This window comes from Chlorocebus sabaeus, chromosome 20 (genome assembly GCF_047675955.1).
Source record: "Chlorocebus sabaeus isolate Y175 chromosome 20, mChlSab1.0.hap1, whole genome shotgun sequence".
Lineage (NCBI taxonomy): Eukaryota > Metazoa > Chordata > Mammalia > Primates > Cercopithecidae > Chlorocebus > Chlorocebus sabaeus.
Window position 1 is genome coordinate 75143368 of NC_132923.1, and position 1046091 is coordinate 76189458.

Sequence of the window (1046091 nt, forward strand, 5' to 3'; positions counted from 1 at the left end):
CTTTATCCATATCTGCAGTTACTGGATGTAATATGGGCCAAAAATGTCTTTTTTTTAAAATCAAGAATTAGTCTTATTGGCCGCTTCACTCCTTTAAGATTCTATGTAAGAAAAAGCGGAAATGTTACAGATTTTGTTTTTGTTGCTTTTTCATCTAAAGTTCACTGGAGATATTTAATAAGTTTTAAAATGTTGCTGTGAGGCAGCTGATCAGCCTACTTTTCAGCCTAAATTATGGTTAATTGCAAGCAATCACTATGCATACAACAGAGTGTTGCTTTTAACCTGTCAATGTTATCAGAATATGCCAAGCATGTGGAGATTACAACTTGAAAAATGATCAAGGTTAGAGCTATTTGGGCTGCATATGCCAAAGAAAAACGTTTTACCAGAATACTCTAGACTAAAGTGTGGTGTTTGGAACTTTTTATCATGTGAAGTAATTTTGTATTTAAGATGCTATGATTATGAAGGCTCAAGATCCTATCTTTAATTTTTAGAAAAACCTCAAAATTCGACTGATTCTGAATAGATTATGTAATTCACCTATTATTGCGCTATGAGAAACATTAAGGAGAATGGCGTGACTTCTCTGTGTGATTTGTCACTGAGGCAAACTATTGGAGTGAAATGGTTCAAGACATAACAAAAATTGTTTTTAATAAGTGTTTTGAAGGCTGGGCGTGGTGGCTCTTGGCTCTAATCCCAGCGCTTTGGGAAGCCGAGGCGGGCGGATCACGAGGTCAGGAGATCGAGACCATCTTGACTAACACAGTGAAACTCTGTCTACTAAAAATACCAAAAATTAGCTGGGCATGGTGGCGGGCGCCTGTAGTCCCAGCTACTGGGGAGGCTGAGGCAGGAGAATGGCGTAAACCCGGGAGGCGGAGGTTGCAGTGAGCCGAGAACGTGCCACTGCACTCCAGCCTGGGCAACAGAGCGAGACTCCGTCTCACACACACACACACACACACACACACACACACACACACACACACACAAGTGTTTTGAACCTTTTAAAAGGTATTCAAAAGAAGTAAATTTGGCCGGGCGCGGTGGCTCAAGCCTGTAATCCCAGCACTTTGGGAGGCCGAGACGGGCGGATCACGAGGTCAGGAGATGGAGACCATCCTGGCTAACACGGTGAAACCCCGTCTCTACTTAAAAATACAAAAACCAAAACAAAACAAAAAACAAACTAGCCAGGCGAGGTGGCGGGCGCCTGTAGTCCCAGCTACTCGGGAGGCTGAGGCAGGAGAATGGCGTAAACCCGGGAGGCGGAGCTTGCAGTGAGCTGAGATCCGGCCACTGCACTCCAGTCTGGGTGACAGAGCAAGACTCCGTCTCAAAAAAAAAAAAAAAAAAAAAAGAAGCAAATTTATTGTTTATTCATTCTCAGCTATTTATTGACCTACTATGCACCTCTTCTGCTCTTGTCCTCCTACACTATATTCTCCACACAGCAGCCGAAATGATAAAAAATAAATGAGAACATGCCACTGTTCTGCTTATTCTCCAGTGGCTTCTGTCATGCTTCAAATGTGCCATATCGATTCCTTTTTGTTGTTGTTGTTGTTGTTTTCCATAGAGACAGGGCTTCACTATGTTGGTCAGGTTGGTCTTGCACTCTCGGCCTCAAGCATGCCTCCTGCCTCAGCCACCCAAAGTGCTGGGATTACAGGCCACCAGCCTGAGCCCCCAGCCCAATTTCTACATCAATTTTTTTTTTTTTTTTTTTAGAGCCTTGCTCTGTTGCCCAGGCTGGAGTGCAGTGGCACGTGATCTTGGCTCACTGCAACCTCCACCTCCTGGTTTCAAGCAATTCTCCAGCCTCAGCCTCCTGAGTAGCTGGGATTACAGGGACATGCCACCACGCTCGACTAATTTTTGTATTTTTAGTAGCGATGGGGTTTCACCATATTGGCCAGGCTGGTCTTGAACTCCTGACGTCAAGTGATCCACCTGCTTCGGCCTCCCAAAGTGCTAGGATCACAGGCGTGAGCCGCCCCGCAAGGTCTACCTCAAGATTTTTTACTTGCTCTTTCCTTTGCCTGGAGGACTCTTTCCCATGTTACATGACGTGCTTCCTTAGTCAGGGCTCTGCTCAAATATTTTATAAACATTAAAATTCTCTCTTTGAATGGGTGGTTTCTAGAGGTGGTTCCTGATAAAAGATCAGGGAGTAGATTATTAGAAATAATTAAAGGAAGCTACTAAATTGCCTATTATTTGCTATGTACTCTCCTGACCTGATTATCTCACTTAATCCCTATAAATCACCTCATGAGACAGGACAATTAGTTTCCCTTCCAGTGATAAAGGTCTTTTATGCTATAGATATCATTGGCTAGCCCTTAACATGTTAACGGAAGCTTTAGTTAAATATTGTGCCCCTCTGCGGAACTCAGGCTAGTTTCTGATTCAGTTTTTTAATATCCACCCACCTATCCATCCAAGTATACCATAAAGGGTAATGCTTAAATTCATGGACTTTAGGATCGGACACACCTGCCACTTCTTAAGACCAAACTCTTTGGATCTTAGTTTCTTCATTCTTTTTTTTTTTTTTTTTTTTTTTTTTGAGGCGGAGTCTCGCTCTGTCGCCCAGGCTGGCCGTGCAGTGGCCGGATCTCAGCTCACTGCAAGCTCCGCCTCCCGGGTTCACGCCATTCTCCTGCCTCAGCCTCCCGAGTAGCTGGGACTACAGGCGCCCGCCACCTCGCCCAGCTAGATTTTTGTATTTTTTAGTAGAGACGGGGTTTCACCGTGTTAGCCAGGATGGTCTTGATCTCCTGACCTTGTGATCCACCCGTCTCGGCCTCCCAAAGTGCTGGGATTACAGGCTTGAGCCACCGCGCCCGGCCGGTTTCTTCATTCTTAAAATGGACATGTTAGTGTCCTTCCCATGCAGTTGTCATAGGGTTAAGTAATATATTCCACAGTGTGTGGCACACAGTATGTAATAACTGATTGTTTTTAAGATTTTTGTATTTTTTATCTTATGTACTTCCAATGCTCCTACAAGGTCAGTACAGCCATTTATATATCCATATTATATACATAATTAAACTGAAGGTTGGAGAGATCAAATATCTTGAGTAAGATTACACAGCCAGCAAATGACACTTAAAACCAGGTTTGTGACTCCTAAGCCCATCCTAATCACTGTACTGTATCACCTCCCTTTTATGCCCTCTCTGGGTGGACAACTGGCCATATATCTGTCTCATGTTTTAATAATTTCCCCACTGGAGTTTGTCATCAAAAAGGAAAGACAATCTTAGAAAAGCCTAATGGCTTCATTTTAAAAAGAATATTCTGGGCGCAGTGCTTCATGCCTGTAATCCCAGCACTTTGGGAGGCTGAGGCAGGTGGATCACCTGACGTCAGGAGTTCTAGACCAGCCTGACCAACATGGTGAAACCCCTGTCTCTGCTATAAATAAAGAATTAGCCAGACGTGGTGGCACATGCCTGTAATCTCAGATACTTGGGAGATTGAGGCAGGATAATTGCTTGAACCCAGGAGGCGGAGGTTGCAGTGAGTGGAGATTGCGTCAGTGTACTCCAGACTGGGCAACAAGAGCGAAACTCCATCTCTAAATAAATAAATAAATAAATAAAATATTCTATTGAGGTATGTATACAATGCCCAAATCTTAAGTATAAAGCTTGATAAATTTCTGCCTGTGTACACACCCATTTAACCCCCATCCAGTTCAAGATAACATTTCTAGCACTCCAGAAAATTCTTTTGTATTCCTTCCTAGTCAGCAACCACCCCTCATGGATATCACTCTTTTATGAGTCTATCACCATAGATTAGTTTTGCCTGTTTTAGAACTTCATGTGTTTGGCTTCTTTCACTCATTATTATGGTAGAGTATTCCATTGTATGAATGTACCAAAAATATTTATCCAGTCTACTGTTGCCAGAGCTGTGAGATAATAAATATGTTACTTTAAGCCACTAAGTTTACGGTAATTTGTTATAACAGCAATAGGAAACTAATACAGTTGTTATGTTCAGTGTGAGTTTCTTATAGGCAGTTATATTGTTGGATCATTTTTCCCCTATTCTGCTAATCTCTGTCTTTTAATTAGTGTATTTAGGCCACTTGCATTTAAATTAATTATTGATATATTGAGGCTTAAGTTTGCCATTTTATTACTTCTTTACTGTTTCCTCCCTCTGTTTTTCATTCTTCTGTTTTTCCTTTTTGCCTTCTGGGCATTACTTGAACTTAAAAAAATTAATTTTCCTCTATTTATAATGCTTTTGAGCATATTGCCCTACATAATTTTTTTTAGTGATCTCTCTAACCATTGCAATATAGATATGTAATTTATCACCCTCTACTGGTGTCAACACTTTACCCCTTTAAGTATCGAAAGCTTACTTCCATTTAGGTCCCTTTGTGCTTCCCATTTCTAAAATGTCTACATATATTTCTAAAATGTCTACAGTTGTCTCAAGTATTTCCTCTACATATATTGAGCACCACCATATCAGATAGTGTTACAAATTTTGCCTCACTTAGTAGCACCTGTAGGCTATTTAAAAAATTTTTTTCTCTGGGTTTCTGTGGCTCACACCTGTAATCCCAGCTACTCCAGGGGCTAAGAGAATCACTTGAATCCAGGAGGCGGAGGTTGCAGTGAGCCGAGATCACGCTACATTGTATTCCAGCCTGGGAGACAGAGTGAGTAAGACTCAACCTCAAATAAAAATATTTTGCTTCACCTACCAAATATGATGTAAGAAACTTATGAAGGGAAGTTAGTCTGCTATATTTACCCAATATTTATCCATTCTGTTCTTGTTCTTTTAATTTCCAAAGTTCCCAGCCTTATTCTGTTATTTTCTTTCTGTTTGGAGAGTTTACTTTAGCTATTCTTGAAGGGTGAGTTTAATGGCAACTAATTTTCTTAGTTTTCCTTCATGTGTGAATAACTTTATTCCCCTTCCATTTCTGAAGGATAATGTCACCAGATATAAGATGCATAACTGAAAGTTCTTTTCTTTCAGCACTTGAAAACTGTTGTGTCATTTCTTCCTGGCCTTTATGGTTTCAGATGAAAAATCCATCCTCTTACTAATTGGTGTTCTTCTATAGGCAGTGCGTCATTTCTCTCTGGCTTTTAAATTTTTTTTTTTCTTTGGTTTTCAGAAGTTTAATTAAGATGTACCTTGGTCAGAGGAAGAAATGTAACAGTAGACACAGAGGTCACAGTGATGTGATTACTGCTTTGAAGGTGGGAGGAGGCCATGAGCAAAGGAATGCAGCTGGCCTCTAAAAGGAAGCTCAAAGGCAAGGAAACAGATTCTCCCATAGAGCCTCAAGAAGGCTTATAAAACTTTCTCCTGAGCTCAGTGAGACTCATTTTGAAATTCTGTACCTCCAGAACTATAAGATAATAAATTTGTGTTGTTTTAAGGCACCAAATATCTGGTAGTCTGGAGCAGCAACAATGGGAAACAAATATAGGCCTCAAAACCTCCTTTCACATATGGTCACTTATGTGGACAACGGAGTCAAACTTTCTTAGATCAGATTCTACCCTCTGCCTGTTAGTGTGCTGTGTGACTTTGGACAAGATACTTCATCTCTCTGAGGCTGTTATCTGTCAATCGGGAATGACGTAATAATACCAAACTACCCATTAACATGTCTGTTTCTATTTCCTCAGGACCTATATGTAACATTTTCAAAATTGTTCTCATCTGTTTTTTTTTTTCCCCCTTAAATAATAGACTTTATTATTTAGAGCAGTTTTAGGTTCACAGCAAAATTTAGTAGAAAGTACATAGATTTTCCACTATCTCCACGCATGCATACCCCCCTCCCACCACTATCAAGATCCCTACTACAGTGCTATATTTATTACAATTGATAAGCGTACGTCGACACATCATTGTCACCCAGAGTCCACAGTTTACATTAGGGTTCACTCTTGGTGTATATTCTGTGGTTTTGGACAAATGTATAATGACATGGAGCAACTATTATAGAGTCATATAGAAATAGTTTCACTGCCCTTAACATCATCTGTGCTCTGCTTATTCATCCCTCCCCACCCCAACTCCTGGCAACCACTGATTTTTTTACTATCTTCATAGTTTTGCCTTTTCAAGAATGTCGTATGTAGGAATCACATAGTATGTAGGCTTTTCAGACTGGCTCCTTTCACTTAGTAATATGCATTTAAGTTTCTTTTGTGTCTTTTCATGGCTTGACAACTCAGTTCTTTTTATCACTGAATCATATTCCATTGACTGCATGTAGCACAGTTTATTTTCCATTCACCTACTGAAGGACATCTTGGTTGCTTCCAAGTTTTGCCAATTATGAATAAAGCTGCTATAGACGTCTATGTGCAGGTTTTTGTGTGGACATAAATTTTCAGTTCCTTTGAGTAAATACCAAGGAGCGTGATTGCTGAATCACATGATGAGAACAAGTTTAGTTTTATAAGAGACTGCCAATCTGTCTTTCAGAATATCTGTTAACATTTTGCATTCCCATGAGCAATGAATGAGAGTTCCTGTTGCTACACATCCTCTCCAGAATTTGGTGTTGTCAATGTGCTGGATTTTGGCTATTCTAATAGGCATGTAATGGTATCTCATGGTCGTTTTAATTTGCATTTCGCTGATGACATATGATGTAGAGCGTCTTTTCGTATGCCTGTATGTCATCTGTATACTTCTTTGGTAAGGTGTCTATTATTTTTAATAGACTTTGGCCCATTTTTTATTCATGTTTTCTGATTTTTATATTTTTTAAAGGTAGGGTTTCACTCTATTGTCCAGGCTGGAGTATAGTGGCATGATCAGAGTTCACTGTAAACTCCAACACCTGGGCTCAAGCAATCCAAGCAGTCCTCCCACTTCAGACTCCCAAATAGCTAGGACTACAGGCATGAGCCACTGTGCCTAGCTGACTTTTTCTCTCTTTTTTTTTTCTTCTTTTTTTTTTTTTTTTTTTGAGTCAGAGTCTCGTTCTGTCACCCAGGCTGGAGTGCAGTGGTACAATCTCAGCTCACTGCAACCTCTGCCTCCCAAGTTCAAGCAATTCTCGGCCTCAGCCTCCTGAATAGCTATGATTGCAGGTACCTGCCACCATGCCCAGCTAATTTTTGTATTTTTAGTAGAGATGGGGTTTCACCATCTTGGCCAGGCTGGTCTTGAACTCCTGACCTCGTAATCTACCCACCTCGGCCTCCCAAAGTGCTGGGATTACAGGTGTGAGCCGCAGCGCCTGGCCCCTATTTTCTTATTGTTGAGTTTTAAAGGTTTTTTTGTATGTTTTGTATAATAGTTCTTTACCAAATATGTCTTTTGCAAGTATTTCCCCCCAGTCTGTGGTTTGTCTTTTCATTCTCTTGGCAGTAACCTTTGCAGAGCAGAAATTTTGAATTTTAATGATGTCCAGCTTATGAATTATCTCTTTCATGAATGGTGCCTTTGGTGTTGTATCTAAAAAGTCATCACCAAACCCAAGAACATCTAGATTTTCTTCTATGTTTTCTTCTAGGAGTTTTATAGCTTTGTGTCTCACATTTAGGTCTGTGATTCATTTTGAGTTAATTTTTGTGAAAGGTCTACATGTAAATTCACTTTTTCTATGTGGATATCCAGTTGTCCCAGCAACATCTGTTGAAAACTCATCCTCATTTGTAAACTTATTTTCCCCTTAATAATTATGACAGGGGATTTTTTTCTGTGTGGATATCCAGTTGTCCCAGCAACATTTGTTGAAAACTCATCCTCATTTGTAAACTTATTTCCCCCTTAATAATTATGACAGGGGAAATGGCAGCACGTCCACCAAGAAAGAAGCCCAGAAGTTATCTTTGGTGCCATTTTCTCCCTACCTTGGATGGATCACCAAACTTAATTCCACCTCATAAATACTCTGAAATCATTACTTCATCCTCATTGCAACCCTGTATTTCAGGCTCCTGAATATCTCTCATCTAGGATCCTCTGATAAACTCCTGCCTTGGTTACCTGGCCAGAGCTCCACCTTCCTCTCTGTCACCCTTCCTACTCCTACCATACCAGACTGATGGTTCAGAAAAGAAAGTGATCATCTCTATCTCCTGCTTAAAACCTTCAAGAAGCTACCTATGGCATTTAAGATAAAATCCAGATTCCTTTTTCTGGCTTAAAAGGTTTGTCCTGATTGAGTCCCAGCCACCCTGCCCTGTCCCCTCACAGTGAGTACTTGGTCTGCTGACCCTCGAGATGACTGGAATGTGCCCTAGTCTCTTTTAGCCTAAGAATTTTGCTTACTGCTGCTGCTTGTTCTGAAACTGCTCTGCTCACTTCCTTGTAAGGATTTCCTTCAGGTTCTTGAAGATGTGATCAGAGGTTAGAAGTCCAAATCTGGTCTCAGTGGGCTAAAACAAAAGTAACAGCAGGGCTCTGTCCTTCTGGAGGCTGTAGGGGAGAAGCTGTTTCCTTGCTTTTTCTAGTTCCTTTTTAAAAAAAACTGTATAATTTCAACTTTTATTTTTGATTCAGGGGTACATGTGTAGGTTTGTTACATGAGTATATGGCGTGATACTGAGGTTTGGTTGCAACTGATCCATCATCCAGGAAGTGAGCATAGTACTCAATAGGTGGTTTTTCTACCTTTGCCCTCCTCTCCCTCTCCACTCTAGCAGTTCCCAGTGTCCATTCTTGCCGTCTTTATGTCCATGAGTACCTAAAGTTTAGCTCCCACTCATAAGTGAGAACATGTGGTATTTGATTTTCTGTTCCTGTGTTAATGCACTTAGGATAATGGCCTCCAGCTGCTTCCATGTTGCACAAAGGACATGATTTCATTCCTTTTTATGGCTATGTCCAATTCCTCTTTAAGTTGGGTTAGCTGCCCCTCCAGTCCTTTGTTAGTATCCTGTGCTTCCCTCTAGCATGGCACTGGTTAGATATTATGATAATCTCTTTTAAAAGCAATAACAACACTTATTTATTTATTTATTTATTTTGAGATGGTGTCTTGCTCTGTCGCCCAGGCTGGAGTTCAGTGGTGCAATCTCAGCTCACTGCAGCCTCTGCCTCCCTGGTTCAAGTGATTTTCCCGCCTCAACCTCCCGAGTAGCTAGGACTACAGGTGCACACCACCACGCCCAGTTAGCTAATTTTTGTATTTTTAGTAGAGATGGGGTTTCGCCATGTTGGCCAAGCTGGCCTCAAACTCCTGCCCTCAGGTGATCCACCTGCCTCAGCCTCCCAAAGTGCTGGGATTACAGGCGTGAGCCACTGCACCCGACCCCAAAAGCAAAGCTGAAATGAAGAGGCATATTGTAACAGACACCTGTCTACTCAGCACTGAGATTAAATATATGTTAGTAATTTGCCATATTTGTTTCAGATTTCTTATTTCTCTGAAGAAATACAAGCTTATAGACATAAGTAAAGCTTCACTCCTCCCAATCCTTTCTCCACCTTCCCTCCCTAGCAGTAAACACTATTCTGAAGCTGGTGTGGAGGTCTTTTTACTCATCTGTCTCCCTCACTAAACAGTTGGTGCCTTGAGGTATCCTTTTGCTGTGATTTTTCTATTCCAGGTGCTTTGCACAGGGATCGTCAGTAAATGCTCGTTGAACAGCTAGCTGGTTGAAAGCCTCGGCTTGACTGCTTTTAACTTGCCACCTTCTGAAGCAACTCTTTCTAATTTTTTTTCCTTTCAGACAGCTCTGCCTGTCATTCTTACTTTAATGGAAACATGCTCCTTCTCAGAGAAGGGCTGAAATTATTATGAGGGCAAAAAGAAACAAAGGACAGAACATGAATTTTAGAATCAAACTGACTGGTTATGTGCCTGGCAGCAATTACTTAATCTCTCTGGATGTTTAATTTCCTCTTTTGTAAAAATGAAGCTTAATAATACTCATTTAGTTGGGGTTTGTGAGCATTAAATTAAATAACAAATGTGAATATGCCCTTTAGGTGGAATAGGTGCTCCATAAATGTTGCCATTCCCATAAAAATAATTAAATATTTTATCTTCTTGTTTTCTCCTTCCCTCCCTCCCTTCCTTCCTTCCTTCCTTCCTTCCTTCCTTCCTTCCTTCCTTCCTTCCTTCCTTCCTTCCTTCCTTCCTTCCTTCCTTCCTTCCTTTTTCTTTCTCTTTCTCTCTCTCTCTCTCTCTCTCTCCCCCCGCCTCCCTTCCTTCCTTCTTTCTTTCTTTCTCTTTTTCTTTTTCTTTTTTTCTTTTTCGAGATGGAGTCTCCCTCTGTCCCCCAGGCTGGAGTGCAGTGGCGCAGTCTCGGCTCACTATAACCTCCGCTTCCCAGGTTCAAGTGATTCTCCAACCTCAGCCTCCTAAGTAGCTAGGATTACAAGTGCACGCCACCATGCCTGGCTTATTTTTTGTATTTTTAGTAGAGACGAGGTCTTGCCATGTTGGCCAGGCTGGTCTCTAACTCCTGAACTCAAGTGATCCACCCACCTCAGCTTCCCAAAGTGCAGGGATTACAGGTGTCAGCCACCCTAAAGTGCTGGGATTATAGGCGTGAGCCACTGCACCCGGCCTTCTTGTTTTTCTTTATCAGACTTTTTCCCTGGTAGGCTTTGTGGATTATTTTCTTTCTCCATTTTCATGTTTATTTGTGCCAAATATTCCTTCACTCATTCCTTTCCCCAGTCTATAAGGGACCTCCACTGTACCTGTCCATACCCAAGCACCCTTTCAAGTCCAGCTCCAGCCAGTCCTGAGGATTCTAGTTTCTTCTCCCATTTTCCTGATTAAATGTAGGTCATAGATCATTTAGGATCTGTGTTATACTCTCTATAATCTGACGTTTATGTTAGGGTGGTCTTTTCCATTCTATTTTTTCCTTGAGGGCCAGGACTGACTTATAGTTCAAGACCATTTTTCACACCTCTCAGCACTAACATGGGAGATAGTATGACATGGAGTTAGATTGCCTGAGTTCAGATCCTTGTTTTGCCACTTGCTAACTGTGATCTTGATTGAGTAACTTAGCTTTACTAAACCATGGTTTCCTTAGCTGTAAATTAAGAGTAATAATAAACTTTTTTTTTTTTCTTTTTCTTCTGAGACAGAGTCTGGCTCTGTCACCCAGACTGGAGTGCAGTGGTATGATGTCAGCTCACTGTAACCACCACCTCCTGGTCTCAAGTCATCCTCCCACCTCAGTCTCCCAAGTAGCTGGGACTACAGGCATGGGCCACCACACCCAGCTAATTTTTGTATTTTTAGTAGAGCTGGAGTTTTGCCTTATTGCTTAGGCTGGTCTCAAACTCCTGAGCTCAAGCAATCCACCTGCCTTAGCCTCCCAAAGTGCTGGGATTGCAGGTGTGAGCCACCACACCTGGCCAATACCTGTCTTATGGTCTCGTTTAGAGAATTAGAATAAGGCATGTCTGTAAAGCATCTTGTACTGCACTTCTCCCTAAGTGCTCAATAAATGCTGGCTCTCATTTTGGTTATTGTCCATTACAAATGACTTATTATGTGGCCTCTTAATGTTAGTGCTAATTGTACTCATTTCCTATTGCTGTCCACAAATTTCCCTGGCTTCAAACAATACAAATTTATTATCTTACAGGTCTGGAGGTCAGAAGTCTAGATTGGGTGTCACTGAGCATGAAAGCGGCTGCAGGGCTGTGCCCTACTGGAAGCACTAGGGGAGAATCGGTTTCCTGGTCTTTTCCAGCTTCTATGAGCCACTCGCATTCCTTGGTTCATGGCCACATATCACTCTGACCTCTGCTTCCATTGTCACATCTCTTTCACTGATTCTGAGACTCCTACCTCTCTCTTTCATTTATAAGAATCCTTGTGATTACCTTGGGCCCACCCAGATAATCCAGGGTAATTTCCTCATCTCAAAATCCTTAATCACATCTGCAAAGTCTCTTTTGACATGTAAGATAAGATACTTAAAAAAAAAAGATATTCAGATGCTCTGAGCACTAGGATGTGGACACCCCTGGAGAGGGCCTTTATTCTGCTTGCCATACTAAAAGAGTAAAACTCATTCATTTATTCAACAAACATTTACTCATCACCTATTCTGTGTGTACTCATCACCTTGCTCTGGTCCCTGGGGTTGCAAACACAAAAATAATATCTGGCCCTAACGCTGCTTTCATTCGAATGGAGAAACTGTCGGCGGTGGATCTGTCTTACGATAGTGTTTCCAAAAATGTGGAGGGGAAATAAAAATATCTCATGTTTAACAGTTAACCAGGCCTTAGTGCTCTTTTCACTGATGGAAAAGCAGAAAATGAATGTAGCATAGTTCTTTCTTTTTGAGACAGAGTCTCACACTGTCTTTCAGGATAGAGTGCAGTGGCATGATCACAGCTCACTGCAGCCTTGATCTCCCGAGCTCAAGCGAGTACTTGGAACCAGTAGGCATGTGCCACCACATCTGGCTAATTTTTAAATTTTTTGTAGAGACAGGGTCTCACTGTGTTCCCCAGGCTAGTCTCAAACTCCTGGGCTCAAGCAATGCTCCCACCTCAGCCTCTCAAAGTGCTGGGATTACAGGTGTGAACCACCACACCCCACCCTAGCATAGCTCTTGTTAGCTTGTGCATACCCCAGACTTCGGCGTGTAAATACACAGCAATTGAATTGAGGTATTCTTAAAATTTCTCTCCCAATGAGAAACCAACAGAAACCAGACACACAATTTTCAAGTGAGAATGAGAACAGGAAAGAACAGTATTGCTTTTATATTTCTTTTTAGCGGTTGTATGTGAGTAATTTTAAGGATTGCAAGGGAGAATGGTTTACTTTGGACATCATCTACCCAACAGAGTAACCTTTTAAATTTACTTTCTACCCATTGGAATAAACACACAGATTTTTTTCTTTACTTTTCTGCCATCCATGCTTTCAATGGTCAATTTCCAGGATTATCAGAGGCATAATCTGATTTTGTTCACAGGAATAGGAAATAAGAGAATGAACACAGGAATGGGAAGGACCTGACAGAATTCTTAGAGATATGGGCCTTGGTTGATGGGGCAAAATTAAGGAAAAGAGAGAAAACCAAAAATAGTATTTCCAAGTGTCAAATCAATCGTGTTTATTTGGGTTCCCTTTTCACAAATGAACAAAAAATATCCTTCTCTAGACCCTGTATTTTCTACCGAATTCTACCTGATTCCTTTGAACCCAAACTTTCCCTCCAAACGTTTTTTCTTCTCCACAGTCTTCCTTCTATATCACTGCCAAGAAGTGGGCTAATAACACCAGAAGAACAAAAGCTAGAAAGGTTTTCACTCTTTCCAAGTACCTGACAACATGTCACATTTTGGTTGTTATTGTTAATTGGGGCCTGGATGTGTTTGTACTTTGCCTTTAGCTCAGAAAGGACTGTTATGGCTGGAATGGGCTTCTTAAAATGCAAGAGGCTCACTCTAACTGGCCTTTTGCTTATTCATTATTTTAAAAGGTGGGACTGGAGCTGGGTGCAGTGGCTCATGCCTGTAATCCCAGCACTTTGGGATGCTGAGGCTGGCGAGTGACCTGAGGTCAAGAGTTTGAGGCTAGTCTGGCCAACATGGTGAAACCCTGTCTCTACTAAAAATACAAAAATTAGCCAGGCATGGTGGCTAGCGCCTGCAGTCCTAGCTACTTGGGAGGCTGAGGCAGTAGACTCGCTTGAACCTGGGAGGCAGAGGTTGCAGTGAGCCAAGATCAGGCCACTGCACTCTAGCTTGGGCGACAGAGCAAGACAAAAAAATAAAAGAAAGGTGGGAACTTCGTTGAGTCACTTTGGTTTGTAGAGATCACACAGCTCATTTGTGAAGGTTGTACTAACATTCTCTCATTCAACAAATACTTACTGGGGATCTACTATGTGAAAAATAGGGGCAGTAGGGTAGGAAGTAGGGAAGGGAAGTAGCAGCTGAGCTTTAATCTGCACATGCACAATGACCTTTGATGCTATTTGCCTAAAAAGTATAATTCATACTCAGACTTATGGAAACTATATGGAAAACTGGTTTCCTCATCCATGCCAGTTCCAACTGCCTATCTATAGCACTGCGTTAAAAAGGATTATAAGGCTTAGCTCAAGCATCATGGGAATAAGAGGTGGGATGAATACATAATGTTTGCTATAAGTGTGAGAGGGGAGAATGGTGACACATAGGCTGTGTAAATTTTCATTTATTCATTATACTGTTCCTAAATACCAACCATACACTTAGAACCATGAAGGCCTATGTCAATATAAATGCAGTACAAGCTAATACATGACTAATGCCAGTGGGGGGCCACAAACACATTGTACCAAAGAAGCATAGAGAAATTGCTCTAGAATAGTCAGAGAAGGCATCAAGCAAGAGCAGTACATGAACTGAGCCTTGTATATCAGGTAAACAGAACCACTATGAGTGTTATGAATGAGGAATTGATTATAGCAATTAGATATGATATAATTGTGGGAGCATCTGGGGAAACAAAGTCCAGAAAGGAAAGCTGGAAGATCAGATATAAAATTGCTACTTAACCCCCCTGAAACAGTGCCATGGGTGAATGAGTGGGAGCTTGCAAGGGAAATCTGGGAAGCTACAGGTGTCTAGCTCTGGGGTGGGACTACCATAGAGAACTGATGGAGAAGCCCATAGAATGTTGTTGACTCTGCATCTGGTGATGGGCGGGGGAGTTGGTGGTGATCATCAGGGCCAGCAGGGAAGGAGAGCTGCTCTCAGAAGCTGAGATGCGAGGACCAGTTTGAACTTGAGAGCCCCTTTGTTTATGTCTCTCACCACATCTAATCAGGATGTTCTTTCCAGAACTCTTGCAAATTTCTCTTTTGGTCAACTTAAACCTGGAATCATACAGGAAAAGAGATCCTGGAAAATGCGGTTGCAGCTTAACCAAGTTGACATAGTTCAAAACCATCACACCTTGAAAAGTGGGACAGGCCGGGCATGGTGGCTCATGCCTGTAATCCCAGCACTTCAGGAGGCTGAGACAGGCAGATCACTTGAGCTCAGGAGTTCGAGACCAGCCTGGCCAACATGATGAAACCCTGTCTCTACTAAAAATACAAAAATTAGCCAGGTGTGATGGCTTGTGCCTGTAGTCCCAGCTACTCAGGAAGCTGAGTCAGGAGGATTGCTTCAGACCAGGAGGTGGAGGTTGTGGTGAGCTGAGAGTATACCACTGTACTCCAGCCTGGGTGGTGGGAGAGAAACAGTGTCTTGAAAAAAAAAAAAGAAAGAAAGAAAAGGACAAATTTGCATAAAGGAAGAAGGAGTGAACACAGCACGTGGGAAAGTCTTGTGAGCAAAGGCTTGCAGGTAGGAATGAATAAGTTAGTATTTAGGAAACCATGAGTAGAGGTCTCATGCTGGGACATAGTAGAAGATAAGATTGGAAGCAAAGATTGGAGTCATTACTTAATTCACTTATTCAACAATTATTCACTGAACACATCTAGAGGGCACTGTAGTGGGTTCTAGGGGCATCATGATGCATAAAAGAGCCAGATTTGGAAGATTTTGAATGTTAGACTAAAGTTCTTGTTCAGTTTTGATCCACCTGTTGAGAAATAATAGACTCTTCCATTTGGAACAACTGGTCAGTTCAATTTTTGTCCTTAGTTCAAGTCAACCAGCACTTAATTAAACTCAATCAACATTTAAGCTCCTTCTCTGTGCAAGCTCTTTGCAGGCACACGATGATTTTCCTTTCAATAGTGAAATACGGCTGCACCTGATAATATTGAGTAGAGCAGAAATACTGAGTCACTTCTTTTCCTGCCAATTCTCTAGAATGATTTGTGCCCACATGTTGTTTTATACCATGATGCCCTCCTTCCAAATAAAAGCCCTTTATTAGGCACTTAAGTGAGCCAAAACAACATGCAGATTAAATGGCTTAAAATCACAAATTTTGGCTGGACGAAGTGACTCATGCCTGTAATCCCGGCACTTTAGGAGGCCAAGGTGGGTGGATCGCTTGAGCTCAGGGGTTCGAGACCAGCCAGGGCAACATAGCCAGACCTCATCACTACTAAAAATTAAAAAAAAAAAAAAAAATCAGCCAGGCATATTGGTGCATGCCTGTCATCCTAGCTACTTGGGAGGCTGAGGTGAGAGGATTGCTTGAGCCCTGGAGATTGAGGCTGCAGTAAGCCATGATTGTGCCATTGCACTCCAGCCTAGGTAACAGAGCAAGACTTTGTCTCAAAAAAACAAAAAAAAAACAAAAAAACAAAACAAAACAAAAAAGACCGGGCAAAGTGGCTAATGCCTGTAATCCGAGCACTTTGGGAGGCCAAGGTGGGCGGATCACCTGATGTCGGGAGTTTGAGATCAGCCTGACCAACATGGAGAAACCCCGTCACTACTAAAAATACAAAAGTAGTGGGGCATAGTGGTACATGCCTGTAATCTCAGCTACTTGGGAGACTGAAGCAGAAGAATTGTTTCAACCCAGGAGGTGGAGGTTGCAGTGAGCCGAGATCATGCCATTGCACTCCAGCCTGGGCAATGAGAGCAAAGTTCCGCCTCAAAAAAAAGAAAAAAAACCCCAAAACCCCCCAAAAAACAAATTTTTCTTGAAACAAACATTATCTTAGTATTCTGTAAAAATGTTGATGCATAATTCATATTAGTCCATCTTGGATAATACATGAGTTCTGTGCTAGCAAATTGTAACACAGCTTAGCATTGTGCCTCATGTTCTGCATATGAGATCTCACTGAAATCTCGCAAAAGTCCTAGAAGGCAGATAGTATTATTGACCCCATTTTGTGGGAAAAGGAAAGCCAGACGTAATGACATTAAGTAACTTTCCTGGATTATATAATTAGTTAGAGGCTGAACTAGGAATCATCTCTTCTTTACCATTCCACAGCCAATAAATGAGCACTCAACTACTCTATAGTTTGGTAACTAGTGACTTAGATACTCCTCCAGGTGATTCAGGAAGAATATTATATATGCAGGAAAGGTGTCTAAAAAAAATCACTCTTAGTGTTAATAGATACAAGTTGAGAATAAAGCACCTGTAGAGGAAATCTGCAAAGAGCAGTGGGAAACTGAAGTCTTTTGGCTGCACTCCAATGGCGCAAATTGGCATTTGAGCATTTCCTCCATATTCCAAGATACAGGCACCTGCATGTCAAACTCCTCCTTGGGATATTGGGATAGTTTTGAGCATTGTATGGTGGGTACTTTTTTTCTTCAAAACTAGCTCCTAAGCTTATTGCTGGATAATGTGGATGTGCTGCCTTTTCTGCTAAACAAGCAACATAATGAGGATCCCACTGCAGGACACGTGTGCATGTGTGTAAGAGAAAGAGCAGTGAATCTTTACAGAGTGAGAACCGAAACAAAACCAAGGACAATGTCTAACCTTTGAAGAGTTTGCCACAGGGTCAGTACCATTTCTTTCATTTCTTTTCTATTTTACCACTTTCTGCGGCCCAGATCTTTTCTGAAGAGTTTCTATCAGCTTGGTGGACTCTTTATATTCCTTGATACAATGCACATTATCCTCTCTGCTGCATCTAATAGTAGATTTCTACTTTAATTTGTAGGTTACCAAGCTGTGTTGCCTTTAACCCTCATAACAGCTTAATGTGGTAGACAAAACCAAGGCCTAGAGAGATGAAAGAACTTGCTGATATGATCTGGCTCTGTCCCCACCCAAATCTCATCTTGAATTGCGGCTCCCATAACACCCATGTGTTGTGGGAGGGACCCTGTGGGAGGTGGGATTTCCCATGCTGTTCTTGTGATAGTGAATAAGTCTCATGAGATCTGATGGTTTTATAAAGGGCAGTTCCCCCTGCACACGCTCTCTTGCCTGCTGCCATGTAAGTCATGACTTTCTTCTCCCTTTGCCTTCCACCATGATTGGGAGGCCTCCCAGCCATGTAGAACTGTGAGTCAATTAAACCTCTTTCTTTTATCAGTTAATCCCGTCTCGGGTATGTCTTTACTAGCAGCGTGAGAACAGACTAATACACTTGCTCAGCTAGTTCATGGTAGAACCAACTAGCTGCTGCTTTTTCTGGTCTGCCTTATCAGTAATGTCAGTCCTGGGAAGGAGAGCACCGTGGTTAGGAGTCAGAGTTTTTACTTTTTAATCACACTTTCGTATTATGACATCCTGTTTTCTTTTGGAGTCATTTAATTAGTTCTGGGATGGGAACTACATGCAGTGGTGGTGGTGTGGGGGAGAGGGTATACAGGAATCCAGGGCACAAGGTCTATGCCCAATGGTTTGCCTTCTTCACAGCACAGACCATCCAGACTAAAAGTGACAAATGGGCAGAATCTCATAAGTATTCCGGCTCTTCACTTCCCTAGTTTGATTCCATTGTCCTGGATGGCATTTGGAACTCAGTTCAGGGTGCATATAGTTGAATTATGCAATTTGCTGATATGCAATTAACTGGAGTAGCAACACATTCAATCTAATGGGGGCCAGACAGAGACTGCATAATTCTTAGGAGCACAAGCTGATTATGCAGTTAAGTGATATGCACTTAAGAGAAGTGCACCACATCTGTCTGATCCCATTTCTTCCAATAGATTCCCCATGGCACTTTACCCCAGCCTTTCTGCTTTTATGGTCAAACATATCGTAATCTGTATCTACTTGAAATGAGAACCTTACAGTTCGTATGTAGATTTGGGATTCATTTCTTTTTTTTTAAAAATCAATCTTTTAAAATCTTAATTCTTGGATACACAAATGGGTAGGCAAATGAGAAAAGAAAGGGGCAAATCTGGGGTTCAACATGTCTTGGTCTCAGGGACAGGAAACAACACTGGAATTGTACAATTTAGGATGCTTCATTTTTAGTTTCTTTCTTTCTTTTCTTTTTTTTTTTTTTTGTAGGTTAGGAGGTTGTTTCAAATGCAAACGTGAGGTGCATGAAAATATTTCTTTTTAAAAGCAAAGGACTTTGCACTCAGTATTTTTTAACTTGAAAATGGATTTTATAGAAAGGCAGTCCTTTTATGAGAAACTTCAATTAAATGACAGTTCATTTAGGAGGGCCAGTTTTAAGTTACTCTCATAATGATGGATTGTTAATTTAATTTGGCAGGTTTTACTGTTTCACTGTATGCTTGTTGCATGCCCTGGATTGACCTAAATTCTTTGGGGGACCCCAAGAAATATAAAATACGGCTGCTTATCTTCAGCCTTCTTGGGAGGTCATGACCCATGCATACAAAGTAATTGAAGAACAATGAAACATAGCATATGATTAGGTGTCAAAATGGTTGTTAACGAGACTAAGAGGTAAAAGAAATCAGAGAAGGGGACAATGAACTGGGCTAGAGTTTTTCATCACTAGAGGGAGACAGGGAGAAGCAAGAGTTAGTGCTTCACTTATATTAGATAGATCAAAACAACTCTGTAAGGGTATTACTATCCCCCATCTACAGATGAAAAAACTAAGGCCCAAGGATGTTAAGGAACTTGTACATGATCCACAGGTAGTAGGAAATGGAGTCAGAATTTAGAATTAGGTTTGCCTGTCTCCGCAATTCCTTTTTGGAGGTTTTAAGCAAGAGGTCATGGCAGATAGGCTGTGGAGGATTCAGACATCTGCCAGGAGAATTAACTGTGTGAGCATCATGGTCCCACTCAGCCTTGGGGCCCTGTGATCTGGAAAGATTTCAAGAAGCAGGTGGGAGTTGTGCTCTCAGTTTTGGGGGAACTCTTTCTTATCTAGGAGAAGAGATGCCAGCCTTGTAGATGCAGATTTTCCTGAGTTGAATAGATTTTTACAAGTTTAGCAAAATCAAATATGGTGATTGAGAAAAGAACAGAGTAACCCAGCATTTGTGACTGGTTTGGTGGGTCAACAAGAGAGAATGACAAAGATTATTGTCATCAAATAGCCTTCAGTAGCCACATAGTCATCAAATTCCCTTTCCCTAAAGGGAAATCTGCTCATGGCCTACCAGGAATGGGGAGCCAGATATAACTGGGGCCAGCTGGGACTGAATTGGTCCCTGTCTTTTAGATTTGCATCAAAAGCACTTGATACCCCTGCTCAGGATTTCACAAAACTGCAGTCAGATAGCCAGGGCTGTATTCTCATCTGGAAGCTTCACTGGGAAAGATGACTTTTAAGATTATTCAGATGATTGACAAAATTCAGTTCCTTGCAGCCATAAGACTCATGGTGGCCTACTTCTTCAGTGTCAGTATACTTTTGGAGAGCATTTTATAATTTACAAATGCTTTTTCATTCTAATGTGAAGCACAAATATGCTCCTCCTACTCTCATTTAAGGAGTCCACCATTCAAACCGTTGCCCAAACTGAAATTCTGAAAGTGACCCTTGATTCCTCTCAATTCCTCGCTTCATTAGCAAGTCGTATGGGCTACACCTCCAGAATAAATCCTGACTCCAGTAACTAGTTTCTACTTCATAGTCACTACCATTGACCAAGCCACCACCATCTTATCTAGCCTAATGCAACTACTTTCTTGCTTTGTTGTTGTTGTTTGTTCTTGTTTTTTCTTTAGAGACAGTGTCTTTCTCTGTCACCCAGGTTGGAGTGCAGTGGCACAATCACAGCTCACTGCAGCCCCAACTTCCCAGGCTCAAGCAATCTTCCCACCTTTGCCTCCCTTTGTAGCTGGGACTACAGATGCACACCACCACGCCCGACTACTTTTTTTAGTTTCTGAAGAGATAGGGTCTCACTACATTGCCCAGACTGGCCTTGACCTCCTGGGCTCAAGTAATCCAACAATCTCAGCCTCCCCAAGTGCTTAGATTATAGGAATAAGTTGCTGCGCCCAGCCTGCAACCACCTCCTTACTGCTCTCCCCACTTTCCCTCTAGTCCCGGCAAATCCATTCTCCATACAGCAGCCAGGGAAGTGTATAAAATATGAAAATAAGATAATCACTTTGGCTGCGTGTGGTGGCCCGTGCCTGTAATTCCAGCACTTTGGGAGGCCGAGGCAGGTGGAGCACCTGATGTCAGGAGTTCGAGACCAGCCTGGCCAACATAGTGAAACCCCATCTCTACTAAAAAAAAAAAAAAAAAAAAAAAAAAAAAAAAAAAAAAATACAAAAAATTAGCTGGGCATGATGGCAGGTGCCTGTAATCCCAGCTACTCAAGAGGCTGAGACAGGACAATAGATTGAACTCAGGAGGCAGAGGTTGCAGTGAGCCAAGATCATGCCTCTGTGCTCCAGCCCGTGCAACAGAGCAAAACTCTGTCTCAAAAAAAAAAAAAAAAAAATTATCACTTTCAAATTCAAAAACTTCCTCACAACTTACTGGGATTACAAAAAAATCAAATTTCAGTTCCTTCGTGATCTGGTCCCTGCTTACTTCTGTGATTTTATCTTCTTCCACTCTCTCCCTTGGTCATCATGTTTTGGTCATGCTGGGTGCCTTCTGTTCCACAAATATAAGATGACCTGTCTGACTCACAATCTTTGCACTTACTCTTCTGTCCAACTGGAATTCACTGTCCCTAGACCTGCACATGGCTGGTTACTTTTCACTGTTCAGTTATCAGTTTGATGTCATCACTTTACAGAGAACATCTCTGGCTGCTTTTATGCAAAGTAACAACCAGCTCTCAACTTAAAATCACCCTTCATCCCATCATTCAATTTCCTTTTTCTCGTAGCACTTGTTACTGTCCAAAAATAACTTCTTCCTTCATTCCCTTTCCCCTTTCCTCCTTCTCTTTCTGCTCCTGCTCTTTCTCTCCCCATTTGCTTACATATCTATTTTCTTTTTCTTTCTTTCTTTCTCTTTTTTTTTTTTTTTGAGACGAAGTCTCCCTCTTGTCGCCCAGGCTGGAGTGCAATGGCATGATCTCAGCTCACTGCAACCTCCACCTCTCGGGTTCAAGTGATTCTCCTGCCTCAGCCTCCCGAGTAGCTGGGATTACAGGCTCCTGCCACCACGCCTGGCTAATTTATTTTTTAATTTTTTTATTTTTAGTAGAGACAGGGTTTCTCCATGTTGGCCAGGCTGGTCTCGAACTCCTGACCTCAGGCTATCTGCCTGCCTTGGCCTCCCAAAGTGCTGGAATTACAGGCGTGAGCCACTGTGCCCTGCTGTTTTTTTTTTGTTTGTTTGTTTTTGTTTTTTTTTTTTTTTTTTGAGACAGCATTTTGCTCTTGTCCAGGTTGGAGTGCAATGGCGTGATCTCAGCTCACTGCAACCTCTGCCTCCCGGGTTCAAGCCATTCTCCTTCTCAGCCTCCCAAGTAGCTGGGATTGCAGGCATGCACCACCACACCCGGCTAATTTTTTGTATTTTTGTATTTTGTATTTTGTATTTTTGTATTTTGTATTTTTAGTAGAGATGGGGTTTCATCACGTTGGTCAGGCTGGTCTGGAACTCCTGATCTCAGGTGATCCACTCACCTCAGCCTCCCAAAGTTCTGGGATTACAGGCATGAGCCACCATGCCCGGTGGCTATTTTTTACATGAATATTGCCTTGTCTTCTTTCTAGAATATATGCTCCATGAGGAACTTTCAGTACTGTGCCTGACACATAAGAGATATTCAGTAAGAACTTATGGGATAAATAAATGAGCCTTGTAAGGAGGACATTAAAGGGGTTATTAATTTCCATTTTATTTAGAAATATTAGGCCACTTTCCCAAAGTCACAATATTGTCTGGTGTTTCCCCATGAGTCCTCCAAAGACTGGGACCATGTTTTCTACATTTTTGTTGCTCCAGCAGTCACTGGTATGTAGTGCCAAGGAAGAGGATAGAGCAGTAGTTAGTGAACTGGAATCTGACTGCTCTACTGTGTGTACCTTGGGCAGGTTATTAAACTTTTCCGTGTCACAATTTCTTCATACGTAAAAAGGGGATAAAAATAGTACTTGCCTTATAGGGTTATGAAAATCAATTCAATTCATACAGGTAAAGCTTGTAGTTCAGTGGTTGACACACATGAAGGGCAGTAGATGTTCTTCATTCACTTTTGCCTCCCTTTTCTTTTTCTAGGCATTTAATTAATATTTGCGTTAAATTATTGACCTTTCTATAGTTTTCAAACTGTTTTAATGAGTCATCGTATTTCTTTTCAGTTTCTCTAATCCCAAGCAGGGCTTCCTTCTTGACTTCAGTCACTCACTCCATGAAAGGTAGCAAGGTTGCCTTAACTGAAAAGGTTAGGCAACACTCTCTCTTCTTCTTTTTTTTTTTTTTTTTTTAATTTTATTTGTATCTGCCTTGGCCATGTACACAGACACCCAAGGGCCCCTTCTCCCAGCCTGGGGGAGGGGTGGTGAATTCTGGAGGAAGGAGACATCAGAGTGAGGACACAAACTTCAACAGAAGGTGCTGCTCCCTTCAGCGAGGGACATCTGTGTGGGCGGGGATTTGTACCTTCTGCTCTTCCTCCGCCAGGCCATCTGCGAATCTGCATGTGTCCTCCTATTTGACTCAGGTCACTCTTCCCTCTCCCCACGGACTAGCTATGAGCAGGAGACACAACCTCCTCTCTTGTGTGTTTCAGCTTCTTTTCCTGCTCTTCCCATCCCTTAAATTCTATTCCTGGGGATAGAGACAGGGACACCCATAACCTCTCTCCTAAGCCTCCTCATAATCCAGGGTGCCAAGTCCAGACTCCCGACAACTGGTAAGGCCAGCGACCTGGAAGCTCATCACAGCAGGCGATGTGTGAGGGTGGGACAGTAGACATGAGTGTTTATCTGTGCAAGGCAGGACTGCCACCATGGGAGGGTGTGGGGAGCCACGGGGCTCTGGGGTGTGTCTGAAAGTGGGAGCAGAAAGGTTCAGGAAGCCAAACACATGGGTTTATTTATCGTAGAAATCCACGTGGTCTCCAGACTTGAACACCTGCTTTTGCAGCAAGCTCAGCCGTTTTTGGGCTGACACCCTGCAATCCACCAGCTCTCCCTTTGCCTTCAGCTCCTGCAGCCTTTTCGCATGTCTGGGTCCATGGAGGTCTACCGGGCTAACCGCTGGGGCACGTCTGTGTCGGGAGCACCTGGGGCCTAGTTCGGAACCCTCACTTTAGGTTCATCCGACGCCAGGACCTGGAACAGTATGTTAGCAGCAGCCTTTCCCGCACAGTACAGCGCCCAGTCTTTGAAGGACTGCAGGGCACAGAGGGTTGACATGTTAACCACAGTTCTGTTGAGGCCAGGACTGGTTGGGAAGGCCTTCAGGACGCTGTAAGTACGGCAGAGAGAGCATGGAGGTCAAGTTCAGCGCCCAGTCTTTGTTCACTTGAGTGGAGTCACCCAGGTCCACGAAGCCTTTGGACACATCCCCAGGAGAGCCCAAGCTGTTGATGAACAGCAGTCGCTGCAGTCCCTCGGGCCTGGGGAGCTGACGCAGGGCACCAAGCAGCGGACTGCAAGCCAGCCTCGGTGCCCAGGTCTGCGCGCACCCGCACCACGTGCAAGCCAGACCGCCTGGCGCCCAGCTCGGCCTCCAGCTGCCACAGCTCAACGTCGTAGCGGGTGTTTAGGACCAGTACGGAGCTTGGCGACAGCAGCGAGGCCAGGAGGCCAGGGTCAGCACAAACACAGCACGTCCTAGGCCGCCCTCCATGCCGCAGTCCTCCCGGCTGGACTCGGACCCTCCCTTCTAGTACTCTGTGAGCCTCCTGATCATGAACTAAGTCCCTGATAAAGGGGGAAGGAGCCGCCAAGGCTGGATAAGGTTTTGTCTTCAACTATGAGCAGAAATATTTAATATTTCGGGCCTTAGTCATTTTCGGAGACTCCAGCTCCTTGCTCAATTTTTAGAATCCTTTTGTTTTTCTTTTGTTTTCTTTTTTTTTTTTTTGAGACAGAGTCTCCATCTTGTAGCCCAGCCTGGAGTGCAATGGCGCGGATCTCGGCTCACTGCAACCTCCGCCTCCTGGGTTCAAGCAATTCTCCTGCCTCAGCCTCCCGAATAGCTGGGATTACAGGCGCGCGCCACCACACCTGGCTAATTTTTGTATTTTTACTAGAAACGGGGTTTCACCATGTTGATCAGACTGGTCTCGAACTTCTGACCTCAGGTGATCCGCCCGCCTTGGCCTCCGAAGGTACTAGGATTACAGGCGTGAGCCACTGTGCCCGGCCAGGGCAATCCTTATTGTGCTTTCTTTAGAGATGGAAAGAATGCTCCCCTCTTTCCTTGTATTTTATCTTAGCTCTTAGTAGGTGCCTTAAAAATGCTAGTTTTATCTCCCATCTCCATGCCCCACCAAAAGGGCTAGGTTTGAATTTCACTTCAAAAGTAAGAGTCAAACGAATGCTGATAGCAGCTTTACTCATAATAGTCAAAGATTAGAAGCAACCAAAGTTTTACTTTGGTGAATGGATAAACTGTGCTCGTGGCCTAGCCACACAATAGACTACTCAACAAGAAAAAGGAATGAACTATCAAAGCACACAGCAACATGTGTGAATCTCGACGACATTATGCTGAGTGAAAGAAGTCACACACGGAAGAGTTCATACCATATGATTCTACTTATATGAAATGTTAAGAAAAATTTAATCTAGAGTGACAGACAACCGACCAGTGGTTGCCAGGGGCTATGGTTGTGAGTGGGGATAGACAAGCACAAAAGAATGGTTTTGTTTTTGTTTTGTTTTGTGATGGTGTCTCGCTCTGTCACCCAGGCTGGAGTGCAGTGGTGCAATCTTGTCTCACTGCAACCCCTGCCTCCTGGGTTCAAGCTATTCTTGTGCCTCAGCCTCCCAAGTAGCTGGGATTACAGATGTGCACCACCACACCCAGCTGATTTTTGTATTCTTAGTAGAGACAAGGGTTCTCCATGTTGGCCAGGCTGATCTCGAACTCCTGACCTCAAGTGATCCACCTGCCTGGGCCTCCCAAAGTGCTGATATTACAGGCGTAGCCACCATACCTGGCCGTTTTTGTTTAATTTTAATTTTTTTTTCAATTTCACTCTGAGCCAAGCATGTTGACACAAAGGAATCTTTTTTGATAATGGAAAGGTTTTATATCTTGATTATGGTGGTGGTTACATGGGTGTATTTCTTTGTCAAAAACCCATGGACGTGTACAATTAAAATGAGTTCGTGTTATTGTATGTAAACTACACCTCAATGAAATTTGTTAGAAGAAAGAAGAATCAAGATAAAATGACAATACAGTTAAACCATACTTGACAGTTTCTGGTAATGGTGTTTTTTCTTTTTTATCCATCCTCTAAGGAAACAATAATGACAACAAAAAACTTTGTTGTACAGATATTCCAGTAAGGAGCATTGGCCACTCCTTGGAGTGAGGAGGAGTTGTAGAGTGTTCTGCTTTCATGGTTTGGGAAGGAGAACATCTGCTGGGTCCCATCAGCTTTGTTCCTTTGTTCCAAAGGGTGTGGGGTGTGTTCTGTTACTTTATAAAGCTTGCTCAAGTTCTGCCTATCTTCTTTCACTACCTCACTTCCCCCTTTCGTTTTCTTCCTTTCTTTGTAATTCTTTGCCTGCCAAGTTCTATGAAGTTCTGAATCACAGAAAAGCAGATCACCTCACATTCATCTGAAAATCCAGCTTTAAACAGGAAAAGTAAGCAGGAAATTTTCAGGCAATCGTCTTGACCAAGTTGAAGTTCTGCTTTTTACTCTTTTCTCACCATCTGGATTTCTTTGAATAATTAAGGTTAATTTTTTTATTACTCTCCTTGTCTGGCCCAGTGAAGAAACATGGTGAGTTTCTGAGTTTGTAGATCAAGTTTGGAGCTTGTAGATCAGAAAAATAATGTTTACAAAATATGTAAATACTTTGGAATCAGTTGTATTAAACAAATTTTTAAAAGAAATTATAATTTTTTTCTTTCTTTTTGAATCTCGCTCTGTCACCGGGCTGGAGTGCAGTGGCGCCATCTCAGTTCACTGCAACCTCCGACTCCCTGGTTCAAGTGATTCTCCTACCTCAGTCTCCCGAGTAGCTGGGACTACAGGCACGTGCCACCACGCCCAGCTAATTTTTGTATTTTTAGTAGAGACAGGGTTTCACCATGTGAGCCAGGATGGTCTCGATCTCCTGACCTCGTGATCCGTCCGCCTTGGCATCCCAAAGTGCTGGAATTACAGACGTGAGCCACCGCGCCCAGCCAAGGAATTTTAAGAAATTTTCGTCAGCAAAAGATTGAAACAATGCAGAACTTTATAAAGTATGAAAACTGCCATGCTCAGAAATAACCATCTTAAGTTTTTGATGAGTACCTTTCTTATTTATTCTCTATATGTTTGTCTTATGTCTTAAACATAAATATGCCATACTACAGGTACTGTTCTGCAACTTGCTTTTTTCAAATACCAATATTCTTTTTTTTTTTTTTTTTTTTTTTTTTGAGATGGAGTCTTGCTCTGTCGCCCAGGCTGGAGTGCAGTGGCACGATTTCGGCTCACTGTAAGCGCCGTATCCCAGGTTCACGCCATTTTCCTGCCTCAGCCTCCCAAGTACTACAGGTGCCCGCCACCACGCCCGGCAAATTTTTTTATTTTTTTTTGTATTTTTAGTAGAGATGGGATTTCACCATGTTAGCCAGGACAGTCTCCATCTCCTGACCTCGTGATCTGCCTGCCTCGGCCTCCCAAAGTGTTGGGATTACAGGCGTCAGCCACAACTACCAATATTCTTAGAAGTCTTTTCACATCTGTACATATATTACGTTAAAGCATATGAAATTGTTATTTATGTCAATAGCAGTAAAACATTGGCAGTTTCATATGATTAACCTAATACATCTACTCCAATATTTTAATGGCTATATTGTATTGTAAGGTATGGCTGTAGTCTAATTTTTAACAATTCCCCTGCTGATGGGCATTTAAGTTGTTTCTTCTTTATTTTGCTAAAATAAACAGAACTGCAATAAAGCAGAAATATATGAATATATATGTATTTAGGTGTGTATATATCTTTATATAATACCTTTGCATATATATGTATGTATCTTTATATATTGTTCTTTCTATCTATTTTTGCATATATGTATCAGCATTTGTATAGAATAGATTGAGTAGACTCCTAGAAACCTAACTGTGGGTCAAGGGGTTTACACATTTTACATTTTGATAATTATGACCAGTGTTCTCTAAAATGTCCCTAACAATTCATATCCCCAGAGTGTCCTTTCCACCAACACCCTCAATAATCTCATGGGTAAACTGGTTTTTGAAGCGTTTCAAAATGAGTTATTTTATTCAGCAAAAGATGTAAGAAAGACCTGCTTATGTCCAGCTCTGTGCTTGGCCTGGGAAGTAAACATGTGTGTAATTAATGTGGTCACTGCCTTCACAGTGTGTTTATTCTGATTGGTGAGACAAGACTAATGCACACACAACACAGTTGCAATGATTTCAGTGTCATACTTACCAATCATCTCTAGCAAGATTAATTAAAAATATAACAACCGCTTACACTGAGGGTCCATGGAAAGCAGACAGAACTGAGTGGCACTGCGAGTTCCTTCATTTACTATGTGTATGACCCTGAGTTTCTTTATTTGTAAAATGGGGATAATAATAGTATTAGCTTGGTGCAAAAGTAAGCATGGTTTTTGCCATTAATTTCAATGGCAAAACTGCGATTACTTTTGCACCAACCTAATAGTTTCTTCCTTTTTTTTTTTTTTTTTTTTTTGAGACGGAGTCTCGCTCTCTCACCCAGGCTGGAGTGCAGTGGCGTGATCTCGGCTCACTGCAACTTCCACCTCCCAGGTTCAAGCGATTCTCCTCTCCCAGCCTCCCAAGTAGCTGGGATTACAGGCACACACCACCACACCCAGCTAATTTTTTGTATCTTTAGTAGAGATGGCATTTCACCATGTTACTGAGGCTGGTCTCAAACTCCTGACCTCATGATCTGCCTACCTCAGCCTCCCAAAGTGCTGGGATTACAGGCATGAGCCACCGTGCTTAGCCCCTAATAGTTTCTTATTGAGTGATTGTGAAGATTAAATGTATAGTGCTTGGCACTTAGCAAGAGCTCTATGGAATGTTTGCTATTGCCATTTGCCTTCACTTTGAGAGCACCTACCAGCCTCATGGGCCTATCGTTATCCCTCGTAGGATGTGGCATCAAGTACTGGATACAAATATTTCTTATGTGGTGTACCTCCCTGAGGGGATTGGGACCATTGTTCTCCTTTTGAACATTACACTCCTACTAGTACAATCTGGTTGCTAAGGTTTCCCCTCTAAAGTTATTTTGTATTCTAAAAACTTTAAGCAGTCCCTGTGCTTTCAAACAGGGGGAATGCACATTGCTCTTTCACAATGCCTTGATTCTTGGTTGAAAAAGGGCCATTTCTATTAAAATATAAAATTATATTTTAGAAAGAAGACAATAAGGGGAGACACTGTAGATACTTTTAACCAAGAATAGAATGGTGCAAAGTTAAGCCATGGAGATACCATAGCTTATCCTAACAGACAAATTCACTACATTTATTAGTAATGTTTCAGAAACTGTTTTCTTCAGGTATGTACATTTTGTATTCACTGTGGTAGCATAAGCAGCTGGGTGGAAAAGTGCCTGGTCCATTATGCATGACCATGAAAGGACTGTAGTCCATAAACATACAGCTTCCTTCTCCAGTACATTTAGTAAATCTGTTCCAATTAATTGCCCATTCGATGCTCAGGTGGTTGTAGCAACTGCTGCTCAATGGAAATTGTGAGAAAAGATCAGATAAATGTAAACAATGAACATTCTAACAAGAGGGCATTGTCCCTACTGGAAAATCATTAGGAGGAAGGACTTTGGTGCATGTAAATTGCTTTTGGAAAGAGGCATCTCCATCAGCTGCTAAGGATACCCTGACAACGTGGATAGGTCTGGATTGACAGGCAGCAGCAAGGAAATACTAAAAATGCCACTTAAAGGCAAGGCTGAAACCACTGCTGCTCACTCAGACCCAAGGTTTTCTGTGTTGGGAGTCCATTGGCATAATTATTTGTCATGAGTGAAGTGATTCACAGGCTATCTGAAGTAGGTTACCTGTTCTCCCCGAGAGAGTCTTGACCTACTCAGCTTATTGGATTCCTCTGACTATTTCATGAAAGTTCTAGTCTTTTTCCCCAGTAAAATAGCCTTGCTCATACATACCTAGGATTTTGCTTATAATCTCTGGGGTTTCATAGATGCCCCAGAAGTACCATGGACCCTGGGTTAAGAAATCCTGCTTTGTGTTCATTTCCTGTTTTCTTCACCCTTTACTTCCAGTGGTGTTACTGGTAGTTTTTCATTTTCAGGATGAATGTCTACTGACCTTCATCCCACAGAGTTGATCCTTCCTTCAAATCTGGTTCATGTTTCACCCTTTTGGAGCTCTTTGTGCTCTGAGCTCCGTGGGCGCTTGGAGTTGGTAACTCTTAATTTAGTACCCAATTGTTTCAAGGACTACAAGATTGTATCTACCACTAGCACAACATTTATAAATTCATTCATTCAACGTATGTTGAATGAATGCCTACTATGTGCCAGACACTGTTCCCAGACACGTATTGTACTCTATGATAATCAGTATACAGTATTTTTATTTTCATTTATTCAAACATATTTAATGAGTGCCAGGCACTGTTCCCAGACACTTATTGTACTGCACTGTAAGTATTATACAACATTTATACCTTCATTTATTCAACAGATATTTAATAAGTGCCTACGATGTGCTAGGCATTGTTCTCAGACACTTATTGTACTGCACTATAATTAGTATTATACAGTCAGCTTGCCAACTTCCCTGCTAGACTATGTCCATGGAGGCAAAGACCAGGTCTCCCACCTTGCCACGTCGTCTTCTCCTTCTTTATTCTCACTCGTCTGTCAAGGCTCAGCTCCAATACCATCCATTCTGGGATGGGTTAGGCAATCTCTTCAGTGCTCCTCTGGTGCCTGGTGCTGACCACTGTTAGAGCTCCTGCCACATTATTTTGAAGTCATCTGTTCCCATATCTCTGTCCCCTGGTGTAGTCTCCCCTGTGCCAGGGTCTTCCACCCAGTACAGAGCCCGGCAATGGGAAAACTCAGTAAATATTTGTTGAATATCTAAATTTTCTCTCACCTCCATGCCTTCAGACATGCTGTTCCCTCTCTCTGAAATACTCTTCCTTCCTTTACTATTTGTAAATTCTTGTCAATCTAAACATCACTTCCTCAGGAAAGTTTTTTTGATCTGTAGATGAAGTTAGGTGCCCTCACACGATGCTCCCAACATAACCTTGGACTTCCTCTAACATTGTATTTTATTGAAACATCCTCCCTCGGTATCCTCAGGGAATTGGTTCCAGGACCCCCTCGGATAAAAAAGTCTTCTGATACTCAAGCCCCTTACATAAAATGGCATAGTATTTGCCTATCACCTATCACATCCTCCTGCATACTTTATTTTTATTTTATTAAAAAATTTTTTACTCTCGTATCTAATTTTACATTTTTACCTTTAAAAAATATATTTTTTTTGCCAGAATGTCATTAACAGAGGGCACCTGTACACTTTAAATCATTTCTACATTACTCATAATACCTAATGTAATGGAAGTAATATGTAAATAAGTTGTTATATTTTTAATTTATATTATTCTTTATTGTTGCAGTGTTATTTTTTGTTGTTGTTGTTGTTTTCTGGCTGTTTTCAATTTGTGACTGGTTAAATACATGAATGTGGAAACTGCGGAAATACAGCGCTGACTCTACTTCCTTGTTTGATATTTACATTCCTTGTTAGCATATCAGCTTCAGTAGGGCAGGGGTCATGGCTATTTTATTTGCCTCTGTATAGCCAGGGACTAGGATATTGTACAGTCCTTTACTACTCAAAGTGTGGTTCACAGGCCAGCAGCATCTGCACACCCTATGAGTTTGCTAGCAATGCAGGCTCCCATGCTCTATCCCAGACCTACTGAATCAGAACCCACAGGTGATTCACATATGCGTTAAGGTTTGAAAAGCAGTGGTCTAGTACAAAAGCATTCAATCAATAAATGCCAAATGAATAATGAGTTGAATTGAACAAAATGGAATCAATTTACTTTTGGCACCCCTATTGTCCAGCACAGGGCCTAGCTCAAAGTAGGCACTCAGTAGTGTTTGAGGAAGGAATATTGTCTTCCACTGTTCCGCATGCACTGTGTTTTCTTCAACTAGCTTATAAGCCAAATGTTAGGGCCTTTCTTCTTAATCTCTATAACTTGAAACTCCTCACTGACTGCATAGTAGACATTCAATAGGGATTCAAAGCCAACCTGTTACTGCAATGTTGGGTAATATATTATCTACCAGGTTGGATTCAAGCAAGAGGGTTTGAGGTGTGGGGTGTGTGAATTGACCAGGAATGTTTCCAGTTGTCTGAAGACCCTCATGTCTTGATAGCAGTGCTTTTAGTCTCAAGCTTCATTTCCATAAAGAATAGCTCATGAAGGGTAACAGAATGGAGAAATGGCCATATCAATGAGAACCTGGACTTCTGGTTTTCACTCTTTCTCAGGACACTGTTTGGTTTGAAGAGGCCTAATTATGCCACTTATACCAACAAAACCAGTGGAACAGATCCTCTGAGTAGTGTGTTTTAGTGTGATTCCCTTTTCCAGATTTTCTCAAGGGAAAAACATTTTGCTTATTGGCATTTGGTCTTAGTATTAGGACAACTTACAGACTGTGGACAAAGGCTGTGTGAAAATAGGCATATTGATGCATAAGGTTATTTTTTATTACTAGGTGAAAGTAAAAGTTGGATTAAAATTATAATAATTCATGTAGTGAATATTCTTGATGGTTTGGGCAAACGTTGCACCCTGTTAAACCTGGCAGAAACTTCTTGAGAGCCTCCTGAGCCCAGTGCTGCAGATTTAATCATTGACCTTGAGGAAATCAAGGCTAGAGAGGGAGTCTGTATCCTGATTTATTTTTTAAAGTACATTTATTAGAATGTCAAAATCTAAGAGGTGTGGCAAGAACTTATGTTTCTTAAATTTGTGGGATTTTAGAAAGAATAATTGGAATCTTGAAATTCTGCAGTGCTTGATCTTTAAATTATAGATCACAAACTTTCTAAAATAGTTTCAAGATTATCCTGCATTGGAAGAAGTCAGGTAGAACAGCGGAGATGGCCATCAAACAGTGTCTCTCTGGCTCTGCCCTGCCTGCTCTGTGAGTATGTCCACCATCTTCTTCTAGCTGACAGTTCTGGAAGAATTCAAGGAGGTTCTCACATGTAATTCATCTACTGGTCGTTGGGTGCTCAGTGGTGGCCACTGTTTTGGTCCTTTCCTTCTCTTGTTCCTTGTAATGAATCTTCTTCCACAACAAAAGCTGGAGTCCTGGGTCACCAAACACACCCTAGTTGCAGGCCCATTAGAGGACTGTCACTGCCACTTGGTGCCGGCAGGCATGGATGGCCATGCCTTTGTCGGCACGCCCTCCAATTCCAGTGCTGCCGCCCACTCTGACTACAGCTACATTTGATGCCTTTCCTCTCCTTCCTCACCTGTGGCCAACGGTCTCTGAAACAAAACTGGAGCTCACACCTGAACCTAGTTAGCAATCTGATCAGGAGCCAAGTCAACAAGGAATTTCAGAGTCACAGCCCTTCTATTCCCCACTTTGTATCCCCTGCTTGCAACCTCATCAAGGCAGGAGAGGCCTGACATGAGAAACCTGATTTTTTATTCAGATGTCCCAGATTGTGCCCATTTTCATTGTTACTTTCCATCTCCTTGGGAGGAACAGAATTAAAATAGACTTAAAGAAGCTATTATGTAGGTGTATTTGTAATAGGACATATGCCTATGCTCCCCACACCCCCCAAAGCCCAGAGAAACACTCCTTTTATCCCTACCGTTAGCACCAGCCTCCGAGGAGGGGCCGATTTCCTGAGGCTTTGTGTCCTAGACTGTCCCATTCCCAGTAGGGGTCTGAGCTGTTTGGTTTTATTGCCCGCGTTGTAAATGAGAACAGTCTGGTCTGATCAAGAGGTTAAGAATCCAGACCATATGCCCAGCACACAAAGCAGTAAGGAGCAAAGGCTTTGGTAGTTAGAGCTGGACTCCAAACTGACTCTGCCACTTTCTTATCCAGTCTAAGACCCTGTTCCCTTATCTATATAATGGGGAAATCCTTATGAAAGTGAGTAACATTAAGTAAGATTATATATATATTGTGTTTAGCTTAGGTCCTAAATCACAATAATCTCTCAATTATTGTTTGGTACCAATAATAACAAAAATAGCTAAGGGGTTTATTTTAAAATAGCAAAATCTGTAGCAATAGTGTTATAACATGTCTTCTTGTCTCCAGCTCCTTACTCTCTGCAATCCATTTTTTATTCAGCTGCTAGATTCATCTCCCTAGAACATTGTGATCATATTACACCCCATGTGAAAATGTTAGATGGCTTCTTATTACTTACACCTAAAGTCCGAAGTTCTCTGTGCATTCAGACCCATTGGTCTGGCCCTAACAAAACATTACGCCCGTTTCTCCACTACTCCTCTTCACACCTCCTCCACTCCAATTAAAATAAACCAACATTCTTCATGTACACCCACACCCTGCACACTGTTTGTTCTTTTTTATCCAGAATCCAGATCTTATCTCTCCTTTAATGCCTGGCTTAAGTGCCACTTCCTCCACTAAGACTTCTCCAGCCTATAATAAACCTCATAGCTCTTGATGGACCCCTTGTCATCACACAGATATCTAGGTCAAATTTGTGCTTAAAATTTATACGTCTCTCTCTTACATCAGATGACTGATTATAGCTATCTAATTCATCCTTATATTCCTAAACCAGAATTTTTCTCAACCTCAGAGCTATTGACATTTTGGGCCAAATCATTCTTTTGAGGGGTGAGTTACTGTGTGCATTGCAGAACATTCAGCAGCATTCCTGGCGTCTACTCACTAGATGCTAGTAGCACTCCACAGCCCCAGTGGTGATAACCACAAACGTCTCCAGACATTATCAAATGTCCTCTGGAGTGCAAAATCACCCTCGTTGAGAACCACTGCCCTAGATTACAAACCATGGAGGTTTGAACATGAATGGTTCTCAGTAAATGCTTATGAAAGGAAGGAAAGAGTTTGGCTTAGGCCCTTTTAAGTTTGAGACAATAGTGGAATCTATAATGAACGATATTCTTTGAGCATTTGGGAATAGAAGCACGGAGTTCCTTTGAAAGCTCAGAACTAGAGATTGATATTCGAATGCCACTGGCATAGAATCAGCTAATAGGCATTTATTGTGTGACATAATGTTTTGAAGTCCCGAGTCACATAGGAGTTGGGCTCCCACCACTGCCCTTACCATTGTAAACTGTCACCGTAGGTGAGCATTTTAACCCTTCTGAGCTTCTGTTCTCTTGTTCTGTAAAATGGGGATAATAATTGTCACCTGTATGGGGTTGCTCTGAGAATAAGTTAGACAATGCATGTAAAGTGGTCATTTGAGAGCCTGGAATGTAGTAAGCACTTAGTAATAGTTCAGTGTTATTATTAATATTGTGATTAATAATAATGCTTAATTTTTAATCCATTCAGAGGTCAAGACAATATTAGTTCCATTTTATAGATAGGCTGTGGTAAGAATCTGGATCTGCTAGGCCAGGCGCAGTGGCTCACACCTCTAATCCCAGCACTTCGGGAGGCCGAGGTGCGTGGATCACCTGAGGTTGGGAGTTTGAGACCAGCCTGATCAACATGGAGAAACCCCGTCTCTACTAAAAATACAAAATTAGCCGGGCATGGTGGCAGGTGCCTGTAATCCCAGCTACTGTGGAGGCTGAGGCAGGAGAATCGCTTGAATCCAGGAGGCGGTGGTTGTGGTGAGCTGAGAACATGCCACTGCACTCCAGCCTGGGCAACAAGAGTGAAATTCCGTCTCAAAAAAAAAAAAAAAAAAAAAAAAGATTCTGGATCTGCTAATCCCCATCTTTCCCTGGATCATATTCATCTCACATAATGCACACAGCATCTCACTTCCCAGAAGGATCTTCACCTTTTCATCTGGAAACTGAGTGCTAACTGCCTATGGCAAAAATTCCTTTTCAATTGGTAAATAACATCTTCTTCTATAACTATCATTGGGAAACTCAGTAACTGCTTATTAAGTGCTTTGGGTAAATAGATGGAGGAGATATTGTATATAAGACACTTGTGTTGCCAAAACAAAGCACCTGCCTGTTTGTAGCTTACTAACCCACATGCTCAAATATTCTGTCCCTTAGGCTTTAGGAAATGAATTCATAAGTTTAGCAACCATTGGCATTAGCTCCAGGCAGCATTTGATTTTTGGAGTACAGCAGCATGAGCAGAGGCCGTGGCCCAGAGCAGAAGCCAGCGCAGAAGCCCAGGGACAGGCCAACAGGTGGGTCGGGGAAGCTAACTTCCTCCTGTGAGAGCCAGTTGGCTGAGGGCATCCAGCAGGCCAATGCAAAGTGAGTCTCCTGCCTTTAGAAAACAAACACCAGACAGGTCAGGAAAATGTAGCTCCAAACCAGTTCCGTCACCAACAAACTGGTTGACCTGGGAAAAGGCATTTAACCTCTTCAAACTTCTGTTTGTTCGCTGGCAAATGAGGGCATGGGATGAAATCGGTGGTTCTCAGTCACCGCTCTGGCACATCGGAGGTGGAACACGACTAGTCTACGTGGTGCAGGATTTTTGTAGCAATTATCAGCCATCAAAAATGCGTGGCAACTCATACATATACCTGAAAAACGGTGTTGGGGTGTGTGGGGGGGTTGTTTCTTTTTATCATATTAGGTTTCTGTTGTTTGATAGATTGGATTATTCAGTTCCTTCATTCATTCAAATGTTATTGCCTGAGCATGCTATGTGCTGGGCCTGTCCTGGGACCAGGTGCTGCCTTTGCATTCAAATGTGGTTTACGTGGAACCAGTTAAAATTCCTAGGTCATAGGAGGTGACATGATATCTTTTCTTCTCCAAATAAGAATCGCTGAATCTGATATGACTGTGGGTGATCTGGTCATGGAAATCCCTGCTTCCCAATCCTTACCACTTCCACCGACCCCCATTCCTATTGGCTAGGATATGCTCTAGGCAATTATCCAAGTTCCCCCCAGCCCCCACCGGGTTCCTGCAGACGCCGAGGCGTCTACTAGGTTTGCCTTCTGATTCCTGTAGGTGGAGCCAGATCCTCTGGCTGAGAGGGCCCGGGCCTGCTCTCTGCGGCGGCCGCTGAGCGGTAGCTTTGCTCTCCAGCTCTCTTCCTCCTTTTCCTTCTCTCTTGTGCGGTCTCCCTCAACATCCAAACCAACCGAGTGCGTCTGAGGTGAAATCGTGCCAGACTTGGAGACGGCTGCCAGGTTTCTCTCAAGTCTTGGCTTAACAAAAGAAAGCAAATTACAAAAATGGAAATTTTCAAACTAGCGTTCAGTGGTATTCAAATCGACGTTTGGGTAGCGCACAGGCACAGACCGCATTCGTGCTATTTTGTGATTAAAATGATACCAAAAATACCTCCTTGCTTTGGTTTTCATCTTCGAAAACGACTTCTTTCCTTCTTCTAATTTCCCCCTTACTTTTGGGAGCGGCAAACCCCTGACCACTCTAGAATTGCTAACATTTGGACCGGCGTCTGTTGAAATCTTGCCTCTGCTGACTTTTTTTTTTCTTTTTTCTTTTTTTTTAAGAGTTGAACTTTAAAAATGTGTGCACTTTGCAGCCTGGGGAAATACAGATAAAGAAGTTTCTAGGCACCTTCCCAGGAAGTTCTGTGTTTTGTGTGAGGAACTACAAGTTCTATGACAGTGCATAAATCGTCTTTACGTCTCATCTTGATACAGGGAGCAAACCTGAATGCGCGTCTTGCCAGAATGCATGCTACCTCGTTCTCCCTTGAGCGTGAATCGTGTGCTCTGTCTCACGCTTTCAAAACATGGGTTTAAGGTGGCCATTGAGTTGGATCTTGAATGATTTTACTGAACATGAAGTTTTATAACGAGCTTGACCACGTCCTGCTCGATTATTTTTGCGGTTGCTAGACAAGGCCCTGTTCCACGTGGGTTTGTGAGAAAAGTTCTGTCATCATCACCCCACCCCCAAGACTGCACTATTTCTTTCCTTGGAAGCGTTGACTGTCTCCTTCTTACACAGCTGTGTTTGCAGTGCCTGGAGACAGGTGGGGGAGCAGTCTTGGAGGCCGAAGCTGCCAATTCCTTCTCTAAGGACTGTCTGAATAGCTATTACATTTTAAAGATCACACGCACGCACACACTTGTTTTGTTTGTTTGTTTTTGGTGGTGGTCACTCACTATGCCTTCTCGTTTGTTGTACAAGGGCAGCGGCACCAGTTTGCCAGAATGAGATTAAATGTCACAGACATTCTATTGTGTGCATTCGCCAGCCCACATCAGCATCACCTTGGGCCACTGCCATGTCTTTCTAGGCGCCTCAGAAAGCTGGGTCCCGTAGCCTTGGCGGAGTTGTGGGACTGCTTATGAATTTCGGGAAAGAGTTTCTCCCATCTGGATAGGTAAACTCAACGCTCCCACGGACACTGCAATATTCAGGCAGCAGTCACATCAAGAGGTTCTTGTTGGTTTGGGCCTACACGAATTAGGATTCTCTACCTGGCACAAGTGACTGCGGATAAATCAAGCTGCTAGTATTTTTCAGATTTCAGAATAGAGGGATGACATTTTAATCTGGAATCAGACACCCTGCTCTTTTACCCTTTAGCCCCAAATACCCAATGCTCTTCAGGACCCTGGTGCCCTTGCTTGTGCTGTTTCTTCCTTGGGGATTTCTCCCCCATCCTCTTCTCTGCTTAGTAAACTCTTGTTGGTCTTTCAAGGCTTGTCTCAAATACAGCCTCTTTGAAATCTTTCATAGCCATGCCCATGCACCGATTTCCACCCCCTCCCCATCATCTGTTCAATGTCGCTCTCTTGCTAGATCTACGTGGCATGCTACATACTGCATAACTGTGTTATGCACATCTTGGTATGCCTCTTTCTCCTGTAATAGAATATACTCTTTGCCCAGGCAGGGAACACATCTAATTTACCTCATACTTCTCAGGCTAAAGACGCTCAGTAAAATCTGTTGAATGTATAAAGAAACATGCTTGGTTTTTACATCAATTTGCAAGGGACAATTTGTTTACTTTCAAGCTCTCCTAGTTCAATTGCCAGACACCTATAACCATGTCCACAGAGCTGAGAGTAAGATTTTAAAGTTTATATTAAAGTCTGATGTTCGTAGTTCAGAGACATTCTTCTGGCTTATGGTAAAGGAAAGTTGGATGAGCATGTTGGTGGAAAATTTCTGTATTCCCAGCACCTGATTAATGCCTCTGTTCCTACAGAATCCAAAGAGAGCAGAGCAGCCCTGCAGACACGGGAGCTTGTGAGAGTTGTGTGGCTCTCCTGCTGCTTTGGTGTAGTCTTGCGGGTTATACTAACCAGTTGTTATTCATTAGACTTTATTCATTAAGTCTTTCAAACTAGAAACCTGAAAATGTCCTTGGAACCTCCCTCTCCCTCACTTCCCACATCCAGTCATCACCAAATCATGTCAGTTCTTCTCCAAAATCTCTCCCAGATCTGCCCACTGTTCTCCATCCTTGCTATTGCTGTGTTCCAAGCCATTATCACTTCCCAGCTGGACGATTGCCAAAGCCTTCTAGTTAGTCTTTCTGCTTCTAGTCTTGCCTGCATCCCATCATGTCATTCCCTGGCTTACCAGCTTTCAGTGATTGCACTTTGCATAATCCTTTGCATGGCCTTGTGTGGTCTGGCCCCCACTATCTTTTTAGCGGCTCTCTCACTGAATATACTAGACTTCAGGTCCTTGAACTTGCCAAACTCTTGCCTACTTCAAGGCCTATCCATATGCTTACTTGCCTACTTCTTTTGGGAATACTTTCTCTCAGTGTTCACTCCCTTGGATCACTTCTCATCTTTCAGAATTCAACATACATGGCACTTCCTTGGAAATGCAGTCCATGCTACTCCTCTCCACTTCATCCCTTCTGGATAAATCACATGCCCATTGTTGTTACTCCTGATGCCCTATTTTTCCTTCACGTTACTTATTAGCGGTTGCAATTATAAAAAATTATTGATGTTTTTATGTATTTTATGTCCTTCTCTCCATCCACAGTAGATCAAATGAAGGCAGGGATCATGTCTCCTTGTTCAAAAGAGTTTACCAAGAGACCCAGTGCCTAACATATAGTAGGTTGTCAAGAAATACTTTTTGGATAGTGCTGGAAGGAGAATGCTAGCAGGTCGTGTGTAAGAGGCCTGTGACGTGAAAAGAGTTTCATGCAAAAGAAAATGCTGATCTGAAATGAGACTTAAGGATGTTTATGCACATGGAACAAGCAAGGGGAAGACTTGAGTTTTGATATGATATCCCATGGCCTTTCCCCACTGCTATTTGAAAAATAAGAAGAGAACAAGAACAAAAATATTTGTTTTACAACTCTACCAAGATTCAGCCCTCCCCTTTCTCTCCCCCTTGCATCAAGTACATCCTGTACTTTTGGCAACATGTTGACTGGATATTTAAAAGCTGTGAACTGTTCTGAAAATTTCACATACTGGGTTATGGGCCATGTGTGTTTGATCAAAATTCAATTACTACACTGTACCATACTTGGAAACCTATCATCCCAAGTTATGAAGTATGACGAAACAGGCGAACCTAATTGGTTCAGTATGGGAACAGTATCAACCAAGCTTGTTATGATAAATAGCTTCCTGTGTTAAAGGTTCTCTAGAGCTTATAAGTATCTTGGCTCACCTCCTTCAGTGGAATAGGAATACTGCTCCCAGGGACCCCCTAGATCATTGTCCCTTCAGTGCAACTGCAGTTCAGCGTTTTCTTCAATTTACTACCCCTGAAAAAGAAAAATGCAGTGCAATTTTCCCTATTCCTTCTCATTTCTTCATTTAGAATTTGAGCACCTGGTAACTTCTTTAGCTTTTCTTGGCCTTAGAAAAACAAATTTTAAAGTTATGAAGCATTCCAATACAGAAAACCAGAAAATGACAGATATCTCTGTACCCACCACTCAGGATTAACAAATAATATTTTTTTTCCCGATTTCCATCAGATCCTTTTGTTTTCTTTCATGTATCCTTTCTTATTTTTTGAGGCCAAACTTGAACTACAGTATTTATTTATGAGATTTGTAAGTTAACTCCTGAGATACTTTAAAACACTTTAACCAAGAGGATGTATATCACATTACAGAGAAGAACCTGTACTTCACATGTCTTTTCAGGTGTTGAAATGGACTCAGTGAGAATTTCTGGATGATTCTGTAGATACGATTACAAGGAACCCTAGAAGAGGGTTGTTGGGGATGTAGGGCATGGTAGTGCATGCTTGTTATCCCAGCACTTTGGGAGGCCAAGATGGGAGGATTGCTTGAGCCCAGGAGTAGACTAGCCTGGGCAACATAGTGAGACCCAATATCGATCTTAAAAATTTAAAAAACAAAAAAGAAATTGTCTTAACAGCTTGAAAAGATAAAGAAGTAAAATAAAACAAAATATTACCATGCTTTTTGGTTACTGTGGGAATATGTACATAATTTTTCTTTAGAAGTGACATTTTGGTAAGAAGTATTTCCTTCTAGTGATCGTAGTAAAGGGCAAAACAATTGGGTGACTGCCATTTTAAATTCCAAAAAATAATCAGTAGCGCTGGCATTTTCCTCAGAAGACAGCGTTAGGGCTGGGACAATTTGCATATATTTACCCTTAATTCAATCTTACCTTTGCGGTTGTTTTCCCAAGTTTGCTCTCGTTTTATTCACCATTTGTAGTAGGCCATCCTGTTAAACCTGTTAACGAAAATGCATAATGCTGAATCTGCATTTCTCCTGTGGAAAAGTTTTGTGTTTTATAAAAAGTCGTTTTGGTAAAAAGCAAGAGCCTTAGTTTGTCCTTGACAGTAATTCATCAATCATGAGTGCTGCAATGTATAACCACGAAACAGAGAAATATCCTTGGTGAAGGTAAATATGCAAGCCCACACAAAGGAAAAGTAAATACATTGCATGGTTTAGCAGTTTGAAATCACAATGCTGCCAGGATTACATTAGAGTTGTTCTTGTTTTCTGCAGTACCATTAGGTTTACTTTCAAAATTGCAATTAGCTTAAAAGTTGTGATTTCTAAAATGGCCCACTTGCCTTCCTTGTTTTCCTCTATCAGGTGGACGCTAGTATCATAATCCTTCCATAATTTTTAAATAGGACTTCCAACAAGAAGTGCTCCCTGAAAGCCGTAAACTTCAAAAAATAGAATGTGACTGTAGGCAGTTGTGCTAATCTCCCTTTTGGCAAATCAGCTTTTTTTTTTTTTTTTTTTGTATTGGATCTTACCTGATTGAATAACACGGGAACTGCCAGAATAAATGCTATTATCTCTGTACAGTAATTAAGGAAATAGTCTTTGTCACTCTAATACGGACCAAGCTCTGCTTGCCTGCAATAAAGTTAAACAATAAAGAATCTGGAATGTAGAGAAAAATAAAGGGAAGTCAGTTACTAGCACGTGTTTCGTCCAGATGAATAGTAGAGAGATGGAATGATGCATTTTGCAGAGACTGCTGAAGAAGTTAAATAACTAAAACATATCAACTTGTAACATTTAATGAAATAATTATTTCAGGAAAAGAAACTCTTCAATTTCTATCTTTGGGAAGAGTTGATGGTTCTTTGGTGAATCTCAATGTATTATTTTAAAACATAGCTTTGCCAAATACAGGTCAAACCCTACTACAGTAAATATCAGTTTTGAGACAATTCTGTCAGTAATCACAATAAACATCTCACTATAATAAAGATAGTTTTAATTACATAGTTTTGAATTGATACTGACAGAAGAAAAATTTCCTTTATGGATTCAGTGCACCCAAGTGTGGTGTTCCATCTTTTCCTCTGATGTTCTCAGTCATTCTCCTTCCATCTCTCTGTGTGTATTTATCTATCTTGGCTACTGTGTATCTAAATATTTCAAACACGGCCAAGAGGAGCCTATGGGTACTGGCAAGTTTCAGAATAAACCTCACCTCAGAGCCATGAAATATAAGAAAACCAGTTTGTTTTCTTTAGTAGAAATTGGGGTGAAGGAGTGATATTGGGCAAAAGAAGGAGACAGCACTATATTAACCATCTTCTTAAAGACTGTTGTGTTTTCTACTTTGGAAGATCTGGCTCAGGGGTCAGCAAACTTTTTCTGTGAAGGACCAGATAGTAAATATTTTCAGCTTTGCAGGCCATATGATCTCTGTCATAACGACTCAATTCTGCTGTTGTAGTGCAAAATCACCCTAGATAACGTGTAAACAAATAAGCGTGGCTGTCTTCCAATAAAACTTTATTTATGGACACTAAAATTTGAATTTCAGATAACTTTTACGCATTGTGAAATATTATTCTTCTTTTGATTTTTTCCAACCTTTTAAAAATGTAAAAACTGTTCGTAGCTCATGGGCAGTATAAAAACAGGTGGCGGGTCCACAGGCTGTAGTTTTCTGACTCCTGACATAGTTGATTATAATCTTTTTTTTTTTTTTCTCTTAACAAGTGTCTGTTGAGCACCTGTATAGACCCAAATATTTTAAAAGCATTATGATAAATATTAAAATATATAAGAAATTCAGCATTTATCATATATCTGTTGAACTTTCCTATGTCCCAGGCACAGTGCTAAGTAGTAGCAAATAAATATTAAAATGTATGAGATTCAGAAAACAGTTAGTACATATCTATTGAGCTCTCCTACATCCCTGGAACAGTGCTAAGAACTAGCGAATAAAATGGCAAGCAACAGAGACACTGCACCTGTTCTCATGAGTTTCCATCATCATGAAGTATGAGAAGTTCGACAGCAGAGAGGTTACAGGGATCGTGGTAGCACCTGGCAGATATAACCCGACTTTAAGTAGCTTTTGGGTTTTTTTTTAAAATGGTACTTTGTACTTGATCTTCCTATCCTTATTGATTTATTTATTTTTGAGGTAGAATCTCTTGCTCTGTCACCCAGTCTGGAGTGCAGTGGCATGATAATGGCTCACTGTAGCCCTGACCTCCCAGGCTCAAGCAATCCTCCTGCCTCAGCTTCCGGAGTAGCCAGGATGACAGGGTGCGCCACCACACCTGGTTAATTTTTACATTTTTTTGTAGAGATGGGGGTTGGGGGGGGGTCTCGCTACATTGCCTAGGCTGGTCTTGAACTCCTCATCTTCAGCATTCCTCTCACCTCTGCCTCCCAAAGTGCTGGGATTACAGGCATGAGCTGTCAGGCCTGGTCGATCTTCCTATCCTTCATCCCCCCCTTAAACATCACTATCCAATTCTTCTTAAGGTAGAGTTTGGTGATAATACCTTTACTCTAAGTAAATCCATACCTAGAACAGATTTATTTATTTATTTTTGAGACAGAGTTTCACTCTGTCACCCAGGCTGGAGTGCAGTGGTGCGATCTTGGCTCACTGCAACCTCTACCTCCTGGGCTCAAGTGACCCTCCTATCTCAGCCTCCAGAGTAGCTGGGACCACAGATGTGTGCCACCATGCCCAGCTAATTTTTGTATTTTTGGTAGACATGGGGTTTCACCATGTTGCTAAGTCTGGTCTCAAACTCCTGAGCTCAAGCGATCCACCCCCGCCTTGGCCTCCCAAAGTGCTGGGATTACAGGCATGAGCCACTGCGCATGGCCCTCTAGAACAAATTTCTATTTTACTGAGGAAACCAGGTGGCTCGATGGTCTCCCTAGGGTATGGTATCACAGAGAGGGCTAAATTGAGTCTCTGACTTGGAAGACTAGGCACTCAGCATCAGTGGTATCCAGACCCAACAGGATGAGGGGAGAAATCTTTCTATGTTATTGAACCCACGACTAGTAGCCATCTCTACTGCTATGGACACTTTATTTGTGAACACAATGAACAAGCTCTGGCATGAGTAGGAAAGATGCTGACTGATACAGATCAGATCATCCTTTTCCTACTGTTGTTGAGACCTCCTCTGCAGTGGGTGCCCTTTGATGAACATCCATGCAGGATAAAAATATTCCTACACTCTGGGGCCATTCTATGAGGTCCATTATTAAAACGTTCTTCCATTCATTCTTGTTACCACCCTCCAACCTTGTTTGTCCCAAGTCTAACCATCTAGCTAAGCCATTCAGCACTAGCCACAAATTGCTGTAGATCTGTACCTTACCTGTTTCCTTCCAGGCAAAGGGGACAGACATATATACCACTCGAAGTTCTGCTACTAAAAGAATTATATCTTTTCCTTTTCTTTTCTTTTTTTCCTTTTTTTTTTTTTTTGAGACAGAGTCTAGCTCTGTCGCCCAGGCTGGAGTGCAGTGGCGCGATCTCCGCTCACCGCAAGCTCCGCCTCCGGGGTTCACGCCATTCTCCTGCCTCAGCCTCCCGAGCAGGTGGGACTACAGGTGCCCGCCACCACGCCCGGCTAATTATTTTGTATTTTTAGTAGAGATGGGGTTTCACCGTGTTCGCCAGGATAGTCTCGATCTCCTGACCTCACGATCCGCCCGCCTCGGCCTCCCAAAGTGCTGGGATTACAGGCATGAGCCACCGCGCCCGGCCTATAATACCTTTTTCTACTGTCCTTCAGAGTCTCCCTTAAGTAGGGCATCATGCTCCTGTGGTCCACTTTTAGCTGGTGTATAGTCCTGCAGATCGTTTTTTTGTTCCTCAAGTTACTCTTTGTAAGTGATTGCCCACAAAGCTTTCAGAGTGAGCTGAAGAAGAGGCCGCAGTCCCACTGGAATAGGTGCACTGGGAGCGTGAGTGACCCGCAGCTCACTCCCTTAGTACACTCTCACATCCCACACTTCCACCTAATTTTGGAGTATTGCTATGCATGCCTAATTTGATGGCTTGATATGTTAGATAATACACAGTGAATAACAGGCAGCTCAGATCGCATGGTCCCTTGGTGTCCCATGGCCAAACAGTTAGTCTCTATTAGTGAAAACATAGATGTTTCTTAAAAAGAGACTATGTGTTTGTGGAAGAGTGGCTGAGTTCCTGATCTAGTTGATCATAAATTTTTTTGGCTTTGCTCTAACCCCCAGGTGCCTGTATTCTGATTATTCTCTTAGAGCTATCTGTCCAGTGTCCTCATCCATCGTGCACACTTTGAGTGCCATGATTCTGCTAGATACACTGTATCCCGGAGCAGCCGGAGAGTTGTCATGTACTTGGGTACCTAATCAAAGCTGGCAGCCTTAGGTGTTATTTTATAAATGGATCCAGCAGCTTATCCAACTGTGGTGTGAGTTGCTCCAAAATCCTAAGATGCCGTCTTAGCATCTCTGTGCTTAGGTGGCAGAGCTTTGGATTTTTGTGAGGTTTCCTTCAGACCCTTTCATGTTGATGCATTTTATCAAGGCATCTAGGATTACAGCTGCTTCTTATTGACAGCGTTTTAGGGATACGATACTATTAATGTACTAAACTGCCATGATGTCCCATAGGATTGGGAGGCGATCAATGGCCTGTTGGCTAAATTTTTACAGAGCCAGAGTTGCTGTGGTCCTCTGGTAAAACAGTGCAGGTGAACTGCTTTCCTGCCAGATGAAAGTGAACTCTTCTGGTATTTTCTGCTCATTGGGATAGAGAACAAAGTATTTATCAGATCAATAATTGCATTCCAGGTGCCAAGGCTGTGTTGATTTACTCTAGTAAAGAGAACATATTTGGAAAAGTAATTGCAATTGACACGCGCCACATAACTAAACTTAAGAGAATCCGTTGTCATTCTCGAAAACTCAAGCCAGGCACAGTGGCTCACACCTGTAGTCCCAGTTACTTGGAAGGTTGTAGTACGAGGATTGCTTGGACCCAGGGTTGTAGTACGAGGATTGCTTGGAGTTTTGAGGCTGCAGTGAGTTATGATCACACCATTGCACTCCAGTGTGGGCGACAAAGTTATACCCTGTCTCTAAAAACCAAAACAAAGCAAAACAAACCCGTACATTTTTAGCAGTGGCCATAGTGGTGACTTAAATGGGGCTATGACAAAAATCATGATTTCAGCATCTTTCATCTTTCAAATCTTATTTATTCATTTATTTTTGAGAGGGAGTCTCGCTCTGTCGCCAGACTGAAGTGCAGTGGTGCAATCTTGGCTCACTGCAACCTCTGCCTCCCAGGTTCAAGCGATTCTCCTGCCTCAGCCTCCTGAGTAGCTGGGACTACAGGCACATGCCAACACGCCCAGCTCATTTTTGTATTGTTAGTAGAGACGAGGTTTCACCTTGTTGGCCAGGGTTGTCTCGATCTCCTGATCTCGTGATCCGCCTTCCTCAGCCTCCCAAAGTGCTGGAATTACAGGCGTGAGCCACCACGCCTGACTCAAATCTTATTTTTAATAGCTTATTGAATTACTTTAAGGTGAACATCCTTGTAAGCAACAAGTCAAGAAATTCAAGTTTACCAGCCACCCCAGAAGCCTCTAAGTGCCACATGCCAATCACAGCTCTCTCTTTCCCTTCAAAAGTAATAGTGATCTTAAATTCTATGAAGTGATCACTTCCTTGCATTTTTAAAGCTTTTATCATCTAAGTGTGCATCATTAAATATTATAGTTTAATCATGCCCATTTTAAAGTTTATATGTTTCAGTCACTTTTAACCTAAGGCTCCTTCTCTGTGCCTACTTTTTTTTTTTTTCTTACAATTTATACCAACCCATTTGTACTGTAGAGTTTCCCAAAGTCTTAAATCTTTCCCAACGTCTTACAGTTCTAAATTGCATATGCATGGAGCAATTCAATGTGTTTCTCTACCCTCTGATTTTCTGTGAATTGGCAGCTGGATCCAGAGGCTTGATTGGACTCAAATTTCAATTCCCCTGGCAATATGATAGGTGATGTTCTTTCATCAGAAGGCATATAATATCTATCTGATTTTTGCTTTTTTTATGATTTTAGCAGCAAGTGATGCTCAAGGCCTAGACTCATTTATTTATTAGAGGTTTTAAAATTGTGACTTTCTATAACTTTGTTTTCATATGAGCTGAAATAATTTTATAAAGAGATTCTTCTCTTTATGTACCATGTGGTTAGCCAGTTCATATGGAATAGGCAAGGCAAAGACTTCCTCCTTTTAATTCTGAAGGAAGTGAATTGGATTCTTTTTTATCCTCACAAGGTGAACAATTCATTGCTTTTTGCCTTAATATTATTATAAACTCATGGATTTAAACATATTTGATGAATTTTAATCTACTGCAGTTTTTACTGATGCTGACATTGTCCCATCTTTGGTCAATAGGAGCCTGTTCAGGTTGCCTCCTGAATCTTTGTGACATGATCCCGGGGTTTTTGATAGCTTCCTTGACATCTGGCATGTCAACAGGTGCAAGGCACATCTTGTAAGCCATTTTCTCCAAAAATCCATGGTTTCCTTAAATGGTAAATGGTATTTCAAAACCACAGTCTGGGCCCAAGGGAAACTCATTATTACTAGGGTGATCATGGTTTCTAGTTTGTACTGATACTTCCAATTTAGATGCAGACAATAGGGTTTGCTTTACCTAATCTCTTCTATACTACACCTGTATCTCCTTTCTTCCACACCAGCAATCCTGCTACTCAAGGATAAGATGGAAGTAGAATATCCTATAATTATCTATTTTGCTTTGTCCCACATAACACATATAATAGTCTCAGAATAGCAATACTAGTACCATCATCATGAATGAAGATTACTGAAAGCATAACTTAAAAATATTTTTTATTTTGCCTATGCTATTTCCATCTCCTTCATTTTAATGGTTTTTATTTATCTAGCTTGACAGACTATGTAGACATATAATGTAATGCCTCCCTTTTAACCCTTATTTAGTTTTAGTTATGCAATTAAATATGCATCTAATACACATCGTTAGTTCTTGTGTCAATGACTCTCCAATCATTTTGGTGGTCTGAAGCTTGTTAGCTAGTATGGTGCTGTCCCATAGAATTTTCTGAGATGAAGGAATTGCTCCATATCTATACTGTCCAGTGTGGTAGCCACTAGCCACATGTAGCTCTTAAGCACCTGGAATATAGCTAGTTTGACTAAAGAATCGACTTTTTTTTTTTTTTTTTTTTTGAGACAGAGTCTCGCTCTGTCACCAGGCTGGAGTGCAGTGGCCGGATCTCAGCTTACTGCAACCTCTGCCTTCCAGGTTCAAGCTATTCTCCTGCCTCAGCCTCCTGAGGAGCTGGGACTACAGGCGCCTGCCACCACACCCAGCTAATTTTTTGTATTTTTAGTAGAGACAGGGTTTCACCATATTAGCCAGATGGTCTTGATCTCCTGACCTTGTGATCTGCCCGCCTCGGCCTCCCAAAGTGCTGGGATTACAGGCGTGAGCCACTGCACCTGGCAAGAACTGAATTTTTAATTTTACTTCATTTGGTTCATTCAAATTAAAATACAAATAGCCACATGTGGCTAGCAGCTACCATATTGGTCAGCTCAGAGGTAGTAGGTTTCTTAGGAAGGGCTCATGGGAACAATATTCCTTGAGTTCTTGCATGTTGATAACAGTTTGCCTGCTCCTTTTATATTTATAGGTCTGTTTTGCTGTATATAAAATCCTTGGCTCACATTTTCTTTCTTTTAGGATCTTAAGTACGTTACTCCATTTTCTTCTGGCATAAAAAGTTGTTGTTGAAAAATCTGATGATAAGATCATTTTTTTCCCTTAGAGTCATGTGCACTATTTGCCTAGATGCCTGAAAGATTTTTTTTCTTTTTTCTTAAAGCTCAGTCATTTTACTAAAATATGACTTAATGCTTCAGTAGACACTTCGTCACATCAACCAGAGATGATAATTTTATTAATTGTGAATGCCACTGCATGCCATGGATTACCTAGAATCCCACTTTTCATTGACAAAGAGTTGAGCATTTTTTCCAGTCCACAGACATTACCAAAAATCAATCTCCAAATCCAGTCTTTGAGATCTTAGGGTCTATGTCCTAGGACCACTCCTGGTACCATTTTCTGTATCAGTCAGTGTCCAGTCAGGAGACAGAAACCACATCAATAATTAAAACAGAGAAAATTTATTGATTGATTTTTTTGAGACAGAGTCTTGCTCTGTCACCCAGACTGGAGTGCAGTGGCGTAATCTTGGCCACTGGGTTCAAGTGATTCCCCTGCCTCAGCCTCCCGAGTAGCTGGGATTACAGGCACCCGCCACCACGACTGGCTAATTTTTGTATTTTTAGTAGAGATGGGGTTCACCACCTTGGCCAGGCTGGTCTCAAAAACCCTCAATGATCTGCCCACTTTGGCCTCCCAAAGTGCTGGGATTACACGCATGAGCCACCACACCCAGCTGAGAATTTATTATAAAAGAGAGACAGTAATGATATAAATGGCACAACCATTTTAAATCTTTTACTAAGCACACAGTGCGCTCTTTCAGTAAGTAATTCAAATATTGTTATTTTTTATTTCAGGAAAGACTTTAGTATCTGATCTGTTCCCCTGCTTTGGGTTTCTTCAGGCACTCCTGTGATCCATGGGCTGGATTTTATCTGCCCATCATCAACATTAGTCACTTTCTCTTGACTTTATTCTTTATTTTTCCTCATCAATTTTTATTGTAAAATTTTCCTTCCTTCTACCCTCCAATTTCAAGGCATTACTTGTCATGTTTATTTGCTTTTATTTTTCCCCTATGATAATCTTCACTTTATAAAAAAGTTTTTTCCTTTTATTGGTAATTTTTCCTTGAGGTCTCTTATGCCATTTCTGAGTTTTTTCTATATCTGATTTGTAATTTTATTTATATCGTATTATTTTCTGAATATTTTTCAGCTCATTTAAAAATAGTATGTAACAGTTTTGCTTTTTTTTTTTTTTTTTTTTTTTAAGACGATGTCTTGCTCTGTCACCCAGGCTGGAGTGCAGTGGCACAATCTCAGCTCACTGCAACCTTCACCTCCCGGGTTCAAGCAATTCTCCTGCCTCAGCCTCCCAAGTTGATCTGTTTTTGAGCATGACTTTCAGATACGCTTTCATTGTCTATAGGGATATTATTCTGATCTGTCTTTTCCTCTCCTTCTCTTCTCCTTCCTTTTTCTTTTTCTTCACCTTTTAATAGAAACCTCGTATGGTATTTGATCTTGATACTTTGTTACCCATTTTAGTGTAAGTTTGGTTTTAGTTTTATTGAACTTTTAAAAGGAAGCTTGTTTGAGATTAATTTTTTGTCCACTTTATAGAGCCTCTCTTTTCTTCCTTCCTTCTTTCTTTCTTTCTTTCTTTCTTTCTTTCTTTCTTTCTTTCTTTCTTTCTTTCTTTCTTTCTTTCTTTCTTTCCTTTTCTTTCTTTTATTTTTTTTTCATTTTTTTTTCCTGAGATTTCCTAGCTCTGTTCCCCTCCTGCACTTTGATCTGGACCTTCTTTTTCATTTAACTCTGTTGCTCCTACCCTGCCCCTCTCCTATTCCACTCCCAGAAGTTTATCCTGTGTGGTTCTGTTCTGAAAGGAAGTCCTGTTGGGCCTGTTTCAAGGGTTCAGAGGGATTTGACTGCTCCAGCCCCTTGAAGGCCTTACTCCTGACCCCTTACACTCACCCACTATTGGAATTTCTACTGCTATTCTCAAATCAGGCCGCTGCACTTGACGTCAGTATCTGTTGCCTTATTGGGGAATTCTCAGTCCATCAGTTGCATCATTGTGGCTTTCCTCTGATTTCTCCAACACAGATGCTGATAACATGTAAATCTTGTTGTTACTGTTGGTGTTTTTTTTTGCCCACCCATTTGTATTTTGAGGTTTGTGGGGATACCTCATCACTTAGCTTTGTTGTAAATATTGGTTGTGTTTGGTTTTATACCAATTTGTTCTGTATATTTTTATGGGAAGATTCGGCAAGATCTAAAACTATGCTGTCACTGCTGCCCCTATCTTCACCTTTCAAGTTTTTGACAGTGGTATTTATACATAATCCCTCAGGGATGTGATATTGTTTTTGATTCCCTGTTTGGTTCACTTCACTTGTCCCTTCCTTCCATGATAAGGAAATCAACGTGGAGATTCTGCCACTTGCCAAAATGGTATTCCAAATTTGTGTTCTGGAATGGGAAAATAACCACAGAATGGGTTCACGAACTCTCTTGGCCAAGATGGAGTCTGGCCAAAGCTGCATGTATCACTTGACCCTCTTAAGTCCTTACTCTTACTAATGGATCACAGTTGCCTTTTGTGTCCCTAAGGGTAACACTCTCTAAGAACCAGTGTCTAGTAATACTCCCAAAGTCTAGATATTTCCTTTTCCCCAGTGCACAATTACCCTGGCAAATGTCTTCGATTTTCTTAAGGAGACAAGAAGTTTATAATTCATACTTGGGACAATGCCATAGGATCCTTCCTCATGGATATCTGGCTTCTTTATTCAATAGGATCAAACAGTAAATTGGATCAGTTTCTGGAAATCGGGTAAGGAAATCTGACTTTTCATTAAGAGAACTCAAATCAGTCCACCATTTTTAGAACTTTTTTTTTCTTGACATTTTTTCTGTCCATCTCTTTCAATCCTAGGAAGACCGTAATACATAACCTCATTCTTGATGATTACCACTATATTCCTGCCACTTACATGGGAGACAGTTACTGCTGCCATTTGTCCTCTGCCACTCCAGAATTCTGTCATCACAACGGAACTCAGAGAGCCTGTTTCTATAGCAGTATCTCCTACATAAGACAGCCCTACCAGCTGGGTGCAGTAGCTCACGCTGGTAACCCCAACACTTTGGGAGGCCGAGGTGGGAGGATTGCTTGAGCCCAGTAGTTCAAGACCAGCCTGGACAACATGGTGAGACCCCCATCTTTACAAAAGATAAAAAAAAAAATTAGCTGGGTGTGGTGGTGCCTATATTCCCAGCTACTTGTGAGGCTGAGGTGGAAGGATTTCTTGAGCCTGGGAGGTTGAGGCTGCAATGAAACATGATCACACCACTGCACTCCAGCCTGGGTGACACAGCAAGACCTCATCTCAAAAAAAATTAAAAAAAAGAGACAATCACTATAGTGTTTTAAAGGATATTAGTGCTTGAATCACAGATGTACTTCTCTATGTCTTAGTGAAGGGAGCATTCTTTGGTCTCTTTTGGCCAATGCAGATGGTGAATGGACAGGTCATGCATGGTATTTTAACATTATTAACTCCCCAAGTCTTTGGATTTTTTTTTTTGCTTCTACATTATGTCAAGGAATTTTTGATAACATTTAGGGTAGGCCTCTTTTGAAATCGGATTTCAGTGGATCCTCTTGAATTAGATCACTGAATTCAAAATCTAGCAAATGAATCCATGATGATAATAAACCCTTCTGTTTGATCTAGGTTTTCCCCTATATGGATCCATTATCACACATATTGCCTGGACTTCTAGAGCTATAAATAAGCAGGGAATTGCAAATATTTAAGTAGCTAAACTTTCATGTCTCCCTGAGGCGTGATGGGATTTGGCTTTTTTAAATAGGTCAAAAGACAATGATAATTGTTATGATGGAACATGAGGATATTTGGCATCTTCTTGAAGGTAAATATCTCGGGGAGGTCACTGCTGGGTCTCCACACAAACAGAGCTGGCATGATTGGGTGGGGAAGAAGTATCGCTTCTGCTGGTGAGCAAGGCACAGTGGATATTGGGGGCTCCAAGGACTCATATTCATCTGAATTTGGGCAAATGTTCTCATTTCAGTTCTCAAAGTTCCACTCTTTCTTAATCAAAGTCTAACTTGCACATAGAAGACCCGGTGAGGCTGTGAATTCAATTTAATTTGTGATTTAAAACTCGCATGATCAGCCTTGGCATCTTACTTTTGGACATCATCCCATTCACTTTAAGAGATTAGAGATTGTTTGATGGCAGTTACAGAAACTCTCCAATCTTCTAATTTTGCCTTGAGCTTAGAATTTAAAGAAATGTAAAGGCCTGAGCCTTTCTTTAAGCTCTTCGGGGACTCAGAAGTGTTCAGCCTGCCCCGTAGTCCTTGGGTGCCCCATTCTTGCCATACTGATCCACCAAAAGGCATGCTTCAAGAGGTACTTAATGTAAGCCCACCAGCAGTGTGACAGTTTAAATAATTCTTTGCAACTGTGCCACAGGCTGCCAGTGTTCAATTTTTCAGTGGCAAATGAATCAGCCTTACCTTCAAACCCAACCATATCAGATAACCATTCCCAAATCCTTGTTGGTGAGTCTGCTGTCTATAGCTACTTCCAGTCTCACAAACTGTATCAGTCAGGGCTCAGTAGAGGAGATAGAGGCATTTGAAGTATAGGAGATAGGCATTTGAAGCATTAGAGGATTTTATATAATTAGAGGATTTTATATAAGAAATGAGGGCCTGGCGCGGTGGCTCAAGCCTGTAATCCCTGGACTGTGGGAGGCCAAGGCAGGCAGATCACGAAGTCAGGAGTTCGAGACCAGTCTGGCCAACATGGTGAAACCTCGTCTCTACTGAAAATACAAAAATTGGCCGGGCATGGTGGTGCATGCCTGTAATTCCAGCTATTCAGGAGACTGAGGCAGGAGAACTGCTTGAACCCGGGAGGTGGAGGTTGCAGTGAACCGAGATCATGCCACTGCACTCCAGCCTGGGCAACAGAGCAAGACTCCATCTTGAAAAAAAAAAAAAAAAGGAAGAAAGAAATGAGGTGCCTTAAAAATGGTTGGAAATACTAGAGTAGCATGAATCCAGAGACCACTACTGTAACTATTCAGCTCAGTGTGCATCATCATAGCTGCTATTTAGAGATCAGGTATTTGGGGTTAGGAAGCCACTTCCTTTGTCACCATTGAAATGTTTAACATCCATGAAGGTGTTAACCAGGTACTGAGTCTGGTCATCACTGCCCCATAGCTGCTTTTGATGCTCGTGTATTCGTGGGACTGCTTGTTAGCAGAAATAGCAATAGGATAATAGCCTGTGAAGGGTTAATGGATATGAGGCTATAAAAACAGTAAAAAAAGCATAAAGAAGTTTATATATGAAGAAGAGACATGAGATGGTAACTCGTGGGAGAATACAGAGGAAAGGGACAGTTTCTACTTGGATGTAAGAGATTTAAGCATTGTTATGGGCTGAGGCGGAGGACAAAGAAGGAGAGGGTGGTTGAGGATGTAGGATAGGACACTAGGGGCAATTGATGAAACAAGCTCTGGAGGAAGTAGGAGGGCAGGAATCAGGGTTACAGTCATCAGGGTTGACCCCAAGCAGAAAAGCAAAAGGAGCAGCCTTACTCTGAGGAAAGCCAGGCATCTGCCAGGACCTTGAACATGCAAAGATTTGACCATGCAAGGACCCTGCTGGATGTGAGAAATCAAGGAGCATAATCATAGGTGAACGCATGTCTGCTTCAGTCATCCAAAAGCGGTTTGTGTGAAAGAGATGACTGGATGTGGATACAGTTTCTATTTTTTCAAATGAAGAACTTATTTGGGGGAATCTCATCTTTCAAATTACTTTAAACAGGTTGGTGTCAGAGTTTACTTAGGACAAATGTAATCTAACATGTATTATGTAAAATATGAACGCAGTTCCACAACTACTCTGAGATCAGAGTTCTGCGCTCTTTTAAATATGTGAAACTGATCAACCCTGGATCAGTGGGTTATCAGGACTCAACATGGTGCTGCTTCAACCTCATTCATACACAGGGTCCTCCATTTCTGCTAGCCATCAGATCTCCATAACTTAACTCTAGCCATTGTTGACATGGCTCTTTGTATTACCCTGAAAAGTTCTTTGGTTGGGGAAAATAATACAATAAGGTTGTATCCACTATAAAAATGTCTACTCTTAGAAGTGAATATGATAAGAACAAAAATTTTGGGCTAGGTTATACAAAAAGACCAAAAGCAGGTAACTAGATCAGAATGCAACCTGCCTTTATCGCCCAGACTGGAGTGCAGTGGTGCGATTTCAGCTCACTGCAACCTCCACCTCCCAGGTTCAAGCAATTCTTGTGCCTCAACCACCCAAGTAAGTGGGATTATAGGTATGTACAACCACACCTGCGTAATTTTTAATATTTTTAGTAGAGATGGGTTTCACCATGTTGGCCAAGCTGGTCTTGAACTCCTGGCCTCAAGTTGTCTGCCCGCCTCAGCCTCCCAAAGTGCTTGGATTACAGGTGTGAGTCACTGCGCCTGGCTTCAACCTGCCTTTACATCTGTCCTTTGCTAGGGCTGCTAAGCTTATAGCATCTGGGCAGGGTCTTTTGTGTGTCAGGGAAGGTGGAAAGCACAGTAGATCCATTCTCTTACTTTTGTTGATGTGGTCAGTGTGGGGAGCTACGTGGTGAGCAGAGGGGTGAAGTCTGAGCTAACTGCTTGAGCTAAGTAGAGATATGGAAGTTGCTTTCTAAGGAAAAGGAAGAGAATTTTCAATTCCTTTCTTCTTCTTTGGTCAGTCTCGGTGTCAAGGGAGTCACTTGGTTGGGCCCTAAACTGTCCCATATAATCTCTTCCTCACTCCCCCTACATATCCATCATCCTAGATAAACTTACAATCCAAGTAAAAGTTGTTTGTGCAGATGTAATGCAAATATACCCTCAAGGAGCATCCCTGAGCGAGTCTTTTCAACCAGACAGCTGGCCCAAGCCGTTACTATATAGATAGCTTGAAGTTGTTGCAGTCTTTGATCATATTACATGTTCTAATGCTTCATTTTGAAAGCAAGGCTGAAAAACACTCTCCTATAATGTGTTAAAATTTGTCTGTGATTCTCCTTCCTCCCTGTTACATCCTCCAGGGGCTCAATGCCTTTCACTGCCTCTATTTGCCAAGATCTCCAGTTCTCTCACCCACCCAAAATCTAGAGCTCCTCCCCCATCTTTTGAGATGAATCTTACCTGTGTCCCTTTTTCTCAGGGCTCTGCAAGGTGACTGGCTAGCTAATTTAATTAACTAATGCACAATAAAGTCCCATTGGTTTCATGCATCACCCTTTGAGGATAACATTTACATTTTAAATGAAGCTTCTTAGACTGTCAAGCTGGACAAGTAGGTTATAGATCATCAGGACAAATGCACTAATTTTGTAGAAGAGGCTATTAAGGCTCTGAGGCCTCACAGGACTCGCTGGGGGTTTTGGGACTGGTAAGGGGCAGAGTCAGAACTGGAATCAGTGTGGAGTTTAGTGTACCTTGCTCCATTACATATAAGCTCTCATAACAGGATTAGTTAATAGAAGAATCTGCAGGTATTAAAGAGAAAAAAGTGTTTTGAATTCTGTATTTATTTGATATTTAGCATACGTTTACATTCAAAGTTGTCATCACTCCTTACCTACAATTCCTTTCTTTTTTTTGTTTTGTTTTTTGAGACAGAGTCTCACTCTGTTGCCCAGGCTGGAGTGCAGTTGTGTGATCTTGGCTCACTGCAACCTCTGCCTCCCAGATTCAAGTGATTCTCCTGCCTCAGCCTCCCGAGCTGCTGGGATTACAGACATGCGCCACCATGCCCAGCTAATTTTTGTATTTTTAATAGAGACGGGGTTTCGCCATGTTGGCCAGGCTGGTCTTGAACTCCTGACCTCAAGTGATCCACCCGCCTCAGCCTCCCAAAGTGCTGGGATTACAAGTGTGAGATGCCGTGCCTCACTAAAATTCCTATTCTCACCAGTATCTCTGTGATATGCTTAGCACAGTGTATTGCAACTGTTTTTACTTGTGTGCCTCCCCACCTGGACAATGAGCTCCCAAGGGCAGTGACGGGGCTGTGTTTGTCATTGCATCCAGCACCAAGGTGAAGATAGGGCAGAGTGGGTATTCAATATTTATTGCTGAAAGAATGGATGTAAGCATAAATGATTACCAGGCACCGCTGTGCTGTGGTTCTGAACAAAGTTGTTCTAGTGGTGAGGCATCTTTCCTAACATTCTTCAAACCACATCAGATACTTACTGTCTTTCTCTACTTCCTCCTAAGGCTGGTTTCTAATTTTATATTTTTGTGTCATTGACAGCATACGTTGGCATTGCCTCGCTAGTGTCTTCTACTTCGTAATACTTCTTTGTCTTATATGGTTATCATTTCCCTGTTGCAAGATTAGGAAGTGACATACTTTAAGAATACCACATTAATCTGTTCCGATTTTTTTTTATTCACAGCTGGGATAAAAAAAGAGCCTTTTGAAGAGTCTTCAAATCAACAGTAATTTCAGATTTTCACAACACAAAGGGGCAGAGCGCAAAGTGAATTTGACACTTTGAAAAATGCCGTAAGCCTCCCAGTAGACGGATGAACATGTTTCCACTTCATGAAAGCTTGTTTCATAAGTATTCCATAAATATCAATGTCAGGGTTGTTAAGTAATTAATATTAACCTATTGAGAAAGCGTTTCTTTTCTACGTGGTTGATTTCCAGTGGGGAGACTAATTAAATATTAACGACCATGTGAAATGTTTTCTATAATTACAGTTTCTAGCTGTATTTACAAATGATGTACCTACATGCATAGTGAAATAATCATATGACTTTAATACATTTTTATTCCTATATAGCATATATAGATTTCTTTCAATCTAGATTTCCTCTGCTCAAGCCTGTCTATCGTTATTTATTACCCTTCACAATTGCCCTTATAAACTTTTCTCTCTTTCCACTATGATTTGAAAGGTTACCATTCCACATTCCACACCAGCCTCTCTGCGGTTTTTTTTTTTTTTTTTTTTTTTTTGCCTCTTGTGTGTGTTTTAATCACAAACAACCTCCTTATGTATGGTAAATTAAAGTTTGTTAAGACAATGGGAGATGTAGCAACATAGCTTAAAATAAAACTTGAGACTAGATCCTAAGTGTCCTCATCACAAATCAGTGATAAGCCTGTGAGGGAAGGCACATGCTAATCAGCTTGATGTAGCCATTCCACAGTGCATCTACATTTCTAAACGTCATGATGTATGCCATAAGTATATACAGCTTTTAGCTGTCATTCTATTTATTTATTATTTATTTATTTATTTATATTTATTTTTTTGAGACAGGCTCAACAGGCTCACTCTGTTGCCCAGGCTGCAGTGCAGTGGCACAATGATGGCTTACTGCAGCCTTGGCCTCCTGAACTCAAGTGATCCTCCCATCTCAGCCTCCCAAGTAGCTGGGACTACGGGTGTGTGCCACCACACCTGGCTAACTAAAGAAAATGTTTTTTGTAGAGACAGGGTCTCATTATGTTGCCCAGGCTGGTCTCAAACTCCTGGGCTCAAGTGATCCTCCTGCCTTGGCCTCCCAAAGTGCTGGGATTACAGGTGTGGGCCACCATGCCTGGCCTGTTAGCTATCAGTTTAAATAAATGAATGCATCTAACTAATAGGCTTATTCTTTTTTTCTTTTTTATAGACAATGTCTTGCCCTGTCTCCTAGTCTGGAATGCAGTAGCACAATCAGGGCTCACTGCAGCCTCGATCTCCTGGGCTCAGGTGATCCTCCTGTTCCAGCCTCCCAAATAGCTGGGACCACAGGCATGTACTACCATGCTCGGATAATTTTTTAATTTTGTTGTAGAGACAAGGTCTCACTATGTTGCCCAGGCTGGTTGCAAACTCCTAGGTTCAAGCGATCCTCCTGCCTCAGCCTTTGAAATAGTTGGGATTACAGGAGTGAACCACTGTCGCCCAGCCAGTAGGCTTGTTCTTACAAGTTCTTTGTCTGCCCCGTTCCCCCAGCTGCCTGCCTATGGTTTCCTTTCTCTCCTTCCTTCTCCCTCATCTGCTCAGTCTCTCATCTACCCCCTTCCCAGGAACAAAAACGCTTTTTCAGATTCTTCCCAGTGTCTACACAAAGCAATCGAACCCTCTCTACTTTATTCCAAATCCCTGCAATCCTTGACTTTTCTTTGTAAATGTGGGAACTCTGTGAAAACTTCAAAATCACTGTAAGAGCCACTACTTTCTTTGAAAATCCTCCTTCTCGTTCTCTGCTGGGAACGGGTCATGCCTGGTTTTGGCTCGTCCATGACCCTTAATTTTCAAACAGAAATCATCATATACTTTTAGATTTTACTAACCCCTCAAAAGCATAGGAACAAGCCAGTTCTAATTTTTGCTTTCATTTTTCTTCACATAGTTATTTTTTGCTGTAAAAATACATCACATTTTTGGCAATTTTAGATTATTGACCTTAAGGAATAATTGAAAGAAAAAATTTCAGAAGCATCCTGCTGACCTTGCTAAATATTTGAATAAGTTAAGTGGATTCAAGCAGAATTGTTTCTGATGTAGAGAACCTTGGCTTGTTTTTAGAACATAAAATGCTATGACTTTCACATGTGTGTTAAAAGAAGGTTTGATTTGCTGTGTTTAAAAAGAGAGAAATAACTTTGAATAGAATGTTTACCTTATATGGAGAAAAACATTTTAAAATCGAACAAAATTTGCTCATTAAAAAAAGGGCCGGGCGCGGTGGCTCACGCCTGTAATCCCAGCACTTTGGGAGACTGAGGTGGGCGGATCACAAGGTCAGGAGATCGAGACTATCCTGGCTAACACGGTGAAACCCCATCTCTACTAAAAATACAAAAAAAAATTAGCTGGGTGTGGTGGTGGGTGCCTGTAGTCCCAGCTACTCGGGAGGCTGAGGCAGGAGAATGGCGTGAACCTGGGAGGTGGAGCTTGCAGTGAGCCAAGATTGTGCCACTGCATTCCAGCCTGGGCAACACAGCAAGACTCCGTCTCAAAAAAAAAAAAAAAAAAAAAAGGCCCACCTTTTATTCTCCATAAAACAAGGAAAGAGATTAACTTTCCAATGGTTTGGAAGCCCTGCCTTCTTCCATTTGAGGCAGAGTCCTCAGTAGCTATACACTTGAGAATTTACCCCATTGGTACCTGCAAGAAGGAAAATCATCACCCACACACTTTCACCCACAGTCACAGGCTCAAGCACACTTAAGTCAAGGCTCCTTTTCCAAAGACTAATATCAGATGGAGAGCTCTTAAATCTTTTGCTCAGTGGATTGGATCAGGCATGAGGCTTTTCTGATAAGAGCTTCCCTAACTTTTGGTTCATTTTAGCACTTTAAACTAGGAAAATAATAATACAAATTGGATTCTTTCCAAGTGTTTACAGATTATAGACATTTCGGCCACTTGCTAACTACATAAGTATTGTTTAAGTAGTAACCACATGTAGACACAGGTGGTATGGCCTGTCTACATCAAAGTGCAAGAAGTGGGTGCTTGTTGATGAACAGCAGACAGTAGGCAGTTTAGGGGCAGCAGAAATTCACTTTACACAGAGGTTATTCCCAGACCTTCTGCTAAGCTGTTCATTCATCCATGTAGCAGATTTTTACTGAGTCCTATGTACCAGTCACTATAATTCAGAGGAGATACAAATTCCAAAGATGTATTTGTCAGGATTCTTGGTTGCAAGTGTCAGAATGTAACTCAAATGCTTTAAGCACAAAGGAGAATTTCTTGGCTTATAAACTGGGAAATGCAGAACATGTTTGCTTCTCATATGCTAGATCTAGGGGCAAAATAAAATTATTTAGGCTCTACTTCCATATTCTTACTGTACCTTCTCTAGGGTTAACTTAAATCCATGGACATGCTCTTTTCATGAGAGGAGAAAGATGGCTACTAATGGTCCAGGGCTACTATCATTTTTCAATTCCAAAGTAAAAGAAGAATCTTCTCTTTCCTGGTTCCATATATTAATGTCATGGAAAGACTGTCTCTATCTTTGTGTGCTTAGATCAGACATTGTGCTTAGATCAGACATTGCCTGTGCTTAGATCAGACATTGTTGTTAAGAAGATATGGTACCATGATTGGCCAGGCCTGGGTCACGTGCCCAAGCCTGTTGCAAGTAGGTAGACGGGGAAGTGTGATTAATAGTCTCAGCTGAACCACATGGAATAAAGGAGTAGCACTTTCTCAGTGGAAAAGAATGGTCCTGGGCAAACCAGTATAACTGGTGCTCACAATAAAAGACTTAGTCTCTTCCCCAGGACTCTCAGTATGGTGAGTGAGACAGACGTTTAAACAGCCCCAGCAGCTAAATGAATGCTAATACAGGAGAGTACTATATGAGCACGGAGTGGGGACTTAGAACTCAGATTTGGGGGATCAGTGGTGGTATCCTGGATGATGCACCCCTTGGTTGAATCTTGATGGGCAAACAAACAGTGATTATTGAGCAAATGGGGGAGTGTAGTGGAAACAGCACAACCAAAAGCAGGGCGATGTCAGAGGGTAAGGATTATTTGAGGAACTCAAAATAGTTTGAAATGGCTGGAATGCAGCATGTTCCCGGGAAATGTCAGGGAAAGAGGCTGAAGAAGCACCCAGGACCAGACTATGAAGGGTCTAAGTGATTCATAAGGGATCTGAAATATTTAAAGCAGGCAAGTTATTTGTTCAAGCGTGCACGTGTGTGTGTGTGTGTGTGTGTGTGTGTTTGAGACACAGTCTCACTCTGTGGCCCAGACTGAAGCATAGTGACACAATCTTGGCTCACTGCAACCTCTGCCTCCCAGGTTCAAGTGATTCTCCTGTCTCAGCCTCCTGAGTAGCTGGGATTACAGACACCTGCCACCACACCCAGCTAATTTTTGTATTTTCGTAGAGATGGGGTTTCGCCATGTTGGCCAGGTTCATCTTGAACTCCTGACCTCAAGTGATCCACCCACCTTGGCCTCCCAAAGTGCTGGGATTACAGGCATGAGTCACTGTGCCCGGCCCAAGCGTGTGTTGATGGCAGTATAGATTAGGAGGGAAATGGGAGGGAGATACACGTCATAGTAATCTGAGTGAAAAATTATGAAGATCTAAATTTATTTTATTATAAAAAAAAATTTTTTTTTTTTGAGACAGAGTCTCACTCTGTCACCCAGGCTAGAGTGCAATGGCACAATCTCGGCTCACTGCAACCTCCATCTCTTGGGTTCAAGCAATTCTCCTGCCGTAGCCTCCCGAGAAGCTGAGATTATAGGCACATGCCACCACGCTGGCTAATTTTTGTATTTTTAGTAGAGATGGGGTTTCACGATGTTGGCCAGGCTGGTCTTGAACTCCTGACCTCAAGTGATCCACCTGCCTTGGCCTCCCACAGTGTTGGGATTACAGGTGTGAGCCACTGCACCCAGTCCGAAGACTTAAATTTAAATAATGCAACTCAGGAGATAATATTGACAGGACTTGGTGAGTGATTGGGTGCTGCTGGTGAGAGAAAGAGAAGAGTCTAACATGATTATCAATTTTCAGTAGATGGTGCCATAATTCACCGACATAAACCATCAGAAATTTTTGGCAAAAAGTCGTGAATTTTGGTTTGGAGAGCATCTTTATGATGCAAATCTGATGTGCTCCCAGAAGCTGGATGGTCTCACTAGAGATATTGTACAAGATGTTCCTGTCTGCAATAGAGAGAGGATCAAACAAGTCAACAAACAAGATGACTTCTCATGATCCCTTTATGCCTCACCCTCATAAAAAGTACATCTCTGTGTGTGTGTGTGTGTGTGTTTGTTTGTTTTTTTGAGACAAGCTCTGACTCTATCACCTAGGCTGGACTGCAGTGGTGCAATCTTGGCACACTGCAACCTCCACCTCCCAGGCTCATGCCATTCTCCCACCTCAGCCTCTCGAGTAGCTGAGACTACAGGCTCTCACTACCATGCCCCACTAATTTTTGTACTTTTTTGTAGAGATGAGGTTTTGCCACGTTGCCCAGGCTGGTCTTGAACTCGTGAGCTCAAGTGATCTGCCTGCCTCAGCCTCCCAAAGTGCTGGGATTACAGGTGAGAGCCACCACACCCAGCTAAAAGTCCATATCTTTTAACCACATTTCCCTTCCTGCTGTCTGAAGCGCCTGTGATTTTGTTATGTCTGATACAGCTTTGGTACAGATTGCTTCTATCTCTATGGGCCTTGTACAGAAAGGAGGGAATTTCAATGCTTACATTTTATTGGCTTAGTCTTCAAAAGTTAGAGATAGCTGCCCAGTGATACAAAAGATAGAGTGGTGCTTAACCATTCCCTCCACAGAGTAGGAAGAAGGATGGAATCAAAGTCTATCTTTGTTTTTTTTTTTTAAATAGGCAATTGCTACATTCCTAGTTTTTCTTTATCATAATCACCTTTTACACTTTAAAGCTTGCAAGGTAGAGTCCAACCTCCCTTGTCTGACCGAAAATGCCATGAACCACCTGGTTCAATCCTTCTTTCCAGCCCATTTTTTCCTACATCCTAATGTAGACCCTCAACTCTGATCCAAGTGGTCTGACCTTCAAATGGCAGACTGCAACACAGTGCCTGGCACATATCAGCACTTACAGTTGTTGAATTTTTGAAAGAAAATTTAGAAGAAACCAAGTGCCCCTCCTTTCCTCTTTTTGAAAGGATAGGTTTTTTTCCCCCCTTCTGGTTAAATAAGGTTTTCATGGTAAAAATTAAAACACACCCCAAAATATAAAGAATAAAATATGGCCGGGTGCAGTGGCTCACGCCTGTAATCCCAACACTTTGGGAGGCCGAGGCGGGTGGATCACGAGGTCAGGAGTTCTAGACCACCCTAGCCAAGACGGTGAAACCCCGTCTCTACTAAAAATACAAAAATTAGCCGGGTGTGGTGGTAGGTGCTTGTAATCTCAGCTGCTGGGGAGGCTGAGGCAGAGAAGAGCTTGAACCCGGGAGGCGGAGGTTGCAGTGAGCCGAGATCGCGCCACCGCACTCCAGCCTGGGCGACAGAGCAAGACTGTCTTAAAAAAAAAAAAAAAAAAAAGAATAAAATAAAAATTACTTGGCCGGGCGCGGTGGCTCAAGCCTGTAATCCCAGCACTTTGGGAGGCCAAGACGGGCGGATCACGAGATCAGGAGATCGAGACCATCCTGGCTAACACGGTGAAACCCCGTCTCTACTAAAAAGTACAAAAAACTAGCCGGGCGAGGTGGCGGGCGCCTGTAGTCCCAGCTACTCCGGAGGCTGAGGCAGGAGAATGGCGTAAACCCGGGAGGCGGAGCTTGTAGTGAGCCGAGTTCCGGCCACTGCACTCCAGCTTGGGCGACAGAGCCAGACACCGTCTCAAAAAAAAAAAAAAAAAAAAAAAAAAATTACTGAGATTTTCATTAACTAGGGTTAACCATTGATAACATTTAGGTGTTTGTGATCTGAGTTTGTTAAACATTTATCCTGAACTTTTCCCTATATCTTTTTTTTTTTTTTCTTTTGAGACAGTCTCACTCTGTCACCCAGGCTGGAGTGCAGTGGCATGATCTCAGCTCACTGCAACCTCCGCACACCGGGCTCAAATGATTCTTCCACTTCAGCCTCCCGAGTAGCTGGGACCACAGGCGTGTGTCACCATGCCCAGCTAATTTTTGTATTTTTTGTAGAGACAAAGTTTTGCCCTGTTGCTCAGGCTGGTCTTGAACTCCTGAGCTCAAGCAATCTGCCCATATCAGCCTCCCAAAGTGCTGGGATTATAGGCGTAAGCCATTGTGCCTGCCCCATATATTTGAGCACTCAAGATAATATGACTTTTAATTGTCTGTATAAATATCTTACTTAAGATTCTCTTTATTTTAATTTTAATTTTGATTTTTTAAAAAGTAGGATCTTGTTCTGTTCCCAGACTGGTCTCAGACTTCTGACCATGAACCATCCAGACTTGATTTAAAAGAATCCTTGATTCATATAGCCAACCTGTTTTTTAGAATAATTTTGTCATTTATTTTCTTATAAAATTGTATAAAATGATTATTTTTCTGGATATTTGGACATATATTAGGCAAAAAGCTGCTGTGGGGTTTTGCTTTGTAACATTATTAAACATCTAAATCAGTTGGGGGATAATTTATATTTAATGATATTTAACCTTCCAGTAGACTACATCTCTCCTCTTATTCCAGTGCTATTTTCGGTCCTTTAAATTTTCAAAGTTTTTTTCAACTATAAGTAGATTCTACATGTTCCTTGTTAAGTTTATTCCTAGATATTTATAATTTCTATTGATATTAAGAATGGGATACTTTTCTATTATATTTTCTAATTAGCTACCTTTGCTATATAAGAAAGCTATTGAGTTTTAAACATTCACTTATGTTTAAAATGTCCTTCCCATGTTGTAAAGGAAGGAAAAAAGGAGATGTTTCAACTCTCTTCCAAACATGGCTTGCAATTTATTCTCCTCTAAATTTAGTTCACATGGTCTGGCTGCTCTAGGAAGCCCTTCGAATGCTTTTCTACCTAGGAAAATCGTAAAAACGAGGAAGAGACTGTGGAGAGCCTTCCTGAACCCCAGGTTCTGAAATCACAAAGAGCACTGGCCAGATGTGCTCAGGACCATTGCCAATGCTGTACTCTCTCTGCTGTCAGGCTCTGTGGCTTCTCTGCAGATGGCAATACCAGCCACCAAAGAGGAAATGAAATGCCTGGTCATAGCTCACACCTGCTGGGCTCCCTGGTGGGCAAAAGCACCCAGACTTGTTGGCCCTGGGGTCACAGAGCACCAGCCTCTTCGTTTATGTCCGTCCAGTCATCTCTATACTCTGATATAGTTGTGGTTTTTATTTATGGGCTTAGTTCATTTGGGCTGCTATAACAAAATGCCATGAACTGGGTGACTTATGAACAACAGAAATTTATTTCTCACAGTTTTGGTGGCTGGGAAATTCAAGATTAAGGAGCCGGCAGATTTGGTGTCTGGTGAGGGCCTGTTTTCTTGTTCATAGATTGCGTTTTCTCACTGTCCTCACATGGCAGAAGAGGTGAGGGATCTCTCCGGAGTTTCTTTTATAAGAGCCCTAATCCTATTCATGAGGGCTCTGTGCCACCTATGAACCAGAGAACAGGCCCTCACGAGACACCAAATTAGACCCCATGATCTAATCACCTCCCAAAGGCCTTACCTTCTACCACCATCACCTTGGGGGTTAGGATTTCAAAATATAGATCTTGGAGAGACACAGGCATTCAGACCATAGCATTCACCTCTTGTCTTTCAGCTCCCAAACCACTGTTCTATGCTCCGTTCTGTGATGGTGGGGGTGGGGTCTGCAAAATACATTTTCCAGAAACGCTTGCTGGTTGGCTCTCTATTAGCCAATGGGAGATTGGCTAATAGGAAGAGGGAGATTAGACTATGAAAAGAGGAGGGTCTTTTTCTGCTTCTAGCATTGGTGTCGCTACGGCAAAAACAGCAGCAAAGGGCAGCTGGCGTCAGCCCCAGCTTCAGTTGGCACTCCCCAAACCAGTTGCACTATTCCCTCTTTGCAGAACCTGCACCAGCCAGTCACACCCTTTCCTGAGGTCTGAGCACTAGCCTGTAGGTGGGGGCCCTCCTCTGACCTAGGGTTTAGACCTGTTCTCCTTTTTTTCCCTAACCTTTGACTAATAGCTATTTCCTGTAATTACGAATATTTGGGCTATCCATGCTTGCCTTTTTGCCTTCTTAGACTTCCACCATCTTTGCAACCAGTTCTCCGTCTTAATTGCCTTCTATTTGTTTTTGTTTGTTTGTTTGAGACGGAGTCTCGCTCTGTCGCCCAGGCTGGAGTGCAGTGGCGCGATCTCGGCTCACTGCAAGCTCTGCCTCCCCGGTTCACGCCATTCTCCTGCCTCAGCCTCCTAAGTAGCTGGGACTACAGGCGCCCGCCACCACGCCCGGCTAATTATTTTTTGTATTTTTAGTAGAGACGGGGTTTCACTGTGTTAGCCAGGGTGGTCTTAATCTCCTGACTCGTGATCCGCCCGCCTTGGCCTCCCAAAGTGCTGGGATTACAAGCTTGAGCCACCGTGCCTGGCCAATTGCCCTCTATTTGTAACACCTAGCTTGGTTTTCTTGGTTTCTGTTTTCCTGAATGGATCCCAGCTGATACAACAGCCATCCCTATTAGGCTGAGGAAGAGTCTGTGGTCATTTTGTTTGAACACAACCAACCTGTACCTGGCTTCCCAGATACCATGAGACCATCTCCTATGATGAAAATGGTTCTGCTCCTATTTCATCAAGAAATTGAGGAAATCATACATAAGTCCTATAGACTTTTCCCTTACCCACCAATTAATGTAACTGGAAGAGGAAAACACCCTCTTCCCTGCATCAACTGCTGAGCTTTGGACATCCTATCCCACTGCCTGGAGCTCTTCTCTTCCCTCTCCTCTCCTCTCCTCTCCTCCCCATTGACACACGCAGTACATATTTGTTAAATGAATGAGTAAATGACTTGGCTAGAATTGCCATTTCTAAGGCCATTAGTGATACACTGCTCACCAAATTCAATGGATGCCTTCAGACCTTACTCTGTTTCTCTGCTGGTGTTAGTGCTTTAATCCCTTGCTTTCCATGGCTTCACTCTCTCCTGGTTCTTTTCCCACCTCTCTTGCGATTGCTTCTCAGTCAGCTTGGTAGCCCCTCATGGAGGTCTCGTGATATCTCCATTTATTTTGCCACTCTAGCCCCTGAATACAACAAATGGATACTGGATGATAATAGATTATTCAACGAATTTTTGCCATTTCTCTAAGATGCAATATTGTTTCTGATTTACTCTTTTGACTGAGGAGAGAGTAGTGCATTTTCAGAGACCTCTGCTTGGCCTTATCCACTATGGTAGCCTTTACTTTATGGGTCAAGGAACCAGTATGGAACTTGCACCAACTTCCAAGTATATCAAACCCACTTATACATTCAACGACAGGGGAAAGGACAACTGTGTGAGTTCATGGATCCAGTGAACACACTGTAAACTGGACCTTGACTAGGATTTGATCCTTTGGCTAGCCGTGTAGTCCTGCACTCTGAGATAGAGGGCGTGGTGATGGTTCTGATTGCTGAGTATTCATGTCAACTCTGTCCAACAGCCTTTGAAATATTTGAATATTTCTTTTTCTTCAGTGTGTAGTTATCTAAGTCCATGACCATAGGTGCCTCAGGGAAGGATTGGGGAAATGATGACCATGTATACTTGCTGTGGTGTTACAGAGTCCCTCCTCCTGGAGAACTGGCCTCCACTTCAGTAGTGAGTCTGAGTCTGAAAACAGATTCAAGTCCAGAAATTGGACAAGAGATTGTGACATTGTTTAGAGTATCTGCCCTCAGCCTCCTGTCATCTGTTCTTGATTTATTTGGAGGTAAATGCTGGTGATGACCCTTGTTGCCTGCCCATCTCTTTTGCCTCGATGGGCGCTATATTCTGTTAGGTATTTCAGTACATCTCCACAGCTCAGGCCCTCTTGGCTGCCACTGAGGCACGCTTTCATTGTGATAATTGTGTTTACTTAACTTCTGGCAGTCAAGCTCCACCAGCAGACTTTCACCACTGTGGGGGCCCCATCGTACCAATTGCTTTGTAAGTCAATTTCTGAGATAATCTCTCTTACTAGTACCTCCTCCTTCTGAGGAGGGCTCTGGAACATTTTGATGATGCTCAGAAGAATGGAAAGAGTTTTAAGCAGGGGTCAAACTTGTGATTCACAGAGGTTACTTTGGCAGCTTTCTGCCATTCTCACCAGCACATTCCTTTTGGTCTTGGTAAATGGTCTTGGCCTTCTCATGAAGCACAATCATTTGGTGAATCTTCTGGTCTTATTTACTATGTCCACTCCAGCATGCCTACTTCTCTGTGCCTTTTAATCACTTTTGCAACCATCTGGCACAGCAATTATGGCATTTTGACTTCATTTGATGTGGTCCATTGCTTGTTCCTTACTTTTAGGAGCTATCCTAGAAGGCGTTTACATCATCTCCTGGGGCCCTTGCCAGAAAGTTAAATCTTGTATTTTGTCAGAGTGCTCTGAAATCGATAAGCTCACCCCATTCAATCTTATGTTCCAGCCTCCTTGATCAAGCACCCTCAGAATTCAGCCTGGTACTGAGTGCCCAGCTTCTGCTGGTACATATTGACTATGTTTTGCAGTACCTTTGGGGAATAGTCCCTTTCCTCCCTTATCAAGCCTTGGATGGTCTAACACTGGTGGGATTATATTGTGACCTGATCCTAGTTATAGGCCTACTGGTAAGGGGGAGATTGGGAAAAGGTCATGAGGGGGCATATGTTGTCTTTCAGAGCAGAGGCCTCTTCATTGTCTTCAAGCAAGGAGAAGTTCTTGCTCTTATTAGGGAGGAGTGGGCATTTCTCAGGCTGAGAGAATTCAGAGAAGTCTAGGAGTTCAAAATTTGAAGGGGCATTCAACCACATGATTCCAAGTGTTCAGTCCTGTTTTTTTCCCAGCCAGGGCCCTGACCCTGCATGACAGATATGCTTTGGTTGGTCATTTAACCTTTTCTGGCTCTTGGCCACTTTGACCTTAACTTTCTTTGCCCTCTCACTGCAGTAGATGAGAACCTCATTATGAGCTGCTAGGGAGCTGATTTCTTATTATATCCTCACATGGAAGAAGAGGCGGGGAAAGCTCTCTGGAGTCTCTGCTGCCCTCTCCTGACTCCACCATCAAAGAGGCCGGCTATCCCATGGCCCAGCTTCTAGATTTCCCAGGTAGGAGTCAGAATACAAGCCACGGTGGTATCTGCCAACATGTTACTCTCTCCATGTGGTGCAATGGAAACCCCTTGCACATAGCTTGAAATGAATGTGGTAGATCCCTGCGTTGTTAACTCCTCATCTTTTGCCAACTCACATATAAACCCCTTTATAGAAAAGTGTAGGAACTCAAAGTGCTGTTCAAAAAGTCCTAGATTATAAATGCCACTTAGAAAAAGAGAAGCCTGTCAATTTTATAGTCACTAAGGATGCTTTCTGCTTAGTTGTTGCAAGGTCAGAAAGACCCACTCATCCAATTAATGGGGACATGAGACAGTGATGGCTCTGTCCTAAAATAGATGGAAAGGATGATGCTGGGAAAATAATTCTGACTCTAATTTAAGAAAGATGCTATTAAAATAATGAGTCAGTGTTTCAAATGACGTATCTAAGGAGATGTTCTAGCCAGTCTTTTAGATTTTGTCCTTAAGAGCGAGATCTCTTTAACACAGACCACCAGGAAGAGTGAATGAAATGCAAGGATGGAGAGCTCACTTGCTCACAACAACATCAATCTTAGGACTTTTATACTCACCAGGGAAATTTCTTTGCTGAAAGAGTGTTAGATGGAAGAATAGTAGAGGTTACTCAGGCAGTAGTTATTACTGTTGTTTTCAATCAGCTTTCTTAGGTTGAAAGTATGAATGAATTTTTTTCTGTATCAATAAAGAACATTTATTTACTCAGCAAATGGTTTTTTTGAGGAGTCTCATGTGTCAGGCACCGAAGAGAGAATAGTAAAGAAGATATTAAAAGGGGACTTATAGTCTAGTAGTAGAAAAGAACATTAAGAACATACTTAAAGAAATCTGTATTATCACCTGTAGTATTTTTCCAATAAATTTGCCTTGAAGAACAGTGATTTTGTATTTTACCTCTTAATATACAGGCTACAAGACAATCTCAATTCAAAAGACAGTGAAAAATTGTAATAATAGTGCCATAAATTATAATGGTAATAATAATTTTATTTTGTAAGTGATATTTATTGAGCACTCACTATATACCAGACTCTATGCCAAGCACATTTGTAGATTAGTTTATTTAATTTTTATAACAACACTTTTAGGTAAGTATATTATTTTTCTCTTTTTATAGACATGAAATTTAAGGCACAGTCATGGGTGGCAGAGTCAGATTTGAAGATGACAATCTGATTCTTAACCATGGCTTCGTGCAATCTGGGAGTGAAAGCAGTGCACAGATTCCCTCAGCTGTAGCCGGAATCAGTTGTAAATGGGATCTGTCCTCAGGGGATTAGAGCAGCTAGCCCAAGTTTTCTTGGTTACAAGGGAAAGGCTTCTGGCACTCACCTCAATTTTATGATTTGTCATGTGTGTAATGAAAGAATCTACTAGATTTTCTCCTAGAGCACATTTGTTCCATTAGTGTTATCACCTTCGCCTGCTTTGTGTTTGAAAATCAGCGACATCCTGTTGTAAGCTTTCATCTTGCTTGCCTCATATGAAATCGTACGCAGAGCAGCGAGGCATTTGGAAGCGATGAGCTTCAGGGAATTGTCTAGGCATCTGGGAATATCAAAGCCTTCGTGAAATATTCTCATTACCCGTGGGATAAGTGAGCCCCAAATGCATCACACCCTTTACAAGGGAGCCTCTTCCTTCCCTGGCAGAACTGAGATCCACTCCAAGAACACTTCCTTGACTCTAGCTGGTACCCACTGGAGCTCTGTTGGTGGTTCCAAAACCTCCTCTTTCAGAGGCAGAAAGAAGCTTGTGGTTCCAAGGTGGGGTGCCAAGTACTTGACCCCACTGCTACGCACTTGACCACATGGAGATGAATTTCAGGAGTATCTGCTAGGAAAGAAAGACAGGACCTCATGCTGAGAGAAAAAGTCCCCCAAGTTGAGTTGGCGCTGTGGAAAACAACTGGATATGTTATTAGTCTTTATTACAGTTTCCACAGACTAAAAAAATTGTTTATAAAACAAAAGCAGCATACAATTTGGTAGGGTAACATTTTTTAGAATTTTGTTTTTGCACAGCGGAAAACAGGGCCGATGTGGTCATGGTGGAAATGAAGCCAGTTCTGTTACCCCAGAGCACCTCTCTTAAAACACTAATCTGAGTAAGCCAGGCCCAACGTTGCCAGGAACAGCCGGCAAGGCTCTTTGGAGAGACTTCCGGGACAAAATGCTCCAAACAACCACAGCAAAGCCCCACACCATGCAACAACTTGTACATGGCACACCCAGGCTCTGATGGCTCACATTTTTAGAAGTAGAAGAAAATCTACCAGTTCCCCTCCTTTCTTCCAATCCAGTGGGAGTTAATCACAGTTGTTATTTCCTGGACAATATCTTGGTATACATGATTCTCGCCTTCCCTCTACCATGAAGACATCCTAGGAAAATGGAGACATCTCTCTTGTTTGCAGTTCTTTGGTTCTCAGTCAGTGAAAGATGCCAAGTGAAACATCCAAGTTTCCTTCTCGATGCTTTGGGCCAGATCATGTGGAAACTAAAGAAAATCCATGTTTCCTGGCTTGGAGAACAGGAGTAACCAACTACTTTTTAATAGCAAAGGAAGTGTTACAGAAAGGTTAGACTCATGGTGAGAAAGCAAAACTGTTTAGGAAATCTATTAAAATTTGGGGGTTGGGAGACCTCCTTTTGGTTGTTTCTTCATTTTCCATGTGACTAGAATAATTTATTTTCCCTTTCCTATCATTCTGAAATTAAATTCAGTGCCTGCCGCAAGCAAGACATTTTAGGGAATGTTCTTATATTTTAGAAGCTACTGTACTTGGAAACTATCTGGATAGTTCTTACACCTATATTTTCTTAGGAAAATAAAAATAGATTCTTCATTTGTCTGATTCATTCAATGGCATGGTGACTCAGGGCTGAACAAGGACAGACAAGTCTCCTGCCCTCAGCAGTTTGCATGTTATAAGTGGGGGAGATATGTAATCAACTTGTAAATTCAAAAATCTATCATTTAATTTCCAATAGCAATAACAGTTTAAGGAAAAATAAAGCACTATATTAAGACAAGGCTATAGAAAATGAATAGGTAAGGTGATTAGAGAAGAATTCTTAGAGGAGAAGATGTCTCAGCAGAAAGACTGCAAGGAGTGAGCCATACATAGTTCTAAAGGAAGGGCATTCCCTAGACAGGCAAAGCCAGTGGCTCAAGCCAGTGTGGAAGGGGAAGTGGTAGTGGTTGAGATTAGAAAGGTAAGCAGAGACCAAAGTCTGTAGGCTCCCGTTTAGCATGATAAGGCATTTATAGTTTATTCCAAGTGTCATGGGAAGCTTTTGGGAGCCTTTTTTTTTGAGATGGAGTCTTGCTCTATCGCCCAGGCTGGAGTGCAGTGGCGCGATCTTGGCTCACTGCAAGCTCCGCCTGCTGGGTTCATGCCATTCTCCTGCCTCAGCCTCCTGAGTAGCTGGGACTACAGGTGCCCACCACCATGCCCGGCAACTTTTTTTGTATTTTTAGTAGAGATGGGTTTCACCGTGTTAGACAGGATGGTCTCGATCTCCTGACCTCGTGATCCACCTGCCTCGGCCTCCCAAAGTGCTGGGATTATAGGCGTGAGCCACCGCACCCGGCGAGGGAGACTTTGTTTATTGTTAACTTGTTCTCTACTTAGTTCCAAAAAGAGGTAGAAAGAATTTTATTTATTTATTCAGCAATTATTGAGTATTAACCATATATCACCTGGGTTCAGTGCTAAAAGACTTGTGACCTCTGTGATCAAATGACAGAATAAGAAAATAACATGAATGACTAGAAAAAAGTAGAATGTGGAAAGTTGCAGAAGAGAGGGAAAAATACTACTACTACTACTAATAATAATAATATAGCAAGAACATGAACTACGAATATCAATGGAGTCCTTTCTGTGTATTTGGTACTCTGTATGTATTATCTCATAATGACTCAGTGTCTTATGTACTATTATTATTATTCTCTGAAGTCAGAAATTGATACTATAGCAAAGTAATACTATAGGTTAGAAAGTGAACAAGTCAAGAAGTCGGGATTTGAATCCAGGGTTTTCTGATTCCAAAGCAAAAGGTTGACCAACTTAGAGGAAGGAGCTAACGAGATAAGCAATTGTGTTCTCCAATATTTCTTGAAAATAACAACGATCCTAAGTTTGGGCAACTCAATATGTATAGCTGCTGCTTATAGGAATAAAATATTTTATCTACTGCATGTGGATCAGATTGATTTCAGGTATATATTCCGAAATTAAACAAGCATGGCATTATAAAGTTGGGTATTAATTTCTTTAAAAAATGATTACGAAACACTGCAAGGAAAACCGCCCACAAACTGTTATTTTTCCTTCATAAAACATGTTACAGTCTGTAATAACTGTGTCCCTTTTGTTCTTTCCTCATTTTTTTCTTTCCTTCTCTACTGTATTGTAGTCACCATAAGGGTAAAAACTGGGTATTTCTTCCCCATAGTATCTCCAGAGCCTAATACAGTGCCTCAAATACAGTAGGGGCTCAATTACTATTTGTTGGATGAATGAATGAATGAAACTTCATTTCATTTCTTTGCAAGGCCTGCTTTTACTGCCATGTACCACTCCAGATAGCATGCAGAGATGGCAGAGAGCCTAACAAACACCTGAGGTATTTTGCAATTCATGGCTGACCAGTGCTGACCCTTTATTTAATTAAATCTTTCACTTGTGAGTGAATCATTTCTTCCATTAATTAAAACAGGATACACATATGTCTCTGTAAAGTGTGCGTCAAAAGAAAGCATTCCACCTAAAATATACAGGAGGCGCTGACCACCACGGCGAGTCATCCATCATAATCTTCTAAAAAGATGGGCTCTGAAATTAGAACTAACACAATCATCTTTTATGCTCTCAAACATCTTAGTTGCAGCTTCTCAACCAATCTGTCAGCTCCTGCGTTAATATAAGGAGGAATGCATAGGGTGAAGTTGTAAGAGAACCGTTCATTTTGGAGGGCAGAGCATGCTGCCCTAGCACTCCAGGAATGCCATCATCTCTAATAAGTGCTTGGAGCCCTCGCTCTCTGGAGACGTGCATCTTGACAATTAGAGCTGGAAGACAGCAGGGACTGCACTGTTGCAAGACAACACGTGTTTCTTCAAACCCTCCGGAAGTCAAAAAGATGCTAGCAAGAATGAATGGTGCTGTTGAAGTGGCAAAAGCAAGTTTATGTTCCATTCACCTTATGGTCGCTCTTCCCCTGCAAGAAATCAGATGCAAACATCTATTTGCAATCTTTAGTTCTAGGAAACAGCGTGTGTATCCAGTCATCTTTCGAAATATTTTGTCTCAGAGTAAACTACTCGCTGGCCAAACTCCAAAGGTCTCGATTAAGTACCTTAGCATGTATAAAAATCACCACTGGGGATTCTCTAGGCAAGATGAAATGGAAGGAGGAATAAGGCATTGAACAACTCCGCCCGCTTCAGAGTACCTCAGGTTCTCTAAAAGCATTTTAAACATCCTGCAAGATTTCAATGCAGGCATTTTTGAAAAAGTAAGAAATGATAAAGCTCATTCGCTCAGTGAAGTGTCAGGCTCCTCGGGCGCAGGAATGATAAACACTTCCCTTGCATATTTAGGAGGTTGTTTCGGAGGAGACCAAGTGATTACTAAACCAGTCATGGCAATTGAATGTGTTTTATTACTATACTTTATGTTGAGTACTAACCACTCTTTTATTTTTTCTCGAAATGAATCGTGTAAGGCAGACACAAGAACACTGAAGGTGTGATAAGGACCTTTGTGATCATCGATGCTATTTCCAATGGTGAAAGGGAGGCTCCGAAATGTCAAGTAGCTAGTCCCAGGCCACGTGGCGGGCTAATGGCAGAGCCAGGGCTGCCAGCCATGTCTCCTGTCTCAGAGTCCCAGGATCTTTCTCCTGGGAAGATGTACAATGTATTTCCTCAGCACAATGCTAGGTACACTGCCAGTGGGATCGATGCATTGATTGTAGTAGAGGAAGAGAATCAAAATTACTTGATGAATCAGCACTCAGGAAAAAATTAATAGCTTTTGTTAAACTGCAAGTCCAACTCATTTGGGTTACTACAGAGGATGGGCTCAGTCACTGTTATTTTCATGTTTCTTGGTAATTTTCTCCTGCTTTCAACACTTCTCTAATACTCATTGGGTTATCTTCTGGGTCATACACATCTATCTTTTCATACATGTAAGTGAAAAGAAGTGGTATGTATGTAGGCGATTCAACATATATTACAGGTGGATAATAACATTGGCAAATTAATCGTTCATGTGGTATGGAATAGTAATTAATCTTGAGTTGCTCTGGGTCCAAATGCCATCTCGGACACTTAGAAGATGTGTGGTTTCACATCGCTTATCTTGGGCTTTTTAAATCACTGAGCCACAGTTTTCTTCTCTGTAAAATGGGAGTAACTACCCACTTTATAGGATTGTCATGAGGCTAAATTTTTAAAATCTGAGGTTACTCTTGGAACTCCCATTTATATATGTAATTTATGTATACACATATGCAAACAATATTAGAACATGAGCAATGAAAAAATTAGACTAATGAATTTTCTTTATATTGATCAAAACTCTTATGATAGGTCATTTTCAAGAGCATCCTTGTGCTGTGAGGTGGTGCTATTCCTTCTCTCTGTGCCCCAGCCCATGCCACCCGCATTTGGGCGCTTACTGACCCTTGTCTTCAGAATTGCAGTAACCTCCTCTCTGTCCCCACCCACCCCCACCTCTTTCTCTTGTCTCTACTGCCAATCTAGTTCTTCTTGGGTAACTTTTTTAAAGCACATATTTGGCTATGCAGTCTCTTAATTAAAAGCCTTCAATGAGTCTTGTGGCTTATAGGATAAGGCAGTAGAATATGGTCTCAATTTACTATGATACAGCCTCATTTCTACTAGCATCATCTCCATACCCTGTGCTCTCACCAAACAGGACTACTCGCCGTTCTCTCCACACCCCACGTGCTTACACACCTCTGCCTTTGCTCGTGATGTATTCTTGCACTAGAATCTTCTTTCCCCACTTCATCACCTACTGGATTCTTAATCATCCATCCAGGCCCAGCTACAATTTAGCCTCTTCAATGAGGCCTTTCCTTACTCTATTTCCCTCGTGGCAAAATTAACTCCTTTCTCTGCGCTTTGATGTGACTTTGTTCTTATCTCATGAATAGCATTTACCACATTAAATTATATTTTGTTTTATATGTGTCTGTCCCCCGCTAAACCTGGTTGAACAAACATTCAAAGCCATTCCTTCTTTCCACATCTATGGCTCTTTTCCCCACTGAATTCAAATACTGCCTAGAATTGTTTTTAACCACTGCTCTGGGCAACCCTCTAAATCCATCAGAGCTGACACCAGAGTGAAACATATTTGCCATTCTATAGCTACACTGTGTATGCCATGAGTGCGCGGGACCGTGTTTTATTTATCTCGCAACTTCCAGTACCTAACGCAATGCCTAGTGCTTAATAAGTATTTGTTAAATACATGAATGGCAAAGCGTGACAGTACTGAACTATTACATGTGAACTCTGAGGAACAATTTCTGGTGCTGAGAGTATGGAGTCAGACCCAGGCTGTTGATACTTGACACCATACTTCATCCTCCAGACTGTGGGATATGGGAATGTAAACTCTGGTGGTAAAAGGAGCTCAGATTTGGGCAATTGTGGCAAAGTACTTAGTCTTGCAATACCACATGGGGCAGGGTGCATGGTTAGGATTTCAACCAGGATTTTATATGAACTTGGGAGAAACATGACATTCATATGATAGCAGTGCTTAAGCGTTTTACACACACACGCATGCACACGCGAGCGCACACACACACACAGACTTCCTTGGTAGAAAATAAACTTCCCATGTACAAGTAACTTTTCATATTATATGGAATTTATTAGACCTGTGATAGGATATTTATCTTCTTTGCCAAATATTTTTAAATAAGTTTTTATATTTAGGAATTTTTCCTTTTTTTTTATTATGGCAGGATACACAGATCATAAATTTACCATCTTAACCATTTTAAATTATACAGTTTAGCAGTATAAAGTAGATCCATAACACCGTGCAACAGTCACCGCCATTCATCTCCATAACGCTTTTACTTTTGTAAAACAGAAACTCTATACCCATTAAACAATAGCTCCCCCATTTCCCGCTCCCTCTCAGTTCCTGCCAATCATCGTTCTACTTTATGTCTCTATGATTTTGACTACTCTATGTACCTCATATAAAGGGAATATGTGTTAGGTTACTGCAAAAGTAATTGTGTTTTTGTGATTTTTTTTTTTTAAAAAGCAAAAACCACAATTACTTTTGCACCAACCTATAGTATTTGTTTTTATGTGACTGGTTTATTTCACTTAGTATAACATCTTCAAGTTTCATCCATGTTGTAGCATATATCAGAATTTACTACTTTTTCAAGGCTGAATAATATTCCATTGTATGTATATACTGTATTTTGCTTATCCATTCATTCACTGATGGACATGGGCTGTTTCCATGTTTTAGCTATTGTGAATGATGAGAATATGGATGGAAAACACATCTTCTAGACCCTGCTTTCAATTCTTTTAGGTATATACCCTGAAGTGGAATTGCTAATTCTATTTTAATTTTTTGAGGAACTGCTGAACTGTTTACCTTAGCAGCTGTTCCATTTCACATTTCCACCAACGGTGCACAAGGATTCCAATCTGGACGTCCTCACCACATTTATTATTTCCTGTTTTTTTAAAAAATACTAAATATCTTTTAATTGGTGTGGGATGGTACCTCATTACAGTATTTGGGTTTTCTATTTTTTCATAATTTAGTCCTGGTAGGTTTTGTGCTCCTAGAAATTTGTTCATTTCATCTAGGTTATCCATTTTGTTGATGTACATAGTATTCCCTTACGATCTCTTTTATTTCTGTAGAATCGGTAGTCATGTCCCACTTTCATTTCTAATTTTGGTAATTTGAGTCTTCTCTTTTTTTCCAGCCCATCTATCTAAAAGTTTATCAATTTTGTTGATATTTTTAAAGAACCAACTTTTGTTTTCATTGATTTTCAATATTATTGTTCTACATTTGTTTATCTCTGCTTTAATCTTTATTATTTCTTTTCTTCTGCTAGCTTTGGGTTTTGTTTATTTTTCTAGCTCCTTAAGTTAGTTGTAAGGTTAGGTTGTTCATTGGAAATCTTTCTTGTTCATAAATATAAGCATTTAGAGTTATAGATTTCCCCCTTAGTACTGCTTTCACAGGTCCCATAAGTTTTAATATGTTGTGTTTTCATTTTCATTCATTTCTGAGTATTTTCTAATTTCCCTTGGGATTTCTTCTTCAACCCATTGGTTGTTTATGGATGTATTGTTTAATTTCCACAAATTTGTGAACTTTCATTTTCCTCTTTTTTGACTGATTTCTAACTTTATCTTGTGATTAGAGAAGATACTTCTATGATACCTGTCTTTTAAAATCTATTGAGATTTAATCTGTGACTTAGCATATTGTCTATCCTGAAATGTTCTGCATATGTCTAGTACACATATGCAATTTTGTAGTTTATTGTGTTAAGTTCCCTGCTTCCTTACTTTTCTCTGTCCTATTCATTATTCAGAGTGAAATATTGAAGTTTCCAACTAGTATTGTAGAACTGTCTGTTTCTGTCTTCAGTTCTGTCAGTTTTTGCTTCATGTAATTTGATGGTATGTCATTAGGTGTATAAATATCTATAACTGTCATATATTCTTATTGTATTGAACTTTTAATTAATATGTAATGTCCTTCTTCGTTTCTTCTAAACTTTTTTGATTTAAAGTCTGTTTTTGGTGATATTGGCATAGTTACCTCTGCTCTCTTTTTGTTACTGCTTGCATGGATTATCTTTTTCCATCCTTTCACTTTCAATGTATTAGTGTCTTTGGATCTAATGTGAATCTCTTGTAGACAGGAGATGGATGGATAATAATTTTAATGCATTCTGTTGATTTCTATCTTTTGATTGGAGAGTTTAATTCTTTTGTATTTAAAGTAATTACTCATAAGGAGGAATTTGCTTTTGTTAGTTTGTGATTGGTTTTCTATGCCTTATAGGTTTTTGTTATTTCCTGCATTACTGTCCAATTTTGTGTTTAGCTGATATATTATAGTGAAACATTTAAATTCCTTTCTCATTTCCTTTTGTTTATAATCTACTGCTATTTTCTCTGTGGTTACCATGGGGATTACATTTAATATCCTACAGTTGTAACACTCTAATTTGAATTAATACCAGGGTAACATTGGTAACATATAGAAACTCTGCTCTTTCACAGCTCCATCCCCACCCCTTTTGGCTGTTAATGTCACAAAATTATATCTTTATAAATTGTATTCCCCAAAACATAAACTAATGATTCTCTTAAATGCATTTGTATCTTAAATTATGTAGAGAACAAAATGTGGAGTTACATTCCAAAGTTACAATAATACTAGCTTTTAGACTAATACTTTAAAAATATGTTAGCGTCTTACATCATATAGAAAAGAAGTGGAGACAAAAATGGATGTTATAGGCCGGGTGCAGTGGCTTATGCCTGTAATCCCAGCACTTTGGGAGGCCGAGGCAGGCAGATCACCTGAGGTCAGCAGTTCGAGAACACCCTGACCAACATTGAGAAACGCCATCCCTACTAAAAATATAAAATTAGCCAGGCGTGGTGGCGTATGCCTGTAATCCCAGCTACTCGGGAGGCTGAGGCAGGAGAATCACTTGAACCCAGGAGGCGGAGGCTGAAGTGAGCCAAGATTGAGCCATTGCACTCCCACCTGGGCAATAAGAGCGAAATGCGGTCTCAAAAAAGAAAAAAAAAAAAAAAAAGGTTGTTATAATACTTCTAGCTTTTATAACTTTCCATTTATCTACCTTTATTGAGATCTTTATTTCTTCATATGGTTTCAGATTATTGTCCAGTATCTTTTCATTTCACCCTTTAGTATTCTGTTGAGCATTTCTTGTAGGGCATGTTTAATAGTAACAACCTGTCTTAGCGTTTGTCTATTTGGGAATGTTTAATTTCTCCCTCACTTTTGAAGGACAGTTTTGCTGGATATAGAGTTCTTAGCTGACAGATTTTTTTTTTTCTTTTAGTACTTTGAACATATTAGCCCATAGCCTTTAGGACTTTAAAGTTTTTGATAAGAAATCTGATTATAATATTATTGAATTTTCATGTACAGTCATTTGCTGCTTAGTGATAGGGATATATTCTGAGGACTGCACTGTGAGGCAATTTTGTCATTCTGTGAGCATCATAGAGTGTACTTACCCAGATAGTATAGCCTGCTATACACCTAGGATATATGGTATAGCCTATTGCTCCTAGGCTACAAACCTATACAACATGTTACTATACTGAATACTTACTGTAGGCAACTGCAACACAATGGTGATCTCGGCTCACCGCAACCTCCACCTCCAGGGTTCAAGCGATTCTCCTGCTTCAGCCTCCTGAGTAGCTGGAACTACAGGCATGCACCACAATACCCAGCTAATTTGCAGTAATTTCCAGTGTCCTATCTTCAAGTTTGCTGATTCTTTCTTCTGCCTGCTCAAATCTGCCTTTGAATACCTCTAGTCAATTTTTTTTGGTTCGGTTATTGCACTTTTTAGCTCCAGAATTTAATTTTGGCTTCTTTTAGGGTTTTCTATATCTTTATTGATATTTAAATTTTGTTCATACGTTGTTTTTCTGATTTTCTCCACATCTTTAGTTCTTTGAGCGTTTCTACAACAGTTGTTTTAAAGTCTCTGTCTAGTAGATCGACTATCAGGTATTTTTCAGAAACAGTTTGTAATTTTTTTTTTTTTTGAGGCGGAGTCTCGCTCTGTCGCCCAGGCTGGAGTGCAGTGGCGCGATCTCGGCTCACTGCAAGCTCCGCCTCCTGGGTTCACGCTGTTCTCCTGCCTCAGCCTCCCGAGTAGATGGGACTACAGGCGCCCGCCACCTCGCCTGGCTAATTTTTTATACTTTTAGTAGAGACGGGGTTTCACCGTGTTAGCCAGGATTGTCTCGATCTCCTGACCTTGTGATCTGCCCGCCTCGGCCTCCCAAAGTGCTGGGATTATAGGCGTGAGCCACCGCGCCCGGCCGGGTTTTTTTCTTTAAATGGGCCGCATTTTTCAATTTCTTTGTGTGAGTTCTGACTTTTTTGTTAAAAATTGGACATTTGAATTTAATAATGTAACTCAGGAAATCATTTTATCTTTCTCCTCCAGAGCTTACTGATGTTTACAGTTGTTTTTATTTATTGTTTTTGTTTTTGTCTGATATTGTAGGCTATCTCTGTGCCAAGGTTCAATCTAAGGTATCCATTTAAGTTCTTCTTAGGTCTTTTCCGAGCCTTGCCTTTCCCTGAGCATGCATAGTCAATTTCTAATTTTCCCCATATATGTGTTGTTTTGAATGCCCTATTCTTTAATGTCTGGCTTCCAAAAAGGGAAAAAGAGAAGAATGAAAGGGGAGAGAGGGTGCTAGCCCCTTAAATCCTACAGAAGCCACCTCAGTTAGAGGACAAGGGGCTTGCAACAATGTGGGGAGGTGCAACAACAGTGACTTCCTGCCTCTTTGTAGCTCTGTGGTTGGAAGCAGCAACTAGTTATCAGAGGACAGATTTATGATATTTGGAAGACAGGTGATTTTTCCCCACCACAGTTCCTGTAAGCTGTGTGTAAGGGAGGTGGAGGGTGATAAGTAGCTACTACTGTGATAAGAGCTGAAACTGATTGAAATTAACTACAATTACCCTCCAAGCCTTCCTCTGAAAGTCACAAACCTTCAATAGATTCCAGAGTTCCAAAATAGTTGCATCAGACAGATTCAGCCAGTATAATTGTTGTCTAAGCGGAGAGACAGATTGTTGGTGCCCCCTACTCTGCCCTCTTCCCAGAATTCTCCTATATCCAGTTTCACAAGAAAAAATACATACAGGTTTATAATGTAAGTTAACAGGAAAGTAAAATTCCCTTTATAGAAATGACAATTATTATTACTGTTAATACAAACATTGATTGGATCCTCTCTGTATATCAAGAACTGTCTTAGCTCTATGATAGGCATGGTCTCATTTGGTTCACAAAACAGTGCTATGAGATTGGTACCAAAATAACCTCCATTGTACCAGAAGTGAGATTCAAAACAAGATATGGAGGAGCCTCTCTGAATCTATTCTGGTTCAGGGGCTACCTGATTCAAAACAAAAAAATAAAAGATATGCTACACTTCAAAAACCACATTCTTTTTCTTTTTCTTTTTTTTTGAGACTTTGAGACGGAGTCTTGCTTTGTCGCCCAGGCTGGAGTGCAGTGGCACGATCTCGGCTCACTGCAAGCTCTGCCTCCCGGGTTCACGCCATTCTCCTGCCTCAGCCTCCAAGTAGCTGGGACTACAGGCGCGCACCACTACGCCCAGCTAATTTTTTGTATTTTTAGTAGAGACGGGGTTTCACCGTGTTAGCCAGGATGGTCTCGATCTCCTGACCTCGTGATCCGCCCGCCTCGGCCTCCCAAAGTGCTGGGATTACAGGCGTGAGCCACTGCGCCCGGCAACCACACTCTTTTTCTTCTCTCTTTTTAAAAGTTTTACCCTACTTTCAAGCTAGCAAGTTAAAAAACCACACACTGGGTCAGGCGCAGTGGCTCATGCCTGTAATCCTAGCACTTTAGGAGGCCAAGGCGGGTGGATCACCTCAGGTCAGGAGTTCAAGACCAGCATGGCCAACATGGTGAAAACCCATCTCTACTAAAAATACAAAAAGTAGCTGGGCATGGCAGCAGGTGTCTATAATTCCAGCTACTTGGGAGGCTGAGGTAGGAGAATTGCTTGAACCTTGGGGGTGGAGGTTGCAGTGAGCTGAGATCTTGCCACTTCACTCCAGCCTGGGCAAAAGAGCGAAACTCCATCTCAAAAAAACAAAACAAAACAAAACACTACACCCACACACACTTTTAACCATGATGTTACAGTAGCTCACAAGAATCCATATTGCATTCTGTATTAGTCAGCTTTTCCCACAATAATGCTGTGTAATAACTACCTTAAAACTCAGTGGCTTAAAAGCAGCAAGCATTTATTCTGTTTTCAAAAGTTTGCAGATCAACCAGGATTTGGCTGAGTTTGGCTGAGCTCATCTGGGAAGGTCTGTGTTTGTATTTGCTCCATATTTGCTTTTTTTGGTGTCTAGGCTAAAGAAACGGTAGCTACCCGGGGCATGTGCATGTCAAGGCAGGCTACCAGTGCACAAGATTGAAGCTAAGCCGAGCATGCGCATTTGAGGCACATGTCATGTCCATGAACACTTTATCAGTCAAAGTAAATTGCATGGCTAAATCCAACATCAGTGGGGGAGAGAGGTACCCATGAGGGCAAGAGGAGGGAAGTAGATATTTACTAAGTAACAGTACAAAGTATTGTGCAGTCTTTTTATTTATTTGTTTTTCATAACATTTGAGTCAACTTAATCCTTTTCATTTGGACAGGTATTATCTCAGTTTTACTACTGTGCAAAGATGCAAAATTCCAAAGCTGCTACTGAAGATTTCAGCCCTTCCAGCCCTTAGGTAGTTCTATGCTGAGTCCTACAATGCTGGCTATTGAACTCTTCAGAATGGTGCCATTGTTGGCAGATCTCAAATCCACACTATTCTTCACCTGATTCCCTGCCAAGTCCATAAAGGTGTTTATATTGTTTAAAAACCCTGCAATAAAAATTTGATTTCCTCAAGAGCAATGTATTTTCAGAAACCCAGAAGCTTTTTGTGAACAGCTCTTATAAAGAATCAGAATAAGGTCATCGTGTTTTAGAGCAGCCTTAAGAGGGCACTTAGTTCAACCTTCTCATTTTACAGATGAGGAAACAAATAGTTTCAGTTTTCAAGCTTTCAATTGTCATATACAGTGGGATAAATTATTTTTCATGTAAAGAAAGCAATGAGGAAAAATTCTTGGGTGACCTTTTCATGTCTTACTGCAACTATAATTCTGCAACAGAGATCTCTGTTTAGTTGATTTTATGAGAATCCTCATATGACCTGCCAACTTTATCACTACAACCAACTTCCCTGATTGCCTATGAAAAACAAAAATTAAGTCTTTATAATCATGGGGATCTTCTGCTTTTAGAGCCAGCAGAATAGCGTAGAGACATCTAGTCACCTCCTCCAGTGTCCTGAGGCCATCCAGGACTGTTTTCTCCTTGGAGAGGCACAAAGCCCTATTTTCCAGAAAGAGAATTACAAGCATTGTTTCAGGCCAGAAACTTCCAGTATTGAGCTAATGTTTTCCCCTGTTATAACTGTAAAGTTAGAATGAAGCGTGTGCTGGGAGTGAGACTAAGAGCAAAGATTAGAAAAAGCTAACGTAAAAAGTATAATTCATTAGATAAATATATTGAACACCTCCCATGTTGTCAGGTCTGGTGCTAAGGCACTAAGGTTATGCTGTGAACAAGACAGAAAAATCCACTGTGCTCACACAAAGCTCACAATGCTTCCAGTCTAGCCCGAACATGTAGCTCAAGTGTTATGGAAACGAAAGTACAGGGTGTTATGGCAGCATGCAGTGTGGGGTTTAACCTGGTGTATGTGGGGGCCTGAGGAGAGACAGTTTTCTAGGCAGAGAACAGACACCATGCAAGGACTTAACAGAACTGAGAAACGGCCAAGAAGCCAAAGCTTAGCAAGGAAGGGGTGATTAATAAGAGGCTGGACAGGTAGTCAGGGCCCAGGCTGTGGGAGGGGACTTAGAGGACAAGGGTAGAGCTTTGGACTTTATTCTAAGGATGAAGAGGAGACATTCTCTGAAGGCTCTGAAGTTGGGGAAGGATACATAGTAATTGGATTTACTTTATAAAAGGAACACCCTGGCTGTAGTGTCAAGAATAAATTGGAGATGGGGGAAAAGAGGGAACTGGGGGAATCTTACAGAATTCCATCTAGAACAAAATAAGAATCTGGCTGGTGAATCCAAGTATTCCACCCAGGTTGGCTGTAGATTTTGTAGAGAAAATAGGCAGCGTGAGTGTGTTTGTGTGTGCGAATGTGCATCCATATGTTCATATACTAAATAAAGCATATTGAAGGCCCTCTCTTATGGTGTATGTATATATATTTTTTCTTTTTTTTTCAAGAGAGAGTCTCGCTCTATCACCCAGGCTGGAGTGAAGTGATGCAATCTTGGCTTACTGCAACCTCCGCCTCCCAAGTTCAAGCGATTCTCATGCCTCAGCCTCCCAAGTAGCTGGGATTACAGGCGCACACCACCGCGCCCAACTAATTTTTGTATTTTTAGTAGAGATGGGGTTTCACCATGTTGGCCAGGCTGTCTCGAACTCCTGACCTCAGGTGATACACATGCCTCGGCCTCCCAAAGTGCTTAAATTACAGGCGTGAGCCACCATTCCCAGCCTGTTATGGTATATATTTAAGGTGTAAAACATGGTGTTTTGATATACATATACATAGTGAAATGATTACTAGCAAATTAACATATCCATCTCCTCACAGTTACCTTTTTGGGGGGAATGGGAATAGTGAGAACATCTGAAATCTACTCTCTTAGCAAATTTCCAGTATGCAATACAGTATTATTATTATTAATTTTTTTGAAATGGGGTCTCACTCTGTCACCTAGGCTGGAGTACAGTGGCACTATCATGGCTTACTGCAACCTTGACTTCAGTTCAAGCCATCTTCCCACCTCAGCCTCCTGAGTAGCTGTGACTACAGGTGCGTGCCAGGATGCCTGGCTAATTTTTGTTTGTTTTTTGTTTTGTTTCATTGGCAGAGGTGGAGTTTTGCCATGTTAGTCAGGCTGGTCTCGAACTCCTGGGCTCAAGCGATCCTTCCATGTCGGCCACAATACAGTATTATTAACTAAAGTTCTCATGCTGTGCATTAGCGCTCTAGACTAATCCTACATAGCTACAACTTTGTACCCTTTGACCTATGTCTCCCTATTTCCTCCTCCTCCCCACCCCAGTAACCACCATTCCATTCTCTGTTTCTGTGTATTTGACATTTTTAGATTCCAAGTGTAAGTAAGATCATGCCACAGTTTTCTTTCTGTGTCTGGCTTATTTCACTACAGTCCTTCAGGTTCAGTCATGTTGTTGCAAATGGTAGGATCTTTGAAGGGCCTCTCTTATCCTAAACTCACCCAAAACTTCCAGATAACCCAGGGATAGGATGACTCCTTTGGGGTTTGAGAATGTCTCTGGAACATGCTGCTTAAAACACAAGAATGGCCTTAAAGGCAAAGCTGGAAAATTGGACACATATATTTAGCTCTCTTTCTTCCTGAAACCCACTAACACAAACACAAAGAAAGTGGAAACAAAGAAAGCAGCGAAATGTAAAATGCTGTGGAAAACTGGTGACTGACCTGCCAGACCCCATCAAACTGCACACGGAGCCTGCAGTGGGAAATGCCAAAAGCAACTCGGTTCACATTCAGAGCAGTGAAACAGCGCAGGGCTGGGGGCACCTGGTACCTCTGGAGGTGAGAGTGAAGATGGCATTGAAGAAGGAGGGTTGGTGGAAAGAGTTTTAGAAGCAGTTAGACCACTCACCGTGCCCTATCCCCTCATGTCACGCAGCCACATGGCTCCTTTTCCACTGTAGTAATTGGTAGGAGAGATATATTTTCTGGAGACTGTAACCAGGGGGTTTCTGAACTAGAGAAGCCAGAGAGTGCGGAGGTCTGGCAGGATGCTGTACTGAAAACAGAGGGATTAAAGACTATAGAGGAGCAGACTGAATATTTGGGTTCCAGCCTTCTTCTCACACTTGGCTCCCGGAACACAGCAGCCAGGCACACACATTCTTCAAGTAGGGGACTGAAGAGTCTTCTGTGGGCATCTGATGAGCCCAAGAGGAGAAGCCTAAAGTGAGGGTTCCCTAGAAAACAGTCAAGTCATGTCACTCCCAGCGCCAGGAAGAAAGCTATGTGAACACGAAGGCAGAGATCGGGGCGATGTGTCTACGAGTCAAGGAACAGCAAAGATTGCCAGCGAACCACAGGAGCCGGGAGCGGCGTGGAACAGAGCCGCCCTCACAGCTCGCAGAAAGAATCAACCCTGCCTCTGGAACTGGGAGACAACACGTTGCTCCTGCCTAAGCCACCCAGTCTGTGGTACTTTCTTTTTTTCTTTTTTTTTACTCGTCATAGTTTTGTTTTTGTTTTTTGTTTTTTTTTGACTTTTATTTTATGTTTGGGGACACACGTGCAGATTTATTATATAGGTAAATGCCGGTCACATGGGTTTGTTGTACATATTATTTTAATCACCCAGGTATTAAACCCAGTATCCAATAGTTATCCTTTTTGCTCTTCCCCTTCTCTCACCCTCCCTGCTCAAGTAGACCCCAGTGTCTTTGTTTCCTTCTTTGTGTTTAAAAATTCTTATCTTTTAACACCCACTTACAAGTAAGAGCATATAGTATTTGGTTTTCTGTTCCTGCATTAGTTTGCTAAGGATAATAGCCTCTAGCTTCATCCATGTTCCTGCAAAAGACATGATCTCATTCCTTTTTATGGCTGTATAGTATTCCATGGTGTATATGTACCATGTTTTCTTCATCCAATCTCACTGATAGGCATTTAGATTGATTCTATGCCTTTGCTATTGTGAATAGTGCTGCAATGATCATTCGTGTGCATGTGTCATTGTGGTAGAATGATTTATAGTCCTGTGGGTACCTACCCAGTAGTGGGATTGCTGAGTCAAATGGTAGTTCTGTTTTTAGCTCTTTGAGGAATCGCCACACTGTTTCCCACAATGACTGAACTAATTTACACTCCCACAAGCAGTGTATAAGCGTTCCCTTTTCTCCACAACCTTGCCAGCACCTGTTATTTTTTGACTTTTTCATAATAGCCATTCTGGCTGGTGTGAGATGGTATTGCATTATGGTTTTGACTTGCATTTCTCTAATGATCAGTGATATTGAGCTTTTCTTCATATGCTTGTTGGCCACATGTATGTCTTGTTTTGAGAAGTGTCTGTTCATGTCCTTTGCCCACTCTTTAATGGGGTTGTTTGTTTTCTTTTTGTAAATTTGTTTAAGTTCCTTATAGATGCTGGATATTAGACCTTTGTGTGGTACCTTCTTATAGCAGTCCTGGTAAACAAATACACATGGTATGTGGGAGCTGATTTCCACATGCTCCATGAAGGAAAGACCTGTGTCTCTGAATCTTCCTCTGAAGGAAGGAGGAAAGGAAAGCAGAGAAGAAAAGAGGGAGGGAAGGAAGAAAAGGGGTGGGCCACAATGCACCTGCACCTGCCTTGACCCCAGCTGGAAAACCTGCCTTTGAGCAAGAGGGTTTATACTTCTGTATTGAATCCTTATATAACCAGAACATGTTCATGTGTAATATTGGTAGTTGAAAAATAAATACAAACATATATACGTATCAAAGAAAAGCAGAAAAGAAAATTCTTCTTTCTCCAAGTCTCCAAATGGGAGAGTAACTGTTTGGTAATGTTGAGGTTAATAAAAAGAATACCGAAGTCAATAAAGGATGAAAAATGTTTCATTTTAATTTGTTTACTGTAACTTTTTTCCTCTGATCAAATGAGATAACTGCTTTGGGGCAGGCTGGCTCTTGCCTCACTTCCTAGGAACTCACAGAGCCAGGGAGACACTGACGGAGGATGTCCTTTCTGGATTTGCTTGGGAACATTCAGAAAAGTTTCCAAAGATTGGCCCTAGATGGATGGCGGCAGTAAGGGAATAGCTACCATTTCCACTCAGTTGTCCAGGCTCCGGTACATGATACATAAACCACACGCAGCCTCACTGCGGTTCAGAGGTTAAAAGTTATTAACTGAAATCAATTGAAATAAAAAGAGCCACATCTGCCTTGGTACACAATTAACTTCTCCAGACGGCTTTGGCCTGCACTGCAGGGGACACACACACACACACACACGCACGCACACATTCTCACTCAGTAACCCTGGGGGAGAGCAGAGGCAGCTGCGGGAGCCAAAAACCTCCCCAGTCCTAATTAAACCCTCAAAGTTTCCAGGCAACACAGCCAAGGAAAAAATCATTTCCAAGCCGAAGACCCCCAGCCCCCAGCCCCGGCAAAGGAAACGGGTCGTTTGGTTTAATCAGCCCATGTGCACATTCTCTCTCCCCAGGTTGCCAAGACGGGCCTGTACCTAGCTGAGGTATTTGTGTAATCAAAGCTTCTGGAACTTTCCCTGCCAAGGCTACCAATGTGAATAGGCTCCTGAGGTAAAAATGTTCTCCCCGCTGGGGACGGTGCCCTTGAAGTCTACATCAAAATCAAGCCAGGGTCACAGCTGTTGCGGCACCCCACAGTGGAAAACTTGCAAGAAATCCCAGCCTGAACTACTGCTTTGCCTCAGGTCTACAGGAAACAGGCCCCAGAGGAGGGGAGAGAGAGAAAGAGGAGAGGAGAGATGAGAGAGGAGAGAGAGAGAGGAGAGAGGAGAGAGAGAGAGGAGAGAGAGAGAGAGAGAGAGAGAGAAAGAGAGAGAGAGAAACTAACTTTGGGGGTGGGAAGACAAAGGCACCTGAGAACCTTTCCTCTTCACGGAGACAGCCCACACCCACCCCAGTCACCCTCATCCCTCTTATGTGAGCTGGGGTTCCCGCAGGTTGGCCAAGAACCACTAGGTGGCAGCAGATTAACTCTTCAGATGCCAGGATGAACTGGGGGCAGTTAGGAGCTGAGTATGAAAACTTTGTATCTGGTCACTTCCCTCAAAGGAAAGAAAATAAAATACCCGACTTTTTCTGTACCCCAAAGATCCTTGGCTTGCAGATTAGATATTGGAGAAAAATCTATGAGGGGTTAACATTGCTTCTTGGGTCACCCGTTCTTATGATGGCTTGAGTTAGGGTTAAATGCAATTGTATATACTCCATGTTGTATAACTTTGATGACACTTGGCTCACACTTGGTTCAAGGGACTGAAAGATCCTTTAAGAAATTTATGCCCCCATTCAAATTCTCTTCAACAAATGCTAAATATAAGAATAAATGAGTGTGTTCCATTTTCCAGGGACAGTGCTAATGGTCACCTAGATGGCCAAGACCCCTGCCCTCTGGGAATTAATGGGGAAGACAGGCATTAAAAAAAAAATAGCATTCTTGCACTTAACCACTTTGGATGAGTCAAGGAATCCAGACTTAAATCTGCTATGGATAAAGGAGAAAAAATAAGTTAAAGGAGAATAGGCTTATGAAAGTCATTTACATTAAGCTTCGGTTACATTGGGAAGGTAACAGGTTTTTGGGGCTTAGATTTTTAGGGTGGCCAGTAGCCTAAGATATGGGAGCCACCAGAAAGAAACTTTACCAGCATGGTCTATATATACTTGCTGTTCAAATGACAAAGAAAACAAATCTTTCTCCTGAGTGTTCCAGCCTCTGCAAAGCATCCCCTCGTTCTACTTATTAAACCTCTGCCACAAATATAAAAATAATGTGGTGTTGATTGGAGTAGGGGGCCAGAAATGTGAAATTGATTTACTTTAGAAAGGAGAGAGAGCTACCGGCCACCAGAGGAATAAATCCAGAAAGCAAGGAAGGGGGCTGGGGTGGAACAACAAGTATTCTTGTAGTTGAGCTTAAGAGAGTTTGGGAGGAATATGGAAAGAGGGAGGAAAAAAATTAGGAGGAGAGGGCCATAAATGTGAGATATATATGACTTGAGAGAGATAGGGAAAGACAATTTTAAGATGTTTTGCTGTGCATTTGGGATTCCCTTTGATAGGCTTCAAGAGAGTTCAGTAAAGATGAAAATTGCCTTACAATTATTTGTATTTCTTGGACTGCAAAGCCGCCTAAGACAGAAGCACACATTGTTGGGGGGATCAACCCCCTTCCCTTTCCCATTTGTCTAGGTGGTAAGGCAGGACTCAGATCATTTCTTTCAGGAAAAGCCATGTCAGTGTGTCCGGTAGGTTACACAAAACATAATTAGTATACTAACCCTCATATGCAACTTCTCATTCTTAATGGGCAGCCTCAGACTTTTTGAATTTTTTTCTTTAAGTTCACCAGAAAGACAGAGAGCATCACAGTAAGACAGCTCTCTGATCCACAGCGACTTAGGACAGTGATATCACACTGTTTTCTTGTATCATCCCCTGTACTTATGCTGGGTACATGGCAGGGCTAGGAGGTGTTTGATGGTATTGGGGCTCATGGTGTCCTACTCTCCTAGTGTCTTACTTGAGACAAGAACTGTTATGTCTTGGAGAAACTTATATGAGTTTGATCCTGGAGTCATGACGATCCCACAGGCCAGCCAGTTCATACTTTCGTGCTTGTATGCATACTTTTCCTTCTCCTGGACTCCCCTTACCCTGACCCATCTCTTTGCCAGCCAACCAGACTTCTGGTCACCTTGGCAAATTCCTACTCTAAAGTGAAGACTGTTGACATGTCCTGGCCTCTGTGAAACTTGTCCTCGCCACTCACCCACACCCTCTTGTACATAACTCACCCCTAGTATAGCTATGTTGTATTCCTATCTACCTTGCTTTTTTTTTTCTTATTTCTTCTTCTTCTTATTTTTTTTTTTTTTGAGACTGAGTTTCACTCTTGTCACGCAGACTGGAGTGCAATGGTATGATCTTGGCTCATTGCAACATCTGCCTCCTGGATTCAAGTGATTCTTTTGCCTCAGCTTCCTGAGTAGCTGGGATTACGGGCATGCACCACCATGCCCAGCTAATTTTTGTATTTTTAGTAGAGGCAGGATTTCATCACATTGGCCAGACTGGTCTTGAACTCTTGTCCTCAGGTGATCCGCCCACCTCGGCCTCCCAAAGTACTGGGATTACAGGTGCGAACCACCGTGCTTGGCCCCTATCTACCTTACTACAGTGAAGACACAAATTATCTTTCCATCTTTGGTGCCCAGCACAGTGCCTGATACACAGGTGATGCTCCGTATATGACTGGACAAAGAGCTGTAACGTGACTTGTCATTCCATGTTAGGGAAGCCTAGCTCTCGAAAAGCCATCACTTTCCAAGATCTCTACCTAGAATTCAAACTAAAGGAGGTGCCAGGGAATTCAATCAGTAACTCATGCTACTGGTTACAATATGTATTTCCCAGTCTTCAACTGCAGTCTTAGAAGGAAACTCACTCACATTCACAGAAAATGGAGGAAAACATCCCAATGAAATGACTTTCTGTTCATTACAGCTGCAGGAGTGTGGTTCTCAAAGCCTTCAGTAATGGAAGTTTCTGTCCTTATACTTCTGTTTCTGCCATGAATTATCCTTTGACTTAAAACATATCTATACTAAAACATATATATATATATAAAATATATAAATATCAAATAGTACTCCATGCTCATTAAAGAAAATTCACAAAATAGAGAAAAGCAGAAAATAACAAAATAGTTTTCAATCAGTCTCACTATTTACATAGTGTAACATTTGGGAGTATGAATTACTCTCTTACTTATGGAATTTAACAAAAACCAGATGACAACTCATGCTGTCTGCTAAAATCAGGGCCAGATTCACTAGAAAATGCATAGGTGGATTTCATAGTTGGTTCCTGCAGCCACACGCAGGGAGTGCCTGTGGGCACACCCTGGCAAGCAGTACTGGGCGGGGGAGCTGAGTTCCCGGAAAGGGTGAATTAGCACGGTTGGGTGCCTTTGCGTGATCCTTATGGGGCTTTGTACGGTGCCAACCCCTGAAGTCATGACAAGCCTCAGACCACAGTTCCTTCCAGATCCCATTCATACAACTACTAGTCAATCCTCCAGGCTTCAGTGATGGACATGAGGCCCTTCGTAAAAATCAGACCTCCCTAACAGCCTCTTGAGCTTTGTTACCTGTTTCTTAGACTGAACTTGCCTTGTGCTGCTGTAATCCATGAACACTGGCATCCAGCACAACACTTTTCCTTCGGACTCTTAGTGGCAACTCCAGCACTATCACTTGTTAATGTAATGGGACACACAGGGCACCAGAATGAAAAAGAAAACATGGCAGAAAGATGAAACCTTGTTGAAGTAAACAAATCAAAGCAGCTTTCAGACTGAGAGAGTGGCCCACCAGGATGCTTTGCCAGAGAGCTGGCACTCCTTCATGTGCATGCGATGACCAGCCCTGAGAAAGCACACGCTGACTTCACACTACAGTGGATTTATGCGTGTGCATATATACTTGTTTTATTTAACCTAAGAAGTATTTCTGAGCCCAGAGTAATGAATCAGCACTGTATGTAGACAGAGTTAACCTGCACTCTCTGCCAGTAGTTGGGGATGAAAAGATGCGCATATGCCTATGACAGTCCAGCGAGGGAGGCAACCGTGCGCTTGTGTGGAGGGAAAGGAATCGCATATTCATCGAATGCTTACTCTGTGCCAGGCATTGTGCTAGGTGTTTTATAAAATTAGCACATTTAGTCTTCTCAACAAGAAACTGACGCTCAAAGAGCTATTTACTTTCCCAGCTCATACTGATGGAATTTTTGTTTTCTTTTGTTTTTTTTCAGACAGGGTCTCGGTTTGTTGCCCAGGCTGGTCTCAAACTCCTAGTCTCAAGCGATCCCCCTGCCTCAGCCTTCCAAGTAACTGAAATTACAAGAGCATGCCACTGCACCCATACTGAATTTTTAGCAAAAACTCAAAACCCAAGACCAAGTCCATTTGATAGAGTGGCAGTGGGAAGCATTTTAGTGCAGATGGGCAGGGTTTGAGGTACAGCCTCATTGCTGTCTGCTTTGCCTTGCTTTCTAAATCATCTATGGCTCGGGAGTGACACTGGCCTCAAAGAGCTGTTCAAGTCAACTGCAGCAGGCTGCCTCCCAGCCAGATAGGACTATTTCTCTGCTTTGTAGGCTTCTAGTTTTGAAGGAAGCGTTTAAATTCTATCTGTCCTTCCAGCTAAGCTTCAGTCTTCACTTTCCTCCTTCCCTGACAATGCAAAGGAGTGAGTGGTGGGATGGATTTGATCTGCAGACTCCGATGGCTTGTGCTATCAGTTGTGAGCTGCAGGTACATATCCTGATGTTTTTGAGTTCTTATTCCTCATCCATACAATGGGCACAAAAGCTACCTCATACGGTTATGATTTTGTTTCTTGAAATGTAAAAAGTGGTGGCTCACCCAGCACATGAGCCTTTCAACGTCAATAAACGTTAGCTCTTGTCCCTTCACTGCTTCCTGAGCTCCACCAGCACAGACCTTCAGGTGCTGCCCATTCCGTGTCTTAAAAACTCTATTTTTTTCTGTGCATCTTAATCTTTAACCCTCCACTGCCACCACCACCACTGCTCCTCCCCGTTAGCCTTACGTTCTTTGAGGAAAAAGACCTTGTCACCTATGAGGACTTTTCAGAATGTGGGACCCATGGCAAACATAAAACAATAACAAACAAATTACATATACGATGGACTGATCAATTTTGTCTTGACACTGTATGCTGACTGCTAAGTGAGGAGCTGGAAATGGTGTGCAGGAGTCACCTCATACTGGCTTGTGAGAACTGTGTTACATTTTCAGGAAATACTTCACAGTTATTAAACCGTGGGTAGCTTAAGGTTTTGCCATGGTAGGAGTAATTACACCACAGTAATTGGCAAACATTACAAATTGGAGCTTTGCTCCCTCGCCTCCCCACTCCCAAATACATACACAGAGCCAGTTGTGTGCTACGTTTCTTGATAGTCTAATTTCTGGTGCATCATCATTTGCTAGCAAGCTTCCAGATGATGTTTAGCTTAATTTGACCAAAGTAGAAGCCTTCAGGGTTATCTTTAGTCTCCCAATACTGATGATAGGATTTCTAGCCTTAGAGTTGAAAATGTAAAGATTTCGCTTAATTAACCTTCCCGCCACTGGAGAAGTGTCTTCTGTAAACTTCCTGATGAATGCCCATCTGGTCTCTACAGAACACTCTTAAGGAAAGGGACCTCACTTATTATCTTCCAAGGCATGCTTTCTCATGAAGAGCTCCAGGATTATTCAACAAATTTTCATAATGATGTGTTTCTGCTTTCCCTGTAACTCCCCCCAGTTGTTCTTGGATCCACCGATTTTTCTGGAGCAAAGCAGAACATGTGTACCCTCCAAGTGATAGCACTGAGTAAAGCTATCAGGTTGTTCCCAGAGCTCCTCTTTGTTGGGCTGCATGGCTTTCATTTTCTAATTGTTAACACCCCCTCACCATTGTGGCTATCCAAGAACTGAATAAAATACTCTAGATTTAGCCAGCTTAGTACAGTAAACTGAGACTACTGCTTCCCATATTTCTTCACAAGCATACTACACATTTAGTTTGTGTTGTACTTTAGAAAAACATTAATTCTTTTTATGCACATTATTTTCAAAGTGGGCCAACTTAATGCTGTACCTACACAATTCATTTTAGGAACTCAACACTTTACTTTGATGGTGGTTACATACCATATTCTCATTACTGATGCATTTTTTTGAGTACCGATTTTGATATTGATCATATTTATTTAGTTAACTTTAGTTTTGTGATCTCTCCTATAGACCATCCTATAAGTAGATTTTCAAGGTTATCTATAATATTTACAAATACTCAACCAGTTGGGGTTTTGCCAACTCACTATTACGTGATACAAGTTTCTGGAATTTGGCCACAAAGATACCATAAGAAGGTTTGTCCAATAGTTTGCTGAAATCAGGTATGTTTCTATAATTCCTTAGATTTGTCAGTCTAGTCACTTAATCAAAAACGGTAATGAATTTAATGTGGTATGCCTTGTTTTTAGAGAACTCAGTTGGTTTCTGGTAATCATCTACTTATTTCCTAATTTGTTCATAAATGTATTTAGTAATTGATTTTAGAATTTTTCCCTGAAGAAAAACCTGACCCAGGATTTCTGATAGCTGTCTTTTCTTGTTTGTCGAGATTCAGGATAACATTTTCTTTTCTTTTTATTTTTGTATATGTTTTTAAATTTTGTGGTTTTTTTCTCCCTCTGATGTCAGGATGACATTTTCTTAATAACATTTTTGATATTTCTGCTGTTTACTTTACTGTCACATGGATTCTGAGGCACAGAATCTTGCAAGTCCCAATCATATCCTGTGAAATAATTTTTCTTGTCTTCTGGTATACCGCTGTCCAATGAAAATATGACGCAAGCCACAAATGTGGGCCATGTATGTAATTTTACATTTTCTAACAGCCACATTGGAAAGTAAAAAGAAATGGGTAAAATTAATCTTAACATATATCATTTAACCTACTATCTCCAAAGTATTATCAACATACAATTAATATAAAAGTCATTAATGAGATATTTTTACATTTTATGCTGTCTTTAAAACCTCGTGTATGTATGTTTTATACTTACAGTAAATCTTAATATGAATTAGCCACATTTCAAATGCTCAAAAGCCACATGAGGTTAGTAGTTATTATATTGAATAGCATAGGTATAGACTTAGACTTATTTCAAGTGTCCAGACTTTTTATGATGATGATGTTTTACTTTATCTTATACTTCAATCTCGTGTTCATGGTACTCATTATTCCCACTTCGGCATGAAGTTCTCACTCACAGTCAAGCCCTTGCTAAATATGAGTGGAGTGGCCTTGCTTTCTCTTTGTCTATTAATATTAACGAGGGTACCTTTTACAGTTAAACGCCATAAAGAAAGCTCGTTAAGGGCAACAACATCCCCTAGCACACAAGTCTCCCTAGAACCACAAAATGGGTATGGTACAGAGGCCTGGGAGCTAATTCTCTCCAGATGTTTGCAAAGCAAGCAAGACCAAAAGGTGGAAACTGAAATTACTAAACACTTAATAAGGAGCTGATGGAACCAAGGCCCCAGGGTTGGCTCAGCAATAAGTGAAACAGAGACCCTGTTTGTTCAGAGGAACTTCAAAGCCCCCTATAAACTCCCAAGAAAGGTGAGAGGCAAAAGCACTACAGAGAATCCAGCATTCCTGCAAAGTCAACTTGAGATGCTTCCCTTGGTGCTTAAGAAGAAGACTTAGGGGCAGGTCTGGTGAGCAGATGTTTGACTTTTGTTTACGCCCATGATTACATACTGTAATGTGCATGTCAGCTATAGGCATTTCTCTAGCTAGGCCAAAGGGGACAAACTAATTAAACATGTGTTTTGTTTTGTTTTTAAAGAACGAAAAAACGCTTTTTCTGTACTAAGTATCACTCTACACCAAAACTATAAAATTGCTAATGAGACATAGCAGATCCAAATAAAATAAAATTAGTTATATTTATCTTCATTTTTTCTTCCTTCTTTCCCTTTAACAGTAGGATGAACAGCATGGAGTTTTGGCTAAAATCATAATTAAAAAGGAAGAAAGACCAATTAATTAAAGAGGGGAAAGGCCAATTAATCAAGTGTGGTATCAGTTGAAAGTCTGACAAGCTTATCTCTTTGGTCACTGTTATCTGGCAGGAGAAAGGCTTCCAGGATCCAACTCTATAGCTGGTGTTTTTTGTGGGGTTTTAAATTATTATTCTTCTTTTTCTTTTTTTCCATTGCTAATCACTGTGACCTGGCAGGTATGTTCTGTTGGTCTCTTACATCTTTCTTTGGGATTCGGAGAAAGAATGAAACAATGGTAGCCAAAAAGGAAGACAAGAAAAGCGATCAAAAGTAACCCATCTTCTAAGCAAAATAGCTGCCTTAGGTAAGAGTGGAGAAGGTGACTCTCATTAAATAGTTAGTGAAAGTCAGAGAAAAGGACAGCCCTTGCATCATTGCAAACTGAGGCAAAACCCCATCTCTTTGGACTTAGATATACCTAGGTTGGATGCCCAGCTCAGTCACTTACTAGGTGTGTAACTTTTTAGGTTGCTTAACCTCTCTTGGGTTTCCGTTTCATCATCTCTAAAGAGGGCATGAAAACAGGACCTCCTTCCTAGGACTGTTGCAAGGATTAAACAAGGCAATAGATGCAAAATGCCTAGCACAAGGTAAGGGATAACTAAAGATACCCAGGTGATAGCCTATTTATTACTCACCACCCCAGGTTTCTGTTAGCTCTCTTCCTGCAGGAAGATGCTCTTTTGGTATACATAGCTGAGCTTTTGGTAGATTCCATGATTTGCGGATAGGTTCACTTCCTTCTTAACCGCCAAAGAGTGGATTCATCCAGGTTGCTCCTTGGGCTAATTGTCTTCATACAGAAAAGGGACAGTCTCAACTGAGTCACACACTTGGTGTCTTTAACTCTGGGCACTTGCTGGAAGCATGGCTCTCAGAAATGGTTTCCTGAGTTGGATCATTGGCTATGGAGTCATGTGTCACCCTGTACCCACACTTCCCTCAGTTCTCTTTCTTAGCACTGTTGTGCAACTGATCAATCACCATAATAAAGCATTTTACAAAGTAATGATCTGACAAGAAAAAGATAAATGTAAACACTACCCAGACAACACACTGTGAGGAGAAACATCTGGATGTCTACAGCTTGTTTCCTGTTGAGAGAGTTTGGGAACTTGGGGATTTTAACAGTTGGACAGGGCTAATTTTGGAAAATATTTCACATTTGTACAAAAATGCAAAGCTCACATTATTACACTTCACTCATCAGATGAGAGAGACTGGCGGTCAACTTCCCAGGCTTCTCTGAGAACAAAAGGGACTGAATTAGGAATGGAGTGGAGGGTTTTTCTTTTCTTCCCACTCACTCAGGTTTAGGGCACCCCTTCTTCTCCCTCATCAGGACTTGGGTTTCCTTGATTTCCTTTCATTGATCTTCGTTTCCTTCTTACATTCAGTTCCCTTTTAGGTGCTGGAAATCTTGACTTGGAATTCTGACTTGGCCACCAACTGGATTGCTGCTCTTTGGTAAATTCTATAATCTCTCTAAGCCTCTGTTTCCTCCTTTGAAAATAAAATCAATAATAATAATAAGTACTTGGCCTTGCCTTTCATGTGGTTGTATATATCAGGTCTCTGTGACACCCTCCCAAGTTCTTTGTGTATTTAATGTTCTTTCTTGCTTAGGTATCTTTCAATATGAGGGCTTCATTTTTCCTTCCCTGGAAAACTGTGACTCACCCTTTTAGACTCAGCTGAAATGTTATTGATGCTGTGAGGACTTTCGGTCTTCCTCTCACCACTTTAAAAAATAACATTTCAAAGCCTAATTTGTAGCATGGGAAATATTATAACACATTCTTAAGTTTAAGAAGTGACTTATAAAATAATATGGTCAAAGATGGCTGAATAGTAATAGCTCTGGTCTGCAGCTCCCAGTGTGACTGATGCAGAAGACAGTGATTTCTGCATTTCCAACTGAAGTACCTGGTTCACCTCACTGGGGCTAGTTGGACAGTGGGTGCAGCCCATGGAGGGCAAGCTGAAGCAGGGCAGAGCATTGCCTCACCTGGGAAGTGCAAGGGGTCAGGGGATTTCCTTTTCCTAGCCAAGGGAAGCTGTGACAGACAATACCTGGAAAATCGGGACACTCCCACCCAAATACTGTGCTTTTCCAATGATCTTAGCAAATGGCACACTAGGAGATTATATCCCACACCTGGCTCAGTGGGTCCTATGCCCATGGAGTCTTGCTCACTGATAGTGCAGCAGTCTGAGATCAACCTGGGAGGCAGCTGCCTGGCAGGGGGAGGGATATCTGCCATTACTAAGGCTTGAGTAGGTAAACAAAGTAGCCAGGGAAGCTCGAACTCCAAATAGGGGTCAACTGACATGTCATACAGGTGGGTGCCCCTCTGGGATGGAGCTTCCAGAGGAAGGATCAGGGAGCAATATTTTCTGTTCTGCAATATTTGCTCTTCTGCAGCCTCCACTGATGATACCCAGGCAAATAGAGTCTGAAGTGGACCTCCAGCAAACTCCAACAGACTTGTAGCTGAGGGACTTGACTCTCAGAAGGAAACTAACAAACAGAAAGGAATAGCATCAACATCAACAAAAAGGACATCCACACTAAAACCCCATCTGTAGGTCACCAATATCAAAGACCAAAGGTAGATAAAACCACAAAGATGGAAAGAAAACAGAGCAGAAAACCTGAAAATTCTAAAAAACAGAGCTCCTCTTCTCCTCCAAAGGATCGCAGCTCCTCGTCAGCAATGGAACAAAGCTGGATGGAGAATGACTTTGATGAGCTAACAGAAGTAAGCTTCAGAAGGTCGGTAATAACAAACTTCTCTGAGCTAAAGGAGGATGTTCGAACCCATCTCAAGGAAGCTAAAAATCTTGAAAAAAGATTAGACTAATGGCTAACTAGAATAAAGAGTGAGAGAAGACCTTAAATGACCTGATGTAGCTGAAAACCATGGCACAAGAACTACATGATGCATGCACAAGCATCAATAGCCAGTGCAATTAAGTGGAAGAAAGGGTATCAGTGATTGAAGATCAAATTAATGAAATAAAGTGAGAGGAGAAGGTTAGAGAAAAAAGAGTAAAAAGAAATGAACAAAGCCTCCAAGAAATATGGGACTATGTGAAAAGACCAAACCTACATTTGATTGGTGTACCTGAAAGTGATGGGGAGAATAGAACCAAGTTGGAAAACACTCTTCAGGATATTATTCAGGAGAACTTCCCCAACCTAGCAAGGCAGGCCAACATGCAAATTCAGGAAATACAGAGAACACCACAAAGATACTTCTTGAGAAGAGCAACCCCAAGACACATAACTGTCAGATTCACCATGGTAGAAATGAAGGAAAAAGTGTTAAGGCCAGCCAGAGAGAAAGGTTGGGTTACCCACAAAGGGAAGCCCATCAGACTAACAGCGGATCTCTCAGCAGAAACTCTACAAGCCAGAAGAGAGTGAGGGCCAATATTCAACATTCTTAAAGAACAGAATTTTCAACCCAGAATTTCATATCCAGCCAAACTAAGGTTCATAAGTGAAGGAGAAATAAAATCCTTTACAGACAAGCAAATGCTGAGAGACTTTGTCACTGCCAGGCCTGCCTTACAGGAGCTCCTGAAGGAAGCACTAAACCTGGAAAGGAACAATCAGTACCAGCCACTGCAAAAACATACCAAATTGTAAAGACCATCAATGCTAGGAAGAAACCACATCAACTAACGGGCAAAATAACCAACTAACATCATAATGACAGAATCAAATTCATACATAACAATATTAACCTTAAATGTAAATGGGCTAAGTGCCCCAGTTGGAAGACACAGACTGGCAAATTGGATAAAGAGTCAAGACCCATCAGTGTGCTGTATTCAGGAGATCCATCTCATGTGCAGAGACACACATAGACTCAAAATAAAGGGATGGAGGAAGATCTACCAAGCCAATGGAAAGAAAAAAAAAAAGCAGGGGTTGCAATCCTAGTCTCAGATAAAACAGAATTTAAACCAACAAAGATCAAAAGAGATAAAAAAGTCATTACATAATGCTAAAGGGATTAATTCATCAAGAAGAGCTAACTCTCCTAAATATATGTGCATCCAACACAGAAGCACCCAGATTCATACAGCAAGTCCTTAGAGACCTGTAAAGAGACTTAGACTCTCACACAATAATAATGGGAGACTTTAACACCCCACTGTCAGTATTAGACAGATCAATGAGACAGAAGGTTAACAAGGATATCTAGGACTTGAACTCAGCTCTGCACCAAGCAGACCTAATAGACATCTACAGAACTCTCCACCCCAAGTCAACAGAATATACATTCTTCTCAGCACCACATCACATTTATTCCAAAATTGACCACATAGTTGGAAGTAAAGCAACCCTCAGCAAATGTAAAAGAACAGAAATCACAACAAACTCTCTCTCAGACCACAGTGCAATCAAATTAGAACTCAGAATTAAGAAACTCACTCAAAACTGCACAACTACATGGAAACTGAACCACCTGCTTCTGAATGACTACTGGGTAAATAACAAAATGAAGGCAGAAATAAATATGTTCTTTGAAACCAATGAGAACAAAGACACAATGTACCAGAATCTCTGGGACATATTTAAAGCAGTGTGTAGAGGGAAATTTATAGCACTAAATGCTCACAGGAGAAAGCAGGAAAGATCTAAAATCATTCCTAACATCACAATTAAAAGAACTAGAGAAGCAAGAGGAAACAAATCCAAAAGCTAGCAGAAGGCAAGAAATAACAAAGATCAGAGCAGAACTGAAGGAGATAGAGACACAAAAATCCCTTCAAAAAAAAAATCAATGAATCCAGAAGCTGGTTTTTTTGAAAAGATCAACAAAATTGATAGACTGCTAGCAAGACTAATAAAGAAGAAAAGAGAGAAGAATCAAATAGATGCAATAAAAAATGATAAAGGGGATATCACCAGCTATCCCACAGAAATACAAACTACCGTCAGAGAATACTATAAACACCTCTATGCAAATAAACTAGAAAATCTAGAAGAAATGGATAAATTTCTGGACACATACACCCGCCCAAGACTAAACCAGGAAGAAGATGAATCTCTGAATAGACTAATAACAGGCTCTGAAATTGAGGCAATAATTAATAGCCTACCAATCAAAAAAAGTTCAAGACCAGACGGATTCAAAGCTGAATTCTACCAGAGATACAAAGAAGAGCTGGTACCGTTCCTTCTGAAACTATTCCAATTAATAGAAAAAGAAGGAATCCTCCCTAACTCATTCTATGAGGCCAGCATCATCCTGATACCAAAGCCTGGCAGATACACAACAAAAAAAGAGAATTTTAGACCAATATCCCTGATGAACATTGATGCAAAAAATCCTCAATAAAATACTGGCAAACCGAATCCAGCATCTATCAAAAAGCTTATATACCACAATCACATCAGCATCATCCCTGGGATGCAAGACTGGTTCAACATATGCAAATCAATAAATGTAATCCATCACATAAACAGAACCAATGACAAAAAACACATGATTATCTCAATAGATGCCGAAAAGGCTTTCAACCAATTTCAACAGCCCTTCATGCTAAAAACTCTCAACAAACGAAGTATTGATGGAATGTATCTCAAAATAATAAGAGCTATTTATGGCAAACCCGCAGCCAATATGAATGGCCAAAAACTGGAAGCATTCCCTTTGAAAACCAGCAGAACCACTCCTATACAACAGTGTTGGAAGTTCTGGCCAGGGCAATGAGGCAAGAGAAAGAAATAAAGGGTATTCAATTAGGAAAAGAGGAAATCAAATTGTCCCTGTTTGCAGATGACATGATTGTATATTTAGAAAACCCCATCGTCTCAGCCCAAAATCTCCTCAAACTGATAAGCAACTTCAGGAAAGTCTCAGGATACAAAATCAATACGCAAAACTCACAAGCATTCCTATACACCAATAACAGATAAACAGAGAGCCAAAGCATGAATGAACTCCCATTCACAATGGCTACAAAGAGAATAAAATACCTAGGAATCCAACTTACAAGAGATGTGAAGGACCTCTTCAAAGAGAACTACAAACCACTGCTCAACAAAATAAAAGAGGACACAAACAAATGGAAGAATATTCCATGCTCATGGACAGGAAGAATCAGTATCATGAAAATGGCCATACTGCCCAAGGTAATTTATAGATTCAATGCCATCCTCATCAAGCTACCAATGACCTTCTTCACAGAATTGGAAAAAACTACTTTAAAGTTCATATGGAACCAAAAAAAGCTCGCATTGCCAAGACTATCCTAAGCCAAAAGAGCAAAGTTTGAGGCATCATGCTACCTGACTTCAAACTATACAACAAGGCTACAGTAACCAAAACAGCACGGTACTGGTACCAAAACAGAGATACAGACCAATAGAACAGAACAGAGGCCTCAGAAATAATACCACACATCTACAACCATCTGATCTTGGACAAACCTGATAAAAACAAGAAACGGGGAAAGGATTCCCTATTTAATAAATGGTGCTGGGAAAACTGGCTAGCCATATGTAGAAAGCTGAAACTGGATCACTTCCTTACACTTTAAACAAAAATTAATTCAAGATGGATTAAAGACTTAAACATAAGATCTAAAACCATAAAAACCCTAGAAGAAAACCTAGACAATAGCATTCAGGACATAAGCGTGGGCAAGGACTTCATGACTAAAACACCAAATGCAATGGCAACAAAAACCAAAATAGACAAATGGGGTCTAATTAAACTAAAGTGCTTCTACACAGCAAAAGAAACTACTATCAGAGTGAACAGGCAACCTACAGAATGGGAGAAAATTTTTGCAATCTACCCATCTGACAAAGGTCTAATATCCAGAATCTACAAAGAACTTAAACAAATTTACAAGAAAAAAACAAACAACCCCATCAAAAAGTGGGCAAAGGATATGAACAGACACTTTTCAAAAGAAGGCATTTATGTAGCCAACAGACACATGAAAAAATGCTCATCATCACTGATCATCAAAGAAATGCAAATCAAAACCACACTGAGATACCATCTCACACCAGTTAGAATGGCGATCATTAAAAAGTCAGGAAACAACAGATGCTGGAGAGGATGTGGAGAAATAGAAATGCTTTTACACTGTTGGTGGGAGTGTAAACTAGTTCAACCATTGTGGAAGACAGTGTGGTGATTCCTCAAGGATCTAGAACTAGAAATACCATTTGACCCAGTGATCCCTTTACAGGGTATATGCCCAAAGGATTGTAAATCATGCTACTATAAAGACACATGCACACGTGTATTTATTGTGGCACTGTTCACAATAGCAAAGACTTGGAACCAACCCAAATGTCCATCAATGGTAGACTGGATTAAGAAAATGTGGCACATATACACCATGGAATACTATGCAGCCATAAAAAAGGATGAGTTCATGTCCTTTGCAGGGACATGGATGAAGCTGGAAACCATTATTCTGAGCAAACTATCACAAGAACAGAAAACCAAACACTGCATATTCTCACTAATAGATGGGAATTGAACAATGAGAACACTTGGACACAGGGTGGGGAACATCACAGATGGGGGCCTGTCGTGGGGTGGGGGGCAGGAGGAGGGATAACATTAGGAGAAATACCTAATGTAAATGACGAGTTAATGGGTGCAGCACACCAACATGGCACATGTATACCTATGTAACAAACCTGCATGTTGTGCACATTTACCCTAGAACTTAAAGTATAATAATAATAAAAATAACAATATGGTCAAAGTTTGGTAAGATAGATGTGTGTGTGTGTGTGTGTGTGTGTGTGTGTGTATTTATTTATACATCTGTATGTATATCCTTGTTTTGAATAAATTTACCTCTTCTTGTCTTGGACTCTAGGCTACAGGTGTAAAGTTAAAAACAATTGCTGTAAGGGTAATTACATTCTAAAGAGGAGATGCTAGGCCTATACCTGCAGAGACTAGTAAAAGGTGGACCAGATATTCTTATGATGCCCCATCAGTCCATCAGCCTATGTGAAAAAAGACAAAAAACTCTAACTGAATTTACTAAAGTAGGAACTTCATAGTAATGAGTTGTTGGTTAAATGGAGACTGTGGTGTCATTGCTCCTGCCTTTTCCTATAGTTCCTCACCTCACAGCCTAACGACAGTAGCTCTAAGAGAACCATTCCAAGAAGCTGGTGCTGCCTACAAGAAAGAGAGTCTGGCCTCTCACTCTTGGCCAGACGCTGGCTGAGCTATAGACACTCCCAGGCCCATGCAGGTGCTGCTTTTCAGGCAGAAGAGAGCAAGAAGGTTCTTGGGGGCTTGAAACATGGTCCTTTCCCTGGAGGTGGGGCACAGGAGAACACAGAATTGTGCCTACTTCCTGTCTTAAGCAGCTTGAGGGTGGGAGGCTGGATGAGCAGCTTGCAGCAGCAGGGTAAAGAGAAAGAGCAAGAGAGGAACAGTCTGGCTCTACCATTCAGCATGGAAGGGATGCATGAGTTTTCCAAGTGCCAAGAGGATATTTCAGAAAGTCATTGGGTTTTAAGCTCCTTGAAGGTGGCTCCAGCAGAAAATGGCAATAGGGAACCTGCAACAGCTGGAGGTGGAGGACTGGAAGCTATGAGCTGGAGTGTGTGTTGCTAACACCAATGTCAGGGAAATGCTCAGTGTGTAGGTTCTCAGGGTGCCTCAGTGTAATGCACACATCCAAACATCCCGAAGACCCAGGGTATAGAAGCCTCCAATGGGAGACAGGCATTGTTAGCCAAAGGAGACTTAAAACAGCAGCCACAGCTTAAAATCAATGTTTACGCTCTTCCTCTTTCTCTCTCCTCCACTTCCAATCTGCAGAGCCAGTAGAGGGAGGAGAACAAACCCAGCAACACACACCCCACTCCCCACCGAAAATTCCTGACCATGACTCAGGCCTGTGTTGAGGGTTGCATACTGGGGGATAATGGGCAGAGCAGAAGTTTTAAATTGGAAGTGAGATTGAAACTTTAATTTAGACTCAATGGAACTTGTCATTATAACTGAAAGCGACATTATCCTCAGATCCATTTTGATCTCAAGATCCCATTTCTTACAACGGAGGGGAAAAGTTCAGACTTGTCAGTGAAAGGTAGTGCAGTCTCTTTAAGTTTAAAATGGTTTCAGGTAATATTCAGTGGATTCCATGAATAGGGCTATCAGGACTGCCTCTTCTATCTGAAGGTGTTTTCCCCTCTTCCTTCTTATTTCAGATATGATGTCTGAGTTTAGGCAGAAGCTTATATATCCTCTTCACAGTGGGAGAAGTCGCTAATCTACACACCATTGCCTTCGTCTTACAGATGAGAAAACAGAGGTTAAATAGCCTGCCAGGGCTCTGAGCTAGTGAGTGGCAGTGCTACCTTTGTGTGGGTGAGCAAGTGTTGGTATACACGAATGAAAGATCAGCAGGTGAATGGAGTAGGTAATTGAAGTACTATATTAGAAAAATGAGGAGCATGCTGGCTGCTCATTGTTGGGTGGTTGAGGTGCCAGATCTTGACACACTTGTCAGGACACTCCTAGACTCACATAAAACTCACCAGTCTAACACAACTGAATCTCATTTATATTTCTGGATGATGGATATGATGAAGGACCTAGGACTTCACACGATTCAAAGTAAGATTGATACTATTTGTTCCATTCACTTATTCATTATTCATTTATTACATATCTTAATTTTCTAGGCACTAGGGATAAAGAACATAGACAAGACACAGTCCCTACACTTATGGAGCTTTCATTCTACAAAGAAAGGTGATGATATTAAAAACTAATAACACAACTCATGCCTTAGCTACAATTTTTGACACATGCTATGATGGAAAAGGTTAGGGTCCCATGAAACTATAAAACAAGAACATGATCTATTTTGGTGGGTCAGAGAAGCTTTCCTTAGAAAATGGCATTTGAGTCTGGGCGCAGTGGCTCACGCCTGTAATCCCGGCACTTTAGGAGGCCAGGGTGGACAGATCATGAGGTCAGGAGTTCAAGGCCAGCCTGGCCAACATAGTGAAACCCTGTCTCTACTAAAAATACAAAAATTAGCTGGGCCTGTTGGCACATGCCTGTAATCCCAGCTACTCGGGAGGCTGAAGTAGGAGAATCACTTGAACCCAGGAGGCGGAGATTGCAGTGAGCCAAAATCGCACCACTGCACTCCAGTTTGGGCAACAGAGTAAGATTTCGTCTCAAAAAAAAAAGAAAGAAAATGGCATTTGGGCTAAGCTGTAAAGAATAAAAAAAGAATAGAAGTTATCCAAGGGGAAGGGAAAAGTTATATGATTGTTCCAGACTACATGTGTGATATTCCTGTTGAGACAGATCATGGCTTGGCCATAGATCTGAGAAAGAGCTGCATGTCTGGATAGCAGAGATATCAGTTGTACCAGAGTTTTAGATTAAGTAGGTATTGGATTCAGTCCTTGATCCACTATGGATCAATCAGTATGTGGGGGAATACTCACAATCTTACTGGGAGCTTACTGGGAAAATCCAGGAATTGGAGGAAGTAGCCAAAATGTAGCTGCATTATTTTGGCGTGCTTACATTAGCATAATATTAGCAACATTATGGAACAGAAAACTCAACTACCACCACTGAAAACTCAGATTAGCAACATCTTTCTTTAAAGGGCCAGATAGTAAATGTTTTAGATTTTGTAGGCTGTATTATCCCTGCTGCCACCATTCAACTCTGCCAGTGTAGTGTGAAAGAAGCCGTAGACATCTGTAAACAATGGGCATGACTGTGCTCCATATAACTTTTTGATTGACTCATGGGCTGTAGTTGGTCAATACTTGGCATGAAATGTAAGGATATTTAAGGTTTTCTTAGCATGAAGCCTAGTAGTGGATAGTTTTGAGGTTGGTTCAGCAACATCATAAAGTGAGGGAGCTGGAAAATTACCTCTGTGGTTCTCTTATAGTCACGTGAGCAAATAAAACAGATGCCAGGGTTTTGTTTTGTTTTGTTTTTAGAAAAAATGTGAATCTCTTAAATTAATAATCAAAGGAACACAGTATCTGTGAAAAAATTCACTGAAAAGTTTCTTAAGGGGGAAGAGACGGGTTGTTAAGTGCTAAGTAAGAAGGGAGTGGTTCATGGTGGTTAGGTTAACTAAGGCTTAACAACTAGTGCTCTGGAGCTGGGCACAGGGGCTCACACCTGTAATCCCAGAGTTTTGGGAGGCCAAGGCAGGAGGACTTTTTGGGCCTAGCAGTTTGAGGCTACAGTGAGCTATGATTGTGCCACTGTACTTTTGGTTCTAGAAACCAGGAAATTTAAACAACAACAAACCAAACTAGTACTGAGATAGAGCGGAACAAGTCTATCCGCCTGCCCGCAATTTGTTAAAACCAGTCTTACTGCGCATCAATCCTCACAGAGTCTTCAGTTAGGTCTGGTAAGGATCTGGTTCCCGGAATTCCTCAAAACTCAAGGTCCTTCATCAGGTACTGCTGCTTAGAACCAGTTGAATAAAATACAACAGTAAGGTTTAGTATCAACAAGGCAAGTGCTGATGTCAGTGAAAATTCTATCTTTTGCGATTCCAAGGTGGCTACTGAACTCCAAGCATGCCTTGTTCAAAGGACAGCATACCCGGAGGAGGGAGGGCATGGCCAGAGGGACTTCTCACAACACTCCCTCTTATATCTGGGAGGAAATGTTTTCCAGAAGCCTCTTATCCAAGCCTGCAGTCTTATCCTTATGTTTTATTGGCTCAGACTAGGTCACATGTCCACCTCTACACATCACTGGCAAAGAAGAATGGGATAATCACAGCTCTTCCCTGGGCTGCTTGTCTCAACAAAACTGGGAATCTGTTAGCAAGGAGGAAGGGCTTTAATGGCAACTGAGAAGACCACCAACTGTGTCCCCCGCAGCCATTACCGACTTTCCTCCTTGTTAACAGAAAATGCAAAAACAATGAGAGACAGGCACCACCGAAGAAGCTGTAGATAGAGAAGCTAAAACAGCTCTGCAAGCATTAGGTGGATCTTAAGAGTGCAGCTGCTTAGTGGGCTGTGTGCCCTGATTGGAGCTTCAGTAGTGCTGGCTGCTAATGAGAATAATCAGATCTTATCTGTTTGGGGATTTAGGTTTTGGTTTTCATTAGAATGCATAAAAAGGGACACCTCTCCATGCAATCTCTCTTCCCTGGGGACACACAGAACCAATCTAAGGAAAAACCTTGAGGACAGCAATCTTCAGTTTATCTATAAAACACACATACTTATAGTTTAAATAATCAGCCATAGGTTATTGGATTTCTTCTATTTATACTCTACTTTTGTGAGAAACTGGCAAAGTATATACACACATGCCAACGTTAGGGATTTAGTAGGAAAAGCCATTTCCAGGGTATGTAATAATTAAAGTGATACTAATTCAGCCCAATCCTTAAACACCTACTCCAGCACAGTCTGTACTGTAGGGTAATAATATAATTATAACCCTAAGGCATAGCAGGACACAGGAGAGAGAACAAACTCTTCTTTTCAAGTTTTATGCTAATTGTATGTTACTGTTGTTTAATTATTTGTCAGGGGAAGGCAATGAAGAATGATGAGGAAAGCATGGGTTTTCACAGTTGGCAGGCTTGGAATCACATTCCAGCTCTACCACTTAGTAACTGTCTCAGTTTCTTCATATATGTTGAGAGTTTTTTTGGTATTCTGAAAGTAATTTTAGTACACAGAAAGATTAATCCGTGTCTTACTTTGCTTTTTAAAGTGAATTTCCTTTCTTTAAAGTAACAAATTTAAAACTTGGGTTTGTCCTTAAGCTTTGTTCTTTTCTGTGTTTTGTTTTGTTTTGTTTTGTTTTATGGGGACAGGGTCTCTCTCTGTTGCCCAGGCTAAAGTGCAGTGGCGTAAACACAGCTCACTGCAGCTTTAACTTCCTGGTCTCAAGTGATAATATCCTGCCCCCAGGCTCCTGAGTAGCCGGGACCACAGGCATGTGCCACCATGCCTGGCTAATTTTTAAAAAAAATTTATGGAGATGGGGTCTCACTTTATTACCCAGGCTGGTCTCAAACTCTTGGACTCAAGCAATCCTCCTTCCTCGGCCTCCCAAAGTGCTAGGATTACAGGTGTGAGCCACCATGCCTGACTGTGTGTCCTTAAGCTTTTAAATGTAGCTTAAATCTTATTGATCCATTTATCAGTTTAGCAAATTTTAACAATCATTTTTAAGGGAGCCTATGAGTGAGGTTTGGTCTCATTTACAAGCTTGGTTAATTAAATATCTTCAAATATTTGGAAGTGCACTTATACATTTAATATATTTGATTTCCTTCTTAAGAGTTTTAGTTGTCTAACTTAAAACTTATCTTAGTATTAAAATATTATGTCTAATAAATTAAACTTGTAAATATAGAAAACTGCAGTTCTCTTAAATGTTCTAATATAGTATGTAAATTTAGTAAAACTTCAAATTAAAACCACAAATATAATAAAAATTTTGAGTACATAATTTAAGTTGAAGTTATAAGACCATCACCCTATTGACCAAATTCACGCAAATGTTAGAAATATATAAAACTTGCATAAATTCCTTAGTGTGTAAAATATTAATATTAAACAATTCATCTATACAAATAATCATTGAAAGTCACTGAGGCTCCTTTCAACTAAGAGACCTGGAGCTACAGATACCCGGTGTAACACTCCTCTTGTGCTTCAACTTAGAAACCTGTTGTATCTTCCCATGTAATACATGGGCTTGCTTTTTGAGTTTGCTTGTATGTTTCAGTCAGGATACTGGCCGGATTCTTGTTTTTCACTCTGCTTGGTTGGATGTGATGAGCTTTATTTATGGCCGCAAATCAATTTCAAGAGAGGGCTGTTTGGGTAGCCCTTGTCCCTGGAGTCAATTTATATTAATCTCAATGTATATACTCTAAGAAACCTGTAACTCCTGTCCTGGTTAGTATGGACTGGACTTTGCATTTCCTTGGTGCTTAAGATCTTTAAGTATACCTCCAGCTTCTTCTGATTTTCTAGAGCCACATGACACTTGTTATGGATATTGAATATTGATATAGTTTGGATACTTGTCCCCTCCAAATCTTATATTAAAATGTGATCCACAGTGTTGAAGCTGGGGCCAGATGGGAGGTGTTTGGGTCATAGGGGCATATCCCTCATGAATGGCTTGGTGCCCTTTACATAGTTATGAGTTCTGGTTGTTAAAAAGAGTCTAGGACCTCCCTCCCCTCTCTCTTGCTCCCTCTCTTGTCATGTGACATGCTGGTTTCCCTTACCTTCTGCCATGACTAAAAGCTTCCTGAGGCCTTACCAGAAGCAGATGCTGGCACCATGCTTCTCATACAGTCTACAAAAACCATGAACCAAAATATATCTTTTTTCTTTACATATTACCCAGTCTCACACATTTCTTTATAGCAGTGCAAAATGGACTAACACAGAAAATTGGTACCGGGGGGGGGGTGTTACTATAAAGATATTTGAAAATGTGGAAACAGTTTTGGAACTGGGCAACAGACAGAGGTTGGAGGAGTTTGAAGACCTCAGAAGAAGACAGGAAGACAATGGGGAAAAGGCCTCAAAGGCATTTCAGAAACATTCCAAGCCATGCCTACAATCACAGGCCCAGAGACCTAAGAGGAAACAATGGTTTTAGGGGCCAAGCCCAGTGTGCCACTGTCCTGTCCCACCTCAGGATGCTGCTCTCCAAATCCCAGCAGCTCTGGTTCTAGCCTTGGCTCAAAGGGCCCCACATACTGCTTGGGCTGCTGCTTCCTAGGACACAGGCCATAACCCTTGATGGCTTCCTTGTGTTGTTAAGCCTGCAGGCATGCAGAATGCAAGAGTGAAAGAAGCTTGGCAACTTCCACTTAGATTTCAGAGGATGTATTGGAAAGCCTGAGTGCCCAAGCACAAACCAGCCACAAAAGTGGAGCACCTGTAGAGAGACTCTACTAGGGCAGTACTAAGGGGAAATGTGAGGTTGGAGCCCTCACAGAGTCCTCACTGGAGCACTGCCTAGTGGAGCTGTGGGAATGGGATCACCACCCTCTAGATCCCAGAATGGTAGAGCCACCAACAGCATGCACTTTCAACCTGGAAAAGCTGCAGGCATTTGACTCTAACCTGTGAGAGCAGCCACATGGGCTGCAGCCCACAAAACCACGGGGATGAGGCTGCCCAAGGCCTTGGGAGCCCAACCCTTGCACTGGTGTGCCCAGGATGTGGGACATGGAATCAAGGAAGATTATTTTGGAGCTTTAAGGCTTAATGTCTGCTCTTCTGGGTCTCTGTTGAGGCCTGTTACCCCCTTATTTTGGCCAATTTCTCCCTTTTGGAATGGGGATATGTACCTAAGGCCTGTACCACCATTGTATCTAGGAAGGAAATAACTTGTTTTTTATTTTATAGGCTCACAGTTGGAAGGAACTTTCTCAGATTAGACTTTGGACTTTGGAATTTTGAGTTGATGCTTGGAGCCAGTTAAGACTTTTGGGGATGATTGGGAATGAATGATTGTATTTTGCAACATGAGAGAGACATGAGACTTAGGGGGCCAGGAATGGAATGACATAGTTTGAATATTTGTCCTCTCCAAATCTCATATGGAAATGTGATCCACAATGTTTGTGGTAAGGGCCTGGTGGGAAGTGTTTGGTTTATGGGGCCAATCTGTCATGAATGGCTTGGTGCCCTCTCCATGGTAATAAGTTTATATGAGATCTGGTTGTTAAAAGAGTCTGGGACCTCCCTCCTCTCTCTCTTATTCCCTTGCTTGCATGTGACATGCTGGTTCCGCTTTCCTTCCACCATGACCAAAAGCTTCCTGAGTTCTTACCGGAAGCACATGCCAGTGTCACATTTTTTTGTACAATCTGCAGAACGATGAGCCAAAATAAACCTCTTTTTCTTATAAATCACTCAGTCTCAGTTTTTTTTTATAGCAATGTAAAACAGGCTGACACAAATATGTTCACTGAATACTGGATATTGAAATGATAACTGATTGAATGCCATGACTTTCCTTGTGATCGTAACATATTAGGTCAGTCTATTAGCAATATACAAATTTGGAATTATAATCCAGCCTTGCAAGATTGTTGTGAGAACTAGCATGAGTTAATGTAAGGCACCTACTTCAGTGATAGTATCTTGTAGGCACTTAATCAGCTATAGCCACCCCTACTGTTTTCACAATTCATTGATCTGAACACATTTTGTCAGTAATGTGCCCTATTCATTTCCTTACTTACCCCTTGGTCAGCTTGAATTCCATAGTTAAGTATGATATTATTGCACCCTTGCCTAAACCCTCAGTTGTATTGCCCCTTTCTTTCTTCATCATACTACTGTGGCAAAACCCCTACCTGTGTAATCCCATCTCTCTACCTACTTCCAGCTTGCGCCCACACAACTAAATATGACTCACATTACCATACTCATTGGTCTTCCATTAAATTCTGGTTCACTTTATTACTATTATTATATTTATTATTTTTTTAAGACAGAGTCTCACTCTGTTGCCCAAGCTGGAGTGCAGTGGCATGATCTTGGCTTACTGCAAACTCTGCCTTCTGGGTTCAAGCAATTCTCATGCCTCAGCCTCCCAAGTAGTTGGGATTACAGGCATGGGCCACCACACCTGGCTAATTTTTTTATTTTCAGTAGAGACAGGGTTTCACCATGTTGGCTAGGCTGGTCTCAAACTCCTGACTTCAAGTGATCCACCTGCCTTGGCCTCCCAAAGTGCTGAGATTACAGGCATGAGCCACCCCACCTGGCTGGTTTACTTACTTTAATGCTGACTGGCAATCAGTACACTTTTGTAATCTGTTTACTTCCCCACTGTTCTCAAAAGCTATTTTATACTGTCTCATTTCTCCTTAAATTGCCATTCCTACTTTGAACTGATGAACTTTCTTCCAACGTCTCTGAGAAAATAGAATTATTCAGAGAATAGCTTCCACATACTCCCCCTCCATACGCAACCACCTCCCTGCATCTATTCTCATTTCTCCAGGATGAACCCCTGGCAAAGACAAACTCTTCTATTTCTGTGCTAGATCTCACCCCCTCTTGTCTATTTGAAGACACTGCTCCAACAATCTCTTCTCTCTCATCATCAAATTTTTCCTAATAGATCTTTCCCATTAGCCAACAAAATCACTATTAATTCTCTTTTAAAATCCTTCTTTGACTTTATTTCCTGCCGACTAAACCTTCATTTTAAACTTGCTTTTATGACAAAACTCCTTGAATGAGTTGTCTCCATTTCTTTTCTCTCATCTCTTGAGCATATTCCACCCAGGCTGTCAGCATACCATTTGTCAAGGTCACAGAAGACTTCCATTTTCGAAATCTCTTTGTCCATTCTCAGACTTCATCTTACTTCACCTATATGCAGAATTTAACACTTTGAAACTCTTCCTTCCACCACTCTTCTTTTTTTTTTTTTTTTTTTTTTTTGAGACGGAGTCTGGCTCTGTCGTCCAGGCTGGAGTGCAGTGGCCGGGTCTCAGCTCACTGCAAGCTCTGCCTCCCGGGTTTATGCCATTCTCCTGCCTCAGCCTCCGGAGTAGCTGGGACTACAGGCTCCCGCCACCTCGCCCAGCTAGTTTTTTGTATTTTTTAGCAGAGACGGGGTTTCACCGTGTTAGCCAGTATGGTCTCGATCTCCTGACCTCGTGATCCGCCTGTCTCAGCCTCCCAAAGTGCTAGGACTACAGGCTTGAGCCACCACGCCTGGCCCACTCTTCTTTTTTTTTTCTGTTGTTGTTGTTGTCTTTCTGCTACTCCATTGGCAGTTCCTTCTCAGCCTACTTTGCTATTTCTCCTCTTTTCCCTGATTCTTAAGATTCAGTTAAGAAACTCAGTCCTCAGGCCTCTACACCTTTCTGTCTACACTTTTCCCTTTGGTGCTATCATTGAGTCTAATAATTTCAAATATTGCCTCTACATCAATGACTCCAAAATTTATGTCTCCTTGTCTATTCAACATCTCTGCATAGAAGTCTAGTGGTCACTCTAAACTTAACACTGCCTAAAACTAAGGCCTGAGCTTGCCCTAACAAATGTGCTCCTCCTTCAGTCTTCTCCATTTCAGTAAGTAGCAGCTGTATCCTTCCATTTATGTAAGATAAGAATATTGGCACCAACCTTGACTTTAGTCTTCTTCTTCCAACATGCTATGGGTTAAGTTTGTGTCCCTCCAAAATTCACGTTGAAACTTAATCCCCAATGCAACAGTATTAAGAGGTGGGATATTTAGGAGGCTTTAATCTCATGGATGGTATTAGTGCCTTATAAAAGGGCTGGAGGGAACTAGCTAGAACCTTTTGCCCTTCCATCCCTTCTGTACTGAGAATACAGTATTTGTCTCATCTGAAGGATGCAGCAAAAGGTATCATCTTGGAAGCTCAGAACAGCCCTTGTCAGACATTGAACCTGTTGGTGCCTTGATCTTGGACTTTCCAGCCTCCAGAACTGTGAAAAATAAATTTCTATTATTTATAAATTACCCAGTCTTGGGTATTTTGTTATAGCAGCAGGAATGTACTAAGACATAACTCATATCTGATACATCAGCAAATCCCCTTCACTTTATATAAAAAATATATCCAGAAGCCAATCATTTCTAATACCTCCACTGCAACTAGCCTGATTCAAGCAACTCTCCTCTTTACTTTGGATTTCTAGAAATAGTCTCCTTACTGTTCTCTCTGCTTCTGTCTTGCCCCCATCTCAGTTTATGCTCAAACCAAAAACCACCTTGAGTATTTTTAAAAATTTAAGTCAGATCATGTTAACTCCTCTATGAATGACTTCACATCCCTGAGAAGAAAAGTACTTAGAATGGTACTATGTGACCTGGAAGTTCATCACCTCATCTTTTTCCATGTTTTTTTTTCATTCATTGGACTCTAAAATGCCAAACAGACTCCCACGCTGAGGCCTTTGCACTGCTGGGAATGCTCCTTCCTAGATATCTGCACTTTTTACTCCCCTGCTTCCTTCAGGTCTTCAATCAATTGTCACTATAGTTCATTTAGACAGGTTAGGCTAGGTTATGCTGCAGTAATAACCTCAAACTGAGTAGTTTAGAACAAGTCAGAATACACGTCCATTTTGGTTCTGCTCCATGTTGTTATCATTCCAGGTTCCAAGCAGACAGAACAGCCACTATTGGAACATAGCTGTGGTAGACAGAAAGAGCATGATGAATCATATACCACCTCTTAAATATTCCATGACAAAGCAGCATACATCACTTCTACTCACATTTCATCAGCCAAAGCAAGTCACTCGGCATCTCTAATTCCAATGTAGCAAGGAAAAACAATCTTTTCATGTGCTTAGAAGAACCAGAAATATTGATGAAGAATACTATAATATTAACGGTTACCATGGTCACCATGTAATGGAGGCCTTCCCCAACCATGCTATCAAATATTGCAAGCCTTCTTGACCACTTTCCAGTCCCCTTATTCCCTTTACCTACTTCATCTCTTTAGCATCTATCACAAAGTACCTGTACTATATATATTACTTAGGTATCTTGTTTATTTTATATCTTCTCCCATTAAAATATAAACTCCAAGGGAACAAAGACTTTTGCCTGTTTTATTCAATGCTGTGTTCCCAGTGCTTAGAACAGTAACTACTATAAAAAAGTATAGATAAAAATTTGTTGAATAAGTGAATGAATAATAATAAGAATATAATTTATGATTCATGTAAAATATACAATGATTTTCAGTTGATAAGTCTTAGGATGTGGCTGAAATCAGGGTTGGTATTATTTATCCATTCAATAAGTTTGAGTTTATATCTCTAACAACTTCTGCAAGGGTCTACACATCAAGGAGAATATCCTCACCCACAAATGTATCAAGTACATGGGAACTTATTTTATATTACTTCCCCCAATGGAGGAGCAGGACCTGCTTGACTTTCATGGAAACAAAAGTCATAATGCTCCCTTTTCAGCTAAGATCTGGCTGAAATCAGGATTTCTTGTTCAGAAGTGCTAGAAAGTCTCATGTGTGATAAACATACTTCCTAATTTCTCCTTCCTGACCCAGTTGCATTTCATTACATGTATAGCATCCCCCCACCCCATAAGCAAAGTTTATGCCAATAATAAAACTCTCAGCATCTTAATTTGAGAAGTTTTCAACAGGTTGAGGTTGGCCTCTTTGCATCATGGTCTTCTTTAATGAATCAAATAATGCATTTCTCATGTGTAATTAAATAATATCTTAAACCCTCTGGCTTCTTCAAAAGACTCATGTGGAATTCATTTTCACATAAGGATAATGACACTCAGCACTGAGGGTAGACACTTTGTTATGAGGGCTGTGGATATTCACCTGCTCCTTGAAGACAAATCATAAAGGAAATTAGTACAAAACAAGTTCTTAGCCAGTAGGAAACGAAGTTATGACATCAATATCTAATCCAAGGCTAGTTGACTAACCAACTTGGAGATATTGCTGAGTCAATTGTTTGTACCAAGATTTTTGTTTTTCAAACACCACATCCAGGCATGCAAAACATTTGAGGGAGCAATAAGTACATTTGCATATTATGTACATATAGTTTGCATAAGATTACACATCATCTTCAGGAAAATTCTTGGTTGAAATGAAATGAGTGATATTTTTCTTATATCCTTATCAGGTTCTCCTTAGCTCCTGTGCCTCAATCTTCATGGTTCCTCACTGCCTACAGGAAAAAATGTAGTGTCTTCTGCCTAGTGTTTCACTGATCTCCATTCATCTGTCCTGCTATCATCTCTCTTCTTGTTCCCTATATTATCTTACGCACCGGTCATACGGAACCTATTCACTGCTGTCAAACATGCCAGGAGATGTCACTATTGTTTGACTGCCCATGATTTTTCTTCCTCCAGTCATTTGTATGTCATGCTTCAGGGGCCTCCACAAAGCCTAGGATGCAGGTTTTGATTAGTGAATAGCCAGCTTGGTAGATGTATCCCTTTTGTTAGTGATTGGTTTAGGCATGGTTATGTGACATAATCCTGGCCAATGAGAAGCAAAGGGAAACCTGCTAGGGGGCTTCTTGGAAAATGTCCTGAGTCCTAAACGGAAACACATACACAAAAGGCAAGACTGACCTCTTTTCTGCCTCTGGACAGGGCTATGGTAATACCTGGAGCAGCTTCAATATCACATAACCACTGACGGCTGATGGCACACTTTGAGATGGCAGGGCAGAAAGATGGAAGGATCTGGGAGTTGAAAAGGTCATCGTGCCCCTGGCTTAGGCAATCATAATAACAACTATAATGTTAATTAAGTGTCAGGCACTGTCATGGCATCTTAGATATGTTAACGTATGTAATCCTCACAACTATCTCATGAGGTGAACATTATTATCATCCTCATTTTACAATTGAGCAAACTGAAGCAGAGAGAGTTTAATGGCTGGGATCACCCTCCTTATCTATTTGTTTCCTCAGCTTTTTATTATGAAATTTAAACTCTAGTATACTAGAGAATAGTGCAACAAATCCCTGTGTACCCATCAATCAATCAGTTGAAACAATTAGCAACTCTTGGCCAGTCTTGGCTCATTTGTGCCCCTGTTCACTTTTCCTCTACCCCACATGATTTTGAAGCAAATCCCAGACCTTCTATTATTTCATTCTGGAATATTTCATGCGTAACAAGAACTAGAAGCTACTTTTATGTGGATCTTCTGTTATAATCAAAACTAGTTGCTAAATATTCATAACATTTTCCTCATAAAAAATTGAAAATGTAGAAAATCTAAAGGCAAAATATAAAAATCAGAGTATGATTTTAGGATCATGAATTCTGGAATATGATCTCCTAGAAATAATAACTTTTATAGACTGAATGTTTGTGGCCCCCTCCAAAATTTACATCTTGAAACTTAATCCCCAGTGTGATAGTATTTGTTGGTAGAGCTTTAGGGAAGGGATTAGGTCATGAGGATGGAGCCCTCATGAATAGGATTAGCATCGTTATAAAAGAGGCACCAGAGTTCCCTTGTCCCTTCCACTATGTGAGGTTACAATGAGAAGATGATGTCTATAAACCAGGCAGTGGTCCCCCATCTGATAGAGAATCTGTTGGCACATTAATCTCGAACTTCCCTGCCTCAAAACTGGGAGATATAAATTTTTATTGTTTTATTGTTTATAAGCCACCCAAGTTTTTTTTTCTTTTTGAGACAGAGTCTTGCTCTGTCACTCAGACTGGAGTGCAATGGTGCTATCTCGGCTCATTGCAACCTCTGTCTTCTGGGTTCCAGTGATTCTCCCACCACAGCCTTCCGAGTAGCTGAGATTACAGGCACCCACCACCATGCCTGTCTAATTTTTGTACTTTTGTAGAGATGGGATTTCACCACGTTGGCCAGGCTGTTCTTGAACTCCTGACCTCAGGTGATGTGCCGACTCTGCTTCCCAGAGTGTTGGGATTACAGTTGTGAGCCAATGCACCTGGCCAGTAAGCCACCCAATCTATGGTATGCTGTTATGGCAGCCCAAAGACAATAACAACAGCAACAACTAATAATAGTCATGGATTTCCTTTTAGTATTTTGTATAAGATTCTTTTGAATATGGGATTGTGTTTTTCTGCTCATTATGACCTGAGCATTTTCCATCCTTATTCTAGCCACCATGATCTTTGGGGGCTGGGCTCCCTCCATCCTTTCTTCTTCTAGCAACATGAATGCTTCCTTGGACGCCTGCTTCCAGTATCATTGCTCTGCCTCCTCTGGGCTCCTTTTGCACTTTGTACAACACCTCCATGATGATACTTTAATAGCATGAGGCAATTATCTGTTTATCTGTATCCTTGACTAGGCCAATGCCCACTTTTTGAATTGTTTGTTGTTGTTGTTTTTTAACCTCTGGTGCCTATATTGTAATAAAAAACAATGTGACAGAAGTCATTATTGTAAGGATGATGTTGAACGTGGGGGTGCCTGCATTATAAAGTGTTCTCTTTAGAAGGGTCCAGTGAAAAAATCTTCCACTGATCCCAGAGTCAGGTAAAACCATCTTGGTCCTGAAAAACCAGTGTGCTTTCTTTAGCAGATTTATTTTTGTCAGTTGTTGCCTTGATGAGTTCAGGCTGTATAACAGAATACCATGGATTGGGTGGCTTGTAACCCATGAACAGTTGTTGGGTTATTGATTTGGTCACTAGAAAGCTCAGAGCTGAAGTCATGTACCTCATCTTGAAAAGCATTTTCAAAGCATTAATTTTCTCATTCATTTTTAATTTTATTTTTCTTTCACCATAAATTCTTTATATTTGAAAAAAAATCATGGTATTGAAACAGGACCATTTCTGACATGTTAATTTTTGAATTTTCTTCACATTTTTCTATGAATGCAGCTTGCAGATTCTGTGCTTTCTTGCTTCAGAGCTGGTAAAATTATGGTTGATTTCTCCTTCTGAATTTATTTAGAAATGTTTAAAGCCTTTAAGGAGATTGAGCTAAGTGTCCTCGGTGGACAAAAAAGGGTTCTAAGGGAAACGTGGAAAGGGGAAATTCTCACACATTGACAAGAGATTCCCAGAGTGTCTTTGGATCTGCAGGTTTACAGAGAGCAAAGGGAGGCAGAACTCTAGAAAAGTAGAAAGACCCCGGGTAAGAAACATGGCCATTCCATACGCTGGCCTAGGACTCTGAGCAGCAGGCATGACTTGGTATCAGCAGAGCCACTGGAGCTATGGGAACTGGTACAGTGACTATCTCCTCATTACCAGGGCACTAAGAATTAAGGGGACCACCTCAATGCCTTAGAGTTATGTAGGACTCTGGAGCTTTTGTACTAATGTGAAGGAGGGAACCCCCAAAATGGCCGAGGCTGAATTTCCCACCTACCCAGCAGGAGTGGGCTCAGATTAGAAATTAAGTTTGATTTACAGAAAATGAAAGAAATAATATTTCTCGCACATCTGAATTTTTGGGCTGAGATTCATATTCACTACAATATTTGCTGAATTTGTGAAATTCAACCCCTATCCTTTTTGGAATGAGACAGTGTACAAACGGAGAATAAAATTGTTATTATCATGGAAAGAATGTGTGAGCTTTGTTGGCAGTTCTATCACTATTTTACTTTTGGACCTTAATTTTTTTTCCCTTAGGTTTCTCCAATTGCCTCCCAACTGTCCTAGGAGGGCCTGGTCTTGTTTGCTTCAATGCAGCCTTCACCAGCTGTCAGAATTTTCTTTTGCAAATGCGATTGGTTTGGGTCACACTTCCTTGCTTAAAGTTCTCCATTAAATCCCGTTTGGCCTCAAGATAAAGTCAAAGTATACAAAGGCCTACGTCATTTGCTTCTTGTTTACCCCTGAAGCCTTATATTCTAAAAATATCCCACACTTCTACCCACACTTGACTCTCCAGCAATATTTGCTGTCCCGCAAATGCATCATGTCTCTCTTCTCTTCTAGTTCTTGTTGCTTATGGCAGCTGTCCATGAACTACCCTTACTCTTTCAGAACTCTTATCAGGCATCACTGTCATACAGGCAGCCTTTCCCAACTCTTCCCTCTCTACGTGGATTAGGTGTGGTGTCCTTACGATGTATTCCCCAGGCATCCTAAGGTTACACATGCATCACTTACCACAGTGATTTGAATGGCATGTGTGGCAATAAGAAAGAACAGGGAAACTTGTTTCCAGTTGGGGTTCAGGTATCTACAGACATGTTTGGTGGATGGGAAAATGGAAGCAGGAAGACATCACAGAGAGGGTCACTGGTGGCCTAGAGGAAATGGGGTGGAAGTCTTTCACTGTGGTCCACACTTAGTAACAGGGCCTGAAAGCAGAGTGGTTTGGAGTACAGTGAGAAGATGATCTCAAATATAACAGAGGCAGAGACGACTCGATTCTGCCTGGATATCCATTCTCCATTTTTGCATTTTAGCAATTAAAAAGACCTCCAGGGTTTCAGAGAATTATATAGCCAGCCCACAAAAGATTACATTTTCCTAGCCTCTCTTGCAGCTAGGTATGATCATTTGACTAAGTTCAAGCCAACAGGATGTTAGTGGAAGTGACCTATGGAAACTTACAAATCACTGCTTTAAAGACAAAGCTGCTGACTCTGCCTTCCTCTTTCCCCTTTCCACAGGCTCAAATGCAGATATAAATGAGGAATCCTGGATTCTTGAATGATCCTGTGGAGCACAGCAGACCTCAGGGTGAAGAGTTCACTTAACTCAACACTGTTAAGTGAGAATTAAGTAAACTTCTGCTGTGTTTGGCTAAGGTGACTGTGTGAATCTTATTGAGAATGGGAACTCAGTGTGGGGTGCAGTATTAAAAGAAATGATGCCAGAGTGCATCTTTCATAGCAGGTCCTGTGCTGTGTAAGAATCTTAGAGGATCGTCAGGCACAGTGGCTCATGTCTGTAATCCCAGCACTTTGGGAGGCCAAGGTGGGCAGATCACTTGAGGTCAGGAGTTCAAGACCAGCCTGACCAACATGGTGAAATCCCATCTTTACTAAATATACAAAAATCAGCCAGGTATGGTGGTGGGCACCTGTAATTACAGCTACTTGGGAGGCTGAGGCAGGAGAATTGCTTGAATCCAGGAGCCGGAGGCTGCAGTGAGCCAAGATCATGCCACTGCACTCCAGCCTGGGTGACAGAGTGAGACTCCATCTCAAAAAAAAAAAAAAAAGAATTTTACAGGATCCCATTAACAACTCACTCTGAGTCCATGAGAAGCTCAGCATTTAGACTTCTGCCATAAATAGCCATTGACCTCTAAGGAACGAAGGACCAAAGAGACCCACTTAAGTAGAAGAAATTTATTCCCTCTTCCCCACCTGTTTTTGAGGCCCAAAAATAGTGGAGAAGAAAAGGAAAACCAAGAGAGGAAGGAGGAAAAATGAAAGAGAAAAGCACACTCCTTTAGTTAGGAGGAAGAGAATTAAGTTGGATATGAGTTTGAAGTTTTAAACTGGATCAATTGTATTATACTGAATATTTTTATACCTGAAAATAACCATAAAGTTTTACCTAAAACATCATTTAGGGAAGGGAAGGTGAGCTCACCAGAACTTTTTTAGGAGTAGTTATTGGAAGAAATAATTTTTTTTATGTTTGAACTCTACTGAGTTTAGACCATTCAATAAACTGATTACAAAACAAAACAAAAACCAACAACAACAAAATATTCCATCTAGAATTATAACTCTAGCCATCCTCCTACTTTAATTTTACTGTGGCCCTCTGCTTTATGAAAAGGTGAAGGAGAGAGATGAATTGGTTAGAGAGAGAGGTAAATATCAGAGATCTACAGTCAGGAAACCCCAGTGGCACTAGAGGCCAAGGATGGATGAGCAATACCATGTTGGGGCCTTTCAGAAAAACACTGTGTGGTATTGGAGGGTAAATACTTCTCTACCACTCTTGATGTTCCAAATTTTGTGGGCTGAACTTGATAAGAGTGACACTCTTGGCCTCCCTCTCTCCTTTATTCACTCCCATCCAGGAGAGCTGGAAAAACTTAACTGATCTGTAAATTTGGGCAGAATAAACTAGGTATAGTCAGTTCAATTTCTTCCTTATTCCTTCTGAGAGTAAGCTCCCCAAGAGTCACACACTGTATTCTACCTCTCCATGACAAATGGCCTAGGAAACGGATCCTCCACAGGGAAATCTGCAGAGGGGCTTCAGTTCTTCATGGGACTGGGTGGCCAAGTCGGTCTGATTCAAACAGTAGAAGGTACACTAGGCCCACAGGTAAAAGCTAGGTCCTTCAACCTAGTTTTGTCAGTAATGAAGATGTTATCTTGGCCTCTTTCCATGTTAGTCCTTTGTCTTATTTCTCAACAGGTTCAGACCTTGTGTGGAAGAGAGGAATAACATTACTGAGCCCTCTCAGTCCAATCCAGAGGGCATCCATATGGTTGAGCAGAACAACAGCACACTTTAGACAACAGAAACAACAGCCAGAGGACTGAGAGGGGAAAGACGATTGGGAAACAGCTCAAATAATATTCAAGACATTCAACCCTACCTTGGAACTCCCAGAGAGATGCAAAAAAGAAGGTGATGTGGATATGCCATATGGCAGGTGAGGAATAATACTAGAACAGATTTAAAGCTAATTCTTAAAGTGTCTTCACCCCACCTTCATCAGCTAAGGGAAGATTCAGGCTGCAATAATCAACAAATATTTGAATACTTCTTGACAGGTAAATTATACTCTCCTGGGTGTTTTATAGGACTTTGGGGAGAGGTAGTCTAACACCCAATAAGTTTATTGTCTAATACAATTTAATGAAATGTCAACTTTTCTTCCGCCAAGGAAACCACATTTTTCCTCAGAGGTTTCCATACAAATTCTTTCCAGTTTTACCCCTCCTTGCTTTATTGGTTCTGTAGCCTAGTGGAAAAGGTATGATATTTTATTAATTTAAAGGAATAAACCAGTGAGATCTGGCTGAACCATTCAAATGACACTGAAGGACTGAAGATTCTCAAGGATACAGGGTTTTGAAGATATTCACAAATCAATATAAATAAATAGAGAGGAGAAGGCGGAACAAGATGGCTGAATAGAAGCCTCCAGTGATTGTCCCTCCCACAGAAACACCAAATGGAACATCCATCCACAGAAAAAAAGCATGTTTATAACAACCAAAAATCAGGTGAGTGACCACAGTCCCTGGTTTTAACATAATATTAAGAAAAGAGGCACTGAAGAGGGTAGGAAAGACAGTCTTGAGTCAGCTATACCATCCTTCTCCATCCCCTAGCAGTGGCCTCATGGAATGGAGAGAGAATAGGGGAGTGAGAGAATGTTGAGGGAGTGAGAGCGCAGTGGGGAGTGAGAGCACACTGATTATGGGACTTTGCATTGGAACTCAGTGCTGCCCTGTCACAGCAGAAAGCAACACAAGCTAAAACTCAGCCAGCACCCAAAGAGGGAGCATTTAGACCAACCCTAGCCAGGGGCAAATTGTCCATCTTGGTGATGAGAAACTAAGTTCCAGCAAATTCTGCAACCATGGGCTAAAGCACCCTGGGATCCTAAATAAACTTGAATGGCAATTTAGGCCACAAGAACTGCAATTCCTTGGCAAGTCCTGGTGCTGTGCTGGACTCAGAGCCAGTGGACTTGGGGTGTACACGACCTAATGAGACACTAGCTGGGGTGGCCAAAGGAGTGCTTGCACCATCCCTTCCCCAGCTACAGGCAGTGCAGCTCAGGGAGAGACTCCTTCTCTCTGCTTGAGGAGAGGAGAGGGGAGAGTAAAGAAGACTTTGTCTTGCCACTTGGGTATCAGTTCAACCACAGTAGAATCAGAAACCAGGAAGAGTCCTGAGGCCCCCGTTCCAGGCTCTATATCCTGGAAGTCGTTTCTAGCATACCCTGGGCCAGAAGGGAAATTGTTGCCTTTGAGGGGAAGGAGCCAGGCCTGGCAGAATTCATCACCTGATGACTAAAGAGCCTATGGGCCCTGAATAATTAGCAGCAGTAGCCAGGCTGTGCTTGCTGTAAGCCTTGGGTTAAACTCAGAGACATGTTGGCTTCAGACGTGACCCAGCACATCTCCAGCTGTGGTGGCTATGGAGAGAGTTCCCCTCCCTGCTTGAGAAAGGGAGAGGGAAGAGTAAAGGAGACTTTGTCTTGCAGCTTGGGTACCAGCTTTGCCAAAGTTGGAGTAGAGCAACAAATGGGCTTCTGGGGTCTCTAATTCCAGGACTTGGCTTCTGGATGGCATTTCTATATCTGCCCTGGGCCAGAGGGAAGCCCATTGCCCTGAATGGAGAGGCTCAAGACTGGCACCACAGGTTGATTGAAGAGTCCTTGGGCCTTGAGTGAACATCGGCTGTATCCAGGAAGTACTTTGCCATGGGCCTGGGGTGGTGGCGGCCACGGGGAGAGACTCCTCTGCTTCAGGGAAGGGGAGGGAAGAGCAGGAAGGACTTTGTCTTGTGGCTTGGGTGCCAGCTCAGCTGCAGCAGAATAGAGCACAGGGTAGATTCCTGATTCCTGACTCCAGGCCCTGGCTCCCAGACAGCATCTCTCAACCCACCTGGGGCCAGGGGGATCTCACCATTCTTAAGGACACAATCCTGGCTGGATTTGCCACCACGTGATTGTAGAGGCCTTGGGCCTTGAGTGATTATAGATGGTAGCCAGGCAGTGGTTGCTGTAGGCCTTGGGCAAGACCCAGTGCTGTGCTGGCTTCGGGTCTGATCCAGCACAGTCCCAGGGTGATGGCCATCATGGTGCTTGTGTCACCCCTCCCCCAGCTCCAGACAGCTCAGCACAGAGAAAGATTCTATTTATTTGGGGGAAAGTAAGGGAGGAGAACAAGAGTCTCTGCCTAGTAATCCAGAGAATTCTTCTGGGTCTTACTCAAGACCACCAAGGCGGTACCTCTACAAGTTTGCAAGAGCCACAGTGTTACTAGACTTGGGGTACCCTCAATGCAGATACAGCTGCAGTGATCAAAGACAGATAACAACATCCAAGTCCCTTCAATTACCTATAAAACCTTCCCAAGAAGGATGGGTACAAGTAAGTCCAGACTATGAAGATTACAATAAATACCTATCTCTTCAATGTCCACACACTGATGAACGCCCACAAGCATCAAGGCCATCCAGGGAAACATGATGTCACCAATGAACTAAATAAGGCACCACGGACCAGTCCCAGGGAGACACAGATATGTTACCTTTTAGACTGGGAGTTCAAAATAGCTGTTTTGAGGAAGCTCAACAAAATCCAAGATGACACAGAGAAGGAATTCAGAATCCAATTAGAGAAATTTAACAAAGATATTGAAATAAAAAGAATCAGCAGAAATGCTGGAGCTGAAAAATGTGATTGACATACTGAAGAATGTATCAGTCTCTTAACAGCAGAATTAATCAAGCAGAAGAAAGAATTAGTGAGCTTGAAGACAGGTTATTTGAAAATACAGTCAGAGGAGACAAAATAAAAAAGAATATAACAGAATGAAGCACGCCAACAAGATCTAGAAAATAGCTTCAAAAGAGCAAATCTAAGAGTTATTGGCCTTAAAGAGGAGATAGAGAGGGAGATCAGGGTAGAAAGTTTATTCAAAGGGATAATAATAGAGAACTCCCCAAATCTAGAGAAACATATCAACATTCAAGTACAAGAAGGTTATAGAGCACCAATTTAACTCAAATAAGACTACCTCAAGGCATTCAATAATCAACTCCCACAGGTGAAGGATATAAAAATGATCCCAAAAGCAGCAAAAGAAGCAAATAACATACCAAGGAGCTCCAATTCATCTGTCAGGAAACTTCTCAGTGGAAATCTTACAGGCCAGGAGAGGGTAGCAAGATAAACTTAAAGTGCTGAAGGAAAAATATTTTATCCTACAATAGTATATCTAGTGAAAATATTCTACAAACATGAAGGAGAAATAAAGTCTTTCCCAGACTAAAAAAAAAAAAAAAAATCTGAGAGATTTTATCAACACCAGACCTGTTCTACAAGAAATGCTAAGGGGAGTTCTTCAATCTGAAAGAAAAGGTTGCTAATCAGCAATAAGAAATCACCTGAAGGTACAAAACTCACTGGTAATAGTAAGTACACAGAAATACACAGAATATTATAACACTAATTGTGGTGTGCAAACTATTCATATATTGAGTAGAAAGACTAAAAGATGAACCTCTCAAAGAATCATAACTACAACTTTTCCAGACATAGAGAGTATAAGAAGATATAAATAGAAACAAGACACAAGTAAAAATTAAAAAGCAGAGGGATAAATTTAAAGTGTAGAGTTTGTATTAGTTTTCTCTTTGCTTGTTTATTAGTTTGTTTACGCAATTAGTGTTGTCATCAGTTTAAAATAATTGATTATAAGATATCATTTGCAAGCTTCATAGTAACCTCAAATCAAAAAACATACGACAGATACACAAAAAGTCACCTTCCACCTGAGAAAATCACCTTCACTAAAAGGACAACAGGAAGGAAGGAAAGAAGGAAGAGAAGACCATAAAACCAGAAAACAAATAACAAAATGGCAGAAATAAGTCCTCACTTATCAATAATAACATTGAATGTAGATGAACTAAACTCTCCAATCAAAAGACAGAGTGAGCCAGGCACAGTGGCTCATATGTGTAATCCCAGCACTTTGGGAGGCTGAGGTAGGGAAATCTCTTGAGTCCAGGAGTTTAAGACCAGCCAAGGCAATACAGGAAGACCAAATCTTTCCAAAAAGAGATTAGCTAAGCATAGTGGCATGCACCTGTGGTCCCAGCTACACAGGAGGTGAGGTGGGAGAATCACTTGAGCCAGGGAGGTTGAGGCTGCAGTGAGCCATGATTGCACCACTGCACTGCAGCCTGGGCAACAGAGCGAGATCTTGTTTCAAAAAATAAAAAAAGACATAGACTGGCTACATATGCCAATAAGTTGGGAAACCTGGAAGAAATGAATAAATTCTTAGACACATATAATTTATCAAGATTGAACCATGAAGAAATCCAAAACCTGAACAGACAACATGTAAGAAGATTAAGGTCATAATAAAAAGTCTTTCAGCAAAGAAAAACTCAGCACCCAATGGCTTCACTGTTGAATTTTATTAAACATTTAAAAAAAGAACTAATACCAATCCTACTCAACCTATTCTGAAAATTAGAGGAGGAAAGAATACTTCTGAACTCATTCTATGAGGGCAGTATTACCTTGATACAAAAACCAGACAAAGACACATAGAAAGAAAGAAAGAGAGAGAGAGAGAGAGAAAGAAAGAAAGAAAGAAAGAAAGAAAGAAAGAAAGAAAGAAAGAAAGAAAGAAAGAGAGAAAAGAGAGAAAGAAAGAAAGAAAAGTACAGGCTAATGTCACCCTGATGAACACTGATGCAAAAATCCTCAACAAAATATTAGCAAACTTAATTCTACAACAAATTTAAAAGATCATTCATCATGATCAAGTGTCATTTATCCTAAGGATGCAAGGATGATTCAACATATGCAAATCAATTTATGTGATACATAACATCAATCGAATGAAGGACAAAAGCCATATGATCACTTCAGTTGATGCTGAAAAAGCACTTGACAAAATTCAACATCTCTTCATGATAAAAATCAAAACCTTAAAAAACTGGTTTCTTAAAGGAGTTTGACACCAGCCTGGGCAACAGGGTGAAACCCTGTCTCTACAATTAAAAAAAGAAAAAAAATTAGCCAGTGATGGGGGCATGTGCATGTGCCTGTAGTTCCAGCTACTCAGGAGGCTGAGGTGGGAGGATCCCTTGAGCCTGGGAAGTGGAAGTTGCAGTGAGCCAAGATTGCACCACAGCACTCCAGTGTGGGTGACAGAGTGAGACCCTGCCTCAAAGACAAACAAACAAAAATACAAAAAACACTGGGTATAGAAGAAACATACTTCAATACAATAAAAGCCATCTACAGCAGACACACCTCTAGTATCATACTGAATTGAGAAAAACTGAAAACCTTTCCTCTAAGATTTGGAACGTGAAAAGGATGACTACTTTCACCGCTATTATTCAACATAGTACTGGATGTCCTTGCTAGAACAATCAAACAAGAGAAAGAAATAAAAGTAATCCAAATTAGAAAGAAAGAAGTCAAATTATCTTTGTTTGTAGATAATATGCTTTTGTATTTGGAAAAACCTAAAGACTCCACCAAAAAACTATTAGAACTGATAAACAAATTCAGTAAAATTGCAGGATACAAAATCAACATACAAAAATCAGTAGCATTTCTATATGTCAACAGTGAACAATCTGAAAAATAAATAAAAAAGTGATCCCGTTTACAATAGCCGCAAATAAAATTAAAAGCCTAGGAATTAACCAAAGAAGTGAAAGATCTCTACAATGAAGACTATAAAAATTTATGCAAGAAATTTAAGAGAACACACAAAAAATGGAAAGATATTCCATGTACATGGATTCGAAGAATCAATCTTGTTAAAATGTCCATATTACCCAAGACAATTTACAGATTCAATGCAATCCCTATCAAAATGCCAATGACATGCTTTGCATAATAGAAAATATAATCCTAAAATTTATATGGAATCACAAAAGACTCAGAATAGCCAAAGATATTCTAAGCAAAAAGAACAAAACTGGAAGACTCACATTACCTGACTTCAAATTATATTTTATAGAGCTATCATAAAGCCCATCTTGCCCTCCACCTGGAAACAGACTTGGGGCTGTTGGCAGGGGGCATAGTGGGAAACTAGCCCTTCAGTTTGCATGGGAGCTAGGTGAGGCCTGTCACTGCCAGTTTTCCCCCACTTCCCTGACAACATGCATGACTCCGCAGAGGCACCATAATCCTCCTAGGTACACAACTCCAGTGACCTGGGAAACTCATCCCCATCCCCTACAGCAGCCACAGAAAGACCCACTCAAGGAGAGTCTGAGCTCAGACACACCTAGCCTCACACCTGTCTGATGGCCCTTACCTACCCACTCTGGTAGTGGAAGACAAAGGGCATACGATCTTGGGAGTTCTAAAGCCCTGCCCAACTCTGGTCCCTCTCCACACTACTACAGCTGATGCTTTCTGGAAAGCACCACCTTCTAGCAGGAGGCCAACCAGCCCAAAAATAGAACACTAAACCACCAAAGCTAGGGACCCTCATGGAATCCATTGCACCCTCCGCCACCTCCACCAGAATAGGCGCTGGTATCCACGACTGAGAGACCCATAGATGGTTCGCATCACAGGACTTTGTGCAAACAACCCCCAGTACCAGCCCAGAGCTGGGTAGACTCACTGGGCAGCTAGGCCCAGAAGAGAGACAACAACCACTGCAGTTCAGCTCATAGGAAACCATATCCATAGGAAAAGGGGGAGAGTACTACATCAAGGGAACACCCCGTGGGACAAAAGAATCTGAACCACAGCCTTCAGTCCCAAATCTTCCCTCTGATGGATCATAAACAAATGAGAAGGAACCAGAAAACCAATGCTGGTAATATGACAAAACAAGGCTCTTCAACACTGCCCCCCAAAAATAACCCTAGTTCACCAGCAATGGATCCAAACCAAGAAATCCCTAATTTACCTGAAAAAGTATTCAGGAGTTTAGTTATTAAGCTAATCAGGGAGCGACCAGAGAAAGGCAAAGGCCAATACAAGGAAATCAAAACAGTTATACAAGAAGTGAAGGGAGAAATATTCCTGAAAATAGATAGCTTAAAGAAAAAACAATAAAAAATCCAGGAAACTTTGGACACACTTTTAGAAATGCAAAATGCTCTGAAAAGTCTCAGCAATAGAATTGAACAAGTAGAAGAAAGAAATTCAGAGCTCAAAGACAAAGTCTTTGAATTAACCCCATCCAACAAAGACAAAGAAAAAAACATAAGAAAATATGAACAAAGCCTTCAAGAAGTCTGGGATTACATTAAATGATCAAACTTAAGAATAATCAGTATACCTGAGGAAGAAGAGAATTCTAAAAGCCTGGAAAACATATCTGGGGGAATAATTGAGGAAAACTTCTCTGGCCTTGTGAGAGACCTAGACAGCCAAATACAGGAAGCACAAAGAATACCTGGGAAATTCATCGCAAAAAGATCTTCACCTAGGCACATTGTCATCAGATTATCCAAAGTTAAGATGAAGGAAAGAATCTTAAGAGCTGTGATACAGAAGTACCAGGTAACCTATAAAGGAAAACCTAACAGATTAACAGCAGATTTCTCATCTGAAACCCTACAAGCTAGAAGGGGTTGGGGACCTATCTTCAGCCTCCTCAAACGAAACAATTATCAGCGAAGAATTTTGTATCCAGAGAAACTAAGCATCGTATATGAAGGAAAGATAAGTTGTTTTCGGGCAAACAAAAACCACCATTACAAGAATTGCTAAAAGGAGGTCTAAATCTTAAAACAAATCCTGGAAACACATCAAAACAGAACCTCTTTATAGCATAAATCACACAGGCAGGACATATAAAACAAAATACAAATTGAAAAGTAAAAACAAAACAAAAAACCAAAGTACACAGGCAACAAAGAGTATGACGAAAACAATGGTACCTCACATTTCAATACTAACATTGAATGTAAATGGCCTAAATGCTCCACTTAAAAGACACAGAACCGCAGAATGGATAAGAACTCACACACCAACTATCTGCTACCTTCAGGAGACTCACCTAACACATAAGGACTCACATAAATTTAAAGTAAAGGGGTGGAAAAAGGCATTTCATGCAAATGGACACCAAAAGCAGTAGGGGTAGTTATTTCTATATCAGACAAAACAAACTTTAAAGCAACAGTGGTTAAAAGAGACAAGGAGGGACAGTATATAATGGTAAAAGGCCTTATCTAACAGGAAAATATCACAACCCTAAACATATATGCAACTAACACTGGAGTTCCCAAATTTATAAAACAATGACTAATAGACCTAAGAAATGAGATAGACAGCAACTCAATAATAATGGGGAATTTCCATACTCCACTGACAGCACTAGACAGGTCATCAAGACAGAAAGTCCATAAAGAAACAATGGATTTCAACCATACCTTGTAACAAATGGACTTAACAGATATAGCTAGAACATTTCATCCAACAACCACAGAATACACATTCTATTCAACAGCTCATGGAACTTTCTCTAAGATAGACTACATGATAGGCCATAAAACGAGCCTCAATCAATTTAAGAAAACTGAAATTATGTCAAGCACTTTCTCAGACCACAGTGGAATAAAACTGGAAATCAACTCCAAAAGGAACCTTCAAAACTATGCAAATACATGGAAATTAAATAACCTGCTCCTAAATGAGCATTGGGTCAAAAACAAAATCAAGATGGAAATTAAAAAATTCTTTAAACTGAAAAACAATAATGACACAACCTATCAAATGACACAACTATCCTCTGGGATACAGCAAAGGTGGTGCTAACAGGAAAGTTCATAGCCCTAAATGCCTATATCAAAAAGTCTGAAAGAGTACAGACAGACAATCTAAGGTCACACTTCAAGGAACTAGAGAAACAAGAACAAACCAAACCCAAATGCAGCAGAAGAAAGGAAATAACCAAGATCAGAGCAGAACGAAATGAAATTGAAACAAACAAACAAAAAAACCCACAAAAGATAAATGAAACAAAAAGCAGGTTCTTTAAAAAGATAAATAGAATTGATAGATCATTAGCAAGATTAATGAAGAAAAGAAGAGAGGAAATCCAAATAATCTCGCTAGAAATGAAACAGGAGATATTACAACTGACACCACAGAAATACAAAAGATTTTTCAAGGCTACTATGAACATCTTTACACACATAAACTAGAAAACCTAGAAGAGATGGATAAATTCCTGGGAAAATATAACCCTCCTAGCTTAAATCAGGAAGAATTAGATACCCTGAACAGACCAATAACAAGCAGCAAGATTGAAATGGTAATTTAAAAATTACCAACAAAAAAAAAAGGTCCAGTACCAGACCGATTCACAGCAGAATTCTACCAGACAATCAAAGAATTGGTACAAATCCTCTTGACACTATTCCACAAGATAGAGAAAGAAGGAACCCTCCCTAATTCATTCTAAGAAGCCAGCATCACCCTAATACCAAAACCAGGAAAGGACATAATAAAAAGGAAAACTATCAAATGATGTCCTTGATGAACATAGATGCTAAAATCCTTAACAAAATACTAGCTAACTGAATGCAACAGCATATCAAAAAGATAACCCACCATGATCAAGTGGGTTTCATACCAGGGATGCAGAGACGGTTTAACATACGCAAGTCAATAAATGTGATACACCGCATAAACAGAATTAAAAACAAAATTCACATGATAATCTCAATAGATGCAAAAAAGCATTTGATAAAATCCAGCATCCCTTTATGATTAAAACTCTCAGCAAAATCAGCATACAAAGGACGTACTTTAATGTAATAAAAGCCATCTATGACAAACCCACAGCCAACATAATACTGAATGGGGAAAAGTTGAAAACATTCCCTCTGAGAACTGGAACAAGGCAAAGATACCCACTCTCACCACTCATCTTCAATATAGTACTGGAAATCTTAGCCAGAGCTAAGGGAAAGCTCTAAAAGGCATCACAAGGGAAAGAAATAAAAGGCATCCAAATTGCTAAAGAGGAAGTCAAACTGTCACTTTTTGCTGATAATATGATCATTTACCTTGAAAACCCTAAAGACTTCTCCAGAAAGCTCCTAGAACTGATAGAGAATTCAGCAAAGTTTCTGGATACAAGATTAATGTACAAGAATAAGTAGCTCTTCTATACACCAACAGCAACCAAGCAGAGAATTAAAGCAAGAACACAACTCTTTTTATAATAGCTGCAAAATAAATAAATAAATAAATAAATAAATAAATAAATAAATAAATAAAATACTTAGGAATATACCTGACAAAGGAGCCGAAAGACCTCTATAAGGAAAACTACAAAACACTGATGAAAGAAATCATAGACAACATGAACAAATGGAAACACATTCCATACTCATGGATGGGTAGAATCAATGTTGTGAAAATGACCATACTGCCAACAGCAATCTGCAAATTCAACACAATCCCTATCAGAATACCACCATAATTCTTCAGAGAATTAAAAAAAAAATTCTAAAATTCACGTGGAACCAAAAAAGAGCCCACATAGCCAAAGCAGTACTAAGCAAAAAGAACAAATCTGGAGGGATCACACTACATGATTTCAAACTATAAGGCCACAGTCACCAAAATAGCATGGTACTGGTATAAAAGTAGGCACATAGACCAATGGAACAGAATAGAGAACCCAGAAATAAAACCAAATACTTACAGCCAACTGATCTTCAACAAAGCAAACAAAAACACAAAGTGGGGAAAGGATACCCTTTTCAACAAATGGTGCTGGGATACTTGGCTAGCCACCTGTAGGAGAACGATAGTGGATCTTCATCTCTCACCTTATACAAAAATCAACTCAAGATGGATTAAGGAATTAAGGACCTAAATCTAAGACCTGAAACTATAAAAATTCTAGAAGACAACACTGGAAAAACCCTTCTAGACATTGGCTTAGGCAAGGATTTCATGACCAAGAACCCAAAAGCAAATGCAATAAAAGCAAAGATAAATGGCTGGGACCTAATTAAACTAAAGAACTTTTGCATGGCAAAAGGAACAGTCAGCAGAGTAAACAGGTAACCCACAGAGTGGGTGAAAATCTTCACAGTCTATACATCTGACAAAGGACTAATATCCCAGATCTACAACAAACTCAAACAAATCAGTAAGATAAAAAACAAACAATCCCATCAAAAAATTGGCTAAGGACATGAATAGACAATCATCAAAAGAATATATACAAATGGCCAACAAACATATGAAAAAATGCTCAACATCACTAATGATCAGGGAAATGCACATCAAAACCAAAATGTGATACCACCTTACTCCTGCAAGAATGGCCATAATCAAAAATAAAAAAACAGTAGATGTTGGTGTGGATGCGGTGAACAGGGAATATTTCTACACTGCTGGTGGGAATATAAACTAGTATAGCCACTAAAAATAGAACTACTATTTGATTCAGCAATCCCACTACTGGGTATCTACCCAGAAGAAAAGAAGTCATTATTTGAAAAAGATACTTGCACACACACCGTTACAGCAGCACAGTTCACAATTGCAAAATTGTGGAGCCAACCCAAATACCCATCAATCAATGAATGGATAAAGAAATATATATATATATATAATATATATGTTAGAATATATATATATGATGGAATACTACACAGCCATAAAAAGGAATGAATTAACAGCATCTGCAGTGACCTGGATGAGATTGGAGACTATTATTCTAAGTGAAGTGACTCAGGAATGGAAAACCAGACATCGTATGTTCTCACTGGTATGTGGGCACTAAGCTATGAGGATGCAAAGGCATAAGAATGCTACAGTGGACTTTGGGGACTTGGGGAGAAGAGTGGGAGGAGGGTAAGAGATAAAAGACTACAAATATGGTGCAATGTATACATGGGTGATGGGTGCACCAAAATCTCACAGATCACCACTAAAGAATTTACTCACGTAACCAAATACCACCAGTACCCCAACAACTATGGACAAATAAAAATAAAAAAATAGCTGAAAGGGCTTAACTGAATTGTTTGTAACACAAAGAATAAATGCTTGAGGTGATGGCTATCCCATTTACCCTGATGTGATTATTATGCATTGTGTATCTGTATCAAAATATCAAATATCTCATGTACCCCACAAATATACACCTATCACGTACCCACATTTTTTTCAAACTTATATTCTTCATTTTATTTATAAGAACATAAGACCATATCTATAAAAGGATATATTAATTGTAAGTAGAATAGCCACATAAGAATACTTGGCAATCCCTAGACACAAAGAGGCAAAAAAAAAAAAAAAAAGAAAAAAGAAAAAAAAACCCTAGTGAATAAGATAATATTAATGGTGACTATGTTCATTAAAATGTTCTACTTTCCATAACCCATCCCTTTGAATCTATTCTTCCACCTTCCAGTCTCCCTTCCTTTATCCTACAGGGTCCAGTGTCCAATCAGGACCTGGAACAAAAACACAGTAAATCTTCCTCATATGTTAAAGTATGCATGTATCATTGTATTACTGCAGGCATGAAACACTGTGAAGATGATTTTAGAAACTGCTAATTGTTGTTTTTTTTTTTGAGACGGAATCTTGCACTGTGGCCCAGCTGGAGTGTAGTGGCGCGATCTTGCCTCACTGCAATCTCTGTCTCCCGGTTCAAGCGATTCTCCTGCCTCAGCCTCCCAAGTAGCTGGGATTACAGGAGCGTCTACCAGGCCCAACTAATTTTTGTACTTTTAGTAGAGATGGGGGTTTCACCATGTTGGTCAGGCTGGTCTTGAACTCCTGACCTCAAGTGATCTGCCTGCTTCAGCCTCCCAAAGTGCTGTGATTACAGGCGTGAGCCACCGCACCTGGCCAGAAACTGCTAATTTATAAACAAAAATGATTGCCGTGAATTTTCAGTTAATAGGAAAAATAGATTCACATAATATGAATATTAAAAGAAGATATTCAGAGTGAGCATTAGCTACTTCAGGAAAAGCATTGTAGATCTTTCTCCAACAAACGTTTATAAAAATTTAAGTGAAACAGAGGAAAATAAAGATTAGATTAGCATTTATAACATTAAACAAAAACAACTTTACTGTATTTAATTTTTAATTATTTAATTTCATTTAGGCTGTGAGTCATTAAAAAAAAAAAAAAGACCTATTTGGGATTTTTTTTCACTTCCCAAGCATTCTTGAACTTACCCACTTCTCATCCCCAAGTCAGCCACACCCATCTCAGCACCATCAAGGGTAACTCTAACTACGAAATCAATTTTCCAGAAGTTACTCACAAAAATTTTAAAAACAAAAGAAATAGGTAGATAGGCATCACCATTCCTAATTGATTTTTCCTGGAGGGTCAGAGAAGCCTGGATTCAGTACAATTCCTGTCCTAAATACATGTTTCATAATGATATGAGTACACGTTCTCATTACAACACAGCTAACGAGGGCCAGATTGGTTGTGGTCGAGTTATTAATATATTTGCCATTTTGTGAGGTACATCTTTGTAAATAAGCCAGATCGTGGACTTAATTGGGGTCATTTGGGGAGCTTGGCATGGTGCAACGAGGTCACTTCGTTCACTCCTGTGGTTCTTTATTAGTCATTTTGTGTCCCAAAGTGCTGCAAGCACGAAGAGGCCAGATCACATATTAGCTTTGGGAAACCGGCAGGCTTCCAAGGCATGCGATGATGTATGATTCAGGGTGTTGGAGATGGTTTTCCTCAAACTTGCTATAGTTCTCTTCTCTTACAAGTAGAAAGTCAGGGTAGGTTCGCATGGAAGAAAAAGAACCAGCTTTGGAGTCAGGCAGTTCTCTGTTCAGAGTGCATCTCTGCCACTTATTTGCTATAACTTGAGACAAGCTCTTTTAACCTTTCTGAGTCTCAGGTTTCTCATCTGCACAACGGGATTAGAACTTCCCCATGGGGTTAACGCTAGCACTAGCGAGACTGCATGTGTAAAGACCTACTGCTGGCAGGGTGCAGCAGCTCATCCCAGCACTTCGGGAGGCTGAGGCAGGTGGTGATCCAGATGAGGTCAGGAGTTCGAGATCCGTGGTGAAACCCCGTCTATACTAAAAATAGAAAAATTAGCTGGGCATGGTTGTAGGCATCTGTAATTCCAGCTACTCCAGAGGCTGAGGCTGGAGAATCCCTTGAACCCGGGAGGCGGAGGTTGCAGTGAGTTGGTACTGTGCCATTGCACTCCAGCCTGGGTGACTCCAGAGGCTGAGGCAGGAGAATCGCTTGAACCCAGAAGGCAGAGGTTGCAGTGAGCTGAGATTGCATCATTGCACTCCAGCCTGGGCGACAAGAGTGAAACTCTGTCTCAAAACAAAAACAAAAAAACTCAAAAAACCTGATGCCTATTACACACTCAAAAAATGGTAGCAAAATATCTACCATTATTTTGGTAGGGACAAATAATAGACAATCAACAGTGATTTGCTAAACAAAGAAGAAATGAACACTTCAGAAAAATACATAGTTTTGGAAATGTGATGTTAATCAAGTAGGGAAATCAGGAAGGGATTAGTGAAAAAAAAGAATAAACTACATCCCACCTTGTGCTGAGTGCTGTGGACATTTACAGAACCCAAACACGCATGGCCTGTTGGATGTAGTGTGCTTGATCCTGTTGGATACGAATGTTAAACACACATCAATCTGAAATAGTCAGTTTACAACACAGGTTGACGAGCAACAAATCATTGCCTGCCACATAATTCATAGTCTATAAATATTTGTCAAGTGGATGAATAAAGCCTATCCTAATCAAACAATGGGTTCTGTGGATTTAAGACTCGCAGAATGAAGGTGTAAGAATCTGGATGGACCTTCTCCCCAGAAAAACAATTTAACTAGTGAAAATTACAAATGATAATCATTTAAGTCTCTGAAAATGGTCCCGAAGGCATGCAGCAAATGGAGAAAGATTCATTCAAGAAAAATCTATTAAATCTTGGTAAAGACAGTGAGAGTCTGTGGCATTTGAACCAGAATGCATCCCTTTACTCCTTCCCAGAGCTTCACGCTACAGTATCTCTACTCCAGGCATGTGAATCCAAGAAGGCTATGGCTGCCTTTCCACCCAGTCCTTAGCCTGGAGCTGCAGTTTCACCCAGAGAGGGTCAGGCTGCCATTTCTTATCTTCCCCAGTTCCATGCTGCAGAAGCTCTGTTTTAAGAAGGCATGGCCAGAAGGATTGGGGTTCCCACCCCCACCCAGCTCTGACTCACAGGATGGAAGCTTTACTCCAGGTGCAAAGGCTGAGATCAATGGAGCCCTTTTGCTCCCACCCCAACTTGCTGATAAGGTGGAGGTTCCATGGTAACATGGGCAAGAAATGATCAGGAGCTGCCACCTTGACCACTCTTAGAGTGGGATGCCATTTTGGTTAACACCGGTCCCTGTGCTCAGCTGTTTCAGTGGCACAGGGGTTCTGCCCAGGGCAAAGACAGATCCTAAGTACTGAAGAGCCCTGCAGCTCTGCCTAAGGGAACTGACTTCATTTAGAACAGTGTGGAGAACTCCGCATCTAAAGCCACTATTGCAAACAATGGAGATCTTGGTGGAGCGCAGTTAAAAGGAGGCTGGATTTCCATTATTTGTACAAGAAAAACGGCAGTGCAGAGGCTTAGTGGAGAGAACTAGAGAAAGAGAAAACCAAGAAGAGCTCTCCTGGGACCACAGTCAATTCTGGGGTCAAGAGGGATATGCCCATGGGTCGGGCTGTGCCAAGTCAAGAGTCATCAGAGCAGGATGCAGGACTGATTTGAAAGGATCTCCTGAGCTGCACACAGAGCCATTAACACAGGGCAGACAGTTTACTAGAACAAAGGGCTTAAACATCACCTTTGACCACTGACTGACAAGAAGCTACTGTGACCAAAGGGAAACTCCTAAAAAACCAGGTTTAAAAGTAAACTCACACTCAGCCCTGGCCATGTAAAACACTGTGTGACTGCCTGGGGCTGCACCCTCTCAGGAGTGATTATAGAAGGAACCTCCAAGTTACCCGTCCCTTGTTGAATGTGGGGCAAAAAAAGTAACCTCCTTGAATTGTAATGGAAATCTCCAGGCCACACACACATTCATTGGTAAAGGGGGAAAAAACCTAACTAGTGAAAGAGGTTAAACACAACTTCTGACCAATAAATGGTTTACGCCAACCCAGGGGTGACCTTTAGGTAGTCAGACTAAAAGATGAAAACAAAGAGAAAAAGCTCTGGGCAGAGGCACCAGAGGCTGCACGTTGTGGCAGAAACAGAATGTGGAATTATTTCAGCCAAATCACCAAACAAACAAATAAACAAACAATTTCTGGAGGGGATTAGTATTCAGAGTTGTTATATTATCTAAGATGGCCAGTGTTTAACAAAAAACTGCAAGACATGCAAAAACCAGGAGAAAAAAACAGGCAATAGAAATAGCCATTGAAGGGGTCTATGTAGTGGACTTAGCAGACAAAGACTTCAAAACAGCTATTAGAAAAACTCCTAGAAGAAAACGTAGAAGTAAATCTTTACAACTTTGGGTCAGTAAATAGTTTCTTAAATAAATTACCAAAAGCACAAACAACAAAAGAATAGATAAATTGAACTCCATTAAAATAAAAACTTCTGTGCTGTGAACAACATCATCATAAAAGTGAAAAGACAATACAGAATGGGATCCAGTATTTGCAAATCATATATTTGGTAAAGGACCTATATCCAGAATGTATAAAGAACTCTTTAACTCAATACTAAAAAGACAAATAACCCAATTTTTCAAATGGGCAAAGGATTTGAGTAGACATTTCTCCAAAGAAGAGATACAAATGGCCAACAAGCACATGAAAAGATCCTCAACATCCTTAGTCATTAGAGAAATGCAAATCAAAACCACTATGAGATACCACATCACACCCACTAAGATGGCTATCATTAAAACATTAAACAACAAGGACTGGATAGGATATGGAGAAAATGGAAGCCTCATGCTTTGCTAGTGGGAATGTAAAATGGTGCCGCTGCTTTGGAAAACATTTCAGCAGTTTGTTGAAATGTTAAATATAGAATTACCATATGACCCAGAAATCTCATTCCAAGGTATATACCCAAGAGAAATAAAAACATATGTCCACATAAAAACTTGTTCATGAATGTTCAAGGCAACGTTATTTAGAATAACCAAGCAGTGGGGAAAATCTAAATACCCATCAGCTAATGAATGGATAAATAAAACGTGGTATATCCTTACAATGGAATATTACTCAGTTATAACAACAAATAAAACACTGATACATGTTACAACATGATAAACCTTGAAAGCACTATGCTAAATGAAAGGCTCCAGTCACAAAAGACTGCATAGTTTATGATTCCATTTATATGAAATGTCTAGAATAGGCAAATCTGTAGAGACAGAAAGTAGATTGGTGGTTGCCTAAAGCTGGAACGGTGAGGGGAAACGGGCATGTGGTTTCTTTTTAGGGTGATGAAAATGTTCTAACATTGATTGTGGTGATGGTTAAACAGCCCTGTGAACATACTACAAAACTTTGAACTGTACATTTTAAATGGTAAATCATATGATGTGTTAATTGTATCTCAATAAAACTGTTAAAAAATAATACATTGTGTATTACTGATATAAATTCCTTCAGTGCCTAGGGAAAAAAAGAATAGAGGCCAAGAGTTGTGGACAATATTTCCGAGAAAAAAATCAGGGTTGAGTTAGGACAGAGATGCATATGTTTGCCTATGTTGAGGATTCAGTCTAGATAAAGATGAATTTTTATGTAGGGCAGTTTTCCATTCTATAATTAAGAGTGATTTTCGTCTGATAAGCAATGGGCAGTTATAGAATATTTGTAAATGATGGAGTGAGTTGGTTGAAATTGTTTTTAGGAGTATTCCAGCAGAAAGAATTGGAGAGAGAGAAGATGGAGGTCAGACATCAGGTGGGAGGCAACTAAAGATAATGAAGGCCTGACTTAGGCTGGTTGATGGGGGAATGGAGAGAAAAGGATAGATATGAGACAAGGTGCTGCTACTTCATGAACTATAGAGCAGGCTACACAAAAACACAGGATTATTTACCATCTTGATTTTTTTCTTGAACATAAGACTGTCATGGGCCTTTGCTCTGTCTTCGGTTTTCTGACCTCAAAAAAAAAAAAAAAAAAAGAGATTTCTATTTTCAGTCACATGGCAGGCAAGGTATCTGGCCCTATCTTCTTGATGAAAACAACTAAAAATGCAAGCTAAAAGTTTTTTAAATCTTCTGGAAAGCACCTAATAGCTGGGAGAGTTAGGAAGAATTATCTAGTCACATTCTGAGAGGAACTCAGAAAAGAAAGGAAAGCTCAGAAAAAGCATTTGTTCTGAGAATATTTACTGAATTTTGTGCTCTTAAATTTGACTTTTCACTGCCTGTGGATTACAGAGACTAAAGTCCAGTGTCTCCCTAGGTGGCGATTCTAATGTGAGACCCTTTCTCATAAAACTGCCTCTACCCAGAGTGTCACACCCTCAGTATAAGGGTGACCTAGAACTAAACTTTCCTATTCCCTTACTCCTGGTGACCACATGGAGTGTGGCCTGGGTAGTAGCAGAATAGTGTGGTATTGTGGCCACAGCCAGCTCATGCTTGGATTTACATTTATATTACATTGCATGAGAATTCCAAAAACTTCAGGCTTTAAAGTTATTAACTTTAAAGTTGTTCCAGGCTGGTGGTACTCCCAGGTCCCTGGCAGAAGTGATGACAAATTTTCTCTGAGGAATGGACCTTTGTCCTAGGTTTCAAAGAATTCCCACAAACAACTTTCAAAGGGAAATTAGTAGTTCAAAGTAAAAAAAAATCAGTAAGTACACATTGAAGGCACCAACAGCAAGAACTAGCAGAAACAACTGACAGCAGAGACAGACCCTCAAAGATCTCAGGTATTATCCTATCAAACACAGAACCATGCTTTTTATGCTTGAAGAAATAAAAGATAAGCTTACCTTACACATGTTTGTAAAAAAGAGGCAACTGTAAAAGTAACCTATTAGATTTGGAAAATAATCAAATAGAACTCCTAGAAATGAAAATTGTAAAAATTACAATAAAAAACTCATGGATTTTTGGCAACAGATTAGACATAGCTGAAAAGAAAATTAGTAATTCAGAAAATATAATTCACAGAGTGAAACACAGCGTCACAGAGAAGGAATGTCAGACTGGATTTACTACATAAGACCTGAGAATCTCCTTCCTGTCTTTGCTCCTTAAGAGGCCTTAAAGGCCACTCCCTTCCCTAGGATTAGAAGACACACACTGGTGAAGAGGGCTCTGTATCTTTGAGAAATTCTGTAGCCCAGGGTTGATGCAAGTGGATAGGTGTGAATCTACCATGGAAGTGGGATTTCAAGTCTCAATGGAAATGATGGAATTTAGGAAGGGACAAGGCCAATTGGTGGCACTTAATAATCAGAGGCAAGGTGTAGTTGATTAGTGTACCAGGCAGCAAGGCCAAAGTAACAACCAGGGTTCCTAAACCCACAGAGATCTATGGTGATGGTAGATAGATCATGCTGTTCCTAGAGGAAAGACAAATGGACACATGATTTGTCCATCAATAAATAAATGATACTTATTGTTTTATAAAATTAATTTTAATTTTTAATTGTAATTTTAAAAAATAGAGATGAGGTCTTACTGTGTTGACCAGGCTGGACTTGAACTCCTGGCCTTAAGCCATCCTCCCACTTCAGCCTCCCAAAGTGTCAGGATTACAGGTGTCAGGATTACAGGTGTGAACCACCACACTTAGTCATGTTTTGCAAAATTTAAACTAGCTAAGTAACTAAATGAATAAATACAGTCATGCACTCCATAATGATGTTTCAGTCAATGACAGACTGCATACACAATGGAGGTCCCATAAGATTATAATACTATATGTTTACTGTATCTTGCTTATGTTGAGATATGCTTAGATACACAAATACTTACCATTGTGGTACAATTGCCTACAGTGTTCAGTACAGTACCATGCTGCACAGGTTTGTAGCCTAGGAGCAATAGACCATACTAGGTGTGTAGTAGGCTATTTTATCTAGGTTTGTGTAAGTATACTCTATGATGTTTACACAACAATGAAATTGCCTAACAATGCATTTCTCAGGACATATCCCCATAGTTAAGGAACGTATGACCATAAATAACTTGAGAGCTGATAAGTAGAATATGGATGTTAGTTTTCACGATGGAAAATTAGGTTTCTTCATCCAGTTTTCAACCTCAATTTATAGGTCCAGAGCCCTTTGATTAGAGGCGAGGTTGGGTGCCCTTGAGAAGGAACTGCAACGCCCTTGTCAGAATAAATATTCCCCAATCCTTCTACAAAATTACATGCATCATTTGACAGGAACTGTGCACCGATTAGGGGTTAGGGGTAAGGGTGGCAGAATAGACAGACTTTTTGAGGAGTATAAGATATGAGACTGAACTGACACTGACACCAAGTGTCTTGGTCTGTTTTGTGCTACTACAACAGAATACCACAGTTTGGGTAATTTATAATAAACAGAAATTTATTGGTTAATGGTTCTGGAGGCTGAGAAGTCCAAGATTGAGGAGGTGGTGTCTTGCTAGGGACTTCTTCCTGCATCATCCCATGACAGAAAAGCAAAGGGTGGGTGACAAGGAGAGGCAAAAGGAGGCTTAATTCATTCTTTTATAAGAAACCTGCTCCCTTGATAATGAACCTACTCCCCAAATAATAGCATTAACCTATGAGTGAGGGCAGAGCCCTCATGGCCTAATCACCTCTTAATACTGTTACAATGGCAATTAAATTTAAATATAAGTTTGGGGGGAGACAAACATATAATCCATAGGACCATGGTACCCCAAATACCATCATGGCTCTCTGTTTAGGGTGGGACTTATGGAAGCTAGGAGATAAACGGGGTACTGCCCAAGACTGTCTCATTTTGGGTCCAATGCACTTGCAGACTCACTGTATGGTTATATATCTAATTCTTGCATGTATAATTGGGATAGGTGTACTTAGCAGCTGCCAGAACTCTTGCATTGGGTCCCTGACGTATGGAGTAAGGTCACTGTGGCAGGAAGGACCAAGTAGGGTCCTTTATAACTTGTCTCTTTGTCTTCTGGTATTGAAGAAATTAGTTCTATCTTCAAAAGACTTAAAGGTTGCAAGGTGGTGGTCTCTATCACATACCTATTTAAGTTAGCTGTCTGGTCTCTGAAAAAAGAAAGACAGAGCATGGCAAGTGATAATGAATTACTGTAAGTTCAACCGGGTGTTAGCCCCAGTTGCAGCCTCTCTGATTAATTTATATCTTCACTGGAGTAGATCATCACCGTTTCTGGCCCTTGGTGTGTGGTTATTGATCTGGCAAATGCATTCTTCTCTATCCCCATCAGTAGAAAGATTCAAAACCAATTGACTTTAGCATGGCAGCACACTGGCACACAACCAGATTGCCCCAGGGCTATGTTAATGTTCTCATAATATTTTCTGCAGGGACTTTGTTCTAAGTAGACCTGGTGAGTGGGTGTCCTAGGTGCCCTAGTGAGGCAAAAACAGCCAGAGCACAGGCACGTGGTCTTCAATCACTCACTCTGTCTAGAGGTGTGTATCATTCTCCTCCACCTTTGCAGGTTGGCATTCTCTTCATCTATAGGCACACACAGCCAGCTATGGCTGCTGCACAGCATTCAGGTTACATGTCTTCAGTTCAGGTAACCAGCATAGACTAATTAGAATCTCTAAGACACAATTACAAATTGTTGGGAGAGAAAATCTGATTGGCTAAGCTGTTTGACCGCATGCTGCTGGCCATAGCTGATTGGGCCAAGAATTAGCAGGGTTTCTTTTCTAGAAATCTGGAACTCAGACTTGATCTCTGCTGAACATTTGGAACAAGGATGTGTAAGTCATGACTGTGGGAGGGTAAGGCCATTTGGTAGAGGCCGGTCTTTCAGCACCCATTTAGAGAACAGAGAATGAATTAATGTCACAGCCAGAGTAGAGGCCCTAGGCAGTGTCCATCTACTTAAAAATACATTATGTTGACTGTGAGGATTCTGTGAATTTACATATATAATGTAATGCAAGAACACTCTAACACTTAATTCCTTTAAATCTCCTTATTTTAATGAGATATCCACAGACTTTGGAGTCAGGTAAAATCTGGTTCAAATCCATAGGAGCGTTGTTTTGAAGTGTACATAATAAAACATGTTTGAAAACCCGACTGCATTGTCTAACGCATAGTAGGCAGTCAATTGAGTAGCAGATATGAATCTTAATCCACAGACTAAGGAAGTGAGGAATATCACATCTTGTTATTTTGGTGAATCAACTTAAATCAAATTGTGAGTTCCCATACCTTTCATGTCATGAAGAATTGTCTCAGTCTTGGACCCTTCCAGTTTGTGGACAAGTTCCTAAATGCTTTTGCAGAGCCACAGACCCCTCTGGTCACTACTGAGATGTCCACTGTCCCAGGGGTCTCATTGGGTCCAGGTGCTCTGGCTGGGATCCTGGGGGAATGGGAATCCCTACTCCTTCTATCTTGTATCTCCAGGAGCTCCCACACAGCAGCTCATCTCCTCTGAGCTCTCACTCTCTTTCTGGACCACTGTCCGACAGCCTGGGATTTGTTGACCTGCAACATCTTTTCCCATCTCTGTTCACCTCCTTCCCTCTGTCCTCGAAGTCTCTTCCTTTTTCTTGCTAAAAAGAAGAAATGTAACTTTTTCTTTTTGCCCTGCAAAACTTCACATATCCATAGCAACACAAAAACAAACATATCAAGGAAGTATTGTCTCAGGAATGTTACTTCCCTCCTGCTTCCTAAATCTAGGAAGTAGTGATTTGAGAACTCCTAGTTTACAAAAATTTTTGACTAATTAGTGCCCCATGATGCTGTGATGTACCAGGTAGCACAGCTTTCACCATATAATCATATATTGGAATTTGCTATACACAGCATAATAGGGCCTTAGTAGCATAAAAACAGTGGCACTCAGGAGAGCAACAAGAGTTCCAGGCACTGCCTGTAGGAACATCCCACAGAGGCATAGGATGCTGGACCTGGAGGGTTGTCACCTAGTGTGTCTGAGGAAGGGGCTGTCGAGGGCCCAAGGTCACATGTGCATGAGCTAAATGTCCGGTCTGAGAGATGAAGCAGGTGATGCTGCTAATAATTAGGGCAGATGTTAAGAGGACAATGTGATTTACGATTTGTGCAGAAGTCTGCAAGAAGTGAGCACGTGGCTGAAGCCTGGCTTTATGCTGGGAAGAGTTCAGTGTAGTGGTTCTCAGTACATAGCCTGGAGCCTGTTGGCTTGGGCTCAACACCCGTCTCCACCATTTCCTGGCTGTGTAGCCTCGGGTAAATTATTACACTTCTCTGTTCCTTTGCTCATTTATAAAAATGGGGGCAAAGGATAGTGCTTATTTCATAGAGTTGAGATGCTTCAATGAGAAAATGCATGCAAAATGTTTGGCACTGTTCCTGGTTCATATGCTCAGTACAGGTTGAGCATCCCTGATCTGAACATCTGAAATCCAAATGCTCCAAACTCTGAAATTTTTGAGCACTGACATGATGCCACAGGTGGAAAATTTCACATCTGATCTCACGTGATGGGTCACAATCAAAATGCAGTCAAAACTGTTTCATGTACAAAATTATTTAAAATATTATATGAAATTGCCATCAGGTTATGTGTATATGGTGTATATGAAACATCAGTGAATTTTGTGTTTAGAGTTGGGTCCTATTCCCAAGATATCTCATTACATATATGCAAATATTCCAAAATGTGAAAGAATCCAAAATTCACAACACTTCTGGTCCCAAGCATTTCAGATAAGGGTTATTCAACTTGTGTAATAACAGTAGCTAACACGTATGGGCATGTACGATATTCCAGGAGCTACCCTAATTGCATTCTACACAACAAACTCATGAAGTAGATACTATTATTAATTTCTCCATTTTACAGGAGAGGAAAATGAGGATCAGGGAAGAGGCCAAGCCAGGAATCAAACTCAGGCTGTTTGACTGCAGGACCAGCACTCTTGACCACTGTATTTTTGGTCATTGTTCTTGGTGTTATTTGGTACTGACTTCCTGTGCAGGTAGGCCAGAGGGCTGATACGACCTGTAGAAGGCCACAAACAGTCTGGGCACAGTGGCTCACCCTGTAATCTCAGCACTTTGGGAGGTCAAGGCAGGCAGATCATGAGCTCAGGAGTTTGAGACCAGCCTGGGTGACATAGCAAAACCCCGTTTCTACAAATAAAAAAAATTAGCCAGGTGTGGTGGTGTGTACCGGTAGTTCCAGCTACTCAGGAGGCGGAGGGAGAAGGATCACTTGAGCCTGGGAGGTAGAGGCTACAGTGAGTTGAGATTGTGCCACTGCACTCCAGCCTGGGCAACAGCGTGAAATCCTGCCAAAAAAAAAAAAAAAGAAGAAGACGGCTGCAAACAAATGGGGCATCAGATTTATCCTCCATCCAAACTGTGAGTGACAGAAGAGGCAGCGTGATTAAGCCCAGAATTTGCTGGGAGGCACTCAGTGCTGGACACTGGGCTGGTGCTAATTGTGAGTAATTTATCTTTGGCCTAAGGACCATTCTTACTGCTGGACTTCCAGTTGCCCTTAACACTGTAGGTAAAGCTGCAGACACTTTGCCAAGAGGCTCATACTTTCCACTTCAGCACCTCAGAACTTGGAGGTCCAGGAGGAGAATGGTCAAGGGCACAGGCACTGGCATGAGGCAGACTTGGCTTTGAACTTGGTTCTGCCACATGTTGTAAGGATTATTTGAGACAACATGGGTAAAACCCTTAAGACACACTCGAAAATGAGGGCTGTTACTATTATGAATGATTCTAGTTTTAGTTTGTGTCCACCAGTCAAAGTTGGTTATTCTGTTGTCTAGGCTTTCTATTCCAGTGCTTTGTACCCTGCTGCCTGCCACTCTCTTGCCAATCCCTTTGGATTGAGGTTTTATTGGGATTTTGCCCTTGGCCTCTGTCCTGGGGTCCTCTGGGCTTCACACTCTGTAAGCAATGGGCCATTTCCATTCTCCCCATGATCTCAGGGAGTGAGGATGAGCCCCAGGTCTTTTTAGTGAGGGTGCCCGGCCTGGAATGGGGCCTGCATGGCTGGAAATGCCTTCTCCCCACAAGTCGTGCTTTTCTGTGATGAGGGAGAGGGAGCTAATCTTGAGGTCCCTTAGGCTGAGATGGCATCAATCATCTCAGTTTGAAGCCTGCAATCACCAGGAATGGGTGATGGGAATGGAAGCAAATCAGGAGAAAGGCCAAAGAAAAATAGGACCATCCAAATGCCCAGACCTCCTTTAGAATGTCTCTGAGGGCTAATTGCTGTCTATGTCAAGTAACCAGGAAGAGAACGCAGAGGAAAACCGATGTAGCAGTTGTCTCTCAAGTTGCAAGACTCTATCAATTCAAACGTGGTAATAAGCTCAGTGAGAAACACCTGGGTTCTCTATGGTGTGAGGTTGTACCCAAGGAGAGAATGGGCAGGCACGGGGGATGCATTACTTAGGCTGAAAGACAATTCTAATACGTATGGCTATTTTCATTTTTTAGCTAGCAGCAGACTGGAAGTGAAAGAAGGAAGAAAGAGAGGGAGAGAGAAGGAGAGGTGGAGGACAGTTAGAGGAAGATACACTGAAAGCCATGCAAAATGACATTTTTTTTTTTTTTTTTTTTTTTTTTTTGAGACGGAGTCTTGCTCTGTGGCCCAGGCTGGAGTGCAGTGGCTCAATCTCGGCTCACTGCAAGCTCCGCCTCCCGGGTTCACACCATTCTCCTGCCTCAGCATCCCGAGTAGCTGGAACTACAGGCGCCCGCCACCACACCGGACTAATCTTTTGTATTTTTAGTAGAGACGGGAGGTTTCACCGTGTTAGCCAGGATGGTCTCAATCTCCTGACCTCATGATCCACCCGCCTCGGCCTCCCAAAGTGCTGGGATTACAGGTGTGAGCCACCGTGCCTGACTGCAAAATGACATTTTATGTCTAGACAGTGAGGAAGTTAGCAGAAAAGTAGGATTAATTCAGCTGACAATTTTTAAAAATATCTACTGTATACCAGCCTCTATTCTAGGTGCCTGGGACATAGTGAACAAATCAGATCTCTGCCTTCATAAAGCTCACATTCTAGCAAGTTTCTAGTTGTTACAGAAAATCCATGGGTGCATTTTGAATATGGCATCTGGCCTACAGACTTCTGTAGTTACTTCAGGCTTCATTACATCATAGTTCATTCACCACGGTAATAATGATGATACTAGTGAATAGCTATTCTGTGCATACCATATGCTAGGTACTGTTCAGCGGCTTTCTGTGCATTCACTTCTTTAACCAGCACGTGAACTCTAGGGTTACTTTTTGCCTTGAACCAGCTGCAGCCAAGTAGCATGGTGTGCTCTGCCTGGTCAGGCCTGCTGTCTATGACTGCCCGCCCTTCCCTTTCCCTCTTCCTCAGTCCTCTCACTCGCTTTGGAAGGAAGCTGGTATCAACACCCCATCAGAGTCACATGGATTGAGCAAGACAACTGAAAGGGGGTGAGGGTTGGCTCTCCAAAGGGCAGACAAGCATATGTCTACCAACATACATAGTAGACCATTCTAGAAAGGCAATGGCTTCCTCATTCAACATCCAAAATGCAGGATGGTGTGGCTGGACAAAGCAGGAATTATTACCCTCAAAGCACTGTTATTATCCTCATTTTATAAATGAGGCACAGAAAAGGTATGTAACATGCACAGGTTCACACACCCAGTAAATGATAGAGACGGGATTTTGATCTCTCCAGAACCTGTGACTTAGTACTGCACTATTCTGATAAAGTCATAAAGACAATTTTAGTTGTCATATTTCAGGGATTCTAAGAGCATGTCCTTCCCATTTTAACATCTCTGTAATTGGGATGTGTCATATAATAGATGTGGTAAGAATATGTAGTATAAGTTTAATTGGCAGCATTTCTTCTTCCTTAGTGGTATATAAAATAATAGTGCACCTCGCAAAAAAGTCATGTTACAGTTGATGAAGTGCTGCGTTCTTCCCACAAATATTTCTAATGCTCCTCCTCTATGCCAGGCAGCTGTGCTAGGCTCACTGTGCAGCAGGGTAAGAGACACACATACAGATCATTAGTCATTACCATGATGATCAATGGGAAGGGTACAGTGCAAGAGTCATGCACAGGAAGGTACAGGGAATAGAATAGAGGGGCACTGGTCAGAGGGGGCAGGCAGGAAACCCTCCCAGAGGGGTGGAGTCCCAGACGGTAGGGGAAGGAGAGGAGCATGTGGAGGACAAAAGTAGCTGCATATTGAAGGGGGATAAAATGTGAGTCAGGGAGTGGTTCGAGATGAGGCTGGAGGTGTTCAGCATCATTCGATGTAAGGAGGTTTGATGCATTTGGACCTCGAATTCCATGCTGTGTACATTGTAGGCAGTGAGGATTCACTTAAGGGGTTGAAGTGAGTAGGCCATGGCCAGATTCCACTTTGAAAAGTTCCTTCTGGGATCTGGGCACATGATGAGCTAAATCGGAGGCTGGTTCAGGAGCTATGGCAGTCAGTTTGAACTCCATGACTCAGTGGCAGGATGGAGAAGAGGTAGACTTGATGTCACTTTTAGAGATAAAATGGGAAATGCTTGGTGATGAGATTTGGAGATGAGAGTGAGAAGAATCAGGGATGATTTCCAGGTTTTGGGTTTGGACCACTGGCTGAGTGGTGATGCTACCAATTAAGGCAGAAAACAAAGGAAAAAGACAGATAAAACACTAAACAAAGGCATACAGAACAAACCCTGAAGCTGGACTATCTAGTTTTAAATCCTAGCTCTACCCCTTCCTGGCTCTGGAAACTTAGGCAAGTTACTTAACTTCTCTGTGCCTCAAATTCCTAATCTCAGAAAACACCAGTCCTAATAGTGCATACCTTACTGTCACTGTACGAACTGAATGAGAGTTAACACTTGTAAATATCTTAGTACAGTGACTAGCATATAACAAGCACTGTAACCACACACAAATACATTCATATATAGACACATGACATACATTCACATGTACATTCACACATATACACACACAGAGATTACTAAATTATTATACTTGCCTGATGGCAAATGTTTATTGAACATTGATAGGTGTAAAAAGAAAAACAGAGTCCCTAATCTCAGGGTGCTCACAATTTCAACTGCCAGTGCCACTGACTTCTAAATCTGAACACTCCACTTAGTCACAGATGCCACCTCCTTCTCTTACAGAACTCTCACACTAAGCATGTGCTAGATCATAGACATTCTCTTTCTTTCCTCTTCTCCTCTTTCTCTCTTATAGTGGTAGTGAGGTATATACTATTATGACACGCATTTTTAAGATTCGGAATTGGAAGCACAGGCAAGTTAAGTAACTTGCCTACATTTCCAGAACCAGGAAGTGGTAGAACTAGGATTTAAAGTTAGGTAGTCTGGATACAGGGTTTGCTCTCTATGTCTTTACTATAATTATTTTTGTTTTTATTTTAAATAAAATTTTCCTTCTTTTAACAATTGGTAAATAGACAAAGTTCAGCACAGAAAAGGTCAAATTTCAGTTGTTTGGAAATTTTATCTTTTTAGTTGACAAATGCACATTCATATGACAAGATTCCATGTAAACAGCACCATCTTTGTGAAGCTTTCCCTGGCCCGGCCTCTTTTCATTCAGCATTAAACCTTGCCTTCCTCTGGGCTCCCCGTAGTATCCTTAGGATGCTGCTATTAAAATATCACGTTGTGTTGAATATTTTGTGGTATAACTTGTGACTCCTTCTGAAGGGTGGAGACTATGTATTATGATTTTTGTATTCTCAAATAGCTAACATCATGCATAGCATATAGTGAGTACATAATGAATGCCTGTTCACTGAATGAAAGAATGGGAAAATAATTGATCCTTTCTTTTACTAACATGTGGCAAACAAGGAGTTACGCTGGACAACATGCTTTCTGCTCTCTCTCAGCCTCCATTCTGGCTGCATAGACACTCACGGAAGGTCCATCTTCCTTTTGAGTGCGGAGCCTTGCACTAAGACATGCTGGCCGTAGGTCATTCAGTCATAGCCCCCTCTCTGTGGCAACAGCCAAGCCTACTGTCACATTACTTCTGCATCGCCCCAATTTTGAGGGAGAAATGCATAGGGGAGCTCTCCCACCATGCCTGTAGAGGAGTGTTCCACACGCTTACCCCAAAGCTGGAACACAACACGGAGGTCATGTCCTGGCATCCTGAGTCCATGCCAAGAATGGAAATGCCCCGAGAATTCCTTTAATACTCGCTATCTCAATTTCTCTCTCTCTCTCTTTTTAATGTAATGGGATCTAGAACTACTCAGAACATCCCCCCAAATCCCTCTTTTCTAAAGACCTATTTATATTAGTCCTTGCTATGCATTTGTTTAGGAATAAAGTCAACATTTTGAACCACTGCAGCATGTGGTTACTGTTTGCCATAGGGGTGGGGTATCCATTCCTCCATCATGTGGCAAAAGTACAGCAGCTGTAATATCTCATTACAGGGATTCACTTTATTTAATAAAAAAAATAGTATTGCTCTACTTAACAAAATTATCCTCATCCCCCACTCCCCAGAAAAACCTGATCTGTGGTTTCAATGCCTCTTGCCATAATAGCTTTAGATGGTTTGCATGTGATATTAGTTAGCTCCAGAATCTGCTTTCAATTCAGTTGCTTCAGATTGTATTTTCACTGTGAGCCATTAGTCACCAAATGTTGACAAGCATTTGTAAGGATGCCATCTTCCCCTTTGTTTATATGCAAGTGCAGCAACTAAAATGATTTATTTATGCTTTAATTAAAATTTGTGGATAGACCAGTGATTTTTAGCGGCGACTTTTCTAATTTGTGGGCTCTAGAAAGAAAAAAAAAATCAATAACCTGATACCATTTATGTTTTTATAGTTACCCCAGGCATTTGTAATGCAGACCTGCCACTCACCTGCAGTCTCACTCTAAAGGAGAGTGATCCTCGCCACATAAATCTTCCCCAGAGGCCGAGAGGGTCTATATTTCAGAGTCACTTCCCTTCTGTGTCAGCTGTAAGTGAGATGTTACATGCTTTCCATTCTCATGGTTTTCATGGCAAGGTACAAAGCTAAAATTAATATTGAAAGTAAATTGATGAACTGTAAGTCTTATAATACTTGACCCAATCCGTAATGACTGCCTAGAATTTTAATAATTTAAGCCCATTGATTTTGGTTCCTGCATATCATTCTCCACATTGAAAATGTACCCCATAGGGTCTTTGGAAAAAACATACCCAAAATGCCAAGCTTTTATGGAAACTTAATATATTCGACATTGCAGGTGCATAAATCTCCATGAAATTGCACCGAGTTAATGCATTTACTGGTGCACACAATTCAGTAACTACTTTGTAAAAGTCCAAATAAAGATAGATAAGACAGGTAGATATGGAGAGATAATGAGTAAATGTTCCAGTGTATATTAACAAGATGAGCTTATTGCCTTCGCAAGGCTATTAGCTTAACTGGAAAAGAATTAATTAATGTTCAAGGTGTTTGAGATGGTTTTAATTGCTGTTTTTCAAAGTCTTAGGAAAATGAACTGTTTTTGCATTTTCTGCCAAATTCGAATTATCCTTTCGCAATAGTCAGGGCTAGGGGGTGGAGTGTGAGGACACAGAGGGTGGGAAGAGAAATACTCAGTTTTGCTTACCATTTTGGCCCCTAAAATAAAGGCGCAAGTGATATGAAGCTTGTTTTATTGCCAAAAGTCCTCTTAAGAAGGCTTCCATTTGAGCTTTTGCAGGGACCTTGCATTTTCAGAAAATGTCTTTTCCAAGGTCCCTGCAAATGCTCGTGCTGACGTTTGACTTTTCCTTCCTTCCTTCCTTCCTTCCTTCCTTCCTTCCTTCCTTCCTTCCTTCCTTCCTTCCTTCCTTCCTTCCTTCCTTCCTTCCTTCCTTCCTCTCTCTCTCTCTCTCTCTCTCTCTCTCTCTTTCTTTCTTTCTTTCTTTCTTTCTTTCTTTCTTTCTTTCTTTCTTTCTTTCTTTCTTTCTTTCTTTCTTTCTTTCTTTCTTTCTTTCTTTCTTTCTTTCTTTCCTCTTACCTTCCCTTCTGTAGTTTTTGCAGTTCAGCTGTGGGGACGTTCAAGCAAATTTTCACTGCAGCATGTTGAAAACATCTGGCCACATGCTACCAAGAAGACCCCCACCCTTGCTTACCTTTGGAGGACAGAGTTTGGGTGCTTTCTTAAGAGCAGATTTTTGAGTTTATGGAGAGAATAGTTCACTTCTTGGGAACTATCTAACTCAAACATATATATACATATATATACACACATATACATATTTATATATAATATATAATCAGATAGGTAGATAGATAGCAGCAGAAACCTTTCTTCAGATGAAATCTTATACAGAAATTCATTTTCTGAATCAGGTAAGTATGAAAATGTTCTGGTTGAAGTGGTGGTTTTAAAATAGGTAATGAAGGAGAGGGTCTTGTTCTGCCCCCACCTTCCATCCTAACTTAGTCCCTGGACGTCTCTACAGAACGCCTGGGCTATGAAGAGCAGGAGTGGAAAATTGCTATACTAATACTAATTCAGTATTGGTCACAATCTCAATATCTGTTAGTGTAAGTGAGAAAGAAATGAAAAAGTCACCCAAATAGATCTTAATGGGGCCTTCTGTCCTCTTTAGGCAGGCCTCTTCTTACTCTTTGGGCCACGTATTGCAGATACACTGAATCATTTTCAATTCCTGGAATACAAATAGCTCTCTCTTACCTTTAATTTGAACATGTTCTTCACCCTGCTTGGAATGTGCTATCTCCCCTACCCATGTCATCATCAACTGGCTTACTCTTACTAACCCTTTAACTTAGAGAGTACTCTTCTTATGTGATGCCTTCTCTCATTTTCAGACACTAGGTTCAGTATCCCTAGGATATGTCCTCCTATGGTATCAAGTCCATTTATAGTCATTAGCACATAGCACTCTGGATTTAACATCTTATTTAGTATCTCTTGCCCATGAACACAGATGCAAAATTTCCATATGAAATATAGCAAGACCAAGCTGGGTTTATTCCAGTAAAAATGTTTTAAAAATTCTATACCCATTTATGATAACAAATGAACAAAAATACTTAGCAAATTAAGAATAAGAACATCCTTAATAAGATAAAAGGCCTCTAAAAAGCAAAACAAAACATCTTAAAAGAGATATCATACTCATTGGTGAAATGTTAAAAGCTTCCTCCCGAAAATGGGAATAAAATGCATGCTGTCAAGAATTTATTCAACAATATACCAGAAGTTCTAGCAACTGCAGTGAAACAAGGACAAAGATTGTTAAAGAAGGATAAAGATTGTAAAAGAAGAAAATTGTCATTCACAGGGAACCTGATTGTAAATATAGAAAGTCCAAAAGAATCTAAGATAAACACAATTAAGAAATTAATTTAGCTGTTCTTTAGATACAAGGTCAATATGCAAATATCAGAAGTCTTTTTATATACCAGCAACAGCAAATTGGAAAATAATATTTGTAAACATTATCATTTATAATAGCAATAAATATAAAGAAACAAGTGCAACACCACTATACCACAAAACATTATTTAGAAGAATCAAAGAAGATCTAAATAAATGAGGGGATATATCATGCTCCTGGGTTGAAAGAATCCTCTCAACCCAGGAACATGATAAAAATGTCAGTTCTCTCCAGTATAAACCAGAGATTCAATGCAACCCCATTTAGAATCCCAGGTAGTTTTTTGGAAATTGACAAGGTGATTCTAATATTTATACAAAAATACAAATGATGAAATTAGCTTAAGAATTTTTGAAGAAGAACCAAGTTTGAGGACTTACATTACTGTATATCAAAACTCACTTCAAAATTTCCAAACACAATTGAAAAATACATGTATTCTGTCATTGTTGATTTTCATGTTCCATACGTATTTATTAGATTAGTTTTTTCAATCATATAACATTTTTTATGTATTTTCTGATTTTATTTTTGGTCTGTCTATTCCATCAGGTACTGAGAAGGTGTGTTAAAATCTCTCACTATGGAATAAACTTAACAAAATAACTATAGGACTTGTATACTGAAAACTAGAAAACATAATTGAAATAAATTAAAGAAGACCTAAATAAGTGAAAAGACATCCCATGGTCATGTATTGCAAAACTTAATATTGTTAAAATAGCAATACTTCCCAAAATAACCTACAAAGTCAACATAATTCCTATGAAAATCTCAGATGGCTTTTCCCCACAGAAATTAACATGCTGATTCTAAAATTCACATGGAAATGAAACGACTTCAAATAGACAAAACAGTCTTGAAAAAGAAGTATGAAGTTGGAGGACTCACAGTTTTCAATTTCAAAACTTACTACAAAACTATAGTAAATAAGACAGTGTGATATTGGCAAAGGGAAAAGAATATAGATCAATGGAATAGAATTAAAAGTCCAGACATAAAAATTCTTATGTTCATGATTCATTGATTTTCAGCAAGAGAGTCAAGACAATTCACTGGGGAAAGGTAGTCTTTTCAACAAATGTTTGTACAACTGGATATCCACAGCAAAAGAATGAAGTTAAACTCCCCTACCTCACACCACATACAAAAATTAACTCAACATGCTTTATAGCCTAAATGTAGGAACTAAAACTAAAACACTGTTAGAAGGAAACAGAAGTAAAGTTCTATGACCTTAGATTAGGCAACAGTTTCTTAGATGTGGCAACAAAAGTTCAGGTGATAACAGTAAAAATAGCTAAATCAAAATTAAATTCATTTTAAATAGATTAATCAAAATAAAAGACTTTTGTGCTTCAAAGGACATTATCACAAAAGTGAAATTGAAAATCATGTATCCAATAAGGAACTTGTACTCAAAATGTATAAAGAACTCTTACAACTCAATAATAGAAAGACAAATAATCCAGTTTTTAAAATGGGCAAAGTATTTGACTAGACATTTCTCCTAAGAAGATACAGAAGTGGCCAACAGCACATGAAAAGATTCTCAACATCATTAGTTATTAGGAAATACAAATGAAAACTACAATGAGATATGACTTTATACCTACTAGCATGGCTAGTATTAAAAACAACAACAACAACAACCCAAAATACCAAGTGTTGTCAAGCATATGGGGAAATTAGAAACCTTGTACATTGATGGTAGGAATATAAAATGGTGAAGCTGCTGTGGAAAAGTCTGGCGGTTCTTCAAAAAGCTAAACACAGAATTATCATATGATCCAGCAATTTCACTCCTGGGTATACAAGCAAAGGAATTGAAAGTAGGAACTGTAACAGATACTTGTATGCCAATGTTCATTGCAGCATTATTCAAAATAGCCAAGAGGTGGAAACAATCCAAGTGTCCATTAACAGATAAATGAGTAAACAAAATGTGGTATGCACATACAATGAAATATTCAGTTTCAAAAGGAAATGAAGTTCTGATACATGCTAAAACATGAATGAACCTTAAAAACTTTATGCCAAGTGAAGTAAGCCAGACACAGAAGAACAAATATTGTATAATTCACATACATCAAATATCTAGAACAGGCAAATTCATAGACACGGAAAGAAGATTAGAGGTTACCAGGGGCTAGAGAGGAGGGGAAGGGGGATTTAAAGTTATTGTTTAGTGGTTACAGAGTTTTTGTATGGGGTGATCAAAGTTTTGGAAATAGTGGTGATGGTTGCACAAGTGTGTAAATGTAATTAATACCACTGAATTGTACACTTAAAGTTGGTTAAAATGGCAGATCTTATGATTTTACCACAATTAAAAAAATTAATATTCAAATACAGCAAAGACTATTGAATTTTATACTTTAAATGGATAAATTATATGTTATATAAATTGTATCTCAATAAAGCTGTTAAAAATGGGCAAAGGATTTGAATAGAAATTTTTCTAAAGAAGATATACAAGTGGCCAAGATGCACATGAAAAGATGCTCGACATTATTAGTCATTAGGGAAATGAAAACAAAACCACAATGAGATATCACTTCCACACTGACTAGGATGACTATAATTACAAAAATAAAAACAGAAAAACTAGACAACAGTATGTTTTGGCAAGAGTGCAGAGAAACTGGAAGCCTTATGCCTTACTGGTAGGAATGCAAAATAATATGCACCGAATTTACAAAACAATTTACCAATTCCTCAAAAGTTAAACAGAGTTACCATTTGACCCAGGAATTTCACTCCTAGTGATATACCCAAGATAACTGAAAACATTTATCTACACAAAAACCTGTACACAAATGCTCAAAGCAGCATTATTCATAAATCCCCAAATAGAAATTAACCCAAATGTTTATCAACTGATGAATGAATACATTAAATGTGGTATATCCTTACAATGGAGTACGATTTACCCATATAAAGGAATGAAGTACCGATAGATGCTTCCATGCTACACCATGGATGAACATTGAAAACATTAAGTGAAAGAAAGCCAGACACAAAAGGCCATATATTGTATGACTGTATTTATATGAAATGCCCAGAAGTGGTAAATCTGTAGAGCAGAAGGTAGAGGACTGTATACTGAAAGCATTTTATTAGAAACAAAAATTTGAGTTGTTATATATTCCTGGCAGAATGATCCTTTTATCATTGTGAAATATCACTCTTCATCCCCAGCAATGCTTCTTGCCTTGAAATATATTTTGTCCGAAAACAATATAGCTGCCCTGTTGGTTTTGGTTAGGCTTGTATTGTATTTCTTTTAACATACTTTTATTTTCAACCCTTTTCAACCCTTCTATATTTTTACATTTACATTGTATTGCTTGTAAGCACCATGCAGTGTTTTGTGTGTTTTACATTCTTTGTCTTTTAATTGGAATTTTGTTTGATTTATTTAGTCTTTGTATTTTAACTGGAATCTTTATTTCATTGAAATGTAATGTAAATACTGATTTATGTGGGTTGAAATCTACCATTGTGCTATTTCAAAAATATGTTCTGCCTTTTCTTTCTCTTTCTTTATTTTTTATTTTTATTTTAGAGGTGAGGTCTCACACGGGTTATTCATAGATGCTGATCAGAGCACCAACAGCTCCAAACTCCTGGGCTCAAGAGATCCTCCAGCCTCAGCCTCCCCAGTAGCTGGGACTACAGGCATGTGCCACCACGCCCAGCTCTGTTTCACCTTTTCTATGTTGTTTTTTTCTATCCTTCTTTTCTTCTTTGAGTTAATTTTTAAATTATTTTATTCTTTTCCTATTCCTTTAGTGTTTATCCTGGAGATTACATTGTGCATACTTGATTTTAAAATCTAATATGGGCCGGGCGCGGTGGCTCAAGCCTGTAATCCCAGCACTTTGGGAGGCCGAGATGGGCGGATCACGAGGTCAGGAGATCGAGACCATCCTGGCTAACCCGGTGAAATCCCGTCTCTACTAAAAAAAATACAAAAAAAACTAGCCGGGCGAGGTGGCGGGCGCCTGTAGTCCCAGCCACTCGGGAGGCTGAGGCAGGGGAATGGCGTAAACCCTGGAGGCGGAGCTTGCAGTGAGCTGAGATCTGGCCACTGCACTCCAGCCTGGGCGACAAAGCGAGACTCTGTCTCAAAAAAAAAAAATAAATAAATAAAATAAAATAAAATAAAATCTAATATGACAACTGTAATAATGTAATATAATGATAAATATCATTATGTATGTACTCAATCCAAGAAATATAAGAACCTTAGAACATCTTTTATTTTTTTATTATACTTTATATTCTAGGGTGCATGTGCACAATGTGCAGGTTTGTTACATGTGTATACATGTGCCATGTTGGTGTGCTGCACCCATTAACTCATCATTTACATTAGGTATATCACCTAATGCTATCCCTCCCCCCACCCCCTCCCCACAATAGGCCCCGGTGTGTGACGTTCCCCTTCCTGTGTCCAAGTGTTCTCATTGTTCAATTCCCACTTGTGAGTGAGAACATGTGGTGTTTGGTTTTCTGTTCTTGCAATAGTTTGCTGAGAATGGTGGTTTCCAGCTGCATCCATGTCCCTACAAAGAACATGAACTCATCCTTTTTTATGGCTGCATAGTATTCCATGGTGTATATGTGCCACATTTTCTTAATCCAGTCTGTCATTGATGGACATTTGGGTTGGTTCCAAGTCTTTGTTATTGTGAATAGTGCCGTAATAAACATACGTGTGCATGTGTCTTTATAGCAGCATGATTTATAATCCTTTGGGTATATCCCCAGTAATGGGATGGCTGGGTCAAATGGTATTTCTAGTTCTAGATCCTTGAGGAATTGCCACACTGTCTTCCACAATGGTTGAACTAGTTTACAATCCCACCAACAGTGTAAAAGTGTTCCTATTTCTCCACATCCTCTCCAGCACCTGTTGTTTCCTGATGTTTTAATGATCGCCATTCTAACTAGTGTGAGGTGGTATCTCATTGTGGTTTTGATTTGCATTTCTCTGATGGCCAGTGATGATGAGCATTTTTTCATGTGTCTGTTGGCTGCATAAATGCCTTCTTTTGAGAAGTGTCTGTTCATATCCTTTGCTCAATTTTTGATGCGGTTGTTTTTTTCTTGTAAATTTGTTTGAGTTCTTTGTAGGTTCTGCATATTAGCCCTTTGTCAGATGGGTAGATTGCAAAAATTTTCTCCCATTCTGTAGGTTGCCTGTTCACGCTGATGGTAGTTTCTTTTGCTGTGCAGAAGCTCTTTAGTTTAATGAGATCCCATTTGTCAGTTTTGGCTTTTGTTGCCATTGCTTTTGGTGTTTTGGACATGAAGTCCTTGCCCATGCCTATGTCCTGAATGATATTGCCTAGGTTTTCTTCTCAGGTTTTTATGGTTTTTGGTCTAACATTTAAGTCTCTAATCCATCTTGAATTAATTTTTGTATAAAGTATAAGGAAGGGATCCAGTTTCAGCTTTCTACTTATGGCTAGCCAGTTTTCCCAGCACCATTTATTAAACAGGGAATCCTTTCCCCATTTCTTGTTTTTGTCAGGTTTGTCAAAGATCAGACAGTTGTAGATGTGTGATATTATTTCTGCGGGCTCTGTTCTGTTCCACTGGTCTATATCTCTGTTTTGGTACCAGTACCATGCTGTTTTGAAGAACCTTAGAACATCTTGACTCCATTTATTACCCTCCCAACTTTTGTGCTTTGTTGTCATGTATTTTAATTCTCGATATGTTTTATACAACACAACACATTACTGTTGTGTTTTATGCAGCCAATAATAATTTAAGTTTCTCTAAGGCTTATCTTTTCTGTTGCTCCTTCCCTTCTGTATCTCCAGGCTTCTGTGCGGTATAATTTTCCTTCTGCCTGAATATCTTTAGTATTTTCTTCAGTGTGCATCTGCTCTCTAAAAATGTCTTGAGTTTGCCTTCATTTTTGAAATATTTGGTTCTAGGCTGCCAGCGATGGGGTTTAGGATACACTACCCCAAAACATGCCACCTCAGCATGTTAAGAAACAGCAGAAGCAGAGAGATCCTTCTGACCTTCCACCCTTCTTGCCCTTCTTCCCTGAAGCCAGGAATGATTTTCTGACCTTCCCCCAACACAGGTCACAAGACCCGCTTGTGACAAGTACCCTCCCTATACCACCGGAGGAAAGAGATCCTGATTCCTGAATACGAAGGGTCACAGAGAAGAATCTGAGCAATCGGGCCTTGCTAAGTTTCCCTCAGTTTATTACCATTAGGTCATACCCTCTTTGTCCTGTATGTTTCTCCACAACTGTCCATTCCTCATCAAATCTGGCAAAAAAAAAAAAAAAAAAACAAAACAAAACAAAAAAAAACTCAGATTAAACTCTTTGGGTCTTTGTATTCTTAGGAAGACTCTCGTGTCTTGTAAAGCTTAAATAACGTGTATGCTCTTCTTTTGTTAATCTGTCTTTTGGTTGTAGGTGCTTCAGTCCTCAACCTAAGATGAGTGAGGAAAAGATGTTTTTCTCCTCTAAACCAGTTAAGAGTTTGTCTACTCTATTTTACTTTTAAAAGTTGGATGTGACTCATCACGTTTATTTCATAAACCTCCGAGGGTTGCAACTGGTAGGTTGAAAAACATTGCTGTAGACTGAGCTTCTGGTCATCCAGCTATTTCAAGCCATCCCGAGAAATCAGGTGGTTCCCATAGTGAAGAATCTCTATCAAGCTTGCCAAACACTAACCACTCTGACAGAGAAGGCCTTTGGAATCCACTCTTAGTCCTCAGTTTCCCAGTCTCCACAGACTGAGTCTGAGCCAAACTTCAGAATTACAAGAAGGTTTCTACCTTATAAAGGAACCAGAAATCAGACTATTCCTGTTGCCACTCTAATCACAGGACTGAAAAAATGTACAGAGGGTGCTTCTTATCACAGGTTCTGCATTGTGGATCAAAAATAGTCAGAAAAAAACCCCAATATAATGATAAAAATAATACAAATAAAAAACTAATACAGTATAACAACTATTTACATACTGTAGATCAGCAGTCCCCAGTGTTTTTGGCACCAGGGACCGGTTTCATGGAAGACCTCAGTCAGATCATCAGGCATTAGTTAGATTCTCATAAGGAGTGGGCCACGTAGATCCCACATGCGCAGTTCACAAGTGTTCGCACTCCTGTGAGAATCTAATGCCCATGCTGATCTGACAGGAGGTGGAGCTCAGGTGGCAATGCTTGCTCACCTGCCACTCACCTCCTGCTGTGCAGCCCAGTTCCTAACAGGCCAAAGACTGGTACTGGTCTGCAGCCTAGGGGTTGGGGACCCTGCTCTTTATTACTTATAAGTCATCTAGATATGACTTAAAGTACACAGGAGGATAAGTGTAGGTTAGATGCAAATACTACACCATTTTATGTCAGAGACTTGAATATCTGCAGATTTTGATAATTGTGGGAGTCCTGGAACCAATCCCTCATGGACACCGAGGGAAAACTGTATATTAAATCCCTTCCAACTTACGAAGTCACTGACCCACCTAAGCTCTCAAAACCTGAGTAGAACCAGGTGGAGGTAGGCTGAGGTAACCATAAAATTCTGAGATTCGCTCATAATTTTAAGCATTTATTGAGTGTCTCCTTCATGCAACTCATCTCCATAATGTATGGCACTCCCCTCAAAGGAGGTTGACTTGTGTGACCCTAACAGGCCTTTCTCTTTACTGTGGATTGTTGAATGAATGCCACCAACACATGTTTACTGTTTTATCTCCACATGTCTACTGTTCTTCCTTTCTTCACTAATTACCCAAGCCACTTCTATGTGACCCCATGCATTCTAGCTACTCTAATACTCTCAGTCAGGTCATTGTCAAAGATGTTCGGGAGTTTGGAAGCCATTTTTCTCTTCGGCGAATATTAATTGTGTGTTTATTACATGTTAGGTACTGTTCTAGGTTCTAGAAATACAGACCCTACCATTGTAGAACCCTGTAAAGTAAGGAAGACAGATAACGAATAAATATCTAATCCTGTCAGGTCATGGTAAGGGTATGAATAAGGATAACAGGAAAGAGAAAAACAGAACATGATGGTGGTGTCTTAGAAAATGTGGTCAGCAAAGCTATCTCTGAGGAGGTAAAAGCTGTGCAAAGATCTCAATGATGTAAGAAAGTGAACCATGAAAAAACTCGTTGCAAATGCACTTTCAGGTAGAGAATAGCTAACACAAAACTCCTGCAATTGAAGCAGACTTGGACCATTCAGAGAAGAGCAGAGGCCTGTATGGCTGAATCACAGTGAGCAGGAGAGGGGCTATTAGGAAATTAGGTCAGACAGGTGCTTAGGAGCTAGAGTATGGGGCTGGGTGTCATTTCTATGTCTTTAATGTGACTTCAGTAAGTGGATTGTTATTTTAATGTTTATCTTTCTTGTATGTAACTAACATGTAGTTTTATTTCTCCAGGGTTTCTTAATCATTAGTTTAAAAATCTGGACATAAACAAATTTAATCCAAACTACAGCCCTAGAAATAACATGGGTCTTAGGATCAAATTGGCTTAACTTTTGGACCCATCTGTAAAATGAGGATAAGTTGTTCTGTCCCATCTGGTTGCTATGAGGATTAAATGACATAATATATAAAGTGAAAGCATTCAGCACAGTGCCTAACACTCAGATGACACTCAGATTTTAGTTTTGTGTTACCAGAGCACAAGATAGTGGAGGGTAGGGATGAGGGTCCCTGGGGGAGACCAGGATTAGCTCACATCAGGCACTGTCTCACATGTTAAATTGATGATGAGATTTTATCCTGATGGTGAGGCCCCTTTGAAGAGTTTTGAGAAGGAGAGTGAGAATGAGATTATTTAGTGAAAGATGGATTTGTGAAGATGGTGGCAGTGGTGGGAAAGTTTAGGGAAGGGTCAGGAGACAGCAGTACCAACAAGAAGGCCACTGCAGTATTCTTAGTGAGAAATGAGGAGAGCCTGCACGGTGTGCAAATATTTTCTCCCATTCTGTAGTTTGTCTCTTCACTCTATTGATTGTTCCTTGTCTGTGGAGAAGCTTTTTAGTTTGCTGTAATATCATTTGTCTATTTTTGTATTTGTTGTCTGTGATTTTTTGTTTATATCCAAAAATCATTGTTCGGACTAAGGTCATGCATGAAGCTTTTCCCTTATGTTTTCTTCTAGTAGTTTTACAGTTTTGGGACTTACATTTAAATCTTTAATCCATGTAGAGTCGATCTTTGTATAAGATGTGAGATAAAGGTCTAATTTCATTTTTCTGCATGTGGATATTCAGTCATCCCAACACCATTTATTGAAGAGACTGCTCTTTCTCCATTGTGTGTTTTTGGCATCTTTGACAAAAATCAAGTAACTGTAAATGTGCAGATTTATTTCTGGGCTCTCTATTCTGTTGCATCGGCCTATGTGTCTATTTTTATGCCAGTACCATGCTAATAAGGAGCTAAAATTAAAAATATATAAGGAACTCAAACAACTCGATAGTAAGAAAACAAATAACCTGATTTAAAAATGGACAAAGGATCTGAATAGACATTTCTCAAAAGAAGACATACAAATGGCCAACAGGTATAAGAAAAAATGCTAAAAATTTCTAATCATTAGAGAACTACAAATTAAAACCACAATGAGACATTACCTTACACCTGTTAGTATGGCTATTATCAAAAAGGCAAAAGATAACAGGTGTTGGCGAGGACCTGGGGAGAAGGGAACTTCTGTACAGTGTTGGTGGAAATGTAAATTCGTACAGCCATTATGGGAAACAGCATGGAGGTTTCTCAAAAACTTAAAATTAGAACTGTCACAGATCCAGCAATCCCACTACTGCATACATATCCAAAGGATATGAGCTCAGTATGTTGAAGAGGTATCTGCACTTCTGTGTTTATACAGCACTATTCACAATAGCCAAGATATGGAATCAAACTAAGTGTCCATCATCAGCTAAATGAATAAAGAAATTGTGGTCTATGTATACAATGGAATATTCTCCAGCTTCAAAAAAGAAGGAAATCCTGTCATTTGCAACAACATAGATGAACATCAAGGATATTACACTAAGTGAAATAAGCCAGGCAGAGAGACAAACACTGCATGATCTCACTCATATGAGGAATCCAAAAAAGTGCAATTCCTTTAAGTAGACAGTAGAATGGTGGCTACAGGGACTGGGGGAGAGGAATTGAGGAGATGCAAAAACAACAACAATGATGAGAACTTTTGCTCCTGGGGAGTGAGGGATGGGAAATGGATTTAAGAGACGCTTGTAGTTCCCAAAGCTGTTCATGTGTTGGTGCCATCAAGAGAGCTTTGGCCTCTGTCTACGTGGCCTCTCTCCTTCTGCACTTGCCTGTTTCCTCCTCGCCCTCATCTTCAGCTCAGGGAAGCCCTGACTTGCCCTCAAGCTGGCTTCAGATGCCTTTCCTATTGTTCCTTCCTTTGCTCCTTCCTCTCCTGGAAAGATGCTTTCCTGTATCTCCCCCTCATCTCCCTTCTTGGCAGGACAGCAAGGACTGCAGTCCCTTCTCTTTTTTGAGGAGTGCTCAGTCAATGTTAGTTGCTCACATTCACCCTGGCATTGTGATTTCCAAACAGAAGTTGGTTAAGCCTTGGGAATGCTCCTGTGTTCACTAAGAACCATTCATCCCTTGTAATTACAAGGTCCCAGGTTTTAAGACCAATCTGCATTCTTTTAATGTCAGAACAGCATGTGCCCCATAACAAGAATATGTCCCACTGCCCAGACTTATTGTTTCGGGATTATGGTTTCTAAGAGGAAGCTGGCTTTCATACCCAGTAACTAGTTTGCTGTTGTTTGGCCTCCATCCTTGAAAACTTGTAATTTATTGATTTTGATATTCACGTTGTGTCCCATCACAAGATGTGCAGTTAACAGAGGCAGGCCTGAGATTACGAATGGCCTGGGGGAATGATTCGAATAATTAAACCCGCTCCTTGGGTAGCATAGCAGGCACATTCACCCTGGGAGTCTATTGTGTTTAAAATATACTTTAACAAATTACATCCCCAACAGGCTAGGATGCCCCAAACAGGAGCACCTTTCAGGTTGCTCCAAGAAGACAATTACTTACAGCAAACCAGTGAGTGGGGGAAGGACCATATTTCAAACCTGAAACAAAGAAAAATGGGAAGGCAAGCAAAGAGGGGCCTTGTCAGCAGAACTGTTCCTTTCATTAGAGATACATGGTTCTCTACTCAAGATCTGGCATTCTGGGAGCAAGATGGGCTGGGGGAATAGCAGAAAGAGGATTTACACATGAGGAATATTGCAGACACAGCACACATAAGCTCTAGAATCAGAATGCTCAATATTAATACCATCACTACTAATACTTACATCAGCAACAACAATAATAATAGCAAACACTTATGTAGAACTTATGTTTGGCAGACACTGTTCTAAACACCTTATGTGTATTAATTCATTTCATCCTCATAGCAACCCTATGAGATAGGTGCTATTATTATTATCCCCATTTTACAGAGGAGAAAACCAAGGCATATATAAGGTAAGTAAGTTGTCCAAGGTGACATAAGTAGTGAGTGGTGGTGGTAGTCTCCAAAGTTAATTTTTTTAGCTACTTGGCTTATCAGCTACTCACCTTGGGCAATTCATTTAAGGTCCTTGATTTAAGTTATCTCACCTATCAAATGAGGCTAATGGTACCAACATGGAAGGGTTATTCTGAGTGGTCAAATAGTACATATTCAACAAATAGTGGGAAGGAATTAAAAAACGACGTAGCGAAAAGAAGCCTGGAAGAACATAGCTTTTTAACAGTTTTTGGTTGTAAGCCACAGAAACTGTCTGACTCACCCAGGCAAGAGATAAATTTATGGAAGGGATATGGGGTATCTTAAGTTGAGCCCTCAGGAAACAGTTTCTCAGATGGAGATTTTTCTGCAGGATATCTACTGGAGGATGTTCTTGGCAACAAAACCCATGAGGGAGTGAGGGAAGCAGAACTGAGCAGAAGGAAAAGTTGAACTGTGACTCAGGTACAACAAAAGCCTCACCTGATCCACCAGGGATGGCTCTTCAGAGTTGTCCCAAGGGAGGCCGCCCCCAGGGTAAGGTAGCTCTCTTGAGAGAAGGGTAATTCTTGGGGTGAGACGTGTCTATGGCTTTCAGCAATCAACCCTTCCAGGAGCTGTGGGAATAATTGCCTCCGTCCTGAGTGGGATCTGGGTGGCACACACAGCATCTGCCGCAGCAGGCAGTGCACAGAACTGAAGCACAGCCAAACAGTCAGACCTCACAAGGAAAGTGGCTGGGCCGCACTGAGGAGCAAAGGCAGCAGGGAAAGACGGAGCATCTGTCTGAAGTCATGCTGCCACTCTGCTGGGTCAGTGTTCAAATTCTATGCAAAGAGCATCTGGATGGGTCTAACCATCAACAGGTGGACATGCAACCGGATGGGTGGAGATTTTCTTTAAAAGTTCTTCCAAAACTGGATTTAAAGTAAATTCTAAGTGTAATTCTCCAAAGAAGAGGAGACGGATGCTAGGTGGGCAAAACAATAGATCTCCATTATACCTCAAAATCAAGAGTCTTGGGGAGAATTCCTGGATATACTTTGGGATAGAGAGTTTGCAAAAAAGCTTCAATGATTTCTGTCTTTGTGTGCTGCCCTTTCGCACTTGTCTTTAAAGCTCCTCAAATCAAGAGATGGAGACTATTTCCCTATCCCCTGAATCTGTGCTGGCCTTGTCACTGGCTTTGAACAGTAGAAAGCCGTGGAAGCAATGTTGTGCCACTTTTGAAGCTAGGACTAAGAGGTCTTAAGAGCACTTGTCTTCTCCTGGGATCCTGCCAAGGTGCCATGTGAATAGGCTTGGGCTAATCTGCTGGGAGATGAAAGATCTCGTGAAGTAGAGGTGAACCATTCTAACTGAGACCACCACAGGCTAGCACCTAGCTGACTGCACGTGCATGAGTGAGTTCAGTCAAGACCAGGTGAGCACAGCCCAAAATCCTGGTCCATAGAACAATGAGCTAAGTATACGTCTGTTGCTTTAAGCCACTAAGTTTTGGGGCAGCTTATTACGTAGCAAAAGCTAACTGATACATGCTACTAACATACTGTGTGACTTTAAATAAGGAGCACATCTTCTCTGGTTTTCCTACCTGAGGAATGAAGGGATTGTACAAATGAGGATCCTCCTGATCAGATAGTTCAAACATCTGGGAAGGGCCAGAAGGCCAGCCAGGCTTCCAGAAAGCAAAGCTTAAAGCTGTCACCCAGACTGCCACCTACTTAGTGTACAGCTATTTCCAGCATCTCTGATAAGGTGTGAAACACCAGGTGAGGACAGAAAAGCAGTAATGATGTTAATGCAGCTTTTTTTGATGCTCAGCGAGCCATAGGCTAAACATGACAACTGCAGTTCACAGAAGGTGAGGAAACACAACTCCTTTCTTTCCCCGGGTTGTGGTGACCTCCTCCACCTCTCCATTCTGGCAGCTCTGTGGGCAGGGCTTATGGATGCTTCCCCCACCCACAGCTTTCTTGAGGTATGACTTGGCAAACAGAATTGTATAAATTTAAGGTGTGCACTGTGATTATCTGATATACAAATAGAGTGAAATGATTACCACAATCAACTTAGTTAATACACCCATCACCTCATATAGTTACATTTTGTGTATGTTTGTGTAATGAGAACATTTAATATTTACTCTTTTAGCAAATTTCAAGTATACAATACAGTGTTAATTACAGTCACCAGGCTATACAGGAGATCCCCAGAACTCATCCATTTTATAACTGGAAGTTTGTACCTTTGACCATCTCTTCACTTTCCCCAACCCCTAGGGGGGAAACCACCATTTGGTTCTCCCCAACCACTGTTCAGTGAGTTCAACTTTTTAAAAAAAATTTTAAGTTCCAAGGTATATGTGCAGGATGTACAGATTTGTTACACAGATAAATGTGTGCCATGGTGGTTTACTGCACAGATCAAACCATCCATCCCTTTGGTATTAAGCCCAGCATCCATTAGCTAGCTATTCTTCCTGATGCTTTCCCTTCCCCAGCACCGACAGGCCCCAGTGTGTGTTGTTCCCCTTCACGTGTCCACATGTTCGCGTCATTCAGCTCCTAGTTATAAGTGAGAATATGTGGTGTTTGGTTTTCTGTTCCTGTGTTAGTTTGCTGAGGATAAACGGCTTCCAGTTTCATCCATGTCCCTGCAAAGGATATGTTCTCATTCCTTTATATGGCTGCATAGTATTCCATGGTGTATATGTACCACATTTTCTTTATCCAGTCTATCATTGATGGGCATGTGGATTGATTCCATGTCTTTGCTACTGTGAATAGTGCTGCAAAGAACATACATGTGCATGTATCTTTCCAATAGACTGATTTATATTCCTTTGGATATATACTCAGTAATGGGATTGCTCAGTCAAATGGTATTTCTGTCTTTAGATCTTTGAGGAATCGCCACACTATCTTCTTAAGTGAAATCATACGGTATTTGTCTTTCTCTGTCTGTCTTATTTCACTTAGCATAATGCCCTCAAGTTTCATTCATATTGTCCCAAATGGCAGGATTTTCTTCTTTTCTTATGGCTAGACTATATATATATATAATTACATATAATATGTAATAAACACTATCATATATATTATGTGTGCATGTGTATGTATAGATCCATAGACAGATATCCATTCAGCCACTGACAGATACTTAGGTACTTACGTTGTTTTGGCTATTATGAATAATGCTGCAATTAACATCAGAGTACAGATATCTCTTTGAGATACTGATCTTGTTTCCTACGGAAACAAACCCAGCAGTGAGATTGCTGAATCATATGGCTGTTCTATTTCTATTTTTTTGAGGAACCTCTCTACTGTTTTATAATGGCTTCACCAATTTACATTCCCACCAGCAGTGTACAAGGGTTTCTTTTTCTCCACATCCTCATCAACGCTTATCTCTCTCTCTCTTTTTTGTTTTGTTTTGTTTTGTTTTTGAGACAGAGTTTCACTCTTGTCGCCCAGGCTGGAGTGCAGTGTGATCTTAGTTCACTGCAACCTCTGCCTCCCAGGTTCAAGCGATTTCCTGCTTCAGCCTTCAGAGTAGCTTGGATTACAGGCATGTGCCACCACACCCAGATAATTTTTGTATTATTAGTAGAGACGGGGTTTTATCATGTTGGCCAGGCTGGTCTCGAAGTCCTGACCTCAGGTGATCCACCCACCTTGACCTCCCAAAGTGCTGGGATTACAGGTGTGAACCACCACACCCGGCCTTATCTTTTTTATAATAGCCATCCTAACATGTGGGAGGTGATATTTCACTGTGGTTTTGATTTGCATTTTCCTGATGACTAATGATGGTGAGAGCCTTTTTGTGTACCTGTTGGCCATTTGTATGTCTTTTTAAAAATAAAAATTTAATTATCCCCTCCTGGCACATAGATTCAAGTTGCCCTTAACATACACTCCCTGTAGTCTTCATTGGAAAGATATCTATTCAGGTTTCTTGCCAGTTTAAAATTGGATTATTTGTTTGTTTATTTGTTTGCTATCGAGTTGTATGAGTTCCTTATATATTTTAGCTATTAACTCCTTATCAGATATATGCTTTGCAAATATTGTCTCCCATTCCATAGATTGCCTTTTCATTTTGTCGATTGTTTCCTTGGATGTACAGAAGCTTTTTAGTTTGATGTAGTCCTTCTTGTCTATTTTTGCTTTTGTTGTTTGTGTGCTTTTGGTGTCATATCCAAAAAATCATTGCTAAGACCAATGTCAAGAAATTTTTCCCTATGTTTACTTCTAGGAGTTTTGTAGTTTCGGGTCTTACATTTACATCTTTAATCCATTTCGATTAATTTTTGTGAGTGGTGTATGATAGGGATCCAATTTCATTCTTTTGTCTGTGAATATCCAGTTTTCCCAACACCATTTATGGAAGAGACTGTCCATTCCCCATGTGTATTCTTAGTGCCTTCATCAAATATTAGTTGACTATATAAGCATGGGTTTATTTCTGGGCTCTTGATTCTGTTCCATTGGTCTGTGTGTCTGTTTTATGTGATGTATGCATTCTTTCAGCCCAGTTTTGTCATTCAAATTGGTACCTCCTTTCCTGTCTACACATCTGCTTTTCCTTAACTGAAGCCAAAGATGCAGAGTGGGGAGGCAGTTAATCTCAGATTCTTCGCCACATACAAATCCAAACCAACTGTCTACTTCTCAGATGAAGCCTGTGGCCCAGAATGAGCTGGTATGTATGTATGCATGTGGGTTTTTAGTTAGCTAATTAGTTAGTTGGCTTTTCCAGTTTTTAGTAATGATTTTTTCAGTTCTTGCAACGTTTATTGAAAGCATGTTATGTACAATGCATTATATCAGCTGCTTTCATGTATGTTATGATTATCATCATTTTCCAAATAAGAAAAAAGAGGTTCCGAGCAGGTATATAACCTTCCTAAGGTCACACAACTAGTAAGTAGCAGAGCTGAAACAAGCACCAAGGCTTTTGAAGCTTAATTTAAGTATTCTTTGTCCTACTATGGGCAACCAAGCAAGCCAGGAGCCTCTGCCTGAGCTGTGTGACCACTCAAAAAAAACAAAAAACAAAAAAACAAAATAAATATGATTTTTGAGTCCATCAAGTTGAGGCACCAGATACATAAATTAGAAGAGAGCTTGTCTTTAACAACAATTTGAGAGATACTAACACTGTTATATATATAGCTTTTGGGGACATAACATATATAATTACATATATATACACACACATAGCTTTTGGGGACGTAACATATATAATTATATATACACACACATGGCTTTTGGGGACATAACATATATAATTATATATATATACACACACACACACACAGCTTTTGGGGACATAACATATATAATTAGAACGACATAATCTATGATGGAGCATAGATGTTTTAAAGCCTGCTCCTGAATTCAGGGCTAATGTTGAGCTGGCAGGTACCAGAATCACTATCTCAGTTGTCAAAGAATGAAATCATTCTATAGTTGGCAGACTGCTCTTGTCCCGAATCCTCAGAATACTGTGACTCAGCTCTCTTGTACTCTATTCTGAGAGTCCTCACTCTCCCTCCCCATGATCCAGCAACTAAAGGGTTTACAGCTGGCCCAGTAGGGCCTCCGGTACTTAGTCCTAGCACTACTGTGGGCCACTCTCTTTTAGGTCTCACCCCCTACCTTAGTACATTCATGCTGTTGTAACAAAATACTAGAGCCTAGGTAATTTATAAATAATAGAAAGTTATTTCTTAGAGTTCCAGAGCCTGAGAAGTCTAAGATCAACGTACTGGAAGTTTGGTGTCTGGTGAGGGCCTGGACTCTGCTTTCAATATGGCACATTGAAGGGCAAAAAAGGGTTTAGGGTGTTCCCTCCTACCTCTTTTATAAGATGTTAATTCCATCCATAATGGCTTTGCCCTCATGACTTAATCACCTGCTAAGGACTCCACGTCTTCATACTATCACATTGGCAGTTAAGTTTCAACATACGAATTTTGCAAGACACATTCAGACTATAGCACCCTCCAAGTACTAATATTTTTTCCCTACCATTACCTTTCTTCGCTCAGTAAACTTGACCTTAGGAAGATCTCTGATAGGGCTAGACTCAAAGATATACTAGAAGTGGCAATGACTGGTGCAATGGGACTTCTGCATTCTGGACTTTATCCTTTATCATGACCCACAAGATCTGCCTGTCCTATGTCCTACCCACTTAGGGCTCATGCTCTGCTTTCCGTGGGAAAAGTACCTGTCCTCTACAGAACGCCCATCTCATGAAACGTTCTCCAAATAAGAGGGTTCTGTGGTCATCTGAATTGGTGAATGCTGCATGCTATATCCTCCTTTTTGGAGTGTCACATATTTACATAGTAAAAGCTCTGAAAAGACCTGTAATAAAGAAACCTACTTAATTTTGTCTAATCCAGCATTTCCCAATGATAGAAGCCCTTCCCCCATTATGCCTGTTAAATTTCTACTTTCCCACATGAGAGACTAGGAATGTATAAAAGTCTTAGGAGGGAGGCTGAGGGAAAGATGGAAAAGGATGCTTACTATCTATTTGTTGACCTGTGTATCATGACAGGAGGTGAGATGGAGAGGGTGGGAGTAGGAAAGAGAAATGCAAGGGGAGCATGTGGCTGGCTCTGCTGCCCCACAGCCATCACCCCACTCTGAGACCAGGGTAAGCATGGAGAAGAGGGCCAGTCAGCAGCTGGGGCTGTCCCCAGGAAATCCGGAAGAACCTCCAGGCAGATACCAAGTCGCTGGTTGAGAACTGGGTTCATGTTCCAGTTCTGTAAATTTTTCTGCTCAGTAGCTTCGAGCACGTCATTTAAATTCCCTGGGACTCCCTTTCTCCAGCTCTATAGATTAAATTAGATCCTTTATGTAAGGTGATCTCGGACTTGAATGAGTCACCCAGAGGACTTGTTAAAACACAGATTGCTGGGCCACACCCCCAGGGTTTGATTCATTAGGCCTGGAATAGGCTGATAATTTGGTTCTCACTAGTTTCCCATCAGTGCTGCTGCTGCTAGAAGGGACCACACTTTGAGTAACATTGATATAAGTTAAGGTGCAAATTTATAATTTGTAAAGTATGCATCTTGATTAATTTAAATGATTTAACCCATTCTGTATTAAAATAACAACATATTCAGGAAATAAGTTTTATCTCTTACCACCTGCATATGTTTGGGATGAAACGGTTTTGTTTCTATGCCAGAGGACTGATTTCCACAGTGGATATTTCAGGAAAGTATCTGGGGACCAGGCAGTCTCTATCACATTGCATGGACAGGCACCTGCTCTGGCTGGGTGTGTCAGTACCCCAGACAGTCCCACTTGGGGACACAGGTCATCTGCCATCTCCAGAGAGGCAGAAGAGATTGTATCTCTTGGGTATGTTCTATTTCCTCTCTGAGTTTCACAATAGCCGTTGACAGACAAAGGCTCTGAGAAGTTCTGCTGAAATATGTTTGTTCAATTTTCCTGTGGCGTAGGGGTTAGAGGTACAGGGTCTAGACCTGCTCTGTCCAGTACAGTTGCCACTGGCCACATGTGGGTATTCAAAATTAAATTAATTAAATTTGTATAAAATGAAAAATTCAGTTCCTCAATCCCAATTCAGATACTCAGTGGCCACATGTGGCTAATGCCTACAATTTAGATAGCACATATAGCATATTTCCTTAATTGAAGAAAGTTTTATTGATGTAGGGCTTCGAAACCCAATTCTACCACTTACCAGCTGTGTGAACTCAGACAGTTTCCTTAAACTTTTAGGTGCCTTAATTTTCTGAGCTACGAAATAGGGCTAGTAAGTGGTACATACCTCAAAGGGTTGTTGTGAGAATTAAGCAAGTTAATATAGTAGTCACTAGAATTGTGTCTGGCACATACCAAGCTGTCAATAAATGGTACCTGATACACACACACACATATATACATACACCTATATACACATAAGCATTAAAGCACACACACACACATATATATACACACACATAAAGATTATACATATACACACATATAGGGATACATACATATGTATATATATAAAAATACATGTTTTTAAATGTAGGTTTTATTATTATGCAGGTGTGATGAGACCACAGGATCAGGAGGCCAGGCGCAGTGGCTCACGCCTGTAATCCCAGCACTTTGGGAGGCTGAGGCGACCAGATCACTTAAGGCCAGAAGTTTGAGACCAGCCTGGCCAACACGGTGAAACTTCATTTCTACTAAAGATACAAAAATTAGCTGGGTGTGGTGGTGCGGGTCTGTAATCCCAGCTACTTGGGAGGCTGAGGCAGGAGAATCACTTGAACCCGGGAGGCAGAGGTTGCAGTGAGCCAAGATCGTACCACTGCACTCCAGCATGGGCGACAGAGTGAGACTCTGTCTCAAAAAAAAAAAAAAAAGATAGTTTGTTCCTCATGGTTCACAACAGGAAAGGGTATTCCAAGCCACACAGGGAAGCACCTGGGCTGTTTAGGAGGCAGAAGAAGTAAGAATGAGTGGGAGCAAGAATCTTTGTTTAAATTTCTAATGAAACAGAATCATGAGACTTTATTTTTTAGATAAAGAAATTGAAATTCAGAGGTATGAAGAAAATTGTTCAGGTTCACAGGATAAGGAAGTGAGGGAGGTGGAACTGAAATCCAGATCTGTCTGCCTCTAAAAATCTTGCTCTTTCAACTACATTATAGCCAGAGACACAATCAGACCCACTGAAACCTCAGACAGTGGCAGCAATAATTCAGAGATGGCATGTTACTTTTTCTTCTCCTTTCAGAAGCTCTTGTTGCACAAATCCTCTCTGAAAGGAAGAAGAGACACTGATTCCGAGTGCCTGCAATGAACGCTGTAGAACTTACCGTGTGAGCTATAATTGATAGAGATGCCAACTGCCAACTAACCAGAAAAACTCCGGCATCGTAAATCTGTCCCCTGGCTTCTCATGAGAACTGATGGATGAGGAATTCAGCTTAAATATTTAACAATCAATAATTCAAATACCTATCCAACCATTTGCAAGTTGACATGTTTATAAATATAAGGGCTGCACTTTCTTGCATTTCACATGAAACTTAGAGTTTAAATGGAGGGAGTAGAAATACCACATATTCTATGGGGAAGAATCTAGAGGAGTAAGTGGAAATACCCTACCAGTCTTGGCTCAACTGGAGTCTATTAAACTTCTAGCTTTGATCATGTACCATTGTTCATGCCCTCATGTTGCTGGTGAGCAAATCAGCAACAAATAATGTGTTGGAAAGCCCGGTTGTGCAGCTGGGGTAAGATGCCAGAGCTTGATCTCCTTTGCATCAGCAGCTCCAGGGATGAAACCTAACACACAGCCAAACAGCACAATGAATTATTCACTTGGAGCTTCCACAATCTCTCTGCCACTAGAATGGGTCCTCTCTCAGGCTGTAATTCAACCTCCTTCCTTTGTCTTCACTTCCCAACAGACGGCCAGGAATGAGGCCCAACTCTGGGGAGACATTCTAGCCTGGTGGCTGGGGGCCATGAGCTGTGCGTGTCCAGATGCTGGGTAGGCATATTGCTGTTTGAATTTAACCATTTTGAATGAATAAAGTCTAAAGTCAGCATTGACAGCAGTGATTTATCTGCACTTCACAATTATTGAATTTAGATGCTCCATCCACTCGCTGATTTATTAAACTGCTCTCTCCTCTGAGAGAGAATCAAAGCACCTCCTTTGGCCCTAATGGATAGACACTTTGGAAGCACTTAGGGAAGCCATTGTTGGTAAGACTCACTACCTAAAAGAGAACCCTGTCTCATATTGTCTTTGCACGGAAATAACGTTCATTACTTGTGTTTCCTTCACAGTCAATAACTCACCCTTTCCAGAGAAGGTGGGGTTGTTGGCAAACACCTCTGATGCTGTAGGGGCTGAAGTGTCAGGCCTGGGCAATGAACTGCTTGCCACATTTGCCTCCCTTGGCCCACACCTTACAGCTGTGTCTCCTTCAGCTGCAGAGTCTGAGGGTTCCCAGATTAAAAGGAGACCAACAGCTTGGGCCACCAGCTGGCTACACTTCCTGTTCACAGGTTCTACCTGCATAGAAACAACACTAGCCAGGACCTTGACCATTCTCCTCTTCATGAAACAATGCAGATTCTGAAACCCCCCAGTGGAGACGGAGAGGAGAAAAGGGCCATGCGGCTGAAACGAATCCAGGCCTGGTATGCCCACCACCCTCATTGTTGGAAAAGGGCTGTGAATTCTCTGTGCCAACAGTAATTGATGATTCCAGTTGGCGGATGGCCTGTTAATGAAAAGATTACCAGGCAGCAGCATATCTGGTGTAGAATTTTGGCTCCACTCTGAGAAAACATAACTGGCTGGTGGGGAAAGGAAGGACGGAGCTCAGTCTACTTGCAGGGCCACCAGCTAGAGGTCTGTCTTGAATTTAGGTTTCCAGGTCTGTGGAGGAATAGATGAGGTGTAGGTTAGTTACAAAGGAAAAATAATATTGGTTGAAGCTGATGATAAATGAATGTCAGAAGGTGTGATATGTAGAATTTCTGGAAACGTGTATGAAACACAGTAACTAATGTGCACAGTTCGTGAGCATTTCAAAGCATATTCACAATGATTTTCATTGAATGGGTCAGTACTGATCAGAAGCAGAAGTTGGAGGGGAACTCTTGTGGGAGAAGGGAAAGACACAATAGTTATTAGAAACAAAGTAAGTTATTAATACATTTAGGAGAAAGCAGACTAGTCATTAAGAACTTACGGAGAGCATCTGGAGGACCAAGGCCCTTTGATTTCTCTCACTGTCAGGAAGAAGTCAGATAACAAACCTTGCAACTGCAGATCCAGGTTTACCGTTTTACCTATCGATGTTGCTGCCTAAAGAAGATTCAGGTGGAAACTCTTTCTCACCTGTGTGCCTTAGCTTAGGCTAAGAGAAATTGTCATGGCTGCCCTCTTCTTGCCCAGCAGGAAACCTGGGTCTGATTGGCGCAGAGCAATTAAGTAAAACATGGAGCCAAAATTTTTGTTTGAGGCTTATAATCACTCTTGGAAGCAGATACCATTGGTATCTTTAAAATAAGCAAACATTGGCCGGGTGCAGTGGCACATGCCTGTAATCCTAGCACTTTGGGAGTCTGAGGTGGGAAAATCACTGAGGTCAGGAGTTCAAGACCAGCCTGGCCAACATGGTGAAACCCTGTCTCTACTAAAAATACAAAAACTAGCTGGGCGTGGTGGCGGGTGCCTGTAATCTCAGCTACTCAGGAGGCTGAAACAGGAGAATCACTTGAACCTGGGATGCGGAGGTTGCATTGAGCTGAGATTGTGCCACTGCACTCCAGTCTGGGTGACAGAGCAAGACTCCATCTCCAAAAAAGAAAAAAAAAAGATAAAATAATTTTTTAAAAATATAGACTTTGTTTTTCAACATGAGCTCCATCTGATAGCAGTGATTTAGTCCATCCCTTGAGAACCGGGCAACAAGAGTGAGACTGTCTCAAAAAAACAAAATAAAATAAAATAAGCAGAGGCACAGAGGGGTTGAATGCCCTGCTCAAAGTGACACATTCATACCGTTTCTTGCAGAACTGAGATTTTAGACCATGTGCTTCAATATTTTCTCCCAGCTCCTTCCCTTTTTTCTACAAAGAAGGGAAATGGAAGTCGTGGAGAAGAAAAGGCCAAGTAGCTGGAACCTGGGGTTCCTGCCCCTGTTGACTTGAGATCAATCTTCTCTTTCACACATAATGGTTCCAAGTACAATCTTAGAGAGAAGATCTCATGCTACTAAAAAGTGTTCGAAGACCACTATAACAGACAAGCCAATTTTCTCTTCATGACAACCAGATACAAAGATGAAATGAAAAATCTGAATGTTATCTGAAGACCTGGTTTCTGTATATGAAGGCACTCTGAACATAAATAACACTTTCACTAACCCGATCCCAACGTAAACCGGAAACTCAGTCTCAGACTACTGAATCTTGTAGATGGAAAGTCTTCAGAAATATTGATTAAATTAAATTGCAAGTCTCAACTGCACCAGCAACTGCAGTTCATGGGTACAGGCCTGACCGACTCCCCCTGGGTCAGAAAAGGCCAGATGCTTATTTGAAATTCAGAATGAGGCCAGAAGAGGCCAGATTTAGATTGTTACTTCTTGAAAGACAGAAACCTTTCAGCATTTTGGCAATTACTATTGAAAAACCACCCAGGGAGAAGGTAGTTTTAAACACAATTAGGATTCTATTTTAAGGAGAAATCATAAACCGCCCATTTAATGTGCTAATGTTTGATCTACTGTGAAGCAGAGAAGGGAGAAGCTATTACAAATTTGCTAATACCATCAAAACTTATAAAGTGATAAAATGAGGCTACATGAAGAAAAGGCAGTCATCCCAAGCATGAGCCATGCTAATAGCTGTGAATATATATGAGAGCAGAGAACTGTTCTGAGAATCAGTGAGATAGATTGGGCTGTTTTATCTGCAGTGTGCCCGGTGACCCTTGGTCATTCCTGATTCTCAGCCCACCTGAACGCTCTCCAAAGCAGCGACACACACTCTAAAAAACTAACATCATGATGAGAATGTCTATGGCATTTATTTTTATTTTCTCCATTTGGAATGATGATTTTTCTGATTTTTTAATGCCCATAATATTTTAGTACAGGAGTACACAAATATAATTTTAAATAAATAGCTATCCTTCCCAAACTCAAGAACTGAACTAATTCAGATATATTTTAGGATGAATTCTTGGCGATCCAAATTCTGACTGCTTGATGTCAGAACCAAATAGATTTGGCTAAAGTGATACTCTTCACTATCCAAATGTACCATCCCAACTCAGGAACTGATATTTTTAGATAGCGAAGGATAGCTGTGTATAATTATGGAGATGCCAGTTTGTTGTTGTTTTTACTGATAAAATGCACTATTAAAGGAACTGAGGAGACCACAGCTGCAGATGACTGATCGACCTGACTCTGAGTCACGGGCAGACAGGGCCTGCAGAAGCCGGGACAGAGCGAAACGCTCCATCTGTGCTTCCGTGTCAAGTACACTTGTGTATTGCTTGGAGATTAGTTTCTGACCTTGGTGAATAAAGTGAAAAGTTCGTATATCCAAATTTTCCCTTGAAAATCCTTTGGGAAGATATATTTTGGAGGGTAAGTTTTTTCTTTAGTTTGGGAAAAGATCACTATTTCTTCATGGAACTCTAAGAAGATACTGAGTTGCCCGTTGGAGGTGTATCAGAAACTTATATCTTTATTTTTATTTATTTATCTATTTATTTATTTATTTATTTATTGAGACAGAGTCTTGCTCTGTCACCTAGGCTGGAGTGTAGTGGCACGATCTCGGCTCACTGCAACCTTCGCCTCCTGGGTTCAAGCAATTCTCCTGCTTCAACCTCCTAGTAGCTAGGATTACAGGCGTGCACCATCCCCAACCCTGCCTAATTTTTGTATTTTTAGTAGAGATGGGATTTTACCATGTTGGCCAGGCTGATCTCGAACTCCTGACCTCAAGTGATCCACCCGCCTCCATCTCCCAAAGTGCTGGGATTACAGGCATGAGCCACTGCACGCAGCCAAATTTATATCTTTAAATATTAGAATGAAACTCAGTGCACTGACATACTTTATAAGAGGACATGAAGGAGAGAGATGCCCTGAGGAAGACCCAGTTCCAGTGTCCCCTTCTCATCCTCCCACTGGTCTACAGTTGAGCCTGGTGCTGGTTGCACAACTCTGTGAATACACTGGAAATCATTGGATTGTACACTTTAACTGGGTGAATTGTGTGGTATGCTAATTATATATCAATAAAACGTTTTTTAAAAAAAATATAGCCCTAGGCACTCATTTCTAAAGGACAAGTTTCAAGAGATGAAATCAGTACCACTCTTAATTAAATCCAGGCAATTGAGGTTCCTGTCCTGGGTCCTCTACTTTAGAGGGCCGTTTCTTTGACTCTCCTATTGCTGTATTCTCCCCACAGGCTGAGGTGTCCCTGCAGCCAAGGGGATGTCACTACCCAGGTCTCTGCTTCTCCTTTATAGGCCATGCTATTGGGGCCAAGCACCCTGAAATTCCTGGTCAAATGGCCCCAACTTGCTTTCATGCCCTGTAGAGCTCTTCTCCTGTTCATCTTCCAGTGGCAATGGCAGACTTTGCCACATATGTATATGCTTCCAATTGCAAAGGGTAGTCTTTGTCTTTGGAGGGGAAGAGTTTATAGGTAGAGCTCGGACATACAGGTTAGGATGTCCAAGCATGTGCACAAGGCCCTTCATGGTGCAGGACTGAGTTAATGTTTGGAAAAGAAGGGGGTTGGCTATGAGCCAGAGATCCCTATCTGTGCTCTGACCCAGGTCCCTCCTATGTTGGGACATGCATGTTATGATAGGAAAAGTCTAAAGCCAGAATATGCATCAACCTAACCTAGTACTTTTCCAATATACATTCCCTCTTTTCTCAGAGATCCAAATACAGTAATGGCTAACATGTATTACACGTGTTAGGCTCTCTTTTGTGCATTTAATATACATTATCTCATTTATTTCTTACAATGATGTGGGTACCGTTATCACCCCAACTTTCCTATGACAATACTAAAGCTTAGGGAAGTTAAGTAAATAGTTGAGTCTGAATTTGGTCATAGAACAAGCTGACAAAATCCAACTGAGCCACACTACTCCCTAGGAATGCTTGGCTCATAGATAAGATTGTGTTAGCAAGAAACAGGCCTCTTTTTATCTTCTAGCAATTCTGAAAGTGATACAATAAGAAAAAAAGCAAAAAGCTTACCTTCCAACAGAATCGTTGACGAAGTTCCTTTCATTTGAACAAGGCCGGATAGCCCAAAACGTGCATGAGTATTGTAATATGAATCACATTTGTAGAGGACATTTTCATTTTCTCTGTAGCCTGAGGCAATGGGTTGTCAGTTATTCCTTCTAAGATTAATCTTTCTGCATCAGAGATATGGAGATTAAGGGTTCAGGGCATGATGACTTATGCACAGATGAATTTGATTTTCTATATGTTACAAAAAAATTTGGTTCACAAAGCATTCCTTCCATCTAAGATCTCAGTGGCATGGTTACTCAGAACTTATTGATGTGCTTAGGGGTGGTTTTCTGAAGTTGCAGACAAGACCTCCAAATTTACCAGCTCAAACTGGTTTTATAAAAGCAGACTCAATTCTAGCATGGATTAAGCTAAAAGCAATTTATAATAAGTACATATATGTAAGCATGTTCCATTGTTAGCTGACATCTCCATTTTACAGATGGGGAAACCAAAGCTTGGAGTTCTGTAAATTGTTCAAAGTGATAAGGCCAAAAATCAAACTAGTCTTCTGATGCCACGTTGCATGTCAGTGTCCAGCATTTTACAGGTATAGGTCATTGTCATTTTTACAATCTTCTGTGATTTTTGTATTAGCCTAGTGAGCTGTATAGGAATATGGGTCCCCTGGTGAATGCCTCCCCAGCCTCCATTTCTCCATCTCCTTCTCCCATAAATAGCATCTAGATCTTCATTTGTAGGGGAGTCCATTCTTAGGATGGGACAGCCTCTACCTTATCTCCAGAGAAAGCTCTAGTTGGCTTCCATTTGTTCAGTTCAAGAATTTGTCAGGATGACCATGAGACTTGGTTTGGCTGATGAGCTGTAAGGGGACAGTTGCTGGAACTTCCAGGAAAGAGGTGTCCTCTTTGATCTATGGTAACTACTGGAAGAGATCAGTCTTCTTCCTTTGAAGTGTGGAATATGTGGAGGAGAGGCCTGAAAATTGCTGTGGTTTTTACCACAGAAGGAGGCAGCCAGGGGAGGGGGAAGAAGTGGGGAAGTGTGGAGTTGACTCCCAGGGAAGGATGGAGTACAGAGAATGGCAGAGAAATGGAGATAAGGCCATGACACCGTGACCTCAGGATCAGTTCACACCTGGACTTATCATTTTTACTTAATTTTGATTGTGTTGATACAATAGGAACTATCTTCTCATTGCATGTTAAAAAACCTGAAGCTCAGAGACAGAGTAACTTCTCAGGTTACCATAACTACTAAGAACCGTGTCTGGGGCTGACATACATGTTCCTTGACTTCAAGTCCAAGGTGGCTTTCGTGTTTTTAAAGATGATTTCTCTAAACTTGGGTAAAAGCAATGCTTCTTTCTCTTCTTCTGAGAAAAATAAGGAAACATTCACTCCATAGAAGATTCATGGGGCAAAGGCCACAAGAAATAGAAAAGAACAATCAAGGCATTGTCACAGAAAGAGTTGTTACAAAACCAATAGAACCAATGGAATCAGAAATGGCCAATCGTAGGCATTTAGAACAAGTCCTATTAAAAATGCTGACTGATTTGTTAGAAACCAGGGAGGCCATTTTAAATTTTTATAATTACTAGGGACCTCAGAATATTCCCATTATGATGCCAAAAGCTGTGGAACAAAGAAATAATGTAATCAAAGAATAAAGCATAAAACATTAGGTTTAGAACAGACCTTAAACATCATCTCATTGGTGGGAGCACCAATGGAGAAGTTCCTCTTACTGCACCCTTAAGAGATGGCCGTCCTGCTCTGTTTGAACACCTCCATTTACGGAGCTCTCACTACCTCATAAAGTAACTAACTTTGTTTTTTTAAATGATACTTCACTTGATTTAATTAATGATAAAATTTAAGTACACATAAAAACAGTAATGTTGCAGGATAATATTGTTTATATTTATATCAACTTTTTTTTTTTTTTACTTCTTGGTATTTCCTGTTATCCTATAATAAATCTTCCTCTGATTTGATGAAGAGCATGCGTGTTCTGTTTCTGCCTTAGAAGAGGGCTGGCCAAGCAGAATGCAGAAAACAAAGGGTCAATTTTATGGCTTCTGGGCTTCAAAAGCCTAAGTCAGGGCATAAGCAATAGATTTAGAAATACAGATGTAAAGCCAGACTCCCTTGCCTTCAGAACAAAACAACAGCAGTAACTACAAAAAGATTCTGCAGACTGGGGAAGGTGAAAGAGGAGAGAAGCAAAGAGGGCTCAGACACAGTGAAGTGCCTAGAAAAGTACCTGCCTCCTGCCCCACCTTAGGTGAACCCCAGGATAAGAGGGAACAGAAGGCCCTGTGGTGGTTCATGCCCCTAATCCCAGCACTTTGGGAGGCCGAGGTGGAAGGATTGCTTGAGCCCAGGAGTTCAAGTCTAGCCTGGACAACAAAGTGTGATCCCTGTTTCAATAAAAATCAAAATATTAGTCAGGTGCGTTGGTGCATGCCTACAGTCTCAGCTATACGGGAGGCTGAGCTTGAGCCCAGGAGGTCGAGACTGCAGTGAGCTGTGTTGGCACCACTGCAGCCTGGGCAACACAGCAAGACTCTGTCTCGAACAAACAAATAAAAAAATAGAGGGAACAGCAGAAATTCCAGACAGGTTTGTGGATGTCAGGAGCCCTCTCCTTTTTTCTGAAGAGAGTCTGTGAAAAGAGGAAATAGGCCAGAGGTCCAGCCTAGGCAACATGGTCAAACCCCATCTCTACCAAAAATAGAAAAAAATTAGCCAGGCATGGCGGTGTGCACCTGTAGTCCCAGCTGTAATTCCAGGCTGAGGCAGGAGAGTCGCTTGAGCCCGGGAGGCACAGGTTGCAGTGAGCCAAGATCGCGGCACTGCACTGCAGCCTGGGCAGTGCAGCGAGACCCTGTCCAAAAAAAAAAAAAAAAAAAAAAGCCATCGTAGAAAGGGTCATGTGGCCCATCTAGGAAAACAGTGCTGCAGCGGCCCTCGGGCCTTCCAGTAGCCCAGAGTTGGCGGGGTGCCGTATGGGAAAAGAGGCAGGATGTGGCTCCTTGCTCCTGTGGGCAGGAGGAGGCAGATTCCATGGTGACCCGCACAGGCTCATCACATGGAAGTGGCAACATCTCAGTGAGACAGTGGAGATGAATAATGACCAAGGTCAGTTTCTGACCTCTGTACCAACATCATGGTTCTGTGTCACACCCCCAAACAGAACGCAGTCTCACATTACTTTTTGCCTTCCCCAAATCCAACCTCTCTCTGGGATTCCTTAGGGGAACACTTTCTGTCTCTCCACTGCCTTCTCCTCTGCTAGAGTGAGGACATGTAACCGATTGTCACTCACTGAATGCTTCTACCCAGAAGTTTGACTTTGGAGTGAGTGAAGGGATGATGAGACCAGCCTGGTAGCAACTGGGGCGGTGGTCTGCCGTGATGGCTATGCTTGTGACTAGCTATGGTTACATCCTGGCCTGTTTTTTCTGCTGCCTGGCTTTGCTTGGTTCTTAATTTTGCAAACCTGTGAGCTACCCAATACCTTCCAATGAATTCCTCTTTTGTATTAATATATGTGATTATATAAATATATGTTTCTGTTCCTTGCAGCTTATTGATGCAGAAATTTGTGCCAGAGCATATGCTCTGAGCTCTTCAAGTCAGAAGGCCTTTATGATAGAAATCTGGAGTTGATCAGGTTGCCTCAGTGGGGAGTTAGGACATGATCATTCTTCTAGGATTCAGAGACAGGAATATGGAAGCTCATGTCCACGGCAACAGAACATCTGAAGTATCACCTGTGGAGGTGACACTTTTGGAGGAAGTGCTCCACATTTGGAGGAAGTGCTCATGAAAATCAAGGGAGCTTTAAGACAGTGTGTAAGTATGGCCCTGGGTCAGCCTGAAAGACAGGAGTTAAGGACTGTGGAAGAATGGCTGCTTCAGATGGCCCTGGATAGCTTATAAGAAGAGAATGACAAATTTAAATCCCCAGATTCTCAATTTAAGGCAGACATCCACACCCAGGAACTTTCTATGGCAGTGCTAAATGAATTTCCAACCTCCAAAAGCCACATTGCTGAGAGAGTAGAAAACAAATTCAAAGTTGGACTGTGAGATTGGTAGAATTACATCAGCTGAATGCACAGCTTTGTCATGCCTCTTTGGAGAAAGTTAAGGTACTGATAGAGTAAGGTGTGGGAGGCCAGGCATGGTGGCACACACCTGTAACCCCAGCACTTAGGAGGCCGAGAAGGGCAGATCACCTGAGGTCGGGAGTTTGAGACTAGCCTGACCAAAATGGAGAAACCCTGTATCTACTAAAAATACAAAATTACCCAGGCGTGGTGGTGCATGCCTGTAATCCCAGCCACTCTGGAGGCTGAGGCAGGAGAATTGCTTGAACCCGGACGGCGGAGGTTGTGGTGAGCCGAGATGGCGCCATTGCACTCCAGCCTGGGCAACAAGAGTGAAACTCTGTCCCCCCCCCCCGAAAATAAATTAATAATAATTTAAAAAAGATATGGAATGAGGGTATGTGAGAAGACCCAGAGAAATCGCCAATCTTTCTGTGCCAGCCAAAGCAACTCTCCTCCTTGGACTGTTGACTGTCTTTACATTTTGCTCAAAAGACACTATAACTCTTTTACCCACAAGAGTTACATGGAAAGGAGTCTGTCCTTTCTCTGCACTGCAGCATCTCTCCCTTGTCTCCACGATCTGACCTAGAATACCTGTGGGAGAGACAGGGAGTAAAAGGTCAAACTGGGAGCAGAAGGCATATATAACAAATGATTTGCAAGACCTTGCTAATTTACACCTTCAAAACCCCAGGAATATGTGTAGGAATGAATTCTGTATGCTCTTGACTAAGGGGAGAGGAACATAATTTCAGACCAAGTTGAAGTGCCTGGTAAGGATGCACTTAGTAGAGACTCCAGATTCTGTTGCTAGCTCGGAGCAGCTGGGAGTAGACACCGTTGTTTGTTCAGTTGGTTGACAGAAATCTGGACTCAGTGGTGGCCAATATTAAACAGAGTTGAGATGTCATAAATTCCTTGATACCGAGTAAAGGAAAGAATCCAAAGACTCTGAGAGATAGGAATGTTGGAGTGAATTTATCATGTGCAACTAACCCTATCATTCCCTGACTATGTCTCCCAGGAGAGCTTAGAGGACATACCCTTTGCCAAAGTGTTGAGAAATACCTTGATGAGGGTAACACCAGCAAGTGCTATCTGGAGGCTAGGGATACTGATGGGCGGTGGGTTGACATGGGCTCCCGGAACTCAGTGGGGAGGAGGTCCCAGGGCCACGCCACAGCTCTTCAATGGCAACCGTGGAAACTGAAAGGGGAATCCTCCCTGTTTAACACTTGGGGACATGTGGCTTTAATTCAGCCACTGAGATCTTCCAATCCAGAATTCTGAATCCTAAGCAAGTAAAGCAAAGATGACAGATGGTGAGATTGTCTCAGAGGCCCTTAGGGTAAAGACCCAAATACTCTACCCTCCTTAATTTGACTTTTGATATCTTACAAAGTTGAACATGCTCAACCCCTTACTTATTTGTCCACTTTCATCTTGCTCCACTCTCCCACTCATCCACTGGGATCCAACCATGTTGGCCTTGTTTCAGTTCCTTAAACTTGCCCAGATATCTCCTTTCTCATGGCTTTGATAGACACCATTTACTCTACTTAGAATATTCTCCCAGCTCTGGCCTGGCTAACTCTGCTCATGCTTCAGGTTTCAGGAAAAATAGCTCTGTCTTATGAGGTCTTTCCTATTGCACTGTATTTATTTTCCTCTATAGCTCTTATCAGAGCATTAATTGCCTTTTAATTTGTATATATTTCCTGATATATATATATGTCTGTTCATGACCCTCCAGTTTTCTGCTGTGTTCCTGGCTGTGTTTGCTGTCGGTGACTTCTAAGCGAGGACCTGACAGAGACGGTGCTCAGAATGATTTGCTACATGGATGCTGTGTATTTGCTGCTTTGATTGATTGTTTTCCCTCACTGTATAATGAGGACACCTTTTTCCGTCAATAAATATAAATCTATAAAGACATTTTTAATGATATCACAGTATTCTACAATAGGGATGATGATAATAACAATAACAGTCTTTATTTAAACATTACTTTCTGCCAGGCCCTTTTGTAAGGGCTGTACGTGGATAACTTATTTAATCTTCCCAAACCTTACAGGGTAAAAATGTGTGTATTCGTATTTTACACAGGTGGGAACTGAGGCATAAGAAAAATCGGGTAACCTTCCTCAGAGTCTCATAGCCGGTGTCATGTGCAGCCAAGATTTGCACCAAGGCATTTTTTGCTTTGTTTTGTTTTTAGTTGAGAAATAGCACCTAGGCACTTTGCCTTCAGATCTTGTGCTTTAATCTCAATGTTACATGGCACATAAAATTCTATTTCTTTTAACCAGTCTCTGAAGGATATATATTTAGGTGTTTTCTAACTTTGGGCCATCGTAAATACTGGAATTAACTCCCTTATCTCCGAGCAATTATCTGATCATATTGGAAAGTATTTTGCCAAATTTCTTACCAGATTGAGCATTTTCCATCAGCAGAATGAGACTGCTCTTGTCCACACCCTTTATGCTTTTCAATATTTAGGGCTGACAGATTTAACAAATAAAAATACAGGATGCCCAGTTCAATTTGCATTTCAGATAGGTAACAATCTTTTGGTGTATGTCCCATGCAACATTTGAGACACATTTCTGCTTAGTACAAGTATGTTCCATGCACTGTTTGGTACATACTTATACTGAAAAAAGTATTCTTTGTTTATTTGAAATTCAAATTTCAATTTAAACTCCAGTGTAACTGGGTGTCCTGTGTTTATCTGGTAGCCCTAAGGAGAAAAGAGTACTTCATTTAAATTTGTCTATCTTTCCTTAACTGGTCATTGCAAAACGATTTGTGAAGCAGTGGCTAAATGCTGGCAACTGTGACTGTAAAAAGGAATACGTAGTTCCTGACATCAACTAGGTGCACTGTCTAGTGAGGAAAATGGACACATCATTAAATCTAGTGCAAGGTGGCAAGGACAGTGGTTGAGATGTGCACAGGGGTTTCAGGGAAGAGCATCTAACACCAGATGCAGGAGGCAGAGAAGGATTCCTAAAAGGCTCCTAAAGAATAAACAGAATTTAGCAGATGGGAGTGGTGGCTCACGCCTGCAATCCCAGCACTTTGGGAGGCTGAGACAGGCAAATTACTTGAATTCAGGAGTTCTAAACCACCCTGACCAACATGATGAAACCCCATCTCTACTAAAAAAAGTACAAATAATTAGCTGGGCATGGTGATACACATTTGTAATCCCAGCTACTCAGGAGGCGGAGGCAGGAGAGTCGCTTAAACTCGGGAGACAGAGGTTGCAGTGAGCTGAGACTGCGCCGCTGCACGCTAGTCTGGATGACAGAGCGAGATTCTGTCTTAAAAAATAAAATAAAATAAAATAAATATGGCATTTAGCCCAAGGGATGGTGGAGTATTTCAGGCAGACGAGAGTCATATAATCAAAAATTCACCATCAACATGGACGCGGAGGCAACCACCAGCAGCTGAAGTTGCTATAGCCCAAAGTGTGGGGCAAAGTGAAAAGAAATGAGACTGGGGGTCGATGGGAGCCAAACCATGAATATGGTTCATCTTTTGGGCCGTGGTACTGAATAGAACAAGATTGTAAGCAGGACCATGTCAGGGACATCCTCTCTTGTCCTGGTCAGCTACCACTGTCTTCTGTGTCTCACTTCCAGTGTTCTCTCCTCCAGGAATCTTTCCTCACCACCCCTTGGTGACTTAGGTGCCTCTCCCCAGGGCTGCTCTGAGACCCTGAGCTTGTTTTGTCAACATGTGACCACCTTGGGTCAGAAATCCCTGTTCACTGTCTTCCCCACAGCCTTCCTGAGGACAGGACTAACGTCCTCATCACTTCTGTAGCCTCAGCTTCCAATTCCCTTTTGGTTTTCCTGAATCCTGGCTGTCTGCACTGGTGGGTGCTACATTAATGATGCCCAGGCAGACCATGTTCTCTATACTACTGAGTCATATTCTCTCTCTGCAAAACCCCAGAGGGCTTCCAGTGCCCAAACCCTACTGTCAGTAGCTTCCCTGAAGCTGAGAGCCTTCAGTTAATTCCAAGGTCCAGAAATGAAACTTCTCATGGTCCCCCACCAGTCCTTGCCCCCTGGGAAACTGTTTGGGGTGTCCATTGTCCAGCAACTTTTACTGTGTTATCCCCCTATCTTTCTCCCAGAGGTCCCTCTTCTCCCAGACCATTAACATTCTGACATATATTAATCAGTTAGACCCTTGGGCTTGCTCAGATTTAAGCTGATAGCCAGGGATAGCGATGCAAGCTTATAGTCCCACTTACTGGAGAGGCTGAGGCAGGAGGATTGCCGGAGCCTGGGGTGGTAAAGGTTGCAGTGAGCCATGATTGTGCCACTGCACTCCAGCCTGGGTGACAGAGTGAGGCCCAGTCCCCCCACCAAAAAAAAAAAAAAAAAAAAAAGGTGAGCTTCTGCTATATATAGTTGAGATCTCAGATCTCAGAGGCTCAGAGGTCAGTCTTACTTCCCACATTCTCCTTTTTATGATTTTCATATAGGAAGTATAGCATTAGCTGATCTTCAAGTCTGCCTGGCTGCTGACCTTGCTGCAGCCTTTCCTCAGCACGGATAACTCTGCTCTGTTCGTGCTCCCCTGCGCGTCCAAGCCCTACACTGCACCCCAGCGGGTCCCGCTAGGTCCTCCGCAGCTCTGGATTTGGCGTTCTGTCTCGGCCTCTGTGTCTCCCCAGAGTCATGAGTTTTTAATGGGTTAGTTACAAGAACTCTGGAGTCTGAAAAACGTGGCCTGGAATCCCAGCTCATTTTTATTTAAGACTTTCATTTTATTATTTAGTCTAACCCACCCGTGTATCTGGTGATGACTATGTTAATCTATCACCTCTTGTTGACAAATGAAAAAAACTACGGGCAGAGAAAGGCTAACTGTTTTTCAAAACTGCCCAGCTAATGAGTAGCATAGCTGGGACTCAAACGCTGGTTTCTGTGATTTCAAAACTCACCTTCTCCCTCCAATGTGGTGTCCATGCAGACACCGTACATGGGCCTAGGGCAAGCCACTTCCATTTTATGAGTGTCAGCTTCCTGCTCTCTGAAATGGAGTTAATAGTTGGTTAATAAGAGCTACCTTTCAAGATTGTTGTGGAGATTAAATGAAATTATGTAAGTTAGGCACCTAGCCCAGGGCCTGACAACAACTGTGCAAGAAATATTTCCTTCCCTCTTTGCTGCACTCACCTGGGTGGACTTTTCCATTGCATTAGCAAAAGAGCAGTTCTGAGGAAATAGCAGCTGTGTCAGCTGGCCTGGGAGGAGCTGCTTTTCTGATGAGCAGGTGAATGCGGGCCCTTTCCCCAGCCATCAGAAGGAAATGGGCTTAGTCTCCACAGACCCAGCAGGATGGCCTGGGGCCTGCCCCTGGGCCTGGGAGACCAGGTCTTCACCAACCTATGGCATCCCAGAAAAAGGTGACAGCTAATGGGCTCAGCAACTTTTTTGGGAGAAAAGATGTTTTGGATAAGTCTTTTGGATAAGTGCTACATTAATGATGTCTAGGCAGACTATGTTCTCTCTACTACTAAATTGTATTCTGTCTCTGAAGAACCCCAGATGGTTTCCAGTGCCCACACTTGGTATTCCTTATCTCTCCAGCCCATCTAAATATGCCCGTGGCCTGGCTCTGAGTCACGAGGACATAAATCTCCATCACAGATTTATTGCCATAATGGATCAGCTCCTGTTGCTCAATGGCCAAGTAGTTAATTTTTAAATGAAGTGGGGCTGTTTTCATTAACACCCTTGCGCTAACTATCTATCAAAACACTCAAAGACAATAATACCATGTTGCTGTAGTACTGAACCAATAAATATCTCCAGTCTTCTCTCTGGCAGATGAAAGACATTAGACTCATCCTCTGATATAATAATATTATCCCATTGTCTTCCTCTTCATAGCATCAGAAACATCTACATTTTAGGACTGGATTCCATGGCTGTACCAGCCCACACCACGACTTTAAGAGGCTGTTGCCTCATGACATCTAGGTAATGTCTTCAGGATATCGTGGTAATGACAATAGGCCTGAAAAGTGGATGGAACGTTTCTGAAGATGATACATGATCAATACCAAAGCCTTTTGGTTTCAAAGGCTTTCTGGAAAGCAAATGCCTTGCATCTAACTGGTGCCAGAGTTTAGGTTTATCAGTAGTTTGAGCAGTGAACAGAGGTTGAAATTCACATTCGTTATAGGTGCAAACCTGTATAGAAAGAACATTCTAGATTTGGACAACTCTCGAGCCACATAAGGGATTCATAGCCCATGATAATTTGTTATTTACTAATGCATGATTTTATACCTCATATAGAGGTTGCTGTGAGCCAGTGATTTTTTTTCACTTACAGGGATGTTCAGTTACCCTCCTTGCCAACAGTATCTCACTCAATCATTTCTTCCTCAACTATTTATTGGGGGCCTACTGTGTGCTAACTGCTGCCCTAGGCCCCAGAGAGAGGAGCATGGCACCTCTCTGCCATCTCAATCTGCAGGGAGCATATTCATATCTCCTTTATTATTTTCCACGTGCCAGCGTCATTTATACAACAACTCTTAGGAGGTCATAAAAAATTGGTTTCTTTACGGAAAATAGCCCTAAAAAGAAATCCAGGTGGTGCATTTAAAAAGTTGTTTTTATTGCTTTTTTCCCATCTTGCTTAAATAATATGTTCACCATGGCAAAAATTAGAAACTATATAGGTAAGCAAAAAGAAGATAATTAGCTCCCTTAATTTCACCACCCAGAGATCACCACAGTTAACCTTTGCCTCCCACACACGGGCTGTCTTTCTTATTTTACATATATCCGCTGTCTATTTTTTTAAGTCACGATTATTCTTTGTATAATTGTGTAATTGTCTGCTCCTCATTTCCTTATATGAAGCTATCCTGAACCACCATTCCATCTTCATAAACGTACATAAACACAATTGATGGCTGTATACACTCTTGGTGTCCCACTGACTTGTGCATGTGACATTCTAAAACATGTAATAGTTTGCTTAATTAGGTATATCAGTCCTTCTTGTGTTGCTATACAGGAATACCCGATGCTGGATAATTTATATAGAAAAGAGGTTTATTTGGTTCACGATTCTACAAACTGTACCTGAACCATAGTGCCAGCATCTGCTTCTGGTGAGGGCCTCAGGGAACTTCCAATTATGATAGAAGGCAAAGGAAGAGCCAGCATGTCATATGATGAGAGAGGGTGCGAGAGAGGAGGAGTCAGCTTCCTTTAAACAACCAGCTCTCATATGAACTGACAGACAGAGAACTCTCTTGTTACATGGGGAGGGCACCAAGCTCATTCATGAAGGATCTGCCCTCCACGACCCAAGCACCTCCCACCACGTCACATCTCCAGTATTGGGGATCACACTTCAAAATGGGATTTGGAGGGAACAAACATCCAAACCATATCTCCAGGCCTCCATTTTTTGGATATTGAGGTTGTTTTCTATCCTTTTGTATGATAAACAAAACTATAGTTTTATTTGTGTAGCCGTCTTTATTGCCAGATTCCCATGTAGACCCCTAATTATTTCCTTGGGATAAATTAACTGTATGCACATTTTAAAGATTTTGACACATGAGGTCAAATTGCCCTCAAAATGTTTCCAGTTAATACTCTCAGGCATCCTTTGCCTGTCACATGAAGAATCAGTAGCTTCCCACCTTCAGGTTACAGAAAAATCAACTGCTTGCACCCCAGCATCGCAGAGAAACTGACTGTGCCTGCACCCCTAGCATTGCAGAGAAACCAACTGCACCTGCACCCCCAGGACTGCAGAGAAACCAACTGCACCTGCACCCCAAGCACTGCAGAGAAACCAATTGCCCCTGCACCCCCAGCACTGTAGAGAAACCAACTGCACCTGCACTCCCAGCACTGCAGAGAAACCGACTGTGCCTGCACCCCCAGCACTGTAGAGAAACCGACTGCACCTGCACTCCCAGCACTGCAGAGAAACCAATTGCCCCTGCACCCCCAGGACTGCAGAGAAACCAACTGTGCCTGCACCCCAAGCACTGCAGAGAAACCAATTGCCCCTGCACCCCCAGCACTGTAGAGAAACCGACTGCACCTGCACTCCCAGCACTGCAGAGAAACCAACTGTGCCTGCACCCCCAGCACTGCAGAGAAACCAACTGCACCTGCACCCCCAGGACTGCAGAGAAACTGACTGTGCCTGCACCCCCAGCACTGCAGAGAAACCGACTGTGCCTGCACCCCCAGCACTGTAGAGAAACCGACTGCACCTGCACTCCCAGCACTGCAGAGAAACTTGACTGTGCCTGCACCCCCAGCACTGCAGAGAAACCGACTGCAATCTACACCTGGAGCACTACAGAGAAACCAACTGCAATCTACACCCCCAGCACTGCAGAGAAACCGACTGCAATCTACACCCCCAGCACTGCAGAGAAACCGACTGCAATCTACACCCCCAGCATTGCAGAGAAACTGACTGCACCTGCAACCCCAGCACTGCAGAGAAACCAACTGCGCCTGCAACCCCAGCACTGCAGAGAAACCGACTGCACCTGCACCCCCAGCACTGCAGAGAAACCAACTGTGTCTGCATGCCCAACATTGCAGAGAAACCAACAGCACTGCACACCAGCATTGCAGATAAACCGACTGTGTCTGCACCCTCAATATTGCAGAGAAAGCGACTGGCCTGCACCCTTGGTTACTGCAGCAGATGCCTCCCTCCTTCTGCCCAGGGCTCCCTTTCCCCTGGGCTCTCCTTCCAACCCCTGCCCCAGCCTCAGGACTTTTCCTCTATTAAGTGACCTCTCTTTCTCTAAGCTCTCTTCCCACTACATGTAAAAATGCTTGGCACTTGCATGTGAAAAGAAAAGTTCTTGACCTACAGGTTGAATTGCATCCCTTCCTTCCTCCCAAATTTCATGTACTAAATCCCTAACCCCTAGTACCTCAGAATGTGACTGAATTTGAAGATAGGGTCTTTTAAACAAGGTGACTAAGTTAAAATAAGGCTATTAGGGTGGACCCAGCTTCAATATAGATGATGTCTGTATAAGAGGAAGAATTTGGGCACACAGAAAGAAAGCAAGGATGTGGATGCACAGAGGAAAGCCTGATGAAGACGCAGCGAGAAGGTGGCCATCTGCAAGCTATGGAGAGAGATTGCAGAGAAAACCAAACCTGCCAACACCTTGATCTTGGAATTCCAGCCTCCAGAGCTGTGAGAAAATACATTTCTGTTGTTTAAGCCACCTAGTGTGTGGTATTTTCCTATGGCAGCCCTAGCAAACTAATACAACATCCTGACAGCCACTTCCATGACTGCCCCCATACAACCAAACTTCTTGAACACATTTGCTCTCAAGTGCTTCATTCCCTAGCCCCTTCTCATTCAACAGCCCACCGCAGTCAGGCTTCTACCACCTCTTTGGGAGATAGCTCCCACCCAGGTCACCAGCAGCCTCCACAGTAGTTACTCAATGAACATCATGCCCAACATAGGTAGATACTGAATTCGTGAAGAAGTAGTTGCTGTTGTTGTTATAGCTGTTTAAGAGGTGCCAGCTCAGTCTGCCAAATTATGGTACAAGATAAGAAAGTAACCCAGGAGGTGATGGGGAAGTAGGGATGGTTAATAGGTACCAAAAAAAAAAAAAAAAAAAAAAAAAAGAATGAATGAGACCTAGTATTTGATAGCACAATATGGGGGAGGGTAAAGTCAATAATAATTTAACTGAACATTTAAAAGTAACTAAAACAGGATACTTGGATTATTTGTAACACAAAGGATAAGGGCTTGAGGAGATGGATACCCCATTCTCCATGATGTGATTATTACACATTGCATACCTGTATCAAAACATTTCATGTACCCCAGGAATATGTACACCTACTATGTACCCATGAAAATGAACATTTAAAAAAACTGTATTATTCTTTATAAAAAGTGTATTGGTATTTTTCAGTGTATACATAGCATAGGCATACACATTTTAGACTTATTTAGAAAATAGGATAGGTATACACATTATACAGATTATTTGTAAAATACAACGTGATATTGAAGCAGTCCTCACAGGATTAACAAGCATTTTGGACAGAAATAGAATTATAATGAAGTATGAATCAGGCTGTGCTTTGGCTCAGTTCCTTGTAATAGAAAGTCGTGTAGCACCAGACACCGACCATTTGCATCCTCATTGTTCTTACAGATAGGCTCTCCAGTGTTAGAACCATAAAGCTTTTAAGAATTGCTTAAGTTGTTTTTCAGATCCTGAATTCCAGCGGAACAGCTGAGGACAACCAGTCTGAAAACCCCCACGGTGGAATCGAATCAGCATGAGAATGCAATTTAGTCATCTCCCTGTCCCATGACTTCACCCTGCACTCTTTGACTAGTTGGTGATCTCCACACTTCAGCCCACTCCAAAACCCTTAAAATCCCTAGCCCCAAACTCCTTGGAATGATAGATGTGAGGTTTCCTCCCGTCTCCTTGTTCAGCAGCCCCAGGATGAAACCTCTTTCTCTGCTGCAACCAGTGTCTCAGCATATTGACTTGCTGCACATGGGACAATGAACCTATTACACTTATAATATCTTGGCCAATTTCCTCCAGGTCTTTTTTTCCCCTATGCTGAGGTTGTCTTCATGCTATAGTCTGCAGCATATTCTCTGTACAATTATTTTGCACCCACCTTTCTTTCATTTTAAGAAACATTATAACCATGCCTCCTCCAGCTATATTCAGGCTATTTAAAAGCAGCATGTAGCTCACTGATCTTCCAGATTCTCCTTTCAGGTTAGGAGCTCAGTTTCTGGTAGAACCTTGACCTCTATGAGGATCAAGACCAGTCGGTCAAGAAGCACTCCCTGGACTATAAACCTTGTGCCCACCACACCCTTCCTGCTCCCACCTTCTACTCCCTGACCTTCCACTGCCCCACCTGCAGATGCATATTATGGTGAATTACTTTGATTTTTGATTTGCCAGGTGTGGCAATTGAGGGATTCCAAGGAATTGGCAAAGACGTGAAATGCCATTCAGAAAGCAAGGTGAGTCAGGAACAGCTCTTGCAGCAAGCACCTGGCATGCCCATGAGCTTGGAATGTAGTGATGTTCCTTTCATCTGCTGGGTGGTTTCCCCCCTCTCAAAGGAGGGACTCTGAATGACCTTTCACAGACCCAGGGAGAGGTGGCTGGAGCAATTTGAAAGCAGATTTATGGAATCAAGACACAGAGACTCCCTGACTTGCTTGAGCAAAGTAGATGCAGCTTTGATGACAAAAGAAGAAGGAATTTGGATCCTATTTTAGGGTGTGGGTTGTTCCTGTCATAGCCCCACGGGCACACGGGGCCAGGGTGGAGGTGGTAGGACGTGGAGGGACTTTCCTAACCAATCCTTCAACCACACTGTGCTTCCTGAGAACCACATGTCACACCCTGGAAGGAAGAGAACAGTCTTGGATCCAAGTAGCACCAACCTGCTCTTCTCTGGAGGTTCTCTGCTGTCAGTGTCCACTCCTGCCTCTGTGGCTTCCAGGTGGCTCCTTGGAAGCCCATTTCTCCCTTTTCCAGTACGTTCTGCCCTCCTCTCCAGGCTCACTTGCTTTTCCAGTATGTCTGTTATCTGACTAAATTCGTGCTTGACTTTCTGCTGCTTGACAAAATCACCACTGGCTTAATAATCATGTTGATGGAGTTTTAAAAATTTTATTTGTTTTTCTTGGCCTCCAAAACAAGGATACAGAAACAGTCCCTGCTTTAAGTCTAGAAAGACAGGTATACAGAAAGAAAATTCACAGGGAGAGTGTCGACACAGAGGAAAGCAGAGTGCCACAGCAGTTCAAGCTCTCCTGAAGACAGTTTTTAAACCCAACCAATGCACCAGATTCCCAAGCTTACATATTTTTTTTTCCTGCACTTCAGATGTTTAACAACAAACTCACTGCTTGACTTCAACGTCTCACATGCATCTGTGGCTTAAAATGTCTAAAGTTCAGCTCTTAATCTCCCACACACGCTATCCCACACACAGGCATTAACACTCAAGCCCTTGTCACTTGTCCTGGCTCTGCAACTCCCAACCCCCGGTGTGGCTGCTCCAATATCCACATCAGGTGCTTCTGCTATGTTCTCAGTTTCTACTGTCTTTCTAGAACCTCACGATTTCTCTTTCTTGCAAGCTTAACCAAACAATTTAGTTTTACAAATTGTATTAAAAGTAATGGCAAAAACCGCAATTACTTTTGCACCAACCTAATACATTGTTCAGAATGTCTAATTATAAAAGGTATGTAAATTTCAGGGTAGCCTAGTCTGCCTTAAATGAGTTTATTATATTAATGTTTTAAAAGGGTGAAATATAACACATATATAGATAGGTACACAAAATAAAAGTCTAAAGCCAATGATTTATCACATGCAAACATTCTCCTTTATCCTGTCTATACGGTGAATTATTTCAATTTTTGAATGCTAAATTACATTTGTATTATGGGAATAAAACCATCCTAGTTGTGTTGTATGCCCATTTACTATAAAGCTGGATATCTATCTTTTCCTTTTTTTTTTTTTTTTTTTTTTTTTTGAGACAGAGTCTTGCTCTGTCTTGCCCAGGCTGGAGTGCAATGGTGTGCACTGCAACCTCTGCCTCCCAGGCTCAAGGATTCTCTTGCCTCAGCCTCCCAAGGAGCTGGGACTACAGGTGCCCACTACCATGCCCAGGTAATTTTTTTGTATTTTAGTAGAAATGAGGTTTCACCATCTTGCCCAGGGTGTTCACAAACTCCTGAGCTCAGGCAGTCCGCCAGCCTCAGCCTCCCAAAGTGCTAGGATTACAGGTGTGAGCCACTGCGCCTGACCAAGCTGGATTTCATGTTAACATTTTGCTTAGGACTTTTGCATCTATGTTCGTGCATGAGATTAGCCTATAATTTTTCTTTCCTGTAATGTCCTTTTCAGGTTTTGGCATCCAGGTAAAATAGAGAAGTCTTTCTTTCTTATTCTTTATAAGAGTTATGAACTATTAGCATCGTTTCTTTCTTTAGTGTTTGGTCATTGTCACTATTGAAGATATTAGGACCTAGAGTTTTCTGGATGGAAAAATTTTTGATTTTTTTTTCATGGTGATAGGATGGTTCAGATTTTTAATTTAGTCTAGTGTCAGGCTTTTAAAAAAATTGCCCATTTGATCAATATTTTTGTTTACTGGGGTAAGACTAGTTCATAAGCTTTTTTTTTTACTGTTATTTGTAATGCTACCACATCTATAGCACATCCCTCTTTTCATTTCTGACATTGCTTATTTGTGCATTTAAATTCCTCTTTGATGAATCATTCTCCTTAGGGAATATTCCATTATATTGTGTGTTTTAAAGCACCAACTTATGACTGGGCGTGGTGGTTCAGTCTAGAATCCAAGCACTTTGGGAGGCCGAGGGGGTGTGAATCGCTTGAGCCCAGGAGTTTGAAACCAGCTTGGGCAACATGGTGAAACCCCATCTCTACAAATAATACCAAAAAAAAAAAAAAATATTAGCTGGGAGTGGCGGTGTGCACCTAGAGTCCTGGGCAACATAGTGAAACCCCGTCTCTACAAATAATACCAAAAAAAAAAAAAAAAAATTAGCTGGGCGTGGTGGTGTGCACCTAGCGTCCCAGCTACTTGGGAGGCTGAGGCCACAGGATTACCTGAGTCCAGAAGGTCAAGTTGCAGTGAGCTGAGATTGCACCACTGCACTCCAGCCAGGGTGACAGAGGAAGACTCTGTCCCAAAAAAAAAAAAAAAAAAAGTACCAATTCTGGCTTTCTTAATCTATATTGTGTATTTATGTTTTCTTTCATTATTTTTTCTCTTTTTCTTTTCTCTCTACTTTTCTTGGGCATAATTTAGTGGTTTTAAAAATTTTTTTGAGCTGGGTTCTTAATGCAATGATTTCATCCTTTCTTATTTGGTAATACCTGCATTCTTAACTATAACATGTTATTCAAGTTATGGTTTAACTAAATCTCTTAAATTTTTAAATTAAAATTTTACAAACAGTAAAAATTATTCTAATTCTTTGATAAAGTGTCTATTCAAATCTTTTGCTTATTTTTAATTGGGTTGTTTGTTTTTATTATTGTTCAGATTTGAGAGTTCTTTAAGTATTCTAGATACAAGTTCCTCATTGTATACTTGTTTTGAAAAAATTTTTTTCAGCCTGTGACTTGTCTTTTCCATCTCTTAACAGTGTCTTTTGACAAGAAAAATACTTTAGTTTTAATAAAGCCAATGTATCATCCTTGATGCTTTTGCTGTTATATCTGAGAAGCATAACCCATAGTCACAAAGACTTTGTAGGATATTTTATTCTAGAAGTTTTATAATCTTAGGTTTTATATTTAGCTCTATGATCCATTTTGAAATAAATTTTGTACAAAGCATAAAGTAGAATAGAGGCTGTTCTCCTCTTTCTTCTTTTTGCATGTGATGTCCAATTTTCCAGCACCATTTGTTGAAGAGACAATTCTCCATTGAATTGCCTTTGCACCTCTTTCAGAAATCAGTTGACTACACTTGTGTGGATCTATTTCTAGACTCTGCTCTATTCCATTGATCTATATATGTATTCTTTTGCCAATACTGCACCGTCTTGATAATTGTAGCTTTATAGCAAGACTTGAAATCAGGTAGTGTGAGTGCTCCAACTTTGTTCCTTTCTTTCAAAAATCTTTTGGTTATTCTAGTGCATTTTTAAAAATATAAATCTTGAAATCAGATTGTTGATATCTATAAAAAATGTCCTGAGATATTTATTAAGAACACCTTGACTCTACAGATCAATTTCTAGAGAATTGACATCTTAACAATATTGTCTTCCAATCCAAGAATATGGTGTATTTCTCCACATTTTTAGGTCTTAGTTAATTTCTTTCATCATTGTTTTGGGTTTTCAGAATATACATACTAACCATATTTTATTAGATATGTACCTAAGTGTTTTGTACTTGTAAATGATACTATAAAAATTAGATTAGAATTGTTCATTACCATCACATAGAAATATAATTGATTTTTATATGTAAACCATGTTACTGTTATAGGTGGAGTGTTTGCACCTTCCCAAATTCATATACTGATGTCCTAACCCCCAGGGCAATGGTATTTGGCGATGGGGCCTTTTAGAGGTAATTAGGGTTAGATGAAGTCTTGAGGATGAGGCCCTCATGATGGCATTAGTGATCTTACAAGAAGAGACACCTGAGTTAGCAATGTCCTCCCTTGTCTACAGGTTTTACTTTTCCGAGTTTTAGTTACTCATGGTCAACCACAGAATGAAAGCATCAAATGAAAAATTCCAGAAGTAAACAATTTGTAAGTTTAACATTGTGTCTTGTTCTGAGTGGCATGATATAATCTCAAGCCATCCGGCACCACCCTGCTCAGGCTGTGAATTATCCCTTTGTCCAGTGGATCCACACAGTGGATGCTACCTGCCCATTACTGTACAGGAAAAAACATACTGTACAGGAAAAAACATAGTGTCTATAGGGGTCGGTACTCTCCCTGGTCTCAGGCATCCATGGTGGGATGGGGGTGTCTTGGAATCCATTCCCCATGGATAAGGGGGGACTACTGTGTTACCTCTGGGATAGTTCACGTTGTTTGTCAGCTTGACTGGCTCACAGGACGATCAGGTACCTGGTTAAACAGGATTTCTGGCTGTGTCTGTGGAGGTGTTTCCAGAAGAGATTAACGTTTGAACTGCAAATTTAGTAAAGCAGATGGCCCTCCCTAATGTGGGTGGATATCATCTGATCCATTGAGGGTCTATTGAGGCTAGTATAATAGCACAAGAGGGCTGAGGAAGGGTGAATTAGCTATCTGCCTGATGGCTTGAGCTGGGACATCCATTTTCTCTCACCCCTGGCACTCCTGGTTCTCAGACCCTCAGACTTGAACTGGAATCTCCACCATCAGCCTCTGGCTCTCAGGCTGTTGAACTACACCACCAGCTTTCCTGGGCCTCTGCTTGCAGAGGATAGATGGTAGGACATCTTAGCCTCCATAATTGTGTGAGCCCACACCTTATCTCTTTCCAGATACAGATATAAATATAGATATTTATTCTATTGATTCTGTTTCTCTGGAGAATCCTGACTAATACAACCTTTCAGCTCCAAACTCCACTGTTAAGTCCAGATCTTGTGTATTTTCCCTCCCAGGAGATGATGAGGCTCAAGTCACTCAAGGGGACAATGGGCCAAGAGTAGGAATCTCTGACTTCCTTTTGCTGTGCTGAGGGCAAATCCCTGGCTCTCTGTGCAATCACTGACGATTTGCCCTGACTGAATATGTAGGGGGCTCCTGAAGGATCAGGACTCCCCCCACACAGTGTAGCAGGCATGGGTGTGTGTCCTCAGGGGTCATGTTCTCCCCTCACCCACTGATAGCCCCCCACACTCTGAAAATGGTGCTCAGGTAACCAACAATTCAGTTGATGGTTCATGTACTGGCCACCCACTCCCAAAGGACAAAAATTTCTTTAAAAGTTTAGCTTATTCTAGTAGTGTTAACATTATTCAGAGCTTTTCTCAATTATTCTGAAAGCACTGAAGGATTGTGAGGTATCTACAAGTCCTAATTGTGAGCATTTTGGGGTGCAAGTATGTAATAGTATTAGTTGATAGCAACTCTTTGTCTAAATAAATTTTACTCAGCTTTTGGGGCTCAGAGGTGAGCCCTCGGGATTCATGCTTTCCAGTTGGGTGACTTTAATTTTTCTGTGTCTTATAGTTTCTTCGTTTATTGAATGAGACTCCTAGTTTCTACACTGCTAGGTTACTGGAAGGATTAAATGATTAAATGAGATAACCCCGTGACACAAGTTAAGCACCCTCTATAGTGTTGACTGTTGGGTTTCAAGGCTGGACATCTAAATGATGTAGGAATGAGAAGGGGCTGATACATCAGCCATGTATGCTTTTGTAGGAATAGGCTGAAATCCCATGTGATTGAGTTTACCAATCTAGGAATGAGAATAAAACAAAGTGTATGAGATTAGAGAACACTTTAATAATCCAGGTAAATGCTTTAAAACAAACAACTGGGATTGTGTGTGTGTGTGCACACACACATGTGCACACACACACGTGCATGCATGTGAATGTATATGTGTACATCAAGATTTAGGGGAGACATTTTTGAATTTTAGTATAATTTGTTTTAAAGCAGTGGTCTGTGGGCTATGAGGTTTATCAGATTCTAGGTTTTACTGCTGTTCCTGGTTCATGGCTGGCTCAGTTCAAGTCCATTGGGAGCCAGTTAGGGAGAGATTGCTGAAGAGAAGAAGCAGAGTATAATGGGTTGAATCAGGTCATATTTGAATTCCCAGTGCCTCCAAAGATATTTGGAGATAAGTCATATAAAGAGGTGATTAAATTAAAATGAGGCTGTTGTGGGCCAGGGGCTAATTCCACTGGTGTCCTATAAGAAGACATTTGGACACAAAGAAAGATACCAAAGACGCCAGGGATTTGCAGGCAGAGAAAAAGGTCATGTGAGAACTCAGAGAGAAGGCCGCCGTCTGCAAGCCAAGGAGAGAGGCCCGAGAAGAAAGCAAACCTACCAACACCTTGACCTTGGACTTCCAGCCTGTGGCCTTCCAGACCTGTGAATAAATACACTTCTATGTTGAAGCCACTCAGTCTGTAGCAGTTTGTTATGAAAGCCCGAGCAGACAAATACAGAAAGGTCTGAAGGCAGAGCTGAGGGGAACTGCCTGCAGATTTCTGTTCACGGAGTGGCAGCCTTTGTCAGGGCTGGTCAATAGCAGCAAACCAGCACCCTCCAGAATTCAGGGTTTGGATAACAGAAAGAGGATAAATGGCCAATAAGATAAAAGTAAATTGAAAAAGAATTCACCATCACTTCTGTCAGAAACCCATTCCAGCCATTTTTTTTTTTTCCTTCAGAGATTTTGCCTCCCTCTTTCCCTTCTGCTTCGGATAAACCTTTCAAACCTATTCGGGTAAATGTTAGTTACAGTGTAGGGTTCCTCTAGAATGTCCAGGTTGACTGCTTGAGACTAACATGTGCCGATTGTCTGCCTTCATTGATCTGCACTTCAGAGCCGGAGAAGGGCAAGGATGATTTAATGCCTATTTTCAAAGAATGAAGGATCTTATTTCAGCTCTTGCCAAGGAACAGACAAAGGAAATGGGCTTCACCTGTAACACGAGGGGTTCCTGTTAGACAGGAGGGAGATTTATCAGGCAAGGAGGCCGAAAACACGTGAGTGAGTTATGGTATCTCCTTACCTGGAGATCTTCAGAGTAAGATGTACTTCCCTCTGACAGGAGCAGTCAGGGTGGGGGTGGGGGCGGGATTCCTAGCTGGAGGCAGAGAAATGGACTTCAGTGACCTTTGAAGGTTGAGTCCAGCCTTCTGAGTCTAGGATAAACTAAGATGGGAAAATTTATGGTTTTGACATCTATCATGTGAATAAATCTGAGCCTCTGCTGGAGTTTCAGGAGAAAGAAGATTCTGGAAGCCTGCTCTGGCTTGATCTCTCTATCAGTCAGGGAACAGATGGCACATACATCTCAAGATGGTTCAAGAGGGGCTTAATACAGAGACTTTTTACAAAAGTGTGGACAAGATGTAAGGGAGAATACAAAGGAAAGAGCAGTACCCCCAGAGCTTTTACTACCCCATGCCTGAAGGAATGAGGGAGGGAGCAGTTATTAGAAAGTAGAAGGAGAAATTTGGGTCCAGAGACCCATCTTGAGAGGAGCTGTGGCCTTCCGTTGAGGAATGCCACCAGCCAGAGGAGAACCAGAGGGAGCCAGGGAAATACGTTAAGTCTTCAAAAAGTTCATGGAAAATGTGTATTAGGAAAAAACTATGCATGATTTTCAAAATGTTTACACCAAAATCAACTCATACTAACTGGTTATAACATGGCTGAATAGGATCTAGTTTGAGGCACTAAGAAGGATAAGACATTAGTTTTAAAAGAGCCCTATCAGAGCAGCACGAATTCTGCTGAAATGAAAGCAAGAAGTAACAAATATATGGTGAAGCTTGGATGGAAGAATGGTGAGATCACTGATGCAACCCAAAAAGTTTATGGGAACAATACCCCCCAATAATAAGCAGTCTAGGCCAAGTGTGGTGGCTCATACCTGCAATCCCAGCACTTGGGAGGCTGAGGTGGGCGGATCACTTGGAGCCAGGAGTTCAGGACCAGACTGGCCAACATGGCAAAACCCCATCTCTACTAAAAATACAAAAATTAGCTGGGCGTGGTGGTGCACACCTGTAATCTCAGCTACTCAGGTGGCTGAGACATGAGAATTGTCTAAACCTGGGAGGCAGAGGTTGCAGTGAGCTGGGATTGGGCCACTGCACTCCAGCCAGGGTGACAGAGCAAGACCCTGTCTCTAAGAAAAAGAAATCAGCAGGCTGCAAATGGATGACTCATTTTAAGAAGGAAAGAAATAATGTTGAAGATAAGCCTACAGTGGCTGACTGTACACATCAATTTGTGAGGAAAAAAATGAACCCAGTTCATGCTCTAAATGAGGAGGACCAATGGTTAACAGCACAAAAATAGCCAACCTCATAGACATCTCAACTGGTTCAGCTTACACAATTCTCAGAGTGAAAAATTACAGTTGAGTCACCTGTTCCACTCAATGGGTGCCAAAACAGATCAGCTGCAGACAAGAGCAGAGCTTTCAATGGAAATTTTAAGCAAGTGGGATGAAGGCTCTGAAGCACATCTTCGAAGAACTGTAACAGGAGATGAGACACGGCTTTACCAGTATGATCCTGAAGACAAAGCACAAGCAAAGCAATGGCTACCAGCAGGTGGAAGTGTGCCAGGCACACCTGTAAGGTGTGTGAATCATACCTGTAATCTCAGCACTTTGGGAGGCTGAGGTGGGAGGATCAGTTAGGCCCAGAAGTTTGAGACCAGCCTAGGCGATATAGCAAGACTCCATCTCTACAAAAATAGAAAAAATTAGCCAGGCATGGTGGTGTGCTCTTGTAGTCCCAGGTACTCAGAAGCCTGAAGTAGGAGGATTGCTTAAGCCGAGGGAGCAGAAGTTTCAGTGACCTGTGATCATGCCACTGCACTCTGGCTTACGGAACAGAATGAGACCTTGTCTCTCAAAAAAAAAAAAAAAAAGTAAAGAAGTAGAAGTGTGTAGTCAAAGCAAAACTGTTCTGGTCAAGAGCAAAGGTCATGGCAAAAGTTTTTGGGGGATGCTCAAGGCATTTTCCTTGTTGACGTTCTGGAGAGACAAAGAACAATAACATCTGCTTACTCTGAGAGTGTTTGGAGAAAGCCAAAGTGTTCACAGAAAAATGCTCAGGAAAGCTTCACCAGAGAGGCATTTTCCAGCACGACAGTGCTCGTGCTCATTCCTCTCCTCAAACAAGGGCAAACTTTCTAAGAGTTTCAATGGGATATCATTAGGCATCCACATCACAGTCCTGCTATGACTCTTTCTGACTTCCTTTCCTCTCCTAATCTTAAAAAAATATTTAAAGGGTACCCATTTTTGTCCAGTTAATAATGTAAGAAAGACTGCACTGACATGATTAAATTTCTGGGACCCTCAGTTCTCAAGGGATGGACTGAATGACTGCGATCATCCCTCACAAAGATGTCTTGAAATTGATGGAGCTCATGTTGAGAAATAAAGTTTGTAGTTTTAAAAATTATTTTATCTTTTTTTGCAGCCTCTACCTCCTGGGTTCAAGCTATTCTTCTGCCTCAGCCTCCCGAGTAGTTGGGATTACAGGTGCCCACCACTACACCTAGCTAATTTTTGTGTTTTTAGTAGAGACAGGGTTTCACCATGTTGGTCAGGCTGGTCTCGAACTCCTGACCTCAAGTGATCTGCCCGCCTCGGCCTCCCAAAGTGCTGAGATTACAGGCATGAGCCACCATACCCAGCCAAAAATTATTTTATCTTTTTAAAATGACCCCCAGAAAGGCATTATTTTTGTCTTTTAACTCCACTTCTCCAGGAAATTTCTGTAGTCCCCTTATAAATACCTGACATCACTCTCCTCCAATCCACCAATCTGTCAGTGCTTCCAATCTGCTGATCTCAATTGAAAGCTGTAGTTCAGGGAAGCGCATCGATGTGGTCCACACAGGTCAGCCTTCTGAGCACAGAGGATTTTAGAGAAAATTGGAGAGTGCATCTGGAGGGGCACACAGGAAAATAGGATACTCATCCCCTCACACTATAGAGTGCCTTTTATATGCCAAGCTCTGTTCTGGGCATTGGGAAGAGCGCTGTCAACCAGACTTCCTTTTGGAACAAATTGTGATTTACACATGTCAGGCACTACACCCCTTAAGCCTCTGAGTGTTTGCACTTTAAAGTCATACACAGGTAGCTATTAAGTAGGGAAGAAATGCTACTGAAACTGTGCCTCAGTATCCTCATCTGTACAACAGGGATAACAATGGTGTCTCTGTCACTGGGTTGAATTATATGTGCGAGTGCATGGAAAGCACTTAGAATAACACATAGTGTGAAGTTAAGGGTTCACTCAATGCATGTGGTTGTTGTTACTATTAGCGTCATTAATATCTTCCAGTCAATCTCTTGAACTCTTCCTCATCCTTGAAGTCCTGGACTGTGCATCTCCTCCCTGTAACCTCCAGGGGCTCCCTGTAGAGCCCCTGCTCCTCCCTCTTCTCTCTTCCTTAGGCATGGTTGGTTCCCAGATTACTTGGCCCATGATGTCTTCCTGGTTCTTGCAAGGCTGTGGCACAATTATTTGGTTTGCATGTCTGCTTCCTCTGCTAGACTCCACCCTTCTGGGATGATCTCAAATTCATCTCCTTCACTAGCCCCAAGTTCTGGCACATGGGAGCTACTCAATGATGTTTGTTGTGTTTGTTTTGAATGACTTTACATAATGAGCTTTTGTAGTTTCATAGAAAAGAGTTGGCCCAGGTCAGTGTTAAGAGCCATGGTGGTGGAAGTAGAAGCAGCAAGTGAGCTAGAGATGAAGTGATCGTAGGGCCTTCAAGAATCTAGCCCCACTGCTTCCACAGAGCCTGACCAGGGAATTCTTTCTTCCCTGGCTAGCAAGTGACTTCCGGTCCCCAAGAGCACACATTGTCAAAGGAAACAGGATGCCTATTGAACAAGGAGGCATGAAAAGACATATTTTATTATTTTTATTTTATTCTATTTATTAATTTTTTTTTGAGATGGAGTTTCGCTCTTGTTGCCTAGGCTGGAGTGCAATGGCATGATCTTGGCTCACTGTAACCTCTGCCTCTCGGGTTCAAGCGATTCTCCTGCCTCAGCCTCCTGAGTAGCTGGGATGATAGGCATGCACCACTATGCCCAGCTAATTTTGTATTTTTAGTACAGATGGGGTTTCTCCATGTTGGTTAGGCTGGTCTCGAACTCCTAACCTCAGGTGATCTGCCTGCCTCGGCCTCCCAGAGTGCTGGGACTACAGGTGCGAGCCACTGCACCTGGCCCATTTTTATTTTTTGAGACAGAGTTTCCCTCTTGTTGCCCAGGTTGGAGTGCAATGGCATGATCTCCACTCACTGCAACCTCCACCTCCTGGATTCAAGCGATTCTCCAGCCTCTGCCTCCCGATTAGCTGGGATTACAGGCGCCCGCCACCACACCTGGCTAATTTTTTAAAATTATTTTTGGTAGGTATGGGGTTTCACCATGTTGGCCAGGCTGGTCTTCAACTCCTGACCTCAGGTCATCTGCCCGACTTGGCCTCTCAAAGTGCTGGGATTACAGGCGTGAGCCAGTGTGCCCAGTTCAGACAGACTTTAATCTTGAGTTTTCAGCCAGAATTATTTATCTTCTCCATTAAGGTAGAAACTGTTTTTTTTGTCTGTATTTGTTTTTAATTATCAGTAGAAGGTGGCAAAGGAGGACAGGGTCCTTTGTCATTCAGTAGGCCCTCCCTTAGCCTTCACTCTCCCTGTTAGAGGAAACAATACAAAACAAAACAAAAATCAGCAGCGGAGAACTGCCCTGAAGCACCTTACCCTTTGGGCCAGTTATTTGCCCACAGTTTCCAGAGAGTCAGGACACAAATCCAAGGGCAAGTCCCTTAGTCCTTCCCATGATTAATCTGTGAAACAGTCTTGGGATTTCATCCCATAGGATCAGCTTCCAAGGCTGGGAATATGCTTCCAATTTGATGGTAGAACATGCTGAACTCTGTATGCCACATTGATGTAATCCACCAAATCCTGTGAAAAACTCTTCAGGACAAATGAAGAGTTTCTCGAGTAAATTGTTACAAGAAAAATACCGGAGAGGGAAGGAGCCCCTATAGTTATAAAGACTTAAGGCATATACAAACCATGTAGTGAATTGATCTTATCTGGACAAACTATTTTAAAAAAATTATAAGATAGGAGTGTTTGCCGCATGTTCTCACTCATAGGCGGGAACTGAACAATGAGATCACTTGGACTCGGGAAGGGGAACATCACACACCGGGGCCTATCATGGGGAGGGGGAGGGGGGAGGGATTGCATTGGGAGTTATACCTGATGTAAATGACGAGTTGATGGGTGCAGCACACCAACATGGCACAAGTATACATATGTAGCAAACCTGCACGTTGTGCACATGTACCCTACAACTTGAAGTTTAATAATAATAAATAAATTTAAAAAAAAAAAAAGATAGGAGTGTTTGAACAGATTGGTTATTCGGTGATATTAGGAAATTATTGTTACTATTTTGAGGTATAAAATGGTATTTTGAGTACATCTTATAAAAGAATTCTTGTCTTTTAGAGATATATTCTTTTTTTTTTTTTTTTTTTTTTTTTTGAGATGGAGTCTTGCTCTGTAGCCCGGGCTGGACTGCAGTGGCCGGATCTCAGCTCACTGCAAGCTCCGCCTCCCGGGTTTACGCCATTCTCCTGCCTCAGCCTCCCAAGTAGCTGGGACTACAGGCGCCCGCCACCTCGCCCGGCTAGTTTTTTGTATTTTTAGTAGAGACGGGGTTTCACCGTGTTCGCCAGGATGGTCTCGATATCCTGACCTCGTGATCCGCCCGTCTCGGCCTCCCAAAGTGCTGGGATATATTCTAAAAATTTATGGATAAAATGAAATTTATGGATATCTGGTATTTGTTTTAAAATATCCTGGGGGTGGTCAGTCAGGAAGTGGCTGGGGTGTAAAGTGGGGAGCCATTGATTACAAGTAATGGACGATAGGTACCTATTAATTTGTTCATCAATTCTCTTTAATTTGTACGTGCATATTTTTCCATAATAAAAAATTTAATGTGATAGTAGAGATAAATGTGCTTTTTATTTGTTTTACCAGGTTTCCTATAAAAGGACTTAAAATCCATACTGAGTGTGCCAGATGGAAAGCAAATTTACAATGGCCTAATGTGTTTCAGAGATGAACCAGAAGGTATTTCATTCCTCATAAGTCAGGGGAAGCCCTGCTTCTCCACCAGTGGGTCTTTACTATTTAGCCATGTTCTTTTTTTTTTTTTTCTCTTTTTTTTGAGACGGAGTCTTGCTCTGTCGCCCAGGCTGGAGTGCAGTGGCCGGATCTCAGCTCACTGCAAGCTCCGCCTCCCGGGTCTACGCCATTCTCCTGCCTCAGCCTCCCAAGTAGCTGGGACTACAGGCGCCTGCCACCTCGCCCGGCTAGTTTTTTGTATTTTTTTGGTAGAGACGGGGTTTCACCATGTTAGCCAGGCTGGTCTCGATCTCCTGACCTCGTGATCCGCCCGTCTCAGCCTCCCAAAGTGCTGGGATTACAGGCTTGAGCCACTGCGCCTGGTCTATTTAGCCATGTTCTTATACCAAAGAGGCAGAGCGTGAAGGGTTAAAATGATGACTGGTGCCAGTCTCTTGGCCTCCTTTCCTTGCCTGTTAAGAGTGGATTTCCCTGGCAGTCAGAATACCGTTGAGGAAAATAGGAACCAGAGCCAGGTGAGGCCATCTCTCTGGTTTCCATCCAATCTAGTCTGGTGCCTGATGCTTGCAACTGTGCTTCCCAGCACATTCTCATCTGCGTTCACTGAGCCATTCGGACTTCTCCTTCGAGGGAGGCAGAGATGTTGCATTCATTTTACCGGTGAGGAAACTGAGACTCCGAGGTATAGTAACTTGCTTAGTGTTATATGGCCAGTAAATGGTGGAAGTGGGACTCACAATCCAGTCCTCTAGTTTCAAGCCAGGCTCCTTTCCACTATACAATACTGCCCTCCAGGGTGCCAGGGTTCTCCTTGGAGAGGCACCAAAGAGTAATTGTTGTTGTTATGTGGCCGATACTGTGCTGGGTGTTTTACATGAATTAATTTTATTTAACCCTTTTAATGACCTTATAAGGTAGTTACTATCCTTATTCCCATTTTACAAACAGGGAAATCGAGGCCCCTAATATTGCAGAACTAATAAAATGACAAACCGAGGCTTAAACCGAGTGTGTTGGGTTTCAGATCCTGGATTCATTTTTTTTCCTTTCATATTTCTATTAACTCTTAAAAATATTTTGATTTAGCTAGCATGGTGGCTCATGCCTGTATTTCCAGCACTTTGGGAGGCTGAGGCGAGTGGATTGCCCGAGATCAGGAGTTCAAGACAAGTCTGGACAACATAGTGAAACCCCGTGTCTACTAAAAATACAAAAAATCAGCTGGGCGTGGTGGTGGGCACCTATAATCCCAGCTACAAGGGAGGCTGAAGCTGGAGAATCACTTGAACCTGGGAGGCGGAGGTTGTAGCGAGCTGAGATCGTGCCATTGTACTCTAGCTTGGGCCAACAAGAGCGAAACTCCATATAAATATATATATATAAAGTTTTGGCTGGGTGCATGGTTCACACCTATAATCCTGGTGGGCACTTTGGGAGGCTGAAGTGGGCAGATCACTTGGTGCCAGGAGTTCAAGACCAGCCTGGGCAACATGGCAAAACACCATCTCTAATAAAAACACAAAAAATAGCTGGGCATGGTGGCACACACCTGTTAGCTACTCAGGAGGCTGATGTGCGAGGATCAAGAATTGCTTGAACCCAGGAGGCAGAGGCTGCAGTGAGCCAAGACTGTGCCACTGTACTTCAGCCTGGGCAACAGAGTGAGATTCCATCTCAAAAAAAATTTTTAAGTTTTAAATTGATACATAATAATCATATATATTTATGGGGGTACATGTGTTCTTTCAATGAATGTATACAATGTGTAATGATAAAATCAGGATAATTGAAATATTGATCACCTCCAACACTGATCATTTCTTTGTGTTGGGAACATTCAAAACCCTCTCTTCTAGCTATTTTGAAATGTACAATATATTATTGTTAGCCACATATATCCTACTATGCTATAAGAACACTATAACTTATTTCTCCTAATTGTAATTTCGTACCCGTTAGCCAATTTGTTATCCTGCACACTCCGCTTTTCCCGCCTCTGGTCACCACTGTTCTACTCTCTACTTCTACAAGATCAACTTTTGCTTTCACATAGGAGTGAGAACATGCAGTATTTGTCTTTTTGTGCCTGGTTTATGTCACTTAACAATAATGCCCTTGGGCTCGTCCACGCTGCTGCAAATGGCAGGATTTCATTCTTTTATGGCTGAATAATATTCCGTTGTGGATATATACCAGATTTTCTTTATTCCTGGACTCATTATGTATGCTACTTCCTCTTACTTAGTTGAGGCAGGTGTTAGATGAAGGGTTTCAGAATTCACGCAAATAGAGGCCTGAAAATGATCAGGAAGAGGAAGAAGGCTTATGCCAACGGCGCGCTGAAAGAATGCTTTATGTCTACATTTTGGAATCATTTGTTGAGTTAGTTACAGCGTTCACATGGCATTTACAATATGCCAAGCCATTGTTAACCACTTTACAAAATGTAACTCATCAAATATCTACATCAGCGCTGTGAAGTAGTTTGGTGCTGTTATAATTATTCTCATCTTACCAATGGGGAAACTGAGGCACTTGCCAACACCATAGAGCTAATAAAATGCAGAGCCAGGATTCAACCCCGGCTGTCTGGGCCTGAGTCCATGGTTTTGATCACTGCATTGCCTTCCCTTTGAGCCCAGTATTAAGCACCACTTTGTCACAGAGTATGTCAATAAAGGGGTGGTGTTGGCTGACCTTCATTCCAATTTCTTAACCCCAAATACTCAAGACTGAAATAAGATAGTGACTGATTTGGTCTAACTTAAACTCTAAGGCATGTACATGTGAAATTGCTCTATTCACTTGAGTCAGCAATGTGTTTTGAGGACTGACTACACCTTTCTGAGAGCTACAATAATAAGAAAAAACATACTCAATTTAATGGGATAAATCACCTATAGCACTTGGCACATGAAAGACCTCAATATGCAGTGGCTATTAATATCCGTATTCATCTCTCAAATCTATCCACTTCTCTTTCATTCTATCATGGGCACCACAGCCTGGGAATCTGTCATCTCTTCCATTGCTGCAGTAGTTTTCTTTTTGGCAGCCCTCTCCACTCAGGTCATACTTCTCTCTCCTCTCTTAACTAGTTTGCAATCATGTTCTCTAAGCCTTCCGTGGGGAAGGACTATCCTTCTAGGTCCTGTCAAACCCAGGCATGGCCCAGCGACTTGCTCTGGCCAGTGCAATGTGAGCGGAGTGCTGTGTGTCAATTCCAGTTGGAATATTAAAAGTCAGCTATGTGCCTTGCTAACACATCCAGCAGTGGTCCAGATGGTAGCTACTTTTCACCCTGGGTCGCGGAATGAGATCCTGTGCAGAGGCCCCAGGCAACCTTTGATAGACATGTAAAATCAGTGGTAAACCTTTATTGTTGTGAGCCACTGAGATTTTGGACTTATTTGTATGACAGCATAGACCTAGTCTAATCTAATACATGTTTTATAAAGCTCTTCGAGGGCAGGACAAACCTGCCTGCAAGGTCCCACAATGTCTTGACCTAAATATCAAGCTTCATTTTGTACCGCATTTCCTCTCCGTTTCTCCTCTTCATCCAAACCAACCTTCTTCTAGTCCCTCACAGGTGCTGAGCTCCATTTGACTCAGGTTCTTTGTTTTTCTGCACAGAATATTCTTTCTTCCCTCTTTTGCCTGGTTAATTTCTACCTATCATACTAGTCTCATTAGGCTTTCATGGCAATGTATACACCTCTTTTTAAACAAATTTACTTTGAGACAGGGTCTTGCTCTGTCACTCATATCTCACTGCAGCCTCAACCTTCCAAGTTCAAGCCCTCCTCCCACCTCAGCCTCCCAAGTAGCTGGGACCACAGGTGCACGACACCATGCTCAGCCAATTTTTAAATTTTTAAATTTTTGGTAGAGATGGGGTCTCCCTGTGTTGCCCAGGCTGGTCTTGAACTCTTGAGCTCATGGCATCCTCCTGCATCAATGTATATCATTTATGGCACGTATCACAACCACGTGCTTACCTTTGCTGCTGTTCAAACATTATTTGAATGTTTCTTTTGTCCACTAGAATGCATACTTTATCAGCATAGATGCCCAATCTTTACTTACTATTTCTAGCCCCTGGCATGGTCTCTGGTACACAGCAGGCACTCAATAAGTATTTATCGAATAAATTAAGAGTCAATCTATTGCAGTGATTATAGGATGGAGGTTGGGGCCGGATTTCTTGGATTCAAATCCCACTGTGTCAATTACACACTATATGGCCTTGGATAAATTATTTAATCTCCCTCTGCCTTGGTTTCCTCATCTATAAGAGGATAAAAGCAGTACCTATCTCCCCGGGAGTGAGGTTTGAATGGACTGAGATATGTCTGCTGTTATTTATGTATCGTCTTGTCTCCAAGCTGTCTCATCTATATTCTGCTTCATGGGGTTGGGGCTGTTATTTTTCTCGTTACCTTTTCCAGACTCCCTTGCCTGATGGCTACCATTAGGTCCAGCCCATGGGAGACACAGGCAGGAGCCTAGAAGGAGGAGGAGGAAGAGGGCGAAGGGACTTCTTTCTGGTTTCAGTTTCTGTCCACAATGCCACCGCAGCAGAGGACAGCTGCACCTGCAGCCTCCAGCTCCTTTGGCACTCTGGCACCAGCCACACCTCACCTTCTCAGAAGTACTAATCTCCCCTTCATTCCCCGCAGTGATTCTAGCACCAGCACCCCATGTCTTCTCAGAGGTCTGACCACTGGCCATGTGTTGCCCCACCCTCGTGGTGACCACCCCCCTCAGAAAAGACCCAATTATCAGCTGTGTAGTGTCCCTCCTTGAGTGCCTAGGTTCTGGTAAGCCCGCCTTTCCCTTCAGTTTCCCCAGCTCCAGGGGTGGTGGCTGTATCCCGCAGTTACTAACACCTAGGCAACTTTACAGCCCCTGTTGGAAAACCCACTGAATCCTATTCCTGATTCCCGATTGGGTCCCAACTGATACAATCTACATGACACTCAGAACAATATCAAGCACACAGTAAACACTACGTGAGTGTCAAGTCCTGTATTTGTCTAGGTAGGTGAAAAAATAACACTGCCCATCAGAACACAGCCAAGGATGCTATGTGCCTGACAAATCCCACGGTGCATAAAGACCATCTTCTGTGGGAGCCTCCAGTCCACACCCGTGACCGTCACTCAATCACCCAGGCATGCTGTAAAGCAAATGATGACACAGCTTCCATAGCATTAGCAATTTTTTATTTTTCCTTTTTTGTTGCATAGGAAATGCAGTACTTGCTTCCAGTAATTGTATTGTAATGTGAGAAGGTGGTAGCACTAATGGTTGAATACAAGAGTTAAAACTAATCCACACCAGCTCAAAAAACCTGTGGAGATTTAGTTGAATAAGAATGGACGCCCACAGTGATTCTCAACCAATTACAAATTTTCACAGAACACAGTCAAACTAAAAGGGTAACTATGAGAGTCAATACAAGTATACTAGAGGCACAGGGGGCCCGGCTCATAAAAACAGATTTCAGACCAAGTTATTAACACGGGGGGTGTTTCGTTTCATAACAGATTTCTTACCATCACTGGAAGTGTTCCATCCCCTCCCCCTACAATTTGAAATGGAAAACGGAGGTATTCCGAGTGGACAGATTTCCATGTGTGGTGGGAAAAGTCCCCAGTGAATTTTGCTCTGGTGAGAGGGCAGGGCTAAGGGTGGGATGGGAGATCAGGGATTTGCCTTTGAGAGTCTTCCTAAAGGACCTCCTAGAACCTGATAAAGCTCCTAGTCTAGGTCTAGTTAGTATCTCAGTGGCGAGGCTACCAAATGCCTTCGCAGTGCAGAGACGACGGTCTGAGACCAGGGAGAAGGCACCGAGCTGGCAGCTCTCTCAAGCCTCCGTCCCAGCGGAGCGAGCGGCCTTATGACCTTCGGTTGCAATGTCAAAAAAAAAAAAAACCAAAAAAAAAAAAAAAAAAACCCAAAAAGGCTAATTTACAGACTATTACCAAAAAAATAAAAATTTAAAAAATAAGAACAACACAAATAAAGTCAAAGGAAAAATAAAAGCTTTTTTCATTTTGAGAAGTTGAGTATAAAAACAGCAGGAAAAATGGCCCATATGTTGGACACTACACGTCCTTGAAACCACTACAGAGATACAAAAGTTCACATTGTACGACCTGGTGGGTATTTCCCACCATGAAGGTGCTCTGGTTAGATTAGAGGTAGCACTTCCACTGTATACTCTTGTGGTTCAGACACATTTTGGGAAAGTCTGTTTTTCTGAATCAAATAGGCTAATGCATCTACATGTAAAAACTCAGGATGCTAGGCACGCAGATGAGGTCCCACCCCCACACACTGCCTCCCTGTTCTCACGCCCAGCTGTGGGTGGTCCCCCTTATCTTTCTAAGCATTTCCACTATCTGCTCCCCACATGCCATCCCCCTAATCTGGGTAAGGTAACTCTTTGGGGAATAAAAGGCAGATGGGTGCTGGTTTAGGGAAAAAAAATGAGATGAAATTTATTTAATTTGGAAAGCAAGTCATTTCAAATTTAGACCAAAAAAAGTATATTTAAAAAAATCCCGTGTTAATAGCAAACTTCTTTTTCTTATGAATCGGGCCCAAAGTTTGTACAGAGTTTTATTTTTGAAGAAGATATTGCAACTGTGCATGAAACTAAATAGCCATGTGATTTCTTAATTTTTTTTTCTTATTTTTCCTTTTAATATGAGGAGGTCTGGTGTGAAGACGGATCAAGCATGGGTACCTGGCTGAACATTGTCCATTAAGAAAATGTATCAGTCTCAGCACAGCGTCAGTTGAGGGTCAAGGAAAATGCCCCTGACTTGAAATGTTCTCAGAGTGTCTTCGCCGCACAGTTCTTGAAATTCAAATAGTCGTTTTGAGACAAAAACCTCGCCAGGTACTGATTTCTGAAATCAAACACCCATGCTTGTCTCCTAGGAAAAACAAAAAACAAAAACAAAAACAAAACACAAGTAATACTGAATTTAAGTAAATGTATACCTCCAAAATACTGAAAACAGCCGAAATCAAGAAAAGACAGAATTTGCGTTCTCAGTGAAATACCTTTAAATCTAGCTGACGAGAACCAAGTCAGAAAAAAAGACTAACATAACTTTGAGTAATATTCATACAGTTCACTAAGCATTATGGAATAGCATGCATTAATATTGTACGGTTATTTTACATCACCTATACCAGAAGGTCCTGACTGACAGACAGCGAAGGCTACCGGTGTAGAAAAATCTTACTTCAGAAGAGCAATATAATACAGATTTCACAGGCACTACATTTTAATATATCAGGTATTATGCTGGTTTTCTTATAATTCTTTCTGTCCTAAAGCTGGCATTATAACAATGACCAAAAAGGCAAGGATTGGAGTAAACGGAAAGTAGATACCAAAGTTGATATAGTTTTTTTCTTCAGATAGATTAGTGCATAGTTCTCATGCAGATAAACACTGCTATGCATTTACACTGTTGGAAAGCAGAGTGAATTGAGCCCAAGTTGTCACATTTGTGTAAATCATTTTGTCAGCCTATAATAGCACCATGTAATGGATTTGCATTAAACATTAAATTGATTTCAAAATTGGTGACACAGTATTCACTACAGTTAAGTGCTATGGAATAGCTTCAATGTTACCTGCTATATATCAAAGCAATTTTCATCCCACTGCTTTTTTATTGGAAAAAATAAAAGGAAAACATACACGACGCTAATTAGACGAATGCACAGCCTTGGACGTGGAGAAGGCAGAGCGGGTTTACTGTCAAACAGTAAATACATGCATTGACTTCAAGACAGAATTGGCCTTGGAAGCCTATTTGAATGAAAGCCGAGCCGGTGGGCAGTGCAGCTTTCTGAGACTGTCTTTGGACAGATCTCGGAGGTGGGTTGTGAGGTGCCACTGAAGCTCTCCTTACATTACTATGGTGGTTGTGTTTTAGATTTGTTCTATGGAGGCCTGCTACCAAAAACAAAAAGAAAAGAAAGAATGAAGACAAGAAAGAGAACAGAAGCAAAGAAAGAAAGAGAGAGAGAGAGGGAGAGAGAGAGAGAGAGAGAGACCACCACCACTATGGACAAAGATATTTCCAGAGACATGAGGCAAAGTACATTAAATGACATTCTTAGAATCCCTTTCCCCTTAAAAAAAAAAAAAACACGCACAAAAAAGTTTTCCTTAATCCAGGTTTTGTCAATCCTTTATGCCACTGTAACTACAAGATTCAAAGCTTATGGGGCTAAGGGTTTGGAAAAAAATGAAAGACAACCTTTTGGAGATGGGTCCTGCATATTCCTGTGGGCTGACTGAACACCGTGGCTCGGGGAAGTCTGGGTTCCTTCACACTTTGACTGTGAGAAAATGAAGATCACAAGCTTTGGGAGGTGCAACCTTGTCGGCCTGCCTAGAGCCCACACCTGGCGGCAGGGACGGGCCTGGGGAGCAGGCTGACCATACCTGTCATGCCAGGGTGTGAAGCAGCAGAACATCGGTTCAAACCTTAGAGGAAAGAGAAGGCTCTCTAGGATGGAGAGTGGCATTACTGGGAGGGCCTCTGCCCGCGAATGATCAGAAAAGGCGTGTTTTGCCGGCAGGGACAAGGGCCACAAGAAAAGGTCTACAGAAAAATGCTAAGATTTACTGCTCGTGCCTCTGACTTCAGTTCCCAAAGGAAAAAAAAAAAAACCAAAAAAACACACACACAGAAATTTGAGGGACTCATCTTTGCCCAATGTTGTTAATGCCATCTGATGGGAGAGAAAAAATTCAAATGTGTCTCAGAGTCAAGGGCTGGGCCTTCAAATGCTGATAGTTCTCAGTCTGTCTGTCTACACACCCCAGGTAGCAAAGTCTTCCTCAAGCATCTTCACTATGCTTTTCAGCTAAAAAGCAAAAACACTGGAAACTGTTGGTGTTTCTTTTTTCCTGCTTGATCGCAACTGAACTAGTTTCCTGCTGCTTTCTGGACAATGAAACATGAACAAAAATGTAACTTAGTGTATTTAATACTTAACCCCTGTTCGTTATCACCCTAGACTGCCTCCCTAATGTTTTAAAGCCTTTAAAACATTTTTTTCCTGCAAATCTGTTCAGAGTTCCCTAATTTTAGCTTCATCAAACTTAATACAACGAAATACCTTCAAAAATACAGCATACCTGTAACGTCCATTTACAATGGTTTTTCAGTAGACCTATACTTCTCAAGCATAGGAATATGCTATACCATTGAGAGAAAAAAATAACTGTATTTAAATACTTACAAAAAAAAAAAAAAAAAAAGGAAACAGGAAAGTTTTAAACTTAAATCCAGTTCCCAAAGGGGGGGTAAAAAGAAAGAAAAGCAATTCTATGAACGCTGCCTTTATAATGAACAATCAGAAATTTCACTAGGCTAATTTGACAGAAATTTTTCCTCATTTAAACAACATTACAAAAGTCCTGCATTATAAAATAGGGTAGAATAAATCAGTGTAATCAATAAAACTATACAACAATACAAATTACATATCTTCTGAGTGGGCAGTTTATTCTCTCTCTTTGCAGTCATGACTACAACATGCTCACTAAAAACAACTAAAACTGCCCAAACTATTGCTTAGTTTGTTTTGTTTAAAAAAGGGTGCAATTTTATTGTATATACAACCAATTTACTGGTAATACCTTGGCTTATTGCAAGGTTCTGACAAAATGTTTGTCTAGGCTTTTTTCCCTTCACTGTGAAGCACTGAAAGCTGCTATTTTTTCTTTTTTTTTTTTCTTTTTTTCTTTTTTTTTTTTTTTAGTGCACATATGTCATAATAAAGTAATGCCCAGCTAAGTGCTATAGGGGAAGGCAAAGTATGCTGGCTGGCTATAGGAAGTGACACCATACACTGACAATCACACCATACAACAGCGCCAAACGACTATTCAACCACTTATCAGACACATATGAAAATCCAAAATGTTTTATTTTATTTTTTTTTCCTTAAATAGAGATAACCAGTAAACAATTTTCAGAACTTGGAAGTTTAAAAACGTGCATATAAAAATGGGCATTATATACTTTTTATTGAATGTGGATTGACTGCAGTCTGCTAAGAAAAATGGGGTGTGGGAGCTGAAGAAAAAGGAAGTTGTCTTTTTTTTTTTTTAAGGCTTGCTTGTGAAAGGAACAGTTGTAAAAACAAAATTGCTTGAAGCAGGGTCAGCTTAGTGCTTCACAGTTTGACTGCTTCTCTAAGAGGAGCCCTTCCTGCGCACGTGCATTCAAAAATCACAAAAAAGTACAAAGACAAACACCTAAAACACACTGCGCCAAGTGCAGCACCGACTTTGGTCAAATAAAAAAAAATAAAAGAAAAATTAATAATTGCTAAGCTTTTCTACATGATATAAGCAGGTATTGCATATTTTCATATATCTGGGGCAAAATAAAGGAAGACTCCAAATAAATTGTAAAATGCAGCAACATCCAAAATACTGATATTCTAAGCATCTACAGATCTCAGAATAGCACTGCCACCGACCGTACAGGACAATAAAGACTACTCCTATCTGCGGAACAACTAGCTTTCTATTTAGTTCTAGATGTTGAAACTGACGATGGCTGACATAAAAGTCACATTTACAAAAAGTGTCTCCAAATGCTTGACTAGGGAAAAACCCCTTTCAATAGAGGAGCATGTGCAACAATTCCACAAATAATCGCTATCCAGGGCAAGGCACATTGATATGGAATTTTTGTTTTCGTGCAAATTAAGGAAAAAAAACAAAACAAAACAACATTGTTTCGGGGGGAAAGATGAGGAGCAAAGTGTCTTCCCAAGAATTTCAGTTACTTGATTGTATAGGACAGTAGTAGAACCCTTCTGAAGGGCTGAAAAACATAGTTTAAAGGCAAGTGCCTAGAGTAGGGATTACAATATTGTGTCTTAATGCACTCTACTTTATCCTACATTAACTATATAAAAATTAGTTACTAACACTAGAACATGCAGAGACTTTCTCTGATCAGCAGGGCTTGCCAACCAGAACGTATATATATGTATAGTATAGGAAACCTTCTTGAAGTCGCATGGGAAGCAAAGGGGTGCTTCGCTGTCTGGTAGAAAAATCACTTGCACTTTTTTTTATGTTTCTGTGGTTTTTTTGTTTTTTTTTTGTTTTTGTTTTTGTTTTTTTTTTTCATAAGATACAGGACATTTGGGGGTGCAAACTCTTTTTTTCCCTAACAAGTACCCCTTGATCTGAATGGGCACCAGCATTTGTGTCAGTATTGATTTCATCATTATTATTATTATTATTATTACTATTATTATTTCCCATAGCCCAGTTCAGGGACGCAAAGGTCTTTAAAACTTCTGGACAATCTCTGGTACAATGAGGTGTCTGATAACTGATAAATCCTATGATGCCAGATACGTGTAAAATTTTTTAGAATTGGCATAATCCATTATAGTGACTTCTAGCTTATAAAATTAACAGATACCATGATTTCATTTTAGTCATGTGCTTTGATAACAGAAAATAATTAATTAGCATTTAATGTAGTTAACATATTGTGGTAAAAGCACCATTAGATTTGTTTTTTTGTTTTTTTTTTTTAATTTCCTTCAGTTTTTAAAGGGATACAAGTTTAACAATAAAAAACATAAAAAGCAAAAATAGCTCCCCTTTTTCTTGCAAGGCTGTTTTTTACCCCAATAATTTAGAGTCCTGGGGTGAAAGGACTTGAAAAACAAAAATAGAATTTTCAACAATCTCTATCTTACAAAGATATTTAGCTATCCAATGAAATTGCACTTTACTCAATTCAAAATTCGATTGTTTTGATTGATTCCTGTCAGTTTCTGTCAAAACAGACCATCTTCCCCATTTCCATGTGAATTTTTGTGTCATTGTTGAAATTGTTGAAAAAATGTTGTTGTTGTTGTTTTTTTAATGTAAGTGCAGCATTTCAAAACTTTTAAAAAACTGAACAGTAGTAGTAGTAGTTTGCCATTTTCGGAATTGTTCTGCAATGTGAGTGGATTCATTGTCCTTGCGGGCCATGTTATATACTTAACTGCTGACTGCTGAACCAAAACAAACTAAAAGAACAAATAAAAAAGGAATACAACTGCATTTTCTTTTTCCAATATGTTACAGAAAAACATTGCCCTTTGACTGTCCTGTAAGTTATATATTGCAGATCTCAGCTACTACAAAAGATTTAGTTCTCCATGTGCCTCCTCAATGCTCAAGGAGGATCACACCTGTGTGGGTAAATTCATGAAATACTGTGAAACAGCCGGGCTCCGTAAGGAAAGTGTGTTACAACAGGAAGTCAGTGAGCAAGGGTAGTCCTCTGCTAGCCACATCACCTAATGCTCACGCTACCATGGAAACACTTCAAATGTTACAAAGCCCAACCATTTCCAGCACCATATGAGAAATTACAACAGTCCCTAAAGTATTTTTTTAAAAAAAAAAATCCCAAAAGGTTATGGCCTTTGCTGTTTGACCATAATGCTTGCTGTTTCCATGTACAAGTTGATTTGAATCGGTTTTTCTCCCCTTCCACTGACAGTGAAGTTGTAACTGCGCTGGGTTGAGGTTGCGTCCATGTTACAGAGTTGAGAAGGGGTCAGGTGGTCTGTCTGGTGGATGGTGGGACGCTGCAACTTTTATCCCAGGTACCAGGACTGGAAGACAAAAGGAAAAACATAATTAAAAGCACAATTTGCAAAAAAGTGTGTTTTAGAAGTTGCCTTTTCAACCATGCAACCAGGATCTATGTTAGGGATGTGGGAGGGATTCGCTGGGAAAAGTAAAGTCATGACAGACAATAATAAATCCTGTGACACTGAAACTGATCTTCCTCTTCTGAAATTATAATTCATTGTCTTCGTTGGGGTTTTCTAACATTCTGAGTGTGTCTTACAAAATGAGGTATTTCTGTTCACTTGAAATACAAATAAGGGTTTCGTTATCTGATGGGGGCAGTTATAGGAGGGCAGGAAACTTGACCATCTTGTTTATCATTCAATCCTCAGTGCCTAGCCCAGTGCCTGGAATACAGAACGTTCTTAATGAAGAAGAGTTGAATGAATGGAGAATGGGTGAAGGGAGGGGCTTCATGTGGCAATGAATGGTTACTCTGACGATTTTCAACATCTCCTTTCAAATGAGGTGCAGGCACTAAATACATGATTGTGACACTCTCCTAACAGGCCCAGATGGTCAATAGCGATACAAGAGTAAGTGGAGGTAAGGTGGAAAAAGTGCTGGACCCACTCTTCCTGGGTGATTTTGAGCAAGTCAAAGTATTTTTCTTTCCTTATATATGTCAGATTTTATGAGGGAAGATGCTCCTTTCAGCCCAATATATCTAAAATAGTATTTTCAAACATGAAACATAATAACTAAGTAGGATCAAGATTTTACTCTATTAAGTACCACACTGACCAAATGAAAAATGAGGCCACTGCATACACTTCATTCATGCTTGCATTCATGCAGCATTTATTTAGAGCCTTCTGTGTACCTGCTGGGCCCAGTTACTGGTTACCTTTTCCTTTCGTAAATTCTTAGGTCATTAGCTTTGAGCAATTGTCTGGTCATCTATCACTTTATCTGCTGGCATTTCTTTTTCTGTTAGCTAGACAGAAGGAGCAATTATGGACTAACATCAGAGTTAATTTCTCCAGTGAAATAAAAAAGTATGTGGCTTTTGCCGACTTTTCTCTAGAGATACCTGACAAATTCACTACATTTATCATTATTTACAGAAAAATTACCAAAGCCTAACAAAAGTCAAGGCTTCTGAATTCTTTAAGTTGACGGTATCAGAAAGGGTTCTAATTGGGTAGCTTCAGGCAGGTGAAGGATCATCCCTGTGGAAGAGATTCAATTAGGTAAAGTAAGGACTCGTTTGGTCCCCAGGGATGAATGGCTAAGTGATAGCTACATGGAGTTTGATATAAGATTTCCTAGTCACACAAGCCACCTTTGATTTCCAGAGAAGTTTAAAAAACCGAAGCCCAAACCGAAAAACTACTCATCCTGTAGACTTTTAGATGTTATTCTTTGACCACATGCTTTGAGGAACACAATAAAGCTTCTTGTGTCCTGAAAGGAAATCAGCCTGGCAAATACACACGGCCTAAATCTAACTGGATAAAAGAAAGAAGAGGGGCAGAGAAAGGAGAGAGAAGGCGAGCCCCAAAGTGTGTTTCTAGTAGGCCTCTACCTAACAGCTGACTCTGATCCACGTTAGAGCCGCTTCCTCTCTTCTACAAAACGGGCTCAAACTTTGGGTGCGCGGAATAATGCTTACTATTTCTGTTTTCACACTTTCTAAGTCGGGTTGTGAAATTCCAGACTTCTTTAATCTGACACTAAGGTAGTTCTCGAAGCAAAGGCCTGGCACCCAGTGAGTCAGCAGGGGGAGCAGTTTTCCACACCACAGTTTCTGGAAGAGACCTCAGGGCACTACAGAAATCTGCAGTGCCTCTGCACTTCTCTTAAAAAGCAAAGCAGCAAAAAAAAAAAAAAAAAAAAAAAAGTTTCTTCACACATCTTACTATTCAGTATGTGCCTTGCCGACAAGGTTACCCCAGAGCAGCTCTGTAATCCTTCACTGAAATAGGCTTTATTGATTGCTCTGGTCTATTGTTCTCTTTTCAAGTCCCCCAAGTTCAAGTTCATCCTGGTGTTACATCATGTCTGGTTGCTAAGAGCAACCAGACAGACCCAGACGTGACTATCATTAGCAAGAAACCCTCTGCTCTCCTCCCACCAACCTTCCAGTGGTTCTGACGTAGCAGGCCCACTGCAAACACATTGAAGTATTTATTCTGCCTAATTTATGACCTACACAGCAAGCAAGACCCCCACTCCAAAAACCAACACTGTTGTATATTTAATTAATCTGTCTTTCTCTGGCACTTGGGAAAGTTAGACAAAGGACTAATTATTGTGTTTCACTCTCCACACTTTTCTTTTGGGGGGTGGATATTTGCATGGGAAAGAAAACTACAAGGCCCAGCATCAGCCTCCCTCCTCTTTTTCTTTTTGCCCTATTGACATTTCATGAAATACTTTAGCTGCTTAAGGGAATTAGAAAAAAAAAATGCGATGTGAATGTTACTCCTTCTGAGTTGGTATTCAGTAACACAAATCAACTCATGACATGTTTAAATTTAAATGCTAACCACACACTCTCAGAGTTACTTTAAAGGTTAGTTTTTAATCAATAGAAGTTGCTGACTCCGGGTTTTTGAGCTGCGCGCTGCAACTCTTGGGCTTTTGTCTAACGTTAAAGCTTTCAAACTTTTTTTTTCCTTGAGATGATTTTAGCAATGATTTGCAGACACAGAAGGCTATTGTGCTCTGACCAGCAACATGTCAATAGAGGGGCTGAGCTGCCCTGTGGTGGGGTGTCAATATGACTCCTGAAGGCAGAGGTTGGGGGTCTTTAATAACCCGTGAAAAAACCTTAATTAACCCTTTCAGGCCCAAACCAAAACCTATTCTTAAACTTGTTCACTCCTATAATTTGACCATTAGTACTTATTTCAACATCACACTAATCTTCATGACAATTAACCCAGCTACTTGACCAAGGTTTTCCAGAATAGGAAGTTGGTTAGGGGAACCACACACGGAATTTTTTTTTTTTTTTTTTTGAAGTCTCTGATTAAATCACTTATTTGCAGAGATGGCAGATAGAGAGTTCTAATAATAATAATAATAATCACAATTCATACATCTCCCTGAATTTTCTCCTAATCAGTTTGTAGTTAAAGACACTCATAATCCCATTGGGATGAGTGTGACAGTCACACATGTGTAAGCCAATCAATTTCTAGAAACTTCTATGAGCTGCTAGTAACACCAGATGGACAATATAATGTTTGTAAAAGCCTACTTTTCTCTTGTGATATTTTCTTATAATTTCTATTATGCAAGCAGTACAAGTTTTAGAACATTAATTGAGGAATGGTTCTGCATATTTTCTTCCTGGGTCATATAGGAAAAACATAAAAGAAATCTGAGATTATTCGATTGTTGGGGTTGAGTAGCTAATCACTGGGAAAATGTTGACACATTAAACAAAGACCATCCTCAGACATTTAGTGACATAAGCTTAGGTTTCATATGGTTTCTGCCTTCATACTTTATAGCCCCTTAATCTACTCTACTGTATCCAAATGGACTACAAAGGAATCTCCCTCCCTTATGTGCAGTGAGTGGCATTATTACAATACGATATAGGATGATGTTATCTTGATACATTTACATTAAGGAAGTAAACACAGAGCTTTGATCTAGTTTTTCCTCAGGAACTTTCAGCTATAGTTGTTGTGGAGGTCCATAAATGCACACTCCCACCAAGGCTCCAGTTACGTAAAATTAGTTGGTAACATTCACAATGTCTACAGTTTGGGATGTGCTGAGCGGGAGTGGGGAGGGAAGGGGGGGTGACTGTCCTCTTTCAGTATTCAAGGTGAAACATCAAAAGAAATCTGCAGTCCAGGACAAGAGCTCAGCTTTCCTTTTCTCCAGTCAAATGAAGAAGTAATCTCATCAGGTTGGAAAAGTGCTGACTAAGGATTTAATAAAGTGCCTGCAGATGTGGCGTCTCTAAGGTATTCAACTCATGTAATGCAAAACAGCTCCACACTGAATGTGCTTATAAAATTTCATTTAACCATTGCAGCGCGACTTTTTCCCCCTCACAGTTCTCTGAGGAGTTTTATCACACTTGCCGCCCGTTAATTTACAGCTCCATGAAAGTTCGAATCCCATTCCGCTGGGATTCTGGAATACTCACAGTAGTCGGGTTTTATGAACCATAAGCAATATCTATCCGACTGCATCCTAAACAGGAAGCCTCAAATGGCAGAAGGTACCTCTGACGGTGCCAATCTCTTCCATTTCTTACGCCTCACAGAGAGCAATCAGAACACGCGGGCCATCTTCCAAAATGTGGTCATGGGGCTGCCGAAGACACAGCTGATGAGGGCCATGGCTTCAACCCGAGTTAACAACAAATGCTCTAACGTGTGCAACAACATTTTAAAAGGCTTTTTACATCCTCTTTTTACTAACAGGGCAGGATGCACATTCTAGAGGAAAAAGAAAAATATCTGAGAAACATGTTTTCTATTTTATATTTTACTTTACCCCCCTAAAGGAGCAGAGAGTGCTAGGGTGGCAGGGGCAGAGAGGACTGTGATGCAGCAGAATCTGTTTTTCAGATTAAAAGCTTAAACAAAAGGCCTCAAGGGCAAAGTTTAACACTGCGGAAGGAGGTTGTTAATGTGGAATCCAGAACTGGGTGTGACACTTGGCTTTCTTCTGCAGGCAAGGTGGGTTATTTGAGGACATTCACACACAGAAAACGGAAACGTGCAAACACAGGCTGGCCTCCCTGCACCCTGCAGGCCCAGCTCCTCATCAGCCCCCAAAGAGGCTCAGCCAACCAATAAGCCAAGACTCCAGGAGCTGCTGTCACTGTTGTGCATTCTCTCCTGGGGAGGCGCTAGCTTTGCTGGGTCACACTGCTCCAGTGGGTCATTTTTGGCTTCCCGCACTTGTGTGGATGGACTCAAGTCTACTGTGGAGCCCAAATGAGTTGTCGCTGGCAAATCAGCCAAAAGCCCGGTAGTCTCTTCTCCCCATCTCAATATGATGGAAGTGGACGGGGCCTCTGAGCGGACTTCAAGTTTCTCACATTGGCATAAACCATTTGGGAGCATTTATTCACTCATTCAATAAGCACTAAGGGCCTTCTATGTGCTAGGTGCTATGTACGCTGGCTCTGCGGAGATAATGAGTAAAATATAGTCCTTGTCCTGAAGGACTTTCTTGTCTATCAGGAAGCAGGGGCTAGATTCTAGACCCTAAATGATACCAGAGAGCCTGCTTTTCTCCCAATAGGATTTTGTAAAATTTTGGCAATGAACGATGCCCAGTATCCAGTGTCCAAAGGACTCGGGATTGGTGTCGCCTTTTTCACTGACCAGCAGTGTGACTTCAAGCAAGCCAGTCCCTGTCCTGGGAACCTCAGAGTCTTGTGAGGACCATTCTGTATTCGTAAGAGGCAGCAGTGATTTACACTGGTTTCTTCTGAAAAGGGGGTCATGCTGTACACAGGTGTTAGTTACTGGTACTGCCAGCCTTACGCTTTGATCTCTGTAATCATTTTTCTTGCCTGATTTTATTTTCTTAATTAAAGAAAGTCTGTTTTCAGTAACTCCGAACCAAGACTTGTTTATTGTACAGAAAACTATTAAAACAGTAATGGGCCGGGATTGGCCCCAGGCACCTTTGTGGCCTTATCTTTTCACCACTTGTCCTCAACACTTGTGTTGCCTTAAACTTTTCCAGATCCCTCAAAGCCAAATGCTTCCTCCCTGCCAGGCCAGGGCACAGGCTTTCCCTCTCCTTGGCTTTGCTAATGCTTGCTAGTCCCTGGGTTCTAAGATTAGATGTTCCTTCTTCAGAGGGGTCTTCTTGGGGCCTTTACCCTCAGGATTCTCCTCTGTCACAGTTGCTAAACTTTAATTACCTGTTTTCATCCCAGGCAAGCTGGCTATCTAAGGGATGCCAGGGTAGGCATGTAATAAATACTGTTAAATAAATAAAGGAGGGAAGGAAGAACAAGCTGTATCCAAGGTTCTCAAAGCCTGGTGTCAGGCACCCCAACAAGTGCAAAGCAAGGCATCTGGATGGATGACTTCTAGCATGCTCGTGCCACATGACCATATCTCCCCAAATGACAGACACTCTCCCTCGAGGGACACAAGTCTCCACAAGCCACTCCAGGCAGTTTCGATGGGAGAGTTGTTGCAACGGGGCCAATTGCGGCCAACTGCGTCAGCAGCATGTGCAATAGTTTTGTAACATGGACTACTGCCTACTTACTACAAGCTCAGAGGAGTTGTCCAAACCACTGATCCCTGGAGAATGACTGTGCTGCTCCCAGCCAAGACCTCCGTTTTGGTTCAAACCTCAAGACGGGAAAACACTAATCTTTTTACCCAATAAGCCATCCAGTACCTCCAAACCTTGAGAGTGCATACAGAATCCAATTATTTTGACTGTTCATCCAGAGTCTGAATCTTTCACGAGATTCCAGCTTGCCCTAGTGTCTCTCTTACCACCAAGTACATTTTTCTTTTGGTCTCCCTTCCTTTCCATTTTTCATCAAGTAACCTTTTACCTCATGAAATCAAAGACTGCTGGATGAAACATTGCACTCTGGCCCACCTGCATTTGCTTCAAAATCTTACTAGAGAGCTGCGTGCACAGCTGTAAGAGCCAGGACTCTGGGGTCCGAATGACAAAAATCCTGGCACCATTATGAACTAGTTAGATACTACCTTAGGCAAGTTAGCATCACTAGGTCTCAGTTTTAGACTCCAGGAAATGGAGGTAACAACTTTATCAGTTTTTGTGAGGATTAAAAGCCTGGCTAGGGGTTACTACAGAAAACCAGGAAGCCAGGGTAGCTGGGTTCTCTCACTGTAAAAGGTTTCTGGGGCCTTAGGGTCCATGTGAAACCTAAAGTCCCCGGGAAAGCAAATCGCTCTACAAGGTGGCTTTCTCTTATTTCATGACATAATTTCTTAGTTAAAAGTAGCAGCTGTGTCAATTCCATTTCCCCAGTTGCAAGAGAAAGTTCTTGAGAAAATAAAAATCTGTCTTTAATTGCGATATTAAAATCAGAGCGGCGAAACCAACAACACAAAAGGAATTGGCTCAAGTTTATGAAAGGCATTTGGGCCCTTGCGTTGCAAGGCTAAACTGCACGCCTTGGAGGTTGGGGGTGAGGAGAAAAGGGGAGGAAGGGAGGGAGTAGTCAGGCAACCAAGTGGGACAGAAACAATCCTATTTTGGTTTTTGTTAGCGAATGGCATACTACATAGATCAGAGACTTCTTATAAAATACAAACCCCCACTGTACACAAAGCACAGGAAAATGTGAGGAAAAAAGGGAAAAACTAAAAGCAGCTTAGGGTGTGTTAACGCTGCTATTCTGTCAGCTTAAAGAGTATTTTATGCTTGATCAACAGCTCTTTTTTATTGTGCTTTTCTTTCATTCATTCAAGACATCAAAGCCAGGCACCACCAGCGTACCTGCCCTTCTGGAGCCGCTTATGACGGGGTTCTAATGAAGCACGACTCTGGGAGCCGGAGACCCCCGTGGACACGGCAGTTCAAAGGGAATATTTCAACAATGATTACATTTTGTAAATCTTTTTATGAAAGAGACAGCTTATTTCCTGCTTTTTCATGAAAAATAGATTCTATCCATTAAATTGAGCCCGCGCCACGGAAGCTGCTTGAGATCTGAGGTGCAGCGTGGAGATTAAGGGGACAATGACCCAATGAAATTGTCCAGAGTTCCTATCTATTTGGTCATGATGGCACTGCCGGATTTTCTGGGTGGAGCCCAGACAGTGCAGTAGATGGCTCTGCTGCGGAAAACGCAGTGGTGAGGGGGTTTCGCGGCTTTATTTTTCCACTCGGGCCTCATGTTTATTATCTGTTTCTTTGTATTTATTGATTCCACAAAGTCCAACAAATATCAGAAGACAGGCCACACTTTCTATCGCATAAGAGCAAGATAAAAGTTTTCAGTTGCAAATTCATTAAACGCTGTATTTTAATGCCCTGAAATGGGACAAACCCTTTTCCATATGGGAAGTTAGCCATAAAAAAGCTGGCTCCTGGTCTGAAGACACAACACAGGCTTTCTGATTGGCTAATGTCTCCCCCAAAGGCAAAAAATAAAGAAGCAGCCTAGCCCTTTGTAATTTTTGATTTTCACATTAAAATAATCTTTTCCTTCGCAATTTTTTTTTTTTTAAATTTTTTGGCAGGGGGAGAGTCGAGGAGAGTGGGGAAGGAAGGGAATATGACTTCCTGGGGAGCTATGAAATGAAAAAATGTATGTTTTCTACACATCGGATTCCAATTTTAATTAAATGCCTGTTGTCTAACAAGTGCAGACAGTCACACTTGGGGTTGGCCCAATGGTGGCCCAGGGAGGTAACCTTTCTTGTTTAAAAAGAGAGGCGTGGGAGTGGAGGCCGGAGCTCAGCGGAGCGTGGCCACATTGTAATAATCATTCCACGGCGTGCCTCCTTGCTCCTGCTCTTCCCAAACATGACTCAGGTTGAGAGCCTATCGATCGCGGAGACCTTAGTGTGGATTGTGCAGGAAGATAAAGTCCAGTTGGAGTGAAAATAACATTGAAGTAAAAAGTCCAGTTATTTCAAAAATTCTCCCAGATACATCCTGCAATAGTATGCCAGAAGATCTGGCCTCTTGCCAGAAATGAATTCCCAAACTAACCTTTCCAGTCAAGAAGCCCTTCAGACACTGGATAGCATCTGCCACCTTTAGACTTCTCCACCCCAGCAGGCACTTCCATGCTCAAGCCCTGGCACGAGTCTGCTCCTTACCTCTTTAATTCTCCCCTGTCCACCATTCCTGGTCTTTCTAGTTCCATTCTCTCTCCCCTCCCACCCCTCAAGTTAGTGTCTCCCTCTCTCTCCACCTGTGTTTAATCCCTGTGCAGGAATCACGACAGACCCCTACTCTCTCCCAGGCCATGCAGACCAACAGTCCCTAAGGATTAAGAGGAAGTAAAGAAGGCCTTGAGCTGCAAACCACAACCCCTGGAAGGCTTCTGTTGTGAGCCAAGGAAACAAGACACACAGGCAGCATTTGGAGAGAATGCAAAGGAAATTGTGGCGTCTTTGTTTTCATTTTCATGAGAAAAGATAGTGAGAGTACAGTGAGATGTCACTGAGTACTGGACTGTGGGTCTGGTGGCCTCGTTCAAGTCCCAGTTCAGTCACTGGCTTGCTGAGGGGCCTGAACTTCACCAGACCTCTCTAAGGATACCACAAGATCCTGTTGCTATGCCTTTCTTTACCTTCTAGGAACACCTGCTTTTAGATATCACTGGCGCCAGAAATCATTGTTATTGTTGTGTTTGTGTGTGTGTGTGTGTCTTTTTTTTTAATCGTTTACAGGGTAGATGGGATATTGGCAGAGGTAAAACTGTTCCTATCTTTCACTGAGGTCAGAATGAACTTGCCTATGGAAAAAGTCAGATCATGGAGTCAGAGATCTAAATCCTAGTCTGTAGCGAGTCAGGGATCCAACTTTAACTTTTTTGCAAAACAGGCCTCAGGATACTAGTTATCACAGCATTTGAGGGAAAAAATGAAAACACGAAACGACTTTCAGATACTCACCTAAAATGTAAGGAGCATAATTATGTGAGGCACTGATATGATCTAGATGGGATGTGTGTGTGTGTCAGGGTTTCATCTGAACCAACAACCCTGCATAAAAACCGAACAATTTCCCTCTGCGCAGTCATAGCTCTGTGTATTATCCTAAAAGCCCAAACCCGGAACCAGTGAGCAATACTTTTCTCCTGCTTCTGAGGATGTGGTAGGATTTAGGGTTTTATGGCAACAAAACTTGTCTTTGTTAAGACGTGACTTGCAAAACAAACCCACATGGGAGAGTTTGCAGTTTCAAATGACAGTAATTTTTTTTTTTTTAATGCTGAAACAGCAAATGCTTTTTATGTTCAGATTTATTTCCTTCTAAATTTGTAGATTAAATTTACAACTAAGCAATATTCATTGCTACAAACAATTAGATTCCTCCCAAATATTTCCAGGGGATATGAGGGGGAGGCTTTCTGATGGGGTTGTGGTTGGGATTTGTGCAAGTTGAAGATCCTATAGCATTGACAGTCTCCGTGAAGGGCCTTCCTAACAACCTGGACTGTACATAGCATGTGTGATTGGCACAGCTACTTGGCTTCCCTGTCAGGGATTTATGCTTCTTGGAGGCAGGTAATATCATTCTAATACAGACAATTTAATTTATTTTTTACCTTTTTAGTAGTGACTTCTGAAATGGAGATCTCACAAGCAAAGATTATTGAAGACTGATTCATGAATGTGTGTTTTTTTTTTTTTTGAGACAGAGTCTCGCTCTGTCGCCCAGGCTGGAGCGCAGTGGCGTGATCTCAGCTCACTGCAAGCTCCGCCTCCCAGGTTCACGCCATTCTCCTGCCTCAGCCTCCCGAGTAGCTGGGACTACAGGCACCCGCCACCACCACCGCGCCCAGCTAATTGTTTTGTATTTTTAGTAGAGATGGGGTTTCACCGTGTTAGCCAGGATGGTCTCAATCTTCTGACCTCGTGATCCGCCCGCCTCGGCCTCCCAAAGTGCTGGGATTACAGGCCTGAGCCACTGTGCCCAGCCCACGAATGTGTTTTATAAAATTGAGCATGCATACAAACTCATTCTCACTTTGTTTTCCGATAAATTCCACTTGGTAGTGCTCTACCAGTAACTGAGATTTGGGAACAAACTCCGAATACACACACACACAGTGCTAGTTTGAAACAGTCCCACACCTCTATTGTCACTTTATTATCAATTAATAAAATCAATTACAGATGGCATGACTATTATATGTCGACAGGCTCTTTAAATATCCTCTTGTTAAATCACCATATGGATAGGAAATTCTATTGTTTATTTTGCAAGAATGGTGGTAAGTTCAAATGATATATATACATATACACTTCCATTCTGACTGCGATACCAAAAATCTTGCAGACATGCCAATTTGTGCTATTCTAGAAGACAGTTCAATTAAGGAATACTTTAAGATATTTTGCTTCTTTTAAATTAGGAGCAAAACGTCTGAGCTAAAATATGACTTCCTGTTCTACTGTATCAACCTTTCTGTATTGTTCTCAAGGAACATGTTTACAAGTTCAAGTTCAGGTTTAAACTACTCAGGAGTTTATAACGGAGCCTCATTTACATGTGTTCCCTCTGAACTCTGCCGGCCTCTGTATGCTAGTTTCCAAGGCTTGGTGAAGGAATGTTTTACAGTTGAATCTGGACTGCTTTCTCAGGCATTTCAGACTCAGAGGCTACGCGGCACCAAGTTCTCGTTAGTATTAAAAGTTTCCTCAGGTCTACTCCAGAGACAAAGAAAGACAGAAAGGCAGGGCAGGGGCCAAGAGAACTGTAGCTTCTTAATTTTCCCTAAAAGGCATTCTAGTTAACATTATAGTTGAAAAGTGAGCAATGGTTTCTAGATGTAGATTCTAGAATCTCGTGGCCATGATTTAAAATTTCTGTGCAATGATTTTCAGCTTTCTGTGGAAATGGTCAATGCACGTTGATTCTCTTCAAATATTAAAACTAGGGTTTGCTTAAATTGTTTTTCTGCCTTGAAGATTAAGTTATGAAGAGAAATGTACCCAGTCCAAAAGAGATCCTAAACCTAAGAGGTTTTTGAGGTCAAAAAGATCTCAGGGATTTTCCAGCCAATAAAGGTGCATCAGAGAGGAAGAAATGGCTATTTTTCATTTAGAAGCAGGAAGCACTGAAGGGGGTTCTCAGATGCCCACAGGGAACCAATCTGGAGAGAGATGATTTCCTGGCTTATTGAAATTAAGACTCAATCTTGTTGCTAAGCAAGGGTCCAAGAGTTCAGAGAAAGCAGCCATCATCTTCATGGGCAGAAATGGAAAGGGCATAGGAGAAAGAGGACCAAGGCCTCTGCTTCTCAACTTCTCTCTGAATCGGAGTTTATCTATAATAGCAAGAAAGTAGGTTCAGCAGTAATAAATCAATGATGCTAATAGTAACTGTAACCTCAGGGCAATGCTCAAGAGCTACTTTATAGCATCTTTTCATACTGGAGCAGTCCTTTCCTGATAGGTGAGCATACCTGGCAAAACTGTAGGTTGTGGCATCCCCAGTACCCAGATTCAGCAGCTGCATCCCTGCAGAGTGACGTGTGATGAGTCAGACAAATAGTTCAAGAGTAAGCACTACGGTAGGGGGGTTCAGAGAAGCAACTGCATGGCTGGGTGTGGATGGACTAGGAGTGTGTGGTGAATCTGGATCTCAGTTTGCACCTCTGCTGAGAAGGGAGGAAGACCACCTTGCTAGCATGGTGTTTGTAAGGATGAAATGAACTAATACATGTGTTTTGTCTCCTAATAGGACTGTAACGCAGAGCTGATGTTTTTTTATTTTTGGAGTTGTTGGGGTGGGGAAAGGGGATTCCTCTCTGTCTTGGGGGAAGACAGAAACCTCATCTTCATGTGCTAGATCATGGCCTTTTCTTAACCTAGTTCAATATTGAGCCGTCACTTTTCTTGCATAAAGTTCAATAATAGCATGAGCATGCTAGCTACACGCAAAGCTTTTAGTCTTTTTTCTCAATCCCCTGAACTCAACCTAGCTCAACGCTAAAAAACATTAAGCGTTTTCTAAAACCAAATAAATGTGAATATGCTTCTAAATAAAACCCTCTGCTGCAAAAATCAGAAGGTTCCTCTTACTGGGTAAGGACATGAAGGAAAGAAGAATCCATTTAGAGGATGTTCTGCAGAAATGGATGATAAAAATGGTTTCTTTGGGAACAGCAGTTTAGTTACAGTGATTGGGTGGAATTGGGGCTTGCAACTCTTAAGAGTTTCTCAGCCTTTAGCCAGGACTGATTGGCTGATTTCCAGAAAGAAGATAATTTGCCTAAGAGATAATTTCTCATTGGTCAGTCAACTCCAAATGACTGAAAATCATGTGTTCTTTCTTTTGTGTATTTTTTCTTCTTTCTTTTTCAGAAATATCTATCAAACTTTGGTTCATTTTCCACTATCCTTTGGACCCCTGCCAATAATGGCTGCTATAGGAAGCCTATTAAACATAACTGCTAACGTTACTTTTTTTTTTTTTAAGCAACTCTGACAAAATGGTGAACAGGAGAAATTTGAAACTTAAAATGGTTTGCAGATTTTCCTAAGGATTTAATTTATCCATGTGGATCCTAATGGTTTTGAAGACAAAATAATTTTTTAGTTGATTTAATAGTTGATAGTTCAAAGTGTTTCACACTTGTTCATGTGTGGGTAGGCACATTCAGAGCTAATCTCATTTCATTTATGCTGATTCTTCTGGTAAAACGGTAGTTTCATTCACCTGTAATCTTCTTTAAGAAACAGAGGGCACCAACTTTGGAAGTGTGCTTGCTTGATCAAGCTATGTGGAAGGTGTGTGATGAAGAGGGGAAACTATTTCCTGGAAGTGAATCCGGCACCAGGAGGAGCAACGCTTCTGTCCTGTACCCCCTTACAGTTACCTACTCAGCGTCTGGCATCCCTCGTCGGGGCTTCATTCTGTGCCTGCTTCTGACTCAAAGCAAGCAGCCAGGAAGGGGTGCAAGGGGACAGTCCAGATTTGACAGTATTGACCCCAGGGCTGAGGAGCATTAGCGAATTCCATAAGGAGTTTCATCCAGCAGTTGTTGGCTTACAAAGGTCACTGTGATGCAAAGCCCAAGGGATGAGCCAAGCAAACCGCCTTCCTGGAAGACGGTGGGGGTGGGGGAAAGGGAACAATGATGTTAATATAGGGGTGGTGTGAAGGGAGTTTGGTACATCTTTAGACTTCAAGACAGGAAAAAAATATTTGGGAAGAGGCCAACTAAGAGATACAGCGTGGCCCTAGCTAAATAGTAATGATGTAAAAAAGAGCAATATTCAGCACTATCCAGATATCAGAGAGAACAACTGGTAGATACTAAAGTCATTATAAGATGTGAAATTCTACCTCTCACTGCTTCATTATCACTATATTTCATAATATTTGTCTAGAAAGGCACACAAAGCCTATCAGGTTAAATTAATCCTAATGATCAATTTTAGTTTTATTCTAATTAAATAATTTCAATTTAATTAATGCTAGCACAGAAATTAGTCAAAATTACAAATGTAAATGCTGAACTTTAAATCAAAGGTCCTCCCTACGACCTGCCTCATGTAGAAGCACTTTAAAGTGTTTGCCTGTGAAGGTAGATGGGAATTTTGACCTTTGTCTGCACTGTGAAGATCAGAAGATAGAAAAATATGCAACAAAAAGCTGTCCAGGAGCATAGACAGAAGCACAGGTTACACACACACACACACACACACACACACACACACACAGACAGACACACCTGCATGGCAGTCTATGAAAGTAAATCCTGCAAAGTGAACTTCTGAATTACATGCATTTGTTTCTTGGAATTCCAATGCATTTGAGTCAGTCTAATGGATATTGGGCTTTTATAAAACACCTTTGTAAAATGGAAACCATGTTCCCATTTTCTAAGCCACATATTAAACCACTAGTCCCTTCCTTCACTCATGGCAGGTCCCTGCATTTCAGTCCTGCTCTGTCTCTGATTAGCTTTGGGGCCTTGCAAGTTGTTTCAGTTCCCCAGGCTTTGGCCCTCTTATTTGGAGGTGCTACTTTATTAAAATGATATGAACTTTATTCCAAAATACTCTTAAAGCTGTATCTGAAAAATGACGGGAGTCTGGAGTAGATAATCTTTAAGGAAATTACCAGCTTCAGTGTACTGTATTCTAAAACTCTGAAAAATACTGGCATCTTAAAATGGATTTGAAAATGGTACAGGGCTCATGTGTCTGAGTCATCATATAAAGACATTTAAATATCCTTTCTTCCCTCTTCATAAAAATCCAAAGTAGACAGTATTCAGAGCTCAAAAAATTTGTGGAAAAAGGAATCTGGCAAAATAGACGTTCTTTTTTCCCAAAGAAAAGAAAAGAAAAAAAAAAGGTGGGGAGGATGATACAAAAATCTGAAAGAGAAAACACACACACACACACACACACACACACAAAATAAAGAGAAATACATGATCTTTTTTTGTATTTAAAAAAACATGTACTGATGAATTATACTTAATAACAGGTCTGTAGTGCCACTCACTCTTCTTCTTAAAAGAACATTCTACACTATCACTGTTATCCATAAAATAGTCACAACTTCTTTCCTCAAAAGGAGGCCTTCATCCATGATCCTCCATCTCAACTTGTTCTCAACTGTATATGAGAATTATTTGGTAGCAATCAATTCACTATTACTGTTTGGGGACATTACAGAACAGCAGAGTAATTTAATAATATAGTTGATTAGTATAATAATCATCATTAAATTTAGTAATGATAGTGGGATTCCCCTTAACTTGGTTAATGATCATGGACAATTCATTTCTTGACTGCCAGTGGTAGAAATGGTTTTTGAAATATTAACTTCTGCCCCATGGGAATGACACTTAGCCCATCACATTTAATTTTTGACCTTCACTGAGCAGCACGATCCTAATCCCTTTGATTTTATAATCTTAACTAGGAAACATTAAAATATGGATTGACTCCAGTTGGCAGGAATCTTTATGTTCTTTTCACTAAAAAAGCTATAAATTCAATGGTTGACCTTTTATTTCCAGGTCACAAATGACACCCACTCAGTTTTGTCCGTTCACACAGGATTTATGTTAGGGTCTACAGGTATAAGCCATGAAAGTTGAACTTTAATGAAATGTCTTTCAAAGATGTGCACTTAACCAAAAATTCCTCACAAAAAAATTAGCAGGTGGCCTTTTAAAAACAGCCATTATGTCCTCAGGTTCATTGCTGGCCTCCACTAAGTCTATTTTTCACTTGTAATAAGTTTCTCCTAATATCATTTTTCAGGGGGTACAAATTACGCTTGTGTTTGGGATGACAATAATACCTTAGTTCCCAATTCAGGCTTCTAACCTGAAAGATTTCTGAGATGCTCTCTTTCCCATAACCACAATTCATCTCTCTTCAGTTGAAAAATGTTCCTTGTCCTTTTCACAAAATCAATCGTATTGATGGGAGGTATTCTGTGTTGTCAATCAGGGAAATGTGATTTGATGGGACCCCAAAGCAGCGAGACAGGGAGAGGAATACCAAACCTGCTCAGGTCCACACCATCGGAGTGAGATCGATGTTTCCCATAATACTCATCCTGTCATGTGGCACCCTGTCACAATTAATAATGTAGAAGGAGCTGATTAACTTAAGTAAAGTGCTCTCTGCTGTGTAAACACATAAAGATCTATGAGGCAAAAAAGCGGGGGAGGGGGCAGGAGAGAACAAAACGTCATTTTTATTTTTCACGTGTACACGTTCTCACTTTCTATTCTTCTCTTGTAACAATTACTGTACCAGCCACTCTAGCAGAGTCAATAAATTGATCTGGGTCTTGACGCAGCAGCAAGGCAGACTAATCTGATACACCATTATTTGCACTGGAGAGTGTGGGGGTTTGGGGGTGCACTCAGGTAACACAGGGCAAAGAGAAGGAAGAAAAGGCCAGCCAGCCTTACTCTAGATAGGTAATTAATGTTCAGTGTGGAGCTTCTAGACTAGATGGATGCATATGTAGCAGGGGTGTGTGTGTGTGTGTGTGTGTGTGTGTGTGTGTGTGTGCGTGCATGTTAGGAAAATGAAGCCTTCACCTTGGCTAAAGGATGCAGCCTAAGTAATACCGTATGCATCACTTATTTAAGTCCCTGCGGTATTTCAGTCACTCATACCAATCTGCAATTCAATGAGGATCACCACCCCATTAGAACTAATCATGTCAGCTGTGTATCTGACAAAATAAACATTCAGAAACTGTGCTCCTAGGTTCAGAACTTGTTTCTGCACTGGGATTTTTTTTTGCTTCCCTCCCTGATCCAGTATAAAATTTAATCTTTTTTTATATGAAATTATAAGACACACAGAAGCTCTCCGTATGGATTCCTCAGTGTATCCTGACAACGAGAAAGTGGCGATATTAGTTGAACTTTAACTTGCTCCTTGGGAGTACACTAAGTATGATCTCAATAATAAATATCATTCCACTGGGTAATGAGAGAATTAATGGCACAACTTATGGAAAATGGACACGGGAGGATGGGGTGAGAAGAGACTCAGCTCAGGGACAACGTTACCAGATTACATCTGGGGTTACCATTTCTGTTTCTTCTTCATGGTCACAGGCCCCTTGTCCTAAAGATAAATGAGCAGCACCCTGCCTCCAGTGCTCACAGAGCTTCCCTCCTGAGGGCTGCAAAGGCAGCACTACACATTGGCTGGGCAGGGTGCTGGGGGCTTTACATCCTAACCAGACTGAGTCTTTACATAACTCTAAGTAGAATGCAGGCATTCACTTATAATTTTATAGATGGGACATCTGAGGGTCAGAAAGGCTAAAAATTATTCCAGCGTCACATACTGAGATCAAACTCAGCTCTGTCTCCCTCCAAAGCTTCTATTTTTTCCACTGCCCAGAAGAGGAAGGTACCTCATGACCACAGGTCTCAGCGCTACTACTGCCTGTAAAATCCTATATCTCATGAGGATTGAACATAGCAAGGCAGAGGTTTCTTCACATATAGAGATCCCACTGTGCCCGTCACCTGCTTCCTATTTCCCACAGAATAAAGTCCAAGTGGACTTTATACCCCTGGATAAAGGTATGTATTTATTCATGACTAGACCCTGATCTAATGTTTCTACCGTCTACTGTAAACTGACAGACACGCCAAACAGAATAGGGTTCTTTAGACACACACTGCTATTCCTTTGCATGCACTGTTCCTCCTGCCTGGTCTGGAATGTTCTCCTCACCAAGTATATCTGTCTCCTTCAAAACCACTCATGTGTCTTCTCTTCTGGCATATCTTCCATGAGCTCCGTGCTTCTCCCCAGAGTTAGTTACTGACTCTTCTGCATGGATTATACCTATTTCAGTTTCTTCACCGATCACATCTTAGTTTCTTTACTTTTCTTTCTGTGAGCTATGTATGGCGGGGATGGAATAATGTACATCTTTAGCCTCCCTTCCAGCTTAGTATGATGCCAGGAATATAGTAGGTGTTCAATACATTCTGGCTTCTTTCTCCTCCTTAAGATCAATCATGTAGCTGGCGGGTGGGAGAGATGAGCTAGGAATCCAGGTATTTTGATTCCTAGTCCAGGATTTCTCTGTGTACCAAGATGCACAAGTCCCTCCTATGGTCAGTTCCCTTACTAGACCTACTGTGTTGTTCTTCGATCCCCCCAGTACCACTCCTTCCCCATATATGCACAGACACACTGCCAGAGACCAGTGGAAGGAAGACTGTGCTTGAGAGGGACAGAAGCTGTGTGTCGTAAGGGCTGGCCTTATGTTTCCCTTCACTAGTCAAGGCAACAGGAGATATGCAGCACGGTCCAGTCCTGGAGGGCAGCAAAGGGTGCTTCCCACATTATTAAGACAGCACTGTGAGGGTCCGAGGTTGCCCTGTGCTGAGAACAACTGTGCCCGGTGGCGTCCCCATTAGCCCAACACATTCAGGCTCTGAGGAAGGAGGGTGTTGAGGGTGAGAAACACAGGGCCAGGACAGCCTGTCCTAACAACCCAGTGTCCCTGATCCAAGACAAGGGATCCGGCTTATCACAAGCTCATGTGACTCATTAGTTAAATGTGTATAGTGTTTGGGAAGTGAAAAGCCAATCAGAAGTGCTAGGTTATATCATCTCTGCTGTAAAGGGAGCAATGTGAGACCTTAAGAAAAATTCTCATGCAAATATTTTGGGGGAGGCGTGTGCTGTGGAATGTAATTCAATGAATAGACTCAATAGAAAGGCAAAAAGACAGGCCACTGACAAAGAATGTGCCTAAGTCCTCAATAAACAAACAAGAAGGTAAGCAGGTGGGTGTGAGAAAAGTGGACAGGAAGAATCACTGAGACCTCGCGTGAGATCTTCGATGGATCTCACATTAGACAGCAAGCTCTGGGCTTGAAACTGTGTGTGTCAGTGGAACTTTCAAGGCCTTAGACTCATTAGAAGCCCTGAGAAAGCCTATGTCCAAAAGGATTCCTAATGCTGAATCCTTTCCTTATGTGAACAGTCATTATTTAGAGTGTAGAAATATTCGGTAAGGCCAATTCCTTGGGCATGAGATTTCCACAAGCAAGGACTTTGTGGACAGTGAGAACATCACCTGTATTGCATTCTCTCCTCAAAGTTCATGCAGCAAGGCCAGTCAACTCATTTTCCTGTTCTCTGAACTCCTGTTGACTCAAGCTCTGCAAAACCAGGCTCTTTTCTTTTGCAAAGGAAGCATCTGGTTCCAAGTCATAAAAGAGAAACCCAGAACCTATTGCTGCCTGTTTGGTAAGCACTCTGGAGGGCACCCGGGGGCACTGTTTCACAGAGCTCCCCTGCAACCACAAAGGCACATATACTCCAACTCAGCCTTTTCAGAGTCCATGTTTAACCAGTGCACGGTGACCCAGCCCCATGGGAGCTGGTCTGCACAAAACACCAGGACTTCTGCCCAAATCCGGGACCTCAAACAGAGGCTGAAAAGAAATGACCTCTGCACAGTCACACGCACAGCATATATGTCTCCTAAACACATAGGGAGTGTGTGGAGGAAAGGCAGAGTAATAAGCCAAGCATTCAGAGACAAGAGGGTCAAGTGCAACTACTGGAGTTGAAAAGTGCATGAAACCTATCAGGGAACAGGAAAAAAGAACACAGCAGATCCTATTAACAGTCTATCCACTATCTACTGCCCCTTCTTCCTTGGGACAATTTTGCTGAGAGAGGCAAATGTGACTGGTCCTAGGTGATGGGTCATGATTTGAGCCAATCAAGATAATCTTCTGCTGGTTTTCTCAGCATCCTTTGCAGCTAGAGATTAAAATGTGACCCAGATTTAGCCAATGAGACCTACAAAGAAATTTGCTAGCAGGGTGCAGAGGAGGAATAGCAGGGCCTTTTCCCCGATATTAGAGGAAAAATAAGGTATGATATGACTATGCTATTTGGAGCTGCAGCAGCCGTGTTGCAGTCAGAGGCTCTAAGCATGAGGCTGAAAAGGCAGCATACTGAGGAAGGTAGAGCAGAATGTTAGGAAGGGCATGGGTTCCTGCTGGCCTCGTGTGGCACTGAAACAATGCTAACACCCACTCACTCACAGATTTCTTGTTACGTGAGAAAAATAATCCTGACTGCCTTACACCACACTTAATTGGGGTTTCTTCTATGAGGTAGATACTATTATTGCCTCCATTTCACAGATGAGGAAGCTGAATTTTAAAGGGTAAGATACACAAGACCACTGAGATAAATGGCACAGCCACGATGTCAGAACAGGTCTGTCCTACTCCTCAAATCCTGACTTTTCCTCCTGTTCCCCCAGAGAAACCTGCTGAGTACCCAGTACCTTTCCCTTAGTACCCTGGAATGTCACTGATCAGAAGCATTGTTACGGAGACCCATCTAACAGCTAGAAATGTTGATGGCATTTCTGCACTTGGCACTATGGTTTTCTAAGTTCCATGCACGGCTATCATCAACTTCTGATCTACTTCCTGTCAGTTCTCTCCACCAACTCATAGCTCCTTTCTCCAACCCTTTTCCTGACATCATTTTCTGTCCCCCTTTCCCCACAGTTCCAAGGGCTAATTGAATGGATAGCAGATTTTTGGTCTTTTTCCTTCTTCTCCCATACAATGTAACATTTCCTGTGAAATCTCTTTTTTACCTTCCCCTTCTCTACTGCCACTGTTCTAATTTTAATACTAAAAAAAAGGAAGCAAGAAGGGAAGCAATATGTACTAAGCACCTATTGTGTGCCAGATACTATCGTAGAGACCTTAATTATTACAATAATCATCAATCTGTTTCAACTAAGAAGATCCCCCAAGTCTTCGTGGAGCAAAGGTGACAGGAAGAACAGGAATGGAGAGAAAAGGTGAACAGTATCTAGAAGTAATGGCTCGAACTTTGTCCAGAAGTGAAGTTTGTGGCATGTCTACAACATGCTGCCAAATTAAAACCTGAAAGACAAAGACTCTGTTTATTGAAAAATTTATTTTAAGAGTGTCTCATAGCCTGTCAGTGAGTCAGCCGCCAAGTGTATGTGAAAAGAATGTGTCAAGAACTTACAGGTTGGTGTGGGAGCTGGGGAAGCTGGGACGATTCACTCCTGCCCACAGTAGTACGGAGGGAGGCGAAGCAGATTGCATGAGTAACTCAACTCTGCGAGGTGTTGCTTACTATTCAACACCTGCTACTGGAGCTGAGAACATACGAGAAAAAATGACCAGGCACCACCTCGATTTAGGCACCTCCTTTCCCTTTAGATTCTGGGTGGATGCATTCACTTCCTGCCGGTCCTTACCACTCTCAGAGACATCGTCTCCCCTTGGGAAGGCCCTTCTCAGGCACAATTTAGCATAAGGGGAGAAACAGTGCACTTATGCTGCTGCCTGTACAAGGGAAGAATAGCCGTGCCCAATTTAAATAGGCTTTTGGGCACCTTTAAGGCTGATGCTCAATGGAGCAACCTACAGGGTTAGGATCTTGCAGGGGGTAGGGGGAGGCTTCCTAATTTGTTAGATGGTTGCTTTTGGTAAGTAGGTTGTGACCATAGAACAGCAGCTGCTGAATGGCTGATATACAAGTCCTTCCTTCATAGGATATGTGGAATCAGAAGTGGATTTGTGTCCTGGCTCTACCGACCTCTTGATACGTGGTTCTGGGAAAGTCACTTCCCTTCTTTAAACTTCAGTTTTTTTAACCTATACAGTGGGGATAACAATAATAATAGCTCTGCCTACTTCAAAGGGTAACTCTTACAATCAAATGAGAAAATACTTTGTAATCCAGAAAGTAAGAGTTTAGTTATTAACCAAACAATGAAAGCTATCATTTGTTAGGTGTTCATTAGGTGTTAAAAACTTTTTTTACACTAACAGAATTTAAGACTCAAAACCATAGGGTTGTGTGTGTGTATATATATACACACACATATTTATATCTCACTATTTTCACTATTTTACAGTTAAAAAAAACTAGACTAGATAAATTGAATTACTGTGAAAAAAAAAACCCAACAACAACAAAAATAAAACACAGAGAATGCTTCTAAGTGATGGAATAAAGCTTCAACTAAAATCTGAAAATAAAGGAGTTATCTTAGCTGCTCTGCTATCTGGTCTCTGGACAAAGGCTAGCTGTTCTCACAGATGCAGACTAATATCATTAGTAAAGGTCTTCTTCCCAGGCAGGATGAGAGAATGAATTCAGTCTTGGTTTTACAGAGATATGAGCAGGAGACTGGGGCAGATCTTCAGAAGAACCAAGTTCAGCACAGTCCCACTGGAGGCAGGCAGCACTGGGACTAATCTCAAGGCTTCTGATTCCTTGATATAAGAGTGTGAGTCAATCTTAGACTCTTTTAAAGAGAAAATGGTCAGTAACCTTTCACTACAAACAATTGGGGATGCAGATAAGTATTTGGGAAAAACATAAGTTTTGGAGACTGGTTCAAATCTCAGCTACCTCAATTACCAAGGGACAAATGTACTCTTCTGAGACTTCAGTTTCCTCATCTGTAAAATGGAGATGTAGCACCAACCTTAGAGGGCTCTTCAGTATTGTAGCGAGTGTAGACACAGAACCTAGCATGCATGGGTGCTGTAGAATACTCATTTGGCCAATAAGACATTGAACTTGGCTCAAAGTCAGGAGAAAATGGAATTTTATCTGCCATTCCTCTCTAATCTTGGGAGTTTTCAGCTGTGTGGGCTTGAAACTGAAATGCTCAAATCCACTTCTAATTTAGAAGATGAAGTAGGGTTGCAGGGTGGGAGAGAGAGAGAGAGATATATATATATAAATTTATTTATTATATATAATAATGAATAAATATTATTTATTCTTTAATAATTATAATTATTATCATAATAAATAATATACATTTGTTACAATAATAAATAAATTTTAAAATATATTTTATATAATAAATATATATATAAATTATATATATATAATTTTTTTTTTTTTCTCTAAGGAAATCTGAGTTTCCTGCCTTTGTAACTCTCCAGTTACTCCTTGAACTTCTGTGTGCTAACTAACATTCTACACCCAGGCAGCTCCTGTCAGGGTGGGCAGGAGCCCGGGAATGGCTTCAGCTAACTCAAATGCAATCTCAAGTGAGCTTGGGTGGGCAAGTAAGGATGTACCACTAGGAGGGGGCGTTTCTTGGAAATGAGGGGTGAAGGGGTTACTGGTTGAGCCTTGTGCAGCAGTAAAGGAGTCTAATTTTATCTGGTCCAGAGAAGATAGAACTGAACCTGTCTCTTTTATTGGGATGGGCTAAAACATGATCTACCATCTGATGGTAAAAGTTAAAAGCGGGAAAAAGTGTACAAGAACTATATCATTAGGCCCAAGCTAGACAAGGACAAGGACAGAAAAACTATCCAGCCTCTTCTGCTGCTTCCACTCTTTGGAAAGTTCTTATACCCAACTCTGCTGTCTTAAAGCCTCTTAGACAAATCCTCATAGTACTGGTATTACACTGCATTACTGATGTTGATGTTGTCATTACTATTATTTCTTCACATATGTTTCCTCTGCTAGACTTTGAACAACTCGAGGAGAGTTTTTATTCCCTGTACTTTGTAGGTGTTGAGGCTATATTAAGTAATTAAGTAAACACTAAACGCTTGAAGGAGGGAACTTATGAAGAGTTCCACAGATGGCCTAAGCTTTGGTTTCTCAAGTAGAGCTTCAGGAATGTGACACACAGAATGGCAACAGCTCAAAATGCTCTCCGTGATCTCTACCTCTCCCATTCTGGGTGCACTCCCACCAGAGGCAGACAATGGGTGTCATGACCATACTTTAGCTATGCAGGGACCTCACCAGATCAGCCGGCTTCCAACACAGTGAAGTGTGTGGCTTGTGCATACATTTGTAAATTTCATGAGGCAAGGGCAATCACACTGCTTGCAAGTCAGGCAGCTAAATGATTTATTAAGCAAAGGTTATAGCACCTGTGCCTTTTTGTCAACAAATCGGGCCCATGCCATGCCAAGTGATTCTTCTAATAGTCTGAATGGTAATTTGGTTTTAAACAGCATTTTGGATACCACGATTCTGTTGATGCAAAACAGTGATAGATTTGGGTGGTAAGGAAGAAAGGCCTGTTTTTAATATTGTTTGCACTCATTTTTCATTTCAAAGAATTAGTCCTCATTGGAGTTCTGCAGGTTAAGCATTTTATTTAAACCTTTTGATTAAACTAGAACCTGAATCAAAATGAGTTCTTTGCTCAGTCCTCCTGCATGGAAATTGGTATTTCTATTTATTACCTGATGATGAAATATTAACTTTTTTTTTCTTTAAATAAATGCCTCCTCTTAATGGTTCTCATTTTCAGGGATCAGATTAAGTTATGGGATGCAACTGAAATGGTCATTGGCTTTCTGCTATTTGAAACAATGGCAGGTTCCCTATCATTACATTATATCATTCAGTGGGCGTGCAGGGCACACTAACAGTGTCTAAAGTGAAGTAAATACTGTATACCCCAGAGACCTTTCTATATGTTAATATCAGCTGTCATGGGACAATGTTGAAAAATAAGAGATTCAAGGTGGGACAAGTGGCCACAGTTTCTCAGTGTTGATGGTTGTTCTAAAGGCTGTAGGGAGGTGGCCACCTCTCATCTCAATGATCAGTTATGATATGGAGAAGGAGGAAGAAAAATGAGAGGCAAATGATGGTAGCAGAGGCAGCAGACAAGAGAGGCAAAAGAATGGGACAGATAAGCCAGGAATGTTCGAACAAAGCCGAAAGCCAGGGCGAGATATGCAATGCAACTGGAAGGCAGTTTGAAAGAAAACTAGCTCAAGGCAAGGCTAAAGAGAAGGCAATTCTGCTTCAGTCAAGGGAGGAATTCTCTGGAGAAAAAAACAGACTACAAGCGAAAGAGGAGGAAAAATGGCTTTCAATTATCCATGTTATCTTTCCCTACCAATCATTACAGATGATGAATAGATGCAATAAAAGCCAATATTCAATTTTTCCAATTTACATGGTAAGAAGGCCATAATATACTGTTAAGGGGAAGAAACAACAGGCTACCAAACAGTGTATATAATATGATCTCACTTTTTGCAATATATTTGTATGCACAGAAACACTCTGGATGGATTTATATAGAAATGTTAATAGTAGGACTACAAGTGATTTTTATCCTTTTTCTCATCTGTATTTTCCACAATTAACATGTATTATGAATATAATAAGAAAAAGTCATATTTTGTTAAGTTCCTTCTGAACCATTTAGACTCAGCCAATGTATGCAGAGTACCCACAATGTGCTGGGCATGATCATTAGTGCTTTTCTGAGCAGTCAGCACATGATTACTCTGATCAACAGTCCACTTGCCCTGACTGTTTCACAGAAATTTTAACTCCTAAGAGGTGAAAAGGACTTTAGAGCTTATTTAATGATTCTGTTTTAAAAATTGTGGTGAAATACACACAATGTAACATTTACCATCTTAACCATTTTTTTTTTTTTTTTTGGATTGCAAAAATTTATTAAAATTGGAGACACTGTTTTAATCTTCTTGTGCCATGAGACTCCATCAGGCTGTCTACAAAGACCATTGGGAGGCTGAGGATCACTTGAGCCCAGAAGTCTGAGGCAGGCTGTAGTAAGCCTCAAAGGGCCACTGCACTCCAGCTTGGGTGAGGCAAGACCCTTTCAAGCGGTAAGCTACATGCTTGCTTGCTGTGGTCATTAAAAACTCTAGTTTAGGATAACAGGTCTGCCTGCATTTCTTCAAGCATGAATTCTGAGTCCTTTGCTTCTTTAAAACTTGCTCCACACCGTGTAGTCAAGTCGACTCTCCATACCTTTAAAAGGTCTCCAAACATCGGCACCAGAAACATAAAGCTGGTCCAGACAAGTTGGACTCCACCATTTCAACTTCTAGTTTTCTGTCTAATGCCTGTATGCCAATGGCTTGAGTTAGGCTTGCTCTTTAGGACTTCAGTAGCTATTGTTATCCCTCCTTTGGGACACAACTGTCCATAAGGTGCTATCGAGAGCCACATTGCATCTGCACCCAGTACCATACCTCACAACAGTCGGCTCCCACCTCGAAAAAAAGCCATCTTAACCATTTTTGAGTGTACAGTTCAGTGGGATTCGGTACGTTCACGTTGTTGAGCAAACATCACCAACATCCATCTCCAGAACTCTTTTCATCTTGCAAAGCTGAAACTCCGCACCCCTTTAACACTGACTCCCCATTCTGCCCTCCCCCTAACCCCTGGCAGCCACTACTCGACTTTCCATTTCTATGAATTTGACTACTCTAGGTACCTCACATCCGTAGAATCATATAGTATTTATTTTGTTGTGATTGGCTTATTTTACTGAGCATAATGTCTTCAAGATTCATCCACGTTGTGGCGTGTGTAGAATTTCCTTCCTTTTAAAGGCTGAGTAATATTCCATTCTACGTACACACCATGTTTTGTTTATCCATTCGTCTGTCAATGGACACCTGGGTTGCTTCTACCTTTTGGCTATCGTGGAGAATGCTGCTACAACCATAAGCAAATACCTCTTTGAAACTTTGCTTTCCATTTTTGGGGCTATACATTCAAGATTAGATTTTAATGCAGTCTCAGGGATAAAAGCAGGGACTCCACCAGTAGTATTCCTGAGAAGTGAGCATCAGTGTCTGTTGGAAAATCCCCAGGGAAAAGAGCTCACCAGCTCATGAGGCAGTAACATAGTACAGTGGTTAGAGGGCATAGGCCTTGGTGTCAGACAGAACTGGATACAAATTCTTGCTCCACTCCTGACTATAGTATGGCCTTGGGAAAATCAACAGTCTCCTTAGTCTCAGCTTCCACATCTATAAAGTAGAGATCTAGCCTATTAGGTGACTATAAAGATTAGGTGCATCACATGCTTGATGGACTTAGTACATAGAAAATGCCCCATAGAAGCTATATACAATCAAATAACTCTTTTTCTTAAAAAAGATCTTATGATAGTCTGAAAGCTGCCTACTTATAATGCCTACATTGGTTCAATTTCTACCCACTTGAAAAAAGAGAGACCCCATCAATTCCATCTTCTACAGGATGATGCTTCAGGCATTTTAAGATATTTCCACTGGAAACTGGTCTTTGGGAGCAGAAAGGCCATTTTATTTTGCATTTGTTTATAGATTTATGTACAAGATACTGCTTCTACATTTAGAAAGCTTAAGTATCTGCTTGGGTGACGCTTCAATTCTTATTCCTCCATAGGTAGAAAGCAAAATTTTGTTTTCCCAGATAACTTTTCCTGTAATTCAATTAATATAAATGTCATGCTTTATAACAAGGGTATCAATATAGAAAAACACAAGTTTGCCTAGGAAATATGCAGACCATGTTCTAATTATATTTTAAAAAATTCTTGTCAAAAATTCCTCTTCCGAACTAATGTCCTCTTGAAAGGGAACTTTTTTTTTCAGGTATATTATTATTTTTATTATCTATATTTACATATATCTAACACTTTAAGTGGTTCCAGAAAATAGTTCCTCATTTAAGAAAAGAGTTAATATATATGCCTTAAAATTAAAATATTTAGAATACATAATTTTTACCTCAAGATATCTTTTTTTGGGGGGAAAACGACAACTCCATTAGCATAGCTTCTCATTAGACAATTGGGAATGACTTTCTTCAAGCCAAATGTGGCAGGTGTCACTGTGGTAAGAAAAATTTAAGCTGTTGTCCCCATGATGCCAAATACTTAACAGAAACCAAAAAAAAAAAAAAAAAAAAAAATTCAGTTCCAGATGCCAATATTGGGCCTACATGACATCATTCATCCAGATGCGTGGAAAATCTGGATTTTTAAGAATTGAATTTTTGTGGTCAGCATTACGAAAACTCAGATTCTGGGTTAAGTGAGGCATTTGTGAAGGAAAGCCACAGTGGAATATAATACATTTCGATTACAGAGAAAGAAATTGAATGGAACACAGCGTACAATTTCAGGGCTGTGAATCATAGCTTATATAAAAAATACTATGTAAAATACAGACAGGACATTTCAAAGCTGCATTTTAAAGGCTCTTAATGAAGCAACTTGAGGACATTCGTGCTTTGGGAAAATGAATCATCCAATATAGAGCCACTATCTCCAGTTCTCCCCCTCTCATTGAACTTGGACACTTACGCCAAATGTACAGAATTAAATTATGTTCTTCTGTTTTAATGCTTTACAGGTAATTATGCAACTTCAAATTCACCAGAAAAGTGTTTGAATATTTGAAGGTATGTTTAAAATAAGCAAATAACTGAAAGAATTTTATGGGAGGTACTGAATAGGAGATTTTAATCTCAGATGCCATGTGCAGGCCAGTTTAAGAAGAAACAACAGAGGTGGGAAATTCAAGAGTTAACCTTCTCTCTCCCCTTTTGGCTCTCCCTCTCCTCCCAGCTGCCTTCTCTGCTAATGCTGTACTTTCTGTGACCCTGCTTCAGTGTGAGGAAGGCTTCAGATACAATGCAGTTTAACCTGTGCTGTCGACATAGCAATAAACCAAAGCCCTTTACAGAGGGAGCAAAGGGACCCAGGAAGGCAAATCTATTCCATTCATATGCACCTGGCCATAGTTTTATAAACGGAGGCGAATAGTTATGAATTAGGCATCTGGAGATTCCACACACAGGCATGTGCACAAAATTGCTCCAAGAATGTTTTTAAACACCGTGCTAAGAACCTTACGGAGAAAATACTTTCCTTAGGTTAATTATGATAAAATATGGTCATGTTCTAATTAGGAAATCAGAGAGTAGTTTATTTCAAAACGTGAATGTAATTCTATTTCATAAACCTCTAAATGCCTCTACCTATACTAACTTTGAACTTAAAAAGTCTTTTACTGTTTCTCAATATACAGCAGCCATTCCAAAACTTTTCAAAAAGATTTCTTCTCCTTGACATGGACTAGCACAAAACACAACTGTCTATGGGCAGACAAGCTCTGGATGTCTGGGCAGTCATCTTCTCTCAATCACCTGCTTCAGATATGACTCATACACACCCCTCACCACCCACCGCACCTTGCTCCCCCGTGGCCAGCAGTAACCACTAACAAACACGTCTTATTCCTGGACCAACACCAGCAACTTAATAGGGCTCATGCACCCTTTTCCCCTCTCTTTCAGAAAGCTTGCCAGGTTCCTGGGGACCCTCTAATGAATACAGAGGAGTGGCTGGGTCCCTCCATGCCCAGTATGTACTCTGATGTCACTGGTTTTACTTTCAGGTTCTGTAGGGGCCTGCTTCTGTCTGCTTGCATTTACAGGGCCATGAATTCCTAAGAGGGAACACACACTAGCTAACCCTGGGAAACCTTTTTTGCCATAGCTAAAACAGCTCTTCTTCTACCCACTCAATACAAGAAGCAAAAACTGCAGGCAAAGTTTTCTGTGATTTCTGAGAACACATGGAAATGTGGCTGGGATCAGGAGGAAAGGGAAGACTGGACAGGGTCTGGAAAATGCGGCCTTTCGTGCCAAAAGACAAGTTAAAATGCACCTGATGAATAATACAAGCTGCACCACATACAGAAAAGATGAGAGCGGCCCACCTGTGTCTGTTGAGGGATATTTACAAAGCTTGGATCCCGTGGTCCAACACTGACGAATCGGTTTGCGGGGGAGGTGCTGGGTGTCGAGTAGGCTGTGAAGGGAAGGGACACATGCGTTCAGGAAGCGGCACGAGATTGCACACACAAACAACACCAAAACACACAGTCTCTGAGCCGACGCAGCTGATTAACAAGGAAATGTGCAAACACTGTAGCTAGCAAAGGGGTCTGGCTAGCAAGGGCATTTTAGACAGTCAAAAAAGGGGGAAGGCGGATTGGCTTCCAAAGACCGTTGGGATATAATGATGTCAAACTGATGCTCAGATGAGCTATTTTCTCCTTCTACCATACAAATTAGAACATGCAGGACATTTGCAAAGTATACTTTCTGAGTTAAACATGAGCTCTGGGGTCAGAAAGAGATATCCTAGTCTTTAGAGCAGAGGGAGAAAGAAATTAGCTAGGAAGGGGAGGAAAGCAGTTCATTTTACAAGCTTGCTTTTCACACCGTTACACTCCTAAAAAAATCATGAAATGGTCCTGTGCCTCTACAGCTAGAGATGGAAGAGGAATCTTTACAGAAGGAACTAATGGGTTCTCCAGGAAGCAGGTAGAAAACCATTTCAGAACAAGCTGTCTTTATAGGCCCAGTTGTGTCTAGAACCTTTATGATGCACAAAATATGCTTTTCATATTAACATTTATAGTCTTCCCATCCTAGAACCTCTCTGTTCAGGCATAAACTATCAAGACCCTTTGTGAACTAAGATATCACACCGGAACCTCAGGTAACACACTTCAGTTTACTATCCTTTCTTGGTTCATGGAAGTTTTGTTGTTGGTTTTCGCATTTGTACTTAAGAGCTTCTTTCTACTTTAGTGGTAAAAAATTCAGTGGCTTTGGTGTTTCACTGGCTCATAAATCCAAAGGTACATTTTGTTTTTTGGTGTCCTGCAATTCACTTCTTTATCACCAACTCCAAGGATTTGTTCACATTCTTCCTCTGAGCTAGAATCTTTAGACAGTTACTTAAAAATTTCAAATGTCTTAACAATAATTAAAAAGGCCTAAGGTTTTTAAACTAACTCTAGACACATACCATCTAAGAAACAATCTAGGTTTTTAAGTTAACTCTAGACAAACACCATGTAAGAAACAATCAGGATATGCAACTTTTTAAAACACAGATAATTGAGGGCATGATATCAAATTCCTGCCAGATTTTTTTTTCCTTATTGACATCATCTGCTCCTCTTACTCTGGCTTTCTGTTTTACAGAAAATTGCTCATACTTCTTGTTTCTCTCATTAAACAACTCTAGGGATAAAATTTCCACCATCTGGCCCAGGCCCTGTTGGTTGTCTTTGGTAAGAGCTAAGCCACCCAAACAGATCTGCAATGGTCATGTGGATGTGGATGTGGCTGTGTTAAAATGGCACTGAACAGAGGTTGAGCATGAGGGTCCTTGATGTCTCATTTAAATAAGAAACTTTTTGTGATAATAGTATTTGTTTGAGGAGGATCTATTCAGTAATGACTTTATTTAAAATGATCTAAATGTATATGTCATACTGTCTAGCAATGTGGATCTACTGATTTTGTCTCTAGCCCACACTATGCCAGATTAATTTGAATAGATTTGAGAAATACCTCCGCCTTTAGCCATTCTGCATGTACCTCTCACTTACTGGCATGGGGGTAATTTAATTTTTTTAAAAGCTCAGTAAAATAATCTATATTAAGTGTTCCATTCACCCCATGGCTTTATTGATATGCTTTGAGAAACAGCAACATAAAGTTTATAAATTGAAAATGATAGAGTATAATTGTCTGATAGTGTGTTCCCCTGCTCTTAGAGCACAAAGAGGATGTGGGAGGGATAAAGAGGAAGATAGGAGGTGAAATAACCTGTTGAACCTGTTAGTGGTTAGGGAAAAAAGTGTTCTTTTACACAGGAATAGTTAGGTAGGTTGAGAAGGAACAAAAAGGAATGAAGGGTATATTAAGGTATGAAGGCTGAGTGATTGATGACAGACGCTGAAACGTGAGTCCATGTTTGATGGCCCTAATAGAACAGTGTGCACCCGCCTGCTGCTCATCATAGACGCATAGCAGGATTTCCTATGACATTCTTACCATACTGGGGACATCCAAAACAAGCATGCTAACTGATCCCAACACAGAAGCCATTCTGGGGGTTGGGGGGTGTCATTTTTTGTGAAGACAGTTTCACTATAGCAAGCTTACTAAATCGGGAAAGGTATCTATATTATATCCCATCATCTATTTTTGCTTAACCTCAATTTCTCCATCTGAAAGAAGATTTAGCATACAAATACTTTAGCTATGCAAAATTTCTATGAGGCCAACAATCAGATACTTTCCCTTCTTCAGTCATGGGACAAAACTTGCAGTCTTAGTTTTACAACATCCCAGAAGCCCTTTCATACTCTCAAGGACTACCAGAGCTTCTCCAAATTTTATTCTAGTTCTTTAAAAAAGAGAACAATGGTAAGAGAGGTGCTAGTGGGTTTGCATTTATATATATATATATATATATATATATATATATATATATATAAAAACTACAAAAGTCTACTAGTCTTTGAGTACCCAAGTGAAACAATGGGACAAATGGTGCCCAGGCAAATTTATTCCATAGAAAGCTAGCTTCTGGGAAAAGCACACAGGGAAAATAAAGGAAGGAAGAACGAAATTCTGACTCATCTTCTATTACTCCAGCAGGGTGGTCACCTATAACAGGATGTAGTCCCAAAAAAGATACAACATAAGTTGAATTTGATTTTCCTAAAGAAACAATTGAATAAGGGAATTACACTGTTGAATAAAACCTTAATTGAAACTTTTTGTTAAAACAATCACATTTACCATAGTGAATCAATTATACTTGCACAGTTAAGAGCTTACAACATGAATATCAAGTAAAGGGGCAATAAGGTAATTCATTACATACAACTGTGTATACTATGATATATCATATTCATATCCTTCTTAATTATAATTCTTGATTTATTTACAACAGCAATAATCAAAGCTGTAGGTAGAGCTATGAAAAATCATAAAATCCAGAAAATAGTTTTCTGGGGAGATTACTGTAGGACATTTTTGAGAATTCTGGAGGGGAGATTCAGAAGTGCTTGATGACTTATTGATAAAGTCAACAGGGAAATCAACTTGGCTACATAATCTTATTATAAGAATCCTCATGGCAAACATGACTATTAAAAATCAAATAATTGATTATTTGGCTGCTTCTGAAACAGAAAGTGTTTGCTTTTTGTTTTAGCAGCCATTTTACCTATATTAGCGATAGTGCTATGAACCATTTTCCTAACATTGAAGAATGTTCCTATAAGAAGCTTCTGGCAAGCTCTCATTTACACTAATCTGACCATATTTTGTCTCTCTCTCTCTCTAATGTATTTCTTCACATTATCCAAGCGTCTTAGTTTGGCCAGCACTACAGCAGTAAGTTTCAAAATTCCAAACCAGAATTTGATCCCATATCCAGAAAATTTGCGTTCTTTCTGTGTTACCCTCTTAGGGTAGGCATTGCTAATTCTCTAATCCTTCACTTAGACAATACCGGTCCTGCCTTCCTAAGATCAGTTGGGGAATGGCTCAAGAACAGCTCTCTCTTTATGAACAATAGTTTGACAGGGCCTCTGAGGATGCTAGGAATGATCTCTAGGGGCATTGTGGGGTACATGGACACGAGGGAGTGGGGTGGAGAGGGTTAGTAGGGGGAATCACCCACCAGTGCTGCTTTTTTTTTTTAATAGTGATGGGGGTCTCCCCATGCTGCTCAGGCTTGTCTCAAACTCTTGAGCTCAGGCAATCCTCCCGCCTTGGCCTCCCAAGGTGCTGGGACCAAGCACTGCTCTTTATCATGGCGGATGTCCCTGAGAGGACCGAACCGCCTCTACATCATCAGAAATGAATGTGGCTCACTGACTGCTAGCCAAACAAATCCCAGTTTTTGTTGCTCCTGTGGTAGGTTTCCTTTTTTCTTTTCCCAAATGGGAAGGTATAAGGGATATATCTGCAAAAAGGAACCATGGCATTTCCAGATGAATTAGTCTGGAGTCTGTAATAGCCTTCACTCAACAATTACACCTGAACATGGTGTTGAGAACGTGGTCAAACTGATTTGAGTGGAGATGCTTTTGTCTTGTCTTTGGAAAAAATATGACTGAAGAAGAAGATATTAAGATACTAAAATATTTATGCCAATGTCAGTTGATATTTCTTTCTTTATTTTTTTTTGAGATGGAGTCTTGTTCTGTCGCCCAGGCTAGAGTGCAGTGGCATGAACATGGCTTACTGAAGCCTTGACCTCCTGAGCTCAAATGATTCTTGTACTTCAACTTCCTGAGTAGCTGGGACTACAGGTATGTGCCCTTATGCCCTTTTAATTTTTAAAATTATTTGTGGAGATGAGGTCTCCTTATGTTGCCCAGGCTGGTCTCAAACTCCTGGGCTCAAGTGATCCTCCCACCTTGGCCTCCCAAAGTGCTGGGATTACAGGCATGAGCCACTACACTCAGCCAGTTGATGTTTCTTTAAGATAAAAATAATATTAATAAAATTCCCCAAAACTGACAAACTAGAAAATGTGAGTTCATATTGGTTGGTTTTGAAAGCAGGTAGTTAGTTTCAAGGTTTAGTTCAAATTTAGCAATCACTAAAATACATGTAATCACAGAAAGGCAGAAAAGGGAGAAAATTTAGCCAGATTTCTTCCGTGTAAAGGGTAAACCTGAAAGGAGAGCTGCTCTTTGAACAAACAGCCCTCCATATACCCACAGGGTGCCCAGAAGGAGGCTAAGTGGCTGGTTTCACCTGGGGCTGACCTACTTGAGTGACAGCCAGCTCCTCTGGCCGCGGCTAGGAGGAAAATGTGAGGCACCTTGGCAGAAAATATACGGCAGGGTGAGCTTTGAGGTTCTGAATTTACTTCCAGATGCAGGAAGCGATGAGGTACCCTAAACCCTGGCAGCCTGGTCTATAAACCGACATGAAGTTTGAAGAAAAATTGGTCTGTTTTATCAAAGACTCCAAATACACGGAAGTAGCAAACATTCACCCCCTCTTCATTCCCTTAAACTCGATCCACCAAGCCTAGCTTCCGCAGTGCATCATAGAGACATTTTAATAGATTCATTTTTTTCCTCTCTCTCCAAGAGATATTTCAACACTTGCTACGTGCCAGGCTCTGTACTGAGCACTATGGAGGCTGCAAAGGCGAGTGAGACACACTGTTATCCCTAACATGTTAGAGCCTAATGGGGAGAGATAAGTACAGAAGATGGAAACACGAGTGCCTAAAAGTAATATAAATAAAACTCTGCAGGGTGTAAAGGACAGAAAAGTGACACTGGCAGGAGGAACAGGACAAGCTTTACAGGGGAGATGGAGAGGGCTTCTGGGATGGGCTGTGAAAGATGTGTTGGTTGACAGGTTCCAGTGGACTGAGGCCACCAAGGGCACAGCACAATTGGAGGAACAGAGGCAGGGAATGGAGCTAGCAATTGCAGAGGGAAAGGAGAAAACAGGGAACTTGCAAATTACATTTTGCCATACAGCAAGGAAAGGTAACATTTCAATGATCAGGGACCTGAATGTTTGAAAATGACGGGGAAGAAGCCTGTTGAATTTATTTTTAGAGGAGGAAATAATTTACAAAATAAACAGATACCAAATTTCAATTCTAAACACTGTTAAGGCAACTAGACATTCCTCCACTCTAAACCTTTCTCTGCTCATCTCAAATATCAAGATGCACCTTCATGTGTTCCCTCATTTTCAGAAACTCAGACATATTCACGTGTGGGAGCCTCCCTCTAAAGCTAGTCGAAAATTCAATTTCATTCAAAATAGTCTTACTATATGATTCTACTACCTGCTCAAAATTTGCCAGTTATTAGACAAAAGTAATCAGAACAAGTTCAGGAATATAGACTTAAACAGAATCCTGTGTATTCAAATTGCAGTTTTATTAAATGTTTATCAGTGACTCCTGGCAGTAAAGGAAATGTGCCTAAGAAGCATTCAGTTGCAAACTGAAACAGGGAGATGGCTAAATACCTCATTGTAATAATTTCCCAAATCTTTTAACTGCACTGTCACGCTATTAAAAAAAAAAAGGCCCTGTGAGAAAACTTTCGTGTCTAAAAAAAAAATGCAGAAACTGTTAGAAAATAGATTGGCTAATTTCTAAATGAAACCATTACAACTGAACTCACTTAAAAATCTGAACAGCACTATTTCTTACAAGGTCACAAAAGAAATGCTGGAAAATATCGGAATGTTTCTCCTTCAAAGAAATCAATTGGTATTGACAAGTTTACAAGGCCTGGGCTAGTATTATTAATATCATTATATAGCTAGAGAAACAGCCTTTTAAAAATCTACAGGCCTTACTTACACATGATCCAATATTCAGAGGTTTCAAAATCCCCACAAGATGGAATGGATGTTGTTTTTATCCAGATGTTTAGCATCTAGAGGACAACTACACCGGATTTCTATTATTTTGATCACATCTGTACAGCTACCTCATCCTATTATTTCTGCAAATCTTTTGTCTTTACAAACAAGTTACCAACAGCAACAACAAAAACTCACAACCCTCAGGGCACAGAATGAAAGCCTCCTTATCGCTAGTAAACTATTACAGAACAACATGCCCACAAGCTTCCTTCCTGAAAAGCTAATGAATTCTAACTTTAATATATTACCATTGCTTAACGTGTATGATAACTATTTGCATGGCATGTCTAAGGTGCCAAGAACTCACAAAAATCATGAAAAGAAATAGTCTGGCCAGATGGCTTTGCTCTGTGGGTATTTCTGTTTGTATTAAGGATCCTAAGGGCAGTAGGAGGTCAAGCTATATCAGAATTTGGGGTAAAAAGTATAGAAAAGGAAGTGCAAGACAATTCATGCTATAATGTGCACAGAGAGAGAAGACCAGAGTAACCTTTCAACTGGAGATGATTTGACCTTACGTTACCAAAATCTGTGCAAGAAGAAGGCACTTTACAATGAGAGCAATGAGTGTTTCCTGTAGCCGATTTTTTTTTTTTTTTTTTTTTTTTAGAGACAGGGTCTTATTCTGTCACCCAGGCTGGAGTGCAGTGCAGTGGTGTCATTATAGCTCACTGCAGCCTCAAATTCCTGGGGGCTCCAGTGATCTTCCCACCTCAGCTTTTCCAGTAGTTAGGACTACAAGCACGTGCCACGGTGCCCAGCTAATTTTTTTACTTTTATTTTTTGCAGAGGTAGCGGTCTCGCTATGTTGCTCAGGCTGGTTTGGAACTCCTGGTTTCAAGCAATCTTCCTGTGATGGCCTTCCAAAGTGCTGGGATTACAGGGACAAGCAACTGCACCTGGCCCACAGTCAGTCTGTTTGAACTGCCTGTAACATTCTTTCTCATAATAGTTTTTAAAGGTTAAGAATACAACTTTGTTTCAGTTCATTTAAATTTATTTCTGACGGTGAATCCAAATTCTATGACTGTCATTTATTTTTATGTGTATGCTGTGTGTTGCTCAATTGAAAGAAAATATTTATTGATCAGAAGCAACCATGTATATGAGTAGGGACAGGGGAAAGTTATATTAAATAGCCACAGGGAATAAACCCTGGATTCGGCTGGGGTTTGCTAAAAAAAGAAACTTTGATCAATATATTGGATTGCTCCCTCTTGAAAGACTTCTGCAGCCTCTCAAAAGGCAGTGAAACTCTGGAAATCTACTTCGGGAATTTATCCTCCACAAGTACTAATAATACAGATAAAGGTTTATGCTACAAGATGTTCATTACATCATTACTTATAAGAGCAACAAATTGGAACCCACTTGTAAGTTAATGCTTCATCCATACATTGGAATATTTTGCAGCCATTAATAGTATCTTAAAATAATAGCTAATGACATTGTAATGTATTTATAAGATGAAATAAGAATCATTTACAAAACTGTATAATACACACATACACACATACATCATGATCAGTTATGATTAAAATATGCATAGAAAATGACTGGAAAATATGCACAGTTATTATCTTTGAAGACTGGGATTATGGATGATATTTTTTTCTTTTTTGAAATGGGTCTTGCTCTGTTGCCCAGGCTAGAGTGCAGTGGCTTTAACACGGCTCACTGCAGCCTTGACCTGCTGGGCTCAAGTGATCCTCCTCCTGCCTCAGCCTCCTGAGTAGCTGGGACCACAGGTGTGTGCCACACGCCTGGAAAATTTTATTTTTTGTAGAGACACTGTCTCATTATATTGCCCAGGCTGGTCTTGAACTCCTGGGCTCAAGTGATCTTCCTGTCTCGGCCTCCTAATGTGCTGAGATTACAGATATGTGCCATCATACTCAGCCGGATTATGGATGATTTTTAAATAACTTCTAGTAATTTTTCATCTTAAACACAAATGGAACCTAAAAATCTCAAATAATACTTTTTTTGGAGACAGTGCAACACAGTCAATAGAAAATAAATTTTAAAAACCAGCAAATCCTGGACTGAATTCATTAGATCTCTTACTAGAAATGTGATCTTGGCAAGTCAGTTAACCTCTCTGAATTTCTCTATATAGAGTCCAGTATAATGGACATTATTTACTCCAATCTCCCAGTCCTTTAACTAAGGCTTGACCCCACTGTGATGTCCAACAGGTCACTCTCTTCACAGGAACAGTCCAAAGGGTGATCCCTATGGAGAGGCTTTGCAAATAGGATGGGAAATCCCTAGAATTCCAATTTTAATATAATTAATACAAGTAAAGAAAAACACTAAAATCATTTCATCAGGGACTACTGACTCTAATATCTGATAAGGGACATTATATCCCCAACACATCTGCCTTCCAACAATTAAAAATGATAACACCCAAACTTCTCAAGGGTTAATGTTATGATCATACTCGTATGCAATTTGAAAACACATAAATTGGCACAACCTTTCTGAAAGCAATTCAGTAATGTGTATCAAGAGGAATGTTCAAACTGTTTGTATTAGCAATTCCAATTCTACAACTATATCCTAAAAAAATTATTAGAGTTGGGGACAAAAATATGTCTAAGGATATGCTGTAACATACTCCATAGGTTGGAAGAAAAGTTAATGTTCTATAGTGGGAATACAGGTAAAAATTATTTAAAATCCCATTTCTTAACTTTTTTTTGAGTAAGAAAGGCATAAAATTTGAATTAATGGCATACAAAATATTATATTCAGTATGGTCGCAATCATTTTATATGTGTATAAACACACACACACACACACACACACACACACACACACACAAAGATGAGGAAACAAGACCAAAATGTTAGTAGTTGATAATGGAAGAATATAATTTTCTTTTTTATGCTTTTCTATATTTTGCAAATTTCTTAAAATGCCATATATTATCTTCATAAAGAGAGACTTAAACTCATCTGTCATCTGAAACAATAAAAAACTAAGGTGAACACAAGAGTTGACTGGGTTATGACCACCCAAATGAATGGAATCGTCCAAAGTTCTGTTCTTTTTCCTATTCTTTTTTTGCAACGCTTATCTCTTAATCTTTTTCCTGCTTTGGTTTCCGTTTTTTCATCTATCTCAACATACCCAGGATGGTGTTATTCTTGATGCAATGTAAAACATTTTTAATGGGGTGTTTTAAGATTTTCAAGGGAAAGCTGCATGATATGACATCTCTAAACATAACACGTGTCCTGGTAGAGTAGAAAACACTGGGCTTTGGAGTCCAACAGACTGGGATTTGAACTTTTGCTCAGTTTCATCTTCTTTAAAAGAGCTAACAATTCCAGTGGTGCAGATTTATAATAACAAATGCAACTAAGGTAATGCATATGAAAATACCTATCAAAATGCTTGATTTTTAATAATTCTCTTTCTTTTCATTTAAAAAATTTAAACACTAAAATATTAGACTACACAAAATTAAAATGCTCTAAAAAGTATTTATAACAAATTATGTTATAAGATAGTACAAGTACATTTATATTTAATGGGTTCGTAAGGCAGAACCTGTAACCAACTAATAGCTACTGTGAATGAAAATGCTCACCTTACACTGAACTCTATGCTCTCTGTGAGGGGGAAAAGAGTATTATTCATTACTAGAAAAATCACACATTTTTGGAATCACTCCAAAAGTTCAGGTTAGTACAGCTAAAAGCTAGATGTATAAAAATTGCCAAGGATTTTATGAACTCCCCCACGTGTGAGTATGTGGTTTTGATCACTGTCATCATTTTAGTATAAACAAGATTATTATTAGATCACTAGACAAATATTTTTAAGAATAAAGAAATCATAATATTTGATATCAAAGGAGGATTGAAAACTTAGCAATATCTTTCTCACTGGATAAGGCACCAAAAAGTTGTCTGCCAACAACCTTGTCCCTTTCCCTGGAGTAAACCACTGTTAGTTTCTATCCTTCCACATACAATCCAATTTGTACATGCATCCCCTCTCCGATGCAGCATTCCATACACATTTCTTAGCACTCTCCTTTGCTGAATTAATATAACAATATAACTCAACGATTAGTCCATGAATTCACGGAGATAGACCTATCTTTTTATTTGTAAAGGGTTCCTAAGGTACAGTACTCACTTGGTGAGTGTTTCAGTTATTACCAGACTCTTATTGTAACCAATGTTGCAATCAATACTTTATGTACAGTTTTGTTCATATGTCCAAACCAAGTAGGCACAGCTTACAAGTAAAATTTATATATGTACTAATATAGGGACAAAATTTAAACATTAATGTTTTTGTGTTATAAAGTTTATTACACACATTTAAATTTTATATCTATATAAAACTAAAATGTCCTCTGAAGAGGTTGAACCAATTTACAGTCCTTTAACAGCATAAGAGAATGTCGGTTTTCCACATACTTACCAATATTGTGTTAAGACACCTTTTGATCTGTTAATAGATGAAAATATCATTCAAGTTTTAATCAGCATTGCTCTCATGCTACATGAAAGAGATGTCTTTTAAATGTTTTCCTTTTCTCTCTGTTTATATCCTTTTCTCGTCTTTCTATTGGATTGTTAGTCTTTCTCTTACTCACTTTTAAAAATAATTTATATGTTAGATAATTTAGCCCCGTCACGTATGTTTACACTTTTTCTTCTATCTTTTGTCTTCTGACTTTATTCATGGTGTTTTTTCCATGTATAAATTTTGGATACTTTCCTTTCATGGCTGCTGGTTTTTTGGCATTATTTAGAAAGCCCTTCTTTACTCCAACATTATAAAAATTTATCCTGTATTTTCTTGTGCTATTTTATGGCTTAACATCATATTTTTGGTTCCAGCTGAAATTTATCTTGATGCAAGAAATATTTTTTCCAGACTCTCCCAATATACTTGACTGACTAACCCTTTTTGCTCCTCTAATATAAAATGCCACTGTTACCATAGATTAAAATACTGTATGTATTTGAGTCTCTTTCATAATCTCTCAATTTTTGAAACATAATGGGATAGCAGCAGCACTGATAGGGGAATTAAAATCAATGTGGAAATCGAGCAAAGTAAAATAAGCTCCCTGGCACTAAGTGACATCAGACATTAAACTAAGAGTAGGTGAGAACAATGAGAGAGTTTGGGTATTGTTCTGTATCCTGTCTGTGGTGTTGGTTACAAGAATGTTATTAACATTCACAGAGCTGTACATGAAAGAGTGAATTTCATTGAATGTAAAATTTTAAAATTAAGAAAAAGAACAGTAACATAGTCCAGGCATCACTAATGAAAAAAAAAAGTTCCATGAATGGAAGCCACTAACTCCTTTTTTTCATTCTTTCTTAAAATCTACTGCTTCTTCTCTGACAAAGGAAACAGAGTCCTCATGTCTCCCCTCAAACTTTCTGCTCTCTTCCTTTACCTGCTAATAAGACGCACTCTCTGGAACAGAAACCAATTCATACTGAAGTACAAACAACTACTAATGTCTTCCTCTATATTTCTGCCATTGGGTTTTCACTGGGGGGAAAAAAAAAAAAAAAGGAGCTTTGGGCTAAAGCAAAGATCCTCATGTTACAGTCAAGCCTATGAGCTCTAGGTTGAAGGTGAATTGGATGGAAATCATGACTCTGGCACCCTGGTTAAGTGACCTTGAGAAAGTTACCTTATCTCTCCATGCTTTGTCTTTCTCAATCTGGGTAACAAGAGAATTTATTTCATAGGATTATTCTGAGGACGAAGTGAGATAATACATATATAAAAACATTTTGTAAAGTAGGCCGGGCACAGTGGCTAACACCTGTAATCCCAGCACTTTGGGAGGCTGAGGAAGGTGGACTGCTTGAAGCCAGGAGTTTGAGACTAGCCTGGCCAACATGACGAAACCCTGTCTTTACTAAAAATACAAAAATTAGCTGGGTGTGGTGGTGGGCACCTGTCATCCCAGATACGCAGGAGGCTGAGGCATGAGAATCACTTGAACCAGAAAGATGGAGGTTGCAGTGAGCTGAGATTGCACCACTGCACTCCAGCCTGGGTGACAGAGACTCTGTTGCAGAAAAACAAACAAACAAATAAACAAACAATTTGTAAAGTGCCTGACACATCCGTAAAAGGAAAATACTTGGGCCGGGCGCAGTAGCTCATTCCTGTAATCCCAGCACTTTGGGAGGCCGAGGTGGGATGATCATAAGGTCAGGAGTTTGAGACCAGTCTGGCCAATATGGTGAAACTCTGTCTCTACTAAAAAATATAAAAATTAGATAGGTATGGTGGCGGGCACCTGTAGTCCCATCTACTTGGGAGGCTGAGGCAGGAGAAGCACTTGAATCCGCGAGGTGGAGGTTACAGTGAGTTGAGACAGTGCCACTGCACTCCAAACTGGGTGACAGAGTGAGACTCCATCTCAAAAAAAAAAAAAAGGCAAAATACTTTGTTGTTAATTTCAGACAGTAGCAGACAGCTGTGGTTCCCCCCAAAACCAGAAATCTAGTCACATTGTTTGTAATTTGTTCAGTGACAGTATGAGGTAGTAGAAAGAGCATGGAAAGGCCTGGAAAGGCCTGTGTTTGAGTCCCTACTAAACTAACCTGGGAATGTAACCTCCATCTTCCAATCTCAGTTTCTTTGCCTATGAAATCCTGACCTCACAGGAGGGTTGAGAAGATGGGATGAGATAATATATATGTAAAAAGAGCTTTGCTAACCAAAAAGCATTCAATACATGTTAATTCTTATATGAGAAATTTTAAATCCCAGTCACAGATTATTGTTATGTTCTTGGCTAATGAATTCATATTCATTTGTATAATGAATATATACAAGATTCATCAAAGATATAAAAATAAATAATAAAGGTAACTTATTATATGCTTCTATTTTAATAGAATTCTAGTTGAAAAAAATCCAAAGTTCATAGTGAAGAAGGCATGGAGAAACATGTTGATAGGTCTTTTATGCATTTTTAAATTGAGTTTTTGTGTTCCTAATTAATTAAAAAAAGAAAATACGCATGTTTTATCTTCCATCATAATTCAAAAGTGTTTTTTCTCTTTCCATTATATTTCTAGATTATGATGCCAATCTTCATTTTTTTCTGGAAAAGTCCATTTTTATAGTATGTTGATTCCAATCTACAATATAAAAATTGGAACTTAAAAGTACAATTAACAGAAAGAATTGTATATTTTGAATTACCACAGCACAAACAGATCCAGACATAATGAAAGATTTCCTCCATGCCTGAGCTGTTCTCAGGACTCTTAGTCTATTCATTAATTGTATTACATGTTCAAAAAGGAGTCCCTTCTCAATTTAATGAGATGATGCACACAGAAAAACCCAGTCACCTGCAAACAGCTGCAATAGGCAGCAGGTTATTATGACTAGTCCAGCAATAAGATGTCTAATAGGCATCTCAAACATAATTTGGTCAAACCGAACTTCTGATCTCCATCCCTCACCCAGAGATGCCCCTCCTGTGGTCTTCCCATCTCAGCTGCTGGCAACTCTATCCCAGTTGCTCAGGTCATAAACCTAGGCATCATCACCAATTCTTCTCAACCCATATCTAATGTGTCAGCAAGTCTTGTCAGCTCTATCTTTCAAATATACCCGGAACCCACTTACTTCTCATCACTCCTATTGCTCCCACGTTGGTGCGGGTCATTAGCAACTCTTGCCTGGATGATTGCAATAGTGCCCCTCCCCATCAACCCTGCCTGTTTTAGTTTTCTCCATTGTACTTACTGGTCCTTAACTCACTAATTTACTTATATTTTAATTATTGTTTATCCCCTTCCACTAAAATGTAAGCTCCACCAGGGCAGGGGATTTTTGCCTGTTTTGTTCACTTTTATATCCCTTGTACCTAGAATACTGGCTGGCATGTAGAAGATGCTCATTTTATTTATTGGAAAAACCCAGTTTTTTAACTCCCTGTTTTAATTCTTTAATTCTTGTTCCTGGCAATCTATTTTCAACAAAACCTTCGGCATGTATCTATTAAAATCTAGGTGGTATTACCTCACTGCCCCATCTCACTCAGGGTAAATGCTGAAGTCCTTACAAGAGCCTGTAAGAACCGGTGTGATTTACATCCCCGAGGCCCCAAATGCATCCTCACTCCACTCTGACCTCACCCCCTGCTTTCATTGCCTGATCTCACCACATTGGTCTGCCTTTCTCCTGGCTGGTCCTTCTGCTTGGAAACCTCTCCTCCTACAGCATCCTGGCTCATGCTCTCATCTTTGTCCAGGCTTTGTTCAAATTTGCCCTTCTCAAATAGCCCTCTGATCACCCTGCTTAGAGCTGCATCCCTCCTCTCTCGGCTTGATTTCCCTGTGTAGCACTTACATCCCACCTATCTCTCATACTCACTGTTTCGTTCACTGTCTTTCTTCCCTCTCTAGAATCAAAGTTCCATAAGGCCAGGGATTCCCTGCTGAACCTTACCACCTAGAAGAGTGCTTGGCACATAGCTGATGCTCAATAAACATTTATTGAATAAATAAAAGAAGTGGTCTTTTTTCAGTAGGTATCAAAACCCACATAGGTCGTTAATCTGTGGGAATGGAGCACATTGGTTGTGAAATGCTCTTACAAAGGTCATGTTTCCATTTGTCATAGTATCCTAAAGAGACCTGGCATAGTCTATCAATCTTTCTCCAAACAAATCAACAGTATAAAAATTCTTCTTGCCCCACTCCCATTTCCCTGTTTCTTAGGGCACTGGTAAGGATTATTCCCATTAAAATGTATTTATTTCATAGGAATTATTTTCCCCCAGATCTGCCTTCCCCCTGTTTTTCTGGCCACAGCTGCAAAGTTTAGTATTAGTGCCAGAGGCAACTGATTAGTGAAAAAATACATACTCTGCTCCAGGCTGGCATCCATTTGTATTTCATTATAAGAGGATATTAAAAATGATGCCTTGGACTTTTAACTGTCTACAGCACAGCACATCTGTTACCCCATTTGTTCTGATAATCTGACTACGAGAGTGAGTAGAGCAGTTAGTGTTATTTCCATTAACACATAAGGGAGTTGAGACCTAGAAAAGTGATAATACAGAAGGCATTTGGCATGTTTTCCTACTTTTATTTTTATTATATATATATTTTTTGAAACAGGGTCTCACTCTGTCACCCAGGCTTGAGTGCAGTGGCGTGATTTTGGTTCACTGCAGCCTCGACCTCCCGGGCTCAAGCAATTTTCCTGCCTCAGCCTCCCAAGTAGCTGAAACTATAGGTGTATGCCACCACGCCCAACTAATTTTTGTATTTTTTGTAGAGATGGGGTTTCACCATGTTGTCCAGGCTGGTCTCGAACGCCTGAGCTCCAGCAATCTGCCCCTCCTAGGCTTCCCAAAGTGTTGGGTCTGCAGGCATGAGCCACCAAGCCCGGTCCCTATATTTACTTTTAGAATTGTATTGTATGGCAAGTCATCTCAAACTCCTAAATAGAAAAGGCTGTCTTATGTCATACAGTTTACATTTTTGAGAACAGCCTCCATTTCAGACATCAAACTGTTGGGATGCTGAGCACATGTACTGAATACCCTGTCATGATGTTCCTTCTTGCTAAAGTTGAGCTCTGATAAACTGACAAGATAAACAGAATCTGCTCAACCTGTGTTTTTAATTTCTAAGAAAGTACCTGATTTCTGAAACTATAGTTTTGCCCTACATTTTAATCTAGTGGTAATCCAATTTTAGGCCACCAAGCTGGTTTCAGAAGAAAAGTTCTATATTCTCTTAAGACACCAGGATGTTATATCTACTAAACAGCTTAGAAGTCAACTCCTCTAAAATATGTTTACCTGGAGGCCCACACTAGACCAAACTCCCTCCCATGTCTTCTTGTGGCACCTATACACAACTTTATGCCAGTGTCATCCCGTATAAACTGCCTGTTTACGTGTCCCTCAACAGACGCCCATTTCTTGAGAGTAGGGATCCATCATCTCTGAATCCCATGCGCTAATACAGCCGTGCTGCATCATAGGTGCCTGATAGGTGCAGGCTGAATAAATGAATGAAAAAAGGCAGTCGTCAAAGATGAATGCTAAGGGAGGGGGAAGCTACTTCACTCCTGATACTTATTCCCTTCCATCTACTCTTGTCTTCTCTCCACCCTCTCACCTATTACTCTCTAGGTTGTAAAGCTTCGAAGGAAAAACTGGACATGACTAGTCCCCACCACCCCACCCCATCTCTTCCTCTTCGGGGACAGGTGCTGGTGGGAAGCACACTGCCACCCACACCTTCATGCCATCAGCTTTATAGGCTAGGGCGGATCACATGTAAGAAGGGCTGCTGTGGTCTAGCCCTGCCAGTGACCAGGTAGCTATGATGGTGTAATTGGGGGTTCAGTGTTAGGAAGTGCCCTGGCCACAGTTCTAAACTAAATTCTCTCACAATAAAGGTGATATTTTGTCTTCTGATTTTTAAAAAGTATTTTATTTATCAATTGGTTTAGAAATCAGGGCATGGGAGAGGACTCTTTAAATTGAGGGCCCTTAAATTCCCTCCAAATAAGGATGAGTGAGATTCAAGATTTTTAATTTGAAAGGCTTCTCCTACACTATAAATTACAGCTCTCCCAGCCTAACACCATCTTGTTAAGAAAGCAGAAAATGGTAAGCAATAGTATGCTGTGAAACTACATATTACAATGAATTCATCATACCCTAGAAAAGCCTTTAGCTGAACAAAGGCTAAAATGAATGATGATAAAAACCCTTCTGTGTCATCAGTAGAACATTTTGTTTTGCCTATATTTCTAGAATCCTATGATTCAAAAAGTATCAAATCTGTATCAAGCTCTGGGACTCTTTCTGCTGATATTCTCTCACCCCCACCCTACCCCAAATCTTAAGTGCTGCTCTAACATGCAACTGTATGAGTTGGATCTGCCAAGACTCCCTCTGCCCTTCTTCCCTTAGTGCTGACAAGATGCCTGAGGCTGGGCACAAGAGAATGATAGGTATTATCTTATACACAGTGCTTGGTTCAATCCATGGAGTGGAGTCCAGAACTAGGGACCCAAAGGCATCAACTCAATTTAGGGGTTGAGTAGCTTCTCCAAGTCCTACAGATATATTTTACCATTACCCAAGCCTGGAGCCTTCCACTATGTAAGAGTTTAGGCAGATAATAAAATACTTCAATGATCAGAATTGATCTCACACAAATATCTACCGCCAGGTAGATATTATTATCTACATTTTACAGAAGAGGAAATTGATTCAAAGAGAAACTCAGTTAGTAATTTGAAAGGCGGGCATTTGAGCCCCCATCCTTCAGACTTGAACAGCCACACACCGCTATTTCCACTCTTCTGCCGTGCCTCAGCAGAGCCTCATTCCCATTACTGAAAAACTCATGACACATGAGCCATTGAGAGTGGAGGTGAGGATCTGTTTCCATGGAATTGATGGCATATTACTATGCAGCTTTTAAAAGACTGGCAACGTCCTGCACAGACAGGGAGAAGACGAGCAGCAAATGGTATGCGGAGGCATGGACAGGGCACAATAGGCATAATCTGTAAGCCAACATCCTCATGGAAGAGATGTAAGTAGAGTCTGGGGCAGTTATTTCTCTGAGTTGTTTAAAGATGTTACATAAATACACAACAAGCAGGGCACTTACTGTGTATTTATGTGACATCTTTGAAGAAGCCTCAATCCTCTGAGAAGCAGAGGCTTTCTTTCTAAGCTGAGCTTCTAAGATCCATGGGCCAAGCCCAGCTTGCTTCTCTGACATTGGACGCTCAGGGTTTTCTCCTTTGTTGACAAGTGTCATCTTACCAAGAGAAGTAGGTCTCCCCTAGATTGCCCGTGGACCTTCAATCTTTTTGGCTATTGATACAGAATCCATGCACAGTGCTGCTCATTTCTGCGTATATTATCAAAATGCATAAATACTGGATAATCCAAAGCTCACTCTCTGATGTGTCCATGAGGGCCTCTAGCCATTTGGGTTCCGTGCCTCCAGAATCAAATTCTATGAACATGGCATAAACAGGGGCTCAGTTTTCCTCTTTCTCTCTTTCTTCCTGTATTCAATATCATTATTATTCCAATACTGAAGGTAAGGAAGCTGAGAGGCCCAGAATCTTCATTCACTGTATTCACCCAGAGGACGGCCCAATCCCAACGCTTATGTCTACAAAACACTTCCCACCATGTCCTGTTCCATTCTACATCTATCACTGTGGTTCAAGTTCTTGGCCTTAACACTCATTTCCTACACTGCTTTTACATCCTTTCCTCTATAGATTCCTTGCCTCAGTCTCACCTCTTTCGACAACCCCCTTGAAAGCTTCCCTTAGGGTCACACTGTCACAGTTCCTATCCTTCTCTTATACTTTGCTGCCTCTTTACAGCTTTAGGGAAGGTACTCATCACACCATCTATCAAGACTAGGGCATCCATCCCCTAGGAACTCCAGTCATCAGTCTTTTTGTCATTATTCCAGGCATTAATAAAAGCCACATTTGTGCATTCAAACTATTTCCATCCCCTTGCCACCTCTAAAACATCCGGGAATATCTGGAGAATTATTCTCTCTCTAGTTCAAGTAATCATTCCCATCGCCTAAAAGGGTTGTGAAATCTTATATTCTTTGATTAAATGTTCTCAGACTGTTCAGAGAAGAGCCAAGAGTTCTCTCCTCCTTCCATCCTACTCTCCCCTCTATCTCCATCCCCCATCCCCCACCCCAACCTCTGCCAAACCTCACCATGCAACTGCCAGGGCTACTAGCACTGATCTTCTGCCAGGCTCTTACTCTTAGCGAATGGTCAGTGTACACACCTTTGAGTTGATGCTTTGATCTAGACATTTTCTCCTATTGATGTATGAGGTATATAACTTTCAAGTGCATTTCTCTTAGACTGCAAGTTCCTGGAAGGCAGGGCTGTCCGTAAGAATGAGGAACTTTTTCTAAGCAGAATCCATGCAAGTAGCTGCTGCTTGATGATGGGAATAGCATTTGAAGTCCCTCAAATAATATACAAAATGTAATAGCTCGTAACTTGATTTCAGTCCTAGGTATGTAGCTACACCATCTCATCCACCCAACACCCAGTGTTTTCCTCATCTGGTAGAGTACCCAAGAGTCATGTTCACTTTGATTCTTACTCTGGTAAACTCATGCTACAACATCACTGGGGATCTGTGCCTCTTTCTAGAGCCTATACAGTGAGGGACAAAGCCTAAGTGTGGATTCCAGTGCATACAGCTTTATAAGTGACCGGCGCCTTGTCACAGCCATACTTACTTGGTGACGTGGGGGAGGCTGCACCTCCTTCTGTTGACGTGGTTGGAGGCTTCGTGTCTGGCACCGGCAGAGGCACAGGCCTGGCCATCGGTGGTGGTGGTGGCGGTGGCAACATTGGGGTGGGAAGGAATGGGTTGTGCACCTTGCCTTGGCTGCTCCCATTGGGCTGTGAGGGTGGAGGCAGAAAACACACATACAAGAAAAAGAAGAAAGAGACAGCAACCATTAGCTGCTTCTGAAAACAAAATATTCATCCGGCACCTTTAATGTAAATTACTAAGTATCTAGCTGCTTGAATTCTTCCATAAGTCCGTATAGAAATGTCCATTGTTGGGTTCTGTTCTTCAGGCATTTCACAAAAGTACTCTTAGCCGCATGCGCTCCATGCATCCTAAACTTATTTCTTTAACTACATTGTCCTTCTTTGCATCTGATTTCATAAAACCACCTGCCAGTCATCACTCTGCATTTGTCACCTGAGTAACCAACTTTTGCTTGGAATGTTTTATATTTTTCTGTTATTAACTGCTACCTTCATTATCTTCCTCATGATTATTAAATATTTAATATCTAAGTGTTTTATGGACTGTGCTATTATTCCACTATGTTTCTTTACATAGATATAGCAAAGTTTCCTAAATATGCACTTGAGAAAAAAAATATTTTATTTTCACTCTTTAAAGCTGATATTATATAACATTTAATAAACGTGTTAAGTGAACATAGAAAATTTTGTTCACATATTGTGTAACATCAGGCACACAAACTTTAGAATTCAGCTGTCAGAAGTCTGCTAGGGAAAAATATCACTTCTAATTTTGATTTAAATTATATAAGCATATGCCGTAAGAGTCATATTTATTTTGCTGCCTGATGTTAAAACAACCAAATAACAGCTCTTTAACAAAAAAATTCCCCTCTAAAGAGAGCAATAAAACTCATTTTATTTTCACTTTTTTCAAAATAGTTTCATGAAGAGACCTGCCTTAAGTCCTATAAAATTTGATCAAAATGCTAAACTGGGCATTTGACAGTTATATAGGGTGTCAGGACTATTAAAAAAATGGTTAAAAATTTAGAAGTCAGATGCTTGATGCTGGTGATCAGTTCAGTTTTTTCACTGTTTCCCAAGAGGCCTCTATTCAACCAACAACAACAGTTCACATTTAGTCCCCAATCAAAATTCGGTTGAAGGAGATTCTGCTGTCCCAGGCTTTTACATTTAAGCTTAATAATTCTACAGAGGCAGTCTCACTCCCCCATCAACATTTACTTATACATTTAGTATTGCTCCTCAAAGACTACCTCGTCTGATGATCAGAACGCTGTGCTTTCTTGCCAGCAACCTTGCCTTTGCGTTATTTCTGAGTGTGCTGAGAGTCCATAAGTGAATGCTTTAGAATAAGCCAAGCAAATGAATATACAAGCAAAAAGAAAAGAGGCACCATATTGATTTGTTGTCTAGACAGAAATGTATCTGCTAACACATCACCAGACATTAGTCAAAGCTGCCTGTTCTGGCTCAGATATGCAGAATCAGGTATTTCTGCAAGTGAAAAAATCAGTGACAGGATGGTGTGACATACTATCCTAAATTAGCCAGTAATAATTATGGCTAATCTGTGACTTCATGCACAGTTATTAGTAGAAAAGGAAAATCAAATTTGGCTTTATGCTGGTCACTGTTTATTATTATTGGCCTTGGGATACAGCGATATACTGTAAACATCTAATCCTATATTTGAAATAAAATTTCTGATTTTTAAAAATCACTTTTATATTTGGAATGCCATTTCAAATTGTGATTATTTGGTTTATTTGAAGAAAAATAAAAACATTCACATGAAGCTATTGAACACTGTTTAGCTTTATACCAAGATAAGTGGGAAAGATAATGACTTGCAGAAATAACAAACCATAATAAACTGTACTTTTAGCATCTTGAGTTCAAGTACTGGTCAACTTGATCTAAAGTGTTAGAAGACTGTATTTTTCAAAAATATCAACTTAGTTGATCTGAAACATCTGTCCCCTTCATCTCCCTACCTCTCTCTACCGCCCCAAATCATTATTTAAAACTATTTGGTCTTTCTATTTTGTTAACTGTATGAGCCCTGGGGTTAGAATGCACGAGGTGGAATGATCAGCCCACAGAACTTAGAAGGTTATATAGTTCACCCTTGAGCTGATTTATATCCATAAACTTGACAGTTGCAAACTTAACACAAACACTGTTTTTAAACCCTGACTAATCACTCTTAGACCAAATTAACTTTCCCACAATCTAGAATAAATATGACATTTGTCTGCAGTCAGTCAGCACAACATTAGAGCACAATGTCACATGATCATAAGGTCTCCCCTTGTTATTTTTATATTCGGCTAACATTTCTAAAGAAATGGAAAAAAAAAAGAGGTTTCCTTACATTGAGGAACCCCACCTGTCCAGCCTGCTGACCAGCATCAGGGCAGACAAGTTGGACAAATTCTTTCAGCGTCTCCTGAGGGTGATAGCGGATGGCTGGGTGTGAGAAGTAAGGCCCAGGCTGCTGGATAATGGGTGATGTCGGGAAATGAAGAGTCGATGGTGTTGCATGCGGACTTGCTGCAGGAAAAGAAAACATCAGGGTTATGAAAAGAAAGACCTGCTTTGTCATAGCTGAACCCGATTCAACTTCCTCCTTTATTTCTCTTCCTGGCCTGAGTCACAATATTGCTCATGTGACTGAATTTAACACTGGATAGGTCTGACAGATTTTCTTCCTTATGGCTCTAAGACAAACATGGAGGTTAGATTAGGGTAGAGTTTCAAGCTGTCTTTCTATTTTCAGTGGACATGAGTTATAAAGGCATTAATAATCCTTGGTGAGGCTGAAGATTATTCATTACCTTAAGAGCTTTTTTAATGAAGCAAGCAATAAAAAATGTATTTGGTAGATTAGACCTGACTTAACTGACATTACATATGACAAATTCTAGTTTGCACATATGGATCCCCTTTCACGCTGAGCTATCCATAGACAATAATTCACTGTTAAAGCTCTTATACCCCTTTCAAGGAAATTTCTAGGGACTAATTCAGGATGAAAATTTTTTGAAGTATGTAGTAAATGATCACTTAATGAACCCATGCAATTTGGGTGCCTCACTTTACACGGATGGTTTATGTCGCCTTCAGATGATATTTCAAAGCCAAACTCAGAAATGCATATATGTTAGAGCAGGTGAACCCACAGGGTAAGCAGGCAGTGGCCCCTGCTAAAATGTTGGCCCTGTGCCCACAAAAACTGATAAAAGACTCAGACAACTACTACTCCCTTACATTTGAACCCTGGTAAATTTCATGAGAACAAGAAGATTACATTAGATTAAAAAAAACTTATGTGAGGTGCCTAATAACTTCTCTAAGAGAACTTTTGCCCTTGAATTAGAAGGATGATTGATAAAACTGGCTGGAGGATAAGAGCAGTGCATGGGAAGGTTGAAGATATTCAAACTAAGTCAAGCCAAGATAGCAGCTCTTACTTCTCAAGGAGAGCCAGAGAAACCTCTCCCAAATTAGAGGAGATGAGAGTATTTATCTTTACTTTACTTTCTTCAGTTTAAATCTTTAAACTAAAAATCACAGGAATGTCCACATTTTGGAAAATAAGACCTTTCTAATACCAAGAATGACTCATAATACTGAAGAGAAACCCAGTAACACAGGCCACCACTTCTACCACTATCCCACTTGCATGGGTAAGGGCTGTAAAAATGAATGCATCTGTATTAGTTGCTGGACATGGGTTCGTTGTTCCCTACCGGGATTTCCTTATGATTGGGGCACTTTCTGACTCATGACTGAAATGGCTCATACTATGGGGTTCAGAGTGACATCTGTAGTTTTCAAAGACTGGAAATAGGCGACTGGAGTGAAAGCAACTTTCCAATCCACGTCTTGCAGGTGGTCTGATGAAACCCTTTAATTCATGCAATCTTTAATTTGCCCAATAAATATTCATAGGCTCCTACTATGGCCTTAAGAAACAAATCTGAGCTGAAACAGATGAGATTTTGCCCTCGGTCATACAATTGAGGATTTCTCAAAAATAGCCTATTTGAATCAGAATTTTCATTACCTTCTCCTCTCAAGCTTACGCTTCTCCCAGTCTTCTCCATCTTTGTAAATAGCTTTTGCACCCACTGCAATATCCCCAGAACTGAGTCTGGCACTCAATAAATATTTGTTGAATATGCAGTGAATGACTGAAAGTTTAAACAGAGGTTAATAAGATAATCATACCATTAAACAGAATAAAATTTGCCAAAACCAAAACTCGGTTTTTCCACCTGGCCAAGAACCAGGGAGCTTTTAGAAAAATGAATAAAACTGGCCGGGTATGGTGGCTCATGCATTGAATCCCAGCACTTTGGGAGGCCGAGGCAGGTGGATCATGAGGTCAGGAGATCGAGACCATCCTGGTTAACACGGTGAAACCCCATCTCTATTAAAAATACAAAAAATTAGCTGGGCGTGGTGGCGGGTGCCTGTAGTCCCAGCTACTCGGGAGCCTGAGGCAGGAGAATGGTGTGAACCTGGGGGGTGGATCTTGCAGTGAGTCAAGATCGCACCACTGCCCTGTAGCCTGGGTGACAGAGCAAGACCCTGTCTCAAAAAAAAAAAAAAAAAAAAAAAGAAAAATGAGCAAAACTTAGGACTTCCTACAATGAATGATAAATCTTGGAATCTATTGTTGTTGCTGAGTTAAAACCCACAAGCTAAAAAGTTAAATGGTTCTGGTCATCTCTTACTCTGCAAATTATGCTACTGGCTTTAAAAAATCAAAGGAATTTTTTCATCTAACATGGTACAGTCCTCCTTGCTGGTGGCAAGAAACTTTCACTCGGTACCCTGCATCTGATGGAACAGTCACTAGTTAAGGACAGAATGTGGTATTTCCCAAACTAGGCTGAGGATATACTGAGCCTAACTAAACAAAACACTCAACTTTTGCAGGGTGTCAAACACAAAGGTGTCGATCTGCTGCCAAGAGCCCCTGGTAGGCTGACTTTGAAGATAAAGTGCTGCTGCCTCAGGTGCTCAATGGAAAGTGATGGGAAATTGTTAGATTACGAAATCATGGTGGCCAACAGAGAACGCTGCTCAAAAAAGAAATTCACTTGAGCAAAGATCAAGCAGAACTGATCTTTAAAGAAATGAGACAAAAGAAATAACTCAAAAGCACCCTGTCATCTCCCCATTAACTGTTAATAAACATCCTTTCTCTCATTTTGTTGTCGTTAAATACCTAAAAGACAATCATTAGCAACTTAAATTTAGACCTTCCTTTCTTTATTTTACTAAAAACAATTTATTCACTATTTCCTTGTGGAATAGAGTTTAACACAAACACAAGAACATATGGTACTATATGGAATTAATTCTACAATGACTGATTTATAAGAATCAATTCTTAATTAATACCAGGAAATCATTTAGCCTGTAGTTTCAAATTAGGCAATTGCTGAGTCTGCAGTTTAAAGTGTCATCTTTTGCAACCCTTACTTTCTCATGCTTTGGACTTCCTGGTTCAGTTGTCAGTTCACTGTGCAACTGGAAGAAATCATTCCAGATCCTGAGCCTTCATTTCTTCAAACAGAAAATAGTTACGTTACTGACATCACAAAGCTCTAGTAATTATTATTAAATAGATGCTGTTTCTCTGGATAACCTGCTATACTCCTCGTCTACCAGACAATGAAACCCACTGAAACTCAGAATTAAGATTTCATCAATGCCTGCCTAACTTTGTTTTTCTTCTCTCCTATTTCTTGTTTTCTCTCTTCTTCTTGGATATTTTTACTGTACCTAAGTTTTTATTTGTCTCAAATCATTTTAGAAAGAGCCATTGGGGTTAAATCAATTTAAGAGTAAAATTCATCGAACATATTTTGAGATGGCCAGATCAGGTTTTATAGAAAAAAAACTACCATTATGAATTTGGCATGATGCTAATGGAATGCACAAAGAACGGTATGAGTCCAGATTTTTGACGAAGAAAAACATGTCTTATGGATGTGTGCATGTGAGTAGTTGACACGATAAAAAATTATAGCACATTATGTAAATGCATATTTAGATCCTTTAAAATGTGCATTATTTACTTGAGAGTCAATAAAGGCTTTTCTCAAGTGGTTACAGTTTATTGCAGTGCATCCATCTGTATCCATGTTGATGTTAATACAATTTTGTGTATTAAAAGACACTACAAAATTGGCTGCTTCTGGCATCTCATACTTTTAGTACCCTAGGCCAGGAGCAGCAGAAAGCGTCAGAAACACTTCACTCCTGATGGATCTCACTACTAGTTCAAACTTTTAACGAGTGGCCAGACTTGTTTAAAACAACTGCTTGGGCTTTTCACAAAGAATACAAATAAGATGGGAAGGAAGGAAATATGATCAGGTTTCTCTGGCTGCAATGGCACTGCCTACACATCCTGAACAAAGTAGCCACAATGAAAGAAACAGAGAGCCAGAATTTCCCAAAGGTGTAATACTCAGCTGTTTCTTACCGAATGATCGTATCACTGCATACTTTAAAAAAAAGAAAGCAGGTCAGTCAGGTTGGTTTACTTGTTCACTCCCCTCCCTACCAGTCCAGCAGCCCACCGGTTCTTGAAAATCCTCTCTTGGTTTTAGTTTGAAGGAAAAAAAGTTAAAAATTCAAACAATTGAAAAAATACATATACATATTTAACTCAAAAATGCTTCTTCTGTTAAAAGCAGAATTTATGAAGACTGAGAAAGGAGATCAAGATCATTATGGTATTATTGGATATGTTGCGAGGCTTCTATAATACCACCAGTGATTCTTGGTCTGAGAGTCCACGATGAGGATGAGGTCTTGTAGACACACACAGTGCTCTTAAGAGGAGTCAGAACTAGTTAGAACATCTAAGTGTGGGCCATATGAAATAAGATGGTATCAGGGAGCTGTGTCCAGACAAGCTTGGAATCTTGCATTTTTCTGCTTTTATAAGTCTCAGGGAAGAAAAAGAGATGGGAGAAAGTAATCTCTCAGTATTTCCAGTAGTTTTTCTCAAGCTCAACCTCCAAGAACTCTAATAACCCTCACACATTTTCCCTCAAACCAAAATTTTACGGGTTGAAATATGTTCTTCTGTATTATAACCCTGACATTGCCTTAATTGCTTTATTCCTTGTCCATGAACCGTTGCAGATTCTCACACTGGACAGAGACTTGGATTCTTTTCACATTAGCTTTTGCTTTCTGGCATCAGCCTTTAAATCCCAGTCTCTCTTCTATGGGAGGCTCCAAAGAAAAGCTGTCAAGAGAGCAACACAAACAATAAAATCTAATCCTCCTTCAGGTGCAGTGTAGTCTTAAGGCAGTGTTATATACAGGCTTCTTCCCTCACAAGAGCAAAGAATCACTCCTGAGCCCTGGCATCTGCAACACTTCACAGTCTCAGTGTTAATCAATACAAAGGCAGTGGCAACAGGTGAGATTCCAAACACTTTTTCTCTATTAGCGCCATTGTAAGAAAAACCTTCTCTGTCTTCAGAAGTAACATGTTCTTTAGATGAAAGTCACTATTTCCATAGAGTAAGGGTGGTATTAAGAACTCTTGACTACTCATAATTAGAAGTAAAAATTTGTAATGAGGCAAAGCCTCAAAAGGAAAAGAAAATCGAAGAAAAATATTCCACTTAAAAAACAAAAGAAGCTTTCCATAAGGGTAAATAGAACTTAAAAATGGCTTGGGTTGTCAACTACTATGTACCTTGCTTCTTCAGAAATTGAAAACCACACTACATGACACCATTATACCCTACCTAAAGCTGAGAAATCTATCTTAATGGTCCATAGCCCTAATTTATAAATCATGCATGAATCAGGCCTGCCATTTATGAAAGCTGAGAAGTTTGGAGTCATGGGATTTATTTTAACAGAGACACAAGGAAAGAAGAATTGGCAATGGTTTTCAAACCTTTAAGAGGTGATGCCTTTTCTAAATAACAAAGCTTTTGACTCAAGGTGAGCCAAGGTTTTTGAAAACATTTGGTACATATCTTTTAACATCACGAACATGCACGTGAAAGGACCCGGATATGTCAATTGAGAGAAATATATGACATTGCTTGATAGCTTGCAAAACACCAGTATTTTTGTATTACTGCTACCAGACAAAGTAACTTTATGCTACGGTTAGTTTCCAAGACGGTTGATAGAGTCTATTCCATTTGAATTGAGAGGATCTTCTAAGAGATCAAATTCTAATGTCTTTTGGAAAAACAGAAAGAAAAAGAAAGGCCCACACAAGAAAATGAAAGGCCAAAGTCTTTTAAAATTTTTATGTAGATCAATTTTAGCTACTTCAAGACCTTTGTTGCTCAAGGCCCTGGCTAGGCCAGGAGTTGGCAAACATTTTCTGTAAAGACCAGATACTAAATAGTTTAGACTTTGCAGGCTATATGGTCTCTGTTGTAACTGCTCAACTCTGCTGCTACAGTGCAGAAGCAGTCATAGACATTACATAAACAAATGAGTGTGGCTGTGTTCCAATAAAACTTTATTTTCAAATACAGGCAAAGGGTTATTGGAGCTGCGGGCCCAGGCATAGTTTTCCAGATCCACAACATTTTTGTTCACTCTCCAAGCACCTGCCGTGCTCTGTGAGTCAGACACCTGACAATCACTACTACTTCCACCTCAGCTTTCTAAAGCTTTCCAAAGCAATCTGGTCGCTTCTGATATCTCATTAGCTCTCCATGGTAGCCTTTTGATTGTCTGTCTTCACCATTACTTAACATGCCTTGGTCTGTGCTGGCTGACCACATCCGTGTGTGTGTGTGTGTGTGTGTGTGTATAATTCTAAGTTAAATATGACTCAGAAAAGCAGTGCAGTATAATATAAGGACCAGGGCTTTGGAGTCAGATAGACATGAGTTTAAATTCTAAGCTCTATCACTTATGAGCTATGCTTCAGTTGCTGAGCTTCTCTATAACTCAGTTTTGGCATCTGTATAATGGGGCTAATAATACCTCACAGAGCTGTTGTGAAGATTAAATGAGACAATGTATATAAGGCACATGGCACAGTTTCTCACCAAACAATTAAGTGATCATTATCTTCTTTTATTAGTATGATAGTACTATCATAGACAAGAATGGGATAGACAATAAACTGAATAAACTGAAATTTGCTCCTGTGTGCTAGGACCTGTTCTGATTGTAGAATACATGAAAGAAAGGAGTGGTGGAACAAGAGGTACTTGTTGCTTGCCTGTCTCTTGGACAAAAAAGTACATAAATATTGATAAAATAGTATATACTATCAGTATGGATATGACATGAGGGTCTTGAAAATAATTCCACAAACAAAAAAATGAAAAGTAAAAGCAACAATAGCAGTAGCAACAATCTTGACCTAATAATCATAGATACCATAGATATCTAAGTAAAGATAAAAGCTCTTTAAAGACCTAGACCGATAAAGAGTCTTTGCTGACCAAATATACTGTGAATCCCTGCCTTTACTGAACATTTCAGACTGTGAGACTTAACCCAGAAGCTTAGAACTATGGGGCCGTCTCCCTCTAGATGCTATTTTTTACTTAGACCTACAATCTTTGAGTGTCCACACTGACCTCCCTCTTCACCATGTAGGCCCCTGCCAACCAGGCATTATTATTATTATTATTATTATTATTATTATTGGAGACAGAGTTTCACTCTGTGACCTAGGATGGAGCGCAGTGGCACAATCTCAGCTCACTGCAACCTCTGCCTTCCGGGTTCAAGTAATTCTCTTGCCTCAGCCTCCCGAGTAGCTGGGACTACAGGTGCCTGCCACCACGCCCAACTAATTTTTGTATTTTTTTTAGTAGAGACAGGGTTTCACCATGTTGCCCAGCGTTGTCTTGAACTCCTGAGCTCAGGCAATATACCCGCTTCAGCCTCCCCAAGTGCTAGGATTACAGGCATGAGCCACTGTGCCTGGCCCCAGGCACATTTCCCACCACACCACATTCTGAGCATGGCCTCCCAAAACATGGAAATAGTGGAAATCTCTATCATTTCTCTAGAAAGTCCCACCTTTTTAGTTATTGGGAGTTTGCTTATCAGAAATCTAATACATATTGACTACTGGAAACACTTTTTGGCTGGGTGTGATGGCTCACACCTGTAACCCCAGCTACTCAGAAGGCTGAGGCAGGAGAATCACTGGAGCCCAGGAGTTTGAGACCACCCTGGGCAATACAGTGAGATCTCATCTCTACACAAAATTCAAAAATGTAGCTAGGTGTGGTGGGAGGTGCCTGTAAACCCAGCTACTTGGAGGCTGAGGTGGGAGGATTGCTTAAGCCCAGGAGTTTGAGGCTGCAGTGAGCCATGATCATACCACTGCACTCTAGCCTGGGTGACAGAGCAACACCCTGTATCTAAAACAAAACAAAAACAAAAAACAAACAAAAAACAGTAACAAAAACAAATGCTTTTCAGAAGATCTAGGACATTTTTTTAGGAATATTTTCAGATTAGATAAAGGGACTTGGGTTTTAACTTAGTTTCTGCTGCTACCTGGCATATTATAAATGTGGGTGGCTTCTCTCTCCCTCGGTCTCTCTTCTCACAATAAGCAGTTTGAACTAAATACTCTCTGAAGCTCATCTAGTTTAAGCCCTACTGGATGTATAGAATTCAGTCTCTGAGATTACATTTACAAATAGTACAACTGATCCATAAAAATAAAATTAAAATCTAAAAATCTGAAATAAGGAAGCCTTTTAAAAGAAATTATTTTAAAAATGTTTATGAGATATTAAGTTATACGGTATATCTAGACTCAGTCTTTAAGATACTTTGCCTTTGGGGAGACTGTAATAGTTAGAGTTTAAAAAACCCTGAGTGTGCTACTTTAAGCTCTGTGAAATAGAGCCCCAGCCTTTGTCCTGACAGGGCCTCTTTGAATCGAAATTGACCATATTCTCACACTAATTGCCTAAGCTTCCATGATGGCTGATGTGAAATGTGTTCAAACGCCACGCAACAGCTGTGATTATTGGAAATATTTAGAGTGATGGTTTAATAGGCAAAGTTGACAAGAATCCAGTTCCATGAAGGGAGCTTGAACTTTTACGTAACATGTAAGCGATACTACTGTGAGACTAAATGAAGAATGAAAAACAAATCAAAACAATTACTTGAGAAGAAAACTAACCACCATAGATTGAATGATTCCAGAGATTAACATAAAAAGGGAGGGAATCATCCAATGACCTGTTGGAAGTGAAATGGAATTACAAACTGCAGTCCTGTGAAAGAGGACTTCAAAAAACAAGATCCAGGCAGATGCTTCTTGGATAACGACCAAGTGCTGGATCTGGGCTGTTGCAAGTCTTTCCCTGCATTAAAAACAAAACAAAACAACAACAAAAAAACTAAACACACACACACAACAGGAAATAAGCAGACAAAAAAAGCAAATCTCATAACGAACATAAAGCCATAGGTTATTTTGCAGCATTTCTCTCCACTAAATTGTCAGATTTATACTGAAATAGAAGCCTCTATTTCCATGCAACATGATTACTAAAGCATAGACTACTTCTCTCTCTCTCTCTCTCTCTCTCTCTCTCCTTCTCTCTCTCTCCTTCTCTCTCTCTGAGACAGGGTTTTGCTCTCACCCAGGTTGGAGGGCAGCAATGCAATCTAGGTTCACTGCAACCTCTGCTTCCTGGGCTCAAGCAATCCTCCCACCTCAGCCCCCAAGTGGCTGAGACTACAAGAATGTGCCACCATGCCCGGCTAACTTTTATATTTTTAGTAGAGATGGGGTTTCATTGTCGCCCAGGCAGGTTGCAAACACCTGAACTGAAACGATCCACCTGCCTTGGTCTCCCAACATGTTGGGATTACAGGTGTGAGCCACTGCTACCAGCCAAACACTACTTTCAAGGCATCCTCCTGAACTCGAAGTATCTTTCTGAATTCATCCCATAGGATTTGAGGATTAATCCTACTGTGGGTAGATTTCACAGAAGGAATGGAATAAGCAACAGAAAAATCAGTCTAGTGATTAAAGTCAGGGGACCAAGTTTTCATTCCAGCTTGGGTATCGACTAGCAAGATGCCAGCCTCCTATATTCCTTAGTTTCCTCTACTACAAAATGACCTTGACTCTTCTGGCTTTAAAATCATTCACTCCCTGTGTTAACCTGGGCAAAGTTATTTAACATTTCCAAACCTACATTTTCTTGTCTTTAAATAGTAGCAGCAATTGGTCAGGCATGGTGGCTCATGCCTGTAATTCCAGCACTTTGGGAGGCTGAGGTGGGCAGATCACAAGGTCAGGAGTTTGAGACCAGCCTGGTCAACGTGGTGAAACCCCATCTCTACTAAAAACACAAAAAATTAGCTGGGCATGGTGGCATGTACCTATAGTACCAAATACTCAAGAGGCTGAGGTAGGAGAATCACTTGAACCTGGAAGCCAGAGGTTGCAGTGGGCCAAGATCGTGCCACTGCACTCCAGCCTGGGCAACAGAGCAAGACTGTGTCTTGGGAAAAAAAAAAAAAAAGAAAGAATAACAGCAATTTAAAAGGCTTTTCTGAGGATTAGAATTAATGTACACAGGTGCCTCATTCAATAAATGTGTTGAGAATCTACTACGTGCCAAACAGTATGCTAGACTCTGGGTTATTTAATATTCTTAGGATTGTTTTTAGAATAAATTGAGATACATGAAAAGTAATCTGGATTATACAGTGCAATGAGGCAACACCAGAGAACTGAGAATCAAGAGCCGAAGTATTTTCAAGTTACCCTGGGGGTCTACTGCACGAACAAACAGGCCTGGGTTTTTCTTGTGCTCTGCAAATGCTAACTGCAGGAACAAGCTACAGCTAGTGAGTAAGCTGAGCCCATTGGCCAGCGCTCTGTTATCTCCTGCAGTGGGTAGCTATTATTTTTGCCTGCCCAGCAGTTCTTCACCCCTTCTTCTGGAAACAGAGCTCTAATGTTTCTTTGGGGAACTCTCTGTCCCTCAGCCTCAGCCTATGTGGTTAGGGTGGACTTGACTTAACCCGCTGACTCCATGGGTGGACAGGGAAGCCGGGTCACACCAATGAGGCACTCCGTTGTCTTTTAAACATAAGGGTTGTTTTAAAAGTGAGCAAATGATCCAAACCCGGATAATCAGAATCATAAGCATCCAGGAGTAGGCCCTTCCCTAGATCTATTGTTGAAAAGCTGCTCTTTTTTCTCTTGGGATTATTAAATTGGTGGAAATTAAGCCTGGAGCTGCTCACACTATCTGGGCCACAGCCTGAGGATATTTAGCCTAAGAATAAAGCTCATACAGAGAATAGCAGACCTGGGTGGGGGGGGTAGGGGAGGGGAGAGGGGGAAAAAGGGGGAGAGAGAGGGAGAGAAACAGAGAGAGAGAGAGAGAGCAAGAGCAAGAGAGCGAGAGCAAGAGCTTTCTGAAGGTAGCATCTGAACACCTGACTCCATCTCTACCTGAAGCCATATACCCCTGGACTTTTCAGTTACATAAACTAATCCATTATTTGCTTTTGGGGGAGTAGAGGAATGGTAAAGCAATTTGGTTGGGTTTCTTTCATTTGTAAGAATCTTTCACTAGAACGAATATGTGTTAACATATCTACCGTTCATTACCTGGTATGTGACAATTCACCAACTTTTATTATGCTACTCAGGAATCTGGAGATTCAGAAAGATCTAGACATATCCCTCAGGGACACCAAAGTTTTAAAAATTCATATTTCATACCAACAAAGAGGACCCTTACATCCTGACATAAGTGCATCCAAATCTCCACAGATATTTCAAACAGCTTGCTATAGTATTCCTCCATCTTCTTCAATTCCCTGCATATTCATCTCATCACAGGTGTAATCATTTGTCTAATATCTGTCTGTTCTGCTAGATTGGAAGAGCAGGACCGGCTGGTCTAGCTCGTTCATTAGGGCCCAGCACAGTGCTTGGCAGATAATAAGCGCCCAATAATTATTTGCCAAATTGACTCTTACAACAGATTCTTGGAAACAACAAAGGTGCATATCGCCTTAGGAAGAACCATGCCTGAATGAAGGCAGATCAGAGCAAAGCCTAGATCATGGCTAACGGGCTACCCCTTATGCAAGAGGGGCTGCTTGCTCCACTGGAAAGGTTCTCCCGTGGCTCCAAGTGTACAAGAGCAAGGGGATGGGGTAACTGGGCTTGCTCACGTCCCCGAGACCACATCTCCTCTAGGCAAATGTGGCTTCTCCCCGAGAGGGGGAACACATTCTTCCTTCTGGACCAACATGAGCAGGTAGAAAGAGAGAACTGGGGATGGGGAGTGAGGAATGAAAGAATCATCGCAAGAGAACCACATACAAAAACAAATAGCAATACGGGGATGGGGGAATCTGAGAGATCATGAACACGTATGTATTGGATGCCTACTGTATACCAAGCTCTTTCCATGTGTCATCTCACTTCCCCTCCCAGAAAGCCTTTCCAATTTGGTACAGGTGGGAAGACACAGACCAGCAGAGAATAAGTGACTTGGAGAAGCTGACGCAGACCCCAAGTGGCCGTCTAGGATCTGAATTCTATTCTGGCTGACTCCAAAGCCTACGCTCTTTTCATTGCCCTCTGCTGCTCCCATTTATTTTTCAGAGGTCAAATGATTTATTTGCTTTCAGATTTTTTTTTTTTTTTTTTTGCTCATAGACCCCTTATTATTGTAAGAGCTGGCAATTCTGATGATCCTCAGATGTGTTTTGTGCATCAGAAAAAGGAATTTTTTCAGGGGGAAAAAGCAGCTACCATTCGAGATGAAGAAATGGCAAATGTAAATTTACTGCCAAAATATGAAGTTTAAAAGACATTCCATACGTGCGGGTGATTCAATATGCTAGTTTCAATAACACAAAGGATGCAGCCTGGAATGGGTGACTCTTAGTGATGCTGCAAGCACATTAATAGGGCCATACATTCCCATTTCGAGTATCAGCACTCACCCCTCCTTTCTTACATGGATGATAAGCTGATACTCCATAAACATTGTTAAAGCTACAGTCCCATGCTATAGTACTTCACTTAACCTTAACATGATTTATGATTCTGTCAATAGGGGAGGTTAAAAACCCTGCACTGAAGCTTAAATGTGAGTTTCATATTTAAAACAGTAATTGTGTATGTGTGTGCGTGTGTGTGTGTATGTGTGAGAGAGAGAGAGAGAGAGAGGCAGAAGAAACCATTCCACATAAAGAGGAGATACAAGTTCAATCTTGAATTTTTTATTCTATGCTGAAAAAAGGAAAATAAATAATGAGTCTAAACATGGAATCAACTTTAGATTAAGCTAAACCAGAAAGAACGGGGCTTATCTGATTATGCGAGGTACAGTCGAAGCCCACGATACCAGGAAATCTTAAAATGAGGGGGTTTCTAAGAAACACTGCTCAGAACCACTGCCTTCACTATGTATGGACACGTGGGTCTATGCCTGTGTGTGCCTGTGCGCACGCGTGCACCAGTGAGGCACATAGGCCTGCGTGTGATTGAGAGGGACAGAGAGAAAGGGGCAAAGGAATTCCAAAGGGAAAGCAGCTTCCTTTGTGAAGATGAGTTTAAATCCAGGTCCCCTGGGCTAATCACCCTATTCTCTTCAGCACTCACCCTGGAGGCCCTTTGCCTCTTTAAGAGATTAAGGAGCCAAGTGGTCTCACTGCTCTAACCTGTCCTCCCAGGGACAACATATTAACATGATTCCACTACGGAAGAGCTCTCTTTAGAAGTTTGCTGCAGGGATGACAAATTAACCCAGCAGGGTGTCCCACACATCTATCACAGTACAAATTATTAGTGTAATAGAGCTTTTAGTTGTGCATTTATCTAGTAATTATTGAACGTTACACAAACCCAAGCTGAGCAGCCATGGCCCTTTATGAGGGTGGCTCAGTGGGTGGCCTTACAGTTAATTTAGGATAGTTCTCCACTAGGCAGTTCACTTGCAGACAAATTAGCTAAAGAGCCTTCTCCTTTAAATATTTTCCATGTCACAGTGAAACTCTTTACAATACAATAAAGGTACAGTTTTAATTACACGCTTCCTGACTTTTGTTTAGTTGTAGTTTTAAAACATTTGTTGGCACTCTTTTTTCCTTTGGCTGGGCAGTAATAGCTGCTTCTAAGTATCTGGCTAATGAATTTAATAATTTCCTGAACTGGGACTTAAAGGACCTTTGCAAAAAAAAGAAAAAAGCTGCTTTTCTTCTTTAGTGTCCTGCGACTTCAAATCCCATCCACAACACTGCCCATTAGGCTAGGCACTGGCACTTGAACTAACCCCGAACGAGGCTCACAAGCCCTCTTGCTTCTCTGTTCCATGCTCCTCAAAGGTGGTACTTGTTAGGTCTATGAGGCCTGCGTTTGAAAATCATTCTGGCAATTCTTCTTGGAGAAAGGCAACGTAATGTTTTCTCAAGTGACATACTCCAATAATAAATAAACACCGTGCGTCTGTTGGCAGATTATTTCAGCGCCTTGTTAGCAACAGGTACCTAATTGCTTCTCATTTTCCCGAGATGATTCAATTGCACTAAACCAGGAGAGACAAATTAGATTCAGTGGATCACCAGCATGTTCTACAACTAAGTGAAAAGCGTTCCTAAGAGGCAAAGAAGTTTGTGGATATGACAGGAGAAAGATGAACAAACCTAGCACTTGGGGGCCTAGGCCAGGGGAGGGGGTGCCACAATTACAGTAGTGGTGAAATGTCAGGGGACATTCCTTCTGGAGGGACCTCAGTTCGGAGAGAAAAACTTATAATGCCACAGCAAAAATTCTACAAATAGAGGACCAAATAATTTTGAGCTCATTTCTCTTAAGGTCTATCCAGGTAGATCTGAATTAAAACTAAACTTGTATTAGGCTGGGCATGGTGGCACACGTCTGCCAGAATCAAGGCAATTTCACTTCTAAACTGCCTTCGCATGTGTGTGTGTGTGTGTGTGTGTGTGTTTGATTCATAAAGAAGTGGGGTTTAACCTTGTGCTCGCATTTTGTATGTCTTAAATCCTCAGTACTTAGTTATCTAAGGGCATGACTTATTTGCTGTTGTAATCCCAGCACTTTGGAAGGTTGAGGCAGGAGGATTGCTTGAGCCCAGGAGTTCGAGACCCGCCTAGGTAACATAGTGAGACCCTGTCTCCACAAAAAAAAAATTTAAAAATTAGCTAGGCATAGTGGCATGCGCCTGTAGTCCCAGCTACTTGGAATGCTGAGGCAGGAGGATCCCTGGAGCCTAGGAGGTCGAGGCTGCAGTGAGCTGTGATCAAGTCACTGCACTCTAGCTTGGGTGTCAGAGAGAGACCCTGTCTCAAAACAAACAAACAAACAAATCAAATATATACTGAGCGCTTAAACATGCTATGCCTCTTTCTATGTGCTGCTGAGTACATGCATTTGAATATTGTATTACTACACAGTGGAGAAGGAAAGAACTTCCTATTATTCTCAAAGTTTCTCTGTTTCGTCAATCAAATCCATGCATTCATTCATTTATTTGACAATTATTTATTGAGTGCTTTCCTTATGCCGGGCACAAGGCAGAGGGATTCAGAGATAAATGATAAAGATGTGGTCCTTGCCCCAATAGGCCCTGCCATCTACTGATGACTGTCGCCCTGCTATTTTACCTCTCCTTCCCTGATCCTCTATTATTGTCTCTGCATATTATGAATCCACACTCCTCTAACCTTTCTTGGTGACCCCAACTTCCTGAAAGGTAATCTTAATTCTCATAATTCTCTGCGGTATATTTTTCTTGGCCAAACTGGGAGATATTGTTAACTTCAGACCCTCAGATGTTTCATCACTGAGAGCAAGATCCCTGTTTGGGTCAGGAGGATCATGGACTTAGAGAGGTTTATAGTGCATATAAACTTCTGACTACCTCTCCAAACAGAAACTGGAATGATTCTTTGAAAGCTGCACAATAAATCTTTGGTTTATATGGCGATTGCTTTAGTGTATCTTAGGCGTATTTTCGGAATAAAGGCAATTTTACTTCTAAACTCTCATTGTGTATTTTTTTTTTGACTCATAAAGAGGTGGGGGTTTAACGTCATGTTTGCCTTTTGTATGTCTGAGTTCTTTGGTACTTAGCTATCTAAGAGCATGATTTATTTGCTGTTGATCTGTTTTGCACGCCTGTAATGTGAAGGCAAACTGTTTGACAATAGGGGTTAGGTCTTCTGCTTGTCTGGACTTGTGTAGTGCCAGATGCCCCTGTGGTTGTCCACAAGGATGTCTTTCCCCTCATTTTCTATTGCACCCTGTGCTTCTAGCACAGTAATGCAACTGCTGGTTTCCTTGTCCTCTTGTCCTCCAGGAAGCAAGCATTCTAAGGACAGAATCCATGCTTCTCTTGTTCACTCTACTACTAGAGCACCTTGTACACTGTAAGAGCTTGATAAACATTTGTGGAAAAAAATTAATGGGTCCCCAGATAGTAATGGGTATCTGCAAGCTAATACAATATTGAAAAAAGCCAAACTGACCTCAAAAAGTGTCTCTGAAGTGGCGTGCACCTAAGAGAAACCCTGAATTTACCAGTAGCAAGGACTTATGGACTAATAAAAAAGGCTAAGTGATTTGTTTATGGCTGCTATTAAAAAAAAAACTCAGTGTGATGGCACAGGTTATGTTATGATTATCAAAAGATCTAAATGGATATGTTATGACTTTGACTCATAAAAAATGTGAAAACAAAGTAATTGTTTAAATAAATGTAGTTAATTTCTCCCAGTCGGGGAGAAAAAGATAGAAACTACTGATACGGCGAAAAAGGCACTGAACTGGAGACTTGATTTCTGGTCTTGGTTCTGGGTACCTCAGATTTCTCATCTGTAAAAATAATGGGGAATATGTTGCTAACTGTCAACCAGCATATTTATCCCCTATTTACCCACTGATAAAACCTTAATTTGATAGAGAGCAGCCATATGCTCAGATAAAAATTTAGAGTTTCCAGCCTCCCTTGCAGCTACAGGTGATCATCGGACATAGTCTGATTGTGCTGTAGAAGATCCTATGAAAAAGTGGCAGGATAAGCTGACAGGTCCTTTTTGCCCTCACCTTTTCCCTTCTTTCTGCTTGGCATGCAGACATAAGGCAGGAGGGCAGTGCCCATGCTGTGACCTTATAAAAACAACCCACTGAAACATGGCTAGGAGAAGAAATCTCAATCCCTGATGGCACTGCAAGTGCCACCCTAACAGCCTTGAATCACCTACTTGCTTTTTCTGTTTTTGTTTTTTTTGGGACAGGGTCTTTCTCTGTTGCCCAGGCTGGAGTGCCATCATAGCTAACTGCAGCCTCAAATTCCTGGGCTCAAGCAATCCTCGCACCTCAGCCTCCTGAGTATCTAGGACCACAGGACTTACCACTATGCTCTCCTAATTTAGAAAAATTTTTGTAGAGATAGGGTCTTGCTGTGTTGCCCAGGCGGGTCTCAAACTCCTGGCCTCAAGTGCTTCCTGCCTCAGCCTCTCGAAGTGCTGGGATTTCAAGTGTGAGTCACCATACCTAGCCACATACTTGTTTTTGTATGAGAAAAATGTGACTCCTTATTTTTTTAAGCCATTGTTCAGTCAGATATTCTGTTACTTTCAGCCAACAACAATCTTTGCTGATACTGGGAACACATTATACCAAAAGATTCCCAGACCATAACTCTTTCAATTATTTTCAATTGTGCTGCCCAATGTGGATCGTGTAGGCTGCTCCCTGTTCCTAAATCTCTAAGGCACAGAATTGCTTTACTTAGTGCAGAGTATTTAAAGAAACTATCATTCATTATCTTCTTAATCTTCAAAATAGCAAAGATTTTAAGCAAAAAGATAAGTTTTAAGAAGATCTAAACTTTCAAGAAACTTTAAGATGTAACTGATGATTACTCCAAATAATTCTCTAAGAAGTTAGCCCCTTCAGATCATCAACCAGGCAAACTTACAATTCTTGAAAAGGCAAAGAGACGAAGAAAGATTTCTTTTTTCAATTATCATGAATAAGACAAATAGTCATGAGTAAATATTATGGTTACAATTTTAAGTCATGGTAAAAGAAAGTCTTTGAAAGCCCGATCTTTCAGCTTAAAGTGCAGAGTAATTATGCTAATGTATAACGATGTACAAATGCCTCTACTGAAATGTAATATCTTCCCCCTACCGACAGGATATTCCCAAATAACCTCTTTACCTAATTCTAACCACACAGAGAAACAGGTGGCAAAGTATTATCCCCATGGTACAGATGGCCAAACTGAGGCCACAAGGTTAAGTGATTTATCAAAGCCACAAAGAAAGCCAGTATCAGAGAGGGGATTCATTTTAAGAAACCACATGCCTCTACCTTTACACTGTAAATAGGGAAGTGGTCAGAACAACATAAAGAAAGCCCATAGCTCTTAATAGCAAAGCTTTACTTAGAGAATTTTGCATAGGTTTTCTTTGGATGCAACGCCATGGTTCTTCCACATCCTGGACATTTCTTACAAGGAAGTACTGCATGAACTATCACACATTTATCGCCCTTGGCTCTTCTGAAGAAATGAAAATTCATCAGGGTCAGAGAGGGGATAAATGTCTCCTGTATGCATTTATATGCATTTTAATTACTTTTATTCATTCAAACAATATTTGAGCATAAAACCCACTGTGTGACGCACAACAAAGATAGTGAAATGTCTAAGTGAGAGATCCTTCCCTTTGGAGGTTCTCCTCTAGGGGACATGTATATTAACTAACAAGGCCAGATGAGGTTGGTGGAGTCAATGTGCAGACACAAAAGGCAGCAGGAGCTTAAGCAGTGTGAGATGATGGCAAGCTGGGTGGAGGAGAGGAGGTTTCACTTTGAAAGTAGTGCTTGAGCTGATCTGGGGGGATGGGCAGAATATTGCTGGGTGAAGGCAATAGGGACAGCATGATATTTTCAAAGCCTGGGTGAAAAAGGATTATTTAATTGTATGACCTGTGTGCATACTGTACTTCCAGGCACTGTGAAAATGACTACAAATACACAATTTCCTTTGCTCCTAACATAATACAATTTTTTTCAGTTAGCGATGATGATCTCCAACTTCTAGAGATGAGAAACCTTTGGTTCAGAGAGAAAAGCAATGTGCCAAGTAGTGGACAGAGATTCAGACAGCAGCCTATCTGACCCCCTGAAATTTTGTGTTAACCACTGCCATAGGCTGAATGTTTGTGGCCCTCTAGGATCCAAATCTTGAAATCCTCACCCCCAATGTGATGGTAATAGGTAGCAGGGCTTTTGGGAGGCGATCAGGTCACAGGGTAGGGCCCTCATGAATAGGATTAGTGCCTTTATGAAAGAGACCCTAGAGAGCACCCCCGCCCCTTCTGCCATGTGAGGACACAGCAAGAAGATGCCATCTATGAACCAGGAAGTGGGCCCTCATCAGACACAGAAGCTGCCAGAGCCTTGATCTTGGACTTCCGCTCTCCAGAACTGTGAGTGATAAATTTCTGTTGTTTATAGGCCACCCAGTCCATGGTTTTCTGTTCTGGCAGTCAAAACAGATAAAGACAACTGCTGTGCTATGCTACCTCCCTTTAACACCCTGTGTTTCTCCCTTTGCTTTGCAATCTTGAGAGAGGTTTTCTTTGTAAAAGGTGGCCACGAAATTTCCAAATGTAGCTTATGTTTGCAGCCAAAAGTAAGGCCCTTGGGTTTTTAGCGCGGTGAGCCTGATTTGCTGTAGCTCTGTAAAACCTCACCTCCATTCTGAGCGTGGATGTGTGTTGGACAGTTATTGCTTACTAACTGGTGCTAGTCTAGTTGAGGCATTCCTGTGAGAAGTGCTAGGGAAGGCAGCAGAAGCCTTGCAACCTAGTGCTAACCACAGAGCAGTCAATGGCCTCCCTGATCCCTGCCCCATGCCCTGGGGACCTGATAAAGGACATTCTTTTCTTTTCTTCAAGACCCTTTAAAGTTTGATTCTCTGGATTCTCTAATAATTTACTATTTTGTGTTGTGGCAACTTTGCACAATAAAAGGAGTGTCAGAGTTTGAAACCTCTTTTATGTGCACAGGTGACATCGATTCCACACTGACTCTTGGCAGCTATACTCTTCCTCCTCAATTTTGGTCTCATCTTCCTAAAACACCAAGTCTTACTCCCAAATGTGATATCATTCCAAGCATTAGCTTTCCAACTAGTTCAGAGAAAAATGAAGGAAATTACAGTACCCATAGCAAATACGCCTTAAATAATGAGGCTAACTTCCAACCTTTTAAAAATATCTTAGCCAGAAAAATGTCTTATGTTAGCCTATCTCAATTCTTATGATTCTTACCACAAAGAGGCAACTGAAGTTTCATCTCAACTATTCCAATTCCCTTCACCAGACCACTAAGCGGGGTGGGGCACGGTAAGAACGGGTACCTGAGTAGACTTTCCAGAAAGGAGAGCCGAGGATGCTGGGAGCCATCTTGAATTCTGGTGAAAACAAAGAATCTTTGGTATTCCATACTTCTTACACTAGGCATCTTTCTCTTTCCTCAAACACAATTTTATGAATGAATATGATTAGACTGGAACTTGTTATGCTGCGAGCTAAGGAGGTTCACCCTGGTTCAACCCAGTGTGGGTCATTTTAGAAAACGTGCTTAGTCATCTAGCATGAAGAAGCTCTCAACCTGTACCCATGGGGAAGTGCTCATGACAATAATTTCTAGAACTACAGTTTTAAGGCAAGACACACATTAGACACTCTTAACATTTACTGACTAATGATAATATATACAGATTGCCTTATGCTCTTCATGGAATCTCCACAAATACTGTTTTATTGTTGTTTCTGTATAAGAATACAAGATTGGGAGGAAAGGGTCATTCATTATTAGTACTGTACCCATTGTATTGATGAGGACATTGAAAAACACAGAAGGTAAGTGGGAAGGAAAAGAAGGAGGTTACCTGGCTCTCCTGATTGCTGGCATACTGTTCTTCTCAGTTCTTACTAACTTACTACACCACGAATCTTTCCTTTCCTTAGGATGGTCCTCCATTTATCTAAGCATCTTTTAAGATTTGACTTCAATGTTATTTATACTTTGAAGTCTCTTTTTTTTTTTTTGAGATGGAGTCTCACTCTGTTGCCCAGGCTGGAGTGTAGTGGCACCATCTTGGCTCACTGCAGCCTCCACCTCCTGGGTTCAAGCAATTCTCCTGCCTCAGCCTCACAGGTAGCTGGGATTTACAGGCGTGTGCCACCACACCCGGCTAATTTTTTTGTATTTTCAGTAGAGATGAGGTTTCATCGTGTTGGCCAGGCTGGTCTCAAACTCCTGACCTCAAGTGATCTGCCTGCCTCGGCCTCCCAAAGTGCTGGGATTAGAGGTGTGGGACACCGCACCCCGCCTGAAGTCACTTTATTTGATACAAAGTGATAAGTAATAGTACATTCCACATCAGGTTTTTCTGTTTTGTTTTGTTTTGTTTTTGAGACAGGGTCTGCTATGTTGCGCAAGCTGGAGTGCAGTGGCGCGATCTTGGCTCGTGGAACCTCTGCCTTCTGGGCGCGAGCAATCCTCTCATCGCAGCCTCTTGAGTAGCTGGGACTAAGACACTCGCTACCATGTCCAGCTAATTTTTGTATTTTTTTCTAGACAGTGTTTTGCCATGTTGCCCAGGCTGACCTTGAATTCCTGAGTTCAAGTGATCTGCCCGCCTTGGTCTCAGAAAGTGCTAGGATTACAGGTGCGAGCCACCGTGCCCGGCCCATCATCTTTTACTTGCTTATTTCCTTGTGTGCCTCTCTTCTGTGGTAGATAACATGCTCTGTGAGGACAGGAACCATTGGTCCCAGTGTCTATAGAGTCACTCAGTAAATCCTTGTTTAAAGAGTGAATGAACCTCCATGGTCACCCCAACACTGAGCTCCTGCAGGAACTATTACCATTCAGTTAGCATTTAGAATGTGTGAACTTGACCCCAAACAGATGAAAAGCGACACATGCCTCATCTCCTTCCAGCCATAAACATTCTGACTAAAAGGGTTTCATATCTCTGATCCCCCACTACAGTTTATATGCTCAATGAGTGTTAACTATGAGGATAATATTTTAATACTATTTAATAAGCCTCATTCTGGGACCTTATAATTCAATTCTGATGCAGGTTTTCAAATTATATATCAATAGTAAGCCTCTCTGATTATACCACACATATACACAAATGAAAGAAGGGATCTTGAGAAAGTTCTACCAATGATCACAAGACGTTTAAAGATGAAGCAAGTAAGTTTCATAATTATGGATAAAGAAGTTGCTTCCCACAGTAGTCAAAATGCTTACTTTCTTCAATATGACTTCCATGTGTGCACCGGACTGTCCTCTTACCCGCCACATTTCCCTGATCTGCACACAGAGCATATTCATAAAGGGATTCAGATTTGTGGGACTAACATTGAGATTAATGCAAGAAACATCAGTTTCCCCAGGTATATGTCAAAGCAGACAAGAGATCATAACTTTCTAAGACGTTTTATGATAGCAGCTGGTAGATCACAGATCTACCTAAAAGAAAATCTGATAAAGGAAAGCAAAATGTGGTTACAATTATTCATACTCCTACTGTGGGAGTTTCATAAATAAAATAATAAATATTTTTATATTGCAATAAGATCAAGTTAAGTGATTTGCTGACATTCTCTTGAGGCTTAAGGCTTGTCTTTAATGCGAAATACAAATCATATTTCTTGTGGACACATTTTAATAATAAACTTAAAAGCATATGAGACAAAAATAATGAAAACATTGCAATGAAAACCAGACAAACTATCTACCACTTCAAAAGGAATGAATGAAGACTGCTCGTCAACGCCCTGATGCAAACAACCTCAACACAAAATGCCACATATTGAACTCAGCTTTTATGGAAAGAGAGTCAGCAGGGATGAGGAAAAGTTGCTACTTGAAAACAGGTAATTCACCATACGGAAATATACTCACCTAATGCATGCCTGTGTGCGTGTGTGTGTCCGCACACACACACTCTCTCTCTCTCACACATACACAAACACACACACAACTTGTAGAACAGATTTGATTTTGGTTCAATTCAAGTTACTTCCCATCTCTCTGCAAAAATCTCACTGGCAAACAAAAAACAGATTTGGTCCCTTTTTGCTTTAGGAAAGGACAAAAAATTTGATGCCAAATCTGTCTGGTCTCTAAAATTCCAAGGCTGCCCCCAAGGGTAAGAAATTGGAACACTCACTGCCTCAGGAGCATTCAGGGGGAGTCCTCATTGTCTCTCATTTTGCTACTTGGGTCCAAAGGCCATGATATAAGCACAACCAAGGGTCCCTGTGGAGCAGCTCACCTCTGGGTCCTGTAATGACAGGTCGGTGATGCTGTGTGAACGCCGTTCCCAGGGAGGAGGTCTGCGAAGGGGAGGGGCTGCTGAAACCAGACTTCTCCGACTTCTTCAGTGTGGTTGGAGATGGCATTCCTGGCAAGAAGGATCAACTGGTAAGTACACTTTAATTCATGGAACAATGATTTGTGCAACCTAAAAGATAACATCTAAAGAATTAAAAACAAACAAAAAGAGGAATCCACCTGTGAAAGAAAAAGATGTTTTGAATTGCTTTGCATTTGTCACAGGAACAAAGAGGTAACAGAATAGCCCCCTGCTAAGTCGGTCTGTATTTGATTTCAATTTGTTCTACTTAATCACAGTCCATTTTTGGGTTATTGATCTTCTCTAATAATACAGGGTTCAACTTTTGCAGTGTGTCCTAAAAGTTGTTGTTTGTGTCTGTGACCTCTGGGACCCCCAAAAGGAGACCATCTATGCTTATGAAGACTTCACATGCAATCATTTCATCTTGTTGGTTATCTTGCTTTGAGACCAAATCACTTTCTCCATATTTTAAATAAGTTGGCTGTTTTAACATAAGAATACCCTCAACAGTGGCTACTTAGTTGTTCATTCAATGAATTCTTTAGGATAGAAAAAAAGAAAAGTAAAAAAATCTTAAATGTCCTAGAACTGGGGACTGGTTAAATAAGTATGGTATAACCAATGTAAACAATATGGTAAAAGAGTAATGACGTGGCAAAACATTTATAATATAATGTTAATTGAAAAAGGCAATTACAAAATAGGATGTTATACTATGCCATCATCGAAAAGGCTCTTTTTTTTTTTTTTTTTTTTTTCTCATTAATATTTTATTAGATCATTTGAAACTTATGATTACTGGGCAGAAATAGGATTATGATCTTTCTCTTATGGAAGAAGCTGAAACTCAGAGAAACTAAGTGACTTGCTCAAGGTCACAAAATATGGTACGTATCAGATTTGATGCCCAATTTAATGCTTTTTCTTTTTTTTTTCTTTTTTTTTTTTTTTTAATTTATTTATTATTATTAAACTTCAAGTTGTAGGGTACATGTGCACAACGTGCAGGTTTGCTACATATGTATACTTGTGCCATGTTGGTGTGCTGCACCCATCAACTCGTCATTTACATCAGGTATAACTCCCAATGCAATCCCTCCCCCCTCCCCCCTCCCCATGATAGGCCCCGGTGTGTGATGTTCCCCTTCCCGAGTCCAAGTGATCTCATTGTTCAGTTCCCACCTACGAGTGAGAACATGCGGTGTTTGGTTTTCTGTTCTTGTGATAGTTTGCTAAGAATGATGGTTTCCAGCTGCATCCATGTCCCTACAAAGGACACAAACTCATCCTTTTTTATGGCTGCATAGTATTCCATGGTGTATATGTGCCACATTTTCCTAATCCAATCTGTCACTGATGGACATTTGGGTTGATTCCAAGTCTTTGCTATTGTGAATAGTGCTGCAATAAACATACGTGTGCATGTGTCCTTATAGCAGCATAATTTATAATCCTTTGGGTATATACCCAGTAATGGGATGGCTGGGTCATATGGTACATCTAGTTCTAGATCCTTGAGGAATCGCCATACTGTTTTCCATAATGGTTGAACTAGTTTACAATCCCACCAACAGTGTAAAAGTGTTCCTATTTCTCCACATCCTCTCCAGCACCTGTTGTTTCCTGACTTTTGAATGATCGCCATTCTAACTGGTGTGAGATGGTATCTCATTGTGGTTTTGATTTGCATTTCTCTGATGGCCAGTGATGATGAGCATTTTTTCATGTGTCTGTTGGCTGTATGAATGTCTTCTTTTGAGAAATGTCTGTTCATATCCTTTGCCCACTTTTGGATGGGGTTGTTTGTTTTTTTCTTGTAAATTTGTTTGAGTTCTTTGTAGGTTCTGGATATTAGCCCTTTGTCAGATGAGTAGATTGCAAAAATTTTCTCCCATTCTGTAGGTTGCCTGCTCACTCTGATGGTAGTTTCTTTTGCTGTGCAGAAGCTCTTTAGTTTGATGAGATCCCATTTGTCAATTTTGGCTTTTGCTGCCGTTGCTTTTGGTGTTTTAGACATGAAGTCTTTGCCCATGCCTATGTCCTGAATGGTACTACCTAGGTTTTCCTCTAGGATTTTTATGGTATTAGGTCTAACATTTAAGTCTCTAATCCATCTTGAATTAATTTTCATATAAGGAGTAAGGAAAGGATCCAGTTTCAGCTTTCTACTTATGGCTAGCCAGTTTTCCCAGCACCATTTATTAAATAGGGAATCCCGAAAAGGCTCTTTCTATGCACAGAGAAAGAACTGGAAGGCAATAAGCACAAACTATAATGGTAGTTCTCTCTCTGTGTTGAATTTGGGTGATTTTCATTGCCTTCGTTTTGCTTACCTGTCTTTTCTATGATGAACATATATTGCTTTCATGTTAATACAATAAAAGCTTGTTTTTTTTTTAAAAAAAATAGTTTTACTATTGTGCCTAAGGTTTTCACAGCATTTGCAGCATAGAAAATACTTTGGGAAGAAAATAATGGAGAAACAGTTCCTTGTAATTACTGGATTTGTAATGTTCTCGGCAACCACGCTGACATACCCAACTGGAGGCATCTATCAGTTTGGTAGGGTGCCAATTAAAACAATGACAATTTGGATATAAAAATAAGAGAAATGACTCCTAGTCTCCACATCAGGGGACAAATTTGGGCTCTCTTAAGGTTGTAGCACAAAACTGGTCTGCACTGATGTTAAAAGAACCAAAGTCCATTCTACTTATACGTGTTTACGTGTGCTGTGCTCTGCCCATGACCAGATAATTATTTGGGTGAACTGGAAAAGTAATAAAAATCATAATGATATTAACATGTAACTGTGACTGAGTACCATGTACTGTGCCAAGCACTTTATAGGTATAGATCTGCCCAGAAATTTAGTTAGTTTGGCCTGTATCTAAATATGTCCCTGTTATTTCTGATCACAGATTTCCTTAATGCAATTCTATAACATGACCTTTGAGTGTGACTCAGACTCTGTAAGGACAGAGTACTTGTCTGCTTTGTTCTCCTCTATGTCCAAGACATCCAAGGGTCTGAAACACCCAAACGATCTGAAAAGATATTTAAACTACTTGTGCAGGTCTCAGCTTTATCTGCAGCTTAATGAATACATGCTTAAACATAGCAAAGCTTAGAGTTTTAGCCCCATGAAAGAAAAATTGCAAACTGGTAAACACTTTTGCATAGTCAGACATAAGTACAATATAGAGTGGTATGTGATTTCATACTAATTTGACAAATTTGCATCAGATCCTTTCTAGATCAATATCCATGTGATTTGAATTAAAAATGAAGTCACTAAGTCAAGTGACTTTAGTTATACTTGTTGCTTGCTGAAGCAGTAACCAGTCACACCATGCCAAAGTTCTAATAATGTAGGATGCACTGAGATTTTGGGTGAACATTCACTGCAAGTAACCTAACCTAAGGTATCATCATGTAATTACACTAAGGAGGAGATTTCAAATAAAAAAAAAATTAAAGATATAAAAAGCTACCAAAATGTAAACACATCTCCCAACTCATTTAAACCTTTTTGTGTAGACCAATTTTAGGCTGCCAACCATTCCACTGATTTAAATTTAGTCAAATGCCTGAACTATATGTCATAAAACAGAAGCAGAACGGATAACAACAACAACAAAATCAAAACTTTAAAGATGGCAGATTTTTTTTTTTTTTTTCCAGATAATGGAATCACTGATGAAATCCAGTATCCTAACTAATCTTATTGGCGATAGCAAATGGCTGGACTCAAGAAAAAGTTATGACTTCTTTGAAAAATTCATGTTTTCTAATTCATGCCATTCTAAATCTGCAGAAATGCTGACATGATTGAAATTCACTATTTATGCTTCTAAAAGGAATTATAAGCAAAATTCGGGTAATAACAAGTATCGAGAATGACCAAGCTGGTAAACAAGTTCAAAAATAGCAAAATTTACGTCTTCTTTGCAAGGGTTAAAGAGGAAAGAAATACTGTCGGCATGCAGGAAGAGCCGGCCAAACTATGTATAATCTTCTAAATTTATCACAGTCAAGTAATATGAACCCTAAGGCTGTCATGAATCTCAAAATTACTTTGTGTTTTCAATTTTTAAAGACTCGTATTGAGCACATTTCCTTATTATATACTTTAATATTTTCCCTACATGCATAATGTATGTTTTGGTTAATTTGCTTTGTATATTTAATTGACCAGATGAAATTCCAAAATGCTAGTAAACTGCTCTCTGTTAAAAGCTAGAGAACATTAATCTTGGCTTTTATTTTTGAAATCAAACTTGGTTCTGTACATTACTTTAAAAATAAACTCCTTTTTAAAATCTTTTGCCAAATATTTATGCACAACTGTTACAAAATTACTGTATGGATTAATGACTGATTGGCTTTCTTTTAATGAATTAAAACTTTAATTTCAATATATTTTCTAGAAGTACCAGATTTTTAAAAAGAGATTACGGATGAAGTAATCCTACCCCTTTTCTGGAGGAAATGAAATGTTACGTCAAAATTCAAAGCAGAAAAATAAAGAATTTTGTAGAACGAGAAGCAGAAATCTAACATAATGTTCTCTTTCGGCCGGGCGCGGTGGCTCAAGCCTGTAATCCCAGCACTTTGGGAGGCCGAGACGGGCGGATCACGAGGTCAGAAGATCGAGACCATCCTGGCTAACACGGTGAAACCCCGTCTCTACTAAAACTACAAAAAAACTAGCCGGGCGAGGTGGCGGGCGCCTGTAGTCCCAGCTACTCGGGAGGCTGAGGCAGGAGAATGGCGTGAACCCGGGAGGCGGAGCTTGCAGTGAGCTGAGATCCGGCCACTGCACTCCAGCCTGGGTGACAGAGCGAGACGCTGTCTCAAAAAAAAAAAAAAAAAAAAAAAAAAAAAAAAAAGTTCTCTTTCAGTGGGGCATTTCATCCTTTTGATGGGTATTAAAAAAACCCAATGATAGGAAACAGAATTGGAGGTACATTTCAAGAAGGCCTTTGGCTTGTCACTGGTTTTCTAAACATCCAGAATTTTTGAATTTTGAATTTCCCTCTAGTCTGCCAGTTTTCTAAGCTACATGAGTCATTCCAAATTGTGTTCAGTAGACAAGGACAAACATATATAGGACTCTAGTCATGTCGTGGCTTTCACCTCTGGAGGCACTTATAAGTGTAAAGTTAAACAAGAAAACCTTGAAAATACAGGTCAAATGCACTATTCACAAAGATTCCTTCAAATTCATCACTGGTATTTGTGGTAGTTAGGCTGGGCTGGTGGCTCATGCCTATAATCCCAGTACTGTGGGAGGCTGAGATAGGAGGATTGCTTCAGGTCAGGAGTTTGAGAGCAGCCTGGGCAATATAGTGAGACCTTGTCTCTACAAAAAATGGATTTTTAAAAGTTAGCTGAGACCAGGCACGGTGGCTCATGCCTGTAATCCCAGCACTTTGGGAGGCCAAGGTAGGCAGATCACATGGTCAAGAGATCGAGACCAGCCTGGCCAACATGGTGAAACCCGGTCTCTACTAAAAATACAAAAATTAGCTGGGCGTGGTGGCATGTGCCTGTAGTCCCAGCTACTCAGGAGGTAGAGGCAGGAGAATTGCTTGAACCTGGGAGGTGGAGGTTGCAGTCAGCCCGGATCACGCCACTGCACTCCAGTCTGGTGACAGAGCAAGACTCTGTCTCAAAAAAAAAAAAAAAAAAAAAAAGTTAGCTGAGTATGGTGTATGCCCATAGTCCCAGCTACTCAGAAGGCTGAGGCAGGAGGATCACATGAACCCAGGTGTTTATGAGCTATAACCATACCACTGTACTCCAGCCTGGGCAACAGAGAGAGACCTTATCTCGAAAAAAAAATTGTGGTACTCAGAATTCTAAGATGGTTTCCTAGTTCCCAGCCTTGTATAATGATGCCTTACATAATCCTCTCCTCTTGCATGTGTGAGACACTTGTGAATATGAAAAATGTCATTCTTGTGAATAGGTTCTATTATAGCGCAAAGGTGATTATGTTGTTTAGGTTATGTTATATTGCAAAAGACTTCTGCAGATATAATTAAGGTCCCCAATGAGGTGAGTTTGAGTGAAGGAAAAATATATTATCCCTGGCGGGCCTGACCTAATCAGGGGATCCCTGTATAAAAGGAACTAGAAGTCAGAGAGATTCTTCTTCAGGCTTTGAAGAAGTCAGCTGCCATATTGTGAAAGGGCCTGTGACAGCCACATGGCAAGGAACTGCAGGGGCCTCTAGGAGCTGAGTAGGGCCCCTTGCTGACAGTTAGCTTTCAGAAAGCAGGGACCTTAGTCCCAAATCCACAAGCAACTGAATTCTGCCAACAATCACGAGAGTTTGCAACAGGCCCTCGAGCTCCAGAAAGAAATGGAGTCTGAATAAAATTCTCATTGCAGCCTTGTATGACCCGAGCAGAGGATCCAGTTCAGCTGTGGCCAGGCTCCGGACTCATGGAAACTGTGAGATAATATTAAGGACTGTGTGTTCTTTCACGTTGCTAACTCTGTGAAAATTTGTTCTGCAGCAACGGAAAACAAACATGATATTCAAATACAAGACTATTGCAATGCTAGACATGTGTGTATTAAAGATCTTTACTCTACAATAATTACTCTCTATAATTCTGAAAGTTTCCCTTAGTTTTACTTAATCCACCCTAGGTTGTACAGTCTTCCACTAGCCTACACTCACCCACAGAAAACGGTAAGATGTATTCTTAGAAAATGAGCTAGAAAGTGGGGACATAATACTTTTGAAAATTTATCCTTCTCCTGATTCTTTTGAGAAACATCAATAACAAAATTAGATTGAGTGATGTGAAAAAAAACTCAAAAAAATTCTCACTGTCTCCCCTAAGAAATTAAGAATTGTTTTAGGTAATTTTTCACTGCAATTTGATATTATACAAGATAAAAAGAAAAAGGAAAAACCAATAATAATTAATGTTACCTCTCCGCTACTCCCAAGTTATGATATTTTTCAAACATTTTGACCAAGAACTCTACAGTGACAACCGTAAAGGAAACACTACAGGAATCATTAGGAAGTACAATGCCTTTTTTTTTTTTTTTTCCTTAGGTATCTTCTTAAAGGGGATATTTTTAGGAGTCAAAGGAGCTACAACATTAACGGGAATGGAAGAGAAGGGAAGGATCACCATAACCTATAATTATTCCAGTGACAACCGAACAACACACTGGATTTTTCAAAAGGAAATGGTAACTTCTCAGTGTTAGTGCTTACTTTGTTAGAGCACCTATCCAAAAATTCATTCTCCTGTGAAAAGTATCCCTGGTAAGTGCTGCTTGGGACAGCAGGACCTTCTCTTGTCTGTCGCAGGAGTTTGGGAGATGTAATTCAAGTTGTCAGAGGAGATTTAACGGGTGTATGTTCCTTTCTTCAAAGTGACAAAGTCAAGAATAGAAAGTTTAGTTTCAATAATGTTCATTTATAGTCACAAACTGAAAGTCTGAAAGCAAGCAACCTCAGCACTTTAGTTTTTAAATCCAACACAATAAGCAGGTTAGAGAGGACCCCAAAATGTTGCAAGTTTAATTGTTCATGACTTGGATAGTGTCCTGTTCATTGTCATCATTTAATTCCCAACAACCTATTTTTATAACTGTTATTACCAGAACAACTATTACACCAAACTTAAAGGCTGAAAGGCCTTCATCCATCAAGTGGCTTCAAGAGAGGCAGGAGGCAGCTACAGAGATTAAATCTCTGCATATCGATCACTTCCAAAAACCAAGCTGAAAATAATAAAAGCTACAAATTACGGAGTACCCATTACGTGCCACGCACTTATAAATAACTCAAATCCTTACATTTTCTTTTCTTTTTTTTTGAGATGTAGTCTTGGTCTGTCGCCCAGGCTGGAGTGCAGTGGCAAGATCTCGGCTCACTGCAACCTCCACCTCCTTGGTTCAAGCAATTCTCCTGCCTCAGCCTCCTGAGTAGCTGGGACTACAGGCACACACCACCGTACCTGGCTAATATTTTTATTTTTATTTTTTAAAAATTTTTATTTGTAGTAGACATGGGGTTTCACCATGTTGGCCAAGCTGGTCTCGAACTCCTGACCTCAGGTGATCCACCCGCCTTGGCCTCCCAAAGTGCTGGGATTACAGGCATGAGCCACTGTGTCCATCCCCAGATCCTTACATTTTCATCTCAGATAGGTAGGTATTATTATCCTATCTACCAATAACTTAATATTCCAGAAATTAGGTATCAAGTGCCGTTAAGCAATTTGTCTAGGATCATACAGCTATTAGATGGTACTGCAGATCCAGGTATCTCTGGTTCTCAAGCACATACATTTTGTAAAACCCTCATGTAGTTTCCCTAGTATACTATAAAAACAGTGTCCTATTTAAGTCCATAAAGTATAGTTATAGTTGAAGTTTTAAATTTGGTTATCCAGAGGGGGGTAAAAAAAGGAAGGGTATATCAGATTCGAAAGTGTATACAAAAAAAAAAATCCCACTCTGAAGTATACTAGGAATCATTTGTCTTATATATAAAAGTTTTTTCTTGGCCTTAGTAGGGATCAGTTAAGATTTTATCAAACACACACTGAATGAATTATCAGCGATTCTAACACAGAACCTGCACAAAATAAATATCACATAGATTTAGAAGATAATGATCCCAGATGTTGAGTTGCAAAAGAGCATATACATGTTTTATATTTACAGTAGGCCTCTTGCCTATTCAACAAGTTACTTCTTCTATAAAGCCTCCTGCAAACCATGTTATGTCTCTATAACAAGAAATGACAAAACTTTTCCTCTTAAGACTTGTTGATAGTGTCCAAGCCTAGACTATATATTACAATGCAGTAATAAATAGCTCACTTAACCAGAGGCTATAACACACACGATTATTTAGAATTCAGTAATTTGTAAAATCAAGGAAGGCCCCTGAGTGTCTAAAGTCAGCATCAAAACAGGCAACTAAGTTGAGGCATTTAACTCACAGGGGAGTATATCTTTACAGAAACTAAGAAGTATTTCAAGGAGAAGGCTACAATCAACTAAGTTGAATGTCACTGAGAGATCACGTATAATGAGAACAGAAAAGGATCCACTGGATTTGGCAACATGAATGTTTCTGACAGTCTTGAAAAGTGAGCTCCAGGAGAGTGAGGCCCATAGAAGACAGGATAGAATGGTTTATAAAATCAATGGGAAGTGAAGAAACAGGGAAAATGGTGTAGTCAACTTCCATGAAATGAAGGAGGAATCTGCAGAGGAGAGCAGAAAAATAGGGCAGTGGTTACAGGAAGAGGGAGGGAGGCAAGGGATAGCTTTCTGAAGGTGGGACAGAGTCCAGCATGCTTGTCTACTGATGGGAATGGTCCAGCAGACAGGCAGACAGCCATGACTCAGAGGAGAGGGTGCCTGAGGCAGAGCAGTCCTTAAGAAGGCGAGAGGCTACACAATTAGTGAGTGGAGGAGCCAGGATTTGAACCCAGGAAACCAAAGCTCTTACTCCTTTCAGTGTACCATGCTACCAAATGCCTATTTCTGGGGGAGGGCGTGGGGGAGTGCTGCTTATGTATCTTATTGATACAAACCTATCATGAGCTGATTTAAATGTGAACTATTAATGACACTTGAACATTTTTCTTCTTGCAAACATTCCAACTCTTAATGATGCTAACTGCTTTGTGACTCTTTTTTTTTACACTCAGGCATTCAGATTCCCCTACTCCACTAGATCTAAGTGTGGGGAACAGACAACCCAGTCATGTCCATCAGACTAATGGTGTTAGCATAAATTTCAGTGACATTTCTCAAGCCCAGGATGAATGCTGAGTACCAGTATCATCTTTTGCAAGTCATCCACCATCAGATTTACACTCAGACACATCTCTTCCAGACGTAGAGCTATAAATGCACTCTAGTAATTCCCCCACAGGCAGGAACAGGACCTTTCTAGAACCATTTAAAGTATACCTTGTAATTACATTATCTCTAACCATGATGCCAAATAAGTCTGTGATTGAACAGAAGAATCCCACAGTTAAGGGACCATTCTGTTCTCGTGAGCGTAAACACAGGCGGCGTGATACAAGGAGGTCATGGAAGACACTGCGTGTTTGTTAGATGTGTGTCCTAATGATAAAATCCATTAGAGTTCATTCTAATATAATTTTTTATGATTAGCACACTCAACAATAAAAAGGTAAAGCAGACTATTTTGACTTTTAGCCTTTTTCAGTGCATAAAAATGTTTTAAAATCATTTTTATGATAGAGAGCATAAAGAAAAGTTAATATAGCTTCTGAGGTTTACCTTTCTTACTCTATATGCAGCCATTGAAAATGAACTAAAAGGACCCCCAAAGAATTATCACATCATAAAGAAGTTCAGGTAATTTAAATGGCTTGGGGACACCAGTGATTTCTTCAATTTTTAAAAAATGGGAGTACGGAGTAAAAATTACATGGATTATTCAGGGGGAAAGAAACGATGAGTTCTGTAATATATTCCAAATGTTCATTTGTGAGTGAAAATTTACAACCAGAGAGAGTAAAGAATAGACACAAGGAAAATGTCATATAAAAATCTGGTTTCTGGGCCAAAAATAAAATCTCTTGACTAGCTGGGGGATTTCCTCTCCTTTCAAGGTAAACACAGACACCCCAGTGACAGGACTGAAATAAAAAAAATTGTGCTACATGCTCCATATACTTACAAGGGGTTGGAGATTCCCTACCCATTCCATCTGCCCCCTAGCCATCCCATCCCCCCATGTGTTCAGGAAAGGACTGATTTTGGCTCAACATAGCAATTATACGCATTCACAGAAGGACTGAGGATAAAGAAGACATTTCTGAGAAAACCAAATTATTTCTTTGCATAAACAATACATATAGTATAAAATAGCATAATGTTTTATTCATTCTCCTTAGATATCCAGCTGAATAGTAAAAAACTCAATCATACATATGTTTGGTTTATATCTGCCCTGCCCAATATGGTAGCAACTAGACACATGTGGCTACTTAAATCTAAATTAATTAAAATTAAATGAATTTAAAAATTCAGTTGCTCAGCATAGCCACATTGCAAGGGCTTAGTAGACATATGTGGCTCATGGTTAGAATATTGGATACTACAGACTCAGGACATCTCTATCACTGCAGAAAGTCCTATTGGACAGCTCTGGTCTATATGATATGATATCAAATGACTTTTTACTCTTTTGGTCATGCTGTACAACAGTAGATAAACCTACTTTGTATTGCTCAGCATGGTTAGTCTTTCTTTTTTAAGTTCCAAAAGCAAAACATATTCACCGTACAAATATAGACTGTATAACGGGGAAAAAATGGAAGCCTCTTCCTCTCCATCTCCAACAAGCTGGAAGTAACCCAGTGTTCGAGCTTGGTAAACACCCTTGTAAATACTGTCGTTGGCACATAACATTAGCCTTGATGATGTGAACTTTAGAATTTACTTAAATATACTCTCTTCTGTCGGTTAAAACATGATAGAGAGCTAGAGTTTAAGGGTCCCATGGATAAAATTTAATTTGAAAGAAACGCGTAGTGCGCAAGGGTCCACGTTTGGGATACGCCTGTGCTGGAGCTCTATTAGTTCCAGTGTTCCCTGGATACAAGCAGAGCACCCAGCTAAAGTAAAAATTTGAAACTGATTGAAACATTTCATAGGGGAAAAAGAAAGAGAAATTTAACCCTCTTCACATTGCTTGAACTGTGAAATCAAGTAATGAAAACGAGAAAAGGTTCTGTCAGCTAGAATCTAAGGCTTCGTGTCGTCAGCATTTTCTTGCTAAATCTTATTATGGCAAAGCATTTGCTTTTTCATCTCTGCACTCTGTTCATCCCACAAATAAACTGCTTTGACCTCCACCTGTTACTTAGTGAAATCTGCCTGCCATCCTTCAATAACCCTATTCTTTGCCTTCGAAGGCCTTTGAGTCAAGGAGAAAGTGGGAAGCTAGCATTGTGCAATGAATTGAGCTGCTATCGCTTTATAAGTATTCAGTAGTTCACAGTTCAAGCTAGAAGCTACATAGCAAAAGAAAATGAATTTTTTTAAAGGTAGTGCTTACGAATACTGGAAGAGGGCAATACATTCCATCATTTTAACCTCAAATTTTTTATAGAAAGGTTTTCTCTTGAGCTCTTATTTAAGGCAGAAAACTTCTAGCCCATTCCTTATAAGAAAACCTTTCTCTGAAAGAGCTTTGCCTTCGGTTTAGGTAGATGAGCCAAAATATCACTTCAAGGCTTAGAAATACTTCAAATTCAAGTATGTTCATTATACTCATATTTTACAAAACAAAACGAATGAACCACTAACCTCAAACGCAGCTTCATGGCTGTAGAAGGACCACACTACTATTAAACACTATTAAAACAAACAAAAAGCAATAAAAAGGGAAATAACTGTATTCATGTAAATCACACAACTACATGAGTCATTTTCTGAAGCACTGTATCTGACAAAATAGTTTGCTTTTTTTTTTAACAACAATGACATATCAGAAACAAGTATGCTGTGTAAAATTGCACTTCTAATGATTAATGCTACATTCAACAGAAGAGATGGTGTCTAATTATGTTAAATACTTATCTAAGAGAGATTAGCAGGCTGTTTCTGCTCACTGTCATTCTTTGTGACAACGTAATGATCCATTTACTTATGAGTGCAATTATTAAAAAGCATGCTATTTTCTTAACTGTCTTCATATCTTAGAAATATTTTATTAAAAATTACTTATTTGACACTCAGGGTAAATGCTTGGCAGAGTTTCGCATATCAATTAAGTAAATGAGTTAGTTCCATCAGTCACAGTCTTTGTTGGGTGTCTTATTCAAGTTGGGTGAAACTTGATCACCATAATCCTTTCATATTGGAGTTAATGATTCACCCTTTTTTTTTCTCCTCGTCTTATTTGTCCAAATCCTAAAGTTTGGTTTTCACTTAAACTAAAAACTGCTCATGGCCGACATTTTCTCTGGAGTCATGATTTAACACTTCTTCTTCACATTCACACCTTTTTTTGGAACCGAACACAAGGATCCAATTTTATACAGGCAACTCTTCATAGACCAATCAGAACAGGTTGCTAGCTATATACCATCTTTTGCGGCGGCTTCTACTCATGCAATGAACTTTATCCAGCACTTGTGAGGAAAAGGTCTTTAGACAAGATAAAAACAAGAAAGCAAACCACACTGGGCACTACAACTAGGCTGGCTACCCCCAAACCAAAGGACGATTTCTATATGTGTCTAAACAGACAAAATTAGGTTCCTCTCTGTCTTTGTCCTTCCACTTACTAACTCTCAAATGACAATTGCCACCAACCTGGCCCTTGGGTGTGAAAGACAACCAAATAAGGGTACTGGGTGAAATTTACTGAATTGCTCCTTCAAGGAAGAGTTTATCTATGTCTATAGCTTTTGTCAACTTAAGACAACTATCAAGTAGGCCAAGTGGCAGATAATGACATTTCTGATGAATTATATCTCTGCAAAAGTCTTTGAATGTGTGGCCAGGGCAAAAAGTTATGTGACCCAATATAATAAATGTGTGTCACAAATTTTTTTTTTTTTAAATTTTAAACTAAAGGTATGTTAAGGTTTCAACGCTGATAGACAAACTCATCAAAACATCAAGCACATCAAAAAAAGAGAAATTGCTAGTTAAGTCTTTTGAGGATAAGATTTCTGAAGGAAAAAAAATCCACTGGAAGAAAGAACTCTTAAAATTAGAAGCAGGTGTCAGCACCATGAAGTGATAAATATCAAAGAATAACTGGCCCTGAAAAGCATTCTTAAGCATCCCATACTACTTTTAAGCCTTACACGTGGATTTTGACATTCGAACATGAAGTGTTGCTTATATAAGTCCCTAAAGAGTGTTAAGACATGAGGGGTGTTGGGCCGGGCGCGGTGGCTCACGCCTGTAATCCCAGCACTTTGGGAGGCCGAGGCGGGCGAATCACGAGGTCAGGAGATCGAGACCATCCTGGCTAACACGATGAAACCCCGTCTCTACTAAAAGTACAAAAAATTAGCCGGGGGCGGTGGCGGGCGCCTGTAGTCCCAGCTACTCGGGAGGCTGAGGCCGGAGAATTACGTGAACCCGGGAGGCGGAGCTTGCAGTGAGCCGAAATCGCGCCACTGCACTCCAGCCTGGGCGACAGAGCGAGACTCCGTCTCAAAAAAAAAAAAAAAAAAAAAAAAAAAAAAAAAGACATAAGGGGTGTTGCACAGCCATTTTGATAAATGCTGTCTTCCGCTGCGTTCATGAAACGGCTGAAAGGCAGATGGCAAATTCTGACTGGCATTAAGTCATAAGTAATCATGATATCCTAGAATTCATTAATCTTGGAAGCTAATCATAGTTAAGTGATTTCTGGGTGGGGCTAGCTAACATGGCAGAATAATCTGGTGCTACAGAAGACCCTTCAGATTAGAAATGGATATTGAGTTGCCATTCCTTGAATTTCTAATGACGTGAGTGCACTTCCAGCTACGCAAATGAAAACTTTAAACTACCTCTCATTACATACAACGTAGACGATCCCTAGAGACTGGAATGTTTCTTCAAAATGAAGAACAAGATGCTTGGACCACAGTAAATCATCAAAGTGTGGGAGTATTGTCTGAATAAATACTGAACATTCACAGCTGTCTGGAAAGCCAGTTCCCCACAGTGGGCTGAGCATGCTGGACCACAGAAGAGTTTTTCGCTTGAAAAAGGTCAGAGAATCAAGAACCAAAGTAACGCTGTATTTAAAAAACCCAAAGGTTTCAGGGGGGTTTTAATGGTTAAGAAAGGGAGGTCAGTGATACTTTACTCTGAAGAAGGAAGCCAATTAATTGTATTAATATTTAATGGGTTTTGCCATTCTACCTCAGGTTAATTTTTCAAGTTTAACAGATGCTTCGAAATAAAGTGACGTTTTATTCCAGAAGTTTTCCTCCACTTGAGATATACTTTGTGTATCAGTGCTGGAGACAGCCCTCTTCATTTCACTACTTGGTGTGCCGTTCAGGAATCCATCAGGAAATAGTTCCTGATTCACTCTGTCGACGTGAGCATTTCTCGTAATCTTCTAGGATGTAATTCACCCAGCATTTCAAAATGGGTGCCATGTCTCTGATTAATTGATGAGTTTATGATGTATCTAAAATCCTTGGATAGACAGAGCTGGATAAATAGGCATTATTGTAATCCTCTGCTGAGCAGAAAGCAATTGGGATGTGCACAGCCTCATGAGAAACTGCTGCACAGCAGCGTGCTGCACACACTATTGATTGACTCCTGGGATCTGCACAGACCAAGGACTTCTTTCTTCCCTCTCTCCCCAATTCCCCATGTAAAAGCCTCTTATTCCGGGGTGTTAAAAAAACTACTTTATTAGAAACATTGATGGCCAAAATCCACAGAACTTTATTTCCATATAAACTGATGGTGCTGTATTTGGTTATTTCACATTTAAAGAGAATCATCAGTATGTAGGAAAAATATAAGACCCTATGAGAGAGGGAAATAAGTCTGCAAATATTAATATTAGTGGTATCACTTTTTTTGCAAATTAAATGAATGTATATGTACACACACATATATATTTATATGTGTATGTATGCATAGAGCTTAGAACAATGGCCCATAGTAAGTGCTCAATAAACATCAGTTATTGCTATTACTTATAAAACACTTATATATTTAAAATTTCAGCAGCAGTGACAAAATACAAGCCAATTTATATTTATTGTTAATCAACTTGTCTTGAGTCTATAAAATAGCTACATTGTGTTCATACAATAGAGCTGAGGAAGTAAGATCACTAAAGTATTTTCATCTTTATATCTGTGGTTAAAACTACCTTCAATTTAAGTTCTACAAATATTTAAATAATACTAGATATAGGAAAACACAGTATACTCTTAGGTAAGTCTGATCTATTATCTATCTATCGATGATCGATCTGTCTGTCTTTATTCTCTTTCTTTTCTCCTCTTCCAACTATACCTTCTGGTTATTTTACCCTCTGGTGAATTTAATCTCCATTCAGATTAATTTTGTTCCCTGTAAGTAAATTATTTGCTTGTATTCTACCCAATCTATTATCTACAAACCCCTGCTTCAGGCAGGGGAGATTTGGGTCCATGAGTATAGAATGATAAACTGTATTTTTGTGCATGCACTTCTTGAGGACTTCCTAGTATGTCAGCTCTCTAGGTGCTTCTTAGAGATGCAGTAAGATTAGACTCTTGATATTATGAAAGTAAGGAAACGGGCCAGTATTCACTGCTGCTCCTTTAATGATGAAATGGCTGATGCACCGGCTATTTCAAGCAGGCACAGCAGAGGACTGTGGTCTAAGTCACTGACTAAACTCCTCACCCATATGAAGCTTGCTGTACTCTACTTCTTATATATTACAGCCATTGGGTACTTATTCAACCAGTTACCCTTCCTTCCTTCACTGGGCTGTAAGCTCTTTCAAGGCAAGTTCTGTTTTGCTTATTTTCATATTTCTTCTATCATTTTTGTGCAGTGCTTTGCATATAATAGATGCAGAGGTATAAAATATGTTATCAAATAAATTTCACAGTACCTTAAATTCATAAAGTTTAGGGTTTTCAAAGTACCCCCTAAAAAGGATATATAGTATTTCTTTACAGCATTTTGATTTATTAAATATACTTTGCATATATTAAAAATATGTATAGTACCCTGCACAATACTTTTATACACAGCTGATGCTTAATAAATGGTAGCTCTTGTTCTTAACATCTCATTTGATCTTTCCAAAGCTATGAGTTAGGAAGGCAAGGCTGTTTTATTGTCCTCAATGTTTACCTAGGAGGAAATGAAAATTCAGAGAAGTAGTTTGCTAAAATTCTCAGGCTCGCTCATGGCAGAATGCGAGAATGACTAATTTTTAAAATTCTTAATTTGTACTTTTTCCTCTTTATAATACATTCGATTTCTCATTTATCATCTCCCTCGCCAGCAAGCCTATGAAGACTGCTGTGGCTGGAATGAAATATGATTTAATGTTCCTCCTTACAGTATGCGCCACCCAAGCCATACCATGAGTTGGCCACCTGAGCCACGGGGGCTGTACTGAGAATGGTGACAGGCACAGGGAGGAGGATTTCGCATATAAACCTAATGTATACACTGCATCTCCTTCTTCCTCCCCTTCTAGAATATTTACACAGCTTCATTTTCAAACATGAAATTAAAAATTTGGAGATTTGGGTAATTTATTTATTCAGACAAGACCAGCTGAAATGCAGCATCTGTTTTCCTGAGAGCTTCTGCATTCACAAAATTGTACATCTGGGTTCTCTGATGCAAGTGGAGCAACGCTCATTCGTTCGACAAACGCATACATCACTCTGCTTCTGAGCGCTTGATCCTACTCGAAGGACAAAGTGAGACGTGTGTGATCTCCATCTTATTACTTATTTATTAAACAAATATTGATTGATGGCTACTAAGTCACCAGGTACTAGAGGCTTCAGGAATCCAAACAATTTTTTGGATTATGCTTTATCATATATGTGTATAACACATACACAGAGTATATGTGTGTAACACATACACAGAGTATATGTGTGTATCTGTGTGTGTGAGAAGAATATTTCTTTTCCTCTAATAGGTAACCTTTTGGACTCCAATTACAAGGAACTGTTTTAGGCCCTTTTCTGACATTAAGAAAAAAATTGCCTTGATAAAGATGGCAAGGGATTTTTGAAGGGTGCGTACAGTGCTCATTTTGTAATACAGCTTTCCTGTCATAACCCTTATTTGGGTGAAATTTCTCTGATAAAGAAGGGTTCATAAAGAAGAGGCCCGTTGTTACTGTACCAATGTCCCCTGGTATACCAGACTCTAATGAGCAGGTGCCAATATGAGAAGAGATCACAGAAGAAGATGTGGTCCCAGATGATGCTTTCCTACTGCTCCATAAATGCAGAAGAAAAGCCAAGACATCGATCCCATGGCAATGTTCTGTAGCAGTGACTATTCCTCCTCCAGCAGGAGATGATGGGAGATTTAATCATTTTCTCTAATATATGCTAGTGCAGTGGAGTGTCCATGATCAATGCACTATTGTTACCAGTTGCTGCCTTTTTACTGGCACTGATAATGGGTTTCCTCTGTGGCTCAGCTAGAAGTCTAAGTTGGTAGACTTCCTCCACTCTTACAATTGATAAATGACTGTTGGCAGTCAAATTAGGATCAGCAGAGTTGGGAATCCAAGTGAACCTAATATGTGATATTTAAAATTACAATGACTAACATAAGTCTGCAAAATTCAACTATGCTGCCAGTAGTTGTGACACTGGCCCCTAGTTCTGAATGTCCTGGGTTGCTGACTGACCAGATGTTGACTGAAATACTCTTTGACAGATGCCTTTAAACAATTTTTTAAAACTGTGTTTCTTAATAATTGTGGTAGGAACAGAGAACATGTTATTAAAGTACTTAATTTTTTTTTTTTTTTTTTTTGAGATGAGAGTTTTGTTCTTGTTGCCCAGACTGGAGTGCAATGGCACAATCCTGATTCACTGCAACCTCTGCCTCCTGGGTTCAAGCGATTCTCCTGCCTCAGCCTCCCTAGTAGCTGGGATTACATGAGGGCGCCACCATGGCCAGCTAATTTTTGTGTTTTTAGCAGAGATGGGGTTTCACCATGTTGGCCAGGCAGGTCTCAAACTCCTGACCTCAAGTGATCCGCCCACCTCGGCCTCCCAAAGTGCTGGGATTACAGGCGTGAGCCACCGTGCCTGGCTAAAAGTACTTAATTTTGACCTTCAAAAACGAGAACAACTTCCTCTTTGCGGAGAAATGTATCTCTAAAAGTATTTATAAAAATACAACTAAGTTTACTACTTAACAAATTTGACTTCAAAACTTTAACTGAACTGTTTTGAAACTTCCAACATTTTGGTGGATGTAACTGTGTCTGTTAATTGTTTTCCAATCCCAGTATAATTGAAGGCATTTGGAATTTTGCATGTATTTCTACAGGAGAAAATGTAAGTAGCCCCTTAGGCATATATTTAAAACACAGTACTGAACTTCAGTGAAAAGTATTATAATTTCATGTTTTTTCACAATAAAAAAATTTGCTTTACTTTTCAGGTCTGCCAAAACTTGTCGGTACTTAATGCAGATGTGGTCTCCAATCTGCATGTGGTGCAATGCAGTCATCCGTGCAGCCCACTGGACCCCTGGTATAAATCGTTAACTCTGGGGACAAATATAACCTGAGAAAGGTTCACAGAACAGCCACCGAGCTGCCTTTCAACTTAGGAAGAAGACTTAAATTTATATATACTAACAATCAAAAGACTGAGAGACAAGTCTCACTTTCAAGTGAGACATGAACATTTCTCAGTCTGATTCCATCTAAATCCAGTTTAACTGCCACCTTTTAAGAAAACTGTCCCTTATTCTCTAGGTAGATTTAACAGCTCTCTTCTTTTACTCCTGTGACACTTAACCCTGTCTGCTTTCAACTACCCTCAGCTGGGTAAGCCTGGCTGCCTCAATAATCCCAATGATGGTATTTCACATGATTAGAGAATATTAACTTTCACAAAGGACTTTGGACTTCATTACCTCATCTGTCATAACTTTGTGACAGAGACGGAGCAGAAGGAAAAGTTCCCACCTTACAGGTAGTGACTGACACGAGGAAATTCAGAGGTTTGCCCTTGGAGACAGGGACTTGCTGGAGTCCTCTCTGTATCTACTCTAGTATACTGCATACAGTCAGCACTTAATAAGGATTCAACAACTTGGCTTGACTTTAATGATAATGATTAGATGACCAGTCATTCCTTTTCATGCAGCAGGCCCTAAACTGGAGGAATATGAGACAGAGAAAGAGACAAGAGAATTGTTTTTCTTATAGTGAGGTATCTAGAGTCACCCAGAATCCAATCTTCTCTAATCTGTTTGAAAATAGGCTAGATTTCTACCTATCTAAACTTGTTTCAAAGAAAACCTACTGTAACAGAGACAGAAAGTTGGGGAGCATGACATTTAAAGTTAAGGTGGCTTCCAGACAAGTACTGAGTGGGAGAACCCACCTAAAGGAACAAAAAAGCAGCCTAAATCAGTGCTTTGCAAACCGTCACACACATAAGCATCACCATGAGATCTTGTTAAAATTCTGTTCGTCTAGGCAGGGCCTGAGATTCTGTTTTCCTGTTTGTTTCTCTTTTCTTTTGGGACAGGGTCTCACTCTATTGCTCAGGCTGGAGTGCAATGGCACAATCATAGCTCACTGTAACCTTGAGTTCCTGGGCTCAAGCAAGGCTCCTGCCTCAGCCTCCCAAGTAGCTAGGACTACAGGCACATGCCACTATGCATTGCTAATTTTAAAAATGTTGTTGTAGAGACAGGGTCCTGCTGTGTTACTTAGGCTGATCTCAAGGTCCTGGCCTCAAGCAATCCTCCCACCTTGGGCCTTCAAAGTGCTGGGATTATGGTGTAAGCCACCACGCCCGGATTATGGTGTAAGCCACCACGCCTGGCCAGGGTTCTCTATTTTGAGTAAACTCCCAGGTGATGCCATGTTGCAGGTCCTCAGACCACACTTTAATAGCAAGGGTCTGAAGTGTCTCATATGGGTTCTCCTTACACTTGGATAAGAGCAAATTTGGTATGGAAATCTGAATTTTTCACAGGTAAGGCAGGGAGGCTGTCTATACTACATAAAATGTTCTACGAAGAATTCACTATTGAGATTCTTAATATAGAGCTAATACTAAACAACGAACTTAAAAATAATACAGAATTATTTTTTATTTTATTTTTTTAAAAGGTTTGATTCACTTAAAGGAACACACTTTCAGGTGAGGGATACTTGTAATAAAGTCAATGCACTGCTGCTCATCAATGGGGTCCTTGGCTGAGCCTAAGCAATTCTTCTGCTTACGAATTGCTAGTAATTGGATTTGACTGAAAGCCTGCAAATTGAAAAATGTAGTAAACACCAATTCTGAGAGTATTCCTGGTAGCACATTCTGCTTTCAAGTTTATTGAAAGCATCCCAGATTCTCTGCTTTATCGCTTCATTCATTCAATCAATATTTATTGAATACCTATTATGTGCTAGACACTGTTATGGATGTTAGAGATACAGCAATGGAAAAGACAGACTAAGTCCCACTGTTCATGGAGTATATATCCTAGAGAGAGAAAACAGACAATAATAGCAGAGAGATGCCCTGGTGTGGTGGGCTCACACCAGTAATCCCAGCACTCTGGGAGGCTGAGGCAGGAGGATCTCTTGAGGCCAGGAGTTTGAGATTAGCCTGGCCAATATGATGAAACCCTGTCTCTACTAAAAATACAAAAATTAGCCAGGCATGGTGGTGTGCACTTGTAGTCCCACCTGCTCAGGAGGCTGAGGCAAGAGAATCACCTGAACCCGGGAGGTGGAGTTTGCAATGAGCTGAGATCGCGCCGCTGCACTCCAGCCTGGGCGACAGGGTGAGACTCTGTCTCAGGAAAAAAAAAAAAAAAAAAAAAAAAATAGTAGATGCAGAGGTAAAGAAAGCAAAATAGGGTTATGAGTTATAGGATGATGGAGGGAGGGTCAGCAGCTATTTTAGATCACTGAGGGCCTGTCTGATAAGCTACTATTTGAACAAAGACCTAACTGCTGAGGGTTATTTGATTTTATTAATGAAAATGATAGTTTACTTTGTTAAAAGTTAATACTCTTTGCTTATATGTTGTGTCGTATGTATATTTAATAACCTATATTTCTTCTCTTGATTAAGTTGTATGACAAGGCTTTGGGATAAGGAAAATCGAATATTTTTCAGGTCTCTCTGATGAGTTATTTATTGTTTCTTATTTTATATATATATATATATATTTTTTTTTTTTTTGATGGAGTTTCACTCTTGTTACCCAGGCTGGAGTGCAATGGCACAATCTCAGCTCACCGCAACCTCCACCTCAGCCTCCCGAGTAGCTGAGATTACAGGCATGCAGCACCACACCCGGCTAATTTTGTATTTTTGGTAGAGATGGGGTTTCTCCATGTTGATCAGGCTGGTCTCAAACTCCCAACCTCAGGTGAACCGTCCACCTTGGCTTCCCAAAGTGCTGGGATTACAGGCATGAGCCATCATGCCCGGTCTTATAACGTTTTAACCGAAGTATCAGTCCAAGACATGAGACCCTAAAATGCTGCTCTAATTGTTTATGGTAAAAGAGGTTATTGAGTATAGAAGATAGACTATGAAGTCAGATTTGGTTTCACATATGGATTTTGGATCCACAGATTTACTATCTGTGTGGGCTTGGGCAAGTCATGTGACCTTTTATGAGTCTCGGTTTTTATCTCTATAGGGGTAGGATCATTATATCTTGCATATTTTAAAGGAGGTTAATTTTTTAAAAACCTGGTACACAGTAGGTACTCAATCATCCCTAGAATTTTTCCACACATTTGAAAGCAACATGCAGAGTCTGACTCAATGTGGGCGCTGTCTATTGGTTTCCTTCCTGTTTATCTGCATTATCAATTTCTCGGTAATTCTTCATTTGTACAGATAAACAAGAGTTGATGGTATGCGCATTTGTGCTTGATAGAATTTCATAGGACTCGTTTCATCAATTCATGATTTGCTTCAAAGTTTCGTATCTAACCCAGGTTTGAGATAACTGGGAAGTGAAACTAAGTACGAGGGACAAATGCAGCATTGTTAGAGAAGCAAAAGTCATTCTGAAGTTGTCTGATGTTTTTAAACTAACATCATCTTTAATCTCCTATGCCCTTCTTCCCAGATAATAAGAGCTGTGCACTAAAAGTGCTGAGATAAACTAACGGGGAACAGGATACTACAAAAGACATTTGAAAGAGCCCATGTAATTTACTGCATGTCTGGTTTGTTTTACTTTCCATAATCTTCCTGTTGCTCTAGGAAATTTGTCTCTTCTGGCAACCTTTGGCCCTCTTTTGGCCAGGGAGTCCTGAAAAGGCATTTGAAGGCAGGTAAATGGATACCAAAGCGTTCTGAGTGAGGAGCAGGTACAGGCCTTGCTTCCTGTGTCACATCTGAGGCATATACACAGTATCCTTGGTACTTAGTACTTTGAGAGAATTATCCCAAAAGTAGGAAACCAAGAAACTGCCCGTACATTCAGATATACATAACTCTCAACATATTTCTGAAGGTAATTTACATGTGAACCACTAAAAGCTTCCTACTCAATTAACTGTACCCCTGGGGAAAAGCTATGCAGGCCTGCATAAGTGTGGGAACAACATAAAGGTGTCCTCTGTGCCAAAAAGGGGATTGGGCTTTATGGAAAATCCCCAAAAAGGACCATCTGGCAGCATAAATTATCCATTTTAAATGGCTGGTGTGAGTTAATGACACCAAAGTCACCATGAACATGTGCAACATCCTTCAGTTGAGTTTTAATGTCCCCTCAGGCCTTGTTGCAATTATGACTTTCTGCGCTGAGTATGGCCAAATGTACATTTATCCACTGTCCTCTATCACTCCCTCTAAACATATACCATGAAACTGCATTTTTCTGTAATGAAATGGGGATAGAGAACGGAGAGTCAGTCCAGGAATATAATTGTGAGGGATTCTCTAAGAATATATATATGTACACACACACACACACACACACACACACACACACACCCCTCTTACCAAAAAGGATTCAGCCATTAAACTTTAGTTGTTTAATGACTACAAAGGATTCAGGTATTCAAATGTTAAAATTTATGAGCGTTTGAATCATAATGTACAGATAGGAATAGGAATTGCTCTGAATAAGAGTCGCTAGGTCAAAATACTCTATAATAATCAATCAACCTCTACAGCCCCCAATGTACACAGAGGAAGTAAACGTAAGGACCTAGAGCTCAGCCTTATGATGGGGGAGCTCTGAGTACCTCAACCTAATAAAGCAGCTTCAATATGCACAAAAATGCATCTACACAATAATCAAGCACAAATGTACCAAACCTGTATGTTTAATTCTGATTTTCACTGAAGCAGGTAAATTGGCTAGGGCTCTAATTAGCCTTTGAAAAAGGGTTCAAAGAAGTTTTACATCTTTTAATTTTTTAATAGCACATACACTTTTCATTGGCACTATACAGAGGTCACGCTGACGATGCAGGTAGTGGCAGTGAGAGTCAGCATTTTCCTGCTCATTTAGGACTGGGACTATTTCTTAGGCACTTCAGGCGAACTGATGTGAACACAAATGCGGAGAAAAAAAAAAGATGTGTGACCTTCATAGAAGAACCACCACACCTTGAGTGCTGTGGTTGGTACTAATTAGAAACAGAAGGCACAGAAGACTAACACCACCATCTCTGTGCTTCCCGTATCACCGTATAATGATCTGCTTATGTGTTCGTTTCCCACCTCTGATTGTGAATTCCTTGAGAGCAGGGGCCATAACCTTCCCATCTATCCTTGAGTTCCCAGAACCTGGAATAGTGCTTCATACAGAGAAAGTCCCCAGTGAAGACTATCCAATGAGTGAATGAATGAGAGACTACGCAGAAGCAAAGCAATGAGACGTTTTTGCATTTTAATAGCAGCGGCAAGATAAAAGACACAGCCAATGGGCCTGAGGTGTTTTTGTTTTGTGTTTAATTATGATACAGTAAAATTAACTTGAGCAGGAAGGTATGTACTTCTGGGAATGTTAATGCTTGTCTAGATTACTGTCACCACCACAATCAGGATGCAGAATGGTTCTATCGCCCCAATGTTTTCCCTGTGCTACACCTTCAGAGTCACATCCCCTGAGCATTGTCTTTTGAAAAAAAAAATTAGGGAGGAGACAAGGGAGCTAAGATTTGTAGATGAAGAGGTTGGTTCAGAAATTTTCTTGGTGTTCGTCTGTACTTGCAGGGAATTACTCTGAAGCAAAGGCTGGGAAGGATGGCCAGAGAACAATTTTTTCATGCTTACTCTATGATAGGCAGTAGCTATGCTAGGAAATAGCTATTAGTACTGTCAGATTATAAAAAGGGAGACACAGGCTCAGAGAGGCTAGGTAACTTGCCCACAATCACACAGTCAGCAGGAGTTGAAGCCAGGTTGACACTCCAGCTGTCTGATTTCAAGGCACATACTCTATCCTTTATACCCGTATTCAGGAAGTCATTGGAGAAGATTCCCTCTAACCCACATGTTAGACATCGGTAAGGGTTTCAAAAAGTTTTTGCGATCAGATTTATTCATATTACTCCCAAGACTTCAGAGCCAAGATAAGACTACCCCAGGAGATTAGACCAGCAGTCATCATTTGTTTAGTTTAGTACAGATCAGAATAAAGAGAGTTGTTCCATTTAAACAGAAAAACAATCATGATGATATCCAGTAATAGGAAAAATACTGCAAAGTGTCCTTATCATATAGAAATCTGAGTCTAAACTATAGGGCAAGGAACCCATTCTTCTTTTGAATGTTACCAATCCTGCTTCCTGCTGAAAAAGTTGACAGATTTTTATTAGGATGAAAAGATAATTTTTAAAACTAAACCAAAAGATAGTATAAACACAAAAACAATTGGGAGGCCGAGGTGGGTGAATCACAAGGTCAGGAGTTCGAGACCAGCCTGGCCAACATGGTGAAAACCCATCTCTATTAAAAATACAAAAATCGACCAGCTTGGCCAACATGGTGAAACCCCATCTCTAATAAAAATACAAAAAATTAGCCGGGCATGGTGGTGGGTGCCTGTAATCCCAGCTACTTGGGAGGCTGAGGCAGGAGAAATTGCCTGAACCAGGGAGAAGGAGGTTGCAGTGAGCCAAGATCATGCCACTGCACTCCAGCCCGGGTGACAGGGAGAGACTCCATCTCAAAAAAAAAAAAAAAAAAAGCAAACAAAAAAAAACCCAAAAGCAAATCAAATGCTGAATTGTGGTGTAAGGGAAAATATGTAAGAGTAGAAAATCATACACCATCTCACCAGTCTTGCATTTCAGTTGAATTGCTACCGCTTTGCACAGCCATCCTTTTATGAATGTGGCAACTGGATTACAATACAAACAAGTGTTCATCCTGAAAAACTGAACTACCTTGAGCTTTCTTTCTCCACTTTTATGCATGGCATGGGACCCCACACGTATTTTCACTTCCACAGTGTTAGCCACATGCCCGTGCCCCCACTCTGCTTACCTGGCTCCACTTCATGCCATCCACTTGACTGACTGCCACTTCCCGGGGAGCGCCCTTGGCCTGTATAAAATGGCTCCTCACCAGGACTGTCCATTTCATCCTCCACAGACTTGAGGCGCTTTGTGGAGCTGAAATAACAAATGGGTGCATGTTTAAAAGCAATCGAAACCACCTTTCTCTTGGACACTGCACCTCTGGTTGAAAGAAAGCCAAGGGAGGAAGCAACTGGGCAACTTGGCGTAGTTCTAGGACTCCTGTTAAACTTCTGTTCAGTCTGGTGAGTCACTGGATGTAGAACGAAGTCTTGGGTCTGTGTGTTGTTCCAAGTGTCTGAGTTTGATTTTTTATTGTCAATCAAGTTGCCGCTGCTGCCACATCTTGTTCCTGTTTCCTCTGAGGAATGACTGGCTGGTTCTAGCTTCTGTCTCCACCTGGAAGTGTTGGGAGTAAAGCCACATATTTCCTATCTCCGCAGGTGGTGGCTGGGGCCTGGCCATCAGCAATGAACCTGGGCATCAATTTAATCCCTGCTGGAACTCCAGAAAGGGTAAGAAGCACGGCTCATGATCCTTCAAGAAAAGCTTGGATTGGGCTGGGCAAGGTGGCTCAAGCCTGTAATCTCAGGACTTTGGGAGGCCGAGGCAGGCTGATCACACTTGAGGCCAGGAGTTTGAGACCATCCTGGCCAACATGGTGAAATCCTATCTCTACTAAAAATGCAAAAATTAGCCAGGCGTGGTGGCAGGCACCTGTAATCCCAGCTATTTGGGAGACTGAGGCAGGAGAAGTGCTTGAATCCAGAGGTGGAGGTTACAGTGAGCTGAGATCGCGCCACTGCACTCAAGCCTGGGCAACAGAGTAAGACTCTGTCTCAAAGAAAAAAAAAAAAGCAAAAAAAGCAAAGAAAAGAAAAAGAAAAGTTTGGATTGCTTTTTTTTTTTTTTCTTTTGCCACATTTTCCCATCTTCCACTTGGGAGTTGTTCATTCAAAAAAACATTTACTGCACAGCTAGTCCAGGTCCTGCTCTAAAAGCTAGAAATAAATCAGTGAACAAAACAAATAAAAAGGAAGGAAGAAGGCGTGCATTGTCCCCTGAGAACAAGAGACATAAAAAAAGAGTGGCCCAATGACTTTTATGTGCTTTCTCTATACAGAGATTATCAAAACAAAGTTTTATTCCATCAGGGTAGGGATTTTCGGTTTTTGGAGAGGTATGGTCAAGAAACTTCCAGAATATATCTCATTTTTTCCAGTTGAGGGACTGAATATTCTCCCCAGTTTGAGGCTTCAGGAGTGAAAACGTAATGAAATACTGCCTGTTGCTATGCTTGCTGTAGTTGTTTTAATTGAATGCTACAAAATCAGGAAGTTTGCAGGGGTGATAAAACTGTCTAATCTACCCATATTAGGATGAGTAGATTTCATACCTAGTGGGAACGCTTGTTGGGAAATTTCTTCTTCATGTTTCAGGGGACAGAATTTTTTGTATGTTTCATTCATGAAATACCTACTGTGCGCATCCTACATGCCAGGTGCTGTGCAAAGTGCTGAGATACAGAGATGGGTCAGACATGGAGACAGGCAAACAAAACTGTGCCAAAGAGAAATATAGGAGTTATGATGGAACCACACACAGGGTACAGTGGGTCACACAATGGAGAAAGTGATGAGTCAGGGGTTCTGGAAAGGCTTCCTGGAGGAAATGGCTCCTGAGCTATCTTCAAGAGTGTCAAGGAGACAGGGAAGAATGAAGGAAAGGGCAAAGGCAGGGCTGCTATTCAGCTGATGTACCACTCAGACAGCCATTTGGTATTAAAAATATTATCAATGGGCAAACTGTCATTGTCTCAAAGTCCATACATTTCTTCCAACCTTGCCTCTCCTTCTTTGTCCCAGACACCCTCACAGTCCGAAATCTAAAGGGTTAACGTCTTGCAGACCAGGAGCATTCCAGGACCTAGCCAAAGACAGCCCTGCAAGTACGGCAGTGTCTGTTCTAATTGGCATGCTCCTGTCACACAGGTTATCAGAGATGTCGAACATAACCCCCAGAAGGGAGGAGCCTATCAGGAAGAAGACACATCGTGAGTGAAGTGTGATATGTTCGGAGAACTGCCAGCTGTGTAGGATGGCTGAGGTGGGGAAGAAGGGACACAGCGAGTGAGAAGGGTGGAGGTTACAGAAGATACTGCATGTCTGGACTTTCTCCTATAAGCAATGTAGACTCCCCGAAATAGTCTAAACAGGGAATGACAGGGGAGTTATATTTTAGAAAAGTGACTTTGGTAACTGCGCAGATGATAGATTTAGAAAGGCAAAGGGGAAAAAAGGAAAATAGAGCCTAGGGCAGGGAGACAGTTAAGCTATTGCAGCAATCTGAATGAAAGAATGAATGTGGAGGGCCAATTTATGGCAAGAAATTCTAATTATTAATGTTGGCATTCCAGTATTCTTAGCCATTAAGTTCTATTCTCATTAAAGCCAGACCACAGGAAAGCAACATAACTGTGCCATGCTAGCTTAGTACTCAAAGGAAATGCCTTTAATAGCTTATTTAATGTTCTTTGCTTGGCTTTCCTTGAAAGTTCAATGAAAAATAGCCACTGAAGAACTCTTCTATATTTTATGTAAAACTACATCTAATGGGAGTCCTTTATAAGAGGATATACACAGAGAATTCCTTACAAAACATAACCAGAAAAATATGGTCTCTTTGAACAAATTTATCTTGTTTCCTTTTATTAGAAATGCAAACTATATAACCCTTTTTGCCTTGGCAACCAGGAAGCTCAGGGTTAAACTTGAGGCATAACTCTTGGTTCAGGTTCCTGCTATAACAATTTTTTCCACATGGTTTCTGGCCTCTTTCTACATGTAATATTACCTGTTGTTTTAAAATTGAAAGCCACTTGAAATCATCTTGGAAATAGAAAGAATACACGTTAGAAAAAAATAAACATTTCTCTGAAGTACTCTGGCAAATAAAACGAGAAGCCTATATGTTCTGATGGGGCTGTAAGGTCTTTAGGGAAAATTACTATACGCTTTTTAATCTCTAGTGCCTACCACAGTGTCTGGCTAACAGAAGATACTAAAAATCTGCTGAATTAGGCTATTGACTTAGAAACAGCCATACGAATACATGCGACATGGATTCATCCAAGTATCATAATTCAATTAGATCTAGCCCCAAAGGTCAGCTCCATTGTCCATCATTCTCCCATGGTTGATACTTTTCTGAGTCTTTAAGGTTTTCATTTCCTTGGCATTTTCTAACAAAATGCAAATACCCCAAGCCAGTATTATTGAAAGATTCTATAGTTATCAGCTAATGTCTTAGTTTGAAAGCAAGGACTTTCAGAAGTTGACAAAAGCTGGACATGGTGGCTCACACCTGTAATTCCAACACTTTGGGAGGCCAAGGCAGGATGATCACTTGAGGCCACGAGTTCAGTGACCACCTTGGGCAACATAGTGACACCTTGTCTTTATGAAAAAAAAATGTATTTAAAATCAGCCATGTGTGGTGGCAGATGCCTACAGTCCCAGCTACTTCAAAGGCTGAGGCAGGAGAATCGCTTGAGTTCAGGACTTCGAGGCTGCAGTGAGTTATGATCACTGCACTCACCCTGGGTAATAGAAAGAGACTGTCTCTATTGGAGAAAAAAAAGATGAATATCTGGAGGGTGTAGGTACAGCATGGAAAAGAGGAAAAGATCAGGAATGAAGCAAGTTAGGAAGCACAGGTGGAGGCTTCCGAGACAAGTTTACTCTGACTTCACAAACTTTTGACAGCTGGTTTATCTTGCTAAAGTTTTTTGGAATAAAAAATGTATTTTATCCTAATTTTTACACTGTTCTTTCTATGATTTTGAAGATGTTTACCCTGAAGGGGTACAGAACTTACAGTGAGTACCATTGCATCACATCTATCTACCTACCTATCTATCCGTTGAAATGAATCAGTCATTGATTTTGGTTTCTTGCTCTTTCTAACACTCATTCTATTTTCCCAGAAACACTTGAGGGAAGCAGGAAAGTATCTGTAAGATGTACACAAAAAGTGAGGATGAATATTTTCCTAAGGAGTGATGCACTATCTCTTCTTGTGTGTGGAATTTTTTCTCGTATTTCTAGCAATTATATCTAAAAAATAGGTAAAAGTATTACCTTAATTCCAAATATCTTAATTCCTATTGTGTGTAAGGCCTAGAAGTCTTACTTAGCATTCCTAAGACTGCGAAATGCCTTAACTTTCCTGAGTGTTCATAGGACCCTGAACTGAAAATTCCCACTTACTTCTCAGTCTCTACCACTAGATTGTAAAGCCCCTCTTATTTGACTTGACACCTATGGTGCCAAGGACGGTATCTTACTAAAGTAAGATAGTAAGTTTCTTACTAATAGTGTTCGCTGCTGAATGGGAAGCGTTAGAGGCTGTCACTCAAGGGACTCACCGTCCAGATGCAGAGGCTGCACACGTGCAGGCCGCAAAGATGGTAAGAATAACTCAAGACGGCAAACACTAAGTGCTAGGGAGGAGTAGAGATGCTAGAAACTCCTTTTTTAGGACCTCATATTCTATTGTTCCTCACGAAAAGAGTCAGTCCTATTCTCAAGAGGATTCTGAGTGAAAAGAGCACATTTTTAAAGTTCCAACAGACCTGAGTGTGAATGGAGACTCCTCTATTCACTAGGACTGTGACTTTGGGCAAGTGACTTAACTTCTCTGAGCTTTGTGTTGCTCCACTGTTTAAATGGCGACACTGTGTATATTGTAAAATTACTGTGAAGAATAAATCAGAACAGGCATACAACTCACCTAATATGGTGCTTGCCACAGAGAAAATGATCCATTAATATTGGCACAGCAGGAAGACATACTGAGTGGTGAACATTTCTATATATGAATCTGAGATATTCTTCTGGGCACACTTTCTAACCTGTACATTGTTAATTCTGCTGAATCTATGTATTTAAAGAATTTAAAAAATCATCCTAGGAAGAGCCTAATGAGAGTAAAACAAACATATTACCGGGTTATTAACTACTGATGCAGGTTATAATTAGCTCCTTATCAGGGTTAGTTATTTGCAGAATATGAGAACGACACTGGCCTTTTAAATGACATTTATAACGAGCTTTCCTCTCAGGGAGTCACAAAAGATAATAAAACATAGCTGGAGAATTGCGTGAAAACGTAAAAAGCGGGGAACACTGTTTGGGAGGTATATGGTACATGTACAGCACACACATGAAAAACAAACATCCCATAAACTTTTAAATTAATCACTGCCTACAAGCATTTGCAAAGCTTTTTCATGTTGACTGAGTGCAGTGACACACAATGTCGCTTCCATCAGCAAACATTCAAAATCCTCAAAATGTATTAACACCGGAATGTATTCACAATCTCTTTCTTCTATTATAAATAGACTTTGGATGTGTGACTTTTTTGTCCCCCTGAGGAGCTGATACTACAGAGAACTAAAGGGAACATTTAAACAACATGAAAGACGACGGTAGGATTTGGTAGTTATACTAAGGGAATACCTGTTTCTTTAACTGTCTTCAAGGTATTAGTGATGACTAAGTTGATTTTTTTTAAAAGTAGTGATGTTTAAAATATATAAAGGCAAGGTAAGAACGAGTGTGCACCAAGGAAAATTTCTACAATTTGGGCATTGTTTTAAATCATAAGACTCAGGTACTTGCTTTAGGAGGAATATGCCTTTGTCAGACATTTTTCTGCAAAGTGTACAAACATTAAAGATTGTTCTGCACCATTCTATTCTTTGTTGTCACAGTCCAGTGCTAAAGCCAATTTGTAAAAGAATACTGTGGGTTTAATGCCTAATCCCTTTCCCTCTGGTACAGGTTATCTAGAGACAACACCATCTTGCAAAAATGCTTCATTTTGATTTTGGCTTTGTGGCTTTAAGGGGAGCAAGAACCCCAGAAACATTATCAGGTTACACTACTCTAGCTTTACTGTTTTTAAGGTCTCTCAACACAATGGCATCTGTAGTCTGGCCCCATCCTTACTTGAGGTTATGCAAGTGACTGCTTCCATGTGTATAATCTCACACCAGGATATCAAATGGGTTTCATCTTTTAGAGCAACTCCAGTAAACTGGATATTGAGAGCTCTGGGGTCTCAGTGGGAAAAGAGCTGGCACTGAGCTGTAATGTCTGCTGTGGGCATGACACTGGGACTGTCACCAGTGTTCACTTCCTGCCAAACAAGCCAAAACATATGCCCTTTGCTGCAGTCCAGCCTTGTCCTTCATTTCCTGAGAACATGTTATGTTCATCATCCATCCTTCCTCCATGCCTCTGCCCATTTTTCACCCCACCCAGAATTCCACTCCTTTTCCTTTCGATCTCACCAACCGTAACCAACATTTAGAGTTGGAACCATGGTATTCTTTTTGGATAAAACTCTTTAACTATTTTTAGCCTGTGTCACAAAATTTAGCTCAGTTTTTTACTGTGTGTGTGTGTGTGTATGTGTGTATGTGTATTTAACCTTGCTACATGCATATTTGCTTTATCTCCCCAACGAGACCGACAGTCTGTTGGGGCTGAACCCACTACTTTGGTATCTTCTATTACTAAAGGCGCATTGCTAAATGCATAGCGGGCCCAGAGTTAAAATCAAGGTGTGCAACCATGTAGCATAACTTCTTTAAGAGCTGCCAATCAAATTACCTCGTAGAGGATGTGCTGGGTAAAGACCTCCTCATTGCTCCTGGACTCATGCTGTAGTATGAAGAACTTTCCAAATCTGAGAGAGAAAAATTTGGGCCAGTTCCTGCAGCTATTGGTGCTAGAATTAAGAAAACAAACAAAAACCAGTTAAATTCTGTGGATATAAAATCAATGACAGCATACTTCAGTGTTGCATTTAGCACATTTTTTTTTTTTGCATTTATATGCTAAGCTAATCGAAAATAATCAGTAATAAACTGATTCCAAAGGAATACTGACTAAAAATAGTCTATACAGGAAAGGCATATTTTTTCTAAAATATTTTTCATCTTTTCTCTTTATGTAATAGTAAATTGTCACCGAGGTTGCAACATTCTTGGATGCTTTTAACAAAAATACTTCTCCCACATTTTGGTCTTAAACTTTTCTGGAATGAACAGCCAAAACACTCCTTAGGCTTGTCTAACTTTATCTGATCCTGATAGCTTCTACTCATCTGTATTCTGGAATTCTGTTTTGAACTTCGGTGAGAACAAAGTCATCTTTCTAAGCTGCCCATTCTCTGTTTCTTCTAATATGAAATGTGTGGTTTCTCTTTACTCTGAATCACCTCTCCATCTTGCATACATCTTAACTGAATATTTGTCCAACCTTGTAATTTAAGGCAGGCCCATAGTTTTTATGAATAAAGTTTTACTGGAGCACAGCCATGGCCTTTCTTTTCTACATTGTCTATGGCTGCTGCCACACTACACCATCAGAGACAAGTAGCTGCAACAGAGGCCATATGGCCCACAAAGCCTAACATATTTATTAGCTGGCCTTTTATAAAATAATTTTCTGATCTTTGATTTAATTTTGATTATTTGTGATTTTCAGAAATGACATCTTGTGTGAGACTGATTCCTTGTATTTTCTATCTTTCAGCCTGGATACCTTTTTGACAGTAGATTAATAAATGTTTTCCAATGGACAAATAACAAGTACCAATTTTATCAAACAACTCCGTAAAATTAGTGGTGTAAATTATTAGCGCAAATAATCTTTCTGAAAGATTACGTAAAAGCAGGAACAACAGATACTATATTGAGGCACTGGTTTGAGAGCTAAGCCCACATAATTTGATACTGGAATAAATAAATTACAGGTTAGTATCCATCAGAAGAAATAATAATAAGGGTCATCATGAACCAGAGACATTTATTCATCCAATGGATGCTTACTGAGAGCCTGTGACTGCCAAGAACTATGCTGAGTGAGGAAGGCATTCAGATGAAAGACGTGGTCCCTACCCCTAAACGGAAAGGAAAGTCTGACAGATTAATTTTTTAAAAGTCTGAGAAGTCATTTGATAGGACTACAGGCACTCAACTTACAATGAGGCTATGCTCTGATAAACTCATCGTAAGTTAAAAATATCATCAGTTGAAAATGCAGTTAATACTCCTATTTTATAACGAAGTGTTGAATATCTCATGTAACTGATTGAATATTGTACTGAACGTGAAAAACAGAGTAACTGTATGGCTACTTGAAGTATAATTTCTACTGAACAAACGTCACTTTCCCACCATCGTAAAGCTGAAAATTTTAAGTGGAATCATTGTAAATTGGGGACCATCTGCATTCCTAAATTGAAGTGGCTGCAAAGAAGGGGGTTATTTAACCCAACCTGGGGATAAGAAGTTCAAAGAATGGCCTCAGAAAATGTGAAGCCTGGAAACAATGTTAAAAGGACAAGGAGGAATTATGCAACTGAAAGGGATGGAGGACTTCTAGGCAGAGGAAACAGCATCAAGGTAAGACAGCAGAAAATGTTTACTGGATTTCTGAGAGCTTGGTATGACGACATAGTGTAGAATACACGGGAAAAAGGAAGGATGGTTAAGGTCAGATTATGAAGGATCTGGTAGGTTTTTCTTTATTTTTTTTTAGAGACAAGAGCTCACTTTGTCACACAGGCTAAGTGCAGATGCAGAGGTGTGATCAAAACTTACTGTAGCCTCCAGCTCCTGGGCTCAAGCAATCTTCCTGCCTCAGCCTCCCGAATAGCTGGGACCACAGGTGTGCTCCGTCACACCCAACTAATTTTTAAAAAGTTTCTTTGGTAGAGATGGGGTCTTACCATACTGCCCAGACTGATATTGAACTTCTAGTCTAAAGCAATCCTCCTGCCTTTGCCTCCCAAAGCACTGGTATTACAAGCATGAGCCAACATGTGCCCGGTGGGATCTGGCAGGTTTCTTTAAGGAACATAAATTTGAATTCAGCAGATTGCCAAGTTTATAAGCTATTAAAGCATTTACCTTACCCCACTATAACTGGAGATTATATTGTCAGCATCTAATATAGTCCCTGACACCAGGAGGCAGTCAGTAAACACTAGTCAATGGAACGGGTTGCTGCATTGAGTTATATTCAATAGTGAAAGAAGAACCAGCAAAGTACGGGAATGCTATCGTCAAATTTGCATTTATCACCTAGAAAGATCCATCTGTCATGAGGGTAGGCATGGAGAGGAAAGGGTGGGGGGCGCTTGAAGAATATAATCGGCAAACCAGAGAGTCCACTGGGACATTTGTGCAAGGTATAGTGGGGATGGGGTCTAAACTCAAAGGATGGAAAGGAGGAGCCTGACGTAAGTTATTCGGGAGTACTGACTGGCTGGGCACATGTGTGGTGGCCCACACCTGTAATCACAGCACTTTGGGAAGCTGAGGTGGGAGGATTGCTTAAGACCGAAAGTTCCAGACCAGCCTGAGCAACATAGTAAGACTGTGTCTCCACACACACAAAATTATTTTTAATTAAATTAGCTAGGTGTAGTGACACGTGCCTGTAGTCCCAGCTACTTAGGAGGCTGAGGCGGGAGGATCACTTGAGCCCAGGAGTTTGAGGCTGCAGTTAACTATGATCATACCACGACAACTCCAGCCTGGGCAATGGAGTGAGACCCCATCTCGAATAAAAATCTTGGAAAACAAATAAATAAAAAGAAGACATGCTGACTTCTTGACTGTTGTAATAATGGGAACAGGGGAGTTTGGGATAACTCCCAGGATCAGCACTTGAGAAACCAGGTGAATTGAGGTGCCATAATGGAACTATGGAATCAAGAGACGGTATGAGGGAATATAAGAATTTCTAAGAAAAAATAGTTATTTGATTAATAGCAATGAATAAACCCTAATCACAACTGTCAGTATATAAAAACAGTCACTGCTGAAAAAATGGAAGACTGAAATTCACATCTACTTTCCGAAATTCAAACACATCTCTCAGTAACAGGCTCTAAGGGAGGAAGAGCCTTTCGTTTAAAAAAAATGGTGAGGCTTGGCCGGGCGCGGTGGCTCAAGCCTGTAATCCCAGCACTTTGGGAGGCCGAGACGGGCGGATCACGAGGTCAGGAGATCGAGACCATCCTGGCTAACCCGGTGAAACCCCGTCTCTACTAAAAAAATACAAAAAACTAGCCGGGTGAGGTGGCGGGCGCCTGTAGTCCCAGCTACTCGGGAGGCTGAGGCAGGAGAATGGCGTAAACCCGGGAGGCGGAGCTTGCAGTGAGCCGAGTTCGTGCCACTGCACTCCAGCCTGGGCGACAGAGCAAAGACTCCGTCTCAAAAAAAAAAAAAAAAAAAAAAAGGTGAGGCTTGACAATAAGTGTAAACAGGGTTCTAATTAATAATGCTGACAGTCATCCCCTAATTTGCTTTTTATATTAAATTTATTTGCATAATTTCCCCTTTAATTTCGTGATATTTTCAGTATGAAATAGGCCGTGGAGGAGAGGCGAGGGAGATTACTCAAAGATGAGCCTAGATCACTCACCCTCACTCCCAGCAGGCTGACATACAGTAGGTACTTAATGCCTTGTGCCTTCCTGGAGATTAGAGAGCCACGCCTCTCATTAGCTGAAGAAGAGTTATAAGGCTAATCAGTGTCATAGGTCTGGATTTAGATGTTTTTCACAAATGTCAAAAGGGAGATGAGGCCTCAACTGGGTGGAGAAGTCGTTTCATTCCTGAGCATGGCGGACACTGTCTGGCCCTCACTCCCTTGCTTTGGAAGGAGAGGAACACAGAGCAAAGTGTGAATGTGAGGGATGGATCAGACAGAGAGAAGAAGAGGCCTCCTAGCTCATGGTGAACATCCAGCTGCACATAAATTTAATACTTTATCTATCCTAGAAAAACATCTTTTGTCTTATCTTTTTTAAATGTCAAGAGAGCCAGAATAGGGGAAGAAAAAAAGAAGCCTGTGTAAACGTGGTGTGCCCACCTTCCAGATATTAAAAAATAATTAAGTCCACATAAATGGGCTTAGCTTGGCCATATATATACTTCCTGTGAACCACTTAAGTATACTGTAATTGTAATGTGGCAAATGGCACCAGGTGGCCTGGCACTTCCCAAAAGTGTCTGTCTGACTTCTGATGAGCAACTTGAGAGCCTGGCAAACTGGTTATACATGTCTTAAAACATCACTAAGTTTCTGAAATGAGAATGGGTTTCACAACCTGAGTTAAATAATCCTAGTAATTCACAGACCCAAACTCTGCCTTCTTCAAGAGTCTCATCAAGGAACATCCCCCTGCAAATGCCTGTAGGTATGAATCACATGGACAGCTGGCTTATCGGGTTGGAATCTGACTCAGTGACACTGTCACAGCCAAAGAGAAAGCTTCGCACCTGAGGGGAACAGTCCCTGTCAAAGTATCCCTGCAATGGGTTGGGTATTCTCAGTATCTCTAATCTGGAGAACAGAAAGAGCTTTTGACAGGTCATGAAGAACTCAAGAGGTGGGCTTTAGGCAGGCCTTTTGGAGCACCCATCATGCCACGTTTTGATGAGCACTTTATTTACTGTACTTAATTTCATTCTCAAACTTAAAAATGCATTTTCTAGATGAGGAGAACGAAGGCTTGGAGTGAGATTAAATAACTTGTCCTCGATTACAGAAAGACAAAAAGAGAGAGTCAGGGTTAAAATGTAAGGACGCTGACCTCAAAACCTGGGCTTTTCTTACTGCACCACACTGACTCCCACATATAGTATTTGCCTTAAACTTGAAATAATAAAAAGGTACACAGTGTCTCTGTCCCCAAAAGGTTTACAACCTAAGTGGCTATACTAAAATAACACCTTAATATCTAATGCAATGCCGAACATGCTAAATTTCATAGGAAAAATGTTATGAATGTGCTAGGAAAGTTCAAAGGAGTCATAGATCCCATTGGCTTGTGAGATCAGGGAAAGGTTTGATTCCAGGAAGAGTGGGCACTTAAACTGAGCCTTTAAGGATGGTTCAGATTTAAAGAGGCACAGGAGACAGGAAAGGCTTTCTTGGCAAAGGACAAAGTACGTGCATAAGTTTGGAGATAAGAAGTAAAGTGGGCTGGGCGCGGTGGCTCACACCTGTAATCCCAGCACTTTGGGAGGCCGAGGCAGGCGGATCACAAGGTCAGGAGATTGAGACTGTCCTGGCTAACACGGTGAAACTCCGTCTCTACTAAAAATACAAAAAATAAGCCGGGCATGGTAGTGGGCACCTGTAGTCCCAGCTACCTGGGAGGCTGAGGCAGGAGAATGGTGTGAACCCGGGAGGTGGGGCTTGCAGTGAACCAAGATCGCACCACTGCACTCCAGCCTGGGAGACAGAGCAAGACTCTGTCTCAAAAAAAACAAAAACAAAAACAAAAACAAAAAAATTAGTGAAGTGAGTGATCTGTGGGATCCAGGACAGTTTCTGAATAGGGAAGTAATAAGATCACTGTGGACCTGGGAACATTCATAAGGCAACTGATATGGTTTGGCTCTGTGTCCCCACCCAAATCTCTCCTTGAATTGTAATTTCCACATGTCAAGGGTGGGACCAGGTGGAGATAATTGAATCATGGGGGCAATTTCCCCCATGCTGTTCTCGTGATAGTGAGTGAGTTCCCATGAGATCTCATGGTTCTATAAGGGGCTTCCCCCTTTACTCGGGACCCATTCTCTCCTGCTGCCCTGTGAAGAGGTGCCTTCTGCCATGATTATAAGTTTCCTGAGACCTTCCCAGCTATGTAGAACTGTGAGTCAATTAAACCTCTTTTGTTTACAAATTACCCAGTCTCGGGTACTTCTTCATAGCAGCAGGAGAACAGACTACCACAGAAACCATATTCAGAATGCTTGGAAGGGGGCTAAGATTCTAGAGGTGGGGAAATCACAAGATGGATTCAAGTGTCCCAGCAGAAGGGAATGGAGGCCAAGACTCTGCTGTTGGGAAAGAAAATGTAATTTTTACAATGGATATTTGACAACTCCTCCAGGAGAGCAAACAGGTCTAAAAGACCTGTTCCAAACTGTGCACTTGAAAGGGCATAAATAAATGATCATATTCTTCTAACAAATATAAAACATCAATAAGATATATGTAACGCAGTATACTTTTTAACTAATAATGGCATTAAGTCCTTCTTTTGAAAAATTAAGAAACTAATAAAAGTTGTGGAGGGTTAAATGATTTGTCCAATGTCACATAAATTCTGGCCTACCCAGGTTATCACATTGGGTTTCTGAAGTTAAAGACTAACTGCCTTCTGGTGTGCTACAGAAATGATGCAGCCACTGCCAATCAAATGTGGAGACGTTAGGGCAGGACTGGACCAAGCACAGCACTGCCTCTCTGTTCCATTTATTGTGAAATCCAGTTTTGCTCCATTTGTAATTGACTCTAGGCTTTATTATTCTTTGTCTCATATGTAACATTTTCTCCCTATCTAGGTTGAGATGCATTTTGAAGGTAATAAAGAGATATCATGGGGCATAAAAAATGCTAGTCTAGGATGGGGAGAGATTGTCTAGATTCCCAGTCCTGCCAATAACCACCAGTTTACTTGATTAAGTTGCTGAAACTCTTTGGGCCCCATAATTCTAATAATAATTATGGCAAACATGAACTGCCACCACCACCACTAACCACTGCTGCCACCATCACCATCACGATTTATTAGGCATCATTTATGAACCAGAAGTTGGGCTAAGGGTTTTAAGCACATCATCCCATTTACTCCTCACCAGAAGTCCCCAACCTTTTTGGCACCAGGGACCGGTTTCATAGAAAACAATGTTGCCAGGGATCAGAGTAGGGGGGTGATTTCGCAGTGAAACCGTTCCCCCTCAGATCATCAGGCATTAGACTCTCATAAGGAGCCTGCAGCCTAGATCCTGCATGTGCAGTTCACAATAGGGTTTGCGTTCCTATGAGAATCTAACGCTACCACTGATCTGACAGGAGGCGGAGCTCAGGGAGTAGTGCTCACTCACCGGCTGCTCCCCTCCTGCTGTGCAGTCCGGTTTCTAACAGGCCACTGACTGGTACTAGTCTGCAGCCTGAGCGCTGGGGAATCCCGATCCTCACCATACCACCAGGAAGGAACTGAGGCACAAAGAGGTTGAATAACTCTCCCAGGTCATGAAGTCAGAGGTAATACACATGACCTTTAATCCTACAGATCCTAGAGCTCCCTTTGACCACAGTTTTGTCTACACAGTTGATCATCAATAAATATGCTTTGAATTAAGGAGAGTGAATAATTACCCTCCCTATTTGCCCCCTCTAAACTTTAAACAATACCAAATGAAACTCAGAATTCTATAAATACATATACATCGTGTGGAGGGGCTCCCCAATTTTCTTAAGTAGTATTGTAATGAATGAATCTGAAGTATTTTGCTCTATCGAGGAGTTTTTCTCAAAAGGTTAACTTTTGGAAATTGTCTCTTCAGATATTATTTCCAAGTCATTCATCCTCTACCCCTGCCTCTTTCCTGTCATAAGTAGAATGTAGTCTTTGTGTCATTTCTTAATAAATGGTTTGCTATTAAGGAATCATTATAATAATGTAGGCTACTGGAAGAAAGGGGTTATTTTAGTAGCCAACCCTCTTAATGACCTGCTCTTCTGTACACATTAGTAGTTGGATAAGGTTGTGGTTATTGAACTTCTGCCATCCACCAGAGACAAGCTGCTCAGACTTGCATTGTTGGAAAGAGAGGATGATGGAAAAAATTTCTATACAAATTTTTGAGCTACTCTGCCTGAGAGAGTACAGTGTGCTAAGTTTCCAACTTGTTCAACAGAAGCCAGCAGGGAGCATGAACGAAATGACTACTTTGTCCAACCTATGGTTAATAGTACATATCCTCGGAGAGGCTGTATTCAGTGGAATTCAACAGTATTTATGGAGCACTTTTAGTGAGCCAGGTATCATTTCAGACGCTTGAGAAACATCAGTGGACAAGATACAAAAAACCCCTGCCCTTGTGGGGCTTACATTTCAGAGACTGACCATTATCGTCTCTTCTTCAAATCTGTATGGCCACTGAGGAATATGAAAGAACGGCAACAACTCAATTTCCAACTTATAACTATGAAAAAATGGAGATACATTTTTCTTCTGATTACATGATCTAAAACACTCGGTGAGACTTTGGGAACTTGTACTTTAAGACTGGGGGGAAAAAGTCCAATAGCAGCACACAGTTCTATGGACCCAGCACAATTTAGTGTTGTTTTGCATTCCAGTGGCAAAGATCTTGTAAGAAAGTTCATGTCACTGGCACAAAGGGACTGAACATGGGAAAATACTTGTTCTTCTTTCTATCAAAGGCACAGTTGTAAAACGCACAATGCTATGAAAACTCAAGCAAATCTGGAATCATCGTTAAAGGGAATTAACTTGGAAAGTAATTTATGGCAAGAAAATTCAACTCCTTTGTTATCTCCCTTTTACCGTAATATGCTTCCTGAACACTGCCTATGAGAAAGGGCTTTTAGAAAGAAAAAAAAAAAAATAAGTATAGTAAAAATTAACTCATTTTATCAATTTGTGCTCTCTGCCAGAGTTTCCTGACTGTGGCTACGAGAGGCTGTAAAACTGATGAATTTGCATGGAAAAAGAAACCAGTGTAAGTAATTTGTGTAAGAGGTAACACGAACATAGACTGCTATAATTCAGACGCCCTGCAGATAGCAGACTGCTGCAGTGTGAGCAGTTATGGGTTAGAAAAATGACCACACTGCAGTCAGTCTGACTTGAATGGAAATCAATCATAAAGGTACTTTCTCTGCAGCTTCTACGCCACAGTCTTCAGCAACTCCTTTGCCAAGCAGATTTCTGGTCTGTAAACCCTGTGCTGATCTCCTGTTTTCCACTTTTCCTTTCTAAAAGGTCTGACCAAATGCAGGCTAAGAGTATGGTTTTCCAAACAGGAACATTAAAAAAAAGGCATTGAACTACAACAAGGATTTCCCTCTACGTGAAAATGAACTTGCCTGCTATTAAAAGATTTAAGCAATGCTTTTTATGAAATGTAGTATTAGGTGCCAAAAGCCAGTAGAATATTTTTTAACCCCATGAAAGGCATCCGCTAACACAGACAGAGCCTTATTTTCACACATCCCTGTCTTGTGGACACATGTTAAGGAATACATATGTGGTGGCAGAAGGAGAAAAGGGAGGTGAATAGAGGAATTTTTATTTTTCAAAAAATCTTTCTGTTTCATTAAAATAGGAAAAATTCACCGATACATTTTCCCACCCCATTCCAAATCAGGAAGACAATTTATCTTTGACAGACAATTACTGTGAGTTTAATTGGTAAATTAAGTGTATTCAGGCATTTTATTGCCATAAAATAAGCTCAGTCTTAGATCTCAAGAAACTTAGATATGTACTCTACAGAGGAAAAGTCTGTCTCCTACTTATTTTTGTATTCTCCTCAGTACACAGTGCAGGGTGCTTCATATATTACACATATGCACCAAATGTTTACTGAGCTGAACTAAAATTACATGAGCTTGTTAATGAAAAATAGCTAAGAGCTAATATTTATTGAGCATTTATTACATGCCAGGCAATGTGCTAGGTATTTTACCTGAATCAGCTCATTTAATCTTTGCATTATCCCTATGGAATATGTATTTATATTATTCTCATTTAGAAATGAGAAACTACACTGTGGGTTAAGTAACATGGTCAAGATCATGCAACTAAGTAAGTGACAGAGGAAGGACTTGAATGTAGACATTTCCTAGATATCTGTTCAGAGAAACAGGAGTGAAATCCACATTTCTAGTGCTGCTGTCTTTCCTTTGTCATCAGTTATGAGGGAGATAAGTTCAACAAGTTTAAATAGAAGAAGAATTATCGCCTACACTTATGTGGCAAAACTTCTATCTCATCATTCTCCTTCTCGCCTCTCTGCTTTTGCAGGTCTTAAACCTTACAAGCATCAGCAAGAGTTCCATTGGATGAAGGGCCCTGCCACCTGGTCTAACAGAGCAGTCCACAGAGGGGTTAGCAATGCTGACTGATCTGCATTAGTGCCTTCTGCCTTGGGGACCGAAATTGATTTTCTGCATTTTAGAGTATCATCATATCTTAGCTTTTGGTTGAGGTCAAATGTGGTACCCGTTTAATATCTGATACAGCCGCAGTCATGGGATTAAGTCTTCTCTGACAGGGTCGGGATTTGATGGCCTAAGAGGTCTTTTCCCCACGGTGATCTATAAACCAGGGAAGGGCTAAACTAAACATAAGCCCCACAACCAATAGCGCACTGGGGCTACTTGACCATTAGCTGTTAGGAAACCAAACTGTATCAACAGGGTCCTATCCCAACAATTGACTAATCCAGCTGTCTAAAAAATAAATAGTTTTCAATATTTCCACCAATAACTTCCATTTTTTTTCTCCTCCACCTAGTGAAAAATCCTGGGTATTAACATGTACTCATATTAACCACAGACTGGATTAGCTCAGTTCCAGTATTCGACCTACGTGTGGTTTTGCTGAATGTGGACTCTACCAGCCCCATTCTAGCCACGCTAAGATGGTCAATACCAACAGCCCTTCTAATCGGCAAGAGTTAGCTATGATAATGTACTCCAGCCAAATCTCAATAATATTTGTGGCCCTACTGCAGAGTAATATAGGATTTCTCCTAAGCTTCTGGAAGTCACAAAAACCCCTTTTAGCTTTTCAGTGTTACTACTGGATATGAATATCCACCATGAAAAAGTTGAGGCTTATGAGTGCATAAATAAAGGTTTATTAAAAAGCACGTTATTAGCTGGGCACACTGGCTCATGCCTGTAATCCAGGCACTTTGGGAGGCCAAGGCAGGCGCATCTCTTGAGCCCGGGAGTTTGAGACAAGCCTGGGCAACATGGTAAAACCCTATCTCTGCAAAAAATACAAAAATAGTTGGGTGTGGCAACGCGTGCCTGTGGTCCCAGCTACTGGGAAGGCTGAGGTGGGAGGATCCCCGGGGCCTGGGAGGCGGAGGTTGTAGGGAGCCATGATTGTGTCACCACACTTCAGCCTGGACAACAGAGTGAGACTTTGTCTCAAGAAAACCCAAACAAACCACATTGTCAGTAATGACCTGTAGCATGCTTCTGCCATTCATAGGGAATTTTGACTCATAATATGAGTGAAAGCAAAATTTAAAAATACTGTAAAACTAAGTATGACTTTTAAGAATGCTGGTACAGATAACCCAGGTGTGGTTTGCCACTTAAAAAGTTGCTAATGTGTCAGTGTTAGATTGAGAATTTTAAAAGATTCTTCTATCCATGAGATATCCTAGGAGAACAATTTCTAGAATAATGCAGAAACACAGGTCTGGCTGAAAATCTGAGGAATAAAAGTTTTCTGGTTTCCTAAAACAGAGGAATGAGGTCTAATACTGGCATGCTCTTACTCTATTGGAATTACTCACTCCGTAAGGGTCACTAGAGTGGTTCTTCTCATAAATTGGTTGTTAGAACATGAATTCTAAAATTGGCCCTTCTTAATTTATACACGCGCACACACATGCATTTTCAATACATTTACTGATAGTGGTCAGCTCCAAGATTGGCTCTGAGCACACAGTGAACAAAGATCGGGGCTGAGGCTCTGTTCAGTAACTGTGGTGGTTATCACTGCTGAGCATCTACTCTGTGGCGGACGCTAGGCTATCTGTCACTTAACCCTCATTACACTCCTGAGAGGTATTCCTATTTCCAGTACTTGGACTTAGGCTCGGCACACAGTTAGGACTTCATGAACATTTGCTAAATGAATAAATGATTGTAACCTAGAAGAAAACACAGCCAAGAGGGGTTAAATATTGCCCAAAGTTGTTAAGTTGAAAAGCTCGATTCCCCAACTCTATATCCTGTACTGTTTTACAATACCATGCTGCCATCTTGAATATAGGTTTTATACTTGACACATAGGAAGCATAACCGATGAATGACCTAGAAATAGATGAACATATGAATAGAGACCACGACAACACATTAGTATGTACATCAAGGTGTATGTTGTGCTCCTCCCCAGTTCAAATCTTTATAAGAAGAGAATTCATAGTCTGGTAAATTTAGCGGAAGCTTCAGCTGCGAACAGAGATCAAAAGGGCCCCGAATTCTGCCATGAGAACTCTCACTGCCAGCTCTAACCAGGAAGACTGTAGGAGTATATGTATGTAAGAGAAAGGACTAGACCTTCATGCAGAGCATTGACTGAAGGATACACTAATGTCATAAGCTTATTCCTGCCATAGTTCTAATTTCAACAGCTCAGTGGTCCATGACTACTGCCAGAGCACATATCGAACACAAGGTATATACACCTTTTAATTTGTAGGGCTGAGTCAGCTCAGGACAGAGTCAGCCTAAGGGTGGGGACACTCTCACCTTACATGGCTTCATTTAGGTGAGGAGGGTAGGATACGAAAAATCAAGCTTGGCCACCCATACTGTGAGCTAGGATTCCGAAGACAGGGTAGTTTGATGGAAATTTCTATGACTGCCAGTACATTGCACTTGCTGCCAGCTTTACTACCCAAATATTCACCCCAAATATGTCAAGAAAATTAAAAGGAAAAAAAATCACACAACAAAACATCCCCCTAAACTAATTCAATTTCAATATTTATTTTGAAAATTTATTGAATTATAGTAGAGGAAGCTGGCTAAATTAAGCCAGCCAGACTGTTATTTTTCTTCCTAAGAGTATGGCAATATTTATTATTTTACCTCTCTATGAGGGGTTGATTAAAACTAGAAAATGTAACATTTGCAAAGTCATAATATACTCAGAACAAGGTGGTTCAGATAGGGAAAATAAAACTATATAGGGGCCAATCAGAATTTTCTCTTCCAAAACTTAGATTTTCTTTAAAAACTACATTTGGAAATAGACATTATGATTTTTTTTAAAGGGCCACCCACTCTTTTGTCTGCTCCACACTCTACCCTCACTCTAGAAGAGGTGCCATTGACTTCTACAGATATAAAATGTGTGATGTTCATTTTGAAATTACTAGTAGAGCCTGCTATTGACCATCTAATTATGCCGAGTTCCATTTATAAACATAGCTAACCACTAAGTTTATGGAGACTTTTTGTGCTGCTTTAATAGGATATTGATCGAGCACATAGTTTGAGTAGACTGCCATTGAATTGTGTAATGGCAAACAAAAGGCAAGGTCACAGCGACTGTTCATGCTAGGGCTGCAATCTATTTTTTATTATATTCTCTTTGTTTCTTCCTTTAATGCTCGGGCCCAAATGGTTTCTTTTGAAAGAAGATCTTGCTTAAGAATATAAGCTATTTTTAAAATTAATTTCCATGCAATGATCACAGCTATCGTGTTACTTAACACAGGAAAACCAACAGGCCATTCATTTAGAAAGAAAGTGTTAAATCTATCCCACTTTAATTAAGATCTAAAGTACTGCAAATGTTTAAATGGCACCCCAAATGACTCGGTGTCTGGAATTTCTTATCCTACACCCATTTCCTCATTAGTCCTTCTGAGCAAGAACATTTTGTATTTTCAAGTTTGGGCTTGTTCCTACCAGAGAGTTTCATTTTCTTATTGTGCCTTGTAGTGCAGTTCACTCTGTCTTAGAAGTTCCACCATGTCAGGTTAGAATACTGCCAATGGTTCTTACTAAATTACTGGCCTGAACATCTAAGCATCTCAATATGGGTACCTGAAGATGCAACAAGGACCTAGAGACTTCAAAAAGAACTTTAGAAAGGAACTGCAATTTGGATGCTAATGGCAATTCCTGTGTGAAAATACAGAGAGTTCACATTTCTAAGGCAGAAAACAACCACTAGGGTGCCACCTCATGCCAGGCTGAGGCATATGCCTGGTTCCATTCACTCCTACTCTCCATTGACAAACAACTCAGGAATCCTGTAGTCGACCCAGCAGCTGAGCTTTGTGGCAGAGCCAGGACAATTCAGCTGCTGGATTTTAATAGATTCTGCAGCACTGCAACAGGAACCAAAAATCAGTCTGGGTAACTGAGAGTGGTTTTCACACCCAAAGACTCTAAGGCTGGCCACAGTGTCCTGAGAATCCTGGCTTTTCAAAATTCCAGGGCCATGAAGTCATCCTTAGCCACGAAGTTTACTTAACCCTTGCAGCCGGCTTGGGTGTACAAACCGCCGCTAGAAAATTAGAGCCCACCAGGCCAGAGTCACAATGGCCTGTGTGTATTTGCGGTTTTCCTCTTTCCCAGTGAAGTAGTTAGGGTTTCGAAGTCACTCCACCAAGTTCAAGTAAAATAGAGTCAGCAATTTGGAAGGAAATGGGCAGAAGTAGTGGATTTTTCAGGAGAACTTTCTGGGTTCATACCAGGAGTGATATTTGACAGCCTTAGAGCTCATACTTTGAGGGAAACACTGGTGTAAAATAAACAAAAGAGTGGGTGCTGACAGAGAGAGCTATCTAAGCAGTATCATTTAGCAGCTAGCAGAGTGGGCTCTCTTTGTAGCAACTTCAAGGGAAAGAGACCAAGCTAAAAATGCCTTGAGAAGGCTTTGTTTGAAAATGCAGCATCATGTAAGAGCCATTTCAACAGATGGTTCTTGTCTCTTTCCTCATAGTATTATGCTAAAACAACTTTAGTGATTCTGAACCACATTGTTAACACTTGTAAAACCCCCTTCCCCAAAGCAGAGAATACTTCCCTCTCTCTCTCTCTGGCACAGCGTCTAGTGGTCTGTATTTTCCTCCTCCCCTGGAACAAGGCAATAAATAATTGAGCTACTTTCAGATGGTCCTACCACATGGGGGGGGGGGAAGTAGCAAGAGAACAAATATAGACTTTTATACTATAGTACTTTCTTTGCCATGGAAGCAGAACTTTCCATTCTTGCCTTTCATAGTATTATGCTAAAACAACTTTAGTGATTCTGAACCACATTGTTAACATGGACTTTCACGGATGATAATGAAAAAAAGAATTAAAAGGTGGTGGGCGGGAGGCAAGGAGGAGAGGGGAGTTCATGGAAGACTGCAGCTTCAGTTGGCCAGCAGGAGTCCCTGATTCCAACAGCTTCATATATCTAATCAGTATAATTCAATGGCAAGCATCCTTGTTGCCTAATCCCTCACCTCTGAGTTTGTCAGGCTAAGCCAGCAGCTTTCTCTTGAGTTTCTCCACCATTGCCACCTCGGTAGTAACACTATTAAAAACAACACACTTAGCACACAGTTATTTCAGTGAATCCGCATGAGGAAATACTGAAAGAGCACCTCCCTCCTGTCTTACATTTAAAAGGAAGAAAATGAAAAACAATAACTGGAAACCTAGTGAAAGTCAATATTTGTATTAGCAAATTTAAAAATCAAATACTAAAGATCCAGAAAGGGAGAAAAATCTCAAGCCAGGCCATCATTAATGATGACTGTGAAATTTCCAGTCCATATAAGTAGTCATAATTAGGGTATAATTGCAGGGGACTGGATGGGGCTGGGATACCGATAACAGAAGGTTAAGAAATCTGCAAAATAGTCAGAGATTCTAGGACACTGAGACCATTAAAAACATTTAAGTAAAAGGCATAACTATGGAGAGAGTAAAAAGATCAGTGGTGGGGAGTGGGAGGTAATGAATAGGTGGAGAACGGGAGATATTTAGGGCAGTAAAACTATTCTGTATGATACCATAATAGTAGTTACCTCTCACTATGCATTTGTCAAAACCCACAGAATGTACAAGAATGAACCCTAATGTAAACTGTGGATTTTAATTAATAATTACGCATCAATATTGGCTCATGAATTGTAACAAATGTACCACACTAACAAACGATATTAACAACAGGGGAAACTGTTTGGGAGGAGGGGTATGTGGGACTTCTGTACTTTCTGTTAACCTAAAACTGTAAACCTAAAAAACTGCCCTAAAAAAGAATAAAGTCTGTTAATTAAAAACAAACTCACACCTGAAAACAAATCCAGGAAAAAAAATGAAGTATCTTACTTGCTTTGGTTTACATGAAAATAGTTTTAACCTTTTTTTAAATGCACAAATTAATAAGCTGAAAGTATATCAAATCAACAAGAACTGATTATTCAATAAAAGCACAGAATCCTTGGATGCCATTTAGTTCTATAATGCAATTATAGGAGAGGTTTTGATGAAAAGGTCGGCAGTCAGCTAGCTGAGTACAATAAAGGAAAAAGAGCAAGTTGCTTAACCTCTTGGAGCATCGCAGACTCCATCTGTAAAAAGGGATGGTACCACCACCATGGGAGGATTGAATGAGATAATGTTTACAAAGTACCCAGCACAACGCCTGGTACGTGGTATATGCTTGATAAATGCTAGCTGCTCTAAATTTTTGTATTATATGACATCACACTCCTAACAGGGGCCAATATCATGTGTTTAATCACTTTATGCGCCAGTTAGCTTATTTCTGTTCAAGGATACAGAATGCACCCCAGGTCCACTCATCTGCAAAAAGCATCCACCACCGTTCTGAAATGGGTGCTTCTCTCTTCCCACATGGGGGAACAAGGAGGAGGGCAGCCTTGCAAGGCAATGCTGAGGGATTTCAACTCCCGCATGTGGCTTGAGTGTTAAGCCTTTCAGGAGGGTGTGTAGGTGAGGAAACCTGAGCTGGGGATCTTTACCCCAGCAGTCAAGGCAATCTTGTGAAATATACCCTGACAAATATAGATTATCTCTAAGAAAAAGGGGTCTCCTGACTACAGTCAACTAATTTGGCCTGAAGCCATGATCGAGCTGACACAGCCCAGACCCACTCTTGCCAAACAGTTTCCGTCAGCATGAGGCCATGTGTGAGTGAGTCCCAGAGCGATTACACAGCAGTGTGCAGAATCAAAAAGCATTTGAGAGCCAAAGGATGTTCACGATGCCAGGTACTGGCTAAGCAACCCCCTAAGCGGGCATAGGAAACAAGTCCAGGTCCCTCTGCAAACTCGATCCCCATCCAGCCATACTCTCTGGCAGTCTTGAAGGCAGGTTTAGAATTCATTTGGCAGTCAAGCAATCTCAGACTGACCAGAGTTCTAATCAAACTTGGAACTGATAAGCTTTGGGATATAAGACCTTAAAAGGAAAGACAGGGAGTGGAAGGAAGAGGAGAGGTTGGGGGTGATTCTGTACTGTGTGGGTCTTCTCATACAACCCCCAGGCCTGGAACCTTGATGGTAATGGGTTTAGTACATGAGGACTAAATGTAAGAATTGCAGCACTCAGGGCAGAATAAAATGGCTAGTGCTCCAATCTTACGCTTAAAAGCATTTTCTTTTCACTCTTTAAGGCTATGTTTTAGATCCCATTGAGGGCTCAATGAATGTATTTCCCTATAATGCTATTATGACAGGTATGGTCTGATATACATATATACACACACACACACACACACACTCACATATATATATACACATACTCCCCATATTACTGTTATTATTAAAATTACAAGAAAATGTGATATTTATTGTGCTCAAAAGTCCTAAGAGTTTTATATATATATATACACACACACACACACACACACATATGTATATACACACACACACACAGAGCACTGTTATTTGTCTATAACTGTGCTATAACTAGGGCAGCATATCCTCTCTAGCTTAACAAGGCAACATAGTGTCTACTTAACTGGTTGGTACTTTAAGTACACTTCAGTACCATGGCAGCAACCTCCCCATTCCAAGTCACGACCCGCTGCTCCTAATGTCTCATTCCTTAGGGTTCCAACTCTTCTACACTGGAATACCTCAGCATCAACCTGGGAGTCCTTGACTCCCACAATTCTAACACCAACAGTTACCTTCCCACTGTTTCCCTGTCTAGTCTCATGCCATAGATCTCTTCAAGTTCCTTTGGGCCAGTCTAAAAAGTACGGATTCTGGCCTTATAGAGACTCAGCTTAACGATTTATCCACTATTTGAATTTTTTGCTTGTTTGTTTTTTGAGATGGAGTCTCACTGTGTTGCCCAGGCTGGAGTGCAGTGGTGCAATCTCGGCTCACTGCAACCTCCACCCCCTGGGTTCGAGCAACTGTCCTGCCTCAGTCTCCTGAGTAGCTGTGACTATAGGTGTGCACCACCTTGCCCAGCTAATTTTTTGTAGTTTTAGCTGAGACAGGGTTTCACCATGTTAGCCAGGCTTGTCTCAAACTCCTGGCCTCAAGTGATCCACCCACCTCAGCCTCCCAAAGTGCTGGGATTACAGGCGTGAGCCACCGTGCCTGGCCTCACTGTTTGACTTTGGATAAATAACTTAAATAGACCCTCAATTTAACTCATCTTTAAAAATGGGGATAATTTTTTGTCTGAAAAGCTTATTGCAAAGATTAATTTATGCATCTTACACTAAGGCCTAGGACAGTGCCTGGCAGACAGTAAATGACTAGTAGTCATTAGATTCTCCCCTATTCCCACATTGTATATCACATTCTGTGCTCTCAAGACTCTCCTAGCCTATAAGTGACTGAAATAAGAACAGAGAGAATCCAGGCTTTTGGGACCAGTATGGCTTGTTTGACCTGACGTCGTGTCCTGAGATGGACCGGCTTACTCAGTCAATCTTGCAAGCCTGTAACACAGAGAATGGTGGGTATGAACCTAAAATGAAAATATTTCTTCTTACTCCAGCTCATTCCACAAAGGGCTGATGCTGCTCAAAACCAATTTTAAACATGTAAATTTTACCTACAAGTGGTATTTTGAAGTAGGTGGAGGGGTAAAACAAAATAAAATTTCAATATTTGGTATTTATTTTTCCTTCTTACTGGGACCTGGAACATCATAATCATTGTAGTTATGCTTTTAAATAAGAAAAAAGAGATTCTTAAGGGAAGGCAACTGTGTGTGTGTGTGTGTGTATGTGCGCTAGATTATGTCATAACAAAACTACAATCAATTGAATGGGCCTTTGATCAATGGAGAAAGATGGTGACAGGCACTCTTCATTCACTGTTAGTGATTATTGACAAGCTGGTAATGATCATCCCAGACTGTGTCACTCATACCAAGGGCATTAGCATTTTTTAAAGGTCAAAAACAAATTCTTTTAAAATGCAGAATTTCTTAGACATCAGGGAAGCCTTGGAATATATGTGACCCTCAGGATTTTCGTCTTTCTTTTACGCCTCACATCAAAATAATGTTTAATTTTTCCTGATTTAAATTCTTGGTTGTCAAACAAACTGTGTGTCAAAATTCCTCCAATGGGTAAATGAAAAGGAGACTCTGAAGGCTTTTTTTGGTCTCTGGGGTCCCAGGCAGAAAGCAAGCACCAACCAAGGCAAATCTGTACCATATGAAAGCAAAATTCTACTTACTCTGTGACACTCTTACTAGCTCAGTCACACTAAAAACACCTGATGTGACAAAACTGTCCTGGAAGCCCAAATGTCCTGGGGAGACAAAAACAAAAGAAAACAAAGTGTCATAAATACAAGACATTTGACAACAGAGCTTCAAATATTAGTTTCATTATGATTAACACATGTGGTGCCTCATCTCCTTCTCTGCTCTCCTTAGGGTTTATGTGGGAGGGCACAGTCATTTAGCTATGCAGATAGATTTTTAGTTTGAATTTCAAGGTTGTGCAAAGCTACGGTACAACAACTGGCTGATTTTTGAAATGGTTAAAAAAAATTCAACAGGAAATCTGAAACAAAAGACAATTTAAAATAAATAGTTACCTTGGGTGACCTCTAAGACCTTAACAATTGGGATAAAAACAGCATATCTAAGAGTCACTAGGAGAGCTGCATTCCATAATAGTTTTTTAAACATTATTCTCTAAAGAAACATCTGATTGGAATTAGTTATCTATTCATTTAACTCAAACAAGATTTAAAGATGTTATTTTCTGGAGGCACCACAGGGTGAATTTTTAAAAAGTCAGAATAGAAAAAGCAAGCCCCAACCCACAAAACAGGAAAACCAAATTCTTTTGAGCACAAATAAAGATTCAGATTATTTACACACACCAAATATTTTTTGTGTCCATTGATTTTTTTGAGAAAAGGTAATAAATCCATGGTTCAAACATTGATTAATCTTTGAACTTTGTTTCTGCTTCATTTTTGCTGGATGCAATTAATTCCCTTTAAGACACCTGGTATCATGTCGATCACCAATTACTCATTTAATTTTATGATATATTCAGAAACATAGAACTTATAAACGACAAGGAACACATAATCTATGATATGTAGTTTCCATGTCTGCCTGTACAATTTTCTGATTCTATGACTCTCACACAGGTAGATTCCAGTTGAGAGATCACTCCAAGGTCAGCTTAGTCTTTCCCTGCTTTAAAATCTGGGTCAACAAATTGTTGGTTGAAGGAATTTTTGAAATAATTGTTCTTTGACACAGGAAAGATACCTTGAGAAAATGCAATAAAAGAAAATAGACCAATCTGAATATATAACAATCCATAAACAAAGTTTGCATTATTAATAAAAGCTAGATTTCATGCACTACTGAGGGAAAGCAAGTTTACCTGTGGCACTGCATATCCACCAGTACATTTACTAAATGTCATACACATAAACACATGCAAAAAGTTGCCATGTTTTGGAGGAGTATAAATGGACCTGCAAATTACTTGTCTTTTTTTTGGTTACATTGGATTTTTGCATAAGAAATTTCTACTGAGATTTTTAAAATTTTCAGTTAACTTTTATATCAAACACATAATCTATGGTATTTGAGATGAAACAGTTCTAAGTTTTAGGACAGACAATAATTGTAAACTGCTTTTTGAAATAAAATAGCAAAATTTTACCATCAGAGTGCTCAAGAAATGTCACCTCTCAAAACCACCCACACCCAGGTATTCAGTTGGCTTTGGTAAGCACCTAAGATGCTGTCTCTTAGATTAAGAGACCTGAGAAGTTAAAAAAAATTAATAAATAAATTTCTCTAATGAGGTCTTGGCAAAACAGACCACAACATCTCTTTCTTATAGGGAGACCATCAACATTACATTTATCCCACAGATCACAGCAAAGGAAATCTAACCACAATGTACATTAAGGTTGACTTAAAACACATAGAACAATAACAAGGAAATTCATAGATGAATAGGAAAATCTGGGTTGATCTCCAGCTCCTGCTCATCCCTATCTTCTTTACTTGACTTACAGGCTGATACTTGTTTCAGTTCCAATCTTTGAAATTCCTTATTTTAAGGATGAACTAACATGAATTTCTGTACAGGGTGAATGTAAACACATGCAATTTAATCCTGCCACCAATAAAAGCCAGCAATATATTTTAAAGGCTAAGCTGAGTTTGGTGCAAGGACTTGGGAATTGGGAAGACCCCTGCGTTCATTTATTCAAATTACCACCCTTTCCTGGTTGCCCCTTTTCTTGTGTCCACCTCTTAAATGCTGGTGTTCTCCAGGGTCTGTGCTCATCTCTCCTTATATGTGTGTGCAGGTGGTGGGGGGTGTCTATTTCTTAAGTTATTTTATCTACCTCCATGTCATCAACTAAAAGTCTAGACTGTGATATTTGTGAAAACTAAAATAATATTTTTGTTTACCATTGTATACTTAATGCCTGAGACAAAGCAGGTTAGTAAGTGAATATTTATTGAATGAGTAGGTGAATGAATCTACAGGCCAATGACTCTCAACTCTTTATCATTTACTGAGATCTATCTCCTGGGTTCCAAACCCATAAATCTAGGTATTTGTTGGGCATTCCATCCAGATAGCCCACAGGTATTCTTAGACCCAACATGCCCAAAGCTGAATCCATTTTCTACTGCACCCAAAACCCGTTCTTACTCTTTTGAATTCCGTATTTCAATGAACCATTTGCCATTCATCTAGTTTTTTGGCATCATCCCTGCCTCTTGCCTCTGACAATCACCCACATCCAACCAGTCCCTGCTGCTTCTGTGATTCTTGACTCTATGTACGTCTCCATCGTCCTCCTGTGACTGTGGCTCAGGACCTTCCCACTTCACCAGCATGGTGGGAAAGCCTTCTAACTGTGCTCTCTATCATCTCTCTTGGCTTCTTCTCCAATCCCCTCTCCCCGCTTTAGCCAGGGCTGTCTCACAGACATGCAAATCTGATGAGTTATTCATTTATTCAATAAATGTTTACTGAGTACCTACCATGTGCCATGCATCATGGGCACAAGATACAGTTCCCACCTTTAGGGAGTTTACAGAGACAGCTAAAAACATGTAAAAAAAATTACGGCCGGGCAAAGTGGCTCAAACCTGTCATCCCAGCACTTTGGGAGGCCAAGGCTGGTGGATCACAAGGTCAGGAGTTCAAGACCAGCCTGGCCAAGATGGCGAAACCTGTCTCTACTAAAAATACAAAAATTAGTTGGGCAAGATGGTGAGCACCTGTAATCCCAGCTACTCAGGAGGCTAAGGCAGGAGAATCACTTGAACCTGGGAGGCAGAGGTTGCAGTGAGCCAAGATCGTGCCACTGCATTCTAGCCTGGGCGACAGAGCAAGACTCCATCTCAAAAACGAACAAAAAATACTTTAAAAATGATAGGCTGGGCATGGTGGCTTAGGCCAAGAGCAATGGCTCACACCTGTAATCCCAGCACTTTGGGAGGCCGAGGTGGGCGGATCATGAGGTCGGGAGATCAAGACCATCCTGACTAACATGGTGAAACCCTGTCTCTACTAAAAATACAAAAAATTAGCCGGGTGTGGTGGCGAATGCCTGTAATCCCAGCTACTTGGGAGGCTGAGGCAGGAGAACAGCTTGAACCTGGGAGGTGGAGGTTGCAGCAAGCCGAGAGTGCGCCACTGCACTCCAGCCTGGGTGACAGAGCGAGACTCCATCTCAAAAAAATAAAAATAAAGAAAATAATAAAAATAATAAATGGAGGCCGAGCGTGGTGACTCATGCCTGTAATCCCAGCACTTTGGGAGGTCAAGGCGGGCAGACTGCTTGAGGTCAGGAGTTTGAGACCAGCCTGGCCAACATGGTAAAACCCTGTCTCTACTAAAAATACAAAAATCAGCTGGGTGTGGTGGTGCACACCTGTAATCCCAGCTATTCAGGAGGCTGAGGCAGGAGAATCGTTTGAACCCAGGAGGCAAAGGTTGCAGTGAGCCAAGATCATGCCACTGCACTCCAGCCTGGGTGACAGAGTGAGATCCGTCTCAAAAAAAAAAAAAAAAGAAAAAAATTATAGGCTGGGTGCGGTGGTTCATGCCTGTAATCCCAGCACTCTGGGAGGCTGAGGCAGGCAAATCACCTGAGGTTGGGAGGTAGAGACCAGCCTGACCAACATGGAGAAACCCTATCTCTACTAAAAATACAAAATTAGCTGGGCGTGGTGGCGCATGCCTGTAATCCCAGCTGCTCGGGGGGTTGAAGCAGGAGAATTGCTTAAACAGGGAGGCATAGGTTGTGGTGAGCCGAGATCGTGCCACTGCACTCCAGCCTGGGCAACAAGAGTGAAACTCCATCTCAAAAAAAAATATATATATATATACACACACACACACACACACCCCCCATATATTTTATACATATATTTATACAATACATTATATATATATATTTATAACATATATTTTATAGATATATGGTATAAATGATATGAAGGAGACAAATATCAAAAGCTTTAGAAAGAATGGTCAGGGCAGGTCTTGTTTAAGAGCCGATATCTGAAAGATATAAAGGAGCCAAACAGGAAAAGGAGAAAGAGCTCTTCAGGCAGAGGATTAACATAAGCAATGGCCCTGAGGTAGGAAAGAGCAAGATGTTGGAGAAACTGAGACAAATCCGATGTGTTCTGAGCCCCCGCCCTATCAGAAAGCTTACAAGAAATATGCATCCAACAAAGGACTAGTATCCAAAATTTACAAGGAACTCAAATAAATCAGCAAGAAGAAAAACAAATAATCCCATCAAGTAGGCAAAAGACATGATCAGACATTTCTCAAAAGAAGATATACAAATGGCCAATAAACATGAAAAAATGCCCAGCATCACTAATCATCATGGAAATGCAAATTAAAACTATAATGAGATGCTACCTTATGGCCTGTAAGAATGGCCATTATTAAAAAGTCAAAAAAAAAAAAAAGATATTGGCATGGATGTGGTGAAAAGGGAATGCTTATGTACTGCTGGTAAGAATAAGTACAATCTCTATGTGAAACAGCATGGAGATTTCTTAAAGAACTCAAAGTAGATCTACCACTTCATCCAGCAATCCCACTACTTGATATCTGCTCAAAGCAAAAGAAGTCAACATATCAAAAAGACAACTACATGCATTTGTTTATTGCCACACAAGTCACATTTGCAAAGATGTGGAACCAACCTAAATGCCCATTGGCCAAGGAACGGATAAAGAAAATATGGTATATATACTCCATAGAATACTACTCAGCCATAAAAAAGAACAAAATAATGTATTTTGCACCAACTTGGATGGAGCCAGAGGCCATTATTCTAAGTGAAGTAACTCAGGAATGGAAAACCAAATACCATCATGTTGTCACGTATAAGTGGAAGTTAAGCTATGGGTGTGCAAAGGTAAACACAGTGATATAATGGACCTTGGAGACTCAGAAGGGGGTAGCTGGGTAGGGAGTGAGGGATTTAAAAAAGCCGAAATATTGAGTACAATGTACACTGCTTGGGTGAGGGATGCACTAAAATCTCAGACTTCACCACTGTACAATTCATCCATGTACCCCAAAACCACTTTTACCCCGAAAGCCACTGAAATATATATATGTAAATATATATTTTTATATATACTGTAAATCTTTGACAGAACTTCTTATTTCTGTCCCTCTCTCTGATTTTCAACAATATAGTTTAAACTAAAACTGAGCCGATCTGCACTGGGAAACAATTAAAATGAAAAAAAAAATATTTATACACAAAATAAATACATACATGTACATATAAGTAGATATATACATATCATATATACAAGTAGATATATACATATCTCATATATATATATATATACACACACTTTCTTTTAAAGAGAAAGAATGCTTGCAAGAGCCCCACAGAATGTTCAGAGAACAGTACAAACTCCTTCCCATGGCATGGGACCTAGATATAGACCCTGTTGACTCTCTCTCACTTCTGGCCCTACCCTTGACCTAAGGGAACTACATGCTCGTTCGTCGTTGCACTGCTTCACTGCCATCCCCTGATACAGCTCCTTCTTCCTGAAACATCTGTTCTTCCTCCTCCTGGCTTAGCCAACTCCTAAAGTGTCTTTTACAACTCAGCTTTGTTGACACCTCTCACAAAAGTCTTCCCTGGCTGCCCTTACTCGATCGTAACTTTGTCTTTTTCTCACATCAGACTGTAAGCCCTCTGAGGAGGGGAAGTATCTTCTGTGCCTCTGGCCCTCCAGGTCCTGACACACTGCCTGGCAGGGGGTCAGTGTTCCTGAGACGCCTTGGAATGAAGGAAACTCAAACTGGGCTCACCTATGTCATTTTTCCTCTTGGTAAAATCTTTGGCAGAACTTCTTATTTCTGTCTCTTTCTCTCATTTCCAGCAATATAGTTTAAACTAAAACTGAGCCAGTCTGCACTGGGAAACTATGAAAATGAACTATCCACATCTTCCCTCCAAACTAAACAGGATCAGGACAGGAAAGGCAAAGCAGCTTCTGGTCAGACTGATTCAGGCATTTCTGATGATAAATGCCGGGAGATTGTCTTATTGTTCACTTTATGGTTCATATTTTTAAAGTTCAAGTAAAAATAGAGTTAAAGGGCAGCAGCATTGTCCATCATGCCCATAAAGCTCCCTCCATCCAAAAAGGATCTAGTCCCAAGCTTAAATGAAGATCTTGTGTGATCTTGAGATAGTCACTGCAAAAATAACAATTTCATCCCCTTCCCCTACCAGCAACTTGCCTACCCAAGGCTTACCTTAGTGGAACATGTGCCATTTAGAAGGTAAAATATATGTGAATGCACTATAATCAGAAAAATAAAGAGTGTAATTCTTTGGCAGGTTTTGATGTAACCATCTCTTCACACAGTATTATCAGACAGCCTTGGCTAGATTATGTTTATAATATGTCCCCAAGGAAAGGTCTGTGTAAACACTCCATGTAACTTTAAATGGCGATGAAACTGCTCTTGTTCCTTTACCAATTGCTTGGAAACCCACTGATGAACTCTGTAAGAAGACAGCAATGAGAAATGAAACCTAAGAAATGATGGAAAAAGTGATATTGCTAACATAATTACTAAGCAAACCTGAGTGAATTAATATTTCATTCTCACGAACACAAACCAAATCTTAAAAATGACTTTCAGGGAAATGACACTAATCTGATTGTTCTACTTTACTGCAAAGTAAGAAAAAAGTGGAAAAGAAAATAAAAAGGTGAGTTTAAGCTATTCCAAATTCGGATATTATTAGCATTGAAAGATCCTCCGTCGGAAAGCAGATTAAACACTCCCAAAAGGTCCCAAGATTTACATTCTGAATAGGGCCTCTCAGAAAAAAAGTGCAAAACATGTACTTTCGTTAAGTATGTCTTAGATGAAAAGCCAGATTGCATAATGCGCTATCTCTCCAATTCTGTACTACTGTTCAGGAGCAATTGTATAGGAGACTGAAATGAGGAGCAGATCCTTTCTCATTTTATATAATATGGCTAAAAAAGTTCATTCACTGAAGTCTTGTTCATTGAATTCCCAATTAGAGCACAGACTTCAATACCTTGGAGTCAGTCATACTCACAGTGGGGAGAGATTAAACTATACGGGAGAGGTAGAAGTATAAAAAGCGAAATTCTTTCCTGGGTAGTTAGGAGAAGCAGCTCTCTTTACCTCGATGATATCAGCAGTTATTATGGAAAATGCCATTACATGGGAACCAAATCTCATTTCATGGAGGAACTGAACATCTATCCGCCTTTTAGCAGGCAGCAGAGGAACAAAGTTAAGATTTGAAAAGAGACAGGTAACCTTGAAGAGCTATTCAGAGGTCAAGGCCAGAGACACCTGGGAACAAACCACACAGAGGGCTGACCCCTAAGGAGAGTTTTCAGGTCCAAGCAACAGAGTTAATTTTGCATCTGAGAAGGGAAGTTTATATCCAAGATGGTATTTTTGTTTTTTTCTGCTGGAATATCAAGGGGCTGTCAGATCTAAATTATGAAATCTCATCTGGTTAAGGGATGTCGGCAAACTGCAATACCCTGGTCATTTCATCAAAAAGAACTCATCTCTATTCTAGTCTTCCCTTGGTAAACAGGTTCCATCCCTAATAACAAGACAGGCCAATGATTACCAGGCTTCTCCATGCGGGTGTGCCTTGGCCTCCTGAAGGGAAAAGCTCCCTCTTTCTCACGCTGTTTATATTCCAGAAGGATTTTGGACTGCCTGTGCTGTGCAGGTCTGTGCTAGTCCCTGGGGACACTGCTCTCAGGGAGCCTACATTCTCATCCTTCTAAAGAAAAGTTTACCTCATCAACCACACTCCCTCCTTGGAATTTTAATTTCTCCTTCTGTGAATTCCCCACTGGCTTATGAGCCACCTGTGGGAATGTGGCTCGTTAATCTTCCCTCTCACCCCAACACAGAACATTTTAGGTGTGCTCAGGAGACACTGTTCAATTAAGGAGAACTTCCGCTCTGTTGTCTTAACGGCACTTGCCTCTTTTTACCTGACTGGACAGTTATTTGTTTATATGTCTTGTCTCTGCATTCCTACAGCAAACCAGGGGAGAGAAGGGTTGCGACTCATTATCGCACATTGTCCACAGGGCCCAGCACAAGCCTTTATTCTAGGTGTATAATACATATTTATTTAGTGATTCAGATGAGTGACTTATGAGACCCTCATTTGGTAGTCCTCTAGCACATGATGTAAATTTGTGTTAGCTCACCTGCAGTGATATTACTTCTGTACTCTTAATTTGGAGTATCTTGGAAAACAGTTTTTCCTTTTGAGGAGTCAGGTGCAGGTATGTTTCTGCTGATCCACTAAGGCCAAATTTTAAATTTCTGGTCTGATATCCGACTGTATAGTGACTGTTTAAATTGTTCTGCCACTCATTGGTGACATTTGAGATATGGCTTATTTTTAGAATAATTCCTTATATTTTAAAGAAATGCAAAAATTCAGATATGTAAAAAAGAACACAGAAGCAATAAAAGTACATATATATTCCTTTTGTGAGATTCACCTTTATGATAGTGGAGAAAAATTCACTTGGTAGTGTGCTTATGGTAAACATTAGAAGGTTGACATATGGTGTTGGACTGACAGTAAGGGTGAAACACTTCTATATCTAGAAAGTTGTGCCTGAGAATTTGCAAAATGCAGAAATGTTTGTCAGCTAATAATATGGATGAAGTGTTTTGAGATTCTCAGATGAATACATGGATTGCTTTAAATGCATTTGTAACATGGCTATGATTGTCATTTTGGTTTATCATGACACATTAAGAAATTGTCACCATTATGGAAATAATGTACTCTTAGACCAAGAGAAGGATGAGGAAAAAGAGGTTTGAGAAGTATGCGTCATGGGACTTACACACTGTTGGCCTTCTTTTGTGGCTCCAAATTTCCCTGTGCCGCTCATTTACTGCTGCTCAATACAGACACCTAATCTGTGTTTTTTTGTTTGTTTTTGCCATCATTGCTCGCTCAATGATTTCTGCCATAGCCATACAGACAGAGTCAATATTTAATTTACAGCTTCCACTCAATAAATGTTTACTTAATGTCTATTACATGGCAACCACAATCCTAGGACCTGGGAAGCAACAGGTAATAACATAAGGTCCTTACTCTTAGGGACTCACATCTCCAGTCAAGGAAGATATTTATACCAAGATTTCCCGTAATGTATTTATAAAAAATTCGAATTTTTATAATACCTTTCTAGGAGAACATTAGAAACTAATAAAGACTACTGCAATATCTTCCTGTGATGAGTCTGCTGTTTGTCACACATATGCGGGGTTGATAGCCAGAAAGCACACATTCCAACTGCCTTACAGTTAGGAGTGGCCACAACTAGAAAGTGAATGCAAGTGATATAATCAACTTCTACCCCACATACCTAAAAGGAAATTCTTGCCCTGAACATTGTCTCTACCCCTTTTTATGAGTGAGAACACGTCCTACCATGCAGGCACATACCCATGGAATAGCAGAGCAGTAAGACAGAAGGAACCTGGGACCCTGAATGACACCGTGGAGTAGAACCATCCTGTCAACTTAGGCTGCTCATCTGGGAATATTACCAGAAAGAAAAATTGATTTCAATATACATTAACTACTATATGTTTTTGTGTTTTATTGGTTTCTTCGTTATAGTAGCTAAGCACTTACTCTAACCCACATAACTACTAACTTTTCCCTTTTGAATCCAAACTGTCACAGCTTAGCAGCCCTCAGGCCAATTCCAGCCTACAAACATATTTTGCTAGTACAGTATGCATTATTAATCTGCATAGGAATGCTTTTAAACTAGACATGAGAAGTTAAGTGACTTGCTTAACTTAAAGGTAAACAAGTGGCAGAATTAAGATTAGAACACAGGTACATTTACCACTCTTTATATAATAAAGTTTATTTCATTTTAATCCATGATTTTTAGCATCAGAGACTTAACTACCCATTCTAATCCAAAGGGCCTTGTCACATCTTTTCACCAATTCCTGCAGTTAATAAAGGAAGGGTAGCATTTAATTAAACTAAATGTGATTGCCCAATGACTTCATAGAAAGAAAGTTTATGAGTTTTAAGTTCCAAGTGATTGAGAAATTAATTAAAGGACTATGTCTATTAGATATCAAAATATCTAAAAGTAAAAGTGAAAAAAGACTTTTACCTATTTGTATCTTTGCAAATATCAGATCCATGGCATCACACAACGAACTGGATATGGAAGGGACCTTAAAGTTAATCTAGCAGTGGAGTAATAATCATCATGTTGCAACAAAAAATTGTGCCTAGTAAAAAATGAGGGTTAAAAAAAATCATATTTCCCTGAATATGTCTACCTTCCTATAACTTGTAGTTTACCTAGATTTTGTCCTCTGGCATAGGCAGAACAAATGTTGGCTCTCTTTAATTCTACTACCCTTCAAATATCTGAAGACATCCTCACAACCTAATTTTCTCTCCTCCAGGCTAAATTTCCTTCCTTCCTTTCATCCTTCCTTCCTCCCTTTCTCTCTCTCTCTTTCTTGTCATGTCAACAAGTTATTTTCCCCATTTCCCCTGAACATTTAGAATTATGCATTTATTAGTCTTAAAAGCTGAAACAGCTGTTTTGCAAGCAGACTGAACTGAAAATTTAGACTTGTACAAGAACAGAGAAATACTTAAAAATAATCTTTAGGGATTATTTTCACATTTTAAACACTTACTTTAGCACCATTTTTAAAAAACAGACAATTTTGCATCATATAGAAAAGCTAAGGTCTACTGTAATTAGCATAGTATCAGTATTTTACAAGCTTAATATTTAAAAATGTAGTTAACCTGGTTTTGAATTAAAGAGGTTTTTTAAAAAGCAAACTTATTGTTTTTATGTTCTGAATCAAAGTTTCCTCTAAACTTGGACAGTAACAACTGGTAATTTGCAAACAGATCAAGCTATTTGTAGTAGCTTTAGTTTCTGCTTATGAACGTTTACATATACTAGTGAAAAAACAGGGAAATGTATTCCCTGAATACATCAGAAACTGATTATCTTAAGTGAAACAGACATGAAACTGGATCACCTGAGGGCTACTCTGGTTCATGGATGTTAAACAGCAAAAAATCATAATAGCCCATCTCCCTTTTCTTCCTTTAGGTTTTATACACAGGGCTGTGAGACAGACCACTTACAGAGAACCCCGCTTGCTAAACCACCTGAGGACACATGCCACGATAATGAAAGTAGATGACCAGGGGCCATGTGCTAATTTTAAGATACTCAACACTGATTTTGGTTCACCAAGCATGGAAAGAAAATCATGGATGGAATGAAGCAATAATATATTTTTTAAAATCCTTACAATTACTTTTCCAAGACTCCAAATATTAAATGTACTATTATATACAGTTCTCCACATACAAAATAAAACTAGCTAATGTTTAGAACCACAAAATGCAAAGAGCTTTCATTTTTTAAAAAGTTATTTTTTGTGTAATTCTTGCTCATTTACCCAGTAATTAGTTATCAATGCTAAAATTCACTGTTTATTAAATTCTAGAACCTGTATTATTCACTTCTGCAGATACTATGGCAGGCCACAATCATGTGGGTCACAATACTTTGAAGTTTGCTGGCCTAGCACAAAGTATTTTAGAAGTACCAGAAAATTCTTTGTGAAATGTAACAGAATGAATTAGACTGTTCAGGCCATGTCGTGTTAGCACAATGGAGGAACACTTTTAAGACTTTAAAGTCATGTAATGCAATTCTAGGCTGGATTTTTCTTGTTTAAAAAAAAGTAGAATGGGAGTGATTGGAAGAGAAAAGGGCCAATATTTGACAACAGAAATCAGCATAACCTTTTAACTGCAGCAGCCATGGGTGACTGCCCTTTGACCTTGGAAGATTATGTGGGATTTCAATGACAACAGCTGGAAGTGAGCATGTGTGAATAGAGAACACAGATCTGAGGCCTGGTACAAAAGATCGCACAATCTCTGCCCAGATCAGAGTGCTGATTAGAAATTGTTTCCTGGTCCTGGCTTAATAGAGTGTGATCGTGAAAGTTGGGGGGTGTGTGTGTGTGTGTTTAATTCTTCCAGCAAGAAATCATTGGTGGATTTCTTCCATATCCATTCTACCTCTTCAGCCCTTCAAATCTTCAGAATTTCGATATAAAACCAGGCCCCTCTTTCTTCGAATAAAACCTTCGTTACTTTTTGTAGACAAAATATCTTTAAGTTCTAGAGTTCTCTCCTTGAGTTTTAAAATAACCTCAACTGGGGCATTTCACATAGGTTATCATTATTTTCTGTTTAAGGATCTGTCACTCGCAAACAGACAGACAGACAGACACATGCAGCTTGAATGAGGACTCAGTGAAAGTGGGGATCTTCTCTCATCTTTCTAATTCTAACATCTGCACAGTGTATGACTTATGGTGGGTACTCAGTATATCTATGATGAATGAACACAGAAATGAAACTTCTATGCTTAATCGGTTTTTCCTTTTATTATTGAAATGTAATGGAAGATTCCTGCTACTACACAAACATTTGTGTAATTTCATCTTTTTTTCCAACCAACTTCATATATATTTTAGCAATTTTTTAGTGAAGTCTTTAGGTGTAGTTTGCCAAACATAAACATATGAGAAAGATTAGTAATTACTTCCTTTCCAAGGCAAGGTAACTTAATCCAGTAGAGGCAGGCTATCTGGTGAATGTGGTCATTTCCATGCATAAACCCCTCAATGAATTGTATTCACTGGGCTGAAGCACATGTACACTGACACAGATGCACTCTCAGATTCCTACACAGGACCCCACACTTGCTGACACTGCTTTGAAACCACCAGAATGATGCCATATGATTACTGAAAGGGCACTGGGTTATGACTCATTTACGTTGTTTTGGTTTTACCATACACTGTATCTTACCTTCCATTACTCTGGATTTTGCTAACTCTTTTAGCTCTGGATTTTGCTAACTACTCTAGTTTCTATATCAAATTAGCTTCGGTAGAAGGTGACCTTTCCTCTATGCAAATACCTTGAGTCGGGCAAAAACCAACCTGGCTGAACAATAAAGGACAAGGAGAAGAAACTGGGGAAACTGTCTTCCAAATCAGACATGGGTCATCGGCCTCCATCCTTCTATAGCAACTCTAGATGTTATTCCAAACAAGCCACAGGACAGATTGTTTTTTCAGAACAGACCAAATCCATTTGCTGTTTCAAAATTCTATAAACAAAGTATTAAGGAATTCAATTCCCAGAGCAACTATATGGGTGTTGGCTTCAGTTTCATGGGAGCATCTGCCAAGCTCACATATTTGTAGAACTATTGGTTTAGAGTGTCCTTTGCAGCTCAGAGCAGGAGGGACCATTGCTTGTGATCTCAGTTCACTTTAAGGACTGGGTCTTGCTGGTGACAGGTATACATGATAAATGTTCCAGAAGGCTGACCTAATTTCCGCTGAAGTGAGTGTTTTGCTAAGAACATTCCCTCAAAGTGTCAGCTTGCAACCACGGATTCCAACATGCCGGGGTCCATTCTCCTCAGCAACTTATTACCATTGCTTGTAAAACTTCCCTTATAGTGAAGTTAATTTCGACTTATTTATCCAACTTCTCCAGACTTAGTTTTGGACTTAAATAAGTTATATATCTAATGTGAAATATGTAATTATCAAATGTAGTAAGTTTCACAGTTTTTAGTTGTTTGTGATCAGAAAAAAACAAATACTCTGGGCTAAATATGAATCGGGGTGAATTTGCAGTGTACTTGTCTTTTCTCTTGTAAAGGGATTTATACGGCAAAATGCTCGTTCATTTCATTGTTCAAAAATCATATTTCCAAGATATTATTTATTTACAATAAAGCAGGAGGGGCAGTATTACAGAAATTATAATTCCAAAATCCTAAGCCTCAATTTCCCCATCTGTAAAATGACACTAATGATTGTACCTACTTCATAGGTTTGTCATTAGGAATAATGAAACAGTACATTTAAAATGCTTAGCAAAGAACCTGGAACACAGAATGTGTTCAAAAAATGATAACTGTTACAAATAGTAAACATAATCTTTATATCTTAGATCTTCAATCACATAGGGAATTTTTAATAGAAAAAAATTAAGAAATAACCACATTCTTTACACATGGAAAGTTAAATAATGCAGGTATTCATATAAAAGTTGTCTAAATAAATCAAAATGTAGATAATGTAATTTTATTTAAGTGAATTTTTGAGTAAAAATTATTTTCTAAAGCTGGTAACAAATTATTAAAAATCAATTCTCTGGAATTTTTTGTTTTTTTCTACAAAAAGTGAGAAATAACAGTACTTAGTTTCTAAGCTATTTTAAATTTTAGAAATCTAATTCCTAAATATAATCATATTAGTATGTATATTTATGTATAATGTTTATGAAAATAATTATTTATAATTCCTCAAATATTTTTCAATATAAATCACCAGCTCTTCTTTAAATACATATTGAGTATCTACATGGGCCAAGCATTATTCTAGGCATAAGGATACAAATTTTGGTCTTATATTTTTGGGATGATGACTATTAATATGCTAGAAATGGACCTTAGGTCAATTTTACTTGCAGGAGATCAAGTTTTATCTACTTTTTCATAAATGATGTACAGAAGTATATAAAGAATTAAAAATGGCTTCTCTTTTTCCAGTTTCACTTTATTTTTTAAAAGACTTTTGTTTGCTGAAAATTCCTGTTGATAACTAAATATGCCATGCTGCCTGCTCTAGGAAACTGAATTTAATTTATTTAATTTAGAAATCTAATTTTATTTTTCAGTATTTTTTGAATAAAAGTTATTTAAATTTTTTAGATGTGAAAGTACTTCAGATGGTATTAAAAGGCATATAAAATAAGCAATTAATATTAACATTAAATGCAGAAATAACTTTTTTAAAAAAACTACCCTCTAGTACAGAGCCTCCACACTTTAGCTCCTTCCGCCAATACAAATGGAGAGTCATCAGAAAGCATCATTAAAGGGTCTTGATTCCTTACAGCTTTAAATCAATGCTAAAAGAATTTGGCCTTTTAGGCAGGACAATGATCGACACATTTCACTTGACTGACTTTGATCATTGAAGCACTTTATGATCCAGGCCATTTCCTTGATTTTAGGGAACAGAACCTTTGTTTGACTCGTAGAATGTGTGGAGGACATCTCAGACTCACTTCCAAGTAAGAATGCTGTCGTTCTTCTCGGAACCACTACAACGTTTCTCATCAGGGTTATCAGCATTTGGAGGGGAATGGCTTCCAGTGTTCACAACTGCCCTGTCCCCTCAGGATACTCAGCATCCCTGGCCTGCACCACTGAATGCCAGCAACATCCCCTCCTTGTGGGCACCAAAAATGCCCTCACACATTTTTGAATACCCTCAAGGAGGGCCATATGGTCCCTGGGGGAAAATACCCTCTAGTGTATAAACACTGCCTTAAGACCTCAGCAGGTGTTTAGTACGATGTGATCTTGCCACCGTTGAGCTGTCTGACTTATATTCTCTGTAATTAGAACGTAAACTCTTATAAGGTCAGGGACTGATTATTACCATTCTTTTGAAATGCCCCTTCTTCCTCAGCCATACCTTCTACTCCTCACCCTTACCCAAGCATCTAACTCAGATTTTATAGTGAGAAGTTGATTTTAAAAAATGTTATATCTAAACGACTATCTTCGGTTGAGGGGGGTTGGGAGGAGGCTCTCAGACATGTGGTCTATAAATATAAACTTGACAATTTGGACTTTCTGGAAGAATCTTGATTTTGAAGATTGGCTTATTGGTCCGTATGTGGACGAGAGAACACACTGGCCAAGCCTCCCTGATCTGCTTTTGTTGATGCTGAGAAGGTGTGTTTACTGCACTAATAGGCTCTCAGGAACACTCAGACAGCATCTTATTTGTTCACAACAGCATCACTGCACCTAAAAGTCCACAGAGTCTATGGAAATATGAATAACACGTAAAAATGGAAAATAAATATGTATTCTGTTCTCTGCTCTCAACTCAAGGATGCAGGTGAACTAAAAAGACACAGCACCAAAATGACCCAAGTCCTTATTGCTAAAACCAAATGAACACAACCCTGAAAATATACAGGAAACAAAATTAAGCAACAACAGGCTACATAATGTCAACCGACCATGAATTCCAATGAGTGCCTTTGTTTTAACTGCTTGTTCAGAAGTAGGGCAGCTCTTCTAGCTCTATTTTTTCCCCCCTCTAATCATTCTGATACTTTATTGAATATCTGTCATTTTTATAAAATTAAGAGCCAAGGGCTGCTACCCAGTACCAGGTCGCATGGAAGTCCTTCTGCTTCATGATTACCAAGGGGTACTCCCTTAGTTAAACTCCTACCTCTAACATCAGAAAATCGATCAAATCTCCCAAGGTTGCAGTGTAGTCACAGACCAGATGCAAAGTCCCATGTATGTGCATGTATAGACAAACATATATGTATGTGAGTTCAATTGCATTTACTCCCTCGAAAACCCACACAGAGAAAAGCACTTTCTTGTCAGATGTTAACTGTCAGGGGCACTTGAAATATTTTTCACTACCGTAGGCATTTCTGACCCTCAGTGTCACCATTAGCAACAATGCCATGAGGGACATGATTTGTAGCTAATTTGAACATGGAGCCCTTCTGGCCACAGCTGGCGAAGCCAATAGCATTCTGCTCTATTATACAGTAAATCGTTAGAAAAAAGAGTCAGTAAGCTCAGTGGCTAATTTCTGAGGTTCCAACTACCATTAAAAGGGTTAGAGAGAATCTAAATGTAGTGTTTTTTTTCCCCAGGTGCTTTAATTATAAACCTAAAATGTTTCTCTTCAGACATCTGATTTATTCATTCAACAAAAATCTACTGATGTCAACCTATAAACCAAATACGAACAGTGAACTCAGAACAAATATCAAAATATTTTGTGTCATCAAGGGCTCACAGATTAGTCAAAACTTCTTTCAAAGAAGAGCTAGTGGGGAATGCTTGATTCACACCAGCAAGATCTAGTTCAAATGTCACCACCTTCTGATATCATTTCTGTATCCTTAGAGCATCACAGGTCGCTGCAATGTAGGCCTCAATAAATACTGATGACTGCTTGAGAGGAGATGAAAGTGCAAGTCAAATTTATGGGGGACAACAAGGATAACCCTATGGATAGGAAGTCAAGTGTGTATGATGGAGGCAGTGTATAAAGTGGGTACTATTGTCAGAGGTTTGAAGAGACGATAGAGCCAAAATTTGGAAGGTTTCAAGTAATTTTGAGAGTATTCTGTAAGTAATAGTCAGGTGGAATCATAATTTAGTGCATTATTATTATCAGAGGAATATCTTTCTTATAGCTTATTATTTATTTTTATAAGTCAGACATGGGTTTCACTCAATTACTAGCTTTGTGACCCTAAGAAAGTTAATTAAACTTACAATAATTTATCCAAGATGCATTTGTTGAGTATCTGTTCTGCTTCATGTACTATGGTAGGCATTAGAGGGTACATCTTTGACCTTCAGGTCCTTGCAGTCCAGTAGGGGAGGCAGGCCAACATAGCAACCATTACAATACAATGTGGTAAGGGCTCTGGTAGTGGAAGCAGGCTCTGAGGGCACAGAACCTGGCCACATCCACCTAAATTTCTATACTTTTGGAATTTGCTTTTACTCCTTGAACTGATGAGAACCTGAAGCCATGTCTTCATGTACATAAGCCTTTGTGTGAATTTTCTTATTTTTTTTTCCTCTCACTGTGGAAAGCAAGGGAAAAAGTACTAGGGGAGAAAGGGAGATAAAATATGTCCAGAAACATGAAAAGATTTAAGTAAGGAAAAGTCATGCATACATTTGTGGGTCAGAGGCTTTTTTGGCAAGCGTGTGGGGTGCTCATGTCTGGCCCCAAATTAAAGATAATGAGTACTGACATTGGAGAAGGAGTCAAGACTCCAAGATTCATAGGAGTAACATGTAGGACACATGTCACATGTAGGGTCTCTTCATATTCAACCCTGACAACATCCCTCTATAGAGATGTTTGGCACTGGGCTCCATATAATTATTATAATATACAAAGTGTTAGAGCTCAGATGAAAGAAGGAAAGGCTTTGTAAGGAAAATTGCAGGAAAGGAGGAAGCTGGGGAAAACTCTATATATAGAGTATTCACCGACATAGTGAACAACTAATCTCTATCTACTCTGATGACTGCAAAGGGAAAATGGATTGAGATCTTGGCCCTACAGTATAGGTTACTAAATGATGGCATGGATTTCTTATGACTTCTGGAGAAGTGCTGGGTTTGGGGAGCTTTATATCAGCATTGGTTCTCAATCATTCAAAATAATCAGGTTATGGTTACTACTTGGAATATAGCATAGAGCAGCATGACCAGCAGTTCTGAATCAAGACAAGAACAGCAATAACAATAGCAGGAAGAGCAATGGTGATCATTTATTGAAGACTTACTATGTACCTGAACCTAAAGCTGCAAAGAAATCTGAAAGTTAGGTATTAACTTCTTTGCTTCCTGAGAAAACTGACAGAAAGCTTAAATGATTTGCTTGAGGTCACACTACTAGGAAAGGACAAAGCCAGGATGTAAACCTAAATGATTTCCAGGCCCATCTTCTTCCCACAGGGGCACCATACTCATTATACCATGGTTTGCCTTTATGCAAAACTGCAACTTACTATCCCCAATAGCTCACTAATATAATACAGTTCTATTTTACATACAGCCTTTAACGCATGAACCTGGATTATACACACCTGAGAGGAAAGTCTCATCTCATTCATTTCAAAAAGAAATCTTTGCTGTTTTCTATGGTGTAACACACTCAATGAGACCTAAAGTAATTTTTTATTATTGATGATGATGATATCCTATGGATTTTTTCTACTCATTTACTCCTTGACTTATGCACTAAAATGGCAAAGCACATGAGAAACTGCATTCATTGTTTTGTTGAAAGATTGTCATCATCACCTGCTTTCTACCATTACTAGAAAGAAAATGTGACTTCCTTCATCTCTGTCCTCCTCTGCAACATTCATACAGAAATAAGCTGGCTGCTACCGCATTTTTCCAGCTTAAAAATTTAAAGCCAATAAATTCCGAGTACTACCAGGTTATTCTGCTAGACTTGTTCTTCATCCAGTTCAGCTACAGAAGGGGATAATGATCTGTCATAAAGGTAAATTCATTACCACGAAATAATATCATCATACTTCTACTGCCCATTTTCACAGCAAGGCACGCTCTCTCTGTAATGCTGTATCTTACTCCTCTAGGGAGCAGTTTACTGCTGACACAATAATAATAACAACAACAACTGACGTTTATAGGAAGACAAGACAGCCTGTATTTTCTAACTCTTGACAGAGAAGGGCTCCCATCTCTACTTCAGATGCATCAGTTATCATCACAAAATGCTCAGAAAAATCCAGAGTCTTTAAAAGATGCTAGCAAATGGATCTCCTAAAGGTTCACGGAAGTTTAGCTGTCACAAACAGGTGACTCAATTGCCAACCTCACCGTGCTGGGGAAGCACTGCTAGTGATTTTACTCCAGAGCAACTTAATAAAACACAAAACAGAAGCACAGTCATATGTGGCTACTGGAAATGATTCTTTATGCATTGTTGGCTGATTCAATGGACCACTTGGCACACTTATCCAGGTGACCGATTCTCATCAGGGTTTAAAAAATCCCATTTTCTGGTGTTGGGTGGTGGTGTTGTCTTAGTCCTTTTGGGCTGCTGTAACAAAACACCATAAACAAGGTAGCTTATAAACAACAGAAATTGATTTCTTACACTTCTGGGGGCCAGAGAGTGCAAGATCAAGGCACCAACGGATTTATTACCCCGTGGCAGCACTCCTCCTCATAGATCGCACCTTCCACGTCCTCACGTGGCAGAAGGGCTAGCTAGCTCTCCGTGTTCTCTTCATAAGAGCACTAGTTCCATTCAAGAGGGTTCTAGCCTCATGAACTAATCTCCCAAGAGGCCCCACCTCTGAATACCATCACCATGGGTCAGGATTTCAACATATGAAATTTTGGGGGACACAAACATTAAGGCCATAGCAGCTGTGGTTTACTGTAGAATGCAAAAATCCTTCCAAGCTCATGCCACTGCTTCCACCCCCACAAGTTTTTTCCCTAAAGACACAGTTTTAATCTAAAATGGGTAATCTGTGCTGCATTCACCAACCCAATACTTTCTGAATTTTTCCTATATGGACAGTATCGGGTTAGACGTGACAGAGGAAGCCAAGGTGAATTAGAAAAGAAAAGCCCTCCAAAAGGCATACTGGAGCAGACTGGTTCCTAAACTTTGGCTTAGTGTGACTCTTCTTACAGGATAAGAGTTTTCCGTACCCTGATATGACAAGACAGACAATGCCTGGCTGTGCATGGATTTGCTGTTCCTACAGAATTACTCCTCCAGGACTCAAAGGCCCCAGTATGTGGACCACTATATGTTTTTGAGATTGGGTAGAACTTATGAAAAACCCCCACCATCTAGGAAGTATTCAGGGGCAAACCTTATTCTTCTTCTTCTTATTATTATTATTTTATTATTATTATTATTTTTTGAGACAGAGTCTTGCCCTGTTGCCCAGGCTGGAGTGCAGTAGCGTGATCTCGGCTCACTGCAAGCCCCGCCTCCCGGGTTCACGCCATTGTCCTTCCTCAGCCTCCCAAGTACCTGGGACTACAGGCACCCGCCACCATGTCCGGCTAATTTTTTGTGTATTTTTAGAGACGGGGTTTCACCGTGTTAGCCAGGATGGTCTCGATCTCCTGACCTTGTGATCCTCCCGCCTCGGCCTCCCAAAGTGCTGGGATTACAGGCTTGAGCCACTGCGCCCGGCCTGGCAAACCTTATTTTGCAGTTACCTCGGTATTAATCACGGTAAGTGGTAAAGAAGAAGTGGGTGAATGAGAGAAAGCATTCCAGAAACAACAGCTAAGGGGAAAAAAACATTACACCAAATTGTACAGTTGCTATTTGAGAACAAAATCTGGAGCACTTTGGGAGGCCAAGGTGGGTGGATCATCTGAGGTTAGGAGTTCGAGACCAGCCTGGCCAACATGGCAAAACTTTGTCTCTACTAAAAATACCAAAATTAGCCAGGTGTGGTGGTGTGTGCCTGTAGACCCAGCTACTTGGGAGGCTGAGGCACGAGAATCGCTTGAACCCAGGAGGAGGAGGCTGTGTGAGCCAAGATGGCTTCACTGCACTCCAGCCTGGACGACAGAGCGAGATTCTGTCTTTAAAAAAAAAACAAAAAAAACAAAAAACAAAATCTGGGTTTCCAGGATGATAGGTGAAATGGCTAAAAGGTAGGCAGGTAGAGAACCAGAGAAGTGAGAGAAGCAAAAAGGCTGAGTACAAGTCTCCGAAAATAATCAAGAGAAGACAATTTCTTGCTAACAGGAAAACAATCCTTTGCGGCCAGGCTCCAGGTCTGAATTCTGGCCATATTCTTTTACTAACCAAGCCTCAGAGTCTTCTTCTGTTAAACGGGACTAATGTTGTCCATCTGAGGATTAAACAAGAGGGCAAGCCCTGAAGACAGGATGGTCTTCCCTTCTGTTTCCATCCTTTTGGAAGAGCACTGAAGGAATCCTACCCCTCAAATGCTTACATGGGGGCTTATAAAATGTCTGGGCTCTCAGCTTATCTGCCTAACAGGACTGCATGGATATCAGATTTCATAAGTCTACACTGCAACACCACCACAGCTATGTAGAGTCTCCAGGTGTCTCCAGTCTCTAACTTGCAACCTCTCTAATACTTCTGTTGTTTTCTGCTGTTCATAAAAAATGCAGAGACTTCTGCAGGTCCAACCAGTGGCCATCTTGTGTTTAATGGAGGTTCTGGCCTGATGCTTTGCGGGGCATGGTAATGTGTTGCTTATGGTTAACCTCTGCCCTGCTAACAGGTTCTAGGAACTGTGGTGCTTTTCTCCTCTGCCACCCCTTCCCATCCCCTGCTTCCCCTTTTTATTTGCCTCTGGCTACCTTAATATGGGTCATTCCTGGTCCCTACCATGTCTCCATTTCCTACCTGACTTCTTTTCCTTCTCTCTCCTTTCAAGGGGTTACTGCTCTTCACTCTCCCATGCCCACAGCATTTCTACTGTTTTCTCCCTTGCCCCTAACTTACTTTATACTATACTATTTTTGTACACAGTGAGAATTTTGGTTAGGGACCAGTAAGTGTCCATCTTGAAAAGAAAATAGAAGTCTACTTACATTTCATTGTGATCATGATAGTTGCAGCTAACATTTGATGAGTACCCTCCCTTGACCCTTTCTATGAGCAAGCTCTACTACTATTCCTGTTTTCAGATGAGATTAGAGACTTGGGCAAGGTTGCACGGTTATTAATTGGAGGTTTACGACTTTCCCTCATTTTGTACATCCGGAAGGAGGAAAAGGTGGTGCCACATTATTGTTCTCTTTCCTTATTTATTCCTCATAGAGCTGGGTGTCTCAGGGAGCATTTGTATGTACTATAAACAAAATTTTGGGGGACCATGGGAACTTTCACCTCTTCAATCCTACAAAAAAATCAGATCTTAGATCAAATGGCAGGAATTTGAAGAACAACTGTCGTTTCTCTTCCATGGACCATCTCAGTGTCCTGTTCCCCACTGCCTCCCGAGGATATTCTGCTAGTCCCATGTTCCTAGGCAGATCCTTGTCGGCCATATTTGAAACGTATCCCAACTATAAACTCCCCACGTTTTCCATCCGTTTCTCAACACTTGTGGACAAGCAACTCTTTGAAAAGGAATTCATACACTAACTAAACTGAAGATTTAACCAAAGGAATTTTAGGTTGACATAACTAATGCTTAGTATGCTTTTGCTTTAGAGGACAACCTCAGATGAACTCAGAATGGAGAGAGCATAGCTCAGTGTTGTCACCCTGATCTCTCTCTCTCTCTCTCTCTTTTTTTTTAGATGGAGTCTCGCTCTGTTGCCCAGGCTGGAGTGCACCGGCATGATCTTGGCTCGTTGCAACCTCCGTCTCCTTAGTTTAAGCAATTCTCTCACCTCAGCCTCCTGAGTAGCTGGGATTACAGGCATGTGCCACCACGCCCAGCTAATTTTTCTGTTTTTAGTAGACATGGGGTTTCACCATGTTGGCCAGGCTGGTCTTGAATTTCTGGCCTCAAGTGATCTGGCCCACCTTGGCCTCCCAAAGTGCTGGGTTTACAAGTGTGAGCCACTGTGCCTAGCCAATGTCACCCTGATCTCTTATCTTGATTACTGTAGTAGAACACTAGTTGGTTTCCCTTCTTCTGCACTTGTCTCCTACAGTGTACTCCGAACAGCATAAAGAGATTTTATTTTTCCTATTCTCAATTCCTGCAAGTGGCATTCATGTTATGAAGAGCTTAAGTGGATCTCAAAGTGTGGTCCCAGAGCAGTGGTACTGGCATTACTTGGAACTTTGTTAGAAACGCAAACTTCTCAATCAGAAACTGTAAGGGTAGTGCCCAGAAATCTGTGTTTTAACAAGACTTCCAAGTGATTCTTATGCTGCTGAAGTCAGAGAGCCACTGTCCTACATGAATGGCCCCAGGCTTTTACCTGAGTTCCTCTTCTCCTACTCACCTTGTTGTCTTCATTCCATCTACACTAGTCTTCCCCCAGGAAATCTGCATGTCTCACTCCCTCACCTTTTCTAAGTCTTGTTCAAATGTCAACTTCTTAGCAATGTGTTTGTGGCCATCATTGCCTTTCAAATCAAAACTACTGTGGACTCCCTATTCCTCTTTCTTTCTTAATTTTTCTCCATAGTACTTATTACTATCTCATGCACTAGATAATTTTCTCATTGACATTTTAATTATCTGTCTCCATCAACTAGAACGTAAGCTCCTTGAGGGGCAGGGATTTTATTATTTAGTGATGTATCCTGTGCAACTACCAAGGTATCTGGAATAAAGTAGGTGCTCATTAAATATTTGCTGAATATTGAGAGAAGGAATGATTATATTCTGCCTCTTAGAAGCCATTTGACCTGTGCAAGGTACTTAATCTCTTTGAGCCTCAGTTTCCTCACCAATGAAAAGAAAATGAAGATGAAAAGCAGACACAGTGCACAGATCATTTAGCCATTCGATTAACAGTAGTAATTGTGACCCTCAAAATAGGAAAAACCATTTCAATATCATTAGAACCAAATGAGGAGTAATGGTTTGAACTTATAAAAGCATTTTTAGAATTTGGAGAACATTTTTGGGAGGTGGGGGGTGTACTAAAGATACATTTCCCTTTCTAAGAGCAGGTTGGTGAAAAAAAGAGTAATTTTCCTATGCTGAAATTATTTTCCCAAAAGGTGGCATTTTGATGAATTAAGAACAAAGGAATTATAAACATACAATCTAATTATCCTTCAAAACAAAATACATATTGAATAGGAAACACATTGAAAACTTAGGTTTGTTTGTGGATGTTTTTTCCAAAATATTGCAATAAAATGTTTGGGAACATCTAATAAAACTAATATGCAGCTGGATTTTCCTGCCCTAAAACTAATTTGTGCTGATTACAAGATAGGTCACAAGGTCTGCAGGCTTTATTTTTGATGCATTCATTATAATTGTTACTATGGACGAAGACTAAACACAAAAAATAAAACATCCTGTTGGGGAATGATCTACCCAACGCACACCACATGTTTTCTCTTCTATCATTAGTCTAAAGGGGATTTCCACAAAAACTGAGATTCTTAGAAACTAAGCTTTTACTCGTCATTGCTGCATATTCCCACTTAGTCACTGTTCTGGGACCTCCCAGTTGCTCTCTGATGAAATAAATCTGAGGTTGTACACTAAAAAAATAACTGTAGCTATGAATTAGCTATTTAGAGAACAAAACCCTCTTTTTGTACTGTTATGTTTAATAGTATAATATCACGATCAACAGCTTAACAATTTCTTAACATGACCGCATTCCATATAGTTTCTGTATGACCAAGACTTCTGTAGAGTACCCATCCGGAGCATTTAGAACTAGGAGATGATATAGGTCCTAGCCCACACTTCTCTGCCACGAATGAACGAGGTCAAAAGAGAAACTCTGCCCACTGCATGGGGAAAGGGCAGTTGTCACAACACATACCTTCACACCTGCCACTGTCTCCCCTGTGTAAATAACCCTTTTGGTCCTAAGCAACAGTAGTGTGTCCAAGTAATATTGTAAATGGGAAAGTTCTCTCTCAGAGGACAGCTATGGATGAGACTCAAAGAAAAGGTTACCAGGTCAGCAGTGGCTAAGTGCTGCCAACAACCACCTTAGGAAACAGCATTGTTGTTTGCTTTTTTAGGTGACCTGGCTCAGACAGAACCTACCATTTCACTCCCCTTGAAGAACCCAAAGTTCTTTCCAGAGGAGAAACTGCTTTCAGGCAAGACTCTGATGTCAATCATTTCTGTTTGGAGGTGAATTAAATCAGCATGTTCATACTCTCTTAAAAAAAGCCCTGTATTCTAAACCTTATTTCTCTTTAAATAACAATAGACATTATACCCTGTTAAATAAATCTTTAGGAAATCTATTAAGGGAAGATAATAAGAGGAATTTTTAAAAAGTACTTTAAAAAATAACCACAAGGGTAAATGCTTGCTTTTCCTATATTCAGGAGCTTCAGTTTTTACCTTGTAAGGCCAATCCTGTTTGTTTACTCTGTAAAGTCAAGTCCTTAAGAAAATATCAGTTCTTAAAAAACATCAATGTGACTGTCTGTGGCTCAGCTTTCATCAAAAGTTTGGCTGTGAGAAATATTTAAAATCATCCAAGGACTATGAGACCTACTTGCTTCTCAGGATTTATACATTTCATGATGTGAATTTCTCCAGCTCTTATAAAAGTCCTGATGGATTGGCAGCAAGTTACTGCCATGGATCATTCAGAATCACTTTTATTGAGTTACACTTTTGTATTAGGTTCTCAGCTTCTAGTTAGTGGGTCCTAAAAGAAGCTATCTTCCCAAACCCTTTATTCTATCTACTTGAATAGCACTGACTGTTAGCATATCTCTGGGTGTCCTCCTGCTGAAGTTCTATGTGAGAAATTTACATCACAACTAAGCGCCAGGGAAAGCTTCCTTCCCTTGAGGAACTGGTATGTATTTTCTCATGGGTAATGAGAACCACATGATTAATCATGTATGTTTCTCTTTTTCCTTTGGCTGCCAGGAAATTCAGAACCAAACTTATATCTCAACGTTATTAACTATGTAGAACCATATGGTAGAACCTTTGTCCAATTTTTTTCTCTGATTTTCCTTTTCTACTTTAATTGACACATTTCCTAATTCTCAGTTTTTACTTGTTTATACTTTCTTACTGTATGTATTCTTGTAAGCCATCAATCTTTATAAAAATGGAGGTTTATACATGTGTATGTATCTCTATGTGTACAGACACATATATATACACATACATATATATCGAGCTTACATATGGGTTTGTGTGTATATATACATATATACGCACACACATATATAGCTAGCTTACATATGGTGTGTGTGTATACATGTGTACATACATACATACACATACATATATGTGTATATGTATACTGGGTAATTAGAAAGACTATAATTTTAATAGACTATTTTCATGAGAAAGAACTAAAATAAAATTGGTTGTAATGGATTAATCATTGTAGAGAATTATTTTAAATAAATCTCAGTGGGCTATGTATGAACATATAGACACAGCCATGCTTAATGGCACTTTCTGTAATATTTTTGTATAAGTATTTAGAGTTCTTGAAATCTAATTTTCTAAATGTCCTTGTTCTTAAAAATCTCAGATAGGTGTCAATTTTTAAAAATTCAATATTCTTATTACTCATACTCTAGTGAAATTGGTATAGATCTGTTGGAATATCATAAAATTATACTTAGAAGATCTGTAAGGTATCCCATGAGACAATGCATAGGAAAGTGTTTTGTAAAACTCTAGAGTATAATTGTTAGCTATCATTGCTATTGCCTAAAACACATAAAATATGAACCAGAGATGAACTGTATCTTACTGGTAAGCATGGTAACTACTGTGGAAATGTGGAAAAAACTGTTGAAACAAGTTAACATTTTTTTTTAATGTCATCCTCAGTTGATTTGCTCCTTGAGAGGACCTGGCCAGCTCATAGATGAGTTTTTTGTAAGTTCCAGAAACTTTATTGAGACTCTCAAAAATACGGATATACTCACAAACCCTCAGATATTTGAAAACTCTTTGATCTCACGAGTATAAAACAATATCTAACTTAAAAATATTCTGCATAAGAAACAGAAGTAAAAACCTCAGAGATGAGAGGTTTTCTCAGTGAAGGTACTGGCCTGTTTGTTACTTTCTTTCTGTTTATTAAATACAACTTAGCTATTCACTAATAATCCAGGAAGCACAGAACTAAGACATTAACCAGCTTGTGTTCCAAACTAAAAGGAGGTTAAAAACACAGCATTGTAATACAAACACAGCTTATAAGTACAGTGTGTGTACCTACTGTTCAGCCATTTAAACTCTGAGTCGCTGTACAAACAAGTCTATCTTGAGGAAACAGACTGGGTAATTTTCCATTTGGACTGTTTGAGATTTCACCAAGAGCCTCAAACTTGCAGAAGTCTGTGTTGCCAGACATTTTCCTCAAATTTGTTATCTACAGTTCTTCCCATTAAGATTTCCCTTTAACAAAAATGCTTTTCATAAAGGTTGTGCTTTAAGTGAAAGCTTTTCTTCTACAGACATTGAGATTAAATTAAAAAGAAAAATTAAAGAGGTAGTGGCCCCATTTTGGAAACATCAGTGAAAGCTCTCTCCTGGATAGCCTAAGGTAGACCCAGATCACGATTTCAAACACTTAAGTCTTCAAAGTTCAGAGGAGAGTTCAAAAGATTGAAAAGGAAGGTAAAATTCTAATCAATGGAAAGATCAAGATGCAAAATTGCTGGAATGGCACTAAATGCCCACAGTGATTTGAAGGATCTTTAGAGTCTTTTGATACCGGATGGGAACCTGTCAGGGAAGGAAAAATTCAGCACTTCGAATGCAACTAGAGAAGATCAACTTCTTTTTAGCTTCCATAAACTCGAACACTCCTGAACAACTGTCAAGCAATGGAAAAGAGATCTAGTATACAATTATTTTAGAAATGCATGAAAGTCCATTTCGTAAGTTCAGGTCTCAAAAATTTCAAAATAACTATTCTACAAATACAAGCGAGCAGTATTTTACAATGACTTTTATTGGGAAGGAAATAAATAGGATCTTATTTTCCAAGTTATTGCAGTCATTTTGAACACAGGGACATTTCCCCCAGCGTGTTGTAAGTTATTAATAAGTAAAATAAAGTCCAGTTTAAGATGGGCAATGAAGTATAAAAACATTTTTAAGTTGTTTCTACTTTTTGAGTATGGCTATATGCTGAGGACCCTGCTAAACACCTTTGAAGCATGGTGTCATTTAAGACTCTCAAACAGCCATGAGGTAGGTAGTAGTATTATCTCCAATTTACGAAAGTAAACCAAGGCTCAGAGAGAAACAGTTTTTAATCCAAAATCACAGCCAGTTAATGGCTGGGTCAGGAATAGAAGCTTGTTTTCTGGATTCCTGATTTAATGCATTTTCTACCAACATTCTGATTGGTTGAACTATAGAAATGGGTTAAGACAAGCTCTGGTGACAATGAGTCCGTGGCCAAAGGTGAACTGATCGTTTCTTTGTTTTATGCTGCAAGGAGAATCTAAAAGCTTAGTATGTGAGTCCATTTTCTCACTGCTATAAAGAATACCACCTGAGACTGGGTAACTTTTTTTTTTTTTTTTAAAGAGGTATACTTTTTTTTTTTTTTTTTAAAAAAAAAGAGGTATACAGTTCTGCATGGCTGGCGAGGCCTCGGGAAACTTACAATCCTGGTTGAAGGGGAAGCAGATACATCTTACATGGTGGTGGGCAAGAGAGAGCGTGTGTGAGCACAGGAAAATACCATTTAAAAAACCATCAGATCTCATGAGAATTCACCTACTATTATGGGAACAACATGGGGGAAACTGCTCTCATAATCCAATCACTTCCCTCCCTTGACACATGGGAACTACAGCTCCCTCCTCCCTCGACATGTGGGGATTACAATTCGAGATGAGATTTGGGTGGACACAGAGCCAAACCGTATCAGTTATACTAAAGCATGAATGCCTTACCTCCATCCCCTCATTTTACCCTTGCAAAGGCCATACCACACTACTTGGCGATCATCCAAGCTCATCATAAACTTTCAGACCACACTATGCCTTTGGGGGTGCTATTTTATTTTTTTGGACCTCTTTCTCTATCCTCCTCATCCTTCTCTGCTGGTTGAAATCTAACGTTCTGCTTCCTGTCCTAAAGTCTGAATTAAAGCATTCTCTTTTTCACATTCTCAGAATACTTTGTTTCACTGTTAGAGTACTTAGCATATTTACCCTGCATTGTTATTAGGTGCAAACCTGCCTATCACCTGCATAGAAAAGTATGGCTCTTAAAGGACTGCATCCAAAACATGTTTCTATAGGCATGTGTCTTCAACAGCACCCTGAACACAGCAGACACTCAATAAATGTTTCGTGTAGAGTTAAAATAGGAAACTCAGGTACTACTACTGCAACATTTATATCAAAGAAAGGACTATTCTCAAAGGAAGTAGGGAGTATTTTTGCTCACTCTTCTTTTTCAAAGGACTTTTCAGACAGCCTATCACCATTCCAAGGAAGGTAATGGGGCTATTTTTCTGTTTAGGAACCAGTGGTTTAAGTAATGTAAGCTATGGATCAGTGGTTTGCAATGATGGCGCTGATCGAAAGACAATCACACTCAGCACTGCTAAGGTTAATGGCATTGCCTCTTATAGAGGAAATATAAAAGTGGAAGATAGGGAAGAAACCAATAAAAACATTTACACATACCTTTAATGGTATGCAGAGTAGAACCCACTTAAATGAATACCAACTAATGAAAACATCTTGAAAAGAGAGTGATTTTCTTAGAAACCTTTTATCTACAGGTCCTATATTTATAGAGCAAACCTTTTAAATGAATACAGGGTAAAAAATGAATTAAACTGGTAATTGTTGTGATTCACTCTGGTTCATATAACTTTCATTAGGCCAGTGAAATAAATGAACCATTCAACAAAAGGAAGCTCTTCGCCACCAATTTATGCCATGTACTTCACATTATAAGTAAGAATCTCCTCTGTGGGTACCACAGACCAAAAAAATTATCTTGGGAATGACTGGACTTTACCCATTCTGCTGTACTTCTAGCTGGGCATAGTCAAAGATTTAATTCTAAGAGGAGGTGAAAGAATTCAGTTCAACCAGAAAAATGCACGAAAAGAGAAACATACTTGTCTTAGCCCTCCCAATATATGTAGAGGGTTTCTTTCTATGAACCTTATTATTTTTTTCTTTTTTAAAATGAACTTTGACGTCTTAAAGTTACAGGTGGGTAAGGACTATGGTGAGGGGGTAAAAATGGAGGCTCAAAAGCAGAGATAAGAGGTGGAATCACAAGGTACTTAGAAATTTCTTCTAAAATCCTAGCAATAATTTGTCAGGGATTTAAATCTTACACTTGACAGATATTTTAGACCAGTGGCTTAAGAAAGAGGACACTAATATTTCCTCTTAAGATCACCAAATACACAGAATTACTTGGGACTACTGTGTTCCTACAGCCCTCAGCAACTAATAAAATGTATCTATTTACCAAAATATCTTTGTGGTTGGAGCCTATTTTGTCTCTGAGCTGATTGTCTCCAAAAGAGAAAAGCCTAAGTAAAAGCCAATTCAAAGTGATCTGAATGTCAATGGGGAGAATACACTCAATGCAAATAAGAAAAAAGCCTGGAGATTCAAGGGAGTTTAAGAATGAATAAACGAGTCAATCTGAAGTCAAATACTGATACACTAACACAGTCTAAAGGTTTCTTAAGTGTATTCTGGATCAACTGGAGTATCATTTATTCAGTGTTGTATTTATTTGTTTTGACTCTTTGAGGTAATTTCGGATGCTTATACTTTTAATGATTATGTTTGAAAATCTTAGAATGCCAGATCCGTTCAGAATAGGGGGTGAAAGTGATACCGCAGTAAACACAGAAACACACCTTTCAGTACCTGCGGACTCTGCAGTCACGGGGGGGGGGTGGGGGGCACTGGTGTGCTGAATGGAAAGAATGTTCCCCCTAAGAGAGGAGTGTGCATTTTTTATGAAACAGATTTGTTACCATATTCAACCTGAAAATGAGTACTGCTGGGCTGAAAAGAAAATATGCCATATATTCACTGGTTTCCTAGCACTGTCCAGGGGATCTGGGATGGAAATGAAGGAATTCCTAATGACTCGAAATTATTATAATAGCTCATTTTATATATGGCTTGATTGTTCACCAAGTGCTTTTGGATATATCATATCATTTAATCCTTACTAAATCCTTGGGAGCAAAGAAGGGCAAGAAGCATTCGTGACCATTTTACAGATGAGGAAACTGAGGCACAGGAGGTCAGGTACCCTTCCTCAGGCCAGTTACAATTAGTAAGTGTTTCTGTTCTGAAAGCGTTTCACAGCTAGGTGAGTGGTAGAGTCAAGGTAGAGTCTCCCTTTCTCTCCCATCCTTGCACTTGCCAAGCTCCAAAGAGAGGACCACACTCTTCCTTTCAACAAAGTTCCGCCCGAGAGAACTATCCAATGTATCACTTAGAACTTTACCCATGTTCTGAACCCAATAAGATCATGACAAAGACTGAGCAAGAGAGATACCATGTCTTTTATGTCTGCTAGGAAATATGAGGCGGACATTGCCTTTCCTTTCACACAGGTTCTTGCTTCAACTCTAACCCAGAGCCCACTCCTAATTTACTCCGGTTTCCCTTTGCTGAATCTCTCTCAGCACAAAGATCCCTTCATGTCAGTTAGCTTTGCCATGGAACGAGTATTTCTCTCATACTTTAACTAGTTACAGCTACCTCTGCCTCGTATACAATTTTCCGTCAAGAGTGCTGCACTTAGGACAGCTGATGGATGTGGGCATATGAGGATGGTGGTGGTGGCGTAGAGGGAAGACCCAGATGTGGAGCCTGAAATCCTGCTACCCCTAGCCAAGGCAAACCTTTCTCCCTCACTGGCAGCAAACATTTCACACCCTGCTCGAAACCATCCTGCTGTGTCTGCAGCCTGGGGGCCTCCAGGTACCAGACGCACTCACCCCAACATAGCAAGGAAAACTAAAAGCTGCTTGACTGGACACTTAAGTACTGAATATTGAGTTCTGCAGAGGAGATGGACTGGGAATGACATGCTCTACACAGAAGCTCACTGAATACAGACGGCACTGTTCACCATCTTACCAGCAGCAGACTCATAAGAGAGCTCACGCTGCACACACTGCACCAGACAACAGGGATATAGTGAAGCACAGGAAATGCATTCAGTTCTGCATTTATGGTAGATATTTATTGAACACGTACTATGTGATAGGCACTGAACTAAAGAGAAAACAGTGAGTAAAAAAGAAAAACAATCCTTGCTTTCATGGAGTTCACAATCCACTTAATGTCTGCCTTTAAAGGCATTTTTCAGAAAATCACACACACAAATGTAATATGAAAACTGTGTTAAACTGATTCAAAATCCTACACAAATGACTTTCCAATAAACTTTACAACTTACTGGAAAATGAAAAGAATGGGCCGGGCGCGGTGGCTCACGCCTGTAATCGCAGCACTTTGGGAGGCTGAGGCAGATGGATCACGAGGTCAGGAGATCGAGACCATCCTGGCTAACACGGTGAAATCCCGTCTCTACTAAAAATCCAAAGAATTAGCCGGGCATGGTGGCGGGCGCCTGTAGTCCCAGCTACTCGGGAGGCTGAGGCAGGAGAATGGCATGAACCCGGGAGGTGGAGCTTGCAGTGAGCTGAGATCCGGCCACTGCACTCCAGTTTGAGAGACACAGTGAGACTCCGTCTCAAAAAAAAAAAAAAAAAAAAAAAAGAAAAGAAAATGAAAAGAATGATTTCAATCGCCTTTCAGGTAACTTTTTGATTCCAGTTTATTTATTTATATTTTTTGGTGAAACAGCAAGTGTAAGAAGAGCAGAGTAGAAATGTAGAAGCAAGCAAGCTGGACAAGGAACCGAACATCAAGGCTCTCAGTTCTACGATGAATCTGTTATTGGACGCATGACACTTCACTTTTCTGTGCTTCATCAGTCTTGTGACTAATGCCTGGAGCGGTATCTGCCACACAGCAGATGTTTAATAAATAAATATGGGTTGAATGAGTGAATGTAATATGTGAAGATTTTGTGTGAAGACTTTTGTAATTCAATGTCAACATTAAGAAATTGGAGATGAGAAGAGTCATGTAACAAAGATGCATGTACTGTGCTTACAGACCCGCAAATCAAATTTCTCTAGTAAACTGTGTCAAAGTGACCAAGTGGCCAGCAGGAAAATGTGGGAATGTGACCACTCATCCTACTTTTTCACTGCATCCCTCAGGTTTGAATTGTATTATAATTTAAACCCAACAAATGGACTTTTTCTGATTCCAACTCAGTAGGCTAGTACCCTGGCTAGCAACTTCACTGGTGCCATTCTAAGCCTTCCCTTCAATATTTACAGAATAAAAAGCAATTTTGGTTTGAGCTTTGAGCACATTAGATTTTGACAGCTTGGAAATGTCATTCTCAAAGCAAGGACTTCTCACATGCATAGAATTCTGGCTCTTAACTATTCTATAAATGCAAATGCAAATATCCTTGACCAGAAAACCTTGAGCATCATGTTCTAAGAATGTTAGTGAGATTACATGAAGTTCTTTTTAACTGTATTAGTTTCCATCCAACATCTACTAAATTGAATTAGAGTAAAGTGGGGAAGGCCTAGGTTCGAAAGGTGGATGCCAAAGAAGTCACATTTTAATTTCATCTCCATCTCTCATTTATGGATGCTTTCTAGCTGTCAGCCAGTCAGTCAGCAAGCTTCATTCCAAGGGAAACACGCTGGGTGACTGGCCATCCAAGAATTCAACATGATATGACTGGCGTATTTGAAACTGTTCAGAAACACTATGTCCTAGCCAAGCCGCAGCTTTACATGCTGGGTCCTTTCTGCCCCTAGGCCTTTACCCATAATGTTCCTTTTGTTTAACAAGGACTTTGCATCTTCCCTCTCAAACACATAGAAACTGCAAATCCCATCTATTATTTTGTCAAGAGTGTCAGAATCCATTGATTGGGAAAATATCTTGATGGCACATTTCTTATTTAAAAAGGAGATTCCCAAGAACATAAATTTGCAAGGCTCAAGGAAAACTAAACAAGAACAAGGAGAGGCTCAAAGAGAGGGAGGGAGGAGAGAGGGCAATGGTAACACGGCAGTGACCTAAGTGCTCCTAAAAACAGAGTTGTTTAAAATCAATGTGATGCGGTTAGTATGTTCTTAGACACTACTGAAGTGCCCAAACTCGCCCTCCTACAACTTCACCAAAGCCGGCTGTACACATAACTTCTATAGGTACATCAGACAGAAATATAGAGAAGGTGCTCAACCCAGCATATCGGCACAGGACATGGAAAAGAGCATTGTATGGCTTGGGGGAAGATGTATAAAGTAAACTAACTCAGCAGGTGCAGGAACTGACAGTTAGAAGAGAACTTTTGCTGTAAGCATCCCCAGAAATGCACAGAAATCCTGGGATAGGCTTTAGATGTCCTCAGGTTGTGGAATGGTGGGTTTGAGCTGATTTTAAGGAGCAAGAAAGCCCTAAGTAACATGTAGGAACATGTATACACTTCAGCATTTAGGTCAAATACCGAACAAGCTCTTCGTTGAACACTTCTAATTTTACTTTTGTCGCTTCTTGCCTAGCGCCTTTATCACTTGTACCTCCACCATGTGCCCCAAACACCATCCAAATAACTTTAGGAGATCACAATCACATTTTATGCAATCATATTTATGCCTAAATATCTGTATCCCTTGCTAGAATATGTACTCAAGGAGCATGGGGTTGGTATCTCATTTATGTGGCTATGCCCACTGCCTGGCACAGGGATTATATATTAATAAATATATGTACAATTAAGATCAACTGGAAGGAGGGGAATAACCTATGATCATGTATTACTTTCCCCTTAAAAGACTTAAACTCCTGAAGACAACATTCACTCGCTTACCCATTTACTCATTCACTCACCCTAAAATATTTATTGAGTGCCAGACATTATGTTTGGAATATAATACAAACACTAGTTTCTGCCCTCAGGGAGCACATAGTCTAGAACAGTGGTCTCTTCAAAACACAAATTAAGGGTGCCCAAAGAAATCACTAGAGCTTCCATTTATATTTATATTGTATCTTTTAAAAATAAGAAGTCTTTTGAAAAAATGTTTATTTCTTTTTTTTTTTTTTTTTTTTTTTTGAGGCTGGAGTGCAGTGGCCAGATCTCAGCTCACTGCAAGCTCCGCCTCCCAGGTTCATGCCATTCTCCTGCCTCAGTCTCCTGAGTAGCTGGGACTACAGGCGCCCGCCACCTCGCCTGGCTAGTTTTTTGTATTTTTTAGTAGAGACAGGGTTTCACCGTGTTAGCCAGGATGGTCTCGGTCGGATCCGCCCGTCTCGGCCTCCCAAAGTGCTGGGATTACAGGCTTGAGCCACCGCGCCCAGCCGAAAAAATGTTTATTTCTAATAATGCATTCTCCCTCACTTGGTACCGATGTCAGGTGGTCATGTGTCACTCACGGTCTGCGAGGTATCCTGAGGAAAATGTGGGATTCTACAGACCCTCTCTCACTGGCTTCACTTTCAGCATACTGTGACATTTACTATTTTCATTGGCTGGTGTTCAGTCAAAATCCTAATAGATTATAAGGACTAGAGATTATACATTGTAATATAATACATAATACATTTACTCAATAATGTAATACATAATGTATGTAACACTATAATACATGTATTATGTAGTGTATCATATGACATTATGTCACCATACTTGTATGTCATATGCCATTGTTATTCCCTGACCTCAAGTCTACACTTTCCTTGGGGTAGGGGGACAGAACATACAATCAACACATTGAAAACCTAACAATACAAATTATTTGAGGTTATTACAGCTGCTGAGTACAAAACATTTCAAAGCACACCACTATCCATTATCCCTCTTTATTCTCAAGGTTCTCCCAGGAGATGAAGCAGGAACTCACTTGCTATTGATCATGAACATGTGCCTCAACTTCCGAGCCTCAGTTTCCTCATCCTCTGTGTCTTCGAATTATTACATCAAATTAACATATTCAAGCAATCTAAAGTTTATAGTACCTAGTATTATTTGACCAGTCAATTTTCATGCCTCTCTTATGAATGCACAGAAAAAAACCCACAGAGATCAGAGCCCAAAATTCAAATGTTCTACACACTTACAGGTGATTGAGCTAGGAAACTTTGTTAGAATCTTTTGTTTCAAAGTTATGATTTCCTAGTCAATTTACATAGAGAAGTACTACCTGAGTCTCCTACTCTGATCTGCTTTCCACATCAGCCTATCAATTCTGCTCAGATAGAACTGAATTCAACAATATCTGCTCAAAGAACAGTGGAAAGGGGTACATTAATGGAGATGACGGGCAGCACCTGCAACAACCAGTCTCAACTGGCTATTCCTAGCACCTGCTTTTCTCTTCTTTCCTCGTCTTCCCTAAGAGAAAGTTAAAGGCTATTACCCAGTGGTCTACAGCACAGGCTTCCGTATCTTCTCACCATTAAGGACAACTTGTAATCATTTCCTCTCGTAGGGCTAGCTTCTCAAAGTATTTAATTCACCATCTTTACTAAGTAATAGATAATTCATCACTCCCCCACCTTTCATTGAATGAATCCAAACTATAACTGCCGGAGTCTCTGTAAGTATGAGAACCCATGAGTTCACAAGCATAAAGTCAGAAGCAAAAATCTTCAGCCAGTGCAGCTTTATCTAAGGGGAAAAATGCATAATTTCTTTTAAGATGTTTCCTCTGGCTCCCTTCAAGGACCACCAGTTGGTAACTACTCCTCGAGCATGCGCTAAGGTTTACTTGCATGCCTTCTACGATATTGTGTTGCAAATCCACTAGAACTGAAAGGACACAGACGTTCTGCACTGCTACTTTTAGAACTGGCTCAAGCTCGGACAACAAGGTGCTTCGTTTTCCTTCTTCCTATTGTTTACGATCTTACTTAGACTTCAAAGCTGTAACAATGCATTAAACTTCAGCTTTCAGTTTGGGCAGCATTTGCAATTTTAAAAGAAGATAAACCTCTCTATGGAGTTAACATGATCTGTGAATGTGGGACCTGCTAGGAATCAGATATCCTAATGAACTTTGTCTTGCTCACTTGAAATGGAGAATTAACCAATTCTTTTAAATAATTCAGAAATCTAAAATGAAAGGAATGGGGCGCAAATTTCTATTGTACTGCACAAAAAATGGGGAATGAAAAGAAACATTTTATGTTTTCAATAAAACTACACTCCTACATCTTTTGCAAGTGAAACACTTTCAAATTTATTGGCAATCATAATTGTTTTATGCCATCTAACAAACATAATGGCATCTGGTATAAATACCTTGAAACTAACCTCATTTTATAGTCTCCACCTCCAGCAGAAAAATCAAATGAAAATTTAGTCTATTGCTTAAAAATATCTATTAAAGTACCATATACTCATAATACTTGAGACTGTAGAAAAAAAGAACAAAGAGTGTTCATAAAAACATAAGAATGTAATTTTTCTATAAAAATGTTATTTTGCCAAAACAACAACAACAAAAAAAAACCTTAAAAACAAGATGTCCCCTGGCACCTGGTTCATGTCTATGAGGCAATGAGGTGGATGAGAGAGAAGGTGAGCTACATTTTATTATCTATGATGGATTGCTGCAAGTGCTCTGCACTTTCCACATATCTACATCCAGACATATAATCCACACAGAAACAGTCCTGTTAGTTCTGAGGACATAGTTAAGCCTGTGGGTGCCTGAACAAGGCTGAGGCAGATACCTGGGAAGATGAGATAAGAAATAAAGGAAGAGATGACGATCCCAGATGAGAGCAAAACAAGAGGAAGGAAAAGGAACTAACATTGTTTGTGCTCAGAACAAAACAGCAACGAAAACACATTTCCTGGGAAGGTGATGACATCGCACCTTATACATTAGAAAATAAAAGTCTAAGAGTTTAAATAACTTGTTCAAATTTATACAGTCAATACATTATAGAACCAGAGTTTGAATTCCATTATTTCTCTTTTTTTTTTGAATACCCTTATGCCTTCTTGACTGGGCAAGCTATTTAAATTCTTTGTGTCTCAGTTTCCTAATCTGTAAAATGGGCACACCAATAGCCCCTATCTCCATAAGATGATATAAGATCATGAATATAGAACTCAGCACAGTGCATGGCTCTGGTGGTCATGAGTAAAAATGGGCCACCCTGATCACCTGTTGGAAGGAACATGGTTGCCTAACAGGGCTGCTCCCCTGAATTCACCACCACATTTGCTTAAAGGCCACACTTCCTCCAGGATGTTTCCAGCCAACAACTGAGGGGGAGGATACCAACATAGACCCATTCCTATAAAACACAGAATTCTTCCAACAGGGGACTTAAGCTCAGGGACTCTCCACTGGCATGGCCAAAACTTTCTTAGAAGCTTCCTCTAGGCACAGTGGCTCACACCTGTGATCCCAGCACTTTGAGAGGTTGAGGCAGGCCGATCTCTTGAGCCCAGGAGTTTGAACCCAGCCTGGGCAACATAGTGAGACCCTTGCCTCTACTAAATATACAAAAAATTAGCTGGGCTTGGTAGTGTGTGCCTGTAGTCTCAGTTATTTGTTAGGCTGAGGTGGGAGCATCACCTGAGTCTGGGAGGTTGAGGCTGCAGTGAGCCGTGATCATGCCACTGCACTCCAGCCTAGGCAATGGGAGTGAGAGCTCTGGGATTCTTCCAACCCAATCCCTCATTCTTCCCTCCTCCTTTCCCACCTGTCAGAATTGTACTGCAGCCTAAAGGTTCTCTCAACCTATTCTTGCTCTGTCCCCCTTTATATTTTATAGATATTGCCCCAATAAATCTCTTGCACGTCTAATCCTATCAGGACATATTATTCTTGGAGGACCCAAACTAACATAATGGCACACAGAAAGTCCACAATGAATGTGAGCTACTATTATGATTATTATCACCAAAAATAATTATTTTTGTTATTATCTGGCTCTAAGCCCAATACAGTTTAACCCTATTTCGAAAATTGTTTTCCTTGAATCTGTGAACATTATTCTTTTCTTAAAAGTAGGAGGATTCAAAGGTTATACTATATTTCTTTAACATGTTCAAACAAGATTTGTCATACCTAGCAAAGTTGTCCCAATAACAAATGAAAACATATACATTTATCATTCCATATTGCACATAAAAAATATGGCCCCTTCTGTTTTCAAGTTTATCAGAAATGCCATTTCTCTACTTCACCTTTGAATGTGCGAATTCCAAATGCTCTATTATTTGACTGATTTCCTGTTTTCATCATCTTTCATGAGTAAATGGTCTGTCAGTGACTGGATGTATGTGCTCACATAGTGTCCCAGTGGCTAACTCAATTAATATACGACTAATTAAACTTATACACTCACTTTCATGGGCTGAGTGGCTCTCAACTATTATATTGTACCTATTGACTGCGCCTCACAAGTGGTTTATTGTTCCAAGAAAACTACTGGGCTAGGTACCAGCAGATGCGGGAGGAATGGAATTTAAGCAGCCAGGTCACTAGAACTTTGTAGTACTCTTCCCAGATTTCATTTTCAGTGGGTGAAATTCCAGTGGTTTGGCCTTTTGTGATCAGTGAAATCATCGCAGACTAATCAAACCTTTTCATACACTGCTGTTACTATTGCCTATGTAACCTCCACAGGAGTATGTAGAGAATTACAACTGGTTGCCAGATAAAATACAAAACTTAGTCTAGATAAACAATGAATACTTTGTTTGTATATTTCATGCAATACTAAAAAATTATTCATTGTTTATCTGAAATTCAAATTTAACTTGGCATCTTGGTTTTTTTTTTCTTGCGGGGGCGGAGGGGTGTGGGTGACAGAGTCTTGCTCTGTCGCCCGGCTGGTGTACAGTGGTGCAATCTCGGCTTCCTGCAACCTCCTCCTCCTGGTTTCAAGCTATTCTCCTGCCTCGGCTTCCCGAGTAGCTGGGATTACAGGTACGCACCACTACGCTCAGCTAATTTTTGTATTTTTAGTAGCGATAGGGTTTTGCCATGTTGCCCAGGCTGGTCTCAAACTCGTGGCCACAATTGATCTACCTGCCTCGGCCTCCCAAGTGCTGGGATTACAGGTGTCAGCCACCATTGTGCTACATCTGGCAACTACTAAGGAACAATATCCACCTTCATGGTGAATATATGTGAGACATGGGGGTTATAATCTAATGGAGTCACAAGAGCAGGGTTAAGCTGAAACTCCACAGATTTAGACCTCCCTTTTGAAAAATAATTGTTTACACAATTGGGTAAGTGAAACCAAATATTATTCCATGCAAGTAACTTGGCTTTTAGTAATACATGCATGAGGGAAAACCTTTGGAGGTACTAAAAGATATTGCCATGACAAATCAAAGAGTCTCATTCCTTAACAATGCTATGAATTAGGCCTTTCTGTACAATTCCACACTAAACTCTGTCTACTTTGCTTTCCATTGAAAACTCAGTATCTAGAACAGTGACTATCACAGTGTAGGGGCTCAGGACATATCTACTGTATTGACAAATGAATGGACTCATATGTGCATTCTTCCAGAGGATGGGTTTTCAAGGATGTGCCATATCTTTTCCTTGGTTTACAAGATCCAATATGATTTGCCTTCCTGCTACTCATCTCCAACTATTCTCTCCCTTGTTTGTGCTCTTCAAGCCACACCAACCCCCTTAGTGTTCTTCCAGCATGTCTCAGGGCTGTTATATTTAACGTTCCCTCTTATTAGAATAGAAGTCCTAATATCTGCATAATCCACTTCTTTGACTTCATTAGGACTTAACTCAATGTCAACACATCAGAAAGACCTTCCTTTACCACTCTTTATAAGACAGTACCCATAACCTCCCTTCTTTAATCCCTTATATTGCCTTATTTTGTTTTATAATGTTTGATGCCACTCGGCATGTGACACATGTATTAACCAGTTGACTGTCTCCTTCCCCAAGAAGGTAAGCTCAATTAAGAGCAGGATTTTCTGTGTTGCTCAGTGTGATGCCTAGAACATGCCTGATTCTTAGAGTGTTGAATGAATGAATGAACAAATGGTATCTTTGCCCTTTTACTAGACTGTCAGGTTCTCAAGAGCAGGATGTCTGCTCTATCTCTGTACTCCCTGAACATATGCAAATATGCAATAGCTAGCACAAATACATCCAGCGATACCTTTTTTTTTTTTTTTTTTTTTGAGACGCAGTCTTGCTCTGTCACCCAGGCTGGAGTGCAGTGGCGTGATCTTGGCTCACTGCAAGCCCCACCTCCTGGGTTCACGCCATTCTCTTGCCTCAGTCTCCCGAGTAGCTGGGACTACAGGCGCCCACCACCATGCCCAGCTAATTTTTTTGTATTTTTTTTTTTTTTTAGTAGAGACAGGGTTTCACCACGTTAGCCAGGATGGTCTCAATCTCCTGACCTGGTGATCTGCCCACCTCGGCCTCCCAAAGTGCTGGGATTACAGGTGTGAGCCATCGCACCCGGCCTATCCAGAAAATTCTTAAGAACAATCTGTTAAATTACTTATGAGAAAACTGAGGTACAAGTCTTTAAGTGACTTGGACAACTGATTTTCCCTTAACAGATGCTCAGTGTCAGGCTTTTAATGGCAAGTCTCTTTTGCTAATTTGACCTGTTCAGAAGCTGTGATTTGCCTTCTTCTTGTTCATCTCTGAGTTTACAAGTGCTACTGGCTGAGAAGCTCTCTGGTTGTAAAATACCTACAGAGATCTAAGCAAACACTGACTTTCCCTCGTGGAGAGATTGTTGGAAAGCTATTCCTATTTTGCTGAGCCCTGCCACAATATCCTTACATTTCTCTTTTTGGATATTCACCATATGATGCCTGTGGATAAGCCATATGAGACTCCCTGGTTCAAATCCCATAGGATAAGCCATATGAGACTCCCTGGTTAACTCCCTGGTTAAAATCAACCAAGTATAGAAATTCACAACTGAGATGGGGCAGAGTAATCTGCAGCAAATAGTACCCCCTCCCCTCCATCCCTATTTGAGATATCCCAGTAGATTTCCTTAACGACAAACTAATGCCAGGGGGAAAAGAGTTGCCCGGAGCTCTGTAAAACCTGAAGAAGAGAAAAAGAATGAGGAAGCTGCAGGGAGAAAAGGTGCCAAAAATCCTTGTGGCCACATGAATTTTTTCTAGCAGGCAACTAATCAATCTGGATTAGTGACTCCAAATCCCCAAATACATTATTTATATTACATTCAGTTTACTAATATTATCCACAAATAAGTAATTCCTTCCAAAAAATAATGACAGGCTGAAAAACAACAAATTCACATTCCCATTTAAAATCAGAAGTGACCCTATTATTTGTGGCATGGAAAGCTCATACCCAATTCCTGACCCCAGCTCGCCCCCCTGATCTTTCACCACACTGGTTTTTAATTGATGGGGAGGTATGGAAAGTGGCCATTAGAAGTGGTCCTTCTAAGGATATCTCTGTCAAAGGGTCCTGTCACACTAGTTCCAGGCTTAGATCACAGGGAAAACAGAGCAATGGCAGATGGAGCTGTAGCCAAACACCAGGTGCACCTTCTACCGCACCGTGATTTGATGACGGCTTCTCATTTGATTTCCTTTTTGAGCCCAATTCAGATACTGCATAAATTGTATTGCTTCATATTTTCATATTTTTAGAATCTAGATCTATGTATATATTTACACAATTCCAGACACATTCTAAATACACACGTTACAATGCTTTTCTACTTGGAATGTTACATTCAATGGGCACTCCTGGGTCTCTCCTGGGACAAGAGTCACAGGCACAAATGCATTTGAGGACCAGAAAGAAATCCCTTTATTTTCTTCTTTCCTGTGTAACTCTTTGTGTGTGAAGGGTTGGAGGTGGGGGGAGCAGGGAGGGGAAGATGTCTGAAACAGACCACCCAGTCAGTCCATTTTAGAACTTGAAAATCAGGGGAATAGGATCTAAAACATTTCCTATTTTGGCTACTAGCCAACTAACCTAAAGTCTGTTCAGCTAGTTATTCTCTGCGTGTAGACAATAAAACACCCATAATGTGTGAGGATAAGACTACTTTAAAATGGCTACAAATCTCCCCCCACACCCCCCATTTTTCAGTTGAAAAGGCGCCTTAAGTACACTAGATCCTGTGGCTTAAGCTCTGCAGCTTCCAGTGCGTCATGCACTTGGGGAAGCCCCCAGCCTAGGATGGCACCTCATCTTTCACAGAGCAAGGCTCAGGAATTTCCTTTGTCTGGAGGCATTTCTAAGGAGCGTTTGCAAACAATGATGGGTCACACCTGCTAACGATACTTAAGAAAGCAAAATTCACCTAGTTTCAGACTGAAATTTCAGATGAAACCAAATTCTAGTTCCCTAGTCTCTTAAAGAAGAGAGACTAGCTCCATTGCACTGCTGAAAATTCATCAGTCAGAATTTAATTATACAGATCTGGAAACCAGAAGGCATTTAGGTTTTAATGTCTCCCTGAGTTGGGACCTTTACATATTTTAGAATATTGATCATAACTGTTATTGCTGCTATTTTGGTGGTCACTCTACTGTGTCTGTCCCTGCGGGGTTTTTTGAAAGAACACTGCAGAGAAGAACTGTTGCTAGGTAATTGTAAAAGAAAGTCATGCAAATTATGAAATATTGATAAATTGCATTTACAAGTCAATGGTGCTAGAATGCTCCTTCTTTCCCAGTAAAACATAAACTGTAAGGTTGCATTGCCACCAAAATTTTTTAAATCACCCAACTAAATGACACATTAATCAAAACAGTGCCTAAAACAAGCAGTCCATCCAGCAGTGACCATTTTTGCAGTTTTGAATGATCAATTTTATTTTGCCTTCCCACTATATATAAATATTGCAATATAACATTGTAATATATCTACTATACATGTGAGGGGGTAGTAAAAACAATTTAAAACATTAAACAAGAAGGCCCACAATTTTTAAAGAGAATAATGTCAGATAAAAAATGTTTATCAGAAAGAGAAAAAGAAATTTAGAGGTTTCTTTTCTCAGCCCCAAATTACAAAGTAAATCCTACACATAAATCTTTTTTTTTTTTTGAGATGGAGTCTCGTTCTGTCACCCAGGATGGAGTGCAGTGGTGCGATCTCAGCTCACTGCAACCTCTGCCTCCTGGGTTCAAACGATTCTCCTGCCTCAGCCTCCTGAGTAGCTGGGATTACAGGAATCTGCCACCACGCCCAGTTAATTTTTTGTTTTTCTTTTTTGTATTTTTAGTAGGGAATGGGTTTTACCATGTTGGCCAGGCTGGTCTTGAACTCCTTACCTCAAGCGATCCACCCGCCTTGGCCTCCCAAAGTGCTAAGATTACAGGTGTAAGCCACTGTGGCCGGCCCTACACATAAATCTTAAGTCAGGAAGTCAGTAGCATTAAAACTTATTTCATAAACATTAAAAATTCAATGAGTTAAATAATAATGCATGAAATACCAACAATTGTGGATGAAAAGAAGTACATTCCTTGTTCACCTAGCAACATTTAACAATGACACCTCTTTTAACAATTCAGGATGCGAACGACACAAATGAAGATGGTGAACATGAAAGCTAGATTCTACCAATACTCCAGGGTAATTTTCAAATTGGCAGGTAGAGCTGGAAATTTTTAAAATCTGGGGCAAGCATCATGATTAATGGGCTTCCACTGATTGCAAAGACCCATCTGAGGGTTGATGCCACCAACATATGTGCAACTACCAGATAAATGAGGAGGAACAAACATGATTAAACCTAAATGAAATCATCTAAATACCAACTCTGATTTCTTGTTATAAATATCACATTTTAAAAACCACTAAGATAAAGTTATTACTAGCAGGCTGTGCAGGTGATGAGAAATAGCAAATAGAAGGGAAAAATAACCAGGTGAAGATAGCCTTTCTTTCTGGTAAGGGAGTCCCCCATTTTCTTTTTTTAGTTAAAGGTGCTTTCACGGATAACGGTGAGAGCCAGTGGGGGTGTGTTTTCAGAGTGCCAAGGTTGGCCAATACTGTTGCCTCAGACACTGACTCAGTGCAGCCCTATAGAAGCGTGCCTTGAATTAAATGAGAAGGCTATCACATGAGCTTTACCCTCATTAATGACTGACCTGATGCACCACAGAATGCAAGCTTGGAGGACCGTTCACAGGCCCTATAAATATCAGGCAGGCACTTCAAATGCTCTGTCCCATAAATATGTTTAAAGTAATCAGAGTATATCAGGGGAGTTCACAAAGGTTGTTTAAATAGATGTTCTAAGTCAAAAGTACAACAAATGAGGCTTAAAACCTTCAGGAGCTCTGGAAAATCCAGATTCAGTGATATACCAAAGGATTAAATGATACCAATCAGAGCTGGGAACTTTGTCTGAACTGCATTCCCTATGGTAATCAAGCATCATGCATAAACTGAAATGGTGATATTTCAAACATCTGACCACACTTGCTCATTGAAGTGGGGGTGGGGGCGGGCAGGAGGTGGAGAGGGACAACTTGATGTCCTATTCCCATTAGTACCGAGCCCTCAGTTTTGGTTTCCTAGACCTACTAGTTACATCTGTTAATCTCTGTCCATGTGTCTGAGCACAGCCTTCCCCCATACCCAAATTAGGTTTTCAGCTTCCCCAGAGCGTTTTGTTTTGTTGTTTTTTTTCTTAAAATCTCTAGGTAAATCAATAGTGAACAGATACTCCAAAAATATTTGGAAGTAATGACAATATATTCATCTACTTATTAATTTTATTCATTAAGCAAATAAGTACTAAGTACCCACTAAGTTCAAGGCACAGATCTAGGTACTGTGAAGGATCTTTTTAAAAAGGAATTTGTCATAAATCCTACCCTTAATCAGCTTATAGTTTGTAATAAGCCAGATTCTATTTGGTTTGTGCCAAGGAAAAACTCAGCTAAAATTAAAGACATCTAGGAGGAGTCTCTTCTTTCCAGAATCACCTTCTTGAGCACTCATTCTGAAGGTTCCAGCAACTCTGAATCCTTTTTGCAATTCCCTGGTTCTCAAACTCATGGGAGATGAACAGATTATCAGGATAAAACAAAATGGGAAAACAGACGTGGCACCATGGGGATTGTGGGGATTTGGGACACCTATGTCTGACATTTCAGAGCAGGGTAAGTACCCACAAAAGATGTCTCTAAAAGTCTTGGTATATTTCTGACACCATCCCCTTCCACTCGAAGGCTCCCAGCTTTGGACCTCTTGAATATACGTACTCGTTGTAAACATGACAAGCTTTAACTGGAAGGTAGTAATGATAACCTTCCTTTGAGTCCTTACTGTGAACCAGGCAGAATGCTATTTTGTATGCATATTCTCAGTTTAACACTCATGAGATACGTCCTTTTAGTATTTCTTTTCTTTTCTTTTTTTGAGATGGAGTCTTGCTCTGTCACCCAGGCTGGATGAAGTGGCACCATCTTGGCTCACTGCAACCTCTGCTGCCGGGATTCAAGATAGTCTCTTGCCTCAGCCTCCCGAGTAGTGGGATTACAGGCATGTGCCACTATGCCTGGCTAATTTTTGTATTTTTAGTAGAGATAGGCACCATGTTGGCCACGCTGGTTTCGAACTCCTGACCTCAAGTGATCCACCCACCTCGACCTCCCAGAGTACTGGGATTACAGGTGTAAGCCATTGCACCTGGCCTCCTTTTAGTATTTCTATTTTATTGGTAAGAAAGCTGAGATTGGCGTGTACCTTACTCAGTCGCTCAGCTATTATTTAATTTGAACTCAGGTCTGTTTTACTCCAGAAGCAGAGTTTTTACCCATTATACTATACCAATTTTGAGTTTCAGAGACTCTGATATTTTATATCTGGGCTTCAGATAATTCCTTCAAAATTCCCATCTAATGCTCTAATTGGGCAAAGATTTGTTTTCTTTTACAGTTGAGTCTTAAGGGAGTACAAGAAAAGAAAGCAAAAATTCCACAGAAGAAAACAGACTAGTTGGCCAGGGAAGAAACAGCTGCATCCACTTTAGGTAAAGTTACATGGCCCAGTTTACGATTTGGGATGAAACAGTGTATTACCATTTGTCTATTCATTCTCCATGGTTTAGTAGGGAAATACCATTTGTTTCCCATTACCTTTCTCAAGAGCTAGGGTAAAAAGAATATTATTTTCCTTCCCATATATACAAACACACACACACACACACACACACACACACACACACACACACACACATCTATGTGAAGTAACGAGTTCCCATTTTATTTGAAGAATCAAGTCTGTTACATCTTCCAAAATGTCTTAGAGCTTTGTTGATACACCTATGAGAGTTCCTCTTTCAAAACAAAAACAAAACACACAAGAACCTCTCAGGAATTCATCTTCATATCCTGAGGTAATGAAAAAGAGGAAACATTCTCTTGATCAACGCAACACCAGAGAGTGGAACCTTATCTAATGCATGTAAATACCAAGCCCTGAATCTTCATTTATTCCTTTTGGGATTAGATGTCTTTAAGGAAGAGAGGAAAATCATTTTTCCTCCACTAACTTCATCTGAGACTGACAAGAGGCAGCAAATTGAGTAGGCTGATAATTCTTCAACTAGGGCTAAGATAAACCAGCTTCTACTACTTTTTCTTTGAAACAAATAGAAAACTGAAAGACAGGAATTTATTACTTTATCTCCTCGATATTAATACTTTCTTTCTTTGAACTCACACGATTTCCCCAAAATGACAGTGTAAATCCTGAGGTAGCATCAAGTGATCTGAGGTTAAAAGTGAACTTGGCTAGTATCTCTCTGCCTTTGGCCGAAAAATCCAGGCTCAATCCTGGTTGCTTTCTGGAATGGGAAACACACAATATTGGGATTGCAGGCAGCTCCAGAAAGGCATGCCAGGCCTCTCATGCTCTCAATTTATATTTGCATGTGAACAGCTTGTTGGCCATTTTATGAAGACAGATGAATCGCAGGCATGCTAGAGGGGCGGCCAGACCTAAATACGCGAACTACACACCCGTACAGTCCACACATTTTTGAAGATGAAAATAAAATTATACCTCTGGAGACATCTTTAGGGAGATTATGCACAAATACAATATGTAGAAAAAAGTGAAACTTTGAAGGCATCACCTGCGAGTCAAGTGGAAAATAAAGAATGAAACTAGTCTATAAATACCACTCTTTAAAATGTCAACAAAAAATAAGATGTAGCGTATATGACACTAAAAACAAACCTCCAGAGTTCTCTTTTTTTCTTTTTAACTGCCTGCTTTAAAAAGACAACTTTGATAAAGAAAATATCACCAAAATACCAGGATGAGGAGAGGAATTGCCAGGCAGTCCCTATTTAATGCTAGAAGCCAGCAATGTAATCAAATTTCTCATGGGTAGGAAACGAAACATATTCGGAAAAATGAGTGATAGGATATCTAATGTGGTAATCTTGATCCTTCACCCCACAATACCAACATAATTCCGTTTGCCTATCTTTTCCAAAGATTGGATGGAGATCAACATGGAACAATGTACAGAACAACAAAAGGAAGAGACTCAAGCAATGGGGTCATTCAAAGTGGGTGTAAAACAAAGTATGGCAGAATTATATTGACAAGAAAAACAATAAAAGTCATAATGAACCAGAGCTGACATTTTTAAAGCATAAACTCTATCAGAGATACTATGATGAGCATATTACACATATTATCTTACTTAACTCTTCCACAAGCAGGTAATATTATTATCCTGTTTTAGAGGAATAAATCTGAGAGGTTAAATAACCTATTCAGTATCACACAGGTAAGAAGAAATAGCAGAGGCAGAATTTGACTGCAAGTCACAGCCTGAGCTTCCCCCCGCAACCCGGAGATGGAGTCCTGCTCTGTTGCCCAGAGCTGGAGTGCAATGGCGCAATCTTGGCTCACTGCAACCTCCGCCTCCCAGGTTCAAGCAATTCTGCCTAAGCCTCCCAAGTAGCTGGGATTACAGGCATGTGCCACCACGCACAGCTAATCTTTCTATTTTTAGTAGAGACAGTGCTTCACCATGTTGGCCAGGCTGGTCTTGAACTCCTGACCTTGTGATCTGCCCAGCTCAGCCTCCCAAAGTGCTGGGATTACAGGGTGTGAGCCGCCACACCCAGCCCACAGCCTGAGCTTTTAATCACAGTGGCATATTCTCCCCACAGGCCCTTCAAGGTAAAGCATTCCACCAGAATCCTCAGTGCTATCAGCAAAGAAGAAGATTTTTGAATTTTATGAGATGGTGTCTGTGAAAGTATCTAATACAATGTTTGGTATACTAGGTAGTGCTAGTTCATGTCTCTGCTTTTATTGAAATTGATAGTTTTATTCAATATAAAATTCCAACCCATGATAATCTTTTTCATACTTGTAGTGCCTGTCACAAGTTCCACATTTTACCAGATACTATGATATTCACATATAATGTGTGTTCTATTTTAATAAAGCATCTGCAACAGAAAATTTAGATATTTATGCAGCTGTGGAATTTAATGCTGTCCTGTATCCTCACTATTTTATTTTGGACAATTTAAACTAGAAAAATCCTTCAAAGCATAGATTTTTTTTTTTTCTTAAAGGAATTGGCGAAGTGTTGAGCTCGCAAAAGGCTTAAAACTGCTTGGGAATGAATGATCTTAAATCACTAGTGAAGATGATCACGGGGCATTTGCCACATTAAAGAGCTAAAATGAAATGAAAAAGCCATGACTCCTCACTTAACGCTATTAAAAAAAATCTGATTTGGTAAATTAACCCCACTTCTCATAGTTTAATTGAGTAATCAACTTTCTTGGGAATTCAGGTTCTCATGGGCACCCTAATAGTGTTTCAGGCCAGGGGTCCTGAGGCTGCTGGGGTGATCCACAGAACAAGAAGTTGCCCTGTTAAAAGTAATCTACTTAAGTTTTTCCGAGTCTCTGGAGTTGTTCCTACCGTGGGCTACTTATAGGGTAGGCCCCCAAATCCTCATACTTAGTCGGCCTGCTGGCTGCTGTGGACTCTGAAAGCAGCAGCTAGAGTCCCCAAGCTAAACTTACCATTTTCTGGCTGGTCCTTAATGTCAGCGTCACTTGGCTGGCTGGGACTTTCAGATTGACTTGAATCTGAAAAACATAAAAATACAGCCAAAAATTACAGGGTCTGCAAGGGAAAGTGGATCAGAGGTGCCAGACTTTCTGAAAAGGTTCAACCTATAAACTAAGAATGGGAACGTTACAGAAGTGACATGAGACATGAAAAAAAGAAAAGACGGAGAGAGAAAAGAAAGACAGGGAAACGCAGCAGCAACCTGTGCCTTTAGAGAGGACGCTCCGGTTTGCGGACACCTACAGTGGCACTGGCTTTTGCCAGATCACAACTTGAAGCTCTTCAGCAATTATTCTCTTAGACCATTTCCAAACTGCTCTTCTCCACTATTTATACACTCGAGTCTGATAAAGACTTCATCCTTCATTACACACATCTGAAGCTTGATTCAGAACATAATAAAGTGTCAAAACATATTTTGAAGCTGGTATATAAAAGCAACCCAAACAACAGTAACAAGTTCTGTGGATATTTAGCTCTACATTCCAGCAACAGACTACGCAGACTAACACCATTAAATACTAGAGTCCTAATATTCCATCACATTTTCTTGAAATAACTGCTTAACTCAAAGAAGTCTTTCCGAAGGTACAAGTTTCCCCTACTTTATAAGAATTACTTTTTTCTTGTACTGATGCATTTGGGAGATCCTACAAAGATGTGTTTGCAAAAACAGATTTTTGTACATCTTTATAGAATTAAATATTTTTTAATTTAAAAAATATAATCATACTTTCAAACTAAAAAAGGAATTCGATTAACTTAATTTCTAAATGAAATAATTAAAAATCAAAGTAACTTAATTTTTAAATTAGATAAAAGTTAACTTAGATCAAAAGAATTTCACAAAATTAGAAACAAGCATATTTACGGTACATTTTTGGGGGAGAGGAGAGAAAAAACAGGCAAAATGTTTCAAGTGGAAAGTTTTTGATATAAAAATAAAGTGCTGTCTGAGACTTGAAGTCGTTTACAACATTGTTTAATAGCAAACAAAAAAAAAAGGTTTTTCAACAAAACCTCTGTATCTGTGGAGAGCTTGAATCCTAACTTCACCTTGACTTCACAGGTTTAGAATTAGTTGACTGAAATTTGACCACATTTCTGCAAGTTTAATGTAAGGTCAAAAGGTCATGACACTTAACTGTGATTAAACAGAAAATATTACTTCTGTAGCAACTGAGTTATAGCATCACCCTTCTCTTTCTTGGAGATACTGCAGAAAGAAGTGGCACTACTAGTGACCTTAGGTCTAGAAATGCTAATTTATTACTTTAAAAGACTCCCTGCTTTTAAGCAAATGAAGATTTTAATTATAAGTGCTATAGTGAAAATATCTATTTTTAAATTTTCAGATAATCTTAACCTGGTGACTACAGCAAAAATTCTATGTTGATTCAAAGGTTTAAATAACAGAAGATGCTAAAAAGTGAATTTTTATTTGAGTCTGGCAAAGTGACAGCTTTTATCGTTCTGTAACAATTGCCGCAGAGAAGACACAAACAACATGTATTACTTACTACATGCCAAAAACCTTTAGAGAAATCCTTCAGAATAAACTACAAAAATACAAAACCTGGACTAAAAATTAGAAATGCAAACAAATTTACATTGATCCATATTTAAATTTTTAACTACATAAATTAATATTATAGATACAACAAACAATTTAAAAATACAGCATGACTACCTTCTTTTACTTCTAGGGAACAAGCCTATAATTTTACCATTAGAAATTACACATTAAATATTTTGAGTAGTAATTCAGTATGTTTTAGGAGAAAGACATACCTCCATTGTTTTTGTTCTGGACAATCTTAAGCCATTAATTTCTATAACTAAAATGAAAGCAAAATATCTAATTTTGTTTTAGGGAAAATTAAAATTCTTGATCATGTCCTGAAACAGATACATAAAATTTAGCCAATATAACATTTTCTTTGGAATAATACTAGCAAACATACATCTCTATCCATGTACTACTTCTACGTATAATATCTTTATAATTAATCACTTCTCTATGAATAAATGGAAAATAGTTTTATCTCAATTATTATATATACAATAGCCAATTACACTTCTGATATTTATCCATTAATATTAAGGCAAAAAGGGATAAGGAAAGACGCTAAATTTTTTTAAATATATAATCTGAAAGTGGACTTCTTTCTTCTTTTCACTTTTTGTTTATATTTGGTTTGCCACCTACCTTTACAGAAATATAGCATAATAGAAAACATGAACAGCAATAAAAGATGAATATTAGGTATGTTGAAAGAAAGTTTAAAATTCCAAGCTACAGAAAAATAAGCAAACCAACAGCAAGAGAGTGAGTGGCAAGAAAATGCTCAGAGTTGGTCTGCAAGGGGCCGCGGCGTTCTCGTGAAAGCTCAGATACAAACACTGGAGAAGGCATCTAGCCAAACTGAAAACGGAATTTATTTTTTCTAGTTTTATTCCAAAGCTGGGGACGCTGCTATCCATCTGAGGACTGCATACTAAAATGCACCATCCTGCCAGGTAAGGGGCAGGCAAAGCCAAACATCTACATGAAAATGTACATGATCTCAAAACTTCAATAATTATTTTCTACCCTGGGCAGTTCAATACCATTTTCTTTTTCAGCCAAGGAGGAGGAAAACTACCCAGTCTTAGTGCTATTCTCTGCTGAGGACGCATGGACACTCTTTCCGGTACTGCAAAAGGTCACTGATGCTGTTAAGTGTGGAGCCAACCAGGTGACCAGAATTACAAATTAATTTCTACCCATGCATAATTGATACAAATGAAAGATCTCTTTCTCAAACATTTGCATTAAAACACTATCAAGAAGGTTAACAATTAATTTACTTTTCTCCTTTATATACTCCATAGACACCTGTCAGAAGCCAAGGTAACTGTGTCTTACTCTTTTGGACAAATATCACGTGGTTGATCGATTTCTACCACCTTAAATAATTAGGAACCTAAGAAAACAAACCCAACTGCATAGAACTGGATGTTCTTCTTGTATCCGAGTCTCCCATACCAGTGAGTTTCTCTCGCTTACTGGTTGAAAGCCAGAAGATTTGTATATTACAATGAAGAGAGTATTTACTCACACTGTGTTTAAAGGATGGGGTTGGAAATGCTCTTATAAGGAAGTACATTAGGGTTATCAATTTTTTTTTTTCCTATCTAAGGATTTGCTTTTTGTTTAAGGAAACTTAGACTTCAACCTAACCTTGAAAAGCAATGTTTCTTTGGGTTTTTAAAAAATTTATGAGCAGAAATTTAAACCTAAAATAGACAGGGTTTGCATGTGCGAGGCTAGGTTAAGAACTCTTAATTGAACTGGTAGCCATCCATCTATGCAGTTTTATGGCGCCTACAACTATATTGCCAGAGTACTCAGACAAAGATAGTTCACTGTCAACGTAATCACTAGGGAAAGGAATAAAATAAATCCTAATGCCTACATATTAGTCTCTGCTTCCAAACGCTTGTACAGTGCAAGAACGGAAATCTTGTACTGGATTTGCTACATGTATACATATACGGCTCCTCAAACCTCAGGTCTACTCCTCTTCAGAATGAAACTTCAGTACTCCTTTGGGGCAGGTGAGGAATGACAAAAACATGTTAGTATGGTAAAATGGATGAGGCAAAAATATAAATATCCCTTCCATGTATTTTATGTTCTTTAGGCAAGAAACAAAGACAGAATATTGCTAAATCTTCCCTTTCACCTAGAATTAAACACTTTGTCCTCTCCAGTCCTCCTTTCATTGCAAACGTATCTCTTACAGTGTGATTAATATTATGCTGTAGTAAGGTCTGTTTAAACCATCTCCTGAGAATGTCAGCTTCTAAAGAAAAGAGTTCCTTCCTACTCTTCTCTTATCCCCGGTACTTTCCACAGGGTGCCTGGCCCAGCCAAGGAGTTCAATAACTGCTGAACTGAAGAGATGAATTTTCAATTGTTGTTCGGCTTTCTAATACTGAACCACTGTCAGTGACTGAAAAATATACTAAGCTTACACCTGAAAGGGGAGTGGGACTTCTAAGATGAGAAAGGAGGGCAAAAAGTCCTTTATCTCCGCTTGATGCCTTGCTTCTTGAGACCTGGCAAGGGAATATAAGGCATATCCCTCTGGTTTGTGAGTGGTCTGGAAATCTTATACAGTGTTTAGAAATTGCAGGCAATCATCTCCTATGATCTACTGGCCCACGCAGCACAGAGGCTGAGCTGAAGGCCGTATCTGACACATAGGAGGCCCTCCAGAAATGTATACACGTTAAAATGATGAATGATGGAGGAATATTTCACACATTTAAAAATTACAAAGATTAAGAGAAACCCACCCTATTCTGGTGTCTGTAGACTACCTCAAAATCCTCACAACTGCTGTTGTAAGTTGCTTGATAAAGGAAAAGCAGACACACTGGTGAGGAACCCTTCCCACCCTAAAACAAACCAACGTCATTCCTGGTCCATCAACATGACAGCAACCAAAGTCTATGGACCATAAAGGCAAAAATTCTGGTTCCACTAGAAAAATAATATAGCCTAAATTTCAGCCTCCCTACATGCATAATGATTTGGCTAAAGATGAAGTCTGAAGAGCCTTTGTTAGAATTTTATGTCCAGTTTTAAATCTCCCAAATTAAAAGACGGTATGAAGAAACCAGAAGGCATGCAAACCCAAAAATATTAGTGTAAGAAATAAAGTGAAAATTCCACTCGCATGAGCTAGAGTTGCTTGTAGTATAAAAACTAAAAGACAAAGACAGGAGTGAATATTTTCCTGCAAATAAATGAAGAGTTAGGAACATTTCTGAGGTAAAAGAAAGTAAGGAGTAAGGGTGATTACACTCTGAGTGTAATAAGCGGTTATCCTCTACAATTTTGGACCTTAAAGATGTTCAAAATTTAGATAAGTTTTAGTTTCTTAGGGTTTGGAAAGATAAGTACTCTGCAAAAGAGTCAGGCCAAAGAATTCAATTTTTGACATCTATAAGGTTATAATAGAAAAATAATTCTGTTCTTATGAGTAACATAATTATTCAAATTACTCTATTTTGATCAGTCAGTACCATAAGTTTATTACATTAACGAAATCCAGAAAATCAAATAGCTATAATAGTCACATTTTGCTTATTAGTCTCACAGCTGCAGTTACAAAAGAAATGATTATTGCAATACTTTATAATATTTAGGAAAATTATCTATTTTTTCCAGTATGACCGTGACCTTAAATACTGAAGTGTGAGGAAAATATCTGAAAAACCTTATTTGAGAATGTATAATGTCAGCACACAGGTGTACATATGTATATACAATTTGTAGCTTAAGGGTAAACACTGATGAATACAACACCATCAGCTAAATATAATATTATCCATCATGGTCTGGTTAAGAACAAACAGAAATCTGTAACACCATTACTAAATCTGGACCACCGAAAATATGCAATTATTATTAGCATTTCCAGAGAATGAATAAAATCTTTTAAGCTCAGTGAATAACCAAACTAATATTTAACGTCAATTAATGTACACAACTGTGGCCCGCTTAATGAAAAATTAACATACAATAACCTAGTTCCTAAAACAGATAAATTATGAGGTGAGTCATACCATAAAAGTTTTCTTCAGCTTTAAAAATGGAAACACTCTGTGGTTCTTTAAGTGGGAAATCTTATCATTACTGGATTTTAAATACAAAATTTGATCTTTATAACTTTCCCAGCAAGCTAGAATTGAGTGTTTGTCTAGATATATGTACATGGTAACTGTAGTAATTAATGTATGCAGAGTGAGTCCTTTATCGAAGGGAGATGGGGAGCTGTGGCGGGGTGCAGGGGAACTCCTAGCTCCAGAAGGACCAGGCTAGTTTGCACACATTGGTCCTCATCTCCTCTACTCCTGATTCGGACAGGGAGCAAGGTCTGTGTAGCTGCAGCCGCCACTTGGAAGGGTTCCCTCCACCAGACCACCCTGGGGGCTGCCAGCTGCTCTGGAGATCCACCCCTTAGTCACTCCCCTCTACTGCACTGTCAAGGCCTATTTAAGATTGTTACGTAATCTAGGTTACTACCATTTTCTTTCTCAAAACTTTTCTTTTTGTAATGCCTTTCTGGCCATGAGTTTGTGATATATTAAATTTACAGAAATTCAATTTTTCTGGTATTTCATTAATGTTGGTATTCCAGGGCCCATCTGTTTAGTCGGTACTGTGTACGATGATAAGACTGTTTAAGTTGAAGAGTGAGTCAACTGCCTTATCACCTACTCATCAATGTGTTATTTTTCTACATGCACAAGGAGGTTGCAGAATGATACACAGTTCTAACACGTTGAGAAAAAAAATGAAATGGCATAACTATTGTTGTGTTATGACAGTGAGAGGAGGATCATTTCTAAGCTTTAAAAATGACAAATTCAGTCACTCTGAAAGTAATGACAAAATGACTCAATCATTAAACCTTCAATCTTCACATGAGGCTGAATTTCAAGTAATGATCAGCTTTCTCAGTGATGTTATAAAGGAAGTCAATGGTAAGAAGCTGGTGGTTATAAAAGATAGGCAAACATGATACTTTGACTAAGTTTACAACTTCTCACATTTTCTTTGACAAGACCCTTTGACTAAACCAAACTAAAATGTCTAGGTAATCATTTTGAATTTTGTTTTCCCCATAAGAGGTGCTGTGTTCACAGCGGTGCCTGCTGATTAATTCAGAATTCAAGTTATTGAGTCTACCGGATCAACTACCCACTCCCATGTAAACAAAGACCTGCTTAAAAAGCCATCCCTGCAACATTACTGCATAGCAGAATTGTGCTTAATTTCCCCGTTTAGTCACTTTCTTCACAATCAAAATTAATCATAACACTAGGTTCTTGGAGTTCTTCAACAGAATGATATATACTTGAAGATTACTCATACAGCTATCTATACCACTTAATGTAGAAAATTTCCCTGCATTCTTTCCTACTATAAAATACATGCTTCAAATGAAAAGGAAGCCTAACTGAGTTATAATCTACATGCATTATTTTCATGTACCTGGATGTCTGTACAAAATTTTATTGAAATAATAAAATGCCCTCTATCAAGTAAAAACATGCTATTTAAGTCCAGGTAGCACCTTAAAGTACTAATTTTCTTGCATTCATATTCCACCACTGAAAGGAGTATGAAATGGTAAAAAGATGGTGTCGTAAAAACCTCAGCTATATCCTTTAACTGTGCTGGATCTCAGTTTCTTCATCTGTAAAATGGAGACACTACTGATCATTTTGCCTAACTACTTAACAGGATGTTGTGTGGCTCAAACAAAATAATGCAAGAAAACCTGGTTTTGAAACTCATAAAGGCCCCCCAAAAGGTATATTTACCTCTGTCATACAATCTTCACATCCCAACAAGTTTTGTGTTTCTTTGTAAAAATCAACCCCAACTGACACATGATGTGATTTTAGTATAAAACATCAGGAGCACAGACCTGGTTTTAAAGAACAGGTTCTTAATTCTCATATACTGGGAAAGAGATTATCTTTGATAATGGAAATGTAAATCTCAGCTTGCCGTTGTTTATTCCAGACAGGCATTTGTGTGTTAAGTCTGTTTATCAGGCAACACTTTGTCTAAGCCAGGAAGTAGTCAGTCTTTGTAACAAGATGTATGCAAATGAATTTCCCATGAGTCTCTGCAGCAAATTGTAGGAGAGAAAAAATAATTCCTTGTTACTTTACCAGCAAGAAGCTACCTCAAAAGTAGACCAGAGACAGAGAACTATGAGCTAGACTATGCTGATGAGTTTAAATGAGTCCTAAACATGTGCTCACAGTCTGTTGCTCTTTATTCTAAGCAGACTTGGTGCATTACATCTGTTTATCAGACAACACTGTCTGGATATTCAGGCTTTGGAACCTGTGTGAAAATGAACAGTGACCATAATCCCATGAAATAACCTGTCTGTGGCAAAACTCCAAACCTCCTGCACTTCAAGAATTCTCACCAACAGAAACACCCACAAAACCTTGGAAACTTTAAAAAAAAATACATCCAGCTCTAACTCTTGTCATCTATCATAAATAACTTTTGTACAGGCATTGGATTCCCTAATGGTAATGACAGATTCATGTCAGAATGGTGAATTTCATCATGCAAATTAGACTGATCAATAAAATATTTGCCAACAACAAATGCCTTATTTATCAAAACAGAGCTTTTAAAATAAAATACTTTTCTATCACAATAGAAAGTTTTTATTCTCTAATTCTATTATTAAAATATTTGTCCCAAATCTTTTTTTAATCCTAATATAACCAATTCTTTTTTTAAAAAAAATTCTATATGTGAAGAGTTGAACAGTGTATTCATTTTCTTTTTGTTTTTCTTGTTGGTTTTCTACAGGGTTTGAAAATCTTACGGAAGGAATCGAATTGGTTTAGCTTGTCTTCCTAGACAAAATAAACACTTTAGGACTCTACTTGTTTGTATTCTCCTCAGTGGCGCTGTATGCATCAGCAGCTAAAAACAAAGAAACTTTTTAGCTGCTCAGACAAAATGCAGAGGCTTCCCAAACAACGAGGCAAGGGAGGGGGCACGGGTTCAGGGGAGGGTGGGGGTGGAAAAGTGTGCAGAGAGTCTGACAGTCCATTCAATATAGGGATGATGGCTATAATGCATCCAGGGTCCCCTTGCTAATTAAATATGCATTGGCACAGTTTTGATCGATGCAAGCCATGGATCAGATGACACACCTGCAAAATCTTGAGCCCAGAGCTCCCAGGAAAAGGGAAAATACAGTCTTGTCTCCTTATCTTTGTTTTCAAAGGCTCTCAATTTCTGTGCTTAGATATCTAATTTAATTCTCTCACCCCTCAGCAAACTGGATTAGGGAAGTCAATACTGCCTTTGTGCATCGACAGGAAAACACAGCTTTCCTTTTATTCAATTTAGCTATGACCTTTAGACAAAGATAATGACAACTGTCTAAAAGTAAGGTTAAGGCTTCAAGAAGAAGACTCTCACATCTAAGGCTCCCTAGAAATTTTGGATGGCAAGGTGGGAGGGTTTACTGTGACATATCCCGTCCTGGTGAGAAAAAAAGGAAGAAAGGGAATTAAGAATTGGTGTGGGGGGATGGGGACAGGGGAGTAGAAGGGCAGGAAGATAACATGGTAGAAGAGGTTTGAAACCACAGAATAAATGACTAAACTGAAAAAATCAACTGGGTCTTGTCATATACATAATCAGAAAATAATTCTGTGAAAGGATAGGAGTAAGAATGGCACAGTAACAATTTGCCTAAAAAAATGCAGAAGCCTTAATGAGAAGGTTGACGATTCTGTGGTTGGGTAAATCAGGAATTTCTTTTCCCCTTGAAGCATTTGAGAAAACAAGATGGTCTATGGAGTTTTGCCACAGACAGGTTATTTCAGTGTGTTGGTGAATCCCACTGCTGAGGAAAGCTATAACTAGAGATTCTAGACAAGTCTGGGATTCTGCAGTCATAGCAATACTGATACCACTACTACTACCCAAAGGGGAAATGATATTGGATCATTCTCCTCTGAAACAACACAGGTTGTTTTTTGATTTACTTGTCTTTGGGCCTATCCATCTCATTCATTCATTCATTGATTCATTCATTCGCTTGGCATCTACTACGGCACCTTTCACACTGTATACCTGGAGATACAAAATTTAAAAAGGCAAGGTTCCTACCCTCAAAAAGCTCCTAATCAGGATAAAGATTCTGTGACATTCCCTCTTGACTAAATCCTATCTCCTGGTGAAATTGGGGTAGAGCAACAAGTTGTTGTGTATATTCATAATTGCTTTTATTCTTTTACTATGAGTAGCAATCAATACCACTAAATGCACCCTTGGAACAATTTACAGCAGCCCTGATACTAAATGGTGGTGGTAGTGGTTAGGGTTAGCTCTTCTAGTGAGATAAAGAGAGGTTTAGGCAGAATCTTTTTTTAAGTGGAATATTAAGCTATTTCTGCATAACTAGCATTGCTGGAAATGGTGTAAAGTATCCAATTTTATTTTTTCTTGAGACGAAGTCTCCCTTTGTTGCCCAGGCTGGAGTGCAATGGCACAATCTTGGCTCACTGCAACCTCCGCCTCCTGAGTTCAAGTGATTCTCCTGCCTCAGCCTCCTGAGTAGCTGGGATTACAGGTGCTGCTACCACGCCCAGCTGATTTTTGTATTTTTTGGTAGAGACAGGGTTTCACCATGTTGGCCAGGCTGGTCTCGAACTACTGACCTCAGGTGATCCAACCACATCAGCCTCCCAAAGTGCTGGGATTACAGCCTAAAGTATAACAATATTTTTTTAAAATCAGACTTTTCTCCTTAGAAACAATTTAATAGACAGTGCAGAACGTTATTCTGAATTAGTCCTGGTATCCTGCCTTTAATAGAAATGACAGTTATAGCAGAAGTAGCTATAGTATAGTGAAAAAAGGCAAAAGGCATGATAAAAGAAAACCTGGGTTTGAATCCCTTCTTGGCTATTTATACTAGCTTTGAGGAACTGGGCAAGCCCCTTTACCTCCCTGAACCTCAATTGACTCATTCCAAATACCCAACTCTAGCGACTACCAGGACTGAATGGCATGATTTACAGTGCCTTGTAAATTATGAGTGGCTATAATTCTCTAACTGTTCACTGCTTGGAAGCAGGTTTTCTAAAGCATATAGACTGGTTAAAGCATCACACTATTTAATTTTCTGTCTCATTTTTACTGGCAGATAGCACCATGCCTGGAACATACAGCTACTAATACATGTTTGTTGAAATGGAATTTAAATATGAAGATGAAAAAATAGCTCTTTCAGGCCAGGTACAAGGGTGGTTCATGCCTGTAATCCCAGCACTTTGGGAGGCTGAGGTGGGCCGATCACCTGAGGTCAAGAGTTCGAGACCAGCCTGGTCAATATGGAGAAACCCTATCTCTACTAAAAATACAAAAATTAGCTGGGTGTGGTGGTGCACGCCTGTAATCCCAGCTACTCGGGAGGCTGAGGCAGGAGAATCGCTTGAACCCGGGAGGATGGCTTAAACCCAGGAGACAGAGGTTGCGGTGAGCTCAGATTGTGCCACTGCACTCCAGCCTGGGACAAAGAGTGAAACTCCATCTCAAAAAAAAAAAGTAAAATTTAAAAAAAAAAAAAAAAGGAAAGAAAATTAGCTCTTTCAGAGCCATAAAATACAATAGGATCTCTCTTGGGAAAGGTCAACAGGTATTTGGGATGTTCTTTCTGGTTTGGGGGAGACTCCATGACTAGAAGACGGTATGTTTCCTGTGGTAAGAAGGGTCTCTATGGGAGTCAGGAGGTCTACTTTCTGGTCATAAATCACCTATTTTCCCTTGGATATGTAAATTCTTACCTCTCCAGGCCAGAATATCTATAGATGAAGGTGGGGGTTAGGTGTCCATTAAAGGTGCTTTCCAGCCACAGAGTTTTACATTTGAAACAGATAACTAGCAGCTGAGCTGTTGGTCTTTGGCTGCATTCAAGGCTAAGACTCATTTCATCAAAAAGCACTGAGTGATATTTGCTTATTTGCTGCTGATCATAAGTGCAATTAGAAATAACATGAGTGCAATAATTACTACAAGTCATAAACTGTGTCTTCTATACTTTATAAATGACCACAAACAGCCCTCTAACAGTTGCAAATGTTTATTTTCAGGGACTTGGCTAACCCCTGACCACAGAAGACCATAAACAATGTTTTTAACTTTGCATCTTGACCCATCGGGTCTTCCAGAAAACTTTGTGTTTCAGGAGCTACTAAAAAGATATCCTCAAAGAATCTAACCTAGGTCCTAGAATTTAGGTTAATACTTGAAAATACATATTTTAGATATACCTTCTCTACATTATATCATTAAAATAACATGTTTTCAATTTCCACACTGACAATAACTTTTCTGTAATAACTTGGTTTTTGAACCTGTAACAAATACACATGAATATAGGGAGTTAATCATTTGGTAAACCAATAAATGCTCCACAGAATTCACAGATTATAATAAACCTCAGGTAATATCTGATTCTTCAGAAATTCACCCAAGCCTTTCCCAAGTGGAAACAGCATACATTTTGCTACTATGTCTTTATGAGAGATGAAATTATTTAAATGATGCAAGTGAATCATTTCACTTATAGGAGCTTCTGTTTGAAGCTTTGTGGCTTTCTCCCTGACATATGCAGTGCTAAGTTATTTAAAATTAATTGCAGTACAATATTTTAAAATTTTTTCACATGGTGCCAATCTCGAGTGCTTTGGAAGTTTGAACCACACTTGGAAGCCATTAAGTTCTGTGTATCTTTATACTATGGAACAGTGGAACATGCTAAAAAGATTAGTCAGTGATTTTCTAGTGAACTTTAATCTATAATAACCAAAGCTATACTGAATTCTAAAACTTCAAAAATGTATGAGTTGATACAAATGGGAAAACTCCAAACATCCTATATAAGAAGGAAAAAACAAACCTAGATAACCGTAACACGTGAATTCACTTATGTAGCTTTGAAATCCTGAAACGCTTTCAAAGATCAGTAACCCGTCATGGGATCCCACACACTTAAACCCAGCTCAATACCATTGAGCTTCTGCACTTTCGCCTTCACCCAAAGTTCATTCTATCTGTCATTTCTGTTTTCACCTAAGTACACTATTTACATTCTTGTCTGTAGTTACACTGGGGGGAGATAAAAGTATTTTCCATTTCAGTAACTCAGTATTTATGAGTAATTTGCTTAGTAATAATCCTAAAATTAAATTGTCGTCATGTAAGGTCTAGTAATAGTTTGTGTGGGATTTGCGAAATAAACTATCTTCGGGAAATTCTTTTTCTTTTTAGATGGAGTTTTGCTCTTATCCCCCAGGCTGGAGTGCAATGGTGCGATCTTGGCTCACTGCAACCTTTGCCTCCTGGGTTCGGGCAATTCTCTTGCCTCAGCCTCCTGAATAGCTGGGATTACAGGCGCCTGCCACCACGCCCAGCTCTTTTTTTTTTTTTTTTTTTTTTTTTGTATTTTTTAGTAGAGATGGGGTTTCACCACGTTGGCCAGGCTGGTCCTGAACTCCGGAGCTCAAGCAATCCACCCGCCTCAGCCTCCCGAAGTGCTGGGATTACAGGCGTGAGTCACCACGGTCAAATTCTTTTTTTCTAAAAGCTTCTTTTTTTGTCATCTGGATGTATTTTAATAAAAAATCATGTTTGCTGGGAGGACTCTCTCTAACATAGGTGCTATTTCAATAGCTTCTCATCAAAAAGTCCAAGAGGGTGACTGGAACTTTTACTCTGATTCACTTTTCAAAAATCAGGATGGATCCTTCACTCCAAAGAATGACTATTAATTAACCTTTCTTAGGAGGAGGAAGCTTGTTTATGTCAGTCCCTCAAACATTTGTTATCACCTACTGTGTGCAAAGCATTGTGAGACTTTATTCAGTCTCAAGATAGCTCATCATGTTCACCAAGAATTCCATTCATTCAACTCTGTATCATTTATAAAAGTTTACACTTTTTTTTTTTTTTTTTTTAAAGTCAGAGTCTTACTCTGCCACCCAGGCTGGAATGCAGTGGTGTGATCTCTGCTCACTGCAACCTCCGCCTCCCAGGTTCGAGTGATTCTCCTGCCTCAGCCTCCCAAGTAGCTGGGACTCCAGGTGCATGTTGCCATGCCCGGCTAATTTTTTTAGTTTTGGTAGAAACAGGGTTTTGTTGGCCAGGCTTGTGTTGACTTCCCAGCCTCAAGTGATCCACCTACCTCAGCCTCCCAAAGTGCTGGGATTACAGGAGTGAGCCACCATGCTATTTGTTTTCTGAGAGTAGCTACTTCCCTCATCTTCACTGGTGGTGAGAACATGGTGTTTCTCTGCGTTAGAACCCTTGCCAAAGTCTATCAGGAGGTAAATATTTCTATGAATAGGTAATGGCTTATCTGTCTTATATTCGACAAAAGTTACTTATCTCTTGACTTCATGGTTTTTCGAATATTTTGGTCATGGTAGAAGCCTATTCACAAGAAAGAGCCTAAAGGAAGGCTGGGGCACCGGTGTGTAAAACACAAGTGAGCAGCTCTACCTGCCCATCATGCCCCGTTATCACACATCCTCACCCCACGCTCCCGCCTGCACTGGGCTCCTGGCAGCAATGTTTAAACCCTGGCAGCATCAGCACAGCCAAGGCACTAACCTGTGTCTCTGAGTGATACCAGTATCACCTCTGTCTTTTTGCAAATTTACAACCTTAAAGTAAGCAAAGAATAACCAGTAACTCAATCAGTTTGGTTAACATCTACAGACATTTCCTTTGGAAACTGTCCTGTTTTAATTTTTGGTTACTAGGAAAGAAGATAAAAACAAATAATGATTGGGAAAAACAAAGTCAAAGGAGAAGCAGTTGGAAAACAAAAGGAAAAAGAAAGAGGTAGTAATAAAAGAAGTGGTATCCTTTGAACAGGTGACAGAAATAGCAACTCTTCAAATGAGATGGGACATTTTATTGGCAACAAACATGAGAAATGTTATAAGTAAGAATCAGAGTTTATTCAAGAATTAAAGGTGAAACAATATGCGGCAAGGTGTCTCCAAATTACCAGGTTAGTGTTGGGGGATGGATGGAACAACACAGCAGAGCTACATGGGAATGAGGTGAAAAAAGGGATGAAAGTCCTTCTCCCATTTCCTTTGATTCTGGCTATCACCTCCTAAAATAGCACATAATTCCACAAGGAGACTATTCCATTTAGTAACTTTGAGACAATTCTTTCTTGTTACTCTTTGCCCAAATGATTTCCAAAAAAATCACCGAGTGTGTTTTCATTTTCTATTTTTACTTTATACTTTAATAACTCATCTATTGACTTAATGATTTCCTTTTCTCCTCTAAATGGAGGTCCTATAGAAAGGAAAACATTTCTAAGTTTTAGTCAACAAAGCCTAAGTCTTGACTACACTCATGCTCATTACAACCTCACGTCTACACCACTGTAGATACACATTCTTCCAGTTGGCCTTAAAATCAGCATGCCTTTTGTTTTCATGCTGCCTCGTTGGTACTGTAAGGACATGTTTAGATTTCAGACTTTAAACAAACATATTTACAAGGACTTTCATTAAAAACATTAGGCAAAAAATTTTAAATTAGCAGAAAGTAACATCTCAACAGTAGTAGAAAGAAATAAATTATTCAAAACTGTATACAAACACTGAAGTCATAATGAACAAAGTCATGCTGTAAGAAACCTCACTGTGAAAAGCTGGTACTTGCACAGTAATTGGGAGTGAAACAAAATAAAAATTTTAACATAAAAATATCTTATCCATTGCTTTTCATAACTCACTCAAAACTCCCCATTGTAGCACTTTCAAGGCATAAACTCTTTATTTCCATAAAGAGAGAAAGTATAGAACAACGTTAAAAGTCCCAAGACTCAGAGAAGAAATTCATGCAGAACATCAAATGTTACTCAACATTTTCAAGTAACCATAATATGTCAAACAGACCACATGATGCAAGTACATTTAAATATAAGTTTCTATTTCTGTTTTAAAATAAAAAAGATCAGAAATCTGAATCTGGAAAAGCAAAATCTCTTGCAGGTTTAGAAAGCATATACAAAACCTGGCAAAAGAAAACACTATTCACTGCCACCATCTGCTTTCTGGCACACTGAGGAAACTTTTACTAACAGCAACATTTTCTTACATTAGAAAATTCACTAATTAGTTTTGTTGTAATAAGAAAAATAACCTTTGCATAGAAGGCAGATCGCCAGCTTGCTTTTTTTGTTGTTGTTGGCTGTACCTTACATTAGGCCTGTAACATTTCCACGTAAAGTTAACCTCTTACTGAGTTCTCTTCTCCTAGAGTCCTTTATTATTCCTGTTTAGTCTAAAGTAAGTACAGATGCACTTTGACTTATGATGGGGGTTGCATCCTGATAAATCCTTTGGAAGTTGAAAGTATCATCAGTTGAAAATGGATTTGATGCACCTAAACTACCAAACATTACAGCTTAGCCTCGTCCACGTTAACTGTGCTCAGAACACTTACAGTATCCTGCAGTTTGACAAAATCATCTAACACAAAGCCTCTTTTATATTAAAGTGTTAAATATCTCATGTAATTTATTGAATACTGTACTGAAAGTGAAAACCAGAACTGTATGGGTAATCAAAGTCCCATTTTTATGGAATGCGGATTCTTAAGTTGAACCATCATAAGTTGGAGACCATCTGTATTCATAAATGTGAGTGCAACAGAGGGGAAAAGCTTGAAGATATTTGGCTTAACGACCCCTCAAAATGGACATCAAGTTCAGAATCAGGAAACCTGGGATTCAGTATCAACTGTTAGAAGCTGCGTTAGCCTGGGTCTTACGTCATATCTCATCTTTAAGGCCACTAAATTAAATGGGCTCCAGATTTCCCCTAAAATTCCTAAATTCTTTGACTCTAAGTCATTTTTTCCCTAAGAATTGCATGTCCCAAGAAACAAATGACTTCAAAAGAGCAATGGAGCTTCAGATATCACTGATAAACACTAAATAACTTTAGTAATTGTGTCATAGATATACTGATTACAATATTACAAATCATTTAGCAACCAAGGAAATGGAAACTCTACGAAAATTTCTTGATAATATACTCTAATCATTTATTCAGCATATCATTCCACAAATAAAACTACAAATATTTATTGAGCATGTACTATGTGCCAAGCATTACTGTGAGTGCTAGAGATGAGGTCATGAACAAAAAAGGCTCACCAAGCTCTGTCCTCACCAAGTCTATATCACAGGAAGCTTGTCACCTAGGGAGCTGACATTCGTCTGCTGATGAATTCATTCGCCAACTGCAAATCCCCACACTGTGCAGAGCAGAACAGTGACATAGTCTCTGGTGCCTGCTCACTGCTCGAAAAGTCTGTGTGAAAGTTCCTTAAGAAGACAAAACAAATGGGTACCAATACTATTTTCTGAAAAAGTGCATGGAAAATAGGTGTCATGTCCTTCGAAACAAAACAGGACACTGAGGCAGTGACTGTGACAGTTTGGACACAGCTTTTCTGTGAAAGATGTCTGCGACTTAAATTCCTCAAAGAGGCCCTGTGCCTTGAGTGAACATATTCACTAGTTCAGAACTCATCTCTTCCATTCTCTTGATTTGTTTTCCATAGGCTTGAACTTAGCTAAATTTAAAAACAAAGCTGCAACATTAAGATGAGCTATTGCAATCTCAAAAGTCCCTCTGCCTAAGGAATGAGTGACAGGCTACTGCAAGTTTAATTACCCCACTGGGACTGCAAAAACAAACCCATTCTACTCTTCTCAACTGTATGGCAACAATGGGTTTATTAACCCTCAATTGTCATTTAAAAACATTAATTAAAATTGTAACACTTTATCCAATGCTTTCTACCAAATATTTGAAAAGATTTCGGTTAAACTGTCCCCAAAATTGGCTTTGCTTCTACCTTGTTTACGCCAACAACCTTCTTAGGCACAGGAGGTAATTACACTCTTTCCCAATCTCTGTTAGTCACATGTACACAGCACAGATCTCCGTCTTAAATTTAGGATTCTATCTTTCTATTCTAACCAGTGTAGAAGAAGATAACGTCAGAATCCTTTCCCTTCCTCTTGGCAGAACTCATCATTCCTTCCTCTGGCTCCCTCCACCCTGGTTACTGAGAGTGGGACTCAGCTCCTAATTCACTTCTCTGTGTATATAACTCCCACGTGCTTTCCCAACAAGTTATAAGTCCTTGAGGGCACATAGCTCCTACTTGCCTAAATGAAGTGCTTGCACATAGTAAATGTTCAATAAGTGAGCCTTGAATGGAAGAACAGAGAGGGGAAGGGCCAGTCTGGGCAAGATTTTAAAGGAAGAGTAGAAATCTATCTCAGAGATGGCTTATAGACTTTTCTATCTCCTAATAGAAACAAAGTCCAGTTAGAACAAAGTATAGATTTTTCAATTAAGGCTAAAATTCCTAAACTGGCTACACATTAGGGAGCAAATTTCTTCTCTTTATCAGGGATGGGCAAAATGTGTCATCTGTGCTCATAATAATCCTAATTGACAATGTAATATTTGAAATATAAACCAACAAAAATTAAAATTTAAAGAAGTAGATAGACAGTTTTGACAATTCTTTGCACATTTCGTAGGAACCAGAGTCTTTAAAAACATTTCCTGGCCAGGCATGGTGGCTTATGCCTGTAATCCCAGCACTTTGGGAGGCCAAGGCAGGTGGATCGCTTGAGCTCAGGAGTTCGAGACCAGCCTGGGCAATGTGGCAAAACCTGCCTCTACAAAAAAGTTAGCTGGGTGTGGTGGTGTGTGCCTGTAATCCCAGCTACTCAGAAGGCTGAGGTGGGCAGATCACTTCAGCCTAGGAGGTCGAGGCTGCAGTGAGCCATGATCATGTCACCCCACTCCAGCCTGGGTGGAAGAGTGAGACCCTGTCTCAAAAAAATAAAAAATAAAAACATTTCCTATTATCTGTAGCAGGAATCCATTAGTTTACAGTCAAGTTCTGTTTAATGTGGATCCTGTTAGGTCCTTACTATGGAATATTTCTATCGTATGTGACTCTGGACTTCTGCAGCAATGGTTTCATAATTGCTGAAGACCCCTTAATATACAGCAAGAACACTTTATTACACATGTGAGGAAGTAAAAAAAACATATTGGGACTAGTGTGTCTACAGGTCTGCTGTCAACGAGAAGAGAACAGCAACAAAAATAAAGACATCAGAAGTTCCATCTACAGATGACTGCAAATACGATATGAAAAAGTCCTTTTGGTTTTCATTCTAGCATGCATTTAAAAAGATGGGTCTAGAAACTGTGTTGAAAATGTCGGGCTGGCAACAAACTCCAACATGTAGCCTGTTTCCACACCCTATCTCACTCAACTGAATTGCTTTAATCTTTGGCTTGATGTAGACACAATCACAGATATAATTAAATTCTTTTAAAAATCTGACCTGCAGTTGAGAATGCTGCTTCCAAAATTAGCCAAAAGTTATGAAAACGGCTTATTATTATGTATCTACATTTTATTAGATGCTATTTATTAACATACTACAGGTATATTCGGAATATCCATGAAGTGATGTGGAGTTGTGCAGATAACAAAATAATACATACTTTCAAGGCACATAGTATACATGATAAAAGATGATGAACTAATAATAAAGATTAAGGGGCCAGGATTACATCCCTGTAATCCTAGTACTTTAGGAGGCCAAGATGAGAGCACCATTTAAGACCAGTCTGGGAAACTTAGCAAAACTCTGTCTCAACAAAAAACAATAAAAGAAAAAAAAAAAAAAAAAAAAAACCAGCTAAGCATGTAGTCCTAGTTACTCAGGAGGCCGAGATGAGAGGATCACCTATGCTCAGGAGTTTGAGGCTATGCTGAGCTATGATCATGTGCCACTGTACTCCAGTTCTCGCAACAGAGTGAGACGCTGGCTTGAAAAATATAAATAAATAAATAAATAAAGATGAAGGAAACAATATTCAAATAACATGAGAGGTGAAAAAGCTTCACTTATGAACTCAGTAGGGCTGACTGTGGTGGCTCACGCCTGTAATCCCAACACTTTGGGAGGTCAAAGTGGGCAGATCACAAGGTCAGGAGTTTGAGACCATCCTGGCTAACATGGTGAAACTCTGTCTCTACTAAAAAAAAAAAAAAAAAAAAAAAAAAAAAAAAAAAAAAAAAAAAAAAAAAAAATTAGCTGGGTGTGGTGGCATGCGCCTGTAATCCCAGCTACTCGGGAGGCTGAGTCAGGAGAATTGCTTGAATCTGGTAGGCAGAGGTTGCAGTGAGCAAAGATCGCACCGCTGCACTCCAGCCTGGGTGATAGAGCGAGACTCTCTCAAAAGACAAAACAAAACGCAACAAAAACAACTCAGTAAAAAAATAAATAAATAAAATCATGGCCAGAGACAATTCTCTACCTCTGCACAAACATGCTTATCCTGCTACAGAGGACTAGTTAACTAGTTATCCTGCTACAGAGGACTAGTTAACTAAGCTGAGACAGCACAGACACACTTCTGTCACATTCCCTCAACCTATTCTTGCCTCAATTCTCTGAGTAACTGAGGTAAAACGCAGCTAAGGATATTGGGGTTTCCTCTGGCTGAATAGAGGAACTGATCTTGAAAAACATAAATAAAAGAAACTAATTATTTGCGAATTTGCTAAAATAGATGGATTGTAAAACAACAAAACAAAACAAAAAACCCAACTGGTAGTCCTTTAATTATAACATTTGAATGCAGCTCTAAGTTGGAAGGTTTTAATTTATTTACCAAATTTATGAAAATGGTGCATCTTTCTCTCAAGCCTTGCAGTTCTCGTCTCAAGCTGGCACAAGCATACACACACACAGTGCCATGAGTATGGCACTACAGACCTGTGTAAACTATATTCTTGCAATCAAAACATGAAAGTATACAACACACAAGCACACAAACCATGACTGTTAACTTTCTTCTTTCTGTATTTCCCTTTTGACCAAAACGTAACAAATAGCAATATAAAGGTAGAATCTGGGCTCAGAAAATTCTTACTTTCTGGTTTAAAATGAACAACACTTAGGGACTAAACCAAGCTTGTCCAACCCACGGCCCCGGGGTCACATGCAGCCCAGGACACTTTGAATATGTCTCAACGCAAATTTGTAAACTTTCTTAAAACATTATGACTTTTTTTTTTTTTTTGAGATGGAGTCTCACTTTCTCAACACCCAGGCTGGAGTGCAGTGGCGCGATCTTGGTTCACTGTGCACTGCAACCTCCGTCTCCTCGGTTCAAGTGATTCTCCTGCCTCAGCCTCCCGAGTAGCTGGGATCACAGGCATGCACCACCCCGCTCAGATCTTTTTTTTTTTTTTTTTCTATTTTTATTAGAGATGATGTTTCACCATGTTGGTCAGGCTGGTCTCAAACTCCTGACCTCACCTCAAACGATCCACCAGCCTTGGCCTCCCAAAATGCTGGGATTACAGGTGTGAGCCACCGCGCCTGGCCAACATTCTAAGATTATTTTGCAATTTTTTTTTTAAGCTCATCAGCTGTCGTTAATGTTAGTGTAATTTATGTTTGACCCAACGCAGTTCTTCTTCTTCCAATGTGGTCTGGGGAAGCCAAAAGATTGGACATGCCTGGACTGAACGATATGCTAGGTATTTACAGAGCTAGAAAGGCTTCCTGGTGAGCCTATACTAGGTCTATCTGAGGGCAGCCTAGCAGTGGCCACGTTAGTTGACATGGGAAGCTTGAGTCCCAAATTAAAAATCAACAAGCACAAGATCTGTGTTATACAACAAAGTACTAAAGTTTTCACTTCTGTGATACATAAACTGTATAATAGTAAGAATCCTATGATCCCGTGTGAGGTGCCAAGAAAAAAGAGGTATCTTTTCTACTTAGTTTCACAACTGCCAGTCAGGTGCCAAGGTGACTTAAAGATCGAAACTTCCCACCAAAACCAAACCCTAGGTCTATTTCCACTATGGAATACAATACAAATCTACTCTTAAAAGATTTTGAGTCTCCCACAAAGTAACATACTTTTAATGTGACCACATTTCAAACAGTTTACCCATCACAATAAGATCTGAAATACATATGGCATGTCTCCTTAGTCTGTTTCCCTTATTATACATGTGGTTTCCTCTTTCTAAATTCGGACTTCTGCCTCCTTTTAGAAGGTCAGGAGAATGTAATGCATAATACAAAAGTATTTCAAGCAAATCATATGATATCTGTACTTAATAATTTCTCATGGTTTTACACCAAAAGAATCACTGCATATTGAAGATTAAACATTTTTTAAAAGCTAGAACACTGAGCCTTCCTTTCAGACAATTCAAACAAGGAGCGTGTTGCTGACACAGCAACGCTGTGGTCTCAGACTGTGGGAAATGTCAAATTTATGGTCCTGGGGGTGATTGGTGGATGGTTTTGTGGTGTGTATGGTGTTTTGTTTTGTTTTGTGTGTGCTTTTTCTTTTCTCTTTTGAGCCTCTGACAGAAACAGAGCTCTACAAACTTTCTGGCGACCTCCCAGGAAAACAGAAGGAAGCTGTATCTTGTACTTCCCCTGGGATCTAATGAAATATACAGCCTCTGGGCTTCTTTCAATTTGGACTTTCAGATTGCTAAGCCAGTGAAAAGGGGATCCTAGCTGTCACAAACGTCACATGGTCAGGGTCACCTGCTGCTCGGGGGTTCTCATGCCAGTTGTTGACATAATAAGCACCCCTTACACTTTAATTACAATTCACAGTGTGCAAACTATGCAATCTGCTTTAAGGCAGACTGTCTTTTAAATCAACACTAAAATTCTACTACTAATATGGCAATGCAATGGAGCAGAGGAAGGGTGTGTCCACATGACTAACTATATGCAGATATCTGCTGTTTGGGAGACAGTGGGTAGCATTTGCCAAAATATAAAATGGTGTTGCTGACCCTAATTCTGGGAGATGGTACTTGAATCTGACTGCGCTCTGAGACTTCTTTCAGTAGGCCACAAAAAGGCAATACAATATACTTCATTTGTAGCATTTCACATTTGTATAACTACTATTTTTTTTTTTCACATGGCTCCATAACTGTTCTATGTACTAATCTTGCCTATCTAACAGGAGGACTGTTGAAGAACAGTGAATTTCTACTTCCCTATTTCTTCCCCTTTAAACCTAGGGCAGTGCCAGTGATGTTTAACACATGCTTCTAGAATTGTGTCAATGCTCTATCATTTACTGGATCCTTGTATTTTGCTAACTACAGACCTGTGTAAGCTATATTTTTGCAATCAAAACATGAAAGGTCATTTTAAAACAGAGCCCATTTAAAATGATATGACAATGCAGGGAGCTGTTTAAAAAGTGCTAACACATAATTATAGTCTACAGTTTTCTCCAAAAACAACAGTGGAAATTAGTTACAATTCTATTACAGACAACTGCTATAAACTTAGGTGGGCTAACCTCTGAATGAACCATCCCAGTACTCTGGGAATTGCAATCTCATTTTCAGTGCCACAAATGACGTAAGATGGAACACACAAAACAAACCCACACAAAGTACTTCTATGTTTATAAAGTCTTACTCAAACACCTTAGCTGAGCTAACTGGTATGCCTCACTGTAAAACACCACCACCACCAGTAACAAAAAATAAATAATCAAACAAAATAGAAGAAATCCAAACTGAAAAAAAAAATAGTTTTTAAAAATAATAATGCCAGTACTAGATTTAATGAAGGATGTACCTGAATTACAAATGTCATCATGACAGATTAAATTAGCCAATAAATATTCACTGCTTTTTTTTTTTTTTTTTTTTTTTTAGTGTCAAACAATGGTAGACACCAAGACAAATAACAACAAAGGCAAAAGAATTTACTTTCTTTAGACATGCTCATTCTAACATAAGGAGAAGATGCATTTTCCTTTCAAAAACTGAAGTCTCTTTGGGCAAACTTTCAGTCTTTTGGCTATTAGGGTTTGTCTTCATGAAGACAGACATAAAGCAATTCTGTTCTCTTCCTTATTTGAACACTTTCAGCCTTCACCTGGCTCTCTGCCACCCCAGCTAAACCACTTGACCTCTGATTACATAACAGTCCCCATCTGTGAGCTCAGCCATCCTCGGGAGATAGGAGGGGCCATGAGAAGCTCAAGTTCACCACAAGCCACAGCAGTAAGCCATGCCCTAGCCTCTGACCTGTGCTCCAATTTTGGTACAATAATTTCTGCCATGTTCTCCAACAGGTAAGCTCTACTTCCAGGACTAACTTCTATACCTGTATTTGGTCAAGTGCCTTGGCTCATCTGGAACTGGAGATGTTCACTTGCTTTTCCCTACCTGCCTCCCAAGAACAAAATTCTGGCATGGAAACCCAGGCTAGCATGTGGAGCCCTATGACCCACTGACAGACTCCTCTGATGCTAATCATCTGCCTGGATTACTGTCATCTGCTTATGTTCTCTGTTTCTTGGTTCTGTCCAACTTTGGGGACATTCACCTGTCAGTTAGACTTCCATGCTGTAAAACACTCCACTAAGCTTACCAGCCAGGGCCTATACTCCAACCATTTGGAACATGGCTGGACTGAACTTCTTTATGGAACTTCAAAACTACCAATCCCAGAATATCAACCTTCACGTAATTTCAGGTCCTGGCCCTTTACACATCTCATCCCAAGATACGAACTCTATCTGACAATTCCCTTTTCTTTCCCTTGGTAGGTAGGAAACAAAACATCTCTAAAACTCTGTAAAGAATATGAATAAAAAATAGAATAGAAGTTAGTTTATCCAGTACTGTTAGGGCCAGTCATTGGTTGGTTAATTTGAAAAAATGGATGAAGAAGATACTCTTTTAATGAGACATATGTACCTTAAACATTTTAACTTTGAGCACATATATGTACATTCTTTGGCCAATCTTTTTATGCAGAGACAAGAATTTAAATTTAATAAGTCTGTTAATAATTGGAGCTCCACAGCATCTTTCTTACATAATGCGTATCTATAATGCATCAAAAAAGATTTCCAGTTCCATTTACTTTAAGTAGAGGGAGAATTTAAAGATACTTCTAAAATAATCTAACAAAACTCTGATTTTTACAACTTCTCTCATCTTCTGCAGTTGTCTCACTCACATGTAATCTGACAGAAATTTGTGTAGCTTGCCTTTACTGATTCTTTCCAAGGCACTGGGTTAGTTTCATAGAAATAAAACTTTTTCTTTTTGAACTTTCATGCCATTGGTTCACATAAATTAAATTAAATCACACAACGGTGATACATATAAAACTAGTATAAACAGGTCCGGAATAACACAACTGACGTAGTAAGCACACAACTGGTAAAAACAATAGTGCTAGGATGTGGTAGTAGGTAACTGTTGGCCATGAACATTCAGCATGCCAAAGGAATCAGTTAGCATATCACAAAGAAAATAAAAAGTCTTAGTTAATCTTGCAAGCTGGTTTATACGGTTTCTACTATGAGGGTCTATCCAAAGAAAATATAATCCAAATATTCACTGAATGGATATTATGAGTAGAAATTGATGTTTCATGCATAATGCTTGATGCTGGGATACAATGCTGAAAAAGACATCTTTCCCAGCATTCTGGTGTAGCTCTAATTTCTAATAATATCAGAAAGTAATTAGAAATAAATATAAGAAACTCCTCATTGGACTTACTGTATTTTACATGGTAACTGAATTGATACCTCTATCTACCTGCTATAGGAGGCTTAATATTTAAGTTGATCTAAATGTATTTAAACAACACGAAAAATAACCAACTTACCTCCTAATACAGTATTTTCAAATTCTGAACTCTATTTATATTTTTGTTATTTTGTATCACTACTTCTGTTTTCATTTAAATACATGATTGGTGAAGCTGTTTTTAAAATTAGAGGCACTGTGTTAATACAAAAAATCAGCTGCCATTTTAATATCACTTAGTCTGATAACTGAAAACAATCACATAACGGTTATAATTTTTCAGTATTTTATGATTTTTCAGGTTATATAACTATCAGTTTTCACGTGATTATACTTAAGATCAACCTTTTAGCAATACGAAGACTTAATCTCAACCTTCTGCTTTTTATCAGTTTACTTATTATCAGCTTCAAAATAAATGTATGACGTAACTGTGACGATAATGATGGTCCCAGTAACAGCTAGCATTCATTGAATGTCTGGAAATAAAAATAAAGTGATTTACATATACATAACTTTCCCAGCAACTTTTGCAAAGTAAACATTACCATCCTCATTTCAGCGTGAGGAAACAGACAGCACTAAGAGAAAAAGCTGGAACTCAAAACGAAATTAACTCCAAACTTAAGTTTTCCCACTTCGACAAGGTGTGTGTACGTAGTAAAGAGATCACAGAGTTCCCCTTCCAGTGAAATTTGTATTTGTACAGATGCATGTGTATGTAGGCATGTGCGCACACAAACACACACATACACTTTAGTTAAATCAATTTCATATGCAAAAGAAAAGTGAGCCAGGGCTAAGTTATTAAAAGAAGCCTTTGAAGCAGAGAGTGATGATGTGTGAAAGACATACCCCAAAAGTTTATTTAAACAAAGAACAAGCACAGAGGGATGGGACAAAAGTGAAAATAAGAGAAATGACGGCTCTCCATCTTTTCTCTGTGTGTATGGATTTCTCATACATAGAAAAACAAAACAGTAAGAAACAGATGTATGCAATTTATGGAATATCCAAAAGTAAAATTAGTTTAAGCTAGGGCCCAGATGAACTCAACTCCACACTGATCTTTCAACAAAGATGTTCTATGTGAAACACAATCACGTTGTCCTGTAGTAAAGTCCTTGATATTAAACATAATTTCTTGCTTCTAAGAAAAAACTCGAGCTATGATTTTAATAAATATTTTTATAGTATCTTTTTCAATGTCATGCTATGAAAGCAAAATTTTCAAGTAGGTTTCAGAAAAGAGATAGAGTCTTTTTACTTTCACTCATCATGCTCTGCAGAACATTTCAGTATCCCAGTGTACATTTCAACACGCACTAAACTGGTCCACAGTTTTCTTACAATTCAAATTTTTGTCTGGTCATCTTAATTAAAAGGGAAAAATTCGGCCAATCATACAGAAATTATATTCATGACACATACCATCTAGATCATATGGAAGTGGCATGGTACTTGTAAAAATAAACATTCCTCTTTTAGCAAAACAAAGAGCAACATTTACATTGCTCTTGGGGAGCAGAACTAAAAAGAGAGGCCAAAAAGTTGCAATGGAGAAAGCTCTTCTAATCTAAAGTGAAAACTAATTTTGTCTGCTTGCATTTAAGTAGACATTATAAAAGTCTTATAGAGACGCCATGCTTACAGAAGGCATTATTGCCTTTGAATATAAATGAAAGCACATTTCTAGCACTTATATTATTACAAATATTGAAAATGGCCTCCAGAAGCTTTTAGCAATGTACTCTTTGTCTTGTTTCCAAAGAAGCAATCCAATTAAAATGATCATTTTCAGCATAGAGGACTAGGACAATGAACCATACCTTGCACCCGGCATCTTAGAAATACTTTGGGAAAAAAATCTATGGAAAATAGATTTGAAACTTCCATATGCCTTCTGTGCACTTTTACTAACCAAGCATAATTTACCAATATTTTCCTAGAAAAGGAACTGCATGTGTTTTTCTGCCTCTTCCAGTAAGTATCCATCCATGGTGATTCCAACCCATACCATGTTTGCTTCCTTGAATTCACTAGGTCACGGTGTATCTTGTGTGCTCAAACTGTCAGCAGAAACATGGTAACGAATATTATTCTTTTTTTCTTTTTTTTTGAGATCGAGTCTCACTCTGTTGCCCAGGCTGGAGTACTGTAGCATGATCTCGGCTCATTGCAATATCCGCCTCCCCGGTTCAAGCGATTCTGGTGCCTCAGCCTCCTGAGTACCTGGGACTACAGGTGTTTGTTTGCCACCAAGCCCAGCTAATTTTGTATTTTTAGTAGAGACGGGGTTTCACCAGAGTTTGAGGCCAGGCTAGTGCCAAACTCCTGATCTCAGGTGATCCACCTGCCTCGGCCTCCAAAAGCGCTGGGATTATAGGCATGAGCCACCGCATCTGGCCATTATTCATTTTTGATATATTCCTTCTACCTCCCCCATCTAATAGCAAATACCCATGTTAAGTATAAAGAAGACACTTAATACATGTATTGGCTGAATTATTTTTCTTACAATAAGATTATTTCATTGTTTGTCCTAACTATAACATTTCGTTAGTAAAGTTTTTGATTTGTAGAAATATTTCCTTCTGAAAAAAACTGATGTTTACCATGTTGTTGTGGTCTAAAGTTTTTCCTCAATTCCATAAACTTAATTCTTGTGGCCATTTTTTCAATCAGTAAGTATGTAAGCACCTTTTATAAATTGTTTTAAAATAGTTTACACTACACTTGATACTAATGAAATTATAAAATAAAAATGTATTGTTTTATGTATTTCAGGATGTATGTCATAAAAGATGGATGCCTTCCTTTTAAAATACTTGAATGGGTCACCAAATAATTACCTACTTTTCTCTCACAACTCAGATAAATAATTAAAAGGAGATATACACAGATTGGTTGCATACTTAAGAGTGAGAATCAATTAAAACAAAATTGCATGCATGTTCTTCCAATAATATATCCCTACAGGGATCACGAGATGCTACCTTTACATCTGTAAAATTACTGAGGTCAGAGCAGAGCCTTAATGCTATTTCTCCATGAGCATTCAGAAGTGGTCGTGCATAGGCGTATGTGGAATTGGGGCTGGGGAAGATTTAATTGGCAATTTTTTAGTTATTAGTATCTTCATAATTAAGTGCTTTAAAAGTTTCTTATAATGCCCCAGAAACCAGAAATGGTCGTTGAATACTTACCGAGCACGCCTAGAGTGGAAGTTTCTTGTTTAAGTTGGTATTTAAGTTGGGACTGCAGTACGGCATCTTTCACAAAGAAACATTTTGGGATTACTTTTAAATAAACATTTAAATCCCCTTCATTAATTGTCTCAGAGCTCTCCAGTGCAACTTAACAATAGGAAGCAGCTCTGCTCCAAACAAAAGAACATAGAGCTTTGGGCAGATGCCACCATTTGAGAAATCACACATCGTAAGGAAAGGTGGTTACTTCTAATTTAGTTCTGTGGACCAATTCAAGTTTGGGGGTTCCAGAAAGCCTGAAACCCTACCTCTCAAGGCTGTGTTTTAATATTAGGGAACTAATTTCTGCATCAAGAAGTTCTGTGCATTAAGTTTTACAAAATCCATCTCACCCAAGCCTTTTAGTTAAAAGGCTTGCATAATTGTGCACACAGATAAAAACGGCACTCATGATATTACATACTTTACCGCATTTTCCCTTGAATCTATCTGCCCATTATTATGGTTAATTATGCAGAGGTTTGGTTCTCTAGCTGGAGGGACAGCTAGTTGAGGGAGAGCTAGTTGAGGACCTTTATTTTTTTCCCTGCACCTAGTTCAGTAGCTGACATAGAAGGGCTTGGTAAATGCTGGCTCAATTAGATTTTTCAGAACTTCCTCAGACTAATGTTTGCTTATCACCGCACACATGTACAAGAAATACTTGAAACTCTTGAAAAGGAAATTTAGTCCTTTAAGGGTTCAGAAATAACGATGAGAGATAACATTCTCCCCCAAAAAACAAAAAAGCTCAAAACCAGGAAACACTTTAGATAAAGGAGCTCATGAGGATACTTATTCTCTCATTTATTAAACTAAGAAAGTTCTCAGGATCATGTTGGCAGTAGACCATTTCTGGCCCTGAGATGAATGCCCTTTTTCCAAGTTAAAACCATGGCCCAGCTGTGAAATAATGATGGCTGCAAGGAACCCAGTGGTGGCAGCAAACTCAACTCAAAGGCCCAATATCTGTAGGCACCAAACAGACAAGCCAGCAAAACAGGAGTGGTGACCAGATGTCAGCAACGGCCCGAGGGCATCCCTCTCACCTCTCCTCGCACATAATGCTGCTTTCTTCCCCCACCCATTAAGTGTGGCATCAAGAGCAATTACAGCACACCCCCAATAGACTGTGCCAGGCGGGGAGCTGTAACACCTGTCACAAGGCCCGCATGACATTAACGAGGACCCGGAAAGTAGCTTTAATGAGCTGACCCTGCAACAGATAGAACCTAGTGTGGTGTGGTGTATGTTGTGACTATTCCAAAGATACTGCTCCCTATACCAAGAACCGGAGCAAACACATACATTCTGAAAGCCTAGTTCTTCAGAGTGCCACTGCATATCACAAAATGACACGTGAAAGTCTGTGAAGTACACATTTCACTTGGTGTCAGCTTAATGCTTTGTCCATCTGGAAATCTTTATCAGTGGCACTCAGGTGACGAACTTGAGTTGTGTCTTGATACTCTTTTTGTGATAGAGTTGTAACTTTGGGAGTTGTAAGCTCCTTTAAGAAAAGATGCATTTCTTCCTCATCTAGCTCTTCCCACTGCCCAAAAGCCAGTACATGGCAGATGGCTGGAAGAATGAATGGACAAACAGATGATGTATGAAAATTACTTAATGCTTACAAAACCTATCATGAGACAAACGGTCAAAAAAGTAAAATGGATAAGAGACTGACAGGGCTCATTTTGGTTCACGGTCAACATTTACAGGCAAAGGGAATGACTTCAGGATTCTTGAGCATCCAAGACACTGGCCTATAAAAACTCATACAATGCAATGCTTAGTCAACTTAATAAAATTACTAATATGCTAAGATACCAAGGCTACTAATAAAGAACTACAGATGAACCAGTGAGCCAATTTCACATCAGGAGCCCAGCAGGTGATGTCTAGGAGTAAGTACTTGGTACACATTAACACCGATTATACTTCTGATTGCAATAATTAATAAGGGAAATTAGCCTAGTGATTTACAACGTGTCCTCCATAAATCAGTCATTCCATCTTTGAAGGGGATATTATGGACAATGACACAAAGATAGTTGCTTCCAGATTTTTTTTTTTTTTAACGACTTGGAAGGAATCTGAGAAGTTATTTTAGTCTAATCCCTTCATTTTTCAGAAGAGGAAACTGATGCCCCCAAAAGATTAATATACTATATCTGAAGACACGCAACTAGTTGAAAGCCAAGTGACTCAAATGATCAGGGGTTCTGTTTCTCTTTCTGCCTAAAGAGAACCATAATACCTAGCTTCTATCAACCCACACTATCATAAGAAATGATGTATCAAGAGTCGCATTTTAAGTATATGGTAAAAAGGTTAGTACAAATCCAAGATAACGTTACTTTTTCAAAATAATGTTGATGAACATATCTACTGTTAAATTCCACTCCTAAAACAACAATCATTACTACAACTATATTTATGTCTTGGCAACTTTCCAAGAGATCCTGGAAATGTTAATACTTATAAAGAAGTTCCAGTTCCTCTTTTTAAACAGCATTATTATTAGATTTTCACAACAGGATAACTATATTTAAATACTAAGTAGCTTATGATTCATACCTTCGAAATAAAACAGTTCACTTCCGAATGCAAAGCTTGTCTTCAAACTGTGGACACACAAAGCTGCCACTAGAAAACAGTGGTTTTTAATTACGTGCCAGCTTTAGTTATTTTGATTCTTTGGGGTTCATACGGGTTTATAGGACTTCACTCAGTTTATGGGGTTCAGACAAGGCTCATAGTGAATTTCACCTGGAACTTTTCACATGGTTTGAGCATTAACCAGGGATTGAATGGTTTATAGATCATCCAAAAGAATTTCTGTCTTGGACTCTTGCCGTGAGCTCTAAGTATTTAAATTCCAAATGAATTTATATCACAGAATGACTACAGGTTTTTAGTAACTGTTTCTATTTTCTTATTTTTGCTATTTTAAATGAAAACCATGAAGTAGATACACAGAGAGGAGAATTTGATAATCCAAAGTTTAAAAAAAAACATAAATGAACCCTAAATGTCTTGATATCTAAATATTTAAGTTTACAAAGGACTTTCATATATTAACTTATTGGATACTAACCACTGACCTTTGTAGAATATAATGAGATCAGTATTTATGCCAATATTATCTCACTCTTTACCTATGTAATTATGTTTTCTAACTGAAATATTTATGAAAAATAATAATCAATTATTAATAGAATTTATTTTGTAAACAAAGTATTAAAACTATTTTTATAACATTTTTTCCCTGAAGAACAAAAGCTTGGACCATAATATATGGAAAACATTTTGATGCCTATAGTTAGGACTTTGAACTTTGAAAATTTACTTTATATTTATGGAAATGTTTTCAGGGGATGTTATAATGAAGTTTTACTGTGTATACAATGTTTAAAAAGCTAACACAATGAATGAATACTTACAAAACAAAAACTATGCCCCTCAATTTAATTCTACATACATAGTTTATAAGATTTCAGGATGGTGTCATAGCTTTTAGTTAAGAAAAAGCCATCTAAATTTTCTAGGTTGAAAGTTAGCAAAAACCCAAGTACGTCCTCCTCATACTAATGCATGAAATACCATTTTTGCTTACATTTTGAAGACTCAAATTCATCCCAGCCATTTTTCTATACATAATGTATGTTTGAGTTGAAAAACCTAGCAAGAGGATATTCAGTTCCATTTATTTCAATCTACTGAAAGTATTTAATGAAGAAAAAATGTTTAAATCTCAAATATATCTCAGAGAATAGACCAGCAATTCATATTGCTCAGTCTACTTAATGGTTGACAATTTAAATCCAGACAGGTAGAAATAAAATTTTAGCATAATTTCCTGAAGTCTATTAGGTGTGTATGTAGAAAATGAATTTATGTGAAGTAAATTATTACACCATTTAAAAGGAGGAAGATGACACTCTTTTGTTTGAGGAAAAATTCAAGATTTAGGCCTCTAGCCAGAACTCACAAATAATCTAGGGTTTTTAAATAATCAATTATGAAAATCACTAAAACACTGTTACATTATTTGAATCCTACTTAAAAGTAAATAATACTCTTCTGAGAAGGTCTGACTCAAACCCAGGTGACTATAATGTACTAGGTTATTTAAGTCCATCATTTATAAGTTATAACCATATAATTTAACTAACATATACATTCAAGGTATACAACAGCTAAATCCCTAGCCCTTGAGTTTCCTTCCCTACACACAGCCTCTCTCACCTATCCTGGCAGACCCAGGCCTCTGGCTGTGAAGAAAACCACAATGTGGGGAGGAAAGCCTACAAAAGAATGAAAACAGAAAGTGTCTAAGGCCTTGGCAGAAGGACACTAAATAAAATAGAGAGTGGTGACTCATTTTGGCAGTGAATCCACCTCAACCCCTTCAAAGCCTTTGGCAAGAGTCCTCAGAGGAGACCCCAGCCTTTTGCCAAGCCACAAAACACCACAATTATTATCGCAGCAGTCATCAACAAAACAGATTTTGTAAACTGACTTGTTGGCACATAGATTAAAGAAGCTATAAAAAGGAATAACAGCTGTTTGGGTTGCCCTATGCAGAAAGCTACTATATAGAAAGTAAATTTTATATTTCGATACATACTTGGGTAGACACCAGCATACACATACACCCCATGTACTAATTATACGTGTATGCTATGTAGAAAAGGGTAAAATGCTAAATATACCACCACATAAATTGAAAACACAAATAACTCTTTTAAAGTAAAATACTCACTTTGGAAGGACTAATAGAAAAATTTCCTAAAGAAAAGATTTCTGCAATTCACTAATTTAAAACATGAACTGTGTCTACAAAAGCAAAATGAATAAAGTTTCTCTCAAAATACTAAAAAGTACTATGCTTTTTCATATAAGCAAGAATGGTGATGCGGGAATTTGCAAAAATATGTCTTATTCTACCTACCTAAACATTGCTTGATTGGCAGTTTATACTATAAATCTAGAATTTTGTCATGCTTCAGACAATTTGAAAAAATTCTACTTGCTTACACACTCATAACTTGTTATGAATAAGTAAAAATGGCATATTTTAAAATGATTTAATTTTTGCCTCAGCTACAACGATAGTCATCTGAATAAATCATCAATGAATATGTAACAGAAAAAAACCAACAAAATTGACAAGTAACAATCAGTATTACTTACACATTCTTAATATGAAGATTTAAAATGCACTATGATTTACTGTAATGAGGTGTGAACTCTTGATTTTCTAATTTAAAAAGAAAGGTTTTATTCTGGTTCCTTATCACTAACTTATAGTACGATATGTAAGAATTGGCAAGAAAGACTTCTAAACTATTTTACATTTGTAATATATAACATTACAAATATACTCTGGAAATATGTATGAAGGGATCTGCTACACAGCTTGTATATCACACAGTTGCCCTGCTAACCTCTAAATGCCTCAATAGCTCTATGTTGAAATTTCCAGAACTGAAGGATCTTAATGAACATTGATCTTTTATGCTGAAGGATACAGAGTTCAGATTTCAGTTCTGTCAATAACATTTGGTTTTACCTATTGAATGATTGGGCCTTGGTTGACAACTGCTTATTAGGCGAGAAAAGACTAGAAATAAACATACGAGAAGCTTCGATGGCTACAAACATTGTTGCCTAAACGGCAGGAGAAAATCAGTAAAAAAAAAAGGACCGGAAAGTCACATTTCCTGGCTACCTCTTGTGATAAAGAATATACAAAACATACACACCACCTAGGGGCTCCACGATTGAACAAATCCTAAAACTATAGATTTTTCAAAACTCAAGCTATATAAACTATATTGCTATATATTATTATCACTAGCTGATTCCAGTACCAATTGAGATAAAAACAAAACATCACTACTTTCATGACAACCAGCCTTTTTTAACAGCTTCTTAAGCATTAAATAAAATGTTTTATAACCTAAAAACTATCTTTAGGAATGTAGGTCTCAATCAGAATATAAAACCTAGTCCATTGCTGATATTAAACAGAAGATCTATTTCAGGAATTCACTGACTAAACTAACTGCCTGGAGAAGTTAATTTATCTGTCTATTTTTTAAAGTATCACACAGAAAAATTTCAACAACTTGTGGAAACATATTCACTATGAGGTCATTCTTCAAACTACTACAAATCCTGCCATTCTCAGCTTAGTTTAGTACTGGTTATTTATATAATTAACCATATCACAGAGTACAAACTGTAGAGGGTTCAAATAAAATTCTTTTTTCCAGGCTTTGTTTTTTAAGTTCAAACTATCTTCCCTTATTACCATTTCCTCAGCTTCTTCTATCTACCTTGGAATCCAAGCACATTATGCAGCCAGCACAATGAACCAACATGCCAGCAGAAGTAGTATGCTCCACCTATCCAAGAATTTTAAAAGCATCCAAGCACACACACACTGTCTCCTGTGTAGCCTGGAGATCCCTATTGAGCTCATGCCAAGTGTCTGAAAAGTTGGACCCTGCATCCGGTATTTACACTAAGCTAAAATTCTAATCAGCACTAACAGCAGTATGTTTTAATTCACCCTTATGATTTTATTTCAATCTGCTAAGTACCACAACTGCCAGAAAGCAATTGCTATAAACTTAAGTAAACAAATGCAAAACTAAAATAAATCTTAAACCTGTTGTATATAAAGTTTGTGCCACTTTAGGCAAGCAGTACAAAAAGGCACAGCCCGAAGTCTTAGTAAATGCTCTTCGATCTCATTTAGAAAGCTCTTTGAAAGTATTGCCTTGTCTAGGCTTTTCCCCCCCTTTCTAAAGAATTATTTGGTGCATATTAGATAAGGTAAAGAAAATGGCCATGTTATTTTACAGTGGTTTTTCACCTCATGTATTCCTCTGAATAGTCTTCTGCCAAGCATGTGAAACAAGTAGTACGCGGTGACTACTTGAATCTCTGGATGACACTACAGCCACTCGTGCCAAGGAGATGGTGCCAAGTCTTGCATCTTCGGGTTTGTGGTTTTTTTCCTTCCTTTTTGGGTGATAGTTGTGTGGGGGGAGGGGGTTGACAGTGGGGGAATCTGACCAACAAATTCTGAGAAGTTGGTCACCATTTTGAACCTCTTCAGTGTGCTCAGACCTTGGCAGCCATCTTACAGCTTGGCAACCATTTTGAGAATTTGTTTGGCAAGCTCTCAGAATTCGCTGACACTGTTTAAATAGAATGCTAGTTAAAAATAGTCCACATTAAACAATACAATGTGATATCAGGTAAAATAACCCCCAATAAATCTTGCCAACAAAACAATTTACAACATCCTCACTGAGGTAATGATATCCCAATTTCCTTAACTTAAATACATTGCACGAAAGCAGCTTAAAATCTGATTCTTTAACCCTTTAACAGACAAGCTCTTAAGAAACAGTATCAGAAGGGCACCAGTGAGTAGGACAGTGGAAGATATAAAGAAAGAAAGATGGCCAAAAACACAGCCATGATTGACATCAACACATTCCCAAGTGCTTTCAAATTCAAGATATAAAATAGAAGGGAGAGGTGCTGTCATCACATTCCATCAGGTATAATTCTAGAAAATGATCACAATATTTCAGACTGTCCCATTTCATGTTTTATGAGTTCATGGAAACTCTCTTAAGGAGTCATGTGGCACAAAATTCTCCTTAGGTAAAGAAATTATAACCCAAAAACATGTAATCTTATGAACTAGACTAAAAAAAAAAAAAAAAAAAAACCCAAAAAGACAAAACTTGCAGGTGCTGAATTTTCCAAAATCAAGAGTTATGTATACAATTTTCTGACAAAGTTGTCATATTCAACTTCACTCTTTTCCCTTACGTTTCAACATTTCTAACTCAATAAAAAATAAGCTCTGTCCTTGCAAATATTTCTCGATGTCTACAAACCTGAAATACAAATGACAATTTCGCACTGGTGTGACTCTGGCATCAATACCAGACCTATATAGTTTTGTAGAAAATTGAATTAACCAAAATGACAGTGGGTGATAATTTCATACCACATGAAAAAAGAAAATGACAATTCAGTAATTTGAAAATATCTTTTGTCCATACTGAACTAAATAACTTTCACGTATACTTCAGTATCTGCTCTTCATTGTTATCAATATTTAATATCGTATCAGTATGGGGGGAAGATTTATGATTTACAAAAAAGACCCTATTGTGTATGGTTTGTGAAAAAAAAAAGTCTAAATGAGCTAGTCTGTGAACCTACTCTTACAGTTAAATCATAAATATGGGGATAAAGCCTAAAGAATTTTGAATCTTGTGATGTTAAAAGACAAAAATTTGGAGTCATTAAATAATGTTCCTAGCCAATATTTGTTATTTGAGATTTAATGCTTTTGGGGGCATGATGGATACCTGACTTGTATTCTAGTTTCAATGGTGATATAACTCATAATGGCACTGAAAAAGGCTAAAGCCATGCATTAATAACAATGTTTACACTATTGCAGTGCTTTTTACACTTGAAGGCTGAATTTCAAAATTTCTATTGATATTCAACAGAGAAAACATTTTACTTCACTTAATATTATACAGAGCGAAACAATTAGTTAAACCATGATCAAAATTAGAATATCACATAGAAAGACATCATGCTGAAATGGATCCGTCTGAAGTCTTTATACTATTAGATGTCTCTTTATTGAATGACAGTATCTGCAGTGGTATGACGCAAACCATGCTAGAATAGTTTGGAATGCATTGATAAATTGCTCTATCGATCTCGTTCTGCTTCACTTACCGTAATTATAGCACGGTAATGAAAGACATGAATGATATATTTTCACTAGAGAGGAAAGCCCAGAATTTTCCTGTTTCTTTACGAGATTATACTCAATCCTTTCAATTAATACAGCATAGTTGATATCTAGCAGTATCTGATGAAAAGACGACCAATTCTAGTATTCTTCTTAAATATTATTGTTCAAATATTTGACAATTATTTTGAATAATATATTAAGTGTTTAAAGACATAGCATTTGCTCCTCTATAAGATGCTGTTTCAACATAATTTTATACAAACATTATTTCACTTAGAAAGCTATCTTTTAAAACTGTAAGCCAACTTACAAACACAATTTTATCATCTTATATTCATTCAACATGCAAGAAGTTACCTCAAAGTTTTTCAAGGATAATTCCAATAAGAGTTATTATGTTGAAGAAGAATACATATTAGAATGAAGGAAAAGATAGATAAGCAACTAAAAATATTTTCAGAAGAAAAAATTAATGATTTATTTAATTAATGCTATCTGATAGTCCTGATAACAAAAGATTTCATAGAGAAGACTCAAAATAAAAATAAAAACTTTTTAACAGACATCACCTGTAATAATTATTCATTATCCATAATTATTTGGTACCCATACAAGTAATCATTTAGTTTCAAAGACACCAAAATCTGCATTAAAACCACACGAGCATTAGAGCTGTTGTTGTTGTGCCACTTTATTCTTCCTGATATTGCCATTCTAGAGTACTACTAAGAAAAGACACCAGGTTTTCCCAAATGGATACATTTAAAATTAAAAGTGTCATTCCAAGTCATGCAAAAGGAATGTGAGAAATCTTGAACAGGATATAAGTGAGTCTTAACAACTTAGAGCAAGATTGGGAATGCTTTTATTTTAAAATACTCATTAATGAAAAGATTTCATTTTATTTGCTTTTGCTGTGAAGAAGGAAAATAAATATTGTAAATTTTTCAAAGAAAAATCAATTTATGGAAAAGAAATTCCCCCAACAACTAAATGGTATAAAAATTGATCTGTTCTTCTGTTCTCAAATGACAAAGGCTATCGTGGGAATAAAATGTAACCCAGGAGAGCTGTGACAGCTATCAAACTTTCCCTGACACATTAGAATGTCTGAAGCCCAGACACCAAAGGTTTACATCAGAAAAACTCCAGCATGTAGTGAACAACTCAAAACCAACTATCGACCATGGTATTGATTTTTAGTGGAGAAACCAAGAGGGCAAAAGCACCAGAAAAGATGAAATTTCTTTTTTCTTTTCTCATCCTTAACTTAGTGGGCTGCCAAACTTAAGTCTTCTCAGGTTTGAGCCCTGTGAGCTTGCACTGCAGCTAGCCAGGATGTCTGCCTGAGATAATTCAAGCTGAAACCAAACAGTGTACAGTGGAAGGCAATTCTCCATTGACTTGCAACATAACCTCAGAGACAAATGCAGTTTCTTGACAGAAGGGTACAGGAGGAGACAAGGGAACAACTGCAAAACTAATACATATGATTTTCTTTTCTGATGGTATTTGAAGATACTGCATATGACTTTGAAAGTTCACAAATTATGCTCGACTCAACAACTGCTAGGAGGCTAGGTCAATCATATTTGAAACCATTTAAATGTAGATTATGGACAAGGTGTTACAGATAGATTTATTTGGAAATTAAGGAGTAACCCACTTACTCCCAAATTCCAAACTAATGACACAGAAAACTCCAAGTTAATTTTTAAAGAGCTAACTTCTTCCCTTTCACATAAATTAACACAAAATGGGTTATTCGAGAAGCTAAAAGGTAACAAAGCAAACTGCTTGGTTTAGCTCCTTGGGGTCTTAATCACATAGTCTTGAATTGGTTGAGGATCATTTACTTGGATCATTATAATCATATCCTACAAGTATTCTGCCATTTAATTTGTGAAATGCATGACCACAGAGCATGTACATAGAAAGAATTATTAGATGAACTCATTTTACTACTAAATTTAGAGACAGCTCTGAGCCATTTAAAAATAACAACAATAATAATAATGATTAATAATGATGCACTTCCATTCTGACTCACAGAACTATCTCAAGAGGTTTTACAGCTGTTCACTAATTAAGTCTCATATTCCCCGCCCCCTTGCTAGGTAGATGAGTACTGTGATGCCAATTTTATATCTGGGAAAGCTGAGGCACAGCAAAGTGGTAAGGGTAAATCAAGATCCTACAGCAGGTACAAGAATGAAAATAAGAATGTAGGAAACGCACAAAATAGCGCATCTTGAAATCCATATTTGAAAACAGTGATGGGAGAGGAGAAAAACTTGCACAGAATAACTAATGAAGAAATAATAGGGCTTATTTCCTGTTGATTCTGTTGATTAAAAAAAACCCACAATGGATTTTATTTGTTGTTTGCTTGCTTTTACCTATTCTGCCAATGATGAAAACACTATTTGTTTTCTGAATTTGTTTTAATATATATTTAAGCACAATATTTTCTCTGTCACAGAGATTTAAGTATTTATCAGTCAATTGTCAAACTAATTCTTCTGTTGCTAATGTCATCCAACAAAGATGAGCTTCTCATATTACCTTTGGTTTAACAGAATTACTTGGAAACAGTAAGTGCACCCAGATCTCACAAATCACCACTAAAGAACCTACTCATGTAACCAAACACCACCTATTCCCCAATAACCTATGGAAAGAAAAAATTAAAATAATAGTAAGTGCATATTTTGCTGAGCTGGGAGACTGCTTTGACTTGCAACATGGCTATGTAAGTTTGAGATTCTCAATAATGCAAATGAGAGATAACTATATCACCAACTATTTTAGGGTTAAGAAATGCTTTGATCATTTATTCACTCAACATGAGGGTGGAGAGGCAAGGCACATCTCCTATGTGCCATGCAATGTTCAAAGTGCTAGGGATAGAGCAGTGAACAAGACACAAAAAGTCACCACCCTCCAGGAGCTTATATTAGACTGGACTTGAGAAGAAGGGTCCTAGATATGTATTAATTCATTCATTCCACAATTATGGAACACCTCAGTCTCTGGTATAAAAGTATGAAAGAGTCATTGGCTATGGCTTCAAAGAGGTTGTTTTATTTTCTTCTTAGAAAATTTAATTTTCTTAAGATATTCTCACTGGTGACAAGCAAAAAAGTGATTGCCATAGCTCTTTGGGCAGGAAATGATTAGAGAAATGGACCATATCTGCCGATGGACTAAGTCCTTGGTTATGTCCTTCACATGTTAATACCACTGATGAATACACTGAGCTATTTTAGACAATAAGCAAAAGAAAGAAGTCGCAAAAATAACAAAATAATCACAAACAAGAAAGAAATCCTTTCTTGAAAAAAAAAATCGTGTTTAGTACCTGTTAAAAACATATCCATGTAATACTATTAGGCCAAAGTGTGGCTTGGAAGGTGTTTGTTAGCCCTACAACTTTGGCATTTTCTATTCCTCTGTGTAATATTTTTGTAGGTGAGGGTCATGATTGGGGTTTAGATGTGATGAAGTACGTTGTGAGAAATCACATCAAATAAATAATGTAAAAATTATATAAAACACCTGCCTTAAAAGCACAGAGCAAACATTGCCGTCTGTTATTTTGTTCAAAGATACCTTGTGCCATATGTTTGGGGACCCTAACTACAAGTACCCTCAAGATACAGCCTCTGCTTCACACCTATTTAGCTAAAGAACTCTCTCAGATGGCTACTGGGTTTGTCAGCTCTAAATAGAGTGGCTGTTCCCATGTTGATACTGACCTAGAGAAATTGGCTTCTCTCTGCCCCCTCTTTCCACCTTTTTTTTTTTTTTTTTTTTTTTTTTTTTTTTTTTAAAAAGATGGACTTTTCTTCAAAATGATAAGTATACCTTGAATTGGATGCAGATGAATTGCCCGTTTCAGGCTGTTTTTTTAACATGTTCTGAATCAGCAGTAGAACATAAGAGCAGCCCCAAGGTGGGGGTAAGAGGAGGAAAGGGAAGTTCAGAACCATGTAAATAACGTATCATTCCCCAGCGATCTGTCATCCACATTGTCAGGCACTAACCTAAAACAACTATGTGTCTCTATAATAACAAGACAATCTTCAATTGAGTAGGGGAGTCAACTCAGTCTTTTTTCTTACAAATGAAGCTGATCAACCTTTTGTCTCTTTTTTTTTTTTTTTTTTTTGAGACAGGATCTTGCTCTGTCACCCAGGATGGAGTGCAGTAGCAGTATCAAGGCTCACTGCAGCTTCAACTTCCCAGGTTCAAGTGATCCTCCCATCTCAGCCTCCCAAGTAGCTAGGACCACAGGTGTGCATCACCATACCCAGCTTTTTTTTTTTTTTTTTTTTAAGAGATGGGGTCTCACTATGTTGCCCAGGCTGGTCTCAAATTCCTGGGCTCAAGTGATTCTCCCACTTCAGCCTTCCAAAGTTCTGGGTTTACAGGCATGGACCACCACACCCAACCTTTGTTCATTTTTTAAAATTGCCTGTGATGTAGTAGTTTCACTCTTTTATTCACTCAACAAACACTGGTCCTCCTGTCCATTATGCCTTTCATTGCAAATGGCAACTTATTTTTGTGGGAATAGCTTCTTTCTTAAGAAAGAAGTCTTAAAAGGGGTATAAAGGCTTGACTAGGATCAAGACAGGACCTACCAGGAGGAGGGAACAACTAAAACAGGAAGCCAGGGGAACCACAGACAGATGCCAACTGCTATGGCCAATCACAGCTATTGTATTTTTAGGAAATACTGCAGATGTAGCCACCTTTAAAAAAAACAACAAAAAAAGTAAAACAACTTAACACAAACTGTATTTTTAATTTAAAAAGCCCATTCAGGAAGTGCTGTAAGTCAAAATACATACTCAGTCTTCTTGAGTAACTTGTAAGTCATCCACTCTGAGACCATTAAAGCAGCACAGCTAGAAAGGAGGCAATATTGACAGTTTTATGGTAATATGAAAAGCACAACCTTTTTTTTTTTTTGCCTAAAGTAGTTAAATACTGCATCTCTTGCTGGGACTAGAGCTAACCATTAGGGGCCTCTCTGAGGGACTACTTTCTTTTATATGCTAGTACTTATGAAGGGATTAGTAAGGGCAAAGTAATATGGTAGGTGGGTAGAGACAAAGGAGCAAACAAACTTTTGGAGCTCACAGAAGAGTTGGCAATCGGAACAGAGGAGGCAGACGTATACCCACATAACGCAAGAATGATCAGCATCAAGCATTCAAAACCACCACAAAGCTGGGTCTCTGGTCTCAGAAGCCACTTTTTTTTTTTTTTTGAGATGGATTTTCACTCTTGTTGCCCAGGCTGGGTTGCAATGGCACAGTCTCGGCTCACCACAACTTCCGCCTCCTGGGTTCAAGCGATTCTCCTGCCTCAGCCTCACGAGTAGCTGGGATTACAGGCACGCAGCACCACGCCCGGCTAATTTTGTATTTTTAGTAGAGATGGGGTTTCTCCATGTTGGTCAGGCTGGTCTCAAACTCCCGACCTCAGTTAATCCGCCCGCTGCCTCGGCCTCCCAAAGTGCTGGGATTACATGCGTGAGCCACCGCGCCCGGCCAGGAGCCACTTTCTACATTAGGTCTTTGTGTGGAAAGGAGAGCCATTCTTTCACTTCCCCTTCTGCCCAGATTATTTAAAACAAGAAACAGTTAAGAGGTCAATGATATTTTCACAGCTCTCTGTAGATCTACCTATAGATTCTCAATAGAAAATAATAAATTATGCCAAGCAACTATTGAAACCAATGTAACAGAAACCAATTTTGTAGCTTTGTGGATACACTGACCCATGGCCAAACATCCTCCCAAGGAGATAGCACAGCTATCCCCAGGAGGCTGCTGGCACAGAAGGGAAAGTGTAATTAATGACTGAGTACCTCTGTGTCGGCACTATACTAGGTTTCTTACTTATATCTATCAATTTCATTCTCACAAATCCTCTCTGAAGTGGTTACTATCATCCCAATTTTACAGATAAAGGAACTCAGACTCTGAGAAATTAAGGAATTTGTTCAAGGTCATAAGACCCCAGGATTTCAACCACCTCCATCCAATTATAAATTCAAATATTCATTCTTCTATTCACAGCACAAGTAGTAAGCACCAACTATGACATGACTCCCCTGACTTCCCCAGTTTCAGTAGGTTCCCCTCCACTGGGCTCCTCAAATACCTGCAGTATGTTGCTACCACAGGCCTTTTAAAATAGCATAGCATTATGATGGTCAACTTAGGGAACTTTCTCCCATCACCTATGAACTGGGTTTCTCAGTATGGTCTGTGGGCTCCCTGCATCTGAATCACCTGGTATTTAGAAGTATGATCTTTGGCCCCTAGTTCAGAATCTCTGCATTTAAGTCTTGGGAATATACTTCCTTAACAATTCTTTCCAAGTGATTTTTGTGCTCATGATAGTTTGAGAATAATTTCTGTAAGATTTTTTTCTAGGCTGCCTTTCATCTACAAAATCCAATGCATAGCTTAGACAAGAATATAGTAGGTACTGAATCAATGTCTGTGAAAGGCAAGAACGGAGGGGGAAAAAAGAACATTTTTTTAAAAAGCAGTGCTCTAGAGTCCAGAGACAATATAAAGGCACTGAATACACAATCTAGGAGCTTAGAATTTATTTAGCGAAGACAACATAAACTCAATTACAATTCTGAGAAAAAAATAGAACAAACCAGAACTAAAAGGGTGGTTAAAACCCAACGAAAAATTCTTGCCAAATGAATTTATGAGTAATGAGTGAAAAAGCAAGAGTTCAGAAAAATAAACTTGGGGTGACGTAAGTACCCACAGAGAGCTTCTTGGAGATGGAGCTTGAGATGGGTTTCAAGAAAGAAAAAAAACTTACATAAAAAGGGAAGAAAGTAGAAAGTGTTTATACTTAGAGCAGGAAAAACTAAACTAAACTGGAAAGTAAGATGTTTTTTTAAAAAAACTCCTGTCACAAGTGTTTTTAAAAAAAATCTCTGTGCATTAATTTTTGCCACAATTAATGGAACTAATATTTACAGGCCAGCAAGTTTGAAATATAGTGCCAATAAAAACTTTTACAACTCTGGAAATTTCTAAAATTGGTTCTCTTTAAATTTGTAGCATAGGCAGAATACCGGATGATGTGGTACAGTAAAAACATTTTATTGGCATTTAGTTGAGATGACCTGCATAATTCACTTGTGGCTTTACCACTTATAACATGTCATCTCAAACTCATGGCAATAAAACTTTCATGTAATATTGCTGTACTATGCTTTACATAAATATGTACATATATAATATATATGGCTTAATTTTCCCTTTTAGTTAAAATGGGTCTAGCCCAATCACTCAGAGGAATATTTGTAAACTTGGATTAGTTATAATTAGTGGCTGTGGAATGCCTACAAAAGAGCCACCCAGTACCATGCTTCATTATTCAGATATAACCTACTCAATATTTACTTCTTCAAAGCTATAAGTAAGGGAAAACTATTAGAAAAATCCAGAATCACTGTTCTGTTCTGTTTAATCTTTGTGGACTTGTTTTATACTTTCCCAATGCATTACATTTCTTTTTTGCATATTGAGTTCTTTTTTGAGCCCTCAATCAAAAAACTGAAAACTAAGGTTCCAGCTTCAAACCCATCACTAACAGCTGGGTAATGATAGTCACAGAATTTCTTTGAAAGTCAGTTTCCTTATCTATAAAATAGGTGATACAGGCCCTGAGATGATATAGGCTCTCTCAGAATGCAATACTATTGTATTATTTCTTGTTTTGTTTTTTTTTGTTTGTTTTTTACATTGAGGCACGGTCTCTCTGTGTTACCCAGGCTGGAGTACAGTGGCTATTCAGTTACAATCACAGCTCACTGTAGCCTTAAACTCCTGAGCTCAAGCAATCCTCCTGCCTCAGCCTCCTGAGTAGCTGGGACTACAGGCATGTGCCACTATACTCAGCTTAGACTGCTATTTTTAATCTTAAATTGGCTGTTATATAAACAGGTCTTACCTTATATACAACCTTCTTAAAGGCTGAGCTATTTTACAATAGCTAAATACAATAGCACCAAGTTCAGTCCTAAGCATATAAAAGAACATGGATATTTTTTGAATGGATCTGAATTTTATGTATATATAATTGTGTCATTTACTATTTGAAATAAAACATGTGATTACAATTTCAGCATATAACCTAATGACATTAATCTAGGCATAACAGCTAACAAAGAAATGGTAAGTAGTGACAACATAAACACAATTTATATCCTAATTCACAGGACTTTATTTTTATTCCTGAAAAAAACATTAAACATTGGTCAAACTTCAGTGGTGACATCAAATATATATATAGTGATACTTTATATCCAGTCATTGCTTAGTTACAATATGCAAAAAAAAAAAAAAAAAAAAAAACCGGAAATTTTAAAGTAACTGTCCCAGAACACAGCTGTATAACTATAAAATTATCTCAGAAACATAGAACTTTATGAGTATCAAATTTGTTAAAAATATACGTTTCAACAAATAAGAAAGAGCCAGCCACTGAGCTACATGCTAGAGATGCCACGAGCTTCACACTCTAGTGGGGGCCACTAGTAGCTACAGTATAGTGCGATAAGTACTGTGGCAGAAGTACACGAAGCTTCTCAGGAAACAGGGAAGATAAGTCTCTAACTGCTAGAAAGTGTGTGGAATGGTTTTCCAAGTGATCCAATGCCTAAACTGAGTGTAAAGAGGAGCTGGAGTTTTCCACGCTATGAAGCCATTTAGATGGAGGGTATAGTGTAGAGAAACCAGAAGGCGCAATGGCCCTGCACTGACACTGCAGTACTGAGGCACTGGTAAAGCACAGCACCTTGGTAAACTGTAAGCACGGCAACCCAGCTTAGAATAGAGAGCTGGAGCATGGTGTGCCCAAGTGTGAAAAATGGGATGCAGGTGAGGAGAGTGGACTTTATACAGCTGGTGAGGGGGAGTCAATGAAGGTATGTTAACAAAGGAGCAATAGTTGTTACTTCAGAAATATCACTCTGGCAGTAGTGTAATGAAGGGATAGATGATTGAGAAAGACTGGGAGTAAAGAAAAGAGGCTACAAAGTCTAGGCTAGAAATAATAAAGGTCTACAACTGAAGGAAACACGGGATAGGATAGGAATTAGTTTGCATGCTAATAAAAAGGTGGACCCGGGGAACTTGGTGGATGATTAGTTACAAAACACTAAAGAGGAGTAAGAGATAACTTCTAGGTTATGATTTGAAAGAAAGATTTAACGGGTGATACCATTAGATGCCATTCCTTCCTATTCATGTAACTCTAATAATTCAGAACACCCACTTCATAGTAGGTCCTTCCATCAAATTACTGTCAAATTATTTTAAGGTTATTTCTAGATACTCTGTTTTTTATTGCTCTCCTGAATGAGATCTTTTTTTCTGTCACAGCTTCTTATTGGAGATGACTGTATAACACAATTTTTGGCTTTGGGATATTAATCTATTAACTAGCTCTTCTGCTAAATTTTCTTATTAATTCCAAATGCTTTTTAATCAAACCTTTTGTCTAGGTAGATAATTCTATCATTTCCAATTAGTGATAATTTCATCTCTTCCTTTCAGATCGTTATAATTCTTATTTCTAATTCATATATTTTGACAATGTTCAAAACTTCTAGAAGAACATTAAATAATAATGGTGATAGCAGCCATCTTTGTTTTCTTCCTGATCTTAGGGGAGAGGACTCCAATATTTCACAATTCAGTATGATTCTTTCTGTTGATATGACACAGATAATTTTATCCTGTGAAGGATCCTATTCTCCTTTGTTACTGGCTTTAAAATATTTGGAATCAATGCTAAATTATATCAAATTCTTTTTGCTCCAAATGATTTTTAATAAGGTTTTCATACCGGTATCCCATATTTTTGTAGACAAGTCAACATTTAAAATATTTTAAATTAGATTGAAAAAGGCAATAAATGAATGCTGGATAGGAAGGAAAGACACACAGCTCCTGATTCAATCAGACTTTGATCACAGAGTAAGGATGGGGTTCTTATAGCACCTAGCATGGTAGGCAGTCAGTAAATGAACCAACAATGATTTCTCTTTGAGACGATGTCTAGTTTAACATTCCATTTTTGTTTGAGCTTATCAAACAAAATCAAATACAAGGAATTTTAATAAAACATTTCCTAAGATCTTACCTAGAGCAACAATGATGTTTTGGGGGCCTGTGTACATGAGAAAATATTTGGAAGATGCGATGAAAATTCACTGCACTATAAATATATCACAAAATTTCAAGCATAAATACAAAAGACATTTATTTTCAGAATGTATGACTGAGTAATTTGGGGGTTATATTGAGAAAAATGGCATAGTAATTTATCTTTCTAAGAATATCTTTAACATGATCTTGCTTTTTAGTTCAAGAAAATGGTCAAGTTGATTCGTACAGAGGAATTAAGCAATTTTGGTTCCAATAAAGGAAAAAATTATGTTGCTTTTTTTTTTTTCTTTTACTCTGACTCCATTCATTACTTACTTCAGACAATTCGGATGAAACATTCATTTCCTTCCCTATATGAAAAAGAAGAATTTTTGTATTATTTTGGGCAATATATTTGCATTCTTCGTTATTAATGGGTTCTTATAAGATTCTTTCAAGGTTCAAATAATTAACCTTTAAAGGCACAAATAATTAATAGTCTTTGTTCAGGATTATTGAGCTTATTGTTGCACGTGTTTTCAAAAGAAAAATTTGTATCGCAGAATAAATGAGGAGATAATAAAACATTTGAGAGCAAAGACATACAATGTGGCTGCCTAATGAAGAAAGTTTAAATCATAAGATATAAACATAAATCAGGAAAAATACTACTAATATCTTCAGGATTCTTTTGGATTTAACATTACACCGAAAACCTTCATTACACATTAAAAAAAATACAGAAAACCCAGTATTTCTACCAGGTCCAGAAAAAAAATGAATGAATGAATTAAATATTGCAGAAATTTTAGAATTTTAGAAATGCGAAAAAGCTAAATCTCACAGTTTCTGAAACATAACAGTTTTTCTCTTCCAACATTAACCCTGTCACATTTTGGCCATTATTATTTGAGCCACACCATCCATTTCTTTGAACATCTTTCTTCAGGGTAAGTGTTCAATACTGAAGCCCAGTCCAAGCCAAGGATGCACAGATGGGTGGTTACAGCTGCAGCTCCTCTGACAGACTGCAAAAACCCGCTGGGACACTTCCCCCAGCTCTGTCTATCCATCTTGTGAGCTGGTGCAACTCCACCTTGCTCACGGCTTTGTTGAGTGTGTCACAGGACTTTGGCCAAAATGCTACAATTCAAATGGGTCTTATTAATGGGATGAAAAATGAACTCTCAAAACACACATACATATATATCACATGTTTTTCCTGAAATGACTGACAATTCTAATAAAAAAGAACGTTATAATAGGTTTTAAAAAACCTTCAGAAATAGTGTATTCAGACTCTCTTTAGCAGGGTGAATGAGTCAAGTTACTCAATAGGATCCATTCAGACTGATTAAATTGGAACCAAGCCAAAACAGATCTTCAAGATCTGAGAGATACTGGTCATTGAGCCGGGAAGAGGGAAATGGCATCAACTAGAGAATGTACAGACCACAATAGTGATGGAAAATAACAAACTGGCCTGTCCAAAGGCTAGCACAAAAATTTATAATAATGAAACTTCTAGGCTTAAATATTCACGGCTCTCCTTATTTAAAACCTGAGATAATTAATCTGAAACACCTGCTTATGATACCAGAAAAGTCCATTTAAAGATTTTAATTACAAATAGACTAAAGTTTCTAATCTGAAGTTTTATTTACTTACCGGTTACTTCATCTACCCTTCCAAAAATGATTTGAGATGGTTCATAAACATGTAGTAAATTATCACACTAACACATTTAAGTCTATGAAAGAAGAAAAATATGAACAAAAACTGCAGGGGTTCGAGAAGTGGCGGGGGCAAAAATCTAGGCTGAAATATTTACCAAGGTTAAGAATTAAATTTATCTCTGAGTTTCTTGGGAGCCAAGGCAAAAAGGGAAACAAGGCATTCTATAATTTTTACATCCTGATGAAAGAAAGAATACCACCTTTCAGGAGTAAAGCTGTCTGTATCGTGACTTTTAAAAAGAACGAATCAGTCTTCAAGATCCCATTGACAAATCGTGGCTGTTCTGCATGATTCCTGACCTAGATTGCCAAAGATTATGAAATCAAGCTTGATAAATAAATTATGAAACAGCTCAACCAATTTCTAAACTAAACAAAAAGGGAAAACCAAATGAACAAACGTTTCCAAACATTTAAAAGTTAGAACCACCCAAAATCAAATTGAAACCAGCGGCAAATAAAGCCAATCCAAATCTCAGCAAACCAGAATCACAAAACCCTGTCGCTACAGGCTTGGGAAAAAAATGCTGCTTGTCAGTCAAAGTGTCTGTCTATGGCATATGGGTAAAGGTTTCAGTCTGCTATCTCCAGACTCATCTTATGGCACTGGTTCAACACCAGTGAATGGTGCTTTAAACAAAAGGAGAGCTCATTCAAAATGGGCATTTGAGAGTTACCGGTCAGTGTAGCTGTTTGCAGTTTGTCTGAGTGAAAACTATTGGCATGGGAGAAATGAAGTGCAGCTCCCAGGCCTTTGGAGTTTCTTAAGTGCTGAAAAGCAGCCGGGAGGTTAAAGCTGGCTGGTCGGAATGGCATACTTGGCTGAATGCACAGCCAGGTGGCTTGGGCATATTGGCAAACAACTGGCAACCTGCCCAATACATATGGCTTAGATTGCTTTGCTCTTCCCACGAAGCCTTCTTAAGACTCTTGAGTAAGCATTCGTTTTAGAATAAAATGCATCTGAGTGTTAAATAAAAATTTTTAATAATATCTGTCTGATGTAAAATCCTTTCACCAAAAATAAAAATAAAAAGATGGGAAGGGGTGGTTGCCAAATGCATGAAACACAGCATTTCTTTGTGGGAGGAGACTTTGCAGATCCCTTTTCAACCATCTTTGGACTGAATTATTTGGACCTTTCAGTTTCATGGGGGTTAAAATGACCCCTGCAATCCCTGGGAAGCAGGGTTAATGTGAAGTTTGGAGATGGCTGCCATGGTCAGGTGACCATGAATTCTTAATAAATACATAAAAATACAAAGTAGAGTAGGATAATGGAAGTGAACAGCAGATACATTTTATAAAAGAACATTATTAAATCTTGATTGACAGATAACACTAAAAGGTGTTAGTATGGTCTGTCATGTAAATACATATCTGGAGACTTGTTAAAACACAGTCTTTAAGTGCTAACTGTTGAGGCACATGTTACTTCCCAGGCTTTACCAAGTGACTGCTTAACATCGATACCATGAGGCAAACTTTAGGTTTAATAACCCCAGCTGATCACTAATCTTGTAATGCTACTATCGTACCACATTAAATATTACACAAATACTACTTTCCTGTTGGAGTTGGGTTTTCTTCTGTTACACATGTTTGTTGTACGTCCACTGTTTCATTTTAGTTTACTGGATATCTTAAAAGTATTAACAACTGATATATTAGCGAATTAGATTACATGGATTACTGTCAGAATCCTGTTTTACTTACAACAATTTTTAAATATATGTTTATGGTACCTTAAAGTTGCAAGCCATTCATCTAATAAACTATGTTAAATCTTCTGGAATTACTATAGTCTACTCGATAAAAAGATTACAGAGCTGGTGTTGTATTGTGCATGTGTTTTTTAAGATTTTAAGCTCAGTAACAGCTCAAACACTGAAATAAATTCATCTCTCATACTAATGAGGGCTCCATACACTCACAAATCTAAAATCTCTTAGGTAGATGCAAACATATATAGTGTGATAGAAAAGGAATCATTTGTGCTAATTCAGCAAGTTCTTAACATGTCAATCATAGATACGAACAAGTAAACTTCCTTTTGGTGATACAAAATAAAATTTCCTGCTATAGTTGCTCCATCTCTTTCACATGCAAAAAAAAAAAAAAAAAAAGTACCGGCTGGGTGTGATGGCTCATGCCTGTAATGCCAGCACTTTGGGAGGCCGAGGCGGGTAGATCACAAGGTCAAGAGATCGAGACCATCCTAACCAACATGGTGAAACCCCGTCTCTACTAAAAATACAAAAATTAGCTGTGCGTGGTGGCGTGCACCTGTAGTCCCAGATACTTGGGAGGCTGAGGCAGGAGAATCACTTGAACCCGAGAGGTGGAGGTTGCAGTGTGAGCTGAGATTGGGCCACTGCACTCCAGCCTGGCAACAGAGCGAGACTCGGTCTCAAAAATAAAAATAAAAAATAAAAATAAAGGACTATGGACATAAAAACTCATGTAATGGCTTTACATTGTGTATTTACTGCATTTTGGGTTAAAACCTTCAAATCAATTTCCTTCTCACAGACTTTGTTTTCAAAGAAAAACAAAAAACCAAATATATAAGTCATAAAAACATTTTGAGGAATGGAGCAAACTTAAGGTGGAAGGGTTCAATAGATTCCTATGTCATGAATCTGGAAAATAATATATTTTTAAAGTCTGTTTCTTGGTAGGGATAAGGAGTGGAGACCTTTTAAAAATGGACTTTAGTGCCTCATGAAATGACCTTTGTAGCATCACATTTTCAACACCCTTATCCTCTCCTCTTGATCAGCAAGTAGTACCACTTAGAGCTTTATTAGAACATCCCTTTGCCAACTTGGAATAGCTCCAGGCAACTCTGTCTTCCAAGGACACAGTCTGAAGTACTTAGAGTAAATTGCAATGGACTGGATAGATGAGTAGAGGAGGTGAGACAACTGAATCAAGTATCACTGCTTCTGAGACAGGGTCCCCCACCACCAGGCACTTGGTACCGAATGGAGACTACAGCATATTAATTTTTAAGGGCTTCAGATAAGTAGAAGGGTCAGCAGGACGATGATTTTTACACCAACAGGACTGAATCAGAGTAAGTTTCTTCACTCAAAAGCAGAGAAAAGGTTAAGGGCATCATTTCTCAAAGTGTGTTTTGGGAGGTTAATAGGGGTTGCATGAAAAAAGGATTCCACCAACAAATAAATTTGGCTACTGCTAGTTTAAACAAAGTTCTCAGACCCTCTAATATATTAACGTGCGTCATGACTTTCCCAAGAGGGACAACCGTATGCATATATATTTAAATCTTAATTCACCGAAAAAGTACCCTTTTTTCTACGGAGCATAAGAGACAAGTATTGAGAAGTATATTTTGGCTAGTATTAACTTGAGCTTTTGAAAGTTGGACTTAAGTGGCCGGGCGCGGTGGCTCACGCCTGTAATCCCAGCACTTTGGGAGGCTGAGGCGGGCAGATCACGAGGTCAGGAGATCGAGACCATCTTGGCTAACACAGTGAAACCCCCTCTCTACTAAAAATACAAAAAAATTAGCCGGGCGTGGTGGCGGGTGCCTGTAGTCCCAGCTACTCGGGAGGCTGAGGCAGGAGAATGGCGTGAACCCGGGAGGCGGAGCTTGCAGTGAGCTGAGATCTGGCCACTGCACTCCAGCCTGGGCGGCAGAGCGACACTCCGTCTCAAAAAAAAAAAAAAAAAAAAAGGGCCGGGCGCGGTGGCTCAAGCCTGTAATCCCAGCACTTTGGGAGGCCGAGATGGGCGGATCACGAGGTCAGGAGATCGAGACCATCCTGGCTAACACAGTGAAACCCCGTCTCTACTAAAAAATACAAAAAACTAGCCGGGCGAGGTGGCGGGCGCCTGTAGTCCCAGATACTCGGGAGGCTAAGGCAGGAGAATGGCGTGAACCCGGGAGGCGGAGCTTGCAGTGAGCTGAGATCCGGCCACTGCACTCCAGCCTGGGCAAAAGAGCCAGACTCCGCCTAAAAAAAAAAAAAAAAAAAAAAAAAAAAAAAAGTTAGACTTAAGTAAACTTGTTTAAAATTAAATTGAAAAGTTAAGTTCAAGACAATGAACTAATTTTAAATATATTTTTAAAACTAATTTTTAAATATTACACTAACATTAAAAACTAAGTCTTTAATAATTTCTGTATTTTAAACACAGTGTCTGATTGACCTTACTGTTTATATCTCAATAAGTAAAATGCTATCCTATCAGCACTAAAAGTCCTCCCCACCTCCAAATAAAATCCAACTCGAACACAAGTTTTTCTCTTCATATTAGGCAAGAACCATCTGGTAATTTGTAAGTGGAGAGGTCAGTTTTCAAACAGGCTGGTTTCTGAATATGGGTTTTAATTATTTAAAACAAAATTTAATTTTTCTAGAAGGTTTCTGGGATGAAGTTTTAGTTGATATCCTCAGAAAACTTCAAAGTATTTGTTAATAGAGTTTAGCACCCTAATGATCTAGATTTTGGTCATAGAGTTGTCTAGTTAGAAAATGTAAATTTTAATAAACAGAAATACAGAGAAGAGGTGGAGGATCGCTATCATTCTAAATAGAATTACTGTTGATTATCAAATGAGAATTCCACATTCAGACAAAATATTTCCAAAAATCAATTCTGGAATCATGTGGAATGTCAGAGAAAGTCAACAAGTGATCACAAAATTTTTAAAATATAATTTGAAATGTTTATCTTATATTCTAAAAATAAGTTAAAATTTGTGGAGTTTCCAAGTATCCTCATCTTATATTCTCATTTCCCTTTATGAAACTTGAAAAACTGTAAGTATGTACAGGTACATCAAAATCCAAATTCTGTCTCCTTGCAAAGCACAGGGAAAGGTTCTTCTACTAAAGCTGCATGTGATACCTTTCATTAAAGCTACTTTTTAAAAAAAAGTGACACAAGAATATGCTTGGATTACAACACAACATTTTCCTGGTAAACATTTGCTCTATTTTATTTTTGCTTCTGGTCTGTATTTCCTGGCCAAAGAGTAGTCTCACCTAATGGTAATAAATGATTTATTTCTTGGTTAAAACTCCTAAAGAAAATGTTCTTTAAATAGTGAAATTTTATTTAACTTGATTTTCAAAGAACTGCTGTTAAAAAATTCCAGTTAAAAAGAAAGATTAAACAGTTCTAAAAATAAACAATATTTGGTTAAACAAATACACATATTTAAAGCATATGGGTAAAAATGAATGTTAGTGTAAACATTCGGCAACATTTTTTCCCTTCAAAATAATTTCAGAGCAGAAACAAAAAAAAGTTATTTTGGTTTAAACTGTGAAGCCATTTTTAATAAGTAATCATTTCTTCCTCAAGAAAAAACATTTGTATAGCTTCAGAAATCTGTTTCATTTCAGTCTTTGTGTAAAACTGCACATGAAAAGTATATTTATAAAGGAAATACCAGACTTGGAATTATTTATGTCATTGTAGCATATATATAATAAATGAGAGCTCACTGGAGATATACATATCTTACATATATGAAGGTTGAATTCTGTCTTAAAACCTACTCTAAAGAAGTTTTCTAATTGAATCACATTTTAAAGTTCTATAAAGCATTATTTCAAAATAACAGTGTTTTACCTATACTTCAGCAAAATAGAATCTAGCTTTTTACCAGATGTGGTACTGACTCTAAATACCCATCACTAAAGTTAGTAAGTTTGAAACTATACCTCTCAGCGCTCAATTCTATTCTTTTCTCTTTTTTCCCCAAGTTAAAGAAAGGCTATAAGGACTCAACCCTGAAACTCCTTGTAACATGTACCCCAAAATGGGAAACTAGAGCTGAATACATCTGCATGTAACAGATGTTTCAAGAATGAAAACAAACAGGTTGAAAATATGCTAATGAGGAGAAGAGACAAGGTACATAGAAACCCAACTGCAAGACTCTAAACGGTACAATGGAAACCTTAGAAACATAATGCAAATTACTTAACTTTCTTTGCAATTGGATACTCTTAGATTGATATTTAATATTTTACATCATTGCTATGAGAATGTTCTTTAAAGGTGTTGCTTCTGCCAACTAAATTTACAATATATATAAGAAGAAAACCATAAAACTTTTTAAACTTCTCCATAACAAAAAAAAGAACCCACACTATCCATTTCTACAGTAAAAATTAAAACACGTAGATCACTTTAAAACTTCATATAGTGATAGTGTTTAACATAACTTATTTTAAAAGTATCTTGTTTTAGAGAAAATTTGTGAACAAAAATGTTGTACAGAGTTCAGAGTGCTTTTGAAGCCCAAAGACCAAACGTTCAGTTTTAACAAACCAACAATGTCTGTTCATTTTGCCCAAATCTTTTCAGCTTAAATATTCACAATGTGCCATTATTACCGAATCATTATCTGCCTTTAGCTCTGACAACAGCATCATACGGGCTATGAAAGGCTCCTTTCTTCTCATGATTAGTCCCTAAAACATTTTCTCATCTTACAGTGCTTTTTAACTTCCCAGAATGCATTGCTCAATTACAGTGCTGAAATTAACTGTACGCCACTCTTATTTATTGAGAAAAGAAAAATCAAGTACTCCAAACCATGTCATGGGTTGCCCACAATTTTATATCAAATTTCAACTAATAAAAATATTAACCCTTTCAGGATGCCAATTTTTAAAATCTACCATTTATCTTTACTTTTTGGCTGTGTCTTGCAAAACTATCAACAGTTTGGATTTCTACTGTTCTCTATAACATACAGCTTTCACAATAAATGCTAAGTGTCTACAGAAGATCTATTCATTCTTAAAATAAATTTTTAAAATAAGTTTTTAACAGATCTCTTTTAAACTTAAATTCCTTCCTTCTTTTCTCAGCAAAGTAGGATTTCCTTCCCCATCTACTAATTCACAGTGTGAAACTGCTGCAAATTATCTTTCTGAAAGCGGGAAACAGAAATAAATGAAAACCCCAATATAAAGTGTAGAAATGTTCCAATTCCATAGTAATTTTGTTTATACCACTAGATAGCACCTCTTCCTCAATAATAGTAATCTTATTAAATAGAGAATGTAATTTTTATATATACACTCTTCAAACAACTGTTATTCTGATAAGTATTATTTGAACACAACATTACAAATGAAGTTTGCCAATCTTCAGATATTATTAAATTGATTATTTCTGTTTTAGGGAAGCTATATTCAAAGTACTTAGTAAATTAAAACATGGATTACATATCAAATACTACAGTTGAAATATATTTAAAAGACATGTGTTGGGTAAACAAAAACAAAAAGCACAGAAACAATGAAATAAAGCTACAATTGTATTCACACTGCAAATATCTGTATGGAAAGGGATGAGAATATTTAACATGTGGATTTATATTTATTTGTTTTATACCTTCAGCCAACAGAAGAATGTAAATAAAAACACTTTTTAAACCTCAAATATACTTACTAACCCATGCATACATTAATCATTCATACCGCATGATTATTGTTCAGTATTTTCTGCAATAACAAATTGGAGGGTGTGGGGGTTATTGTGGGTTTCAGCAAACCACATTCTATTTAGGCAAAGCCAAGTATTAAAGAAAGGCCTAACTTGCCAAACCAAGATAAATACATGCCATTATTATGATTGCATAAAAGCCACTGTTCCCAGCGTTACAATTTCTCTTATAATTGGCACTATTATAATTAAATGGATTCATATGTTTACAATTCTTCTTTGAATTGTAAAGTGATTTAGCAATGATAGTGTCTCTAATTTCTTTTAACTATACTGACAAACTTCACTTAATCAGTGGTCTAAATACCCGCATTGCCACAATAAATTAGGTAAATACCCAGTAAGGCCTGAATTGCTATTGAGTTTAAGTATGTTATAATAAAGTAGCAAGTAACTTCTCCAAAGCCTGTTGCTGGACTAGCCCACAAACCCACAAATGAAGGGGATGGCATCAAGTATGCCAATGGCATTTAAGATATTCTCTGATGGATAGGGAGGCCATATGAACAGGGAAAAAACACACATGTACACACACATGCAGAGTTAAAATCTCACGGGTTTTGAACACAAACAGAAGGTGACAGATCATTACAAAAAATAGAAACACTAATATTGTGGGGTTTATACTCCTTGTTCCTTAAGACCCAAGGAGTTCTTCACTTGCTCCTTTCTCATCACCGGAGAGACAGGGGCATAAAGCATGCCTCCCTACCATTGGCGGAAAATGCCGATGGGACCTGCTATAGTTTACCTGCCACACCCAAATAGAAGCTATTATGCTCGCTCCTTCCTTCCCTTCCTTCCCTTCCTCCTCCTCCTCCTCCTCCTCCCCCTGCCCCTCCTCCTCCTCCCTCTCCCCCTCCCCCTCCCCCTCCTCCTGTTCTCTCTTTCTTTCAGTTTTGAGACGGAGTCTCGCTTTGTCGCCAGGCTGGAGTGCAGTGGCGCGATCTCAGCTGACTGCAACCTCTGCCTCCTGGGTTCAGGTGATTCTCCTGCCTAAGCCTCCCATGTAGCTGGGACTAAGGCATGCGCCACCGCGCCCCGCTAATTTTTCTCTTCTTAGTAGAAACAGGGTTTCACCATCTTGGCCAGGATGATCTTGATCTCTTGACCTCGTGATCCTCCCACCTGTGTGTGTGTGTGGTTTTTTTTTTTTTTTTTTTTTTTTTGAGACGGAGTCTCGCTCTGTCGCCCAGGCTGGAGTGCAGTGGCGCGATCTCAGCTCACTGCAAGCTCTGCCTCCCGGGTTCACGCCATTCTCCGCCTCAGCCTCCCGAGTAGCTGGGACCACAGGCGTCCACCACCACGCCGGGCTAATTTTTTTGTATCTTTAGTAGAGACGGAGTTTCACCCTGTTAGCCAGGATGGTCTCCATCTCCTAACCTCGTGATCTGCACGCCTCAGCCTCCCAAAGTGCTGGGATTACAGGCGTGAGCCATCGCGCCCGGCTTCTTTGTTCTATTACTTAAATAACGTTAGATAGTTGTTATTTCCTTAGTTTTAAGCCTAACTAGACTCCTCATATATGCCAAATCCATATCTCTAATAAATGTTTAAAAATAGGTTAGAAATAATTGAGGCTAGTGGTTGGAAAAAAATTCTTTTACAAAGTATGCAAGCGATAATAAAGGGTAGAGGTGTTTTTTTTCTTTTTTTTTTTTTTTTTGAGACTGAGTTTTGCTCTTTCACCCAGGCTGGAGTATAGTGACCCGATCTCAGCTCACTGTAACCTCTGCCCTGTGGGTTCAAGTGATTCTCCTGCCTCAGCCTCTCGAGTAGCTGGGATTATAGGTGCCCGCCACATCCAGCTAATTTTTGTATTTTTAGTAGAGATAGGGTTTCTCCATGTTGGCCAGGCTGGTCTTGAACTCCTGACCTCAGGTGATCCGCCTGCCTCGGCCTCCCAAAGTGTTGGGATTATAGGCGTGAGCCACTGCGCCCGGCTGAGTTGATCAATTTCTTATCACTTAGTTTTGTTTAAAAATGTTTTAAAAACACAAGTTACTGCTGCTTTTTTATAAAGATAATCTATAAGTACACAGTCATGTTTGAGCAATATAGATCTTAATCGCCACATTAATTATAATAGTAAAAACTTACAAACTCAATGGCCATTCACAAATGACGCATCAATAACATGAAATACTATACGCCCAATGAAATGATTCTGTAGAATACATAATAGGGAAAGGTGCTTGTGATATAGCATTATTTTTTAAAGGATTTCAAAAATACATATATATGTTTGGAAGAATAAACCCCAAAATAGTAAAATTTTAAGGATTATTTCCCCAAGATGATTTTATTTTCTTCCTTTTACTAGGATGTATGTTACAAGTTTTACATGATGAGGGTCTTTTTGATTCATGGTTGACTGAATCCACGGATACAGAACCCACTGTCATGAAGGACTGTGAGGAACTTGAGCATCTGTGGATTTTATCATCTGTGGGAAGGTCTGGGAGCCAATCCCCTGTAGATACCAAGCGACAACTATACTCCAACATACACCACTTTGTATATCAGTTCATGATTCTTTGACCTCTTGAAGTCAGTACATGAACATTTGATGAAGAACCCCCATTTCCATCAGAAGATCCCCAAAGTTTCAAACATCTCTTACAAGCGTAACATATTCAGAAATGCAGAGGCAAAGTGAGAATCAGTAACACCTTACAATAAAAAGAGTGGTACCTCCATTACAAAATATGTCTCTGCATATTTAGATATGTGTCTTTCTGTTTTATTTACTTAGCAACAATAAGGTAAATATGTTTGGCAAATGCTACTGAAAGTATGAAATATATAATCATGCCCTGGGAGCTTTCTGCCTTAAGGTTTTGCTGAACAAGAAGGAAACCAACATTTATTAAGCATCTTCTCTGTGCCGGTGACTATGTTAAACACTTTTAGGCATTACCTCATTTCTTCTTCAAAACAGTGCCATAATATAGGTATGACAACTGCCCTTTTAGGAGTTGAAGAAATTGAGGTTAGTGGATAATAAGCAGCCTGCCCCAAGTCCCAGAATTCTTAAGTGGTAGAGCTCAGAGTGAATGCAATGTCTAATTTTAGGCCTATATTCTGTTACATTTAAGAGTTTATAAACCACTGAAATGAGGTTTACTCTCATTCTGCAGTTAGACTGTGAGCCTTTCCCCTCCAAAGTAAAGGTTAATCATGTATGGGGCTGTGAGGCAAATGTTGCATATTGACACGTGCCTACCAAAGTTCCATTTCCCAATCTTGAGTTTTTCCCAACCAGATCCAGCTCAAGTCCTGTGGGTCCTTCCCCTCTTGACTTCAGCTCTGCTATGGATGATTAAGCAAAACTTGTGTTTCTGAGCAGCTCTGGAAGCACAGCTAAAGGAATGCTAAGGTGAAAATAGTACAGATCAAACTATTCTAACCATACATTTAATAATGACATATAGTTCTCTTCTGGGCATAATTATGCACATTAATAGAGTCCATACAGTACATACAGCTATTGAAAAGTTTAATCGGCCAGGCAGGGTGGCTCATGCCTGTAATCCCAGCACTTTGGGAGGCCAAGGTGGGTGGATCGCGAGATCAGGAGTTTAAGACCAGCCTGACCAATATGGTGAAACGCCATCTCTATTAAAAATACAAAAACAAAAAAAAATTAGCCAGGTGTGGTGGCATGCGCCTGCAATCCCAGCTACTCTCAGGGGGCTGAGACAGGAGAATGGCTTCAACCCCGGAGACGAAGGCTGCAGTGAGACAAGATCACGCCACTGCACTCTAGCCTGGGCGAGAGTGAGACTCCATCTCAAAAAAAAAAAAAAAAAAAAAAAAAAGACAGAAAAAGAATCAATCTCCTTTTTATTGTTTATTTATTTAGAGATAGAGTCTCGCTCTGTCACCCAGGCTAGAGTACAGTGGCGTGATCTCAGCTCACTGCAACCTCCACCTCCCAGGCTCAAGCAATTCTCCTGCCTCAGCCTCCTGGGTAGCCTGGGACTACAGGAACCCACCACCACGCTCGGCCAATTTTTGTATTTTTAGTAGAGACGGGGTTCCACCATGTTCGTCAGGCTGGTCTCAAACTCCTGACTTCAAGTGATCTGCCTGCCTCAGCCTCCCAAAGTGCTGGGATTACAGGCGTGAGCCACTGCACCCAGCCTCAATTCCCTTTTTAGAGAATACGTACACAGTTAAACAAAATAGGACAGTAAAAGTTATTGCTACACACTAGTATCAGAGAGAGTATAGACAGCTATTTCAAACATGTGTCTCAGAGGCAATTAATTTACCTGAGCAATCAATCATGTTTTGTTGAATTGAGCAGGTTTTTAAAAACTAAACTTGACTATTCAGTTCAACTGAAACAGTGAAACATTCTCATTTCAAGAGCCACCTGAGATAACTCCTATGTTCCACCATGAGACTGCATTTATCTTTTACCCAGAGCAAGAAGTAGAGGCCTTCTTTGAAATTTTTATAGTCACCTGAATATTCTTCACATTTCTTTTTTAAATTTAGGGGTTTGTGGGGATGACAGATAAAAACTGAAACCCACAGTACTGGGTCGGGCATCCCAAGACGTTAAAAACTATTGAAGCTATGCAGATACATCTTCCAGGCAAAGACGGTATGATGACAGCACTGGACGACTATGCAAAACTTACAGCCCTTCCAGAAACATGAACTACCCAGCACCATGAACTGAACACAGTGATGTTCAACAATGACCCAAACTATCTGATACAGGGAATAGGTAAATGAACTGGAACCATGTCACTACAACATGGTTTACAATAAGATATGACTATCACAGTGCATCAGCTCCATGCAAGGTTCATAGCCATCAATATTTGTCCTTGCACCTGGTAACATCAGCAATTTGGGGAATTATCAAGTTCATGGCAAATAAGCCATCAAGCATTTCAAGAATTTATTTAACTAAAGCAAGGTACGTGAATGCTGACCACATGCGCTAAACTTTAATGTCCTGTTCGTTTTACCTGTCTGGGTCAGACTGACCTTAGAAGGGCAGAGGGCAGAATCTGATGCTGAGTCACATAAAACAGGGGCAAACGAGTCCTGAAATACTTCTGTTCATCAAGTTACCAAAGTAAGTTAATCAACAATTCATTAGTTTATTCATAGCTGATTTCCACAGGAAATATAAAACAGAAGTCATTTATAAGTCAAATCGTATCATCCTTATTTAATCATAACTTGATAGATATAAAATTGGCTTATCTCATTTACTTGAATTAAGTTACACTTCTACAACAATGATGAAATTTACTTTAGTTTTTTCTATTCAGTGGTCATCAGTGGAAAGAACCTTACATTAATCAGCTACAGAAGGAACTGAATTTTTATTGGTGGAGTTAATCTAATTTTTTAACTAGTCTTTTAATTTTTTTTAACTAGTTCTAAACATATCTAATAGTATCTCCTAATAAAGTAATGATCTTTTTGTCTTCAACTGTGGGTGATTTTAATGCTTTTGTTTTCAGAACAGGAAAACTTGGAACATGCTTATCAAAAATTTACAGCATCACATAATCAGTAACTGCATGGACGTGGTCCCACTAGAATTTTCCAACTGTGTTACATACAACAAAAATATTCTTGTAAGTGGTATGAAAGATTTTAGACTTCATATAACAGTATAATCATTTTGAGCAGTTTGACAATATTGAAGAATCCATCAAAGTTATTTTTAAATATCTTTATTAAAATACATTTTAAAGCAATGATAAAATTTCTGTTTAGGTACTATTTTTTTCAGTTTTAAAAGAAATATATGCGCTGAGAAATGTGCATTTTAACAAATATTTCACTGCAGACACTTATTTTGTTGAAGAAGTGGTACTATGAAGTCCTGTCATAGTACCGTCTGGCATTAGGGAAGTGGGAAAAGTGTATTCCTTGATCTTTGCAGCTCTTTGCAGATTTGATTTTATAATAAAGGAGTTACATTTAAGGGTAACTCAGAGCTAAGACCTGTTTCACAAATGGTGCTGGTTTTAGCAAGCAAAGCATAAAACTTCAGTGCCGTTTGTTATACGGGCTACTGACGTAGTAAACAAAATACGTACTTACAAAACATCTTCAATTCTCCTATAATGTCAAATATGACATAAGACAGGGAAGTTCTCAGAAAGCTGAGCTTAGCTACTATATATTCTAGAGGTGAAAGCAAGGGGACTGGGGACAGAGGTCTTGTCATACATCCAGATTCAGAAGTCACAGTTTAATGATTTGGGAAAATCTCTTACATTCTCAGAGCCTCAATTTTGTTTTCTATAAAATGGAAAGTGGTAATGATGATAATGATAATAATAGCTGTTCTTTCTCAGCAAGCAAGTATGAAGCTCAAATAATATGTGGACATTTAGCAAGCTGTTAACTGATACATAAATGTAATTTATTATTAACCCAACTTTTACCTTCCATCGGCCAAACACCACTCTCTGGCTTCTCCTCCCAATTCCCATCATTGAGATTCTATATAAGATATTAGCAAAATTCTGGCTTTCCAGGATTTTCCTTTTTTTACTTGCAAGGGCTGAGGCTGGAGCTCCACTTAAGTGGTTTGATCCAAACTGGAAAAGCAACTTCCAGCAAGGAATATCCAGATAAACTCTTTGCAGAACAAAAGAGTGGGCCCCCTCCTGACCACAAAGATGGAATCCACTCTCCTTGATACAATCCATGAATTTCTATCTTTTAATCGGCTGTCCACTCAGGCCGAGGCGTAGTCAGAAAATGACACCCTCCACACATGTGTAAGCAGAAATTAGCTCAACCACGGCTGACCCTGTGTAGGTCTGAGTTTGACTGGGGAGCACTTTCAAACTCCTATACTTCCGAAGAAACTCACTGGAGCTTTTAAGTCACACAGTTGAATAATTTGTATCCCACCTTCCTGGAGTATATCTTCCCTGCTACTCATGAAAAGTACAACCACGTCCCAACACACGCCTGGTGCGTCAGCAGGACTTAAACTGTCTGACTGGTGGGTGAGGTCGGGGAGTGTGGGGTGCTGGCGGGCATCATCTGTGTGCAGTGTGACAGAGTAGGAGCAGCCAGGAGAAGTTGGGTAACATGCACTCTGACCATTATTTCAAGCCATCAGATTGCAAGGTTGTTGGTAAATGCTAGGGAGAAAAGCAGATTTTTAGTACAGCTTTATGAAACCCCTGGTGTCCTTTCCAAGGAACTATACTCAAGCAATCATACTCTGCATACAGTATGTGGTATCAAGGGCATTTTATCCTGGGAAAACAGTAAAATAAGATCACTACAGAGCTGAGGCTCTTCTAACTTAAGTTCAGTTGGGGTGGGAAGCCATGTCCATGTGCCAGTACAGATTTAAATGATCTATCATCTGCCAGAGAGGAAAACAGAAAATGAAAAAAACACAGGCCCATCATGAACAGGGTTACATATATCAGCTCATCCTTGGAGATTTAGACTTGCAGTCTGTTTCATGTGAACACATATCTTCACAACCCGCATCTCCTGTTGACATCGAAACATTCACACGTCATCTATATCAGGCACACCATGCCTCCAACTGAAATGGTATTCAAATCTGGAGCATCAAGACTGATACTCAATTATCAACTGCCCACCAGGAACTTCTAAGGGTCTGAATCAAAGTATATGAAACCATTGGAGGAACCACAGCATTTTCATATTCTGTACATCAAACTTGGGTCAGTTTAAATTTAAAATTTCATTATTGTTGCCCTTGGGGTTACACTTTCCTGATTTTTGTCTTCTTTTGATGCAGTCATTGCAATTGACCCAACTGCCTGATACCACAGAACATAGGAAAAGTTCGGGAAAATACTGGGATGGGCAGTGGAACAGTCAAGAGGAGCAATGGTGAGCTTCCTCAGATATCTCTGCCAGACCACTGATGGTGACCAGGCCACAGTGTGAAGGCAACATTAGCAGAACCAGGCAAAGCTGCACACTTTAGTAAAAAGCTAATGCAGCTGCCAAATTGAAAATAAGTATGGTCTACTTTCGATTATCCACAAGTGGTTTAACCACACGGCCTCCTTCTTCCTCTGGCTCAACCTCAGTCTGGGCTGCAACCCAGACACTGAGCAGGGTGGGGGTCTGCAGGTCTGAATGCAGTGTCTGTGCCTGAAGATACAGTCCCAACTATACTGAATAGTAAATTTTCTTTTATGCTTCAAACCACAAAGTTCTGTTTTATCAACAAGGACAAATGCAATGTACAAAAATGAAATTGTTAGTAAAAACTATGTTTTACGGCCTCTTTTTAATGTTATATAAAATGAGGTTCTTTAAAATTCACAAGCAGATGTTCAGTAGATGATAGAAAACTTTATAAATTTTATTCATTAATCTAATTATTCAAAAAGCTTTAAGAAGTCCTTACCACGTTATCTGCTGGACATAAAGATGAAGACAATTCACGGCTCATGGACCATACTGCATAATAAACTAGAATTCAAAACTCATGTTTTCTAAAATCTAAAATATCCTTATAGATTAATATTACACTGTCCTTGAAGTAAATGTAATTTATTTGTTAATTCTCTAGAAAAATAAGCTTTAGTGTGTCTCAAAGGTGACATCTAAGAAAATTTTCAATGGAGTAAAGGTGAAATGTTAGCACAGACGGAATCTGTCTTTGATGTTCTGCCCTGCCTGTGCCCTTAAGCACTGAAAGCTGCTTGCTTGCTTGTCCCTCTTTTAAAAGCAGACCCCTATGCTATCACCCCTACTTTAAAATCCACAAACAACCCCTTTCTGCTACAACTACAAATCCAACAACCCAATTTGCTAATTTAAATTCACACCCTAAGTATATAAGACTCATGAAGGCTAAAACTTCTAAAGGAGTTTTCTCACATTTGAAAAATAGCAACCAATCCCAACACTTTGGGAGGCCAGGCGGGCAGATGGCTTGAGTTCACGAGTTCGAGACCAGCCTGGGCAATATGGCAAAACCCAGTGTCTACAAAAAATACAAAAATTATCCGGGTGTGGTGATGCATGCCTGTAGTACCAGCTACTTGGGAGGCTGAGGTGCGAGGATGGCTCCAGCCCATGAGGCAGAGGTTGCAGTGAGCCAAGACTGCACCACTAAACTCCAGCCTGGGCGACAGAGCCAGACTTTGTCTCGAAAAAATAAAAATGAAAAGAAAAATAGCACCCTTCTCTACAAGTCTCTAATTGACGGAATATGTGGGAGAAAATATGTTTAACTGGGGGGAATATTTCCTGGTGTCTCTTATTTACTCTAGATATCTATGAGAAGCTATTTAAGCTCTCTGAAAATTGACTTTCTTCATCTATAAAATGGCAATGATAAAAATATAAGACTGAAAAGTTATTGAGACAATTAAATGAGATAATTTATGAAAGCATTTAGCTTGGTATCTTTTTAAAAAGTAAGGTGTTACTATTTATCATCATCATTACTACTTAAATATTATCATTACTAAATAAATAGTAACTTGTAATTCATTTCTGAACTGTGACCAACTGCTGACTCAAAAAAAGAAGGCAAGGAACCAGAATCTTCTTAATATTATTAAGGCTTCGTAAGGTCTCAATGACTGAGAAACATAACTTATGGTACTGTTGTAATCTTCCCAATAAAAACTGGGTACTGTTTGTTTTTTGAGTTAATATATGCAATTCAGGGCAAAGCCCCTAGAATGTAGTCATTTTGGAGGCAGCAGTCATCACAGTGTATCTTCAGGCTTTTGAAATGACACAGTTCACTCAACCAGAAAAGGTTATACTAAGATACCCACAAGCCACGAAAGTGTACAAACTTCCTTCCTAATACAGCATACTCCTTGCAATCTATTTCCTTACTTGAAATTTATTGCTATAAATACAGAGCATGAAAAATGTGAAATGATGCCAGTTCAGCCATCACTTTGGCCCTGATCCTTTGCTAAATTTATGCATTTCTCTAGTTTTCTAAATGCCAAAGAGCTAGGCAAACTAGAAGAATATTATGCTCTTCTCTTCAGTAAAGAAGTCCACCTGAGTGTTGCCTGTAGATGGAGACAAGAGAGCCAAGGAAAGGGGATAAAAATGTTCACTTTACAGATGAGACTGGCAGGTTTGAGGTGTCCAATGAAGTAGGATTACAGTGAAATCATCCCTCTCTACAAGTGATCTGTGGAAGTCTTGCATACTTCCCAATGTCATATCCATTCTTCCAGTCTTTGTCCAATAATGGGTAAATTTAACAGAACAAGGTATGACTCAGCACGAGAACTGTCAGAGATGCATGGGCCATCCTAGAAAGCATCTATAAAGAAAGATCTATCTCAATAGAAAATAGTCTTTCAGAATTCAGGACTGTGATAGATGCTACAAAAATTTGTACATGCTTAAGGATCTTCCATTCTCTCATATTTAAGTCTCCTTCTCCATATGTGGTAATAATTTAAGCCCTTAGGAGAAATGTTCTGCGGGAAAAAAGTACATTAAAGCCTGAATTTGTTCAAAGAAATGGTTTTTGTGGTGTTTTTATTTTTTTATTTTTCTGAAAACAGGAATACCATAGCACAGCAAAATTGGGTTGTTCCATCACCTTCGTTACCTATCATAGGGGCAATGTGAAGATTTCTTCAGAGTTTACCAACCTTCCTTTTGCAATCTTATTCCACTTGAGGAAAACTACATTTCCTGCTGCGGCAATGAGAAAGCCCTGAGCTAAGGAACCCAAAGGTATTATACTCTTCCCTGTGATTCTGCCATCCCAGTTTTTATGTCTATATACACTCTGCCTGGCTACCATCAGTTTCTATCCTACAACACCTGGGCTCAGCATGAGAAGATCTTTGAGGATATATCTGTATTCATAATCATAAATAGCTAGCATAGAGCTCCATACCAATACAAAAAGTCTGGAAGGAACTATACCAAGATGTTAATGTTAATTATTTTTGGACAGTGAAACTGTATATGATTTCTCTTCCATTTTTCTGCATTTTCCAAACTATAATAATTTCATATTACTTTTTAATTTTTTTTTTTTTTTTTTTAAGACAGAGTCTTGCTCTGTTGCCCAGGCTGGAGTACAGTGGTGCAATCTCTGCTTACCTGTAACTTCCACCTCCTGGGTTCAAGTGATTCTCCTGCCTCTGCTTTCCGAGTAGCCGGGATGACAGGCACACACCACCATTCCCAGTTAATTTTTTGTTTTTGGTATTTTTCATAGAGATGGGGTTTCACCATGTTGGCCAGATTGGTCTCAAACTTCTGACCTCAGGTGGTCCACCCGCCTCAGCCTCCCAAAGTGCTGGGATTACAGGCATGAGCCACCAATGCCTGGCCTCGTATTACTTTTTATAATTTAAAAAAAAAACTGTAAAAATAAAGATGCTTGCTTGTTTATTTTGGGCCTATCTGCATACTGTGATGTGTACCTTGAGAGCTGTATGATCCCTGCCCTCACAGAGATTATATGGAAAAATAAATTTTAAAACAACACAAAATGAATAAATAATACACAAAACCATTTGGGGGAAGGGAAAACTGTTTAATCCCAGCTGGCTATTGATGGCTTCCAGAAGAGCAGATCTGTATACAAACAACTGCTTTTTACACAATGAACAGGTAAAATATATAAATGTGATAGATAATGCATTTCTGTCAAGTATTACTTTTCCTCTGAAAAATCCATTTCCATTTAATATCATTGGAATACAGGACCAATATCTAACACAAAACAAAACAAAACAAAACAAAACAAAAAACTCTTGGTTTTTTAGTTTCCAGGTTTCCTTAATTCAGCAGTTCTTTCGGGTCCTTTGCCCAGGGTTACTCCATTGCAGCAGGAAATTCCTCCTCCTCCCAGGCAGCGCTGGGAATGACTCCTCTACTCTGGTCCTCTAATTAAAGGGGCTGTTACTGTTAAGAGCTTCATTCAGTAGTTTCTCCTAAATGTGTCATAAAACAAGTATCTTTGACTACCCACTACTTAATCACCAAGAAACCAATCATGTCGGAGCCCTTTTTAACGTCTTCCATCTTAGACTCCAGACATGTTTATTAAAATTTTAAACTACAGTCAATAATAAAGCCTAAGACATATTTTGTAAAAATTAACAGTAGGAAGAAATGCCACGACAACCTTGTTCATACAAGAATAATGGCAAGCCACTATGTGTAAGGCTCATAAGCAATGTCTTATTTAACCCTTATAACAATCCTGTGATATACTTCTCTTATTCCTATTGGACAGATAGCAAACTGGATCTCAGAAAGATGAAGTCGTTTGTCTAAGGTCACAACACACAGTTTCAAACTCAGATCTTCCTGACTCGCTCCCTCTGAATTTAGAAATAAAGGATGGGAAAGAGAATTTGGGTCTTTTCAAGACTAAAAGCCTAAACAAACATATAGATAGAAAAGCTACCAGAGCAGTCTTTTCCTCTTCATGCTCTTACACCACTACCTATTTCCTCTTCCTCTTCTGAGCTCACTCTGCCTGGCATGGACCATACTTTTCCAAACTAGCTGCTCTCAGAAGGAGTATGGCAGAAAAAATGGTAAAACTGGACAGACTTGCTTGCAGTAAGATTTTCAGATGCAAGATTTTACTGGTGTACAAAAACAAGAGTTCAATCATAATGGTGCGAACAGGAAAAAGCAAAGGATGACCTAGTTACAGGGAACGGTTCACCTAAGTGATATCTCTTAGCTAAATATTAAAGAAAGAAAGCACTTGACCTGCTCCTGCAACACCACAGGTCTACTGGGAGCTCTCACTTTTTAAAAAGTACTTCACGCATTACAGACAGTGCCTTACCTTATTTGTGAAGAGCTGCATTTAAAAAAAAAAAAAAAAAAAAAGGTTCAGTGCATTTCCAAGGCATACCACTATCCAACTCGGTAAGACTCCTTTCATTCTTCATTCCTTTTCCTCAGCAAAACCCCCCCCCACACACACACATTTCCCTCAGAATGGTAACTCATGCGATGTTATTAACGTGGAAGCATGTTCTAATCTTTTAAAAACTTTTGTCTGAATAAATAAAGGGCCTACATTTAACAAAAGCAAAAGGAGACAGAAACAGTGATGGAAATGGCAGCACCAGAGAAGGCTTTTCATTCATGAATCGCTTTGCTGTTGGTGCCACAAAAATCTCACTTCACAGAAGAGAGATTCACAGGAATTCCATCTGGCCACATCTGAACAGTGCTTCTGTGGTCAAAGATGAGTGCTCACAGCTACAGATTTCCCTGCACTGCTCACACACCCTGGACTATCATCAACTGAACTCTAGATGTCTCATGAGTATCCCAGTTTGTTTAGAATGACAGCTACCACACCGGGAGAGCTGGGAGGAAGGTACCCGTAGCCAGAATTAGCAAATTGTCTGAGATAAAACCATGAAGTTAAAAAACAATAAAAAAGGAAGAAAGATGAACTGTTTAAAGTTGGCTTGTGGTCTTGTTTTAAATGTAAAAATCATGGAGAGAGAGAGAGAAAATATGAAAAGATGTGAAATGGGTCTACTGTTTATGACTCAAAAATAATTTCCCAATGAGGGTCTAAATGTGAGAGAAATAAAACAAAGTAAAATATCATTTCTTCCCCAAAGCAATCATTCACTAAATTTTTGTTTCAAAATTCTGCACATTGTACAAAATTTTGACAATCTTCTAATCTAATTTTCTCACCCATCGCAGCTACAAAATCTCTGAACCAACTCAGCAGAACCATTCCCTCCCAGATGTAGGGTCCCCAGCTCCTCCACAAGTCCACTGTTGGCCTTCTTCATTGTCATAATGACTTTCTTTGCATGGAGCTGACACCTATCTGTCCTCTAACTCCCATTGGTCCTAGACATATATCAAAAGATATAAACAGTATCTTTACTTATTCTTTCATATGACAGCACTTCAGAATAACAGGTATGTTGGCCCCAAATATGCAAAACTTTGCAAGTAACAGTACAATGGTGTGTTTCAATGTGACTGTATGTGTGTGTGTGCTGCCATGAGGTAGGTTTGGGAGGGCAACCCTGAGCAGAAAATAACAATTCTGAAAGCAAAAGAGGAAAAGAACAGCTCTAAGAGAATCCTCAGCTCTTTTCCAAAGGTAGCATCCAATGAATTTATATTTATCTAGGTTACACCTTGCATCTTTCAAATGCAACGTGGCATGTAAAATAGAAGAAATTCCACCTGGTCAGAGGATGCACAGCAAAGAAGGCAGTATGTGTCTGAGATCACACTGACAAGAATTATCAATGCTGGTGAAAGAAAATCTTCAGACTGACTTCTAATCACGCTCAGGTCCAAGAGAGATAAAATGCCAGCCACTGGTTTCAGTTTAAAGCCCATGGAAGTTCAACCAGTTTTCTTCCCTAGTCAACACAGTGAAATTGGTCTAATCTGAAAACTTGTTAGCAGCCAAGGTAGTATCTGTAGCTTCTCTTCCCGAGAAAAGGTTGTTACCAAACAGTAAGAGCGTCGCAGAAAGAAACTCTGCATCCAATCTGACAAGATTCAGTGTGCTGGCAAAAAGACTGATTCCATACGAATATAAAACATTGATAAATGAAACACTTTTCAACCAGGAAAGGCCTTATATTACAAAATTTTATGTCCTAAAAATGTCTTATATAACAAAATTTTTATAACAAAAAAAGTCTTATGTAACAAAAATTGTATGTCTTAAATATGTCTGCAAAATAAGCCTTAGCAATATAGGCAGACAAAAAATAATTTTGAAAACATTAGTTGGGTATAAAAAAATTAACTGGTGCACACCTGTGGTCCCAGGTACTCAGGAGGCTGAGGAGGGAGGATCACTTGAGCCAGGAAGGTCAGGGTGCAGTGAGCCATGACTGCATCACTGCACTCCAGCATGGGTGACAGAGCAAGCAAGACCCTCTCTCAAAACAAAAAAGGCTGCAAAACAAAAAAAGTAAAACCAAAGTGTAGGGCATTTGCTGACTACCGTGGAACTGTGAATCAAGGTAAAACATGGTGACCTGTGTCAATGCTGAAACACTGACTGGAATAAACACGAGCCCATTGAAGTTCTCATCAGCTCAATTCAACAAACCTCTCTGGTCCTGTCTCTTTGTATAACCAAGTGTATGAACTCTGCCCAGTCTCACAACTTTCTGACTTCCTACTTTCACCTTTTAACCTATTTATGCCTAGTGTTCCATTATTGTAACGCTAAGCATGTGGGAGTTATTTATATCCTACTGCTCAAGATCATTGCCAAGGTCTGATTGCAAAAATTCACAAAATTGCAACCTCCAGTATAAATGGGTTAAAAATGAAGACACTGGACCCAGTGCTAGGCAACAGCCAGGAGCACCAGATTTGCTTGATTCTAAAAGTTTCTCTATTTTGACATAATTACTGCTATGCTATGCCTATGAGAAAGCCCTGTCTCTGAGAGCTAACTTTTTATACAAGTGCTAAGACAACTGAGTTATGATGAAACATCTCTTGAATCAAGAAAATCTGTTAAATGGACCTGCACAGAAATTGAGATGCTCTACGTCATTTAGGCTAAGTCTTGCTAAAATTCTCAGGCAACTTAGTATAATATTAAGAGTAGAGACTCGGGGTTAAGACGACCTTGGTTCAAATCCCATTTCTATAAAGTATCCTAGCAGTATGGCCTTCGATAAACTGATCCACTTCTTTGTGCTTCAGTTTCCTCACTTGTAAAATGGAGATAGATAATAATACTATTACCTGGTAGGATAGCCATTAAGGACCTAATTGAATTGATAGTGAAAATGAATTTATAATTGGCAATGAGATTTAAATCCATCAGTGTATCCTAGCATCTTCCTAGTCCTATGCTAAACCCTCTCAACAAAGTAAAGTACGTTTGAGCCAACAGAATACAATTCCAGTGCCTAGAATGGTGGGTGCCAAGTAGTCACGGAGTGAATGAATGAGCAGGTTTTTAGAGAAAAAAGCTCTACCTAAATGTTTTCAATATCACCAAGCATATGTCAGAAAAATGCTCACACAATAAACTAATCATAGGCTACAGGTATCTTCAACTCACCATCCCTGGTAGGTAAGAACAGCTGAGTTTGTTCTACTAGTGAAGGTCAATGTCCAATCTCCAGATAGCCTCACTATCTTCAGTAACCACATCAACCCAAGTAGGGGCAGAAGGTCGACTAAGGCAGAGGTAATACAAATACACACAGCTAGAAATTAAATCAAATTTAGTGCATTTTTGCTGCTTTGTCTTTATAAGGAATATAGATACAAATAAAATGGAACTCACGTAACCATCCAGGATTGCACAGAAAAGGCTGTTTAAAAAAAAAAAAAAAAAGATAGGACCCTCCTGCTGCATCTTACATTAGGTACTACCTTTACGGTCATTTACATCCATGTCTAAATCCAAATAGATGCATGGATGAGATATTCTATAGGGATGAGATATTCTATAGAAAGTTCTGTGGCCCAGGCCAACCTTCTAGAAACTACATAGGAATCAGTTTATGCCTGAATAACATCCAGTCCACCAGCTAACTGGCTCAAGTTCACTAATTAAAAACCCAAGTTTAATTCCTTTGAGCCTATGCCTAAGACAACAAAGATCTTAAGACCATATCAGAAGTTCTAAACTAGACCCACTTCAAGAGGGCCACAGGAAAAGCGGGGGCACTTCATGAGAGCAACGTGGATGCAGAAAGGCCCCCGTCCAGTTCAGCATTTCATAAACTGCTAGACAGTTGGTGGCAAAATACATCCCACAGAATTTACAGAAACAGAAGTCACAGCAACACCTGGAAAACAAACCACTATCTTCTTTGGTCAAAAATGAGTATTCACCAACCACAGCTCATGTACACACACCTAAATATCTGCCCTGAAATATGAGGTTAAGCTCTCACATAGTCCAAATGGAGCCTGGCAATTGGCCACGATCTTGGGGATGTACAGAGTTCTCTCAATGTATCTTTATCACTTGAAGGCCACCTCCTATTAAAGTCGCTTTCTTTCATTTTCTTCTTTAACTCAGTCTAAACAAAAGTTATAGGGCATCCACTGTTACAAAGAACATCACAAGCACTAAGAAAACACCATTCCAGTGTTCAAGAAAACACAGCCCAGTGTAGGAGATCTCCTTACACACAAACAACTACAATGTAAACCAGATTTAACCACTACATGGCAACAGAAACCATGTGCAATGGGTAGAAGGGAGAGGAAGAAGGCTAATCAAGGAAGGCTGGACAAAAGAAGAGATATGGGTTCCCTACCTTCTTCCACAAAAGATTTGAGGCAGCCTGAAGGGTGAGCAGGGTTTCAACAGGCAGAGCAAGAACCAGGCAACCCAGGTAGAAGAACAGGCATAGAAAAGGGGAAGGAGGGCACAGCAGGTTCACAAGATACTTCTGTTTTATAAATAAGGGAGGGTGGTAAGCCGTCCCATGGAACTCGTGCTTTAATTTTGACATGTACACTTGAGCACTTGAAGCGTTCACTTTTATACTTTCTCCCTGTTAGTAATATTACTGATAGGTTCAAAAGATTCTGGGGCTTATCCCAGTTTCGCCTGCCTACAATGTCTATCCCACTGCTTAACTCCTTCATTTAGTCAGGGCAGGCTTTAACATGTGGCTCATGGAGAAAAGTGAAACCATAGACACCAACGGAACTCAGAATAAAAAACACATTTTGAAATAAAATAAAGGTTAAGCTCTCATGCCAACAGACCTTGCTTGATCAGCAAAAATGTAGGTGTTAACAGGAAATCGCTATATTGTGTAATCCCCATTTCACCCTCCACAAAATTGCACTATAATTCAAAATAAGTGAAGCAACAATTGGATGGATGACCAGTTTTTGTTGTTTACATAGTTTAATGCACAAATGTGCAGTTTCCATGATTTTCAGAATGACGTGATTTACATGAGGCTTTAACAATAAATAAACTTGAAGTGCTGTATATAGTTAGCATATGGTGAAATTTTTAAGCAAAGCTTTCTTCCACTCCCTGCAAGACATTTAAAATATTCTCCCCATTGGGGTCTTTCATTTTTATTTTACACCCTGCTAATTCTCCTCCTGTGCAAATACAAATTTTTGTTTTATAAATAAAACGTAAGGGTGGAAAATAAAACAAAAGACATGATCTTTACGCATTATTGCCACAATAATCAGTAACAACTGCGCATAGACTTCACAGATATTTAAAACTTTGCCATTTTAAAACTTAGTCATGAATGACAAAAATACTTATATTACTGTGTAATAATTTATGATATTTCTATAGACCTGGTATGTATCATCCTTCTTTAACCACCTGGCATGTCAGAATACCTAGGAAAGGAATAACAGAATTATTTGCAATAAATCTCAAAAATGTACCTTGTGAGGATCATATACAAATAAATCCTTAAACAAGGATGTACTCTCTTGTCAACTTTTTAGAAACCCTTCCATATGAATCTTATATATACAAGACTTCCCAGAGTCTTAGGGAACATATTTTGACCAAGGTGAAGGTCATGCCTGTATTCCATCCTCCTTCCCCAAAATTCACCACAGTATTTTCCTGCCTTTTTACCTAGTTGGATTTTATTTAAAGAACTCTAATCAAGTTTATGACCATAATTACACTACAGGAAGATAACGCTTTAATTCCCTCTTACCAGAAATAGGAAGCAAGCCATAAAGGTGAAATCTCAATCTTAAGTTATCATTGGCACCTATCCTTCTGGAATATCATGGCAATCGATGAGTTTGCAATGTTATGTAAGTCATGATCTAACACCTGCCCAAATTGGAAGTCAAGCAAGGCCAGCCCTGCAGTTCAATTTTTAATGGCAAGTTAAAGAACACATTGCAATCTGAGGTTTTTTTTTTTTTTTTTTTTAAGATTTTCTTACATATGATAGTTGTTCAATAAAATCATCATTAAGAAATAACAATGTCAGCATACTTTATTAAACACTCTTAGCCCAGAAATTGCTACTAGAGCTATTTGACAGTTTTTATTTGGAGCTACATTTCTATTCACACTTGCTATAAATCTTTTACCTGAAATACTTTGTATAGAAACTCACTAAAACGCTCTCGTGAAAGGACAGCACAACACCACTGCCTTCGCTTTGTCTAATAGCTCAGGATCTCTCGCTCATAAATTCATTCTAATTAAATTATGCTTCTCAAGGTGCTCCCTCTCATGCAATCCTTATGTAACTGTACCTAATATTTTCTCCACAACTGATGTTACATTAAACAGGCTTTTATTACCTATCTAATGGCCCCCACCCCTTCCTCCTTCCCTTATTCCCTTTTCCTTCCTTCTTTTTTTTGTTAATTCAAAGGAGAAATCTAACCTGACAAAACACTTTTTTAAGTTTGCCTTAAGCTTTCAAGTTCTTTATAATTTTCTTAATGTGATACATAAAATACACAAGGACTCAAACAAATGTATCTCTTTGAGCACCAGAAAAAGAATTACATTTTAAAGTTCAATGAAAAAACAGAAAACAGGTCAGTTGATATTTATTAGCCAGTTTTATTTCAAGGCAGTGTGCTATAGAGGAGGGGATGTGTTGATTAAAATTAGTACAATGACTCATAAAAGTATCAACAATCATTATATTTTCCATTGATAAGGTAAAAGATACTGATTCTTTACACTATCAGGGTATATTTTCATGTGATACTTAAGGTAACAACAACAACAAAAAAGCCAAATCTGAGAAAGTATGTGAGATCTTGCTATATATCCTGGCTTGTATTGCAAATTCCCATCAGAATTCTCTATTTTTAAATAAAATGTAGAGGGAGTCGTTGTTTTCCCTTTCACACTTTGCTGTGTTTCAGCAACCCTACAGAATAAATGGGAGTTTTATAAGAAAGGAATCGTTCATACCTGAAAAGATTATAGATGACAGAATTTCATAACTTTGCTAAGTATGTAAATAACTTGTCTACAGCCATAAGAGAAGCCACTTAAATGAGTACTACTACCTTCTATTACTGCTATTATCATAGTTAGAAATATTATTAGCATTACACACATTATTAAAATTTCTGGAGGTTTTTTGGTTTGTTTAGCTTTTCTTCCTCTTTTCTGTCATTACTTGGGGATGAATACATATTTAATTATGTGGTTGTGATAATTCACTGGACTGAATAGGTAAACAACTCTAGAGCACTTGTGGAACCTAAGCAGATAGGTCTTGTCTATCCAACATGACTGGTACCTCTGTAAAGTTTATGATACTGTTTTTTATTTTGGGGAATGTATACATCATTTTATAGCAGAAGCTCCATCAGCAATTGTTGACTGGCAGGTCAAATCAAGAGAGTGACTCATTTTAATTAATCAGATGCTATATAAAGGCCAGTGTTTAGTATCAGAATTTTCTAAAGAATGGATCAATTAATCTTCCTTAATTTCTTTTTTTTTCTGTGTGAAGTCTAAAATGTGATGATTAATTTTAGCTAACCTCTAATGGGTACTTTCAATGTTCCAGGAGGAAGATTCTACGTGTCTTACATGGATTAACTCATAATATTATCCCATACAGATGAGGAAACTGAGGCACTGAGAGGTCAAGTGATTGGTACAAGATCACGACGCTAGTCAAAGGGGAGCTGAGAGCTAAAGTAGCAACTGGACTCCAGAGTCCATGCTGCTAATAACTGCTCTGCCTCCTGCTGTCATTCAAAATACCCGTTTGTCATCACTGCAAATGGTGACTAAGGGTCAATAGGGAATTGCATAATTCTAGCGCGTGCGTTCTCTTTCTATATATATGTATGTACATATAGCTCTCTCTCTATATATATAGAGAGAGAGAGTTGGAGTTGGAGTCTCCCTCTGTCACGCAGGCTGGAGTGCAGTGGTGCAATTTTGGCTAACTGCCTCCTGGCTTCAAGTGATTCTCCTGCCTCAGCCTCCTGAGTAGCTGCGATTACAGGAGCACACAACCACACCCAGCTAATTTTTGTATTTTTAGTAGAGATGGGATTTCACCATGTTGCCCAGGCTGGTCTCGAACTCCTGATCTCAAGTGACCCACCCACCTCGGCCTCCCAAAGTGCTAGGATTGCAGGCATGAACCACTGTACTTGGCCACTCAACCTTTTTTTAAAAATCACCAAAACTTAACATACGTGGAAAAGTATACACACTTGGAAGTATACCACATATCTATGAAGCTAGGATTAGAAGGAACCAGAAAAAACTTGCATTTTCTTCCCAGGAAGGAAGCAATGTAGTATATACAATCTCAAGTCAAATGAATCTGAGTTCAAATTTCATGTCTACTACTCACAAGATATGGTACATAAGACTGGAAATGGTACATAAGCCATGGTATACTCATCTCTAAAATGAGGGCGTTAACAGTTGCCACAGAATAGAGGTGGCATGAGAATCAAATGAGGCAACACAGGTAAATCGATTTGCATTTTTCCTTAGCATTTTGTAAATGATCAATAAATGGTAGCTATTAACAGATATCCTCAACCAGCAGTATGTCTTTTTTGCTTTGTACAAAGGGACCTACTTCATTAAATGTTGTTGTTACTGTTTCTCAGGAATGCTCAGTCTAATCCTATTTTAAAATTTCAAATGCAAACATAAACAGAGCTAAACATAATCATAAAGAGAGGACGGCACTGACGAGTAGTCTGTATGAACCACTGGAAACACGGGAACCACATTTCTGGTCTTCAGAATTCTGGTGAAGGGTACCAGCCACGTTTCTTCACACCACTCCTTCTTCCTTAAAATAAGGACTATTCTTATTTCAAAATGGGATGTGAGAGAATTGGAGAGTGATGATTTTTTAGTGGGCAAAGGCCCTTTCCAACCCATTCCTAAGGATGGCAAACATAATACTTCAGAGTGATGAAGGAGGGGGGCAAGCCGGGGTGGTGAGGTCTCTGCCTTTTAAGCAAGCCAGCCAGCAAACACAAATGCATGCAATTTGAAATTTTAATTAGGGTGCCATGTGCTGGTGACATATGGCGACACACTGACAGCTGGGCATCCAGGTTCAGGAACAGACCTGGGTTCTGAAGTCACAGTTGGCAGAAGCAAAGTTCTCTGCTTGTGCGCTAGGTGCTAGCATGCCTGGAGAGTGCTCTGCCAACATCACCCCACTATCCAGCACTGCCTTCCGGTCGCATACAGACACTGCCTGCCAGAGGACCACGACTGCAATTCAGATAGAGAGTGAAGAACGAATGAAAAGGAATAAAAAGAGTAAAACCCCCAGGTCCTATTCTCAGTTGCAAGCCCAGATAACATTCAAAACAATACAGCCATTGATTTTTGGTGACTTCTCAGTCAAAGACCCTAGGACTTTCACAGTAAATCACCCTTGCAGGGGGTGCTCTCCCTGTCACCATAACAGAACACACATCAACGCACTGCCATCAAGAGCTCTGTATTACCTGCTCCCAAGTCAATCAGAAGGAAGCCCTTACATAAAACCAAGTATGATTTAAAAGTCTGATTTGCATAGATTGGAAGATGAATCATGTTAGCAAAGAACTGTATCAAGATTGAATAAGGACATTTTAAGAAAACTTGTTAAACTGTAAAGGTCAAGTTTTCTTTTTTCTTCTCCCAGAATTTTTTTCTGTGATGAATTAAATGTTGGTCAGTCTGACCTTTGAAGCTTTACAAGTTGCCTGAAAATGTCTTCAAATGGGTTAATGAATTGCCTTGTGGCTTTTTCATCTGCTCTTTCTTGCCCCACTTTGCCTGTTTACTCTACTTGAAGTGGGAATAGTTTATCTATCACTGCTGGGTTTTTTTTTTTTTTTTTTTTTTTTTTTTTTTGAGGCGTAGTTTCACTCTTGTCACCCAGGCTGGAGTGCAACGGCATGATCTTGGCTGACTGCAACCTCCACCCTCTCAAGTTCAAGCGATTCTTCTGTTTCAGCCTCCCAAGTAGCTGGAATTACTGGCACCCACCACCATGCCCAGCTAATTTTTTGTATTTTTAGTAGAGACAGGGTTTCACTATGTTGGCTAGGCTGGTCTTGAACTCCTGACCTGGCGATCTGCCTGCCTCAGCCTCCCAAAGTGCTGGGACTACAGGCATGAGCCACCATGCCAGGCCTACGTCTGCTGTTTCTAACCAAGCCCTCGACTCACAGTAAGTTGAATAACAATAAGGTTTCTTAGCCAAACCATGCAATATTAAGAGAATCACATTTGAATCCTTCTTTACATACAGAGTGTTTTTGAGATATAAATCTTTCACTATTAAGAACCAAATCTTAATAAATAAATCTTTCACTATTAAGAACCAAAGTAGTGGCTGGGTGTGGTGGCTCACGCTTGTAATCCCAGCAGAGGTGAGTGGATCACAAGGTCAGGAGTTCGAGACCAGTCTGGCCAACTCAGTGAAACCCTGTCTCTACTAAAAATACAAAAATAAGCTGGGTGTGGTGGCAGGTGCCTGTAATCCCAGCTACTCAGGAGGCTGAAGCAGAAGAATCGCTTGAACCCAGGAGGCAAAGGTTGCAGTGAGCCGAGATCATGCCACTGCACACCAGCCTAGGCAACACAGTGAGACTCCATCTCAAAAAAAAAAGAACCAGAGTAGTAAATAAGCATGCCAAACTGCACCCTCTTCAACTCTGTGGGAAATCTGAGTTTCTAGCCATTATGTAATGAATATTATAAATATGGGGTCCAAACTCTAATCTCTTCCTTGCATTCTGAATACTGCTATCACATCAGCCAACTGAATTTAAGGTAGAGCCATCACTGAAGTGGAAATTCAAAATATATCAACTTGATTAAAAGCCAGCAATTCCTCTGTTTAATTAACAACAAATACATATGCATCACGCGCGCGCGCACACACGTACACACACACACACACACACACACTCCTTTAAAGTTTTAAACAATGTGACCTATGGGATATTAGACTTTATTTTTTAACTATTGACACTGTTATGAGTATGCAGAGAAGTCGATTTACATCACATTTTATTCTCCTTCAAGTTAATTTTTGGATAGCAACAAAATAAGCTGAAGATTAACATCAGCCGTTTCAGGCTTCAGACAACACTGCTGCAAGCTGGAGAATACAGATACTAGAATTTACACCCTCCAGTTGTAAGCCCATTAACTAGTTTGGATAGAAATATGCATTTGCACACAGTTACCCCTAAAAAAATTAAACATGCTGATATAAAAAAAAATACTATAGTCTCCTATATATTAGCATGAGGTCTTTGAAATAAAATACCACTGGTCAGTCATATTGCATACAAAATTTGCTCTACACTAAGAAATGTATTTACATGTACCCGTAGGAGTAGCAGAGAAAACTAAAAGCAAATATATTCTCAATTCTAGACATTTTCCAAATTTATCTTAAACCAGCTTTTAAGTGAAGATTTCTTTAACTTGATTAAGAGCTCCACAGCCATGACCTAGGAATTTACTAAGTAAGGCAGAATATTGGGCATGAGGGTGCAAATTTTTGCCCTGGAAAAATCCTTTATAAAGTTTATACAAATTTCTTGCTTAAATCAAATTTGAGGTATTGATTCCCTACTCTAGGTTTTCAGTAGCACACTACAGCTATAATTTTTTCAGAAGACACCATTAAACTCTGTTTAAAACACATCAATAGCACCTACACATAAGACAAGAACGAACACACCCACAAAGAAAACTTACTTTTAATTTTCTTTGTAAAATTAAAAACTTGTAAAAGTGTTAATTACAGAGTTTAAAATATGCTTTGCAAACAACATTAGTGGATTCTGAATCCATCTTTGGGGAAATAAAGCAAAGTCTGACTAAAAAGATCAAATCCACGTTACAGAAAAATTCAGTTACTCTGTAAGCAAATCCAGACTCATTTAAACCAGTTAAATATAGTATTTTACTCTGCTTTCTTTATATATCACATTTTTTTCCTAAAACATGAACTAAGTTAATAAAAAGTGAAATTGAATTTCTAGCCTCCAAAATGACATTATTAAAAAGTAGCATTTAAAAGGGATTTCTTGTGGTTCTAAAAAATACGTAAATTTTCATTGTTTTTCACAAAATGGTAAATTTATTATAAAACATTTACAAAAAATAAGTATCACCTTTGAATAGGCTAAAACTGTAAGGGGATAAAAAAATGTATAAATCTACTGCCAAAGTAAAATTTTCAAATACAATTTAAATGCAGATAAGATAAAATGGATAAGGTGGCCAATTACATTTTAAAATGTCTTAATTCTTAGTGACACAATATAGACAAAAGTAAGGAAAATGATAATATACGGACAGAGGAGGGTACACAAGAAACGTCAGGAGAACAATATTGTTTATGGGAATAAATTACAGACTAGACCTTGAAATACAAACGATTCAAGAAAATTAAGGTTTAGGTGAAAGACTTCCGGCTTCCTGGGTTGCATTTCACATACAAGTTGCATGTGCCTGTTATTTTCTTATATGGCTGAGATAATATTAACTAATAGGGGAACACATTCATGATGCCGTAAGACCCTGTCATCACTACAGTTTTGACAAAGGAATCCCAGTTGAGCAAAATTAACATTCCATAAAATACAACAGGAAAGGAAAACTTATAAATGTACACCAAGAATCCCTGCAAATGTTCATGCTGCCGAATAAATAAGAATTAATGAAAATATTTCAGTATAGATTCCTAGTTACCATTACCTAAAATGTGACAGTTGAAGTCAGAATAACATACAAGAGGTGGTGAGAGAAAGAAGCAGAGGTTCACAGAATTAAAGTCTCAGAAAGCTGCAGAAAAGAGCCATAATTTTCAAAGGGGGAAATTGATAGGAACTTGTGAAGAATTCTATGCTGTGCTTACTTAGATATCTTTGAAAATGAAAAACACTCTATATAGTCCAGAGTATCTGGATTTAATCCAGACACACTCATTAAACAGTTTTGAGAACCCTAGAAATGAAGAGCTGTGAGCAACCTGTCAATGAGAGGCCAGGAACAGGGCAATTTAATTAAAAAGAAAAGTGATCGGCATGGGACAGTGGGAAGGGAACTGAATTCAGATCTACTTTGTTATCTTTGCCAGTTCCGACATACAGGACCTTGAACATGGTGCTTCTTTACCTGCAAAATGATGGAGTAAAGTCAAGGCTGTACTTCTTTCCAGCTCTACAGTTCTTTATCTCTATAACCTAGTATCTACCTTGCCTACCTTACAGGGGTTTTGTGAAAATTAATTAAGATAAGTTTGCATGGAAATTATAAAATGTTATTTTTTAAAATATAGGGACAATTAATATGACCTAAAGTTGATACAAACAAGGGAAGGAGAAATGTTCCAACAGCAAAAAGATGGACAAAATACAAGGCAAAGACATGATGCTTGCACTACTGATGTCTTCAGAAAAAGAAGTGACTCTGTTCACTCAAAGAGATCTGACAGCAATCTGATACACGGTGTCTTTCAGAGGACACATACTTTAGAAATACTAGAAAGTAACAAAAGGTACTACCCGTACATCAGTAACTGGCCCAAGTGTGGCGCTGAGCACTTCCCTTATTTCCCCAATTCTCACTACCTTCTGGGGTCCGTGTTTTTATGACATCTTAATGGATGGGGAAAAAAATGAGACTTAAAGAGTTTAAAACCAAGGTCATCTATAGTAAGGATTTGAACCTATGTCTCTGCCTGACACTAAATTATCTTGTTAATCAAATTAATTAATTATCAAGTCAAATCAATCTTGTTAATCTTAACTACCACATTACACTAATGCTGTTCCTCTCTGTACAAGCACTTCCCCTATTTTAATTAAATTCATCAGGCCAATCAGTTAATTGGGTCCAAAAGTTAAGTTGACTCTGGATGTATGTAGACAAAGCCCTGAATAAAAATGTACGCATAAGGAGGCATTTTATTAAGAATGTGTACTACAACGATCACTTCTATTAAAGTGGGATGTTTGCCTTTGGTATTTCCAGGAAAGGCACTAAGGACATACTAGGGAAATTGTTAAAGGAAAAAGTGGTAATGTTATAAAGTAAACGCATTAACCATCAGAATTTTATTTCTAGGACCTAGTGGTTTTGCAGCTTGTTCAGCAAATATTTCACATTTATGTATCATCTTTGGTAGAAGCAAAATATAACTGACTACAAATAATGATCCTTCATCTCTTTTCTACTCCAACTAATGGAGAAAACATTTGCAGAACTACACTGAAAGGCACCTACAATGAATTCTGCCAACAGAGGAAGAATGATTAATTTTTACTATACATTAAAGACTATTTGTTTCACCTAATTCAGGAGCTATTCCCTCTCTCTTTGGAAGGGAAGGGAAGGTAGTTACAGAGGAGACAGAATACGAGAGAGAGTGACTTCCACTTGTCATTAGTTGTCACTTCACCTAAGAGACGTCTATACATGGAAAAGTTGGAAACAAACACACAAACAAAAGATCTTCTTGTAGTATTCAGCGATCAAACGAAAAATACTGCAAGTCATAGCAAAGCTTCTTTTCTTATTATGCTTTTCTGCTCAATTTTATACTCAACTATTCTGAATAGCAGAGATAACAATTTTCATAAGCATATGAACGTTTTATAAATTGGTCCAAACCAAACACATGGATACCTGCCAACTTTGGTAGGTTTTGGAGGCACATTCAATGATAATAGCCATGTTTTCCCCCACATCAGAGGATTCTGGCAGTGGTTTCCAGTTTTAAACACTATACTAGGCTAATCTGAAAAATATTTAACAGAGGAGTTTAAGAATCTGAGTACAAAAGTTTTCAAGAGTGAGAAACAAAAATGTTCAAATTTTAAAATCTAAGCTAGGGCCAGGTAAGCACAAAGGCCAAGATGCAGGATGAAAATGACCAACATCTCCTTGGAATGTTGGTAATGAGATACATTACCATGGGCGATTTATGCAGTTTCCTCTTTAGATCAGAAATACTTCCCAAACCACCTCCCACTTGGTGCTTCGACACTTATAGTAAATGAAGTCAAGAGTGAAAACACACACAACTCCCTACTTACTTTGACTTTTTTTTTTTTTTTTTTTGAAACAAGAGTCTTGCTCTGTCATCCAGGCTGGAGTGCAAGGGCGCACGATCTTGGCTCACTGCAACCTCCACCTCCCCGGTTCAGGGGATTCTATTGCCTCAATCTCCTGAGTAGCTGGGATTACAGGCGCCTACCGCCACACCCGGCTTTTTTCGTATTTTTAGTAGTGATGGGGTTTGACCATGTTGGTCAGGCTGGTCTTGAACTCCTGACTTTGTGATCTGCCACCTTGGCCTCCTAAAGTGCTGGGATTACAGGTATGAGCCACTGCGCCCGACAAGGTATTTTGATATTTTAAACCTCAATAAAGGTTCAGTTCCACATGGTGGCCTAAAACTCGATAATTTAGAAGACTAAAGAAAAAGAAGTTTTTTGTTGGATTATTTCTAATACACTTCAAAACTTGTTATTTTTTGTCTGGGTGCAGTGGCTCATGCCTGTGATCCCAACATTTTGTGAGGTGGCGCACGCCTGTAATTTTGGGAGGCCAAGGTGGGCAGATTACAAGGTCAGGGGATCGAAACCATCTTGGCTAACACGGCGAAATCTCGCCTCTACTAGAAATACAAAAAATTAGCCGGCGTGGTGGCGGGCGCCTGTAGTTCCAGCTACTCAGGAGGCTGATGCAGGAGAATTGCCTGAACCCGGGAGGTGGAGGTTGCAGTGAACCGAGACTGCACCACTGCACTCCAGCCTGGGTGACAGAGCGAGACTCCATCTCAAAAAAAAAAAAAAAACAGAAAACAAAAAAAACCCAAAACAACAACAACAAAAAAACGTGTTATTTTTACTAAATTTTAAGTCACAGGTTTGAAAAGTTAACAGGTCACTAAAAGGGCAAGGCCAAACCACAAACTCACGTACTCAGAAGAGTGTTAAGAGTTACTTAGCATCTAGAAGAAAATTTATGGTGTTCTTATGATTTGCCAATATCTGTGGGGGGGAAGAAAGCAGATCTTTGATTAGTGCAACCACCCCCATTTTGTGTGATGGATGTGGGGTAGGGGAGGGGAGAGGAGAGAGATGAATTGATTTGAATGCCATGGCGTCACCAGGTTGAGAAGGGATCAGAACCCAGAAAGAGGCCCATCACAACAACAACTCAAAAAGTTTTTCAAACAGAGCTACTACCTACACACCAGAAGCTGATGGAAACAAAAACCTTCAGCACTATCTCCTGCCTAATTGAATCGGTGCCTGTAATGGGAGGAAGCTGTTTCTCAGAACCCAAAATAAATGGTGCTGGGAAAAGGAGGAGGCAAAAAAAACTAGGCTAGAGACAAACAGAATTGGTGGAACAGGCACCCAGATTCTCCGGAAAGCAAATCCCGTTTAGCATTTATCCACCCAGGTCACGGTGAAGCCTGTATCATAGCAACTTGAGACTTTAAATACTACTATTCATTTGGTCATTAGTTTCTCTTGGTTCCTTTTACTTATCCGTATTTTTGATAGCCAAATCCTTAAAAGAAAGCAGAGACTATGAGAATGTTGTCAAATTTCAATAACGCTCAAGGGGGAAAAAATCGCCAATCTCTTAATGGTTTGGTCTAACATTCTTTCTGGAGTTACCCAGTAACAGATTAATGTAGCTAAGCATTGTAACATTGAGCTAAAGTACTAAGAAAACATGCCTGAAATTTACAAATAGGCTGCCCTTGCTTGCTTTAAAAAAAAAAAAAAAAAATTCCTTCATTTTCACTGCCAGTTTCTTTCTTTATTTATCTTTAATTTATTGTGGTGTCAAAACCCATGTCTGGTCTTGGAAAAATTCTGGCACAAAGTTGGCTTTTTATAGTACCAGACCATTAAAACTACAAAACCTCAATTAAAAAACTGCCAGAAGAGTTTGGTGCTCAGCAGAAAAAAATGATTCAAAGACTGCCATGGAGAAAGGAAGAAAAGAAGTTGGTGTTGCAAGAAGTCTAAATCGTGCGACTAAAATTTTGAGTACCAGGGTAACCAAATATGGTCTATAGTTTATGTATGTTATTCAACTCATATTCCTGGACCCTGATTTCCCACATATTCTGATTAGAAACTGTGTAACTACAGGTCATCAAATTTATTTGTTTGTTTCAACAAATTTTATGTTGTATCTAGTGGATGCCTAGATACAATCAGGTATATCACAATATGTGTAAATAACATTTGCAACAAACCCTGAGACAGATTAGCTACCATTCTGCCTGACTTGTTTGATTAAATGTGAATCATTTTTGTGATGTAACCATAAAAATGGGATAAGATAGATGTCTGTTTTACAAGGAAAATAGTGGAAGCCACATGTTTGGAACTTTAAATCCCAATTCTGACGGCAGCGGGACTCAGGAACACGGCCTGGCTTCCAGGAATGATTCCACACTCCATTCCATGCCTGGCATAATATTGGTAGCACAGAAATAATAAACAGCTGGCAAATAAGGGAATCACCAACCTCATGTGCTGCTGGGGAAAGAATTAATTAGTGCAAAGCATCATGGAGATGGAATCTATTCTGATGAAGACCATGTTGTGTGGTCATTAAGACCGTGGCCTCTAGTGTCACCCGCCTGGTGCCAATTTCCTGGTCAGTAAAACAGGGGGGGAAATAGTACTACCTCTCTAAAGAGGTAGTGTGAGGATTAAATGAGGTAACTGATGGAGAGGCTTCCAATGCCTCTCTGTGCCACACTGTAGCACTCAACAAATGCTATTAAAATATCATTATTCTTTAATACCACATATAATTTCATTAAATTCACTAAATACCATTATTAAAATCAAATAGCATGGCAATCAGAAAAAGCAATATGTGACATTATCCCTTATCCTAAAACAGTAAATGTGAACTAAAGTTCCCCAAATCCAATATGTGATCCAAACCCAGTCCATTCATCAATAAGTATTTAGTGAGTTTCTAGGATTCAACATGCCTGGCACTCCTGTTTAGTCAGTCACCTTGGATGTAAGAAGATAGGAAATCTTTTTAATACAGGCATATGGAGTGCGCATAATAAAACATTAGGAGTGAACTTACTGATATAGATCTACTGACTTGAAAGCTTGAGACACAACCTATGGCAGACTTTTTTTTTTTTTTTGAGATGGAGTCTTGCTCTGTCGCCCAGGCTGGAGTGCAGTGGCCCGATCTCGGCTTACTGCAACTTCCGCCTCCCGGTTTCAAGCGATTCCCCTGCCTCAGCCTCCGGAGTAGCTGGGACTACAGCTGTGCACCACGATGCCAGGCTAATTTTTTGTATTTTAGTAGAGAGGGGGTTTCATCATGTCGGCCAGAATGGTCTCAATCTCCTGACTTCGTGATCAGCCCGCCTCAGCCTCCCAGAGTGCTGGGATTACAGACCTGAACCACCGCGCCCAGTCAATGACTTTTAACTACACTTTAGAGCATTCTCTCCAAACCTGTAACTCCAAGGGACTGAAGCCATGCAACCCAGGCAGAGGGGAACAGAAGCAAAAGGGCAAGAGCCACTGCCCTAAGGTCAGGCCCCAGCTCCACACCCTAATCTTCAGGGCTCCTTGTCCTTGTCTGCTTAGTTTCTGAATCTGTCTCCTCCATACCTTGCCAGCCCCCAGCCTGCAAAGACCACTGCTTTCTCTGGGCCACAGACAACCATGCTTTTCCTTGACCTGTTACCCTATTACACCTCCTGATACCAGGACTTTGATTTGATTACAGTTATCTGTTTGGTCAGTTATTTGCCTGACTGGTCATGATGCCACACAATTTTTAAGAGACACCGTACTGGCCATTTTTTATAAAAATAATGTGTCATTTTCACAATGAGCCTATTAAACAGATACTACTATCCTTATTTTACAGACAAGGAAGCACTTATTGTACCTAAGTAATTTGACCCAGATGGAATCGGACAAACAGGGATCTGAAAACTTGCTCAGGCACCAATTAGTATGACTTTAACATATGTAACTTGGAAAAATACAAATTAGGTATTGCCTGGTAGCAACAGTTAAGAGTAAAAGAATGACTAAATCTGGCCCCAGTTTTTGAAGATGAGAATTTTCACATACACTAAATGACTGATTTCTACATTAGAAGAACAGATTTCTGTCTACCATAAATGCCCTAGAAGATTCACAGAATTCAGCTAAAAGATGACAGTCACGACGACGACGACGATGACGACACAATAGCACAAAGTCAAATAATTTGCCTAAAATCAGCATCCAAGTGGCTGGGCCAGGATTTAAACCCAGATTAATAAATTATCCTGTTTTAAGATCCAAGAGTAAATGCACAACTCATATGGGGAAAACAAGTTTTTCAAGCTAAAAGAGAAAAGAAAAAAAATTCCTAGCATCTTGTTATTAGTTCCCAGCATACATCTTTCTTTGCAGTCCACGACACAATAGATGTTTTTGTTCAGCTCGGAGGGGCTATTGATAGGTTGTAACTCTGTGTGCTTTCTGGGATCATGTTCTTCTTCTCTGAAATCTAAAGATGGTCATGTAAGAAAACTATCAGCCTGGCCAACAAGCGAAATCCCATCTCTACTAAAAATAAAAAAAATAGCCGGCGTGGTGGCGCGCGCCTGTGGTCCCAGCTACTCGGGGGCTGAGGCAGGAGAATCACTTGAACCCGGAAGGCAGAGGCTGCGGTGAGCTGAGATCACGCCACTGCACTCCAGCCTGGGTGACAGAATAAGATTCTGTCTCAAAACAAACAAACAAACAAGAAAAACTTCAAGGGTAAGCTAACCCTGCTTCAGTTAAACAACTGGCTAAACCAGGCCCAACATCTCTGGGAACACGGAGTCCACCTCCACCAGGAAGCAAAGTGAGGGAGGCCATTCAACCTCCTGACTGCAGGCTGCCTTTTCCCCACCCTATGGAGAGGGAGGGCACAGTCCGCTCTCACACAGACCCACTTCAACAAAAGGAAAATGGAGATGGGGCTGTGATGAGACTTGCCCTGGTTTTCAGCAGGGACAGGACTTTAAACAGTGGCATTTATACGGTTCTGAAGTCTTCAAGGCAGGGAAAACATTAAACGCTTTTTAAAAATCCTACATCACAGGAACAAGAGTCAGAGGCAAGTTGGGGGCAATCAATACTTCTCTACTCCTGCCGCTAAGCAAAGTTGCAGAGGATAGGCCAGTCTGCGGTACTGAGTCTACGAAGGAAGGAACAGATCTTTCTGAGACTGTTCTCTGACACTGCAGAGGGAGTGGGTGGCAATATTGAGTCTAAACGGAGCGCATCTCCATGCCACCACCACCGCTCCTTACACTTCCCCAGGAAAACAAACTGCCTCACAGATGCATCGATTTCTGAGTGGAAATATAAAACGAGAAGAGTAATTTTTAAATGACTAAGGCAGTTATGGCAGTTGGAGAAGCAGCTGAGGGATGGTGCTAGCAACCTGGGTAGGATGCCATTTCAACTGCTGGGAACTTGTTCTCTTTGGAGGTGGATATATCAGCATGGAGGCTAACATGAGAAGGGGGGCTCGGCAGGTCACAAGGGATCACAGATCTCATTTTAATATGGCATAATAATAATAATAGCAGTAGTAGTAGTAGTTATGGGGAACATTTGTTAAATTCTAACCATATGCCAAGCAATATGCTAAGTACTTTACCTGAATTATCTCATTTAATTCTCATAATCACCCTGTAAGGTAGGTGGATACTTTCACAGTTGACATTTTACAAATAAAGCAACAAGGGCTAACAGGGTGAAACTGGCTCTTTACAGAATCCTTCCAGGGCTTCCATATATTATGAAAGCAAAAGTATAGCACCATGGGGATGCCAAAGTGGCTAAGCAGGGATAACACAGATGTCCTGAGAGTGAAAAGGTACGAGATCCCAGCACGGACATTTAATAGTTATATGACCTTGGGCATGCCACATAACCTCTCTTTGGCTCACTTTCCTTCTCTGTAAAATCAAGGTGATAACAGTACTGTTTCATAAGGTTGCTGTAAGGGTTAAATGAGATAATATATGTAAAACAGAATCTGGTGCATTAGTAAAAGTAGTACACAGGTATCTGTTGCTATTGTTTTATTACTATCTCTAGGGGACATATTTTTACCTAAAAAGAAACAATCTGTCTCAAATGCTATTTCCTGTAAGGCATCTTTGCTGTCTACTTAACAGAGGCAACTGCTCCCTCTTTTGTAATTCTTTAATATTCTGTTCACGTAACCTGAGAGGTCTTGGCACAATGTATGGTAGGTAACTAACCTATTTACATACATGTCTCTTCCACTGACTGAACGATTTAATGGACAGAAGTGTTTCTCATCACAGTTGCATGCCTATCGCCTAGTACTGAGCCGCCACACTGCTATTAATTAACAGCAGTGGCAGCAACAATAATAGTAATAGCTAATATTTGTGTGACCAGAATTTTACAATATATCACATTTAATCTTCACAATCCTATAAAAAGCGTTTTTACATCTCACTTTACAGATGAGATACTGAGGTTCTGATTGGCTGAACCATCTGCAGCAGTTCATACAACTAGTCAACGGCAGAGCCAAGACTCAAGCACAGGCAGACGGACAGCTCACAGCTCTGTCTTCTCCCAACCAGTGTGCTCCACCAACTCTCAATGGAGCACTGAAAACATTCGTTTAACAATGTATTTTATAATACAATTCTTAAGAGTATAGGTAATAAAATGCAGGATTGAGTAAAAGTTAAGATAAATGAAATATTTTGGAGTATTCTAACTTGCCCAGCATTTTATTCCCAATGTGATTAGGTGAAGTGCAAAAGGTAGAAAAGAAGGTAGTAAATGTAGTTTGCATCCTTGTGGGACTGACATCATAGTGCAAAAGAGAAATAAATAAAATAAGTACTCAAATAAATTAACAAAAACATTTCAGACTGTTAATATTATGGAAAATATAAACAGGAAGGCCAATTTTAGACAGAATACTCTTTTACAGGGCTATCATTTGAACTGAAAGAACTAAAAGGTAAGAATAAGTCAGCCACAGAAGGAGCTGGGAAAAATGCATTCTAAGCAGACAACAAGTAGCAAAGGGGATGGCAGGTTCTGAAAACTGAAAGGGAAAGTATGGCTGGAGCATCTAAGGAGTCATGGTAAGGAAAAAAAAAAAAAGGTAGATACAGAAGCCAGACAGATCATGCAGTGTCTTTGCAGGCCAATGCAACAAGTTTGGATTTTATTCTAGATGGATAAGAAAACACTGGAGGTTCTTAAGCAGAAAAGTGATATAAACTAACTAACTTCTTTAAAATACCACTCTGGTTATGGTGTGAAGGAACAAGAATGAAAAAAGGGGGAATACTCAGGATTACCCAAGTAGTCTGGGTAAGGAAGACGGTAACTTCAACTGGAGATACTCCCCCTTTTTTTCCTTTTGATTGACAAATTTCCACATAAAAACTAGAAATGCATTTTATACTTATTCCAGTTGTTTATTCCAATTCAATTTCTTCAGGGCTCAGAAGACTACCACCTATCTTCTTTAATGTCTTCATTATACATATATGGAAACAGATATAGTGGGCTTACTTGCTAATGTCACAAGAGTAACAGCAAGACTTGACTCACTTAACACACGTCGGGGTGCAAAGATAAAGCATGTAAGTTTAAAAAGTTTTCTGTTACCCCCCAAAAGCCTGCCAAATTTTCATATTTGGAATTTGCAGCTATCCTTAGATATTAAAGTCTTTTAAAAGTGTTTAAATCTCACATTTGTTCTCATATTAACGTTAAGCAGTCCAGCATTCTGCTCAGACACAGAGATGGAATTTGCAGGGTTAAAAGAATGTAAGTCAAGTCAGAGAACTGTGTATTATGTCCGGGAAAAGTTCATAAAAGTAACTTTAAACTCCTCTGTTTTCTTTCAGTTCCTTCCTTCATGTTTATGTGCAAATTATACCTTACTCTCTAGGTTGCATTTTACCATTTTCCTCTCGTTTCCCTAAGAAAGCTCCCCAAAGTGACAATGCTTTTTTAAAAGGGGCCAGTATGAAGTTCCTCTGAGTTCCTGCTCTCTTGGAGCACGGCTCCTATCACACAATAATGTGTTATTTTGTTGAATTTTGGCATCCTTCTAGCTTGTTTGGTCAGAAGCCAAAAAATTAGAGTGTGTCGGTCCACCAGTTTCTCAGCAGAGAAGCTCTCTTCTCACCCAGCGAGTGTGCTGTACCCTTGGCCTCTGGCCAAGAAGGGAAATCCATTTTACATAAAGAATGCACAAAGCTCAAGTGCTCAGAGACTTTTTACCTACTAAAATAACTTTATGGACAAATGCCAGTCTGCTAGACACATTCAGCAAGAACATTTGGCATGCAAAACAAGGTAAAGTACTCTGGAGGTAGCAAGTTTTTTAGAAACAAGGAAATGGCTGTGCATGCCCTCGTGGCATGTCACGTGGCTTGGCACGGCCGGCTGATTGGCTGCGGCGGAGTAAATACAGCCGCCATGTAAGGAGCGGAACGTCGCCCTTCGCTGGCTCCTTAAAATGGCGGCCTGAGCCCACACCAGGAGAAGCAAGCCGAATCCCATTCTCAGTTTCCCCTCTGAAGTTTTTTGTTTTGTTTTGGTTTTGGTTTTTTGGTTCCCCCCCCCCCCCCCCCCCATAAACCTTACGGATCTGAGTAGAAACAGATTTCTCACAACTTGCTTCTCGGCTCAATTTCACAGTTCGGCATACACTCAGGCTCTGTCAAAAGCTTGACAATGTTCCAGGGAAAATATTAACTGTAAACTTTCCAAGAGGAATTAAAGGAGCAGGCAAAAATGTCAGGACGTCCTCTTTTTGAAAGCACATCCCAAGTTTGCGCATGTATACGTTTTGGAGAGAAGCACACGCAGCAAGCTCAAATGACATCCAGTATGGTCCCACTTAACCATGTCACGGTGTAAAGGGAAGGGGAAAAAAAAGGACATATCCTCTTTGGCTAAAAGGCACGGAGGTCTCTCCCTCTCCCTCTCAGGCCTGACCAGTTGAACACTGCACACTCTGATGTATAAATATTTGCCTCTGGCTAAAGTTCAAGCAGCCCTGTGTGGCTGCCAGACACAACAGAAAACCAACATCCAAGGGAAAGTGTTTACTGCAGTGGGGGCCAAAGGGGCAAGTGCCAGCAAAAGATCACATCTGATTGGCCAGGCATGTCTGTGGTGTTATCATAAAGTACCTGGCCACCAGCCACTGGCCACTGGCCACTGGGGTGTTCCCACCCTTTTAGTGATGGTTATGTTCTTTAATGCACAGTCTTGCCACAGTTAACGCAAGACTAAAAGACATCCTGATGGTTTTATCTTGTATTCCTCCAGAGCAAGGGGCTTGAGTCAAACCACCCCGCCACCACTACTGCAAAACAAGCGTTTGCTCCTTCAAACTACCTAGATAAGGCCTGTGGCCTTTTTGCATGGCTCCCACCTTCTGACATGCATGTCTCCTGCACACCGCCCAATTCCCATCCGTAAGTATTCTATCATTCTGTAGTCTATAATTCTATAATTAAATTCATCAATCATCATTTGATGAATGTAAGCATCTCTGAAATTCCTGCAGGAAAATAAAAGAAACCTCTGATAGGTGGCTGCAACAAAATATTTTAAATAAAGTAATGGATCCTTCCAAGTCTCCCTCCAAGAACCAAAATATACACTGTGCCATTTTACCAGTACTATAGTTCTGAAACAGGTAGAAATAAGCTGCCCATCAAAAGACTACGATCTCTAATTCGGATGAAGTAAATGAAAACAGGATCTTGAAAAAAGTCTTTTTGGAAAATTTTATAGTTAATGGTAAGTGTGTAGCTGACAGGGCAAAGCCTTTTCATGGTTTTCAGTATCTGGAGAAGAGGTTGACTACAATCATGATAATAATATTTTAAAATCACTATCATCCATACAACATTTCTATATTCATGAATAATAATGAGTTAAACTTTTCCCTAATGCTGCAAATGAAATGTCTCTTTTTAGCTGAACCAAAAAGCTATACAGAAAACAGGACAAAAAATTCGGGGAATATGAAGAGAAGAACTTATTTTAAGTTAATTTTTTTGATATTATGTAATAATAACTTAGGTAAAGCAAGCCAAACTGTTATGACTTCATCTGTTTCAAATAAAATACACATTTGCTTAACTGAAACATTTGCTGTTTGTTGAAAATAAAGATTTTACGTCCCTACACAAATTACAGTTCTAACTTTGAAAATTCTTCAAGGTCCTGAATCTTGATTAATCTTAGGCTTAAGGATATTTCTAAAGTTGAATGTGTTGCAAAGCTAAAATCATGCATCAATTCCATTTTCAATTGTTTCTGAAACTTTTAACAACTTCATTGGTTTTGTCTAATCTAACTCTTAACCAAACATGCCACTAAGTTTGATCTGTGTTCAACCTTAGAAGCCTAGGACTTATAGTATCAAGTCCACTTTCCAAGAGATCCCAGCGAATCATGTGCAAGGAGATCACAGAGGAATGTTCTGTTCCCAGCTGTGAACAAGACAGAATTAACTCTAAGATGCTTCCTCCTGCTGCCCTGGTGGACAGAAAGGTCAAGTTGGTTAGCTCATGCAGTCTCAGTATGAACCGTCAAAACAACATGTATGTTAAAAATAGACTGCAGGCAATCAAAATACAAATACAGAAAGAATGTAAAGTAAAAATAGTTTTTATATATTTAAATTTCAGCTTCAAGTATTTTCAAAGACTGTAACCTGAAACCAAGGAGAAAAAGGACAAAGCAATAATTTTCCCAAGTGCATTCACTTAACAAACTTTGAGTCTTAAATTTTAAAAAGCAACCATTCTGACCCATCTATGACACTTTTCTTAGGAAATTCCTTGGATTCACAAGTAATTCATTGGGAATTAAAGCACAAGAGGCACATTTACCACTTTTATTTGTTTATATTTTGATAACTGCATTTTTCCTCAGCCCAATTTCTATGGAAATAAAAATACTATTTACTATCACAGGAATTTCTTTATATATCAGTAGGGAATACAGTTGAAATATTATGAGGTGGTTTTTTTAATGCAATGAAATTATCAAGACATTCCACAGTGCTATGATACATCAGTTCTGTCACAGCCATGTAGAAAACCAGGGGTAACTGCTGTTTTATATGTAAGTAGATACTTAACACTTATCACCAAGCAGCATGTTTAATAAAGTCTGTTGCATTTGTATGATAAAACGTTAAAACAATAATAAAACTAAAGTGGAGATGTAAGTAATTCCATCTTATAGACTTTCACACTGAAGAAAAATATACCTTCTAAATAAAATTTATATTACAAATGTAAATATTCCTTTTAAAGCTGCTGAATGTATCCCTTTACTAGGAAAGGCTTAGCTATGTTATTTGCAATTCCCTCATTGCACAACAATGTACATTACTGTCTGTAAGCTCTAATTTGGCATGGCGCATCATTAATGACCTGAATGGTGGCTGTTTCACACATACATATTTAATTACAACAGCTGAACAAATTACATATTTATGCTTTATAAAGGGGATTGCCAGTCTAATTCATTTGCTATGCATGCAGGTACAGGACTCCATCTGCAACAGCATCTGCACAACAAGAGCTAACAATTATCCATTGTACAGCAAGTAAGCATATCTGGGGAAACCTGTAAGGGAGGCAGTCATATTAACTATTTCACTGCCTCAGGCACTGTATTTTTTTTCCAGGGGTCAAAATCTTTTAAAACCTTGAATAGTAACTCAGTAATAAAAATTTTAGCTCTTATATGCCAGTCCAGTCATTGAGAAGCGTCAACCAACCCTCTTTATCCATGCTAACTTCCAATGGGTTTAAGATGAGATGGAGAAATAAAGATTCTAAATCCTGTGCTATAGTGAGGCTGTACTTTGTGTGGCTTCTTACCATGAGCAGACATTTTCTTACAAGGGAGTAAGTCGAATTTGCAGCACCAGAATTCAAGCACTGGTCCTTAATGGCCCAGTAACATGGTTTGCCAAGATGTCAGCGGGTCTTATCATCCACCAAGATAGAAGCTGAATCTTTGTTACCATGCCCCCATCAGACCATCTACTTGGGTGTTTATAAAAGATGGGCCTAAATAACTTTTTTAAAAGAAAGCACACTCTGAGCCTTTTTGAGAGTCCCAAGACTTCTGTCTGCTGAACCATTCTTATCATCAATATATTCCAGCTAAGCCACAACTAAAAGCTACTCTTCTCTCTTGGTAATAAAGTCCTATTCACCAGTGCTGCAACCCCATCTTAAATGGCTGTAGGACTTTTGTATGTTTAATTTAATATATCCAATGAGTAATATAAATATTCCGGACCATCACTTCTACTTCAAAACCCAAAGAGGAAGAATTAAGAGTCAGCCAATCAATAGTGAGGTTTCCCATTATCATTTAAGGCTTTTGCTGGGCAATAAAGAGGCTCCATAGTGATGGCCCCTAAAAGCTCCTTACGGCGTCTTTGCCTCTTTAGGCCACAAAATCAAAGCATGAGTCAGAGGTGTGGGGTTTTTAATGTTCCCTCTTGAGTGATGGAGTTCAAGCCAGAGGATAACTGGGGTGGGTGGGGTGAAGGAATGGCAGTGCTGGCCGTGACGCTCGATGGGAGGGGACACAGTCAGGGGCATCCACCTGCCTCTTTCAGTGTGAGTCGTCCTGAGGAGTCAGGAGGTGCTGTAGAGAGGATGCTCTCTTAGCTCTTCAGGCCATTCTCAGCTGTGTGAGGGCCAAATTCACATAATGCATAGAGAGTCCTGATTGACTTGACATCAGCCGCCTGTGGAACAGTCACCCTTTGGTCAGAAAATAAACAGAGTGAAAGAAATGAAAACCACTGTGGCTTCATCTAAAGGCTGATGGACTAGTGCTTTAGTCTAGTGCTTGATCTATGGGGTTGTAAATCCAATCAAAATCAACTTTCACCCCCAAAAAATCTCTGCACTCGATAGGGAGCTATTGGAAATACAGTCTCACCTGATGCAAAGCAGGGTTAGCAACTCTCAGTGGGTCAGAAACCAGATAAGAGAAAGGGGCCTAGATAGGGTCTGAATCCCTTACCCTTGACTTCCAAAGTGTCAAGATATTTGAGGACAGGCTTCCTGAGCCAAGATTGCAGCCTTCAGGTGTGTCTTGTAAAGCAAACAGCTGCCCTCAAAGCTCTACTAGCACCTAGTACTCCACCAGATTCCTCAATCAGGAGCTCCAATGGCAATGACTCAAAGGTGGCTTGTCGCTTTATCATTTACAAATGCTTTTACGAATGGCATTGCATTTGATCCCTGTGAGACAGCTATGTCCACTTTATAGATGAGCAAACTGAGACTCGAACAAATGGACTTGCCCAACATACAGCTAGTAAGTGGCAGAACTAGGAACAATACCCCAAACTGCCTGATTCCAAATCCTACCTTCTTCTCCTGAGGGGAATCCTGGCTTCACTGCCTCCTCTTCTGTCTCACTTATTTATACAAGGTTTCACCCCCAAAGCCAGGGGCATCAGTCTGGATGCATCTTTATCAGCACCGGTGCTGGCTTCAAAAGCAAATGTAACAGAAACTATTGGTGTCCTCCCCACATGCTGCTCACACTCCGTGGAGGTCACCTGCAGCTGGGGCAGACATGCTGTCCAACTGAAGCACAAACAGTGGAGTCTCTCTGCCTCAGGGCTTTCTCCGTCTACATGGCAAAGGGGGGCAGGCTGAAAGAGCAGGGGACTTAATGCACTCAGGAGCAACTCTCAACTAATGAAAGACAAGGAGTTGCTCGTCAGTTAAACAATGAGGAATGTTCTACAGTCTCTCAGGGAGGTGTCCACAGGGAGGGAGCCCAGTCTCTCACAGTGATAATCTGCTCATTAGGGCATCCATTATTGGGTATACACCCTCACCATACTTCCTGGGATCACTTCCCAAATAAACTATAATACTTGCACTCAAAACTTTGTTTCAGAGTCTGCTTATGATCAATTCCTCCTATGTGAAAGGAGGATAATGGCTCCTACATCTTGTAGAATTTTTTTAAGGTATTTGGAAAAACACCTAGCATACAGCCCAGGCACTTAGCAAAAATTCATCCTTATCACTAATATGGAATTAGCCACGAAGCCAAAAGTATGTCAATATGGTTTGGACAAATGTTAAAGAGGAAAAAAATTCTCAAAGTAACAAACTTTTTCCCCTACGACTTTGTTTACCTTCTTGCCATTTTTATTTAACCAAACACAATTCAAATGCTTTGACAAACTAATTTGCCAGTATGGGTGTTATCACCCTAAAAGTTATGGGTGATACTCAATACCAGCTCTAAGTCAATGCCACAGGTACCTCAGCTGACCTTGGCAAATTTCAAAGTGCAAAGCCATCCTCTACTTCATTTCTGCCTTGATCTCTGGTGATCTAGGGGAAGTGGGCAAAAGTAATAACTAGGGACCCACATAAGATAAATGAGCTCTTGTAAAGTGCCATATACCAATTCATGCGCTCGAAGAGAGATGAATGGTGCCTTGAAAGAGCTGATTTACTGTCTAAGGATAAAGTCTCCTATAGATCTTCATTAAGAATGCTAACTTCCCAAGGTTGATTTGCAAGAGTGGCTACTGTGTGGGAGAAAAGGCAAAAAATAAAGTTTGCAAATGTCAAGGTCTTACAGAACCAATAATAGAGTTGGTTTATTAAAGCTCCTCTCTATTCAGGATGGTTCAAATTTGAGGTGGGGGGTTATGGAAAGCGGAGTCAGATTAACTGAAAATCAAGAGAGACTTATAAATGATAATGGTATTCCAACACACATACACACACACACACGTGATAGAGAAAACATTCTTACTATAAACACTATGCTAAATATAACCTTTTATGATTCAGAACATATCTGAGGATCTTAGGAAAACAGAGTTAATTTCTCAATGCTTTAATTATCTTGTTAGAATAGGGATAACAAATAGCTAAAGTTTTAAGCATTAAATGAGATAATGCATATAGCATCACTAGATAAATGGGAAAGTGTTAGACAACTATTACTTTTCCAAAATCAGGATTATTATTATGACTGTCATTGTGAATTCACCAAATCGTGTTGAAGATGTGTATAGAAGGCAAAGGAGACTGAAATAACTTGACACATTTAAAGCAATCTTTGAACTATCTCCTGATAAGCTTCTTTTGTGTTTTTTCATAAATAGAACCAAATGTGGGAAGGAGAGAAATACAGTTACTTCTACTTTCCTATGTTTGATATTTCCAATAATTGCCAAATTTCCCTGTAGAGCATTTGAAAGGTATTACCAAGCAAAAATGAAGACAAAGCATGGAAATAAAGTATCTTTTTTTTTTTTTGAGACAGAGTCTCGCTCTGTTGCCCAGGCTGGAGTGCAGTGGCGCGATCTTGGCTCACTGCAAGCTCTGCCTCCCAGGTATATGCCATTCTCCTGCCTCAGCCTCCCAAGTAGCTGGGACTACAGGCACCCGCCACCACACCCGGCTAATTTTTTTTGTATTTTTAGTAGCGATGGGGTTTCACCGTGTTAGCCAGGATAGTCTCAACCTCTTGACCTTGTGATCCACCCACCTTAGCCTCCCCAAGTGCTGAGATTACAGGTGTGAGCCACCACGCCCGGCCCAAGTATCTCTTGAATAAATGAATTTTTGAAAAATCAGTTTATTGGAATTTGATTCTGCTCATATTAAAGAATGTATACAAGCATAGAAAAAAATGAAAGAGGCCGGGCACGGTGGCTCAAGCCTGTAATCCCAGCACTTTGGGAGGCCGAGACGGGTGGATCATGAGGTCAGGAGATCGAGACCATCCTGACTAACACGGTGAAACCCCGTCTCTACTAAAAAATATAAAAAATTAGCTGGGCATGGTGGCGGGCGCCTGTAGTCCCAGCTACTCGGGAGGCTGAGGCAGGAGAATGGTGTAAACCCGGGAGGCGGAGCTTGCAGTGAGCCGAGATCCGGCCACTGCACTCCAGCCTGGGCGACAGAACGGGACTCCGTCTCAAAAAAAAAAAAAGAAAAGAAAAAAATGAAAGAAAAAAATTTTAAAAGAATATCCATCTATCATTTTATAGTAGTTCTTCAAGTAGTAAGATTAAGGTTAATTGTAGTATTTCTGTGTGTTTTTTCTGTTTCCAAATTTTCTAAACTTAAGATAACATTACCCATTTATAATAAGAAAGAATTTTTTTAAATATCAATACATTTTATATGAAAAAAGCTTTAAGTGGAAGTAAGCAATCAGAGGGGAGAAAAATCTACTCAGCCAGATGTTTTATCTTCTGGTATGCTAAAGAATCAAAAGAGATTTTATTTCTGTCCTGTAAAATATCTGCTGAGATGAAAGGCGAACCTGGTAGGACTTAGTTTCATAAGGCAATTTAAGAGGCCTTTACTATTCACTAATTCGTGCCTGCCTCCTGCATCCTACGTTTACACTCCAACTTAAAATGATAGCATTCATAATTTTAAAAAATGGCAAAAATTAAAAAGGGTGGGGGAGAATTATTACCCAGTAAAAGATAAGTATGGCCCTGCTAGGAGCCCTTCACCAGCTGCCATGAAGCCTTCCACTAGAGGTGACACAGTAGTTGGCTGCAGGCCTTTCCTAAGTGGACTCCTGCCTTGCTCTTCGGCACCGGGCAGAACTAGGCACAACTGCTGGAACACACCCTGTTCTCCCCAACCTCTCTGCTTTTCTTTACACATGTCATGCTTCCTATCTCCATTCCGCACCAACCCTTTGCCTCTCAATTCCCACTCATCCTCTGCAACTTGGCTTTGATGAGGTCTCGTGCAGAAAGATAGCCTGGGGCACTCTGCATTAATTCTATCACAAATCAAGCTTTATCGTCTTTGGTTTTCTTTCTCCCCTGGACTGTGAGCTTCGTGATGGCATGACTATTACAGTTTGCAGCACAGAGTAGGTGTCCAAAAAATTGCTGCATGAGCAAGTGAGGAAATGACTGACTATACAGCTAGCTGTAACCTAAGAAGGAGAGAGACACCTGCAGAAGGCAACCACATGAAGATATAGCTTACATGTGAAATAACTGACTTACACAGACTATGACATGTGACAATAAATAAATGTAAGAATCCTCTGCATAAATACTGGCCTACTAGAATAAGGTTTCCTATAGTGTAGGTTCATTTTTAATACTGCCTTTTTTGAGGACTTGGAGGAGGGATAAGGTATTACATTGATACCTTACTAAATACCCTTTGGTACTCTACCCTAACAATTACAATGGTAGAAAATGACAACATTCAATAACAGTTTTTCCCATCTATAGTTATACAACATTTTTCATAAACTCAAAATCATTATAATAAGGGCCAGGTGCTGTGGCTCATGCTTCTAATCCTAGCACTTTGGGAAGCCGAGGCAGGCGGATCCCTTGAGGCCAGGAGTTTGAGCTCAGCCTGGCCAACATGGCGAAAGCCCGTCTCTACAAAAATTAGATGGGCGTGGTGGTGCAAGCTTATAGTCCCAGCTACTCAAAAGACTGAGGCAGGAGGATCACTTGAGCCTGGGAGGCACAAGTTGTAGTGAGCCAAGATTATGCCACTGTACTCCAGCCTGGGCAACAGAGTGGGACCCTGTCTTCAAAAATAATAATAATAATAATAATCAATACAGAAAAGTTTAAGTGTCAATGCTGAATAATGCTTTGGTGCCTGGTCTGTTAATATTCAATAAATGCCAAGGTTTGAGACGTGTGTGTGTGTGTGTGTGTGTGTGTGTGTGTGTGTGTTTAAATCATTTACACTGGCATTGGGGAGGAGGCCACACTTTCAAGAATACCAAAATTTAAGCATGTTCTAGCTACAGAGGGTGCTCCTCCCTGCATGCCAGGATTCTTCCCAAATAAACAAATCATGTCTTGTTGGGTCCCATCAAAAGTGCATCCAAAAATGCTAGCTTTTCAAATACAAAGCCCAACTTCAGTCTCAGCAAATGTGACTCAAGCTAAACTTCTCAAAGACATGATCTGTGTCTTCTCATCCTTTTACCCTAGGTGTATATATCCATCACAGTATCAGGCACACAGGAGGTACTCAAAGTTTATCACATAGAACCAAAACAATTTGCCCTTCCACATCATCTTGTGGAATCAAAAACAAAACCACACTCCTCTCCTCTTTCTCAGTTTTCAATGCAAATGGCAGATGTCAGCTACTCACTAGTTTTGGAGCAGAGAGTAGCAGCTTCATTTACTCACTTCTTTCTCACCTCCCCACTCCAATGCCAGATGAGACCAGGAGTAACAAATTCTTCTAAACGGTGTGGTATACCGTCTCACAGCCCCTTGCACTGGATTCATAATTGAGTGTGGAATTCCCCAACCTTTCCATTAAAAGTCCATTTCATTTTCAGACCACATGGAAAGCAAAAGAAACCATCTGCTTTGTGAAGTGTGTGTAGGCATACTTGCAGCTTTCGGAGCAGGTAACACTGCCGGGGAAAAGCCTCCACAACAGCTTTGCAAACTACCCTGGCCTGCTGAGAGCGCATGTGTTTCAAAATCAAGGAAGGCTGGGAACAGACCCAAGGCAGGGCTTCAGTAACCACATTTAGCTGCAGACCTCTCCATCCGCATAACGCCCTTACCTTCTAGATGTCTCTTCCTTCAAGACACCTCACATCTGAAGGGGGGAAAGATGAGAGATGAAATGAAAGCTAAAAGATAACAAACAGCGCCTAAAGTGGAGAAAACAGTCAAATCCAAAAGCCATCCTTGTCTCCATCCACTTCTCTCATCAGCTCTACCCTTAGCATTTACCTCTACTCACTTTTCCCTAACACAGAGTAGTATTTATTCAGAGGATATTGAGTACCAGTCACTATGCCACTACATCCATTACCTCACTTAATTCTCTTACATACCTCCCTCACCCCAGCTGTACTGAATCAAATGAGGCTGAGAAGAGCTACCACTTTTCCTGGTTACACAGCTGGAAACGGGCAGGGCTACACTGACTGTAAACTCAAGGCTCCCTCCGTGGCATGTACCCTCATTCTCCCAGGAACATCTTCAGAGCCCTGGCCAGAGAGGTGAGAGAAAACACAAAGGGGAAATTAGGGCCAAGCACAGTGGCTCACGCCTATAATCCCAGCACTCTGGGAGACCGAGGCAGGTGGATCACTTGAGACCAGGAGTTTGAGACTAGCATGGCCAACATGGTGAAACCTTATCTCTATTAAAATACAAAAAATTAGCAGGGCGTGGTGGTGCATGTCTGTAATCTCAGCTACTCGGGAGGCTGAGGCAGGAGAATCACTAGAACCCAGGAGGTAGAAGCTGCAGTGAGCTGAGATCATGCCACTGCAATACAGCGTGGTCAACAGAGCAAGACTCCGTCTCAAAAAAAAAAAAAAAAAAAAAAAAAAAAAGAAAGAAAAAAGAAAAGAAATCTCAAGCAAGGAGAAGTCAGTGGCTTGCCCATGATCACACAATGAATGAACTGGGGCAGGAGGCCAGGTCCCTTGACCCCCTTGATCTTTTCCTGTTTTACTTACTAGCCAATGTGACTGTCTCAGATCTGTCTCTCCCTCAGATTCCATGGTCCTCAGCAAAAGCTACCAATTTTTCTTTCCTAGATAAGCAGTGAACTTTCCAAGGGTATCAAAACAGAATAGTGGAACGAGCACTGGCTTTTGAGCTAGGGTAAAATCTAGGGGTCTTGAGTCCCAGTCATTGAGTGGCTGTGAAACCCTGCACAGGACTTGTAAGTACTCAGGTTTCAGGTTCCTCATCTGTAATTTGGAGGTAACAATACCCTACCCTCACGGAGTTGTCAGAAAAATGAGAAAATGAACGTGAAGAGTTCCTTATAAAACTGCAAATACTGTACAAATATAAATGATTATTATTTTTGGATTCAATAGTCTTTCTCAAATGAATGAAGTCCTGTGTAGCTGGATGGTCAAGTTATGTTATAAATAACCAAGAAAAATGTTCTGATTCTCGAAACAATTTTACCAGCCTGCTCTCTCCCATGAAAGGACATTGGTTGTAAAATAAATTAAATCAGCACTCCTTGCTATCTTCAGAACATAAATTGTTACTGGCTGAGGACAGGTAGGGGAATGGATATTTTCAAAGGCATACAGACCTCTGACTATAAAAAGAGCTGACCTTCCCTAGTCTAGAACATAGGGCTTGGGGCAAGATGGAAAAACAAAGGAGTCGCCTGCTTGCTTCGCAACAAGAATTATCCAACATGGACTGCCTCATCTTCAACAGTGGTTGGAAGGGCTCAGATGCTGAAGTCGGCTTCCTGTTAAATACTTCAAGGATATTAATGGAACCAAAAGATCAACTCTGTTATGCATCAACAGGCTGGCTTTATCCTAAAACCAATTATAAATAAACTTCTAAATACAGCCTGCTTTAAATTTGTATTTTAAAAAATACATCCAACCTTCATGCCCGTCGTCACCAGCACATATCTGCCTCATCTAAAACCCACTTTCCTCTGGGGATACCATCCTCTGCTTCTGTGACCATTTGCCTCCAGGATTGTGGCTAATATAGCATTATTTCTAATAACTTCTAAAGGTTCCTCTCTCTTTAGGAAGCAGAAATTCACTGCCAAACACACTGCTTCCATTCACAAGATTATTTATGGCACTGATAATTAAATTCCAGTCACATGACTAAGGAAGACTGGGTTGAGAGGGGAAAGAACCCAACCATAATTTCTAGAGAGATCCATAAATTACTGCTTTTCTCCCCCGAGGTTGAAGTCCTTGGAGCTCTATGGATTCTTCCCTAGCATTTATGCTAAGTTTGGAATCATCACAGAAATTCTTTTCTCTGCACTCAGTGACAAAGCTCTTAAGGTAAACTCTTTGAAATTACTCTTTGCATCAGCCCGAGAATTTCTAACGGGTGCACAGGAAATCCCCTCCTTTGTCAAGGACCAAATGTTGCTTTCTCTATGCAAGCACACAGTTCCTACAGGTACAGAAGATTAGAATTAAGGGTACAACCCTATGACAGTGCTCTCTTTCCCCCAACAAAGGCACACACCATCACATCCACATCCACACAGGTATAGCACCATAGGCATGATAGCCACAGGGACGAGGATTCTCTTATTCCTCCTCAAATTAGATCAGCAGGCCATTTTCTCCATTTCTTCAAGAAAGACCTACCAAAAACCTTTCCTAAATAAGGAAACTTCTCCTCTTCTCAAATCCTATATTAAATGTTTTAACAAAGATGAGGCTTTAATGAGTCAACGTAGTATGCATTACAGATAACAGTTATCTGTTGTTATCCCTAGACTCAACCAGAGAAAAAAATGTCACTACAGTTACTTGATTACTTTCAAAATATTTCCTAATTATGCTTAAAATAAAAATACAGTGAATAATGGCAGTCTAGAAGGAACATTAAACACTTTTTTCTCTAAGAAATACCTTCTAAAATATATCACATTTTGATTTGCTTGGCTTTTTATTTCAAGTAGATGGGTTAAACATCATCATCCTATTGTAATACTTTTTTAGTCTGGAATAATTTTAGCATTTTAGAATTTTTCCACAGTCCTTTTCATTTAACAGTTTCAGAGAATATAATAAACACCATTTGAATAAAAGATTGGGAATAAAAGAAACTGAGAGTGTAAATACATCTTCCAAGGTTACATAGCCAATCTGGTATCCATTTTGAGGCTTTATACTAAGTATTAACACAAGCAGCCACGTAGGCATGCCTACATAAACACACACACACACACACACACACACACACATGCCACAGAGCAAAGGCAAACACTGCAGTAGCAAGTTAGACGTTATTCTCTATAAACTTTCTGCCCTTTTCTATTTAAGAAAGAATGTCTCGTTTTTTTTTTTTTTTATTAACAGTTCATTACTGTTTAAAACAACAACAAAGTCTACTTCTCTAGAAGCTTATCAAGACCAAACACCTTTGTGGGTGCACCATCACTGATGTTGGCACAGCTTTGTGATAAGTGTCCAGCCGTTAAAAAGGCAGGGACATGAATTTTTGCTCAGTCCAGACCCTCTTCTAAAGTTCCAAGGTAAAGAAATACTTCCTACTATACACCACGAGTAATGAAATTTTGCAGGAAAGTTCAAAATGTTACTGATAGGTATCCTTGTCATTTAGATGGCAAAAAAGGTATGGGGGTGTGGGGGAGAGCATATTTCCAGGCAAGAGTTCAAGTTTGGTTACAGTCCTAAGCATCTAGAAATCCTACACAGGCTAGAGTACAGGGAAATGCCAAACGCTATGACGAGACTGTGAGCACCTCCCAAGGCTATTTATTAGCAAGCTGGATTTCTGGGCCTATCCTAACAATGTAGGTCTTGTCCATAATTTGCCCAAGAGGCCTACAGCATCTTGAAGGTCAACTCAAGTTCACAGGCATTCCTCCTCCCCCATCTAGGTAAAAGGAAGTTCTAGAAAATGCTATGGATCAGAGCAGCTGTGAACCTGTCCAAATGCCACCGACATTTTAGAACTCTTTCAGGGAGACAGGTGTGAGATTCATTCACTTAACCTCTGGGGTCAAGGATGCCTTTGGGAACTTGATGAAAGCCACAGCTGATGGTGTCCAGAGGTTGCAGTCAGACAGTTGTCTATGCATGAGGATCTCCAGGGTAGCTCTATATAGCCAGATAAGGAGGCCAACACAGTGCCTACAGGTACTCAATAAAATTGACTGCCTGACCTGTGCTAATTTACCATGCCTTCCAAACAAAGAACAAATGCCCAACGACTACATGGTAGGGGTAATGGGAAAAATCTTCCTTTCTGTACCACCAAAAATCACAATATAATCGCAAATAGAACACATAACATTACTTTTATTTAAATACCAAAGAAGAAAGCCAAAAATCTTTGCTGTTCGAATTCAATCAGAAGAGAACTGGTTTACTCAACTAATATGGCTCAATGACCATTTCTTGAGCAGCTACTATGTGCAAGAAGCCAGGATTCGCAGAGGACACCAAAGAATTATAAGGCCATTTCTATCAATTGGGAATTCACAACCATGTTGGGGAGAACAAAAACAAGAGGTTACTGACATCATGAGCCATGTTTTAAACCATTCACTTTCCCCAGTAAGTAACATAGTGTTTGACAATAAGGGGCATTTAATAAATATCTGTTGACCACTGAACATTACTGAGTACACGAACACCTAAAACACAAGGTAGAATGAGAATACTGAGCCCAGGCAAAAAGTAGGTAAGATAATTGCACTGGAAATTGTGGACCCCTTTCCACATTCAGTTGGGGGTATCCATAAAGCCTTCAGGAATAGCTGGTAGCATTTAACATGCAGACTGAAGGACAAATAGGATTCCATCGGACAGAGATGTGAGGATGGAAAGAAGAGCATTCCTGGGGGGGACAAACTAAGAGAATGCAGGGTGAGAAGTGTCCTGAAAACAAACAGCAAGAAATCAAGTTTGACTGGAACACAGAATAGTGGGAAGGAAAAAGGAGTAAATATTTAGAATCTTCTCTTCTGTGCTTGTTACACAGCTGGAAAAACCAGGCTTCAGACCTTCTATGTTGCCTTTTAAGCTTGCAACAGCAGGGAAAAAAAAGCTTGGAATATTTATCTAAAAGCTTTCAAGATCCACTAAAATGACTTTTTTTCCTTTAGGGAGGAACTGACTAAATTTTGCAAATAAAATATCCCCTTAAACAGAGTCAAGGCTAAGTTTAACAAGTTGCTATTTTATGCATTTAGGCTTCCCACAAACAGAGTCTGATAGGAGGAGCAGAAGTTTCACAGGTTTGTTCTTTGTTTTATATAGTTGCATCTTCTCACCAACAAAATTATGATAAGACAGACTTTGTTTTCTAAACAAACTTAGGGCCTTCCATAAGCAAAGGAAGCGAGACTTGCTGCAAAAAAGAAAATGCTGATAAGTTGGTAAATGAAAAATATTTAACAGCCATTCATAATTAAGTTTTCAAAAAACTGTGACCAAAGCTGTGGTTTTGGAGACAACACCAAGATTGCTATAGCCAGGGCTTAATTTTTAAACCCTTAGAAAAGAGATACATAACCTCCATCCTAGAAGCGTGAAATAGTCCTGGAGTATTCCAAATATATTTTGAATTTTAATTAATATAATTCAAGAATTTTTCACTGAACACTTTCAAAAATCAAGGTCATAAGAGTATGCTGGTGTTCATAATCTCCACATATCTCTAGTTTAGGAAACTGAAGCTAATTCCTTTAAGAAATTCCAAACAAAGTCTCACCCAGCTGTATATTTAATCCTAGCTAATGTTATAAATAATGCTGTTCTACTTTTATTTAACCATTCCCCATCATAAAAGGGCAATTTACTAGGGTATTTTTTATTTCAAAAACTATTACCTTTTCAAATATCTCTCTCAATATATACCTTTCACATACATGCACATGCAGAGATAGCCAATTTAGGCAGAAGTAGGTGTCACTGAAATCAGTTGCTTTAGAAAAATAACGTAAACATAAATCAATGCTTGCACTTCCACAGAAGCAGTGGTTTTTAAAAATCACAACTGGTCTTTGCACTACTGATTAGTGCTTTGCTTTTCTTTATCTGTATGGGTTAATTCCACAAGCTCATATGATTATTAATGCCCCAATAGTTAACATAAATATATGTGCTAAACTTGGCCTAAAAATGAATACCTAAAGTAACACAATAACCTGTTAATAAAAAAGCTCTGACGATGTTCCCTACTACCTGCAATCGAAGCCCAGACCCACTAGCCCTCTGATGGTCTTTTATCTGATCCATCATGTACATGCAAGGTATCAACTGGCATAAAATCTTCCTAATCTTATTAAGTGTACATCAAAATCTATATATGTGGAGAGCATCCAACATTGGAATTTAAATAACCTTCAGGATTTGAGCTAGGGGTTTTGCCAGGCATACCCAGAAATCTACCAGAGATAAAAATAAGCTGTAAAATGCCTTTGAAAGCTTGGTGGTAGAGAAAATGAAATTAAAATAAAACTAAAAGGATCATAACACCTAAAACCTGCAAATGTTTTAATGAGAAATAAGACCATTTTGGGCTCAAATAAATAACAACAGGATTAATAGTTGTAGATTTGTCCCTTCTACTGAGATTCTTTTTCAAATTATTTCAAAAAATGAGTATGTGAGAGATTGATTTTTAAAGCCATGTAAATTCTTCGAGACAATGCAGACTGACTTAATTATAATCAATAAAATCCACAGACATTGATGCAACCCAGCAGAAACACTGCTACCAAAAAAGCACAGCATCAAAATCACCCTGTGGCTCCCTTTGTACACAACAGTCATATGACCTTAATAAATATTTCATTCCTTTCAGTGAATAACCAAGCATCAAGATAGCAAATTTTAATAGCTATGAAATAATAAAATAATGACTCCACAATGAAAATGCCTCCTTTAGAGAAAAGTAACCTTATTTTAAAGTAAAACTTCTAGTCTTCATTTCCAAAACATACTCCACATCAGTACACAATCATACATGAGTACACTCATCTATCTTCCTTGCCATATACAGATTGAGGTATAGATTAAAGAAGTTTTTACAGGGTATCTTTCTCACTATGGGAACACAAGAAATGTCTTACGGGAAAAGATGTAAGTTCTTTAAGTACAAGAACACTATCTTTTTATCCTTACACAAAGTAGGTCCTCAATAAACCCTCCTGAACTGACTGTAGGGAAGAGCCAACAGTCATGCTGAGAGACAGCCTTTACTATGACTCCCAGGTTTCCTTCATGAGTTCAAATTAATACCTAAGAGTCTGTAAACTGTAAGTAACTATAAGTAGTTTGGTGGATGTTTCTTCACCAAGTACATTATCATACATTTACTCATATTGAAGCCCATCTGCTATTTTTCTTCTCAGTTGGCCAGTGTGGGTGGATCTTCTGATACAGGGAAAAGAAACGAGTATGGAACACAGACGGAGCTGAGTTCAAAGCTCAACTCCAAAATGTACTGACTACACGTCTTAGGCAAGTCATTTGGTGTGGACTTGGTATCCTCATCAAGGAAACAGTGGTAACAAAAGCTAATTTATAAGATTGGTATGAAGATTAAAGAGAGCAATTTCAATGCATCTGGCATCATCTCTCTCACATTACAGGTAGATACTGAATGGAAATGTACTATATTTTCCTACGCAAATAGGTTTCCCTACTCTTTTCTTCCTTGTCTCTAAAAAAGTCCCCTATTAAAACAAAGCAATAATTATAATCCTACTATTTTCATACGGCATCGGGACAAAATGTTTCTTTTTAATCCTAACTAGATTATTTGGAATAGCAGACTGGTTCTCATATCTATATACCCATCCAATCATTCTAAAAGACTGTCTAAGCATAGTCTTCCCTAATAAAACAGTTTTGGCTTTTATCCTATAGCTTATTTAATTATCCTAGTATTACTAAAGATTCCACTAACTTGCTCAGCCTGACAAAGTGATTACGTATTGGAATTATATGTTGTAAAGGTTCCCATGCTTTTAGGTACTCATTAGGCAGCCAACTCACAGACCCTAAACTTATGATAGTAATGTTGAGGAGTAACCCTTCACATTATCTGGGGTTCTTTTTTCACCAACATCTAGATCATGTAAACCCAAATTTATAACCCCAAGAAGAAATGATCAGGATCAAATTGGCAGAAATATTTTTCTCAATTTATCTACACGTGGTGGCTTCCTGAATTTGTCAAGGACATTAAAGAAAAGCTAACTCGGCAGTTAAGCTGCAGAAAGGTGTAAGCAAAAATATCACACAAGTCAATTTGCTGGAGTCAGATATAGTTTTCCTTTAGTGCATTCTTAGCTGTGATTTAGAGTTCTTCAAACTTCCATAATTCTTGAGTTTAATTAACTAAAATACATACGTGGTTTGGTAGCACTTCAACTACGTACATGCATATACAATATACTTTTAATCAGCTTAAAATGGCTGCTTTTGTAAAGCATTTTGCAAGAATTTCCCAGTGTCTAAGTATACAGATATTAATAAAAGATTTATTTCTAATAGAGATTACCAAAATCAGATAACAATGATTTACTAAATAGGCATTTATCTCAGAATAAAAACAACTAAAGGGACGTGTAGTTTATCCATTGTTTTTAAAAAATAAGAGTAATTTATATATTAAAATGTAATGTAGCAGTACGGAAATAACATTAAACGGTATTTTCTTCTCTAGCTTCTCTAATAAAACTCTAAATAAATTTTTCCAAGAAATAAATTTATACAACGTTCCCTCAACAGTTTGCGCATTGTTAGCAATGACCTGTCTTATATAATACAAAACCATTTAAATTAAAAATAAAACACTGGCTGCCTCTCCGACTCTCCTCCTATCCACCCAAAAGATACTTTCACTTTATAATCCTCAATCTGAAGATTTGTGATAAATACTGCAGGTCATAGGGTCTTCAGGCCCTGCAGTTGGGTTTCATGTTGAGTTAGCTACTGTGCCAGACAATAACTATTCACTAGTAAATGCAACAACGATTTCCCGCTTCTTCACCATCTCCCACTGTAGAGGTTAGAAAGCTTGAGACATTTGGCCGGGCACGGTGGCTCACGCCTATAATCCTAGCACTTTGAGAGGCTGAGGCGGGCGGATCACGAGGTCAGGAGATCCAGACCATCCTGGCTAACACGGTGAAACCCTGTCTCCACTAAAAATACAAAAAATTAGCCGGGTGTGGTGGCGGGCGCCTATAGTCCCAGCTACTCGGGAGGCTGAGGCAGGAGAATGGTGTGAACCTGGGAGGCAGAGCTTGCAGTGAGCCATGATCGCGCCACTGAACTCCAGCCTGGGTGGCAGAGCAAGACTCTGTCTCAAAACAAAAAGAAAAAAAGAAATGTTGAGACATTTTCCCAAACTTCCCTGCAGCCAGAACGACCCAGTTTTGGCCAGTAAATCATAAGGGGATGTCTCCTGTGTAGTTTCTGGAAAAGTTTTCACTTTCCTGATAAACGGAACAAATAAGGCTAATCTAATGTATCTCCTTCATTATCCTACCTTCGACATACATATGGCAACCATAAATGACAAGCACTTTTTTTTAAGCCAACAAATGAAGCATGTCAGGACAGGAAAATGGAAAGTGTCTAAATTCTTGTTGGTATTAGCGAGCAAATAAAACAACACTAGCTATTACTGCTGGACTCACTGCTATGTAAGAAAAAAAAAATCTTTGTTTAAACCACTGTTAAACTAAAATTTTTGTTTCTTGCAGCCAACAGCATTCTCAAGATACAGCTGCAATTATTTAAAGCATCCTATGATTCATGTAAAAATCTGCACTTCCAGATTCTTAGGAAAAAATTAAAAGAACTGACAACACTGGGCCCAGATTTTCACACAGCACCAACTGGCTGGAGCCAAGGGGCCTCAACTGGGACTCATGGCCTTTCAACAGGACATGGGTTGTCGCTATGTCAATGGCCTACTTCAGTCCTTTAGTTACCTCTCTAGATGCTCCAAGCATTTTAAGACCCCAGCATACAAAAATAGATATTCATGCATTATAAAAACAAAGCACCATGAAAACCAACAAAGTATTTTGTTTTGCTAGTCAGAATGCAGATGTCCAGCATAATATAGTCACAGTCTCACTTATAAAAAGTATGTCTTTTTTTTCCTGACTACTAACTTTTTCAACAGGCACACCAATTTTTCTTCCATAGCACACCACCAGGTCACCAAAGAACTAGGCGATACTAGTTAGGTCTAAAAACAATACCACAGTGACAATAATGATAAAAATAGCTACTATTTACTGGAACGATAAAATTCTAGACAAAGTGCTAAATGCTTTACAAACACTATGATGCTTAATCCTTTAGAAAAAAACCAATTAGGTGGGTATATAACATTTGCTTTAAAAAAAGTGAGTCTCCAAGAAAAGAACTGATCCAAAATGGCACAGCTAACAAGCAGTAGACAGAGAATTCAAATCTAAGTCTTTCTAAGGCACATAACTCTTAACCACAGGTTATACTGCTTCACAAAGAAAAGACCAAAATTATTTGATTATTTTTGAGAAACATTCCATAAAGTGTCTCAGATCCTACATCTTATTCCTATGTAGCTACATTCTAACATGAATATTATGTCAAATATTTGATTTTTAATGCCCATTAGTTTAAGTCCTGATTCCGGTATAGGATTTTTCTTTTTTCAAAAGGCACTTCCTTCTTAAGTGTAACTGACCTGGTACAGTAAGTTCCTGAGATTCAAAAGTGACTCATTTCCAAAGCTCCACACATTAGCAGCTGGTATTATTCAATCTGAGATTTAAATTTATAATGTACTCTTGATAATGTACTCCCAATACATTTTTCACTTCTCTATCTCTTGAATGACACAAGATAAAAGATCTTTAAGGTATAAATATTTTATATAAACTTTCACTCTGTTTTTCCTCAGCCATTTTCCATTTGCAAACACTAGACATCATGCAAAAAAAAAAAAAAACAAGGTTGAAAGAGTTTTATGGATTATGTTGGGGGGGTGGTGCTGAGAACTGCTTATCCATTCTGCTGTGGCAGCAGACACCACAGTTACAGGCCTAACTGCCCTTGCTGGCTAATCAGAATGTTCCACCCTCCATGGGGTCTGATTCACAGTACTGTTTTCCATGGGGCAGATAGTGGGCTAAAAGGAACAAGTTCCCAGCATCATCTATCATGATAGAAACTAAGGATACGGATAGTGCCTGTGGAACCCTGGTACTAGGATGCCTCATTCAGCCCAAAGGCTAAGGACACAGCCATCCCACCCAGGCTTTGGGTAGAAGAACAGAGCCTTCCCAAGACCCAAGACTCCAGGTAGGCATGTGGCTTTTGGCAGATCATTTATAACTCTGCCTTGTCACGTTTGAAACATGAAGAAGTTAACCCATCAAAGGTTTTCGAACTATGTGCACAGTTTCCCCCAGGGCCTTGCTTCTCAAAATGCGGCCAGTGCATGTTTAACACATTAAGAGTTTATTTGAAATGCAGAGTCTCGGGTGCCTCCCCAGACACACAGAATCAGAATCTGCATATAATAAGCTTCCCAGGTGACTCCTTGCTCTAGGGGCTGATTCCAACTGGGGCTTCTTCTGGAAGAAAGAATAGGTGGGCCAAAGTTATTAATAATATGAAACCGGTACCCCCATACTTTTCAAGTTAAAAAAAAATTCATACATGTACATAGCTTCTCCACAGATTTGGTCCTGAAGAAAACATTCCTATTTAAATAATATTTCAAACCACTAGAGAAAATTACCTGACATCCTTTGTAACTACAGATGTCTATGACTTTATAAACTTACAAAATTGCTTACATTCACCACTTTAATAACTACCTATTTTCTACATTAGCTCATTTTGGAGCAAAATCTTCCATAATTTGTTACTGATATTATTATATGCAGAAAACTGCTTTAATCTTTTCCTACAGATATCAATAAGAACACAAGTTAAAGTGTTCCAATATAGTGAACACCCAAACAACAAGTTAGGAATTTAAGTATACAGGATTATGGGGGGGGGCGGTGTGTATAAATGTAAATGTATACGGATACACATACACACATAGCACATGCTCCTCAACCTGTGACAGGGTTACATCCTGATAAACTCATCATAAAGTCAAACCGTTGAAAGTCAGAGACTGTCTGCAAGTGTGTGTGTGTGTGTGTGTGTGTGTGTGTGTGTGTGTTGCACATGGCACATGTCTAGAGAGGAAGAGAGGATCTCAAGCTACTATCCATCTCAACCTCTTTGACAGTGTCTCCATGTCTTTCTTAATTGTTCAGCTGCCAGCTAACACCTCTTATTTGTTTCTAGTTTCCAGACTGAAGCAGCTGTCCACTATGACTTTATTTGCTGCTCTGGAATGAAAAATCAGACTTGTGTCTAGAACAGAAGCTGTTAGACCTCATTGAAGAGGTCGTCTCTGCACATAAAGATTGTGCTCTCTAGCGCTTGAACTTGGTAAGTTTTCAGATGTATTTCCAAATGTACAAACAAACAAAAACTGCAGATACAGGAAATATAACTGTAAATGACTTTAAGAAAAACACGTACTCCTGGACACGGTGGTGCACACCTGTAATCCCAGCACTTTGGGAGGCCAAGGTGGGCAGATCACTTGAGATAAGGAGTTCGAGACCAGCCTGTCTAATATGGTGAAATCCCATCGCTACTAAAAATACAAAAATTAGCTGGGCATAGTGGCCAGTGCCTGTAATCCCTGCTACTCAGGAGTCTAAGGCAGGAGAATCACTTGAACCCGGGAGGCAGAGGTTGCAGTGAGCTGAAATCGTGCCACTGCACTCCAGCCTAGGCAACAGAGTGTGAGACTCTGTCTCAAAACAAAACAAAATAAAACAAAACAAACATGTTTTTTACTTTCTCAGTTCCCCTCAGCTCACAACAATGCAAATAATCTAGATTGTGATCAACTTTTGAAAGTTCTTGAAAAGTCTATAAAATGTGACTTGGTGCTATATCATGATGACAACCATTCGGGGAACAGGAAGAGAGTAAGGAGGAAACTAAAATGGAAGAGAACTTTCTCAGTGTGTACAGTCATCTGCATTAGTCAGCTTTTGTGGGCCACTAAAGCAGCCCCAAAACTGGATAAGCTAGACCAGGGTAAGTCAATGCAATTATAATCTATTCTGAGTTCCAGAGAGGTGAGGTTTTAACTGTCTGAGTTCAGTCCTCCTTACCACATGCTCAATGCAATACAATCACAGAAGGTTCAATTCCCCAATCTTCCTCTACCTGGGAGATGGGAAAGTGTCTAGAGATCATACAGATAGGCTTTCTGTTGGCTGAACCTATAAAGAGAAGGCTTAAATATCTCATTTCAAAGTTGGATGACACTTCAGAAAGTTTCTCAAAATTTAGCTGCATCAGAATCACCTGAAGGGCTCATTAGAAATCAGATTGCCGGACCCCACCCCCAGAGTTTCTGATTCACCAGGTCTTGGAAGGGGCTGGGAATCTAACCTGTATTTCTAGCAAGTTTCCAAGTGATGCTGATGCTGCTAGTCTTGCAACTACCCTTTAAGAAGCACTAACCTAAGTCAAACCCTTATTTTAAAGATGACACAAGAGGGGACCAGAGGAGATGATTTGGCCAAAGGCACAGAACGGGTACTAGGGAGGCAGGGATTCCAGTTCCTCTCTCTTGCCTCACAGTTCCAGGCCCCTCCTGTCAAAGAACAGCCCACACTGATTTGATGAAAGGTATCCAAAGAATGTCTTTATCTATAAACAAAGATCCTTGCTGCCTTGTGCTTATTTGACACTTTAAAATTACGTCTATAGGCCGGGCACGGTGGCTAATGTCTGTAATCCCAGCACTTTGGGAGGCCGAGGCGGGAGGATCACCTGAGGTCAGGAGTTCGAGACCAGCCTGGCCAACATGGTGAAACCCCGTCTCTACTAAAAATACAAAAATTAGCCGGGCATGGTGGCAGGCGCCTGTAATTCCAATTACTTGGGAGGCTGAAGCAGGAGAATTGCTTGAGCCCGGGAGGCAGAGGCTGCAGTGAGCCAAGATCAAGCCACTGCATTCCAGCCTGGGCGACAGAGCAAGACTCCATCTCAAAAAAAAAAAAAAGAAAAAAAAATACATCTACATTATCTAATTTTATTCTCATAACAACCCAATGAGGTAGGCAGAACAAAGATTAATATCCTAATTTTAGAGATTAGGAAACTGAGATGTAGAGTTGTTAATCTGTATACCCAAAGCCACAAAGTCAGCTAAGTGGTAGAGCAGACTCTTGCTATTCAGGGTGTGGTTGGAGGTTCTACAGCAGGGATGTCTCAGCGAGCTTGTCAGAAATGCAGCATCTCAGGCCCACTGCAACTATACTGATTCAGACTCTGCAGTTTAACAAGATCCCCGGTTGATTCGTATGCATGGTAAAGTTTGAAAAGCACTGGGGTAGATAGGCCTAGAAACCAGGTCATCTAATTCCAAGATCAATGCTCTCTCTTCCCTCTTTTTTTCTCTCACTCTCTGAAAACTACTGGTAAGTGTCTTTTTGGTTTGTTTTCCAACATGGCCTAATTAAGAAGTTAACTCTCACCAGGTAAAAAATGTTTACAGTGTTTTGCCTTTAAAAAAACATTAAACTAGGTTAAATTACCTTTATTACTAGTCTTGGTAATTCCTCTGTAGCTATTTTCTTGACTGATGTATAGACCCCTATGAAATGAATCCTCGGAGAAGAAGATGGAAAAAAACAAGACAGTGATCAATGGCTTCAATTAGTTACAGTATAATTCTACCAAGATGAAAAAAGATCAAGATGCAATGCAACTACTCCAGGGTAGCTAAAATACTTTACCCAGAAAGTACACCATTTCTTTCCCACATTCTTCAACTATTAAGTTCAGGAAAGCACAAAACAGCTGCTCCTAAGACACCTGGGAAAATAACCAAAATAAATGCACAGCTCCTCACAACTGGAAGTATTTAAATACTGCTTTAATGGTCTAGGCAAGATGACAACTGCATTTCTTCACATACAGGAAGTGTTACACAGACCAATTTCTCTAATGACAGCAAATAAACCCCTCTCGCGACATAAAGTCAACCAAGAATTAACTGTGGTTACTGTAAGACCACAGTTTTGAAACGTGTATGCACGATTTTTCCTTCAACTTTTCCAATCAATCTCTTCCATTGAGATTCTCTGTTAAATAGAAACCAGAATGCTGAGATAGTGCACTTATGAAAAGCTGATTAATTCAACATGGTAAGATGTAAATTCAAATGATTTCTTGTAAAACATATTAATCCTAGGCATCTGAATGAGTAAATATAAAAACAAACACACATGGGTTTTTTGTTGTTATTTTTGGTCATTTTAGAGTTGTTTTGTACAAATGCATGATGAATAAATCAGGGTAGTATGATTCCAATTATTAAAATTAATGTGCAGGACATAGAAACAACCATTTATAATACCTGAGTAGATGAGTATATTAAATAAAGCCTTCTGCAATGCAAAATTATTAAGAAAGATGCACATCTAGTAAAAAGGGTTTTTTTCCTCATTTAAAAATGTGGTTAATTAATAAAGCTGATCAAGTGATTAATAGAATCCATAATCTTAATCCTATTATTTTCAAAGATGAAAAGGCTTTTCTGCCAAAAGTCAATTGCCTCCATTTGCTTAAGAACAATAAAATCTGACTATGATCTACCTACTCTATCTGAGATAATTTGTCATAGGCATACCTTTAATTCTCTTTGTATTTCTTTATAAGATACATAAAGCTGTTAGTGGTTTATCCCTCTGAAACCTGGGGATTCATGTAAATAACTTTTAACAGTGGGATCACACATAACAATTTACAGAGCACTGTGGCATAATGCAATTCAAAGTTGTGCTTGATTTAAAATGTTTAAAGTCCAACCACAGTGTCAGTCTGCCCAGAGAAATCTCTTATGAAAGTTTTCACACTCTGTTGGGTTAAGAGACAGTGGGTATTAATCCTATGGCTTCTACGCCAAGCTTCCTTTCTGTGGTCAGCAGAGAAGCTATGTGGTTGGTCTGAAGGAGTCCAAAGTCTTTTTTCTGTGTTAAAACAAGGGAAAGTGGGCCGGTTACAGAGTAAAAGAAAAACCACAGCCAGCTCACTCTGCTGTAGCTTTTCCCTTAAATGTGGCCTACAGCTATTCTGCTTTCCAAAAAAAGGTTTAATTTAAACCATACACAGTGCTGCAGGCTGCCACGTTTCCAAACTCAACATTCCTTTCTAATCTGTGCACTTCAGAACCAACATACTCTGTTTCCAGTGGTACTCAGACAAGCTTTAATAAATCAAATATCACTGCCCATCCATTACTTAATTTGATAATAATATGTCCTTTTTTTCCCTTCCTCTATTGACATTATTCTAAGTGCTCATTCGAGTGTGTTGAACTGTTGTAAACATCACCTCTAAAAAATCAGTTCTGCTTTCTTTTGTGGGGAGTGGAAGGAAGGAAAGCTACAAAGTGAAGGAACTTATGAATGTTACCAAGTAGTCCAGAGCTCAAGAAAACGACCACTTTGTGAAAAGGCTGCATGTGCCAAAAATAACTTCTTATTTTTATGTCAAAAAAACAAAAACAAAAACAAAAAGCCAAAAAAGGTGTTTGTTTATTCCTTGGATATGATACCAGAATCTATGCTGTCATCGAAAACTATCACCAGGAAAAATAACAGTTACCATAGCTCACAGCTACAGAACAGCCACATGACCAATGCAGTTCTCTTTGGCCACTGGTGTGGCCGGTGCTGATCACCACACTGGCCAGAGTGAACAGAATGAATACCCCACAGTTGGAGAGCTTTAATTTTTTGCCTCAGTGTATTCACTTGTATGTTCATTAAGAACTCCAACCCCAGCAGGCAGCCCTGCACAAGGTTTACTATGTGAGTTGCCATGCCCTATTATACATGACACTTGTCAATTAAAGAGGAAACCCTTTTAAAGCAAAGTGAAGTTAAGCTGGTACTTTCTTCAACATCTGATTTACCGCTGCTGTTATCTTCCAAAAGGAAGTTTGTTTTAGAACAATGATAGCAGTAGTAATCCTCCTATTTCAGTAGTGAGGGATTTAAACACATTCAGGGCACTGGGGACCAGTCAAAAGGTCTCTTTCAACAGAACTATGTATTTTCGGTAGTAAAAGGAAGGTCTTACTGATGGGATAACTGCCAAGATTGGACAATTTTTCAGCCTAACAGTTTAGAGAATATCATTTTAAACTACCTGGTATAATAAAAATGTGGCACAATAGATCAATGCAATGAATTCGCTATAGTCAGTAAAATGCTCTCCCAAATAATGAAATCCATTAATAATGATTCCTGCCCTGGTGCCTTTGCCACAAAAGTAATGCCCAATGCTACGTCTCAATGGTCTCTAATAAATACATACAAGTCCCACAATAAGGACATAATCATAACATGGCAAATGAGGGCTGACTCCAGTGAGAGTACAAATTAAAAACCCATTATGAAGGACACTCACTGTTGAAAACTTATTTTACGTTGGAAAATACACTTTCCTTATCTGTAAAATGGGGCTTAAGGAGATAACCTCTTAGGTCCCTTCCAGCTCTATGAGTCCAGGAGGGTTTAAAGTTTTCTCAAGGGTTTTAATTCTTTTTATTTTGGAGACAGAGTCTTGCTCTGTCGCCCAAGCTGGAGTGCAGTGGCACGATCTTGGCTCACTGCAACCTCTGCCTCCTGGGTTCAAGCAGTTCTCCTGTGTCAGTCTCCCAAGTAGCTGGGACTACAGGCACACGCCACAACACCCAGCTAATTTTTGTATTTTTAGTAGTGATGGGATTTCACCATATTTGGTCAGGCTGGTCTCGAACTCCCGACCTCTGGTGATCCACCCACCTAGGCCTCCCAAAGTGCTGGGATTACAGGCATGAGCCACCGCGCCCGGCCAAGGGTTTTAATTCTTAGTGAACTCACTTTAGGACTTTCACCAGCACACCAATAATAATTAATGCCAATATGAGTTTGTGAAACTTTTGCAATGAAACTTTAATTGGGATTGATCTAGAGGGAAAAGGAAATGTAAGAGAAAGATTTCAACTCTAGATTTTTAAAGTCAGACATCATTTGTTTCTCGAAAAAACTGAAAGCAGCACATTTGGAACATACAATTGCTAGAACATACAATTTCCTGGAAATGTATATGGGTGATCCAGCATGTATGAGCAGTCTTAAGAAAGTATACCTTTACACTCCTCTTTAAGAGAAAAACCTCAACGCTCAGAAATATATTTCAATTATATTCTTGATAAAAATGATCATGAATATTCATTGTTTCTTCTGTAACCAATATGATGATAAATCCTCTGTATGAATTACTCTAATTTATTCCACACAATAAGCCATCATTATCCCCATTTTACAAATGAGGAAACCAAGGCCTAGGGAGATTTAAGTAACCACTCCAAGGTGACAGAATTAACAAGTAACCAAGACAGAATTAAACCCAAATTAGGAACCCCAGAGTCTAAGCTTTTAGCAACCATGTAGATACTATCTCTTCTTGTTAAATTATATTGAACCCGGTTAAACCAGGCTGCTATCTTCCGAGCCCTTTATTTTTGTGTGATGTGGACTGCTTTAACAGTCACAGGTCACGTCTCAACTTAAGACTGGTTTATATGAAGATTACTTCTACACTATAGATCTTTCATCTGTTCTATTTAAATGTATGTTTGGCCGGATGCAGTGGCTCATGCCTGTAATCCCAACACTTGGGGAGGGTGAGGCAGGTGGATGGCTTGAGCCCAGGAGTTCAATACCAGCCTGGGCAACATGGTGAAACTCCATCTCTATTAAAAATACAAAAAAATTAGCCAGGCAGGGTGGCGTGCACCTGTAATCCCAGCTACTCAGGAGGCTGAGGTGGGAGGATCACTTGAACCCAGAAGGCGAGGGCTGCAGTGAGCCAAGATCGTGTCATTGCACTCCAGCCTGGGTAACAGAGTAAGATCCTGCCTCAAAAATAAAATAAGGCCGGGTGTGGTGGCTCACGCCTATAATCCCAGCATTTTGGGAGGCCGAGGTGGGTGAATCACCTAAGATCAGGAGTTTGAGACCAGCCTGCCCAACATGACAAAACCCCGTCTCTACTAAAAATATAGAAATTAGCTGGGCGTTGTGGTGCGTGCCTGTAATCCCAGCTACTGAGGTAGGAGAGGCTGAGGTAGGAGAATCTCTTGAACCTGGGAGGCAGAGGTTGCAGCGAGCCAAGATCACACCACTGCACTCAAGCCTGGGAGATGGTGCGAGACTCCATTTCAAAAATAAATAAATAAAATAAAATAAATGTACGTTTTTAAATTGTCAATTTACAATATTCACCAACAGTCTGAGTTAAACTGTAAAAAATGATTCTTCTTAACTGGAGAGCCAAGTTTTTAAATTGTCTCCCAATCCTTTTAACAAATTCCAAAATACTCTTGACTACAGGGAGGAAATGTAACAAGGGCCTTTGGGTAAACTCATATAGGAAGCTCTTTTCAGCTCACTGAATGTAAAAGCCAGGTTTTATAGCGCCTTCTCTAAGCTGACCAATAAGGAGACAATTGAAAAGACATGAACTGCACGTGGATAAACAACTTACTTGACGCTCTAACAACCAGGGCAGTCCAGCAACTCATAAAAGAACAAACTAAGTTCTCACCTAGAATCCTTGGTCTATCACATGTCTAAAAAGGCAGGAAGACCTGGGAACTATTTTTCATACATTAAAACTTCAAACAAAAACTATACACTTTCCCATGAAACAACTGAACAAGCCAGCTGAAACATCAACCAACTCACTGCACACTTTTATATTCATACTGTTGATGGCTCATTTGTGTGTTCAGTTACACATGTCAGTTTTCACAATGGAAAATCAGTTAGTAACCAATGCAGTATGTCTGGAACACAACAGTTTTCAAATATGGAACAAAAAAATAATAGTCGAGGTCCTTGATGATAAAATTGAAAGTTAGAAAATTAAAGTTACAGTCAAAGGCATCAACGGCTAACCTGAATCTCAGATTTAGACCCTTACTATAGCAACAAAAGGTCACATGATCAATAATTACCAGGAATCATAAATACTTACAGACCCTGCAGGCCAATGATAGAAGCAGGCTGCTGATACAACATAATAGATTAGGGAACAGTGGGGATTATGGCAAACTAGAAGGCACAGATTCCATCTAAAGGCATTCTAATTCAAGTGTTTGAAAACACTGTGCCGGCAGCATTCAACCCACCAAAACCAGATTTACTAGCCCTGAACTCAACACACACTCGTTTCATTGATGAGGAAACTTGTTTTCAGGAAAGTAAAGGGACTTGCCTAAATTCACTGCCTGAATTCACTCCCCACCTTTAATGACTGGGTGAAGACTAGGAAGAAAATTTCCTGACTCTCACCCTGGGGCTCATTTACTGAACAAACCCAGTGCTTACACTGCCAAGGCCCTCTGGTGAAAGCAGGGCCAGAAAGACAAATGATTTAAGTCCCTGCCCTCTCTCTCCTTAGAGTAAAAGACACAGACCAGGAAACAAATATTACAATACAGTATTAGCCCCACAATGATTCTCTGTTCTCATAAACGCAATGAGAACACAAGAGGCAAACAGAAGCCACTTTAGTGGAGGCAGAGCTCAAATTTTAAAGTGTCCAATCTTTGTATGTGTGTACTCCTATGTGATAATGTTTCTGGACTTTATTTTTTATAACTTCAAAGCAACACATTCCACAAAAAGAAAAAAAAAAGGCCTTAGATCATGATACTCTTGGAAAGTCTTAGAGAAAACTTTAATAGCCCAGTGATAAATCTTCTAAAATGAGAATTTATAATAGAAATACTGACAGACCTTTAATTATGGCAGCACTATGGGGCTTTGTATAATAAAGCCCACATATTTTCAGCTTAGATCATTATTTATAGGATGCCTTGGAAAGGATTTTATTTACAAGTGCCTGCCTGAATCAATGAGGTAAAGTTTTACACAAGGAAAGGAAGTGCAAAGTACACTGTTTGAAAAAGAAGGGATTTACCTCCTGGGGTGCAGGAGGCCCAGGGTGCAGGGGTTTCAGGCAGTGAATGATGATTTTGACTCCTCCAGTTTGTATAAAAGGTTGAAGTTCAGTCTGGCGCAGTGCAGCATTCCATAAGACCTGCTGCCTCTTTGGGCAGGCGATTAATCTCATGATCGATAGACCATATGATTAGGCACTAATAGCTGATAGGAGGAGAGAATAAACAACCATAAATTTGCTTTGTACCGAGTAATCCAAGTGTAGGCAGGGTCATTTAATGGCCCCATTGGGTCATGTTACCTAAGGGGCCATATGGAATAAAAATGGAAGATACATACATTTTTAAAGATCTGCAGTTATTATCACAATGTTATGGAACCAGGACAGGACTCTCTGATCAACACCCATGAATTCAGTGTTCTGTGGTGAGAGATGTCAAGGTTTCCACATTCTGAGTGTAGAGGGTGATTGCAGAAAGAATAATGGAAAAGTCCCATTGTTGAAATAATTCCTCTATAAGCACTGTCACCATCCACCCTCAGTATAACATAAGTGGCCCTGGGTGGTCTAGCTCATCACTCTGTGAGCCAGTGGAATCTGTGCCTAGGGGAGAAATGAAAGGGAAGCAGCACTCAGGACCCAGAATAGTACTATGTGTGTCTCTCGGTCAAAGCAGTTGCTGGACTATTTAATTTTGCCTTTGCATGCAGATCACTGCTCTGAGTTCCAGGGCTGTTTCTCAGGGTGTCATGAACTTCCAGTATTGGGAATGGTTACGCGACATAAAAGCTGGGATCCAGCGGGTCATAAATCTCATTCCTTCTTTTCTCCTTTTCCCTGACTTCTTCTCCCTTTCTAAGACTCTGACCTCCTCAACCAGCCCCTTGAAAGAAAGACATCAGTCACCCCCAGACTAAAATGAAAACCTGAGCCTTCTCTGCACATTGGATCGTTTTCCTTTACCTATGATAAATTTTTTTTAAAAAAGCTGCATTAGCCAGGCATGGTGGTGCAAGCCTGTAGTCCCAGCTATTTGGGAGGCTGAGGAACGAAAATCATTTGAACCTGGGAGGCAGAGGTTTCAGTGAGCTGAGCCACTGGACTCCAGCCTGGGCAATGGAGTGAGACTGTCTCAAAAACAAACAAACAAACAAAAACTGTAAAATGTCAATTTGCTCTTAAGTGTGTCCTTTTCTCCAGCCTATCCTGAGCCCAGGGAGGCAAGAATCCCTTTAGTTCTTGCTATCAATGGCCATGATAAAGGAAAGAAGACACTTCATGAGCCTAAAAGAAACATGATAGAGAAATTAATTGGTCGATTAAAAAAAGAATATCAACTGGTCTTGCACTGCACACACAAATCCCTTTTCTTTGAAAATGATCTGGGAAACAAACCCCTCCAATCACCCTCTCCACTTCCGAATTGTTCCTCCCAGCCCTCATTCTCTTCACCCCTGGCCCCTCCCCATTCTTACTAATATGGTCTTTGTTAATTTCCAAGCCTTGAGGGAACAACTGTTCACAACCCATCCTTCTAGTCTAACTGTTCAATACTGTTGATAGCTCTCGAGCCCACAGAAGAGTATTCGATCCGGCTCTTTGAGAAGAAAGCAGGCGCTTTAGACACCCTGGGGTTTGTTGGGGGAATTTTGTTGTTGTTCCCAGGAAGCTGAGAAATCCACTCCCCATTCAAAGACAACCATTATCGATACCCCCAAGAAGCTCAGTGTCATAAGCAGTTGCTCCAGTCAAGTCAGATGAGAATTTTAAAATTTTCCCTCAAAATACCTTCTCAGTATATGTGTATTCAAATAATTTCTACTTACAGAATTTCTAAGCTGGAAGACTTTGGCCAGGTGTATTGTACCATGAAAGGATGCCCAGAAATGTCAAATCACAGGGTCACTCCAATGCCCAGCCATTTTTCTGCTAACACGTCTTAGAACAGTAAGACCAGCCCAGTCCTGCTGGGACCACCCACATCATACTAACTCCCCGTCAGGAGGAAGCACTTGCCCGGGAAGAAAACAAACTGTAATCTTTTGGTCCAATGTACTCAACTCACAACTGGGGGACATGGGACACAGTGATCTAAAGGGACTTGGCAGAGAATACGGAGCTGAGTGGAGCAGAGCCTGGCCCCGCGAGAATAACTCACAGGTCAGCACTCTTTCCTTCATACCACCCTGCCTTGTAACATGCATTTTTTAAAGGTCTTGCTTAGTAATTAGTATCCATTTCTGGCCATCTCTGAAACACTCAGAACATAGGGAGGGAAGAGGCTCAGTCCCCTTCTTAAACCAGTCTGTATTTTCTCCAGATGAAAAAAAGGAAAACCTTCCTGAAGACACATGATGGAAACTGTTTAGACCTAAATCAGCTGTCCTGTCCTGATCTTGCTGGTTACCTGTAAGATTGTCCCCTACTGAAACACTGAAGGGCTTATAGCCACCTTGGTTCACTGCAGTAACAGTGGTCAAAATAGTTCCCATTTACTGAAGATCTAATACAGACTAAGACATTTATCATTTCTCATCATCAAGACATACTGCCAGTTAATATTGTCCCCTCCACTCCATTTTACAAATGAAAAAACAGAGACAGGGAACTCAGAGAAGTTAAGCAACTTGCCCGAAGTCACACAGCCCATCAGCAGTACAGACAAGATTTGAATCACACCCATCTGACACAAAGACTAATTAGCTTTCCATTAGATCATGCTGTTTTCCACACTGGCTTAGTAATGTAAGGGTGATACTGCCCTATAGCTCTCAGGAATTAGTTGGTACTGGTACCAATAACTGGCTCTTCTGGTTTACATTTTTGCAAACAAGAAAGGCATATAGTCTCACACCATTCCTATGGATACAAGAATCTTATATCACTAAAGCAATCAGAAACAAGATGAGTCAGTCTTAGCAAAAGCACTAAGTATAGTCTGGGGCTAGAGCTATGAAGGCCAAAAGAAGTGTAGTAGAAAAGACAGGGAACTTTTAAAAATATATCATTGTAAAGCAAATGGAAAAAGAGGCAAACAAAACAAACTTGGTTCATTTATTTTTTCATCCTCAGCAAATGCTAGCTGAGCTCCTACTATGCACCAAAGTTTCCTAAGTTAAATATAGAACGGAAATGGTTCAGGCTGGGTGTGGCTGCTAAAGCCTGTAATCCCAGCATTCTGGGGGCCTAGGGTGAGAAGATTGCTTGAGGCCAGGAGTTCGAGACCAGTCTGGTTAATATAATGAGACCCATATCTCATCCAAAGAAGAAAAAAAAAAAAGAAAAGAAAGAAATTAGCCAGGCATGGTGGCGTGCACTTGCTACTCATGAGGCTGTGGCAGGAGGATTCCTTAAGCCCAGGAGTTCGAGGCTGCAGTGAGCTAGGATCGTGCCATTGCACTCTAGCCTAGGTGACAGATTGAGACCCTGTCTCTAATTTTGAAAAAAAGAAAGAAAAGAAAGGGAATGGTTCAATTTCCCAACTTCTTTTTGCCTGTTTACCCACTTTAGTATCAGCTCAACAAAGAGAATTCATCAATAGTTTTCCTTCATCTTCCCATTTTACCCTGATACTGATGCTATAAATCGAAGAGAATCTGCTGCTAACTTGAATTCTGTTTCAGTTACTGTAGCGTCATGTTCTGCCCATATCTAAATGGAAAGTACCAATAGAGTTTGGAAGATGTACATGCAAATGATGTAGGCACCTGAAATGATCCACATTCTCCTGAAAAGAAGCTGCAGATACGCAGCTTTCAACAGTGTCACTAGTCAGCAGCTCTCTGTTGTTACCCAAAGAGATATGCTATCATAGAGATACGAAAAACAAACCAGGCCTTCAAGCAAATACCCACTATGATGCCTCCTAAAAGGTCTTCTAGAAGTTGCTAAGTCATAAAGAACCAGTGGGAATTAGCCAGACAAAGGGGATAGGGGATGGGGAAGGTGGTTTGAGAGTCAGAGGGAATGAAACGTACAAAAGTCCAAAGGCCGGAAAGAATGTGGAGTATTTAACAAGCTGCAAGTAGAATATTATTGCTAGAAGGTGGGGAGGTGAGAAGGCTACAGAGGTAAGCAGGGACCAGGATTTTTAAGAGACCTTGCCACAACAACCACTCATTCATTCTTCTATTAACGTTGCAAATGCTAATGAGCACCTACTACATTAGATGCCAGGCCCTGGAGATACCAAGATGGGTTAGGAATGTCTCAGGACACCTGTACCACAACTACTCAACAACGTGCTGTACCTTAAACAGCTGGTTAATGTTGAGTGTATAATGTAAACTGGAATACAAGAAAACATCCCTTGCTTTTCCTAATCGACCTACTAAATTAAACTATTCACACCTGGAGGGGAGGGACTCACTTGCACTGGTGTACAAAGAACATTAGCCTACCCCCTAGGATAAAGTTGGACTTCTGCCCACTCGTCAATATTAATTGCAATATATATAGATGCAACCCTGTGTTCTCCCATTTCACCAATTTCAGCCCTCACACCAAGCTACTTTTCTTAATCCAACCGAAGTTTCAGGGCACACACTTCAGTGCAGCTGAGACTGTAAAAATTCACATGGTATCATTAAGCACCACTAGGTGAAAAAAACCAAATGAAAATTACATGCTTTCCAACAACACAGAAAGCCCAAGGTCTATTTTCAAAGGGAAAACAAAATCTGCCTGAATGCTGTTAAAAAGAGGCAAAATGATTTTCCAACAATGACCATATTTTTCCACATAGTAAGATTCTACTTTAAAATCTTTAAATAAAAATGTCTCAATACTAGCGACTTGATTCCATTATAGTAACTCGAAGTTATTAAGCTACAGAATATCTTCTTTGGTGACTAAAACTGATTTTAAGAATTGAAAGATTCAGGTCAGGCGCAGTGGCTCACACCTGTAATCCCAGCACTTCAGGAGGCCAAGGCGGGCAGATCACTTGAGGTCAGGAGTTTGAGACCAGCCTGGCCAACATGGTGAAACCCTGTCTCTACTAAAAATACAAAGATTAGCCAGGCATGGTGATGCCCACCTGTAATTCCAGCTACTCAGGAGGCTGAGGCACGAGAATCGCTTGAACCTAGGAGGCGGAGGTTGCAGTGAGCCGGGATTGCACCAATGCATGCCAGCCTGGGCAACAGAGCAAGACTCTGTCTCCAAAAAAAAAAAGAATTTAAAGAATTAGGAATTCACCTTGATTTCCATCACCTCCAACTATGCAGAATCCACCTTGTTTATGGTAGATTTACAGCAACACAGTGGGAAGAATGGTGCAGAGCTTCAGAATTATATTCAATTGAAAAGAGCCATCCGTAAGATTCACTAATCCACAGCTCAGTCAGGTATCCTAACGATGTAAAATACAACTTAGGGAAGCCATGTGATGCCAGTCCTTCCTGAACCCAGCCTCATCACACCCTACTTTCAGCTTCTGGTAAATACTTTTTAAGTGAAATTAAGTTAAACACACATAAAACTATTTTTAAAAAACTATGAAAGATGAGAATTCATTCATTGATATAGAGACTTTCACCAAATGTCTTCAGTGTGCTCAGCAGAAGTAGTCCCTTTCTGGAGAAAGCACACCATGTGGGGGTGGAGGGCATGGGGACAGTGGGCAACAAGTAAATCCACACAATTACAACAGGAAAGCTTTGATCATGGAGTTACTTACACATAGCGTGACACAGAATCACAAACACGGAGTACCATACAAGCCCAGGAAAATGCAGGAAGGCTCCTTGGAGGAGGAGATTTTGATCCAAGTCTTGTGGAACAGACAGCAATTATTAAGAAAATTTTAGGTAGTTGTACACATATAATTGGGCTCTGCCCAGTTAGCAACATTTGCATTTTAGAGTGTTTTCTGCTGGGTTGGGTTTCATAGAATGGGAAAGACTGCTCAATAAAACCTGCTCCTGAGCAGCTCAGCCCAGGGACACTGGAATTTCTTACAAGGTATGGTCGGCTGAACAATGACCACCCACCAAGATGTCCCTGTCCTAATTTCCAGAACCCAGGAATACAGCAAAAGGGATTCTGCAGCTGTCATCAAGTTGAAGATCTTGAGGTAGAGAGATTACCCTGGATTATTCAGGCAGGCCCAGTGATGCAACTGCAAGGTTCCTTAAGCGGGAGGCAGGAGGGTCAAAGGTCCAGGAGAAGGAAGCAGAGCTCAAATGGAGTGATGCAGTGAAGAGCCAGCCTCTAGATGCTGGAAGGCCTGAGGAACAGGTTCTCCCCTGGAGCCTACAGAAGGAACCAGTTCTCAGAACACCTTTATTTCAGCTCAGTAACACTGGATTTGAGACTCCCCACCTCCAGACCTATCAGGGAATAAATCTGTGTTACTGTAAACCACTAAGTTCATGTTGATTTTTTACAGCAGCAATAGGAAACTAAAACACAGGACTTGCAGTCATAGAAAGAAGAGTTGAGTTAAATCAGCAGTGACTTGACCCCACAAACCCATGGCACCAGGACATGTCAGAGAGGACAGAAAAATGTGACAGCGTTCATTAATGAAGAGTTAAACTTCACCGATAAAATTTAAAGCAGATAAACGCCAAATGGTTTGACTAGATTATATCACTGAAAATCAGCAATCATCTACAGTGCAGGAAATTAATATGATGCACCCAACACCACCCCAGGCTCAACACCTGCATATAACACACTACTCCAGACAGCTACACACATGCCCATGTGTGAAAAAGAAAGTAACTAAGTACAGTACCAAGAGGGCAGAGACTTTTGTCCCATTCATTCACTGCTATTTCTTCAGCACCTAGGACAATGCTTGGCACATAGTAGGTACTCAATTAATAATTAGTGAATTAATGAACATCTGGAGATAAACCTTGATAATCTATTGGTGAATAACATCTAAGTCATCCAGCAGATAATGCTTCTTCTGAAAGGTTATGTAACCAACCAGACCATACAGATTTTGAGAAAACATTCTCCTCATAATTGTACTTTGTTTTACCCATGCAGTCCAATATATAATAGAAATAGAAAAACAAAAATTCAGAAAAAATACCAGTGAAATCAGGTTATATGGCAGTATGTTAGCTTCATGTTCCTACCATGCTTAAGGGAAGCATTAATTTCCTCAAGAATTTTTCTCCTTGGCTTAGTGCTGAAATGGCACAAAATAGGCAGAGGTCTGATTCTCTCTGATTTACTTATTAATTCCACAAGCATTTCAAGAATAAAATATCTACAAGCAGATTTGGAAGACCGTTAATTAAATAAAATTTTAGAGGCATTTGAAATATTCCAAAATTAAGAGGTAAAGGGGAAGGCAATATCACACTGTGACTGATGAGGATGAAGTAAAAGCAGTGGCTAACTGGCAGGTCACATATTTCCAAGAGGACTGTGTGTCAGGTGCACCTTGATGCTTAGTCCCATTATTCTTTTCTCTTCTACTAAAGATGGACCCGGGTTGGAATTAAGTAGCTGCAGACCTTGAGCTAATGGCTAACACAATGGAAAATAAACATCTACCCTTTCTTTCAAAGATTTGTTCTCTGAGCATGTACCCTGTGCCAGGCCAGGTGCTGGATCCTGGAGAGAGAAAAGCAACTGTCACTAGTTACTGGACGTTTTCTTTGTACCAAGTAGCCATGTTACAAATGGAGGTATGGTCCTATTACTGTCAACTTCATTTGCACAATGAGGAAACTAAGGCTTAGAGAGTTTTCCTAACTCTCCCAAGTTCTTGTGGCTAGTGCTTGGCAAAGTAAGAATCTGAATTCAGGTACATGTAACTCCACGGCCCACATCCTTGGGTACAAATTTCCAAGTGCCTTTGCCCCATAGAGGCCCAGCATCTGAGCTTTGCCAATCACTAAATGCCGTTATAAGGTAAGACCTCAACACACACACGTACACACACACAATAGTAATCTGGGAACGAATCAGGGGACACAGTTTTCCAGAGAGCTATCCGCCATAGGAACACAAATTGTGTAAAATCTTCTAGAATACTGGTTCTCACACTTTCACATACATCATAATCATCTAGAGGGCTTGTTTAAAATCAGGCCCCACCCCAGAGCTTCTCACGGAGTAAGTCAGGGGTGGGGACCAAACATTTGCACTGCTAACAAGTCCCCATGTTATGCTAATGCCACCGATCCAGGAACTACACTTTGAGAAGCACTGATCTAAATCTGCAACATCACCTCTGTCAGAGCAAGGATTCTTTTTTGTTCACTGTATCTAGAACAATCTACTTGGCACATAACAGGTATTCAGAAAATATCTGCTGAATGAATCAATCTGCTTTGTATTTGAAAAACAGACAACCTAATTTATTAGAATTGTGTGTAAACTAAGTAGATTCTTATTGTGGCCTAGGAAAATACCCCAAGATTACGGGCTTAAGCACCTTAAAGAATATTGTGACGTATCCTTTGGCCTCTCAGAGGTCTGATGTCAATGTATGGGGACTGTTAACAGAATCTTTCTCAATCTCGGTGGTATGGCATATTGGAAAGAACATGGAATCAGAGCTTATTCTGCACTTGCTGAGTACAGACTCGACATAGCTACTCTATATGGCCAGGTGTCCTGGGATAGGTTCCAAACCTAGTGGATCAGAAATAACATATGAAGGCAAGGCACGGTGGCTCATGCCTGTAATCCTAGCACTTTGGGAGGCCGAGGTGGGCAGATCGCTTGAGTCCAGAAGTTCTAGACCAGCCTGGGCAACATGGTGAAACCCCATCTGTACAAAAAATACAAAAATTAACCAGGTGAGGTGGCATACACCTGTAGTCCCAGTTACCAAGGAGGCTGAGGTGGGAGGACTGCTTGAACCCAGGGGTCAGAGGTTGCAGTGAGCTGAGACTGCACCACTGCACTTCAGCCTGGGTGACACAGTGGGACCTTGTCTTTAAACAAAAACAAAATACAAAAAGCAAAAACCAGAATGACATATGAAGTGTTCACTTATGTGTCTAGTGAGTAAGAAGTTCCAAACGGTAGCTATGATTAACTTAATCACAAACATACGTTTGTCAAGGTCATCACAGAAATCTTGTTCTTCGGTAAACAGTCATTCACTTAATAATATTCAACAAATATTTACTGAGCATGCCACTGACTCTGTGGGGCACATGTGGTTCTCTAATGCCATGCTGAGTAATAGTTAAAAACAAAAATCTCCATCCTAGATTTCTTGCCACCCCAAAAAGCTTGTTCTTCTAAAAACCTTTTGAGGAAAAGCCCAAAAGAGCATTCTGGAAGAGCTTAGGGACAAGAATCAACAAGAGTTATGTAAACAGGTGAAGCCAGGTGTTCCTCCTCTCTGAGGAGACACGAAGAGAGTTGAGTCAACAATCCTACTTGCTCTTGGGCCAAGCAGTCGCCACACAAGCGGTCCTCCTGGCCAGGGTGAGTGCGTCAGAAGAGAAGCTGCACTGTTCAGGAGCCACAGCAAGGAGGGTCCGTCCCCAGCTCGCTCTTAAGTTCTTGGCACGGGGCAGGCGCTTTCTATGTGCCCTAAGAGCCTCTGTCTGTGTCTTCCTGTCTCCCTACCTGAAAAACTAAAGGCAACACATCTTGGAAAGTGCCCCTCCCTCCCAAAAACACTTCAGTGAAAGTTAATGTCTACTCTGTACATATTTGCATCAAGTTATATACTGTTAAGAAAACTAAAATTACAAGTAAAGGAATCAGACAGCAGAAAGTAACCTTTACAATTTCATAATCCTGTGTTCATTCATAATGTAAAAGACTTAGAAAGGTACCCATTTGGACTCTTGGGAATAGGAAAATCCCAAAACCATAGTTTACTATTTTCAAAGGAGTTTCAATATGGGCAAAAATCAAGAATACTGTTCTTCAGGCTAAGTTTATATCCTGAAATATGCTTCTTGTAAGAAATAATTTTAAAATGTGGAATCTAAAATTAAGCAAAAATAACATACAGTATGTTCAGCTTTGAAATTTGCCGGGACTCAGCCAAGTTTACCATAAACAGAAGGCAGAATTGTCTATTTTTAACTTTACAGCCCTTGGGTGATTAAAATTTTGAGCCATAATAAACAACTTTTTTCTTTTTTGCAACATAATTTCTCATTTGAAATTGCAGTCTTTTTAGTTGTTTAGGAGATATGGATTGAGCACTTCATGTTTTTAAATTCTTTCTTAAATGGAAATTTCTTGCAGAGACTAAATGCATGCATTAGCATGCCAAAAGCACAATTTTTTTTTTTTTTAAGGAAAGAAAAGGAAAAAAAACTCACTAAGGCCCAAAACTGAATTGCCTTCTCTTCTTTCTATTTTAACTGTTTACCAATTAGCACCTTTGGCCAGCTGCATTTTAGGAGAACATAGTAACAGATCCCGCCATTCTGTTCCTGTAAGTAGAATGGCCACAAACACCTCACCATCACAGGGCAGATTATTGGGCAATTTGGCATGTCTGCATATCTATTATGTCAGCAGAAAGTGTATCTTCCCACCAGGACAGACAGTTGCATATGCAATAAACCAATAGCCTTTGACATGTCAGTTAATTACATCAGTTAGCCACTATCTCCTGTGCATGATCGCTGTGTTAATGAAACTATTTTGATGTGGAAATGAAACAGGTCAAGACAAGTAGATCAGGAAATAGAAGGGATTTAGGGTCATATAGAATGTTAATCTGCTGAGTCACACAGAACTTAACCTTGGCCTTCAAAAAGGATATAAAATGTTTCCCTCTGCTGTGAGTAATGTTAGTATTCTTTTTTCGTGGCATCACTTCGTGCTAAATAGCTCAAAAGTCTTTAGAAATTATCAAGTTTAACAGTACTGCCTCCCCTTCAAGGGTTGTTAACAATTGAGTTATTGGAGATAAACCAAAGACCAGTATTCTAGGCGCTGACTTTAAAAGACATTGTTTTTTTTCCCTGGGTAAAGGGGACCAGTCAAAGATGATGACCGGTTTCTGGTTTGGATGACAGGGTTAAGAATGGTGACAGCTACTTATTTTGAAACAAGATGAGCAGATGTATTGGAAAAACAGATCAGACACTGCAAGGAGATGTTAACTAGGGTTTCTGTTGGTTTTTTCATGCTGAGCAGAGGTTTGAGGCTCCAGAGAAGGACTTAACTCCTTCCGTCTTCTAGCACATCAGAGACTATCCCACCCCTACTTTCGCCAGACACTTAAATATTTAAGCTTGTTACTGAGGTCATTCTAAGAAATCTCTTCTCCAACTTTACAGACATGCCTTCTTCAACTGCCCGTCACATAATATGATTTCCCAATTCATTGGCATTGAGTTGGCGTTCCTCTTAGCATTCTGTGCCCAAAACTGGGCAAAAAAAAAAAAAAAAAAAAAAACCCAGCTGTGGTCAGACCACAGACCAACTACAGCATTAGCTTTTGAATGGCAATGTCACACTGCTGGCCCCTGTTAATCTTGTGGTCACCATACACTCTTGGGTTAGCTGTCAAAGTAGGGTTTCTCCACCCTGCTTTTGTATAATGAAGTTTCTAATCCTAAATGCAAGATGGCCCATTCCAAACCTGTTTGTATTTAACAGAAAATGGGGATTTTCATCCCATTTTTATCTTACCAATTCACTCCCCAACTGCACGAGAATGCCCAGAGGTAATAGCCTTTCGGAAGGAGCTTTCCCATGCTACATTCCAGCAGAATAAAACAATCTGAAAATGTTCTTGCCCGTTTTATCACTGAATTCTCCATATCCCAGGCTATTTTATAAATAGAATTTTTCCCTACAGAAAATATGTAAAGCCACTATGAAGAGAAACCTTTTCTACACACAGAAAACAAGATAATTTCTCATTAGTCTTGGAACAATACAGGTCTACTCTAAGTTGTTTCTTATTCTGGAGTACAAAATTTGCATTTTATAATGTAAATTTGGACACTGTATACTAATTTTCTCCTACCCATTGCATCCCCCCCACCGCACCCCCGCCCCCCAAAAAAATACAGCCAGATATTTACCAACATCCTGGAGGCAGCAAATAAACAAACCTGGAGGTTTTTCTGCAGGCAGTAGTATGGAATGTTGATTGCGTTTACTTAGCTATCAGTATGTAACAAGCTGTAGAGCCTTCAGGCCGGGGTACAGAAAAGTGTAAAGGAAGGAGCTATGTTTTAAAAAAATGTATACGGGCCAATTTTCAGTACTTATCTCAGGCTTGCAGCCCCACTGCCTGCCTGTCTCAGGGCCATACAAGGATTTAGAGCTTAGGGGGCGAGTAGTCCCATGGCATTTAACTCTTTGGATATTCCTATCATCATTTATTGGGTATCAATCGAGTTTGGTGGAGCCCAATGTCTGGATTTCTACCAGGTCATGCATCTGCAGGAAGAGCTATTCTTCCACTGAGTTTTCAAAACATCCTGCTAATTTGATCCATTAGCAGATACCAACTATTTTTTTTTTTTTTTTTTTGGTAAATTCTGTAAGTATAGAAAACAATGTTACACCTCCGTGGGAGATGGTAGGAGAAATATGCTTAGCCTGATGCTTATCAACATTAAAACTTAATAGTTCAGCTCATGACATAGTCTTTAATTTAAAGAAGAACGGGAATACATCTGTTTGGGGGTAATTTAGGTAGCAGTGCCTGAAGGCAGGAGGAAAGACAAGATCACTTCCCAATAACTGTACATGTTCATGAACAATGCCACCACAGCAGGCACCAGTGACTCAGAATTGAGACAAGAGAGAATATTATGAAATCTCATAGTTAGGAAATGCTGATCTGTATCAGCTACTAACTCCCCAGACTAGCTTTCAGCAAAGTTACCTTCTTTCCTACTTTCTGATCCACAAAATAGATGCCCAGAAATCCCAATCCCTCGGGTGAAAGACGATCTCTTTGAATAGCACCAGCCTGGATTAACAGCAAGCTGCACAGAGCCCCTCAGCAAAGGCTGCCCTGACCAGTAGCATAAGATACTTGCACTTCAGTTACCTAATAATGGGAGCTACATGGGGAGTTCCGCACTATCCTCTGCATGTTTTTTTCTTCACTTTTATCCTCAGAGTAACCAAATGTGTTAAGAATTGTTTCTGTTTTACAGCTTAAGAAACCAAGGCCCAGAGAGTTTTGTTCTTTTTGGTTTGAGTCAGTCTTGCTCTGTCGCCCAGGCTGGAGTGCAGTGGCCTGATCCTGGCTCACTGCAACCTCCGCCTCCCAGGGTTCAAGCAGTTTTTGTGCCTCAGTCTCCCAAGTAGCTGGGATTACAGACACTCAGTTAATTTTTATATTTTTAGCAGAGATGAGGTTTCACCATGTTGGCCAGGCTGGGCTCCATCTCCTGGTCTCAAGTGATCTGCCCACCTCGGCCTCCCAAAGTGCTGGGGTTACAGGCATGAGCCACAAAGCCTAGCCCCAGCGAATTTAAAATGACTAATTCTAGCCAGGTACAGTGGCTCACGCCTGTAATAGAAGCACTTTGGGAGGCCGAGGTGGGTGAATGAATTGAGGCCAGGAGCTGGAGACCAGCCTGGCCAACATGGTGAAACCTTGTCTCTACTAAAGATACAAAAAATTAGCTGGGTACGGTAGCGCATGCCTGTAATTCCACCTACTTGGGAGACTAAAGAGGGAGATTTCTTGAACCTAGGAGGCAGAGGTTGCAGTGGGCTGAGATCGCACCACTGCACTCCACCCTAGGAAACACAGTGAGATCTTTTCTCAAGAATAAATAAACAAACAAACAAACAAATAAATAAAATGACGAACTCTTTATCAGAAAGTGAGAAAGCCAGGATTTACCGCAAATCTGTCAGGCAACAAAGACTCTTTCCACGTCTAAGGGTGGTGGGGTAAGACCACTGTATTTTGAAAATAACTTTGGCCAGAGCAGTGGCTCATGCCTGTAATTCCAATACTTTGGGAAGCTAAGGCAGGAGCATCATTTGAGTCTAGGAGTTTGCGACCAGCCTGGGCAACATGGTGAGACCCCGTCTTTACAAAATATACAAAATTTAGCCCTACATGGTGGCATGTGCCTGTAGTCCCAGCTACTTGGGAGGCTGAAGTGGGAGGATCAATTGAACCTAGGAGGTCAAGGCTGCAGTGAGCCATTATCTTGCCAATGTACTCCAGCATGGGTGACAGAGAAAGACCATGTCTCCAAAACAAAAAAGAAACAAGGAAAACAAATATTTTCTGTTTTACTAAGAAACTGGGGGAAAAAAACCAAAAAACCAAAAAAACAAAAAAACTTTTTGTTCTTGACTTCTCTGAAGGGAAAAGTTACCATAATCATTTCTCTCTTCACTCCATCTAATTTGGCCTCCTTCAATAGAAAAAAAAAAAGAGGTGGGAGAGAGAGAGAGAGAAAGAAAATGCGCTAACAGCAAGTATAGAGAGTGTTTAATTTTTACATGCTAATTAATGCATAAACAACATCTATCACAACTGGAAAAGATTTCACAGCTTCCATATTTCTTCTTCCAAACAAGCAAGAGGATCATAATCAACCCTGGCAAATCCCTGCTAAAACTTAGGCTTAACACCGTGGGCAACCAAAACACCTATGCCTGAGGTAGACAGATTTTAAAGCAAAGGTCTTTAGTGCAGGTTGCCTACCTGGAATCACTAGAGGAGCTTTAAAAAATGCTAATGCCCAGATCCCACTCCAGGTGATTCTAAATGGGCAGCCAAGGTTGAGAACCAGAGTCTGAAAGCAATGGAATGAGGGTTTAAAAAATAATACAAAATAGGTTTATTTAGAACTCATTCAAGGATGAAAAGAGCCAGAAGTGAGAGAGATTACATATCCCCATAAATTATATGACAAATGTGATCTTTACAAGCTATGAACATAACTGTACTAGTTTGTCATCCAACCACCCCCAAGAACCAGGCCAACACTGAGTTCCAGTCCTAACTCTTCTATGCTAAAATGCAATTCACGTAGCCTTTCTGAATCTCTTTTTTCCTTATCTGCAAAATTAGGTCAATAATAACTACTTTGCCAAGTTGTTATCAATATTAAATGAGATGGTAAGGTATACAGGATGCTTGGCATGCAGCACTTAACAAATATTTCAACCTACTCTCTCCATTGGCTGCTGTGGGATTCAAATAATTTGCTTCTTATGTTTGAGTCACCTTTCCTTCCAAAAGCTATAAGCTTCTGTCTTCTAACATTTTCCCTTAAACTTATCTTGATCCATAAGATTATGCACACAATATTTACATTCATCATCCAATTCTCACATATTTATAGGATAGTTCACTTGAAACCACTCTTAACTCAGTGGAAGTTCCTTCTAAATAAGGGGTACCTATTTTTGAGCACCTATTATGTGCCAGGCATTGTACCAAGTGTTCTATACTTACTATTTTAATTTTTAAAAATTCTTATAAAGCCTCTTCAGGAATAGATTTATCTCATTTTATAGATGATAAAATTGGATTTCACAAAGGTGAAGTAACATGCACCGAAAAAAACCCTCCCCAAACAAAAAAGCTAGTAGGGGAAGTTGCTAGAATTTGAACCCAGGTCTGTCAAAACTCCCAAGTCAGTCCATAATTGTGTCTCCCAGCATATAAAGATCCATAAAATGCTTTGTGCATAGGTGTTAACATGCCAAATTCTGGAAGATTAATAAGTATAGCCTTTATTTTTATATTTTGAACATGCCAAATCCTGGAAGATTAATAAGTATAGCCTTTATTTTTGTATTTTGAACAACATCATAAAATTAATTTCTAAATCAATATTGAAATTCATCCAGTTTCCATGTTTCGCAATTGGTTTTAATTTGCCTCTCATAGGCATTAGAAAGGCTCCACAGCACCTCCCCCAGCCCTTTTATACTACTCAAGCTTTTTATTAGCCCTAATGTTGATTGCCTTCCCAGGGCATCTACTAGTTTGCGTATAATTTGTCTAATTAAATTTAAAGAAGAGATGTTTCAGGGAGCACCATTTCATCATTTCCTCTTATACTCCATGCTGTGGACTTTAATGAGGGCCTAAACCCCATCTTAACTCAGCCTTAGTTTCAGCACAGATGAACTATGCTTGTTAAGACGGTCTTCAGTTGTCAGGAAAAATAGCTTTATTAAGGTCACGGAATGCACAGAGTTTGATTAAAGCTAATCAAGGAAGAAAGCCAGGCTGTGGCACGGTGATTCCAACCTCAGTACAACATGTTTAACATAACTTAACCTAGCCTATCTGTTAAATGCAGACATAAGATCAGGTTTCCAAAAAGAATGCATGGACAAATGCAGACATATTATATGATGCAGTGTATCTCCTGAGTTCAACCTAATGCTTTCAATAAGCAACATATATTTTAAGCTACATGTATGCAAGTGTAAGTGGAGGGTTCTGATTTTTTTTCAATAGCCCTTGCCATTTAAAAAAAGCTGGGGTAGGGGAGACTACATATATTCTTTCAGATTTAAAATATGTGCTCTATGGGTATGTCCAGACAAGGGTAAGGATGGCACACAGACATAACTATCTTATTAACCTGAAAGTTGGTTTTCTGGTTCAGTAAACCTGGGTGACTGTCATTAGCAAATGTAATGCTAAGGTGGTCAACACTAACAATATTTTGGAAAGTTCTCCTAAGTGGGGCCTATAATATTGATTTAGGTTTAAGAAAATTCAAATCCCAGCACTTTGGGAGGCTGAGGCAGGAGGATAGCTTGAGCCCAGCAGTTTGAGACCAGCCCACGCAACATAGGGAGATCCTGTGTCTATAAATAACTTTTAAAAATTAACCAGATGTGACGGCACATGCCAGTAGTCCCAGCTACTTGGGAGGCTGACACGGGAGGATTGCTTGAGCTTCAGTTTCAGGCTGCAGTGAGCCATGACGGCACCACTGCACTCCAGTCTGGGCAACAGAGCAAGACCCTATCTCAAAAAAGAAAAAGAAAATTCAACAATCAACAGTTAGGTAACAAGATGGCATGGTAAAAATTTAGGAACCTAAAGATGTAGGTTACAGTCTTAAAGAATCCAGTAGCATGACCCTGCAAAAGATCCTTGGTCTGGGCTACCTGGGCCTCAGTTCTCTTAAAAGCCAAATGACAGTAGCTGTATTAAATGATCTCTTAAATCTAAAGGTTCTATCTTATTAAAGTTCATTTCCAAATCTAAAGTCTTACAATGCTTTTAAAGTCTGCTGCAGCCTATACAGTTTTCTTCCTAATTTAAAGCAACGTCTTAATATAAAGAACCTCCATATTACTTGTTTCTTAGATTTAAGAATTCCGATAAAAAAAAATAAATGTGGGAAAAGAATGGGTGTAAAGCCTTGAGTTGTTCCTAAAATAAAACGTAATTGTCCTAATGATGCCATCTTTTCTCTTTGTCAATACCATTCTATTTTCTTTTCAGTTTCTATCTTTTTCTCTTCCAGATGTGCAACTCTGGGACATATTATTATTAAAACACATAAGCATATGCATATATATAAATTTTTTTTAAAAATTATTTCTATTTATGATTAATAGAGACTGGGTCTCCCTATGTTGCCCAGGCCTGTCTTGAACTCCTGGACTCAAACAATCCTCCCACCTCAGCCTTTCAAGGTACTGGGATTAGAAGCATCAGTAACCTCATCTAGCCTAAAAAGTAAATTAGAACTAATTCTATGACACGGACTTTAGTTTACTATGTTAAAATGCATGATTATCAATCCAGCATATTAACAACTAATAAATACTTCAACTTAGTCATCAAACAATCTTAAGAGTGGTCATGCCGGGCACGGTGGCTCAAGCCTGTAATCCCAGCACTTTGGGAGGCCAAGACGGGCGGATCACGAGATCAGGAGATCGAGACCATCCTGGCTAACACGGTGAAACCCCGTCTCTACTAAAAAGTACAAAAAACTAGCCGGGCGAGGTGGCGGGCGCCTGTAGTCCCAGCTACTCGGGAGGCTGAGGCAGGAGAATGGCGTAAACCCGGGAGGCGGAGCTTGCAGTGAGCTGAGATCCGGCCACTGCACTCCAGCCTGGGCGACAGAGCCAGACTCCATCTCAAAAAAAAAAAAAAAAAAAAAAAAGAGTGGTCATAACTAAAAGACTCTAAGTCATACGTTATAGCTTGTAGAGTTCAAACAGGTAAGAAACTTCATGAGACATGCACTCAAGATTTCTGAGTACCACAGAGTAACATGGACATGAGAAAAGAGCAGATCCCGCTTTCCACTACAGCCTGACTCACCATCTTTTTCTGATTTGCTGGAGGTAATGGAATACAGAGGCTTAGTAAGAACAGAGGAGAGCTGTGCATAATGGGATTTAAATAATCTGATTTTCCTAAGAAAAGAAATTGAGAAGCAAAGAGATAAAGGATTTTCTGTACACACACACACACACACACACACACACACTCTCTCTCTCTCTCTCTCTGTAAAGCACCCTGTAGTTTCCAAAGCACTTTTGCGTCCCTCAGATATCATTTAATCACCACGAAAACCCACAAAAGGCAAGGAGAGCAGATACTATTATTCCTTTTTTGTTTTGTTTTTGAGATGGAGTCTTGGGCTGTCACCCAGGCTAGAGTGCTCACTGCAACCTCTGCCTCCCAGATTCAAGCGATTCTCCTGCCTCAGGCTCCTGAGTAACTGGGGTTACAGGCATGCGCCACCACGACCAGCTAATTTTCGTATTTTTAATTAGAGACGGGGTTTTGCCATGTTGGCCGAGCTGGTCTGGATCCACCCGCCTCAGTCTCCCAAAGTGCTAGGATTACAGGCATGAGCCACTGCACTCGGCCCCTATTATTCCTTTTTTTTTTTTTTTGAGACAGAGTCTCGCTCTGTCCCCCAGGCTGGAGTGCAGTGGCGTGATCTCGGCTCATTGCAAGCTCCGCCTCCCGGGTTTACGCCATTCTCCTGCCTCAGCCTCCTGAGTAGCTGGGACTACAGGCACCCGCCACCATGCCCGGTTAATTTTTTGTATTTTTAATAGAGGCGGGGTTTCACCGTGTTTGCCCGGATGGTCTCGATCTCCTGATCTCGTGATCCGCCCGCCTCAGCCTCCCAAAGTGCTGGAATTACAGGCGTGAGCCACCACGCCGGGCCCCCAATTTTTTTAAAAAACTGGTTGAACCAGAACAGCAAAGAAGCTAAGTGATTTCAGCAACAACATATTCTTGATTAATGGCAGTGATGGAACCAGACTCCAAGTTTTCTGCATTCTAATGGTACCCCCACTAGGCAATGCTGTCAATTTACATTCATTTTCTTCACTCAACAAATATTTACTGAGTATCAGTTATATGTCAGGCACTGTTCTAGACAATGGGAAAACAAGAGTGAACAAGACATGCAAGTTCCCTTCCTCATAAAACATTCTAGTGTACATATGCATGTATTTACAATAACTATAGTTTAATATATATAGCTTTTCACACACTTTTCTATACCAGCCAGTTTATGAGACTCATTAAAAATTAAGACCACATATAAATATTTATTATTTTTTAAGAACTGCACTCATTAGGTCAACAGAGGAAAAAAACAAAAAAAACCCCAGCCACTCCCACCTCCCTTCCTTCCTCATTCCTCCACACAGCTAGCCTTTTAAAACAATCTAAGTAAACAGCAAAGTAACATCTATTTGAGTTACACATTGGTTCACATGCTGAGAAGAAAAAAAAAAAAAGCCTATAAAAGTCTTTAGAAAAAGGAGAGGTTCAAAATTATGGAGAGGGCTTTTTTAAAGGATCGTTTTAAGCATACACAGGATCTTAAAGAATGCACATGGACATCTTGTTTGGAAAAAGTTTGTTCTTTTTTTCTTTCGTCTTTTTAATCTATACAAAGCACAGTCTTAAAAAGCCTGGGTGGGGGGGGGGGGGGCAGTGTCTACTCCCCATCTCTAGTTCTGTTGCTGAATGAAAGATCGACAGGAAATTAACGCAGTGGTAGGGAGTTGCTTGCCAAGAGTGAACTCTGAAACAAAAGACCCACTATTGTGTAAGAAAATCTGACATCTACACCCTCAGCCATGTTCTAAACTTCAGTAATCCTTTAGTATGATCTATGATTTGTTGTAAGTTTTTAACATGTATATCTAAAGTGTTGTGTTACTCCTCATCTTCCAACTCCTCCTAAAAAAGAAACAGATTTTAGTTTCTTTGGTTCCTTTCTTCTTCCCTCCCTTTTCTCCTTAATTGTCTTTTTAGCCAGCAAGAGTTAGTCAACGAATTCAACCAGCTTCCTTCTTTCACCAGCCATGCCAAAAGACATTACCTTTGTGGCTTAAAGGATTTCAACTGCTCCCAAGTTACCTGAACTTACGGTACTGAGGTTTGTTGTTTTGGACTGATGTTTCAGAAAATGCTCATTTCTTGATCCATTAGTGAACCTGACATGGCGGGATTTCCTCATTTCTAACAGTCTATAACATTAATATCGTGAAAAGAATACTGAAACTGATGGTGGAAGTCTAATCTAAGAATCTAAAACTAAACCAAGCTCTCCTCGGGTGGATCCATGAAGCATGATCCATTTATGGGATGAAGTTAAAAGGGGAGATTTCTTTTAGTAATGGGAGTGGACCGCCTGGCTTGATGTTCAGTGCTGATCTCTCAGAGAACTTTTCTGAGGTATTTTCCTCCTCCTTTTTTGACCGAATGACATAACCAAAGCTTAGCATATCTTCAGTGCTAATCTCAACAAGCAAATTGGGTTTACTTCATTTCTACCAATTGGCTTACCTATATTTAATTCTTCTACAGAAGTGTATAAAATTTTGACCTACCAATACACAATTATGTTACTCTGCTATTTAAATAGGTGCCAGTAAAGCCAGAAGTAGGAACAAGTCACCAAAGTATCAGCTGTAGAAGTTTTCTGGGCACACTCCAAAAGTCTACATCTGCTTGGCAACAATTCAGTGAAGAGATACGGTTACTCTTTTAACAGTAACAGAGCTTTCCCAGGCTTCAATGTATGAAAAACAGCTTGGGCTGTATGAGAAAAAAATTCAACCAGATCTGCAAAAATCACATACTTACTATTCTGCCTGATCAACTTAAAAATTACTGCCATAAATGAAACCAAAATCATTAATGACATAGTTATCAGAGAGTAGCCTGTTCACATGGTTTGAGAGTCCAAGTGGGCATCTTTTTTTTCCTTTTCTTTTTGCAACATAAACACTTAAGCATTTAGTGATAAAATATTAAAAGCTAGAGGCTCCAGATCCAATGAGTACAAGTTGCTGATATAGCATCATATACCAAGGAAAGGTGTCAAGTATGCTAAAATATGGCTCTAGCTTAGACATTAGGGGCCCTACTCTTCCCCTAATATGCTTGCCTTCTTCCTACTGTCCACAGTTAAACGCACACATCAGCACTAAAATGCATCCCCTTAAAATCTAGGGAGGAAATTCAACACATCTATGTCAATGAACAAAGTAATTGTCACATTTATTCACTACAAACAGATCTAGACACTGTTTTTAATTATAACATTAATTGATCTTTTGTAATCACTAATTAGAATGATAACATCACATTTAGTTACTTGCCTAGCCAGAGTGAACTTCCAGTTGTTGGAAGATCCATCAGTGAAGAAGAGGGTGAGGTGGGCAAAAAAGAAAAATTAAGCTAAAAAAAAAAAAAAAAGAGTCATACTTTTTTTTAAAAAGAAATGTTTTACCACAGTGAAGCGCATTTTATATTTTAATTAATTTTGTTTCGTGTAAAGATTTCATTTAGTCTCTTTGCAATTAGAGTTTATATTGGTATTATATAAAATTTTGCCCCACTGATGGGAAATTATGAACAAGAAAGACTAGGCTGATGACCAGAAAAGCTACCTTTTGTGCCTTAAGGAAAAAGAAACATCATACGAACCTGTCATAGCTCTGGTCTGTGAGAAATGTAAAGGACTTTAATGGGTATTTTAGTAGAACCACTTAAAATTAAGTGATGAATTGGAATGGGAAAAGTTATTCCAATAAAAGCAAACAAATTAACTAACCTGACCTTGGTCCACATAAAAGATTCATTTTCTTAATGGAAACAAACTATTTGAGTCTAGCTCAGGTTTAACCACTGAAGTGTATGTGGAACCTAAATTAAGCTATAGAAACGTACAACCCCCAGACACTCAGGTGCACACACACAAGGAGGTAAGAGTTCTTACAGCTTCGGGATTTGCCACTGGTATGGTCTAGTAAGACCCACTTCTACAACTATTACCATATGAGTCAGAAACCTGTTAAGACCCAATTAACAAAATTGTTATGCATCACTGATGCATGTTTTGTCCAGAGCTTAATTCCATCGTTTTCCTAAGTAAATTCTGTCTTTTCTACTCATTAACTTTCTCTTCCCTTGGGTACAAGCACCAACTTCTCTCCTGTGTTGTTTAAAAAGGTTACAGAAGATCTAAAAGTTACAGGGCAATGTATCTTTCTTTTTGTCCATGACTTAAAAAGAGTAAGATGACATCTGTGGTTGTTATACATTTGGTATCACTGATGCCGTAAAAACCACAAGTCTCCCTGATTTCACTGGCAGTCTGAGAGGTAACGTCATGTAAACCCAAGACAACTGGAAACAGCCTAGTATTTTTCCCTTCTTCCTACCTGAACAACTAAAACTGTTTTAATACAAAGTAGAAGTGATTGCTGAATAAGTCATTCTGGAAACATAAGAAAAGCTTAGAGTGTAGGCTGGTAAGACTATCATGCTTGAAGCAATCAATGACATTGACTTTGGCTATTTGGAAAAAAAAGAAGCCAAAGAAGGGTCTTCTTACCAATATAAGAACCACCACAATGGGTCAGTTTCCTTGCCTATCAAGCCAAGATTCTAACTCTAATGGGCACACCCCCTCCGCCCTTTCATCAGTGCATAGTCTATAGGAAGGTATGGTTGCTCTCTGTAGGATTAGGAATGTCTCCCCACATCTCTAACTTTATTCGATATTTTTAACATATTCATTATCTCTAAAGTTCCCCTTGGAGAATGCCCCTAATATGAAACACAGCAAAGAACTGGCAACTTCAGGTTATAACATAGCATGAGTGGCCAGGTGTGGTGGCTGACACCTGTAATCCCAGCACTTTGGGAAGCTGAGGTGGGCGGATCACTTGAGGTCAGGAGTTCAAGATCAGCCTGGCCAACATGCTGAAACCCCATCTCTACTAAAAATGCAAAAATTAGCCAGGCGGGTGGCGTGCGCCTATTATCCCAGCTACTCGGGAGGCTGAAACACGAGAATCACTTGAACCTGGGAGATGGAGGCTGCAGTGAGCCGAGATCATACCACTGCACTCCAGCCAGGGCTACAGAATGAGACTCTATCTCAAAAAAAAAAAAAAAAAAAAGAGAAAGAAAGTTTCATGGCTATTGTCCTATTGTCGTTCTGTGCACGTTTCAGTTGCATAGAAACCATCCTTTAATCCTTTAAAACCAGGTTGTGAGGATTTATGCTAGATGACTCTGTAAAATAATGGCTGATATACACATAATAAACTAATCCTGGGACAACTGGACTACTTCATATGGTCTAGAAATTACCTTTCATCTTTTAACATTTTAAAGATTTTTCTAAAAAACATAAGTAAGCATCACCATTGGTTGGAAGGAGTATTATTGTTCTGGTCTGTGACCTTAGGAACGTCCCTTCACTAAGTATCCTTATCTGTAGAGTACAGGGAATTCTATCAACAGATCTCCCTAAGGTCTTAAGTCTAAAATTCTCTTCTTAACATATGTAAAATCATTAATGTCCATTTCATGTCCATTAATGTCCATTTTATGCAAGCCAATGCTCATTTTCAACAACATGTGATTGGGGTTATGGTAATCAACACTTTTACTTAGGCTATATTTTTTTAAATTTCAAACATAATAAAGGTCATCATTTTTTTGTTTTTGAGATGGGGTCTCACTCTGTCACCCAGGTTGGAGTGCTCACTGTAACCTCCACCTCCCAGACTCAAACGATCTTCCCACCTCAGCCTCCCATGTGTCAATATCTGGGACTATGGGCATGACTAATTTTTGTATTCTTTTGTAGAGATGGGGTTTCGCTATGTTTCCTAGCCTGGTCTTGAACTCCTGGGCTCAAGTGATCCACCCGCCTCAGCTCCCAAAGTGCTGGGATTACAGGCCTGAAGATCATCATTTTTGAAGAGGACCATACCTCATCACTGCGGTCCACTGTTCTTCCTCCTCATAATTTATTAAATGTATTAGGGCTTGGTGCAGTGGCTCATGCTTGTAATCCCAGCACTTTGGGAGGCTGAGGCAGGAACATTCTTGAGGCCAGGAGTTTGAGCCAGCAGGGCAACACAGGGGCACTCCATGTCTATATTACTAAATAAAAATTTAAAAATTAAATTAAATTAAATGTATTAGGTGCTCACTACAATTGCATTTTTAGGCCATTTAGCCAAAATAAAGTTACATGAAATAAGATTTGCCAGATGCTGGGTTCAGTGCTAGGGAGTCAAAGACTTGCAAAGGTCCCTGCCCTTGAGGAGCTCCCAGTCTACTCGGGAAAATAAAATTCTTTATGCAATGGGTAAGTTCTCGGCTTATAGAGATATTCTTTAATACCTCATCTGTTTTCAAAAGTTCCTGCAGACTAAAGGGTAACGTTTTGGTGAACAATCTTGGGCTTATAACCTAAAACAAAGAAAACTAGGGGAAAAAAGCAAACTCTGTAATTATAAATTTAAGGATACTATTTTTTAAAAGGCCCACATAACAATATTGCAGTCTCTTTTTCCATTTTTAAGGGCATACATAATTATTCTTTCTCAAGGTCCAGGAATATCAAGAGAATTCAGAAAATACTTTAATTTAGTCAGGCATCTTACAAGACCATTCACCGTATCTTCTAGATGAAATAACATGGTCTAGTGATGGCTGAGTTATATGAATTTATGGTCATTTGGGAAGCTCTCCTCAAATAGGTTAGTATACTCATTTGGGAGGAAGTTCTCTACTCTGAGTACTTCTCGATTTTTTTTTTTTTTTTTTTTTTTTTTTTTTAATACAGAATCTTGGAGTGCAGTGGCGCGATCTCAGCTCACTGCAACCTCCATCTCCCAGGTTCAAGCAATACTCCTACCTCAGCCTTCCAAGTAGCTGGGGCTATGGGTGTGCGTCACCATGTCTGACTAATTTTCTGTAGTTTTAGTAGAGATGGGGTTTCACAGTGTTAGCCAGGATGGTCTCGATCTCCTGACCTCGTGATCCATCCACCTTGGCCTCCCAAAGTGCTGGGATTACAGGCATGAGCCACCGCACCCGGCCTTTTTTCCATCCAAGAGATGGAGTTTTGTTCTGTCACCCAGGCTGGAGTGCAGTGGCATGAGCTTGGCTCACTGCAACCTCCACCTCCCAGGTTCAAGCGATTCTATTTTAATCTCAGCACTCTGGGAGGCCGAGGCAGGCAGATTGCCTGAGGTCAGGAGGAGACCAGCCTGGCCATCATGGCGAAGCCCCGTCTCTACTAAAAAACAAAAAATAGCCGGACATGGTGGTGCACATCTGTAGTCCCAGCTACTCAGGAGGCTGAGGCACAAGAATCACTTGAACCCAGGAGGTGGAGGTTGCAGTGAGCCAAGATCACGCCACTGCACTCCAGCCTGGGCAAGAAAGCAAGAGTTTGCCTTCAAAAAAAAAAAAAAAAAAAAAAAATTGACAATAGTTACTGACAATTTTTCCAGAAAAATTCATATATAGGTTAAATTCTGCATGCAATTTCAGAAACTTATACATAGACTACAAGTTAACCTATCCTGTTCACCCTGTTCATTATTTTTAGCAATGGCTTGACTGATGGCATACTAACAATTGGTTGATGAATCAGGCAGAGAAAGATGAAACTAAAGTATCTTCTGATACTCATATTTTTTGAGGCTATACCTCTAGTATTCAAAAAGAACTCCATATGTTGAAAGATGGATTGCAGTCAAGAGGATATTTGTGTGTGTGTGTGTGTGTGTGTGTGTGTGTGTGTGTTCATTTTCAAAAAAAGCAACTAGGTAAAAGATGGCAGAGGCCATTTTGGCAGCAGTGGTTGCAAACATACGTGCATAAGGAAAGAGAATTGTATCACTTCTGTGATCCTCCTGAGGCCGAATCAGGACCAATGAGAAATGTTAATGGGAGGCAGATTTCAGTTAAATAAAAGAAAGCATTTTTAAAGAATCTGCATTATTAGACAGAAGAGGTTGCCTTAGCCATGAAGGGAGCTCTCCCTCATCCTGAGAGGCAGTTTAGTGTAGTGCAAGAAGATGGACCTAGGTTCTGATTTCAGATTTGCCTCAAGCTAGACACCTGAGCTGAGGCAAGTTTCATGACACTTACATAAACTTAGTTTCCTCACTTGTAAACTTGAGGGTTATAAAACCCACACTCACAAGTCAGATGAGATGGCGATAAAGTACCTATTCTAGTATCTTGCAGATACTAGGTACTCAACATGAGTTCCTGCCAACCTTCATCCCCACCCCCACTCCCTCACTGTTCTCTGGAAGTATTTAAGCAGAGTCTTTCAGGGTATCATGAGAGGTGCCTACAGAGGAAGGTGGCTAGACATCATGACCTCTAATTTTAACTCTAGGGTTTAGTTAGCAAAACTAGGCTTAGGTGATCTCTTCTATATTATGTACACAAAGTAGAAAAACAATTTACTTTTATCCATCTCCCTTCCTTGAGCAGCTACCTAAAAAAATCAGAATGAATGCTCTTATTTTTCTTCTTAGGTATAATATGCTTGCTAGCTCATTCCACTTTATTTCAAAGAATTTTCCATAAGCTCTTAAATGTTTCCATATGACACCATATTTTGCAGGTAACCTGAGTTCATACCATTCCCCACACACGAGTCCCTATAAAACGTTCCAGGATCTCTTTGTGTGCTCTGAATAGAATTTGTTAGGCTGCCAAGTCATTTGGTCTTCTCCAGATAGCCTTGTCGTTCCTAACTTGGTTATCGAATTCTTTTATCAGCATATTTTAATCAAAGCCTTTCAAAACAGTCTGAGGGTTAGGAAATACCATAAGGTCTAAATGAAAAAGGCAATAGGGCAAAACAGAACTACTAATCGGGACAAAAGCAAAGGGCTATTCTGACTTTGCTTTAGAATACAACACAGCGGATGCTACTGTCATCTCAGGAGGAAAAAATGCCAGCTCAAATGTCACATGTGAATAAATTATTGGCCATTCATAAACAACAACAAAAAAGGGAGATATTCAAGTTTTATTTCTAACCCATGGGTTTACAAAAGATCTTTAGTTAGAATAGTTTTATAAAGAGGGAATCTCTCTTTTGTCACGAGATCAACATGTATCACTTACAAAAATTTTTTTAATAAAATTAAACACTTAAAAAAGGAAGAAAAGTCCCAGGCTCCATGCCTCCTAAGGCAGCACAGATTCACTCCTCTAACAGTGAGAAGCAGAGACGGTGGGTGAGATCCAGAGTCACAGCTGTTTTGGAAGCTGCTGGGCTCTCTTGTCATTTCAGAAGCCTTGCTGCACACAGACACATTTCAACATGGCCACCTGGATTCCCTCCTCTCATGGAGGGAGGCCAGGTCACAGTGGTTCCATCCACCGCTGCGTCCTGAAACTAAAAGGGAAGGCTGCTCTGCAAGGTGTTTGCTGCCTCATATACAAGTTGATTTTTCAAATAGGGGAATAATTATAAAGAAAAAAATTGGACTGCTTCATCCCATCCCGCCCCAACTTTATCACTAAAGGTAATCTTTCTTCTTTCATTATTATTTTCTTTCAACCATGACAATAAACACTTTGCAGCTAATAACTCATCAGTGGAAAGCTATTCAAATAATTTTACACCGATAACACAACAAACGTGGTACTGGAAAGAACCTTGTTGATAATTTGTTCTGAATCTCTCAGTATTCAAATACCTGGAATGCCTGCTCCTCTTGCATGTCAAAATAGAAAATCCTTAAGAAGCATTCGTAACACAAATCTTCCTGTCTACACCAGACAGAATTGACTTTTCCTGCTTTTGTGCACCCATATCTCATATACAACACTCTCTACATCGTTCAACCACAATAGGTTTCCATTGTAAGACCTGGAGCTTCATAAGCGTAGGACCCAGTCTTATTTGTCTATGGATCTAGCAAAATAGGTAGCCCACAGAAAATCCTCACATTTGCCTCAATAAATGGTTGCTGAATTGAGTCAAAGGAAGCACTGAAGGCCAAGAAGCTGAACAACTGGCCAATGATCACACACAGCTAGAACAAGAACTCACTCCACCAGCAGTCTTCTCTCTCCTCTTCCACACTGACTCCCTATATTACAAAAAATGATCCTAATGGCTCATTATTTTATTGTCTTTCAAAACCAATTGTTCTTCCTAGAACACTGAAGCAACTCTTCCTCTAGGAGGAGGTATCTTTCTCGGATTCAAGAAAAAGGAATCTGTTTTGCCCAGTATTAAATAATTTGATAAAAGCTGGTAAAACAGAAAGGTTTTTACACATGCAAATCTGCCCTTGCACCCAATTTCAATTCTCTTATTTTCCTGATCTATATTCCTGCTCTCCAGATGGACCATCAGCTTTATACCAATGCCAGCAACAGCTTGTGTATTGTTTGTTTAAAACAAAGATGATGGATTAAATATCATATGCAATGTGAGGAAAGAGGTTAAGGCTAATATTCCTGTTCTGAAATATATCATTAAGCCAAGTCCATGTAGCCTTCTCCCCCAAGTGGATTCGTATAAATAAAGATTTAATTTTATTTTTCAGAGTCATAAGAGGAAGCATGCATTCATCTAGAATATGGAGCCTTTCCATCGCTCCAGATTTATTCTTGTTCTAAGGCATCATTACCCTCCAAATTATACAGACTTATGTCATTTCACTGAAACACTCATTCACCCATCACATGCCCAGATCCAACAGTAACACTTTTGTTTTAGAATTATGCCAAAATGAGCAAACTTGAAATTCTTTCACCTATATTTGAGTACTATGCAAAATGTCTTGAATCATCTCAAATAAATTCCAACCAAAAAATCTACAATTTCAATACAAAATATACAAACAAAAGAAATCACAGTGTAGGTCTCTCTCTGTACCCTCTGCACTATTACATGAAGCTGCCTACAAGACAGCTGCCAGTAGAATGGCCTGCGTATCAAAACCAGCCTCACTATGCAGGTTTCCTGCCCTGGCTGTGGGTTCTGTTCTATGTATTTGAATGTTGTCTCCATTAGAAAAATGATTTAAGGGAGGAAAAATAACATTTAGAAGCTAGAATGGAAGAACTGTGCAGAATACAAAGGTAATTCCATAAAGGGATTCTGATGATAGGATATCATTTAAGTAGATTATCATCAACAGAAGAATACTGATTAGGGGTTAGAAGTCCCATAGGGAATCTCTCTAGAAGAATCCAAACGTAGAACTCTCCATTTCTCCTGTATACATGGACATACATACTGAGTAGAAATGAGGAGCTTAGGTTGGGTGGGGGAGAACATTAAGAAAAACAGCTAATGCATGCTGGGCTTAATAACTAGATGGTTGACAGGTGCAGCAAACCACATCATCACATGTACTCCGGAAGTTAAAAATTTAAATTAAAAAAAAGAAAAGAAATGAGGAGCTCATCTGAAACAGACAGAAATGCAGAGTCTAATCCTAGACACAGTCCCACATTGGGTTTTTGACCAAACATTCTATTACTCTGCCATTTCTACCAACTGGTCAGGTTGAAACTTTATTAAGGCTGGAATTTGGCCCTCCCCAGTTGCACCATGAAGAGAAAATATTTAAAGAAAGATGTTTTGCAACTCCTGTGTTTGGGATTAGTGATACAATCTGTAGTGCTACCACCACTTTCTAGATGCCAGCTCAATTACTACCATTTTGTAAGTCAGGAGAAATAGTAGGTAGAGTGTATGTCTAATGAGACATTCAACAACACCGTGCAAACTCTGGGATACATGCAAGTTAGTCTAAAACTTTGCAATATAACTCTTATGGCAACTTGACTGCTGAAAGCACAGTTAATCCAGTCTTACTGCACTATAACTCTTTACCAGTTTATAATACTGGGTTGCCATCCTCTCTTGTTAGTTTGCATGTGGGAGCATATTAGTAGACTAAAAGGCATATACAAGCATCCAGACAAATAAAAAGAAACTATGATACAGGATGTTCCCATTCGTGATATTAAAAAAATAGCCACAAATACATGATGGATAAAATGACACATTAATAAACTTTTAAATATGGAAAAGTCCCATTCACAATCACGGAATATACATTTTATCTAGGACCTGGATGCTAAAATGTACGTTAAATGAAACCTACGGCCCCTTATAACTATAACATTGTATTGCTTTGAGTGTCTTTTTATGTATGTATTTGCTTGGATTTTTTTCTTGTCAGGGAAGGTAGCTCCAGCCTCCTTCTGGAATAGCTTTCCACCTACACATCTTCCTGCTGCAGTGACACAAGTTGAGCTGACTGCACAGTGATGTAACTTTAGGATTAAAAGAAAATGAAAAAGAGAGTTCTACCCCAGTCCTTCATGCTATCACCACCGAGGTCCAGCTAGTGAACATTTTATTTTATCAAAATACCAGAGGCTACATTAAAATGGTTCGTAACAGGTTAGGTTAAAAAATTCTCCGTTAACTTATTGAGGTTAAGAGCAAGAAAATTACAAGGAGAGCAGAAAGATTCTTTTATTTTGCACATCTACCTATGAAGTACAAATCCTTTGTCCCATAAAGAAAATTCTATTTGTGCTGAATGTATATTTACCATTTCCTGCTAATGAAGTAAAAACTGATTCCAGATGAATAGAAAAAATATTTTAATTTTCACTGAAAATTAATTCCAGGGCAAAAATGCAAGACAGTTTTTTAAAGCCTAGAACTCTGTTGATCTATTTCTGATTTCCTGTTCATGCATCTTACTCCCTAGAATTCTGGCGGAGGAGGAGGGTCAGTTTGTGATAATACAGCATACTTTTACATTCCGAGCAAAAGATTGCTAATTTCTATTTAGAAACCAAAGAACTCACGTTTTCTTTCCCAAAAGAAAACGTTTTTTAAACAGCAGTAAAATAACAGCATAGCATATTACCTAATAAAACAAGAGTTCAAAGAGCCCTGGGAAAAGCAGAGTTAAAGATGATCATTTAATCAACCTTAGCTCACACTAGAATATTTAGCTATTGCATCATATGCAGTACACAAGTCACACGCTGTCCTCAGTCCACTCCATTGGGTAACAGACAATGCAATGCTTTAAATTTGATTTCCTAATGTCCTGGATGTCAATTTAAGACCTTGCAATGCTAATACTTCTATTGTAAATGTACTGGAGATTGTTTAAACTGTCCCTGATATTATGGCTAATAGATAATGTTCACAAAATGTATTACAAGGCACTAATTAGATAACATAAAATGCAAAGTATGGCCGTGTTCAAGTTTTAAATCTGAAGTGGGAAACTGTAAACTTGAAAGGATCGTATGCCCCAGAAATTTCTTTGACTTTTAATTTCCAATATTTCCATTTTCCTTAAATTTAGAACCAGCAATGTATTTAAAAAGTACTTTGTAGAAGAGCCACTTTCAGTTTTAAATGGACTTAACTGCAGATTGTTAATAACTTCAAAAACGTAAACTGTAGAAGGCCTCATATGTGCTACTTGATCACTTTTAAAGAAATTTCCAATAATGTCTTCTTCTGAGATGGGACCAGAAAAATGACTTTATTGCTTCCCCAAAGGCTTCACTTACAAGCTTATCACTCTTTTGATGGCAGCTCTGTGTGACTGAAAACTGTCATGGTCACGGCAGACGTGAAATAAGTGGACATTAGAATAACAAAACGACCAGAGTGTGCCTGGAATGCTCAACCCTGTGTAGCAACAAACGTTGATTTTGATTCTAACAATATTTCCAAACAATCCTTAAATCTGGCAGACAGAAAGAATACTAATCACCTAGATAAATGTGTTTCTTCTACATTCTGGAGGAGTGCCATAAGAATATATCAAGTTTAGTAAGCTTATGTGAGTGGCTCACTGTCCCACTTGGCATTACTTATTGAATTTCATATTATTTTATTAGGATGTTGATACAGACACTGTGTAAAACTCTACAATTAAGTTAATTCAATCTTGTCATCTCACATAATTACAAATATTACAGAGCCCAAACCAGATCAATGGCCAAGTGTACACCAGAAGATTTAAACCAAAGAAATCTGGATTGACATACATAAATCACAACATTCAAGTAGAAGGGGGAATCCCCTTTACCTTAGCCTTCATTATCCAAATATGTTACCCACATAGATCACATTCCCTTTGCGATGTGGGCATAACGTACATGCAGGTAATGAACTACCAACCCTCTAAATATGCAAACTTCTTCCTTCAAATATTTATTTTTAAAACAATATCAAAGTTGGTAAGACACAGATGAGCAGGGCATACAGAGGCAAGGCTGTTAAAATTTAAGAGCATTAAATACAAATATCTACTCACCAGGTATAAACCTGGTATCTGATTACTAATTCTTCACGGAAAATCTATATACTCTCATAATAAGTATTTCTTCGCCAACAAGGCAAGCAAACACTATAATGAACATACATTCTGACAATAAAGAGTTGGTTATAATAAGTAGCTCAACCTTCAAACCTAATAATTGAATGTTTTTTTAATTAAAATTTTAAAGTTTCTTTAGTCTGAGTACCTGCGAAACTTTAGCAAGAACTATCACAAGTTATTTCAGTCATACAAATTATTTAATGAGCACCCATGCAATCTATGCCAAATAAAAATGAAGAACAGTGCAATGCCAACTTCTCTGATTAATGCATCCTTAGCTTACATTTCCATACAGTTTCTCTTAATTAAAGACAAACAGAAATTTCCTCTTACTAAACAATTTTAGGTTCAAGTTTACTTTCTAGAGCTATTTCTAAAAGTGTATATCATTTGTTTTGCTGAGTAACTGAATTACCTCATATGATAAAGCTATTAATTATGTGGACCTGGTAACAAAGGAAGAGCACTTGGCACAGGAACAGAGACTAGAGAGTTTACTAGTGGGGTGGACTTTGGGACTTGAGTAAGCCAGGTTTTGTAAGTATCACCAGGGGGAAAAATACCTATATAAAAGCTAAAATTACCAATTATACGTGCAAATATTTAAGATTTCACAGAAAAAGATTAGCTAATTAAAAAGGTTTGAATACATTATATCTTTCAAAGGGAGGTCATAATTTATTATAATAATTTTTCTGAAAAAATTAGCCTGAATAATTTCCTGGTTGTATTACAGGAGGAAAAGATCTATAATATCTTTCATATTCTGTACATTTTTTTCAAAGACTACTGAGATGTTTTCCTAGATCAAAGCGATTCTCCTCTGGTCTGGATGGCTACAGCAATTATTTCCTTGAATTATGTTTCGCACTTGCCCTCTGTTGCTATAACAGCACATTCCAGAGCCAGATGGACCTGGATTCAAATGCTGCCTTTACCACCACTGCCTATTCTGTGTAACCCTGTGGCAAGCTGCTCTCCCTTCCAACATGTACTTTATTTAGGCCACTCTCCCTTAACTGTCCAGCCATAATGGCCTTCAGTCTCTGGAACACACACACACACACTCATCCCGACCAAACTTTGCACTTGGTCTTCTCTTTACTTGGATGCTTAGTATGAATGCGGCCTCATCCTTCACATTCCCAGCTAAAGCATGTCCTCTCAGTTATTCTCCATCACTTTGCCTGTTTCCTTTAGAGATCTATCACATTAGAAATTTTTTTTTTATGTACCCACATACTGTTTCCCACACTCAAAGTGCATACTCCAAGAGAGCAGGGCTGTCTCTGTGCTGCTCACTGCTGTACTTCCAGTATCTAGCACACTGCCTGGTATACAGTGGGCAGCCAACAATAGTTGGCTGAATAAATAAACCACCTAAAATAATATTGATTGAAAACATCATGACATATAGAATTATTTTCTCCATTCAGATACCCAGAAGTGATCATGCCAATTCTGAGTAAGAATTCTTTCCCTTTCTTTAATCAGACGATATTTCTTTTTTTTTTTTTGAGATGGAGTCTCGCTCTGTTGCCCAAGCTGGAGTGCAGTGGTATGGTCTCAGCTCACTGCAACCTCCACCTCCCAGGTTCAAGTGATTCTCCTGCCTCAACCTCCCGAGTAGCTGGGATCACAGGCGTCTGCCACCATGCCTGGCTCATTTCTTTGTATTTTAAGTAGAGATGGGGTTTCACAATGTTGGCCAGGATGGTCTCGAACTCCTGACCTCAGGCGATCCACCTGCCTCGGCCTCCCAAAGTGCTGGGATTACAGGCATGAGCCACCATGCCCGGCCAGACAGACGATGTTCCATAATTTGTGACCCACTGGAAAGCAACTAATGAACTGGTACCTACTTTTATCATGAGATTATACAAAATTTGAGGCTACGGACTATGTCATATACTTGCATCACTAAGCTCATGCCTTGTACCCAGCAGGTGCTCAACAAATACATTTGAGAGCTTTAATACTAAATAATAAACTGCAATCTGTCAGGACACCGAATTATTAAGCAACCATTATTAGTGAAATATACGATAACCTTGTAAAACACCCAAGATGTCTGCCAAGTAATATTAAGTAAAACACAAAAATAGGTGCTATATAGTTACATTAATATAAAATCTGTGCCTATATAGTTACATTAATACAAAAACTGTGCCTATCAAGGAATCTACATTTTTTTCCTGTTCTTAACATTATTGCATACTTGACAATAAAGGATTAAGGTGGAGAAAAACTAGTTCCTAAACATAAGACCTTAAACTTTCAGAAGGAAAAAAAAAATGGTATTAGGGACACCAAGTGAATCCTCTATCACAATCCAGTGATTCATTAGAAACATTCTTCTCTCTGGGGCTCATTCTTCCATCACTATGGAGGGATTTATATCCATAACCTCCATTAACATTAATGGAAGGTAGCCACATAATTTCGCCAGAAGTCCACTAGAGAATCGGGCCTATAAGAGAAAAAGCTTTCATTTATTAAGTTTATAAAGAATTCCTAGTATAACACAAATAGCGGTGCCTCTGTTAACTGCCCTGATGGGTGCAATCATGCTGGAGAGGGTGAAATTGAACAATTAAACCAATTCTGCTATATTCACAGAAAATATAGTTCATAAAGCTACAAGCTTCTAATACCTTCCGCTCTCAACAAGAGACTATCCTTTGATTCCCTACCGTAATTTCAAAAGCAAATAGTATTTTAAAAGTATTTCTTGTTCATAAAAAAGCATGCTTTAAAATGGAATGTTCTAACAAAATACACTCACACATGCAGGAAATAAGGAATTTACAAGCCAACACAAGGTCATTATTTAATTTTTAATTAGGTTTCACCTAACAATGGAAAACTAAGTCTTCCTTCATCCATTTAACAAAATGCTCATTTAGAATACTCCATGGCTTAGAAAGCTTCTGAACAGATGTCTAAAATGAGAATTCAAGACTCAGGAAAATATGAAACTCACTTTACTCTGTTCTCAAGTGATCTGATAAACAAACAGCCTCACCCACGGCAGTCATCGCTGATAATTTATTTCTAGAGTCTGATGACTATATGGCAATTCACTTTGCTGATGAAACATTCTTTATTTGGGTGGGATGCACACAGATACCAACTTAACGAATGTCATTCCCACAAGATAACAGACCATCGAGAAGATGCATGCCAGGCAGTACTGCATCAAAAAACCACTTTTCACCTATCAGAAGATGCCTTAACAACTGACAGTGTTTATCAAGTGCACAAAACGTTGTTCCCACTAAGCACGGTTCCACAGCCAACTCTGTTTCTTCATTAAGGTCATCTAAACTTTCTATGCCATGTTTTCTGTATATTTGCACTAAAAATCCTTACATTTGCAATTATTTATAGCAGCACTGGAAGTGGCAGATATGTACTGTAAGTTGTTTTTATTTTGTTAATTATCTTAGGGTCTCATTTTCACTGTATACAAGGGTTTCCTCAAATTCCTAAGACAATTCTACTGGTAACTGAGAATTCTCCTTCTCCAAGATTATTTTAGGGTCTCTAATTTGGACTTTGCTTTTTTTTTTTTTTTTTTTTTTTTAAATTTTTTATTTTTTTTAATTTATTTATTATTATTAAACTTCAAGTTGTAGGGTACATGTGCACAACGTACAGGTTTGCTACATATGTATACTTGTGCCATGTTGGTGTGCTGCACCCATCAACTCGTCATTTACATCAGGTATAACTCCCAATGCAATCCCTCCCCCCTCCCCCCTCCCCATGATAGGCCCCGGTGTGTGATGTTCCCCTTCCCGAGTCCAAGTGATCTCATTGTTCAGTTCCCACCTACGAGTGAGAACATGCGGTGTTTGGTTTTCTGTTCTTGTGATAGTTTGCTAAGAACTATCTAAATGGCTTTGCTTTTATACCATTTAACTTTGTTGTAGCTGAGGAACCCTAAGATGACAAGAAATCAGCATCATATTTAAACTCTGCCAGGGGAGGAAAAAAGGGGACTCCTCAAAACAAGGAAAAAAAACAAAAGATACGGCAGACACTCCTCAGATCACCACTGGAGGGAAGGCAGAATCCGGCTGCAGAGTGAAAGAGGAAAAAGAACAGGGATAACTGTGGTCTTCGCCACCTTTTTAGAGGTTCAAAAGGTTCATGCTTTAAATTCATCAAGGGAACGTGAGGTTTCAAATGCACACTTGGACCAAACTTTATGCCAAGGGATAACATATCAAAGGCACGGTATGTGGACCTTCTCCCTCTCTGGGGTAAGGGCAAGTGGACAAATGTTTTCAGCTTTGCCCATGAAGTTGGGAAGTTTCTCATGGGCAGCCCTGCTCAGCGGTCAGCACGAGGTAAAGCATGGGTGCTTGCTGAATGAACAAGGATGGAAGTGAAGCATTACATACTCCATGCATGTGTGCTCTGCCTCCACGTGCTGTGTCCAGAACACACGCTACATATGCCCATCTCCATGCTCTGTCCCTGCATGTCCCTTGCCAAACTTCGAGGCTCTGCTTTAGGCCATCTCCTTCACAGAAGCCATTCTCATTCTGCCCAGCTCAGAATCAACCCTGTTGTCTCCCCGGCCAAGTGAAACCCTTGTAGTCTACGCGTAAGACAGCATTTAATACATTTTGCCTCTGCCCCTATGAATCTGGGAACATCTGGAACGGAGGGCCAGCTTCCTGTTTTTCTCTATATTTCTTCTACCTACCTGTACCATGTTACCTTACTTCAGTATATATTTGTGGCTGGGGGCAGTAGCTCACACCTGTAATCCCAGCACTTTAGGAGGCTGAGGCAGGTGGATCACCTGAGGTCAGGAGTTCGAGATCAGCCTGGCCAACATGGTGAAACCCCGTCTCTACTAAAAATACAAAAAGTTAGTTGGGCGTGGTGGCCTTTGCCTGTACTTTACTACTCAGGAAGCTGAGGCAGGAGAATAGTTTGAACCCAGGAGGTGGAGGTTGCAGTGAGACAAGATCGTACCACTGCACTCCCGCCTGGGAGACAGAGTGAGACTCTAACCAAAAAAAACAAAAACAAAAACAAAAACAAAACAAACAACAAAAACAAATACATATACATATATATTTGCTTAATGTTGAAATGAATACTTCTACCTATGCCAGTGCATTCCAGCTTCCCGTCTGAATACTATATCCACTTTTCTCCTGATTATATTAAAATACCCAAAATGTGGTGTTTGAGATCAGATCTTTTCTAGTGTCTTAAAGGCACTCAGATTACATACTATGAACAAGGTAAATATAGAAAAGTGACAAGAAGAGTGATAAAAGTCATCATGCATACCATGTCCAAACTTATCAATGATAAACCATTAAAAGATAGGAAGGAAAGTCCAGGACTTTCTCCTGAGTAACTCTGACATGACCTCAGCTTCCAATGAAGAGCAAATATTGACAATGAAACAGGCCACACTTAAAAGAGAGAGAAACGTGCTCCCTTAAAGCCAACTTTTTAAAAAAACACAAGAAAAAATAATCTGGAAATAATTTTCCTCTGAAAGGAGAAAGGAAATAATGTCTTTTGCTTTACATTTTGAGAAAGGATCTTGCTCTGTTGCCCAGGCTGGAGTGCAGTGGTACAATCGAGGCTCATTGAAGCCTCAATCTCCCTGGCTCAAGCAATCCTCCCACCTCAGTCTCCTGAGTAGCTGGGACTACAGGCAAAGGCCACCACATCTCGCTGATTTAAAAAAAAAAAAAAAACTTTAAGATGGGGTCTTGCTATGTTGTCCAGGCTAGAGTGTTCATTTTTTTCTATACAGGTCGTTCTACATATATAGAATTTGTTGCTATTTTAAGATAACAAAGAAATAACATGTGTTTTATCATATAATGATATTTTTGAAGTTTCAAGTACTACTCAGAATCAGAAACCATGTGTTATTTCAAAAGTGGTCTTGCCATTTTGTATATTTTGTTTATGATATTACTCAGGGCACAGGAAATAAAAACCACCATCATTTATAATTTTGTGCCGAGACAAAGCTACTGTTCCATTGTCTGTCACTCTACTCTCGTTTTCAAGGCTCCCTGCATTTGGACCTCATGATTAATCCTTTCAAAAAAACCTCTTAAAGCATGTCATATCCCTGTTCAAAAACTACATGATTCTTACTGCCTAAATCTTTAAATTGGCATTCAATACCCTCCCCTATGTAACCCCCCATTCTAACCATCAATACCCTCCCCTATGTAAACCCCCATTCTAACCAAACTCGCCCACTGACCTGCTCTGGGACAAACTGTGCATATGTCTGCTTCTGCGGCTGTGCTCACACCTTTCGCCTGCTCTCCAACTCTTCTCTCCTCTCCACCACGGCCTCTGCTCATTCTCTCATTTCCAAACAATCCTTCATCCACAACTCAAATCAGTTTTATCCAAGAAGCCTTCCAAATGGGCTCAATTCAGCATAAATTCTCTTCTAGATTTCTACCAAACATATATATTTTTTTGAGATGGAGCTTTGCTCTTGTTGCCCAGGCTGGAGTGCAATGGTGTGATCTCGGCTCATTACAATCTCCGCCTAAAGGGTTCAAGCGATTCTCATGCCTCAGCCTCCCGAGCAAGTGGGATTACAAGTGCCTACCACCGCACCTGGCTAATTTTCTTGTATTTTTAGAAGAGGGGGGTTTCGCCATGTTGGCCAGGCTGGCCTCGAACTCCTGACCTCAGGCGATCCACCCGCCTTGGCCACCCAAAGTGCTGGGATTCCAGGAGTGAGCCACTGCAGCCAGCCCACCAAACATATTCTCATTTGGTATTTACATGTCCCTAAGAAGAAGTATGTTTCATAAAACAGATCTACACTGTATACCTAGACTGACATCCTCCACCAAAGCTAGTGCAACTGATACAAACCTGTGAATTAAGAAATTTATCTCAAAAACAGTAATTTATAAACCTTATAGAATCAAATTAAAGAATATATTGAAAGACTGTAATAAATTAGGATTAGCTATATATTATAAACAAAATGTTTTCAAAAGATGTACAATTTTAAGGAGAAACTTTCATTCCAATCTTATTCCTGATCTTATCACATTTTTAGGGTTAATAAAACAATAGAAATACTATTATAAATTAAGCATGTTAATCTTAATTCCTCAATCCATAGTCACTATAAAAATTAATTAAAAATCCTAAATTCTGCAGATGACATTATATGTCCATATATGCATGATGTAATTAATCCAAGTTCAACAATAATAATCAATGCATATGAAATGAATGAATGTTAGGCCTACAAAAGAAAGTGCAGCAGACTTTTGTGGTATGAAAACTTCATTAATCCACTGTATGCAAACATGTCCCTAATTTTAAATGAGTTTTAAAGAAGATAGTTTATTATAAATCACCCTCTAGGAAGCTAATGGCAATTGGGTGGCCACTAAACAGTAAGTCTCTGACTACAGATGTGAGCTATCGCACATTTATAAGATCTGGGTAAAAACTACCTTTAATATATCCTTAATTTTCAACAACAACAAAAAGACAATTACAAGTCCAGCAATAGCCAAAAGAAACCTTTGACCATCAAAAAAGTATAGGAGCACTTTAAAACTCTTACATGCACAAATGCACATACTTATCTACATGCATGCACACATATACACACACATACACCTTCATCATAACACCTAATAAGTCATGGTTACTCTGTACTACTGCATATAAATGATATTGTACCTTGACTTTAATTTCTTGTTATCATTACTTTAGGAACCAAAGTGGTGTGTGTGTTCAATTTTGAAAGTATACTAAAAATGAAGGATTCTAAAAAGAATAGAGAAATTTATTAAGAAAATTGAAATTTTTTTTTTAAAAGGACACAGCTCAACATACTAAAGACTTAAGCTGCCAATTTTTAGAGCATAGGTTTTTTTTTTTTTTTAAATCTTTCTATTTTGGACAAATAGGATTAAGCTTCTTAGACAATTCTTTGTTGTTTTGACTTCAACAATTTATGCAAATAAGATGTTAATTAGTGTAATTGTAACTTAAATTATGCTTGTGTAAACCTCTCCATTGGTAGAAAAGTGTGGGAATCTACACAACTGGTATTTAAAGTAGCTGTACTAACTCACTTCTGAAAGCCCAGCATAGCAAGATCACTTTCATGTCTTTACAATTTGTTTTTATGAGGTGATAACATTTTTACAAATACCATCATTTTTGGTTTTTTATATTGTAAGTGACAGTCTGACATTTTACAACTGGCTTATTGAAAACAAGAATTGAGCACTCTAGCAGTAACGGACATTAACTGCTGAATAGAGATTCAGATGCTAATGAGGTGAGAGGGGCTCCAGAAAGTTTTGATAAATGCTACACACACTCTAACTAGCTGTGAATGTGGGTTGACAAAGAACATCTACACCAGGGTTCAATAAAATGTAACCCTTTAAATTAATCATACTGGCAGTATTTAATAGAATGCACAACAATCTCCTTTTCTGTTGGCTATAAAGCTGAAGAAATGCAAAGTCTTCACAAATGAATGTTCCCACATTCCCCACTCCACATTGCTACTTTCATTTGAACGTCTACAGCTGTTTCAAAAGTACTTACTGTAAATAGCAAAGTATAAGCAGATTTCAGAGTCTGACTCTTTCACAACATGAGATACAATTTTTTCTTCATTTTTACACCTAGAGTTAAACAAAAAGTCCTAAGTAAGAAAAAACTCTGAAGATCTGAGTGCTCAGTACAGAATAAGCGCACAGTAGGTTCTCAATAATGGCAGTTATTGTTATAGGAAAGATCTGGCAACTTATAAAAAGAAAAACCATCTGCTCACACAGGAAAAAATAAGAAAATTCAGGAAGTAAAGCAAGCATTCAGTCTTCAAATCTACAAACTTAAAGTAGGCCTTTGTTCTTCAGGGGCTGTGAGGAAAACTATTTTATAGCTTTTGTGAAGAATTCATCTTATATAGAAGGAAAGTAATTATGTCCTATTAAGTAAATCTATAATGAGTCTTAATTCTAACAAGTGTCAGAGAGCCTCTACTTATTTTATTTAATTTTTGATGCTCATATTAATCAAACTCTTCTATTGATTGCAAACTTGTAAGTTTCAACAGACTACAGTTCAAGAGATCACTCTTACATTTCTTAAGCAAATGCAGAACATTAACATGTTATTTCTTCTTAAAGTGACAATCCCTAATATCCTTTTTGGTTTTTGCCAATTTTAATCTTGGCAGGAAGTAGAAATCTGTGCACTCAGCAACACTGCAAGCTTGCTGGCTGTCAAAATTATGTCTCAGCCAATGCCTGAGTGGTATTCTTGTCATTTCACCGTGGTAAGAAACTTATCAGTCTGACATATAAAGCCTCTAAAAGTAGTGATTTATGCCAAAATGTAGATACACTTACCCACCACCTAAATATCGTTTTTATAACTCCTGCAATTATTACAACTTCCCCTAATCATATATACAGATTGTAGGATGCTTTAAAAAATTCAGAGAATAATTATGACTCAAATAGCTTCAGATTAAAAGACAACTGCATTTTAAAAGTATACATTTTTCTATACCGATACGTGTGTGAGTATATATATATATTTGTTCATACGCTTGCCTGCAGATATTGCATTTTTAAAAAATCATTTTCTCCCAAATAATCTCTATGTGAACTATACATTTTTCAGCTAAAAAATAATCACTTCTCAATAGGCTGCATAAAAATGATACCTTTACCCCTCGACAAGCACTGGTTACTCTGACTTTTTTAAGAGTAAAAACTCGGCCGGGCGCGGTGGCTCACGCCTGTAATCCCAGCACTTTGGGAGGCTGAGATGGGCGGATCACGAGGTCAGGAGATCGAGACCATCCTGGCTAACACAGTGAAACCCCGTCTCTACTAAAAAAAAAAATAATAATAAATACAAAAAACTAGCCAGGCGAGGTGGCGGGCGCCTATAGTCCCAGCTACACAGGAGGCTGAGGCAGGAGAATGGTGTGAACCCGGGAGGCGGAGCTTGCAGTGAGTGGAGATCGCGCCACCGCACTCCAGCCTGGGAGACAGAGCGAGACTCTGTCTCAGAAAAAAAAAAAAAAAAAAAGAGTAAAAACTCTCACTTAAAAAATAAAGTGAACAAGTAGACGAATGTGTGCTATGGTTTAGAAATGGCCATTTAGCCAAATTGCATACCTGTGCTGTGTCAGCGCCAGGCAGAGTCATCTCATTCCACTGGTCTAATGGATGGCAATTGAATTTAATTAACAAAACTCCTTTGACTTAGTTTCATACTGTGCTGAATGTAATGGAATCCTCTCTGCCCCCCTTTATCTCTCTCTCTTTCACTCTCTCTCAACTAAAAATTGTCCTTAACTAACATCCACTTTAAGAATATTAAAGACTATACATTATACTTAAAAGATACAATACAGTCATCCCCCTTTCCATGACTTAAATTATATAACATAAAATAATTAAAAAGATACTTTGATAGTGATACACAGTATAGATTCAATTACCACAATGTCTCCATTAAAGGTACTTTTATAGTATGAATAAAATGCAAATCCTCTTTGTGGATCAATACCAGAACATAATTCTACTCTTCCTCCTAAAAAAGGAAGTTAACTATTATAAATCATCTTCACATGAAAATGGTAAAAAGGTATTCCTTTGAAAATGTTCTGCTACTCTCAATATATTAAGAATGCTATTTTCTGTGTTACACCCATTTTAAAATTATGTATTCTAGCACCATCTGATAAAACCGATAAACAGAAAACTTGTTGACCATTATTTTTCATATTTATTTAAATGCTTGACACTAAATTCAGAGGCATTTCAATTAATTAATCTTTCTAAATAAAATAAAGAACACACCAAAAAAAAAAAAACAAAAAAAAAACACTCATAAGAGATTCTGAGTAAATACTACTACTCTGCCTAACTTTTGCCTGGCTGGGCACTCTGAGACAAGTTCCTATGATTGATTATTGTGGTATCTCTGAATCTTTGACTTTGAACCATAACCTTTTTTGTGAACAATGACAGTTGGGACCTACCATTTGCCATCTGTAGAAATGGAGGGGGGAAAAGGACTTCTCGTACATTAATCAACCAATTAAGAACAGACTTAAACAAAACACTAAAGCATAATAAACCCCTGACTGCTTAATAGCTTTCTACTTTTAATAGTTGTCTTCCTGCAGTCTGCTCACTAGATTTAGAAGAGTAATCTATTCAAGTCTTAACAAAAATTGCATAAGGAAAAAGGAAAAAGTAAACCCATCCAAACCAGACATTTTAAATTGTTTAAAAAAAAAAAAAATACTACTTAAGGGTTCTATAGTTCAAATCAAAACATAAGAGGCCGATCCACACAACAGAGTATCAAAAAATCTCATCAGTATGAAATAGGGTAATTCTTTTCCCTGAAATACCTAAAATAATTAGTTCGTACAAATGAGCCTTATATTTTGAAATTTTAGATGACTGCATTCTTTAAAAGCACTATTTACCCACTAATTAACAGATACTATACCACTTGGCATAAAGTAATTTGTGAATTTGTGAGGAGAATCTGAGGTTTCGATTAATGATAGCGTATACCAAAGCATAAAAAATTTTAAAAATAATAGGAAAGTTAACAAAATGAGGTCAAGTCTTGTCCTTTCTCTAATTAAAATATGATCAGCAAAAGTAATATTTAAATATTAAGGCATTAACTCTGATTCATTCAGGGATTAAAAATAAATTTTTTTCCTCATTACCCTATTTCATACTGATGAGATTTTTTTGATATTCTGTTGTGTGGATCGGCCTCTTATGTTTTGATTTGAACTATAGAACCCTTAAGTAGTATTTTTTTTTTTTTAACAATTTAAAATGTCTGGTTTGGATGGGTTTACTTTTTCCTTTTTCCTCATGCAATTAAGAAAAAAGAATCAAGAATGCCCACTATCACAGGTTAATTTAACACCAAGTTGCAGGTCTTAGTGCAGTGAGAAGGGTAAGGAAGATATAAGCATAGATAATAGAAATGAACATCTTTCTCTTTGTTTGCATTTGATATGATTATCAAAATAGTAAACACAAAAGAATTTATCAACACATTATTGGCTAAAAATATGTAAATATAGTTGAACATAAGATCACCATATACAAAGTAACTGTATTTCTATACTAGAAATTAGAGTTAAAAATAAAGTATTAAAACCACAGTTTACAAAAGCAGCTTCACAAAAGTGTTCAAAACCTGGTGAAAAATAAAATTCAGTGTAACCAAGAATAAGATCTAAATAAATGAAGAGACATACCATGTTCATAGATAGTAATATTTGATAGTTTAAAAAAGATGTCAATATCCTTTATCTGTAGATTCCATATATTTCTAAACAAAGTCCCAATAGGATGTTTCACGAAACTTGAAAAAGTAATGCCATGATATATATGGAATAGTGAGGGGTAAAGAATAACAAAAAACATTCATTTTAAAAAGAGGTGTGAAATTTTGCTTTATCATATATCAAGACTCATTATAAGGGCTTAGTAAGTGAAAAATGTGGTGATGGTATAGGGTAGACAAGCTAATCAGTGTAACAAAGCAAAGAATCCAGAAACAGACATACATAAATATAAAAAATAAATGACAGAAGTATCATTTTACATTATTTGCAGAATAGAGAAACTGTTCCATAAATGATAAAGTAAAAACTGTTCATTCATACAGAATAAAATGAAATTGGATCCCTACCTCACACCATACACAAATTCCAGCTGGAATACAAACCTAATGTGAGATGAACACTGAAAAGATGTACAAAAAATACCATATATTTCTAAACTTGGAGTGAAAAAGGGTATCTTCAACAAGACAAAAAATCAATAACCATGAACTAAATAATTGATAAATTTTACTGTATTAAAATTAATTTTTTTCATCAAAGATAACATGAAGAAAATTTTAAAACAGGCCAGAAACAATGAAAATATATTGGCAAACATACACTGGCAAAGAATTAGAATGCAGAATCTATAAAGAACTCCTACAAACCAATAAGTAAATGATAAGCAATAAAATAGAAAAAAATGAATAAATGACAAAAACATTTATTTCACAGAAAAGGGTGGCTCTTACATATTAAAAAAAAAGTTTAGTCTCATTAGTAATCAAATTATAAATGCAAACTAAAACCACAATGAAATACTCTTTTTTAGCCTCGAGAGTGGCAAAAAGTAAAAATCTGGCAATGGCAAATTCTGGAGAGAATGCAGATCAACAGAATTTTTTGTATACTGCTATGGTGAGTGATCATATAAATAGGCATAACTTGTCAGTAAGATAAAATATCACTATCTTTTCTTAAAAAAAAAAATTAACATTTACATGCCCTGCAATTCAACAATTTAAGTCCTAGGCTCATACCATAAAGAAACTTTTACACACATGCTCTAGAAGACATGTTACAGTTCATAGCACTTGCTAAGAGCAAGAAACTGGAAACCTTCTATAGATCCATCACATAATAGAATATTATACAGGAAAAATAATAAATTACAGTATATATGACATTATAAACATACTGTAGAGTGAAAAAAGCAATTCCCAGAAGTGTGTGTATATGTATTTATACCTATATGTATGTCTATGTATATGTGTGTAAATATATATAATTTTTAATAAAACGAACACAAGCAAAACTGAACATATTTAGTACATATGTGTGATAAATCATTTATTTTATAGGAGGGGAATTACAAACATAAAATTCAGGATAATGGGAGGAATTTCAGGGTAATGGGAGAGGAAAAGAACACACGGGTAAATGAAAGGTATTGGCTGTCATCTTTCTTGGTCCACAGATTTTCAGTTCATACTATGTGTTATAAGTTACATATATATTTATATTAAAAATAAAGGGAAAGAGAGTAAACCAGAAATGTTTGTTACAATAAAAGGATTTTCCACAATATTCTACAGCTTTTTAGCAACAGATTTGAAAAAGTTTAAAAGAAATACATTTGGATTTCCATTTTGAATTATTTTACTAACACTATCTTTTTCCCCAAAAAAATACAATAATAGTCATATCTGGGGGAAATGTCATTCTTTTTTATGTGACTAATGTGAATAATTTGTAGTTAAAATCTAATCTCAGCTCCCCATGCAAACAGGGAGGGTGCAGTGAGAAGGAGGTAACTCCAGCATGGACAAACTCAAACAGCAGCTATCCAAATGTATGTCTGACTTAAAATGCATTATCCAGTCTTTTAATATTTCATTTTATGTCCTGTTTATATCTGGTTTAAAATAAACTTCTATTCCTGAGAAGGGGCTAAGAATGAATGATCCAAGTTTGCTGTAAATAGCTGTACTGTAATATATATGCTGTAAACATAAAATGTTTTATATCATATATGAGAAGAAATACATATATGAATAAATCAGTAAGAGATAGATAGACAGACAGACAGATAGATAGATGAGAGAGAGAGGATTTCTGTGGTTTGGCAGAAGAAGGGTGATAAATGAGTTCAAAGCTTCCCTCCAGTGGTAATATTCAATATCTGGTTACAGAACTGAGATTCTACAAATAATCTCCAAAAAAGAATTTTTTTTTCAACCAAATGAATATGAGTGGCATGCAACAGTCAAGGATGAATTTAACTGAATTAGGGAATTCTTTCATCACAACCCGAGTCAGAATTTCAGCACACACACTGTTACAGGTGCATAGAATGCAATTCTTTTAAAAGGTATCTTTCAAAATGCCTTCCTAGGTGTGCTAAGTCAAGAAATGGCAATAGCAATGTCTATCCATCCATACTTTGCCATAATGGAAATAATCTTCTCTCAGATACAAAAATATAAAAAGAAAATTAGTAATAATTAAATTAGTTAGAATTTCACTGATAAGCATTATACTCACTGATAAAAAGTTACTCTCTACAAATCAAGATCTCTCCAATATGTTCCCATCTAAATATGCACTTCTCACGACCTGAGATGTGTTCAACTAGCAACATCAAACAAGAAAAAGACAAGCACCACAAGAAAGGCCATGAATTCATTTCTGTAGTATCAACTACATGATTAACTTAAAAATAACCAATTTTATCTAAGATGCTGTAATTCTGCTAATTAAACATCTTGTTTAGAGATCAGTAATACCCTAAGGAATAAAAAAGTTAAAGTTCTTCATAACTCAAATTTTAAATATTAAACATATTGTAGTGTGATGTTAAGAAATGAAAAATAAGAGATATTTACCTCCTCAATACCTACCTAGTTTTTGTCATTTAAACATAATTTGAGTTACCGTATGAAAATCTACATCTAAATTGTATTTCTCCTTCATGAGATTCTTAATACTTTATAAGCAACTGGCCATACATTGACCTTGAATCTCACACTTCAGAAACATGGAATTGCAAGAAGATATATAAGAAAATACACACAATCCGCTATTATTAAACAGTTATAATAGGATGACCTTATCCTTGGAAGCACAGCAGGAAAATCCTGTGCCTTATACCACATCGGAGAGTTTGCACTGGTACACTACTTTCTCTGCAGCATTGAGACCTAATTAGAATGTAAGTTTTTTCAAAAATCCATTCTATTTTTCATTCCCCACGGCAATATTTTTGGTGATTGCTTACCAAATACCAGAATTTGGTTTCTTTTAGCATTCTATGAAAGCACAAAAAAAGACAATTATTCTCAGTCTCTTTAAAGCATTGTATTTTCATGTGATTTTGTAAGTTTTTGTTTCTCATTAATTTTAAGATCTTAGTTTTAAAAAAAGAAATATATATTCTGTCAAAATGTTTTCATTATCTCTTGCTGAAACCAGTAGAAGCTTTTAGATATGAAAACAGGGCCAGACAGAAACACTTTATAGGAAAGTCTGCAGTGGAATGATTTTGATAATGAACACGCCTAGAGAAATAAAATCATGAATGCTATATGTGTTGGGGGGAAGAAACTCTTATCTTCAGTTGGGTTATGTTACCTACAATCAATAGGTCTCCAACTAAACAAGGAAGATTTACATATGTGGGTGCATTTTGGTCTAATGAAATTGGTCTAACAGTTTTAATGAGAGTAAAACATTGGATAGGAAGGGAAAATTCTGACTTCACTATATGTAACTGGGCCCACCACCTTAATAGTCACCTTTAACTTCTCTTTTACTTCCTGTGCCTCTCATAGCTTAGGATTAAGCAACCATGCCAAAAACACCCTGTTAAGTGAGGACAGACATACAACGTACAAATGCTCTAGAGAGATAAAGACATGACTGACAGGCCCTTTTCCTGCAGAGCAAGACAGTATGTGATTCAAAACCAACAAAAAATATGAGTGTCCACTCTGAAGAGAATGGGTCAATTTTTTAATCCAAATTGTGCTCTTTAAAAATGCAATAGCATTAAACTGAAATCCTTTATTTCCTCCCCTAGCAGGGTACCTAGCACATAGTAGGCACTTGATAAATTATTATTGGCATAAAGATTATACCCTCACATGTAAGCTAGAGCAGTTACTATGTTACTCCATCATCACCAAATCATCCTTTCTAGATAAAAAGCTCAAACAAAAGTCAAGACCAGGATCTTAAAGGGAAAAACAAATAGCCTAAATGGTTTAGCATCATCAATTGTCTAGCATCATCAGATCTTTATTTTCAGAATTATAATTCCTTACATGTCAATAACTCCTTTGGGTTAATACGAAACTACGGATTTGGGTGAAGAAACAGAAATCCATTGACATGGTAGGGTGAGAAAGGAAAATCATTCTGTAAAAAACATAGGCTTAAATTCAGTCCTAAGGTAAATGCCCAAAAACTGTTTTATATGTTACCTAGTTTTAAGATTCATACTATAAGTTTCTCAAGTTTTTGTTTTGGTCAATCCAGATTTCCCATCTAGTCGCCAGCTAAACAAAGATACTGAGTGCACAGTGAGGTGCCAGGTTCTATGCACCCCTATGTGGGGATACAAAAACACTAAATACAACCCAGTCCCTGCTCAGAAAGAAATCACAGCCCAATTTGGAAATACAGATGTAGACAAATAGTTTTATTATGATAAAGGAAGTGCTAATGGCAAGTACTAATATACTGCTAATGGATGCTGTGGGAATGCAGGGAAGTAGTCCTTAGCCCAACCTTGGGGGGAAAAGAAAGCTTCCTTGAGGAAATGATGTCACAGCTGAACCTTAAAGTATAAATAATGTTAGCCAAGTAAAGGTGGGTGAGGACATCCCAAGTAGGACTATTACAAGGAATAAAACAAAAATATGCATGCATATACCTGTACTATGATAGAACCTGTGTACACAGGCAGGAAGACAGGATGGTTCCATATGTTCCATGCACCAACACTTTCACATATGTCTTTGCACATGCTCCCACCAGTTTCAAGGTTACTTGTGTTCACTAATTAACTCAACCCCAAAAGGTAATTTATCCACTTTTATCAGGCCACATTTGTCTAAATACACTTACCCTTATTGAAATATTATACCTACTGTTTTGATTACAAATAAGAACATGCAGTGACACACAGCATTGTCAGATGCACAGGTCATTCCACAACACTAAGTTTCCTAAGTCTTGAAACACCCTCTCAGACTTTAACTTCTACCTCCAAAAGCTCAAGGAATCAAAGATCTGAGGCTGATGCGTTAGAATTTACTGAAACATCTGCCTAGCAGGAATATGCAATTGGGGATTAATTCCAAATTTAAAGACAAGCAATCATTCTTCCAGATGTTGGACAGAGTTGGAGAAGGAAAATACTCTGAAACAATTTCCTTCTAAATAATGGATTAAAAAAAAAAAAGAAAAAAAATGTGAATGGCAATACTGCAGACCCATAATTCTAACCTGGAAGTAGATATTTAAAAATATATAGTATTATTGAAGGCTATTTATCATTAATGTGTTCTATTTAATTCATATTACATGAAACAAGGGGAAACTAAAGGAAACAGAATAAAGCTAAAATTTTAAAAATGCTATTCAAGATTACCCAAAAATAAGATAGGGAAAGATGAAAAGGAGGGATATGATTCTAAAGATTTAGTAGCAAAAACAGAAAGATTGAAAAGGAGGGATATGATTCTAAAGATTTAGAAGCAAAAACAGATTTTCAAATTTTTTAAGCTTTCATTATTTGGAAATAAGACATTCTGAAAGGAAACATCAAATATTGCTAAAATCATAAAGTAAATTGTGAGATTTGTATACAGATGGCTTATTTAATATGAAGCAACGTGGTTTTCTCTTTCTCTGGAGGAACTGAACTGCTAATATCTCATGAACTGTATCAAGTTTGCTTCATGTCTCTTACTGACTGTTAGACAAAGAAATCTGTCTTGAATTTCATGATGTCCTACATGTTACTGTGACTAATCCCCAACCATTTTTATTTACAGTGTTCAGAATGAGTTTCTATGACAATCCCATGCCATTTCTTAAATGTTACAAACACATTTTCTGCTTTTTAAAAATAATTATGGAACAAATAATTTGTTCTCTACTCTATACAAAGAAAAGCACACATATTAATGAATGGGGAAACAGATTTCACTTTCAGATTGAACAACCAGCAGATATAACAAAGAACAATAACAACAAATCCAATATACATTAGGCCACCAGATTTTTCTTGCTGTTATTTCATATGTCAGCCAAGCAATAGTTCTCTCATCTTTTCTATCACCATCCATACACACTGTCCCATTAATCCACTAACACATGCTCACACTTATAAGACCCATTACATGCTTTCTGTTTGAATGTAATATGTATCTGTTTTCTTTTAATAAGAGAGAGAGAAAAAGGCAAATCAGCTTGAGACTTCTGACAACTTAAAATCCACTTCAGTGTAAAAGTCTCGAGACTGCTAACTTTTTTCCAAGAGGGAGTAAAATAGGGAATTTCGGTGGCTATGCTACTGGAACTTGGCTGTGTTTTAGGAACTGCCAAATGAATTCACTACCGCCTGCTCTCCAAGGTTTTCCCTTCCTTTCTGTTTTCTACTCTCTCGTTCTCCTGCTGTTTCATTTTCCTGTAACACTATTTGTTTTATATTTCAGCATTACTAGAAAGATATCCTTTAAAAAAATAGAACTTTTCTGTGCAAAATCGGCCTTCTTTAGAGAAAACATGCTATGGTGGCGAACTTTTTTTTTTGAGACAGAGTTTCACTCTTGTTGCCCAGGCTGCAGTGCAAATGGTGCGATCTCCGCTCACCGCAACCTCCGCCTCCCGGGTTCAAGCGATTCTCTTGCCTCAGCCTCCTGAGTAGCTGGGATCACAGACATGCACCACCACGCCCAGCTAATTTCGTATTTTTAGTAGAGATGGGGTTTCTCCATGTTTGTCAGGCTGGTCTCGAACTCCCGACCTCAGGTGATCTGCCCGCCTCAGCCTCCCAAAGTGTTGGAATTACAGGCATGAGCCACCATGCCCAGCCAGGCGAACTATTAAATAATAGAAAGCACCTGCACCATCTTCTGTCGGCTTTAATTTTCTTTACATTTACAAAAATATTTTTGATGTAAGAAAACAAAAAATTTCACACAATAGAAATATAGTCAAATGGTAGAATTCCTTGACATATACCAATTTTATGGTTAAAAATAAAAAAGCAATGTAAACAACTGGTTCCACAAATGTTTAAAACTTCATATAGGCCAGGTTTAGCAGCTCACATTTAGAATCTCAGCATTTTGAGAAGCTGAGGTGGGAGGATCACCGGAAGCTAGGAGTTGAGCGACCAGCCTGGGCAATGTAGTGAGACTCCATCTCCACAAAATATTTTTTAAGTTAGCCCAGGGTGGTGGCATTCACCTTTAGTCCCAGCTACTTAAGAGGTTGAAGTAGGAGGATTCTGTGAACCCAGAAGTTTGAGGCAGCAGTGAGTTATGACTGCACCACTGCACTCCAGCCTAGGCAACAGAGCAAGACCCTGTCTCAAAATAATAATCATCATCATAAATGTTTTATAAGTGTTTTAAAAACTTCACACAGGCTATTAGTTGAAAGAACCCTAATTTAAAAAACATTAAACGCTCTAAAATCTTGATTTCTGAGGAAATTATATCTGAGATACCACTGACTTGTTTTAAGTTATTTTCTCTGGTTTTGCATCCCTGGAATCTATCACAGTGCCTAAGAAGTGCTGGAAACCAATCTACTGAACTGAACTGCCAATCACAGAGTAGAGCTTGTCAATAAAGGTAACCAAAACAGATCTTCTATGCCACCACCACCCAAAGAGCATCCGCCCTGACGGAAATGATAACGGTCTACAACTGCTCTCCAACTCACACAAGAAGTTCCCGTCTCCATAGCTCCCAGGATGCATGGACTTAAGAATCCTCAAATGTAAAAATGAAAGTTTGGGCCTTAAGGTTTCCTTCAAGGTAGGAAGCTGAAACTAAAACCAAAAAAGAAAAAGTTCTAGCTTCTCACTACTTTTTCAACTACTTTCTAAACAGAGAAAACAATGGCTTTCAGAGTGTTTATGTATTTGCAGAGAATATTTTTCACTCCATCCATCAATTCAGAAGCAAAGCTTCAAGTCTAACATACTGGGGAACATCTTAGAAAAAAAACAGGCTGGCCGGGCGCGGTGGCTCAAGCCTGTAATCCCAGCACTTTGGGAGGCCGAGACGGGCGGATCACGAGGTCAGGAGATCGAGACCATCCTGACTAACCCGGTGAAACCCCGTCTCTACTAAAAAAATACAAAAAACTAGCCGGGCGAGGTGGCGGGCGCCTGTAGTCCCAGCTACTCAGGAGGCTGAGGCAGGAGAATGGCGTGAACCCGGGAGGCGGAGCTTGCAGTGAGCTGAGATCCCGCCACTGCACTCCAGCCTGGGCGACAGAGCGAGACTCCGTCTCAAAAAACAAAAAAAAAAAAAAAAAAAAGAAAAAAAACAGACCATAGAAGGGTCTGACCTAGTTACTAATCCTAACCACTTATTAACCATATAACCCTGGACAAGTTACTCAGCCTCTCTGGCTGCTTCCTTACTGGCATAAAGGGAACCATAAAAGCTCCCTTACCTAAAATTTGAAGTTTATATGAAGGGCTAATTTAAAAACGCGTAAGAAAAGATAATTTAAATATTGTAGTTTTAGGGCAAAAGTCTGGAGTCTAAGGGAGTTGGCTTAAATGCTGGCTTTGTCACTTACTGTTAGTGTAGCCTCAAGTGAGATGCTCTCTGAACGTCTATTTCCCAAATAACAGGAGTAAGCCACAGCAAAGGTCATCTACAATCTCCACTTCCTCAACACCACCTAACATGAAAAATTCTCCAAAACTTGGAAAAGTCAAACGACCAAAAAAATTAGAAAACATGCAAAACCAAAGAAACTCATATCCACAATTTAGAAAATCCAACAAATAAATCCTAAGACATGGTACCCAGATAGGCAATCTCCTTGAATTACCAAAAGCATTTAAAGAGCTGGTAATCGAAAGCCCTATCACAAAGCAAAATGAATAGTTAAAGCTGCTCTGTCCTGAGTTTTACACTGGGTGACTTGGTAGTAAAAAGCCCAAAAATATGAATCTATGTTCCTCTCCAATCTGTCTGTTTCCCTCCAATTCTGATGTCTCAAAACACAGCTTCCCTTATTCATCATCCCCACCCCACTCCAGCACCTCCAAGATTCAACTGCACATAAAGTAAAAAGCTATGCATAATCAGTCTTTATACAGCCAAACTGAAAATGTCTTTCTTTGAAGAATTACAAAGCTTTCTGTCTGAAACCTCTGACCTTTCTAGAGAAATCAGAGTTACTGTAGTTTAAAAATGTAGGTGGCAAAAGTACAAAGGATTACATTTATCCATTTTGCATGTTTGTCGTCTTTTCTGGGGCCAGGGGCAAATATCTTTAGAACAATTAGTTCTTCAACCATAACATTTCGGACTGCAATATCCTCATTCTCTAAAGAACTGTATGTGTGTATACACACACACACACACACACACACACATATATATATATATGGTTACACAGATATAGAACTGTGTGTATTATTATATACCCTTGATCCAATGAGATGGCACTTTTTTGTTAATTTTTGTTCCCATTTTATTTTACTGAAACTCTAAATATATTAATTTTAAAACCTTTTTTAAACATAAGATTTTTGTCTATACTTAGTAAGCTAAGAAATCAATAAAAGTTCATTTAAATATATTTTTAAACTGTAGTTACTGATTGAATGTGGCGAAAGGAGAGACTTCTAAAAGTATGTTAACAAAAGAATTCTTAATAAAAGTCCTTGTCACATATTAAGAGGCCATACAATAAAAGTATTGCAATGACTATCTTTCCCTGACAGGAATGCACAACAATAGTTACGCTGTTGAACAGCATCGTTACAAAGACTTCATTCTCAGAAGTTACTTGAAACTACTCTCCAAAAGAGAACCTCTACCATTTAAAAGAAGAGGGGGAGGAAAGCCAACTAAATGAATCCATCAGAAACTTCAGTAACTTAGTAATTTTTATATGGTGTGCATCCATCCAAAAAAATCTTGTCATAGTCATACAAAGATGCAAAATTTCTTATGCAAATAAGCTTTTGCCAAGTTCTTAACTAGAATCTTTGCTTCATTTCAAACACTGGTAACCCACTTATAGTTAGTTCTCAATTACCTAATGTTGAAAATACGTTCTCTCAGGTATACAGTTTTCCATCAGCAACATTTTAATGTGTAATACTATTTATGAGTTACATTCAGCATAAAAGATATTTACAATTGTCATTGCTAGTCTGCTATTATATGTGAGCCTGCACAGCTCTGTTTAATAGTATGCAACAGGGGTTTACATGCAGATACACAATATCTTAATTACTTATTCTATAGTAAGCTCTTTAAGCATCTCCATCCCTCATTCATTTGGAATGTTAAAAAATGCCACGAAGAAGGGCTTGATGTCATCTCAACACTGAGAGCCATCTGTCTATGGCCCTCCTTTGACTTTACTCCTTCTGCAGCCAACATTTTCACAAAAGTTGATGAGAATTTGTCAACCTAAGGACTTGTCATGTCAGCTCCTTTGAAAGGCAATGGAATATTTGAAAGTGACAATGATGGGACCCTGTATGTACAATATTCATTTTATGTAGGAGTTTAAAATTAAATAACTAATCCCTTTAAGATTAAACTACACAGAATTCTAAGTGCATTCGATAGGAAAAAAGGAGAGAGGCAAGCACATATCAACGCAAAAGAGATGGTTCTGAATTTCTGATATTAAGTAATATGTCTCTAAATTTGAAAATTAAATGAAGATTGATAATGTAACACTACAGTTTCTATTACCCGCTGACAAACACCTTTCCCTACTAAAAATTACTACTCAGATCAAGCTATCTGACTCACCACAGATACATCTTCTCCAACAGCATGAATGTAATGTACTACCCAATCACTGGCTGGCAAAATTACAAAAGGAAATAAAATCAACCAAACCATAGCAACAAAGACAGCCTGAAAATGGCAGCTGCTACACAGACATTCATACAAATTTTTAAATAGTACAGTATTTTTTAAATGTTTTAATTTCGCCTCACTTTTTTTAACCTGTAGAGCACTGCAGCAATAGCCATTTAAAAATTTATATGAATACACATGCTCTGAGAACTGTCTATGTCTGGAAACTCACAAGTTATTCGGGACCACCATAAGCACTTACCAGAGACATAAAAATACATACAGTATGGAACTGGATACAGCTGACAATGGGATATGAGTCCTATTTTTTTTTTTTTTTAAACCAATTTAATCACTTTTCTTCACATGTCTCACAATCAGTTTTCCCTTTCTAGCATAACTGATGCTACATAACTCTAACTTTAAGATTCATTAATATTTCTTAAAAAGAAAGCTATTTTATTTTCTTTGCTGTAAGTTCAGTTCAGCAGCTTATTTTTAAATTAAACCTTAAAAGAATTAATATGTATAATGAATTAATATAGTACAAATTATACTTATTGGTCTTTTTCTATTTACAATTATAACAATTACATTGAGTGAGGCTTTGAGTTTTTGCACTGAAGTTATTAAGAACTAATCTTGTCGCCGGGTGCGGTGGTTCATGCCTGTAATCCTAGCACTTTGAGAGGCTGAGGTGGGAGGATCACGAGGTCAGTTCGAGACCAGCCTAACCAACATGGTGAAACCCCATCTCCACTAAACATACAAAAATTGGCTGGGCATGGTGGCGGGAGCCTGTAATCTCAGCTACTCAGGAGGCTGAGGCAGGAGAATCTCTTGAATCCAGGAGACAGAGGTTGCAGTGAGCTGAGATCGTGCCATTGCACTCCAGCCTGGGTGACAAAGCAAGACTCCACTTCAAAAAAAAAAAGAACTAATCTTGACTAAGTTTAAAGAGTTAGAAACAAACCTCATGGCTGGGCAAGGTGGCTCACACCTGTAATCCCCACACTTTGGCAGGTTGAGGTGGGTGGAACACCTGAGGTCAGGAGTTCGAGACCAGCCTGACCAACATGGAGAAACCCCATCTCCACTAAAAATATAAAATTAGCTGGGTGTGGGGGCTCATGCCTGTAATTGCAGCTACTCAGGAGGCTGAAACAGGAGAATCGCTTGAACCCGGGAGGCGGAGACTGTGGTGAGCCCAAATCGCCCCATTGCACTCCAGCCTGGGCAACAAGGGCTAAACTCCATCTCAAAAAAAAAAAACAACGCCAAAAAAAAAAAAACAAAAACAAAAAAAAACTCACTAATTTAAGGGCATGAAAATGAAACATGTCCATCTTTAATTTTTTTCCTTCCTATTTTAATTTTTTAATTTTAAACTAATAAAATTCCATTCTTTTTCCAAACATGATTTTTGCTTTATTTTAAATAATTAAACACACAGCCATAACAAAAGGATTTTTTCAGAGCAAAGTGAATTTTACAATTTAAAATCTAATCATTAGGGGAAGTTAGAAAAATATATATATATATATTTCTCTCTCTGTAAATATATATATGTAATGCACAGGGGAAATTAGAAATATATATTATGTCTTGTGCATATAAAACTATGTACAAAAATCTGCATAGTAAAAATTACATGCAATTTAGTTTATTAAAATAATGCTTAGTTTAATACACAAAGCTTTCCCAAAGTATCTAGAACCAATTAGTTAACTTTGTCTTAACAACAACAAAAAATCTTAAACCTGTGTCATAATGCTTCTATTCACTAAATTTCAACATTATAAAAACAAGAAAGAACAAATCATTCCAGATTTTGACCCTAACACTGACTAGGGTAACATCATTTCTCTCTCTATCAAGTGGGGCCTCATTCTGTGGCTCACATCTGAAATTGACATTGAAATATCTCCACAGGAAAGGTTTGGATTTTGCCTTTTTATTTTCCCTTTGATTCAAGACAGGTGTGTGATAACATTAAAATGACATCCAACCCTAAACAATAAGATATAAAGAAGGATATAAAATGAATTTGAATTGTTGAAGAGCATAAGATTTGAAATCAGAAGACCTGGGTTTGAATCTTGCTCTGAACATGTAACCTGGCCACTCTGAAGATTCTATCCTCATCCGTTCAAATAGAGAGTGCATTACTAATTCATAATACTGCTATGAAAGAGACAGCAAGCTACAATATATGACTATGACAAACCTTACTCAGTGCCTGCTGCAGAACAGACATTCAATAAAAGTTATTTCCCTTCCTTCCTTCCATCTCCTTTTCTCTACTCCCAATTGATCTAGGTCCAAAATATCTACCACTAGGGAAGTATTTGAAAGACATGAAAAGAAGTAAGTTTAAAGTTCTCAAAGAACATTACAGTTATTCCACTTCAATCTCTAGTTATCATAATTATTCTCATCATTTCTTGTTTTAGGGTTAGCAACATTTTAAAGAAGACCAAGATTTGCCAAAATACATAACACAAATGAACTTCTTTTTCTCAGTCTTGTCTTATTTAGCTTGTTTTACAAACAGAAAAGCAAAAATATCTTCTGCTTCAGAGTTGCTGCAACTTGTCACTTGTTGGACTTACTTCTTCACTTCATAAGCCATGTTTATTTAACTAGAACACTAATGGGAGGACTAATTCCATTAGATAAAATATGCTTTACGCTGTGGAATTATAACAAAACATGATGAACTGTTTTCTAATATTTTGGGGAAAATCTAAGGAAAAAAGTCATTTCTGTCTAAGCAGCAACTAGAGGATTCTGTTAAGTTCAGGAACACAAAAGTTTGGATCAATAATGAGTATCTTACAGTTGCCTACTGGGAAAGAGCCAAAAACTTGACAATATTCTGAACTGCCACCTTAGAAAGCAAAACAGTAAAAAGAATAAACATCTCCATGCTCCTTTTCTGATCTGTAAGTGTGCAATGATGTCTCTAACTGGACTCCTAAATTCTAAAAAGAATTTTTACAAAACTTTTTCCTAAAAACTCCCAAAGCCCCAAAGAGTGTCTTAGTCTGAAAAAAGCTGTGCAAAAAAATTGTGGGAAGACAAATTATAAAATTCTCTACTTGATAGCTCACTGCCCAAGATCGCTTTACAGTCATTACTTAAACCAAAATACTTTTACAGTATCTCCATTTGTGATTCAGTTCAGGGTTTTATGTTTCTCTTTAACAAAGCATACGAGTTCATTCATTCTCTTCCCCCTCCACCTGACTTCTTCCTTCCCTTACTCAAACCCCATGGATTTACAATTTATAATATATTTAAAAGCAAGCTCTAACCCTTAAATAACCATGGGAAAATTATTACTAAAATGGTAACAAATCAGTGTTTAGCACATTCACTGAACTCAATCTGCATTTTACGTTTTTTCTTCTAGTCTAATCCTCAAAATTGGTTTCGAAAATCTATATTGACATTTGTGAGCAATTAGAATTGTTGCTGCTTCTGTGCAAGATTTAAAATGCCGACAGGCTGTTCAGTGTCCTCTGGAAGCAGCTTGAGGCCTTAACCAAATGAAACACCCAGTCCTACTGTGTACAGCAGTGACCACAACAAAGGCTGTGGTTTCTCCCACACTAGCCTTAAATAGGTTTAAATTAATGCTATTCATCACTGGGTGGAAAAGAAGACAAGGAAAATCCAAGCCAGCAGCATTGGGAAATTTTCTTACCAACACACTCTACCTCTTAGCCATAAATGAACTGACTTCCATTCAAAGGTTTACTCCAGAACAACTATTTCTCCCTATTCCTGTACACCCTCTGCCTTAGAACTACCATCTTTTTCATTGCATTCTAGAAAAAGGATTTTGTTCTCTAGGTAAAGGATATTGTTACTATCCTCAAGTTACACAGAAAATACTCAAAGATGTAAAAGCAATATTTATCTCAAATTTGTTGACTGCTACCGCTATCTTTTTTGATTAAAAGATAAATTAAAATTTCTAAAAATATGCCGTATGTCAATAATTTACAATAGCTCAATCAGCCACAAAATCCACCTTGAGCGTAGAGCTAGAGTTTGATAGGGTGATCCTTACTCTCCTAATTTAAATATCACTGTACATTAGTTTTACTCCTTCTTTTGGCAAACACACTTTATTAATAATTACAAATCACAGGAACTAACTGCACAACTTTCTACTAGGGAGTTAAGTTACTGAAGAAATTTAGTTACAAAAATGTATAGTCCTGGATTTGAGTGTAAACACACATACGTGTAACTAACAGAATATATTGAATATATTTTAGACATGCAATGTTGCCTCAAACTAATGTAGGAAGTTACCTAAAAATTAAGAAATTATCATAATTAATTTGGCATAAAGTTATAAACTGTAACAATCTAATGTGATTTATTTATAAAAATGACAATATTCTATATGCACTGAAAACCTCATCTGTATAATTACACTGTATTTAAAATACTAGCATTTCACAAAAGAAATCATTCCCATTGCTCAAACAGCACTCCGTGCAGCCTGGATGTGCACACACATGCACACGAAGCACACACACGCCCCTACACAGACACTCCTAATCTTACACCTGCTCTGAAGCAGTAGGAAGTGAATTCTCAATCTGTCAACATGACCATCTGGTCTATCTGCATATCACGGCTTTCTCTATTACTATATGAAGGAATGGCAATCACGAAGCCAAAATAAAACTAAAATGCACCTGAATGGGAGTAGCTCTCCTTTGGCTGAAATGGAATAATATGAGGTATAGCAGAGCAAAAGTAACAAGAATCTAAATAATTTGAAATGAGCATTCATGTCAGCATAATTAAGTGAACAATATGGTACAGGTAAAGTGGTAATCAGTAATACTGCTGAGTAGGTTTATAGGACAGGTACCAGGCCTCCGAGACACTGAAACAGCTCCTTCAGTGACTGAAAGGATCTTTGCTATTCCTGATCCAAGCAAAATTAAGTAAAGATAATAACGAGGATAGTATGGAAGCAATCAGTAACCACTGCACTAAAAGATTACCATGCAAAAGTGTTCTCTTTCTACCTTAAAACTAACAAGTACTCATACTGCTGCCATTAGGACAATAGCAACTCGTTTTGTCACTGGCTAATTAACAATTAAAGCAATTACCTGACAAATTGTGGTCACTTATTAGTCTTTCAAACTGAATTTTAAGACTGCTAAAAATACTTCTAATGTTAGAAAATTCCTCATCTGCAAAAAGTGAAGATGGCTCACTGTGATTTAGCTTTTAGGCCTAATGTCACTTGAAAATTAGCAAAGGCCTTAGTTGAATTAAACATAAATTTATTTGTTTAATTTTAGATTTTAAATGTCCCCATACAGCGGCCTCCGAGCTTTTATTCTACCCCATACCAGGTAATAATATGAAATATAAATTGTGAAACTGTCATTCTGGGGCCTAAATATAGTAACCTACCTCTATCCAAGAAATGAGTCCTTAAAGAGTATAACCTTTTACAAAATCTAACTAATTTGACTGACAATCTTTCTAGAATCTGATTACATTACCAGAAGTTATACAGAAGTGGTTAAAAAAAAAAAAAAAAAAAAAAAAACAACTCTCCAGAAACTTCTCGGTTGAGTGCCTACTAATGAACAAAGGTTAACTTTATCTAAAAGGTCAAATGCCTGGTGGCTAAGGTTATGACCTTAACAACTTAAATTGTGACCTTGCCACGTGCCGGGTATATTGTAGATTCTGATACAGATCATCTGGTAAAGACTGGTCATAAATTAGCTTTACTGTTACACACCCACAAAGAAAACCATTTGCCACAACACCATAATATCTCCAAGTTGTCATATGATACATGGGAAGGACAACTCAAATTGAGACCAAATTAAGGGCATAAAATGCTTTTGTTCTTTTAACACGATGAAATTCTCAGGTTTATGAAATTACTCCAATTTCATTACATTTGTTACTGTTTACCAGCCACAAAATTCACAGTTCTAATGCCACTGGATTTAGACGGAAAAAACTGGAATGTAGTTTACGTATTATATTTTAGCATCTCAATGAGTCTTAGAATAAATCACCTCTGCTTTAAAAAAAAAAAAAAGACTGATTCTGCATTTGCTTCTAGTATTCACATGTATGTTCTGAGATTTCAACTTCCTACCAAGGAAAGGTGGACGCATAAAGCAAGAATTATTACACACAAATTTCAGAAGGAAAAGAAGATCTAATTTCTGTGACTATCTAGGGGGAAAAAAAGGCATTCTGGAAAGGAAAAAAAAATACAACATTTTAAAAGAAAGAGTGAGAAAAAATGCATTATAGGTGAAAAGGCCACAATGGTTTTGGCATGTATCTTGAAGCACGTTTCAGAGTCTCTGCCTCCTGCCAATACTGGCAAGTTCTCAAAACTTTTAAGGAGGTAAAAACATTGTTTAGTGTTTACAAATCTTCAGTATTATAACAGATGCTTGTCAAATCAGTTGTATGTAAGTTGACCGATCTACCTCATATTTGTATTGGCAGCTTCCCTTCCACAAATAACAGGTCTCTAAATCTCTTAAATCAAATTTGAAATATTTTCAGACAAAAGACCCTTAATATTTTCTTTTACAATCTTCCTGTTGCGCGCACAGAGAAGCAGCCATTACTGCGGTCCCGTGAAAACCAATGGCCAAACATTTGGCTGGCATTCAGGCATAACAAGGGATTCTGGGATACATCAGAAAAACCAAACCGAAGGGTAGTCTGATCTATGCTGCTGTCAATAAATCTTTCATAAGCAATAAGGATGCTAACCCTCCTAAGTAACCTTCTAAATGTCGTTTTACCAACATAACCCCTTCAGGCACTGCAACAACCAACAACTGTGTTAGTTCAAGGATTGGGAGCAATAGCACAGTAACAAACCAACGACGAAAAAGAATGCACGTAATGGGAACAGCGAAAAGACTGCATTTCTTTAAATACAGAGAAACGTGTAAGTCGAAAACTTAGAACGGACACTGCTTACGCCGACAAAAACTTCACAGGTATTTCATTTTGATGTTATCTTATATGGAAGCACACATCATGATCTGCATCACCTGTTGGCACTTTCAAGTTTCAATGCTGGTCAATTTATTCAGGATAATTTATAGGTTATATTTTTCTAAATATCTAAAAGGTAAAAGCAAGATTTTAAAGAGTGCTCCTTGAAAGCACCTGTAACGCCTATACTTTTTTTGCGTTTTGCTGTACTTTTTTATGCAGGTACAGTTTTTTAAATTTTAACTTTGCTTTTTCAGTAAACAAAACAAATGAACAACACTAGGGTTAAGAGTGGGTTAAAAAAGGGCTACTTATTCCTGTTTAGAGGTCACTTGAGAGGTGCTGACTTTTCATTCTTGCTACCCAGAATTGGCTAAAGCAAAAGGCAATTCTTATAATTAAGTATACATTTTCAAAAACCCAAATATTTGAAACACTTACAGCTCACATCCTCTAAAATACTCATCTATCCCCTGCCAACAGAATGCAAATGATGATGTGACATGCTTGCAAAGCTAATTTTTCCAGTTTCTTATGTAAGGGCAGATGGATAACAAAAGTTCTCTTTCTAAAACATATATTGAGAAAAATAATAGAGAACAGGCTATCAGATGACTTCTTTAAAAACTCACTAACATTTTTAGAACTAAAAATGTTTTGAAGAAAAGTGCAGTGTTTTTATAGGTAACATCTCTCCTTTGTAAAAAAAAAAAAAAAAAAAAAAAACCATAAATATTTGAACCCCAAAACAACCTACTGGTAGGATTCCACAACCCACTTTCTTCCATCTGGCTCAACTAACTGCCATGAAGGTAATCTAGCAAGACCGATATGTACATATATAAAGTCAACAAGTTACACAAGACCTGAGCGTTCACATAGCACAATGAGCCTTTTGTCTAAAACAAGACGAAAGGAACAAAGTAAAAACGCATTATTTTATCCAGTCCTCAATAGTTTCATCCTGTGTGCTATTCAAAATACTGAAACATGCACAGGTAAGACAGGCCTTGAAAAAAAAAATGTTTAATTTTATAATAAGTCAAAGCAACTCACTACATCAATTATCAATTGCAATTTTTCAATGTGCTCATGCACTATACAGGTTGGTTATTTTTAATATTAACCTCTCCATCAATTACTGAAAGAGCTGGTTTGTTTCCCTTAGCTATCTGAGACAACACTAAGAATTCCAAAATACAAAGCTACTAAGTCTGCGTATTAATGTGATTATTTTTCCTTCCTAAATGATCAGCAATTTGATAGTAATCTTACCTCCAACTTCTTAATTGGCAAGGGGTTCAAGAGGCCTCAGTAGGTTAAAAACACTCCCAGCAGAAAACCAACTAAAAATATTGCCTCAATACCAAAATAAATGCTTTTAAACTAGATCATTTGCCAGTTAAAATATACGCTTTATTAAAAGGGTTTTCACGAGGCTTCACTCACCCCCTCATCAAAAAATGTGATTTAAACATATCACATATCTGATTACCAACGCCTCTGAAAACACTACTTACCAAAAGAGCTGAACTTAGTGAGAATTCGCTCAAAGCTATGCTTTCCCACCTGAATGAAGGTGGCACCTCAGACTTTGGTTTCTCAATCTTTGAAACCATACTGGCTTCATGTATGCATGTGGCCTGCAACTTGGGGAGCTCAGGAAGGATCCGGCATAACGCGGAAGGCCATCAGGAAAGAAACACACACAAGAAAGTGGAAGGAATTCTCACCATCGCACTTACCTGCTGCATGCACAAAGTATGCCAAATATAAATCGAGTTCCTTAACAGAAACCCCTATGTGATGGGGTTGGACACAGAGCCCTGGATTAGAGCATTGTGGGGACTTTACAAGGCGCTCGCCATCAGTACTTTCCAGCGGAATACCTTTAAACAAAATCACCATAACAAGGTCCAACCTCCAGACTTTATCTGCCTGGCGGAGGCAGTCAATTCTTCGCATCTTGCCTTTCTGGTCTGGGTTGGAAAGAACACAACATGGAGGTTTTTTCCCTGTAACTGTAAGAACAAAATCCTCTCGATATTCGGGTCGGATATCTTTCCGTAACTTTGCCAGAAGTCGAGATGCCCACTTCTGCTTGACCTCTGGTTTTTCACTTAGCAATTCATCCTTCACGGCTCTCTCTTCTTCTTTTGACATACGCTTTTCATGTTTTTTGAAGTATTTTCGTTTTCGGGCCTGCAGGTTGAACCATGTGTAGGCAAAGGCTCGGACGTGGGGCAGAAGTGCTTCGATGAAAGGATGAAATTCATCCTAGGAAAATGAACAAAAACAAAAATATAAGTAGAATGAAAACAAAAGAAAACAACTTTTCTTCAGCAGGTCACCTTAAGAAAGAAATTCCTCATTTCACTTGAAATTTGATTAGAGCATTCTGTTACCAAAATCATACATAGGATCCTATGGGAAGTCTGGGAAGGTGGGAGAGAAAACTATCAGTATCATTTCTTATGATCGGAAATTTTAAAAATTGCTAAAAATTAAAAAACTGTTTTAATATGTTCACGAGGGTACACCAGCTGCTACTGTCGGGCCTAGCTCCCCATCCTTTAGATAGTAAGTGAAGTTTATCTAAATGCTTATAACAATGTATAATCTTAACCCTATTTCAAGGAAGGCATATCTAATTTTGTCCCAGCCTTGACCTCACCACTTGTAGTACAGCCAGGGCCCGGCCGCCAGATTGGCAAATCCTAAACATTTAGATGCCAGTCAATGTTTATGGAAGTCTAGGAGCAAAAATCATCTCTACAATCAATGAAAACAAAGGCTTTCCCTCTAAAAATATTGCATGTAGATTCTGATATACTTCCTACTCATTTTGCTACTGTCTAAATTCCCCATTTTAAATATTATAATCACATATATTTTATTTTAGTCAAAAACCAGGAAAAATTTGGCAGGTTCGTATACAAAAGAAGGGATGAATTTGACATTTATTAGGCTAAAATAAAAGATCTATGCCCAAGACATAATGGCTAATACTATGGGAATGAAACAAAAAGGGAGAAGAAAAAGAAAAAACAAAACAAAGAAAAGCGTACATGAATACATTTAATTTACTAATATGATTGTGAAATGCTTTCGGTAATAATCATGCCTAAAAAATAGATTATTTAATTTTTGCAAATACTATTTCAGGACTTTTCTCATAGGGAAACAGAACCTGGTATTTTCAATATTTACAAGATGCCAGGAAAACCCTCATAGATGCCTCTTAAAATTGAATAAAAAAATTGAGTTTCAAATATTTAAATGTTTCTTCCTGTTTTGCTTAAAATGTTTGATCCTTATACATGACATTTTCTTAGGAAATATAAATATATTTTTTAAAAAATTAAACAGTAACCTCCACAAAGCTTTCGGAGTACATCTAACTTTTGATTAACTAATCCACACTGTTACATAACTTCTCTCTGCCACATAACCCCCCTCTCCAAAACATAGATTACCTTCAAATAAATGAGGATTAGAAACCAAAGAGAGATTCGATGACTTTTTGCTAAACGGTGTAGGACAAATATTATAAAACGCATTCTTTCTCAGTTTGTTATATCTAACTAAATATATACTTTCAAGGCACAAGTAGCAGTAATGTCCAGAATATTATTATTAATGCAATTACTAAATTTTTAAATGTTCAAATGTGAACTGATAAGGTGAAATTGGTAAAATATTTAATAATCGTGTTGTTTAAAAATTTAGCAAATTATAATCAATCATTTAAACACTCTATATGACTCAGTTTTTAAAAGTAAGTATATAGTAATATAATACATAATAAATCACTTCAATAACTGACTTTTTTCCCTCTCTGCACAAATTTCAGGCTCTATGTTTCAAGTTTAGCTTTCAAAACTGCTCTTTTTCAATAAAAGAATCCAAAAGAGAAGTAGTCAGCTTTCATAACACGTGTGCATTCTTTAAGTAGAGAGAGAATAGAAAAAAATACAGGAATGATTATTCTTTGCCATAAACCATTAACATTTTTAAAATTTCTGATGTTTGAGAATATTTCTTATTCTCACACTTTAGGTGAGAGGCATGGGGGGTAAGTCACAGTTTATCTGCAAAGGTATATGCCAAACCACAAAGCATCTAAACATTACTAAATTCTGAGCTCATCCTTGAAATGCTCTAAAATACATAAATTTTAGGTTTGAAACAGAACTTCACATTGACTGATTTTCTTATATATACAAGACATGCTGGGGACCAAGACTCCATTGTATTATGCAAAAAACTCCTGGACTCTACCTTAAACTACAAAGTGAGCTTTCATCAAAAGGAGGATTTCATTTTAAAGTTTCATCCCCATTTTATAATGCAAAGGATAACTTAGCTCCAAACAATTCATATCTATGTCAAAATGCTATCTTATTTAAAAGTTTGATTAATGATAAGCATTTAAAATAAACATTTTAATATGGCATTTTAAGTGTTTGAAGATACTCCCAATATGCTTTTCAAAAAAACTGCAAACTGCATGCATTTGTGTTCAACAAGATTCTGTTTACCTGCCAACCAAATGCCCATATATCTCATCATAAAAATCCTTAAACAACTATGTCAACTAGTCATTAAGAATAACCTAAGTCCCTAATTTTGCATCAAAAGTATTTACAATGTATTACTCCCCAAAGGTTAAGAACCTGCCAGTGAAAGTCCACAATATTTTGTATAACTTTACTCATATGCACAATTAAAGTATTAATTTTTTCTAATGTATCTTTCTCAAGTCATAATTTAAAATATTCCAGAATATCAAAACTAAAGACTATCATTAGCTTGCAGGAAATGTCCAGGGACAGCATAAATGATTAGTTTAAAAAAAAAAGTAGTATGCCCTTATAATTCATGTTGCTGAACATATCGCTATAAGCTACGTACTATTTCATAACATTCAAGAGAAAAAAAAGAACATTTTACATATGTACTCAGTGAGAAAGTTATAGGCCACCAATAAAAACAAACCTGAAAACCTGTTTCAAAAGTGGTATTACTTTGAATCAGCATCTTAAACATTGATCTGTTTGAAAGTGAGCCAAGTTTAAGAACCACTGAATGCTGATATTTCTGGAAACTACTTTTTTTAAAGGTTCACCTACAAATTTCTGCTGGGTTATCATTATATGGACAGTACCTGATTTGGTTATTATATGCCCATATTTGATTAAAATAAGATGTCTAGGTTTTTCTTGGTAAAGTTTTTTTAAACTGCCTACAAGTTAAATGGAGTTTATTATTTCATTTAGAGTACTTTTATCACTGTGCTTACTGCATTTTTTTAATGAGCAATAAACTACCGAAGTTTTTCTCCCTAAAACTGGCTCTAAAGCATTATAACTATTCCAGCAAGTTAAATTAAATTGTAAATAAATGTTTAAAAGAAGAACCCATAAAATATGAGTCCTCATTCGCTATTTATTGTACATTTTCTTTACAAACTGTTACACTAAATAAGCATTTCTCTTAGTGGTGTTTCCAGAAGAAGGCCTAGTGAATGCATCAATCAACGCTGCTAAATATGTAAGCCGAAAAAAAAAAAAAAAAGAAAAAAAAACTTTCTTAATGTGATAATAGCTCATGAACCAAGAGAAGCCAACTTTGTTAAATACCTGACTGTGCTCTGGGCCTGCATGGATATACAGGTGCCCTCATATATGCACCATTCCCAAATATAAATTTATCTTTTCAGAGCTCAATTGAGAAGACACTAATGTATCTGTTAGGGTCCTTTCCCTCTATTGCATCTCGCTGGTATTATCTACAAGTTCTGTGCGTTGCAAACTTCTGCCAGCTAGAACTTCAGCCTTCGAATCTCAGCATTTTCACTATAGTCCGTAATTCATTCAAATTATCTTACACTTTGCATCTTATCCATATGCAATTGTGAACCTTGCCAGAAGTGGTTGGAAAAGTTTCATTCCATACTTCCACAAGTTACTAAAATAGGCACTTTGGAAGTTTGTTAGTGAAGAAAAAAAAAAAAAAAACTTTTACAATAACTAAAAGTAACAGCTATCCATTATTAATGCAAGGCCTAAATCCCAAACAGACCATTTCAACATAAAAGATGCGTTGAAGAGTCTTCTGAGATCAAATACCCGGTATTATTACTGTTAGATATTGCAGTAAGAAGGGATGTCATGTGGGAAATAAATCCAGAATCTAGAGAGCGAAAACTACTGATACTTTTTAGCCTTCCAGAAACTATTCCGGTTAAACCGTTATCTCCCACTAAATGAAGGCAAGAAGTGGTAGTTTTTTTTAAGGGAGAGATGAATAAACATTTTATGTGAAGCATATAACTTCACGTAGGTGATTAATGGTCAGATCGCAATGTACCAAAGCAATATGAAAGCTCACGCTTAAAAAAAAAAAAAAAGCGCAAAACCACTTTGACTTCATGCCTTTTAGTCAAGGAAAACAAATAATATATTCAAAGGGGACCGGATTTGAAGTCTCGAAGCAGCAATATTTTGCCTGGGGGTGGGTAGACAAGGGAGGGATGGACAGGAGGGCACGGAAAGGAGAGGCGTTGGGGCGCGAGAGCCCCACGCTCTGAGTCGAGTCGGAGAGGAAAAGTTGCCCCAGTCCTGCGCGCGGAGCGGCCGGAGTCGCGCGGTGGCGGTGGTGGCGGTGGTGGTGGTGGCGGCGGGGGGAGTCGCGTCCGGCCCGGGCCGCCGCTCCGGCTCACTGCTGGGAGCCCAACTCTGCCCGGCGCTACCCGGCCCGCGGCCTCCGGCGCTAGGCGCCCTGCACAGCGTGGGCTTGTCTCTGCCCCGAAACTTTCACTCCGAGAGCGCGAGCGAACCACCCGCGCGAAGCGAGGACGCAGGCTCCACCCGGCCGGCGCGGGGGAACGCGCGTCCACGCAGCCCCGCTCCGCCGAGGGCTCGCCGCCGCCTGCCCGCGTCGGAGGGGCGCTGTCCGGGCCGGGGCCGGGACGGCAGCCCGCGTCCTTCCCGCGGCCGGACCCCGAAGGCTGACAAACAATAAACAAAAGTAAGAGTTCGGGGAGGCGGTGGGGGGCTGCGGCAGCGCGGGTTCCGGGGAGCGGGCCGTTGGGCGCAGGCACCCGAGGTCTCCCCGCACCCAAGGACTGCAGCCGGCCCGAGCGTGCGGGGTGTGCGGTGGGCTCCGTCGGCGGCCCCCTCCCGGGCGCCGCAGAACTACGGGATCCCTGCTCCCGGCAGCAGAAACGCTGAGCCAGATTTTAGCGTGTCATGGACTGCAACCCCGCCGAAACACGTGCGGGGTGTCCGAAAACACCGCCGTTCCGCAGTCCGTCGCCCCGATATTAATTAACGCATTAATAAGAGGGCGCCATTAGCCATGTGCCCACACAAATGGCCGTGCAAGAGGAATGCACCCGCATGGAAACAAAGTTACTTTCTTAAAGCGGGATCCCCCCCCCCACCCGCGGCACACGCGCGCACACACACAGAAACACGCGCAGACACAGGCACACACCGAGACGCACTCCCCGGGCCCGGCCGGCGGGACGGCCCCGGTACCCCCCAACCCAGCCCCAGCCCTGCCCCCGGCGCCCCGGCCCCCCAGCCCTCCGCATCCACGCCGCAGCTTACCTGGGTGAGACAGAGCGGAGAATACATAACTGCCGGGCGCTGGGGTATGCGTGTGCGTCTGGGTGTGCGGTTTGGAGGTGTGCGTGAGTGTGGGTGAGAGAGGAGAAAGAGGGAGAGAGGAAGAGAGAGAGAGAGAGAGAGAGAGAAGGGGGGAGAAAAAAAAATCAAGCCTGCTTCTTGCGTTCACATTTCCAACTCGGCTCAACTGCAGCCAGCCAGCGCTATTGCCGCTCCATGAGCTGAACTTTAACCCCGCCTAGAGTTTCCCTACACTCCACTATACATGCCTACTGTACGCGGGCGTTAAAGGCATAGCGCACCCTTTCCCGCTCCCGCGCCGGCCCGGCCGGGTGCCCGCGAGCTGCCCGCGCGCCCGCCTCCGCCTTCGCTCTGCACCGCACCGCACAGCCGCCGCCCGCTCGCGCCGCCGCCGCGGGGGGGAGGGGGTGTGGGGGAGGGGGCGGCTGCGGCGCCGCGCGGCCAGCCGGGTCCCGAGCCTCCGCGGCCGCTCGCGCTCGCTGGCTGGCTCGCTCGCTCCCCGGCTCTCTCCGTGGCTCGCTCCTCGCTCGCTCGCTCGCTCTCCCGCTCGCTCCCCGGCCCCCCCGCCCCCCTCCCCCGATCAGCGCATTACTGGGTAACGCAGTGAGGAGCAGTTACAGTCTGTACTCCCGGGCAGCTATAGGCTGCCACAGGATGTGCTTAAGCAAACAAAACTACTTTTCCTCGTCCCCATCCCCCCACCCCCGCCGCAGACCTCCGCGGACCTCGGTGGAGGACTTGGGCAACTTTGCCAGGTTGCCCCGCACCCCCCGGGCCACCGCGTGGGCACGTAGAGAACCGAGGAGGAGGCCGGGCGGCACATTTGCATGTATGCAAATTTCTTTGGAAAAATCAGACCTCCTAGGTAACTTTTTTTTCCCCCACTGAAATGCGGTAAGGCTCAAAGCATTGTAATCTCTCCAGCGAAGCTTTCTGTGGGAATAGATTCGTCGGCAGAGGTAATTATGCACACAATCCTGCAAACTTTGTGCAGCTTCGGTCCTGTGGCATTCAGAAGCGGGGGTGGTGAGGAATCAGTGCCCACAGAAGATTCACCGGATTTGGGGGGCGGGGGTCTGGAGAAAGGAAGGCGGAGATTAATGAGCATTCTCCCTCCCAGGACTGTGAAACTAGTGGGTTTGAACACAGACGCCATAGAAAAAGTTCTATCACGTTCAGAAACAACAGTGGTTTAGCTGTGACATCTTTTTCTTTTTAGGAGGAAAAAATCTGTGAAAGGGATGTCCCCTTAGGGAAGGGAGATATTCTGATCCACAGACGCGTGCCCAGAACTGGACATAGGCTGTCATTACCGTCCCAGTTTCTGGGACACCTCTGGAAGGGTGCCTTTTAAGAATCCCTTTTTTCCCTCCCCCAGGTGATAGTTCTTAAAATGGAAAAGAGCTTCCTGCAATTATTTTAGGTTTGCTAAAGTATTGTTTTGGCAGAAAAGGGGGGTGGTTTTTAGGGTTTGGCAAGTTGCCAGTAAGCCTGCTTTTCCAGTTTTTTTTTTTTTTTTAACCTCATATTTTCTCTCTAGGCTCTCCTCTCTCGGAGGGGGGGGGGGGGGAGTATATCTGCCTCTTCTAAGCCCCCATCCCTTATTTTACTTCTCTTCCTCATGATGGTTTGCAAAATGCTGCATTTGACAACCCTTCTCAAAATTCCAAAAGGAAAGAGGTGGGTATCATGTTGAAAGACACTGGCACACAGGGGAATCTGCCCTTCGGTGGAGGTGACATAGCCACAGAGTCTCTAAAGAGAGGACATTCCTGTAGGAAAGTGAGGGTAAGTGATGTGTTAAGCGAGGGTGAGTGATGTGTTAAGGCCACTCACTCTCATTCAGACTTCTTTTTAAAGCAAGGAGCAGGAAATACTGTATTGGAGAAAGAGCAAAAGAGAACCTCTGAAATAATTCTGCATCTGTCTAAAGTTATTTTATGCTTGTACTTTAGTTACTTTATTGCCAAAATAAGTCCCGAATGCTCAAGAACCATTCTCTCCCCCACCCTCCCTCCTGAACATCCTTGGAAATCTCTCAAGATTATTTACTAAGGAGTGAGGAGAAATAATGATTTCAGCCTTTAATGAGAGAGTCCATTTTCCCAAACTTAACCCACTGCTTTTCCTTGGTTCCTCTCAGATTTCAGTAGGGGAGGAATGTCCTAAAAGCCAAGCTGTGTTACAGAGACAACATCCCTGGCCACGAGAACCTTTGCTGGGATCTATAACTTCAATGCGCTCCAAGTTTCCTCGATAGAAGTTTCTGGCTGACGGTCCCAACATGTAACTGAGGCACAGTGAGAAGTTATTGTTCGGAGTGTGTACTCGGGAAGCTCTCTTCCAGAGCAGATTAAAATCTTTCTTTTGGTGTATTAAAAGATAGACTTCACATCTGCCTCTTTTCAAAACGGCAAAGATTCTTACTTTTGAGTCTCAAGGAAAAAAGAAAAAGATTTTTTTTTTTTTTTAAAAAGGACTGGCACATCGCCCTGTTTTAAAAAAAAAAAAAAATGGGGGAAGTAATTTAATGCTGATATTTCTACTTTAAAAACTTCTTTTGTGCAGCAGTGGATGTGCCCGCGATTTCCAGCTTTCTGCGGTTAGCAATATTATCTTAAGTAACTTTTGGCGCCCTTCTTAAGACTTTTGGATATGGGACGATTGTTTGCGCCCTCTAGGCAAGGGCTGGATCCAAGTTCAGCACCAAAGCCCTTCACATCCGCTCCTGCTTTCTCTCCTATCTCCGCCAGCTCCCGCTCTCTCCCCCGCGGAGGGAGGGGGGGAGGCGGGGGAAACACTACAAAGCACAGTTCCAACTACAGCCTTTGGAAACAAGACTGAGAAAAATACAGTAGAAGAGTTACAGTTACAGAAAGGCTTCTGGTAACTTTCTCTCCAACAGGCATAAATTTAAACACACGCACAAAGAAACAGATGTTCCTCAAAGGGCAGACTAGGGGTAAAAAACATTTCCAACCCTCTCCCCTCTTCCCAAGTTGCAAAAGTAAATCCTTGTCCAGAGTTCACAAAGATACTAAGGCACTTGAGAGAGAGCAGGGATGGAGGAGGGAAGAAAGAAAGGATAGTAGAGAGAGCAGTGGAGGAAACGCAGGTGAAGTATGGAAACTAGTTTACTGCAATCATATAAATGACCCATTGTTAGGAAGGATAAACCCCTTATTGGAAATAACCACTCCAATCATTTATTTTGCAAGTGGTAGGAGGCTGCCTTGAAATGGGATTGTCTCTGCGCAAAGGAGGCTCCTGTCATGCTCTCTGCTATCCATATTCTTCCTGGCACAGAGCCCAGCCTTGCATTTACTGTGTTTTATTTGCAGAAACGTTACCTTGCCAGCTTTAGTGAAATCCTCTTAGATATATAAATTACGTCAATAAGGTTTCACTTATATGTACATCTCAAATAGCTCTCATTTTGGAGGTTACTTAATAGGGAGATCTTATTAATATGATTTAGATTTTAATACCCAAAGCAGTGAAGATAGAACTGGGATTCATAAGTGACAACACCGTAACTCTGTAGTTCTTACCAACACTAACTTTATTAACTGGCATTTTTCAACATTTTTTCTTCTCTGGTTTTTGACCTGCTGGTCACTTCTGTGCAGATTTTTCTTATGTGCATATAATCCTAAATTGAATCATGTTGCTGAAGTGAGTGTCCAAGTGAATTCTTACATCAAATTTCCAAGCCAGATTTGACTGGAAGGCCTAAAGCCTTGGGAAATAACTCGATGGGAATTTAATCCAAAGAAGGGAAAGAGCCCATATTATTTTCCATTCACTTCCCAACAGAATTAGGTGTCTACACTGCTCAGAGAGGAGATGGAGATATTTTAGTCAGAGGCTGCCAGTTACTGTCTCCAAGACAAGCTACTGCAGTTGGTTTCCACTGGATTTGTATCAAGCACTTGTCCAAGAGGCCAGACTCCAACTAACAGTTAGCAAGTCAGCGATCTTCCATACTCACACCCTCCATGGGGGTTGTTGTAGTAACAAGAAGAAATGTGAACTTGGCCAGTCTTAATGTTCTATTTCCTACTGACCATACACTTAAAAAGCAGAATTCAAGAACAGCCAAGAAAAAACACTCCCCTCATTTCAAGTGTGTAAGACAGCTGCTAGTCCACATGTGAAACATTTTCTCCTTTAAAACTGTTGTTTAGAGTTCAAGAAGAGAGGTTTACTTATTAATTCCAAAGTACTTGAAATGCCAAAGCTTCTAAGATAATCAGAGTAAGAAGTTTTGTAATGCTGAATACGCAATATGTTACTTCCCAAAGCTCACTACAGTCCCACAATTCAGGCAAGATTTAAGCTACACGTTTCTTAAAGTTGAACTTCACATTCCACAAGTTACCAACTTCCCGGAGCTTAAAAATAATAGCTAATGCAAAGTTAATATCTAATGCAAAGTTATTTCTCTAGCAGAATGTTTCTTTTTCCAAAAGACAAGGAAGAAGGCACACGATTCATGCAAACTCCCCCGATCAGTTTTTTTTTTTTTTTTTCTTAAACGCGAAAACTCTTTCCTATTGTACTTGCTAAATCCGGAAGCGCTTGTAGCTTTGACAGCTTGAACCACACCATCCCCTTCAGAGCTGCAGAGAACTTCAGATCTCCTCTGCCCCGCCCCCTCTGGCTATTGAGAACTATTGTACACCCAAGCTTTCTTATGATTGGATAAAGCTTTTGTCAATCTCCCATGTTGTCCCATTGATTAGAGGATCAAATCGTCAATTATTCTCCGGGTCCAGACATTTCTTTTCGGGTTAGGTTGACTGCTGAGGCCAGACGTCTTTTACAGAACAGAGCACGTACAGGATTTCCCCCCACCCCTTTCTGGAACCGAGCAAGCGCCAGGAGGAAAAAAAAATCTGTCAAGCTCAGCAATTTTTTCAAATCCCGAAAAAAAAAGAAAAAGAAAAAGAAAACCCGGTCTCTGATGCACATAGCAAAAACACCATCAGCAAAGCTACATCTTTAAAACAAAACCATCACGATAGACATTTACCCAGCAATCACTTAAGTGCATATGCGAGCTAGAGAAATTTTAGTCTTAGCCATTAAACAAAATCATTCTACCATTATTGTTTATAAAACGCATATCATATAAATGCAAAATAGAAAGTTTAAGATGTACCACGTACCATTGCAATGTAAAAAGAGTACGTGAGAAACTTTAAAATGCTCAGACGAATTGCTTCATTTGTTGTCCCCTTTTTTTTGCATTAAAAAAAAAAATATCTAAATAAACTTGGAACCGTTGAAAACCCGGAAGAGATTTTTTAAAAAGCTGTTGGCCAATTGCAGGCTTCTTGGAGAATTTTTTTTTTTTAACTCCAAATCAGAAGGCTTTTGCAATTGCAAGGCGCGCTCTCTCCCTCTCTCACTGTCTCTCTCTCGTTCGCTCGCTCTCTTTTGAAAGCGATCCAACCTGGGCTGGCTGGTTCTCAGATTCTCTCTGGTTTTGCCTTGCGTGCTTTGGATTGTACGAGACTTTGCAGAAGTTGCAATCGATTCGGCAGTCCCTCTCTCCTCTCCCTACCCCCTTGTTTATTTCCGCAATCGCTGCAATTTGCATAGTAACCACGCACGAGGCACCGGCGGCAGCCGGTGGAGGGGGCCGGGAGGGGGCAGGGAAAAGGCCTTGCCCCCTTCTCCCCTCCTCCGGTCTCCCTCCCCGCCAGTCGTCTCCTCCCCTACGGCGCGTGGCCAATAGGAGCCCCTACATTCGGCGCAAGCTCCGGTCTGGACACCGTTCTGAAGAAAAGCCCCTGTGTTACTAGGCCCGGCTCTCGGAATCGTGCTTTTGGCGCAGTACAAGTTCCCCTGCCTGCGGACCTCGCAGCCGGTACTGGGCAAACGTGAGGATAAAGTACCTTTGCCTGCGGTTGTGCGGGTTTTGCACGTTTTAATCAAGTCTGCACACCTGCTTTCTCGGTTTCTTTTTCCAGGGCCTCTCGTGAGTTATTAGGCTAGTTCATGATGGTTAGTGAGAGATTTAACCTTTATTTGCACTGGTGTAGACCAAGAGCTAAAGATCCTCTTTGGTGCATTAAATCAAGAGAGTGCAAAATGTCACAGGGAACTTGCAGTGAAATAAAGCTTCTGCTCTAGGTTAGGAAAGAAAAAGACAGTGGCTCTATTCTCTGCAGATGACTGAACATAAAATTGTTAGGTGGGCTCCCTCAAGAATAAAGCTGTTCTTTTAAGGCAGGAGATACGGTGAAATTCTAATTTAATTGCCGAGCATCTAATTTGTCAATATCCTTACAAAACCTAGGTTCCACAAAATTAAAGGAGACCCCTCCCCTTCCTACTCCCCTAAGAGAAGAGCTGAAGAGTTTTGACATTTAAAAGGGGGGTTTTAAAAGATAATTATTGGAACATTAAGTCTTTCATCTCACTGACTCACCTTATTTCATTAACCCAGACTCTTTAAGACCATGTAGTCTGGATATTTCAATGTCACCGTTTAGGTGTTTGTTTTAAACAACAAAATAGCCATTGGTGCAGAGCAAGGAAATACGACTCTGAGGGAGGGAGTATCTCTTTAAATGGAAAGCACACAACCAGGCTACTGCGCTTTTTGTTGTTGTTTTTAAAAATGTGATTGCTGGCTGGGCTCGGTGGCTCACATCGGTAATCCCAATATTTTGGGAGGCCGAGGTGGGCGGATCACGAGGTCAGGAGATCGAGACCATCCTGCTCAACATGGTGAAACCCTGTCTCTACCAAAAATACAAAAATTAGCTGGGTGTGGTGGCGCGTGCCTGTAATCCCAGCTACTCGGGAGGCTTAGGCACAAGAATAGCTTGAACCCAGCAGGCGGAGGTGGCAGTGAGCGAGATCAGGCCGCTGCACTCCAGCCTGGCGACAGAGTGAGACTCCGCCTCAAAAAAAAAAAAGAAAAAAAAAAAAATGTGTTTGCTTTGAGTCAGTTTAGGAGCATAGGACATTTTGCTGAATAACTTAGAGGAAATCGTGTGCTTACCTCACTTGATAAAAAGTATCCAGTAAGAAGTCAAGAGTAATAGGAAGCAACCTGGCAGTTGTCTGATTTTCTTAACTGTCCTTGGTGAAGGTACCTAATTAATTAATAACAGGACCTTGCATAGTTAAATTGGAGGTTAGAGAAACCTCATATTTTATATTGAATCACATTTTTTGCTTTGGTCTTGCACTCTACAACTAGTCGACTGATGCAGCCGTAGTGTGGCTGGCCTTGGCATTAGCTTTGCTGTTCTGGTCTGCCCCTCATAGATGCAGATACGCTCTTGGCTGTAGCAAGCCTGTGGCATTTAATCCTAGCTTCCTCCACTGAGCATCCATTTCCAGTTGGTGTACTACTTTCATCTAGAAATATACTTGATGGGATGTAGCGGCTTCAGTTTAAATAAAAAATAATACTTTGGGAGGCCGAGGCAGGCGGATCACCAGGTCAGGATATCAAGACCAGCCTGGCCAACATGGTGAAACCCCATCTCTACTAAAAATACAATAATAATAATAATAATTTTTTTGTAAGTAACCAAAAAAAAAAAGTTTTGGGCCTAGTTTAGCTGGTACTAGACTGTGTGACCTTGAGATGGTTACATAATACCTATAAAGCCAGACATCAACCTATTGTGAGACTGTAAGGCTGTTTTGTCAAAAGGTAAGAACCTTTGAGATGCACAAGTCGTGTCAACCTGTATTGCATTGCTCTGTAGATGCTATGGTCTGAATAATCGCCGATGCTAAGCAGTCCAGGCCTTGTAAGTAGGTGGTAACAGTGAATTTTGTGCGCATTGTCTGTAGTGCATTAACTCACTGTGATATGGTAGGTTGACACCATTTCCAAAGTGACCTTTTATATCTCCATCCAGTCAACAACAACATAGCATTGACAACAAAGTATTGGTTTTGGAGTCCAACCTAGGTTTTTTGGCTTTTTTGTTTTTTTTTTTTTTTGAGACAGAGTTTTTGATCTTGTTGCTCAGGTTGGAGTGCAGTGGTGTGATCTTGGCTCACTGCAACCTCCGTCTACTGGGTTCAAGTGATTCTCCTGCGTAGGCCTCCTGAGTAGTTGGGACTATAGGCACCAACCACCATGCCTGGCTAATTTTTGTATTTTTTAGTAGAGACTGGGTTGCACCATGTTGGGCAGGATGGTCTCGATCTCCTGACCTCGTGATCTGCCCACCTTGGCCTCCCAAAGTTCTGGGATTATAGGCGTGAGCCACCACGCCCGGCCTCAACTTAGGTTTTAATGTTGTTTCTACCATGTGTATTCTTTTTTTTTTTTTCCCCAGGCAAAACCTCTGCAAGCTTTAGATTTCTGATCTGGAAAATGGGAGATAGATAACATATGTAAATTAACTACTACATTATGTGTGCTCAATATAGGCACATTGAAGGTGCTAAGAGCTAGGGATACAGCAAAAAATGAGACATTATCCCTGCCTCTAACAAGCTTTCAATGCAATGGGGGAGATAAGACATAAAGCTAGCTAATAGTGTAATGTGATAAGCGCTATGTCCAACACTATATATATATATATATATATATATATATATATATATATGTATGTATATATAAAACAAGCAGTGGTGATAGAATGATTCATTTTATCTGGGTCATTAAGGCAGAGACAGTCATTAAGGCCTAAAAAAGAGACATTTGTGTTGGGACAGAAATATGCATTAGTCAGGTAGACAGGTGAGGGGCTGGGCATTCCTCTCCAGGAAAAAACAATTATGTCAGTGTATGCAACAGGCCAAAGAACAGGGATGTATTTGATTGTGGCTAGTTGTCCAGTTAGGATTAGCTTTTATAGTCATGTGTCACTTCATGACAGGGATACATTCTGTGAAATACGTTGTTAGGCAATTTAGTTGTTGTGAGAACATCGCAGAGTATACTTGCAGAAACCTAGATGGTATAACCTTGCACACACCTAGGCTATGTGGTATAGCTCTGGGCTACAGCTCTGTACAGCAGGTTACTCTACTGAATATTATAGGCAACTGTAACACAATGGTACCATTCCTATATCTAAACATAGAAAAGGTACAATAAAAATACAGTATTATATAATCTTATAGGACCACCATTGTATCTGCCGTCTCTCATTGACTGAAATGTCCTTAGGCGGCACTGGACTGTATTACTGTAACTAGAGATGACCTTAGAAAGGCAGGCAGAGCCAAGGTGGTGGAGAGCATTGTGAGCCCTTTGAACCTTCACTGGAGGGGCTGTATTTAACCAAGAGATATACAAAATAAGATTTACAAATTAGAAATATCATTCTAGTAGTGGAGGCAAAGAGAGTGGTTAGAAAGAAATGAGAGAAGATGCAGTCCTGAACTATGGCACCGCTGGAATGAATGAGAAAAAGAGAGAAAGGGAAGGAGGAGTAGAGTGTGAAAGAGAGGTAAGGAAACAAGGAAGACCCTCCGTTGATACTAGTTTTCAGGGACTTTAATCAACAGAGGCAATGTAGGAGTAAATTTTTCCCAGACTCTTCTCAAAATCCCATAGCCAGAAGGTGTATAATAAGGTCTGTTAGTGAAATAGGTTCTACTTACTCCACAAATTGCTGCTTCTAATATTCTTAAACCTAATATTAAATAATATTAAAATAATACCAGTAATAATAGTTCACATGGCTTAAATGTTTACACTATATCAATTCTTCCCACCTTTGTGAATTTGCATTCCAGTAACCTTGGCTCCACCATGCCACTGGAAATCAGGTGCAAATCTAATAGGCTGAATTTGGGTTGCTAACCCCATTGAGAGCCTCATGTTTCTGTGTAGGTTGGCTTTATGCCTTGAAAATAGTAGGCTCTTCCAGGAATTTTGCTTTGTTGACCCAAATAAAAACGTAATCCTCTTGCAAGACATTGATATGGAAACTAGAACGTTAGAGTTTTACAGAATTAGAAACATAATTCAAAATTGCAATATTTTTCTAATAATCAACTTAAGTTTTAATTTGTGAACTAAGTTGAATGTTGACACACAGAGATATATTTCACATTTTCTTGATTTGCCTGTATAAATCCTAGATCATTCAAATCACTTTTTAGACAAAGTAATCAACACAGGCATTCAGAGGACACACACATTGTAATATAAATGATAAACACTACAAGTGAAATTAATCTAGGAATTGATGAGGTTCCCAAATAAGCAAGTTGTGGCTGACTATGCCCTCCCCACTCCCAAATCTGTTCTTTCTCTATTCCTAGATATACAGATGAACAATTTAAAGTCAGTATTAGGCTGAGCACAGTGGCTCACACCTGTAATCCCAGCACTTCAGGAGGCCAAAGCAGGCAGATCACTTGAGGCCAGGAGTTCGGGATCAGCCTGGCCAACATGGTGAAACCCTGTCTCCACTAACAATACAAAACTTATCTTGGTGTGTTGGCACACACCTGTAGTCCCAGCTACTCTGGAGGCTAAGGCAGTAGAGTCGCTTGAGTCTGGGAGGCGGAGGTTGCAGTGAGCTGAGATCGTGTCACTGTACTCCAGTCTGGGAAAAGGAGCGGGACTCCAGCTAAAAAAAAAAAATGTCCTCAAGAGAGTTTGATCCCTCCCTACCATGTTTGAGAACCAATCCTATTAAAATAAAATCCTAATAAAATATAAAGTTAAATTTCCTAGCCTTCCTTGCAACTAGATATGACACAAGATTAAGTTCTTCTCAAAGGAATGTGAGCAGAATTGTTGACTGCAACTTCATGACACTTGCTTAAAAGAAATTTGTCCTGGGCCAGGCATAGTGGTTCATGCCTGTAACCCCAGTACTTTGGAAGGCCAAGGCAGGAGGATCACTTGAGCCCAGGAGTTCAAGACCAGTCTGGGCAACATAGTGAGACTTTGTCTCTGCAAAAAAGAAAAATAGAAAAATTAGCTGGGCATGATGCCACACATCTGTAGTCCCTGATGCTCAGAAGACTGAGGCAGGAGATTGCTTGAGCCCAGGAGATTGAGGCTGCAGTGACCTTTGATCACACTACTGCATTCCAGCCTGGGCAACAGAGTGAGACCCTGTTAAAAAAAAAAAAGAGAGAGAGAGAAAGAGGAGAAAGAAGAGAAAGAAATGAGTGATGGAGGTAAGGAGAAAAGGAAAAGGAAGGAAAGGAACGAAGGGAGAAAGGTGGTGGGGAGCAGCGGGGGGAGAGAGAGAAGAAGAGAAAGAAAGAAAGAAAAATTTGTCCTGGACTTGTGGCCCTTTCCAAAAGCAGCAATGATACTGAGATACTAACTTCAACTACAAAGACCAGGACAATTCCCTGGAAGACAAGAGAGCTACAGGATGAAAGGAACCTGCGTTCCTAAATAACCTCCTGGAGCAGAGCCGCTTCTCCAGTGTAGATTATATTTAGGCTACCGTAGTTGTGTTTTTTTAAGCTACTGTGTTTTGAGGTCTCTGATACAGCAGCCTAATCTTCTCTATAACTAATAATCAAGATCATAAAACAATCTCGTGGTGTATTTGAATTGTTTTCTCTCTGAAATCTCATGGCCTTTCTCCAATTTGGTATATAATATATCTAATTTTTTTATCAGCCTACTTTTCCAGACTTCCCTCCTGCTCAGTCTCTCTCTGCTGCCCCCTCATCCTAGCCACAATAAATGACTCAGTTTTCCCTTTTTAAATATACCATACATGTTCATCCCTCTTTTTCCTTGTTTGTATGATTCTTTTTGCCCAGAAGCCTCTGAAGTTGTCTCCATTTCCCCCATTTTCTCAAGGACCAATTTAATGCTGTTTCCCAACCCCCATAGGCGGAATTGGTTCACCTCCTCTGTGCTCTCTAACACCTTACACTCATCTAAGACCGCTCTCTTGACACTGTATATCAGTTATTTATTTGTGTGTCTGTCTACTGAGCTGTGGGCTTCTTAAAAGTACAGTTATTTTATGCATCCTTGTATGCTTATAAGCAAAGTGCCACAGTAGATCTTCAATAAATGTTTGGTAAATGAATATGTAAATGACATGAACAATGGTTACCTTTTCTAGACTTGCATTCTGATAGAAAACAAGGTCAGGAGTATGGCTAATGCAAGACAGGGCATCATCACACGGGTGGAATTGTAGTATAAGTATCAGGACATTGAATTTGCCTTTCACAGCCTTCCTCACAGGTCATCACCTTTAACCTTCCTACTGCATAAGTGGCTTAGACTTTGTCATTCCCATCACAAAAATGAAGAAACGTAGGCTCCGAAAAATATGGGGTGTTTGTTACTCAAAGTCATTCTCTTAGTGAGTAGTTACATAGAATATTTAATTCATCTAGAATTGCTCCTCAAAGCTCTAGCCATGATATCTGCCTTAGGAAAGAGTTCAGTTTTTTAAAATACAATGTTCATGGTTAGCTGGCTTTAATCATAAACAAAGGTAAGCATATGGTCCCATCCTTCTTATCTTTGACACACCACAGTAAACTGCAGAAGACCAAAAATGATGTCCAACTGAAAAATGATGTCTAACTGAAAAATGATGTCCAACTGAGCTGCTGAGGTGGCCAGCAGAAAAAATTTTGAGTAAATTGAAGGTCGCAGCTGGGTGTGGTGTCTTCTGTGATCCCAGCACTTTGGGAAGCCAAGGCAGGTGGATCACTTGAGGTCAGGTGTTTGAGACCAGCCTGGCCAACATGGCAAAACCCTGTCTCTACTAAAAATACAAAAATTAGCTGGGTGTGGTGGCAGGCACCTCTAATCCCAGCTACTCAGGAGGCTGAGACACAAGAATCGCTTGAATCCTGGAAGCGGAGGTTGCAGTGAGCAGATATCATGCCACTGCACTCCAGCCTGGGTGACAGAGCAAGACTCTGTCTTAAATAAATAAATAAATAAATAAATAAATAAATAAGCAAGACTCTGTCTTAAATAAATAAATAAATAAATAAATAAATAAAGTAAGTAAGTAAGTAAGTAAAGGTAGCAAAGTATGCGTTTATAATTCACAGAAGCAGAAAGCAGAAAGGGAACTCAGAAGTCTCCAACCACTGCATTTTACAGATGATAAAGCTGAAAATAGCACAGTAAAGTATCAAGCTCATGGCCACACAGTTGGTAAAGAATTCATCCCCAGTCCAGTGCCAGTTTCATTACATCATGCAAAGGATATTCTGCAGGAATGGAAAAGGAGTGAATAACTGTCTCTGGTATCAAAATAGAAAAGAGGTCTGAGAAAGTGAAGAAATACTGCTGGTAGATCTGATAGGAGAAGGAAAATGGTTAATTGTCTAAACTGAAAAAGCAGCTATAAAATCCAGGCTAGCACTTAAAGATGTACCCAAACATGTTTAGACAGATAAAGGATAATATTTCAGGAAAAACAAATGAGGCAGGAGTGAGGGAAGCAGTCTAGAACTGTAACATAGAGAGTAGTGACTTGAATTTTATGTATTTATTTAGAGACAGGGTCTCTCTCTGTCACCTAGGCTGGAGTGTGGTGGTACCAACGTAGCTCACTGCAGGCTCAACCTCCCTGGCTCAAGCAATCCCCCTGCCTCAGCTTCGCAAGCAGCTGGGACTACAGGCCCGCGGCACCACAGCTGGCTAATTTTTGTGTTTTTTGTAAAGTCAGGGTTTCACTATGTTGCCCAGGCTGGTCTTGAACTCCTGGGCTCAAGCAGTCATCCTGCCTCGGCCTCCCAAAGTGCTGGGATTACAGGCATGAGCCTCTGTGCCAGTATTCTTTACTCTTGGTGACCTTGGGACAGTTTAATTTCTCTGACATCCTACCCATCCCCCATCTACTGTAAAATGTAAATATTGTCAGCCCTGCTTACCTCATGTGGCTTGGTGAGGATTCAATAAAATCATGAATATAAAGCTGTTCAAAATGTGTAAGTTTCTATTGCCTCAATGCCTCTACCACTAACAGTTGTTAATAGAGGACTATATATAACAAGGAACGGGAATTTTTAGCTAGTCGTATTTATCTTGCCTATATTTTATAGGTTTTGGAGTAGAGGTGTGTACACATACATACATAAAGTCTATCAAGATAAAAATGAGGTGAAATTGAGAGTAAGATTCAAAACACGTGCAATAAGATTCTATTTACTTTGCTAGCATTGACTTAAAATTTGACTTTGAGTTTCCTAATAATTTAAAGAGGAAAAACTAAAAACTTATGAAATACACAATGTCCATATGATTATAAAATTCAAGGCCAGGGAAGGTGACTCACTATAATCACAACATTTTGAGAGACTGAGGTGAGAGGATCACTTGAACCCAAGAGTTTGAGACCAGCCTGGGCAAAAACGTGGTGAAACCTTGTCTTTACAAAAAATTAGCCAGGCATGGTGGCATGTGCTTGTAGTCCCAGCTCCCTGGGAAGCTGAGATGGGAAGAATCACCTGAGTCCAGGAGGTCAACGGTGCAATGATCGGTGATTGCACCACTGTTCTCCAGCCTGGGTGACAGAGCAAGACCTTGTCTCGAAAATAAACGAAGAAATTAGCTGGGCATGGTGGCTCGCGCCTGTGGTCCCAGCTACAAGAAAGGCTGAGCATGAGCCCAGGAGGTCCAGGGTGAAGTGAGCTGTGATTCTGTCACTGCATACCAGCCTGGGTGAGAGAGCAAAACCCTGTCTATGAAAACCCAAAAAAAAACAAAACAAAAAAAACCCCACAAAATTCAAGAAGGGTTATTTGAAAGCAACAGAGATGTTCTGAGGTCTGAAAAAATTTACCATGTAACCTGCCACTACAACCTTCACCACTGCCACACAGACCTAGGGAGTCATGAAGAGAACAGTCTTGACTGTGATGCACTGAACCATTTACTCTAGCCCTGGATGAGAGTCCAGCCAACATAAGGACAGAGAGAGTGGGAAGGATGGGAATCTTCTCAAATGACTATTTTAGGGACTCCTCAGCTGTAGTTTGAGTGCCATGGGCTAATGGAAAGGCCTAGAATTCAGCAACAAAGAAGGGACAGAACTAGTTGGCATTGACCCCTTTGCCCCTGTGGTTTTTCATACTTACTCTAATATTCCTAAGATCACATTACATGTCCCAAAAATAGTGCAGGAAAGAAGGGAGCAGAAACTGGACAATCCAGTTGGTGTGGACGCTATGGCTTCAGACTCTTCCAATCTCTTTCCTTTGGCTCTCTGGCCTCTCCTGACATCTTTCTTGCATTAGGCGACTCAAAAGGGGGTCAGCAAAGGGAGCTCTAACAAAGCAAGTTGTGGAATTGGGTTATTGCTGTTTGATACAAGTAACTGTAAGTGGATATCTTGCCTCAAAGCTCTGTTAATAGCCTAAAAACCAGGACTTCATGGTAACTGAATTACAGGAAAAAAAATGCCTTTGTGGGTCGGAATAGGAGATAAGGCAAAGTCTGACCCTGTACTGGTGGAAAATGACTGTGTGTGTGTGTGTGTGTGTGTGTAAATATATATAACATAACATTTACCATTTTTACTTTTTTTTTTAATTTGAGATGGGTTCTCTGTTGTCCAGGTTGGAGTGCAGTGGTTCAATCATAGCTCACTATAACCTCAAACTCCTGGGTTACAGTGATCCTCCTGCCTCAGCCTCTTGCATTTTAAATATATATTATATTTTATATATATACTATTATATATAATATCTATATGATATATAGATTATATATTATATATGATATATAATAGATATTATATATAATGTAATATATATTATATATTTCTAATATATAATATAATATATATAATAATATATTTTATATAAATATATTTTTTTGAGGCAGAGCCTCACTCAGTTGCCCAGGCTAGAATGCAGTGGCACAGTCTCGGCTCGCTGCAAGCTCTGCCTCCTGAGTTCACGCCATTCTCCTGCCTCAGCCACCCGAGTAGCTGGGACTGCAGGCGCCCACCACCGCACCTGGCTAATTTTTTGTATTTTTAGTAGAGACAGGGTTTCACCGTGTTAGCCAGGATGGTCTCGATCTCCTGACCTCGTGATCCACCCGCCTCAGCCTCCCAAAGTGCTGGGATTACAGGCGTGAGCCACCGCGCCCGGCCTTAAATATTTTTAAATGTACAGTTGAATGGCATTAAGTAGATTCACAAAGTTGTCCAGCCATCACCACCATCCATCCCCAGAACTTTATCATCTTCCCAAGCAGACTCTGTATCCATTAAATAATTCCTCATTTCCTACTTCTCCTAGCACCTGGCAATCACTACTCTACTTTCTGTCTCTATGAATTTGATAACTCTAGGTACCTCATGTAAATTGACTCATACAGTATTTTTCTTCCTATGACTGGCTCATTTCACTTAGCACTATGTCTTTCCTCAGGGTTCATACATGTTGTAGCTCATGCCAGAATTTTCTTCCTTTTTAAGGCAGAATGTTTCATTGAATGAACATATATATGCACATATATACATGCGTGTGTGTGTGCGTTTATGTTATAGTAAGCTATGTTTTTTATATATATATATATGAAACATTTTGGCTGGGCACAATGACTCACGCCTGTAATTCCAACACTTGGGGAGGCTGCGGCAGGTGGATCACTTGAGGTCAGGAGGTCAAGACCAGCCTGACCAACATGGCCAAACCTCATCTGTACTAAAAATACAAAAATTAGCCAGGCGTGTTGGAGTGCGCCTGTAGTCCCAGCTACTCAGGAGGCTGAGGCAGGAGAATCAGTGGAACCTGGGAGGTGGAGGTTGCAGTGAGCCAACATCACGCCACTGTACTCCAGCCTGGATGACAGAGCAAGACTCCATCTCAAACACATACACACACACACACATTTTGCTTCCAAACCTTTATGGCTGTTGTGAATAATGCTGCTATGAATATGGGTGTATAACTATCTCTGAGATCCTGCTTTCAATGATTTTGTATATATATATATACCCAGAAGTGGAACTGTTGGATCATATGGCTATTTTTAATTTTTGAGAAGGAAACAACAGTCTTAATTTATTATTGGAAAAAAATATTGAGTGAATTCTTTAATGACTTGTTGCATTTATGGAGGTGATTTCATGAGCCTCAGGAAGTTCAGATTCTAGTCCCCATACTCCCATTAGCTGTGTGGTCTTCAGAAGTCACTCGAGACCCGGCATGGTGGCTCATGCCTATAATCCCAGCATTTTGGGAAGCAGAGGTGGGTGGATCATTTGAGCCCAGGCATTTGAGACCAGCTTGGGCAACATGGCGAAACCCCCTCTCTATAAAAAACAAAACAAAAATTAACCAGGAGTGGTGGAGAGTGCCTATAGTCCCAGCTACTTGGAGGCTGAGGCTGAAGGATCGCTTGAGCCTGGAAGGCAGTCAGCTGATATCTCACCACTACATTCCAGCCTGGGTGACAGAATGGGACCCCATCTCAAAAAAATAAAATAAAATAAAATTTTAAAAAGTCACTCCAATTGTCAGGACCACTCTGGGCTTCCTCATCTGAAAAGTATCTTTGAACTAATGGATATCCAAAATCTTTAGAAATTCCATAGGTTTATAGTTCTGCATAATAGAACACTATGGTATATGGGTTCATCCATTCATTTCTTCATTTGTTTCAGGAATACTTTATGAATTCTGGAGCAGGTTTTTTCTCAACGAGCAATAAGAGTTACCCAGGGACTATAGGAATTGGGAGGAGGAAGGCTGGAGTGACAGTGGAATAAACTGGACTGAAAACTAGTGGGAGAGGAGGTATCAAGATGAGACTGAAGAGGTAAATATGAGTCAGAACATTTGGCCATAGTGATCAACTTTCAAGACTATAGACTGTATCCTGACAGCAATGGAGAGTCATTGAAAGGTGTAAAGAAGGTGGTAATAAGGTGAGTTTTTGTTTAGAAAAGTAACTCTGACAGCAGTGTAAAGATTGGATTGCAAGGTTTCAGAAACAAGCTACCTTTCATTTCTTTCCTCCACTGTCTCATTTTTTCTCCTGTATTGTAAATATGGAAAAGTTAGTCAAGATGTCCCAGAGCCTAACATGGAACAAAAGACATTTATATCTAACTTATTTCATCTTGGTAAACAATACCATACTATACTCTTTACAGTGAAAAATGTTTGGTCACTATTTTATATAAACTGTGAAACTACTCAGCTGAACTCACTGTGGTTGGCAATGTATGCACATCTTTAGGTCTTTAGTCTGCCAATTAATATTTTAGGGTTATAACATTAGAGCAATTTAGAAAAAGAGTTCTAACTGGGTGCAGTGGTTCACACCTATAATCCCAGCACTTTGGGAGGCGAAGGTGGGAGGATCACTTAAAGCCAGGAGTTTGAGACCAACCTGGGCAACAAAGTGAGACTCTCATCTTGCTTGAGCCCAGGAGGCTGAAGCTGCAGTGAGCTGTGATCAAGCCACTGCACTCCAGCCTGGGTGACAAAGTGAGACCCAGTCTCAATTTAAAAATAGGGCTGGGCACAGTGGCTCACATCTGTAATCCAACACTTTGGGAGGCTGAGGTGGGTGAATCACTTGAGGGCAAGAGTTCAAGACCAGCCTGACCAACATGGTAAAACCCCATCTCCACTAAAAATACAAACAATTAGCCAGGCATGGTGACATGCGCCTGTAATTGCAGCTACTCAGGAGGCTGAGGCAGGAGAATCACTGGAACACGGAGGTGGAGGTTGCAGTGAGCCAAGACAGTACCACTGCACTCCAGCCTGGGAGACAGAGTGAAACTCCATCCAAAAAAAAAAAAAATAAATTAAATAATAAGAAAAAAGTTCTGATGGGAGATTGTTATCCCTTTTATAACAATAAAAAATTAAATATCCCATATTAATGTAATACCTTATATTTTACAGAAAAACTTTAGAAAATATATATTTTATTAAGTGGAATTTTTTCTTAATTGGGATGCCAAAAGTCTAATTCTCACTTTAATTATTCTTTATATAAATAACATGGTATTATAAAATCATAGAATTACAGGGATACTGTTTTCCTTTTTAATATACCTATTATTTTCTTTACTCTGAAAGTTAGGAGTTGTGCTGTATCAGCAGAACTGGGTACCTATGGAAACAATGAATGATCCCTGAAGGCCATTATTTTTTATGGGCCAAGAAAAAAAAGTTGGTTTCTATCATAGATCACATGAATGCAGAAATAAGTTGTTTAGAAAAAAAGCTCTCTGGGTTTTAATATGCAAGAATAATACTTTGCTTTCCTGTAGATATTAAGATTCATTCCATCAGTAATGCCTTGTTTAGTAAAATAATGCTGGAAAGAATGGCATTTACCTTCAATAAATTTTGGCAGTTTTGGCATAATTTTTACTTTATGTTTACCAAGGAAAGAAAACAAAAATGGGAGTAAGTAGAACCAATTATAAAGAGTGCTTTAGTTTGGCGAGGATGTTTAAATGGCCAGTTTGTTGTGAGCAGGGCCAGGCTGAAAGCTGAAAAATGAAAGTTTGTTAGGTCTTTGGTATGTTTATAGTATACTGAAAAAAGAAGTACTTTTTAAAGAAAGAGGCCAAAGAATGGTGAATGTTTCTGGTTTTAACATTATCCTATTAGTTTGCTAGTCCTTGGAAGAACCATAAAATTGACAATAAATCAAGCATATTTTAATTTGTCATAAGATAGCAGATAGAAAAAAAATTCCCAACTGGTCTTCTGCCGAAGTATTTCTACTAGCCCTATCTGCTACCAAAATTTATACTTCCTATCAATTTTTTTTAATTGAACTATCAAGTTTATAAAATATTTACTGAATGCTTTTGGTGTGCCAGGTATTACACTGGGTTCTGGGCATGCAGGAAGAGTAAGGGGCAAGCTGGTCTTTATAAAAAGCAAGTGACTCTCCATGAGGGTGGATTACCTTATTTTCCATAAGGCCAGAGCATAATAGCCTTTTCTGGGTCAGTAACAACACTTGACACATGACTTTGCACCAAATAATGGGTTGCGTTCTACCTCGCTTCTTTCCTTCCAAATCCAGTTTCATAATTAGTAGGACTGTCTTTTGGAATTCTTATTTGAACATCAGATTACAGTAAATCCTATATCCTGATGTGACAGCATAATATTCAAGTAAATTCTGAAAATGTAATATGTATGATACTTGCTTCAACCCATGTTTAAAAAATAGGTATTAGTATTCAATTTAATTTCTCGAAGTCAGAATTTGAGAAGACAATTGAATTTTATGTTACCAGTAATTGAAACACTCATTACAACAAGTGCTATTTAAAACAGTTTGATTTTTTTTTTTTTTTTTTTTTTTTTTTTGAGACAGGGTCTCACTGCGTCACTCAGGCTATGCAGTAGCACAATCATGGCTCACTGCTGCCTCGACTTCCTGGGTTTAGGTGATCCTCACACCTCAGCCTCCTGAGTAACTGGAACTACAGATGAGCACTATCACACCTGGCTAACTTTTTGGGTTTTTTTGTAGAGATGGGGTTTCACCAGTTGTTCAGACTGGTCTTGAATCCCTGGGCTCAAGCAGTTCACCCACCTTGGTCTCCCAAAGTGCTGAGCTTTCAAGTGTGAGCCACTATGCCTGGCCTGATTTTTTTTTTTTTTTTTTTTTTTTTTTGAGACAGAGTTCTTGCTCTGTTGCCCAGGTTGGAGTGCAGTGGCACCACCTCAGCTCACTGCAACCTCTGCCTCCTGGGTTCAAGCGATTCTCCTGCCTTGGCCTCCCAAGTAGCTGGGATTACAGGTGGGCACCTCCCTAGTAGCTGGGATTACGGGGGCACTTCACCACGCCCAGCTAATTTTTGTATTTTTAGTAGAGACGGGGTTTTACCATGTCAGTCAGGCTGGTCAAGAACTCCTGACCTTGTGATCCGCCTGCCTTGGCCTCCCAAAATGCTGGGATTACAGCTGGGCATGAGCCACCATGCCCAGCCTGGTTTTTTTTGTTGTTGTTTTCTTGTTGTTGTTGTTTTTTTTTTTTAAGTGTAGGTCGGTGAGAGTTTTTCTTAGTAGATAATAACATTGACACAGACACCTGTTATTTCCCAAGCCAAATGTTCTTAATTGGAAAGGTATTGAAAGGCTTATAAAATGTATCCTCCCTTTTTTCATTTTCTTTTGTAAATGTAAATGTGAATGTGAATGACGCCATCCCATAGTTTTGTGTCTATATTGCTTTGACATTGTTACGTGATGACCCCAGTTGTTTCAATTTTTTCAAAGCCTTCGCTTCAATTTTTTAAAATGTAACATCGCATAATGTTACTTACTATTGTAAATTGTCTCCACGTGTATGTTAGGTACAATAGTTTGACTTTCATGGTCTATAGATAATATAATTATGTTAACTTTGATGTGTACCAACTAAAAAATCCCTCAGTTTTTTTGTTTTGTTTTTTTTTTACAATTGATAATATGAAAGTTTAACACATAAATCAGAAGTTGAAAATTAAAAAGCACTTCATTGATAGAGCAATTCCAGTATGGGAGAATCTGAAGATGTTACTATGATGTTTTATGTTACTTTAAAAATAAGAACATAACCAATTAACTAAGAAAATACCATAGTTAATGTTTATACTATTCAGATATTTATTATTGTCATTAAACGAAGTGCCCATTCACTTTAGCAAAATGGTCTACAGCAGCAGCATATTAGGAATTTTACTAAACATTTTCTACAAGAAAGCTGTTTTTGTGATTTCTTTTTTGCTTAAAAAAAAATCTATACCAAGAAAGTTCATAAAAATTAACTCTGTGGCCTGACTTTAGTCTCTATAATGGTGAATCATGGTTCTACCTAGGATATCACAGAGTTTTAATTCAGATAGAATTTAGGGAAGTATTTCATGAGTTTAGGGCCTTGCCTAATGACCAACAAAGGCTTATTTGTTAGCTTTCATATGTTCATATGTGAATTTAAACATTTTGGTATCATTTTTATAGCTATAAGTCAGAATCACATCAAACTCTGAGGTCCTGGAATGTGGGTCTTTAAGAAGAAAGCCAGTGGAAGTTTTGGTGCCTGGGAGACAGTATGAGTTTCCTTTGAGTTGGTAGGTAGACGGCCTTTCTGTGGACCTAGATGTTAACCTACTTCCATTTGTCTCTTCTGTAATGGCTGAATTAAAATATCCGACTAGGGTGGTGGCTCACACCTATAATCTCAGCATTTTGGGAGGTCGATGTGGGCGGATCACCTGAGGTCAGGAGTTCAAGACCAGCCTGGCCAACATGGTGAAATGCTGTCACTTCTAAAACTACAAAAATTAGCCGTGCGTGGTGATGGGTGCCTGTAATTCCAGCTCCTCAATAGGCTGCGGCATGGCTATAATTTCTCCTAAAAAGGAGTAATTTTTCATATCATGGACAATGCAGGCCGATTTTTATCAAGTTGAACCCAGGAATCACTTCAACCCAGGAGGTGGAAGTTGCAGTGAGCCAAGATTGCGCCATTGCACTCCAGCCTGGGTGACACAGCGAGACTCTCTCTCAAAATAAAAATAAAAATAAAAATAAATCCATCAAGTTATGGTAACATGAAAATTGTACAGTTTTACAAATAATGAGTTGTGAAACAGTACCCCAAACACAGGACCGATTAACTATGTTTTAAATGTTGGAGAAAAATGAGGTTGGTGGTGGTGAGTTCATTTGGGCTCATTTTCACTATTTTAGAAGCACATTTTTTAAAAGCTGTCTTTTGGCCAGGCACGGTGGCTTATGCCTGTAATCCAGGCACTTTGGGAGGCTGAGGTGGGCAGATCACTTGAGGTCAGGAGTTCGAGACCAGCCTGGCCAACATGGTAATACCCTGTCTCTACTAAAAGTACAAAAATTAGCCGGGCATGATGGCACATGCTTGCAATCCCAGCTACTTGGGAGGGTGAGGTAGGAGGATTGCTTGAACCCGGGAGGCAGAGGTTGCAGTGAGCTGAGATTGCACCACTGCCCTCCAGCCTGGGCAACAGAATGAGACTAGGTTAAAAAAAAAAAAAAAAAAAAAGCTATCTTTCAACTCTGTTGTAATAGCTTACTCCACTGGGTATATATTCACGTTTAACTGAGATGGATTTTCACTGCTTTGCTACATCTAGCTTTTTAATTTCTCCTGAAAAGTTTCTCCTAAAAAGGAGTATTTTTTCATATCATGGACAATGCAGGCCAACTTTATCAAGTACATTAAGGTCATCAGTTTGGCCTCTTTCCAATCTATCCCTTCTGTTCAAGGAAAATGGGGTCCTCTTGCCCCTGGTATCTGCAGGTTGGGATTTCATATAGCAATGAGGACTGCAGAACTAACAGGGAGGGATGGATCACACTCTTTCTTTCTTCTTGACAGTTACTCATTTGCAATCCGCTCTGCACTAAACCCTTTAAGGCTACGTATAAACTTTGGGAAAGTTACATCACTGTAAACAAAGATATGCTGCTTAAGTTATTATTATGCAATACTGTGTCATTACTCACACATTCACACTGCAATTATCTTCCGAATTTGACAGATACCACTGTGACTCTGTAGGCAGCTTCAAGAGAAGTAAAAACCTAGGATAAATATGTCAATGCCATCTTTACGAATGGAAACGTTTTCCCACCCCCTCAAAAAACATTCAGGTTTTGTCCTGCAAACAAAGTTGGGTAGCACGCTGACCCCCAAGTCTTTGGAATCCCACTTTTTAAATGTAAATGATGTCTGGTATGATCCATACGCTCAGCTACAGAAAATAGCAATTCAATAATACATGAAAGTAAAATTCTAGATATGTTTTTAAATAAACTCACAGGCATCAACATACTTTTCTAGAAATTAATTTGTTAATTGGCCACCTTCCTCCAAAAATTTAAAAAAAGTATCTGTAACTATTGAGTTGTGTCTGCCCCAGGTGATCTCTACTAAGTCTGGTAAAAAAATTGCCTCCTGCTGCTGTTCAGCCACTGCATGGGTTGGTGTTTAAGAAAACAAATTAAACATATGCTGGACATATATTTATTAAAAATCTGATAACTAGACAAAAAGGATCCGTTTTAAAAGAAAAAAATTGCTAACTACTGTCAGAAGAAAAAGGCGAGTGAGAACAAATGACCCGCACAAGTGCTTATGACAATTTCTCTCCTTGGGCTGTTGCAGAGCTGACAAGGTGGGGGTTGGTGAGGGAGGGAGGGACAGAGGGAAGAAACAGATTAAAAGTGTCACCTCCGGCCAGGCGCGGTGGCTCACGCCTGTAATCCCAACACTTTGGGAGGCCGAGGCGAGTGGATCACCGGAGGTCAGGAGTTCGCGACCAGCCTGACCAACGTGGTGAAACCCCTTCTCTACTAAAAATACAAAAAATTAGCTGGACGTGATGGCGGGCGCCTGTGATCTCAGCTACCTGGGAGGCTGAGGCAGGAGAATCGCTTGTACCTGGGAGGCGGAGGTTGCAGTGAGCCGAGATCGTGCCATTGCACTCCAGCCTGGGCGACAAGAGCGAAACTCAGTCTCAAAAAAAAAAAAAAGTGTCACCTCCCCATCTGCAAAGGTCTGGACTCCCGAAAGCTCAGGAAACGGTGGTGGCCATTTTCTTTTTTTTTTTTTTTTTAAGGGAATAAAGGGGAAATAAAACAGAAAAGGTGTATCTCCCTTTTTGCGCCAACAGCTCGACTCCTCTCCACAAAAAAAATATATATATATATACACATTAATATATATATATATGTTAAATCACAGGTACAAAACCCAATCCACACGCATCCTGTGAGGCTTCTGCTGTCAACTCGATTCTATCTGGCGAGTTGCACTAAAGGAGATAGGATCTTGAAAAATCAATCCGTGCTCGCGCCCCCGCGCTGCCGCCGCCGCAGCCGCCGCAGTGGCCTCAAAATTAGCGGCTCCGAGGACATTTTTGCCGCAGTGCACGTCCGCCGTAACCACCGAGCACTCGGGTGAATAATAGAAGTACAGTGTGGAGACAATCAAGTTGATTTATCACGCAAAATAATTCACTGCTTCAGTCCAGTTCTTGGTCCTGTCACTTTAAATCACAAACGCGCGCATACACAGATCATAGGCGCCCACACATGCACGGTACACGTGTGTGTGAGTGTGTGTGTGTGCACATGTGTGCGCGCGCACGTCAGAGCCAAGTGGAATGATTCCAGATTGCTTCACGTATATGAAGGGGGGGAAAGAGCCCGTCACCCCAACCCCCTACCCCAACCTTTTGCAGCCTGGACAAATGGTCTGTAATGCAGCTTGGCGCAAAATAAAGTCTGAACAAAACTAGACTGTGAGACTAGCACGTCCTAGAGTGGAATTGACTGAGGTTAACGCAGAGTCTGTAAAGACTCTACAGACTCGGATCATTTGCAGGCAAACTAAAATTCCCTTTTTTAAAAAAGAAAAAAGTCATTAATTGGGTTCCGATCTAAAATACTGCTCTTAAAATGCGCTCACATGTTGAAGACTCTGAGTTTGCAAGTTCTCGAGTAAACATCTGGCGAAGACATTCCAGGAACACATCTGAAAGGAAGAAAGGAGTAAGACAGCCCCTTCTTTATGTATCTTGGGCCAAAAAAGGGTTGCTAAAACTTTTTTTAAGTGTGCTTTTAGCCTAATACTTTTTAACAACTCTAAGGAGCAGTGTGGCTTGGGGGAAGTAGACTGAACTGAGTGAATTGGAAATACGGAGTTCTGGCTTCCTTGTAAGCTCCGGCAAGTCTTTCTTTTTCTATGTCCGCCCTCCCGCCCTCCCGCCCCCCACCCGCCCCCGCCCTTTCCTCATCTGTATAATTGGAGAGGGTAAATGATGTGGTTTCTAAAGTCTTTTTTTTGCACAGACAATCCGTGATTCTATCTAAGAGGAAATAATGATGGGGGAGGGGGTTAATGTGGAGAGAAAAAGAGGTCACATTCCTCAGGTGGCATCTGTTTGAACTGAAGGTGATGAAAGTGGTGAGTCCAGTGTGCATGATTGTCTGTATTAACAGCTGATATTGTCCTAGCTCTGCAGTACATTTAGCATATGAGTGCTCTTTGAGAATGACAATTTAATCATATATTTTCTGGGGGAGGCGAAAAAGATCATTTTCAAGGATCAGCCAAAAGGATACAGGGATTGGAACAATTTTCAATGTTGTTGTTTATTTATGATCTGTATATAAAATGCATGGAATTACTTGGATAGTTTATGGAAAGTAACTTTTCAGTGGATGAGAGTTCTTCTGTGCCAGGTTGGCTGTCTAGATGGACCAAATTAATGGGATTAATTACTTCCTGTCTACTTTTTCAGAAAACAGCTCCAAGCAGGATCACATGCAGGGATCACTGTTCAAAACCCCTCTTGCCTGTGTAGTCAGTGGTCAAGAGCACAGGTGTTGCAGCCAAACCACTAGCTAGTTTTAACAAGCACTGGCTAAGTAATAGTAGGCAAATTACTTAGTTTATTTGTGCCTCAGTTTATTAAATGTGCCTCAGTTTATTAAATGGAGATTAAAACAGATTAAAACAGCAACTAATTCATAGGGCTGTTGTCAGAATTAAATGAGTTATCATATTAAAGTGCTTAGAGCAGAGCATGGCACGTGTAGCAAACAGCTCAATGAATCTTAAAGGTTATTATTACTCCAATGTAAACACAGGGAAAGCAAGGTCAGATATAATAGGGGGATCTTTGAACTGCTCCTGGATTTCCACTAAGGCCTCTAAGCAGTTTATTTTATCTGGCTTTTATGATGTCAGTGTGAAGCAAAGAGCTCAGCAGTCTTTATTATTATTAAGAATAGGCCAGAACATTCCCTACCAACTCTGTTCCCATACATGGAATGCTTAAGCAACTATGGAGAATTCTCCACTTGACCAGATCAATGAAAATATGTAATGTTGGTTGTATATGTTAACTGCATACTTATTAATGTGTGATTATTCAGGTGGGAGGAAGCCAAGGTTTCCTTTGGAGAGAAGTTTCCAAGCCATGTTCCTGTTGCGATGCTTTCTTTCCTACACAACTTGTTACCTCAGGCCTAGTCTGTCACTGAATTATGAAGAAGTATAAACAATCCCAGGTCTTAGGTATGCTCCCTTTGTGTCATTATTAGTTTAAACTGAAAGAAGGACATCCTGAATTTCTCTTTCTCTTAAGGACCCCCAGAGTGCTCACTTGAACGAGGCTTTAGGAAGGGTCAAAGGAATGAAATGCTTAAGGGAGCAATTCTGCTAGTGTTTGCAATTTGGGATTGGAGGCAAGCTGCAGTTAAGCTTTATAGAGGAAGTAGAGATTAGGTGTTTCCAGAACAAGGTAGGCGCTGGCAGGCTGAGGTCATTGCTTGTTGGAAAGAAATGCCCCACTTCTTTCCTCCTTGCACTCTGTGAAGCCCCAGGTGCAGTAACTGTTTTACCAGGGGACGGCAGAGAGACCGCCCCGTCGAGGGCAGGCAGGCCTGGGACACCCAGTGTAGCATGGGACGCCAAGTTTAGTGGGTTGCAGCCCCCCGGGGTAAAGTTCTTCATTAGTAGAAAGCATCTTGCTGAGAGCGTCGAGAGAAAAATTCATTCATTCCAAGTGCTGGCCTAAGCGTAGGACTCCGCTTGATCAATCTTACACAATTTTCAAAATAATGAATAAAAATAGAAGAGGGTGTGCTACCTTCTGCTCCACCCGCCTGTCTCCCCTTGCACGCTTGTGGAGTCAGGGTGAGGCTTTAGCAGGCAAGAACTCCCCACCCCATCTTCTCTATCACACTCGCACACACTCCTTCGAAAGAGGCGCTGTAAGTATCAGAAGGGAAATCTAAGGTACTCATACTTCAAATAATTTCGGGAGCCCAGTGTGGGAGATCTGGAGGGTTTCATTTCTCGTCTGCAGCAACCTGGCACCCAGAAGTCGCGGGCGCTTGGCCTCGGAGCTCATCCCGAGACCTCCTGCGTTCGGGTGGGGACTCGGTGATTACTGTCCCTGGTGGCCCGCGGACATCCCCAGTTTCAGAGCTTTTAGGGGAATTTGAGAGTAAATAAATTCAATTCTGCTTTCCATCGCCACCCACCCGGACCACGGGGGTCTCCCACTGTAGGCCCCAAGAGGGACTGGAGTGAGGGCGGTTGCAGGAACCGAGCCTGAGGCTCAGGAGCTGCTCGGCAAGGTCACGACCGCGAGGCTGCTGGAGGAGACTGTGGAGCGCTGCAGCCGGGCGCCGCCCTCTGGTTCAGTGGCTGACCCCGCGCCGCGCCCCCTTCTCTGTCGCCCGCCTGGCGCATCCCAAGGGGAAGGAGGAGGCGACGCAGCAGAACCGATCCTTACTTTCATGGTGGCAGTTGAAACCCGCCGGGCTCCTGGGCGAGTTGTCCTGGATCAGATGCCCAACACAACTGAACTTTAAATAAAGGAGTTTCCTGCGCTGCCCCCTCTCCGTAACGGCGACCTGTGAGAAACCTTTGTCGCCTTCCCTTTCCGTCTTTGAGCCCCGGGAACCTAGCCCGGACGGCTTCGTTCTCCACATTAATTCGTGGTCCACCAGCTCAGCAGCCAGTCCTCTCAGCTTGTTCTGGGGTGGCTTATAATGAAGGTAGCAACTTCAATGCTTCCCCCCCTCCTTTTGGAGGGAGGATTATGTGAATTTAAAATCTCCTAGGCGTTCAAAACCAAAACCAAAACCAACCAAACAAAAACAAAACAAACATAAACCAAAAACAACAACAGCAACAAAAATACTGTCTTCACTTAAGTGGATAGCGGAGTCAATCCAAGCCTTCCTTGGGCCAGTCTTGCTCAGACAGTGGAGTTCCTGAATCTTTCAGGAAAACAGAGCCCCTTTCACCCGCTTCTGGAGGGGGACTTAATAAGACTGCAATATATTATGTTTAAAACGTTTTGCAGAAGCAAGATTTCCTAAAAACGACCTACCAGCGATGCACGGGAAAGCAAATCCGCTTATAGAGAGGGCCCGATCTGGAGGAAGGGGGAAAGGCAGGACCCAGCCCTAACTAAAACCCAGTACTTTCCAATTTTTGAGACATAGCACTCAATGCTGTGCGGCTATAGGATGGAGGGGTGACGGCCCCTGGAGCTGACAGGTTGCAGACCTTCTGGGCTGTTCTTTACTGCTTACTGGAAGTCTTCAGACTTCTTTTAGAGTAATGATTCCCTCCAGCACCCAGAATTAAGTACTTCTCTTTTGTGTTTTGTGGGCATGTGTTTGCACCCTTAGTCAAGCTTATTCCCGCACTTGAAGTGGATAGTTCTTGTTCTTTAACTGGCAGTGATGGCCCCAGAGTGGGAATGTTAATGCCAGTGCAGACTAAGGTGTGTGTGTGTGCCTGGTTTGTTGTCTCGGGGAAACCACCACCTTAATTATTTTGTGCTCAAGGTACCTGTGTTTTTAAACTGAACTCAAGAAAAAAACTGCAGAGTTTGCAAGTTTTGTGATTCCTCAAGCCAGGAGAGCCTGCGAAGGTCTTGAATCCCGGTATCTCTGGGGCGAAAATAAGAGTATATTGTGGAGAAAGCATAGCCTCCCAGCTTCATGAGGATAAGGCTGCTTTCTGTAAACCTTCAAACCACAGTGCACCAAGCCTCTACCCTCAACCCCTCTTCGAGAACAGAAATGCACTCCAAGCATTTCTGGTCCTCTTGAGGTTACCATGCCATTATGTGGCACCACCTGAAACTACCTCTTTGAATATTGACTACAACTTTTACAAAGTTTCTCGCCCTTTTCGCACCCTGAAAAGTTGTACTTGTCCTATGTGTAATGCAAGCTTGCCTCTGAGCCCTTGACATGCTGTCAACCCCGGAATAGGAAGTATTCTAAAGGTTACATTTTAGTTTTAAGGGATAAAAATGTTGCTTTCATCCTGTTTACCGAGGGTGCCCAGTACCAAGTGGGCAAAGTGGTAGGAAATGCCGTCTCTGGGCTTTGCTAGTGTCGGGAGGATAGTTCCGGCATATTAGTCCCTGTCTGCTTAAATGCCGACGTTAGGTACCCGGGATGTCCTGCGACTGGGCCCTGTTACTCTTACTCATCAGGTCCCGGCTCCAGCGCTGGAAACGCTGCGCACACCTGCCGATTTTAAAGCAGCAAATTCAATTCAGGCCATCGGGAGCGGGAGCGCCCGCTTTTCCTCTGGGGCTACAGCATGAAGCAAGTGCTAGAACTTCACAAAAGAGAAAAAAACATTTTGCTTAAATCTGTTTCTTCTTAGGACGCACTTAGAAACCAGGCCCGCCAATATTCCAGTTAGAGTTAACGCTACCAGAAATGTGCAGTGCTTTAGGATTTCAACTTGGGACTCGTTGAAGACCAGAATATTACAGTTAATCTCGCCTTTCTCTTGTTTCCAACGCCCTATTTTCCCTACAGTGTCTTTCCTCTTCGGTGTCCCTACCTCCTGAAATATAAAAGTTTAATAAAAACACCACCCTATTTTACTTTTTAAAATAAAAGTTGACACTAAATTTGAGAGCTAGTGTTGCAACTAAGCTCTTCGGAAGTTTACCCATCTGTTCCCCAAACCTTTGCTGCCTGTAATGTCAACCACGATTGCTTCTTAAAATTCACTAAAAGAAGTCTTTCAGTAAGTTTGAGAAAGTGTAATAAATGCTAATGGCGGGGGAGACTCCCAACTCTGATGGATTTTACTTTCTCGGATCAAGGAACAGGACTCCAAGCAAGAGAATAAACTTTATGTAGTTTATTTTTAAACTATTCTATTTTCAGTAGCGATTTTTCTTTCTTAGCTAAATTACTCAGCTTTGCTCAATTCCACTTTTACCTTTCCCCACACGTCCTCACTGACTCACTCAGCAATTGTCACCGAGTGAGACCCTAGGTAGTGGGAAGGAGGCCCCCATAGATATGCTCCCCGGCTAAAGCGCTCAACTGAAGACCTGAGAAAATATCTTCAGAAACTATAAATGGAGCAAATCATTTTTCTAATTCACTCAAGAGCTTCCACGGGAAGGACTCTGGAGGATGAGTGGCCTAATGCGGTGCTAATGAAAAGCCGCGGCTCTGCGGCCGAGCGCGGGACCGCGTCCGCGGCGGAGCGGCCCTGGCTGGCGGCGGCCGCGCATTCCCTCCCCACCTGTCCGAGGTGGCACAGCGGCCGCGGCGAGTCCGGACGCCGCCGGGGCCACTCTCCGGTGCGTCGTTGTGCGACCCCGAACGTCCCCCTCCTCGCCCCCCCCACCCCCACCGGCGCGGGCCCTCCTCCCGCTCTTCCACTTCCTCACCCTCCCCGGGGCTCTGTGTGGGGGGCTAGGAGGTGACAGGGGACGCTTCCCCGGTCGCGACTCCCGGTTCTCCGCGGCCTCTCGCCCGGGTGGGTTGGGGTTAAAATCCGGGAGTTCAGCTCTGCAGCGAAATCACACGTTCCCAGGGAGGGGCCGGAGGGAAGGAAGACCCCGCGGGGAGCGCGCCGGCCAGAGCCGCCCCCGCCCCGCGCGGCCGCTGTCCCGTGGGGAGGATGAAAGCGCAGGGCCCGGGCGGGGCCGCGGCGGCTCCAAGGGGCGGCGAGTGCGGGGCGGGGGCTGCGGCGCTCGCGGTGACCGGGCCCCCCTTCCCAAGCCGCGGCTCCTGGCCCTGCAGGTGCACCCCTAGCCCCCTTTTAGGCCCCTCCGTGGAAACCGCCTTCCGGCCCAAGTTCTATCCTTTGAGGCTTTGAACCAGGCCTTTCAGAAGTTTTTAAAGCTGCCCCGCCCCGCCGGCACTCACGGGGGTCACAGTCCCCCATCCCTCCACCCCCGCTACAGCTGCCAGCGAAGCGGGTGCCGGGAGGAAGCGGAGTGGGGGCAAGCGGGCCGGCCCGTGGGTCTGGGACCGAAGCGCCGCCCCGGAGCACCAGGCTCGGCCCGAGCGCTTGGAGATCGCGCCGCGCAGCCCGACCTCGGAGGAAGCGCGGGCCAGTCAGCCCCGGGAGAGGGGAGGGCAGGGGAGTTGGAGGAGGAAGAGCTCCCGGGGAGGGGGGCACGTCCCCATCACCGAGGTTCCTGCGCTGAGTTCAAGCCAAGGGACAACTTAAATTGGCCTTCAGGGGAGGCAGCTGGTGACCCGTGTCCTTGCCCTCCAAGTTCCCCTGAGCGAAGCAGAGCGCCACCTACAGTCGAGCTCTAGATAGCAGGAGGAAGAAAGAGGCGCCTGCAGAGTATGTGGCCCCGTCCCAGCAAGCCCAGCAAAGCCTGTTGTGTCCACAGCCTCCTCTCAGCTGCTGAGCCTGTCCAGAGTTATAGGTCGTTGGCAACAGCAAGAGCCCTGAGGGCACTCAGCATGTGCTTTTGGGGAGTGGAGAACTGGGTGTTAATTTCAGGAACTGGGGGATTCCAGTACTAAAGAAGTAGCAGCTCTGATTGGACAGGCAGGTTGTACCCTGACAATTTTGGCTGCACTTTGACTCCAATATCTCGACTCCAGGCCATTTTCATGGGATGCACTACGTTTCCTTGAGAATAGTTGTGTAGTCTTGGGCAAGTTACTTTATCTCCCTGAGTCTCTATTTCCTCTTCCCTCAAAAGAGGGAATAGCGGTACCTGTCTGATAGAGTCATTGTGAGCATTTAAAGAGATGATGTAGGTAAGAAGCTGTAGGTGACTTCTAAGGAACTTTCACCTATTTCTTTTTAAAAATTTTTTATTTATTTGTTTGTTTGTTTATTTATTTATTTATTTTGAGTCGGAGTCTTTCTGTCGCCCAGGCTGGAGTGCAATATCACGGTCACGGCTCACTGTAACCTCTGCCTCCCGGGCTCAAACAATTCTCCTGCCTCAGCCTCCTGAGTAGCTGGAACTACAGGCATGCGCCACCACGCCCGGCTAATTTTTTGTATTTTTTAGTAGAGACGGAGTTTCACATGTTGATGGCCAGACTGGTCTCGATCTCCTGATCTCAGGTGATCTGCCCACCTCCACCTCCCAAAGTGCTGGGATTACTGGGATTACAGGCCTGAGCCACCGCACCCAGCCAACTTTCACCTATTTCTAATGTGAAAACCCATCTTTTATTCTAAGAAATCTAACTTGTAAGACTGTTTAGCTTCTTTCTGTTCCTTGAAGATGAGGGCCTTAGAAGAAGGTGGAGAGTGCTAAGAGGTTTCAGTGTTAGAGTAGGAAACAGGATGGGTTACTGGGAGTTTTGATAACTGGCTTATCTCCTCATAGACAACGGCTGTAGGCCGGGTGCTGTGGCTCACATCTGTAATCCCAGCTCTTTGGGAGGCCGAGGTGGGCGGAACACCTGAGGTCAGGAGTTTGAGACCAGCCTGGCCAACATGACGAAACCCCATCTCTACTAAAAATACAGAAATTACCTGGGTGTGGTGGTACATCTGTAATCCCAGCTTCTTGGTATTCTGAAGTAGGAGAATCGCTTGAACCTGGGAGGTGGAGGTTGCAGTGAGCCGAGATCACACCACTGCACTCCAACCTGGGCAGCAGAGCGAGACTCCATCTCAAAGAGAGAGAGAGAAAAAAAAAAAAAGACCATGGCTGTGTGGTGGCTCAGGCCTGTAATCCCAGTGTTTGGGAGGCTGAGGTGCGTGGGTCACTTGAGCCCAGAAGCTTGAGACCAGCCTGAGCAACATGGGGGAAACCCATTTCTCCAAAAAAAGAAAAAAAAAAAAGCTGGGCATGGTGGCCCGTGCCTGTAATCCTAGCTACTTCGACCGTCAAGACAGAGGGATGGCTTGAGCCTGGGAGGCTGAGGTTGCATTGAGCTGAAATGGCACCACTGCACTCCAGCCTGGGTGACAAGCTAGACCTGTCTCAAAAACAACAACAACAAAACAAACCAAAAAACCAAACAACATCTTATATTTGTGGATGACTTACTATTACTATTTACTATTTTTATTATCATTTGCCTCTATTAAATGATTTGTTAATTATCATTTAATTTTCACAATCTCATATGGTATACATTATCCCTATTTATTTATTTATTATTTATTTAAAGACAGGGTCACTCTCTGTCACCCAGGCTGGGGTGCAGTGGCACAATCATAGCTCACTGCAGCCTCAAACTCCTGGGCTCAAGGGATCCTCCTGCCTTGGCCTCGCAAAGTGCTGGGATTACGGGCATGAGCCACTGCGTCTGGCCCATTATCCCAATTTTAAAGATGAGGAAATAAAGACGTGGGGATGCAAGCCATAGTTGCTATATATTTTTTCTGCTTTTAAAAGTATTTTTTGGTAGGGCACAGTGACTCACGCCTGTAATCCCATCACTTTGGGAGGCCGAGGCGGATGGATCACCTGAGGTCAGGAGTTCGAGACCTGCCTGGCCAACATGGTGAAACCCTGTCTCTACTGAAATACAAAAATTAGCTGGGTGTGGTGGCAGGCACTGTAATCTCAGCTACTTGGGAGGCTGAAGCAGGAGAATTGCTTGAACCCAGGCGGTGGAGGTGGCAGTGAGCCAACATTGTGCCACTGCACTCTAGCCTGGGTGACAGAGCCAGATTCTAGAGTTAAAAAAAAAATTTTTTTTCACAATCTCATATGGTATACATTGTCCCTATTTATTTATTTAAAGACAGGGTCACTGTCTTTAAAAAAAAAATTTTTTTTTTTTTACTCTAGGAGCCCTAGATCTATATTTCAGAATCTACTTTTTTTTTTTTTTTTTTTTCTTTTGGAGTTGTGGTCTCACTATGTTGCCCAGGCTGGAGTGCAGTGGCTGTTCACAGATACAGTGATAGCATACTTGTAGCCTTAAACTCCTGGTCTCAAGGGATCCTCCTCCCTCAGTCTCCTGAGTAGCTGGTACTGAAGACTCAAGCTAACATGTCCAGTCAGAATCTAACTTTAACATTAATCTCCCTTTAAGTACCTACTCTGTGCTAGATTACTAGATTAGGAATTTTAAATATCAGGTATCATATAATTCTCACAACACCTTTGTGAAATAGGACTACTGTCATCACAGAAGAGGAACAGAGGTTCAGGGAGATCAAGCAAGTCACTTAAAGTTTTATAGAGAAGTGGCAGAGCCAGGTTATGGAGAGCCCAGATCTCCCAGAACACACCCAGGTGTCTTCCACTGCATTACAATTTAAGAACACACCAACTGGCTTTAGGGTACTTAAAAAAGTTATCAAGAAAGATCAGGCAGAAGGGTGGCTACCTCGGTAGTTTTGCTACGCTGAAGATGTGGTAACAGATCGTGTTTTCAGCCTCAGTTAATTGTAGATTATAATGTTTCCTAGGAAAATGTTGATGATGGAAGAAGGGAGCAGGGGTGCTTTGGAAGAAACCAAAGAACGAGTGAATTTGTAATTTTATAAATATGAATAATTTATATTTTATGACCAAACCAACCAAATGTCATTTTAGTGAATACATTACAATGAAAAGTTTAGTATAATCTAGTTATTGTCAAATCCTGGCATCTAAACTATAGTCATAGTGCTTTGTTGATCTGGTTATGGAAATTATTTACAATAGGTGTTTTTGTACAGCAAATGTTTTTACTGGTCTGTGTCCATGTAATAGGAACATTTTATGATGAAAGGACTGGATTGTTCAGGGAAGCAAATTATGCTCCTTTCAGGATTGTTGTTTTGTCATTGTGCAACAATTACTCATTAGCTCCCCTTCTTCTTACTTACCTAAGTAGCAAACCAACCCGTTCATCATTCCTAACCAGAAACCTCCTTTCCATCCCCGAGAACAACTGAACTCATCAAAAGGTGTGGAGTTACTGATAGAAGGGTTTGAGTTGGGCATTGGATGTAAAGGTGTGCATTCCATCTTCTTTCTCCCACTGGGTCCAGCCATGATGCTTCTGCTTGCCAGTGCATTATCGTGAGCTCAGACTTTGGCAATTCATCTCCGGTTTCTTTACACTGAGAGTGTTTCTAATAATATAATAGATTTTCATTTTGAAACAGATGCCACAGAGGATTCGTTAGCAGGAAAACCCTACCGTGTAACTAACACTATAAAGTTATCAAATGTAAGGTCAGGTGGTTAGATTGTTAGCTTCTGGGGACCAGTTGGTAATTAGATAGGAGGGCTTTGTGAAGAAAAACCAGTTGAAACCAACACATATTAGTGGAACGTATTTTGTGTATTCTATACTGTTCTAGGTGCTAGCAGAAATATGGAGAAATACAAGAGTCTTTCTCCCAACACTTACATTATTAGTTTTAGGGTAAAATTTTCTCCCATTCTCCCATTTTTCAAGTTCATGCCTTAGTTCTGTTATAATAAAATCATGAGGATAATGTTCAAAGAACGTATGCCTTAGCTCAAACATTGAGCTGATAAATTTCCTTCCTGAAATTACTACTTTCATTCAAGAATTTCAATGTTCCTCATTTTGTCATCTTCATATAGCTAGGGCGACTTGAGAACAGACTTTAGGGCAGGTAGGAATGACAGCCTATGGCCTCATTTTACACAAGTTGCATATGCACGCATCTGTGAGACAGCAGTGTATTTTGGAGATACCTGTTTTATTCTCTGATTCGTAATTGTGCTTCCATGTCATGGAAACACACATTGGTTGGTGTAAGAGTGTGGATTGGATAGGTATATTTCTGGAAACCTTAGCTACTTCTTTTTGGTACCATTTCCCAACAATGAGCAATCCAGGGCTCTTTTTAGTAAATAAAGGGCAGAGCTGTGATCCAGTCTATAGGTCACTTTGGTTATTTATTTATTTATTTGTTTTGACACAGAGTCTTGCTCTGTCGCCCAGGCTGGAGTGCAGTGGTGTGATCTCAGCTCACTGCAACCTCCGCCTCCTGGGTTCAAGCAATTATCCTGCCTCACTCAGCCTCCCAAGTAGCTGGGATTACAGGCATGCACCACCATGCCCGGCTAATTTTTGTATTTTTGGTAGAGACGGGATTTCACCATGTTGGCCAGGTTAGTCTCGAACTTCTGACCTCAGGTGATTCGCCTGCCTTGGCCTCCCAAAGTGCTGGGATTACAAGTGTGAGCCACCGTGCCAGAACTATAGGTCACTTTGAAACTTATTAGTGTTCTTCATATCACCTGTGTTGAATCAGCGCATTGACCTTCCCAAGTCCCAGTCTCAGTACTTTTGAATGTGGGTATCTCCCTGAGTCAATTGCAGGGCACAGGCTGTTCTGTGTAGTTTTAGCTCTGGGAAAGCAGATAGTTATTACAATGAAATGACTTTACAACAGACAGGATTAAGATTTGCTTAAGAAGCTGAACTGCTGCTCTTGATCATGGGGATGGAGTGTTCAGTTAGGGCCACTGGTGAGAGTCTAATAAACTGATATTACTTATGACTGACATTAAATGGAGCAGTCTCATGGGCTGGTTACTCAGAAAGTCAATTGCCAGAAGCTTGTAGTAAAAACTCAGTGTTTTCAAATAATTTAGATGCTCCAAAAGATATCAGTATAACATGGACTGCTGAGTGTCTGAGGCAACAGAGCTGACTGAACATAAACAAGATGAGCATAGTCACATATTTATTTGAAGAACTCCCGAAGATGCCCAGAGCATAGGGATGATGGGAACGATTTTGAAATGGTTGAAAGAGAAGGAGGGGTTATATTAATACCAAATGTATTTAGGCCCAAGGACATTGTCTCCTTTAACCCTGTGTAATCCTCACAATACCAAGGCATAATTATCCCCATTTCACGGAGGGAAACAGAGACTCATAGTTACAATTTGTAAGAGGCTTGGATAGGGCTGCTTCTGTACTGGTCTGGCCCCAAAGCCAGTAGATTATCCTTTAGATTCTGGGCCCCTCAGCTTTCCCGGTCTGGGCTTGATTTACTTGTCCAACTTTATCTTCCAACGCGAATGATTGACTCTTTTTTTTTTTTTTTTGACAACGTCATCTCAAACTTTAGTATCTGTTTTCTAGGCTGAGCTTACATAGAACAACCTCTGAACTGCAATGGACTCACGGAGCTGCCCACACACAGATGCTCTGAGACTCCACTAGCCAATTCCAATACCCATCCTTGATTTGTTTACTCAGCCTTGCTGCATCTATTTGGATACTTAATCAAACCAATTTGTCCCTTTTTTGAATTTTTCTCTCGCTAATCAGCTTGCAAGATCCTATTTTCATTCTCAGTAAACGCTGCTGGTGCCTGATTCAGTGCTCCGCACGTTGTCGTCTCTCCAGAAATCCTTGCTGGTTGCTTGTAAGGTACCCACTCTCCCTCCTTCCCTTCCCACCCTCTCCCCCAACAAAAGCTGGTGCAGAAACATCCCAAAAGGGGCCAGGTTCCACGTGCTCCGTCCCCTTCCTCTGTCCCCTGCCACCCACAAGGCCCCAAATATAAAAGGCGAAAGGCGCCGTTGCAATCAGAGCCTCAAAACAAAAGGCTCAAGGGGCGACTTAATTGACTCAGCCTCAACCAACTCAAACTTCCCCGTGGTCAGAATGTTCTTTCCCGCCACCACTCCGCCTTCCTGGAAAACGCGTGAGGGGGGTGTGTGTGTGTGTGTGTGTGTGTGTGTGTGTGGTGTGTGTTGGGGGGAAATGGGAGAGGGTAGCAATACTGCCGAAGGTGGAGACAGGGTGGGGTGCGGGGAGAACGTTTCCCAGGGAACCTGAGAGTCGCAGATCTCGCGGCTGGCGACTCCCAACTCTCCCAAAGAAAGCCGCGGGCCTAGCTCGTTCATCAGTGTCACATTTCAATGGCAGCCCGGCGCGGCCTCGGCCAGGTGCCCGCGCGGGGCCGCGCGCCTTCCCGGCACGGTTCGGCCCGTCAGCGATTCAGACACCACCAACCCACAAAGCCCAGATGGGAGCCCGGGCCTGGGGGAGGCCCGGAAAACCCTGCGCGCCTCTCCTTCCTGCCGCCCCCATTACCCGGGGCTCCTTCGCGGCCTGCCGCCGGGCAGTGCAGGTCGAGTTCGGGCCTTGGTGGCTGGAGCCCGGCCGTCCCTGCGCCCCGCTGCGGTCGTAGCTTAGGGGTTCCGTCCTTCCTGCCTTCGAAGGCCAGGGCTCTCCTCGCCCTCCACACTGGTTCCCCCGGGAGCCACTATCTGGGGCCAGGGTAGCCGGGCTTTCTGATCTCAGCCCAGCTCTGCGAGACAGCGGGGCCGCGGACACAGCGTCCGCAGAGCGGCAGGGCACTTTCTAGATTTGGGGATCTTTCGGTTTGCGAACAGGGTGGCGAGTTGAACTCGGTCCCCAGCGCCTCTGCTTTTACCCGGCCGCCGCGAGCCGACACCAGAGGGCGCCGTTTTAATGCGCTTCTGGCAAGGACGCACGCTCCGGGAGAGCCCCGGCGTCGAGGCCGGGCTGGGATCTCGGGACTCGCTGCGGCGCCCTCTCCCCTATGGCGCTCGGCCTGGGATGCAACAGCGAGCCCCGCTTCCCACTTCGCGAGGGGAGGTTTACTGCAGTGGATCGCGCCCTGGCTTTGCACAGAATGAGGGTACCTTGCAGCCGTCCGGGCGAGGAGGAGGAGTGGCCCCCTACCTGAAGCCGTGCCCCCGCCTAACTGCTAAGGAACGCGTCTGCAGGCGTTGTTCAATTGCGAACAACTCATTAATTTTCCAGCACTTGTGCAGAATACTTTAAAATGGAAAAATGAAGGTCTTCGATGAAAATGAAGCTTGATAGTGTGCACCTGCCACTAATGTACAGTGCACGGCAACTTCCCCTCATTAGAGCGATGACTTGGGTTGAGAACAAGTCATATAGTGAAAATCACTTCAACACGTGCCTGTTCATATGCATAAACTCCTGTGTACCAGATGGCAAAATATAATGACATCTTAAACAGCTAATTGCATAAACCTTGTAATGCAGATAATTGCTGTACCAAAGTAGGAGTTAATAATTTCCCACTGTATTGCCTGGCTTCAGAGTAATCCTCAAGGAAAGTTGTGACAATTCTAACACACTAAAGTTCACCAAGAGGTAATTAAAACTAGCACTTAAATCATTTGACTTTCAAACCCTTAATTATGATTTGGAAGAACTGCTTTGTGGAAACCCAGAATTTATGGATGGTTATGTGATAACATTTAATGCCTGTATTTCATCAAGTTTTCTTTAATATATTTTATTCTGGAAAATTATTCCAATAGCAAGAGGTTTCCATTTTGGGGTAAGAGTGGTTAACTTCCACCCGCAGATGGATCTGTTGATTTTTTTTCAATTAAACATTTATTATAGAGCCCCTTCTATAATAACTAACTCCAAGCCTTACCATGTACCTGGCATTGTTCTAAGCACTTTACAGGTATTATCTCATTTAATCCTCAAAACAACCATATGAAATGTGTACCACTGTCATCCCCATTCTCCAGATGGAGGAAGCCCAGACATAGAGATGCTAAGTAGTTTGCTCAAAGTTGTCTAGAAGTCATTTTCCCAAACTCCAACGGTCTGACCCCAGAGCTTGTTCTATTTACCACTATGCTCTGCCGTCCCCTGGATTAAACCAGGGCCTTAATACTTTAATAGTTCTAATTATTGTCTAATAATATTTAGAAATAAAACCAAAATAACGTAATTGGAGTATAAAAGTCAGTTGACAGGTAGGTGTCTTTGCTGAATTTATCAGTTTATGTCATGATACATTCCAGAAGCAGCTCTCTGCTATTTCCACAGGGTAATTCTACAACAGTGAATACACCAAGAAAAATAAACCTTTGAAACTAAGTTTTTATTTCATCAATACCTAGTTTAGAAGGCATGTTTTTCAAATATTGTATATTCTCATTCATAAGTGAGTATTAAAAATGTGTACATGTAGACATACAGAGTGGAATGATGGACAGTGGATACTCAGAAAGGTGAGAGAGTAAGAGGGAGAGAGGGGTGATAAGAAATTAGTTAATGCATACAATGTACATTATTCGGGTGATTGATAGCCTAAATGCCCTGACTTGACCACGTTGCAATCTAGCAAGTAACAAAGTTGCAGCTGGGCACCATCGCTCATGCCCATAATCCCAGCACTTTGGGAGGCCAAGACTAACAGATCAATGAGGCCAAGAGTTTGAGACCAGCCTGGCCATCATGGTGAAACCCCATCTCTACTAAAAATAAAAAAATTAGCCAGACGTGGTGGCAGGCACCTGTAATCCCAGATACTCTGGAGGCTGAGGCAGGAGAATCGCTTGAACCCAGCAGACAGACGTTACAGTGGATGGATATCGTGCCACTGCACTACAGCCTGGGCAACAGAGTGAGACTCCATCTCAGAAAAACAAAACAAAGCAAAACAAAACAGACAAAAAAGTTGCACACATACACCATAAATTTGTACAAAAAATGAAAAGCATGTGTGGCTTAGTGTTTCTCTTTCTTCATCTTCAAATAAGACTAAAATTAGGCTTCCCAGGATATACAATAATGAGCATAGACCAAAATACTCTTCATAAAGTACACAGAGAACCATAGCCATAGCCCTCCTTCTCCATATTGATATTATAGAATTTCTCTTTCCTCAGTTTGGGTAGAGGTATGGGGGCATAAAATGAGAGATGCCAGCTACCTCCCTAGTATAGGGGCCATAGCATTGGAAAGCCCATCATTAGAGATTATTTTCTGTGAGCTGAGTGCCATCTCGTTTGTTTTTATGGCTGCATCATATTCCATGTCAATAAACCAACTTTTATACAGACTCCCAGTAGAGGAAATGGTTGGTTGTTTATCGCTAAGCTCCTAAATCCCTCTGGTCTCTGAGCTGATGGCTTATGTTCCTTATTAAGGGAGAAATCAGTCACAATCATGGCCAAAACTAGGACAGAAAACTTTAAAAATCCTTTAAAAATTGTTTTAAGGTGGTAAATCTCATTTATGTTGGTGTGGGACTAATTGCTTAGTAGTTGCAATCTGGTTGTAGGAAGGGAAAAATATCACTCTCAAACACTGCTAGTAGAAATGCATATTGGTAATCCTCTTCTGGAGGATAACTTGTCAGTATATGTAATGCCTTATATCTTCTGATTATCCATTCTACTTTTAGGAGTTTATCCTAAGGAAATAATCATGAACTGTTCAAATATTTGGCAAAATAATGTTTTCGACAATGGTTTTATAATGTTGAATATTGGAAAAATTCTGATATTCAATTCTAGAGAATTGTTTAAGTGAACTGTGGTGTATACATACCTTGGAAAACCATGCAACTATCAAGATGTGATATATTAAATGAATAAATTATGTTATAAAATAGTAAGTGCAGCATGATCTCATTTTTGTTAAAGATGTTTGTATATATGCATGGAAAATAGACCAGTAGGAAATACATTTTAGAATAGTAGAATTATAAGTGATTTCTATTTTCTTCCTTTCCATGGTTTTATTTTCTAAATTTTTATTTTTATTTTATTTTATTTTTGAGATGAAGTCTTGCTCTGTTGCCCAGGCTGGAGTATAGCGGCATAATCTCAGCTCACTGCAACCTCTGCCTCCCTAGTTCAAGCAATTCTTCTGTCTCAGCCTCCCAAATAGCTGGGACTACAGGTGCATGCCACCACGCCTGGCTCATTTTTGTATTTTTAGTAGAGATGGGGTTTCATCATGTTGTCCAGGCTGGTCTCGAACTCCTGAGCTCAAGTGATCTGCCTGCCTTGACCTCCCAAAGTACTGGAATTACAGATGTTAACCACCATGCGCAGCCATGTATTTGCTAAATTTCGAAAAGTGGGAATGTCTAACTTTCATAATAAGGAAGCAATCATCATAAGAACATAATGTAAAATTATTTACAGTCATGCATTGCCTAATGACTGCATATATGATAGTGGTCCCATAAGATGATAACAGAACTGAAAAATTCCTATTGCCTAGTGATGCTATAGCTATCCTAACATCCTTGCACAATGCATTACCTTTCTATGTTTAGAAACACAAATAATTACCACTGTGTTACAATTTTCTATTCAGTACAGTAACATGCTGTACAGGTTTATAACCTAGGAGCAATAGGCTATACCATATAGCCTAGGTGTGTGGTAGGCTCTGCCATCTATGTTTGTGTAAGTACTCTCTATAATGTTCACACAATGACAAAATTGCCTAGTGATGCATTTCTCAGATTGTATCCCCATTGTTAAGCAATGCATGACTGTATATTAAAAACAAAATAAACAGAGCAGATTGTACATCTATCCAGTAATGGTGACAAGGTAATTTGGACTGACCATCCCACTGAGGACAATGAGAAAAGCTTATAAGAATATAAAAATATCTGCCTTAAGGCGAACTAGCAAGGTAGGGAAGAATTACCTGGCCAGTATCTAGAGGAGGGTAAAGTGTGGTAGGTAAGGTCAGCATTTGGGCCTAATTTCCACTAGGTTTATTTGCCTATTTTAGAGACGGTGGCTAAGGATTAAGGTTGCGGAGCAGAAATTAAAGATCAGGGCCTGCTCAGGTTGGGAGGCCTGAGTTATGACGCTGGGAAGGTCTGAACCCTGGGAGCATGGCGAACCAGAAATAGAGAGGGCCACAGGAGCTAAGATCAGTCTTGAATCACCTTTAAATTGGATTGAAATGATTATGACTTGAGAGCAGAGACAAATGGGAATCCTCTTTGGGGAAGATAACATCATCCTAGACTTCAAATTAATTCTATGAACAAATTCTGAAATACAAAAACTGTTGCATAATAAGAAAACAACTAGGCATATAAGGAGATAAGATGATAGGAATGAGAACTGGCAAAATCAACAGGGAATGGAAAAAGATCTATTGGGACTCCAGATATAGGAGTTATGAGACACAAACTTTAAAATTACCATATCTACCATATTTATAAGGGACAAACCTAAGGCATAAAAATACAGAAAAGTTGAAGAAAAAGAATAAAAAAATTACATAACACTAGCCAAAACACAACTGCTATAGCTATACACATTGTAAAGCATTACTAGAGATGAAGAGAGACTTTGCACTAAAAAAAGATTTAATTCATAGGAAATTGTAATGTACCTAATAACATAGTACAAAAATATATAAAACAAGAATTGACAAAATTGAAAGGTGAGATAGACTAATAAATAGTATAATGGGAAATTTTAATAATCACTTTCAGTGCCTAAGAGAACCCACAGACCAAACATCAGTAAGAATATAACAAATTAAAATGCATTATAATCACATTTAAATTAACGGACATGTGTAGAATAAAGCACACAAAAATCCCAAAATACACATTTTTTTCCAAGCACATGGAAAACTTAACAGACCATAAAGAAAGTTTCTAAAACTTTTCAAAAATTTTTATTTTAAGCAATTAAGCTAAAAATCAGTAGCAAAAACAGAATGAGAAATCCTCAACTATCTGAAAATTAATAATTATTGTTCTATAGTCCCATAGTTCAAAGAAGAAATGACAATGAGAATTAAAAAATCATTTAAACTAAAAAATTTAAAATATGTATTAAAACTAGTGTAATACAGCTAAAGTCATGCTTAGAGAAAGATCTATAGCTTCAAAGACGTATATTAGTAAGAGAGAAAGACTGTCAGTCAATGTGTTAACCATTCATTTCAAACATTTAGGGACAGAGCTGCAAATTAAACAAATAAAATAGAAGATAGGAAATAATAAAAGTAGAAACAAATGAAATAGAAAACAGAATAGAGAGGATCAATAAATCCAAAAGTTTATTTGAAAAGGCTAATAGAATCGATAAATCTCTCATGGAAAAAGGGAAGCAAAGAAAACAGAAAACACATCTAATGTCACAAATAAAAAAGGGTCGTGATTACAAATATTACACACATTAAAAAATTTAATGATAGTATAAGTAACTATGCAAATACATTTGAAAATTTATATAAAATAGACAACTTTGCTAAAAAATGAAACTTTCCAAAATGGATAATAGTAGAAAGAAAAAATATAAATGATTTGATAATTATTAGATAAATTGAATCTATAATTTAAAAACTTTTATTTATTTAGTTATTTTGGGGCAGGGTGTCACTCTGTTGCCCTGGCTGGAGTGGAGTGTTGCAATCATGGCTTACTACAGCCTTGACTCTTGGGCTCAGGTGATCCTCCCACCTCAGCCTCCCAAGTAGCTGGGACTCCAGGTGCATGCCATCATGCCCAGCTAATATTTGTATTTTTTTGTAGAGACAGGGTTTCGCCATGTTGCCCAAGCTGATCTTGAACTCCTGGGCTCAAGCTGTCTGTCTGCCTTGGCCTCCCAAAGTGCTGGGATTACAGGTGTGAGTCACCACAACAAGCTCATGATTTAAAACCTTTTAATGAAGAAAATCTAGAGCTAAATGGCTTTTCCAGCAAATTCTATCATTTAAAGATGAGATAATGCCAATCTTCTGAAAATTTTTTTCAGAGAGTAGAAAAAGGGATCGTAATACCCCATGAAGCCAGAATAACCTTAATACCAAAACCTGATGAGTACAGTTTAAGAAAATTATAAACCCGTCCCTCTTATGAACATAGACATAAAAAATTTCAGAAATTAGCAAAAAATTTAGCAATATATAAAAAAGGATAATAAATCATGACTAATTTGGGTTTAATCAAGGAATTCAAGGTTGGTTGGACGTTCAAAAGTCAACCAACATACTGCATAAATTAAATAAAAGAGACAAATTATATGATCACCTAAATATATGCAGAAAAAGCATCTGATGAGATTCAACACCTATTTTTAATTAGAAACATCTTAGCAAACTTGCAATACAAAGGAATTTACTTATTCTGAAAAACAGTAGCTACAAAAACCCAACAGCAAACATCATACTTAGTGGTAAAATGTTAAAAGCTTTGAAATTGGGAACATCCTAAGGATGTCTATTATCAACATTTCTACTCAGTGTTGTGCTGATCCTAGTTAGTGTATGCAGCAAGGCAACAAGAGAAATAAAATGTACTGTCATGTGTCACTTAATGATGGGAATGCATTCTGAGAAACACAGCATTAGATGATTGTGTCATTGTGTGAACATCATAAAGTGTACTTACACAAATGTAGATGGTGTAGCCTACTTCACACCTATGCTATATGGTATAGCCATATAGCATATAGTTCCTGGCTGCAAACCTGTACAGGATGTTACTGTATGGAATACTGACTGAATACTGCAGGCAATTTTAACATAATGGTACGTATTTGTGTACTAAACAGAGAGAAGGTAATGCATTGGGCTATGACATTGGGATGACTATGAAGTCATTAGGTGATAAGAATTTTTCAGCTCCGTTATAATCTTTCTTTTCTTTTTTTTTTGAGATGGAGTCTTACTCTGTCACCAGGCTGGAGTGCAGTGGTGTGGTCTTGGCTCACTGCAACCTCTGCCTCCTGGGTTCCAGAGATTCTCCTGCCTCAGCCTCCCAAGTAGCTGGGATTACAGGCACATGCCACCATGCCTAGGTAATTTTTGTATTTTTAGTAGAAATGGGGTTTCACCATGTTGGCCAGGCTGGTCTTGAACTCCTGACCTGGTGATCCACCCACCTTGGCCTCCCAAAGTGCTGGGATTACAGGTGTCAGCCACCACACCCGGCCCCATTATAATCTTTTAAAATTAAAATTAACATTTTTTTTTAGAGATGGGGTCTCACTCTGTTGCCTAGGTTGGAGTGCAGTGGTGCAATCACAGCTCACTGCAGGCTTGACCTCTCAGGCTCAAGCAATCTTTCAGCATTGGCTCCAGAGTAGCCAGAACTACAGGTGTGTGCCATTAAGCCCTGCTTCCCTTATAATCTTATTGAACCACTGTTGTATATGTAGTCCGTTATTGACCAAAATATTGTTATGTGGTACATGACTGCATAAAGATTGGAAAGGAAAAAATGAACTCTCATTATTTATATATGATATGATTGGGAATATAGAAAATCCAGAATACCTATGAATTATTGGAATTCTTAAGTGAGTTTAGCAGATCACTGGATACAAGAGCAATATGTGAAAACATTGTATTTCTATATTCCAGCCTTGAACAGTAATGAAATAAACATTTAAAAGTCATCTTTTGGCTGAGTGCAGTGGCTCACACCTGTAATCCTAGCACTTTGGGAGGCCAAGGTGGGCGGATCACTTGAGGACAGGAGTTCAAGACCAGCCTGGCCAACATGGCAAAACCCCATCTCTACTAAAAACACAAAAATTAGCCATGGGTGGTGGCACACACCTGTAATCCTAGCTACCTGGGAGGCTGAGGCAGGAGTACCACTTGAGTCTGGGAGGCAGAGGTTGCAGTGAGCTGAGATGGCGCCACTGCACTCCAGCCTGGGCTACAGAGTGAGAATCTGTCTCAAAAAGCAAAAACAAACAAACATAAATAAATAAATGTAATCTTTTAAAATAACATCAAAACTTTCAAATACCCAGTAATAAACCTCAGAAAACATGTGCAAGAACAGAACAATATCATGTTAAAATACCTAAATTTGAAAGGCCTATACCTTGTTAAAGTTGGACAATACAATATTATAAATATATTCTTTCTCTCCAAAATGATCTATAAGTTTAATGTGTTCCTAATGAAAACCCCAACTTGAATTTTAAAATGGAACTTGGAAAGATTATTCTAAATGTACGTGTTAATGCAAATGGCCAAGAATAGACAAGGTACTTGATGAAGAATAGTGGGAGGGTTCGCTCCATTGCACATGAAGACTACAGAAATCAGTGTAGTATTGCCACCTGAATACAAAGTTAAAATAGGAATTCCAGCAAGAGACCCATGCACACATAGCACTTGATTCAAAGCAACATGTTGTTTCTAAAGAGTTTTTCCAAAACTGGGTCAGTTGGCTATCCTGATGGAAAACAATGAAATGACTTACTGCCTCACACCAGACTAAACATAAACAAATTCATTCACTCATTCCAGGTCACTGTAGACCTAAAAGTGAAGGATAAAACAATGAAGCTTCTAGAACATAGCATAATGTATTCACAACCTTGAGATGGGGAAATTTTTCTTAAAGTGAATGAAATGAAGCACAAAATCTCAAGAGAAATATTGATGCAGTGGATTGCATAAAATTAAGAGCTTCTTTTCCTCTGAAGACACTATTAGGAGAGTGTAAAGGAAGCCACCAAATAGGAGAAGGTATTTGTAAAATATATAACTGATAAAGCCTATGTCCAGAATAGATAAAAATAACTCTTATCATTAAAAAAAATACAAAATGACAAATCTGGTAGACAGGCAAGAGACTTGAACAGGGACTTCACAAAAGAAGATATTCAAGGCCAGGCACGGTGACTCATGCCTGTAATCCCGTACCTTTGGGAGGCCGAGGTGGGCAGATTAGCTGAGGTCAGGAGTTTGAGATCAGCTTAGCCAACATGATGAAACCCCTTCTCTACTAAAAATACAAAAATTAACCAGGCATGGTGAGGGGCTCCTGTAATCCCAGCTACTTGGGGGGCGGAGGCAGGATAATCGCTTGAATCTGGGAGGTGGAGGTTGCAATGAGCTGAGATCATGCCATTGCACTCCAGGCTGGGCGATAGAGTGAGACTCTGTCTCAAAAAAAAAAAAAAAAAAAAAGATAAAACAAAACATATAAAAGATGCCCATTAGCCATCAGGGAATAAAAAATTAAAAACTGCATAAAATATCACACACATGCCGGAAGGGTTAAAATCAATAGACTGAAAACACCAACCATTGTTGTGCACATGGAGCAATTGACATTCGCATACGTTGCTGGTAGATGTGAAATTGATGCAACTACTTTGGAAAACAGTTTGGTACTATCTACTAATGTTGAACATAAGAATACCTTGTGACCCGGAAATTAGTCTCTAGGTATAGATCCAACAGAAATGTGTGCTCCTAAAATGTGAAAGAAAGTTCATAGCAACATTATTCAAATGAATTAAAAATTGGAAACCATCCAACTGTCCATCATCTGTGGACTAGACAAATAAAGTGGTCATATGTTCACACTTTGTAATAATTCACAACAGCGAAAAATGAATAAGGGCTGGGTGCTGTGGCTCATGCCTCTAATCCCAATGCTTTGGAAGGCCTAGGCAGGAGGATTTGTTTGAGGCTGAGTTCGAGACCTGGTCAACATTTTAAGATGTGTATCTACAAAAAATTTTTTAAAATGGGCTGGGCATGGTGACACATGCCTGTAGTCCCAGCTACTTGAGAGGCTGAGACAGGAAGATCGTTTGAGCCCAGGAATTGAAGGCTGCAATGTGCTATGATCATGCTACTGCACTTCAGCCTGTGTGGCAGAGCGAGAGACTGTCTCTAAAGAAAAGAAGAAAAAAGAAAAGAATAAGCTAAAGCTATAGCTATGGCTACTTACAGCAGAATGGATCAGTCTCACAAACATAATATTGATTAAAAGAAACCCAATACAGAAGAATGTGTAGTATGTGATTCAATTCATATAAAGAACCAAAAAAAGAAAGAAAGATAAAACCAATGCAAAACCAAACTGTGCTGCTTATGGGTATGTATGTAGGTGATAAAATTATAAAGGAAAGCAAGAGCATAGTATTCATGAAAGTCAAAATCATGGTAGGTGATGTTTGGAGGGAACTAAAGGGAGGAGTTTCTAGATGCTGATCATGTTCTGTTTCTTGACCTGGGTGGTGGTATCACACACGTTCACTTTGAACAAATTGTTGTGCTGCATATTTTTGTTTTCATGCCTTATATATTTTTGTTTAGTAATATGTTTTAGGTATACATATTTTATTTCATAATACAAAGGTTAAAGGCTGGAGTCACCTGCATACAGTTTATAAGGTGGAACATTTAGATTGTGCCAAAAATCTTTCAGAAAAATATTTATGCCCACATTAAGGGCAATAGTTATAAGAGACAGCATATGCATGGCCCTTGTGAGTTCCACTCACCACTTCTTTTGTGGCCAACAGACATCACCAGTTAGATAGTGGCATTCTTTCCAAAGGCCCAGTATGCCATTCTCAACCAATCTTACTGACTCATCATGGAAGTTGCAATCTATTCTCCATCCCTTTTCTACATATTCTGACTGGTTAAATAAAGTTAAAGAGTCAGGGGAAGGTGCAGTGGCTCACGCCTGTAATCCCAACACTTTGGGAGGCCAAGGCAGACGGATCACTTGAGCTCAGGGGTTTGAGACCAACCTGGGTAACATGGTAAAACCCCGTCTCTACTAAAAATTCAAAAATTAGCCAGGTGTGTGCTGCACACCTGTGGTCCCAGCTACTTAGGAGGCTGAGGTGGGAGGATCCCTTGAGCCTGAGGAGATTGAGGCTGCAGTGAGCCATGATTGCGCCACTGCTCTCCAGTCTGGGTGAAAGAGTGAGACCCTGTCTCAAAAACAGAAGGAGGCGGGGAGTCAGACTAGCTTTTGAACCCAGCGCTGCATACCCTCCAAAGCTTACTATATCTTGACATGAATAAAGAAATTGTGCATAAAATCAACATCAGCCCTAGATGCAGGAATCTAAACAAAGAACTACTGAGGGATAATCTGTCCTTGGAAAGTAAGACTGAACATAAAAAATGATACAACTATTACAGTTCCTCTGAGCAGAGCACGTTTTATTTATTTATTTTATCAAAAGACAAACTAGGCACTCTTCTGGTCACTTGGGACAAAGAAGAAACAGCACAGATATGATCCCTGCCCTTGTGGAGTTTACCTGTCAGTCTCAGGCTCCCTTAGGCATGTGTGCCATTTTTCCTGGCTGTCACCCTCCTGTCTGATCCCCTACTGCTACTGTTCACCATTCATTGCCATTGCTGCTATTCAATTCATCAAGAATTTGTTCACCGTCCTGGTGACTGGAACTGTGCAAGATGATATGAAGGGATATAGTGAGAATATGAGACATATTCCCAGTCTGGATGCAATTCCATGACATTTAGGGATGTAAGATCCATATTCACGTTAACAAGGTAAAAATACAGGACCTGAGTGGGATGGAAAAAAACTGCTGTAGGATTTTCAAGGCAGGAGGAATTGACAAAAGTGTAAGTAGATAGAGAAAACTTCATGAACAGAGTCTTTAGTTAAAACTTTAAATTTTATTTATTTATTTATTTATTTTTTAGACAAGGTCTCACTCTGTCACCCAGGCTGGAGTGCAGCCTTGAACTCTGGGCTCAGGTGATCCTCTTGCCTCAGCCTCCTGAGGAGCTGAGACCACAGGCATGCGCCACCATACCCGACTAATTTTTCTATGTTTTGTAGAGACAGGGTTTTACCATGCTGCCCAGGCTGCTCTGGAACTCCTGGGCTCAAGTGATCCTCCCGCCACAGCCTCCCAAAGTTCTGGGATTACAGGCATGAGCCACCTTACCTGTAGCTTTTACTCTTTTAAATGTAAACCCCAGTCTTTTAACATGGCTTAGGGGCCCATTATAACCTTGGTGCCTGACAACCTTTACACTTCCAACTCCTTGTTTGGTGAGTCCACACTTGACATTCAAATTTAACCCATGTACCACCTCCTTTAAGAAGACTTTCTTGATCTCTTGTTAAGCATATATATGTGTCTCCCTCATGCTCTCCCATATTATTTATTTTCTTTCTTTTTTTTTTTTTTTTTTTTTTGAGACGGAGTTTCGCTCTTGTTGCCCAGGCTGGAGTGCAATGGCGTGATCTCCGGCTCACTGCAACCTCCACCTCCTGGGTTCAAGCAATTCTCCTGCCTCAGCCTCCTGAGCAGCTGGGATTACATGCATGTGCCACCACACCCGGCTAATTCTGTATTTTTAATAGAGACGGGGTTTCTCCGTGTTGGTCAGGCTGGTGTCCAACTCCCAACCTCAGGTGATCCGCCCGCCTCGGCCTCCCAAAGTGCTGGGATTACAGGCATAAGCCACTGCGCCCAGCTGATATCATTTATTTTCAAATGACATTTATCACACTGTGGTGATTAGTTTAATTTTTTTCCCCAATTCTGTAACCCCAGCACATATGCACAATGATTTTTACATGATAAGTAATCAATATTTGTTGACTATTGAGGCAATGTATTATAGGAGATAATGAAGTACATTAAAAGTGTTGATAATGACACTGGTGCATTTGCCTGCATGTAGCATCACAAAGAATATCTGAGAAGGGTAGGAAATCACTCTTTTCAATAGTGCATCTGGGATCAATTCTAGTGACTAGATTCACATTCTCATGCTTAGTTCAGTACCATACTTCTTCTTCTTCTTGCTTTTTTTTTTTTTTTTTTTTTTTGAGATGGAGTCTTGCTCTGTTGCTCAGGCTGGAGTGTTTTGAGATGGAGTCTCGCTCTGTTGCCCAGGCTGGAGTGCAGTGGTACAATCTCAGCTCACTGCAACCTCTGCCTCGAAGGTTCAAGTGATTCTCCTGCCTCAGCCTCCTAAATAGCTGGGACTATAGGCACCTGCCACCATACCCGGCTAATTTCTGTATTCTTAGTAGAGACAAGGTTTCACCATATTGATCAAGCTGGTCTTGAACTCCTGACCTCAGGTGATCCACCCACCTCGACCTCCCAAAGTGCTGGGATTACAGGCATGAGCCACTGCGCCCGGCCCATACTTCTACTTTTTTCTTTTTTAATTCCTCCTGTCAGTTTCTCTATACTTGGTTTTGTGCAGTTTAACATTTCTATCAATTATTTGCATGAGGAATAGATGTTTCATTTAATAAAACCTACAGATGACAGAGAGCCAGAAGGAATAGCTAATACCGCAGATGATAGAATCAAGATTTAAAATAATCTTGACAAGGTAGACTATTTGTCCAAAAACCACAAGATGATATCCCACAGGGATATATGCAAAGTTTTGTGTTTAGATTGAAGAAAAGCATCAATGACACAATTATAGAAGCCTAGCTTTATGTAAGTAAACTGGAAAAATATTTAAGTGTTTTAGCTGATCATTAAAGGAAGTTATAGGCATTAGCAAGGAACCCTCCCCAAAAAACTCAAAGACTAAAATTGCAAAATCGACACACATAATGGACGGTATTAGGTATATACAAAAGTAACTTCAAGGGTGAAACTGAATGCAAACGGAATTTGATTGTGGAATAATCAGTGGTGTTATGTCTAAAAATAGAAGGTGTCAGTCCAAAGGTAAATGGATTGTTAGCATGAAACATAGAAAGTGAGGAGCCAGGCTGGACGTGGTGGCTCACACCTGTAATCCCAGCACTTTGGGAGGCCGAGGCGGGTGGATCACGAGGTCAGGAGATCGAGACCATCCTGGCTAACAAGATGAAACCCTGTCTCTACTAAAAAAAAACCCAAAAAACAAAACATTAGCCAGGCATAGTGGCGGGCGCCTGTAGTCCTGGCTACTCGGGAGGCTGAGGCAGGAGAATGGCGTGAACCCGGGAGGTGGAGCTTGCAGTGAGCTGAGATCACGCCACTGCACTCCAGCCTGGGTGACAGAGTGAGACTCCATCTCAAAAATAAAATAAAATAAAATGAAAAATAAAATAAAAAAGAAAATGAGGAGTCAGAGTGGACCAACTGGTATGGTGTGAGAGGATAATTATGTACATGGCCAGTGGGTGATGATACCTGATACCTGGGCCAATCCAGATACCTGTGCCATATTTCTAGAGATTCAGACAGTGGGTAAGTACATGGTCTTGGGGTCACGCTTTAAAACCAAGTTTGCAAAGTACGAATTATGTGATTTTTGAGGAAGTTACCACTGCTTCGACAGTTCTCACCTATATTATGGGGAGAATCATGATCCCTACTTCCAGAGTAGTGAGTATTAAATAAGATGATATGTGATGGCGCTTGGCCCTTAGTCAGGGTTTAAATACATATTAGTTATTATTATGGTTTTCTTCATTATAGATTGATATACTGACTTTTCAGTTTCTACACCAGTCTTTTGTGAAATTCTACAAATGGTTCTTTCCTCAAGAGTATGCTTCATTTTTACTGAGCTGAGAAAAAACTCAAATTCCTGAATGTTTGACCCTGAGACTACAGTCATAGTTATTTTTTATAATATTCATTATACATAGTTACCATGTAATGATACCATGGTAACTATGTTAAACAGACCATAATGGAATGTTTTATTAAATTATAAAAATCTATACTCTAAAACTGGCTGAACAAACTGAAATATATCCAGGTTACCATGGCTTAAGAATGGCTAAAGAGCCAGAAATGCTAAAGGGAGCCAGTCTGGTTGTCTTCAATCCTTGAAGACATGTCATGTGGAATAGGGAGCAGATTTGCTCGCCTCCATGAAAAGAAGGCCTCCACAGTGAAGGGAGCTGCCTCAGAACCCAAGTTTCTCTTCCCTGAATGCACATATTGCAGGCCCCTGACAGACTATGGAAAAATAGCTTTTTGGATCTGTATTTATGTAAGGCTGGGCATACGCAAAGAAGTTTATCAGCCATTATCTTAAGTCCCCATGAAAACCCTGTGAAATAAACAGGATGTGCAAATCAGTCTTTGGCTTCTAAATCCAGTGGGTTTTTTGTTTGGTAGTTTGTTTTGGTTTTTGGTTTTTGAGACAAGGTCTTACTCTGTCACCCAAGCTGGAGTACATTGGCACAATCTCAGCTCACTGCACCTTCCGTCTCCTGGGCTCAAGTGATTCTCCCGCCTCAGCCTCCCAAGTAGCTGGGACCACAGGCCTGCATCACCACGCCTGGCTAATTTTTGTCTTTTTTGTAGACACAGGATCCCACCGTGTTGCCCAGGCTGACCTTGAACTCCTGGCCTAAAGCAATCTGCCAGTCTCCGCCTCTCAGTGTTGGGATTACAGGTATGAGCCACCACACCCAGCCTATTGTTTTTTGAAAGTGTGTTCTGAAGTCATCTACATCAGAATCACCCATCTGATACCTGGGCCTATCCAGATACCTGTGCCGTATTTCTAGACATTCAGATTCATTGAACCTGGAGCAGAGCCCAGGAAACTGCACTGGTTCCAGTCCAATGCTTTTCTACTTCTCTGCTAAACTTTCTACTCTAATATCAATTTTAAGGTTATTCTTTCAATGGATATTTACTAATTCCTCCTATGTAGCAGTCATGGTTTCAGAGGCTGGCAGATACAATGGTAAATAAGATTAAATAAGTCTCTTTTTTTTCAAGCTTATAACTAGGGGGAGGACACATTTTTGAAATAAGCAAACCAATAAAAATTGAAAAACGTATCAGACAGTGAGAGAGGCTTGTTAAGAAATAAACAGGGTGCTATTGCTGAGAGTGACCAGTGGCTTTTCTGGACTGGAGCACCTCTCAGATGGTGATGTTAACCTGAGAGCTGAATGTTAAGAATGAAACCACCATGCATAAGGTCAGGGTTCCAGCTAACCAGTTGTCTAGTGCCCAGGCCCTAAGAGGAGAATGAGCCTGTTGTGTAGTTAAGAAGCAGAAACAAGGGTATTGTGACTGGAGTGTGCTACGTGAAGGCAGAGTGCGGCATCAGTTCAGACAGGTTAACAGTTCCCAGATCATGCACAGCTTTGGAAGCCAGAGAAACATCTGATTTTATTTTGAGATGGGAATTGGTTGGAGAGTTTTAAACCAGAGAGGGTAAAATCTGATGTATATTTTTATAAGGTCCCTCTGGCTGTTGTGCAGACTCTATAGGGGGTGACGCCTAGTTATTAAATATATCATACTATCACTGGAGAGAACTTGCTTTTCATGGTGTCTCTGTTCACAGTATATAACACTTTATAGTTTACGAAGCATTTTTTTTTTTGAGACAGAGTCTTGCTCTGTTGCCCAGACTTGAGTGCAGTGGCGGATCTTGGCTCACTGCAACCTCTGCCTCCCAGGTTCAAGCAATTCTCTTGCCTCAGCCTCCCAAGTAGCTGGGATTATAGGTGTCTGCCACCATGCCCAGCTAATTTTTTGTATTTTTAGTAGAGTTGGGGGTTTCAAAATGTTGGCCAAGCTGGTCTCAAACTCCTGGCCTCAAGCGATCCACCCACCTCAACCTCCCAGTGTTGGGATTACAGGCATCCACTGTACCTGGCCTACAAAGCATTTTTATATACCCTATTTCATTTGATACTCTCAAATGATATATGATTATAGATATATGAGATTCATATATCTATAATCCTCATTTTACTGATGAGGAAACTGAGGCTCATAAAGAATGAGATTCTTCTTAGGCCACGTATCTTTTAAAGGAAGACATTGGGAGATGGGGGAGATTTTACACAAAACTCCGGAATTTTTGCTTTTCAGAAAATAAAGGCTGGGCACTGTGGCTCACACTTTGGGAGGCCAAGGTGCGAGGACTGTTTGAGCTCAGGAGTTTGAGGCCAGCCTGGGGAACATAGAGAGACCCCATCTCAACAAAAAGTGCCAAATTTGCTGGCTGTTCTGGTGCACCCTTCAGTCCTGGCTACTGAAATTCAAAAAAAAACCAGGCGTGGTGGGGTGTGCCTGTAGTCCCAGCTGCTTGGGGCACTGAGGCAGGAGGATTGCTTGAGCCCAGGAGGTTGAGGCTGCCCTGAGCCCAGATCGTGCCACTGCAGTGCAGCCTGAGCAACAGAGCAAGACACAGTCTCAAAGAAAACAAAACAAAACAAAACAAAATAAACATGTCTTCACTGACCCTGCATTCCTTTTGGAGACAGTGGGCTGGAGCTGCCAGGGAGCTGCCCCTGAAGATGAGACTTGCCCATTCCAATCCCACCATACCAGGTCAGCTTCAGGCTTTTGTTACCTGCCAGACCCCTGGACACATCTGAGTTCTAGAACGCTGCTCTCAGGTGTCCCCAGCCTGCTGCTTTGGTACTGTATCACAAGCCATTTTCTTCTTCCCCCATCAAACATGTTCCCAGAAAGAGGGAGAGGGAGTCTGATGCAGCCTCATCGCCCCTAAGCAGGGGACTGTGAGGTTGTTCCCCCGGGAGCTTAGCCAAATGCAACCTGCGCATCATACAGATCACTTTCTTTCTTTCTTTCTTTCTCTCTTTCTTTCTTTTCTTTCTTTCTTCTCTTTCTTTTCTTTTCTTTTCTTTTCTTTTCTTTTCTTTTCTTTTCTTTTCTTTTCTTTTCTTTTCTTTTCTTTCTTTCTTTCTTTCTTTCTTTCTTTCTTTCTTTCTTTCTTTCTTCTTTCTTTCTTTTTTCTTTCTTTCAAAATTGACAAATAAAAATTGTATATACTTACGGTGTACAGCATACTGTTTTGAAATATGTATACATGGTGAAATGACTAAATCAAATTAATTAGCATATGCATTACCTCACATACTTTAATATTTTGTGTGTGTGGTGAGAATACTTAACATCTACTTAGAGCTTTTCAAGAATACATTTTTATTAACTATAGTCACCATGATGTACAAGGAACAAGTTTTCTTGAACTTATTCCTCCTGTCTAACTGAAATTTTGTATCCTTTCACCAACATCTTCCCAATCTCCTCCTTCCGCCGTAACCCCTGCAAAACCCGTGGTAACCATCATTCGCCTCTCTGCTTCTATGAGTTTAAATTTTTTAGATTACTGGATGCTCATTATAGCTAAATTCCTGCTCTGGAATGAAATGTTTCCCCTTTCAAATTCGTATATTGAATCCCTGACCCACAATGTTGCTGTATTTGGAGATAGGGCTCTTAGGAGATGATTAAGGTGAGACGAGGCCGTATGGGTAGTGCCCTAGTCTGAGAGGATTGGTGGCCTTATAAGAAGAGGAAGAGTGAGAGATATTGCTATCTCCCCATGTGCATACGCCAAAGAAAAACCATTTGAAGACACAGCAAGAAGGAGGCCGTCTGCAAGCCAGAAAGAGAGCCCTTTCCAGAACCTAATCACGCTAGAACCCTGATCTCAGACTTCCAGCCTCCGGAACCGTGAGAAGATACATTTCTGGTTTTCTTTTTTCTTTTTTTTTTTTGAGATGGAGTCTCACTCTGTCACCCAAGCTGGAGTGCAATGGTGCCATCTTGCATCACTGCAACCTCCTCCTCCCAGGTTCCAGTGATTCTCCTGCCTCAGCCTCCTGAGTTGCTGGGATTACAGGTGTGAGCCACCGTGCCCAGCCTACATTTCTGTTTTTTTAAGTTCCCCAGTCTGTGGTATTTTGTTGTGGCAGCCTGAGCTGAGAAGACAATGTCCAACCCCATCCTTTCCTGACCCCATCATCTCTGCCAGAACAGGGTCAGCAGGAGCATCCCCTACTCCAACCTGTGGGTGAGGTTGGTCTAAAATTGGCCTTGCTGTTATAAGGTGTGGGATTCATTGTGCTTGAAGTGTTCTGGTGTTCACCAAGTTGCAGTTTTCTTTTAATGGCCGACCTTGTGCATATATTAAGGCTTCTGATGGTCTTTTCTATCGTGCTTCACTTCCCCTGTTGACCAGAACACTATACTAATCATCAGCCTGCTGGAGAAGCAATATGGCTTAATCATTAAAGATGTGTATTCCAGAGCCAGCCTACTGGAGGCTGAGTCCCAGCTCCCAACTCCCAGCTCAGCTCCTTACTAGCTGTGTGACCTCGGGCAAGTTACTTAATCCTTCTGTGCTTCTTTGGTTTCCTCATTTGTGAAAGAGGTTCATAATAGTGGCTATGTAAAAGGGCCACTTCGGGATTAAATGATTTAATACATGGAAGTGCTTAGAACAGTGCTTGGCACATAGTAAGCCTTATATAAAAGCTAGCCATTATTATAATTGCTTGAGTTGTACTCCATCTCTCACCCAACTTTGGTTGGCCTGCTCGCTTCATTGTCTGGAACTTGTTTCCTGTTAGAGCAGCTACTTGCTGGAGTCCTACTCCGAGTGGATGCGTCACATGCTTGGCGCTGATTCTTATCTCACTGGGAATCTCCAGACACTGTAGCTCACTACTGGATTTGAACCCTTTGGGTACTGACTTGAAGGTTGAATTACTCTTTCTTGAAACACAATGCCCTACTTAACCCAGATAATAGAATGAAGATGTGAAATTAATGCAAGCAACTTGAGGCCTTTCTCTATTCCTAAATAGTAATTAAAAAGGGAGGGCCAGGTGCGGTGGCTCGTGCCTGTAATCCCAGCACTTGGGGAGGCTAAGGCAGGTAGATCACGAGGTCAGGAGTTTGAGACTAGCCTGACCAACATGGTGAAAGGCCGTCTCTATTAAAAATACAAAAATTAGCCAGGCGTGGTGGTGCACTCCTGTAATCCCAGCAACTCAGGAGGCTGAGGCGGGAGAATTGCTTGAACCCAGGAGGCAGAGGTTGCAGTGAGCCAAGATCCCGCCATTGCACTCTAGCCTGGTTGACAGAGCGAGACTCTATCTCACAAAAAAAAAAAAAAAAAAAAAAGAAAAGAAAAGAAAAGAAAAAAAAGAAAGGAGGACTATTTATTTTATCTCTATGTAAGGGCTCATCTGCCAAGACGGCTTATGTATTATCTTTGACTGGGAGGTAAGAGGGAGATGAGGACTGGTTCTCAAACATGGTGAGGAAGGATCCAAACTCTCTGGAGGAACTTTTTTTTTTTTTGCAATTGAGTCTCGCTCCTTTGCCCAGACTGGGATACAGTGGCATGATCTTGGCTCACTGCAACTTCTGACTCCTGGGTTTAAATGATTATCATGCCTCAGCCTCCTGAGTAGCTGGGATTACAGGTGTGTGACGCCACACTCAGCTAATTTTTGTATTTTTAGTAGAGACAGGGTTTAGCCATGTTGGCCAGGTTGGTCTTGAACTCCTTGGCCTCAAGTGATCCTCCTACCTTGGCCTCCTAAAGTGCTGGGATTACAGGCGTGAGCCATTGCACTGGCTGAGAAATTTATTCTTAATGTAGTCCCTACATTCCACAACCAGAGCTTCTGTTTCAGTAGGTCTGAGGTGAAGTCTGGAAACATGTATTTTTAGTAAGTGCCTTAGGTCATTCTAATGCATTTGTTTAGCTGACTTATATTGGAGAATTCCTTGGCTAGATGATTTTTCAAGATCTCTTTTAGCCTTTGGCATGGAAAATTCCAGAATGAATAGAAAAGCTGGAATACAAAGAAATAACTTAGAGCAAGGTAGTACTTTATCAAAGCATTTCCCAGGTCAATACGTGGCTGGCAAAAGCACAACCTGGCATGCCTATGTAAGGTTTCGTCTAGATTTTAATTTAAATGGTGTGCTAGCTAGTTCTAGTTTATAGAAACCGAAGAATTAGTAGCAGTGGCCATGTCAGAAAATGGAATCACATTTTAATTATCATAGCCTCAATTTGTGAACAGTCTGGGAAGGGCTTCTGGCATGGTGGTCTCATTTAATTTACTATGAAGTGTTAATACTTTCTAGGAAAGGTGGATAACTGACACCTTCAACAATGTTTATTTGCAAGAATGAACTACCTTGGCCAGGCGCAGTGGCTCACACCTGTAATCCCACACTTTGGGAGGCTGAGGTGGGCAGATCGCCTGAGGTCAGGAGTTTGAGATCAGCCTGGCCAACATGGTAAAATCCTGTCTCTACTAAAAATACAAAAAAATTAGCCTGGCGTGGTGGCAGGCACCTGTAATCCCAGCTACTTGGGAGGCTGAGGCACGAGAGTTACTTGAATCTGGGAGGCAGAGGTTGCAGTGAGCTGAGACTGTGCCACTGCACTCCAGTAGTCTGGGCGACAGAGCAAGACCCCGTAAAAAAAAAAAAAAAAAAAAAAAAAAGAAGAAGAAGAAGAAGAAGAAGAAGAAGAATGGTAGCTAACATCTTCTAGGTGCTAACTAGAATTCCAGAATAGCTAGAAAAGAAGCATCCTTGTAGGGAAGACCTAAATCTTGGAAACGACAGCGCAGGAGATAAAATGCCATTGTCCTGTATTCAGCTGAGACAGCCTGGGATTTGTGGAGCAAGCTAGCTAGTGTCAAGGAGGCTGCAGGCACTGCACATTAAAAGGCATCTCCCCTTTGATGAGTGTTTAATTTGGCCTTGTAAAGTGTATGAAGTGCAGGCATTTAATTTGTTTGACAGAAGCAAGCCCAAAGCACCTTCTGTAATACCGTGCCACACGGTTTCATGACTCTTACCACATGTTAGGCATAGTCTGGGAGTCTATTAAATAAGCTTTGAGTCAAAACACTAGTTTGACAAAGATCTGTTTTAATTAGAAGACACAAACCTCTCTCTCCTGAACCTGAAGCAGGGACATAAAGGAGAGGACCATCCACCTGCCTGGCTAAGGAAGACTTTGCTGTTTCCTGTAAGAGGACAAAGATGCTTTGGGGCTGGCAGGTAGAAATCTATCAGTGGGTCCTAGAATATCTGATGTTGCTGGCCTCCTGTAAGATTATCTTTCTGCCAACAATGCTGGCTATCTGCCACAATATCAATTATCCCTAGCTGAGACAGTAAATGATCTAGGATACCACTTTTTAAATACTGTGTTTTAACAAACTAGAATTAGGAAACTCTACAAAATTAATGCACTTTGACACCCCCTGCATCAATATCCAGATACTCGTAAATCAACCATACCCATCAGGCTCTTCTGCCTCAAGCATGTTAAAAAATACATTTAAAAAATATATTAAATATTTCTCCAATTGGAGTATTCTATATTTCCCTGTTATGGAAAATGCACACCTCTTGGAGAAGTGTGAGAGATGACAGAGTTGGCTATACCCAACTTGGAATCCAAATCATGCCTCCTTTTTTTGGATCGTCCACCCTGACTTTCCATTTCTTCAGCAGAGGGCCCAAGCTTTCCTGACCATCTCATCTCCTGCCACTTTCCCACTTGTTCTGTTTTCTACATTCGAGACACACTGGTCTTCTTGAGTTCCTCTATTATTTTATTTTATTTTATTTGAGACAAAGTCTCGGTCTATTGCCCAGGCTGGATGGAGTGCAGTGGTGTAATCTTGGCTTACTGCAACCTCCATCTCCCAGGCTCAAGTGATTCTCCCTCTTCAGCCTCCTGAGTACCTGGGACCATGGGCATGCACCACTATGCCTGGCTAACTTTTGTATATATATATTTTGAGACAGAGTCTCACTCTGTTGCCGGGTTGGGTACAGTGACGTGATCTCGGCTCACTGCAAACTCCACCTCCTGGGTTCAAGCGATTCTCCTGCCTCAGCCTCCCGAGGGGCTGGGACTACAGGCGCGTGCCATCATGCCCAGCTAATTTTTGTATTTTTAGTAGAGATGGGGTTTCACCATGTTGGCCAGGCTGGTCTTGAACTCTTGGGCTCAAGCAATCCACCCGCCTGGGCCTCCCAAAGTGCTGGGATTACAGGCTTGAGCCACTGCACCGGGCCTCTTGAGTTCCTTTAGGAGCTTGATGTGCTCTTCTGCCTCAGGACATTTAAAAAAGGCACTTCTCTACTGAGAAATCCCCTCTGACTGCTAGCCCCTACACCCCCAAACCCCTTCCACTGGTTTCTTTGTTTATTCATTCATTCAACAAGTATTACCGAGGGGCTATATATGCAGAACACTTGAATGAATGCAACTGATTTAAAAATTCTCATAGCATCTACATTCTAATTGAGGGGGAATCAGACCATAAATAAACGTAATAAATAAGTAGATTACGTAGTACATTAGAAGATGATAATTGATACGGAAAAATATAAATGGGTAAGGAGAATGCAAAATGCTTGCAATTTTAAATAGAATGGTAGGAAGCCTTTACTGATACTGTTACACTTAAATTAATTCTCAATTGTCCTTAGACTTCAGCTCAAATGAACTTTCTCAGGCACATCTTATCTTCCAGGATAGTTCTATCAGTGAATCCTCGAGTGTGTGACCAAGTCATTCCCTATTATATGCTCTCAGAATTCCCAGTACTTTTCATTCATAGTTCTTAGTACCATTTGTAATTGCATACTCATGTGATTATTTATTAAAGAATGTAAAGAGTGTCCTGTCTGCTATGGTAAGCTCTATGAAGGCACAGGTGAGATATTTTTGATTACTGCTCTCTCTCCAAAGCTAGTTCAGTTCAAGTGCTCAATACATATTTGAATCCAATGAGTGAAAGAACCTGTGCAGTATGGATACAATATATACATCCAAGCTACTTTAGGAGAATCAACTGAGATGATGAATGCATGAATCCTTTTTGTAAATCGCAAAGTTCTATAAATGTGACGCATCATTATTTCTGTGGATAAAAAACACTCTTGTATTAACATGGTTCTGTGTTTACTGATGTTGCATGTTCCTGTATCTCCTTTATGGAGGCAATGTGGTTTAGTGGACTGCCTGGGATGACTCTTAGCTCTGTCACTTACTTCATGACCTCACTGTGCCTCCAGTTCCTCCTCTATAAAATGGGATGATAATAGTACCAACCTCACAGAGATGTCATGAGGATTAGAAGAGTTAACATCTCTGAGGTGCTTAGGGTGAGGACTGGAATAGAGTAAGTACTCAGTACATATTATCATGATTATGGTTGTTGTTGTTATTATCTGCCAAGCTTTTAACTGCGTCTAGGTATTTATTGATTGACTGAAATCTTTCTTGGTTTCTTGTTAAAGATGAATGAACTAGGCCGGGCGTGGTGGCTCAAGCCTGTAATCCCAGCACTTTGGGAGGCCGAGACGGGCGGATCACGAGGTCAGGAGATCAAGACCATCCTGGCTAACACGGTGAAACCCCATCTCTACTAAAAAATACAAAAAACAAGACGGGCGAGGTGGCGGGCGCCTGTAGTCCCAGCTACTCGGGAGGCTGAGGCAGGAGAATGGCGTAAACCCGGGAGGTGGAGCTTGCAGTGATCTGAGATCTCCAGCCTGGGCAACAGAGCAAGACCCCGTCACAAAAAAAAAAAAAAAAATGAATGAACTAGATATTCATTGTTCAGTGATGTTTCTTTAACATAAGTCAAAGAGTAAGGATGACTCTCAGGCTCCATCTTGCAGCTTCAGCACCTGTTCTAGTTCATCAGTGACTTTTGTTTTATCTTGGTGGGTCCTTTTCAATTGTCTTGACAGCTAGAAGTTAAGCTAGAGCCATGGATGACTGAGAAAACTAGGTTCGAATCCTGGTTCTGCCACTTACTGGTTGAAAGACTTCAGGCAAGGTATAAAACTCTTTGGGGTTCACACTTTCACTCATAAAATGAGACTTATAATCGCTCCTTCACTAGTTTGCAATGAGGACTGAGTGAGATGATATCCTTGAAGGGCCAGAACAGAGAGAAGTTCTACAGATATTAGTTTAGTTCTGCTTAACTTGCTCTTCGCTTAGGAGCAAATGTAAATTTTAAAATAAACCTTTTGGAGACACAATGACGTTGTGGTCTGCAAAGAAGTCTCTGACAAGCATTCTAAATCAGGGGGTTAAATTCAGCACATGCGGAACCCACCATACATACCCTAAAATAGTTCATATTATTGGCAGAAATCGGTGCAAGAAGCACAGTGTTGGGCTGGGTGCAGTGGCTCATGCCTGTAACCCCAGCACTTTGGGAGGCCAACATGGGCGGATCACCTGAGGTTGGGAGTTTGAGACCAGCCTGACCAACATGGAGAAACCCCGTCTCTACTAAAAATACAAAAATTAGCCAGGTGTGGTGGTGCGCGCCTGTAATCCCAGCTACTCGGGAGGCTGAGGTAGGAGAACTGCTTGAACGCGGGAGGTGGAGGTTGTGGTGAGCCAAGATTGTGCCATTGCACTCCAGCCTGGGAAACAAAAGTGAAACTCTATCTCAAGAAAAAAAAAGAAAAAAAAAAAGCACAGTGTTTATTTGTTGTTCTATCATCCAGGGAAGCAGTTATTTTTGAAATATTAATGTTATTATCAGAAATGTATCAATTTACATAGAACTAACTAATTAACCAGAAATACCAAACCAAATATATTTTGTGGATTGCAGAAAAATTTTACAGAACAACTTCTTCTGGTTGACTAACAAATACTAGTTAAGAATAGTTGATGGCATAATAATCATAGGAGTTAAAAAGAATCTTCTTGAATTGTTCGAAGTTATTGTTTGATGCTTGTAATTAGGAATTGCCTAATTGTATATGTATGTGTGCCATTGTGAGAAAAAAGGAGAGTAATTCCAAAATGTTCCCTTCATATGCACAAAGACTCTAGACTTCTTTCTTTCCTCCCCTGGATGTTTTGCTAACCTTATCTGATAATTTTCACCAACTGTCCACTTGCAAAGTATACTTTTCAGTATATCCCAGTTAAACCCTTCAAATTATGTTCCACTTCAAAAGACCTGGTTTCAGTTTCCAAATCTTCCTTTTCCCCATGTTTTGGGTTTTTGATCAACAAATGTTTATTGAGGTCCCACTGTGTAAGTGGCAGCCTCCCAGAATGGCTTTTCCAGTGCCCTTGGTGTTCCAGATGTTGGATAAATTGAAAATCCATGAATCTGAAGTTAAAGCAGAATTAAAATTATGTGTGAACATGAACTGAGTACTTAGAGGACAACATGCTGTTCACCACTGGCAGCAACAGAATTGGGGGATTTATTTTCTACTTATTGGCTTAAAATGTGAAATTTAGATGTGAGGGGGCCTAGCCTACCTGTCCTTAGGGAATCTTCATGCCAAAGCTACTCATTTTAATTCATCTGACGTTCGTTTTTGCTTGGTGAATGCTCAAGCCCCTCACTTGTTCTAGTTAGTGCCTTTGATAACATTTCATGGTCTGTAAAATAAAATTTGGCATTCAAGGTTCTTCATGATGTGATTGCTGTGTATCTTTCCATTCCTATTTCCTTTTGCTCCTTTGCTGGCCGTTAATGGCCCAGCCAAAACCAATTTCTTACTGTTCCTCCTCATTCACTGAGTGCCTGTTCTTGGCCAAGCACTGCTTCATTAACTTTAAAAAAATATTTTATTCCCTCACATTTTCTGGGAAGGAATTATTGTTATCCACACCTTTTAGATGAAGACACTGAGGTTCAGAGATATCAAATGACTTGTTCAAATTCATGGGTTAGTACAGGAATGAGCTGTGATTTGAGCCCAGGTTTATAGTGGAAAAGGATCTTCCCATCATGCCATGATACCTCCTCCTCAGAATGCCCCAGCGCTGTCTCATCATGCACCTTTCTTCCGTGTGGTGGCAGGATAATGCCCCTTCCTCAGAGATGTCTATGCCACAACCCCTGGAACCTGTGAGCATGTTAGCTATGTGGCAAAGGGGGATTAACTTTGCAGATGGAATTAAGGGAGAGGAGCTTGGATTATGCCGCTGAATCCAAAGCAATCAAAAGTGTCCTTAAAAGGGAAAGAAGGAGGCAGAAAGGTCAGAGAGGGAGATGTGATGAGAGAGGAATGGTTAGAGAGAAGCACTGTTACTTTGAAGATGGAGAAAGGGAACATGAGTCAAGGGATATGGCTGGTCTCTAGACACTGGAAAAGGCTGGGAATCAGATTCTCTTCTAGAGACTCTAGAAAGGGATACAGCGCTGCCAACACCTTGGCTGGTGAGACCCATGTTGGATTTCTAGCCTACAGAAGGGTAAGATAAAGTTGTGTTATTTTAAGCTACCAAGTTTTTGGTAATATGTCTTAGCAGCAATAGAACATGACACCACAAGTAACTTTCTTTCTGTACACACTCCAGCTGCCTACATGACATGTTCAAGGCTGAAATCCACCCTTCCTCCAACCCCTCTTACTCTCAAAGCCTGCCCTTGGGGAAGATCTGAAGCCGACCTTGATGAATTGTATCATTCTAGAGAGAGCTGACAGAAGCTGTCTAAACTGACCACCTCATGTCAGAGAGGTTGAATGATGTACCCAAGGTCATATGGATTGCAGTGACATGATGAGAGCTCAAACCCATTGCTCCTGACTTCCTCTTCTAATGGCTTACGAGGAATGCCTGTTCAAGAACATTGGTGTCTTTCAGGGAACCAGTGCCTTGAGATTTCATTATTAACATCCATATCAAAACTTTCAGAACCAGTGAACATTTTTGTGATTAGATCGTTGGAAATCATACTAAATAAGTCTGTAAACTGGCCTATGCCTGATTGGAATTAACTCACCCACCATCATCTTGTTCATTCATTCAACCAATTGTATAAGTGTGCTAAGTCTTGAGAATCACAAATGAATAGAATATAGTCCGTGCCTGTCAGGAACTTATGGTTTAGTGGAACTGGCAGAATGGTCAGGGTGTTGAGGGGGCAGATAGGCTAAACAGAAATTGTGATGCCTTGTGATAAATGATATGATAAAGTGAAGAAGCACAGAGTCACTCGATAACCTAGGACAAGGGATTCAGCCAACTCTGAAGTTTCTGGGAGGAAGTAATTCCTTGGCTGGGTTTTGAAGCAGAAGTAGAAGTTAAGCTATGGAAAAGCAGAGAGCATTTAGCCTGGAGAACTCTCAGATAGGACTGGTCAAGTCAGTTCAATAAATCATGAAACTTTGCTCTTCTCTGTTCATTCCCTCTACCAAACTCCCAAAGTCAGTTCAAAGAGTTGTTTAATAGTTCATTTAATTCCAGAATGGCCCAGCTTCATTTGTGAATAGGGGACCAGCCTTAGATGGTGAGCGTGCAACATGAGGGAGTGGAAGGAACTGCTAGACACAGATATGAATCTTGACTCTGCTCCTTCCCAGCTGTGTCAACTTTAAGCATATTCCTTTGTGCCTTAGGTTCCTGTGAAGACTGGAGTCAATGCATGTCAGAGCACCTGACGTAGAGTGCTATATGTAAATGGCAGCTGTTATGATCAGGCTTAGGGACAGGGCTCAGAGACTCTCTTCCTCTGGCTTTGTTCTCTTTTATCATTAGTGTTGTGTGGATCCACAGTTCTTTCCAGTTTGTAGATCATTCTAATCTGAGTCCAAGGAGTTCTCACTGGTCCCTGGCAGGTTGGGGAAGGAGGTGCTAGAGAAGTAAATCTGGTTTTATCTAGCAACACGAAGTCTACCATGCTGTAGTCCGTCTTCTATATAGCTGCTAGAGTCAGCTTTCTGAAGTGTAAAGCTGGTCATGCTTAAAAGCCTTCCTTAGAAGGTATTTCCTTCACAGTCCCTCCCTCCCAGCGTAGAGTGACCTGCTACTCCTGCACTGCAGATACTCAGTGCTTTAGCTACTCCTTACTTCCTTTTGCAGATATATCTGCTCCAGTGGTTAGACTGCCTGGAATGCCTTTGCCTCACCTTATTTGTCTGGAGAACTTTTATCCCTTTTAAACCTCAGCTCAAATGTCATTGTCTCTGTGAAGCCTTCCCTGATTTCTCCCCCATGAGTCAACCACACCCTCCTCTGGATGAACAGGCTGTCTTGTACAGGTCTCTTAGTACATTGTGCACATGCGAATAAATTAGTTATTTATTCATCTACCTCCCCGTCAGACTGGGTGCTCCTGGGGAGCAATTTTGTATATCATCTATCTTAGTCTTTCTCACACATAGTAGGAACTCCATAAGTATTTGCTGATTGACTAACTGAATGAACATAATAGGGACTCAATAAGCATTTCTAGCACATAATAGGGACTCAATAAATGGTTACTGATTGTCTAAATGAATGAAAGGCAGACAGGTTTTCCAAATTTTCTAGTAGCTAACCAGCTAACCCTTGTAAAAAGGTGGCTTGAGACTCCTATAAGTAATCGCACCATCACATTTTGTAGCAGGCTGGTGCTAGCTAGGGAATGACGGTGTGTCCAAAAGGCAATGAATTAAAACCCTGCTTTGGCATATCCCCTTTCAGAAATAGGAGCAGTCTTTCAAGCGACTTGAAAAATAGTCTTCAGTAAAAGTGTAAGAAAATGTGTGCAATTAGACACAATCAATAAAGTTGTCCTTGACTGATGTCTACATTTAAGAGAGTTTAATTAAATTATGTAAAAGGCCATTCTGATAGAACTGTCAGTCTGGCTTATCATGTATGTACATAAACTCTGCATGGGGTTTTCCTTCAAGACTTCTAGGCCCTCAGTGAACACAAAGATACAAGGAAGTATCAACCCTTGTATCTTAAGAGGGGAGAATCTGGTAGGCAAGTTTGAGAAAGCAGGGGAGCTAAAGCCATCTGTCAGGGTAGGTTGAAAGAAATGGAAGTCCTGCAAAATGCTTTTTCTTCTCTCATTCATTCATTTAGAAAGTATTCATTCAGCTTGTACTATATGTAAGGGACTGTGCTAGGTGCTAGCAATGTACTGGAGTAGAAAAGATAGACATCGAACACAAATATCTGCATCTATATCTATCTAATTATAAATTACACTTTTTATGATTATGCTCCCCCCAAGCCCAGAATCTCTTCTTTATTTTGCTTATATACATTCAACATCCTTGCAACAAACAAAAGGTAAAGAGTAATGCATTTTGTATAAAAAGTATGTCGTGTCTACCTTGGCTGGGTGTGGTGACTCACGCCTGCAATCGTAACACTTTGGGAGGCGGAGGTGGGCAGAGTGAGCAGCCTGGCCAGCATGGTGAAATACAACATAGTGAAACCCTGTTTCAACATGGTGAAATAGCCTGGCTAACATGGTGAAATACAAACATTATCTGGGCTTGGTGGCACATGCCTATAATCCCAGCTACTTGGGAGGCTGAAGCAGGAGAATTGCTTGATCCCTCTGGAGGCAGAGGTTGCAGTGGGCTTGGACCCTGCCACTGCACTCCAGCCTGGGTGACAGAGTGAGACTCTGTCTCAAAAAAAAAAAAAAAAAAAAAAAAAAAAAAAAGAAAATGTTGTGTCTACCATGTGTCAGATATTGTGCTAGATACTGGGGACACAAATATATCTTCAAGGTGCTTACAATTCTAATGGGACATGTAAGCAATAAAATAACCAATAAACACAAAAGTAATACTGCAAAATGAAAAGCGTGGTGACAGAGGTAAGCATAGTTGCTGCTAGAGGAACACAGCAGAGGAGCTGCCTGCAACTCTCCTGCCCTCTCCTCTCCCATCTCCTTTGAGCACCTCTCTCCCTCCATCTTCTACCCTCACCCCAGGCACAGAGGCTGGCCACAGGAATGGTAGAAATTGAATAATACCACCAACAGTTTTTACTAAGGAAAGCCAGCTTTGAATGAAACCCGGCACTTCCTACACAAGCAGAGGAAGGTTAGACTGCAGACAGGGTCATCCATCCTGGGAAGATAGGAGAGAAATTAGAACTGCTGCAGTGAAAGAGCTTCTGGTCAGAGTAGAGGAGCTGCCCAGAGGAGGCAGTCCTGAAAGCTGCAGGAGTGTTCAAATCCCACCTGGACTGGCTCCATCACACACAGTTGCTCTGAGGAGCCCCAGGCAGAAGGCACTGATGTCAAAATCAGCAGCAGAACCAGCTGTGGCCAAAGAATGCTCAGCTAAATTTCAAATTGGAAATACATTTAATTTCACAACTTTTATTTAAAATGTTCTAAATACTGTTTTTAAAGACCGCTAAGTAAAAGAAGTACTGAAATACCAACAGTGCCATTTTGACTTAGTGCTGTGATCCATGGCCAGGCTCAAAACTAGCAGTCATGGGATGAATTGAGATTGCAGACACATTTTGCTGTTCAAGCACATTTTAACATTTGAGAATAAAAATGTCTTTAGGTGAGGCTAAAGGCTTTCTTCTGTTCATAAAGTTCTGAACACTCTGTTGGCTGACATTGCCATATATGTTACATGCCTGATCCCAGAGGGCATTTGAGGTTGCAGCCTTTGATCTAGGCTAACCATTTTATTTTTCAGACAAAGAAGCCAAGGCTTGGAGGAAAATACGTTGTGTGATACAGCAGAGTTAGGACTAGCATGCCAGTGTCCCCCTGCTCTAGCTCTCCCCGTGACAGGTGCTGCTGTCATAGGAAGAAGCAGAGAAGTACATTGTGAACACAGTGTGCCCAGGTTGCAGCCAGAGCTGCCTTCTACAAGGAAAAAAATTCTCCTTTAGTACCAGTGAATGCAAGCAGTGGGGTTTGGGGGAAAACCTGGGTGACTTATGTCAGGTTCTTTGCAAACTATGCAATTGTTTGGCCTTACACTAGAAGATAAATGACAGATTTCTCTGCATAGGATGGGCACATCCTCTGTCTCCCTGTAGGGTGCCCATTGCAGGTTAGAGATAGCTGGGTGACCACGGAATGGAAGGCAGAACAGAGTCTGGCTGAGGGAGAACTCATGACTTTGAAAACCCTCTGAGCCAGGGTCACTTTGGAATGACTATTTGCAAACTCAGATGTGGATGGGTGGGGAAGATTATGCATTTGGGTTTATCTTGCCCTCTCAGCTGGCTTTCTGTTATCCCTGGGCCCTGAGGTGGGGGCTGGCAAAGGCTCTGACCTATTTGCTTGGCAGGCTTGGTCTGCATGTGTTCGTCTTCCACACTCCCAAGGAGTGGGGCTGGAGGAGGTGGGGTGAACATGATAGGAATCCAGGTGGGAAAAAGAAATCAAATCCCCAAACTTAAACCCAAATTTACAAAAATATGCAATGACCAGCTGGCCCCAAGTATGGGAAGAAGGCAGGCCAACCATTTTGGGAAGAATAGACATCTGGGAGGAAAGTGAGCTAATAAACAGCCTTTTCCCCACAAGGCGAGGCATGCTCAGTACTTGGGACTTTTAGGTTCTCCCAACACACTACTTTCTCAACTGGCCCCTTTATTGCCACTAGCTATGGGCAATGGCAATTGGGGGTTCTCTGGGTGGGGTTCACAGGGTTATGACTCCCTAAAATTGGGCAAATCTGGAGATTTCCCACCTACCTGGCATCCTGAAAGGTGACAGAAAATCAGACCATTTGCTGCAGAGGAGCCTGCCACTTTTTTCAGAGGATCCCAGGCAGAACTGCCACCTACTTTGCAGAGACCTTGTAAGACACTGACAGTCCTCTCCCTCATCCCTACCAGCTAGCATTCAGGGGCAGCTGGAGGGACTGTCACCCTCACCTTCCAAAAAAGGTCTGGATGTGCATGATGTTTGCATTCAGCACCCTCATCCTTCTGCTGACAGGTGGCTTCTGAGGCCACCTCTGTTTAAGACTCTACTCTGACCCTGGAGTAGAGGCTTGGATTCTATTCTACTGACATGACGTCACTTTTCTTTCTATGGAAAGAGGTCTCAAAGTGTTTACCTTGCAGATTAACAAAAGACCTCATGACTCCAAAAAAGGGTGTAGAACTCTTGTCCTAGACTGTGACATTCTTAAGAGAAAAAATGATGATGACTCCCTCATGTTTTTGATTTATAGGACCTAGTGCTGTGCTTAACACATGATTAACGCATGGCAAAGAATTCTTAAATTTACAGGATGCTGATCATGTGTCCAGCACTGGGCTAATAAAGAGACAGACAAGGTATACTCTTTAACCACAATGAACTTAAAATTTAATGAGGGAAAAGATGCAAATAAGGTGTTCCCACATAGTAAAGAGGAGCAGAGCATCCTCTGTGAAGTGGAAGAGTGTAAGCAAGGTTAATTCCTCCTGATGTTGTCCTTCTGCACGACATCTCTTTGAATTGCTTATGAAGAAATAGCACCAGCCTTGCACCCTGAGTTTCCAACTTACCAGCAGAACCGTGTTGGGTCAGGTTATCAGTGACATCCCTCATATACCTGAACAGCCTGCCCTGCTACCATGGGCCAGTTTTCATGGTAGCTGGGCTCAGGTTGACTTGCTATGTTTCTTACAGGTACTCATCCACTAAATAGACCTCTGGCTATCAGATTCACTTTGAGAAAAAGTTTTTGGTTGTCTTTTAGAGCTCATTTTTGAAAGATGGTCCACCTGGTGCCTGCTCCTGGGCGCTGGATGAAGGCCAGGGGATGACAGCAACATGAACTCGCTGTGGATAACAAGTCCTCTGTTATGACTGGAAGCGTTTGCAGTGCTATAAATAACTCTATCAATATTGTGATAATGGCACTTTAAAGAGGTCTATTTTACAAGTGCTGAATGTAAGAGAGACCACAGCTGCACTCATTAATTCTGAAGTATGCCTCCCTCTATGTACAACTTGCAGGTGTAACAATAGGAGTGTTGACTCATTGAAAGTCTAGATAATGTTTGGATTAAGGAAAAGGTTAGAGTAACATTGTTAGCTTCTCCATTGTGTTTGGCATAATGAAAACAAATTATAATAGCTTAATTGGAAATAGGGGGAAAAAGGCAAAACATAACTTTGTTACAGATTTCAGATGCTCACAAATAGCTCCTCCCCCCTCAAGAGCAACTATCATAATTGACAGCAGTAGATCTTTTGATAATTAATTGCAGTAAATTATCACTTGGCACAAAGAAGGCATAATTGTAATTAATTTACAACCTTCCCAGCATAACGCTGAATTAGAAATGGCACTGCCGTAATTTTTCCAAGTGAGGAAACGGAGGGTAAAAATAGTGTACCTTTTTCTTTTTTTCCCTGACATGCATTCAGAGTTGTAAGGCAAGCCCTGCTTGTTGTAATTTTTCTGGTATGATCGTGGCATCTCTGTGACTCTCTTGGGTTAGGGGTGTTTAATTTAGATTGTGTCTGTTGGCTCTGGGCTACGATAGTTACCAAGAGGGGTCTCCTGCAGAGCTCTGTCATGGTTTCCCATCTCTAGCCTCGAGTTAGTCACTTACCCTCAGCATCTTTCTGTGTCTGTGTTTCTGTATCTGTCTCATTCACTGGGGTGCAGGAAGACCTAATTAATTCAGATAATAGGCATCACTTCGGTAAAAAATAATATTACATTTTTACTTTTAAATTTTTATTTCTAACAATCATATTGAGATATCATTGACATATAAAAATTATGTATGTTTAAGGTGTACAACTTCACGTTTTGATATACATCATGAAATTATTGCCACAATAATGTTAATTAACACATGCATTACCTTTACATAGTTACCATTTTGTGTTGTGTGTGTGCGTGTGTGTATTGAGAAGATTTAAGATCTATGTTCTCAGCAAATTATAAGTATATAACACAGTATTGTTAACTATTGTCATTATGCTTTATGTTAGATCTCCAGAAATTATTTGTTTTGCATAACTAAAATTTTATACCCTTTGACCAATATCCCCTTATTTCTCCTTTTATATTTTTATGTTTTCTAATTAAATGAGTTAATAAAGTTTTTTTTCTCAAAATGTTTCAGTGTATCCTATTTTTAGGGTGATGCGGATCATGATTGAGAATCTTTGCCATAGTACAATTTTATGGCGATTATAATAGATCAAGATTCAATCTAATTGCTCCACAATTAATTAGAAATAGAAATGAGGAATAAAAACTATTTTCACTAGATTCTAGGGAACAGTTTATAGCATTTCATCAGAGTGCCTGGGAGAACAAATCATTAAGCTATAAAAGATTACATCTGGGCTAGAATTAAAGTCAAGCGGATTCATTAAGCCAAATGGTGGCCCAGAGATTACTGCCGTGGCATTGCTGCACTGACCAAAGGCTCAAGGGGTCATGGATTCTTCCTTCTCCTGCTACATATGTGCCCTTGAGAGAATGAGGAAAATGGCCCTTCTGGCAATCAGGGCAAGAAATTGGTCTCAAAGTTCTGTGGAGTGGTTGGTGATTTAAAAAAGAAAAATTAAAGATAAAGGTCATGGCCCTATCAGGAAGACCAATATAATAAAATGAGACTTATTAAATTATTTGAATACTTGGAACTTTCTCTTTAGCCCTATTGTTATAAACACTGAAATAAGATGACTTTGTAGCCAGAACCCTTTACCACTGCTACCTTGTCTGGAAAATGAACTTGGACTTGACCTATATGTAACACCTTCTCCAGGGGTTAATAAATTATTCAATCTTCATGCAAGTTTCCTTTCTCCAAAAAAAAAAAGTACCCCAAATGCTTTAAGTAACTTCTGCTACCCTGCACCCCCTCTTCCCAAATAATGTTCTCCAGTTGGGTTGAATTAGTCATGATAGTTTTACTGGGTGAACTAATATTCACAAGTGTTGGAGTTCAAACTGTCTGACGTATCTCAAGAGACTTCAAATCAAGCTTAGACTTTAGCCCTAGTTGCCAAAGGTCCTGATGCTTATTTTACTGAACTCCCTATATGAATACCTAAAGCACATTACAAGGAAATGTAGACACCACCTTCCAGGGCTGCGTTTAGTGCCATAAACCTAGGATGTTAGAATGTTCACTGAGAATCAGTGGGAACAGAACTCTAATTTTCCAGTCTAAAACTGAAACATGATTTCTACGGAGCAAATGAAGGTAAGAAATTTCTGACAGGCTCTCATCTGTAAAAGGAAGTAGACTTAATCTGTGCTATCCTCAAAGGATGAGAAAAAGGATTCATGCATAGATGCTTCAGAAAGGTAAATTTTGGCTTACATTTATAGTTGTTATGTAATGTTATGTTATACACTGACAGGCCTAAAGACGCCCATCACAGGAGGAGTTTAAATAGAGAGTGGAGATAGTAGGCAGGCAGGGTAGAAGGGATTGATGATGGGATCTAGCAGAAGGTCTAGCCCAACACTGAGGGCCTTCTAAATTAGTATCCAGCTCTTTGGGTGGAATTATTGATAAATTAATGATTAAACTTAAAATCATTCATTTGTTGTTCCAGTCATTCATTCATGCAACAAATGCTCCTGCAGCATCCCAGTGTGCCAGGCCCTGGGTGTGCCCACTGCTCTGGACTTAGATATAATCCCTAGCCTGGGGCTGTTCTTAGTCAGGCTGGTCAGTGTGCCTCAATATTTTGGTATTTTTATTTCTAACTCTGATTAGTATCCCAAAGAAGGAAAATACACTCGCTAATGAGAAGAAAGTGGGAAACAAAAGTTTCTGAATTCTACATAAGATTTAGCTTAGACATAAAAGCTTGGTCTGGTTCCTGCCTGCCCCCTCTCTAACCTCATCTGATGCTTCTGTCACTGTCATTCTTCCCCCCGCCCACCCCCTCACCCCAGCCGCATTGGCCTTCTTTTTTCCTTTCTTTAGATAAAATCTTATTCAGAAGCCCAATACACAAAAGAAGTCAAAGCAGACTTGGCTAGACTAACGGGAAGGTAATTTGCACAGCTCCAGGGCTGCCACTCACATGGGATTCTATGTGAAGGAATGATGTCCCAGACACTCTGTGTCTGTGGGCAACTATGTGGGCAGCTTAGGAACTGCCACCATCACCATTACCTTCGCTTTAGCCTAGCCAGGTCTGCTTTGATTTATTTTGTATATTGGGCTTCTGAATAAGATTTTACTTTAAGAAAGTGTTCTGCTACAAAACAAACCTTTTGAAACCTCACTGTTTGCTAATGTACCAGCTGAAGCTTGGGTAGCTGAATGACCTATTCTTGACTTTACAACCAGAGAAGGGCAGAGCCGAGGCTTGATCCTGTGACTCTGGACTCATGGAGATCACTCTGGTCTCCACCCTAGGCTGCCTGTCTAGGGGAGATGTGGCAAATTACAGAGATGACATAATGGGAAGTAAATCTGGGTTGGGTATTGGAAGGGACTTGTGAAATGAAGGGATGAAGACTGGGATGTTCCGAGCTAGCCACCCTTTTGGACCCTGCCTGTCTTGGTTAGACATGCTCATTCCTTTACTTTCCCCTGAAGAGAGGTACCACTCTTGCCCTCATCTCAGTCCCCCACCCCACATAACCCCCCCTCACTTCTACCTTGATGGGTTCCCCCCACCCCCCAAGGAAGCCTTTTCTTTCTCAATTTTGAAAACATTGAAGATTAATACCAGGGCCCTTTCTTTGTTTCCCAAAATTGCTGGGTGTGCAAATTCCTCAAATTCTACCTTATCCTCTGGTTTGGACCTAATTTAGACCTCCCATTCAGTATTAACCTGTGTCTGTCTCTAGGACTTTTCAACACCTCAGATAATCTTTTGCGAAGAACGGGAATGTTTGTTATTGCTGTTCTTGGTCATTAGTTGTAACAAAAAGTCTAATTATTCTGAGAGTCTTTTCTGCTTTCTGCTTTGGAGTGAAACAATCATTCTTCCCTTGACCCTATGACCTCACTAATCACGTGTGGCCTGGTGAGAACTTGGGGAGTTCAGACTTAAAAAGGATTTCTGGTAGTATTCAAACCCTGGCAAGCACAACTGTACTAAAGGGAAAGAAAGTTACTGTCAGTGTGTCTAGTTTGTAGTCACAGTCAGCAAATGTTACCGGTTTGAAGTATCTTAACTCACTGAATTCTCTGACAGGGCTGGCAAAATCTGTGTTTTTATGGTGTTAGATGTTCTGGCTAGAGTATATATAAAATCAGCCGGGTGCGGTGTCTCACACCTGTAGTCCCAGCACTCTGGGAGGCCCAGGCAGGCAGATCATGAGGTCAGGAGTCGAGATCATCCTGGCCAACATGGTGAAACCGTATCTACTAAAAATATAAAAATTAACCAGGCGTGGTGGCGGGCGCCTGTAATCCCAGCTACTCGGGAGGCTGAGCCAGGAGAATGGCTTGAACCCAGGAGGCGGAGGTTACAGTGAGCCAAGATCGTGCCACTGCACTCCAGCCTGGTGACAGAGGAAGACTCTGTCTCAAAAAAAAAAAAAAAAGAAAAGGGGGCATCAGATGGTGTCTCTCCCACCCATTAATGGAAACAAGACAAATTCAAACCCCCATTTCAAGGAGTGTACAAGTACTAAAACCTCCCCAAGATGATGGAATCTTACCCTGTGTCTTCTGTTCTCTGGGTCACCTCTGGCTTTGAGCTCTACTCTTAGTTTAATCACCCCACCTTTATGGATTTTCTCATGCCCTGATGTGTCTGGTACCTTACCACATCAACTCAGGTGTGAACCCAACCCTTTCTCCTAATTTTACCAGGAAAACCACTTGTAACTAGGCTTTCAGGCACATAGAATGGGAGGTTTTTTGATTGCAGTAACACAGATAACTTGAAAATTTCATATTAGGGATTTTTGTTTCTGAAATCTCTTTAGCCAGTTTGACAAATTGGGCCCCAATCTCCTGCCATGTGGCATAACTTACCCCCTCTCTCTTTCCTGTCCTCTTTCCTATCCCGTCTCCTGTCCACTCTGTCACCTCCAGCAAATAAAAGCAAAACAAAAAACCCTATAAGTTTATGTCATTTCCTCATGCAGGGGAATTGAATTGAGCTCTTACGCTTTTACTTTCTTTCTTTTTTTTTTTTTTTTTCAAGATGGAGTCTCGCTCTTTCGCCCAGGGTGGAGTGCAGTGGCGCGATCTCAGCTCACTGCAACCTCCGCCTCCCGGTTCAAGCGATTCTTCTGCCTCAGCTTCCCGAGTAGCTGGGACTACAGGTACCTGCTACTGCGCCTGGCCAATTTTTTGTATTTTTAGTAGAGACTGGGTTTCACCATGTTAGCCAGGATGGTCTTGATCTCCTGACCTCATGATCCACCCGCCTGGGACTCCCAAAGTGCTGGGATTGCAGGCGTGAACCACCACGCCCAGCCTTAAGCTTTTACTTTCTAAATTCAGACCTAAACCCAACAAGGTCTTTAGCAGGGCAATAGACCTTTCATGTGACAAGATGCTCCCCTCCTTAGAAACAGAAAGCACAAAAACAAACAAAAATTGTCCTTGGTTACATATGGAATGATTGTGGATTATGGAACATGAGAAACGATCTGTGGTGGGCATTGGCTGGCACAGGGTTCCCCGGTTCCCAGGAAAAAAGGCCTGGGCTTGCAAGCATGATGAGGAGGGACAAAGGGGCAGGGTCTCTGCAGGGCATTTGCAGGCAAAGTGGCTTCCCTTTTGCTGACTCTGCATTCCAGGCGGCTGTCACCACTTGCTCTTTGGAAAGGGGACCGCAGAAAAACGTGCCTTGCTTAGAAATGACAAGCTCACCAAACCCTGCTGGAGGCTTAGGATGGCTTCTGAGTGACAGGCACATCATAAAGAGTCCCTGCCCAGAGCTTGTGGCCTCAGTCAGGCGTCCTTATTGCCACTAATATGAATGAGTGTGGGTCTGTGCTGTGCTTCTGGGCAGGGCTTCCTCTTTGCAAGATCCCGGAGATGGGAATTTGAAAGATGGTTGATAGATCTATGTTAAAATGGCAAAGCCGAGTGCAAGAAGCAGCTGGAGCTAGTGGGATGCACACAGGTTCAGAGTCAGGAGATTCTAGTACTGGCTCTCTCTGCTTGACACTTGCTGAGTGACCTTGGGTAAGTGATGCCTCATCCTCTGGCCTCAGTTCTGTTATGGTAAAGAGAGTGGTCTTTGGTTTTCAAAGTGTGTTCTTCAGGGGTTCTGTGAGGTATTTGCATGAGAGTGAAGAGAGGTGAGGGGAGAAAGAAGCCCCAAACAGGACAGCTCTAGCTCTGGTTTTCCCTGTTTTATTGCTAGTGGCATGGTTGTTTTTTTTTTTTTTTTTTTTTTTTTTTGCATAAAGGAGTTGGCTGTAAAAGAAATCTGAAAACTACTGCTGTAAAGGATGGCTGTCTTTGGTCTCTTCTAGCACTGACGTTACATAATTCTAGATGGAGGCACAAAAAAGAATGGATGCTGGGAAAGACGCAAGCACAAGAAAAAGAAATTCCTGCTCCAAATAAATCCCTGGCCAATCTCTCTTAATCTCTGAAAGTTTAAAGATTTAAAATATACTTTTAAAAACCTGCAGTTCTCAGCAAATAAAGACTACTTTAAATTATTTAGGTTTGTTACCCCCACAAATCACCTATATGGTACATTCTAAATAAAAAGCTAATAACTCTCTCTCTGCGAGAAGTGTCCCTTCCAAGGGCTATGTATAAGGCATTAACCTGCACTGGGAGAAAATAATACTAGTGATTTCCAAATTATACTCATTTTAGGAAATAACTGAAATAAATGAATTTGGTCAAATGCAGCCTGCTTATTTCTTCTGCATTGAAATGCAGGGGTAATATTTTTCTGCCAGCAAGTATTGGAAACAAAATCACTTAGAGCCATACTTAAAGTAATGTTTTGGAATCCTTCATAAAACTACTTTAGTTACATTTCCAAAACCTTTTGCTTTTTATAGTGTTTAGAAGAGTTGGAAAGGGGCTGAGGGAGGGAGAGGGGTAGAAAGAGGGGCCCAGAAAGAGCTGTGGGCTCAGGGCTTCAAATTCAGAGACTGTAGTAGTCATCCAAGACAACTCTGCATCAAATGCTTCTGTCTCTGCTTGCAACATTCCTGCCTCTAGAAGATCCCCTCCAGGCACGGCTAAAAGTCCATTCCTTTTTCTGACAGATCTAGTTATTTGGAAATGCTTGGCACAGAGTAAACACTCAATGCTTGTGAGTTAGTAGAAATAGCCTACTCTCTGATTTTCACCCATTGGTTCTGGTCAGCCCTCCGAGAGAGTACACAGGACGATATTCCTTCAAGGGTGGCCCACAAGTGTCCTTTGTCAAGAGGTGGTTGAAGCATGTTGACTAGAGGGGGCTGGGATGCTGGGGACTCACTCTTTCTCCCTTTTGCTTTGGATGGTGCTGAATGGCAGGGCTAATTCAGTGTATTAGCTTAGTTTGGAAAAGCAGAAGCATCTAAGATGAGTAAGACAAGGAGAGGCAGGGCATGAGGTCACGGGCTATAGCACAGCAGCTGGAACCCTCAGTGTTGGTCCTAGCTGTGACCTTCCTAAAGGACTGATGGTGACAGCTTACTTCATGTGTCTGAACTTCTGTTTCCTCACTTATAAAATGAAGATAACAATGCTTACTGTATAAAATGGCAGTGACAATTCAGCCCAGGAACATTTATTGAGCACCTATTGTTGTACCCAGAACTGTGCTACATCTCTGCCTTTAAGGAGTTCAAAGTCTAAAGAGTAGACAGAGGCTAGACACAGTGGCTCACACCTATAACCCCAGCACTTTGGGAGGCTGAGGCGGGTGGATTCTTGAGCCCAGGAGATCAAGGCTGCAGTAAGCCATGATCATGCCACTGTACTTTAGCCTGAAAGACCGAGACCCTGTCTGGAAGAAAAAAAAAAAAAAAAGAGTACACAGATGAGTAAACAGACCAGGATAAGGCAGTACAGAAAGCACTGCAAGTAAGGGTAACTGTGGGGTGTTAGAGGAATACAGAGGAGGAGCCTCACCCCAGTCAGAGGGTGGGAGGAGGCTCAGGGCAGACTTCTTGGAGAATGAAAAGATGAAGCGAGGGCTGTGATTTGTATTAGAAGGAGATGAGGCCAAAGTGCAGGCAGGGCCAAGATCACGAGGACCCTTGTATGTTATGCTAAGAACTTGGATTTCATTCTCGGTGAAGGGAAGCCATGGAAGAGTTCGATGTAGTGATAAATTTTGCTGATGTATTGGAAAGCACCTGCCACACAGCAGGCTCTAAGCAACGTTCATTTAAAATTTTTGAGCTGAGGTCATTTTTTTATTTTTCAGGAGTGACCTGGCATATCTTTGCTTTATGCAAGTGAAGAAATTAATGATAGCAGAGACTTAATGCTGTAAAAAGAGCACTGGACCAGGAATTAAGAAACTTGGGTTAATCTATGCTCCCCTACTTACTAGCTGTGTGATCTTGGGAAATTCACTTAATATCTTTGATACTTTGTTTCATGAACTCTAAACTGAGATTAACAATGCCTACCCTATCTACTCAGAGTGCTATAAAGGGTAACTCACTGTATCAATATCAGGTGTTCATGTTGTATTTTTTAGAGCTCCCAGAGGACTCTGGGAATCTAAGGTCATAGGACAGGGAAGGAACATGCAGGCAGGGTCATGAAAACAGAGTTTTGGGAGGAGACAAATATATCTCTTCTTTTTCTTTCTCAACCCACACCTCCTAAGCCAGTGAACTATATATGCCATGTGCATCTCAAGATGGCTGAAGCCGAGTACCTGAGGATGGAAATAGCCCTGCTGATTTATGAGCAGGAGGCAGATTTGCTTTAATATCGCAACACAAGAAGTCAGGTCTCTTAAATAATACGGCTTATAGATTTACGGCTGTGCTGCGTGCTGCTTCGGTGCTGTCTCTGACCATGGACAGTGCTTTACTCTGGAAAGGCTGAAGTCAGCAACTTCTGAGACACTGGGAAATAGATCCAGTGGCAGCAGCCAGTCCACTGGGTCAGCTGTTTTCAGCGGGGCCCCACTCCCTCCCACACCTTTGTTATATGTTGTCAGAATGCTGGGGACCTTTTCAGCAAGCCAAGGGCTGGTTTGGGTCCTGCAAAGCCAGAAGTACAGCAGAGAGAAAGGGCTGGTGCTTATAGGGTGCTATATTGGAGACACTAGGAAGCCCCGATATCACCTTTGCCCCTGATCGGTAGTGTTATGCCACTGGGGCAAGAATCACTGTCTCCTTGGGCCTTTCAAAATGCACAGCAGAAGGGGGGGGGGGGTCTATAAGTCTTTGGTTTCTTAATAATAACAATGATGTATTTATTTCACAAATATTTAGATAGCACTTATTATAACCCAGGAACTCTTAGACTAGTCTCTACTATTCCTAAGACCCCTCTGAAGTCAGGCTGTTATCTTCATCTTACAGTTGAGGACAGTGAAGTGTAAGCAACTTTGCCAGGGTCACAGAGCTACTGAGAAATGGAGACAGAATTTGGACCTAGCAGTCTGGCTCTACTGTCTGTGTTCATGATCACTATGCCATAAATAATAATAACAATACAACCCCAAAGACAGTAGCAATGGACATTCACCCTGTGTGGTAGTTACTATTATTTTCATGTCCATTTTGTAGATGAGAAAGCTGAGGCTTACAAGAGGATTGGACTGGCAAAAGGTCAGGTAGGTAGTAAGTGGCACAGCTGGGATGTGAATTCAAGCAATGTGACTCCAGAACGTTTCTTGCTAAATGTGAATGTGGTGAGTGAATCTCTTCTTGTTCTTTTTGGAAAGAAAGTGATAAAAAGAGGGAGAAATCTTTAAGGGTAAATGTGGGAATAAACCTACTTATTTTAGCTTCTGTCAAGGGATGGCCCTGTCAGTCCTGCTTGCAGGAGGCCCATTTCAGTGTGGTGGGGATGAGGGCTGACCAGGATACTGTAGAAAGTGCACAATGTTATGGATGACCAGGCTCCCTGCACTTTGTTCTCTTCAATGGGGGAATTTAGTTTCCTTTCCATCCATTACCTCTCTTCCTAGCTCAATAGCTCCTTCAGCCGTCAGAAATCATTCCTGTCTTGGAGTCTTCTGTCTTGACCACCTCTTATCCTCCAGATCTTGTATCTGAGTTCTTGACTTCCTCCTTGTCCTTAATGGTTCAATTCAATGACCTGTCCATGTCCTATTTCCTGCAAGACCAGCTCCTGTTTTGCTTTCTCCCGGCTCCCAAATGCTGGAGGTTTGGCTCAGACCTCCAGGCCTGTGAATGTGGCTTGCTGTCAAACCTGACATGTTGACGGAACACCTGCTTTTATTTCTTCACTCATCTGATGCATGTGTATGGAGCCAAGAGAACACTTATCATGTGCCAGGTACTGTGTTAGATGCTAGGGATACAGAAACCCACAAGAATCAGTCCCTGTCAACAAAGAACTCATGATCCACTGGGAGGAAACAAATCAGCAATTACAGCACAATGGATGAGTGGCATGACAGTTGTGAACACGCAGCACTATAGGAGCAGAGAGGAGGACGATCTTAAATCAGATGGGGTGCGTGCATGTATGTGTATTGTGAGGGAGGGAGGCACGGGGTGGTGGAGAAAGGTTCAGCCTTGACATAGGTGAGTTTTGAATGTTGAGGAAGTGGGTGAAGAAGGAGAAGGGATCAGTGTTTATACAGAGGAAATAGCAAAAGCGAAGGTCCTCAAGTTTGGAGCAGCGTGGTCGGCTTGGGTAAATTTTAGCAGCCCAATATGACTAGAATAAGGAGACAAAGGTGGGGACATAGGAGGGTATGGTGGCCAGAGCTGCAGGGGAGAGGAGGATGAGCCTTGTGCACTGAGCTAGGGAATTAGAAGTTTGTTTTGTAGGTGATGGAAAGCCAGTAGAAGATTTTAAACAGCGGCATGCTTATCATGTTCAAGTCATCTTTTCAGATTGCGCACTCCACTCAGGCTGTCCACAGCTTAATGAGACATGTAACTTGTGTCCATTTTTTCTGCTCTCACCAAAGGCCCTGTACTATTGCTCTCCATCTACTCCAGAGGAACTGTGCTCCACCCACTAGATTGTATGCCCGGGAGCTGGGTCAGGTGCCCTGCTCCATCATAGTCCTTCCCCCAGCCTGGTGACTCTGGTGGGCTCCCATACCAGTACTTCTGGGCTGTCTGAGGGATAGCAAGGGAGCCAGTGGGGCTGGCACAGAGAGAGTGGGAGGGGAGGAGTTAAAACAGCCCACGGTCAAGTCCTGACACTGACCCACAGTGCCTTTACGGTGTGCTCTTTGTTACATTTCTAATAAAGATTAGTGTAAGGACTTGATCTGGTACTTTTACTGAGATGGAAAACCAACCATTGGAGGGTTTGAGCATAGACATAACATGATCTGATTGATATTTTAATAGGATCGTGACAGCTGCAGTGTTGAAAAAAACTGTAGTGTGGCAAGAATGAAAGCAGGAGCCTAGTTCAGAGGCTGTCGCCTAATCCAGATGAGAGAGGACGGCAGCTTGGATGAGGATGGGAGTAGTGGACATGGTTGGATTCTGGGGATATTTAGGAGATAGAGATAACAGAATTTCCTCTTGTACTGAATGTGGATTGTGAGAACAGAGAGAAGTCAAGGGTGACTCCCAGGTTTATGGCCTGTACCATAACCCTGACAGGTTACCATCACCTGAGATGGGCAAGACACGTGAGTATAAAACCTTTCAGTGTCCCTGACAGATTTTGCATGAGGGTGATGTGACCAGGAGACCAAAGAAGAGGCCCTGAAGATCACAGGGGTCTCTCAAGGAGTGGTGTCTTCGCCTTGTGGCTTCAACTGCAGGGTCTAAGGTTTGGGATTTCATTATGGGAAATGTTTATTTTTGGAAAATGCAAGTAACTTAGTCACTTCAGTCTATTTTCTTTTTTCTTTTTCTTTTCTTTTCTTTTTTTTTTTTTTTGAGACGGAGTCTTGCTTTGTTGCCAGGCTTGAGTGCAGTGGCACGATCTCGGCTCACTGCAATCTCCACCTTCCGAGTTCAAGCAATTGTCCTGCCTCAGCCTCTTGAGTAGCTGGAACTATAGGCATGCGCCACCATGCCCGGCTAATTTTTGTATTTTTGGTAGAGATGAGGTTTTATCATGTTGGTCAGTGTGGTCTCTATCTCCTGACCTCATGATCCACCTGCCTCAGCCTCCCAAAGTGCTGGGATCATAGGCATGAGCCACTGCGCCTAGCCCTATTTTCAATATTGACATATTTCCAAGCACCTGTGTGCTACGTCTGCAGTTCCATTGTGTCCTTCCGAAGGTGCTGTCTTACTTATCCTATTGCTAGATGACAGGATTTATGGCGGCCTCTTGTGCCGGGCTCTGTGATGTCAATGTTTGCTAAGCAGAAACTCTGGTCCAGGGACTCAGTAATGAATGGATCTTCCCACAAGCCTGGTGTGTTTAATAACGGCCTGGTTATCCCCAAGTGATTTCCATGGGAGTGAACCAAAAATTGCCTATCAGTCCTAATGAAGAATGCCGCAATTTCTTCTGCTTTCCAGTTACTTTTTAATTTCCACACCACCTGCTCCTAGTTACACCAGGGCAGACTCTGCCAGCATTATCATTAAGGACTTTGTCTTCCTGCGATGTGTAACTCATCATATCACGGTCCTGTCCCAGCTCAGGAACTTAAAGAAGTGTTTGCCAGTGTAGCAGTATCTCTGGCCTGAGAGACATGAAATGTGCTGTTCCACTTATATCTAGATTTTGGGCCCATTGACAAAGCATGCCACGGCGTTACTTTGTGCGTGTGTGTTATATTTGGCATCAGGGTAAATTCCACCCAGGCAGAGTATGTGGAAAGTACAGGGGCCTTCGCAGCAGAAAGAACTGGGCTCACATCTTAGCTTTATTACGTACTAAGCTGGTGACTTTAGGTAAGTTAATTATGTCAATTATGTGCTTTGAGCTTCCCCAGCAATAAATGGGTATGGCATCTGCCTCATAGGACTGTCATGAGGAATAGGAGGGCATAGAGGAAGCACCAGGAATGACTTGGCACGTGGTGGGCTCATACTACTTGTTAGTTGCCTCACCTTGCCTTATGGGTCGAGTCTTATGAGTTTCCTTGTCTGCAAATGGAGATACACTGAACATCACAAGAGGTCAAGTGCTTTGGTTCCAGGACACTTAGGTCTGAGTCCTAGTTCTGCCTCTTACTAGTTGTGTGGTCTTGGGAAATTACTTACTCTCCTTGCACTCAGCACCTCATTTGAAAAACAGACAATAAGAATATTGGCTTCCAAAGACTGTTGTATGTATTAGGTGAACTAGTTAATTCATGAAAAGCTTTTAGAACGGTGCTGGACACAGAGTAAGCTCTCTACAAATGTTAGCTATCATCATTCCATAAGGTTCCTTTTCCATCAAGGACACATTTAGTTTGTAGTTAACAAATCCCTTTATCAACTTTGCAAAGTCAACTGAGATACTTGATTTCATTTGATTCTCATAATCCTGAGAGGTAGGAAAATAACTTTTGTTTGTTTGTTTGTTTTTTGACAGGGCCTTGCTCTGTTGCCCAAGCCAGATTGCAGTGGCAGAATCATAGCTTACCTCAGCCTCCACCACCAGGGCTCAAGTGATCCTCCCACCTCTGCCTCCCAAGTAGATGGAACTACAGGTGCATGCCACCATGTGTGGCTATTTTTTTTTTTTTCCTTTTTAGAGATGGGGTCTCACTCTGTGACCAGGCTAGGCTTGAACCCCTGGGCTCAAGCAATCTTCACACCTCAGCCTCCCAAAGTGCTGGGATTACAGACATGAGCCCCCATGTAGCTGTTTTTTTTTATTTTTTTAAACTACTATGTAACATACAGATAAATGAAACACAGAGCAAGAAGGTAAATTGCTCAAGGTCACACACTAAGTTAGTAGCAAAGCCCGAGTTAGAACCTGTCTCCTCAGCCCCTATTCTCAGTTCTCCAGTGTGTGGTACTGATTCCCATCAACAGCTGGGTGGAGGGCATAGACCAAGTCCTTGGAGCAGTGTGGAGTCAGGTGACCCATGCTCCTTTTGAATCTGTGACCCTGTCCTCATTTTTTATAACAGCATCACAGTACATTCATTGGGCATGTTCCTTGTGTCAGGTGCTTTATATATATTATCTTGTTAAATAACCTCACATCCATCCAGATTAGGCTATAACATTCCTGTTTCTTAAAGAGGAAGTGGAGGTCCAGGGGGAATTAGTAACTAGCCCCAGGTGAAGCAGTTGATGAGTGCAGCTCTGGGATAAGAACCAAAGTCTGTCAGGCTACTCCAAAGTCCATGCTTTTTTCAGTGTGCCATGCTGCATTCTTTAGTGCCTAAATCAAGCACTTTCATAGGCTACATGGACCCCCTCCTACTGCCTATTTCTTTGAGAAAGAACACTGGGTCCATTTCCAGATCTAGCTCATATTGTTAAGTTGGTGCAAAGGTAATTGCAGTTTTTGCCATAGCTGCACAACTTTGAGTAAGTCATGTAACCTCTCTGAGCCTAAATTTCTTCATCTTTAGAGTGGGGATTATATATGCCACACCTGATTGGTAAGAGCAAACTTCATAAGACTCTTAGCAGACATCTTTCTGAGGTGTTGGGAGAGGACTAAGTATAAAACCTATATAAAAAGACTTCACAGACAGAAACATGATTTACTATTCTTTTTTTTTGGGGGGTGGGATATAACTCACATACCATAAAATTTAGCCTTTGATGCCTTTTTTTTTTTTTTTTTGAGATGGGTTCTCACTATGTTGCCCAGGTTGGCCCTGAATTTGTGGGCTCAAGTGATACCTCTGCCTCAGCCTCCTGAGTATCAAGGACTATAGGCATGTGCCACCATGCCTGGCCAAATTTAGCCTTTTAAAATGTATAATTTGGTGATTTTTTGTATATCTGTGAGGTTGTGCAACTATTACCGGTATCGAATTCTAGAACATTTTTATCACCCCCCGCAAAGAAAACCTGTAACTATTAGTAGTCATTCTCAGATTTTGACAGTCACGAATCTACTTTTTGTCTCTGTGGATTTGTCTATTCTGGACATTTTATATAGGTAGAATAATTTGTGACTGGCTTCCTTCATTTGGCACAACTGTTCAAGGTTTATCTACATTGTAGCATGTGTCAGCACTTCAGTCCTTTTTCTGGCTGAATAATCTTCCACTGTATGCATATTATTTCTGTCTATCCACTCACCAGCAGATGGACATTTGGGTTGTTTCTACTTTTTGGTTATTATGAATAATACTGCAAAGAACATTCACACATTTTTTTTTAAATATGAGCATGTGTTTTTTGTTTTTTGGGTTTTTTTTTGAGACAGAGTCTCACTCTGTCACCCAGGCTTCAGCGCAGTGGCACGATCTTAACTCACTGCAACCTCCACCTCGTGGGTTCTACGTGCCTCAACCTCCCGAATAGCTGGGATTACAGGCACGTGCCACCACACTGGGCTAATTTTTGTATTTTTAGTAGACACAGGGTTTTGCCGTGTTGGCCAGGCGGGTCTCAAACTCTTGACCTCAGGTGATCCACCTGCCTCAGTCTCTCGAAGTGCTGGGATTACAGGCATGAGCCACCGTGTCTGGCTGAGTATGTGTTTTAAATCCTCTTGGGTATATACCTAGAAGTGGAATTGCTGGGCATATGGTAACTCAGTGTTAACGTGTTGAGGAACAGCCAAACTGTTTTCCAAAGTGGCTGAACCATTTTATATTCCCATCAGTAATATATGAGGGTTCTGATTTCTCCACATTCTCACCAACACTTATTATTGTCTGTAAGGCATTAATTTTATAAAGGCTATATCTTTATTTTGAATACTTCTTCTCTTATATACCATTTGAAAGACCACACTCCTCAGTCAAATAGATGAGATTTTCAAACTTCATGGGCTCAAGAGGAAACAGGAAAATTTGCTTCCTTCTATTCGTAAAGTAGCTTTAACAGGAAAGAACATGCAACTATTAGCTTTCATATCCTTTTTTTTTAACCATTTTTTAAACTAACATTTATTCTTATTTACCATTTGTTCTTAACACTTCTTCTTTATATCCTCTTGCTTTGAGAAATCATTTCAAGAATCTTGGAAGAGACTAAGTTATATGACCTTAGGTCTATAAGACCTGCTATTGTACTGGTAGCAGGAGTAGTAGTGATTATGTATCTCTACTATGTGCTTGACATTGTTCTACGTTCATCATGCATATTAACACATTTAACCTTTGCAACCACCTTATGAGATTGGCTACTATTAAAATCTCCATTAGGCACTGAGGAAATTGAAGTACAGAGAAGTTAAGTAACTTGCTCAAGGACACACAGCAAGTAAATGGTGGAGCAGAAACCTAAACCTACAGTCCATGTATTTAATCCCTTTCTGCAGTGGTATTAATTTTTATAAACTTTGTCTGAGGTTTCAACCTATTCTGGGCTAAAACGCTCTCAGATTCCAAGGTCTCTGGGCAGAGCCTAGGCTTGTTGAAGTAGGTTTTTACAGTACCAAGGCCATACCAAGGGACTGTGTGTGTGAGTAATGCTATGAATAGAAACAGCAAACAGAGAAAATTCCAAGTTAAGACTCTAAATCCTCCTCTCCTAAGACTTCCTTGATCCCCTCCTTCAGAATTATCTCTTATGACAATTCAATTCAAGAAATGTTTTTGTGCCAGACACAGTAATAGTTACTGAGATGCAGAGATATTAAGAGACAGTTCCTTCTAGCACCTGTAGTAGTTTGGCTTGTAGCAATTATTTACATATTTCTCTGTTTCTTCCCTAATTTTCTCTGTACTACTCCTTTCCCCAGGTGAATAAAATTGAAAATAAAATCTAAGTTTTAGGGTGAGCCTTTATAACCTTCTTATATTTCTGCAATAAAAATTCCCCTCATTTTTCTAGGAGGAGAAGGTATGTGTTATGTGGTCTGTTTGTTTTTCCCCAAAATCCGTCTGTTGAAATCCTAACCCTCAAGGTGATGGTCTCAGGGGGCAGGGCCTTTGGGAGATGATTAGGTCATGAGGGTGGAGCCCTGATGAATGGGATTAGTGCCTGTATACAAGAGGCTTGGAGGAAGCTCTGTACCCCTTCTATCATGTGAGGACTCAGTGAGAAGGTGCCCTCTGTGAACCAGGAGGTGGGCTCTCATCAGACACCAAATCTGCTGGCACCTTGATCTTGGACTTGCCAGACTCCAGAACTGTGAGGAATAAATTTCTGAATTTCTGTTGTTCATAAGCCACCCAGTTTATGTTTTTGTTTTGTGTAGCAGATGGATGAAGACAGTATGGGATCCCCATTTCTTGTCTTGCCTCCCAAAGAGAGATTGACGTGATTAGAGAGATGAAGAGAAGGAAGCGGGCATGCTGGTTTCAGCTTGCTTCTCTCTACCAAGCCTAACATGTTGCTCTCCAAATCCTGAGCCTCCTCTAGGAAGGCAAGGAAATGGCACCAACATCCACCCAGTTGCTCAGGTCCCAAATCTAATAGTGTCCCCGATTCCTCTCTCTTGCTCATCCACTACTTTGAATTATATGTAAATTTTGTGATCTCTTTCTCAAAAAAAAAAAAAAAAAATCACACATCTGTCCACCTCCCTCCTCCTCCACTTTCCCCTGGTCCAAAGACTTTCCTGCCATCATCTCTCACCTGGGCCACGGCCGTTAGCTCCACTCTTGTCTCCTGCAATTCTTTCACTACACAGCAGCCAAAACAATACTGTTCAAACATAAATTGGGTTATGATACTCTCTTGCTCAAAACCAGGCAATGACTTTTCATTGCACAGAATAAAATCCAAATTCCTAACCAGGGATAAGGCTCTTTGTGATGTTGCTCCTGGCCAGGCCTCCCACGTCTTTTCCTTCTAGTCTTCCCCTGCTCCCCCTTAACATTCTTTGAATACTTCTTAAATGGCAAGATGATTTCGTCTCAGACTCTTTGCATTTTCTGTTGCTTCTGCTAAAATGTTTTCTAACCACATCTTCTCCTGAAAACTTGGCATGGCTCATTCCCTCTCTACATTTGGGCTTCTGTAGAAATGTGACTTCCTGAGTATGGCCTTCCCTGACTCTATCTAACAGTTACCTTTTCTCCCTATTCCCACCTCTGTCATTCTCTATCCCTTCTTATCCTGTTTAGTTTATATTTGCAGCAGCTATCACCAGCATCTTACATGTTTAATGGACTATGTCTGTCTCCTTTGTTAAATATATGCACCATGAGTTTTGGTCATGGTCTTGGTGCCTAGAGCAGCCAGCCACACAGTAGATCTCAATACATATTCCTTGAATGAAAGGAAAAACCAAGCACGTGCAACTCCATTCCTTTCCCCCTGCCCATTTCCTTTTTCAGAACGTCCTGTTCCCAGAATGCACACAATCTTCGCTCCTATACAGGTAAGCTGACAGGTAGCTATCAGTTATCTTTGTCCTGCCAAGGTCATCTGCCAGGGAGCAGATAGTCATGTGTTAGGTCTCAGCTTAAATTGTGAACTCTTTAGGAATGTCTTCCTTGGCTACTCTATCCAAAGTAGGTCCTCTTCAATGAAGCTGTTCTCTTTCTCAGCATCCTTTTGGTTTCTTTCTTCACAGGGCTTATCTTTTATTTACTTCTTATTGTAGCCCCTGCTAAAATTGCAAAACTTGCTTGGGCCAAGAACTTTGCCAGACAATTGGAGACATGACATGATCACTGTACTAAAATAGCCTTCACTCTAGTTGGAAAGATGAGGAAGCAGGACAGCCAGACATCATTCTGTCTGCAGTAGAATTCTATATTGTAGAATATCAGGCAGGGGACATTTGTTGAGGTTATTGTTTTTACCAACTAAGCTAAATTCACTTGCAATGGAAAGACATGACCCTTCCAAGGACTTACTATGTAATCCGTTTCCTTTTTTATAGTATAAAGATACCAGTAACACCTACCCTATTGGAATAAAGGTGAAATGAAACCGTATATACCTATAAAGTGCTGTCACTATGTAAGATACGTGCTAACTTACAATGCTTGGTGTTGAAAAACAAAAATGCTTGTAATTTCACACCAAAGACCATTTGATTCCTTCCCTTTCTGTTATTGGTGCTGACAGTTTGGTATGTATTGCAGCAGATTCTCATGGGTGTAAGCCGGTTGGTTATGATGGCAAGTGGTACACAGGCTTCTTTTCTTTCCTTTCCCACCAGCATGCCCTTGTCCTGTAGCTTGCCCTGGCATGTTGGACCGCTGGCCCAACTGTGTTCTTTGGCAGAGCCAGATGTGCCAAGTAGAGCCAATAGAACAACAAAATAGACCAAATACGGTGCATGGTGTTCTGGAGAGCACACAGATTGATAAAATCCAGCAAATCCCTCAACCTTGATGCAAGATTTTCCAGAAAAATGATTGGAGAAGTCAAGTAGCATTATTAGGCAATTCAGCATCTAAATGGCCACATCAACAAGAGCTCTAGCCAGATAGAAATCAAGTTTTCATTCCAGTTTGGTAAATACTGAGTGTGTGCTCCATGCCAGGCCCTCTTGTAAGAATTGGAGTAAAGAAAAGAGGCTCAAATCCTGTCCTCAAGGAGCATACATTCTAATAGGAGGGAGAGGGACAATAAACATAATAAGTAAGTTAGGTGGTCATGATGCAATTTTAAATAGAGCAGACAGGCAAAGTGAGGCCTGAGCAAAGAGTAGAGGAAGATGAGCAAGTCATGTGTGAGTCTGCATGAAATGCATTCCAGGTCAAGGGCAGGAGCGTGCCCTGCAGGTGTGAGGGGCAACAAAGAGACTGGTGTGGCTGGAGGAGACTGGGCAAAGGGCAGAGCAGTGGGAGATGAGGTCAGGGCAGAAACGGGCTCCAGGTACTGTGGGGTTGTCTCATAGGTGATCTTGAGATTGGGCTTTTACTCCTGTGAAATGGGGAACCATTGAAGGGTTTTGATCAGAAGAGTCGCCTGACACATTTAAAAGAAACTGGATTATGGATGAGGGGTCACTTGTGGAAAGAAAGTCTTATTTGAGGACTATTCCAATAATCCAGGTGAAAGATAATGCTGGGTTGGGCCTGGATGGGAGTGATGGAGCTTGTGAGAAGTAGACAAGGTGTAGACATGTTTGGAATACAGAGCCAAAAGGATTTTCTTAAAGTTATTGTTGATGAATCAAGCTGAGTTAATGTGCTTGAGAATGTTGCGTCTTTCTGTGAGTTTGTGAACGTTTCAGTATATTATCTCACGTGATCCTTACGACAATCTTGCGAAGTGGGAGGGGCTAGCAGCGCCATTCTCAGCACAGAGAGGTGAAATGGTTCTCCCAGGGCCACACAGCCTGTAAATTGGCTGGGGCACTCAGCACCTCAGTCCCCTGACTCCTTTTCTAGTCTTTCCTTTTTGTCAACTTGCTGCCTTTGGACTTGTGCTCTTTTAAGAATCTTACTCTCTATTTTCTGAGCTACCAATGAACCATCCCCATCTTTAATGGCTTCACTCATATCCATCCAAATTTCAAAACACAGTGATTTAACAAGGACAAATGGGAAAATCTGCAGTGCTGGAGGGAAGACTTTGTGGCTCTCAGGCCCTGAACCCCCTCCCTCTGTCTGTCCCCTCCCCTTCCAGTTCTCTGCTCCCTCCGACCCTGTGAGTCTGGACTGAATTCAATTATTCCTCGCACTCTCATTACAGTCTGACCAAGATTTATGAGTTGATAATTGTCTGAAAGTAAGACCACAAAGTATCATTTGTGTTTGGGGCTAACCTTCCCGGTGACCTTTAGGATTAAAGGCAAAATGAAAAGTGTGATTTCTACAGAGCCAAACAGGGTAACGTGATCCAACCCGGCTAATAATCCAAAGCCTCGGATTTCCCTGGTTGAGGACATATGAAAGCTGGGCACAAAGGCGGACAACTAATCCTACAGGTTCATTTCACAAATTAATTTTTTTTAAGGCATCACAACCTCCCTCCCTCACTTTAGGGTGCATTCTGAGTGACGTTTTCCAAACAGGATGATGACAACAGCTCACACCTCTGAGGCCTTTATTGGATTATTTTTACAGGCCATTTAAAAACACTTTTTTGAGAGGTCCTAATTGAAAACAGACCTCTCCCCTTGCTTGAGTTAGCGAACAGAGCATCACTGGGGGTGAGAGGAAAATGAATTCATGGAAACTTTCCCAGATCGGTGGGTGAGACTTGACACTCACTTCCCCGAAGCACAGCACACGCGCAATAATGGCCCTTCCTGATAGCGCTTCCTCACGTGCACCAGCTATTCAAAGACAAAACTGCAAAGAAAACACTCCTCGAGACTCAATATAAAGCTTCCAGCCAGCCTGTAACATTTGTGAGGCATTTGTGGTTCCCTGTTGGGAATATGTAATACTGTGTCATTCCGAGTTAGAAGGCCACTTCCTAAGGGAAGAGGGGCTGTTGGCCTGTGTCCCACGCAGTGAATCATAAAATGAAAAGGCCTAATAAATATGAAACTGTGATAATGTCTTCCCTCTGCTCAGGCAGCCTCGATTTTTAGTTCAATCCATATCTATTGCACCCAGCACTGGGCTGGCTCCTCTGAAAAAATTCCTGTAAAACCTCAAGGAGCTCACAGGCTGGAATATTCTTTCATAGGCAAGCAAGGACCCAGGGCTGTGCTCAAGCTGGGATACAAGGACTGGACCAGGGTCTGGGGTTGGGCATGGGTTGGGCTGATTTGCAGTTGCTGGCCTCGGAGAAAGGAGAAGCAAAGCCATTGTGATTGGAGGAAGGAGATTCGGGAAGCGAGAATAGCTCTTAGTGTCAGTTCCAATGGTTGGGTATAAGAAAGAGGGAGTAAAAACTGGGCCTTCAAGAAGGCAGGTACTATATTTGTATTTCCTCCCAGTGTATTCACAGTGCATCTGGTTCACCAAACGTAAGATCAACCATTGCTGAACTGAACAATTTTCTTCCTCTCTTTGTAGTCAATTGTGGTGATATCTCTAAATGCATATATTATTTTGCACCAACTATTTGAGCATTTTCTGGGAAACATGTATTTATTCCACTTTGAAGTATTTCTTCATATATTGTTTGCCTTCTCTATGACATTTTAAACCAGTCTAACACACACATGTACCTGTACCGCATAGCAGGTACAACCACAGTCTCCTCTGGGTTTAGGCTGCCTGTTGCATCTGTAAAATGGAGCTATCAGTAGTGAGATCAACTACATATAGCCCTTAAAAGTGCACCTGGTCTACATTAAGGGCTCAATAAACTTGAGCAATTATCATGATTAGTCAGTAATACATATGAGCAGTGTAGGTCTCACAGGTATCTGTGGCACACTCCAAAACCCTCCTCACTTGTTCCTGACCTATTCTTTTTTTAAACAGGAGTTGGCCCCAGCCCTGTTCTGATCTGCACCTTCTTTGTGAAGTCCGCCGTCAGCTCTTTTGGTTTGGTGTTAGGACTTTATCTCCTATGCGTCTGGCTTTCAGCTCTCTGTAAATATTGGCTTGGCCTAGTCCTGTATTTCTTACCATTCCAGATGGCTTCAAGTAAGCTGTCAGTTCACATCTGGCCTCTTGAATTGCCCCCTGGTGTCCCTATTCTGACACTATTGCACTGGTCAACCCTCTGTCCAAGTGATGCCATCCCAGTGGTGCACTGGAGTGGACTGCAACTGCCTATGAGGGTCAACTATTGAAAGCTACAGAAATTTTGTAAGTTGGTTGTCAAACACAGCCACTATTAAAAATTAAATGGTATCAATTCTCAATTAAATAAAATACGTTTAAAACAGAGTTAATAAATATACAAAAATCATTGCCTCCAAATTATTTTATTTTATTTTACCATGTTCCATACTCTCAAGGTGACTTCATCCATGGCGGCTGTGTGGCAGGAGTACTATACAACGGCTAGCTAATTGCGCATCTCTTCTGCTCCGTGAGGTCATGTTGGCAGCTTGAGATTGATCAAGTGGGAAGCATTTACCTCACGGAAATTGGTAAGAGCTGCAAATTAGGGCTTCTTTCCCCCTGGACAGCTGATCGTTTAACACTGACCAGCACACCCCCGGTTCAGCTCTCCCAGTGTGGCATAGGAGGCTGCTCAGGCTTCAGACAAACACAATGGCTGCAACTACTGGCATAGCAGTGTGTCCCTTACTGGACTGTGACCAGGTTGAGGGTGGAGGACCAACATCCATTCATCTTGGGTCCAGACTCCCCCTTTCTCTATGCTGCCTTGTCCTCAGCCTATTTGTAGAATAAAAATTTGAATGTGAGTTTACAAAAAAAAAAAAAAAAAAAAGGCCTCTGGTAACATCTGCCAAGATGCCTTTTTTGGGATCTGAAGAGCGTGACAGGTAGAGAAAGGGTGAGTGACAGCGAAGACTGTCATCCCATCCTCACCACTGTAACTGGAGGGAGCTGGAGTTTGGTTGGGGTGGAGTTCCCCAGGACACTTAGTGACTAATCTACACCCACGGGTCTTGTGCCAGGCAATCCCCATCGGCAATAATTGTCTTTTCAAAATGGAGTAGGGGTGAGAGAGAGAAAAAAAAGAGAGAAATTGAGAGAGAGAGAGCGAGAGAGAGAGTGTCAGTTGTGTAGCTAGAAACAAGACTTAGAATGTTGGACTGTAGGAAGGAGAACGTGAAGGAAGGATAGAGTGGCTGTTTAAAAATTACTTAAGGATGCTAAACATGTCTCAGAGTTAGAGTTTTTGGTGATCAGACTATCGCTATAAATGTTTGCATTTAAAGCTTTTGCCTGATGCCTGCATTGGAATGTCTAAACAGTGCACACCAGCTCCTTGTAACTGGAAATTGTAGAGGTGCCTAGGAAGTAATAAATAGCCCTGGGTTCGGTGCATTCATAAATTTCATATAATGATAACTAGTTAACACTTTTCCAAAGGTCCAAGGAAACAGCCAGCGTGACCCTTCACATTTAAAACTCAGCTTCACACATTTTATAATTAAACTGCCTTCCAGGTGACTTATGACCTGGGATTTTTCCTTTTTCCTAATAGACTGCCTTGGCATCTTGTAGGGCTTGACTGTTAACCTGGGTGTCTGCCTTTTGGGAATAATCTTGAGTTCTGGAGAATAAAAAGCCACTGCTTGTGCTTATGCAAAAGCAGACTTTCAAATGGGAGACTCTGGCCACCTCACTCCCCAATAACCTGAGTCACATCATTAGGAACACGTCTGTTAGGAATGTCGCAAGCTAACGTTTGTGACTCTGGGTACATTAAGATACCAGCAGAGATGAAACTGCTCTTCAGTTGGAAAGTTGTCTTCTAACACGCAGTCTGGGACAGCTGGGATCTTTAGGGCAATTGATCTGAATCTGTTTTAAAAATTGCCTCAAGCATGCTGTTGGCTTTATTTCTAAAACAGTCAATTTAATCACGTAGCTACAGACTGTGGACACATGTCCTACGTCTGTAGGTTTACTTGCTAAGTCAGAGCCAGGTACTATAGTATCTTAATGAAAACTAATACATGTTTACTGTTATTTCTATTTAAAATAATAATGATGCTAGCAAACATGATTTTATGTATTATATATATTGTATATTTATTATGGTACATTGCTATAAGCCAGGCAGCCAGGCATACTCTAAGAATTTAATATGTACAATATCATTTAGTCCTATATAAGCTGAGTGTTGTTACTATCATTCTTTTTTTTTGAGACAGAGTCTTGCTCTGCTGCCCAGACTGGAGTGCAGTGGTGCTCTCTCTGCTCACTGCAACCTCTGCCTGCCAGATTCAAGCAATTCTCATGTCTCAGCCTCCCGAGTAGCTGGGATTACAGGCGCGGGCCACCTTGCCTGGCTAATTTTTGTATTTTTAGTAGAGATGGGGTTGCACCTTGTTTTAATTCTATGTATATACATTTGTATGTACTGGGTTACCACATAAAATGTATTTCTTACTGTGGATAGCAGTAAAACAAAGTTTGAAGAACAATTTTAAAGCCAGCAGGGATTTATAGGGGTGGGGTTGTTTAAGTAGACAAGTGACTAGGCAATTAGATCACACCTGCAGGCCTGCCATGTAGGGTGATCAGCTGACTGCTTTGTGTAAGTGAGTGGAAGATGAGTTTGGGATGGAACCAAGGTCAGGCAGGTGAGTTAGGAGTGACTGCAGTTGTCCAAGCGGTGACTGATTTCTTTCCAGCCACGGGAATATTGTCTGCTGTGCATTTTAAAAATCTGCCCTATTCCAGGCAGGGTGTGGTGGCTCACACCTGTAATCCCAGCACTTTGGAAGGCCAAGGTGGGCGGATTACCTGAGGTCAGGAGTTTGAGACCAGCCTGGCCATCATGGCGATACACAATCTCTACTAAAAATACAAAAATTAACTGGGTATGGTGGTGTGCACCTGCAGTCCCAGCTACTTGGGAGGCTGAGGAAAGAGAATCACTTGGACCTAGGAGGCAGAGGTTGCAGTGAGCCAAGATATAGCCTCTGCATTACTCTAGCCTGGGTGACAGAGTGAGATTCCATCTCAAAAAAGAAAAAAAAATCTGGCCTACTCTGTTCTACTGAAAGGCAGGATGGCATAAGGAATGGGGCATGAACCCCAGCCAGGTGGTCCTGAGCAAGGTCTCTAACTTCTGCCTGTCTTAGTTTCCTCATCTGCTTGGTGGGGATAATAATAGTACCTGCCTATGGGCTTATTGTGAAGATTAATTGAGTCTGAACATTCAGTCCTCTAGACCAGGGCTCAATACACGTTGCCTAGTATAATTTTGAGATTGACAGGAAAATGGCAATGTTACAATTATGGATTCATCTATTTGTTGCCTATTCAAAAGCTGTTTACTGAATGTCCATAGTGAGCCTGGAACTTTGCCAGCCTGGGAGATATAGGCCAGTGGAGGAGACAAATTGTGATGCTATAGCAATAATAAAAGTAAAATAATTATAAGGACCACTGATATTTGTTTAGGGTGACTAGATTGTTAGCTCCATGAGGACGTGGATTTTTGCTTGTTGTTTTCATTCACTGCTCTATTGTTGGCAATTAGAGCAGTGCCTGGCACATGGTAAATATTGATTATTAGATAAATATGCCAGCCACTATTCTAAACAGATGTACATGTAAAAATCACCCCATTTCACAACAACCCTATGAGGTACAGACTGTTCATATTCCTATCTTGGAAATGAGATCGGTGAGCCCAAAGTCACTCATTTAGTAAAAGGTGACCCGCTGCAGCTGATGCCCAAGGTTCCTGCTCTACACAGACACAAGAGAGCGCCTTAAATTCCTGAAGCTGTCCCCATGGCACCCTGTTTAGGGCACAGCTGATACACAGAAGGGCTCCCCTGTGTGTCACCATGTTTGGATCTGAGCTACAGCGATTGGGGAGGATCCCAATACAGTTCCACTCTGGGTTGTCTGCCTTTGAGACAAAGGAAACATCTTAGGGCCATCTTGTTGTGCCCACTTCCTTTCCAAAGCACTCCAATCAATCCAATGATGTATCAGGCATTTACCATGCACCCTGCACTGTGCCAAAAGCTGTAGGGAGGATGGGAAAGTGAGATGGAGTTTGTTCTTTCAAATTCCACAGAATCTCTCTGAGGAGAAAGGGTTCTCACACAACAGGAGACTATGAAAGACAGTAGGGGTTTGTGATGAGCTGTAGGAGCTCTGAAGTGGAGAGCCCAGAGCCACTTGGGTGGTAGGTGAAGGTCTGAGACAGAGCTTGGAATCATACATCTCCCATGGGGCCAAGAGATGCATGAATCCTTGTCTCTACACAACCTCATCAAGCAGTTGCCCATTCTCTTAGCCACTGGTCTCTACTGCCGAGGGATCCTCATGTCGCCTCTGCATAGCTTTGCCTCCTCAAAAGTTCTTTCTTACCAGCTGAAATCTGCTCTCTGGTAGATTTTGGTTGACAGGATGACTTAGAATGGGAAGAGTGGATGAGAAGCTGCCAGGGAGGGAGAAGGTTTGAGGGGCAGCAGCATGCGATGGCTGTGAACCCTCATCGACTGAGGACTGGATTTCCCGGATGATAGCAAATGTGAGCTAATGTCTGTGCTAAGCCATGTGTCTTTGAAAAAGAACTGTTAAGGATGTTTTCCCTTCTTATTACACACACTAATTTCCTCACCAAAATAACAAGTCCTGAAGGCTTGCATCTGCTGGGAAACTATATCCTCTGGGACCGTGTTCTGCATGTAAGTTCATCTGGAGTTTGCCCTGCACTGGGGAAGCCTGCCTCTCCTCAATTCCTTGTGTTTTCCTTGGACAAAGGAGAGACCTGTGTTTGCTCCTTTATAAGTCTGAGAAGCCCCCTCATGGCTCGAGCCCCAGCTTGACACTTTGCTGGATGGGGGACTCACCTGAGATGTCTTCTCCTCCTGTGAACCCTGGGAAGCCCCAGCTGTGCCGAGAACAAGTTGCTGAGTGGCTTGTTTTGGTTCATGGAGCTGACCCACCAGTCATCGGGCCCTGTGATTGATGCAGGGCCCGTGCTCTGGGTTATGTGAACTCGGAGTGTTTTCAAGGGAAAATTTTGGTCATAAGGCAAAGCCTAGCCAGGTTTGAGATAAGTGTGAAAAACACATTACAAAAGGAAACAGACTCGAAGTTTCCTGACAAGGGAAACATTTAACCCTATGTTTAAGGAGTGTGAGAAGCACACACTCAGAAACCATGCACGTCTGTGTGTGCACATGTCCCCGTGGACAGAATGGCTGAGTGTGTGTGACAGAAAGTGTGTGAGTGTGTGGTGTGAGTATGCACGTGTTAGAGAGGGAGAGGAAGAGAAAGAGAGAGAACAGACATGCCTGGGGAAGGCAGGGATATTAATCATGCTAAAAGCAATCTGGCCCCACGGGATTTATAAGGATCCAACTAAAATCAATGGGAAGTTTTATGAGACAATTTTCTTCTTGCTGGCTCTGGGGATTGTTTGAACTCTCATGGAGTTTAGGATGGCACTGGCTCAGAGCTCCCCCAATCCTCACACCTGTGCATGACACAATGTACATTCTCCACATCTGTGCCTCTCAGCTGACTTATCTCCAAGGACTGCCATGGAGGGGCCCTGGCCTCCTGACTGCCTGGCTGTCTAGCTTGGACCTGCAGCTTTTGTTAGCGGTTTGGAGGTCTGTGAGGAGAGGGAGAGGGGCGGAGGGCAGTCAGTGCACTTTGTCTGTGGTGTCCAGATAAATGTGAGAGGCCAGGAAGATGCACACAGGCCTGCAGGCCTTGAATAGCTCCAGGGGCTCCCTGTGAGTGTCAGAATACAGTCCAGAGACCTTGGCATGGCTGCTTCCTACTTAGCCTTTCCTATTCTCTTTCGCACCCAGGCATCCTGGGTCAAAGCAACGCTATGGGCCCCTCCTCAGACCGGGTGCTTTTGCAATTCTATGCCCCTGGTGATGTTCCCTCAGTCTGGAGGACCTACTCCTCCCCATTTCTCCCTGATATGAATCGTCTAGTTTAAACCGGATTAATTTTGAGCTCTTTTAAACTTTCCAGAAAAGTACAGAAAATGTTTACCAGAAACTTGTATAGCCATCACTCAGCTTTAAGAGTTGTTGATATTTGCTAAGGCCCTTTTCCCTTTTCCCTCTCCAGAGGCGAATCAGGATGTAACCATTGCAAATGCACTTTTACTGTATTTAAATATAGTCATAAGCAATACATAGCATTGTTTATGTGTCCTTATATTTTGTATAGTGGTGTTAATCGGCCCATATCCTGTGGGGAAGAATTTGGCAATGCCCAACAAGAAATATACACCAGTAATTCCACCTGTGATTGTTCATGCCAACAAAAGATCTTGCATGTGTCCGAAGCATGTACATGGATAATCAATCTAATAATGTAAAAGTGGTAACAACTTAATTGCCCCTTAGTAGACCAATAAAGATAAGTTGTAGTTTAATAAAATGAGATACTATATGGTAGTTAAAATAAATAAGATCTACTTGCATTATAAACATAATATGTGGAAAAAAGCAAGCTGAAAAATTATCTGCTCATTTTTTATAGCTAAGTTAAAAATGTAATCCTTCTCTTTAATGAAGCATCCTGTGAAAAAAATCCCATCTAAATGTAATTAATTGCTCTTTCTCTTCATAGAACTTTACAACTTTATTTGTTTAAGGATTACTTCTTACCCTTCACTTTCCATCACACATACATTATGAGCTTCTTACATGCAGAAACTGGGTCTTAGTAATCTTCGTATCCCCAATGTCCCAGCCTGAGAGCTTGCTTACAGTTGATACTGAATAAGCAGTTGCGCAGAGAGAAAAATGCGCATGTGTGTGTTTTAAAATACTCCCATGAAGGCCAGCTGTTGTGGCTCATGCCTGCGACCCCAGCACTTTGGGAGGCTGAGGCGGGCAGATCACGAGGTCAGGAGTTCGAGACCAGCCTGGCCAACATGGTGAAACCCCATCTCTACTAAAAATACAAAAATTAGCTGTGCATGGTGGTGTGTGCCTGTCGTCCCAGCTACTCAGGAAGCTGAGGAAGGAGAATCGCTCAAACCAGGGAGTTGGAGGTTGCAGTGAGTCAAGATTGCACCACTGTACTCCAACCTGGTGACAGAGTGAGACTCCGTCTCAAACAAAACAAAACAAAGCAAAACAAACAAAAAACTCCTGTGTATCTCAGGTCACAAGAGCTTTATAATCCCAGTGTTTCTGATGAGGAAACTGACTGAAGTGCATTATGTCAAATGACTTCCCCCTCTGTTACTGATGGCAGTGAATGATGAAATCCAGGTGTCCCGTCTCTTGGCCACTGGGTAAAGTGGGAAGATAAGGATCCAGTCGCTCTTGCACAACACTTCCATGTAATTAACTTCAAGACAGTGGGATGATTTAAATTTTATGTCACTGACCTGATATATTTGGAAAAGATGGTGGAAGACTTTCTGGAAATCAGGAGAGCAATACATGAAGAGCCTTAGAGATTGAGTGAGAAAGCTGAGGCCCAGAGAGGGAGAGTGATTTCATTTCAAGTCAGCATAATTGAATAAATATATTTGAATATGCATTATGTGCCAGGTGATTGCCTAAGCCCACCCAGGTAGAACAGATGGAGAAATCACTGGAAAAGTGCCTAGCAGAGCACTGGAACAGAGCAGGTTTCAATAAATGTCAATACCCACCCCCCCTTTTTTTTTATTTAAGGGCAGAGCCAGGATGAGAACCCAGATTTCCAGATTCCAAGTCCAACATCTTTTCAACCCTCTCATGGTCATCCAGAAGTGCAACTAGGAAAAAGTCTGTAGGGAGATCATGCTTGTAATACTCTTGCTGTTTAAAAAGAGTATTATGGATTTTCTGACAGCTCTTTTGCTGTGTCACATCAGCCCCCTGTCTGATTTTATGCTCACATGGCCATTACTCTCTATTAGCATACTAATAAATGTTTATGAGATTATGCTGTATAAACTATAAACTTTTACATATTATTAATTAACCTCATACATTGGATTGGGAGCTCCTGAACATTTACTGACTTATAAAACAGGATAGTGGCGTACAGGGAGCCGTGTCTGCAGAACTGGTCTTATTCGCTCTATCTGGAGGAAGGGTTGCATTTCCATTTGTGCGACTCTTAAGTGCAAGCCACAGATAGCATAGTATTTGAAAACAGAAGACCTGGTCTTGCCTCTTCCCCGCTGTGACCTTAGGTAAATTTTGTAAGCTCTCAAAGGCCCAGTTTCCAAAATGGGCATAGTAATATCTATCTGAGGGGGTCCTTGGCACATGGCAGTTACCCTGAACCAATGCAGGGCAATGAGTGGAAATGACAGGAAGCCAGTTTGATTTGTTACTGATGAAAAGACTGATAGGGATTTCCAAGAATGAATGGCCTGCATTCCAGTGTGGTAAATAATGTGCTCTCACTGGAGGTGAGCGAGAAGATGGACAAGGGGATTCTGCAAGGAATGGGAAGGTTTCCTCCATTCCTATGATCTCGGGATTCTATGACTCTCATTTTTTTTTTTTTTTTTTTTTGAGATGGAGTCTCACTCTGTCGCCCAGGCTGGAGTGCAGTGGTGCAATCTTGGCTCACTGCAACCTCCGCCTCCCGGGTTCACAGCATTCTCCTGCCCCAGCCTCCTGAGTAGCTGAGACTACAGGCGCCTGCCACCTTGCCCGGCCAATTTTTTTCTTTTTAGTAGTGACAGGGGTTTCACCATGTTGGTCAGGCTGGTCTCGAACTCCTGACCTCAGGTGATCCGCCTGCCTCGGCCTCCCAAACTGCTGGGATTACACGTGTGAGCCACTGTGCCCGGCCAACTCTCATTTTTTAAGGCCAAAGAGTAGGCAAAGTGGGAGTGGTACTTCAGGTCTTAGATTCTAGTTTTAACTTAGTTGTTGACTAGTTTTACAATTTAGTGTATACTCTAGACACTTCAATCCTGTCTCTATTGTTTTATCTATAAAAGAGCTACACAAATTTGATGTGGTTATCAGAGGAGAGAATGGCTAAGAAAACACTTTCAATAATACAAGGCTGATCATTAGAAAAATATTAAGTTTAGGCCGGATGTGGTGACTCATGCCTGTAATCTCAGCACTTTGGGAGGCCGAGGCTGGCAGATCACGAGGTCAGGAGATTGAGACCATCCTGGCTAACACGGTGAAACCTCGTCTCCACTAAAAATACAAAAAAATTAGCTGGGCGTGGTGGCGGGGGCCTGTAGTTCCAGCTACTCGTGAGGCTGAGGCCAGAGAATGGCATGAACCTGGGAGGCAGAGCTTGCTGTGAGCCGAGATCGTGCCACTGCACTTTAGCCTGGGCAACAGAGCGAGACTGTCTCACAAAAAAAAAAAAAAAAAAAAAAAAAAAGAAAAGAAAAAGTTTAGCAACGAGATTCATTTCACTGTTTTTGATATTGATAGCTGATCATCCCTGCTTCAAATCTTCTGCAATGCTGCAAAAATGTTATGGGAAGAACCCAGACCTGGGAGTCGAGTGACCGGGTCCAGGCTCTGTCACTAAGCTATGAGACTTTGGTGGAGTACTTCTGTTCTTTGCATCCCAAGTAACTGATCTCATGTCTGTAAAATGAAGCTAACAGATCTGCTGTGCCAACATCACGGGGGTGTCCTGAGAGTCAAATAAGGTAATGGATTTGATTTAGTGTTTTCAAATCAGCTCTCAATTTAGCTATTTCAAATCAGCTATGTTCTCATTTTCTACCCTACAAGGCTGTAAGACCTGTAAGTACAAAGCTGTTTTTTAGATCTTTGTATTTGCCAGTGCCTAGCAAAGTGAATTCATTGATTCTGGACACATTCATGAAATGCCTATTTGGGCCAGGGATAGTGGCAAGTTTTGGGGTTCGGGATGAAAAAGACATGGCCTCTGCCCCTAAGGAGCTTGCTTTGCAATATAAACATATCCGAGAATAAAGTTAAAGGAAACTGATACTGAGATCTAGCCTTTAAGGGGGCCCCCTGTGTATGAGTGTCGCCACCTCCAGGGCAGGACAAGCTTCACCCGCTCTCTGCTCTCTTGCAAAGAACTGACAGCTACCAACTTGTCTATTTTTGATGGCTGCCTTTGTGTTTCTGATGGTCACATAGTTTTTTGGGTTTGTGTGTTTCCCTGCCCTTGGACACATTCTGATGGAGTACAAAGTGGCAACTGACTCCTGGGGTCTACTCAAGGTGGCTGGATGTAAAAGATTGGTGAAATGATTTAAAGCTTATAGAGATGGGTAATTCCCCGGGGGCTAGCAGGTACTTTCCAGGGAGGAAGAGGATGCCTCTTATAAATACAATTACTATTGATTACTGTCAGATTCTTTTATCTGATTCCTGCCCATTAGGCCCTCTCTTTGTTGCTAGAAGCTCTCACTTGCCCTCTGCCCCATCTTACCTCTAGAAGTGCTTCTTAAATGAGTCCTGCAGAATCCTAGTGATCCTTGAATAGCTCATAGGTGCTAAGAGAGCATTCAGAAGAATACTTCAAAGCCTGACAATAAATAACCATTTTACGATTATGACATAAGTGGAAAGAAGGGCCAACTCATCTCAAAACGATAGCAACAACAGCAAGATCAGGTAATCCCCATCCAGCTGATTAGCAGCAAGAGGCTTTGAGTGGCACCTTGACTGTGAGAGTGTGCATAAGGGACACCTGTAGACTGCTTTGCACCCAAGGTGTCTTCCCTTAGCTTTTGACAACAGTACCCTACTTTTACTTTGGGAGAACTGCCACTCCCTCATTCTCAGTCTTGTACTTTCATATGTCCCAGGGGCTGAGCACTTGACATAGGCATAAGGCAATATATGAATTTTATTTTCTGGTTGTAGGAATGACCATATGTTCCAGTTCAGGCCAGTGAGAGAGAGAGAGTGGTGGTCCCAGGCTTACGGAAGAACCTACTGGAAGAGACAGTGCAGTGTAGTGTGATGTGTATCTGAAGCTGCTGGGGCAGTGAGGAGCCTGCACTGTGGGTCTGAGAATGGGGCCATTACCTGAAGAGCTGAGTCAAGATTTGGATCCTGGACACATTATCTGAGCCTGGGTCAAGCTGTGACTGAAGCCAAATCTGCTCACAGACTTTCCAGTGTATTCCTTTATCTAATTTGAGCCAGGGCCGGTGGAATTTTCTGTCATTTGCATCCAAAATATTCCTAATATTATACAGTATGTGATGTTTTACTTCATTTTTGCAACATGTTTGGCTAAACAACAATATATTACATATTATAATGTAATATATATTATATATTATAATGTAATATATTACTACATATTACATTATAATAATATGCAATAGTATACATTCCTCTATTTAATCATTATGCAAAGCTAAGAGGTAAAATTTGTGATCAAATTTATAAATTAAAATACTGAGTCTCAGAATGAGTGATTCACCTGAAGATGCACAGCTGATAAGTGATTGAGATAGGACAAGAATGTAGGGCTCCTGACCATAATGATTGCTAAAGATGCATTTTTCCCAAACCAGCTACTTATGGAAAGCAAATATAAAAGAAATGCAGAGGAAACCAAAGGTAATGCTGGTTGCCACAGTGTATTTTTTGTTGGGAAGTTTCATCCAAAATACATGGTTCCATCCAAAGGTAAAAGACCCTCAGCCATACTTCCTATGGCCAGTGCCTTTGTCCATCAGGCCTTCATCACTTCTCACCAAGTTTCCTCCAGCATTTTTCTAGGTGGTCTTTTTGCCTCCAGTCTCACTTCTCTACTACCCATCACTCACAGTAGAACAGAATCATTTTTCTAAATGCAAGCTGGATTATGGTACTGTTTGCTTACAACCCTTCAGTAGTTCGCATAGCTTTTGAGCACAAATTCAGCTCTGCACACAAGACCCTTCCTGATCTGACTCTTTTGTTCTCTTCTGCTTCATCTCGTCATTCCTCCAGTAATAGTGAATGACCTGGGGTTCTCTGAGGCTGATCCATTGCTCTACTTTTGTGTACACCATTCTAGTTGTATGTGGAAATCGTTCCTTTTTTTTTTTTTCCCCGGCAAACCCCTCTTATCCTTAAATTCTCCTTCATCCTTCAGATGTTGTTTTCTCTGGGAAACCTTTTGTGATCCATCAGACTGATTTGGATGTTTCTTTTCTGTGCCCCCGCTAGACTCTGACTCTATCTCCTTGCACTCTCACACTGTAGAGTAACTGTGTATTGCATGCCAGTATCTCCTCTAGACTGTGGGAAACAATTGTGCCCTACTCCATTTTACATCGAGGGCCTAGCAGACAGCTTGGCACATAATAATCAGTAAATGTTTGTTGTATGGATGAAGAAGGAAAGGGAGGAAATAGGCCAGGCGTGGTGGCTCATGCCTGTAATCCCAGCACTTTGAGAGGATAATGCAGGAGGATCACTTGAGGCCAGGAGATATTGAGATTGGCCTGGACAATGTAGCAAGGCCCTGTCCCTAAAAGATCTAAAAACATGTTTTTTTAAAGGGAGGACATATGAGAGATCAGTACCTTCTCTTTTGTTTGACACTTTCATTTAAAGTATTATACACTGATGTTATATAGTTTCTTTTATTAAATTCAGATATTATGTTCTTCCTAGCTTTAATATTTGAATAAATTGCTTTGCTTTTTTTAAAGAAAAATTTCATAGTGTTCCAAATTAAGTAAACAGTGTTTATTTTTCTGTGACCTCGAAACACTTGGGAAATATTGCATGATGAAGTGAGGAAGAGGGGTGGTGAGGGTTTTGTGAATGGTGAGAGAGAAAGCGGACATTTGGAAGCTGAGAGCTGAGGTCTCCTGGTCCCGTTGCTAGCTGAAGTCTTTGGCAGGATGAAAATGATTTATGTTAGGAATCTAAGAGTAACTAACTTCAGTTTTCATGGACAGAAACATTTTCTCCCCAACATGTCAAGTTGGGGCTCTTGTGCTTACTGAGTCTGACAGTTGGTACGGAATCTTGTCTCTAAGGACCTTGTCTTACATTTGCCCCTGAAAACTTCCAGAGGAATGGCTTTTGTTCCTTGGGTTTATGCATTAATTGGGGTTCTTTCTAATTAAGTTGCTTACCTGCTGTTTCTGGTGAGTATTAAGTGTGTGTGTGCTGAGCAGGAATTTTCCATGTTAGGTCTATTATTTTATGAAACTGATCCTTAATTACCAGCTCTCACATATTTGTAGAAAGTTCAGCTTCCATGTCTGATCTGAAAAATTCAAGCTTCACAGGAGGCATTTTATACTTGCCCCAAAATGTGAAATGAGCTTTTGGCAAGATGATTTCTTGATTGTGGTATCTCACTGAACCATCCTTCCCTCCATCTATCCCTGTATTTATCCATCCACTTATCCATCCCTCAGTCCATCCATTCCATAACCATTTTCTGAAATGCTACGCTTTTCCCTGTACTTCTTCTGTAGGAACAATGAGGAGGGATACCTAAACCCAGGGTGGGGTTGGGTGGAGGACAGGGGCAGAAAAATCTTCCTAGAGGAGAGATGCCCGAGGTGAATAATAAGAAGGGAATGGGACTTAGCTAGGTTGGTGGATGGAAAGCAGAAAGGGGGCTTATTTCAGGCAGATAGAGCAACAGGGGCCAGTGCCCAGAGGTATGAGAGGACGTGATGAGTTCCAGGGACCGAAAACCATTTAAACAAATATTTCCTGAGCACTTTACTTGTGCCAGGAGCTGCATTGAGATCTTCTGGAATGAGCTTTGCTGCATGACTACAACAGTGAAGGCCTAATGCTGAAGCAATTGCTAAGTATTAGGGTGAATGGAACATTTACTAAATAAATTTGAGCTAGACAGCAAAGGCAGTGGAGGAGCATGAGAGACAGGGAACTACATTGTAGTTGTTGTCTGCTATATGCCAGAAGCATTACCTTCACATTCTCTGTGATGTTCCATGTACTGTGACAGGAAGAATCCCCATTCGAGATAAAAGATAAACAAATGGAATCCCACCGAAGAAAAGCAAACAAACACTGCCAGCTTTGGGGACTAAAAACACCCATAATTTTTCTACTGTACCATTCTGTCTATCATCAAGAAAGGTCTTCCCTTTGACATATGGCTCCCAGGATTCGAATCTCCCTGATTTTTCCCTACAGCATTTGGAAACAGAGCTTAATCATGCAAGTTATGACTGTAGGGAGTCTTTTCTGAAAGAAGACCCCCTAACAGGGAAACTGAATAGAAATACTAGAAAGTGGATGTCAGGGAGACATTTGAGTTTGGTGCTTTGGACCAAACCATCTTTCAAGACTCATCTTAAATCCTCTTTCCTTTGACAAGCCTTCCCTGACCACCCCGGACTCTACCCATCTCCCCCTGCACTGCTCTGATTTAGGAGAGAGTGACTGTGCAATAGACTTAGCAATTAATCATACCTACTCTATCATACCTGCTATAACATGTGACAGCCATTGTACTATTGCCTTAAACTGATATTTTACTCTGGCCTTAGAATTGATCTTTGTGCATGTACATTTTCCCCCAATGAGATTATAAGCACCTTGAGGACAGAGATTTTGTCATAAACATATCTTAAATCCTTCCTTCCTCCCTAATACCTAGCGCAATTCTGTCCACACAGTAAAGGCTCAACAAATGTTTTCTAGTTCCATATATAAGACCCTGCAAGGATTTCTGAACCAAAAATATGGTAGAAATCGAATAAATTAGTTTGAGGAGCAGGTGATTTAGATTTATTACTTATGGTGGAATGCAAAAATTGCCACAATAGTTTAAAGCAATTCTTATCGAGAGGCAGAGTCTATTTTCCCCCCTCCTTGATTCTGGGCTGGCCTTGTGATTTGTTTTGACCAGTTGACTGTAGTGAGCACAATGTTGTGTGAGGTCTGAGCCCAGGCGTCAAGAACTCAGCAGAAGAACTGCACAGCTGAGACCAGCCCAAATCACAAACCCACAGGACTGTGAGTTAAATAAATGTTTTTTGTTTTTTTTTTTAATTATAAATCACTAAGTTTTGGGATGATACGTTAGGCACCAAAAGCTAACTGATGCAGGATCTTCTTTAATTATCAGGATAAGCCCATGAGATGCATGTTAGCATCCTACTTTATGAGTTAGGAAGCAAGCATTCAGGAGCAATATGATGTGGAATGATCATAATTAGCGTCTTTCAGAGCCGTTGTTAGTGTCTTTTAGCAAATGTTACCTGAATGGGGAAACATATCAGGAGGCACATGTCTCAGCAGGCACTGGTCTGTCTGATGGGGAGGGGGACAAAGGAGTGTTTGTTGGCAGGAGTCAGGAAAAGTTCAGACCATGGAGAGTTCAACAATGTATTGAAGGAACAGGCAAGACAGAGCTTGAGGGCTCTTGGGTCCATGCGTTCAGGCTGAAACGATGTAACTTGGGAGTCTATAAAGAGGGAAATGATAACAACAGTGACTAATAAATTCACTGAACATTTCTCATGTGCCAGAAGCTGTGCTATGTCTCTAATCTTCACAAATGTCCTAGGTGAGGCTGAGATAAATTAAATAGGTCATATAACTTGTAAGTGATTAAATTGCCATCGAAATGTAAATGTGTCTAACTCCAAAGGGAAATAACAAACAGCTAAAAAAAGAAAATGCCCCTTTCATTACATTTTCTGGTCTGTAACATCAATTTCTTCCTAACTTTCAACAAACCAAATGGGCACCTATATGTCATTGCAGGCAAAACTCTTCGGATACCTTGCAACAAAGCCATACACAGCTGAAAACTCATGACTTGTCCCATATTGGGTGTGGAAGGGTGGTTTCTCCAGTTTGATAAGATCAGGAGGGCCTCTCTGTGACATGCTTTTGCGATAACATTATCTGGCTTAACAGGAGTTCTACAAATAGGGCCCCTTTGAAGGGAACTGTCCCTTCTGCTTTTGAAGTAGGGTGACCACAGCCCTTGAGCAGAGACCTTCAGATATCCTCAGGCGGTGGTTTCATCCAGACTAAACTAGTTACAAACCCTTCCACTTATCTAATAGTTGATGCACTGTGCACACATATATCTTGTTGAATTGAGTAGCACAGCTTTGTGGGATTCACTGGGCAGCATGTGTGATTCCCATTTTATAAATGAGAAAACTGAGACTCAGAAGTTAACTGACATGCTCAAGGTCATAAAGTTAATCTGTGGTTGAGCTAGGACTGGACTTGGTCTGTTTGACTCCTCCTCCCATGTTCTTGACTGAATCAACTCAAAAGCATTCCCTATGTATGAGGCATAGGGAGTACAGAGATGTTTTAGGCTGGGCTCCTACACCCAATAATAGCACATGTCTGCTCTAAATGCTTTACTTAGAGTAACTAATTTAATTCTCTTAACAACGCTACGAGGGGGTACACTTTTTACTCTTGTTTTATGCATAGGACAATAGAGATACAAAAAAGCGAAATAGATTTGGGGTTCACATACAGGTGGTCTAGACAGGGAGGCCTCTGACTTAACCACAGCACCCCACTGCCCCTGTGCTCGGGGAAGCTACTGGGGAGAGGAGTGAGATGCTGAATAACAAGGAGACCTATGACAGTCTGGTAACAACTGGTCATGCCTGCTTGGGTTCAAATACTTGGCCAAGTGCTTAAAACTGTTTGGTCTTGGGTACGTTTTTTTTTTTTTTTGTGTGTGTGTGTATCAGCTTTTCATCTGTAAAAGGAGATTTTGATATTTCTCACTTCATAGAGAGGTATTATGAGAATGTAATGATTATGTGTGTATGTGCATGCATATGTTCAAGTGTGTGTGTATATGTGTGTAGCTAAGAATAATTCCTGGTCCTCCAGTTAGTATGATTTGAGTATTTGCAATCATCGTCATTACAAGGCCATGAAGTGAACTAATTTCCAGACACATTGCACAGACAAGTGTCACAGATTCTGAGAAGAAGGAGAACTTATTGTCAGCAGGAATGGTCAGGACAGGCTTCAGTGAGGAGGTAAGATGTTAAGTGGATCTCGAAGGTTAGAATCACAGACTTGGGAGTTGAAGGGACTTCAGCATTCATGCAATCATACGACTTTATCTCATAGAGGAAATCTAGGACCACAAGGGAGAGGTGATCATGCCATGCTTATCCAGCTAGTTGGGGGCAGGGCCTTGACTGGAACCCAGGTCTCCTCCAGACGATGCCTGTCTGAATTTTTCTGGGCTAGATAAATTAGAAGCCCTGCATCCCCAGTCCATACTGGTGCTCCCTCTTGTAGTCCTCACTCCAGTCTAAGTACTCTTTATTACCTTTCCTTTGCCATCCCTTTGGGAGAAATGCAAGTGAGCAATGAATGTGACAGTGACAGGAAAGACCTTCTACAGAAGCAAGGGACTTGATAATCCATAAACTATTTCTGGGTAAAAGCCATGAATATGTATTGAGCACCTACTCTGAGGTGCTCACTAAATTTTCTCAATCTCCACAGTAACTGCTATCATCCTTTGCATAGATAAAAAACCAAAAGGCTTAGTTTTGTAGTATCTTAGTTTTGGTAATTTTCCCAAGATCTCACAAAAAGAAAATGTTTGAGTCAGGATCCGAACAATGGTCTATAAGATTCTTCTATCCACCCACCCACCCATGCACACACCGATCCATACACACACCCATTCATGCACACACTCATCTACCCACCCATCATCCATCTGCCTATCTGTTCACTCATCTTTCCATCCAAGAAACCTTTACTGAGAGTGTGTTCCATGTAAGGCAGTGTGCTTTGTGGAATGGAGCTAAGGAGATATGTATCCCCTGTCCTCATAGAGCTGAATGGGGCCTCCTCGAGGGTACTGTTGGGATAGTGTTAGGGAGGAGAGTGATGAGGAAATGGTTTATGTGGAAACTGGGTACTTGGGAAGACCATGACAAAAGGATCAGTGGATTGCTCCCCCACTCCTGCTTCTAAGGTTGCAGATGAGTGCCCAGCTGGCCAGCTGGCCACTGGCATAGTCTGCCTCTTTGTGTAAAAACTAGTGGAATCACATATGTGCTGCTCCCAGATGCAGTCTCGGCACCAGCACCTTCCAAGCAGGAGGTTCTGTCATGGTGCTGCCTGCCAAGCCTTGTCCAGAGGACTGAGGCCACTTGGCCGGTTGCACTGGGTCCTGTGCCTGTGCAGAGACTGTCTCACCACAGCGGCTGGGGGCGGCAGGGAAGGGCAAGAGCTTCTTTTGTGTGTGTGTGTGTGTGTGTGTGTGTGTGTGTGTGTGTGTGTGTGTTTAAGCTGGAACGAAGCCCTTTTTCACTGCGCTCTGTACTTGAGATATTTCACTGAGTGGGAGACAAAGAGGCTTTGTGTGCTCTTCAAAGTGCTCTCTGCTGACTGTGATACACATCCAGGAAAAACCCAGACCAAAGCCATGAAGTCACCCCAAGTTCAAACCCAAAATGCAATTTGCAGTGGTTAGAAATGACAAAGGATGGGTGGTAGGATCCAGAGAATAAAACGGTGAAACCCAATGGACCTTAAATAGATCTGAGGGCACTGATTTGATTATTTTGGGTGAAATCTTTTAAGAAAATTGTGCCAGATTCTTCACAGAAAATTTGGTAGAGCCTATGTTTCATCACTGGCCTAGCAAAGGTAAGACCCACTTTAATTTTCTTGGACTATTATTGTTTTCGTTCTTAGGGTGTACGTTAGGGAGAAGAGCAGGGAGGTAGTTTGTCAGATGTTGTTCTTTCCTGGTTAAGCTTCACCTGTTCTTAAGAGCGACTTGCACTTTGTCAGCCACAGAATAGTGCCTGCCGTTCAGGCTAGTGTTTTAGATATAATTGAATTGCTGGGACGCGTTAAACATCACAGGGTTTTTAGCGGAGAAATCATTTAATGATGTGGCCTTTAAGATTGTTAATTAGCACTGTCTGTATGAACATGTAACAATAACACCACCTACCGTAAAAGCGAATGTTCTACACTTCAGAACACTCATTTCTTTAGGGCTTCCCGCAGAGAAGCAGTCATTAACTCTTTTTTTGACAAATGCTTTTAGACATGCTCTGTAGGGCCGTGAATTCACCCTTCCCTCCAATCCTGAATCCTTCTCTGCATTTATCCACAAGGCAAGCTGGCTAACAGGGAAACAAGGAGAACTGTGTGCTCAGCCCTCCGGAGTGGCACGGATTATGAGGAGGTGATGGTCCTTCCCTGCCAAGATCCTGAGACACTGTCACTCCGGAATCCACAAAGAGATTCAGGCAAGGATGTGGGAAAGTTGGAGCTCTGCATGCTGTTGGTGGGAATGCCAAATGGTGCCGCTGCTATGGAAAACAGTATGGAGGTTCCTCAAAAAATTAAAAATAGAATTACCATATGATCCAGCAATCCCACAGGGTATTTATCCAAAAGAATTGAAACGAGGATCTTGAAGAGATATTAGCACTCCCATGTTCATTGTAGCACTATTCACAATAGCCAAGATGTAGGAACAAACTAAATATCCAACAACAGATGAATGGATAAAGAAAATGTGGAACACATACACACACACACACACACACACACACACACACACACACACAATATTACTTAGCCTTAAAAAAGAAACTCTAAAATATGTGACAACATGGATGAATCTTGAGGACATTATACTAAATGAAATAAACCAGTCAGAGAAAGACAAAACTACATGATTCCACTTATGTAAGGTATCTAAAATTGCCAAATTCATAGAATCAAAGAGTGGAATGGTGGTTGCCGGGAGCTAGGTGGAGTGGGAAATGAACAGTTGTTAATCCATGGGCATGCAGGTTTAGTTAAGCAAGATGAATGAGCTCTAGAGATCTGCTGTACAACACTTTACCTACGGTCAATAATACTGTATTGTGCACTTACAATTTTGCTAAGAAGGTGGCCCTCATGTTATGTGTTCTTACAAAGTTTTAAAAAAAAAATTAATGGGATTGGCTCACTGGAGGAGAGGCTGTTGGCTTGCATCCTGCCTGCCCTGCTGAAGGGAAAGGTCAGGGACTGGTTTCTCTGCTGGAGTTCAGGCGGGTCTGTCTGAACCATGGGTCTGGAGGAGGCCTGCATAGGCAGCTCACCACAGGTTTCTCTGGCTTCTTGAGAACAGAGTCTGATAATGATAGAGAGATGAGAGCTTCCCACTCCTTCTTCTATTTACATTAGAACAGCCAAGTGTTTCTTCAACCATCCACCATTCCCTTATGTCACGTGTCTTCTGAAGACACTTTACCTCTTCAGTGAGGCAAGAGCAGCAGCATGAAGGTATTTGAACACTAGATTGTGTCTTGTTCTTCCGTCAGCCAGACTTTTCCCTAGCCACGTTCTAGGCCTTGATGCCTCCAATGAAAATCCAGCTGTGGAAACCTCACCTTCCAACATCTCACTCTCTGGCCACAGCCCCCTGTCCTGCTACCTCTCTTACTCTTCTCTTCTCACAGCCTTGTCTGGCCTCTGGTCCAGAGATGGCAGATGCCTGGTGTGATTGTTGCCACTCTTCCCAGCTCATTGAGAACCTCATAGACTGATCATGCCGCTCTCCTATTAAACCCAGAGGTTGCTTTGGAATCCTCAGCACAGGTTCCATCAACTGGAATTGACGCGTGAGATGAAAACTATTTGCCATTCCAGCTCCATCTCCTTGATCCACTTTCTCTCAGCCCATCAGGCAGGACAGACTCTACACACTTGCATTTGAACTCTTCATGACACTCCTCCCCTTCCCTTGCACACACACAGCCTTGCACACACACATGCTGTGTCTGTCCAATGATGTATTCTCTCCACTCTCTCCACTCTCATGCCCAGAGTGCTAAGTATTGTTGGAGTATTTTGCATTACGATGTATACTTAATGCCACAAAAAATGTGTAGTTTCTACTTCGGAACTGTCTTTTATTTGTTCTTTATTTGTATCTTCTTGCATTTCCCAGAGAAGCCTTCCAGAGCCTATCTTGCCTTTTCAGTCCCCCAAACCACACTGCCTCCCCTCCTTGTCTGTCAACCTCACCTCCTATTTCCCCGAGAAAACTGGCAGAGGCTCCCTGTGCCTCCGCCCCTGCCTCATCCCCCACCCTCTGCCCACATGCACCCTGTCTCTCCCTTTCAGAATCTTTGTTATCTTTCTGCCTAGAGTGCTATGGCCTCCCTCTTCTTTCTCCTGAGATGTTCCTTTTTCTTCCACACTCAGCAAAGGGTCATTTCCTTGACAAAACCTTCCTTTGCTAACTGACCCTCACCACAGGCAGGCTGGGAAGTTCCCTCCTCTCTCTTCCCTCCATATCTCATACATACCTATATTAAGGTATTAATTCCAGAGAATTGTCATCTCTCTCTCTTCTAGTCTACTTTTCATCCCTGACTCTAACAGTATCTGGAATAGGGGAATGATTCAAGTTGTATGTGTTGAGTGAATGAATGAATGCATTGGGAAATTGAGGCAGCAAATAGATTTTGTCCATCTGCCAGAATTGGTCATCCCTTCATCCTTCCTGTTAAATTTCACTATCTGCACTTCTCTTTTTACAAATGATATTTATCATTTTCTATCATTGGTGTACTTATTTATGTACAAGTCTTATCATTCCTAGCACACTGCAGCTTCCTTGAGAGAGTTATCTAGATTGAAATCAACTATGTGTCTCCCAAAACACAGGAAGTCACACGTGTTGTTTTTTCAATATTTGTTGGATGAATAATTCTTAAGTTCTCCTTGTATTACTTAGAATAAGGGTCCAATGCAGGCTTGTTGAATTAAACTGAATTTAATCCTTTGTCATAGACATGCTGAGGTGGTTTGTTGTGTCCCTACCCAAATCTCATCTTGAATTGTAGTTCCCATAGTACCCACATGGAGGTGTGGGAGGGACCCAGTGAGAGGTAATTGAATCTTAGGGATAGTTACCCACATGCTTCTCTTCTTGTGATAGGGAGTTCTCACAGGATCTGGTGGTTTTATAAGGGGCTTTTCCTCAATTTGCTCGACACTTCCCCTTCCTGCCATCATGTGAAGAAGGACGTGTTTGCTTCCCCTTCCACCATGATTATAAGTTTCTTGAGGCCTCCTCAGCCATGCAGAACTGTGAGTCAATTAAACCTCTTTCCTTTATAAATTACCCAATCTCAGGCAATCCTTTATAGCAGCATGAGAATGGACTAATACAGTAAATTGATACCAGGTAGTGGGGTGCTGCTGTAAAGATACTTGAAAATGTGGAGGCGACTTTAGAGCTGGTTAACAGGCAGAGGGTGGAAGAGTTTGGAGGACTCAGAAGAAGACAAGAAGATGTGGGAAGGTTTGGAACTTCCTAGAGACTTGTTGAATGGCTTTGACCAAAATGCTGATAGTGATATGGACAATGAAGTCCAGGTTGAGGTGGTCTCAGATGGAGATGAGAAATTTATTGGGAACTTGAAAAATAGTAATTCTTGCTATCCTTTAGTTAAGAGACTGGTGGCATTTTGCCTCTGCCCTAGAGATCTTCAGAATTTTGAACCTGAGAGAGACAATTTAAGGTATCAGTGAAAGAAATTTTTTAAGCAGCAAGGTGCTCAAGAGGTGACTTGGGGCTGGGCACGGTGGCTCATGCCTGTAATCCCAGTACTTTGGGAAGCTGAGTCAGGCAGATTACTGGAGGTCAGGAGTTCTGAGACCAGCCTGGCCAACATAAATTAACTGGATGTGGGCAGGGTGTGGTGGCTCATGCCTGTAATCCCAGCACTTTGGAAGGCTGAGGCAGGCAGATCATGAGGTCAAGAGATCGAGATCATTCTGGCCAACATGGTGAAACCCTGTCTCTATTAAAAATACAAAGATTAGCTGGGCATGGTGGTGCACACCTGTAGTCCCAGCTACTGAGGAGGCTGAGGCAGAAGAATTACTTGAACCTGGGAGGCAGAGGTTGCAGTGAGCTGAGATTGTTCCACTGCACTTCAGACTGGTGACAGAGCGAGACCCCATCTCAAAAAAAAAAAATTAGCTGGGTGTTTTGGTGCACACTTGTAATCCCAGCTGCTCGGGAGGCTGAGGCAGGAGAATTGCTTGAGCCTGGGAAGCAGAGGTTGCAGTGAGCTGAGATTGTGCCACTGCACTCCAGCCTGGGTGACAGAGTGAGACTCCATCTTGAAAAAATAAAATTAAATAAATAAATAAAAGGTGTGACTTGAATGTGGTTAAAAGCATTCAGTTTTATGTATTCACAAATATATTGTTTGGAAATGGAATTTATGTTTAAGAAGGAAGCAGAACATAAAAGTTTGGAAAATTTGCAGGCTGACAATGTGATAGGAAAGAAAAATCCATTTTCTGAGGAAAAATTCAAGCTGGCTGCAGAAATTTGCATAAGTAATGAGGAGCCAAATGTTAATTACCAAGACGATGAGAAAAATGTCTCCAGGACATGTCAGAGACTTTCACAGCAGTCCCTCCCATCACAGGCCAGGGGGCCTAGGAGGAACAAATGGTTTCGTGGGCTGAGCCCAAGGCCTTGCTTCTTTGTGTGATCTCAGGACTTGATGCCCTGCATCCCAGGCATGGCTAAAAGGGGCCAAGATACAGCTGGGACTGTGGCTTCAGAAGGTGCAAGCTTTTAACCTCAGCAGTTTCCATGTGGTATTGAGCCTGTAGGTACACAGAAGTCAAGCACTGAGGCTTGGGAACCACTCCCTAGAATTCAGAGGATGTATGGAAATGCCTGGATGTCCAGGCAGAAGGTTGCGGCAGGGACGGAGCCCTCATGGAGAACCTCTGCTAGGGCAGTGTGGAAGGGAAATGTGGGGTTGGATCTCCTATACAGAGTCCCTACTGGGGCACTGCCTAGTGGAGTTATGGGAAGAGAGCCACTGTCCTACAGATCCCCAGAATGGTAGATCTGCTGACAGCTTGCACCATGCACCTGAAAAAGCTTCAGACACTCACTGGCAGCCCATGAAGGAAGCTGGGAGGGGGGCTGTACCCTAAAAGCCACAGGGGCGGAGCTGCCCAAGGCTGTATGAGCCCACCTCTTGCTGGATTTTGGACTTGCATGAAGACTGTAGCCCTTCATTTTTGCCAATTTCTTCCATTTGGAACAGGCATATCTACCTAATGCTTGTATCCCTATTGCATCTGGGAAGTAACTAACTTGTTTTTGATTTTACAGGCTCATAGGTGGAAGGGACTTGCCTTGTCTTAGATGAGACTTTTGACTTGGACTTTTGGGTTAATGCTGGAATGAGTTAAGACTTTGGGGGACTGTTGGGAAGGCATAATTATATTTTGAAATGATATCAGGACATGAGATTTGGGAAGGACTGGAGATAAATGATATGGTTTGTCTGTGCCCTCATCCAAATCTCACCTTGAGTTGTAGTTCCCATAATCCCCATGTGTTGTGGGAGGGACCCAGTGGGAGGTAATTCAATCATGGGGGTGGTTACCCCATGCTGCTGTTCTTGTGATAGTGAGTGAGTTCTCAAGAGTTCTGATAGTTTTATAAGGGACTTTTCCCCCTTTTGCTTGGCACTTTTTCTTCCTGCCATCATGTGAGGAGGGATGTGCTTCCTTCTCCTTCCACCATGATTGTAAGTTTCCTGAGGCCTCCCCAGCCATGCAGAACTGTGAGTCTATTAAACCTTTTTCTTTATAAATTACCCAGTATTGGGCAGTCCTTTATAGCAGTGTGAGAACAGACTAATACATATGCCTAAATATCTAAAAAGACTTGAAAACTGACTGAATTGTTAAGTTCATGAGGGCAGGGATGGTGTGCCTATCTTGTTTAATATTGTTCCTAGCAGAATGACAAATACTAAAAAGTATTTGTTGATGAAATAATGGATTTATTTTATCCTACCCTTAGGAAGTAGCAAACTCAGGTAGCTGAGACTAATTCTAGAACCACTTTTTATGACGTTCTCTAGAGTGGACAGCATTTTTTCCCTGAGTACAACTAACAAACCAAACGTCAGGAGGGGAGGTTGTCATAAGTCATTCACTCCCTTCCTTCATTCATTTGATGAATAAAATTCCTTTTTATTTAGGATAGAGGTAGAATTTTTTTGATCCTGAGACTCTGGTGTAGTCTTTGAGTCCCCACAATCACTAGCTCAGACTGACAGACATGTTATCTTTCTTGCTTAAACACTTTCCTTAATACATGGCATCTGGTGCCCTTAAACGCAAGTACATTCCCACATGAGAAAGTGGCCATATTTCAGCTGTAGTGATGGGGTGGGCAGTGCTCTGTCAGATCAATTATGTACAAGACTCATCTTCTCTAAGGTTCTCTTAATTTTTTTTTTCTCCTGACAGTTCACCTTGTGCCCAACCTTCTGTCTCCCCCAGTCAGACCTGAAGATGATTGCATGCCACTGGCTGTCTTCCCTCCTGAGAACATGACACAAAGGAATGCTCCCTGTCAAGTTCTTCATTATCCTTCTGATGAATTTCCCCTGATTTAAACAAGTTGGTGGTAGACAGACCTTTCTTGCATTTTCACAGACATGCCAGGAGGAAACCCAGCGTCTCTCAGTTGCCTTTAAATATATGAGGTAGTATCTCATTGTGACCTCAGTTTTCTTCTAGTTCACCTCATTTTCTATTTCTTCTGAAGTAGTAATGCCACCTTGACCACAGTGAACAGGGCAAACCACCTCTGGGGCTTTTTAGAAGAGCAGGGAGTTCTCTGCCAGTGGCTTCTCTCTTCTGTCTGGGTCAGCCTGGGCAGTGGTCAGGGGAGCTGTCTGGCTTCCTAGCAGGCGTTGTTGTTTGTGAAACTTTATAAAACCCTCTCCTGGGGTGTGCAGAGGAGGTGACGGCATCACATGCTGTTATTTCAGTGAAGTTTTTGTAGTCTGACTTGGCAGAAGCCCGTCAAAACATAATGAAAGCAGCTGGCAGGGGGTACCATGTGGGAGTATCAGAAAGGCAGCAGCTCCTGTCCACTTCCAAAAGTGCAAAGTGGCAAGTGAGGTCAGCAATTTCCCCAATTGCATTCAGGATGTGGATACTTCTTCATGTAGCTCACTTATACCTGATCTGAGCCAACGTTATTGCTCCATCTGAAGTCCTGCAGTGGCCTCCCCTCTTGTCTCCCGGAATCCTCTTGTCCCCTCCACACAGCAGTTAAAATTACGTTTTAAAAATGCAAATCACTGAAAATATTTCAAATGCTTCCATGGCTTCCTTTCTTAATTAGAATGAAATCCAATTTCTTGTGATGGCCTGCCAGGCCCCTGAGACTTCACTGCCCCTCCTTTCAGGCCTCCTCTTCTACCATCCCCTCACTCATCACTGCAGCCTCCTCCTCTTCTGTGGAGGCACCAAGTCCATTCCTGCCTTATGGCCTTGGCACTTGCTATGTCTCCTGCCTAGAAGGTGTTTCAACCAAACCTTTGCAAAGTTAGTACCTTCTTGTCCTTGAAACCTCAGCTTATAGGCAGCTTTCTCAGGTGAAACCTACCTGACCACCCAATATAATGCAGACTTGCCCATTTTGCCCTGGTTTATTTTCTTTATTGTACTTCCCTCTTGCAGGACTCTTCTTATTTATCTCATATTTTCCTCTATTATTATCTGCTGTCTTCAAAAGAAATTGTTCTCATGACAGCCTTTTTTGATCATCACTTTGTATGTCCTCAGGGTTAAAAAAATGCTTGCTGTACAGTCGGAGCTTAATAGGTATTTGTTGAACATTTGAATGAATGGATGTAGTCTTTGCATTCTTTTGTGTCTTCTTAGACTGCCACCTGTGTTTTTCATTTATGCTTTCTTTAAGATGTAGTTGATTAGAGTTTAGGACCTGGATTCTGACAACAGTGTGTTCAGGGTCCCATTTTGCTGCATGCTAACTGAAGAACCCTTGGGCAAGTTAACGCTCCAAGCCTCAGTTGACTGATCTCTGCAATGGGGATAATAATCACAGGGCCAACTTCTAAACTGGTTGTGAAGTTTAAATGGTGTACTATTTGATTGACACCTGACACACAGCAATTGCTGATTAAAAATAAAAATTTGGCCAATTTATGCAGGGTAGAGTGTATTCAACTCAAAGCCTTGAGAGGAAAAATAGAGGCCCACAGAAAATTTTTAATCACAGACCTTGGTGCTAGAGTTATCTGGATTGTTTTTTTAAAATTTATTTTATTACAGGGTCTCACTGTGTCACCCAGGCTGGAGCACAGTGGTGCAACCATGGCTCCCTGCAACCTTGAGCTCTTGGGCTCAAGCGATCCTCCCACTTCAGCCTCCTGAGCAGCTAGGACTAGAGGTGCATGCCATCATGCCCAGCTAATTTGTGTGTGTGTGTGTGTGTGTGTGTGTGTGTGTGTGTGTGTGTGTGTATTTTTGGTAGAGACAGGATTTTACCATGTTGCCCAGGCTGGTCTTGGCCTTCTGGGCTCAAGTGGTCCTCCTGCCTCAGCCTCCCAAAATGCTGAGATGACAGGCCACCATTTGAGTGTCTTCTTTACTTTTTGTTTCCTTCTTTGTAATGTGAAGAAAATTATACACTCCTTGTAGGGTTGAGGTGACGATTAGAGGTCATCCTTACCAAAAGGCCAAGCTGGTGCCTGGTTTTGGGCACAGTAAGCAGCAGCCACTCTGACTGTGTCCTCGCTTCCTGGGTGGTGAGATTTGCAGTGTGGAGAGGAAGAAAAGGGAAGCAGACAATCTAGCAATCTGTGGAAATTCTTTTTGAACGCTTTGATAAGCTCAGGCCCAAGGGCTGTCTCATTTGACTTCCTCTTACTCACCTTCCTGTCTGGTTGGCAGTCACCAGGCTGGAAGCCATGCCGTGGCCCCTCACTGGTGGGTCAGTATGTTTTATTTCCCCTCAGTCCTCTCTAATGAAAAGCACTCGCATCCAGTAAATCTTTCCTTTGCTCTTATTAAAGCACTTGATGTTGGTTATTGAGGTCTGTTCCAAGCTAGGTAAGAATCAATAAGGCGATCCACTTAATCACTTCAGCAATCAACAGGCTATTTTCTTAGCTTGCACTCTGGCCACTGCCTGCAGAAATCCAGGGGCTTATCAGGCCCTTGTAACCCAGGGAGCTGCCTGGAGACTTTCCCTTTCATTTCCCTCCTCCCTGTCAACCTCATGAAGTCCCAAGTGTTCTGAAACAGCCCTGCCCTCTGCTTGGTCTCAGGGCTGTGTTGGGTAAGATAATGACAAGCCTGTGCTTCTATTTGTACTCTTGCCATTAAGGGCTCCAACTCTGTCTGGGCTGTAGGCAGTCGATACCTGATTACAGATAGTCTCGTTTTGGCCATTGTGGCTTTGCACACCTGGGCAGGGCAACTGCTTAAATGAGGGTGACACTATTCCTACTGGGCCAAGCCTTTCTCCCACCTCAGTATTCAAATTTCACTATCACCGGGAAACTCCCAGGAAAAGGATCAGTCGTTTGCTCCTTGTAATGTTTTGAACATAGGTTTACTCTAAGGCATGCTATACCATATTCAAGCTCTGTCCTGTTTTCCAGACAGCCTGTGATCTCCTTAAAGACTGGAGGTGTCTCTTAGTCATCTCTGCATTATCAAGACCACCCCAATGCCTGACCTGCAGGAGCTCAATTGCACTTATTGAAAAGAAAGAAGGAAGGAAGGACAATAAAAAGGAAAGGATGAATTTTTTTTTGTAGTCCTGGAAAACAGCATGGTTCTAAGTCCTGGCATTGCCAATAATTGCTGGGTGACCTTAGACAAGATAAAGAATTTGTTTCAGACTCAATTTCCTTATCTGTCAGTGAATTAGATAATCCCCCAAATTCTTTCCAGCTCAAACATTTTGTAATCTTATGCCTGTAAATCTATGGTTACCAACTCTTTCATACCCAAAGCCACTTTATATAACAAGTATTTTGAAATCTCCTTTTGCCAACATGAAATGAAATGATTCAATATTACAACCTACCTTCATCCAATTAGGAAAAAACAAATACTCTAACTCTAATTTAAATGGGAAATAAAAGGAAAACAATTTATGATAAAATAATACATATTCCTTTATGTAAAAGTATGGCTAGTACCAGAAGATATGATGAAGGAGTCAGAACTTCACACTACTCTGCTGAATCACTTTGAATGATGTGACAGTTACAAATGCAGAATGATGCAGGTAGGTTACTTTGGTGCCTCATATGCCACAAGAAGTACTGATGTCGTTACAGTTCTAAACTAGCAGCACACAACATTTCCAGAATTGACATGGTAGTTATATTCCTGGAAAATTCAAGATATGTAAAGCAAAGGTAGATTTTAAGCTCAGATAATTTAAAAAACAGGCTTTTCAGCCATATAAGTATCTATGGAACATTCAAAAGCTCTCTGAGAAGCAGAAAGATTCTTCATAGTTCAGAACTGTCCGTGCCATTGAAGATCTCTGGAATCCTTGGCTCCTGCCCACTATGAACCAGCAGAGCCTCCTTGTACCAACCAAGAACCTGCCCACCTACCAAATATTAAAAACGCTATCCACAAGGTGGTATCATTTCTTCCAGGAGCTACTGCTCTAAGCTTTAAAATGTTCTGTGCAGAGCAGGCTTCAAGGACGAACAATCTGCGTAGTCATCAGGGCTCCCTGCTCTTTGAAGGATCATGTGCTTGAATGCTCTGTCGTTACTCTCCTGAATTTCTTAATGATTTTTGAATAAGGGTCCTTATGTGTTCACTTTACAGCAGGCCCTGCAAATTATGTAGCCAGTCCTGGCTATGTATTATGACAGGATTGCTGTATTCCTAAGCATCTGAGAGATGTTTAGTGTTGAAATGACTAGTTTCCTTTGCCTAGTTGTGCTTTCTTTTAATTAGCTGGGATATCCTTAATTACTTTAATTAATCAATTTGTTCATTTATTAAACTAATACATACTGAGCTTCTATTATACACCAGGTAGACTCTGGAGTCAGAAGACCTGAACCGCGATCCTAAAAGAGCTTACAGATTCTTGGATTCTCTGACTTTAAGATGGAATTATTAATAATAACTCTCTTTACTTATTGTACAGAATAAGTGTGTATTTAAAAAGATATAGCATTTGGAAGTAAATTGTACACTATGACATAAATGTCAGTTGCTAATTTTATTATTGTGCTACTCTTTTTATCTTTGAAGTAAAGTTTTCTACTTTTCTTCATTTAGATATCATGGAACATGATGCTCTTGGCAGGACACCAAATATCAACTTTCCTACAAAAATCAGAAAACAGAGTAATTGGGTTCAGCAAAATCTTTCAATTTGGGTGTTACTAGTGTAGACTTCATGATAACTCAAAATAATTTTATCAAATTTAAAAAAAGATATGTTAAATTGAGTTTGTCACATAATCATGGAAGTTTTGGGCTGATATAGACTTCAAAAAATTATCCAGTGCTTAAATCTGCTATAATATCCCTACTGAGTATTTCCAGAACCAGCTTTGGTTAATTCCTGTGATGTGTCCTTTGGAAGCATGTGTGCACTATGCTAGGAACATTTAAAAAAGCAATTCAGTACCTTTGTATGTGAATTACAAATTATTCTCATCCACTCATTAGAGCAGGGCAGGGCAGCATGCCTTCTACTAGGCAATACTTACTTAATTTAGTTGTATTTTATAGTAACAAAATTTCTCTGAAAAGATATACTTTATAATTCACACTTTTCACAAATTCAGCTCACCCCAAACACCTACTTTTTTAATGGTAAGGTATTACCATATTATGAAGAAATTTAAAATGTAGGGAGTGACTTTCACAAGTATTAGAATATACTGGGATATAGTTAGTTGGTTTGGAGATTATTAAGCAGCAACAATTTGCGCTTGGGAGGGAGATGAAAGCTGGTCTTGCCTTAATTTGTTGGAGTCATGGGCTGAGTCACAGTAAGGTCCAGGCACAGGGTCATGTCAAGGCATGATCCTAACTCTGTTATCTACAGGAAGAGAAAGGGCCATTATACTTTGAGACTGGGATTCTTTCCTTTGTAGTAGCTTTATGAAAATAGAATTGAGAAGAGTCGCATTTTCATATGGACTGCTGGCTGTATATGGTTTGTACGTGAGAATTTGAAAATGGATATCTTTTGATAACATTAAGAAAATGACAGATTTTATTTATTTAGATAGTTTTATATGCAAACCTACTTATATACATATAGATGTGTGAGCGAACACGTGTGTTTGTAACAGGAGGCATGCAGAGGTGAAACAGTTATGCCCTTTGATAATACCAGGTGTGATGGGCTATTGAATGGTTTCCTATTGGAAGGACTCAAGCACCTTGCAAGCAGAAAGTGACTCTCCCTGTCCAAAGGGGTGTGAAACTTCTCCCACTGCGGAACCTCACAGGATAGAGAAACGATACAGCTCTCTGAAAGGGTGGAGTGGCAGGGGGTTCAGGTTAGGGAACAGGGAGCTGCAGGAAAATGCTGAAGGTGTTTTCAGAGTATGTTGGTGGGAATCAGAGTTTTCCCTAGAAATAAATTATTTAACGCTTGGAACCTAGTGTTTAAAGACTGAGTTCTAAGAAAGTGTGCAGGCAAAGACTAAGGGCTGTGAAGCAAGAAATGAGCATTCCTGTGTGGAAAGCTTGGGACAGAAGACTCGGGGGCCACAGGAAACACAGAGAGACTGTTCTGTAGCCTCATTAGTTGCACGATTCTTCAACAGACCCGCACCAGACTCACCGCGGAACGCATTAAAAAAATGCTAATTCCTCAGCCCCGCTTCAGGTCTGGTGATTTTGGAATATGTGGTTTTAAGCAAGCTTCCTGGATGATTGTTAGTCACACTGAAGGCTGAGAATGAGGAGGAATGGAATAATCATTGGAGTAATGCCTGTCTGCTCTCTATGTCTTCTATGAGGACAAGGACTGGGTCTTGTTCTGCAATGTTTCTCCGGCACCTCATTCAGCCCATCGACCATCAAAACCATTCAATAAATAGTTTTTGAATAATTAGATGAATGAATGAATAAAAGGAACTATAAACTGACATGATAGCCCACTCCATGCCTTTTATAATTCTTTGTCTTTTGATAGTAAAGGCCACAGGTTCTAGTTCGTATTTAAGAAGGGAGTTAGACATTTTTAATGAAATCCATTTGATGTTTTAAAAAATCCTGCTTCTAAGAGCTTTAAAGTATTGTTATATATAGGTATCTTGATTAGATGGATTCTTGCTGACTATTACAGTACAGATGCTGGCGCTAAGAGTGGGGAACTCCAGGTGTGTGCAATGTTAAGAATTCTTTGTTAATTAAATTTGTTTCTGTCTGCTGTCTATTGCACACCTAGCTAGAGGGATTTCGGGGAAACATGTATGAACTTACAGTTAAAATCTGGAAGAAAGAGTTCAAAGACAGAGCACATCATATTGTGGTGGTTTGAACATCTTTCAACTCCCTCCCTGTTATGCAACTGAAGGATACAGTGGAGCTGCAACCTAACCCCAAACCCTTCTTCCCCAGACAGAGGATTTTTTCATAAAATCCACTCAGGCCCTTCTTCTCATGTTCTCCATACACTTCTCACCAGAAAAAAGAAATCATTCATATCTAACAAAGGGTCTTGGATTCTTCAGATAGTTTCCATTATAAGCTTTTGGCACCGTTATTACTCTCAGCTCAAGTTACCTTTCTGATCCCTCTTCTTTCATCTGCTGAAAATGGATTATTTCCTTATTAGCTCGAAACCCTTACTGTTCACTGGAAGCAGGCCTGTGTATGAACAATGCTACCCCTGGCATATTCCTGAAGTTCCTCGGTTGTTCTGAAACTTGCCCTTAAAGCAAGCTTTCCTGAGAGTGGAATGACAGTGTCTTTTCAGGAAAGGGCTGCTATCACCAGAAAACTTTCTAGACCCTTGCCTTGAGAAAGCTGAGCACTGCCAACAAGTGCTGGAAACCATAACAAAGTGTTTTCTGTGAAGGAGATGTCTTATGGGTTGGCTCTATTTGGGGTTCATGGGTCTAAGAGGCACAATGAGGAGACTTGGGAGTCCTTCCTCCGCAGCTTCAGCCAGAGATTTTCCGCTTTGAACTATTTCATCATGGAAATTTGACTTCTTGGTTCATTTGGAAAAAAAAGATCTACTTCCTAAATATTTTAGAAATCACTTTATAGACTATCTCAAATTTGAAATATTTTCTGAGGTTCTTTACCAGGGTTCATGGATATTATTCAAGGATATTTGAATTTAGATGAGAAAATAAATTATGCCTTTATGTTCACTAATCTCTGAAAGAAATTTATCATGTCTGCTAATTATGATGGAGAGCAATAATATTAGCAATGGAGAGTCACAGTAATATTAGCAAAAACCAGGACTTTGTCATCACTAGAAATCACAGATATCTTCATATCACATTGCAGTCATTGAAGATGTCTTGAAACATTATTTACATTTACCACTATCTTGAAATTCTGGTAAATATTAATCCCTCTAATAGAGCTTGCTTTGTGATGCATGAATACAGAAGCACTATTCTTGCTATAGCACACTATTTGAAATATTTTGATACATGGATTTGGTAGCTATCTATTTGATAATGTGTATATATTTGATCACAACATACATAGTAACTTTAGTTGCTCAATGCACTTTCTTCTTTTATGTATTTAAAATACTACTCTGAAAAGAGGTCCATGATTCACCAGACTGTTAAATGGGTCCATAGCATAAAGAAGTTCAGAACCCCTGAAAGCAAATCAGGGTCTGCATTTTGTGGTTGTAGTAGCTAATGAGTTGTGAGAAATAAAAAGAGCCCTTGACTTGAAATCAAGAGGTCTGTGTTTGAGTCTCAGATCTGCCACTTAACAGCTAAAGAGCAAGTCATGGGCTGCTTTGAGCTCCAGTTTCCTTACTGTTATAGGGAAATAGAAACAATGGCCACCTTGCGGGTTAATTGGCAGGGTGAGATCAATGGCTTAGGATCTCTTTGTCTCTGGTCTTCCTAACTCAATTTTTAAACATCATACACATGCATGCATTTTTCTTTTGAAATAGAGTCCTGATGATATTATTCCACCCCTGCCTATAGGATATAGTCCAGCACCTCAGCCCAGCACAAAGTTCTGGAACCTTCTCCAACAGTGCTCCCCACTCAACCACTTCAGCCATAAGGAGCTTTTTATCATTTCCTTATCACATCATCCTTTTCCTTCCCTTAAGAACCTTGTCCATTCAGTTGCCTGTCCTTGGAATAACTGTTCCAGCTTTTCCATTCAGAAAATGTACACTCAAATCGTGCCCTTCTCTCTGCAGCTCTTCCCCTGGTTCTCTCAGCAGATTCCCTCTTCCTCAATGCTCCCAGGGACGTGCTCTGCTCCTCTATTATAACATTTGACACCTGCTTATATTAATTCATTTTTACCATGTTTGATTCTCTCATTCTCATTTATATTATGATTTTTTTTCAAGCTTGGGATATGAAGCTGCATTAGGGAGAAAGCTTGCACAGCTTAAAAAACACGTTGATATTATCATCACATTGAGTGGATGTTGGTCATTGTATTTCTTTTATTTTGGAATTCCAGATACCGTGAAAGGATTTGAGGTTTTTCTTTGCGAATCCAAAGATGGCATTTACAAAAGGTGGAGAAGCAGTTCCCTATTGAGGGACATGCATACAAAAAGCAGATGACAACACATGTGAGCATTTCCCATGTGCATTCTGGGGAGGCACAAGCAGTGGAGCCTTGACCGGGGGTGGGCATTTTCCTTCAGAAGTTCCAAAAAGCCTTTCTCTCTCTCCTTCTTTTTCAGCCCATAGAGTTCCCAGGGAAGAATGAACCCAGATTCTTGACCTGCAGAGGTGGTGTACTGCCTGGAGAAGTCACTGGCTGGCAACCGTGCTATTCTGTCTGTCCACCTAACTGTGGGCTCCCAGATCACCACTGCTATGGGTAGGGGGCTGTAGGGTGGGCCTGCTCGGGCTGACAGGCTAGCTGTGCTCCCATAGCAGAGGTGGGAGAAGGAAATCACATCTGGTGTGCAGCTATGTCGTGCCAGGCACTGTGCTGTGTATTGCACACATCTCAAACCTTGTGACAAACGTGTAAGGTATTTTTTTACATATTACAAATGAAGGAACTGGGCTCAGAAAAGCTGCATTATTTGCCCAAATTGCAGCAGTAATGCTGAATCCAGGTTAATCTGACTCCACAACCCATGTTCTTTTCACTACATTCCCATATCCTTGTTCCCCCTACTGTCCTCACTGGTCAAGGTGAGCTTGGTCTTCCACAAACAGGCTAGAAAAGTATGCTTACTTATCTTTAACTTTATGCTTTTAAACTAATTCTTAAAAAATCTTCTCTGGATAAGTCAAAGACAATGGGAATGTGTATTTCTAATACATTAATTATACTACATTATTGGTTTACACAATGCCATCACTTCATCATCTTCTTTGACACAACATCCCCCTCCCCTCTAGTTTATAAATGAGGACGTTGAGGCACAAAATGGTTAAGTGACTTGCCCAAGGGGGAGATTTGTCCAATCATAAAGATGGGCCTGAACTTTTTCTACTTTGCATTCTGACTTGAAAGGCAGGAAACATATGCTCAAGAGGGAGATCTCACAAAATTTCATGTCAGATTGTGCTCTCGCTAATTTAATCCTGTCATTCCTGGTTATATCCCTTTGGAAAAACCACCACCAATGCTTTCTCTTTTGATATATTTACACTAAAAATATTCCCTGTACAAACCACCTCACTCTTTCACAAGGAGCTGACTTGGCCCTCTCCCCTGAAGTGGGTTGCACATCCACCTGGCCCACCCCCCAAGCTCACTCTAGCTCCCTTCCAGTTCGAATTTATTCAGAACCTCCCTTTCTAGGAGGAAGCAAGGAGGGGGCAGTTATCTTTGTGGACTTGGGTCCTCCTGGACCCTTTGTCCTTGTGGTCATGTTTCAAAGAGAGTTGAGGGCTCCCCAAAGGGGAAAGATTATTTAAGTTTTGTAAATGCTGCCCTCCAAAAACCACTCCACATAAATGTTTCATGGCTTAGCCTCTGTAAGGCCAGAGCTGGAACATTCAGCTGTGAGGGTGTTTATATTTGTGGAACTCTCTTGAACATTTGCTGCGGGTTTTAAACAGCTGCTATGCTGAAGCTCTGGGGATAGGAAGATCATGAATATTCAGGTGAAGCCACCAGAATGAACAGCCGTTAATAGAATAAATGCCTAAACAGTTGTGTAAGGCTTATTAAGACCTATTGGGGCTGAGATAATAAATTCCCACTCTGACATGTTGCAACTACTGTCGCTTAAACACTCTGGACCACCTCTTCTGAACTGAAGGAAAAAAATGATGTTAGTTCTCTGCGCGAACACAAAGAAACACCTGGAAGCCTTGGCAAGGGGATGAGATTTGGCAGAGATCTTTCCGTGTACCGATGCATCCTCAGGAAAATGATGTGCCATTCATTGTTCCTGTTGTCAAGGTTATCGCAATCGACTCCAGGCTGGAACGGGCATTGCTCTTGCACTGAAGAACGTCTGTCCTGACTCCCTCAGAGTGCCTCAACATCAACTGAGAGCCACCATGAACCTCTGGGGCACTGAGCCTGGCCACCAGCATCTGCACCCCAGCCCATATGGCCTGGGCCTCTCCCTTGGTAAGCCTCTTCCAACAGGGTATCAGAGGAACCAAACACACAATTACATTGAACACTTACTTGCTTTTCATTCGCTTGCTCCATAATCCATAGCAGGGAACACAATGCAAAGATTACAAATGTAAAAGTAACCTTTCCAAGTGGCAACACCTAGTGTGTTAAAAAGTCCATTGAAGACTGGGTTTGTAATGTGCACGCTGTAAACATGGGGAATGTGGGAAATAGTAGAGAGGGACTATTTTCTCCTTTGGATGTTAGCTGTCACATTGCGTTAGGCTGAGCCAGACTCCTCAGTTCTGCCTCCCACAGTCACAAAGCATTAACCAAGGGTATACAGGGGAACTCACCCAGGTTCACACCTAGAGAAGACTCAGTAATATTTGATCAGCAACCTGCTGTCAATTTAGATAAACGGCATTTGACTTCAAATAAAGGTAACTAACTCAATGAAGGAAGCCTGTGCATAGAAGGCAATGTTTGCTTCTCCCAAGCTGTCAGGGAGAGCTTGCCCACCCTAGCAGCGGTCGCTGATTTTCCCCACCTCTGAAGACATGATGGGGTCCTGCCAAAGACTCTGAATCATCAGAATTCTAGAAGAGACAAACTCACAGCAAAGAAATGCGCATGTCTCAGTGTGGCTTAGGAGGAGTAGATTTTAGAGTGATGCTGATGTAGGTTTGAATTGTGCTCTGCCACTCAAGGTCTGTGTGTCCGAAAGCAAGTTATTCCACTTCTGTGAGGTATAGCTCTCTTGCCTGTAACACAGGCATTATTCTACCTACTCACAAACTTGTCCTGAGAGTTAAAAAGCAAATAAACCACCTGGTTGAGGAGCTGGCTCGTGGTCAGCTCTCCATTAGTGTGTTTATTCATTTATTCACATGAATCATGAACAGTTATTCATTAGTTTGTTTACTTCCCTTCCTCCTCGTTCTTTCTACCAGTGACCTGAACAGGGTATGGTTTTAAAAATTCCCTTGCAATGCAGAGATTAGCTTTTTTCATATGCACTTTCAGATGTCTCCATGCCTTTAATGGACTGGATAAATCAGAGATTTGCCTAAAAGTCAGGCACATGTAAGGGGACAAAACTTATATGCCCCTTTCCTTCAGCCCTCCATACTCTACTCTCCATCCATTATCGGTTACCTGGTTATCAATGTAAGAACCAAATCTGTTTCAGAACCTTCTGTGTCATGGTGAAAGTTCCAGAGGAAAGAACAGATGGAATAAATTAATTAGTCAAAGCATGCTTACCTGGAAGGGGACTTATTTCCAGGAGTGGCCAAAGGGTAGTGGAACATGCAAGGGAAAAGGAAGCAGAAGTCCTTCAAAGAGCCCAAGGGCTAGTGCTGGGCATCATTCTTTATTTTGAATAAAGATGTATGGTTTTTGTTCCCATTAGCAAATAAGTCAGGAGGGGTCTGACAGTGATTGTTTTTCCAGAGATGGGTCAGAAAGTGACCCTGAAAATCTGTCCAAACGGTAACACTCTTTCAGAAGGGGGGTGGGTAGGAGAGCCTTTAATGTGATCTCGATGGAGCTGATCAGACACTCGTCTGTAATGATGCCTCCTGGCAGGAGCTTGCATGGGGTTGGCTGGACAGCTGCCTTCGGGAAGCTCCTGGCAAAGCCTGCTTGCTTGGCCAACAGCAGGGGCCCAGCTGATCAGAACCCAGATCGTACTGCTTCTCTTTCTCTCCTTTTTTCCTCCTCTCTATCACGGGCTAATACTTATTTCATCATGCCCCTGCTCCCTGTCCTTGGCACCCTTCAATGTTGACTGTCACTCCCAGGGTTCTGATTTGAAAAGTTCCACTCCAGGATGGAGGACTGTAAGAATGCCACACTGTTATTTTTATCACACAACAGGTATGTACTCTAGGCAAACTTACACAGAGTAGAAGGCCCCTCAGAACCCCAGATTGTGGATTTAATATGCTAAAAATACCTGTCCTCCCACCTCGATTCCATCCCAGGTCTCTTTGTCACATGAATTCACTGTCACCATCTCTCCTTCCCTCTGAACTTGAACAAACAGCAAACAACACATGTTTTTTATTGCTATTCTGGAAAAGAAGAGCTGTTTCCAATGACAGCCTATGCCAAGCAGAGTCCCTCTTTTTCCAAGAGGTTTTGGGAATGAGTGAACTTATTTTCAGCCAACAAGCAGGAAAATAAATGCCAAATGGAGGTTGCTTCATAGATAACCAATGCAGGAAGGGACCTGAGAGATCATGGCCTCTGACCAGCCAATGCAGGTGAGGAAATTTGGGGCCCAGAGGTTCAAAGATTGCCCCATTGCTAGGGAGGATAGGAGAGAGCCAACGCTCCCACTGGGAATAATAATGAGGATAAATTACATTTACTGAAGCCTTTGTTTTAGATGCAGGCTTTCTGTCATTAATCCTTAACAACCCTCTCATATTCAGGCGAGGAAACACCACTGCAGGTGGGAAGTTAGGTAACTTACCCAGGGCTACACAGATAGTGAGCAGCACAGCTAGGACACGTGCTTGGGCCAGTTTGGTTTCAAGGCTGATTGCTTCACAACAACTCACCCTCCACCACCTCCCATCACTCCCCACTTGCAAGAAGTCACTGAGTCCAGAAGACATCCAAGGATTCTGTACTTGCTCTCAAGTGGAAACAATTGGATCAGACTTCCCATATGAAGTTGCCCAGTTTTCCTGGGCAGAGCCAGAGTAGGGGAAGTAGGGACATAGATCTCCTGTGCTGAACCTTAGCAAGCAAGCCTATGGCATTTGCTTAATCTCTTGCCATCTTACTTTGCAGTTGTGGTTAGAGGTAATTTTAAATATGTCCCAGATGTGACTAGAGGGTAGTGAGCAGGTCTCTGGGATGGGAGAGCTGGGCCATGTGTGCACCAGCACCTTGAGCTGGCTCAGGAAATGGGACTATCAGCTGAAAGGTAACAAACTTCCTTTTCCCTCTGGCCAGAGGAACCACAAGGTGGAATGGGGGAGGGGCCTGCAGCTGGCTTGAGTTGAGTGGCTGGGAGGAGAGGGCAGCTCCCAAAGGAAAAGCAGCCCAATGTTCTGCCTCTGTGAGGTCTGCTGGGGTATGCATGGGTTTTAAAGTCAGGTAGATTTAGGCCTGCCACTTTACATCTATAGCTGGTAAGAAGTTTTGATTCCTCTAAGCCTCAGCATTCTCATCTATAAAATGGAGATCTTTATTTGCCTTATAGGGCTGTTTTGAGCATTAGAAAGTATGCAAAGAATCGGGAGCAGAAAATGTTGGCTATTATGTTAGTATTTTTGAGCAGGAACAATAATGAAATCAACAGTTTTTAGATTTGTATTTTTCTCCAGCTCTCTCTCTTTCTATTCAACAGCTCCCAAATTTTAAAAAGAACAGATCCCAAGGAATACTCTTAGGTTTCCTGAGTAGGGTTGATGGCTGGGGTGCCAGTTGCTTTGCTGAAAGAGAGATACGGGGCATGGTGGCGGCGGCTACAGGAGAGGAATGGGTGTAGAGAAGTTGCAGGAAGGAGGAGAGAGGGAGGAGCAGCTATACCGAAAGGTGCTTTGGGGAACCAGAGGGATTTCCAGGAATGAGTTAGAGGAGGTTTTGCTTTATCATATAAAATGGGAACCTCCTCCTCTATCTCCATGAAGAAACTTTTGGTAAAACCTGCATTATGCTTCAATGCTTTCAGAGTACGCTTTGTGATACCTGTTGCTAACAGGCTCCAGGATACGAGTGGCTCAAAGTGACTCAGTTATATTCAAGCTAGTTTCAACAGTCTGTGTGCTGGGAAGGGTTATTCTTTATTCTTTGGCTACTGCCTGGAGTGATCAGCTGAACTGACAACATAGGTGCCATTATCAACTGGCAGGGAGGACTGGCCTTTGGCATTCAAAGAGTTTTTTTCCCCTTGGTAAACTCCATGAATGGGATGATATTGGTGGTGGTATGTATAGGTATGTATTGATGAAGTTCAATCTTGGGCATTTGAATCTGGAATCTTTGAAAAACTTCAAGGAAGGGTCAGCATTTTTCTTTCTTTCTTTTCTTTTTCTTTTTTTTGAGATGCAGTCTCATCCTGTCTCCCAGGCTGGAGAGCAGTGGCGCGATCTCAGCTCACTGCAACCTCCGCCTCCTGGGTTCAAGGGATTGTCCTGCATTTTTAAAGATGTCTTCCTCAGCAGTATATATTGGGTTAAGGTGTGTGAAGAAGGAAGAACTCATGGGAGCTTTTTTGGTCTTGTAGTATGCAACAGATGAGAGTCCTGGTTGTCTGAGAGTAATGATAATCAGTGGATCCTACCCTCTGGGGTCTTGGAAGGAGGCCCACACAAGGTGGGGAGTGGAGAGAGAGTGCCCAGGCTAGGAGTCTCAGCTCCCCCACTCTCTTGTGACTATTGCCAAGTCATTCAGCTTCTCAGGTCCCTCTGCTGTAAAGGGTATCAACAGTGACTACCAAACTGGGTCCGTGGGAAGATTTAGTAGGTTATCATGAAAGTGCATTGTTAACTACAAAGTGCTACATGAATATACAGTTTACAATGATAAGGCTCTGGGCTCAACCTTGACTCTGATGCTTTCTACTTAGGTGACGCTGCACACCACCTGTGACCTCTCTGAGCCTCAGTTTCTTTGAAGGAAAGGAGGGGCAGCAACACAAACTCTGCTGAGTTGTCGTGAGGATCAGAAGAGCAATATTGGCAAATGTGTTTCATAAATGATACAGTACCATAACTGAAAAAGTCTCCTGCAACTGCTTTTACTGCTTACAAATTTTAGTATCAATGTCATGTAGATTAAAAGAAAAATAGAGCCCTTATATTAAATACTGCAGAGGGCACACAGCCTTTTAATGCCTTCTAACACTCATTTCCAGTAAGGGGATGACTGTAAGCCTTTCTGAAATGAAACACTCTTCCATAGCATTTCATTTGAACCTAATTTTACTATGTGCCTAGTGTGTACAGAGCTCCTCTATGGGTAATACATGACTCACCCCTCAAGCTTTTCCATCAACAGTGAAAAGTCGTAACTATTTGATTTCCCCAATAAGGAATTATTAACAGTAATAATCTTAGAGAATATTAGGTTAGGCGCTGTGATCCCAATTCTCAGGGGAGGCCCAGGCTTGAGTATAGTAAATATTTTATAGTAATCCCCTGGCTAAACAAAACAGATGCAGAGTCCTGGGACTCAAGGTCTGGATTGTAGCTGCCTCAGTGAATCAAGTCACTCGCCTCTGGCTTGGTCATTCTAGCTTGGGTGCTACGGATCTGAACTTCTAAAGCCTGCAAGACAGAAGGCTCTGCAAACTCCCAAATTCAACATATCCCAAATCAAACAAAGCATCTATTCCATAGACGTGACACCACCAGCTTTCCAGTTTCTAAAATTCAAGATTTCAGTGTTACAACTGACACAACCTTCTCACTTATTAAGGCCCATCAGGACTGGCCTATGTCTAGCCAGGCAGATCACCTAGTCAGCATTTGCCATTTGTCATGTCCTTCCATTTTTGCACCCACTGTCCCATTTCAAGCCTTCATTATTCTCAGGTGAACCATGGACATTTTGCTTCTTTTAAAAAATCTCATCTGGATCTCGTTATTCTAGCCACCTTTAGTGTATCCTTTGTACATCACTCTCCACTCATGTGCCATGCTGGGTTTCTAAAGCACAGGTATGAGCATCCCACTAGCCTGCTCATAAGCTATTTATGACTCCCTAGTGCCTATAGGGTAATGTTTACAATCCTTGGCCTGGCATTCTAGGACCTTCATAATCTGATCCCTATCAATCATACCTTGTTCTTTAGCTATACTCAACTACTTGCTGTTTCCTAGACACACTTTGCTTTCCTTCCTCTCTTCCTTTGTTCATGCAGTTTTATTCACATGTGAAATCTCTGTCCATCTTCAGGGAAGATGTGAAGAAAGACACTTCCCTCAAAAAAGTGTCTTTTCCATAAGAATCCCTTAACTGGAGCTAAATGTCTTTTTAACCTATATGCCCACAGAACTTCCTGCATCTTATACCAACTCTTATTACTCACACTATAATATAAAATACAAGGGTCACAGGTAGGAGGCAGCACAATGGATACTTTCTTGTAAATGTCACATCCGAACCCTCCCTTTAAAGAACATTATCCCCTATTATTCTCTTTCATAGAATTTCATCATTTCTCTATAAAACATTGAACTGTGTTCATAATTTATATTTGTTCATACACCCATTATTTAATATTCGCCTTACCTATAGCACTGCAAACTCACTTTGGGAATGGACCGTGCCTGTATGTTTATGTCTATCACCAGGGCTCAGCAAAAGTGCTTGGCTCATAGCATATGTTAAATAAATACTAGTTAAGTAAATAAACAAAGAATGAAATGCCTGCAACTCTACCTAGATTGACAACTTCTTGTGGATATCTTTGCACTTCACTGCTCCATCTATCCCAGTCCTTTTGCTAGTAGATGCCCAACCAATGGTAATTGAATTGGATTTTAACATTAAGTCTTCATTTCTTTCTGTTGAGTGAGGAAACTATTGTGATCAACTTGTTGCCCTTTGGGTTTGTTCGTGAAAGAAAAGTCATCAAAAAATAGGCAATAAGGTAGTCTTTGCTTGCATTCTGGCAGACTTATGCATGGGAGGTTCCCAACATGTTTCCCAACAGAAAGCCTTTTCATGGTAATGCAGATCTACAAAGTGGATGTTAGTTGCAAAAAGATAATCAACAAATCTCTTACAAGAGTCTGTTTATACCGCTACTGTCAAGGGTAATCATGTTAGTTTAAGAAAGACATTTTGCCTTCATTCTAAGTATTCACACATGAAAATGTTGTCAGGTATGGTTTCTGGCTGTGAAATTAACATCTGCAGAAATTTATATATGTGTTCATATTGTGGATGACCCATAACTTTAATGAGGGCAGAACATAATTCATGTGTGAATAAATTGATCAGACAAATTGTTCAACCATTCATCTATTTGTTACTATTTTGTACTTTAATCTTTCATTCATTCGTCTGCTCACTTGACAAGTACCAGAGTGTTAACTGTGGGCTTAGTAGAGTGAAAGCTATAAGCTCACACAAGAGGTACCAGTACCAGCCCTCAGTGAGAGCTTAGTGTGCATAAAATGATCACAGAAGGCTTTATGGAGAAGTCAATACATAAAAAATAGCTTATTTCCTTTAACAAACCAAGGGAAAAATGGGATCTTTGTTTAGTTATTTTATTTTATTTTATTTTGGAGAAGGAGTCTCACTCTGTTGCCCAGGCTAGAGTACAGTGGTGCTATCTCGGCTCACTGCAACCTCTGCTTCCCGGGTTCAAGTAATTCTCCCGCCTCAGCCTCCTGAGTAGCTGGGATTACAGGCTCCCACTACCACGCCTAGCTAATTTTTGTATTTTTAGTAGAGATGGGGTTTTGCCATTTTGCCCAGGCTGGACTTGAATTCCTGACCTCAAGTGATCTGCCCGCCTCGACCTCCCAAAGTGCTAGGATTATAGGCATGAGCCACCTTGCCCAGCCTTTTGTTCAGGAATTTTATATTGCTCTTTTCTGTTGGACCCTTTTGGTCATTAACCATACTGTGTGTGTATGTTTACATTATGTATATATAGGTACATATGTATACATTGTATGTATACATTATGCATGTGTGTGGGCATGTATACAGTAAACTAGCCATGCCTAAATTCTGGCTGTGAAGGAAAAATGGAGGAAATTAAAATTTCTAATTTTCAAAATCCATTATTTATGAAATTTCTTTAAACTATAGAACTCATCATTAATAGTAATCTACTGTGTGGTGAGCCAGCACAGTATATAGTCAGGCGGAAACACTGGCGGGAAACCAGGGTAGGAGGCACAGCCTGGGTCACTCGACCGTCTGTCTCTAGAGAGTGTCTAGGGCTTTGAGTTATGTGATATAAAAATCACTGGCTTAAATTTATCTCTGTTGTCTTTCTTTCAGTGTTTTTCTTTGATTTTCAAAGTTTTGTTTACCAGATTCATGTGTTTAGTCTATCAAGAAGCAATCAGAATACAACTAGCAACAGACATTACTCTCCATGCGTAAGATCCCTTCAGATATACAAGAATCTGCCAGTACCCAGGTGAAGAAGAAACAGCTGTCACTTGCTAAAGGGTCTCCTGGAACCTTTTCTCCAGATCACAGTTAGTGAGCAGAGCCCTAAAGGGATATCGGGCATGTCTGAAACGTTTTAGGCCCATCACACAGTGTATAAAATGGTGAACGTTTGACCAGGCGCAGTGGCTCACCCCTGTAATCCCAGCACTTTGGTGGGCTGAGGCAGGTGGATCACCTGAGGTTGGGAGTTTGAGACCAGCCTGACCAGCATGGGAAAACCCTGTAGCTACTAAAAATACAAAATTAGCTGGGTGTGGTGGTGCATGTCTGTAATCCCAGCTACTCTGGAGGCTGAGGCAGGAGAATTGCTTGAACCCAGGAGGCGGAGGTTGCGATGAGCTGAGGTCGTGCCATTGCACTCCAGCCTGGGCAACAAAAGCAAAACTCTGTCTCAAATAAAATAAAATAAAATAAAATAAACTGAACATTTATGTTACACCACCAGCAAAAGAATAAAACCCCATAATTATAATGGAAGATTTCTACATTTCTTTAATTGCATTTCCTCTGCCCTCATTGCCCTCAGCCCCCTTGAGGTAACCACTCTTCTGGATTTGCAGGTCTGCCCTTATTTTCTGAATGCCATAGAGGGCAATTTGCTTTGTATGAACTCTAGATTCAGTTACTCAGCAAAGAGAATTTCCAATTCTTCGGGATTTTCTGCCTTAGATGATGACTAAATTCCTTTTTTTATTAGTTGATTTGACCCCCTGAAGATAATTTAAATTTGACTGGGGTATTTAAGTATGTGGATTCACCTTGAGTAAGTTGTTCCACAGAGACCACGGCCAAGCTCTCCATTAATTTAGTTCACTTATGGTGAGCAGCAGTAAGATTGGGAAGAACCAGGAGGATGTACAAATGGAAAACTAAGGGAATCCTAAGGGAAAGCTAATGAGAAATTTTGGGAACATAACTGTCATCCAACTATTTTAGGGACTGTCATTCTCCTTCATACTCCTGGCACCTAATGGCTCATCAAGTGTTCTCAGTTCCACTTCTCAAATATCTCTGAGCTCTGTCCCTTCCTCTTCATCTGCATATACAGTGCCTTAGTGTATTCGGGCCCCAGTTGGGCCTGTTCTATTGTAATAAGTCCTTCTCATTGCCTGAATCTACTCTCTACTCTCTTAATTCATTCCTTTCACTGAACTCAGAAATATCTTTCTAAAACACACATCAGAGTAGGATACTCCATTTTGCTTGACACTTTTCTGTGGCTCCCCATGGAGGTCAGGATACAATCTAGTCTCCATAGTCAAAGTCCCCACTTGCCTCTGCAGCTTCCTGGACCAGTTTTCTCTACTTCTCACCCTTGCTCCAATTATACTGAGCTCCATTCAATGTTCTCCTCTCATGTTGATGTGCCTGTGGCTGCTGTTACCTCCTGCTTGTCCTTCAAGGCTTAGGTATACTATCACTTTTTCTGGGAAGCCTTCCTTGATTGGCTGTTTTTGAGTTCTCATGACACCTCCAGATTCTTCTACCTTTGCACTTGATAAACTGCCTCTAAGGTGTTACTAGTTTGTCTCTCCCCCTTGACTGTAGGTTCCTTAGAAGGTAGGGACTGTGGGGTTTATTTCTGAACTACGGCACCCCCCCACCCCCACCATGCCTGGTCTAATCCATGCTTGTGAAACAGATGAATGCATGCATGCATGAGTGAAACTAATGGAGCACAGTTGAGAGTTATTCCCCCTCTTGCATGTAAGCTCCAAGAAGGATGAGGTTTTTGACTGTTTCATTCTTTGCTTAGCCTCTGCACCAAGAACAGCGTATGGCACATAACTGGTGCTCAATAAACAGTTAATGAGAGAGTGAACTATGACTTTTTCTGTGTAGCTGCAAAATTGTGACTTTTTCTTGTTGACGGTGGATAGTAATTCCAGGGAGACTGTCTGAGGCACCCATTCCTGCCCTCTGACTCACCACCAGGAGGCTCAGTACTGTGCATGCCTCAAGTTCACCAGTCAGGTCTGACAGCATGATTGACACGTTCTCTCTCCACTGGACAAGTAGTTTTCAAAATAGCAGTGTCTGAACCACCTGGGAAACAATTCCACCAGAGTCACCCAAGGTGCATGTTAATATGACAGGTTCCTGGGTCCCACAACACACTAGCTGAATCAGAATTTCCAGAGTGGCTCCAGGAATCTGCATTTTTGCCAACTTTCTACTTGTTTCCTGTAGATTCTAGGTGCTCTAGAAGGGTAGTGAAGATTCTAGCTGCTCTAGAAGGGTAGTGAATACCCATCACTATAGAAGGTCTAGAAGAGGTTGGGCAGCCGAGGACTGATAATACTGGGCATTTGTTTGACTCTCCCACTGCACCTCCTAAATAGCAAAAGAGTAGCATCGTCCCTGGTCCAACAGGCACTCAGTAAAACTTGCTGAAAAGAATGGATAGATTCCAAGATTCGTTCATACAAAATTATGTAAACACATGTAACTGTTTATTCATTATCTACATGCTCAGTGATTTATATGAACCAATAATTAGTCTATTTTTTTTTGTTTGGACTTGAAATTCTCTTTATATTCTCAAATAACACAGCTGATTTTAAGCCATTGCATTTCTCCTCTAACACTTTCATAAAAGTCACGTTTTTCTGAGTATTACAAAATTCCCTTAAAGAGGAATCCCTTAAAGTTAGTTCGTGTGAAGTTGACCTGGAAAAGGGAAAATGGGTCTTGAAATTGAGGAACCACAGTTATAACTACCTTAACTAATTTACAAAACACTCTCCATGAAAGAGGATGTAAAGAAATGTAAACGTGGTGCGCACAACATAAACGATTTCTTTCATTAGACAAAAGATACCTCTTGTTCCTCTCTATAGTCGGCATGTTTTATCTTTAGTGTTTACAAAGCATTGGCATTTTCAAGAATATTATTCAGATCACCTTGATGCTTTCTCTCCTGGGATCTTCTTTCCCAATCAATAGAAATGCCAGCAGCAGAAAGAATCAAGAAATCCTTGTTGAGCTGGGAATGCCTTTTCACAATAAGCTGGGAGGATTTCCTGACTCATTTATCTTTGGGATTTTCAGCAGGTGACCATGAATTCCTCCAAAGATGAACTTTTTGATCTTTTGATATATATAGTACACAGGCAATCACATTTACCCCTCTGGGTTTCACAAATTTCAATATCTGCATTTTCTATTGATTTAGATGTTTAAAGGAGATGATAAAAATACTGTAACCCAGATAATGATCACTTTACTCTTCAAAAATATTGCCCAGGGCACTGCTGATTATCATTACCTCTCTGTATCTGGTCTCTTTCACTTCAAGGTAGGGAACTACGTATGGTGGGTTGAATGGCTGCCCCTGTGCCGACCCCCTGCACTCCCTCCATCCCCCGCCCCCCTCCCCCCAACAAAATATGTGTCCACTTGGAACCTGAGAATGTATTCACCTTGAATCGGTGAATGTGAGGTGGGAGAATAGGGTCTGGAGGCTGGGAGCATAAGACCGATTCATGCTGACTTCCTAGAACTAAATCAAATGGAAACACTTCAGCTATGACAAGAAATATCCTCTCTGTTTACATAGGGCATACACTGAGTAGATGACTTTGTGACTTTACTTCATCCTCTTCATTTACATAGGGTGTACACCAAGTAACCAGTGGAAATCTCTAGAGGGTATTTAAACCCCAGAAAATTCTGTAATGGGGCTCTTGAGTCCCTATGCTTGGGCCTTCTCCCACCCTGTGGAGCATATTTTCATTTTCAATAAATATCTGCATTTGTTGCATCATTCTCTCTTTGCTTTGTTTGTGCATTTTGTCCAATTCTTTGTTCAAGACGCCACGAACCTGCATACCCTCCACTGTAACAAGTATGACTTGATTTTCAGCAGGGACTTTTGTGGTGTAATTTAGTTAAGGATCTTGAGATGAGATCATCCTGGAATATCTGGGTGGGCCCTAAATCCAATGACAAGTGTCCTCATAGGAAGAGAAGATACACACAGAGGAGAAGGTGGTGTGAAGATGGAAGCCAAGACAGGTGATACCAGTTGGAGAGCACCAAGGACTACCCGCAGCCACTGGAAGCTAGGAGAGAGGTATAGGACTGTTTCTCCTTCAGACCCTCCAGAAAGACCAAACCTGCCCACACCTTGATTTCAGACTTTTGGCCTCCCACATTGTGAGTGAATAAAATTTTGTTTTTGAAGCCCTCTGGTCTGTGGTAACTTGTTACAGCATTCCTGGGAAATGAATACACTGTACTTTGGACCCACTATCTCCCAGTCACTACCATATCAGTCTCATTAGGCTAGAATTAGCCTGAAGTTGACACCTCCTGCTATAGTAAGAGGTGTTTTACTCCAGAGTCTATGCTGGGCATCAAGGCCTTTAGGGACAACCATGGTCATCTTCTGGTGGAGAAAATGGAAAACAAGCTAGTACTTGTTAGTCATTTGTTATTCGTCAGGTGTGTTGAGAGATTTACATGCATTACCTTAATCTTCACAGTAGATCTATGTTTGAAGTCAGGTCTGTTATTTTCTTCCATTTTCTAAATGAGAAAACAGAGCCTCAGGGGATTTCTCACGTATGAATTTAGGGAATCATACCATCAAGGGTGGGGCTGAACTCCTAACCTGGATCAGTCTCATACCAAAGTCTTTTCTCCGTATCATAGAAATTATGGGGAAAACAAAGAGAGCCCCTTGAGGGCCAGGGCCATTCTAAGCTGATCTTCGACATTAATGAATGTATTCTTAGAGATCTGTGTGACTTCTTAGATTCTAGAAATCTCTCTACTTGAGAAGGAGACAGTGGGCTAACTCATGAAAGAACTCTCAGGATGAGTGACTTAAATCTCATTCTTATTTAATCCCCCAAACAGGATTATGTGATAATCATGATTAACACTTTTACAACGTACTACAAGTCATGAGATACAGAGGTTGCTCATGAATAGAAGAAACCACCAACATCACATTTCAGAATCTATTTACTTTGTGAATCACTTTGCATTTTAAAATGTATCTGAATATCTCTCTAATTTCTGTGTAGAAAGGAATTTTTTAAATCCTTAACATTAATGGAAGGAATCACAAAGTAAAATTTAGATAGGTTCGACTTCATAAAAATTAACTGCATGTCAGAAAGTACGTTAAACAAAATTAAAGGGCAGACACACATCTGGGGAAACACTTGCAGCAAATATAAACAAAGATTTAGTAATAATGTAGGATGACTTTATACATATTGATAGGACAAACAATATTATTCTCCAATAGATAAATGAAGCAAGACATTAACTATCTCAATGATTTTTAGAAGGTGTATTCAGTAGCAGAAAGAAGCATCATAAAATGCTAAATCCACAAGGTAAGCTGTAAAATCATGTTCAATATACTAATGAAAGGTAACATTTATTCAGGGCTCATCACATGCCAAGCACTGCATTGTGTGCTTCCCATGCCTTATCTCCTTGAGTCCCCAAGATAACCTAATGGGGTATGCACTGTCAGCATTTTCATTTTATATATGCGGAACCTGAGGCTCAGAGCAGTGGAGTGACTTACTTAATGTCATGCAACAAATCCCTAGCACAGCTGGGACTCAAACTCAGGTCTTTCTCTGAAGTCATAATTCCTTGTTTCCAGTGACTTACTATGTTAAGTCACCTGGTGCTAGGCCCCTGCCTTTTGCTCTTTATACCTCTCATTGTACCTTGCAGATAATTCAGCCTTCTGAATTGTGGGAGGCAGAGTAATTTATTGCTTAAGATAATAGTTTTAGGATCAGAATGCTCTGGGTGGCCCTGGACAATGTAACTGCTCCCATCTTCGGTTTCTTCACCACAGTAAATTGTGGCAAGGATTAAGTGAATTTGCATGCTTGGAGGGCTTAGGTCATTTCCTAGGACATAGAAGATGATCAGAAAATGGCAGGGAATACTGAATGGAATGGCATCGTACCACTTTGTGTGTAATAAGGCAAAATTATTTGTTACTTTAACAGTTGACACTAACAATATTTTGTGTGTGTGTGTGTGTGTTTGTGTGTGTGTGTGTGTGTGTGTGTGTAAGGGGAGGAAATTGTCTTTGAGGGAAAAAACCCTTGATGACTCACTAAAGGTATTTGAGATCTGAGGGTATGAGTGTTGTAAACCCAACCTTCAGAGATCATCATCACTCCTCTCCCTCCACCCTTCCAGAAAAGAGAATGGTTTAAACAGTTGCATCAGAGAATATGAGATTTTTTTTTTCTCTTGAGAGGGGAGAGAAGAGAAGAGTACAAAGGGGTAGAGAATTATGTGGGGTGAGGCTGAGCTGGTGGGAAGGAAGGATGTGACCAAAGGGTGGTCTGAGTGAAATGTCACCTGCAATCTTCTGCTTTTAAGATGGTGCCACCTTTTACATTTAGTGCTTAACATGATGTTGTGTTGCTGCGTCATTACTCCCGCCTCGTCTCTCCATATCACAGTGACATCTATCAAAAATCTACTGAACTCACAAGTACTTTGCAAGAGCTTTTATATAGATAGAGATGACCTCTCTCATGGACAGGTGGACATGGGCCGAGGCAGAGATGGCACTTAGAAACGACCTTGTAGACCTGGATGACCGTAAGAACACAAGTCCCTCCACGAATCCTCAGAAATCTTAAACTGTCAGTGGAATAAGTGGGGATTCACACGGATTAGGAAGAGCCAGGGGACCTCTGCGGATATTTGGTTCACCTTTGTTGCCTTCCTGTTCTTTGCATATAATAAATGCTCAGCAAGAATTTCTTGAATAACTGAGGAGAACAATAAAAAGCCTATCTATGTGGCTCAGACTCTAATTACATCGGAGTTCGCAGACGGGAGAGACCCATGTGCTAGCGGAAGCAGGGAAGCCTTTGTTCAGAAAGTGTCACTTTTGACACCATGCAGAGCTGACCCAACAGCAAGCTTTTCTGTTGTCTCTGTGTTGATAGGAGCAGATGAATGGAGAGTATTAGTGAAGCCGGCCAGCTCTGTCCCTGGTTAGAATCTAGTATTGGCTATTTTGGACATCTCTGGAGATACTTGGATATAGTGAGTGTGGTCAGAAGTGGACGGTGCTGTTGCAATCACAAAGGAAAGAGGACCAATGGGTTCATTTTGGATGGGAGCAGACAACTCCAGGATCCAGTGCAGGTGGTGTGGGCACAAGGGAAGAAGAGCAGGATTGCCCTTGCACATAGACAGGACAGGATTTAGCCACAGAATGGTCACCTTGCCTGTTGCCTAGGAAAGGGCACTTAGGATGCCTCTCAGTTGGAAGATATTCTATCCAGATGGAGTCCTCTGCCTGTTGGCAAAGTCAACAGCATTATTTGGTAATATTTTGATGTGCTATTTATGTGGAAAGGGGGCTTATTGACATATCTTTCACTTCATGCACAAACAGCTCTAACTTTTCTTTCTGAAAGGGACTGTTGCAATGAAGATGACAAACCTCAGAAGGGCACTGGGCGGAGGTGGCAGGGGGGCAAAAATGGGCAGGGCATGGGCTTGTGCCTAACACCATGTGTCCTCTCTAGAGTGTCCAGCCCTGGGTTTGATTTGCATTCAGGCTGCATCTTTGGTTGGTGAAGCTGGACTGGTCTGTCATTCTGACGAATCTGGCAAAAGCTCCAGACAAGGGGTTTCAATGAAGGCAAAACACTTTGGAGGGCTGGAATGGGAGGGGAGGGCTTGGGAGAATTACCCGGGTGGAGGGGGGAGTGGGTTCATGTCATGTATTTGCATGTTCATTGTCTCCAATTGGGAAACAACAACTTCAGAAAAGCAAGCAAAGAGGTTCACATTATTTTAGTGATCCTGAAAAACTTGCACATTGCTGCTAGGAAATGTGTGCTTTCCCTCCATGCAGCATTTGTTTTAAGTATTTAGCGTCCCTACACAGTTGTAAGTTCACTTGCCCGTTCTCTCTCCCTCCCTCTCTCTTTCTCTCTCCCTCTCTGTCTTTCTCTCAATTACTTTAGTCAGCACAAATTTGGAGGCAGAACCAAATCTAGTAATAGCATATCTCATGTTGCTATCAATTTTCCGCCAGAAGAACATTTCGGGACACAAAGTCCTTTGTCTATTTCCAGAAGCTCGATTCAATGACATTACATAAATGACTACAACACTATAGCATGTTCTGCACCGTTTCAAATTGTAACCTAAAAAAGGGAAGAACCTGGATCGCAGCCAGGGTGTAATGATTTCAGTTCTTAAGAAAATCCAGCAACCATTACACTACATTCAATATTTTCTTGCTGTGGAAATTTAAGATTCGACTCTAATCAAATAGCAACCCCCACCTCCTCATCCTCCATTTTGCTATGGTTCCTGTTACTAACTGGCCTCCCACGTCTGTTTTAGCTTAAAAAAATAAATAAGTTTACAATATGTTTTTAAAAATTGGGCTGAATCAGACAATTGTATATTTTAGAAAATGAAGGCAAAATGTAAAACAGGCTAATCATGATTCCAAATTCAATCTTCAGGGCCCTAATTGATCCCATCCCAAAGGTAACATTCTATCTTAATTGACATGCTGAGATGGTTACAATTATGTAAAATAAAACTGGGCTGGTTGGAAACCCCATGTATTCTTGTAGAACAGGAGATGGCCAGCTTTTATAATAGTTGATTGCAAAAGGATGCAACCACTTTGCTCATATTTCCTATTTTGGTTTGGCCCTTGTACATGTGCATTGAGGTTCCCCCACCCACCCTTTAAATAAAGTATGGACTGCAAGGGGAATTTAATGCCATTATATTTTCCTTGGGGTTGGGGGAGGGCATCTTAGAAAGGGTCAGCATTTTCAATGTCTATTTTTTAAGTCGTGTGTGTGTGTGTGTGTGTGTATGTGTGTGTGTGTGAGAGAGAGAGAGAGAATGAAGCTGACATTTCCATATTTGTTGGCCAAGTGATTTTTCTGTGCGATTGTGACCGCACGCACGAGCTTGTGTTCAGCCTCGATAGGAAACAGATGGCAGTGAGTGTGGAGATCACACGATGCTGGGCCCACAGGATGGACTCACAGCCCTTCCAGGATGCCCATGAGGAGGCGTCACCCTTTTTCAGATCCTGCCAGACCTTGTGCCTCCCTGCTGAGAGCACCCTGAATGGGAGGCCAGGGCTCCCTGGGGTGATGCTGGATGCTGAGGAGGCAGGAAGGCGGGAGGCCTGTTTATGCAATCAAGAGAGGCAGAGGCCTCCTTCGATGGCAGGGAACACCTGTGCCTCTTGGCATCTTGCCTCCCTGGATGGGCGAACGAAGCAAGCCATGTGCATGGTGATTAGTATTATACACCCCCTCCTGCCAGCAACGCCAGCCATGGGAGTGTTGTGAACATCACATGTCCGTCTAGTTCACTCCTCTATCTCTCACGAATGTGGTCTCTGAGCATCCCCACTGACCCTGGCTTAATTCAGAGCCTCAACACGTCTCTCCCAGATTGTTGCAATGGATTTTCTCACGGCTTCCTGTCTCAGCATCTCTAATTCATGTAGGAACCAGAGTTGTACAAATTTGACAATGTGACTTCCCTGCCTAAGCCTTTCCACAGCTCTCCAAGTGACCCCAAATAAAACACAGCCGTTGTTACTTATTTGTGTAATTATTTGTTTAATGCCTATGTTGGCTGCTGGTTTACTCCTATACACATGGCATGGAGCACTGTGTTGGCAGGGACTTCAGTAAATGTTTGTTGACTGAATAAAAAATTCTTCCTTGAGAACCAAGGAAGACTGCACCTCTAGGGCATTATACAAGTGTGCTAATACATTTTTCCCTTAGCACCATATCAATGCCTTAATCAATATGTATCACCTCCTCCAGGCCCAGGTAGACAAACAGTGACAGAAGCATCCTTTGGGCAACGAATCCAGTCTGGACATGCTTAGCTCTTCAGGAAGGAACTTGGACAGTAATTAATAAGTGGAAAATATTCTATGTTGTGCTTACTTTTTCTAGATTTTAAGGACCTCAGGGCTGCGTGGGTCCTAGACCACCTTGTTCAAAAAACTAATTTTCTAGAAGAGGAATTTTCTGAGCCCTGGAAAGGTTATGACTTCCCAGGTGACCTGTACTCAGTTATGGGCAGGGCTGCGCTGAGAACCAGGGACTTCTTGTACCATATTGGGCAGGGGCCTAGGTTAACTTGGGAATAAGCAAAATCTCTTCATGGTACCTCTGTTGATTTCATTTCACTTTTACACTCCTCCTCCATTCATTTCCTATTTTTAGGTTACTTATGCTCAGGGCCCCCATGGGGCCTGTTCAGAAGTAGGCTGGGACAAAGGAAGGAGAGTGGACCCCTGCAGTCAGAAAGACCTGGGTTCAAATCCAAGCTCTACTACTTCCTCCCTTTATGAACTTACACAATTTACTGAGTTCTCTGAGCCTAAGTTTTCTCATGATAGTAATCTTATGGAGTTGTATGAGGATTGAATGAGGAAGCATATGAAAAGCCCCTGCTATATCATAGAAGCTTAATGAATATTTAATGCCTTTTCCTTCCCACAATTCTTTACCCCATCAACACTCAGCCATCTTGAGTTTCTGTGCCATACTCTCTGCCAAGTTACTTATACTACTGCATGTCTTCCCTTCTTTGCTTCCTCTTTGCACATATCCCAAGATAATATGTGTGTTTCAATGGGATCTTTCTGGAATAATTTATAATAATTTTAATTTTATAATAGATATATGTTATATATTATATAGCAAATTTGTATATATTTACATATTTTCATTCTATAAAAATAATTTTTTTTGTCAAAAAGATAAATAGAATCCTATAGTCAATAGGTGAATAGAAAGGATGTGGCCTTTGGAATCAGACATGACTTTGAATCTCATGCATCAAACTAATAGTGACATATCCTTGGGAGGGCTACTCTAACTTCTGAAAGTTAGAATTTTCTCTCCTGTAAAATGGGGGTGGTAGTTTCCACCTGCCAAGCCTGAAGTGAGGATTAAATGGAATGGTGGCCCCATGCCTGGTACCAAGGAGCCCACAGGAAACATAGGGTCCTTTCTACCACCTGGTGCAGTCTGGGGCCCGTAGGACATAACCCCAACAACTGATTGTTGAATTCCATTGAATTTCTAAACCCTAAAGGATTGATTTTAATGTACGGAGTGGTGGAGGAGAAGTTACATAATATGCTAGGAAGTAGAGATAATGAATGTATGCAGTGGGTCACTTTGGTCCCTAGAGGAGTCACAGCCACCCACTGAACACATCCAGCATCCCTTATGGGATTTTCAGCCTAGGTGTCAACAGAACGTATATGTTTTATAGTAAACAACATGACAGGGTGGCCTAGGCTAACAGCCACAAGAATGCTCACAATCGATACATGCTCAAGGTGGAGTAGAAGGAGTTCTTCTTCACTTTTTTTTTTTTTTTTTTTGAGATCGAGTCTCGCTGTGTCGCCCAGGCTGGAGTGCAGTGGCATGATCTTGGCTCACTGCAACCTCCGCCTCCCGGGTTCACGCCATTCTCCTGCCTCAGCCTCCCGAGTAGCTGGGACTAAAGGCGCCTGCCACCACACCTCCTACCCTAGCCTCCCAAATAGCTGGGCTAATTTTTTGTATTTTTAGTAGAGACGGGGTTTCACCGGGTTAGCCAGGATGGTCTCAATCTCCTGACCTCGTGATCCGCCCGCCTCGGCCTCCCAAAGTGCTGGGATTACAGGCGTGAGCCACTGCACCTGGCTCAGGAGTTTTTCTTTTAGGCAGGGCTCGTAGGACATTCTTTCCAGGTGACACTAGCGTGTGAGGTGGGCCTTGAAGAGAAGACAACTGATCAGTGTTTGGAGAAGACTCCATTGGTGGGAATGCAGAAAGCAGGAGCTCTCTTACGGCCTCCTGAAACATGTCTTACAGTTTATCTGGAAGCAGAATTGTTAGTGGGGTCGGAAACTGGCGGAGTACAGCTAACTGGAAATTGTCCATAACTGACATGCACTGATGCTGCTATTCCTGATCCCTGATGTCTTGGATGTCACTTTTCTAATTCCACATGTTGGTTACAGTACTACAGAAGGAGGGGGTTGCTGAATAGCGTCAAACTAGAAAAGCTGTTCGTGGGTGGACACACCAGCTCTGACACTTGCTTCATTCATTCAGTCATTCTTTCATTCACATTTTATGCTGATTATATGCCAGATATCTTCTTTGGCCAGTAGCATAGCAAGGGTAAATGGTATCCATTGCTAAGGTACTGTATCTGTTCTGTCTCTCTCTCCACCCACTTGGCCCATGTTGCTCTAGAATTTTTTTGTTTTGTTTTGAAATGGGGTCCTGCTTTGTTGCCCAGCCTGGTCTTGAACTCCTAGGCTCAAGCACTCCTCCTGCCCTAGCCTCCCAAATAGCTGGGACTACCGGCACATGCCATAGTGCCTGGCTTAGGTTCTGAAATTGTCAAGAGTAGCATCTTTGTGGTAGCTTTATATGCTGGTTCCAGAGATGTGTGTCCCCCTACTACTCTCACCCCATGTGCCTGTATTTGGCACTGTGAATACCACAATGATGTACAAGACATAGTCATGCTCTCAAGTTTTCTGACTAAGGCATCAGATGAATTGAGAGAAAATAGAGTCTTATCAATGCTATGATCTGAGGTACCAGAAAAAGAGAATTGAAACCTGATTGTGATGTCAGGAGGACTTCTTGGAGGAAGTGACATCTGAGATGTGGCCTGGAGGAAAAGTCTACAAGAGTAATTTAGGTGACATGAGGAACTACTGTGTGCTGGGCACTATTCTAGCTATGAAGTTTACAGCACTGATGAGTAAAATAAAGTCTCCACACTTAAGGAGTTTTCTTTCTAGTGGAGAGAGAATGAGAGGCAGAGGGAACACCATGTACATAGAACTGGAGGCATGATTAGGGAACAATATATAATTCAGCATGGCTAGAACTTAGCATCCACGGAGGAGGAAGCAAGGAGTGGGTGGTTTAAAGAAAGATAGGACTGAGAAGTAAACATGTGTGTGTGAGTGATTGTGAATGACCTTGCTGGGTGTGTAAATGATCATGAATGACCTTTCATACCAGGCTAAGGAGTATGAACTTTGCTCTGAGGACAGCAGGGAGCCATTGAAGAGTTTAAGTAATGAAGCGGCATGATCACATGTCTCTCTTAGAAAAAGAAGTGGCCCCAGAAAAAAAAAAAGTCACTCTAGTTACAAGAGTGAAAATAAATTGGGGGGAGAAAGTTGTGCAACCGTGAAATAATTATTTAACCTCTCTAAGCCTCAGTTTCTTCATCTGTAAAGTCCATCTAACAGGGTTGCTGTGACATTAACTAAAGTCATAGCTCTGGCATCACTTGGTCCAGTGTACTCTTCATGTTTCAAGATGATTCCTTTTTTAAAAAAATTAAAAATTTTAAATTTTTGTGGGTACACAGTATATTTATGGGGTACATGAGATATTTTGATACAGGCATACAATGTATAATAATCACATCGGAGTAAACGGAGGTATCCATCACCCCAAGCATTTATCCTTTGTGTTGCAAACAATCCAATGATATACTTTTAGTTATTTTAAAATGTACAGTTGTTATTATTGACTATAGTTGCTCTTTTGAGCTATCAAATACTAGGCCTTATTCATTATATATGTATTTTTTGTATCCATTAACCATCCCCACTTCCTCTGTGCCCCGCCCCCATTACCCTTTCCAGCCTCTGGTAACAATCATTTTACTCCAAGATGATTCCTTTTTAAGAAGCCCCAAATGCTGAATGGATTTTAGTCTACAACTTTGAGAAAGAAGCCAGGATGAGGCTGGACTGGGTCAGGGTTTCAGATTGACATCAGGAGTACAGACATTCAGCCCTGAATTCAGAAGAGAGTTAACGATGGCTGTGGTGTGTCTAAGGATTAGTGATGGAATAAGAGGTGGAGTGGTGGGGGGAGGGAGAGAAAAATTGCTACTTTGAGACAAATGGCAGAATCCCTGTCAAAGAGAAAAGCCTTTGTCTCCAAACATACCTGCAAGAGTGTGTTTGATCATAAAGAGGCTCTATAGCTGCTGGGCATAGTGGCTCAAGCCTATAATTCCAGCACTTTGGGAAGCTGAGGCCGGCGGATCACCTGAGGTCAGAGTTTGAGACCAGCCTGGCCAACATGGCAAAACTCCGTCTCTACTAAAAATACAAAAATTAACTGGGCGCCTGTAATCTTAACTACTCAGGAGGCTGAGGCAGGAGAATCACTTGAACTTGGGAGAGAGAGGTTGCGGTGAGCCAAGATCCAGCCACTGCACTCCAACCTGGGCAACAAGAGCGAGACTCTGTCTCGAAAAACAAAAAAACAAAAAACAAACAACAACAACAACAACAACAACAAACAGCTCTGTGGCACAGCCAGGAAGAACTGTGGGGAAGGGATGAAGAGAAACAGACACAAAGTATCTGGGAATTTGTGGGGGGTGAGAGCAAGGCAGAAAAATCTAGAGGTAGGAGGAGGAGGGAGAGAAGGAGAGAGAGAGAGGGAGAGAAGAGGTAAGAGAGAGAGAGAGAGAAACAAACAGCAGCAGAACACCAGGGATTCTGAGGAGAAGGTAAGCAAGTGAGGAATTCCAAGTGGCAGGTATGGTGCAGAGATTTTAAGAAGAGGAATGTCTAATTGCTTAACAGTGACTCAGGTTGTGTGCTGTGCTATTCCATTTTGTAGTGCCCCTTCCCTATTCTCCTATAGTCTCAGTAAACTGTTTAGTAGTGATGTTTGGGGTAAATCCAAGGGGAAAGTGGAATTTTGTATTGGAATCCGCATGGAATGGAAAGAAGAGGACAGATACAAGAAGGAAAAGCAATAATGTTATCTAGATTTAGTAGGAACAAAAAATCTGAGTATCAAGAGATCAAGAATGTGTAAACCCTGTAATCCACAGAAATCTTGGGGGAGAGTATTAGATTGATTGTGGAGTGGGAGAGGGGGTAGCATCTCAGTAATTTTGTCAGAACCTTAAATAACAGTAGCGATGCCAGCTGGCATTTGAATTGCATATGGAATTTGCCGTGACCATTCGCAGAAGCACCAGGAAAAGTAGGTGTGGTCTTCTGGGGAAAGCACCAAGCAAGTACCTGAGTTATAGCCTTACCCACTTTTTCTACATTTAAAAAATGTTATCCATCACCCATTCAACCGTCTCTCTGTTCACCCATCCATTCATCCACCTACCCACCCACCCTTTCATCACTTCTATCGCTTTCTCTCATTGTTCTTTAGAGCCCAAACCGATAAAGTGAAAAAGTACAGGAAATCCTCTCCTATTCCTTAGAATTTCCACGGAAAAATGTGAAACTTTAGACCTTTTTGGACTCTTCTTGTTTCATAGGAGTTTCTTGATAGTTAACCTGCACTGCCAACAGGATCATCCTAAACAAATGTGTACGGCTTCTTCCTTCACAGTTTGTGACCTAGATGTGGGTTGAGGACTTCAGGACTTAATTAGAATCCATTTCTCCCGATTTTGGTGGTGATTGAATAATATAACCTATATTTCAAATCCTCTTAACTTGACCTGAATCTGTTATAATTTCCCCTTAACTATTCAGATTAGTTTAGTTTTTTTTTTTTTTTTTAATAGAGATGGGGTCTGGCTATGTTGTCCGTGCTGGTCTCAAACCCCTGGCTTCAAGTAATCTTCCTGCCTCAGCCTGCCAAAGTGCTGGGATTGTAGGTATGAGAGACACTGACCAGGCCAGAATGGCTTAGAATAGATGTTTGGGAGATTCTGTCTTCAGGCATTAGAAGAAAATGAACATTTTTTTCTTGAAAGAATCCCATTCATATTTATTATCCATCTTCATGTTATCCAAAAGCATTTGGATGGATAGGCTTTATTTTATGAGCAAGTTATTGAGGCTCCCAACATGGGTTTAAACATGTTATGGTGAACAGGTCTTTGCATTACAACTCCATGAATCTAATCCTGAATTTTAAACTCTAGGGCACAGATGATTTTCAAAATAGGTCAAAGCCAAGTGTCCAGACTGGGGTTCTGCATAGTGTAGGGGAGTCTGAGGTTATATAATAAAGGCAGAGGCAAATCTTAGCAAGGCCATGTGGAGAGAAGCACCTGGAAGCTGTAATGATTGCTTGGCTTCCTGTTCTGTAGTCCTTTCATCCTCCAGGTGCAGCCACTTACTCCGCACCTGTGGGCTCAGCCTTGCCCTAGAATATAGAGTCAGTCCTGCCCCTATTTAATGATTAGTACCCAGTGACTCAGATTTGCATCCTGGTTTGCTTAGTTTTCCTAGAGTTTATTCTATCCTGACCTCCTGTTGTATCTGAAGTCCAGTTTCTTGGGAACTGGTTCTCTGCACCTGCTTCCCCCATCCCAGACCACCTGCATGTCTGGATATTGCCAATGCTGTTGAAATCAGGATGTCACTTACAACTAATGCTTCGAAACGCCAGCTGCTTCTCTGCCTACATTTTCCCTATTTCAAGCATTTTCTTCATGTGTTCCCTTTAATGGGTTTGTTTAATCTCTGGATCCTGGTTCATTTTCTTCTCTTTCTTTGAAGACTTCTGTGCATCACTCACTGTACTACCCAATGCAAAATCCCAGGGAAGAGCAAGGAGGGGTACTCTACTCCTGGGGGTGATTTGGGGGTGGCTCCACAGAGGAGAAAACTTGAGCCTTAGAAGATTAGTAGGAGTTGGCTGCATAGATAAGTTAGATGAACATTTCAGTGAAACAGCAGGCAAAAGCACACATTGAGTTTGGGGGCATTTCAAGCAGTTTGGGAAGGTTGAGGTATTGGATGGGTAAGAGGTGAGGCTAATGAACTCGGCAGGGGCCAGACCAGTGATGACCTTGTAAGAGACAATTATGACTTTGGCAGTGGTAAGAGTAGAGAAGGATGTTGTTAACAACACCAAAGTCAATGTTTCTCTTTATGATATTAACATAACATGAGCATAAATAACTTACACAGTAAGAATAACTAATTTATTTTCCCAAATGACTTTCCTAGGATGTTCCTAAGCATTTCTAACATCCATGGTCAGACATGTGGGAATTGCTGTGTTAAACTGTGCTAACCAGGTTTCTTGGATCCTTTGATGTGTTGATGTGCTTTGTGACTGGATGTATCTAGAAGCACTTTCCAAACATATTTGACTACTACCTTCCCTCTCTTGCAATATTGCAAGGGACTAGAGTTTTGAGCAGCACACATTGGAGATAGAACTAGGATGTTCTGCATAGTGTTGTCCAGTTGAGAGCATTTATGAACAGCAAATCCCGGTATAAGGAAGCACCAGCTGCAGGGGCCTTGCAAAAGTGTGATGCAGCTCATCTTCTACCCGGCTTTGTTCTATCATCCGTGTCTGCTAACATGTTACTGCTAATCACTTTGGCATTGCACAAGGCTGCTCAGTGTTCACCATTTCTGAAAGTAAAACCCTGGGGAAAGAATCAAAGTGGAAAAGGGGTTAACTGTAGTGAGAGAGAAATTCTAATAGTGGGAAGAGAAAAAATGAGGAAGAAACTTTAGAATGGGTAAAACGTTCTCACTGAAATTGGACATGGAGCCCACTCCCAAGTTATATTTCTGGTTTAGAGATATTAGTCCTGGGTGGAAGACATCTGGGTAAAAACGACGAGTAATTCAGTGTTTCCCAGGCCCTGGAAAGGCAAGACCTTCCTAACTTTTGTAACTCCAGAGGAGTCCCTCATGTGAGATAGGTACTCAATAATTGTGTTAAATAATTAAATTTCTTTTCTCTTGGGGGCTTAGCCTTCTGTTAGTAGGCTTGTTGGTTTCCATGGATGTAAAAAGTAATGTTTCTTTGAAAATAGTGGTTATCTTTGGGAGGCAGGATTGTGACTGATTTATATTTTGTGCTTTCTTTTGATGTTCATTAAACATTTATTATAATAAATGAATGACTTTTAGAATCAGGAAACAACAATAATTATTTAAAAGGTGCATCACTAGTTCTCCCTCAAGCAATTTTCATAGGTAGAAAAAATAGAAAGCTGAGGGATTTTGCTTTGATGGTAACAAAAATGAATTCCACCCTCCTCCTTAATTTGGCAGCGAAGGGTGGAGGGAAAGATTGGGGTTTCTAGACCTAACATTTCCAAGAATTGAGGCCAGCATAGCACCTGGCATGCAGCACATGTTCTACACATATCTGTTGAATGAATGAATATCAGGGTGGTTGGTGAAGTTTATTTTGCTGTTCATTCATTTCCCCTTCTAAAGATCTTTCCAGTTACAGAATTCCTCCTACAGCCTATAGGAGAGGAACGGGCAAAACAGAAACAGGGCCCAGACAGCTTGAGTGACCTGCCCAGCTCACTCTATAGGTTGGGAGGTCAGTTTAGCCTCAGGGCTAAATCCAGAGACCTGGGCTCCACCTCCCGGCCAGGCACAGCAGGTCCGGCAGGGTCTTCAGCCATGAGGGTGCTGCACAGCAGCGGATTGCATGCACAGTGCTGCATTCATTCCACCAACGGCGGTGTTTTCAGCATGCAGCTGCCTCCTAACAGCTCTCCACTCCATGGAACATGGAACTAAAGTAACTTTGGAAAAAAAAAAAAAAAAAAAAAGATCCTCGCACACTAGCACCCTTCCTGCCGGCCCTGTTGTGATTCTGCACCGAGGGTGCATTTTAATTGATGAAATGTGCTACACAGCCCAACCAAATTGAAAAGTAACAACCTTCACTTACCATTTGGAGATGTGACGGAAGTGCCAGGAGTTAAACTCCGAGGACTAAATGAAATAACAGAAGCTCCCTATCCTCTCTTGAAGAAGCTCATTAGTTTTTGCTTTCTCACATTCTGTTTGCTGTGGCCCGCAGCCAAAAAAATGGCGATGGCAGAGATAATAAGTGAGAGTTAAAAATATGAGGAGAGTGGTTGGGAGGTGCAGGACCTCAGGCCCCTGGGTGAGGGCGGGGGTGGCTCAGGTAGGGCGAGTCTGGGAGGGGGCAGGAGGGAAGGATGCAGAGACCGACTGACGAGGCTGAGGAATAGAGAGAGACAGGCTCATGCAGGGACACAGGGAGATGGAGAGAGGGACAGGGAAACAGAGAGAGAGGGAAGGGCAGAGAGAGGACCGGACACAGAGGGTGAGAGGCAGTGCACACACAGAGACAGACATCCACAGGAGGCGCAGAAAGGGTGGAGAGTGGGAGAGACTGAGAGAAAGATGTGGGAGACTGAGTGTGCTCCGGGCAAAGGTCTACAATAATTGGGGCGAGTTCAGCCATCAAGGCCATGCTGTGGGGAAGAACAGGAACAGGGTCAATTACAGCCTGCGGATCCCTCAGCACGCCACCCCATGGCAGCATTTAGACACGAGGGAAACTGGATTTAATGTGAATTTTGAAGGCAGCCATGGGAATGACAAGTAGGACAGACATTGTCTTCAATGTGGCCAGTGGCCCTCCAGGCAACCCGACCTGGTGCCTTTGTCTATGATGAAGGCTACAAAGCGTGGTTGCTTGGTCCCAGTCCCTACTTGCCAGGTAAGCTGAGAGGCCCCTGAGGCTCACCTCCTCTTGTCACTAACTTCCTAGACTTCCAGGCCTAACACAACATAGACAAACCAGGAGCTTGCCGGGTGCCGGTTGGCAGAGCACACAGGTGCGCCACCTCCTCCCTTCCTGCTACTTCTTGATGATGTCATACAGATCACTCCAGTGTTTAGGAAATGCCTAAGCATCTACTGTGTGTACTAGGCACTGGTGAACCAGCTCAGCCTCTTTCCCCCAAGACCGTCCATTTCACTGGGAAAGACAGACTAAAACATCAGCACTTCTCCCTAAGGCAGAGCACAGGGGTCCCAGTGAGCTGTGACTTGGGCCAATCTTTGCAGGAGTGTTGCATGTACACATCTTCCACAAATGCCACAGTATTCAGGCAGACTTGGGTCTGAAAGGAAATGTCAGGGAACAAAAAAGGAAAAGGAAAAGAAAGGAAAATGCTAGCATTTACTCTTGTGCCAGGCACTGCCACATATGTTATTTCATTGAATCCACACAGTAACCCTGGCACGTGGCTATTTTTATCCTCCCGCTTTTTTTTTTTTTTTTTTTTTTTTTTTTTTTTTTTTAAGTAGATAAGGAACTAGAAGTTCCAGGAGGTGAAGAAACCAGTACAAGGTCCCTCAGCTAGTCAGTGGCAGAGTTGCTAGCCTGGGTCTGTCTTTCTATTGCCCCAGATTCCTACCAAGACCTCATGAAATTCATCATACACTGAGCAGGCCCAGAGCACAGTCAGGCTCCAGCTGCCACCCCCCTACACCCCCATAAATGTATTTTTCAACAATGAGGTTTGCTCTTCAAGTTAGTGATTTTATGGCTCTCAGCAAAAATCTGTGACACCAGATGTTAAATGCAGCAGGAGAAAGTTATTTTCATCATTGGTGAAATCTTGCACAGTGCACCGAGTCTGGTCATATCTGACTTCAGGCAACATGTGATCTGATCTCTGTTCACAGAAAGAGGCCCTACACTGGATGACAGGCAGACATGCATGGCTGTTTGGGCTTCTGGGTGCTGGGAAGAGGGACAATTCAGCCTGAGACTGCTTGAGACTTGTGACTTGACTGGGAAAAAACACCTGGCTTTGTAGGCTCAGACTCCCTAGCCAGAAATCCCACAGTTCCTTGCAGGGGCCTGACAATAGTGCTCTTGGGACCTGTCCACCCTGCGGCCATCACTCCTGCAAGTCCTAGCCGGTGTGACAGATTGACCCCTCCTCTATTTCACTTCTGTCTTCTCTGTTCCCTCCCACCAGCATATTTAATTCTATCTGGGTTCCTGGCCAGCTCTCATGGAGACAGGAACTATGGGGTTGAACCACAGGAAATTGTCATTTTTTTGTGTATAGGTAAACAACACCCACATGTTGATGACTGCATTTCATTCATGCTAATATATTGACAATTTCAGTATCATAGCCAGGGTGGTTTCCTTATTGTAAATTGGAAGGCTGTGGTAGTTGGATCATAGGGTTGTTGAAAGGTTAAATTAGATAATGTTTATAAAGACAGTCAGGTCATTGCTTAGAACAGAGTCAGTGCTCTGTAAATGGAAGACAGTATTAGTATGATAACTATTGTCCCAAGTTCCTCACCCTACCCAGAGTTTCCTGCCCCCAAAAGGAGCCTTGCCTCAGACTGCCGCTTAAGGCTTACTTGTCCCCCTCTACAACTTGAGCCTTCTGGTACTCTGGCTTAGGTGCCAGGTTCCTACCACCAAAGACAGTGGCTCCAGGCCCTGTTGAACGCCCCTGAGTTTCTGCCTGCATGACCGTTGACTGAGTCAAGGTCGTTCTTTCATTGATTGCCCCAGCATTGCCAGCATCTGGGGGCAGTGGGTTTTCTCAGCCCCTGTGTTCATTGAGTTATGCAAGTCTTAGGTTTGCTTCCCATTGTATCTAGAAGAAATGAGTATCTTCCGGCGGGTGGGGGACAGCGATCGCTCAAGCTGGGCCTTACAAGGCAATGTACTTTGCTGAGTCCAAAGGCCTGGTTCTCAGTTCTGTAAATTTAGAAACATGATATTTGTTCTTAAAGTCAGAATAGAGCAGGGTTTCAGGACAGATTCCTACTAGCCTGGTGCGTGAGCCGGGCCAATTTATTCACTTTCAATGAGAAACAGAGCTGCCGAAGGGTTAGGAATGCTTCGGTCAGCACATGGTCTCCCTGTAGGGAAATCTGCAGGGGAGGTTTATGAGATGCTTGGTGAGCAGTGAATCTGAGAAAAGGAGGCCAGCATTTTGAAGGAGGCATGAGGCCTGATGAATGTCCCCTGCCTGCAGCAGGGCACCTGTTTCCAGTGGCCAGCTAGTGTCACTGACAGATTCACTGACTTTCCCTTCTGCAGGGCCAGGCAAAAACAGTCAGTTCTTCTCTTCAGATTTTTTTTCTTTTTTCCGCCTGTTCTATGATGACCCATTTTCTTTGGCGAACACCATCTTCTATACTATTAACCAGTGATTAGTTTCCTTAAATACAACTAAACCTCAGGTTTGCATTCCTGAGATTGTCCATTATAATTCAATTAAATTCCAAATGACAAATATTTCTCGTGCACCTACTATATGCCAGGCCTGCCTAAGATTTTCCACATCATATTAAATTCACTCTCTTCAATTAAGTTTAAATTGAAAAGTATTTATTGAGCTAGGCCCTGTCTGAGACCCTGGGGATACAATGGTGGACAGTTTGTATGCAGTCCTCATCCAGTGGTTTGGTTAGGGGAATGAGGCAGGCAAACAAGCAATTACTAAGCACTATAGAAGGATTAAGAGAAGTTGTACAAAGTGCTATGGGAGCTCACGAGAAAGGCATCTAATCTAAGTTTAAGGTTTTTGGGAGAGCTTCCTGGAAGAAGTGACATCTGATCTGGGACCCGAAAGTTCAGTAGGGATAGGGGAAAAGTGTATTTGTGTGTTTGCATGTGTATGTGTGCTTGCATGTGTGTGAGTTTGTATATGTATGTGTGAGTGAGTGGGTGCACATGGCACAGTGAATTGGAATTGGAGAATTAGCTGAGGTGAGGCTAGGGAAGCAGGCAGGCACCAGAGATGGCAAGAAGGTCTTGTTGCCTCTGTTAGGGAGTTAGGACTTTGTTCTGACAACAGTGGGAACTATTCAGAAGCTTGAAGTGGGTATGAAGTAATCCTATTAGTGGTTTAAGATGATCACTCTGGCTATGGTGAGCTTTGGGGATTTCTAGTATCCTCTACTGATACTTTTACAGATATGCCTTGAACTCTGCTACATGCGATCAAAATTTCCCCATGATCGATGGATTGTTTACTTTATGCATTATTTTCAAGTTTTTGATGAGAAGGGAGTGGGGGATGGGAAACACTCTTTGTTCACCTCATGAATGGAGGATGTCCTTACTCCCTCTCCCTTCCTGCCTGGTCTTGCTAGAAATGCATCACACCTGAGACTAGTAATAAATGATAGCAACGATGCCCACACAAAAAAAGAGGTCTTCCGGTTAGCATTCCAACACTTTTTTTTTTTTTTTTGGTGGAAGCAAAATGGCCATAAAAATGACTTTAAAAAATAAGAATTACTAACTCTGCATTTGGTTGTTTAGGTTACTAAATGATTTCTGAGTTAAGGAGGAGTCCAGCATGTGAGTGACAGAGACATCTCCGAATGATAGGTCATTGATTACTTCCTTAATGGAACAGGCTCTGGGGAAGGACAAAGATAATCCTGTTAGAGAAATCAGCATGTTCTAATTGACTTATACGGAGTGAAAGCAGAGGGCTCCATTCCTTCTCCTTCATTTGCTACCAGCAGATTGAGAGGGAGCAAAGCTTGGCAGCTCCTGCCTGGAACTAGGTTTTCCTTCCCCAGGCAGAGGAAGAGGGACCTGACCCTGCCCTATCACACACCATTACCCGCCTATTTAGGGCTTCCACAGTGAGGCAGGGTAAGGGAACAAAAGGAAACTTCTTGACATGTACAGAGTTACTCCTCACTGTGGTCCTGGCTTTAACACGTGGGGGAGTGCTTTGCTAAACTGCCCTTCTTTTACCACCTTGTTAGCTGTTAAAAAGTGTATTTGTGTTGGCCGGGCGTGGTGGCTCACACCTGTAATCCCAGCATTTTGGGATGCGAGGCGGGCAGATCACCTGAGGTCAGGAGTTCGAGACCACTCTGGCCAAGATGGTGAAACCCCGTCTCTACTAAAAATACAAAAATTAGCTGGGCACGATGGTGAGTGTCTGTGATCCCAGCTACTCAGGAGGCTGAGGCAGAGAATTGCTTGAACCTAGAAGGCAGAGGTTGCAGTGAGCTGAGATGGTGCCACTGCACTCCAGCCTGGGCGACAGAGCAAGATTCCATCTCAAAAAAAAAAAAAAAAAAAAGGAAAGTGTATGTGTGTTTGTGAGCTTGATGTATGCAGTAGATAACAAGGAAATATAGCTCTTGATGGGGCCAGTTCTGAACAAGTCTTGAAAACAGGAACCTGCCTTGTGATTTCTCAACCTCCTTGGCTGTGTGGGTCTCCAGCAGCTGGCTTCTCTTCCTCCCACCCATTGCCTTCATAGGGTTTCATTTCTTTTTTCCTTCTTCCTCTCTTTTCTTTCTCTCTTTCTCCCCTCCCTCCCTCCCCTGCTTCCTCCCTTGTTTCCTTCCTTCCTGCCTTCCTTCCTTCCCGCCTTCCTTCCTTCCTTCGTTCCTTCCTTCCTTCCTTCGTTCCTTCCTTCCTTCCTCCCTCCCTCCCTCCCTTTCTCCCTCCCTCCCTTCCTCCCTGCCTTCCTTCTTTCCTTCTTTCCTCCTTTCCTTCTTTCCTTCCTTCCCTCCTTCCTTCCACCTCCTTTCAAGAAGGATTAACTTGCACCTTACACCTATTCCATAAGCATTTATAGAGTGCCAACTATGAGTTATTCCTACGCGGGCAACAAAAATGAGTAGGACATAGCCCATACCTTCAAAGTCAAGACACAAGTAATTATTCTATAAGGCAGAATGCTTTGATGGTCATAAGAGGATAGGAGAAGGCACCAACATTTGTTAATAATAAGCACTTACTATTGGTCAGTTACTTTCCACACATTATTTCTTTTAATCCATATGAAAACTGCATGAGGTAGGCATTTCAATACCTGTTGAGAAGATGAGATTCAGGGGAGGTAAATAGCTTGTCCGAAGTCACAAAGCTGGCATACGAGTATAGGTCCATTTGACTCCAAAACATATGTCTATTTTCCTCGAGTTTTAAAGTCTAAAGAGAATAAATACAACTTTTGTTGGGAGAAAGGGGCTATCAGTAAAGGCTTCATAAAGGAATAATACTGGAGATGGGCATTGAGTAGGATACTGTGTTAATATTGAAACGTTGGGGCTATAGTGGGATAAGAGGTTTAATCAGAGAGTGAGGAAACATGTAAGAAAACTTTTCAGATGGGTAGTAAATGACAGAAAGTACCAAACAGAGAATTTTGACATGCAAATTGAGTTTCTGAGCTGCAGCAATGTGTAGGGGGAGGAGGGCTCCACCATTCATTAGCTTGCTTGTGTGATCTTTGGCAAAAATAACCTCTCTGAGGCTCAGTTTCTGCATACGTAAAATGGGAATAGTACTGTCTACAGTAATATCTGTGAAGATTAAATGAGCAAATATTTACAACATGCCTGGCACATGGGAGGCCCTCAGTCAATGTTAGCCATTCTTAAGATACAAAGCTAGGCATTGGGGTCCAAGCCCCCATACTTGCTCGGGAAAAAGAAGTGAGCAAATTCTCATTGTCACGTTGGGCGTGGGTGATGGCTATCACAGGCAAACATTGTTTCCTCTAACGATGCATCACTGGGTCATGTCTGGGAATGTAACTGTTTCCACCTTTTTACTGTACAGTTAGTAAATGCCTTTACAGGTTTCTGTTTCCTAAGAAGACAATTTTAGAAGCATTTATTATCTTTGGTGCTTGCTAGAGGCTTTCTTTCCTCCTTTTTTGCATTAGTGGTAGGATACGGAAATGAGTGACCAAGTAGAGCCTGGTGTTGGGGAGCGTTAAAATGCTTTGGTCCATTGTGGCCAATTTGGTCTGTGCCGCAGAAGGCCTGTGATGTTCACGGCCCAACAAGTCTGAGGAAATAGGTCTGCAGAACACAGAAAGATGCAGCCTCATAAAAATCCTGCTTAGAGCATACAGGGTCTTGGGCTAGAGTCAATGCAGTGAAAGATGGTCAGGCCCTGTGTGTGCTGCAGAAAGGGAACATAATACCTCAAAGACTCTTGCTACTCTCCCCTTTGCCCATCCTACTACAGCCACTTCCTGCTTTCCTAGAACATTCCAGGCCTGCTCCCGACTTAGGGCTTTTCCTTCCATCTGGATGCTCTTTCTTGACCACACTGTTTAGTAGCCCTCATGTCCTGGTACTCCTGTCTCTCTTATTGTGCCATTTTTTCCATAGCACTCTTACCTTCTAACATTATGATGGGTTGAACTGTGTCCTCCCCAAATTCCTGTGTTGAATTCTTAACTCCCAGGTCCTCAGAATGTGACTTAATTTGGAAATAGGGTCTTTACAGAGGTAATCAAGTTAAAATGAGGTCATTAGGGTGGGCCCCAATCCAATCCTACTGGTGTCCTTATAAAAAGGGGAAATGTGGACACAAATCCACATAGACGGAAGGCAGCGTGAAGAGACACAGCAAAAGACAGCCATCTGCAAGCCAAGGAGAGAGCCCTGGGGCAGATCCTTCCCTCACAGCCCTCTGAAGGAACCAACTTTGATTTCAGACTTTTAGCTTTCAGGTGAGACAAAATATTTCTGTTGTTTAAGCCACCCAATTTACAGTACAATTTAATGGAAGCCCCAGCCAATGGATACACTGTCCCTGTAACTGACTTTCTCAAAATTACGTTTTTTCTCTGCCTCCCTCAGTGAGAGCATAAGCTGCTCTAAACAGAGATTGTTTTTCTGTGCTGTTCACCTCTGTAACCCCAGTACAACAACGATGCCGGGCATATCATTTCTGTTCAATAGATACTTTTAAAGTGAATTGATCAGAAGACAGAGAATTCATAAATCTAGTCGCAAAGTGCCCATCTTAAGAACAAGACCAGGAGGAACAGGTCTCTGCCACTGTTTGCTTGGTTTGTCTGCATTGGAGTGAGGCGCCTCAGATGGTGGATGCTATCTTGGCTTTGAGCAGGTTTGGGAAACTTGAGCCATTCTTTAGAAGACTTTAAGGATGAGGAGGGTGCAGCCCTCCTCTGTGTTCAGAGAGTAGCTCCAGATGGAGCATTTAGCACAGGGCTCCGGATCCAGTTACACTCGACCGCACTGCCACAAGCACTAATAAGGCCCGACGGCCTAATAGGCTGTCCTGTGGTGAGGCTGTGTTGGAAAGAGGTTACCAATAATAAGATTATTCTCTTGACAGTTAGCTTGGCAGGGGTGGGTAGTGTTGGAAGTATACTTGGGTCAAGGTGTGCTAGGCAGGGGCTCATGTGGAAATTCTGGGCTCCCAAGCCTGTTTCAAAAGCAGCACCACCTTCCCTTTTTGCTGGCTGCAGCATCAGACAGTGTCTCAGAGACACATAGAACCTTCTTTCTTTTCTTTGGCTCTTCTCTCATACTAGCCCAAATGAAGAACTGAAGGTTATTATTGTCATGGTATAACATGACATATAATTATGGTATAACAGCTTTTATTGAGCACCTACCATGAGCCAGGAGGCTATTCTAGATCCATAAAGTGTCGGGGGAGACAGAGGTTAGGCACATACATTAGAGAGGTGTCATGCGGATGGAGTGAAACACAGTGAAATGAAAGGATGAGGAATCAAAGTGCCCAGTATCGCCTGTGGCTTAGCGTGAGTGTTGAGGAATACGTTGCCTCTCTTTTTTCTCTTTCTTTGGCTTTCAATGTGGGTAACAGCTTGGGGCAGAAGGTAGGGCATGTTGAAAAAAAACGCAAGCAGTGTTCCTTCCTTATCTTTTCACCCCTTGTGCCAAACTGTGGTGTTTGTAAAGAGGCCAAAAGATTATGGTCTGAGTGCTTACGTCCCTCCCAAAATTCGATGTGGAAACCTAATCACCAGTGTGATGGTGTTGGGGGTGGGGTCATTGGGAGGTGATTGGGTCCTGAGGGCAGAGTATGAATGGGACTAGTGTCCTTATAAAAGAGATCCCAGAGAGCTGCTTCACCCCTCCTGCCGTGTGAAGACACAGCAAGGAGGTGCCATTTGTGAAGCAGAAGTGGGCTCAAATCTGCTGGTGCCTTAACCTTGGACTTCGCAGCCTCCAGAACTGTGAAAAATAAATTCCTGTTGTGTATAAGCCAAAAAAAAAGAAAAAAAAAAAAAAAAGGAAAGAAAAGAAAAGAAAAAAAGGCAAGCTGGTTTTTAGTGTCTTATGGTGGGAAAGGCAATTTTGTGTTATAGGGTTTCAGAGCAGGGACACCACGAGGGCTGGAGTGGTCAAGGGGACAGGAGTGGATGCTGGAGGATGAGAGGAATTCTGGTAAGGGGAGGTAAATGAGGGCATTTCTGCTGAGACTGAAGCTTGGATATGTTGTAGAGAGCTATGGGTTTGGGAGTCTCCAGAGGCAAAGCTTGGGTCCCGGAAGGTTGGGGGCCAGGCTCTGTGCTATGGGCTTTGTGTATCACAGTTCTTTTAAAAGTCACTTGCCTCTATGAGGTAAGTTCAGTTACTCTCTCCACTTTATAGCTGAAAATATGATGGCCCACAGAGGAAATAACTCAACCCAATTCACACAGGTGGTGGGAGGCAGAGCAGGGTTTAATTTTGGCCTGTTTGATTCCAAAGCTTATACCTTCACCCATGAACCTGATAAATGGCAATCAGGAGCTAGTGAGCTGTAAAACAGTTCCTTGTAAAACGGTTTCCTTGGCTCGAAGCTGCCTTACTCCAGTCTCTGCCTCCGTCTTCACAAGGTGGTCTCGCTGCGTGTCTGCCTTCACATGGTGTTTTCTTCTTCTTATAAGGACACCAGTTATATTGGATTAAGGCCCACCCTAAGAACATCATCTTATAACTCGATTACATGAAAATGTTTCCTCCATTCTTTCTCACTGTCAGTTGCTACCTCCTTTATTCCCACTGTTCTCTCAGGGTGTGGAAATGCAATTCCTTTATCTGGCAATGTAATTCCTTCTGGGAAGTGTAAAGCACTTTTCTAGGTGTTATTTCACTCCCCTTCACCATCTCTGTGATGGATAATTGCATCTCTACTGAGGTTAAATGAACACCTGTGAGTGTGTACGGGGTTCCTAGGGCTGCTGTAACAAGTACTGCAAACTGGGTGGCTTAAACAACAGAAATTTATGGTCTCGCAGTTCTGGAGACTAGAAGTCCAAAATCAAGGTATTGGCAAGGTCATGCTCCCTCTGAAACCTGTAGGGGAGAATCTTTCCTTGACTCTTGCCACCTCTGGTGCTTTCCTGGCAATGCTTGGCTTTCCTTGGCTCACAGCTGCATTACTCCAGTCTCCGCCTCTGTCTTCCCAAGCGTGTCTCTGTCTTCATGTGGTGTTTTCTTCTTCTTACAAGGACATCAGTCATATTGGATTAGTTCCCACTACTACTCTCTGGGACCCCCAAATCAGATAAAAATTTGAGTTTGTAAACTTCCAGCACTTCTTAGTGGTGGCTCCTTGCATTCCTCTAAATTCTCTACACTCTGTCTTACCTCCTCACTTTCATTAATTTAACTAAAAATTGGGATTATCCTCTTTCTTCTTTGGTGCTGGAGTGTCTCTTTCTTTAAGGCCTTTCACTTTGGCAAATTGTCCTCTTCAACCCCAGCCTGCACTGGCTACTTGTTTCTCTAAACCCCATAACAATTGGGGTCATCTTGTAGGTGGGTTGACTGTTTTACAGTTCAACAGTTCCTGATTGCCACTTTAAAAAATTTGCCTAATTTTTGGCAAAGGTGCCAAGAACATACACTGGGGAAAAGACAGTCTCTTCAATAAATGGTGCTGGGAAAGCTTGATATCCATATTCAGGAGAATGAAACTAGACCCCAATTTCTTCTCATATACAAAAATCAAATAAAAATGGATTAAAGATTTAGGCTGGGTGCAGTGGCTTACTCCTGTAATCCGAACACTTTGGGAGGCTGAAGAGGGAGAATCACTTGAGTCCCAGAGTTTGAGACCAGCCTGGGCAACACAGTGAGACCTTGTCTCTACAAAAAATAAACAAAATCAGCTAGGCATGATGGTCACATGCCTGTAGTCCCAGCTACTCAGGAGGCTGAGATGGGAAGATTGCTTGAGCCCAGGAGATCAAGGCTGCAGTGAGCTGAGATCAAGCCACTGCACTACAGCCTGGGCAACAGAGTGAGACCTTATCCCCTTCTCCTCCCCGCCCCACAAAAGAAAAAGGGATTACAGAATTAAATCTAAGACCTCAGACTATGAAACTACTACAAGAAAACATTGGGGAAAATCTCCAGAACGTTAGTCTGGGCAAAATATTTTTGAGTAATACCCCTGAGCACAGGAAAAATGGAACCAAAGGAAAAATGAACAAATGGGATGACATCAAGTTAAAAAACCTCTGCACAGCAAAGGAAACAATCGACAATGTGAAGAGACAGCCCACAGAATGGGAGAAAATATTTGCAAACTACCCATCTGACAAGGGATTAGTAACCAGAATATACAAAGAGTTCAAACAACTCTATAGGAAAAAATCTAATAATCTGATCAAAAAACAGGCAAAATATTCAAATAGACATTTCTCAAAAGAAGACATACTAATAGCAAATAGGTGTATGAAAAAGTGCCCAACATCACTGATCATCAGAGAAATGCAAATCAAAACAACAATGAGATATCATCTTACCCCAGTTAAAATGGCTTATACCCAAAAGACAGGCAATAACAAATTCTGGCAAGGATGTGGAGAAAAAGGAACCCTCATACACTGTTGATGGGAATGTAAATTAGGACAAATACTATGGAGAACAGTTAGGAGGTTCCTCAAAAAGCTAAAAATAGAGCCTACTTTACCATCTGGCAATCCCACTGCTGGCTATATACCCGAAAGAAAGGAAATCAGTATATTAAGGAGATAGCTACACTCCCATATTTGTTGTAGCACTGTTTACAATAGCCAAGACTGGGAAGCAACCTAAGTGTCCATCAACAGATAAACGGATAAAGAATGTGTTACATATGCACAATGGAGTACTATTCAGCCATGAAAAAGAATGAGATCTTGTCATTTGCTACCACCTGGATGGAACTGGAGATGATTATGTTACATGAAATATGCCAGGCACAGAAAGACAAACATTGCCCCTCTCACTTCTTTGTGGGATCAAAAAATCAAAACAGTTGAACTCGTGGACATAGAGAGTAGAAGGATGGTTATCAGAGGCTGGGAAGAATAGTGGGGGTGAGGGGGGAAAAGGTAGGGATGGTTAATGGGTACAAAAAGATAGTTAGAAATGATGAATAAGACCTACTATTTGATAGCACACCAGGGTGACTAGTCAATAATACTTAATTGTACATTTAAAAATAATGAAAAGAGTATAATTGGATCTTTTGTAACACAAAGGATAAATGCTTGAGGAGATGGATATCCTATTCTCCACAATGTGATTATTACGTGTTACATGGCTGTATCAAAACATCTCATGTAGCCCATAAATATATGTATATCTATTATGTACCCTCAAAAATTAAAATGAAAAAGAAAGAAAATTTGCCTAACCGGGTATAAGCTCCTGATTCTCAGAGATAGAGACTAATCATGTCTTTGTTTGCTGCTCTAGGATCTAGCATAGGCTTAGCACGTTGTAACTCTCATTAAAGCCTTGCTGGATGAATGATATTTGTTTTTTTCTGATTCTAACTGCATGGCAGAGTCCTCTGGAATAATGTGACCACCTAGCCTACGACGTGGAGTGCTGAGCAGTGAGCTCGTAAGGCTAATGCTTGCAGGAAGTCAAACTGTGCATTCAAGCCCTGCACTCAGTATACTTAATTTTTTTGTAAATTTGATTCATCTGATTAATTACCTTAACTTTCCACCAGACTTAGCCTGTACCAACACAGCCAAAATCGCAAGAGGTTTGGCCAATCTGAGGGCTAGTAGGTCGGAAGCTAAACTGATCAGAGAACAGAGCAAGCCCAAGAGGATAATCTAAGGGTCGCTTTGTTCCAGGTGTCCTCAGAGAGGCTCCGCCCCAGGGGATCACATTGCACCTCCACTCCTGGGGAGCAGAACGCTTCTCTTCCCTCCCCAAAGGCTGGCAGGGGCCCTGAATACTGTCATTCTGTCCTCGCCAGCTGTTTCCCATGCTGACAGCACATCCTTTGTGAGGCCCTGGTGTTTCCTCCTCCTTCCTAAGCACTTCCCCTGAGACTTTCCAGGGATGGCAGTGGGGCAGGAATGAGCAGAGCAGATGCTCAGCCCTTCTCTTTGTTAGTGGAGGTGACTGTCCCAGTGTTTATGACGCCCATGGAAGTCAGCAAGAATGTGAAATTCGGAATGTGAGAATTTTAGGTTGGATGATGTCTTTGGGATAGTTTTGCCCAAAGGAACCTTGTTTTGCTGGAGGGAAACTTAGAAGTCAAACCATGAAGCTACCAGCTAACGAGGCACTTTATGAGGATAAGATGGTAAATCTGAGATTAGGACACAGATCTTCCACCATCTAGCCCAGCACTGTCTGCTCTCCCAGGTCATTTTGGGAATCAGCGAGACGGGAGCAGGCAGGGATTCTGCCCCATAAAGGAAGTATGAGGAAAGGCTTCCTCCTGCATGTGGGATTAAATCTTTGTGAGCTGGTCTCTGCTCACCTGTCCAGTCTTATTTTGCACCTCTCTTCCCCTTGTTAACAAAACTCTAGCCATCTTGACATTCATTTCCAAGCTCCTTCAAACTTCTGAGCCTTCACACATCCTGTTCCCACAATCTGGAGTACTCTTTTGCCCACATTTCACCTGGATAATGCCAACTCATCCTCTAAGTCTTAGCTTAAATATCACTTCCTTAGAGCAGCCTTCCTTGAGCTCTGTCATCTAAATAACACACACCATTCATCGCGTTCACCGGACTATGCATTTTCCTTCACAGAATTGTCTGTTTATTTGAAGTCTGCTGCTATGCTACCTCACTTTGACTGCAAGGCTCCTGACAGCAGGGATTACTGTGTCATCTGGGCCAAGCACATAGTAGGCACTCAATACATAGCAATACATTGCTAAATAAATGAAAGAATGAAAGAAATAAGAGACTGACTTTTTGGATAAGGTAGGGCCAACCTGTTCATCTATTGTAATTTTGTTATTGCTGCCATATTATAGAGAACTCATTATTCAAGCAGGTCTGGGATATGGGTATTATAATATCCAAGTTTTCATACATATCAGTTGAGGGTCAGAGAGGAGGAGTACTTACCCAAAGTCATCCACATTATAAGTGACTGTATTAGTCTGTTCTCATGCTGCTCATAAAGACATACTCTAGACTGGGTAATTTATGAAGGAAAGAGGTTTAATTGACTCACAGTTCCACATGACTGGGGAGGCCTCACAATCATGGTGGAAGGCAAGGAGGAGCAAAGTCATGTCTTACATGGCAGAAGGCAAGAGGGCAGGTACAGGGCAACTCCCCTTTATAAGACCATCAAATCTCGTAAGACTTATTCACTATCACAAGAAGAGTATGGGAAAGACATGCCCTTATGATTCAATTACATCCTACTGAGTCCCTCTGATGACATGTGGGAATTATGGGAGCTATAATTCAAGATGAGATTTGAGTGGTAACACAGCCAAACCATATTAGTGAAAGCCTGGGCTGGAATGCAGGTTTGCCTGGCTCCAAAGCTGAAATTTTAAAATTATTTTATGATGTGTCCATTGTATGTCAGGTACCTTTTCGTTGTATCAGAAGCATCATGATGTGCCCTTTGTGCATCAGATATTTCAGGGTCTGGTTTCCCCAAGACTGCACACCTAATTAGGGAAAGAGCCAAGTTTCAACAAAACTTTGCTGACTCTCAAATTAGAGTTTTGTATGCTGGCTGCACCTTCAGGGCACACCTTGGGTGTGCACTCTTTGGGGTCTAAGGTTCTCCAGGGCACACACTAGCAGAGCCTTGGGTAGCATGGGTTAAAAAAGAGGCCATTACCACATCCATTTACCATGAATCCTGGCTTGGCCTCTTTTTTTTTTTTAATTGTACCCTGAGTAACTGAGAACAAAGCTCACTTCACCAAAATGTTCTGATGCCAGAGGTCCCAATGAAACTCCCGTTTTCAATCACTTGCACATAGTTAAGTGGAGACAGTTAAAACCCTAATTACTGAGCTGGTGGGGCCCACTGACACCTGTAAGACATTTGGTACAGTGCAGGAAGTAATGCTTCCTTTCCAGTTTACATCACTATTTAATCTAATTATTCCTTCCAGTTTGGCTTTCACATATTCCATCAAAGAAGAGATTGCTCATTTCCTTGCGAAACTGTATACGTCCACCGTAATGCTATTTTTCGCCTCTCCTAAGTAATCTGAGATTTCCTAACCTTCTCCCCCTACCGTATTCTCTGGCTAATGTATAAACTTGGAAGAAGTTTCTTGACAGAGAAGTCAAGAGGGTCTCACCTGTGGGACAGGCATTTCCATTTCAGAGAATTTGAGAGCTCAAAGGGGCCTTTTACTTCATCTGCATCAAAAGTCCATCCTTTTCTAATTGAGGACACTGAGCCCTAGAGAGCAAACTCTTTGAGCTCCTGCCATGTGCAGGCTCTAGGAAAAAGGAATGGATGAGGCCAACAAAGCCCCTGCCCTCAAGGAGCTTGTGTCCAGAGAAGCAGAGAGAAATGAATGTAATTGAAAATAATCAATGAATTCCAAATGCTCAAATCAAAGTGTAAAAGAAGTACAGGTTTTTAATGAGAGGTTGCCTGAGTAAGTCATGCTTAAAATGAACCATAAAAAATGAAAAAAGATTGCACCAGGTGAAGAGGGAAGAAAGAACACTCCAGGTGGAGGGAATAGGCACGCGATTGGGGTGATGGAGAGATGGCAGGAACAGTGGGAGTGGACAGAGTAAGAGAGAATACAGTCGAAGAAGCAGCTGAAGCAGTGGGCAGGGGCCAGTCTGTGAAGCTTTGGAACCCCCGTTAAGTTCTCTTCTTGAGGCCAGGAATGCATACTCCATTTTCCCCGGTAAATGTCTGTCCACCCTTCTGCACTCTGTGCCCTACGAGATTGACCTCTGGGGGTCACCTTGAGACAACTTGGTTGCCTTCTGCTTTCTGTTTGGGTTTGGCCACTAAGAGGCATCAGAGGAGATTGGAGAGCCGGAGGAGCGACCTTAGGGTATTCATTCCCTGGGCTGTTCCCCTGCTGGGTTGCAGGTTGGAGAGACATTGCGCTAGAGAAGGCCTCCCTCCTGTTAGGTGGACAACTCCTATGGTCTTCCCTTTGCTTGTTCCCTTAGGCTTAGGCGTGGTGATAGCTCTCTGCCTGGCCAGTATCCGGTCACGTCACCTCTCTTGTTGGTGTCACCGTACCCTGCCCACTCCACCTGTAACCACTCTTTCTCCTGCAGGGTCCTTTACAAAAGGGCTCCGGCATTAAAGGGCAGCCGGCGGTGGAGACGGCCCTCAGAACAAGGACATCAGTGAGTGGATCAGCGGCTGCAGCTGAGGGGAGCAGACTCAGTCCTAGTCCGCTGAAGGAGGGACATGAAGACAAGGGAGAGGCAGCTGGCAGACCTAGCAGGGGACCCTCTAAAGTCCCATGAAAGTACACATGACCAAAAAAGGGCAGCTCTTAACTCCTGCCAGGCCCAGAGATCTCAAAGCCATCTAATGAAAATGCCTATTAAGTAAGAACCTTCCTACATCCCTTTCTAACCCCGTCTCTGACCCTGTGCCCCAACTATGAAGGGGCCAGATGTCAGGATAAGCAAGCTGGAGGAAGGGATGGAAAGGAGAGGGAGATTGTGAGAAACAGAGCAAGTGAGCTCCAGGCACTCCCAATGTGTGAAGACATGCCTCCTGCCCACAGCAGCCAGCTCAGAAGATCGGAACCATCCATGGATAGATCCTAATCTCTATGTTGAGTCATTGTCTAAGAGATGCCAAAAAAGTCACAAGGTTGCCAAAAGTTTCATCCGGGTGCAAGGGAATGGCTACTACTTCCCCCAAACAGATTTATAGAAATCAGGAGAAACAAAACACCCACACTTGCCTTCAGGATTACCATTCATGAGACCATTCCTTCTTGTTCAATTGACCAGTGATTTTAGGGAATGCTGCAAATAAAATTGTATTGTGTTTACAAGTTGCCTATTTTGCTGTTGAACTTATTTGACCATGCAACACTTTTAGGGACTAAAACCCCAATGTAATTTTTTCCTGGCCATGTACTTTGGAAAATGTTGCTTTTGATACCAAGTGCACAAGTAAACAAATAAATAAAACAAATAAACATTTTCTTCCTAGGGAAGATATTATAATAATGGCTGGTTAGGGCTGGTATGATCCAGTAGGCAATGGAACTATTGTTTTTGGTGTTAATCTGCCCCAAAGCACAGTTTTAATCTAACAATGTAGTTGTATAAGAAATAAAATGTCATACTAAAGACCAGGAAGTTGTAAAAAATCATCAGAGAATACTTTGCATATGTCACATGTTATATAAATGGTAACTCATGCTAATAACGTGAACACTTTGTATTCCTTTAATGATCTCTGGGACCCCACAGCTCATACAGAGTCAGGAGAGGGGCCTATGGGGCATTACAGAGAGAGTGTTAACAGATTCATGAGTATTTGTTTATCATCTGTTGGCCATCAAAATGGAATGTGGTGGACTTTTCTTGTATAAAGTGATGCCATAATTTTATAACTAATTTAAAAGACTTGCTAGAATCACAGAAATAAAGCAATAAATGAAAGCTAGTGGCCAGGTGCTATGACTTACACCTGTAATCCCAGTATTTTGGGAGGCTAAGGTGGGCGGATCACTTGAGGTCAGGAGTTCGAGACCAGGCTGGACAACATAGTGAAACCCCTTCTCTACTAAAAAATACAAAAATTAGCAGGGCATGGTGGTGCATGCCACCCAGCCACTTGGGAGGCTGAGGTATGAGAATTGCTTGAATCCGGGAGGGGGAAGTTGTAGTGAGCCAAGATCACACCACTGCACTCCAGCCTGGGTGACAAAGCGAGACACCATCTCAAAAATAAATAAATAAAAGCTAGGAAGAGAAAAACACCAGATGGAAACTTGCCCTAGAGAGGCTTTGGAATTCACCTTTGTCCCAGTGATGGAGAATAGACCCAGCAGGCAGTCTTAAAGCCATGGTGTACCTCAGACACCCATCCTTTACATTTTCCCCACAAGGAAACAAATATTGAGGCTTGTGGGTGCTAGTGTAACAACTATCACATGGAAGGTGTTCACAAAATATGTGCTGAATAAATGACTCCGCCAACTCTATTGTTTCCTAGGTGAGAAGGACACAGGTCCTACTGTGTCACTGTCTCCCTTCCTCTCCGCTTTGCTTTCTGCCAGTTTTTTTTTTTTTCTAGATTGTGTATAAATGTCACAATATCACTACTAGGTAAGAACTGTGATTCTTATTTAATGGATAAGAAGACTGAAGCCTAGAAAGATCACACAGCTGGTGAATGATAGATAAGGTCTTATTGCTCCAATGTGAAAGTAAAACTCAGTAAAATGTGCCTGTTCTTGAATCCACTGGACTGTTGCATGCTTAGCCTATTAGACAATAATAATAAAGCATAGAGGAGACCCTTGGTACCTTCCCAAAAAGCTGTAAGTGTGAGAGTTTGGGGTCCTGTAGCTCTGAACATTTTATGAAAACAAGTATAATAATACTTGATGGGCATTTCCATGGGTATGAGTCTATGCGATATTAGAAAGGAGGCCTTAGAATTTCGAGAACAGAGTTAAGAGGATGACGCATATTCTGATTTTTGACAACATCTCCAAATAGGTGCAGTTTGTATTTGGTGCCCTCTTGCCTCCATTTAGTACTTTCAGAACCCAAAGGGCTGGGTATTTAAAGGTGGAATTCCAGGCACTGCAGTAGGCAATGAAACTGTTGTTTTGGGTGTTAAATCATAAAGGAGCCTCCTTCTTTCTCCTTGTGGAATTCCTGTGAAGTTGCTACATCTTCCTGCTCAGTGGAAAGCCTTGATTCCTATGGCTAGTCTTACTTTACAAAAGGAAATCCTGAGGCGTGGAGAGCCAAACCAAGTCAAGGAAGGGGCCGACTGCATTCTCCTTTGACCTCCAGACTTGTTAGTTCCTTGACTTTTGGATAATTTTGTTCCTTTACCCGAGTACACTAGGAATATCTCATTAAACTACCCTTATTTAAACAGATCATGATTATGGTCTCTGCTACCTCCATTAGCACTCTGATCTCATCTCTTACTATTCTTCCCCACTCACTCTGTTTTCAGCACATCAGCCTCCCTGATGTTCTTTGAGTAGATCAGGTGTGCTTCACCTTTGCAATTTGCTTTTGCACTTGACTTTTGCATTTGACCTTTGCACTTTGCCTTTGCACTTCACCTTTGCACTTGCTGTTCTCTTTCTTCTTCTGGGTACCCTCATGACTCCTCACTCACCTTCCTCAGCATCTTATTCAAATGCCAACTTTTCAGACGCAAACTCACCTGACCACCCCATTTAAAATTGAGAACCTTCCCTTATCTGGCACTCCTTATCCCTTTTCCCTATTGCTATATTTGTAGCATCCAGAACCAGAACAATGTCCAATACAGAGAAGATACCCAATAAATATTTTGAATGAATTAATACATTTAAGTAGCCTCTGCTTTCACTGGATTTCCTGCAGCCACTAAAAATTCTGAAATGCCTGTGCCCAGATGGGGCTTTCTGTTCAAAAACCTCTCATTTTTATTAAGCTCCTTCCCGGTCACCAGGCTGAGGTCAAACTCTCTGCCTAACAGGGGCAAAGAAGGAATACTGGCTTCATTAACCACTGTGAAAATGCTAGGAATGGCTACATACTTGGAATCAATACCATATTCTACCTTTAACATCCCTCTTAAATACCCTTTCATTTCAAATAAGGATGACAAATAAGAACCAACAACTCGGAGTTTTCTGGTTTTCAATGTTGAGTTAAAACTTAAGTCAGCCTTCATTTTTATCAGTCTTTAGTTTAGGGTCAAGAAGATGGGTTCTGGGGGTGGAGCGTTTGGTTTGAGATCCTTGTTCCATGCCATAGTAGCTAGGTGACCTTGGGTAAGTTACTGCCTCTGTCAGTGCTCTGGTTTCCTCATCAGTAAAGAGAATATGATTGTAGCTACTTCATGGGGTTGTGATGAGAATTAGCTGGGGAAATGTGTATAATGCACTTAGAACAGTATAGAAGGAGTGTTAGAAATTTCCCTTATCATATGGTGGGAATACTGCTATCTTTCATTGACCTTCAGTGGAAGAAGTGCACCCCAGTTACCTATGTCAGCTCCAGACTCCTGCTCTGGGGGTGGGGGTGAGGGTTAGTGACTTTTTGGGTCCTGTATCAGTGTGGATTAATGAGACAAGGAGTGCCCAGTGATGCTGGTTACTTAAAAACACCACCCTCTAGCCAGCCTGGCTGGGCTCTGGTGGTTACTCCTGCCCACTGGCATCCTCTGGTAGCCACTGCCTGTGCCTGTTGGCTGGAGAAAAGACCACACTCGGCACTCTTGCCAAGTCATGAGTGAGAGGCAGGCTGGTGCCTTGCCCAGCCCCATGACACAGGAGCCTGTTGCCCCAACTGAGATAATTTTCTTGTCACCAGGCCTGAAATCCTCACTCGAAGTCATCTTCAAACTGGTGTTCTGAAACAGGGCCAAGTCCCCAAGCCTGAGTTTGCAGGCTGGGGAGCCGGTCTTCCCTAAAATGCACCTTTCTAAGAAAAGGAAAAAACTTAATACAGCTTGCCAGGGGGAATTAACTGTCAGTGTCTGTTTTTTTGAATGGCTATTTGCATGTAGACAGGAAGCTTCAGAGTCTTTTGCAAAAGCGAGGGGAAAAATGAAAAAAGAAATCCCTCACCTCCCCGGGGAGACATTTGAGGAATAGTCAAGCCTGAGGGAAGTTTGGATGCCAAGAAAGCCGTGTTCTGCACTAGTCAGAATGTGGACATGGTGGGCGAGATTTGGGCAGCTGTACAGCTACTGGGCAGCTTTCTATTCAAACCCACTCTGGCAGAGGGGAAATGCTCTTTCTTTCATTCTTTCATCAGTTCTTTTTTCTTTTTTTTTTTAAAGGAAAGTTAAAAAAAAATTACAAAAGATCCAGAGACACACTGATGTCACTGAGAGGGGAGACCCAGGTCATCTTCAAGAGTTGGTTTTAGGGGACCCCCCTCCACCCCACAAAAAAAGCTGAGCTCTAAAAGGCAGCCTAGACAATGGATCAGATGCCAAACCATGTGAAGTGCCCAGAGGCAACTCCAAAACACCCGGCCCACCGGTGGGTGGAGGCTGCCAAGGAGCCAGATGCTGTAGCTTTAAAAATATCTTCCGCTGCTTGGCATCTGCAATTGCAGGCTGCCGTCTCCAAGAAGGAGCGGGCGAGGGCTGGGACAGCTGGCCAGGCCGCAGCAACCAGCGTATATGTAACGAGAGCGCCGCTAACCACGGGGCTGCCCATTTGGCCTTGTTAAATCACCCTCAGCATATGGTGAGAGACATCTGCCCAGGATCTGGACCTCACAGCCTGGAAGAGGAGGGTTCAACACAAGCATTCTGAGGCCTGGGAGGGCTACAGGCAGCCAGGAAGGCATTCCCAGGGCGGAGGGCCTCCTTTGACAGAGGAGACCGGGTTCTGAGAAAGAAGGGACTGACTCAAGGTCATTCAACAGTGTGCTGTCAGTGTACTAGGGAAAAAGTCATTGAGATTCTTTGAGCCTCTGTTTACTTATCTGTGAAATGGGGTAAGGTATATACCTCATGGGCTTGATGTGAGGGTTAGATAAGATAATTTAAGTGAATGCACCTTGCTTAATACATTTCAGTTGACTATGATTCGCAGTCTTCCAGTGATAAACGTTGAAAGCAGTCACTGACATGTTATGTTTTTCAAGAGGCTTTGGGAAAGATCCAATACTTCCCCAAATCTGTCTCTACCTGCTTACTGTTGGATGAAATTCATTTACCCAGGAATTGCACCCATTTTTGGCTTCTATTAAAATGCAGTCTTACTTCCGAGGGTAAAACTTTGAACTGTGAAGAGTTTGCCCTCGAGGCAGGTTTCTGAAGGATAGCAGGGAGTCCCCCCCGCCAAAAAAAAAAAAGGCAAACTAGGATGGGAGCCAACACCTTCATTGGAAAACAGCTCTTTGCCTCTTAGAGCCATTTAACTTTCCTCTACCTTAAATCTTGACTCCAAATAGCAAAACTATGGTTTTATTTATTTATTTACTTATTTTTTGGCTTTCAGATAACATTCTATTAGATTATTTTTATACCACTACCCTCTCATTTTAAAAAGCCACTAGTAAGTAAATTCTTAAGTAGGGCAATAACCCAGCCTCGAAGGTAGTGGGGATATATGCCACAGTAGTATTAAATAAGAAGAAATTCATACAGATATCCTGGTGGACATGGCCACACATACTCTATGGTAGCTAGAGGCACACTGCTTTTTTTCTTTTTATATAAGAGTACTTCATAAAGTACTCTGAAGACTATGACAAATCCTTGGAAATATCTAATATCTTTCCAAAATCAAATCTGAGGCTTTTCATTACAGTGACATTACTATTCTTTCCTCATATTTGTGGTTGCATTGCCAGCTTTTATTCTTACCTGTCTCCAATCCCAACAACCTCTAATTGCCTTTAGAGCTTATGGGTTCCAGGTTCCACTCCAGGTGTGGACATATGACTGTGTTAATTCAAGCAGTGTCTCCTACCCTCTGGCCACAGTTTTGGTTTGAGAATGGGTCATAGGATGGACATGGATTCAAACAGATTGGCTCGGGATTTTTTTTTTCTTTTCTGGGAATGCTGAGACTCTTTCTTGTTAGATGTAAATGGGGAAGTAAGTAGGGAGTTTCTTGCCTTAAAACTCCAAGGAAGGCAGAATGGAGAAACTGGGTGACTGAGTTGCTAGATCAAACCATGACTGAAGGCCATGCTACATTTGGACTTTTCAGTGACAGGAACCAATATAGCCTTTTATACTTTAAGCCTATCTGTGTATCCTGTTTTCCATACTAAGCAACTGAAAATAGCTAGATATGCTCAGGGAAGCCCAAGGAAGTTGTACTTACAGATATTTGGTCTTGGCTTATTTTTAGATCGTCAGTCGAGACTTAAAAGTCTTTTATGGTTTGGTACACATGTTACATGACACCATTAGAGCTTGGGGTTGAGCATGCTGATCCTGCTCTTGTTGCATGAAAAAGATATCACCCTTAGATTGGGAATGAGGATAAATGGGGGCAAGTCCTCATTTACCACCAAAGAATACCGTTTTTGTCTTCCAGTTCCCCACTTGAATCGACAAGTGGGAGAAATTAAATTAAAGTTTACTAAACTTCAGCCATTTATCTGTTACCCTCATATTTTTTTCTATATTCACCTGTGCTATTAGTTACTTTAAATTAATTCACTTTCAGAATGTTTATACATTGTTGGTGGAAATGTAAATTAGTTTAGCCACTGTGGAAAGCAGCTTGGAAATTTCTCAAAGAACGTAAAAAGGGAGCTACCATTCCATCCAGTAATCCCATTACTGGATGTATATAAAAAAGAAAATAGATCATTATACCAAAAAGTACACATGGACTTTGTATGTTCATCACTGTGTTGTTCATAATAGCAAATACATGGAATCAACGTGGGTGCCCATCAGTGGTGGATTGGATAAAGAAAACATGGCACATATACACCATGGAATACCATGCATTCATAAAAAAGAATGAAATCATATTCTTTGCAGCAACCTGGATGGAGCTGGAGGCCATAATCCTAAGCGAATTAATGCAGAAACAGAAACCAAAATACTGTATGTTTTCACTTATAAGTGGGAGCTAAACATGGAGCCCACATGAATTATAAACACGGAAACAATAGATCCTAGAAGGGAGAGGGAGAGATGGGGACAAAGACCAAAAAACTACCTGCTGGGTAGTTTTTTTTCATTATCTGAGTGCAATATACCCACGCAACAAACATGTACTACGTGTACCCCTTGTATCTAAAAATAAAAGTTCAAAAAAATTAACTCACTTTTCTTAATTTTATAAATAATTTCATAGAAAAAGAAAGTGTATATCATAATAGCAAATGTGAAAGTCAATATTTAATATACATTTAAATAAATATACCATTATTAACAAAAAATGTGTACTACCTAAAATTACCTTGCATATGATCCATTGGGAAAGTCTAGGAGTCGGCCAACTGTTTTCAAGTTGTGTTTTTATGGAACTAAATTGTTTTGTTGTGGCAGTGTTAGATGCAAATTTCACTTTGTAATGTGTTTTAACTACAGTCATCCATTGCTTAACGACAGGGATACGTTCTGAGAAAGGTGTCCTTAGGCACCTTTGTTTTGCCAACATCATAAAGTGTACTTACACAAACCTAGATGGCATAGCCTACTACACACCTAGGTCATATGACATAGCCTACTGTTCCTAGGCTACAAATCTGTACGGTATATTACTCTACTCAATTCTCTAGTCAGTTGTTACACAATGGTAAGTATTCATGTATCTGAGCATATCCAAACACAGAAAAGGCACAGCAAAAATACTGTATTATGATTTTATGGGACTACTATATGTGGTATGTCATTGACCAAAATGTCATTAAGGAGCACATGACTGCATTTTGAAAATTGAAATAAAAATCTATGTTTAGTATTAGTGTAAGTTTTGGGTTCCTTGTATCTGATTTTCATATTTATGTAAAAGAATATACTTGTCTCTCTCTCTCTATATATATATACACAGAGAGAGATACTTAGTAAAATATTTATTCATATGTATAATAAATATTTACTTACAAATAATATTTATATTGGAGACCGACAACATAATTATTTGAGCTGCTAGGCAACTAATTTTTATATGAGCTCAGAAGAAAACATCAACAATCTCTGCGGAAATATTTTAAAAATAATTTTCATCAAATTTTTATTACAGAAAAAGACAAATACCACAAATGGCCAATAATTCCACTGCCCACAGAATCCCTTGGGTGTTTAAAAAAAAATAATGCTTATCTGCATGTACATTCTAATTTCTTATAAGTATGTCGTCGACTAGGAAGATTGTAGCTCTGCAATGGTCTTTCTGGAATTCAGACTTTTAATATAAAATTGCACAAGTGAGTCACACGTACTCCAAATAAATGGCAGGCAAATATCTCTTTTACCTGGCCAGTCCTGTTGTCAAGCTGTAACAATCTAATCCAGTTATGTGTGAACTCATGACATGCTGATCCCCATGAATCACGTGTTATAGACAAATTTAGTGTTAGTGCAAGTTTTGGGCTCCTTGTGTCTGATTGTCATATATTTGTCAAAGAATATCGAGGACTATTATCAGTATTGTTACTGGTTCAACTTTGAAACAGAAGTGTCTCACTATCCTGCCTTCAAGCTTCTGGCTCAGATTAAATGAAGAGTATCTTGAGATTGTGAGTCAAGCTGTTAACAAAAAACAAACAAACAAAAAGCCCACAGATGTTACCACTTTCACTACTTATGAGTGCAATCAGAATTTCCGTGAGGCCAGGCATTCAAGTCAAAATACCAAAATAAAGACAATAACTGAGGCTGAGGTGTTTGCAACTATCATCCATAATTCCAATATCAAATGTTAGCATTCATCTGAATAACTTCATTGCTCTTTGTGCTGAACTTGAAGAAGTGAATATCATTAATTCGAAATTATCAAATAACATTTTATTAATAAAGTAGCAATACACACACACACACACACACTTACCTGCAATATCTGAAAACCAGTGGACCATATGATTTTTCAGGTATTCTTCCACCTCTAAAAATAAAGTCAACCTCTTAGGCTGACCCAACTTCAAAGTTGTGGTTGTGAAAAATAATGGGAAAATGACAGGTAACATTCATACAGTGCTTTGCAGATTCACAAAGTGCTTTTACCTGAAGGAAGAGTATGACTTTCAGTCCCTAACTCTAACCTCAATTTTTCTGTGCTGCTTTCTCTCATTGCCCCAGGCCATGTTAAGCACCTCACTGTCTAGGCCCCCAGGGTTCCTGCTTCATAATTTGGTACTGCCCTACCACAGCACTTTAGAATTATTTCTTTATCTGCTTGCCTTTGCCCCTGGATTGTAATCTCCTCAGAGGAACAGACCGTATCTTGTTCATCTTGGTATTTTCAGTGCCTAGTGTAGTGCAGAGCATTTACTCAAGGAGTGTTTGGCTGCTTAAGTGAGTGGATGGTTTATTGGGAGTGAACAGAAAAACTGAGCACTGAGTGATTAAGTTTTTTTTTTTTTTTTTTTTTTTTTTTTTATCAGCTCAGCACATGTCTTCCTCATCAGGAATATTTATTAAGTAACAGCATGTGTTGTCCTCATCAAGGAATATTTATTAAGCAACAAATTTGCACATAAAATTTGGCAAGGTACCATTGTCCCTGACGCCCATTCTCTCCTCTCAGTCCTGATACTATCCAAGTTCATGTCCTCATTAATTTGGGTCTGTTGCAAGAGCCGTGAACTCTTATCAGCACACACCTGACCCATTCCGATCTATGAGCCTCTGCTCATATGTTTCTCTCCACCTGGAACACCTTTCTTCATCATTTCTGTATATTTGTTATCACTCGTACTTCAAACCCTTTCTGATAGTCTCTTCTGGCCCAGTCCTAGCAGGAGGTAAAGGAGTTCAGAAATGCCGTCTCCTGAAATGCTCTAATGCAGCCTGTTACCCTTCCACTGTCCTTAGTCTTCTTAAGGGGAGAATTTAGGTTGAATCATTTGTGTGTCTATCAGAGCGTCAAAAGCATATAGTACATGCTAAAAAAAATTGTTGAAAGAATACTTTGTAGGGTCCCTATGGCTGAAACAAGCTAGCCACTGTCAGTATCAGAATAGAATCCTAGAATCTTGAATCAGGTTCATCTGTCCAACTAAGAACACAAAAGGAAATGATTCCTGTTCTTCACTGTGTGTGAACACACACGTTTCACAGCTTTGTGTTCCCAGGCCAGGTACTTAGTGTCTCCAGTTCCCCAGCTTTTCTTTTGTCAATCATGCTTGGTAGCATATATCTGAAGAACAAAATAGGTAATAGATGCAGATGTATCATTACAGGACCTGGCACATGGGAAAGGTCAGGTCAGTGGTCACTACTATTACAGTTGTTGTTATTGTTATTGTTATTGCCAAATAATGCTTAGAAAAATCTTATAAAAATTGGAAATTAAAAAGCATGTGAGTAGAGGAAGAAAGCTACAGAGATTTTTTTAGTTGATGAATTCGTCTCTCAATGGAGAACTCCCTGAGGGCAGGTTCTGCATCTTATCTATCTGCACCTTAGCATTTAACACAATACTTGGTACTGAAAAGGGATGCATTAAAAGGCTCTCTGATGTAACTGGATGCATTTGTTGATTACGTTAAGAACAATCGTAGTATTCTGAGTGCTCACTAGGTGACTGCTAGTGTCCTAGATCCTCTCCTGACTGTTTCATGTAGTCCATGAAACATTCCTGCTAGAAATGAGCTACTCTCCTATTTTGTGGCAGAGACCACAATGAGGAGGTAGCCTAGCCATGATTATGATGCAAGTCTATTGGATTCTAAAGCCCCTGCTCCTCACCACTGCTACGCACACTGCAGTACTGCCCTACAAAGTAAGAAGGTTAATGCAATATTCCAGTCCCTGAACTAAGGAGGGGGCATAGATGATGGTGAGGCAGAGAAGAAAGCAGCAGTCAATTGACTTTGGAGACTGATTCCAAAAGAGAATTCACGAGAGAGGCGAGCTAGTGAGCCAGATTGCCTGGGATCTAGAGCGATACACTTCCCACCACTCCCGGCTCACAGTGGCTTTCCTCGTAGGTTTCCTAACAGGCCATGACCGCAGTTGGCACTGGCCGGCTGCAAGGCAGGCCGGATCTGTAACAGCAGTGCTAATGGGAAGTTGGCCCTGCCCCAAGCGGGTATGGAAAGCGGCTGTTGGCTCTTGTAAAAATCCTTGGTCCCGGCCACTTTTCCACAAAGAGAAATTCACCAACCCAAAGAAACGCCATCGCCTGTTCCTGGTGCCAAACTTGAGGAAAATCAAGTCGTGAGACTCTCTCTCATTTGCCTGGGTGAAATGACAGATAGCAAAAGAGCTTTCAGTTTCCTCTACCCCCAAAAAGTCTGCCAGAGATATAAATATTTAAAAACAGGAGCTAGACTGAGAGGGTTAGCTTTCACTGTGTCTTCTTTGGCAAGCTTTCGATCCACCCACCAGATATCATTTTATTCTGTGTAATGGAATGGCAGTTCTGGGTCGCACATCCCAACTTCTGACACACTGAGTGGAAAAAAATGACTGTGACCCTTGTAAACTATTTTTGTAGTTTGAAACTGATACAGACTCAGGTTGTGAATGCCAGATTGAGTATAGCTATGAGAGGTTTAAATGTTTTTTTTTTTTTTTTCCTGCTGTTTCCTTATTTTTATCTCCCGCTAAGAAGTCCTCTTTCTGATTTCTGTCCAGTCACTTAACTCCTTCTCCTTGGTACACAGGATACTTAAAAAAAAAATCAAAAAACTGCTGTCATTTCAAATGGTTAAGCAAAGTAGGTAAAAGTGTACAGTCTGTATTTCTTTGTTTCTCTCCCATGACAGTCCCCAAAATTGTCGATAGAGAAGACAATTCAAAATTATTAATTCTCTTTTTCATATAGAGAAGTGGGTGCAAACCCCCATGAAGTTAAATGGGGTTGAATCATCACAGATGACCTTCACAATCCAGGCCTTCATAATTTTAGGTGGATTAGAGAAAACTAATGAGGATTTTGAAACAGGCTTTGGACTAAAACTCTCATCATGCAAATCCACTGAAAGACCCCATAACTTTAAAGCACAATTAACCTGATCCCCGGTCCGTACCCTCCTGTATTGGACTCATTTTACTTCCTCTTATTCTACTGTTTTCACAAAACAATGACAAGACAACAATGCAGCAGATATTTTTCTCTATTTTTCATTAGATTCCGCTGTTCTTTTTCTTTCTTTTTCTTCTTTTCTTTTCTTTTTGCTCTCCATTGCTCTGTCCTCAGAGTCTTTTTTAATTTGGCTTAGGACTCACAAGAGTTAATAGGCGAAGGGGGTGGTGGGGGGGGAGGAACCCACTTGTTTTAAGCCTGGAGCCTGTCACCTTTTCTTGGCAATTACACTGCTAATGGCTGGGTCCCAAGCAAAGTGGCAAAGAATATCTCTTCTCACGTTCCCAACTCACAGTGCATTCCCAAATACCAGATGGTGTTTTTGGAATCCATTTCACTATGTTTGATATGACAATACTTTTGTATAATGTTAAATTATATATAACTATTGCAAATAGCTGAGATCAGAACAACCAAGAAGCGGAAAATTAGACACAAGAAGGAAAGATAGAAACTAAAGACTGTGGACTTTCATCTGCCCCCATTGTGCCCTGTTTCCCTTGGATTTCCTTTTAATCTGAAGAGGATTGGCAGGAGGGGTTGCGGTGTGGGGGTGGAGGGGGTGGGTGTAGTGTGGAGAAGCATGGGGGGATGGGGAAGAGTGAAAAGTAGTGCTGCTGTGTTGTTGCAATGAAATTACATCAAATCGGGATCCTCTCCCTGTTAGAGTTTGGTACATATCACGAAAAACTTGCCAGACATTTCGAGAGCAGCGTCATCTCATTTCAATGGCCAAAAATCTCAAAATAAGCCAAAGAAGACTGATGAAGCCCCACAACCAACCCTTTTTGGAAGCTGTGTGTGTTTTTATTTTTTGTTGAGGGACAAGCCAGTGAATTACCAGACCTGAAAACCTCAGTCACTGCCTTAGGAGCCATGAGAGGGACAGGGAGAGAGAAAACGAATTCCGACCCAAAACAGTACAAAGGAATTCAACAGAAATAGTCCAGAGGTTTCTTCCTTGTTTAAGGGCATACGGATATATTGATTTGATTTCTAAAACAGTGGATGAAACTGGACCCTTGCAATAAAAATATCTCCAAGAATCCACCCTTGAAAAAATATGACTAGCACCAATAAAGCTGTATTTCTACCCTAGATGGCCAAATGGAGTAAACACACCACTTTAATTTTAATTTTCTGGCTATTTGACAATAGGCAACCTCTGGTCCTCTTTCCCCAACCTTCAAACAGGCCTTATCTCCACATTGCAGGACTTATTGATTTCAGCCCAGAGCGAATGCATTACAGCCAAGTGATAAATTGCTTAAAATTATTCTTAAATGAAAATGCTGGAAAAATGCAGCTTTTTGAATGGAGGGAGGGCAGGACAATTTCCAAACTGCATATGTGAGAGATTCTTTTAGCTGATTGATTTCTTCTTCATCAGTCACATTACCAACCTTCAGAGGTGATCTTCAGAACCAAGGCCTTACCCTATTCATGCCACTTGGATTGTATGTGGCGGATGAGTTTTTTCCCCTTATCACCAGTCTTTGCTCCATGCTACCCCTTCTCTCAACAATTAACCCCTCCCCTACTTCCTTCTTCTCCCAGCATATAGCCGAACAGTTCTCCCCGGAAAGCTCCTACAGCTCCAGTGACTACTACATAATTAACAATAACTTGTAGTAATGCAATTTAAGAGTCCTTTTAATGGGCAGCAATGGTAGAATGTATAGCCCATCTTTCTTTGTCATCTGAGAAAAGCGGCCTCATGCAGAGCTGCTGGTTGCTGAGTGACGCTTTGTTGTTTGCACCAGACACAGTACCAGCTGCACTGGCAGGTAGCCGAAGTGCAAGGAGATAGCTGCCAAACTATGCTATACAAAGGGAGCCGTGCCAGAGAGAAAGGGACCTTTGCATGTGATGACCTTTGACCCCCAAGCCAGCATGGATCCCATATTCATCCCTTCCAGACAATTGCATCTTTCATTCCACCACAAACTATGATTAGAAAGGGGCCATTTGTGATCAGGGTTGGTTAGCTTATAAGTTCCCACCAATGGAGTTATTGGATTTTTCTTCCGTTTTAACTGTGACAATATTTTCCTTAATCTGGGGTAGGAAGAGATAAGCAATTAAACAAGGGAAAATTATAAAAGCAAAACAGTAATCCAGCCAGTGGTGAGGGGCAGGGATTCAGGGAAAGTGAAAAGGGTTTAGATAATGGCCATATGGCATTTAAAAAGTCAAACGGAAATTGAACTCTACCTGATCATGGGGACCTTCCCATAAGAAGACCGATAGAATTGTGCATTTTTAAGGAAATTACTAACTTTCTCAATACTGCTATATAATACTTCCTTTATTCCAGCAGCAAAGCTTTTGTTTGGGCAACTTAGATTAATGAGAAACTAACAGCTTGCATTTGAATATGTTCTAGCAAGTTCACTTTTGTTCTTCTTTGAAAAACATCAGTGATCTTTGGAAAACGGCTTTTATTTTGTGTTTTAAAGCCATTCTCCATCAGGACCTGTGAAAAGAAGCCTCAAGCTCAAGTAAAGACCACCTCAAAGTCACAGCAGCCTTTTTGAACCTAACTCTTCACCATCTTGTCTAGTGGGCTGGGGAATCAGTTGTCAGCATTACATACCTACCACAGCTGCATACCAGAGTGCACCTAGGAAACGTTCCCACAGCAGCCAGAATATAATGATCCGAAGTTTCAAATTCTACATCTTTCCAAAAAAAAAAAAAAAAGTCTGTGGTGCACGTGGGGGTAGACTCTGAGAGCTTTACCAGCAGCAGAGGCGTTTCTGGAACAGCCCTTCTTTGATCTGCCTCCCTATCAAAGGCACCGTTCCTTTGAGGTAGGAGAAAAAACTGATACCTGCAGGCCAGCCTGGAGGAGCCGCACCTGACTTCAGGCTCCCATGTGAAGCCGTCTGTTCTTTATTTTCACTCCGTATGAAGCTAATGGAATTTGCAGTTGATTAACCTCAAATCTGGAGAAGTGATCCAGTCTGGGATTGCAGCTGGCAGGGCTAGGGCTACTTGTACTTCTTAACTGAGTCGGACAGCAACAAGTGTTTTTCCTCAAAAAGTAGAGGCCCAGAGAAATGGGCATGAGAGGGAGAGTCCCACAGCTCCAAGGACAGCCAGCAGGCATGGAGGCAGACTGTATAGCATCTGAGTTGCAAAAATAGGATGATGGTGTCTAGCTGACAAATGAAACCAGGAACCTGAGATCCTCTAAAAAAAAAAAAAAATTCACAAATAAATACATGGAGGGTCTGCTCTGTGGAGAGTCAGCAGTGTGGTGGTTAAAGCATGGATGTTGGAGATAAGGACTCCCTGGCTTTGAAACCTGGCTCCCCTACCTATTGCTGTGTGACTCTGAACAAAATACTGAACTTCTCTGTGCTGCACTCTCCTCATCTGTCAATTGGGAGTAATTAAGGAATTTTAATGAGCACTAAATGAATTAATGATGGTAAAGTGCTTAAGAATAGTGCCCATCATAAGTTTATGGGTATTTCCTTAAAAATACATGGATTTGTTTTTAGGAAAATCTGCAAATATATATTTTTCTATTAAAGTCATTACTCTTACTCATAATGCATAAAGAAAAATTAGAAAATTCTTCATCAGCTTCTAAAAGATGATAGTACAGGTATACTAATGTTATGTTTGGCTAAATTTTTTACAAAACTAACTCTCATGTTAAAATCGGTTGAAAAAGCAAGTACAAGACATTGGGTTGTTATTGTTCCACATCAGACAGCAAAGGTTGCTGCTGAATTTTCTGAGGGGAAGCTTCCACATATGGTATATTTAGTGCATGAAATGTGGCATTTGGATTCCTATTTTTTTTTTTTTTAAATTGTCATATAAACAAATAATTCCAAACATATTTCTTCTTCGTGGATTTGTTTCTATTTTGCAAATTGTTTCAGGCATCAATAAACAGGATTACACAAATGTGCATACAACTGCAAAACTCATTTAGTTTAGCAAGTGCTTCTCACATATTCATTTACTCAACAATGCTACTTTCAAGTCATGTCAACATTACTCCATTTCTGCCTCATGACTAATACAGTGTTACTTAAACCCATTTCACATCTTACATCCAAGGAATACCACCAACCTTTTTGGTTTGTACCACCTGGTTTCTAATTAAAATCAAATTGAGAAAGAAGCCTTCTGCAGAAATGTAGATTCTTCCATAGCACACTTACAGGGCCGGCGTCCTCAGCAAAGATTTAAAATATAAGACCACTAATGTGAAAGCTCATTATAGGAAAAAAGCAAAAAGTGAAAAGCACATTAGACCAATTAAGAGGCTGTGAGTGAGAGGCATATGGGTATCCAAGAGTGTGATGCTTTCATTGTCCGTTCTTTCTATCAAGGAGAGTGAAAAGAATTTTTCACTTGTAACATAATACTCTGCCAATTTCAAAAATAGGTCCATAATATATTGGATGATAGAACAGGGGAAAACACAAACTGAAGCCCCTCACCCTTAGCATGATAATAAGAGAATCTACTATTTTGTGTGTGGAGTCAGAGATTTCCAAATGCTCAACCACTCTAACCACCGTAAAGAGGGAAACAATACCCGTTATTCACTCAATTTTCTTGAGCTAAAAAAGGCAAATGATAACAACATATGCTCCAAATGTGACCCATGCAGTTTAGCTTAAAGGCAAAATAAGATAAAAGTCAGCGTTGCACACAGAGTTTAAACAGAAACATACGTATCTATACACTTTCTTTCCCTCTCCATATGTTACCCTGTGGTGGGAATTATAATACTGTGCATCACACCTTTCACTCAAGGATCTCAAGCCCCTCTCAGAAATGAACACAAACCCGTACACCAGCTCTGAGAAGCAGGTGGTGAGTATTATTATTACCATTTTACAAATGGAGACAGTTAGTGTTCCCAACTTCTAGTTGATTGAACTCAAGGCACTGCCACTCTATTTGGGGAGAGGAGAGTGTTCATTCTTTCTCTCTCTCTCTCTCCCCCCTCCCTTTCTCTCTCTCTCTTTCTTTCTCTCTCTCTCTCTCCCTCTCTCTTTAATTTCAGTGACAACACAAATGAATGGTAGCACTTAAAGCTGGACTTATTCAATGATAGTGTAAAAGAGTTTGCTTCCCTTGCGTTTACTTTCCTTCACCCCGAGACTGCCAAACACAGCTCTTGATTCTAAGAAGAATGATCTCCAACTTTCTTCTATGTGTCTCTTTTGGATAGAGCTTGCAACACTAACAAGTGAAAGTCACAATCCAGGAAAGTGAACTCCTGAATTTGATGTTTTCATTACCAAGAGTAAAACGTGGGCAGCTTAGACTTGAAACTGACAAGTAGCACCCTCTGTGATGCAAACTCTTGTGCTGCAGCTGGGGAAGTTGACTTGAACAGCTTTCCAAAGCAGCTCAAGCTCTAAATCCAACAAAGAGGGGTATGTTTCATAGCAGCGTCACCCAGGATAGAGTTTCAGTTGAGGTTCTCAGCTACTACATTTTAACGCAAGCACAACTGCTTAGGAACCTAAAGTCCAAGTGGGCACACACACAGGGTGGGTTTGAGAGCAGTCTTCTAGGGAAAACCGACCTCTGAAGTCAGCAAGTTGGAACTTAGGAATTTTGAACTTTCTGCCAGTTTCATGTCCTCTGAAGTTGGGCTTCAATGTGCTATAAAACTGGTCTTGTGTAGGTGACATACTTTCTGAATTTGACACAATTGATTATTGGGAAAAAGAGTTTGTAAACATGATAAAAGTCAGTTTGCTTTTCAGGCTCATATATCTAATTTTGAAGAGTTCACTTTGCTGATATCACGTTTAAAAAAATTTGTGTTTATGGGAAAGACTATTATACTCCTCATGAGATCCAGCACAGAGTGAAAAACATAGAGATGGGGGCTTGGGAAGTCTTTAATTTTTTATTTTTAGGAGGACCACATATAGCCATAGGAGGGAAAGAAAACACGAATCAGAGATCCCTCTTCCTCCCTTCCCCTGCTAAAAACAAAAACAATAAAACTACAAAGGAACAAAAAGATGTAGTTGTCTAATAATAATAATAGCTAACATTTTTGAGTGTTTATTATGCAGCAGGCACTGTGCTAGACACGTTGTAAGCTCACACCCTTTAAAAACTATGAGAAAACTAAGGCTAAGAGGGTTTAAGTGACTTTCTCATGGTCACACAGGAGGTGCTTTTGGACTCTAGGTCTGTTTGCTTTCGAAGTTCACACTCTTAATCACTTCCTATATTGCCTAAGGTCAATTCTTATATTGCCTAAGGTATTTATGTGAGTTACTATGGCCTAATTGAAATAGGAAGCGAGTGAGGTGGCAAATAGCAGTTACATGTGAAATAATTTCTTTATGAAGACCTGCCTTTGCTCCTCTGGATGGATCTCATCTGAATCAACTTTTACAAGCCACAAGCCTCCCAGAAGGCTGAGGGGCCCTATCATAATTGTCTTTGCCTTCTGAGTAACTAAGCCAGTGCTAGTTGCAAGTACAGGCTCGATAGAAGTTTATTTAATAAATCAATAAATGAAATGGCTCTTGGTTCTTTGAAAACACTTTTACCCATCAATGGATTATTGGTGACAACTTTTAAAACAGTGGCTAGCTTTTCCAGGCGTTGAGCCAGCCTCCTCTTTCCTCTAGTCTGTGTGTGTCCATGGCATGTAAAAGGATGGAGCCACTGTGAAAGACAGCATGGTGGTTCCTCAAAAAGCTAAACATAGAATTACCATATGATACAGCAATTGTACTTCTACTATATACCCCAAAGAATTGGAAGCAGATTTGGACAGATCTCTGCATGCACATGTTCATAGTGGCATTATGCACAATAGCCAAAAGGGACAAACAGCCCAAATATCCATCAATGGATGAATGGACTAAAAAAGGTGGTGTGTATATGTACAATGGAATATCATTCCTCCTTAATCAGATAGGAAATTCTGACATATGCTACAACATAGATAAACTTTGAACATTATGCTAAGTGCAATAAGACATGAAAGGACAAATATTGTATGATTCCACTTATATGAGATACCTAGAGTAGCCAAATTCATAGACACAGAAAGCAGAATGGTGATTGTCATGGGATGGTGCTGGGGGTGGGAAGGGGAATGCGGAGTTGTTGTTTAATGGGTACAGAGTTTTAGATAAAACAGTGTTGGTGATGGATAGTGATAATTGTTGCAGAACAATTTAAATGCACTTAATGCCACTGAATTGCACAGTCAGAAAAGGTTACAAAGGTAAATCGTATGTTATGTATATCTGACACAATTAAAACAAAAACCTATCCTCAAAATCAGTTGGCAGCGGGCTGGATGTATGATATTGAAGGGAAGCTTGGGACAGGCCTAATCTCTCACAGTACTATAATGCAAGGGTCCCCAACCCCTGGGCCATGGATTGGTATCCATCAGGTCTGTGGGCTGTTAGGAACTGGGCTGCACAGCAGGAGGCGAACAGTGGGCAAATAAGCATTACCACCTTAGCTCCACCTCCTGTCAAATCAGCGGTGGCACTAGATTCTCATGCCAACACTATTGTGAACCGTGCATGCGAGGGATCTAGGTTGCGAGTCCCTTATGAGAATCTAACTAATGCCTGATGATCTGAGGTAGAACAGTTTCATCCTGAAACTGCTGCCCCCACCTCCACCGTCTGTGGAAATATTGTCTTCTGTGAAACTGGGTCCTAGTGCTGAAAAGGTTGGGGATTGTTGCTAATGGATTCCCTGTGCCCACCAACATAGGAAGAGTGTCTTTGGCGAGGGTGCTGATGGCCTCTTGGCAAGCTCTCAGGGATGGGGAAGTGGATGGCAGATGCACAGCCCCAAGGGCTTGGTGCTTCCTGAGCCTGTTGGTAGGGTCCACCATCTGGCACACAGGGCCGAGAGTCCCCAATCTCTGCTTTGAGCACCTTTTGAATTTGAGTGGGTCTAGGGATACCGAGCATAAAATCTCTGGGCTAACGAGCTGGTTCCCATTTATCGCTGCCTTTGGCTTTTAACATGATTTCTGTGCCACACAAAGCAATACCTTTCCAAGGTTGACTTACAGGACATCTCTGTGAGGCAAGGTCTCCCTAAGTACAATGAGGGCACTAATGATTTTTTGAAGATGTAGAATAGCTCCTTTCATGGGAAGCGGTATGATTGTTTAGGAATCTAGAAAACTTTTGTAAAGATGAAGAGCAAAGGCACAGAACTGAATTCTGATCACATCAGAAGTAGTGTCGGGACTTAAAGCTGCATGGGTAATGATATCATCTCTTCCTATTTGTATTATTTTCAATATTTCACGTTTTTGCTTTCACATATACTATTGCCACTAAGCCTTTGAAGGAGGCAAGGCAGAAATTTTTTCCAGTCTACACCTGAGGACACTGCTAAAAGTTCTTTCAGATCAGAGCCTGTGCCTTGTTTCCCATTGTATCTTCAGTACTTGGTCTTTCTACCCCAGCTCTGAACATAATATGTTTTCCAGAAGTTCCTGTTGAATGACTCTGAATATATAAAAAACTTACAGTTGGTTGGTTAAGGTAGTTTAGTAATGAGAGCAAGGACTGAAATTTCTTCTGCTTTCTTTTTCTGTAACAACATCTTGATATAAACGCAGTTTTCCCTGCCAAACTCCTTCTGGAGACTCTGTCCACCCATAAGGTTAAATACATCTTAGCTAACTGGCCACTAGCTTGGTGGGCTAAATGCCCTAGTGGTTTCCTGACAAGGAAAAGCTGTACATCTTGATTGAAAGCTGGCAAGGTAATGGTGCTCCTCTAAGACCCCTCCATGCCACCCTGCACCTCACTGCCCTTCCTCTTGTGCTGAGCTCTCTAGTTGGCCAGCTTCTGTCACCCCTTGCTGTCTGAGTCAGGTGATTCCCTGCCTGCCTCTAGACTAGCTGCTGCTAGTCAGACTTCCTTTATCTCCTGGTTTTCTATCGCTGTCATATCAGGCAACCCCACTCCTGTTGCATCCTTCCAGGCCTCCCTGCTGGGTGCTGGGCCTTTGGTAGCAAGGCACTCCTCCTCCCTCCCCTGCCCCCATTTGCAGTGAGCTGCTTCTCTCCTTCCCTTCTCTCTATCACAGTCTGCTCTGTTTCCTATTAGGGGAGAGTGCATTTTAAATGCCTCAGCAGCGTCTGTCTCCACAGTTCCTCTGCTGTCACCATCCCCCTCCCAGCCCCTTTCCCAAGTCAGACACTAGAGCGGGTAGCATCAATTTACAGTTTCTGGCCAGATACCAGATGTTCTGGATGGAAGCAAATTGTCATAGAAATGTTTGTAATTTCAGATAAAGATCAATGCTGAAACTGGTAAGGATGGAAAAAAACAAAGGGGAGTACAGTTTTTATTGTTGTTATCACAATGAATAATAGTCCCAAGCAGGTCTTCATCCTGTCCTAATGTCTACAGTAACATAGCTGAGAAAGGATTTTTGTTAGATAGTAGAGAAAAGTGATAGGAAGTGTCTCCAGGAGAAACCTTTGTTTTAATGAAAAGTTGTCATCAACTCTTAGGGATGGTACATGGAAGGTAATGCTGAAACAATCCAGTCTAAACACTTAATTTTGGAGATGAGGAGACTGAAATTGAGGCTCATCAAAAATGAAGTAACTAGCCCAAAGTTACATAAGATTGAGAAATGTCACTTATTATAAAATTGTTCTTAGAGAGTCACAAAGTATAATAGCATGTTAAAGATACTGAAATTCAGTAGTCAATAAATAAGTTTAACTCTAGCAGGTTTAGCACATTCCTAACCTATTTAACCATGGAAACTTTATTTTCTCCAGGTGATTAGGAATTAGGGTTCTGTAGAATATATTTTTGGAAACATAATATCTTTGGAATATATTTTTGGCTTAACATAAAAGACCAGCACTGTCTCTAGTCATAGAGGTTTTTAAATGGTATATTTGCATCCAAACAAAGATGCTTCATAAATAACTGGAATTATTCTGGAAATGATTTCAGGGGGCTTGTGGAAAATACCGTGCCATTTCTCTGTGTTCTTTGGAGATGGTTGCTGGAGATAACAAAGCTCTCGCATTGGTTTGGGGATATGTGACTAATGTTGATGTTATCTCCAAAGGGAGAAACAACTCTTCCCGTGGCACATCCAATAAGTGCTGTCTTACAACGTCACAGGCGGAAGCCCAGGAGGAAACATTCAAGTGAAGATTTGGTGAAATAAAAGTCAACAGAGTTACTATGCTCCAGGTTTGAAAAATGATAGCTGCTTACCTGTGCACTTTTACCAGGGACTGAGGACAAGAACAAATATTCTGTGATATTTCAAGTTTTTAGAGGTGAGATAGTAGAATCAATAGTGAGTTTTTGAAAGCAGAAGTGGATGCTATTTGTCTTTAGACCTTTATGCCTCTGATTTCCAATTGCTTCTGCTTCTTTCTTTTGGCCTTCTCTCTCCTTCCTTGGTGTGTGCAGGGTGGGTGAACCAACCCAAACATTCACATTTGCTGAGGCTATCCTGACACTCCACTGGGATCTAAGAACTGATTCACTCAAAAGGGAAAGGACATGCTGTGCCCACAGGTGGCATTTTAGCCATGTGATAGCTTGTTATAGAAAGAATTGAGACTCTGCACCTTGAACTAGAGTGCAGTTAGTTACCTATCTAGAGAATAGGTAACTACCTACCCCACCTATGTGGGATCATTGAAAAAATAATGTGATCAAGGCAAAACGGTGGACTAAAGGGAAAGAGCTAGACAAGCAATAGGTCAAATAGAGTAATTGCCCTCATTTTCAAGAGCAGAGGTTTGGGGCAACTTCAGTTCCTCAGAACCCTGATCCACAAGAGAAGTATGGCACCATTCTTATGTTCTTGCAGATGATGGCAAAGAGAGAGAACAGACAACATTCAAAAAAGAAAGTGATGTAGCAGTAACCAGATCAGTAGCCCTCACTAACACCAAAGCCACAGGCACTCACACACTCACACATGAAGGAAGGATCACTCAGTCCACCACTGTAGTACAACACGGAAGGTATAGCACAATGAGGGTAGAGAGGAGTTTGATCAACAATTTGAGTAGATGAGAGATTACAAATCTCATAATGAACTTGTATAGATATTGTTGTAAGCTTAAATTCATATTGGTGAATTTCATTTTAATTTGGTTGATGGCAGACCTCATTTAATCCACACAACCTGTAGTAGTAAAAGAATTCATTCAAAAGCAAAATTAACAAACACCTTGATTATTCTGAACTATATTTTTTTGTTTTCTATTTACTTTTTTAGAGACAGGTTCTCACTCTGTCACTCAAGCTAGAATGTGGTGGCACAGTCATAGCTCACTGTAGCCTTAAACTCCTGGACTCAAGTGATCTTCCCACCTCAGCCTCCCAAGTAGCCAAGACTACAGGTGCATGCCACCATGCTCAGCTACGTTTTTGTTTTAGTTTGGAGAAATGAGGTCTTGCTATGTTGCCCACGCTCGTCTCGAACTCCTGGGCTCAAGTGATCTTCCTGCTTCAACCTCTCAAAGTGCTGAGATTACAGGCGTGAGCCCGGTCCCTGGCCTCTGAATGAAATTAAGTAGAAATGTGTATATTTCCCCTGCTTTCTAACTACTGTAATAGGAAAATAGGCAACCATAAGTATAGAAAATGAAATCAGATTTTCTCAAAAATGTTACTTGGTGTATCAAAATTTACTGGGAAGACATTTCAAAGCATATCTGCTTGCCACCCCACCCCATCTTGGATGGCATATCAGAGTCTGTGGGCTATGGGCATGTGTGGAGGGGAACCCCCAACTCCTAGGTATACTTACAATGCCCTGTTCTAGAACCACTTTTAGGGGATTTGTCTCTAGCTTAGTTTCAAAGAAAGACCATAGGATTTGGGACCATCTTGGAGTAGTTTTATGATATGGGGAGATTTATTAACTCTTTGAATCTCAGTTCTTTTGTCTGGAAAATGGAGATAACAATACTTAACACTTGAAAGGGTGCAGATCAATGTGTTTGAAAACATCAAGCAAGTGCCTCACACACAGTATAGTGTTCAATAACTGTGAATTTCCTCCTATTTCTAAATTGAACATTATATATAGTCACACACTGATGCTCAGAAAAATGACTCTGACCTCTGCAAATCCTTATGTATTAAGTAAAGATTCAAACTTAATTCCTCGTTGAGGCAGAAGAGTATGCTGCTCTTTTTGAGTTAACTTTCAGTTAACTAGAAAATAAAATCAAGTAGAGTAGCTCTTCCCTATAAATGCAATTGGCTGAGATATTTTTGTAGCTATTCACAAGTGCTCAGAGGATAAATCTAAGGCAACAATTTGGCTCAGGAAAGGCAAAAGGTCTATAGATAATATTAAAGTTATTCAGAATTAACCCTTTCCAAGCAGAGAGTGTGCCCTTCTTGTGAGAATTTTAAGAGTTATCTCTTACATTTATATATAATTTTGAACTTAAAATATTTATTTTCTGCTATGTAAATTCCAGTAAGCTCCAGCAAAGCAACAAATAGACAAACCTAATACTTCAGGATTTTGACATGAATGTCATTGGAAGTATAAGTCAATTTGAGGGAAAATTGTTACATTTGAAACATTTAGGATATAGTATGTTATATCCCCACACTGGGGATACGTTTAATAAACTCTTCTTAGTAATGACTTAGAGTTTATTCATTTAAGTTGCACATATTTCTTCTTGGGGTTATTCTAGGTATTTTATAGCTTTGTTTTTGGTACTACTGGGAATGAAGTCATTTTCCCACTTGTCTTTTAACTGCCATTGTTTTCTATAATTAACTTGTGGCTATCATTTTAGTCCTCTATCTTATTAATTTCAACTGGTGCTTTTGGATTTTCTAAGTATTTAATCAGATCATCTGAAAATAATAAAATAATAATTCTTTAGTCTTCCTTCAATAATTATACCTTGTATTTCTGTTTCATATCATTGGAGGTGGTCAGAATTTCTTCAACATTAAATAATAATGGTGACTGTGGCCGGGTGTGGTGGCTCATGCCTGTAATCCCAGTGCTTTGGGAGGCCAAGGTGGGCAGATCACTTGAGGTCAGGAGTTCGAACCAGCCTGGCCAATATGGTGAAACCCCATCTCTACTAAAAATACAAAAATTATCTGGGCATGGTGGCATATGGCTGTAGTCCCAGCTACTTGGGGGACTGAGGCAGGAGAATCACTTGAATCTGGGAGGCAGAGGTTGCAGTGAACCAAGATTGCACCTCTGCAGTCCAGCCTGGGCAACAGAGTGAGACTCCATCTCAAAAAAAAAAAAAAAAAAAAAAAAAGAAAGAAAGAAAGAAACAAAAAGAAAAAGAAAAAAATATAGTAATGGTGATTGTGGACATCCTTACATTGTTACTGTTTTTAGTGGCAATAATTCTTGTTTTGCCATTAAGTATGATGTTGACAGTTCTCTGTTACTTCCTAGCTTTATTGCATGTGACTATACAAGAAAGCCTGTGCAATTTTCACTTTTGGAATATGTTGGGGTGTGTGTGTATGTGTGTGTGTGCATGTCCACACATGTGCATAACACAGTAAATTTTTGGTCAAGGTTTTAAAAATACATTTAAAGATGCCATATTCTATGTTTACAGAGGTCAACATTATCTAGGAGCCTTAATAGTATTAATTATACTTACTCAAATTGTCCATGTCATTATTTCTTGCCTAATTAAAACTATCAAAATTAAATAAATCTGTGTTAGAATTACATGCAAACCAGTTGTGGTCTTGTCAGTTTCTCTCCGCTTTTCTAATAGTTTTATATTTATATCATTTGATATTAGATTAGTTTGTGCATGAAGAGACTAATTACTACTGTAACTTCATTATCCCATTTATCAACATAAATAATATAAATAATAGATGATATACATATAATCTCTTTGTTCTTGTTTAATTGTTTTTACTTTGAAGCCTACTTTGCCAGAAATTAATATTATCACTTCTACTTTTCATTTTACTGTTTTCAATACCTCTTTGCCATTCTTTTTATATTTAATGTGAACACTTTTGTTTTAGATATGCCTCTTGAATGCAGCAGATACTTGGATTTAATTTTTTACTCCAGTTTAAGAACTTTTGTTTCCTAATAAAGGGGATTTAAACCATCTATATTTACTGTCAAATGGGTTTCTTTGTTAACTTCTGTTGTTCTGTTCTACATTAATTTTTTCTTTCTTTCTTTCTTTCTTTCTTTGCTGTTTTACTTTAGGAGTTTGTATATATGGAATGTCCTGAGTGTTTTAAACTTCTTTAGTAATTGGGAAGGTGTATATCCTCTTTTCAACTTCACTTTAGTTTTCCAGAAGTCAGTTTTTGATCTTAATTTTTCTAATTATCAGAGTCAACAATTAAATATAATTTTAGAATCTCTTCTATGTAAGATAAGACAGTTAGTGAAATTTTACTCCTCTTCCTACTCCATTTTGTAAGTAGTTTTTTTTTTTTTTTTTTTTTTTTTCCTCTTTCCAGAAAGCAGGCTGAGTTCAGGTGTGGATTGCTCACGTATTTTGGCCTGGAATGAAGTAAACTTGGCTAAGTCTATTAACGTTTTGCATGTGCATCATTTTTTACCCTCTTCTAGTTCAGAAAGTTATTTTTCCTTCTGTTATGTCTTTGATTGTTGTTTCCTATTCAATTGTTCTGGTTTTCTTTGGAAACACCCTTGTAATTCTTGAGTTGGATCTTCACTTTCTGTGATAGGTGTCATTCTCTTTCATGTGTGTTTTATGCTTTGGGTAATTTGTCTCTGTCTGGGAAAGTTAATGGAAGTATGACTTTCAAATTACTGATCAATTTTCATAGGGTTAATTCTGCTCCGTATCAGTCTTAATACTGCTAATGCATTATTAGTTTTCTTGCATTGCTAGTTTGTCACTCTCATTTAAAATTCTATCCTCTAGTTTTTATTTCTTATTTTCTTCTAATGGCTTTTGACTCTTGTTTTAAAGAACAGAAATTTTAAATCTGTTTCTTACAGTTTTTATACTTTATGATTTTCAGATATTTTTGTTCTGAGTCACCCTTTGCTTTTCTTCAGCAGCATGTAACACTTTTCATTTTTGCAGTGGAAAAATGCAAAATTTTTATCCGTTTTCAGATGTGGAGAGAATTATCTGGATCTAGTATTTACTTACATTTGGGTATGTAGATTGTTCCTGGTAATCCATCCACTCTCCAGTTGGGGTCTGGTAAATCCTCTTCCCAGGTCTATCGCTGTACATAAGATTGATCTTCTGGTCTGATTTCCAGTGTAGTAGGAACTTTCTGCTATTCTGCTGGTCTGTGATAAGAATTTTTTGTAACCCAATGCTTGACTCCCTAACAGTCAGAGTGATGGAATATATGCAATTATAATTCCCAGCATGCATGCATACTAGGACTTTCTCCATTTTTTGCCTGTCTTTTGGGTTTTACCAGTGGGACCACACTTCAGATGATGCAGCGTGTCACTGCTGGCTTCCCTGCCACCCCTACTTAATTGTTTTGTGGTAGTTATGTTATCTGAATGAGTGTAGAAATGTTAGTGGCAAAACAGGAATGGCTATCTCTATGTGTTTTAGAGTTTGTGTTTTTGAATTAGAAGACAGTGTAGATATGACCAAAAGTCTTCTATCTATTTCTGTGAGCACATGCGCCTTTTATTTTATTTTTACAGCATAGCAGTCATGGGCCACTAATTGTATGTTGCTATTCAATATCATAGACACGTAGTTAGTGACAATTCCTACCAGAATTGTCAGTGAGTCAATTTTTGGTAGCAGTTGTCAGTATTTTAAAGATGTCCTGTCTTCTTTCATGCCTTAAGTATTACAAGGTTGGAAAGGTTCCATGAGGGCCTCCTAGCTAGAAACCCTTTCAAACCAGAGGTCTCCAATTCTTTTAATTGACTCAGTATTGAGAGGGGCTAAAGGGGCTTAATTATTACACTTTCCAGGTCGTTAGTTCTGCAACCTTAAGTCCTGGATCCCCAAGACAACTTTGTGGTTATTATTCTCCATGTGCAAAAGTATTAATGATATAATTAATAACTAATGTACATTTTAAACAGCAAACATTAATATAACAATGTATTAAATTAGTTAGTATATCCAGGTGGTTCAGGCTATAAATTTTAGGGTATGAGTTTTGGACCAACGTTCAAGTCCTATCCCAGTCACTTACTAGCTTTTTGAATCAACCGTAGGTAGGGTTACTTAACATCTTGGCTGTTAATCTATAAAATGTGAATACTTCATAGGGCTATTGTGGGGGCAAAATGATGTAAGACAAGTGAAATAGTCAGTAGAGGGCCTAGCCTATGGATGTGTTCAATATATGCAATCTATTACTATTATTTTTAATATTATTATTGAAAACATTCTTAAAGTTTCCTAACATAGTTTTCTTGAATAATGAAATAAAATAAACTCAAGATTAATACATGCATTATGGTTCTATCTCCCAAGGGAGCAAAAGGTCGTGGATATTCCAAAAAAACTGTTGACTAAAGGTTGTTGAGCTGAACCTGTGACAATTCCAAGTAGCAAAAGCATGCCTGTAGTTCAGCAAGAATTTAAGTGACACAGGAAGTTTTCTATAGGCCTCTCTCACTGAGTAATCATTTTGGGAAGTAGTATTGTACCTTGAGAAGGGAATACATCTGCTTGGATGAAATTTTTATCATGAAATGCAGAATTTCTACAGTGTGGGATAAGTCTATTGTTAGTTGGATGTTTTTTCATAAATTTTCTGTTACAGAGAAGATGTCTTAGACATGTGGCACTTGTGTTAGGCAAACCCAGCCTTGACGGGGCTGATTAGTCTAACATAGTGGGAAAGCAATTTCTTTACTTCAAAATCCAAATATACCATCTTGAGTAAAAAGTTTGTTAGATATTCTTTAGCCACCTTGCTAACTTTCTAGGCCCCAGAGTATTAATCTCTTAAAACATTATGGTTACCAAAATAATAATGATGATAACGATGAAAATAATTATAATCTTAATAGTTGATCTTTATTAAGAGTATGACATGTGTTAGGCAATATTCTCAGTGATTTATACAGATAATTTAATCCTCACAACAACCCATGAGGCAGGTACTAGCATTTGTCCAACTTACAGACGAATAGATTAAGCAATTTGCCTGAGGTCACATTTGCCTGTGAGTTGTGGAGAAGGGATTCAAAATATGCATTCTCATTCCAGAGTGTGTGCTCTTAAACTAAACTCTCTTTATTAATTTCTCATTCTTCTTCCCCTTACAAACTCACGCACATCCCTTCAATGATGAATACTTGAAGTCATTGTTGACTAGGTGTGTTGAACTACTTCTCCTTCCCCCCATATGGTCTATCATGAAGAGAAGATAAAGAAAAGGCCATGAGGATTTTGGTCGAATGTGTCTATTTGGAGTCTGTGTTTTTAGGCTTAGCAATAGTAGCCTCTTCTATTTGGATCCCACGTTTTTAATTTTCAGAGAGGCCTTTTCTCCCTGCTGATTCATTTGATCTTTGAAACAGCCTCATGAACCATAGGAAAAATAACACTATTATTTTAAAGGTGAAAAAATTGACAACCAGAAAGGTTAGGGGACTTTTTAAACGCCATACAGATTACTGGAGGAAGATTTGGGACCATTTATAATATTGAAAGAAATAATAAAGCATTTATTAAATGTTTACTGTGTGTCAAGTACCATGCTAATCACATCAGTGGCATTAACTCATATAGCGCTCCACAGTCATAGACGTGAAATGACATGGTCAAAGTCCACTCCTAGCACATGACAGAGCCAGGTCCCAAACCCAGGGTGGGGCTCTCAGCTCTTAATTTTAGTCTCTAATTTCTATCTTACTAGAGAGAAATGGATTTTCTTTAAAGACATAAAAGGGAGACTTTATCCACATTAAAACACCTTCCCGTTTGTGGCAAATATTAATTATGACAATGATGGTTAATAATATCTCGGTGTTCACTTATGGCAGCCACTCTACTATCCATGTGCTCATTGAATCAATAAACATTTACTTACCACCCAGGTTCTGTCCTGGATGCAAGAAAACATGTATGAGCAAGACATTGTCTTTCGTGGAGCTTACATTATTTTGGGAGAAACATAAAGTAATCCAATAGTAGCACATATTTATAAGCATGGCGACTCTATTTGTTTATATAAAAGAACATCTGGAGTGTTCTGAGGGTTTATCAGTAGTGTCCTTTGATAAAGTCTGGGGATAGGGAAGTTTTCATGAAAAGGCCACATTCATATTGGGAATGGTGTAGAAGTGTTAACTACAAAGAGGAATGTTTCTAGGGAAAGCAGATTAATATGGGTAAGATTTGAGATTTTGGGGGTTTTGAGGAACTCACAGAAGATTAACTGGCTAGAGTATGTTTAGGGAAAAGAAGAATGCCTCAAGACAGGCTTGGAAAGGCAAAACTATGGAGGTCTCATTAAGGATTTTGCTATTTATCTAGGAGCAAGAGTAATCCATTGAAATGATGATTATGTGTGTCTGAAAAGATCTTTTAACCTTAAGTGTAAAGAATAAATTGTGGAGGGCAAGGATACAATGAGACCAGTTAGGAAGCTACTATGGTGATGTGGGCTAGACAGAGAGTAACTTGAATGGGGGGAGAGAGGAGGAGATGGGGAGAGAGGATGGACTTAAGAATTAATTAAAAGGTAAATTTATCAGGATTTATTTGGGATTAGATGTGGAGTGAGCAAGAGGAGGGTGTGAGAATTCTTCCCAGATTTCTGGACTATGCAGTATGCGTTGTTTCATCGAATCCTCCTAATGCACTATGATTATTTTGTTTACAATTTGAAGACACAAACAGATTCAGAATGTCACTGTCCATCCCATGGTTATATATAGCGCACCCACGGCAGAGCCAAGATTTGACCAGTGTGCTTAATCGGAAATCGGTGCTTCTGACAGCTGCTACACTGGGAAGTGGGAAATAGGAAGAACTACCAGACCCACTATAGAAAGAGGAGTCTTGGCCGGGCACAATGGCTCACGCCTGTAGTGTCAGCACTTTGGGGGTCCTGAGGAGGGGAATTGCTGGAGCCCTGGAGTTCAAGACCAGCCTGGGCAACATGGGAAACTGCATGTCTACAAAGCATACAAAAAATCAACTGGGGGGTGGTGGTGCGTACCTGTAGTCCCAGCTACTCAGAGAGACTGAGGTGGGAAGATCTCCTGACTCCAGGAAGTAGAGGTTGCAGCGAGCTGAGATTGTGCCACTGCATTCCCGCCCCACACTGGGGACAGAGTGAGACCCTGTCTCAAAAAAAATAAAAAATAAAAAATAAAGGGAGTCCTAAAAACAAGTTGAGCAGTTGAGTATGGACTTTAATGAAAAAAATGGCCACCACTCTACTTTGAATATATGTACATTCTCAAAGCCCAAAGTCTTATGACATCTGCTACTGCCATTTTTTATGAGATCAAAAAGAAGAGGACTAATATCTTTAGTGAGTATGATTTTGTTAAATGTTATTTTATAAGTAAAAAATACATGTTCATTGAAGAAAAATTACAAGATACAGAAAAGCCAAAAGAAAAAAAAAATGAAAATCTCCTGTTAACCTATAACTGAAGAGAAGGAGAACATGTTTGCTTGGTTTTAATTAAACACTATGATTCTCTACCATGGGTATTTAGCAGAAAGCTCACTAGACGCCTCCATTCCAGACCCAAACTTTGTCAATACTTTGACTTTGGAAGAATTTTAGACTTTAGGGCTCCAGTCTTCTCTATTACAAAATGACATGAAATGTTGCCCACATTTAATTATCACAGTCTTTTTTTGAGCCTTAGAGCATGACAGTGCTGGACGTATTAGCATCATCACAGCATAGGAGAACACAGCTTTGGGGTTTCTCAGACTATTTACTGGCTTCTTCAGCCCTATGACTCAGTTTCCTCATTGGTGGAGTGGAAACAATGATATTGATCTCAAAGAGATGTTCTGAGGAATTGCTCCCATGTGTGCAGAGCACTTGCTGGGCTCAGTGCCTACACAGAGCAAGCAGTCAACACAGAGGCATCACAAATCTCCATCAATACACAGCAGGCAGCAGTCTGCTGGATAATCTACCTCTTGCAGTCTTGAGGCTCCTGCTCTGGGGGAAGCAGAGTCCTGGAAGACCCACTAGCCCTTCCTGCCCTCACTTCACCTCCTGCTGAACTACACTTTTTTTTTTTTTTTTTTTTTTTTGTGGTCGGGGGGTTGGTGAGTAAGGAGGTGATACTTGCGAAAGGCTAGGCACTGGAGATATGAAGTATAGGACCCTAGACTTTATTCTTAAGCAACAAGCGATGTAGTGGGGTTGGATAGTAAACAGAAAAACTGCAACACAATTTAATCAGTGTCATAATACTATGAGCAAGGGGCTGTGAGGCCAGAGGGAGGGAGTGGGGAAGTGACTCATTTTGCCTGAGGGGACCTGAGAAGGCTTCAGGGAGAAGCCTTCATTTATATGTAGGCTGGCAGTAGGGATAGAGTTTGTTGGGTGGAGAAAATGGGCATGAGCATCAGCCTGAGTGCTAGGGAAGACTCTTTTCCTGGAACTCATAGTCCATGAGACCCTACGGACTCCACATCCACGGATGAAAAATCTGGGGCCAGAGTGGAGGGAACTGGAGTGGGCAGGTAAGGCTCTGCTGGTCTCTATCATCACCAGCCTTCTTTTTCTGCATCCCCTATGAATCCCCCAACATCTCCCAACATCTCTAGTCTGCCAAGTGTCTTTCCTGCGCCAGGGCCCCTTTTCCTATTTTAGATACTGACATGGTCCTCTGCCTCTCTTCTCCCATCCATAAAAGTCTGCCAGGAAGAAAAGATCAGACGTGAATGGTTTAACCTGTAGTGTAGTAATTTATGTGGGTTACATTGCTGTAATCCCTTTCCTGTGTAACGTTTAAGTTTCTTTCTTTTTGTAGAATAAAACACTTTGATGCTAGAACCTCATTCTACCTTCTGATCCATGGTGTATGCACAATAGCTTTAGGCCCCAGGCAGCAGATGCATTCTGTTTGGTTAGTACAGTGTTGTATTCACTGTTGTTGTTTGTGGTAAATAGATATCACTTTCCAGTTTGTCAAAGACTCCACCCCTCCCCACACACTCCTGTGTGTATTTATCACAGCCCCACTGCCTCTTCCACTTAGCTGACCTGCCTGGTCTGAAGACATGTGCATTTGTGCCCCCAATTTTTAGCTTTGTTATTTCTTGACTTTTCCATTGAGAAATGATATCAACCCCTCCTATAGCCTCCTATAGTTATTCCCCCCCCACCTCAATTATTTGTCTTTTTTTTTCCTTATGCAGTTCTACCAATAATACTGTATTGACTTGGACCTCAGTATTGGGCAAGCATTCAAAGATTCCTTACTGTTTACTAGGGCAGAGTTCAGGCTATACCATCTGAAAACAGGTTGCTTCTCGCATACTTACAAAAACCAGAACTGGGGTTGCCATTTTTCTCTTTTCTTTTTCTTTCTTTTTTCTTTTTTTTTTTTTCTTTTTTTTTTTTGAGATGGAAGTTTGCTCCTTTCTTCCAGGCTGGAGTGCAGTGGCGTTATCTCGGCTCATTGCAACCTCCGCCTTCTGGTTTCAGGTGATTCTCCTGTCTCAGCCTCCTGAGTAGCTGGGATTACAGGCACCCGCCGCCACACTGGGCTAATTTTTGTATTTTTGGTATAGATGGGATTTCACCATGTTGGCCAGGCTGGTCTCTAACTCCTGACCTCATGGTCCACCCGCCTTGGCCTCCCAAAGTGCTGGGATTACAGGCGTGAGCCACCGAGCCTGGCCGCCATTTTTCTTAAAGTAAGACACAACGCAACAATTTGTGATAATTTTACAGGAGTCCACCGTCATATGTGGTTTCACTTTCTGCAGCTTCAGTTACTTGAGGTCAACCTCAGTCTGCAAATAGGTGAGTCCAGTCCAATAAGATATTCTGAGAGAGGGAGCAAGCGAGCATGTTCGCATACTCTTTTTTTTTTTTTTTTTTTTTACAGTACAGTGTTATAATTGTTCTATTATTAGTTATTGTTAATCCCTTACTATCCCCAATTTCTGAATTAAACTTTATCATAGGTATGTATGTGTAGAAAAAAGTAGAATACATAGGGTTCTGTACTATCTGTGATTTCAGGCATCTGCGAGGGGTCTTGGAATGTATCCTCCTTGAATAAGGTGGGATGACTGTAATTGATTCTTAAATGAATAGATGAAATCAATTATTTAGCCGACACTGTCTTTTCAGCATTTGAAGAGGGCTTGTCAAACCCAGGCACTAAGGCATTTCCTCAGCAGGACTGAAAAGTACACATCTGTGAAGGCGAGGGTGGTTGAAGGATATTTAGGAGTAGGAGGAGGCAGATGGGATCATTCTCGGAACAAAAATGTTCTCATCTCCTAGATGGGTTTAGACTTTGTCTACACCAAGGTCACGCTGGGGAGATGGGATGTGTAATGTGATATTTATTTGGCAATGTATGTGGCCAGCCACATACATTGTGTGCTCAACTCAGCTTACAAGTGCCAGCTCCCAGCTCTGAGGGCCCCATGTGCTTTGACTTGGTGGAAGGCTGCTCTGCCAGGGATTACGCATCCCTACCTCTGACCTGGTCATTATTCCTAATTATCATCCATTTAAAATAGTCAGCAGGGCAATAGCATGTGCACATCAAGGATCACAAAAGGAACTTGGATTAGGAGGAATAAAAAATCTGTCCCACATGTGGCACCATTAAAAAGCTCTGGCTGAGACATACTGTTTATAGTCAGCAGTTGTCTGGAAAATAGATGTTTACTTGTAATGCGTGTATTAAGATCTTTGCCATTAGGCAATATATATCCTGCATTGTGTCTTCTCTTACATAAAACTCTACATTGGGACAAACCTTTAATTAGCAATCCTGTGGCAACAAAAAGTATTCAACACCAATACTGTTATATGTTGGCATTTCTGCTTATTACAAAAAAGATAGACAGAGAGCCAAAACCTGGAACTTTTCTTTGGAAGGATGGCCTCTTTTTTTTTTTTTTTTTTTCCTTTAATGGAATGCTCCATTTGAAACTGCAAGTGAAATATTTGCTAAATAAAGATTAAATTACTAACAGAAAAAAATGTTCTCAATATTTGGCAAGAACTTAGACACCCTGGGTTTCCCTGACCCATGCATGCATCTTCTGATGAAAAGGTGTATTATAATATGCCTAGGTGCATTCTTTGAATGAGGCTCTCTCATCTATCTAATGAATTTCTTTTGTTGGTGATGAGACTAGATTTTCTGCTTCAGAACAGGAACATGGACAATGCTTCTGGAACAGGGAGCAGGCACCACAAGACTTGTGTCCTATTCTTGCTGTTGACACAATATACATTTTTCTGCCTCTATTGTCTTAGCAAACAGACTTGTGCCCCCAGAATACCATCCTATTAAGGGATGATCCTACTTCTGTGAAGTTCTGAATAACGTTACATTCTAGTGCTAAAATAATGAATTCACTTCAGACAAATTTGGTCTAAGATTAAGCCAGTGGACTCTACAGTCTGGTTGGCCCATCCGCGGCCTGGGCACATCCTTAGGAAGTGGGCAATGTTTTCTTAGTCTTGGTTCTTGTATATGTAAAGCGGGACAATAATGCTTACCTCATAGATTTGTGGTGAAGACGAAATGAAAAATACAAAAAAAAATGTGTAAAGCCCTTAGCACAGATTTTCACAGATAGTTATCAATCAATGTTATTTGTTAGGTGCAGAGAGATTCCCTAGTGCTTTTAAAACTTGAATGATGGCAGCTGGCAGAAGCAGCCACTGATTTTCGCCCCCTCTGGCCCTTAGTAGGGGCCCAATAGATATTTGATGAATAGGTGAAGGAATAAAGGACTACCGGAAAAAGCCCCTAAATGTTAACTCCCAGCTCTACCAGTCTAAGCAACCAACTCATTTAGTCAGATCACACACTCCTCTTCATCTTCTATATCTCTCAGTAGAACCCACCATTGCAATTAGAAACAGGAAAAATGGTCACATATTCATCTAGAACTCTCTTAAGCCAAATCAACAAATACTTATTCAGGGCAACAGAGGTGAGCAGAGTGAGGTCAGGAATGATAATTCTCAGCGTGGTTTCCAGAGCACGGCTCTGCAGAGATATATGACACAGTAAAAATCTAGAACAGTGTTTTGTTTTCGTTATTTATTTTTAATTTTAAATGATCTGATGGCATAAGATGAATCCTTACCCTCTTATCCTGATCTGCTATTTCATTCCCTGCCAAGCACCCATTTCATCATATATGCTCACCTGGAACATTCAAGCCTGCTGCCACAGTTAGAAAGATTCCTTTCTCAGTTGGTGCCAAAGGGATCTCAAAATGGTTTTGAATGCCTGTTAGATTAACGCCCTCCCTCCTTATGGGTCCTCTTCTCTATTCATTCGCTAATATGGGCGTTTGGAATTTGAAGACAATGTACTGCATTAGGGCTACTGTAATCTATTTTTCATTTTCAAAATAGTGCATCTTGCTTTCCCCCTTATAGTATTTCATTGTTTGCTTGGTTTCACAGATCTGTTTTGGTAAGAAAGTTTTGAGAATATCCTGGGATTATAGTCTTTGAATGAACTTTCATGCCCATAGAATAAGCCCCTTTGGTTTAAAACTATCCCACTTAAAAGCATCTACTTATAACTACCAGCTGCTGGTTCTTTTCTGTTCCTACTCATGAATGCACACACAGACACATATAGATACATGTGCATGCCTGATTGCATGCGCACACACACACACACACACGCACACCCTCACATGCACTGTTTATATGTAAACATCCAGAAGAAACAATGCATTGTAAAAATTGTCCTGTTGAGTTTGTAATAGAGAGTGAGTTACTGAGTGCTGATAAGTAAAGGAAGTGCAACCAGACAGTTTAATCCTCCAATTTCCTGTCTTCTAATCAGCCCCTGACTCTTTTGGTTTTAAATTAGAAACATTCCTGTCAATATTCAGTACAGGTGAAGGAAAATCAACTAGAAAATAAGTAAGGACAAAGCATTTATTTCACTGTCTAAAGTTCACAGGGGAAATATGAGTGTAACAACAGGAAATCAAGATTTTAAAAAAGATAGTAGAAGTACATAGGCTTGCTTAAGTAACCAATCACAATTCTGAATGAAGTACATTTGGATCATAATTTGATTTAAAGAAAAAAGTAGGAACATAGTTCAATGTATTTACTTCTCCCTAAAAATAGTAAATGGTACTTTAAAAGATGTTGTACCAGGCTAACCTAAAAGAAAATGATAAGGATAACTTCTTAATATATGTGAGAGAGAAAAAAAACCTACCCCATTCAGATTTTGCTTGCAATCTGCTTATACTGTGAGAAAATAATATTGGAGTGTACAGAAATCTTGTAAGTTAATGCATATTCTTAGATATGAATATACTTACATATATTTATAATGGTCGATAAAAATAAAATTGTGCATTTAGAAATAAGCTCAGGTGGAGCCACTGTACTGCAAATATCTGCAAAATATCTGTGAAAATACTTAAAAATAGAGTTTGCAAATGCATTAAATAGAAAGTGTATAAATATGTTTACCATGGACTCTTTAAAAATATGCTGAGTGCTGAGAATATGATATGCTTTATAATTTATTGAATCTCCTAATTTTGAGTCTTTTTATTTATAGACATTGTAGCAATTTCCTAGTTTATCATAAAGGCATAAGTGCAAATTTATAGACAAATCTCCATTATGCAATATCCTCAAAGAATTACAACAAACAATCATTAAGAAGAGTTGTTCAGCTGAGAATATTGAAAACTGAAATGGTAAATACAACATAATATGTGAATCCAACACATCTTAACAACAACAAAAGATTTCCATGAAATATGGGTTCTTAATTTTGTGTCTGCAGTAGTTAAAGCTGCCAATCATTTGGGAAGTAGGCTGGAGTTGAGGTTTTTTTTTTTTTTTTTTTTTTGAATTGTTGAACATAGTAAGGCAGTATTTCATAGAAATATCTTGCTATTTTTTACATATATACTTTAAAAAGTAGGCATTTATACTACAAGGCACAGCATATTCTTTTTGCCCAAGTGTTTTCCTGGTATGCAAAGTTTGAGTTGTACAAGTTTGAGTAAGTGACAGACAGTTCTTGATTTTAAAAGTGTGTGTCGAATTTTTTAAAGAATGCTCCCAAAATAAGTGTTTCAGGACCTAGCATTGGGTGAGGGGGCTGTAGGATAATTTAGTTGCCTTCATTTCACAGTCACTATGAGTTTTTAAATTGGAGGGCAGAAGCAAGACAAGTGCATTTTGTAATTCACATAAAAATAGTTCCATAACACATTGTTATCATTACGAAGAGGAGAATGTTCATTCTGCCTTCATTTTATGCCATATGGGTAGAATGGAGATAATTCTGCTGGACAGAATTATATTTTGAAGCAAATACATGCTTGTAGGGTGCCTCCATTTCATTTGGAGCTGAGGAAAATTTCATGAGGGTTTTCTTTAGTTTTCTATGGGAGAGTTTCTACCAGCGATGTCACAACACAGCTAGATTAAGTTGATACGTAATATCTATTTCTTGATTTGCATGATTAAAGCATTAGAGAAGTGGCTCAGATATCAAAAGGTTTCTCATAAGTGGCAGCGCCAAAGGTAATTACTGTTAAAATGTACACGCTCGAAACCTGGTTGCTTGTTAACTTCTAAGTTGTTTACAACTCTGTGGGTTTGAATAAACGTTTTTATTTGACTTTTCAATAGCAAGACCCCTTTCTTGCTCCATTTTGATATAAAAAATGATATCATTCTTATATCCCATGTCCCTCAAGGCAACCTTAGCTTCAACCAAAAAAAGTGATAGAGGACAGAGATGGCCCTTCTCAGTATTTCATATTTTAAAATAGCTGTTTCTTAAACAAAAGTAGTCTTTTAAAGACAAAGTTAAAATTTATACCTAAAAAATTAAAAATTAATCGAGTCAACCAATTATTTCCAGTTAGTTATCAAAAAGTGTAGCTAAAGCCCTACTGTAAGCCTGAGGGAGTTATGAGAGGGGGTGGGGACAGAGAGGAAAAGAGAGAGGGAAGGAGAAGAGAGGTTGTTATTCTCAGTCTTTTATTAACCAGTTTCTTTCATCCTAGTGTGTCTTTATTATTTAGAAAAATAAAAATCATCCAGAGCTCTACCCATTCCCACCTAAAATTCTGGAGTAGGTAATGACTGTCTACAACCTGGTACAACATATGCCCCCAAACTAAAACAAACAAACTCATTTGCCATACAAATTGTTTACGATTCATTAAAAAGCAAAATTGCATATCCCGTCGCTGGCAGCTGAGGCCGTGTCTCCACGGGCGGAGGGGGCATTCACTGAGTTGCCTTTGTATGCTGGGAGGACCAAGCCGGAGGTTCCCACTATGAGCCCGGAGTCTGTGCAGCCAGATGACGCATGAGGTAATTTTAAAGCTTTATTTGCCTTTAGTGTGAAACTCCGATCTTGTACTATCCTTTGGTTAAAGAACTATATCAGCCAGAGGGAAGTTTAAATTTTTCTTTCAGCTGGGGAAATTGTTTGGGATAGTGAGGTGGGTGAATGGAGGGAGAGGGAGAGCGTGTTATTCAAGGAAAGAGATCTAAGAGAAAATGTGAAATTTGTATTATTTTAATTAGTTCCCTCCTCCTTCATCAAAGTCTTCAATTTCCCATCAATAATGGGAAATTTACATTAGAATTATTTGTAACTGATGGATCTGAAATGCCATGGTATGTGGTCACTTTGAGGGAAAGCAACAAATTGATTTATTCCCTATGATAACTTGTATAACTTCTTTAGAGAGTGCTCTGATTTCTCACCCCTTTTCAAAGCAAAGATCTAGAAGCACTGAAGTTGAGAGAAACTTCCCTGTAGTATGCAGCCTAAACAGCAGCATGTGAGCTTTCAACATTGTTTATTTTTAGGCAGCTGCATTGCTAAATGTTTCCACCACTTTTATATATTATATTCCCGGCGGTAAAACATCTGTAAAATAATTTTAAATGAAAAGCAACTTCCAAGTAAACTTTACAAAAAAGAAATTACAGTTTTCCAAGTTAAAAGAAGAGAAGCATTTGGTGATCTTTGCAAGAAAAAAAAAAAAGAGATGACACAATTTGCCATAAAAAGTAACAGTCTATAAAATCTATGAGCTCTTGAAATACAAGGAAGTAGAATGTTTCACCCAAAATATGACATCAGCGCGCAGTTTTTTTTTTAAAGCTTACAACTTAGAAAATAATTGCTAAACCAATCAGTATATTCATTTCTAATGTTTAACAAGCTGTGTAAAGTGAAGCAATAGGCAACATCATAGCATATACAAGTAAACCTTGTTCTTGCTGGCAAAAACTCTAATGGGAAAATAAGTGCCCTGAACAAAAGTTCAGGGTCGAAGTGGATAGTCTACTGTTAGTCTAATTAGCCAAAAGCTGCATGTAACATTGTCCTGAAATTACTGATAAAGTTTCTAATGTCTAGTTAAGAATTGCAAGTTAAAATACACATGTACACACATACCCACAACCACTTTAACTCAAGAGTCCTTAGGATGGACATACTGCATCCCAAGAAGCAGCCGGATGGAATCCTGTGGTAGCTCACTTTTAACAGTCTCTCAGTCCTCCAAATTCCTACAGCTTGCCAAAATGATACCACCATTGGTCCAGGAAGGGGAAAAGAGAACTCTTTCTGCAGATCATACAATGAAACTGACCATGCCCTGTTTTGTAATTCCATTCGCCAGTCTCCCCCTTCAACATCTCTCCCTCTCTCTCTCTCTCTTTTTCTTAAACTGATATCTATGTGAAATGAGCTGAAGTTCACGGTCCAGTTAGGAACGGATAATACATTCATTGTCCTGGCAGCAAACTTTTTTTCCGCTCCCTGGAAGAATTCACGCTTGCCGCAAGAATAATAATTACGGAAAACTAGAAATGCACTGCTGACAAATTAATCCTTAACGGACACCACCCTAACGAGGGCAGTAATGATTTGAGGACTCTCTTCCTCACGGGACTTGCATCTCCTGTGACAATGAGCTATTGTGCATCCTCCCAACTCACTCTACCTCTTATAGATCCAAGATGTCAAAGGTTGTCTGTCCTGGTGGACCATGACATGTGAGTTAACTCATTCTGCTGCTGCGTGGCAGAACTTTATTAAAACTTTATTTGTATCCAGAGTAACTAAAAGATAATGTGTGCGGGTCTTTTCCACTCAGAGCTAGAGTGCCTAAGAGACGGAAAACCTGCTCTGATATTTAAACAGAGAAAAGTTAGATGGGAGCTGTGGGTCCCCTGATGGAAAATAGGGAGTGGGGACCCAGAGTTCTCTCACAGGTGACTTTAGGCAATCCAATTAATTGGCCAGGACTGGAATTCACTCAGGGCTTGCTTCTCCCCAGTGCCCAACATGCGTCCTCAGAAAATACCACAGCCAGAGAAAACCATACACCCTACAGTCCCTGAAAACAAAAGTAAGGGGGATGTGAAACTGGAGAGAGGGGGCAAAACCTGAGGGCCAGGACCAATGCCTCATTTTTTCCCCCAAGACTGACTTGGTTAAAATATCCACCTCCACCTTACAACTGATACTCTTTAAAAAAGAATTAAAAAAAAAAAAAAAAAAAAAAGAAAACCCAAATACTGTCCCATGGAAAACGAGGGGAGGCATTCCTGAGAACTCAAGTCGCAGAGTGGCAGAGAGAGGATGGCAAGAGGCAGCAGTGTGAGGCTGCCTCACTGAATAGTGTGAAAAAAATCAAATGTGAGTTTGATGAATGTGAGGTCTGGGACATTTTGTCAAAGAGGGAGGGAAAGTAGAAAAGGAAAAAAAAAAAAAAAAAAAAAAAGCAGCCCCGGCTGCCAACTCACCATCCACCAAGTTCTGGCCGAGATGTCGTAGCAGAGCTGCCATTTGATGGAGCCGTCGGAAGCTTTCCCTGCCATTACGCTGTCAGCAAGCTTCATCTGATGCTAACTCACGGGAGATAAGACACCTAATTGAGAAAACATTTGCAGTGGCATGTGGGGCAACATGTAGTCCGGTCCATACCATATGGAATCATGGGTAAAAAAAAAATCTCCTTGACAATGAACCAATCTCTCACAGACCCAGTGGCAAGGTGAAGTGGAGATGAAAAGTCTTCTGCTCCTAGCACTGTCTTCTCCTCTCTCCTTTTTAAAAAACAAGAGCCCACTGCTACACATCAAAGGGAGGTGGTTAAAATTAGGGCTTCATCACTCAGATGATTTTGGTCTGCAGGGTTTTTCCTTTCCTTCCAACAACCAATCCCCCCCTCTTTTTTTTTTTTTTTTTTTTTTTTAAGGAGAATAAAGAGATTTAATAGGACAAAGGCAGGTAGTGGACTGCGGAGGGAGATCGCCACAGGCTATTAGCCTAAAATTTCTGCTTGACAGATGGAACTGCTTAGAGACTATCATGCAATGTTTTGGGCTTTTTCCCCCCTATTCACCCCCCCTTCTTCGACTTTAAGTCTGATTCAGTATCTGTTTTTCACAGCCACTTTTCTCAAGAACGTGAGCTGTGCATTTAAAAAAATGTTTAGTTCAGTTTTGCTGTCTTACACATCTCTGTTGGAAAAGTCTCAAACTAAATCTGGGAACAACTGAACAGGTTTTCCAAGGAGTTAAAAAAAATTTCCAGGAAAAAATATTTCTCTTTCCTTACTTTATTTTTTAAAAATTAACTCATTAGTTAATTTAGTCATGAAGGAAGATAAACGAGAGATGGCAGCATTCAAGTCTCTTGATTTTTGGTTTGGCTGGCATTGTGTTTAGATGTATGTTTTTATGTGAGTAAATAAATACATTACTGATATTTTACAAGTTCTAACCTATGCTGGGCTAGGCACCACCGATATTTTTTGGTGTCTTTTTAAATAAATTAATTTTGGACTTTTCCATTCTTTGTAAACAAAGCAATCAGTCATTATCAATTCGGATTAGCACAATTCAGGCTAAACTTGACATGAGCTCTTCCTTAATCAGAGAAAGTCACTTCTGATTTCCTTACTGTAACCTAGCCATCTTCTTCACAGGGGTTTTTAACCACACATCCTGTCTTTAGTATGGAAAAGTAGACCACAACATGGACCTACCAATAAGAATGTTTGTAAAAATAATTTTTTTTTTAAAGTGAGAAAAAGTCCAGACAATTGCTGCATTTCAAGTTATTTTACTTAGGACTAAGAAGGAGAAAGAAGCAGAGAGAATGACTTGTATTCGTTATATTCTTTCAAATTGTGTGACATTAGGAACTGCAGAAATACCTTTATCAGGGTACCAAACACGTCCTAATTTTTGTGGATGTGCACCAAACGCATCCTCTTTTTTTCTGAATATAAGCGATCCTTTGATCTCCAGGAACCTACAGTTTTTTCTGGTATGGGCCTTCAATATAGGTACTCCAAAGTATGGGAGAATCTGTCCATCACTATTTCTCAGGGCTATCGAACTGTGATTATTTAAAAAGTTGTGCGTTTACTGCCTAATTTTCCAGTGGATTTTTTGTTCTGGTCATGTTTTTGACTGAATAATATTTAGATAAACTTGTTTAGAGCATATTTTAAGTTCCAAAGAGGTAAATTTGGTGCATTTTGCTTTCCTATTTCTGATCTCTTCTTTAGTAGGTATTATTTTAACCATTTAGCAGGCTGTTTTAACAAAAATAACTGTATTAAGGCAAATTTTATCCTGTTGCACCAAAAATATTTCTAATTTAAAGCATGATGCACAGACTGCTTCTAGGAATGAACCACAAATACAACAAATATGGCATTTTTTTTCTTTTCTCATTCTTTATTGTCATGGGATTTCTTCTAATAATATTGGGGTGAGAGGTGGTAGCCAGAATTATTATCAAATATAAATATTGTCGTCACTCTTAGGAAGTATCTTTGTATACTTTATTACCTTGGTGTCACCTGTCTTTTCAGAAGAAGAGTCTGCAGTAGCGCAGGAAATGTTGTTCGCTTGTGTCTAACAAATACAAATGGACCTACTACCAGAAACTTGCCCTGAGCTTGCCAATGAAAACATTTATTGCCATGTGTAACTGCAGCATCATTAAAATTACTTAGTCTTTCTTAAGTTTATCATTTAGAGAAAGATAAGGAAAAAAGTTGGAAATTCTATATAAAATGTAAAATATCATCAACCAAACAAAAAAGGAGGAAAAAAAAAAGAAGAAGAAAAGAAACGAAGTAGCATTCTGTCTTTGAATCAACCAACCTCTGATTCTACTTCATCCATTCCTACTTGCCTCTGACAAGCAGACAAAACAAAATTTCCTTGTTTTAGGGTCTCCTCCGCTTTCTCCCAGGGCATACAGGCACGTGGACATCTTGAACTTGTGGGTCCACAGCTTTACAATTTCTGAGTTTATCCTGCAGCAACCTCTGAAGTTGGAGCTGTTTCTTGTCTGAGTCGCTGCATTTTTGAGACTCAGAACACCCTATGCATGCCCATTATTTATGAATGAATGGAGCACAAGGTAAGCTGGATTCCAGATTTCTCTCTGTGAGTGATAGAATAGCCGGGAAGATTTTGCAGGAGAGGGCACATAGTTTGAACAAAAAAATGATAAATATTATTGGATAATAGTATTTTAAATCCAGAACAATTAGGTGCATTTAACTTTATCATTGTTCTCTAAGAGGCTGGTGGAAGCTGTCCTTCCCATGCAGCAATCAGTCTTTTCACAGTGTGGCCCTTTGTTAATAGCCTTAAAACAAGATTAAATAAAACATGTTAAATATTGCAATTATTGTGGGAAATAAAATTATTTGGTGAGCATAATGGGGAGCAATTCAAGCATTTAACATGATCCAGGAAATGCTACTCCAAACAATTGCATTTGCTTTATGCATTTTTCCCCTTTGATTGCTGACAGATGCCTTTTTGGAAACAAACATCTAAATGGTTTGCCTTCAGTTAGAAAAAAAATATAACAGAAAGCGGCTACATGTTTTGAATTTAACTCTTGTCATTTGAATACTTCTTCCCACTGCACATGAATGAATCCAAGGCAAAAACAGCGCTCTCATCAAGAAATAAGCCCATCAAAATTTGGCCTTTCTTATTTTCTTTCAGTATATTTTATAAGAAGTGGGACTCCCCCTAGATAGGGAGTCAGGTGATGAGGACTATTTCCTGAGTGACAATGGGGAAGCATTAGAAAGGGAATTGTGTCCTTACAACATGAAGCCTCAGGCAAAATGCAAGTCGCTTTCCAGCCTCATTCAGGTCATCATCGCCAGTGCTCCCTTAATAAGCTATCCCCTTTTGTTGAATGGGAAGAACCCAAGAAAACTCAGAGGATGGTGAATTTCCATCTGTGTCATTGCTGCAGTGCATTTGGATAAAGGCCTCGAAGACTCTGCTGTCAACAGGTGTACAATACAAATACCGGGAGAAGTTTTGGTTTTTGTTATATGTTGCTAAAAGGAGATATGATATGGAATATTCATGATTTTCAGAGCCTGGGTCATAGAGAGATTGAAAGCACTGCTTCTGCAATCCAGTTGTCCATATCCAGGCTCTCTTGGTTACTGTGTGACCTCTCCCAGGTTACTTAACCACTCTGATTCTGTGTCCTATCATAATCAGGAAAATGAAGACAATAATAGTTATTAAGAGAGTGTGTGTGTGTGTGTGTGTGTGTAGTGTAGTTAGAAGCAAAAAAATGCATAAGGTACATATTTCCTGATATGTAATGAGTGCTCAACTAAAGTTATTGTGCTGTTATTGATGTCTTGTTACAATTATTCCCCTGTTTAGGGAAGCTCTCTTTTTTCCCCCTTCTGGTCCTGTGCTGTGAGGGTCAGTTGGATCACTTCCCTCTGTTCTTCCATAATAACCTGTGCCTTGCTCCATTGCAGTTATTAGCACCTTCTTCTGGAATCATCTGCCTCCTAGTCTGTTTTTCCTCCTGGACCTCGAGATCCTTTTTTTTTTTTTTTTTTTTTGAGACGGAGTCTCGCTCTGTTGCCCAGGCTGGAGTGCAGTGGCCTGATCTCTGTTTACTGCAAGCTCTGCCTCCCGAGTTCACACCATTCTCCTGCCTCAGCCTCCTGAGTAGCTGGGAATACAGGCGTGCACCACCACGGCCAGCTAATTTTTTTGTTGTTGTATTCGTAGTAGAGATGGGTTTTCACCGTGTTAGCCAGGATGGTCTCAATCAGCTGACCTCGTGATCCGCCCGCCTTGGCCTCCCAAAGGACCCTGAGATTCTTAAGGGCAGGGACTGTATCTTGCCCATCTGAATAGCTATAAGGCCAAGCACAGTGCCGGGCAGAGTAGGGGCTTCCTACACGGTTAGAGAATGAGAATAAAAAGGCACAGGACGTTAGCCGCTTTGAAATTCACATTATTCTATTTACACAGCCTTGTCTTTTACCTTGGCTCAAGTTATTGCCCTCCTTGGACATGATCTCCCTTTCCAAGGTAACACCCTCCTTAGGACGCCAGCTCACAGTGACCCCTAGCACCTTTGGTGCCCTGCTGCCTTCCTTATCTACACCATCCATTAGTACTTTCCATCAACTGACTGTATTATTATTTGTCTTTGATGAAAATGTGTCTTTCATTCATTTATTCACCCATTTAATAGCAACGTATGTGATGCAGGCACTAAAACTTATTTTCTCTTTCTTTTCAAGAGCTGTTTCTAGGACTATTGGAAATTTGAAAGTCTAGAAGAGCAATTTGATTTCGTATGTAACAGCTCATGTTTACTGAGTGTTTCCTCTTGGCCAGGCACTGTTCTAAGATCTTTATGTGTGTTTTGTTTTTCCTTTGAGTCCTTATGAGGTAGGACCTATTATTAACTCCATTTTACAAACAGGATAACAGACTCCAAGAGGTGAAGTTTGCTTAGGGCTCCAGAGATAGTGACAGAAGGAGGATTGAAGCCTAGGAATAATGACTTCAGAGCTTCACCTCTCTGGTGTTGCCTCCTGAACCTAAAATGGAGAGAAGTAACAGGATTTAGCATCTGCTACATGTCATACAGTTTTTAAAGGTACTTTTGGGTATCATTTAACCTTCACAACAACCATAGGAGGTTGTTATTATGATTTTTAACTTGCATATCAGGGTCAAAAAGGTAAGAGTCTTGGCTAAAGACACACGCTAAAGAACAAGAGCTAAGATTCAACCCTATGTCTGTATAATAAAAAGCCCATGCTTTTGCTGTTCCAACCAGCTTGTTCTCAGAAGATAATTTTTATTTTTTATTCATTTTTTTGGTGATAAGATTTATCTGTCACCCAGGCTGGAGTACAGTGGTCTTGAACTCCTGCACTCAACTGATGTTCCTACCTCAGCCTCCCAAGTAGCTGGGACCACAGGTGTGCACCACCACACCTGGCTAATTGATTTTGTTTTGTTTTGTTTCGTTTTGTTTTTAGAGAGACGGGTGCTTGCTTTGTTACCCAGGCTGGTCTTGAACCCCTGGTCTCAAGTGATCAAGTGACTGCCTTGTCTCAAGTGACTGCCTTGGATATTTTTTATTTTTCATGTAGAGTTGAATGTTGAGCTTAACAGATATGTATGGCTTTGAATCACCAGGCTCATGGAAAACATGAAATTAGAAATGTACCCTGTTGCTGAAGCTGCAGAAACGTTCATTTTAGAGCAATGGGTATCCAAGATTAAAAAGAAAGAAAAGATCACGCCTGTAATCCCAACACTTTGGGAGGCCGAGGGGGGTGGATCACGAGGTCAGGAGATCGAGACCATCCTGGCTAACAAGGTGAAACCCCATCTCTACTAAAAATACAAAAAAATAGCTGGGCGTGGTGGTGGGCACCTGTAGTCCCAGCTACTCGGGAGGCTGAGGCAGGAGAATGGCGTGAACCTGGGAGGCGGAGCTTGCAGTGAGCCGAGATCATGCCACGCTGCACTCCAGCCTGGGCCACAGAGCCAGACTCCGTCACGGAAAAAAAAAAAGAAAAGAATAGAACAGAATATAAAAGCTGTATTAAGAGGCATTTACTAGTGTTAACACCTAGATCTTTCCTCTAACCTTAATCAGGTGGAAAATCCTAAGATGGTGTTCAGGCCATCACCGTCTAAACCTTCGAGTCAGGACATATTCACATGTAAGTGTTGGGATAAAAAGAATCAACACAAAAGGATGGGAAGTCTAGTTCCTCCAAAGCTCAGAAAAGTGTGAAGGTCTTTCGTGGGAGATTTATCCTTTTTTGATGAAGGCAGCAAAATCCTCTGCACAGGTACACATCATTACTGGGTGTGACTGTGGTGACTTAAAGAAACCAGCATCCCAAGTCACCTGGCATGATTTTCTCACCGTATGACAGAAGTGAATGCTGCAAAGCTGAAAAGGGCAGAATTGAAGAAAATGCCAGAGGGTCCAGAGAGCCCCATCTACTTTAATAATTTGCCCAGAGATTGCCCAGATTTTTGATCTGCTATATATACATATACGTGGATATGGATATATATCTATCGCTCACTCAATCTATCTGTATTGTGCAAGGAAAATATTGATAATTTATTTTTGGCAGAGACTCACCCACAATGTCCTGCACAGAATCAGTTTTCTTCTTGGCGGCAGATCTTGTGCCTCATTTCCATTTAGAAATTGTTTGACTTTTACTTTCTTTGCATTTTCTGTTAACCGGCTGCCACCCAAGATTGGTTGAAACCCTTGCCCTCTGTTTAAAAAGAAAAAAAAAAAAGGAAAAAAAAACCCACATCCAACATAACCCTCTAATAAGTATATTCACAACTTCTATGCAAGACGCTTAAGAAAACTAAAGGTTAATATATTCTAACTAGATGTTGGGTATAGAATGTCAGATCTGTCAAATTTCATTATAACTTGCTGCTCATTGGAAAAGATTTGATTTCTTTTGCCACTGTCCTACTATGTTCAAGTCACAGACTGCCAGCAGCAGCCCACAGAAGACCACAGGCTGGCAGTGAGCGGGCTCGAGTGGGAAACCAGCCGCAAGGACCATCTGTTTCCGATTTCTAGCTGAGCCAAGATGTGCAGTGAAGTGCATTCCATTCACCAGGCCAGCTTCTCCCCTGCTCAAGTTATTAGTGTTACAAGTGAAATTGTCTTTTCCAAACAGCAGGGGAGCTATAATCCTTATGGAACAGGACACTTTAAAACACACACACACACATACATGCGCGCACACACACACACACCATTCAGACATCTTTTGTTAAAGTTGTGGGGAAGGCTGCTTGTAAATTTAATTATAGCCTTCATGGGGTTTATAAAGTATGTTTTATTAAGCATGATAACCTCTGAGGCAGCAGCCCATACATTGGCCTCATTTAGTGTAATTGAATGATCAAATATCTTTAGGATGCTTTTTGTGGCCATGCTTAAAAATGATAAGAAGGATGTATTTAAACCATCTTAAAATGAAATGGCTTTCTAAAGCATAATGAGTTTTAGGAATAATCAATGGAAACCCTTGCCCAGCTGGCCCAAGTGAGCCAATCTCATGCATGTTGACAGTACTGAGGCTTGTCAGCCAGCTATTAAATCCCAAGGCGGCCAAATGACTCCTATCACCATGTAAGTTGGGAGACCATAATGAGCTACCTGTTTATTATTTGAGATTGATCTTCTGCCTGTCTCAAGATGAATAATTTTTAGAAAAATTTGGAGGTGAAGTAGCAAGGCCGATGGCATGACAGTGTGATAGAACTAGCAACAGGAGAAGTCAAGAGACCTTACTTAAGTCATGTTATAAACATGTATTTAGTAACAGGTACTTGCCATCACACTAGATGTTCAGGATATGAAGAAGAAAGCAACAGGGACTGCCCTCAAGGAGCTCCCAACTCTCACTGAGGAGACAGAAGAGCAGGCAAGTACATTACAGTGTGACAGAACCACGCTGGGGTTCTAGTATTGGTTCTTCCACATGCTTGCTGCTTGACTCCCGGTTGTCACACCCTCTATGCAGGCTACATCTGAAATGGGGATGGCGATGGCAGACTTTCAGGGACTGTTGTCAGAAGTAAATGAATTATAATCCACATGAGAGGACGAGAATCTTTGATAGGCACTTAACCAGTGCTCAATGTATGTTAGTTTCTATTTCCTTCTAGTTATTCTCTGAATATGTGATAACCTTGTAAATTATAGCAGGTTTCTCCTTTGTGAATGAGTGGCACATTGATCTAGAGCGTATGCCTCATTCGTGACTCCCAGTACAGGTCAATCAGCCTTAGACCGCATGTTCCCTAAGGGCAAGGACTGAAGAGGGTGCTATGCAGGGTCATGAATAATGAGATGCTTAATGTGAGCTTTTGGTTCACGGTGAATGACAAAATGATTTTTCCAAAAATGAACTTTTTTTTCTTTTCTTTTAAATGTTAAAAATTTTAAAATTTAATAACTTACAGTATTTTTACAAAATTTTCTTGCTTTTCAACAATAGTATGCAACGCATAAAGAAATAAAGATCTAAGGAGCACAAAGATACATGTATGTGATTTAAAAGAAGCATTTCAAATAAACAGGAAAAAAATTACTTTCTGATTCAATTCCATATCTATTGTCTTCATCATAACAGAAATCTATAATAATAAGAACTAGAGCTATCACAGCACCTCTTATCTGCTGACACTGTGTTAAACACTATACATCCATCACCTCATTTAATCTTCACAATTCTGTGAGGTGGATACTATGATTGACTTTATCTCCATATTAAAGACAAGGAAACAGAAGCTTAGAGACATTAAGAAATTTCAGCTGAGCGCAGTGGCTCACACCTGTAATCTCAGCAATTTGTGAGGCCGAGGTGGGTGGATCACAAGGTCAAGAGATCGAGACCATCCTGACCAACACGGTGAAACCCCATCTGTACTAAAAGTACAAAAAAAATTAACTGGGCGTGGCGGTGTGCGCATGTAGTCCCAGCTACTCGGGAGGCTGAGGCAGGAGAATCGCCTGAACCCGGGAGGTGGAGGTTGCAGTGAGCCGAGATCACACCACTGCACTCCAGCCTGGCGACAGAACAAGACTCTGTCTCAAACGAAACAAAACAAAACAAAACAAAAATTTAAAAAAACATGTATCACAAAAGAGAAAGGTGTGAGACTTGAGCAATCTACAAATAGGTAATAAAACATATAAAAAGATACTCTACCTAATTCAGAAATGTGCATTTGAAACAGTGAAATATAACTTTTCATTACAGGAGTTTTATAAACTGCTAATGCCTAGTATGAGTGAAGGTATGGGGAGATGAACCCCTACATTCACTGCCAGAAGGACTGCAAACTGCAAACCAGGGAGCCCTTTCTACCTGACCATCTACATTTTACATAGACTTACACTTTGATTCCAACAATCTCATTTTTAGTCATTTTCTTAAGGAAATAATTTGACATTTACCAAGGATGTATAAACATGGATGCTTACTGCAACTTTTTACATAACAGTAAGAAACCAATATAACCTGAAAGTCCATTAGCAGAGAACTATAAATTACGAATGAATAAACTATGAATAGCAAATAAATTATGCTACATCTGTACAGTGGGTACTGTATTGCTACTGAAATGACTGAATTAGATTCCTGCATCAAGACTTAAATAAATGCACTATAAATTTAGCAGGAAAGCAATTTATAGAAAAATATGTATAAATATCATGCCATTATAGAAAGACCCATGTAAAGTACATTTACACTTTCCTTTTCTCTTTCTTAACAGTGGCTATCTTCGGGTGTGTTACAATTATTAAAGCCCTTTCCCTTTTTACATTTGTTAATTTTTTTTTCCTGTTTTCAAAAACAATTACAGGCCAGGTGCAGTGGCTCACGCCTGTAATCCCAGCACTTTGGGAGGCCGAGGCAGGCGGATCGCTTCATCACAAGAGATCAAGACCACCCTGGCCAACATGGTAAAACCCTGTCTCTACTAAAAATACAAAAATTAGCTGGGTGTGGTGGTGCACACCTGTTGTCCCAGCTACTTGGGAGGCCGAGGCAGGAGAATCGCTTGAACCCGGGAGGCGGAGGTTGCAGTGAGCCAAGATCACTACACTGCACTCCAGCCTGGCAACAGAGCGAGACTCCGTCTCTCTCTTTCCAATAGCTTCTCTTCTTCTAGTTGTTGTTCTTCAATAAAAGTGTCCTCCTCTTCCTCCTTCTGTGAGAGTCCTGAGTCTCTCAGTCGAGCAAGTTCCTGCCGACGTTTCCTTCGTTTCTCCGTCTTCAGGGCGGCCCTGTACTTTTTGTGGTTTGGTTTCTCTGGAAACGTCATCTTCTCGGGCGCAGCCATCTTGCCGGCCCTTTTTTTTTTCTTTTCAAAGCAGAAATCACATAATTTCATCTAAAATGAAGAGGGGGGAGAAATATGGTATATGATAGAAATATGATAAAGCCTCTTATTTCGTATTTAAGAAAATGAAGCCCAGCAGAGAGAATTACCTGGGGTCACTGAGCAAGTTAGTGACAGAGATAGGGTTTCAACCTAGAGACCCCAATTTTTGGTGTCTCTATTTGCCATTTCACTGATTGTTTCACAGTGTTTGAAAGATGTGTTCAGGTAATTCAATTGCATTCAGAGGCATGTGAGCCCCTGCTGCTGCTGCTTCTGCTGATTGTATTATAGACCTGGCAGTAGGATCATTGTACTTCACTTATGCTCACAGACAGAAATGGAGGTCATCTGATAGAGTCCTCTTATTACATAGATAGGGAAGCTATGGGCCAGGGTCCCAGGTAGGTTCTCTGAAGGCAGACTTTGAGACTTGTATGAGAATTGTGAAGACCTGTGTGCAAGAACTTTATTGGGATGAATCAGGATCAACACCTGCAGGTAAGTAAAGGAAGGAAAATTGGGCAGAGGGAGGAGATGGCTGGATGAAGTTCTAGCTAATCCTACAGGAAACGTGGAAACTGGGATGGCATTGCAGAACTGTCCCAAATTAGGGCAAGGGGATGAGGATATTGTACTCCTATAATGGCTCAGCAGCAATTGAATGAGAGCTATTTCAGGGAAAAGGAAGAGACTCTGGGCTGGACAATTCTTTCCAAGCAAAGAAAAAGTGCAAAGGAGTTTCAGCTGAGAGCTGTCAGCTACTAATATTCCCAATAGGTGGGAGGGAATCTCCATGATATGTCATAGGATCCACCTGTACCCAGAGAAATCAAATGACCTACTTAAAGTCAGTGGCAAATTTGGGCTTAGAATTTATGGTCCATAGCCCAACCCTTTTCTCCAATGACAGTGAGTAGGTTTCGTGCCCTGTTTGAACCTGGTAGATCCACGAGTACTCCTTCTCCTTCAGAAACAACAGGGGATGGGGAAAGGAATATAAGGCAATGAGGGCAATGTTGGGCATTTCTTGGATTCTTCTTCAGTTGTCCAGTGATTGTCACCTTTCTTGGCAGATGCAAGAGTTCAGTGAATGAATAAAAGAGGTGTTTAGAGTGTGACTCTGAACACATCTCGTCAAATCTTTGAGCCTTTAAAGAGTCTTGTGGTAGAAGCGGGTGTTGGCATCTCTCTGAGGCCTTGTACCTGTGAGGAAGAGGATTTGGGAGAGGGGAGAGGAAGCACAAGGCAGCAGTGGAGTGAACCACTGGTGTTTCTTATTCCACATGTTTTCATCTCAAAGAAACTCTCCCTTAGAGCACCCAGTCAAGAAAAGAAAAAAAGAGAAACCCCCAAATCTGAAACATTAACGGTGTGTGATGATTAAACTCTTTGCTTCAAAGGAGTGCTTTGGAGAACAAACCCAAGCTTCCATAATCTCTTAAAAAGAGCAAATCTGTTTGATATGGAGCCGAAAGAAGGCTTTTAGAGTCCCTACCCCCTCATACCTCCACCTCCTGGCTCTTTAATTTCTTTTTCCTTTGTGTTCTCAGTGGGATTCTTTTATTTGTTATAACATTTTAAAAAGAAGCCATCTTAATTTTTGAGCCATTGTTATCTCTGCATTTCACTGGCAGTGAATATGATGTAAATGACTCAGGAATCCATGGGAACTCAGATTCTCTAGTTGGTATCTCTTCTCTGGTCCTTGGTGGGACAAGTCCAGGAGACTAGTTCCTGCCTTATTCTTCATCGTCCCAACACAATAAACACACCCTTTTTCAGGGTATCATGGACTGACTCTCATGAGAAGTAGAAAAAGGGTTTCCACATCCGTGTTTGGCAATTTTCCATCTTTTCCCTAATGGCCAGGTGTTAGCCAGGATGGTCTCAATCTCCTGACCTCGTGATCCACCCGTCTCGGACTCCCAAAGTGCTGGGATTACAGGCATGAGTCATTGTGCCCAGCCCAAAATCTTCAAATTATTAAACTCAATTCTACCTCTAGTATACTACCATACACATTGTTCAACCATTATGTACACAGATATATGTTCATTTTAGTATTATTTGAAGTGGTGAACAAATTTAGAAAAAACTTTTCTGCGTGGCATGACTACTTCAGAGCATATTATGTAGCCATGAAAGAAAATGTTATTTACAAATGGAAAATGCTTATGCTATAATATTGTGAAAAAAGCATGATACAAAATTGGACATACAGAATGAGCACAATTTGGCGAAAAACAATCTGTTCTTTAAGAGACAGAAGACACATTCAGATGTTAAGAGTTGTTTATATAATTGGTAGGATTATAAGTTTTTCTCCTTTTTTGTTTCTGTGCAATTTCAAAAATTCTTTTAATAAAAGTTAATAAATAATAAATAATGTTAGTAAAAGTTCATTAATACATAATGAAAACAAATTTGATATTAAAAAACCATTGAAACTGGAAATCTATTGGCTGGTGATTAGGCTTAGAAACTCCCTCTCCTTCTGTAACTCAACTGCATGTACCTTCATCTGTTTCCTTTTATGGTTATCTGGGTGTTTTCCAGATTAGGCACAAGAGCTTTAATGAAAATGCAAAGAACACTGAGCTAGTAACCAGGAGATGTTGATTGTAGCCAGGGCCATGCCATTAACCCACCATATGCTTCAGGGTGAATCCATTTACCTCCCAGGGCCTCAGTTTCTTTATCTATAAAATGAGGAGCTCCGGTTCCCTCCCATCCAACACAACTCAACACACACAGTTCTACTTTTATGGTTTTGTTATTGGGTTTATTGGAAAATTTTAAGTGAAAAATGATTCCTCTGTTACTTAAAGTTTTAAAAACCATTGGAATGGATGATCTAGATTAGTATAGATGACTAACTGCTTTTGGATTTTAGCTATTGTTTATATCTCTCTTTAAAAATTTATTTTTTATTGTGTTGAAAAACATAAAATCTGCCTTATTAACCATTTTTAAGTATACAGCACAGTATTGTGAACTATACACACATTGTTGTACAGCAGATCTCTACAACTTTTTCATCTTGCATGACTGAAACTCTATGACCATTGATCAGCAACTCCCCATTTTTTCCTAACCCCATCCACTGGCAGCCACCATTCTACCTGTGTCTAAAGGTTTGACTACTTTAGATATCTTGGATAAGTGGCATCATGCAGTATTTGCCCTCCTGTGACTAGCTTATTTCACTTAGCACAATGTCTTCAAGGTTCATCTTTTTAAAGCCTGAATAATATTCCACTGTATGTTTATATCACATTTTCTTTATCCATTCACCCATAGATAGACATTTAGGTTGTTTCCACCTTTTGGCTATTGTGAATAATGATGCAATAAACATGAGAGTGCAAATATTTTTGGGATCCTGATTTCAATTATTTTGGATGAATACCCAAAAGTGGATTGCTGGATGATATGGTAATTTTATTTTTAATTTTTTGAGGTACCTCCATGCTGTTTTCTATAGCAACTATACCATTTTACATTTCTACCAATAACGCATAAGGGTTCCAATTTTTCAGCATCCTTGCCAGCACTTGTTATTATTTTTTAAAAAATGATGGCCATCCTAACAGGTGTGAGTGATATCTCATTGTGGTTTTGATTTGCATTTCACTGATGATCAGTGATGTTGAACATTTCTCATGTACCTGCTGGCCATTTGTATGTCTTTGGAGAAATGTCTATTGAAGTACTTTGCTCACCTTTTAATTGGCTTTTTTTTGGTGGTGGTGTTCTTGAGTTGTAGGCGTTCCTTATGTATTTTGAATATTAACCCCTTTTAAGATATATAGTTTGCAAATATTTTCTTTCATTCTGTAGATTGTCTTCTTACTCTGTTCATTCTTTCTTTTGCAGTGAAGAAGATTTTTAGCTTCATGCAGCCCTACTTGTCTATTTTTTGCTTGTGCTTTTGGTGTCATATCCAATCATTGCCAAGATCAATTTTATGAAGTTTTCCACTATGTTTTCTCTTAGAAGTTTCATAGTTTCAGGTCTTACATTTAAGTCTTTAAGCCATTTTGAGTACATTTTTGTGTATGGTGTAAGATATGGGTCTATTTTCGTTTTTTTTGCATGTGGATATCCAGTTTTTCCAGCACCATTTGTTGAAGAGACTGTTGTTACCCCATATGTAGATGGGTGTCTCTGTCAAAGATCATTTGACCACATATGTGTGGGTTTATTTCTGGGCTCTGTATTCTGTTTCATTGGTCACATCTCTGTCCTTATGTTAATACCATACTGTTTTGATTACTGCAGCTTTGTAATGTGTTTTGAAGTCAGGAAGTGTGAGTCCTCCAGATTTGTTCTTCTTAAGATTGTTTGGGCTATTTGGGGTCCTTTGTGATTCCATATCAATTTTAGGATTGTTTTTACTATTTCTGAAAAAAAAAAAAAAAAAAAGACACTGGGGATTTTGATAGGGATGGCATTGAATTCGTAGATCTCTTTGGGTAGTAGAGACATTTTAACAATACTAAGTCTTCCAGTTTAAAAACATGGATACCTTTCAATTTGTTTATATCTTCTTTAATTTCCTTTATCAATATTCTTTAGTTTTCAGTATATAAGTCTTTCATCTCCTTAGTTAAATTAATTTCTAAATATTTTACTCTTTTTGATTTTTTGTAAATATAATTATTTTCTTAATTTCCTTTTGGGATTATTCATTGCAACTGATTTTTTAATGGTGAGTTTATATCCTGCAGCATTAATGAATTCATTTTTTAGTTCTAGCAGTATTCTTATATGAAATCTTTATGATTTTCTCTATATAAGAGCATGTCGTATGTGAATAAAGATAATTTTACTTCTTTTTTTCTGATTTGGATGCCTTATATTTCCTTTTCTTGCCCAATTGCTCTGGCTAGGACTTACAGTATGATATTTAATGGGAGTGGTGAGAATGAGCACCTTGCCTTGTTATTGATCTTAAAGAAAAGTTTTTAGTTTTTCATCATTTAGTATGATACTAGTCATGATCTTATCATGTATGGCCCTCATTATGTTAAGGTAATTTCCTTCTATTTCTAATTTTTTGAGGATTTTATCATGACTGCATGTTGAATTTTGTCAAATGATTTTTCTGTATCTATGGGATGATCATGTGATTTTAATCCTTAGTTCTGTTAATGTGGTGTATCACATTGATTGATGTCATATGTTGAACCATCTTTGCTTGGTCATAGTGTTTGATTTTTTTCAATATGCTGTACAATTCTGTTTGCTAGTATTTTGTTGAAGATTTTAGCATGTATGTTTATCAGGGATATTGGCCTCTAGTTTACTTTTCTCATAGTGTCTTTGTCTTTGGTATCAGGGTGATGCTGACCTCATAAAATGAGTTTAGAAATGTTCTCTTCCCTTCAATTTTTTGGAATAGTTTGAGAAATACTAGCATCAGTTCCTCTTTAAATGTTTGATAGAATTATCCAGTGAAGCCATCTGGTTCTGGGCTTTTCTTTGAGGTTTTTAATTACTGATTCAATTTGCTTACTAGTTATAGGTTTGTTCTTACTAGTTTAGGTTTGCTCTTTTTATTTCTTCAGCATTCAGACTTGGTGGGTTATATGTTTCAGGGATATCCATTTCTTCCAGGCATATAATTTGTTGGCATATAGTTTTTCTTAGCTATATCTTATAATTATTTTTACTGATGTAGCATCAATTGTAATATTTCCACTTTCATTTTTGATTTTATTTAGGTCTCCCCGTTTTTTTCTTAGTATAGCTAAAGGTTTGTCATTTTTGTTGATCTCTTGAAAAAGCCAACTCTCAGTTTCATTGATTTCTTTCTGTTGTTTACTATTCTCTGTTTCAGGTATTTCTGTTATAATCTTTGTTTTTCTTCATTTCTGCTAACTTTGGATTTAGTTTGCTTTTATTGTTCCTTACAGTTCTTATAATTCCTTAAGATATAAAGTTAGGTTATTTATTTGAGATCTTTCTTCTTTTTTAATGTAGGCATTTATCACTACAAACTTTCTTCTTAGTATGACTTTTGCTTATTTGCATAATCTTTGGTATGTTGTGGTTTTTTTTTTTAATCTGTCTTAAGATATGTTCTAATTTTCCTTTTAATTGCTTCTTTGGTCCCTTGATTGTCGAGAAGTATATGATTAACTTCGTGTATTTGTGAATTTCCCAGTTTTCCTTCTGTTATTGGTCTCTAGTTTTCATTCTATTGTGGTTGGAAATTGGTATGATTTCAGTCTTTTCAAATTTACTAATACTTGTTTGGTAACCTAATATGTGATCTATATTGGAGAATGTCCATGTGAACTTGAGAAGCTTGTGAATTCTGCTGGTATTGGATGGAATGTTCTTTATCTGTCTATTAGATCTATCTGATTCATAGGGTTGTTCAAGTTTGCTCTTTTTGATTTTCAGTCTGGATGTTCTAGCTATAACTGAAAGTGAGGTATTCAAATCTTCTACTATGATTGCATTGCTGTCTGTTTCTCCTTCAGTTCTGTTAATATTTGTTTCATGTATTTGGGTGCTCTGATGTTGGGTACATATACGTTTATAGTTGATTTATCTTTCTGGTAAATTGGCCCCTTTTATAATTATATGATGTCCTCTTATGTCTATTGTGTCAGTTTTTATCTTAAAGCTTATTTTTTCTGATATAAGCATAGCCACCTCTGCTGTCTTTTGGTTACCATTTTCATGGACTATATTTTTCTATCCTTTTCTTTCAGTCTACATATGTCTTTAAATCTAAAGTGAGTCTCCCATAGGCAGCGTATAGTGAGATCTCGATTTTTAAAAATCCATTCAGCCACTCTATGTCTTATGATCGGGAATTTAATCCATTTACATTTAAAGCTATTACTTATAGAGAAGGACTTTAGATTGCCTTTTGTAAATTGTTTTCTGTCTTGTAGTTTTTTGTTCTTTTTCTTTCTCTCTTTGTGTTGTCATTTTGGTATTGACATGTTTTGAATTGTTTCTTAATTTCCTTTATGTATCTTCTATGTGTATTTTCTGTGTAGTTAACATGATGCTTACATAAAACACTTATAGTTATAACAATCTACTTTAAGCTGGTAACAACTTAACCGCAATCACATAGAACTATACTCTTTAACTTCTTTCTCCTTCACCCTTTGTGTTAACTCTTATACTATAATTAAAAGTGATTTATGGACCACCATTACAATATTCTGTATTTGTTTATACATTTACCTTTACCAGCAAGCTTTATACCTTCACATGTTTTTGTGTTGCTGTCTAGCATCCTTTTATTTCAACTTGAAGGACTCTCTATAGCATTTCGTGCAAGTCTAATGGTGAGGAACTCCTTCAGCTTTTATCTGGGAAATTTGGTGTTTCTGCTTCATTTTTGAATGTCAGTTTTTCCATATATAGTATTCTTTTTTCATTTTTATTTTTATGTTTTTTACTTTTAGCACTTTGAATATATTCTCCTATTTGCTGCTGGCCTGCAAAGTTTCTGCTGAGAAACCCATTGATATTCTTATGTAGAATCCTTTTCATGTGGTAAGTAGCTTTCCTCTTGCTGCTTTCAAAATTCTCTCTTTGTCTTTGACTTTTGGCAATTTGACTGCGATGTAGAATTTTACAAGTTTATCTTAATTGGGATCCTTTAGGCTTCTTTTATCTGTATGTCCATTTCCTTCCCCAAAGTTGGGAAAATTTCAGCCATTATGTCTTCAAATAATCTTTATGCCATTGTCATTCTCTCTCAATCTCTCTCTTTCTCTCGTTTCCTTCTGGAGTAGCTATAATGTGTAATTAGTCTGCTTAATGGGGTTCCGTAAGCCCCTTAGGCTTTCTTCATTCATTTTCATTTTCATTTTTTTCCCCTTTTGTTCTTCTGACTGGGTAATCTGAAGTGATCTGTTTTTGAGTTTGTTGATTCTTTTTTTCTGCTTCATCACTTTTACTGTTGAACCCCTCTAGTGAAATTTTCAATTCAGCTGTTGTGTTCTTAAGCTCCAAAATTGCTCTTGGTTATTTAAATTTTTTTCTCTTTGTTGATATTCTCATTTTGTTCATTTATCATTTTTCTAACGACTTTGTGATAGTTATTTTGAATTCTTTGTCAGGTACTTCATATACCTCTATTTCTTTAGGGTTGGTAACTAGAGATTTATTTTGTTCCTTTGATTGAGATATGTTTCCCTATTTCTTTATGTGTCTTGTAACTGTGTTGGTATTCATGCATTTGAAACACAGCCATCTGTCCTAGTCTTTACTCACTGACTTCATACAGGGAAATAACTTCACCAGTTATTTCAGCTAGAGATTGTGAGGACCTCTCACATCTTTTCTGGGGATGTGTTTTCTTTGGTTTCTCCCAATTAGAGAGGCTTGCAAGTTGTTTTTTTTCAGAGCTTGTAATCTCTTGCTCCCTCTGGTGTCTATCTCTAGTATTATGAGTTTTCTGGTGCAACCACAAGCAACTGAGTTTTTAGGTTTTTTTTTTTTTTTTTTTTTTTTTGGTCCCTGTGGCCCTAAGCACATGAGGTATGTTGGTTTCCCATTAGGACTCTGAACCAGATGAGGCAAAAACTAGTCCCTCAGGAAACCCCCTGAAAAGGCAGAATGCTGGACACAAACACCACCCTCCTCTTTTTTTTCCCAGGGAAAAAGCCACAGCTAGGTGCTTACTCCTGATTACAACAAGCCGTGCTAATTTCTATCAGTGATATTACAAGTTCTCTGGCACTGCCACAAGCCACTGACTCTCTTTTGCTCTCTGTGGCTCCCAGGCATCCAATGTATGTCAGTTCCCATGAATCTTCCGAGTCAGGTGAGACAGAAACCAGTTCCTTGGGCAGCCCCCCCAAAAGCTGAAACTTTGAACATACATTTCATTCTTTTCTCTACCTGTCACAAGAGCAGCTGTATGTTGGGTTTTTCCTCCCAGAGATGTCCTGGCTTGGGGGAGGGGCTAACATTGTTGAAATGAAATGAATTTCTTACCTATTTCAATGCAGCTGCTCTTGGCTTTGAGATTGCCTGGGGGTATTGTGACTTCCTAACTGATTTCTAGGTTCTCATAAATACTTTTTGTCTGTATATTGTTGTTTAGTTAATGTTTCTGTGGGGGAATGGGGTTTGGGATTTCCTATTCCCCTATCTTGATGATGTCACTCTTCTATATCTCTTAAATAATGAGAAATTAAAACTTGCTCACTCCACCCTCATATGTGCAAAGACACACACACCTTATTATCCTACCTATGACCTCCTTTTTATTTATGCAATTCTCCCCCTAACGTATCCTCTCTCTCAACATTGCCCAGCAAGTATGCCCCAAGGTCTCATGAATAGGTTTAATAACATCTTTAGATCTAAGCTGTAGGAATCCCTGCTCTAGGTCTTGTACTGAAAGATAATGCATACCACAAATACAAAAAGACAGATTTATTTAAGAGCACAGGGGCACCTCTGTCACTCAGGATCTGGTGTTGAGGGCTGACATATGCAACCCTGAACATCTGTTCTTATGACTAACATCTTCTGGACGTTAAGGAAAAACTTTTTTTTTTAAAAAAAATCTCTTAATATATATCCCTGAAACATGCTTTAAAGGTTTGCGGTTTGTGTCATTGCCAATGTTGAAGCTAGTCCCTATTTTAGAATGTGGGAAATATTTGAACAACAGAAGCATTTAGGTAAAAGAAGAGATGAATTAGTCAATTTGTCAACTCTTTCTTTTCAAAAAGCTTTAATATGGAGATTCCTGCTCAATAAAAAATCATTTCCCAGTGACATGGAGGGTACTTTTTCTTGCTTCTCTGTCTTCTGGTTCTGGAGATACATCCATTGGTATGGTATTTATAGCAATCATAGGTGGCAGATGAAGAACTATTAACTTTGTAATAGTTAAAATTTATATTACCCTGAAATTTATATGTAGGAAGAAGTAACTTGTATGATATCTGATACTGATTCTTTACCTTTCTGTTAAATCTGGTTACTATGTTTAAAATGGTGAAAATCATTAGACAAGTGATAATTTATACAATGAAATTATAATAGTTTGTAAAGCTTTCTATGATAGTGATAATTTATCTTATGTAATCCCACTATAATGTTTGCATATTCTATCTAAAATTTACAGATCTTTCTAAATCTAAGACAACAGTCTAATTGCTTTAATAATTTTATTGATAGTTCCAGTTTCTCCTGCCTCTGAAGAGTGAGTTTTCTCTAAACTGAAATTAGTATAAACTTACCTAAGAACTACAGTGACTCAGGAATAATTGTGTAATCTGGTGTTACTATTAAAGGAACAAAAATTATGTGACAATCTTGATTATAATAGCATACAAAAATTTTGCCTAAATGAAGGAAAGAAAATTTTGTGGAATTAGTGTATAGCATTTTATAAATTATGTATTCCTTTATTTTAGTAGTCAACAAACATCAATCAATTATTAGTAGAACAGTGGTTGATGTAGATTAGTAGAACAGCCAGACATGTATGATATTAATTAAATTCTGTTATCTTTGATATCTTGTTTATTTTCAGTGACATAAAAATCATAGCTTCACATATATTTTTAGATTTTTGTCTGTTAAAGTATATTTGTCAATGTAGGGATGTAGAAGGCAGTTTATGTAACAGTTTACTAGTTTGATTATGAATTTTGAATGTAGACATCCAGTAGAGGGGCCTCTAGCTATACTCTTGTCCTGAACCCATAAAATGTTTGAACCTGGTCTGAATAGGTTATAGTGTGACAGCCAACACTTGTGACTACTGTGACACTGAAAGTATCGATGAGCAAGTGTCTGAAAACATGGAGCTGCTGATCATATCTGTGGAGCTGTTTGAGGGTGCTCTAGAAGTGCAGTGCTTAGCCCAAGGAACATGGGTGAGGGGAATAGGATATGGTTGAGGGTCCTGGTATGGCATCTTCTTTTTGTCCCCTTTGAGTAGCCTCAAGCAAGCTTCAGAACTACTACTCTAATCATGAAAGCATATTTATAGCTTCATCACTGTTTAAAATACTGGGTTTGAGAAAATTTGACTTACATCCATACCAATTCACATTTTCTTTCTTTTTTTTTTAAGTTCTGGGGTACATGTGCAGGATATGCAGGTTTGTTACATAGGTAAACGTGTACCATAGTGGTTTACTGCATCTATCAACCCATCACCTAGGTATTAAGCCCAGCATACATTAGTTATTTTACCTAATGCTATCCCTCCCCCAACCTCACCCCGTGACAGGCTCCAGTGTGTGTTGTTTCCTTCCCAGTGTCCATGCTTTCCTATTGTTCAGCTCCCACTTATAAGTGAGAACACGTGGTGTTTGGTTTTCTGTTCCTGTGTTAGCTTGCTAAGGATAATGGCTTCTAGCTTCATCCATGTCCCTGCAAAAGACATTATTTTGTTCCTTTTTATGGCTGCATAGTATTCCATGGTGTACATGTACCACATTTTCTTTGTCCAGTCTGTCATGGATGGACATTTAGGTTAATTCCATGTCTTTGCTATGGTGAATAGTGCTGCAGTGAACATACGTGTGCACGTATCTTTGTAATAGAATGATTTATATTCCTTTGGGTATATACCCAGTAATGAGATTGATGGGTCAAATGGTATTTCTGATTCTAGATCTTTGAGGAATCACCACACCACCTTCCACAATGGTTGGACTAATTTACATTCCTACCAATAGTGTAAAAGTGTCCCTATTTACTTACAACCTTGTCAGCATCTGTTGTTTCTTGACTTTTTAATAACCACCATTCTGACTTGCGTGAGATGGTATCACACCATGGTTTTGATTGCATTTCTCTAATGATCAGTTTTTTCATATGTTTGTTGGCTACATAAATGTCTTCTTTTGAGAAGTGTCTGTTCATGTTCTTTTCCCCCTTTTTATTTTATTTTTCTTATAAATTTGTTTAAGTGCCTTGTAGATTCTGGATATTAGAACTTTTTCAGATGGATAGGTTCCAAAAATTTTCTCCCACTCTGTAGGTTGCCTGTTCGCTCTGATGATCGTTTATTTTGCTGTGCAGAAACTCTTTAGTGTAATTAAATCCCATTTGTCAATTTTTGCTTTTGTTGCAATTGCTTTTGGTGATTTTGTCATGAAATCTTTGCCCGTGCCTATGTTCTGTATGGTATTGCCTAGAATTTCTTCTAGGGTTTTTAATAGTCTGGGGTTTTACACTCAAGTCTTTAATCCATCTTGAGTTAATTTTTCTATAAGGTGTAATGAAGAGGTCCAGTTTCAATTTTCTGCATAAGGCCAGCCAGTTTCCCAGCACCATTTATTAAATAGGGAATCCTTTCTCCACTACTTGTTTTTGTCAGATTTGTTGAATATCAGATGGTTGTAGATGTGCAGTCTTATTTCTGAGTTTTCTATTCTGTTCCATTGGTGTATGCATCTGTTTTTGTACCAGTACCATGCTGTTTTGGTTACTGTAGCCTTGTAGTATAGTTTGAATTCCAATAGTGTGATGCGTCCAGTTTTATTCTTTTTGCTTAGGATTGTCTTGGCTATAAGAGCTCTTTTATGGTTTCATATGAATTTTAAAATAGTTTTTCTAATTCTGTGAAGAATGTCAATGGTAGTTTATTTGTTTATTTATTTATTTTTATTTTACTTTAAGTTCTAGGGTACATGTCCATAACATGCAGGTTTGTTACATATGTATACATGTGCCATGTTGGTGTGCTGCATCCATTAACTCATCATTTACATTAGGTATGTCTCCTAATGCTATCCCTCCTCCCTCCCCCAACCCCACAACAGGCCCCAGTGTGTGATGTTCCCCTTCCTGTGTCCAAGTGTTCTCATTTTTCAATTCCTACCTATGAGTGAGAACATGCGGTGTTTGGTTTTTTGTCCTTGCGATAGTTTGCTGAGAATGATGGTTTCTAGCTGCATCCATGTCCCTATGAAGGACATGAACTCATTCTTTTTTATGGCTACACAGTATTCTATGGTGTATGTTTGCCACATTTTCTTAATCCAGTCTATCAGTGATGGACATTTGGGTTGGTTCCAAGTCTTTGCTATTGTGAAGAGTGCCACAATAAACACATGTGTGCATGTGTCTTATAGCAGCATGATTTATAATCCTTTGGGTATATACCCAGTAATGGGATGGCTGGGTCAAATGGTATTTCTAGTTCTAGATCCTTGAGGGATCGCCACACTGTCTTCCACAATGGTTGAACTAGTTTACAGTCCCACCAACAGTGTAAAAGTGTTCCTATTTTTCCACATCCTTTCCAGCGTCTGTTGTTTCCTGACTTTTTAATGATTGCCATTCTAACTGGTGTGAGATGGTATCTCATTGTGGTTTTGATTTGCATTTCTGTGATGGACAGTGATGATGAGCAGTTTTTCATGTGTCTGTTGGCTGCATAAATGTCTTCTTTTGAGAAGTGTCTGTTCATATCCTTTGTCCACTTTTTGATGGGGTTGTTTTTTTTCTGTAAATTTGTTTGAGTTGTTGTAGATTCTAGATATTAGCCCTTTGTCAGATGAGTAGATTGCAAAAATTTTCTCCCATTCTGTTGGTTGCCTATTCACTCTGATGGTAGTTTCTTTTGCTGTGCAGAAACTCTTTAGTTTAATTAGGTCCCATTTGTCAATTTTGGCTTTTGTTGCCTTTGCTTTTGGTGTTTTAAACATGAAGTCCTTGCACATGCCTATGTCCTAAATGGTATTGCCTAGGTTTTCTTCTAGGGTTTTTATGGTTTTAGGTCTAACATTTAAGTCTTTAATCCATCTTGAATTAATTTTTGTATAAGGTGTAAAGAAGGGATCCAGTTTCAGCTTTCTACATCTGGCTAGCCAGTTTTCCCAGCACCATTTATTAAATAAGGAATCCTTTCCCCATTTCTTGTTTTTGTCAGGTTTGTCAAAGATCAAATGGTTGTAGATGTGTGGTGTTATTTCTGAGAGCTCTGTTCTGTTCCATTGGTCTATATCTCTGTTTTGGTACCAGTACTATGCTGTTTTGGTTACCATAGCCTTTTAGTGTAGTTTGAAGTCAGGTAGCATGATGCCTCCAGCTTTGTTCTTTTGGCTTAGGGTTGTCTTGGCCATGCGGCCTCTTTTTTGGTTCCATATGAACTTTAAAGTAGTTTTTTCCAGTTCTGTGAAGAAAGTCATTGGTAGCTTGATGGGGATGGCATTGAATCTATAAATTACCTTGGGCAGTATGGCCATTTTCATGATATTGATTCTTTGTATCCATGAGCATGGAATGTTCTTCCATTTGTTTGTGTCCTCTTTTATTTTGTTGAGCAGTGGTTTGTAGTTCTCTTTGAAGAGGTCCTTCACATCCCTTGTAAGTTGGATTCCTAGGTATTTCATTCTCTTTGAAGCAATTATGAATGGGAGGGAGTTCACTCATGACTGGCTCTCTGTTTGTCTGTTATTGATGTATAGGAATGCTTGTGATTTTTGCATGTAGATTTTGTATCCTGAGACTTTTGCGGAAGTTGCTTATCAGCTTATGGAGATTTTGGGCTGAGATGAGGGGGTTTTCTAAATATACGATCATGTCACCTGCAAACAGGTACAATTTGACTTCCTCTTTTCCTAATTGAATACCCTTTATTTCTTTCTTCTTCCTGATTGCCCTGGACAGAACTTCCAACACTATGTTGAATAGGAGTGGTGAGAGAGGGCATCCCTGTCTTGTGCCAGTTTTCAAAGGGAATGCTTTCAGTTTATGCCTATTCAGTATGATATTGGCTGTGGGTTTGTCATAAATAGCTCTTATTATTTTGAGATATATCCCATCAATACCTAATTTATTGAGAGTTTTTTAGCATGAAGGGCTGTTGAATTTTGTCAAAGGCCTTTTCTGCATCTATTGAGATAATCATGTGGCTTTTGTCTTTGGTTCTCTTTATATGCTGGGTTACATTTATTGATTTGCATATGTAGAACCAGCCTTGCATCCCAGGGAAGAAGCCCACTTGATCATGGTGGATAAGCTTTTTGATGTGCTGCTGGATTTGGTTTGTCAGTATTTTATAGAGGATTTTTGCATCGATGTTCATCAGGGATATTGGTCTAAAATTCTCTGTTTTTGTTGTGTCTCTGCCAGGCTTTGGTATCAGGATGATGCTGGCCTCATAAAATGAGTTAGGGAGGATTCCCTCTTTTTCTATTGATTGGAATAGTTTCAGAAGGAATGGTACCAGCTCCCTTTTGTACCTCTGGTAGAATTTGGCCATGAATCCATCTGGTCCTATACTTTTTTTGGTTGGTAGGCTATTAATTATTGCCTCAATTTCAGAGCCTGTTATTGGTCTATTCGGTGATTCAACTTCTTCCTGGCTTAGTGTTGGGAGGGTGTATGTGTCCAGGAAATTATCTAGTTCTTCTAGATTTTCTAGTTTATTTTCGTAGAGGTGTTTATAGTATTCTCTGTTGGTAGTTTGTATTTCTGTGGGATTAGTGGTGATATCCCCTTTATCATTTTTTATTGCATCTATTTGATTCTTCTCTGTTTTCTTCTTTATTAGTCTTGCTAGTGGTCTATCAATTTTGTTGATCTTTTCAGAAAACCAGTTCCTGGATTCATTGATACTTTGAAGGGTTTTTTTGTGTCTCTGTCTCCTTCAGTTCTGCTCTGATCTTAGTTATTTCTTGCCTTCTGCTGGCTTTTGAATGTGTTTGCTCTTGCTTCTCTAGTTCTTTTAATTGCGATGTTAGAGTGTCAATTTTAGATCTTTCCTGCTTTCTCTTGTGGGCATTTAGTGCTATAAATTTCCCTCTACACACTGCTTTAAATTGCCCCAGAGATTCTGGTATGTTGTGTCTTTGTTCTCATTGGTTTCAAAGAACATCTTTATTTCTGCCTTCATTTTGTTATGTACCCAGTAGTCATTCAGGAGCAGGTTGTTCAGTTTCCATGCAGTTGAGCAGTTTTGAGTGAGTTTCTTAATCCTGAGTTCTAGTTTGATTGCACTGTGGTCTGAGAGACAGTTTGTTATAATTTCTGTTCTTTTACATTTGCTGAGGAGTGCTTTACTTCCAACTACGTGGTCAATTTTGGAATAAGTGTGATGTGCTGAGAAGAATGCATATTCTGTTGATTTTGGGTGGAGAATTCTGTAGATGTCTATTAGGTCCGCTTGGTGCAGAGCTGAGTTCAATTCCTGGATATCCTTGTTAACTTTCTGTCTCGTTGATCTGTCTAATGTTGACAGTGGGGTGTTAAAGTCTCCCAATATTATTGTGTGGGAATCTAAGTGTCTTTGTAGGTCTCTAAGGACTTGCTTTATGAATCTGGGTGCTCCTGTATTTAGTGCATATATATTTAGGATAATTAGCTCTTCTTGTTGAATTGATCCCTTTACCATTATGTAATGGCCTTCTTTGTTTCTTTTGATCTTTGTTGGTTTAAAGTCTGTTTTATCAGAGACTAGGATTGCAACCCCTGCCTTTTTTTGTTTTCCATTTGCTTGGCGGATCTTCCTTTATCCCTTTATTTTGAGCCTATGTGTGTCTCTGCACATGAGATGGGTCTCCTGAATACAGCACCTCATGGATCTTAACTCTTTATCCAATTTGCCAGTCTGTGTCTTTTAATTGGGGCCATTTAGCTGATTTACATTTAAGGTTAATATTTTTATGTGTGAACTTGATCCTGTCATTGTGATGCTAGCTGGTTATTTTGCTCGTTAGTTGATGCAGTTTCTTCCTAGCATACATAGTCTTTACAATTTGGCATGTTTTTGCAGTGGCTGGCATGGGTTGTTCCTTTCCATGTTTAGTGCTTCCTTCAGGAGCTCTTGTAGGGCAGTCTTAGTGGTGACAAAATCTCTCAGCATTTGCTTGTCTGTAAAGGATTTTATTTCTCCTTCACTTGTGAACCTTAGTTTGGCTGGATATGAAATTCTGGGTTGAAAATTCTTTTCTTTAAGAATGTTGAATATTGGCCCCCACTCTCTTCTGGCTTCTAGAGTTTCTGCCGAGAGATCTGCTGTTAGTCTGATGGGCTTCCCTTTGTGGGTAACCCGACCTTTCTCTCTGGCTGCCCTTAATATTTTTTCCTTCATTTCAACTTTGGTGAATCTGACAATTATGTGTCTTGGAGTTGCTCTTCTCGAGGAGTATCTTTGTGGTGTTCTCTGTATTTCCTATTTTTGAATGTTGGCCTGCCTTTCTAGGTTGGTGAAGTTCTCATGGATAATATACTGCAGAGTGTTTTCCAATTTGGTTCCATTCTCCCCATCAGTTTCAGTACATCAATCAGACGTAGATTTTGTCTTTTCACATAGTCCCATGTTTCTTGGAGACTTTGTTCATTTCTTTTACTCTTTTTTTCTCTAAACTTCTCTTCTCATTTCATTTCGTTCATTTGATCTTCAATCACTGATACTCTTTCTTCCAGTTGATCGAATTGGCTAGTGAAGCTTGTGCATTCGTCACATAGTTCTCGTGCCATGGTTTTCAGCTTCATCAGGTCATTTAAGGACTTCTCTACACTGGTTATTCTAGTTAGCCATTCGTCTAATCTTTTTTCAGGGTTTTTAGCTTCTTTGCGATGGGTTCAAACTTCATCCTTTGGCTTGGAGAAGTTTGATTGTCTGAAGCCTTCTTCTCTCAACTTGTCAAAGTCATTCTCTGTCCAGTTTTATTCCATTGCTGCCAAGGAGCTGCGTTCCTTTGTAGGGGGGAGAGGTACTCTGATTTTTAGAATTTTCAGCTTTTCTATTCATTTTTTCCCCATCTTTGTGGTTTTATCTATCTTTGGTCTTTGATGATGGTGACATACAGATGGGATTTTGATGTGGATGTCCTTTCTGTTTGTTAGTTTTCCTTCTAACAGTCAGGACCCTCAGCTGCAGGTCTGTTGGAGTTTGCTGGAGATCCACTCCAGACCCTGTTTGCCTGGGTATCAGCAGCAGAGGCTGCAGAACAGTGAATATTGCTGAACAGCAAATGTTGCTGCCTGATCATTCCTCTACAAGCTTCGTCTCAGAGGGGTACCCGGCTGTGTGAGGTGTCAGTCTGCCCCTACTGGAGGGTGCCTCCCAGTTAGGCTATTTGGGGGTCAGGGACCCACTTGAGGAGGCAATCTGTCCTTTCTCAGATCTCAAACTCCATCCTGGGAGAACCACTACTCTCTTCAAAACTGTCAGACAGGGACATTTAAGTCTGCAGAGGTTTCTGCTGCCTTTTGTTTGGCTATGCCCTGCCCCCAGAGGTGCAATCTACAGAGGCAGGCAGGCCTTCTTGAGCTGTGGTGGGCTCCACCCAGTTGGAGCTTCCTGGTTGCTTTGTTTACCTACTCAAGCCTCAGCAATGGCGGGTGCCCCTCCCCCAGCCTCACTGCCACCTTGCAGTTTGATCTCAGACTGCTCTGCTAGCAATGAGCAAGGCTCGGTGGGTGTGGGACCCTCTGAACCAGGCACAGGATATAATGTCCTGGTGTGCCGTTTGCTAAGACCATTGGAGAAACACAGTATTAGGGTGGGAGTGACCTGATTTTCCAGGTGCCATCTGCCACAGCTTCCCTTGGCTAGGAAAGGGAATTCCCTGACTGCTTGTGCTTCCTGGGTGAGGTGATACCTTGCCCTACTTCAGCTCACGCTCAGTGGGCTGCACCCACTGTCCCACACCCACTGTATGACAAGCTCCAGTGAGATGAACCCGGTACCTCAGTTGGAAATACAGAAATCATGCATCTTCTGCGTCGCTCATGCTGGGAGCTGTAGACTGGAGCTGTTCCTATTCGACCATCTTGGAACTGCCCTACCTGTCAATGGTAGTTTAATGGGAATGTCATTGAATCTATAAATTACTTTGGGGAGTATGACCAGTTTCATGATACTGATTCTTCCTATCCATGAGCATGAAATGTTTTTCCATGTTTGTGTCCTCTCTGAATTCCTTGAGCAGGGGTTTGTAGTTCTCCTTGAAGAGGTCCTTCAGTTCCCTTCTTAGCTGTATTCCGGATATTTTATTCTCTTTGTAGAAATTGCCAGTTCACATTTTCAAAATAAATTTCGTTATCTTTGTCAATGAAAGAAAAGAAGGCCCTTAAAATCTTATTAAAATGTTTATTTTTAATCGACAAATAATAATTGTAATTTTTATTATTTTAACTCTTTCACATTTTTAACAGTTGTAAAAGTGGTTTGAATTTTTTATCAACTACTTATAGAGGAGAGACTTCTTTTTCATAGTGATAATTAAGAATTTGAAGAGACTTAAAAAAAAAATCTTGATCGAAGACTGTGTGTAGGCTGGGTGCGGTGGCTCATGCCTGTAATCCCAGCACTTTAGGAGGCCCAGGTGGGCAGATCATTTGAAGTCAAGAGTTTGAAACTGGCCTGGTCAACATGGTGAAATGCCGTCTCTACTAAAAATACAAAAATTAGCCAGGTGTGGTGGCATAGGCCTGTAGTCCCAGCTATTTAGGAGGCTGAGACAGGAGAATCGTTTGAACCCCAGAGGTGGAGGTTGCAGTGAACCCAGATCGCGCCATTATACTCCAGCCTGTGTGACAGAGTGAGACTCCATCTCAGGGGTGGGGAGGGGCAGGGAAAGACTGTGTGTAACTATTTCAGGCACAAAAACATCTGATAATGAAGTTCTAGTCGCAGATACTAGCTCCAGTCTTGCATTATAATATGTGAAAATAGTTTTTAAAAATATAATTTCAACTTTTATTTTAGACTCAAATAGTCTATTTGAGTCTATATTTTCCATATTTTCATATGCCAAGCCCTTAAATTTCCTCTAATTTACCCCAGTGTGCCTTATGAAATAGAGCAATTTTCTACATGTGCCATGACATACTAAACACTGGAATCCCCACTTTATCTGATAAGCAATCTTGGCAGAACTCTGTAGTCACCATGGGAGGTTTACAAAACACTCAGGCCTGGTCCACCCCAAGAATCTGATTTAGTTGGTCTGGTTTGGGGTGGGGAGTGGAAACTCAGTGTCCTCTCTGTTCTGAGAATGGCCAGGAGAGCTTGGGAAACACAGATGCCTGAGCTTCACCTCAGACCACGGAGTCAGAATATCTGGATCATGGGTTTTGAGCCCCATACCATTTTAAGGTGATATCCTGCACTCTCCTTCAATGTGGTGGTAAGCCTCATTGCTCAGCTTTCCAGTTAGAAGACTACTAAGAGAGGAATTGAAACATTGACATTGGTTTGAGGTTTACAAAATATTAACTCTATTACATCCAAGGATTTGGGACTTGGGTTGCAAAACATTTAGGAGTATTGGAAGCTGTCTTTTAAGTGATGTCAGTTGCATAACACTGGTGGATTCTGATGGCCTAGACAATGATTTTCAACCCTGGTTCATGTTAGAATTGCCTAGAGAGCAAGAAACAAACAAACAGACAAAAACCCAAACATGCTTGGGCCTCATCCCAGACCAATTAAATGAGAATCTTCAGCAATGGGATCCATATATGGTCTGTTTTTCAAAAAGCTTCTCAGGTGATTTTAATGAATAGCCAAAACTGAGAACAATCAGCTTAAGGGAAATGTGCAGGACTTGTTTTCCCAATTGTTTCCCTGCCCCTGTTTGTCCAGTCACACTGGTCTACTCAGTGTCCAGTGTCCATACCTATTCCTAACTCAAATTTTGTGATTCTCATGGACTACACAATCTAACATGGCCCTACTGTTCTTGCCCACTGTATCTTTCATTGCCCAGTAATGACTTACTTTGTCTGCAAAACCTCCCTTTGTTGCTCCAGCTCTCAGTGACTGCTTCTCCTATAATTTCCTCTAATTATAATACATATTCTCATCTGTGAGAGAAGAAACAATGCTGTCTCCATCATTATGTCCCACCATGAGGAAAGTCTACCCACGACAGTTTTTTAGGAAATGCTGCTGCTGCTCTTGCTGGCTGTGCTTTCCTTAGGGAAGTGAATAGATTCCACTTTGTGGAGATGGCGAAGAACTGGAGAAACCCAAACTCTCATTCATCTGTATTTTTTCTCCTACTATTTGAGGCATTTTTAGAGGGAAGGTGAGAGTCCAGGCTGTTGCAGAGGGATCCTACAGTGGTGGGATTTTCTATTTTACCATGCTTACTTTACGCCCATGCCATGTGTGAGTAGGTGCTAGTTGAGGAACAATGTTCGTTACAATGAAAAATAGCTTATGTCCAAAATCCATAATAATATGTCCAAAATTTCATAATATGAAATAATATTATGAATATTATAATAACATAATAGCTTATGTCCAAAATTTCATAATACAATGAAAAATAGCTTAGGTCCAAGTCCATAGCTTGGATATGCACGTCTTGTTTCTAGATCTCCGTTGGCATCTTCTAAATATCGCTCAGTGTTTCCTTATTTGGAAAAGGGATCTTAAGTCTAGCCCAAAGCTCACATGAACCACTTTTATATTCATTCATTCATCTATTCACCACTCACTGGTTGAACACTTTGTGTGCCAAGGACCCTGTTAGTCTCTGTGAAGCTCCCGTTAGGCCTGTCTGCTAGCTAAGTGCCTACAACTTTCAGAGCTAGGATTTACAGAGTAACAGAATACTAGTTTCTCACAAAGTTTTTTCTTCATTTTATTTTAAACTCATTTACATTTTATTAATGAAACACTTTAGCTAAATTGTGCAGGCTAAACACATTTAGAAAAACAAAACTTTTACCTAAAATAAAAAAGATGTAATCTTTGTGAATGTTTACAACAGTGAGGTAAATAGATCCATATTCATGCAAACACAGACTTACAAATACAATGCAAATGCACATATGATATGTGTTGCTAATGCATATGCAGACCCTTGTAACATGTCCATTTCAACACTAAATATTTAAAGTCTTCTTAAAGATGCCAACAAGTTGCTAATTCATGGTAATTTCATTCCTCTCTAAAACCTTATAACAGTTCCAAATATGACTGGTACATAATTTTCAGTGTGGATATTGAAGCCTCAAGTTAGAAATTGCATAATTACTGTGTAATTATGTGGCTTTTGGTATGTATACACACTGAGTGGCTGAAGAAGGGCTTAGTTCATTTTGTACACTTATAAACTATTCACCTGCTTTGCTGGCTTTCTTGAATTTGCATTCGTATATGCAAATAATACCTCATTTTATGAGCATTCGCCCATAGCCAAAAAATAAAAAATAAAAAAAAGGAGTCTAATGAAAACACAACTGAGTCATTGGTCTGTTTTACAATGTTGCCGAAACATGAATCTCATTTCTAACCTCTAGATCTTTTGTGACATAATCAATTCACTTGAATTTTGGAAGCAGAGCCTGTTTTTTTTTCCGTTCTTATTTTAGGTTCAGGGGTAGATGAGCAGATTTGTTACATCAGCAAATTGAATGTTGTGGGTGCTTGGTGCACAGATAATGTTGTCACCCAGGTAATTGGCATAATACCGAAAGGTAGTTTTTCAACTCCCCTACTCTCGCCCTTCACCACCATGTAGACCCTGGTGTCTATTATTCATTCCCTTTTTTATGTCCATTGTGTACTGACTATTTGGCTCCCACTTATAAGTGAGAGCATGCAGCATTTGGTTTTCTGTTCCTGCCTTAATTTTCTTGGGATTATGGCCTCCAGCTCCATCTGTGTTGCTTCCAAGGACATGATTTCATTATTTTTTATGGCTGCATGGTATTCCATGGTGTATAGGTACCACATTTTCTTTATCCAGTCCACTGTTGATGGGCACCTGGGTTGTTTTCATGCCTTTTCTATTGTGAATAATGCTGCGATGAACATATGCATGCATGTGTCTTTATGGTAGAACAATTTATATTCCTTTGGGTATATAACCAGTAATAGTATTGTTGGGTTGAATGGTAGTTCTATTTTAAGTTCTTTGAGAAATCTCCAGACTGCTTTCCATAGTGGCTGCGCTAATTTACATTCCCACCAGCAGTGTATTCTCTTTTTTCTGTAACCTTGCATTCTCTTTTTTCTGTAACCTTGCCAACATTTGTGTTTTTTTGACTTTTTAATAGTAGCAATTCCGACTGGTATGCGATGGTATCCCATTTTGGTTTTGATATGCATTTCCCTAATGATTAATAATATTGAGCATTTTTTTATATGCTTGTTGGCTGTGTGTATGTCTTCTTTTGAGAAGTGTCTGTGCATGTCCTTTGCCCATATTTTAATTGGATTGTTTATTTTTTGCTTGTTGATTTAAGTTCCTTACAAATTCTGGATATTAGACTTTCATCAGATGCATAGTTTGCAAATATTTTCTCCCATTCTGTAGGTTGTCTGTTTGCTCTGTTGATGGTATCCTTTGCTGTGCAGAAGCTCTTTAGTTTAATTAGGTCCCACTTGTCAATTTTTGTTTTTGTTGCAATTGTTTTTGGAGTCTTCATCATGAAGTCTTTGCCAGGGCCAATGTCCAGAATGATATTTTCTAGGTTTTCTTCTAGGGTTTTTATACTTTTACATTTAAGTCTTTAATCCATCTTGAGTTGGTTTTCATATATGGTAAAAGGTAGAGGTCTAGTTTTCATCTTCCGCAAATGGGTAGCCAGTTATCATGGCATCATTATTAAATAGGGAGTCCTTTCCCCATTATTTGCTATTGTTGGCTTAGTCAAAGATCAGGTGGTTGTAGGTATGTGACTTCATTTCTGGGTTCTATAACCTATTCCATTGGTGGTCTATGTGTCTGTTTTTGTACCAGTACCATGCTGTTTTCGTTTCTGTAGCCTTGGATTATATCCCTTCATATAATTTGTATCAACTCTCAAGTTCTTGTTTGTGTATTATTTTCTAGGCAAAGCAACCTCATTTCCAGCTGTGTTCTTGATACAACATGTGTTTCAGTTCCGTTACCATGCTTTTTTCTAAAAGCATCATGGATGAAGTGTTGTTTCTACTGCCAAAGGATCCCCAGAAGAATTGAGTTTGGTCAAGGTCCTCAACTTCACTGGAATCTGCTCACATGGACCATCTTTTTTCAAGGGTCTCACCCTTTTCCATTCAATACCATAACAGTAATACAAGAGATCCTATAAGCTTATGATACATTTTGTGTTGTAGTTCAGGTACCTTTAGGATTAGATTTTTCGTTTAGTTTTCTGAAATTTCTACCTGTGGTTATAAGAGATAGGGTTTCTTTTAGTATAGAAGCATTCTGGCTCTTTAACCAGACATATAACTGGGAATTTAAAGCCCTAAGTTCATCATTTCCTCTCCCTCCCTAAGTTCTCCATAACTCTTAGGAACAATATACCAACTCTTTGTTTTTACTAAAATATTCTATGGCAGCAGCTAGTTGGTCACCCAAAGACCTTCTCTTCCATAGGCACTTGATTCCAGGTGGTACAGATGATAATTTAGGGAACAATTTTCCACTTCATGCTGTGGATTAACAGTATCCCTTTTACCACTGACAATTTGGTCATTAATGCCTTTTTATTGAGTCAGATTAGAAAACCAGGGGCTAGATTTAGGGAAGAGACTACAAATACCTAGGGTATAAAACATAAGGAGCACTTGTACCACTCTGAGAGTGAATGTCTCCTTAACGTTTGCATCTAAGCAACTCACTTGTCTTACCCTAGTCCCTAGTCCAGACAATCAATTCCAGATTTTCAGTTGTAAAGTTTTGTGTTGCTGAAACCACCTCAGTTTTCCATTGCTATACAACAAACCACCTAAAAATTAGTGGTTTTTCAAGAAGCCATTTATTTATTCATGATTCTGTGGGTTGGCAATTTGGACTGGGCTCATGCAATTTCAGATAATTGGTGGGTTTTCTAGGAAGTGGCTGGTCCAGATGGCCCCTTCATATATCTGGGGCACAACTGGGACTCATCTAGGGTGGCTGCAGCAGTTGGAAATACTGCTTTTCTCTATCTCTACTTGTCTTTCTTACCATGTAATGTTTTATCCCCAAGGAGGCTAGCCTGGGGTCTATTCATAGAGTGACAGTGTTGTAAGAGGGTACAAGGTAAGAATGAAAACTGTACATTGCCAATGATGAGAGCAGAAGCACTAAGAAGCTAAAAAAGACAAAAAATAAAAAATAAACTTTTCTTGCTCTTTACCTTGGAAGAAACAATGTCATCCCAGATGAAAGAGGTGTAGAAATAGACTTTCTGCCTCAGAGGTAGGAACTTCAAAGGATTTGTAGCCATTTTTACACCCTCCCTCCTGAGTATATCCTCTGGCCACACTTATTTACATTCCTCCCATATATGAAATATATCCATTATTTCCAAAGAGTTCCAAAGCCTCATCCCATTTTGGCATAGGCTTGAAGCCTATTATCTCATTGTCTGCGTCAGGTCTAGTTGGAGATGAGATTCTTCTAATGTAGCTCCTTGTGGGTGGTTGTTCTTGATCCAGAGTCCTATGAACTAAAAAGACAAAGACTCTTTCCCTCACACACCCCACATACAATAGTGATATTAAGAAAGGATAACTGCAAAAGACATGCACATTTGAAAAGGAGAGGTTTGGAAGGTAAATAGCATTAGCTGATCCACAGAAATTCTGGAATCTAGCAGGGTACATGTCAGACCACCCTACTCCAGTAGTAAAATATGTTTCTTGACTAGGATTCAGTTCTGCGCCCTGAGTGTGGTTCTCTAACTCATTGTTCTCCTTTGCTCTTCATTTCTTTTTTTTTTTTTCAATAGAGCTCTCTGAGGTCTTTCTTTTTTTGATAAGTGATAGCCTGTGTATGCAGATGAGCCTATTATCAGTCTATTTCTGCACAGAAATTTTTAGAGCCAGTCATTATCCTTACCTAATGCAGGAGCAGAAAACCAAATAGTGTATGTTCTCACTTATAAGTGGGAGCTAAATGATGAGAATACATGAACACATAGAATGGGACAATAAACACTGGGGCCTGTTGGAGGGTGAAGGATGGGAGGAGAAGAGGATCAGGAAAAATAATTAATGGGGACTAGGCTTAATATCTGAGTGATAAAATAATCTGTACATTGAACCCCAACAACACAAGTTTACCTATGTAACAAACCTGCACATGTACCCCTGAACTTAAAAGTAAAGTTTTAAAAAAAGAAAGTTTTGGAATCAGAGGGCTCTTTTCATTTTGAATGGTTTCCCTTTTTTTTCAGTTCATTTTTGCAGTGCTTTTCTTAGTACAAGTTTGTTACAATTTTTTTGAGTTTCCTATGTACCTTATTAGTCCATGTCCCAAAGACATATCAGTATGTCTTTTTGAGAAATACTTTCATCTTATGGTGCAAATGTGAGTCTTACTGGTCGATATCCTTAAGATATTTAACCCTCATTTTGCTAACTGAGGAAACCTATTAGTCACTGACTTAAATTTTCCTGCGGTCTTAATAAAGCATCTTATAACTACATGCTTAGTTTGCATGACCCTGAGGCCAATTCTTAATTCTAGAATGTTTTACTGGTTCGAGAGACTAAGGGATTGTGAAACAGTTTTATTTTACAATTCAGTAAATCCTGAGATGTGCATGCATGCACACACACAAAGTGTTTGCTCATAGCAGTGTGGTTTGCATATAGATGAAAAAGCTTCTGTTTGAAGATTGGTCATTTTTCTCTTTAGTTCTTATCTCTGTTAATGCACCTTATTGTATGTAGATAAAAAGATGCCAAGTGAGGCTTTCAAAAGGCATGGTGGCTCACGCTGATAATCTAAGCACTTTGGGAGGGCAAAATGGGAAGATCACTTGAGTCTAGGAGTTTGAAACCAGCCTGGGCAACAAAGTGAGACATTGCTTCTACAAAAAAATGGGAAAAATTAACCAGGTGTGGTGTTGTGTGCCTGTGGTCTCAGCTACTCGGGTGACTGGGCTGGGAGGATCACTTTAGCCTGGAGGGTTGAGGCTGCAGTGAGCTGTGATTGTGCCACTGCACTCCAGCCTGGGTGACAGAGCAAGACCCTGCCTCAATTGAAAAAAAAAAAGAGTCTACTTGGAAATCTTTTTAGGCAGGTCCACCAGATTATTGGGTATATAGTCTGTCTTCCAAATTACCACAAGTGACAGCTTTGCCAATTGTTTCACTGTTACATGATATGTTTTGCTCCTTATCTGCCCTCCAAGAACAATTGATCACTGCTCTTTTAGTCCCTGAAAACAATGTCCTAATTGCTCTTCCAACCTCTGCTTGCTTGCCAGTCTCAAAGGCAATGCCATATATTTTGTTTTATGTTATGGCAGCTATTGACTTTTATGCAAAATTTTCTTTATTGACCAGGGACAAGTTAGGGAAGCAGAGCTCCTATGAGTGTTTGGATAAGGGATTAGTTATAGGAATTAGGCTTTATACAATTGTGGAAGGAGCTGACGAAATCAAGGTCCCAAAAGAGGGCTGACGTATCAGAGAAATGTGTCACTAACCGATCTTTTTGAAGCATTGGTGCAACCGGACAAGCTGGAGCTTGCAGGGGTACCCAAGAAGGCAAGCATCACCAGCCACTGAGGTAGGACTATGAGGAAGCAGCTCACAGTGAAATCAGCTAGAAGTTGTTGCCTCTGTGTAGCTACTGCATGTGTGACTCTCCCAGTAGTGTCTTGACAGTAAGCCTGGGGCTGCCATTGTTCAACAAAGCCTGGGGTATGGAAGAAGAATTAGCCATGAATAGGAGAAGAGTGAGGATAAACTGGAAACCACTGGATCTCTGTGTCTGTCTGTGTGTCTGACCTTCAAAGAGTAATGCTCATTATTCCACCTCTGTTACTCAAATCTCACACAAGTTCTTCTTTTAACTGACCTGAACTCAGAATCATGTTAAGAAGGAATTCTAGGACGCAAAGTTTCCAGTTTAACAAGTTGACAATAGAACAATCCAGCATAAATACATTCATATCTTATGCCATTAATAGTTACTACATGAACACAGAATTAGAAAATTTTGATGCTCTCTTGTTATTTTTTCCCGACTGCACAGTCTTTTCCCCATTTTTGATTATCTAGACATCAATTTTATATAGCTCATTTTTCCCACTGGAGAAAAATTAATGTCCCTTATAAGAGCACTGTTTAAATAGCCCATAAATTTTAATAGCACCAACAGTAGCTTTCTGTGTATCATGTACTGTCTGCTGGTACCCACTTAATTTTAGGAATGTCAGAAAGAGTCTCTTACTGTACGTTAATGGAAAATTAAATCATCTTACAGGGAGTTTCCTTCTTTTCTGATTTTTTTTTTTCTGGGAGAAACTCATCTTACAGGGAGATTCCTTCTTTTCTGATTTTTTAAATTGTAACCAATTCTTCCTTTGATCTAAAGTATTCCAAAGCATTTGATGCTTTTCCTACTATCTCTTTTTTGTGGTGAAAGTTCAGCTTACACTGAAGGACTTCCTTCTACTCTAGTAGAATTTCAGAAAAACTACTTTAGCGCTTGAAAGGACCTCAGGGAACATCTAATATAATTCATGAATTTTATAGATGAGGAAACTCCAGACCAGGGTGGCAAACTAATCCCAGAAAGTAGGTATTACCATTCCATTTTACAAATGGAGAAAGACAGGATAACAAAAGTTAAACAAATTGCCCCAAATCACACAGCTAGTGGGTGGTGGGTCTGGGATATAGCCCACATGTGTTTGTTTTATGTGTTCTTTTAACTAAATCATTTCACTTGAACCACTGGGCCATCACTGAAGCTCCTGATATAACACAGTTGTATTTTGTGCAGTGCAAAGGATCAGCCCATGAGCCCTTAACTTAGGGATGGCGAGAATAAAGGTAAGAATTTTGGAAATGTTTACTTTTCTCCCTTTTGGAGTCCTTCCTCCTTTTAGCACCTTCTAAATAGGTAACCTATGATGGCTGATTTGAACACTATCCTGGACACTAAATTATTGTCACCTAGGGTTGCTCTCATTCTAGCTATCCTTTATATCACTATCTCTTATAGTGAGTGTCCTGTGTTCCTTCTTTAGTCTTCGGGCCTACATTAGAGTAGATTGCTTATTTAAAGTCTGAGGCTACTTTGATGCTTGAGTTAGTTCAAACAGTTCTCCCAGAAAACATTTTAGTATCCACAGTTCGAAATAACTACCCCTTCTGTGAACATAACACCTTTCATCTTTTATTGTAATAATTAAATTAGTTTCCTGTCTATAGTTCAGATTGTGAACTTCTTCTTGGCAGGCATTTTGTTTTCCATTTTTGCCTCCCCAAGATTAAGATGATGACTGACTCTAAGTGTATGTTAATAAATATCTATCAATGTGAATGCATGTGGAGGATCCTCTCAGTTGGAATCAGTCTGATAAGTGTTATAAGTATAGTGGAGTGTTCACACTTAAAAGTTTTTTGCTGTCAGAACCTTCTCATTCTATTGATGAAGAGACTAAGATCAGGGTTGAAATGGAAGACTCAAAATTACACATCTATATTTTAAGAAAATTGAGAATAGAATTCTGGATGATTCTTATCCTATAGGATCTTCCTATGGCATCTGTGTTTTTCAAACACTTTTTTGACTGTGAAAGTCTTTGAATGAAACAGTATCAGCCCACCACATTACATGGTTAGAAGTATAACTGCTCTAAAGGTTGTAGTTAGTGTAGGGGGTGAGGGAGACAGAAGGTCATGGACAGTGCCTGCTGCATCCTCTGCCTCCACCCCTGGGGTCTGCAACCCTCAAAAGGGTTCCATGGAATACACTTTGAAAAACACTGCGCTACATTGTGCTCCTTTGCTTTCTCCTTTAGTTCTATAAATAACCAAACAAATTCACAAAGGAACAAAACAAAATCACACACTCCCCCTGCTGCCTATGACCTCTCCTCTAAGCAGGAAGTTTTGCCCACTTGGTAACCCCAGTGGGGATCAGAGGAGTGAGTGTCATTTTCAGTCCAGCAGTACAAAGTGCCCATTCTTGCACTTTTATGGTAGGCAGTGCAGCCGGACGGGTCTCCCACGACACATCTGCAGGGCTATATCTCACAGGAAGTAGTGCAGCTCTTCAGAGATAAGTTTCACTGGGGAACAAAGAGGGATTTTGTTCACTGCTTCAAGAACGATGCATTGAACCTGGGCCCGGCTTTTCAATTCATGCAGCTAGAAACAAGGCAAAAATGACCCAACATGCTTCTTCCTTCTTCTCAATTCAGGCTGTCATTTCCAAATCACCCTCCTCCTGCTGTCCAAAGAGATTGAGGAAGCATTCTCTTTCCATTTCTGTACCAATCACCTCAGCTACCCCCACTGTACTCCCCGAAATCAATCTTGAACATTTACAAAGTTGTGTTTATTTCACACATTTTTCCTCTTTTGGGGATCTGGGTTGTTCAGTCTGTTGAGATTAAGATGTCTCAAATTGTGGAAGCCATAGTTAAGGGTTTCTGAACCTATTACTTCTAGCAAAGTACCACAGAGCCATGGTGTTAGAGCTTTTTTTTTTGGTTTTGGAAAAGCATGCTTGTGAGTCAAGACGGTTGGGTTTGATGTCCAGATTCCCTTTGACTAGATATTTGACTATGACCCTGAGCAATCTACAAACTTTTCTGACTTTCCTCATTTGCAAAATGGGAATAATGATATCCCCGCTCCCATTTTGAAGTAGAAATGGAATCTCAGAGAGGTAGAGTGTTTTGCCCTATGTCCACAACAAGTTAGTGCCAAGGATAGCTGGGCAAGGCTTGTTATATGCACTTAGGAAGCTGTACTGGCTGGTGAAGCAAACATATGACTCTCCGCTTTGTGTGTCATTTGGAGGCACAGAGCTGACCACTTTTGACTTTCCAGAAGCCGTACATTTCCTGTGAGATAATGAGGTGTGGTATTGAGGCAGGCAGGATTTATATGGCGGTTAAATGTAGTTTGGTATCAAAAATATGATTGTATTATTCACTGTGGCATAGCAAAGATCACGTCTGCCCCCTTGCTTTTGGCTGGATCAGCAGATGTAGACCACGATTAAAGAAACACTGTCAAATATTTCTTTATAGTTTAATTTTCCTCTTACTCTCCATTGCTTGCAATGCCCTTGCCTCTGGGAAGAGTGGCAAAGTAAACATGGCTTTTCTTACCAGTTTTGTCCTTCTTGCTTTTATAGAGTGATTTAAGAATTCAGATTGGCCCTGGATTATCATCTTTGGTGTGTTGCACATGAGAATGGGTTAGCTAAATAGGGACTGAGAATCTCCATTTGAAACAAACCAAAGGCCTTTGGACAACTGAGACAGTGCTTGGATGGGGAGATCACCACTCTCCTGAAGCAGCCCATTTTATTTCCAGAATGCCTTCATTGTTAGACGCCAACACTTTCAAAGAATCAGAGAAGTTCCATGATGGGTTGGGTCAAATGTGGAGATTATGAGCTTTCAGTCCCAGGATGTGGTTAAACATAAACTGAATGTTCCCTTTTCAAGGAAGCTATCAAAGGGATTCCTGCTGAAGACTAGGCTGTCCTGGGTTTAAATATTAATTCTGCCACTTCTAAACTCTATAAATCTTAGTTTCTCATATGTAAAATGGGGCTAGGGGGCATTATGACCCTAATAATTACCCTATTGTGTTGTTCTGGGGGATAAAGTGAGACAGTCTGTATTAAATGCCTAGCAATAAATGTAGTTCTCTATTTACTACTTTTTTTTTTTTTTTTTTTAAACAAGGTCTCCATTCTATTGCCCAGGCTGGAGTGCAGTGGTGCAGTCATGGCTCACTGCAACTCGACCTTCCAGGCTCAAGCAATTCTCCCACCTCAGCCTCCTGAGTAGCTGGGACTACAGGTGCACACCACCACATCTGGCTAATTTTTGTATCTTTTGTAGAGATGGTTTCACCATGTTGCCCAGGCTGGTCTAGAACTCCTGAGCTCAAGCAATCTGTCCACCTCGGCTTCCCAAAGTGCTGGTATTACAGGTGCATGCCACTGCACCTGGCCTCTACTTATTTCTTTACAGGCATAGATATTTGCTCTTTGAGTAAATTTCTTTATCAATGGAAAGATTTATAATGGAAAAAGTTCAGGAACTGTGGGAAATGGATGGAAGACTCATTCTGGGAATGCTAATATGAGCATGTATGTATGACATCAAGACTCTATCGAAGAATGATCTTTCTCAGTATTCTAGGTCAATGTAGAGTTACTTGATGCTCAGGAGAGCATCAGTGGTCCAGAGCGTTGAAGTTTTTGTTGAAGGATGGGAGTATTTATATTAGCAGTGATACCGTGGACTTGGGTTAGTTTGGATGGTGAGGGTGGGATGGGGCACAGAGTGGTGAGAGGCAAGGGTCCATGTGTTGAAGAAATTAGTAGAATTTGATTCCTATAGTTCTTTATAATCTATACTTGGAATAATTAGAAAGAAGGAAAATAAACAGTTGGAGAAAGAAAAATAGATATAAAAATGTGAAAAGTCAGAGTTTCTGTTGCTATAGCTAGGATACCTTGGGCAAGAAAGGGGAATGACAAGTTAAGTTAAACCTAGGGCTTGAAATCAAACTATTTGAAGGAGGGATCTGGGTCTTAGGTAAGAGGGACTGATATTTTATAGTTCAATCAATGTAAGCATTAATAATAACAGCAGGGACAGAGTATACCGATCTATTCTTATAGAAGGTTTCCCTGGGATTAATAAGGGAAAGAAGGAAGAGCAAGGGGAGAAGGAGGTAAGAGTAGGAAAAATTTGCATTTTCTGTTCCATACATGACATTTGCACTTGATACATATTTATAAATTTAATTGAAAAAATTTATTAGGTGGGCATTACTATCCCACTTACAGATAAGGACATTAAAGTTTAGAAGTAGGATATTGTTTAATGTCACAAAGGTAGTAGGTGGAAAAAATTGGCTTTGAAATTTGGTTTGCATAACCCCAGACCCTGTGTGCTTTCTATGGTCCCATGCTGCACCTGAGTTATATAAATCCCTAGATTAGCTAAGAAGGCGGGACTAACAGTTTGTGGATTTGTGGGTGGTCCCCTGAATGAAGAAAAACATCACTTTTTTTGCACCCTAGGTGACAAAGTTGCAGATGAGGGAGAGAGAGTGAAATCTACCCCCTTTTTGAGATGACTTTTTCTCCAAGATCTGAACTCCTCAAAGAGTGGTCCCTGGACCCTGTCAGTTTATAAGCTGTTACTGGTCTGTGATGAGAAAAAGACTTTGAGCCAAACTAAAAATCAACTTTATAATTAAGCACACTGCTTGATTCTACTTATATACTTTTTGCAGCAAGACTTTTTGGATGAAAAAAGCAACGCATGGATTTACATTGTGATGTAATCGCCTCATAACATCTTGGAAAAATACAAGCCTTTGACAGATTGGCTACTTAGCATAGCACTATCCTAGAACCGTCCCCTCACCAGGTCATGGCGAGCATTTTAACTGATAGTCCCTCAGGGGCTCTGTACCTCTCTCTCTGTTTAACAACTTTACCTGAGAAGAGTACAGATCACGTATGAGTTGAGCCAGCAGCTGAGGGACTTCCAGAGAAACACAATTCAAGAATCTGGGAAATGGGAGATTTCAAAGGACACAGGCCTGTGTTATCCTTCTGAGGTCTTTACTTAGCCTCTTAGGTGAGCTGCTATTATGAACAAATTTGACATGCTATAACCTGGCCTATGATATTCCTACAATATCTTTCATTATTTTAGGAACAGGAGGAATCCAGGATTTAGAAGAAAGCTATTTTTTCCCCAAGGAATTTATTATGAGCTGATTAAAATTGAGAGCTGGTGGTGATCCTTCAAAATTTAAAAAGAAAGTGTTTTCCTTAAGAAAATGAAAGCATCTCAAGACTTTGATGTATTTTTGGTCAGTATAGACACTTAGACGACCATATGAAAGGCAAAGGTATCTTATTTTCAGGGAATACAAAGGTGGAATGAAAGCAAATATGTATCAGAGAGGTTCAGAGTTCAAAAAGATTTTGTATACAGAATTAAGAAACTGACTTCATCAAGATGACTTTATTGGAGGAAAATAGGTAAAGTCATTAACTGATATCATCAAAACATATTTGTATCTTACAGGATTGGTTTACAATAGATCATGCCTCCACTGCTCTTCCCCCTTGTGCTCTAGCAAATTCCTGCTTGTGCTTCAAGATTTATCTTGAAGTTCACCTTTCCTGTGATGTCTTCTACTTTCCCAGGGAAAACATCTATCATTGGTATTCCTGCATTGCAACACCCTCCACAGGCAAACTTTATGTTGACTATTTTTTTTCATCTACTAATTATTGCACTCCATGATCCAGGGGTAGTGACCTATTTACCTTTGCACTTCTTGCCCTTAGCACAGTGCTTGACCCGGAAGGTACACAGTGAATCGGCTCTACTGCTCTGTAGGTTAAAAGCATGAACTGGAATACTGAAATGATGCCTGGGTTTGCATCCTGGATCTGCCACTTATTATGTAACTGTGAGTGGGTTGGTCATTTATGCCACAGTTTCTTTACCTCTTCCAGAGGGTAATAATTGTACGTATAGTGTTTGAAGACACAATGTGATAAATAATACATATAAAACACCTAGGACATACCTGGAAAACAATCAGAGCTTTAGAAAGGTTGGTGATTATGTTGTTGTTGATAATGAGACCCTAGAGGGCAGAATTAGGATCAGTGGTTAGTACTATCATGGAGTATATTTCAGCAACAGGGTAAGAAATAACTTTCTAACAAGGGGCAGGAATATCTGAAGGCTGAGTAGGCTGCCTTAAAAAGTAGTGGGCTACAGTTTTAAAATCAGTGTGGTGACTGGGCGTGGTGGCTCACGCCTGTAATCCCAGCACTTTGGGAGGCTGAGGCAGGTGGATCATGAGGTCAAGAGATTGAGACCATCCTGGCCAACATGGTGAGACCCCATCTGTACTAAAAATAAAAAAATTAGCTGGATGTGGTGGCGCATGCCTGTAGTCTCAGCTACTCGGGAGGCTGAGACAGAAGAATCACTTGAACCCAGGAGGCGGAGGTTGCAGTGAGCCAAGATCGTGCCACTGCACTCCAGCCTGGTGACAGAGGGAGACTCCATCAATCAATCAAATTAATTAGTTAATAAAATCAGTGTGGTATTACCATAGGGATAGACATATAGATCAATGGTACAGAATTAAGAGTTTAGGAATAAGCCCATTTGCATATGGTCAATTGATTGTTAGCAAGGGTGCCATGAATACTTAATAGGAAAATAACAGCCCTTTCAACAAATGGTGCTGAGACAACTGCGTATCCACGTGAAAAAAAGCGAAATTAAATTCCTACCTAGCACTATATACAAAAATTAAGTCAAAATGGATCTAAGACTTAAATGTAGGAGCTGAAACGATACAACACTTAGAAGAAAACATGGAGTAATCCACCTGACCTTGGCTTTGGCACTGATTTCTTAGACATGACACCAAAAGTATAAGCCATACAAAAAAAATAGATAAATCTGACTTCATCAAAATTAAAAACTTCATTGAATCAAAGGATAATGTCAAGAGAGTGAGAAGACGGAATGGAGGAAAGTATTTCCAAATAGTATACCTGTTTAATGTCAAATATCAGCCAGGCATGGTGGCTCCATGCCTGTAATCCCAGCACTTTGGGAGGCTGAGGTGGGCGGATCACAAGGTCAGGAGATCGAGACCGTCCTGGCTAACACAGTGAAACCCCGTCTCTACTAAAAAAAAATACGAAAAAGTAACCAGATGTGGTGGTGGGTGGCTGTAGTCCCAGCTACTCAGGAGGCTGAGGCAGGAGAATGGTGTGAACCCGGGAGGCGGAACTTGCAGTGAGCTAAGATCGTGCCACTGCACTCCAGCCTGGGTGACACAGAGAGACTCCGTCTCAAAAAAGAAAAAAAAAGGACAAATATCCATAATATATAAAGAATTATAGCTCAACAATGAAAGCAAATGGCCCAGTTAAGAAAATGGGGAAAAGGCTTGAATATACATTTCTCCAAAGGAGATATATCAATGGCCATGAGCACATGAAAAGATGCTTGATGTCATTAGTCATTAGGGAAATGCAAATCAAAACCACAATGAGATACTCCTTCACATGCACTGGGATGGCTCTAATTAACAAAACAAAACAAAACGGAAAATATCAAGTGTTGGTGAGGAGGTAGAGAAATTGGAACCTTCATGCATTGCTGGTGGGAATGTAAAATGGTATAGCTATGGTGGAAAACAGTTTGGTGGTTCCTCAGTAAGTTAACCATAGAATTCCCATATAAACCAATAATCCTGCTCCTAGTTATATACCTAAAATTATTGAAAACAAGTGTTTAAAAATGTGGTATATCCATAAACTGGACTATTATTTGGCCTTAGAAGGAATGAAGTACTGATACAGGCTACAACATGGGTGAACCTTGAAAGCATTATATTGAGTGAAAGAAGTCAGATAAGAAGGCCACATATTGTATGATTCCATTTATATGAGCCATCCAGAATAAGCAAATCATAAAGACAGAAGGCAAATTATTGGCTGAGGGAATGGAGAATGGGAAGTGGCAGCTCAATGGGTATGGGGTTTCCTTTTGGGATGATGATAATTTTCTGCAACTGAATAGTGGTAATGGTTGTACAAACTTACAAATATACTAAATGCCACTGAATTGTTTGTTTTAAAATGGTTACCTTTGAACCTTTGTACATAGTTGGTGGGAATGTAAATTACTATAAGCACTACAGAGAACAGTTTGGAGGTTCCTCTACTAACTAAAAATAGAGCTACCATATGACCCAGCAATCTCACTGCTAGGAATACACCCAAAAGAAAGGAAATCAATATGTTGAAGAGATATCTTCACTCCCGTGTTTATTACAGCTCTATTCATAATAGCCAAGATTTGGAAGCAACCTAAGTGTACATCAGCAGACAAATGCATAAAGACAAGGTGGTACATATACAAAATGGAGTACTATTCAGCTGTAAAAAAGAATGAGATCCTGTCATTTACAACAACATACATGGAACTGGAAGTGGTTATGGTAAGTGAAATAAGCCGGGCACAGAAAGACAAACATTGCATATTCTCACTTATTTGTGGGAGCTAAAAATTAAAATAATTGAGCTCATGGAGATAGAGAACAGAAAGACTGTTACCAGAGGCTGGGAAAGGTAGTGGGATGGTGGGGAGTGGCAAATGGGGATGGTTAGTGGGTACAAAAAAACAGAAAGCATGAATAAGACCTAGTATTTGCTAGCACAACACAGTGACTATAGTCAAACATAATTTAATTTTACATTTTGAAATGATTCAAAATATAATTGGATTGCTTGAAACACAAAGGATAAATGCTTGAGGTGACGGACACCCCATTTACCCTGATGTGATTATTATGTATTGCATGCCTGTTATCAAAACAACTCATGGAAACCATAAATATATACACCTACTGTGTACCCACACACACAAATAAATTGGTTATCTTTATGTGTATTTTACTGTAATAAAAAGGAATAGTGAGCTTCTTTTTGTAGCAGTTATTCAAACTGAAACTGAAAAGCAACCCATTGGAGGTGCTGTTCAGGGCACTTGCACAGGGTACTGAAGCTTGGACAAAATGACTTCAAAGGAAGTCAGTGACTGTGAGTGAGCAAGGCCTCTGCCTATGGTGTCAGGCAGACTGGGAGCCAGGGTCCTGCATCCTGGCTCTGTGACCCTGGGCGGGACTTAACCCTCTCTGAGCCTCCGCTGTAATGCAAGGACAATAATTACAGGGTTGTTGGAAGATTTATGGTGGGAGCACAATGCCTGACACATGGTAAGTGCTCCACAAAGGCCAATCCCTCTTAAGGTTTTGAGATTCTGTAATTCCTTAAAAGAACCTTCCTCGTAATCAAAACTACATTTTCAAAATAATTAAGAAGTGTTTGGGCGCTGTGAGAGGCTCCCAGAAATCAGGGAAAATCCTTTTGTTCCCATCTTGTTCCTAAGGAAACCCACTGCCACGAGATCTGTTTTCCAGGCTTTGAATGCTTTTTTTCCTCATCTCTGAGTTTTCTTCTCTTTTCTCCAGCCTCTGCCTCTGAATGTGAAGGAAAACTGGACCAGCTCAGTGTCAAGCCTGTGAGTAGAACACCCTCTTAGTTCTTTCACAGTTGGTTTCTGGAAAACATCTCTATGTCCAGATTACTTTGTGGGTTTCAGCCCTCCCTGTGTTTTGGCTTCATGGTTTCTGTAATACTTCAATTCATTATGATGTGACTGTAAATGGTCAGTCACCTTCACTTTCTCTCGCTAATTACACCCACAAGGATTTCCACAGGCCTGTGGCATTTTCAAAGAGCTCACACTCATGGATTTGCCAGAAATCCACAACAGAAATTTTAAATACAGGCATTCTTTGACTTCTGAATGCCTAATTTACAAAGGTCAAATATCTATGGAAGCTTGGCCCTTGCTAGGGCAGGGAGCTGGGGAAGGCTCCTCCTTCTGTGGGTCCTGGAAAGGGAGAAAGAGTTTCGACTGCCATCTGTCTTTCCTTCTTCCTGTGGGGTCAATGGCTGAGGAATTAGTGAAGGGGATTGGGAGGCAGGGGAAGAGATGTGTTTTTGAGAACCCTACATCTTCACAGGCATTGCATGATGGCCATACATGATAGAACCTGGAGTCTGGGTATCAGAACTGGATCAGAAATCTGGCTCTATCTTTAAACATTTATCTTTTATGACTGTGTTTCCCTGGAAAATTATGTAACTTCTCTAGGCTTCAGTTTTTTATCTATGACATGGAAGATAAATATATTTATCTTGAGGGATAAGGCAAAGATTAAATGAGATAAAATATTTATGAGAGTACCAATAATAATGGACTTTTCTTTTCTTTTTTTTTTTTAAAGACAGTGCTTGCTTTGTCATCCGGGCTAATAGCATGATCTTGGCTTACTACAACCCTTGCCTTTTAGGTTCAAGTGATTCTCGTGCCTTGGCTTCCCGAGTAGCTAGGACTATGGACTACCACCATGCCCAGCTAATTTTTGTATTTTTAGTAGAGATGGGGTTTCACCATGTTGTCCAGGCTGGTCTTGAACTCTTGGCCTCAAGTAATTTGCCCACCACGGCCTCTCAAAGTGCTGGGATTAAAGGTGTGAGGCATTGTGCCCAGACAATAGCATTTTTATTGAGTACTCACTATGTGCCTGGAATTATTCTCTGTGTTTTAAAGTAATAACTTACAACAACACTAAGTGCCCTACTTTAATCCCTGTTGTATGGATGTGGGAGCTGAGGCCCACATAAGGGAAGGGCCTTGTCTCATGTTCAGAGCTGGGAAGTGTTTAGTGACAGGAGTCAAACCTAGGTAATCCAGTCCTAGTGCTCATACTGTACTAAGCTATACTGCCTTTTCTTTTCTTCATACAAAAGCTAAATTCTCACTATTGCATGACTTTCAAAATAGTTGTTGGCAGGAGAGAGAGAGGGAGTTGAAATGTAATTCTGATGTTGCTGAGATTTCTAGATATTGCCTCAACGCTGATCTATATCAACACCATGACTGGCTTGGGTTTTGTGGGCCTTAACTGGGGATCCAACTTTTGTTCATAAAATTCTTTTTATGGAAAAATGCTTTTGACATTCTAGAGAACAGATTCACATGGGATACTTTTCACTAGTATTTACAGTAGTACTAGTGGTATAGTAATAATTGTCCTTACTCTTAGTGACGGACAATATACTTAACATCTTTTTTTTTTTTTTTTTTCCTTTGCTTTCTTAAAATGTTTAGTATGAGAGGCAGGGGGAATTGGAAAACTGGTTTTGGTTTTCTTTTCTAAAAGCAGAAAACAATGTAATTAGTGGGAAATTTACTCATAATCTTGATCTTTAAAATCTTCCGCCCTTTCCTTCCATTAAGATTGCCTTTTTTTTTTTTTTTTTTTTTCAAGAAGGAAGAAAAGAGGCATAAATAGCCAGGCTACTAAATTCTCTTTAATGACTAAAGCTAATAAGAAATGGCTCTGGTATTTCATCCAGCCTTTCAAATAATGGCTCTGTTGTTTTGATCTCAGAAGTGTAAGGGAAGCTTTATATTCAGGGATGGGCGTCCCTGTCTCAGGCACCTGAGAGACTGCATTATATATTTGAAAACCATTTTACAATGTCCCTTCCCAGAGTGTGAGGCCATTGATGCTTTGATGTGGTTAAGTAATTTAGTAGAATCATGTAATAGATTAAATTAGATTTCGGCTTCCTTGAAAGTTTTGAAGAGTACACATGAAATGAGTGTATCCACAGTCTTGGAGCACTGGCAGCACTTTCCATTTTTTATTTTTTATTTTTCTATAGGCTTCCTTCCCTAATCTTGAATAGAAGCAGAGGAGAAATTGCTGAATTTCATTCTGTAGTATCGCTGCTTGTGTGGGAGAAAAAAAATGCACGTAGGGAAGAAAAGAGGGAGAGATTTTCTAAGACAGAGTGGAAGAAGCTGTTTCATTTTCCATAAAATAAGTGTTATGTGGTGGTGGGAGGGAACGGGGCAAGAACAAAGACTTCAGAAGGATTTGTAGAGGCAGACATGAGTTTTAGTCTTGAGTGTCCAGTTTTTTTTGTTGTGTTATTTCATTTCCCTGAGCCTGTTCCCAATTCTGTAAAATTGAAATCATAATATTAAAGTTGAAAATGAGATGATGTAGATAAAATGGTGGTCATAATGCCAGTCAGAGTCAACACTTAATACATGGTTGTTTGCTTTCCTCTGATTTCAATTTAGTCAGTTATATATTGAATATTTATTGATATATCATATCAATATATATTGAATATTTATTTTGAAACATACACTTGAGTATATGTACAATGCATTGACTTAGACACATCAAACTATGCACCTGATATTTTCAGGGAATTAGAGTAGTCCAAACTTAAAATATTCCCAAATGAATTCGTGGTCCCCACTTTTGCTAGTATTGCTTAGCTCAGCAAATGGTACTATCTTCACCTGACTGCTTCGCCTTCTTTTCCTAAGAAAACCAGGAATCATCCATGAATCACTCCCTGTTCCTCACCCCTTATAACCAATTCATCACCATATACTGTCTGTTTCTTCCAAATTATTCTCAGATCCATTAATTTCAGAGCAGTGTCTCCAATTTCACTCTTAGTAGCTACATCCAAGCAATCTTTATCTCTTTCCTGAGTCATAGCAATAGCCTTATACCTCTTCTTCCTGCATATATTCTCATCTTTCTCCACTTATTCTTTAAAGAGACAGCTTTCATAAATGTAAATCTTATCATATTACTCCTCTGCTCAAAAGCTTTTACTAATTTTTTTTATTGCTTTAATGAAAAAGACAAAATTTGTTTTGTTCACCACTGTGTACTAGGCAGCTAACATCAATGCATTGCATATATATTAATTCAATAAATATTTGTTAAATAAGCGATCCTTTTTTTCAGCATCCATCTGGCTGCTTTTAATGGCAAAACCCACAATTACCTTTGCACCAACCTAACAGATTCATCTCATGCACTGCTACTCGATATGCTATGGTTTTCACATATGCAAACCTGCAAGGACGATAGTATAATTTTTGCTTTAAATCTTCACATATAAAACAGTTAAGAGGAAAAACAATCTTTGATATTTACCCAGGCATTTAGTACTTCCAACGACCTGCATTCCTTCCTGAAGATCTGAGTTTTCATGTTATTGATAGCCCTCAGTCTAAAGAACTTTTTGAGAATTTCTTTTAAAATGACAAATTATTTTAGTTTTCTATCTAAAAATGTCTTTATTCTGCCTTCATTCTTGAAGGATATTCTTGCTGGATTAGGATTCTGGGTTGGTATTTATTTTTTTCAGCACTCTAAAGATGCTGATACACTCTCTACTGGCTTCCATTATTTCAGGTGAGAAGTTAGCAAACATCTGAATCAGTTTCGCTTACATGCTATGTGTCCTTTTTCTCTGGCTGCTTTCAAGATTGTCTTGCTTTTGATTATTAGTAGTTTAACTATGATATGCTTAGGTAATATTTTCTTCATATTTATTCTGCTTTGAGTTGATTGAGCTCTTGAATCTGTAAATTTATGTCTTTCAGGAAATCTGGAGAAGTTTCAGTCATTATTTTCTCACATCTTTTTCTGTGTTGGTTGTCTTCTCTTGCAACTCTAATTACATGTATGTTAGATAGTTTGATATTTTTCTATAGGTTTTTAGGATTTGTTTACTTTTCTTTTTTATCTTTCTTCTTCAGATTGGATATTTTCTGTTTTTCTTCAAGTTGGCTGACTCTACTGTGTTCTCCACTCTGCTATTAAGTCCATACCATAAATTTTTAAATTTCAGATATTGTGTTTTCAGTTCTATGATTTCCTTTTTTTGACAGTTTCTATTAATTTTCTGATATTTTCTATTTTTATTTATTATGAGCATATTTTTCCTTATATGATTGGGCACAAATTATGATAGCTTTTAAAAATAATTGCTTTCTATTTCCAGCTTCTGGGTTATCTTGGGGGTTGGTCTCTGTTGATTATGTTGTATCTTGAGAACAGATCACATTTTCCTGTTTCTTTGTATGTAGAATAATTTTGGAATATATCTTGGACATTCTCACTATCATATTGTGCAGACTCTATACTGTATATTCTTCTTAAGAGTGTTAGATTTTCATTCTGAGAGAATGTTGAGTTAATTGGGTTCAAAGTGAAAAATTTGTCCCTTTGGAATCTATGCAAATTTTAGTTCAGTTCTATTATTCTTATTTTAGCTGTTAATAACTTGCCACATGTGTGCATGATTCAGAAGTCAGCCAGAGACTTGGATGGAGTTTACACACAGAATTTGGAGCTTCCCATACTTGTTCTCTCCTTTTTGAGACCTTCCCCCACTGACTTTACAGCAGTTATGGTTACAGTGAACTCTGTTCTCTAATTTTTCAGGACAGAAAGATGCTAGGTTTTCTTTTGGGATTTCTATCGGAGTTTTAGCTATGTAGTGGTGCCCATTATGGCCTGCCCTCAGGGTTGATCTATTTTAAAAGTGATACTTATTCTGCTGTTTCCTTCTCTGCAGAACATTTTTCTTTTGTTCAGTCTCTGGTAACATGAGGTAGTTGTTTCTCTATATGTTGTCTAAAGTATATAGTTACATGCAGGAAACTTGGTGCAGTTGGAGCTTCTTCATCCATAAGAGAAAAAGAACCTTATATGGCAAATTTTGAATGGCTCAAATTTGTGGGCAACACCAATGATCACCATATATTTAAAAAATTGTTGTGGTGTATGCATTTGTGTTATCAGTGAAGTATGTGTAATTCATATTTGAACTGTCATGTATGCATGTCAAAGCTTAGTGTCAGACCATTTAGAAAAAAATGCATATATTCATTATTATATACTGCATGGTAAACTAAACAACCCACAATAGATTAAGTTGATGTTGCTGCTAAATTAACAATAAATGATAGTTACAAAGTGAGAATGGCAGAAATAAAACCATGGTCAACCCAAAACAATGCTAGGAATTCAATGATGACAAAATTTCCTTTGTGTATCTGTAAATTTCAGAAATTATGAATTATCTTAGCTACAGTAGGGTGTAACATAGGCAAATATTTTGAGGAAGTCAGCCATCTTAGTAGAAAATGGAATTCATATCTTTGGGAGACTCTAGTGATATGCTAATTTTAATTTATGAATATTAACATTTAAAACCTTTAACATCTTACTTAGTAGATAACTTACTAGTGAGTTGGAGATATATCAAGTTTTCACCCTTAAGAACTACAGAAAATACATGCACTTAAGGACTTTTTATAGGAGGTAGTCATTGGCCACTCACTTGTCTCTATCTTGAGAAACTCTAGGCACCGAGGTATTTGTTCATTTTGGCACATTTTCCTTGTTCTTGGCTATGGAGATGAGATAGCTCAAGGGGCCACTTTCACTGCACAGGCCTGAGAAGAACTGAGGTGGGTGGGGTCAGGCAAACTATGTTCTAGACAATAAAGCGAAGTCTTTTTTGCTTTGGCTTTCATCTTAAGCTTAATTCTTACTGAGTGCTCTCTGTAAGTCTTTCATTGACTTTGGAAAGAACTGAGAGTTGAGTGTTACCTTGCAGTAAAAGCAGGCAAAGTAGGACAAAAATTGACAAAGAGGAGAAACTTCATATTGGCTCTGGAGTCAATTGCATATTTAAATATTTTAATGCAACCTCACCACGTGGTCATGTGAAATTAACAAGTTACCTCACTTTGCATAACCTCATTTTCTCATCTACAGCATGGGAACAATTCTAGGAGGAGCCATCTGAAGATTTACTAGTAGAATTGAATAATATAATGCATGTAAGGCATGGTTCCACTAGGCTGTGAAGACAGAGGCCACTTTAGTCTTGCTCACTGTCGTCCAGGTCTGTTTGGCACAGTGTGTGGCACATGGCATTTGATAATTAAGTCAGTGAATAAAGAGTACAGTACCTGAAACCTAAAATTCATAATAAATGGACATTTCTTCCTTCTCCAACCAGCTGGTGATGTAGTAGGAGGGATAGGGTTTGGGCAGAACCCAGTAGGACTCACTTGTCAGATGTGGGAAGTATCTGGCTATCATTCAAAATTCAGGGCAGGAAGCAGCTGGCAATTGACATCAGGAGTGAGGAAGACAGATAGAGACCTATGAGGCTGGCCCCAGGCAAATTTGTGATAAATGTTAATCATTATTATTTTTATAGCACCTTGTATGGGTCTATTTTGTCTCTCAAAGCACTTTTTATGGCTATGATTTTGCTTGTTCCTTAGGAAACGTCTGAAAGCAAAGCTGCTGGCTGTTACATGAGCACATGTGTTGGTGTTATGTGGGCATGTGTACAAAATTTATTTTTATGTGGCAGAGAATCTATAAATTATATAAATTTATAAATTATATACAGGATTGAAGTTAGAGAATCTAGAGTTGTTTTGGCTCTAATGACTTTGACCACCTCACTTGAAGTTTAGGAGAATCACTTTCCCTATCTTGAATCTTGGTTCTTACTACTGAGTATTAAATCTTGGAAATGAAGCATAACTGCTCTGTGCCTGTTTATTTATCTGCAAAATGTACACAGAAATATATACTGTCCAGTATATATTTCATAAAGTTGTTTATTCACATAGCATATATTTATTGTGTCCACTGTCTATCAGTCCATGTTCTAGGAGCTTAGGACACATGAATGAACAAATGAGATGGAGACTGTTGTAAGGTAGAAAGGAGTGAATACATGCAAAATACTTACATCAATCAGTACTTGTCATAATAGAGCAATCAATGGAGGTATTATCTTAAATATGAACAAATTGGCCAGGTGCAGTGGCTCATGCCTGTAATCCCAGCACTTTGGGAGGCCAAGGTGGGTGGATCATGAGGTCAGGAGATCGAGACCATCCTGGCTAACACAGTGAAACCCCATCTCTACTAAAAATACAAAAAATTAGCCAGGCGCAGTGGCAGGTGCCTGTAGTCCCAGCTGCTCGGGAGGCTGAGGCAGGAGAACGGCATGAACCCAGGAGGCAGAGCTTGCAGTGAGCTGAGATCACACCTTTGCACTCCAACCTGGGCGACAGAGTGAGACTCCATCTCAAAAAAAAAAAATAAATAAATAAATAAATAAAAAAAGAACAAATAATATTTTCTGTGGTCTAGATCAGCCAGGATTTTAACATGTGTAAAGGGAGCTATTATAATTCAGAAAAACTATTTTGTTCTCACAAATCCTGGCTTTTAAAACTATTTACTTAGATTTGCTAAGGACTCAAGAGAGTCAGTTTTGAGTTGACAAAAGATCGATTTGTTGTAGTTTGTACTTTCTTCCTGGGTTGATTTTTCTTACTTAGTATGAATGGTAGGAGACTGTCAGAGTATGTGATTTTCAGGGCAAAGAGATTTGCAGGGGAATGGAAAATATACTGATTTAATATTATCTCTATTATGTAAAACACATAGTAAATACTCAAGAACTGATTATTGACAATTATTTCTTTTAGGAATTTGTAAAAATAATATAACAAAGAAGCTTAGGACAAACAAATGACTTGCCAGTGGCAGGACCCTTTGGCACTGCAGCTTATTGTGGGTGGAGATTATTGAGGGTAGTGAATATTCATAGAAAACCATAAAACATATACTATGAAAGCCAATAGTCTAAATAAAATCAAGCTGTCTTTGGGAATGGTCATTTTTCTCAGTTAAGAATCCAATGGATTAACTAGGAGTGTGTTGCAAAGACAGAAATTTCAATTTGGTGATCTCCTTCAGCAAATGAATTTACCCTCTTATTTCTCAAGGCATTCCTGCAAAGCAGAGTTGAGGTCAATATTTAGACTTCTGGTTCAATACAAATAAGAAGTTTCTGAACAATGTAATATCCAAATGCAGAAAAAAGCTTTTGATTGTTTTCTACAACAATGGGAATTAAGGGGTGTAACCTAAAATGCAGTGATGATGAATTTCAGTGTGTTTGTGGAATACACAGCTGGTTATCTGCACAGTGGATGCCTTGTGATCTGTGCATTCTATTGGAATGCCATTAAATGGTCTAAATGCCCCTATCTTACCTAAAGGACTAGAGAGTTGATCTGGTTGGTAGGCCTGGTATTGTAGGGAGTTTCTCACACAAAGTTGAACATTGTGGCAGCTTAGTGCATGTTGACTAGATTTGATCAGGAAGTTGAGTAGAATAAGTAAAAGAAGTCTCTCTATATATACTTGGTAAATTGAATGTGGTTCCAAGATACGGAGACTGTAGAGATCAATGAAGATCAGCAGTATGAAAATATGTGAGGGGTAGTCATAAACATTTTGGTGAAACACACATTATAGTTTTGTCTGTCTTTATGCCAATTTGGTACATCAACTTGGTACTCGGGAAAGTGGGCTGCAATTACTGGTCTAGGGGTGAAACGAACACAATAGCTGTTATGCTTATTTTAAAATTGCCCATTCAGTTATTCCTCATCATCTCTAAAAACCAAGTTGGAATCTGTGAGCCCCATGGTGCCTCTTTCTTTTTATCTTCCTCCACGATGAAATGAATGTTTACATGAGATGTTCTTGCATAAGAACTTTGTTATCACCTGTGCATTGTGTATGTGTGTGTGTGTGTGTTTTAAACAAACAAAAAAGTGAAGACTGGCCTTAAATCCTAGCTGGCTATGGAAAGTAAAGTCATTATGAACACCTGTGAGTAATTATTCATGAAAGTCTCTATTAGAATACTTAATAGTAAAATCTTTCCACTCTTGTGGAGAAATAATGTCCAGTGCAGAATGGCTTTGGGTGATTTGGTTCAAATTAGCCATCAAAATCACAATGGGTGGGACTATACTACTGTGAGACAAAGCAGTGGTTTCCAGACCTGGCTAAGCATCAGAATTGCCAGTGAACTTATTAAAATGCATACACTAGACCCCACTCACTAAAGTGGTATCTCTTGGGGTAAGGGACTTCTACATTTTTTGTCTGAATTTTCATCATATTTGATTCTGAAGCTCAGAATGGTTTAGGAGTTATTGAGATAGTATATTGAAGCCATTTCTCTCTATTAGGATTTTTCCAAGTGTGGTTTGTAGTCCAGTTGTGTCTGAGTCTTGGAGTGGAAGTGTGAGACTGGAAAGTGAGGAAGAAGTGCAGATTAAACTACAGATTCCTGGGCTTCACTTTAATCCTGCTGAAGCGGCATTGCTAACAAGTGCCTTAGATGATTCTTATGTCAAAAGAGTTTGAGAATTATTATTGTGTATTCTCCTATGAATGGACTGTGGATGGAGGAGATTTGAGCTACTGGAATTGACCCTAAATAATGGGAAATATTTCATCCAGAGAAATGGGGAAGAGAACTGGCTATCCTGGAAACCTATTGAATCCTAGGCAAGGAAATTTATCAACATAATCTAATTCTTTGCTTAATAATCATGCTATGAAGTAGGTAGTAAGTTACTCATTGCAGAGGGCCTTATTTAAGTTCCCAGAGTTAGAAGTAATGGAAGCAAGACAAAAATTTGGGTCTAATTGACACCAAAGCTTTAAACCTGTCAACACTATAGCAAATTACCAGTAAATCTATATTAACCTTTGTATAAATCAGGAGAACTAACTCTGAGCATGTCTATTTCTGTGGTGTTAGCTATGTCCCTGGTCCTCAGTTTCCTCACTCTTCAGAGCATAAGTGTTATATAAGAATATGGCTCTATTTCCTATAGTGATATTTCTTCTTAAATATTGAATGAAAGACAATGGACCACAGAAAAAGTATCCTTGGGAACCGAGCCTGGCATCTGAAGGTCACAATATTCTTCTCTCTTCTGAGTAATTGTCTGAAGCCAATTTTGAAGTGTTTAAAAAAGAATTCTATGTTCCTCATTTGTGCAGGTAGCCTGAGACAAAAATTTAGTGTGTTGAAGATGTATTGGGGCTATTTATTTTTATAACCTAGAATGCTCCCAGTCACCTGCCCTCGAAGTGGGGCCATATATATTAACACCAACACAATCTCAAGGGACTATTCAGCAAAACTAGAATAATAAAAAATGGTCTCACATTTGCTATGGCTATTTGCACTCCACATTCCTGGATAAATGATGTTCAACCCCTGGAAACCTCTGTGTACCAGTAAAGGTTAAGGGCCCTTTTTTTTTTTCTTAAAGAATTCCTGTTCTATTTATAATAGAGGCTGCCCCATCCTAGAACTAAAAGCCTGTGAGAAGCATTAGCAGCGGCATCCAGGCGGGCAGGAGATTTTCTGACAGCCCCTTAAGTCATCACTACCAATGCATACACGATCCTCAAAGGTCAGCAGGGCACTGAAGTCATGGCTTTGGATGCATATTGCATGCTCTTCCATCTGACTAGACTTTTCTGAACAATATCCTCAGGTCCCCAGTCATTCCTCAGTTATAAGGCCCTTCCAGACTTAGCACTTGTACCCCAGGTCTTCTTCAGGTCCTTGGCTTAACCCTTTCATCTCCTTGCATCCCAATTTCCTTATGACACTGTCCATGGCCAGCGTTTGGCACTTACAAGTGCCTCAGATGATTCTTACATCAAAAGAGTTTGAGAATTGGCACTCAACACTCAGTTGGTGACTGGCTTTGTTAGTACCCCCATCATTCCACAGCTTCCTGATCACTGGAAGACAAGATAGGCAAGGGCCTTAATGAAGATGACAGTGACCATATGTGGGTTTGCCGGAAATACTGCTTGACTATTTCCTTATCCCTATTAATAATGTTCCCTTTCTCTTTCCAAATGGTTCTGGTTTGAGTGATTAAATTATATTGTCACTCCATATAGAATGTTCTTTGTCTCATAGAAATGGTCTTGTAGTATCACACTACCCCCAGTGTCCAAAAGATACAGAATTTCACAACAAAACCTTTCTCTGATTAATTTTCATGGATTATGGAGCTTTTAAAAACATAACCGCTTCTAGCCCTGTCTCTGGTGCACTGCAAGCCTAAATAAATGGAAGTTAACCATATTAGTAAATCTGATCACTCAAAATCTCGCCAGGGTTAATGTGAATAGTGAACCCACAGTCAGTTAGCCCAGCACAGCTTCTGTAAATGGTCCTGCTCACTCCCTATAAGCACATGCCAAGCTCTGTGTTAAAGGAGGTTCCAGTACATACTTTCCATTTTCAAACTAAGTCCGAAACTTCTTTGACCAATTTCAACTTTCTACCTTCTATTGCGTGATGCTTTACTCACCAATTCTGTAATTCATTTTTAGATAAAGAAAAGTGTTAAAATGACAGAAGATGCTATTACAGAAGAGAAAGAACTGAGAGATCTGGATATAATACATGTTTGGTAGCTGAAGCAATCTGAGGTCAAGGAGGAGAGATAGCACAATGAAAAGAGTATCTGGTGGAATTTTACAAGTGATGGCCGGGCGCGGTGGCTCAAGCCTGTAATCCCAGCACTTTGGGAGGCCGAGACGGGCGGATCACGAGGTCAGGAGATCGAGACCATCCTGGCTAACACGGTGAAACCCCATCTCTACTAAAAAATACAAAAAACTAGCCGGGCGTGGTGGCGGCACCTGTAGTCCCAGCTACTCGGGAGGCTGAGGCAGGAGAATGGCGTAAACCCGGGAGGCGGAGCTTGCAGTGAGCTGAGATCCGGCCACTGCACTCCACCCTGGGCGACAGAGCCAGACTCCGTCTCAAAAAAAAAACAAAAAACAAAAAAACAAGTGATGATAATTCTTTAAAAAAGAAGGGATTCAGGGTAAAGGGAATGGGAAAGATTGGGGGAGAGCTCTAAAAGTCCTTTTTTGTTGTCATTTGTTTTGAGATGTTTTGGTTCCAGCGAAGGCTCTGTTTCAGATGCTACAGGAAAAGTACTCTCCCGTCTTGAGCCCAAAGGAAGTGTGCACTCCCCCAGGCTGCCAGATTCCAGGTCTTGGAATGAATGGTGAGTCTTGGAGTAATCACATGTCCTGTGCTAGGAATGCATTCCTAGAGATTTGTGGTCTCCACATCTGGGCTGCAGGTGATAGATTAGATCAGGGAGGAGGAAAAGGCCCGAGAGGGGATTCATGACCCTGGGCTCAGCAGGGGATCTAGCTGGATTAACAGGAAGGCTGCCATCATGGCCAGGCAGAGAAGCTTGCAACTCTCAAGTGCAGCATGCTTGGGTCCGGTGCTGGGAGCAGGCAGTGGCAGTCTAAACGACAGTGGAGGAACACTGGTGTCTGGAAACAAAGTAGATCAGAAAACTTCCTAAGCAGCAGAGGTCACAGGAGCCATGCACAAATACATAGGCAAGCATAAGGATGAAGGACAAGGAGTTGATCATAAAGAAACAGACATCTTTTGGCATGAAATTAGCTGTGAATTACTTGGGGAAAGATCAGAGTCTGTGACCCTTGAAATATGTGAAGTGACTTGGAAATGAAGGTCCAAGTTTATAAACAAAAGTAGTATTTTCTCTATCCTAACTCAGAAATGACTTATTTAGAGAAGGCTGCACTGAAAAAGATTGGGTTCGAGTCCTAGGTTCACCCTTAACTTCTTAAATGTATTTGGACCTGCTCCATTTAGGCTCAATGTCTTCAGTTAAAAAAGCTAGACTCTGTGTCTGTGCTGTCTAATATGGTAGACACCTACAACTATTGAAATGTAATTAAATGAACAAAAATTCAGTTCCTCAGTCACACTAGTCACATGTCCAGTGGTCAATAGCTACATGTGGTTACTGGCTACCACATTGGACAGATATAGAACATTTCCATCATCATAGAAAGTAATTTTGAGCAATGCTGCCTCTATAGATTATCTGCGAGTCCATTTGGGAACCATGAAGCAAATTACTATGTGTCAGGGATGAAGCTAGAAGCCATTTCTGCCCACCTTAAGATCTCTCTGTGGGAATCTTTGCAATGAAGCTCCTGTTTGAGCTGGTGAAAACTTTCTTGAGCTGAACTACAGTCTAAGGCTCTTCTACTCAATCCTCCTGCCTCCCCGTCTTCTTTCACAAGTATCAGATCTGCACTGTAACATACTTTCCCTGCCTACTGTTTCTCCCTCTCCTTTCCCTCATACAGGCATTGTCCTCGATAAATCTCTTACACTTCCAACTCCAAACTGGCTTATGGTTTTTGGAGGACCTGAACGAACACATGAAGAAATGTTCTTCACGACAGACAATTAGGATCACCAGAGAATATGACCATACGTCATGGTCTGAGCAGGCAGCCAGGCCTGTATGATTTATGAGCTCTCTGTGGCTTTCTTCCCAGCTGTGTACTTCCTAGAGAAACCCTATTAACGATTTCTTGCCTCTCAGTTTTCTAGCCTCTGCCTTCTGGTTCCTCTAACTTTATCCTGCCTACTCTCTTGGATCAGATTCTATAGTCCGGAGCTCATATTTGATTTATAACCACTGTCTTGAGCTTAATAATTTTGGCCATACTTTTTTTTCAAGGCCTATCCTTGCTCAGGTTAAAGACCTTGATTCTCCTTTCCTCTGTACTCCATGATCATGACCCTTGGTTCATTTCTAGCCTTGCGTTTTGGAATCCCAGCTTGGGCGAATCAGTAGGCACTCTCTTGTCCAGAAGGGAAGGTGGGCAAGACTGCAAATGAAGCTTTGTGTGAGAAAGTGAGATGTTCCAATAGGTGGATGGGAATCAGATATGCCATGCCAGAGGATCCAGTTCACTTGCAGAAGCATACCCAGAAGGGTGCAGGCCAGTCAACAGGATTTCTTAACAGTCCTCTCAGTTTTTGGAGTAGAGGTTAGGAAAACCTAAAAAGCTCGTTAGAAGGCAATGGTGGTATATACCATACCATTCATTCACTTAAGAAACAACATTTATTGTGTGCTTGTATCATGCTAGGTCTTGTGCTAGATGGAGATGGAAATATGAATTACCAGAGTTGCTGCCTTTGGGTGTTCATGGTCTAGACTTTAGACCTGAAATAGGAGCTCAGGAACTGCATCAGAGGCAGAAAACCAGCAATGAAAATTAAATTTTAAAAAATTTTAGTTAAACTATCAGCAAGAGGGAATTGATCTTGTGGCAGTGTAGGTGAAAATTTTTAAAAAAAGTGGGGGGCAGGGAAATGGAGATTGAAACCTAGGGGGTGGTTACTCTAATCCTCCTGCCTAAGACAGCTTTGGAGTTTGGACTCAAGCAGCTGTTGCTGGGAGGAGAGAAGAGGAGCAGGAACTGAGATCCAGGGAACGTCCACCACTACCCTCCCTGATAGAGACTTTGCAGATTTCAGGCTGCTACAACCTCTGAGTGACATGCAAACTATTTGTGGGCTTATGGAGGGGCTCAACTGGGCTTCTGATTATAAGTCATCATTCCATAACAGCTAGCATTTGGAGATTTCTGCTGTTTGTAGTATTTGTCAATTAATTTGCAGAAATATACAGGGTTCATCCAGTTGAATAACTTGTACTATAGGCAGGAGTGAAAGAACTCAGATATTGCTGCATGTAATGGAAACCCAAGATATTAGAGGTAAATGAAAGATGGAGGTTCAGTTCTCTGTTATATAAATGTCCTCGTGTTTATGGTGGCTCTGTTTGAATTCATGAAAGAAGGATCCGGGCCTCTTTTCTTGTTGTCCTGCAATTCCTCAGTGCTGTTGTCAACCACATGGTCCAAGAATCTTCACTACCATGTCTGGATTCCATCTGCAAAGAAAGTGGGAAGGGGAGGTGATGAGCATGCGTTTTCCTCAGCGGTAGAGCTTGGATGTTACATACACATGATCAGCTATGCTCAGATTTCACTGGCCATGATTTATTTTCAGGGTTCCTGGAAGAGGTCATGTGTCAAGGCAAAGACAATGAATACTAGGGGGTAATTGTCTTCAGCCATGGACTTGTGTGCACTCTTAATTTACAGAGTGTTGCCCACTTCCAGCACTGGCCCTGAGGAGGGGGTACTAAACCTTCTTTCTGCCACCACTATCCCTCAGACTTACCTCTATCGAGATATTTTTCACCCTGGGTTGGAACTCTGTGTATTTGCATCTGTAAGCCTCTTGCCAAGCAGAAGCTATTGCACCAAGTCTGGCACAAAGTAGATGCTCAAAACACAGGCTATCTGGTTCAGTAAATGGCTGGTGAATGAATGAAATCCTTTAGAAATAAAATGTTACAAAATCTCTGTATGAAAACAGACATTCACCTAAACACCCCCTCCCCTGCCCCTTTTTACCTGCTAGGACAGTCTGGGCTCATACATTCTTTTGCAATTGTTGGGGATGATTAAAAGTAATTTATTTACATTGGGTATGATTGACTGAAGGAATGACTACATAGGTGTGGAAGTTAGAGATCTGACATTCTTAGATACCAAGGTCACTGTGAAAATCATCCTCAGGCCTGTCTGAGCCAGTGACTTCACTCCACTTCTCTGTGGGCAGAAGCTGGGTAGCCTTTCTGACTTGGTTATGCCAAGCGGAAGTAACATCCTTTCCCACCCCCTGCCACATCAAAGGGGTCCTGGGAGCAAGGAGGAGTGTTATTGTGGCTTTTCACTTCAGGAAGCAAACATAATGATCCTATTCATGGCATTAACTGCAAAAAACTATCATTAAGTCATTGAGTGTCTTATAATCATGGGGAAGGGAACTAATACTTCGGAGCTCCAAATATGCCAGGCACTTTGCGACCTCCGTCTCTTTTAATCTTCTCAATATTCTATGAGAAAGGTAATTCGAGTCCCCATTTTACAAATGGGGATCATGTCAGAGAGATAAAATAATGTGCTCAAAGTGGTGCTGCTACTGAGGTCAAAACTGGGATCTGCCTGCCCGAACGCCTGTATGCTTACCATGATGTCAAGTGGTCGTTGCTTACATTCCTAGTGTATTCTATAATGCACAGCTTTCATAACACTGACTCTCTTGGCCTTGACAATTAACCTGTGAGGTGTGGAAGGTAGGAGTTTTCATCCCCATTTTGCAGATAATCAGAGGTTCACAGAGATTAATTGACCTGCTACATATCACGCTGCTGTTAAATGACAGCCAAAACCACATCTGCAAGTCTAGGGTTCTTTTGCCCTATCCGTGCCCACCTTATGTGGACGTTATGTAGTTGACAGGAACGAAGAAAAGAAGTTGATTTCTTAAAGACATCAAACGTTTTCATAATGGAGTATAGGTAAGATTACTAGCTATTCTGATTTTCCTAGACTTTCCTGGGTTAGTACTGAAAGTCCTGTGTCCTGGGGTTACCCTTAACTATGGGAAAACTAGACCATTGTTTCACCTAGTCAAGTACATTTCTTGAATCTCATAGAAATCAATAATTTTCCTTGACAATGTCGTGTCAACAAAACAGCATCATAATGACATTAGGTTTACATTATTCCAAATAATAATGTGATCATTGTTGGCCCAATGTTGTTCATTAAAAGAAGTTAATTTCAGTGGGGAATTCCAGTATCTCAGAATTGGCTCAGAATTGCCCTTGGCTCAGCTTTATCTTGTGATTGTGCTTTTATTCCATCAGGCCTTGTCTTAGAGCCAAGGCCATCTTGCCCCACCTGTGGATTTAGCCATCAGTGGTTCTCAAAGTTCATTGTCCACAGAATTATGTGAAGAGCTTATTAAACCACTCATTGCCCCAACCCCAGAAATTGTGATTCGTTAGATCTGGCGCAGCACCATGAACTTGTACCTCTAACAAGATCCCACATGATGCTGATGCCACTGGTTTGTGAACCATATTTTGAACCACACTTGGCCAGTCCAATGGTCTCAAAACTGTGGGTGCAAGGCAATCCATTGGGGTGTGGGAAGAAAATATAACTTTTATGTATATTTTTAAAAAGCTAAATACTTTCATGATTTAAAATAATGTATTAGAAGGAGGGGCTCAAGAGGGCTGGACAGAGGCATCTGGCACCTCCCTCTTCCCCAAAGAACCAAAACAGTGAGTAGATAATCACACTTTGAATAGATCATCTAAGAGAGAACACTGGAATTCAACAGAGAAGTGACAGAAAATACCTAAGGCAAGGAAGAAGAGGAAAGTGAGGCAGTTTCCTACAAAAGCATTGGCAGAAAGCCCAGAAAGGCTCCCCAATGTGGGACAAAAGTAACTAGAGATCCCCAGCAGTCCACATTCCTACTGAAGACTCCTATAATCCCAGCCATGGAAGAGCTCCTCAATCCTTATGGGCCCTGAGACTAACATAGGGAGCTGCTTAGAACCTTGTGATAGCATTGCTTTGGAGAGGGAGCTTACACTGAGCCCCACACAACCTTTGAGTCCCAAGCAGCTATAACACGATGCCATTTTGAAAGCCCAGATCCCACCATACTGCATCCTGCCATGGAGCCCAACAGCCCCTGCATCTCCACAGCCCTGGAGCCCCATTGAGATCCCCTGCCTATAGCTGCTGCTGCTACTAGCTTTCACTGCTGGGCCGAAGTGTACCCCACTGATAGTGACCCTATCATTCCCAGCAGTGGATGCATCTATAAGTGCCCTGAGGATAGGCTTCTCAGTCCTCCTCAGCAGCAGGGCTGTAGTGCAGCTGCTGCTGTCCCACTCTGCTGGGGGTCTGGGATCACCCCACCCTTGCTTGTCACAGCCAGCACTTGTATGCATCACCAGGGGTCCCGAGGACAGGTCTATTTGGCCTGGCTTTCCACCTAACCCCACTCAGTGCCTGAGCATGCCATCTGGGGATCTGGAGATTGGCCTGCCCCACCCACTACCATTGGCACTTGAGCACCCCTCTCAGAGGCCTAAGGCTGGGCCTACCTAGTCGGACACTACCACTACTGCTGGCACCCTCCAATCATGTGCCACTTGTGGTCCTGAAGACTGGCCCGTCCAGCCTGTGGTAGCCACTGCCAACACCAACATGGAGCACTTGGGAGGCAGAGGGTTTTCCCACTACTACTACGATTGCCTATGCCATGCCTACTTTCCAGGATCCCAGTGACCAGAGCACCTGCCTGGCCCATCACTGCCACTGTTGACACTTAAGCAAGCTGCCTGGAGGCCCAAGAATCAGTCTTTCTGGACCCACTAACACTGTTGTTAGTGTATGCTCCCTGGAGCCCAAGAACAGGCATTCTCAGCCTGCTGCTACCATTACTGAGGCTTAAGGACAGGTCCACTTGGGATCCCTGTCCCCAGCAAAACATAACAATGGCCTTCACTAAAAACCACACCCTAAGCCACTGAGGAAACCAAAGACATGACTGACACCATTTAAAGTTGAAGAAGTTATATGGAGACTACACTGCTGCACATACCCAGAATGAAAGCCAAAGTGTGCTACCCAACCAACATCATAGATATTTTCAGGAAAAAGTCCTCTTCTACAAAAGCAAATCCAAAAATTAGAAGTAACTATTATACCAGATGTGCAGACATCAATGCAAGGATACAAGAAATATAAAAAAGTGAGGAAATATGACACCTCCAAAAGAATACAACAATTCTCTAACAAGAGATCACAAGGAAAAAGAAATTTATACAATGCCAGGAAAATAATTCAAAATAATGATATTAAAGAAACTTAGTGAGATACAACAGGACTAAACAAAATTAAAAGGAAATCAGGAAAACAATTAATGATATAAATGACACATTTACCAAAGAGATAAAACAAAGGGATAGAAAATTTATTTAACAAAATAATAGCTGGCAACTTCCCAAGTCTAGCAAGAGATTTAGACATCCACCTACAGGAAGCTCAGAATCATCAAATAGATAGATATGGAGAAAACCAAAGGTTCTTCATGGCACATTATAATCAAACTGTTAAAAGTAAAAAACAGAACTATAAAAGGAGCAAGAGAAAAGCATCTAGTCACTTATAAGAGAACCCCCATCAAATTAACAGTGGATTTCTCAGCAAGAACCTCATAGGACAGAAGAGAGTGGGATAACATATTCAAAGTGCTGAAAGAAAAAATTGTCAGCCCAGAACACTGTATGTAGCAAACTTATCTTTCAAGTCTCCTTCATGAAGGAGAAATAAAGTCTTTCCTAGATCATCTAAAGCTGAGGAAATTCATCACCACTAGACTGGTCCTACAAGAAATATTTAAGGAGTCCTAAACCTGGAAGCGAAATAGTGATGTCGCGAAATAGTGATGTCTATCACGATGAAAACACATGAAATTGTAGAACCCATTGGTAGAAGAAACATACAAATGAAAAAGAGAAAAACTCAAATGTTACCACTACAGAAAAACCACCAAACCACAATGGTAAACAATAAGAGAGAAAGAAACAAAGATTATACCAAACAATGAGAAATCAGTTAATAAAATGACAGGAATAAGCCCTTGCATATCAGTAATAACTTTGAAAATAAATTGATTAAACTTTCCATTTGAGCTATATAGACTGACTAAATGGATAAAAAAAAAAACAAAACTGGCTGAATGGATAAAAATATGCTGCCTACAAGAAAGTCATCTCACCTGTAAAGACAAATATAGGTTGAAAGTAAAGGGATGGGAAAAGATATTCTATGCAAATGGAAACAAAAATGAGCAGGAGGAGTAGCTAGCTATACTTCTATCAGATAAAACATACTTTAAGTGAAAAACAGTAAAAAGAGATAAAGAAGGTCATTACATAATGATAAAGAGATTGATTTGGTAAGAACTTATGACAATTCTAAACATATACGCACCCAACAGACCACCCAGATACATAAAGTATATATTATTTGATTTAAAGCAGGGGTCTCCACCCTTTAGGCTGCAGACCAGTACTGGTCCATGGTCTGTTAGGAAATGGGCCGCACAGCAGGAGGTGAGTGGTGAGTGAGTGAGCATTACTGCCTGAGCTCTACCTCCTGTCAGATCAGCTGCAGCATTAGATTCTCATAGAAACCCAAACCCTATTGTGAACTGCGTATGCAAGGGATCTAGGTTGCACGATCCTTATGAGAATCTAACTCATGACGAATGATCTGATGTGGGACCGTTTCATTCTGAAAGATGCCTCCTCCCCACCCTTGGTCCACGAAAGGATTGTCTTCCACAAAATTGGTCCCTGATGCCATAAAGGTTGGGGACTGCTGATCTAAAGGGAAAGGTAGACTCCAATACAGTAACAGTTGAGGACTTCAACACCACGCTGTAAGCATTAGACAAATCATCTAGAAAGAAAATTAACACAGAAACATTGGATTTAAACTGCACATTAGACCAAATGTACCTAACAGACATTACAGGACATTTTATCCAACAGCTGCAGAATGCACATCCTTCTCTTTAGCACATGGAACATTTTCCAGGATATGTTATTATATGTTATATTATGTTAATGTTAGGACAAGTCTCAACAAATTTTTAAAATTTGAAATAATCTCAAGTATCTTCTCTGACCCCAATGGAATAAAACTAGAAATTAATAACAAGGTGAACTTTGGAAACTGTAAAAAGATATGGAAATTAAACAATATATTCCTGAATGATTATAGAATCAAGGAAGAAATTAAGGAGAGAATTAAAAAAATTCTGGAAACAAATGACCATGGAAACACAACATGCCAAAACCTATGGGCTACAGCTAAATCAGTGCTAAGAGGAACGTTTGTAGCAATAAATGACTACATCAAAAAAGTAGAGCTGGGTGTGGTGGCTCACACCTGTAATTTCAGTTCTTTAGGAGGCTGAGGCAGGTGGATTGTTTGAGCCCAGGATTTCAAGACCACCCTGGGCAACATGGTGAAACCCTGTATCTACAAAAAAGACAAAAATTAGCCAGGCATTTTGGCATGCACCTGTAGTCCCAGCTGCTTGGGAGGCTGAGTTGGGAGGATTGCTTTAACCCAGGAGGTCAAAGTTGCCACGAGCCATGATTGCACCACTGCACTACAGCCTGGGTGACAGAGTGACACCCTGATTCAAAAAAAAAAAAAGTAGAAAGATTTCAAATAAACCATGTAACAAGGCACCTCAGAAACTGGTTTCATGAAAAGATAAACAAAATTGATAAGCTACTACCTGGGCTCATAAGAGAAAAAGAGAGAAGACTTGAATAAATCAGAAATGAAAAAGGAGACATTACAAATGATACCACAGAAATAGAAAATATCATCAGAAACTATTATGAACAATTATATACAAAAAACTGGAAAACCTAGAGAAAATGGACAAATTCCTGACACATACAACCAGAACTAAAACAAGACAAGGATACCCACTTCCACCACTCCTATTCAACATAGTACTGGAAGTCCTAGCCAGAGCAATCTGGCAAGGGAAAGAAATAAAAGGCATCCAGATTGGAAAATAAGTCACATTGTCCCTCTTTGCTGATGATATTATCTGTGTCTATGAAAACCTAAAAACTACACAAAAAAAGTTTATATCTGATAAATAAATTCAGTGTAGTTGCAGAATACAAAAACAAAATGTAAAAATCAGTGGCATCTCTACACACCAGTAATGAACTAGCTAAGAAAGAAATCAAGAAAGCAATCCCATTTACATTAGCTACACAAAAGCTACCTAGGAATAAATTTAACCAAAGAGGTGAAAGACCTCTATAAGGATAACTACAAAAACACTGATGAAAGAAATTGAAGAGGATACAAACAAATGGAAAGACACCTTATGCTCATGAATTGGAAGAATTAGTGTTACTAAAATCACCATACTATTCAAAGCAATCTATGGATTCAATACAATCCCTATCAAAATATTAGTGTTATTTTTCATAGAAATAAAAAAGAATTCAAAAATTTGTATGAAACATAAAAGAGCTTGAATATCCAAAGCAATCTTGAGAAAAAGAACAGCTGGAAGCATCATTCTACCTGATTTCAAAACATATTATAAAACTATAGTAACTAAAATAGCATGGTACTTGTATAAAAGCAGACACATAGGCCAATGGAACAGAATACAGAACCCAGAAATAAATTTGTGTATTTATAGCCAACTGATTTCTGGTAAAAACACCAAGAACATAAACTGGGGAAAGGACACCCTCTTTAATAAATGGTGCTGTGTAAACTCAAAATAGATTAAAGACTTAAATTAAGATCCCAAACTATAAAGCTACTAGAAGAAAATGTAGGACAACAACTTCAGGTCATTGGTCTAGGCAAATATTTTATGGCTAAGACCTCGAAAACACAGGCAACAAAAACAAAAATAGACAAATAAGACCATGTTACTAAAATGCTTCTGCACAGCAAAGGAAACAACAGAGTGAAGAGATAGTATGTTGAATGGAAGAAAGTATTTGAAAACTAGTTATACAACAAGAGAATAATATCCAGAATATAATCCTCAACAGTAAAGAAACCAAATAATCCCATTAAAAAAGACATGGGCAAAGGATATAGATGGACGTTTCTCAAAAGATACACAATTGGCAAACAGGTATTTGAATAATTGCTCAGTATCACTAATCATCAGGGAAATGCAAATCAAAACCATAATGACATATCATCTTATCCCAGTTAGAATGGCTATTTTACTAAAATGATAAAAAATAACAGATACTGGTGAGGACATGGTGAAAATTAATACAACCATTATGGAAAACAGTATGGAAAATTTGCAACAAACTAAAAACAGAACTACCACACAACCTAGCAATCCCACTACTGTGTATTTATACAATGAAAACTAAATCAGTATACCAAATCGATACCTGCATCCCCATGTTTATTGTAGTACCACTCACAACAGAAGAGGTACGGAATCAACCAAGTGTCCATCAACAGACAAACGGATAAAGGAAAGGTGGTATACATACAAAATGGAATACTATTTGGCCATAAAAAATGAAATTATGTCATTTTTAGCAACAAGGATGGAACAGAAGGACATTATGTTAGTTGAAATAAGCCAGGCACAAAAAGACAAATATTGCATGTTCTTACTCACATGTAGGAGCTAAAAAGGTTGATTCATGAAGGTAGACAGTAGAATGATAGACACAATACTAGAGGCTTGGAATGGTATGTGGGTTGGTGAAGGAGAAATGAAGAGAGGTTGGTTAATGGGTACAAATGTACAGTTAGATAGAAGGAGTAAGTTCTAATGTTCTATAGCAGAGTAAGGTAACTATAATTAACAACTATGTATTGCATATTTCCAAATAGCTAGAAGAGAGGACCTGAAATATTCCCAACACATAGAAATGATCAATACTCCAGGCAATAGATACTCTAAATAACCTGACTTGATCATTATACATTCTGTGCATGTAACAAAGTATCACTTGTATCCCACAAATGGGTACCAATATCATGTATCAATAAAAAATAATGTATTAGTAAAATAGTATAGGTAAATAATTTATATGTACATAAATATACATAATTAAGCAAAAAAGAGCTTGATAGAATTGAGCAATAACTTTTTCTCCAACAGAGCAGTGTGTACCTCCCACATCAGAGTTATCTATAAGCATCTGAACCTCCATCATAGGGAAGAGGCAGGGATTTCATTTTTAGCTGGTTACCCACATGATTCTCATGCACACCAACACTGAAGAGAGCCCTGATATGAATTCTGGGATTCATTCTCTGGGCCAGTGTTCAAAGTATGGCCCCGTTAGCATTAGCCACTCCACAAATGTGTTAAGAGTCAAATTATCAAGTGCCACCCCAGATATACTGAATCTAAAACTCCGGGTATCACACCCAGCAACCTGTGGTTTAACAACCGCCCCCTACTGCCCCACCTGGATATTCTGATGTGAGATAAAGTTTGAGAAACATTTCTCTGGACAGGAGAGCTTTAGAGAGGGACTTAGATGTAGTGATTTGATAACAGGTTGGTCTTCTAGTCCCACGGTTTCTAGCTTTTTAATCTGCAGCCAAGTCTCTATTGAAGCCTGAATTCCCTGAGAAAATGAATTCCTACTTTTTTCTGTCATGATGTTTGGCTGCTTTCTTTTGCCTCCAAAGTTGTAGCTCTGAAAAACTACTATTAGTTTGCTGAATGTAAATATTTTCTCTCACCTTTGGCTTAGAGCTGCATAGTTAAATCTGAATTTTCAATAATCAACAAATGAATTTTTGTCAATTATATACACGCTATACGGTATTTGGGATATACTTATGTGAAAAAGCATTTGTTGTTTATCTGAATTTCCCATTTAAAACCTACTCTGGTTGCTCTTCCTTGTGCCCCAAATACTCTTCTCCCTGGCTATATTCTTCCATCCTTCAAGACTTGTCATCTCCTTCGGGAGGTCTTCAAAGACGCTCCTGCTAAGATTGGCCCCCTATGCTGTTCTCTCATGGTTTGCTCTTTATTGAAATTGTTTAATTACTTGGTAGCCTTTTCCACTGGACTGAAGCTCTTTAAGGAGAGGGACTAAGTCTCTCTTGTCGGTCATGGCATCCCCAGTGCCTAGAACCAATTTGTGGGCATTCAAACTTTGCTTAGTAGATAACTGAATGGTTCTTTGTGAACCCTGGGATTTCTAGAACCAAGAGCAGATGTTGCCAGGACCCCTGATGCTGCCTGGCTACCCCTTTGCTGCTGACCTTCTGCTGTGATCTTGACTGACCTGTGCAGTGCCTGGGCATGGACAGAAGCAGTGTGCTGTGGCAGGGAGAGCTGACGACAGAGACAGGAATATCAGCTCTGTCCTCTATGTGTGTGTGATCTGGCCGGAATCTCAGCTGAATCTCTTTTGATATGTAAAATGAGGGAGTCCTAATAATACCTTGGTTTTGAAGATCCAATGAGACAATAGGTGATAATGGAATTTTAACACATTATCAAGAACTATGAAAATAGTATTTAATTTTCATTTTGAGCTTTGAATTTCTGGCTCAAAACAAACCTTTTCAGGGTGTGTACATTCTCCTCATTCTGTTCATCTCAGATCCATTTCTACTTGAATTTTTTCTAGTATTAGTAATATATACTACCATTTACTGTTATTCGCCAGGCACTTTATTATCGCTTTGCACACATTATTTTAAGTCTAGACCAGCCAAGTAGGCATCCCCATTTTACAGATAAGGAAATTGAGACCCAAAGAGTTTACGTGCTCTTCCCAGTAAATAGCAGAGCTTCAATTTAAACTCAAGGCTGTCTGACTGCAGAAGCCACACCCCTTGAAGCACAGCACGTTAAATCTTGACTCATGATTAGAGTTGACCTTTGCTAGCTCCTTCAGGGGTCCAAACTTCCCTAGGGTGGCCTGTCTCCCCTGGCTCTCAGCCCTGGTTTGGACACTGCTGCAAGGGGCTAGCAATATCCCACTGGAGTCAGCTGATTGCCAGAGGCACATGAGAGTCTGTAAATATCACTGCATCACCCCAAAGCAGTCGCATTTCTGATTCTGCCTTAAATTCCATCTGAAAGTCCAGCTTTTACAAACTATGTATTTCTATTTCTAGCACAGCTCACACGTGCTGCCTTAGGAGCGTGTGCTATGTACCTTGGGCTTACTTCTGTTATATTCCATAAATTGGTGAATTCTGTGTTATAGGCCAGAAGTTATTGCCCATCCAACAGCCCTTCCCCTCCTCGCCTTGCTGGTAGAGCCTGAGTTTGTTCATCTGTCTGCCTTTTCCCCATGTGACTCAGGAGAATTGACCCCATCCCAGCTCTAGGAGTAAGTCATGATGATCTGTTAATGATAGCATCATTCCTCTTTCCAGTCATTGGTTTAGGGATGGGCACGTAACATAGTTATGGCCAGTGGGCTAAGAGCAGAAGTCTCCTGAGGGTTTTTGGGAAAAGTTGCTTTACTGATAAAGAGGTGTACAAGAAGATGCCATTGTTGCCTCTGCTTCCTCTTCCTCCTCTGTTGCTCTACCTGTGTGTTCTTGAACTAAGCCAGCCATATTGTATCTAGCAGAAGTGCTAGTGTACTGGAATGCCAATATGCTGGGAATGTAAATAAACTAAATTTTTATAATATCATTGAACCATTGCATAAACCTTTCTTGAAGGAGTCCTATCTTAGATTTATATAAGATAATAAAACCTACATAGATATCAAATTATGTTTTCAGCTAAGAGTTTGTATTCCCATTATTTGCATCTGACAGCTTGGTCACTGATACCCTGTAACTCTCTATTTTCTTCTCTGTCTCCACCTAGGACTATGAGCTAATGGAAAGCAAAAATTTTTTCTTGTTTCAAGTTGTGTCCTCAGCATCTATTATTATATTTGACATGCAGTAGTTACTAATCCAGCACTTCTTGACTGAATGAGTGAAAGCTCTGCCGGGGAAACTCACTAAACATGAAAATGCAACACTCTTGTATTTGATTTCATCCTGAGACAGGTTAAAGTAAAAGCATGAGGGGGTGCTCTGCTTGATCTATAGTATTTACAGTAGACTAGTAAAGGTTTCTGCTGGATAATTCTCATGTAGAGTTGAAGCAGAATCCTTGAAGATCAGAGCAGAAGGGGACTTGGACATGGCTATCCTGAACTGCCTTAAAAAAAAAAAAGACGAAGAAATGAGTCTCAAAGAGGCAAGTAATTTGTCCAAGGCACCTATGTATTTCTTGACTCTGTTCCTTTAAGCCATCCTAACTTTTGCTATGCAACTGGGGCGCATAACATACACTCTCTAAGCCTTTTTCAGACGTAGGTAACAAAAGGGCAATAATTCCTGTTTGCTCAGTTCCAGATACATGATAAAGAGAGATGCTGTAATAGAAGTGGAAGAGTTTTGTAAGTTACACAATCCTAAGCAAATTTGTTTTGCTATTACAGTAGATATTAAATATATGTATATTGAAGTGAGATGAGGGAAGAAGCTATAACCAGGGTGCCAGCAGGTCCTGGTATGAATTTGTAGAGAACATAAAAATAAGTGACTCAAATAGAAAAGGAGGGTGAAGAGGCCGGGCACGGTGGCTCACGCCTGTAATCCCAGCACTTTGGGAGGCTGAGGCAGGTAGATTATGAGTCAAGAGTTTGAGACCAGCCTGGCCAACATGGTGAAACCCCGTCTCTACTAAAAACACAAAAATTAGCCGGGCACAGTGGCAGGTACCTATAATCCCAGATACTCGGGAGGCTGAGGCAGGAGAATCACTTGAACCTGGGAGATGGAGGTTGCAGTGAGCCGAGATTGCACCACTGCACTCCAGCCTGGGTGACAGAGCGAGACTCCGTCTCAAAAACAAACAAACAAACAAACAAAAAGGGGGTGAATAAAGGATGTTGGGGTGCAAAATCCTGAGTTTTTGAGAGCTTGTATGTAGCAGACACTGTGCTAGACACAATGCATCCATCACTGTTTAGTATGATCATTGTACCATAGGTTTGGTTTTTACCAGTGAAGAAGCTGAAACTGAAGCTCCAAGAGGTTCAGCAGGTTGTTGAGGTAGTGGATGGTTTTCATGGCCTAGCTCAGCATTCAAACACTTTCTGCCATGCCACTGGTCACTCCAGAAACTCGAGAACATCTATCTGGATGACCCAATCTGAGGTCCTCCTGCCTCTGGCACACCAGGGCTTCTCATTCCCCACAGGTCTGCCCTGACTGAGCAGTGGGAATATGCCAGGCAAGATGACTTGGAAACTGATGGTTGAGAGATCATCATGTAGATGATCACAGTGACCAGCAACATCAGTGTCCTCTCTGCCTCCCCATTGCTTAGTCCATAAAAGTCTAGGCATGGACAATTCTTCCTTTCTGTTTTGGTGCCTACGTCATGTAATTTGTCTTCATTTCAGCTGTGTTTGGTGTACAAATACAAGTTCTGGGACAAGAGCAACAGTAGCTAGTATGTGTGATTCCAAGCCATACAGCCCTAGGTTCAAATTCTAGTTCTACCATTATTCATTTTTGGCCTTATGCAAGTTTCTTTTGGGTCTCAGTTTGTTCACCTGTAACATAGAGGTAATACATTACTTATAGGGTTATGTATTGATATAATTTCCACATATGGTAGATACTAAAAAAATGAGAACTATTCTTTAAATTTATTTGTAAGAAAAAAAGAAAAAGAAAACAATTTAGCTTTTCTTCTTCTCTATTAGTTTTTTAGGTCTTTTAAATCTAGTTACTATCATTTTTTTATGTCTCTATATATTTCTTTTTTGTTCCCAAATTAGCTTGTATTTTCTAGAATTATGTTTCTGATAGGTCCTTCTCCATATTTTCTCTGCTTTCCTCCCCCATCTCTATTTATTCCCCAAGTGGATTCTTTTGTTCTAAGTCTCTCTCTGTCCACTCTGTAACAGGGGGTTTTTCACCCCAAATGTCTTAGATGTGGTCATATAAACAGTTGTGTTTGCCCTGAGTTTGTTTCCAGCTCCATTCAACATCCATTCTGCTCCAGGAATTTCTGAGGCCAAAACATTTGGCTGTGGAAGGGACTCCCATGGCATTTGTTGAGGTGCATCTGGATTCTGCAGTCAGCAGCCTTTGAAGCCATATAGTGCATCTGGTTGCAAATGTTTTTGGCCAACAAGGAGCTCAATTATCTATGCACTTTTTTTTTTTCCAATCTCTTTTTCAATCTGTTAAAAACATCCAGATTTCTTGGGTTCCACTTAGAATGGAAAACTATAACTACTTTGGAATTCTCTGATAGTAAAAACCTTTGCTGGCTCTCCATTGCCTACGGAATAAATGCTAAAGCACTCTGCAGGCAATCAAGGCCCCCAGAGTCCAGCCTCAAATCAAGCCTTTAATCAGGGGTTCTTAATCTGAGGTTTGGGAATCCCTTGAAGTTCCAAGCAAAATTGTTTGTACACACTTTTTATTTTTCTGGATAGAAAGTCCAAAGCTTTCATCATTTTCTCAAAGGAGACTAAGAATCAAAATGATTAAGAAGCCATCAGTCCATTAGGTTTGCCCTTGAATTGAATAATGGGCACATCAAGCTGTCATCTTCACAGCTCTTGTTCTGAAGCTCTTGTCCTGCTGCGCACCCCCAGCTGCCTTCCTAGCTCACATTTGCTGCCTTCTCTCACTTCCCTACCTGCTGACATCTCTTTTCTGTTTCCCCTTTATAGCATTATCTTGATCATCAAAACTGACCTTTGACTGTATTTCCTGATAATCACTTACTTCGTCATTAATGATAACTTCCTAATAATGTCTTAGTTTGGCTTCCCCACAGAAGCAGACCCTAAGTCACCTGCAAATGATAGCTTTCTGGAGTGAACCTAGAAAACATAAGAAAGGGAGTGGAGAAGGGATATCAGGTAGAGAAAGAAACTGATAGAGGATCATTATAAAGCAAATGAACAATGTAGGCAGCTGGAGCCTACTCCTGCTGGGAATTATATGCCTCAGGTTTCCCCCAGGTACGTTTATTCACCACTAATCATTGCTTGGGGAAAGTGGAAAGGAGAAAGAAATCCTTAGCACTCTGCCTGCCCAGCATGCAGACTGAGTGGGCTCCAGCATCCAGATAATGCCCTTGGTTGAAGAGTTGGATGTTGGGCTGGCTTGTAGCAAAAGAGCATGTTCTGAGGGCATCCAGGTGTGGCCCAACAGTGCCTGCTGCATGATCTGCCTCTGGATAAGTACCCCTCCTAGTCCAGCTCTACCTCTGAGCTCCCCCTGTGATATAGTTTGGCTCTGTGTTCCCACCCAAATCTCATCTGAATTTCACTCCCATAATTCCCATGTGTTGCGGGAGGGACTCTGTGGGAGATAATTTGAATCATGGGGGCAGTTTCCCCCACACTGTTCTCGTGGTAGTGAATAAGTCTCAGGAGGTCTGATGGTTTTATCAGGGGTTTCCGCTTTTGCATCTTCATCATTTTCTCATGCTGCCACCACGTAAGAAGTGCCTTTCTCCTTCCACTTTGATTCTGAGGCCTCCACTGCCATGTGGAACTGTAAATCCAGTGAAACCTCTTTTTCTTCCCAGTCTCAGATATGTCTTTATCAAGCAGCGTGAAAATGGACCAATACACCCTCCTTCTTGAGTTTGCAGCACTGGACTTCTCAGCAATTCCCTGATGTGAACAATATTGTCTTGTCTCTGTCTGATTTCTCATTTTGTTCCCTTCACCTAGGTTGTCCCTCTCTCTTCATGCTGAAAACTTAGTCATAATTCAAGGCCAATCTCAAATGCCCTCATTTCCATGAAGACTTCATAGATCCACCAAAATTACAGTGAAACCCATCCTGCTCATGTGGACCCTTAACGCTGCACATTTGCTTCTGAAATGAGCTGAGCCTGGGGGGTGGATGTACTGTCTTCTTCCCTAGAAATGGAAGTCCTGAGGTCAGGTATTGGTTTATTCATCTTTATGTCCCAGAGACGAAGCAAATGTTTGGCACACAGTAGGCATTTGAGAAAGATTTCCTGAGATGAAGTTCACAGTAGCCAAGAATACAATTCTTGGTTAAACTACATCATACCCCTGGAAATGAACTGATTTTTTGACCTCTGAAATATGACTCCATATGTGGTTTATCTCAGGGACAAAATCTTTTTTTCTTGCATTGATCTATTAGAATATCTTCTTTAGTTGCTTCTCTGGAAATCAATGCTTAGAATTGGCTTAAATGTCCTTCAGAGCAAGATGCTAATTAATGCAACAAATATGTACTGAGCCCTAACTACATTCTGGGCACTAGAAACACATACTTGAATGCGTCAGAACCACACTTTCTAGCCTGGGTTTATAATCTTGTGGTGGTCCCTGTAACTGTTCTCTGTGTATGTAGAAGTCTTCTCTGTGGCCACATTGTGAACTCATTACAAAGGTGTCTAAGTCTCCAGGCATGCACTGGACTGGGTTACTATAAGATCATGAGGAACTAATGAAAATCTTTTGGGTGGTTTCAGGCCAGTCCCAATAATTTCTTACTCAGCCTTCAAGGCTTGGCTCAGATGTGTCCTTTGGGAAGACTTTGAGTATTCGGGTTGGGTTAGGTGACCATGTAGTGGGCTTCTAGCAACTGGTGCTTATCACATTGCATTAAAATTATTAACTCTGTTTCCACCTATTCAACCACCAGCTCCTCAAGATCAGGGGATGAATTTTGTTTGGCTTCTCATATGGAGTGTCTGATATACAGCATCATAAATAAGGTGGGGCAATCATAAATAAGGTGGCCAGTGGGGAGAAACAGAGCTACTCTACTCACATTCTGAGTAGCTAGGGTTCTCGACTGCAAAATGCCAGTGTAAGTAGAATTGGGAGGAGAGAGAAGAATGCAAAATGAAAAGCTAAGCCATGAGCTAGAACACTGTAGTTCAGAGCAGTCTGAGATGTGCACCACAGAGAATAGGAGGTGGTTAAACAATGAAGTTGTGAGTGGAAGATGCCATTCACACCATCCGTTTAGCTAATGCCTCATTTATGATGGACAGATAGGTACAGTACCTTAAAGAAACCCCAGCAGTCTAGACAGAAGATACAGACAAAGGTCCCTGCTAATAGGGTTTTGTCTTCACTTCGTAACACTTTCCAGCCCTTGAAAACTGTTCTGAGTAGGATTGTACTATCCTTGGAGAGAGTAAATATCTTGGGCAGTCATGCCTTTTATGATTTTCCTCTAACATCAATTTCCCATTCATTTTAATTTTTCTTAAATAAAGTGAACCCACAGACCTACCACGCCTGTACTTCTGTGTGGTATGTGAGCCTGTGGGATAGCTATGAAAAGTCAAATAAATACAAAACAGGTGCCCAAGTACTGGAAACAAGGGGCGAGCAAGATCAAATTGATTCCAGTACCATGCAAGAGACACCCGTTATCCCAATTTAACCCCAAATTCTGCCTCTGCAACCACCATTTCTCTTGTTGTGGCTTCGATCCTCTCACACATATGCAGCATATTATGAGATTGCAGCGCCACCCAGAAAGGCAAGGCTTCCATGCAGTTCAGCCCACAGGTCCCCTCTCTCCTCTCATATGAATGCTGGTGTGTTCACCCTAGGAATAGGTGCACTCTCCCAGCCTGCATGGTCCACAATGCCACATTACATTTTAAGATTTAAACTCTTTACTCACAAAATGGTTGTCAAAAGGTAAATAACCCCTACACTCATGCACTACAAGCTTGAAATATCCACCAACATCAACTCTAATTTGCTATTTAATAAAAATCACAAATTGAAATCTGCTGAAAACCATGGACTGAAACTGAAGACTCTTAATTCAATAAGTATCTCTTGATTTTATAAGGGGAAGTGAAATAAATGGAAAATTCATACCTGTCCACAGGAGGCTTAGTGTCTCCAGTGATTCAATATACATTTTCTCAACTAACAGTGTTAGACTCTGTGAGGACAACAGACATGGTTTAGACAGACATTGTGCCTGGCCTCAAGGAGCTTACAGTCTAGTAAGAGAGGTATTCAAGGGTACTATCTATGAATACAACATAATTAGTTCTACCCCTTATGGAGGTACAATTTAAATATTTCTGAATTCCAGTCTCATTTATTACAATGAGAACTTTCTTTTCTACTTGGAGTCACCTGTATGACTGGGTAAAGGATTCTAAGGAATTTGCTTATCTCAAGGGGTCAGTCTTGATTACTGTTGTCCTCCAGAGAAAAAGTAAGAAGTTCTGAGTCATGACCTGTATGGTCCTGTTCTCTGCTGCAGCTGTTCTCATAGAGTATTATTGCTCAAGCAGGCCCTCCATTTGACCTGAGCATTGCAGTGAATGCTGTGGGGTTCTAGACACGGTCATGGAGATCCAGTGTTCCTGTCTGCTGGACGATCAAGCAGTCAGGTGCAAGGGGTACTACAGATGCAGACTTGCCCCCCGACCTGCCACTGGTGGTTAATGAACATAAAGCTGCCATTGGTTTGGAGTTCATGGGAGTGAGAAAGTGGTGTATTTGATGTGTCTTCCATATTAATGTTTAATATCCCTAGTTTGATGGAACCGTGGCGATGTAATTGCTGTAAACTTTTTACAAAGAAACACCAAAGAAGGTACAGAACCGAGGGAGATAGTAATGAGTTCAGCTTTTTGATTATGTTGATGTAGGAACCTCCTGAAACATCTGAGAGCAAATTTTGAGTACATTTTATTTGTTTATTTATTTTTAAAATTTTTGGGAAAGAGTCTCACTCCATCGCCCAGGCTGGAGTACAAAGGCCTGATCTCAGCTCACTGCAATCTCTGCCTCAGGTTCAAGTGATTCTTGTGCCTCAGCCTACCGAGTAACTGAGATTACAGGCATGCACCACCACGCCCTGCTATTTTTGTATTTTTAGTGGAGACAATGTTTTGCCATGTTGGCCAGGTTAAGTCTTGAACTCCTGACCTCAGGTGATCTGCCGGCGTTGGCCTCCCAAAGTGCTGGGATTACAGGCATGAGCCACTACACCTGGCCTTGAGTAGATATTTGGATAAAAGGCCTATAGTTACAAGAGTGACTGGGCTGAAGATACAAGCTTGTGTACTATCGTCATATTATTAATCCTACATTATAGATGAGGTTACATAATTTGCTCAGTGTCATACAGTGCTGGAGTCTCTCCTGTACCTTATATAATCTCTCTCTCTCTCTTTATCTTTCTGTCTCTGTCTCTCTCATATCCCTCTGTGCCTAGAGCAGTGTCTTCCTCATAGGAGATGCTCAATAAATATTTTCTTATATCCCAAAGACTCCCTAGGTAGACATGTCAGACCTATTTAAAATCTGCTGGCGACTCTGATCATTTGGAAGGGCATGTTTTGAAAAGATGAGCTTTTTGATGGCTATATTCAGGGAGATAACAGACAAGGAAACATACAAGGAGACTGCTAATTGCATTTACTGGACCACACGCCTTCCTTTATTCTCAGAGGAATACATGTTTCCAAGAAATAAGGGGTTTGTCTGAGGTCCAAGGGCACTTAGACAATGGAGAAAACAGGTCTTTCAAGCTGTGGTTAACGTCTGTGTCTGAAGACCTCACCCACTATTGCTTTATTTATATCTGAACAACTAGCACTTCAGGATCCTTGTGTTTGGATTTTAGGTATACAAAATTGTTTTTTTTCCTTAGTTCTGGTAAATGACTCCTTTTCAGCATTTTCAGTTGTCTTCCTGTAAGCTGAATGTGGGGTTCTGGATTTGGAGACTGAACACCAGGCTTTGTATGTTGCTTCTAATCCCTAGAAGCACATGACCTTGGGCAAGTAACTAATTGAGCTGTTTTTTAGACCCTTAACAGGGGATTTACATTACCTGCCTCCTAGAGTGGTGGTGAGGTCCAGCGAAATGGCTAGGGTGAAACCATGTACTACATGTTTATTTAAAAAATCTGGCAGGTTTTAGCACTCCTTGAAAGCACTCTTTTCCAAGTCTCAGAGAGTTTAGGGCTTTTTGCTCATCTTCAGTCGGGAAGGGCCTTCGCATGTTGTATTCTGTCTTACCTATGGACGAACAGAGCTACTCTGCTTCAGAAATTACCGCTGAAATAAGACTTTAACCACTATAATTGTTGCAAATTGCTTTGTCTCTCCAGAATAGTTGTTTCTTTTGGGGTAAATTTCTCTTGCACTCTTACCATATATCTTGCTGTTGGCTAGAGGAATTGACCACTGACTTAGGCCATTAATAGACTTCCAGTCCTGTAAGCAGTTATCAGTCCAGGAATGTGCACAAGATCCAACTGGGCCAATGTCTTCCTCTGGAAGTTAAATGAATACTGACCCCCAGGAGAGACAGGCTTTCTTTCCTACTGATGTGGGGAGAGAAGTAGAGGAAACAGGCACAGAGTTCTGATAACAAAATGAGTTCCTGAACTATTGTGCTTGAGACCAACTTAGCACCTGCTCTTTACAGACTCATGCAACAATAGAGTCCTCTTTTTACTTATGCCAGTTTGGTTGGAGTTTTCTACTTGCAGTCATCATAAATATCCTAGTTATCTACTGTTGCATGACACACTACCTCCAAATTTAATAGCATAAGGCCATCACTGTGGATTCTGCCGTGAATTCTGTGGGTCAGTAATTCAGACAGAGTACCATAGGACTGGTAACTCCAAGGTCCACAATGTCTGATGCCTCAGCTAATGAGACTTGAGCAGCTGCCATAGCTCAGATAGCTCAAATGCTAGGACTAGAACAATGGGGCTGAAGATGTCTCCTTCACAAACTTCTCTGACATCTGGGCTGGGATAAGTCACAGGCTGGGCTCACCCGGGACTGCTGCTTGGAGCAACAGTGTGTTGCTTCTCTACATGTAGCGAGAGTTTTTTACAACCCAGTGGCTAGGTTTAAGAGCAGTCATTCCAAAGAGAAGTATTAGGAGAACAAGGGTTCCAAGACAGCCAGGTGAAGCTAAATGACCATTTATGGTCTAGGCTCTGAGGTCACAGAGCATCACTTCTAATGTACTTCTAAAGCCATCAAGGAGAGGGGACATGGACCCCACCACTTGATAGATGAAATCTTGAGAAACTTGTGGTCATTAAAAAAGTGACAAGTGCAACAATCTTAATACATGTCTTCCCTTTTGTGTATCCAGGCTCAGCACTCCATCCCCTCCTCTCTGTCAATGCTTACTCTGATGTCTTTAAAACTCATCTCCTCCAGAAAACTCTCCCTGACTTTCCTTATTTTACTCAGAGGTCCATTTTAATCATTTAATAAAAGGCAAAAGATGTATTTAAACTGGAGAGAAACCAGAATATCTTTACTAATTCTCATCTCCTTGATGCTAGTGATAAGCATTTCTAGTATAATCTTAGGTACATCTATGCGTTACAGAGCCACAGACGTTGAAAGATAAAAGTAATGTGAGAAATGATATAGTTGATATCCTTAATTTTGCAGATTCAGTTCAAAAGACCTCTGTTAAACTCAACTCTATGCCAACCATTATGCAAGTTCAGAGGATGCAAAGCTGGACTACGTGCACAGAATAGCCGATAAGTATAGACCAGGTGCAGAGGCTCATGCCTGTAATCCCAGCACTTTTGGAAGGCCAAAGCAGGAAGATCGCTTGAAGACAGGAGTCCAAGACCAGCCTGGGCAACAAAGCGAGACCCCATCCAGAAAAAAAAAATTAGCTGGGCATGTTGGTATGCATCTGTAGTCCTAGCTACTTGGGAGGCTGAGGTGGGAGGATTGCTTGAGCCCAGGAGGTTGAGGCTACAGTGAGTTATGACTGTGCCACTGCACTCTAGCCTGGGTGACAGAGTAAGACCCTATCTCAAAAAACAAATATAACCCAGGGAAGCATATCCTAAAGTATCTTTTGAAAACTCTCAAAAAAATTATAATGCAGGGAAGCATACCCTAAAGTATCTTTTGAAACTTGGGTTCCACTGAATGTTAATTTTATGAAGAAAAAAGTTACTGTTATCAATATATTTGTGAAATGCTAGATTCCGTAAAATTAAGCAGTTAAACATGCTCTTTATTGTAAGACTTTTTAGGGCCTTTACTATGTATGTATTAGCCTGAACAAATGTTTGTCAAATGAAGATTCTTGGATGAAAGTGTACTGTACATCCCTCTGAGATAGTGAGGTGAGGATGGGACAAAGTGTGCTACGTTTCTCAAACTTCTCTGTACACATAGCTCCTTTTCTTGAAATACATGCCTTAAGTATTGTACTTTGGACACATTTGGGGAGTGAGAACAGTGCAAGCATTCCTTTTTAATTCCTTTCTTTCCTTTTCATATTGGCCTTGTCCAACTGGACTCCTTGGACTTCTGCCTCAGTATCTTTTGCACTTCTGTTTCTTCATGAAATGCAGATACAGCCCCAAACCCCAGTGTGCCGGTTGGGAAACTCAGACAATCTAGCTTCACTGTTACTAGAACCCTGTTCTGGGTGCTGTGTCCTGTGTCAGACACCTCAGGAGAGACATTCGACTTCAAATGGACTGAAGTTCCAAGGCATGATGTCAATGTTCACCAGAATTTGAGAATTACCCATCTGTTCCATTGAACCTTAAATGCTGTCTGTCGGAAGCTTTCCTGAATTAGCTACCTTCTTCTTGGCAATTGAATTACCCTTGGCAAGGAATTACCCTGATTCAGGTCCTGAATTACAGTAGCCTCAATACTTTACATTTGGGTTGAGTCACATGCAATTACTGTTTTGGGGAATTAAAAACAGTTAAGTATTGGCATCTGCATAGTTTTACCTAATATCACTTCATCTTTACAATGTTTCTGTGAGTTAAGCCTGAGCTGGACCAGACCAAGGCACATGGGTATTGTGGCAGTCCAGTAATTTGTACCTTTTCAAACTGATCCTTTAAAATCTCTAGTATAGAGAGCCTGAATGTAGTGTGGCAAAGTGGATAAAGGGGATCCCTGTTGGCCATGACAGCAACTCTTCTATTTTACAGGACAATTAAGCTCTGGCCCAGGAATTCATAAAGCACTCTGCCAAACAAAAACCCTACTGTTAACCAGACACACCTGTCCTTAGAAGGTGGTTTGGCAACTATTACTATTTATTGTTACTTAATACTGTTCTTCTCCCTCAGCAATTGAATAAAATATTTCTTCCAGCCAGATATTTCTTCTCTGTGTAAGACATTCTGAGAAATAGTTTTTTCTTCTCTTATCTCATTTTATTTTCAATGATATTTTGAGGCATCATAAGTAACTGCCTGGAAGACATGACAGATTTCACCTGGCCCTGGATATTTTATCCCCATTTTGCAGATGAGGAATTCAGAGTTCAGACAGGTTAATGGGCTTATTAAAGGCCACACTGCCAATATGTGCTGGAGCTGGGATTTGAACTCAGGTCTGAAGGACTCCCAATCTGGTTGTCTTAAGCATGACAGGGTCTAGCTTTGTCTGCCCTCAGGCATGGTTTCCCTTGTTACATTAACTAAAAACATCGTACTTAAGAGCTTGTTACTCTGTTGCTTACTAATTGTACCTCTTGGGTAAGTTACTTAACCTGTCTGGTTCAGTTTCCTCATCTGTAAAGTAGAAATAATAAAGATTCATCTTTAAAAATGTTATTGTGAAGACTCAATGGCTTAAAAATAATAGTTAATGCTATTGTTGTTATTCCCCATCTCCTCCCGTTTATTTCTATTTTCCCTCCGTTTCCAGTGGCTTGTGTTGCTGAAGACCCAGTCAGTATATCTTGGGCCATAATTTACCTAATCTGGAGGCAGCCTATTTGAGAGGCCAGATAAGCTGCATCCTTATTCCCGTCTCCGCTTGGAACTGATTCCCAGGAATTCTAAATGGCCAACATTAGGAGTTTAGATGATAGAAATTAAATAGCCATCAATAATACCCTAATGTTCGACATTTAAGTTGTGCCAAATGTTTGTAATTATACATACAAAGAGCAGGGACAATTAGTGGAAAATGAACTAGAAAATTAAAAGATTGAGAAACTGAAAATATAAACAATGACCCGACCATATGTGACAATAGAACTCTGACCTACAAACTCTACAGCAAGCCACCTGGGAAGTCAAACTACTAACTCTGGAGCAATCCACCCAGGACTTTGTCAGTGACTGCCAACTTACGTGTTTTTTCTCTCCACTGCTAACTCAGGACCAACTAGAGAGAGCCAAATATACTCCCCAACCCAACGACATAGGATGCTCTTCCATTAGTTATCCTGCCTCCAGCTTCCCAGTCCCAACAACCTCCTATCAAAGCACACTAGAAGCTTTGTCTCCTTTTTTTCACTATAAAGATTTCCCACTTCCCTACCTGACTTGAGCCTCTACCAAATTCAGGTGATGGTGACTGACTCCCTTGCTATCACAAGCTCTGAATAAGTAGCCTCTGCTTGTTCTAATTTGGGTGGTTTTTATTTCTAGAGATTTTCTGGGGCTTCCACTGACATATGGGCTATACTGCCCAGCACCGTGGATCCCAGACTTCAGCCAGGTTCAGCAGCCTCAGAAAGCCCCTGTGCCTTACTGTTCAGTTAGTCGAGTCAACACTTATGCGGGAAGTTAGCACTGAGTCTGAACTCCATGCTGTTGTGTTGGTTTCCCTGGCTATCTATTCTCAATTTAGCACCTGGTTTTTATTTTATTTTATTTTATTTTATTTTATTTTATTTTTGAGACAGGTTCTCGCTCTTGTTGTCCAGGCTGGAGTGCAGTGGCGCAATCTTGACTCACTGCAACCTCTGCCTCCCAGGTTCAAGCAATTCTCCTGCCTCAGCCTCCTGAGTAGCTGGGATTACAGGTGCCCACCACCACGCCCAGCTGATTGTTGTATTTTTGGTAGAGACAGGGTTTTGCCATGTTGGCCAGGCTGACCTTGAACTCCTGATTTCAGATGATCCACCTGCTTCGATCTCCCAAAGTGTTGGGATTACAGGCGTGGACCACCATGCCCGGCCGCACATGGGTTTTATTATTGGTTCCCATTTGTTTGGAATTCTTGGTAGAATAAGGTCATTCCTTTTCATCCCTTTCTTCTCTTTTTTTTGTGTGTTTTTACATAGGACTTGTAGGTCTGTTGTTTGAGCCAGCCTTGCAGATGAGTGAGTTTGTGGTTCTCACTGGACTAGCATCTATACAGACAAACTTTGCTTGGGTCACCAATAAAACTGGGTAAGTTTCTTCTGTCTAGATTGTTTTGTCTTGAGAGCTTGGCTTTGATTCAGAGAGAGTCCTTTCTCCGGTTTTATGACTGCCGGGGGTGCTGCCTGCTTTTGGAGGCAGCCAACTGTCAGGTAGGGGTCCTGTGACATGAAGTGCAAAAGCATCACTTTTGACTGACTGTTGCCAGCTCTCGTGGGTTGTTTAAATAGAAATCCTCCTCAACTCCTGGGAAAAACTCCTGTGTCTTATGTATATTCTCATAACAATATGATTTTTTTTCTCGTGCTTATCTCTTTAAATAGTAGAATTTTGCCACAGATGATTTGGGCATTCAGTGGCCACTCTGGGGAATGTTTGAACCTGAACAAAATTGTTCATTTGAGAGACGCTTTAGAAAATAAAAGGAATTAAGATTTCTCAGGCCCAATTGGTATCATTTCAAAAATTTAATTAGTATTCAGAGGCCTCAAAACAAAATTCTGAGAAAACATTGCTTAACTAAGAGATTTTTTTTATTTTTATTTTTGGCCAAAGCAAGTGAACAGTTTGACACACTTAGGTAACAATATACTGTATTTATTTTCCCTAGTAAATCATCTTCCTCCTTGTCCTCCAGTTACCTCCCTATGTCCAACTTTCTCTATTTTTCAAATCTCTCCTCTTCTGCATGTCCATGGACACATCTTACCTATTTACCTTGTCCAGATGCCCTACCTTTTCCTGAAGACTTGTTTAAAGGCCTCAAAATGTCAATTGCCTCTAAACATCTATCATCTTGCCTATGAGCCAGATAAAAGCTATAGTAGAATTAAAACCTCGGAGCCAAGCTGAATTAAGAGCTATAATTATGAAGTTCCCTAAATCCAGGCATGACCAGCAGCTATTCACAGAAGAATTTAGGATTGTTTTGAGTGCATATACCCCGTACACACTCAATAGAGTTAACTGATTTATATCCACTTGTACTCACGTTGGTTGGAACCTTAGATACTAAATTCTTGGTGGCAAAAGAAATGAGACTGACCCAAAAAGGGGTCTATAGGATCCCCCTTTCCGTAATAAATCTGAGAGTCAAAAAATAGGGCTGGAAAGTAGGACAAAGTTTCCCAAATGCCATACCTGAAACATTTGCAATAAAAACTAATTGGACTGCAATTAAATCATGCAAACAGAGAAAAGATGAAACTATAGAAAATTTTAGGATAGGCTAGAAAATACCATCTAACAACATCTGGTAGTTAAAGAAGATGTTGATGTAACGGCAGCCCTTTCATTGGGGACCTAATAAGAAAACAGAAATTAGAATGGAAAGTAAGCCTTTTATCTGAACTACAACACCCGGTAGAACGTCTTGAAAGGGATCTAGAACAAAATGAGACAGGAACCAAATAAACTTACACCACTGCAGACCAAACAGCTGGGTGGCTAACTTCCTAACAAACTATTAACAAAGATACCTGTAGAAATTGTGAACAGAAGGAAAAATGGAAAAAAGATGGTTTCATCTTGGAAAAGAAAAGCCAAGATAAAGAAAAATTTCTCAATTCAGATCAACAAGAGCTCTCCAAGGAAGAAAACAGTGCCCAACGTTCTGCCTTAGTCTTAAACATACAAGATGAATTAACTATAAATATAAATATTCAAACCTCACCAGTTCCTGGTAGATATGTGTACTACTCTTTCTACATTAAACTCTGCCACCTTTACTCAACTTCTTCCTTGGAGTAAACATACCACACAGGTGGTAGGTATTTCAAATAATGCATGGATTCCCTATCTCCTAGGCTTTAACTATAACCTTGACCCTGATTGTAAAGCATTTCTTTCTGCTCTGTGATACCACTGTTGTAAATATAAAAAGAGACTTACTTTGCAAATGGAATTGTAATATTAACAGAACACCAGAGGAACAGCTTCTTTAGGACTTTGAGGACTGCTCTGTTCATAATCAAGTTGTGCCTGCTCTGGGTATACCTTTGCTTCTTTCATTATTATTGATGTGTATACCCCATGCGGAGATCTTGAAACTCTGTGAATGAAAAATGCTACTGACATAGGGAAAATAATTGGACAGACCTATTAAAGTTCTACCAAACTGTTACCCAAACTTCCCTAACATCCCTTGAAGCAGGAGAGAGAGAAAAAAGGACACAAACCTATAGTTGAAGGCTTTTTAGCCAAAGGCCTTCTCATACCCCAAAGTAGGCCTAGTAATGATCCTATTCTTCCAGTAAAACAAAACAAAGCAAAACAAACAAACAAAAAAACAAAAACAAACAACCAAATGGATAAAGATGTTGATTAGTTCAAGATCTCAGAGCCATCAACAGAATTGTAATTCCTCCATTTCTGGTAATATCTAACCTAAATATCATCCTTAGGCCCCTTGCTTCACTATAGTAGACATTTGTTCTGCCTTTTTTAGTCTGTCTTTAGTCGAAGACCAAAAAAATATTTTTGCCCTCCCCTGGGAAGGATGACAAAGTATCTGAGTAGTGATGCCCCAGTTATTCACTGAAATCACCTTCTATTTTTCCCAGGTCCCCAGTTAAGACTTAAAAGATCTAAATTTTCCTTACGATTCTGATACAATATGCAGCTGATCTACTTTGCTCAGAGAACAAGAAAGCCTGTAAAAAGGATACCATTTACTTCCTCATATTTTAAATTGAAAAGGACATACAGTCCTAGAAGATAAAATTACAATTTTTGCCAAAACATCGTCCATTATTTAGGACCAGACCCACCTATGGAGGAAAAAACACAATCTCCTGTTAGACTAAAGACCATCAAACTTATTCTAGACCCATTGCTGAATGATATTTGAGAGAATTTCTAAGTTTAACTGGATATTGCAGAAGAGTACCAAATTTTTTCTTAGATTTTCATACTTAATTATGAATTAAGTCCTCAGAAAGAGGCCTGCTCCTCTGGGAATGCAAATATGAAAAGGCCTTCTAGAATTTGAAGACAGTTCTTCAACAGCCTCCTTTCTTAGGCGTCCCTAACTACAAAAATCCCTTTGGTCTACTTGTGCATGAACAATCTGGACAAGCGCTGAGATTTTAATTCAACTGTATAGGAGTCACCACAAACTCACCACTTACTGTAGCCTCACCCTTGGTCCCATTACAAGAGCTTAAGCCCTTGTATATCTTAGGGCAATGGCTGCTGCAACCAAACTCATTCATGCCTCTGATGAACTAGTTTGAAGCTCCTTGCTTGACACCACAGTTTCTCACCCAACACAGAATTACTACTGATGGAGAACACACTATGTTTCCCAGTCATCTGATTAACTACTTAAGAGATTCTGTCACTTTCTCCCCTCTCCTATTACTATTTACCACCAAAACACTCTGAGTCCTGCCATTCTCCTGTCCCTAAAGGAAGCAAGGGAAATCTTATCATTCTCTAACCTCAGTTAGGAAGCTGACTTTATTTTACTGAGGTGTAGAAGAGACTCTCAGTAAGAACTTGGTCCAAATATTATTTGTTAATGGATCACACTTAAATCAGAGGGTAGCAGTCATCAAGCAGGATATGCTACCACTAATTTAAGCTCTTCTTTAGAACATAGTTCTCTACTTCAGGTCAAATAAACCTGGATGGCAGAACTTATTGTATTTACTAGAGCATGTAAACTGGCCAAAGACCAAAATGTAAATATATGTATGATAACATGTATGCTTTTGGAGTAATACTTGACTTTAAGATGCTTTGAAACAGAAGGTTTCTCATGTCCTCTGACATCCTCATTAAAAGTAGACAAGTTAAGGAACGTTTAGATACTACTACTTCCTAGTGAGGTAGCCATTATATAGGTTGAGGCCCATAGAAAAAGAGCTGGATTTCATCCAGCTTCCACTCTCCATGGGGTTTATGTTTTAGTTATTATATGTCTATTTTCAGTATGTGTTGATGTTGAAGTATTTCCTTGCCAAAAAGCTACAGAACTTACAGTTGCTACAAAGCTGCTTGATTTTTTGTTTCCAACCTGGAGTATTCCAATTTGTATATATTAAGTTACTGAGACACACACTTTACAGGAACCATTATAAAAGAATGCTGTAAGGAATTATCAAAGCTGAAGACTACACTGCTTTTTTCCATCCACATCTTTTGGAAAGGCACCCTTAAATTGAAAGTAACATAATTATAAAACCTTTTAATAATCCTTTTTCTCTCTTGACCAAAGGTATTTCTACTAGCCACTATGGCTGTATGATCCACTCCCTTGGAAACAATCAGTTGTTCCCTTATTAACTGGTGCCCAGTCATGAATTAATAGATTTCATCTTTAATACTAGATTCTGCCCTGTCGCATGAAGACATGGCAAAATACTGCAAGGGACTCATGTACTATGCCCATTTCTACTGCCAATATTTTAAGGCCATTCTCTCACACATCTACCTAAGCAAAGTTTTCATGACTTGCAATGAGGAGATTTCATCTACTGTAAGAGACATAATAGAAAAACTGCACTCAAACCTCATTGGAAGGTACTTTAACAACAAATGCAGGAGTGGAACTCCTGGAAATTAATCCTTGGGTTTCTGTTTTACAATGAAAAAAGCAATACAGAATTCCATACAATTGGAAGGCTATTATATGTTAATATGGAACCTCAAACAGGAGTTTCAGAGATTCTCTAGAAGCAGGTGATCTTTGGAAGTAGTCATCTGACCTGAGACCATGAGAACAATCTGATGACCTCAGATAATGGACAGCTTCCCTTTTAGACCAAGACCCCTGTGTAATTCTTGTTTTGTTTTTCATCTGCTTGCTTGTAAACACCTTCTCACGTTCTATAGAGCCCTGATTGTTGTCCACCCATAATGGCTTCTTTTTTTATTTTAATTCCTCTTTATGATAATGATTAGGTTGGAACATTCTCATTCAAACTCATTCTTTGATTATTCCAAACCATAGCCCTGCCTTCAACTTTACCAACTTTTGGATATGCCATTAATCAATGGACCCCCATGATATCTTAGGGCAATTTCAGTCTCACCAAATAAGGCCATAAGGAACTACTGATTGCATTTCCATTTGTACCTACAAGGACAAATGTACTAAAATGAACCAACCTATAACTTTGCCAGTGTCCTTCTTTCCCCCAGAAAAGGAATACATTGTTACAATCTATTGATTGGAACTTAGGTAATATAAATTTGAATTCAGCAACTTTCTTAAGATGATTGGCGAAATTCTTGCCACTTGGAAGAGACTGATAAAGATAAAAATGTGTGACCAAGCTAAAATAAAGCATTGATTCTGACCTCATGTCATAAACAACTAACTTTTTTCCTAAGTGTCCATGTGCCAGTATCATATACTTCCAGGACTTTCTGGTCATCTTTTCCTCAGACTAATATCTTCTGCACTTTAGAAATAATATTGTGAGGCTTGTCAGTACATACAGATTCTAATTCTGTAAATCACCAGGGCTGGAAATTCTAACTCAGTTGATAGCTCCATCATAAATTCTTCATTTGGGGGAATTACTTACTCATTGTTTGTGTGAGCAATGAAAGGAATATTCCCAGTGGTGAGACTCAAACAAATGGAAAATATTGAAAGAAACTTAGAACTAACTCAGCAGAAGTTATTTATTAATGTGCCCCTTCTGCCTTATATACAGTACAGATCACTCTCAACTTGTTGGTGGGAGTGTTGATGGACAACGTCATGACTCTAAATTTCTTGTTGGCTAGTCAGGGTGGTGTTTGTATCATTGTTAATACTTCTTGTTTGCTTAGATCCGTGAAGCAGGCATAGTCAAGTAGGCTACACTACACCTTAAAGAAAAAGTGACTTGATGCTCTAAGATTGATCCTCATCGTCTCTGGGATTCATTCCATTTGCCTGAGTTAGGCAATTGGGGTTCCTGGGTTTAGCTATCTTAGTGGGACTATTACTTATCTTTGTTTTGGTCATAGTGGTTGTAATGCTAGTTCATTATATTCTATCCAGAGTCTTAAATGCTTTTGTGCAGCAGCTCTCTCATCAAATGATTGTCATGATGATACAGCAGTAAAAAGATCAAGAAGATCTTGTGATACAGTTGACTATGGAGACAAGCAGACAACCTCCCATCAGTGAAGCGCTGCATTTCTGGTCTTCCTTGCATTGACCAACCTCTTGTAAGTGAGAGAATGACTGAAAGAGGGGACTGAGGGACATTGTCTGGACAGTGACTAGATCATATATGGCAATAGAACACTGCCCCCCAACCTCTCAGGCTATTGATCCAGGAAAGCAAATCACGACCTTTGCAACAATTAACCCCAAACAGTCAGAACTTCGTCAATGACTGCCAGCTTTCCTATTTGTGGCTTTCACTTCTAATTCAGGACCAACCAGAGAAAACCAATATATTCCCTGTATTAGTCTGTTTTCATACTGCTGATAAAGACATACCTAAGACTGGGTAATTTATATTAAAAAAATAAAAGAGGTTTAATGGACTCACAGTTCCACGTGACTGGGGAGGCCTCACAATCATGGTGGAAGGAGAAAGGTGAAAGGCACATCTTACATGGCAGCAGGCAAGAGAGAACTTCTGTAGGGGAACTCCTCTTTATAAAACCATCAGATCTCATGAGACTTATTCACTATCATGAGAACAGCACAGGAAAGACCTGGCCCCATGATTCAATTACCTCCCACTGGGTCCCTCCCACAACACATGGGAATTATGGGAGCTACAATTCAAGATGAGATTTGGGTGGGGACACAGCCAAATCATATCACTCCCTAAAAAAAAAACAAAACAAAACAAAAAAAAAAACAAAAAAAATCACACAATATGTCCCATTTTTATAGCCTGTTTCCAGCTTCCCCATGCCAACAACTTCCAATTAGAGCATACCTGAAGACTCCCCCTTTTCTGTCTCTCTCTCTCTCTTTTTTAAAAATTAACTATAAAGCTTTCTTTGCCTCTTCTGCCTGGGTTTGAGCCTCTGTCAAATGGAAGTGATGGTGGCTGATTCCTTTGCTATAGTAAGCTTTGAATAAATAACCTCTATTTTTCTCATTTTGGTTGTCTGTGTTTCTACAAGAAAAAAGTAAAATCCTCTTGAAATTGTATACAATGATTAAAAAGACTTAAAACTCAGAAAACCTCTACAACTATTCCATAGAAAAACTGAGTTATTATTAATATTCAATGAATGATTTTGCTTCATGGTGATATGTTAACATTAAGGTCAGATAATTTCTTTTTAGCAGGGCTTTGTGAAAGAAGGGCCCTGGGGATCTGAAGGCAGAGATGTTTCTCTCTGAAATGTATGAAAAATAATCAAAGAAAGTCTGGAAAGAGAGGGGAGTGGGTTGCAGTGTATATATCATATACACTCCTCTGAACCCCACAGCACTAGCTACAGACTGAATAATTTCTTGACATTTGTACACAAAGCAAGCTGTACTGAGCTCATCCACAGGTAGTGTGCAATTCAGATTTGTTTCATCCAGTAATCTCTAAGATAAACTGTTGTGTTGAGTAAATAAGTGGTTATATCTTTGCCTGAGACACCAATGTCAAAATTTCACTTCTTGTATCTTGTTTATTTCTACGTTTTCAGGTAAAAAATTTATTATAGTGATAAAAAGAAGATGTTGTACGATAAAGGATGTCATCTTTCAAGAGTCATTATGACAAATTATTAACACTACAGTCACTGTGTGAGGTAAGTTTGCAACTCCTCTAAGGTTGCATAGCTTGTAAGTGGCAGAGCCTGGATTTGAACGATATTTAGTCTGGGCTGTTAACCATGCCGCATAACATCGCCTCTACTGCCCAGTAGGGGGCACTCATTAGCTTGCCCTTCATTTGCCAAGTACCCTTGTGACCTTAGGCAAATTATTAAATTTTCTTAATTTTATGTTTTGACAGCTGTAAATGTGTAGATTGGACTTGAGTAGCTTAGGTCAGGGGTCAGCAAACTTTTCTATAAAAAACCCGGTAGTAAATATTTTAGGCTTTGCAGACTATGTGATCTCTGTAACAACCAAAGCAGTCATAGAAAATAGTAAACAAATGAGCATGTCTGTATTCAATAAAACTTTGCTGACCAGGTAGGGTGGCTCACGCCTGTAATCCTAGCACTTTAGGAGGCTGAGGTGGGTGGACTGCAGGGTCAGGAGTTCGAGACCAGCCTGGTCAATATGGTGAAACCTCTTCTCTACTAAAAATACAAAAATTAATTGGGCGTGGTGGTGGGCGCCTGTAGTCCCAGCTACTCTGGAGGTCGAGACAGGAGAATCACTTGAACCTGGGAGGCGGAGGTTGCAGCAGTGAACTGAGATCACGCCACTATACTCCAGCTTGGGTGACAGAGTAAGACTCCATCTCAAAAACAAAACAAAAACCAAAAAATCTTTGCTTATAAAAACAGGTAGTGGGCGCATTTAGCTTGCTGGATGTATTTGCCAACCCTTGGTTGACTTCTCTGTAAGTAAGCCTCTCTCTTCTTTGATAAGCAGGGAACAATGGAAGGAAATTAACATTGACTGAGCATGTGCTATGAACTAAGCATTGTACTCAAGACTTTTATAGTTATTTCATTTAATCCTCACAATTTAATCTCTATGCTGTAGAAAAGAAAGTGGAGTTTCAGGAAGCCGAAATAGATTGTCCACAATCACACAGCTGGTGGGAAGTACAACCTTCTGACTCCAAAGTCTCTTTCTTCTCATCATAGCAGCTTCTCTTCTTTGCCATCCTTATATATGCCTTTCCCAGCATCTCTGGCCACCTTTGCTTCTGACTTTCTATTAAGAATGTTGAGAAAGAAATAACGATAACAGCAGTTAAACTTTATGGATGGATGTTATTCAGTCCTCATGATACATATATATATATATATATGGTTATATCTCCATGAGAATCTCATAAAGCATATTTTCCCCATTTCATATATAGGGAACGTCAAGGTCACAAAATGGAAATTGGCAACTCTAGGAAAAGAACTCCCATTTCCTAACTTCTGATCCCTAACTAGGACTTTATTTCTAGTCAACACTGTTTAATTAACACAGGAGAATATTTTCCTTTCTCTGAACCTCTCGAAGTACAGCTGCCAAGTCAATTCCGACCAACAGAAGTAGCTGAGACTGGATTAATGGTTTTGGGGGGAATATCAAATTCAATGCAACAAAATTCTGTTAAAGCAATATGGATTGGTGTCCAGGAAATATCAGAAACTCTTGTGCTTTGTCAACAACTTGGCTATTAGGCGGACAGCCACCTGGATTTCTCTTTAAGGAGTTCCCCACATGAAAAATGGCTCCTCAGAACATCTGACTCTTAGATTGACCAAAGTTCTGGTCAGGAAGAAACCTCTGTCTTTGCTGACAGTTTCCAAAATATAAACACAGAGGCTTGAGGCTAGGAAATCTTTTCATTTTTTAAAGCTGTGTATTGAAAGAGAGAACCTGGGACTCTTCCCTGGTGATGCTACTGGAAACTTTTCAGTGCTTTTTTTTTTTTGCAGCCCCATTAGAGCCAGTTTTCAGCTTGAATTTCAGGAGAGCTTCTGAGGAAGAATAAGCATGCCTACCTCCTAGTCTTCCCGTTTGTGTCCTGGGCCTCTTATGGCTTTGGTCTGTAAGCAGCAGAGACTGGCTCAGGCTGATAAAGAAGAGAAGAAATTTATTAGATGGTATCGGGCAGCTCATGGAATGGTTGGAAAGCTGCAGAGCAGGTGTGAGGTGAGGGCTCGAGTGGAATGATCTGACGAGCAAAGTGCTCCCTGATCCTCCAGTATTGCTTGACTGTGTCAGGGTCTGACATTGCAACCTCAGACATTGAGGTGGGAGAAAGGGAGGATAGGAGAGGAGAGGGGAGGAGACGGAAGGGAAGGGTAAGAGAGGGGAAGGGAGAAGAGAGTAGAAAGGCAACGCAAGGAGAGAGATGTCTCCTTGTGTCCCTAAGATCTTGATTCAGTCCTGTGCCTTAGACGCAAATGAAACCAGGAAAGCAAGTATCTAGCATTCCTGCCTCTTTAAGGAGAAGCAATTTTATCCTACAGTGAGACTCATACTGGGCAGCAACAAAAATGACTAGTGTCCGTGATAGTTTTCTGCCTCAAAGCATCGTCCTTCACCAACCATTGCTCTCCAAGGAACCCTCTAGCAACATCCTCTCTGGATACTGAATGCTGAACTCTTCCTTCTTGTCTTCTAAACCTCAGAACTTTCTCTCTTACAAGGGCTTAATGGGTCATCCACAGAATCCTGGCATTTCTGTTGCAGAAGCACCTGAATGTTCATCTAGGGCAATGTTTTGAATATGCTCCGGGGAGCCACAGGGCTTCTTCAGACACCCCACGGGAGTGAAGGCCCTTTCCTCCCTCCTACCACCACACACAGCCTGTTGTGATTTGGAGCAGGTAAGTTTTGAACTGTTTTGCATATTGGGTTTTTGTTTTTTTGAAGACAGATTCCAAGGCTAAAAAAGTCTTATAGGTGTAGCCCATGCCCCTCTGTCATGTCTTGCTCATCTTTGTAACCCTGCACCTACCACAGGACCTGATGCTACAGAGGTGCTTCATAAGTATTTATGAATGGAAAAAAATGCATATTTTATTCGTTCATCCATTCATCTACTCATTAGAGAATCACTTGTTCAACTCCTATTAGGTCGCAAGGACCATTTACCCATCACTTTCATTGACTGTCAGTCTTGGGTTAGCCAGTGTATATGACTAGAAACGTCCTATTCCTCTCCCACTGCACTGTCTCTGTGCAACCCATGCTGAATCTCAGGCTGTGTCAGCCTGAGGGTTGAAAGTTAGGTCTTATTAATAGTAACAGGCATTATTATTATTCTTGGCTTTACTCCCAATCTGATATTGCACAGTTTCTCTAGTTTGGTGACCTCATTTCTCTTTGAGGCACAGTCTATTGTAAACTTTGTCTCTTACTAACACACAAGATAGAAGTGGTGGGAAGAGCCTTTTGCTGCAAAGATTATGGAGCTTTAATAGAATATATATCTGAAAGTGCTTTGAGGAAAGGAAACTGCTCTTCAAGGGTCAGAGGTTGTTATTAAGTAGGGCTGCCTGCCAGCCAACTGGGTACTTGTAAAAAATTGAGGATGCCAAGGAGAAGATACTCGCCAGAATAATTTATGCTGTTAATAAAAAAACACTTGGCATTCAGTCAAACCTTAGTCTTCCCCATGGGAAAACCATTAGCTTGTTGGTAGTAACTTTATTTGATACTGCTATCATTGTGCCAGCTATGTGAGCTAGACCATGGCCCTTTGCTTCATTCAGCTAACATTTAATGAATACCTTTTAATGTTTCATTTGCCCATCCATCCATCCATCCATCCATCCATCCGTCCACTAATTCATTCAACAAATACTTACTCATTAAACAAATACTTACTAAGTCCCCATATGTGCTAAGGATTAGAAATACATGAAAAGTCAAGAATCCTTGCTGTATCTATGTATCTATGTATCTATGTATGTATGTATGTATCTATCTATCTATCTATCTATCTATCTATCTATCTATCTATCAATCAATCATCTATGTATCTATCTAGTTTGTGTGTGTGTGAGATAGAAATTGCTTTCAGATAGTAGATCAGGTCATCTTCTCAAGACGTTCCATTAGAAAAATTATAATAGTGTCTGAGAAGGAGAAGACATTTTTTTCATGCATGATATTTAAGCAGCTTTAATTGTCTGGTAGCTTTTACAATGCTCTACTGATTCCTGAGTCGTCATATGCTGTGTAAGCCTCATTAAAGGCTATATAAACCCCTTTTGAGCTTTCTCACAGCTAAGTAATTATGCCTTGATTGATGGAAAAGTAAGCACACCTTGATTGCTTATGTAATTTTGAATTAATTACATTCCTTCCAGATTTGTGCGTTATTGAAAAAGATGCTTATAGACTGATTCTAATTAATGTATAACTTTATGATATTCATAGAAGCTTTAAACACTTAAGATATTACAGCTCCCCAGGTTCAATTCATTCATTCATTCATTCATTCGTTCGTTTGTTCAACAAATATTTATGGAAATTTTAATATGTAGAAGGTGCTTTGGGAGTGGGTGTGGTAATGTAGTGAATGCATAACGCTTGGTACCTACTTCCTAAGGTGGCAATGAAAGGTGTACAAATAACCACGAGGTGAAATGGTGATAAATCTGGTCTGGTTTTCTGTTGTCATTTTCACATGTATCAGTCCATGTGATTTTTTTAAAGAAAATAAAAAACCACTTTGAGGAAATTTCATGTAGGGAATTGGTTACATGGCTGAATGGAAAAGAGGAGAAGTCAGTGAGGGCTGGTAAGACCACAGCAGAAAGTCCCTGCTTCCTGTAGTCCAGACTAAAAGGAGAGAGTGTTTCTGAAGCCCTAGGGCAGAGGTCACCAGAGAAGGCTGGACCATGGCAGACCTGGCAGATGGGAGCTGGAGTCATGGCAGTGATGCAATGATATGGCTCTTAAGCATAGAGACCAAATGAGGGATGCTTTGGCCTCCCCCTTCCTTTTGCCCTCTAGTCTCCTCTGGCCCCTGTGGTAAACAGAGGAGAAAGGCAATGAATGGGTCTGAAGGCAAACTGGCCCAAGACTTGCAGAGAACTCTAAGACTGATGATGGCCTCATGCACATTACACTTCAATGTAGAGAAAGTATTTATATCATACAGAAGCCACACACAAAGCCTGCTGTTGCCTAAGGGAACCTCAGTCTGTGTGTACCTGTGTGTGTGTGTCTGGCATGCACACTGCGGGCTGGGGTGGAAATAGGATGGGGTAGACCACATGATTGCAAGAAAAGGGAGATTCCTCCCAAGCAATGGATCAAATGGAGATGCTCAGTAGTAAGCTGTTGGACATCAAGGTAAGATATTTGGAAAGAGAGAAAAAGGATTAAATCTCACTTTTTGATTGAGCTGAGGTGAGGATCCAATGATTTAGAGAGTGTAAAAATATATCCTTCCTGGGAAGTATTTAGGAGCTGTTTAATACATTAACCAATTAATTCAACAAGCATCTCTTAAAAACTATGAACTGCAGACCAGGTGCAGGGTTACGTCCTAGTGAAAACATGATGAGCAAAAACAGACTTGCATCTGGCCTTATAGATTTTACAGCCTAGTGGCTGAGAAAAATATTTATTTTCAATGTGAATAAGTACTAACTGTGATAACTGCAATAAAGGAAGAATGCGGGGAGCTAAATGGTATATTGTAGGGGATCCTGGTTTAGCCTGGGCTCAGGGAAGGCTTCCCAGAGGAAGAGGCAAATCAACTGCAATTTTTAAATATCACAGGAGTAGGACTAAAAAATAGGAAGAAGGGAAGTGGGGAAGAGTGTTTCGGGCATAGAGAGGAGCCGTGCAAAGGCCCTGGGGTGGGAGCGAACATTCCAGTGGGACAGGCTGTGGTGGGAACGAGAATCTTTAAGTGGAGTTTTTTCAACAGTTTAAGCAACTATAGTTGAGGGGACTCACATATTAAACTTTTCAGTAACCTTCCAACCCTAAAATTATATGATTTACAGTATTTAATTGCTTGCTGATGCTGAGTTCAATCCAATGAAAGATGCTTTGAGAGAGAAAAGGACAGCATGAGATGGGGTGCTTAGGTGAATAGAATGTAACACACCAACAAGTCGAGTAACCATATATGACAGTATATGATTAAGTGCTACAATGATGAGCCCGTATGACTGGGAAGATTGGAGGTCAGGGAAGAAAGTGGAGTAGGATGGGGCTTCCCGTTGTCATGTCTCCTGACCAGACAGCTGGAATTCTCCACTCTGTGGGAGGAGATCTGACTGAAGAGAAATCTTGGCAGCCAGTGGCGATCTGTATACCAGCTGTCAGCTGTGCAACTATCAGGAAGGAGCAGGGACACTGTGGGTACCATGGCTGCTTTGGGCTAGGTGCTTTATATGTATTGTCTCAGTCTTTAAACCAACTGTATGAAATAGTAAGTAATATTCCCATTTTACAGACAAGGAAACCAAGATTTGGATGACATGTGATTTAGATGACATACCCGCAGTCATACAGTAAGATAGTGGCTGACCTGGGGTCAGAACCCAGTTCTGTCTGGCTCTGGACTCAATGCTTCACCACAGCCCTAGGCTGTATTAAACTGTAGTTTGTGTGACTTTGTGTTTGTGTGCATTCTTGCTTTATTTCATTATCATTATCATCATTAAAAACATATGCATGTACTATAGCATGTGTTCTTAATGATGGAGGGAGAGTATAAATGAGGCAGGAAGGTAAAGTTTAAAAAAATCTGTTATACATCAAGCAATACGCCTGCCAATTACATAGAATATTTCACTTAATGTTTACCACCAACTTCATGCTATATATTATTCTCTCTATTTTACAGATGAGGAAAATGAGTTAAGTATCAAGTGTGAGATCTTTCATCAATCAGGGGAACAGAGCTGAGATTAGATTCTAGGTATAATTGAGTCCAAATTCCATGTTCTTTCCTAGTTCATCACATTAGTCTCTGAACCCTTTAAGTCAGTGTTTGTATCCTGCACAGTGTTGTGGGCCTTCCAGTGTCTAGTAAATATTTGTTCATTTGTTACTCATTTAATAAATACTATTTGTGCACTCATTTTATGCTGGACACTGTAGAAAGCACAAAGAATGGAAAGGAATTCTTTTAATTACTTTTTTAAGTTACGAAAACAGTGTGGCATTTAATTGTTCTCATACTGTCTTTGATTTTACTCAATGAATATTAGAACTTAAAGAGACCTTAAAGACCATGTAGTCAGTGTTTCCACACTAAGAAAAAGTTCTTGTAATCAAGATGCGAAAGTTCCCAATAAAATACTAGCTTACAGAATCTGGCAGCATATTAGATAATACTATACCATGAAGAAGATGAGTTATTTCAGGAATATAAGGATGAATCAATATAGGGACAAATATTAATAAAAGTCTGCATATTAATAGATCTAATGACAAAATCTCTATAATCATTCTCCAGAGATAATGAAACTTAACTAATGCAACATCACAAATGTCTTATGTACATACAAACTATATATATTACATGTACTTATAGGTGCAATCACATATGCACAATCATGCACTATATAGCAATATTTTGGTCAACAACGGACGGTATATATGACAGTCCACATATAAGATAGTGCTCACGGCTGGCCGCGGTGGCTCACGCCTGTAATCCCAGCATTTTGGGAGGCCGAGGCGGGCGGATCATGAGGTCAGGATATCGAGACCATTCTGGTAAACACGGTGAAACCCCGTCTCTACTAAAAATACAAAAAATTAGCTGGGCAAGGTGGTGGGTGCCTGTAGTCCCAGCTACTCGGGAGGCTGAGGCAGGAGAATGGTGTGAACCCAGGAGGCGGAGCTTGCAGTGAGCCGAGATCACGCACTCCAGCCTGGGGCACAGAGCGAGACCCCGTTTCAAAAAAAAAGAAAAAGATAGTGCTCACATAAGAACATAAGACGATATTTTAGCTTTACCGTTTCTATGTTTACATGTGGGATTTTAAAAATTTTTAATTTTTTAATTTTTATTTTTGTAGAGAGAGTGTCTTGCTGGTCTTGAACTCCTAGACTAAAGTAATCCACCTGCCTCAGCCTCCAAAAGCGCTGGGATTATAGCTGTGTGCTACCATGTCCAGCCTAGGTATGTTTAGATACACAAATACTCATCGCTGTGTCACAATTGCCTATAGTATTTCATACAGTAATATGTCACACCAGTATGTAGCTTATGAACAATAGCTATAGGTGTGTAGTAGCCTACACTAAGTTTGTGTAAGTACACTCTATGATGTTCTCACAATAATGAAATTGCCTAAGGGTGCATCTCAGAACACATCTTTGTCATTAAGTGACACCTACATGAATGTATGTGTGCATATCTATATGTGTTTAACACATACACGACATATTTGTGAAATTGCACAAAAGAAGAGCTGAACAAATAGAAAGCATATACAAAGTTGTTGGATAGGAAGACTCAACTGAATAAAGATATAATTTTCCCTTGCATTAATTTATAAATTGAATATAATTTTAATAAAAATACACAAAAGCTTTACAAAATTTTTCTTATGGAAAAAGAAATACAAAAGAATAGTCAGAAAACACAAAAATAGAAGGGCAATAAGGTAGCACTTGTTTTAGGACATATTAAAACATATAATAAACCTTTACTAAAATAATAAGATATTGGCTGATAAGTAAAACCAATGGAACAGAATAAAAAATCTAAATATATATGGAATTCAAACATATAGGAAAATGGGTGTATAATAAAGTTGGCAGCTCAAATCAGTGGTGTGTTGAAATTGGGGGACAGACTAGTCTGTAATAGTAATAGATGGGTAACTATTTGGAAAAAATAATTGGATTCACAGTCACACTGTACACCAAGATGAGTTCCAAATGAATCAACTATTTAAAAGTTAAAAAATTAAATCGTAAAGGTGGTAGAAGAAAATATATGAGGATTATTTTATTGCCCAGGAATGAGAAACATCTGTTCAGTATTATACAAAATGCAGTAACTGGACTAGAAAAATCTGATAAATCCAACTTTATGTATTTAAAGTATTTGCATGCAAAAGTACTATAAACAGAATCAAAAGACAAATGATCCGACGCAAAATATGTGCAACTTATCACAGATAATATCTTTAATATATAAATAGCTTCTATAAATCAATATGGAAAAGATAATCAACCCATCAGAAAAATGGGCAAAGGATATGCATAGATAGGCCAGATAAAAGGAAAATTCAAAACTAGAGATTCTTATAAAAGTGAAAGCAAAAAATTCAAACATTTGATGCTTCGTGTTGCCAAGACTGTGTGGAAACACTCATATGCTGCTGGTGGGAGGTAAATTAGTACAATTTAAACAGTATCAAACAAAATTACAAATGCATCTATTCTTTGATCCTACAATTCCAATTCTAGGAAATTACACTATCAGTACATTTTCATGTGTGAAAAATGACACATGTAACATTATTCTTCACAGCAAAAGATTACCTAAATATTCATCAACAGAGGACTGGCTAAATGGAATTATGCAGCTGAAGTTTTTTAGGAACTGTTATAGGAAGATCTCCAAGTTGCATTTTTAGTGAAAAATCAAGATGTAAAACAGTGTATATGTTATGGAAGGAAAATGGAAAAAACATAAATACTTATATTTGCTTCTATATTTATTAAAAACATCTTTGAAGGGGCACTTGAAGAATTAATAATAGCAGTGAATTTTTTTTTTTTTTTTTTTTTTTTTTTTTTTTTTTTTTTTTTGCTTTTTCCTTTCAGGAGAGCTATATCGGGTGGCTGGGGGAATTAAATGGGAGAAATATTTTTCATTTGATGCATTTTTTTCTACTTTTTGAATTTTGAACCAATACATAAATTATTTTTAAAAACCCTATATCTAAAATATGTGAATGAGAAAACACATTTCCCATTTCTCTTTCTGAGTGAAGTTTGGGGTGTGGACCCAGAGGCTCATCCAGTTAACCCTTTCCACTTTGCCTGTATAGCACTGCTATGGAATCCTGTTACTACAATGACAGTTTGAAAACCAACTTTAAAAATTCAAAAGTTAGTGCATAGAGAGCATCTATAAAAGGCCTGGCATGTTGTAATTATCTTAGCAAATGTTAGCTATTTTTTTAAAGTTGTTATACATTGTAAGTAGGCAAATTGAGTCACATGGACAGAAATAGTGAAATTTTAAGTTCCCCTTTTATAATTATCATATGGCGTGTATCAAGGTCTTGACACGTATCAGATTCCCAACAAACACATGGTGATTGATTACCTCATTCTATGGTATTGTCAGTGATTAGTAAAGATAATATTGTTGGTGAAGACCTACAGGCATGAAGGTAATGTCAAAATATGGTAACTTGTCCTGTTGTGGGCCTGAGGGTCTTCATCTTCTGAGAGAAGAGTGTTTAGCAGGCAGAATTTAATTTCAAATTACAGCCTATGGAGGCACCATGGCATGATGAAAAGCACATGGGGTCAAAGGACCTAATTTAGATTCTTGATCCATCAACAGAGCAGCTTAGCAGACCCTGGGCAGATCTTTTTACCTGTATCAATCCTCATATTGCATCCTTTGCAATATGATTATTTTCTCCTCACAAATGTATATAAAGCCCAAAAGACCTAACTGGATTTGAAAGCATTTTGAAATTTTCAAGTATCATAGACACGTGTAGAAGATAAATGACAATTTCATAATAATGTCAAGCCTGTTCACACTCTCTGCATCAGTGATGGAGCATTTGTTGCTGGTGAGGATAGTGTTAAATTTACAGAGCAACCCAAGGAGAGACTCGCTTGCCATAAGGGGAGACCCAGGACTGATGGTAGGCACTTAACAGCATGTTCCAATTACAGCATTTAAATCTAATTGCATACTCTGTTAATCTCTGTCAGTGCGGCATCATTTAATATCATCATGGCAGCCTCTAATATCGTGAGCAACGTGAGCCGAGCTGAGACTATTGAAAAAGTTCAGTCCCAGGTCTTCATATCCCCTTTAATTCTCTCTGTCAATTATGCTGCAGCCAAGAGTTCAAATAAAGGTCTTGAGATCCGGGGTTGGAGCTACCTTTTTGAAGCGAAGCCTCCTATAAATATACAGATTATATCAAGATCCTCCAATTCCTTGCCTTGGTTATGTTTGACGGGTTAGTTGCAGTGACTAGTCTCTGGGGATACAACTTACTAAAGGCTTATTTTAAACAAATATTGCAAATGCAATCTGTTCCATAGTTTATAGTGCTGGAAATAAAGTGATACCACTTGCACATGTATTTTCCTCCCTCTACAATCCCCTTGGCTCAAATAAGGTTGGTGGGGAAAGAACCAGACACATACTTAGCCCAGTTCTTTGCAAAAAATAAGCTTTTTATCTTTGTGTACTTTTATTATAAATGACAGTTGATAAGCGTGAAAGATACAGTCAAATACTTAGATTGTAAAATGTAATTATTAAATCATAAAAAAACAAATTTAGGAACATCATCTACTCTATTTAAATCCTATATAGGGTTCCATGAATTACTGGCTCATTTACTGTTCCTGGCAGCCCTATAGTTAGGTACCATTATTACCCTGATTTTATAGTTGAGGAGATTGAAGCACACAAAAATCAAGTGTTTTGTCCATGGTCTTACAGCTGATAAGTAGGGAGCAGAAATTTAAACCCAGGCAAAAGGAATCCAGAGCTGTGTTCTCTAAGACTGACTGCATGCCCTCAAGGACTTTTTCAAATCTTGCTGGGGCCATGAGACTTACCAAAAGGAGAAATTGGTTAGCCAAATCCAGCCACGTGTGATTAAATGCCCAAGAGATTGGTGACAATACACAGTGTTAGAGAAGCCCAGAAAAATCAAGATTTACCAGGTGCTGGAATTGGAAAGATGAGATGGGACATAATCCAAGGATGGAGGGACAGGTAGAATTTAGATGAGTAAAACACACACAGAGAGAAGTGGCAAGTCATGGGGAGGGCATTTTATAAATAAAGAGGCTGGGCATGCTTTCTTGGAAGGCTGTGAGACAAGGTGTGTTAGAGAACAGGCTGAGGTGCTCTGACGAAGGGCCCTTAAATCCTATTATGTAAGTCAGATATAAATGTGTTTCTCAAGAAGTTGTTCAGAGACACCTGGTCCTAGGCTCCCTGTTCATCTGCCATCCTCAGATGAGGGTTGGGTTCCGGACTTAAGTTCTTCCCATCAGCGTAACATAATGGGCCAATGTAGTGGTCAAGCCTCTGACACTTTCTACCTGTAGGACCTTGGGCAGGATAGCTACTCTCACTGCTAAAGTTTTCTCATCTAAAAAATAAGTATAATTAGGGGATCAGTGGCCTAATTGAAAAATGTTGAGAATGATGCTTGACACAAAGTGATTGATACTATGTGTGTCATTATTATATGCATATAGATGGCTCTCAGTTTTTGCCCATCAGTTGGCTCCTTCAGATGGGTGTCCCCCTTTTGGGAGATGTCCAAGGTGAAGTTACTCACCAGAAATAAATAAAGCTTGTAATTTCCTCTACCTGGAATTATTGCAATGAATAGAGATACCCAGATGAAGACTAGAGAAGATAGAGACAAGAGATTAGCCCACAATGTGAAGAGCTTAGGGCAGGCCTGAGTGTCTGCAGTGGAGGGGATGGGAGGCAGTATGGAATAAATGATGGGACACCCTGCAACCTTTGGTAAAGGTGAAGGCCTATTCCATTTTCCCCTTCCTTTCTTCACTCCTGAAGAGGAGATGAACTCAAAATTTGTTCGAGGACACACTATGGTCCACGGAGCTAAGCAGAGATGCTTTAGCATCCTAGGCAGCCTTTGTTGTGGAGGATCTACCCAATATCATTTCAAATGTATTAAAATGCAATCACATGTCCTATTTCATGTAATTATGAATAACCATAGGAGTTGAGTTGTAGTCTAATAGCTGACAAAATGTTAAATTTGTGTAGATATTTAATTCAACATTCATTCATTTTGATCTGCAGTTTTTGTTTCTTATTTTGGAGCCTATAAATATATATTTATGCATGCAAGTCTTAGGGCCTGAGCTCATAGTGCCAAATGCATTAAGTGGCCTTGGCAATGGTGGTATGGAGCAGATGATTTGGTCAAAACAAAAAAATTTGTTGAAATCATGATTTTACTTTTGACTGAATTTTTTTTTTTTTTTTTTTTTTTTTTTTTTTGAGATTTTACCCAGAACCTTTGTGGTTGGAATGTCTTATGAATGGGAGGAGAAAAAGAGGTTATAAGCTTTTGCTTTTCTACTTATTTTGGGATTGTTCTTCACTCTTTGATGATGAGATAAGATAGTCTCAGGCTTTCTCTTACTGAAGAGGTGGAATCTGATCTTCAGAGTCATTGTAGAGTCTTGATAGGACTCAGTCAAATAAATCTGGAAATACATGACTAGGTCTGATTTGAGTGGGGTGAGAAAGATTCTGGAAATAACTCATGTGGCTTATTCTGGATAGTTGGAAGAGAGGGAGCTGCTCTAATAATGGTGTGACCTTTAGTAAGGGTTAGTGAGGGTCATAGATGGGTGCAGCGTTGGAAGCTGTGAGAGCAGGGCTTCCAGCTGGAAGTGCAACAAACGCCAGTGCCTCTCAAAGATATGACCAGTAGAAGGTTTTACAAAGATATTTCTCTGTTCAGCGGGGGCCCAGAACCTTCTGGGATGTCAGTGTGAGGCACTTAAATGTATTGTGGAAGCCAAGACCTTTCTTGGGGTCAGGGTTGGGAGGATCTTCACGAACTGGTCACTTTTCTTAACTAGACTGTCCAAGCCCTGCAGGAGATTGGTGAATTACTTAATTTTTATTTATTTATTTATTTTTGAGATGGAGTCTCGCTCTGTCGCCAGGCTGGAGTGCAGTGGTGCGATCTCACTCACTGCAACCTCTGCCTCCTGGATTCAAACGATTATCCTGCCTCAGTCTCGCGAGTAGCTGGGACTACAGGCATGCACCACCATACCCAGCTATTTTGTTGTTGTTGTTGTTTTGTTTTTGTTTTGTATTTTTAGTGGAGACAGGGTTTCACCATGTTGGCCAGGATGATCTTGATCTCCTGGCCTCATGATCTGCCCGCCTCGGCCTCCCAAAGTGCTGGGTTTACAGGTGTGAGCCGCTGTGCCTAGCCAAATTACTTAAAATTTTGAACTTTCTCCTGTTTGCTATTTTGATGACCCCCTTGTCTGGTTCTTGGTAGTGATGAGCAAAAAAAACCCTTATAATAAAAAGAGCTAATGAGCTTGTCTTCCAGGCAGCAACATAAATTTAAAATGATACTTAATAATGTAACCTAGGTGACAGGTACTTTTAGAGAGGCAGAGGTAGTTCCACAAATGGGGACAGATTTGGGGTGGCAGATTTGAGATTGTGGAAGAGAGTAGTGGTAAAGAACCTAGGGGTTCTTATTTAAACAAACTTGTGTTTGAATTTTACTTTGGAGCTTATTATTGGTGTGATGCTGAGCAAATGCTGTAACCTTTGTGAAACTCAATGTCCCTATCTGTAATAAACAGTCTAATTATTGTTGTGACATAATTCCTATAAAATGCTTATCATAGTACTTGGTACACACAGAAATATAAGCAGTAAACTAGTGAAGAGATGGCTCACAGCTGGGTACAAAGATGCTATTGCTTCACCTTCTAAAGTCAAAGAAACAGCCTGGCCACACATAGGTTTTGCAGAGCATGAAATTCTAAAAGAAACTGTATGACAACCTTCCAACCCCATGTCTAAACAAATGAAGCTGGAAGTGGCTGGGTGGGGAAGTTACTTTGGTGAGGAACTTCAATGGAAAATGTTAAAGTTAGCCTCCTTTCCCCTTACTAATTAAATTGTTGGAGTTTCTGCAAGAAGGGAAGAAAACTTGTAGCTCATTCTCCAGATGGATGTTTGCTAGGTTTCAGACATACCCCTAGGATCCTGGAGTTTGGAGACAGAAGAAGGGGCAAAGACCATCCCACTCAAGGAACAGTGGAAAATCCCATCTGCTTCCATTGGCCTTGTGTACAGGATGATGCAGGCGAGGAGATTGGAGGTCTACAAGTTTGCTAGAGACTGCTGCAGATATTGAAGCTCATGGGCTGGAGTCAGACTGAAGATGTTTCAACATGTCTTGGGCATCACTGCATGAGGCCTGGTCAATCCTGGCTAAAACAATTAGTGCCTACCTGTCACAGGTGAATATAGAGACCATGAGTAGATGGGCAGTGAGAGAAGTCACTGGGCAGTGATAAAGGTCACCCGAACTCATAAATGTGCCCCTCACATTCTCCTGGGAAAAAGACTGCCCCCTTACCACCACAGCCCCCATGTGAGCACACAACACGGAGGAGAAAGAAAAAGCACAAGACAATGAAAACGAATGGTCAAGGGTGAGCAAGTAACCCTTCTCTTCTGTCTCAGTGGCCCTTGCAGCAGCTTAATGCAGGATGCAGGGAAAGAGGATGCTAATCTTTATATGGGATTGAATGCTTATCTGAAATGAATTTGAGGCTGTAACTGGATCAGTCCACAGACTGCTGGACCAGGTTGAATTATTGGAAGGACTAAGATAATGTCAAATGGTTATTTGGCAACTTTAAGGTACCACCAAACCATTCCCCTAACTCCACCCTTCCACTAACATATGATGGTGGGGGTGGTTGAAAAAGCAATTGTAGTTACTAGAAAAAAATAAAACAACCTTGCTCTGTGTATCCTTGAGTCATACTCTACTTCTTAGTTATGGATATTTGGTAAGTAAGTGTGAATTCAATTTTAGCTGTATTTGTATGATTATTATTATATTTGTCCTTTCCATATTTACTGAAAATCTAGTGCTTTTTAGGAACTTTGTTATATGCTAGGCATAGAGAAAGAGAGAGAGAGTTCTGCCTTTAGTGGGCACCTAACAAGTGTGGATAACCAGCATATAAATAAAAGATTCAAAGACAATGAGCAAATAGTGTGGCAGAGGTAAGTAGCGGGGACACTATTGGTATACAAGTCTAGAGTGAGGAACTAAGCCATGGGGTGTGTGGTATAAATAATTAATAATGGCTTTCTGGAAGGAAAAATCCTGAGTTGTAGCATTTGCCAATTTCTGTGGTGTAAATACTCCTACCATAGTTATCAGCGGGATGTTACAAATGAGACAAAATGTGCACAAGTAGCTCTAGTGAACTACTTCCAGCCTGATGTGTTTGTGTGTGTGTGTGTGTGTGGTGTGTGTCAGAGAAGGCTTTCTGAGAGAAGAAACCCCTAACTTGAGTTTGAAAGGACAAGCAGGAATTAATCAGGACAAGAAAGGCAGGAAGGACATCTAAGGCAGGAGGACTGTCTGAGCAAAGGAAAGAGGCCTATCACAGCAGGATTTGGTAAGGGCAAGAGGAGAGAACCATTCAGTACACTTGATGTTGGTTACTGACCGTCAACATATATTCATCTTTTTTGTTACAAATGACGTGTATGTTAACTCAAATAAAATTGTCATGCTTAAATGTATTCATTGTATCGATTCATCATTCATTGGTCAAATACAACAAACATTTATGGGTGCCTACTTTGTGTTTATCAGGAACTAAAGATTTAAAGGTGAGTGGAACATGGTCCCTGTCCTGAAAACAACTGCAGTATAATTGTGAGGAGAACATAGACGTATGTACACACATACATAACATGGCATGGTGACTGTACTAGTGAAAATACACATATGTTATTAGGGGTTGTGGTAGGTGGAGTAAGGGACCTCTCATGTCTTTGGAACATGTGAACATGTTACCTTACATGGCAAAAGGGTCTTCACAAATGTGAGTAAGACCTTGAAATGGCTAGATTATCCTTAATGATCCAGGTGGGCCTTAAACATAGTCACAGGGGGTCCTTATAAGAGACAGTGAAGATGGAAGTTTGGAACTAGAGAGGGAGAAGGTGCTCCACTGCTGGCTTTGAAGGTGGAGGATGGAGGTCATGAGCCGAAGAATGTTGGCAGCTGTTAGAATTTGGAAAACACAAGAAAACAGATTCTCCCCTACAGTCTCCAGAAGGAACATCTTGATTTTAGCTCACTGAAACTAATTTTGGACTTCTGACCTCCAGACTGTAAGATAACATAGTTGTGTTGGTTTAAGGCATCACATTTGTGGTAATCCATTACAGCAGCCTTAGGAAACCAATATTGGGGTATTAAAGGAAGCAGTGTAGCATAGTGATTAAGACTCTTGATTTGTGAATTAGATTGCCTCTCTTACAATAATGTCCCTGCCTCTTTGTAGTTCTGTAACTTTGGGCAAGTTACTGCCTCAGTTTCCTCACATGTAAAATGAGGTAATTACCTACTTCATAGCTTGAAGGTGTGGATTGTGATGTTGCATACATAATGTACTGAGTACACAGCAAGCAATCTATAACTTTTCACATTAAAAAATATTGTTTCCTCCTCTCTGATCTAGGTTCTCATCTCTCAGGTTGGTGAGTATAACTAAATACATGGATAATTAAATAAGCTTTTGTGGTCTTGCCTGGAGAAATGGGTACCATTTCCATTCTTAATTTTATGGGCAAATACGATCTCAGTTGGAAAACTCTAATCCTTAAAATGTTGGAACTATAAAACAATTTGAATTCTGTCTCTTCTCTTTTGAAAAGAAACAGTCACATTTGATCAAGCCAATAAAAGGGTTAAGAGTTTTGCATGTTTCCCATCTCCCTGATACCATCCCCCTGCCCCGCCTCCACCAATAAAATCCTTTTTTGTGCACCCTTTCTTTGGCCAGAGTGTTCTTTTCTTTTTCTTTCTTTTTCTTTTTTTTTTTTTTTTTGAGACGGCGACAGAGTGTTATTTTCTACTCCGTGATTTGGAGTCGGGCTGTCTGTCCCCTTACTGAGCAGGAGTGGTTGAACAGCTGTGAAAACAATGGAGAAGCCGAGGATGGCTGTGATTAGTGGGGGACGCTGGGGCAATCTGGGACCCACCAGGCCTGTTTCCCATGTCACACAGCCTGCAGAGTCTGGGTGTCACATGCCCGGGCTTGGCCTGGGGAGGCCTGCTCCAGGCTGGGGCTGCCTGACAGTCACCCTGGCAGCCCCTCTCCAGAAACAGATTTTTGTATTTTTGCTCTTCTTCTCTCCATGTTCTCAGACCATTGTATAAACATAGTGTTGCTAGGCAGCCCTAAAACCTCCTTTCATCCTGGATCCCAGGAAATTTGGTCCAGGAAAATTCACCGGAGTGTACTTAACAGCTAGTGTTGTCCACCGAGCCAGCTCTCCTCTCTGGCCCCAGGTTTCTCTGCCAGAAATTCCCAGCATCTGTGTTGTACATTTAATTTTCTAGATGTGGATAACATTGAGGTGGGTTTAGAGATCCCCCTGCCCTCCGTTAAATGTCCCTTACTCTGTGACCTGTGAATACAAAATGTTTAACTTAATCATAGCTTTTTGCCAGTCAGTCCTAGATTACTGAAGAACAAATAGTTTTGCTTACTGCTCCACTGAAACACCCAGTGACCGCCTAATAGCAGTCTCAATTTCACCTCACTTTTTTCCTTTCAGCTGTAGAGCTTACCAGTCATGTGATTATTATTTTTAAAATCATCTCAAAAGTTTAGTGTATTTTCAGTTATGGAACCACAGTTGTAATCTAAACTTATTTATTTTAGAAAGTGTAAATGCATTTTTAATAGACAAATAATAATTTTGTACATTTATGTATAAGGCACAATGTGATGTTTTGATCTATGTATGCATGGTGTAAAAATCCAGTCAAGCTAATGAACACGTTTGTCACCTCACCAACTTAGCACTTTTTGGTGGCCACTTTTTAAAACTTCCTCCTGCCACAGCTCTCTCCTGGTTTTCCTTTCAACCATGTGACAGTGACAGTTTTCTTAGGCTCTGTTTCTCTTCCTAGCCAGAGCCATGTTGCATTTATCTCTATGCTTCCAGCAACCAGCACAGAACCTGGTCTGCATTTGCTTCAGTAAGCATTTGTAGGGTGACAAGATGATGAAATAATTTAAATGTACTCATTCTTTACTTGTATGGGTTTTTTCCCCCCTTTGAAACATAATTTAAAAAAATCTTGGTACCATCCAGAATTAAGTTTAATATTCTCTCTTCTGGATTGAGTTATCACTCTAATTATTCTTAGTTCCCATTTGATAAAAAAAACCATATAAATTATAAATGTTGACAAATAATTATTAAACATAAAATTAGACTTTTATTGAAAAGACCTCTCTCAAGGAGATATATGGGCTTTTTTCCCCACATAATTTATCTATCTATGGATGAAAACTACTTTTTCTTAGAATGACAGAGGGTTCTACATTAATTCTGTTCTTTCTGTTTTTTAACTATTTTATATTATAGCAATTTTATATATTTGCTAATAGAGAGATTAGTATAATACAAATAATAATTTTTCCTCTTTTTATGGTTGCCTATAAATTGTACTGTCTAGATGTATATAAACTAGGCTATGTCAGTCTTGGATTAGTCAACTTTTATTGAGTGACTGATGTAGACATCTGTCCTCACTTGACTTCTTTAATTGTTATACATGAAATTTCAGTCTTATTTTTATTAGACTGTTGGAATGTTGTCTATATGACTGTATGTATGACCACAGGCTATACATGTATGCTGTATGACGTCACTCCTTCTTGGCGGCCATGGCAGATTTACTGATCTATCAGCTAATTGTTTTCTGTGGAGCTCAGAATCCATTTTAACATGGTATTCCAGGCAACTGTCACAAACCAACCAGAGTGGGTATGAAAGCCAAAATCAATTTTATTTTTTAAAAATGGTATGAAAATCTTTTAGAAAAGAATGGCGTCTTTGTTATTTTTTTCCAAATATGGTGCATGCTAAGAATAAAAGTTAAGCAACCAGCACAGAATCTGGTTCTAGTGAAAAGTTCACAGAAGAAGGTAAAATCTCATCTAAAATTCTTCCTCCTGGCCAGGTGTGGTGGCACACACCTGTAATCCCAGCTACTTGGGAGACTGAGGCAGGAGAATTGCTTGAACCTGGGAGGTGGAGGTTACAGTGAGCTGAGAGCACGCCTGTTGCACTCCAGCCTGGGCAACAAGAGCGAAACTCTGGTTGAAAAAAAAAAAATTATTCCTCCCAGATATTAGCATTGTGATTTTTAGAGAGTATTGTTTTGTACACCTGTCTTTGAAAACACAGATTAAGCTGCGTACAAATAATTTTATAAAGATGGGATCTTTTTTATGCATATCATTTAAAATAAAACATTTTTTCTTGAATTGAGTGGAAGAAAAAAAATAGAAGGAATTGCCGAACCTCAGATTGTTTCTTTACAAGGAAACTTTGTTCTTAAAAGATACCTCAAAGGCTAAGAAAAACAATATAAAACACATGAAGGGGATGAGAAAAAAATGTTTTTAAATGAATGTTTCAAATTGGTTATTATCTATTAACTGTAGTATTTTTTTGAAATATGAGAATACTGGTTTATGTCTCCCCATGCCCTCCTTGCATCAGCTGGGTTGTTCTAGTAAAAATATTTTACATTGCTGGAATTTATAACATTTGTATTCCATCCTGTAACCATAATTCTCACAGTTGTTTAACCTTTGTTCAACATTTGAATTCATTTAGTGCTCACTACCAACCATTTTACCATGGCTTTTCTATTGAGTTCTTTTATTTTGAAGCATCATTGGTTTGCTGTGGGTACCTTCTTCAAGAAAGGCTCATAAATGTTGTGGTTTTAGTTTTGAATATGCTTGAGGGCATTCTCATCTTTATACCTGAGGAAAAGGTAATTAAATTAGCCTTACAATTCTGTGATCCAGGCAACAAAATGATGCTAGTATTTCTCTGTAACTGAAGGACGGCCCACATCTCCAGTGTGTATGTATTCCTTGGAATGCTATCTGAGGTCTGAAGGGGATAAGCCTTTGTTTAAATGAGCACAGGTTACACCAGAAGGTTCCCTTGGTATCGCCCATGTTACTCCATCTCTCTTCAATCCCTTTCTGCTCTTGGCTCAGACACATACCTTTTCCTTCTTCACCATGTGGATTATAATTCTGGCCTTGGTCCATCCTCTGTGAGATTTAATTTCTTTAGCACCTGCTCTGGAAAGATTTTGTTTCTCACAAAATTTCCTCTTCCTTACTCATAAGGAAAATGCATTCTGTCCTTGGCACCTCTGAAAATTGAAGTAAATGATTTCTCTAAGCCTTTCTGCAGGTTTTGCTATTTATTCCATTAAGATTTTCCTTGTCCTCTTTCTCTCTCTTTTTTTTTTTTTTTTTTTTTGTGGCCAGTGTTTCCTCAACTTCTAATATGGCTGTTTGCTTTTAGCTGTTCTTTATTTTATCTAAAAATGAGGTGTTCATCAGAAACCTGTTCACCTATAGCTCTGACAGTCTCCGTAGTTCAAAGTCTCATAACTAATTAGTGACGTCTAACTTGGTTTCTACTTTGGTTTTTTGCCTATTACTAAACAGCAGAGGCCACTATAATAACCCTTTTTATTAGCATGATGCAAATTCAAAATATTTTCACCATAATCTAACTAACTTGGGGTGATGACTGCTTTGTGATTTTATGGGAAAGACAGAGAGAGCAACAAATATAAGACGAGTATTACTTTAATTGGGAGAGAAGAGGGAAGGTGGAAATGATCTGAACCTGCTTAGGGGCTTCAGAGAAGACAGTACAAAGTTTTGACATTTGAAGGGAGACTTGGAGATTAAGTCAGAGTTTGTCAGAAAGTCAAGCCTTTGGGAAAAGTAAAACACAAGATACACCATGACGTGGCAGCAGGAAAAAGCATGGTGGGCCATGGAAGCTAAAGTCACTTAATGTGGCTTGGAAGGAGCTGAAGTCACTTGGTGTGGCCTGGAAGGAGGAGAGTTAGAATCTGTGGCTGATGAGGTAGGCAGAGTCAACCACATTATGTTTTGATTTTTTCGTGTAGGTAAAGGAAAGACGGGGGGATCAGGTTGAAAGGCGAATTTGATATAATCACATTTGGATGCCATGGGGGTCACTCTGGCAGGAGTGGGGCTGTTGTCAGAGGGTGAACCTGCAGGCAGGGAGACAAAAGGCTGCTGTAAGTATGCAGGTGAGAGATGACAGCCGTGACGTGGGCTGATTGACTGCAAAGGCAGCAGACGTGGGGTGATGAGGGGGCCACTGTGAGAGAGATGTCTTAGATGATTTTGAAGACAGTGAGTCTTTAGAGGAGGAATCAACAGCACTGGACATATTTGACCTGTGTGCAATACTAGCTCTGTCCCTTATTGTTTACACTATCATGAGAAATTCACTAACCAACCTTTTCAAATCAATTTCTTCATCAGTAAACAGGGATGAAAATGCTAAACCCAACATTGTTGTAAATAATATATGTAAAGCCCCTGGGAGAATGCCAGTCCAGTGGCCCTTCAAAATGAGCTATCTTTACCTGTTTCCACCCTCCTGGCCATATAAGGTTCTTTGCCTCTAGAAACAGTTATGTGGTTAACTCTCTGAAGAGTGGAATGAAAATTCTGAATTCTGGGGCTACCCTAGCACCCACCTTGTAGAGTATTACTAAATAGTTCAGACTACAAGTCAGGAATATAAAATCAATCAAACCCTGGCTGAGTAAATTTGGCATAACATCTTATTAGTCACAGGATGAACAGTGATTTCAAACAACCCTTTGCTTGCCATTTCTCAGAGCTGGAATCAATATGGAAGGAATGGTGTGGAGGAAGTATTGCTACTTACACTGTCACTATTATTACCACTATTTGTTCACTACTTGAATTGTATAAGGCATTATAATTTTACTATTTCTACCATCACTATTATCGTTAGTTATTCACTACTTGAATTTCAAAGGTCACTATAATTTTAACAGACATTTTAAATGTCTTTTAAATATGTGCTAGACACTATGTGCCAAATATCTTAATAATGTTATATCACTTGGTTCTCACAATAAACTTATGAGGTAGGAATTGTTCATCTATTTTACAGGTAAGGATATTGAAGCTAAAACACTATTAATAACTTGATCAAGGACACTTGGCTAGGACTTTGGAAAATATAAACTCTGGAAATGAAACTATCAGTTAGCTTTTGCTGAGTAATGAACCACCCTAAGGGGGAGTGGCTTCAAATAACTACCATTTATTATTACTCATGAGTTTAAGGGCCAGTTGGGCATTTCTGATCATCTGGGTCAGGCTTGGTTGATATTAACTGGGCTTGCTCCTGCATCTGTGGTCAGATGGAGGCCTGGCTGAGACTGGCCGGTCTTGAATGGCCTTTCTGGTTTTTGGCCAGCTCTTGACTGAAGCAGTGGGAGTGACTGGGCCTCATCAACTAGCAGGCCAGCCTGAGCTCATTCACATGGAAGACAGGAGTGTTCCAAGACCAACAGCAAATGTGAGCAGACACTTGAGGCTCAGGTTCAGAATGTTGCTTCTGCTACATCCTTTTGCAAAAGCAGTACAATTTCAATACAGATATAAACGATGGAGAAGTAAATTCCACCTTTTGGTGGAAGAAGTGTAAAGCATTGTGACCATTTTGGTTATCTACCACACGTGCCTATATGTGTTGGGCTCCAAAGTCAATGATCCTGCAGTGCTGCATGTTAATTTTATTTTTATTTTAAGGATAAAAAAACTGAGGTTCAAAGATGTTAACTTGCTGTCTTGGCTGGTAAGCAGCTGAATCCTGATATGAAGCCAGGCATGCATGACTCCAACTAGTGAATTTCTGCTGGGTCAGGTTCCTGGAACTTGGTTTTCAGAGTCCGTGAGGTGTAGTCATTCACTCTTGTGGGCAGTAGGAGCCTCAGAGATTATCTGACCCATTGGCTGATAGACTTTTGAATCTCATAGGTCACTATAATTTTAAAAGACATTTTGGCAACCAACACAGAGTAGTTAACCTATTTTTTTCCCTCCAAGTCAAGCAAGGCATTTGCTTGTCATTCTCATTTCACTATGAAAAAGAAATTTGATGCCAAAAAGCATAATTTGTAAATAAAGGACAGCTGTTTAAATTGAATTAATTCAGTATTGTGAAAAACTTGCTACTTTTGTTTATATTTTGTTGTGGTAGCTTTACTTACATGAGTCCAAAGAGCAGAATTTAGGAGCCACTAACCTAGACTACTATTCTCTTTAAGAATAGTAAAACTTTCCTCTAAACTCTAAAATTTTCTAACATGTAATCTTCCATTCATTGCCTGCATAATTCTAATGACAGACAGCTCACTATTACCTGAAGCAGCTTATTCCATTTTTGGAGATCTGTACAAAAGAATGTTTTATTTTATTTTATTTTATTGAAACAAAATCCTTCCTGGTGACATCTATACATTAGCTGAAGTTCATCTGTTGGTGCTCAGTTAGAGAAGTTGAATGCACTAAGGTGTTTGAAAATAGCCATCATGACTCCCTAAGTTGTCATTACCCCTAGTTCCTTTGGTCTCCAGTTATACAGCATTAGCATTGAGCACCATTTACTTTCATCCTGCTCTCAGGCTCTACCCAGTTTGCCTGCATTTGCCTTCATGTTGATGTAGACCTCAGTTTAAGTCTCTGGGCCTGGTCTGATTAGCTGTAGTAGATTAGGTCATCCATTTTCTCTTTCTACATATGATTTTCTATTAATGAGGTAGAAGATCATATTAGCCTTTGCACAAAATCTTATCAAGTTGTTGACTTGAGGCTCAAGTTAAGCCTCAATTTCTGTATGAATGAAATGAGAGCACTTTAGAGCTCTTTTAAAGGCTCAATAAATACTTATTAAAATCCAATATGACTTCAATAGCATTTATAGACTATGTTTTATGAACTAGTCCCTATGATAGTCACTAGGAATCTAAAGAAGAAAAGGTAATTTCTATTCTCAAAGAAATCAAAGTGCAGAAAGTAAAACAAACACACAAAAACAATAAAGCAATAATATTATCTTTTTTTTTTTTTTTTGGCGGTATGTGCCAAATGAGATGGGAGAGTAAGAAAAGCAGCATCAATGTCTTCGTGGGGTTCAAAGAAGACTTTGTAGAGGCTGTAGTGTCTGAACTAAGAGCTAGAGATTGTGTAAGATTGGTCACTTGGCCCTGGTTTCCCTACCGCTTGGGGAGGTAATACATCATACAGATGAAAGAGCACAAGCTTTGGAACCAGAATATCTGGATTCTAGTCTTGGCTCTGCCACTTCTCACAGGTTAAACTCCCTATATCTTGACTTCCTTTCCAAGGACATTATTGCCCCATCTCAGTGTTGTGAGGATTAAATGAGATAATAAGCATAAAGTTCTTGGTATAATTCTGGTGCATAATGTCATAGGTATCCTTGTTCCAAGTGACTTAAGATGACCCAAGTACCAAGCACTGCTATCCTGATTGAGGACACACTTTATCTTCCTTTACCTTACCCTCTGTGCACTGCAATGAAGTCTGCGCCCAGAGTGCGTCCCTTACATGTCAGAATCTTAAGATAATGGCTTTAGGAAGAACACATGAATGGGCCAAGAGCTGCTGCAGTGAAAAGTGCTGACATTTACCAGAGCATAGTCTGAGGCAATAAGGTTCACATTGCTCTTTTGAAATGTAATCGCCGGAAACTCAAAATTAAAAAAAAGTTTTTAAAAAAATTTTAAGAAGGAAAATCCAGTCATTTATTTAATAATGAAAGGTTCTATAAATCTACTGAATGTTTTATAGTTTAAAATAACTTTTTAAAATTATACTTCTGAAGCATTTAAACCATTCTGTAGTTCTCAAAATTTTATTGGTCATTTTCTCCCTGTGACATTTGTAAACATGTTTGACCAGATAATTCCAATTTAACTATACTTGCAGGTAACAATTAAGCATGTGTTTTCCATTGTTCTTCCTTTTGACTATTTAAATTTTAAGTTTGATTTTTATTTTATCAATGTGATTTTTGGCTTCAGCCAATTGAGTTTTTAATCACTGTAGTGTTTGAAGTCACTGGAAGCTTCTCAAAGGAGAAAAATATAACAGGAAATTTAACTCCTAAATAATTTCTATGCAAGTCTATGGGAATTTTCTTCTATTAAAGAATTACTTCTACTTTTTACAACAGCTGAAAAAAAACCCATATTTTTTCCTTTTGTTAAATCTTCTGAGTGCTGGAACTCAAAAATATTTTTAAAAAAATGAAAATAAATTTGAAGAAAAATCACAGACTAAAAGCAATGCAAAAAACAGCCATATGTCCTTTATCCATATTTTACTCTTGTTAACATTTTGCCCCATTTGCTTTACCATTTCTTCTCTTTTTTCCACACAAACATGAGCGTGCATGCGCACACACACACATACATACATGCATCTTTAGAGAGCCATTTGAGAGTAAGTTGCATATATTAGAGCTTTTATCCTAAATATTACAGTGTGTACTTGCTAGAAATAATGGTGTTTTCTTACATAACCACAATGTGGTTATTAATTTCAGCAGATGCTGATATAATACCTTGATACAATTTGCTGTCCCTTTCTAGTTTTGTCAATTGACTCAATAATATCCTTTATAGCATTTTTTTATCTCCATTATGGGATCAGTCAAAGGCTAAGTATTGCCTTTAGTTGCCATGTGTCTTTAGTCTCCTTCAATCTGGAACATTTCTATAGGCTTTTTCTTTTATGATACTGACATTAAAAAAAAATACAGCCTCCTCCCTGCTTAAAATATAGTGTATCTAATTTGCAGGATGGCTATCTCATATTTCCTCATAATTTGCTTCAGTTTATGCATTCTAGGCCACTAAAGTGATGTCCTTCTCAGGGCACGGCATTTGAAAATACATGGTGTCCGTCTGCCCCTCATTGGTGATGTTAACTTTGATCACCCAGTCAAGGTCATTTTTCATTTCTCTACTGTTTAGTTACTATTTTTCTCTTTCTCTTACCAATTAGCAAAGTGTAGGGAGACATTTTAAGGTCATGTAAATGCATATCATTCTCGTTATCAAAATTTCCCCATAGATTTAACATCCATGGATGATTCTTTTGTCTGAACTAGTTTTATACTATGATGGTTACAAAATGATGATGTTTTTCCAACTTCAGAACTTCTTCTGTATTTACCAGTCAGGACTCAGCTAGACAGCCTTCTTTTCTCTATCTATCTATCTATCTATCTATCTATCTATCTATCTATCTATCTAGATTTGTCATAAAAATGAACCCATGGAGTCCTATTTTTAATGTTCTATAATTAATCACCACCTTTAATTAATTGGTGGTCAAATCATGTCATATTCAGTCAGTGGTAGCCCTTTCAAGCTGGCTCCTATGTACTTGTAATTTGCTCTCAACCACTTTCTGAGTATTTCCTTACTTTCTGGCACAACTCGTTTTTTCCAGACTCATGTTATACACAACTTGCCCCAGCTTTGAAATCAGCCATCTCTCCGTGGTGCCCTGGTTCCTTTTGGTGGGGAATAGCATTAGAGACAAAAATATGGGAGCTAAGTATGCTCATCGCTACTGGAATGTCTTTTCTTCTAGACCCTTTCAGCAGACAGAGCTAGGAAAGAGCCAGGAAAGGTATACACAAACACATATATTAGAAAACCTGAATCCATAACAATAGCCTTCAATTTCAGTTCACCCTCATAGATTCTTTATTTCCTTCTTCTACTCCATATTTACACATCCCTTGTTCCACAGTGAAAACTCTGGATCCCATCAACATCAAAACGTTTCTTTATTTGCTCACTTCCATAATACCTGTAAAATAGTTTTAGAATTGCTTCACTTAAACCACTACAAAAAACAAATTCATTAAAAAGAATTCAGAATGTATAGTTTCCCACCCTCTACCCTGCCTAAAACTGAGCATATATATAGTTGAATGCAGTTTTCATATGACTTTTGCTAAATTTTTCTATGTTTTTCTCTGGTCAGTGAGGTTATACAATTCATTCGAAACACACTTGGGTTCACTTTTTTTTTTATTATTATTATACTTTAAGTTCTAGGGTACATGTGCATAACGTGCAGGTTTGTTACATATGTATACTTGTGCCATGTTGCTGTGCTGCACCCATCAACTCATCAGCACCCATCAACTCGTCATTTACATCAGGTATAACTCCCAATGCAATCCCTCCCCCCTCCCCCCTCCCCATGATAGGCCCCGGTGTGTGATGTTCCCCTTCCCGAGTCCAAGTGATCTCATTGTTCAGTTCCCACCTATGAGTGAGAACATGTGGTGTTTGGTTTTCTGTTCTTGTGATAGACTTTCAGAACTTTTTTTGCCCTTCCCATATTTATTGGATGCATTTTATTTTCTTTAAAATGTAAAACATTAACAGTTTTTCAAGCCAAAGCCCTATAAGCAGCTCTATTTAGAGGAGTGTCACTCTTTCCTATATCTCTTTCTGCTTGTTTCCTCATCCCTGTAGGTAACCAACTTAATTGTTTTCTGGTTTTCCTTTCCTTGTTTCTTTTCTTTCTTTTATGGGGGATAAGGTTAAGCAGAGACTTCTATGTTTTCTCATTTTCTTTTATATTTTACACAAAAGATAGCATACTCTATATGTTACTTTGCATTTTGCTTTTGCACTTAACAGTATCTCCTGGAAATTGCTCCAAATTAGAGAGTAGAGATCATCATTTTTTTAACAGCAGCATAGTACTCCATTGTGTATATATACTATGGTTTATTCAACCAGTCTCTTATTCTTGGATATATTTAGGTACTTTCCAATATTTTTCATATAAAAGTGGTATTGCACTGGATAACACTATGTATATGTAATAATATACATATATTAAAGGTGTATATTCAGGGTTAAATCTTAGAATTAATATTGCTAGGGTTAAGGGTAAACACATAGGTAGTTTTTAAATATGTTGTCAAATTATCCTTGATAGGTGTTACAGCAGTTTGCATTTTCGCTAGTAGGAGAGTGCCTGGGAAACTCAAAATTTTGATCTTTACGCTCATATAATGATAACTCAGAAGGGATTCAGGAGCCAGGACAGAATGTAGATCAAATGTTAGGTGTAAAATTTAGTGGGAAAAGGGATGCCCATACAAAATCAATTCACAAAATGCTTTTACAGACCCTTGGACACTATCTGCTTGAGGGCACGGTGGTCTTGTTTAATTTTTCTCTTTGTGGTCAGGTATCTCTTACCAGGCATCTTAGCAAGATGCCTAACACACTGTAGGTGTTCTGTAGAGATGGACTGTTTAAATGAATTAAAGAATAAACTGGCAAAAATCTGGCATTGCTCATGGGAATAAACAAACCTGGCTACGAGATTATTTTGAAGGGACAAATCTCACCTCTCTCCTCATCCCTCCTAGACAGACATTTCCTTGTTCCTGGGGACTGAGCAGTTTGAAGTTTCCAATGATGAAAACATGTAAATCGTCCTTGCATAAGGAGATGGGGCCGCACAGAGGCCTATTGTCTGCAGGGACATTGAGAGCTCTGTGGTGAAAGAGGATTGTCCTCAACTGCAGCCTGGTCTTTTTTAGCCTGAGCATTGCCTTTTCTCTCTGGAATGTAATATTCTACCCATGCCCTCTGAGTGGCATTGTGCAGTAGCAGGGTCAGGAGTGGGAGGGTGCAGGCGGGGAAATGATCTCTATATAGGCAACCCAATAAGTCAGAGGCAGCATCAGAGGGCATGGCTAGGCCTGGGTCTCTGAATAAGTGCTTTGTGCAGGTCTTGGTGGCAGTGGCTGGAGAAGCACCTTCCTCTTGCAGCTTACCTGGTGGCTGAACAAAGCAGCCTTTCAGGCCTCGGGCCCCACAGCAAACATTGCGCAGGTGATTGACCTGCTCTCTTGCCCTGCAGTGGCCCAAGGATTGCATTTCTGCCTGGCATTTCTTCTGGGTCACCACTAGGGCCCGTTCTTCTTCCAGAATGTAGGGGAAATGGTGATGACAGCCCATGAGGAGATGGGGCACTGGTTCCAAGGTCAGACAGGTTATTAGAACTCTGAGGACATGTTTTCAGAATCATAGGGAGCAGGCACAGCTAATATAGCTATCTATTGGCTCTTGGCATGGTCCACACTACATTAGCAAGCACTCTTTCCCTGGCTTCCAGCATTTATAAAATTTCTTTTCTCACTTGATCTCCATGATAGTCTTGGGAGGTCCCTGGGACAAAATTTACATGGAGATAGTGGAATCGTACTGTGCTGAAGTGCATCCAGGACGGTGTAGTCTTCTGACTCTCAATTCAATTTTTTGGACACAATTATGCACAGTATCATGGGGATTAGTGTGATGATGGGGCAAAATTATATGCTGTAACCTTATTTTGGGTTTTGTTTTGGCTACTATGAAGAGACTTGAAAGGACAAGAGATGTTTTCCTCTTGCTTATCATAATAAAAGAGGTGAATCTTTCTGTTCTGAGTTTGAGTTCCTTGTCTAAGGGATTGTTAATAGTTTCTATGGTATCAGGGTTAAAAGCAAAAATTGTAAAGCACCTGGAAAAAAACACACATAATTCTTTTTGGACTAATAAACTCATGGTTTATAAGGTGCTGTGGGCCCAGGAAATAGAACGGGGTTCACTCAAAGGTGAAAGGAGATGTTTTCCTTTTCTGTGGTGGAGACAGGGGTAGGTAGTGTTTTTAGTGTTTCCATGAGTGGCAGAGATCCGTGGCCTATATGTCTGATGCATCAAAGATGGGGAGGTGTCTGTGAGAGGATTGTGGAGGCTGACACTGAAGCTTTACGAGCAGGCATTGGTTCTGTGGTCAGGCCTCTGTTGAGTGAAAAGGACTGCTGTGAAAGTACATCTGAGCTCACCTGAAGCATCCTCACCTGCTAGATGGGGGAGGACAAGTTCGTTCAGTAGCCTCATGCACGAAACAGACGATTGGAAGATGACAACATGATGGAGCAATCTCTCACTTTTTGGACACCATGTCAACCTCCTTGATTGTCTTTAAAACCCTAGGAAGAGAAGGAATTCCCCTTCAAAAGTGACTGAAATGGAATCCTTCTTGTCTGTAGCAAGCTGGGACTCAGAGCCAAATTTAATTCACTTAAAGAAAGTGAAATGATTTGTTCATTTATTCATTCAACCAAATTTATTGAGTGGTTACTATGACTCAATATGATCTCAAAGAATGTCAGTATGTCCTTCTCTGGACACCTTAACAAAGTTTGATTAAAATGAATTCATTAGATATTTGGCCTCCGTCATGATTCTTTTCTCTGTCATGCTCCCTCTTCATGAATCTTTGCCCCACAGTGTTTGCATAAATCTGACTCTTCAAAATGTGGTTCAAGTACTTCCTTTTTTTGGCAGATACTCATGTTCTCCCATCCAACCCATAAATCAAGGTGTAGCTGGGTTTCAGCTTGAGCATGGGCCATGTCTGCTTACAGGTCCAGGCGTGCTTGAGGCTATTGGGAAAACTTCAGGTTTGTATCTGATGGAAATATTTTTGGGGATATTGAGGATCCTCCTGTGAAAGAAATCATAATGTTTCCACTTGTGGGATCCAGACAGACACATTTGGGCATGTCTGGAGAATCAGTTGAGAGGCCTTAGGTTTTAGGAAGTGGGTAGCTGACTCCCAAGAAAGAAACTGTGCTCTGGCTGCCATTTGGGTTTGTTTCCTAGCCTGCCTTAGGCTTTTTTAAAGGGTGGATCTTAAGCAGCACAGAGTTGCCACACATAGAAATGAAAATAACTGCTTCGTTTAAATATCTGCAAACTTTGGGATAAGAGGCATGCAGTTTGGTACTGCTTTATCTGTTCTTGGAGGTTTATGCAAAAGCGATACAAATGCTCTTCTCCATTTGTCAGAATATTACCAAAATTTTTGATGTTTAACACATCAAAGCCTTTGGATCATTGAACATGAGACTTGGCAGAGCAGAGGTAACACTGTTGTGAAATCTTGGTCTAGGGGATAATCTGAGACAAAATAATCTGAGACAAGTCTCAATCAGTTTAGAAGTTTACAGCTTGATTTTATGCATTTCAGAGGGACAGAAGTTACAGGCAGATGTCAATCAATACATGTAAGGTAGGCATTGTTCAGTCTCAAAAGGCAGGACAACTTGAAGTGGAGGGTGAAGTGGGGGTGTCCTTCCAGGCCAAATATTTTCTGATTGGCAATGGTTTAAATATTTAAGCTATTATCTAAAGACATGGAATCAATAGAAAGGAATATATGCGTTAAGATAAGGAATTGTGGAGACCAAGGTTTTTATTATGTAGATGAAGCCTCTACGTAGTAGGCTTCAGAGGCAGTAGATGGTAAATAGTTCTTGTCAGAGTTAAAAACATCCCAGACTCTAAGTTAATCTTTCTTGGATCAGGAACAGACCTGGAAAGGTAAGGGGAATCTCTCCAGAATATAGATTTCCTTGACAAGAGACAGATTTGCAGGGCCATTTCAAAATACGTCACTTAAGTATATTTTGGGGTAAAATACTTCAATTTCTTTCAAGACCTACTATCTGTCATGGATGTTATACTGGAGTCACACTGAAATTTGATATTTCATTGTTACAAAGAGTCTTTTGTCAGTCTTAAGATTTCTATTTTAATGTTAATGATGGTCAGTTATGCCTGAATTCCAAAGGGAGAAGGATATAATGAGGCAAGTCTGACTCCCCCTTTCCCATCATGGTTTGCACTAGTTTTCCAGGTTTACTTTGGAATGCCCTTGGCTGAGAGGAAAGTTCATTCAATTGGTTGGGGGGCTTAGAATTTTACTTTTGGTTTACAAGGGCTTGGTTGAGTACTACAGAGGAGCAGTGGGCACCTTGATGCCTAGTGTCCAGGCGGAGGCCTGCCTGAGTAGACTTGTTCAGGAATAATGAGTTAGATTATGCCTGTGGAAGTCCAGAAATTATTTGGTGGAAAGATCTTGAAGATGATGGAGAGTCCTGTTTTAGTCCAGTGGGAACAGAATGCTACAATATTTGTGGTGTTTTGGGTTAATGTAATCCAGAAGCAGAGAGAGTGGGGGAAGGAATGATAGGCAGTAGGGAAAACTCATGGACAACACTGTGGCAAGTCCAAGGCCACTTGAGCTCATCACTAGGAGAGGGTTGTGTTTTAAAAACATAATTTTGGCTGGGCGTGGTGGCTCATACCTGTAATCCTAGCACTTTGGGAGGCCAAGGCAGGTGGATCATGAGGTCAGGAGATGGAGACCATCCTGGCTAACATGGTGAAACTCCATATCTACTGAAAAAAAAAAAAAAAAAAAAAAAAATTAGCCGGGTGTGGTGGTGGGTGACTGTAGTCCCAGCTACTCAGGAGGCTGAGGCAGGAGAATGGTGTGAACCTGGAAGGTGGTGCTTGCAGTGAACTGAGATCACGCCACTGCACTCCAGCCTGGGCAACAGAGCGAGACTCCGTCTCAAAAAAAAAAAAAAAAAAAAAAAAAAAGGGATAATTCTGGAGGCAGGCAGATTGGAGATGGGTAAAACTGAAGAAGGAAAAACTGATAACATATCACATTTCTTAATATTTCCAGGACTGCTTCTGGCCACAGGATATGCCTGGTCTAGGAAATGGCCACATTTCCTCCCTCAGGACCTCTGCTTGGATGGGCTGTCTTGGAAATAAGGTGAACAATTAGTCTTTATTCTGAATTCTCTTTTGATAACTCTGTTCTCTAGTTATTAAAGAGTACTTTAACTTAGAGGTATTTGTTTATAATCCTTCATTTTGTGAGTTTTTTTTTTTTTTTTTGATAATCAAAGCTTTGCCTCAAGAACTAATTTTTGCCTACATTATAGGTTTCTAGAAACAATTCTGGAACAGTATTGAAATATGAATAATAAATGAAATATAATCCCTCCAGTTGGATTCTCAACCCTCCCATATTTTTTCCATTTTATCCTGAATTTATAAACATACTCCCATCCTTAAGACTTCTGCTTGCTTTTTAAGGCACCCAGTAATGTTGATTGACCTTCACCTCTCCCTTGACTCAAACATACACACTCACACACACCCATGCACACTCACACACCACACTTCTCTCATCCCATTCCTGAGGTGCTTGACCTCCTCTCACCAGAAACAGTGGCTCTCTAAATCTAAAGCTCAGGGAATTACTTTGAAGAGAGGATGAGCCATGCAGTTTGAAAAATTACAGCTAGGACTGGGCAAGGTGGCTCAGTGGCTCATGCCTGGAACTGTAGCATTTTGGGAGGCCAGGATGGATGAATTGCTTGAGCCCAGGAGTTCAAGACCAGCCTTGGCAACATGAAGAAACCCTGTCTTTACAAAAAAATACAAAAATTAGCTGGGTGTGATGGCATGCACCTGTAGCCCCAGCTACTTGGAAGAGAATTGTTTGAGCCTGGGAGGCAGAGGTTGCAGTGAGCTGAGATTGCACCACTGCCCTTTAGCCTGGGCGATAGAGCCAGACCCTATCTAAAAAAAAAGATAAAAATTCCAACTGAAATGTTGCTGTTTCTAAAAGGTCATGGAATGCCCAGCTTTTCAGGATGGAAACCTATTGACCCTTATGCCATTTATAACTACTTTCAGGATTATGCTAGTCTTTTAAAAAAGTCAAGTATTATTTGATTACATTTTCTGTACTGGGAATGTAGGAATTTTGCATATGTGACATGGAAAGCAATATATGTTGGAGTCCAAATATAGGAATCAACCAAAATAATTATTGTAAACAAATTAATAATTGTCATTATATTGCCATCCATGCCATTGGGATAATAAGAGGATCTTCTCCTATGGTATTTTTGCATGGTGAAGATCCACAGGGCTGTGAAAGATGGGCTGAGGAGTCACATGGACAGGGCAGGAGGGCAGATTTTCATGGGTAATCGTAATGACCTGGTGCACATCTTTCTGGAAACTGATTAATGTAGTTCTTAGCCATTTGCATATTTTTGTGAGTGACAACTATTTTAAGATATTAAATTGAAATTGATCCATTATATTATTATCTTTTAAAACAATAATTAATCTCTTTAACAGTTTGGATAACTAAACTTTAAGAGTATTATTAATCTGGAAATGATCAGAGCTGGAACATTGCTGTTAAAGGAATGCATTTATTCTTTTTTTAATATGTCTTATATAGAAAGCACGTAAAATGGAACTTACAGTTAACTTACTGCCTTAGTTTGTTTGTGTTGCTCTAACGGTATACTTGAGGCTGGGTAGTTTATAAAATTAAAAAATGATTATTTGGCTGTTGGCTCTTTGGGTGGTACAAGAAACATGGCACCGGCGTCTGTTCAGCTCCTGGTGAGAAGCTCAGGCTGCTTCCACTCATGGCAGAAGGCTAAGGGGTGCTCGTGTGTGCAGTGATCCCATGGTGAGAGAGGAAGCAAAGGTGAAAAGTGGGAGGTGCCAGGCTCTTTTTAACAACCAGTTCTTATGGGAACTAACAGAGCAAGAACTCACTCACTACTGTGAGAATGGCAACAAGACATTCATGAGGAATTTGCCCTCAGGACCCAAATACCTCCATTAGGCCCTACCTTCTAACATCACTACTCTGAGGATTAAATTTCAATACGAAGTGGGAGGGGACAAACATCCAAATTACAGCACTTACTTTATCAATTTTCTCAACAAAACTATAAAATATGCAACCCTATTTTCAATGTTAGAATTTGCCAAAATGGCTAGCCCTTCTTTTACCTTTAAAACTACTTTAAAGAGTAAAATACTAAATAAATGGAAGAAACCTAAAAATCAAGTCAGCTGATTTATGGTCATGTGATTTTCAAAAATCTTTTTTCTAACCAGGCCTGCATATGTAAAGGAAGGCTCAAACCTTCCATAGAGTTTCAAATCCTCTTCTACCCAAATATTGTATTTCCTCAGAACTGGCTTAACGTTTCTTGGTCAAGCCATATAACCTGTTCTAGAAGGGAACCCCGTCTGTCTCATTTTTATGTGTACAAAAAATGGTTAAAATGGGACAATGCCACTTTTTTTTTTTTTTTTACCCCGAATGGTGGCTGCCAGCTATTAAAATGCTAATTACCCCCAAAATACAAAAACACCAAATACAGGAGCCAAAGACAGCCAGAAAACAAGAGGAATGAAGTCTACTGAGTGATTAATCATTTGATTAACCAGGTAAGTCTCTGGCACGTTACTAATTAGCTCACTTACAAAGCCCTGCACTGAACAGCCCTGGTTTGATTAAAGAGGTGCCGAGCATTCAAACCCTGATGCTTGAGCTGCTTTTATAAAACAAAATGCGACTTTCATTCTAAGCTCATCTCTGTAATCCAGAGATGACTTCTCAGGCCTCTGACACTCAGACCTAGGCAAATAAATCAAACAGCCAGAAAATAGTCCTGTGAAAACAGCTCAGAGAATATAATCTGTCTTCTAGGACTCTTTATTCTAATTTGTAAAGGAGATTGTCTAAATTCTGAGGTTGCAGTAACTACTTGTTGATGGCCCATTGGGTTATCTGCAGGCATTGGTAGAAGACTCTGCCTTTGTAGAAAGTCATAAATCTGCTCTCACTCCACTCTATTCCTGTGGTAGGATTTATGAGATTTAAAAGAAGATGTTTGACATCGTTATTACAGATCTTCTCAACTTTACTATGGAGTTTGCCTTTAAAATATATTCACAGTTTATTTCTTCTTGGCTAAGTATTTCTATTCTTAGTCATTTTAATGGATTCTTTTTTTCCCTGGATGGAAACATCCATCTTCTCTGTGGTACTAATTTAGAGTGATCCTGACTGCCTACAAAATTAAGGAGGTATATTAGACTCTTTCTGCTCCATGATTCTACTTTGGATTCTCATACAGAGTCTTTGCTTCTTTATTTTTTCAGCTTGCTTAAAATAACTGAATACTTTTTCAGGCTGTACACTGCACCAATGAGTCTGGCAACAATGCTATTGTAGTTTTCTTTGTAACTACTGCAGGAATTAAAAAAAAAAAATCTAATAGAAATGTTGGTTGGGTTAGCGGAAGTACAGTGTTAAGGTCAAAGCCAAATTCTTATGATATTTCAGGTTGATCACATCATGGCTGGTTATCACCTCCCCTCTGGGTGCCATATTCCGAAGGGTTATTTTCAAAACAGAGCTTGTCTAACAATGGCCAGGAAAGAGAGGGTCGTGTTGGGACATCTTGTCATGGGGGAATAGCTAAGGAACTGAAGAAGAGACCAGAGTGGATATGAACATGGCATCTGTCTTTAAATACCTGAAAGATAGAATGAAATATACTCTTGTTCACTGTTATAACTCCAACATGTAGCAAAGTGCCTGGAAAGAGCAAGCATAAGCAACAGTGATCATGACTTTTTGAACACAGAGTATGTGCCAGTCATTGTAATGGTGTTTTGCTTACCCTATCTTACTTAGAAATTATTATTATCTCCAATATATAGTTGAGGAAGCTCAGGCTCAGAAAGATTAAGAAACTTGTTCTAAAGTGCATGGTACATATGTAATCTAGGAGTCAAGACAGGTCTGTGTCCGGGGCCTGAGTACGTCTCTCCATGGCAGCCTGACTCTCATGGCACCAATTTTGATGCCACAATGAGCTTAATATTCACTGGGGATCTGAGTTGGAACTTTTGTGACCAAATCTTAGCACTTACATTTTTTTTTGCTTATGGATGAGGAATTGAGGTTTGGGGAACTGAGGTTGCATAACTGGTGTATTCCAGAATCAGGACTAAAAACCCAAGACTTTCTACAAAACCCAGTCTCTTGATCACTATGTTCTGTCTCCTCTCTGCTATGAATAACTCAATACATGCTTGATTTTAGCTTGATCTGGACAAAATACTACTGTTTTAAGTGAGAATCTCCATTATATCTACCTTCTTCTGCTTAACTTTTGAAAACTGGGAACTCCCTTATTTTCTGTACCTGAATTCTCGGTTTGCCCTTAACTGGTATTCAGTTTTTCTCTGGATTCTTTATCTGCCCTGCTCCAGCTGACCTTCCTGTTGGAAAAGCAGATAATTATTATCTAAGTTTACTAAGTGTTTTGTGTAGTGTCAACATATCAGATCTAGTACAGCACTAAGTGCTTATCCTCCCAACATTTAAATATTACTTTTAACAATCTCATGAATAGAATTATTATTGCCTATATTTCACAGATTAGCAATCACAGTCTCAGAGAGGTTAAGCATATTCTCAAGGTCACACAGCTAGTTAATTTAGCCAGGGAAATCAGGCAAGAGAAAGAAATTAAGGATACCCAAATAGGAAGAGAGGAAGTCAAACTATCTCTGTTTGCAGATGACATGATCTTATATCTAAAAAACCCCATAGTCTCAGCCCAAAGCTCCTTCAGCTGATGAACAACTTCAGCAAAGTCTCAGGATAGAAAATCAATGTGCAAAATTTACTAACATTCCAATACACTTACAACAGTCAAGCCAAGAACCAAATCAGGAGCACAATTCCGTTCACAATTGCCATAAAAAGAATAAAATACCTAGGGATACAGGTAACCAGGAAGAAGAATGATCTCTACAAGGAGAACTACAAACCATTGCTCAGAGAAAACAGAGATGACACAAACAAATGGAAAAACATTCCATGCTCATGAATAGGAATAATCAATAGCATTAAAATGGCCATACTGCCCAAAGCAATGTATAGATTAAATGATATTCCTATTAAACTACCATTGACATTCTTCACAAAACTAGAAAAGTCTATTTTAAAATTCGTATGGAACAACAACAAAAAGAGCCCAAGTAGCCAAGGCAATCTTAAGCAAAAAGAACAGAGCTGGAGGCATCATACTACCTGACTTCACTCTATACTACAGGGCTACAGTAACCAAAATGGCATGGTACTGGTACAGAAACAGACACATATGCCAATTAAACACAATAAAGAATTCAGAAATAAGGGTGCCCACCTACAACTATCTGATCTTTGACAAACTTGACAAAAACAATCAATGACAAAAACAAACTTGACAAAAACAAAGGATTGCCTATTCAATAAATGGTAATAGGATAACTGACTTACCGATATGCAGAAGATTGAAACTGGACCCCTTCCTTTTACCATATACAAAAATCAACTCAAGATGGATTAAAAACTTAAATGTAAAACTCAAAACTATAAGAAACCCTGAAGGACAACCTAGGCAATAACATTTTGGGCATAGGAACGGGAAAAAATTTCATGATGAAGACGACAAAAGCAATTGCAGCAAAAGCAAAAATTGACAAATGGTATCTAAGTAAACTAAAGAGTTTCTGTACAGCAAAGGAAACTATCAACAGACTAAACAGATAACCTATAGAATGGCAGAAAATTTTTGCAAACTATGCATCAGACAAAGGTCTAATGTCCAGCATCTATAAGGAACTTAAACAAATTTACAAGGAAAAAAAACATTAAAAAGTGGCAAGAAAATGAACAAACACTTCTCAAAAAAAGACATGCATATGGCTAACAATCACAGGAAAAAAAGCTCAACATCACTAATCATTAGAGAAAAGGAAAACAAAATTGCAGTGAGATACCATCTCATACCAGTCAGAAGAGCTATTCCTAAATGCCAAAAAATAACAGATGCTGAAGTGATTGTAGAGAAAAAGGAATGTTTACACACTTTTTGTGGCAGTGTAAATTAGTTTAACCATTGTGGAAGACAGTGTGGTGATTCCTCAAAGACCTAAAGACAGAATGACCATTCAATCCAGCAATCTCATTACTGAGTACATATACAAAGGAATATAAATTCCATTATAAAGACACATGCATGTACATGTATAGTGCAGCACTCTTCACAATTACAAAGACATGGAATCAGCCTAAGTATCCATCGATGATAGAATGGATAAAGAAAATGTGGTACATGTACACTATGAAATAGTATGCAGGCATAAAAAGAATGAGATCATGTCCTTTGTAGGAACATGGATGGAGCTGGAGGCCATTATCCTTACAAAACTAATGCAGGAACAGAAAACCAGATACTCCATGTTCTCACTTATAAGTGGGAGCTAAATAATGAGAACACATGGACACATAGAGGGGATCAGCACATACTGGGGTCTACTGGAGGATGGAGGGTGAGAGGAAGGAGAAGATCAGGAAAAATAATGGGTACCTGAGTGATGAACTTGTCTGTATAACAAACCCCCATTAAACAAGTTTACCTGTAAAACAAACTTGCACATGTGCCACTGAACTTAAAAGTTGAATAAAATATTTATTGAACAGCTTTAGAAAAGTTTTTATATTTTACTATTACTCAATGTATACTTTTACAAATATTGTTTCTTGATGGAAACAAGCACACAAGCACAGTCTTATAAAATATTGATATCTGTTAAAAAATGAATGGACAATTCAGGTTAATAGTAATAATAACAACAATAATACATATATTATTTCTACTATGTGCATGCTACTATGTTCCCTTCATGCTTCCCTTCACTTGCCAATGTTTCCTTCTTTCCTTGTAAAGAACATAAAAAGCCTCTTATTAATCAGTTATCACTAGGTAAGTATCATTGTATTAGTTGTTCTCACACTGCTATAAAAAACTACCTGAGACCGGGTAATTTATAAAGAAAAGAGGTTTAATTAACTCGTAGTTCTGCAGGCTGTACAGAAGGCATGGTTAGGGAGGCTTCAGGAAACTTACAATCACTGTGGAAGGTGAAGGGGAAGGAAGTAAGTCTCCACTTGGCCAACAGGAGAGAAAGACAGAGAAGTAAAAGACACACTTTTAAACAAACAGATCTTGGGAGAATTCTATCACAAGAACAACAAGGGGAAAGTCTACCCCCATGATTCAATCGCTACCCACCAGGCCCCTCCTCCAACATTGGGAATTACAATTTGACATGAGACTTTGTTGGGGACACAGAGCCAAACCATAGTATTCTACCTCTGGCACCTCCCAAATCTCATGTTCTCACATTTCAAAAGACAATCATGCCTTCCCAAGAGTCCCCCAAAGTTTTAACTCTTTCCAGCATTAACTCAAAAGACCAAGTCCAAAGTCTTATCTGAGACAAGGCAAGTCCCTTCTGCTTATGAGCCTGTAAAATAAAAAACAAGTTAGTTACTTCACAGATACAATGAATGTATTGGCATTGGGTAAATGCTCCTGTTACAAAAGGGAGAAATCAGGCAAAACAAAGGGGCTATAGGCCCTATGCAAGTTTAAAACCTGGCAGGGCAGTCATTAAATCTTAAAGCTCCAAACAATCTCCTTTGACTCCATGTCTCACATCTGGGCCACACTGATGCACAGGGTGGACTCCTAAGGCCTTGGGCAGCTCCACTTCTGTGACTTGGCAGGGTACAGCAAACTAAACTGGTTTCACAGGCTGGCATTGAGTACCTGTGGCTTTTCCAGGTGCATGGTGCAAACTGTTGGTGGATCTACCATTTGGGGTCCTGGAGGATGATGGCCCTCTTCTCACAGCTCCCCTTGGCAGTACCCCAGCTGGGATCCTTTGTGGGGCCTCCAACCCCACATTTCCCTTCCATGCTGCCCTAGTAGAGGTTCTCCATGAGGGCTCCCCCCCTGAAGCTGACTTCTGCCTGGACATCCAGGTATTTCCATACATCCTCTGAAATCTAGCAGAGGCTCTGAAGCCTCAACTCTTGCCCTCTGTGCACCCATAGGCTTAACACTAAGTGGAAACCTTGGCTTGCACCCTCTGGAGCAGTGGCCTGAGATGTATCTGGGGCTTTTTTAGCCATGGCAGGAGGACCAGCTGGGATGCAGGGAACAATGTTCTGAGGTTGTGCAGGGCAGTGGGGACCTTGGCCAAGTCCACAAAACCATTTTTCTCTCCCAGGCCTTCAGGCCTGTGATGGGAGGGGCTGCTGTGAAGGTATCTGAAATGCCTTGGAGGCATTTTCCCCATTGTCTTGATTATTAACATTTGGCTTCTCTGTACTTATGCACATTTATGCAGCAGGCTTGAATTCCACTCCAGAAAAATGATTTTTCTTTTCTGTTACATGGTCAGGCTGCAAATTTTCCGAACTTTTATGCTCCGCTTCCCTTTTAAATATAATTTCCAGTTTCAGGTCATTTCTTTGTTTATGCAAATGAGCATAGGCTTTTGGAAGCAGTCATGCCACATGTTGAACACTTAGCTGCTTAGAAATTTCTTCTGCCAGCCACCCTAAATTGTCTCTCTCAAGTTCAAAGTTCCACAGATCTCTACAGCAGGGGCACAATGCCACCAGTCTCTTTGCTAAAGCATAACAAGAGTGACCTTTACTTCAGTTTCCAATAAGTTCTTCATCTCCATCTGAGACCTCCTCAGCCTGGACTTCACTGTCCATATCACTATCAGCATTTTGGTTACAACCATTCAGAAGTCTCTGGGAAGTTTCAAACTTTCTCCCTTCTTCCCATTTTCTTCTGAGCCCTTCAGAGTGTTTCAACCTCTGCCCCGTTCCAAGGTCACTTCCACATTTTCAGGTATCTTTATAGTAATGCTCCATTTCTTTGGTACCAATTTTCTGTATTAGTTCATTCTCACACTGCTGTAAAGATCTACCTGAGACTGGGTAACTTATGAAGAAAAGAGGTTTAACTGACTCATAATTTCTGTAGCCTGTACAGGAGGCATGGCTTGGGAGGCCTCAGGAAACTTACAATTATGGTGGAAGGGGAAGGGGAAGCAAGCACGTCTTCACATAGATGACAGCAGAAAGAGAGAGAGAGAGAGAGAGAGAAAGAGGGAGAGAAGGGGGCATTGCTACACACTTAAACAAACAGATCTTGCGGGAACTCTATCACAAGAACAGCAAGGGGGAAGTCCACCTCTGTGATTCAATCACCTCCCACCAAGCCCCTCTTCCAACACTGGGAATTGCAATTTGACATGAGATTTTGGTGGAGACACAGAGGCAAAACATATCAATCATCTTCTTCATTATCATCAATTTAGGTAAAAAACTGTAGAAAGGTATAAACAAAAATATAAGTCACTCACGTCTTAGAGACAACAATGAACTATCAAACAAGGAGACTGAGGCTTACAGAAATGGCGTGACTTTCTCATAGTCTTTCAGCTGATAAACAAGATTTCTGCCTTGATTTCAGTGCCATAAAGGTTGGATGGCATATATATTTTAAAGAGGAGCAAATGGATAATTTAGATGTTAGTTAAGGAGAAATAGACAACGATGGAAAAATGTTCAAAAGACTTAGAAAAGTTGGTGAAAACTTATAGAAATGTCATGAAGGCCTTAGTAAGGCATAAATAAAAACGTTTAGTGACATTAACCTGTCTGTAAAGCTATGTTTCAGTGGACAAAGGAACCCTTTTTAGTTCAGAGGAGATTTAGTTAAGTGGACCCTCCTGGTTAAGGAAATGTAAAAACCAAGTGAATATGCATCTATGATTCTAGAAGAAGAGTATAGCTGGATTTGTGTACATTGGGCACATGTGTGTAATTTTTCAAAGGCTGTGTTCCTTAGAGTCTTTGATATGTGGAGTGGTGGTGATAGTTTGTCTTCTGAGATAGAGAAATCGATACCGAAACTTCTGCTTCATATGGTGTGAAGTTAGGGAACTTTGCTGAGTGGATTGGATTGGAGCAAGATGTGATGGCAAGAAAGGGCCCCCAAAAACCCAATGACCCCAAAGAGTAATTCATTTGTAGGGAAGAGAAATCTAACGACTTCTAGATTTATGTCTCCAGTTCATAACTAATGCCCAGGCTTGTATATCCTACCTAACATCTCCATTAACTAGGTCCAAAAAATAATCTCTTGATTGCTGAAATATTCCATTGCTTTTCCATCTTGCCTAGAGTAAATGTCTAAGTCCTTATGTGGCTTCCAAGGCCCTTTGTGATCTTAGCCTCTGCTTACCTCTTACTCCTTATCTCTGCTGTTCTCTACTTGGTTCTCTCTACTTCACCCACACTGGCATCCTCGCTGTTTCTCAGCCATGGCAGGCATACTCTGGCCTCAGGGCTTTTACATCTGCTGTCTTCTCTGCCTCAACTGCTCTATCTCCAGATATTCACAATGCTTGTCTCCTTGCTACATTTAGATGTCAGATGATACCTCATCAGCAAGGCCTTTCATAAACCGCCCACCTAGAATAGCCAGGACTCCTTTATTCTCCCACTCACTCCCCTGCTTAATGCTTTACCTCTGTATCTGATTTTATTTTTTTCATGTGCCTATAACTATCTGACATATTTTATATGTGTAATTTATTGGGCTGGTGGTGGACCAGTATCTGTCAGATCTTACAGGCCCAGTCTTCAATAGTGACACCTTGTGGCAGGAGAGGCAACATTAGCAGAGAGCTGACTTTAGACCCTCCAATTTCCTCTGGGGCTGGCATTTGTAATCAGGACTGAGTAAGCCCCTGAGGTCTCGGACAATTCTAGGTGGTGTGTTTTTTTATTCATTGCATGTTTTGCAGTAAGGTAATATATTCACATGGTCTAAAATGCAAAAGTAGCAAAAGATACCTGATGAGTCTCCCACTCACCCCTGCTCCTAGTCACCCAGAATTCCTCCTCTGATGTGACCAGTTTCTCATGTAGCCTTCTAGAGATATTCTATGCATGTATAAGCAAATACATATATAGACATATATTTTTTTCTTTTTTGCACAAAGTATAGAATATTATATCCATTGTTCTGTGTCTTGCCTGTGGATTTGTTTTATAAATAAGAGGCCATGTAAAGTACAGAATTTGTGTACGGTGTGATGAATTTTTACTCAAGTACATACCCATGTGATCACCACCTGGATTAAGATATCTATTTCCTGCACCCCAATGTCTCCCTTGTGCCTCTTCCTATTCTCTCCAGAGGTAATTGCTATTCTCACTTTTATCACCATCTTTTAGTTTCTCCTGGTCTTGAATGCCATGTAAATGGAGTCATATATTATGTGCTATTGTGTTTCTGTTTCAATCCAAGCTATGTACTTTTTAATAGAAAATTATTTCTTGATGATTGTACCTCATAAGGATAAAGGACATACAGAACTTTGTCCTCCTCTTTTATGATAAAGAATGCACCATGCTTTATTTAACCACTCCGTCCTGATGTAGATGGGACTTGCAACTAAACATGCACAAGCACACGTGCAAGTATATCTGTCGACTGAATACAAGGAAGTGGAATTGGTGGGTCAAAGGCTAGGTACCTGTATACTTTTGATAGGTGTTCCATTTAGTGCTTGTAGCAATGTACAATCAACAATATACAAGAATGCTTTTTTCCCACACCTTTGCCATCTGAGTATGTTTTCAAACTTTGGATCATTGTCAGTTTGGTTTTTTTTTTTTTTTTTGAGATGGAGTCTCACTCTGTCACCTAGGGTGGAGTGCAGTGACGCATGATCTCAGCTCACTGCAAGCTCCGGGTAGCTGCGGCTATAGGGGCCCCCCACCGTGCCCAGCTAATTTTTTGTGTTTACTTTTAGTAGAGACTGGGTTTCACCTTGTCAGTGAGGATGGTCTCGATCTCCTGACCTCGTGATCTGCCTGCCTCGGCCTCCCAAAGTGCTGGGATTACAGACGTGAGCCACCGCGCCCAGCCCCATTGCCAGTTTTTAAAAGCAAAATGGCATCTCAGTATATTTTCGCATTATGAGTGAGACCGAACAACATTTCTTATTTTAAAGACCCATTTGTATTTTTCTGTAAACTACGTACATATAACTTAACTGTTTTCAAATTCGTTAGTGATATTTTCTCTCACTGGTTTCTGAGCACAATTTATGTATTAGGAAAATTATCCCTTTGATGTGATATGAATTACCAACATATCTTTGAAATATTTTGTCTTTGGACTATTTTTAAGCCATTTATGAATGGCTAAAATGTTTTACTTTTAAAATGTTTTAGTTTTATGTGGTCACGCATCAACTTATTTAAAGTTTTAGAGTTTTGTGTTATTCTTTGAAAGCCCTTCCCTACTCATAAATTGTTTAAATAAATCATATTGTTTTCTTCTAGTCTTTTTATAGTTTCCTTTTAAATTATTAATAGTTTCAATAATTTTATAATTCATTTTGGTGTAAGGTATGAAGTAGTGATCCCAATTTTATTCCCAAATTGAATCTATCAACACTAACTGTTTATTCATGAATCCATTTTTTGCCCAGCTTATCATATACTAAATTACTCATGCATTTGGGTTTATTTCATAATTTGGCATTATTCTATTTATATGTGCACCAGTTTAAATTACTATAGATTTAACATATTTTAATATTGGCTTTTAAGTAGAAATACGTTAATATGGAACTACTGTTTTTCCTTGTAATAATGGTAGCAGACTTCATAGCAGTTAATTATAATAATAAAAGAGATGTGACTATATTTGGAGCTCAAATGTAGGGAGCAGAATACAGTGGCTAGAGAAGAATAAAATGTACCAACAAGAGGGATTTTAGACAAAGATCCCAAAGTACATACTTATCATCCCCCTCTTTTCTTCTCCCTCCCCGCCAACCCCCCACGTCTCCACTCAGCAGACTGACTGCTTGGATTGGACCGAACAGTTTGTCCAGAGGCACGGTGGATGTGACATAAAAGTGATAGGTTAGAGCTTGAATATGGAAGGTCTCCCTTTACCTCCAGTCTTTAAAAAATGACAATGCAAATAATAGATTTTATAATTGTACTTTCTTAATGATTTCAATTTTTATTTCATTTTAATTTATGATTAAAAAATTAATGTATTGAATAAATATTTATTGATTACACACCATTTAGAATGATGAAAATCCAAAACACTGACAAGCCAAATGCTATCAAGGATGTGGAGCAACAGGAACTCTTATTCAATGCAAAATGGTAGAGCCACTTTGGAAGATAGCTTGGCAATTTCTTACAAAACTAAACAGACTCTTATATGTTCCAGCAATTGTATTCCTTGGTATTTATCCAAAGGAGGTGAAAACTTATGTCCACACAAAAACCTGTATGTGGATGTTTATGGCAGTTTTATTAATATAACAAAGATGTCCTTCAGTGGGTGAATGAATAAACTGTGGTACGTCTTGACAATGGGATATTATTCAGCACTAAAAGGAAATGAGCTATCAAGTCATGAAAAGACATGAAGGAACCTTAAATGCATACTACTACATGAAAGTAGCCCAGTCTGCAAAAACTACTTACTCTATGATTCCAAATATATGGCAGTCTGGAAAAGGCAAAACTATGAGGACAGTAAAAGGATCAGTGGTTGCTAGGGGTTATGGGGAGGGAGGGATGAATCTGCAGAGCAGAGAGGATTTTTAGGGCAGTGAAAATACTCTGATACTATAAAGGTGGTGACATGTCATTATACATTTGTCCAAACCCACAGAATATACAACACCAAGAGTGAACCCTAATGTAAGCTATGGTCTTTGGATGATGATGTGTTAGCGTAGGTTCATTGATTGGAACAAATGTGCCTTTCCGATATGGTATATTGATAGTGGGAGAGGCTATGCACTTGTTGGGGAAGGGGATATATAAGAACTCTCTGCACCTTCCACTCAGTTTTTTTGTGATGAACCTAAAACGATTCTAGAAAATAAAGTATATTGAAAGTTCAAAAAGGTAATTGATCATCCAATGTAAGTACTGTCAATGGTAGCTGGTATTAAATGATTAGCAAGACTGGTATAGTCCCTGCCCTCATGGAGCTGGTGAATGCCAACCTAAAGGTTATGCGATGTCTGATGAGAATCCTGAAAATTCTCAGAGGGTAAGCAAGTGAGAGTGGAAAGGACTTCAGCAGCAGTCAGGTGTGAATTCAAATTCTGACTACATGCTTAAAAGCCTGACTCTGGGCATATTTCTGAGACTCATTTGCTCAATTGTAGAAAGAGATAAAAGTCTTTCCCTCCTAACATTACTGAGAGGCTTAAAGGACCTGGGGTACCACCAGGCTCCTATTTGGTGCTTACTAGAGAGTGGGTTCTTTCTGGGGATTTTGAGTACCCTACTTGGGCAAAGCAAAGGGCAGCCACACTCAAGAGAGTGCTGGCCGATGCTTTCTAAATTTATAACATGTATACCTCCATTGAGAGCCTGTTTATGTTGGCAATTTCCCCTAGGATCTCTTCAGATTGCCCATGTTCTTTGCAGACTACCAGACACAGACTAAACATTCATCCTCCGCCTCCATGCACCTTTGCTTGGGCTTCTCATGTTTACTCTTGCCTCTTTCCTTCAGCTGAAACCTTGGCTTTGTGAGAAATTTCCCCAATGAAATGTTCTTCTTTTAACTAAGAAAGTACATTCTTTCTTAGTTAAGAAAGTTTGACAACTGCACTTCATTATATTTATATTACTTATAGTATTTCTAATATCTTCTTCTTTATCAGCTTCCCTAAACCTGACTGGTTAATAATATTACAGGCTGATACAAAATGGACTGTATTGCTTTGATGCACAGCTCTGCTTTGTGGGGAGGAACTGAAGGTGAGATCTGAGTATTTACTTTTGAATTAGCATGAACAGAGACTGAAATATGTAACCCAGACAGGAAATGTGTGCCATTCTCTGACACCCAGGATGGATTCTGTTCCCTCCTTTTTTGTTCACATAGTGCCTGGTGTTTGCTCCTGGAAAGGAAGTGATTACATTCTGTGGGTTCTAGAATCCTAATTCTTATTTCAGAGCCACAGACCACCATAAGGTGCTCTGGGTCTATTAAATTGCTTATCTGCCCTGTGCCCCTGTATTCTCATCTGTAAAATCGGTTTAATAATAGAACTTATAGTACTTCATATGGCTGACGTGAGGATTGAATGATTTAATGCATAAGAAGCACTGTGTTTGGTACTGTTCTAAGTGCTTCCTAGGCATTAATTCATTCAATCCTCACAACAATCATTTGAAGCAAGTTCTGTTATTAAAAATGCCTAATATGTTTTTGAATATCAAAACTCTTATCACATTGAATTACACATATATGTTTACTTATTTGTCTTTCCCACTAACCCATGAGGTTTCTTTTCTCTCTCTGGCTTTATTGATATATAACTGACAAATGAAAAATGGCATATATTTAAGTTTTACAATGTGATGTTTTGGTATAACTATACCTTGTCTAATGATTCCCACAACTAGACTAGTTAACATATTCATCATCTCACATAGTTACCATTTTTTGGTGATGCAAACATTTAATATTGACTCAGTATATTTTAAGTATAAAATACATTATTAATAATGACAGTTATCATATGGTATATTAGATCTGTAAATTTTGTATGTCTTATAACTGAAAGTCTGCACCCTTTGACCAACATGTCTTCATTTCCTCCATCTCCTGTCTCCTAACAACCACCATTCTAGTCTCTCTTTCTGTAGATTTGACTTTGAATTCTCTACATAAGGAATATCGTGTAATATTTATCTTTCTGTTTGGCTTATTTCACTTGGCATAATGTTCCCCAAATTCATCCATTTAGTCACAAATAGCAGGTTTTCTTTCTTTTTTAAAGGCTAAATAATATTCCATTGTGTACACACACACACACACACACACATGCACACACACACAATTTCTTTATTCACTCATCTGTCAAAGGATACTAAGGTTGTTTCTATACTTTGACTATTGCAAATAATCCTGCAATGAACATGGGAGTCCAGATCTTTCTTCAAGGTACTGATTTTGATTCATTTGGATAAATATCCAGAAGTGGAAATACTGGATCATATGGTAATTTGATTTTTAATTTACTGAGGACCCTCCATACTGTTTTTCATAATGGCTGTACTAATTTACATTTTTACCCATGGTATACAAGGGTTCCCTTTCCTCCACACCCTTGGCAACTCTTATTGATAAAAGCCATCCTAACAGATGTGAGGTAATATCTCAACCTGGTTTTGATTTGCATTTCCCTGATGATTAGTGATGTTGAGTACCTTTTCTTATGTCTATTGGCCATTTGTATGTCTTCTTTGGGAAAATGTCTATTGAAGTCCTTTCCCCACTTTGAAATTGGGTTATTTGTGTTTTTCCTATGAGTTCTATGAGTTCCTTATATATTTTGGGTATTAACCTTTTATCAGATATATGGTTTGCAAATGTTTTCTCCCATTCAGTAGGTTGCATTTTCATTTTTTTTAAAAAAATTATTTTTAGTTACTATGGGTACTTAATAGATATATATTTATGGGGTACATGTGTTTTGATATAGGCATGCAATGTATAATAATCATATCAGGGTAATTGGGGTATCCATCACCTCAAGCATTTATCATTTCTTTGTGTTAGAAACATTCCAATTCCATGCTTTTAGTTATTTTAAAATAGATAAGAAATTATTATTGACTATAGTCACCCTTTGTATTATCAAATATTAACTTATTAATCCTATCTACCTATATTTTTGTACCCATTGACTATCCCCAATTTTCCACCCTTCCCTGGTAACTTCCCTGCCTCTGGTAACCATCATTATACTCTCTATCTCCATGAATTCAATTGTTTTATTTTTTAACTTCCATATGTAAGTGAGAACATGTGAAATTTGTCTTTCTCTGCCTGGCTTATTTCATTTAATGTCTTCCAGTTCCATGCATGTTGTTGCAAATGACAGGATTTCATTCCTTTTATTGCTAAATAATACTTCATTCTGTATATGTACCACATTGTTTTAATCCATTTATCTGTTGATGGACACTTACATTAATTCCATGTCTTGACTATTGGGAGTAATGCAGCAATAAACAAGAAAGTGCAGATATTTTTTCAACACAATGATCTCCATTCTTTTGGATATATACCTAACAGTGGGATTGCTGGATCATGTGGTAGTTCTATTGTTAGTTTTTGAGGAACCTCCATACTGTTTTTCATAGTGGTTTCCCTAATTTGCTTTCCCACCAACAGCGTACAAGGGTTCCCCTTTCTTCATATCCTCTCCAACATTCATTATTACCTGACTTTTGGGTAAAAGTCATTTTAACTGCGGTGAGATGATATCTCATTGTGGTTTTGATTTGCGTTTCTCTGGTTATTAATGATGTTGAGCATTTTTCATATACCTGTTAACCATTTTAAAGTCTTCTTTTGTAAAATGTCTATTCAGATTTTTTTGCCTATTTTTAAATAAGATTATTTTATTTTTTTTCCCATTGAGTTATTTGAGCTCCTTGTATATTCTGGTTATTAATTCCTTGTCAGATGAGTAGTTTGCAAATATTTTCTCACATTCTGTGGATTTTCTCTTCATTTTGTTGATTGTTTCCTTTGCTGTGCAGAAGCTTTTTAACTTCATGTGACCCCTTTGTCCATTTTTGCTTTGATTGCCTGTGCCTGTGGGGTATTACTCAAGATGTTTTTTCCCACTCCAAGTCCTAGAGAGTTTCTCTGATATATTCTTTCAGTAGTTTTTGATTTAAGTCTTTAATCCATTTTGATTTTATTTTTGTATGTGGTGAGAGATAAGGGTCAAGTTTCATTCTTCTGCATATGGATATCCAGTGTTCTCAGCACTATTTATTGAAGAGACTGTGCTTTCCCCAATGTATTATAGTTTCTTGGTACTTTTGTTGAAAAGGAATTCACTGTAGATATGTGGGTTTATTTCTGGGTTCTCTATTCTGTTCCACTGATCTATGTGTCTGCTTTTATGCCAGTACCATACTATTTTGGTTGACATGGCTTTGTAATATAATTTGAAGTCAGGTAATGTAATCCTCCAGTTTTGTTCTTTTTGCTAAGGTTAGCTTTGGCTGTTCTAGGTCTTTTGTGGTTCCACATAAATCATAGGATTTTTTTTTTCTATTTCTATGAAGATTGTCATTGGTATTTTGATAGGAATTGCATCAAACCTTTAGATTACTTTGAATAGTATGAACATTTTAACAATATTGATTCTTGTAATCCATATACATGGAATATCTTTTCATGTTTTTGTGTCCTCTTAAATTTCTTGCATCAATGTTTTATAGTTTTCATTATCGATATCTTTCACTTCTTTGGTCAAGTTAGTTCCTAGATATTTTATTTTATTTTAGCTATTTAGCTATTGTAAATGGGATTATTTCATAATATCTTTTTCAAATTGTTTGCTGCTGGCATATAGCAATGTTACCGATTTTTGTATGCTGATTTTGTATCCTGCAACTTTAGTGAATTTGTTTACCAGTTCCAATAGATTTTTCATAGAATCTTTAGGTTTCTATAAATATAAGATTATATTGTCTGCAAACAAGGATAATTTGACTTCTTCCATTCCAATTTGTATGCCCTTTCTTTATTTTTCTTGTCTAATAGCTCTAACTGAGACTTCCAATACTATGTTGAATAACAGTGGTCAAAATGGGCATCCTTGTCTTGTTTCAGGTCTTAGAGGAAAGGCTTTCAGTTTTTCCCCATTCAGTAGGATACTAGCTGTGAGTCTGTTGTGCATGGTTGTTTTCATGTGAGGTATGTTCCTTCTATATCCAGTTTTTGTTTTATTCCTCATAAAGGAATGTTGAATTTTATGGAATGCTTTTTCATCATCAACTAAAATGATTATATGATTTTTGCTCCTCATTCTGTTCCTATGAAGTATCACAGTATCACATTCGTTGATTTGCATATGTTAAACCATCCTTACACCCTGAAAGAATTTCACTTCATCATGCTGAATTATCTTTTTAATGTGTTTTTGAATTGAGTTTGCTAGTACTTTGTTAAGGATTTTTGTATCTATGTTAATCAGAGATATTGGCCTGTATTTTTGGTGGTTGTTATGTCTGCCTGATTTTGCTATCAGGGTAATACTTGCCTCATCAAATGAGTTTGGGAGTATTCCCTCCTCCTCATTTTTTGGATATAGTTTGAGTAGAATTGGATTAGTTCTTTAAATGTTTGGTAAATTTCAGTAGTAAAGTCATTGGGTCCTGAGTTTTTCTTTGATGGGAGACTTTTTATTATAGCATCTATCTTGTTATTTGTTATGGGGCTTTTTAAGTTTTGGATTTTTTTTTTTTTTTTTTTTTTTTTTTTGAGACGGAGTGTTGCTCTGTCACCCAGGCTGGAGTGCAGTGGTCGGATCTCAGCTCACTGCAAGCTCCGTCTCCCAGGTTTACGCCATTCTCCTGCCTCAGCCTCCCGAGTAGCTGGGACTATAGGCGCCTGCCACCTCGCCCGGCTAGTTTTTTTGTATTTTTTAGTAGAGACGGGGTTTCACCGTGTTAGCCAGGATGGTCTCGATCTCCTGACCTCGTGATCTGCCCGTCTCAGTCTCCCAAAGTGCTGGGATTACAGGCTTGAGCCACCGCGCCCGGCCTGGATTTCTTCATGGTTAAATCTTGGTAGGTGATATGTGTCTGGGAATTCATGTGTTTCTTCTAGGATTTCCAATTTTTTGGCATATAGTTGTTCATAGTAGTCTCTAATGATCCTCTGAATTTCTGCGATATCAGTTATCTCCTTTTTCACCCCTGATTTTATTTATTTAAGTCCTCTCTTTTTCTCTTAGTCTGGCTAAAGGTGTGTCAATTTTGTTTATCTTTTTAAGAAACCAACTTTTCATTTCATTGATCTTTTGTATTTTGGGGGGGTGATTAATCATATTTATTTCTCTCTGATCTTCATTATGTCTTTTCTTCTACTAATTTTGGGTTTGGTTTGCTCTTGCTTTTTTAGTTCTCTAAGATGTATCCTTAGGTTATTTATTTGAAGCTTTTCTTCTTTTTTGGCATAGACACTTATAGCTATAAATTTCCCTCTTAATGCTGCTTTCACTATATCCTATAGGTTTTGGTATGTTGTGTTTCCATTATCATTTGTTTTAATAAATTTTTGGTTTCCTTCTTAATTTCTTCATTGGCTCACTGGTCATTCAGGAGCATGTTGTTTAATTTCCATGTGTTTGTATAGTTTCCAAAATTCCTCTTGTTATTGATTTCCAGTTTTGTTCCATTGTAGTCAGAGAAGATACTTGATATTATTTCTTTTTTTTGTTTTTTAATTTAAGACTTGTTTTGTGGCCTAACATATGATCTGTCCTTGAAAATGATCCATGTGCTGAGGAGAAGAATGTGTGTTCTGCAGATGTTGGATATTCTGAAAATACCTATTACATCCATTGACTGTAGCACAGATTAAGTCTGATGTTTCTCTGTTGATTTTCTGTCTCGATGATTTGTCCAATGCTGAAAGGAGGGTATTGAGGTCTCCAACTATTATTGTATTGAGGCCTATCTCTTTATTTAACTTTAATAATATTTGCGTTATATGTCTGGGTGCTCCAATGTTGGGTACATATATACTAACAATTGTTATATCCTTTTTCTGAATTGACCCTTTTATTATTATGTAATAATGTTTTCTGTCTCTTTTCATACTTTTGGTCTTGAAGTCCAGTTTATTTGATATAAGTACAGTTACTTTTGTTCTTTTTTGGTTTCCATCCATATGGAATATATTTTCCCATTACTATATTTTCAGTCTGTGTGTGTTTTTATAGGTAAAATGAATTTCTTGTAGGTAGCATACAGTTGGGTCTTATTTTTAAAATCCATTTAGCCACTCTTTGTCTTTTGATTAAAGAATTTAGTCCATTTACATTCAATTTTATTATTGATAGGTAAGAATTTATTACTACCATTTTGTTATTTTTTTCTGATGTTTTCCCTCCCTCCCTGCCTCCTTTCCCTTCCCTTCCCTTTCATCCTTTCATTCTCTCCCTCCCTTCCTCCCTTCCTTCCTTCCTTCCTTCCTTCCTTCCTTCCTTCCTTCCTTCCTTCCTTCCTTCCTTCCTTCCTTCCTTCCTTCCTTTATCCTTTCATCTTTCTTTGGGTAAAAGTGTCTTTCCCTGTTAGTGTGTTTTAATTTCTTGCTTTCTATTTTTTTGTTTATCTGCTGTAGGCTTTTTGTTTTGAGATTACCATGAGGCTTGCAAATAATAACAAATTATTTTAAACTGAGGAAATCTTAACTCTGATCATAAAAACAAGCAAAGAGAAAACTATTTAAAAACCTCTACACTTTGACCCCATCCCCTCACTTTAAACTTTTTGTTGTTTGTATTTGTATCTTTTTATACTATCTATCTCTTAAAAGTTGCTGTAGTTATTATTTTTGATAAGATTGTCTTTTAGTCTTCCTAATCAAGATATGAGTGGTTTGCATACCACAATTACAGTGTTAGGATATTCTGAATTTGTCTGTATACTTCCTGTTACATGATTTTTTATGGCCTATTAATGTCCTTTTCTTTCAGACTGAAGAATTTCCTTTAACATTTCCTGTAAGACAGTTCTGGAGTTGATGAAATCCCTTAGTTTTTGTTTGTCTGGGAAGTCGTTATTTCTCCTTCATGTTTGAAGAATATTTTTTCTGGATATAATATTCTAGGATAGAAGTTTTTTCCTTCAGCAATTTGAATATGTCATGCAACTCTCTCCTAGCCTGTAAAGTTCCCACTGAGAAGTCTGCTGCCAGATGTGTTGGAGCTTCTTTATATGTTACATGTTTCTTCTTTTAGAATGCTTTTAGAATCCTTTCTTTATCCTTGATCTTTGGGAGTTTAATTAAGGGCCTTGAGGTAGTCTTATTTCAGTTAAATCTGCTTGATGTTCTATGACCGACCTTCTTGTATCTGAATGTTGATTATCTTTCTCTAGGTTTGGAAAGTTCTCTGTTATTACTTCCTTGAATAAACTTTCTACCCTGATCTTTCACTCTACCTCTTCTTTAAGGCCAATAACTCTTAGATCTGCCGTTTTGAAATTATTTTCTAGATCTTGTAGGTAGGTGCTTTGTGCTTATGATGCAAGCACAAAGGTGTGCTTCAACCTTTTTTTTCTTCTCTGACTGTGTTTTTCACGGAGACTGTCTTCAAGTTCACTAATTATTTCTTCCACTTGATCAGTTCTGCTATTGAGAGACTCCGATGCATTTTTTCAGTTTGTCAGTTGTTTTCAGTTCCAGAATTTCTGTTTGATTAAAAAAAATTTTTAATCTGTTAAATTTCTCTGATAGGTTTCTGAACTCTTTTTCTACGTTATCTTGAAGTTCATTGAGCTACCTCAAAACAGCTGTTTTAAATTCTCTGTCTGAAAGTTCATATATTTTTGTCACTTGGGATTGGTCACTGGTGCCTTATTTAGTTTGACGAGATCATGTTTTCCTGTATGTTCTTGGTGCTTGTGGATGTTTTTCAATGTCTGGATATTGAAGAAGTAGGCATTCATTCTAATCTTCACATTCTGTGCTTGTTCATACCCATCCTTCTTGAGAAGGCTTTCCACATATTCAAAGAGAATTCAGTGTTATAATCTATTGCAGCTCTTTGGTCACTACAGTCATATCTGCACAAGGAAGTGCCACAATCCTAGTAAAGCTGTAACTCTTGCAGACGTATAGAAGAACTGCTGTGTTTGGCTTGGGTAAGATCTGGGAGAATTCTCTGGATTACCAGGCAGAGGGTCTCATTTTATCCCCTCACTTTCCCCCAAGAAGAAGGAGGCTGTCTTTTCAGAAGACTGCTTGGAAATGGGGGATGGGTGGTGAAAGCACTGTTGTGGCCACAACAGCTGGGACTGGACTGGTTCACATCTGAAGCCAGCACATTATTGGGCCTTGCCCAAGGCTTGTAGTGGCTACTGCCTGGCTACCATGAATGATTATTCAAGGATGAAGAGATCTTTAGTCAGTAGATGGGGAATCCTGCCAAGACTGGGTCCTTCCCTTCAGTACAGTGGGTTCCCTTCTGGTGCAGGGTGAGTATACAAATGCCATCCAGGAGCTAGGACCTGGATGTAGAGGCTTCATGAATCTGCTTGACACTTTATTTTACTGTGGCTGAGCTGGTACTGAACTTTCAAGACAAAGTCCTCTGTACTCTTCCCTTCCCTTTCCCCAAGTGGAAGGAGTCTCTCCCAGACCTGCATTGCTTGGAGTTGGGGGAAGGGTGATACAAGTACTCCCTTGGCCACCACAGCTGGTGTCTCAAGTGCACCCGAAGTCCACTGGCTCCAAGCCCAGCATAGCACAAGGACTTATCCAAGGCCGTTTTGCCATTCAAATTCATTCAGGACGTTCACAATTCATTCACAAGGACACTTTAGTCGGAGGAGCCCTGGGATCCTGAACTAGGTAGTGTAGCTAGCTGGAACTCAGATTCTTACTGCTGCGATGGAGGATTTCCCTCTGGCTAGGGCTAGTCTGGCTGTTCCCTCCAAGGGCACTGGCCAGGTACTGCCCTGTGTTGGGTTCTACTGTGACACGGCAGCACTGAATTCCTATGTGAAGTCCCACAATCACTCACTTTCCTTCCCCCAAGCATACAGATTCTCTCTCCAGGCACTGCTGCGGGATTGGCGAGGGTGGTGTTTGCAATGCAAGAATGTCTTTCCTACCCTCTTCAGTGCCTCTTTCCTTAATATGATGTTAAATCCAGGTACTGTGATTGCTCATTTGATTTTTGGTTCCTTTGAATGTGCTTTCTTGCAAGGATAGTTACTCAATTTGGTGTTCGTGTGGGGGAGGAGCGATCCCTGGAGGATTCTATTAAGCCATGCTGCTCTCCCCACTCCCTGCCTTTTAATTTTTTTTGACTATTTCCCTTGCCATGCAGAAGCTTTTTAGTTTGGCATAGTCCTACTTATTTAGTACAGAAATAGAGAAAGCAATGCTGAAATTTATGTGGAATCACAAAACACTCTGAATAGCCAAAGCCAACTTGAGAAAGAAAAACAAAGCCAGAGGCATCACATTTCCTAATTTCCAACTATATTATCAAGGTATAGTAATCAAAACAGCAGAATACTTGCCAAAAACAGACACATAGGCCAATGGAACAGAAATAAGCCTATACATATACCATCAACTAATCTTTGACAAGGGCACCAAGAATATATAATGGGAAAAGGCTGGTATCTTCTATAAATGGTGATCAGAAAACTGAATATCCACATGCAAAAAAATAAAATGGGGCCCTTATCTTACATTATACACAAAAATCAACTCAAAATGGATTAAAGACTTACATGTAAGACCTGAAATTATGAAACTCCTAAAAGAAAATACAGAGAATAATCTTATTAATATTCATCTTGGCATTTTTTTTTTTTTTTTTGGCCTGACAGCAAAAGCACAGGCAACCCATGAAGTTGTGATGGCAGAAAATGTGTCTTGTTTGTTGCTGCATTCCCAGAACCTAGCATTGGGCTTGCACGTAGTATGTGTTCAGTATTTGTTTTAAAATAAATTAATGGATAATATATTACTCTGTGGTTCATTGACTCAGTGATTGTGCAGGGATTGAGGTACTATGGTATGACTAGGCAGATAAATGTGACTATAGAGGCTATGCAGGTTGTTACAGAGGTACCATTTACATAAACTGTACAAAGTTGTTGTTCTGAGAAAGACATTCTTGGAAACTATAAATAAATAGTTTTTTTCACACTAATAATTATTTATTCTTAAGAGTTGATTTCAATGACTAAAACAATTGAAATACTTATAGTTTTTAAAAAAATGTAGTATTTTAGATAGGACTCAGAGATGTGACCTGTGTAATGTTTCCTTTCTTCTTATTTTTAAAAATAATCTAAGATTTTGAAATGGGACTTAGGGGGAATGCTGGAATGGTGGATGTGTCTAAGTGGTCTAACCAAACTGTAATCATGACACTCCTCTCTGCCTGACCTTTTCACTCCCTATACTCAGTGGTGAGATAAGATTTGTCCTTGTGACTTCAGAATGATGAGGTTATTAGGTAGGCTGGCTGGGTAATTTACTAGATATCTGATTTTGGGAAAGTCATTTAACCTCTTTGTGCCTTGGTTTTGTCCTCAAGGGCTGTTGTGAAGTTCAAGTGAAATAATAAATATTACAATGCTTAGGGAACTGCAGAAGCTATTTGAATGTATGGTTTTACACTTATTGTTTGTGTGTGTTTGTCGGGGGAGGTGAAGTCGGGGGTTCCTTGCCTCTTCTCCTGTGTTTCTGATCTTGCCTTCAGGTGAAGTCATGCCTCAGACTGCCTTATCCCACTTCCAGGATTCCTCTATGTTGATAAGGGAGGAAGATTTTCTGCTCAGATGTGTCCACAGTCCTGGTGGGCAGGATTTCAGTTCCTTCAAGGCAAAGGACTCGGCTCTCCTTGCTGCTCCATCACATCCTCACAGCACCTGATCTAAACAGGTGGGCTCATGGTCTTTTCTCTCAGTATCTTGATGGACCTGTCAGGTCGATTCTGCTTTGCAATTTGACCATCTTAGATAGCCTCAGAAGAAGTGGGAAGCCCATCTTACATCTATTAGCCTCAGGCATGTGTGTCATCCCAGCATATTAAAGAAACTCTGAATCGGACAATCACTTCTTTGGTTTCTTTTCTCTAATTTTTCTTTATGTGAACAACTTCCTTAGGATGCTAGAGGGGAGCAGGGCCGACTGTCAAATTTAAGAAACAGAATCCTTTAGCATCCTTAAAGTGCTACGAGATGGTAAATTCTATGAAAGCTGAAGGTGTGGATTCTAGAATCAATGAATTGATTCTGCATTGAATCCTGGCTTAACTACTCTGACTTGGAAATACGTCTTAACATTTCTAGTCTGAGTTTTCTTCATTGTGGGAAGGGAATCACATTTGTACCTACCACATAGGGTTCTTGTATAGATCCTCTGTGAAAATGTATTCAAAGTGCTTACTACTAGGTGTGCCTGTAGAAGTGGGTAATAAATGCTAAATAAAGTCATTTTAGTTAATTCCAAGCTTTGAAAATCATCAAAGGTTTCTGTGCAGCCATGCAGCATATTTTGATGTAGTTAAAATTAATTAAAGACAGTGTTCTCTTAAAGCAGAACATTGAGTTGGACGTGGATTTTTAATGTTATCTTTTCCTTTTCAAAATGCAGACCATCTCTACATGTCTAACTTTATTTCCTACTTCTTTTCACCACACATATTTCTGACCTTTCCCATGAATGTGTGTACATACTCGTGGCTCTAGTCTAGTGCCTTAATAAAGCCTTTCTAATGTTTGGTTTCCTCTTCTTTTTTCCTCCATTTTACTTTCTTGAAATTTTTCAGGAAGATTTCTGAATTCCATTTCTTCTTGATTCTTTCAGTATCCATTCCTAGTATTGCAAAATTCATTATATATACTATCCGACATCTTTTGACAATTGCAAGCATGTTCAGTTGTTAGCTTAGTGAGTATAGGAATCACAAATTCCTAAAAAAATTATTTCTTTTTCATTATCTGAAGGAACACAGTGCAATGTATTGGAAACAGCCTGGGATTTGGAAATAGAAAGTAGGGATTCTTTTGATGACTTTTCATTGATAATAACTAGTGTATAGACACATTTTCTTTAGATTATATCAGGGCTTCATCTCTCTGTGTGCTGCTATGTGGTGCCTTAGAGATAAACAATCTTTTCTCTGTTGGTTTACCAGATTTATAGAAATCTGTTACATAGCATGTGTTCATTGAAGTCTCTAGTTTATAAAACTTGTTAAAGCTTAACTCTGAAGCTCAAGGTTTTTCATTGTTAAAAAGATGTCTTCTTAATGTATAACCAGGTTTTATTTAGTAGAATTACTTCTCATGACATGAGAAAGCTTAGCTAGGAGTAAACAGTGAAAACTAAGGAAAGCAGAGGACAATTAATGACTTTTTTGCAGTATGTGTACCAAAGCATTCAGTACTGTGCTTTGTGGCTGAAGAGTTGTGTTACAAAGAGAAATACTGACATTTATGATTTGGTCTAGTGGCAAAACCTATGCACTTAAGTAGATTTATCAGTGAACTAGCCTGAAGGACTTTCCTAAGATGAGAAACTGTTCTAGAACACTCAGAAAAAACAAATGCAAGAATCAGGTCAAAATCATTTTTGAACTTACATAGGCCTCTTTGAAAGTATGTGCCATTTCATTTCACATTGATTGACCTTCTACGGCTTTGTGAACATGAACAGGGTTCCAGAGGTTCTTTGTGAATTGATGTATCAAAAATGGTGAGATGTATCTTAAGCATAACTGGTTCAAGATAAAGACCATGCTCGATCCCCCTAAATTTTAACCCTAGTTAGGAGACAATTCTAGAGTTACTACTGTGAGCTTTTGGGAAATTGGAGATCAGACAGGGATGATCTTGCATTGCTGAATCTTCCCTCATTCAAAAGTGCCCGGTACTAGGTACCAATGTTTAAAGATATGATCAAGGATCAGTATGAGTCTGCCTTCATTGAATTAACACTTTAAGGCTATGTTGGTATACCTAGGAGGGCTTTCAGGGTCAGGAAAATTACTGGAGGAAATGGCATTTAAAATAAGATGCAAAGGGCAAGTGAGAATTAGCCAAAAGCCACCCTCTCCTGGGTGGAGAATCTTGGCCAGCATATATACAACTCAGAGAAGAGAGAAAGTTAGAGTGTTGGGGGATTTTCAAGTCATTTGTTATCACTGGGGTTGAGTGAGATAAAGAGGTGTTGCTAGATGAGTATCTAGTTATTAGCAGGGGTTAGGCCATAGAGGATCTTGCTAGCAATTATGAGAGTGGACTTTCAAGTAAGGGTAATGGAGAGTCACTGGGGAGTTTTAAATAAGGGTGGTGATAGGAGAAAATGCTTTCTTTAGAACCACCTTTCTGATTATGGTGTGAAGAATGGGTAAAGAATAAAAGACAAGACGGACTGAGACCACTTAGGACATTATTGCTATAAAGCTGGCAAGAGATGGAGATGGCTCCATAAACACAGCCTTATTAGGGATGGAGAAAAGTAGATGGATTCTAGATATGTTTCAGAGATTTCATGCATAAAAAGCCCTATGACCTATTGAATGTAAGGAATGAGAAAGAGGTAAGACATCCAGGGTTATGCAGTTGAATGATGTGGGCATCATTAAATAAAGTAAGAGGAAATGGGCATGTTTTGCAGTAAATAAAATAAATTCAATTTTAACATGGTCTATCCAAGCAACATGAAACCTGGGAGATAATCACACAGAAGCCAAGGGAGGAAAGCCTTTTTAAAGGGAGTGAATAAGCAATAGTATAAATGCTACTGAGAAGTTAAGTAAAAAAGAAATAGACTTGGAAGTCTACCAGAGAGATGCAGGTTTCAGTTAGAAAAAAAAGGTGGAATTATCAAACAGGTTAAAGATGTGAGAAGGTGAGATCTCCATGAAAAAGGATTTCCAGTGTGGAGGTTTGTGGGGTGGGGGAAGCAGTAAAAAGTGGGTCTGGGAGAAGTCAAGCAGCAACATTCTTATTTATGGAGTGCTTATTTTGCACCTTGGAAAGTGCTTGAAAGGTATTACAGCTTTTGATACTTACATTATCCTGTGAAATTGGTGCTCTCATTGGCTCCCCTTTTCAGGTGAGAAAACTGAGGTTCTGAGAGATTAAGTCAATTTACCTAAAATCATACAGTTAGTACGTGGCAGATTTGAACACAGACCTATATGGCTCAGATTCCTGCTTGTAACCACTGGTGATGCTGCTATGAAGAGCACAATGAAAAGCACAATATAGAAAGTGTAAACCAAAAATAAAATGCTAAGACCCCCAACCGTCTGAATGGACCCCTCCTCTCAACCAAGGGCATTCCAAAGTTAACCTGAAAAACTAGCTTAGACTGTGATGGGAAGGGGGAGCCTGAAATGCTTCATTATACCCTCCTTCCTTTTGGAATTACTAATAGAACAGATTCTTTAAGTCTGATAAGAAACATTTACAGGCTATTCTCTCTGAAGTCTGTTACCTGGAGCTTCATCTGCATTATAAAACCTTGGTCTCTACAATCCCTTATTGTAACCCAGACATTCTTTGATAATGACTCTTTCAATCAGTTTCCAATCAGAAAATCTTTAAATCTAGAAATCACTATTAAAGAACTTATCCATGTAACCAAACACCACCTGTTCCCCAGAAAGTATTGAAATAATAATAGTAAGAAAGAAAATCTTTAGATCTACCAATGACCTGCCTGCCCCCACTTCAAATTGTCCTGTCTTTCCGGACCAAACCAATGCACATCTTACATGTATTGATTGACATCTCATGTCTCCCTAAAATGTATAAAACCCAGCTGTACCCCAATCCCTTTGGGCACATGTCATCAGGACCTCTTGAGGCTGTGTCACAGGCACATCCTTAACCTTGGCAAAATAAGCCTTCTTAATTGATTGAGACTTGTCTTAGATATTTCTAGTTTACAATTGGCAATGATGAAGGAATTCTGAGTGGAGGTGCCTCTGACCTTGACAAATCTCCTATTGGTGCTTGGAACCAACTTGAGCATTCTTTATTGCTCAAACCAATAGGACAATTCGCTGAGGCCTGGGAGCTCCCCCATCCAGAGAATCCCTGATGTCCCCCAATTTGGTTGTGATCTAAGGTTTATTTTGCTGTACAACTCCTTTTCTGGAGTTTTACTCTAACAAAGAACCCCAAAGGTTTGTGTCTTTGAGAATTGGATCTTGTGAATTGTATCATTGGAATCCCTTGTGAGTTGCCTTCTGATCGGGTTAAACCAATGGGAGATTGGTGGGCAGGAGAGAGATGTCTCCCGTGTAGCAGTGTCCCACATCTGGTAATAGCTACATCCCTCTGGGTAGCCCCTTCTCCTTCAGGGCGCTCGTCTTCACAGAGCTCTGGTAGAAGCTTTTCCTTCCTTTGTCCCTTTAGCCATAGGGGGTAGTAACTCATTCCAGCTGTTTCTGGTCTTTTGGTTTTTCACCTGCGCTTCTCTAAGTAGGGGCTTCATTCAAGTCTCCCCATTTGAACCATCTGGGAATGAATTGTGTCTCCTGCTGTGCTCCTGAGTAATAGAGACAGTAGCCAAGGGGTAATAGGGACATGAGGACTGAAAAATTTAACTGACAGCAAAGCTTATACACTATATCACCATAAATAATCATGATGAGAGTTATAACACTCACAATTGTTGACACTTTATGATTTATAAAGTGCTTTCACATAAGTTATATCATTTGGGTCAAGAAATAACCCCAAATAGTAGATTCCATTATTTACATTTTAGACAAGCAGACTGAGTCTCAGAAAAGTTAATATGTTCAAAGTCTCCCAGGTGACAGGCTGAGCTTCCAAATTCAGTCCTCTAGAGATCAAAACCAGAATTCTTTCTACCACTCATATGCTTCCCATTAGTTACTGAGATGACAGAATGCCTTTTCTGTAAAGCCTCCTGCAGTGGGCAGGCAAAGAACGTCTAAATCATGTCAGGAATCCCCAAGGACTCAATGCGTTTCATATCATAGCTAGATTCATGTGAAACAAAACTTCCTTCAATCTCTTGGGATTTGTCTCCCTGTGTGTAGGTTGAAGAAGACCAGTAAAGCATGCCAGCTTCGTGAACAATATCAGCATAAAATGGGACCTGATAGTAGGTCTCCAGTGGCTGAAAATAACTGGACAAAGTACAAAGAAACTCTTACAATCCCAGGAGATTATGTTGATGATTTCATTGAGCTTATTCTTGGATCTGCAGCCTTTTCAATATATTGGGCATTTCCCGTATGTACTTTGTTGATTTCTCAAGATCAATACTCGCTGACTATAGATTGAGATTTAATAGCATCTTTTGAAGGCCTACTCTGTGCCAGATATTTTCACAGGCATCATCTCATTTTAGTCTTTGTTCAAGGCCATGGGGCTGGTGAGTGAGAGTGTAGAATAAAATCCAGGTGTCCTGGTTCCTTTTGCAGATCAAGTCTCTTACCCCAGGTTAGGAAGCAGTTTTCACAATTTCTTCCCGTTTCTTTTAATTTCCTTAGATATATGCCTGGTGAAAACCTAAAGAAGAATCAAGTTTATGAGTTGAATCTGCTGATTCAGTTCAGGGGTTTGTGGAAAGGGCTGTGCCTAATAAGTAGGGACAAGGGCTGATGGCATGGTGATTTACATTATCCAAAACCCAAGTCTTCCTCTTGTCTCTCCTTAGATGCTTAGAGAGAAAGGAGAAGACCCTTCTCCTTTGTTGGATTATGAGGCAATAGGCCTGCCAACCTCCCCAGTAAAATTAGCCCTGCAGAAGTTGCAGTGCTCCAGCCTGAGCTGAATGTCTCTCTAGGAGTGACCCGGACAATGGTGATCAACATAGATTGACTATTGTTCTTTTCATTATTGTTGCCTAAATGATCAAAATAGCACACCAGCCTCAGAGTTTATATCCCCCTTGATAACTAATTGTTCACCCAGACCATTGTTTTTGATGGGAGCCTTCAATCTCCCAGTGTGACAATAATTGCCTGAATGGAGATGCTGAGAAAGGAACTACTGAATAAACTCCTAGACATTTAGCATGGGGTTGAAGCCTTCTCAGTTTGATGTAAACTTACTCTTTTGCCATAAAATCTGCTGCTGATTCTCTTTCTTGTACCCTGAGCTACAGTTGTATCAAATTGCTCAAGCTCTTTAAACACACCATACCTTCATGCCTCTGTGGGTTATTCCTATAGTGAACTTCCATGTTTCTTCACATGAGGAATGTCTGCGATTATTTTAGGACCCAATTCAATAACCGTCTTCTCTCTGAAGCCTTCCCTGATCCCCTCCCTTCATCTCTACTTCTCTAGAACCGATGACTCTTTTTTTCTGTGCTCTGTAAGAAACTACTTTTTACCTTTAGTGCAGGGGTTATCACTTTGTAGAATAAGCCATGTGCATTCCTGAAATCCTGATAAATTCTCCTCAAGGGCAGTGGCTGTTCCACAGTGGACACTCAGTGGAAGTTACTATCTGAGTAAGAAATTGAATTCTCCTTCTGTGAGTTGAGGGTTGTATGATTTGATCATTCTCTGATCCTCACAAAGCATTCCAGTCTGTGGTTACACAATGGCAATTTATATCTTTGCTCTCAGATAGAACCTAGCTTTGGCTGGATGCCTAACAATATAGTGGACATAAATTAACAGGGAGCAATTTACAGTCTGTCATGTCTTATTGCTTAATGAATTTGTCAAAAATCATATTACTCTGAAAATTATGGCAACCAGGGTCCATGGGGCTTATGTCTTTAAGAGGGAGATTGTTCCAGCCTCACCCAAGCAAAGCTGCTGCACTGCTTTCCTCTTTTTAATGCAGACACTAGAATCTCTGAGCACTTCTGTTTATTTATCAAATCTCTGTTGACCTTCACTTCGCATTAGGACTACCAGGGATGACCTTGGTCAGTTTGCAAATCCCCAACAACAGTCCACCTGCTGTCAGAGCCAAATAGGATTTAGGAGTCTATCTTAAACTCCTGATTCTATGCTAATATGATGTCATGCATTTCTGGCTTATGCTCTCGCCAGACTTCATTGCTCGCTTTTCAAACAAAGCCAAAGTCTTGTCCTCTGTTAAAAAGACCAAAGAAAACCCCCTTTTTAGCTCTGCCCCAATTTTTACTCCACCTTTTTTCTCTCATTCTGTTCTTCTTCCACATCTATTTGCTTCCTAAACCTCTCCCAACCTTGTTCCCCTCTGTTTCTCAGGATATGAGTCTTCTTTGAGTGATGCTATCTTACAGGATAAAGAGTCAAGACTTGGGTTTCTCTAGGCACTAATTTTTTCATTTGTAAATGGGATCAATAACAGCTAACTCACTGGCCTAGTATGAAGATTAGCAAGCTTGGCATTTATTCATTTCTTCATTTATTCATTCAACCATCCACCGATCCATTCGTTCATCCATCCATCCATTCATGCAAAACTCATTCATTCATTTTGTAAATATTATTGGAGTACCTATAATGGGTCAGACTCAATGCTTGACATTTAGGATACACAGGTGAACTCTACATCTTGCTGTGAAAGACCTTGGAGTCCATTAGGAGGATGAACAGATGAAAAGGTAACTAGGAATGAATGTGGGAAGTTTAGTAATTGAGACATGCTCAGGCCAGAAGATGGGTTCATAGTCATCTTCACAGGTCTGCTAGGAGTGTGTGGAGGGATGCCAGGTCTCTGTTCTGCCAGAGCTCCATTCTCTGTTCATACTCTGGGTTTGAGGCCCCAGTTAACACTCAAAAATGATGAAACTGTTGGTGGGAGTGGCAGCACTGACAATAGTAGTTCTGGTTATTATTATCTCTGTCAATTTCTCTCTCTTATTTTTCTGTGCTTCTCCTTCATTTTCTTTCTGCACATCTCTCTCTGTTTTTCACTTTGGATCCATTTATTTCTTCTTTTACACCACATCTTATCATTCTTTTGGGGACATGTAACTATGGATTAACTGATGGCTGATTAAAACACAATTGCATCTTTTTATTGCATGCTTTTCCTAAGGAAAAATTGCCCCGATGACACCTAAACATATGGAAGAGGCATGGCTGGGTTGCAAACCAGTGGGAGCTGCCCCATGGAGGTAGCAGATGCCCCCAGGCAGCTCCCTGGCCCATCCTGTGATCTGTCTGGTTGGCCAAATGGAAGCAGGCCAGCCACCTAACAGTTAACTGTGATTCTTTTTTTCTCCTATTTCATTTCAATCTCTTTGTTCCATGCCACCAAAGAGCTAATGGCTGGCGAATTTATTATGACCCATTGTTTGGCTCGTGGAATAAACTGATTCTTCCCCTTTCTATGTTCTGACTCCCCCCTTTGTCTGCAATTTTATTTTACGGTTCTTTTTGTACACATCCAACACATGCTGAGGTTATTGAAAAGCACAAATTACACAGAATTCAATTTGCATATCTATTGAGGGTCCAATCCCAGAGTCCTCAGTCAGGCAAAATGCCCACTGACTCTTACCTCCTTTACTCTGCTCCTCCTTGGCACCAAAACAGGCAGACTGCCCCTCCGCCACTCCTAGCGGACCTGGCAAATGGCCTTCGCGAGTGGTTTAAGCAGTGTTACACCATGGAGGACAGCACGCCGGGAGTTAGCAAAGTTCCCACAGAGTCACTCAGAGTGTCTGAGTGGGCAAGGTTCAGAAGAAGGCCAGATAGCAGCAACACAATGCCAATTTAGCACTGGCGTGACTGAGAATGTACAGGCATTGGAATCAGACAGAGTTATGTGTGAATCCTTGCTCTGCCAGTTGCTTCCTCTAAAAAAAAATTAAACCTTTTATTTTGAGATGGTTGTTGGTTCACAAGCAGTTGTAAGAAATAATGCAGAGAGATCTCAAGAAACCTTCACTCAGTTTCTCTCATCATTTGCTTGTTGACCATGGGCTAGTTACTTAATCTAGCCAAATCTCAGTTTCTTCATCTGTAAAATGAGAGTACTAAGAGTTCGTAACTTGTAAAACTGTTTTGAAGATCATCTGAAATAACATCTATGTACCAACCTATGAGCACAGTAGTTGTGCCCACTGTGCCCTCAATAAGGGCACTGGTTAAAAGATGATGGTTGATATGGTTTCTTTAATCAGAACTGGTTAAAAGATGATGGTTGATATGGTTTGGCTGTGTTCCTACCGAAATCTCATCTTGAATTGTAGTTTCTAGCAGACCTCACAAATGGCCCTCACGAGTGGTTAAAGCAGAGTCACACCATAATCCCCATGTGTAGTGGGAGGGATCCAGTGGGAAGTAATTTAATCACGGAGGCAGTTATCCTCATGCTGTTCTCCTGATAGTGAGTGAGATCTCATGAGACCTGATGGTTTTATAAGGGGCTTTCCCGCCTTTCCTCTGCACTTCTCTCTCCTGCCGCCATGTGAAAGAGGATGTGTTTGTTTTCCCTTCTGCCATGATTGTAAGTTTCCTGAGGCCTCCCCAGCCATGCTGAATTGAGTCAATTAAACCTCTTTCTTTCATAAATTACCAAATCTTGGGTATGTCTTTATTGGCAGCATGAGAACAGAGTAATACAATGGTCAAATAATTCTGATGAGTGAAGAAATATTAACCTGAAGAGAGTCTCCAACAGTATACTCAGTTTTGATCTAAATCTTATCATGAAAAATAGAATATTTTTAAGATTTTGATATAAAAGTCATGCCTTCTGTAGAAAATTTTAAAAATAGAGAAATTACTGGCACACTTCAGAGATACTGTGGGCTTGATTCCAGACCACCACAATAAAGCAATTATCTCAATAAAATGAGTCACATGAATTTTTTAGTGCTCAGTGCACATAAAAGTTATGTTAACATTATACTGTAGTCTATTAAGCATGCAGTGGCATTATGTCTAAAAAATACATACCTTAATTTAAAAATATTTTACTGGTAAAAAATGCTAACAATCACTGGAGCCTTCAATGAGTCATCTGAGCCTTCAGTGAGTCATGCTGGTGGAGGGTCTTGCCTTGATGTTGATGGCTGCTGACTGATCAGGGTTTGAGGTGGCTGTGGCAATTTCTTAAACTAAGACAACAATGAAGTTTGCTGCATTGATTGACTCTTCCTTTCACAAAAGATGTTTCAATGTTTTCTGATAGCATGTTTCCCACAGTAGAACACTTTCAGAATTGGAGTCAATCCTCTCAAACCCTGACATTGCTTTATCAACTAAGTTCATATAATGATCTAAAATTCAGGGGTGTCCAATCTTTTGACTTCCTTGGGCCACATTGGAAGAAGAGGAATTGTCTTGGGTCACACATAAAATACAGTTACACTAACAATAGCTGATGTGCTAAAAAAAATTAGCAAAAGAACCTCATAATGTTTTAAGAAAGTTTGCAAATTTGTATTGGGCCACATTCAAAACCGTCCTTGGCTGCATGAGGATCATGTGCCAGGGGTTGGACAAGCTAGTTCTAAATCCTCTATTGTCACTTTAACAATGTTTACAGCATCTTCATTAGGAGTAGTAGATTCCATCCCAAGAAACCACTTCCTTTGCTCATCCGTGAGAAACACCTCCTGATCTATTGAAGTTTTATCATTAGATTGCAGCAATTCAGTGCCATCTTTAGGCTACACTTCTAATTCCACTTCTGTTGCTATTTACACCACATCTGCAGTTACTTCCTTCACTGAAGTCTTGAACCCCTCAAAGTCATCCATGAAGGTTGCAATCAACGTCTTCTAAACATCTGTTAGTGTTGATATTTGGAACTCCTCTCATGAATCATGAATGTTCTCAATGACATCTAAAATGCTGAATCCTTTCCAGAAGGCTTTAAATTTACTTTGCCAAGGTCCATCAAAGGTATCACTATCTGTGACAGTAATAGCCTTACAACATGTATTTCTTAAATAGTAAGACTTGAAAGTTAAAATTACTCCTTGATCCATGGGCTGCAGAATGGATGTTGTGTTAGCAACCATGAAAACAACCTTCGTCTCCTTGTACATATCTACCGGAGCTCTTGGGTGACTAGGTGCATTGTCAATGAACAATAATATTTTGAAAGGAGTCTTTTTTTCTGAGCAGTAGATCTCAACAGTGGGCTTAAAATATTCAGTAAACCACGCTGTAAACAGATGTGGTGTCATCTAGGCTTTGTTGTTTTATTTCCAGAACGCAGACAGAATAGATTTAACATAATTCTTAAAGGCCCTAGGATCTTTGAAATGGTAAATGAGCATCAGCTTCAACTTAAAGTCACCTGCTGCATTAGTCCCTAACAGGAGAAATAGCCTCTCCTTTGAAGCTGTGAAGCCAGGCATTGACTTCTCTTCTCTAGCTAGTAAAGTCTTAGATGGCATCATTTTCCAATATTAGGCTGTTTTGTCTACATCGAAAATCTGTAGGCCCCTTCATCAATGATCTTAACTAGATCTTCTGGATAACTCACTGCAGCTTCTCCATCAGCAGTTGCCATTCACGTTGTATTTTTATGTTATAGAAATGGCTTCTATCCTTAAACCTTATGAACCAACCTCTGCTAGCTTTAAACTTCTCTTCAGCAGTTTCCTCATCTCTCTCAGCTTTCACAAATTGCAGAAAAAGCCTTGCTCTAGATTAATTCGCCTTTGTTTTAAGGGAATGTTGTGGCTGGTTTGATCTATCCAAACCATTAACACTTTCTCCAGGCCAATCACGTTAGCTCATGCAAATCCCAGCCCTTTGGAAGGCCAAGGCAGGAGGATCGCTCAAGCCCAGGAAGTTGAGACAAGTCAGGGCAACATAGTGAGACCACATTTCTACAAAAAGTTTTAAAAATTAGCTGATTAACTTGGTGTGGTGGTACGCACCTAGAATCCTAGCTACTTAGGAGGCTGAGGCAGGAAGATCACATGAGCCCAGGAGTTTGAGGCTGCAGTGAGCTTTGATTGCACCACTGCACTCCAGCATGGATAACAGAGTGAGACTCTCTCTTAAAACAACGAAAAACACAAAACAAAATGAAACAAAAACAAACCTTCTCCTTCTCAGCAATAAGCTGGTACATTTTCTTACCCCTTATGAATTCACTGGAGCAGCCCTTTTAATTTCCTTGAAGACTATTTTCTTTTCACTCATAACTGGAGTAACTGTTTGGTACAAGACGCCTAGATTGGGCCTGATTTGGCTTTTGACATACCTTCCTCACTAAGCTTAATCACTTCTAGCTCTTGATTAAATGTGAGAGATGGGTGACTCTTGCTTTCACTTGAACACTTAGAGGCCATTGTGTGGTTGTTAACTGGCCTAATTTCAATATCCTTGTGTCTCAAGGAATAGGGAGGCCAGAGGAAGAGGGAGAGAGATGGGGAATGGCCAGTTGGTAGAGCAGTCAGAACACACACAACATTGATTGATAAAGTTTCCCATCTTTGATCATGGTTTGTGGTGCCCCAAAAAATGATGATAGTAAGATCAAATATTCTGATAGCAGATCAGCATAACAGATATAATAACCATGAAGAAGTTTAAAATAAGTAAAAAACTGCAGGAGTTACCAAAATGTGACACAAAGACCCAAAGTGAGCCCAGGTGGTTGGAAAAATGGTGCCGATAGACTTGCTTGTTGCAGGCTTGCTACAGACCTTCGATTTGTCAAAAACGTGTATCTACAAGGCATACTAAATCAAAGCACAGTAAAATGAGGTATGACTGTGAGTTAAAATAACTTGTAACCCCAACACCCAGTCAATTGCTAATTATTTGTTGTATGCCTCGTATAATTACATTTTTAAACAACAACAATGTGATTATGCCTTTTATACTCTTCTGTAACCATTATAAAAATGTAGCAGTTTATTTTAGGGCTGCATGATGGTGTGCAGTAAGGAGTACCACGTTTTGTTTTTATGTTTTGTAGTTCCCAATATTTTGCTGCTGGGCAATCAGTTTCTTTCCTTTCTTCACCTTCTCCTCACTCTCCTTCAACTCCTCCTCCACTTATTCCCCTCCTCCTCCTCCTTTTTTTTTTTTTTTTTTTTTTTACTTATAAAGAGATATGTACTATTTAAATAGTCTTGAAAACAAATCTTTGCACTCATCCATGATTATTTTCCCAGAACCAATTTCTAGGAGTGAGTATGTATGGCTTAAAGGGTCTGTGAATTTTATGTTTTTTGATACGTAGTCAACCACATTATTACCAATTACTTAGATTGGTGAGTCTTTAATCAGAGTGCATATCAGAATCATCTGGGGAGCTTTTAAAGCCTATGCTTCTCCACTCTTGATCTCTAAAGATTTTTATTTCAAGGATCTGGCAGAAGCCCTCAGTACCTGTGCTTTTAAGATGTTCCCCCAGAGGAATCCCATATGCTTATATGGTTGAGAACCACTGGCTGAGAAGGCAGAGGTAAAATGCCAACAAAATTTTCAAATGACATGAGGCTGGAAAGAAGAATTAATTAATTGGGTGATCGTATCAGGTTTCCCCAAATATCCTTGTGCTGGGATAATGGAGGTATGAACCGGGGGGACTTAATATATATTGAGCACCTTCTATAAGACAGACAATGTATTGCCTCAGAATATACATGGTCTTAATGGTAACAACAACCCAGGCAGGAATGTGTTCTATTTTACAGGTGATGAAATAAAAATTCAGGGAGCTTACTTATTTGCCTAAGGCCAGGTTTTGAACAGAAGTCTTCCTATCTCCAAAGTCCATTTTGTTTTTTCACCACATCCTACTAATTTTTTCTGGTGCATTTAAGAGGGATCAATACAATGTCAGGAATTTGAACCCTCAAATCTAAGTACACAAAGAACACCATTAGGCTGTGTACTTTATCTAAAGCATCTGGGAGAAAGATTCAAATCAGCATTTGCAAAGTGCACTGCAAACATCACCAACAGTAAAATTACTTGCAAGGGGGAGAGAATGTTATGAAATGCAGATCCTTGAGTCTCACCATTGATCTACTGAATTAGGATCCAGATTTTGTTTTTTCTTTATCTAGTTCACCATTGATGGTCGCCTGGGTTGATTCCATGTTTGTGCTATTGTAAATAGTGCTTCAATGAACGTATGCATGCATGTGTCCTTTGGTAGAACAATTTATTTATTTATTTTTTTTCGATACACACCTAGTAATGGGATTGCTGGGTCAAATGGTAGTTCAATTCTTAGTTTTTTTTCTTTCAACTTTTATTTTAGGCTCCATGGTACATGTGCAGGATGTGCAGGTTTGTTACATGGGTAAATGTGAGCCATGGTAGTTTGCTGCACAGATCAACCTGTCACCTAGGTATTAAGTCCAGCATCCATTAGCTATTCCTTTTGATGCTCTCCATCCCACTGCATCCCTCCGACAGGTCCCAGTATGTGTGGCTCCCCCCATGTGTCTCTATATTTTCATGGTTCAGCTCCCACTTATAAGTGAGAATGTGCAGTGTTTGTTTTTCTATTCCTGTGTTAGTTTACTGAAGATAACAGCTTCCAGCTCCATCCATGTCCCTGCAGAGGACATGATCTCCTTCCTTTTAATGGCTGAATAGTATTCCGTGGTGTATATGTACCACATTTTCTTTATTCAGTTTATCACTGATGGACATTTGGGTTGAGTGCATGTCTTAGCTATTGTGAATGGTGCTGCAATGAACATATGCATGCATGTATCTTTATAATAGAATGATGTATATTCCTTTGGGTATATAGCCAGTAATGGGATTGCTGGGTCAAATTGTATTTCTGCCTCTAAGTTTTTGAGGAATTGCCACACTGTTTTCCACAATGATTGAACTAACTTACACTCCCACCAACAGTGTAAAAGTGTTCCCAGTTCTCTACAGTCTTACCAGAATCTTGACTGTTTCTTGACTTTTTAATAATTGCCATTTTGACTGGCATGAGATGGTATTTCATTGTGGTTTTGAATTGCATTTCCCTACTGGTCAGTGATGTTGAGCTTTTTATTTTTCATGTTTGTTAGCTGCATGAAGGCCTTCTTTTGAGAAGTGTCTGTTCAGTGATGTTGAGCTTTTTATTTTTCATGTTTGTTAGCTGCATGAAGGCCTTCTTTTGAGAAGTGTCTGTTCATGTCCTTTGCCCACTTTTTAATGGGATTTGTTTCTTTTTCTTGTAAATTTGTTTAAGTTCCTCGTAGACTCTGGGTATTAGACCTTCGTCAGATGGGTAGATTGCAAACATTTTCTCCCACTCTGTAGGTTGTCTGTTCACTCTGTTGATATTTCTTTTTGTGTGCAGACACTCCTTAGTTTAATTAGATCCCATTTGTCAATTTTTGCTTTTGTTGCTACTGCTTTCAACAATTTTGTCATGAAATCTTTGCCCTTGCCTATGTCCTGAATGGTATTGCCTAGATTTTCTTCTATGGTTTTTATAGTTTTGGGTTTTACATTTAAGTCTGTAATTCATCTTGAGTTAATTTTTGTATGTGGTGTAAGAAAGGGGTCCAGTTTCAATTTTCTGCATATGAATAACCATTTCTTCCAGCACTATTTTTTAAACAGGGAATTCTTTCCCCATTGCTTGTTTTTCATCAGGTTTGCTGAAGATCAGATGGTTGTAGTTGTCTTATTTCTGAGTTCTCTATTCTGTTCCATTGGTGTGTGTGTCTGTTTTTGTGTCAGTACCACACTGTTTTAGTTACTATAGTCTTGTAGTATAGTAAAGTCAGGTAGTGTGATGCTTCTAGCTTTGTTATTTTTGCTTAGGATTGTCTTGGCTATGTGAGCTCTTTTTTGGTTCCATATGAATTTTAAAATAGGTTCTTCTAATTCTGTGAAGAATGTCAATGGTAGTTTAATGGGAATAGTATTGAACCTATAAATTACTTTGGGCAGTATGACCATTTTCATGATATTGATTCTTCCTATCCATTAGCATAGAATGTTTTTCCATTTGTGTGTGTCAACTCTGATTTCTTGGAATAGTGGTTTGTAGTTCTCCTTGAAGAGGTCCTTCACTTCCCTTGTTAGCTATATTCCTAGATATTTTATTCTGTTTGTAACAATTGTAGATGGGCGTTCATTCATGATTTGGCTGTCTGCTTACTGTTGTTAGTGTACAGAAATGCTAGAAATTTTTGCACACTGATTTTGTATCCTGAGAATTTGCTGAAGTTGCTTATCAGCTTAAGAAGCTTTTGGACCAAGATGATGGGGTTTTCTAGATATAGGGTCATGTAATCTGCAAACGAAGATTATCTGACTTCCTCTCTTCCTATTTGAATATGCTTTATTTCTTTCTCTTGCCAGATTGACCTGGCCAGAACTGTTAATACTGTGTTGAATAGGAGTGGGGAAAGAGGGCATCCTTGTCTTTTGCTGGTTTTCAAGGGGAATGCTTCCAGCTGTTGTCCATTCAGTATGATATTGAACGTGTGTTTGTCATATATGGCTCCTATTATTTTGAGGTGTGTTCCTTCACTACCCGTTTACTGAGATTTTTAGCATGAAGGGATACTCAATTATATTGAAGGTCTTTTCTGTGTGTATTGAGATAATCATGTGGTTTTTGTCTTTAGTTCTGTTTACATGATGAATTATATTTATTGATTTGTGTATGTTGAGCCAACCTTGCATCTCAGGGATGAAGCCAACTTGATTGTGATGGATAAGCTTTTTGGTGTGCTGCTGGATTTGGTTTTCCAGTAAGAAATCCAGATTTCTAACAAACACCAGGCACTTCTCATGCACATCACAGTTTGAGAATTAGTGGTTGAGGGTTTTAATTAAACTTGAGTCTAATGTAAATCAACAGAGTAAAAAATCTGAAAAGACAAAAAAATGTGAACTGGATTTGCATTGATAAAGTGGCAAACACACTCACACTGTGGAAATCACATTTGAGCAACTCATAGTTAAGGATATTTGAAATTTGCAGTGCACAGAGAGAAGAGTAACCAGCATGTTGGGCATACTTGATGCAGTTGAAGGAACTAAGGCTACTTAGCCTGGAATAGAGAAGACTTTAAGGAGACAAAACAGGTGCTAAGATTGGGGTGTCAGGTCTTCCTTCTTATTTTCCCTTGTAGACCCTGGCAATACAGCTGGAAACTCCAGGACTGGGGAGCTCATATTCTATTTAGCAGAGTAGTAGACATCTGTGGAAGTCTTTCTCTAGCAGGAGGATGGGCTGTCCCTAGAACATGGGACCCATGGCAACTCCCCTCTACTGCCCACTGGAAGCTGAAGATTTCAACCACCAGGCTGTCCTCATACTGTACTTTTCTTAATTAAATAATTTTATGGTACCAGAGAATGGCTCCTTATACGGACATTTTCTGGGGGCTACTGCCATATTTATCACTTTCTTTCTCATTTGTGGCAATAAGGGGTAAGAGATAAGACCTGGGCTTCAGTGATAGGGGAGCTAGCTTTTGTCCCAGGTTTGCAATTAATGAGACAGTTAAGGCAAGAACCCCAATCTCTATAAAGTGTTTGTTCATCTGAAAGACAATGATCATTTTGGCTGTTCTTTATCATGGTATTGCTGAGAGGGCCAAATGAACAAAAGGCAATGAAAATGATACAGCCGGAGCTGTATGATCCAACAATCCCACTGCTGGGTATATACCCCCCCCTTAAAAAGGACATCAGGATATTGAAGAGTGAATTAGTCTGTTCTCATGCTGCTAATAAAGACATACCTGAGATTGGGTAACTTAGAAAGGAAAGAAATTTAATTGACTCACAGTTCTACATGGCTGGGGAGGCCTCATAATCATGACGGAAGACAAATGAGGAGCAAAGTCATGTCTTACATGGTGGCAGGCAAGAGAGCTTGTGTAGGAGAACTTCCCTTCATAAAACCATCAGAGCTTGTGAAACATATTCACTATCACAAGAACATCATGGGAAAGACCTGCCCCATGATTTAATTACCTCCCACTGGGTACCTCTCATGACACATAGGAATCATGGGAACTACAGTTCAAGAAGAGATTTGGGTAGCGTCACAGCCAAAGCATATCACTCTGTCCCTGACCCCTTCCAAATCTCACATCCTCACATTTCAAACCCAAACATGCCTTCCCAATAGTTCCCCAAAGTCTTAACTCATTTCAGCATTAACTCAAGGGTCCACAGTCCAAAGTCTCATCTGAGACAAGGCAAGTCCCTTCCACCTATGAGCCTGTAAAATAAAAAACAAGTTAGTTACTTCCTAGATATATTGGGAGCATGGGCATTGGATAAATTCACCAGTCCCAAATGAGGTAAATTGGCTAAAAGGAAGGGGCTCAAGGCCCCATGCAAATTTGAAATCCAACGGGACAGTCAAATCTTAAAGTTCCAAAATAATCTTCTTTGACTCCATGTCTCACATCCAGGTCACACTGATGTAAGAGGTGGGTTCCCATGGTCCTAAGCAGTTCTGCCCTTGTGGCTTTGCAGGGCACAGCCCGCCTCCCAGTTTCCTTCATGGGCTGGTGTTGAGTGTCTGTGGCTTCTCCAGGTGCATGGTGCAACCTGTTGGTGGATCTACCATTCTGGAATCTGGAGGATGGTGGCCCTCTTCTCACAGCTCCACCAGGCAGTGCCCCACTGGGGACTCTGTGCAGGGGCTATCCCACATTTCCCTTCCACACTGCCCTAGCAGAGATTCTCCATGAGGGCTCTTCCTCTGCAGCACACCTCTGCCTGAATGTCCAGGCATTTCCATACATCCTCTGAAATCTAGGTGGAGGTTTCCAAAACTTAATTCTTGACTTCTGTGCACCTGCAGGCACAACACCATGTGGAAGCTGCCAAGGCTTGGGACTTGCACTCTGTGAAGCCACAGCCTGAGCTCGGCCCCTTTTAGCCATGGCTAGAGTGGCTGGGATGCAGGGCACCAAGTCCTTAGGCTACAAACAGCAGGGGGGCCTGGACCCCAGCCCAGGAAACTATTTTTCCCTTCTAGTTCTCCTGACCTGTGATGGCAGGGGCTTCCATGAAGGTCTCCGACATTCCCTGGAGACATTTTCCCCATTGTCATGGTGAATTTGGCTCCTCATTACTTATGCACATTTCTGCAGCAAGCTTGAATTTCTCCTCAGAAAATGGGGTTTTCATTTCTATTGCATCATCAGGCTGCAAATTTCCAAATTTTGTGCTCTGCTTCCTCTTGAACACTTCGCAGGTTAGATATTTCTTCAGCCAGATACCCTAAATCATATCTCTCAAGTTCAAAGTTCCACAGACCTTTAGCAGGGGCACAATGATGCCAATCTCTTTGCATAGCAAGAGTGACCTTTACTCCAATTCCCAACAAGTTCCTCATCTCCATCTGAGACCACCTCAGCCTGGACTTCATTGTTCATATCACTATCAACATTTTAGTCAAAGCCATTCAACGAGTCTCTGGGAAGTTACAAACTTTCCCACATCTTCCTGTCTTTTGAGCCCTCCAAACTGTTCCAACCTCTGACTGTTACCCAGCTCCAAAGTAGTCCACATTTTCAGGTATCTTTACAGCAATGCCCCACTATCCAGTACCAATTTACTGTATTAGTCTGTCCTCAGGCTGCTAATAAAGACATACCTGAAACTGTGTGATATATAAAGGAAAGAGGTTTAATTGACTTACAGTTCCACATGTCTGGGAGGCCTTGCAATTATGGCTGAAGGTAGATAAGGAGCCAAATCACCTCTTACATGGCAGCAGGCAGGAGAGCTTGTGTAGTAGAACTCTCCTTTATAAAACTATCAGATCTTGTGGGACATATTCACTATCATGAGAACAGCATGGGAAACACCCACCCCCATGTTTCAATTACCTCCCTCCAGATCCGTCCCATGGTACCTGGGGATTATGGGAACTGAAATTCAAGATGGGATTTGGGTGGGAACACAGCCAAACCATATCAAAGAGATAACTGCACTCCCATATTTGTTGCAGCACTGTTCACAATGGCTAAGACTTGGAAGCAACCAAATGCCCATCAATGGACGAATGGCTAAAGAAAATGTGGTACATATATATACAACAGAGTACTCTTCAGCCATAAAAAAGAATGAGATCCTGCAAGCACATGGATGGAATTGGAGATAATTATGTTAAGTGAAATAAGCCCAGCACAGAAAGACTAACATTACATGTTCTTACTTATTTGTGGGGCCTAAAAATCAAAACAATGGAACTCATGGACATAGAGAGTAGAAGAATGGTTACCAGAGGCAGGGAAAGGGTATTGGAAAGTGAGGTGGTGGTAGGTGGTGATGTTTAATGGGTACAAAAATAAATCGTTAAAAAGACTGGATAAGACCTACTATTTGATACCACAACAAGGAGACTATAGTTAATAACTTAGTTGTACATTTGAAAATAACTAAGAGAGTGTAATTGGATTGTTTGTAACACAAAGGATAAATGCTTGAGGAGGTGGATACCCCATTCTCCATAATGTGATTATTACACATTGCATGCCTGTATCAAAACATCTCATGTATTCCATAAATATATACACCTACTATATACCCACAAAAATTAAAAATAAAAATTTAAATTAAAAAAACCCAAAATGACATAGCCATAAAACACTGCAAAGTCAGATATTAATACAATTCCTACATCAAATTAGAAAAACATATATTTAAACTCCTATATTGTTTGTAAATAGAGAAAAAAATATTGTGCATTATTAACCTAAACTCAACTACAACTGAACAAATTATAATAAAGTAGAAAGAATTAGATCAAATTAACCACAGTAAAACAATAAGAGCTTGTCACTTTACACAGAAGCTTACTCCTACTTTACAGGAAAGAAGAAGAATGAGTGTGAAGTGTGCAGAATGAGGGACTGCATATATAAGGGAGGTCCTTGAATCTGCTGAACATGGCTTACACGGGACGGTTGTTATATTCCTGCCACATTCCTTGAGGAGCTGCTATGGGAAGCCCTGTATTTTATAGTTGAGGAAACTGAAGGCAGAAGATATTGAGTATTCTGCCCGTAGCAGTCACTGGTAGATCCCCATGAACGGGGTTGTTGACATTAGGCAGTGGTGATGGAGGAGGGAATTGAGTTCTTCTGTGACATCACCTTCTTCAGGGTGGAAAAAAGGTGCCATAATTTAGGTCAGATGGAGAGTCAAGTAAATTCTTTGATAAATGGCACAGGTCTAGGATGACTTTGCGGCAATATTTGTCTCATCGTATGTCTCACATGCAATTCTGGAGTTCTGCTCTGAGTACATACTCCTCTAATCACTGGAGATACAGTGGTTCCTGCTATTGCAATGCCATCAGTGCTTGCATAAACACCTTACATACATGCCTTCTTGCTGTAGCTTCTACTTCCTTCCTCCTTCTTCCTCCTTTTCTTCACTCAATTCTCAGCCAGTGAAAACACTGCCAAGGTAGAGACTGAATGGCACTTCCTCTTCTCTTTCATTCTCTCTTGCCCTTTGCCTTCCTCTTAGTAATACTTTCTAATATATTTACTATGTTTCAGAATTTGTGCTATACACTTTAAATAGACCATTCAATTTAGTCCTCATGACAGTATCATGGGCTAAGTTTTATTATTCCATTAAAAATATATATGAGATGTTAAGTAATTTCTTCAAAATAGCCTGTCATGGCCAGCAAATGTCTGAACTGCCTTTCAAGCCTGGGCTTTTGGACTCCAAGTACATACTACTTACCATGATATAATGAGAGCCACTATTCTACATGCATGTATGTTTGCTGTTGACATTGATCATCACTTTAGCAGAAGTTAAGAATAAAAGGTTATCAGCTTCTGGGAACCATATTTTACAAGAGTCAATGTGCTATATACATGAGCATTATAAGTAAATGCTATAAGACTTGGAATTATTTATCTTGTAGGCAAAAATGGGAATGGCTACTTATGTGCTGTCATCACTAAGAGCTTATAGAGTTAGAAAAATGGAATTTGAGTTTTGACTGTGCCATTTAGTTGACGTGAGACCTTGGAAATATTATTTAATTTTGGTTATTCTCATCTGTATAATGGGAGTAATAATAGTGTCAACTATAGTAATTATAAGGAATCAAAACTAGGTGTAATTCCTAGTGTATAGTAAGTGCTCAATATATTTTTGTTACAATTACAATTACGATTTTGAACCTTTAGTATTTTTCAGGTACTCTCGGAAGTTTTGTAGAGGATACTGTTATTCTTCATTCATATACACTCAATAAACATAGAATAGAATGAATATTAGTGAACTACCCAACCCTGTTGTTCTGCAAGGGCCCACCTTTCCCCTTTACCTTACCCTATGCACATTCTTAGTCTCCTTTCATATGGAATTGCTGTGTCCCAGGAGAGGTGGCAAGACTTGATGAAAAAATGAGACAAGAATAACTGGGAATGATCTGTTTTATTTTATTTTATTTTTCTGTCTTGGGAAGGAGCAGGACCACTCTACTGCAGCTAATTTCTACTCTGCTAAGTCATGCTGTGTACGCTATTTGACTAGGCCCTTCACCCCCACCCCAGCTATAACTGAGCCTAAATTGCTGGGTTCTTGATTTTGGTGTTTGCATGTTGGTTCTCATGCTGGTGTCCTCCTCCAATCTATCAGTACAGGCACGAAAGTTGATTTTTTGACCTTCATCTGCTTCTCTTTTGCTTATTTCCCAATTTGTTCAGGACTCAGGACAACAAGAGGGGTGCTGTGCATGGTGGGCTCCATCAGAGAGTCTCAGCAATCACTTTTCAGTTAATTTGGCAATATTTATTAAATAACTTGACTGAGACCTATATTTCAAGGGGTTTGTAAGAGTAGATTGAAAAAGGCTTACCATGTTGCAAAGAAGGAAGCACTTACCCATAGGAAGTCCACAGCCCCAAAGGCCAGTGTGGGTGGTGCAGCCAAGCCAGGGAAGGGCAAAAAATGACGCCAGTCTGGGCTGGAGTTGGTGGGGAGGTGAGACCTGAGACGTTGTCAAGAAGAATGGATAAAATTGAGCAGTGGAAGAATACTTGGCAGGCCTTCCAGAGAGCAAGGGAAATGGTATTGGCATTGAGGAAACGTCTGGGCTCTGGAATTCCAGATACTTTGATTACTGCCCAAACTGAATGTGGACTTGGTACAGTGGTGGGGTTCTCAGTTTTGTCATTTATTCACTGAATGACTTTAGACAGGTGAATTCTCCTCTCTGAACTATGGCTTCCTCATTCTTAAAATGAAGGCAATAATTTTGCCCTTGCCCGGTAGTTGTGAGATTTTAATGAGTCAATGGATAGAACGCATACAGCCCAGTGCCTAGCACATAATAAAAACTTAACAAGTTTATCTGTTTTGACCAAAGAGTAACTGAGCTGCATGTGAATGAGGTGGCTTGCCTGCAGCCAGTGAGCCTTATCTTCACTTTCCATGAAATCCTGTCAGGTGTTTTTGAGCTCCAAAAATAAAACAAAACACCACAGTTTTAAAATGGATGTAGTCATTATTCAGTAGACCAGTTTCCAATCTTTAACCCATAGTTGCAAAGGTTTTTAAACTCCTCTCTTTCTTCAATTATTCATTTTGACTACATTTTTAATGAAAGAAATGTAAATACAGAACCAGCATGACCAAATTATAGTTCCAATGTTTTGTACCAATTATTACCTTTAGGTTCTAAAATATTAAAAAGTAGGATTACTAAACAGGACTTTATGAAATCAAGGCTCGGTAGAGGTTTTATCTGCCTTAGTTCCTTTTTATAGTTTCTTTATCAAAATCTTATTTGCTGTCAGCAGTTCAATCGCTTATTATTTTTGTGTATTTCGAAGTATTTATAGAATACTTCAAACACGGTGACTGAATGAAAATAGCCATATTCTTTGACAAGAGTTGGTTCACAACTAACACAATGACACATGTACTCTAGAAGCAGCTTCTGACATGCAATCAGAACCAGGGGTGCAACAAGAAGAATACCATTCTGCCATTTCACAAGGGCTACAGTGACATCAGTGGGCAGTCTAGGCGCCACCTTGGTGACAGTTGCTATCTGTACACTGGTGACTTCCAAATCTAGATCTCCAGCCCAAAACTATTTCCTCTGCTCCGTACTCAATTGACCAATCCCTCCTGGGCTTTTCCACCATGATGTCACAGGTGCCTTGATTTATAGCTCCCAGAGAAACTTGACTCTTTCCTTGACATCTGTTCTTCTCCCTTTCAAGAAGTAAATGACATGCCCATCTAAACAATAGGCAATTCTGCAAGAAATTTGGGACTCACTGTTGGCTGCATAGTGTTAGTGGTTAATAGCAGACTCGAGGTGGAGACTACTTGTTCACTGGCTATGGCACTTAACCTCCCTGTGTGTCATTTATCTCAACATATCTCATCATATGGGGATTATAGAAGTTCCAACTTCATAGGTGTAGTGTGGTGATTAAATGAGTTAATATTTCTAAGTGCTTAGAACAGTGCCTGGCACATGGTAAAAACCATGTAAATGATTGCTGAATAAATAAATCACACATAGCAGTCCCTGAAAAGCTACTAAATTTACACATTCCTCTTCCTCTTCATCTCCAGGCAATTAAGGATGCTGCCTTAGTTCAGATTCTATCTCCCCTAGTATAATGTGGTGATATTCATTTCCTCAGTGAGGTCCTGTCCCCTATTTTTCCGTGCTCCAGTCTATACTCCCTATGGCAACCAGAGTGACATTTACTGAATGTAGAGCTGATTATGTGACTCCCTTGTTTACAACATTGAGTGATTCTTCATCATGTTAGCCGGGCTGACTTGGCTTTGCATGGTCTGGCTCCTGCTTGCATCTCTTGCTGCCTCTCCCCTTTCTCATCACTCTGGGTTCTAAGCATTACAAATTCATTCTTTTTCCCTAAGCCTATCTTCATTTGCTCTCCTTCCTGTTGATGCAGTGCTTCCCTCTGCCTTATTCACCTTCAGATCCAGCTTAAGCATCAATCACTCTGTCTCTAAAGATTCCCTGATTCTTTCACCAGGAAACCTTCTTCTCCTTGTGCTTTCTTTGTATCGGTGATTATCGTTGCACAAAAGGATTTTTTTGCTGCATTTATTTCTTTGCACCATCTATCTTGCCAACCAAAATGTGAGTTCTGAGGGCATGGAGTGGTCCCTCTCTCATGTGTGCTCATGCACACATACATGCGCATGTGCACACCCCCCCCCACACACAGTTAATTTTAATTAACATTTTTTTTTTTGTTCTATATCAGTGCCTTTCACAATGTCTGACACAAGGTAGATGATTAGTTAATGTGCATTGAGTAAATGAAGAAATAATAAATGGAAAGGTATTTTATTGGTCATTTAATCCAATCCCTAATTTTATAGATAAGGAAACAGACCCAGAGAAGTTAGTTAACTTGTTCTATATCACTCTGTTGGGCAGCATCAGATCTACACAAATAGTAACTTTCCAGCATCTCCCATGGCTATATAGTCTTACTTATTAAGTCCTATTTGGATTAATTATACAATTTTAAACTCTAGATTGAGGAAGCTAAGTGCTCCCTGATCCCATTCTCCTCATCTATCCCTATTAGAAATCCCTTTCTTAATACCCAGGATTTAGACTCTGTGGTAAGGCATGTTATTGAATTTCCAAACCACTCAGGACTTCCAGGGCAGGAGTTTGACTTGCCTACCCTCCAGGCACTAGAAGTGACCTTGACTGTTTTAACATTTTAATTAATGTTGGGGTAGGGGTAGTAGGATGCTTTTTGAAATTTAAATATAAGAACTCTTTCAAAAACAAATTATTTTGTCCTTAAGAAACTCTCTGTGTGTGTGTGTGTGTATGCGTGTGTGTCTGTGTGTGTTGTGTGTCTGTGTGTACTGAGCAAAGGGGATGCTAGGTTACTTGAGGGTGTGGTTCAGAGGCAAAAACATGGGGATGCCCTGAGTTTTGCATTTGTGTTGAAAAGTCATCAGAAAAGAGTAAGGTCAACTCTGAATTCCGCCAAGTTTTGCCTTCAGTGCTGCAGAATGAAATGAGGTAATGTACTTTATGAGCTGTGAAGAGCTACAGAAATGTGAGGCATTTTTAGAATGGTTGATTTATGGAACAGGAAGCCCTTTGGAAACAAGGTAGCTCCCCCTATCTTTCTCATTTCAGAGAGTGGTAAAGTGACTCGCCCAAGGTCACAGTTCTGAGGCAGTGGCAGAGTTGGCTCTGCTTCCACTTCAACCCATGGCTTACCTCTTCCTGCAGGTCCTTCATAATCTCATCTACAACTGTGGCACCTGAATAAGCTGGAGTCTTTCCCTTCCTCTGGGCTTCTGCACATGCCATTCCTTATTTCCAGATACTTTCTTTTTTCATGGTGGCCATGGGAGAACCTCGTCCTTCTGTGAGATTCTGCCTCATCTGACACTCCTGTAGTCTCTCAGCTCTTTACTCCCAATGTCTGGTCATAAAATAAAACACATGAAAGACACAGTTCTTCCCTTAGAGAAATTTACAATGAGCTATGTCTGTTTCTAAGGGGCCTCCCTAAGTGCAAGTCTGCACCCCTAGCTGTGATTAAAACTGAAGTCTTCACAGGTGGTGGGAGGTGGGATTGAGGCACAGAGAAGTTCCTCTCAGACACACAATCCTCCTGGTCCTCTCTAAATCACACCTCTTAGGCCATGGCTTACTCTATCAATATTTAAAGTCAGGAAGTTTGTTCAAAGTAGTTATCTTGGGGTGCTGCAGTATCAGCGAGGAGAATGTTTGCTTTTCAGAGAGAAAAGTTACAGGGAGGCAGATTTTGAGTTAGCTCGAGGGAGCCCATCCTATCAGTAAGGGCTGAACAACCATAGAGGGCTCTGCAGCCCAAGGAAGAGGTATCTCCTGCCCTTGACAGTGTCCAGAAGAGCAGCCAGCAGCTTGCAAAGCTGAGCCATGCATGAGGCCTCCAAGCTTCCATCTGGCACTGAGGCCCTTGATTTAATAACAGAGTTTCTGTCCCATCTCCAGTATTGGTAGTTTTGGGTCCTGATCCCACAAGGTGAAGAAGAATTTCTTCCAGTGGACTGCCAGAGGTATGTTATTTTAATCAAGATTGGAATGACCAAGTAAATGTTTTTTGGAATATTTTATAAAAAGTAACAATTACGGTGTTAGAGAGAGCAGCAAATACAGATGTGCCATTAAATTTATATCTCCCTCATCTTTCCCAGTATACTGGATTGGAAACCCGTTCAATCTGACATTTGCTGAGGAATGGAGAAGGACCACTGGTGATTTCTCCAGGCTCACTCCTGTGCCCCTCTTTGCATTGCAAGTGGTTTACAAGTCTTCCTGATAGACCATGAGCATCCTGAGGTCTGTTATCAAATGTAACTCATCTTCTATCTTCAGGGCCTGGTACAGGATGCTGGGTGTAGGAGGAGTTCAGTAAGTATATGCTATATAAATGACAAATGAATGAGTAAATAAATAAGTAAGGGAATGACTTGATTCTTCCCCTACCACCAATTCAGAAGTCTTGGCTGAAAGGGTGGGAGAGGGAATTAGGATTCTGTAAAGAAGATCATGATTGAGTTTTGAGGAAAAAATAAAAACTTCAAACAATGAACTTTTTGTTTTTCTCCTGGTGCTCTCCCTTTTCTTTCCAACAGCCTCTTGTTCTTTTTGTGATTGACACCCGTCACTATACTATACACATCCTCTCTGTTTGGTTCCGTGTTATATTCTCAAATGCTTTGTACAATGCTTGGCACATAGCTGTAGCTCAATGAGTGGAAACCCAGTCAACACACACATGTTGAACATATATTCTGTATCCCAGTTTTTGAGCTAGATGTTGAGGGTACAGATTGAAAGATAAAAAAATGTGGGCACTGTTCTCAATTTGCTCAGCTTAATGGGAAGAGGACATAGGAAGGAGAGCCTCCTCCTCAGCTGGTTTAGCTTCTCAGTATGCTCCTAACAATGTAAATGCTAGCCTAGAGGAAACACATTCATTCACCCCTTTATTAATTCCAGTGTCCATAGATTTATTTGGAATCTCTTTGCAGGGCTTACAGAATATGTCTGTTAACATTCCAGAAGGAAAGCAGACTCAAACTGGGCAATTAAAGAAAAATTGAAGGATTTATTTATAAAGGTATAGGGATGTTATATGGAAACCCCAAGGATAGTGCAATGCCCTTGGGCCAACAGCAGCTCCCTATTTTTAACCTTGTGTGTGAGACACAATGGGAGGGAACAGTTAACAGAATCTAGACACAGAACATGTTATGGAGAAGACCATCTGGCAGGAGATGTGCCCTTATGCAAAGGATACAACAGCCTGAGATGACTGCAAAGGAGCAAGGTTGACCTCACTTTCCTTCTCTCTGGTCTCCTACAGTGCCCTCCATTACTTGACTCATCTGGAAGTCAGGGAGGAAGCCCTTTGATAAAGTACAAACAGGTCGGGCTCTAAGGGCATAGAGCTGGTGATGAGGGGTTGGGCATGGATCTGGGAGAACAAATGGGAGATAGACACTTCATTGTATTAGATAAGGTAAGTCCTACAAAGATATGCCCAAGGCTCTCCTGTCCGATCCACACAATTTACCTACCCTTTTGCATCCTCCCTTTAGCCCCAACATCATTTATGAGAACAGACTGTGCCAGAGACTGTAGGGAGCACATCACCCACTTTATTTTCTCATTTCAACTTTACAATCATGCCTGAGTAGGTGAAGAGACAGACCAAAAAAAGAGAGTAAAATCTCTCTGACTCACGAGTCCATGTGGCATGCTGAATTCCTGAACATTATTAGCACATCTAATTTGGACAGTTCACTGGGGCAGTATCTTCAGGAGGAAAAACTGCCGAAACTCCCCTCTGTCTGGACACCTTTCCAACCTCCATTTACTTAACTAGCCATGAATCTTTACTCCTGACTCAGATAGGCTTTGTTTCCTAGCAAGCTTTTGTAGAACCTCCCGTCTGGTGGTGTGGTCCTCTCTTAGAATTCTCATTGTCAGTAGTCTTGCTTCTAATATAGCACTAATCACGTTGAACTTAATCATCTTTGTTGTTTTTCTCATAAGGCTGTAGGTCTTTGAGATCAGGGACCATTTATTTTTTCATTTATATGTGTAAAATACACAGTGGCTGGAATGCACTAGGACCCAGTAAATATTTCTTAACTGAAAGAATAAAAAATAGGGACAACTTTGTCTATAACTAAAAAAAAGATCAGGTGGAGGACAGTAAAGGAAGATAAAGTACAGAATATCCTTTATTATTCAATGTTTCAGGAATATTCGATACTCAGGAAACTTAGAAGGTTGTGTAACCAGATAGGCTAAAATGATGTCGTGAAAATCCTACTGTTATCACCCACGTGAACACCATCTCATTGCAGTTAATGGAAATAAATGTACCATTCAGTACTTTAAATCATGAAGCAACATAACTGCCTTCTATTTGCAGTGACCTTCTGGTGCCCTCATTATTTCCTCACTGCAGATGTCTGTGCCTAATCTTGTTGATTCAGCAAAAGGGAGTGCATCCAAAAGGCATAGGTGAGGTGCAGAGAGGTAGGGGAGAGGAAAAGGAATCTGACATCCCCTAAGGATGGAGAAGGACCATTGATGATTCCTCCACCCTCACTCCTGTGTCCCTCCTTGCATTGCAAGTGTTTTACAAGTCTCCCCAATAGATCATGAGCATCCTGAGGGCTGGTATCAAATTTAACCCATCTCCGATCCTCAGTGCCTGGATGTAGGAGGAGTCCACTAAATATATGCTATATAAATGACAAATGCTGGATGTAAGAGGAGTTCACTAAATCTATGCTATACAAATGACAAATGAATAAGTAATGGATAATTAAGGGAATGACTTGATTCTTCCTCTACCACTGATTCAGAAGACTTGGCTGAAAGGGTGGGAGAGGGAGTTAGCATTCTGTAAAGAAGACCATGATTGAATTTTTTTTTTGGGAAAAAGAAACTTCAAACAAAGAACCTTTTGTTCTTCTCCTGGTGCTATCCTCTTTCTGACCGACAGCCTCTGGTTCTTGTGATTGACACCCCGCGCTGTCAGATCTGGTACCGTATACATCCTATCTGTTTGGTTCCATATTATATTCTCAAATGCTTTGTAGAATACTTGGCACATAGCTGTAGCTCAATGAGTACTTTCAATAAAGTTAAAACCTCTTTCTCTGGGGTTTTACTCTTCCTCTCATATTTGGTCGCCTCCCACCTCCCCTGCCTCTACCTCCAATGCCCTAAGCTGTCTTGTCCTGTGGATATAAGCTCTCTTGTTGCTTAACTTTCCCTTTTACAGAAAGGAAACTGAAGCTTTAAAGAGAAATACTTGCTTAAAGTCGTATGAGTTAGTTTCAGACTTGGAATTAAAATGAATTTCTTATCTCCTTTGACATCACATTGTGACCTCAAAGTTCAGTCTTCTGGTTCATTGGCTTTCAAAAAAAATCTTTTTAATTAGGAAACTTTCTGTTCAAAGGAAATCTTATCCAGGAGTTCAATATGTAAAGTAGATAAAGTCATTGCTGCTCTAGTTAAACTAGTGGGGAAGATACTCCCCTCAAAACTCAAACACAGGCTGGGTGTGTTGGTTCATGCCTGTAATCCCAACATTTTGAGAGGCCAAGATGGGTAGATCATCTGAGCTCAGGAGTTCAAGACCAGCCTGGACAACATGGTGAAACCCTGTTTCAACCAAAAATACAAAAAAATTACCTGGGCGTGGTGGCACGTGCCTGTGGTTTCACCTACTTGGGAGGCTGAGGTGGGAGGATGACTTGAGCCTGGGTGGAGGAGGTTGTGAGCCGAGATCACACCACTGCACTCCAGCCTGGGTGACACAGTGAGACCCCCATCTCAAAAACAAACAAAAACAAAACAAAAAACAAAAACCCAAATCAGTCAATCAAACAAGCAAAACAACTGAAACACAAATGGCTGCTAGGGAGTTCAGAGGAACACAGTGTGAAATTATTGATATAACAGGATACATGAATCTCTACTCAAAACCCTCTGGTGAAGGTAGAGAGAAGGATCAATGGAGACTGAGCCCATACCCATAGCTTCATGTGAACCTATGTAGTGGCTGTGGCAGTTATGAGTACCCTGGCTGTGAAGAACTACAGAGAATGGGGAGGCATGCTAACTTGGAGTCAGAAATTGCAGGTTCAAGGCTATCTGCCAATTACTAAGGGCAAAGTTGTAAAATTTCCCCTAATTCAGCCTTGATTTCTTCAAGGTGTTAACGAAGTTTGATAATATCAGTGGCGAGCAAGCTATTTTTCTTCTAATGCTGATGCAGGATATAAAAAATGTTTAAGTGCCATTTATTAAAAAAAATCAAAGTGAAAATAACTTTATTGAGTTCTATGGGAAAAATTACACTTTTATAACCTACATTGCTTCATTTATTAAATAGGAGACTTTCAATGAGATACTTGAAAGCTTTCTAAGCCACTAAAATTATATCTTGACATACTTGAGAAGTGGGAAGGCAGAGATAAGTTTCTAATATTCTACGCTGAAACTGAGAAGTATTATAATTTATCATTCACGTTTATTCATGTGCATTATCTGTATTCATTAGTGAAAAATTCTGCAATGTGGGTATAATTAATGGGAAGACTCAGAGAAGTAAAGTAATTTTCTCCAAGTCATTCAGCAAGTTTGTCATAGAGCTGGAACTCAAAGTAGTTAATTCCAGTTAATGCAATGTTTACTAACTAAATTAATGAAGGCAGACCTAGCAGCTGTAAGACATAAGCCTCTAAATCTTAATGCTTAACACTGTAAAATTCTTCTTCTTGCTAGTATAAGAGCCTAGTGTGCATGCGTGTGGTTAGGGAGTCTCTTCTGTGCAGTGATTCAGAGTCAGGCTCCTTCCATCTGTGGTTCTGCAACCTTAAACACATAACTCTTCTATGTTACCTGGGAGTTGTCTCCATTCTATTCAGCTGGAAAGGGAGAAGCACGTGGAGGAGAAGCACATTAAAATGGAACAGGTCTGGAAATGATTCACATATGCCATTGGTCGCACATCAGTCACATGACCATTCCTAACCACATGTGGGCTGGGAAATATACTCTACTGTTTGTCCAGTAAGGAAAGCGGCATAAAGATTTACCACATTGCTATTGTGAGCACCTTGAGGACTAGGACCATGTCTTATTCATCTCTTTGTCTTGTACATTGTTTTTGCATGGGATTAATACATGTTGTGAACATTCCTTCCTTCCTCCATTCATATAGATACAGTTGGAGTTGCCATGTTGTTAAACATAGCCTTGCTCCTCTAGGCGCCAATGATTGGTGCAAGGTAGTCACCATCCCAAGCTAAACCAAACAGAATCCTTCATAGATGCATTCTCTGGGATTTTTCAAGCTGTAATGGAAGAAATAAACTTCATCCTCTTGAGGTCAAATCTGTGCAATATGAAGCTTGGGAGTTGTTGGTGGCCATGTATCCCACCTTGCAGCAGAAGGTAGTCTGCGGTGGTGGCCAAGGAAACCATCAGAGAAGTGTAGAAAAGTGATAGGACTCGTCTTTAGGACTCATGACCCAGATATCAATTGCTCTGAGGCCCACCTACAACCATTCTTTCCTGAAGTTTGGTGGTTCAACACTATCTTAATCTGTTGAGTCAACTCACAAAATATCTTAGACTGGGAGGCTCACAGACCACAGAAATTTATTCCTTACAGTTCTAGAAGCTGAGAAGTCCAAGATCAAGGTACTGGCAGATTTAGCATCTGATGAGGGCCCTCTTCTTGGTTCATAGATGGCAACATTTTACTCTGTCTTCACATGGTGAAAGGGGCAAGGCCTTTTATTAAGGGTACTCACTCCATTCATAAGGGCCCTCATGCTCAAATCATCTCCCCAAAGCCTCATCCCCCTAATAGTATCCCCTTGGAGGTTATGATTTCAACTACGAATTTGAAGGGAACGGGGGACAACATTCAAACCACAGCAAACACTCCTACCTACGTGAGATAACACAGTACTCTTCCAATAAATTCCCCCTTTGCTTGACCTTGTCTGAGTTGGGTGTATGTCTAAAGCAATCACAAGAGACCCAGTCCTGCAGTTTAATGGTGCAGAGTGAGCAGCGATTGTCCCTGCTGCTCCCCAGCAATGCTTTCTCACAAGGTCTGTTTCTCACCCCAGTGTGTGGTTGTGAGCTCATTCCCCACTGTGCAGGCCTCCCCAACTCCAGTGGGGGAGGCCATAGTCCCTCCATGGGGCTTCCCTCAGAGGATGTTGTGCCTAAGGATTCCTAAAAAAATGTTCTCTGTGGTTGCATGGTGGAATTTTTCCATCTCTTTCATCTGCCTCAAATAACCTGAATGATTGTGTTTTGATGAAGGGTGAAGGTTCTTGTCTGGAGCTAGGTCCCAGTTCAGGGTTCACTCATATCCACAGCAGATGCTCTGTGAAGGTCCATCGCACCCTGAGCCTTGTACTAGTATTACACGTGGTCTGAGGTTGGAAAAATGACTATTTTTGGAGTGCCTCTTTGACAACGCTACTCACTGATATGTTTCTCTCTAAGCCTAAAAAAAGGATAAATAACTCCATCACACACAAGCTGGGTAACCTAGTGGCCTTTAGGATGTCTGTTTTTCTCATTTGTAAACTTATTTATTAGTGAGGATTACATTACATTAATGTATGTGACACACCTAGCACAGTGACAGGAACTTGCTAGGTGTTAATTTCTTTCTCATACCGTCTTGCACACCTATCTCCACATTCAGGGCTCTGAGCAGTGGAGGGGGATTAAGACACAAGGGATCTAGTGGTTTTCTCCAAATTCTCTCAGAAACTACCACCTCAGTCCCCTAACCCACTCCACTTGACCCTTTTTCGTTCCTCCTTCCATGACTCCTCTATTTCTTCTTTACATTGAAGTGTCCTTGTTTCCTCTGATAGCCCCCTTTTCCCTCCCCCTTTGCCTCTCCCCTCCTGCCAGCCCCAGCTGCTGGTGTGGCTGCCTGTTCTGATGCTATTGATTTTTTTCTATAAAAGATTGCTCAATTCATTTTTTCCACTGCAACCCAGCGCCAGACCTCAGGGTAGGCCTCACGATGACTGAGTTGATTATGTGTACTGCTTCCCCTGAAGGACTGCAACCACATCCCTTTTCCCTTCCCAGGGAGGATTAGGCAGTGAAGGTGAACGTGATTCATAAACTCTAAAGAGCTAAACAGAGAGCAGTGGACCCTGTCTTCTCATCTCCATATTTACAAGGCTTAGTACAGGGCCTGGCAATGAGTGGGTCTTAATAACGTCTGCTGAAATTAAATGAATATCTTTTCTTAGCTTCACAGCATTCTGGGCATATAAGTAGAATCTTCATTGATGTCTGATTGCCTACAGCAGTGGCTTGCAACCTTGACTGCACATTAGAATCACTCGGGGAGATGTAAAAACTACCTGTGGCTGGCTTTACACCAGACAAGTTAAACTCAGACTCTTGGGCAGTGTAGCCTGAGCATTGGTGCCTTGTAAGAGCTTGACAGGTGACTCTGATATGCCACACTGGCCTACAGGATAAGACTAGATCTCCTAGCCTGGCACAGAGAGTCTGCTGTGTCTTGGCTCCTGCCATGTTCCAGCCTCTCCTCCTTCCTCTTTACACACTCCAGCCACTAAGACACTCTAGCTCTTCCCCGGACCATCACTGTGCCTTTGCTCATGCTGTTCCCACTTCAAAAATTTCCCTTTCCTAAACTTCCTCCCTGGCACGCTTCTAGTCATCTTATATGATTCAGATCAAACACCACCTCCTCTGAGAAGAAATTTTTATCCTCTCAAGTCCCTGTTGCTCTAAGTTTTCACCTCTGCTTGTATTCTCTTTTTGGAATTAATTTTGCCCAATATCGTCAATTTCTGTCATCACCCTGGATTTATTTTCTTCTTCTCTAATTGGCCCTCCCTTTCTGACAGTCCAGGTAGATTTTTTTTTTTTTTTTTTAGCTTGGTCTTGTACTCCAGCTTTGTCCCTGGACACAGATGTTTGCTGCCTTCTTTGGCTCTAAGCTCTGATGCCCACTAACTGACCTTATTTCTTCATCCTTTCTAGGCTTCTAGAACCCTTGCCTGGGTGCAGTGGCTGAGACTCTGCATCTCTGGGGGAGGCATTTGAATACAAATTGCACTTGTTAGTAGTGGCCAACATATATTGAGTCTTTCCTATGTGCTGTGTTAAAGTGCTTCATTGCATTATCTCACGTAAGCCTTTACTGATGAGTCAGTGGGACTTACAGACCTTAAGTAAATTGTCCAAGGTCAAACACGTGGCAAGAGGCAAAGATGAGATTTTCACAGAGGCTAACTAGCAGTCTCCAAAGCCCACATGTTTCATGCCTGGGTGATACTTGGATGCTCGTTCTCTGTGCATTTTGTTTTTCACTCTGTTATTACACTCTGAGTGTTGTATCATAATTTATTGGTTGGTGTGTCTTGTCTACCCCATGAAACAGTGACTTTCTCAAGGGCAGAGGATGAGGTATTCAAGTCTATACTCCTAGCACTTAGCAAATTGCCTGGCACATAACAGAGGCTCAATAAATTCTTATGGCCTGAATAAATAAATGCCCACTATAGCCTTGAGCAAGACTGGTGGAGAAAAGGAGACAGACCAATCTTGACCACAGTCTGGTCAAAATGCCCACTCTCCTACAGCCCCCATGAGCGAGATCTCTGCTTGGCAGGAAGGCAGATGGGTGGAAGAGTAGGGGCTGCCGGCCCGAGGGTGCCTTTCCCTGGTTCTCTTGAAATCCAGCGTCTGTCCTGTCCTATAGCCCAGCAGCAAGAGAACATTTGTTCCCTGAAGGGCCGGCGCTGTGCCAGCAGCAGGTGGTGGCCTGTCCACTGGGAGGGAGGGAGGCAGCAGGCAGGAGCACTGATGTGTCCCTGAGACAAGATGCTACAAGTCTGCTCGCAGCACGGCAGTGACAGCAGCTGGGCCAGGGTTGCAAGTCACCATTCTGTAGCCATTAAAAACAAGTTGCTGTCCCTTTCATAATAATAAATTAAGATATCACTCCAAACTGTGCTGGGATCAGAGAGAAAAAATAAAACAAACAAAGAAACAAACAAAAAAAAAAAACAAAAACCAGCAAAAAACACTCAAAAGACAAAAACGAAAATAAGTAAAAAAATCAAACAAAAACACAAAAAAACACCAAACAAACAGTGTTGGACCATATGTTATCAGTTGGATTGTCTATAAAATTGACTGGTTTCTTGGTAATTACAGAAAAGCTTTCTGACTGCATTTCAAGAAGCAATTTTTCATTTTCTTCCAGGAAAAAAAAAAGTGAAACAACAACCTGCACCCATCCGACAACATACACATTTGGGAACAAGAAGATGAGAAGGAGAGTAGAGGCAGCATTATATTTCTGACTGTTTGTTTGGTTGCTGGGGGAGCTTAAGTGTTATTACTAAACCAAGTCATCAGTATCTCCTCTTCACGACTGTCTGAAAATATGCAGTTTTGCTTTTAGCAAGATCGGACTTCACAGGGTGCCTGTGAAGTTGACCTCAATGGCCTGACCTGCACTGGCCTTCTATAGGCCACTTTTTAATTCAATTACCAGATAAAGTGGCTTGGAGTTCCTATCCTGGCTAGAGTGGTCAGTCCAGTGCCCTCGTGAAGACTTAAGGGGATTCATGGCATAGGTGACTATGATCTCCTATAGTTTCTTGTTATAAATTTTGGCTTCTTGATCAACCAGTTCACACTTAGGCCTCTTGGGACATTGCCCCTGCCTCTCCCTACTCTGTCCCATTTATTGACAGGAGTTTTCTTCATTCAAAGCATCACTGATGGATGGCAGCTATGTATTAGACTTTTACTAAAAATTTAGGGATGACTACAGGGATTATAGCAGAGAACAGGAACCAGCCTAAAATGTAAACTGGGTTACTAGACGTCTGAAAAACTGCCAGCCTCTCTACCCATGGGAAATCCTCATTCGCTGTATTTACGTTCAGGTTGTATTTGCAGACATGTTTTATTAGATCACGACTGCAAAATTCCTATTACTTTGTGTGTAGATCTTTTTTTTTTTTTTAAGTCCTACCCATCCAGAACAATGTAGGAGGCCTTACTATAGACAAAGTTTCCATTTTTGTAAACAGTTGAAAGTCTCTGAATTTTATTCTAAAAAAAAAAAAAAGCAATCTAGCTGTCATCCTAAGAGTGGGAATCTGATTGCATAAGTTTGACATCAAATTATTACTATATTACTACTACAATTGCTATTAAGATTACTGATGTTATAAACATAAAACAATTGGGCAGTTTTGTGCCACCTTAGCTTAGAGGCCATGAGCACATGCTCTGATCCCTGATCTGAAGCAGTTTGGGGTGGGCAACAGAGTGGAACTGTGGATGTCACAGATATGTCACACACATGAATCTACTTGGAGTGATTTCCTTAGAAGGGGCTGTGAGGATGGCATATATTCACATTTTCAATCTGTACTCCAGTTGGGTATGGCTGGTCTTCAAGAGGATGAAACCGATATCCTGACTAAGGGCTCAGTAGTCTGCTTAATAAATGGATGGAGGAAATCTACTCAGTGGCATAATTGTGCTTTTCCACACTTGAAATAATCTCAAATAAATGAGATTATTTATGAGTTTGTGTGCACTTGTTCCTGACGAATCAGAATAAATTCTTCAAAGTATTCCCGGTAGACAGCAGGAGTTTGTGCTCTGCATTTTGAAATCTTCCATGGAGACTGGAAGAATACCTAGCACACTATGGACACCTAAATCGCTAAGTGAATAAATGGAACAAATGATCCGACAGATGATATCACGGGACTTTGGAATGCTCACCTTAATGCTCAACTTGGTTAATTCTAACTTATTCCTGTACATCTTAGCCCCTTATAATCTATGTCATTATACTCATTAGATTTTCCACTTGCACTCTATCTTCCCATCACATTTGCAATTGCATTGTTTGAATTGTATTGTTTGAATGTGTATTTGTACATGTGTTGGTGATTATTGATTGAACTTCTTTATTCTTCTCTATACTTTAGGCTTCCCTGAGGGGAGGCTGTGTCTGTGTTACCTGCTCTTTTTAAAGGAATGGTTCAGTGCCTGGAAAGGAGAAGGTATTTATGACAGAGATGGAATAATATTCACAAAACCCATTTCCTCTTTATCACCACCATGAGTCAGGCTACACTTCCTAGTCTCAGTTGCAGTTAAGTATGGCCATTTGTTGGAATTCCAGCCAATGGGATGTGAGGGGCAGTAACATGAGCCACCCCCAAGGCTTACTCTTTAAAACCTCCCGTGTGCGATTTTCTATGCTCTTTCCTCCTGCCTCTGGCTTGTGGAAGCAAGTACAGTGGCTTTGGAAGCCACATATTGAAGGTAGGGAAGCCATGAGATGGAAGGAACCTGGGTCCCTGAATGATCCTGTGGAAGAAAGCCATCACCAATCAGGATTACCTGTTGAGAACTACCCTTGAAGAAGAAATGTTTATGGGATTTGAGTTTTCTTATATTTTGAGTTTGGAGAGAATTACCTCAACTCATACAGTATTAATTTTTGTGATTGTAATTATTAGATATATACAGAGGAGCAAATATTCAGGATGCAGATTGTGTCATTAGAAATGTTGAGTCCTGATATATTATGGCCATCTTCAAGGCACTAGAAGGAAAATGGTTCCATAAGAATGAGGTGGTATCCCAGCTATCCAGTACTCCCTCCTCCACACTGCAGTTAACAGAGGCTTGTCCCACTTCGTACCCATGCAAGTAGTCTCTTCTCTAACACACCTAATTTCCCTAGTGCTCTCCATCCTCAAATGGTCCTGTATTCCTTTCTGTGCCATTGAAAAATCCAACACTTTACCAGGCAGGAATGATCTTTTGAAACCAATTTGTATTAAGGAGTAAAGTACTATTTTCTGCTTTACTTTCACAGGGAGTGTATGCATTTCTAGGGAGACTGGCAAAAATTAGTCTCTCATTGCTGATATTTCAGGAGTAGTGTAAAATGAAGCAAGCATTATTAAGCAGTGACAGGCAGTTTACAGTCTAATCATCATGAAGTGTTTGCATTACTCCACTCAGAATAGCAGAGAAGACCGATGGAGGAAGCTTGAGGTCTTGATAAGACATAGAACAGCCTTGCCAGCCCAGATGCCAACTTCTGAATTTCTTGATTGAAAGAAAATCATTCCTAACTGAAAGGGTTGCCAATGTTTTCCCATGACAATGTACTTCCTCCAGAATCATGGATGTCAGGGGAATAAGAAGAGAGAGTGCAAATTCAGAGGTTATGGGGCCAGGAGTACCACAGAGATACTTAATAGTGGGTTAACTCTGATAAAGATACAAGGAATAAGGTGGTCTGGCAACTGCAAAGTAATCTACTCACCAAGAATATGGCTTTGCAGAGGAATGGAATGAAGAGATCTGTATAAAGTGTGTGACTTCCAAACCAAAGTTTAGTTAAGACTTAGATGAGTATAGCACCCATATTATTCTTATAAGTCCCAGACTCCCTGCCTCACCCTCATCACCTGTGGCCTGACTAAGGATTTTAGTTCTCAAGTACACTTAGATTTAGTGCTTAACCCTTCATTTCAAGAAGGTTAGTTGGGATCTGAGGCCATCAGATCCTGCCATCCCTTCTTCTTATGGAGCTAGATTCAGACAGATCTCTTTGATGCACAGTAAGACCCTTACATGACAATGACCTATCCCTTCCTAAAAGGCCCTGAATCTGTTCTCCACCTTTGAGACTCTTCCCTAGCCCCGTTTCTTTACACAGCCCTTCATGGCACCCCTCCTTCATGGCCTGCACATGCCTTACTCATTTCCACATCCCCAGGGCTCAGCGTGTGGCTTGGCACACATGAAGTGCTCAGTCTGTATAGACTGACTACATAAAATGACTTAGTAATTTGCTGAACTGGCTCCATCCTGGAAAAAAGACCAACTCTTGCTGCTCTGATTAATTTCCCTGCTTCTCATTGGCTTAAGTTTATGGCTACATAATCAAAGCTACTCAGGACTGGGACAAGAGAGAGATGCAACTCTTCCCAACCGAGGGAGTGAAAGAATGGGACATGTCAAACATAACAAGATGCAGAGGAAAAGAAACAAGAATCTGCTGTTATTAGCAAACATTTTGGGTATTGGACCTTTTTCCTAAAGGGAAATTGAGCTAGGAGAACTCTACATCAGGAAGATGAGATAGTTGTTTATATTGGAGAGGACTGAAGAGAGTAAAATAGATGACTTTAAATCTAACATTTTGACATATATTGATCAAAACATGGTAAAATAAATCCTAACAATAACATTTCAATGGTAATTATATCCATGATGATTACTATAACCGTCATTACTGTCACCACCTCCTTTGCTACCACTATCACCACCATTTCTTGGACATCTATTATCTGGGACTAAGCTTTGTGATTTTACCAACATTACCTCACTTGATCCTATAAATTTGAGAGAGAGACAAAGAGACAGACAGAGAGAAAGAGAGAGAGAGAGAAAGAGAGAGAGAGAGAGCGAGAGAGAGAGAGAGAGAGAGAGAGAATCTCTTTTGCTCCAAGATCTATTTTCAAGGGAATCCAACCTAAGATGTCAAGCCTTATGTTAAGCTAAGGATATGTTAGCCTATCTAAATTGGGATGTTTGAGCTACCTGACAAAAATGAGTATAGTTATGGGAATAATGGATTGAAAAAATTTTAATAAAATTTGTATTTTTCTTCAAATTATGAAAGTAATATATTTGTTATAGAAAATACAGAACAAAATTTATTATTAAGAATAACTCGTTTTCTCCCTTCCTCATTGCCTTTCCTCATTCACCCACTCACAAATCCAAGTACTCTTTTTTAAATTATTTTTATTTTAAGTTCTGGGGTACGTGTGGAGGATATGCAGGTTTATTACATAGGTAAACATGTGCCATGGTGGTTTGCTGCACCTATCAACCCATCACCTAGCTATTAAGCCCGGCATGCATTAGCTATTTAATCCAAGTACTCTTAATGAGCGAAAGGTTTGATAAATTCATTCCCAAAGAGTTACTAGGGAACTTCTGCATTGCCTTTTCAAGAGAGAAGTTTAGTCTCTTGTAGAAGTACTAAACCCCCAAGGCAGAGCTGGAACTAGAACTGATAGGAACTTGAGGTAGAAGAGGCTCCCTAGTGGAGAAGACAGCTTTGAGTGAAGGTCTCAGAGTTGCCTCTCGGGCTGCATCATCATGCTGGCGGCTCACTCTGCATGTGCCTCAGTTACATTCCAGATGTGAGCATACGTGTGTGCACTTGTGAGTGTGTCTGTGCATTGGAGAGGAGCAGTGAGGACCATACAGCAAGAGATAATAAGGCACTTTTGCTGAGTAGTCCTTTCTGCATGACCCTCTCCCTTATTTTCCAGGAGACTCCCACTGAGGCAGAATCACAGCGATTTGGAAAATGGTGAGTTGCCAGCACCAGGCTTTCTTATTTTGGCTGGTGTCACAGCCACACTGAATATTTTCTTCCAAATTGTGCATGGGAACCCTTTGTCAGGGGAATTGGGTCCAAATGTGCTCATATTTTTACCTTTGCCAAGCGAAGCTTTTCATGACTACAGATCTTTGAGGGATATGGTTTGAAAATAAATGTAGAGGTTCAGTGGCAGGGGCCAGGTTGTCATGGTACTCCACCTGTTTCTAGTCCCTATGTCAACACAACAGCTCCTGCTCTGGGGCTTTGATGTTGCTGCTGAGGCAGGAAACACCATGGAATCCTGAAATGCAGTGTGACACCTGTGAGTGGCTCACTGTGATTGCCTGGCAGGGCTGCAGACTGCACACATACGTGCAAAGAGAGCTGCAGGCTCAATCCCTGCAATGTGACTCACATCTTAGGTGCTGCCAGGGATCTTGCTTCAGGTATCTAGAGATCTGACTTCAGGTACCCCGGAATCTGGCTTCCCTGATGTTGCCAGGGGGCTGGGTAGTACCAGCTGCATGTGTACTAGCTGGGAAGCAGCCAGCACCCAGGACTTCAGCTTTTAAATCTCATTAGTAATAGGTGGTATGTGTGGTTGCTGCACAAAATGGACTTGAAATATCCAGGAAAGGTAAACCAAGACACTGTTTCTTTCTTGTGGCTTGCTCTGAAAGCAGGGATAAGAGGCCTTATGTGGAGAGGGGGATTGAAGCTGAATTTTATTTGTAATAGCAGTGAATGACAACAAAAATCCATCTCTGATCTGCAGACCTTAAATGTCTGGAGAGTTCAGATCGGATAAATGGCAGGAGTTCTAGACAGAGGGAAGATTTCCCATGGCCCAGTCATCCTGGGCTCCAAAGTGATTGAAATGAACTCTCAGGGGCAGGCAGAAGAGACCCCAAAGAGGGGATAGAGAGGGAGTGGGAGGAGATCTGGGTGGGTTGGCATCTGGGGTGGGGCTTAGCTTAAGGGCATTAGACTTTGAATCTCATCATTTGACTTTTTCCCATTTTAGTCTTGGACTGAGAGACTCAAAGGTTTTTAATAGGAAACCCTCACTTTTTCCCACCTTAGTCTTGGATTTAGAGACTCAAAGCTTTTTAATATAAAACCCTCAAGATTGAGTGGCAAGAGGAGGCTATTTGTTTTTTAAGTTTTTCTCTTTGGGTGGCAAGAAACAATGTGTCACTTTCATTACCAGAGGAAAAAGGAGGTTTTCTTTAGGGAAACACTTGAATGGAAACTGAGCAGTTGTTGGGAAGTGAGGCAGCTCTAATGACTCCCTGCTTCTCCCTCATGGGCCTCAGTGTCCCACCACCTTCTCAGCATTTGCTTTAGCCATAAGCACATCCACTCTATTCTTCTTTTGCTACCACCTGGATTTCACATCTTCTTTGTTTCTGCTTGAAGCATCTTTGGCTTGCCCTTGGCTCTTCCTGATTATTCTGAGCCAGACTCTACCTTGGAAGCTGCCGTTCCTAACATCTTAACTTCTTAGCATTCCTTATTTCAACGTTCCGAGAAAGGATGTCTGATTGTCTGCTTTTAGGTCCAATCAGCTATAGTGGAAGAACAGAATCACTGAATATAAAACATGGTCATGTCAGTAGCTGGGGCTGTGGGCTGAACAGCTTCACTGGGAAGAGGATATGGGTGAGAAGGTATAGCAATGGGTACCTCCATTAACAGATAAGCTGGATCCTCAATAGGAATAGGCACCAGCTGGTTTTGAATGAAGGTATGATAAGATCAGATACATTTTTGGGTGATCAGCATGATCTAAGTATGGACATGGCAGAGCAGGTGGAAGAGAAGGGACCAATACGTGTCAATAACCATCTATGAGCCAGGCACTTACCAGGAAGTATAATGTCTTTGTAGTTAGACCAGCAGTATCTGCTGCTCTGGAGGAAGTTACTTAAACTCACCAAGACTCAGTTTTCTCTGTATTAAAATGATGACACCTACCTCACTATCTGGCCGTTGGGATTAAATATGAGAATATGTGTGAAAATGTATGGCATATGGTAAGCACTCAAATGTTTCCTGGTGGAACAGCATGGTGTGGGTTAGGAACATCCAAACTCTGACAACAAGCTGAACTTTTGAAATAGAGGCCTCCCTGCTCACTAGTTGGGCAACCTTGAACAAGCTAGCTAAACTATCTAGACCTCAGTTTTGTTATCTGGTGAGATTAATAGCATTGAATGGTATAAAGCACATTCTCAATAAATGCTCATTATTATGATTATAGTTATTAATGTTTATCTCACTTTGAAATAAGAATGTATAGGAGCTCCTCAGGTAGATAATGGAAATAAGAAATTTCTTAGGTCATGGAAGCATGGAGGTATGGAAAATTTTGGAGAACAAAGAGGAGTCCAGTGAAGTAGGGTGGGGATACCGGGCAGATGGAAAGATTGGCAAAGGTTATATCGTAAAGGCCGGGATACCAGCCTGGCATCAAGCGCCTTAGATTGGGAAGATACAAAACTGTGGTCCGGAGTCACCCCTGCAGAGGCCTGTTTCCTGACTTTCCATCTTCAATCTCTTTTCTATGCAGTTACCAGAGTCATGTTTTGAAATCTCAGATCTGAGCATCTATGCCCAAATAGAGTCCTGCATGGCTCCCAGTTCCTCCAGGAGAAGGTCCAAATCCCTTAAGATGACCTTAAGGCCCTCAAGTTTTCCAGGCTCTGTATGTTCCTGCTGCCACAACTATGCCACAACAAAACAGTTTTTCCGCCATTTCTACTTTGTTTTTCCCGTTGTAGAGTCCAAGCCCCAAGTAGGGAAAAGGGACGAATGGACACCAGGTCATGTGCCAGGCAGCTGGGAAGCGAATACTTCTATTTTCTATTCTTTTTTTTTTTTTTTTTTTAAGATGGAGTCTCATACTGTTGCCCGGGCTGGAGTGCAATGGCGTGATCTCAGTTCACTACAACCTCCACCCCCCAGGTTCACAGATTCTCCTGCCTCAGCCTCCTGAGTAGCTGGGATTACAGGTACGTACCACCACGTCTGGCTAATTTTTTGTACAGATGGGATTTCCCTATGTTGGCTAGACTGGTCTCAAACTCCTGACCTCTTGATCCACCCGCCTTGGCCTCCCAAAGTGCTGGGATTACAGGCATGAGCCACTGTGCCAGGCCAAATACTTCTATTTTCATCTTTTAGGAAAACATGTGATGTAAATCACTGTTCCCATATTCAAATTTAAATGATGGCTTACTTCTCCAGGGATGTTTGTATTTGAATGAAGCAGCAAGTTTTTGCCACACTATAATGCTTTAACTCTACAGATATTTTGACTCCTTCTGTTTCTGATTTGCTTTCATAAATGAATAAAAATACATTATCTTACATCAAATTCACATGAAGTATTATTAATTGAAATAAAATAACAGAAAATTGGGAATGGCTATAATTTTACATTATTAAATGTATTAGAGGTGAAAAAAATTGGTAAAGTTGAAAAATATAAAAATCAACTAGGGAAATAATAGTTTCTGGAGAAATAACCCAACAAAACCATCAAAGGCTAGAGTTCGATATGGTAAAAAAAAAAAATTATTCGTAAAATATTGATAGTGAAAAAATCATTTTGGAAAAATTTATAAATGCAAAATTGAATTAAAAAATTAGACTTTGGCCCAGGTGCAGTGGCTCACACCTGTAATCCCAGCACTTTGGGAGGCCAAGGCAGGTAGAGATCACCTGAGGTCAGGAGTTCAAGACCAGTCTGGCCAACATGGTGAAACCTCATCTCTACTAAAAATACAAAAATTAGTTGAACATGGTGGCACATGCCTGTAATCCCAGTTACTTGGGGGGCTGAGAAAGGAGAATTGCTTGAACCTGGGACACGTAGGTTGCAGCGAGCCAAGATTGCACCACTGCACTCCAGTCTGGGTGACAGAGTAAGACTCTGTCTCGAAAAAAAAAAAAAAAAAAATAGACTTTGTGGAAATAATGGCCCCCAGAGAAAACTTACAAAGACAGAAACTTTTCTTATTTAATTTGATGTGGACAAAAAAAAAAAAATGAATGAAAGCAGTATCAAAAATAAATTCATGAAATGTACTCATGAAAAATAATTTTAGTAAGATAGAAATAAAGATGATTAAAATACTACTAAGCAGAAAGTTGATCCAAGAATTAAAATGACTTAATTCTACCAGTGAAATCATGTCTTTTTCATTCAGGAAAACTCACCAACACTAGTATAATTCTGGGACAATGTTTGTATTTATGAACATTGAGTTAAGACAATTTCTGGGTCACTACATTTTGATTGAATTCAGCAATTGACAGTCAGAAATTGCACCACTCATTTACTGGGCAATAACACTATACAACTACTTATTAGAAAAGGAACTTTTGGCTAAAATCTTTTTCTGAACCCAAGAGAATGGCAAGGATTTATCCATTTCTTCTGGGTAGCTAGTTAGATTCTGAGAGAAGCTGCAATGTGATGTGCTCCTGACATGAGACCATTCCCAATGGCAAGGACAGCAACCTCACTCCACGACCTGGAAGCATGCAGAAAAGACTGCCTTCTTCAAAGGCATTTGGAGGTAAGCACCTCAATACTGCTCCGACTGAGCTTCTTGGAGTGTCCCAAGGAATTGCCAACTCTCAGTCTCTTCTGTCATTCCCTTATATTATTTCTCCTCTCTTCTCTGTTGCTGAGAACACAAATAGGACTGAGGGATCCTGGGGATTTGCTCCCTACAGTTGGCAAAGCAGTGATATGATATGGAGTCTTAGTGTGTAGAAGTAACACACATAGAGCACCTCCTCAATATAGCCCCACAGACACTGCCTGCTGAGTTCCTTTGCTGCATCGTTATCAGCACACAAAAGCATTTACTAGGATCTCTTTGAAAACACTTCACTGTGACACTGGGCACAATGAAGGGAACAGATGTGGTGGGCCAACCTCCAGGGGTTTGCAATCCAAGGCAGAAGGACAGATAGTGCAAACACACATGAGCGCTCAGGCATAACCTGCAAGCCAGGACACAGGTATGACAGTCGGGATTGACACAGTGTGGGAACCGCAGAGCGGCCGTTTTGCTTTTACATAAGGATGCTTCCTCTTACCACAGGGTTCCCCTAGGGCTCCTTTAACAACAGACCCTCTTCTTGCATTTTTAATGGGATCTGATTTACAATTGTACTTTGAAAATAACTTATGCGGGAACATATTGACTTCATACAGCTCATGATGTTGGTATAGGGAGATGTGGCCAATATTGAATATGCCAGTAAAGAAATGTAAACTTCTATTTACATAATACACAACCCAAGGGGCTCCTTCCATTGTGTAGAAGCATCAAAAAACCTGGTTCATTCTGTGCCTAGCAGAACACCTGGTCTGTGTTTGTTGGTCAAGTAGTATTTATTAAATGAAAGAATTAAATAATTAAAAACAAAATATCTACCCCATTAACAGGTAAGATGAATAAAATATGTTTCTGTTTTCTAATTTTTCTTTCTTCTCCATCTTCCTCTTTCCCTTGTTACTCTTTCTTTTTTCCTTGCTTTTCTTTTCCTCTCCTTCTTCCTCCTCCTTTGATTCCTCTTCCTTGTCTTAACAGTTCTCATTTTAAAGTGTGAACTTATTTTGGTATATGGTATAAATTGAGCCTTTGCACATTTTCCCCAGGGTGTTAATAACTTCCCTAATGCCACTTATTAAATAAATGGTCCTTCCTTGTACCACTGATTTAAGCCTTTTCAAGACAGGGGCTCCAGTTTATCAATCTTTGTACCTCCAGTGCCTGCTGCAAAACCTAGAGATATTTGTGGGTATATGATGCTATATGACGTACTTAGGTTCTTTTTGGGTATATGGTGTATTTGTGTTGTGATGTATGGTGCATGGCACATTTGTGTTGCCACACTTAGCACTTGTTATGGGAAGAATTATGCCCCCCACCAAACCAACTTCATATGTTGAAAGTCTTAAACCCTAGTATCTCAGAATGACTGTATTTGGAGATAGAGTTTTTAAACAGGTGACTATGTTAAAGTTATGTCATTAGGGAGGGCCCTAGGCCAATACAACTGATCTCCTCATAAGAAGAAAAACTTTACACACAGCTACATACAGAAGGAAGACTACCTGAAGATCCTGTGAGAAGACAGCCATCTATGAGCCGAGAGAGGGGCCTCAGAAGAAGCCAACTCTGCTACGCCTTGGTCTTGAACTTCCAGTCTCCAGAACTGTGAGAAGATAAATTTCTGCTGTTTGAGCCACACAGTATGTGGTACTGTTAGGCAGCCTTAATAAACTAATACAGGAACTATAAAAGTAACTTATTTTTATATTAGGGCCTATCATTGGTGAGCTATCAACTTTGTTACTTTGAAAATCTGACTATGCTTTCAATGAGATTATTATATCGTTTCAAATATGTAACATATTCTTAGAAAAAAATGAAGGAAATATAGAAAAATATGAATTATGCTTATTTCTGGCTGTGAGATTTTGGGTTATTGTACTTTTTTCTATGTCTCTTCCATTATTTTCCAGATTTTCTATAATGAGCATGATTACTTTTCTAAATAAGGAAAGAAACTATTTAAAAGTTATATTAAGGTGCTAGTGTGTGTATCAGATGGTGGCCTAATAAGTGAAAAAGGGGAGGCTTGCATGTGGATAAGTTTTGCAGCCTCTGAGGCTCCTTAAACACTTTTGAATTGCAGTCGCCTAGGCTTGTTTTGTAAAAAGTGCTTGTTTCTGAAAATGATGATTTGTTTGGATAAACCCCCTCCTCATTTTTTGGGCGGTGGGGGAGCTTTTTATTGCATAGTCACAATGGGAGGCATTGTTCACACAGACCGGCATCGTCATACTTCTATTCCTGTCACTGACAGTATTATTTGCAACTGCTTTTTTTCCAGCCTCTTCTAATTTCCACACTACCACTTATTGTATTTCATTAAAGCTGATTTAGAAATGCAAGGCATATAATTAGATTGAGAACTATGCTATCGATTTGGTTTTCCATTATGATGTTATCACATGCACAAAAAAGTCATTTGGTACAATTGTTATGATTAAAACTACAGAAAAGATCTATTACATCAGGCTTAGTTTTCAGTGCCTGATGCAGTGTAAAATATGAGTGAGAGGGGTTGACCTGTTTATATTACAACTGCATATGTCATGTAACCATAAATGTCTATAGGTTAATAATTTCAAAGGAACCTTTAGTAGATGAGAGGTTTTTTAGAAATTCATATTAAACAAAAGTCAATCAGCACTGAAATACTCAATTTCTAAGGTGGTGGTGGGGATGATAATCCTTTTCCAGCTCTGCACTATGCAAAGACTCGTGCTCCAAATCTGCAGCTTTCTATTGCAGGGAGGCTAGGAGGGGCAAAGATGGATTTTGGCATCAGGTCAAGTCACAGTTCCATTGCTGCCTAGGAGAAGGTGGGATCATTATTTAATTCATATCTACCATAAGCCAGGATTAATAGACATTATCTCAGTCAATTCCTACAAAGTTGTGAGGTTACTTGTCCAAGTTCATGTAGCTAGTAATTGATAGGATTTTAGTTCCCTTCATCCCTAAATGTCCATGTACTTTCTGCAGTAATATTATCTTTCCCCTTTGTTGAGTAATGTTGGATAAGTTACTTAATGTTTCTGAGTCTTAGTTTTCTCATATGATAAAAAAGAACAATAATGTCCCTTATAAAGATGGTTTTGATTATTAAATGAATTAATATCTCTGTAAAACTGAGCATTGTGCTTGGCACATAATAAGTACCCAGTAAACACACTTGTCTTTCTCTGCTTCTCAGTAAGTTCCCCCACAATCCCTGGGGTAACCTTGGAGTTTTACTGGATTAGAGGAATGACACTGATTTTCCTCATCTCTGCATATGTAGGTAAGGAAAAGGTAAAAAAAACAAGATCACTGATGTAGAAAGATCTTGTTTAATAGAATAACATGGGAACTAACTACAAAGATTATCTTATAGCTATGCTTAAGTTGGTTTTGATAATCTACAAAATGGATTTAAATGTATTTATTAAGCACCTAGTGCATCACAGACATGGGGGCTGGACAGATTCTCATGTATATGCTGTTTAATTTTTTTCCAACCACTTTCTGGGGGACATAGTTGAAGAAACTTGGATCCAGAGAAAGTGGAATAATTTGAGCAGTGACTTGGAGGATGATTACAATTTCCCTAAACAGAAATAAATGTATGTACAGGGATCTTACATGAAGTGATATTGGGCTATGTTTGATCTTTCTAGTTGTTTTGAGTCAAACAGTTAAATAGTAGAGAAGAAATGAATTCTGAGGCAGGCATATCTAGATTCAAAACGCAGTTCAACACTTGCACACTAGGCAATGCTTGGCTGTATACTCAGTCTCAGAGTTGTCAACTACAAAATGAGGAATATTAATATCTAATTCTTACTTACAGTTGCTCTTAAGGTTTCATAAGGCAAGGTTTTAAAATGATTGAGTAATTTTAGTTATAGACTACTGTTTTAATAGATAAAAACTGTTTTAATAGACAAAATAAACTATTCTTATCAAGATTTCAAAGGATTTAGGAGTGAACCATATTAATATGGATAAATAATGAACACTTCTGGTTGTAAGTGACACACCACTTAACTGCAATGTCTAGAGTAGGAGTTAGGTATGGCTGAACCCAAAAAAGGCTCAAATCAGAGTTATTGGATGGCTCATTCCTATGACTTCTCTGCTTTGTTTCTGGTTGTCTCCATTTTCAGGAAAGTTGACTTATACCCCCATTTTCTCAGAAACATCAGCATAAGGATAGTACCCCTTTTCTAGTTAATTCATGAAATTTCCCAAGACATTCTCTGATTAGACTTAGTTGAATTATGTGCTCATCCTGGATCTACTGCTGAAGCTAGGGTGATAGAATACACTGATCGGTCAGGCTTGGGTCACATGCCTAGCCTGGATTTGGGAGCAGAATCCACTTGAACAGAATTCATGGATGGACAGTTGGGAGGGGTGGTGTAGCAGACACTCTCAGTGTTCTGCCCATAATTCCCAGGATCTCAGCAACCTTTCCTTGTATCTTTTTGTCAGGCAGTTGCCCTCAGGCTGCCAGAACCTGCTTTGCCTGTGCCCATGGAAAGCAGAGAATTTATGTCTCCCTAAAGGCTGCCCTTAAGAGTGGTAAGTGTGGGGTATGAATACTCTAGCTCTTTTCTATTGGTGGGAACGTCTCTCTCAGGTGTATTCTATACTGTTTCTAGAGCTTCTCTGTGGAATTGAGCTAAAGTCATCTACTTCGGTTTATGATACTAAATATTTTCTAGTCCCACTTAACCACACCCTTACAGATTTTCTTGAGAATAATTCTAAATAAATTACTTTCCTATGGGTCCTTGTTACAGAGTCTGCTTCTGGGGAACCTAATCTGAGAGATTTCTCCAAGGAGAAGTTGGGTACCTTAATTAGTCAATTATTGCTGCACTAAAGCTAAATAAAAGACATAAATATCTAAGGCACTTACTGCAATAAACACCTTATTTCTACTAACAAGTTGGCTAGGGAAGCTCTGCTTCAGAGTATGCGTTGAGTGTAAGCCTGTTCCACTTGTCTTTTGCTCTGGGACCAGGAGTTGTACAGCCCATCCTTTTCTCAAGACAAAGCCAAGCCAAGCAAGCACATTTAAAGCTTCACTTCTGCTCACATCATGTCTATTGGCCAAACATTCCACTGGCCAAAGCAAATCACATGGCCAAGTCCAGCATCAGTAGTCTGGGGAATATTCTTCCTCTGCTCTAGACACATGGCAAAGGGTATGCATACTAATTCTATATCAGGAGAGAATGAGGAATTGGGAACTGTAACCTAATCCACCACATTTCAGTTGGAAGAAATTACTCTGCAGGCAAGAAATATTTTTCCTCTAGGAGATAATCTGCAGGCATAACCAGCAGATGTCTACCCTAATTTACAATAAGTTGTGTGCGATAGGCTGAGTAATGGCTCATAAAGATTATCGTGTTGTAATTCCCAGAACCTGTGGATATGTTAACTTGTATGGCAAAAGGAACTGCACAGATGTCATTAAAATATGGATCTTGAGATGGGAGATTTTCCTGGATTATAGGTGGGCACAATGTAATTCCAAGCGTCCTTATAAGATGAAGGCAGGAAGTCAGAAAGGAGAAAAGATGCTGCTCTGGTGGCTTTGAAGTTGAAGGAAGAGGCCATGACCCAAGGAATGGTGGCAGCTTCTAGAAGGTAGCTAAGGCAAGGTTTGGATTATTTCCTGGAGCTTCTAAAAGGAAACAGTCCCAGTAACACCTTAATTTTAGTCCCATAAGACTCCTCGCAGACTTTTGACTTCCAGAACTGGAAGAGAATAAATGTATGTTAGTTCAAGCCACTAAGTTTATGATAATAGTGGCAATAGGAAACTAATACACCATGTGGTTTGCATATTTTTAAATACTTTAATCCTGTAAAGTAGACATTATTTTTACCATTTTAAGGATGAATAACTTGAAGTTTCAAGACATGAAATAATTGGCCTAAGGCCATACAGCTGACAAGTATCAGAGTTAGCATTCAAATGCAGGTCAAACTTCAATATTAATGCTGTTGCCATTGAAACACTATTTTAGCTTCCGTTTTCTGCCAGTGGGTAAATTAAGGAATGAACTCAGAGAACTCTAGACCATTCTTAATTCAGCAGGAGGAGATGGGGGCAAATGAAACTTCTTCAACAATCGCCATGGTCTTTGTGGTAGAGACTATGTAAGTCTTTCCTCAAGTTTGTGACACTTACAGTGATGAGCTCTTTGGAAATGAAGAGAATGTGCTTCTGAGGATGGTGTTATGGCCTGAATGATGTCTTCTCAAAATTTATATGAAGTTCTACCTCCCAACCTGACTGTATTTGGAGACAGGGCACCTAAAGAGGTAATTAAGGTAAAATGAGATCATAAGGGGAAAGCCTTAATTGACTAGAACTGGTGTCATTATAAGAAGAGGAAGACACCTGAGGCATGGGCGTGCACGAGGTAAGACCACGCAAAGACGCAGCAAGAGAGTGACCATCTACCAGCCCAGGAGAGAAGCCTCAGGAGAAACCAAACCTTGATCTTGGACTTCCAGTCTCCAAAACAGTGAGAACTAAATTTCTGTCATTTAAGCCACCCAATCTGTAGTATTTTGTTATGGCAGCCCAAGCAGACTAAATACAGATAACATCTGACCTCTTTTGCCTTTCTGGATGCTTCAAATTATATTAGGTTTGTTCTTAAAGTTTTAATAATTCATACCTTTTACAATGGTAAACATTTGTACTTCATTTAAAGAAGAGAGCTGTGTAGATTAATTCAAACTGATGTGATTCAAGATCAGGATATCTTTTCATACCATAAAGAAGAGTGAGAGAAGAAAAGGTCTCAAAAACATGTAGGCAAGTAGGGAAGCATGCTGTAGAGAAAATATCAGGTTTTTTGTTTTGTTTTAATACCCCTGACACTGAATGGGTATGATATAGTTGTTCTTTTCACATTAGTATGAGCAGCAGCAGGGCCACAGTGACATCCTGAGGGTCTTGGGAGAAAAAAAAATGTGTGGAGGGTAATTTAACCAGAAAGCAGCTACCACATTCTCAAAAACACATTAAAGAAATTGCAAACAGGCAAGTATAAAATATTTATTACACTCCAGCTCTGGACCATGCAAGGTGTAGAGTCATCTATTGAGTTACCATTTATAGAGCTTTTATTAATGAGTTGTAATATTTTATTAATTAGGGCAATTCTAGTTGCAGTAACAAACAAATGCCAATATATTAGTAGATGAGCATAGGAGAAACTTGTCTCTTGATCTGAATGTAGTCCAAGACAAACATTCCTGTTTGGTGGTAGGATTTTTTCCATGTGGTGATTTGGCGATCAGGGCTCTAATATTTTGCTCAATGATTCTTGAGGAACCTTCTCTAGAACAAAGAGAAAAGGGGGAAAATGGCACACTGGCTGCTATTTTCATAAGTGATGCTCTGTACTTCTTACATTTCATTGCTTAGAACTAGTCACATATCTGTAAAAATTCATACTTTAACTATGTGGAGTAGTCTGTGGAAAGCAGCTGTCCAGGTAGGTACTACTAAATCCCCTCTTGCGTAACGCAGAAACCATATGACAAGTTCTAACTAATAACATGTGAATGAAAGTGATGTATGTTACATCTGAGCCGAAATGGTTAAAAGCGGGTATAGTTTTTTACCCTCTTACTTGCTTACAGTGGAAGGCCCTGGGACATGGAAGAATCCCCAAACAAAGGACCCTGGGGCTCTGAAGGACTGTATAGAATGCTTCCTTCCTCATTTATCAAGACTACCTGCATTTTACTGCAGGTGAACTGGAGTAAACTTTTATTGTGTTGTCAACAAAATGTTGGAATGGCCTTGCTCAACAAAATGTTGGAATGGCCTTGCTACAGTGGCTAAGGTCACTCAAATAAATATCCATGGCCTCATCTAAAAGCAAGAGATGATGGCAAATATGATCTCAGGTTGGCCAACAACTTCTCACTGAAAGCTGTTTCAATACCTTGGAAACAGGAGTGCAGCTTTTAGGTGCTCAGTTAGCTGACTCTACCCAAGCACCTTTCACAGTGCCTGACTTTACTGAATGAGTAAATGAATGGCCCACATTTAAGTGGATGCCTTCCTCTGGGAAGTTCTGTACATGTTGATGTAGCTATTAAAAATGGGCTACAGGACTTTTTACAAACATGTTAAGCTATTTATATACATTATTGTATTAATACTGGTGATAATCCAGTTAATTAAATTTCATTTTATTGCATTCATTTATTTTTAAAATTTTATCTTCCTTCTTGAACTGTGAGATTTTTGTTATCGTGATTGGTGCCCTTGGTTGCTGGTGCACTGCGTGGCACATGGCAAAGACTCAGTGTCTGTTGAATGAATACATGCTTGGGCAGATGAATGGACAAATGCAGGATGGACATGAGGCCAACTGTGTGTGATATAGGGTCTAAATGCCAGGACTGAGGGACAAAAAAGAGTAAAAGAAAAAGAAATAGGCATTTTCACTAGGTGAAGAGTGGGTGCTGGATGGCAAACTGGCCTCAGGCATTGGGAGAAAGTCCAGTCAATAAATTCAAGCACAAATCAGAAATATGTGGTTTGGGGCAATAGTCTAAGCAAGGGGTGAGTAGGTCTTCAGAGCTGAGGGATCTGGGAGTTGTCTTCAGGTACTTCAGGCAAATACTCATGAGTCTGCTGGGTTAGACATTTCTGGCCTAAAATGGTGCTGATTTAGTAAAAAGTCATGTATCTAAAATGTCTGGTTATCTGAGATTGAAGAGTAATCAGACATTTCTGGCTAATGTCAGCACTTTATATTTTCCAAACATCAGATGTACGATTTAAAGTAATCATGCTCCTCAGTCTGGTTCACTCTCATTATCAGTCTTTGTAGGTGCCCTTTAGGTTTTGCTATATTTTAATACTTGCTCTTTTTGTTCTTTCTCTCCACCTTTACCATCTCTTCCCCGTCCTCAATTACCACCACAATGGTATATTTGATATGTGCCCTCTAAACCACCCGTCACAGAAGAGGTGGCAGAGCACGTTGTTTAAGAATGCAGGTTTAGGAGCCCAGGCTCAACTCCTCATCCTGCCAGTCTGCATTATGTGACCTGAGGCAAGCTGTTTAGCTTCTCTGTACCTCAGTTTCTTAATCTGTGTATGATTATTCACTGAATAATCACATTCCGTATATATAACTTGTAATATATATATAGTATAAAAAATGATTAGTACCTGAATAGAGTGCTTGTAAACCATTGAAAATGTACCTATTGTTTATGTTTTTGTATAAATAGATGTTTAAAGAGTAAATATCATTTAATTTACTTTTTTCATTGAAGACCAAATTTTTTTAAACTATGCCTTTTTCTAAATGCATCTAGGTTCATTATTTCTAAATGTTGCATAATATTTCATTATATGTGAGGCCACTTTATATCTATTCATTATCTCAATATTGAACACCTAGGTTGTCTTCAACTCCTGGCTATGACAGGTAGTGCTGCTATAAATATCAGCATCTATATTTTAAGATTTTTCTCGATGGTCTTTTAATGTTATAAAATTATTAATCAATTTTTTTGATAGGTCAGGAATCATGATTATTTTGTATTATGCTTTAAGATTTGGCAGCCAATATTTTATTTTAGATTTTAAAAATCTATATTTAAATAAATATTTTATCTTAGAATAGTTTTGTATTTACAGAAGACTTGCACAAAGAGTACAGAGAGTGCCTGTACACACCACACCCAATCTTTCCCATTGTCAATAGCTTACATTAGTATGGTGCTTTTGTCACAACTAATGAACCCATATTGACACATTGCTATTAACTAAACTCCATACTATATTTGCATTTCATTAGTTTTTCTCAATATCCTTTTACTGTTCTAGGATCCCACTCATAATTCCACATTATATTTCATTTTCATGTCTCCTTAATCTCTCCTGGGCTATGACATAACCTGTTTTTGATGACGTTGATTGTGATGAGGAATAGTGGTCAGGTATTTTATGGAATGTGACACTAATCGTCTGGTGTTTACTCATGGTTAGATTGGGCTTATGATTTTTTAGGAGGAAAACCAGAGAGGTGAAGTGTCATTCTTATCCACTTCTATTAAGTGTGTATACTATCAACATGACATCACTGATGATATTAACCTTGCTCATCTGGCTGAGGTAGTATTTGCCATGCTTCTGCACTAAAAAATTATTTTCTCTTCCCTCCTTTTCATACCATACTCTTTCCAATCAAGTCCCTACTAAGCACAGTCCACACTCATGAGCTGGGGATTTCATCTCCATTTCCTTAATAGGCAGTATCTACATACATTATTTGGAATTCTTCTGTATGGTAGATTTGTCTCTTCTCCCTCATTTCTTTATTTGATTATTATTTATATTGTTATGGATCCATGAATTTCTAGTTTAAACTTTGGCTTATAATCCAGTACTCTTTTATTTGTGTTGTTGCTCAAATTGTTCCAACTTGGATCTTTACAAGCTCTTTTAACGGGCTCTTATATCCTTTTGACATACCCCTATTATTGTGTGTGACTTTCTGGTACTATACAATGCTTCAGATGTATCTTGTATATTCTCTACTCTAGTCCTAGAATCAACCATTTTCTCAAGGTTACGTGTATAGTTTGGATCCTTGTCTCCTCCAAATCTTACTTTGAAATACAATCTCCAGTGTTGGAAGTGAGGCCTAGTGGAAGGTGTCTGAGTAACGGGGGCAGATCCCTCATGAAGTGCCCTCCCTGCATTAATGAGTTCTCACCCTATTAGTTCATGAGGCAGCTGGTTGTTTGAAAGAGCCCTGAATTCCCTCTCTCACCATGTGACATGTCTGCTCCCTTTGTGTTCTGCCATGAGTGGAAGTTTCCTGAGGCCTTCACCAGAAGCAACGCTAGTGCCATGCTTGTACAGCCTGCAGAACTGTGAGCCAAATAAAACTCTTTTCTTTATAGATTACCCAGCTCAGGTATTCCTTTATAGCAATAAAAATAGACTAGTACAGATCCCTAGTTCCTTTTTTTGGAGGATGATGATAGAAACCAATATCTGAGAACTGGATATGGTCAGTGCTACTGGGTATATTTGCTTCCAGGCCCTTTCCACAGACAGTTAAGAAATACATATAGGTATATTAAACTGTGTGTGTGTGTGTGTACGTGTGTGTATTTCTATCTCTATAATTATTTCTATCTATATTAGTATTAAGCTAAACATGAGCTCATAGTGATATCTCCAACCCTCACCCAACCCACATGATTCATTGTAGTCTTCTGCCTATGCTAGCCTGTTGTGTCACTCTCCAACAGTGAGAAACCTGGTTCCGCCATCCAACATTGTTGTACTAATTTGTTTAATCCTAGTGTATATGTACAGTCGTTTTAGAATTGTTAACCCATCCTTCTGTGAGAAACAACTTGGCCAACTAGAGGATAGTGCTTGTGTTTGTAGTCTTATCCTTCCCAATCATTTCTAAAGTTACTTAGGTCAGCATTATTATTATTACTATTATTATTATTATTTGGTCACTCTGTTCAGTGAGATTATGCCATACATCTGTATTACAATTAGATACTTTCGTCTCCGTCTAAATTTCATCCTGTGATCCCCCAATGCTTTAATTATTTTTTTAAAAATAAGGCTTACTTTTTGGGCTGTTAAAATCTATTTTGGGGTTTCAGCAAATGTATGGTGGTATGAATCCACCACTATGGTTAAATATTGTACAGTTTCACTGCCCTAAAAAAATCCCTGTGCTTCCCCTAGTCAACTGTTCCCTTCCAGAAATCCCTGGTATCCATTGATTTGTTTTCTTCATACATCAGTTTGCCTTTTCTGGAGTGTCATATAAATGGAATCATGCAGTATGGAGTCTTACAGACTGGCTGCATTCATTTAGGAATATGTATGTAAGAATCACTGATGTTGTTGTATGGATTAATAAACTGTTTCTTTCTGTCACTGACTAGCATTCCATTGTATGAGTGTGTAATAATAGTATGTTTATCCATTTACCTATTGAAGGATATCTTGGTTGCTTCCAGTTTTGGTAATTATGAATGAAGTTGGTATAAACATTTTTGTGCCAATTTTTGTGTGAATATTGCATCTATTTTAAAAATTAAAATTGGCTTATATTTTTATTTTCTCACATTGCCATCTGGTTTTGGTATCAAGTATATATTAAAAATAAAGTGAATAGGGTACTTTCACCTTTAAATTTTTTTTTTTTTTTTTTTTTTTTTTTTTTTTTTTTTTTTTTTTTGAGACGGAGTCTGGCTCTGTCACCAACTTGTTTAAATTAGAACATTTATTTCTTAAAAAATAAAATCTTAAAAAATTTCTTTAAAATACTATTTTATTGTGTTATCTGGAAAATTGTCTAGGTTCATGAATTGTTAGAATAGCAGAAGGTTTTGGTTACCATTTCATTAAAAAAAGATTACCAATCCTTTTAAATTTTTTAATTTTTCATGTGCCAGTCTTGGGACTTTATATTTTTCTAAAAATACATCAGTTTTATACAGGATTTCAGAAGTATGATTGTTTCATAAAAATTTCTGTTATATATGTATTTATTCCTTTTTTTCTTTCTTTCCTGTGTGTTATTTCTGTTCTTACTTCCATTCTTCTTTTTCTTTGTGTTTACTCTGATAATCCTCTTATACATTTTAAAAATCAAATGCTTAGTTCATTTGTTTTTAATCTTCCTTGTTTTTAAAATAAATGTATTTATAATTTGTATTTTAAATATTGCTATAGCTGTAACTCACAAATTTTGTCATTTGGCTTTTTTATTGTCTTTCAGATCTAAATTTTACTAATTTCTTTTCTGACTTAATTTTTACCTGGGTATGATTTAGTAGTATTATTTTAATAATTGGACACATGGAATTTCAAAATTATCCTTTTGTAATTTATTTGTGATATTATAGTATAACAATTAGATAACATAGTTTACATAATATACGTTTTCTGTTTTTGTTGAGACTTTAATATTTGGCTGAATTTATAAACTTTCCAAGGACATTTGAAAAAAACATAACCTTTAATCAGTGTAAAGCTTTGTTTATGTTTCAAATTGTCTATAATGTTTGCATTTTTGTCTACTTCATTTTTCAGCATCTGTGATAAAAACATTAACATTTCCAACTAAAATTTTAATTTATCTGCTGTATCATCATGTAAATTGTTGCTTTATATATTCTGAAAATATGTTATTAGGTGCATATGTGTTCATGATTTATTATATATTCCTACTCTGTGAATTATTACTTATACCTCATAGTGTTTTTGTTTGTTTTTAAGTTCTATTTTGCCTCATATGAAAGTTGAAGCTCTAGCATTCTGTTTTTCAATATTTGTTTGGCATATCTGTTTATTTTCAATCATTTAGTTTCTTCTCAGTTCAAGTCTCTTATATTCGACATTGCTGAATTTTTTATAAAACTATTATGGAAATACATATCCTTGGAGTAAACTATTTTAATTATAAATAGCATCAATACTTATTTCTACTATGTTATTTTTATATGTCAATTGACATATTTTTTATATCTCTTTATTTTCTCTTAATGTTCCTCTCCCTTCTCCTTCTTTATTTTGATTCCCTTTATCAAGATTTTTTTTTAACTAGTTCAAAAGTTGGGTAATGTTTACTCTCATATATAAATTATAATTCAACTAGATATTCAAGTTGACTCAAGGTCTTTACCTTCAAAACAAAAATTTTATGTCATTTCCTCCTCGTATTTAGTGTAGCTATTTAGAATTTGATATTAATTTGATTCTTCACCTGTTTTAGGAAATTGTTTTAATATTCTGGAATTAATATTTTAAAAATTTATCTTTGAGTCTTGAGTGCTTTAAAAATTGTTTTTGGTAGATGTAGGGCTTAAAGAAACCTATCCTGTGCTGTACTCTAGATCATTTTGAATTTGAAGTGTCATAAATCTTTTCATTTTGGCAAGTTATTGGTCACTATTCATCAAATACATTTTTTACTTTTACTTATGTCATTTGGGATTAATATTAAATATTGACCCTTCTACATATCTCTTCTATAAAACTTTTTATTCATTGCTCTTATTTGAACTTTCTTAATACCTCCAAGTGATAATTCTTTGCATGGATCTTTGACCCACTAACTAACTTTGGCACTATATTCTGTAATTCAGCCTATCCATTTTTTCTATTATAGTAATGATGTTCTCATTACCAATAAATCCAAGTAATTATGTTCTATATTTGCTTATTCCTGATTTGTTCATTCATTATGCTCTCTATAATGTCTCTTTCTTTCTCTGTATAAATATTTAATAATACATTTAATAATTATTGTTCTATTTGCTTCCTTTATTCTGCTGCCACTGCTATACATTGTTCAATTTTTAGTATTTCTGAAAATAAGGATAGAAATAAGAAAATAAGGATTAGAGTGTATGGATTAGTTTAAGAAGAACTGCTGTTCATAATATTAAGGCTTTCATCCATGAATGTGATATATATCTTCATTTAATTGGTTCATTATTTTATGATCAAGTGCTTTATAGTTGCATACATATGTATCTTATTTTGTTAGATTCAGTCTTGGATATTTAATTTTTTTTGATGCTATGGTAAAAGGTATCTGTTATAATATTTTATTTTCTAACATTTTGTTAGTGGTATCAAAGTAAATTGCATTGAGTAAACTTTTTCAGCTCACTAACTTATTTAAAAAAAAATTTTTAGTATTTCTTTCCTTTTATATATCTTTCTCAATATCTCATCATCTCCCCCGATGAGCTAACATTTCCTTAGACTTTCTGTTACTTTAGTCACCAATGTGTATGTAGAAGAAGGTTGACATCTGGACCCCTGCTTGTGATTTTCAAATTACCTATTAGTGAGGAGGACAGCCTCTGGGGTTGCAATCCAGGCTTAACCATTTCCTATTTGCTGACCTCTGCTTCCTTTTGTAGGGACCCTTACCATTAGGGAATCTTCCAAGCACTGCTCTTTTCTGAACGCAGTGACCCTGTGCTGTGTTGCCTAGTCCATGGACTGGTCATGAAAAGGAGATGAAAAAATAATTAGAAGATCTTGGATCTGAGAACATAAAACAGAGACAGAGGAAACATTCGTAGAGTCAGATTCATCACAGTTCCAGTAGCAGTGGCAGGTGGCCAAGACTAGACCTGTGGTTTGCCTTTGGCTATGGCTATTATCCAGCATGATCTGTCTATTATCTATCTATATTATCTATCTATCTATCTATCTATCTATCTATCTATCTATCTATCTATCATCTATCTATCTATGTAACTGATTTATTTGATTAAGAGACCCAGAGCATTTATCTTTTGCTAGCTCTGATAAATTCTGGTTAGAACACTATGTGCTTTAAAGTTTTAGTGTAATAGCTTTAGAAATTAACTAGAATATTCACTTCCTGGGGTTGTCAGCTCAAAGAAACTTTTTATTTGCAATAAAAGATTAAAATGTAACACTATTGGTGTTGTAAGAGAAGAAAAACAACTGGATTTATGAATATATTGCTGGCAAATTAGTATTTTGGGTAATATGAGAAAAACAGATTGGAAATGAGGTTTAGGGGCAAATGTTGCTTTGAAAGCAGGTGTCATGTATCACCCCCTGCCCCTAGTGAGTACAATTACTTGGTTTCCAGTGGAGCTTTTGCTTCCAAAGTGAAAGGAGAAATGTGGAAGACATTCCAGAGTTTAGCTGTTTATTTTATTTATTTATCTCTTAGTTGTCTTTCCTAATCATGGAGAAACCCCTGTCTGATTAATAAACAATTTCTGGCTCTGTTTCAGAATCTGGCTGCAGTGCATTTGCTATTTGATATTTGAGATATGTACAACATGTTCACAGTGAATTCTCCAACTGAAAACAGTAGAGTTCAAATAAAGTCAATTAATTCACAGAGTAAATGGATTGAAGCCCAGAATTGCACATCTTGTAGAGGCCTTTTTGATTCACTTGCCAAAAGATATCTGTTTATAAATGCAGGAAGCATAACTATTTGGTACTTATGGTGGTTAAAACTTGATGTGATTTTTTCCCCCTGTGTTACGGCTGATCTCAAATAATTGAACTACAGTTTACATATACTTCAAACCTTCTTTCTTGTACCCTCTCCTCTAATATTTAATAGTGTTCTTCCTGCTTTAACACATAGATCTTCTCTTCCTAATTTTCTCTTTCATTCTCTCCCTCACTTCCACCTGCCTTATTCATTCCTTTTCCTGTTTCCTTTTGTTCTTCCAAATTCTTCTTCCTGTTTCTTTTTTTCCTTTCACATTCTTCTTCCACTTCTTTTACTCTCCAAGTGTCTTTACCTTACCCTTTACTTCCCTTCTTTTCTTCCCTTCTTCCTTCCCTCTCTCCAGACCTCATCAGTTGGGATCCCTGAAAGTGCTCACCTGTAGGTTCATGAAATCAGTTTCTCTGAGTACAGCAGAAGCCTCTTCTCCTTGCTCTTCTGTTCCCACAAATCCTCTCCTACAGCGTGGATGGGGGTGGCTCTTGGTAATGTGTGCTCACTGAGACCCTGGCAGTTACCTAACTTGTCTATATGCCTTGGCCCTGTACCAATAGCTGTTTGTTGTCTGTGTGTTTGATGGTATGTTTATGTTGGTTTCCTCCTTTTTGCTCCAGGTCCATGCTATGTGTGAGCCCTGGCTTGACACTCAACCTCCTTGGTTAGTGACCAGACATCCCTTTTTTGGCTTCATTTTTGAGTTTGGATGTTGTTCCTGATCGCCAAAAATGATAAACCAGGATCATATTTTGAAAGATGTGGTAACCAGATTCTGAATAATTCTTTACTTTGACTTCAAGTATAATACTGTCTCTGGAGATTCCTGTAGCTACCTCCCCAGCTATGATATCGCATGATATTGATTCTTTCTCATATACCTGGGGCAGTCTCCACTTGGGTACTTTATATTGAACGGTGGGATACTCTGCTTAGGAACTACCAAACACAGGTGTCAGTTGCCTTCTTTGTCAGCATAGCCCATTTTCCTCTTTTACACATTTATTTTATTGATATTCCTCCCAGCCCTATATATTTCTTCTTCCTTTAGAAGGAAAATGGACAAGAATTGGAAACTAAGAATAATTGACCAATTCATTCTGGAAATATGATTTTCTTTTGGCTTTTTGGCCAATCTCAATTTTTCCTAATTTTTTGTCCTTTTGTTTTCAGTGTTTCTTGTTAATATCTCTACTAAACCTTTAAACATTAGAGTTACTAAGAACTTGGTACTCTCTTCTCAGTTTCATTCAGTTTCTTTCACTGGTTTTAATGATTCCCACTGTTTCATAAGCCATCTTAATGGCAGTTTTGCCTAGAAATTTCCCCAGTACCTCTCATTTTGTTCATTCTGTGTGCTTAATATTAATGGACCTGAGTTCCCAGATTAGTACAATTAATATCTTGTGAGTTATTGTGAGCTTTCAAAACAGGATTTGTCAAATTTCCCTATAAAGCACAAAAACCTAAATAACAGCTAATACTTACAAAACAAAACTGTATTTCAGGATCTTCCTCAAACATTTTATATGCCTTCCTCGGTGTAAATTATCATAGCTTTCTATTGGCAGAAATTAGTATTCTCCCATTTTATAGATGAGGTAACTGGTGCTAAAGAGTAATGTAATCACAGCACTGAAGAAACTGACTTTGTGTGATTCAAAACAGAGAATTTATTAAAATAATTATCAGGTTGATTGGAGAATCAGGTTTGGCATTTGCTCAGCAAAACACTACCCAAAATCTACCTCAGAAACCTGGGTCAGAGAGAAAGTTTCGATGCTGCCACCATAGAACTAACAATCATGGCGGATGCTGGAGGCCAACGTTAAAGTTTGAACACTATCTTGCAATGGTAACTTCTACAGAAGAGGATTATTCCTGGCCCTGCTTCTTTGGATTACGAGATTTCAGCTCAAAGCCCTTGTGGATGCTGCTGATCAGCAGATTCAAGTGGCTGAGCCCTGTCTGTTGTGGAGGGTGCAAAAGCAGCATCAACTTCTTTTTAAAAAATCAATTTAATTTAATTTTAAGTTCTGTGATACATGTGCGGGATGTGCAGGTTTGTTACATAAGTAAACATGTGTCGTGGTGGTTTGCTGCACCTATCAACCCATCACCTAGGTATTAAACCCCACATGCATTAGCTGTTTATCCTGAAGCAACATCAATTTCTTTAGCTTCTGTGGTAAGAACTAGGCTCTGCCTCATTCAATATTTATAAGATGGGGAACACTCCAAACATAGGAAGGGGGATAGATAATAAGTCATTAAAGGACTGTCAAGTGTCCTTTACAAGTAACTTAGCCAAAGTCATGATGCTGAGAACTATCCAGTAAGCGTTTGCTAAGACACTGGAATTTGCATGCTGCCTCCAAGGCTAGAACTGGGAGCTAGTAATGAGAAATATTTAAGCAAAACCATGGAATTCTAAAAATCTAAAGTTGGAAGTCTCCTCAGAAGTAACTTTGATTGGAATTCCTTCTACAGTCCCACCCCACTTGCTTCAGATACACTGTGTTGTTTCACATCAAATCTGGCTATTTCTGTTCCTACACGCTTGTATGGTGCTACCTGACTTTTACCCTTGCCTCCTAATCTTGGCATCTGAGCTTCCGGTTCGGCATCTCTCTCCTAGATTTCTGAGTTTTGGCTCTGTGTTCCCTTGGCTCGTGTTACTGTTTCCTTGTAGATAGCTTTCTCTTTGGTTAGTAGACGTGCTGTTTATTTATTTATTTGTATTTATTTATTTATTACTTGCTGAGGCAGAGTGTCCATGAGGCTGCTGCTGTCTATGCTTGACTGCCAGTGATGACTGGGTCTGGGCCCAACTATATGTGTTTTCTGAACAAACAGAGTCTCCTCTTATCTCTCAGGCTCTTTCACATATATTATCTCATTTAATCCTTAGAACAAATCTGTGAGAGAGGCATTATTATTGCCATGTTGCAGATAAAAACATGAAGGTTTAGAGTGATTAGTTTTCCCAAATTATGATATCTTATAAACAGAAGATACTGAATTTAAACTCAGCATTGCCTGACCTCTGAGGGTTTTCTTAGTCTGACATGTTATCTCACTGCATCTTCTAGTTACTTAATTTCACTGAATGCTATTTATAGTTAGTAAAGTTACTTCATTCTCCCAGGGCTCCTCTTGACTCTATTCCCTTCATCCATTACCTAATATGTTTCTGTTTTCAACTCCTTATGTTCTGACACACGTTCATATCTGAGAGATGAACATCTATTCTTCATCTTCATTCTGGATAGTAACTGATGAAATAGATTATTTTCCCAAAAGCTGAGTTTTGCGTGTAAAACTTTTGCCTGATTAATAAAAGCTCCAATGCATCCATTCTCATGCTATTATTAGTAAGTTAATCAGAAAATATATATACAACACTGTGTCACAGACATAGTTGCTTTTTCTTTTAAAAGACAGGGTCTCTGTCACCCAGGCCAGAGTGCAGTGTCATGATCGTAGTTCACTGCAACTTCGACCTCCTGGGCTCAAGTGATCCTCCTGCCTTAGCTTCCTGATACGACTTGGCTGTGTCTCCACCCAAATCTCATCTTGAACTGTAACTCCCATAATCGCCATGTGTCATGGGAGGGACCTGGTGGGAGGTAATTGAATCATAGGGGAGAGTTTTTTCCCTGCTGTTCTCATCATAGTGAATATGTCTCATGAGATCTGATGGTTTTATAAAGGGTAGTTCCCCTGAACATACTTTCTTGCCTGATGCCATATAAGGCATGTCTCTGCTCCTCCTTCACTTCCTGCCATGATTGTGAAGCCTTTCTCCCCAGCCATGTGGAATTGTGAGTCCATTAAACCCCTTTTTTCTTTATAAATTATCCAGTCTTAGATATTTCTTCATAGTCTTAGATATTTCTTCATTTCTTCATAATCAGTTGATACTGACCTAGAACTAACAATGGTGTAGAATTAGCAGGCAAATGTATTAATGCAGTTATAAACATATTTCATACATTCAAAAAGTTAAGCAGAGACATGGAAGAAATAAAAAAGCCCAAATCAAACCGTTAGAGATGCAAACTATAATGTGTGATATGAAAAATACATCTGAGAGGATTAACAGTAGATGAGACATTGCAGAACAAAAAGTTAGTGAACTTGAAGACCTAGCAATAGAAACTAGAAAAAATGAAACATAGGGAGAAAACATAGTTTTTAAAAATGAAAAAATAAATCAATAAGCATGGAACAACTGCTAGTAGCCTAACATAGATATAGTTGGAGTCCTTGAAGAGTAAGAGAGGGGAAGGACAGACAAAATATAATTACATTTGATTGTATTTGAAGATGTAATCACCAAAATGGTTTCAATTTGCTGAATATTATAAATACACAGAATCAAGAAGATCGATGGATATCAAGTACAAAAAATATGAGGAAAATTACTCCAAGATATAGCATAATCAAATTGCTCAAAATCAGTGATAAAGAGAAAAATTTAAAACAATCAGATAAAAAAACCAGACATACACAAAGGAAAAAAGTTAAAGATGACAGCATATTCCTCATCAGAGACACTGTAAATGAGAAGACAGGAAAACAACATCTTTAAAGTTTTATTAGAAGCCATTTCTCTCAAAAATGATCTAGAGATTCAACTCAATGCTAACCAAAATATCATCAGATGTTTTAAAATAGAGAAATCGATAAGATTCTAATATTTACATGAAAATACAAAGGGGCCTAGAACAGCCAAAACAATTTTGAAAAAAAAAAAAAGTTGGAAGATGCACGGTCCTTATGTCAAGACTAATTATAAAGTTTCAGTGATCTAGACAGTGCGATATTCTTGTAAGGAGAGCAATTACATCAGTGAAACAGAGTAGAGAGTCCAGAAATAGATGTGCCCTTCATATTAATTCATTTGTGACAAAAGTCGTAAAGCAATCAATTGGAGAAATGAGAGTCATTTTTGCAAAACATGCTGGAGGAACTAGATGTTCATATTGTGGGAGAAGCAACAACTTTGACTCTGACCTAACACACTACACAAAAATTAACTGAAAGTAGATCATAGACCTAAATCTAACAGTTACAACTTTAAAACTTCCAGAAGAAAATGTAGAAGACATTTTTGCAAATTTGAAGTGGAAAATATTTTTAAATTAGGACTCAAAAAGTTTAAAACCATATAAAAAAAACATAATCTTTATCAAAATTGAAAACCAGTGCTCTTTGAAGACACTTAAGAAAATGAAAAGGCAAGTAGAAATTGGGAAAAGTATTAATAATAAATATGTCCAGTAAAGGACTGGCATGCAAAACACATAATAAGCTTCGACAAATAATAGAGAGACAGACAACTCAAAAATAGGCAAAAGTTTTAAGTGTACATGAAGTGTTCATCAAGAAAGATATATAAATAGCCAATAAGCATAAACAAAGATGATCAACATCATTAATCACCAGGAAAATACAATTTAAAATCAAAATGAGATACTATTACATATTTATTAGAATGTCTAACATTTAAAACACTGCAAAACCATGTGTTGGTAAGAATTTGGAACTGAATATCTTATACATTACTGATATATATGTAAAAAGTCACAACCGGCCGGGCACGGTGGCTCACGCCTGTATTCCCAGCACTTCGGGATGCCTAGGCAGGCGGATCACGAGGTCAGGAGATCGAGACCATCCTGGCTAACACAGTGAAACCCGTCTCTACTAAAAATACTAAAAAATTAGCCGGGAGGGGGGCGGAGCAAGATGGCCAAATAGGAACAGCTCCAGTCTCCAACTCCCAGCACGAGCGACACAGAAGACCGGTGATTTCTGCATTTTCAACTGAGGTACTGGGTTCATCTCACTGGGGAGTGCCAGACGATCGGTGCTGGTCAGCTGCTGCAGCCCGACCAGTGAGAGCTGAAGCAGGGCGAGGCATTGCCTCACCTGGAAAGCGCAAGGGGGAAGGGAATCCCTTTTCCTAGCCAGGGGAACTGAGACACACAACACCTGGAAAATCGGGTAACTCCCACTCCAAAACTGCGCTTTAAGCAAACAGGCACACCAGGAGATCATATCCCACACCTGGCCGGGAGGGTCCCACACCCACGGAGCCTCCCTCATTGCTAGCACAGCAGTCTGTGATCTACCGGCAAGGCAGCAGCGAGGCTGGGGGAGGGGCGCCCACCATTGCTGAGGCTTAAGTAGGTAAACAAAGCTGCTGGGAAGCTCGAACTGGGTGGAGCTCACAGCAGCTCAAGGAAACCTGCCTGTCTCTGTAGACTCCACCTCTGGGGACAGGGCACAGTAAACAATAACAAACGCAGCAGCTCTGCCGACGCAAACGACTCTGTCTGACAGCTTTGAAGAGAGCAGTGGATCTCCCAACACGGAGGTTGAGATCTGAGAAGGGACAGACTCCCTGCTCAAGTGGGTCCCTGACCCCTGAGTAGCCTAACTGGGAGACATCCCCCACTAGGGGCAGTCTGACACCCCACACCTCACAGGGTGGAGTATACCCCTGAGAGGAAGCTTCCAAAGCAAGAATCAGACAGGTACACTCGCTGTTCAGAAATATACTATCTTCTGCAGCCTCTGCTGCTGATACCCAGGCAAACAGGGTCTTGAGTGGACCTCAAGCAATCTCCTACAGCTACAACCTACAGCTGAGGATCCTGACTGTTAGAAGGAAAGCTATCAAACAGGAAGGACACCTACACCAAAACCCCATCAGTACATCACCATCATCAAAGACCAGAGGCAGATAAAACCACAAAGATGGGGAAAAAGCAGGGCAGAAAAGCTGGAAATTCAAAAAATAGGAGCGCATCTCCCCCAGCAAAGGAGCGCAGCTCATCGCCAGCAACGGATCAAAGCTGGATGGAGAATGACTTCGACGAGATGAGAGAAGAAGGCTTCAGTCCATCAAATTTCTCAGAGCTAAAGGAGGAATTACGTACCCAGCGCAAAGAAACTAAAAATCTTGAAAAAAAAAAGTGGAAGAATTGATGGCTAGAGTAATTAATGCAGAGAAGCTCACAAACGAAATGAAAGAGACGAAAACCATGGCACGAGAAATACGTGACAAATGCACAAGCTTCAGTAACCGACTCGATCAACTGGAAGAAAGAATGTCAGCGATGGAGGATCAAATGAATGAAATGAAGCGAGAAGAGAAACCAAAAGAAAAAAGAAGAAAAAGAAATGAACAAAGCCTGCAAGAAGTATGGGATTATGTAAAAAGACCAAATCTACGTCTGATTGGGGTGCCTGAAAGTGAGGGGGAAAATGGAACCAAGTTGGAAAACACTCTTCAGGATATCATCCAGGAGAACTTCCCCAACCTAGTAGGGCAGGCCAACATTCAAATCCAGGAAATACAGAGAACGCCACAAAGATACTCCTCGAGAAGAGCAACTCCAAGACACATAATTGCCAGATTCACCAAAGTTGAAATGAAGGAAAAAATCTTAAGGGCAGCCAGAGAGAAAGGTCGGGTTACCCACAAAGGGAAGCCCATCAGACTAACAGCAGATCTCTCGGCAGAAACTCTTCAAGCCAGAAGAGAGTGGGGGCCAATATTCAACATTCTTAAAGAAAAGAATTTTAAACCCAGAATTTTATATCCAGCCAAACTAAGTTTCATAAGTGAAGGAGAAATAAAATCCTTTACAGATAAGCAAATGCTTAGGGATTTTGTCACCACTAGGCCTGCCTTACAAGAGACCCTGAAGGAAGCACTAAACATGGAAAGGAACAACCGGTACCAGCCATTGCAAAAACATGCCAAAATGTAAAGACCATCAAGGCTAGGAAGAAACTGCATCAACTAACGAGCAAAATAACCAGTTAATATCATAATGGCAGGATCAAGTTCACACATAACAATCTTAACCTTAAATGTAAATGGACTAAATGCTCCAATTAAAAGACACAGACTGGCAAACTGGATAAAGAGTCAAGACCCATCAGTCTGCTGTATTCAGGAGACCCATCTCACACGCAGAGACATACATAGGCTCAAAATAAAGGGATGGAGGAAGATTTACCAAGCAAATGGAGACCAAAAAACAGCGGGGGTTGCAATACTAGTCTCTGATAAAACAGACTTTAAACCATCAAAGATCAAAAGAGACAAAGAAGGCCATTACATAATGGTAAAGGGATCAATTCAACAGGAAGAGCTAACTATCCTAAATATATATGCATCCAATACAGGAGCACCCAGATTCATAAAGCAAGTCCTTAGAGACTTACAAAGAGACTTAGACTCCCATACAATAATAATGGGAGACTTCAACACTCCACTGTCAACATTAGACAGATCAACGAGACAGAAAGTTAACAAGGATATCCAGGAATTGAACTCATCTCTGCAGCAAGCAGACCTAATAGACATCTATAGAACTCTCCACCCCAAATCAACAGAATATACATTCTTCTCAGCACCACATCGTACTTACTCCAAAATTGACCACGTAATCGGAAGTAAAGCACTCCTCAGCAAATGTGCAAGAACAGAAATTATAACAAACTGTCTCTCAGACCACAGTGCTATCAAATTAGAACTCAGGACTAAGAAACTCAATCAAAACCGCTCAACTACATGGAAACTGAACAACCTGCTCCTGAATGACTACTGGGTACATAACGAAATGAAGGCAGAAATAAAGATGTTCTTTGAAACCAATGAGAACAAAGATACAACATACCAGAATCTCTGGGACACATTTAAAGCAGTGTGTAGAGGGAAATTTATAGCACTAAATGCCCACAAGAGAAAGCAGGAAAGATCTAAAATTGACACTCTAACATCGCAATTAAAAGAACTAGAGAAGCAAGAGCAAACACATTCGAAAGCTAGCAGAAGGCAAGAAATAACTAAGATCAGAGCAGAACTGAAGGAGATAGAGACACAAAAAACCCTCCAAAAAATCAATGAATCCAGGAGTTGGTTTTTTGAAAAGATCAACAAAATTGACAGACCACTAGCAAGACTAATAAAGAAGAAAAGAGAGAAGAATCAAATCGACACAATTAAAAATGATAAAGGGGATATCACCACCGACCCCACAGAAATACAAACTACCATCAGAGAATACTATAAACACCTCTACGCAAATAAACTGGAAAATCTAGAAGAAATGGATAATTTCCTGGACACTTACACTCTTCCAAGACTAAACCAGGAAGAAGTTGAATCCCTGAATAGACCAATAGTAGGCTCTGAAATTGAGGCAATAATTAATAGCCTACCAACCAAAAAAAGTCCAGGACCAGATGGATTCACAGCTGAATTCTACCAGAGGTACAAGGAGGAGCTGGTACCATTCCTTCTGAAACTATTCCAATCAATAGAAAAAGAGGGAATCCTCCCTAACTCATTTTATGAGGCCAACATCATCCTGATACCAAAGCCTGGCAGAGACACAACAAAAAAAGAGAATTTTAGACCAATATCCCTGATGAACATCGATGCAAAAATCCTCAATAAAATACTGGCAAACCGGATTCAGCAGCACATCAAAAAGCTTATCCACCATGATCAAGTGGGCTTCATCCCTGGGATGCAAGGCTGGTTCAACATTCGCAAATCAGTAAACATAATCCAGCATATAAACAGAACCAAAGACAAGAACCACATCATTATCTCAATAGATGCAGAAAAGGCTTTTGACAAAATTCAACAGCCCTTCATGCTAAAAACACTCAATAAATTCGGTATTGATGGAACGTACCTCAAAATAATAAGAGCTATTTATGACAAACCCACAGCCAATATCATACTGAATGGGCAAAAACTGGAAAAATTCCCTTTGAAAACTGGCACAAGACAGGGATGCCCTCTCTCACCACTCCTATTCAACATAGTGTTGGAAGTTCTGGCTAGGGCAATCAGGCAAGGGAAAGAAATCAAGGGGATTCAGTTAGGAAAAGAAGAAGTCAAATTGTCCCTGTTTGCAGACGACATGATTGTATATTTAGAAAACCCCATTGTCTCAGCCCAAAATCTCCTTAAGCTGATCAGCAACTTCAGCAAAGTCTCAGGATACAAAATTAATGTGCAAAAATCACAAGCATTCTTATACACCAGTGACAGTCAAACAGAGAGCCAAATCAGGAATGAACTTCCATTCACAATTGCTTCAAAGAGAATAAAATACCTAGGAATCCAACTTACAAGGGATGTAAAGGACCTCTTCAAGGAGAACTACAAACCACTGCTCAGTGAAATCAAAGAGGACACAAACAAATGGAAGAACATACCATGCTCATGGATAGGAAGAATCAATATCATGAAAATGGCCATACTGCCCAAGGTAATTTATAGATTCAATGCCATCCCCATCAAGCTACCAATGAGCTTCTTCACAGAATTGGAAAAAACTGCTTTAAAGTTCATATGGAACCAAAAAAGAGCCCGCATCTCCAAGACAATCCTAAGTCAAAAGAACAAAGCTGGAGGCATCACGCTACCTGACTTCAAACTATACTACAAGGCTACAGTAACCAAAACAGCATGGTACTGGTACCAAAACAGAGATATAGACCAATGGAACAGAACAGAGTCCTCAGAAATAATACCACACATCTACAGCCATCTGATCTTTGACAAACCTGAGAGAAACAAGAAATGGGGAAAGGATTCCCTATTTAATAAATGGTGCTGGGAAAATTGGCTAGCCATAAGTAGAAAGCTGAAACTGGATCCTTTCCTTACTCCTTATACGAAAATTAATTCAAGATGGATTAGAGACTTAAATGTTAGACCTAATACCATAAAAATCCTAGAGGAAAACCTAGGTAGTACCATTCAGGACATAGGCATGGGCAAAGACTTCATGTCTAAAACACCAAAAGCAACGGCAGCAAAAGCCAAAATTGACAAATGGGATCTCATTAAACTAAAGAGCTTCTGCACAGCAAAAGAAACTACCATCAGAGTGAACAGGCAACCTACAGAATGGGAGAAAATTTTTGCAATCTACTCATCTGACAAAGGGCTAATATCTAGAACCTACAAAGAACTCAAACAAATTTACAAGAAAAAAACAAACAACCCCATCAAAAAGTGGGCAAAGGATATGAACAGACATTTCTCAAAAGAAGACATTCATACAGCCAACAGACACATGAAAAAATGCTCATCATCACTGGGCATCAGAGAAATGCAAATCAAAACCACAATGAGATACCATCTCACACCAGTTAGAATGGCGATCATTCAAAAGTCAGGAAACAACAGGTGCTGGAGAGGATGTGGAGAAATAGGAACACTTTTACACTGTTGGTGGGATTGTAAACTAGTTCAACCATTATGGAAAACAGTATGGCGATTCCTCAAGGATCTAGAACTAGATGTACCATATGACCCAGCCATCCCATTACTAGGTATATACCCAAAGGATTATAAATTATGCTGCTATAAAGACACATGCACATGTATGTTTATTGCAGCACTATTCACAATAGCAAAGACTTGGAATCAACCCAAATGTCCATCAGT

The 1046091-nt window shown here is 40.1% G+C and overlaps 1 protein-coding gene and 4 long non-coding RNA genes across 12 annotated transcripts; 3 read left to right on the forward strand and 2 right to left on the reverse strand.

The window, feature by feature from the left end:
- Positions 1-218853: 218853 nt before the first annotated feature.
- On the reverse strand, positions 218854-605590 carry NFIA (nuclear factor I A). Of its 4 annotated transcripts, XM_007978532.3 has the most exons (12): positions 600753-600971; positions 599989-600046; positions 594118-594649; positions 404783-404848; positions 353972-354046; positions 334308-334425; positions 327596-327723; positions 301302-301430; positions 278288-278466; positions 275862-276027; positions 256044-256135; positions 218854-226332 (listed from the first exon to the last, which is right to left on the reverse strand). In XM_007978532.3, the coding sequence occupies exons 1-12, from the start codon at positions 600854-600856 to the stop codon at positions 226315-226317; spliced, it is 1665 nt and encodes a 554-aa protein (XP_007976723.1). In that variant the 5' UTR covers positions 600857-600971; the 3' UTR covers positions 218854-226314. The 4 variants fall into 4 exon arrangements, with proteins under 4 accessions (XP_007976723.1, XP_007976718.1, XP_007976717.1 ...); XM_007978527.3 differs by lacking the exons at positions 599989-600046; positions 600753-600971 and adding an exon at positions 605199-605590; XM_007978526.3 differs by lacking the exon at positions 600753-600971 and having other exon boundaries at positions 599989-600399.
- Positions 251938-252547, reverse strand: LOC119625086 (uncharacterized). The gene is made up of 2 exons (XR_005241214.2): positions 252289-252547; positions 251938-252234 (listed from the first exon to the last, which is right to left on the reverse strand). It is a non-coding gene; the product is annotated as an uncharacterized lncRNA (long non-coding RNA).
- On the forward strand, positions 599058-743225 carry LOC103224710 (uncharacterized). Of its 2 annotated transcripts, XR_012089643.1 has the most exons (5): positions 599058-599404; positions 654498-654588; positions 729866-730005; positions 731551-731724; positions 736304-743225. It is a non-coding gene; the product is annotated as an uncharacterized lncRNA (long non-coding RNA). The 2 variants fall into 2 exon arrangements; XR_005241215.2 differs by lacking the exons at positions 599058-599404; positions 654498-654588 and adding an exon at positions 729637-729751.
- Positions 743226-813777: 70552 nt separating this feature from the next.
- On the forward strand, positions 813778-1009639 carry LOC119625077 (uncharacterized). 4 transcript variants are annotated; one of them, XR_012089644.1, is made up of 8 exons: positions 813778-815065; positions 864730-864893; positions 865926-865975; positions 905675-905783; positions 911752-911921; positions 913362-913466; positions 946843-946935; positions 1008734-1009639. It is a non-coding gene; the product is annotated as an uncharacterized lncRNA (long non-coding RNA). The 4 variants fall into 4 exon arrangements; XR_012089646.1 differs by having other exon boundaries at positions 911774-911921; XR_012089645.1 differs by lacking the exon at positions 1008734-1009639 and adding an exon at positions 992374-993399.
- A 6509-nt stretch (positions 1009640-1016148) lies between these two features.
- LOC119625076 (uncharacterized) lies at positions 1016149-1021752 on the forward strand. The gene is made up of 3 exons (XR_005241204.2): positions 1016149-1016934; positions 1018373-1018506; positions 1020038-1021752. It is a non-coding gene; the product is annotated as an uncharacterized lncRNA (long non-coding RNA).
- The last annotated feature ends 24339 nt before the right edge of the window (positions 1021753-1046091 follow it).

Bases quoted from the DNA above. Each gene is read 5' to 3' on its own strand.
- NFIA (XM_007978532.3), bottom strand. From the start codon at position 600,856: ATGCAAATGTGCCGCCCGGCCTCCTCCTCGGTTCTCTACGTGCCCACG. The intron at 327,724-334,307 runs GTAATTTGATTG...TTGTTATTTCAG, and splicing joins CCCAGCACATCCTCTACGAG to CTCCACAAAGCGCCTCAAGT. The intron at 256,136-275,861 runs GTAAGTATGGCT...TTCCCTTCACAG, and splicing joins AGCCTCCCCCACGTCACCAA to CCTACTCGACACCCAGCACC.